The sequence below is a fragment of the Mustela erminea genome, chromosome 1 (assembly GCF_009829155.1).
Source record: "Mustela erminea isolate mMusErm1 chromosome 1, mMusErm1.Pri, whole genome shotgun sequence".
NCBI lineage: Eukaryota > Metazoa > Chordata > Mammalia > Carnivora > Mustelidae > Mustela > Mustela erminea.
In genome coordinates, this window is record NC_045614.1 from 75,556,790 (window position 1) to 76,685,946 (window position 1,129,157).

At 38.3% G+C, this 1,129,157-nt stretch overlaps 4 protein-coding genes, 3 long non-coding RNA genes and 1 other non-coding gene across 16 annotated transcripts; 2 read left to right on the top strand and 6 right to left on the bottom strand.

Moving 5' to 3' along the window:
- Nucleotides 1-12,614: 12,614 nt before the first annotated feature.
- LOC116599791 (circumsporozoite protein-like) lies at nucleotides 12,615-543,462 on the bottom strand. The gene is made up of 5 exons (XM_032359768.1): nucleotides 543,105-543,462; nucleotides 541,957-542,201; nucleotides 291,495-291,563; nucleotides 22,316-22,489; nucleotides 12,615-12,703 (listed from the first exon to the last, which is right to left on the bottom strand). Exons 1-5 carry the CDS (start codon nucleotides 543,265-543,267, stop codon nucleotides 12,665-12,667), a joined length of 690 nt encoding a protein of 229 aa, XP_032215659.1. The 5' UTR covers nucleotides 543,268-543,462; the 3' UTR covers nucleotides 12,615-12,664.
- Nucleotides 543,463-589,110: 45,648 nt separating this feature from the next.
- ZCWPW2 (zinc finger CW-type and PWWP domain containing 2) lies at nucleotides 589,111-717,470 on the bottom strand. 5 transcript variants are annotated; one of them, XM_032322856.1, is made up of 12 exons: nucleotides 714,692-717,470; nucleotides 714,373-714,487; nucleotides 702,636-702,740; nucleotides 696,935-697,034; nucleotides 677,400-677,753; nucleotides 665,344-665,503; nucleotides 636,597-636,711; nucleotides 623,785-623,831; nucleotides 601,858-601,913; nucleotides 600,608-600,675; nucleotides 594,068-594,174; nucleotides 589,111-590,774 (listed from the first exon to the last, which is right to left on the bottom strand). In XM_032322856.1, exons 4-12 carry the CDS (start codon nucleotides 696,994-696,996, stop codon nucleotides 590,613-590,615), a joined length of 1,131 nt encoding a protein of 376 aa, XP_032178747.1. In that variant the 5' UTR covers nucleotides 696,997-697,034; nucleotides 702,636-702,740; nucleotides 714,373-714,487; nucleotides 714,692-717,470; the 3' UTR covers nucleotides 589,111-590,612. The 5 variants fall into 5 exon arrangements, with proteins under 5 accessions (XP_032178747.1, XP_032178980.1, XP_032178833.1 ...); XM_032323089.1 differs by lacking the exons at nucleotides 696,935-697,034; nucleotides 714,692-717,470 and having other exon boundaries at nucleotides 714,373-714,460; XM_032322942.1 differs by lacking the exons at nucleotides 696,935-697,034; nucleotides 702,636-702,740; nucleotides 714,692-717,470 and adding an exon at nucleotides 696,037-696,225 and having other exon boundaries at nucleotides 714,373-714,429.
- Nucleotides 717,471-722,042: 4,572 nt separating this feature from the next.
- AZI2 (5-azacytidine induced 2) lies at nucleotides 722,043-757,835 on the top strand. Of its 2 annotated transcripts, XM_032322649.1 has the most exons (9): nucleotides 722,043-722,170; nucleotides 735,041-735,261; nucleotides 736,902-737,027; nucleotides 737,692-737,791; nucleotides 738,920-739,068; nucleotides 747,808-747,866; nucleotides 748,694-748,762; nucleotides 753,427-753,545; nucleotides 755,759-757,835. In XM_032322649.1, the coding sequence occupies exons 1-9, from the start codon at nucleotides 722,068-722,070 to the stop codon at nucleotides 756,169-756,171; spliced, it is 1,359 nt and encodes a 452-aa protein (XP_032178540.1). In that variant the 5' UTR covers nucleotides 722,043-722,067; the 3' UTR covers nucleotides 756,172-757,835. The 2 variants fall into 2 exon arrangements, with proteins under 2 accessions (XP_032178540.1, XP_032178626.1); XM_032322735.1 differs by lacking the exon at nucleotides 748,694-748,762.
- On the bottom strand, nucleotides 756,475-853,343 carry CMC1 (C-X9-C motif containing 1). Of its 2 annotated transcripts, XR_004281043.1 has the most exons (6): nucleotides 853,123-853,343; nucleotides 826,395-826,484; nucleotides 763,992-764,082; nucleotides 760,287-760,407; nucleotides 758,526-758,633; nucleotides 756,475-757,536 (listed from the first exon to the last, which is right to left on the bottom strand). XR_004281043.1 is itself a non-coding variant. In XM_032323262.1 (5 exons), the coding sequence occupies exons 1-4, from the start codon at nucleotides 853,139-853,141 to the stop codon at nucleotides 760,287-760,289; spliced, it is 321 nt and encodes a 106-aa protein (XP_032179153.1). In that variant the 5' UTR covers nucleotides 853,142-853,343; the 3' UTR covers nucleotides 756,475-757,536. The 2 variants fall into 2 exon arrangements, 1 of the variants encoding a protein (XP_032179153.1); XM_032323262.1 differs by lacking the exon at nucleotides 758,526-758,633.
- Nucleotides 810,933-839,061, top strand: LOC116578816. Its single transcript, XR_004281064.1, has 2 exons — nucleotides 810,933-810,988; nucleotides 838,990-839,061. It is a non-coding gene; the product is annotated as an uncharacterized LOC116578816 (long non-coding RNA).
- Nucleotides 850,179-850,290, bottom strand: LOC116581489. The gene has a single exon (XR_004282071.1). It is a non-coding gene; the product is annotated as a U6 spliceosomal RNA (small nuclear RNA).
- A 2,995-nt stretch (nucleotides 853,344-856,338) lies between the features above and the next one.
- Nucleotides 856,339-895,569, bottom strand: LOC116578846. 3 transcript variants are annotated; one of them, XR_004281088.1, is made up of 6 exons: nucleotides 895,523-895,569; nucleotides 894,466-894,643; nucleotides 865,965-866,097; nucleotides 864,571-864,685; nucleotides 859,044-859,139; nucleotides 856,339-856,442 (listed from the first exon to the last, which is right to left on the bottom strand). It is a non-coding gene; the product is annotated as an uncharacterized LOC116578846 (long non-coding RNA). The 3 variants fall into 3 exon arrangements; XR_004281073.1 differs by lacking the exon at nucleotides 864,571-864,685; XR_004281078.1 differs by lacking the exon at nucleotides 864,571-864,685 and having other exon boundaries at nucleotides 856,339-856,445.
- A 30,512-nt stretch (nucleotides 895,570-926,081) lies between these two features.
- On the bottom strand, nucleotides 926,082-943,906 carry LOC116578933. Its single transcript, XR_004281099.1, has 3 exons — nucleotides 943,892-943,906; nucleotides 940,391-940,400; nucleotides 926,082-926,148 (listed from the first exon to the last, which is right to left on the bottom strand). It is a non-coding gene; the product is annotated as an uncharacterized LOC116578933 (long non-coding RNA).
- Between the last annotated feature and the right edge of the window lie 185,251 nt (nucleotides 943,907-1,129,157).

Here is a 1,129,157-nt window from a genome sequence, read left to right on the forward strand (position 1 = left end):
AGCTGAGGCTTTTGACCTTCATGATGTGATTATCTGTTAGACGGTGCTCTGATTTGGGGGGGGGGTATTTTCTTTTTTAAATGAATTTCTCCAACTTTTTAATTTAATAAGGTTTTGGGTAATTCATGAAGTTGAACCTCTATGACTAAAACAAAGGGCTGAACACACCTCTCCTCCATTTTCCTCATTGGAACGGACATCAGGAATTGATCTCAGCTCTTGCTATAATGAATCTAAATCTGAAATAGTAAGAATACATTGCCTGGAAGATGGAAACAGAGGGGATGAACAGGACTGGGAAGAATGGAAGAGTAATGATAGAGATGGAAGGAGGGATGAGAGTAGCTTCTTGAGGCAAGAATGCATGAATGAATGTATCTATGATTCTGTCTACACTGTAAAATGCCCCCTTGATTCTAGAAGAATTACAGGGAAAACTTGGAATAATGCAAAATGAGAGACAGCTTAGAAGCTAGGACGGTCCAGGTATGATGGAGAGCTCAGAACAGAAAGGGATTTTACAAAAAGAATGAAAGAAACTCAATAGCCAGTCAGGTATGACTGAATCATAAAAATTCAATTCTAATGGTATTAGCATTTTCCCAATGATATAGTAGTGAATATTCACTAAGTGATTTTATCTGCATTATCATACTTTGCAGACAAGGATACCAAGTCAAAATTTACAAATGATTTGCCCAGAGTCAGCAAGCAAATAAATGACAAGGCACAAATTTAAGTCTTCTGACACTATATTCTCTGCCCTTTGTATAGTGTCAACCTTACAAGAGACAATAAGAAAGGAGGATGATATAGAGGGGACAGTGGTTTATCAGTAGACAGTACCTGGTCTTAATGCCTTTAGTTTTCTTCTTAAAACGTGACTCAACTTCTTTCAGTCATGTGGAGTATACATATCTGTATCCTCTCCCATGAAAATAATTACAGTTTTCCCTATCCTTAAAGAAAAAATAAACTTTTTTCTTAATCTTTTGATTTTTCCATGCATTAGTAGAATAAGGAGGAATAAAAGACTTTCTATCCTGAGATGTATATGTCATATGACAATCTCAAAATTTTTACCAACTGAGTTTCCAAAGTAGAAATTTTCCACACACAGCAAGGGTTCCTTGTCTCTGGTAATCCCACATCATTTATGGAAAATAAATCAGTGCATGACTCTTCCCCAACGTACATGCCCCATGTGGAATTACTTTTATACTGCAGGGCTCAAGAGTGAGCTTATCTCTGTCCTGTTTAGACAGACAAAAGGTGCCATGAGTAAAAAAAGAAAATGAAAGGAAAAGGAAGGCACCGAAGGAAAACTGAATGATAGGGTTAGAATAGGATTCTATGCTATCTTTCATCCTTAATTGGTTGAGGATTTCCAGTGGTCTCGGTTTTCAGGGAAACATAGCCTGACAGTGATTTCACCTATTAATCTATGCTTCAGAATAAGTTCCAAATGACATAGCTTAACTTCAAGAAAGTTAGATGCTTAAATAAAAAAAGCAGAGATGGGAATGAAGTTAGGACCACTATGAACAAATACAAACTCTAAAAACAGCAGTCTCGATGGTAGGAGAAGAAAGGCATTGGTAACCAACAGGTGCCTCGGATAACCCCATGAGTTCAAATTTGGAATCAGGTTGCTGTACATTTCAGGAGAGTGGATTATTGGACAGCAGTATTTCTGTAGAAAATGATTTGCATTAATTTTCACAAGGTTCCTTATATCACAATAATTTCACAATTGACAATGATAACTATGACAAATTCATAACACAAGAGCAAAGCATGTTTATTGCAGAAAACGTAAAAAAAATGCAGAATACTTAAAGGTCTCTTTGTGAAATACACATTGGCTTTGGGACAGTCTCAATGGTTTTGAGTTGTCAGAAATTTTAAGATGGCAGACCGCATCCTTTACCACCATTTCATGCATGTAGTAGAAGATATGTTCTTGGTATCAACTAAGAACTTGGTTAAAAGCATGGATTTGGGAGTCAGAATTACATGTAAATCTGACTCTTCTTCAACAGCTATGTGATCCTGCAGGAGTTAGCTGAACTCCCTGAGACTTCATTTCTTTATTTCTTTTAGGGAGAACAACCATATCTATTTCCCCGATTTGTTAAAAGGTTAAATGAGATAATGTAACCAAAATGCTTAGCTCAAACTGCTGTATATTGAATCAGGGAAGACCTCCAGGCTCTACCTGAGGTGTTTCACTTTTCCCCTCTCCTTTTTTTTTTTTTTTTAGATTTTATTTATTTATTTAACAGAGAGATACAGAGCACAAGCAGGCAGAGCAGTAGGGAGAAGCAGGCTCTTCCCTGAGTGGGGACCCCGATGTGGGTCCCTGTTGATCCCAGGACCCTGGGACCATGACCTGAGCTGAACACAGATGCTTAACTGACTGAGCCACCCAAGCGACCCTGTTTCCCCTCTCTTTACACACCGCACTCCCAATCTCAGTCAATAAACTTCCACCAGACTCATCATTTTTTAAGATTTTATTTTTTATTTATTTATTTTTAAAATTAACATATAATATGTTATTTGCACCATGAGTACAGGTCTATGAATCATCAGGCTTACACATTTAAAAGCACTCAACATAGCACATACCCTCCCCAATGTCCATAATCCAGCCTCCCTATCCCTATGCCCCCAACCCCCAGCAGCCCTCAGTTTGTTTTGTGAGATTAAGAGTCTTTTATGGTTTGTCTCCCTCCCAATTCCATCTTGTTTCATTTTTTCCTTCCCTACCCCCTAAAACCCTCACCCTGCCTCTCAAATTCCTCATGTCAGAGAAATCATATGATAATTGTCTTTCTCTAATTGACTTATTTCACTCAGTGTAATACCCTTTAGTTCCATCCACATTGTTGCGAATGGCAAGATTTCATTTCTTTTGATGGCTGCATAGTATTCTGCTGTTTGAGAAACCTCCATACTGTTTTCCAGAGTGGCTGCACCAGCTTGCACTCCCACCAACAGTGTAGGAAGGATCCCCTTTTTCTGCAACCTCACCAGCATCTGTCATTTCCTGACTTGTTAATTTTAGCCATTATGACTGGTGTGAGGTTGTATCTTACTGTGGCTTTGATTTGCATTTTCCTGATGCCAAGTAACACTGAACACTTTTTCATGTGTCGGTTGGCCATCTGGATGTCTTTGAGGCAGAAATGTCTGTTCATGTCCTCTGCACATTTCTTGATTGGATGATTTGTTCTTAGGGTGTTGAGTTTGATAACTTCTTTCTAGATTTTGGATACTATCCCTTCATCTGATATGTCATTTGTGAATATCTTCTCCCATTCTGTCAGTTGTCTTTTAGTTTTGTTGACTGTCTCCTTTGCTGTCCAAAAGCTTTTCATCCTTATAAAGTCCCCATAGTTCATTTTTGCCCTTGCTTCCCTTGCCTTTGGCGATGTTCCTAGGAAGAAGTTGCTGCAGCTGAGGTTGAAGAGTTTGCTGCCTGTGTTCTCCTCAAGGATTTTGATGGATTCCTATCTCACTTGAGGTCTTTCATCCATTTTGAGTCTATTTTTGTGTGTGGTATAAGGAAATGGTCCAGTTTCATTTTTCTGCATGTGGATGTCCAGTTTTCCCAACACCATTTGTTGGAGAGGTTGTCTTCTTCTCATTGGACATTTTTTCCTGCTTTGTCGAATATTAGTTGAGCATAGAGTTAAGGGTCCATTTCTGGACTCTTTATTCTGTTCCACTGGTCTATGTGTCTGTTTTTATGCTAGTCCCATACTGTTTTGATGATGACAGCTTTGTAACAGAACTTGAAGTCTGGAATTGTGATGCCACAAATTTTGGTTTTCTTTTTCAGCATTTCTCTGGCTATTTAGGGTCTTTTCTGGTTCCAAATAAATTTTAGGATTATTTGTTCCATTTCTTTGAAAAAAATTGATGGTATTTTGATAAGGATTGCATTAAATGTGTAGATTGCTTTAGGTAGCATAAACATTTTCACAGTATTTGTTCTTCCAATCCATGAGCATGAAACATTTTTTTTCCCCATTTCTTTGTGTCTTCCTCAATTTCTTTCATGAGAACTTTATAGTTTTCTGAGTACAGATTCTTTGCTTCTTTGGTTATTCCTAGGCATAATATTTTATAATATTTTATTTTTATTTATTTATCAGAGAAAGAGAGAGAGAGAGCACAAGCAGGGGGAGCAGCAGGCAGAGGGAGAAGCAGAATCCCCTCTGAGCAGGGAGCCTGACTCCAGACTCAATCCCAGGACCCCAGGATCATGACCTAAGCTGAAGGCAGATGCTTAACTGACTGAGCCCTTCAGGCTTGGCTAACTCTTTCACTTCTTTCAGGTCTCAGATGGAATTTTGTCTCAAAAGAGATTCTTTCTCCCATCCTGTTCCTTAGAGGAGCTCCCTTCCCTCTGATGTTCATCCCGAATCACAACTACCTTTGTTGTTTTCCCTACTGGACCCACCACTGTCTAATTTTTATGTATCTATCCATTTTCATGCCTACTGCCTATCATTCTATAGCAGAATTGATGCCGCATGTAAGTGGCGACCTCACTGTCTTGCCTAATATTGTAGTACACTTGGCAAAGACTGGCTTCATGCTCACCAAACATTCTGTCTCTTTTCCAAGAAACATGGCCATGTTTCCCAGCATTCCTTGCAATGAGCATGACCACATGGCTGAGTCCCAGAGAATGGAATGTGTGGGCAGTGATGTGTGCCCCTTCAAGGCTGGATCTGCAAAGACTTGCCAATTGCAATTCTCTAGTCTCTCTCCTATCTTTGCAGATTGGATGAAGAGGGTCCTCGAGATGACTCCACAATTCCAAGGGATCACAAAGTTGGGAGGTGTAATGAAACTAGCATGCTAATCAACATGGAAAATCTTCACATGATTAAGGAATGTTTCTATGTTCTTTAGCCTCTGAAAGTTGGGTATTTGTTAAGGTAACCAGACATATGAATACCTAAGCAAACATACTCCAGGACCTGAAAAACTGCCTGACACATAGTAGATGTTAGGAGCAGAATGTCTGTGTCCCCTCAAAAATTCTTATGTTAAATCCCTAGCCTCCAAAGTGATGATATTTGGAGATGGGGATTTAGGTAAATAATTAGGTAATAAAAACATGAGGGTAGGACCCTTATGATGGAATTCATGTCCTTATACAAAGAGGAAGAGAGGTGTCCACCTCCCTCCCCCACATCTTTCTTTCCCTTCCTGAGCAGGCACTGAGGAAAAGGCCATCTGAGCACACAGTAGTTGGCTGTCTGCAAGCCAGGAAGACGGCTGTCACTAGAACCCAATCAGGCTGCACACCGGTCTCAGACTTCCAGCCTCCTGAACTGTGAGAAATAAATTTCTGTTGTTAAAACCAGTCTGTGGTATTTTATTATAGCTGCCTAGGCTAAGACTGTAGGTACTCGATAAATATGTAATAGGAATTAGTTAAATAAGCAAAATAATTAAATTGGTGGCATTATGTCCCATCTTATATCAAGTCTTTTTCCCTAAACTATATTCGTTCAAAGTGGGTCAAAGAAGAAATCACTCTCTGTGGGAAGCAATTCTATCCAGATGATGCTCAGAGCTCTCTGAGGGGTACACATTGTTAGAGGTTGAGGAAACTACACCTCCTGGGCTTAGGGGTTTAGTGAATATTAACATAAAAAAGAAAATAAAGTGATTTTGGTGTACAGTGTTACTCATTCCCTGCACTGACATTTCCTGTTTGGGATCATAAAGGGAATATGAAGGACTCATAAAACCCTAAATGAATTGTGCCATAAATGTTAACCGCTATGATAGCATGCTGAATGCTACACCAATGCGGTGCTGCTTAAGGGGACCCCTCTGCTCTGATATCTGAGAGCGACAGCAAAGCCAATGTCAGGTCCCTGTGTGTGCCATTAAGTAGGAACCCTCCCGCACCCTGTACAAGGTTACGTTTTAATGCATGTCTGTCAGGAAGAAGCTCTGCCAACAAAAAGTTATATTTGTTTAAACAGGACAGCACTCCCCATGCTGAAGAGAAATCTTCACAAAATATTCCTATGCATCTTAATTATTAAATCCCAAAATTGACAACTATTAGTCTTTAATATATTACCTTTTCTTTTTTTTAAGATTATTTATTTATTTATTTGACAGAGAGAGAGAGAGGGAGGGAGTGCACAAGGAGGGGGAGCTGAAGGCAGAGGGAAAGGGAGAAGCAGACTCCCCGCTGAGCGGGGATCCTGATGTGGGGCTCAATCCCAGGACCTGGGATCATGACCTGAACTGAAGCAGACGCTTAACCAACTGAGCCACCCAGGAGACCCTACCTTTCTTTTTTCTTTTTTTTTAAAGATTTTATTTATTTATTTGAGAGAGAGAGAGAGCACTGAGGGAGAGGAAGAAGCAGACTCCCTGCTGAGCAGGAAGCCTGGTGTAAGGCTCCATCCCAGGACTCTGGGATCATGACCTGAGCCAAAAGCACATGCTTAACCCACTAAGCCAATTAGGCAATCCAATATATTATCTTTCAATTTAAGCCAGATGTCCAAACACGTGATCACATGAAGTTCATCCCATTTACCCTTAGGCCTTGATAACAACTTTTGGGAGATTTAAGGGACTCAACATCTCAATTTTAGAATAATGGGGTGCCTGGGTGGCTCAGCTGGTTAAATGACTGTCTCTGGCTCATGTCATGATTCTACAGTCCTGAGATGGAGCTCTGCATCCTGCTTTTCCCTCTCCCTCTGCTGCTCCTGTTTTCTCTCTATCAAATAAATAAAATCTTATGGGTGCCTGGGTGGCTCAGTCAGCTAAGCAGCTGCCTTCAGCTCAGGTCATGAGCCCGGGGTCCTGGGACTGAGCCCCCTGTCTGTCTCCCTGCTGATCAGGGAACCTGCTTCTCCCTCTCCCTCTGCTACTCCCCATACTTGTGCTTTCTCTCTCTGTGTCAAATAAATAAATAATCTTTTTAAAATAAATAAATAAACTTAAAAAAATTAGAAGTGTAAATTGTGAGCTTTCGGTCTATATTATCGTCAGGCAAACTAATAATCAAGGAGAACAGTTGGTTCCGTTAAAAAAAAGAGTGTTTTTTTATAACAGTGGTTTTGAACCCATTTGTTGAGTCAAGTACCATCTCTGTTTCTTTAGCCTTTTCTGCAGATGCCTTTAAGAACTTGTATTATTCGTAGTACCCTGTGAACTAAAAGAATACTAGCAATGGCGCTCAGCGGAGCATTTGGCTCTGCGGACTGAGCACAGGCGTCCAGGCCACTCCGAGCGGGTGAACTGGCTGTGCAATCCCTGTGCAGAATCACTGCCAACCATCCTGGCATCTGAACACCTCAGATGCCATCGTTAAGCTTTAGAGTAGTTATCCTTTTTTACGTGCCACTGTAGAATCCGAAAAAGGCAAGTACCGAGATTTTAATTTTTAAGGAATATTTTATCATGAGAACGTATAAAGCCTGTGTGCCAATGCCTGTGCCCCCATCAGTCCGGGTCGGAAATAGAATCCTACGAGAAGTGTTGAGGCACCCATGAAAGATCCCAAGCATCCCCTCTTATTCTGAACTCGGTAACGTGCCTGGGTTTCACTTATGCTTTTGTTATTTTCTGTCACTAACATTTAAAAATATTTTTACTAAAAGCTTATGCCACAGAGTCGGGATTAGAATTCTGAATGTATGACACCTGTTAAAAGAGCTTTGCAGTCATAAACTAATCAGCATTTTCTGGTGTTCTATTTTGCTTCGTTTACATCTGTTGATTTGAAAATGTCTAACATGTAATGGATCAGAAAATAGAACACTGGGTAAAGTGTTTTGGAAGTCTCTTCTGACTATAAAACACCAAAACTAAAACGATTTCAAGCAACAAACCCAGACAAATCTGTTCATTTTTAGCATGGTTATGTTTTTGATTTTTAGGTTAAATAAAAATAGACACAAAAAAACCCCAATTTGCAGTGATTTGAATATAATTCTATTGCTTTATGATGAAATACAATGCAGTAAAATGGCAAACCTTTCTTTAGGTACACTACTTTATATTTTCATTCTACTTTTATTCAAGGAAGGAGCTAAATCCTTTAAAAAATATATATAAATGGTTGATAAATACTTGAAAAGACTGTTGGCTTCTGCAGTGATGAGAGAAACACAAATTAAAACAATAGCATACCATTTTCACCCAGGTTAATAAAAGTCTGATTGACTGATAGTATCCAAGACAGACTACACTATGGTAAAACATATCTTTATGAACATTGGCAGCCTTGTATGTATATATGTATATAACCTTGAAACTACTGTAAAAATTTCAAATGAAAATATCATTAGTCAAAGAAATTGTATTTCTCTGAACAGTACTAAAAAAAAATCTCACAATACATAAAGATACACACACACACACAGTATATATATTTACTCTATTGTGATAATAAAGAACAATTGGAGACCATCTCATGGTCCCTAATAAGAGAAGATTTACATTCTTCATTATAAAGCCACATTATTATATTTTATGCAACAATTAAAAGGAAGATGGATTTCTATCTTTCTAGCAAGGACAGGATGCTCAGGATACATTGCTAAGTGAGAAAAAGAAGAAGTTCCAGAATAGTGAGCATAACAGGTCTCCATGTCTGTTAAGAACTATTTTGGCCTAGATTGAATTCTTTCAAGGTAACATTGTATTTCTTCCAAAGAAATTCCTTGATTCACTTGTCTGGGGTGGAATCTGAAGTCCTAAAGGGACCTGAGTAAATGTAGCATTATTATTTCCCTGAGAACTTCTTGGTGGCTCCATAGGTCATGCAGAGAAGGAAGAGAAAAACAAGAAGATAGAGTAGGATATATGACAATACCCTGCACTGAATGTATAACCCCTCTTAATCATCCACCAAATTCCCGATACAAAAATCTTAAAAGGATTATTGAGAGCAAGTCTCTTAGAAAAAGGAAAAAAGAATGTCTTCTTTGTTCTGGGTGTCCAAGAGAGGCATAGAGAGAGGAGACACAGCCATCATCCTTCCGGTAACGTCACAGCCTTGTGGTAAAAAAAGAATTTCTCAACACACAAAAAACATTACCCATTAAGAAAACTGATAATTTTGCTACACTCCAATTAAGATATTGTTCATCCAGACCATTTCTCCAAAGAAGGCCTACAGATGGCCAGCAGAAACATGCAAAGATGCTCAACATGACTAGTCATCAGGGAAATGCAAATCAGAACCAAAAAGAGATAGACCTTGTACCTGTCAGAATGGTTAAAATAAAAAATACAAGAAATAACAAGTGTTGGGGAGGATATAGCCGAAAAGAAACCCTCGTGCACTGTTGATGAGAATACTAACTGGTATAGCCACTGTGGAAAACAGTATGGAGGTTCCTCAAAAAATTAAAAATAGAATTAACATATGATACAGTATTTCTACTACTGGGTATTTATTTAAAGATATGAAAACACAATTTGAAAAAATATATGTATCCCTATATTTATTGCAGCATTATTTACAATAGCCAAATTATGGAAACAACCAAAGTGTCCATCAATAAATGAATAAAGAAGATGTAGTGTGTACATGCATACACACACACAATGGAATCTTATTCAGCCATAGAAAAGAATGAAATCTTGCCATTTGCAGCAACATGGGTGGACCCAGAGGGTATTATGCTAAATAAAATAAGTCAGTCAGAGAAAGACAAATACTATATGATTTCACTCATTTGTGGAATTTAAGAAACAAAACAAATGAAGAAAAAAGAGACAACCCCCCCCCAAAAAAAAAAAACCAGACTATAGAGAACATGAAACAGAACTAATGGTTATCACAGGGAAGTTGGTAGGGGGGGTGTTAAATAAGTGAAGGGGATTAAGAGGACACATTTATTATACTGAGCACTGAATTATGTGTAGAATTATGTGTTGAATCACTATATTGTACACCTAAAACTAATATAACACTGTATATTATATTGGAAGTTAAAAAAAATATTTCTCATCAAAAGAAATCATAAAAAGTGAAATAAAATTGAGGGGGACCCAGGTAGCTCAGTAGGTTAATCGTTTGCCTTTGGCTCAGGTCATGATCTCAGAGTCCTGGGATCAAGCCCCAAGTTGGTCTCCTCGCTCAGCGGGGAGCCTGCTGCTCCCTCTGCTCCTCCTCCTGCTCATGTATGCTCTGTCTCTCAAATAAATAAAGAAAATCTTAAAAAGAAAAAATAAACTGAAAGAAAATACTTGCTATATACAGAGAAGTCAAAAATTATTCTCCAGCTGAATATAATATTTCTACAAATAAGAAGGAAAAAGACAAATATCTTAACAGAGACATGAAGATAATATATTGCAGGCATTTCACAGAAGATCAAATAAGAGAGACTTTTGCCTAACCGTAAATTGGGGTACAACCATGATCTGGCATTGCCTAAGCAGTTTGAATACACCACACCCTACTACCCAGCGATTCCACTCCTGGGCATAAGCAACATGTGCACCAGGTGTCAGGAACTCCGCAGCATTGCTCATTGTAATAAAAACAAGAAACGACCCATACAGTCACCGACATTAAATTGGATAAATCAACTGTGGTACGTTCAAACAATTATATAATACAACAGGAAAACTGGATGAACTCTAGCTAATCACATTATAATGGATACATCTCAAAAACATAATGTTGAACAAAAACGAAATACAGATTTGCAAAATACATATCGTATGTTTTTCATTTTGATGATGTTTAAGTACGGGCATATAGTAAAGCTATGAAGAAATGCAAGGAAATGCTTAAAATGAGAGCCTGGATTATGGTTCTCTGAGGGTGTTAGGAAGGAGATGCATTCAAAGGCCATGGGGGAGCCACAAACGTAACTGTAAAGTTCTGTTTCTGAAGCCACCTGTCGGATTTAAAGGTGCATATTTGTTATAATGTTGCTATTATTGCTCTATTATTTGTATTTAAATACACAGCTCAGTTTGAAGAGCTACTGAAGGGGGATGGGCATCGGCAACCAAAGAGCCTCTGGAAGGATAAACGACTCTCCTCTGAGGCAAGGAAAGGAGGACCCTGGAATTTCCACTTTAATGTTTATTTGAGAAGTTTCAGTGTTAATCCCAAAAGAAGGCACACTAATTTTCTAATTGAATAGGAAAGATCCAGCCTTAATGGGTCTTTGCACAGGAACAATTATAGAGACCAGGGGGAACACTGATGTCATTCAAGTTCACTGCCTACAGACCCTGCAAAACTTGACCTTAAGAGACAGCCATCAAAAGTTCCTTCATAAAATTGATTGATAAGGGGCACCTGGGTCGCTCAGTGGGTTAAGCCCCTGCCTTCGGCTCGGATCATGATCTCAGGGTCCTGGGATCGAGCCCCGCATAGGGCTCTCTGCTCAGTGGGAAGCCTGCTTCCCCTCTCTCTGCCTGCTGCTCTGCCTGCTTGTGATCTCTCTCTCTCTCTGTCAAATAAATAAATAAATAAATAAATAAATAAATAAATAAATTTATCTTAAAAAAAAAAAATTGATTGATAAAACCGTCCTTCCTTGGGCCCTGGGTGGCTCAGTCTGTTTGTTGGGTGTCTGTCTGCCTTTGGCTCAGGCCATGATCCCTGAGTCCTAGGATCAATCTCTTAGTTCAGGCTCCGTGCTCAGTGGGGAGTGTGCTTCTCCCTCTCCCTCTGCTGCCGCCCCCCTCCCCGCTGCTCATATGCCATCTCTGTCTATCTCAAATAAATAAATATCGTCTTTAAAAAAAAAACAAAAAAAAAAAACACCTGCCTTTCTAGGGCATCTGGGTGGCTCCATCAGTTAAGCCTCTGAGTCTTAGTTTTGCCTCAGGTCATGATTTCAGGGTCTTGAGATCAAAGCCCATGCCAGGCTCCCTGTTTAGTGGGAAGTTGGCTTGAGATTCTCTCCCTATCCTCCCCTGCCCTCACTCCCACCGTCTTTCTCTCTTCTCTCTCTCAAATAAATAATTTTTTTTTTTAAGTTTGCCTTCCCTCACAGAGTGAGGGGAGCTCTTTGGAAGCATTCTTGTTTCTCAGCTTAAAATTATTTATTTTTTCATTTCCAAAAGGATTCATTACAAGGAAGTATATTTTGCTTCTTTTTTTTTTTTCCCCCCCTCCCAGTGACTTAATAGGTTTATGTTTAGGAGACCTCACTCACATAGATGACAGATAACAGACAAATCTGTTAATTTATGTCAGCGTTAGCATTTGGAATAGCACAGTAAACCAAAACCTTTCCGTCTTGTATGCCTTTTATAACAACAATGCCACTTCCCCCCATCTTTAAATTCTCATGTATCAGATTCCTTATATAAAGGGAGTTTAATCTCACCCCAGTGGTCATAACCAAATTGTGGAAGACATCATGTGACCCACTAAAGTCTTTGAAAATAGTTAATTTCTTTAATATTTTATTAATGATTTTAAAATTTATTGATGATTTTAAAATTAAATGTTGTGGTGCATTTAGCCAATTTTAATGTTGTTTTTTAAAAAAATTATCAAGGGAGTTTTTAAAAATCAAACATACAAAACCAAGAGCTGTCAGATTTAGGACTGAGCAGCAGGAGATCCTGCCTGGAACTCCAAGGAGGTCTCAGAAAATCCAAGCTTCAGCGCAGAAGATGTGGACTAAGCTGGATGGATGGCTGAATTCATTTCCCAAAACATCTGTTTTGGATATTCAGAATTAAGCAGTGTCAAGCCATGCATTATTAAGACGAGACAAGGGACTATCAGAAAACAGGAAAGGGGGTTGCCTGGGTGGCTCAGTCGGTTAAGCATCTGTCTTTGGCTCAGGTCATGATCCCAGGGTCCTGGGATTGAGCCCCATGGGGGTGCTCTGGTTGGTGGGGAGCTTGCTGGGAGGGGAGACTGCTTCTCCTTCTCGTTCTGCCCCTCCCCCAGCTTGTGCATGCTCTCTTTCAAATAAATAAAATCTTTAAAAGGTAGGAGAGAAAAAAGAAGGAAAGAAGGGAGCGAGGGAGGAAGGAAGAAAACAGGAAAGGAAACCATTGTGGCTAGGAACCAAATAAAGGGCATGAAATGTGCCAGAGGAAACTCCAGCTCTTCAAACCATGTGAAAAAAATAAAGGTGAGAGGAGAGAAGCAGCACAGTATTCTCCTTTATACGTGGAAAACATTGTCTTTAAGGAGAAAACCACATGAAACAAACATGCAGTCTTAGACCTCACTAGAAATGACCAACTCTGGGCAAGCTTATAATGACTTCCAGTCTCGGTCTACTAGAGCAAGGATGTCAACAGCAGCGTATGGAGAAAAGCTGAAATTTCTAGCCAGACACAAATGTCTTCATGTACCTGAGGGGCTCTCAACTATTTGAAACTTGAGTCGCAAGGTCTTCAAAAAAAGGTGCCATCCAAATAGTGCAAATTGGAATTCTGTAAGCCTTCTCTCATGATCCAAATTAAAATTGATTTCTTTCCCAACATAGCTTCTATCTATTAAGTGATTTATAAAGGATAAACTTGTGTGAAACAGCTTTATGTGTATTATCTCATTAACTTTTCACAATGACCTCAGGAAGTAGCTTATCATTTTCCTACTTTATAGAGAGGAAAGATAGAAAGGACCTATCTTCTGGAGAATGCTGATCTGTAGCAGCATCAACCTTGGAAATATCTGTTATTCTAGTTACCACTGCTGAGTAAGAAACTACCCTGGGTTTAGTGACTTAACACCACAACCGTGTCCTATGCTCATGCTTCTGAGACTCAGGAGTTCAGAGAGAACACAGTGGGAACAGTTTGCTTTTCTTCTCCCATGTCCCAGGCATTAGCTGGGGAAACACAGATAGCTTGAAATAACTCAAGCAGCTGGAAAGTGGAGTCCTCTGGAGGCTTCTTCACCCACAAATCAGGCGTGTGGGCTGAGAAGACTTGAAAGCTGAGCCCAGAGCACCTGCACATAGCCTGTCCACTCCACTGGTTGGTTTTCCCCACCACATGGCAGCTGGGGCTCTCAAAAAAGCCAGCTAGAAGCTACATGACCTTTTCTGACCTTGATCTGGAAGTCATACAGCACCACTTCCACCACTTTGTGAAGTGAGTCACAAAGATTAGGCAGACGGAAGAGGAAGGTGGAAGAATGGCAACGTCAAACTGCAGAAACGATGGGTGGAAAGGGTGGTAGTACTGCAGCCATATTGGCAAATATAAATTTTGCACCTCTACCCTAGACTTTTTATTAAGATGGTTAATTTTCATCTATCTTTTGGAAGCCATTGTTAGTAGTTAGATACTTTGTTTTCTGCAGCAAAAGAAACCCAAGTGATAATGTTCTTTACCCGACTTCAACAATCGTAATGTTATCTGCTTTGTCTATTTAGTCTTAGAGGAGAGAGTGTATGTGTGTGGTGGGGTGAAGGGGGGTGACAGTCTTAGAATTGATATAATGTGAAAGAGACACAGATGTGCAGAGATAGAGGCATCTGGGTGGCTCAGTCTGTTAAGTGTCTGCCTTCAGCTCAGGTCATGATTCCATGGTCCTGTGACTGAGCCCCACATTGGGCTCCTTGCTCAGTGGGGAGCCTACTTCTTCCTCTCCCTCTGCCTGCCACTCTCCTTCCTTGTGTCTCTCTCTCTGACAAATAAATAAATAAAATCTTAAAAATAAATAAATAAATAAATAAATAAATAAATAAAGATGTGCTTAGATACATGATCTCTTGGCCTTTGGAGAATCTGGGCAAGAATTGGGGCAGCCAGATTTCTGAGCCATGAGCAGCTTCTTTCACGGTAAGTGGGCTCCATGGTATGAAAAAAAAAAAAGAAAAAGTTTAGGAAAAAAATTACGATCAAGTAGTGATCTTCAAATGCTGTTCACATGATCCTGGAACAATTTTGAAAGATTACGTACTCTCTTTCGCATTTCTAGGTTATCTAAAAATTTGGTTCTGCGTTTAAATAATTGTAGTGGTTGCAAGTTCCAGACCAGGATACAGTATTCTTCTGCCTTAGCACACAGATATATGTACAGCTGGGAAAGTCTGGAAGCCCCATGGTTTATGGTGCCTGATTAATCATTACATGGGGCATCTCCTTTGTTGGCACCCCCCTGGGAAGTTTCCACACCCTGAGGCAATAGACCAAAGTAAGATTTATGTGCAAGGAATATGCTTTCTTTTGTAGAGGGATGTGGTAGAGATACCATATATTCTCTAATGTTGAACATTTTTTGACAATAAAAAGGGACACTATTAACTATTCTAAGAAATAAGCATAAACCAGGAAAACCAGGATATAAAGTGATCCTAGCAATTAGAACCCTAGTAAGCTACCAAGGGAATCAGTTTACAATAGAGACTTCATGGAAGCTAAAGATCTGGTCATCATTTTACTGAAAACTGCCCATTTTCAGTATTCCTTCAAAAATTTTCCATAGCCCCCAAATTTGTATAGATCTATCATTAAGCTAGCATCCAGCCATACCAGTTGCCAAAGTACTGAAACATCACCGTACATGCTAGTAAATAGAGTAAAAATAATTGGAATAACCAATCAAAATCATCAATAATCTAAATTCTAGCATTTGTGTTTCATTTCAGAAACCACAAGCAGGCAAACTGTGATTCTAAGACCTCCTTGTGGAATGGGTATTGGACACAGAGCTTGGGAATCTGCTATGGAGAACTTGCCATTTATTTCCAAAGTTGACAGGTACCAGTGAAGCATAGATATCCTTATCTAGAAGAAATGAGACTTCCCACTTCTTCAAATGTCTCCTTCAGGCTTCCAAAAGAAATGCCTGTCCTTCTCTGTGGGGAGAAGTAGGGTCTGGGTTCAGGAAGCAGATAGCAAGGTGACTGGGCGTCATGGACACACAGTTGTCATGGGCATAGACAGCAAATGCCTTCATTGTGGGATAAAGTCCTCTCTGAGAGGTTTTTGAGACCTTTGTTTTGTTTGACAACTTAACTCCTAAAGGAAGGCAGCTGGCCCTGTGCTTTGTTTTTGTTTTTTGTTTTTTAAAGATTTTATTTATTTATTTGACAGACAGGGATCACGAGTAGGCAGAGAGGCAGGCAGAGAGGAGGAAGCAGGCTCCCTGCAGAGCAAAGAGCCCGATACTGGGCTTGATCCCAGGAACATGGGATCATGACCCGAGCTGAAGGCAGAGGCTTTAATCCACTGAGCCACCCAGGCGCCCCTAAGATTTTATTTATTTATTTATTTGAAAGAGACAGAGATCTCAAGTTCGTGGAGAGGCAGGCAGAGAGAGAGGGAGAGGAGGAGGAAGCAGGCTTCCCGCTGAGCAGAGAGCCGGATGCGGGGCTCGATCCCAGGACCCTGGGACCATGACCTGAGCCGAAGGCAGAGGCTTTAACCCACTGAGCCACCCAGGCGCCCGCCCTGTGCTTTGTAAACAAGTTTCCAGAGAGGGACTCTCCGGGAAACTTATACAAGGATAAACACAGAGAGTCCTCTAGCAAGACGGTCCTGCGTCTCTACCCTCTGTCTTGTGCCAAGCTCCACACTCTTCCTCCTTTGCCTGACTGCTCTCTTATTGAAAAAGAGACAGGGTCTAGAAGCTTCCACTACCTCCAGTCAGCACCAACCTCTCAGCACACTTCTATTTTTTTCATGCTCTTTATGTCTTCTTTTCTTCAGCCCCTTCTCCTTTGTCTCTATTAGGAACTGGGCTCTTCCTGGTCACAGACTCATGGTTGGCACAAGTGGTCTCCTGATTAGCCTCAGCGGGGCCACGGAAGCCTACTGTGCTTCCTCACTAGAGGAAAAGAAAACAATATGCAGGCTCCTGGCCTCAACAGTGAAGATCAGATCATCGCCATCTACTTTCCTCTTTTCCCACTTCCCTGCCTCCCTCTCTGCATCTCCCTGACATCACACAAATGATAACATCATTTCAGGTAAGATGAAAAAGGTACAAGTGAGGAGCAGGTGCAGGGAAAGTAGAGAGCAATTACAAAGGGCAACCGATGAATCCCCTTCTTTTATGACTAATGTGATCGCTTAATGGTTATCAATCCATAGGAAGTGGTGGGCATTGTGATGTAATTCCCCACATCAAGTCAGGGAGCAAACAGAATTATCATTTAATAATAATGCTGACAAAAGTATTGAATGAATGATCAAAACCAGCACACCAGTCAATATACTATCTGGAAATTATTAGAATGATTTTATGAATGAAATGGATTACAAATAATACCACTAGATAAGAAATTTACATGATATATCATTCACTTCCTGAGATAATAAAAAGAGTATGATCTATTCAATATTTGACTTATATTATCAGATATATGACTGTATTACTTGAATATTTGAACATTACATTTTACCATTTTATATCCAACATTTAAGAGACCATCCTAGATGCCTGGACACAGTTTCTTCATTTGCATGATTTCTTCACTTGCTAGTGCAGTGGATTAAACATTAGTAGAGTTTTAATAACCTTGTATTCACATTTTCTTTTAACATATGTATTGGGATGATTATCAAGGGGATAGTTATCACCTCATTTTAGAAGGAGAAAAACAGTGGGTCTCAGAAAAATGAAGCATGTTAGTGAATGTGAATTCTGAACTGTGATAGGGTACCCATTTCAGTCCTCTATCACTCAAAGAACACCTCTCACATTATGTTCCTCAGTGAGAAGGTCCATCCATTTCAGGAAGCTCTAAATAATTACCTAATGGCTCAGAAGGTAGCCATCAGTCACTGGATATTATGATTGTGCTGGGCTGAGTAATAAATAACCCACTCGGATGTCCACAGCCTAATCCAAGGAACCCGTAGGTGTTATATGGCAAAAGGAACTTCGCAGATGTCATCAAGTTAAGGATCTTCAGATGGGAAAATTATCCTGGATTTTGTGGGTGGGCTCTTAAATGTAACCACAAGTGTCCTTATAAGTATGAGAGGCAGAGGGAGAAGTGACTACAGAGAAGACCGTGTGAAGATAGAGCAGAAATAGAGTTGAAGATGCTTTGCTTCTGGCCTTGAAGATGAGAAAGGGCCCATGAACCAAAGTATGCAAGGAAGGTAGCTCCAGAAGCTAGAAAAGGCAAGAAACAGATTTTCCACTGGATGCTCCTTTGACACCTTGAGCTCAGTTCAGTGAAACCCATTTCAAACTTTCCAACCTCTAGAAATGTAAAAGAGTAAATGTGTATTGTTTTAAGCCCCTCAGTTTGTGGGCATTTGTTACAGCAGCCGTAGGAAACTAATACAGTGATGTACAACGGGACTCTGAGGATGTCCCTCCTCGGTCAGGGAGAAGCCAGACTGTATTCTGAAATTCAACAGGCTGCTAATTTCAAGTTAACTAACCAGGCACTCATGGGGTATCGGGATTCCTCAGTAGCAAGGGAATGGAACAGAAGGGGAGCTACCTGAATCACGTCTACTAACTATGCAAACATCACATTGGCTGACAGACGCCCTTGAACCCCAGGAAATCAGCTAGAGACCTGGAAATCTTCAATCAAACTAGTAACTCAGAGGAAAGGGCCAGAATTTCACCAGGCAGGCTGAGCATTTATAGCTTCATTAAAGGCTACTAAATTATATGACTCAAGAAAATCACTGGCAATTTATTCAGACAAGAAATGTTTCTGTGGTTTTTACCACAAAACCTCTTTGGACCTTACACTGCATTACTATGGAATCTACTCTCACTTTTTGGAGCCCAAAGTATCTGTCTAGTTCTTTGGCTTGCAATATGAACCTAAGTAAAAAGTATGAGGGATTCAACATTTCTGGATGTTGTCACTATAACCCAGTTCTCAGTGACCCTGTACAGAACCTCTGATTCATTTTCAGATGATACAGCTCCTTTTTCAAGATGGTAGAAGAGTTGGGGCACCTGGGTGGCTAAGTCATTTAAGTGTCTGCCTTCAGCTCGGGTCATGATCCCAGAGTCCTTGGTTCGAGCCCCATGTCAGGCTCTCTGCTCAGTGGGAGCCTGTTTCTCCCTTTCCCTCTGCCTGCTGGTCTGCGTGCTTGTGTCCCCCCCCCCCCCCCCCCCCCGTGTGCGTCAAATAAATAGATAAATTAAATCTTTAAAACAAACAAAAAAAAGATGATAGAAGAGTTAAATGGTTCCTGTTCTTAGAGTCAAGAGTTTAAAGCCATCTGATCAGGGATGGGAGGAATAATGGAAGAATGTCAAGTAGGCCTTAACATTGATCCTTAGAGTGTCTTTTAAATCAGAAGTACAACAGGCATGACAAATTTTTTTAAAGAATTTTCTAGTCTTTTGCTTCTACTTTCCACATCTGGCTCACTTTACTCATGGTGGTGTGACAAAAGAAAGTAGGTTTCTGGATTATATATATATTTTTTAAAGATTTTATGTATTTATTTGAGAAAGAGAGAGAGTGAGAGAGAAATAGAGAGAGCAGGAGCAGGGAGAGAGGCTGAGGGAGAAACAGACTCCCTGCTGAGAAGGGACCCAGATGCCTGGCTCTATCCCTGTACTCCAAGATCGTGACCCAAGCTGAAGGCAGATGCTTAACTGACTGAGCCACCCAGGTGTCCCTCTGTTTCTGGATTTTAAAGCACAAAAAGTAGCTAGACTTCCTGCAGTGATTCCAGTGGTTTCCAAAACAGGGCCACACCTATTCTTTATTCCTCCCCCTAAAACTAAAATGGAGTGTTTAACACATACAAGTTCTTCTCTGAAGAGTAACATGTACATTTAAATTATATGATAGCAAAGAGTTCTATCAGGGGTATAATCACTGTCCTCAGCATGTAAATAAAGACATGGGGACTCAATGGAAGGAACACTATAATACAGTGAATGAGAATACTGGTTAGAGGCTAAATAGCCAAGGTTTGACTCTCAGGTCTCACTACTAGCTGCATAACTCTGGGCAAGATTCTCAATTTTTCTGAGCTTCACTTCACTAAACTTTGAAATGGTGATAATAATAGTACCTACCACCTAGGGCTATTTTGAATATACATACCTATATAACACATATAAAGTTGGCCAGTGCAGAACTTAGAAAATATTCAGAGCTCAATAAATATCAGCTACCTTTACATGACCTTGAAGCCAATAAGAATATGATTTGGAGTATTTCATTAAATTATAATTTGTCATAATCTAGCTCGACAAATAATGACTGAAGGGAAAAGATAATGAGACATTTTAAATATGGAACTGGTTACTGAAGGAAGTTTTATTGCCAAACACATGAAACTTGCTTTTTATTATGAAAACAAGTTGCACATATTTTGAACATCAAATAGATCAAAGGATATACAAGAAAAAGTTAATCTTTCCCTTACTGCAGAACTTCAGTTGCATTCTATAGAAGTAATCACATAGATACATGCATGCGTGTGTGTGTGTGTGTGTGTGTGTGTGTGTGTGTGTGTGTGTGTATAAAATCTAATTTGACTCCCAGATTTCCTTCTTGTTCCTCTACCAGGATTTTTTTCACCCAGCAGCCCAAGTTAATTCTAAAACAATTAAATTGTGTCATATAATTTCTTGCTTAAAATACTCCAATGGCCCATTGTATTTAAATAAAACACAAACTTCTTACTCTGGATTACAAAGTGCTACATACTCTGGTCTCTGCTTTTCTCTCTAACCTGTCTCCCTCTGTTCTCTTCTAACTAAGCTCCAGGAACACTGGCTTTCCCTCTGTGTATATGATGAACATTCGGGCTCATTCCCACCTCAGGACCTTCACATTGTCCCTTCCCTGGAACGCTCTTCACCTTGAACTATCCATAGTTACGTCTCTTTTTATTCAGATCTCAGATAAAACCCATCTTCCCAGTTCAGGACACAGCTGACTCTACAACTCAAAAAGCCACTCGGTTATTCTTTATCATTTCAACCTATTCTGAGTCTTTGTGCAACATCTAATACCACTCTATATTTTTGTTTGCCTATTTTTACTTATTCATATGTTTAGTTAGGTAATTGCAAGCTTCTCTGTTTCCTAAAAAGGGACCTTTGTGACAGCAAGACTAGGGCCTGTGCACTCCTGGGCCTCTTTGCCTAGAAGGATGCTGAAAAATAATGCATGTCTAATAATGCTTCATACATTTTTGCTAAAAGTTAATGAGGGCTATTTAGGCTATTCCTTTTCCAACTAATTTCAAAAATGGGGCTACATTGCCCTAACGCATTCATCCCTGTACATGTCCAATCAAGTGCCAAAAGTTTAATTATTGAGGCAAAGGTATATACAATTTAAATTTTGATCATTGTTTCCAAATCACCTTTTAACAAAGTTATGCCAATTTACATTCTGAGTAGATTCCTTGAATCTTCTTTTAAGTGACTTCATGACATGATATTTGAAATACATTCTCTCAATTTAGAAGCTCAGGACACTTTATTATTTCATAACTTTGAAATGCAAACAGGATAGCCCAAGTGCAGACATCCACAGTAGACCTTCAGAATGGCTGGAGAACCCGCATTTATAGTTACTGACAATTAGGTGAGTTACTATGAGAAGCATGCATGACTCCCTTTCAAAGGTCTCTCATTACGCAAGTCTTACATCTGAATTTTTAGCAGTAAACAAAGGTTTACTAATTAACAACTTTCCCAAGCATACAAGTATAATTTATGATAACAAAAATCTTAGTTGATGAGGATTGGATGGAGACACAGAAAACCATAATGGCAGAAACAGGTACCTTATTTGAAAAGGTTCTCAAATTCCATAAATTTATTTCTCCCCACTAAAGGCTTCTTTATCATGCCCTTTGAGTCATCTATGGCAACAAGCTCAGATTCTGTGTAGTAGTAACTGGAAAATACCCTACTGATGAATGTATACCTGTATGTTCATATTTGTTTAAACTATATCACCAAGACCAATGACAGAAGTGGGGGCATATAGATGCCATTGACTCCTCCATGCCATTTTGTGAAAGACATCCTCTCCCAGTGCAAAATCAACCAACTAAAGTCATGAACAACAGCCAGAAGGGAGCCAGAAAACGAAGCCATAGATGTACAGACATCCAACCTCTACAGGAATGTCATTCCAGAACTTCCACCAACCCATTTCACTCAGAAATATCTTTAAATGTAACATGAATTTTCAGCAAAGATCATCCAAACATCTGTCATTTAAGCACATAAGATGTTCTCTACCACTCATCTCTTTTACTCAACAGCAGCATATTCTCCCCTTAGAAGAATTACAGCATTGGAAAAAATTGCCCAGTTAATTCAGAGATACCAACTCTGGGTTCAAGAGGTACCTGTATGAAGTATCCAATATGCTAAATACAGAAAAATGGGGGTACTTACAGCAGGGTGTCCAGTACAGTAGGCATAGCTGGCATGGGACTGATAGTGCAAGCTTGCTCTTGGAAAGGAGTATGTGTTCCAGGCTGGTTGGCTGCTGTTCCACTGAGAGCTGAAGCCAGGGCTCATGGTCACTCGGGACTTACTAGTTTGATAGGCTCTCACTGTGGAGCTAGACTATCAAGAAGAAAGAAATGCAATGTAAAGACAGCTCTGCATAAAACCCAAGTCCGCTATATATAGCAGTAGGCACTTTCTTGTAGGACTGTGCCACAGGTCTTGGCTGGTTAAGGCAAATGGCTGATTCCTTAAGGGGAGGCATTAAATACTGTACTGACTAGGAGAAAAGTATTTTCTCACTGTTAGAAAATTTTAACTGGATCACAAAACACAAAGGTTCATTGAAATGGATCTTACTGATTATTTTTTTTTTTTCCCAGTTGCAACATGCAACCCCATCCTCCGGAAATGAGGTATGTTTTAGTGGTGACAACAGTGGTGATACGGTTGATTTTGCCTACACGTTCTCTTATCACAGTGTTCACCCTAGAAATTCACCGTCGATCTCATCTGAATGCAATAAACGAAAATCTTACTTTATGAGGATGGGACTGAGGCACAGATTAGTCCCTAACTCTAAATGGTCTTCAAATTCCATGAATACTATTGCTTTCCTGTGGGAGGCATCACAGAAACCTGGTCATATGTCACCATTCTACTATCTAATGGCAGCATAATGATGAAGGATTTGAAACCGTCCTTTACCCTCAACCAGCCGTACCCATGTATTTAAAAATAGAGAAATAGGAAAATATCTATTAACTTGCCAAATGTTAAATACACATGGTTGTTCATAACTGTATATAGGGTAGAATGAACTGAAAACAAAACTCACTTGTATCTTCTTTGTTTTCAGACGGCCACGACATATAAGACATATAATAGTTTCTTTTCAGAGAATAACTTTCTATCATCAAATTGCAATAGCTACTTACCCAAGTAGTACAGCAACTTCCACAATAAATTCTATTTATAAATCCATGGGCATATGCCAACTCAATCACTAGGAAAATGCGCTAATCTCATTGTCATTATATTCAGGAAACCTAGTGGGAAGAAACTTCTACCTGAGATTGTGTTCCCCATTAGGCTAGATTTTGATATCATTAGATACTTAGAGGAATGACTTTTCTGAAGACAAGTTTGGGCATCTTGGAGTAACTGAAAGAAAACAAGGGTCTCAGCAACTGGAAGGTTCTAGGCAAGGCTATTTCTCTCACAATAGCCTCAAGATACTTGGAAAGGGAAGAGAAAAGATAAACCAGTGATTCACTGATAAGCAACTTAAACTACTTAAACCCCAAACTAGAGAACACAGCCTTGTTGACATAGACAAGTTTTTTTTTTTTTTTTTCCGACCCTCTGTCTCTACTCTCAACCTCACACTAACTAACCATGTGTACCCTCCTCTCCAAGTGTTCAATAATTCAATGGTATGTGCAGGTCCAGCAATGCAAAGGTAGACCCTGCTGCCTACCACCCTAGGACAAACCTGTGTTGGAGAAGCAATAGTAGACTTCTATAAAATTGGGATTTGGGTGGGGCACCTGGGTGGCTCAGTCAGTTGAGCATCTGCCTTCTGCTCAGGTCATGATCCCAGGGTCCTGGGATGGGCTTCCTGCTCCGTGGGTGTGTCAGATTCTCCCTCTCCCTCTGCCCTTTCCCTGCTCATGCTTGCTCTTTCTCTCTCTCAAATAAATAAATAAAAATCTAAAAAAAAAAAAAGGGGGGGGATTTTTGTACATGGTCCTAAGTATAGAAGCTCCATATTTATATATTATATGTGTGATATATACTATCACACGTTATATGTGTGATATATACTATCACTTCAAAGAGTAACAAGCTCACCCACAAAACTATCATTGGCCCTGAAAGTATCTTGGCTTTCGGCTCTGCATCTGCGGTCACTAACATTAATCACCCTCACTAGCTCAGTAGGTTCTCTGGCTTGCTCCTTCAAGACCAAACGTGGTTAGTTCCTTTATCAGTTTTCACATTTAGATCAGCTCCTGGACCTTAACATTCTTGGAAATTGTGTATGCACTCATCTCTTGGTTTAATTACGTTCCCACATTGCTTTAGGCTCTCCTCGATGATTTTATTCGTGGTGGTCTTCCTCTGCAAATTCTTTTTGGTCCCTCCTTTACAAACCTCACATTCGAGCTACACTTCATACTTGGTCCCAGTTCCCATTCCCTTGCCTTCCTACTCTCACACAGCCCTCCCAGTGTGGCTCAAACACTTCAGTCTGTGATTGCATTGTTTTGTATTGTTCCCACTATATGTAAATTTCAGCTCTCCAACCTAGCTGAGAGTCTAATGAGGTCAAGATCGGGTATTGCTGTATTGCCTTTTTCGCAGCTCAAGGAGTCTTTATCTCCCTTGCCCTTGGAAGGCTCTGAAAGTGTTTATCTCCTTATCACTGCAATCATCTTTCCCTCTGACTCCTTGACCCTTCTGACTCTACCTTCCTGTCTCACCTGCGTCCTTATCTTTCTATTTGCTTTCCCCAAATGAGGTCTTTTGCCAGGGCTTAATTTTCAGCTCTGTGCTATTCATTCTTTTAACTTTCCTCCTTTGTGATCTTATTCATGGTCAAAGCTTTAAGTATTAATTCTAAGAAGATGACTCTCTGATGTAATTTAATAGTATGTATTCTCTTCTAAATTCCAGTCCCAAATCTTAAAATATCTGCTGGATATGGATGTATAATTATCAATCACCACAAATGGAACAAAAGTTTAAGTTACTGTGTATAATATTAAATGAGTGTATTGTTTTACTGTAAAATTTCACCTCCCCACAATTTCTTTATTTCTTTGAAAGCAACTGCTTTGACCCTTTAGAATGCCTGTGACTCATTTATTTGTCCTCCAGTCCGTTATCTCGTGCCACCAAATTCTATTGACTCTCTTCAGTGGGTCTTGAACTGATGCTGTCCTTTCCATTCCCATTACGAGTACCCAGTTCTAGGATTTTATCAGTTTCTATCTAAGTCACTAAAACTACATCAACAACCTTCTACCTTAAGCCTCAATTCACTCTACACAATGACATCAGATTAGTTTTCCTAGAAACTTGCTTTTATGGTGTTACTCCCTAATGAAAAATGTCCAGTAGTTCTCCATTACCTCTGAGACAAAATCCAAAATTCCTAGTCTCCTTGAACATTCTTTCCAACCCTAACCAATAATGCAAGGCTTATTTTTTATTCCTTTCTATATAGTCTCAAGCTCCAGATAGATTGTTACTCTGAACAAGATTTATGTCTGTCACACCTATCTACTTCCTAGAATGTACTCCCCTGCTCTTAGTTCACTTGACCCTACCAGACTCTACCTTTTCTGGAAAACCTATTTCAACACTCAGCCACCAACCCAAAGGGACTTTTGCTTCTACTGACACTGACACTGACATTACAGTGACATTACAGATTTTCTTTCACATTCTTCTGGCTCTTTCATTTGTGTGGTACCCAGAAAATCAATACCATGACTTCATGGGTAGAACTCATCAAATCCCCTGATTAGTCTGTCACACAACAAGTCGCACGTCTCAACACACATCTTTGGGAACAGGTGTCTCAATTGTATTTCTTCAGAAGAACATGCAAGAACTTGAGTATAAGTAGTTCATTTTGAAGTGATTCTAGAGAAAATCAGTAGGAGATTAGGAAATGTGACAGAGAAAGGATGAGACAATTCATTTGCATCACTGAGTAATTTATCACTGTGGAGAACCAATTCCATTAGGAGGCTATGGGAGACAGTGTAGAACATGTTTCAGAGTTACCTTATCGGAAGTTCAAAGAAGCTGGGGTATTTAACCTGATTCCCATTCATCATTGGCTGAGGTCTACTACTGAGCGCATTATTCCCTGGCACAGGCATAGCTGGTCTGCCCCACCAAAAGAAAGTTCTGATGTAGAGAGTACCATGGGACTGTTAAAATGCTCTGAGAAAGTAAGTGCCGAGAAAGTATGGGCAGAGCATTGATAGCATCAATGTTAGGTGGATGATTCCCTGAACTTCTTCTTTTTTTAATCTTTAAAAATTTTATTTATTTATTTGAGAAAGAGAGAGAGAGAGAACACAAATGGGTGGAGGGGCAGAGGCACAGGGAGAAGGACTAGCAGCCACCCTGCTGAGCAGGGAGCCCGATGTGGGGCTCGATCCCAGGACCCCAGCATAATGACCTGAGCTTAATTGACGGAGCCACCCAAGCACCCCTTCCTGAAATTCTTTTTTTTTTTTTTTTGGATTGATTATTTATTTATTTATTTATTTGACAGAGAGATACACAGTGAGAGAGGGAACACAAGCAAGGAGAGTAGGAGTGGGAGAAGCAGGGTTCCTGCTGAGCAGGGAACCTGATGTGGGGCTCGATCCCTGGACCCTGGGATCATGACCTGAGCCAAAGGCAGACTCTTAAAGATTGAACCTCCCAGGCTCACCCTGAAATTCTTTATATCTGTCATAGAACCCCAGACACTTGAATTTTCCTTTTGCATGACTGAGAGAAAAGGGCTCAAAAATATTGGTCAAATTGGCTTGACTACACTACTGTTAAGGATTTGAAAGAACAATGCATGAAAGAAAATACTGAGATGGCCAGTAAGCATGGTGAAGAGGTGCTCAAAATCAGTGGTCATCAGGAAAATATAAAATAAAGCTATAAGAAGATACCGGTTTATATCCAGGCAAGTGCCTAAAACTAAAACCGTTGACAACACTAAATGTTGGTGAGGTTATGGAGGACCTGGAACCTCATACATTGTCAGGGTAAAACTATATGTCCTCTGCTTGGTGGTTTCTGATAAAATTAAGCTTATTTCTACTTATGACCTTGTAATTCTATCCCTATTTACCCAGAGGAAAATAGATTTACACAAAAATATTGTATAAGAATGTGCCTAGTAGCCTTATGCATAATAGTCCCAATCTGGAACTTATTCAAATGTCTATCAAGAGGAGAATGGTTTAAAAAAAAGAAAGTGCTTTCATATAATGGGATACTACTCAACAATAAATAGAAAAAAATTCTGATATACACAACTACATGGATAAGTCTGAAGATCATGCCAAATAAAAAAAGACCAGGAATCGAAGAATAGATATGTGCAACTTCATTTATATTAAGTTCAAAGGAAGGAAAACATAGAACAATAGAAATCAGAAAGTGGTTGTTGGGGGTTGGGGTGAAGAAGAATTGATTAGAAAGGGGAATGAGGTAATTTTCTGGGGTAATGGAAATGTTAGCCATCTTATTTTGGGTGGTCATTACGTGAATGCATTCATTACGTGAATGAATTTGCCAGAACTCATCAGACGTGAACACTTGAGATCTGTGCATTTTATGTCTTCCTTTCTTTCTTTCTTTCTTTCTTTCTTTCTTTCTTTCTTTCTTTCTTTCTTTCTTTCTTTCTAAGATCTTTATTTATTTGAGAGAGAGAGAGAGAGCGCACACAAGCAGGGGAAGTGGCAGGCAGAGGGGAAGGGAGAAGCAGGCTCTCTGCTGAGTAGGGACCCCCCCGCCCCGGCCCCCCGCCCAACCCGATGCAGGACTAAAACACAGGACAGGGAGATCGTGATCTGAGCGTAAGGCAGCCACTTAACCAACTGAGCCACCCAGGGGCCCATTTTATGTCTTTCTTATATTTCAATTGAAGTGAAATATAAGGCTCCAAAAGGCCTTAATTTGATTCTGAATTTTCCATGGATGTGGAGGATAGAAATGTCTCATAAAGCTGAAGCCCAATGATCTAAAAGTCCTAATTTTCTAGACCTCATAATTGGCTAGTCTGAGTTCTGCTATCTTTTCCCTTCTTGGTCTACCCTCTGAGAGCAATGCCAGAGAGAATCTAACAGCCAAAAGGCAGGCAGCCAGAGAGAAGAGCAAAGAGTCTGGATAAAGAGCATCTGAATAACCAGGAGCTGGCAGCATCATTTGGTGTCTGCCAACAGATCAGAGGTCAGGGCTGTTGGAGCAAGAAAAATGGAGCACAGCACAAAAGAAGGGCCCTCTTACATGCTTCCAGAAATTACAGAGCTCCAGGGAGCACTTGCTGTTGGCTCTACTCAGTCAGCACTAGCAAACAAAAGAAAGATAAAGGGAGGGGCAGAAGGAAGCTGCACAAGAAAAAAAATGCATTAGGGAAGAAAGCAATAACGCTAAGATTTCCAGAAACAACTGAGTGTGTGCTACAAAGGCATACTAAGAGGTAGCATTTACATGCAACTTATTACTTCTCAGACACTGTTCTAAACGTTTTATATCTACACTGCTGTAATGCATGTGTTGCTCACAACAATATTATAAGGTAGTTACTATTATTATCTGCATTTATAGGCAAGGAAACTGATGCAGAAGAAAAATGAGATAATTTAAAATTGTAAGGATATAGAACCACTAAGCAGTTGAGTGGATTCACACCCCGACTGGGTGCTCCATAATCCATCCTTCTCTTCCACTATCTCGGTTTGCATTCTCTCTGAAACAGATTCCAAGGCAAGGACTGGTTTGGTGTTTTGTTTTCTGTTTTGTATTTTGAGGGGGATGGGGGGTTAATTACAAAAATCAGGAGGAAAGGAACAGTGAGACTGGCTCAGAAAATGAGGATACACCATCACTGTATGTTATTGCGAGCTATGCTATAAAGCAACAATCAGAGAAGTCTCCTGAGACATTTGAGAAGTGCTCAAAATGCCACCCAGAATTGTCCACGGAGAGATGAGAGGTTAGAGCCCTGGTGGACTTGCTTCTGTCACCCAACGGGTAAGGGTTGCCCTCAAGGAAATGACCACTGCTAGCACTTCTAAGCTATGTTTAGACATGGGAGAAAAAACTCTCTTAGTATTAAAGGAGAGCCTGGGGAAGAGTTGAAAAACACACAGTTAAAGTCAGGTAGGACACCATTAGTGCTTGGTGGATAAGAGCCCTCCATTGCAGTTGGGTTAGAGTTCAGATCAAAGATGAGCCAGAGATGGGGTTGGGAGAATGTTATGTGGTTACCAGTGGTAGCTCCTGCAACCACCTCTCTGAGAGTTAAACATTATAGCTATGTTTATTATAGAGCATTTACAGCTATGTGTGTTTCAGACATTGTTTCTGAATCCTCAGAACATTTGACAACCTAGGTGTTATTGTCCACATTTCCTAGGTGTTATTGTCCACATTTTCCTGAAGATGGAGGGGCATACAATGTTTAGGCAACTAGCCTGAAGACACAGTTAGGAAAGATACAGAGCTAAGGACTGAAGAGTCAAAGGAGGCAGAAGTATGGCTGATTATGCAATTAACCACTTGTCATCTCCAAAAAATAAGGCTTAGGAATGAACCACATAGTGCACTCTAAAATGGAGATTAAGAGAGAAACCATTAAAGGTAGAAGTTGATATGAATATATAGAGAAAGTCAATGATCCCAAAGAGCACACAATGGTTGTGGGATGCAGGCATAAGCATCACTTACTATTACAAAATAATGTTACCTTTCCCTGCTGGTAATATCATTATTACATGTAATGCTCTAAAGTTAACTCAAGTTCAATGATCGGCAAGACACAATAACCAACTCGAACTGCCTACATATGCCTCCTTTAAAAGTTTCTTAGTCTCCATAAGTGAATGTCCTCCCCAGCAGGAAGAAATTACAAGGAAACTCTAGAAACACACTCAATAAATTTAAACTGAAATTTCTTTAAGTATATTCCAATGGTAACCTAAAAATGCTGCCAAAGTTGTCTTAAAAGGAATTTATATTCTTTATAATAAATACTTTTGAAATGCATACAATGTACTTGTATGTACTAATAGAGCAGAGCCCCATAATAATTATCGTAGTAGATGTGCTCCACTAGTCTACCAGCCCTGCCAGTCTTCCCACAGCTCCGGCTGACCACAGAGTATGCCTGTACAAACATGGTCATCCCAGGTTAACTGCACCCCCCAATCTCCTGCCCAACCTGAGTCTGGTTGAACCAGGTAGTCACCAGACCCACCCTGGGCCAATCGGATGACTTCTCCCGGAAATACGGAATTGTCATCTGACGACTCATAAGCCTCCACTGGGCACCTGAACTCAGAAGTGATGTAAAGGTAGAAATGGGGTTTGTTTGTATGGATATAGAAACAAACCAAGCCCTTCAGAGGGCTAGTGGGGCTGGCGGGGAGGAAGAGGGAAAAACAACCTATGGATAGTAATAGAGGCAAGAAGCAAGAGACACTCTTACTTAAAGGACAGGAATGGAACATTTCAGTTCTGGGTGACTTTTATAGTTTTTGGCTCTGGTCTCTTGAACATTGGCTGTACTCCTGATCTCAGTTCCATAAGATATTACTGTATCCAGATACTAAATCCTTCTTTCCTGCTTAGGAGATCTTGAGTAGAAATTGCAATTAAATGACCGCTGACTGTGCAAAGTGAAGGGAACAGATGTGCAGAAAGAAGCAGGGTTGAGACCACGTGACGCAGATAGAGAGAGAAACCGAGAGCTTTCTGGTTCACACGAGGCCTGTAATATGTTTCATGGGAATCCTGTGAACCATTCCGGTGACTCCCCATTTGCCTTCACTCATCTGAGTGCATTTCCCTTCCTAACAACCGAATGGTTGCTTGTGGGGCACTGGTATTCTTTTTCTTTGTCCGTGTACCTTCATTTTCACCTGTAAAATGTACTTACTGTTCTCTTTTGGCTTCTTTTTTTTTTTTTTTTTTTTTACATTTTATTTACTTATTTGACAGAGAGAGAAATTGCAAGTAGGCAGAGAGGCAGGCAGAGAGAAAGGGGGAAGCAGGCTTTCCACTGAACTGAGAGCCTGATACAAGTCTTGATCCCAGGACTTGAGCCGAAAGCAGAGACTTAACCCACCGAGCCACCCAGGCGCCCCCTCCTTTGGCTTTTTAAAATCAGCATTTCCCACTGACATTAGGGATTCGGTGACCCTTCATTGAAGATTTTAAAGTTGTTTCCATTCTAAAGCAAGCATCATATAAGTAAAGATAAAAGTCGTGAACCAAACATTACACCTAAAAAGACATTTTGGGTCAGCCAGTGAGCAGAAAACACGACCAAGTACCCATGAGCGATGGCAATCAGCAGATGGTTAGAAATTCAGAAATACGACATCTATCTAGCTTCGACTCCTCAAGAGCAGTATTGTAAATGGAACCACACCTATATTTTTTGTGTCATTCTTTTTTTCCCCAACTGTTCATTTTATTTTTAGTATCACATTGCCAACATTGTAATAAGGAAGAATTAGTAAATATTTATATACACATCTACATGCATGTATACCCACGCACACATACACATGTATATATACACACACATGCATCAGTTTCATAAGAACCCACAATGAACTTTTTTAGTAAGCAAATGTCAACATGAAGTTCACAGAGAGGCTAAATGACTTCCTGTGTGTGTTTATTTCCCTGTACTGCCCCTGAGGAAGTCTAAAAAGAACAGTTTCTACCCAAGGGCTCTCAGAGTTTCAATAGGTTTTTCAAAGTTCCCTCCCCGCCCCGTGCCCCAAGCAAAGGATTCCCGCTGTGAGGTTTCTAAAGATTTCACTTACAACCAGCCGAAAACAGGGCCTGAATGGACAGTAAAACCCACACCAAGCCTCTCTTTGCACCCCGTGTGGGACAAGTGGTTACTTTGTTCATTTACAAAGGCTGGGCAAGCGAGGGAGAGAGAGACAAACTGCCCCATGGTATAAGAAGCTCCTTTCAAATAAATCCTTTCAAATGGATCTAAATCATGACACTCAAAAGGAAGGAGGCTGCCCAAGGAAACGGGGAACGACTTCTAAGTTCATCTCACACCCCATGGCCCTCGGAGGAACAGAAAAAAAGTTTTCTCTTCTCTGACGTACTATCTTTTGTAACATTCCTCAAAGATGAGTCTCTTGCTTGGTCTCCACTGACCGGCTTCTCTGAGGAAAATGAGGCCTTCTTGTTACTGTTATTGTCGCTTCCCTGACAGGGGGACTGTCTTGATTTTTCTAACATCGCTTCTTTCATGACTTGTAAATATAAAGGGCCTGAGTGATTTGCTTTGCTTATCAGAGACTGTTTTTATAAAATGATCATAAAACATGGTGCTTTCTGGCACTTCATGCTATTGTTACTGTCTAGCTTCAAAACTTCAAAGGGTGGAACGTGATAGAACATTCTGTGTGCTCTGCAGACCCATTTGAGGGCTCTTGCCAGACCCCCTGGTGGGATCCTAGCCCCTGCTGAAGACTATCCCTAGACCAGCAGATCATACTACATGAGTCCCCCAGTCACTAGTATCTGATGGGACCAGGTAGTCCTGACCAGATGCTCTCTTAGACCCTGGGAATGGCCACATAGTAACTAGTAAACCCCTGTTAGGCTAGAGGAAGAAAAAGCTCTGACCACTACAAAGTACAAATTAAAAGAATGACCGAGAGTACTTGGGAGGTTGCAAAGAGGGTTTCTTGCATGAATGCAAATGGAGAGGAAATTTCACATTCTCGCAGATGCTCTCACATACTTCTCCAGGAAAGAAATCCAGTAGGTCAAAGTCAGGCACTGTTCTCTCCTAAGCTTTTCCACTTTGGTAAATTCCCATACCCTTAGAATACTGGTACGACTCTGCAGCTCTTGCTAAGAGGAGAGGTGACTAATATAATGATTGCACTTTTTTTTTCTTTCTTCCCCATATCACCTCAACTTTTATTCCCTGCCCCACTCCCTGCCCCTGCCCCACCTGATGGAATGGTCACAGGACCCTGACAGCAGCTCTAAGTGTTGGAGACAGGATTGGTTTCTAAGCCAGCAACTATTACTACGTTTGTTTGTTTGTTTTTAAAGATTTTACTCATTTATTTGAGAGAGAGAGAGAGTAAGAATGAAAGCATGAGAGGGGAGGGTTCAGAGAGAGAAGCAGACTCACCGCCGAGCAGGGAGCCTGATGTGGGATCTGATCACGCGGCTCCAGGGATCTGAGCTGTAGGCGGTCACTTAACCAATTGAGTCACCCAGGCGCCATGTTACTGTGTTTTTAAACACTTATGTCAGAATTTCTCATAGCCTGACCATGCAGGATGTGCCTTTTCCTCCACTCAGCTAACCTGGAGCCAGTGGTGAATGAAGCCATATTGGCTGGGGGGTGACAAATAGCCCTCTAATTCTGCACCTTTGCCCCCTTATCTCCCTGAATGGGAGTGGACAGCTGCTGAACAGCTGCCCGACTGGCTTTGCTGTCTGCAACCTTGACCCGTGGTGGTCGAACTTAATGTGCCTCCCAAAGATGGAAGAGTTGCGGTAAAAATGCACAGTAGAAGGAATAGCAGCTGACGGTAAAAGAATGAATAAACGGTTATGCAGAGGGGAAATCTACTATTCCATTAACCGTGAAAGAAGCTGAGTGCAAGAGATGATTATTGTCTGAACTCAGTTATAACAGATGCCTGAACGGGCCTGAACGGGCGAAGACAGGTGTTTGCTGAGACCACTCCCACTTTTTGGAACCTGACAAGATCAAATGGAAGCCTGCAACCCTGAGAGGCCTTGCCCAGGGAGACATTCTTCGTACAACATGAGGATGAACTGGACTAACGATGAATGGCTAAATGGGATTCTAATCCCATGCCAGTATCTTTTGAGTTGCATGTCATTTTGCTGTGAAGGGTCCATGGCCAGAGACTGGGGCTGGGAGATGAAAGAATAGAAAATCTGTACATTGGTTTCTATCTCTATCCCTGATTCCTGGCCCAGAGCTCATAAAGCCCTTGTGATTTCCTAAGTGATAAGAGTACTAGGAGCAACTTTTGTTCTAATATTTGGTTCCTGGGACAAAACTCCTCAATCCCTTGGGATTTCCTAGGTGATGGCTGGATCTTTTGTCCTAAGGAGGCAACACTTGGAGGGCCTCTGGAGGGGAGCTGATCACCAGAAAGACCAAGCCATGATTCGAAGTTTGGGACTTTCAGCCCCAACCCCATTCTCCAGAGAAGGGAATGGGTGCAGATGGAGTTCATGAGTGTTGTGCCAATGCGGTAAAGCCTCCATAAAATCCTGAAAGGGAGGTGTTCGGGTGATGGAGCTTCAGGCTGGTGACCACGTGGGGGTGCTGGCGGTCAGAGCGTGGGCTATGCATCTCTGCTATCTGCATGTTCATCTGTAATCCTTTATCATATCATTTTACATAAAAAATTGATAATGTAGTAAGTAAACTCTTTTCTTGAGTTCTGTGAGCTGCTTTAGCAAATTGATCAAACATGAGGAGAGGGGCGTGAGGACCTCTGATCAATAGCCAATTGGTCAGAAGCACAAGTGACAGCTCTAGACCTGCAACTGGCTTCTGAAGCTTGTGCATGCGCGTGTATATCTATGGTGCGGGGGGTTGGGGTGGGGACAGCAGTCTGGTGGGATCTGACGCTGTGTCCAGGGAGACAGTGTAAGAATTGACTTAAACTGTGGGACACCCGGGGCACCTGGGTGGCTCAGTGGGTTAAAGTCTCTGCCTTCAGCTCGGGTCATGATCTCAGGGTCCTGGTTTTGAGCCCCGCATCGGGCTCTCTGCTCAGCGGGGAGCCTGCTTCCTCCTCTCTCTCTCTCTCTCTGCCTGCCTCTCTGCATACTTGTGATCTCTGTCAAATAAATAAATAAAAAAAAAAAAAACCAAAAAAAAAAAAAAAAAACTGTGGGACACCCACCTCATGGCACCAAATCGCTTGCTTTGGGGAAAACTTCCACACATTTAGTGACCAGAATTATCAGAAGTAATGTGTTTTGTGTGAGTTGTAAAGGAAATGCGTGAGAGCATTTTACTGACCGTGCAGAGTGTTGGTAAACACGATCTCATACTTGGGCCTGAAGCATTGATTCATCTTTATTGTATACACCTAAGAAATACATCTCACACCCCAGCGTACATGCTCTTCTCGCTCCTTGGTCTTTTCATGTGTGTAAATTAGATCCCTTTGGACGCATTCACAAAAACATGTTCATCGGGATATAAAATATTATCCAGATTTCTTAATGGGTTCACATGAGCTGCTTTAAATACTGGTGTAGCTTCAGAGCACCGGAATTCGTGTTGATTGAGGGTGAAGCCTACTTCCACATTGCCATTTCTGTATCTTTAATGTGCCTCAGTTTATATATCTGTAAAATTCTGGTTTCTTTTCAGTATAGTGTTTTTGGAGTATAAATTCCCCATGCTAGCATCTCAGCACAGAGAATCTTCCCGGTACCTAAGGGCACTGTATTGTACCATTATGGTGATGAACACACTACTTTGAAAATGGCTACTTTGCCTCATAAGGCCACAAATTTGATTCCTATGCTGAGTGATAAAAAAAGACTTTGCTGTAATGATAATAGGATGTATTTTCCCAAGGACCAATATGTTTTTCCCACTCACTCTTCCTGTGCCTCAGTTTCCTTTTCTGTGATGCTGGACTGATAAGAGAATCTACCTCATAAGATTGGCATTGGGTTAAATAAATTAACAAAACATTTAATAGAATGTCTCGTATTCATTAGATGTTACTACTGATTATTATTGAATTAAAATGTGACTACTTAATTTTTTATTTTTAACACTGTACAAACACATAACTTTAGGGACTAGAGTTTGTGAAAGACTTCTTTCCTTCTCTCTCTCCCTTTTTCCTTCCCCTTTCTCTTCTTTCCTCCCTCCCGCCTTTCCTTTTAGTGTTCCTTTCTTACCTTCTAAATGGAAAAAAAAAAAAAAAAAAAAATCAACCTAGCAAAGGCTAATTTCTTTATATCTGAGTAATTGATTCTAATACTTATTTTTCTTTTCCACACTAAAAGTCACTTTACAGCTAATTCCTGGCTCAATGCACATTCAATGAGCCCAACTACACTATTGCTTCTGCCTGAGTGTGTTGGAAGTTAAAGTCACATAGAACATCCCTGGGGGACAGTCCCACAGCCCCAGAGTGACTGAAGACTAGAATGGGCTGATTCCCCAAAATGAAATTAGCCTATAAAAATGACAATAAGATAAATGGAAAACGATTCTTACAAGTCTTTTAATAGCTTAATGTCAAGAGGTAAGCTAGTTCATCTGTTTTAAGAGGAATTGCAATGCTAGACCATGAAGTGGTGCTGGGGCAGGAGTTAATAATCTTCTTATCTCTACCACGTCTAGCACCCTGCAGATGTTCCGCATGAATCATCCAGCCATTCACTCATTATACACTTATTTAATGAAGGCCTACAATGGACCAAGTATTGTGTAAAGGCTGGGACTACAACTATGAGAAAGAAATTAATAGAGATGAATAATTAGCAAGGGAGACAAACATTTGCATAAACACATAAATAGTGATATAATTGTTTTCATGGGGAAGTAAAATGTAGTAAAACGGGAATATACAGCAGGGGGCCCTACCATAATGTGGCAGCAGAGGAGGAAGTTGTAAGGGAGGCTGTGTATACTGCTGGGTATAAATTGGAAGAAGTAGTATTTAAAACAGTATCTGGAAGAGGGGTCCTGGGAGGCTCAGTCCATTGAGCGTCTGGCTCTTGGTTTGACTCAGGTCATGATCTCAGGGTCCTGGGATGGAGCCCCATGTGAGGGTGTGGGAGCTCTCTGCTCAGCAGGGAGTCCAAGGTTTCTCTCCCTCTGCCCCACCCCCCACTCATGCATACCCGCACTTGCACCCTCTCTCTCCCTCTCTCTATCTCAAATAAATAGATCTTTAAAGCAGTATCTGAAAGATAGAGGAGTATTCTAGATGAAGAGAAGATGAAGGTACTAAAAGCATGGTCCTGACTGTGTGAAGGTTCAGGGGCAAGAGAGAACAAGATTAACATGAGAAGATCAGTGGGTCCAGAGTTAAAAAGAAGAGCAGTGTGTCCTGAGGCTATTCTGGGGAAAGGGTCCAGAAACTGGAAAAGAAAAAAAAAAAAAGCCTGGAAAGATAGGGAGGGCAAAATCCAGAAGGATTTTAGGAGTCTAAGTTTTTACCCAAGAGCAAAGGGTAACTAAGATGGGTGAATGATTAGATTTTCATGTAAGAGCAAATTGTTTTCTGGAAGTCCCTGGAAAATGGATGGGGGATGGGATCGGACCAAAAGGTAGGGTTTGATTAGGAAGGTAAAGAAGAGAGGTGATAATAACCAGAAGCAAGGTCTAGATTTGAGATATATTTAGTAGAGACTGTCATTAGGACTTTTGGAAATGAGGAACGGGCGGAAAGGTGTGAAGAATCACAGGTGATTCCCAGGTGAATGATGACACAGTGGTCAGTTAATTTAGGGAGCAAACAAAGGTGTTCATCATCAGGAAGTAGGGTGGTGTCCCAGCTAATCCTCAAAGATAATAAACTCAATTTTCAACCTTTTGGTGTTGAGATGTCTGTGTATCTACAGTATAGAGAACTATGGGCCTAGAGTTCACCAGAAAGCACCAGGCTGGAGAATTGGAAGTCTATTAGTAACTACAACCCTGCAAATGAACTGAGTTTAGAAGGCAGAAAGCTTAAGGCTATCACCAAAGTTATTAGTATAAGCTTCAGGTGATGAGCTAATTCAATTAGGCCTAGTATCTAAAAAATTAATTCCCATCGGCCAAAGATGTAAGGAGTGGCTTATTAGTGGAAAGTTATATTACTGTTTCCATGCTGCAAAGTATGGCAAAGTACCAGGAGTAGTTTGCCCTTGGCATCAAGCTCATTCTAATAGTAGTACCACTTACTGAGTTTTCATTCTAAAGCAAACAATGCACTCCATAAAAATCATCACAGATTGAAAAAAACAAAACAAAAACTGGACTAAGTGTCAGAGAATTCAGGATAGAGTCACAAATGAATCTTAATTTTTTTGTTTGTTTCGGGTTATTTATTTATTATTTATTTATTTTTGAGAGAAAGAAGAAGAAAGCATGCACACACATGTGCCCACAGACACATGGCCCCAAATGGGGAGGGGAGTGGTGCAGAGGGAGAATCAGAGAGAGAACCTCAAACAGGCTCCACACCCAGCTGAGAGCCTAAGGCAGGGCTTAGTCTCACAATCTGAGATCATGACCTGAGCCAAAATCAAGAGTAGGGCTCTTAACTGACTGAACCACCCAGATGCCCCTGTTTTGTTATTTTAAATGGTAATCATTACTCAAGGACTGTCCTACCCATCATGTAACTTTGATTATAACACCTCTCCAATGCATCTTCTCCAAGAAATAATGCAAGAACTTAATGTCTCCTTAGTATTGTTACGGTTGATAGTGTAGGATGTTATGGTGTATTTGTTACAACTATTTCCTCAGCTAATTAAATAACAGGCATTTATTGTCAACACGTGCAAGACACTGTGCCAGGTCCTAGAGAAGGCACAAAGAAGTGACAGGTTGTCACCGTGAGCAAACTTTCCATCCATTTGAATATAGCAATAGATACTCAGTAAATGTTTATTGAAAGAACTGGCCCTACTCCCCGTTCTCTTGCTACAAAAATTATTTTCAAGTGTTCTACTGAAATCTGAGCTCGTGAACTCTTACCCCACTGTAGTCCTTTAGCGGATACTAACTGTTCCCTCATCTTTATTATCACATCATTTTGGAGCTTATATCATGTTTGTGTGTGTGTGCGACAGGTATATCTAAATTTAAAGCTGTTAGGGAGTGCCTGGGTGACTCAGTCTGCTCAAACAACTCTTGATTTCGGCTCAGATCAGGAACTCAGGGTCGTGAGATCAAGCTCCACATTGCACTCCGAGCTGGATATGGAACTTGCTTGAGATTCTTTCTCTGCCTATCCCTCTGTCCCTCTCTCTACTCTCTCTCTCACTCTCTCTCTCAAATAAAGAAAGAAAGAAATCTTTAAAAGTGTTAGAATATGTATTTAGGCATACATTTAGATACATACATGTACACACATGTGCACACACACATTCCACAGCCTTTTAGATCAGGGTTGGCAAACGTTTTCTGTAAAGGGCCAGATAGTAAATATTTTAGTCTTTATGGGCCATAAAATTTAGGTACTAATTATTTAACCTGGCATTGGAGGGTGAAAGCAGCCACAGATATTCTGTGAAATAATGGGTATGATTGGGACATCTGGGTGGCTCGGTCAGTTGAACATCTGCTGTAGGCTCAGGTTATGACCTCTGAGATTGAGTTGGGGGGCCACCTGCTCAGTGAGGAGTCTGCTTCTTCCTCTGCCTGCTGCTTCCCCCACTGGTGCGCACTCTCTCTGACAAATAAATAAATAAAACTTTAGAAAAAATAGGTATGACTGAGTGACAATAAAATTTCAATTGTAAAAATAAGCAGGGAGCTAGATCTGCCTTGATATAGTTTGCTGAACACTGTTCTAGACTCTTAACTATTTTTTTTTAATCTTTGTACTTTTTCCAGCAATTAGCATAATGCAGTGAGAATAAGCAACAAAAGGAGAGGCTTTGGCTCAATTTATACATGTCTTTATATGCTGATAGAAAACAACCAATTTTGTAATTCCAAGGGAGGAGGAAAAGCTCACCAAGATGGTGAATGTGTAAAACAGTGGTATTGATGAGATCTACAGGGAAGAAGAAAAATGGGTTTGGGTAGAAATATTAATATATCTATCGTATTTTGTTCCAAATACCTACAGAATATCCAGTTGTAAATACCCTACAGAAACAAAGATGACCAGGTCTAAGTATAAAGTTATAGAATTATAGGCTAGAGAAACATATTTTTGACCATGCACCAAGACAAAAGCAAAATAGATAAGTTTACCTTAAAAGATAGTGTTTCTGAGGACCCAGGTAAAAAAATAAATAAATAATAAATAAAAAGAATCAGAAGGCTAAGAACAAAGACCTGGGGTCATCTACAGGGAAAAGTCTATTTTCAAGTATGGGACTGCTGTGGATTGAATTTTTCCTCCCCAAAATTCAAAATTTTGAAGCCCCAGTCGCCAGTGTGATCATATTTGGACATGAGGTCTTTGGGAGGTAATGAGGTAGATGAGGTCATGAGGTGGGCCCTCATGATGGTCTTAGCGTCTTTATAAAAAGAGACACCAGGGAGCTTACTTCCTCTCTCTCTCTCTCTCTTTCTCTCTCTCTCTCCCCACCATGTAAGCACACAGCCAGGCAACCATCTGAAAGCCAGAAAGAGAGGCCCCCCAGGGAACTGAATTGGCCTGCACATTGACTTTGGACTTCCCACCCTCCAAGACTGTGGGAAATAAATCTCCTGTTGTTTTAAGATATCCAGTCTATGATATTTTGTTGGGGTAGCCTGAGCAGACTAATGCAGAAACAAAGGAGAAAGTTGGTTAGTTACTTCTAACTAGCAAATTCCCTTGTAAGGGAATATCACTAGTGGAGTATAATTATCATTTTACAAGTGTCGGCAACCATATCTCACTCTGTAGTCCTAAAAAAAATAAGACCTTTCTAAGTTTCTTTGTTTGTTTTTTTCCAGTGCTGCCAGTAATCCAGTTCACTCTAGAAATTACACTGGCAAATATGGGAAATGTGCTTTAAAGGGTTTAGGAGTAGACATGTAAATTCATATACCTGTGTGAGTATATAGTATACTATATATGTGGACATAGACATTTATATTTTTGTGATTATCAAATAGGTATAATTGACCTAGAGCTGTGCATAATGGCAGTTTCCTTCATCTCTCCTCTTCCTTAAGGTATAATCTACTGAGAGTGTGCTCAGTAGTCTATGTAGCTTCCACAGAATGAGGGAGAAATGAATAGGCTCTGAGAGGAGTATCAGGGAAGGAGTCAAATAAACTTGCAAAGAAGCACAGTTTACTTGATATGTGTGTGCATGTTTGTGTTACATACATATATATACCACATACATGCACATGCAGTGAATCATGGCCCATCTCTTGGTGCATATTATTAATACATCACCACGACAATGTGTGAAGTCATCACTGAGGACTCTGGGGCTGGGGCAAGTGAATGGTGAGACTAAGTTTCAAAAATAAATATCTCCAATCCCAAAACGCACATTCTTCATCGTCTTTGCAACATCGCCTTCTACTGAATGGATAAATCTCAGAAGCAGAACTAATCAGAAGGGTCCGCCCCCCAAACAAAATACTTGAAATAAATGAGAGTGAGAGATAAAAGAAAATTTATGGGGAAGGTCCCTGGAGAGTCGCGATTCCCTTTTGAGGATTACTGTGCTGGGCAACAAGCTGCTGTCTGTGATGCATCAGGGAGGACAGTGAGAATTGAGAAGCCATTGTTTTCCAAGAATTCTTTTGGCCTCTCCCTGATCCATTCTTCTTCCCAATCTCTGTAATTTCTACTGACATAATGAGGAAGGTATCTGGCCTGAAGGTCATTCACTCTGCAGGCACACTAATGGCCAAGGGAAGGCAAGTCAATGAAAGGCTGTTTCTAAAATATCTGCCTCGAGGTTGCAGAAATTAACACTATTAACAGGAGGGAAGATGGGAGCTTAAATGAGGAGCTTTAGGAGTAGTAAGCTGCTTCAGAAGTAAATTAGCTATTGTTTGGATGTTGGAATAAAACCAGTAGAAGAGTTTCAGTGATGCCTCTGTCACTGCTGTGGAGCAGATGGTGTCTCCGTCGGCTCAGAGGGGATTTAGCAGAAAAGCAGCTCTAAGAGAGAGAGGACTTGTCAGATCTTGGAGCAGCAACTGAGACATCCAGGTAAGTGTCTGAGAAACGCCTGGATATTCAGCACATTACTTTTAAAGTTGCTGCGGTGAGTAGGAAAGATGGATGGGGATAATCTGTATCTCCATAGTCAGAAACTGCCAATATTGCAAAATGGCTTGCAACATTAGTAACCCTTTACTCAGTAACCCTTTCTGGCAGAAGGCTTGATTTGCCGAGTTGATATTGAAGATTTTTCTTTTTTTCTTTGTCTTTGGGATGCCTAACTAGATACAGCAGATTGGGTTTGGCAGTCATAAAAGGAAACATATGTGGCCCCATTAAAGAAGCTAATCTCACATTTCCTGTCACATCGGAAGTCCCAACTTTGTAGGATCAAATCCATAAACTAATATATATATTCAGTAAACCATGGTTAAGATTAGGCAAGGCATGCATGTTTGTTTGCACAAGTTGCAACTGAAACAGTCTTTATTTTAAGCAGCATATTTTTAGTCTTAACTGAAAATATCGCTCTGTATTACAGTGTGTGTGTGTGTGTGTGTGTGTGTGTGTGTCCAGATACTTTTATTCCCTCCAGAAGCTGCACACAGAAAAATATATATTTTTTGTTAATACTTTAAAAACTTTGAACTTACATACTTTCTCATTCCCCACCCCCATCCAATCTCAACTCCCACCAACAACTGTGAGCTCAGTCATTCTAATCCATTAACCAGTACTCAGGTTTGGTGTTCATATTGTTTTCTAAATGCAACTTAACTTCATATGTGTTTTTCCAAAGTTAGAATTTTAAGTTGCGATGTTATACAGAGAAACAACACTTTGGAGTAATCATCAATGTTGTTATGATGGTTTTTAGGTCTTTTCTGAACCTGAACCTCCCCCACTGATCTCTCCCCTCCCTCTCCCCCTTAATCACCCTGTTCCTTACTGGCCTCCCTGTTGTCTCTTAACACACACTCAGCATACTCTTTCCCCAGAAATGGCTCTTGCTAGTCCTTCCTTCTGGAAAATACCTCCTCCCCACCAAATATCATAGCTGTGTTTACATGCCACTTGACAGAGTAGCTACCCCATCCATCCTAATAAAATGGCACATGTTCATCCCACTCCTTAACTATCTATCCCCTTATTCTGTGTGGTAAGCAGAATTCTAAGATGGTCTTCAAGACCTCCACCTCCTGGTTTACTCACCTTGCATAATCCTGTGAAAATGGATTTTACTTCTCTGATCAGGTTATGTTATATGGCACAGTTGATTTTACCAAAGGAAGATTATCTGGGCAGGTCTGACCTAGTCACATAAGCCTTTTAAATCTGAGTCTACAGGGCCCGGAAAGAGAAAGTCAGAGTTTCACAGCAACAGAGAAATTCTCCTGCTGATCTTGAAGAAGCAACTGTCATGTTGTGAACAGGACCACTTGGCAGGAAATGGTAGGTGGCTTCTAGGACCCGAGGACAGCTTGCTGTTAGACATTAGATTAAAACAAGGATCTTCGTCTTATAAATGGAAGGAGCTGAATTCATTCGATAATCCAAAAAGATCTCACAACTTAGATGTGGTGGCAGCCTGGGAAGACATGTTAATTTCCGTCACATGACTGCCTGAGTAGAGAAGCCAGGTATGCCATGTTAGACTCCTGACCAAAGGAAACTCTGAGATGAATCTGTCTTATTCCAGGCTGCTAGATTAGTGGTGATTTGCTACATAGAAATGGAGAACAAATACTACCTTTTAATTTTCTCCAAAGCATTGATCTCTAATGGACATGTTTTATACTTACTTTTTTCCTTATTTATTATCTGTCTCCCCTTACCAGAATATAAGCTCCATCAACCCATGGACTTCATTATTATCTCCTAAAACAGCATCTACAACATAACTGGCTCTTACTCAATATTTATTGACTGAATGAAATAAATGTGGTATTTGAAGGGGGTGGATGCTTACTTCAGAAAAAGGTAAAATAGAAACTAGTGTCTGATGACACTCAGAAAAGGTGGAAGGGTCCCTTCCCAAGAGACTGGCTATTGTCCCATTATACTCTTTAGCACCACCCTCCTCCTCATCCACTGTCCTCGGAAATAAGCTGAAGTGGACCCTTCTCAGCAGTGAGACTCGCCAGTATCTCCAAAGCAGGTGCTACGAAGCAAAGGCAACATTCCCTGAAGGACTCATAAGAAATCTCAGGAAAGCAAAGGAACCCCTAACTGAAATGCAACTCAAAACTATGGAAAGTCACTACTTCATATCCATTAGGATGATTACAATAAAAAAAACAAAAAACAGAAAATAACAAATGTTGATGAGGATATAAAAAAAATTGAAAGAAGAGAGCTATAGACCAATATCCTTGATGAACACGGATGCGAAAATCCTCACCAAAATACTAGCCAATAGGATTCAACAGTACATTAAAAGGATTATTCGCCATGACCAAGTGGGATTTATTCCAGGGCTGCAAGGTTGGTTCAACATCCGCAAATCAGTCAATGTGATACAACACATCAATAGAAGAAAGAACAAGAACCATATGATACTCTCAATAGATGCTGAAAAAGCATTTGACAAAGTACAGCATCCCTTCCTGATCAAAACTCTTCAAAGTGTAGGGATAGAGGGCACATACCTCAATATCATCAAAGCCATCTATGAAAAACCCAGCGCAAATATCATTCTCAATGGAGAAAAATGGAAAGCTTTTCCGCTAAGGTCAGGAACACGGCAGGGATGTCCATTATCACCACTGCTATTCAAAATAGTACTAGAAGTCCTAGCCTCAGCAATCAGACAACAAAAGGAAATTAAAGGCATCCAAATCGGCAAAGAAGAAGTCAAATTATCACTCTTCGCAGATGATATGATACTCTATGTGGAAAACCCAAAAGACTCCACTCCAAAACTGCTAGAACTTGTACAGGAATTCAGTAAAGTGTCAGGATATAAAATCAATGCACAGAAATCAGTTGCATTTCTCTACACCAACAACAAGACAGAAGAAAGAGAAATTAAGGAGTCCATCCCATTTACAATTGCACCCCAAACCATAAGATACGTAGGAATAAACCTAACCAAAGAGGCACAGAATCTATACTCAGAAAACTATAAAGTACTCATGAAAGAAATTGAGGAAGACACAAAGAAATGGAAAAATGTTCCATGCTCCTGGATTGGAAGAATAAATATTGTGAAAATGTCTATGCTACCTAAAGCAATCTACACATTTAATGCAATTCCTATCAAAGTACCATCCATCTTTTTCAAAGAAATGGAACAAATAATGCTAAAATTTATATGGAACCAGAAAAGACCTCGAATAGCCAAAGGGATATTGAAAAAGAAAGCCAAAGTTGGTGGCATCACAATTCCGGACTTCAAGCTCTATTACAAAGCTGTCATCATCAAGACAGCATGGTACTGGCACAAAAACAGACACATAGATCAATGGAACAGAATAGAGAGCCCAGAAATAGACCCTCAACTCTATGGTCAACTAATCTTCGACAAAGCAGGAAAGAATGTCCAATGGAAAAAAGACAGCCTCTTCAATAAATGGTGCTGGGAAAATTGGACAGCCACACGCGGAAAAATGAAATTGGACCATTTCCTTACACCACACACAAAAATAGACTCAAAATGGATGAAGGACCTCAATGTGCGAAAGGAATCCATCAAAATCCTTGAGGAGAACACAGGCAGCAACCTCTTCGACCTCAGCCGCAGCAACATCTTCCTAGGAACATCGCCAAAGGCAAGGGAAGCAAGGGTAAAAATGAACTATTGGGATTTCATCAAGATCAAAAGCTTTTGCACAGCAAAGGAAACAGTTAACAAAATCAAAAGACAACTGACAGAATGGGAGAAGATATTTGCAAACGACATATCAGATAAAGGACTAATGTCCAAAATCTATAAAGAACTTAGCAAACTCAACACCCAAAGAACAAATAATCCAATCAAGAAATGGGCAGAGGACATGAACAGACATTTCTGCAAAGAAGACATCCAGATGGCCAACAGACACATGAAAAAGTGCTCCATATCACTCGGCATCAGGGAAATACAAATCAAAACCACAATGAGATATCACCTCACACCAGTCAGAATGGCTAAAATCAACAAGTCAGGAAATGACAGATGCTGGCGAGGATGCGGAGAAAAGGGAACCCTCCTACACTATTGGTGGGAATGCACATTGGTGCAACCACTCTGGAAAACAGCATGGAGGTTCCTCAAAATGTTGAAAATAGAACTGCCCTATGACCCAGCAATTGCACTACTGGGTATTTACCCTCAAGATACAAACGTAGTGATCCAAAGGGGCACATGCACCCGAATGTTTATAGCAGCAATGTCCACAATAGCCAAACTATGGAAAGAACCTAGATGTCCATCAACAGATGAATGGATCAAGAAGATGTGGTATATATACACAATGGAATACTATGCAGCCATCAAAAGAAATGAAATCTTGCCATTTGCGACAACATGGATGGAACTAGAGCGTATCATGCTTAGCAAAATAAGTCAAGCAGAGAAAGACAACTATCATATGATCTCCCTGATATGAGGAAATGGTGATGCAACATGGGGGCTTAAGTGGGTAGGAGAAGAATCAATGAAACAAGATGGGATTGGGAGGGAGACAAACCATAAGTGACTCTTAAACTCACAAAACAAACTGAGGGTTGCTGGGGGGAGGGGGTTGGCTGAAGGGGAGTGGGATTATGGACATTGGGGAGGGTATGTGTTTTGGTGAGTGCTGTGAAGTGTGTAAACCTGGCGATTCACAGACCTGTACCTCTTGGGATAAAAATATATGTTTATAAAAAATAAAAAAATTTTAAAAAAAATTTGAAAGACTTGTGCACTATTGGTGAGAGCGTAAAATGGTATAATGCTGCCAAAAACAGTATGGTGGTTCCTCAAAAAATTAGAAGTAGATTCACTATATGATCCAGCAATTCCACATTCGAGGACACACTCAAAATAACTGAAAGCAGGGTCTCAAAGAAATACGTGCACATCCGTGTTCATAGGTGTATTATTTAGAATAGCTAAAAGTGGAAACAGTCTAAATGTCTACCAGCAGATGAGTGAATAAGCAAACCATGGTTTACACATACAACAGAAGATTATTCACCCTTAAAAATTAAGGGAAGTCTGACATATGCTACAACATGTATGTACCCTGATGACATTATGCTAAAATAAATAAGCTAATCACAATAACATAATACATTATGAATATACTTAATAGCACTGAACTTAAAGATGGTTAAAATGGTAAATGTTTATATATGTTTTGTCACAATTTAAAAAAAAAGAGGGGAATAAAGGTCCATAGAGGGGAATATTTTTAAAGCCAGCGGCTAGAATAATGTCTAAAGTTAAAAAACAACAAAAGAAAACAAAAACCAACAACAAAAAAATGAACCTATACCCTGGGAACCAGTGTAAATAGGGAATTCAAGGTTAAAACCAGTAAAAGAGGAAAAACAGATATTTCATATATACCAGGCAATAATCCACCCCAAGGATGAAACCTTAAAAACCTAAAGCATACAATATAACTAAAATGAATTTTTAAAAGCAACAAGAAGTAGGATGCATGGAAAAGTAGACAAATGTACAGCTAGCACAGAAAATTCAACTTGCTTCTCTCTCTGACAGATCAAATAGGTAAAAAAAAAATGTAATGCTATAGGAGATTTAAATATAATAAAAAACTAGACCAACAAACACATATATACACATTTATATAATACTTTGTACTCTAAAACTAGAATATACATTTTCTCATAAGTCATAAAACTAATTGACTACAATGGACTATGTCTTCACACACACACACATCCTATAAATCATTCCCAGAGACCACAATGGAAAGAAAGTGGAAATTACCACAAAAGATCTTACCACTCTCCTCCAAAAATCAAGGAAATTAAATTAAATTAAATAGAATGAAAGAATTAATTAAATAAAAACTATGAATCACACACCTGATAAAAAGTAGAATTTAATGAGAGTCAGTTTCTATAAAGCTCAGTAAAATAGAGAAGGAAAAACAAACTTTTGAAATTAAGGTCTTTCAAAAAAAGAAGGTGGAAAGAAATCAATTTGACCCCCCCCCAAAAAAAAAGGCACAAAGAAGCATACTTTAGGGGGGTATGGGGGCAAATAACTATAGGAAATAAAAGGAAGAATATTTTAAAAATAATTATATCCATAAGCATACATAATCTTACAAAAGACAAAAGAAGAAAGAAAACTACCCAGAGCATTACATAGGTTGCTTGGGTAGGCCGCTAAAATCTAACTCACTTACAACTATAAATTTCAAATTACTAAATTAAATATTAACAAATTAACCTCGCTGTATTCTTTCTGTTCTATCTTGAACACATCAAGACAAAATAGGGGTTTCAGAATAACTGAATCTACGTATCACAATCTATCTTCTGCTACTTACCAGCTGTGTGACCCTGGGCAAGTCAAATAACCAATGTGTGCCCCAGTTTCTCCACAAGTAAAATGGTTGTTTGCGAAGTGAATGAGATAATTTAAAGCACCTGGAACACTACTAACATAAAGAACTCAATGAATGTTAGTCTTTTTATTGCTGTTTGTTATTAGCATTTCATCCAGAACTGAATGAGAAAAACATGTGGCATTTTTACCAGCGAGAAACTCTCAGCAAATTACATGGGACAGTAATATCTACTAGAAAACTAAAAGAAATACCACATATTACAGCTAGATACTAGAAATAATCTCTTTTCTATCAGGAACTAGATAAGGATTCTGTTACTTGTTCATTACTGAATTGGATATGCTAAGCAACCCACTAAGACAAGGAAAAAACAGTCACAAATTGAAACAAAAAATAATTGTCTTTATGTCAAGATAACATGCCCAACTCCATAGGGGTTAACTTTAAATTTATAGATTTATGAAAATAAAAGATGTATGAAGAGATTTCAGCAAGGGAGATGGATTCAGAATCAAATTACATAAATTAATAGTTTTCATATACATTCACTGATTAGAAAACTTAGAATTAGAAAACAGAATCTATTCACAATTACCCCTTCCCCTCCCCTCAAAAAAAGAAAATCGCAAGGAATAAATTCATCAGGAAGTATGCAATGACTTTATAAGACAAAACTAAGATACTTTTTTTTTATGATTTTATTTATTTATTTGACAGAGATCACAAGTAGGCAGAGAGGCAGGCAGAGAGAGAGAGGGAAGCAGGTTCCCTGTTGAGCAGAGAGCCCGATGTGGGGCTCAATCCCAGAATCCTGAGACCATGACCCAAGCCTAAGGCAGAGGCTTAACCCACTGAGCCACCCAGGCACTCCAACACTAAGATACTTTTAATAGAGCTTAACAAACTGATTATAATAGTCATATGGAAGAGAAACAAACAAACAAACAAACAAAAAACAATGCAGGGAAACCTCTATCAAATATAACATTATAGTATAAAGAGTGACGAATTTTAAAAAACGATGTGATATAGGTACAAAAGTAGCTAAAATAGGGGTGTCTGAGTGGCTCAGTAAGTTGGGACCTCTGCCTTGGGCTCAGGTCATGATCTCAGGGTCCTGGGATCAAGCCCCACATCGGGCTCTCTGCTCAGTGGAGAGCCTACTTCCCCCCCCTCCCTCTGCCTGCCTCTCTGCCTCTGTCTGTCAAATAAATAAATAAGATCATTAAAAAAAAGTAGCTAAAATAGATTATAGGAACAGAGGAATTAGAAAAAGCCTATGTGTGCATGAGAACTGAGATTTTGACAAAAATGGTATTTCAAATCCTAATGAAAATAACTTAGTATTGAATAACGAGAATAAGACAATTTTTTGTGTGAAAAAATTAAAACAGGATTATACTTCACCATTGAAACACATACATACATGCCCAAACCTGACGTGTTAAAGAACTAAGCTTTGTGTGTAAACACAAAAACTTAACAATAAAAAAACATTGAAGAATTGACCTCTCTCTTTCCTAGGTAAGAGCAATCCTCGGATGTGGCCTGCTAGCGCTCAGCCTCCATGACTGTGAAAATTCTTTCTGCATTCTGGTCCAAGACAGTGACAAAGAAGCCTCCTGAATTTACCTCCTGCCATGGAAACGCCAAATCTGCAGCTACGCACAGAGCAATTCACTCTGATAGAAACTAGTGAGTGACTCCTACACGTTGGACAAGCAAGAAAATACCTACACTTAGCGTCTTAGCCCACCCTCAACTACTGGGAGCCACTAAGAACAAAGAAGGAGACTTGAACGATCCCTTAGTAAGTCTGGTTTGTATGTGAAACAGATACTGCCATATACTGCTAGAAGGAGTATAAAATGTTACATCCATTTCAGAGAGCAGTTGGGCAATTTAAATTAAAATTAAAATATTTCATATTTTATGGCATCAACTCCTTTTCACTGTATTTCCATGAGAGAAACAAACCCACACATGAACGGGAAGCATGTACAATAATTCTGACTGCAGGACCACTTTTAATGGCAAAGATTAGATATCATCTAAATGTTAATGAACACGGAAAATTAAATAATTACATTCTACAGCAGACTGTGTTAGCTGCCCATCCATCAGCCAACTCTTTCTTCTTCCTTATAACCAGACAGCTTTATTTGCAGTGATAAGTGAAGTCTGAATGATAGATCATTATGAATCTAAGCTGTTGTAACCATCCAGCTCCCCTTTGCTGGACACTCATGTTCTCACCCTCTTTTGCTGCTGGTACAGAAGTGACCCAGTGCTAGTAAAATGTAGTGGAATGTATGCTGAAGGTATGGGCTTCCTAATTAAAGGAAAGCTATCTTGCCTTAGCTCTCTGACTCTTACTCTTTTTTTTTTTTTTAAAGATTCAGGAATTTTCTGTAATTTCCAGAAAAATCTAGAACATACTATAAATTGTAGCCATTAGATAACCATAAGAACAGTGGCTTTCTATAAAAATTTCTAAAGAAGTTCAATACACCACACCCAGGAGCCCAGGAGATGTTTAGCAATGTCTTGCTATGTCTAAGACAAAGGTAATGAATATAATAATATTTGGCTAATGTAGAGTAAAAAACTTAGCTTATATATGGACTTCCACTGAATCACCAGTCCACCTTTTTTTTGTAAAGCTGAAAAATTTTACTGTCAAGTTTTTGAAGTAAGACTCTTTAAAAGAAATAGTAATTTTTAAGGCTAAGATGTACCAAAGACTCTGAATAGGGTTTACTTCTATTTAACATATTACATATCACTTCCTCAAAGTTCTAAGACTTCTAATGGAGCCAAAATAAAAGTAGTTTTCAGGGATGGGTACAATGCAGAAAATTTAGAAGGTAAAGCATATCTAAATTTATGAACAACATGATTGATGCTGGAACAGAATAGAGAGCCCAGAAGTGGAACCTCAACTCTATCGTCATGCAATCTTCAACAAAGCAGGAAAGAATGTCCAATGGAAAAAAGTCCCTTCAACAAATGGTGTTGGGAAAATTGGACAGCCACATGCAGAAGAATGAAACTGGACCATTTCCTTATATCACACACAAAAATAAACTCGAAATGGATAAAAGACCTCAATGTGAGAGAGGAATCCATCAAAATCCTTGAGGAGAACACAGGCAGCAATCTCTTTGACCTCAGCCACAGCAATTTCTTACTAGACATGTCTCCAAAGGCAAGGGAAATGAAGGCAAAAATGAACTATTGGGACTTCATCAAGATGAAAAGCTTTTGCACAGCAAGGGAAAGAGTCAACAAAACCAAAAGACAACTGACAGAATGGGAGAAGATATCTGCAAATGACATATCAAGTAAAGAGCTAGAATCCAAAATCTATAAAGAACTTATCAAACTCAACACCCAAAGAACAAAAACCCAACCAAGAAATGGGCAGAAGACATGAACAGACATTTCTGCAAGAAGACTCTTATTCTAATAAATGCAGTATGAACAGTTGCCTAAGCAGAAGTAGACAAAAAGCATGAGGAAAAGGACTACATGTAAGGATGGTTAAGAAAGATAAAAAGAACATGCGTGCCTGGAGAATATTGCTGAACTATCAATCCATTCCTAGAAATACCTACCTTCAGTTTTTCTTATAAGTGAAATAGCAGATCTCTACATTGTCAGAGCCACAGATTAGAGAAGTTCTGGTCACTCTCAGTCAGAGGTCTCCATTAAACATACTATGGAATACTATGCAGTACTTTTAAAAGGAATCATATAGGGCGCCTGGGTGGCTCAGTGGGTTAAGCCGCTGCCTTCGGCTCAGGTCATGATCTCGGGGTCCTGGGATCGAGTCCCGCATCGGGCTCTCTGCTCAGCAGGGAGCCTGCTTCCCTCTCTCTCTCTCTCTCTGCCTGCCTCTCCATCTACTTGTGATTTCTCTCTGTCAATAAATAAAATAAATAAATAAATAAAATAAAATAAAATAAAAGGAATCATATAAATCTGCATTTATTTATATATTGTTAAAAGCAAGCTATAAAATTATATGTGTATATATACACATATGCCTATTTATGTATATATTTTGAAAACACTTATGTGTGTGTATATCTATATAATGTGTATGAACATAAATGCTTAGAAAAAGTCTTGAAAGCTTACACACTAAAGTGATAACTGATACTGGTGGTGTCTGGGGAGATGGATCAAGGTGGAAATCAAGGTACATGTAAGATCTAGTGGTTGTAATTCTTACACAATTAAAAATAAGTAAATAAAAAGTTAAATGAAATAAAGTACTTGAAAATAAAAATAGTAAAGAGATGAAATATGCATTTTATTAATCTCAAACTCCCATCAAAGTGCAGCAAATGTTCGTTGACTTGAAATGTCATGGATGCAGAGTGTTTCTGATATCCATATTTAAAGTATATGGGGAGTGTTGGCTCTATATGGTATATTCATATGTCTTCAACTGTCCTATGAAAAATGGATTTATTTGTGGTAAGCAAACAAAGATACTGGGAAACCGTCAAGTTTCCTAACCATTTCCTAACCAAGCATGTCCTAACCATTTAGAGATATACATGAAACAGATGCTTCCACAACACAAAAGGATTTCTTTCTCTACAGATGTTGCCATGGAAGATCTTATGTGGTCCTCTTGTGTGGCGAGTACATTATGAAAGAGAAGTACAGCTTTGCTTTAATCTGTAAAAACTCTCCCACAAATGGCAACCCACAATATTTTCCAGGATCTGCCACCATAAGATAGCAGATGGTGATGGTACAAATTGCAGAAAATTGTTAAGACATCATATGTTGAATACATTACAACGTTTATTCAGAAGATTAATAATGGAGCGAGACAGACATTAGTAGATAGACAAGACGAAAATACATGCTCGAAACGAAACTGAAATGAGATAGAGAGCCAACCAGCACGACAGATCAACAAAACCAGGCATGGCTTTGTGAAAACATAGGAAACTTTGCTTTACAAAGAATGTAGGCTCTTTCTCAGACTTGGTACCTCAGCGTGGAAGGCTGGATATTTATGCAGCATTCATGGCACACCTGTTATGGGCCAGAGATTGTACTGGGCACTTGAAATTCAAAAAGGAAAAGGCACATTCTTCTCTCTTATGGAATTACCATCTAGTTGTTGCAACTAAATAACACAGGTGTGTGATGAATATTACCACATAAGCAAGGTCGAGGAAGTTGCCTAGATTGGCACTAATTAACTCAGTCAGGGAAAGGATGAAAGAAAATAAGAGGTGCTATAGGCTTGGGTGAATGTGTGGGGAACAATCAGGGGTGTGTAGAAAATTGAAAGAAACCAGGCTTTCCTGATGCATGAGCAAGAGGGAGTCATAGGGACCTATGACCTATAGTCATATATCGTCATATATTCATAGAGCTATATATGGTTGGAGCCAAGCTTGAAGGGTTGGTAATGCTAATGACAAGTGCCCACCCTGGGTCCTCAGACACTGGGAAGCAACTTGGGTGACACGGTGGGACTTGGATTTTGGAAATGATCTCTGGCCTGGGTGGAGTAGAAGGATGGAAGAGGGGTGAGCTGAAGTTGGGAGAGCGCAGCCAAGAAGCTTCTGCTGTAGTCAAAGCAAGCAACTTTAAGACCTGAGTTCACACACCTATTAGGTCTCAAAATCTGAAGGATATTTCGACCATGTGCATTTCAAAATAAGGAAAGGAGAGAAGAAGAGAGAGCAGGAAGGAGAAAAAAGGTTAAAAAAAAAAAAAAAAGATGAAAAGAGCCTGTCTGTGGCATAGCAATGTCAATGTCAACAAAGGGTTAAACTTAGGATAGCCAAAACCCCACTTTTTCTTAGTACACACAATCTTTTTTCCTGGTTTCCATATGTTCTTTGCATGGTTCTTTTCCTTAATGACTCGCCCAGAAATATCTCCTTTCTCCTTTGTTAGCAGCCTGATTTCTATATAAGTAACCCACTTCAGATTCTCTTTTTTCCATCAGTTCCTCCCACATTCACAGTGACCTTTCTATTCCAAAAACAAAACTGGTCATTCTAAGTATATGATGTATTTTATTTTTCTTACCTATTGATGTGTTCCTGTTGCCTTCCTAATTAATGGTATGCTTCCTAGAGGTCAGGGAGTTCTAATAATTTGTAAGCATTTCAGTACCTAGCAAAGCATTGAGCCCAAAGAAACATCAAATTTAAGAGCCATAAGGGACCTAAAATCACCTTAGAAAAATCTCTTGTGTCATAAATGAAAAAACACCTACTCAGAAAGATTGAGAGTTACTTACTTACTGTTAGATAAAAGAACTAGGATTAAAACCTTGGAGTTGATTTGATCAAGCATTTTTTGGAGTGTACTACCTACTAGGGCATTGTCCTATTCGACAGGAAATCATCTGGATTTTCAAGCCAGATTGCCCTTCTAATAAGCCATTCTTTTGATTGGAAAGGTAAGCAGGTGACATCTTCAGGAGAAGACTGCTAGTCCACGGAGCAAGCCTGACTCCCCCGGGTCGTGCTGAGATCCATAGAGAAGATTGGTAACGTAAGATGTAAGAGATACCATACCTGAAAACCCCATCTCTTTCCTACAGGCTGAGAGAAGACACGCACTAGATGTACCCAATGAAGGAACGGATTCTGAACATCCTATAAAAGTGGTCACGCCCCAGCTCATGGAAAGTTCCAAATTAAAGAAAACAAAGAGGGCACTGTGAATCCTAAAGCACTCAAAGGATATACTCTCTTTCTCTTGAAAGCAACAGTTAAACTAATTGCAAAGAACTTCGGGTCTTGCACTCAAATTAAATATTCATAGAACTCCATTTACGTGCTGCATTTAGAAGTTAAGAGACTTTAAAAACCCTTCTGCATTCCCAGTAGTCAGCTAATCCATTAGAAATGTGATACCCACTCTAACCCAGAGTAACAGAGTGCCAGCCCAGGCGGCCAGCTGAGCTTGGAAGCTTTCTCAAGAGCTGCAGGCAGGGGCTTGAGGATGCTAAGTCATTCTGGCAGGAAATCTCTGGCCCTTCTCACCAGTGAGGTTTATCACGGAGCAGTTAAGTAAAAGAGAAGGCTATGCTAAGGGGAATAATGCGAAGCGGGGGAGGGCAGTGTTTCATGGGGAAAAAGACATTATTTTCTTATTTGGTAATGACAACTGATTCATACGTGGCCTGGGGGAATAAAAAAGATCTCGTGCTTAAGGAATCTAAATATTTCTTTAAGCTGAAACTTGCTTATAAATGTGTTTACACAAAGATGGCCGGCTGCCTATAGACAGGTGGCTTCTTTCTCGTGTTATCCACTATGCATTTTGTTGCACTAGGCATCAGTGAAGTGCCGGACGGAGGGCCATGTTCAGCCTGCCATCTGTTTTTGTAAATAAAGGTTTATTGGAACACACCATGTCTGTCTGTTTTCAGATGATTGAGTGCACTGTGGAGTAGCCGCAGCAGAGATGGTACGGCCCACACAGCCAAAAAGATTTCCCGTTTGACCCTTTACAGAGGGAATTGCTGACCCCTGCTTTAGAAAGATATCAGTGTTATAAACAAAGTTAAATTTTTAACTTGAATTAAGCTATGCGTGGCTTCACTGTGCTTGAATATATTAATGAAACACACACACACACATATAGTATTAAGGAGGTGAAATGGAGAATTCAAAATGTAAAGAAAAGTCAGAACTCAGCGATGTGAAATTTTTTACAGTCTGCTTCCTCTGAAAAGGCAAAAATGGAGGAAAGTTTTTAAGCATTACAATGCAACCATCACTGAGTAATAGTGTTTTTGATCCTGTCTCCTTGAATTTCCTGCCATTCGTCAGCATTTTCTGAACCTCCTGGTAGAAATCACATTTTACTCTCATGATTCCTCCCACCCACGGGGGGTGGGGAAGAACAATTCTTGGTGACAAAAGAAATTGCTTGGGTGAAATCTGTTATAGACCAGATGGGCTGGAAAGCTTGATGGAAACAATCCTTCATAACCTCTCACTATCCTCTGAATGCTTTCTTATTTACTCAGAGTAAGCCTTCCATGGCACATAAGAAATGCATATGTTGCTTCATTTATTATTTACCTGACATGTTGTTAGCAACTAGAGTTGGAAACCAGCTCAGAATATGATTTCTTAAGAAAAGACCAGGCAAGAGGACCGCAGACTCAGGCCAGCATGGAGACTAGGTACCTAATTCTTACTGGAGTTTTTTCAACTCCTATCTTTTTGGAGATAAGATCAGGTAGAAATTTAAAGAAAGAAAGAAAGAAAGAAAGAAAGAAAGAAAGAAAGAAAGAAAGAAAGAAAGAAAGAAAGAAAGAAAGAAAGAAAGGAAGGAAGGAAGGAAGGAAGAAAGAAAGGAAGAAAGGAAGAAAGAAAGAAAGAAATAGAACACTGAGGCTCTCTCTATATACGGTTATTTTCTTGCATGCGAGAATGAAGATGAATGGGGAAGCCAACCATATTCTCTGCAGGCACAGGGGGAAAAAAAAAAAGTGTTCAAGAGAATAAAATGCTATTTGGTCTTTGCACTTCTAAAACTACCTTCTTGGGTAATCTGAGAAGAGCCACCCTGGTCACCTCTTGGGTACTGAGGGTGTGACTTTTTATAAACAGTAAACTTATTTAACATGACATTTGCTTTAATCATAAACAGATACCATGCATTCCACTGATCTTAGAATCACACATCACATTTCTAAGCCTGATGCAATTTGGCCTTTGATGAGTTCCTACTATACATGAGGACGTGATGGTCCCAAAAGTGAATAAGATAACCACCCTGTCCTTGATAAGTTAAGAGAAGAGCTTCCAATACGTAGAATATATATTCAACAGATCATTTCAATATATCAAACATAATTTTCTCAGATCATTTCAAAATCATATATTAAGAACTAAGGGATGGTTTATAGATTCTAATCCTGTCTTTAATAATTTCTTCCCTAATTAGGAAGCAGGTGCACAAACTATATGAATTAAAAGTATGCATCAAGGGGCACCTGGGTGGCTCAGTGGGTTAAAGCTTCTGCCTTCGGCTCAGGTCATGATCCCAGGGTCGTAGGATCGAGCCCCACACCGGGCTCTCTGCTCAGCGGGGAGCCTGCTTCCCTTCGTCTCTCTCTGCCTGCCTCTCTGCCTACTTGTTATTTCTGTCTGTCAAATAAAAAAAAATTTTTTTTAAAGTATGCATCAAAATAACACTTTTTTGTCATTCTTTGTTCTCTGCTTGAACCTTAGCAAGACCAAAAGCTCGAAATGCAAAGAGACATAAATATTCACTGGTGCCTCCCAAACTCAACTTTCAAGAAAAGATGACTCTTCATTGACTTTTTATACTGGAGAGATGAATGGATTAAATGCCCCTAAAGGACAGGGATTATGACTTGAGTATCCATATATTTCTCATAGCATCTTACACAACATCAAGTTGACCCAAAGAGATGCCCAAGGTCTCAGAACGAATGAATGACAAAACGTGGGTCTGCTTCTCAAGACCTGTTACTTTTCAGTGTATTGTCCTTAGGGCCAGTCCTGAGAATTCAGAAGAGGAAGCAAATTCCAAATGATGGTTGCCACGTGTCCACACGTCACATAGTTCATACCCGTAGACCAAGTAAGCTTGGTTTAGTCCAGCTTCCCTTGCAAGAGGAAGAAACTGTTTCCATGTTGCTGCTACCAAAGCGTGCAAAGAACCAAGAGCTACTCACCACCCATCAGTCCAATGTCTGGCTTCATCAAGGGCAGGGGACCCTAGTGTCTTGCAGCTTCTCTCGTTAAAGCTTCATGTTCTCTTTTCCTTTTTCATTATGTTTTAATAGATACCACTGTAAAAGGTTGTACTATAAGACATATTTGCAAATCCTTTCAATTCCTTAAAGGACACTTTTATTCTCTCCTACCCCTTCTTTCTCTTTGTCTTTATCTTGTGTGTGCACGAGCACGCGTTTGTGTGAAAAAACAATTAGGGCTTGCCCAATGTAGTTATTTTTGAATAGTTCCATTCTCTTGGCGTATTGACCTGAATACAAGAGATAAAGTTGAAAGGGGCAAATAATTTGGAGAGGAGAAGAGTAAAATGTCCAAATAGGAACAAAGGTAATTTCAATGGCATATACATTGTTATTAATATCAGAAGAATTTGATAAACTTTTAAAAATCTCACTGAAGGAGTGCCTTGCAAGGAATTTGGGCATATACACACAATCTCTCCAAATTCAGGGATTCACAACATTAACTTTATAACTTGTTCCTCCTAGTCCACATTTTTTTTTTTAAATTATCTGAATCCCTTTCAGTAAAAGTAAAGATGTGGGCCCAAGACTTTGGGGTGAAAAGTTCAGTGTTAAAAATATCTTATTTGTCACTGCTCTTTGTGTGCTTAGAGACCCATTTTCCTTAGTCTGACCAAGAATTAGCTTTATGAAAAAAAGTGAATTCTATTTACATTTCTTTTCACCCAAATAAATATTCACTTAGAAAAAATCACATATTTAAATAAAGAATTCAGACACTTCTCAAAAACACTTTCCACATTTCATCCCATTGGTCTCATCCCTCTAAAATTCTAGAAGACATTTTCCTATAATTGAATTACTATATTAGAAGTGATGGCACCTAAATTGTCCTTATTTCAAATTCTATCCCAGGACTAGCAGAAACAGCGACCTTATACACAAGTTGGGTTTTATAAGAATGAAAATGGTCTCTACCCAATATGATTTTATTTTTTAAAAGAATGTAGTAAAAACATGAGCAGGAAGCTCATAACTAAAAAGTCATCTTTGGAGTTTATTTCCAGATGAATCCATCAGGTGCTCTGAGAGGATTTAAGGCTCAGCTCATAAAGCCTATAAAAATAAAAATGCAGCCAGATAGCAACCTAAGAGAGGGGCCCACAGCAGAACTGCCAGCCAGCGGTTCTCAACTGGGGGTGGCTTTGTCTCCAAGAGGACATTTGGCACATTTGACAGTCACTCCTGGAAGGGGCAAATACTGCTGGCATCTAGTAGACTGAAACAAGGGATACTGCTCAACACCCTACTGGTCCAAGGACAGCCCTCCACAACAAAGGACTGTCCATCCGAAAATGTCAACAGTGCAGAGGTTGAGAAACCCGGTGTTAGTCCCGTGAGCCATAATCTTTTGAGAGTTGCCATACCCTATTATTCCAAAACACACTTCTTGCCGTGTGGCATGCATTCATCTTATAAATGGAAGCAAACAAAAATTAATTTTCTTTTTACTATTTCTGCAACACCCCTTAATATAACTGGAGTTCCCATTGGGTGTTGCGTAACTAAGACCGTGGATTAATGATCCTGACTCAGAGCTGACCCAGTTAAATGGAGACGTGTTGGCACTTCTCAAAAAATGTGAAGGGATAGTATTTTATTTCTTCTTACACTGCCAGTTCCTCAAAGCCTTAAAAAAAAAAAGCTCAAGTTTAGAATATACAAGATCATAATCACTTAAAATCAGAAAAAATATAGTTTTTCATCACTAAGGAGAGAAAGAGTATTTTATAAAGGTAAAAAAAAATTTTAACTTTGATCTTATCTTCTCAGGGAATTTTCCACATCTGAAAGTCTGGGGGTTAAATAACATATTAGGTCAATAAAGTGCTATTCTTTTTCACTTTATAAAGTGTAGCACAGCGGACAGCAAAGGGCCCCAAACATATTTCCAATGTCATCTATCTCTTACAAGACTGCTAGAGCCCTTAATATGTTAATAGGTCCTATGAATCTCCAGTGGTACACTATACCCCATAGGGTTTCCTAAACTACTTCCACTATAAAACCTTTTATTTAGTTGCATTTTATGTAATTAGAATTCCAAACAGCATATTTTAAAAGTGCTGGAATGGTAAACCTGGCCTATTCCCAATGAAATCTCCCTCTATATTGACTAAAAGCAGTGTTCTTAACCGGCTTACCCGTGAGAGCCGCCTTATCACTCATTTCACTGGACCAAGTCAAGCCCTTGGAAACGCAGTTCATTAGATTCTTCTAATGGATACGGTTTGGATTTTTTTTTTCCCCTCACTCTTTAAGAGCCAACAGGCCACATTCTAGAGAATACAAAACACCCTCGGCATCACTGAACTGGTGGATTTTCCTATTTTCTCTCTTGCTTAAAGAAATATTTCCAATGTATTGCTCAATATATACTCAAAGGAGTGAAGCCACAGAAAGCATGCACATGTTATCATGGTTTCAAAACAGTATTGTTCTTCCAAAGTCAAAAACACCAGGGAAGTTGACATAAATATCTATACACATAGAGAAGTACACATTCAGGGGCAATGATACAGATTTGTAGTGTTCAAAAAAGATTAATTCTAAGAAAGGGGATTTTTAAATTAACTAGGATGGTTTTTATATCCCATATTAGACTGAATAAATCATGAATATTTTTTCTAAATGGGCTGTCCTTCACTTACAGGACAGTAACACTTATCCACAAACAAGGATACACGCCACGAGGCACGTTTTTAGTCACAGGGAAAGATTTATTTTGATTCACCCATGTTCTCTTCCCTAGATCTTATTAAGAGTAAGTATTTGCAAGACCGCTGTTCACGCTTTGATATTGGGTTTATGGCTATTGAAGCAGTTGGTTCATGGTAAATTTCAACCAACAACCTCATTTTATTTAACATAAGATTCTTATTGGCTGAGTGAATCAGCCACATAAAAGAATATAACCTCATTATACTGGATACACACACACATACACATATACTTAGATATAAATTTATACATATACCCCTATTTTTTAATAGCATAGGTGTTCATATTCTAATATGGCCACAAAATTAAAACTTGCCTAGAAATCTGAGACAGTACCAAAGGAAAAAGAGGGATGCGATAGAATTATATTCAATATATTTTTTCTTTCTTGAAAATATAGAAGTACTGAGATGGGGGCAAATAGATGATCCCTTCTTTCAAAGAGCTCACTTGTATTTCTTTTTTCCTCTTTACCAATTATAAAACTGCATCTATTTAAGGCAGTTTCTTTCTTTCTTTCTTTCCCTCCACCTCCCTTCTTGTTCATTCATTCATTCATTCATTTACTCACTCATTCAACATTGCTTGAACTCCTTCCAGGTAGTGTAGTGATATTAAACTCAGACCAGAAAAAAAAATTAGAAAGTAGTGGAAATTAATCTGATTCAGAGAAGATTGCAACAGCAAATATAACTGAAAGGTACCAAAACAACTACTCTAGGACAAAAAGATATGCTGCAATTGAATAAATATTTTCTGTACTTCATTAAAATTCCTTTTCGAATAACTCAGGGGTCAGCGAACCACATACAGCTCACAGACCAAATCCAGCCTGGTGCCTGTTTTTGCACTGCTCACAAGCTAACAATGTGTTTTGTAAACATTTTTTTTTTTAAATGTTGGAGAAAAAATAAGAATGGTAATATTTTGTGACATGAAAATCATATGAATTCAAGTACCACTGTTGTTCATGCTAAAGTTTTATAGGAATGCTGCCATATCCTTTCACTTATATATTGTCTGTGGCTACTTTCATGCTATAACAGCAGAGTTGAGTAGTTTTAACAGAGATCTTATGACCCACAAAAACTAAAATTTTTACTACTGGGCCCTTTAAAGAAAAGATTTATAAAACCTTAGATATTACTGGCCTGAGAAAAGCAGTGTGTTTTGACAATGTAAATTCAAATTCTGTACCATTAAAAATGCAATAAGAGGGTATTCCATTTGACTACCAATATATAAAATAGATCGGAAAAAGAGACGCTATATATCCAAATCTAAAAGCAAATACATGTGAAGAAGGAATAAAAGCATCACAGTAGTTTATGACTTTGTAGTATGACTCCAGGGTATAAGAATAAAAATATATCCAAGAATCATTAGATAACTCATCTCAGCATTGACTCAGGTCAGCATTGCCTTGATCCTACTAAAATACTAATTGTGGTTTATGTGACCGAGTTTACAAAGAATTAAGAAAGAATTAAGAGAAATGAAGAAGGCTAGAAACTAAATGGAAAAAATATTGGGATAATTCAGTGAAAAGAGAAGAAAGCCAAGGGGCAATTTATTACTGAAGTTTCAACTATTGTTGAAGACATCGAGCTTATGCATTAAGGAGACTTTTATGACAAAGTATGTTGCTCATTGTGGACCTGAGTTATCTAGAGAGACAACTGATTCTTCAAGTCTGCAAGTCCTGGAAGAAACAAAAAAGACGTTCATCCATGCTACCCTTTAGGAAAAAATATTTGGGACACCTGGCTGGTTCAGTTGGAGGAGTGCAACTCTTGATCCCGGGGTCATGAGTTTGAGCTCCACGTTAAGTGTAGAGATTACTTAAATGAATAAATAAAAACTTGTAAAAAATCATGTAAGTAAATAAACTATATTAAGTGACCTCTTAGATGCTTGGACTTCTGAATATTCTAAGACTATTTCTGTAAATCTAAAAACATTAATAATTCTCATTATCAGTTGGGAGAAGGAAGGCAGAGCAATGAGCACCTACATGACGATTACTGTGTCTACCAGTTGTCCCTATAAAATGCGGGTGGAATGGGGTAAAAGCCTCCCTCAGTAACTTTGCTGCATGAGCTCTAAACAACTCAGATCAAGATTCTTTTTGCCAGAAGCAGAGCTTTCCAAGCAGTACTGATATTTTTGGCCTTGATTTATACCGATCAACAAGCATATGTCTGTAGGGATTAAATTAATTAGAGGAGATTTGCTGGATAATGTTCAAAGACAATAAAATTCCTCAAGGTTTACAGGCCATACAAGTTGGAGCACAAAATGGTACACCTTGGGGGAGGATTAAGAGAAACTAATTTTGTACCCAAAGGACCATCATTTTCTATCCCCATGCAAAAGGGAGACTTTGCTTCAACACGTTTCCAACTGGAGAACTAAGTTAATGCCTATAGAACTATATGTGTTGGAAAATAAATCCTGAAAGAAAAAACTGAGAAAAAATGGATTACATGAAGAAACATGAAGTGTAAAAGGCAAATAGCCTGTTTAAAAAACATTTTTTCAAATGTCCAAAGGAAAGAAAGAGGACACTAAGCTATTATTTCCCATGTTTTATGTTCTAAAAATAGGATAAGAGAATGGTTGCACTTAATTATACCATAGGATAAGTTTCCAGTTGAAGAAGGCTATTAAATCTTGAGTAAATGGGGGTGCCTGGGTGGCTCAGAGTGTTAAGCCTCTGCCTTCAGCGCAGGTCATGATCTCAGGGTCCTGGGATCGAGCCCTGCATCGGGCTCTCTGCTTAGTGAGAGCCTGCTTCCTCCTCTCTCTCTCTACCTGCCTCTCTGCCTACTTGTGATCTCTGTCTGTCAAATAAATAAATAAAATCTTTAAAAAAAAAAATCTTGAGTAAATTATTTCAAAACTTGTAGACTCTTGAAAATAAAATTATGTACAAGTAGATGGCTATATGGGAGTACAGCACTTGATACCAAGCAAGAGACAGGGACTACTTCAGATTTCTTCTAATCCCAGACAACTTGTTGAGAAGATGAAACTGATGGTTACCTGTGCTTTACTACTTATAGGTTACTTAAGTCCAACCCACATGAAGACATCTTCAAGCTCCTAGTCCTCTGCCATTAAAATCGATCAGGGAAGGGTCCCCAAATTTGCATTTCTATCAAGTCCCCAGGTGATGCTCCTGCTGCTGGTCCAGGGACTGCTCTATGAGAGTCACTGGTTTATAGCCATCTCTATTGTCCTTTCACACAAATAGAGGGAAGGCACCAAAGACCTAATTCACTAACATAACTCTTAGTCTGCTATCTCTGAATGTGAACATTTTTACATGATGCTTAATCAGCACCTTCTAGAAGACTTATATCTAATTAGCTACTGACTCTACAATAAAGTTTTGTTGTGGCCTTGTCTAAGTCAAAAGAGATACAAAGTACTTGGTTTCTCCAAATCCTGAGAAAAAAAATTACAGGGAGAGGAATATTTATTTGGCCAAAGGCTAAAAGCTAAGATTCTACCTAGGTCCCCTGACTCTTAGTGCCTCAAATGCAATGAAAAAAAAAACAAACAAATAAAGCTATTTCAGATTGCAGCTGTGTTTCAGAGCCTTCCACAGGCAATGCAAAGAAAGGCAGAGATATAATGACACAAACAATTTAGGAAGCTTGATTCTGAGATTATAATTTTGAGAATGTGAAAAGCAACAAGCTCATCAAGGCCCTGAACATACCAAAACATTATGCCAACATGTAGCTATTTCAAAGTACTATTTTCCCTAGGGTTCAGATACATCCAGTGAGAAATATCCCTAATTTTGTTTTATGTTAATAATTATTTTACACAGTTGTTAAGCCTATACAAAGTACCATCTCTAAGGGTGATTCCTTCATGCAGTCAATATCTGAAGACGAATTAAGAAGCATAGTCTTAAAGAAAAGATACATCGTAAAAGCATTGTTGGTTAATTGGGCATAGATGAGTTGAATCAGTTTAAATGTAGTAAGGGTTGCAGCCAAAAAAAACACATAATGAGTCATTTACTTAAGCTAAATAATTTTCAGTTAAATCATTTACCTCTTTATTTAACCTTGGTAACCTTAGGTTTGATGTAACAAACTTAGCACGTGAGAAACTGAGACACAACAATTTTATGCTCTTTGATGAAATCGACCTTTACTTTCATGAAATTTGGCTCCTTTATTTATGCCATTTGAGTAAGGGGTTAGAAAAGAACCAAAAAATGTGGAGGAGAAGAAAGGAAAAGAGAAAGGGAAATGAAGGGAGAAAGGAAGGGAGAAAAAGAATATTCATTTTTCTTTTTATTTTATTTTTTTAAGATTTATTTATTTGACAGAGAGAGACACACTGAGAGAGGGAACACAGGCAGGGGGAGGGGAGAGGAAGCAGACTCACCGCTGAACAGGGAGCCTGATGTGGGACTCGATCCCAGGATCCTGAGATCGTGACCTGACCCGAATGCCAACACTTAACAACCGAGCCATCCAGGTGTCCCCATTTTTCTCCTTAAATAGGAGGTGATTTTAAACTCCATGCTCTGAGATTGCTCTGTGAATGTTAGCATAAATAACTACATTAAATGAAAGGCTGAGAAATTCAGGAAAACCAGCCAAGACTGGGAAACATGCACAATATCCACAATACCCCACATGTACGAACAACTCATTCTCATTTAGTGAATTTTTGCCTGCTACAGGGGAATGGGAAATTTCTAAACTTAAATGAACTACGTTATCTTGATGTTTTCAAAGCATTTGACTTCAAGTTGTTAGACTTAGGAATATTAATACCTTACGACCAAAACGCTACCTAGCCCATTTTGTAAAACATATTTAATTTTTTATTTTATTTTATTCTATTTATTTTATTTTTTAAAGATTTTTATTTATTTATTTGACAGACAGAGATCACAAGTAGGCACAGAGGCAGGCAGAGAGAGAGGGGGAAGCAGGCTCCCCGCTGAGCAGAGAACCCGATGTAGGGCTCGATCCCAGGACCCTGGGATCATGACCTGAGCCGAAGGCAGAGACTTTAACCCACTGAGCTACCCAGGCGCCCCTGTAAAACATATTTAAATGGTTATACATTCCAAACGTTTCAAGAATTACCAAGAAAAAAAAAAAAAAGAATTAACAAGAACTATTAAAGGGCGTAACTCGGTCTGAGTTTCCCTAAATTCTGTAACCATTTCAGAAGTCTGGATACCCACAGAAGTGCAATAACTCTCCTAACTAGAGAGTAGACAGCTCACATAAAGTGAAAACAGACTGGCAGATAGTAACACATGTCCCGATTGTGAAATGCAGTTGAGTTTAGAGCTCCATCTGTTCCCAGACTTGAAAAGTCTGGGGTTTTCTCAAAACCACCACAAAAGATTTGTGTGTTGTACCAACAGAATGCAGACATTTTCTAAGCACTGGGCCAAATAATCATTTATAAATAAATCCCTATCTTTATAACCACAAAAATTGAAAACACTCAGTAAGAATGTGCCAACCTTGAACAAAATACCATTGGCCCCTCATATATCGTCACTATTTCTCTTTTTAGAGGCATCATTCATCTCATGAAAATAGAGTAACGAGCAAATAGCCACTTTTTCCCAATCTGCAAGGATATTTTCAGGACTTTGCCCTTGAAAAAGGTAGCTTCCTCACCGAAATCATTTCAATCGCTTTCAGGCAAGCATGGCAAACATCAGTGATCTAACATCAGGCAAGTTTTCCTTCTTGATAATAAATATGTTAGTTTGGAGCAGGCTCCCAAAGAATCCAGACAGCTCTGATCTGGCCCTGTTCCAGCAGTGAAGCGTCTGGTGTCGGAAGAAAACCATCAGATGTCTTTCAGATGTGTACTTCTATCTACCCCTACTGTCTGCAGCTTGAAACAGAAGTGGTGACCATTAAAGGCCCGTCTTTTGGGCACTGATGTCAAACATCTTTGCTAACCACAATGTACAGTCAGCTGAGAACATCATGTATTTATGGAAGAGGGATCTTTTGAAAATGTATGGCATCTGTCAGGTTAGATACTAGAAAACTGACAAGACTTACAGGCCACTCTGGGTCGGGATTCACAGCCAACATTGTAGAATTAGTGTACAGCTCCGTTTTCTTTTTGAAATTTACATACATTCCCCAGGATATGTGAAGATGTGATTCTGGTGCTGGACTAGCAAATTCTTTTGTATAAGCTGCACGTGTTCGGGGTCAGCCAAAGCCTCAGCATGGGGCATTTGGCTAGCTTCCTCGTATATGCAGTAAACTGACTTAAGGAAAAAACAATGGTGTTTCTACTAAAATACTCTAATTCACACTCTGGGAGTAACAGGAATTAATTTAATGCTTAAGAGGGAGTGTGCACATGATGTACTCTGAGCACAAAGAGAGAACGACATTTAGTAGGGGACCCTCGATGATTTTGCTGGTGTAGTCCTGAAGACAGACTCAAATATCACAAAGCGAATGAGGCTGAAAAGGAGACATGTCCCTTGGCAACTGGAATTAAAGAAATTGAGCAGAGTCAAAACCAGGGGAAAGGCAAGGCAAAAGCAAGGTTAGAAACACGGATAGGGCATAAGGTATGACTGAAACTCAGTTACCTCTGGATAACTAGAAATCAAATGCAGAAATATTCGTCATAAACTCAGGTGATGGCCTGTAGGAAGAATCTGGTGGCAGAGAGTAAACAAAAAGGGAATGGGAAGGGAGTGGCTCTGGACTGGCTCTAGACAGTGGCTCTGTCTAAAGAGACAGAGATTCTCATTCCGTTTGTCAAAACGTATCTGACATACACTCCAGCAGCTGAATTTACCCACCATTTTGTGTTCCATTATGGGCACTGGGGTAACTGAACGAGGGTAAGAAGGCTAATGTCCAGCAGCAGGCAGGGCTGAGGAGGGTTACCTGCCTTCAGAATCAAGCCATGGAACATTTCACAGTAAATTAGGTCATTTATTCATCAGCTGAGCATATCACTGTGGAAAACAGGACATTTATTTATTTTTTAATTTATTTAGTTATTTAAAAGACTTATTTGAGAGAGTCAGCGAGTGCTCACAGCCATGCGCCTGTGTGGGGGATGGGTAGAAGGGCAGAGGGAGGGGGAGAGAAAGGCCCAAGCAGACCCCCTGCTGAGCGTGGAGTCCAATGCAGGGCTCGATCTCAGGACCCTGAGGTCATGATCTGAAGGAAACCAAAAGTCAATCACTTAACCGACTGCATTCCAAGGCATCCCCAAAACAAGATATTTAAAACAAAACGCAAAGTTGCCTATATTTGATGTGAGGTATTGCATAGAAGTTTGTGGTGCCCTCCCCCACCATTTTAACTATTGTAAAATAATCCACTGTCTGTGCCTTGATATTTTTTCAAAGATTTTTAAAGATCTTATTTATTTGTCAGAGAGAGAGAGAGAGAGAACAAACACACAAGCAGGGGGAGAAGCGGGCAGATGGAGAAGCAGGCTCCCCGTTGAACAGCGAGCCCGATGCGGGGCTCACTCCCAGGACCCTGAGATCATGACCTGAGCTGAAGGAAGACATTTAACTGACTGAGCCACCCAGGCATCCCAATGCCTTGATATTTTTTGTCAAAATGTGAGCAACTCCAAGTGATACATTAGAATAGAAGTAAAAAAGAGACGGAGAGAGAGAAAGCCATGGAAATGTATTTGTTTTTGTTTTGTTTTTCAACAATCATGAGAAACCAAGGTTCAGATTTGCTTGTGTAGGCAAACAGACTGCCCATAGACCTAATATCACATATGGAAATCCCAAGTTCTGGCATGCGTGCATGATGGACCAGACTCTGGAAAAATCTCATGCCAGGGAAAACTGTGGATTGTCAGCCATTCGTGCCGAGTTTGGAATGTTACTGTCCCATTAAAGTTTCCAAGGCTTTTCCCCTAAGAAACTTTTACAGGCACCCTGGGCAAGCCTTGCTCCGAGCCCCAGGAGTCAGAAGACATTCAGAAAATGAAGGCTTCTAAGGAGGGAACCTAGAAGTAGGTACATGGAGAAAGAGGGTGGGAAAGGAGAGGGCCTCCAGAAAGCTCTTTGGAGGTAAGCTTGAGAAGTCTCCTTAAAAACAAGGAGGACAGAATGAGAGAAACAGAGAAGAGGAAGATGGAGACTTTAAACACACAGCTGTGACAGGAGAGCCAAAGAGGGAGATCATGAACTATGTATGGGCTGAAATGTCATGCAGTGGGGTCCTCAGCATGTGCGGACAATGGCACTTTTTGGAGGAAATTCCCCACACCTCTTACTCCAGGAAGGAAACCCCTTTAAAGCCTGGAGTTATAGTGGGAGGGACAGCGGAGGGGGGAGGTCTCTAGTAATTCATTCTTAGGGCCTCTGCTTCCCTCAGGTTTGGGGTTTCTTCCTAGAACCCAGTGCAGAGGAAATAAACGAAAACCTAGGAACCTTATTGTACCGGAGTTCAAGCAATCCACAAGTCACTCAAATGTCTGCCCCCGCCACAATGTTTAAAATGGGACATAAATGGAAAAACAAGAATACGAGGGAAGAAAGTTAAGACTTTCTTCACGAATGGCTGACAATCCTTCACGGCAGGAAGCCAAGACTTCCTCTGTGCTTCTCTATTTCTCTATTTCTTTATTTGGTTTTCACCTTTCTATATAACCTAAAGCCATGCCAAGAGAATGCGCTGATGATCCCACCACAGGGCGCACCTCTCCAAAGGTCCAGATTCTCTTGGGCTCTGCTCCAAGAATACAGAGGGACAAGGTCCCTCCATGCAGATGGGACTGAGGGAAAGAGGGAAGAGATGGTCTTACATGTTGCTCATCAGGAATTACCCCTACTGCCTCAGGCAAGGGCTCCCAAGCTGGATCTGATGCCGAAACAGGTTTCTGAAGATGTTTTCTGGTTGCTGTACCGTGGAGGAGGAGTGCTGCCCCTGTCCCCTCGTTCTGACTTCAAAGCCTGCCTATTTGTGACATTAGCAAGTGCTGAGATGAAAGCAGCGAGGAAATCAGTCTGCAGTGACTGGACTGGAGCTGGCAGTTATATGTGTCGCTTTTATCCTGAACGAGGAGACTACAGAGAAAGATACAAATGATTTATTGTACACTGAGCCAGACAATCCTGACTTTGAAAGAAAAAAAAGCCCAACAAGTGTACATTTTCCTCCTCTTAAAAGATTCTATTTTGATAAAATGGAGAGATTCCACCAGATTCCTCACATGTTTGATATATACATATATATGTATACAGTGCAATACAAGGACTTTTGGCTGAAGCTTACTGTTGCATAAAAGATACAAAATTATTTCTCAATGCCAAAGAAGTGCTGTGTTGACCTCCAGCCTGTTTCAGCTTTTTAGTTCCCAAACCCTGTTGGATAGCATGAAATTTAATTTTTTGCCCCATCATGGGAACTGGGAAGAATTAAGATCCTAACCATGACCTCACATTCCATGAAAAATAAACTACTGAACCATGTGCACATAATAGCCAGTTATATTTTAGTTGCAAATGACAGAAAACCCCGTCAAACTGAAACTGAAAAGAGAAATTATTGCCTCTTCTAAAAGTAGAGTCCAGGAGGAGTCCTAACTTCAAGGCATAGTTTGATCCAGGATATCTAGGAAGTGACACAAGCTGGTTTATCTCTCTCCATCTCTCAACTCAGTTCACGGAAGCCTATCTCCATATTGGCTTCTCCATCAAGCAGCCTCATAATGGCAAGATAGCTACCAGTAGCTTCGGGATTTTATCTGTATAAGTCTAAATCCAAGGGACAAAAAAAGTGAATTCTTAGCAAAAGTTCCATAAAATTTCAGGTTTCACTCTGATTGGACTGACCTGGGTCACATCACCCCTGATCTAATCACTGAGGTTAGGGCAATCCTGGGCTGTGAACCGGCAGGGCTGAATTACAAGTCTCCTTCTTCGAGGTCCGTGTAAACCTCAGAACCTGAAAACTGACGTTTTTTGTGTTAATTCTACCCCCAAAATAGTATACAGAATCTGGAGAGGCACAACAAAAGACACACACTAAGGCATAGTAGAATATTTTAGAGATGTGCTGCTAACATATAAGTGGTATTCCTCTCCTAGTACTCAAAGGCAAATAGTGGTAACAGATTCCAAAACATTTTTAAAAACTATGGAATAAAATTTAAAATTGATAAGATTAGATTTTTCTATGGATTTTTATTCAAGAAATATCTATTATTTTATCTTCCTAGCTGAATACCTTTATCCAATTTGTTAAATATTAGGAATGTTGTTCAACACCTGCAATGCTGGCTTGTCGTTATGCTGCCCTTCTCCCCACCAACTGGGTCAAATAAAACAGTGTATGACACACAGTCACTTTTTATTCTCCTTAACTCATTCCTTCCTTAGTAGTGACCAGTTACCAAATTCCTACCACATCCTCGATCTGTGCTGAGTACTTTCAACACAGAGTCTCCAACCCTTAAACTAACAGACTTTATTGCTTGTCCAAAGTAGTAACAGCTGATAAATGGTGGCACCACAATTTCAACCAAAATTGGTCAGAAGACCCCCTAGGCTTTTCTCCTGTAGGAAGCTGCCTTGCACTCACTTCAGTATGTTACTTCTGAAGGTCTGCTGTTCAGAGCCGCCTTCTCTAACGGTTCTGGTGCATCTACTCGGGTGAGTAGGAATGGGTAATTACACCCATCTACTAATTCTATTAAAGTCAACTTAGACTAGTTATCCATTGCTGACTGCACTGTGTGCCTTTTCAGCTTCATTCCCTTTTCATATTGCTCACTGGGAAGACTTTCCAAATTTTCCATCTATGAATAGTACATCCATCTCCATATCTAAAAATCCTACCCAGTCAAGTTTTACTTTATTATACTGCTATGGTCTTTAGGAAGACAATTTTGCACTATACACCAAGACTCTTGAACATGAACATATCCTTTGACCCATCAACCCCATTTCTAGGGATTAATCTTAAGAAAATAAAGAGGTATGCATGGAGTTAAAACAAACAAGCACACATACACATATTGTCACATTAATTTTAACAGTGGAAGAATTAGGAAAAATCTCAATTTTCAATGCCATAGAAGAATGCTTAATAACATATTAATGTACATGTCAATAACAGTCACCATGTACAGGTTATAAAACAGAATGCACAGACTGATCCAGTTTTAGAAGATAGCCTGATTGGCCCTTCCAGATTTGCTCATGATCCTCTCTACACTGCTGTCTGCCCCAAACAACAGGTCTGTAAGCACTACTCAGTAGACTCTTTTGATCTCTGCTTTCAGGTGGGTGCAGCCAATGGGAAGCCCAGCACAATATCTGAGAGAAGGTGGGGAGGAGAACTATTTATTCTCTTGACTCTCTCCCTGTGAAGTTACCTAAGCTGGCCAAGTTTCTTCAACGAAGGACAGTGCTTCTCTCAAGGTAGAAGGTTTTTCTCTACTAATCTCTCCTTCTAGGTTCCAGTAATCACAGCCTCCCCTTATCCCTTCATTAACAGGCCTGGGGTTAGTAAGAGCTCCTTTACTATTACTAGCCCCGGGTTACTGCACCACCCTGTGCTTACCCTATGTTTACCCACCCATATAATTTGATTATGCCATCTGTTTCCCATCAGGACCTTGACTAACACAACACAAATATAAACACACTCACTCATAAAAGGGGAAAGAAATCTTACAACAATATACCACCAAAAAAAGAACCAATAATAGATATCTCACTAGGTGGTAGTATTATGAGTAATTTGGATTTGTTTCTCCTTATGCTTTTCTGTACTTTCCAAATTTATATAATCAATATGTAATACTTTCAGAATTTGAAATAACCACAGGTATTATGTTCCTACAAATCTAACTTATGACAAGTGTCAGCTCTTCCATAAATTTTCCGCTGATCACATACCCTCTACACTTGCCACTCTCTAAACTGAATTTTTCTACCATTTATCTTCTATGCTACAACACTCATAACTTCCTAGTGGTTAGGCTCTTTTTAAATGTGTATGTATTTATTTATACCACCCTTACTCAATGAAGGATTTAAGAGAACACAATTTGTATATAGCACTTCTCTTTTCTGAGATTAAAATCTCAAAATCTTGGAGGGCAGGGGCCATGTTTTATGCTCTCTCTATTCCCTACTGTACCTATTATGCGGTAGACAATCAATAAACATGGATAGAATAAATGAAATCTATAGAAGAGATTTAAAATCTCGTTTCTGTCATTTCAACTTCCTTCCTATCAACTCTCCTCTATAAGCAATAAAAATGAATCATTTGAATTCAATTTCTCTACAGATCCATCTTCTAGTGAAAGCGCAAATCAGGAATGAAATAGCTAGAGGCAAGCAGTCTGAGGGACTAGGGAAAAACAGAGGGTTGGGAAAAGCCACTATGAGAGTACAATAATGAGTTCTTGGATAATCATGAGGTGGCTAGGTTTTACAACTAAGCTTTCTCACTAACAACAAATCTTGAGATTTTAGTTTCAGACCTCTGAAATGTATCGTCAGAGGAAGAAATCTGAATAGCAGTATTTAGATTAATTGGGTCATAATTATTCTTTGTGGAAAAGAAAGACCAGCCTTAGAGAAAATCAAATTGTGACCTGATTCCTCAAAGCACCATTTCTTACTTGCAATTTCTATTTTCCTCAAGCTCCTACTATAAATAGAGGCAGTGAGTCTAATTAGGCATTCAAATAGTCACCAAATGCAATCTTCTAAGTTCAATTTCAGCAACTGTTGAGTAATGTACTCCTGAGAGAGTAAAATAACATCCTCGGACCTACGGGGGTAGCTGGCCAAAGTCACAGGAAGTTACCACTATCTTTCTGGAGAAATATTTGCTTCATAGCTGTCTTTGTCTTCATATCTGAAAATCCTAACCCTGTTGGGTGTGTCACCACTTCCATGGTGGTTGGAAATAAGTGGGAAACAGATGTTGACACAAGATGCAACATGGCCAAAAACACAAACATGGTGTCTTAAGCCCCACAAGAAACCAGGAGAAGGAGCTCTGTGTCTCCCTTTTCAGGATTGTGAGCAGGACCTCCAGTAAAGCAGGTAAAGCATGGTGGAGACATAGTACGTCTGACTTATTTTATTGACTTTGACAGTAAAAAGGGTGTAGGGACAACTTGTCTGCAACATCCCCAAGAAGTTCTGGATCTTGCTGTCTCATAAAAATTTATTATATTATAATCTGGATTCACATACTCTTGGTCTCACCCTTTGCCTATAGAATGATTGCCTTTCAATGTTTCCCAGACCACATGTTGTTTAGCTGCCCAATATGCGCTTCCATGTGGTTCTTATTATTAACAAAACATTGTCAAAAGGGAGCCCCAGGACCAATGACAAGAACTGAACATATCCAGATGCCACCAGTATCTCCGATTCAGTATCTGGAGCTCCAGTGGTATTCCTACCTCACCTCAGTTATCTTGTCTGTTTTCACACAACATCTATTCTAAAATCAGTAATTTAAAGAACACATTTCATCCCTACCAACTGAATACACAATGTACATTTTCCTCTGCAAAACATTTACTAAATACATTCGCTGTATTCGGCTCTTAACTGACAGATTCTCTATTCTAATACAATAAATGTCCTTCCTAACTATTCTTATATATTATTAGAAATGGTTTGTCACTTTTCAGGGCTAGGGATACCCCAGTATATAATTCTCCACTGCCCCCCTCAGGCATGCAGAGCTCTCAAGTTTCTCATTATTAAAATTTGCACTCAGAATCTGATTGACTAATTCACAATGAAGTATAATAGTTTTTGCTTCTTTCCAGATTTTTCTAGATCTTTCTATTCTAAAATATACGATCTTTAAATTAAGAGGACATATCTCTCCAGGTAGATTTCAGATACTGATGGCAGGTGCTGAGTTGTTAAGGTGGAAGTGGGGGTGTTTTTAGAGGAATAACTTCATGGAGCTTTCCCAACCCTGGCCTGTAGGTTCGCAAAGGTCACATGTCAGGCTGCTCTGTCTAAGAGTAACAGTCTAAGAGTAGCAGTCATAGCACATCAATAACAATTTTTGCTATTTCTCATACCACTATTTATTAAGTGTCTTTTCTCTTCAGAGTTGGGATATGAATTTTAAAATTTTATTTCATTTTCACTGTGATCCGATGAAATTGCCCTGTTACTCTCACTTTATGGTGTAGAAACATAATTTGATCAAAACCATCCAGCTAAATAAATGGCAGAGCTGGGGTTTCAACTCACAGCTACAGGATTCTAAAACCCATGGTCTTAGCCATTATGGTCTGCTTTGTGATGACCCCAGATAAATTGAACTTTTAAGATATTTACTGGATGGACTCATTTTTGCTTCATAATTTTTTTTTCTTTAAAGATTTTATTTACTTATTTGACAGACAGAGATCACAAGTAGGCAGAGAAGCAGGCAGAGAGAAAGGAGGAAGGAGGCTCCCAGTTGAGCAGAGAGCCCTATGCGGGGCTCGATCCCAGGACCCTGGGATCATGACCTGAGCCGAAGGCAGAGGCCTTAACCCACTGAGCCACCCAAGCACCCTACTTCATAATTTCTTATTTGTTTTTCTCAGTACTCTCTCATCAATATCATGAGGGTAATGTGATCAATTGCATTTGAACCTCTCCAAGTTTTGGGGTAACTCATTGTTGATCTAGTCATTTTTACACTCCATGGAAAGCTTACTTGGGAGAGATTTTTCCTTTTTTTTTTCTTCTCTCCAGCCTTCCTAGCTAATGAAAAAGTTTAAGGGGAAACTCAAGCTTGCATTTATTCCAACCTTATTACTAATCAAAATGAAAGAAGGAAAATGAATCAATAAGATACAATTTGTCTGTCCTAAGTTGGTGATGCTATGGAGGATGAGTGCTTTTAAACAATACTGGGAGGATATAAATGGATAAAAGTTTTGTGCAGAACTGTTAAAGCATATGACCCTGGAATTACACTCCGTTGAACTTTTTTAAAGATTCATTTATTTGAGAGAGAGAGAAAAAGAGCACATACACAGGAGTTGGGGGAAAGGCAGAGGGAGAGAATCATCAAGCAGATTTCCCACTGAGTGCAGAGCCCAATGTGGGGCTCCTAGCACACCCATGAGATCATGACATAAGCTGAAACCAAGAATCCAATACTTAACTGCTTGAGCCATGCAGATGGCCCTGAACTTGTTTTAATTAAATAATCAGATGCACATCCAATAATTCATGAGGATATCTGCCTTTGTATGAGGAAAAACTGAGAAAATAACCTAAATATATAAAAATAGGGGACAGTTAAATAAAGATTGGTGTATTTATATGGAAGAGTAATATGCAGCAACTAGGATGTTTTCTAATAATTCTTAAGGAAATGAAATTTTGCTAAAAATAGAATACTAAGTGTGAAAAACAGACACAAAATGAATGCTCTAAATGCTTTTAAATTTCACAAAATAACAGATATTACATCAAAAGATTCACTGTTGTTAGAGCTAAGCAATAGGATTGTGGCTAATCTGTTGTTGCTTTGTTGTGCATTTTTAACTTCCCTTAAATTTTCCTACAAATAAATATTACTTAGAAGAAAAATAATTTCTATTTTTTTAAAAGATTTTATTTATTTATTTATTTGTCAGAGAGATAGACTGAACAAGCAGGAGGAGGGGCAGGAAGAGGGAGAAGCAGTCTCCCTGCTGAGCAAAGAGCTTGATGCTGGACTCCATCCCTGGACTCCGGGATCATGACCTGAACTGAAGGCAGAGACACCTAACTGACTGAGCCACCCAGGCATCCCAGAAAAATAATTTCTAAAATAGAACTCAAAATAGAACTTTTTGCTTATATAAAGTAGGAAATGATTGGGTTCTGTTTTTATTTTCAACCAATTTCTACATTTCATAATTTGAGATTGAGTCCTTTCAACAGATTACTTACATTTTAACAGATATTGTAATATCTCAGTTCTAACCCCCCACCAACTCACACCAAATTTATCTACTCATTTTTAGCTACTGATCCAAGGTATAGCAAAATTAGTGCAATAAATTTAAACCACTCACGGCCAATTTTATGATCCTGGAATACATAATGCGAATGAATGCAAGAGTCATTCTTCACTTTCTTGTTACAAATTCCCTCTAGTAAAATGCAATGTGATGATTAAATTCTGTGGAATGGTGACCAGGGTGTGGTTAGTATTCTTTAAAATTTTCTGGCAAAACTACCAGAAAGAAGAAACAATGGGAGGGGGGTGTTTTTAATTACATGACAAAGAATTATTTCATATGTGCTTTGCTGCATATAGTGATGATACAAAGATTTAATGTTCATAGGAAAGAGAAAGTGCTAAGTCTCAGGAATTCAGGTCTAATCAACCAGGAATAACCACGTGTGGTATATAGACCCTGTGAATCCAAGCACAGTCTCTGGAAAACAAATAGATCTCTACTTCCATATCTACAAATAATAAAAAGGGAACATTTATAAATCATGAATTGATGGCAGAGTATACACTCACAGAAGAGGATACACAGTCACTTGCTCACTGATTATTTGATTCTTGCATTCATTTATTCATTTGGAGATGTACTGAGGAGGTATTATGTGTAAAATCCAAATTAAGGTTCTAAATTGGTCTCTAATTTATAGTAACCAATGTATAGTAGCACCAGGCAGTACCCCTGGGGTGCTCATTGACAACGAAACTGTAGAACCACACTACATACCTCTGGAATCGGAGCTTCTGGGGGTAGGCCAAAAAAATAAAAACTGTTACCAAGCTCCTTGGGTTATTCTTATGACCATTTTATTCTTTTGTCTTATACAGACACAATTAATGCATGAATATTAAGCAGCAATAGGAAAATGTAGTTTACAATATATCAAAGGAGTAGACCCATGGTTGTTAGCAAAAGTGAAGCAGTTAAGGATATTAATACAGTGACTTTAGTGCTTTTGTCAATTTAACTTTATTATGATAGTGTACTTTTGGATAAACAACTACAAAATGTTACCTATGGTCCATCAGGAAAGTCATGAATCATTAATCTTTAGGTAAACTAACACTAGCTTTGCTAGATCGATGGCTGACTCAGAATACAACTAAAATAAAAATGTTTATGCATGTTAGTATGAAGGAAATGAGATATTGTGAAGCATAATTTCTGGAGCCATAATTTGTGAAGCCATGGAAAGGAGTATGACTTCTCCAGAAAAGGAAATAGGTAATGCTACATTTAAGTTCTGGGGAGATAACCTGCAGGTTCTGAAAAGCAAGTAATGAATATTTAGTTTGCAAAAGTAAGAGGAACTATTATTTATTGAGAATTTAACATGTGATAAGAGGTTTAGTAAGAACCTTATTAAATTATCCCAATTACCTAGTAAATCTGAAACATAGATAGTATCATTGCATTATTCCCACGTAAAAGATGAGTAAACAAAGGCAAATGGAGATTAAATATTATTTAAGGCCACAAATCAATAATCCACAGCTTGTATACAAGCTATCGTTTAAAAACTTTAAAAAAAAGTTGTAAGGAAGCAAAAACCAACAACAAATCTCATAGCTTAGTAAATTAAAGAACAACAATGAAAAGAATTCAAAAATCATAATGACAGATACAATCATCCAAGGATACCATTGATCAAGGATCACAGAACCAGAGTACTAATGGAGAAAGAAAATTTCATTTCGTCCAACTGTCTCTACTATAAATGAGGCATCTGAGGTTCCAGGAGCTAACATGACTGGTGACAGGTAAGTCTGAATTCAGATGCCTAAATAGTCATGAATAGAATGTTCTAGATGGACCTTTGTCTCATGGGCCCTAGAGTTCTTCCTTCAAGTCAATATGTTACTCACATGAGCCTTACAAAGTCAGCACGTTGAAAAGAAGATAAATTTTAATTTAATATGTAGTTTTCCCACTACAGGACCACAGTGGGAAATATTTGAAATGTGAAGTGTATTAAAGGACCCATTTATTTGGTTTGCCATTTCTGGAACTAACCCCAAGCTCATGTCTATTCGTCCCTTCTTCTCTACTCTAAGTTCCTACGTCAGGACATTATCATCACTTCCATCATTATTATCTTTATGTTTCCTGTTTGATGCTTCAACCTCACAAACTCTTTACCTGTTGTCCAACTCTCTGTCGTGTCCTCTGTTTGGAGTAATAGACTAGAGTTCCCAGCTCATTAATGCTACTTACAAACTGTAACTACTGAACTATTTGAGCATAAGTTTCCCCACTTTGAAAAATGAACATAATAATATGTAGCTCATGAAGTTGTTGTGGGAATTAAAACCTAGGTTAAAATGTCACTTTATTGACCAGTACAACAGGTGTTCAAAATATAAACGAGTCTTCCCTACTACCTCCGCCTGAATGTTTCATTTAAGTGAATCAATCTGCTACGATCCCATTCGGCTACCTTCTTCCCCTATCCCCCACTTGCCCTTTTTCTCACCTCAGAAAACCTCCTCTTCAGTTTTGACTTCCTAAATTTACCATTTGAGTGTTTTTCTGTAGTTCTCTTGGTCTTTAAAGAGGAAGAGGGACAGAGAGAGAAATAATGAAAGTGAGCAATTTAGCTGTCAATGAGTTTTTCTCATTTTTTCCCTTTTGTTTCAATCCTGTCTCCTTTCAATTGTTGCTTAAGATAAATCCTGTTTACTCTGTTCTCATAATGGCATGTCGCTATCTGAGGTATCCATTGAAAAGAGGGAATGCGTTTTCCTTGGCAGTAATCTACAGAAACATCTGTTAGAATAACTGACTCGAATCACGTTATTGACAGGAGATTGCCACCCAGAGATGACTGCAAAGAGTTATTTTTTCTAGAAGCCTCAACTTTGGTTGTTTTACAGCCGTGCTCCATGGAAGTGCTTAATTTTCCAAGCCCCTTCTTTCTTAAAATAAGCAGCTCCCCAAACCTTTGGAATATAACTCATTTTAAAATTCACACTGTTGAGCTATGGGGATGAAAGAAAGATCTTAGGGCTTGAAAAGAGAGAAAAACATGTGCAAAAGGCAGGGGGTAGGTCATGGAACCACGTATAAAAGAGACAAAATTATAGAAGTACAAGAGTGCAGAGTCAAGGGCTGAAGTTTTAAAAATAAATTTTACCCTCTATAAAATAACATCCTGCTCCAAGTGAAGAGAGCCGTGTCTCTGATATCATTGATATCATGGAGACATAATTTATATTCAGCTCTGGAACTCATAATTCTAGGTGGAATTTCAGCCATATTAATCTGCAGCCAGAAGCAATTGTAAAATGTGTAGTCGGCCTCAAGGATATGAATATCCAACAACAAAAACAAAAAAGTGCTTTTCATTTCATGATCTGGAATCCTAACTTCAGAGTGGACGGGGTCAGAGACAAAATATTAAACATTGAATTAGAGCCTTTTTAATGATATGTATATAAATATTCATTTAAATCAAATGAACCTTCTTGGCAGACCCCCTGAAAACCTGATTGTCCCTGGCTTGCAGCTGGCCGGGAGTCTGTGGGAGCAGGGTCATAGAGGCATGCCTTCCTTCCTGTCTGCCTGCTCTTGTCTGCAGCTGAGCAGGACAGGAGGGCTTTGAAGGGAGGGAGGTCTGTGATGGGAAGGGTGACTTGGCGGTTTCTCAAAGGTCAGGTGTACAAATGCAGCTTAAATCTTTTCTCTCCTCTGCTGTCATTTGCTTTAAAATTGCTCATAATTTCAGAGAAAGTCAATAATCTTTTTCCCTTCACTAATTTGTTAACTGAAGATACTTACTAGGCACCTACTGGAAAAATCAAACTAAAACAAGGCAGATTAGGTCCTTAACCTCGTATAGCTTATATTCCTTCCATTCATTATACTTTATTGAGCACTTATAATCAGCCATGAGCTAGACAAGGTGGTAGGTACTATGGATTTACGGATGGAACAAGAGATCTCTGTGGCCAAAAAGTGCATGGTTAGGTTCAGTCAGTAGCCTTGAATCCAAATAATAACTCAGTGGTGAGATAAATGCTAGGAGTTGTCAGTACAAAGTGCTTCCTAATTATCTAGATAATGAAAACAGTGCCCATAGCCCTCCCACATTTCTAATATCTTAAAGAAAAATTACATTTCTTAGGTCTCAGTCAGCTGCTGAATTTATGAACTAGGGAAAACAGACATTCTGGCAAACTAAAATCAGTCATTTAAAACAGAGAAAGCATTAGATGGCATTATAGCAGGGCCTGGTATCTACATTTTCTCTCTGTTGGGATGGAATACATTTTAAAATGCATGTAATAAATGATCATCCCAAGGCTTTCATCAAAAAGTATTATTTCCCATTGCTGGTTTAAATAACAAAAAGGTTTATGGGAATGAAATGTTAAGGTAATAAGACTTCAATATTAAATGTCACCTATTGATCTCCAATATATTGTTTTCCTCAGGACTCATGAATTTCCTGCAAATTGCTAAAGTAGATCACAAGAATATTAGGTCAAATATGGTCAGTGGTAGGTCTCTGAGTTTAGAAACACAAGTATTTAGCAAAAATGATAAAATTCTGATTAAAATGGAAGTTATATAAATGAAGATTTTTATATCAGTTATGTTGAGTTTTCTCCTTCAACTAAGTGTCAGTCCCCTCCCCAAAATAAACACTGGTATCGGGAATGTAAAAGAAAAATTTTTGCCTTACTGTTGCTTTATATGCAATATATGAACATACACATACATATTCAAGATATGCAAACTATGCAATCTACATAGTTGTCCTATGTTCTGTAATTTTTATACCTTAATAGGCAGTATGCACAGCCAGAATTGACCTTTATAGAGATGATCCCACAAAAAAACCCAAAGTTTTAATAATATGTGCTGTACTTTCTATGGAAAAGAAGTCAATTATAGTTTTCAATCAGTTCTAAGGTGTCATTAATTGTACCCTATTTTATATGTTATATGAAAGAATTAAAAAGCTGCCAATTAAAAATAGCACAGGTTTTATTATCATTTAGAATCTTTATTTCATACTAGTGGAAAGAGGTCTGTTAGATTTACTAAGAGATACAATTTTAACTCCATCACTCTTACGCACTCATAAAAAGGAAAATATAAGTGAAAAGTACTTGTGATAGTCTATCACATTCTGAGTCTGAATTTCCTGTATCACTTATCAGCTCAGAGATGTCACTACCCAGGTTTCTATACAGATTACATTCTAGAAACTGACAAGGGGGTTACTGATGTAGGTTTTCGTCAGAGGGTGTTTCCGCTAGGGTCTCTGAGCTTCCTGTCCAAGCTTCTGACAGCAAGTCCGCCAGTCCTGAGGTTGACTCTTTCTAAATCTTAGCAAGAGTTGTTATTACAAGGTTTGAAGGTAATAAGCAGAATCCTGATACCCAATTAGTCCTCCTCAGACAGTGTGTATGGAATCAAACACTAAGAGTTGAACTAGCACAGATATGTCATCATGGGTCCTAACCAATCCTGCTCATGAGCACGCAGGGACCATCATGCCAAGAGGGAGCCTGACCAAAAGAGATTGTGAGACATCATGGCTTGTAAAGGTCATCGCGATTTCAGAAAGGTTAGAATGTGAAGACTCCCCCCTTAGAATCGGCAAGATAAAGCAACCCCCAAATTAAGCTATTCAGAAAAGCACATTTCTCTGACATTCTTACGAATCATATATTAACACATAGCATATACTATATAATAATATGTATTATATATATATTAAATTACATAGCAATCATAACACAATAATGTAGCACCAGCCACACTTCATATAATGTTAGCAAAACAGTGGTTTCTAGGCTTTGTTATTATGGACAAAAAGACCAACAATGGTGTCCTCTCTAAGGGATCAAAACCGTAATTACTAATAATATAAAGAACATTTAGCTTGAACAAAATATAATTATGTATCATTAAAAATGCATAAAATAGAAGCTAGGAAAAAAGGAAAGACTCTCTCCCCCACCCTTGACCTAAAAAAATTGAAAAATGTGGAATTGGGAAGAGCCAATAAAAATGGAATAAGCAAGGGCTTTAAGGTAGGGAAGAGGTTTTGATGCGTTATTTTTTTTCCTTGCAAAATTCCTGTGAAAAAGATACTTTCTACAAAGAAATGCTAATTCCCAAGCTCCACACAGAATTTACAAAAGGAGGAATATTCATTTGGAACAACAGGGCAATTTAAAGAATACACAGATTGGTGGTATGTTGTCCAAAATGAGCTTACATTAGGAACTTGTTTAGATTTCAAGGCACAGACTAGATCTAGGCAAGAAGTATTCTAATAAGCTTATTTGCCCATTAGCAATACTATTCTGACATATGTACTAAATGGATCATAGAATATAGAAGTTTTCACCTGTTTAAAACCTCTAAACTATCTCAAGGGCAGCATCTCTACCACCTTTAAATTTCTACATCACTGATAATACATGCCACCTAATTAACACTTAATGATATAGTCCATCATATTAATTTTGCACGACCATAATGGGTATGTGCAAGAATAAATGAAGGATGAGGTCAGAAAGATGAATTTAAATTGGGAGCCCTGTTATCAGTTCTCCTTAATAAATGTTAGTGAATGCGCCTAATTAATAACCCAAATCCTCATTAGAAATTCATTCAAGTGTTTTCTGAACTGATAGGGATTTTGTAGAACTTCAATTTTGCTCCAGCAAACAATGCTGTACTATTTCGTAAGATTTTCAAATGTGTAGGTGCAAGGCATCTAACAAGCAAAAGGAGTTGAGGAATGTGATCTCATGTGGACACGCAGACATAATCCAATATATGCAAATATATTAAATTTTCTAAAGTCAATATTGGTAATACTATATATCATTTTTCTATGTAATATAGCACATATATAGTCATATCTTTTCATCTATGTACCCACAGCCATCTACTCATCTCCCTGTCGTTATCAAGCTATCTAATAAATCGTGAAGTGGTGTAAATGGTTCTACATGGTGTGACCTCATTCCTGCCTGCTACTTCAGGCATACGTATATGTATTAGTGCTTCTTGTACTCCAGCCATAAAACAGTCTATATTCTCACATTTAGGACTACCCACTTTCAGACCTTGAAGGCTTTATTTGTGTTACTCTGTCATTGAACGCCTCCTTGCCAGCTGCCAAGTGCCTTATCATGCTTCAAACGTCATTTATCTCATTACCAGTTGTAAAAGGAAGCCACTACAGTCAGTGTTTTATACTGGGCCATGGTAATGTGAGAGCTATAATGTGAGAAAAAGTTTTCAGTGGTATTTGTTCCAGGCATTAAAGTGGTCTGGGGCACTTGGGTGGCTCAGCGGGTTAAGCCTCTGCCTTCAGCTCAAGTCATGATCTCAGGATCCTGGGATGGAGTCTCACATGAGGCTCTCTCCTCAGCGGGGAGCCTGCTTCCCTTTCTCTCTCTGCCTGCCTCTCTGCTTACTTATGATCTCTGTCTGTCAAATAAGTAAATAAAATCTTTAAAGTCTCACTGCGTTTGAAAACAAAACTGACCTTAAAACAATAAAATTCTGAATGTATGTTCTGAAGATTGGGGCTACGGATTTTTTTTTTTAAATATTTTATTTATTTATTTGACAGAGAGAGAGATCACAAGTAGGCAGAATGGCAAGCAGAAGAGAGGAGGAAGCAGACTCTCTGCTAAGCAGAGAGCCTGATGCGGGGCTCGATCCCAGGACCCTGAGATCATGACCTGAGCTGAAGGCAGAGGCTTAACCCACTGAGCCACCCAGGCACTCCAGGGGCTATGGATTTATCATTCTGATATGCATATTTCATTTTAGCATGGGATCCTCATGACAACACATTAAGCAAAAGTCCTTAAATAGCTTCCCATACTTATCTTCCAGGCCAATAATTCATAGTGAAAAATATATCATGAAAAATAAAGAAGGTGTTAAAGAAAAATTTTAGTCTCCTCAAGATCATTATTGATGCAATTACTGCCTTAAATAAAATCACTAAAATATTTAATTGAGAAAACTAATTACCTTCAAGACTGCTAAAGTAGTTATCACAAACTACTATGACAGAAATAAACTTTCTTCTGAAATGTGTTATTTAGTAATTTATTTTTAACAAATCCTGCATGTGTCTACAGAAGAAAGCTCCTGCTCTGAATTAAAGTTAATTTAAACTTATTCAAAGAACAAATCTGGGATATAACATTTAATAGATTTAGCCTCAATAGAACATAAATTCTAGCAGCTAAAATGATGGAAGTCACAAAATGTACTGATGATTCAAACAATGCCAAATCAAGGTGAAGAACAGACTACATTATGTATGGATATATATTTAAAATAAATAACGATGCCAATAGGTATCACAAAATAATTGCTATTATATTTAGAAAACTAAATTCATTCATATAAAGAATGTATTGACAATTAGGCTATCTTCTATCAAGATTCCTGAAATTTTTATTAAAAATTTAATACATGAACATTTACTTCCTAAAAATGTAAATATTTCAGAAGGCTATATATTAACAGGCAAAATTCCTTTTTCAATTCCCAGTACCACCAATGACCTCATGGTCCTCTCTTCAAGTAGTTGCTTGTAATCATTTGAATGCATCCTTGCAGAATTATTTAAGGTTTCTACATTATGTATATATCTGTGTCTGTATGTATTATCTCACTCATATTATTGTGCTTTTGTCTCAAATGCAAAATAATTTTACATTTCAGCAAACATAGATAGTAATATATTCTCTTTGAAAAGCTGTTGAGTATCTTATGTACCAGAATGGATGTCTTAGAATTTGCCTATTTATTTGTCTCATTGTCTGTTGGCTGAAATTTAGATTATTCCCTAACTTCAATTGTTATAACCCACTCTATTTTATTGTTGTGCATCCCATCTCCCAACATTGGGGCACAAAGCATACCCCAGTGAAAACAATTAAATACATTTGATAAAACATTATTAATACGTCCTTGAATGCACTGATGATCTGCCAGTATAGTAAGTAATACCACACTGAAGCCAGAAGGGAAGTTTACTCTGGTGCCAAGGACTTGATATGTGTGTGTCCCCTCCAGAATTCATATACTGAAACTCAATCCTCAGTGAGATGGTACTTGGAGATAGAGTCTTTTGAAAGAAATTAGGTCATGAGACTGAAGCCCTCATGAATGGGATTAGTGTTCTTCTAAGAAGTAACCCCAAAGAGAGCAGCCATGTGCGGGTTACAGCAAGAAGTTGTCCATCTGCAAGCCAGGAAGAGGGCTCTCGCCTGGAACTGAACTCGTCAGATCTTGATCCTGGTCTTCCATGCCTATAGAACTGTGAGAAATGAATTTCTGTTCTTTTGGCCATCTCGTTTAGTATACTTTCTTGTAACAACTGGAACTAAGACAGTTGATTTGTACCTTATGAGAATTTTTTCAAACTATGAATTTGGGCAACCACAGAAGAAAAATTCAGGGCCTTGTCCCAGTGAGACATCTAATAGGAGATACTTTATAAACTTTGGAACCTAAGCCGGGTAGGTACCCTAGTTCTTAATGGCTAACTGGTCAGAAACTGTCAGTGCTTCCAGGAAAATGACAGAAACAAATAAAATGCCTTTCTGGAATTTTTTTTTTATCCTAAATTTTTTTTTTAATTCCATAATTAAAATTAAAGAGAAATGAGCATCTTTGACTTCCAGTTTCTAGTTCCACATTTAAATCACCCCACTATCCTAAGAAGTAAACAAAAGACTGAAAAAGCAACTTTTCTTGCAAAAACTATAGCAACAATAAATAATTAGGAAACAATATTATATATAAATAAATGTGTATGTGTATATATATACATACATACACAAATATTATATATATACAGAGAGAGAAACTGGTAATGCAGTTGGACGGCTGCCTTCCTGCAAATGACAGAAGAAATGGCTTGCACATTAGTAATGGTAGCCTTAGTAGAAGCTCTAGCCGAATCTACAGATTCCAGGGACCACCATTGTCCTTTTTCTGTTCCACAGGCAAGGGTATTCAGCAGTTTCTTAGTAATTAAACTCCAAGATACTTCCCCTTCCTGTCTTTGCTCCTTAGAACTTCCCCCTCTTTGTAACCATTACATGTATTAAATTTCTTTAGTTTGAAAATACCCAAAAGTTTCAGGGGATACTAACAGTTTCCTTATACCTTGGAAAACCAAGATATTTACTGATTCAGTAAAGACATTTACTGATTCAGTAATCAATATTTACTGATTCAAGATATTTACTGATTCCTTGTATCTTGGAAAACCAAGATATTTACTGATTTACTGTTCCTCTAGTATACTTTAGCAAGTCTCTTTCATGGTTATCCTTGACCTGAAATAGTGTAAGAATAAGTTGTTTTACTGTTAAGCATATTTGTCACATATTCACCATTAATCTGATCTTCTTATATCAAAAAGATAGGTCTAAAGGGGGTGGGATTATGGACATTGGGGAGGGTATGTGCTTTGGTGAGTGCTGTGAAGTGTGTAAACCTGGTGATTCACAGACCTGTACCCCTGGGGATAGAGTATTATGCCTCCATCAGAAAGGATGAATACCCAACTTTTGTAGCAACATGGACGGGACTGGAAGAGATTATGCTGAGTGAAATAAGTCAAGCAGAGAGAGTCAATTATCATATGGTTTCACTTATTTGTGGAGCATAACAAATAGCATGGAGGACATGGGGACTTAGAGTGGAGAAGGGAGTTGGAGGAAATTGGAAGGGGAGGTGAACCATGAGAGACTATGGACTCTGAAAAACAATCTGAGGGTTTTGAAGGGACGGGGGGTGGGAGGTTGGGGTACCAGGTGGTGGGTATTATAGAGGGCACGGATTGCATGGAGCACGGGGTGTGGTGCAAAAATAATGAATACTGTTATGCTGGAAATAAAAAAAAAAATTAATAAAAAAAAAAAAAATAAATAAATAAATAAATAAAAAAAGATAGGTCTAGACAGAGAGATAACTTGAAGAACTGTGTTGAACTGTCTTGGAGAAACAGAGACCCACCAGATATATTCTAGATGTATTAAAGTCAAATATATTACAACGTGGACCTAAGTAATATATGTGTATGTTTAACTCTATATTTAAATGTATTTTTAGATATGTAGATTTTTCATATACATGCATTTATCCATGTCAGCTGTACATGAGTATATATTTAGCACCTATTCTTTAAATATCTTAAGTTATATTCAGGTAAATTTTCTTTCACATGAGCTCTCCTTAAAAAGATAACACTATTTGACTCTAAGGGAAATGCCTATATTATCTTTCCTTATTTCTTTCTTTCCTGAATAAGCCTAAAAGTTATGATTTTTTTTTTTAAGAAAATTGGCAGAGTAGATTATTTCGACATTTCTATGTTGAATCATTCAAATATATACATCAAGTCATTTTAGCTTCCTATTCAAACCCCCAATTTTTAATTCTCTATGAGAATAGTTTCAGCTCTGAGGCCAAATAAAGATGTAAAACAGTCCTTTGTCAAGAATAAAAAGATTACCTCATCAACTAGCTACGAAATAACAGAACTAATTTAACTCAGATAATGGGGACAGTTTTTGGAACAAGGTAGTAATGAACTTAAAAAACTGTAGAAAATATAACTTAAAAAAATTGTCACAGAAGTAAAGGTTGATGAAAAGAAATGCATCAATTTTTATTTTTTAATTGCTTTTTAATCTGCTGAAAGCTTCACCTCCCAAAGGGGCATAAGTGAGGGTCAGTGCCTTTCTCAATTTTTGCTATAATAGTAACATTTTCAACTACATCGAAACATTTGGAAAGAACCATGTATTTAAAGCACTTAAACAACAGATTCAACAGTGTAAAATTAAATTATAAGCAATGAATATGAATGTCCATTTCTATATGACTTAATTTTTTAAAGATTTTATTTATTTATTTATTTATTTATATAAATAAATAAATACACACAAGCTGGGGAGGAAGAAGGAGAAAATCTCAAGGAGATTCCACACAGAGCACAAAACCTGAAACTGGGCTAGATCTCAGGACTCTGAGATCATGACCTAAGCCAAAACTGAGAGTCTGATGCTTAACTGACCTAACCACCCAGATCCCCCCATGACTTCAGTTTTTTAGACCAGTATTAGTTCACAAAAAAATTTCAGGGAAGGTTAAGAGATCTCCCATGAACCCCCTGCCCCTACACATGCATAGCCTACCCCATTATCTACATCTCCCGCCAGTATAATATATTTGTTACAATTTATGAACCTACAGCAACACATCATAATCACCCAAAGTCCATAGTTTACATTAGGGTTTATTCTTGGTGTTGTACATTCTATGGGTTTGGACAACTGTATAATGGCATGTATCTGTCATTACAGTATCATAAAGAGTATTTTCCCTGCCTTAAAAATCCTCTGTGTTCTGCCTAGTAATTCCTCTCCTATCCCCAGTCTTGGCAAACACTGATCCTTTTAATGTCTCTACAGTCTTTCCTTTTCCAGAATGTCACGTATACAGAATCATACAATATGTAGTCTTCTCAGGCTAGCTTCTTTTATTTAGTAATATGCATTTCAATTTCTTCCATGTCTTTCCATGACTGATAGCTCATTTCTTTTTAGTGCTGAATAATATTCCACTGTCTGGATGTGTCACACCTTTTTTATCTACTCACCTACTGAGAACATCTTTGTTGCTTCCAAGTTTTGACAATTATAAATAAAGCTGTGATGAACATCCACGTGCAGGTTTTCACAGGGACATACATTTACAAATCGTTTAGGTAAGCATCAAGGAATGTTTTTGCTGAATTCATAGTTAAAATATGTTTTGTTTCATAAGAAACTCTCTTCCAAAGTAGTTGTACAATTTTGACCTCCTCCAGCAAAGGATCAGAATTCTTGTTGCTCTACATCAGTATTCTGGATTTTCCCATTCTAATAGGTATTCAGTGATATCTCATTGTTATTTTAATTTTCACTTATCTGATGACGTGTTTACATATGCTTATTTGCCATCTACAGATCTTCTTTGGTGAGGTGTCTGTTAAGGTCTTTGGCCTAACAGAATTGGTTGTTTTTCTTACTTAAGAGGTTTTTTGTATATTTTAGATAATAGTCCTTTTATCAGATGTGTTATTTGCAAACATTTTCTTTCAGTCTATAGCATGTCTTATTCTTTTGACATTATCTTTTGCAGAGCAGAAGCTTTTAGTTGTAATAAAATCCAGTTTAACAAGTTTTTATTTTATAGACAGTGCTTTTTGTATGTCAAAGGCCTTGCCACAACCAAGGTCATCCAGTTTTACTCATGTTATTTCTAGAAAGTTTATAGTCTTGAATTTTACATGTATGTCTATGATCTATTTTGGGCTAATTTTTTGAAGGGTATAGAGTTTGGGTCTAAGTTTTTTTTGTTGTTTTTTGGGTTTTTTTTTTTTGCATGTCAGTATCCAGATGTTCCGACACCAAATTGAAAACACTAACTTTGTCCCATTGCTTTGTCTTTCCTTCTTTGTTGAAGATCCACTTCACTATTTTTTTCCCTTCATTATTGTGCTGGCTATTCTGGGTTTTTTGCCTCGGCACGGAAACTTCAGAATCAGTTTGCTGATAGCCACAAGCTCAACTTGCTAGATTTTGATTGAGATTGTATGGACTACTTAGACAAGTTGGGAAGAACTGACATTGTGACAATATTGAGTCTTCCTACCCATAGAGTTGGAACATCTCTCCGTTTACTTAGTTCTTCAATTTCTTTGGTTAAACTTTTAAGAGTTTTCCTCATATAGGTCTTGTATATATTTTGTTAGGTTTATACCTAAGTATTTCATTTTGGGGGGGGAGGGTGGTGCTAGTGTAAGTAGTAATGTGTGTTTAATTTCACATCTCACTTATAATTGATGTTATAGAGGAAAGCATTTGACTTTTGTATATTAACCTTGTATCCTGTAACCTTGCTATCATTGCTTGTTACCTCGGGTTCTTGTTGTTGCTGGTTCTTTCAGATTGTATGGATGAACATGCCATCTATGAACACAGACTTTTTTTCTCTTCTCAATCTATATTCTTTTATTTTCCTTCCTTGCCTTGTTGAATTAGCTAGAATTTTCTTTTCTTTTTTTTTTTTAAAGATTTTATTTATTTATTTGACAGACAGATCACAAGTAGGCAGAGAGGCAGGCAGAGAGAGGAAGGGAAGCAGGCTCCCTGCTGAGCAGAGAGCCCAATGTGGGGCTGGATCCCAGGACCCTGAGATCATGACCTGAGCTGAAGGCAGAGGCTTTAACCCACTGAGCCACCCAGGCGCCCCTAGCTAGAATTTTCAATACGATATTGAAAAAGAGTGGTGAGAGAAGATACTTGCCTTGTATCTGATCTTAGGGGGAAAACCCACCATTCAGTATGATGTTAGATGTTAGCTTTTTTTGAAACATACTTTATCAAGTTCAAAGCTCCATTTTTAATATCCTTAAAAGTAAAATAATGGTCCACTTCATATGTAAGAGGTTTTTATTTTGTTTGGCTTTCAAAATTTTTCAAAAATTCAAGAGTCCAGATTTCACATCATTTAAATTTTTATTTGTTAATTTAATAACTTCTTGAGTTTCGAAGCCTACTAACCTTGCATATCTTAATTTTAGATTAGGATTAAGCCTTAAACAAGATTAAAATTAATACACTAACAGAAGTCATAATTTAATCTGGAAGGCAGTGGAACTATAATTAATATCTTTTATAGATCCTGTACTCCTAGAGAATCTTTATAACAAGCATAACTTCAGGTCACGAAAAAATAAGTCTTCCATTCACTCTTCAGTCAAGGACATTTACTACGATAGTTAAGATGGACCTGAATTATCTTAGGAATTAAGGTGGTGGTGGGGTGTAACGCTGAAAGGCTGGCTCTGAAGACAGTGGGCATGGTTTCAGACCTTTGCCCTACTAGTTCCTAGCTATGTGACCAGGAAAGTTGTTTAATTCTCTAATGCCTCATTTGTTATTAGTTAAGTGGAATAATATTAACTTCAAAAGGTATTTGTGAGGATTAAATGAGTTAATATGCATAGTACTCAAAACAGCCTCTGTAATATAGCATGTATTATAGAGTATTACTATTATTATTAAATGTTAAGAAATACAGAAAAGTACTTGCATAAATAACCCAGGTAAACTAGCAAATCACATAACTTTTCAGACTTTACAGCCTCATGTAAATGTTAATATGACCGATATAAAAATTAGATCATTTCAAGGAACCACAATGATTGGTCAAAAAAGCCACCTTTTGTGGCTGTGGGAGAGGAGAGAAGTTGTACATGAATTTAACCAGTTATGATATGAGCTCAGTTATTTCATCTGCCCTTGGTGGACACACAAAAAATGACAATTTTAAAGGTTAATTGATTTGCCTTAACCTGTTACCCACAGTAAATAAACAAACTAGACCAGGATCATTTCATTTATGTGGATAATCTACGATCTCCTTTCAGGCAAGTTAATGAACTATTTAGGAAAGAGAAAGAAAATCAGAGAAGCATTGACCCCTGTTCCCAAAGCAAAGTGTGCATTGAACATATTTTCCCTTGCTTAGTTCTACAGTGTATCTGCTTCTTTAGCTGGTCATTTCTTTTATGCGGTACAATAGGAGGTTAATGGATCAAATGAGCAGATGGTAATATTCTGGAAAATAATGATAATACTTACACCACTGCTAGGGTCCCAACCCTGCTGAGTAATATGGTAACTCAGCAGTGGGGAACTGTTCCTGGGGGTACACAGACAATCTGTAGTGTTGCTTCCATTAAGTGGCTGAATGATCAGCTGTTGAACTCTCTCTCTCTCTCTCACACACACACACACCCTCACACAAGAACACATTGCGTAAAATGCACTATTAAAAACAATTATTCTAAAGAATGCCAAGAGATAGTTAATTCTTCAAGTCAACAAATGTCTAGGAAGTGTCAACTTCATGCTGAGTAATATTGCGTGATACTTCTCAAAATATGTTATGCTTAAAATAAAAAGTTCATTAAATAATCTTGGGCATTGTGTAGACAATTAAAAAGATGGTTTAAAAGAACAAACCTACAAGACAAAGGAAGCGAAGAGGGACTATAGTAATGTGAGTCTGACAGTTTGAAATCAGAAAGACTAGAGAAAAAGCTTGTATATTCAGGCTTGGGAAAGCTGAGTTTGGAGGCAGCACCAAGAGAGCTCAGAAACAACTCATTCTTCACTGCAGAACTCACACAGATCAGGAGTTGGTAATATGGAAACTTCTAGGAAAGGGAGTGACCATGGAAAAAAGACTGAGGATTGCATGATTGCATTCCAACTTTACTCAAGAAGAATTTGATGTCCAGATTCTTTCTTACACTTTGCATAGCCAGGCAATTCCTCAGGCCCCACCTCTGCAAAAGACAGGAGGATTCATGTCTGAAAAGAATAAATATGTCTGTGAACAGTGAGGCAGAGCTAAGAGCAGAGATACTTTAGTAAAAACAGGGAATAAGTAAAAGCTTACGTATGAATGATTATAAAAGACTGGAAAATTCTTCTGTGGTGATTTTTGACCAACCTGACTAAAGGTAATGGTCTTGGGATTCCCTGATAAAGTAGCCCAATCAACTGCATAGAAGAATTTCCAACTACCTCTGGTACCATGCTCTTAAGTTTAAACAAACAGAAAAGGATAATCAGATAGCTTAGGGAAACAAAAAAATACCAATGTACAAAACAAAAATGAGAACAAAAAAAGAATTGGGGCAAAACAGAGATTCATAGAGAAGAACACTTCAAAAATGTTAATATCCTCAGAGAGAGAACAGAAAATCTTTCATTTATGAATCAATAACTGGATGATATAAAAAGAACAGAGACCTAAGAGTGACAATAATAATAAAGATGGTACAGGAGATATGTCCAGAATCCTAAATGACTCAAGTGGGTGCTTACTCATGTAAGCGCCATTATACAGTTAGATGTGGGCCACAGAAGAGATACCACCTGCAGTATTACTGGTGTTGGAGAATCTACAACATTGGGGCACATTGGAAAGCTCCTTGAGGGAGATGGAGTGTGGGATGAGCCATCAGGGGTATGTACCGCTGTGAGGGTAGAGATGAGCTCAGGACTTTCCTTTTGGAGAAAAATGGCAATCACAAAAGAAATAAATAAAAATGTGGGAGTACCATAAAAAGAAATAAAAAGCATAGAGGAGTCACAGATTTGGAGAAAAGAGGGATACAAGAGGAAAACTGGTATCAGTATTCAGTAAGTTTTATAAGGACTAAGAGAAGCCTGGGGCACTTCCAGATGGAGGCATCTGGCAGAGTCCGTGGCCTGGCAGTGGAATTCTAGAGAGAAGTCCAATCTGGTGGTTACCACTGGGTTGTTCACATGCAATATTATTCTACCTTTCTTCCTTCCCTTCTTTGTTTCCTTTTTCCAACAAATATTAGTGGATGCATAGATAAAATAAGACAAATCAAACCTCTGCACTTACAAAACTTTCATTCTTGTAGAATGATGCTAAGATCATGCATGAGATTAAAAGAGAGAGAGAGAGGCAGAGAGAATGAGAGAGAATGTTTCAAAGAAAGAGGAATGCAGTGTGGAAGACAATGATGATGATGATGTCAACATTTCTGTACTGCCAGATGGTTTTAAGCCTTCTCCTTACTACTCACATGTGTCTGCAAACCAGCAACATCTGTATCACCTGGGAGTTTGTCAGAAATACAAAATCTCTGGCCCCATCTGAAATGACTGAATCAAAATCTACATTGTATCAAGATTCCTATTAGATTGTATGCACGTTACTGTATTAGTATCCCGGCATTACACAGTTTTACTCAGGAAATCCAGTGAGGTAGATTTTATCACAAGCCCTATTCGAAAGATGAAAAAATGGAGGCATAGAAGGGTCAGGGAATACTTACTAGCTATGTGCCCAAGTTAGGATTTGAGGTCACACCATCTCGTTCAGACATCCTTACACAGAATGATATATGCAATACTATCTCTCGGTGGCCACTGAATTTGGGGGAAAACCTCATATTTAAAGGACAGCAGCAGAGGAAACATATTCTAAATGTTCTAGTAAGGACAGATGTAGGAAGAAAGCAAGAACAAGAAGGGTTTAAGAATCCAAGATGTATGTTTTTAAAGGAAAATATCCACAAGCCACATGGTCATCAAAAAAAGATAAAGTCCAGTTCAATGGAGTCACGGGCTAGGAAGTTAGTGATGTTCCACAGAGGGCAGCAGGTACAAGCTCCTTTGCAGAACAAGGGGCTGGAGAGGCTGTGGGAAGTGATGAGCGCAGACTGCTCATTCAAAAGCAGCTCCAAGGAGCGCCATCAGTCTCCACAGCAATAGAAGCAACTGACAGAGCAAGAGAATCAGTTCTGCTGAACAGGAAGGTTTTCCCTGCACTTGGAGGATTAACGCCCGACCCCGGAAGATTCACTGCTCTTTTGGTGACAACCTTAGAGCTGACTTTTCTCTCTCCGGTTTGCATATACAAATGTCAAGCTGAACATCTGAGTTAAAGGGATTTTTATTGGTGTTGAAGTATGGCATGGCTTAAATGAAAGAGGGAAATATAATCTGCTTCTGTCACAAATCCACCTTAGTCAAAGTGTGGGGAAAATAGGTTTTCAGCAACTTTCTGATCCATTTAAACTTCAAAACACTTTATATTATAGCTGCTCTCCACTTTTCTGTCCTTCTCCTGCCTCCACATTTTAATAGGTTTCCCATTGAAGGGAAAACTCTGGTGAAAATGACTGTGAGTAGTGTTTTGTTGCGGTGGCCCCTCAGATGCTAATTTTCTAGGTATGCATGCAACACTGTGGTGCTGGGCTCCTGATGCTTATTTGGGGGATTCTACCTTTCTTCTCCTTTACATGTAAACATGTTAGTATCTGAGGAAACTCCCTGTTATCCGGGCACTATACACTAAAAAGATCTTTTCAAGTGCTGCTTTCCTATTGCAAAGAGCAAAGTCACAAAAAAGCCAGCGAGAAATTATTCATTCACTGACTCCACAAGAAAACAGTTGGAAAAACAACAACAACAACAACAACAACAACAACTTTGTGTGCAGGATCGTATATCCTTTTTTCCATTTTTTTTTAAATTTTAGATTTTATTTATTTATTTCAGAGAGAGAGAGAAAAAAAAAGAGCACGAGCAGAGGGGGGAGGGGCAGAAGAAGAGGGAGAAGCAGGCTGCCTACTGAACCAAGAGCCTGATGAGGTGGGGCTCCATCCCACTACCCAAGGATCATGACCTGAGCTAAAGGCAGACACTTAACTGACTGAACCACCCAGGAGCCCCAGGATGATATATTCTTAAACCTACTTTTTTTTCTTTTTTTTTTTTCTTTTCTCTTCTTTTTTTTTTTAATTTTTTTAAATTTTTTTTTACTGTCAACATACTTTTAATATTTGCAGGTGATGAGAAACTGAGATTTTAAACAATTAACCACCTTAACAATATCAATCCAATATGAAAGACGGACACATCCTCAAACATTCCATTTCTTATCTAATACTGAAAGTATCAATACAGTCTCCCTCAGGACCTTTCATGTGGAAGAGGGGTGGGGAAGCTATGGTCTGTGGACCATCTGTTTTTGAAAATAAAGTTTTGTTGGCATACCACTGTGCCTATTTCTTTTGTCTATGATTGCAGTTACACTATAATGGTAGATCTGAGGAGCTGCAACATAGGCCAAAGGGCCAATAACACCTGAATATTCACTACTGGCCCCTTAGAGAAAAAGTCTACCAACCCCAGGTAAGCAATTTTGATGGACACATGGGGCAGAGGCCAGAGAAGGGGACTGGCTATGAGATGAGATTGTGTTTTTCCTTTTTTTAAAATATGGATTAAATTTTGTAAGAAAATAGTGTCTCAATCCCCACATTTATTTCCAGTTCCTTCCAAGGTCCTAGTGAAATGAGAGTACAGATATGTAAAACTAATCTATCCATAACAGCAGAGAAAAAGGAAGTATACAATCAGCAAGCCAGAAGTTTCAACTAATTCCTGGAGGATAGCAGTTAGATAGGTCATACTGATGCTTAAGTTAGAATGAAAAAAATAGTCAGAAGAGGCTGCAGCAGAGGTAAGTAAGCACAGTGCTTTCTGGTGGAGCCCCGCCCCCCCAACCCCGTGACCCAACAGATGGAGGGAGTACAAGCAAACTTGGAGCAAGAATCAGGGTAATTAGTTAAAGGACTTACTTTGCATAACTGGGCTAGTCAGCCGCTTCAATTTCCTCTTCTGTTCAGTTGGCTACAGCAGTGAGTCCCAACTTAAGCCTCAAGTAGGGCTTTCCAATGAGAAAGATTCATCTGTCAAGGGTCCATTAATGTGTATGCTAGGACTACAGAGAGGGATAAAACAAGTACAGTGCTGGGGCACCTGGATGGCTCAGTCAGTTAAGCATTTTAGACCTTCAGCTTTCGTCATGATCTCAGGGTCCTGGCAACTGAACCCCATGTCGGACTCCCTGCTTAGAGAGCAGTCTGCTTCTCCCTCTTCCTCTGCCCTTCCCACCATGAGTGTGCTCTCCTCTCTTTAAAATAAATATAAATATATAAACTCTTTAAAGAAAAATGTTCAACGCCACTGGACCAGTGGCATAAAAAATGAAAGGCAGCTCAACCAGGATTGAAATAAACTCAAGTATGTGTCTCCACGTAGGGGACATTGAACATTTACAGCTGCTCCAAATCTTTAGAGCACTTTCTCTACTTTTCATGGGGCCCAATATTGTGAATATTGCTTCCTGAGATACAACTTTGAAAGCCTGTATTTTCTAGTCTACATTGCAACTAGAATGTAGATACATGACTAGTTCTCCAGTTAGCTGTGTCCACACAAGACTCTGATTTGGGCATGACCTACACAAAGAAGCAGGTTGGGCACAGGGCATCTACTTGGACTCTAGGGTGCAAGTGGCAGCTGTTCCCCAATTAGACCAGTTCTTTAGTGAGGTTCTCACAATTGTTTTTAGTTAGTTTGTTTCTAGTAGTTTCTCCTAGAAGCTGATCAACTCACTCAACAATTGGTGAGTTATTTAATATCTCTTAATAAATTCCTTCTTGGTTAAACTAATTGAAGTGGATTCTGTGTTCTGCACCTACAAATTCTAGGAAGTAAAACCTCAAAATGAAATGTTCTTTAGCTTGGTGACAATGGTAGCCCTGGGCCTGCCTATACACTTCCTGTTCCCACATCCTAAAGCAAAATCTGTATGGAAACATGTCCTTATCCTTACACAGAATGACTCTTCTCTTTCAGAGTGTGAGTCTTTGGGGACAACAGCCCACAACTCCTAAAGAAATCCAGGCCACATATTACACAATCAATGCAGTTCTTCATTGGTAAAAACGAATAGTAGACCAAGGTTCATTTGTTATTTGAGGAAAATTCACAACTTCCAGAAAGATCAAAGTGGACAATAGAAACATGGACCCAGAAGGTACAGAAATAATATGCTAATGCTTTTAAAGAAATAATATTTATTCTTCTCTTAGATATTTGAAATAGTCATCTATAATAAAACAATTAACTATAAAAAAAGGTGTCAATTAGACAGCAAGAAAGAGATCTTGGAGAGGAATAAAATAGTTGCGAAATAAAATGTAGACTGAAGAGACTAAATAACAGAAGGGCAACAGATATAGGACATATTTATAATAAATAATATAAATTCAAGGAAAATCCCTAGAACATGTTCCAAAGGATAAATTAAACGGGAAGTATTGGAAGAATCTTAAGAGACATGGAGGGTAGATTCAGAATGTCCAAACCTAATCTAAAAATCATTCAAAGATAAAAGAAGAAGGACAATGAAGGGAGAAGATAATCATATAGAATAAAATTTATCTCAAGTCCTCAGAACTGATGAAAAAAGTTTCAGGCTTATATATTTTTATGATATTTCAGCACTCCACTGAAAGAATATATTAAATCTTCCCCCAAAGAAAAGCATGTCATCTGCAAAGGAGTAAGAACCAAAATGGCACCATCATTCTTTCTCATTATCAACATTTCGTGTTAGGAAACAAACAGAACAATAACAAGTGTCAATTAAGAGTGACATGAATGAATTCTGAAAATTTGTTTTCTACCTCCTCTTACTGAAAACAAAAACAAAGCAAAACAAAAAAAACAAACTTGAAAGCTATTCCAGCTAACTGAGAGAGGAATCCAAGAGAAAGAAATTATGGCATCTTAGAAACAATGGAATAATTTTAGAAATAAAATGAAAAATAAAAACAACTAATCTAAGAATGGCCGTCAGGTGGCATGTGGAGGCAAGTTTAAAGAATGTCTTCAAGAAGCATCTCCATTTCATGGATGTGATAATAAGATGAAGGTATGTGTTCTCCACCAACTATAATAACAAGATTATCAGAAACTTTAAAGGTAAGTCAGGTTTTAAATATGAAGAAACAGGGGCACCTGGGTGGCTCAGGGGGTTAGGTGTCTGCCTTCAACCCTGGTCATGATTCCAGGGTCCTGAGTGTTAGACTCCCTGCTCAGCAGGAAGTCTGCTTCTCCCTCTCCCTCTCCCCTTCCCCAGTGCTCATGTTCTCTCTCTCTCACACACACTCTCTCTTTCAAATACATAAATAAAATCTTTTAAAAATATATAAAGAAAACAAATATGGGGTATCATTTTGAGTAAAAAATAGAGTATAAAAATAAAGAATATACATTTAATAAATCCTCTTTGAGGTCAGACCTCTTTTTTTCCATTTAGATTTTAAAATAAATAATAGTAATACAATCAAAATGTTATAAGTTCTATTTATAAGATTTTCTTTCTTTTTTTTTTTTTTTTAAAGATTTTATTTATTTTTCAGAGACAGAGGGAGAGAGCGCGAGCGAGCACAGGCAGACAGAGAGGCAGGCAGAGGCAGAGGGAGAAGCAGGCTCCCTGCCGAGCAAGGAGCCCAATGTGGGACTCGATCCCAGGACCCTGGGATCATGACCTGAGCCGAAGGCAGCTGCTTAACCAACTGAGCCACCCAGGCATCCCAATTTATAAGATTTTCAAAGTTTGATATCAACTTATGGGTAAAGCATTGAACAATGAATTATAATCAAAGAACAAGATATGAAAGATGTAGTTTTGACATGTTAACATTGATAGAAAAAGGAGGAGAAGAGAAGAAAGGACAGGGAGACACAGAACTTCCTTATATTACTTAGGACAGTCCAAAGTTTAGGATAAAGAAATAAAAGGTTAAGTGTGTTAATTGAAAATGTTAAAAACAATATTATTAATCAAAACAGGAGGTAGAGGGAATAAATGAGGATATCAGAATTATAACTGCTAAATTCCTAATTTTTCTTATTAGGAAGTCAATAGAAACTTTAGTATATGTGCTGCCGAAGCGAGCACAGGAAGTCAATAGAAACTATATGTCTTCATCAACTCAAGATATTATGACAGAATATCACCTACTGGTGGTTAAACAACAGAAATTTCTCATAATTCTGGAGGCTGGGAAATTCAGGATCAAGGTGCCAGCAGATTCAGTCCTTGATCTTTATTCCTGGCTCACAGAAGGCAGCCTCTCACAGACAGAGAGGATGCTCTACTGTCTTTTTCCTCTTCTGACAAGGCACTAATCCCATCATGGCAACTCCACCCTCATGTCTTCATCTAAACTAAGTTACCTCACAAAGGTCCCACCTCTACCTTCAACATAGGAATTTTGGGAAGATATAAACATTTAGTCCATAACACTATATAAACATGATAAGTCAATGTATATCCATTATACTTCTTTAAAAAAAAACAAAAGGTCAAAAAACATAAATTAATGTATTTATTTTAAATTATTACATTAACCAAGAAGGTTCTAGAAGTATTCAAAGACAATTGTCTTGCAGCATTATTTATAATAGCCAAGATATGGAAGCAGGCCAAGTGTCCATCAACAGATGAATGGATGAATAGATAAAGAAGATGTGGTTTAGTCAGCCATAACAAAGAATGAAAGCTTGCCATTTACAACATAGCTGGACCCAGAGGGTATAATACTAGTGAAAAAAGTCAGAGTGGAATTTAAGAAACAAATAAACAAAGAAAAAATAAGAGGAACCAAAAAACAGGCTCTTAAATGCAGAGAACAAACTGATGGTTACAGGAGGGGTGTCAAGTAGAGCGTGTGTGAAATAGATAAAGAGGATTAAGAGTACACTTAACATTGAGAAATGTATACAATTATTGGATCATGATATTGTATACCTGTAACTAATATAACCCGTATGTTAATCATATTGAATAAAAAAATAAAATCAAGATAAATGTCTCTAAGGAGTGGCACTAGAAGTGGAAAACTCAAAAAAGGAAAACTCTTTGGCTTTTAATTTTTTTAACTTTCTGTGTTGTTGAATTATTTTTATACTATGGACATACCTTATCTTATAATTTAAATAAAGCACTTAGGTAAAATAAAGACCATATTTGCAAGGATAACCAGAACAAGATTTAGATATTCCAAATAGTAAAGATAAAAAATAACATGATGGGACGCATCGGTGGCTCAGTTGGTTAAGCGGCTGCCTTCGGCTCAGGTTATCATCCCAGCAACCTAGGATGGAGTCCCGCAGCGGGCTCCTTGCTCAACAGGGAGCCTGCTTTGCCCTCTGCCTCTGCCTGCCACTCTATCTGCCTGTGCTCACTCTCTCTCTCTCTCTGACTAATAAATAAATAAAATCTTAAAAAAATAAATAAATAACAAGATTAGGATATAGGTCAAAAAGATGTAAAAGTTTTAATTTTGTTATATTTGGGCAGCTAACAATACAGTTGACCCTTCATCAGTACAGGGGTTAAGAGTGCCAACCTCCCGCCAAGAGTGAAAGATTCACCTATAAATTTCAACTTCTTGAAAATTTAATTACTAATAGCCTATCGTTGACCAGAAGTCTTACCAATAACAGTCCATTCACACATATTTTATATGTTATATGCATTATATACTGTATTCTTACAATAAAGTAAGCTAGAGAAAAGAGAATGTGATGAATAAAATTATAAGAAAGAGAAAATGCATTTACAGTACTGTACTGTATTTATTTTTAAAAATTGCCTAAGTGGACCAGTGCAGTTCAACTCTGTGTTGCTCAAGGGTCAACTGTACTTATTAACACAGATGACAGAAAAAAATACCTCAAAAATAATGTTTTGTTATAAATTTATTTCTCAGAAAAAATCATTCTGAAAGCTACAAGCTCAGGCTGTACTAACATGAAAAAAATAATTACTGGGGTGTCTTGTTGGATAAAAATCATATCCCATTTCTTCATAATAAAAACTAAGCTTCTTTATAAGAGGTGGCAGCTTACTATTTCCATTGTATTTTCCTATTTATTTTCAAAATCATTTGATCTAGTATCTCCACCTCATTGATATCTCCAATCCACTGACACCACATCCTTCTTTCCAACTACAAGGTCATTCCTACCTTTACTTTCATCCTTACTTGGTTTCGAGTCCATACATGATTGTTGTCATTAACTTGTAATTGCTCCCAATCCCCCTGTGCTTTTCTACTATCTTCATGGTTTCTCCTTTATCCTTAAAGATTTGGGTCCTGGGTTCTCTCTTTTCTTTGTTCCTCCAATTCTGCCATCCATCTCGATGTCAGAGTCCATGGGAATGACCCATCTAATATAGCTCCTTGGATCCTTGACTTCCTTATCTCCAGTGACTTTTTTCTCCTATCACCTCAGATATCATATCCCCACAGTGAGACCCTGGACTGCCAACACTTGAAACTGCTCAGTATCTGAAGTTATTAGATCAATCATCCCACTCTCAAACAAGAAACTTAAAGAGGGAACTGCTGTAGCCTTTTTGCCCCTTTTCTCCTTCCTGCTGGCTGCAATGGAACACCACCTTGGACCAGGAAATGGAAGTCAAATGAAGGAGAATATGGCATTCCAAAGAGAAGGGGTCTGTAGAAACACTCCATCATTCTCAACTTAAGACCAAGAAATATGAGAGAGAGAGTTTTCGTAAACTTTTATCATTTTGAGTCTAGGTCCACTGAAATTAGATTCTAATGTGCTGATATCACTATATACTCTTGGTCATCAGTTCAAATGGTTACTTAACACTGCTTGGCAGCTTAACATCATTTTCGAAGAAGTTGTCTCTCTTTCACTTCACAGTCACTATTCACTGCCTTCAAATACCTGAACTTTCTTCTTCCCATCTCCACACTACTTTCTTGCTTCATACTTCTTCTTCTTCTTCTTTTTTAAAAGATTTTACTTATTTATTTGACACACAGAGAGAGAGAAAATACAAGTAGCGGAGTAGCAGACAGAGGGAGAAACAGGCTCCCTGTTCAGCAGGGAGCCCGATGTGGGGCTTGATCCCGGGATCATGGGATCATGACCTGAGCCTGAGTGGAAGGCAGTTGCTTAACAACTGGGTCATTCAAGCACCCCTTTATTCATACTTCTTAATGAGAAGTATGTATAATTATCATTATATACTTATCATTAGTATTGCTATCAAATCTAAAAAAATATTGCTATCAAATAGATTGACTAAATCCTTACTTATCTTTTCGTTTTTCCTTCTGATAACTTTGAAGGAAATGAGGCTCCTTCTAGCAAAGGTCAATCCCTCTATGGGTGCCCAGATTATACCTTTCTGCCACTTCAGTTTTCCCCTCCGAATTGCATTTTCAGTCTCTCCCTCCCCACTGCCCTCTCTCTTAGTTCTCTGAAATCAGTATTTTAACTTGCTCCAATTAGTGTCAAACTGAAAACCCAACTCCTCCCACACCACCTCCCCTTCTAGCTACTGTTCTCTCGCTCTTCCTCTATACAGGCTGCTCATCAGTATTATCTGTACACACTACCACTACTTTCTCACATTCCATTAATTAAACAACTTACTTCAAAGACAGTACTGTATCTTAAACCCAAGGACATTACTTTTGATAAGAAAACATGCACTTGAATTAAAAAAAAATTTAAAATAACCCTTCTGTTACTGCTGATATCAAAAAATGGAAGGTAACAAACAGCCTCCAATCAATGGAGTTTTGTTTTGTTTTTTTTTTTTATGGTTTTTTTGTTTTGTTTTGTTTTTGAATCTTAAACTCCGTTGACCTTATATAACCATACTTTCTCTTGACTACTTTGACAACAAAGTCTCCTGGCTCTTCTCCTATCTCTCTGACCAGTCATTTTCCATTTCCTTACTGACCCAGCTCCTTTATATTTGAAACCTCCAAACCCTTTGCCTTCTCACTAACTGTGCATTTTGATCCCCTTCCCTCACCCTCTCTTAGTCTCTGCAAGGGGAACCTTTATTCACCTTTCAGGTGTCATTTAAATAGTACGACCTTATAGGACTTGTATAAGCTCCCAATCAAAAATTGTGTGCCATGGGGTTATGGACATTGGGGAGGGTATGTGCTTTGGTGAGTGCTGTGAAGTGTGTAAACCTGGCGATTCACAGACCTGTACCCCTGGGGATAAAAATATATGTTTATAAAAAATAAAAAAATTAAAAAAAAAATTGTGTGCCACATTTTCTTTTTAAGTCTCTGTTTCAAAAAAAAAAAGTCTGTCTTTTATAATTCTATCCTCATTTTTGATATTATTTATGTCAAGACTCACAGTCTACCATAAACACAATAAGGGCAGGGATAATGTCAGTCTATTCATCACTCTATTTGAGCATCATAGTATATGGAAGAGATTCTATAATTATCTCTTGAAAGAATACATGAATAATTTAAGACTAGGAAATTTCTCAGGCACCTCTATTGTAACACAACTACAGAGAAAGGAGAGGGACATGCATTAAGTAGACTACTATTTGATTCATTTTCCATTGTTTTATGCATCAAAAATCAACAAATATTTTTGGGCAGGGGTGGTGGAAGAGTATGTTGGAATGCTCTATACTTTTTGCTCAATTTTATCTGAAAACCTAAAATTGCTCTAGAAATTAAATCTATTAATTTATTTTTAAGTATATTAATTAAAAAAATAAGAAGTCATCAAAACTTAATAGTTAACAGCATGGGCTATAAGTCAGACTGCCTAATTCAAATCCCAGCACTGCCATTTAGGACCTGTATGACTTCAGTCAAGTTCCTTAAACTCTCCCTCCAGAGAGTTCGCTTTGGAGTGCCTAGTTGGTTCATTGGGTTAAGAGTCTGACTCTTGGTTTTTGGCTCAGGTCATGATCTCAAGTGGTCATGAGATCAAGCCCCACATCAAGATCCATGTCAGCCTCCACATTGGGCATGGAGCCTGCTTGGGATTCTCTCTCTCCCTCTGTCCAACCCTTCCCCCCACCCCTGCTCTCTCTCCTCCTCCTCTCTTTCTCTCTCTCTCTCTCTTTTTGAAGAGAGAGAGAGAGAAAGAGAGGAGGAGGAGGAGGAGAGAGAGAGACAGAGAGAGAGAGAGTTTGTTTTATTTTGCTTTAACATTTTGGTCACTGGTATATCCACAGCACCTAGAACAATGCCTGACATACAATTTGAACTTAATAAATAATTACTGAATAAATGAACCAATGAATGCACTTTTTTAAAAGACCAACAAACAAGTCTCAAACTTTGCATACAACTTTGTAACCAAATTGAAAATTCTCTGTTTGTACAATCCACATAATTTCTTCATTTTCTACAAGGATGGCCAGAGACATCAGTACCAAATCCTTATATGCTAAGATTTTCTCCAATTCATGTTTCTCAGTGTTTCAAATCTTTTTCTCCCTAAAACCAACAATACAAGTTTACCCATCCACCTAGTTTTAATCAAGAAAGCACATCTCGTCAATAAAAATGGAAAGTTGTATTTCATGCCTTCATGGACAAAATAAGTGCTTCAGTCTACCTGTTGGCCATGACTGGTAAAACCACAACTTTGATAAATACCAGCTAAGTGTTAACCATTTAGACCAGTCTTCAACAGGTAGAAATACTTGGTACCACCTCAACTTCAAATGTCTCAGCAAACAACCTACTTACTGCTGTTATCTAGTAATATCATGTGTATGACTCCCAGGAGTATAAAGAAAAATAATTAATGTCTCTCTCTGGAACTTAGAAGGAATAGAATAGCTAAAATGCAGGGGATTGCCAAGACCAAAAGCATGTTCCACACAACTTGGCAAAGGAATCTAAATTGGCAAAGGAATCAAAACATTCTTACTATGCAGGTTGGGATCATGTTGAATTCATGTCAACAAATCATAGTTCTTTAAGGCCCAGCTCAGCAAATTTATGTTGTTTAAGAAAGAAAAGCAATCTGCTATGGATAGTACAGTTACATTAAATGCCTTAAACTTCGTGCAGCACATGGTGAACATTTGTTCTGGTATTTCAAAGTTGAACAAAGTTTTTTCAAGATTGTACTTCTAAAATAGACATAAATTAAACTTCCAGAAGAGGATACAATTCATTCTATTTTAAAAATTTAACTCTCCTTGTGGAAGGTAAAAACAGTCATTCAATAGAACCGTAGTTAGACCATTAACTGTTAGCCTTGTCATCAACCTCAGTGTCAACAAACATTTATTGAGTATACACTATGTGCTGGATGTTAGGCCAATCTATGAAGACAAATGTTACTATCGATAGATAACATATGGTTGAAAGAAATGTAGTTAGCGCTTGCTTATTTGTTCCTTCATTTAGTCAGTCACTCAGTCATTCAGTCTTCTATTCATTCACTCTATAGCCCCTCCTATTTGCCAAACACTCTGCCCAAAGACTGGCATATAGAAGTAAACAAAACAGATAATGGTCTCAGTCCACATGGAGCCAGATATTTCACTAGGCATTTTCCAAATGTTATCTCACTTAATTTAAACCTCAAAGTTATAACTACCAAGAAAGTATTTCCTCTGTGACAAAGACAATTTGGTGCTTATGAGAGATTCATACTTTCCTCTATTTTCTGTCCCCCTTGCAGGTGTGTTGGGTCATGTGAAAATTCTAGACAACTGATGGAGATGGAGATAAAAAGTAACAAATGTCACTTCCAGGCAAAGATCATGTAAGCTTATGGGCCTCCTCCATCTCCAATCATCTATCTACTTGAGCCAATGAAGGCCACATCCTCAAACGTTTCTGCCACAAAATGGAAGCTGCCTGGAGCACTGGTTACTAAATGGAAGAAAGTTTACTTGGGGAAATCACTGGATCTGCACAGTAATATACATGAGCAAGAAAAAAACATGTATTGGTTTAATCCACTGAGATTTGTGTTTATTTGTTACTACAGCAAAGCCTAACTCATACACTTTCACCCTTCATAATAATGATCCCTAAGATTCTGAAGTGCAAGTTAAGATGGAGGCTGTCTGTCTCATGAACCCTCAGGAATTTTATTGGTAATTGGTCATCTCAAATGTCAAAGAAGTCCAGAAATGTCAACTGGCCAATGTGTGAGCAGTGTTGAAAAAAAGTTTACCAGGGAAAATAGCTGCTTATCTGAGGAGTTTCTGAGCCTATCATGTCCCACAGTCCTGTTTCATAATTTAACATTCCAAAGTGTCCATAACCATAACTCTTATTTCTTTATGCCTAAATTTATATACCTCAAATTCCTAAATTTATATACCAACTGGGATAAAACAACCGTTCTTTACTCTTTTCCATCTCTAAACTACTTTTTACAGAAACTCAGAACAAACTCAAGACCTAGAGTCAAATTTGCCTACCAGAGATATTTGACTCTAATTAACTAGGAAGGCAAGATGAAATGAAAGCCAATGTGTACCTGTTTGATCATCCAAAGCCATATTGCCTTACAAATCAGAAAATCAGCCAATAGAAAATTAACGTACATTTTAGACCTACTTATAATGAGTATCAGATCTCCAAATGATTATCCATATTATAATTCAATATTCAAAATACATTTTTGATGTGGCAGCACTGCTTCAGATTTTAAAGATAAGGACATTGAGGCTCAGAGAGGTATTACCTAACTGGTGAATAGATACAAACCAGATTTACCTGCTTCCTCTCCTAGGGTTTGATGTAATACTAAGGAAGATAAAAGCAATGTGAGGAGAAAGGAAATATATCTGACTCTGTCACCTGGCTAATACAGCAGCCATTCCCAAACCTATTTCCCTGCATCCTAATGAGGCTTAAGAAGCTAAATATCCACTTCCCCAGATGCCCTAGCTGCTATCTCTAATCAGATGACACATTCCCGTCCAATGAAACACAGAATTCTGGTAAGGATGTTGGAGAAAGTTCTGCTTTCCCAATGAGTGAGAGCAGTTGGCGAATTCATTATCACTTCTTCCTGCCCTGAGCATGGGAGTGATGCCTCAAGATAGAGCAGCTTTCTTGCCATGACCAGTAAGCCAAGCCACTAAAGATAGAAAGCCCCTCAATGACATCATCAATCCCCTATACCAGCTCTGGACTAATTACCCTCAAACTTACAGCCATTTCAGATTTAATCAAGAAAGAGAAAGAAAGAAAGAAAGAAAGAAAGAGACAGACGGAGGGAAAGAACTCTTAGAAAATCCATGTACATTTACTAGGTCAGTAATCTACTGTTATGCCACAAATCATCCCAAAACTCGGTGGTTTCAAAAAGTTACCATTTATTAATGCATGACCAGCAATTTGGGCTTGGTTCAACTGATGGTTCTGTTAATCTTGTCTTGGTTCTTTCATCTGGCTGTCCTCAACTGGCAGCTCACCTGAGGCTGGATGGAATGAAATAATCTTATCTTGTCTGGAGGTTTGTGGTGGTAGCCGGGTCATGTGTCTCCAGCAACTTCATCCAGGCTTCTTCATGTGGTAGCAGTGTTAAGAAAGTTGGTCTCAGTGTACCAGCTCTGTTTGAGCCTGTGTCACATTTGCCAATGTCTAATTGGCCAAAGCAAGTCACATGGCTAAGCTTAGAGTCAGTGTGGGAGTGGACTACACAAACATATGCACACAGGAAGGAGTGATTCATTGGGAACCATTACTCTAATAATCTACCAATTCTATTTATGTTATTTGCATTCTTAGCATTAGCAGATTTTATAGCCTATGTGACAGATGAGTGTACCATCCTAAATAACCCAATCTTACGTAATCTGAACTACCATCAATGTTTCAGATTTCATCTTCTCATATATCTCTATGGAATGATCCTTATCCAACTACCCTAATGTTGGAAAATGTTGTGGCTAATATATGCAAAATTGAGAGCAAACTCTACTGGTTACTGGAGCTACTTATCACTAAGGACCTCTTGGCTCTGCAAGCAGTCTTTGCTCGTTTTTTTTTTTTTTTTTTCTTAGAAAACTTTTTTTCCTTCAGCTTTATTGAGGTATAATTGACAAAAAAATACACACTTAGGGTTAGGAAATTAATATTTTGATATGCATATGTATATATTATGAAATAATCACTACAATCAAACTAAGTAACATATCACCTGACATAGTTATTATTGTTTTGTATGTGGTATCAATACTTAAGATCTAGTCTTTAAGCCAATTTCAAGCACATTATATAGTATTGTTAATTACAGGCACATTGTTGTAGGTAAGAGCTCCAGAACTTATCCATCTTGGGTAATTAAAACTTTATACCCTTTAACCAACATCTCCCTGTTTTCCTCTTATCCTAGGTCCTGGCAACCAGCATCTCACTCCCTGCTTATATGAGTTTGACTATTTTAGATTCTGCATATAAGTGAGATCATGCAGTATTTGTCTTCCTGTATCGGCGAAATTCACTTAGCCATAACGTACTCCAGGTTCACGAGTGTTGCTGGAAATGACAGGATTTCTTTCTTTTTTGAGACTGAAAATACTCTGATGTTCATTATGGCATTATTCAAAATAACCAAGATATGGAAACAATCTAAATGTCTACTGATGGATGGCTGGATAAGAAAATGTGGTACACACACAAATATTATTCAGCCTTTAAAAAGAAGGAAATCCGGAAGCAGGGTTAAGTGGCCAGCAGATAGCTAGTGGCTCATTACAGATAGTGGCAATAGGATAACAATGTGACAATGGAAGATGAAACTTCCCAGAGATTGGGAGGTCAGATACAATTGGAAGTAAATGGGTCAGGAAATGTGAATAATTATTGAACAGCATGGTCTCTATCATACTGGTAATCAGCAGAAATTATCCCTGATACCTAAATAAAAACATAATATTAGAGTGTCATGAATTAATGTGGAACTTAAAGAGATGGGTGGGGCATCATATGTTACATTTAACTAATAGAAAGTCTGTATTTCGGGACAAAAAATTAAAAGTAGCAGCGACTTGTTCACTCAATCACCCATTCAATAAGTATAGGACTCAGAATTAGGTAAGAGAAAAGGCACAAATCCTCTAGCTCAGCTCACACTACAGTGCATCATTCAGAGCATGGAAGTCTTGAGGAAATTTATTGGTGTGAGATTTCTCTCTTTAATTTTTTTTTTCTTACGCACAGTCTATGCAGATGTAATTCCAATGTGAAAACAAGCCTTGGAATATAGTTACCACCAAAGTGTTCTGAAAGTCCACTTGACTTAGAATTTTTTTAAAATTATAAATATATATATAATTTTTAAAAATTATATATATACACATATATAATTTTTAAAATATATATATATTTAAATATGTGTGTGTGTGTGTGTGTGTGTGTGTGTGTGTATATATATTTCCCCCCCAAAATGTGCCACATTATGCCCTCTGGGGGTATTTTAGCAACCAGGATATTGTCAATGCCACTGCTACCAAAGTGTTCTGAAATTCCACTTGACTTAGAATTTTTTTAAAATCATATATATATATATAATTTTTTTTAAATTATATATATATATATATATTTCCCCCCAAAAATGTGCCACATGATGCTCTCTGGGGATATTTTAGCAACCAGGATATTGTCAATGCCACTGCTACCACTAACTTCACTTTCCAACCCAAACAAATTTATTTTAGAGGAGGAGTAAAAAAGAAGGCAATATAGATGAATGAGGAGAAAGTGTCTTTCTGCTAACCCTCTTCTCGTAGTTAGATTAAAAGCATTGAAAAAGCAGGGGAAGATCACATGCAAATCTTTCACTGTGTAAAAAAAACAGGATATCCCACATTTGTCTAACACAAATGTTAATTTTTAGGCCCTGTGGCACGGTCTGTGATTGGCTCCGTTTCCACAATCAGAGACATTGTAAGATGCTCCTAGGTCCTTTTGTTTCCACCAGCTTGCCTTCTTCCCAATCACTAACTTCCAATCTTCTAAATTTTCAGACATAACCAAGGAGTAAGAATGAAAAAATTTCCAAATGCCCTTTTCTTCTTTTCTCTCTGAAATCAATACCACTGTTGGCTCTGCGGATATTATGGGCTACGGAGAGACCTCACATTCGTTCTGAGAGTATTTAAGTTAGCTGGAAAGAAATATTTAAATGCATGGTAACTGCCAGGCTGACTTTCCACAGAACTTCATTTCATTGTCTGACAAGGGGATATTAATGGTTGCCTCACAACTTCCAAGCTAATACTTCTGATATTTAGGAATTCATATGGAATCACAATAAACTCAACCAAAAATGTTTAGAAAGCCAACCAATAGAAAGTGCTTTTCAAAAATGACTGTAATTTTCATCATAGTGTATGAAACTGTTCAGATGGAAAACCACTTCCCAATACAGATGTTGGAAAATATCATTTTTTCCCCAGAATGATCTATCCTCCTAGAATAGTTTACCAAAAAGCTATGGAAACTCAGGCATGTGCCTACTAAATATTGTGGAAACATCATCTTTTGTTTAATGTTACATGTAAACAGGATACAATTTGAACAATGAAAGAGGAACCAAAAGACTCAAAAACTCTCTGTCATAGGAATACCTATTTCATGGTTCTCAATTCTATTTACAAAGTATTTTAGGAGGGAAGTAGATGTTGCTGGAAGTGCTACATGCTTTCTAAAAAGGAGCATTAAATAATATCACAGAGCTGTTCACAAAGCAAGAAAATTATCTTCTCATGAGGAAAAAGAACCCAAATAATCTTTTCCATTTTTCATCTGATAGAGTGTAATTAAACTAACTCGAAATTCAGATCGAGGGTGTAGATGTTCCTGCTTGAAAAGTGAGTAGTTGGTAAATAAATCTAACGGGGACTACAGAAAAGCTTTGCCAGAAATAAGTTCAGTTTACCTAAGACAATGCAGACACACTTTTTTTTTTAAAATGTTCAGCAACTTACAATGACTTGAAGAGATGGAAAAGTTGTGTACTCTACTCTTCGGATGAAACACAAAAGCAAAGGAAGCAAAACCATCCACTTCCACTCAGCTACAGAGCATACAACGACTTCCCTCTCAACTCATCCATTTGTTTCTCGTAGAGTGATGAAAAGTACAAAGTTTTGCTTAGGTTTGGTGTGACAACCAAATCAATGTGAACCATTCCCTGTGTTTAAATCCCATTAAAAAAAAAAAGGTTATAGCTCCTGACCATAAACCTGTGCAGGGACTGGCAGGCTAATTTTTTCATGAAGACAGAAAATGTTCCTTTTCCTTTACAAAAAAGACAATTTTAAAGAGCATTTCATAGCTACAAATGATAAATGTGGATAATGGGGAAAATATTACACACTCGTGATTTTCACCATTACTTCAATGTCTTATAGATTATGAAAAGTACATACATGGTTATTTTTAAGCTTGCCTGTATATAATCCCTCAAATGCATATTAATAGCCACACACACATAGATACATAAAAACATAAAAGACTTTTCTGCCTATCACCCTGAGATAGCATGCTTTTTTGCCTAATTTCCCTTCTTAAGCATGCAAAACATGGCACTGGCACAGGAGACCATCAGGTTCATCTGCCAACTCTCATTATTCGTGTCAATCAAGAACAAGGAGTTGAGAAGGATATTGAAATCAACCTGGTCATGACCTCTTTGGCAAGGAGTTACCTACCCCACTTTAGATATCTTCTAAATGTTCTTTGTTTTAAGAGACACGGCAATACTGACCACAGAAGAAAAATCATCAAAAAACCCAAACTGGTTGGTGTTGGATCTGTGGGTGTATGAGGTATAAGACGGTAAGAAGCAAAGAGATGTGGAAAAGCAGGTACAACCTGTTAAGAAAATCCAATCTGTAGCTGCATCATTTGGTTAAATATTTGGTAGCTCAATTCATCACAATTAAACCCATTAGACAGGGCACAGATATTTAGTACTGGCAAACCCACTGGGATCACTGGAGGAAAGTGTTCGTTTACAGGGTCAATACTCACAAAACAGTTACACATTCCTTTCTACAGATAATGAATCCAGGAACCATCTCCAAGCCTGACAGGCATTTTAACATCCCAAAGAAGCAACTCTAACAAGAGGTCAGGCATGGTCAACAGAACCCTTTATATTCCCTACAAAGCCGACACTCCCGTTAAAGAACAGTGTAGCCTTTTCACAATCAAGGCACTGTGTTGCATAAAAAGGAGGGAAGGGACCCCTCCAACTGTCTCATTTCTTCCCCCTAATGCTCCATAGAGTCCTCCACATAGAAGGGTGACGATCTTTTATGACCTCCCCTGGAGGCCACCCATGTCCAGAAACTCTTAAAGAAGGTTAACTGCCTACACTGGATCCTGGGAGTGAAGGACAGCTAAGAGGGGAAGGTACAAAAAAAAAAAAAAAAAAAAAAAAAAAAATCTCAAATTTTGTAATGTGATGACCCTATATTTTAAAATCATCAGCTGTCAACAAGTTGCAAGTTTGATTGTTGATGTTCAGGAGAATTACAGACTCTTAATAATTTTATTTTGAACCATAAAGCCCTTGAATATTATCATGTCAAAAAACTAAGTGGTAACAGCAGGGAAGGAATTCCTTAGTTCTGCAGCTCTAATCCTCATAATAAAGATAAACCAGACAGAGTAAAGACAGTTTGGCATTCAAACTCCATTTACCATTCCTTACATTTTTTACAGGAGGTTTGCTATAGTGATGGCATGCCTTACTGCACTTAGCTTGAAAACCAATAAAATATCATATGTTTTGAGAGCAGAGTGGTTGTACAACCACCAACTTCAGCATTGGGCTCTGGGTAGGTATTAAATCAGTGGGAGTCACTATTACTTTACTAACTTTTATGCAAGGACAGCAGGTAAGCTAGGTGTCTACAGAGCTGCCTGAGACCTACCCCAGACTACCCTATCCCTGAGACTTATTTACTTCCTTAGCTAGGTTTTGTTGCCATACAAATTCATGCCAGATATGGGTTCAGTCCCATACTAACATTTTTAGATTTTTTTTTTTTTTAAAGATCCTATCATGCTTCTTCCTCCTTCTGCATTGAGAATAATTCCCTTCACCTGGGGAACTTTACTTGTCTACCATTCAGGACTCCACTGAGGTCCCACTTCTCTCCTTGCCACCCTCTTTTCATCACTCAGGGTTGGCATCACTTTTTTTTCTCGTGGCATCTTGGCCATATCTTTATCATAATACCCACCACAGCTGTACTGTGTTATCATCTTTGTCTTATGGTTTTCTCCCTATATGGAAGGCAGACACCTCCAATTTGTATCTATAGTGCCAGATGTGCCATGAGGGTTACATAAATATACACTGAGCGAATAGAATAAATTTCAGTGCCTTTTCAAACAAAATAATCATATGCCTATTCAAGTTGGAACTTTTCTGAACTTTTGCCTAACATCTTCATCAAGATAAGGAATAAAAGATGAAATCTACTGAGCGCTTAATTCCTGCCAAGCACCATGCTAAATCATTTATTTATAAGGATCTCATTAATTCCTCTAAAAAACCCTATATAGAAGGTTCCATTATGATGACTATTTTAAATAAGGAGAAATTGAGCCTTGGAAAGCACAGGTAACTTGTCTAAGAAGGCAAAATGAGTTCAGAGAATCAGGATTTACAGCGATGTGTTCTGACCCCATAGTTATCTATTTAGGCACTAACGCATAGGGTCTTCCATAAAATACCCCAGTTTGTAATTCAAATCCTACTGAAAGTCAACCACAGGACGCCTGTGGCTCAGTCTTTAAGCATCTGCCTTAGGCTCAGGTCATGACCCCAGGCTCCTAGGATCAAGGCCAACATCCCTCTCCCACTCCCCCTGCTTATAATCCTGCTCTTGCTTTCGCTCTCTCTGTCAAATAAATAAATAAAATCTCTAAAAAAATAAAAAAATAAATTCAACCATGTATTAAAATACATGCCTACACAGGCTCAAACACATGCATGCCAACAAAATGCTAGAAAATAAAAGAATACCTACTGATAGGACTGCAGATTCAACATAAAAGAGCCTCAGAAGCAATCCTGTCCAGGATTAGTCTCAGGACTCCTGAATTTTATAAGCCTTTCAAAATCTGCATGAAGGTGGCAGATGGTAACTGGGAAGGTTTCTGATGATGCTAACTTGCCTTGATTTGGTGGGGTGGAGGGTGGGGAACCCACACATAGACGATCTAAAAGAACGCCAGACGGACTCCAGTGTTTTGGGTGAAGGGGCCGATGGATGGCAGATGAAAATTAACTCCAGAAAGGGAGAAATTCTATGTGTCAGCAAAACATCGACTCAACTTTCAGGGGCAGCCTTCTGGACTTTGTTGTAGCCTAAGTTTAAAAGGTCCATCCTCAGCATTCCACCGGCACAAGAGCACAACACACCCTAAAACAAGGAAACAAATATCATGGAACAGGAACTTCTCCCTTGTAACTTGCATCTGTCAACAGCCGGCTCTAAACCGACCAAATGTTCTATGGAGAAAAGAGTTTGGAGATAGTTTGGAGTTACTTTGATGATGTTCTCCACCGTGAAAAACCAATTTTCAAAAAGCAAACAGGATGCTGCAGAATGTGAAAAGGGAGAGAACCTAACACCGTGCTGAAGAATTACATTTGAGTTCACTGTCCGCATCTTAGACCCAAAAGTGAAACAGTCCTAGACTGGAAGTTAATAATCTTTTTCTATATAAAGAGCACTATTGGCACCAGAATCCAAGGACCTTCAAAGAAGTACAGTGAGAGAGATGGTAATACATTTAAATTGCATGAGGTGACAAAAACAATATTTTTATTTTTGGTAATGGAAGACACTGAGAAGTCCTATTTTAATACTACCACAGGGCGGGGGAGGGGAAGAGGGTGAGTCCTCTCTTTGGTGCAATTTTCTTCTGTCTTCTTATGCAGTTTCACAAAGCGAGACCTAGGGTCAGAGGGAGGTAATGGCAAATAAACAAAATATATAAAAGGAAATTTTTCTTCTCCGTGGATATAATCGGCTTGTGGCATTCAATGTCGCTGAAGGTCAGAGTGGCAAATACTGTGGCTGGAGTTCAAAGAAGCTGCATATTTGAAAATCAACAGTAACAGTGGCAATGGGGTAGCTAAGTGAGCAGCGACCATACTCCAGGCCAAAATACGGGCAAATAACCTTAGAAGTATTGAAAGGTTTTATTTAGCCTTGATGGACTGTCCCTAAACTGGAAGTGTGACTGGACTGTTGGATGGTAGAGGCAAGGGACTGCTCCCCTGCCTTCGTTAGCAGCTTTGCAGGTACACTGTCACCTCCAGCTTCAGAAAAGTGACAGGGCACCAGGCATTTCCAACTTCCTACTAATTCAAAGTTGTTCTTCGTTTACTGTTGACAGACTTGTATGAATATGAAAAGTAGTCTTTCTTACTAGTAAAAATGTGATACTAGTTAAAACCATTTGAACCACAAATTGTTCAGGAGTAGCTTCGAATTCAAAGGGATGGGTGGTTTTTTTCCCCATTTTTTAATTTAAATTCAATTAATTAAGTTTCAGAGGTAGAGGTCAGTGATTCATCAGTCTTACATAATTCCCAGTGCTCATTACATCATGTGCCCTTCTTAATGTTAAAGGGATTTTTTTTTTAAAGGAAATATGTGGGGCTTCTTTTACTTTTCATTTTAGATCAATTTCTGACAAGATAGAGTTTATCCTTCCTTGTTTAGAAAGATACTTTTTGCATGTACATCCTATTTCTTAAAAAGAGTTTATTTATTTACTTGTCAGAGAGAGATATTGAGCACCAGAAGGGGGAACGGCAGGCAGAGGGAGAAGCAGGCTCCCTGCTGAGCAAAGAGCCCAATGCGGGACTCAATCCCGGGATCCTGGAATCAGGACTGGAGCCAAAGGCAGACATAACTGACTGAGCCACTCAGGCGTCCCAGTACCTTCCATTTTTAACAAAGAGGTCAATTTGCTATAGATTTGGGTTTTAATATTAAAAGAAAAGTACCCACAAGTGTGGTTGTGCAGGAAGAATGATCCCCACCCCCACTCCTCCCGCCCCCACCAAAGATGTCCATGTCCTAATTCTTAATTGACTGAGCCGCCCAGGCACCCCCCATGTCCTAATCCTTAAAATTTGTGAATATATTACCTCAAGTGGGAAAGGGGACATAGCATATACAATTAAGGATCTTGAGATAGGAAGATTATCCTAGATAATTTAGGAAAGCCTATGTGACCACAGGTGTCCTTAAAAGAGGAGGGCAGGAGTGTCAGTATCAGAGAAGGACATCTGATAGAAGAAGTGGAGATGAGAAGGAGGGGGTGGGGAAGTAGGCAGGGGAAATGAGGTCTGAAGAATCTATGCTGCTAAGTTTGCTGGCAGAGGAAGGGGTCACACATCAAGGAATGTAGGTGGCCTCTAGAAGCTGCAAGAGCCAAGGAAATGGAGTCTCCCCAAAGGTTCCCAAAAGCCAACATGTTAACTTTGCAACTTCAGTCCTCCAGAAATGTAAGATAATACACCTACGTTGTTTTAAACCACTAAATTTGTGGTGATTTTTTAGAGCAGAAAACAGAAACAAATATAGACTCTGGTACCGAAAGTGGGCTGCTACTCAAAAGAACTAAAAATGTGAAAGTGGCTTGGGAATTAGGAAGGGTCAGAGGCTAGAAAATGTTGATGACCATGACAGAAAGAGCCTCGATTGCCTTAAAAAGACTGTAGGTAAAAATGTGGGTTCTGATGACTCTGCTAAGGAGGACTCAGATGAAAGGGGAGAGTACAGTGGAGAGATCCTACGTTTTCTTCAAGAACATTTAAATCTTCATAAACAGACTGTTGATAGAATTGTGTACTTAAAGGCATGGTTAGTAAGGGCTCAGAAAGAAATGAGAAATATGTTATTAGAAACCAGAGGAAAGAGGCTTCACATTACATAGAGGCAGAAAGCTTATCTGGAATGTGTCCTGCAAATGCAAAGCAGAACTTGTAAGTGATTATTTCTCAGTGATAATTTAGCTGCAGAAATTTCCACACAAAGTGGTGAAGATATGGCCTGGTTTGTGTTGGCTGTTTCTAGTCAAATCTACAAGGAGAGAAAAAAAGTAAGGAAAGAATTATTAGCAAGGAAACAAAACCCTAGGACTCAGTGATTTTAGAAATCCAATTTGGATCTCAGAAATGTGTGATTTTAGGACTATAAGATAGTAAATTTGTGCTGTTTTAAGGCACCAAATTTGTGCTAATTTGTAACATCAGCAAATAGAAACTAACACAGTTGTAAAATGAGAAGTCCCAGATGAACACAGAATATGTTTATTCGGGGAGGAGAGTCTCTGAGATGTAGGATTCAGCTGAGGAATCTCCTTGAGACTGACACACACTATGGCCCCATTCCTTCACTTAGATATGGCAAGTTTCAATCCGTCTATAGTACACATACAACTACAGCATCAGCAAACCACCCCAAACTTGGAGACTTCAACACTACTGTGTACCATTTCTCATAAGTCTAAGGGTCATCTTGGCAGTTCTGATGGGCTCACTCCTGGGTCTGGTCAGCTAGAAGGTCCATTGGATGCTGGCTGGTCTAGAATGGCCTTGGCTCGGATGACTTGGCTTTTTTCTGCACAGTATCTGATCCCCCAGCAGGCTAGTCTGCTTTGTGCTTATAACAGTATCAAGGTTCCAGAGGGAAAAAACAGAAATATGCAAGGCCTCTTGAGGCCAAGGCCCTGAACTGAACACACTGTCATTCTGCTGACCAAGGCAAGCCCCCCATCCAGCCCAGAGTAAAGGGGCAGGGATATACTGCACCCCTTATAGGGAAGACAAAAAAGCTGGGTTTTGTTGTTGTTGTTGTTGTTTGTTTGTTTGTTTTTTAAGATTTTACTTACTTATTTGTCAGAGAGAGAGAGAGAGAGAGAACAAGCAGGGGGAGTGGCAAGCAGAGGGAGAAGCTGGCTGCCTGATGGGGGATTCAATCCCAGGACCCTAGGATCATGACCTGGGCCAAAGGCAGATGCTAAACGACTGGTGTCCCATTGGCAAAGCCCTCTTAAGAGAGTTTGTAGGAAGGAGGAAAAAAGGGAAATATTTTTGCATCAATACGCCACAATGTTCATGACAAAAACAATAACAATATACACCTGGAAAATACCCATTTTCAAAAGCATTCAACTGATAGCATGGTTCAGAGTCTCAAGAGGGAGGGAAGGGAAGTGGCAGAAAGGACAAGTGCAAGAGTGATTCAGTGGTATGATCACACTATTCTATTCACTGGTGTCAGGGGCAGAAAAGAAGACTATGAGCTTGACTGTTACCCCTACAGGGGGTATGAGTCATTGACACCTGCTTTACTAGTGCTAAGATGGCTTTTTCCTTGTCATAAATGCAAAATTGCTCTAATCATCAATGACATCTGCTGTTTGCAGAAATAAACTTCTGGTATATTAGTTATCATCATTAGGTTTAGTACAAGTCTTTTTAATAACCTTATTTTTAAAGAATTAACCAGAGAGGAGGTTGGTGGGGGGCTGGGTGAAATAGGTGATGGGGACTAAGGAGGGCACTTGTGGTGAGCACTGGGTAATGACTGGAATTACTGAACCACAATAATATACACCAAAGCTAGTATAAGACTATATGTTAACTAACTGAAATTAAAACAAAAACTAAAAAAAAAAAAAAAAAAAAAATTTTAAAGAACTAACCTACAAAATCCACTCTTAAACCGTAAAGCAGAGAGATATATGTGATTAACCTGAAAGTCAGCTGAAATTGAACAAGGACTTGAAATAAGGCCCATCATTTCACAGGCTTAAATTCCTAAGACCTATATGATGCAGTAATGTAGGAAAATAAAGACCCAAGTGGCAATGCAAAAATGCTGTGATGGAAATTTATGAAAGTCTGGAACCATTTCTTCCCAAAGGGGAAAAAAAAAAAACTTGATAACTCGTATCTTCCCACTCTCACCATGATTTCATAAAGAATAATTCAAGATGTACTGGCTAGGTCAACAGCAGTAGGTAATATTATAAAGATGCTTTAAGGATCTCACATAGTTTGATAGTTAAGTTCTACCTAAATTGATTTTAATTTTATTTAAACCTTTCTAGATGAAAAAAAAAAAAGATTTTTTCAAACTAATACAGCCTACTAGTAAATATTGCCATTGGCCTGCATTTAATAAGCAATATGCAGGACATTTTAATAAAAGTAACCAATTTAATCTTCATCAAAACCCCTGAGGTGGACATCATTGTTCCATTTCAAAGTGATTAAATGACTTATGTGTGACTATACCACAACCAAGTTGAGGGTTAGGATTCTATCCATAATCAAAATAATATTTTTGTTTCCTAATACTGCTTCCTATGCCTAAGTAGAAGTAGAAGGGACATGCTGAAAAGAACCCAGGGATGTTACAAGTGAAGGCATATGCTTAGTAATAATGCCAAGGCATTTTCCAGTGTCATAGCCTTTAATAGGGTTCACCAAGTCTCTCTGGATCCCTACTTCCTGGGCAAATATTGATTTGTACCCCTTTTCTCTTGTAGTTGGTTGGGGTCAAAGGATCCCATGGATCTGGCCACTAAGGAGAGAGAAATAACATGTGAGTTGCTTCTGAGGCACAGTGTTTAATTACCCAATGAAAAAGCAACCAAAAACTCCCTTTGTTTCTTTTTTTTTTTTTAATTTTTTTTTAATTTTTTATTTTTTATAAACATATATTTTTATCCCAAGGGGTACAGGTCTGTGAATCACCAGGTTTACACACTTCACAGCACTCACCAAAGCACGTACCCTCCCCAATGTCCATAATCCCACCCCCTTCTCCCAAACCCCTCCCCACAGCAACCCTCAGTTTGTTTTGTGAGATTAAGAGTCACTTATGGTTTGTCTCCCTCCCAATCCCATCTTGTTTCATTGATTCTTCTTCTACCCACTTAAGCCCCCATGTTGCATCACCACATCCTCATAACAGGGAGATCATATGATAGTTGTCTTTCTCTGCTTGACTTATTTCGTTAAGCATGATACGCTCTAGTTCCATCCATGTTGTCGCAAATGGCAAGATTTCATTTCTTTTGATGGCTGCATAGTATTCCATTGTGTATATATACCACATCTTCTTGATCCATTCATCTGTTGATGGACATCTAGGTTCTTTCCATAGTTTGGCTATTGTGGACATTGCTGCTATAAACATTCGGGTGCACGTGCCCCTTTGGATCACTACGTTTGTATCTTGAGGGTAAATACCCAGTAGTGCAATTGCTGGGTCATAAGGCAGTTCTATTTCAACATTTTGAGGAACCTCCATGCTGTTTTCCAGACTGGTTGCACCAGCATGCATTCCCACCAACAGTGTAGGAGGGTTCCCTTTTCTCCGAATCCTCGCCAGCATCTGTCATTTCCTGACTTGTTGAATTTAGCCATCCTGACTGGTGTGAGGTGATATCTCATTGTGGTTTTGATTTGTATTTCCCTGATGCCGAGTGATATGGAGCACTTTTTCATGTGTCTGTTGGCCATCTGGATGTCTTCTTTGCAGAAATGTCTGTTCATGTCCTCTGCCCATTTCTTGATTGGATTATTTGTTCTTTGGGTGTTGAGTTTGCTAAGTTCTTTATAGATTTTGGACACTAGTCTTTTATCTGATATGTCGTTTGCAAATATCTTCTCCCATTCTGTCAGTTGTCTTTTGATTTTGTTAACTGTTTCCTTTGCTGTGCAAAAGCTTTTGATCTTGATGAAATCCCAATAGTTCATTTTTACCCTTGCTTCCCTTGCCTTTGGCGATGTTCCTAGGAAGATGTTGCTGCGGATGAGGTTAAAGAGGTTGCTGCCTGTGTTCCCCTCAAGGATTTTGATGGATTCCTTTCGCACATTGAGGTCCTTCATCCATTTTGAGTCTATTTTTGTGTGTGGTGTAAGGAAATGGTCCAATTTCATTTTTCTGCGTGTGGCTGTCCAATTTTCCCAGCACCATTTATTGAAGAGGCTGTCTTTTTTCCATTAGACATTCTTTCCTGCTTTGTCGAAGATTAGTTGACCATAGAGTTGAGGGTCTATTTCTAGGCTCTCTATTCTGTTCCATTGATCTATGTGTCTGTTTTTGTGCCAGTACCATGCTGTCTTGATGATGACAGCTTTGTAATAGAGCATGAAGTCCGGAATTGTGATGCCACCAACTTTGGCTTTCTTTTTCAATATCCCTTTGGCTATTCGAGGTCTTTTCTGGTTCCATATAAATTTTAGAATTATTTGTTCCATTTCTTTGAAAAAGATGGATGGTACTTTGATAGGAATTGCATTAAATGTGTAGATTGCTTTAGGTAGCATAGACATTTTCACAATATTTATTCTTCCAATCCAGGAGCATGGAACATTTTTCCATTTCTTTGTGTCTTCCTCAATTTCTTTCATGAGTACTTTATAGTTTTCTGAGTATAGATTCTGTGTCTCTTGGTTAGGTTTATGCCTACGTATCTTATGGTTTGGGGTGCAATTGTAAATGGGATGGACTCCTTAATTTCTCTTTCTTCTGTCTTGTTGTTGGTGTAGAGAAATGCAACTGATTTCTGTGCATTGATTTTATATCCTGACACTTTACTGAATTCCTGTATAAGTTCTAGCAGTTTTGGAGTGGAGTCTTTTGTGTTTTCCACATATAGTATCATATCATCTGCAAAGAGTGATAATTTGACTTCTTCTTTGCCGATTTGGATGCCTTTAATTTCCTTTTGTTGTCTGATTGCTGAGGCTAGGATCTCTAGTACTATGTTGAATAGCAGTGGTGATAATGGACATCCCTGCCGTGTTCCTGACCTTAGCGGAAAAGCTTTCAGTTTTTCTCCATTGAGAATGATATTTGCGCTGGGTTTTTCATAGATGGCTTTGATGATATTGAGGTATGTGCCCTCTATCCCTACACTTTGAAGAGTTTTGATCAGGAAGAGATGCTGTACTTTGTCAAATGCTTTTTCAGCATCTATTGAGAGTATCATATGGTTCTTGTTCTTTCTTTTATTGATGTGTTGTATCACATTGACTGATTTGCGGATGTTGAACCAACCTTGCAGCGCTGGAATAAATCCCACTTGGTCGTGGTGAATAATCCTTTCAATGTACTGTTGAATCCTATTGGCTAGTATTTTGGTGAGAATTTTCGCATCTGTGTTCATCAAGGATATTGGTCTATAGCTCTCTTTTTTGATGGGATCCTTGTCTGGTTTTGGGATCAAGGTGATGCTGGCCTCATAAAATGAGTTTGGAAGTTTTCCTTCCATTTCTATTTTTTGGAACAGTTTCAGGAGAATAGGAATTAGTTCTTCTTTAAATGTTTGGATAGAATTCCCCCAGGAAGCCGTCTGGCCCTGGGCTTTTGTTTGTTTGGAGATTTTTAATGACTGTTTCTATCTCCTTACCCATAATCCCCTGGTTATGGGTCTGTTCAGGCTTTCTAGTTCTTCCTGGTTCAGTTGTGGTAGTTTATATGTTTCTAGGAATGCATCCATTTCTTCCAGATTGTCAAATTTGTTGGCGTAGAGTTGCTCATAGTATGTTCTTATAATAGTTTGTATTTCTTTGGTGTTAGTTGTGATCTCTCCTCTTTCATTCATGATTTTATTTATTTGGGTCCTTTCTCTTTTCTTTTTGATAAGTCGGGCCAAGGGTTTATCAATTTTATTGATTCTTTCAAAGAACCAGCTACTAGTTTCCTTGACTTGTTCTATTGTTATTTTTTTGGTTTCTATTTCATTGATTTCTGCTCTGATCTTTAGGATTTCTCTTCTCCTGCTGGGCTTAGGGTTTCTTTCTTGTTCTTTCTCCAGCTCCTTTAGGTGTAGGGTTAGGTTGTGTTCCCGAGACCTTTCTTGTTTCTTGAGAAAGGCTTGTACTGCTATATATTTTCCTCTCAGGACTGCCTTTGTTGTGTCCCACAGATTTTGAAACATTGTATTATCATTATCATTTGATTCCATGATTTTTTTCAATTCTTCTTTAATTTCCCGGTTGACCCATTCATTCTTTAGAAGGATGCTGTTTACTCTCCATGTATTTGGGTTCTTTCCAAACTTCCTTTTGTGGTTGAGTCCTAGCTTTAGAGCATTGTGGTCTGAAAATATGCAGGGAATGATCCCAATCTTTTGATACCGGTTGAGTCCTGATTTAAGACCGAGGATGTGATCTATTCTGGAGAATGTTTCATGTGCACTAGAGAAGAATGTGTATTCTGTTGCTTTGGGATGAAATGTTCTGAATATATCTGTGATGTCCATCTGGTCCAGTGTGTCATTTAAGGCCTTTATTTCCTTGCTGATCTTTTGCTTGGATGATCTGTCCATTTCAGTGAGGCGCGTGTTAAAGTCCCCTACTATTATTGTATTATTGTTGATGTGTTTCTTTGATTTTGTTATTAATTGGTTTATCTAGTTGGCTGCTCCCACGTTGGGGGCATAGATATTTAAAATTGTTAGATCTTCTTGTTGGACAGACCCTTTGAGTATGATATAGTGTCCTTCCTCATCTCTTATTATAGTCTTTGGCTTAAAATCTAATTGATCTGATATAAGGATTGCCACTCCTGCTTTCTTCTGATGTCCATTAGCATGGTAAATTTTTCCACCCCCTCACTTTAAATCTGCAGGTATCTTCAGGCTTAAAATGAGTTTCTTAGAGGCAACATATAGATGGGTTTTGCTTTTTTATCCATTCTGATACCCTGTGTCTTTTGACAGGGGCATTTAGCCCATTAACGTTCAGGGTAACTATTGAGAGATATGAATTTAGTGCCATTGTATTGCCTGTAAGGTGACTGTTACTGTATATGGTCTCTTTTCCTTTCTGATCTACCACTTGTAGGCTCTCTCTTTGCTAGAGGACCCCTTTCAATATTTCCTGTAGAGCTGGTTTGGTGTTTGCAAATTCTTTCAGTTTTTGTTTGTCCTGGAAGCTTTTAATCTCTCCTTCTATTTTCAATGATAGCCTAGCTGGATATAGTATTCATGGCTGCATGTTTTTCTCGTTTAGTGCTCTGAAAATATCATGCCAGCTCTTTCTGGCCTGCCAGGTCTCTGTGGATAAGTCAGCTGCCAATCTAATATTTTTACCATTGTATGTTACAGACTTCTTTTCCCAGGCTGCTTTCAGGATTTTCTCTTTGTCACTGAGACTTGTAAATTTTACTATTAGGTGACGGGGTGTGGGCCTATTCTTATTGATTTTGAGGGGTGTTCTCTGAACCTCCTGAATTTTGATGCTCGTTCCCTTTGCCATATTGGGGAAATTCTCCCCAATAATTCTCTCCAGTATACCTTCTGCTCCCCTCTCTCTTTCTTCTTCTTCTGGAATCCCAATTATTCTAATGTTGTTTTGTCTTATGGTGTCACTTATCTCTCGAATTCTCCCCTCGTGGTCCAGTAGCTGTTTGTCCCTCTTTTGCTCAGCTTCTTTATTCTCTGTCATTTGGTCTTCTATATCACTAATTCTTTCTTCTGCCTCATTTATCCTAGCAGTGAGAGCCTCCATTTTTTATTGCACCTCATTAATAGCTTTTTTGATTTCAACTTTGTTAGATTTTAGTTCTTTTATTTCTCCAGAAATGGCTTTTATATCTCCTGAGAGGGTTTCTCTAATATCTTCCATGCCTTTTTCGAGCCCGGCTAGAACCTTGAGAATTGTCATTCTGAACTCTAGATCTGACATATTACCAATGTCTGTATTGATTAGGTCCCTAGCCTTCGGTACTGCCTCTTGTTCTTTTTTTTGTGGTGAATTTTTCCGTCTTGTCATTTTGTCCCGATAAGGGTATATGAAGGAGCAAGTAAAATACTAAAAGGGTGGCAACAACCCCAGGAAAATATGGTTTAACCAAATCAGAAGAGATCCCAAATCGTGAAGGCGGAGAAAGGGGATAAAAAGAGGTTCAAAGAGGAAGAAAGAAAAAAAAAAAGAAAAAAAAAAACGAAAAGGGAAGAATTTTAAAAAAAGAAAAGGAATAAAGAAAAATATAAAAAAGAAAAAATATATATATTAGATAAACTAGTTAAAAAACGTCAAAAAAGAAAAAGGTAAAAGTTAAAAAAAAATTTTACCAGAAGGCGAGAAAAAAAAAAGAAAAAGAAAGAAATTAAATTAACTGCGAGACTAAAAAAAAAATCACAGGGAGAAAGCCATGAGTTCCGTGCTTTGCTTTCTCCTTCTCTGGAATTCTGCTGCTCTCCTTGGTATTGGAACCGCACTCCTTGGTAGGTGAACTTGGTCTTGGCTGGATTTCTTGTTGCTCTTCTGGGGGAGGGGCCTGGTGTAGTGATTCTCAAGAGTCTTTGCCCCAGGCGGAATTGCACCGCCCTTACCAGGGGCCGGGTTGAGTAATCCGCTCCGGTTTGCTTTCAGGAGCTTTTGTACCCTGAGCGCTTTCCGTAGAGTTCAGGAGGACCGGGAATACAAATGGCGGCCTCCTGGTCTCCAGCCCGGAGGAGCCGAGAGCCCGGGCCCCACTCCTCGGTGCGCCCTCAGAGAACAGTGCCCAGTTACTCCCATCTGCCTGACCTCCGGCCGTGCTCCGAGCTCACCGAGCCTGTGGCCGGTTCAAGGTAACCCCGAGCTGTGATCTCACTGTCGGCTCTGTCTCTGTAGCCGGTTTTCCTGTTCTAATACCCACAAGCTCTGCAACACTCAGACACCCCCAATCCTTCTGTGACCCTGCGGGACCTGAGGCCACGCTGACCCCGCGTGGGCTTTGCCCCGGTTTAGCTTTTGGAGCGATGTCCCTCAGTGGAACAGACTTTTAAAAATCCTGATTTTGTGCTCCGTTGCTCAGCCGCTTGCCGGGAGCCAGCCCCTCCCCCCGGGGTCTATCTTCCCATCGCTTTGGATTCACGTCTCCGCCAGTCCTACCTTTCAGAAAGTGTTTGTTTTTCTGTTTCCAGAATTGCTGTTCTTCTTCTCTTCAATCTGCCGATGGATTTGCAGGTGTTTACAATCTTTAGATATGCTATCCAGCTGATCTCCTGCTAGCTGATGTAGTCTCAGCCTGCTACTTCTCCGCCATCTTGACTCCTCCCCCCCACTTTGTTTCTTGATACTGACCATGAACATTAAATGTGGTGGACGCTCCATCAGCCTGGGTTCCTGTGTGACTACAATGAGAGGCCCCGGCATCCCATGAGAGACAGGTACTGAGATCCATAAATAAAACTTTGCCAAGTTAAGTGTCTGAAATCTGGAAGTTCCTGATAATAGCAACATAATATAATCTTAATTATACACATGATACTCACTTCTCTCAAAAAGAAGACCCTTTCTAGGTTGCACCAAAAGCATACACTATTCTGCCTGGGAAGAGTAACCAACTAACCTCAACATCATAACAAAATACAAGGGTAGCTTAACCAGACACACCCAGATATAAGCAGAACTAACCTATGCATGAATAAAATAAGAAGGCATTTCCGGGTTTAAGAAATAATGAATGTGACGTTATTTCTTACATTATCAGTGTTTGGTTGTTTTATTTATTTATTTGTTTATTTATTTATTTATTTTTCAATTTCCAATGTCACTGATCAATGTGTGACCTTGCCAAATGATTTCATGTGATCCCACTGACTACTTCATAGTTAGTAAGGACCCCCTATGACTCAAAATGCACATTCAACAACACCCAACTATTGGATGAAATGCAATTTCATCCAATTATTATTAAATTGCTAAGAAAGTTTCTAAGAGATTACTTTGATTATCTAAATTGTTGTGTGGGCTCCTGGGTGGCTCAATCGATTAAGCATCTGTCTTCAGCTCAGGTCTTGATCCTGGAGTCCTGGGATGGAGCCCCACGTTGGGCTCCCTGCTCAATGGGGAGTCTGCTCCTCCCTCCCCTGGCTTGTGCTCTCTCTCTCACTCACTCTCTCTCTCAAATAAGAAAAGAAAATCCTTAAAAAGAAATAAATAAGTTGTAGTAGACCAGTAATCAAATGTTTGCAGCCCTTTACCAGCTCACGTAACCACACCTTGAGAAGCACTGCTTAATGCAACAAAACTTCCTGGATTTGTCTTTAAAGTGAGCTTTGCATACGTGCAACTAGAAATGCAGAACTTTCCATAATCAGTTTAAAAACCCGACATAAGGGAAACTGCGACTAGTACTGGATAGAAACAAGATTGAGCACTCCTGAGAGCATTAGCAGAACTTTGGTGATGAAATGAGCAATCTGGATGCTGAAGATCATACATGTGTCCCTTAGGCATACTTACTAAGCATTTTGCTAATTCCTAATGGGAAAGAATTAATAGTTAATGTCAAAACATTCTGTATATTATTTATAGTTCATTGCATAGAAATCATCCTCAGAGACAAAATAAACTCTAAATCGTCTTCACTCCCTAGGGTAGGTCTGGTGTGCTCAGGTAATTTTTGTGGTCTTAAAAAAACAATCGCAGATACGGGAGTGCCAAAAAAATTATCCAGATAAATCCGAACAGTGGACCTAAGATTGACATTGTTATTAGAATTCTGGCTCCCACTCTGAACAGACAGAGCAAAAACAATTTAGATAGAAAAGTGCCTTAGCATAGTTTATTGCTATCTGAACATGCTACAAATGAGGCTTTTTATTTTAAGATCAGTCTGTGTATATACACCTACACACGCACACAGCACACAACATACACTCATTACATTTAAGTGTATATATGAAGTTTTCTCAACTTTGCATTATTGACATTTTGGGCCAGTAGTAATCCTTTGTTCTGAGAGCTTTCCATACATTGTAGAATACTTCTAAGTATTCCCAATTCTACCCACTAGATGCCAGTAGTATGGCCCCCATTTCAAATCAAAAAATTTCCAGGTATTGCCAAGTGTCTCAAGGGGGAAAAATTGTCCTTGGTTGAGAATTAATGATATACATTATGTATATAACTGTCTCAGTCTGTTTGGCCGGTTATAGTAAAATACCCTACCTGGAATAGTTTATAAGCAACAGAAATTTATTTCTCACAGTTCTAGAGGTCAGAGGTCAAAAACCAAGGTACCAAAAGGCTCATGTTCTGTAAGACACCTTCTTACTGTGTCCTTACATGGAGGAAGGGGCTAGGAAGCCTTCACGAGGGTCCCACCTTCCTGACTTAAGCACCCCCTGAAGGTCCCACCTACTAATACCATTACTTTGTGGGGGGTTAGGATTTCAATTTATGAATTTTGGGAGGACACAAACATTCAGTCCATGGCCATATCTTTTAACAAATAATTGTATTAATTTCTTGGAAAAACTTGCATAAATGCATTAAAATTTATTTAAAAGCAAACAAATCTATTATTTTCACAAAAGCAGATGGGACAAAGTTTTAAAGCATTGCTTAGCTGACATGTTATGCAAGTGATTTAAAGGTACATAAATCGTGTCCTGGTGGGGTTTTCAGCACGCTGTTTCAGGCAATGGTCTCTGTGAAGGAAAAGTTCCAAATAACACTCAAAAGTAAGTGCTCGGTATAAAACCTTTAAGTTATTCAAAGCAACGGGAAGGGAAAAATAATGTCAATGTGGAGACATGTGGGTTGTGCATCTACATTCCAATCACTATGTGGGAAGACATTCTTTACCTTTCCTCCTAGGACCGGAGGCGTTGGATCTTTAAATGGAGTCCGCTGCAGTAACCTGCATAACTCTCATGGAATGTGGAGTGTTCTGGGATTGTGTCTAGTCAGGTCTCTGGCAGGGCTGTGGCAGCTTTGTTTGTGGGCAGGCGGCCTCCTCACATTTCTGTTACTTATCCTTAAGAAAGTTGCCATGGAGACTGGCATGGAGATGGCAGTCAGCCAGCAGAGAGAGTTTTAAGTTGAAAAAGTGTGTGCGCACGCGCACACACTGCAGTCTCAAGCTTCTACTCATACATATTCCTAAAATAAACACATCTTTGTGTGTGCATAATCAACTTTTTAAAAACACATTTGATGTCATTGCCTATTTGGGTAAATGGCTGAAACATTGTTTCTTTTCTAACTTGCCCAAAGAAACACCGCCAGATAAAGAGCAGTTAATGAAGTAGGAAAATAGCACCTATTAAAAGTAATCCATCACAGCTCATGAACACCCAGCTAGGAGGCATCTGATTGCAAAATCTGTTTGCTTGGAAAAAAGAGTCATGGAGAGAAAAGTAAAATGATATAGTAAATGAAGAATTTATTCCTCATTTGCTGAAAACAAATGAGATTTAGTTAAATACTATGAAAAATGGTCCAACACTCTATTTTATTTGCACACACAATATATAAAAATAACATAAGGCTTTGCAGATTTGGTTTTTAATTTTAGAAGGGTGGCTAAATTGGGATTTTCTTTAGCAATCTGAATAGCCTCCGTTTTTATCCAATATTTGGCATTTGGAGCGCTTTTTATTACAACCTTCAACTCAAGGTATTTTGTCAAAAACAATGATAAAATCCTGAAGTGTATCTAAGTTGGTAACAGGGAGATGCGGGAAAAGTCATAAATCCTTCAGAATTCCCCAAAACAGCATCTGAAGCTTGTATTCTTTTAGTGCATAAATCACTTAATGTTTATTTGGAAAGTAAATCTCTGTATGCAGTGTGCACTTAATAAAATCAAAGTTTCAATATGCTTTTATCCCAGCATAGACAATATGCAGGAAAACTTCTCTATAATTTAGATTATTGGGGTGAGGACCATGCAAATAAGTCTTCAAATAGGAAGACAAAATGAGAGAAAAAGTTTTCATGATGAAACTTCCCTTTCTGCTTCTTATGAAAGTACTATCAACTGTCCAATGACTGTAGTTTCTTTTAGTTTTTTTAAGATTCTATTTATTTATTTGAGAGAGAGAGAGAGAGAGAGAGAGAGAGCATGAGCAGGGGTAAGAGACAGAGGCAAAGGAAGAAGCAGACTTCCTGCTGAGGAGGGACTCAATCCCAGGACCCTGGGATCATGACCCAAGCTAAAGGAAGATGCTTAACTGACTGAGCCACCCAGGCACCCAGACTGTCAACTTCATTAGCTTTATGGTGTCTTTTTTAAAAGATTTTATTTATTTATTTGACAGACAGAGATCACAAGTAGGCAGAGAGGCAGGCAGAGAGAGAGGAGGAAGCAGTCCCCCCGCGGAGCAGAGAGTCCGATATGGGGCTCAATCCCAGGACCTTGGGATCATGACCTGAGCTGAAGGCAGAGGTTTAACCCAATGAGTCACCCAGACACCCCAATTTATGGTGTTTTTTTTCCTCTCTCCCCGAAGAGCAAACTCCCTTGGCGATATTGCTACCTGGGCTTGTGTGTGTCCTTGTAAAGCTAACCCAAAGCAGTTCACAAAGCTTTCTTTTCAATGTTTGGTGAAAAGAGTACAGAGTCACTGCATGGGTATCCACCCCTGTATCTTATAGGCCTCCTGACAACCAACTCTGATTTTACATGGTCCTTCTGTTGCTATATAAACACAACCTGCTGAGATTGCAAAGAAATTACAGGGTTAGTAGAGTTGCTACACACCATGTCAATACTATTCAAATCAGCTTGCAGTTGATGTGTTAACATCACAGTCGTTCCTCTCCATTTGATTCCCTATTCTCCTTGCCTGATGAATGACACAACATAAAGTAGGAGTCTGACTAGACAGAAGTAATTTATCCAACCCGTCTCTCTCTACAACGCACAGAAAGAGATACCATGTATTTTCCCCCACATATGTGACTATAACTCTGTCTTTCAGAGGGAGAAGCAGACTCTGCTGAGCAGGGAGCCTGATGTGGGGCTGGATCCCAGGACTCCAGGATCATGACCTGAGCCGAAGGCAAATAGATGTTTAACTGACTGAGCCATCCAGAGGCCCCCATACGTGAAATCTTATCATGGTGTTAATGATGACCCAAAATACTGAAAAAAGAGCTATTAAAATCCATTTTTTAAAATGTTTCCGGTAAAGGGAGATGTTTTGCAATAGAGGGGAGTTGTGTTTTTATTCTAGGCCTTAGAATAAAAAGTCTTCATTCTGTGAGAAGACAATTCTGACTGTATTCTCCTATAGTATGTTGACATGTGTATCTGTCTCAGCTCAATTTTCAAAGGCATCTTGGTAAACCTGTTAAAGGCTGAATTAAAATACTCCTTCCTCACCCCCCAACTCTGCTAACGTTTTGCACTACTTTTTTTAGCAGGAATGAAGGTAAGAATGTTCAACGAGGGCTGACTTTTAACTTTTCATAGATGAAGTGAGCACAGAGATTGCAAGTCTCCAATGACACACGAGGCTTTGACGTTCCTTCAATTAAAAGACTTGCAAGTATAAAGCTTATGAAGTTAGTTAAAAGGTATGCTGGGAAAAATACAGAAAGGCAAAAAGAGTAATTTTCTTTCAGTGTTGCAATCGCATAGAGGATAATTTTCCTCCACTGAGATCAGGCAAAAAGCAAATGGATAGACACTTTATCATAAATCATCTAGTTTATACAAATAAAAGCAATTTCTTCCAGAAGGGCTATTAAGACGGGAGTCATTTCCAACATATATGATTCTGTTGATAACCTTGGAGATCACTGGGGTCAGGATTTTGATTTTGTGCTTCACTGTTCTACTCATCCTCCCTCCTGCTCCATTTTTAAACATTTCTCTGGATCCTTCAGACCTCTACTTCTATCACTTTCATCCCCATCTCTAGAACCTATACTGCAGTCTTTTCTTTCTAAGCCACATTCTATCATATTTCTCTTTGTATTGAAACACACCTGCCCTACATTTCAATCCCCCAGAGCTTCGTCCTGTGTTATCTAAGATGGTGTCTGATTGTGTGATAATCTAAACACATTCTAATGGCTGAGACTGAGTGGGTGACTTGCTGCCTGGGCCTCATCTACCTACCAGGCATAGCAGGCACTGCCAAGTGTCCATAATACTTTTTAGAGACCTACGAATATGCTTTTTTTTTTTTTTAATTAGAAGAAAAACATCAACCTTCAGGTCACAAAAAGATTGTATCATACAATATTTGCCTTTTCACCAACAACATCCTAAAATAGAATTTTTAACAAGGTTTCATGGCTGAAGGGGCCCATGAGAGTCATACTGTGGAACTATTGCTATCCAGTGATTTATGCTCTGGATTGATTAGCAGTCCTCCTTCAGTAGTTTCCCTATGTTCTGGCCCCCACTTCTAACTCTCTTTAAACAACTTTTATGAGATGTGACCTTCTTAGAAAAAACACTGTGAAGTGAAGATCTTATGAGATGATTTCTAATAACAATCTGAGGGGTGCCTGGGTGGTTCAGTCAGACTCTTGATTTCAGCTCAGGTCATGATCTCGGGGTCCTGGGATCCAGCTGTGTGAGGCTCTATGCTCAGCTGGGATTCTGCTTGAGGATTCTCTCTTTCCTTCTCCCTCTGCAACTCCCCCAGCTCGCACTCCCTCTCTCTCAAATAAATATATCATTAAAAATAAAATAAGAACCATCTGAGAATAACCAAACCAAAAACTCTAATCCTCACGTAATCTGAGGGATTACTGTCATGTCTACAAGACACCCCTTATTCACGATGACAATGATGCTAATAAGTCACATTTGCATTACTAGGCATCTTTGTAATCTTTTTGCACATACTATGAGAAAATACATCTTTTTTAAATGTCTCCCCCAGTAGTAGGTAATGCGGCTCCCTGCACCTTTATGACCAATTTCCTACAGTTACCCATATAAATTCTAGGATTATTATAGTATTTTTTATTATTATTTTTGGATGGTGAGTAAGCCTACATGAGGGTGATCTCATATTTAAATATTTTTGGAAACCATGTTATATAAGGATGTTAAGGAAATTTTGAAATTCAGTTCATCAATCTTTCCTTTATGTGACAAATGATATACAGTTCTGAAATACAAAGCAAAATAATAATAAAAAGGCAAAGGGAAATCAAGGACATGGGCAAGTAAGAATACTTAACTTTCATCAATAAGCATAACTTATGAGTCACTGCAATCACCAGAAACCCAACCTCCTACGTAAAAGAAGACAGTTATCAGCTCCTGATTTCTAAGGAAGGACTCAATAACCCCAGGAGGGAAGACATACAAATGGCTTTGCAGACCACTGTAATCAAGGACCATAATACCTCCATGATTTATTATCTTTGTTTATTTTCTCTGATTTTCTAAATGTAAGAGGAACTCAAATTCACAAAGAAAGAAATCACAGGGCTGAGAGTTTTAAGTAGTTTTTTAATCACTCTGCTACACAGAATGTTTGTTACAGTGGAAATGGCGAGTGAATTCAGGGAATCATGTAAAAAAAATTAGACATTTCGGAACATGCATATCCCATCAATATTCTGGGACCAAACAGAAGTATGTGATTGAAAACAGTCAACAGAGCATTGGGTGGCATGTAGTTTGAGACAAGTGTATATATTCCCTCTTTTTGCAGTGCAGCTTTTTATTTTTTTTCCATGTTGATGTGGTCAGTACTTCGTATTTGCCAACAGGGATTGGCCTGTGATCAGAAGATAGAGCCTTGGAAATGAGTTATACATTGGATTTGAAAACTACTGGAAATCCCATGTTTATATGAATAGGAAATTAAAGTACAAAGATGTAGAATGTTATATCCATGAAGTTATTATTTCAGTATACAAGTTTTCTAGAAATGGTCCTTCTCTGAGCTCCTAGATCTGGGTCTGTATTTGATGAGAATATAAAACCTTTAGTAAGGAACTGGTTATTCAATGCCCAAACAAATGTCTTCCACCCAGACTAAAATAGCATCTACTACTAACTTAATTCTCTTCATATTTTGTGGAGCAATAAAGATATGCCAACCATATGAACAGGTTTCAATTTAAAGAAATTTTTTAACTTGTGTTATTTTTAAAGGTAAGTGAGAAATCATTTCTTAAAGAACTAATTAAGATTTTTAATTTTTAAAAGTTAACTCTTGCATCCTGTTAACATAACCTAGTATAAACTTCTTATCAATCAGTCTCCAAGACACTGGCAAAGTCTTAAGGACCCATGTTGTATTGCACGAAGCACTGGGAGCAAAGAGAAAACCTCAGTTACTATACCAGATGGAACAAAACTCAGTCTCTCAGTTACTATGTATACACTTCTGAGGGTCCTCTTTTGCATGTTCATTTAGTTGGTTGGTTTGTTGACTGATTGGTTGGTTGGTTGATTGGATTTGTAGGGAAATTTAAAAAAAAATTAATGCCATAGAGCTCAGTGAATAGTATGGGAAAAAGTATTTCTTACTGGCTAGTAACAGAGGCTGAAAACACTAAACTGATAAAGACCATTCTAGTAAATGTTGAAGACAAAACCTGATTTTTAAGTTTGAAATCCCTAATGGCATATAAGTTTGTTTTTATATTTATCACATTAAAACCAATAGCTTCCAAATCTGATCTGTTATCATACTATAGAGGTATTTTTATACAGAAGGGTGCAAATTTCTTTTAAAAAAAAAAAATCAGTTTCCTCCCATGATAGCAAGGCTATAATTTAGATATATAAGTAATGGTTTTGATTGATGTTAAATTACTAAACATAAACCAGGATTAATTTTTTTTCTTAAATTGATGTATTTATGCAAGAAACCTGTCCTTTTACTCTTTCCTTTTGTGAAAGTAGGAGTGGTTAAAAGTTAATGGCAGCAAACAGCATGGAGGTTCCTCAAAAAATTGAAAATAGAGCTACCCTTTGACCCAGCAATTGCAGTACTGGGTATTTACCCTAAAGATACAAACGTAGTGATCCAAAGGGGCACGTGCACCGGAATGTTTATAGCAACAATGTCCACAATAGCCAAACTATGGAAAGAACCTAGATGTCCATCAACAGATGAATGGATAAAGAAGATGTGGTATATATATACAATGGAATACTATGCCACCATCAAAAGAAATGAAATCTTGCCATTTGCGACGACGTGGATGGAACTAGAGGGTATCACGCTTAGCGAAATAAGTCAATCGGAGAAAGACAACTATCATATGATCTCCCTGATATGAGGAAGTGGAGATGCAGTGTGGGGGGCTTGGGGGGTAGGAAAAGAATAAATGAAACAAGATGGGATGGGGAGGGAGACAAACCATAAGAGACTCTTAATCTCACAAAACAAACTGAGGGAGGCCAGAGGGAAGGGGGTCGGGAGAGGGTGGTTGGGTTATGGACATTGGGGAGGGTATTGCTATGGTGAGTGCTGTTAAGTGTGTAAACCTGGCGATTCACAGACCTGTACCCCTGGGGCTAAAAATACATTATATGTTAACAAAAAAAAAAATAATAATAATAATAAAGTTAATGGCTGCAAAGAAGTGAGGATTGTACCTAGTTTTTACTGAGTATTATTTTAAAAATTACTGTGGATCCTTCTCAAAACACACCCCACTATGAAATGAGACCTCTGATGCCAACTCTCCCTCACTTCGGTGTGGATGGGTGCACAATGAATTGTATATTCAGAGACAGTCTGATGGTGGAACAATCTTGAACAAATAATAAGGACCACAAATCAAAACAGGGGTAAGAGAAAAGAGAATGGTCCCTGGAGCACTTGGCTTGGGGTCAGACTTCATTACAGCACATGGTAAATTTGACTTCAACCTGCTCAAGAAATACTGTACATTCCACATCTTTACTTACAAAATAGAGAAGGAACAGCCATTATGAGATAGTGAAATGGGTTGGTGGTCAGAAAGTAATTGTCAAAGTGCCTAGGTGCCTCAGTCAGTTAAGCATCCAACCAATTCTTGATTTTGGGTCAGGTCATGATCTCAAGATTGTGAGATCAAGCCCATGTTGGTTCTGTACTCAGTGCAGAGTCCACTTGACATCCTCTCCCTTTCTCTCTCCCTCCTCCCTCTGTTCTTCCCCACGTTCACAGGCACGCTCTCTCTCTTAAATAAATAAATAGATAAATAAAAATTAAAAATTAAAAACATTGTCAAAGTGGCTCTGACACAGACTCTTCTAGGAGGGGACTACAAGGGCAAGAGCCCAAAGGAAGGAATAAATGTGAGGAGTTCCTTCACATACCTGAAGTACTTTGGTCCAAAAGGCTAATAGCCAAGCTTATATTCTGAAGGACAGTTCAGAGATCCTAGCCAAGTGAAAGGTGTGAGATCAAAAGACTATCAATTAAATGAACACTGGAAAAGGTGATTAGTCCATGGGTCATCAAGAGAAGAGAAATTAGAACCACAATGATATATCTAAACACATAAACCAGGTTGCTAAAATTAAAAAGACTAACAATACCAAGTGCTGTCAAGGATGCTGAAGAAATGGAATCCTCATATACTGCTGGTGTAAATGAATGTGAATATTGTTTGGCAAAACTCATCACATCAAAGGGTACACATCCATATAATCCAGCAACTCCAGTCCTAGATGTATAGCCAACAGACGTACATAGGTATGAATATCAGGTGACTTGTTCAGGAATGTTAAGAACAGCATTATTCCTAATAGCCTTAAACTGGAAAAAAACAAATGTCTGTCAAAAGTAAAAACATATACATTGTATACTGTGGAATATTATACAGTGATGAAAATGAATGGGCTAATGTTTAAGGGGAAAACCTACATGAACCGCACAAAAAAATTGGAGAACAAGTGCCAGACACAAAGAAATATATTCTCTACGATTCTGTTTAGGTAAATATCAAAAACAGATGAAATTAATCTACGTTGTTAGAAGTCAGGATAGTGATTATCTTTGGGGTTACTTTCAAGAAGAGGACATGAGGAAGAAATGGGGGGCTTCTGGTGCTAATAATGCTCTAGAGCTAGCTCTGGGGTGTGACTCAATATGGATATGTCCAGTTTGTGAAAATATATCAGGTAATACACTTATTTATCCACTTTTTTATGTATTATCTTCCACTAAATAAAAGTTTTAAAGCTATTCATAAGTGTCATAGGCAGAAGGAGGAACGTGGATATTGAAATATTTTATGGTGACTAACATAACACAATTAAAAAAATAGAAAAAAAAAAGAAATGAAAGATACTGGGAGGGCGATGCCTCTAAAGGAAGAGATCTGAGCAGGAAAGCAGAGGTGCTTTCTGGACCCATCCTACAAATCCTGTCCTAAGAGCCCACCTTCCGCTAGAGAATTAGCAGTCCTTGTTTTTAACTGGGATCTCTTTGTCATTTTCTCTGTGATCTTGGACGCATAATTTGAACTCTCTATACCTAATTTTCTCACCTACAACAGGGAAATATCTTGTAGTTTTGTTAGAAAGACTAAATAAAAGAAGAAAAATGTCCATAAGAGCAGCTAGAACAATCCTTGGTACACAGTTGATCATCAATAAATATAGGTTCTTCTGTGACTTCCTTCTCTTTTCCCGTTAGCTCTCATGAAAGGCTGCTTGAAAATAGAAAAATTAAAAATCTCATTTTCTCTATTTATTAACATCGTGGAAAATTCTTTTCATATCTATATCTGTGAACAAGGAGATCTTTTACTGCAATAAGGGAAGACACATGGCATAGGCCTGGCCTCCATTTCTTAAACTAACCAGATAATAGAGAAGGATGGCCAACATTCAAAACACAGTGTCCAAAGACCAATGCTGAAAATAAAGAGTTGCATCTCAGGGTTGGAAATGTAGGATTGGATTCAGAAAGAGAAAGGTTATGCAATGAAGAACAGGTAATAACTTAAATCTATTTTCCCGTAGTATCTATCTTCTCAGCCATCACCAGGGAGAAGATAGGTTGCACACATGGAAAAAAAGATCCACTGTTAATTTTGAAAAGAAAAAAAAAAAATGAAGGAAAGTCTATAATGCTAAACTTATTTTGAAAAGTATATAGTTAATCAACAATAAATTTATGGATTCACAGATGGATCTTATTTTGATATAATCTGATCTAGAAAATGGGGTAGTATCCTTGGCTCTATACACAACTAACTTACTTACTTACTTACTTTCTTTCTTTCTTTCCATACAGTGGATGCTTTTGTGTGAAAGAAAATGCTAAACTATAGCATTCTGACTCCTGCGAATGTGGCTCATTAGAAATGGAGGGGAAAGTCAATTCCTTTGAAAGAAAATGTGCTGACCATCTGTGTATCTGGGGAGCCAGTGGGCCGCCAAGTCTCCACTACCCAGAAGGACTATAAGGGAATACACAAAATTGCAACATGTTTGCATATAGCCTCATAATTCAGCATTCTGGGACACAGAACTTCTATGGAAGTACTTATTTTTATGGGGTAGGAAAGGACAATGGAAACGTTCTTAGCTTGGGTGATATTAGAAGGTGAGATAATCCTCTGACTCAGACAAGTCCCCTGCATGTGAGAAAGTGGTCCTAGAATCCATAAACCCACAAATGAAGGTCACAACAATGACAGCCACCATGATACAGTGGCACAGCTATAGGGAACAAGCACATAGATTTGATGAAAGCTGGACCCTAAGACCGCTTAGTACGTTACAGGTGATAGGGTACAATACTCGCCTTTGAGTTTTCAGTAAAAACTGGGACAGAGCTAGAATTCCAGCAAATGCATTGATTCCACTCAGCTAAAGAGTAACACTTTATCACCTTGTACCACTCCAGTTACACACAGTTCTGTATCCTTGTTTCTGGGCACCCCTCAATGTCCAAGTAAAAAATCAATAATTGCCATAGTTGATTTGACTCGTTTTCCTCAACACTCTCCTCCTTGAGCTGGTCTTTAAGTACAGAGAGACACAGCTGTGTGTTCCTAGCTCATGGGCCAAATAGAGTATACCGACTTCTTTCTCTTCATTCACTAACTCGGTGATTCAATTGGAAAAGTGTGACCAAACCTGTCGAGCCCAATCTGTGCTTTATAAACCAGGCTGTTTATTGCTAATGTTCTGTTGCTCCCTGGATATGTACAGATTTTTCCTCTTAATTTTTGTCCCATTACTTTAATAGAATTTGAAACTAGATTTAGTGGTTGTAACTGCCACGGCCACAGGTATGGCTTTTTATTGTTATTGACGTTTTTCTCCTTCTGATTCCTCTGTATGAATAAGGGGCAGGGGGAGAGTGTTATAACATCCTCTCGGATAGATTTTCATTTACAATTGAATGGTGACAACTATAAGGGCATTTATGTTTCAATTAGTAAAATAGAAACAAAACATGGATGGTGCATTAAAATTAGACACCCTGTTTCTTAATGAGCTATACCTTCTTCCTACCTCCATTCATCCTTCTCTCTCCCCCTCTCTCCCTCCCTCCCTTTCTTCCTCTCTGTTCCTGTCTCTAACATATGGGATAAGAATCTGCATCACTGTGATAAGATCCCAGAAGTCAGAGGTAGAAAAAAATACAATCCATGGAAGAAGTCCTCCCAAGTCTTTATTTATATTAGCAAACATTTACTTGCACAGTGGTCCTACAGTAGAATGGAGAAAATACAGAATTCGAAGCCAGAGAACTTGTGTAGTTACTCCAGGCCAAGTTTACTTAACCTCCCTTTATTTTTATGCCCTCTGAGGTTATTTTAAGTAAGAGGTCATGGACCAAAGTAGCCATGAAAGAGGGCTATGGAAGTCAGGTTCTCTGAGTTATAAGTCACTCATGACCTTGTACTTTCAGTTTGACCTTAGGAAGTTACTGGTATCAATTTCATCCTCTGGAAAACAGGGATGAAAACAGGACCTACTGTATAGGGTTATAGAAATTAAGTGAATCAGGTTACATAAAACACACAGTGCCACATGTAAAGAAAGAGACCAATGATATTATCAGTAGTAGAGTACCCATAAAAATAATTTAGAAAATGAAAAGTGTTTGCTATCAAAATTTCAATTCTTTTAAGGTTATTTCATGGGAAACATAGGAATCATCAAAGGCTGAATTTATAAAAAGATAAAGAACATACTATGCTCATGTACCTGCCCTAAAAAATAATGAGTAAGCTGATGACTAGATGGGATATTTTCATATAAAAGTAATGATCAAGATCCAAGTGCAGACTATGGGCAAAATCTTCCCTTCTGACAAGTCCATGTCACAGGACATGAGGTTAGGGTGAGGTAGGAATACACATAGCAAGTTCTGAGGCTTGTATATAGAATTAGACCATAGGGAACATTATTACAATAGGACAGTAGAAAGTGGGCTTCAGGGAGTTTGGAGAGAGCAGATTTTAAGTTCAGAGGCTCTTGTAGAGCAAAAATGTAATTAGGAAAAAGGATTAATTCAGTATGCTGTGTTAGAACTACTGAATGGGCAGGGGTATATCGAGAAGAGATAGGTCCCAGGCGCCACAGGAGTAAGGGAACATTTATGAAACAATCTCAGTGCTCCACTTTGCTTGGGTTCCATGGATTATCCCATACAAATATGATGTAAATCAATTGATGTGTATGTGTGCATGTGGGTAGGTGCACATGTATGTCTCCATGTATTCCTTGTTTTGTGCACCAAATCTCTCAAAAAATGTAAAACTAACAAGTAATAGGTTCATATTTGCTCACGTTAAAGATTGGATCTTTAACAACTGACTTAAATAAAAGTAAGTCAGGTAGTTCCATACCATATGAATTCTAGTGAGTGAAAATACAAGTAAAAAGTGAATTAAAGTACTCTTTTTTAGCTATTATGATCACACCATACATTCAATAAGAATAGCTAATATTTATCAATTGTTAAGAGGGTATTAAGCACTACAGCATGTACCTTTTATCTATTCACTTATTTATTTAATTTTTGAAAGAATCCTCTGAGGTATATACTATTTTACTCTATTAAGGAAACTTAGGCAACTAGTGAGTAACACAACACAGCTAAGTGGTAGAGTTGGAATGGGCAATGAGGTTCTGGAGCCAAAAGAATTCCTACCCTCCTTGCCAAAGTTGTATATAATAATTATCTGTGGATCCTGGGAACGGTTAAAAACAGAGACTCCTGAACCTCCTATCTAAAAATTTTAAGTTCAGGGTAAGTAAGGCCCAAGAATTTGCATTTCTAACAAGTTCCCAGGGATGCTGATGCTGTGGTCAATGGATTACACTTTGAGTAGCACTGTGTCAACTGTTGGATGAAAAAAAGTGAAATATCATAATAAGAAAAGGTGATCTCACTTCCAAAATGTTTAAAGTTTACTTCAAGGCAATATTCCAAAGCACTGATACAAAAATTACAGATTTAGTCCAAAAGTATAAGCTTGTTCATTGAGCATGATGATAGAACTGTTGAACTTATACCAGTATTTAGGATTCAAGCTGCTTTATTCTTTCTCTAAATTATCCTAGTATTTCTTCTGTATATTTTTTCTGTATTGAATAACAGCTTCTAGGCTTAGCATACTAATTGAAACATATCAATATTAAACAACAACAAAAAAAATTGACACAAATCATAGCCATCTTCAGTATGTTCTTTCAAAGAACCAGGAGAGTGACAGTCTAGTAGGACAAAGTCTTTTAGATAATACCACTCTACACCAAACAGGGAGATCTATGGGCCTACCACTACCCTCAGCAGCAAAGGCTGAGCAGGGGACCTACACTCTCTCTGGGCTATAATAAGGCACTTTGACCAGGGTAGTATCAGAGAAGACCGAGTGGGAAGCTGAGACTTTCACTCTAGCCAGGTGGCAATGAGATCACACCTATAGGATCAATGGTGATGATATGGATTATGGATTTTTAGCCTCCTCAGTGATAAAAAAGTGTTTCAACTCCTTGCTGGGCAGTGTTATTGGAGGCCAAGTGGAATCAGGACTTTCACCATCACCTGGGGGTAAAAGCAACTCTCCTCTTTCTGTGGTATCAATGGAAGCCACATGAAAAGCAGTAACAAACACTCTTATCCCTCACAGCCTGGGTGGTTATAGCAGAAGCCTCGTGAGGAGTTAGAGCTCCTATCTCAACCAGTAGTAATGAAGAGCCTCTCAATGCACTCAAAAATCACTACAGATAAATCAAAATTTTACTCCAAAAAATTTTCAAGTAGCCAACAGGAAGGTGGGGACAAGAAACCAAGAAATAAAAAAACAAAGAGAACAGAAGACAAAATTAATTAAGTAATTAATTGATTGATTAATAAAATGGCAGATTTAAACCCTAACATATGGGCACCTGGGTGGCTCAGTGGGCTAAAGCCTCTGCCTTCAGCTCAGGTCATGATCTCAGGGTCCTAGGATAGAGTTCTGCATTGGGCTCTCTGCTCAGCAGGGAGCCTGCTTCCTCCTCTCTCTCTGCATGCCTCTCTGCCTACTTGTGATCTCCGTCTGTCAAATAAATAAATAAAATATTTAAAAAAATAAAAATAAACCCTAACATATTTATAATTACATTTAATCTAAGTACTCTAGGTATACTAAATACAGAGATTGGCAAACTGTATTCAAAAACATGACCCAGCTATAGGCTGTCTATAAGAAATCCATTTCAAATAAAACAGTATAGAAGGCTGAAAGATGAAAAAAAGATATATTACGCAAAAAGGAATCAAAAGGAAGCAAAATGGGGGCGCCCGGGTGGCTCAGTGGGTTAAGGCCTCTGACTTCAGCTCAGGTCATGATCCCGGGGTACTGGGATCGAGCCCCACATCGGGCTCTCTGCTCTGCGGGAGCCTGCTTTCTCCTCTCTCTCTCTCTGCCTGCCTCTCTGACTCGTTTTGATCTCTCTCTCGGTCAGGTGAATAAATAAAATCTTTAAAAAAAATAAAATAAAAATAAAAAAGGAAGCAAAATGGCTATTTTAGTATCAGATGAATTCGACTTCAGAGCAAAGAAAATTACAAGATACACAGAATAACACTGAATAATTTATAAAAGGGTCAATCTACCAAGAAGACATAGCAACTCTAAATGTGTATTCACCAAACAATAGAAGTGCATGATATGTGAATCACAAAGTGATATAACTGAAAAGACAGATCTAGATACATGGAGTCTTCCACACTACTCTCTCAGAGGCTGATACAACTAGATGGAGAATCAGCAAGAATATAGAAAACCTCAAAAATAGCATTACTAAAAGGATCTGATCACATTTATGGAGAAGCTTTTTAAGTTTCTAGGCAACATATACTAAGACTATATCCAAAGACATAAAATAAACGTCATCAAATCTAAAAGAATTGAAATAATACACAGTGTATTCTCTGACCCCCAAATGAGTCAAACTAAAAATCAATAAAAGAAAAGTAAAAGGACAATCTCCAAATACTTAGAAGCTAAACAACATACTTTCTAAAGAACACATCTGTCAAGCCTCAAGGGAAATTTTAAAAAAATGAACTTAGTGAAAATATGACAACAATATTCATGGGATATAGCTGAAGTAGTGGTAAAAAATAAATTCATAGCACTAAAATCATACATGAGAAAAGAGGAAGTGATTCAATTTTTGAGGCCCTCATTTCAAGACTCTGGAAAAAAGCAGGCAAAATAAATTCAAAGCAAACAGAGGAAGGAAATCAAAGTTCAGAGCAGAAATCAATGAAATTAAAAACCAAAAAAATGACAAAGTTAATGAAACAAAAAGTTGGTTCTTTGAAATTATAACATAAAACTGACAAATCTCTAGCAAGACTGACAAGGAAAAAAAGAGAAAAGACACAAATTAATAACATCAGGAACGAAATAGAGGATATCACTACAGATCCTATAGATATCAAAGTATAAGAAGAGATTACTACAAACAACTCTACACACATACATTTTAGACCTTAAGTGACAGGAAATAAATCCTCAAAAAACACAAACTACCACAACTTACCAAATATGAGATAGACAATTCAGATAACCCTATACCTGTTAAGAAAACTAAATCAATAATCTAAAAACTCTTACTCACCAAAGTCTCCAGTTCCTGGTGGTTTCACTGGATAATTCTACAAAGCTTTTAAAGAAAAATGAACCAATAATTCTTCACAATCTCTTCCATAAAATAGAAGAGGAGGGAACAATTTCCAACTACTTTTATGAAGCTAGTAATACCCTGATACAAAAACTAGATAAAGATAGTATAAAATCAAAACAAAAAGAGCAAGGTTATAATAATATCCCTCACTAATATAGTAAAAAATCCTCAACAGAATGTTGGCAAACAGAATTCAGCATGTGCAAATAGAATTATAAAACATTACCAAATGGGGTTTATTCCAGGGCTTTACAGTTGGTTTGATACTTGAAAATAAATCAATATAATCCACCCTATTAATAGGCTAAATAAAATGATCAAATCAATCAATGCAGGAAAAGCTTTTGATAAAATTCACATACATTTATGATTAAAACTCTCAGAAAAAGAAGAATAGAAGGAAACTTCCTTAACTTAATAAAAAGCATCTACAAAAAACCTATAGCTAACATTATACTTAAATGGTGACAAATACAGTTCCCTACAAGATCAGAAATAAAGCAATCTCCTCTATAACATTTAGGAGGGAACTGCCACTGGTGATTTCCTATCAAAGAAGCATAATCCCAAAGCAGTAATTTGTTTCATTTGATCATTGATCCAGGCTCTTCCAGAAAACCCTTAGAACTACCGTGTTTTCATTACTTTATATTTTATGTCCAGATTTTTATTTACATTAAGGTTGGCTAATGGATGGGTAATTCTATACTGCAAAGTTCACATTCTGTCATTGACTAATGCATATATCATCAGTGAAAAAATGTAAGTTGAGCTTAACCACTTCCATCATTCTTATTCAATACAGTCCTAGAAGTTCTAGCCAGTACGAGAAGGCAGAAAAGGAAATACAAACCAAACAGATCAGAAATGAAAATGGGGCAACTGTGTGGTTCAGTCAGTTGAGCTTCCAACTCTTGATTTCAGCTCAGGTCATGATCTTAATGGATTTTGAGATCCAACCCTGCGTCAGAATCTGTGCTCAGTGGGAAGTCTGCTTGAAGATTCTTTCCCTCGGCTCCACCCCCACTTGCTTGCTCTCTCTCACTCTCTCTCTCTCACAAATAAATAAGTAGGTCTTTACAAAAAAGAAATGAAATAACAAAACTAGTCTTCATTTCCCTGTAACATGTTTACATAGAAATTCACAAGGAATCTACAAAAACTTCTAGAACTAACATGTTTATAATGAGTAAAATCTGAAGATATAAGAAAAACATACACAGATCAATTGTATTCCCATGTGCTAGCAATGAACACATAGACATTGGACTTAAAATATATTATCATTTACAATCACTCAAAAAATACTTAGGATTCTAACAAAATATGTACAAGGCTTGCATACTAAAAATTACAAAAGGCTGATGAAAGAAGTTTTAAAACTCTAAATAATTAAAGAGTCACACCATGTTAATGGACAGTAAGATTGAACACAGTAAATATATCAACTTTCCTCAAAGTGATACACAGACTTAGTGAAATGCTGAGTTTTAATAGTTAGAATTTTTCTAGCTATAAAATTTCAAGTACCATAAACCAGGTTTTTGTCTTCATGTCTATATATATCTGGAAATATACAACATATTCTTCTTTTGATTGAAATATTTATCCAACCTTTCCTCCATATAGTTATTCAAATTTAAAATGAAACAAAGCATATTAAAATCCTATTAATATACATGCCAGGGAATGTTCTAAGCAGAAAACACTCATGGGAAAATTGACGAATTCCCCACCATCAGAGCTTCCCTCTCCCTCTCTTATCTGCATATATGTGACTTTTAAGACTTGCTTTCTTTGGGCACAAGTAAACTCATTGAGATATTTCAGCTTTATTATCTAACCAATTTTGAAAGGCACTGGAGTTCAGTGGAGTTGAAGAAAGAGTAGGAGGGCAATATCTACAGTCCATTTATATATTACAAAAAGTAGATTATTAGAGACATTTTCAAGGGCACCACATCTCTGAATATTTAAATACTCCCACACCAGAAATTTGTGTTACTGTCACAGATGTCAACTAAAGAAGAATCTGAGATCTTTCTAACACTGGCATATTAGCTAATCAGTTGTATCTTGGTGGCTACCGCAATGGGAGTATCACAGGTTTGGCATCTAGAATACACTGTTCAACTCATACCCCTTATTCTGGTGATATATTAAATTTCTCTCTCTTTCCTATTGCTCATATTGACACTTTTTTCTAGAAGTCTGAAATGTCCTTCACAAATGGAAACACAATGTTGCCTCAAAACTAGCCTAAAACTGACCTTTCATCTATATCCAAAAATAGCGGGTTTTTTTCTTTCATTTGTAATGTTTTAATATATATCTCTAAAATGTAAATACCTTTTAATAAAAATAGAACCAGAATATAATTATTATGCCTCAAAAAAACCCAGAACAATAATTCCTTAATGTCAGCAGAGAGAAGTCAAATGCTTTGAATTATCTAACTTTCTTTCATGGTTGGCTTAGTATTCAAATAAGGTCCACATACTGCAGTTGTAAATTTGTGTTGTAAGTCTCTAATCCAGTGAGTATCAAAGTATGGTCCTCAGACTAGCAAGATCAATATCACCTGCGATCTTCTTAGAAATGCAGTTTCTCTGGCATTGCCAAATGTTTTAAGAGCTTTTATACAAATTATCTACATACCAGGCACTACTCTAAGCACTTTATAGTCATTATCTCATTTAAGCCTCATGGTAAGTCTACAAGATAATCTTATGATAAATCAAGTCTTGCTGTCATCTTGCAGTAAGGAAAGTGAGGCTGAGGGAGACAGAGGTTGAGGGACTTGCCCAGTGTCAAAGGGCTAGTGACTGGTAGACCTAGGACTCATGTCCCGCAGCTTGGCCTCATGGTCCATGCTCTGAAAGCCATTCTAAATTATGGTCTAGCAGTACATGAATCTCATTCTGGCTCCCTTTTAGATCTACCTCTAATGACTAATTTTCCTTCACTCAAATTTTATTTAGATTTCCATTTGATCTCAGGCCATGGATAACCATATTAGCAATCAGAAAACAGAAACGATATGGACTGTATCAGCCAATTTTTATTCCTCACTTGGTCAATAAAGAATATTTAGTCACTTTGTCATTAATCAGAAATATGGCAAATGAAGTCTTGGGACTGGAACTGGGTTTATTTGGATGAAACAGTTTAGAATATCAATTTGGCCACTATTTCTAAATGGGTAGCAGAACCTGGGGTCCTTAACATTATCCCTTGAAACTTGCTCTTAATGTTTCTTGTTTGAATTGTACAACTGAATGTGTATCAACATAAGGTCTCTATCCCCCTTTGCAGTTTTTTCATCCTCATTATGGTTCCCTTCATTTGTGCTGTCTTAAATGCTAATGGAATTTAGTTGGGCAATGATAATAAAAAGACAATAATTGCTGACATGTTCATGGCAAAGAAATCATAATTCTAAGTTTGTATCATCCTGACTTCATTACAGAACGCATCCCAGTGTTAAAAGCAATCTGTTTTGCTATCAGGAAAAAAATGAACGTTTGTTAATAATTTTCTTGAAAAAATATTTAAGAATATTCCAAGGCTGTCTCAATGTCATTTTCTCTTACTTCTTGAGTGGTAGGGAAGGATTAAATTCGAGGTCCTCCTTAACCAAAAGCCTATTTCATCAATGCGGTAGTCCATAAAAATTATGAATCATCGCAGTGCTTGTGGGTTGTGATTCTGGAGTTAGTTTTGCTTTCTTTTTAATTTTCCACATCGCTAATTTTTAAATAAGGAAGAAAGCAAGTGCAGATGAAGAAAGCTGGAGAAGTGCACCCACATCTACATTTACATCTGAGATAAAAATGATGGTATGAAAATCCATCAGTAATGACACAATCACTGTGATTGTCCGAGTAGGGCAGACAGAGGTGATGGGATAAACCTGGCATTTAGTTGGACTGGGGAGAAAGACAATGTTTTCGTGTGTTCAGTTGTTCTCTAGATCTTCAGATGTCAAGTGTATTAAGGAACCCATTTTGGAAATAATAATGATTCTTTACCTTAATAAACTTTTGAATTGATGTCGTCCAGTCCTGATGAATCAACAATGTCCAACTTGTCAATTAGGTTTAAAACATCGATAGAAACATTTAGCCTAGTTACATCTTATTTACCAATTTCAAAGGAAAAATGTCCATTTCAGAGAAGTGGTTATTCATCCACTGTTTATCCAAAAGTCATTCCATAAATATTGAGCACCCACTTTAAGTATCAGGTATTTGGTTTCGAAGGGGCACCAAGGGGCAGGGGACAGAGAAAAGGAAGGCATGGTTTAAAAAAAAAAAATGTTGAATTTTGAAAAATGTTCTTTAGGCATTTAAATTCTAGGCATGGAGAGTAAAATAACAAAATTAGGCCATGTATGATTAAGTTTCAGATGAATGGCACACAGTGAATCAGATCATAATTATCACAGAAGCAGAGATGAATTTAGCATAAAGGTAACATAGCTGCAACTGTAGGATCCCTCACTTGGAAGGATATTCACTCCTTTAACTTAACTTGTATATGTAATTTTAAAATATTTTTTTCTGAAAGTGGACCCCTCAAACGGTGTACTCTAATCTGCACAATCTAATCTGCCTCAGTATAGGGATTCAGAAAGGCATTGAAGATGCCTTCTTGGCATTTGTAAATTCTGTTTTGGTCATGACTAGTGGTTACTTGTTTTCTGCACAGTTGCTAGCCCTTAGGATCCTTAAAGAACTAATTTGAGGTTAAAAATGATCCATTGAGGGGAGGAGTCAAGATGGCGGAGAAGAAGCAGGCTGAGACTACATCAGCTAGCTGGAGATCAGCTAGATAGCTTATCTAAAGATTACAGACACCTACAAATCCATCGGCAGATCGAAGAGAAGAAAAACAGCAATTCTGGAAACAGAAAAACAACCACTTTCTGAAAGGTAGGACTGGCGGAGACGTGAATCCAAAGCGACGGGAAGATAGACCCCGGGGGGAAGGGCCGGCTCCCGGCAAGCGGCGGAGCAATGGAGCACAAAATCGGGACTTTTAAGTCTGTTCCACTGAGGGACATCGCTCCAGAGGCTAAACCGGGGTGAAGCCCACGCGGGGTCAGCGTGGCCTCAGGTCCCGCAGGGTCACAGAAGGACTGGGGGTGTCTGAGTGTCGCAGAGCTTGCGGGTATTGGAACGGGAAAACTGGCTACAGAGACAGAGCCGACAGTAAGCTCGCAGCTCGGGGTGACCTTGAAACAGCCACAGGCTCGGTGAGCTCGGAGCACGGCCGGAGGTCAGGAGACAGGAGTAACTGGGCGCTGTTCTCTGAGGGTGCACTGAGGAGTGGGGCCCAGGGCTCTCGGCTCTTCCAGGCTGGAGACCAGGAGGCCGCCATTTGTATTCCCCATCCTCCGGAACTCTACGGAAAGCGCTCAGGGAACAAAAGCCCCTGAAAGCAAACCCGGGCAGATTACTCAGCCCTGCCCCTGGTAAGGGCGGTGCAATTCTACCTGGGGCAAAGACACTTGAGAATCACTACACCAGGCCCCTCCCAGAGAAGATCAACAAGAAATCCAGCCAAGACCAAGTTCACCTACCAAGGAGTGCGGTTTCAATAACAAGGAGAGCAGCAGAATTCCAGGGGAGAAGAAAGCAAAGCACAGAACTCATGGCTTTCTCCCTGTGATTTTTTTTTTGAGTCTTGCAGTTAATTTAATTTTTTTCTTTTTCTTTTTTTTTTTTTTCTTTTGTCTCGTCTTCGGGTAAAATTTTTTTTTTTTTAATTTTTACCCTTTTCTTTTTTAACGTTTTTTAACTAGTTTATCTAATGTATATATTTTTTCTTTTTTATATTGTTCTTTATTCGTTTTCTTTTTTTTCTTAATTCTTTTCTTTTCCTTTTTTTTTTTCTTTATCTTCTTTTTTTTCTTTCTTCCTTTTTGGACCTCTTTTTATCCCCTTTCTGCCCCTTCACGATTTGGGATCTCTTCTGATTTGGTTAAACCGTATTTTCCTGGGGTTGTTGCCACCCTTTTAGTATTTTACTTGCTCCTTCATATACCCTTATCTGGACAAAATGACAAGACGGAAAAATTCACCACAAAAAAAAGAACAAGAGGCAGTACCGAAGGCTAGGGACCTAATCAATACAGACATTGGTAATATGTCAGATCTAGAGTTCAGAATGACAATTCTCAAGGTTCTAGCCGGGCTCGAAAAAGGCATGGAAGATATTAGAGAAACCCTCTCGGGAGATATAAAAGCCCTTTCTGGAGAAATAAAAGAACTAAAATCTAACCAAGTTGAAATCAAAAAAGCTATTAATGAGGTGCAATCAAAAATGGAGGCTCTCACTGCTAGGATAAATGAGGCAGAAGAAAGAATTAGTGATATAGAAGAAAAAATGACAGAGAATAAAGAAGCTGAGCAAAAGAGGGACAAACGGCTACTGGAACACGAGGGGAGAATTCGAGAGATAAGTGACACCATAAGACAAAACAACATTAGAATAATTGGGATTCCAGAAGAAGAAGAAAGAGAGAGAGGAACGGAAGGTATACTGGAGAGAATTATTGGGGAGAATTTCCCCAATATGGCAAAGGGAACGAGCATCAAAATTCAGGAGGTTCAGAGAATGCCCCTCAAAATCAATAAGAATAAGCCCACACCCCATCACCTCATAGTAAAATTTACAAGTCTCAGTGACAAAGAGAAAATCCTGAAAGCAGCCTGGGAAAAGAAGTCTGTAACATACAATGGTAAAAATATTAGATTGGCAGCTGACTTATCCACAGAGACCTGGCAGGCCAGAAAGAGCTGGCATGATATTTTCAGAGCACTAAACAAGAAAAACATGCAGCCAAGAATACTATATCCAGCTAGGCTATCATTGAAAATAGAAGGAGAGATTAAAAGCTTCCAGGACAAACAAAAACTGAAAGAATTTGCAAACACCAAACCAGCTCTACAGGAAATATTGAAAGGGGTCCTCTAAGCAAAGAGAGAGCCTACAAGTGGTAGATCAGAAAGGAACAGAGACCATATACAGTAACAGTCACCTTACAGGCAATACAATGGCACTAAATTCATATCTCTCAATAGTTACCCTGAACGTTAATGGGCTAAATGCCCCTGTCAAAAGACACAGGGTATCAGAATGGATAAAAAAGCAAAACCCATATATATGTTGCCTCCAAGAAACTCATTTTAAGCCCGAACACACCTCCAGATTTAAAGTGACGGGGTAGAAAAAAATTTACCATGCTAATGGACATCAGAAGAAAGCAGGAGTGGCAATCCTTATATCAGATCAATTAGATTTTAAGCCAAAGACTATAATAAGAGATGAGGAAGGACACTATATCATACTCAAAGGGTCTGTCCAACAAGAAGATCTAACAATTTTAAATATCTATGCCCCCAACATGGGAGCAGCCAACTAGATAAACCAATTAATAACAAAATCAAAGAAACACATCAACAATAATACAATAATAGTAGGGGACTTTAACACGCGCCTCACTGAAATGGACAGATCATCCAAGCAAAAGATCAGCAAGGAAATAAAAGCCTTAAATGACACACTGGACCAGATGGACATCACAGATATATTCAGAACATTTCATCCCAAAGCAACAGAATACACATTCTTCTCTAGTGCACATGGAACATTCTCCAGAATAGATCACATCCTTGGTCATAAAGCAGGACTCAACCGGTATCAAAAGATTGGGATCATTCCCTGCATATTTTCAGACCACAATGCTCTAAAGCTAGAACTCAACCACAAAAGGAAGTTTGGAAAGAACCCAAATACATGGAGACTAAACAGCATCCTTCTAAAGAATGAATGGGTCAACCGGGAAATTAAAGAAGAATTGAAAAAAATCATGGAATCAAATGATAATGAAAATACAATGTTTCAAAATCTGTGGGACACAACAAAGGCAGTCCTGAGAGGAAAATATATAGTGGTAAAAGCCTTCCTCAAGAAACAAGAAAGGTCTCAGGTACACAACCTAACCCTACACCTAAGGGAGCTGGAGAAAGAACAAGAAAGAAACCCTAATCCCAGCAGGAGAAGAGAAATCATAAAGATCAGAGCAGAAATCAATGAAATAGAAACCAAAAAAAAACAATAGAACAAGTCAACGAAACTAGGAGCTGGTGCTTTGAAAGAATCAATAAAAGTGATAAACCCTTGGCCCGACTTATCAAAAAGAAAAGAGAAAGGACCCAAATAAATAAAATCATGAATGAAAGAGGAGAGATCACAACTAACACCAAAGAAATACAAACTATTATAAGAACATACTATGAGCAACTCTACGCCAACAAATTTGACAATCTGGAAGAAATGGATGCATTCCTAGAAACATATAAACTACCACAACTGAACCAGGAAGAACTAGAAAGCCTGAACAGACCCATAACCAGGGGATTATGGGTAAGGAGATAGAAACAGTCATTAAAAATTTCCAAACAAACAAAAGCCCAGGGCCAGACGGCTTCCCGGGGGAATTCTACCAAACATTTAAAGAAGAACTAATTCCTATTCTCCTGAAACTGTTCCAAAAAATAGAAATGGAAGGAAAACTTCTAAACTCATTTTATGAGGCCAGCATCACCTTGATCCCAAAACCAGACAAGGATCCCATCAAAAAAGAGAGCTATAGACCAATATCCTTGATGAACACAGATGCGAAAATTCTCACCAAAATACTAGCCAATAGGATTCAACAGTACATTAAAAGGATTATTCACCACGACCAAGTGGGATTTATTCCAGCGCTGCAAGGTTGGTTCAACATCCGCAAATCAGACAATGTGATACAACACATCAATAAAAGAAAGAACAAGAACCATATGATACTCTCAATAGATGCTGAAAAAGCATTTGACAAAGTACAGCATCCCTTCCTGATCAAAACTCTTCAAAGTGTAGGGATAGAGGGCACATACCTCAATATCATCAAAGCCATCTATGAAAAACCCAGCGCAAATATCATTCTCAATGGAGAAAAACGGAAAGCTTTTCCGCTAAGGTCAGGAACACGGCAGGGATGTCCATTATCACCACTGCTATTCAACATAGTACTAGAGGTCCTAGCCTCAGCAATCAGACAACAAAAGGAAATTAAAGGCATCCAAATCGGCAAGAAGAAGTCAAATTATCACTCTTTGCAGATGTTATGATACTATATGTGGAAAACCCAAAAGACTCCACTCCAAAACTGCTAGAACTTGTACAGGAATTCAGTAAAGTGTCAGGATATAAAATCAATGCACAGAAATCAGTTGCATTTCTCTACACCAACAACAAGACAGAAGAAAGAGAAATTAAGGAGTCCATCCCATTTACAATTGCACCCCAAACCATAAGATACATAGGCATAAACCTAACCAAAGAGGCACAGAATCTATACTCAGAAAACTATAAAGTACTCATGAAAGAAATTGAGGAAGAAACAAAGAAATGGAAAAATGTTCCAAGCTCCTGGATTGGAAGAATAAATATTGTGAAAATGTCTATGCTACCTAAAGCAATCTACACATTTAATGCAATTCCTATCAAAGTACCATCCATCTTTTTCAAAGAAATGGAACAAATAATGCTAAAATTTATATGGAACCAGAAAAGACCTCGAATAGCCAAAGGGATATTGAAAAAGAAAGCCAAAGATGGTGGCATCACAATTCCGGCTTCAAGCTCTATTACAAAGCTGTCATCATCAAGACAGCATGGTACTGGCACAAAAACAGACACATAGATCAATGGAACAGAATAGAGAGCCCATAAATAGACCCTCAACTCTATGGTCAACTAATCTTCGACAAAGCAGGAAAGAATGTCCAATGGAAAAAAGACAGCCTCTTCAATAAATGGTGCTGGGAAAATTGGACAGCCACATGCAGAAAAATGAAATTGGACCATTTCGTTACACCACACACAAAAATAGACTCAAAATGGATGAAGGACCTCAATGTGCGAAAGGAATCCATCAAAATCCTTGAGGAGAACACAGGCAGCAACCTCTTCGACCTCAGCCACAGCAACATCTTCCTAGGAACAACGCCAAAGGCAAGGGAAGCAAGGGCAAAAATGAACTATTGGGATTTCATCAAGATCAGCACAGCAAAGGAAACAGTTAACAAAATCAAAAGACAACTGACAGAATGTGAGAAGATATTTGAAAACGACGTATCAGATAAAGGACTAGTGTCCAGAATCTATAAAGAACTTAGCAAACTCAACACCAAAGAACAAATAATCCAATCAAGAAATGGGCAGAGGACATGAACAGACATTTCTGCAAAGAAGACATCCAGATGGCCAACAGACACATGAAAAAGTGCTCCCTATCACTCGGCATCAGGGAAATACAAATCAAAACCACAATGAGATATCATCTCACACCAGTCAGAATGGCTAAAATCAACAAGTCAGGAAATTACAGATGCTGGTGAGGATGCGGAGAAAGGGGAACCCTCCTACACTGTTGGTGGGAATGCAAGCTGGTGCAGCCACTCTGGAAAACAGCATGGAGATTCCTCAAAATGTTGAAAATAGAACTGCCCTATGACCCAGCAATTGCACTACTGGGTATTTACCCTCAAGATACAAACGTAGTGATCCAAAGGGGCACGTGCACCCGAATGTTTATAGCAGCAATGTCCACAATAGCCAAACTATGGAAAGAACCTAGATGTCCATCAACAGATGAATGGATCAAGAAGATGTGGTATATATACACAATGGAATACTATGCAGCCATCAAAAGAAATGAAATCTTGCCATTTGCGACAACATGGATGGAACTAGAGTGTATCATGCTTAGCGAAATAAGTCAAGCAGAGAAAAACAACTATCATATGATCTCCCTGATATGAGGAAATGGTGATGCAACATGGGGGCTTAAGTGGGTAGAAGAAGAATCAATGAAACAAGATGGAATTGGGAGGGAGATAAACCATAAGTGACTCTTAATCTCACAAAACAAACTGAGGGTTGCTGGGGGGAGGGGTTTCGGAGAAGGGGGTGGGATTATGGACATTGGGGAGGGTATGTGCTTTGGTGAGTGCTGTGAAGTATGTAAACCTGGTGATTCACAGACCTGTACCCCTGGGGATAAAAATATATGTTTATAAAAAATAAAAAAAATTAAAAAAAAATAAAAATAAAAATGAAAAAAAACCAATTTGATTTGATTCACTAAAAAAAATAATTCCCTAATTTTTTGCAAGAGACACATGGGGTTGTTCTTCAAATCTGAACATGAAGAGAGATCTTGAGACACATCTCTTCACAAAAAATAAAAAGCATGTAGAAAAGAACAGGTATCGGTCACCAAATCCAAAGCCCAACTCTTCCTGGAACCAGAAAACGAATTCAATATAGAACCAAAATTCTTGCTTAGAGATAAGGTGTACCTTTACATGCCCTCAAATAAGTCAGATGCTGATCCCAAAATTATTTTAGCATACGGTTTTAAATAGATGTTCAGCTTCATTTTTTCTCCAGGTGTCAAAGAAATTTGACCAAAAGAATTCATTTAAAAATATTTCCCAGTGATCTGAAATGCAAACTTAATGTTAACTAAATTCCCAGAAACATTTGGATCTATTCCTAGAAATTCTATTCTATTCCATCCATAACACTGTATCATTTATCCATGCATGAGTATAAATTATTTTAAATATTATAGTTTTAAGGCATGTTTTAATATTTGTTAAGATTATTCACTCACTGCCCTTTATTCTTCACATCTTTTTCTTTAATTTTCTTTGCTCTTCTTGGATGCTCCTATTTTATTTGAAGTTCTGATATGTGATGTTTGTTTTGTTTTTATGGAACTAAATTCACAGATATGTTAGATATTTCTTTGTTCCTTAATCATGAATTCAAATCAGATATTTGCTTTCAAAGCCATTACCCATCTCTGACTTCTGTTTCAGGCTTTAAAAAAAAAAAAAATCATCTGTCTAAATTGCTTAGAAAATCTTTACGATGCATGTTGCTATAATGTAGGATTGGTTATAAATACCTGCCAGTCAAATCCATCTCCCATGATGAAGGCCGGCTCTCTCTTACTTAATGTGGAAAGCTTAAAATGAAGGTGTCATCCTTGTCCCCCCAAACCACTTTAATAATGGTCTCCTACTGTAACAGAACTCCACCAGCTTATTGAAGTCAGCTGTTTTCTTGAGAGTTCCATTACCTGTGGCTATTTTCATTCACACACATTATTAAACAACAACAAGCAAAAGCAAATTCTCTAAATTCAACCAAAGCCAATCCTTCAGGAAGTCAAAAAGAAGTACTGGGATTTAAAAATTAAACGAATTGTATCTCCTTATATTTTACAAGGGCTCTAAAAATTAATTTGCCACTGTTATATCTTATATTTGCTTAGAATGCATGATTAATATCAGTAAAATATTGTAATGTTTTTGCTTGATCTTACAAAACAACTATATTATCTTATTATGTTTACATCTATTCTTGACCCAAAAAAGATTTGATGCAAATGTATTTTTATTGAAAGTTAACTTAAAATAGAATATATTAATGAAATAAAGGAAAAGTTTTGCATTAGTATTTGCTAAGAAGTTTCCTTATCTTTTGTTCAATTCTGGGCAACATATGAAAATTAAATTTCCTGGTTCTCTTGAGCTGTAGCAGAATCAAAAAGCATTATATTCAACATAGGGTTAAAATATGCTATTTGTTTATCCTTCTCATTAATTTGTTAACTAACTCTCCCTCAAACATCAAAAAGATTCATCTGAAAACTGTGACTTGACATATAATAAACCCAATTAAAAAAAATTCACACACAGAGATACATATACACACACTTACACATTTGTGCAGCTCCTAATGGTGCCAATAAATCAACTCAAAACTATAAAAAAGTAATTAGGAATAAAGAAATGACCTGTCTTGATGTTGCTTTTTTTCTCAATATGATTCTAACTCAATTATACATGCATATCTAATTACTACATCTGATGACCTATGGTCATAGCTTGATTTCTGTATTACAAATGGCCTGACATTTAATTAGTTTATGTGATTAAATTATGTAAATATCTACATGGTGACCAAATGATTAAAACTTTTTTATATCTACAGTTTCTCAGCACTAGAGTTAATTATATCTGCCCACATATATAGTATATGAACAGACTCACACAGAAATCCTTCCAAGTGAAAAGAAAGCTACAGTTATTCAAATTAAGATTGAAAGATATATCATTGAGTACATCTTATAAAAGGTGCAGCGGGATGGTTTAGGACTTCAATCATTGCAAAAACTTCAACTCTAAATTATAACAAGGACAGATCTAGTAAACCAGTTTCTCTACTTCTCATTCATTCTCATTTCTTTCTCTTAGGAATTGATGGCCCCTGAGTTTATAAGAAATGATTAATTCCGGGGTGCCTGGGTGGCTCAGTGGGTTAAAGCCTCTGCCTTCGGCTCAGGTCATGATCCCAGGGTCCTGGGATCAAGCCCCACACCAGGATCTCTGCTCAGCGGGGTGCCTGCTGTCTCCTCTCTCTCTCTCTCTCTCTGCCTGCCTCTCTGCCTACTTATAATCTCTGTCAAATAAATAAATAAAATCTTTTAAAAAAAAAAGAAATGATTAATTCCTATAAATTTTAGATCAAGTTTCAATGGTTGCTGTCATGATTTCAAGCTTATTTCTTGAATTTGAATTTCTTATATCCCAAGTCAACCACCAATACTTCATAGCCTGTCCCCTGAATTGCAACAGTTCTACTCTCAAAACTCTGGTACAAGCATCAGTAAATTCAGGAGTTCTGAATCTCTGCAAAAAACGTGAATTTGTTGTGAACCTCAAGATGACCCAAAGAAAAGTAAGGAAAGGATCCCCACTCCCATTTACATAACCAAATTGAATGAAGCAGGGAACAAACGCTTTCTCTTAAAACTTGTCTACATTAACAGAGGACATTCTCTTGCCATCTTGGAGACACTTGCCTCATTCATTTTTACCCCATCCATATGAAGGCAGTGAATACAAAGGCTCCAAATTATTCAGGGATAATAATGAAAGACAAAGAAGTTACACTGAAATCTACCACTAATCCTGAAATCTCATTTACCCAATGCATTCAATGACTGTTCCACCAGAGATTCCCCCCCAACACACACCCCCCCCCCCGTAAGAGATAAGAACAAAGTTAACTGATATGTGACTCTCATACATACAAAACTACTTGGTCAGAAAAAGGAAAACTTCACAAATTTGACTTTTGTTCCAATAGTAGGTTATTTCCTAAACTGTAGCTATATGATTATTTATTAGGATTAAATTATTTATCTTAAAAACAGTAAGTGACTTGATAAAACCTCCATGTCCTCCAGAAGGTAAAAGCAGATATAAAGGTACAAGCAGACGGAATTTCTTTTCTCCAGATTTTATAGCAAAGGTGCTAGAATGCTTCAAATAGCCAGTATTGGAAACAACAGATGTAAGCAATCCAGAAGCTAATTAATTAATCTGTAATCAGAGAAAGTCATAACTTTAAAGGAGAGAATGATGATAAAAAGTGGGGTTTTAGTAAAAGCAGAGAGAGAAAATAAGACCAATAACTTTGAAGAGTAACAGAGAAAAAGAAGAGAGAAATAAGATATGATTCAGTTAAAGGTTTTAGAATCAGAAGGTAGAAATGATAAAAAATAATGAATTAAAAATGAAAGAAAATGGGCTTCCAGCTCAAGATGGAAGAATGAAGACCCGCTGTATCTCATTTCCTTCACGGAATACACTGAGATAAAAGTATAAATATATAAGAAAAAACAAACTTATAAAAAGAATGGGAGTAGGAATCACCGTTAGTCCAGAAATATTAACAAACTTCAGAAAATTATAAAATACATGATGCAGTCAATTGGCAACTAGCTGACAACCCTTCTCTGTAAAGATTAGGCCTGAAAGACCACACACTCTCTTGTCATAAATACTCAGTTCTGCTGTCGTAGCTCAAAACACCCTTCAACCATACCTAAAAGTATGAATGTAGTTGTATCCCAATGAAACTTCACCAAAATAGACAGCTAGCCTGTGGCTGTAATTTGCCAACCCCTACAACTAAAAACACTTCTGCAGTCATGGGATTGGCCACTCTGCTTATCAAATATCCATAGCTTCTGAGCTTAAAGATAAAAGAAAAACCAGAGTAAAATGTGAAAATAAAGAGAAGAAATTTTAAAAAGCCCTCACTGTGGAATAACAGTGCCAGTTACTCCTTCTTTAATCCTCAGTACACATAAAAGTAGGCGACTCGGCTCTAATGTTGAAGGGGAAGAAGGCAAAAGTTCTTCTGTAAATAAATTGCGTGATTTCAATCAGTGGGTGTTGATACCTTAAACAAAGGTCTCTTCTTCTGACATTTGGATCACACTTATCCTTAATTCCAGCCTGACCTCTTATGCACACTGTGCATCAATTCAGTCAGACTGCCTACACACGAATGGTGCCCATTGCGAAATTACTCAGTACTGAATAAAACTCCCAACAACTACACTGTGTTGAGTGTGAAAAAGTAAGCAGGAATCATCAGATGTGAGAAAATCTAACCGAGCAAATGACAAAGACCGAATTAACCCCAAAGTAAACAAATAATAAAAGAAATTAAAAGTAATCATAATAAAAATGACTCAGTATGCTCCTTGAAATTTGAGAAGACATTACACATTCAAGAAAATAGAAATCAAAAAGAAAACAAAAAATCAGGGATCATGAAAGAGTTCTCCAAGATTAAAAAGCAATTTTAAAACATTCGCTAGAATGGTCGAATGATAACATCAAATAGCTACATTAGAAAATTAATAGGAGTAATAAGGGGGGCATCTGGGTGGCTCGGTTGCTTAAGTGTCCAACCTTGATTTCAGCTCAGGTCATGATCTCAGGGTCTGATTGGAGGCCTACATTGGGCTCCAAGCTGGGTGTGGAACCTGCTTAAGATTCTCTCTCTACCTCTCCCTCTACCCTTCATACCCTGCTCACATGCACACACTTTCTCCCCTCTAAAAGGGGTGGGGAGGAGAAATAAGGGCTGACACATTGGTAAATGCTTGCATATGCCAGGCATTATTGTAAACAGGCTGCATGTATCAACTCACCTAACCCTCTATATTACTAAAAGGTAGATATTATTTTCAATTTACAGATTTAAAAAAAAAAACCTATAAATCTAAGATATAAAAAAGGGGTGTGTGTGTGTGTGTGTGTGTGTGTATACACATATATACATATGTATATATACCACATCTTTATCTATTAATGAGTCAATGGACATTTGGGCTACTTTCATAGTTTGGTTGTTGTTCATAGTGCTGCTATAAATATTGGGGTGCATGTACCCCTTCAAATCTGTATTTTTGTATCCTTTGGGTAAACACCTGGATCAATTTCTGGATCATAGGGTAATTTTATTTTTAACTTTTTGAGGCACCTCCATACTGTTTTCCAGAGTGGCTGCACCAGTTTACATTCCCACCAACAGTGCAAGACAGACTACTTTTTTAAAAAATTGATTTGTTTATTGATTTTTTTTTTTTGTACAGACTCTTAATGATAGAGAACAAACTGAGGGTTGATGGAGGAATGTGGGTGGAGGATGGGCTAGGTGGGTGATGGATATTAAAGAGGGCACCTCTTACGAGGAGCACTGACTATTGTATGTCAGTGATGTACCACCGAATTTTTTACTCCTGAAACCAACATTACACTGTATGTTAACTAACTAGAATTTAAATAAAATCTGAAAAAAGATATAAAAAGGTATTAAAGATATAAAAACAAAAAAAAAGGATAAAAAGATATAAAAAAAGGTATCTGATTCAAAGAGTGAGTCTGCTCCATGACCCCTGCATTACTACCATATTCGGGGTGAAACACATGAGATATGGACAAATAATCAGGAGCCTAATACTAAACCACCAGGAAATTATTCAAAGATAAAACAGAAAAACAAAACATGAACATCAAATTATCACAGAGAAAATTTCTTTGAAGTGTAGAAGGAAATGTATTTTCAGATTTAAATGATCTAAGAATTGCTAATAGGATGATAAAAAATGTTTTAGAATTGGAAAAATTCTCATTAACTTGAAACATCAAGGGTAACAAGGAAATCCTAAAAATGTCTATTAGAAAAGAAATTCCAAGTAAAAGGTCTAACCCAGTATGACAATCAAGGAAATTCTCAGGATAATAGCTATGCAAAAGGCTTAGAGAACATAGAGTCCTGAATGAAGACGGAGAACACAGTACTTTTATAGCAATTCTCTGGAGAGAAAAGGAAAATTCAGTCATGTAAACCAAAACTGAGGTTCCAGATTATCTTGAGGGTAAGCTAAAAGCACATCATTCTTTTTTTTTATCAACATCAACAAAAACCAAAGGCAATTAGAAATTCTGGGAAAAAAAGAACAGGAGGAAAAGAAAAAAATGTAAAAGCCATAATAAAAACATTATTTTTTAAAAATTTCCAAATGTGGATTCTCTTGTAATTTTCCACGTTATTGATTTCTAACAAAATGTCACTGTCACTAGAGAATATACTCGGAATGACTGTTGTAATTTGTTTTTGATAAGACTTGATTTTTGATCCATTTATGGTCACTTTTCATAAAAGTTCCATGTGTGCAGAGAATGATTACGCTGGATATAATATTGTTTTTATATTCATTAGGTCAAAATCGATCATTGTTACTTAAATATTGATTTCTGAAAGTAGTTAAAATCTTCCACTATGATTATAAATTTGTCTATATGTTTTTTGTCAAATATATTTAATATATTTTGGGGCCCTATAATATAACTTCACAGCATGAGCGTTACTCATTTCTTTGGGACTCCAAATGAAAGTATGACATATGGGATCATTCTTTTAATGCCCTTGTCCATATTTTCTGTCATTTGTCTTTTTATGCTTAAAAAAAGCTTAACTTCTTCTGATTCATTTTCATTCACTACATTTCTCTTCTACGTCCTATTTAATGTAAGGTACACACTGAGTTATTTCAGTTATTGTGCTGTTCAGACCTCAAATTTTCATTTGGTACCTATTCAAATCTTCTATTTTATTTTCTACAGTTCCAATTTCCTGTTTTATTTATAACTTTGGCTTTTGTTCTTTGAGCATAGTAAGCAGTCTGAGCCTGACAGTCTCAGATACCTAAAGTCTTTGTGAATCTTTCCCTTCTCTGCAGTTTCTGCTGGTTATTATTCATGGTGTCTCATTCCTTTGAGTGTCTTATTACCTTTGACTGTGTCTTGGACATTTTATTGTAAAAATTATTCATAGGAATAATTTGAGGAATGAGATGATGACAAATCCCTCCAAATGGGTTCTATTTTGTTTCACTTTGGCAAGGTGTTAAGAGCTCCACTAGTCGGGGATGGCTTTAATCAACAGAAATTCCCTGGATCACCTAGATAATGTAAACCCAGGCTGCAGGTCTACTTCCAAAATCTACCCAGATCCCAGGATACAGATTGTGGAGTCTCTGCTTGAAGTGGAAGTGGCTTTAAAGGTGTCTCTACCCTTGATGGGCCATTGGCATTTACTTTTGATCCCTCCTAGCCCCATGAGGTTGCCAAAGTGCTTTAGTTTGACAGGTCATTTTTGGATTTAAAACAAAACAAAAAACCTATAGGCTAAAGCAGCTTTATAGGCTAGGCTAATCCATCTGGGTTCTTGTCCTCTTCAAGATTTTGGTCTTGCATGTCCTTACTGTATTCTTAATACTTTAATGCTTTTAGGAATATTTAAATATATTTTATCTAATATTTTGGTTGTCCTGAGCAGGATGATTCATCCCAGTTGCTCTGAGAACCCTTCCCTAAAGCTTAAAATATTAGTATTTCATTGCTCATATTTCCTGTTAACCAGTAACTTCCCCCGCACACAGACAACTGCTTTAAAGTTCTATGCCCATGTCTCATAGGAAAAATGCACAGCACAATGCAGAGAATAAAAAAATCAAATTATTTTCTTCTGTTATTTTGATAGACTTGATCAGGATGAACATGCATCAGTTTCGGCAGATGACACATTTAAGATCAAAATTATTCACTCTCACAATCTGGGCAAAAGTCCCACAAGTGAGTTGAGGGACTCAATGTGAAAGCTACAAAGCGAGATACCAGTCAATGTGCCCTACAGAAGAGCCCGTTCCCTAAAACCTGCAAAACTTCCCCATTGACTTGGTCAAGTACTCCAATTCCAAGAACAAGAAGGTGGAATAAAGAGTCTAGGAAACTCATACAGGTTTATAACCAAGTAGAAAGCAAGAAAGCAGTAAGACTATAAAGCCCCACTCCTAAACACAAAGTTTCATCTTTTGTGACAAAACGGTAGAGTAAAAATGTCCAGGTAATGAGCCTGGGCAATAGCCTGAAACAGAGTCCCAAAGTTCCCATAAGACCAAGGTTTGCCCCTAGGCAGTTAAATGATACCCATACATCTTCATATTTTAAAGAGATAGTGAAGGATTTTTGGATAGGCCTAATCAATAGCCCATAACCTCAAGTGGACTGAAAAAAAAATTACTCTTCACAACCCAGAGAGGAGAGAAAGTTGCTGGCAGGGACTGGACTTGAACAAGTCTTGTTAGAATAAGAAGAGTATAGGGCTGTGAGCAGTCTGCTGGGATTGAGGACCAGGTACCAGATGGGATAGTGTTCATCTCCACCAGGACCAAAATGAACAGAGGTTAGCCGAATATAAGATTCACTCCTTCCTCAAACTCTCCAAAATATTAAGTGATCTCTTCAAATTGGGAAACATACTTGGTGATGTAAAATCATCACCTTTTAAAACTGTAGTGAATCGTTACACAAAAGAAATATACCCTTGGCTCATACCTTATCTTTGATCTCTCTCTCATTCTGCACTCCTGTGTTGTATGAGTTTCTAGAAGCTGCTGTAACAGAGTACCACACATTGAGTGGCTTCAACAACAGAGATTTACTCTCACCCAATTCTGCAGGCTAGAAGTTCCAGATCAAGGTGTTAGTAGGTGTTAGTGTTCCTTCTGAGGGTTGGGAGGGAGAATTGGCGCCATGTCTCTACGTAGCTTCTAGGTTGGTTGGCAATCACTGGCATTCCCTAACTTGTATATTTATTATCCCAGTCTGATCTCTGTCTTTATCTTCACACGGTGCTCACCCTGTGTGTCTTCAAACAGTCTTCCCCCTATGCAGGTCTATCTCTGTCCAAATTTCCCCTTTTTATAAGGGCACCAGTCAAACTGTATTACGTCCCACCTTAATGATCTCATTTTAAACTGATCACCTCTGCAAAGACCCTGTTTCCGAATAAGGCAACATTCTGAAATACTGGGGGGTTAGAATTTCAGCTCATGTTTTTAGGGGACACAATTTAATTCATTACATATACCATCACTCACTTTCACCCCATTTAATTCATTACATATACCATCACTCACTTTCACCCCAACCCTCACTAGCTCCATGTCTCTGGTCCTCACATCAGAAGTCCTCACAATAATGTCCTCACATTATTGATGTCCTCACATTATCACATTCTGTGATAATGAAAAAGCAGAAAATCCAGGTTTGAAGTTTTTATGTCTTTAAGGCCATACATGAAGAACCCACAGCACGTGGTTATCATCCTTCCAGGATACCCATTCTCTGACTCCTGATGAATATTTAAAAGTAAAAAACAGATAGATTTGGAGTCTGCATACTGTTAAGATCAGCCAATAGTCTATTTAATTTAAATAGAATTGACTGACTACTCCACTTCCCCCACCAAAAACACTTAATAAGCTATCAAAGACCAACAAATTTCTTTTGATCTCGATTCCCACTGCTCTTTGTTTGGGTGGGGAAAAAGAAAATAAAAATATAGAATGAACTAGACTGAGTGCTTGGCTGAACTATAGCAGAATGATGTTGGCTACTGAAAACTGTGGGGGAGAGGAACGGGGAAGAATTCAGGGAAGTTAGAGCAATAATTGCCAACAGGTTTCACTGGAATTAGAAAAGATGCTCATCTCTCAACTATTTCCTAAAAAATGTGGCTTAGCTAAATTATTTTCATCTACACTCCCCTAGGCCAACAGGTGAATGCCCAACATTTATATGAAGAGAAACTAAGTCTTTAAAATACTGCTTTACACCCGTAAGTTTCAACTATAAACAATGTAGTTGTGTCTGTGTTCCTGTCAAAGGAAAGGATCCTGACTTATTTCTATGTTTGGGATGCCCTTTCCAGTGGCTATCACATAATCTAGCACACATAGGGCTTTAATAAATCATTTAAATGTATATGAGCACATATACATTTTTCATCATTGAAAATTTTGCCCCTTAGGCAGTGCCACATTCTACCTCTTTTGCATTGAACTTCTTGATTAGGTCAACTTTTGAGACTATTTATTTCCTCTCCTTCCCAATTCAGCATTCATTATGTCTTTTAATGAATGTAAAAGATTTTTTATGAAGAAGAAAAATGGATAAAGCGCATTTTAGTATTAGAGAGCTGAAAATAAGAAACAAGTGAAGGAGGTGCTGTTTTTATTTTTATTTTTTTAAAGATTTATTTATTTGACAGACAGAGATCACAAGTAGGCAGAGAGGTAGGCAGAGAGAGGGGGAAGCAGGCTCCCTGCTGAGCAGAGAGCCCGATATGGGGCTCGATCCCAACCTGAGCCGAAAGCAGAGGCTTTAACCCACTGAGCCACCCAGGCGCCCTGAGGTGCTGTTTTTAATGTGGAATCAATTCGAAAACATATCTATCTGTACACCGTGGATAAAAAGTGCCTAGCATGAAGCACTTCAGGTCTTTTTAAAGAACGGGTCTAGATAAGGCATTTGCAATCTTGAAGAACTGCTCTTGTTTACAGGCACATAGGCAAATAGATCAGCTGATATCCTTTCTTACAAATGTCAATTCACCAGCAATGTATACTACTGAAACTATGTCTTTTTTTTCATAGCATCCCTGGTAAAATGCTTCCAGAGAAATAAACCTCAGCCAATCTCCCAGGCTCTGGGATATTTTAGTCCAGATGTTGGCAAACTACAGTTCACGGGCCAAATCCAGCAGTTGCTTGTTTCTGTCAATAGTTTGACTGGAGGGTACGTGGGTGGCTCTCTTGGTTAAGGGTCTGCCTTCAGCTCAGGTTATGATCCCACATCCAGGCTCCCCACTCAGTAGGGAACCTGCTTCTCCCGGTACCTGCTGCTCCCCCCTGCTCATGGTCAGTCTCTCTCTCTCTCCCCCTCCCTCAAAGAAATAATAATCTTTTAAAAAATAGTGTGACTGGAAAACAGCCACACCTTTCTCTTTTTGGATTTTTCTAGGCTGCTTTTTGTACAATGACCTTGTCATTGTGACAGAGACCCCACGGTAAAGGCTAAATAAAGTCTACACTACTGACCATTGGCAGAAAAAGCTCACCAACAGTGACTTCTGCTACAGACAACAGCAGATGCACAGAACTGATTCGTTTTTTCTCTTTGTAGACAAGTCCAATCACCAAATGATTTGCTCAAACACTTGTTTTTGCTTAACTATATATGGACATGAAAAAAAAAAAACCAATTTTGATGTAACTGTATGGTTAATGTGAAGTTACACCTTCACTGAATGAAGATTCTCTTAGCTGTCTTCTGAAACAAAGTAAGTTTCTACCAAGGTGAAAGTACAACTTTATCAGAAGTCTCCAAGTCCATTCAAAAGAATCCTTCTTAGAAACATCTTCGCTTTTGACAGTCGTGTCTATGCTCTCATTGCAAGTAAGTCTTATTACTTTCCCTACCTTAAGTGGAAAATCAGTTATGATCTTATGCCTATATTTTCCTCTTCCCTCTCTTCTTTTAGCTTACTCTTTATCACTTTCTACCTGTCAATACCAAACGTCCTCATTTTGCTTACAAAGTACTCCCACATATCCACTTCAGAATTAAAATTAATTTAGTCTCTCAGGCTCTTGTTAAGGAGTACGGCTTCTCCTGCCTGTCTTTCCCCCTCCATGTTGACAGGAAAAGATTTATTTTTACATTTTTTAAAAACTAGAAAGTTAAAAATCAATCCAGTAAACTGCCCTTAAATAATCCTTCATTTTAGGCTCCAGGCATAAGCTTGTGATGTGTTTGTCCATGGATGACTGCAAAATGGGTTGTCTTCTTTTTATAGAACTGGAAACAGTTGTTGTTAGTGGAGGACTTCAGACCACTTCCATATTGTATAGTTCCTTACCCTCCTGAACTTTGGTTTGGAAAATTCTATGTAAGCATACTAAGAAAGCAAAAGTCTCCAGAATTTCCTTTCTCTACTCTCACTCCAGCCAAGATAGACCCACCAAGGCCCATGTGTGAGGCTTGCCGAGGCAGAGAAACATGGAGGAAGATGCAGTGAATGGTGCAGGTGAAGCAGCTCAGCGTTGGGATATGCGTCTGGGGCAGTGGGACAAGGGTCTCCTCGAACTTAGGACAGAGAGTATAGAAATGGCCGCAGACTCCGACTGCAGTCTGTGGAGAGTGCAGTGTGACAGGAACCTCTGGGCTCACTGGAGTGGCAGAACTCAGGAAAGAGGTGACAGGGACTTCCAAGCTCCAAAGGACAAGACTTCTATGATAAATCTGGAAAACACCACTGACAAAAGACCTAGTCCCTTCCCAACTTTTGTAGCACTCAAGAGGCCAGAAGACTTATGAAATCATGTCTAGCCTGGGAGGGATCCCGCCAAATGGTTAAGACTGATTTTCCTATCAAACTGGCAGGGGGTACCTTGGAGAAAACGAAGTATGATTTAGGAAAGAAACAAAGGAGGGAAATGTTTGGAGCTAGAACCACTATTGTATACACTCTGAACCCCAAATGAGTTAAATTTCAAAGAAAAATTGTACGAATAATGTAGTCATCTAATCTCATTTGGTAACAAAAACTATACAATCTAATAGAGTTTTAGCTTAGCCATCCAGAGACTTAGATTCAAATACAGTCCTCAATAAAAGTAATTACTTTTTTCAGATTTGTGGTGCTTCTTGTACTTAATCTCTTTGTTTCTATTACACATTTACTTGCTTTTTATCCTGAATTGTACTATTTTGTGGATTGTTTTGTTCAATTTATAATTTGCCTCAAATCCTGCTTAAAAGCTGAATGCGCATGCTAAATGAGGGCTTGATGCAAGTTCCTTAGTGTCACATTTCTTTAGAAATAATTTTGTTCTAACTAATCTAATCCCATTATAATATAGAAAAAAATGTTATACCCTCAAGGTGCTTCATGTAGTTCTAGTTGAAATGCTTTTTCATTGCAATTGTTTCATGTAGTAGAAATAAAATAAAATTTGTTTTTAAAGTCACTTTTAAAAACCCAAATGGTTCAATTATGTACACCGTCTAACCAAGATTACAAGAGCACTATAATTTATCAAATTTATTCATTTGTGTCCCTTGAAAGCATTAATTTTGAAATTCTTCTGGAAAAATATGTAACATAGAGCATATAAGAGAGTTAACAAATAGAATTTTAGTATTTCTTTTTTCAGATTTTTTTTTATAAACATATAATATATTTTTATCCCCAGGGGTACAAGTCTGTGAATCGCCCGGTTTACATACTTCACAACACTCACCAAAGCACATACCCTCCCCAATGTCTATAATCCCACCCCCTTCTCCCAACCCCCCTCCCCCCAGCAACCCTCAGTTTGTTTTGTGATATTAAGAGTCACTCATGGTTTGTCTCCCTCCCAATCCCATCTTGTTTCATTGATTCTTCTCCTACCCCCTTAAGCCCCCATGTTGCATCACCACTTCCTCATATCAGGGCGATCATATGATAGTTGTCTTTCTCTGCTTGACTTATTTCGCTAAGCATGATATGCTCTAGTTCCATCCACGTTGTCGCAAATGGCAAGATTTCATTTCTTTTGATGGCTGCATAGTATTCCATTGTGTATATATACCACATCTTCTTGATCCATTCATCTGTTGATGGACATCTAGGTTCTTTCCATAGTTTGGCTATTGTGGACATTGCTGCTATAAACATTCGGGTGCACGTGCCCCTTCGGATCACTACGTTTGTATCTTTAGGGTAAATACCCAGTAGGGCTATTGCTGGGTCATAGGGTAGTTCTATTTTCAACATTTTGAGGAACCTCCACAGATTTATTTTTTGTAAAGGAAAAAAAATTACAAATACAACTAAGTCTTTACCATACCCATCTTTTTCTTTCCCTCTCCTTCCTTAAAGTAGGCATTATACCAAAACTGATACATATCTTACTAATATACACGTTATACGTTAACTACTTATGTCTCTACCCACAAAAATGTATAAAATTATCTGGACATAACATAAATGACATCTTAATGTATATGGTGTGCATTAAAACTTGTTTCCTAGGGGTGCCTGGGTGGCTCTGTGGGTTAAAGCCTCTGCCTTCTGCTCGGGTCATGATCCCAGGTCCTGGGATCAAGCCCCACATCTTCTCTCTCTGCCTGCCTCTCTGTCTACTTGTGATCTCTGTCTGTCAAATAAATAATTAAAATCTTTAAAAAAACCAAAGTTGTTTTCTAACAATTAAAACAATTTTAAAGACTATCAATGCATTATTTTAAGAATTAGATTCTGTATAAAGCATTTTCTCAAGAACTGAGTGCTGTATATATATATAATATTACATAATATATAATCTACAAATAATTATATATTTATATCTTATATATGAATATATTTATATATTATGAATATATAAATACAGAATATACAAAATATTTATTATATAATATATATGTTATATATTATATATGAATATATATATATATTTTTAGTTCAGTTTATACCTTGGGCGTAATTGTAAATTCACCTTACACTTATACAAATAATGCACAGAGATACCTATCCTATCACCATGAGGATCCCTTGTGTTGCTCTTTAATAACCACCTCTCTTCTCTCCACACTGATAGTCTAATTTCTAAACCCTGGAACTATTCATCTATACACCATCTCTATAGCTTTATCATTTCAAGAATGTCATATAAATGGAATCATGGAGTGCATAACCATTAGGATTGGAAGGACTTTTTGCATTCACCTTGCTTTCATATTGGTCTCCTGAACATTCATTCATTCATACATATGGTCATTGGATGTATCACTCTACAGTTTGCTACTGGTTTCTCTGGAATATACATACACACATGCATGCATGCATATATGCATGCATATAAAAATCACAATCTACTGTCAATATTTTTTAAAGGATTTATTTATTTATTTATTTATTTATTTATTTATTTATTTGAAAGAGAGTGTGCACGTGAGGGCGGCATAGGACAGAGGGAGAAGATCTTCAAGAAGACTTCCTGCTGAGGGCAGAGCCCAAGGCAGGCCTAGATCCCAGGATCTTGAAATCACAACCTGAGCCAAAATCAAGAGTTGGAGGTTTAACCAACTGAACCCCCCAGGCACCCCCGTTATTCTGGAAAGGTAGGTCTGCTAGTGAGAAATCCTTTTAATTTTCTTTTATCTTAGAATGTCTCTATCTCCCTTTCTTCCCAAAGGATAGTTTCACTGGCTATAGAATTTGCAGTTGACGGCTCACTACTTTCAGCACATGAAGATCGTTGTATTGTGTTCTTCCGATCTCTGGTTTCAAATGAAAACCCTGCTGTCATCCGAATTGGTGTTTCCCTGTAGGTGATAGTTGTTCCCCTCTCACTGCTCTCAAGATTTTTCATTGTATTTACAAGTTTCATAATCATGTGTTTTGGCATGAATTTCTCTGGAATATTTGCCTTACTGGGTTTGTGCAACTTCTTGAATCTTCTACATGCTTATGTGCAAATACGGAAAGTTTTTAACCCTCATTTTTTCAAACACTCTTTCAGCATCACCATCTTTCCCTTCTCCTTCTGGGACATCACCATGGAGGTTGAGTCTGTTTTTAATCACACCAGTTTCCTGAAACTCTGTTCATTTTTTTCCCCCGGCCCATTTCTCTCTGTTGTTCAGATTGAGTAAATTTTATCAACTTGTCTTCAAGGTCACTCACGCATTTCCTCTCTACTAATGAGCCCATATTTTGAGTTTTTAATCTCTGTTCTATTTTTTCAGCTCTTTAAATTCCATTTGGCTATTCTTTTTTTAAACCTCTATTTCTAGGTGGGGTTTTCCTTTCTTTCTTTCTTTTTTAAAAAATTATTAATACAGGTTTTTTTTTTAAAAGATTTTATTTATTTATTTAACAGACAGAGATCACAAGTAGACAGAGAGGCAGTCAGAGAGAGAGGGGGAAGCAGGCTCCCGCTGAGCAGAGAGCCCCATGCGGGGCTTGATCCCAGGTCCCTGAGATCATGACCTGAGCTGAAGGCGGAGGCTAAACCCACTAAGCCACCCAGGCACCCACAGGTGGGATTTTTCTATGTGTTTTTTTTTCTCCTGTTTTTCTATCATTTGTTTCAAGAAAATTTGTAATTCCTGATTGAATCATTTTTGTGATGACATCTCTCAAATCCTTAGATAAGTCCAACATCTAATTCATATTGGTATTGTATGAATTGATTGTCTTTTCTCATTCATTTTGATATCACTAGATGCCAAGTTATTTTCTATTACATCCTCATTATTTCAGCTTTAATGTAGACAAACTTTAAGTCTTATTTAAATCTTTTATTGTAGTAGGTAGTCACTCTGTTTAGGATTAGCATACAGGTCTAGGCCTATTTTTGTCGACTGTGAATCCAATGACAATATCATATTCTGAGACTTTGTGATTCTCTTTTAGTTAGACTGTACACTGCTGGGGCTCTCAGTGACCTCTGATGATGCAACCTGAGGGGATGAAAGGTGTTCCGCAGGCCAGAAATCCTATAGATGATAAAAGATAATACAGAACCCATCCCAGGCTGGGCATCTGTGGTGGGGTCCCTCTCGGTGTCAGCTGTCTACCCAATGTATCTAGGCACAGGTAGGAATTTTCCAGTCCTAGAAAGGACTGAGAATGATTCCCAAGGTAGATACTTGCTGTAACAGATGTGTTCCAGCAACGCAACTTGGCTGCCCAGTGTCTCTAGGTTGAGGAAGCCATTTTCCAGCTCATGGAGAAGAGGATTCTTGGGCTGGGCACTTGTGATGGCAGGATCCACTCTGCTGAAACCAGCCAGCTGTCCTTGTCCCTAGGTAGGGGAAGGAAGTCATATGCCCAGTAGGAAAACAAAGTACTTCCCCTTGACTGTTTATTGTCAGAGGGACTCCCAATAGACTCTGAGATTGCCTAAGTATTGTCATTTGATCTCCTTTTCAACCCAGAGTAGGAATGAGACAACTCGACCTCCTTCTGTTGCTAGGTTGGGGATGGCAAAACATAAACCTGGGTTGTGTTCTGTTGTTGAGTGAATGGCAATAAAATGTCCTGCTGCTGTATTCTTCTTCTAACCCTAACGTTCCTAATCAGTTTACCTTCTTTCTGCTTTTCAGACTTTCTTTTGGTTGCCTCTTGCATTATTTCCACAGCTGACAGTTATATTTCATGAGGACCAGGAGCCATAATATCCAGATGAGAAGTCAGGTTTGATTTTTACACTGTAAAAGCAAATCTCTGAATCACAGTCTAACAAGGGAAGAACTGAGAATTTTACTTTTTAAATGGCAAGCATTTCATAGTGATCTGTTAAAGGCTGAAATTTATAAACACTTCTTACTAAAACATTATTTCAAAATAGGTATTCTCATAATTTCCTAGATGAAATCAATAAAAAACGTCTTTAATATCTGGAAGTAGTTCTGTTAACAATGCCTTTTATGTAGTAACTGTAGGAGCCAACTGGGCTCATTGCAGCCTAATGCGCTAGAGCTTTTCATTGTGTGTACAATCATTTATCATAACAAATAATTAAAAGGAAAGTGTCCATTACATTTATAGAATATATTGCCAGTATGATGTCTACTTTGTAAAAAGATACTCAGTCTCAGGATTATAGAAGAGCATGGAAAAGCTTTATAAATTTTCTGTATATCTAAAACTATTTTAAATAAAAGATTTTTTTTTTTTTTAATGTGCCTTTGACTGTAAGAATAAACCTGAATGATTTGGGAGAGTAGCAGTTACCTGATCCTTTGGTCAGAGCCAACAGAGAGATTCAAGCTAATGTAAAACTGTTTTTCAATTAGAATGGAGAACTCAAGGTTGATGCTTTTGTTATTATTGTTAAGGAAACAAAGGTCATTTACTCTCCTTTATCTTCTTTTGAGGATATGGGTAATGTTAAAAATTTACTTTTTTTTTAAAGCACTAAGGTAGGAAAAATACCATGTGAGAAGTCTTGAATCTTAAAGAGTTAATTGTGACTTGAATAGTCTTGTAATAGAGATGACCCCAGCATATACTCCAAAATGTCACCAGGTAATAGAGGAAATGGAGATTTCTACCTTAATGGAAAGACTGATAAGAAAGGTTTTTTCTTTATGTAAGCTTAATGATAAAGGAATCCCATTACCACTGCTTTGCTTAAAGTGAAAACATGAAGTAAAATTTACTAAGAAAGCAAAGAAAAACTTATCTGAGTAGCCAAGTGACAGGTGTTAGGTTAAGACAAGCACAGAAAACTGCCTATAAGGACACAATATTTGCACTCATCCAAAACCAGGCTTCTCCATAGTGAGTCAATGAACTGTGTGGGAACCAGCCATCTACACAGATGAACAAATTCTTCTTGCTAGATTACTCGGTAGCCTAGGATGCAGGAAGAGCCACTTAGCACTTAAGACACAAACCACAATATAGACAGGTTCCCAAGAGTCAAAGCTCCAACTATACTTAGCTATAAATCTCTACCTATTATTGTGAATTATCTACTAACATTTAAGTTCCCTACGGAACATTCTTGAATGCCAAGGCAAAGTTTTCTTATTTTCATCTGTGTTTATATTAAGACAGTGATTTATCCCCTCCCCCCCATTAATGTAGCAATGGTGGTTCTTGAAACACAACGTTATTACAAAAGAAGTTTCTGAGCTGGAACCTACCATGAGAACTTTCAGAGTGATTTATGAGATAATGATACCCTAGCTCTGTGAATGACAATCTGGTTGCAAGCTGGACAATCTGTAGAGGTTTATCTGCAATCAACTGATTTCCCCTGTTTCTACAAACTTTACACACTTTCTTTTTTTTTTTTTTCTCCCTACCAGTCTGATCCTGACGTGTAAACATGAGATAATTAGGCATTTTTTTAAATATACAATTTACAATGGTGCCTGATATAGGGGGCTGGTCACTTACTAAATTAGAGAGATGAAGTTCATCTCTGGGAAGTTATCAGTGAAGTGATAAAGTTGAATGTAACAATAGGATTTGAGAATCCAGATTTCACTTGAAAGCTTTAAAAATTCATTTCACATTATAGGTAACCCAATGTATACATTTATTCTCTTCATTTTCCCTTTCTTCCTTCTTTCTTTTCTTCTTTCTTTCTTCTCTATTAGTTGTTTCTTCCCTCCCTTTTTCTATCTCCTTTCTTTTCTTTTTTCTATGTTGTCTTAAGGTACATTTTTGTGGCTTCTATATGTATGCTTTAGAGAGTACCTTTTGCTCAGAATCTTATGATTATACATGGAGGCTAAGAATTTATCCTACTAAGAATAATGTTTTAAAAATTACAACATGCTAAATGGTTTTAATATATTATGATGAAAAATGGTAAGATGGGAAGAAGGAAAACTTTAGCCATGAATGAACAAACAGATCACAGAGCTTGGAATAGAGACTCTTAATTTTCTATAACAGAAGGACACTTGACTTGGGAATCCACCAGAGCCAACCCATTTGCAATGTAAGGTCAAGTTACTTTATGAGGAAATTATTCTTGCATCCATAATCTAGGTTCACTTAACATATTCAGCCAGAAAATTAGAATGTGCCTACAGTTGGTCCTCTGTAATAGGATAGCTTTAATCTGTGCAGAACACTGTAAAATACACTCGTATGAAGGGAAAAAGTCCATTCCCTGCCTTCCTAGAGATAGGAAATAATAAATCTATGAGCATTTTCTAATGCCTGAAGGTGGTAAGTTACTTCCTTTAAATCAGACTTCCAAACACCAGTTGGGCTGTTATGAAAACAATGCTACATTTCAGCACTGAGAAACCATCTGCTGCTCCTCTGGGTAATATACTCTTTATCATCCAAGCTTGGAAATGAAGCTTTTTTTTCCTCATCTCAAGCCTTCTTCCAACCACACAGTTAATTCTGAGGCACTGGAATAGACACAATATCCAGCATTGTTAGCCCTGGATACGGTATTGTGTAGAACATGCTCACCATTTGCTTTTCAATATGTTTGTGATTATGAGGCTCAGGGCGATGAAGAACACTCAGCTTTTGTGACTTTTGTGGAAGTGTTGGATGTGCTTTTATGTGAGTACAATGTGATTGTCTTCTTGAAGAGTCAATGAATTTCCTAACGAAGAGAGCAAAGAAAAAGAAGAAAAAAAAAAAAAAACTGCCTGAAAGTCGTTCATTAGAAATGACTTCCAAAACAAAATGTCTGGTGGAGAGATACAACCACAATTCATTTGTTCAATGTTTGGCTCCTGTGTCAAAGGAAATGGAAAAAGTATATAAATCATCTACAAAGCCAGATCAGCCCTAGAAAATGAGCTAAGAGTTAGATGCCCAGAGCCTACTCCCATTCAATATGACAAACTCCAGAAATGTTCACAATTGCCACAGTTTGTTAATTGCTACACAAGAGTTATCACATTAATGCAACTCAGATGCCAAGAAGGGTTTAAATGAAGTTAAATGAGTAAAGCACGCAGAATGCTTTTCATTGTTCAGGCTTATGGGTAGTCAGTGAGTTGTATAATTGGGATCTCTAATGTTTCCAGCTCATTTAATCTTTTACTGTATTGTGTGAAGTCAACAAACATCTGCCAAAGGAAAAAAAAAAAAGTGCAAGCCCAAATTCAAAGACCCAAATGCAAGGATCAAATAATTTTTCCTCCCAGAGTTTACTTTCTTAGAAATAAGACTTCTAAAAAATATATTTGTTTTTGCTTACTACTTTTATCTGATGGCCACAATAGCTAGACCTTTGCTAGTCAAAAGATATCCCATAGACCAGCGTGATCAGTCAGAGCTTGTTAGAAGTGGAAAATATGAGGTCTGTCCCATATTTACAGAATCAGAATCTGCATTTAACAAGACCCCTAGGTGATCTGTATGCACAATAAAGTTTGAGAAGCACTGAGCTAAAGGACAATCCACATGAAATCTGTAAAGGAAGAACTATGCAAAACTCTTCCTTTTGAGTCGGGAGTGTGAGTTTTTTTCTCTTATAAACATTCATCCTGAGTTTATAAGCTCCTAGAAACTTTCTTGCTTTATCGTCTCTTAGGGTTGTTAATTAAATGTGAACAAACTGACTTCAGACATACTTGACATTAACAAACTTACAATACTGTAATAATAAAGAAGAAAACAGGTAATTCATGGACCAGAGCTCTTTTGCCACCTTTTGCTGTTAAATGACATCTTTTATTGATAGGGTGCCTAAAACTTTACCTAGTGGTGGGTGTGCTGGTATATGATTAATAACCAAATGATTGTCCAATAGAGGGGAAAGCTCAGATTTGAAGCATTTGGTGATTTCTGGTATGAATTGTCCAACTGTGGTCAATTTAAAGCCGCTAACACAAGGTCGCAGAACCCAGATTTGGGAAGAAATCGTACACAAGCGACTCTAAACTTGCGAGTATGAGGTAGTTCTGGTGTTCGGCTATACCTACACATAGAGTTGGCCACTTAGCTCTCCCTAGAACCTCAAGCCCTCAGAACCCCGTTGGAAAACTTCAGGAAGAAAACTGAAAGGAAATCAAGGCAACCAAGCTTCAAACAGCTTTTGTCTCATTCTTGCAATTCCTTTCCTTGGCTCCAACATCTGGTCTGCTTGCCCCACCTGGCTTGTCCTTGAATCTTCTACTTTGATTCCCATCCTGTTACCAGCAGCTTTCTGATGTGCTCAGTTCTCTGCCCACGGCTCTGAACTGTGCCAGTGTGACCTACTGCTCATGAACAGAATCTAAAGTGTTGTGGCTTGTAAATTTTTAACTAATGGTAAAGCGTACAAGTTCACCAATGATTTCTTTTTCTTTACGTATTAAAGCATTTCAGACTTCTATTCAAAATCCATTCTACAAATATTTAGTGAACCTTTTCTGTTTCTACCATTTGAAAAGGAGAAAGGAGACTGAGTAACCATGGGGATGCTGTAGGCTCTGGAGCATTTTACTCATTGAGAGAGGTGCAGGGAGGACGGCAGGACTCTGTCAGCATCATGGATGCCCTGCTCTCCATTCTCCCGTGTGAAAGGAAAAACCTCCCTATGCCAGTGTCTTCCCTGAGGCCCAGTTCTCTGTTACTGTCCCACATCCAGGGGACAAAATACCTAAAACAGACCCTCAATCTTAATTTCTTTAGGAATTCCTTCCTTACAGTGACAGAGCTGATCAAAGACAAATGGGCCCTAGGCTTTGTGATGAATTTTTAGGGTGGTCGGTTGAAGGCTGACATGGCCTGAAGGGGAAGACCTTCACAAAGGGTTTCAGATGAGCTGCTTGAGCCTTATGACCCCTCTTGCCTCCCACCAATACTTTCTAAAAGTGACAGATTGTCAGGGTGCCTGGGTGGCTCAGTCCGATAGCGTCTGCCTTTGGCTTGGGTTGTGATCCCAGGGTCCTGGTATCTAGCCTCACACCGGGCTCCCTGCTCAGCGCAAAGTCTGCTTCTCCGTCTCCCTCAGCCTGCCACTCGCCCTGCTTCTGCTCTCTCTCCCTCTTTCTCTGTCAAATAAATGAATAAATAAAATCTTTTAAAAAATAATATAAAAAAGAGTGACACATTCTCACATCAAGCAACCTATGGAATTCGTCTGTATGCACTGAAGACATAAGCAATGAACAGCTATTGGCTACATGAGAAAGATGAAATTAGATATAATACAGGGAGACCTACACACAGCTGATCACGTCCCCCTCAATTCTGGAGTTCTGCATCAACATGTGTAGCCCTCAATATTTTTTTTCTGAGTATCAGTCTACTTTATACAGCAACCACAACACATTTTTATGTTTTAAACACGTACTGACACTGTCTTCTGCTTAGAGTTTGTGTCAGTTTACAAAAAATAAGATGTTAATGTCAGATTCTTCAAGATAGAGCAATTGTGTTTATTTTGTAAAAATAAGAACACACAAATAGCAGAATTGTGTTTTAGCTGAATAAAATATACTTTTAACTCCCAAATGCCAACTAGATAATCTCATGTAGGAAAGTTATCTAAACACATATTAATATTCAAAAAGTAATTTGTGTGAGAGCATAAATTTCAAGACATCCCCACAGATTCAAAATTCCTGTAAAACTACAATTGTTCAATTGTACTTGTGATCTCACATGAAAAAAATAACTATCTTAATAACATCATCATGTACATAGAGGTAACTCAAAAATATCTGCTGAATAAACAGTGACCTTGCATTTATAATAAGAGTGCCATGGTTTTGCTGGTGATGACTAATGAAAGTTCAGCACAGGTTAATGACATGGCTCTGTATACTATTCTGTATGAGTAATTTTAATTTATCTTAGTGGAAATAGGGATGAAAAGTACCTACCAACACTTCTGCCTGGAATCTTACCTCTCAAAATCTTAAATGTTCTCTTATGTTGCTAGTATCTCTTCTTTGGACTTATTTACTACTGCATCTTCAATGATGTTATGATACAACCAAAATAATTCTTACGTGTGTAAGTATTTGGTTAATATATTTAGAAGAACACTTGGGCAAAGTCCAGATAAACACTTAAATTTCAATGCTTATAATTACCGTTAGAGCTGAGGAATATATTTTCATTCTAAAATACTGAGGTTTAATAACATAATTATTGGACAAAACCCAAAACAAACACCTAGAAAAATATACAACAGCGAATTATATTTTTATGTATGGCTAATTTATTTTGAAAGAACTTCTTAAAAACCTCATTAAGTTGTTTTAATTTGAATGCCTAAAATTAACCTTAGGAGAAAAGAATACATTTTATTTATAAATATGAAGAAGAATGAATATTGTAGCTGCTGGAGTAGAAGCAAGTTAGAAGTCTGCAGAAAGTATAAAAAACCATTAATTATGGTCTCAAAAGAATGTGACTTAATTTAATTTACCTAAATACTGTGTATTTTACACTTGTGCTTCAGGGAGACTTTTAACATTAAAAGAGTAATTTTATAAATCACAAAAGAAACTGGGCTGGTACTTATAAAAAGCATTAAGGTAGCATTATTTTTTAAAAATTTTTATTAACATTATTTAAAGAATTCATTACCACAATTTGTCTTAGCTGAATTTTGAAATCATTTGGTCGCCCCATAGCTTTGTAATCTTGGTCTTACATAGGCAAACTTGGAAGAGGAATGTGTTAGAGCCAAAGGGTGCTGATGAAGGAACCCAAGGCACTATCCATTATACATAACTATACAAGATACTAAAAGAAAACGAAAGGTGAATTTTTCAGATTATTTATCTAGAACCCTCTCTTCATGTTAAACCATCTACAAAGTAACTACTAATGGTATCACCATTAGACCCAGAGAAGGGGAAGCCTCTGCATCCTCTCCAACACTCGTGATTGCTCTGCCTTTTATCAACATCTAAGTTCTCCCAGGGCAGCAGGATCCCAGCCAGCCACAGAAACTCTCCAATACAGAGGAGGCTTCTGCACCAAACCCTAGCCGTTCTCTGTCCCTGTAGTGATATTTTCCCACTGGAAGCCAGTTAACCAGTGGCAGCTTCTCATAAACTCTGAAAAATGCTCTATTTGACCAGGCACAGTGGAAAGAGGTTGTGGGTTAAATACAACCCTGGGATAAAGCAATGAGACAGCACTATAGACACCAGAATTTGCCAACATCACAATAAAGGCCAGGTCTCTAGGGCCAAAAAGAGCATTTGGAGATGGGTTTATATTTTCTCCCTTCCCAGTTGAAGGAGAACAAATAGTAAACTTTGAACTTTGAAGCTATTCCATTTCTTACACTTTAAAACATTTGCTTCCTTTGTCTTAATTCCTACACATTTTTCTCCACATTTTATTATGCCAGTTTTCTTTCTGTAACTTTTGTCTAGATCTCTGGCCTCAGAAGAACCTTATATTTTAAAAAATCACTGAGGATCATGAAGAGCTACTACACATGTGTGTCCCATGTATCCGTACTTACCATATTCAAAATTAAAGCTGAGAATTTTTTAAAAACACAAGTATGCCCAAGCACACATGCTATTGGCTGCTAGAGTGATGCCATTACACATTACGTAGCCTCGGATGGCTCCACCGTATGCTTGCGAGAGAAAGAAAGTGAAAAACACAAAAATCATCTGGTGTTGCCACAAAGTGTTGACCTGTGGATCCCTGAAAAGGGACTTCCAGGAGTCCCTGGATAACAAATTAGAAGCTGCTGCCCAAAATAAATAGAAGGCAAAAATTAGAATTATTTTATCTTTCTCATATCAATTTCTACTCTTTCTCCAAATACTGAAAAAGAACAATGAAGTGGAACTTCACTGACTGATTTCATGATTATCATGTCATAGTACTCAAGACCATATAGTACTGTGTACTTATTAGAAGAGGACTAACCATACCAGCTATTGGTGAAGATGTGGGGAAACTGGAACATCTCACACTGTTGGTAAGAATGTAAAATGATACAACCAGACCAGGAAAACAGTTGGCAGTTTCTTAAAAAAATTTAAACACATACCTACCATATGATATGGTTATCCTCCTCCTAGGTCTCTAGGTCTTTTTCTTTCTTTCTTTCTTTCTTTCTTTTTTAAGATTTTATTTATTTATTTGAGAGAGAGAGAGCAAGAGAACACAAGCAGGGAGAGAGAGGCAGGGAGAAAGAGAAACAGGCTCCCCACTGAGCAGGGAGCTGGATCCCAGGATCCTGGGATCATGACGTGAGGCAAAGGCAGAGGCTTAACTGACTGAGCCACCCAGGCACCCCTCCTAATTCTTTATGTAAGAAAGATGAATGTGTATGTCCATACAAAATTCATACATGAAAATCATATCACCTTTATTTGTAACAGTCAAAACTGGAAACAACCAAATGTCCATTAACATACGCATTGATAAGTAAATTATGGTATATCCATACATTGAACATACTACTCTACAATAAAAATGAGTAAACTATTGATATATACAACTACATGGTTGAGTTTCAGAATAAACTTACTCAGTGAAAGAAGCCAGTCAAAAGTAGTACATTAAGAGAATGAGAAGCCAAATCAGAAAATATAAAATCTTTGCAAAATACAGTTCATATAAAAATCTGAAACCAAAATCTTAAAATTCAACAATAAGTAAAAAAATACAGCTCAGTTTTAAAAATGGGCAAAAGATATGAACAAACACTCACCAGAGAAGATATAGATGGAAAGTAAGCATATGAAAATATGCTCAATGTCATTCATATGTCATTAAGCAATCACAAATTAAAATGACAAGGAGCTATTACTCTACACTTATTAGAATGGCCAAAATCCAAAACACTAACACCACCAGATACTGGAGAGGATATAGAGCAACAGAGAGTATTATCCACCGCTGGTGGGAAAGCAAAATGGTATAGCTACTTTGGGAGACAGGTTGTCTGTTCCTTATAAAACTAAACGTATGATCTAGTAATCATGCTTCCTGCCATTTACTCAAAGAAGATGAAAACTTATGTCCACACAAACACCTGCACGTGAATGTTTATAGCAGCTTTATTCATGATCAATAAAACACAGAAGCAATCAAGATGATTGTAAGTAAGTAAATGAATAATAAAACTGGGTGGTACATCCATATACAGTGATTAAAAAAAAAAAAGAGCTAGCAAGCCATGAAAAAACACGGAGGAACCTTAAGTGCATACTGCTAAGTGAAAGAAGCCAATCTGAAAAGGCTACAGACTGTATAATAACAACTATATGACCTTCTGGGAAAGGCAAAACTGTGGAGATAGTAAAAGTAGCAGTGGTTATCAGGGAAAGGGAGGGAGGGTAGGAGGTGGAGCACTGGGGATTTTTAGGGCAGTAAAACTATTATTCTGTATGATAGTGTAATGGTGGATACATATCATTATATATTTGTCAAAACCTATATAATGTACAACACAAAGAGTAAACCCTAATGTAAACTATTGGCTTTCATTAATAATAATGCCTTAATATTGGCTATTATTTGTAACAAATGTGCCACATCAATGCAAGATGGCAAAAAAAGGGGAAATTAGGTGGGGCAGGGTGGGGGCTGAGTGGGTAAATGGAAACTCTTGTACATTTTTGCTCATTGTTTTCTTAAACCTAAAACCTCTTGGGGCACCTGGGTGGCTCAGTGGGTTAAAGCCTCTGCCTTTGGTTCAGGTCATGATCCCAGGGTCCTGGGATCAAGCCCCACGTTGGGCTCTCTGCTCAGCAGGGAGCCTGCTTCCTCCTCTCTGCCTGCCTCTCTGACTACTTATGATCTCTGTCTGTCAAATAAATAAATAAAATCTTAAAAAAAAAACCTAAAACCTCTCAAAAAATATTAATTTTTAGAAGGAAATATTATATTATTCCATTAATATAAAGTTCTAGAATATGAAAAATCATGTACATGGCACAAAGTGGAGCAGTGGTTGCCTGGAGATGAAGAGGAAGAAAGGTAGGTTCTACCAAAGAGTGCAAGGAGCTCTTTGAGGGCAATGGATAGGTTCATTATTTTGACTGTGATGATGATTTCTTGGGGAAGCAGATATGCCAAATGTCTCAGATTTTATACTTTGAATATGTATAGCCTACTTATGTTAATTTGTTGTTCTAACCATTTCCCAGATGCTGCTAATGCTGCTGGTCAGGACCACACTTTAACACCGCTGAGAGACAATGACACAGAGATTAAAGAGAGGGCAATTTTTCCCACCTTGGGCTATACTTTGGAATCACCTGAGGAGGTTAAAAAAAAGAGATTCTGAAGTCAGTTTGAGGTGAAACTTGCCTTGGGGATTTTTTTTTTAAAGCTTCATGAGTGATTCTCACTTAGTTAAGATGGAAAGCAATTAGGATAGAGATACCTTAACAAAAGAAAAAAAAAAAAGAGTTCACATCTGGCCTACTTGTAATAGCAACCTCCCAAGAATAACTAAAAACTAAGGGCTATTATGACTCAACCAACAGTGCATACTTGAAATTCCATTCGTTTTATTTGTATCACATACAGAATTTTTGGTATACCTACTAAAAAGTATAAGTTGTTAATTGAGTATTGGGAGAAAAAGATGGGATTTCTTTTGTTTGGGAAATAGCTACAGTTTAATATTTAACTCATCATTAAAGCATAATCTCAGAAAAAAAAATATTCTCATGTCTTCTCCTTTCTGTGAGTTGCTAAGTCATATGAGGACACCAAAAATAATACAAGATGACTGCTGATATGTTTAAGATTTAGTTATTTGAGTGATGGGCTGGGTAATTTTATAGTTCATTTGTACTGAATAAATTTCTTCCCTTCCCATAAAACTTCTTTAAAATTCAGTTCTATCACATCTCTTTCACAATGCATGTATTACTGGATTCTTCTAGTGTCCGCCTCCCATTGAAAGAAAAGAACCAGTGCAGGGAGACACACAGGGCTTAGGGAAAGGGCCTGTACCCCAAATCCTCGAAGAATTCATTTATTCTTCTATCTCCCATCCATAGGTACAAACCAAAGATGGGAATGAGGAAAACAAGCTGTGGTATTTTACTATTCAAGTCAGCCTCAAAACCTCTCTACCACATAACCAATTTTTACTTCTGTAAGGATTATTTCTCACTTGCTGTTCTGAAAGGTGGTTTGGCCACTTTTTTTTTTTTTAAATTGTGTTATGTCAGTCACCATACAGAACCTCATTAGTTTCAGATGTAGTGTTCCAAGATTGGTCACATCTTACAGAGAGAAACATCAGATCTTCAACCAATGGCCTTAATTAACCTGGCTGTAGGGACTTTCCTGGATAAATTTTTGGCTGGCTACTAATATTACTTTTGATATACTAAACAGAATTTTATCAGCTATCTGAATCCTAATCATTTGTGGTTTACACTAACCAAGGGCTATTGTTGCACCTAACTAAATTCCTCAATTAATGCAACCCAGGTCTTTTCAAGTCAAGCCAAAAGCAAAGGTAATTTTATAAAATAGTGTGTGTATAATTGATTAAACAAATACGTCACTAGTCCAACAAACAACAGGAAGCTTGGTACAAGAGTATTTCAAGGCATTTGCTATTTTAATGTGATTCTAAATTTAGATGCAGAAAAATTGAAATTATATGGAATTCACATTAGCATTTACATTCTGTGTCAAGGAGCTGTATTATTTTGTATAAACAAATTACTGGAGTCAATTTTCAATGAATACAGAAAGTTCCTTTCATGATCATTGAATTAATATCTTCATAAAAAATAATAAAATTTAATGATCTCAACAGCCAACTTCGGCAATCCTAGAACTACATGGTTAAGTTCCAAGAAGGCTCTAACTCATCCATTCTACTTTTTAAAGTTGTTCCAACTAAATGCCACAGTGATGAGGTAGACAGTGTAGGGAAGGGGCCTCCATGAACACAAGCCAAAATTATACCCAGAGCTGGTACTATGAGCATATTCTTGATCTCATCTTTTCAAGAGTATGGCAGTTTTTTCTATAAGAGAGCTTTGTTCCTATTTCTCCTCTAGTCACACATTTCTCCCTTTTAATCTGTATATCAGTCCCCACCAGGGCTGCAAAGCGATAGGTTTCAGATGAGCTATGTCATACAATTGGCTGTAGAGAGTCTAAGTGGTAAAGATAAGAAAAACAGCATAGTTAAGGGAATCCAGATTCTCGTCTATTCCTACCCTTTGGAACTGACTCCACCTCATCACCAAATAAAGATGACAATGTCAGCTTCAATTCACTTCCTCGATTCATTACTCTGACCTTCTGCGGGACAGACATTAAAGAGCAGGTATGGACTTCCATGTCTGACAAGAATAGAAAGTCACAGGATAAATTTGCTCCCACTCTAACCAAACAAGGAGCCAGATAAAATATAAAAACAATGATTTTTTCCCCAAAGCTTATAAAAGAAGTGAAGTCACAAATAATAATGATTTAAAAAAAAAAAAGAAAAAAGAAAACAAAACTCTACTGAACTAAGTTCAAGATGTGACAAGCCTTTCACAGAAGAGAAGGAAATCATGTTTGCTTTCTTCCATAGTTGAGTAGTAGAAGAAAGAAGAAGCCATCTTAAGTGTAGGTGAAAAGAAAGCTGCTGAACTTTCTGCAGATTTGACGGCTGTCTGTGGACTGGCATGACTCTTTAGGCTGGGAGCCTCAGATGAAAGGGGAGACTGGACAGCCCTGCCAATTCTTTTCCACAGGCCTTTCTAAGTTTTCATGACAGAGGCTGGGAGCAGGACAGGAGAACTGAGAGAACAACAGCAAAGTCTTAGGGTGGCCCAGGAGAAGGGAGGGAAATGTTTCAGGCAAACTGGGCCTCAGAACTGAGTGCCACAGCTGTCTACCACTAGCACCAAAACTAGAGAGCTGAGAGACCCCCCTTCCAGGCTCTCTCAAGCCACTAGGACTGCTTAAATCTGAAGGCATTTGCAGAAGGACTTAAAGGCACTCCATGCTGACACTAGACCCGCCATAAATAATAGGCAGTGGCTGTCTGCTGCTGGAAGACACTAAAAGAGACTCCCTTGAGGTAAAGATGCACTGGGGCCTGGTAAAATATGAAAAGTAGTGAAGAAAATGGAGAAAATCCCACAACTACACCCAATTTTAACTGTATATTACTAAGGATTTGGGGGGACACAATTGGTGAGAAAGACCCTCACAAACACACACACACACACACACACACACACACAAACTACACATACACATGACCTGCTAAATTCTGACAGAACAGAACTGAGACAAACCTGTGGTGAATAACAAAGCCCAGACACAGCTCAACTGATGATGAAATGTACTCACACCATGGCCTCACCTCCACATACCCATGTGTACACCACAGCTTGATAAACGACGAGGCATGGCACTCTTTCTGGGATTAAGCATTTTCCTCAGTTTCTACTTTTCTACACAATGTTCAGAATGCAGTAACAGTTATGAGAGTCATGAAAAGGCAAGAAACTGTAAACCATCAACAAAAGGAAAAAACATTTACTAGAACCAGACTGCAAATAGCTCATATGCTGGAATTATCAAATAAGAACTTTAAAAGAACTATGATACAAATGTTAAAGTATGTAAGGGGAAAGGTAGGACAACATGCATGCACAGATGGGAAAATTAAAAGATGAAAACTATAAAAATGACCCTAATACAAATGTTAGAAGTAAAAAATATAAAACTTGAAAAATTATTTCAATGGGATTAGCAGCAGACTGGACATAGCAGAGGGAAAAAAAATCTGCAAACTTGAAAACTCTTCAAGAGAAATGGCCAAATACAAAGAGAAAAAAAGAGTAAAAATAAAAACAGAGTATTGGAGACCTGTGACACAATATCAAACAATTTAACATATGTGTAAACTGGAGTCTTAGAAGGAGAAAAGGGAAGGAATGAAACAAAAAAGTATATATTTTAAAATATAATAATGAAGAATTTTCTAAAACTAATGCAAGATATCAAAACCCACAGATACAAGAAGCTCAGCAATACCAGGCAGAATAAATACAAAGTAAATCACACAGAGGGAAAGTATACTGAGATGAAAGTCAACATTATGGAAAATCTAGAAAGTGATCAGAGAAGCAAAGACATAAAACATATAGACAACAATGATAAAAGTAATGGCTGATTTCTCATCAGAAACTACTGAGGCAAGAAGATAATGAGAAGACATCTTTTAAATCCTGAAAGAAAAAAATGTTAACCCAGAACTCTTTATCCAGAGAAAATATTTCAGGGATGCCTGGGTTGCTCAGTTTGTTAGGCATCCAGCTCTTGATTTCAGCTCAGGTCATGATATCAAGGTTGTGAAATCAAGCCCCATCTGGGACTCTGCACTGGGCATGGAGCCTGCTTCAGATTCTCTCTCTCCCTCTCCCTCTACTCCCAACCCCCCGCCCCCACTCACATACACAATCTCTTTTTCAGTGAAAAAAAATTTTTCAAAAAATGAAGGAAACAGGCATGGAAACTGGTATAGCCACTATGGAAAGTGGTATGAAGATTCCTCAGAAAATTAAAAGTAGAAATACCATATAATTCAGTATTCCATTTCTGAGTACTTAGCGGATGAAAACAAAAATGCTAACTCAAAAAGATATGTGTACCCCCATGTTCATTATAGCATATTTACAGTAGCCAAGACAATGAACCTAATTGTCATCAATGGATGAATGGATAAAGAAATTAGATTATTATTTAGCTATAAAAAGAAGGAAATCCTGTCATGTGCAACAACGTGGATGGACCTCGAGGGCATATACTAACTGAAATATGTCATATAGAGAAAGACAAATACCATATGATCTCACTTATGTGTAGAATTTTTAAAAAGGCAACTCATAAATACAGAGAACAGTTTGGTAGTTGCTAGAGGCAGGGAGGTGTGTGTGAGGGGCAAAATGGATGAAGGTGGTCAAAAGGTACAAACTTTCAGTTATCAAATAAGCCCTGGGGATGCAATGTATGGTATGATAACTATAGTTAATAATATCGTGTTGTATATTTGAAAGTTGCTAAGAGAGTAGATCTTAAAAGTTCTTATCACAAGAAAAAAATTGTGTGGTGATGGATGCTAACTAAACTTATTGTAGCTATTGTTTTATAATACATAACATGTATCAAGTCCTTATATTGTATATCTGAAACTAATGTCAATGTTATCCCAATAAAAAAAAAATTACCAACAAAAGCAAACCATGTACTCAAGCACCATCTTTCCTACCAAGTTCTAACTTATATATTCTATTACAATTTTTCGCATGTCATCAATAATACCTTTAAAAAATGAAGGAGAAATATAGATTTAACAGGCAAAACCTGAAGGAATTCATCTCCATCAAACCTACACTATAAGATTAAATCTTAAAAAAAAAAAACTATGAGCTATATAAAGTAAAATTATTAAAATTATTGCTGGGTATATAGCATGTGTGACAATAAGAACACAAACTATAGGAGTGTGGTAATTGGAAAGATACTATCATAAGTTCTTATATTGTTTGTGGAGTCATACAATGCTTACTGAGTTAGACTGTGATAAGTTCAAGATACATATATTTGTATCTTTGTATGTTCAAGATACATATATAAGTTCAAGATATAATTTTTCATCTCTAGAGCAGGGATTGGCAAACTTTTCTTGCCAAGGGCCAAAGAGTAAATATTTTATTTAGTCTTTACAGATCATATGATCTCTGTTACCACTACTAAATTCTACTATTGCAAAAGCAGCCATATATAATAAGTAAATGAATGAACAGGACTATGATCCAATAAAACTTTATTTATAAAAATAATCCTGGATTTAACCTGTAAGATGTGGCTTGCTGACCCTTGTTCCCAGACATCCACCAAAAAAGATACATATAACTAAAAAATCAATAAAGAAATAAAAATGGAGTACAAAAAATTACTTGATTCATTCTTGAAGAATAGGGAAGTGGTAAAAAGCAAATGGGACAGGTGTAACTCAGATACCACGATGACAGACTTAAACCAAAACATATTAATGAATACATTGAATTAAAGTGGAATACACACCCCAATGAAACCAGAGACTGACATACTGGATTATAAAACAAGACCCATATATATCTGGTTTATTAGAACACCCTTTAAATATAAAGATACAGATAGGTTTCAAAATGAAATAAAAAGATATACTACACAAGAACATATGAATAATATTTTATATGAAGAACAGATAAAATAGACATCAAGAAGTAGACAATTATTAGTGTAGGAATTTCTTAAAAAGTTAAATCTACATCTTTTCTATATATGTATATAATACATACAATTTTTCAAAATATTCTCTTATAATTGTATTTCTGTGATGTTGGTTGTGATTTCTTCTCACTCATTTGTACTTGTATTTATTTGGCTCCTTCCTCTTTTCTTTTTATTAAGTCTGGCTAGAGGTTTATCAATTTTATTAATTTTTTCAAAGAATAAGCTCCTGATTTCGTTTATCTGTTCTAATGGGGTTTTTTTTCGTTTCTATGTTATTGCTTCTGCTCTAATCTTTATTATTTCCTTCCTTCTGCTGGCTTTAGGCTTCATTTGTTGTTCCTCTTCTAGCTCCTTTAGAAGTAAGGTTAGGTTGTTTATTTGAGACTTTTCTTGCTTCTTGAGGTAGGCTTGTATTGCTATATACTTCCCTCTTAGGACAGCTTTTGCTGGGTCCCAAAGGTTTTAGACCATTGTGTTTTCATTTTCATTTGTTTCCATGTATTTTTCTCTTCTTTGATTTCTTGCTTTACCCATTCATTGTTTAGTAACATGTTATTTACTATTCATGTTTTTATGGTCTTTCCAGATTTTTTTCTTGTAGTTGACTCCTATTTCATAATGTCATGCTCAGAAAAACTGCCTGCTATGATTTCAATCTTTTTTGTGTTTGTTGAGGCCTCTCTTGTGAGTTAATATGTGATTTATTCTGGAGGACGTTTCATGTGCCCTAGAAAAGAATGTGCATTCTGATGTTTTAGGATGGAATATTTTGAATATATATGTTAAGTCCATCTGGCCCAGGGTATCATTAAAGCCATTGTTTCTTGTTGATTTCCTACATGTAAGTAGGGTGTTAAAGTCCCTTACTATTATTCCATTATTATCAATTAGTTCATTTATGCTTATAATTAATTGTTTCATACATTTGGGTACACCCATGTTGGGTACATAAATATTTACAATGGCCATATCTCCTTTTATATCTTGTTGGATTGTCCCCTTTATGATTATATAATGCTCTTTTTGGTCTCTTTTTACAGTTTTGGTTCTAAAGTCTATTTTGTCCAATATAAATATTGTTACTCTGCCTTTCTTTTGACATCCATTGGTGTGATAAATATTTCTCCACTCCCTCACTTTCAATCTGCAGGTATCTTTAGGTCTAAAATGAGTCTCTTGTAGGTAACATATAGATAGTCTTGTTTTTCTAATCCATTCTGACACCCTATGTATTTTGATTGGAACATTTAGTCCATTCACATTCAAAGTAATTATTAATAGATATGTACTCACTGTCTTTTTATTATTTGTTTTGTCATTGTTTCTGGAGATTTCCTCAGTCCTTTCTTGTCCTTGGAATTTGTGGTCTCTCCTCCTTTGCACTCAAAGAGTCTCCTTTAATATTCCTTGCAAGGCTGGTTTAGTGGTCATGAACACCTTTAGGTTTTGTCTGGGGTACTCTATCTCTCCTTCTATTCTGAATAATAACCTTCTTGGATAGAGTATGCTCAGCTACAGATTTTTTTCCCAATCAGTACTTTGAATTCATCATGCCATACCGAGCCACCTTCTGGCTTGCCAAGTTTCTGTTGAGAAGTCTCCAGGTAGCCTTATGAGTTTTCCCTTGCAAATTAAGGACTTTTTGTTTTGCTGCTTTTAAAATTTGTTTTCTTTATCACTATATTTTGACAATTTAATTACAATATGTCTTGGTGTTAACCTGCTTTTGTTGATTTTGATGGGAGTCCTCTGTGCCTCCTGGATCTGGATGTCTGTTTCCTTCCCTAGATTAGGGAAGTTTTCTGATATTATTTCTTAAAATAAATTTTTTGTTCCCTTTTCTCTCTTCTTTTTCTTCTAGAACTCCTACCATATGAATGCCACCCACGGATCTTACTCTTAGGTAGAAAAATGAGAACCTCTGTCCACAAAAAACCTCATATACAAATCTTTATTAAAGATGTATTCATAAGAACCCAAATATGGAAAAGCTCAAGTACCCATGAACAAATGAATAGGCAATTAATGATATATTCATATTGTGGAATACTACTTAGTAATAATAAAGAACTAAAACTACTGGTATCCATGACAGCATGATCTTAACATTATTCTGAGTATAAAAACAAAATAATATATATTGTACAATTTATACAAAGTTCTAGAATAGACAAAACTAACTTATTATAATAGAAATAAGATCAATGCTGTATTGTACTTGACTCAAAAGGCACAAAGAAACATTCTGGGGTGATGTAAATGTTTTCTATCTTGACAGAGAATGGGTCACATGGGTGTATCCATTTGTCAAAATTAACCAGCCTCATACTTAATATCTGTGCATATCCTAAAAATAAATGATAACCCAATAAACTTGACATTTGATTAGAAAAAGCATTTATACATGACTTTGAAAATCAGTAGGCATTTATGTAAATCAACTATAGCTATATAAATATTCATTGGCTATTAAACTGTTTTCAGGTCCAAGCCAAGAAGAATATTTGTTAATTAGGTTTTCTGCTGATACGGTCCTTAGATATTCCATTTCCTGAAAACACTGGGATAGAATATATAGAAACATGCAGCATACAACAGATAGGCAACACAACATTCTCCTTCCCCCTTTCCTTAGCTGGAATCTAAAGGCAACATCTCTTATCCAAAATTTCGCATGAGTATAACGTGTACAGTTCCTTTCATATTTAAGTCACATACGACCATTAGCTCTTCTAATCCTCTTTCAGCAACCAATGTAACCACACCTCCAATGGATCTGACTTAGCACACATGTTGAAACTTGTGTGTCACCTACACAAAACCATGAAATGCAGTTCTCAAAAGCTCAAGGTGGGCTTTGGCAGAACAAGAGAGTTCTAGTCAAAGCCAGACTGGACTAGTCAACTTAGTGGAGCAATATCGAGAGAATCCTGTGATAAGTTAAAGATGATATCCTAACCTGGCCAGGCAGCATGTCAAAAGTACAGATGACGAGGGGTGATGAGAATAGCATTAAACAATAAAGTTGAGTTCAGTGACAAGGCATTAGACCAGTTCAGAGATTAGAGGTAATAGTTAGAGTGAATCAGGCTCAGGACTTTAAAACCTAATCCAGATTAATGGGCCTGGGTAGAAAGGGAAGGCTGTGCAGAAAGGGAAGCTTGTGCATAAGAGAAGGCATCAAAGAGTCAAGCCAAATGACACAACTTACCCTAGAACAGAGCTTTAGTTTCTAGTAATGCTTGCATTGGAAATTGGTTTCCATTATACATTAGAGTGTGTTCTTTTAATAGTTATTGTTGCGAGAAAGGGGAGTTTTCTATTTATATTTCAAAGCATATAATTTAGGGGTTTCAGTGAAGGAAAGAATAGAATGTGATGCTTGTGTTTGAAATTAAATTTTAATAAAACCGTCTCTCTGAGTTCTGCTTACAATCTAACTAGCAAATTCTGCTTTTGATGAAGTAGAGTAAAGAACAAAGCTCCCAATGAGAACTAGGAAAGGCAGATAACAAACCAAAACATCTGTTTGAAGGTAAAAGGGCCTGCCAAGAAAAGCCAGGACTGCAGAAGCCAAGATAATGGAAAGAAAGATCATTGAGTTGAGCCCAACTTTCTGCACACTGTTTTTCCCCCTGGGTCATTTGCCAATTCCTGGTACAGAATGAGAAGCTAATAAGGCTGGCAGATGTCAGCTACTAAATGGCAGAGAAGCCAGCAGAGCCTTTGACAATCTCATGGTGCTTGCCAAGACAAAAGTGACATTTGGAGCTGCCAAATTAGAAGAGGTTGAGAGGCCAGGCATCTAAGGTAAAGTGATCCCAACTCTCAACACAAGGTTTGCCCTGGAGGTATTTATGAATTCTTAAGTTGTGCTGAACAAAATACTAAGGAACCAAATAGAAAGGAAGAAAAGAACGAAAAATACAGAGGAGTGATTAATAATCAGACGCTAGAAGATAAAAATTGACTTTACAAATTACCAAGGGGGAGGGGAAAAAAAAAAAACCCAAACCCTAAATATCTCAGGTTCTCAGGTGGAATACCTAAAAGGGCTAAAAGACGGGAGGGTTTGAAGCGAAGGTTGACTGAGTCATATAAACTACCACCCAGCCTTGAGCCTGTTCCGCCCCTAGCGGAAGTGATTTCCCTCCACCCACTTCAAAGTGTCACCTGAAGAAAAGGATAATAAGTAACATGCTGAGTCTCCTTGCTATTTCAAACATGTGCTAAATAGTCAACAAGCCATTACCAACTATTAAAATAACAAGACCAGGAGAAAAGCAAAAAGACAACAGACACAGAAACAGATATGAACATCAGAAGACACAGATAGGATGCCAGAATAGCTAACTGTCAAGAAAATCAATGCTAAGTTCAAAAATTTCCCTGGAGACTGGACTCTGTGAAAAAGAAACCAAAAGAAATCTAAACACACATATGAAAATAGTGATGCACCTACAACTCAAGGAACACCAAGGACTGCCAACAACCACCAGAAGCTAGGAGGCATTTTTTATGACAAGCCTTCAAAATCAAAAATGTATTTTATGTGTAAAACATATCTCAATTCAAGTAAAAATTCATTTTTTTCCCAACTACACTAGACATACTTCAGTTACCCAATGACCACATATAGCTATGGACTACCATAGAATGTATCAGATAGGACAACTCCATATCACAAAAAATCAAAGTAAAGCAAAGGTACATGCAGAAACAGGCACAGCCTTCACAGACATATTCCTGAACAAAAAGAAATCAGAATCAAAAGAGGACATGCTGAGGATTCCTTTTATATATCTCAAGAAAAGGCAAAGCTGACTGACGGTCCTATAAGTCAAAATAGTGATTCTCTTATGTGGGAATGGTTTTGACAGGCGAGAACACAAGGGAACATTTCTGAAGTGATACTATATATCTTGATCTGGGAAGTGCTGTGTATATAAGCAAAAAATCAAAAAGTTGTCTATTTAAGAGGAGTGTGCCATCTGCAATTGGGCATAATACATATTATACCCTGTGGTATGCTGGCTAGCTGGACTTGAAGAGGAAGGGAGTGGAGAAGACAGAAGAATTTGTGGTTTGTAGAATCTGCTGTTTTTGTTGTGCACATATTTTGATTAAGTCCAATTTGAAGCCTCCAACATGACATCCCTGAATACAAACATGGGAGAGATACGAAATATTAGCTCCTACAAGTTGGTACAATCCAGTTCCCACACATCTACCTTAACACAAAAATACAATAAATAAATACATGAAGAACTTGGAATTTAAACAAAGCAGGCAGCAGAGAGCCCGCTCTTTTGATGACTATCCCTCTCCTGCAGAAATAATCATGAGGAAGAGGAGGGAATCTTCTTCACCAGACTTCCAAGGTGTTCCCAGAGAACACTGGTAAAGAGGTTACTGAGACAGGCACAGGTAGGCTCCCTCAGCCTCCACTCCTGGGCACCCCCCATAGGCCCTCCCGCTCAGCGGCACTCGCTCTCAGCACCCCCAAACAGAGCTGAAGGATGATGACGGAACGTACTCTGAATGGAACTTTCTCTTCTTACACACTGTATAGTGCCAAATATGCTGTCAAACTCTGGAAATAATGCACTTTAAAATAATGAAGTGTATTAGACAACAATAGCAAAGGCAATATTGAAGTGTCAAATAAAAAATGTACAACAGTAAAATAAGGTAGATGCTCCCTGGTGCCTGGCTTGTTCATGGGGGAATATATATTAAAGCACAAATAAACAGTATGTGCTTCACTGGGTCTCTAAATTCTTACATGTTTGCTGTGCAAGGAAATTCATGCTGAGAGTCACCGTTTGCATTTCCTAACCTTTGTTAGGACTCTATGGCCTCAGTGACACAGTGCTGCAACCATGTGAAATTAATTTCCTGGTTGCATTAGCTCAAAGAGATGCTGTCCTTTAAAGGTTATCAATTAATGAAAATTCTAATTCAATGTAAACATGGGGCCATAAAAGGCCTGGATACTGTACAAGGTGGCCTATTCTGGAGGGCAGTATGACATTTGCCCCAAGGCCTAGTACGACATACAAGAAAATGACAACAGTGGTAACAAGGCCTTTTACTATTATCTAATGCTATAAAGCAGTGCCACTCGAGGGGAAAAAATTTTTGATTCCAATAGTATAGTGGTTAAGAGGCAAGGCCCTGGCATGATCAACCTGAGGTTGCATGTGCCAGTGACTAAGCTGCATAAACTTGAGCAAGTTTCTAAACTTCATTGTGTCTCAGGTTCTTTATTTAAAATGGGGATTACAATAGTAATTATCTTACACACTTCTATATAATCTTAAAAGTAAATTATTATGTAAAATTATTTTGATAAATAGTTCTAAAACTCATTCTAGAATACTATAAATATATACATTTCTACTCCCTCAAGTAAGTTATCATAAGTACTCATCTAAATATTTACTTTTTTAATGGATTTTATTTATTTATTTGACAGACAGAGATCACAAGTAGGCAGGGAGGCAGGCAGAGAGAGGTGGGGAAGCAGGCTCCCTGCTGAGCAGAGAGCCCAATGCGATGCAGGACTCAATCCCAGGACCCTGGGATCATGACCTGAGCTAAAGGCAGAGGCTTTAACCCATTGAGCCACCCAGGCACCCCTAAATATTTACTTTTAATTGTAGCTTCTTATCCATCCTTATTACAAAAGAATTTCAGGTAGCTTTTGAAGCTATATACAAGATAAAAAAGATAAGTAAGTATAAAAATATGATCAAATGGAACACGAATAAGAAAAATAAGATGGGGACAGGTGGGATATTAACATATAAATACTGTGAGATTCCTTACAGCTGTACATTTTACTGTGTAAGAAGCCATATTCAAACTTTATAAATATCCAGACAAATACTTGATTAAGCAAACTGATGACATGAATGAATCATCTCCAATTCCTTTTGAAAGTTGGTGTAGTATGCATAATAAATGAGCGAGTTAATGACAGCAATGAAAAGTCATGTTGATAATCCATGACATGGACATGAATAATTAGATGATGACTGTATTAGTAAAATGGGAATGATTTTCACTCAGATGGACATAAAACTATAGTCAATGAGTCTTCAACCCAAGAAGGAGAATTACTATTCAAATAATTATTATAATCTCGATTCCTTTGCTTTTTCTTATCAGAAAATTTTAATCAATATCTATGTCCTCTTGTATCCCAAATATTCATTATACATTTTCTTACTATATATATACTTCTAAAATTAGTAGTTGAGCCCATTTGTGGGGTACAATTCCATTTCTAAAAAATTAAGTGGGCTTAGACAATGCTTGTATGAAGAAGAAGATGGTAACCTCTAGAACCAATCACTAACGATGGTGAAACAGACCAACAAAACCAGCAGTCTTTCAGTGTCTCTGGAAATGTCTCTCCAATACGGTAGCTACTAGTCATAAATGGCTAGTGAAATTTAAATGCAAACTAAAGCAAGTGAAATAAAATTGAAAAACCAGTTCCTCAACTGGAGTAGCTGTATTTCAAGAGCTCAGTAGCTGTACTTGCCTGGTACTATCACATTGGATAGTGCAGATATGGAACATTCCTATCACCACAGAAAGTTGCATTGTACAGTAGGACTTGTAGAATGTAAGTTTTCTTTTACCAATGAAAAGATAGCACATTTACAAGTATATATGTAAGCTGATGGACCAGAGATCAAAGTGTATCTTCCAATAAAATCACGAGCACAAACAATTTCTAGGTGAGTTCATGGCAGTTTACATAGCCTTCAATGAACTGAAATCCTGCAAACTGACAGTGCAACACAGTCATAAAATATTCTATTGTACACCTGTGAGTAAACAAACATGGAATACAATAGCAGTGCCTGAGAAATGGTGTTTCATTTCCTATGAATGCTGTCATTAAGGGATAACAAGTTTCATTAGATAAGCTGATGTCCATCTAAATAAGGACAATTGTCGGTGACAATTCAGAAAACATATTCTCACCTTCTCATCAATATTAGAGGTGGCTAATAAGTCATTCTATGTTACAATTTGTCTTTTGAATCACAACAGAGGGCCTCTTTTCCTTGATATGAAGATATCACTGCCACTAGACTTAGATATGTTCGCTTAGGTATTTGTAGTTTGTCTTCAGAAATTGAATTTTAAAAGAGGAAGAAGTGTGGGGGGATAAATAATCTTTCATAAATTAAATAAACAAGGGTAGAGAAGGGAAGGTTAAAGGGTTGCAGCTAACATTAGTTTGTGCTAAACAGTTTACACATACATATTTTCTCATTAAAAGTGCCTGTGAGAACAAGTGAGAAAATAAAAGAGATAAAGGACAAACTGAACTTCACACAGAAAATGACAGAAGAAATAAATTAAAGGATGAGATTAGAGAAAATAAAAAGGTGTGATAGACCAGACATAATAAAAAACTTTGCTACTTAAAGTGTGGTCTATGGTCTGGTAGCATTGACATCACCTGACAGCATGATGGGAAAGCAAATTCTCAGGCCCCACCTGAGACCTACTGGGTTATAACTTGCATTCCAGCAAGATCTCTAAATGATCCACATGCATGTTGATGTTTGACATGTGGACAATACATAGGAAACCTCTGAAACAAGCCAATTTTATTGCTTTGTAGGATGGTGTCAGACATTGTCAGCAGCCCATCCATCAACCACTCCCAAACTCTCTCTCTCTTGCCTGCTTTCTACTAATGAAACTAAAAAAGTCAGATTGCCTTCCTTCCTTTCTTGCAGCCAAAAGTACCAATGACCACCAGGGGGACAATGAGACACAATGAAATATTTACTGACTGGCATTTGGTAAAGTTTTTCCTACCTGATAAAAGCTGAGATAGTGAAGTGAGATTTTTTTGCAACTTGCTAACTTTCCTCAGTTAAGACTGCCACTGTGAAGATATGATGCTTAGAATTAGGATGCATATTTCAGGATTAATAAAAGACATCATCAACTTACTAAGAATAACTAAGTGGAGTTAGAAAGAGCTTGGGTCCTTGATGATATCACTGAGCCATTACACCAACCAAACTGGCCACCTTTGGACTTCTTGTGTTTTGAGAGATAATTCAATATCCTTTTCTCTAAGTCACTGTTCCATTACTTGCATCTATGGCCCCCTGTCCCAGCAGTGTTTGAGGAAGAAAGGAAAAGGGAAGGAACTAGTTATTCTTTACATAGAAAATTCATACATCAGGTATTCAAAACTCCAGAAGAACTCAAAAATTTTTAGTCATACTGTAGATCTGATTAAACCAGTGATTTCAAATTTCAAAAGGTTTTGTGTGTGTGTGTGTGTGCGCGCGCGCGCGTGTGCACGCGCGCACTTTTTCTCCCATAAGGAAGTAAACATGATAGTTGGTAAGTCTATAATTCACTTTCTGTTTCATAGACATAACTGAATGTGAATCACACTTAAATTTTAGTCTTATATTTTAAAAACTATTTAAGTCAATGATTAAAAATGACAAGATCTGCTACTTTTTTGTCAGGCATGCTACTTTCAAACTTATTTACCTCAGATTGTGTGTTGTTAAATATTCATTGTACCTCTCAAAACCTGCTAAAATACAGAATTTCTGTTCACAGGGAGTAGATATCAAAGAGATGCATGAAGTAAACAGGTTATATTTTCCCAAAACTTCATGATTAAAAGCTTTAAGCGAAGAGCATTTCCTACCATTCTCTTTCTCTTCCTCTGAATCAACAGTTTAATTTGCAAAAGGAATGGAAATTTCGGCATCTATTTCTGTTTGGAATTGAAATTTTCCATGACACTTCGGTCTTATCCTACCAGTATAAGACAGTGCTGCTGCTGCCACTGTTGCATCAAAGAGAAAGTGAAATCAAAGGCATGAATTACCAGAATTTGCAAGGATTAAGGTTTAAATCTTCTAGTTACTGAGTATAATGAAAGAATATATTGCAACACTTGTGAATGAAAATCTTTTGTGAATGTATCAATGCATTTCTTTCTTTACCATCCTTCTTTACCATCAAAATAGCAATATAGAAAATCTTTTGATCATGGTGAATGTTCACAGACATCACTAATCAATTTCATTCATGTTACAGAAAGGTTAAAATAAAAGGTTTGTACTTACTGTTTATGGATCCTAGGACATGCCTTGTAGAGACGTGTGAGTACTGTTCCTGGATATTGAGATTTTTTTTTAATTGTTTTTAGTTCAGACTATGTTTTTCTTTTGGACGAGGCTGGTTTGTCATTAGTCTCTTCTCTCCAAAGATTATAAGATAATAAGCAACAAATAGTTTAGATTTTCAGTTTTACTCCTTTGGAATAATATTTGTTACAATACACTCAATATAGGCACAGCAAAGTAGTTCTAAATTATACTGTGCATATAAGTCCCCTGGGGATCTTATTGAGGTGCAGATTCTAATTCCGTAGATCTGGGGTTGGGCCTGAGATTCTGTACTTCTCATTGGCTCCCAGGTGCTGCTGGTGCTGCTGGTCCACACAACATTCCGTGAGTAGCAGGGTCTAATATCTCAAAGTTCACAAAGTGCTTTAACTTACATAAACTCATATAATTCTCACCCATCCCCACCACATTGATGAATAAGAAAAAGTAAGTTTCCGGAAGCCTCACAGTCTTCCTCAAGACCAAAAGTAATAAAGTCGACACTTCAACCTTACAATCTGGCAAAATCTAATGTGTTTTCTACTTCAAAATAGGGCCTTTCCCTCTAACTCTTTCAGATGAGACATCTAGTCCTTTGGGACAAATAAGAACAAATTCTGCAGGCCATCAGTTCATTCAGACTAATTACATCAACCAGTTTCACAGAATAGTATAGAAAGATCAATCTAGCTTACTTACATATCAGAATACAGTGTAATTTGGACTTTAATTAGACATTACAATGTTATACAAAAAGAAATGTCTGTTTAAATATGTGCCATTAGCATGCCAGTTCTCTATAAAGCAGAAGTTAATTTATCTTCAGATGGGGGGAAGAAGGAGTGATAAGCAGATTGGTTCTATTTCAGAAGATGCTTCTTCTGGTCTAGGGAAAGATGTCATTAGGATTTCATTCTCTTCACTCTGTGGTCCTCCCTTCCTTTCTCCTCCTCTCCCCTCTCTTCCTTCCCCCACTGCCTACCATCTATAAAATCCTTTAGGATCTGATTTCATTTTTATGATTCAACTAACTGGAAAAGCTAAAATCCCTATGAGAGTCTGAGAGCAGCAGAAAATCTGATTATTTGGAGCGCTGTTGGCTAGCTCATGACATCCACATTTAAGGAAGCATCCTGCAACAATCATCCAGAATGAGCATATGGCAGACCTCTGTATGCAGCCATTATTATTCAGTCATTGTTCATTATGTTTGAATTAACAGTGACAGCACACATCATACTTATTAGATGATGTTTCTATTTAATTCCCTATTATCTATTAAAATCTCTCCGCTCTTGCAGAGAGAAAACACAAAAAAGTCATGCACAGAGACTCAAGGACCACCCGCGATTACTTTTCCTATCCTTTCCAAAATATAGTTCTAAGCAGTTTACTTTAAAAAGCAACACCACCAGATTAGTACAGTAACATCATATGTCTTGTTCTGACCAGAGTTTAATAGGAGGAAATGGACTGATACTTTTTTTTACTGCTTTGTGAGCCAAATTACATTCATTCTTGGAGAGCAGAGAGGTAGGAGTGGCCCTCAAGTGCAGAGTGGCCTGGTGGAAAGATGGCTTCAATATACTCTTGGATGATATTAATACATAAGCTAGACCAATACAATCATTTCCTGATTCTACAGAGCTACTATTTTGTTAATCACTCTAGCATCCAGGAGACTTGAAAGAAGGGTCAACATAGAACTGCTTAAAGACCATTGACCCTGTACCACATACTTCAAATATTGTTGAACTGATATGATATAGGAAGGTGGTGAAAATATAACCGCAAGATGACCATTGAAGAGTTATCTGAGACTCCGGTCTCAGTCCTGTGAGTTAATTCAAACCAGGAATATAAAGGGCTTTCTAATGGAGTTTACTGAGTTCTTAAACCTTAATGCTACCTACTAATCTCTCATCCCAAGTGACCACCATGTTGTTGGATACACCAAAAGTGGGCTCCAATGTCTTTTTTTTTCCTCCTTGAAAGTCTTAGTATTCTTCTAGAATCATAAGTCACCCGCTGATGCAGCCACAGCTATAACCACTGCTGGGTATTTCATTCCCGTTCAGAGACTTTCCCCCGCCTTCCCCACTTTGATTTGATTAGGGAAAAACCATGCTTGCAGATCTAATACTTGTGCTCACAAAGTTATAGAATGAGAATCAAGAACTATAATCTTCAAGGCTTTCCAAAGTTCTATTTGAAACTATCATAACAAAATAAGATTAAAATACTCATTTTTGTCATTTTTCTGATTTCTGGAGTTTATGAGAAAATGGCCTTCTCTTTATGAAGGTGAGCAAAATAATGCAATGAATCACAGTGGGGACTGGGGCAGAACATATAGATATACCCCTAACTTAACAGTGGCAAAATGAGCTCATTCCATTTAGATTTCATTAACTCTAAGTGAATCTTGTTTTCAGGACTGATTATTTGTTATGGAAAACAGAATTACAAAACTTTTCCTCAGCAGAAAAACTGAGGCAAAGATTTAATAGTAGCCTAAAGACTAAAGATTCATTTACTGAGTGCATTTTATTTAAATTAAAGTAGTATATAATCTAGTCAATGTTCAGGTTCACTTGTAAACAAATGACTACCCTCCTTCTAACAATAACAATGTAACAGTAACACCCTCCATGTGTTAAAATCTTGTATACTTTTCAAACACTTTCCATATGGATTAAGCCACTTTTGATCCAATAAGCACCCATAAAACTTACATTTTATTTAATGGCGAATTTGCCCCCACCCACAAAATATGGTGAAATCCTAACCCCCAGCACTTCAGAATGTGACCTTATTTGGAAATAGGGTCTTCACCAAGAAAACCAAGTTGAAATGAGGTCTTTAAGGTAGGTCCTAATCCAACATGACCGTATCCTTATTAAAAAAGGGAAACTTAGATACAGACAGGCACTGAGAAAAGACGATGTGAAGAACACAGTGAAAAGATGGCCCTCTACAAGCTAAGGAGTACCTGAGGCTATCAGAAAGTAGGTTTCTTCTACTCACTTGAGGTCAATCATTTTCACTTTTTTTTTTTTTCCTTTAATGATGCTTCTCTTGGAGTGTTTGACATGGAAGTTGATTGGCCTGCTTCCTAGATGGATGAGCTATGGTTGTAAGAATGCTGAATTTCTAAAATTACATAGTGAGTGTTCAGGTAATGTGACTGGATAACAGGGGAAAATAATTTCGGAAACAAGATCCTTCTAAGTGGGTATAAATGTGCTAGTTCATTCAGCATACAGTTATTGTATACTTGTTATATGTCTGGTATAGTACAAGCTGTGAGTATCTTACACAACACACACAATTAAACTAAGATATAATTATAACCAGATCTGGCAAAAGAATAACAACAGTGTCCTTACCATTCCTTCTGGGTAGAGCCAGGAAAAGGAAGACTCTTTTACCCTCATCCCTAAAGCTTGAGCTAAGATTTATACTGCAGGGGAAGAATTTGGCATAGTCTCCCTAAAAACATAGATGTTTCTGTTGGGTTTAACAAATAATAATATTAACTAAGCTAGCATTGTACAATTAATTGATAATTAAATTGAATGATATTATTAATGATTTTCATTAATTTTCATCCTAATTTTGTGTACCAGAATTACTACATTAAGAACTTGACAAGCACTTTCTCCTTTGATCTTTAAGACTAAAGTCTACTGGATAGATGCTACAATAATCCCATGTTACCGATGAGGAAACTAATGCACACAGAAGCAAGTTACTTATTTCAAGAGGTCCCAGAAATAATAACATGTAGAATCCAATTCCAAAACGAACAGACAACAAAACAAAGAAGACTCCCAGATCCACTAACTAGGTTAAACTTCTGGTAAATATCTGCCTTCTCATTTCATGGAATAATACCTGTGATTCATACTTATGCAAAATCTACACACCCCCTCTATTTTACAAACAAATTCTAAGTCCAAAAGAGTTACAGTGTTGCAAAAAATGGAAAAATGCAATAAAAACTCCAGATGAGAGGGTATGTAGATCCCTCAGAATGTGAATTTCTTTTGATAAGTCACTCCAAAAACGAATTAGTATTTCAATAAGAGGAAAAATATGTATATAAGATCACTGGTGTAAAGAAAATAACAGACGGCAAATGGAATCTTTAAAAATCCAATGCTGGTGAATAAGACACATGAGATTGGAAAACAATTTTTTATTTCAACCCTCAACAATTTTCCTCCTGAATAAAAATTCTCTTGTCAACTATAGGGTTTATATCAAATTTACCATTAAAATGTCAAAAAAAAAAAAAAAAAAGAGAGAGAGAGAGAACCATGGCATCATTGAATGACAAAAGTGGAAGTGCCCTTAGAGGCTATTTGAACCCTCATACAGAGGCTAAAACTTCAGCTCAGAGAATTTAAAGTTAGTAACAATAGTAGATGGAAATTCTGTAACAAAGATGCATTCGTGGTTAAGATGAGGATTTTTAACAGTGTTAGCCCAAATTATTATTTTTTTCCTTCATGTATCCTTCTCTATGTGAGAGGTCTGAGATGTTCATGAGTTCAAGTAATTCATAACTCTGTTAAGAACATTGAGTACTAATATATTTTTAAAGTTGAACCATCTGCCTCCCATCACCAAAAAGATTCTTCTTCATTTTGGCAATGAAGCCTTTCCAGGGACTTTCACATATGCACCACATGCCAATACAGTATTTTTCCCTCATAATCTTAAGAACTGAGGCAATGATAATAACTCCATGTCTTCTTCCAGAGCACACGGACATTCTACAGGCCACTATTACTTAGGCTGAGACCACCTCACTGACTTCTGGTCCATAATGGGTACCTTGAAGAAAGAAAGATTATTTTAAAGCATGATTCATGTTCCCCCAGTCTCTGTTCTCCTTCAGTGGTTATATTGGGAGTCCTTTGTTCCACATGACATAGCCTTTATACGCAAACATTTTAGGTCACTGAGCCACCACTTAAAAGAGCTACTGAGGAGAACAGTCATCTTTTACTATGTGGAGCCACAGATATTTTAGTGTTTGTCACCATAGCACAGCTTAACCTAACCTGACTAATGTGGAAAAAAACTTTCTGTGTATGACCATTCATAAAGCTATATGTTTTGTTTTATTTTGTTTTGTTTTGTTTTGTTTTTTTAGAACTCTGTGTGTCCTACAACATACTCACATGTAATATTCCATGTAATGAGGGTTTTAATGCCAAATAAAGCATCTCAACAAGGGGCTAAAATAACTGGCTTAATTTTCTCTTTCTCTGGCTGTCTCACTTCTTATTTATTGTTATTTTACTTCTTTTTATTCACTTCTTATTATTGTTTCTTATTACCCACCTACGCTAACAACCAATCTGTATCTCTCTAAGACATCAGCACCATGTTGACAGCTGCTACGTACCTGGCCATCCTTCTCCATCATTTCAATACTCTACCAATCACAGGGTCTGTGCTTTTGATGTCTGATTCCTTTTAGTCTAGTGCTCTCAAACGTACATTACTGACTTGATCCATCTGACATCTACAGAGTTAATAACTCTAACTTCCCAGGATGTGTTATAAACATAGACCGTAACTGGAATACATAACCCTGAATATATGATGAAGATATACAATCAAATATCCTTTAGTTGGCATATCTTTCTATATCTCCCTAGATATGGGTACCATAACAGCCAACAAATATACTTCACGTTTGTTGGTTAAATAGAACCATGGGAAAATAGAATTTTATTTTACCTTCACCCTTTCTCCTGATAGGTAGTTTTTTTTATGAATGTGATATTCATCACCATGGGAGATTCCATTAATTCCAAAACGTCAAAAGCAATAGATCACCTAAAACCTTTTCTTCTGTATAGAAAATATTAAGATCTCATGACACTTTAAGGAGAGAATTCCCTCAAACTGGAATTGAATATTAGATTAAGGACTCATTTCTCCCATTCCATTTATAATGTCTTTGCTGTGTGGTATGAAACAGAGTTCTTGATGGCGATGTGGAAGGTGAGGGGCTGATCTAGGAGCAGTTAATTGAGAGTAGATGGATTTTAGAAGAGCCTGCTATGCTGAAGCTGACAGGAATCACAAACTCAATAAAACCTCCTAACATTTGCAGACAAATATTTATATTTTCTATATTTTCTTATTCTAAAGTGATACCATCACTATGTGGGAAAAAGGGATGAGAACATTTATAGCAAGAAGGCAGCAAGAAACAGCCCAATGCTAGAGAGAAACATGTGAAAAGAACATCTGCTTTCCCATAAAAAATACAGAATAGAAATGATCTGTGATGATATGCAAAGCATTGACTGAAGGGATAGAAGCTTTCATGCAGAGAAAGGTGAGGGGAGAAGGCAAAGCTAAAAGAATTCGCACAAAAATAAAACAGTATACCCCAAAACTATGTGTGAAAAGGAGCATGGTCGCTAAAGGAAACTGCAGTGACTCATTACAGCAACAGCAAAGAGTGCAGCAGATGACCTCCTTCATTTACAACTTACTGGTTCTTAGTCAACAGTTTTAATCCATCATCTTAAGACAATAATCCCCTACACTGTCTCTTGAATCTTTCCTTCAAATTCTGATGAAGAGCTCTTCTTCTCAAAAAAAAAAAACAAAAACAAAAACAAAAACAAACAAACAAACAAACAAAAAAAACCTCTCTGGTGGATATTTATCATACCTTATAGATGCCAGAAGCTTTGAATACCCTTGCTGGTTTGGGAAATTCCTCACATTGTCAATCCTAGTCAAAAATCAGAGGTCACTTTTTGTATAAAAGTCTCAATTTCACAGCTTCCCTCAAAGATGAACTAAGAGCATACCCATCAAAGCCAAACACTGAATTAGAAGCTGGTAGCACAAAGAAGGAGGCTTTGACCCAAATTCCTTCTGGCTTAAGTTACTCCCAGTTTCTAAGGACAGCACTGAACAGAAGTTCTATGCCGGTGTCTCATGTCCAGTATTAAAGTGTCTACCATGGTGTCTCCCCTTCACAGTTCTGATTGGTGATTTGAGACACTGGTCATTTTTATGTGATCCTGGCACCTCCTTTTCTAGCTCCCTAGAAATTATGACCTAATTATTATACTATACTTACTTTTTGCCTAAAACACTGAGGATTGATATGTCCTGTTGAGAACCAAAACCCTGTGGGGGACACTGTCCGTGCTCTGCTCAGATTATCTTCACCCGTGCTGTGATTCCTTCTCGTTGCTTCTGAGTACTTTTATTTCTAAAGGCAACTCTTGCAACTTTCTTTGGAAAGACTGCTTCTGACTATAAAGTTGCTTTGTACATAGGTAAAAAGAGCTGGTAGTGCCTGGAAACTGATGTTCCCATAGGCAATATTTGGCAAATGACTGATAGGTGTAGGAATATGAAAACTACTATCTTAGTTTGCTAGGGTTGTCATAACAAAGTGTCACAGATTGAATGGCTTCAAAAGCAGGAATTTATTTTCTCAGAATTCTGGAGGCTAGGAATTTAAATTAAGGTGTCCATGGGTTGGTTCTTCTAAGCTGATGTCCGTGGCTTATCTCCTCCCTGTGTCTTCATTTCCCTGTGTGTGTTTCTATGTCCTAATCTCCTTTTATAAGTATATCAGTCATAATGGATCAGGACCTGCCCATATGACCTCATTTTTTTTTTTAAAGATTTTATTTATTTATTTGACAGACAGAGATCACAAGTAGGCAGAGAGGCAGGCAGAGAGAGAGAGAGAGAGAGAGAGAGAGGGAAGCAGGCTTCCTGCGGAGCAGGGAGCCCGATGCGGGGCTCGATCCCAGGACCCTGAGATCATGACCCGAGCCGAAGGCAGCAGCCCAAACCACTGAGCCACCCAGCCGCCCCCCATATGACCTCATTTTAACCTAATTACCTCTTCAAAGACACTATCTCCAAACACAGTCACTTTCTGAGATAAAGGTTAGGACTCATATATATAAATTTTCAGGGTGACACAATGTAGCCCATAACAATGACCTCACTTGTCCCAAGGAGATACAAACAATAAGACATGACTTACATTTCAGAGAACCTCTGCAGGATAGGGCTGAGGCTGGAACTTGGTCTAACATCACATTCTTTCTTGGGCTTCCTTCCCTTGCCTGGCCTGCTTCACTCACTTTTTAGTGGTTTCTCCTGGGATTTCCTTAATAAATTACTGGCATAGGAGTTCTCATCTCAGGTTCTGCTTCCTGGGAAAACTGATCTATTACATAATCCTGATTAATACCCATTTTTTGCTCAGACAATATCGCACCTGAAAAACTTTCAGGAGGATATGCAAGGCATCAGGAGGTGATGTCGATAGGAATGGAGAAGTAAAGACTTCCCCAAACACAATCTTCTATAAAAGCAATGAGAGCACTGGAAAAAAACTGTAAAAATATCACCTTTCTCATAACTCTGGAAATTAAACAAAAGCTTGCAACAGGGGTACCTGGGTGGCTCAGTCAGTTAAGCATCTGCCTTTGACTCAGGTCATGATCCCAGGGTCATGGGATTGAGCCCTGCATTGCTTCGCCCCCTCTCTCTCTCTCTGTCAAATAAATAAATGAAATCTTAAAAAAAAAAAAAAAAGAAAGAAAGAAAGAAGGAAGGAAAAAAGAAAGGAAAGAAAAAAGCTTGCAACAGACTAGTGAACATAGATTCAAGGAAAAAATGGCTGAATCTTAGTAGAAAGAGAGAAGTTGTAGCATTTTTAGGTGGTCTGTGCCTATCCCTCTCTTCCAACTCTACGATACCTTTAAACATCAATAGCCTTACAATCCCAGTGAAACTTGTATCTCAACAGCCTCTGGAAGTAACAGAACAGAGTTGGAAATACCCTAAAGCCCAGTCCCAGAAAACTGTCATTATTTGATGCATCTGTCCATTCCCTGGAAAGCCACTCTCATTTGACCTACCTCTGAGTTTACCCAGTGCAAACAACTTTTCAATACATCATAATAAAACTATCAAATCTGAAGACAAAAGAGAATCTTGAAAAGGCAAGAGATAACTCTTCACATACAAGAAATCCTTAATAAGACTAATAACTAATTTCTCATAAAAAATCTAGGAGGCCATAAGGCAGCAAGACGATTTATTCCAAGTGCTGAAAAACTGTCAACCAAGAATTGAGCGAGTAGTTCTATACACACAAGAATTCTATATTGAGGGACGCCTGGGTGGCTCGGTTGGTTGGGCAGCTGCCTTCGGCTCAGGTCATGATCCCGGAGTCCTGGGATCGAGTCCCACATCCAGCTCTTTGCACCGCGGGGAGCCTGCCTCTCCCTCTGACTCTGCCTGCCACTCTGCCTGTGCTCGCTCTCTCTCTGACAAATGGATAAATAAAATCTTTAAAAAAAAAAAAAAAGAATTCTACATTGAGAAAATTATCCTTCAAAAATGAAGGAGAAACTAAGACATTCCAAGGTAAGCACCAATAGAGAAAACTGATCATTAGTAGACCGGCAGAGAAATAAATACTAAAGGGAGTCCTCCTCACTGAAATGAAAGAACACAACATGGTAACTTATGTCCACATGAAGAAATAAAGAGTACCAGTAAAGGTAATTACTATATAAAGGATGCTACAAAGTTATTTATTTATAATATTTCCCCTTTATAATGAAAATAAAACTGCATAGAATAATTACAAATCTAAACAATGTAAAAAGATATAATTTGTATGGCATTAATGCACCAGGAATGATGAAGTGGGTTGAGCTACATAGGAGAAAAGATTTTTGTACAATTGAACTTGTTTGTATTAATCTGGCTAGATTGTTGTAAATTCATCTGTTAATTGTAATTTCTAGGGCAACCATTAAGAAAATAATAAATACATAAAATAAATGACAAGGAAATTAAAATGATACACTAGAAAAATCTAACACAATAAAATATTAAAATAGAAAATGCAGAATAACAAGATGTGAGACATATGTAAAACAAATAGCAAAATGGATAATATAAATCTTACCTCATTATTAATTCATCAAATGTAAATGAAATAAACATTCTACTTAAAAAGCACAGCTTGGTAGAATGGATTTTTTTTAAAAGGAAAAACACATCATCTGACAACATACAAATCAAAACCACAGTGACAGTGAGATAGCACTTCACACTCACTCACATGGTTATAATAAAAAAGACTAATAATAACAAGTATTGTCAGTGATATGGAGAAATTGGAATCTTTATACAACACTGGTGGTAATGTTAAAGTGGGATAGCTGTTTTGAAAAACAGATTAGCAGTTCCTCAAAAAGTTAAATGTAGAGTTACTATTTGACCCAGGATTCCATTCCTAGGTATGTACCCAAGAAAATTAAAACCATAAGTGCAATTAAAACTCAACAATAAGAAAACAAACAATCCAATTAAAAACTGGGCAAAAGATTTGAATAGACACATCACTAAAGAAAATTTACAAGTGGGAAACAACCATATAGAAAGAAGTTCAACATCATATAGCATTAGGGGATTGCAAACTACAATATTAATGAGATTCTATTCCACACCTCTTAGAACAGCTAAAATCGAAATATGGGCAGAAATGCTTCTGAGGATATAGCAACAGAAACTGCCATTCTTTGCTGACAGGCATAGGAAATGATAGAGCTACTTTGGAAAGGCATTCAGCAGTTTCTTACAAACCTAAATCTAGTCTTACTATATGATCTAGCAATCACACTCTTAGGTATTTATCCAAATGAGCTGAAGACCTAAGTCTACATAAAAACCCACACCTGAATGGTTATAGCAGTTTATTCCTAATTGCTAAAATTGGAAGTAACCAAGATGTTCTTCAATAAGTGAATTAACTGTGGTACAGCTATACAAAGAAATATTATTAGTGATAAAAGGAAATGAGCTATCAAGTCATGAAAAGACATGGAGGAAACTTAAATGTATATTGCTAAGTGAAAGAAGCCAGTCTGAAAATGCTACAGACTGTATGGTTCCAACTATATGATAGTCTAGAAAAGGGAAAACCATGAAGAGACGAGCCAGAGGTTTAGGGGACAAGAAGGAAAGAATGAGAAAGGAGAGGGGAAAGAGAAGGAGATAGGAAATGGAGCACAGCTATTATTTTGTACGTACTGTTAAAACGGATACATGACATGATGCATTTAACAAAACCTATAGATTGTACAACAAAAAGAATAAACCCTAACATAAATTAGGTTCTATAGTTTATAATAATAATCTATCGGGGCACCTGGATGGTGCAAGTTAGTTAAACGTCAAACTCTTGGTTTTGGTTCAGGTCATGATCTCAGGGGCGTGGGATCGAGTCCCGTGTAGGGCTTTGTGCTCAGTGAGGATTCCATTCATCTCTCTTCCTCCCCTTTACCTCTCCCCTTGCTTTCTCCCTCTCAGAATGAATAAAAATCTTTAAAAAATAATAATCTACCAAGGTTGGCTCATAAGTTGTAACCAATATACCATAACAATGTAAAATGGTAATAATAAGGAAAACTGTGAGGGGTGGTGAGAGGGAGGGGTTGGGGACAGGGAGTATGTAGGAACTCTCTACACTTTTAGCTCAACTTTTCTATAAACCTTAAACTGTTCTAAAAAATAAAGTCTATTAATTTTTTAAATGTTCGCACAAAAACTTGTATATGTTTCCACAGCAGCATTATTCGTAACAGCCACAAAGTGAAAACAACTCAAATGTCCATCAACTGATGAAGGAATAAAGAGTGGTATATCCCTATAATAGAATATTGTTCATAAGACAAAATGGAATAGTGATATATGTTACGACTTAATTGAACCTGGAAAACATCATGTTGAAAGAAGCCAGACACAAAAGGGCACATATTTTACAATCCCTTTATATGAAATTTCTAGAATAGGCAAATCCATAGAGATAAAAAGGATATTAGTGGATGCCAAGGATAGGGGGAGGGGTAATGAGAGTGACTGCCAATGCTGAGGCTTTCTTTGGTGATTATGAAAAGAAATTAGGTCATATTGATAGTTGTACAAGTATATGAATATACTGACATTCATTGAATTGTATACTTTAAAGGATCCATTTCAAAACATGTGAATAATATAGCAATTTAAAAATATGAAGCATGAAGTCACCTTGTCCTCAACAGGAAGAAAGTACATGTAGAAAACAGTATTGTTCAAAGGTCCTAAATACCACTGTGCTAAATCATACAATGATATAATCAAGTGTTTTCAACCTGACAAGTAAGATCATTGTGTTTTCTTATTATCAGTGATTACATTACGCAACTCCCCCCACCACACTTAAATCTAACCCATTCATTTCGGAGACTTAAAAAGAACTTGAAACAACTTCAACTAATCACAAGTGGGCCTACAACTCTATCTTCTTACATGAATGACATCCACGATATTCTAAGGTATTATTTGTTCTTCATTTTCTCTTCAAGTTAAGCTGTCTTTATTAAAGGGCTATTGTTTTGAACTTTGAGTGTTTTTTGGAGACACAGAATCGTACCTCCCCTCTGCCAAGATACACATATGCGCATGCCTCTAGCATCTTGTTATTTCTCAGTTCTATGGGCTAAAATGTAGGAAACTCAACAAATGTAGGCAAGGCCTGGTATTCATTGAACTTAACTCCATGTCAACAATTGTGCTCATTTATCCACATAGACTTCCCAAAAGTTTAAGAAACAAAATTCCCTCTTGCAAAATATGCCACATCAGAGCAAAGTGGGCCAGAGAGCCTTGAAATATCGGAATGGACTGTATTTGCATTTTTCTCACTTTATCACTATTTCAACCCTATGATGTAAATTTGACCAGTATTTTAATCTCCACTTAAAGAATAAAGACTAGGGGCTCCTGGGTGGATCAGTCAGTTAAGCATTCAATTCTTGATTTCAACTCAGGTCATGATATCAGGTTCCGGAGAGTGAGACCTACATTGAGCTCCATTCTGTGCATAAAGCCTGCTCAAGATTCTCTCTCTCTCCCTCTTTTTGCCCTCCCCAACCCTCACTAGCATGTGCTCCCACTCTCTCAAAAAAAAAAAAAAAAAAAAAAAAAAAGAGACTTAGAAACCAAGAAGGCACATTATTTGCAGAGGTTGCATTATTAATTTGTGGTAGCCAAGGAAGTATTAAACCATATCCTGATTCTCGCATATGTTTATTGAAAAGAGCATACCCTCTTCGCTTGCATTGTGCTAGCAGCCCATTGAAGAAGTAAGGAAAATTATTCTGACTTTGTAGTTAAAATGCCTGAGAGAATTTAAAAATAGGTGATTGGGTTTTGCTATTCTATAACTTAATTTGGAAAGAGGAATGAAAGTAGTTGTGCAGAGAATGGGATGCAAGCCTTTAATGGCATATTTGTTTAAAATATTGTAGAGGGAATTACCCATGAGTCGCTTACTGAAATCAAATAAATTTCTTTAAATCACTCTCTTTTTCTTTTCATTAACAAATTCTGTATTGGGAATGATTTTGTAATCTCCACAAAGTAATAAAATGCAGTCTATCAATCTGTCTATGTGAAGTCAGTAGCACCCTAAACTTAGTTCTCTTCCCTGCAGCATGCACACACATACATATGTGTGCACACACAAACTCACACTAAGTCCTTATTTTATGGCCTGAAGTATTTTCTCTTCCAGCATGTGCTTTGCAAAAGAAGAAGAAGAAGAAGAAGAAGAAGAGGCAATGCCTCAGTAGCATTAAGGAGGACTCTTGAGGCACTTTTGCAATAAATTCAATATCTACTCCTGTTAGAGAAAATTGCCATAAATTACCAGGTATCACATTTTGGCTAAGCCATCAGTCAACCACCTTTTGTGAAGGTGTATTTACTATCTAGTACATTTCTTGAAATTGCCTAGGTTGCTTATAAATGTCAAACAAGGTTCACATGCTTACCTGTGTTTCTTTTTAGCAACTGACAGCAAAATGCCCTCTCAGTGGGGTACGTGTAATTTAGCCAAGAAAGTAAAACTAAGAACCAAGATGTTTTTGACCCCACTGCAGTGGTACTGCTGAGCAAGGAAATCTCCACTTGCTGTCTCTTAGAAACAGCACCAAAAGAGACCATGGAACACATCTCTATGATGCAACCAGCTGTGCACGGAATCAACCCTTAATTAAACAGTACTTAAGAGTAATAAAACTAGGGTCACCCTGGCCATTTTAATTTCAGTGGAATCAAAAGGTAAACTCTGCCAATATTTAAGCCATTTTGTTTTGCTTTCATCAAATGTTCTCCTTCTCTAAGATTATACCACTAAGGCAGCCTAAGTTCCCATTCCTATGAGAAGGGATTAGGTATGAAAGTAATCAAGAATGTCTTTAAAGCACAGGAGAGTAACTATAAAATTTTTATATTGTTCCCCCTTCTTAAAAAAAGAATTGGATTTGGGCTTCTATTTCCTCATCTATAAAATACTAAGAAGAATGCCCAATTCATAAAGCTGTTGTAAGGACTGGATGAACAATGTACACAAAATGCCTAACAAAGTCTTCTAAGATGGCACCAAAAGCTTACATGGAAACACCACCTCAACTCATCTCTATAGACTTTAAAATGAGAACGATGAGTTTCTAAGAGGTCTTGCAGTTCCATCACTCAAGAATTCCATAAATCTGTAACAGAAAGGAAATACTGTTTGATTCCCCCATCTCTCATGCATGCTATGTTTTTCCTTTCCTTCTTGCTTGCGTTGACACTACCACACTACCCTACCTACCCCATCACCACCACTAAAAAAAGAGGAAGCAAAAGGAAAGTTTTGTGACAAGTGCCTTTACTTTTGGCAAAGTTTAACATGCACTTAGTCATCTACTGTGGGTTATTTTGGCTTGATACTCTATTTTTTCTGTCAGTCAATAAAAAAATGTACCACTCACCACACCACCAACTACAGCATATGTGAGTGGACTCTCACATGGAAACAGAGGACTCCATTTGTGGAATTTTAGAAAAAGCTATTAGCTATATAGGATTTCACTAATATTTTTGGCATTTCAACATAGAACTCCAAATCTTAGGCATATGGAATCTCTAAGAGTTCTATTAAATGTCAGTGAACTGAAATATTTTATTGTTAAAGGGCCATTTTTCTTAAATACACTGGAAAGGAAAATTAAAAAAAAAAAAAAAAAGAAGGAAATGATGGAAAATGCTGAGTCATTGTAGAAGACAGAAGGGAAAAGTAAAAATGCAGAGACCTTGATAGATATGCATATTTCCAATTCTGGCTAAATTTAGGGGGAAGAAATGAATTGTAAAACCAACATATGTGATCCAATTCCCAGAGAACTCCTTTTCACTACCAGCAAAGGAAAACCAGCATTCATGTAAGTATGTTCTCTCATGTATGTGAGCTAGGATCAAATCTTTGTGGGGGCTGAACCCCAACCTTTGAGAGAGTGGTGTCCCAGACCCAGGTTCTGAGTGCTATGTAACTTTGGAGAAATTCTTTAACCTCTCTGAATCAAAGCAACATACAGCAAAATACAGGATGCCTAGTTACATCTGAATTTTAGATAATAAATTTTGCATATGTAAAACTAAGTTTTGAGGTTGTTTTGTTTTGTTTTGTATTTTGATCATTAAAGTCATTTGGGAGAAGAATGGTGAGTGGAAAAAAAAGAAGTGGTTTAAGTCAAACTATCTGAGTTCCTTCCTTCCAATTCTCAAGTCTATCTTATATATTTACTTGGTACAAGGCACTAAGCAGCTGATGATGAATAAAAGCAGACATTAAGCTATGAAAAATAAATATACCAGTAAAATTAAAAGTGTAGTTCTCATGAGGGCAGTGGAAAGATGTTTGACCAGGAGAACCATGGCAGGTGCTAACTGAAGTTGTGCATGTGATACATTGAAGTACAGGTGGGAGAAGATGGAAGACAAGGTGCCCAGGCTTGGTCTTGAGGAATCCCAAACCCTTATTATCTAATCAAGGAGGACAAGCCTCCAAGGAAAATAAAGGCTGGAGAAGAAGGAGGGATCTAGGATATAAATATTGTTGAGAGCAGAATAGGGACATTATTCAAATAGACAGTCATGGTTAACACTGAGAAATGCTGTTGACAGGTCAACTAATACCAGCACTGAGAGGTGTCATTCCACTCCATGACAAAGATGCCACGGCACCTGAATGAGGATTGTAACAACAGGCTGGGGGGTGCGGGCAGGGACATATTTACCTCTATTAGCTTTGCAACTGTGAACTAATCTTGAGAACAATTTTAGCCTCGGTTTCTCTAGCTGTAAAATGGGAGCTAATCACATCTACTTCAGAGGGAATTCCAAAGTCTTTAACAGAGTATATGTCCACTAAATAGTTCCCTGCATGTTCAAGTTCCATCCAAGAAAACTGTGCTTTCACGGCACTAATTCAGATTTAACTTGCCCTCAAATTTTTCTTGGTGAGGTTAATCTGAATAACAACCACAAAATTTATTCTTATAGTCAATTACACTAGAACAGCTTTTAGGTAACAATCCACATAAAAATGTAGATATGCAAGCAAATAAAATCAAAATAAAATGCCATTGAGTAGGTAATTCAGAAGAATTACATAATAGACTTTATGAATCCGTCTTGGTGTTAACACCAGAGTTTTTATCTTTTTTTTTCCTTATCACAGTCTGAATCAAACTTGCAACATCCAAGATGATACCTCACCACTCCATACTTTTGCAAGAATTAAAGTGAACAAAAACCTCACTTAGATTCCTACCTATAGACATTCTCCAACAAATAAACACCATCTACCAAGCTACAAGGGGTTCCGCTTTTGCTCCTCTTTATCTGCAGAAACAGGAGTCAGCAATAGTTGTGACCCCAGGCCTGTTATGCCCCAAGCATAGAGTTACAGGCTTTACACACATTGTCTTATCTAAGCATCCAGCAATTCCACCAGGTAATTATGACTGGCCCCAACAGATAGAACTGAGGCTCCCTGAGGTTAAATAATGTACAAGGCTGGTACATGGTGGAACCAGGCTCTGAAATCAGATTTCTCTGATTCTAAAACCCTAACACTTTTCATTACATTATTTTTTTCCAAGCTCAATGGTGTAACAATATTTGGGAGGGGGAGGAAAGATGGAGGAGTCCAACAATAATATTCACAGTAAAGGAGATAACATCCTCCTATGTTATCTGTACATAGTGTTGTCAGATTTGGCAATAAAAATAGAGGACACCCAGTTAAATTTGAATTCGAGACAAATAACCTTTTTAAAATTATTCTTTGTAATAAGTTTTTGACAAAATAAGTACGTCCCAAGAATTATTTGGGAAACATCTACACTAAAATATTATTTGTTGTTTCTCTGAAATTCAAATGTAACTGGGCAACCTGTATTTTCTCTGGCAACCCTATCTGTAGAGATTTTTTAAATATTAATAAAATTATCTACAACTTGGTATGTTTTTATTATCACCACACACCAGCAATTCCAAACAATGTCAGTGACAGAATACTTCTCTAATGAATGGACTTCTCCCTACCATCCTCACCCTACACAGGGTGATTCATCACCACCTAAACTGTTCTATAGAATGTCAACACCCCATGAGATATTAAAAAGTCTGATGGATAGGGGCGCCTGGGTGGCTCAGTGGGTTAAACGTCTGCCTTTGGCTCAGGTCATGATCCGGGGGTCCTGGGATTGAGTCCTGCATCGGGCTCTTTGCTCTGCAGGGAGCCTGTTTCCCTTTCCCTCTCTGTCTGCCTCTCTGCCTACTTGTGATCTCTCTCTCTCTCTCTGTCAAATAAATAAACAAAATCTTAAAAAAAAAAAAAAAGTTCTGATGGATAATCTGCAAAGATGGCCACCATTCATTCCTTCCATCTTTCTAAGCTCATGTAGTTCCATCAGGAGATTAGGTCTAATTTCCCTCTCCTTGAATCTGGGTTGGTCTTCAGACTTGTTTGACCAAGAAATTGGCAGAAGTAGTATTCCGGAACTTCCAGGACTAAAATATTAGAAGCCTTGCAGCTTCCCCCTGGGTCTCTTGGAATGTTCACTCTTCAGATGCTCCCTTTGAGAATGCTTCCTCACAGAAATCCTACAAAAAAAACAAAGCCATGGAGAAAGGACAAGGTAAGTCCTCTCATTAACAGTCACAGCTGAGCTCTCGGATTAACTGCCAGTCATATAAATGCCCAGGCTAGTGAAATCTTCAGATAACTCCAGCCCCAGCCTCTGTTTGATGAAAACTGCACAAGAGACCCAAGCAAGAACCACCCAACTGAACCCTGTGAAGTCTGAACTGTGAAGAACAGTCATAGATCATTTCAAAGCAGGGGTTTCTGAGCTGTAAAGCAGTATACAATTAAATGAAGAGAATTCTTGTGGGATTAAAAAAAAATCCCCACATAAAAATTTGGAAAACACTGAAATCATATTTTTCTCTTGGAAATATGCAACTAATGAATCAGTGAACACTGCTTTAAAAACTAATGATGTACTATATGTTGGTTAACTAAATATAATTTAAAAATGACAACAACAACTACAAAGCATTCCATAGTGTGTAAGTCCATGGCAACAGTTCTGAGAATTTCTGTAGAAAATAACTGTTTAATTTTTGTTTAATCCAATATTTCCTAAATGTATCTGGTTACATATTCCATTTTCTGTAAAATTCTCATTAACATTTTGGGGAAAAAAGATGTTCTGGGAGCTCAGTTTAGGAAAATTTGTATTATTCCATGCTATTTTCCATCAAAGATAGTTATGTGAAGGAACTATTGTTTCAAAACTAATGAAATGATAAATCTTCCTAACAGCTTGGGCTCCAAAAGAGAGCTAAGATGTAGAAATAGTTTGATTATATAATGTATATGATAGTTCCATTTGCTGAACAGCCAATAAGGATATGCTTTCTAATCACAGAGCATATACATACAGGAAGAATGGGAGGGAATATCTGAAATTAAGATAGTCTACTCCAGGAAACCTAGGATGCAAAACAGCTGAAGCATAGGGTTGCCTTTATTTTTAGTAGGAAGGTCTCGATATAGAAATCTTCTATCTTAACAAAAGCTGGAGATTTCAACTCAAAGTTTTACTTTCCAGTTTGAATTGCTTGGCTTGGCCACAGCTGACAATCCAATTCAATTTCTAACTTTAAAGTGTGCCGCACAGATAGAGCTTTACTTGTAAAATAAATCACAGTTAAAGTACAGGGAATATTTGTCTCCACCCATTTGTTTGAAATAGATCTTGAGTAATAAAACCATAATTCTCCAGCATTTTTGACATATATACCAGTTGACATATTTTCCCTCTTTAGTTCATGATAGCAAGCTGAAAGGTATTTTTTTTAACTCCTCATTTATCTTCTTTTAATAAATCATAAAGATAACATATTCCTTTGCAGGTTTTCTCAAACATGAGTGTTTTTTAGAGTCAACTGCTTGAAGGAAAAGACATTTTTATTTATGGATTCAACCGACATGAAACAAAGTAAAAAGCTGTATAAATAAATTGCTACAAACATTGCCTTCATTTTAATGTAGTTATCAAAGTACAACAGGTATTTACAATGAAACACTACACAGAGAAAAAGTAAACAAACACACGAAAGGATCCAAGAGAGATGTCGGTAAGATGAATCTATGGCCTTGTTATTATATTGGGGAAGCTTATATCACTGAATGGAAAGGAAGTCAGCACAGGTCATCGGTGGAGAACGAGTTGCTCTTCACAAAATGCTTATCTGGTTTCACTCTCTCCAGTTCATTTTATAGATGAAGAGACTTGGGCTTGGATAAGAAGTCAGAAGTACCTTTGGGGGTGGGCGGTAGCACATTCACCAGAAGTAGCACCTTTTCAAAAAATGTTCACATGCCCCTTGTTAAGACAGTGAAAGAGAAAAAGGGGGGGAAAAAAAAAAGGACAAAAATGTTAGATGGACTTCCAGAGCCTGAGCCCAAAGACTCCAGAATGAGTTGATATCCCAGCCACACTATTCCTGCCAAAGGGGTCTTGGGAAAGGTACAAAGAAGCAGGAACAACAACACTCACCCCACAGGGGTCCTGAGTTTTACATGAGTAAGCATATGTAAAAAAGCTGATAGCAGTACCTAGAACAGGGTAGGCCATGATAAAGTTAATTCATTTATCAGGGCCCCAAGATTCCTCAGGGAGAGTGCTCTGCTGCTTGTGAGGCACTGTACTCCCCCAATCCTTGGACTGTTTTCTCTTGAATGAAGGAAAAACTTAGGAAAAAAAAAAAAAAGGTTAGATGAAACCAAATGAAATATACTACAGAATCATCAATAATCAAATTATAGGAAGCAGGGTGGTCAGAGGGTTTTTTGGTGAGTATGGTTTTGTTTTTAAATGTGTTTTCTCCCCTTTACTGACAGCAAAACAGGCCCCACCTCTAGAGAAACCTTTCTGTCCTGTTCTGAGGGTCCCATTCACACTGAAAGATGAATGGCATCCCTGAAAATGTACAGTGCACATATGTAGCTTGAAGGAGAGGCCCTGCCCAGCCCCCTTTCTGTCCTGGGCCTACTGCCAAGGTTGCTGAACCCAGCTATACTTAGATAACAAATCAATTCTTCAAGTTCATATATCTTTTCAATCCAACAGTGGCAACTTCAGAATGTAGATTCTAACCTCTATGATTTTTGAGTCCCATTATTGCTTTTAGTTACATGTGGCCAAGAGGGACATGGTAAACTGATCTAGGTTGTCATCAAGTGAGTAAGAATAAGGTACATATAGTATGTAAGAGTAGAAGACAAGTAATCAAAATAGTCCAAATGGCTTGTACAGTATATAAACTCTTAAAATCCTAAGCTACAAGGTCTTCCCAAATCTTTGTTAGAGACACCAAGAAGAAATCTAACAAGACCAAGACCTTCAAGCGATCCCTTAGACTAACTTGGAAATATAAGTATTAATATATTCGCATATACCAACAGTCATGTGGGTGTATATGCATGTAGCCATGGAGAAAAGAAAATACTCTGGTCACTAAAGTCAGGTCTATCCTTTGGTTTAAATTTTAGAGAACCATAATTAAGCCAGCTCTATGACAGTCATAACTTCACATCCTTGATCTGACTCCTCCTTGCCAGAAGTTTTGAATTTACCTTTTTTCATGTAATAACTGTACTTGAAAGTCTATTATAACAGTTCTATTTCCACGTTATTTTTCCAGTTCAATGCACATGACAATCCAGAGAAACTGGACCCAACTGTAAAGATAAGAAAACTAAAGCCAGTGGGATTGCTGTGACTTGCGAAGTGACACAGCTACTTAGAGGCAGGCAAGCCAGGGATCTGACATTTTTTTCCCACTATTAGTCAACTATTTTTTCTTTAACATTTCTTGTTTTATGTTTTTCTCATTTCCTTATACCATTTCTGTGTTGAATTTTATGCTGATAACATTGGGTTACTCTCAGAGCTACCTGAGATCTTCACAGGAATGTAAAAGGGAAAATCTGAGTTTCTGAGACATAAGTGAGACCAAGAAAAAAGAATCCACCTATATGGCAAGTGTGTGACAGCGGCACTGAAGTAGGAAAACAGGTGTAGACCTAAGCAATTCTGAAACTGACTGGAGGGTATAGGTTAAAGATACTGCATCTAGGCAGAGTACTGTGGTTGATAAAGCTTCTCCTCATGGGAGTAGGGGTTTTACAAATTCTGAAACCACTGTACACCTACCCTGGAGCTAAACATACAAACAAATGGATGGTGGAGTAAGAGCAGGCTTCCCATTATTAGAGGGGAAGGTTCCAGACAAGCAATGGGGAAGAGGCCAGAATAAATCCTATAATGCTGGATTAGAGGTGGAGACATTGGTAAAAACTCCTGTTTAGCTTAATGCAGATGGATAAATATAAAAATGCTAAAGTTAATTCATTATCTTAATGGGTGTGTATACGCAGGTTAGTAAACGTATATATATTTCCAAGTTCCGTTTGCTGAGTGGGCCTTAAAGCAGTGACATTCAATAGCAGGGAGCACATCTAGTGCCCAGATCTTAGTTTCTGACACTGTTCTCCAAAACAAGGAATGAGGACTCCTTGGAGAAATGGCTGGGTCTAGGGCTAGGGCAAGGAATATACTAGGTGAATCTGGAGGATCCTATAGAGTTAGTGATAAGGAAGTGCACCTAAAACAAAATAACGGGTGTATGTCACAGGGGCATGAGTTCCCATTGAAAGTTCTTTCAATGGCCAAGGCTGGAACAACTGGAGTAACAAAATAAAAAAAAACATAGTATTGGGGTATAGCCCAACATATAAATACCCACGAGTTCTTTTTTTTTTTTTTTTTTAATTTATTTGACAGAGAGAGAGAGATCACAAGTAGGCAGAGAGGTAGGCAGAGAGAGAGAGAGGAGGAAGCAGCCTCCCAGCCAAGCAGAGAGCCCGATGCGGGGCTCGATCCCAGGACCCTGAGATCATGACCTGAGCCGAAGGCAGAGGTTTAACCCACTGAGCCACCCAGGCGCCCCAATACCCATGAGTTCTAATGGATATAAATAAATGATTGAATAAATAAGGAAATGTAAGCAAATCTATGCAGAAGAAGCCCAAATAATTTATGCAGATACTTCCTTTCAAGGTGGTGGGGCTTAACTATTTTCTCCCCTTGGGCCCAAGTGTGGGCTGCACTTAGCAATTTCCTTCCAAAAAGTACAGTATGAAAAGGGAGGGAGGAATAACTTTATAATGAAGAAACTTATTTCAGCCAGGTAAACAAGCATAACATCATCACTAAAGCATATACTTTTGATATGCTGAGAATACTGTGTGGTCTTCTTCCCAAGAACCCATAATCTCAATCTAATCAGGAAAAAAAAAAAATCAGACAAAACCCCAAAGAAGAACATTCTACAAAAACCCTACTAATACTCCTCAAAACTGTCAAGGCCATCAAAAACAAGGGAAGTCCAGGAAACCACCACAGTTTAAAGCCTAAGGATATACAACAACAAACTATAATGTTGTATTCTGAATAGGATCCTGGGAAAAAACAAACAGGACATTAGGTAAAAACTGATATCTAAATGAAGTATTGACTCTAGTAATGGCCTGAATATATTGGTTTATTAACTGTGAAAATGTACCAAACTAATATATAAGATGTTAATATTAAAAATTATTTTAAAAACCACACACACAGAGCTTCCAAATGGATTTTCTTTTTTTAATCTTGGGTTCTCTGATGGTATTTGGTGAAGCATTAACTTTCCAAAGGCCAGTACAGCATTTACAACCAACTCTTAAAAACATGTACTAATGAAGGGAAGAAGTCATGACATGGATATTCTAAAACGTAAGATCTTTAAAATTGCCTCTATATTTGTTGAGGAAGATACTGAGTCATTCTTTCTCCTATCTTACCTGCTCTCCCTTCTTTATTACATTTTGCTTGACCTTATGCTAAAATGACTCAGCACACTGAATAGTCAGCAGTTGGTGGTGGGAAACAGGGTTACGACACCATGGAGTGCAGTGTCTAGTATTTAAATACTGACGGATGATAGGCCTGCAAAGTTAGCAAGCCACACAGATAAGGAGGAGTTAGTCATATGCTCAAAAGCTTCTGGTAATTCTAGATTCAAGAATCCAAGGTTAAAGTTGTCTTTCAAGTAGCACACATTAATTGCAGATTCAGGCACTAATTAGAGGCTTTTCTCAACTTGGTCAAAAATTCATAGGGCATGGGAAGCATTTTTTAATGCTTTACTTCAATTCCAAACAGCACAGTGAATGAATATAATAAAAGAACTTAACCCAGCGTGATGCAAAATGAAAGGGTCTCTCTGAATGCATGGCATGAGGAGTTGGGGGAGGATGGAGGGGCCACAGCAGTAGGTAGGGAGGAGACTAGAAAATTGTGCTTTATATTCCAATCACTTTGAGAATCGTGGCAGGTTCTGATCTCCTCACTCTCCGATTTTTCTTATTCCTAAAGAGAGCAAACAAAGCAAAAGAAAACAGCCTTAGGCCCCAAAATAGCAGGTCTCAAACACTGAGAACTATGATGCATATAACACTTTACAGCAACCCACTGTGCATGATTTCTGAGCATCAGCAGCAAGAAGAAAGGGGATACAGGCAAATGAATCACTCCAGGGTCACCAGTAGAAGTTCTTCACCAATCCCAGTTCAGCAAGGTTGTCTGCTCACCTTAAGAAGTTGCAAACTCTACATACTAATGCAAATCCAAACTAAGTGCTCCAGATTTCCATCCAAGAAGCCCTGAGCGAGCATAAAAGACTTTCCGTCCTGCTTTTCCTGGCTGACTATGATGCTCTAGTCTTAGACCCACATAGCCATCTCAATAGGAATGTTTCTCTAAGTGAAATGCAACCATAGAATCATGGGCTGGTTCCAAATTAATTACAATATCTGGCTAAGTCACCCAGATCCCAGGGCCACTTCCCCAGGAAATTCCTAGAAATTAGGATCTCTCCACTGGGGGATGGTCTGAAGCCAATGACAAACTGTTTCAGGAAGATAAAAGTTCGTCACCCAGTCTCAAGAGTAGAACAACTTTTGGTGTGGCTTCCCCTCCAAAGCTCCCCATGGGATCGGGCTGAGGTCAGACCTCAGCTAAAACCGTATCTTTGCCTATATCTTTGCCCTATCCATCCTTGTCCTATCCGAATTTTCTCATTTCTTTGCAGATTTCACCTGAGATGGTCCCTCAATAAACACCTGCACCAGAATCCCTCTCTCAGGCTCTGCCTCTAGAGAACCGAACCCAAGTTATCACCAATAAAAAGCTCAAATAATAATAATGGTGATACCATCACCAACCAGAAATACAACCACACAACAGCAGCTTACATTTGTTGAGGGCTTATTATTGCTGGGCACTGTTCTAAAGGGTTTTATAATAATCACCTCTCTTAAAGCTCACAAAAACCCATGAGGTAGGTGCTATTATCATCATCCCCATTTTCAGAAGAGAAAATAGAGGATCAGAGAGTTTAAAAAAAAAAAACAAAAAAAACAAAAAAACTTGCCTACGGTCACACACCTCATAAGAGGTAAAACAGGAATCCCAGGCAGTCTGGCTATAGAGTCTTGGCTCTTACCCTTGATTCCACTCCAGCTCAAGTCCTAATATATTTTGTAACCACACAATTCTTAAAATGAATCTACTTGTTGTAAAGTTTCTCATCTAAGGACCCCAAAATGTATCCGTAAGTAGCTAGTCTAGATTTGGCCATGGGATCCAAAGAAAGTGTGAAGAATTATGACCAAAAATACATTGCAGACCATCTGCTGATTTATAGGGTGCTGGGGCACCATGGACAGGAAGAGGCCCCCCACCTCCCCTTCAGCACAGTTTGGCCTGCGGGAAGTCACAAGCCATGGATGGACTTCAGAGTATGGTCTGTTTCATAAACTAACTTAAGGGAAATCAGGTGGATATTCCTGAGCTGCTGGGCACCCTGTTCTTTATTTGAGTTCATGACCCCTGTTATAAGAACCCAAACTTCACATTTAAAAAAGTTGAACAAGAAAGACTTAGAATATTCCCCCCCTCTCTCCCCTCTTCCCTATGAGTACAGCTGCACAGGGCACTTCAACGGGAGAGAATCTAGAGGGCTGTTTTTGCTTACAACAGCCAATTAGAAAGCAAAAGGCCAGCAAAGGCCTGCCAGAGATTCGCTGCGCCCTGGACAACTTCCCACATAAACAAAGTGGGGACTCCTTTAAAGAAAAGATGCCCTTGGCTTTTTTGAGGGTGAGAGTGATCTTCCTACAAAACCGCAACCTTTCCCTGGCCTTGAGTTCCCCTTATGCAAAACTCAAGTATATGTGGTTTTACTTCTGCATAACCTTTCTCAGCAAGCCCACAAAAATTTGGGTTCCAGTATAAGTGATTTGCCAATTACTCCAGTTGGGGATAATTAGAAAAAATAGAAACCCAGGTTTATAGAGGAAGGAGGAGGTAACTCAGAAGGCAGAATTGTGGTAGAACTTTTGGCAATAAAATTTGGAAGGAGAGAAGAGAAGAAGATGAGCTTAAATCAGGGCCAGCTTAAGACTTTTTAATACTTGGTGAAAAGATCATTGTAAGCTCCTCACTCTATATGTAATTCAAACCAAAAACTTTATACCTTAAATACTGGCTTTAACATATGCCATAATGAAACTAGTTTTGTTTCATTTCTTATTTTATTTTATTTTAAATTGTAAAAGTCTGAAGTCCATAGCAGCTGAACTCCCCCTAGCTTTTTGGAACCTTTGCTTGGTTCCAAAAGCAAAGGTTCTTTGCTTGCTTGCTGACTCTTGCACAAAGCAGCATGAGGTAAAGTGAAATCCATGTCTTAAAGCTAAATCTTTGTGCCTGTTGGGAAAAGAGAAACAATGGTATGTGCGATAGTTGCTGATGTCTCTGCTTGGCATAAATTAATATCAGACAAATCTGAGCTTTCACATTATTCTGCATTTTAGAGGCCAAGGAAGATGTTAGAGTTAGGACATAGAAGGATAGAGGTAACAAGTTTTGTGCTATGAAATTCTAACAACGTCTCAAAGGCATTGACTATCTAGGAGAAATCCTAGACACAAAAGGGAGAAAACATCTTGATGTGTATGTGTGCTCCCTGTTGACAACAAAATAAAGCAACCCTATACGCATAACCAGTAGTCACCCAGAACATTGTAGGTCCATCAGACTCATTATTAAAATACCTGCAAATAGGCCTGTCCTGATTGTGAACCAGGGGATGCCCTCAGCAAACTCTACTCCCCAAGCCTTCCTCAGGGACTCCAGGAACCACAGGCATTGCCACAAGCCAGTGACAAACACCTGGACCAGCTCAGATCAGTGTCCACTCTGAACAGTCGGTGTCCCCACTCATGGCACACCTACCTATAACCGAGACATTGAAACCATAAGCCGGGAAGAGCAAGACATTTCCTCAGCAAAAGCGATCTGAAGACTGGGAAAGAAGAGGATAATGGCTATTATAACTCATTTATAATAAATACAACATATTTTAAAGAAAATTCTGACTTCCTTTTAATGTAAAGTTTCTCAACTATACTTTTCTCACTATGAGGTTTTCAAGACTCTAATCTTCAGAGTTGGAAAGACAAGTCTCTACTTTTAAAACTTGCTATAGGTAAGTAAAGACACCTAAGGACTCATTAAACTTTATTTACGTAAACCACTCAAACATGCGGCAAGACGCCGTCCATAATTTCATTCAACACAGACCTAATGAGGCCCCTCTATGTTTCATGCGTCCTTCCTGGGGCTGAGGATCCACCTTCCAGAAAGACCCATGTATACTTCTCCAGAATTCGCTGTCCATGAATCCTATCACCTTGCTCCCTCTTTAGAACGATTTCCCACTTACAGACTCCCATGGGAGAGGGTTTTCTGGAGCACGGTTGTCCGAGAGCCTTCCTCCCGTTTTTTGTTTGTTTGTTTGTTTTTTGTTTGTTTGTTTGTTTTTTCCATAGTGAGCATATTTTTGCTTCTTAAGACTCACATACAGATGGTTCCTTAGGCACCAAGAAAATGGTGTATATTGTGTAAGTTTGATGACATGTGCACTAACATACAGGCAGCAGCAAAATAGCATCCAAATAGCTGCACTCATAGAAGTGTTTTTTTGTTTTGTTTTGTTTTTAATGTGTCTGGTTCCCTCCTTTTCCTTTTCTTTCTCTCTTCCTTCCTACTGTCTTTCCTTCTTTCCTCTCTCCTTCCTTTCTTCCTTCCTTCCTTTTTTCTTTCGTAAACTTCTACCTCTTACAGTAGTCTTCCTATTTTGAAAGAGATTGAGAGAAAAAGAAATGAGGAAGGGAGAGAGGGACCAACGGAGGAAGGAAGGATGGAAGAAGGCCTTAGCTTGAAATTCTAATTGTCACAGCCCAGGGAGGTATGATAATATTGGATAACCTCTCTGCTTCAAGCTAAGGAATTCAACTCCCTTTTCCATATATCTTCTTTTATGGAGGACCGTTCTTACAGACTTTCAGTATCTGCATTAAAACCCTCCTCATAGCCCACTGTCAGTACATCATCTCCTTAATAAATTGCCTTCTGCTTGGTAATACCTTGTTTAGTTTTTATTTTCCAAAACTACACTTTGGAGATGAGAGAGTGGAACTGTAAAAGATATTACAAAATTAAAATTTCTGCCTGTTGCAGTTTCTAGGAACTAAAGCTGATCCTCATCAAATTATGCTAATTTACTGTATAGTGTTTAATTAAATCTTACCCCAGGCAATCTACTTCCAGGGTTTATTTTCTACAGCTTAGAACTTGCAAACATGAAAATGCCTTTCAATTTAAATTAAAAAAAAAAAGAAAGAAAGAAAGAAACTATTCACTGAAGTTCATTGGGAAAAAAATTTTACTTTACATCCTGGGTTTACTTCAGCCTCACTCCCTTTCTCATTCTTACTCTTTGTCTCTTTCTCTTTTCAAGAAAACAAATGCTCCTTAGAAATTGCCTCCCTCTATCCTGAATAGTAGATAGGTACATATCTCTCTGAAATGCCAACTTCTTTTAACTGGCCCATTTCCCAGACAGATTGTGTTCCTCAGCAAAAGCAATCTGAAGAGTGGGAAAGAGTGGGCTAAATGTAAACATAAGTGACTGGGGATAAGATAGGATCTCTTTCTGCAGGAAGTGACAAGGACTGTGCTGCTGCCACTGAACATGTGGGTCTCAGTGCCACCTGCTCCTCAAGTCCACTTACATGGGAAAAAAAGCTGACTTCAATAGGCAGCCTCAGCTCTTACACACACATACACACACACACACACACACACACACACACACACGATGAAGTTACTCTCTCCTTTCATCCTGACCCCACCGAATGGCCCTGACTCCATCACCTGCCAGCTGCCCATAAAGAATCTTGTTCCCTGCATCTTTCCTTGTAGAAAACTACTGCATAGCCAAGATCTGCCCAAGGCTTACAGAACTTCTGCTAAACCATCATGCAAGGTTCCTGGCTCCTGTGAAAACAGAACCAGCCAACCAGAAAGCTAATAAGTTTTGCTTCAACAGGGCTTTTTTTTTGTGTGTGTGTGTCCTTTTGAGAAAATATTGCATCTGAAAGTTATGACATTGTCCCAAACCTTGATTTTAAGTAAACCAAATGCTTTCGAATCATGTTTCAGAGCAAGTACTATATTACCTTTATAATTTTCCATCATTTCCTTGATTTAAGTTGAAACAGTGAGCAATGGCCTCTGACACCTGAATGGCACACAATTCAAAATCGACATAGTGTCACTGTGGTGTTGAACTTTTCCCATCAAAGTCCTCTAAGCCAAGCCATTATTTTACCCTTTGTTGTGTGGGCTCCTGCCCTTTCCGATTTAAGTCACAGAGAAGAGGAACAATCTCTTATACATCAAATCTATTCAATTTCTCTGGAGCACTTGTGGTAGGCAGCTTCCAAGATGGCTTCTAATGATCTCAGTCTCCTGGCATTCCCATCCTGTGTACTTCCTCCTACATTGAACTAGGGTTGGTCTGTGAGGTCAATGAAATACTGTAGAAATGTATGCCATTTAAGTTATAAAAGATGACATCTTCCATCTTGGATACTCACTTTGATCATATGCTCCTGAAGAAGCCAGTGTCACTCCACGCAACACTCAGTCTATGGAAAAGCCCAGATGACAAGGAGTTCCAGCCAACAGCCAGCAAGGAACTGAGACCTGCCATTACTATCTAAGTGAATCTGGAAGCAAATCCTCCCCCAGTGAAGGCTTCAGATGAGACTTCAGCTCCTGCCACCACTTTGACTACAATTTAATGAAAGATTATGCCGGAACCACAAAGCTACCCAATTCTTAACTCATAGTCACTGGAATATAATAAATGTTCATTATTTTAAGCTGCTTGTCTAAGGGAAATCTGTTATACAATAATGTATAGCTAATACAGAAATGTGGACTATCCTATCCTTTCCTCTTCTGGTATTTCAATCAAAGTCTGAATAGGAAAAAAAAAATAATAACTTGGTTATTTGCAACAGAGGGACTCAATGCAGGGGGCTGGTTATACAGGTAATAGAAATGTTGTCAACTTAGAGAACAGTGAGAAAACCCAGAGACTAGCAGCATCAAGCTGCCATGCCCACCCTTAGACAAGAATAGCAAAAAGAGAAGGTGATATTACCGGAGACTGTGAGCCACATAACTCTCTACTACTCTACTCACTGTCTAACAGGACTTCTGAGATAGTGGAAATTATCTATATCTGCATTTTCCAATATGGTAGCCTTTAGCAACAGTGGCTACTTAGGACTTGGTGGCTAGTGCACCTAAAGTAATGAATTTTTGCTTTTAAGTTTAATTAATTTAAATTTATATAGCTATATGTTTATATGTTGCTATATAAGTTAGTGGCCACAATACTGCACATTGAAGCTCTAGAAGCTAGAACCACAGAAGGCCATTCCCTTGGAAGCAAGAGCAGTGGAAGACATGTAGCTGCTGTGTAAGGTATCATCAGAGCTAGAGAGGGACCAGGAGAGAGTGAGACCTTGACATCGCTCATCCCTCTCTAATTTCCTCCCAATACTCCCCACTGGTAATAGCTAGTAGAAAGAACATTCCAGGACCTTGCTTCCCTGTGGGATACAGAGAACAGCAGGGAGGAGGTATGAACCAAAAGGTTGCATATGCCCAAAAAAGGTGAGCCTAGTGGTGGGTATTATGGAGAGCACATGTTTCTTGGAACACTGGGTGTGGTGCATAAACAATGAATCTTGGAACACTGACAAAATTAAATTAAATTAAATTAAAAAGAGAGAGAGAGAGAGAGAAGGACTCAGAACCTTGATGATAGCTTTAGAATATCCAGAGGCTATAACTTTCTTTTGATAAAGAAAACACCGCCATCTTGTTTTGGGTTTTACAGTAGCCTTAGGTGCAGCTTGGGACCTAGCCAATCAAATCTTTTCTTCCAAACAAGTACAGCCTTCTCCCTAAAGGAATTTAAGCACGTAAATGTCTCTTCATCTTGTCCTATGTGTTGAATGGGTTATTGTGTTTTACATGGTAAGCTGTAAACTGCTATATTAGTGGCTTAAAAGAACATATGTGTTACCTCACAGTTTTCATAAAACAGGAATGCAGACAGAGCTTAGCGATTTCCTCTATTCAGGTTCTCACAGGCTGTAATCAAAGTGTTGTCTCTTCTATAGGCTTGACTAGGGAAAAATCCACTTTCAAGTTCACTCAGATCATTGGAAGAATTCATTTCTTTGTAGCTGTATGACTATGGCCTCTCTTCTGGAGGCTACCCACAGTTCCTATCACATGACCTTCCAATAGGGAGTTCACGAAATAGATATATGATTCTTCAAGACCAGAAGGAGATTTCCTTGCTCCAGTCTGTTAAGAGGGACTCTGCTATACTCCATTGGTAGAAACCAGTCACAGATTCTGCCTGCACTCAAGGGGAGGGGATTTTACAAGAATATTACTCACTGGAGGTTCAACTTGGGTTATGTCTTCCATACTGCTGGAGAACAAAGTCTATATCTTATTATCTTTTTAATATTTGATGTTTATATTCTTGACAAACTTCATAGTCCTTAGCACACTAGGGTTGCTTTATAGTTTCTCAAATTAGAAAATCATATTTCAAAAAAAATGCTCCAACATGCAGTAAGATGGGAAATGCATGAGCAGCAGGATAGGATGAGCGATGAAGCATCTGCTTGACTAGAAAACACAATGAGATGCAGAAGTCTAGACAGCACAGGCTTGGGCACCTAGACAAAAGCACAGACACAGTAGTTACTGCCTAATTCAGGAACATGGTATAAGATAGAATTCATGCGTATATGGTTGTATCACAGGTCAGGAGGCAGCTGGAGTTTATTTGGTTCATATGTCATTGCTTGAAAAAAATGAATCAGTGCTAACATTTTCTAATCAGAAGATTTCACACCAGAATTCAGATTCCTTCTTGTCTCGAATTGCCATGATCAGTGGGCTATGACTTGGGACTACCTTCTTTAAATGAGGTGTTTATTTTCCAGTCCAATCAATCCTTACTCAGCCCCTTCCATTCAGAATTCATGTGAGTTTGCAACCTGTGATCTAAGGTAATACAACAAGGGGTCCCAGAAGGTGAACCAGGCTCAACCTCCAGAAACAGAGGAAATGATTAAACTTTAGAAGTCCAGATAGATTGCTGAGATTTGGGGGTCCCTAGATGTGAAGAACATTGACCAGAGAGAGGCTCTACTAAGAACAAAGCCAGATTAAAGTTATAAGGAGATGTGTAGTACGGTGACTAACAAAACATCATTAAAAAAATAATAAAAGTTATAAGGCAACTCTACAGATCACAGCCTTTACAGAGGAACTCAGGATAGGGACAGGAAAGGCAGCCACTTCTGTGGAGGCTAACTAAAAAAAAGTACCTTTGTGCTACAGAATCCTATGATCAGAACAGGGACATTGAAACTCATAGGATTTGGGGATTCTGCCTTAGTGCCCTTATTCACAGAGCAGTATACCTGGAAAAGGGGCTTAATGCTCCTCTCCCTCCCCTTTCCCAGAGTAGAAGGGCAAAGAGCAGAGCTCCATCCTCCAGAGAGGACCAGCTCAGAAACTAGAGATGGAACTAAGTCAACCTCTAGAAATTCAAGTAAATTCCATGAAGAGATGAGGTATACAGCTGGGGCTGATAAAGAGATTCATTCCACTCAATTCTTCAAGTATAAGAATCCAAATTTGTTTCAAGAAACATTTATCCAGTTTTCTTCAGAATTAAGGTGTTAAAGAGTGTGTCTCCTTCTTCCCTTAAAAACAAAATGTCATCACCGAATCTCAGACATATTTAAAAATCATAAATTCAGAGCTTCGGGAACAATTGGCAGCGTTTCTATTCCAAAGGAGAAATCGCTGATTTTATGAATTTTCCCAAAGTGGTGGATAAAATAGATTACCCTTCTCTGAAATCTTTTTTTCTTCTTTTCTGCCTACCGCTTTTCCTATTTCCTGGTTGTCCCCTATGTAGATGTAGGGAAGGGTCAACTTCCTGCTAGTAAATTTCTCAATACTTAAACTTCCTGTCAGTAATTTCTAATGCTTGGTATAGTCTCTGATTCTCATGATGATTAGTTGAGTGTAATTACTATCCACTTTCACCATTGGATGCTCACAGAGAGATGTGGTTTGTTTTTGATTGGCAAGCTTCTCAACCATGCTTGGAGCCATTCCTATTCTTAGGTTATAAAGGGCCTGTGATGAAAAGGAGGGGTATCGGGATCAACCACAATGATGGTGGGGGTCTGCTGAATGATTGCACAAAGCAGCTGCAACCAGGTAGGTCTTGGTGGAGGAGCAGCCCTCCCATCTCAGTGCTGTCTATACCATGGTTAGTTTCATATGCCAAGAGTGTCATGTATTTAACATTAACCCCTGGTGCGTAGGCATGCCACAAGCTACAAAGAGCAAAGTAAAACTTCTCCTGAGAAAAATATAACCTGGTATTATGATGAAGGTGAGAGTTCTTGAGAGAAGGAGGAAAAGAAATTCAGTGGTAGGAGATTTCCCACTTCAGCAGATTGAACCACATCCTCAATGCGATTAGAAGGACTACAGAACCCCCCATTTGTTTCCCAGATCTCTGGCTGTCACTATTTTCTCCAGCCCTCCACCCAGTATCCGGAAGTCTCCACAGTTGTGTAAGTCTTCAGATTGGTTGTTTTTATTTCACTCTTCTTGAAAACCTTGAAGAAATCAGCTGAATATTCATTAATTTAAAAAAAATCCATCTAGCCAAATTTTTCAAGTCACGGCTCAAGGTTTATTTGCTCATGAACTCATCCAGGAAGTGCTCCCTGCACGTTCCGTGGCTGGATGGCGCTGCTCCCAGGAAGGCAGGGTCACCACTTTTGATTATCACACCCTAAGGGAGGGAGCATGGCAATTTCTGTCCTTGAGGGATGACTTTATTGCCTCTCCATGGAGCATATCTCTGGCTTTAAGAGGAAGCTCTTTGGTACTAGGAATTTGGTAAGAAAACCTCCTTCTTTTCAGAATCAGTGGCCCACCCTCCACACTTAGTACTCCCCTGAGTACCTGCTAAGTAATCAGAAATGCCCAGCTCTTTTATGGGTCTCTTTTCAGGGGACCTAGGTTCCAGTTCATAAACATAACTGAAATCTGGTTGCAAATATATTTACCCCAAGAGTCAGAAGCTGATGCAGCAAACACGGTAAAACTCTATTGTCAGCCAGGTTCCTCTATTCCATTAGGGGTGGGGCTGGCTGGGAAGGAACTACAGTGAACCAAGTAACTTTGCAATTTAAGTGAGAGAACTTATGAGGAGGAGGATAACGTTGGGGGGGTGGGGGGATGGGGTCCATGGCTCCCTTTTACAAGGTCAACAAAAGAAAGGAGATCCAGATTGCTACAAAGAGATACATAGTCTCCTCATACTCTGTGACCAACACAGTATTGTGTATCTCACTGCTCCTCTCCCTGCCTGTCTCTGGAACAAACATATAATCATAGGTTTGAATCATATAAACATAGTTTGTGGCACAGAAGAAGATCCAGATCACAGTTCTGGGGTTCCCAATCTCACTTTTCATCTGACACTTCTTTATTCCATTCGGAAAAATGAATCACGTGGAACAGGAATGACTTATTCTTCTTCCAATCCTAACCTTTGCTGATCTGCTTACTATCTGGTTATTCAAAACTATTAGGGGTGCCTGGGTGGCTCAGTCATTAAGCAACTGCCTTCGGCTCAGGTCATGATCCCAGGGTCCTGGAATCGAGACCCGCATTAGGCTCTCTGCTCAGCAGGAAGCTTGCTTCTCCTTCTCCCACTCCCACTGCTTGTGTTCCCTCTCTCGCTGTCTCTCTGTCAAATAAATAAATAAATTCTTTAAAAAAAAACTATTAAACAAGGAGAAAACATAAATATGATGTGGGATGGTGGTATGTGTGTGCTGTGTGTGTGTGTGTGTGTGTGTGTGTGTGTGTGTGAGAGACATCAAGTCTGAAGATGATAAACTGAGGCTAAGAGCATGTAGTTATTACTTTAGTAATTAAAAGTAAATGTATTAATTATAGACTTTACAAAGCCATTCTGGAACCAATTTTCTTGGTGTATCAATGACTAAAACCCATCCTCCAATAATAGATCAGTCTCATTTGAACTGGCCACCAATACCTCTCCTTACTCTTCTTTTTAAAGATTTATTTATTTATTTATTTGAGAGAGAGATAGGGAGAGGAAGCTGGGAAAAGGGCAAAAAGGAAAGAGAAAGAGTCCTTAAGAAGATTGCTTGCTGAACATGGAACCCAGTGTGGGGCTCCATCACAGGACCATCCCATGACCTGAGCTGAAATCAAGAGTCAGATGCTCAACGGTCTGAGCCACCAAGATGCCCCTACTTCTCCTTACTTTAATACTCAATAGATTTTTTTTAATCTATTAACAACATTCAACACTTCCCAATGAAGCCAGTAAATACATGAAAGCAAGAATCTCCTCTTGTATTTTATTTCCTGCCCTCCCACCATCTGGTTCATTGTTAATGTACATAATAAATATTTGATAAATACCAGGTAAATTTAACTCACACTAAGTCTCCTTTATAGGCTAAAGATTTAATTGCTGTAAATGTTTAAAAGGATAGAGACTACATACATACAGGAATAAAAACATCTCCCTAAAATTTACACCTTTTAGTGAGTATTCCCCACAGTCACCAGTTTGAATTATGCAGAGGCAGGAGAGGGCAGGGAAGGAAGTACCCTTTTAATAGACTGGCTAGGTGTCCTGTATCACCTTAAGGGCGGTCTTAAAATAGTGTATTACTGAGTTTTTTAGAGTTAAGAAGGAATTGATAACAGAGGAAATTTTGAGATCTGTGGATAAAATTATAAATATAAAATTTGTTACAGCATTATTCATAAGGCAAAATTGAGAAACAGGCTAAATGTCAAAAATAGAAATATTTAAATAAATTAAAATCTTCACCTCAGAAACTGTTGCACAGACATGTTTTTGAGATCTAATTCAACACAGGTCTCCTCTGCCCCTAATTCTTATTGAAAAGAATAGTTGAGGTTGAAAACAGGGGAAATGTTACGCTAGCTCTGGAAATCAGGTAAGGATGCTACTTATAAGCCAGACATTTTATTTATATTTCTAAAATATTTATTTATGTATTTGAGAGGGAGAGAGAGAGTGCACAAAGATCATGACCTGAGCCAAAACCAAGACTCTGCTTCTTATCCAAGTGAGCCACCCAGGTGCCCCATACAAGCTAGGCCTTTTAAGTAACTAAGTAAAAATTAGACTAAATAAAGAAATAGAAAAATAAAATCCCACTTGAGAAATTAATGAAAGAGACTCCCATCCAAGGTGAAGAAAAATGTTTAAAAATGGCAAATATTGAATAATCTATATAAGTATATGATTAGTTATAATCCAGACTGAAAATCACAGATAACTCTAAACAAAAGTGGACATTTGTCCTCTTCTATGTTCTCCTCAAGGAAGGTGATATAGAAAAATAGTTTTTCTCAAAGTACCACATTACAAGAGAGGCACAGATATTTTTTTCTTTTCATTCCTAAACTTTTTTTTTTTTTTAATAGTTTTTAGGGTTTTCTGGATGGTCAGACTTGCAGATACTTAGAGGAAGCAAGAGCTAAAGAAAATGTTCTCATAATCTTCTTTAACCTAAATATGAAAGGCCATTAAATTAAACATTCAAGGCCAAGTCCTTGAAAAAGAACAAATTCTTAGGTGCTGCGTATGGCCAGAATAGAAGAGAGAAGTGGCCCCTCCTAATCTCAGACTTCCAGTCACCGAGCCAAAAATTCTCATAGACCTGACTCCATCGTGAGGATGAGCTGGTGATGGACGCAGCACTAGTGACCCTTTTGGGCCATGAGTTCTGGCTTTCCAGAACTGCTTATTCCTGGAACAGCCACAGGATCAAGTCAGTCCTCAGAACATCACAGATGTTCCACCGTATGCCCAGGGCTCAAGCTCTACAGGGGACCCTCAAATCTTACTCATTAGCAAGTGCTCATCTCTCAGCAATTCATGTCTTCTGAGGTCCTCTGCCATCATATTGCATATGGATTTATGTCAGTTTAAAAGTTCTATTATCGGGGCACCTGAGTGGCTCAGTCCGTTAAGCACTTGCATTCAGCTCAGGTCATAATCCTGGGACTGAGCCCCAGCTCAGCAGGGAGTCTGCATCTCCTTCTCCCTCACCCTTCCCCACAGCTCATGCTCTCTCACTCAAATAAATAAAATCTCTTTTTAAAAAAGCCCTATTATTGGTATCACTACCATATCCTGTTTAACAAGACAAAGTGTATAACATTATTAATTAAAGTTTTCTTTTGTTAAAAGCTGTCACTTGTTCTTTCCTGTCATAAAAGTAATTAATAAAATTACTAGATTTTATTAGTATGATAACATTTATTATTAGTAATAAAAATATAGTTTGTTCAATGAAAATAGAGATAAAGGGAGGAATGAATATCATTTGTTTAAATATTGATATAATGCAAATGTAAAGATTATGCTATCGAAGATTGTGGGAAATTCTAACAATGCTCAATATACACTAAGTATAGAATGTTAAAAAGAAAACCACAGGCCCCAAATGGTAACAGTTTGGTTAGGGACCCAAGTCAGTAAACTGAGACTAAATACCTAAACTGACTGAAATCTCAACCTCTCCCAGAAAAGCAGTTTTAATAAGTCAGTCAGAAATTTTCTGATGGATTCCAATAAGTCTGCCATGGGGCCCTCTTCATTCCCCAGAGGAAGATGAGGTAATCTGCATTAGCCCCTTTGCTCTACTCTCCAAGGGAAAATTACCTTGTCTGGAATAATCCTTGCTTTTCTTTTGTTTATAACTTTCTTGCCCCGCCCTCCTTCCTACAAAACCCTCCATTTTGTACAGTTTCTTGGAGCTTCCGTTTGCTTACTACACAGGATGCCTCCCGTTTCATGAGTCATCTAATAAAGCAGATTAGATCTTTAAATTTATTTGACTGAATTTTGTTTTTTAACAAGAATACACTCAATTTTGTTTAAAAAAGAAAATGTTTGTATGAATTTCTATTTAAGTATGTATGTGTACCTGTGTTCATGTATATATACGTGTGTACACATATATATATATGTATACATACAGGTTGATAAAAGGTATCTCCAGTATTTGTCATCTCTAGATGCTAAAATTACCTATAATTCATTTTTTTTCATGTGTTCAAAATTTCCCATAATCAACACATCTTAAACTGATAAAAGTAATCATTTTAAATTTAAAAAGCTTAATATAAACAACAAATATGAACAAAATTATTTTCCTTATAGTAGATTAGAATTATAAATTCAAAAGAAGGTAAAACAGAACGTAAAGGCAAGCCAATGTTCAATACAATGTTCAATACAAAAAAAAAGACAAGCCAATGTTCAATACAAAACGAACAAATTTTTAGTACTTATTGTAATTAATTTCATTTACCTAGTGATGCTTTAACTACATACTTGTGCACTATTTTGAATTCAAGTCAATATTTTTAATAAATAATACTCGGTAAGGTTAAATCAGTCAATATCCTATTATGAACATTTTCTTGATTTTTTCATTTTTGTTTTTGTTTTGGTATGTACTGAAAAGAATCCTAAGCATAATGGTCAGAGACTGGAATTCAAGAATGTATCAGGCATCTTCCAACTGTGTAAATTTGGCTATCACTTAACATCTCTGAATCTCTCAATGTTGAGCAAGTAAAAAACTTTGTTGTTACACATTCACACTTCTTCACAGGATTACTGTGATGGACCGATATCATTTTGGAACTTTGTATAAAATTGTATAAAGAGAATTGTATTAGTTTGGTGATCTGGAATCTTTCGTTTTGGCACAGGCACCTGTAATTGCTAATGGCAAACCATAGTAAAAATATATTTTTTAAAAAGTTTTAAATTTAATAAAGGAATAGAAAACATTTCCTAGTATATCACCCAAAGATACCAAAGAAATGATGCATTATCTTTCATGAAGTGAAAGATAAATATAATTCAATTGCATTACTCATATACCACATGGAGAAATGAGGTCCCTGTATAAGTTTATAGCTCAGATCATGACCAACATACATTAGATCATGAAAAAATGCTTGCCTTCAAGTCATTAGTATTTTGAAAGTCAAAGAATTAATCATCATAAAATCTATCACTAAGATTCAGATTCAAATGTGGCTGCAGAAAGTCACACAGTATCTATCTAGCCAAGAAAATGTAGTTCAAATTATAATTGATGGTAGTTTATTTTTATGAGACTTTAAATTTTGTAAATAGTCTTTGATTGAAAATAAGATGATTGCAATGTAGTATAATAACAGAATACAGTCACTGATGATAGTACATGAAATTTGACAACAAATTGAAATACTTGGACAAAGAACAGAGAAACATTCAAATACCTTGGCAACAGATATAATTATGATGATAAAATTATGTATCAAACTAATTCTTAAAGGGCAAGTATGTATTTTTAAGTAGGAAGACTATGTAATATGCATATATATGTAAGTCTAAGAACATTAAAAAAATTCTAAGAGCCACATAAGGCACTGGAATTAAGCATAGATAGTTACCAGTTAATGAGGGCAAATATTTAATCATACATATGCATAAAGCATCAGAGCTTAGTCATGTAGCAATTTTACACAGTACAAAAATGATTAAAGATGAAAGCAGAAAAAAAATGTAGGTAACGGCAATTGTCCAATTACTGGAATTTCTGCTCTTAAGCTATTATTACACTTTTATTATATCCAGTTATCTGGGGTCCTATCATATTTTGATGACAGTTTGATGACTTCATTATTATACCTAATTCTTTCAATTAAAAAAATGGCTATCCCAGTAATTGAGAATTAAAGTATATTTAACACAAAAACATAATACACATTTTCTTATTTTGTTTCATTTCATTTCTTGGTGGCTCCCTCAGATTAACATTATTACCACTATACAAGGAATTTAGATGAGATTTGTTTCATTGAGTCTTGACTTTTGCTTGACATTTTGTATTAATTAGGACATACCTCCCCCAACTGTAACCAGGATTGATACCATAGTAAAAAAGTAATAGGATCTAATGGAAAAGAAAGCCAAAAGAGATCCAAAATATATAAGGATTTAAATGCAGAGAAATGGCATTTCAAACTCGTAGGGAAAAACAGAATTCATTGACACTATGCTTAATGCACAAGCTCTATCTTAGGTCTATGGTACCTTATTTAACAGAGTATCTGGCACATACTCAACAACCAGTAAAGCACATTACTGAGTAATTCAGTGAAGAAAAAAGTTCAAAAAAATATTTGTTAATTTTCAACCACATAGAAATTTAGGACTATAAAGAAAAAAATCAAAACAATGATTTTTTTTTTAAGTGGCAATTTTTATACCTCAGTAAGCTTTGTTTAAGCTTTATTAAGTAAAAATATTTTTATATTCTTTTATAAGCAAAAGAAAACAGAAAAACAAAAAACAAAAAAAGAAGAAACAAGATATCATGGAAAATTTGGGCTGATCCAAATACATAAAGATGAAAAAGTCTGTAAGAAAAAAAAATACAATTAAAAGAAAAATGATAAAATAGGGAAATATGGCATATGTTATGACAAGAGTTAGTTAGAATTTGATAAATCAGGAAAAAATTCTAATTAGCCAAGGATATCATTAGATAAGTTACAAAATACATATAAGTGGTCAATAATCCTAAAAAACAAGCTTACTAACCATGAAATAAATGCAAAAGAACAGCATAATGAAATGCCATTTTTTTAAAAGATTTTATTTATTTATTTGACAGAGAGGGATCACAAGTAGGCAGAAAGACAGGAAGAGAGAGAGAGAGAAGGAAGCAGGCTCTCTGCCGAGCAGAGAGACTGATGCGGGACTTGATCCCAGGACCTACTAGGATCCTGACCTGGGTCGAAGGCAGAAGCTTAACCCACTGAGCCACCAGGCACCTCTGAAATGACATTTTATTTTTTTAAGACTTTATTTATTTATTTGATGGAGAGAGAGAGAGAGCACAAGCAGGTAGAGCAGAGAGAGAGGGAGAGGATGACTCCCACACTGAGCAGGGAGTCCATCGTGGGGCTGGATCCCAGGATCCTGGGATCATGACCTGAGCTGAAAGCAGATGCTTAACTGACTGAGCCACCCAGGTGCCTTTGAAATGCCATTTTAAACTAAAGAATTGCCAAAAACTAAAATAAAAGGTAATAGTGAAGACGGAATCTTCCCAAAGGTGTTCAGAATGCATAGACCAAAAACTGCAAAAGCACACTATACTTTTACCTATTATTCAGTATATATTTCAAATCGCTTATCAAATGTACACATTAATACTGATACACAAAATAGTTCTCTATAATATTTACAATAGAAAAATCTGGGTGACTATAGCAGATATAACTAATTGCTCCCCACATTCTATTCTCCCCTTCTTCATTTTGTAATAACACCACCATTCTCCTCCCCAGGTTTTATCAGATGACATTTTTATAAGGAAGTAAGTTGCCCTTCACATAAAGGGCAAGGACATAGTGCTCATGAAATAATTCCAATCACAAAAAAAAGGGGGGCAAAACCCTTGAAGATGGAAGAGAAATAATACAGAAAAAAATCTGGATTTTAGGGGACCTTACAGAGCAAAGCCACTCATCACAGCCAGTCCACCTGCTTATCTTTGTGCTCTATCAAGAGAGAGAAAGAAACTTCTATTGTATTTGAATGATTAAAGTTCTCTTTGTTCCAGCTGCTTAGTCTCTACCTAATTAATACAATGTCCAAGAGAATAGGATTACCTAAATAACTTCATTCATTTCACAGAACACTAGCCAGCTACCAGCTACTGAAAATCATATTCCTAAAAATAAAAAATGTAAGAAATGGGAAATGCTCATGGTGTGGAGATTATTTACTAATCTGGGGAAAGCTGATTGGTAAATAACAGATATAATAAATATATTAATATCTCAAATTAAAGATAGAAAAAAATACAAGGTTAAAGTAGAGAAGAGAAAAATGTAATGATGGTTCTAGATCTTTGGGAATACAGATCATTTATTTTCCTAATTTACTATGATGGCTTTGTATTCTTTTGACAGAATATAATAAAACTGGGGGAAATCTTCAAAAAAATAATAAAATAAAATTTCTTAAAAAGAACTTAAAATGTTACAATTGAAGGAAGAGGTGCTTATACCTGGATATTTAAAGAGTGGATCCAAAAATATAAAACAGTTACATTGAAAGGTAAAGTGCTTTCCTCATAGTGGGAGCTTAATACATGTTTATTAAATTTGACCCAAGCAAATACATTTTCCATGAGACCCTTTGGTAGCATTTTAATGAAGTCTTATTTGAATAACAGGTTAAAGATTAGCTGCAGTTCTAAAAATTTGCCACTATTTACAACATATTCAGCAATAGTTCTAGGATTTTGCTATGGATGTATTAATTTTTTTCATATTAAATAATTCTATTAAGTACTTATTTATCCTTTTGTGTGGCTTAAAAACTGATGTGATACCCAACACCAAAAGTGCTGTGAATCACTCAGCTTGCTTGGGCAGAAGATTGAAACTTACTGAATGCAGCCCTTGAAATGGCATCATGGAAAAGTGAACAAGTGAACAAATATAAAACAGCAATTCACATAATTTTGTAGATGATACAGAATTACAAATTCAAAAATACAGAACAATCTGCTTTTTCATGCTGATTTTTTCACCACTATGCAACATTTTTCTATTGATTTATTTTATTTTATTTTTTAGTTATTTCAAATATAGGCAAAAGACAGGAAGTAGTAGACATTTTCAGAATTAATGTTTCCATGTAAACTTCCCAACCCAACTGAGCCTAAACACCTTAACGTAGATTTTAAATGTGTCAAACAATGACAGGTAAAATTCTCTGGGAATTCCATTAAACTCTTAAATGACCTGATTTTTCAGTGACTTTAAGATGATCAACAGAAACTAGAATGAATAAATTCTTACTGTCCCAAAGCCACTGATGAAGGTTTCATCAGCCTTTGTCCACATGACAGTCAGTTCAGTTCTTAATGAGTCAGTTTACACAAAGATGGATTCGTTGACTATCCCCAAGTACAAATAGCTACAATGAGATTATCTCTAAATTCACCAGTCACATTATGTGAATTTAACTGATAGGTCTCAAAACATAAAAACATGAAAGCAAATGCCCTGAGGTGGGAGTTTATCTCCTGGGAAAGATATGGTGCCCTTTGCGGATGATTCTAGCATTCTTCTATTCCTTGCATCTCATATTTTAGATAATAGTTTGAGGATTAATCTGGATTCCTAGAAATCCCACCTTATTAAGCATGTCCCCATTTGCCTGATCAATTCTTCAGGTTTCAGGACAAACTTCACTTGCTCAGGGAAGCCTCCTGACTCCCTGCCTCTCCCACTCCGCAGTCCGGGTCAGATGTTCTGCCAAATGCTCCCTCATCACTCTACACGATTTCATCCTGGGCTTGGCACTACCACTTACCCATAACCTCCACTTAATCCCATGGAGAATGGAATGATTTCAATCTTCTTCACTGTTTTATCCCCAGCAATTAGCACTATGCCTGGCAGAAAGTAGGCACTCGACTGTCAGATGAATGAATGAACGAATGAATGAACAAACGAACAACTAATGCCAAACAAATGCAAGGGTAATGCAGACCCACCATTTCTTTACTGTCTCTCCTGGGTCAGGCTTCAGTTTTGCATTTAGGAATTAGGAAGTGGTTATTTTCCTATCACCTTCTCACTGACCTTCAGGCCTCCCTCAATACCAGTTACTACATGTGAAGGCAGAAGCCAAACTCTTCTGTTCTTTCTGCATCATATATCCTTGTCTTGTTTATGACATGTTGAACAGTAAGAAGAAAGACACAGTGTACTTTTGCTAATTTTCCAAAAGTCCATCAACTACTCCTAACCCATAAGAAAGGGCTTCTTCTCTTGGCTGTGCACTGGAGCTCTATCAGTTAACATCTATGAGCACTGAATGTAGATGAAATATTTCCATAGAGCATGAATATAAGAATACGTAGTAACATAGCTTACATTATTTTCTAGATGTCAAAATCATCTCCACATAAAAACAAATTTCTACAGATTCAATCTGAAGTAAATTCAGGTAATAATAAAAAGTTAGGTGAACTTAGTTGCAGATTTGAACCGTGACTATTACTATCACTTTTCCCATCCACCAGCTGGGTTCCCTGAAGTCAGAAAATCTAGTAGAACAAGAAAGATGTACTGAGACCCAAGTGCCAACAGTTGCCTTTGGCTCAATCACAGGTTTGAGATCATAAATTTGTACTGCTCATCCAATTTCCCCATTACAAAATTTACAGACTATTTCTTCTTTATATTCCAAACACTTTGCCACCCAACTGTGGTCCCCATCTGGCTGTAGCTCTCTCTGTATCAGTCCTGATTTTCTGGTTGATGATTCTACTATGGAAATAGTTTTTGAACAAAATGTTACAGAAAACAATCTCAGCTGCTAAAGAAATAGATTCTAAAATATCCTGTTTAAAATTTGTCTACCTTAAAAATCCAGAAAAATGGAAGCTTAATTTCCAGTATCTAAGAATACTCAAGATAATATTTTTAAATAACAATCAAGAAGTGTTGAGTTCAAAATCTAGTGTAATTTTTTTTTTTTTTTTTTAAGAAGTGGGAGAGAGGCAGAAGAATGGCATTTAGGCTTGATGTTTAGTGTTAATGGTTTAGTATAGTCCTTGCTCGCTGCCCAGTCTTTATCATTCCACCAAGCTGGTGTCATTGAAGGGATATGAATATTTGCTAACACTGCCAAGCTAAGTATGCATATTTTAATAATGATTTTAGAATACACTTACAAGATGCTCCAAAGAAAAAGATCTTATTACATTTTACTTGAGACAATTGAAAACTTCAAATATATTGGAATCTTATGGTAGAAAAAGCTCTCAAAAATGAGGCCAAGTCTGCACATGAAATAAGAAGAGAAAAATTGAGGCAATTGCCCAGATCTTTAAGGATAAGAGAGATACCTTAGCCTTTATAAGTCTACCCACTAAAGCAAAGGCTTGCTTCTCTCTCTCTCTCTTTTTTTCCCTATTTTCTTTTTCTTTCTTCAGGTATGAAACATAGAGATAATTGTGGCAAGTTCCTATTTCAGCAAACCTGTGTTAAAATAAACATAAATACTTGACATTTCAAGTCCAATTTGTACTTGCATTTTGCAGCTCTTGTCGGGAGGGAGGAGGTAATGAGAGTAGGAGCTTCTGGTCTCCCTTATTGCCTAGGTATGGCAATACTAAGGAGCTCTGGGCTAAGAAGACAAAGGGAGACAGCTTATAGTGGCTGGGGATCTTCCTCCAAGCCTTGGGCAGTGGCTTTGGGAGATTTTGATGCTAATTTGAGCTTTCCCGTTACACGTGTATTCCGATGTGTTTCTTAGTTACTAAGCAAATGCTTTACTTATGCCTCCAAGTCTTCATCAGACTAATGGTACCTAGACTGCTGCCTGGTGGTGAAGAGTATATCACAAAATAACATAAGCAAAACACTTATACCCATAAACACTTGTACCCATGGACGGCATGGGCTTGATCAACAGGAACTTGGAGCTAGTCTGCAACGGGGTCCAGAAGTACTTCCAATACTATATATGTATGCATAAATAAGTGCTTTTTCATAGTCCTAAAGTACAGATACATCAGCTTTTGGGACTAGCTAACCCTGTATCATAGAAACAAGACTGAGAACCTTTGTCAGCCTAGCACTCTTATGTCAAGAGACCTCTGTCCCTTTCATTTATAGCACATTCAATGCAGCCACACCCAATGTAAAATGCAATTTTGTCTGCTGCAAATACTTGGAGGGATGTTTAATTTTTGTTGAATATAAATTTAAATTTCATTATGATTTGATTTCTCAGCAACCATCACCATCTTTTGTGATCTGAGTATAGTCTAATCTATGATTGTTTTCCAAATGTAATACATTATGACAAATTTAATAATTTCTGAACATTAATATAATAATTAACATTAATTTTGATCAAGACCATTCCTGAGTGAAAAAAAATTCAGTGATTAGTTGTTAAGAAATTTAAGTTTAAATTCCAGCTGTGTGATCTGAATAAAGCACTTGCTCTTTCTTTATACAATGGGCATGTCATCACCATCTCCACTTCCTTCGTCCATATATTGTGAGAGTCTTTCAAAAGAAAACAGGTGCAGGTACCCTGTGGCATGTAGAAACATTAGTACATGAATGAACAAATGGAACAAAAATGATAGTAGCAGCCTCAAAGTTAAATCTAGACTCCTCCAGTCTTTCTACATCCTTTGAAGTAAGTATTAACCCAGAGCATCCTGGGGAGAGCTGGAGGAGGTAGAAGACCCTACATCTACATCTATTAATAGCAAGAAGGAAAGCAGCAGATCTAGGACCTACTGGCTCTAAGTTCCACCTCAGAGGTATGACCCAGGGAGGTTCATGCCACACTCAATGACATTCCTTTCCTCCACAAAGGTAAAAGCCTCAGAAGATTGGGGGGGGGGGTATCTTTTGATTAGAACCCACCCTTCAGTAGCCTTGCATATGGCTCAAGAAAGGGCCCCACAAGTCGCTTACTCTGGCTCCCTGGAAACTTCTGCGGCTTTCATCAGAGTTATGAAAGTGAAACGAGGCCAGACATCGTTACAGGGCCAAAATGGTTCGGAAACAAAAATACGCCGTGCAGCAAACCCACCTAAGCCAAGGCAGCTGAATAAGCACCCAGCTCACAGCACAGGAAACCAGGCTGCCCTGTAAATAAAATTAACGTAATGAGACTCTGTCGCCATCCCATGTCTGAGCTGAAAAGTGATTTCTGCCAAGCCCTGTATCCAATCAGATAATCATGTCTCTGAATAAGCATAAGATTTTGAGCTAGAGACTTTTCAATGGAAATTTGGAGCACCCATGCACCAAAAATATTTTCTTTAGGATCGATCTCCCTGAAGAATTATAGCACTGAGAGCATTTTTCCCATTCTGTGATTCTAGTAGCTTGTTACTTGCCGCAAACTATTTTAACTGAAGAATGGCCTTAAGAGTGAACATGTACCTAAGGGAGGCAGGAAGGGAAGGAAGGAGACAGAGAGAGAGACAGAAAGACAGAGAGGGAAAAAAAGAGGTTTTCACTGTCCAAAGTACTTTTCTTTCAGCTCCCAAACTAATAAAGAATGAATGGTTTAGATACCCATCTCTATTCACTTTGCAATAGAGTATCCAATGAGAGTGGCTCTCAAAGGTTTTTTCCATGAGGGAAGCAAATTCACTCATAGAAACAAGAAGAGCAAAGAAAATTGTTACAGATCTGTCACAGCCTTATCTCAATAAGCCTGGCTGTGTGTTTAGATACTTGGTTGAATTAATACATCCCACTAAGTAACCTTGCTGCCTCCTGTAGCCTGCTCAGTGAACAAGAGAAGCAATCAACGGCAGGTGACAATACTGTGTGAGTTCCTTGTTGCTGAATCAATGACTAATCCTACCTGGCTGGAACGAATAGAATGGTAGGAAATCTGCTCTGACTACAGAATGCCTTCTACAATATTTGCATTGAAAAAACTTTTAATGATACGCTCAGCCAAAGTAGTCAACATTCCGTAGAAATATATCAGATTAGCTAGTTGACCCCCTACAGATTAATTCATCCCTGCTCCATATATATGCCTCTGAATGTGTTCTTCTATAACTTTGTGTTTCACTAGGCTGTGGCTCTTCTCTTCCTTTGGTTACTCTCTAAGGGAACAGGTCAGGACTCTAACCATTGTGAACTCCAAAGAGTGGTCCTGGTTGATAGTCTAAGGTAAGACCTAGAGACATTTTAGGGGTGCTGGAAGGGAACATGACAAATTGAGACTCACCTGAGTACATAATTTTTAAAATTTAGCTTTTGGAAGCAGTCCTGAAAGTTTAGAAAGTTAACGTGGAAACAAGCTGAATAGAAGAAATTAGCAAAAAAAAAAAAAAAAAAAGCCTGATTTTCTTTTTGTGTATAGCTGTTTTGTCTTGTTTTGGTTTTTTTAAAAGCAAGTTATAAAAGGGAATTCCTAAAGTAGCTGCTCCTAGGTGATTGGAGGAGAAGAGTGGAATGAACTGTGAATTCTTGAGTATTCAAAGTAAACCTCACTACTCTATAGTGATATGAGGTGCCATGGTAAACATCGTGCTTGAATCACCATGATAAGTAACTGAATCTCTCTACACCCCACTCCCCTCATCCATAACATGGGAACGCTATCTATCAGAATTTTCCTGAGGATTCAATGAGGTAAAGCACATTAATGACTGTAAGTATGTCTCACAAAGGGTTAATACTGAATAAACATGGACATAATTATAGTGTTCATGCAGACTGTAAACTTGACAAACAACATTACCCACGTGCCTCGGCTGTGAAAGTTTGTGTGAGCTCAGTCTGTGTGCCACCTAGAACCAGAATTTAATTCAAATACAAAATCCTTTCTAGTTATTTAAAAGCATGCTAAAATGTAATTACTTAAAAAGTTTTTATTCATTGCCAAAGCCGAGTCTGAGGGGACTTAAAAATTAAAATATTTGAAGGATGACTGAACGAAGCAACAATCGTAAGTAGAGACAGGCCCTGATGCATGTACAGTTGACCCCTGAACCATGTGGGGGGTTTGGGGCGCTGAACCTCATGGAGTTGAAATTATAATGTGTAACTTTCGACTCCTCCAAAACTTAATTATTAATAGCCAACTGTGGACCAGAAGCCTTAGTACTAACATACAGTTGATTAACACATTTTGCATGTTATATGTATTAAATACTATATTCTTACAATAAAGCTAGAGAAAAATATTAAGGAAGTTATAAGGAAGAGAAAATCCATATCCAGTGACATATTGTATTGATTTTAAAAAGTCACATATAAGTGGCCCTGTGCAGTTCAAATCCATGGTGTTCAAGGGTCAACTGTATACCTCCCAGATAATGTCCCTCTCAGCTAAGTCCTCTGTCAAAGCTGAATGCATTTCTTCTCCTCCCCATAGCTTCTGTTTACTGTCTTTGCCAAGGCATCTTACAATATAAGGGTGATTTTTCAAGATATTAAAATTTAGCTTTTGGAGTTAAAAGCAGAATCTACAAACTCAGACCACCTTAAGAGTTGAAGTCTTTAGACTACCATTCAATTCAACTTTCACTCCATGTAAACTTTGTTACCTGGAGAGTTGTCAGTTACACATCTGAGCACTAACCATTACAAGAGCTCATTGCCTCCTAAGGTTTTCCACTCCAACTTCACATGGTTCTTATAGTTTGAAAAGTTCTTCATGCTAAATTGCATTCTGTATCCTTGTAACTATTTCTACCACCTGCTAGAACAATGCAAAATTAATCTATTTTCTAAAACCCTTTAAATGAAGATTGTTTTCAGCGTGGCCCCAAAATCTTTCTCTCATAAGCCAAATACCTACAGTACCATCAGAGAGCTATTTTTTTTAATTTCATGGAAATTAAAAATTGTGTTTTAATTTCATGGAAATTCTCTGATCACTCTCCTCTTAGCTTATCAATGAAGCACCTAATAGATAACAACACTCTGATGTGAACTGAGAAGCACAATGTGGGACAAGTGCATCAGCTTCCTTGGAACTGACAATAACCTGCTATAAATACAATTCAAAAAGAAATTAGAGTGTTTAATAGCTGCACCATTTCGTTTCCTTGTAGGAGATTTGGTTTGTATAAAAACCTGCTCATGCTTATTTTAACAGCAGTCCGGATAGGTCTCCATCTCTGTTCTTTATTTTCTAACCTAAACAACTGAATTTGAATTTAGTCATGTTCAGTGAGGTTGGGTGGATTTTGGCTATTTGTTCCAACTGGCCTACATCATCCTGAATTCCAAATTTATTATGCGATCTTCAGGTTTCAGGTATTTGCACAGCTTTTCAGTCCACATCCAAGTTGCTGACCAGCTTTGTGAAAGGGACAGACACAGTGAGGCTGTGAGTTCCTAAGCCAGCCTCTCCGAGTAATATCTGATGATTGTGTTCTTTATTAAGAGCTTTCCAGTTTGCCAACAGGAGATCAGTAAAAACTGTCAAATGTCTTGCTCAAACTAATGAAGACCTGGATATTTTTAAAATGTCACTCAACTTAGACTCTTAATCTCACAAAACAAACTGAGAGTTGTTGTGGGGAGGGGGCTAAGGAGAGGGTGGTGGGGTTATGGACATTGGGGAAGGTATCTGCTATGGTGAGAGCTGTGAAGTGTGTAAACATGGCAATTCACAGACCTGTACCCCTGGGGCTAATAAAAAAATGTTAATTAAAAAAATATATATATCACTCCATGTAGAAGTCAAATAATTAATGTATTAAAAAACAAACCAAGGGTAACTTTTGTGCCTGCCCTTTTGAAACACGATTTGAAATCTAGCAAATGCATCCCCTTTTCTGTGAATTCACCCATCATTTGTTATTGATTTGCTGTTTTACCCAAAAATTGGTGTCAAATTTACGAGTCTGTCACATCCATAACCGAGTTCTCGTTCCTTTTTTTTTTTTTTTTTTTTGGTAAATTACATAGTATATTTTCCTCAAGGATCCTGCTTACTTCTTCTTATCTGCTCTTCAAGTTTATCCCTTTCTCCAGAGAGCAATTTATCTGGGCTTGATATTAGAAATCATTTGAAGTCTCTGGGTATCTTCTTAATGTCATCTTTCATTTTCTGGAATAAAACTATAGAATATATTATAAATATATACTATTTTTATATATCTACATTATTTATATTTATATTCTATATAATAATTCTAATATATTCTCATTACCATTTATTCTACTTCCCAGTTTGCCAAAAAAGTCAAATATAAAATTTCAAGAAGTTTCTAAAAAAAGGAACAAATGGGAAAACCTTGTATATTGATTCTTTTTAAAAAAGAAAATTTATTTTCTTTTTTATTCCCCAACAAAACAAATAAAAGGTTCTATCTTATTCATGCCATTTGTTAGCATTATTCTGTATTTCCCAAAATACCAATTCTGCCTCCTTTTGTTGTAAATATAGCTACATTATGATTTGGGTAGGGGGGAGGAGGAGGCCAGGGGAGAGTCTTTTTCCAAGACTGAAATACTTACAGAATTTTAAGTTCTTAACAAAATTCGTACATATGCCTCTTTCTATCTTTTAAAAACTTTTAGTATTTTTTCTTTTAGAAGTTATATTTTATATTTTTGCATTTATTTCTAATTTTAAAAATGAGCTATACTCTGTAGAAATTCTTAAAGGAAAATTATATAAGAAAGCAAAAATATATATTCCTATATGCACACACATCCATATGTATGTACACACACATATATAAATTTTTCAACTTTAGACTATATCATATGATTTTCTTATGTTAATAGAAATTATTTGATACATTCTACCACATGGACATTCTCCTAATGTTGAATATTTAACTTTTTGCCAAGTTCTACTCTTATAAATAATGCTGTAGTAAAAATATTTATATTAATCATTTTCCCTATTTCTAAATATACCCATGTTAAAATAGCATTGTCCTAACAAGAATAACACTGTTTAAATACTATATTGTAGGATTTAATTTTGATTTGTAGGAAGAACATTTTTTAATGTTTTCCCCAAAAAGGGCTTTTATATGTGGGTGGCAAATTTCTGAATTCTTACTCATAAAATAATATAGGGTTTACATTAATTTCATTATGAAAAATAAACTGTTTCACAAAATTTTTGGATTATAATTCTTTTACTTCAGTGTTGGTACATGTTGTGTCATTGGTTTCAGGAACATCCTATTAAAGTCTGAGGATACTTGATTTCTTTTCTTTCATAGATACATTGGGATATATGTATTTTTTTTTCTTCTATTTAAAATATTGCCAAGATACAGGGTGTTTAGTGGCACCTGCGTGGCTCAGCCGGTTGAGCATCTGACCCTTGGTTTCAGCTCAGGTCATAATCTCAGGGTTGAGGGATCCAACCCTGCCTAGGACTCCTGCTCAGCAGGGAATCTGCTTGAGATTCTTTCTCTCCCTCCCCCTGCTCATGCTTTTTCTCTAATAAATAAATAAAATATTTAAAATAAAGATACAATATGGGGCGCCTGGGTGGCTCAGTGGGTTAAAGCCGTTGCCTTTGGCCTGGGATCAAGCCCTGATCGGGCTCTTTGCTCGGTGGGGAGCCTGCTTCCCTTCCTTTCTCTCTGTCAGCTATTCTGCCTACTTGTGATCTCTGTCTGTCAAATAAATAAATAAAATCTTTAAGAAATAAATAAATAAAATAAAGATACAATATGTTTAGAACTCCCCCAAAACAGTCTTTTCCATGTACATTTCCAGGATCATTTTCTAATGCTTCCTGTATCTTGGGCTTTATCTTAGGCTGTTGTGGCCTTTGATTATTTCTCAAGAAAACTAATATTTATGCTTTCCATTTGAGACATTTTAAACTTTTTGTTTTATTCCTCTTTGCTCAAGCATTCTATAGTTTGTTATTTTCCTCCATATCCCTCATTTAAATACATCATTTTTTATATACAGATATATGTTGAGGGAAGGAAAGTCAAGTTGCCATCCCTTTCTGCTAACAGATAAGATTTTAATTAAAAACTGCAAAAATAGGGGCGCCTGGGTGGCTCAGAGGGTTAAGGCCTCTGCCTTCAGCTCAGGTCATGATCTCAGGGTCCTAAGATCGAGCCCCACATGGGGCTCTCTGCTCAGCAGGGAGCCTGCTTTCCCCCTCCTCTCTCTCTGCCTGCCTCTCTGCCTACTTGTGATCTCTATCTGTCAAATAAATAAATAAAATCTTTAAAAAAAAAAACTGCAAAAATATTTTTTAAATCTAAGTATATCAATGGCATCTCCATTAAACACATTAATACCTTTCCTCAGATTATTCACAATCACCTGGCCAGAAATGCAAGGAACTTCTCTACCCCTTGAGCCATGTATAATTTTATATTATCTGTCCCTGAAAGCACATTCTTCTGGATTCTCATTTCCAAGAGAGAAGATTCATGGTTATTCCATGTCATATCTAGCACCAATACCTAACATGGTACCAGGCTTACAATACATACTCAACATCTCTGTGACTGACATATTTACTCTGCATTAAAAAAAAATATATATATATATACTTGAATTCCACAATACTGTTAAGCCGTCTCTGTTCATGTCATTCATCTCTTCTGGGGTTCTGATTTCTGACTTAACTAGATGCCAGAAGAGCCATTGGTAAGAGCTAACTAAGCATTCTAAAAAGAACAGTCTTTGTCCTCAAGAAGATTACCAACTATTAGGTAAACAAACAAATAAATTAAAGACAGATAAAACCTGGGGCTGTGTAGATCATAAAAGGTGAACAGAAATCACCCCTCCTCACCCCCCTGCAAAAAAGAGCACCTACAGGAGCTCAGGAGAGGAAACTCTCCTTATAATCTTAAAGGGAGGCTCTAGGTTTAATACTCTTTTGAGCTACAAAAACATCCTGAACACTTCCTTTTCAGTCTTTATCACACACACTTGAAAAGCTCTTAATCCCCATTTGTTTGACCAAAATATTCATCTTATCTGTTCTCCTTATCTTGGTGAAGTTCAAAATATGTTTGTTTTCCTCAGTGCCAAAAAGAGTATTTTACCACCTAATAAGAGGTTGTTACATGCTCACAAAATACTGTATATATTAAGGCAAGAGAACCATCTCTCAAGTGATCTTTGTTTTGATCTGTAGAGGATTCATAGCTGAATTTAGGGAAACGTTCTTTCCCCAAGTAATTGCAATATCCATCTAATTCTAGCAGAAACAAACTCTTGTCATTCTGCTTATTCACACACCTACGTGAGCAAATGTAATTTCCTTGAGATAAAGTATGTTGGTTGAATTGGTAAGAAAGAAATAGGAAAGTAATTATTCAAAAATAAATAAATAAATAAATAAAGGAACAAAAGAACCCTAGGCTTGCTTATTAGTTGTTTGGTACAGAGCCATGTTTTCAGCTGGGGAGCTTGTTTAAGTGTGTATCTTATGCCTGGCTAGGAAAGAAATAAGGAAGAAACACACAGCTTATGGAGGTATAAATACATGGGATTTTCTTTTGGCTAATTACTATAACATGTAATGGTAGCTTTATACATATTCTTCCATAAATGCGATATGACAGTAAATCAACTTTTTTTTTTCTTTTTAAAGAGTTTATTTGACAGACGGAAATCACAAGTAGGCAGAGAAGCAGGCAAAGAGAGAGGAAGGGAAGCAGGCTCCTTGCTCAGCAGAGAGCCTGATGCAGGGCTTGATCCCAGCACCCTGGGATCATGACCTGAGCCGAAGGCAGAGGCTTTAACCCACTGAGCCACCCCAGTGCTCCACTGTTTTTTTTACCAGTAGGCACAAGATAGTCAGCAAGGATGAAAACATGACCTCCCATGATTTGCAACATGTATCTTTGGCTGGCCAGTTTCTGCCCCACATGCTACCTTTGAAGAATTTCTCACATTATCAGACCTAGAGGGAAAGAGAAATCATTTCAGTGACAGAAGATGCGGAAGACTCACTTTCCCAGCTCCCTTTGCAATTGTGGAGAAAGCACGAGACCTACGTTGTATTGGACATGCGCAGATCCAGGGCATTAAGTCTAGAGTGGATCACCAGCAGCATCCGGTGACAGTGGCGGTGACAATTCATGATGGTGCACTGACACTCAGTGGTGACAGCCTAAGTGTCTTCAGTGGCCTGATTCAGTGGCAAGGCTTGACTGGGTTATCTAGACTCCATTTACTTCTGCCTTTTTGCCAACCTGGTTTTCCATCCTTCTAGGCATACCAGTGAGCTGCCAACTAAAGCTTCTTTCTGCTTAAAATACCCACAAATAATTTTTATTCCTTGTCACCAAGAATCCCACTAATACAATGGTCTTACCAATGATACTCATGTTCGAGGTTCTATTACTGTGTCCAACCTACTGGATGGCAATTCACCTTTTTACATACCTGATTCTCTTGTGAAGTCCTTCAGGACAGGCATAACTTTGTAGGGGGTTTTATGTTTTTTCTACCACCCATAGCTTTAGTCTATTGCACGGTTCCTAATATATATTAGGTACTTCAAAATGTGTATGAAAGTGAATAGTGCCATTAAAATTCTTTTATTGTTTCCCAGACAGATGATCCACCACATCCTTTTAAATTAATATAACCACATACTCTCCCATGCCTATGCTTGGAAAGATTGTGTTATTTGCTTCTGAGTTTGCCTTCTTTACCAGGTTATTAGCTTTGGTACAAAGACCAAGTCTTAGTTAAATCTGGAATCAGTATCTGATGAATAAATTATTAGTGAACATGAACACAGCTAATAAATAGGGAGCCATGACTAGAAATTACGTCCACCAGCGAGCTCCTGTCCCGGCCACCTTCCACACTCTGAAGCAGCAACATGACCAACACAAGTATATCATCACTTTGGCCTATCAGCTCTTAGAAGAAATCCTCCTATAAAATCCTCCTATAAAACACTCACACCAGTTCCCTGAGGAAACCTAACAGGCCCGAGGGACTAAGGAAGGAGACTAAGGAAGCTTAGAGTGTCTGATTCTAGAAAAAAATGGTTCAAACTAAAAGGTCTATAACAAAACAATGATCATTAGCCATATAACAATGCCTAGTGTGTTATAATTTGTGTATGGATCATCTCTACTGCTCTTCTTAGCATACTTAGGAAAGACAAGTATTTTTACCATCCTAACATACATATCAGAATACCCACTGTGAATTATTCCCTCCAACACGTCCTCCTAGACTGTCATCTGTTCAAGCAGCCAAGACACTAATGTTGTAACACATGGATTATAAGGAAGATATTTACTTCAATATCCCTCTTGAGCTGACGGTCTCTGCTGGGCTGTCTTGAATGTTTATTCAACACATCCACAGTGTGGCATAGTGCAAGGAGGGCCAGGTTTGTGCCCAAAAGCCCTGACTGCCCCCCTCACTTCCTGTGTAACCCTGGGCAAGTCAACGAACTTCACTTTCCCTTGGTTTTCCCCTTCTACAAAGCTGAGTGTGCTACCTTGTGGGAATTTATTAGGCTCTGAGTAGAAAATTTTATTTTTCATATACGAAGCACTTAACAGGTGACCACAGAAGGGAATGGTTGTCATTATTGTGATTTTTGTCAGGTGTTGTGCTCAGTACTTTACCCAGATTGAGGCTCTGAGAAGCCAAAGCAAGAGAGAGCCTGGAAACTGCTGTGTTTGGGGAAATTAAAGTAGGTACAAATAAGGCCCTCTTCTTATCCCCATTTTACTGATGGGGAAATTGAGGCTCTGAGAAGTTAATAATTTGTTCAAATCTCCCAGTCTGGGATGTGAAGTGAAATTTCTCTGATGCTCAAGACCGCCCACTTAACTAGCACATGCCACTTCCTTTGCCATTATATGCCTCCTGCCTTCTCGACGTCCTTTCTCTTCCTGCAGATGGATGGATCCACTGCACCACAGATAATGAAGTTGCCTTCCAGCCTGGCACTTCATTACTCACGAAGCTGAATCACAGCCCTCAACCGCACCTCAGCTCCCCCATCGGCCCACACCACCCCTGCTCTCACACTGAGCACGAACACAGTCTCCTTTGGCCCTGTAAGGAGTACGACAGAACCTCCAGTGTATTTATCAGAAGAGCCTTAAGCTTTTAATAAATGGCCATTTCAGAAATACAATTTCAGAGATCTCTGGGAGGCTATAATTGGAGATGGTATTGTCACTAGTGGCGATGGAAAGCTGCTTGCATTTGTTTCTCTGTCCTCTTGCGTTCCCTTCAGGTACCACGTAAAAGCAGTAAAAAATAGCTTAGCCATGCTGAGAGCTCCTGAAGGGTAAGCCGTTTCTTTGTCTCTCCCTGCTACAAGGTTGAGGCCATCCTTAAAACGGAAATGCCTACTGTAATGACTCACTGGTGGCTTCCTAATGGCCTGTTTTATTGTTAAATGTCTCATTTTACCTGATAAATCATTGTATCATTGCATCAGTTGTGTGTCACTAGGCTAAAAACACACCTTCGTTGCTGATCTTTCCAGAAACAACAACCCCAACCCACACACAGTGCCTGTTCTTTATTCTGCCTTCTACAGATGCAGACCTGCCTCCTGCAGAACTACCTACAGACTCCAAGCTCCTTAGGGTGGGAACGTTTTTGTTATTTGTTCAACACGATTACATTCCATGAGAAAACTCTGTGTACCTTAAGAGTAGAACATAAATAAAGCTACCTGAGAGCCAAAGCAAGAGAGAGCCTGGAAACTGCTGTGTTTGGGGAAATTAAAGATATAACTGATGAATCTGAACATGATATTAATTTTAATATTAATATTAAAAATAAGGGTGTATTCTCAAACTGATAATTCACTCTAGGAGAGGTACTATTCTCTTCAATGCAAATGGTAGAAAGGTTTTTCACCAGTAAGCAAAATGATATGCAAAATAATAACTTATATGAAAAGAATATTTTCAAACTTAGAGTATCTTTGCCTTTGGACTAAAATCCTGTGGATCCAACAAGATGATCTTTATGGAAACTTCTGATGATTGAGGGGAAGTAATAAGCAAAATATTATCTATTAATTTTTAAAGCTATTTCAAATGGTGTGTCTTGATCCCCTATGACAATTCTTATACCAAAAATTATAAATAAAATTTCTTAGATTTGAAGGACCTTGTACTAGTCATGAGAAGAAAAGAAATTAGGTAGTATATACATATGATGAGCTATATTTGTCCAGTATTAAGATAAAATGGGTCACGCTACAGTAATGAACCAGTCCTATACCTCCCTGACTTAATACATATTGTTTCCTCATCAAAATTCTTGTGGCTCCATTGTTTCTTCAAAGTAGGACCCTTTTAAGTATTGACTCATGGTTCAGTTTACTTCCATCTCGTAACTATACCATCTAGAACACACAGCTTCCAGGGTGGCCAAGGCAGGTAAAGAGAAAGTTGGAGAATGACAAAGGATATTTTCACTGTTATTATGGGCTGAACTGTGTCTCCTCAAAATTCACATGTTGAAGCTCTAACCCTCAATGGGACTATATTTGGAGACCTTTTATTTGAACCTTTGTGGGGGCAAGTGATATTAAATGAGGTCCTAAGGATAGGATCCTACTCTGATAGAGACGATGTCCTTATAAGAAGAGACACCAGAGCTCATACTCTGTCTCTCTCCTTCCATGCACATACAGAGAAAAGGCCATGTGAGGACATAGCATGCAGGTAGCACTCCATAAACCAGGAAAAGAGCTCTCACCAGAAACCAAGTTTGCCAGTACCTTTCATCACAATGGTGAAAAAACACATCTATTATTGAAGTCAGCCCAGTCTGTGGTATTTTGTTATGACAGCCTACACTGACTGATACAACCGCCTTTGCTCAAATATGACATATGTCATCTCTGACCGCAGACCCCTGGTAAGAACTAGGCAAACAGCTCTGCCTGACTACATGGGGGCTACAAAGTTCTATTTCTCATACCCACAAGAGGAAAAGGAACCTCAGGACTAGTGAGCACTACTAATGCCCATACCTCCACACACCCTTCCCCCAAAGACATGAGAGCTAAACAAACTCTGACCTGGGGAGGAAGACATACAGGATTTCAGAAAAATAAGGACAGCAAGAATCAGTAACAAATTAATGTCATTTCCATCTCTCTTAGATTTAGCTGCAAAAGACAGAAGGTATATAAAATGAGTCCTCTTGAAATTATGGGTAATTCAGAGAGGAGATGGCCTGAATAGCTTCTATTTCAGAGATTTCTGAAAGCAGAAGATTCCCCAAAGCACCGTGGACGCCACTGGATGGCATATTGGGGAAGTGGGATGCAACTACCAACCCCAGCATTGGGTTCCCAATGGCTTACAGGGGTTTTGGTAAAAGACTGAAGCAGAAATTCAAAAAGTCCAGAGGCAGAGTTAGCTGGTAGCCCAGAATTTTCACTGGTAAAGAGAGGAACAGATCCTTAATGCTATGTTCTGCAAGACAGTGTTAATAGTAGGAGATGCTGACACAGAACTGGGATTTATGGCTTCAATAAGGACAAAGGGATTGCACAAGAGCAAAGGCCATGTGGCATTACTTAACCGACAGAGGCAAGATGGATGAAAATACTGTCAGGAAAAGCAAAGCCAAAGTGGCAACCAGGGTATCTTGACCCACAGAGATCTGTAACTATAGCTAATAGACCGTGGTATTCCTAGGAACAGGATAGATGTCTAATAGTCTGTGGCATGTCAGGATATCCTCTCCTAGGTAAAGAACAAGTTGTCATGCCTCATACCCCATAGCTCTAAAAGGGATGTACAGCATTTGGTGGGTCTATTTGAACTTTAGAGGCAGCTTATATCGTACTTGGGAATATTGCTCTGGGCCATCTATCAGGCGACTCAGAAGGGTACTAGTTTTAATGGCTTTCAGAGTAAGAGAAGATTCAGCAGCAGGTCCAGCACCCATTGCAAGTTGTCCTAGAACTCAGGCCGTATGACCCAACATATTTAATAGTGCTAGAGGTACACTTATTGAATAAAAATTCAGAATACTGTTCCTGACAAGCCTGAAGAGAAGAACCAAGTGCATATCCTCCAAGTTCTAGAATAAGGCCGGGCCTTTTGTAGGAGAATACTATTCACCATGTGAAAATCTGTTCTTGGAGTGCTAAGGAGCTCTAGTAGAATCTTAAGAGCCTGACCTGAGGACACCAAATAATTGTTATGTCTGGAATTGCCCATTGTGAGCCAATATTATCAGATCCATCAAATCATAATGTTGGATGGCTATAAGTAGCAACCCATCATATGATGGAAATAGCACATTCAGGTCTTGAAGGCATACATAACTTATATAAAGAGGTGACCCAGACTCCTAGAACTGTTAGGTCATACTGATCATCTCTCTCAACTCATATCTTATAGCTACAGGGGAACACAGATACTATGATCAACTACTAGAGAAGAAAAACACCTAGGGCTTAGTTCCCTGATGGATTGACTCTACATGTTGGTGCTGGCTGAGAATGATGCCACATAGAAGCTCTAGTCATAAGTGGCCTTGATTGAAAGTGGTAAAGTGAGAGGTGCCTGGGTGGCTCAGTCAGTAAACATCTGACTGTTGATTTTGGCTCAGGTCATGATTTCAGGGTTGTTGAGATCAAGTCCCATGTTCAGCTCCGTGCTCAGTGTGGAGTCTGCTTGAGAGTCTCTCTCTCTACCTCTGCTTCTGTCCCTCCCCTAGCTTGTGCTCATTTACTCTCACTCTCTCTCTCTCTCTCAAAATAAATAGATAAAATCTTAACATTAAAAAAAAAAGGAAAAAAAAACAAACAAACAAAAGGGTGAACTGAAAGCCTGCTAGTAGACAAAGGTGAGAATAGAACATGTGATCATTCACTTTGTATGAAGGAAGAAATGACCTGTGCTGGAATGTAGAATAACCTAAATTATGGGCATTGCTGAATGGCTTATCTTACGAGTAAGCTGCCTGAAAGGAATAAGGTCAGAGACAAAAAAAAAAAAAGAAGAAGAAATGTGTGAAGAAGAGACATATGGGTGAACCTACTAGAGAAGATACAAAACATGCTCTTATTTGTGTTTCATATTATAGCTCACTACAAAGTACCCACTGCCTCCAGAGGTGGAGAAAAGGCACTTACACAGTTACTATGGTGATAGGAATGAAGGTTATACATGAGCCAAACAGCATGGGATATCTCTTGCCAAGGTCACTGCCAAATCCCCAGCTTGCCAAGAGCAGAGTCTGATGCTGAACTCTAAATATGGCATTATCTTCTGAGAAGACCAGCCAACCACTCACTGGCAGATTAATTTATTATACAACTCCTACCTGGAGTATTGCTTGCTGGAAATGATACCTACTACAGATATGGGATTGTCTCCCTGGCCTACAGCTCTTCCATCAGCATCTCCCTGCAAAAATTTATAGAACACCTAATTTAGATAAATATACCCTACCGTTCATCAAAAAGGACCCTTTTTGTAGCTATGAAGGTACAACTATGGGTATTTGATCACTTGACTTAATAGTCCTACCATATATCACACTACTCAGAAGCAATCAGCCTAATAGCATTAAGAAATGGCTCATTGAAGTCTCAAATTAAGTTCCACCTCAGGCACAACATCCTTTGGGTTTGGGACACTGTGCCCTGGGACTTAGGACTGAAGCAATGGCTGATGCACACGTAGCTATGTCTCTAAAAGCCAGAAATAACTGGCTAGAAAAATAAAGAATAAGATAGACAATGTTTGTCACGTCCAATTCCCAGTTTGGGGAATTTGCTCTTCTTGTTCCTAAAACTTAAGGCTCCACTAGATTGGATTCCACTGAACCGGAACTTACAACTACCACCTTGCCATTTGGGGCTCCTCATGACAGGAGAACATCAAGCAAGGAAAGGGATTACTGTATTGGCAATTGTAATTGATCCTGTTACAATTGGGAGGTTTGGTTACTACTATACAATGACGGACTAGGAGTACACACAGTACCTATGGAATTCTCCAGGGCATCTCTTAGTACTTCTGGTAATAACCATAAATGGAGAATTGTAGAAAAACATGGTCAACAAAGGTAGGACAACTGAAGACTCACATCCTCAAAGATGAAGTTCCAAGTTAACTCTACCAGGCCAGAACCTTGTCTGCACTGAGTGCTGAGTAAAGGTGAGGGAAATATACAATGAGAGATGAAGAAAGGAGATGAGAGGCAAGCGAGTAGCTGAAGCTTACTCCACTAACCTTCATGTTCAAGTCTTTTGAAGATCTGGGAGTGAAGTGCCCCAGTTGATTCACCATATTGAATAGTTTTTGTACACTAATTCACATTTTCACTCATCATTTACTGCAACCATTGATCCCAGCACAAGTTTCTAACTAGAAGCCTCTACCTGAAGTTGTACATTATAGTGCTTCTCTTCAGCTGTATTGCTGCTTTTCTGACTCTGCGGGGTGGGGTATCTATATGAATTCACTTAGCACTCATATATGGAAATTCTGAGATGGGAAAGAAAGCTAACACTTCACAAGGAAACTACTGACTGATGGGGAATGGAAGCTGATGGATAAATGAATGCTCTTCTCTTCTGCCCCTTTGATAGAACAGAAATAGAATCTACCCCATCTTTCAGAGGGATAGGACAGAATCCAGCCACAGGGGCCATTATTACTATTCAACTCAAGAATGTATCCTTCTAGATTGTTTCACTGGTAAATTCTACTAAACATTTAAACAAGAAATAACACCAATTCTTCACAAATTCTTTTTTTCAAAACAAAAACAAAAACAGAAAAGGGAAGACTTTACTCAATCTAGTCTATGAGGCTAGGTATTATCCTGACATCTAAGCCAGATGAAAATATCACAAGAAAGGAAAATTTCATACTAATATCTGTTATAAATATAGATGCAAAAGTCTTGAACAAAATACTCTCAAAGGATTACAAACCATGACTGGGTAAAATTTATCTCTGGAATGTAAGGATGGTTTAACATCTGAAAATCAATCAATGTAATACACCTTGAAAAGAGGGGAAAAAAAAAGTGGCCAAAGAAACCACAATCATCCCAAAAGATTCAGGAAAAGAAATTTGATAAAAGTTAAGACCTTTTTATGATTAAAGGACTTAAAAAACCAGGAATAGAATTTTTCATCTCAATAAAGGTTATCTATAAAAACACCCATAGCTAACAAAACTTAATGGTGAAAATATCAGAACTTTGGCCCTAAGATCAGGAACAAGACAAAGATCTTCATTCTCCCTCTTGTATTCCAAATTATACTAGAGATTCTTGGCACAGTAATCTGGCAAGAAGATGAAATAAATGGCACCCAGGATGAAAAAATAAATGTATAATTCTCTCTTTTTTTCAGGTGGCATGGCCATATATATAGAATGTCCAAAGAAACCCAATTAAAAACTATTAGGATAAACAAGGTTCAGCAAGTTTTCACAGTACAAAAGAAGCTTTAAAAACACAGTTGTATTTCTTGTGCTAGCAATGAAAAATCTGAAGGTAAAAGAAAGAAAACAATTCCATTTGCAAAATCAAAAATACCTAGGAATGAAGTATTTAGACAAAAGTATAAAATTTACACTTTGAAAATGATAAAATATTGTTCAAAGAAATTAAAGAAAAAATTAAACAAATGGAAGGACATCCGTGTTCATGGAGCAGAGAACATTACATTGTTAACATGCCATTAGTCACCAAAGTGATCTATAGAATCAACACAGTCTCTAACCAAAACCCCAGTTGGCGTCTTTGTGGAAGAAACTGACAAGCTAAAATTCATACAGAAATTTGAGGGTCAGAATAGCCAAAATATCTTGAATATGAATAGCACTGGAAGTCTCCCATTGTCTTTGTCCATTCGGACTGCTATAACCAAATACCATAGACGACACACCTAAAAAAAACAAAAATTACTCACAGGTCTGAAGTCTGGCAAGTCCAGGATCCTGAGATGCCTGAAGACAGCTTGCTTCCTGGTTCATAGATGGCCTGCTTTTTGCTGTGTCCTCATATGATGGAAAGGGGGTGAGGGAGCTCTGTGGAATCTCTTTTACTGGACATGAATCAGATTTATGAGGGTCCCACCTTCCTGAACTTAGCAACTTCCAAAGACTTCACCTCTAAATACTATTACATTGAGCATCAGAATTTAACATGAATTTGGGGGAACAAAAATATCCACCTGCTTCCCAATATCAAAACTTACTACCAAGCTACAGTAATTAAGACAGTGTGGCACTGGCCTAAGGCTAGTACATGTAAACCAATGAAAAGAACTGAGACTCCAGAAGTATACCTTTACATATAGGTATACATGGTCATATACATGACATACAGGTATATGTATATGTATATGATTATATATGTATCATGTATATGATATCTATACATATACATGATACATATACATGGTTAACTGATTCTTAACAAAGGTGCTAGGATAATTCAAAAGGGGAAAGAACAGTTTGTAAACAAATGGTGCTAAAACAACAGGATATGCATATGCAGAAAAATCAAATGTGCTGCTTCCTCACATACCATGCACAAAAATGACCTCAAAATGGATCACAGACCTACCTAAATGTAAGAACTAAAGTTATAAAACTCTTAAAAGAAAATAAAGAAGTACATCTTCATGACTTTGGGGTAGACAAAGCCTTCATGTATTTAATACCAAAAGCAAAAGTGCCAGAAGAAAAAAAAGAAAAAAAAAGATAGACTGGCCTACATTGAAATTTAAACTTTTGTGTTTCAATAAATACCATTAAGAATGTTTTTTAAAAAGTACAGAATGAGAAAAAAAAATTGCAAATCATGTATTCGATGTAGTATGTGTATCTAATATATATATATATATATAGCACTCTTAAAATTCAATAATAAAAGGACAAATAACTAAAAAATGGGCAAAGGATCTGAATAGATCTGAATTGGTATTTCCAAAGAAATACCAATGACCGAGGAGCATGCAAAAGATATTCCACTTCATTAGCTATCAGGGAAAAACAAATCAAAACCACAATATGATACCACTTCATACCCTCTACAGTGGCTAAAATCAAAGAGACAGAAAATAACAAGTGTTGTTAATTAAGGATGTAGAGAAATTGCAGCCCTCAACATTGCTAGATGGAATAAAATGGTGCAATCACTTTGGAAAACAGACAAAACATTAAACATAGGGTTATATATAATCCAGCAATCCCATTCCTAGAAATTTACCCAAGAAAATTGAAAACATATGTCCACACAAAAACTTGTAGACTAATGTTCCTAGCATTTATAATAGCCAAAAAGACAAGATAACTCAAATGTCCACCAACTGATGAATGGATAAATAAAATGTGGTTTGTTCGTATAAGGGAATGTTATTGGGCCATCAAAACATATGAAGTAGTGATACACACTACAACACGGATGAACCTCAAAAACATGAAAAGGGAAAGAAGCCAGTCTCATGTGATTCTATTTATATAAAATGCCCAGAATAGGTAAATCCATAGAGACAGAAAGTAGATTGGTGGTTACCAGAATCTGGGAAAGAGCTGGGGGGAAATGGGAGGTGACTACTAAAGGGGATTTCTTTTTGGGTTAATGAGAATATTCTAACAATTGACTGTGATGCTGGATGTACAACTCTGAATATACTAGAAATGATTTAATTGTACATTTTAAATGGGGGAATTTTGTATTACATGATTTACATTTCAATAGGGTTTTTCTTTTTTTCTTTAAGGAAGAAGAAACTGAAAAAGAAAGAATGCACCCTTGCCTTGACTTTTCCTTTATCCCAATTTTCCTCTCCCATGTCCCTATTCCCTGGACCACCTTTGGTAATAAACTAGCCAACATAAACCCTGATTTAGGCTCTGCTTTCTGAGGAGAACACAGGATGGAAATACCTATTTGTGTGTGAGTGAGCGATTCTATTTCTCCTTGGAGAAACGGTCAAAAGGCAATATCACTACCAACATCATCACCTAGAGAAATTCACAAATTCTTTATCTCCTGTACTTATCTTGCATCTATGAGATAAAGAGGAAAACCCCACATACACTTTCTCAGAGATTTCCTTTCAAAGACTAAGAATTAGGGCAAGAAAATTACCAACTTAATAATTTAGGCTTTTTAAAAGTGTCAATATAGGAATGAATAAGAGTACTTTTCCTTCACTCACCACTAAAAGCCTTGAGTTCTGAACTTGGACACCCTATGTTAAAGACACATTCATGGTTTTGTTACAAAGAATTGCCAAGCATTCAAACAACTAGCTACAAAAGGCTTTCTTGTGGGAAGGATAGACAGATAGATGAGAGAACTTATTCTGGAAGTGGTGGAAGTGGTGTGATTCTGGATCCATGACAATCAGTTCCCTAAGGCAGAAATGCACCTCTCTAGTTTGGTTTAGATCAGGGTTCTGTAAACTTTTTCTCCCAAATCGTCTGTACTTAGGTTTTGTGGACTACAAGATCTCTGTCATAACTACTTACCTCTGCCCTTGCAGTTTGCTGTAGACAAGAAGAAACTGAATGAGTGTGGAGATGTTCCAATAAACCTTTATTTATGGAAACCGCATTTCTTCTAACTGAAATTCCAAATTCTTGTAATTTTCATTTTTCATGAAACATCACCCCTGCTTTGATGTTTTTCAGCCATTTAAAACTGCATAACCATACTGAGCTTATGAGCCATACAAAAGAAATAGTGTGTTAACTTCTAGAAGTAGATGAGTTTTACTGCCATTAGCAAAACCACAAACTAGGGCCTAAAGAAAGGGCCCCATACTCATGTTTGGCATAAAAAGAATAGAGCCACTCACTTCAAATGAACAATACAGCCAAAAACAAGTCACCTGACTTAGGAATTAGCATATACCAAAACCTAGGGTTCTATCTGCTGGTGGTGGAGGTGGTAGGGGGACCCACAGTGAATGAAAAAAAAAATTCCCCCAAATGGACATTTGATCCCTTTCTTCCATGAGAACAATAAGGCTTAAAATATTCATCTCCTTTTTTTTTTTTTTCATTTGATGTATACAGCATCCAGTGTTAAACAGAAATGTCATCTCTCTCTCTCTAAGATTTTATTTATTTAAGAGAGAGCAAGAGAATAAGCAGGGGGTTTGGGGCAGAGGAAGATGGTGCCTGACTTGGGACTTGATCCTAGGAACCTGAGATCATGACCTGAGCCAAAGACAGTTGCTTAACCTCTGAGCCACTCTGGTACCCAAAAATGTCATCTCTAATGCTGGGGTATGTCTTCGGAAAAAGGTTGACTTACCTGGTCCTGAAGGCTAGACCCTGAGGAATACTCACTATAAGGTCAGAAAGAAGACAAGAATCTCAATCCAGAGATAGAAACTCTCAGCTCAAAAAGGTATTTAATATCGATGTAAAATAACCTTTTTTCTTCCTCAGCTAAATCCTCTCATTGCCAGAGGAGAGCCAATGCACACCCTTTGAGATTTGAAGCATAGCCTGAAGCAGTCTACCATAAGGGCAGACTTTCTTTGAAATCTAGAGCTTTATTTTAGGATTGCACGTGCATTTGTATTCTACTCCATAACACAGCTGCGTGTTTGTTTTCATATAAAAATGGCATGTTAAACTACTTACCATCAAGGAAAACTGGCTCTCCTTGAGGATGCATCGTGTTTACCCTGTAGTTTTAAAGACCCCCAGGCCAACCACCTCACCCCCAAGGGTACAGGGAGTGCATTTGAAGAGTATAAGCCATGAAAGGACACAGACCTTCAAGATTTTGCTCAGGTACTGAATGCTCACTTTTTATTAACAGGGCATGACTGAAATAGGTTTAGAGTTAGAGGGCGTCCTCCATGTTACAGGGCATAAGCTCTCCAAGTGCAGCTCTAGAACCCTACATCACCTTCACCTGGGGCTTCTTAGAAATGCAAATTCTCAGGCTCACCACAGGCCTACTAAATCGGAAAGGCTGAGGGTAGGGCCCAGCAATCTGTATTGTAAAAGCCCTTCAGGAGTGCCTGGGCAGTCCAGGTGGTTAAGCTTCCAACTCTTGATTTCGGTGCTTGTCATAATCTCAGGGTCTTGGGATCCACCCCCATGTCAGGCTCCGTGCTCAGCTTGGAGTCTGCTTGAGATTCTCTCTTCTCCCTCTGCCCCTCTTGCTTGTCCTCGCTCGCTCTCTCTCTCAAATAAATACTAAATCTTTAAAAAAAGGAAATAGCCCTCCGGGTGACTGATGTTCCTTCAAGTTTGAGAGCTGCTTCTATAGTGGAAGGAGCTTGAAAGAGCCATAAAAACCTTGTTTAGGGGCGCCAGGGCGGCTCAGCGGTTAAGCATCCACCTTTGGCTCAGGTTGTGATTGCGGGGGTTCCTGGGATTGAGCCCCGCATCGGGCTCCCTGCTCAGCGGGAAGCCTGCTTCTCCTCCTGACTTGTGCTCTCTCGCTATCCCTATCTCTGCCTCTCAAAAATAAATAAATAAAATCCTAAAACAAAACATAACACAACTTTGTTTAAATTCATCCTGACGGTAGCGACCTCCCCAATCTCTCTTTGCCTCCTTGTCTCCATCTACAAAATCAGGTTACCACCTTCCTCTCAAGACTGTCTTGAGAATCAAATCAGATACGCTCAGACATCCAGAAAACAAGACAAAGCATCAGATGTCCCAGCATAATTATTCTTTTCCTCCATCCCCAAATTTAACCCCAATACTAAAATTAAGGTACGGTTGGCCCTTGAATAACACAAGTTTGAACAGTTTAAACTGCTCAGGTTCACTTATATTCAGATTTTTTATATAAATACAGTACTGTAAACATATTTTTCTTGTGATTTTCTTTATAACATTTTCTTTTCTCTTATTTTATTGTAAAAATACTGTATAGAACATATATATAGAACATGTGTCACATGACTATTTATGTATTGGTAAAGCTTCCCGTCAATGGTAGGCTACTAGTAGTTAAGTCTGCGTGGGAGTGGGGAGGAGGGTGTGGGAGTCAAAAGTTATACATGGATTTTGACTATGTGGGGACTCAGTGCCCGTAACTCCATATTGTCCAAGAGTCAACTATATGAGTATAACTGAAATAATGACCTACTTCCATGAGATGATGTGAGAGATGCAGCCGAAATATTTCCCACAAGACGCTCTCACCATGGTGTGTTCTCTCATCCACATTATTTGCAAATTCCTGACGCTTAGCATATGGAATTTTAAAATCAAGTAATTATCCGAGTTGAGAAATATTTAGGCTAAAAAGTACTGGTGACAAATCAATTTTCAAGCAGCATATTTTGTCTTTGATTTAAAGAGTTCTTTGGGGAACATTCATTTATAAATTATCCCAATTTAAAGTAGAAAAAAATTCTCTGAAATACCAGCTTCAAAGAATAGTAAATTGTAAAGGGCACCATTTCCTTCTACATCCCAAATTAGAGCAAAATCTTTAAGGCATCCTTCTGGTTTCTCACAAAATCAGAGACTACACGCACCCTTCTCTCCTCAGCTACTCAGTCAAAACATTCATATAACCCTTGAATACCTATCATGAGACACTCAGTTCAGATCTACAAAGAAAACAAATAGGCCAAAACAAAACAAAACATTCTTTAAAATAAGCAGAGGGGAGTTACACTGCTATTTTTTTTAGTTGAATAATCTCAGTTTATTTCACTAAACAAGGTATTTTTCATCTGTTAAGAACTCTGTCTTTTCTAAGTGGCTTCCACAAATATATACAGCAAAATACAATTAAAAATGAGTCCATGGAGACAAAATTAGAAGAGTGTCAAAATGTAACTAGCAGTAAATACTGAAAAGTGTGATGCCTCAGTTTTCTTCAAAAATAAGAACACTTCTGAACAGAATGCAGAAATCCACCCCACATACATATAAGCATACATACACACGTGTTCTTATATGCTTGGTGTCTCTCACAAACGCATATGTACAAGCTCCATTTTCTATGCAAAGTAATAGGAGAATAAACTTTAAGAACACAGCCCCCCCCCAAATATTTAATTTTCAATTATTTGGGAAAGAATTACATGCAAACTTATATATAAAAATGTGGCTCTGAGAATAACTGGAAAAAAAAAAAACAGATAATTTGGGGGTTATAATATGGAGGATAATTTGGCATAGGGGTATATTTTACCTTACTTAAAAGAAAAACCCATTTTCAAATATGCTTAGCACCACTACACCCTGAAGTAGAAATCAGTTATGAACCATTGGTAAACTAATTCCAGTCATTCTTCTTTATCCTTTAGAACAGGCTCCTAAAGGGGCTCCATTAGGCAAATTCTTGCTGACCTGCTCATTATTGTACACTCCCATACAGAACTTGGGCTCTGCATTATTTAAAGCATTATCTTAAGTCATCTTGTCACTAACTCACATAATTATCTCTGTCTTAGTCTATATGGGATAATGGTATTTCAGAGGCAAAGTAGATTTGTCTACCTATTTGACAGAGATTGGAAAAGAGCAAACTTTCTAAATCTGGAGTTTGGAATCCAACGGTGGTGAAATTCTTCTGGAATACCCTCCCACAGCACCCACACTATCAAAGGATAATGCAAAGGCCACCAGAACTTTAAAAGAAAACAGGAGGAAGAGAAGGTTTGTTGAGTTTATTAACTTGCCAGGCAAGAGAGAACACAGCAGAGAAACACTCACAGTATAGTTGTGAAGGACAGAGGCAAAGAAATCGGGGTTTTTTAATCACTAGAAAAATGGATGGGGTGTCTGGGTGGCTCAGTGGGTTAGGCCTCTGCCTTTGGCTCAGGTCATGATCTCAGGGTCCTGGAATCGAGCCCTGCATCGGGCCCTCTGCTTAGTGGGGGGGACTGCTTCCCCCTCTCCCTCTGCCTGCCTCTCTGCCTACTTGTGATCTGTCCCTGTCAAATAAATAAAAAAAATCTTAAAAAAAAAAAGAAAAGAAAAGAAAAATGGGAGTGGTTCAGATGGCTAAGCTAATTAAGGATGACCAACCACAACTCTACATAAGACAGAATGAGTCCATAAGTCTGAATATGGTTGGCTAAAATAAATCCTTTGTTCCTTCTAGAGAATATCTTTAGTTACATCCAATGAGGTGAGCTTTCTGGAGGGTTAGAGGTCCTTTTACATATTCATTTGTGATGAAACACAGCATTTGCACATATACATTTACACAACATTGATAGTGAAAGAATTTTTTGAAGTTTGGAATTTAAGAACTGGGCTCTGCAATCAGACTGCCTGGGTATGAACCTTAGCTCCACCACTTACTGGTTGTTTGATATTGATATTGGGAAGACTACAGAAACTTTCTTAGTTTCAGTGTCCTCATCTGTGACACGAGGATAATAAAAGGATCCCTTCCTATGGTAGTTGCAAGTATTACATCTATTAATACATTGGTCCATACTTATTAATTACTTAATAAATGTAAGACATTATTAGAAATATCTTCCCCGTGGAACCACAGAAGATTGCTGATGATAGACCTTGTCATTTTTCTCTCTCTCCCAAAGGAAATTAAAATTCTAGGTTGGAAAGTGATAAAACATTCATTCAACATCGATTCATTCATTCAGTGACTTGCATTCGTGGAGTGCCTACAAGGTACCAGGCCTGGCAGAACTCACAGTCTAATGGGAAACACAGACACACAGGTAATTAAGAGTCTGTGTTGAGAGGAAAATAAATAAGGTATAATGAGAAACAAAAATGGCATATTTCACACAGGAGTTGGGACTGGAGAGGTAGATAATTCTTTAAGAATCTGAGAGAAGGTGAGCTCAGCTATAACTAACTAGCTTTCTATGACTAACTTTTTACTCACGTAAAAAGTTCTAGAAATATTATACTCAAAGAGTTATAATTTCTTCCCATTTAGTAAATATTTTTGAGAAACTCCTTGCTAAGAATTGCAAATACATGCATTTTTTGCTTCAATATTAAATATACTCAGAAACTTTGCATCTTTTATGTGAAAAATAAGATTTTATGGGAAAAATAAAATTGGGGTAAGCCAGTCAAAACTTATGAAACTTTGGTCTAGAACCTTAATGCACACAATAATTATCTTAGTAAGAAATACCAGCACAACTAAATATCTACCATCACTTGAACCTACCATCTTTTGCAAGCCCTATACCTTGGGGTTTGCATTCCTCCTTACAGATCTAGGTTCTTGAGACATTTACTTTTAATAGTTTCATCGAAATTAAAACTATAATCTTGAGGAGATCAGAAAATCCCACCCTCAAATATTCTACTTCAGAATACTGATTCTTTTGATAGCAGATGCAGGAAGGGCTTTCTGACCTCCCCCTTTCTACCTAGAAGCAGGACCTATCATTTCCTGTGAGAAAAATGCCCTTCCTTCACAAAGAAGAGAACATTCTTTTGTTTTTTGGTTTTTGTTTTTTTTTTTAAGTTTTATTTATTTATTTGTGTGTGTGTGTGAGAGAGAAAGAACTCGGGGATAGGAGGCGAAGAGAGAGACGGGTCTCCAGCAGACTCTGTGCTAAGGCCCAACACAGGGCTCGATCTCTGGACCCTGAGCTCACAATCAGAGCCAAAAACCAAGAGTCCAACACCTAACCGACTGTACTATCCCGGCACTTAGAAAAGAGGAGTACATTTTATCACCAGAGACACAAAGCTGTTGCCAAAATGTATCAGTACAAACCAACCTAGGAAAATGACCTTCATCTTCCCTTAGTTTCCTCAACGTTTCCTAATAACTGCCCCTGCTGCAACACTCCCTTTCACTTTGTCACAATTTCTTGTTCTCTGTTAAAGCGGTAGATACTGCTCTCAGGTCTATCCGAATCTTAGGGTATTTGTTTCTTTTTTATGAAGGCTGTCATGCTCCATGAAATATTAACATCAAAATAAACCTTGCAATCCTGTTAAACTGTCTTTGGTCAGTTTACTTCTCAACTCCAACCACAGAACCATGAGGAAAGAGGAAAAATCTTAGTTCCCCTACAAATCCAATAATACCCTTCTACACCCAAGACCTTTTTTTTTAAACCCAGAGGGAAAATGTCTTTGCCACATCTGCCCTTGCTGTCTCTCCTAACAACCTGACATGGTGGAGAGTTAGCAGTTCTAGGAGCCACTAACTCATCTATTTCTTGCACTCAATGGAAGGCACTTTGACAAAAGTTTTCTTTTTCTTAGGATCCTGATGTATTGCTAAACGTTCTTCTTTAACTGTAAGAAAGCTTACATCTGATCATTTCAAAACATTAACATGCTGAGAAAACTCACACATAAAACACAGTTTCTGTTATGCTGCTATCATGCCTTTATTTGCCACTCATGTTAAGAAACACACTTTGCTTCAGAACAAACCCTATGACCAGACATAGTCCCGAATCTCAAATAATTCACAGTTGGGTAGGAAAAAATAGTCACACAAACTCAAATTGTACTATTTTGAAATAACTGCTTTACTAAAAAGGGAAAGAAGTGCTAGGAGAAATCAGGGTAGACATGGATTAAATTCCTGTAGCTAATTTTCAAAGGGTTCTCAAGGTTGTTTACAATGGGAGAAACATGCCAAGGATAAGGAAAAGTGTTTCTAAGGCAGAAGGGACCTCTGGGAGTGCATTTCAGGAAGGGACAATGGGAAATGCAGAGATGCAAAACCACTCCTCAGAGTGCAAGAAGAAAGCACCCCCGCCCTCCTCTCTCCCTTCTCAACAATTTTTTGCTATTTCATCCCTGACTCCTATGGTTCTAATCATCATCGAGAAAACACACTTTAGCCAGGCCTTATTTAATCAAACTCAGCTTCCCTGCATCCATTTGAGGATATTTTGTGAGGTTGTTGCTTTTGGAGAATAGAGATGTGCTGGGGTGGAGGAAGCTGTCTCCAAGGCTGGATTTGGCTACTCTCCTAGGTAATGAATGTGAGCAATTGATTTCCAAGAGTGGGTAGCAGGGCTCCACTTAAGAAGGAAATGTCTTTAGTTGGAAAAATAACACCACTGGTGTGAAAGGTGTGCAACCCTGTGGACCTGTGGGCTGGCAGAAACCAAGACTACAAAAGATGAGTGATAAAGTTCTCACCATGAGACAAGGAGAGGCTTTTGCTTGGCCCTCGAGAAGCCAGAAAGCAGCTGGGAAACAAGGAACAGTGCTACAGGACGATGGTGGTGGTGCAAAAGCATTCTTCATATACTATAGTTCATATACTCTAGTTATTTGCTCTACAATACTTTCCCCATGATCCTTAAAACATGCTACACAAGCTCGTAATGTGTAGTCCCTTTGGCAGGGGGCGGGGGGGCGGGGCGTTAAGGAAAAGTCGCATGTTTGTGTGAACCCCAAGATGGAGAATAAAAATTCCCATCTCCACCTAATAGGAACAGATATAACAGAGAACATTTAAGAAGAGCTTCAGAACCCTAAAACCCACAGCCTGGGTGTTGGAATCAATCTCATCTCGATTTTAAGGAACCAGGAGACCCTAGCATGGAATTAAGCCTACTTGGTTTGCCTTAATTTTTGATACCCTATACGTAGTCCTCCCTGACTGCAGTGTTATATCCTCTGCACACAAAAGATACTGACCATTGGAAGTGTTCCTTAGGTGACTATTTGCTAACAGGAGTAATTTTATTTTTAGCACATGCTACCAAAACAAGACCATTTGCCTTCTGGTAATAATAATAAAGGAAGTTATCAGTACATCCATTTTGCACCTCTGTTCCTCCTTAAGGGTAAGGTACTTGGAAGCTCAAGTTTCTGGCTTTTCGCCTTTGTGTATTAGCGCACTGCCTAGTTCGCAATAGCAATTTTCGCTCATGTGACGATGGAATCTGGCAAGTCCAAATTCTGCAGGGCAAGCCAACAGCCTGGAGGCCTAGGGAAGAGCAGATGCTGCAGTTTTAGTCTGAAGACAGTCACCTGGGAGAATTCCTCTTCAGGGGAGAGCAGTCTTCAGTAATTGACATTACTTAAAGTTTACTCGTGTAAATGCTAATCTCAGTAGAAAAGTATCTTCAGAGAAATAGTATAATGTTTCACCACTCATCTGGGCATTGTGGCCTTGCCAGGTTGACACATAAAATTAACCATCACACCAATGTACCCCAAAAGCTCCATTCATGGGCCCCATCACAATCACAACCCTCTGTCCCCACCCACACACCCAGCAAGTAACCATTCTTCTAATGATAATCACTTTTGTATTTTTAAAAATAAATTTATCATTCAAACATGTATCCCTAGACATGACAAATAGGCAAGAAATGTTTGAATTTAATATTCCTTGTAAGTCTCCTTCAATTCATAGAACCCACACATTGCCTCTCTTCACTTTACAATTAATTTACTGAAGAACTTTTTGGGTTATCTAATGTAAAATTTTAATTAAAGACAGACTGGGGGCACCTGGGTGGCTCAGTTGGTTGTGTCTGACTCTTGATTTTGGCTCAGGTCATGATCTCAGGGTCATGAGATCAAGCCCAGCATCGGGACTCTGTGCTCAGCATGGAGTCTGCTTGAGATTCTCACTCTCTCCCTCTGTCCTTTCCCTCACTGGTCGATACACTCTATCTCTCTAAAATAAATAAATGAAACTTAAAAAAAAAAAAGACTGGAACATTTTGACACCTGAAAATAACACTGTTCTTACTGTTAAGGGCAGTAAAAACACTAAAGGATCTCTCAGCAAGAGACAGAAGAGGGAGATAGGACAGAAAAGGTCAGGGGACAGCAATGGGAGCAAAGGAAACTATTTACTATTTGTACCACCATCAGCTTCACTTAACAAGCATGCACTACTTCATCAAGCTCCACATGCAAAACACTCTCACCCTCATTTCCTAGACAACAGAACCAAAATCAGCAGTCTCTCCAGTGTACCCACGAATGTACCCCCAGGTATAATAAGGCTAACTTCTCCACATCAGCCAGCCTGGTAAAATGGTTGCCAGATTCTGAATCCAAGCCACCTGTCGCCAAAGCTCAATGCTGCCACCACAACGTTTAACTGCCCTGACTGGCTTCTTCTGTGGCTGTAAAAAAAAAAAAAAAAAAGACACCTTGGCTCACTCCACTGGAAAACTGTGAGTACTTAAGCTAATTTATGACTTTGCTATGCCAGTGAGGAAAAGCATTATTTCCCTACCGTATTTCCAGAGAGACAGCTGTCCAGTGATCTTCATGTGACCTTCTTAGCAACTAGCTCACTAAGAGAGTTTGGATAAATGCTTCCTGGATGTACAGACAAATAAAGGAATGAGGGAAATGCCTGGGTGTAAAGAGAAAATTCGCATTTTAATGTTGGCTTTCTGCTAAGGACACAAGTGATAAAATAGACTTCTCCGCGTCCTCAGGTGTTGTGAAAATAATTCAAGTTTTGGATGTCCAAGAAGACTACATCAGGTGAATTATTTTAAGCCGTCACTTCTAAAACTCACCTCTGCGCTGACAAAAATAGGCCCTCGAAACAGCTGCAGCCATAAAATGCGCCCCGGGTACAGACTCGTGTGGCGCTGGCCAAACAGAGTAGGAAATGTCAAGAGCGGGGAGGAGACAGAGCAGGAAGCTTGCTTCAGCTCTCCTGATTTCAGCCGAGGGAGGAAAGGCGGCCATGGGCAGGACAGGCCTTGTGAGGCACAGATACACCTAATTTAGCTCATCCCTACAAATGTCACACAACTAAGTCACACACATTCCCACAGCTAAGCGTTAGCACTTTCCTGGAGAGCAATTTCATAACCAGGACCCCAGTGCTTCAAGAGCTGATGGAAGTGTGGCCAGGTCTGTCTGGAGAGATGGCCACCACCATGGAAACAGCCCCTGGGCTAACCACGAAGGTCATCACAAATTTGAGAAGATCCTTGGGGTGGGATGGCAGGGCACCCTGCTTTTACCTCCATTTTGATGACTTCCTTGCTCTGTCACCTGAAAACCGTCATCCATTTACTGGATATCCCAGTGTGCCCCGTCATCAAACAGGGATGGTAATGCCTTCCCTTTTTACTTCATGAGTAAGATAAAGTCACCTAACATGCAGAATAGTGTATAGGTCACAAGTCTGCAATCCTTAGCAGTGTTCCAAGATTCGAATAGCCAGGAGGAAAAGTTTTTTTTTAAGTTAGGTTTTGGTGGCAAAGCTTCATCTGACATAAACAGATTTGGTGGTGAAATCTGACCTGAACTAATTTGAAGCTTTGTATTTATTTAGTCCCATTGGGTAAATAGTCATAAGTTGCACTGCAGAAGTGTTAACGGAATTAAGGATGTGGCTCAAGACCCCTTCAGGACTATTCTAAAGTATATGGAATATATGCTGTTTTAACTTTCTAAAAATCCAAAACAATTTTAAAGTATATCTAGACATTGGGACTATGGGCTTGCATTAAAACAAAGACCATGATATATAAAATCTAACCAAATGCCCAGATTTCCTTTGACCATGATCCAAACTGCTTAGCCTTCAACTTAATTTTTTCTTGCATGGGTATAAACCTGCATCTTATTCTCAAACAGTTCACCAGCAAGGTCATTTTATCCATTAAGAACAACAGACACAGTATCCAGGGCTTATGATCTATCTCAGGTCCTGCAAAAATGAGAACTGAAAAACCAAGCTATTGGTCCCAAAATCTGAAAACAAAACTATAAAACAAAATCTACAAAATGTAGACCACAAAAATCTATAAAACTTAAAATGAGCTACTTCATCAGTGGCTAAATTTAGTATTCTAAAATATCATTGCTTTTGAAAACAATTTATAGATTCAATTTTTCTCATTTTGCAAGAATGCTCATGTATGCACAATAATTGTCAAGAAATGATAGCCTTTCATAAATTGTGTTTGTTCTTGTAGTCAAGTGATTGCAAAAGCAAAGTAATAAAAATCCTTCCAAATGTTTATAGAAAAATAGTATGTTTAGTATGAGATGCAAATGGCACTTAATATGTTTTATATATGTTAGAACATATAGTGCTTATAACGTTCAGCTTGGCCATGGAGAGAAGTATCAGCTCTGCCAGTACAACCTCTAAGAATGATATTAAGTATTGGGGTTGAGAGTTTTTCTCCAGGTATCCTGAGCATCACCTGTTTTTCCTATGTTTCCTTAACAGCTTAGAGTTTTCTGGTTCCTTTTTTCAGTTATAAAGATAAACATCACTGATCAAACATTCCTGGCCTGGAGACATGTTCTGAAAAGTAGCCAGACCTAATATGACCTTCATACTAGATGTCCACTTAATTTGACCTGTAGATCAAAAGAATTCATCTTCACTTGGATTAATAAATTGATTCCAATCCAACTTGGAATAGTGACCAAAAAAAAAAAAAAAATGCTGGTCTAAATCTCAGGCTGTCTACATAGAAGCATTAGTTCCATGGACATGAGCCATTGTTCAGATCACAATCCTTCAGCACAGAAATGCAATTCTATGGCAAGTTGTAGAAATGACTTACCTATCATTGGGGTATGCTTTACATAGAAAACTCAAATTCTAGGGATTCTGGTGCTTTATCATTTAATATTATTATATCACTTAATACTTAAAATACCTTATAAGTTAGTTACCATATTTTTCTCCATTTTACAGGTAAGGAAAATAGCACTGAGAGATTCAGTGGCATTTCCAAGATCAAGCTAGTGACATTGCTGAAATATGTATCATAGCTTTGTGTGTCTCCAGAGTCCAAGTTCTTACCATTATTATGGTGAGAATTGCCAAGCTCTCCCATCCAAAACAACAAGCCCAATCATTCTCATCCTTTTCTTTCCCCAGCATCGTGAAAGATTTCATACACATACACACACACACACACACACACACACACACACACACACACACACACACATCCTATAAAAGATGAAGCTATCTTTATCTTATAGAGCCGTATCCCACTATGGAACTAAAGACTTTTTAGACTAATCGTATCATTCTGCGGTCACAGCCTATATCTTATTTCCCAAATTCCAAAGAGGCGTACTCTAAGATTCTACGGGCATAAGAAAGATAAATAGTTCTATCAAGCTCCACTACAGTGCGGAGAGCCCGCAGCGCAGTGTAGCAACAAATCCAATGAAACCATTGTTGCTTCTCCAGGCGGCAATCAGCAACTAAGTCCATCTCCACTGAACCAAAAATTTCTAAGAACAACTACTTGGCTTTTATTCTCTTTATTTCTAGCTTCCCCCCTGCTTGGTGTTAGCAGAGAAGGTTTCTGTACCTCAGGCATTCATCTATAATTTGCCACTGGGCATTTATATCGATAAGAGGATTCATAGTGAAGTAAGACCACTGGTTTCCCTAACTTATTCTATTTTCCACAGCCCCAAAACATCAAGACGTCTCCCCATTTATACCACTAAGGACCTCCTTAAGTCTTAAGTCCACAGATTATCTTAGAGAGCGCCACTGCCCACTGTTACAGTCATGCTTCCCTTAAGGTGGAAGTGAAGGAGTCACCTACTCTGGCTGACAGCTTATCATGGCTAACATCAGGGTGTTAGTATCAGACGAACCCAGCAACCTCTTCTTATTCAACTCATGACTTCTTGCCACAGCCAAACATTGATTCATTGACTATTTACTCTAAAGTGGCCTCTAATACCTACTCATGTTCCAGTAACAGCCAATTCACTGCTGATCCACTAACAGGTGCTTTAGAATCCTCATTTATGATTAAATAAACAAATATAATATAGAAAGGGTACAAAAGCCTCACTGTTTCCACACCTCATTTTTTATTCCAATGTTAATGATGCACTTTGATAATTTTATAGAAATCCCACTATTTAATATGACACAAAAGAATCACGAAGAAATCTGAGCTTACTCCTTAAAGTAGTTAAGTATTTGACTGCTAAGGTAACACATTTGCATCACTGACTTCTCTTCCTTCAACAACTATCTTCAAAGAACTCAAAGGAGTTTTAGTCCAAGTGGGTTTTTTGACTAGATAAATACATTTATAATGAAGTGAGTAGAGACGTATCTTAAGAGGTTATGTTCCACAGTCTATATGTAAGTCAACATATTGAATGTCTTCAAAACTAAGCTTGAAAGTTCCTTCGGAAGGCTTCACATTGGATATCAATACATGTTTCTTGGTACGTTCAACAACTTCTCTTTTCCTTCAAAGATGAAACAGATTTCTCTGTTAGTATGCAAAGATGGATGGTTTGCATTTATGAGTCATTCTATACATAAAGTATGCACTTTGAGCAGTAAAATCACATAATAGGGCAGCATGATGGTGACTTCATGAGGGCCCTCTGGTAATGGAGCCATTTTGGGTAACGGGAAATATAGCAACTCATCTCACCGGCGCTCATGCTTATTAAAGAGAAAGTCAGGTGGAATCACTGGAACTGTTTAAATTGCTTTCTCCCCCCTTCCTCTATTTCTCCCAGCTTTGTTTCTGATAGCATTCACCAGAATTGTTCACTTCAGTGTTGAAATAAAACTTGACATCATTTGAAGAAAATGGACATCGTACAACAATCTCAGTTTTATCTTCCTTCCTTCTTACTTTCATTTCCTTCCTTCCTCCCTTTCTTAATAGCAGAAAGCCCTAGAGATCCATCCATGTTATGGCAAATGGCAGGATTTTCTTCTTTTTATGGTTGAATAATGCGCCACTATATATACATAATACATTTTCTTTATCCATTCAGCCACTAGAGGACACTTGGGTGGTTTTCCATGTCTTGGCTATTGTAAATAACACTGCAATGAACAGGAGGGTGCAGATACCTTTCTGAGATAGTGATTTCATTTCTTTTGAGTAAATACCCAAAAGTGGAATTGCTAGCTTACATGGTATTTCTATTTTTAATTTTCTGAGGACCCTTCATATTATTTTCCATGCTGGCTATACCAATTTCCATTCCCACCAACAGTGCACAAGGGTCCCCTTTTCTCAGTTCCACCTCTAAGAGTAGATATAAATTTCAGTAATACTAAAGGTAATCAGAAAAACAGAATTCTATAAAATATAAAATAGGTACTGGAGAAAACACAACAGTTGTGACTGAGCATGATTTGTTAAAGTCTGTACGTTCCATACATGGAGGAAAACAGCTCAGGCTTAACCCACACTGCAACCAGTGAGATAGAGAAGTGAATTTAAGAGTGGACAGTAAAACTAAGCTAGATGCAATGTTAAGCCCAGGAGATCCACAAAGTTTCAACTCAGGCTTGTTTTGTTAAACACAATAATTAAGGAGGTGGCATGTGGGCAGAAAAAAGGTACAGTTTAACCAGCAATACATGTCAGAGAGAAGGTCCAGGTGACTGATGAGAACATGGAGAACAAAAAAAGTGCATCTTGTTTCCTGGACATGTGTGCGAAATGACTATATTTAATTCCTTGGAATCCTGGACCAGGGTGAGAGCTCTGCCAAGAGTTAGCTAGTCTAGGAAGACTTAGAGTCAGAAGAGCAGAAGGGTTATGATCATTCACTTAGAAACCAAGCCCATTTGTGTTGGAGTTCTAGCTCTGCCACCCATTAGTAATAGTAAGGACTCATTAGATGGTACAGTAGCAGAAAAGCCAGTGTTCCAATTATAGAAAAGGATCAGAGAATAAGTTAACTATGCAGACAACAGCAGAAGGTTTAGTGCAAGAATGCAAGGCTGTAATTGGTCAACATAGGGAACTGGGGGGGGGGGAGGAGTGAGAGCAGTAGACCAAAGGCTGGTTTCATAGGTGTGTTAATTTGCTGCACACAGTGTGTGTATTTTGCTTCTAAGCACAGGGTCCCACACTTGGTTTAATGCTTTGTTGTTGCAATCTTGAAATTCTCAATAATTTTTTACATTTTGCACCAGACCCCACAAATTATGCAGCTGGTCCTGGGTAGGCCATTATGGGTACCAAAGACACTTCAGACACTGAAGATATTGCAAGCAACCACAGAGGTTGAAATAAAGCTTCACTGATTATGACTGGCTTAAATTTGTCTGGGTCTTGCATGGATCTTACATGGCAAGACACAGAATCCAACTCTGGGGGATGGAACAAGGCAAAAGCAGGGCAACCTAGACAGGGGTGCTGGGGATGCTATAAATAATTACCCCAGGACAAGAGGCATAACCTGTGATTCTCCAGTCAAACAGGGAGAAATGGTCACTGCATAAATAAGCCATTCTAGCCAATATTCTGAAGTGATTCCTACAGAGCAAAATTGGCAATAAATATAGAAGATATGATCAAGACCACAAAGTGTGTGTGTTCATAGAAAATTCAAATCTATTTTTGGAAGTGGGAGAAAGGATAGTTATTATCTTATCTTTGAAAGGATGATCAAAACAGAATAAAATTTTATGTAGTCAAAACTTATGTTTGAAAAGCTGCCCATATGGTGATAATTGTTGCAGCTGGGTAAATGAGTATATGAGGTTCATTATACTATTCTCTCTACTTTTGTGCATATTTGGAAATTTCATAATAACCATTTTTAAAATTAAAAAAAAATTAGATGCTTTTGTTGATACCATATCAAATAAATATCTCTTAAATCCTCTAATACATTATTTTATTTTATTAAATTGCTATAAAATTACTTTGAAAAATAAATAGGAAAACAATGTGATTTGAGAATGATTTCAGCGTCAAGTGTTCTCAAATTACCCAAGTAAATAAACAGTGCTATTGCCAGAATTTCTATATTGAGGGACTTAGGGATATAAATCTAATTGGAGAAAAAAAATCAGAAATTCTGTCTTGAAGCTCTGTTTACATAGAAATCACATTATTTTTATTTAGATTTCAAAGTTGATTTTGAAAGGTCTGGGATGACTTTGATGGAGCTTAAGGGAAATTAAAGCTCTTGTATTAGTCACAAGAGGTTAGATGGTACTACAGATCCAAATTAACTCCAAATCCCAGAGGCTTAGGAACAGCTAAGGCTTGTTTCTGGCTTGTGGTACTGCCAGTCAAGGATTAACAAGGCACTCTGCTGCCCTCACTCACCCAAGGAACCCAGGCCAGTGGAGAATCTGCCATCCAGTAACTGTGCTAGCTGGTGGAACACATGGCTTCCTCTATTCCTGTGTCAGGCAATAGACTACAGAATCACACATTGTCTCAAAACATGAGAGTCACATCACTTCCACTACCATTTCATTGGCTGAAAACAGTAATATAAAAGCCACCTGACTGCAGAGGGGATCAGATGGAATATTTGGTTAGTATTTCTATTTCCACTATCTCCCAACCAGTCTTTTGGGCACAGCAAGAAAAGTACAGCTCAGGAAGCCTTGCACTTTAATCCTAGAATCTGAGCTACACACTGAATGAGAATTAAAATGTCATTGATAGGTCTAGAAATATTTGTTCAACAAATTCATAATGAAAAGAAGATTATAGGGTGAAATTTCTAACTTTTTCAAACACTAAATAGTATTCATTTTCATATAAGAGGCATGATTAATTCAAATGAATATTAATATTTCATTCAAACCAGAATAGCTGAACTTTCAACTACCAATACTTTCCTAGCCATTGCTATGGATAATAGTAATGTTTATTTTAAGATGAATGATTGTTTTAGTCATCTATTCCTATATGACAAAGTACCACCTTGGCTCAGTTGGGTGGTTTCACTTGGGGTCTTTTGTGCAATTACAGTCAAATGGTGACTAGGGTTAGAATCATCCGAAGGCATTTTTTCTCATTGGTCTGATACTTCTGCTGAGATGGCTGAAACAGCTGGGAGCTAGCTGGGCATCTCTCTTTCCACACAGAGTCTCCACAATCTTAGCTTGGGATTTTCTATAGCATGGAATTCTCAAGATAGTTGGGCTTCCACAAAGCACATAGCTTCTCCTATAATAAACATTGTAAGAGCACCAGACGAAAAGTGCAAGGCTTCTTAGCACTACACTTAGAAGTCCCATGGTGTTACCTCATTCCACTCCATTGACTCATAGGGCCAGCAACACTCCAAAGAAAGGAAAGAACCCAAAGGTGTTAGTTACTAGGCGGCATGGTTCATTGGGGCACCATCTTTGTAGACAAGCTAGCATTAATCAGATATTTCATTTAATCCAACCCTAATTTCCTTTATTCCAAATAATTCATTTTCAAATGCAAGTCCAAATCTGTAAGGGTTTATAGTATGTCAAGTTTGCTTTTTCTCAGGTTTTGCCTTATCCTTTAAAAAAACTGTAAATGGGACATGACAGTTTGCAAATGCATAAGAATTGGTATTGCAGATCTTCCCTGATCTCTAGATTTATAATGCTAGCATGTCAACTGGATGTCAGCTCTAGTTAAGAACATTGCCACTTCACTATTCTGGTGAAATTCTCAAATATAGGAGTGCAAGTATCAGGAGGAATGCAACAGTCAGGGAGAATAGTGTAGGTCTTCCATTTTATATGTACAATCACATAAGTTGTGTGTGCATAGACATATACACACATATACATATCTATGTATATATAATAGTTATATATGTATATATATACGTGTGTATATGCATGTGTGTGCATATACATATGTTTATATATAAAATATATCTGTCTAAAGTAGATGGCCTGGCATTAGCACCTAGGCCAAGATGTTCCCTACTTAACAGAAACAATTTACAGAACATAAACATCAGATTAGACAAAGTTACTCTGTGACCCTAAACTTTACGAAATAAGACAAAAACAAGACTGCTCCATAACTACATCCATGCAGAGAGCAAAACAAGACCACTGTCCAAACCACAAAAGTGGCCAAACAATCCCTTTACCCCAGTAACATAAGTGACTGTTGCTTCATTATCACTTATATCTTTAGCTTTGCTCCACTGATCCCACCTTCTGGGTAAAATTATTAAGATATCCAATCATAGAAATATCCCCCCTTCCTAACAGTATTCAATCCAGAACAAATCCTACTTATTTATCTCTTACCAAAATCATCTAACCTAAGCCTGAATCCCATAATAAATCCCACCCAACAGTACTCTCTTACTCAGATTTCCCTCATTTTGCATGCTATGCTCTCTGCTCAGAGCAGCAAGCAAAAATAAGCAAAAACTCTACATTTGCCTTAATACATGTGTTCTTGGTAGTCTTTAGCTGATGAGCATTATAATAATAATTTTATATAACATGTGAAATGTTTTCTAATGTTTAAACTGCAAATTTCAACAAATGCACACACAGATAAATGGGGTCAATTTTGTTCAGAATCCTGAAAGAGAATAAACTGGAAGTTTGTCTCATTTGTCTCTATGGGCTCCAGAGCATCAAACAACAATACACATGTTCCCAACATTGGGGTTCGTCACTGAAATCCCATGGCAACCACATCAATCTCAAATGCATAACATAGACAACATAAAGGCAACATCAGATTGACCAGTGATTCAGAGTGTGGGCTCTCCTGGCCACTGTCAGCCTATACTTCTCCTACCACAATGCTTGTTATCAGAACTAACACCAGAGAGAAGGTAAAATGCACTTACTTAAATCAACTCATGATTATCAGCTTTGATGTGAGACTCAGTTAAGGAAAAGGTAGAAAAAAATTATTTGGAGAAAAGAGAAAAAAATAGATATGGATTTGAGGTCCCCCCTTCCCCAGTCTATCCCTGCTGTTATGTCATACAACTCATTCCATTCATTCAACAAATACTTCATGAGCTCTACTACATGCTGAGTGCACAGATTTTTATATACAAGTATGAAAAATTATATAAGATGATCCAGGAAAGATACTCACTGTAACCTTTTATAGGTGGACTGCACCCAGATACGTTCTTTTACCACATGCACCCAGTGAAACAATCCATTGCTCTCTTCTTCTTTCATGTAACATCAACCCTTCAAGATAACCAAACGTGTGCTGTCAACCTCGCATTCGGCCAGGTCTACCTGTTGCTAGAAAATGACACTGGGATACCTGATTAAATTCTCTTGAGAAAATGGTCACTCCTTAACATACTAAATTATTTTCCTAAAATCCATAAGTTATCCTTTTAATGAGATGAATTTTAATGTTCTTACCTACAAGGACTACTCTAAACACAAAGCTTACAAAGTTACAAAGTTTAAAGGGCTAAAGAGATGTCAATCAATCGATTGGTCATTATTGACCAAAACTTTATAGTGAGCTTTTAAGACATGATGCTTGGATTGGTGCCAATTATCCAAAAGAAAAACTCTCCATTTCTAAGTCATAGGAAGATAGTTACTTCTTATTTATAAGGAATGTGCTGAAGAGGAGATAGAAAATATAATGGAAAATACAAAAGTTTTCTAAAGAGAAGTATACAGTATGCATAAAAACATCACAATTTTCGTTTCAGATTTGAAGATACCAGTAGCCAGTCACCATTCTTATTTGCCTGTGTCACTCAAAATTCAATTCATAATGACTTTTACTTCATAGATATCTGTAGGTTTGTAAGATTCCTTACAAACTGAAAGCATTAAAAAAGACACTTTTTTCTTTTTTTTTTTTTTTTAACAAAGAGGTTCTCAAATTATTCCAAATAAAACACCAAATTATTGCAGCTTAAATAAATGGCATGGGGGGTGGTGCTGGGTGGTACAGTCAGTAAGTGGCTGACTCCTGGGTTTGACTCAGATAGTGATTTCAGGGTTGTGAGATCCAGTCCTACTTTGGGCTCTCGTGCAGCTCAGAGTCTGCTTGAAACTCTCTCTCCCTCTCCCCCTACCCCTTCCCCCTGCATGTGTGCACTCACTGTCTCTCTCAAAATAAATAAATAAATCCTAGATAGATAGGTAGATAGATAAATAGATAAATTAAGAAATGTGTTTTTAAATAAAACTTACTAAACATATTAAGATCTATATTTTGAAGATTTTCTATTTGCAAATAGACTGATCTATATTTGAGTGGATACAAACACTTGTTTCAACAAAGAAAGTTAACTGGGCAAAATAATTTCAGATTAGAAATATTATCTAAAGGCCAAAATGTAGTGCTCCAGTCAGTGTAAAATAGAACTATTGGTAAAAATGGGTTTTCACTGGCCTTAAGTAGATCTTCAGGGAGTTAATATTGCCCACTGGTGAAATGACTGGGGTGTAGCCAGTCTGGAAAATAGTATGGAGGTTCCTCAAAATATAAAAATAGAACCATCCCACGATCCAGCAATTATACTACTAGGTATTTACCCAAAGGATACAAAAATACTAATTCAAAGGGATACATATATCCTAATGTTTATAACAGCATTATCTGTAAGAGCCAAATTATGGAAAAAGCACAAATGTCCATTGACTGATGAATGGATAAAGAAGATGTGGTATATATGTATATATATGTATATATATATACACATACCTACAATGGAATATTATTCAGCCACAAAAAAGAATAAAATCTTGCCCTTTGCAATGACATAGATGGAGCTAGAGAGTTCTATGCTAAGTGAAATAAATCAGAGAGAGACAAATGCCATACAAGTTTACTCATCTGTGCAATTTAAGAAACAAAACAAACAAGCATAGGGGAAAAAAGAGAGAAAGGCAAACCAAGAGACAGACTTGCAACTACAGAGAACTGATGGTTGCCAGAGGGGAGGTGGGTGGGGTTAATGGGTTAAATAAGCAATGGGGATTAAGGAGTGCATTTGTTGGGATGAGCCCTGAAAGTGCTGAATATTGAAGTCCTGAATCACTAAATTGTACGCCTAAAACAAATATTATACTATATGTGTACTGGAATTTAAATAAAAACTTTAAAAAATAAACCTAATTAAATGGACAGGAAAAAAAGAAACAGGAAGGTGCTGAAATCTAAGAACCAACCCTGTGGCGGTTAACTGGACCAACATAATTAAATGTTCGGGTTCTCAATTCCCTCCCCTATAAAATACTGTCTCTTTATCGTAGAGACATTGAGAGGATTAAATGAGATAACGCATGACAAGAAATTGGCGGACACCACAGAGTAAACATTCAGTAAATGTTAGGTATGATGATAATGATGAAGAAGGAATGGTGATGATATTAATTCTCAAATGAGCATGTATCTACCTGTACCAATTCACTCATTACTATGTCTATATTTGTATCCGTCTGAGCTTTACAAACAGTGTTATGAAGACAAATAGAAAAAGGTCCACTACTAAAATAAAACTAAAAAAAAAAAAAAAGAAAGAAAGAAAAAAGGTCCACTTTTCCTAATGCATAAATCCATGACAACTTCCTTTCTAAACTGTTCTGCTGATGACAAAAATCAGAGGAAGACACAAAGCTAGGATCCAGGATTGAGTTACAGTTGTCTTTTCAACCTCAGGCTGAGAACCTGTGTAGGTACTTTCAAAAACTGAAGGCAATAAGCCTATTATATTGCAAGCACAAAAGACAAAGGTTTTGTAATAAACACAAATTTAGAAGGGAAGGATTAGCTCATGAGTGACAAAGAGGAATAATTATTCTGTGTAGGATAGGGGTATAAAAGGATTACCAGCACCCACTAGGCCAGTTCCAGAGAATAAATCTCAGAGTTTTCAGCAGCTGCAAGTCTGGTGAACCTGTAAGTATTCACATAATATTTCTAAAGTTAAAGTTAAAACCCACTGTTCTACAACAAAAGAATAAACAGCATCATGCCATGGTAGGTGTATCAATCAGAAAACAGTCAGAAAAATTGCTGGAAAAACAGAGCCCATAACAGGCCGTCAAAGAGAAGGAATTTAATATAGGGAACTAGTCATAAGGCTATTGGAAAGCCAAAAAACCAGAGAGGGAAGAATGAGGACACTTCCCCCTTCCCTAAAGCTTGGGAGACCACAGAGAGGGTGCTCAGAAGCCAGAATCAAGGACTGTCTCACACTAGCTAGATCCACACAGAGGTACTGAACATGGAGATATACTGCCCAAAGCAAAAGAAGGGAAAGATATATCCTGGGTTTTCCCTTTCTATCTCTTCCCAACCAGCAACGGTACCTCCAGCTGGGAGAACCTATTTAGCAGTCAGTTAATAAGGGAGCCTGGGAACATAGATGGCAAGAGATGGGCATGGAGTAGATCTGAAAGCAGACAAACAATTGACCAGCACAACAGGTAAATGCCAAGGAAATCTACCAAATATAAAAAAATGTACCACTCCTCTCAGTTAGGGTTAAAGAGGATCCTCAATACAAAGCTGATGTCACCAATATTAGTTTTGATTGGACTACCATTTGGAAATGTCATCAAATTAAGCCTCCCAATCCAAATGGCACTGCAAAGATTGAAAGACCGCCAATATAATCACATTTTCAAGACAAAAATGAAACCCCTTTTGGTAGCTTTTTTGCTCCTGGATTTCACATACAGGTAAGAATTCAGAGGACACATTGGGAAATGTATACAGGATGGTTACCATTTTAATTTGGCTTGGATATCAAAAACTACACAAAACCATCTAATCATTACCAGATTTCAGTTAAAAGGGTCACTGGAATATTGGAAAGCTAAAAGGATACATTCTGAGAATTAAGGACTGTCCCAAATATCATCTTGTCTTTGCTTTTCTCTTTTCACTGCAAGATGTAAAAAGTTTGCAGGACCAGCCCAGAGTCAGATTCACATTAGACTATTTCCCTAGGAAGTCCTCAGAAAAATTGTATGGGCTTATAAAACTGAGTAAGTTCTAGGGGGAAAAAAATCACAGAATTGTAGACCAACTGAAATCGTGTCACCTTAGACAATATAATCTCTGTGTCTCACTTTCCTTAGATTGTGAAGATCAGATTAGAACATCTCCCCCATCTTCAGGGAGAGCGCAGGGATGTGACCAGTGACTTGCTCAACCCACACCAGACAACCAGACAAACTCTGGAAAGTGTGAGAAGTGTGAGAAGAGAAATCAAAAACACTGATTAAAACCCAGTGTGCATTTTCAGGAGATGCAGGAAGCCAAAGAAAACTGGATATTCAAAGCAATCTCCCAAGACTGGAGCCATTGCCCCTCTTTTCAGGTTGCCTTTTTTCTTAGCTCACACTCACAAAGCAATATATCCTTCCAGAGTTAAAAGAAACTAAGCAAAGCTGATGCCAGTGGAGGCAGAGCTATCACCTCAAGTTTTTTCTACCAACCAATCAATATAAAAAGAGGCACCATGGGGCACCCAGGGGATGCAGTCAGTTAAGCATCCAGATTCTTGGTTTTGGCTCAGGTTGTGCTCTCAGGGTCATGAGATCAAACCTCACACTGGGCTCGGCACTCAGCATGAAATCTTAAGTTTCTCTCTCCCACTGCCTCTACCCCTTTCCCCCTTTCCCTAATGTGCGCACTCACTCTGTTTCTCTCTCTCTCTCTCTCTCAAATAAATAAATAAATAAATAAGATAAAAGAGGCACGGTGTATAATGCATAATGGAAGAATGTATTTTTCCCATTAATTTCTTTAATATTTTTATTGGTAAGTGTCAATTTCTTACAAAGAAGTTGCGAAGACAAGATAAAAGAATATAACAAGAGTGCTCACATTATGCTGAGACTGGACTAAATTACCACCCATACTAAGTGTCTACAGAGAGTCAATAAAAGGTGGGAGAAAATGCAACTATAAACCATTTATAATATGCTTCTTCTACCGTCACTCCAGCCTGCCTAAGTGACCTTAAAAGTCTAAAAGAGAATTCGGACCAATAAAGCAAAAGACAAGACAGAGCTTATTTCCCGTTGGTCTCGAGGTAACAAATTCAAGTCCTACCCAGCTTTTAGAGTCTAAAGTTAGTGTTCTCACCATATGCTGCTTTAAATAGAAGCCCATGTAGTCACCTGTGTAAATGGCTTACCAACCCAAAAACCTTGCTTTTTTTACACACAGAAACATAACGGTGCTGTACTGGCTTAACTTGCTTGACCCGAACACAGATTTTAATCATCCTGAGTAACAAGGTGAAAAAGTAATTATTTGCAATATCAGTACATTTTCAGATATACCAGTATATATACTCCTAGAGATCCTTTGTGCCATACACACACACACACACACACACACACACACACAGGCATGCACATATGCACACACATGGAACATACACACTTTCCTAGAACAGAAAGGACAGAGAAAATCTTTGGTTGAAGAATAAGAGGCAAATCTATTCTCACGAATTGCCAGATTGACTTCATTAGCTAGGCACGGAGGAGGGCTTTGGATGTGGAACTGGGCATTTCCCTCTCACTGTTCCCCTCATGTAGCCCTGACTGGAGACTCGAGGTGGATAGAAGTCACCAAAGAGGAACTCCACAGCCCTTTGCCAAGGGGCCACCTTCAAGGTGAGAACAGGCAAGAGCCTGATATCCTCCACGTTTGCCCAGTGACGAGGTAACTGTACTTTGAAGGGCACTTCGGGGGAAAACAAGCATGACGAGATTCTTAAAAAGAGCATGTTACCTGATGTGGCTGTGAACTGGACCATCTGCTATAGGAAGGAGCCCCCGAAGACTTGCTGGCCGAGGGTCTCTGAAAAAGGGAAAGGGTGGGGGGAGATTTCATGTTGTCACACAAACTGAATCACTTTCTATTTCTCTAAACAAATTATTTATTCAGTGTCTACAGCTCTAAAAATTAATGCAGTCTTAGACTGTCTCAATTTACTCTCTGTTTCACTTCTTTTAAAACACATTCTCCTCAGTGAGTATAATAATACAAACACCAGAGCCAAAACATCTGGATCCAACTTGCAGTGTGTACTCATTGTTTGACCTGGTGCAAGTTATCCAAATTCTCTCTGTCTCTACTTTCTCTTCAGTGAGACTAGAATAATAATTTTTATGTCACGGGATTCTTGAGGGGATCAAATTTTGTATGGTAAGGTGCTGTACACATAGAAGCCTTAATTCAACAAGCAGAAAATAAGGCAAATTATTATAAGTTTCCACATGAAACCAAACTGGTATACAGATATCCACATTAATAAATAAGGTCATTTGAGTCTCTTAGTATAAAGAAACCGTTCATCTTGGCAAAGACCTGACCGTACCATTGTTACCAGTTCTCTGGGCTTGTAAAAATACCATAAATTCACTGTAGATTTTCTCATCCACAGCCATTCTTAACACCACTTGGCAGGGGGTGGGGTATGGGGGGTGAACTTCTAGCAGAGAGGCTCAAAAAAACAAAACAAAACAAAATAAAACAAAACTGCATACGCACATCCTCGGCATTTCCTCCCTCCACTCCAATGAGACAAAATGTAATTTTGGAGGGGCAGGAGGAAACCCTTTGCTTTTCTGATAAAAGGGAAAAGATAATGCTGTGACCTTCACCACTACTACTCCTTTCTCTCTAAATAAAGATACGATGCATGGAGCTGAAGCAACCATTCTGTGACCAAGAGGAAAAAGGGCCAAGAGAAGAACAGAGATGCTAACCCTAACTGGTCTTCTTATGCAGTTTAACCACAGCTTCAGGCTGCTACTCTTGCAGCCTGAACTTCCTTGGGTAACTGACTATACTCACATTTTCTACCCCTTGCAGAAAGTTATGGATACTTCATGGCAGAGTCATGAAGATATGGAAGTGATTGGTATGTTTGGAGAATGACTAGTAGACCACTACAGTACTGCCAACTCCTATACTCCCCATCACGGCATTCCATCTGCCTTTCAGGACCCCTGTGCAATTCTGTGCTGGCCTTTGCTGTTCCTGACGGCTTTCCTCAATCTCTGCCATGGAAGGCTGGCATGCTAGCTAATTGCTGTGTTCTGCCTGCTCAATTCAACTCTCCTCTCACATCTGCCCGTTTGAGGAGGTAGACATGGGATCAGCTCCCCTGCCCCACTGAGGCTGATGGGATTGGACGCTATAACACAGTATAAGAAGCGTTTCTGATTTCAACTTGGGTAAAGGGAGAACTATCAAGGAAGTAGCTGGAAAAATTAAACTAAAAACTTAATCATATTCCCTCAATGAGAAGCAGTAGCACTGAATTTCAAACACATCTGACTTTACCAGCGCATGACCATGTACCTTCTCTTAATGCCATTTTCTTAATTGTGAAATAAGGATAATTTAGATGGTCCCCATGCTCCCTCCTTATCCAACCCCAAATCTAGTCAATTAAATGATGCTATCTATGCTTTACTGATTATAGTGGCAACACTGAACTTCCATGGAAAGATGCGATTCCTCTCAATGTTATGTACCTAAAATACCAAAGAAACATCTGAAACCTCTGTTACCTAGAAAATGCTAGTTATCCAGAATTAGCCCATTGCCTGAATATTGTAGCAGATCCTGACTTCTCTGCATTTTTTGGAAGGGGCCATTGGCTGATTTTCTACCCCAATGATTTGGGCTTCAGTAGAATCTCGTCAAGTCTCCTTAAGTCATAACCTTTAGGAATTTACCATCAGATTAATTTTTGAGACATCATATGTTGAGAGCATAACTTATCATAGTTTCAAGCCACAATACAGGTTTCTAAAATTAAACCATAATTTTTATATTATGATCAGGAAAAAAAAGCTTTATGGTTTTTTTCAATTGAGATATAATTGACAAATAATATTATATAAGTCTAAGACATCAGAGTTGATTTGATACATCTACATTTTGCAATATGGTTATCACCCTACTGTATACAGTAAATTTTATATAAAACATGTATATTATATATACATGAGATATCCACTCATCTGTTGACAGACCCTTAAGTTATTTCCATATCTTGGTTATTATATATAATGCTGCCAGAAACACCAAGTGCAGATATCTCTTTGATATCTTGTTTTCTTTTCTTTTTTTTTTTATATCATACAGTAGTTCTATTTTTTCCATTTCTTGAGGAAGCTTCATACTGTTTTCCATAGTGACTGCACCAGTCCCACTAAGAGTGTGCACAAAGGTGCCCATTCCTCCGCATCCCCATGAACACTTGTTATCTCTTCTTGAAAGCTTTGATTTTTTTTAATCAAAATAAAATGATGGTAATCAAATTCAAGACATGAACACTAACATTCAAAAAAATATTTTAAAGAAAAGTGAGATGTGTGACCTACAGTGTCTGAACCAAATTATTACGGAACCTTGAAGCGGGAAGGACAGAAAATGGGTTTCTGTGGATTTGAATGCAATAAAAACCCAATGTGAAACACACAGTTCTCCCTTCTTGAAAGGTGTCTCGATACTTCCATGCCCACGCTTAACTTTCTCCTAAAGGTCACACTGCACTTCAGCACACAAGTATAATTAACTGCATAATGGTAATTGCAGTCTATTGTGATTCACACACTTCATGTCCTTTCTAGTGCTAAGGATAAATGTAAAAGGCCAGAGAAACAACAAAATAACTGGTCAATATTAATTACAATTTTAAAGACAAGGCCACGTCCCAAATTGTAGCATAGCTTCTGATGGATGTGACTATATTCAAAAATCAGTTTCATAGCACAAAACACAATATCTGATATCTTTTTGAATCTTTGATTCAAAGATATCTTTTTGAATAAACTAGCCATAAGGTGTGGTTTGGATTTCAGTCTGGACGAAAATAAACTCACAGATAAGTAATAGATCATACCCTCCATCTCCCCATCTTAGTGCCCTTAGCAACCAGTGGTTAATCAAAGGACAGTATCCAGATCAGAATAATGAGGCAAGCTGGTTTAAAATGCAAATTTATTGACCCCAGGAATTTACAAATCTCTGGAAGTGGGATCCAGCAATTTGCATTTTTAAGAGGCTCTTCAAGTGATTCGCATTTAATCTTGGAAGCAAAGAAACATCCCAGAATATTCCCAGCACACACTTCTACTGCTACATGCATGCACTGAGTAAGGATGATGATGAGTAGAGGTATGAAGACCCAAGGATATTATTGATAGTAGTTTCTCTAAACAGACAAAATGAACTCTCAAACTCCAGAGAAATATCTCTGGAAATTGTGGGAAGATGCTTGAGGAAAAAGAATCTGATTTTTAATCTACTGATATAGATTGAACGTTGAACCACCACAGTCCAATTAAATGGCTGGGTAAGGGTTGCAGTTTAGATATCCAACTCCTGTCCTTGGAAAACCTTCCCTGAATACCAAGAACTGGCTACTCTACTGATGTTTCCGGCACATCTGCACTTACTTCTTAGCAAAACTTCTGTTACACTCACTTGTAATTGCCTTCTAAATGCAGTTTCCTCTTGTAGAATGGACATTCCACAAGGTTATAAGGGAAGACAGGAGAGAGTTGGGGCTGGGTCTTATTTACTCAAATAACTAGGCATGCTTGTACCAGGGATATACTAAGTGCTCAGTAAACATCAATTTAATTAATAGGTTTAGCAGGCTTAATCCTATTCAAGTTTAGGGAGTATGACCAGGGGACTGTGACAATGGAACCAACACGCCTGAGGACAAATGCAGTAAAAACTGGTCAAATTCCAGAGCCTCAGTGGCTGCTATAATATCTTAGAAAGGGTAATACCACTGGCCCAGATTTCAGGATATTAGGGTAAGGAGTTCCCTAATGTGGCTTCATAGAAAATACCAACCGTTAAAGTCAACAGGGCAAGAAATCAGGGAAATGGCAGACATCACACAGAGGTAGAAAGCATTGGTGAACGGCTACATGTGATTCCATAGGAAATGTCTCCAGAAGGCTGTGAGGTAACTGCCAAAGTACTAGATGATCTACAAAAACAGAGAGAGGCCGGAATTCAAAGAAATATTGAGGCAAAAATACATACCCCAGTTTGCGTCTTCTCTCTCTCCCTCCCCCAGGCTGTGGGTCTCAAGCAGATCCAGGTTACTTATATCAGAGAAGGGAGCTCAGGAGGAGGAAGATGTAAAACAGTTTAGTGACAAAAGCACGCAGAGTGTGCTATAAACAAAGGCAGGGAAGTACTATGCAGAAACCTGGAAGACAGACCAAATTCAATGGCAGCTCCTAAGTGAGGAAGGCTGCCAATGCTGCAGGGAGCCCGCCAGCCAGCCAGCCGCCCTACTTCATCCACACTGTCCTTCGCTTGGCCAGCTTCTTCCAAGTCTAATTGCCCATCAGCGTAAGACAAGGAACTTTGGGAATGTGTACATTTTTCAGTAGCTAGAGTTCTTTCTGCATTTGGCCTGGAGCATATTTGAAGAACGAGAAATGAAGAACCAATAAATAAATAGTGTTAGAAGTTGCCAATTAGACATCTGCATTTAACATCGTGGCATAAAACGTCATTGACAAATACAGTCCAGGAACCAACATGGGTTATTCAGACAGACTGAACTCTGGATGACAGACATGACTTTTGGGATTTTAATTTCAGATGGAAAACCATGTTTCCAACCCCAGTGAGATGAATCATGCAAGAAACAAGACCAAACAGCAAATGACCTAGACAGCAGTAACACTTTTAATAAGTAAGGTAGGAAGAGATGACTCAAAAACCTTCCCAGGGCAAGAAACTTTGTAAAGAATAAATGGTAAAGGCTCTACCCACATGTACCTTCATAAGGAGCTATCAAAAAAAAAAAAAAGAAAAAGAAAAAAGAACCCACACACAACCAAACTCGACAACAAGAACAAAAAAAACAAGTGCACATACCAAGCCAGTTAAGAAAAGGAAACTGATTAAGAAAAAAAAAAAGGGTATAGGGTAAAGTTCTGCAATCTCTTTAACAATTTTGCTATTGAAAGCATGATTTCGGGGGCGCCTGTGTGGCTCAGTGGTTAAACATCTGCCTTCAGCTCAGGTCATAATCCCAGGATCCTGGGATGGAGTTCCACATCTGGCTCCCTGCTCAGCGGGGAGTCTGCTTTTCTCTCTCTCTCTCTCTACCTGCCTCCTGTTGATGCTCTCTCTCAAATAAGTAAATTAAAAAAAAAAAAAAAAAAAAAAAAAAAGCATGATTTCCTCTTTATTGTTGTAATACCCTGGAACACATATTCCAGCATGTACTGTTGCATGGACTCAGCATTTATGGGTGGAGCCTATGCTGTGAATGTGAGACACATGAGAAACGGCCTCTCCCCTCCCCATCCTCTGTAAACACCATGACAAATTAGTTACCTTCACTTTGATAAGAAATTATCAAGCTCAGGGCACCTGGGTGGCTCAGTGGGTTAAAGCCTCTGCCTTCAGCTCAGGTCATGATCTCAGGGTCCTGGGATCAAGTCCCGCATCGGGCTCTCTGCTCAGCAGGGAGCCTGCTTCCCTCTCTCTCTCTCTCTCTGCCTGCCTCTCTGCCTACTTGTGATCCTTCTCTGTCAAATAAATAAATTTAAAAAAAAAGAAAGAAATTATCGACCTCAGTTATGGAATCCCAGAACTCTGGACCAAACCATCATTGCCAAGAAGTCCTATCATGTTCCTAATGCTACAGAGAATCCTCACAGTTAGTAGCTAAAAGCTGATCTAAATCTTTCCAATTTCAATAAAACTCCAGACCATGAAAGTATATGACAAACAGCTCATATAATCTCCATCTCTTTCTAAGGCTCAGCATTTTCTCCTATTCTTTTCCCAATTAAATTAACCAATGCTGTTTAACCTTTCTCTGTGTGCCCTCGTCTCCAGTCCGTCTTCAGCCATTTCACTGCCCTTCTCTGGGTCACCTCCAAAATCTCCACGCTCCTTCTTCTCAAGTTGTGAAATCTGAAATTGAATGAGTTACTATTCCTTGTGTCCTCAGTCCATTATGAAAATGCAAAAGAAACCTAAGCTAGCCTCAATGCAAAAAAAAAAAAAAAAAAAAGGGAAGAAAATCCCAACACAATTCCAAGCACTAAACATTGACTTAGTAACTATAGTCAATAGCCTTTGCCTCTTGGTCTTATTTATTTTCCAGTGATGAAGGAGAAATAAAGGAATCTTGTTTAAGGAGACCTAACCAAGTCTTCGTGTTGTGCTTACAAAAAGCAGATGCAGAATAATAGAGACTCCATCTGTCTCCATAAGTTAAAGTAGCATATATATTTACTGAAACCAAAATGGCGCTCTCATTTTCTTTCCTAGGGTCTTTCTTTCCTAGTTCTCTGGCCCCTCCTTGCCAGAGGAAGCATTTTGTTGCACACCTAGGATGTGCAAAGTTACCAACAGGCATTGCGAAGATGGTGTTGCTTTCTTCTCTCCTTGTCCTCCCCTCACTGCCCCCAAGAACCACCTTCTAGCCCGCCCTTGTCACTCCTTATCCTTTACCCTTTGTAGGTTCTTCACAGCTCCTCTCACTATCTGAAATTCTCTTGTTCATGTACTTATTTTGTTTTTCAGTGTTCCTGTCCCTCCCTAGAATGTAAGTACCAGGAAAACAGCTTTCTTTTTTTAATGCTTCTCTTTCTTAACCATCACTGTACTATCACACACACACAGCAGTATCTTCATATATACCCGCTGAATGATTCAGTGAAGGAAGAAGTGCACTTGGTTCTTACTCTCAAAGACTTTACAGCCCAGCGAGGGAGATGAACACAAACGCAAGTTCATTGCAAGTGGTGCTGCTCTTTCCATCACATATGCAGGCTGGGCGGGCATGTGTTGCATGGGGAGCCATGTGGTATATTACAAGACTTTTCCACAAACAAAGTAAATTGCCATGCTGTAATAAAATTCATACATTAGGATCATTTTTTAAAAAGCGGAAGTAAACAATATTACGGAACGTACCTTTTTCTCGTTTACAAAAAGCTGCTCTGTAAGCTAACAATGGTCTTACGGGGGTAGAGCTGATTTTAGGGCCAATTCCCTGGCCTTAGGCTTTGAGTATCCTGGACCAGGGGCAGGAAGTCAGGGCATAAGGCATTCCTTCACCAACAGATGCTGCTTTAAATAACCAGAATGTGGTCTCCAGGCTCCAAGATGACCTCCAAAGACCCTGCTTCCTGATATCCATTCCACCTTCTAGTCCCCTCCACAATGTACAGGGTTGGTATGCTTGACCAGTAGAATATAATAGTAACAAGGATATGTCACTTTTTAGGTTAGCTTATTTTCTGGGGCATGGCTTATCACCTTTGGGTTCTGTAGATCTAAGCCGCATCACTAGAGTAACCATGTCATGAGCCACTTTATCAAGAGTCCCATGTGGGGAGAAATTGAAACCTTTCGCAAACAGCTACATGAGTGAACTTGGAAGTTGATCCTTCAGCCCCGGCCAGGTCTTCAGAGACTGCAACCCTGGCTAACAGCTTGAGTGCAAACTTTAAAAGAGACCCTGACCAAGAGCTCCTGTTCACTTATCCCCAACCCTCAGAAACTGCAAGCTGATCAAGTTTTGCTGTTAAGCTGTTAAATTTGGGGTCATTTGTGACAAAGAAATATATTAACTAATTCACATTATTAGCAGAAAAACTATTCAGCTATTAGTCTGTAGAAAGCATACAGTATTCTGTGAATCATACCTACCGGAGGGGAAGACATTACACTTCTGAATTACAAAAAAAAAGAAAGAAAGAAAGAAAGTTTCTAGATTTTTCCTCCTTTAGGTTTTTTTTTTTTTCTTTTTTAAATTAAGTCCCTGAATTTCCACATTGTTATTTAACATGTCTCGCAGTCACTTTCTTCAAGGAGCCAGAGAACTGTAAGTCCCTGAAGACGCAAGCACAAGGTAACCCCCAACTCCCTTCCTGCACAGGACTAAAAACAGTGAACAGGATGCTCAGTAAATAAATGATAAGCTTCCTGTTATCATGCAGCTTTCTCTGTAACTCAACTTGATCTTGTTGTATCTTACAACAAAGAATAGATTCACTTTCGCTACTGGGCTCAATCTGCCACTCCACATCTCAGAGAAACAGAAACCCTTCTCTAGTGCAGCTGCCTAACAGGGGAGGGGAGGGTATTCTGCTTTCAAGATACTAAGGGGAGGGGAGGGGCGACTCCCACAGACCCACAAGAAAACACTGAGTTGATTCGGTGTTCGCCCATCTGTTATATAGAGACTGGACCCACAGAACAACCTCCTGATAAATGGTTCTCTGGTCATTTTGGGGAAATGCTACATTTTCCAAATGATTCAACCCATGTATCAGCCATATTTTTCTATAGGGGACCACAGAGTAAATACTTTGGGGCTTTGTGGGCCATACTCTTTCACAACTACTCAACTCTGCCATGTGACCTGAAAGCAGCTATAGAGAATACAACACAATGAGTGGATGTGGCTGTACTCCACTAAAACTATATTTGCAAAGATGGGCTTGGTTCAGATTTGGCCCATGGGCTGGAGTTTCCATAGAGTTCTTGTTCCCCACTGGAATGTTTAAGTACCAGGAAAGCAGGAAGGTTAACACAGAGGACACTGTTCCAACCTCTCTCTTGGAGAATTACTGAACATGTTGGTACATAAAAGGCATTGAGAATTTCTGCTCCAAAGACCCATCCATGGATCAACTTGTCCCAACATTACTTGTCCAAAGAATGAATGAATTTATCTATCTATCTATCTATCCATCTATCTATTTATTGTTGGCTGGCTGGCTGTACCTCTCCCCTCCTTTTTTCTCTCACTCAACTTATTTTCTTACCAAATATTTATTAACATCTCAGGAACCCAGTCTTCCATAGTACCTCCCCAAGGAAATAACGAGTCACTGAAACTGCCATGTTCATCTGAGTGAACAACTGGATTCTAACTCTTTAGAAAACTGGTTTGGAACTCAGAGTGTCAGTGAACATCTTAAGCAATACCTTGACTTTCAAACGTAAGATAGTCCCAAAGATAGAAAATTGTAAAAGTATCTGGGGTTTCGTGTGTGTGTGTGTGTGTGTGTGTGTGTGTACAACTGATTGGCTAACAGCTTCCCACATTTTTCTGTGTCCTCTACCTCCCCTCATCCCTGTCCTAGAAGTGATTGTTCCTTTTGGAACCATAGTATGAAAACCATTAGGAAGTTATGGAGTAGGTCATTACCTCCAGAAAATGTCATGTCACTAACACATCCAAAACTTAGAACACAGAGTTAATTTCACTGGCCAAATGAGCAAATTAGTGATTTTCTGCCAAAGTGCCTTAGGAACTTATAAAACACACATAGTGGCATCAGGGATTGTCAGAGTTCTTTTAAGCAAAAGAAACCTTGAATTCCCTCATTAGTAGTCTCTGATTATTGATGGTTGTGGGCCAAACAGACCAAATCTGGAGTAATACAGGAGTGCACCTCACCAGGGTGTGAACAGCAGGAGACAGGGATCATTGGACAACATCTTGGAGCCTGCCTGCCACCAAGGTAGGTGGAACGAAATCAGACAAGCAGATTTTTTCCCCCTTCCTGGATCTGATACTAATTATAAGGCATTAACCAAGTCATTTCAGCTCATCTATAAATTGGGGAGGTTGAACAAAAGTCAAACTTGCTGTGAAAATGAGAGTCTATCAATATTCATACATTGCTTTAAATATTTTCAGTGCTTATTCATATTAGTGTTGCCACAATGTTAAGTGGGAAGGATCTGGTCACAAGCTGGCTAGGGTCCAGTTTCCCAGAATGGAGCTACCCCTAACCTGAACTCCAACCCAATCATTTTTCTCTCAAAGGCATTAGAATTCCCAGGACCGACTCCCTGAGCTGAGATACCACCAACGCACTCTAATCCACGAGGCTTTTCAAAGCTTGAACTTTTCAAAGCCTGAGGAGGGGGTGGTGGTTGCTGAATTTTAAGAATGGTTTATTAAACTGTCCATCAGATTAGAGGTTGCTCTTTCTATCTCCCAGACTTTTCCTTCATCATGGAGAGACATGGAACTCTCAGAAGTTTTCCTTATAGAAACATATCCCAGGACACTACACAGCCCTCCATTCTTATCCTGGTATTTCCTCCAACCTTTTCACCTCATCACCAAACAGTGGGAAGACCAAGGTCTCCTCTGCACACGTAATACCAGATGCTAACTCAGTGGCAATGATCCTTCCAACCATGGGCACTTGTGACAAGGCTCTGATCTAGCCATTTAGCTGTGGCTAGCAAGGGGAGCATGGTCACACTACCATAATGAATCAGATTTGTTCTCCATGCTAATTGCTGTGTACAAAACACTACTGGCATGCACACTTTCCAGGATGAGCATGCTTACAAGTGGAAGACGTTTGAAGTCTTTGCTCTGTGACTGAATGGACTAGGGCAGAGAGAATGCTTTTCTGACTCTTCCTGACAAGTCCTCATGTGGCTGATCCTTCTGGGGGCATAAATGACAAAGAGAAGTAGAAAAATAAATTTTTGGCTCTTCTCTGCCAGGAAACTAAAGATTTCATAATTCTCAAAGTAAGGAATGACTGTAGAGTTTAAAACTTTATGAAGAAATAGCCATATCCCATCAAAATGCTCATGAATAAACCGGGGGGGTGGGGGGTTGAAGTTAATTCCTCCAAATAAAGCTCTCTATTTGGAAGAATTTTGTTGCCATCTGTTTTTGAAACTTTTTTAAAAACAGGGAGGAGGAAGGTGAGGTGAAGAATTAAGCCAAATTTTCAGAGAACAAGATGATTCAGGGCCAACATGGATAAAAGAATTCACAAGCATTAAATCACAAAAAAATTAACTGCCCAATGTGATGTGTATTTAGGTGGAGCAAATTCCAAGAAATTGTGGAAAGGCTGCCCTCTTCAGACACACTATTTTTTCTTAAGTTGCTATAGGTTTTTCTATATAAGTTTCTCTATAGGGGAAAACAGAGTATGGGGTAAAATATCAAGTCTGAGCTTTACTCTAAATAAATAAATGTCAAACAAGGACATGAAAAAAAAATGTTATTGAGTACCTAGTGTGCTTGTCCGGACTTGTCTGGAATACATATCTTGAAAGTATTCCACATGGCCCTTGAAGCATGGAAGCAAGCTTCAGAATCCTAAGTGGTGATTAATTAATGGAGCTGTCTGTGGCTGAAATGTTTACCTCGGCTGTCACGTACCTAAGTGCATTCGGAATAACCACCTGAAGTCACAATAATTGGCTTTCATGTCATTAGAAATTTTAATAGCCGTGATGAACTCTACTCTTATTCCACAAAAAAATCCTTGTTTTTGGTTTTATTCCTGTAATTCTGAACAACCCAAAATGACAATTAAGAAGAGTCCTGTCATAATGGTAAGTATTGTGCATAGTTGGGACCTTGGGAAGGCACTAATTCTACTGTCAGCAGAGTTTCCTTAGAATACCCCACAGACACGTACTAGTGAGAAGCAAGGAGAAAATTTCATTTGAAACACAACTTGTTTCTCTACATTTCCTGATCTGGGTTTTTTCTCCCCCAACCATTTATTTTTTCAATGATCAAACGCAAAGTATAAGTAATATAATAAGATGGCTTCTAAGAACCACACTCAAAAGCCAATTTCAATTATTTACAGTCAGTTCCAGAACAAATTAGAGCATATATATATATATATATATTTATATATCCAAAAAATCATAAAATACTCCCATTGTATCATCTTCTGCAGGAAGGACAGGAAGAAATTTTAGTTTGCAGGGTGGACTTTTGCTTCATAACAACAACAAAAAGAGAGGGCACATAATATACTCAATTAAACAGAGGTCACTGGGGAAAGAATTTCCAAATATTGTTTTCGACAAACAGTTGTTGATGGAAATTGAATTGGAGTCCACAGGAAAATGGTGTGCAGAGCAATAATAACTACGGATTTACATAATATGTGACACATGTAATAGAAGTATGCATTTTTTGCACAGGGACGTAAACACAGAATGAACTTGTTCATAATGTGAGGTGATCAGGCTGAAAGGAAGTGCGTGCCAGCATGTTTCTCCTCTGCCTTCTAATATTCAGTTTCATGTATAATTGATAGGCTACCATTTTTATGATGGTTAAAATAAGAGTAAATAAATTATGAGGATTTCAAATATAAGCCATTTGCCAGGAAGGCTCAGTTTTTCTTTGAATGGACATCATATGATTTTAATTTTGAAGGCATTTCTAGCAGACCAGCAATGTCATTGGCTTCTTATGTTCCCACATTTTACTTAGCTTCCAATCTAAGATTGGTAGATGACTAGACCTCAAATACAACCCTTGTTTTATATTTTTGCAAAGGTGAAATTCATAACATTTGGGCTGAAGAGCCAGCATAATACCAAATGCTGAACTTCAGTTATACTTGTATGCAGGGATAAAATGAGGAAATGCCAAACAGAACACGCTTTCTACTCTTCTACTCTAGAACAAGACCTTGGGGTAAAGAGAAGTGAATTACATGCGCCATAACTTCCGAGTTTTCAAATATAGATCTATTGGTTTACATAATTAAAATTCTGTAAAATTACATTTTGAACATATATCCAACTACGGACACTATATATACACATATATAAGCTTGTAAACTTGCACAATGTATATAATAATATAAAAATGTATTATAAATAATATATTGTGTGTATATAATATACATTATATAAAATATATAATATATAATATATATTGTGTAAATATAAATATGTTTATACTCATATTTTTATATTTATATTATTTATGTTATAAATGTATGAAGATATTTACTAGCATGTACAATATGTAAGTATATAACATACTATGTATAATACGTAAATATTATATACAAGTATATAACATTATATATTACACATTAGATATGTCACATGCTATATGCACATATTTTATAATTACATATATTTCATATTATGTAATATGCTATATAATGACATTATATATACTATAGATAATGTTGCTGCTAAAATGTATATATAAAATCATAGGCACTGAACTTATATTGAAATCTGAGAGATTTCCAAGGGTACTCTTTACTGTATGCAACTTCTAACTTCCACAAGGACTTTGAAATGAGAACCCTTTCATGAGAGGAGACACCACTGTATCTATCCTCACCAGAGCACTCCACAAGCCTTCCAGCTTCCGCAGACATAAACGCATCTTTAATACTGAGCTCAGGAACTCCTTCATAAAACTTCAAATCAAAGCCAATTTGTTTTTTTGAATTGGTATTGTCTATGTTGGCCTTGGTCTACAGACAATTTGAAACAGAACCATATGGTATAATCAGGGATTTTATCACTGATTATGACACCTTTGTTGTAAGGTGCAGTGAAAGAAACACCAAGTTACCTGGGAGATGTGAAAAGGAGAGCTAGCAGCCAGTGTTGGGACCAGACTATTCCATGGACAGGTACCGTAACCACCGGACCTCCCAGCTTCTCCAGGTCTCTGTGCTTTGATTAACCAGTGTTATGGAGGCACTGGATTACCCTTAAGGCATCAGTACAATCATTGTAAAAGGCTCTCGAAACCCCTTCTTCCCTCAGATGCACATTAAATAAGCTAGCATTCACGCCGCTTTCTCCTCACAGACAAACCATTACCAGCCACTGTTACCATGGCACAGACACACGCCAGGGAAAAGCCCCACACACAGAAGGGTTGTTTTTGTGATTAACTGGTAGAATCAAAAGGAGAAAAAAATAATAGAGCCGGAACTCAAGCCATGCATAGCCATTTGTCCCACATGAACAAAATATTCATAAAAACAAACAGAGCATGGAGCCAATACGGCAAATTTCAGACGTGAGCATGATTTTATAAATAATGACTTATAAAACTGTGGGAGAAAAGCAAAAGACAGCCAGTGTGCATTCTCCAGGGTTTGCCATACATCACAGCTTCGTTAGCGACAAGACAGAGGCAGCTCGGTCTCGGGAAAACCCCACAGCTCTACCAGGAGCAGGGAGGCACGTGAGCTACAGGGGTGCATGTGAGGGTGCACTTCAGTTCCGGGGGCACAAACTCCTCTAATCACCGAGGCAAAACTACTCAAGTCTGGGTAGAGAGAAAAGTCCTACAGCTGTTCTGGGGAAGGGAACAGCCAGGAGATTTTCTGAAAGAGCTAGCACCTGTCCTTCAGCTTGCTGCTCCAGGATTTCTTACCATGGTGCCAAGTCCGAGGTCCGTGCAGAATGTTAAACTAAAAACACTGGAGCTAGAAATATCTGCAGTGGGGGGCCTGTTGATTTGTTTGCCTGGCTCCCATACACATTTTCTTTCATAAAACAGGGTACTCCTTTGAGAAACTCCTCTATCCCCACTAAGATTGGCAGTTCAGGTGCATTGTCCTCTGGGTCACCCACGCCTGCCAGGCAGTTTCTTTATCCGGAATCTGGATCTTGGGTGGAATGGCCCAAAGAGCACTTGGAGCTGGTTCATCTCAATGGAGATGCTCTGAAGAGACCACATGGTAGTTTCTAAAACCTTCCTAGATCCCCGGAACTTCCCTCAATGTTGCAAAATGAGCACTGAGGGCTCATTTTGTTTTTTCTTTGAAATGTAATTCTGTCCTACCACATATCTTTCCAATAAATTCCATTTTGCTTAAGTTAGCCAGGGTTAGTTTCTGTTGGATTGAAACCAAAGTACCATAAGAGACACAGACTCTTATCAATTACTGTGTTTCCAATGTCTTTTCCACTCTTCCCTGCACACTATTTACCAAGTTCTGCTCATCTTATACTATTATTTTCTCTCTGTATACACACATTATAATACATGTTATGTTATATTCTGCTGTATTACACTCTGTTATACTATTCCACGTCTTTTGCATCCATAAAACACCCTAATGATGGACCTATTATTATTGCAGATGCACCGGAGCTGAGGAGGTAATTGTAGTTCAAAGAAGTTAAACTAGTCATGCATCAGGATAACCGAAAGCCTTTGGTAAACAACAGATTCCTGGTCCCCAGTCCCGGAGGACTGAGTCAGTCGGTCTAAGAGAGGGCCCTGAGAAGTCACTTTTCTAACAAGTTCCCAGATGAGGATGCTGCTTGTCCAGGACCACATGATGAGTAGCACCAGATTAAGTCAAAGCTTCTTGAACTCTGATGTGCTTACAAATGCCCTGGGGAATACATTCTGCTTCAGCAAGTCTGAGGTGGGGCCCAAAACTGCATTTCTAACAACCCCCAGGAGAAGAAAATCCAGACCACAAAGAGTAGCAAGGATTACATGACTGGCTCAGATTGCACAATAAATAAGTGCCGGAGCCTCAACCTTGTCTCAGGTTTGACTTCTACTCGCTCTGCAGCCTCCCCTGAAAAAACCTGGTCTTTACAGATGGGAAACCCGAAACTCTGAAAGATCATACAATTTGACCAGATCTCTTAGCTCGTTAGTTACATATTTCATAGGACACGGCCCCCATCTTTGATCACCAGCCTAGGCTGCTTTTCTCTGCTATGCTCAAGAGTTTACAAAATATTGTAGATTCACTCCATTCCACATTAAACCCTGACAAAGACACCAAGATATGGGCAAGGCCAGAACTCATCCTTATTTCACGGATGGGGCACCCAGGTGGGGTGCAGATTGCAGAAACCACTTGTTAATGACCACAATGCTAGAAGGTGTCAAAGCTTGACCTGACCTAAAGCAATTCTAATGCCAAGTGCCTGCTCCCACCTCCTGCAACAGCCCCCCTCTCTAAGAAGGAAAGACACATCCTTACTGTGAAAGACGGAAGGAACCCAGACAGACAGGAAGTATGGGGACCCAAGACCGAATCCAGGTGTCAAAACTAGAGGTCCTCTAGTCCTGTCTGGCCTGCAGAAGCATTTTCTCTGGCCTCTACAATGTCTGGTTGTTTGGTGGTGGGGCAGTTGCCTGTGTTTAAATACTGAGAAATTTCACACTATAATCTAGAATGAAAGCTGTAAAGATCTGGCAACACAGAGTGCAGATCTCATACCCTACGAAAATCAGCTCCGGGTGTGAGGAGAGGAATGTGGGGGCCTGGTGGTCATTAAGGTGGTCACACCGTCAGTGACATGGATTTACATGATAGAAGACAGACCACTGGCCCCTTGTTCCTCAGTCTACCGCAGCCCTCATTCAGCATACAGCCAGGAGACCCTCTAAGTATTTGAGTTCCAATGGCTGTGGTCTACAAGACCACAGTACTATAATATCAACATTTCCCAGGGAAATGCATCTGTTAAAGTACTGGAGAAGAAAAATCCAGAATCCATGCCCCCCCCTTTATGGTTACACGAAGGTAAGTAGCTTCTCACTTTGGATGAAAACTGAGCTCATGGTTGCCTCCTTTTCTCTCATAAAGTACAAGCTGCTAATTCTATTTGAATTACCACAGCATCCCTACTCATCTCTAAGTTCTAGTACCTTGACTGGTGATTATTTGCTGGTTCTGGAAAACCCTGCCTTTTTAAAAAAAAAAAAAAAAAAAAAAAAAAGCATTTTCTCTACCCTCATGGATTAGCGGTCCCTGTTGCACACAGCCAAGTATGTTCCTGAACGAGGCCAAGGATCCAGCTGGCAAAATCCTGCTTTAGCATAATTTTAAATCGCCGAGTCAACATAATGCCACTCTTCTGTTTAAATTACTGAACAATTAGAACTATGTGGGGTGTAATTCCAGACCGAGTCCAGCCCTGCATGCGGCTCTTTTTTGTTGTCATTGTTAAATGACCATATTAAAGCATATCCAGAAGTTGACTGAGGGTAGAGTTTCAGGGCAACAAAATTTATGCAAGGAATTTAAACACTGACATCCTCTTCGTTTAAGACAAAAGATTTGCCACAGTAATATATATGTGTGTATAGTTTGGGGTTTTGTTTGTTTGTTTGTTTTCTGGTTTTTTTTTTTTTTTTTTTTGGAAAGTCAGCCCTAAGAGCAAACAGCCCTATCCCCTGGTGCTCTGCTGTCTCCTTGCAGCCTGAAGGTAGAAATAATGAGCCTGCAGAAGGGAGTGACAGATTTTATCTTGGAGACACTGACCTGAATGACTCCATTAGCATTGTTCCAAATGAAAAGTCGCCCTCCCTCTATGGGGATTGGAGGGGCTGCCGGGGAGCTAGGATGCACTGAGATGTTCAGCTTCCATTTAGAACCAGATCCTTCCCAAGAACCAAGGACACGTTGTGCCCCCACCCCCACATGCATTCCCCAGAAGCCAGGCCCTGTCTTTTTCTGTAGTACTTGCCTGCACCAGAATGAGAGCCTCTCAAATCAAGGAGTACTACCTACATCCTCCCTGCTCCCTTTCAGCCCACATCAAGGGGGTCCAGGTGGCTTAACCTGATGGGTGCCCTCCAGTCCAACCTCATGGTTTATCATTCGCCCATTTCTCTGCCAGGATTCTGTTTCTGTGGAAGATTAAAGTCATGCCCTCCCCCAGAGCTCTGACTTTCCATAGAAAACCATCCCTTCCTAGTTTTGAACCAGAAAGGGAAAGGGAGATGGAGTGGGGAAGGGGGTGATGGGTGGGAGGTCAACACACACACACACACACACACATACACACACACACACACACACACGCAGCACCACTGAAGTCTCCAGGCAAAAGCATCTCATCCCACAAAGTAAAGGCCCTCTGAATCTGAGAGGAGTTCATTAGACTTTCACCTTTTGTGTACCAGACGTTCTCTAATCCAGAGATAATGCTCATGGACAAGCTTGGGTCTGAGATAATTCCAAATTTTACCCCTTACTTGCTGTGGGATCTTGTACAAGTTTAAGTAACTTGTTTAAATGCCTCTGAGGGGCTCCGTTTCTTCATTGACAAAATGAAGATGTTAGTTCTCATTTTGCAGAATCGTCTTGTAAATTAAATGCAAAAAGCAACTGTGCTCCAAGAACAGTGCCCAGTGCATACAAGAAATTCAGTAAAGATGGCTTAATTATAATAGTAATAACATTTGAATAAACCCTCTAAACACAAAGTCAAGAATTCTCCATGCAGAGGTAGTCCCTACCATGGCAGTCCCCTACCATGGTAAGATTGTGGCTGAGGTCCCTCCCTGCCTTCTATCCGTATTTCCCAGTGAAAGCTTTCTCAAGCTATGTTCTTCCCCAAGGACTGTTATGGGAAGTCCCACACTGCTGGACGAGGCTTTGATCTTGACTTTAATGAGAGCTTTAGAATCCTGAGTGACAGCTCTGTGGCAGGCCTAGACAGGAGGGACATCTCAGATAGCTCCCCAAGATAGCCCTTCACTCTGGGGAGTCTCAGTAGGTTAGAACATGCTGGAAACCATGGAGAAAATATAGTATCTTTTCCAGGAGTATCACTCTTCCTGAATGGTAAGTCATTTAAAATGTCATTTTTAAAATTGCAACAAACAAGGATATAAATGGAGTAAAAGCAAGGAACAAGATTTCTTAACTTAAAACATAAAACTTCAAGGGAAATTCAGGCCTACAGGAGGCTATTTCAGGATCTTGGGGGCAAAGAGGTAGGCAGTTTCTCTCTGTTGCCTTTAGGGTTGCTGGGAAACACTCACCAGGTCCCCAGTCACCCTCAAGACAACAGGTAAAGTAGGTGTTATTACTGCCCTTTCATTGGCAAAGAATCAGGCACAATTCATCTGCAGTGACAGAAAACAGATCAGTGGTTTCCCAGAGCCAGGATCAGAGGAACTGACCACAAAGGGACATGATTTGAGGGGGACAAATATTCTACATCTTGCTAATATTTGTGGTTACATGGCTGAACACATTTGTTTAAAAAAAAACCAACTGAACTGAACTGAACTGTATACCCCAAATAGGTACAGTTTATGATATAGGAGTAGAGCAAAATAAAATTGATTTTTTGAAAAAAGGCTTCAGTTTTTAATTAAGCGTTTAAAGCATCTGTTTACTATGCATCCAATTATAGGTGGAAAAATTGAACCTTATTAAAAAACAGAAAAACTCGGTGGGGGATGGGATGGAAAGAGATCAAAGTGAAAGGTGTAGGGAGGGGCAGAGACTAGAGCTGAGCAATTAGACAAAATTAGCAATTTAGACACACAGAAAGCGTATAGGGGACCTTCCTGTGAAGGGAAGAAGAAAGCAGAAAGGCAAGAGGAGGCTGAAGAGGCAGAAAGAGGAGTGGGGTGCTGGCCTAGTAGCAGAATCCCTGGGGAAGGCCAGGGAGGTGTTGGGAGGGACTAACTGGGGGGCAGGGAACCTGGCATGCAGAAAAACTTCAGGACAGGAGAGGGGAGGTATACATGGTATACGTGGATACAGATGCGTTTATGGACATAGCCTCTGGTTTCCTGGACAATCAAGATGGGATCTCCTAAATTTCACCTACAGAGCAGCTTTTAGTTGCCTTCCCTAATGCTTCGGAGCTCTGGTAGGGATCTCCAAACCCCGAATATGCAAGCTGTCCCTCTCCCTTTGGCTCCATGGGCCATCCTCCCTACTTCTCTCTACAGAGCTCTTCTCCTGCCAAGTGTGTCTTTGCCGGGAGGTTCCATACTTAAAAAGCCGGACTTATTTTTAGCTCCTGACAGATCCTCCAGGTTTTTCAATCCAACAGACAAGAGGAATGACTCGGCTTCTTTGGGGCTGAGGGTGTGAGGAAGAGGTGGGAAAAAGAGAAGAAAACCAACCTGAAGTTTGTTGCAATGTCGCTTTTCATTTTTCAATGTTAATTTGGAAATTTGCTTCTACTTGCTGTGAACCTTTCCACAGAAATATATTGCACCGAACACTGAAGTGTTTTAAAAATACTGGCGCACTCTGGTAACCGTCTGTCACTCTTTGCGGCACATAGCAATTTAAAATTATTGGAGCTCTTAAATTAAGTGCTTAAATTTGAAGGTGATCACCACTTTGAGCATGTGGATTGCACAGCTATCTCGACTATAACAGTGCTTCAATTTTCTTTAAGCAGGTCATTTTGGGGAGCGATAAGGGAGTCTGATTGCCCAGCATGCATTGATTTAAAACTAGTGGAGTCGTCAATCCATTTCTACAAGCGCTTCTGTTTGGGTGCAATCTTGCTCCGACGGCTAAATTGGGCCAAATTGGTCTATTCTGCACATGCCCAAAACACTAATGTATCTTGGTAATCTGCCTTTTTAAGGGCAAAATTAACAATCATTTCTGGCTAAGCCAAAGACGGCACACCAGCAGGTATATTTGCCTTTTAAAAACACAAGGTCATCTAGGTGGGATTTTTCTGGGTGTCTAATGTTAAAGAGACATAAAGGGAATGTATGTATGGGTTTTTCAGAGACATATGGCCCAACATACTGTATTCAATTTCTCAAAAATAATAGGAGTTTTATCAGAATGTAATGCCTGTTGGAGAAATCATGTCCTTCCTAGAACCCACAAGTTAACATTTTTTTGCCTCTGAAATACTGAGAGATCCCTGGGTTTTGCAATCTGACTATACACAAGGAATAAAAAAGCTTTTCTCAAATTAAATATGCCCTACTCAAGTTATAAAAAAAAGAAAAAAAAATAAAGTCTTAAAAGGGAAAATAACCAATGGACAGAATGTCTCCCATGACAGATCTGAAGGTATCCCATTGTCAAGTAGTCCAACAACAACAACAACAATGTTTTCTTCTCAAAAATCAGTGAGAACTGCTGACTCAGGTACAACAAAAACAGCATTGACAGCTGATGTGCATTGAATATCATGTAATCCTCACAGAACACCAGAAGGCAATTATTGTGCCCTCCCTTATTTTCCCTATCACGTAGAACTTGTTTTTTTGTTTATAAGGAACAGATTTGCAGATTTCTTAAAAAAATATATTTTTAGGGGATGTCAGAGTAAGAAAGCACACACACGCTTACATTCTCAAAGGGTTTCTATATTGCAGCTCTAAAGAGGTATGGCATACATACCAGGAAATTTAGCCATTCTGAGTAAACAATGCAGATGATGTTTAGGAAATTTATATGTAGACAACCACCTCCACAATCCAATGTTAGAACATTCCTGTCACCTCCAAAAGTTCCCTCATGCATGGGGTCAAACCCCACTACCCACCCTTGTACTCTGCCTCCCTGACCCCCAACCAAGGCCCAAGCCACCTCTAATGTGGGGATTTCACATCTGTGGGATCACACACGTAGCACGCTTGTCTTCTTTCACATAGCACAATGTTTCTGAGGCCCACATGGTAGCATGTATCAGTTCTTTGTTTTTTATTGCTGAATAGTATTCTATCAAATGGTTACACCACAGGTGATGGACATTTGGGTTGTCTCCATGCTGGTGCTGTCAGGAACAACAGTGCTCTGACAAATTGTGCATGCGTCGTTGTGTAGACATAAATTGTCTGTGGTCTTTATGGGTAGAAACCCAGTAGAACTGGGGATAAGTTTATGTTTAGCTCTATAAGAAACTACCAGATGACTTTTCCAAAGGGCCATGTCATGTTACAGACTTGTCTTTCCACCAGCATTGAATAGATTCCCATTGCCCCAAGAGGAAAGGGAAATAGAACAGAATTAGTACTTAGCCCAATATTATACAATGAATAACTTCGAAGCTGGGGGTCTGAAGCTAAGATTCCCAATTCTATATCCAACCTCCTGAATTTTACAAAGTTGCATAGGTTATTGAGGTTAAACCAATTTCTCTGTTGGAGTGCCCTAATAATAAGGAACTTCAAAGAGAAGTCAAGAGCATCCAGTGCTTTCCCCATAGTTGGCGCACAGAACCCTTTCCTACTTAGTTCACATCTTCTGTTAAATTCTCAAAAAGCAGAGCCTCAGAAGGGGCCTGGATGCATGCAATTTGTTGAAGAAACACAGCAGAAAGAGGCAAGAAACACTGAAAAGAGAAAGGAGGCTAAGTAAAATGGGGCGTCAGATAGAATCCAACTTTTGCCTGACTGAGGATGAAGAGAAGCTCTGGGACATTAACTACAAAAGAGTTATCTTGTCAGCACTTTGCTCCCAAAGTCAACGAATCATTGGCTATGGGCTAGCCCTCCTTGGTGCAGAGGGAGGGAGGCTATGATCTTCTTTCCTTGGTGACTCCAAATGGTGGAGAATAATGCTCAAAGAAGGTGGCTGCTGGGAGCCGTTAGCAACCAACTCACTGAGTGCTATCTTGGAAATGGGCCTGGGAGGGGCGCCCATAGCATCCATTACAGTAAACTTCTTTCCCTCTCACACAGGTTAAGACATAAAACTCCTTCTCACCCCTGGGCCTTTGCACTTGCTGCTCTGGTCTGAAAACTTTACCTCAATACAACCATAAACATCCTGGCTTCTTTTTACCTCTCAGGTCTCAGCTCAAATGTCAATTAAAAAAAAAAAAAAGAAAGAAAGAAAGAAAGAAGAGAAAAGAAAAGAACTGAAGAGAAAAGGGTAGTGATCATAGTAGTGTTCACCAAAACTGGATATACATGTCCTACATGATTGAGGTGGCTCTGTGAGCTCAAACACCCCAGGCATGAGATGAGTCGGGGCAAAAAACAAAGCCTGTAGTATGGAAGGCACCTCCTTCCACTTTGAGACACTTCTTTCAGGATCACAGGCCTGCTGGTTACATGTTCATTCAGGACAGGATAGGTTTTGCTGTAGTAACAATAAGCCCCAAATCTCACTGGCTCAAAACCATTCCTTGCTCTTCCTACCCAGCCATGGTGGGTCACCAGAGGAGGAGGGGGATGGAGGCATTCTTCTGTCAAAGTCACCCCCTTCAGAGGCCCAGCTGGTAGATTAGCTTTCAGTATCAGTATTGCTCATCAGTAACTGCCAAACCAGAAGGACAGTGGTCCGGAGGCTCTAGCATTAGCAATTAAATGCTCCAGTCCAGAAGTAGCACCTGTCATTTCCATTCACAGCTCACCAGTGAGAATTGCTCATAGGGCCTGGACTTGCCAGGGGGTCTAAGAAGGGCAGCTGTCCCATGTGCTCAGCAAAGAGACCAATGGAAGAACTTCTGCCATTCCTTTTAGGCTTGACTTCATCTGATCCACAAATAGTGTGGCTCTGGTCACTGCTTCCAGTCAATGAAATCACTCCCTTTCTCATGGCCTCTTGTGTTGAACTGGTTTTAGAAAGAATAGAACTTCTAATGACATAATGACAGACAGCAATTAAAGAAGGGCATAGGAGTGGTTAATGAACTAGTAAGCATTTCCAAGAGAACTCTGAAGAACCATTAAATCCCAAGTCGCCAGCCAAGTAAGCCTGCTATATTTTTAACTGTACAGACCTTTTCTACTTTCGCTTTGAGGAATAGAGAGTTGGCTTGTATCTACTTCTAAGGTAAATGAAGGTCAAGAAGGCCATAAAACTTATTTTAAGACCAAGCCAGGACAGTGATCTGACAAGGTTATAGAACACAAGACCTTAATTAAACTTTCGTAAAGAGAAAGAATCTAACTAGTTGCTTATGTTATTCTCTGTGTGAAGAAAGTATTCAAAATTCTGTATCACAAGAAAATCTTTGCAATTAACTTAAAATAAGTAATCTTCTTCAAGGTACTTAGATTTATGATGCAAAGGTAGCTTTTAACTTAATTGTTATTTTTTTCCCCCAGGACCTTCCGCATGCACGACAGCCAATTAGGAGAGCCTTCTTTTGCTAGTCAGCATGTTTGTAGCTGCAGAAGTGTACTTTCGATCCTTGCTTCTGAGATTAGCTCAATTTAGGATCCTTCTTCACTTACCTATGAGTTGCCTAGAATGATAAGTTCTGAATATCAGAGCAGGGGTTGAGGTCGGGATGGGATGGAAGAGACCTTAGTCTGTGTCTATTGACATAGCATTAAAGTCATGCAAACATCAGTCATCAACATCTGCCATGCAAAATCATCCTCCAGGTTTAAATTAAAAGAGATCACAGAAACTGACAATTTGTTTCCATGACTATAGGAGGATTTTAAGAACAGTGATGATCCACTCAAAAGCCAAATCTCAAAGTGCCTAATTTTGCTTGTATTTGCTCTTGTAGAGGCTCTCCAGTAAAAGCAACTTGAGTATTTAAGGTCAGAACACTTCCCTTAGTACTTGGTATGCCCCGACCACTTCTCCTCAGTTTTTCAGCTACACATACCTACCCAATGGTAATATGCAAGAAATGTTATATACTTGGACTAAAGAATACCATGGTCTCTGTGCTTTTTTCCCACGCTGCGGAGTGCCATTTGTTCAATTCTCCCCGCAATGGACGGAGAAGGGAGAACATCTTTTATGATAACGCCATTTGAAGGATGCGTCTATCCCTTCCGTCCCTCTACTCCAGCCTCCTAGCTCCTCCTCAAATATGCCACCTCTGTCTAGACATCACATCAAGTATACAGGGAAGGTGCTTGAGTCCTGAAAAAATTGAGAATATCTGGAAACAGTGAGCCCACCAAGCTGAAGCAGAAAAGCAGCTGCCCACTCTGGCCAGGACACGTATGTGCTTATTTGTCGCAGGGGCAGTGGTGGGCTGCGGAAATGTAAAACCACCTGCTCTTGGGAGAGAGGGAGCCCTAACTGGTACTGTTTGCCACTGGAGCATCACCCATCTTATACGTTTCCTGAAAATTTAACAACAGGATCTCGGGAGCTGGTATAAGCTGGTTCAGGCATACCACGACACAGTGGCCCATACTCCACACCCAAACAAAGTTAAGTACAGGAATTAAACCCATGCCTGCTTCACATGCTACTTTCCCTGCCTGGGGCTCTCTAGGCATCCAAATTAGCCACCATTGGAGTAGATGACCCTACATCTTTCCAGCTCCAATAGGACATGATTCCACGTCTTACCAGGAGACTCCTCAGAAAACCCTTTCTACACGAATAACAGGACAGTCTGATATTGCCTCACTATTTTTAGATCTAGAAAGGGCTGCCAGAAGATTGAAAATCCAATCCAGAGTCAGATCTGATGCTACAATCTTCACCATCTCATCCTAGTATTATTGTAACAGCTTCTTGGATGGTCTCTCCCACTCCAGCCCTTTCCGTAGCTAGGCAGCCACAGGAATAATTGTCCTCCATCAGCTGTGAGAATGAAGCCCTCCATCACCATTTTTGTCATGACATTTCCCTACCAGGCAGGCTTCAGAAGCTTCCCGCGGCTTGTCATATCTAATCCAAACCCCTCAGCGTGGCATTCAAACCTGTCCGCCCATAAGCAAGACCAATAATCCCGGGCTTTTGTGGCCTCTCACAACACCAGAGAAGGTCTTTGAAATCCCTCTAGACCCTCCACATTGTGTCTCAATTTCCTCATTCACAGAAGACAGCAATAACTCTGATTCCCATCTTTCATCAGACTTGTTAGAATACAGAGTATCTAGTAAGTTAGCAAGCTGTCTGCATACTAAGTCTCAGGGACTTCCAATACTCTTTTAACACATTCATGTCCTCGATAAACCACAAACCCCTGTAAGGACAGATAACATGGGAAAAAACAAACATTTCATTTTAACACTTTCAGGGCCACCAGCGAAACAAATTTTCAGACACACTGGCATTTTCAGAAACCACTAAGCTTCTCTTTTCTCTACTTCTACTTGTAGTTCTTGGTATCTTTAAGCAGGGTTGGTTCTGAAAAGTAATTCCCCTTGCCTATGGAATGACAGTCAGAGAATGTCTTGCAAGTGGGGTCCTTTTAGATGTCCTGCTTGTCTTACACAAGGAACTGGAACAAATTCCTTTAATATGACAGGCTACTGGTTGAGAAACAGACTCTATTGAGGAAAGAGGACATTCACAAAGACAGGATATATAAGATAATGTTGAGATCCCAACCTATTGATCCTCTTAGGACACCTGAGTTCACCTACAGCTATGCTAGATGGTTTACAGCATGCTGAGAGCTTCTCAACTCAAGCACCTGCCATCTCTCTTCAACTCTGCCTAAGCGTTTTCTTCCAGCACCGCCTGAGCTCGCAACCAAGAAATGCCAGGAAATTAACATCCTCAGGGGCAGTCCTTACCAACTGTGGGTTGGGAGTGAATGGACAAGTGCCCAATTCTCCATTCTTTGGAAGGACACTACTGAAGGGCATTCTACATTGTTCCTCAGAATGTCCCAGAGTCATTGAGCCTCATTTTCTCACTGCTCCCTATCCCCACACACCAAACGAACCACAGGGTGAGAAATAAGATCACAGGCTGAGATTAGCCTATCGCCACCCGGGTTGATCCAAAAGGAGCAGAACTGGCTCAGAATCCTCTGGACAGTAATCTATTAATTAACATACATTTTATTAGCTTCCTTCTGTTTTCAACTGTGTTTCCTTGTTCTCCCGAATAAAATACCTGAACCCGCATCATGGGCTCTGCTTTTGGATGAAACAGAACTAAGGCATGGGGTCAGTGAGGGAAGAGAAGGCATATGTCCCCACCCTCCCACTCTCACTATGAGTAAGCGGGGTCCTGAACAGTCACCTGGCCACACAGTAATGATTCATTGTTCCACTGGGGAATTCCCACCCATGCTCCTCCTTAGAGATCCTTACAGATCAGCGGTTCTCAACTAGAGGCAATTTTTTGAGTCCCTAGGGACATTGGCTCCTTCTGGAAACGTTTTCGGATGTCACAACTGGGGATGAGAGTTCCCACGGGTATCCAATAGGTTAGCGTCATGGATGTGGCTAAACATCATACAATGCACAGGACAGCCCTCTATAACAAAGAATTATCTAGGCCAAATGTCAGTAATGTTGAGGCTGAGACATGCCGGCATAGAGCAATAGTGAGAACTCCGTCCATGGAGAATTACCACACCGCTTTGGCAGCAGTTAGTCTAGATCTGGGTGTCAGCTGTTTACAAGAGCCATCTCAGCAGATCTGCCCAGCACCGGGAGGCTTTGGGCCCATGGAAGATACAGTCTCCCTGGAAGGAGAGGAAGTCACAGTCCTGGGAGAAGCTGAGGTTGGGGTGGGCACCTCCTGCTAGGACCAGACAGACCCTTGTTCCAGCTGTTGGTCCAGGTAAACAGAGTGAGTCTCTGGAGTCCCTTTTCCATCTGGCACACAGAAAAGGTATTGAAACTTGCCCTCCTACTCTTCTCCTTCAGGAGAATATTGTTAAGATCATTCTTCAGGCCTGTAAACAAGTGTAAAAATGTGAAAGAAAGATGTAAGAAAATGTAAGAAAAAACCTTCCCTTTACAAGCTTTTTGATCCGTGAATAAATCGTAACCAGAGAGGAAATCACCCTCCCCTGTCGCTGATCCCTGTCCCCACACACCCAACAAACTACAGGGCGATAAATAAAACCAGATGCTGAGGTTAGCCTATCGCCTGCATTGATCCAAAATGAGCAGAACTGGCTCAGAATCCCATGGACACAAACACTTTCCTTAAAGATTGTCTCAGGGGCACCTGGGTGGCTCAGTCCTTAGGTGTCGGCCTTCAGCTCAGGTCATGATCCCAGGGTCCAGGGATCGAGCCCATGTCAGGCTCTGCTCTCAGAGGAGAGCCTGCTTCTCCCTCTCCCACTCTCTGTACTTGTGCTCCCTCTCTCACTGTCTCTTTCTCTCTGTCAAATAAATAAATAAAATCTTTAAAAAAAAAAAAAAAAGAAGATTCTAATTCTCAAAGATATCACTATGAGTTCCACTAGAAACAAAGAGTAGCAATGATGATGGGGTTAAAAAAGAAAAGAAAAGAAAAGAAAAATCACTAGGGCCCCAAGTAGGCAAAGATCAGACAGGACAATCATCTCAGGTGAGTCACCTGCCTGGAGGGAGTCGACATCAAGCAGCTGCTCAGCCCCTGCTCAGGGACACCTTCAGCCCCCACTGCACCTGGAAGGGCTCAGGAATTCTACGAAAAGATTCCAGGTAGGACTGTCCCTGCCAAGTAGGCATTTGTCTACCTGCATGGCCCCCCTTGGCTGCTCGAATTAATAAGCTCCACTCCCCAAAGGTGGCTTCCCGCCAGAGTAGGGAGTTGGCTACCCAATCCTAACTCAATCTCCGGCTCACATTAAAGCCCCATGTGCTCCTGGAGCAGCTTTGCAAATCACTAATGGTTTCTTTTTCGGGAAAATAGAGAAGCAGGGAAGTGTAGCAGCCAGCTGACTGACAGAAATCCACAAAGCTGGCAGCCAGCCCAGCCCAGAAAACAAAAGGGTCTTTGGTTCACCTGTCAGGACCGGGCTCCTTCCTCAGGTCTCTTCCCATGGAGCTTATCTGATTCCTTCAGCCAGGTGTGATGGAGCCGGGAGTGCTGACATCATCACCCGGGGTGAGCGGCTGGCTGGTTCGGAAGCCGCCAGGGAGGGCTGGCAGGAGACGCTGCTCTCAGCAGAGGCTGCAGCAGCCGGAGAGACTTGGAGTTCTCTCCTCCAAACTGGGGGCTCTGAGGAAGACGGAAGAGCTGGGGGCCGGGGTGACCCCCAGGAGTGTGAGGGAGCTCTCCATACTCACCTCTTAACCCTGGCTTCTTCCTTCCGTTGGGTGCTTCCCAGAATGAAAGGACCCTTTCAAGGCTATGGAGTAACATTAGCCGGACTTAACTGAATCAGGCAGAACCTTTAGTTATTATAATTTGGTTATTCTCTTCCACCCGTTTTGACCAGCAAATATGCTCTTAAGGTTTTCTTAGAGCAATGGTTCTCAATGGGCAGCCCCGGGGGACAGGCATCACCAGGGAATGTTTTTTAGAAATGTGAGTATTTCCCCCTTCGCCCCCATGCGGACTCCCAACTTAAGAGGTTAAGTCAGAAACTCAGGGGGCCAGGGTGGGGGTGGGGGGTTGGCAGGTTTTATAAGGTTTTATAAGCCCTTCAGGTGATTCTGATGCACTCTATGATGTGCAGTCCGCCGTGGGGAGGAGCGGAGTTTATTACCAGGCCCCGGCTTCCCAGGTGATTTCGACTCCCAGCGAGTTCGCACTTGGCAAAGGCACGCCTTCCATTTAGCCTTCCTCCCCAATGCCGTCCTAGCACTACCACCCCTCTCCCCCAAATATTATAGACTGACTTCAAGCTTTTCAAAATTTGCAATTTAAACTTCTCCTCTGAGTGTGAATGTTATATTAGCATAGATTTCTCATAGAATGCAAATGTCGCTACTCAGAAGCATTTCAAAGCCGAAAAGCCCTCGCACCTGTCATCCCCGTTAGTGAATTTATTTTACCCTAATACAAGCAATTCTAGATGAACCCCATCAGCATTTTTTAAACAAAATGGTTACTTGTTTGAAAATGATTGTATGGAGGGGTGGGGAGGTGGTGAAGGAAAGAAAATATATATATATATATACACACATACACACACACACACACACACACACACACCCCTACACCTAAAATGTGTATGTATAAGGGAACTATCATGGGCAAATATCTCACGTGAAGGTTGTTTAGGGGCTACTTTCTTTTAGAATAACATCACCTCTCAACTCTAAAATGCTTATAATACAGGTACCTGAGTAGCTCAGTGGGTTGGGCATCGGCCTTCGGCTCAGGTCATGACCTCAAGGTCCTGGGACTGAGCCCAGAGCGGAGCACCCCTGCGTGGCGGGGAGCCTGCTTCTCCCTCTGCTCCTCCTGCTGCTCCCGAGCGTGCACGCACATATGCACCCAAGCACTCGCTCTCTCTTTCTCTCTCTCAAATAAATACAATCTTTTAAAAAATAAAATAAAATGCTTATAATAGGGTCACAATACTCCACCCTGGCTTTCCCGGTGCTCTTACAATTATTCCTCAATGCAGCCCCTCCGACACTCTGTATTTAAGTCACCCAAAGGGCTCTGCCTTCTCCAAATAACCCACGGACATCCAGGCCTTTCTGCTTCACTCTTTTTGTGCCCTCACTGACCTTCCCTGTGACAATTCCCCCAACCCCCAAGTCAGAATAACTTCTTCCCCATCAAGCTCCAACTCCATGGGTGAAGATGAACTAAAATGTTAGTACTCACTGTGGGCAATAATATGATGAGGGGGGCACCTGGGTGGCTCAGTCATTAAGCATCTGCCTTTACCTTAGGTCATGATCTCAGGGTCCGGGGATGATGCCCCGCATCGGGCTCCCTGCTGGTTGAGAAGCCTGCTTCTCCCTCTCCCACTCCCCCTGCTTGTGTTCCCTCTCTCCCTGTGTGTGTGTCTCTCCCCTAAATAAATATATGAAATCTTTTTAAAATTTTTAAAAATACTATGATGAAAGAAGCACTTCTCTACACGTTTCAGGGATGTAGATGGGAGCAACTTTTCAGGAAAGCCACTGGGCAATATAAGCCATGGCCCAGGAATTCTTCTTGCAAGAATCTAACCCGAGGAAATTTTAGGAAAATCATGTTCAGTCTTTTAGGGAATCTGTCTAATCCACAGGCTGACCACCCTTTTGGTAACCAGCCCCCGGGTGTCCTGGTCATACAGTACAAAGGTGGAGGGCAGATTTGGGAGCTCAAAACCTGGATTTGAAGACTGACTCTGAGACAAGACACCTGCATGACACGAGATAATTAGGTAAATTTTCTGAGCTTCGGCGGCATCCCGAACGTAAAACAATCCTGTCAGGACTACCTCTCCCACGTAGGCTGTATGAGATACCCCATCGTAAGCACTTGGCACAGTGGCTGACATCCAGTTCACACTCAGGAATTGCAAACTAGTGTACGCAACTACTCTAGGAAATGCAAACTAGTGTAGGCGTTATGGCTCACTCTTCTAGAGCTGACTGGTGGTAACGTCGGCTGGAGCTATCGATTTTTCTCCTGGGAGTGTGTGTGGCATTGGGACTCAGAGCCAGCTCGTTTGTCTGTTTGTTGCTGGGAGCATAACATACGCCACATTCTTCCATGTGGATGGAGAACCTGTGAAGCCTCTTCAAAGAAAGGGAAGTTTGACAACACAACAGCAAAAGCAAGGAATAGAGCGCATCCTGAGGGCTTCCCAGCCTTCAGTTCTGCTCTCTACTGGCAGCCGGGCTTCATTCCTGTCCTTGATTTCAGGAAACATTCAGTTCTTTCTAATACATAGAAGAGCATCATGATGACCGCCTTTCTGCCCCTCAGGTGGAGTCTTTGCCTTCTTCTGCCCTGCTCTCTGTCTTGGGGATTCAGAATAGGCTTGGCATCACCCAGGACCCCTTCCCCCCTTTAACCACACACCCCATGACCTTGTGATGAGTTCTTTTTTAATTGAATTGTCAATCCTCTTAGGTTCTTCTATAACATAAAGCATATGCATGAGATTTTCTTTTATTCCCTGAGTTATAGTTTTCTTTTTTGACGAGGTTCTTTGTCTTTTCCGGTTATGCCTTTTTCTCCCCTCTGTGGAGCCTTTTACAGCTGCCATGTGGTTTTCTTTTTCATCTCATGGTTATCATGAGACACTTGTCCAGAATTTCTATTTGATCCGCTACAGTGTGAGTGAGTGAGTTCCCTTTAAGTTCCTTTCCACTGAGACCTATTTATAGCTCTCTAAACTACAAATAAAGCCTGGGCATTCCAGGTCCTAGCCAGTTGTTTTTGTTTTCCTTTCGTTGGACCTAGCAAGCTTGAGTGGAGGACCTGAAAGAGAAGGAAAGGGAGTGCAGCGCAGGCTGCCAGCAGCTGTTAGCAGAAGACCTGGGTTGTCTAATGTCTCCTGGTTTTGACAGACACCTGATCTAAACCAGGGTCCGTGCCACCTACATTAACAGGGTATCCCAGGGCCCTGGGAGCTGTGCTATGTTCTCAGGTTGTGCTCCCCCACTTTATGGGGATCCTGGGAGCCTCTTGTCCACAGGGAGGGTCATCTTCAGTTGCTCACTTCTCATTTAACGATCTCACTACCCCAGTCAAAAGAGGGGAAAGCTGGGGGTGGGCAGCCCTTCGTAACACTTCTCCCCAGTCTAGGAATGATTCATGGAAATTGAGATTATGTAGATTCTGTGACAGAAACTGATATTGTCACCAAAAACTTTCCGTTTCCTGGTGAACACATGAAAGACAATGTTTCCTGGACTCCCTGGCAATTAAAGACGTCTGGCCAGGTGAAGTCAACCACTTCCAAGCTTATTCCAGAAAAAATTGTCATTTCTGATTCTCTACTCTTATTCTTTTTAACAGGAAGGACTTTGAGGATCTAGAGGAGGAAGAATCCATAGATGGAAAGAATCTTGAAGCTACATCACAAGAACAACAATTTCGGTACATAAAGGGTGAGAAAGGAGGTTGCACATAGCATGTGAAACATTGAGGTTTTAGCATTGTATGTTTCAACTCTGAGCTAACCCTGAGGAATACATTCACCAAAATTGTTTCTTGAATTCCGTAGCTGTGGTTCCGTGACATGCTATGTACGCCATTATATTTTAGTTCTTTTCTTAGCTGCCACTGGAGAAATATAGGGCATTCAATTATTCCCTTTTTCTTATTTTGTTCTACTAGTGATCTACTTTTTGTTTACTCGCTAGCTTTTACTAGTTGTCATTCATTTCATTAGGGAGATTTTGTAAACCTATGCCATGCAGCCGTTGTTATCCGAAAGTGACACAGTATATATTTTTTCAATCTGTTATAACCATTTTTGCATTCTACTTGCAATATATGTAGGTAGTTACAAACCTGTTTCTTTTCCAGACTGTAAGTTTCTTAGACGCAAGAATGATGACCTAGTTTGCTGGTAACTCTCATGGGTACCACAGAAGCTGGTTCATCGTAGGCACCCAATATTTTCTGACTAATAGATATACTTGTCATCAGTAACACTGGGCAATCAGAATTTTGTCTGCAAGAATCTGAAGGTAAATATAAGTGGAGTAAACATTGATAATAAACACAAAATATAAACTGCAAAAATCTATCTATGGCCATATAGGACATTGTGTCAGAGAACCTCAAATAGTCAATTTACCTGCAACAAGAAAAAATAAGCACAGTCTACTGAAGTACTAAATACCTTGTCAATTACACAGAGATAATTGACACATCTACTTTGGGAATAGTAACAGAACCACAAGTAAAAATTTTGTAACTATTAATGTTGTATAAACACAGGCATGCCACTTTTGCTGCCTATTAACAGAGATCTATTATGATACAAATCTCTCAACACACCTCCAAGGATATAATTCAAACACTTGGGTGGCTTAGTTGGTTAAGCAGCCAACTCCTGATTTCAGCTCAGGTTGTAATCTCAGGGTCCTGGGATCGAGCCCCACGTCAAGCTCTGTGCTCCACACAGTTTGCTTGAGATTCTCTCTCTCCCTTTCCTTCCGTCCCTCCACTTGGTTGTGCACGCTCTGTCTTTCTCTGTCTCTCAAATAAATAAATACTTTTAAAAAGTAAAAAATAAATTTTTAAAAAAAGTGTGCCATCAACCTCATCACTTTTGTAGTACATTGGTGCAGTACTTTTTAGCACTTAACTCTGAAATCCTAAAAACAAAACAAAACAAAACAAAACAAAAAAACCTAGAGCAAAAATGAGATTTATAAATAAGACCAAATGGACAATTGCCAACTTCTGACTCTTCCTGGACTTCTTGAGATAGAGTCTGTCCAAGATCTCTATCCATGCACAGAAATTCAATGCTAAGACTAGTAGTCACTGGAATATAAAGTTTAGGTTGAAACTAAAGAAAGGTCTCCCTTCATTCCTTTTTCCTATCTATGTATCTTTCACTCCATGATAAAATGAAAAAAAGTCCTGTTTTACCAGCTGATGCTCCCAAATTTACCTCTTCTCTGAACTCCCGATCCAACTAAATATTCAATGTGTCTACATGGATGCCTCAGGGGCATCTGAAAGAGATGCCTGCACCGTCCCTGTCCTGCCTGAAACCTACCTGGGTAGTTGTCACCCTTCCACTGTATGTCCCCCATCCTTATCCACACCACACCATCTTTGATTACATTTTCTTCCTTACTCTATTTATCTCTTCAGAAAAGTCTGTTATCTCTCCAAGTCTACATCTCACCTTTCACAAAACTAATCTTGGACTTCATGGCCTCTCATGTGGACACCGCCAGAGTGTCCTACATGGTCTCCTTCTGCTCTTCGGTACTGCCAGTCTATGTACTAAATACAGCGAATGCTATATTTTTAAAATCCCAAATCAAATCATTAGCCTATCTTTAGGAAAGCCTAAAAGACAAGAAATAATGTCACCCCAATGCTCTCTATCCACATTCTATAAAATTTTCCTCCTTCAAGACTGCCTTCTAGGTATAACTGTCATCCTTTCAGGTTCCCACAATGCATCAAGCTCTTTTTCATTGCTATTAACTTTTGCATTTGTCATGCAACTTTTTGTTAAATATCTCCCCCCACCTTGGAATGGCTAGGTCCTTATTCGTCTCACCTCACTTTAAATGTCCCCTCCTCAGAGAAGCCTTCTGAAATTGCCCTTCTTCATCTTTTCCATCTGGGATATTGTTTCTTTACTCAGTATCTTGTATAACACTTGACACTTAGTTGATGCTTAATAAAGTATAATTAAATAAATGAGTGATTGTGAGAACTTGAGAGACCCACTGTGACTAGGATGACACTTTTATATTCTTGTTGCTTGTTAATTTTTAAGTCAACAGTTACCCACAACTTATGGCAAGACAGGTGAGTTTTTTATGAAGCAAAGAGAAGGGTTATTTTTGCTCCCCAAAAGGAGAAAAAAGCAGGACAAATTCTGGTAGAGAAAGTGCTGGTAAGGAAAAGATTTAACAAAGAGAGAACAGAAAGAGCTAACAGGAGGGTTGGTTTCTCTAATGTGGAGTGGATATGAACTCTTCCTTTGTCAATACTATAAAATCCACCTTGCTTACTAATGCACTTTGAGAATATCAAGGGATGTTAACTCTCGCATCTACATTAGCATGGATTAAACCAGTGCTTACATAACATAGAGCAATCCATGAACTGTGCTCACAAAACTAAGGAACTAGGAGATGAGGGAGCAGGTGACATCTTCATGACCATGTATGGTGAAAAAATCTTAGAACAAGATACAAAGTGCACAAAATAAAAAAAAAAAAACATACCTTTGAATACATTAAAATTAAAATTACTTTAAAAACTCACTATAAAAAAAGGAAAAGAGAAGCCACAGACAGGAAAATATATTTGCTATGCATATAACCAACAATACTTTAGTACCCAGAATATATAAAGAACTCCAACATTTCTCTTTGGAGAGCAATTCAGCAATAGTTGATAAAGTTGAAGATATTCATATCCAAAACTTAGCAATTCCATTGTAGTCTGATCCTCTAGAGAACCCTTACACATGGAAACATGGTTAAGAATGTTCATTGCAGCATTGCTTGTAATAGTGAAAATCTGGGGACAACCTAAGAAAAGGGATAAATAAATTATGACAAAATCATACAAAAGAAAACTATATAGTAGTTATCAATTTTTAAAGCCTGCAGAGCAAAACTATTTCCCAATTATGGTATCAAAGTACATATTGAAATATGGAAACATGCATGAGAATTAAAAAAAATACCATATTCATGATAATGGTTCTTTCTAGAAAAGAAGGCAAAGGAAAGGAATTGGCAAGACTTGGGAAAATATCATGATCTGATAGGAGTGGAAGGGTCATCCGTCAGGGTTCATTAGGTTTACCTCAAAATCACTTCCATGTGTAAAATCTCTAAAAATTACATTAAAATTTTTTAAAGACTTAGAAAATACATATGAAGAGGAAAAAAATGTGGAATAAAGTAAGGTGAAACCCTGGCTAAGGTTAGCACACAAAAAAACAGACACTGTACACCACCATTCACATGGCAAAAAGTAATTCTAACACTAGAACATTTATTTACATAATCATTTCAGTTGTATTTCCAAATGTAGGTAGTATAAATCCTTGCCTGCAGACCATGGTATAGCATGGATTCAGTAATTTCATACCCACAAACTGGGGGAGTTTCAGCAACTGTTGCAAGCCCCTCACCTCTACAAAGAAGAATCGAGATCAACTGCCAGTTCTATTCTATGCCACTCGGCTCTATGCAGCGCAGATCGCTAGGGGAGGGTAAGGATCTTGCCTGGTGGACATATTTCTGGGTTAGTCTGACAGACAGGGCATAAAGTGCATCTCTAAAAGCAAATGAAATTATATTGTCATAAATAGGTAACAGCTCTGGCCGGGGCACGACATGCACACTGCCCAATGAATCACTCCAGGCTGTTCTTGCCTAAAATAATCTGGGGCCTTATGTGTTGGAGGAAGCCATGAATCTTTCCACTCCCAGAGCAGCAAGAGTATGGATCTGCACTGCTGGCTGGGAGAAACCTTCCTGAGGTAGAGGGGAGAAGAAAAAAACAGAGCAAGAATTTGGACTCGAGAAAAAAAAAAAGGGGGGGTCATGTTTTTGTCTCATCTGGCTCATCTTTGGAGAAACTAAATTCACTCTGAATCAACAAGGGATTTAACCTTCTTGTAAGGAGGCTAAGATTTTATCATAATATAAAACCTGACACAATTACAATAGAATTTAAACCAGAGTTGCTTTTAGTCTTTGTTTTTCAGGTTAGCTCTAACAGACACTAGTGGCCAAAAGAAATGAGCAATGTAAAAATATATTCTTTCTTTAAACTAAGTCAGAATGCTTCACTTCCTCATATTTTCCCAGTGGCCAATGGGTGATGGGGTCTCCTCCTGGGGGATATCCCAATCCTCCAGGGGAAAGTTCAGATTCCGTGCCTTCCTACTCAACTTCCTGTGGCCCATTTGGTAAATGGGACCTATGTTTCCAAAGAAGCATTACCATTGTCCCAGCTTCTGGACTCTATAGACAGAAAACTTGCACGGTAGCAAGTACCATGTCATCCCTCCCTTCCACAAAGACTGGTGGGTTGTGATAACTCCATTTAGAAATAGGCCAAGTCCAGGCTATGATGTAGACTATATTTTATTTTAAACTACTTCCAACCTAGATCATGTAATGTCAATGAAAGTGATGCCTCTAGGCTCCAAAGCATAATTTCCCTATTTGACCATATTCTAGGGGTGGTTAGTGGACACTTATTCAGAAGACAATGTACCAGAGATGGTGTCCATAAGGCTTCAGCTAGCTCTATGTCTGATCAACAGAGAAATGTGTTAATTAGCATTATGAATGTTATAAATTGATTTTCAGGGACACCTGGGTGGCTCAGTTGGTTAAGCATCTGCCTTCAGCTCAGGTCACAATCCCAGGGTCATGGGATCAAGTCCTGCATCAGGCTCCTTGCTCAGCAGGGAGCCTGCTTCTCTCTCTGTCTGCCACTCCCCTGCTTGTGTTTTTTTTTTCTCTCTCTCTGACAAATAAATAAATAAAATCTTTTTTAAAAATAAAAAAAATAGATTTTCATTGGTGAAATCAGTTGCTTTATTAATAAGCATAATGGACACTAGACATGGGCTTTCATCAGTAAAAATGATGGTGTTACAGATACAAGGGCAGGATTGAATACAGTTGATACAGTCCTACTTTTACATGAAGAGAAAAATTTTAAAAATCTAGGATTCCCTCCACATTTAGTAATGGCTCCCTAAGTTTAATTTCTACTTCGTCCCGGGATACTAGTTTAGAAAGTGCTTGATCATTTGATTATAAAAAAGAAAAATAATTAGAAAATTCATGCCATAAAATATTATACTTTTGCCTTAAGTGAAATTTTCATACAAAGTGATTTAGGAGTAGACAAAGGACAGAGAATGAAGAGTTCATTGAGTTTATAGAACTTTGTGCTTGCTTACTTTAGACTTCAGATGTATGAAAGAATGCTGTTTGAGATTTATTTTCCTTATACTATACTGAGATACTAGAAGTGGGATAGCAAATACCATGTATCTCTAATACTAAAAGGAAACCAATAGTTGTGCATTGCCACTTAGGTTTAAGTCAGGTTTTAGCATAAGAACTAAAGCAGACTCAAATCATGACTTCATGAGGGAGCAAAATAGGAAAATGCCTGAGGATATAATTTGGCAATAAATGACAGATGGAAAAGAGAATTGGAGACATGGAGACTTACAGGGTCAGAGAGAAGAGACCAAAATACAAAATGGAAGAATTGAGTGTAACATTCAGGAAAGAGAATGAAACGAAAAACTGAAAACAAAGAGGTAATATTAAAATAAACTTTCAAAACATAGGAATAAGGTAAAATAATAACTGTACGCTCTTTGGAAGTCATAAGAATATTGTCTAATAGGTCTTCCCCAGGGTGACTTAATTTTCTAGGAGAAGGTATCTTTGTCTGACTATTTACCGTTGATTGGAACTCATAATCTTTGAAGTTGAATGTTAACTTTAATCTTTGATAAATATACAAATGATATTTGAACAGTAGAAATGGTAATGCTAAGAGTTACAATTTTTGTTATTTATATTTTTACCATTTTACCAGTTTTATTGCCCTGTAGGAAGTGAACAAATTTTATATTTAAATTTAGCAATCTTATTCCAGCAGTAATTCTTTCAGAGCCTCTATGTACTTAGCTTTTCAAATTCCTGCTGCTTCTTTTGTTAATGAGTTAAATAAGTCTTTGACATGATAGTCATGTTTTAATTTTTTTTTTAATTCTACTTTGAGAGAAAGTTGGAAGAATTGCCAAAATATTTATAAGTAACTTACAGTGCTCAAATACCTCAGAGACAGATTGTTGTCTGATTATTATTATTCTCCAAATACCTATGTGGAAAGATATTAAGCATTCTCTTTGGAAGAAAATGTATTCATTCCCATTTCACAGAGAAGAGAACTGAGTTTGAAGAGGGTAAGTAAATTTGCTCTTATGAAACAGACCATAGCTTGCACTCAAAAGGTTGCCTGAGTCTTTTCCTTCTGTTATATAACCTTTAGATTCCATGAATAGAATTGCAAAATGAAATTAAAGAGTTGTCACATAAATACCCCTCCTTCTCAAGCAACCTCTCTGTGTCACCATTCTATGTTGCCCCAGGCATTTTGCGGAAACAATTCGGTGCAAGTCTGGCCAATACTTCCACTGCCTGAGGCTGCTTTTCCTCTAGCTGTGAGGTGATTTGTATTCTTATCAAGAAAACAAGGATGTTTTACGGGTTCCTTCCTACAGTTCTTTCCTAATAGTAGGATGAAATAATCTTGGCCCTGGTTCTAACTAGAGCATTTAGAGAACAATGCAATTATTATTGCAATTTTTGAATTGTCAGAGAATGAAAAAATAAATAAATTCAAGAAGATCAAAATGTTCTAATACCAACATTCTCCCCCATTTTGAGATCAAAGTTTTAAAAACTGGTATCTCTCACCTCGTCTGTTTCCCCACCACCACCATCAACTTTCTTTAAAGCATGAAAGTTAGATTTTAATACACAGAGAGAGGACTGGATAGTAAGAAGTTCAACAAGAACTGATGTTGGGATGTTGAGAACTGTGAGATGTTGAGAACTGTGAAGATCAAAAGGATATGTTGATTCTCAAACCCTCCCAATTTGTTGTACATTATGGGTGCCCCACACTGTACTAGGTACATCTACCAGAAGAATTCTGGGTCTCCTTTAAAAAGACAGAGAGAAGTAATAGCCATGTAACAGGACAGAGGGCAGCCACACTTGTGGCGAACATGGCATAATGTATAAACTTGTCAAATCACTAAGGTGTATACTGGAAACTAATGTAACAATATGTATCAACTATACTCAAAAAAAACAAAACAAAAGAAAAAGATAAAGTGAACATAAAGCAGAGTTCAATCATTTAGTATTAAATGTTAAGAAACAGACCCTAAGAGTTACCAAAATTCAGAAAGACAGAGTAGGGAAAATAAGTGATCTGTGACACAGAAGTCCAAATGCAGAGATCAAAGTTCATCAAGGTCTCTAGCAATTTGTAAAGTTGGGGAGCAGGAAGGATTTTGAAGGGCAAGGTAGATCTGTCTACAGGGTTTATATTGCAGCCTAGTGATAATAAAGTACTTTTTAGTGAGTGGTTACTTTTTTGCCAAGTATAGTAAGTAGCAATTTACACATTATGTGTATTTAATTTCATTTGGACATCAGTCATGGGAGACAGATAAACATTACACCCATTTTGTAGATGAGAACACTGATATGATGCCCAAGATCTTAACTGAGAATTATTGAGCTCAAACTCTGTGTGTGTGGGGGGGGGGGCGCACACACATACATGCACGCACATGCACACACACATATCGAGGGCAATAGGGCCATGCCTGCGCCAGGGTGGAGATGGGATGGTCACTTGGTGAAACTGAAAGGTATCAGGAAACCTTCAGTGGAAAGCTGCAGAGTGTGAGTTTGAGAAAAACAGGCATTAGAGAATAGCTGTGGATTTTTTTTTTTCTTCAGTCTCTGGCATGATGAAATCACAGTGCAGGATAAAAAACCAAAGAGAGGGAAAGGGGAATCTGGACTGTAGATACATATTTCTTGCCATCTCCAAAAGAAGTGTCTTCTATTTTTAAAAATACACTTTTGCCCTCATTTGATTATATATACATCTTTATCATTTTTTGCTTTTTTTGAATTATAAATTTCGGTTAAATGTAAACCAATCATAAAGAAAAATTGGGGAGCTTGCTTGATAATTTTAAAAATATTTAAAATGTTTTACCTTATTTGCTGCTAATAATGCTGTGAGGTAGGGAACATAGGGTTTACTTAGTCATTGTACAGATGAGGGAAATGAGGCACAGAAAGTTTCAATGCCCCCCTTCTCTGTCCTCAGTTGTCATGAATGATACCATTACTTATCTATTAGAGTCAAATAAACTAGACATTTGAAGATCATCCTTGACCCCCCTCTCTTTTCCATATGGCCTAACTCCAATTGATTACTTTGCCCCAACAGTGCTACATCATTTTAATAATGCTCAAATGCCATACCTCCACTCTCTGCCTATATTGTCATAACCGAGGCAACCATCCCTCCATCATTTATACACAGATTGTTTTGGCAATGTAAAAGGGACCAACCTGCCTCTGGTCTCACTAATGCTCAATCTCTTTCTCAATGGCCACCATTTTGTGAAGTTATTCTGTAGATATCTCAGCCACCATGTCAATGATGTTCTTATTTTCACGAATAAATACAAACTCTGTTGGAGCATATAAGGTCCTTCACGATGCAGCCTTCACAAAACCCCAGTGTTACTTCTTGGCATTTACCCTCTGTTCTGATAAGTCATACCTCCACCTCAGGTGCCATATTGTCCAGTCACAGAATACTTCCTGATGGTTCCAGAAGCTTCACACTGGAATTCTCTGTGTGTGTTGTTCTCTGTGTCTAGAATACTCATCCTCATTTTTCTCACAGTTCATTTCTTGCTCAGTCCTTCAAAATTCATTAGCTATGCTTCCTTCCCCAGGAAGCCTTTCTAGCGCCCCCTAGACAAGCATAAGATGACTTTCTATATGCACTTGGCCATATCATAGAATTTATCACTCATAAACACACTCTATTTTCCTGTTCATCAGTCTTAGCACTAAGCTCTGTGTCATTAAATGTCATGAGATCGTTTCTGTCCTCTGCATGCATGCATACCACCCATTCCTTTAACAGTTCTCAAAATGCATTAAGAGACATATGCATCCCAATACATTAAGAAAACTTTACTGGGCAGAGAGTTTGACCGGTCTGTAGGGAACCCAAAAGACACAAAATATGTTCCCTGTCCTTGAGGGAGAGTTCTATGAACTGGAAACAGGAGAAAATTCAAGGAAAAATGACACATACCCAAGATAGTAGATTGAATGATGGTTCCGCAAAAGATATGCCTATTCAGAAACAATGAATGTAACCATATGCGGGGGAAAAAAAAAGTCTTTGAATATATAATTAAATTAAGCCTCTCGATATGAGATCATCCTGACCCCTGAGCGGGACCTAAATGTAATGACGAATGCCTTAATGAGAGGAGAAAATACTAACACAGGAGGAGAAACAGTGGAGAAGTTGATGTGAAGACAAAGGCAGAGGTTATCATCATGTGTCATAGCCAAGCAATGCAAAAGACTGTCTACAGCCTGCAGAAACCATGAGAGGCAGGGAACAGATTCTCCCAGAGCTTCCAGAAGAAACCAAACCCAATGACACTTTGATGTTGGACTTGAGGACTTTAAAACTGAGGGGGGATTTTGTGTGTGTGTTCAAAGCCATTCAGTTTATGGTAATTTGTTATAACAGCCCTAAGAAACTAAAATGCCAGATATGAACAATAATAAGAAAACAAGACCTCACTTACTTTCAACACACATTTGCAATAGGTTAACACATTTTCAACAATTTAAGATGTGACCCTCTTCTTTCTGCTTGCATGTTCTCTTCCAATCGTCAGACCCTGGCAGGGGAGCGTATGTAGAGATGCACTGAGGGCTCGGTAAATACTGAATGACAGATAACTATATTTTGTATGATAAGAGAGAGATGCTACCATAAGCAAAGCAAAAGTGAAAATAAGTACAGAAATGTGTGCCTTCTTTACTTCTAAAAAGGAAAAAAAAATCTGTCAGAAACAGGAAGGAACTGTCAAAAGTACACGGTATTGAGTACAGATACTGTGAAACAAGTCACAGTACAAGTTGTTTTGTGACAGTGTAAATGCATACATTTTACATCATCTTAGCAAGTAGGTATCTACTACCTCAACCAAATTACATGTGCTCCTCCCAACACTTTAATCATGCCATGCAGTAATCTCCAATTCAAGAGAGATAAGTTGATAACTGATATATTCAGAGCTATATAGGATTTCAACACTGGGGAAAATAGGTTCTTTGGAAAAAAAAAAAAAAAAGGTGGAGGCAAATTAAAGAGGGAAAAACATATGATAAACACTACTGCCTGGAAACGACAAGGACAGATGAAAAAAGGCAGCCAGACCTTTCTTCTTTTATGATTTGAAATTCAATAACCTGCATCTTTCCTCGGTGCCAAGTATTGTACTTCCTACTGAGGGACAAACTCCCTGAACTCACAGTACTTGGATTCTAGGGCAGCTCTTACAAAGCTACAATGCATTATGTAAATTGGTAATAAAAATAGCAATGACATCATCTGCTTCCACATAATGTTAATAGTTAATAATTATTGAGTGTTTATTATGTAATAGGCACTTTCTAGGCTCTTTCCAAATTTATTTATTCAATACAACAATCTATTATTATCTCTATTTTACAGAGCAGGAAACTGAGGCAAGGGAAATGAAGTAAATTGTCTGCTGGCTGAACCAATCAGGAAGTGGTAGAGACAGGAGTGAAACCCAGCAGCCTAGCTCCAGAGCTCGTGGTTTCAATTACTGCCTTATCTTGCATCTAGATGTAATAGCAGTGACTTGCAACAATAAAAAGGAAAAATCATCTTATGGAATGAATTAATCAGTCTTTACTCCACATCACAAAGCACAAATTAAATAACCATTTCAGTCTCACACATACCATATTAAAAAAATGTGGAAAATAATAACACGTACTTTGCAGGATCCATGTGAGTATTCAAGAATGGGACAGATGGGAATGTGCCAGGCACAGTACTCTGAACAAAAAAGGAATTTAATAAATATGGATTTTTTTAAAATTACACACAGATTATTCCCTATCTTTTAAGCATTAACTTATAATTGGGCTGAAAATGCAAAAGATCACATTGAAATCACCAAAGTATATAACAAATCCTTAAGCCGTTGCCTACAGCAGAAATATATGTTATAGCATCACTAAACTGCTTTATTTTTTCCCCAGCACAGAGGAAGACGACATTTGGTAGCCCAGTTTGTGTAAGAGAGGCCATGAAATCTCTTCTGACCAACGGAATCTGAAAGAATATGATGTATACCATGTCTAGATCTGGTCTCTAAAACCTACGCTTCTAGACCTCTAGATCTAATGTGTCAACCCTGACAGACCAATCCTTCAACCAAGAACAACTAGAAAAACTACATGGAATGGAAAACAAGGCAAAACAAAATATAAACTAAAAACATCACTTTGAGGCCATCAAGGATGTTAGAATATGTAGCAGGTATTAAGGGAGAAGAAACTTAAAAGAGACCATGATGCTACCAACCAGAAACAGATCACCGAGGTGAGCATGACTTTCTGTAATACTTTTATCAATCTAATCATTTATCAGAGAGTATGACAAAGTTGCCAGATTTGGAGAGCCAGAGCAGAAAGCAGCTACTGGGAAACTGAAAAGCTAAGCAGACTTTTTTTTTTTTTTTAATTATTTTCAGTTAGCCACTGTATATCATTAGTTTTTCATGTAGTTCAATGATTCATTAGTTACATATAACACCCAGTGCTCATCCCAACAAGTGCCCTCTTTAATACCCATCACCCAGCTACTCTACCCCCACAACCTCTTTTCTGTAATCCTCAGTTTGTTTCCTGAATTCCAGAGACTCCCACAGTTAGTCTCCCTCTCTGATTTCCTCCCCTTCAGTTTTCCCTCCCTCCCCCTGTGGTCCTCTGTGCTATCCCTTATTTTCCACATGTGAGTGAAACTCTATGATAATTGTCTTTCTCTGCTCTAAGCAGATCCTTTGGCATGACACATTGGGGAATAAAATCAGAAGTTTAGGGTCCACTTAAGTGCAGAGTCTCAGGAGAATCACACTCCAGAGTCAGAACAAAGTGGAAATGGACCAGATATTACAAGGACTGGAAACTCAGCCTCAGATCAGCTCCAATCATTTGGCCAGAAAATAAACAAACTCTTTTATGGTTAAATATAACAGCATCCATAGACTTTAATATTTGTTAACAAAATGTATGGCATTCAGGTCAGAATTACCAAGCATATAAAGACACACAAAAGAAAAAGAATTAACTGAAACAGACCTGGGTGATCTGTTTCATGGGTGATCCAGATATGTAAGCTACCAGACACAGACTATATATTCAAGAAAAATAAATCAAGATGAGAATTTCACCAGTGAACTTGAATCTGTGGAAAATTAAGGGAAAATTCTAGAATTAAAAATATATATATAATTACTGAAATTAATACAACTTAGAATTCTGTAACCAGTTAAGATACACATCATAATGAAGGTGAGAAAGGTTTAAGGAGCTTGGAAGTCACCACTCTGTCCCAACTCTCCTTGGATCCATAAGAGAGGGAAAGACAAAAGACTGCCCCCACGACTGCCCCCAGGACTGGAGAGATGGGTGAACACAGATCATCACAGCATCCCAGAGCAGAGACTACTGAAGAAATTGCCACAAGAACCTGTGTTGGTTGGTAAGAGAATTTGAACTGTAATTGATGAATTAATTGCAGAAGGCTCAGTGTGGACAACTCTCAGAGTAAAAAAACTCCAGAGGGACTCAGGCAGAGGGAAGATCCACAACATTGTAAGATTTACCTCTAGGAGCTCAACCAGATTCCCATAGTAAATATCTGGGGGGAAAAAAAAAAAATCAATCCCCTCAGGCTTCCTGCAGGGAAAGAGAATAAGAAACCATTTGGATATAAGCCAGAGCACTCAGTTCTTCTTAACAAGGCCTGTCCTCAGGGAGAACTAGTTAACTAGAACCTTACCTGCTTGGGTATTATCAGAGCTTAACTTGCCTGGGGGAAAGAAAATACCCAACTCTAGTCCATTGGTGTCATCCTGTCCCACCTAAATGGGGAGGAAAATACTGAGAAACCCTTTTGAAGTTCACTGTCGAGACACACAGGATCCCTAAGAGACAGACCTAATCACAGGACTATAGAAAGCTCCCATACACCACCACCACATCATTAAAGCCTATTCACTGGAGTTGCTTTTACCTAGTACCCATGTCTGATTATTTAGAAAAAACTAAAAGGCATGCCAAGAGGCAAAAATATAGTTTGAAGAGCCAAAGCAAGAATCAGAATGCTTGTTAAACCAGATATGCACCAGATATGGCAGGGACATTGGAATCATCAGACTGGGTATTTGAAACAACTATGATTAATATGCTAAGACTTTAATGGATAAAGTAGACAGCACGAAGAAAGAGATGGACAATGTAAGCTGAGAGATAAAAATACTAATAAAGAACCAAAAAGAAATGCTAGGGATAAAAAAAAAATTTTTTTAATTGTAAGAGAAGTGAAGAATTTCATAAGTTTATATAGACTGGACATGGCTGAGAAAAGAACCAGTGAGCTAGAGGATATAGCAATAGAAACCTCAAAAATTAAAAAGCAAAGAGAACAAAGACGAAAAATAAAGAACAGAATTCTGGGGACTGTGGACAACTACAAAAGGTATAACGTACACATAGTAAGAATACCAAAAGGAGAAGAAAGGAACAGAAGAAAATGTGAAATAATAATCACTGAGAATTTCCCCCAAATTAATGTCAGACACCTAACCACAGGTCTAGGAAGTTCAGAGAACACCAAGGAGAATAAATGTCAAAAAATCTACATCCAGGAATATCATCCTCAAACTATAGGAAATCAAAGACAAAAAAAAAAAAAAAAAATCCTGAAAGAAGCAAGAGAGAAAAACACATTTTCTATAGAGGAACAAAGATAAGAATTGCATCCTACTTCTCAGAAACCATGCAAGCAAGAAAAGAGTGGTGGGAAACATTTAGAGTATTGAGAGAAAAAGAGAGAGAAAAAAAGAAATAAAACATTTCATAATGGGCAAAACACAAAGAACCTATATTACATGATTTTTTACATTGTGTTTTACTTTGTGAAAATTCATGAACATCATACTGAACATAATGAAAGTTTTTTTCTAAAATGTCTACACAATGGTGAGAAGGAGGAGAGATGAGAAATAGTGAAGCTTTAATGACTATATTCACCCTCTCCTACTGTAAACCACCTGCCACAGGCTCAAGTTCTAGATGGGAAAACTAATTAACTTCAAATCATGTTCTCAACTTTGTTAATTACAAAAGATGACATTTTGACTACTGGACTTTCAATTACCTAAATATAACCAGAAAGTGCATGGGGTTCCTGAGCCTTCATCCAGGGTCAGTGCTTTAAGAACTAGGCAGTAGGGCGCCTGGGTGGCTCAGTGGGTTAAGCCGCTGCCTTCGGCTCAGGTCATGATCTCAGGGTCCTGGGATCGAGTCCCGCATCGGGCTCTCTGCTCAGCAGGGAGCCTGCTTCCCCCCTCTCTCTCTGGCTGCCTCTCCGTCTACTTGTGATTTCTCTCTGTCAAATTAATAAATAAAATCTTTAAAAAAAAAAAAAAAAAAAAAGAACTAGTTAGTATGACAGGGTGCCTGTGTGGCTCAGTCAGTTAAGCGTCTGCCTTTGGCGCAGGTCATGATCCCAGGGGTTCTGGGATTGAGACCCTCATCGGCATTCCTCCGTAGTAGGGAGTCTGCTTCTCCCTCTGTCCCTCCCCTCCCTTCATGCCCTCACTCTGGCTCTCTCTCTTCCTCTCAAATAAATAAAATCTTAAAAACAAAAACAAACAATCAAACAAACAAAAACTAGGCAATGTGGCACTTGGTGACCTTTCCGAGTCATTGACCAGGCAGGTCCCTGCAGCATGTGCTGGGAGTCCTACACCAAGATGTTTCAAAGCCTTTTTAAAAATGTTTGCATCCCCACAAAGCCCCATTCTACACACGTTTATCAGGAGATTTGGATAGGAATGGGCTTCATCATCTATAAAATCAAGGAAGGAAAGCTTTGAAAGGTTCAAATTCTGTACCTGTTCAAGGTCATCATTAACCCACTTTACCTGAGCACACATCAGATGGACCATCAGTCTGGCTGTCAATCTCAGCAAGCTCTATTAGCTGGGAACATGCAGCATCTCTGTAAACTTGTAAACATACTTTGTGGCCTGAATAAAGGTACCTGGGAGGTGCACCAAACAAACTTGGCAATAAAAAAGTGTTGTGCTTATAATTATTTTCTAATTTGCTTGCTCTTCTCTTGTTTTTGTGCTCAAGACAGAGGACGCAGTGGAGGACCTGAGTCACAGCTTGGAACATAGCTGCCCCATCAAGAAAACCCACTTGGGTTTTCTTTTTTGTGAGTGAGACATAAATTTTATTGACTAGTGTTACCGTATTTTAAGGCTGTTTGTCTTATGTCCTGCATTAACTAACGCACTGCTGTTGGAACTTTCAAGGTAAACAAAACCACCAATCTGTAAAATGCTTTGAGTAGTATGAACATTTTAACAATATCTGTTCTTCCAATCCATGAGCAGGGAATATCCTTCCATTTCTTTCTGCCATAGTCAATGTCTTTCATCACTGTCTTACAGTTTTCAGAGTATACGTCTTTCACTTCCTTGGTTCAGTTTATTCCTAGATATGTTATTATTGTTTGTGCAATTGTAAATGGGATTGTTTGCTTAATTTCACTTTCTGCTGCTTCATTATTAGTGTATAAAAATGCAACAGACTCTTTGTACATTGATTTTGTAACCTGCAACTTTACTGAATTCATTTACCAGTTCTAGTAGTTTTTAATAAGGTATTTAGGGTTTTCTATAGATAGTAAGATGTCATCCACAGAGAGTGATGATTTTACTTCACCCTTACCAATTTGGATGTATTTTATTCCTTTCACTTATCTGATTGCTATGGCTAGGACTTCTAGTACCATGTTGAATAAAAGTGTTAAAGTGGCTATTCTTGTCTTGTTCCTAATCTTAAAGGAAAAGCTTTGTTTTTCACCATTGAATATGATGTTAGCTATGAGTTTTTCAATATATGGCCTTTATTATGTTGAGGTATGTTCCCTCTAAATCTCTTTGGTGAGGGTTTTTATCATGAATGGAGGTTGTACTTTGTCAGTTTCTTTTTCTGCATTGATTGAAATGATTATATGGTTTTTATCCTTTCTCTTATTGATGTGATGTATCATGTTGATTGATTTAAAAATGTTGAACCTCCTTTACATCCCAGAATAAATCCCATTTGATTATAATAAATGATTTTTTTAACGTATTATTGGAGTTGGCTTGCTAATATTTTGTTGAAAATTTTTGTGTCTATGTTCATCAGAAGTATTGGCCTATAGTTTCCCTTTTTGGATGTGTCTTTATCTGGTTTTAGCATCAGGGTACTGCTGGCCTCGTAAAAGGAATTTGGGAGTTTTCCTCCCCCTTCTATTTTTTGGAATAGGTTGAGAAAAATATCTATTAAGTCTCTTTTAAATGTTTGGTAGAATTCATCTGTGAAGCCATTAATGGTCCTGGACTTTGGTTTCTGGAAGTTTTCTGAGTATTGATTTAATTTCATTGCTGGTAATCAGTCTGTTCAAATTTTCTATTTCTTCTTGGTTCAGTTTTGGGAGGTTATGTGTTTCTAGGAATTTTTCCATTTCTTCTAGTCCAATTTGCTGGCATATAATTTCTCATAATATTCTCTTAAAATCCTTTGTACTCCTGTAGCATCACTTGATATTTCTCTTGCATTTCTGATTTTGTTTACTTGACTCTCCTCTTTTTTTTTTTTTTTTTTTTGATGAGTTTGGCTAAAAGTTTATCAATTTTATTGTTTTTTTTTTTTTTTTTTTTCAAAGAACCAGCTCCTGGTTTCATTGATCAGTTCTATTGTGTTTTGTTTTGATTTGGTTTTGGCTTTTTTTTTCGTTTTTGTTTTTGTTTTAATTTCTATTTCATTTATATCTGCTTTTATCTTTATTATTTCCTGCCTTTTACTGGTTTGGAGTTTTGTTTGTTGTTCTGTTTCTAGTTCCCTGAAGTATAAGGTTAGGTTGTTTATTTATTTGAGATTTTTCCTGCTTCCTGAGGTAGGCCTGTATCACTATATCTTTGCCCTTAGAACAAATTTTGCTGCATCCCAAAGACTTGAAACCACTGTGTTTTCATTTTCATTTGCTTCCATATGTTTGGCTTTTTGTTTCGTTTTGTTTTGTTTTGTTTGTTTGCTTGTTTTTTACTTTCTTCTTTGATTTCCTGGTTGACCCATTCATTGTTTAGTAACATGTTATTTACCTGCCCTGTTTTTGTGCTCTTTCCAGATTTTCTCTTGTGCTTGATATAGACTTTCATAGCATTGTGGCCAGAGAAGATGCATGATATGACTTCAATTTTTAAAAAAATTGTTGAGACATGTTTTGTGTCCTAATACATGATCTATTCTAGAGAATGTTCTGTATGCACTCGGAAAGAATGTGTATTCTGCCGTTTTAGGATGGAATGTTTTGAATATACCTGTTAAATCCATCTGGCCCAGTGTGCCAAAGAAACTGTTGTCATTGATTTTCTGTTTGAATGATCTGTCCATCGATATAATTGGGGTATTAAAGGCCCCTATTACTATTGTATTACTATTGATTACTTTGTTCATGTTTGTTATTAACTGCTTTATGTATTTGGGTGCTCCCATAGTGGGTGCATACATATTTACAATTTTTATATCTTACTGTTAGATTGTTCCCTTGATGATTATATAGTTTCAGTCTCTGTCTCTTGTATTTTGTCTGATATAAGTATTGCTACCCTGGCTTTCTTTTCACCTCCATTTGCATTATAAAGTCTTTCCCAAACATTTGCTTTTGATCTGCATGTGTCTTTAAGTCTGAAATGAGTCTCTTGTAGGCAGCACATAGGTGGGTCTTGCTTTTTTATCCATTCCATTACCCTACGTCTTTTGACTGGATTCTTTAGTCCATTTACATTCAAAGTAATTATTGATAGGTATGATTTTATTGCCTTTATGTTACTTATTTTGTGGATATTTTTGTAGTTCTTTTCTCTTCCTATCTTCCCTTGCTCTCTTCTCTCACAATTATGTGACTTTCTTTACTGACATACTTAATTAGATTCTTTTCTCTTTATCCTTATGAAGGTACTACTGGATTTTGATTTGTGGTTACCATTGAGTTAGTATATAACATCTTCTGCATAGAGCAGTCCAAGTTGGTGGTCACTTACATTTGACCCTATTCTTTGCTCTTCACCCCATAATGTATATGGTGTCATATTTTACATCCTTTCTTTTTTCAGGGGTGGGGGATCCCTTTGCTGAGTTTTTACAGAAATACTTATTTTCACAGCTTTTGTGCTTCTCACTCTTCTCGCTCTTACTTATGGTCTTTCTTTTCCACTTAATGAGTCCCTTTTAACATTCCTTACAGGTCTGATTTAGTGGTCACGAATTCCTTTAACTTTTGTGATTCTGGGAAACTCTTTATCTCTGCTTCTATTCTGAATGACAGCCTTGCAGGCTAGAGTATTCTTGGCTGCAGATTTTTTCCTTTCAGCACTTTGAATATATCATGTTACTGCCTTCTGGTCTGCAAAGTTTCTGTTGAAAAATCAGCTGACATTATGGGGTTTCCCTTGTATACAATGGCTTTCTGTACTCTGTTTGCTTTCCAAATTCCTTCCTTATCACTAGTTCTTACCATTTTAATTAGTTTATGTCTCAGTGTGGACCTCCTTGGATTGATTTTGTTAGGGGATCTCTATACCTCCTAGATCTGGATTTCTGTTTCCTTCACCAGATTAGTGAAGTTTTCAGCTATTAGTTCTTCAAATAAATTTTGTACTCCCTTTTCCTTCTCTTCTCCTGGGATCTCTATAATGCTTGATGGTGTCATTGTGTTCCCTAAATCTATTCTCATTATGCATAATTTTTTATTTATTTCACCTGCCCAGCTTGATGATTATTTTCCATTACTCTGTCTTCCAGGTCAACTGGTCTGAATGCAGACAAGGTCAGATTTGTTCTTCTGTTTTCTTTAGCCTATTTATTCCATCTAGTGTATTTTTGAAAATTTCATTTATTGTCTTTTTCATCCCTGGTTATTTCTTTTTTATCTCTTTTGTGAAGGTCTCCCTAATGTCCTCCACTCTTTTCTTGAATCCGGTGAGTATCTTTATGACCACTATTTTATCTTTTTAAAGATGTTATCCATTTATTTGAGAGAGAGAAAACACATAAGCTGGGGACAGTGGCAGAGGGACAGGGAGAGGCAGGATTCCCACAGAGCAGGGAACCTGATGCAGGGCTAATCCCAGGACCCTGGAACAATGGCACAAGCTGAAGGCAGACACTTAACCAGTTGAGCCACCCAGGAGCCCCAGTGACCATTACTTTAAATTCTGTATCACGCATATATACTTATCTCCATCCTTTTAGCTCTCTTGTGATTTTTGTCCTATTCTTTCATTTGGAATATATTCCTCTGTCTCTTCATTTTGTGAAACTGTCTGTGTCACAGCTATGTCTCCTGCTCTTGAAAGTAGTAGCATTATGAAGAAAAGGTCCCCTAGTGCCCTGCAGTACAGTGTCACCTAGTCACCAGAACCTGGCATTTCAGGCACATCTCTTATGAGCGTTTTATGTACCTTGCTGTTTTTGGTGAGCCACTTTTTCCTTTAGTCCAGTTGTATGCCTGTTGTGAGCAATGTTTGCTCCCTGTGGTGTTAGTGGGCCAATCTGTGGCTGACTTGGGCTTGAGTTCAGTCAGACCTTGTATTTTCCAGAGATGTAGTAGCACCAAACTGCAGGGTGCTTTCCCTGAGAGGCTTTCATTGTTGGGTAGGGCCCGCATTCAGACCAGTTGTCCGCTTCCAGCCCACTAGGGCCACAGTGTGACTTGTATGTGCGGTTATCTCCCTCTCCTTCCAGGGCAGGAGTCACTGTGGAGTGGTGCTGGCCCCTGTTAGGACTGCTTGCACATTGGCAGTCTTGAGGTACCAGTCTGGATGGGTTTGGGCCAAAAGCATATTGGAGGGAGGGGATCTGCAATGTGCATGGGGGTGGGGAGCAGCAGTGTTAGCAAGTTAGGTAGTAAGTCTTGGAGCTGTGCTGTTTCCTGCAGATGGCCATGTGTACATGCTGCAAGGTGGAGAGGGATATAGAACTTGCCAGCTCCTTTGTTCCTAGAGGATTCTCCCAAGATCTCTATCCATCTGGGACACAATTCTGAGATAAGTATATTGTTCTCCCTCTTGTATACCCCAGGTGTTCTTCAAACTGCCACTTACATGCTTTATCTGTATGGGGCTGTTTGTTGTGCTGTCTCTTAAAGGGTAAGGACTCAATTTCCTCTTGCCCTTCTGTTTCTTCCAGAGCCAAGCCCACTGATTTTTAAAATTCTAGTTTTTAACCAGCCCCTCTAGTTCTCAAAGCCAAGTGTTATGGGGATTTATTTTCCCCACATGGGCTCCCTGGTGTGAGGATCTATTTCTCTCATCTTCCTGGGCATCCCTCCCTCCCACAGATAACCACATTCCATTTTGCTACCAACTGTGTCTCTGCCTTTCCTGCCCTTTTCAATGTGGCCTCTTCTCTATATCTAACTGTGGAGAGTATAGTGTCTTACTGTCTTTTTCTTAGTCTTAGTGTCGTTTTCTGGTTATTTACACTAATCTGGGTGTTTTCTAGTTGTATCTATGGGATGAGGTGAGCTTATGGTCCTCTTCTCCACCGTCTTCCCCTTAAGTCCTCTAGACCCACATTTAGAAAGCAGAAATCCATTCAAGAATCCACTCCATTCTAGGCTCAAATGCAAGACAGTCTTATACCAAAACTTGTGAATGGCATTAGACTGTATTTTTTTTTAAGTATTTTATATATTTGACAGAGAGAAAGCACAAGCAGGGGGAGCAGCAGACAGAGGGAAAGGGAGAAACAGGTTCCGAGCAGGGAGTCCCACTTGGGGACCCTGGGATCATGACCTAAGCCCAAGGCAGATAACTGACTGAGCCACCCAGGTGCCCCTTGACCAGAATTTTTTATACTGAGCTATCTAATTAATGGTTTCTCAAGAATTCTGTCACATGAAATCATTTTAACTCTCCATGCCTCTGTTTCCTCATCTGATATTCTCAAATAAAAATAGTAAAACTAGGACTGTTCTAAAGATCATACATATAAGGTGCTTGAAATAGTCCTGGACACATGGGACTTTAATACCAGTTAGGTATTGTTTTATTAATGTGGGTATGATTATTGAGTAAACAGATGATTCAAGCAAAATAAAAAGAGGGGGAAGATCTATAGTGAAATAAATGTGGCAAATCCTGGGGTCACAAAATTAAACAGGTTTCTTATATGAAGGACAGTGACACCCCCAGTAGGCATGTAGAGTATGCAGTGTTTCCAGCCCTTACGTGCTAATAAAATATTTTTTTTCAGAGCACATTAACATCATTAATTCATTTAACAGATGTTTATTGAGGGCTTATCATATATCAGGTACCGATACAATGATGATCTGTGCGGTTCCTCTTTTATGAAGCTAGTAGACAGAAGGGGAAAAATACAAGAACAAAAAAAAACAAGAACAAACAAACAAATAAAGTTACAAACCATGAAAGGTTTGTAACCTTTCACCTTTGTGAGGTGGAACTTCAATGTACCTTTGAATACTGGAAAGTGTAGAAGGAAAGAAGATATTCCAGGTAAGGCACAGGGCACAGGGGAAAGGAAAATAACTCATTAAAATTTTCCATGGGGATTAGAACTTATATCAAGTTAATGGACTAATGCCTGTTGTTCTCATAGCCTGGTGTATCAACTCAGCAGAAACTATACCTATTTAGGTCAATTATGTCATTTGCCCAATTCCTCTCTTGTTGCTATGATCATCAAAACAAAGAATGATACAAATAGAGAAGAAATTAGAAACTTTAGCATAAATGTTAATTACATAAATGAGGAAACTGAGGCCCAGAGAGGTTCAATGACTGGTGTCCCAGTTTGGTTGCATGGACCCACACTGTTCCCATAACATCATTCTTCAACCTCACTGAGCATCATTTCCTCAACTAGAAAAACAAACAAATTAGCAAATATTTCTCAAGCTTTATATAATGCTAGGTGCTAGGGAGCATTAAAGCAAATAAATAAATAAATAACAACATAACGCATGCCCTTTGGGTGCTTAGGGTCTGGCTGGGGGACAAGAAACACAGGTAAGTAACACAATCAAGTTTGAATAGGATCTCAGGACAGCAACCAAATGGAATGAACAGACAGCACTTAACAGTGTCCAGTGAATCTAAAAGCACTAATTATTTTAAGAGTCTAGAGAAGGGGTTGTGGTACCTGGGGAGGTCTTTTGTAAGAAATCCAATTTGAGTTAGGGGTGGAAAGTCTGGAAGGATTTGAAAGGGCAATGAAAGAGAACATTTGCAAGTAAAAATAATAAAGGAGGTATACAGGGAAGTTCAAGGTGTGTTGTATTTTGAGGAATAACCAAGTATGGGAACAGTAAAATAGAGAATGGCAAACTCCAGGCAAATAAAAATTATCAATTTAGTGGATCCTTTGGTAGGGAAAAAACTCAAGAAGAGTATTCAGATCTCTGTGGACCTTCATTCATTCATCTACTCATTTGATAGTTGGAGAGTCTGTTCTATGCCAGGCAGTGTACTAGGCTCTGGGGATCTACAAATCAACAAAACATAGTCGAAGAAAAGAAAACCCTTTGGGAGCTTATCTTCTAATTTGTTGTCTCTCACATTTGACTGCACATTACCATTTCCCAAGAAGCTTTTTAAAAGGACCCAGGGAAACTTAAATACACATTAAAATAAGTGAGAGAAGCCAGTAAGACTACATACTATAAAATTCTAACTATATGACATCCAGGAAAAGACAAACCTAGAGACAATAAAAAAGATCAGTGGTTGCCAGTGGTTCAGAGTGGGTTGAGGAGAAGGATGACCAGGTGGAGCACAAGGGGGATCTTAGGGGACAAATTATTCTGTATGACATTGTCACAGAAGATACATAACATCTGTCAAAACCCAAAAGAACCGTACAACACAGAGTGAACCCTAATATAAACTATGAACCTTAGTTAATAATACATCAATACCAGTTCACAATTATAACTAAGGTACCCCACTCTTCTAGGATGTTAATGATAAGTGACACTACATAAGAAGAGAAGGGATATATGTGAACTGTCTATACTTTCACAATTTTTCTGTTAACCTAAATTATTCTAAAAGGTAAACTATATTAATACTAATAGGTTTGGGGTTTTTTTGTTTTTTGTTTTTACTTATATATTTTACTGGGGGAAAAAAAAAAAGGACCTGCTCTTGGGTCACACCTGAGAATTCTGATTAAATAGAACAATGTGTCTCAGGTACTCTCTTAAGGTGCCCCCTATGCTTTTAAATCTACAATATCAGATGTTAGCAAAGACTTCAAACAACTGGAACTTTCATCCATCGTTGCAGAGAGTGCAAAATGATGCAACTACTTTGGAAAACAATTTGACTGATTCTAATAAAATTAAACATATACTTACCATACGCCCTAGTAATCCCACTCCTAGGTATTTATTTACCCAAGAGAAAATGAAACATATTTATGCGAAAACCTGTGCATATATATTTATAGCAGATTTATTCATAATTGTCAAAAACTAGAAACAGGGCGCCTGGGTGGCTCAGTGTGTTGGGGCCTCTGCCTTCGGCTCAGGTCATGATCCCAGGGTCCTGGGAGTGAGCCCCACATCGGGCTTTCTGCTCAGCAGGGAGCCTGCTTCCTCTTCTCTCTCTGCCTGCCTCTCTGCCTACTCATGATCTCTGTCTGTCAAATAAATAAATAAATAAAATCTTAAAAAAAAAAAACAAAACTAGAAACAATCTAGAAGTCCTTTAAATGTTGACTGGATAAACAAATTTAGATGCATACACATAGTAGAATTCTACTCACTAGTAAAAAGGCATGAACCACTGATGCACACAACACAGATGAATCTCAAATGCATTTTGTTGAGGGAAAGAAGCGCTGTTCTAGTGAAGTAAGAGAATCAACAAACAAATGAGCAAACCTGCGGTAAATCACATAGCAATACAAGCTATAAAAATATAGCAGAGAAGAAAGTTAGGGAGACAGAGGGACGGACTTGCAAATTCAGACAGAGTGGTCAGGAGAGACCTCCCTGAGAAGGTGACATCTGAGCAAAGACCCGAAGGATGTGAGGGAAAAAGACCTTGTAATATGGCAGGACAGTTCAGAGTTTACAACAATGGCATAAGAATGCCATCAGAGGGTTTTATGGAGAAAGTTCATGAATTTCTCTTAACTGACCATACTGGATGCTCATTGGAAAAAAGTTTCTTGCAGTTTAAGAGAAGCAGCAGACCCATGAGGAGACTATTTACAGCAGGGAAGGTGAAAGATGATGGCTGAGAGAGACATTCATACTGCACAACTTTCCCCCACAGAGACATACACAGAGTTTTGAAAAGGGACATTCTCTCCCTAAATGGAACAGAGACAGAGCATATCCAACAGGCATTATGCAGCTTGCACAAAGTGCTAACTACGCTGGTTATGTCCGCAGTAAAAGGAGGAAAATGCTCTCTTTAAAGTTACTCAGACAAATGTTTACTCTCTTCATTGAAGACTGGCAGTGGAAAATGAACAAAGCTCAGTCTGATTAGCAACAATTTGTCTTCTACAAGTGTGTGTGATGATAAGGGTACAGGACACAACTAATAGGGAGAGGGGACACAAGGAAGTCCTTTAAAGACCTCCTCTGTTCAGAACCCTTCTCTGTAAGCAGAGTCCTATCCAAACCAGCTGGTCAACACTCTGATACCTGGGATGCCAGCGAATGGGATTCTGGAACCAGTACTTTCAAGACAGAACTACAGAACCTGAAAAATCAGGCCACTGCCCAGGTTCCACAATGAACAAATGGCACAAAGAGCCAACATTCTTTGTTCCTATTTTAATTTGGGTTTTCCCAGAATCTAATCTTAAGCAGGGATTCAAGCAGAAGCATTTATTTGGGAGATGCAGGAAGCATTAGTAAGTGGGGAAATGACAAAGTGATGAGAAGGCAGTTCATCAAGCCAGCTTCCCTTGCAGATAAATAGAACTTAACCCTGAATGGAAACTCTGGGGAACTGTATAAAATAATACCTAGGAGTTACATCACCCAAGGAACTAGGGAGCTGGGGTATTTATATACCAACTGCTATCAGTCATTGTTTGAGGACTGCTGAAAAGCAGTCACTAAGCTATTTTCCAAGCATTGCTGGCCTCTTACAGTAGAGGCTTTGAAAAAAGGCTTCAGACAACAAAAAGCAAATACTAGCATCTGGAAGTCAAAAGGAACTCTCTGAACTCATAAGAGCCAAGGGCTAGACCAGAGCACCCACACATTCTGCTACACACCAGGATTCTTCTCCATGCCACAAGCAAGACATTTCTTTATGTCTGGCCAATAATTCCTCTGCACAGGAAATGATTTCAACAAATTGCAAAAAGGAGGAACTCTTCCCTCCATCCATTTCTCTCAAAGCACTCCTCATTGATTTATCCATTACATTATTGTTATAAATTAATAAAGTAAGGCACACATTAATTTACTTTATAGGTTTCTCAGCCACTGATTTCCTATTATCCCTTTCTATTACTCAACTCACTGACTCCTGCAGATAAATTGGCTGCAACGCAAATGCATCCCAGACTCTTGGATTTTATTAAGTATATAAAAGGTGTGTGATTTGTATTAACAACTCAACTCATCACCCCATATTCAAAACTTAGCCAATTAAGCTCAAGTACATATTAAAATAGGAAAGAGATTCCCAATTCCTAGTTAATATTCTTATTGCCTAATGAATTGCTCATTCTTTCTAATTCTAGTGCCATTTGCTTAATTTCCTTTTAATTTCTAAAATGTAAGAAAAACATGTCTAATTTTCTAGATGTGTGAAAATATATTGTCTTAATATTGCTTGTTAAAATTTCTTCAGAACATTGAAAAAAAGTGCCATAATGAGTGATAAGTAATAGATTCATCATCTGACACAGTGCCAGGTACATAGCAGGCACTCAGTAAATGCCTGCTGAAAGGATGAATGAGCCTACGGTTATATGACTAATGCCCATGAACAAATGAGGAGACTAGCTCAGTTATCACTATAGCAGCTTGTTTATTTATCTGGTAGCTATTGTCCTCATAGGTTTTTGGTGGGCCTGGTAAAGTGAAAAAACATGCTTTTATTGATACTATCTCTTAGGGCTAATTAGTAGTTTTTATTTGTATAGCCCTTTGGAGCATTAATAAATTTTGATAAGAACAGGAACCATTAATTCTCTCATTTATTCATTCAAAATATTTATTAAATGCTAACTATGAACCAGGACTCAGTAATAACTTCATAATGCAGATAAAGTTAAAATGATGCCCAGCCCACCAGAATATCATCTGTGGTGAACAGTTTTAATACAACTGTAGTTCAGCTTACAGAACAAGAAAACTGACCATGGAGGGAGTCAGGAAAGTTTTATCCAACATAGGATATCCGAAATGAGTCTTCTTCTGCCTGAGGTTGTTTCCAAATGGTGAAAAACATGTTCCAGTTTTAATTGTTTTAATGAACCTGTTGTAATGTCACTCTATTAATCAGTGTTCTCCAGGAAAATGGATATATATTTAATAAATTATATATATATATTATAAATTATATATCTTATATACATATTTTGTAAATTATATATTTATATATTTTTATAAATTATTTTATATTTATATACATGTTTTATAAATTATATATATTTACAAACATATATATATATATATATAGAGAGAGAGAGAGAGAGAGAGAGAAACAGAGACAGAGACAGAAAGAGTTGATGTTGCATCCTTAGGTCCAAAGTATAAGCCAACAGGCTGGTTATAGTCTTGAGGCAGAATTATTTCTCTTGTTCTGGAAACTTTAGTCTGCTCTCAAGGTCTCCAGTGGATTGGATGAACCCACCCACACTATGGATGATAATCTGCTTTACTCCAGGTCCACTGATTTAAATGTTAATCACACCTAAAATACAACTTCACAGCAACCCAGCTAGCTAGACCAATGTTTGACCAAACTGAGCGACATGGCCTAGTTGACAAATAAAATTAACCATCACAGTCATGGGAGTAGTGGCTCTCAAAGCACAGTCTCCAGTCAGAATCATCATTATCTGGGAACTTGTTAGAACTGCAAATTCTTGGGCCTTCTCCAGACCTCCTAAATCAGAAACAGTGGGCGTAGAGCCCAGCAGAGTTTTTTTTAACAAGGCTTTCAAGTGTTTCTGATGCATACCAGAGTCTGAGAACCGATGGGCTAGAATACTAGGTTCACTACTTAGGTCATAAAATGTTAACACAGAAGCAGGCTATTAATTGCCTTATTTTTGCCTTAGTCACTTGATAGATTCCACATTTAAATGGCATATCTGATAGGCCCAGCAACATCAAGTTGTATTCTAATTTTGGAGAAACAACCAAAGAGGGAACTATTGATTGTTTATAAATCTTTACTCAGAGATACTAAATAATGAATCCATTGAACTCCTCCTCCATCACTACCTCTAGCTCTTCAGCTCTAAGACTCTGCTAAGCTGGCTTCAATTTCCTTGACTAAGGTCAATAGGCCCCACATCAGAATTTGCCTCAAGACTCTTTAACAGTCCTTCTGTTGGTATTGATCACACAATGGGAACTGTTTCTAAATGGTTTCATAGCAGTTGAGAGACAGTATATTCAGATAACCAATGGGAGTGGTTACAGTTTCTTCTCAGTGATTCACTGAATTCTTTTCAGTGATTTAAGTACCCTATTCATTCACTGGCCCCCGGACTTTTCTATCAGTCATCTCTCACCACAATAATGCTGTATAACAATTGCACAACTTCTTGGCATGCTACAATATGTATTTACTGCTCATGTGTCTTTTGTAGGTGGCTCTGCTGACTTAGGTGGGACTCAGTCACATGTCAAAGGATTGCCTGGATGTTGGCTGATCTAGGTGCCTCAACTGGATGACTGGAGCAACTTGACTCTGCTCCATAGCACTCATCCTGTAGCATCCCTGCCTAGACACAGTCTTATGATAAGGGCAGAGTGCAAGAGAGCAAGTACAAATGCAAACTTGCTTAGTTAAGCCTCTGTTTGCATCATGTCTACCAAAATATCATTGGCCAAAGCAAGTCATAGGGTTGAACTAAGAGTGAGGGGTGGGGACACTGCAAAGTTACTGGGAGGTGAGCCTAATTCATCCAGAGAGAGGTAAACTAAAGCCATGTTTAGTATCTACCTCAGTCCCTAATTGGAAACTCTTCCCTATCTCCCCTCCACCCTCTTTACCTGGCTACCTCTCACCCTTCAGATATACCTTAGGTATCAATTCCTGATAAAACTCTATCAACTCAAGGCTAGACTCTGGGCTTTCCCATAGTTCCCTATAATTTCTATTACTGTAGCCCTTAATGATATGGACCTAAGTTAGTGAATCAAGGAAAGTTAACTGAGAGGGATGCTAATAATACATATTTGAAAAAGGTTGAGGTATATGATTTCTAAATGATTATAGAAGTACGGTGAATGTTTATTGGGGTTTTTTGAGATTTTTAACTTCTAGAGTAAGTGATATAAAATTCTGTTTATTATGAAGATGGATTTTCCTCACCAATATCCACACACATTACTCAGCTCTTCCATATGCCACCCCTTCCACCTGTAACCTTTCCCCTCTGTGACAAATTAAATCCTCATATTTCAAGTTCCACCAGGCTTACATAGTAGCTATCCCGATAGTCCCATAGCACTCCACTTACCTTTATTACCACATTAATGACTCTGTTTTACAATTGATGGTATGAAGACAGCAGATTATTTACACTTGCTAATGAAAAGTTCTGGTATACTGCCAGACTGTGCCCTTAACACTGCAGAAAAAGAATGGAAACTTACCCAGAGTGCCCATCGTGGACTGGTGCCCAGGCACCTGTGTGAGCATCAGGCAGCAGTCTCACTCTCTAATTTCCACCATTTGATTCCAATAAGCTTAACTAACTAGCCTTCTGCTTATGCTCTGATTTCCCGTTTCCTTTCAGTCGCTAGAGACTCACTGAAAACCCTTACATGGACCTGAATTCTTCACTCAGGTATTGTTATCTATGTCTGGGTACACTAGATCTTGTTTTCAGTGTCATTTCTTGACCTAAAATTCAAACACAGCAGTAACAATAAGCCCCTCCTAACCACCAACATACATCCAAAGGCTCTGCTATTTGTCCAGTAGGCCTCTTCAACCTCACCTCCAATGGCCATTTCTCTTTTGTAGATTTCCTGCCTCTACACACTCCCACTGAGATCTCTGCATCCTGCTCAAGTGGGCAGCAAGCTTTTAGAATTATTCTTATCTCTCAATTCTTCTCATCCTTTCTCTGTTTTTGCTCTCTCTTTTATAAAATATTTATTTTGCATAATGTTTAATTCTCCCAAATCTGTGTTTTCCACCTCCATTTTCTCTTAGGAAGTTCCAGCAACTGAAGAACCAGGTCCTACCTGCTTATCTGCCAGTCTGATATAGGAAACTAGATGATGGGGTCTTCTAATTTAAAAAAAATAAAAATTAAAAGAAAAAAAAAAAAAAACCAGACTCAGCAAGTACACATCATTAGCAGGAAGCATGATGGTCCCAGGAGTAGTGATTAGGCATTTAAAGAAATAATAAGGATAGAAAGCTTGAAAACCGTACAGCAAAAAAAAAACATTAAAAATAATCACCAACTGGCCGATTTTGTGAAGTTGATGACTTGCAAACAGTTTGATTTATAACATAAAAGGGATTTAAAAAAAAAATTAACAGACCAATATATTATGAAGTTCCCTAGTCATTCTTCCAAAGAGCAATGGAGGCTGGCTTAGCAAAGAGTTTCTACCATGGATACTGGGGATCTTTGGGGCTCTGTCATAACTTCACATGCTACTCCTAAGAGATGGCAACCACTTTCATGGATTGCATTTCCACTTTAAACCACTGACATCTGTAGCTTTAGCCCAAACTATTTTTCTGGGTCCTAGATCCACAGAAGCCATAGTCTACTGGCATTTCCACTTGGGTGTCTTGGAGGCACCTTGTACTGTTTGGATCTCATTTGTCCTGTGAAAACACTCTCCACCTTTCTTTACTCTGCTCTGGACTCTAGAAGACTATCTTTAGGAGCTACATCAACTAGACCCCTAACCTTTTGAATCTATATGAGTTTAATTAGTGATTGGCAGGTGCTCCAAGGATGGGGGCAGAGAAGCTGGGCTCTTTATTCCCCCAGTTTCTTCCCTGCCAGGCTATACTCTGACAAGTCCACAACACTACACATAAGGCCATACCTCTTGTTGGATGGCTCTTTCCTACTGGTAGATTAAGTTCTGAGACCCATCCTTCTCTTTGGTCTTTAGACCTACAGAGAGTGATAACTCTCCATTACTGCTGATGCGAGAGTGCTTCACTAGCTGCTATTGATTTCCCTTTACCCCACTCTTAACTTTGTGAAGGGACTCTTAAACTCTTTAGTTGTGCCTTCTGAGCTTGCATCTACAGTCAAATGTCCTAACCAGACATTCATCATTCCTCACCTTCCATCCCCAGCAGGCCCCTGCTAACATTTCTCCTATACTACCTGCCACCGTGAATGGCTCCACCATCTATCTATCTAGTAGGACTATCCAGAAGTCTGGATCACAGGGATGACTTCCCCATCTCACTCACTACTACCTATCAACCATCAAATCTAAGACTCTCTCACATCCTTCTACTTCTCTTCAATCCTTCAGGCCAACATTATTATCAAATTTACTATGACAGCCTCCCAAATGATCTCTGTACCTTTGATTGACCCATTCCAAATCCAATTCCTTTGATTGACTTGATGACTTAGTTCTATATCCTCTAAACAAGTCAGCCTCTTTGTTTATCCCAGTTTTTCACTGTGGCTTATCTCTTCATCCATATTGACCTATGGTGAACATTTGTCAATATGAATGTCATGTAGTATATTAGCTCTAATCCTCACAAGAATTAGGCTAAATGTTAATCTTCATTTGGCAGAAAAGGGAAATAAGCTCGATAATAAACAAATATTTCAGGGTCACATTGTAAGAAAGTGACATAGTCAGAATCTGATTCTGTGAGAGTCTAATGCCCATATTCTTTCCATCCCTGACTCTATGTGGTATATAATACATGAAGAGGTCAGTGCCCAGTGCTTATTTTTGTTCCTACAAAGACTCAGCGAGGCTGCTGGCAAAGGAGAAGCCCATGGCTTCCTTTCGGCATATAGCAAACCTTACACAACCAGCCAAATCAAAGATTAACAAAGGCAGCTCACAGTGTCAAGATGGGACTTCTTCAAATGACTTCAAATGGTCCCAAACTGTCTAGATGTACTGAGCAAATTTATCATGGTCAACCAAATATCCCCATCCTTGTTCCTCAGCTTTACCTTGACCTTTGCTTTCATTAAGGACTCTGAATTGCACAGGCAACCCTTTGAACATTCCTCCTACATTAACTAACCAAGTGGCCTTTTCCCAATATCACTTTATCCTTGAGGTTAGGTATTGTGCCCTGGTCACGACCTCCTTATTTTGGGACCTCAGTCCAACCCTACTTCCATCTGGCAGCATCCATTTTATTTCTATATCACTAAGTCCTCACGTTTGTCTGAGGTACTTCTACAATAACTACAGAAGTCCCCAGGTAAAAAAAGCCCTGGGAAGAGAGCAATGTGGTTAAGGGTAAGAAGGAAGGGGCTCTTCTTGAGGCTGATAATAAAGAGAAAGGGACAGGCAGCAGTATGTGCCTGAGCCTGGCTGTGGCTCAGGTGGCATCCTTCAGGACTTAGAAAAATCAAGCTCACCTCTGCTCCACCACGGTGAGGTCTATGTTTTGGATAAAGTTGATAGAAGTACCCTTCTCCCATAACCTTAAACTCTACTCTATCATAGTCCCCTCACCAAAAAGGGAAGGAAAGCATAAAAATGTCTATTTTGTGGTATTGACAGAAGGGGCAAAGGAGATTCTGGGAGGGGAACTTATGATATACCACCTGGCACAGGGCAAGACCTCAACATATACTAGCTATAATTTTTTTTAATTTTTTTAGATTTCATTTATTTGAGAGAGACCACAAGATGGGGAAGGGACATAGGGAGAGGGAGAAGTAGACTCCACTGAGCACATGGCCCTTCACAGGGCTCCATGTGAGGCTCCATTTGGGGTTCAATCCCAGGACCCTGAGATCATGATCTGATCCAAAGTCAGACATTTAATTGACAAAGACACCCAGGTGCCCCAGCTAGCTAGATCTTAAGTCCAAATGTATGTGGCTAAGGCAAGGCATCTCTTGAAATCCATTCTGTTCGGAATCTGTAAGAGGACCCAAACCCAGAATGGGCATAATCAAAATAATAAGAAAGAAAATCAAAACAGACAGAAAGAAAAGAAGTTTAAACCATGCTTTACAATGAAAAAATTTTAAGTTAGTTGGACCATTCTACGTAAATCACATACAAATAAACTTCATAATATAGACCAAGGTAGTCCCTAGTTTGAGGTCATAAAGGACTGGGATTTGACAACTTTTATGTGGCCTACAGTTTGAATTAAGTATATGAAAGGTGGCAATAGAACTTTGAAAATATTCACAAAGGAGAAACCAGTGAGGGCAGTGATGGAGGTAGTATCAGTGTTTGACTAGAGAAGGTACAGGTATGCTGGCTATGGGATGGAGGGCAACACGAAGACCCAGTTCACGAAAAAGAGAAGCTAGAAGGAAATGGAAGGGCATTTCTGCATCAAATATGCACACATTATTGAGCTGGGCAGTTTATAATTACTTTCTGGGAATCTCAGTGTGAGATAGCACTTTAAAGGTGATTTAGTCCCATTTGAGGGGTCAATTTGAGTACTTAAAAATATAAAACACATGGGCTCACAAAGATACATATTTTCTCTCAGTTAGACTATTCATCTGGACACCAAAATCCATAAAGTTGATAGAAACAATGGTGACTTTATTAGAACTTCCTGAGCTCTAACTATGTACCAGGCACCATTCAACATTTTCCATATACTTTTTCATGCAGTGCTTCCAACAAGACTAAGAGATAGATATACTGTAACTGTTACCATGGCAGTGGTGTGGAAACTGAGGCTTGCGTGGGCCCATGGGGTTAGGTCACACAAGGAGCTAGTGAGAGAGAGAGCCAGAGCCTGATGCTGCCTCTCTCACCTCAGTATCTATGGATGTTAATTATCAGAGCTGTTCGAATGTGCATTGGGGGAGCCCAGAAACATGGCCAACCAGACACAAAGAAAATACAAGAGATGAAATGAGGCACTGAAGGACGAAAATGAGTAAAGTCAGAAGTTTAAGGTTAAAAATGGAGAGAAGCCTTACTCGCCAGAGAAATACCCTGGCCATAGTTCTTGCAGCCAAGGTGGAATAGTCAGACACACAGCCTGGGTGAATTCCAACAGGAGGGGGAAAGGCCGCTGTGCCTCACTTGTAAAAGAAAGCCATGGGGAAGGCCTGGGATAAAGAGGAGACACAAAGCATGTCAACAGAGCAGGGAGGGCACAGTGGGGCAACAAACAAGAGAACAGAAACATCCTAATTGTTAACAGAGACAGGAAAACAGGCAGAAGTTAGCAGGGTAAAGGCTGCCTGGTGGCACTGTCCTCCAGGGAACAAGAAAAGAGACAGCAATTGAGGGCAACTTGGGGGCACATCCTTAGAGTTTATTAAAAGCACAACTGCATGGGGACCAAATGGGAATGTTTGCTACCAATTCTCCCCTTAATACTGTCTGGAAATGCTTTTCCTCCTGAAAGCTAAAGAGCTTCAAATTTGTTGGAGGCTGTGGAAGAGAATTTTGAAATCAAAAGCTCTCAGAGGTAGAGCTCTTCTAGGATATGTGTAGAAATCAAGGCTCTTTATTTTTTCTGCTAAGGCCCTGAAAAGAAAAGGTAGAGACCTTACAAGGAAAAGAGCCAAGAAAACTTCCAGGTGTCAGACAGGAGCTGGGTGGAGGCTGGACCTGCAGTTTCATAGCCTTAAGTAAGACTACTACCCAACAGTGTGAACCATGGACTTCCTTCCCATGCCAAGAACAAATCACTTCTAAGTGCAAATTGGTGCAGCTTTTTTGAAGATTTTATTTATTTATTTGACAGAGAGGGATCACAAGTAAGCAGAGAGGCAGGCAGAGAAAGGGGGAAGCAGGCTCTCCACCGAGCAGAGAGCCCGACACAGGGCTCAATCCCAGGATCCTGAGATCATGACCCGAGCTGAAAGCAGATGCTTAACCAACTGAGCCACCCAGGCACCCCAGTGCAACTTCTTTGAAGAGTAACTTGGGGACAGCCATCATAACATTAAGAATTAGTGATTCCAATTTTAGTAATTTTGTCTATAAGATATAGAGATATACAGTGATGTGTGCCTGAAGGTATATATTGCAGTTTTATTTATAATACTGAAAGTCTAGATGACCTAAATGATCATGCATGAGAGACTACTGAGTAAATAATGCTGCATCATACAGCAAATTGGTATTTGTCAATTTTTGGCAATATATAGAAAGATCTTCAAAATATATTCATTAATAAAAAACAACATCCAACTTCTATAACATAAAAAACTCATTCATATTAAATGAATTTATTTGAATATATTTTTGTGTGTGTAAAAACTTCTAGAAACATTGAAAGAGTTGCTTTCACAGTGAAAGATAAAGTTAGGGCATATCTGAGATGGAAGAAGTTTTAATTTCATTTCATTTTATATCCTTCTGTACTGTTTGCATTTTTAAACCATACACATGGATTTAAAAACAGAACAATATTTAAAAAGTTGAAAAGAAGTTTCTCTGTGAGGGATTATAGTTGAAAATGGAATCTCTTTAAAATTAAGATACAAATCCCTGAGCAGAAACTATAGTAAAATGGAGTCAATACTTTAATAAATTTTTTATCCTTTATGACCAACTAGAATTTATCCCAGAGATGTAATAGAGGTTTAATATTAGAGAATCTATTAACAAAATACATTACATCATTAGACCAAGGAAGAGGAATTACATAATCATTTCATTGGATGCCAAAGAACATTAGGTAAAAAATAAAAACTGATTAAAAAAAAACCCTCTATAAATAGTAGACTGTCATAATGGATAAGCAGTAAGTATCTGAAAACAATAGCCAATATCATAATTGGAGTTATGGAGACATTCCAATTATACAGGACATTTTATACTTTTGAACTTTTTTAAATGATGTTCACGTCTGAGTTTTACATTAAAATAATTATGTTTCAGGGGCGCCTGGGTGGCTCAGTGGGTTGGGCCGCTGCCTTCGGCTCGGGTCATGGGATCGAGTCCCGCATCAGGCTCTCTGCTCAGCGGGGAGCCTGTTTCCTCCTCTCTCTCTGCCTGCCTCTCTGCCTACTTGTGGTCTCTCTCTGTCAAATAAATAAATAAAATCTTTAAAAGAAAAAAAAACAATTATGTTTCAGAATCCATCTGGAGAATTCCTTTGAGAGGAGTGAGAAAGGTAAATACGTGACCATCAGAAGGCATCCTCAATACTGAAAAAGACCTACCTCCCTCAGCCCCAAATCAATATTCCAAAGCATTGTTTGGGAATTTAGACTGTACCACGGACATGTCTGAAACCCATGTTTAACTCTTCCCATGTGTGACCCTAAACTATCTTCATGATGTGCTTTCTTTCAAAATCATCTAACAAGAAATTACCTAGCACTTTGTCTGTGCTCAGGACTGCTAGGTTTGAGACACACAAAATAGAAAAACACATAGGAAAAGGAGCAGGGGACTAAGAGCTCCTAGGAGGTGTCCCCATGTGAGGGAAGACAACGGGTCATGACCAATGTCCATGTCAGGGGAATGCCGACGGCCAATGACTTTGAGTGGAAGAGAGAATGGCTGCAAGGAGGCCAGGCTGACCTTGAAGAAGTCTTTCATGATTCGGTAAGTGTGGTAAGCTTTGAATGAGGTAGTGAGGAGGTAGGAAGGATGGAGCTGCTCCTACAGAAGAGTGCTGCAGGTGGCAAGTAGCCCCCTGCAAAACCGGGGTGCCACTGAGACACCAAGAAGCAGAGAGATGGCTCAGTGGCAAGTGTGAAAATATAAGGGTCCTTGTTCACAACAAGAGAGGCTCAAGTGATTGAGAGAAGGTAAACAAATGATTGGGTCTCAGAGCTCATGTGGATTGGAGGGGTGACTTTTCATTCATTAACCAGGAATCTCCAAAGCAGGAAGCGTCACTGGAGGTGAAAATCTTAAAAATCCTAAGTTGGACACATTGGTGTCAGAACTGTCCTCGGTCACTAGCTCCTGTGTTAAAGGTTCAGCAATTAATCCAAGACCGGGATTGAGGTCTGGTGGCGCCCCATGTGACGTTCCCTACACCTTACTCCACCACGGCATGAATATGCCAGTGGCTCAATATACCACTGGGCATTCTGTGTGGGCAAAGCACTATGAAGACGATAAGGGGAAGAATTAAGGCAGAACTGCCCCCTCCACCCCCTCAAAATTACTCAGTACAATTAAGAAGACTTGTGACAGTGATTCTTTTTTAAAACACTTTTTTATTTAAAATCAATTAATTAGTGTTTAAGTATTATTGGTTTCAGAGGCACAGGCCTCTGATTTGTCAGTCTTCTATGACACCCAGTTCTCAGTACATCACGTGCCCTCCTGTGACAGTGGTTCTTAAGGTTAGCATTGCTGGGATCACCTGGAGAGCTTATTAAAACACACATTTCTGGGCCCCAGGCTCATAATGTTTGACCCAGTGGGTCCAGGGTGGGTTCTGAGAATTTGCATTTCAAACCAGTTCTCAGATGATGCTGGTGCTGCCAGTCCAAGGACCACACTTTGAGAACTACTGACCTATGAGAAATAGTTACCTACAGATACCACAGGAACTCAGAGTATGGGGACGCTCACTTATGGAGATGAAAAATCAACTATAAAAATAAATAAATAAAAATCATACTATAAATAAAATTCCAATAAGTACTCAAAGTTATGACTTTTAGGTCTCTGATGTTCTCCGAAAAATGCATGTGGTTAATGTACTTTTCATCAAAGAAGAGCCAGGCTCTAAGTAAATTCAAATAGCAGGGGAGGATATCCTGCCATGATTCAGGCCTACTCAATCAAGCATTAGAAACAAGAGCTTCAGGGTGTTCTTACAAGATCAAATCCTGCAGTACAAGACTCATGGCACAAGCTCATGGTCACTGCATGTACGGGCCAGTCTGGACCACAAGGAACATCTTTCCTCTTCAAGCTTTCCTGGGAAATATAATAACCACAAGAGCTACAGTTTTATAACACACAGCAGTTTACAAGTACTTTTGCCTACATTTACCCAAGGGACCAAATGAGGAACATATGAGTAAGCGTGCTGTAAACCGTAAGGTCTATTTAAATATTAGGTTATCATCATAATTTGATCCTTACAGATTCCCAACCATGAATATTGTTAATTTTTACCTACAAATAAAGTAAGGCAAAAGTGGCTTGACCATGGTCAGGAAAATTCCAAGGAGCAGAGATAAAATTAAAATGAATACAGGATTTTGCTTCCAGATTCTGTGGTGTATTAGGCAAAAGATATCCCAGAAATACCGACTTTTCCACCTGCTCCATCCATAGTCACCAAGGAAGGGACATCCCTGAGTAACCATGTTTTATACTATGCCATTCTCTGTTCTTTTTTCTCACTGGACCAGAGCTGAGGATCTGACCAGAAGATTAGCTGATCCGTAAGTTAGACTATGGTTCTCAAAGTTAAATGTTCATTAGACTCACCTGGAGTCTTGTTACAAACAGCTTGCTGCCCACGCCCCCCCCCCCCACTTCACTCCCACCCTCCCCTACCCCCGGGTTCCTGCCAGTGGGTCTGGGGTAGGGACTACAGATTTGCATTCCTACTGAGTTCTCAGATGATGCTGAAGCTGCTGCTCATGGGGCCTCACTTTGAGAACCTCTAATTATATAATAGTTGGCCAGTCAGATTCCCTTTCTTCAAAATTTGAACGAGCAAATTCTGAGAGCATGAAATCTTTAGTGGAAGAGGGAGATGAAAGGAAACACGGAAAGAGGATTAATGAGTAAGAGCTGCGAGAGATTACAGCAAACCCATCTTACAAAGAACAGAAACTAGAAGTGCAAGCAATGGGCAAAGAAATGTTTTTCAGAACAGAGAGAAAGAACAAGCAGTTGATGGCAGAACAGAGAGCAGCAACCACGCAAGGGGTGCCTGTGCTGATGGAGCATTATGGAATGAGAGAAGAGACCCAAAAAGCCTCCTGACAGGTTCCCTGGCTCTGTCAAGGAACTAGAACTCTATGCTTCCTCTTCTTTCTGAGCCCTGCTGATTTATCTTCTTCTGGATACCCTCTCAATTCTCCCTTCTGTATTAGACATGGAACCTCAAGAAAGTTTCCCTTTCAAAGAAAAGAACTGCATTGATCAAGAGAGGAGGCTGGAATAGTCTTCAATATGCCACCCTGTTTGTCTAACATCCAGGACAGTCCATAAATTTGGAAATTCTATCACCTCATTAGCAGTGTTCTGCAATGCACAGTGGCCATTGAGTCACGGGACCACCAGGTTCCATAGGACATGGCCATTCCCCATGCTCCAGTACCCATAAGGTCAGTCTGATCTATAACCTCCCATGTCTCCGAGTTTGTCACCCTGACCAGTATTTGACAATGTTTGTTCCCCCAGATATGTCTTCTCTTGGAAGAATTTCCAGCACAATCTTCCAGCCCATTAGAAAGGGGAAAACAAAACAAAACAAAACAAAAAAACAGAAACAACAACAACAACCAACAACTTAAAAAAATCAAAATCACACTCTGGTTACTAATACTTTAAATGACTAGTTGCATGATTTAAGGTAATTACTTTAAAAAAAAAATGATGCCTAGAAGGCTTATGTCTAAGGTAAAATATGTCTTTAAATCACAGTTTACTTTGTCAATGCCAGTCAATTGGTAGTCACTTCCTCGAGTGCTGTCTGGAGGATAATGAGCCTGTGTCCATCAAGGGTGCCATGATTGGTTAATAATGTCTGTCATGGCATGAAAAAGGAAGTGATATGTAAATGCTACATATTTGCCCTTCCTGATCCAAATGCTATCAGACATCCCTTCCATTTCTTAATTCTATGATTCTCTATTATCCTTAATGTGAATGCACCAAACATGTATTTACCTCTACAATGTTAGCTTTATATCTCTTGAAGGGCCATCCTTCTGGCTTTCTGTTGGGTCTTGGGCTCCACTTTTTCTCAGGTTGAACACTACAATACTCCAGCTCATAGCATTGTATGTGCACAGCAAATGCATCATAATACAGTGTCTGTTAAACACTTTCAGAAAGTAACATTAATAATTCACACCAAATCCCTGCTTCCTTAGAAAAAACTGCATGAGGCAAATGAATTCAAATCCCCAGTAGGGGGGAGCTGTAGCCCTGTGACCACAGTTCTTAGATCCAGATAAAATGGCTGCAAGGAGAGAACTTTGATGAAAACCACCTTGGTTTGCCTTATTTCTTTTCTTCCTAAGCCTCTTAAGAGTGGTGTCAAATTATTCCAATGCACCTGGCCTTGTTTCTGTAGAAACTATACAGCATAAAGTTGCATGGCGGAGAGAATCATTAGGTCAAAAACATTCTTCCAAAGAGCATTAGAAAGACAGAACTACTTATCTTGCACTGTAACTGTCAACAAACTGCCTCTGCCCTGGGTAAGTCACCACCCTGACCCTCAGTTTCCTTATCTGTTAAAAGGGTTTTAAAATAGATGACTTCTCTATGACCTTCTCTGCAAAAAAATTTCTACATGGGATTGGGAAATCAGATGTATCTAAAAAGGAACTCTCCTGTTACCACATTTATAATTAAAAATTCTGATTGTCCTCTATTGGTAAAAATAAAAATAAAAATCCAATTGCTTAAATATTAGCTACCTTCAACTCCTGGCTCTCTGAGGGAGAAAAGGGACAGACACCAGGGAAAATGTGGAACTATGTGGAGAAATTTGGGCTTGCCAAAACTAGGCTGGAGGACGAATGTTACTGGCATCTAGTGAATAAAGTCTAGGTCGCTGTTAAACATTCTGCAATGCACAAAACAGCCATCCCACAATAACAAAAAATATTATGTGCCCCCAAATGCTAGTAGGGTTGAGGTGGAAAAAAACTATACATCAATTCCATCTCACTGCAACAGAATTCACAAAGATTTTAAGGGTGGCAAATGAGATCTTCGATTTGATATCAAAACGTTTCAGTTGTTTTCATTGATGTAAATCAAGGTAACTGTGTGGTTTATGTCAACTGCACCAGGCCAAATTATCCACTGCAAAATAGCTAAAATATTCAGGATTTCTAAATATTACTAAGTGATGAAAAAAAAATCACACTAGGCAATTTCTGAGCTGATGAGTACTACTTGAGGCAAGTCATTTTTCTATAGTAACATGCTTTGCTTGTATGAATTTCAATCTCTCAATTTTATTTTTAACTTTTTTCAAGAAAAGCTGCAAGATCCTCTTTAATTATCATTAAATGCAATAAATGAAACAGTTTTCTATTTCTTAGCCTCATTCAGCTTAAGTACGAGAATGGAAAATCTTGCCAAAAGAATGTGCCTTCTATTTTGGAGGGGAACCAAAAGCACCTTCCTATATCCAGTGCTGAGACTGCCAAAATGGAAGCTAGGACAAAAACATCTTTTTGCAGTTCTGCTAAATTTTATTTTTGCATGTTAACTATCTTTAGAGGACTAGAAAGATTCCCACTGAAGACACCATACCTGCTTTCCTCTCTGACCAAAGAGGAAAGAAATAATGTGTTTTGTGCTAAACTCTTAAGATCAGGAGATGGTCATTATAGTAGCATAAGCTAGCCTGTCCTGACTAAAGCTCTCAGAAATAGGACCCATCTCTCTACAACAGGACAATAAATATGAGCCCCTCATTGCCTCAGGGGCATAAGAATATCCAACATCTTAAGTAAACTAACTCATAATTACAAACATATAAATCCCAGATACTGTTTTTATATATACCTTATGCCTCTTTGCTGCATTAAATAGGGTCTGAGACACTTCCAAACCAGTGTCTCCTTTGGTACAAACTTTAGTCCCAGTTTCTGAGCATCTTCCTTACAAGTTATAGAGACAAGCTGGTAATATGCACATTAAAAGTACCTTGCTCTGCTCAGTAATGAAAAATCTGTATTTGAGTGGCCCTTTTGCTACTTGAATTCATCCAAAAATACAAATTTTCCCTTTGTTTGACCAAGTATCCTTACTTAATAAGGGTCTGAGACCATTTCTACTTTATATTCTTGGGACACTTTAATGTGCAGGGATTTCTTAGGCATAGTTAGGAAATTTGATTAATGATTTGACCCAATCTGTGCTCATGTACTCATTTTACTCTTTCACGTATCTTCTTGATGTCAGGTTTTCTGCGGTTACAAGGCCCATCACAGAAACTTCGCAGGAGAGCCGAGTCATTTATTCAAACTTCTCCATCTGACATTTTAGTCCAGTCATAGTTATCCAAATAAAGCAAAACATTCCACACTAACCCCTCCCAACTGCCCAGCTGATCCGAGCTATTACCAAATGGTCTATATTCTTTTATCTATGGAAACCTAATTTATGAATTCTCAAACTTTTGACAACTCATTCTTCAAAAAAAGCATGTTCTCCTATTGCTCTTAAAATAGTCTGTGGGTTCTTTTTTTTTTTTTTCTTTAAAGATTTTATTTATTTATTTGACAGACAGAGATCACAGGTAGGCAGAGAGAGAGGGGAGGAAGCAGGCTCCCTGCTGAGCAGAGAGCCCGATTCGGGGCTCGATCCCAGGACCCTGAGATCATGACCTGAGCTGAAGGCAGAGGCTTTAACCCACTGAGCCACCCAGGCACCCCCCAGGTTCTTCCTTTTTTAAAACACTGTGAAAAGTTTCATATTGTACTGTGGAAAAAACTCACAAAATCTCACAAAAAAACTCACAAAATCCCACAAAAACTCACAAAAATTGCCCACTGTTTGAAGTCTTAAGCTAGAGGAATTAGAATGCAGTGGATAATTTTTGGCCTAAAGGCAGAAAATAGCTCCACACAAGGAAGACCCAAGACATCTAACTACAGCGAATAGCAAAAACGAATAAGGCGGAGATATCTAAAAACCTTCTCTGTCCTCAGATCATTCAGTTACAAAAAAGCAAGTATGACAGAATGTATAGTAATCATCTGTTTACCTGTGACAGAATATAGTAATTTATCTATTTACAAGTCTGTTTTTCCTGGACTTGAACGTGAGCTCTGAGGGCCAGGAATGTGTCCTATTTATCACCTCAAGGCCTAGAACAGTACATGGCACATGGAAGTTGTGTGATTGATTGAATAACTACATGAATGAACACCAGTTTTTCAACCTGATTTATCTGGCACATACATACTGTTTTGCTCTGCCTCTCAGATTGATTTTGCATTAAGGAACTATCACTAGGAATCTCCAACAACTTTAGAAAAATTTTCCCTTCTCCAGTGAGATCCCTATAACAACATCTGGTAGTCTTAAGAGGATGCTGACATATTGTATGCCCTGGTAAGACTAAACAAGAAATGGCAGGAATTAGGGTTGCAAATAAAGAAGGACTTAATTATCACCGTGACAAAATATCGAAACTGGGATTCCCAAGGACATTCTGGAGTCTCTGGAACCTTCTCTTCTGGGGAGACCAAATGAAAAGCCCCCACGAGCCCTTTATCTCATGAATTCTCACTCTGTGACAGTATTGAAGAGAGGGTAGTAGGAAGAGTTTAACCACCATTATTCTGCTATAAAACAGGAATAAAAATGCTGAACTACCCATAGGAAAATAAAAATAAAGGAGATTATAAAGCATTTCACAAATATAAAGGATTCTGGCCATGCTGAATAATAATTTTAATTTCTTCCAACAGAACCACTACGTTTGACAGGGTTATCTTGAAATAACAAGTGGGGTCTATTCTGCCTAAAAGAATAAACAATTGTTGTGAGTGCCCTGGAAACCCATATGAAGTCTGGATTTTATATACAAGGCTGTTTTCTCACTGGCTTTCTCCCTTCCTCCTACGATCTCTCCTTCCCTCTCTCCACCTCTTTCTCTCCCTCTCTCCATCCTTGTTTTGTAGTCTTAGTCCTATTAGCGGATGATGACAAAAAACTACCTGCAGTAAGGAAAAGAGCACACAATTTACTTAAGACATGGAAAAAGACCTTAGAAAGTTCTTTATCATTTCAAGTAGCAGAAAGCTTTTTAAAGAAGACTAAATCATTGAAAACCAAATCACTTCTAAATAGTTTAGCTCCAGGAATCCGGCAAGAGTGACTGCAAAAGGGCGACCAACTAATGGCCATGCTATAGCCTCTCCCACTGCAGTATGGCTTGGCAGCTCCTCCCACCAAGAGAAGGGCTCCATTTCTTCACCCCTTTCATCTGGTCTGGCTGTGTGATTGGCTGCGCCCAGTAGAATATGGCAGGAGAGACAATGAGTCAGTTCTAAGCCCACGTCTCAAGGCACTTTGCACATGTGCACACTTAATCTCCAAACCTCCAGCACTGCCACTCGACAAGCCTGGATTAGCTCACTGGACGGCGGAGAGAGCACAGGGAAGAGATCCACACTGTCCTGGCTAACGACAATATCAACCACCAGTCAACGGCCAACCAACAACTTAGATATGTCAGAGCTCAACTAGTATCAGCACGGCTGCCAACCTAACATAAAACTTATCCCAGACATATGACTTAGTTTAGCTGAAGCCAGAAAGCAGCAGAACCAAAGCCTTGTACACAATGAGAGGTGATTATTGTTTTAAGCCCCTAAGTTTTAGAGTAGCTTGTTATGCAGTAGTACCTACATGATACAGGCCTCATCTTTATCTTCTCACCACATGCTCAATTGACCTACCTGACACTTATTAACCTTAATGGGGCTGAGACATACCAAGACCCTGAACATATAAAGATTTTATACCTGATGCATCGTGACAGATGATTGACATTTGGAGTACCACATGTGGTGTCTAAAGGGCATCCCTATGTTCAGAATAATTTTTAGGCAGAAATTCAACAAAGATACAGAATATTTAAACAGCAAAATCCACCAAAAGAATCAATAGAAACAATACCCCATCCAACAACAGCAGAATATACATTTTTTTTGTCAATTGCACATAGAGCATTCACTAAGATAAACCATACTGGGGCCATAAACAACCTCAACGAACTTAAAAGAATTGAAATTACATGACAAAAAACATATTTCTACATAATCGATAGGTCAAAGAGAAAATATCTCAAGAAATTGAAGAATACATGAAACTAAATTAAAACAAAACACAACATATCTTATGGGGGAACAAATAACATAATACTGAGAGGACATTTATAGCACTGTTTACATTAGAAATGAAGAAAGTCTAAAAATCGAAGTTCCTACCTCAAAAATTAAAAAAAGATATGTAAAATAAGTCCATAGCAAGAAGAGGTAAGGAAATTATGAAAGAATAGAAATTGATAAAATAAAAAACAAAAACAAAGAAAATCAATGAATCAAAAGCTGGTTCTTCAGGAAACAAACAAACAAACGAATAAACCTTTCCTAGGATAACAAGTTTTTTTAAAAAGAGAGAGAAGGCACACATCACCAATTTCAAGAATGAATTAGACTGTTAACTACAGAGAACTGAGGGTTACCAGAGGGGAGGCACGGGGGAACGGGTTAAATAGGCGATGCCGATTAAGGAGTGCACTTACGATGAGCACCAGACAGTATGGAATGTTGGATCACAGTATCCTACACCTGAAACTGGTATTACACCATGTTAACTAACTGAAATTTAAATTTCAAAAAAGGATAAAGTAGGGAAGATAACTACAGATCCTGCAGCCATTAATAAGATAATATGGGAATGTTATGAACAACTTTATACTCATAGATTTAGCAATTAGAAAGAAAATGTATCAGTTGTTCTAAAACTGCAAACTAAAAAAATCCAACCAATAGTAAATAACAGCCTGAATAGGTCTATAACCATCAAAGAATTTGAATTTATGATTCAAAAGCTTCTAAATAAAAAATGTCCTGGGCCAGAGGGTTTCACTTAATTCCACCAAACATTTGAGGCGCCTAGCTGGCTCAGTCGGTGGAGCACAAAACTCTTGATCTTGGGGTTGTGAGTTCCAGCTCTGTGTTGGGAGTAGAGATTACTTAATTTTTTTTTAAATCTTCTGGGGCAACTGGGTGGCTCAGTCGGCTCAGTGTCTGCCTTTGACTCCGGTCATGATCCCAGTGTCCTGGGACTGAGTCCCATACTGGGCTCCCTGCTCAGCGGGGAGCCTGCTTCTCCCTCTCCTTCTGCCCCTCCCCCTGCTTGCCTGTGCATTCATGCATATTTTTGCTCTCATAGATAAAATCTTTAAACATAAAATAAAATAAAGAATTCTACAAACATTTGAATAGGAATCAACCCCAACCTTGCCATTATTGACATTTTAGACTTGCTCATTCTTTAGGGGGCTAGCTTGTTCTTGTAGGATATTTAGAAACCTTCCTGGTTTCTACCAAATACTACTAGCAAACTGTCTCCTCTTTTCCCCACAGTGACAACCAAAAAGTCCTCCAGACTCTACCAATATCCCACTGGAAACAAAATTTTTGGTGGTTGAGAATCTGCGCTCTGCAGTGTTACCATGTAGGAATATACATTTTTTTTTTAATGGGCACTGACTGCAGTGTTATAAAATGTCTGCATATAACCTATTCTATCCTAACCCAATGAATAAAATTTTAATTGCCTTGATTCTGTAGTTTTAAATGATACCCCAAAATTCCAATTTAAATATTAAGGTAAAAACCAAATGCTTATTCATTATACTAATTTGTTTCAAACCCAGTCTGGCACACACCTTTGGTAATAACACATACTTCAGAAGCATGCTGGGAGAATTAGTACTTAGAAAGTGCTTTAAAGATAAGACCATATTAAAATTATTAGTGCAGATTTTAAAACCTATTTTGTTCTAAAACTAGATTTTGCTAAGGGTTGTTCTAAATTTCTAAACATAAAACCTCTACTCATCTCTCCCTAACTACTTGTTAGTGGATTTTACAGATGCAGGACTGGCTATAGTGCTACGTTTATTGGTCCCTGACATTTAATACTCATAAAATGTTTGTTTACAGAAGGTGATCTGTTATATTACATTGCCATAACTGGCTCAGATTCTTCTCTGAGCCATTGCTGGACCTTAACTGAAGGGCAAAGGGAAAAGAGAAAACATCAGATATTGGGTGTGACCTGAGCCAAAGGGACTAAGAAGGTATGTGGCCAGAGAACCAAATTCGAGTGCCCTAAGAGACTTGAATCCAGAATCCATGCAGCCTGTATATTTGAGCTGGTGGCAGGGATAGAGTTCAAGTCAAGTTTGCGTGATTTAGAGAAGGTCTCTAGGCATGAACTGAGAATAGGAGCAGACCCAAAGTGCAGAAATTATAGCTAAGGATGGGTTTGGTGCGTACCTTTTCAAACACTTGGTCAGAAAAGCTATGGTTTCTTGATGTTCAGAGGCTGCATTGTGCATGCTAGAGATGCAGGTCAACCCTATGTGCTTATTAAGATATTCTTGTACTCTGCGGGTCAATGGGTACTCATTAGTGGTTTAAAACATGACTATGGAGAATGACTTACCCATGAAGATCCTGACACCAAGATCATGAAACCAAGACAGTGAACTACATATGAATACTCCAAACTACATATTTAAGCACTTTTCCTCCAAGGTGAGTACCTATGATTCATTCGGAGATAAAGACATGACATTTTAAGAGCTAAGGAGAAAGGGAAGGAGAATGTAGCTGTCAGACGCAGAATAACAAAACAGGCCCAAATGTTTCAAATCAGGAGACAAAGGTACTTGTTAGCAAGGGTAAGAAAGGAACAAGGGATGATGACGCAACCAGACATTAACAACATTAGGAAGCCATTATCCCCTGCTAGAGCCAAAGAGACAAGAAGAGAAAATAAGCATGACAGAAGTTTCATGAAAGCTGGAGCCATGACAGAGGGGCTCTCTGGTAGAGGCAGAGATCACACAGAGACCTACTGTCAGAGTGTGGGCTTCAAAGCAAAGAAGAGACGTGGAAGAAAAGAGCCTGCCTGCTGCTCTATATCTTTCTTGTGCCTCCCATTGGCCAAACCCTATTGGAAGCCACTGAACAAGGGGCCCTGAGTGTTGTGGTCCAGAGTCATCATCCTTTCATGTCACAATTCTGGGCACCTGTGTGCAGAGAGTGGATCTAGGTGTCAAGGCAAGTGGAGCATAATTAGTACAGGAAAAAACATGATTGAATATCTACTATAAAAAGCAGACACTTTAATTATCTAACTAAAGTCACATGTAACTAGAATTGGTAGGTGATTTAAGGATAATTTTCCCCAAATATTTTCTGTATCAACCTAAAATTTCCACCATTCCATAAGATTTGGATTTAAATGGGTACTCTGGTAGTCTGCTGTAATAATAACTTTTTGTATAAGTCAGAAGCACAGTTTGATCACTTTTGAGTTTTTGTTTTCATAGTTCTTATATGGATGTCACCTAATCATTATCATTTAATAGCAGCTGTTTGTGGATTAGGTCAAGAATATCCTGTGAGTTTGGCTGGGGGCAGAAATTATGGACAAGACTGTGCTGATGAACAATGGTGATGGTTGTCCTCAAATGCCTGATAGGTTGTCCAGTGAAAGAGATTTCACATTCCTTCCTTGTAGTTATGGGGCTTAGGACAAAGGCTGAAAATTCATGATGATAGGTCAAACCTAGGTATAGATGTGTGAATTGGCTCTCAGAGGGTTTTAAACACTTGAATTGGTTGCAAATTTAAAAGTCAGGAGTCTCTCCCCAAAAAGCCCACATTCTGATTTACTTGAAAAAAGTTAGAATACCTGGCCCACATTTCTATAAAGAAAAAAATATATGAGAGCTGAAAAGCCATACTCTTCAGTTTATCACAGTCCCTATCATTATGTTCACTACAATGGGGCTACATACCAGATGTTATTTATTATAATATTTGAAACGTTTTAATTTTTAAATCTGGATTACCTAGCTCATATGTACTATCTGCTAAGATTCTGTAGGCATCTGAATTTGAATTTCCTGAGTTAGAATTAGGATCCATGAGTAAAGTTATGGAGACACAGATTTCCACCTGACAATAAGTATGAACTCCCCAGAAATGGTACTGATTGCCATGGATGATAACAAGTTTACTAAAACTGAGGATTTCCAAGGGAAGCCGGATCACCATTTGCCAGCATGGATACACAGAGGGAATATTTTTTTAAGATGTATTTATTTAAGAGAAAGAGTGAGAGAGAGTGCACATGAACAGGTGAAGGGGTAGGGAGAAGAGAAAGAATCTCAGGTAGACTCCCCACTGAGTGGGGAGTGGGAAGCCCAACCCAGGGCTCTTTCTCACAACTCTGAGATCATAACCTGAGACAAAACCAAGAGCTGGATGCTCAACTGAGTGAGCCACCCAAGCACTCCAGGTTCTACAGAGGGAATCTAAGCATTGGATGATAATCCTTAAAGTCCCTTCCTTGAGATTTTACTGGAGTTCAGACTGTGATCTTTTAAAGTCATCAACAATTCCTCAGTCATTTCTGATTCTAGCACAGGAATTAGAATATGCTTGAAGCAACATAAATATATGTTGTGTCAGATAATATTATGATTCGTTAACTATTTCTTATTTTAAGGTCATTATGGCTAAAACAACTTTTTAATCTGGGAAAAAAGGACATATTAAGTTATTGTTGTCCATCAACAAATGATCTTATCTGATTACTTAGCACAGTCCAGCATTCATGAGACACAGAATAAGTTTAAAAGGAATGAAGAAGTAAGTTCTAAAGATATCAGAGAAGTTCTCAAATACTGTTTATATCCTTCAAAATTTTGAAGTGATTACTCCAGTGAATTATACACTGAAGTTAGTCACCTAGAGGAATTTAAAAAAAAAAAAAAAAAAAGTGTGGACTGTTTTGGGCTCTGTAAAAAAATAATTAAAAAAATAATAATTTTACCAATAGTGAAAAACTCTGGAGTTACTACGTCTGGGTCTCTGATTAAAGACAGTGGTTTGGGGCGCCTGGGTGGCTCAGTGGGTTAAGCCGCTGCCTTCGGCTCAGGTCATGATCTCAGGGTCCTGGGATCCAGCCTCGCATCGGGCCCTCTGCTCAGCAGGGAGCCTGCTTCCTCCTCTCTCTCTCTGCTTGCCTCTATGCCTACTTGTGATCTCTCTCTGTCAAATAAATAAATAAAATCTTTTAAAAAAATAAAATAAAATAAAGACAGTGGTTTACAAAATATTTGGCTTAATTTAGCAATTATATAGTTTGTACCTATTATATATATACCACTCCTAAAAAAAATAATTAATAAAAATGGAATGCCTCTATGAAGAGCTCAAGAACCTCTTTGGTTCATTCCTAAAAAAGAATGCTGACATAGAACATGGGCCAAGATCACTATTTGACCTTGTGGATAGAGCATGGAGCTTTGCTGTAATCATAGCTACTGCCGTGTTATAAACAAATATTTTAAAACTGTAGGATCCACATAGCCTAGACTGTTTGGATTCCCATACTTTTTAGAATTTCCCTTTTCTGAAAGTTTTCCCATGTCATTGGTGTAGTAAGATGATTCCTGGGTATCTTTAGGATATTTAACTTGAAGTTTATTCTTTCCTGCCTTTTCTTGCCATAGGATCAGAGATATCAAGGGCCAAGGTAAGGTTTTGGCCAATGGGGAGAAAGGCAAAGGGATGACTTGCTTTTGATCCACAAAAAAACAGAAATTTTTGAGGTCTAACTACAGGCTAGCCAGCTCACCCAACCAAGAGTTTACAAGTATTAAGATGTTAAGAGTTTAAAAAAAAAATATATATATATATATATATATGTGTGTGTGTATATATATATATACACATATATGTATATATATATACACACACATATATACATATATGTGTGTGTATATATATATATAAAACATATATATATGTTAAGAGTTTACAGTTAGGATGATAGACAATCTGCTTGCATTTTCTATTGTGCCACCATAACTCCATTCCCACAGAGCATTTATCCTGCTCCAAACCCCTTGAATGTTTTCCCTTATCATGCTTAGAATAAAATCAAAACTCTCCCCCAAAGTCTACATTTCCCACCTTCTATTTCAATCTCATTTCATACAATTTATATTAATAACTATTCTCTATCGTGCTGGTCTTTCTGCTGTCTTAAATATACCAACCTAATTTCTGCTTCATCACACTTCGCATGCTCTTCTTCAGTTTACAACACTTTCCCTCAGTTCTCTTCCAGACTGTTTTTTTCCTTATTCTTCTGGTCTCAGATTAAATGTTATCTACTCTGAGAAACCCTCCCTAACTACATATATTTCACATTCACACTCTCTTCAACACCACTTTGTTTTCTTTTATCAATACAAATAACAATCTATTTTAGTTTGTTTCTTGTATTTGTTCTTCTTCTAGAACATAAGCTCTATGAATTCCTGACCGTACTGTGGTCTCCAATGTCTGCACAAGTGCCTGGCCAAGAAAAGGTTCTCAACAGCATGGATTTGCCAGGAAAGTCCACATCAGTATTTCCCATGTATATGTCCAGGATCCAACAAATAATGTTCTACATCATCAAAACTACCAGGTATAAGTATAAGTGACAGGTGAAATCTCCATAGAGTAATAAAGGACTTAAAAGGAAAAAAAAAGTAATATTGGTTGGTGGTGAATCAAGCAACACTCTATAGGAAAGTACCATTTCTTATGCACCTTTAAAAAGAGTTTTGGATTTCAACAGGTCAAAAAAGAAGATAATATGAAGAAAGATTAGCATAATCAAAAAATTAAATTTAAAGTCATGTTTAAAGATTGATATCACACCAATGGAGAGGGTTCATAAGTGAATAGTAAGAGAGGAAAGTGTGAAAGTGAGTTGGGGCTGTGTGTTGGAAAATACGGAATGGCAGCATTCCGAGTTTGAACATATCTCATTACCTACTGGGAGTCATGAAAAATTCTAGATCAGGACATCCTTTGATCAGTGATGTGATTTGGGGGAGAATTTGTGTTGCAATGATATTTAAGAGGGATTGCAGTAAAAAGAGACTGAAAATGAGAACATTAGTGAAAAAGCTTTAACAATCATTTGAATGGCAGCACTGGGTGCCTAAGATACAGTTTTGTCAGAAGATGGAATAAAGATATTAACACCAAAGAGACATACTGGAGGCTGAATATTGTGGATATCTGGGATGATAAAGAGGGAGGTTTTAGTGAAGCAAATAATGTGGCTTATGTACAGAGAGAAAACAAGGATAATATGGGCTGAGTAGAGGAAGCACTGAGTCCTGCTATAGGCAGGTTTGAGCTGGTAGACAGACATCCAGATAAAGATGTCCTACAGTCAGTTTGGAAATAAAATTTTGATTTTTCTTTTTTTAGAGGGGGGTGGGTAGGTGGGACTATGACATCAACCCTTCTATAGATAATTTAAAGTGTGTGGGGGAGTTCACTGATAGAAAAATAGAGGTCAAGGAACAAAGAGAGAAGGCAGAACTTTGAACAACATCTACATTTGGGGGCAGACAGAGGAACAAGAAAACAAAGGAGTTTTGTCAGGTAGTTCCAAAATAGACTGAACACCTGCTCTGTGTGTCAGAAGTTCAAGTTCCTCACAATAGTATAAATAAATGCATCTATTTATCTTCTAGCATGATTCTTCCTGCAGGATTGCAAATGTCTTATTAATGTCACACACAACATCCATTTATTATGGCTGTTTATTATTCATCTTGAAGTGACAGCATACCTGGCACTTGCTTAAACACTTAGGAAGATAGACTTCCTGCTAGAACAGATGTCAGGTAAAGGGAGATAAGGTCTACACTTCAACCTCAAAATAAAATCAAGATTTACAATCTGGGTTTATAGATACAAAATCCCTTTGTGTGAATTCTTTCCCCACCAAAGAAATTTTTACAAGAAATTTCATTATTGTATATTTATGTGCAGGTTAATTTCCTATGAGAACTACAGAATTCTGTTGATTTTTTAATTGATGTTTTCATACCTCACTGTGCTTGTGGATATGAGATTTATAGCTGATAAGCAGTCAGAATTGCCCAAAGAAAATGGAGCCAAGGAGTAAAAGGCAGACCTGGTTGAATATGCAAGATCCACAGTGATAATTCCAATTTTTATAACCCCAAAACTTATCTTTCTAGAAGTCATTTACTTGCTACCTTTTCTTAACCTTCAGCTTGATTAACAGCCTCAAAGTTCAAGCTCCAAAGGCTAGCTCCACCTAGTCAATAAAACTTACTTTATGTACCTTAGAGTGTGGTCACTCACCCATCAGCATTAGCCCCATCTGGAACTTATGAGATATGCAGTTTCCAGTCCCACCCCAGACCTACTGATAAGAAACCTGAAAGTGGGGCTCAGTAGCCTGCATTTGAACACTCCCTCCTAGTGATGCTACTTTGAGACTCACTGCCTTAATCCAGTGATAACAATTCTAAGTGGTATTCATTCCATTACCTATAGGACAAAAGTCTCAATCCTAAACCTCATCAGAGAATTCCTTTTACAGATGAGAAAGCCAATATGTCTACTATATCCCAGGTCTATCTTCACTTGGATCCTGTCTTATGTTTGTCAATAAAAGAACTACAAAATCGTGAACAATTAAACATGCAAGGCTAATAAATGAGAAAAGCATGTGATTAGAGTTTGAGTTGATAATCCAAGAAAACATGGATGGTATAGGAAAATAAATTTTAAAAATTAATATTAGATAAAAATTTAGAATTAGTAATATTAGCATTTATATTAGAAAAAGATAAGGAAAACTTATAAACATATTTTTCCAGCACTTGCATTACAGTGGCCAAAATCAGTATTATTTTGTCTATTATCACATTCATGGGGATAAAACTAATACATGATCCTACTGCTATTCTCTACTAACAAGACTCAGGGCTTCTCAAGGACTAAAATATTAGCTAATAGTAGAGAAAAATCAATACAGGTATGGAACATCTTGTTGCCTTTAAGCAAGAGGCTTTCAAAAATATCTCAAGAGCAGCTGAAAAGACAAAAGAGACTATTTAAGGGGGTGTCCACATTCCAATAACTTGAACGAGAATAATTATAGTTCTTTGGAATAACTGGTTTCTATGGCTTGAGTTCATCGTAGTACTCAACAAGGAAAAGGACAAGGTATACAAAAAGGTCATTAAAAACAAAAAGGGCATATTCCAAAATATATATTCCTAGTAAGTAGGTTAGGGATTTGATAACTAGAGATGCTCTGTTTCTTTTATTTTATATATTTTTTCTCATTAAATAAAATAGAACAGGTACAGTGAATGCTAAGTCAAATAACTCAAGAAAAGTTAGAGAGTTTTCCTGGTTGATCAGAGAAATGATCTCCCCTAAGGCTACACATCACAGTCAGCTGTGTGTTGCAGGCAGATGCATGAGGTAGCTATCAAGAAGAGAATCTGCTGTCCAGACCCCTCCTTTCATCCCCTAGATGAATAAGTGGCTGCATACTTTGTTATCAAAATCCTGAGAAAACAAGGCGTGATGAAGTAAAGGCTCGCTGTCTAAGATTTGATGAAGATGGAAGTTCTCAGAGGGTGGTCCATGTTGCCATTACAAGACAAGTGCTTCCAAGGTCTCACTGACATAGCAATGGAACTTTGACTCTAAGAAAACACTCAGGCCAGAAAACACCAGCCCACAATGGAACTGATTTTGCAGAGATCCACTAAGATGCCATATGTCAACCAAAAATCAAGCGCCTAATAACCCAGAATGTGATAACCCAGCTAGTTTAAGCCCACATGCTTTTTCTTTCAAGTCTGGCAAGATTACTATAATTCTAGGAAAATATAAACACTGATAAGCATTAAAAAAAAAAAACAAGGAAGGGATAAAACAAGTTTATAAATAACAAAGACATAAATCAAATCCATAGCATAAATACTTCTTAATCATTTAAGTGAAGGTATAATGTATTTTGAATCTCATGATGATTACTCTGTGTGTGTGTGTGTGTGCACGCACGCTTGTGTGCATGTGTGCACGTGTGTGCTGTCTGCTTTTAAAAGTTTGTGAAGCTTTCAAATGGTAGAGGCTCTACTGAAATATTTAGGAGAATGTCTACTTAAGTTTCTAATCAGCATTTAAATATTTAAAATGATATGATTCATAAAGTATATTTTATTTGTGGCAAAGTAGCATTTGAATATTTAAAAAAATTTTAATAATTAATGAGATTTAAAATGTGGGTATTAAAAAGTTACCAGTAGCAATAAATGTTTTCCCTACATAAAAGAGCCTTGATCATTTTAGGAACAATATTATTGTCTGATTTTCTTTCTTAATAGTATTCTTGCCCTCATCTTGCATAAAATATAGCCCCACCCTCCAAGAGGTTAACAAAGATTGAGAAGAGATAAGGCAGACTCTGATACATACTGTGGTTCCATTTACATCTCTGATAAAATAAACATCAGAATCTTGACTGGGAACCCCAAAGAAATGTGTTTCTTCATGCATCTTCCTCCCAACAACAAAAATACATGAAGTAGATGTGTGATACCTCTAACAAAGATAGTTACATCTCTTACTTTACAAGGTTGACATTTCCAACGTTTATTTTTAAAAGCTACAGTGGGTCAGTCTGACATGCTTTTTAGAGCATCATAACTCGAACTTAGAGAATTGGCTCAAGCTGATAATGATAATGGCAAAGATGAAATCCCGTTTACAAAACTGCCAAGCCAGAAAAAGCAAACCTCTTGTATAACAGTCCTGATCAATGCATTAGCTACTCCACACAATATTCAATATTCCCACAAAAATGTCCCAGCACTACAAAGGCTTGTGGACAGAGAGTGTCTTGGAACCTGTGTAATGGGATTTGACAAGAGCCAGGCACTCTAGGCAGGCTCAATCAATGTTAATTGAAGCAGAAGTGATTCAAAGGCAAATGGGAGTCCTTGAGAGGTGAAAAGGGGGCTCTGGGATTGTGACTCCCTCCTTTTCCCATTACCCCCTTATATTTAATTACTTGTTCTAGCTGGTGATCTGTAATTTGATTTGCCATCAGGTGACTCTTGCCCAGTCTCATATGTTAGTTGAGTCTTTCGTTTAAAGGAAAAGTATCTCGTAACCTGTGGAGGTGCCCGTTTCACAGGAAGGAGGCTTCTCCGGCAAGTGGGTCTCAGATTTATCAAGTCTCCTTTCTAGTTCCTAACACAGCAGAAGTATCAGTAGAAGGACAAGGGGAGAAACGGTTTAGTCTCAGATGACACTGCTGTATTTTCTCTGGGACTTTTTTATTTTATTTTTATTTTTATTTATTTGACAGAGACACAGTAAGAGAGGGGACTCAAGCAGGGGGAGTCAGAGAGGGGGCAGCAGGCATCCTGCTGAGCAGGGAGCCCGATGCAGGGCTCAATCCCAGGACCCCAGGTTCATGACCCAAGCCGAAGGCAGATGCTTAATGACTGAGCCACCAAGGTGCCCTGATGTTATTATTTCTATAACTGACCAGCACCTAAATTTTGAATTCACTTGGGCTCCCCACAGAAGCAAACCCTAAAACAGAAATTTGTGAGCATTAACTCCTTACTGGGAAAGTGATTCCAGGAAACACTAGTTGAGAAGCAAGCGTACGACACAGGAGAGAAAGACAGACAAAAAAGTGGATTAACAAACTAGTTCCTACCACGGGCAAGAGGAGTGTCACCTCACTGGGGAGCTTAGAGTCAGGGCAGACCCCACCTCAGCTGGACCACCCAACGGTGGGGAGCTGGATCATTTATATACCAACTCTCTTCCGTGGGGTTGAGGGTTAGTCTCAGTGAGGGAAGAATGAACCCCCAAGCACTTACTGTCTGGGATCACACAGGCCCCACAGCCAGGGAAAGCCCTCAGAAACATGCACAAGGTACCAACGGCATCTGCTACAAATGTGTAAAATGCTTTAAACTCCGGCAGTCCTTTGGACCGGTACACAGTAACATCACGTTCTGTCCTTTGGACAGATACACAGTAACACCACCTTCTGGACAAGCTGTTGGAGCGAACTGGGAAAAAGTTGTTTCTGTCCTACATAAATGATGTCCTTTGATAGAGTTTTAGGAACTAAGGTTAGAGTCAGCATTGCTTTGTTCCAGAATCTAATATTTCACCTCTACAAAAGGTGCTCCCTCATTTACCCTTGAGAAAGTTCTTGGACTCAACATTGACATGCGTTAGGATCTCCTCTGGATAAGATGCACTGAAACCTCTGAACACTGAACAGAAATAGAATTCAGCATAAGGCAGGTTGAACCTGGACCCCATCCAGAAGAACACCTTTACTTTTCATATTGATTTACAATTAGTTGGTGTATGTTTGCCAAGAGCCTAGACAGTAACTATGGGAAGCAGGTAGGAAAGCTGGGGTTATAAGTAACTTAGGGTTACTTATAACCCCAAGTTATAAGTAAGGATGATGCAGTTCTGAAGGTAAGGTTCACAGTAAGAAGCCAAGACAGCAGACAGGGACTGGGACCAAGGTGAGGGAGCAGCTGATCAAAACGATAAAGAGCCCAAGTTTTGGAGTCAGGCTGACCTCGTGCATTAGAGCTATGACTCTCACCAACTGGGAAGCCTGGCCCACTTACAAAGCAATTTCATGCCTCAGTTTCTCATCCAGGTCATGGGAGTTGAGAGTACCTACCTCATATGGCTGTTGAGAGAATTAAAAGAGCCACAACTTGCAAAGTACTATGCCCAATACCCAGCATTAAAGTAAATATTTAGTAATTGTTACCTGCTTTTGCATTATTATTATGGTTTTATGACTTCAGAGTAGAAAGTAGAAAATGCTCTTTCAACTCAGTATGGTTTGAAGTCCAGGACTATCTGTAGGACTGTAATACACACCACGGCAACCAGAGAACAATGACTTTATTGCCACTATGTATGAAATGGATAATCTAAGCTCTTGACCTTGCTTCCCATGTTGGTCATCCAGAAATCTCAGGTGTGGTACTGAGACTGCAGGGGGCTTTCAAACAGTGCTTTCTCCTGACGTGACAGCCACAGTCTGATGAGGCCTGAGGTGGGTCGAATTCCTCCCCCACGGTGAAGGAGACCTCTCTGTCAGTATCCAGAGAGATGTGCCTGCCCTTGGATGATATGGGCCTGATGTTGCAAACAAGTAGGAGAGATGGTCTCTCCTACACCTATGTGCTTGGTAAATTTTACTTTCTGTAAAAGCAAAAGTATCATTTCTATGGAGGTAATGACTGCCGTATTTCACTGAGGAAGGAACCAAGGTATTTGGCTGCCGTCAAGGTGGTGAGCTACAGATTGGCTTCTCCTGACTTTTGTCCCATGAATCTTTACCTTTCTTTCTAATGGCTTTAAGCAAGGAGGCCTAAGATGCTACTCAAAGGCTACTGTGTTCTTAGTCAACTATGCAGTCAACCTTAAGGACTTAGAGTGTTCTTTCAATTCTTTGCTAACAAATAAAATAATCACCATTTATGGAGTGCCACCACATCCCAGTATGTTTATAACGTGTACCGGGTCATCCATCTGATGTCCTTCTACAGGTGCTTATGACTGTAACTACACAAAGGATCATTATTGCCATGTTGCATGTGAGGAAACTGAAGTTTCAAGAGTGTGCAGCTTGTTCTACAGTCTCAGAGAAATACACGGGGGTTCCAGAACGAGATGGCAGCACCCTGGCCTACCTGGGCTACACCATAACTACAGAGGTCTAGAGCTGACCATAGCATGAAGAAGGGAAGTTGACCACATGTACATGGACCCCACATGGAGACAGCAGATGGCTCTGGAGACACCCCTGAAAGAGCAGTAAATCTGTGTCCAGCTGCGATCTCTGACAGTTCAACCACTCAAAGGTCTACCCTGGACTTTCTGACAAAGCACTGAGAACACAGTGTTGCAGGAAATTGACAGAGACCTTGTTGTTGAGTCAACCAAAGGTGTTTTATTGCAAGGCAGGCACAGTTACAGAGCATTCAGTCAGAGACGCCACAATTTCCATACACCCAAACACAGAAGCAGGCCTTGTTCTTGGATTCCTCCAAAATGAGCAGATCCACAGACAGACCTGGGCAACCCTATTGATGAGGTCAGCTGATCCAATTCCTGCTTTGCCTTGGAAAGTGGCATTTCCAAACTTTCCACTTATTGTTTTGTATTGGTCAGCTTACATTCAGGGTGTTTGAAGCTGCTTTTGATATTTATAATTTCTCCACCATTCTAACTGCAGGATCAGACAGGAATTAAATTTCAGACTACAAGGTTTGTGTTTCTTTGTAGTGTAACATATATATCAAATATCGTGCAAGAGCCCCAGGTATAATATATGTTTGATTATATTTCAAATCCAAGCGATACCACATTGAGATCGCTTCAGTAGCTAAGCAAATGTGACTCAGGCCATTATCTGGATCCAAAACTTGAGGGGGAAAAAAAAAAAGAAAGAAAGAAAGAAAATGTATTTTTAATCTAAGGATCAGTGCTACACAAATCAAATCACGCAGCCCCATTTACCAGGTAACCTGGGATTGCAATTCAGAAAATCCTTAGAGACAGAATTTGTTCATAAACAAGGCCAATTTCACCAACAGAATTATACTTTCTAAAGCAATCCTTTTCTTACAATTCTCAGGGCCAAGAGAAGAAAAAAGAAAAGACAGAGAGGGGGCGGGGAAAAGGAAAGAAAGCCAACCATTCAAAAGCATCCAGAACTGTGTTATGCAGGTGATGGCAAAGCAAAAACAGTCCAATCAGGAACCACACGCAGCTCAGAGAGCTTCAGTCTGAAGGGGTGCTGGGCTTCAGTCCCACTCCAGGTGCTTCTTGGTTCCAGCTGCAGTGTTTCTGTCCTGGGGATCAGCAACATCTCCCTCACTCTCCTTCAGCAGTTCCCCCAGAGACCTGAGAAGGTGGTTTTTCCTCTGGCCAAAAGCGGAGCCTGTGGAAGGACACACGGGAAACAGCCCATCAGGCCTGGGCCCACCCATCTGACAGCTAAAGGTCGATGGAGTCAAGGGCAGAGGGAAGAGTGATGTTTCCTCACCTCCTCCAGGCTTCCTTCCTGCCGCCTCTCCAGAATGGTGGCTTTATGCTTTGGAGCACCCAGTGGCTTGGAATCTTTGAGATCTTGTAGTGAGCTCATTGGGATACCCATCACCTTTCAGTCCATGATATCTCTGTTGACAAGAACATAAAATAAATACCCCTGCATCACTGGTCTATGAATCTTGAGGAGAAGGAGACAAAACAGAGTAATACAGACATATGGAAAGAAGAGAAGGGAGGACGAGAGAGAATAAAACTCAGAAAGGATACTCTACCTGCCACCTTTCCCTGGAATTCCCCTAGGTGGTCGCATCCTGGACAGGAGGCTCCAGGTGAAGTCTAAGACCTCCCAGAGGTCTCAAAGTTCTGAAAGGTCAGGAAGCATCATTCCACTGCCACGCGGGCACCTGAACTCAAAACTCAGCTCCTTGAGAACCTCAGCCAGCCTTGCCCCAACTCTCCTGAGTGGATCCTGTCACTGAAATACTACATAACAGAGAGCAAAGTGCAGTTGATAATTAGCAGGAGGTCCTCCATCTTCCTTTGCCCCAGGGTAGTGGTTAGGGAAAAGGCAGGAGGGGTGGGGGTAGGAAGTGTATCAACAACCACCTGGGCTTCTCTTTAGTGATGTCAGTCTTCAACTTCAAACTCTCAACTCCCCAACCAGTGATAAATCTCTAGGAAGATTCTTCCAGGCCCATGGTCCATGCCCTTTGGTTCAATTAGCCTTGCTCATTTGACTCTAAAGCATCATCCAGATCCTGAAGAAAGTTTCTATGCCTGGGTCAGGAGAACTCCAGACCCAAAGCATGCCAGGCACCTGGTTCCACTTGTGAACCCACTTTCCCAAAACCCATGGGAAGTCCAGGTCTACCCTCTGTCCTTTGTAGAACCTATCTCCCTGGAACACCAAGTAGGCGGCATACCAGTGAAGAACACAGGATGAGAATTGTAGGAACTTGCAGTGCTACCAAGAAACGCAGAGAGAGGAGAACTTATCCAAACACACCCAGTTACCAGTGCTATACCAAAGGGTAGCAGCCGGTGGGAGTGGTCTGTCTTGGGCACACATTTATAAAGATGGCACACAGTCTATAGGAGATCAATCAAAATCAATAATAATATTAAAAGTTACTCTACTTTTTACTATGACCACGCACTGACAATTCTAAGAATGTCGGCGACAGAAGAGTCCTTCCCGTCCAGGCACATTCCCATCCTTGGCCAGTTCTGCAAACTATTCATGGTATCTTCCTTCTGCCGAATCTGTTCTTGTGCTCCTCCCTCTGCCTGGAAGTTTCTTCCCCCAATACCACCTGCCAACATGTTACCAACTTTCAAGCTCTTCTTCAAAGAAGACTCTCAGGACCTCTTGACAAGGAGGAATCCCTCTTCCTTTTAACTCCTACGACAATTTACCAATATTTTTTTATTTATTCCTTGTATTACACTTGAACATGCAACAAATATTATCTTCCCTATTAATATACATCAAGATGCTGTGAAAAATACCTGGGATTTGAAATTAAGTCTATGTTAGATTCCCAGTTCTTACCCTTAACTAGTAGTGTGATATCAGACTAATTTTAACAACCTCTGTAGCTTATTTCTGTATCTATAAGTTAAGGAAAATATCAGGGTTATTGTATGAAATTAGATAAACACACAAAATATCTAGCCTGAGATAATAAACCCTCAACAGCTATTGGTTTCTCTACTCTCTTCATAAGGGTAGGCTCATTCTTTCCTCCCCACTCTTGAAGGACTTACCCAGAAAAGTGGTAAAATGTGGAGGGTACTGAAAATGAGGATATGGAAGAACTACAACATAGGCCCATTTGAAGGATTCAGTAAGGAGTATGTACTAAGTTCATAGATCGAAACCTGGTACATGGTATGGATTATAGTAATGTATAACATATAGGATAATCTTGTGAGTTAATGTAGGATTCCCTGACTCCATGAAACATTCTAAGTATCAATTATCAAGATATTCCATTCCCTGCTTCAAAATTCTTCCTTTCTTCTTCAAATAAAAATATCAGAAGGTGAATGGCGACAGTGGAATTTTTAGAAAATCATGTCATGTTAGAGCTAAGAGACCTTTTCCCCCTTTAGGTAACATGTATTGAGAATCCATGATGTGCAAGGTACCATCCTAAGAACTTTACAAATAGTGTCTTATTTAATTATCTTCTGAACCCAAAGAGGAGCTGCCTTGACTATTTCTGCAACTGAGGCACAGAGAGGTTAAGGAACCTGCCCATGGATGCACAACCAGTAAGGTACAGAGCTGAGTTTGTTAAATAGGTTGAGAATCAGGCTCTCACTCACTACGGATGTACTCCAGAACTTTGTGTGAGGATGGAAATGTTCTGTGCTAAGATAGTAGTCATTAGCCATATGTAGCTCCTGAGCTCTTGAAATGAGTCTACTTGAGGAACTGACTTTTAAATTTTACTTAATTCTACTTAATTTAAGTAGCACACATGTCCAGTGGCTGCCATATTGGACACTGCAGGTTTACTGTTCCTTAAGACCCTGCAGAGTTCGCCTATTTTGATGTTAGAGATGACATGATTTGCCCTAGACATAAAGTCAGGGCAGAACATTCAGCAGGGGGAGCAGGGCTATGCTAATTATAGACCATAGGATTGGAGCAAGATCCACTTTAGTTGGAAATGCAGGTTCTTTCATTCACTGACTGTGATCACAGGACTTTAGACAACCTTCCTTTGTATCTGATCTCTTTATGGTTGAGGAGGCCTAATAATAGCTATTCTAGGGTCAATATGACCATCACGTAGAACAGCATATGGGAGAGTGCTCAGCACATACCTGGTATAATTTAAGGGGAAGCTGTGGAACACATACACATAACTTAGAAGAAGCCCTTCTTCCATGTCGGTGAGAGAGCAGAGGAAAGTAGTAATATCAGTGAGGCAGGGGAGAGGTTTTCCACCCACATTCCACTCAGGATGTACATGTATGTCACAGACCAAGTACAAGATGAGGGTTACAAATGCTTTCTCGTTTCAACAAGCTCTCAGAGTCTTAGTGTATGATTCTAATATTTCTATGTGAATTTCCCCTAACGCCCTTACTTTAGATCTTAATCACCACCCCACCCCACGCTAAATAAGGGTCCTTAATGTTATTCCTCCCTGCTATTATTATGATTATTTCTATAGACAAGTAGCAACACTCCTTATCCCAAGTAGCTCTTGGCTACAATCTTGTTCTTGCTACCTCACTCAAATGAGAATGAACTCTCTCCCTTTCACTCTTGTTCTTCCTCTTTCTTGTGTATACACACATTTATGTTCTCTCTCTGTATTGGTTTTTAACTTAACTATGTTTCACCTCCAAACCCCTCCTGCTTCATAGTTCTGGGGCTGGGACCCCTCAGAGCACATCTCTCCTACATCACAGGCCCCCTGTTGGGTCTGCCAGTAAGGGGAGGAGAGGGAATGGGGCTCCTTATGGGATTCCTAACCTGTCACATGACTCCAGTGAGCACTCTCTACCCTGGCAACAGCAGCCAGTTCCAGTAGGAGCAGCTGACTCCACTTTGCAGTATCTCTATACTCCCAGCTCCCTTCAGAAACACCAGCACAGCCAACTGTCCTGTGCCCCTCCTCAGAAGTCTGGGTTCCCCCTCTGCAAGGCCCATCACCCAAGTATTTAAGTTTTCATTATCCTAACTTCCTCCCTTTGTTCCCCCAGCCACAGGGGTACAGTGGCTTCCTGCAGCGTGTGACCTCTGTGAAGCTCAGTATCTCTTTGCATCTCTTGGATTATCCAACACCTGGTTAACAAGTGATGAGGTTCAAGTAATGCCATCCTGAAAGGCTCCACTTTGTCATACTGAAGTCTAAGAAAACAGCAGAAGCAGCAAGGTCACGGTGTCCTCTGCCTGCCTCTTACCCTTCTTCCAGGAAATAGCTCACGAAGCCCTCCTGTGAGAGATGCCTCTCTATACCCAGTGGAAAGGAGCACACTCACCTCTAAAGACAAGGGACACCTACATGAATCCTAACCAAGGGCCTTGAGAAGTCTCCCCCGCTTACTATGCTTACCTCCTAGTCCTTGACCTATCACATTCTCCCCCGACTGTGGGCTCTCCAGCCTGCCTCACTGAGAAACTCGCAGCTCTAACCACTGTGGTGGGTCTTTATTTCCCTGTGAAGGCTCCATGTCACGTAACACTGACATTACATAAATCTATTAGGCTTTTCTCCTGTTACTCCGCCCTTGCAAGTTTGCTTTTCAGACAGAGGCAGAGACCCTGAATGACTGGAGAAAGACTTTTTCCTCCCATACAAAAGCCTTCATGGTAATTCCTTCTGTTAAAATAACTTGCTTATGGGAGCCTGGATGGCTCAGTGGGTTAAGCCTCTGCCTTCGGCTCAGGTCATGATCTCAGGGTCCTGGGATCGAGTCCCGCATCGGGCTCTCTACTCAGCAGGGAGCCTGCTTCCTCCTCTCTCTCTCTCTGCCTGCCTCTCTGCCTCCTTGTGACCTCTCTCTCTGTCAAACAAATAAATGAAATCTTTTTTAAAAAATAAATAAATAACTTGCTTAGCTTCTGTCTCCTGACCAGATCCAACCTGATACTCTTCCTCTCCCTCTTTCATGGAAAAACTGTGTTACTGTGTACATAAGAATACATAAACATGTCTTATGGGGTTTTTCCCCCACATAAAAGCTATCAATAAATTATTAACATGTCCTGGCATTTCTATTCTAGATCCTATCTGCCTAGCATGTGAATACAGGATTAAAAAAAAAAAGGAAAGAGCACATCAAATCATATAATTTGATATATCAGAGAGTAATTAATCCCTGAGGTGCAATCTCTGGGAGCTCATTCCTGGGCACATCTGCCAGGGCAGCTAAAAACCAGGTAAAACACATGGACATCTCCATTAACAAAGATCAACACATGGGAGTCCTGGCAGCGCATGTGCTAAAGCCTAGGGCGCAGACCTTCTGTAGCAATACATCAACAACTAACTGTGTCAAGTGAACGAGAGCCTTCTGCAATCCTGCAGCCTTCGACAAGCTGAACTGCCCCCACTGCCAGGTCTCCAGAGAAGGTAAATACCCACAACACAATGCAATGCCATACAGTTCAGTATAAGAGGAGACTACAGCAAAACCACTTTAGAGGTACTGACCATGACCATCCCTATCCCCATCTCCCCAACCAGGCTGCCAGTCTTATCCTCTATAAATACAGCAGGAGACCTGGGATGAAATCAGCACTGCTTATTGGTCACTACCTGCCTCTTCAACCTAGGTAAGCTGAAGAAGCCCATGTTGACTCACAGCCCCTCCCATCATAGGTAGCTTTCATTCTTCTAAAATGATCACTGGAGATGAATCAGGTCTTTGTGACACAGATAAGTGACTATCTATCATCCACAGTGCAGCTAACCTACCTCATAGCCCCAACATGATCTGCAGCCAACAGGTGCCTACTAGAACACTAGGTGTCCAAACTCAGAGCAGCCATCACAACCTGGATCCTCAGACTCCAAACCACCTTCCATCTCCAGTATGCTGCAGCTGGTCCCTTCTTCCCCATGTCACTTGAACCACACTCCTTTGAGGAACTCACATAAGAAAGCCTATGGGTTTTGGCTTCAATGTCACCCACTGTTTATTCAGGCCTTCTTAGACAGTGGTTTCCTCAATGTTCAAAACTTTTCTCTCCTCTTCTTTTCAAGCCATTGTTCCCATTAATACCTGTAAATGGACCAGAGGCTGTCAATATCCCACTCTTATCCCTCAGGCCTTTCCTAGGCCAACCTCCAATTGCCATTAGCTGCATCTCTTTGCATGAGAGTTTTCTCCAAAAACTATCTGTCTGGGCCTGGCAGGCCAGGAATATGTCGGTAACCCATCCTGAGAGGAGTCCTCAAGCATCGGCTGATAGAGTCCAGGAGATAATGGTGAGGGGCATGTTCTTAGCTCTTCCCTATTATTTCCCCAAAGGTTTGAACATAGGTGTCCAATGTCACCTGCAGCTGACTCAGGAACATGCCCTTTATTAGCTGCCTTTCTCTTCTCTTCCTTTCCCTTTCCTCTTGGTGGTGCTTCTGAAACTTCTCCAATCAACTACTTGTTCTTAAATCTTTGTCTCAGGGTCATTCCTGGAGAACCAAACTTAGGCAGCAGAAAACTACCCTTTTTCTAATTCCAGTTACTTCAAGGCATTTCAGCAAATGCTTTAGCTTTATGTACATATTGATAGATCAACATAAATATGTGTTCCTAGGCTACTTTAATTGGATTTATAAATAATGAACTATACGTGTCCAGTTGGCATTTGAATTTTCACGTATTTTCGCCTTGTGCTGGCTCTGTCTCTCCGGTAAGTTGATAAGATGTTCAAAGGCCAGGAGTGCACCACCTCCTTCTTCTATAATTTTCCACAATGCCTGGCATGATGCTCTGCAGAGTGAATATTCAATCAGTGCTGACAGACAAGAAGCTGCAGAGGTCAGATCCGTTTGGCCCACAGGCTTGTCAAAGGTGAGAAAGCTCCTAAGAGAAGGAAATCGTGATGCTATTTTCAACTCTTTGAAGGATGAACCTGGAAACCCAGAATGGAAGCTGGCCCTGAGACAGAGCACCAAGTCAGGACACCAGAGTCATGTGGCACGTGCTCAGCCCTCCAGCCACGCAAGACAGGAGAGGCTGCATCACCGGATATGCTCTCGTGGCCTGTTTTTGAGTGAGAGTCCAGTCAGAGACAAAGTGAGCTAGATGAGCTACCCTGAGCACTGTCAGGTCCATCCCCAAGAGATCTCTCCTGAAAAGTCTGGGCCTTTGCCAAAAACCAGTAGTCTTCTGAATAAGCTCCTCAAAATGCATCACAGAGCTGGGTGCTATTAGGTAAGGCACAAAAATGGATAAAAAGGAAGTCCTACCTTGACCCGTCTTATACTCCAGAAATGAAGGCTTAGGGGACAATTAGCAGAGGCACACAGTAATAAAAACTATTACCCCTAACTACAAACATCCCTACCTTTGCTTCGGGCTGTTATCCCCCTCCTGGGCCAGGAGAACTCTATGCCCTTTCCACTTACATATTTTCTTTCCCAACTGGAATAAAGTCTGGTTTATCAGAATCCTGGACCTCCAATCTTTACTAACCGGCTCTCTTGAGATATAAAGATTCTAAAGGACCTTTTGGGATCAAAGAAAGGTGAAATGACACTCAGTGTTATTTCAGAACTGAGTATTCTGCTGCATTAATTTCTAAGCCTTTTACAACGGACAATCCAAATAAGGTATTGATTAAACAGATCACTCCATATCCCCAACTTGGTTGCTGAGAGACTTCAATCATTCCTGGTTGAGTCTAGTGCCTAACAGTGAATGGCCACTGGAAACCTCACGCACTCAGCACCTCAGAGGCTCAGCTCCTGGTCCACAGGACAGGCCTGCCCACAGAATGCAGCTGTCTACCAGTTAGGGGATTCTAAAAGAACATTTCTAAGCCTTTATCTGAGGAAATCGTACCAACATATGGCTTTACATAAATCCTGCTGATTGAGGAAACTTAATTCTACAGCAGCTTTCTAAAAATAATTCTAATCTGAATAGAAAGTCCAGCCCTTTACACAGCCGAGACTGGTTTGCTCGCCCCACTCCCCACACCAGCACATGGGAACTTGAAGAAGCCGCAATGACAAGTGGATAGAGCAACGGGCAATTCATCCAGAAATGAACCGCAAACAGAATAATAAATCGTTGTCACAATGGCTGAAAAGAAGTGAGAATCCAGAAGGGCATGGATAGGAAGCACAATGACAACTACAGACTTCTAAGCACCAAATACGAAGGCACACACAACGTACTTTCACGATCTCCCTCTAACTTCTGCCCCTGTCTACACAGAAATGAACTGTCAGCCAGATAAACTCACTCAGGAAACAAATATCATTTACATAATACATAGACACAACCGCCAGAGCTATCAAGTCTCAGAGTGAAGTTCTAGATGATCTGGTCCATTCAGATGAATTCTGCACATTATTTATGGGAAAAAACCAGCTACTCAATTTTCTCACAGCTGAGAAGTACAATGCCAATGGAATGAATGTTTAATTACAGTCACCTTCAAAGCTCCAGGCCTACTGAAAGAGAACCATGGCAGAAGGGAAAAAGGAAACACATTTCCATTAGGTTTATTGACTCCCTGGGTTCCTTGCATGCTCGAGTGCCATTACAGCATGAAAATGATACCACAGGTTGCCAACGATTTTTACCCACACAGAAGGAACGCTTCAGTGCTTCCTTAGAAGACATGGTAAAAATATTCCATACTATCCCAAATTGTGCTCAACTTTGCATTCATTCACTGGCTATTTAACCTGTAGCAAGTTATAATATTAAATATGGTCCCATGGTAGCCTTACTAATGCCTGGTGTGTCTGAATATTAAAGGGTGGCCTTTTTGAGGTCAATTCTAATCCCGCCTAGTCTCTGCTGTAATCTAAGGCAGTTTAACATCTTCCCCACCTTAGTTTTATAGAAATTCCTTTCCTTTATCCCAAAACTGCTTTTGTCCTTGGCAGCTTCTGGGTGTTATGAGTCAAGAATGGACAAGGGATTATTTTTCATGAAGTGTTTTTATGACTTTGATTGGTCAGTTGCTTCAAAGAAGCCTAGAAGCTCCTATCAAAACATCTTTATGCATGCCCTGGACCTCCAGTGTGAACTCCCTGAAGGCTGAAGCTGTTTTTTCGCACTTGTTCCTTTTGTAAGTCTCACAATGCCCAGTACAGAGCTGGAGATTAAACTAAAGTTCCTATCTTTTCTAATAAAAAGTTCTGGTGCTTACCATAACAGGAGATACCTTGTAGCTGCCCAACATGGATTAGGCATCCCCAGGTAGGTACCAGAAAAAGATGGTGCCATTGAGTCTCCTCCTGGAGTAGAGGGTTCCCAGTTTTTTTCTCTTTTTACTCCTCACTGACTTCTACCTGGAACTCACTGGTTGAAGGCAGAGACTTGGAACAAGATCTTAAATGCCAAAAAAAAATTACATGTACAGGTCACTGAGATCAGATGGTCACAATGGCAAAAGAGGCCCTAGAAAGTCCCTACAGCTGGCCCCAGGACAGTCTCCTACACTTAATCCCTTCCCTCTTGGTCCTTTGCAGATTGCTGCTCACAGGAAATGGGAACAGAATGGGTGCATCTGTCTTTCCCCAGGAACTCTAAAAATGGAGCTTGTTGACTTGCCTGAGACACATCCAGGAAATAAGAAGGAATTCTGATCATTACTCAGAGGTGTTGGGGATATATAATGGGTATTTTCCCCCAACCAATGTAACTTTAGACAACCCTGGGTTTCAACTGCCTCATCTATAAAATGAGAACACTAGATGTCTTGATTACATTGAACATCTCATATTCAGACATGTTCATTGCATTTGCTATAATCCATTGGAACTATCAATGAGAATGTCCCTTTTACTGTAGCACAAAGAAGGTTATTCAGGTCAGCTTCCAAAATGGGTTTAAGTGAGTTTTTGCACCCACGTCTACACCAGTAAATTTCCAATCTATCAATCGTTCCAAAGCTGTGACCCAGAGGAACCAAGTTCCCAGGCAGGAAATGAATATAAACAGAGTTCACATTTGTCTGTGTGTGGTCTACTCAGATGCAAACAGATTACTCAACCAGGGCAAACACAGGAGGTGCCAGCATCAAACCCAAATGGTGACAGAGCCAATTACGATTCAGCTTGCCTTCCTGATTCTGAAATGTCACTTATGCTGAAGAAATGCTCTGTCTGGAAAAGCCCTGCAAAGAGAAACCACGCCACTAGGACTTTCACTCCTATAGCTCTTGTGAGGTAGAAGCCAAGGAGTATCATCAGCTTCCTTATGCTATCCAACAAACCTTCAAATTCCTTAGTTTTGGAGGAGTAGAAATCTTTAATCTGGAAGCCACAAACTCCTATGGACGAAAAGGCTTCGGAAGAAACACAGACAGAGGAAGAGGAGTGGGGGGGTACTCTGTGTAACTTGAGAGCACACCATTCAGCTCCAGGGGTCATTCGCCATGGAAGGGTCAGGACCTGGGGAGGCCAGATCCTTCCACTTTTCAAAAGAACCCAGAAATCTATATTATTTATGGGAAGCTTTTTGACATTAAAATGTTGGCAACTATAAATTTTTTAATCACCATGCAAGGAAAGAAGACATATCAATGGGCCAGATTTGGTTTGTAAGTTGCCAAATTCCTAGGTTTCTCTGACATAAAATTATAGACACAAAATAAGTGGAATTCCAATGGTTTCAATGTAAACAGGGTACAGTGGAAGAATATCAGCCTTGATGTCAGAAAACCTATTCATTTCTCTTGGATCTCCCATGCATGGTCTTTTGAGGAGCGGCGGGGGGGGGGGGGGGGGGGGGGGGGGGGGGGGGGGGACGGGACAAATCACTTTGCTTCCTGAGTCTCCACTTCCTTCTACCTGAAATGGAGCTAGACTAATGTAAGGCTGTTGGGAGGATCACATTAGAACAGGCTAAACTACATGAAAAGCACTCAGTGCAATGCCTAGTATGTTAGACCTCGATATACTATGCCTTCAATTCCCTCAGCTGAAAATTCGGGATAATAATGACTTTACCTCAAAGGAGCTATCATTTGAATTAAGTGGGATAGTGCAAGCAGAGGGCTTATCTTGGTGTCTGACAGAATAAGGGCTCAGTAGTGTCTGTTGTTGTTGTTGTTATTTGTAACCATGAAACAAGTTTTAAACCCTAAGTTTTACCAACATGGACATGGTCACCCAGAGAGAAAGGCACTAGTCAAGTCTCTGCAAATATATAGCAAAGTCGGAAATAAGAAAAGGGTTTCCTGACTCCTGACCAGCAAACTTTTCCATGAAGCTCTGGTTTCTACTAAACTCTTGGCCTGTTGTGTGTTCTTTCTCTACAGTAATTTCATCTATATAGTTACTATAAAACAATAGGCTGGTGTTATTTTTGTTGTTGTTAATGACTGATGAAGTTGACATGACAATGTCTTAATTTATTGACATAGGGAGAAAGGGCAAGGAAAAAAAAAAAAAAAAAGACCAGACTTTATTATATAAAATCCAAAGGATCAACTGAGTTTCTTTAAAAGTAAAAAAATAAAAAATAAATAAAATAAAAACCGACTATATAAAGTGGCCTGCATTCTGATTAATTATATAAAATTAAAATTTTGTTCCCTTTTCCCAAGACAGTCCTGAAACTGACAGCCCTTTTGATCACAAACAGTAATATGTTTGATGTCTACAGGAAAAGAATGTTATTCTATTTATGTAGACAAACAAAATTATCCCAAGCCACTGTTTGGGTAAACATGGCTTAAGAATATCAACACTGTCAAGGTGTAAAACACTCAGGAATTCAGCATTATCTTCGATGAAAGCAAACTGAGTAAAATGTTTGGAATCCAAGGTAAGAGACAATATTGTAAGGAATCAACAAAACTGACAGTTCCCAAAACATGAAGTTCCTTTTAAATGTAGGCCTGAAAATAAAGCCCTACTTGTTAAAATTTATTCATTGCCTATTTTCTTTCCTTGATCCCACTCATTTCCTTCCGCTATTCTTCACGTCTTGTCTCCTATTAGGATCTAAGGCTCTAAAATCTCCCCTTCTCTCTCGAGTTCCCACCCAGCCTCCATGACCACCACGCTAGGAGGAGGCTGTTCAGAAAGTCTATGTTAAGCACGCACAGCATCGCCATTTAACCCCGCTCTTGGAAGACTCACAGGGAATCTCAGTCCTTCTCTCACAGAGTTCTTTCCTTCAGCTTCTTCTCTCCCGCTTCCCAAGTTTCTCATTTGTTTAAAGACAAATGAATACTAACTGGGGGTCAGGCACTGACCGGCCCATTCAGGCCCATTCATTCAAAAAATGGCAATGATGGGTAGCCATTCTTACCTCTGTCTAGGTAGGTCCTTAGCTTTGAAACTGCAGAAAGAACAACAATGATAAACTTTATACTCCTCAAGGCTTGCTTCCAATCATTTTTTCTATCTACTTATGCCTGATTCTACCATTTAGTCTCCCCTTAGTAATATGCTCTGACTCATCACAGTTGGTTTTACTAGTATTAAGTACCCCTTTATCTCCTTGATTACATTTTAAGTGTCTTGAAAGAAGAGACTGAGTGTTGTTGGCATTCGGAAACATTTCCTCTAGTGAACACCCAGTAGACTGTCCTGCACTTAGTAGGTGTCCTCATAAAAACTTGTGTAATTGAATTATGTCTCAAATTCATGTCAGGTCATCATTTGAAAACACTTCAGCCTTTTAAAATTCTTCTCAGTGCTCTCATAGGAGAAAGTAGAGATGAATTCATTACTATGCTTGGCAAAGTGAAAAGCCCAAATTGGATCTGCCTTGCCCTTCTAGTTTGTTACACAGCTGGAATGTGAAGCTGGTTAGAAATCACATCCATCTAGGCTGGCAGATCTATCAGGATCCTGTTGAAGATATTAACATATGAGCTGGTTAGAATGGGATTTATGCATTTCCATCATAGGTAATGGAGATGAAAAGGAACCTGTCAAATCATAGGGCCTATCTGTCTGCCCAAGGAGAGTGTTCAATTAAAACAATTATTTATATATATTCTGCAGAGCTTTAAAGACTTCATTCTTCATGTCCCCTTGGGAATCTGGCAAGGGACAAAGAGAATGTCCATTTTTGCAAGTGAAGCAGACAGTAACTCAATGAATAATCCCAGATGCCTTGGAGATTGAAGCTTTGTCCCCTGAGCTCAGACAATGGAAATGTTTAGGCCACAGATTTCAAGATAAAGATTCTTTGGCAGGTTTATATGTTCCTAATCAGAGTGTAGGAGCTAATTACAATGAAGTTTACTGTCATTTTATAGACATGGCTTTGTAGAATGAGGCTATTTATTTCTTCCTAAACACTGCATACAATTCAGATATTCAGCTGCCAGTTGAGCAGTAGTGGCTTAACAATGGTTTCACAGACTAAAACAGATATAAATAGCATCATCATTCCACTGGGAAAAGTCCCTCCCCCCAAATAAACCTGTTTATTAAAACAATTACCATTCTTCGTATTTAGTCAAACAATACACAGAGTAATACCAAAATTTAAACACTGAAATGTAATAAGGTACCACATTTACAAATCTTACACCGTTATCAGTCACTACGAAATCTACGCATGAGCATAACTACCAACCTCATTAAGTCTCATGCTATGCAAAGTTCCTTGCCCCTCTCTCTCTGTGAGTGTGTACATATTGGGTGGGTTCCTTGCTCAAAATCGTCTGTCCTCCAGCATTATGTCTAGACCCCATATGGCCTTCCTTCATATGTAAGTTTTCAATTTCTCTAGCATTGAAACTAATAGAAAAATGTATCTCTGCTGTCTTCTAAACACCGAATATTCCCTTTCCCTTCTGTTTTCCAGTTCCTTGTCTCTTCATGGCCCTTGCAAAAGGGATAATACAGGCAGCCTAGAGACATGAAAAAGTAGGTAAACACTCTTACCGTTACTTATTACTTTGTAAAATTTCTACTTCGTACAATGATAATAAGGAGTCACACTATACATTACTCTGAGATTTATTCCATAACCCTCCATACCAGCTGATTTGCTCCCTCACACACAACTCACAGATACTATTTTTAAAGGACTTGAAATTACCTAAATACCAACCTATTTCAGACATTCTCCTTTAAAAACATGTAAATAAAATATTTGCTTTACACACATACACCACACACAAATACACACAGCATTTAAGTGCCCAAAGGAACTGCAACATATTAGACATCTTGACATTTGTTTTTCCTAGGAGCTTATAATAAAATAGGCAACACTGACTCAGACAGACGTGTAGTGGGCATTCAGCAAACATGACCTACATCACTAAACTGTGAAGAGACAGTGAAATGTCTGTCCCATATACTACAGCCCAAGGGCTTTTGAGGTAAGGAACAAAGACAGGTATAAAACTGGGGAAAACAGTCCAACATCTAGTGACACTCACATCCAGTAGGCTAAGATGGCTGGGAAACCTTAAGTTCTTTGCTCAACAGTCCAAAGCAAACAGAACCAATCATGACATCACTGCTTGAGTAATTAAAAAGGAAGATGGCTCAAACAAGGTAAGAGATTGTTAAAAGGAGAAATATCAATAAAGCTCTCATAAAGTCCCAAATAAACATAACAGAAATAGATTTTAAATGATAACACTAACCAAGTGGCTTCAGAGAAAGCTTGTTGATGAGCTTATATTTTCAAAGGGTGAGTATGAAGACAGAAAAAATGTGCGCTATGAAAGATACACACTAAAGGGTCAAGCTAAAGCAGAGAAAGAAGCAAAGGTATATTTAGAAAAATATGAAGAAACATAAGCACCTTTTTCTTCTGTAAGTCTTTCTTTTAAACTGAAGGCAAAAAGGAAAATGGGTAGAGATAGTTGGACTAACAGCCATATAGTTAATGTTCATAGCGGAGAAGGAGTCTGATGACTCTTTTGCTGTTATTTTCTCTATCAGGATAGCTTTCAAACAAAAAAGGCTCAGGGTGGCAAAGAGAAAAATGTGTTTATTTACTAGCTGATTGATTACTTATTAATTCTCTAGTGCCAGGAACTGGGCTCCCCTTTGGCAACTCTGGAGAATAAGAAAAACATGGTCTCTGCTTCCATGAAACTTGTATTATGGTGACATTAAAACTGAAGGGAAACCTGACCATTCCCTTAATACAATCACACACAGATCCTAAAGGTTAGCAATGAAATTATCTCTCACTCCTTTGCCAACCTTGGAGTGCTGAAGATTCATTTTATTAAGAGAGATGTCAGATTTCTTTACAATGTCTAATAGATGAGAAAATAGTTATGGTGCACTTGACTGAGTTTGAGACTCCAGAACCCAATAAATCAGATCTGAAAATACTGAAAAAAAACTTTATGAGGTAACTGCAGAAGACTTAGTGAAGTGCACTCTTTTAAAAATTTTTTATAAAAAGACTGTCAAAAACTACATAAGTATTTTAATGCATTTTTTTAAACAAGTCTAGCAATACAGAGAGATAACAGAAAATAAAGTTAAGGGATCACAGTGATGCTATAATTTGGGTTCTGGTACATATCTTACAAGTGTGCCTCTACAATTATGTGCATCTTTTATATAAATACAGCATGGAAAGTGGCAGGTGTTACAAAGGAGAGATTTTCTTTCTCCTTTCCTTTCTTTCTTTCTTTCTCTCCTTTTGTCCTCTTTCTTTCCTGAGAACCAATGTTTAAACATTTACCAGTCCACTAGTGTCTTAATGTGATATGCTGTGGTTGCTATGGAACTATGTTACCCAATGGGTTTCTTGGGTGTGTATACTTTTCATTTTCATAAATGTTATCACGTTATGTTTCCTTAATGTATAAATTTATACTGTGACCATAAGCATATGAAAGTATACATATAACAACATCCCATCAGTTATGTGGTAAATGTTATACCTGCTTTTCATCGCAGCTAATCCTAAAGGTGGAAAATTTTTGTTCCAAATTTTTGTTTCTTCATACTTTTAATTTATGCTATCTAGATTGTAAATGAGGTGAGGGATATTATTATAAATTATTGGCAATTTGCATTCCTTCTTCTATAAATGGCCTGTTTATACACTTTGCCCATTCTTTTATTTGATTGTTTACTTTTTATGCCATTTTGTCTGACCACATTACTTAAACTTCTGTCATGTGTTATTAAGGTTTTCCCTAGTTTATTTTTAATATTTAGGCTTTGTATTTGGTATCTTTTGTCAAACACCATTTGTTGACAAACGTTTCTCCCTTTCCTTGGTAACTCTTGGTTTTCTGGTTTTACTCAAGCAGCTCTACCCTGCCCAAGTGCTACAGTCTGAATGCTTGTGTCCTCTCATCCAAACAGTATGGAGGTTCTTCAAAAGTTAAAAATAGAACTACCCTGTGACCCAGCAATTAAATTACTAGGTATTTATCCAAAGGATATAAACATAGTGATTCAAAGGGGCACAGGCACCCCAATGTTTACAGGAGCAATGTCCACAATAGCCAAACTATGGAAAGAGCCATCTAGTCTGTGGAATTTTGCTAGATCATTCTGAGCAGACTGAGATGCCAAGGTATGAAGGGAAGTCAAATGGGTTAAGTCGTTCACAGCATAGGCTCCACACTCAAACTGCTTCTGCCTGAATCCCAGCTCTGCCGTCCTGAGTGCCAGTCTGCTCTCTTCAAGTCTCTGCTTCCCCATTTATAAATTGGGCAAAAAAAACCCAAAAAACAAAGAAACAAACCACCTTGGTAGAGCTATTTTGATGAGTAAATATTTAACTACATATTGTGAAATTCATTGTTCATCACTGTTCCCCCATCTTGAAATGTCTATCTTGGTTCAATTTTCATTTGGTATATTAGTTCATCAAATACATTCACAGGTATAGTCCAAGAACAGATTACAGTCTGAGGCTGTGCAGGTCTGACTATTTCTGTCTTTTCTCTGATTGATGAGTAAAATCTCTGTGGAGATTCCTGACACCACTCCTCTCTCTCAATAGCCTCTCGACATCCCACTGACTTCTAGCTTCAATGGTTGTAGGCTAGTGCTGGTCTGATTCTTTACCTATTAAGAAATTTCTTCTCTCTGGGAACTTAGAAAAATGTCTCTGTCTCCTTGTCCTTCCAGAATTTCTAGGAGATTTAGATTACACATATATATCCATGTATTCTCCCGTATACACACAATCATACATCCTTATGTACTTTTAACTCCAGGGTACACACACCCACATGTGTTCATGGGTGTGTTTACATGTATGTATGCATTTACATGTGTCCAAGCATGTCTAGATAAATGTGTGTGTAATATACATGTATGTTTATGTATGTAGGTTTGTACATATGTATGTATATACACATACTCACGCAAATATATATATATACTCATACATACTTTACTCTCTCATGAAACTAGCCTGGACCTGGATTATATTTTTCAAAAAGAAATTTCAACTCTTTTTTTTTTTTTTTTTCAATCTTAAGAAACTTTTCTTCTCCTTCTTTTTAAATCACTATTGCTCTTCCATCTGTTCATTTTTTTCCCTCCTGTATTTTTTTTTTTTCCAAGTTAGTGTCTTGGAACTGCCTTCTATGTTTCTTACATTTTTTCCTCAATATCTCTATCCTTTGTATTTTTGCTCCATCCTGTGACTGTTCTTCTAGGAATCTAATTTGGTCTTCAGAAGAGACTATTCTCCTTTTAAATTATCTGCTGAATTTTTAAGTTTTCAAAGAATTTTTTTCTTAATTCTCAAATTTGGGGATTCTAATTGTATCTCTTTAAAAATCTTCTGACCCTTTTAGTAAAGTTTCTATCTGTCAATTCCATTATATCAATAACAAAACCTTTCAACTGGTTTACTTGGCTGTTCACACATAGCTTTATTCAGTTCTCTCTCTTTTCAGAGGACAGGTTGGACTGTAGTTCCTGCCACAAGAAGTTAAGAGTGACTTACTTTTGCCATTAAATTATGAGAAAAGTATTGTGTGTAACTTCAGAGCAGAAGGGCTAAGAGCCCGTGCATGCTTCCTAACATTCCTTTCTCTCTGTCCCAGCAACAAGCACCATCCTAGTTAGTGGCTTTTCTATCGTCTTCAGACTTGTAGTAAGAACAATGATGCCATAGAGAAGAGCCCTCCCAGCAATCCTCAGGGGAAATGTAGATGACTGAGAATCACATTTTAAGCCACTTAGTCCTGGGGACCATTTGTTATTGCAGCATAGTTTAGTACACCCTGCCTGATATAGTCCGCTTAGTCTTCCTCTCTGAGATAAAATTTTGCTTTTGTAATCACTGTTGAGTACTCCTTCAATAACCTGTAAAGATTAAGCAATTGGAGTTTCTTGTGTAGAGGGAAACCATAGATGAACAGAAAGGGATATCTTTTAGACTAACAGACCAGCTATGAATGGGCTAGTTCTCCTCAGATAAGCGAATGAGTCCTTTCTTCTCAAGTTTCTTCTAGTACAAGGGGCACTCTTCTTTTGCATGCCAACCCTGTGAGGCAGTCCACTTACCCATGTAGTAAGAGTATGTTGAAATGGAGTCAGCAGGCTTGGGGACCCTACAAAAAGCAAAAGCATAAAGTATGGAGATGTGGGCTCCTTGCAAAATCTTGGTAGTCACCAACTGACAATCCCAACATTTATAGTGAAGCAAACCACCTTCTCTGTCATTTATCCCTTGACTGCTGTGCAACGACTGTTCCAGGGAAGCTCTGTGCCTGCTCTCTCAGAAATCTCTGGGGAAGGTGGAATCACAGACCCAGCGTCGAGGGTCCTCTAGCCTTCTTACTTTGGTTGCTGTCATGTTCTGAAAAGAATTAAGAGGGATAGGTGGACAAAATAAGTGATTGGGCAACCATCTTCATAGATCTCGGCCTGCAAATTTAAAAAGAACAGGAGAGATGCCAGGTGCCCTGACAGAAATGAACGTCCTGATCTTTTAAAACAGTGGGAATGTGCAATGAAGAAAGAAAAACTCAGAAACTGGTGAGCTTGATACCAAGTCTTAATTAAATTCTAATGTGTATATTAACTAAATTGTGGCTTCTTCAAAAGAAGAAATGATTACCAAGAATTAGTATTTGTTTACCTAGATAGTATGGCCAAACCTCATTGATTCAGGAATGTACCATGGACATAAGAACAAGCTTACCAAAAGATTTTCCTGTTTCAAGATATCCTTTAAAAGAAGGGGAAGAAATGACTAGGATGAAGTGGATTAATCATTGGTTGAAAGAAAAAATTCCTAAGGAGTGTTGATTAATGACTTCAAGTCATTGTGGAAGAAAATCTGTTTAAGTTGCAGAAAGTTTTTATCCTTTTCAATGACATATATCAATGTCAGACCCAATAGCAGAAATTTGGCTTAACAGCAGCTAATATAAATAAGAACCAGGGACTTCCGTTAGCCACAAGGTCAAAATACTGCATAAATGACGCGCTTGCCAAAACAGCATAGGAAATCTTAGGCCCTATTATAAAGATGTACAGAGTTTAGGAGGTGGGCAAGGTGAGAAAGGGTCAGCATAATTGCCTTGGTATTAGCGAGCCTATACCACGCCTTTATACTAATAAGAAAATGGAGGCCCTTTCGGAAGAGACGGCCGGAAGACGAACAAGGACATGCGGCTCAGTGGGTGGAGTGAAGGCTAGAATTCAGCCGCCCAATACCACCTTTGCCAGGCATCACTGTACAGTACACAAATCTGCCTGACTATATGGCAGTCTTGCAATAAACTACCATACTCAGTTTTGGTCAGACCTCACCTGACAGATTTTGCTCTGAACTGAGTGTTCCTTTTTAAGAGAGACTTTCAAAGTGGGATACTTCAAAAGATGAACAGAATAGCAATTAGTTTGGAAAGTAACTCATATGAGAAAGGATTTAGAAACTGGTAAAGCTAACAACTGATAAGAGAAAACTCGGGAGACCATGATAGCAGACTTCAACTCTATGAAAGGAAAAGGATTCGATTTATTCTGGGTAGATCCAGAAGGTCAGATGAGGACTAGCGAGTAGACTCACAATGCCCTGTAGATAGTGAGTGTTCAAGAAATATGACAAATCAAGTCATAACAAGATGTATGTTTCACTTAAGTTAAAGGGATAATTTTCCATATATATGGCAATTCAAAAAATATATTTTTTTTAAAATAAGTTCCTTATAAGTGGAGCGTTCCACCGGTCAAGAATTTTATACTAGACCCTTCATTAAGCAGAAGATTGAACTAACAAAACTCTTCCTAAATTTTACACAATGCCACAAGACACAGTGTTTTTAACTATGCATATGTAAGGAGTTGTAAGAGATACAAATATAAATAACACGCATTTTTGCCTTTAAGCAGCTCACAGTCTAGTAATGAAGATGGATATGTACACAGCCATGACACTAAGCTATAAATAATTATTTCTTGAACACAACCAGTATACAAACCAAACCTGTACAACAGAAACTGTATCTCTTTTTTATTCTCATCTACAAGAAGTGGAGTCTGAACCACCCAATAATTCACCATACATGTTTATTCTCTTGCTTTACATATTTAACCCCCGCAGGAATACGAAGAATATATTTATTCACAACATCCACTGAAGTCTAGTTTACTCTTAGGTATCAGAAAAGAGACCTGAACATAAGTGCCATCTGCGCAACTCTCATTCATGTTTTCATCTTCTTTAAATAAGAATTACCATTTGTGCTTCCTAAGAAGCCTACATATCTGGTTTACCCAGGAGGGTCCTGGTCTGTTGTCCAAGCATAATTACTAATACCACACCCATCACTCCCAAAGGTGTTCCATTTGGACTGTAAATTATATGGTCACTCTCATGCTATCCTACCTTCTAAATGCCTTATATCTGCTTTGTGGAACATAAAGAAGCCTAAAAACCACTGGATGAGTAGTTTTACATCGAACACAACACTTTTTAGGTGACCACTAACACTACTTAAATCTGAAACACACTAAAATGATTACCTAAACAAAATGCAAAGATCTGGGGCGCCTGGGTGGCTCAGCGGGTTAAGCCGCTGCCTTCGGCTCAGGTCATGATCTCAGGGTCCTGGGATCGAGTCCCATATCGGGCTCTCTGCTCAGCAGGGAGCCTGCTTCCCTCTCTCTCTCTCTCTCTGCCTGCCTCTCTCTCTGTCAAATAAATAAATAAAATCTTTAAAAAAAAAAAAAAAAAAATGCAAAGATCTATGGAAATATGGTGACAGAAGAGAAGAACTCCAATAGAGAGACTCTTATGAGAAATAGGGAATTCCCTTAAAACCAAGAAATAGGCTCAAATGTCAGTAAGTGGAGGAGGCATTTCAACTAGAACATGGAAATACTTTTACGCTCATGTTTATTCATTCATTCATTTATTCACCCAACAAATAAGAATACAAGTAAAAATGGTTCAAGGAATAGTTTATTATGTAGGTAACAAAATTGGGAAATGGAAATATTGGGTAAGTCAGATATCCCTATATCAACATTCCTTTCTTGTTGATAGCAACAGAAATTGAAATGGAAGGAAAATAAGAGAAAATGGGTTTTCTAAGGTATTTTACATATTATTGTTAGCAAATGGGATTCAATATAACCATCTAAAATAGTAATGTTTTGTCCCTCAGTGATTTTCTTCATTCAAGTTGTTTTTTCTCTTTCTCCTGCCTGGGGATTTATGATTTAACAGGCTGTAATAGGCAAGATAAAGCCATTCATCATGCAGGCTTAATGTGGGAAAGTAAATTTAACTTGGTGAGCTTGATATATAAATATTGGCCTTTTTGGGAACACACAGAGCGTATTTACTTGAGTGTAAAATCCAGGCTATATACTATGTCCAACAAAATTCTCAGGCTCAGGGAAGGACCTTTCAGTTATGAAGTCCGTAGAGAAGACTACTCAGGTGGGAGAAGGAGGTTATATATCTCTCTTGACCCTACTCCTTTGACAGCACTTTAATAACAGTACATTTTATCTCAGTATTTACATTCATATTTATATTTAAAGGACAACGGTAATTAACATTTAGCCAGCTGGAAATTTGAGAGTGGGTTTACTCTTGGTAGATTTTTTCACAAAGATGGTTGGTATGTCTCTGACAAAGACAAGGCAAATGAAAATGGCATTTTACAAGTTTTAACGCCCTGTCTAGACACTGTTGATAAGCCACCAACTGCTGCATATGCCAGAAAGGCTTTGCATAACAAACGTGGAGAATACCTTCAGAAGGAGCTGACGGAGGCTGTATATCAACCAGTCAATACAGAGAAATACTGTCAGGCTGATCAATCAAATTACTTCACTTTTATTCATTTTTAGTCAATAAATATTTTAATATTTAAACTGAGAAATTTGAAAATGTAGCTACACATCCCCATTTAAAGCTTTAGTATCAAGAGCCAGGCTTAAAGTTTCACCGTGGATATGTCCCATTCGTATAACTAAAAATCTTTTGAGAGATTGGTCACCTTACTTCAAAATACTTAAAATAAAGCTGGAGGCTGTGGGTAAATACAGCACAACTCTCATTACAGGTCGTAGTTTACAGTACGCTGTCATCAATATCGGAAGGTTTTGCCAAAGCCAAAACAGAAGCCATCTCCATGACAGTCTCAGCTAGCATACCTTCAGCTACATACATACGATGTTCATAAGCAGAGTTATCAAGGAATGCTATTCATATCTCTGTTTTCTGAATATCATTATAATAGTCATACGATATCCAGTTAGTAGAAAGAATTCACTTTAGTTCAACATAATCTGAGTGCCTATGACATGATAACTGGGGACTGAAAGTTAAGTAAACCATGGCTCCTGCCTTCAACAAGATTATAATCTTTCGGTTTAAGGTTATCAGCCTAATATAAAGGCAAAAAGATGAACTCGGATTATTAATTTTCAATTTGTCCAAATGTTTCACTTACATAAAAATGCATGTTTATACTGGATGAGGAAGGGGTATACAAAATTGTGGTAGTGAACCTGGCCTTCTGAGACTCAGAACTGAGAATCTGGATTGTAGGCAGATTGGCACATAGAGAAATAACAAGACAAGAACATACTTCAGAGATACCAAGGACACATTTTTTAGTTCAGTTGATTATATAGTCAAGGTGGTCTCCAAGCTGCTCAGGAAAAGCTACAGAGAAAAAGGGTGGACTTCAGCGTGTACTGGATCCAAGTCAGAAGGCATCCTAGGAGGTTAGGATCAGTAGAAAAAAAATCACGAAAGAAATCTGTGCAATTTCTAGAGATTGAAGTGGGACAAAAAGAACAATGAGACAGATGCTATAACTCAATTAATAGAACAAAAGACTGAATGATGAAGGCAGAAATATTTATGGTGGCCTTATAGTCAACCAACTAACCAGAGAGTTGGAAAATGAGCCAAGGATCAGTGTTTTTGCAGCCTTTCAATGGAAATTCCCAATTCACAAATTCAGGCCATTCACAGTTACAGTCGTTGACCTCAATCTCTTTAAGTGATGATGCTGAACTGAGGATGGTTATTCAGTGACATGCACCCAAACACAAAATACTATACATACATACCAACCCATACATCCAAGGGGTAAGCCTCCGGTTACCTAAGGTATCAGATCATAAATTCTCCAATCTGTGTTGAAAAATAAAATCCGGGCGCCTGGGTGGCTCAGTGGGTTAAGCCACTGCCTTCAGCTCAGGTCATGATCTCAGGGTCCTGGGATCGAGTCCCGCATCGGGCTCTCTGCTCAGCGGGGAGCCTGCTTCCTCCTCTCTCTCTCTGCCTGCCTCTCTGCCTACTTGTAATCTCTCTCTGTCAAATAAATAAATAAATAAATCTTTAAAAAAAAAAAAAAAGAAAAAGAAAAAGAAAATCCTCACTTGTCTTGAAAAGAGAATTTCAGCATGCAATTAACTCACTATACACTGACTTATCACCCCAACAAATCAGTTCTTTGCATGAATTTTAAGTACATTAGAGCTCTCAAGGGGCAAAAGATAGCTTGTGTTACATAGGACACCATTAGTCATGTGTATCAAGCCCTAAAATGTCAAAAATGATTCTGACATTCTCTTAAACTGTTACAAGTCTGGAAAGTCACAGAATTGTAACTTTATTGATAACAGTAAAGCACTGTAGGGAGAAACAGAATACAGAGGTAAGCATGTAAATTGCAACTGTACCTGTCTCCTTCCTTTAGAGCCTGAAGGTATCACCCAGATGATAATTATGACAGCATACATACTAAGCTTTTGATATAAGGCTGACACATGACTCCAGGATAAGATTTGGGGGGCTCAGAATGCTTAGCTGAATGGGTTAGGAAAAAGATACGATTAGAGAAAATGCTTTGGCTTCAAAATATATTGATCTTTTAACTGTTCCTATACAGATAATGATACCCAACATAATGTGTTCCACTTACATTTAGAAGAGAAAATTTCCATTCTAGATTTCATAGCTAGAATCTCCTAATTGCATTTAAAAGCCTGAGAAAGTGTCCTCCAGCCCCAACTGTTCACTCTTTGAAAATATCCTTCTATAAATAAGGCTAATAGCTTCATTTTCTTTACAATAATGGGATTAACTATTTATAGACATAACGACAGGTCAAAAACCAATCTCCATTATCTGCCAGATGAAAACAATTCAATAACTGCTTTTGGCATTTTTTTTTAATGCAGTGGCTGTAACACAATGATATTTGAGATAATTACTGACCTTTGTCAGAATAAATACTACCAACACAAACCTACCCTGAAACTAACCAAAGAAAGAGATACAGCTATTGCAAATTCAAGGTGCTGGAGGGCTAGAGGAGTAAAAGCAGACTTTCTAGCAGGTCTTCCTGCTGGTGGCTGCCGCTTACCAGACACACCTGATAAAGTCAGTACACATGCCAGCTGTTTTTTTGTTTGTTCTCTAATATTTGTTAGTTCTTTGAAGAGGAAAGGGTCCCAGAGTATCTGTGTGTCCACCAGGTTAGCAAAAGAGTCAGCTATTTTGCTGAATCGCCATAAATGAAAAATAAACTGTTTCCTACAGTTAATAAGTTTTAAAAAATCACTGGCAAAGATAAAATAACAGGAACTGTAGTATTCTGGTTATTCTAAACTATATGTCTGAACATGTTTCTAAAGAGGAACTCTTCATTATTAATGAGTTGGAGTAAATGTAGCAGAACAATCCACCATCTAGAAATCTGGGACCCTTACTATAAGGTCAGCATTGTGAACTACAGAAAAGGGTTTCTGGTCAATACCTTGTTTTCGCTTGCCTCTCTATCTGGGTCTTTTCTATTCAGGAATAGTTGCTGACTCATCTTACAATTGGCTAACAGGAATTAATTGGTTCTTCTATTAACCTGCCCCTTTATCCTCTCCTCCTTTTATATCTTACATCCTTCACACCAGGAGAAAACCCTAAAAAACTAGTTTCCATTACTGATTTCTGATCATTTGAATAATAATCTACATTTAAATTTTAAAAAGAAAGTTTTGTCTCCACATCTTCTCCTTCTTCGCCACCCCTCCCCCAATAATTTGCCACTCTGAAGATACATTTCATTCTACCGATAAGCCTATAAAACACTGGTACATCTTTATGGGTGCCGATCTATTAAACCATCTTTACATTCCTGGAGATAAAAAATTAATCCCATCAAATAAAGTCCGATGCCAATACTAAGCTCATAACTGTACAAATCAAATTTCTTTATGTAACATGCAACTTACTGGGGACATCCCTTATATAGCAATTCCTTCCATTTTCTATTTTGTCCTGGACACCATTACAGGAATGAGTCCAACAAGTCAAAACGAGTTCAGGGAACCTTCTTCCAAAGAATGCATGCATGAGATTAATGAGATTTTGGAAATATAAGTGCTAATTGCAAATCATCAAATCACACTGCATGCAGATTACTAAGCAAGTACAATACGTTTTTCAGTTAATTACAAGCATAAAATAAAAGTGTTGTTTTGCTTTTCATCATCAATCTTTCCCTATTAAAAAGATGATAAAAGTCAGAAAGTCCTAATTTGTTAGATCAGGACATCATCTCTAGATCATTGGTTTTCAGCCACTTTTGAACCAAACCGACTCCCTGAGAAGGCCCCTCCCTGTACCCTTAAAAATCTACAATCTGATAAGCACTTAATACAGTTTCCCCACTTTGCTTACTAGAAAGGAACGCCATGCCTTCCTTGCCCAAGGACTACTACATGGTTAATTTAGAGGCAAAGCATGTGTGTTCCCTTTTCCCACTCCCTATTCCTCTGCATTTCCCCCTTTCCCTGCCCCTCACTTCCCCTTTCCTTTTACCCCCTCCTATACCTCTGCTTTGGTGATGGGTTCATTTGCCTACGGCCATGTTTCATGTCCTTTTGTTGTATTGGCATCATGTCCTTGATCCCTTCGATCTCCACCCTTTCTTCCCAGATAAAGAGCCCATCACTCAAGGTCATATCCTCATGTGTATAGGATTCCCAGCAGCCTTTATGCTCTTATTGCACTTATTAGATTGTAAGAACAATTATTTCTCACCTTCATGGTTTCTAATGAGAAAAGACTGTTTTCCTGGGGCAGTATCTCTGGAATGACTCCAGGACAAGAAAACTTGTTTTGACAGTGTTTTTTGCTTATATCCCTCTCCTCCTCCACCAGTTTTAAATATTTGTCTGGAAGCTATTAAAACACACACACACACACACACACACACACACACACACAAAGTGACAATACTTCAGTTGATGCTATTTACATTTCTAAGTACTCCTAATCTCAATATGTTTGGCTATTTTTAGAAACAAGGATTGTCCCATCTGCCGAAGCAGTCATCTCCTGGGCTCACTCATTATTAATGCAGAAATTGCCCAAGATTTCCTGCCTAAGATTTGATGAGATTGACCTGTGGGTTTGGTATACTGATCCCATAACATCAACCAGGTATGAGCCTTCATTACTCTACTGTGTGATGAAATCTTTTTACTTCTCTATTAGAATGATCATAATCACAATAGCAATCAGAGATCTTCTACCCACATGGTTTATTTAACTGCATGTCAATCAGAATTTGTATTGGGCTAGATGTTCTTCCTACTCTTTTTAGAACAGGTGAGTTTATTGTTGACATTATGGCACCTCCTGCTTTGGGCAATGAATGTGATACTACATAAGGGCTAGACCAATTAGTAGACAGCAGCTTTGCTGACAATCTTGTACTCAAGAAATTGGAAGTGAGGACCACACCAAGGTATGAAAAATATTAATGCAGTGAAGAAATAATATACTTCAGAATCTGTAGCTTTCAGAACAAAATGAAAACACAAACTCAATCTATGGTCAACTTCAACAAACACTTTAAAATATGGTAACTGCCAGGAAGGATAGCAACAGCTCCTATAAAAATTAGAAGCCTTGAGTCAAGAAGAGAATTGTCTGTATAGAGCACTGTCCAAAGATCTGTCTACTGTTAATTTTTTGATGCAACTATTCAAATGCTTCAGCATAAAAACAGCATCATACTCTATGGGTATTTTGTCTTTTTACCCTAATTAATAAGTTACAGTGAGGATCTACACACTGGATACGTAGAGCTATGATAATATATTTATCCTAGACAAACACAAAACTATAAATCCTCAGTCACCATTAACAAGAATTCACTATGAGTACATTTTGCAATTTTCTCTGTATCTTTCAACTACTGATTGAGCACCTACCATGTACCTGTCACTGAAAGTGCTGAGGACAGAACAGAGAACAGAACAGCAAAACTCTCCGCCATCATAAGTTTAAAAATAAGAATTGTTTTTTATTTGTAGAGTTGCAGTTATTCTTTTCCTCAATCTCCAGTTGAGTTCACAGGTGTTCAGAATGGTTTGATAGCTACCTAGATGAATTCCTGGGACCAGACAAAATTAAGGTCTCCTACTCCTCCTCCATCTTGGACTTTCCCCTCAAGAACTGATTTTTAAAGCTAGCACACTCAGTGCTCTAAAGTCATAGTTACAAGTAACTACCAGAAGTGGTTTTACATCCACTTAATGTGACAACTCACCTCAGTGAATGTTCTTCTGAAAGCCAACCAAACAGTAAAGCCCTTGGTCTATCTTCCTATTTTTCTCTATCGCCCCACCCGACTCTCAAAAACAAGGTTTAGGAGGACAAAGACTGGCTCTGCCTTCCTCACCTCACCTCAGCAGCATCTACTTGGGTTCCTGGCACACACCTGATGCTTAGTAAGTAATGTTGACTGATTGAAAGTGAGGAAAGAAATCTGATTAAACTAAATCGGACTAATATGTGAATTAATGTTAGCTCTTTAAGTCCCATACTTATTACACTTACCAAATCTGTTATACTTAAATAAAATCAACCTCTTAGGGAAAGAGAGACCCACGATTTGGTGAGCCAGATAGGTCACATTCATATTCCTAAGATCAGCTATACACCTGGTTTTAGTCTTTTCTGAATCCATAGAATTCTGAAAGGCCTCAAATTTTTTCACAGCAGCTTCCTTCCCAGGGCTCCAGCTGCAGATAAGACAAGTATGCATATTTAGATGATCAATTTGTGGGCAGGGATTGCCTAATCTACCCTCGTCCATTTAAGTGTAACAACAACATTGTGAAACTACTGTCTCATCCATCCATCAAACTTCTATTATCTGAAGTGTAATTGTTATTTCACTAAGGGATCACAAAGATGGTACCTGTTTTATATGTTGCTGCTTCAACAGTTTGAGATAGGCATCCAAATTGAGATTTTTGTTTCAGAGGAAAAGGGAAAAGATGGGGAAGCAACCATATTTACTGAAATGTCTCTCAGTCAGACACTTTGCTACATATTCTACTTACATCATAAAGTTCATAATCAAATCTATTTATTTGGGAATTCATTCAATCATTCATTCAATACATGTTTATGGAGTATCAGTGATATATTGTGTACTGGAGATAAAACAATGAACAAGATGATGTAGGGGGAAATGTACACAGTAGAATGATATCTATAAAGGCTGTAACATTAACCCCATTTTTCAGATAAGAAAACAAGTCGTAAAGAGCTTGAACACAAAAATGTGTCCAAGCCATACAAGTTTCAAGGCACTGTAAGTTTCAGAGCCAAAATCAAACTACCCAGGCCTTTCTGACTTGACTGTAAAACTCAACCTTTTTGCTACCAGGCTCCTTCCCCTTCATTTAGCCATTTTTATCTGAACTATGATCCTCGGACAGCAGCATCAGTGGCCCCTAGAAGCTTGTGAAAAACACAGACTCTCCAGCCTCTACCCCCATCAGACTTACTGAATCCTAATCTGCATATTTAACAATGCTCAAGGGGTTGTGTGTACATTAAAAGCTGCACAGGTCTCGGTCAAGAAGCTCTTAATGAGTTAAAAAGAGGAAGAAAAAGAATTAAAACGTTTTGCTACAATGATACCAAAAGGGCTGTAATTCCACCAGTGTGGTTGGCATCTTGAGATAAAAGATGTAGGCTGAGCCTGCAAATTTATAACCTTACTGTAAATAGCTCATGCACTTACACTCAAAGAGAAGCACAAGAGACACAAGGTTGCACGGAGACATCCAGAACATATACAACTCCTAGAAAGCATTGATTTTAATCCACTGGTTTGCTAAGTCTTGAGGATATGCCAGGCTTACACCACTCCTATCCTTGTTCAGTAAATCCGCTTAATGAGTACCTTCATATTCCCCCTAAATTGCCAAGCTAACCTATATTTTCAAGACACAAGTTAACTACTACTGCACATCAAATTTTTGAAAGCCTGCTACAACTGAAGAAAGGTCACTTGTTAAAAGCAAAGGCTCTTAAAAATGTCAGGCATTTGCAAAACCTCTGTAGGAATGTTTTCCTACTGCTTGACCAATATCCTCTCTCCACCTCACTCAGGAACTGACCCACGAGACACTGGTTCTGCTTCGTATATTACTCCTAAATTCTCCTAAGTTTTATGACAGATGCCTCCAGCTCTCTGAGTGACTGAGATCTGTACCCATATGTGATCTTTCCCCATCATTCTGTAATGTTTTAGTACCTTTCTGTGTTCACGTATAACTTTGTATCTACCTTTCTGTGTTCACGTATAACTTTGTATCTAAGAACGGCTAACCAACCAACCAACAAGAAAACCCTTTTGAATATTCTCTGAATTTTGGTCATAAGACAAAGCTGCCTCCAATTCAATGTCAGAAGTCATCAATAAATTCTAAATCATTAAAACCTAATAACCGCCATGGGCAGGTTACAATATTTTAAAGTATTATTCTCCCCATCGAATTCCTTCCTCAGAATCCCCAGGGCTCTCTTCCAAAATGTGAGTGGGTCACTCTGGGGGCAACAAAGATCACAAAAACACTTCACCATAACTTTAAAAGCCACTCTTCAAAATGTCCAAACCATCTGCACAAACAAGCAGGAAAGGAGGAAAGAGAGGAGCTGTGTAACCAGGAAGGTATGAGACCTGAAACCAATGTCCCCTCTAAAGCAAGTACCATCTATGGCCAGAAGCTGGGGTTGTGAAGGCTTGCCATCATCCAGACATATTTTCCCTGATGCCACTGAGGAAAATCAACTCACAGCGGGCAACAGAGTGCCTGCTAATGTCCACTCAAGGATGGCATTTGTCTATGTCCTATAACTCTCCTTCTCACCCCATGTACCCCACTCCACATAGGCAATCTCTTGGCTTACAATAAGGATGCTCATCAACCCCTGGAGGTAAGGAATTCTTGAACACCAAGAGGAGGAGGTGGGAGCAGGGGGAGAAAATCCCCACACCTGATCAGGTAGGACTAGCTAGAACCAGTTCAAAATCTCTTTTTCAACCAGGACAATGCTGGAATTTGTAACCAGTGTTATTTTCTCAGATTGGCTACTCTTAAAATGTAACTTTATTTCCTCCTAACCATCCTTAAAAGTTCCCTCTCCTCATCAATCCTTACAAGCTCTATGTTCGCTCCTCTGCCACTGATGATTCCTTCTATTTTTTTTTCAAGATTTTTATTTATTTGAAAGAGAAAGCATGCACACACACGTGGGGAAGGAGGAGCAGAGGCAGAAGGAGAAGCAGACTCCCCACGAAGCAGGGAGCCCAGTGTTGGGCTCAATCCCAAGACCCTGAGATCATGACCTGAGCTGAAGGCAGACACTTAGCTGAGTCACCCAGGTGCCCCTGACACTTCCTGCTAAAGCACTGGCTGCTTCTGCCTCCTCTCACCCCCTATACAATTCCCAAGGCCTGCATCCTGCCAGGGCCCCTCTCCTCACACCCTCCCTTCACCAACAGGGCACTATTTCTCCAAATCCTACAGTTCTTGGTCTTCCATACCAAAGTCTTCCGGTTTTTTGGTTTGGGGGGCTGTTTTGTTTTGTTTTGTTTTGTTTTTTAATGTGTGTGTTTCTACAGTGGTATTTGACTGATTTAAAGGTGAAATTTGAACAATTTAGTCTACAGATCAAAAGGCCTAAGTAAGTAGACAGATACGCAAAAAGAATCCTATGCTTATGAAGAAGCTTACATTTTGGGAACAGACCTCAATTGTACCAGCTACATGTAAAATTCAAACAGGCTGAGACTTCGATGGTCAGACAGATTGGAAAATTGGAGTAATTAACTGGGTAATGTAGTAAAAGAAATAAATTCCAACAACTGAAGTGGGGGAAAGCTTTTTTTTTTTTAAACTAAAGGCACTGAGGTTGCCAGTCTACATTGATCAAATTGACAAGAAAATTGCTCAATTCTCTATTTCCCATTTCCTGGTAAACACAGTGAAAGACATCCAGATGACTGAACAATTTCATAAAGTGACTAAAGTATATACATTATCCTCAGACCTTAATAGAATTTACATTTGTGCAAATGCCTTGCACGTAGTATCAGGGAGAGATGACTGTGTTTGCATAATGACCTCTGCCAAAGGTGCCCTGTAGACAGTTTTTCAAGAATGGAAAGAGAAACCGTACACCTCTCTCTCAGTAGCTGAAGCTGGCTTAGGCCCTCCTTGGGGATTTTCTGAGTGCAGTAGACAGAGCTAGTTCTTTTAAAAGCAGGCTCCTATCTCTTTAAGGCAATATTGCTAAATTTTCTCCATATCAAAACAGATATTTGGTGACCATCTAGACCAGAGATCAGCAAACTTTTCTGTAAAGAAGAAGACAGTAAATACGTTAAGATTCGTGGGCCATACAGCCTCTGTTGCATGAACTCAGTTCCAGCACTGCAGTATGAAAGTAGCCACAGACAATACATAATTGAAAGGGCATGCTATAGATATGAATTTATCTCCCCTAAATGCAAGTATAATTTGTATCTTAACGTGTGTACCAGAACAGAAGCATTTCTCCTTGCTCCAAAGCATCAGTATATATTATATATTATTACTATTTAATAATATCTTGTTAATAATAATATTAGTTATATATAATATATATATTGAGATTATTCTGCTAAAATGTGTGGATAGGTAAAAAGCTTCTTGAATTTTTAAGCCATGCTACATTTATTAACATTCAAATACAGATAGTATTTTCAAAAAGGAAAGTTTTCATTTTTGTCATTTCCTTTTCTTGGAGGCATTGGGTGGAAAACCACTGGTTCATCATGATCCATCTCTCCGCTCCTTAAGCATACAGGAGACTCTACATTCTAGTCTCCCATAGCCAGTTACCAAATAGAAGAAAGCTTCCCTGGGGTCTTCTGCACCCCCACACCAGGTCACTTCATAGGCATTTGATCTATACAATCACAAAGGAACCTATGCTCTGTGTTTGGTTCAGTGTTCTGCCATCACTATTTTGAAATGCTGAAGTTTTTGGAAAAGAGGTCCAATATTTCCAGTTTCCCCCAGGTTTCACAAGTTTATACCTAGTCCTGCCCACTGATTCAAAATCCCGGAGATTTTGAAACTGTTTGTTTCTGCATTGCGTAACTACCCTATCCAAACATAACATGACACCCTTCAAGCCCTAGTAAGTGAAACTCGACCCCACTGTTTCCCTAAATGCGCCTTCTCCCCTCTGAGACAGGTAAGTTCACTAGGCTGTCCCCACCTCCCCCCAGTACTATTACCTACTCCAGCATAACACTGACACAATTTATTGTTGTTATCTCCTAACTTGTCCGTCTTCCCATGGTGGGCACTCTGGATTTCCTCCATACACATTCCAACACCTCTAGAGTAACTTCCTACTAGCAGAAACTGGAAAGATAAAAACTACATTTCCCAGAGTTCTTTGCAGGTGAGATAACGGATGTGGCCTAGGTGTTGCCAATTAGATATACCCTTGGAAGATCTGGAATGAAAAGAAGGCAATGCAAGATCCCTGAAGGGTCCTGTAGTTACAGAAAAACTGAATATCTCAATGGTCCTGGTAGATTTTTGCATGTGCACTTGGGGGGATGGGATCTTCCTGCAAGCATGGAATTCTTCTAGGGCAGCAAGGGCAGAGGCTCTTACCCACTATTGTGAAGTAGAAGCAGGGGGGGGCTTCCCCTAGAGCAAGGCTGTGGGTGGGCACTTTTCCTGGCATCTCTCATTCTTGGCGATGTGACATCAAAAACGGATACCCAGGGCTTTCCAAAGACTTTTGTCAGCTACCTAATGCCCTCAAATAAATGTGGGGTTTTTTGGGGGGGGGTTGGTTCCCCCTTAGAGTGGACTCTGTTGCCCACAACGTGAACTTACACTTTTCCCCCAACTAGAGTAAGTCTTTGAGCACACAGACTGAATTTTATATATTTTCAAAAATCACCTCTTCACCTAGGACTAGCTTCATGTTTTGATACATATTAATGGTTCAGTAAACATTTTAGAGAAAAATGCAGACAGGCACACAGGAAGGAAGGAGGAAAGGAAAAGAATCCGTTTCCAAACATTCACAGAATTGGAATACAAACCTGTCAATAAATGGCCCTCATATTTTAAGCATATTATAAATGTAATACATTGCTCTGATACACAGGATTTCAAACAGTCTCGTAGTTACAGAAAAAGTGATTATCTCAAAGGTCCTGGTGGATAGATCCTTCCATGTCCTACGATGGTCTAAAGGTACACACGAGCATTTGCTGTATTTCTGTAAAGTATCTATTTTAACAAGCTCTTTGTTTTCAATTCATTTCCCAGATAATAAAATTCTTAAAAAATGAAAATTATACAAATATAAAAAACCTGTGCTTTTCCAGAATTTGAAAGCCCAGATTTCCATTAGGCACAGATGTATCACATTACCCACAGTGAGGTAAGCTACAGTCCCAGTCAGGGAAAGAAAATTTGTCAATGTGATTCCACTTGAAGCCTCTCCCTTCCCCTGGGGCTCCTAAGAAGTTTGCTCATAGGCCGAATGGCAGCTTCTTGGGTGGTAGCAACACCTTGAGCTGCCCCATATTCTTCAAAAATCTGCAGTCAACACATTCAGCAAATAAGAAAAAGAATTGGTGCTGCTCAGGCAAACACAATCTTTGCTTTTCTGTATGTTCTCTTCAGTGTGGAATGTACTACTACTTTATATAGTATCAACTTCTTATTTGTAATTATATATTCACTGGAAAGTAGGTCAAGACACACTGGAGCTTTCCCATTTCCCAAATACTATATTCCATGCATGAAAGTTGAGACTTATCAGGGTTGAAGTACAGGAAAGGGGGGAGGGGTGAAACAAGGAGAAGATATGAAGAAATGCAATATATTTCCCTCTAAGCCCCTTCATAAATCTTCATCTTCTTTCCAACAAGCTCTAGGAAAATCACAGTTTCACTCCAGGACAGGGATGCTCATTACCCAAGTTCAAAACCTATGAAAAATTACAGTGGAAAAATCATTCACAATTGATTTATGGTTAAATTGAAAGAAGTGGAAGTGTAGGACCAATCACCTGCTTTTTAAATATCTTTCAATCTCAACCCCACTCTAATGCTTGGCTCCAATCTGCTTCTATAATTAGAGTACCAAAACACGAGGCATTAATATCGCCAACACACCATTAATCATTCCAGCTACCTCATGATGGAAGCCGCAACCATGGATGAGAGGCAGGGTTGAACAAATAAAATAGTCATTGATCTCTATTTGAAGACTAGAGCAAGACCATTCTCTCCATGTGTGTTTGCTGGTGTCTGTCATGCTGGAATTGTTGTGTAGACTATGAATAACAAGACCATTTCACTTTAACAGCCTGAAACAGAGACAGAAACTCTGCATGTTAACCAGGTAATAAGCAAACTAAGATTTCAGGTACCTACACTTGGTTAATACGTAGTCCCTAATAAGCAATTGAAGAGCAAACATCATTTCCTCCTATGACCTCAATATCAGAAGAAAAATTGATGTGTGTTTACTAAAGGAGTCCAAAAGTGTCTACTGGATTCTCTTGAATCCTTCATGAATAGACATGGTTTGCTTTGGTTTGGTTTGGTTTGGTTTTTGAGAGCAGTAAAACCTCAATAATATGAATTGTTCTGTGGGTAGACCTTCTAAGCCATAGGGGGAAAGTAGTTATTAGATATGTTTTCCTTAAATAAGCGAAGTTACCCTTTTATGGTTTGTTACGAATACCTTAAGACTAGGAGACAAGAGATGTGAAATCAACTCTAGCTCACGTGCTTCAGAGGGAAAGATGAAACCACAGGCATCTTAATATCCCTCATTTATCCACTACAGATTCCAGTGCTTGCCCATCCTGATAATTGTGAAGATGGAAGAATATAACACTTTTAAAGTAGCTTTGCAATGTTGAGATCACTATGCAAAGGTAAACTTCTAGTAAGACAAGAGAAATAAAGTTAGAGTCCTCTAAAAGACCTGCATTGATTAAGAGGTAAGGATGACTTCTTCTTAGCACATTACTAATTTATAAATGGATGCTCAGATACCACTTGAAAATTCTCTTAACACAGAACAACCAACTGTTCTAACTTGCCACAATTGACTAACTTATCATGTGCTCTCTCTATATATAATTGTTGCAATAATCCTCATGTTCAGCTCACATGTGAAGTAGGAGCACTTCAGTGTGCCTAAACAGCCCATGGTCACCTCAATGCCAAATCAGCATCTGCATTCTCCTATAGATAAATCCCACAGAGAAGTACAAGTAGTCCCTTAAAGGGCACCTGGGTGGTACAGTCGGCTAAGCATCAGACTCTTGGTTTCAGCTCAAGTCATGATCTCAGGGTCCTGAGACCGAACTCCAGATCAAGCTCCATGTGCTCTGCAGGGAGTCTACTTGGAATTCCCTCTCCTTCTGCCCACACCCTCCCCCCTGCTCATGCACATGAAATCTCTCTCTCTCACATAAATACTATAAAAAAATAAATAAATAAAGTACCTGTAGTCCCTTGAAATTACTCATCGTAAGACCCTTAGAATTCTCCTCTCCAGGCATGGGTAGTAGAGCATATTGTGTAATAGTCTCTTTCTGAATCTCTCACTATCCTCCTGGTGATGAGTAAGGACAGAACAGAGCTATTGGCATAGAAACAGAGTCTGCTTCTGGTTCTGATATTCTAGGTACCCACATGCTACTGACCCTGTGGCTAACCTGACAAAGATCTTCTAGAACTCCTTTAAATATTTTCTAAAACAGTGGTGTCCTATAAACTTGCTATGATGAAGTCCAATATGGGAGCCACAAACCACCTGAGGCAGCCTGAGCTCACAGGGTGGGGGCAAGGTCAGGCATTCACCTCAGGCTCCTCCCTCCATGGGAAGTGCACCTCTCTTGGTACTGCCCTGCCCTGCGCTGCCCAGGAAAGGTGGCAGAAGTAAGGTAAAGCTGCCCTTCCTACTCTCTCCATCGTTGTCTTGTCTTAGTTCCATGCTCCACCCAGCTACTATAATCTTTCACCTGGATTCCTTAGCCCTTGTGAAGGTTTTTTCATGTGCGGATAGTTGTTCAAATGGATGTCTCTGTGAGGGGAAAGCAGTGAAAACTCCCAATTCCACCATCTTTCAGACATCACTCTCCAAGATGTGAAACCTGGAAATGTGATTAGTATGTCTGAGGATCTCTTTTTAATTTAAACTTAAATAACCATATGTGATTAATGGCCATGATATTAGCCACTGCAGCCTTAGAGGGTTTTTCCCAATGCAATTCCAGTGTTTCCATTCTCCTTCTGTGACCTCGAAAGCTTCTCAATCTGTAGGAACCTCATCTGTAAACTCCTGGATTTAACTGCACCCACCATGGAAGGTTCTGGTGAGACTTTAAGATAATATACTAACTACTTGGAGTTGGCACTCAGGCTATTATCACCCACCATTCTCTACTTAACTCACTCCTGTATCACCATTGAGCATCATCTCCTCCAGGAATCTTTATCGGGTCTTAAAATTTGGCCTAAGGCCTCTTCCTAAGAGATCCTAAGGAACAGCCATCTCCTTCGCGTAACTGTCTATATTTTCTCACTAAGCCTTGGGCTGCTGATAATGATTTATCATCCTATCCTAATCATTCATGCCTAGAACACAGCAACCTGAAGTTACACTTGAAAGGCTCCTATAACAATGTCCAGTGTATCCCCACATTCTAAACATTCTGATTATTCCTTCTATGCTTGTGGATGCCTTGCCATATAATAGATGAAAAATGACTGTGTAGGACCCATTATCTATATTCTCGTCACAGAAACTAAATATGGTTATATGTGAGAGTCAAATAACTCACTAAAAAGGGATTCATGGTGAAAGTACCCCAAGAAGATCTGCCAGAACTCCTACCATGTCAAAGAGGAGCTCATAGTACTGTTCTGGGTTCTCCAGCTCAACCCTCTGAAAAGCACCAGGCCCAGTCGACAAGGCGATGGTCCTTCACTCCTCAGATCCAGAAGGCACCAGACCCTCAATCCAATCTACTTTGATACCCAGTGAACTACAGTGACTGCAAGCTGGCTGTCCTGTATATCATAAAATTAATGCTGACTGCACCTCCACAGAGAACATGGTGCTCTCCTGGTTCAGAGAGAAAACAAACCGTAAACCCAAACACAGAACCATGTGCAGGTTGTTAACCACAGAGTTTGGATCAGACATCTGCTCCTTTTTTACTCTTCAGAAATAAAACTGGACTTGGAAGAAAGTAATAAATTAACTAATAAATTAGCTGAAAGGATGGTCTTTCTGATGCCTTAGTATAAAACCCACCCCATAATAGAGGACTATTATTATAGTCAATCTATATAAGACTCAGTTTCCACATCTGTACAATGGCAGTTATAGTACCTATCATGCAAATTTGTGGTGAGCAGTAAAAATAATGCATTAAATGTCCGAAGGAGAGACTGAGGCTTTTATCATTCAGCCTTCCATGCCCACTTAATTCCTACATCACTTCTTCAAGCGATCTCAAAACTTGAAAAATGATCCTATGAGGATCCAAGACACCTGCATTTTCTCTATTTAAATATTGGTTTTGGGGCACCTGAGTGGCTCAGTCAGTTGAGTGTCCGACTCTTGGTTTCAGCTCAGGTCACGATCTCAGGGGCCTGGGACTGAGCCCCACATCTGGCTCTGGGCTCAGCAGAGAGTCTGTTTAGGATTCTTTCTCCCTCTCCTTCTGCTCCTCTCCCAGCTTGCATGTGCTCTCTCTCTCTCTCTCAAATAAATGAATACATATAAAATATGTAAAATATGTAATATATATTGAAATACTTATATCTTGCTCTCACTAGACCTTGGCTAGTTAGTATTATTCCAAGCATCAATATCCAGAGCACAAGAGGAACTCACCATGTATTTAAGGAATGAGTGAGTAAGTAAATGAAGGAATGAAAGCATGTGCCTCAGCCAACAATAGAACACACAGGAGAATTATATGGTCCACTGGTTAGAGTTCATATCCCTTTCCCCCTCAGAATCAGAATTACCTGGTGTGGTAGGCAAAACAATGGTTCCTCAGAGCTGTCCACGTCATAATCCTCAGAATGTATGAATATGTTAGGTTACACAGCAAAAAGGTCTTAAGGTTGCAGAAGGATATAAGGTTGCTATCAGCTGACCTTAAAACTGGGAGATTATCCTGGATTATCTGGATGGACCCAACATAATCACAAGAATCATTAAAAGGAGAAGATGATATTAGGTCAGAGGTAAACAGAATTGAAGAAGAAGGTCATGTGATGCTGTTGCTGGCTTTGAAAAGGAAGGAAGGAGGCCATGATCCAAAGAATGAGGGTGGCCTTTAGAGTCTAGAAGAAAGAAGAAACAAGGGAATACACTCTCTCCTAGAGCCTCCAGCAGAAGCATAGCCTTGCTGATATTCTGATTTGTAATTCCGTGAGACGCTGTGTCAAGCTTCTAACCCTCAACAGTTTAATAATATGTTTAAGCCACTAAATTTGTGGTAATTTGTTATAGCATCAAAAGAAAAAAATCCACTTGGGTAATTTAAAAAAAAATTAATGCCCAAATCCCACCCCAGAATTCAGATTCAGTTAATCTGGGATGTTGCCAAGGCACTAGAATTTTTTAAAGTGCTGCAGATAAGTCAAATATGAAGCAAAGCTTCACAATCATTTAATTAATTATCCACTAGTATTTAGATATTCTCTCTGTCTCTCAGACACAATACACACACACACACACACACACACACACACACACACATATACCGGCCCCTCCCCCAATCAGCCAAGTACCATGTTCAGCTTGAGATAAAGCATGGGTTGAGCAAATATAATATTCCTTGATTTTTTAAATAGAAATGTGATGTTCCTGAATAGTGTTTCACTTGGCCATGACAACAATCCTGGTAGGTCAATAGGAAAGATAGCACAATCTATTTCATTCAGGAAAGAAATACAAGGTTAGTTGCAAAGGTATTTAGTGTATTCTCCAAATCTGGGAGTTAAATCAGTAAGGAACCCACACAGAAACCACCTGATGGCCAGGATCTTAAAAATGGAAATGCCTAGGACACTTGAAATTGAGAATTTCCCCTATGGAACCTACCAGGGTACCACGCCCAGCAATAACCAAACTAGGAAACAAATGACATGAACAAAATTTATTAGAACTATTTTCACAGTCTTGACTTTGAGACCGTGTCTCTCTTGCCTTTGGTTCAATTCAGTAATGTATTTCTGAATCAGCTCATGAGTAGTCCCTGGAATTTAATCTTATCACCTAGATCAGGTGTTAGCAAACCACAGCCCACAGCTCCTGTTTTTGTAAATAAAGTTTTATTGGGACACCCCATGATTAACTGTTTGTATATTATCTAGGGCTGCTTCCTTGCTACAAAGGCAGAACTGACTAGTTGTGACAGAGACTATATGGTCCACAGTGGTGAAAATATTTTTACCATCTGGCTCTTTACAGAAAAACTTTGCCAACCATTGACCCACATCAAGTATGGGTCCCTGACTTTCCCATTGCTACCAATGTTATTCTTAAGTCTGTTAACTTCATAAGGACAATTTAAAGAGCTTGGTAGAGGTATCCAACAATAACAGTTTGTGGGTATAGATAGAAACACCTATAACTGATTTTTTAATAATAATTTTAATTTAACCAGTGATTTAGTTCAGAGAAACTCAATATACTTTGAACATTATCTCATTTTTTTCTGACACTTTTTATTAGAAAAAAAATTGGGATAACCAATACATTAAAGACATCACTTAAATCGTTTAAGATATCATCAGTTCCTTTGTGCTTTCTCCCACTGTCAGTGTTTTGAGGATTAATTGCTCATTTGTGCATAGTACTGTACAATGCAATTTAAAAAGACATGGTATTTGCCTTCTGGGAGCTTACACAATCTGAGACAGGCAAGGATGGCAGAGAAAGAGTGCTCCTTAGGGGGTGCACTACACAAATCCCATAAAACAAACAAATAATCATTAATGTAATATAATCACAAAAGGTGAGTCCAGATTTTAATGGGAAGGCAAATAAACAAGCGCTCATGAAAGTAACCAACTCTTCTAACAAACTCTTCTAATTATTTAATGGAAGCTTTCCTGGAGATGAAGTTGTAGATAAAGTGATTAAGGTGACCTGAGAAACAATTCTAGGCGTATGGCTTAATTATACTTAGAGGGGCTAATTAGATGTAAGCATTGGTAGAGCAATTTACCCAGGAAAACTAAGGAAAGTCAAAAGCATTCTAACATGATCCAACGTTTGAAAGGAAGACAAGGCAGTACACTTAGCATGGCAGAAATGGAGTATAAGCACTCCTTGTGTCCTCACCCACTCCCATGGCAGGCATCACTAACTGATCATAGCATTCTTCCCAGCTACGCACAGACACAGCCTTCTATGTCCTTTACATCACAGCACTCTGAGTGGCTGCAACACTGAAAAGTGATGAGAAGTGGCCCTTAAATTAAAAAGGAATGATACCACTTCTTTAAGATTGTATTCATTGGACAATGAGAGATGAATAACCAGTTGCCTTGATCTGCACCTCTTCCCCACAAAATTTGAAAAGGAGAAGTGAGAATCTATACGGTGTTCTTAGATATCACTTTTTTTTTTTTTAAACAGCAACATTGGAATTTGGGGTCTCTAGAGGAAAAAGCTAATCAGAGTGAAACCCAGTGCTGTGAAAAGAGAAAGGAAATCGATGCCCAAGAGTGAGGAGAGGCAATCCCAAATTACTGAGCACATAGTGGATATTGTGGGGTGTGGCCAGATCCTCTCGGGACAGAGGCACTCAGTTCCTCAGCTGTAAGAAGTGCTGCCTACTCTGTAACTCACAGCTGTATTCCTCTCCAGCAGCTGCCCTCCATCAAAGGCAACTGCATACTCAAGGTAATACCACTCTCCTAGGTAGTCCCCACCTAATGACTGTTTGAGGTAGTAACAGTGGCTGGGCCCCTTTTGATAATTCTCAAGGGCCATCCTAATTTCAGTCTCCCTTTGGGTTTGGTTGAGGCTTCAGCTGCAATTGCGTTGCAGTTCAACTTTTCCTTCTGCTGATCCTGCCACCTTCACTTCCTTACAGATGTGGCTCCAGAGACCACTGCCCCAAAACATCTTTGCATGTAACTCTCCACCTCACAGTCTGTTTCCAGGGAAACCATGGGAGACAGAGCACTTTCTAAATGGGGAAACACTCAGATACTTTTTTTTAAGGTCTCAAAACAATTCAATGAGATCGTTGTTACAATAACCATTTGAAAGATGGCTGAAGCTCTGAGGTTAAGTCACATGCTTGAAGTGCTAGAGCCAGGAGTTGAACACCCAGCCAGGTGCTACACTGTTCAGATCCAAGACTGATTGGTTGGCAGGGCCACAACACGAACTCTGAAGATGTGGGTGAGCTGATGAGACCAGAGGGGTAAAGACTGCAAATGTCAGAGAAGGCACTAGGCTGAAGTCAAGAAAGGACAAAAGTTTGAGCAAACAGTGGAAATGGGTAGAAACCTGAAGCAAGACTAATTTGGAGACAGGAAATGCTGGCCTATATCTCAGTTATGCTCTTTATCGATGTGTAATCCCAAGCATTTGTTTTACAAAAAATAATAATAATGACAATGATAATAGCTACTGTTGATGGGAAGCAGCTCTAGGCAGACACTGTGCAATGTTTTACATATACAACCCACATACATATAGTACATGTCACATACATGCTACCCATATATTTACATATATGATCCATTCTAAAATCCCCAGCATTGCTGTGGGCAAGTATCATGAGCACATGTTTGCAGATGAGTACCACAGACTCAGAAGATTGGAGTGACTTGTTCATGGTCACGCAGCTGAGTGCAAAATTCAGTATTCAAACCAGGGTCTGTCTAAGTTCATGATACTTCCCTTACGTTACAAAAAGTGAGTCCTAGTGGAATTTTATGAATCTGATATAATAAGAGTAGCTAACGTAGACTGAACATTTTCTATCAACCAGATATTTTCTATCTCTTAAATCTTTCTCATACCCCCATGGGATAGGTACTGTTACTATCTTCATTTTACAAAAGACAAAAGAGAGACGCAGAGAGGTAGAAAAAACCTGCCCAGTCACATAGCTAGTAAGGAGAGCACTTGACTCCAACTATCTTACTCCAGTGTCCTTGTGTGACACACCAGAAGCTGAAGTAACGGAGTGGGGGTTACAGACAGTTCCTTAAAATAAATAATGAGTCAAAAACTGCTCTTGAGTTTGTAACTTGAAATCTCAGAGATATACTGTGATACAATCCACTGTGATGAAGAAACTGGAATTGGGGGGAAATAATCACAGAGCAAAGAAGATGAAATAAGTACCTTCATCCAGTTAACCTTGAGTAGATTAAAAAAATATTCCATTAAAATTTTTTTTGAAAATTTTATTTTTTTAAAGTAATCTCTACACCTAGCATGGGGTACAAATTTTCAACTCTAAGATCAAGAATCACTCTACCAACTGACCCAGCCAAGAGCCCCTGGAATTTTATGTTATTTTAAAATATTTTAAAGGTCATATTTATTTATTTGACACAGAGAGAAAGAGAACCTGCATAGTGGGGTGGTGGGAGTCACGTGGGAGAGGAAGAAGCAGACTCTCTGCTGATCAGGGAGCCCCACTCAGGGCTCCATCCCAGGACCCCAGGATCACGACCTGAGCTGAAGCTGCATGCTGAAGCAACTAAGCCACCCAGACACCCCCTGGAATTTTATTTTTAAGTAGTGTTTTATAGCTTCAGAGCTTCTTCTATATCATTATACAAAGTACACAGTTTAAGCAGGACTGGGTCAAGATGACCACTCAGGGGTGGCCAGGGACTTGGGTATCACGTAAAAGTGAGCAGTAGCCAGACCCAGAGGAGAAGGTGACAAGTGGAGAGACCCTGGAACAGAGGAGCCCACATCAAGGGAATGAAATTGTTAAAAACAAAACAAAACAAAACAAAAAAACACTCTGGCTGGAGAGGGAGGAAGACACATAAAAGAGGACTGTGCCCTGGAACCCTGTACTCAGTGTGTCTGAAGGCAAAAACAGCCTGGAACTTCCACTGATTTAATGGGCTTTCCATATATATTAAGAGGTAGCTCTCATTTTTTCCTTCAAATGTCTCCTTCCAAAACAAATCTGTGGTTATTCCTGTCCCAAGCCTGACATCACCTCTGGCACCTTAGTCATTGAGCGGGGGGGGGGGGGGGGGGGGGGGGGGGGGGGGCTCCTTACCACCAGCCCCAGGGACTGTAACCAAGGCTTCCATATCACCGTGCTTCTTATGGGTCAACTCCTTCTGAACCCAGTCCCGAACTGCTGGTTGAACCTTGCCCTACATAGCTCTTTGAGTAGCTCTAGGATGTGTCTCCCGCACCACAGAGACTCTCCTTAGGTGCCCCTCTCTGTATGGCCTCTGCTGTCTTCCTGATACTTGAGCAGAAAGAAGGAGATGACATTCTCTTAGAGGCCCCTTCATCATTTACTTTCTCTCAACTTGGCGTTAGGTAAGTCCATTCCTTTTCTTCCTCAGATATTGGTGACTCCTGGATTTTTAAATACTGTCCCCTTCTCTTCTTGCCCTCCTCCTGAAACCCATCTGAGTGGGGATCTCCAAGCCCATGACTACCATCTGGAAAGAAGCGCCCTAAGACCTGCTGCTTCTTGCCCTTCCTCCATGCCAGCATGTGTCTCCCCACCATCACTTTGCATTATTGCTCCTCAGCATTGACCACCACCTCTAAACTCACAGACACTACCTCAATCCATCCAGTTTGCTTATAAAGGCAACAGACATCTCAGCTTTCCTCAGATCCTAAGGGAATGAATCCCTGTCTCTCTCATTTACCATGAAACCCTGATACAAAGCAGTCTGAAGACTCAGCTCTCTCCAGCTTTGTGAAGCCCCATGTCTCTTGGCTCCTATTCCACTGCCCTCCCTATCAAGGCCTTCTTCCACCTTTAGGGAAGGGTGATGGCAAATACTCTCATGTGCTTATTCATAACAATATGTTCTCCAAAGAGCAAATAGCTTGATCTGGCTCAGAAATACCATTCAGTAAGATCTCTCCACACATATATTCAAGGCATAAAGCTATATCAACTCATGTCGGCAAATAAGCATGAGTGCCTTATAAATAAAAGATATGGTGCCCCTGTGCTTTGTGAGTCAGAGATGATGGCCTAACCATTTCTCGGGTCTGGTTTTGAAAATGAGGTCACCAAGTGGATAGAGGCACCTCTGGGTCTAGCTGCCTGTGGCCTAAGTGCCAAGAGAAAATCCAGGCATCTACTGAAACTGAATGGGCACCAGATGCCTGCCTGTCTGATACTACCCTGTGGGCTCACTGGGTGGTCCTGGCTACCTCAGTCCAGTTCCCTCAAAGGATCTGGCTCAGATGAAGAATAGGTCATAATGGGAGACAAGTCCTAAGGTCTCTGGCTTGATAGGATTAGTGGGGATCAATCCAGAGTCACTTTCCAGAACCACAATGTTTCAGAGGAAATTGCCAAAGGATGAGTCTCCTCCTGGAGTGGAAAAGGGGATGGGAGACCATAAAATCCAGAAGGTGAGGGTTGGGGAAGCTTCAGTGGGAAAGTTATTCTATTTCCCAGAACACATGAAAAATATAGATGAGAGAAAGCGGCATAATGGATGAGCAACTCCCAACAACCTCGCATAGCTTGTGTTAGACAAGGAACTGGGACAAAAGCAGGATCTGGGAACCAAATCAAACAAGGCCAGCTCCTCCTGCATTTTAAATCAACCAAGCGTTTAAGTTAATATCATCTAGGACACTGGGGCATTGTTGAATTTAAATAAAAATCAATGTGTTTTGCAGAACATTTTCCGTAAAATTATGAATCTGGAAGAACAATCAGTCATGGGGAAGACAATTAAAGAGACTGAGAAGTTTGTTGGCTCTAATCTCAACCACTGTAGAAGAAAAAAAGAACACAGAAAATTCTTCTCATATTTTTAAAATTTAGGAGAGGCCAAAGGAACTAAACTTGCTTATCCTTTATAAAACAGTGCTCCAAGGTAGGGCATGATAGATAACGCCATATAAATATTGGAAAGTAAACAATGCTGAAAAAACAAAGAACTACTTCTACCAATATTGGCTCTGAGACAAGAAAACGGCTGAGGCAGACAAAAGATTCTCTGTGCAAAGCCACTTGTCTTCCTGCCCCTCACTAAAAAGCAAACAAGGCTTTAGAGTAACACAGACAGGTGTGCAACTTATCACCTGGCAAGTTAGGAAGCAGTATGTGGCCTCCAACCAGCTTTACCCCCCTGACAAAAGCTAATGCTTCACAGGTAAGCAACTGTATTAGCATGCCAGGCACCAAAGTGCGTATAAAAATGAAACAAAACAAAACTTCTGAACTACTTGGAAAATGGCTGCTGTACCTGAGTCCCTCATGGTGTTCCCCCGCCCTGACTGCCCTTGGACTTTCTTTTGGAACTTTCTGTACTGTCCTATGATTCAGCATCTAAAATGTTAACGGCTGCCGTATCAGATAGCTCCCGGGCCCCTGCTTCAGGTTAAGCCCTGAGACTGCTTGGTATCCATGCCTTAGCATTTACTGAATATTAAATATCATCTCTATCCTCTTTCCTTTTCTTGTGATGCACAGATTTGTGGATCATACGAAGTTATTTCTTCCCTAGGCAAAACCACCAGCTCACCGTTCCTCAGATCAATCCAGTGGAGATATGGTTTGCAAAGTATCATTCCAGATGGTTCCTCCCCTGCTCCAGCCCCCAAGAATGCAATAAGCGTCACCCTATGAGTACAGAAGCCCAGATTTGGCATCCTAACACCTGGGTTCAAATGAAGACCAGCTCTTCTACTAGTTTTGTGTCCGTGCTACAGCCATGTCTCTGAGCTTTGGGGGGGAAGAAGAGGTTGGTTTGGGGTTTTTTTACCTGCAGCACTGAATTACAGTCAAGAACTGTGCAGGGTTTGGACAGGATCAAAGATAATATGTAGAAAATGCCAAGCACAGTGCTGGGCACCTGGCAGGCATTCAATAAAATGTTCTAATATTATTACCACACTAAACAGGGTGTTATTATTACCACACTAAACATAGGAGATCTGGAGCTAATACTTACATCTATCTCTATACTCCAAATTATATTCCTTTCACTTCCCCAATTTCTTGTCTATTGACCCCTTATTTTTTTCCTAAACACTTATTTTATGTGACATCCATCAGCCCTCAGAGCTGGCGTGGACAGTTGCCTCTCTGTTGGGAAACCAGGCACATCCGGTAAGAGCTGATGCCTCCATGTCCTCTGCGTCCATGGTGTGAGAACTCCAGGACTTCAGGGGCCCCATACTGTGGGGCATCTATAACCACCTCCCCAAAGATGAAAGATGGACTGGAATAATACTTGAGGCTGGTACTCAGTTGACATTGGTCTCAGTGATCCTGCCGGTGAGACTCCTCTGAATCAAGATCTTTCTGAGAACTGGCAGCCAAACTCCAGCAGGATGCCCTTGCAGCACAAGGACTTGGTGCTTGTTGGGTCCTACCTGAGAGGCAAGCCTCCTGGCTACACATTCTTGGGCCCGCTGCAATGTTCGTTGCCTTCCAGGATGATGCTACAAAACTATATTATGAGACCAGGACATGATGAGCCACTAACAATACACTGTTGTCTGGACAAGCTCAGGGCCAGCCTAATTTACACTGAATTTTGATATACCATAAGCTGTTTGAGAGGCAGGCCTCAGGGGGATATTTTTTAAAACTGCAGGGATAGCACTTATATTGGGCATGTTTTGGGGGCTATGCACTGTGATAATTATTTTCCATATTTCATTTACCAACCACCTACAACATAGGCATTATCTCAATTATACCTATAGGGAAACTGAGGCCCAGAGAGGCTAAATCAATTTGCCCTGAATCACACAGCTGAGAATAAACACAACCCAGATGCAAACCATATCTGTTTTACCTCAAGAGTCCTTGTACTTTTCATTGTGTGATGTCTTCTATCCACTTTTAGCTCTGCCACTGAAGCAGAAATCATGGTCTCCACTTCACAAGAAGAAACCTGAGCAAGGTCCACATTTCTGAGAAGTCAAGACAGTAGAAAAGCCCAAACACACTGTCTCCCTCCAGCTGAATGCATGTAGGGGTAGAAATACTGAAAGTGGAAGGTTTCGCATTTATTCCATTTAAAAGAATGAAGCAGCCTTGGTGGGAGGGCAGGCATGAAGAGTGGGAGATGAGTGAACAGGGTTCAGAAAATGAGCAGGCCACCTGCAACGGGCTCATCATCTCCATCTTCTTCAGAAAAGTCTCCAGGGAAATATCAGTCTATGAGTTTTCCCCAAATCAAGTTTGCCCTCGGTCTTTGATTTTTTTTTTTTTAAATGGGCCACAAATCCCCAGCTCAACAGTATAGCTGCAGAAAGAAATTTGTCATCTGTTGGCCGTAGCGGATAGACTTCGGCTCTCTTCTCTTCTCCAGTCTTTGGGGACAGATCCAAGATCTTGCAATTTATTTTAATCATGCAAACTCCTTTCTTCCCTTCATTTCTGACATGATCAGTTCAAGGAGTTTGCAGCCATCAGCGCAAGAGGCAATGTGCCCCATCTGATAGAAAGAGTCAATATTTGTAAACAGTTAACATGCGACTCGAGCAGGCAGGAAGAAATTGAGGCTGAAAAGAGTAAATACTGCCTGCTGCAGATATCCTACAGAAAGCTCTCTGGGTCCTGAATCCGACACCTTTATTTCAAATAAGCAAGGCAACTGCCACTGTTTGAGAATATTAAAAGAGTAAATAATGACACCTTTACAAATTCAGCAGGCTCTCCCACCAAGGGGCTTGAACATAACTGCCATGAAGCCATCCCACACATAGTGAAAGAAAATAAAATCACTGCTCTCACCATCAAAATAAATCAGTGGGCAGTCTTACAAGGGTGGTTTCAGGGGAAGGAAGGCACTTTGCTTGTTAAGAAGCTAATGTCACATAAAATTTAAATTAAAAAAAAAAAAAAGGATAGAATTCCCTTCCAAAGCAAAGACTTCACAGATTAAGAGAAGATTCTGGAACAGTTTTGCCAATTAATACATCTAAGAAGGCCTTGGCGGCCATAGTTATGATGTGAGATGCATCTCCAAACTCCCCAAGCCAACATGGGACTCAGTCTGCCTGGGCCCAGGCCAGATGATGCTGGCATTCTAACCCTCATGCACCACCAAAAATGCACATCATAAAACTCAGAGCTTTGCCATTCCTTAAACATTCTAGTCATTCTGAGCTCCTCTTAAGAGTGGTAGCTTTAGGACACCTGGCTGGCTCGGTTGGTTGAGTGTTCGACTCTTGATCTTAGGGATGTAAATTCAAGGTCCACATTGGGTGGAGATTATTTAAGAATTTAAAAAAAAAAAAAAAAGTCACAATGGTTGCTTTAACTAAGTGGGACCCTTAGACCCAGAGTTCTAGAAAAACACTTGGTGTCTGGTACACCTTCGAGACGGTTGAGTTCACTTGCTTCTATTCTTAAGATAGGAAAAACAGAAAGGTACAAGTGGGAAAGAACTTGCCTAGGAGCTCTTAGGAAGTTTTAAAAGACAACTGTAGTAAAAATCAGAGAATCTAGAGTGAAACAGAGCATCCATATGAAAAATAATTGAGTTTTCCTCATCTTCTTAATAAAAGAAGTCTATATCTCCTTAGAAAGACTTTTAAAAGACCTTTATAAATACATAAAATCAACTTTTGCCTAATTAGGTACTTGATGGCTACAAAATTCACCCACCAATATCAACTTTCACCAATATTTATCTCAAAAAGCTTACTGTCTCTTTAAATTCCCATGTTTTCCCATATATCAATCCTCAGATAGTCTTGACATGTATAAGACATCTGTCCTTTGTTTTCTTTCCATAGAACTGCACAGTCAAGTGCCTTCCGGACTCCTCCATGTGGCTAATTACTTTCCAAACTAAACATGGCCAAAGGGCATTCTTGACTCCATCCCTCTCAGCCCATCCTTCAGCCTTCCTCACGGAAAGAAGAGGTATGACCACCATCAATCTACACAAAGAACAGCAATCAGCCCTGATTCAGATTCCTGCCTTCTGCTTACCCCTCACCCCCACCAGCACCTCCCACTTCTCCAGAATCTTGTCAACTCAATAAACAAATTTCAAAAAAAGAACCAAGATGCCTTTCAACAGACGAATGGATAAGGAAAATGTGGTCCATATACACTATGGAGTATTATGCCTCCATCAGAAAGGATGAATACCCAACTTTTGTAGCAGCATGGACGGGACTGGAAGAGATTATGCTGAGTGAAATAAGTCAAGCAGAGAGAGTCAATTATCATATAGTTTCACTTATTTGTGGAGCATAACAAATAGCATGGAGGACACAGGGAGTTAGAGAGGAGAAGGGAGTTGGGGTAAATTGGGGAGGTGAATCATGAGAGACTATGGACTCTGAAAAACAATCTGAGGGGTTTGAAGTGGCGAGGAGGTGGGAGGTTGGGGTACCAGGTGGTGGGTATTATAGAGGGCACGGATTGCATGGAGTGTGGTGTGGTGAAAAAATAATGAATACAGTTATGCTGAAAATAAATAAATTTAATTAAAAAAAAAACTTAAAATAGCACCTGGTCTATGCCTGGACTGCTGAAATTTACAAAAAATAAAATAAAATAAAATAAAATCAATCTCAAACAGAAGCACTTCTTTCTTTTTCTAGTGCCAGCATCTTAGTTCAGAACAACATGGTCTCTCAATTAAACGGGCATATTATCTCTTCATTTATCTATTTCTAATCTTGCCCCTTCCCAACACCTTCAGTATTTAGTAATGACAATCTACATATTTATGTATACAGTATATTGTATACATATATATTATAACATTTGATCATATCACTCTCCTTCTTACACTTTCACTGGATTCTCCTTCTCTTATAAAAAGGTTCCATATCCTTACTGCCGACTTGAAGACCTCCTGTGGACTTGCCCTTCCAAAGTCTTTAGTATCACTTCACATTATGTACTGCTTCCCCTCCTACTCCCTGATTGGGCTAGCCTGGCCTTCTTGCTGTAGCTTGAATCATACTTCATGGCCTCACACTTGCTTTTTCCTCCACATGGAATACTTATCCCCTGGCTGTTGATAATCCCGCTTTCATCCCTGAGGTCTCACCTCAGTCTTTCCCTACTAGTTATGTCTTCTCCCACCTCTGCAGCTTTCTATCACATGACCTTGTGCCTTCATCCTTAGAACTCCCAGTGCTCTGGAACTGCCTTGTTCAAATGTATTTACTTGCCCCCTCTTCCTTACCAACCATGGAATATAATCTGCTGAGGGTCACGGCCCTGTCAATCCCATCTACCTTTGTATCTTCTTTGTCCAGAACAGTAGCTGGCACAAAATCAGCGCTCAATAAATATTCATGACCATCATTCTCTCGGGTTCTTATGATTATCTAATGTATTGTTTCCTGTTTTGTGGAGAATTATCACCCACTCTGGCAGAGCTCTCTCTCATTATACCTCAGCAACAACCCCACCCTACAGCTTTCTAATAAGATGCTTCTAATCATTTGTGATCCAGAAAAATAGATCAAAAACCCATTAGCACTGAATGCAGCATAAGAGCAAATACGCTCTGAATGAAGACCTAAGTAAGGAGTTTTCATTTAGTACCTTATAACTTCATGACACCTATTTTAGCTACTCAGGAGATTCTTTTTGCTTACATCACATTTATAGGTAGACTTAAAAAGTATGGCAATGACCTCTAGAAAAGAAGTCAGTCTAGTGGTAGTAGTGGTAATAATAAATTTAATAATAATTAATAATCAAAATAACATCTATTCACATTTACCAAGCACTTACTGATTGCCAGGTACTTTCATAATTGTTTTATACATTTTAACTAACTCAATCTTCATAAGAACCCAATGATGGAAGTACTGATATTATCATATTGAAAATACAGATGAGTAAACTGAGATACAGAGAGATTAAATACAGTAAATTTCCAGAGGGAATGTCAGTTAAATGGCAGAGAAAGAATGTGAACTCAAAACAACCTCAATTTAAAACATGCACTTACAACCACTACCTCCCAGTGAGCCATTACTGACTTAAAATTCCCCAGTTTAATATTTTAACTGTTAATATATGAATGGTTTAACCACGTATAAATTAAAAGTAATGATATTTTAAATTAATTTATAAACAAAAACATTTAAATCCATTAATCACATTCTTTGGCTTTTAGAAATGTTTAAAATAACAAAAAGATTGATAAAAGGATGTATAAAAAAAGTAAAAGTAATCAAAAGCAGGAGCAAGAAGAAACAAAAGAGCACCTTTGTATACACAAAGTTCATCATGAACCACTGTTTCAGAAGACTTACTTTTCTGTCACTTTTAGAAACAGAAAAGTTAATACTACTATGGTACTGTTTTTAAAAACATTTTGAATCTCTAATTTGCATATTCCAAAATTAAATTCTAGAATAGCTGATCTCGTTCCTTACTGTGTGTCCTTCACATTTATGAGTATGCACTCAAGGACTGCTGGTTGGATAAATCAAGAGGACGCCACCCAAGGTTGTCCTGACCTGAGAAAAGCATTTGGCAGTCCTTTACCATTCCTGGTGACACACTGGAGACATGCAGACTCAGGACAGTGGGAACCTATCCTTACCTGACTTTCCAGAAAGTAGAGCATGGGTCTAAAGGAAATAGGAGTGAGCACACTGGGGAGCACCATAGACGAGGGAGAACCAACACAGCACCCACCCAGCCCCACCACTTGTTTATCCGATGCTACTCAGACCATGCCCAGGGGCGGGTTGGGGGGGCGGGGGAGAGGAGAAGAGGAAAGAATGTATCTTCAGGCTTCATTCTCCCTTCCCTCAAAACTTTGTTCCACACAGCAGAAAAACCTCCTGTTTCCAAGCTGACCCTGCATGGGCAAGATTGTGGTCCTCAGGGCATCTCATGCCTCAGTGTCAACAGGAATGTCTCAGGACAATCATAAGGGGAGCCACAGTCAGGTGGCTCCTGCATGGAGCCAGTATGAGTCCACATTCAGCAGGTCAGAAGAGCAGTTGGAAGAAGTACTGAGGTCGACAGGATCTGGAGTGGTTCACAAGGGCCCTGAGAGCTGGAAGGGGGTGTTTGTAACTAATTGAATCATGGGGCCCCAAGAGAGCGAGGAGCAGACTGGCTATAGTCTGCAGGGGAACATGCACTAGAAGGCTTGCAAGGGGGTCCTGTTCAGCACCTTCATTACCTACTCAGATGAAAATCACAGAAAGCAAACTCAATGACCATTCAGATGTCACAAGATTGGGAAAGAGAACTAGCAGATTGAGTGTGTGAATTAAAATTCTGAAGATTTTGACAGGCTGGAATGACAAGTGACAGCTACTAAGATGAAATTTTAAAAGGAAAAAATATTGCTTAGGTGGGTTCCCTAGCTAGAAGATGAATCACCACCAGGAATGAACATCCACAGGGGGAAAAAAATCATGAAAAGAGAATGTTTCCCTCTAATTCTTCTACCTGAGGGGCTGGACAGGGGACACCAGTGAGAATACTGTGGCATGCTAAGAACCCATGTCTCCCCTCCAGTAGATGGAATTCCCTGGGCTCCTTATGCCATCGAGTAGGCAAATGATAATTGCCTAATGAATTAAAAAAGGTAGACGAATACTATAATGAATTCCTATATGCCTATCAGAGAGATTTGAATTGTTAACATTTTGCCATGTTTTGTATATGTGTTTTTGTGTGTGTTTGTCCCAAGAATTTGAAAGCAGCTCAATAAAATTTCAACATACATTGCATAACCACAGTATCATTATCACGGTAATAAGATTTTATCAATTAACCTAATACTCTAATAATATTCAAAATCTAGTTCTTATTCAAAGTTTCCCATTTGGCCCATAATATCTCTTATAGCTTTCCTTTTTTCACACTGAACCCAAAGTTTCCACATTCTCTTTGGTTGTTTTATCTCTAGTAATCTAAAGGAAACTCTGTATTTTTTTTATTTAGAATCTGTCTGAATGTTTCCTTTCAGTGTCATTTAAATGATTCCTATATTCTCAGTATTTCCTATAAACTAGAAATTATGTCTAAGTCCTGATTAAATTCACCTTACCATTTCTGACAAGAATGCCTCATAGACGATGATTTCTCAAAATATTGCCTCGTGTTAGGAGGCATGTCATATCTGCCTGTCTCACTATTAGTGATAAGTTTGATGGCATGGATAAAGCAGTCACTACACGATCTCTCCCTTCTAAATGCTATGTTTTTCCTTTTACCATTAGCAAATGATCGGCAGTATCATCACGCTTCCAGTCAGTCAGCATGAGTATACTTTTCCCCAAGAATACTTTATAGAAAGGTTTTAATAACCATTGACAATCCTTGTCTGGATCAATTATTTCATAGGGACTATAAAAATGGAGATTTTCTAATTCTATCATTACTTCTTCACTTATCAGCTGCCGTTCCCCATTAAAGAGCTTTCCTTCATCAAGAGCAGATGATTACAGCTCTTCCTAAAAATTGACATTAGGTGTTTATATCTTCCTCATATTTGAGAATTCTAACCAAATAATCTATGGACTAAAACAGGGTTAGCAGGCTTTTTTTTTTTTTTTTTTTTTTTGCAAAGAGCCCACTAGCAAATATTTTAGGCTTTCCAAGCCATTCAGTCTTCAGTCGCAACTGTGCAACTCTCCCACTGTAGCATGAAAGTAGCTATCAACAACACATAAATAAATGGATGGGGTTGTGATCTGATAAAACTTTATTTACAAAAATAAATGGAGGGCCACGTTTGATACACAGGCCATCATTTGCTCACATTGATCTATAACAGTATCCTTTACTTTTGATATATTTTATTTGCCCTACTGTGCAGCTTTCAAAGTATTTCACATACATCAGTCAGTCTGTTCACAGCAGCCATGTCACACAGATGGGGTATATGACTGCTATTAGATAGAAGAGATGAGTCTCAGAAAGGGTAAATGGGGCCCAGAACCTAGGTTTTTCAACAACTTGCCTGATGCTTATATTCCCATTGTCTCCCTTTATGTAGCTGGATATAGACCCCAAACCTACCATCACGAGCAACAAATGTAATGCCCCAAAGATTTCTGAAAAATTAAAGGTCAAACACTCTAATCGCTAAATTATGCTTTCCGCAGAGACTTAGCTATTGATTTGCCAGAATGAAAAATAAACCATCACAGCATAAACATACTCTGAAGACTACAGTTATGTTTTCATTTTCATGAAAAGAAAACAAAATTTAAAATGTTTTGAAATGCATAACCCAGGTGGAAATTAATGTCTGGGCTTAGTTTGTTAATAGAATATAAAAATAAATAGAGGGGCAAACCCTTCCACATTGCCATTAACTTTGCCACTAAATCTATCAAAATGTCAAAAGCCACAGTTTTCCTCCCTAACTCATTAACAGGTGGTAAAATATACATAAGCACGTCCAGCACGGTAAAGTGCTACCTCATTACCCGTCAGTATTATTGCTGCCACCGCTGTTGTTAAAGACAGAAGCGATCCTTAAATGGTTAGACAAAATGCATATTTTGCCTAACCGACTAGGCTCGCATCCAGTGCTGGGGAGAAAAAGCTATACTTAAATATAGGGTAATAAGTACCAAATCTGGTTTGTTATTGAGTCTCACCAAAAAACAGAACATGTAAGAGACCAGAGTCCCTCTCACCCCACCTTTTTTTAAAGGCAGAATTTGCCTTGAATTCCGCGGGGAAAGACCAGGTTATTCAAAGTTGGAAAAACCTTCACCATCATCTTATATCCCACCTCCGTAAACTACTGTCAAAGTTTCGGAGGTATCGCAGTCCTTCTGCTGTGAACGACAAACGGGGTAGGGAAGAGCAAGGAAGCTAACTTTTAATGAGACAACTTGCATGACCAGACCATTTATATTGGGCCCACCCCTCATATTGCAGCGGCAAGAATACCAATGAAAGCCCACATCCCAAACTTAATATTTTAAGTTATGTATAAAGCTAATGAATCACAAGGATGTCTGTGTGGCTCAGTGGGTTCAGTGTCTGACTTTTTTATCTCAGTGTCATAAGCTCCAGCCCTGTGTTGGGCTCCATGCTTTGTATGGAGCCTACTTTAAAAAAAAAAAAAAAAAAAAAGGAAAGAAAAAAATGTTTTTAAAAAGCTAATGAATCATTAAATAAAATACATTCTTCTCTCCTACCTTAAGAAATACTTCATAACTATAAAATTTTAAATGTGTGTGAAGTTATGGTTTTTATACAAGTGAAAGTCAGCAAAACATTGGAGACAACTGAACTTAATTGTTATTGCACACATCTGGGCGTTCCACTGATGGACCTGTGATTGGAGGATGAGTAGTTGGTTAATAATGCAAAATATGCTTCATTCACCATGTGTAACTATTGCAAAGAGATCCCTAATTCACAAGTACCTCCAGAACCATGAAGAGAAGCAAGAAAATGAATGTTCAGTACTATTGAAAAATAATACTTGCTAATCTAATAAACTACTGCACTTATGCTGAGAGAAAGGCTTTACATTTAATTAGTCTTTTGTCTTACCTAAGTGCTTTTACTACTCAGATGCTCCCCACACTCCAAAGCAGTGCCTTTTTTCTGAGAGTACCACCCACAAATCCTCCTGGCATGCAGAGGCAGTCATCCTTTGTTTGAGAACAATGGAAGAGATATGGGAAAGCCTGTTCCTGGGGCCTGAACAGTATTAGTAGTCATGAGAGTTAAAGTTTACCTGGCAACACTGAGTAAGTACCCTGAGTACCAGATCCCGAGTAACAGAGGCACCATATCTCCTTTACCAAATATATACATTGTATGTGTGTTAAAACTGAGTCCTTCTAAAGTGTGTAGCTCAGGACAGAGGCTCCCCTTGCCAGTTTTAGAGGTAAGTACAGCTTGACATTTATTTTCTTCCTTGGCAGAGTCATAAACCATTAGTTCTCCAGTGACTATCCCTAAGTCACCATGCTCCAGATGTGAGGGCCTTCAAGACACTCGGTTTGCCATACCACAGTAGATCCAAGGTTTCGAAATAACTATTCAGTACTGACAATCACCACTATTCATGGTCACTTCAAAGACAATTCCAATTTTCCTACTGACAGTAAGATGCGGGCATGGCAGGGGAAATAAACATTGGCAGTCTGGAAGAGAAAAGAGGGGAGAAAAACTGGGAATATGTTTCTTCCAAGGTTACTTTTTCTCCAACTCAGACTTTTCCACAGCAAAATCACACCAATGCCTTCTAACTCCCTGGCAGTTTGGAACCGTCTTTCAACATTTACCCAGTAAGTGTGTGCCAGGCACTGTCCTGGGCTCTGGGGAGAAGACTAGTCCCCCCCATTAAAGGTCCCAGTATTCCATAACCATAGGTTTTCTATCGCCATTTCCTGGCTCATTACAAGGAAAATATGCATTACTTCTTTCCAACACTGTTTCTTTCACTCTTTCTCTTTTTTAGTCAAAGGCAATAACTATAGCATAAAAGAATGAAGCTATTTTCTTTTTAATTGAGAGAAGATGCACCTAGTGTCACACATTCTAAGGTCAAGGAATTAACCACCTTCCCACCGGGCTTCTTGAAAGGTAACAAGTCTCAGCAGAACCAACATTAACCTTTGTCCCCTCTAGCCCGTGCCTCCGTATGCCTACCTTGCTGACCTAAATGGAGAACAAATCAGAAAGAAAGGAGGCTGAGGCACTGAAGGATTTCTCAGAGAAGCTTCCTCCTCACTCAACAATAAGAAAGGAAGGAGGCTTCAAGCAGGGCAGGAATGGCATTGTGTGTCCCCAGTATACACATGCTTAGTCACTGAAATTGGTACTAAGTCCCTGTACAACTGGAGGCAGGCAAAGAGCACTGGGTAGAGATGGTATAAGGGAAAACTTGGGAATTTTCCTGTTCACAAGATACATGTAGTTTAGATCTGAACATCTTGGCCACAATGATGGTAACATCACCAATGCCAGGTAACACTGCATTGCAATCTGGGCAGGCATAGGCACTGGGTAAGGCAATGTGATGTGATGTTTCCAACTAGGAATCAGCTAGAAGATATGGTTGAGTCATGTATAAGGAGCCACACAGGAAGAAGGACTTTGTTGGGAGGGCCTAATGGAGTCACCAGCCATCTGCAAGGAGCCCATAAAATAAGTCATGAACCAGGTCAGCAGGTATGTTCAACCAAGAAAAGCCATGCAACCCCACCATGGGAGGGCGTGCAAGGCAACATTTTCATCTCATCTCCTTCCTCATTGACCCAACATCAAAGTAGTCTTACAAAAAGGTAGAGAAAAGTGTGTAAAAGAACGGATCATGACCCAGAACCCTTCACTTTCAGGGAGTCAGAGCCACAACTTTGGATGGGTAAGATGATGAAATAGGTACTAAATGGGATCAAAGTTTAAAGTTGGTAACACTGAAACTTTAAAAACCTAAAGTAGGGTTATTTTTATATGAAATAAGAAACTGGGTTTTGATAGTTGAGCAAATTGGTAGCAGTTATTGCACAAAAGCAAACCATTTCATGTATGATGCCATGGCATTCTGACAGCAGGAAACCAAGAAATTGTTAAACATATTCATCAAGCCACGATTGATGACAAGCAATAAAACTACATCACTGTACTACAGAGAAATCTGGTGTGCACCTAGGACAGGTGTGCACCCCTGTAAAGCAAGCCTTGGGAAACTCAGCTCTATATTCTACCTCCCAGCTGCTTAGAATTGTAACAAAGAGTGATGCTGTTTGTCTTGATCAGCAAAGGCATTTAAATTTTGCAGAAGGTCCAGCTTAAATGTTTGCAAAATGTCTGCATTTACAGCTGGGAATCTCTTTCCCCAAAACTGCAGAGAACGGAAAATTGCACTTTGCATTTTTCTCTTTGTGCCTTCTTCTTCTTGCTTCTCAACTTCATGGTCACCCATTAAAAATGATCGCCTTTGGAAAGAAGATCAGAAATTGCTTCAGAAAGGGTCTGTTCTTCCAAATGACATTGTTAAGATGGGCGTGTGTTTTTTTTTTTTTTTTTTTTATAAATCTCTTTCTCTTCTGATCTCTTCACTTTGCGGCTAAAGTCTTTCAACCGTCTTGGGATGAAAGAAGTACTGTAGAATAGTGATTTTTTTTTCCTTCCCCCTGTAAATTCATGACAAATGGTGAACAAAAGCTTATCTGGAAGTTTAGACGTCCAATTAAAATTTTACTCTCAAGTGAAAATTCTTCTGGAAAAAAAAAAAAGAAAGACTCCAACTTTTGTGTACTCTGCATATATCTTCATCTCACTGGAGACATGTCCCAGGGCCAGTTTCAAGAAACTAATCTGAAAATTAACTTGGGAGAGGGTGACTGGAGAGAGAGTGAGAAAGGGGCAGGGAGAAAAAAAGGTGAGAAGCATCAGTCAACATATTTTATTCCTTTGGGTCAAAGGGGAAGAAAGAAACGGTACCTACTGGAAGGATAATGGGATTGGTGACTTTGGTGGTAATTTAGATCCAGGCTGCAATATGATTTAAAATAAATGTATATTTGGTCATTCAGAGGACCAATATATATTTCTCGGCTATATTTGATCTTTATTCAGTTCCTGAAAACCCTTCAGAGCCATAAAAGTGAGATGGGTGTTTTGTTATTAATGAAGGTGACTTTCAGTCCCCATCCAAGGACAGGGCTCGGTTGCAAGGAGGACCAAACATGTGATGACAGGTTGGAATGCTCAGTCCTACCTCCTTACCCCCAGAGGGGAGAGGGGATGGAGGTTGGATCACCCAATGGCCGATGACTTCATCAATAATGAAGTCAGATTCATGATCAGACTGGAGCCTCCATAAAAACCCAAAAGACTGGGTTTAGAGAGAGTCTGGATTGGTGAACATGTGGAGGTTCAGAGAAAGTGTTGTACCTGGAGAGGGCATGGAAGCTCTGTACTCCATCCAGAGCTCTCCATATCTTACCCAGTGCATCTCTTCATCTGGCTGTTGATTCATATCCTTTAGCATATCTTTGAATAGAGTGGTAAACATAAGTGTTTCCTTGAGTTCTCTGAGCTGCTCTAGCAAATTAAAAGAACCTAAGGAGGATGCCACTGGAACCTATAATCTGTTGCTGGTGGGGTGGAAGCGCAGTTACAGCCCAGGGCTTGCAACTGGCATCTGAAATGGGGAAAGGGGACAGTTTTGTAGGACTGACAGTTTTGTAGGACTGCTATCTCCAGCTAGTTAGGGTCAGAGTTGAGCTGAATTCTCAGACACACTGCTGGTGTCTGAGAACTGCTTGATCTTGTTGAGGGTAGGGGGGATAGGGACCACCCCGATGTTGGAATTGGGTTCAGGAATCCTAAGAGAGCCGGTGTCAAGGCCCTGGGTGGGGTGGGTCTGGCTGGGGTGAGATAAGACGCGGAGAGCTAGGCAGGGAAGGGGACGTTATTTTAGACAGAGTGTGCAAGTAGTAGACAAGAGTGGACACGGGCAACAGAGGACAAGGGAGGAGGCCTGGACAGGGATGAGCACTGTTTAGGTGAGAGACACATGGCTTGAAAGGATGAAAAGTCAGAAGAAATTCTGGAACATGAATTGAAACAGCCTTGCATAGGTCCATTTCATAACAGGTTTAAAATTTAAATTGGTCCTTTGCTCACTTTTTTGTTTGTTTCTTGCCTCGGATTCTCCCTTTGCATCTATTAACATTCCTCGTTACAACAGTGCCTGATAAGCTTTATCTACTCCCTCTTTAGGTACCTTCTCCAACCACCACTTGAAACTATTACTAGAAAGATAAAAGGCCATTTGGTATAAGAACACTGTGGATGGGGTTCCTGGGTGGCACAGTCCGTTAAGATCAGACCCTTGGTTTTAGCTCTGGTAGTCATCTCAGGATTGTGAAAGTGAGCCCCACAATTTAGATACTATTATATGTAAAGCTCTACAATGTCAAATTCCTAACATCCTAATATGCAGTCAGCCTTGGAAGTCCCAGAGCATTGCCGCTGTCCAGCCTCCCCGCCCATGCCTGTCTTCACCAGCTGCACTCTAGTTACCCTCTGGGGAACTCTGCATAGCTTTGGTTCACGACTGGGTGCTGGTAGCGAACTTGTCTACCATTCATCTCAGAGCTTTGTCTTCATTATTCTCATCAGAAAACAAACCTATCCTTCACCTGGAGGGAGACTCAGTCTCTGATCTTCCAGATGATACAAGATGGGCCCAAATGCAAGAGACTCACATAGAATTATCTTCCAATAATAAGCTCCTACACCACAAGGAATGATGGGGGGAGGGGTCGTTCTCCACAAGGAGGAAACATGCTTTTTCAAAAAACAAAAAAAAAACAGAACAAAAAATCCTGAACAGACAACCTGTATCATTCTAACTCCAGGTGCATGAAATCTCTCTCTGGCTCCCCAACTCAGTTTTACCTGTTAAGAGTACCTGACACTGTTTTCTTTGCACCTGGGTGCATTGTGTCACTGCCAAATTCAGACAGTTATTTCCATATGAAAACACGTATCTCTGAAGCCCAGTTCTTTGAACACACCTCAAAATACATATATTTTCCTAGAGGTAAATATATCTATATATCACTACGGAACCACCTCTCTGCATGGACCATGAATGGTGAAGACGATGAACTCCTGCCTCAAATGCCCCAGCTACATTTGGCCTGACCCCGTAGGTATCTGAATTTGACAGTTTTGCCCCTGTGGTCACTTGCGTCTTTGAAAATCCTCAAGTCCACACAACTGAAGAGGTGAACTGAGTCTCAATGTGTAGGTAGGGAGGCTGGGCTGTCCTAGAGTAAATGAGTAAATAGCAGCCTCAGGTTCAGAATTTGCTTTGTCATGTAACTGCTATGATCCGACCTACCCATGAACTCCACAGAATGCTCTAAGCTCCATGGAAGGAATCTAGGAAGAGAAGTTTAGCCAGAAAAGATAGATGAAAGGAGGGCATGGAGTCTAAGAAGGGAAAATGTCCCCAGAGAAATAGCTCATGCTAAGGGACAAGTGACAACCCCCAAAAGGAAGGCATTTGAAATCCCACAAAACTATCTCTGAGAGAATCCTGTTATTTTCAGCCAAAAACATGTTTTCTCAAAACTTTGACTTGATCGTGGATAAAGAGCATTATGATATAAAGATAGACCAGTTCTTTGAGTCACAGACATGGTTCTGTTAAATTCAGGATCAGATTGCCTGAAGAAAGGAGTTTCAAGGGATACACATGTTTTGAAGCAAAGTAGGTGGGGTGCTGACTGCAGCAGGCAATTCTGAGTCTTTAAGCAAAAATTTCAAAAATAAACCTTGGATATGTTCATTGACAGATAAACCAGTGTACACGGCTGTAGCCAAATGTTACATGGCAGGAATTCTTTTTCCTGTTCCCCTAAGTTTTTCCTACAACGCCCAAGCATTCCAGAACCTCACCCATCCATCCATCTGTTCAGGCACCGAACAAATGTTTATCAAGTGACTATCATGTGCCAGGCACTGCTATATATTGGAAATTCGGCAGCCGCCAAAACATAGCATGGCCCCTTCCCTCACGGAGGTTTCCAACCCCAGCAGAAATTCAGCATTCATAAAGCAAAATCAGAAATGAATATCATAAAATATTATGCTAAAGACTGTAAAAGATTTTTTTAAAAAGACAAAACAAAACGAAAAGAAAAGAAAAGAAAGCAGCCCTGCAACACAATAAGCAGGAACGTGACCTTTGTGCCCGTGGTCAGATCTGGCTTCTCTGAAGAAGCAGCTGCTCTGCTGAGGACAGGAGGTACAGGAACCAACAGTTTAAAGTGGGCAAAGGAGAAGGCTTCCTACAGAGAGCCGAGACCACATGAGGGAACTGGAGGCCAGGAAGAGCAGGGAGTGTGGCTGGGTCCTGCACCAACAGAGGCAGGCAGTTGAGACCGGAAAAAGATCAGGAATATGCAGATGGGGCAGGGCAAGGCTGGAAAGCCAAGTTGGTCAGCCCTTGTGGTCTCATGAGCCAGGATCCATGGGGCCTCCTGGGTTGAGCAAGGACATGAGGAGGTACTGAGGCAGGACAAAGCCATCTGACTGTGTTTCTAGTAGCTTATTCTAGCTTCTGCGTGGATAGAGTCCAGGGGCCAAGAAAGAAGACAAGGAGACTGTTGAGAACGCAGATTCTCAAGGTGAGGCCTGAGGACCAGCAGTAACAGCACCACCTGTGAACTAAGAAAAAGCAGATTCTTGGGACCCTCTCCCCTGACTTCCTAAGTCAGGAACTGGGGGCAGTGGTGGGGGCAGTAATTGTGTATTAACAAGTCCTCCAAGTGATGCCGATGCCTCTCAAAGTCTGCAAATCACTAGTTGAAGAGGTTACTGTGCAGAGCTGGCAGGAGACTCTGGCGCTTGTCACAGGAGGGTGACAGTAGAGATGAAAGTCATTCATCTATGAACAATTCAGAAGTATTAATAGGTGCTCCTTACAAATTTGGCAAAAGTGAGCAAATGTACTGCTGCCTGGAGCCATCGAAAGAATAACAATTGAGTAAGTCCACAGATCTTGCAGCACCAAAGACAACTGCTCTCCTCTAGGAACACTGTTTGCTTACTTGAGGCTTTCTTTTTTTTTTTTTTTTTTTATTTGACAGAGCAAAATCACAAGTAGGCAGACAGGCAAGCAGAGAGAGAGAGAGAGGGAAGCAGGCTTCCTGCCAAGCAGAGAGCCCAATGCAGGACTCAATCCCAGGACCCTGAGATCATGACGTGAGCAGAAGGCAGAGGCTTAACCCACTGAGCCACCCAGGCACCCTTACTTGAGGCTTTCATACCCCTTAGGGATGTCAATACTTGGGGTTTCTTACAGAGTTGCTGCATCTAAGAGCTAACTAACGTCTGAAACACTCTGATTCAGTTCCACTCACCCAGTCTTGGCTTGTTCATCAGAAGACCTGCTACGTACAAAGTGAGACTACGAGCACCGGAGGCCTGCGAGAGATTTTTTAGTTTTGGTAGATCACTCCCATCTGGCAAGTCTAGAATACAATAATAGGGCAGTGTAGGAATTCTAGAAGGTAGCAGTTGTTGCACAAAGCTGACGTAAGAAGTAGAGTGGGGAAAGAAAGGAAGAAATCACTGCTTAGTCCTTAAGGTGACCAGGACATTCTGCTAGTATAATTCTCTTTCTCATTTCCTTTACACCCATCCTTCCTTCAACACACACTCACACTGACAGACACAGGCATCTTTCTATCCATTGGCTGGATGATAAGAAAGGGGGAATAACATGTTGAATAGCACTCTTCGGCAGCTGGAATGAGAAACACATCAATTAACTTCTAGTCAAGGAAAGAAAACAATTCCATGGACATGGTTTTTTTCTGTCATCTCTAGTTTGAGAAGAACTGAACTGCTCAAGAGAAAGAGCAACCTTCTCAGAGTAGGTCTCCAAATACATCCAACCAGAATATTGGATTTTTGGAGAGGACCTTAGTGACCTCCTTTGACAGGGAGGTCACACTAGTTATAACAGACTTGACCCTAGACCCTACCACCTCTCCAACTCCTCTTCTCTCTCCTACACTCCTTCCAAAGCCTCATCACCCTGGGAAGGTGTTCATTCGTATAAAAAATGTTTAAGTAAACTTCATTTAATGACTATGAGATAGCACATTACTGAGGATTCCAGCTTAATCAAGAAGCAGTCTGTTCAAGGAACTCCAGGCCCCGAACATTCCAGCTAAGATTTCACTCTGTGTCCTTAGCTACTATTCCACTCTCAGCATCAGACACATTTGCATGCCGTGAAGATAATCATTAAAGGGATTAGAGACACTTCCAAGTGCAGAAGAGTGACAGAGTAACCAAGAGAGGCCTCCTCCTTGGCAACATCAATTAGGCAATCCAAATTGCCAGAGTGAAGCAACATCTTACTTCAAATAGAAGGAAGTTGGGGGGAAAAAAAAATAGGTAACGAACATCAAGAGAGAAGCAGTGGCTCCAATAATATCTTCAGACAAAAACAAACCCCAAGCATTACAAATATATCACTCAATCTCTTTATGATTATTATTATTATTATTATTATTATTATTACTACCATTTTCTCAAAATAAAGAACAGCTGGCTGATGTGGGAATTTCGATGGGAACAAACTTCTATGCTTCAGTTCCCCGATATTTATTTGTTCTGGTCATTTTCTCTCATTTGTTCTTAACAGATCAATATCTGCCCTCAGTTACTCCCCCACGAGCCTGCAATCTGAAAGCGAGTGAGTTTCTGCAGAAAAATTGGGACTCGTTGGGGGGTTGGGGTCAGGGCACCCACAGCAGATTTGAGTTTGGGGAAACCTTTCTGTTGAGTATCGATGTCAGCACATCAGCTGAATTTAGATCAAATATTTACTCAGGGGAAAATATAATTACTTTTTAATTAAGGGAGCTTAGACCTGAATAAAATAACAGAAAGAAAAACATTTATCCGTGCTGTTCAGTCCTAAAATAATCTCTAACAGAAAAGTCCCTTCCGTGAAGTCTGGGAGCTCACAACCACTCAGCCATGTCATTCCAGGCATTTTTGGTAACCCAGATGGAATATGCTGTTGGCTAAGAGGGGGTTTGGGGAATTGGCCCGCCAGGGAATCTCTTTAATAGACATGCTTACAGAGCCTGCCTGGCCCAGAGAGTCAGAGAGAAACCCAGTGAGAGAGAAATTAGAGAACTAAAGACACAGAGTTAGGGGAAAAAGAGAGAGAGAAAGAGAAACAGAAACAAAGATACACTGAAAAGAAAAGATATCCAGAGAGCAGAAAACATGCGCGCGCGCACACACACACACAGAGCAATGGCCACTTCAGTGCCCGTGGCTTACATACCTCCACCTTCAGCTGCCATATTCCTGCTTCCTGTCCTTGGAATTCCTGAAATCGACTCATATCCTTAAAGCCAGGCCTCTCACAACCAGTGCACACTGAGGAGAGTAATTGTGCACTCTGATTACTTCGGGGACACTGGCTTCGATTTTTTTCAGTCAACAGGACTATACTAATCTATATTATAAATGATCGTAATTCAGTTCTCCAATGTTAAACTCAGGAAGTAAGCAAATATGGTCAGATGACTCCCCTCCCAAAACCCACTGATGCTCCTCCATTGCTCTGAGGATCCAGGTGAGTTTCTCCAACCTGTTTTCCCAAGTCCCCCAGGCTCTGACCTCTGCTGACATTACCCCCTAACCTCACCTCACCCCCATGCCCACGGACATCTCCCAGTTTCTCAAACCACCACAGGCCTTCTCTTCCCAAGCCTCTCCCTAAAACCTCTGCCACCTCCACAGACTTTTTCACAGGCCAGTCCCCTTCTCAGCATTTACAGATCAGCATTCTCCAGGGAACTCCCCTCCTCAAGGCTGGCTGAGCTGCCCTTCATCTGCCTCCCACAGGACAGCCCAGCTGCCCCAGTCATAGCACACCAGGGGGCCATAGAGCAACCACCTCCTAACTAGCCCCTCTCCCCTTCCACAAGGACCGGGCTGTCTCTTTTCTGTTCACCACTAAATGTCCCACCACAGCACTGAGGACAGTGTTTAAAGAGGATGAATTTAGGTCTCTATAGGCTATACCATTCTCTTCGTTTTCTTTCATAACAAAGAGAAACTTTCACTAAGAGGTATCAAAGAGCTGCATGCTGGCCATGTCCCTTATGAAGTCCCACACCAAGCCACATCCAGATGTCACGAGCACTGCTTCAGCTCACTGCCAAGTGCAGATTGTAAGGGTCGGAACAGCTCTGGGCCAATGTGGTTTGCCTGGCAATAGGGGTGGATGCTGAGGGACACTGCCCTCAATTTTCAGCCAACCCACTGCACAGATAAGCAGACTATTTTTTATTTATTTATTTATTTTTTAGATAAGCAGACTATTTGTCTGAGGCTGAGTTCCCTGGGAAACCAACTCTGAGACTCTGAGATTTGCGTGCAAGAGGTTTATTGGGCATGCCCTTGGGATCAACTCTGGAGGGAAGGGAAGGAAGCAGATTCAGGCAGAGGGAGGAGCTGACCTGAGATACACTCTCAACGGAGGTCTCTTGACCCCACAGGGGACTTGGAAAGCTTGGCAGGTTCTTTATAGTTTATGCTGCACAGAGGCAGGGGGCCCAATATTTGTGCTCTAGAGGCAAAGTCACTGGATGCCAGTTACCCCTTCTCTCCTGGGAGCCATCATGGCCTTGAGCAAAGCCAAAAGCCACTCTTAGCAGCCAGCACACAGGGAAAGACCATGAGATCTGGGAACTGTCAGGGGCCGTACTGGCTGCAGCTGGCAAACAGAGGGCCTGAATGGGACATGGGGCTGCACACCATCACACCCATCACTGCATTTTGGAGGAGCCGAGACAGACGCTGATTCTTTCATTGCCTGCCTTGCTCAGAACTCTTGGGCTCAGACTGCTCATCAATGACAACTTTGCTTCAACCACTTCACAATACAATGGGAGAGATTTCTCCCCGGCCTTCTTACAGGGAGAGATGGGAGCTAGCAAGCATTTTTCAAACACAAACACAGCTCCCTTAGGCAGACTTTGGGCAGTATAGTTCTGGGTGGGGAGGGGTTGTGAAAAGAGAAAACTCTTGGGGACCTTAATTAAGAATGATAAGGGTCTCACCGGAAGCCTTGGTGAGAGAAAGAAGTGAGGGAAATGGAACCTTCTACTGTCTTCTGTCTGTGTCCGAGCCAAGGAAGAAAGCTGAGAGACATTGAAGAGGGGCTGACAGATGTAGGTCCCAGGAAGGCAGGAACCAGTAATTCTGAGTCATAAAACCGGAAAAGCACTGAACATTTGGTAGGTGAAGCAGCCCAGGGAGGGAAAAAACACCCATGTGGTATCCATTATGTCAGCCAAAAATAAACAAGTAAGCAAACAAACAAAAAACCCATACAAGCTACTGCTACTGCTACTGGGAAGAAAGATCCTGGAATTACTTTTCTACCAACTAAAAATGTGTACTCTTTCACCAATATGGTCCTTATTCATGATGCAGTTTAAAGTTATTTTAGTGAACATAAAATTTTAAAGGCTTTCATTGACTCATTTGGGACTTCTATTGCCACCCCTTATTTCAAATTCAGGATCCTAGAGTGCATTTTCTATTATGAGGGATCATAATACCTTATTTTGTGGGTAGAAGTTATCATACATACACACATTTTCTAAAAGGACACCTAGGTATTTAATTGCAGCTTCCCAGTGATCCACAAACTCACAGAACGTGAAAATGAGTGGAAAGTACCAGAACAAGAAGGATGGCAGGCCAAGCCCCATCTTCACCAGGACTGAGATCTCACAAAATCCCCTTAATCACAGCTAGACACATCTTTCTCATCTCTTAAATAACAGAGGAATGAATATAAAACAGGCCCTGTCCATCTTGTAAGGATTTCTGATTCAGATGAGATTTTGTAAGAGAGAGTAGCTTGTAAACTTTAAGAAGCCATACAAACATAAAGAATTATTATGACATGTGTAGAGAGTATAGGAGTCTATTATAGAAAAGAGCAAAGAAAGTACCTGGTACAATAGGTGAGAAAAATATTGCAGTTGTAAGTTCATTTACATTTGGCCATTTTCACCCCAGTAATAAAAGCTATCACAACATGAAACATAATAATAAATGAAATGCTTTCTATGCTCTAGATAGCATCATGAAATAGTTGTACATGGTTTGTTTTAAAAAAAAAAAAGAAGAAGAAGAAGAAGTCAATATTCACCAAGCTCACTTTTATGAGCTGGCACTGTTCAAGGACTTTTTACATATTAAATCATTTCATCCCCATTACAACCACCAGAGGAAAGCACTATTACTAATCCCACTTTACAGATGAGAAGCTGAGGCTCAGAGAAGTTAAGTAACTTACCCAAGGTCATAGATACAGGAAACAGCAATCCAAGAGTTATACCCAAGCAGTTTGGCTCTGACCCCAACATAGTGATATACAGGAGTAGCAGAGAGTATCAACAATGAAAAGTTCTAACAGTGGGGAGAGGATGGAGGAGAAGGTCAGGGCAGGAAAATGTTTTTTAAATTTACTGTGCTTAATGTTATGATCCACCCTCTTCCAAATGTATAAAACTAAGGTGATTGAACTGAAAGTCCTAGCCCACAAACAAACGGTCCAATAACCAGGAATCTCTTTGTTATAAAGGGATAGATTTGTGCTTGATGGTTCTGTGGCCTGATCTCAAACTGACCTACCCCATTCCCAGTCCTTAACTACCAACAATTCAATTTGAGCCAGGGTAAGTGGACAATTTGGTCATGCCTACAGTCTGCCACCAGAACTTCTCTGGCAACCACCCTAGAAAAGAGAAATGACCCTGTACCTTGGCTTTTGTCCTATCCTTCAGAAGAGAGATGCACAAATGAGCCACACTGTTTGGCCAGGATCTGTGTAATAATGAGCCCTCTTCTCCCAGAGGTCAGAGCACAACACCAGGCCATTTAGGGCACACAGGGCAAGTTAAATGTTTTTTGAGCTTATGTCACTTCAGGAAGGAATGGCCATTTTCAACTTTTTGGTGTCTGCCAAGAGAAACTGATTCTCTTCTTAAACATGAGCACCTTCTCTGTTCCAGGGACTATGCTAGACGCCAGGACACACAATAAATATGACTCAGTCTCTACCATGAGGAGTCAAAATATAGCAGGGCATGGCACATACATATATTGCTACCTGTGGCAAGTGCTATTTATTTATGAGAGCAGGACTCGTATTTAAGAGATAAGAAAGAGGGCAATGGGAACACAGAGGAAGGACTGAATGGATGGGGCATGCACCCATTGCATCCATGCAGGAATTACTTTTGAGTCAGATGATTGGGACTTATGGTCCAACCATAAATGAAGTGGGGTGGGAGAGAAAGAGGAATGGCCCCAAGATTCCTAACTTTTAGATCAGCTCAGACCAACATAAACAAAGACCAGTTCTAAGAGGCTATATCTGAGTTCATTTGTTCAAAGCGCTGACAAGTTTTAAACTACTATTAGCGCCATCTGTTGGCCATAGTAGAAATTGTCATACATTGGGTTGGTACTCCGCTTTAGCTAAATGAATTTGGGAAGTTTTCAAGATCGTCTGTATATAATAGCATTCTTAACCTACTAGAGATGAAAAGGAGAGTCCTTAAAAGTATATGTGGCCTGAGTTCAGACTGATTTGAAGGTAAATCAATAGTACCACCTTGGTCAAGTCATTTACCTTGTCTAAGACTCAGATTTAGTCAAATGTAAAATGAGAATAAAATATTGTTTGTAACTGTGCCATAGAGATATTTTAAGGATTAGAATTTTGTCGTATAAACAAAAACTCTCACACATTGGCAGTGGGAATATAATTTGAGCACCATTTTGGAAATCTGAATATCAGTATCTATCAGTGTTCAATATATGTATACCCTATGATTCAGGAGTTTCTCTCTTATGGATATACCCAACAGAAATAAACTCTGCATATAAACTCTGAATGATACATAGGAGAATTTTGTATTGTTCCTATGTGTAATAATAAAAAACCGAATACAAATTTCCAACCACAGAAATAATGGGTACATAAACTGTGATATGTTCATAAAATGGAAAATCATACAGTAAAAAGCATAAGCAATCAGCAACTACCCACAAAAAGGTGGACAAATCTCACAAACATAATATTGAGGAAAGAAGCCAGACACCAAATAGTACATATTGTATGACTCCATTTAAATAACCTTCAGAAACAGGTCAAACTAATAAATGTTGTTAAAAGTTAAAATAAAGATTACCAGTAGGTGGTGGGTTAGTAACTGGAAGGAGAATTAAGGAAACTCTAAAAATGTGAATGTTCTTTCTTGATTTGGGTGCTGCTTACCTGAATATATTTACTGTATAAGAATTTATAAGGCTGTAGATTAAAAAGAAGAAGAAGAAGTAGTAGAAGAAGAACATCATAGGTAGATTTAAAAAAAAAAATACAGTAGGTAGATTTTTTTAAAAAAGAATTTATAAGGCCGTAGATTAAAAAAGAACACAGTAGGTAGGTTTAAAAAAAAAAAAAACACAGTATGTAGTTTTAAAGAAAAAAGAATTTATAAAGCCATACATCCATACATTATCATTTCGCCATTTTTCTACATATATGCCATTATGTCTTTAAAAATTTACTGAAAATATATTTTTAAGTGCTAACATGCTGCCTATAAAACTCACACTACCCAATTTCAAGGCTAACGATAAAGCTACAGTAATCAAGACAGTATGGCATTAGCAAAAGTATAGACACACAGATGGACCAAAACAGAGTACTAGAAATAGACCCACCCAAATATGGTCAACTGATCTTTGACAAAGGAACAAAGGCAATTCCATGGAGAAGGGCAGTCTTTTCAACAAATGGTACTGATCCAAATAGATGTTCATATGAAAAACTACCAAAAGGCCTAGACACACACCTTGCACCTTTCAGAAAATTAAGTCAAAATGGATCACAGACCTAAATGTAAAATGCAAAAGTATAAAACTTCCGGAAGAAAACACAAAAGCATAACTTATGAAAGAAAAACTTGCTAACTTGTACTTGATTAAAAGTAAAATTTTCTCTGCAGAAAACACTAAGAAAAAGACAAGCCACAGGGTGGGAGATTATGTTTGTAAAACACTCATCAGATAAAGGTCTTGTATCCAAAATACAGAAATCTCTTCCACTTTCTGCATGGTCCTCTGGTCAACCACAGTCCACGTGGATGATCCTCCTTCTGACACAGAGTCAGAAAGTCAACAGCAGCTTCACACACATCTCAATGTATGCATCACGCACCTCACCTCATCTCATCCAGCAGGCATTCTATCATCTCACAAGATCCCAGAGGAAGGGTTAAGTACAGTACAATAAGATATTTTAGGACAAAGAGAAAGACCACATTCATATAACTTTTATTACCATATACTTTCATAATTTTTTTATTAGTTATTGTTGTTAATCTCTTCTTGTGCCTAACTTATAAACTGAACTTTTACCATAAGTATGTATGTATAGGAAAATACAGAGTAATATAAGACTTGGTACTCTCCTCAGTTTCAGGCATCCACTGGGGGTCTTGGAACATAACCCCTGCCAACAAGGATGGACTGCTGTATACAAAGAACAATGAAGACATAAACAGCCCAATTTAAAAAATGAGCAGACTATCTCAGCAAACACCCTACCAAAGAAGACAGACAGATGGCAAATAAGCATATGAAAAGAAGCTCCACATCATCTGTCATTAGGGAATTGCAAATGAAAACAAGGTATCACTGCATGCATATTAGAGTACAATGCAGAACATGGGCAGCACTGAAGGCTGGTGAGGATGCTGGGACAGGAGCTCTCATCCACTGATGCTGGGAATCCAAAATTAGTGCAGCTACTGCGGAAGACCGTTTGTCAGTCTTACAAAGTTAAACATCACCTTAGCGTACTATTCACCAACTGTGCTCCTAAGGACTCACCTAATTTGTTTGAAAAATTATATCTATACAAAAAGCTGCACATAAATGCTTATAATGATTTAGAATTGCTAAAAACTAAAAGCTACCAAGATGTCCTTCAAGAGGGAATGAAGAAAGAAACTGTGGCACCTCCACAAAATAGCATATTGTTCAGCAATAAAAAGAAGTAAGCTATCAAGACATGAAAAGATACAAATGAATCTTAAAGACACACTGCTAACTGGTGGGGAGCTGGGGGAAGCCAGCCTGAAAAGACTACAGAGAGTATGATTCAAATTATATGACGTTCTTGAAAAGTCAAAAAGTATAGCAACAATAAAATGATCAATGGTTGCCAGGGGGATGGGAAGGGAGTGTTGAATAGATAAGGCACAGAGGAAATTTTATGGTGGTAAATCTATTCTGAACAATAAGGTAATAGGGGATCCATGTCATCATGCATTCATCAAAAGCCATACAACTTTACAGCACAAAATGTGACCTTAAACATAGAGATGATTGACAAGTCTTTTAGGCATTATGAGATCCCAAGAAGGAATGCTAAAAGTAACACTACAACCTTACTGTATTACAAATATGTGAAATATTCCTCACGCAGATAGGGAAAAACAGTGTTGACTTAAGTAACTTCTGGAATGAGTTGTCTGTAAGCCTAAAAGGCAGTGAAAACTGTACATGAGCACTGACCTCTAGTTGATAAAGATTTTTCCCAAGGGGGTATGGGTTAAAATTTCTGATAACATTATGAATGTCTACTGGCCTTGAACAATTAAAAAAATGAAGGGGAGATGGTGAAAGCCAGCTTTCTCACTACTGGAGTGGGAGGTTATCAACAAGCAAAGGCAGAAGGAAAAACTATCCATGTGGTAATGGAGTAGAGCTGGAGACATCAACATCAAACTCATGTTTAGCTTAATACATATACCAACAGTCACACATAGAAATAGGTATCTATATATATACCTGTTAGTATACACACATATATGTTCCTGCTCTGTCTGTTTAGCAGGCCTAAAAGAAATGATACTCCAATAAAAACAGCATATCTAGAACCCAGCTCTTGGTTTCTAATATCATTCTCCAATGAAAGGAGCCAGGGATCCTTAGAGAAATGGCCGACTCTAGAACCAGGATACGAAATATCTAAGATGAGCTTAGAGCATTTTGTGGTGCTTAAAAAATAAGGTGCTCCAAAAAGAAACACACACACACACACACACACACACACACACACACACACGAGTGTGTCGAAGGGAAACAAAGCCAACTGAAAGAGCTCCGAATAGCCAAAGCTAGAACAAGTGGAATAATAAAGTAGAACTGTATTATAACCAAAGTATAGAATAAGAATCCATGAGTCTATACTGACATAACTTGATAGAACTAAATGACTGAATAATAACTAAATGGGGGAGGATAGCTAAATCCCTTGTGTAAAAGAATTCCAAATGAATAACGTAGATACTCCGTCTTCAAGGAGGTACAGCTTAACTCCTCATTTGTGAAGTGTGAGCTACAGGTAGTGACTTCCTTCCAAAGAGCATAGCATGGAAAAGGGAAAGAGAGTAACTTTACAGTGCAGAAACCTCACCAACACAACTTCAGTCAAGTGATTAAAATTAACCATCAGCAATGATAAGTCGTGCTAGTATTATGCACTCTTGATCTGACATGATGAAAATGATCTTCATCCCCAAAACTGATAACCCCTATCTAATCATGAGGAAAACATACAAATCCCAACTGAGGGACACTGTACAAAATGCTTGACCAGTACTCCTCAAAATTATCAAGATTATCAAAAGCGAGGAAAGTCTGAGACACTGGCCAACCAAGGGGAGCCCCCAAGCAGACACGACTCATGAATGTAATGTGATGTCCTGGGTGGAGTCCTGGAACAGAAAAAGGTAAAAAATAAGGAAGTATGAACAAAGTATGGACTTTGACTACTTAACAGTGATCTTATTTTAAAGCTCTGAGCACAGAATGTGATTCATAACAAGCTCTTGATATTAGGAACTAATATCATGAGAGAAGAAGGAGGAGGAGGAGGAGGAGGGGGAGGGGGAGGGGGAGGAGGGGGAGGGGGAGGGGGAAGAGGGGGAGGAGGAGGGGGAGGGGGAGAAGAGGGAGGGGGAGGAGGAGGGGGAGGAGGAGGATTAATTAAAAGAGGGGTTTGGGAGGAGTGTTTGGGAAGTTGTAAATTGCACAGCTACATTCAGATGGGGCATTTATCAGCTCCACAGCCAGCCACTGAAGACATGGCAAACAAAGCACACAATTGCTAGAGAGAGCTTCAAGGTACAGAACCTGAAAAATATTATACACAAGGTACAGGGAACTAATCTGGGAAAGAGACTTATCAGGAAACGGGAAGAGAAGCAAAATCAGATTATGATTTAAAAGCAAAGGAGAAAGTCTCCCTTGAAGAAGGGTGTCAAAAGTTTTAATGCTACATGAGATTGGGACAGATGAAGACTATATATAGCCCCACAGCTTTGTCTGTGACCTCGGCTAGGACAGTTTTAGAAGAGTTGGATTTAGAACAGAACTCAAGGGAGTATAAAGAAAATGAGACGTAAACCACTGGGGCAGCAACGTGAAGGAGAGAAATGCAACACTGTACCAAGATGAAATAATTGATGGAAATGTCTTTATGACATGAAGACTTGAGTACTTGGTTAGTAATTTGAAGGAATAGTAATTTGAAGGAATAGTGTCAAGGAAGCAAAAGAAGTTACAGAAAAATGGGATAACTGATAAATAAGAAATGGGATGGGACATGAGAAGAAATGATCCAGTTCCCGAGGAACTCTAAGGATCTCTAAGTCTTAGAGAGGAGGGTGACTCCTCTTCCTCTAAGACAGACAAGAAAGAAGCAAGAATGAGTACTAATTATCATAGCCTATTGATGGTTTGGATGGTGATGACAATGTTGTTGATGATGATGATAGTAGTAAGAGCCCTAGCTAACATTTACTGAGTGATTCCCATGTGCTATACAGTGGATGATTCACTTACAGCATAACCCCAGGGGGCATGGACTACTGTTACTTTCGTGCTACAGATGAACATATTGTGTTCAGTTAGATTAAACAACTTGCCCAGACCAGTAAGGGGTAGAGCTTCACAGCTCCTCTTGACACTCCCCTTAAAATATTTCAGACCTCATCTCCTTCCCAGTAGCAGGTACTTTTCTAGCACACAAAGGTGCACACACCAAGTGTAGAAAATAGAGGGCACTCTTGTCTCCCCCCAGTATGCCTGGAGCCTTGCATAAGTCACGCATCATCCCTGAGTGTCAGTTTCTCATCTGTGGAATGAAAGATCAGGACTAGACAAATCATTTCAGATTCTCTCCGCCTCTAACGTTTGTTGATCACTTTTAAAGACCCAGAAAGGCTTCAGAAGAGCCTACTACTGAGCCGTGAAAGGCCTCATGATGTTTAAAGTAAAGAATGTGGCTCATTCAATCTGGGGGTCAATAAACTTTTTCCGTAAAGGGCCAGAAAATAAGTATTTCAGAACTTTCAGGCCAAAGAGTCACACTCAATCTGTGTGTCACACAGACACAGTGTGTCACATTCAATCTGCAATCCTGGTCACGAAAGCAGCAGCAGGCAATATATAAGTGAAGATTGTGGCTACGTTTCAACAAAACTTTATTTACAAAAATAGCCTCCAGACTGGATTTGGCCAATGGGCTACAGTTTGCTAGCTCCTGCAACTCTGGGGCTGTGGGCATTAATAATACACCTCTCTCCTGTAGCTGAGCAGAGGACTTCTGATAAGTCAGTTAAACTTACTTCAAATTAGTGAGCTAGAGTCCACAGAAAACAAGGGCATTTACCTTACCATGACATCAGGAGGCAACACTAGTAAAAATGGTAGTAAAATACTGAAAACAATATAAGGGTATCTGATATAATGGCTAGGCCAGCTGTCCTTTCTTTCTAGTGTCTATTAAATAAGAAAAAAAAAAATGGATTAAGTTGCACCAAGAGTTATTTAAGTTAAGAAAGAAAAGGCAAAGTTAATGATTAACAATGAAATGCCACACTGCACTCCAGAGTAAAGTGGAGAACTGGGCTTCCGGGCGTCTTGAAGAACTGAACAGAAAATGATGTTAGTAATCACCAGAAATAAATCCAAACAAGGAGTGATATTCTTATCACCTGAAATCCTCTTTCCTTGGCCTTTGAAACTCACAAGGCTCTTAATTCCGGTGTCTCAGTGCCTTGAGACACTTGGGGGACATCTCCCAAGTATTCATTCAGCCCCTTCTGGCATTCCCCACTTACATTTGAGACTATGTGGGAGGGGAGGCGGTCTGGGAATGCGGACCCCAGCCTCACCTCCGGGGGGAGCATGTTTCCTGGGCTAAGCCAAGCAAGTGGACTATCGGAATGAATTTCATGCCTAAGAATGAAGAAACAAGGGCATATTCACCTTGTCTGGATGGCCTTGTGTGGACAGGAGGCCTGGAATGGCTGCAGCTCTCTACTACCCTGAAGGAAGCCTGACTCTGAATGACACCAAACCACCACCAGGGAGGGCAGGCCATGAGAATCACAAGCAGTAAAGTCACAGTCCTAATACACCGTGGCCTTCTGGATCAAATATCCCTGGAAACCCATCCCACACCGTCAGCCTTTGAAAATTACATGACGGATAAGTCCCCTTTGTTGTCCAAGCAGTTTGAGTTGGGTTTTCCTGTTACTTTCAAAACAGTACATCCTAACTCATATATATTCTCTCCCTGATTTGTATCTACAGCATGCCTTGAGCAAGAAGTGGAGATGAATGTTTAAAATGGTCTTAATACTTTTATCTGCTTCTAAAGTATTCTCCCAAACTTTGTTGTTTTAAAAGCACAATAGCCAAACAGTCTCCTCCTCATCACTAGGGCTCCAGCCTGTCAGCCATTCATTTCTCCCATAGCTTCCGAAAGCAAAACACAGACTATCTCCAAGTCTTCTGCCTTTTTAATCTGATCAAATATAAATGATCTTATTCAAAATGCTGTCTTCATGAGAGAATTCCCACTTGCAAATCGGTTTTGTCTTCGGATTTCTAAACTTCCGCCTCAGATGGCCCCTGACTAAAAGCTACTGAAACGAAGCCATGAACACCACTATTTCAGCCCCCAGAGAACCCCATCCAAGGGTACCAGTAAAGAGATTTATTCAGGAATTATTTCTGATTTATTCAAGAATGAGGGGAAGGGGCCTGAAAATGTCAGGTTATGTTTCATTCAGTCTCTCCTTTCTATTTTTAGTTTCCTCCAGGAATTAAAGTACCATAGGAAATTTTTGGTTTTCAGCCAAAAATCAGATATTTTACATGAACATAAAAACAAGAGCAGGACAACCTATTGGCCGTCATAACATTTCTCCCTTGCTAGCCAGCAGCAAACAAAGATAATGTATTAACCAGCCTCCCCAATACATTCATCTTCTCAAGATATGCTGGATTCTTAGCCTGGAAAGGTGCACGATGGTGAACATCCATCTTTTAAATGTCATTGAAACAAGGCTACTACTTCAAACACAAAGTCGTCTTTTTTCCTTCACCATTACTAAGTAAAACTTTTCCAAATGGCATGCCCTCCTGAAAACTCAAATATAGATAGAACAGGCCCACTACAAAAATATGCATTTCTCTACGTGCCCAGAATATAAAGGGAATCAAGTAGGCCAAACGGAAAGCAAACAGAAAAACCAATGAAAAGCAGGCACAGTGACCTCAATGGCATTGTATAGATCTCGCTTCTTATTTAAGTTATGTGTCTATGAGCTTTCTTGGGGTTCTATGCCTATGAGAGAACATAAGACCCTGGAAGGGGGAGGCAAGCAGTCTCAAAGCATAAAAAGGTGCCTTGGGGACAATCCTAGTAGGTCCCTCAGACTCGGGCTGCTGCTTCTGCTTCCACCTGTCCTGGGCTATTCATCCCCTCCCCAGCTTACTAGCTCTTCCCTCATCTCTTCCAATGGGAAGCTCATCTACAAATGCCGTTATCCTCTGGTGCCCATGGGGCTTGAAATCCCATTAGCCTTACTCTTGTATTACTTTTTCCTGTCTGTGGGGACACAGGAGAGTAATGTTACACTAAGCGAGGAAGGCCGAAGGCCAGGGTGCCCTTTCTTATTAGATGTCTGCATGCTTGCTTTGAGAAGGAAGCAATAATATTTGCAGATACCCTTTGCAGAGGACTCCTGCCTGCTTTATCTTTATTTCTTCCTAACTAGATAAGAGAAGAACTTTCTCCTTCCTATCTCAAAGAAAATCATACAAGGACGTCATGGGGGGGAAGTCACAATTAGATTAGGTAGGGGTTAAAATTATACACCAAGAAAATTATAAAAGGCCCAGGCCACCCCTTTTCTCTCGCTGAATTAACTGACAAACTGTCCAGAGCCCTGGCTGTGACTTTTTTGTCCTCTTCTGCCCCGTCACCAAAGGGGCATATCAACTTCAGGTCTCTATACCCACAGGTTACTGAAAAGACCCACAATAAGGACGAAAGCTGGAAAAATTGGGAGGATTACTGAAATACCTTGTGAGCATTATCCTTGACAATGAATAAATGAAAATGGTACCATGTGGAACTCTTCACTATCCTGAAATTTCCATTCATCCTGCAATTAACAGAATCAAAGAACAGTCTAGTTCAGAAAATGGAGGGACCCTAAATTGGCTTTTAACTCCTCAGGCTAACACCTCTATGATTAGCCATGTCTCTAACTGCACTCCTGCTAATGACCATGCACTTTTCTGAGCTCTATACCAATCCCGACAGAGAACAAATTTCTGTTCATTTAGTAAAATTTGTCTATGCCTAATTTTTAGAGACTCATTGTAGGTGAAATTAACTATCAGTAGCAATTCTTTCCCACTACTGAACAACAACAAAAATATGCATTAAAACAACTAAAATTTTCAGAATGTCCTTGCAACCAACAGCTGGTGAAACAGGAATAAGGATAATGTTAAATTCTATTGCCTCACCTGGTGACTTAAAGTGTCAGCCTACCTTGAAACTCCACATAAATTAACAATGTAACACAGTTAAGCACCCTCAAGCCAACTGTGTTGCTGGTATTAGTGATATTCAAGACCAGGATCCCTTCTGTTGTGGTTGGATAGCTAATTTCTCAAGGCTTAGCAAACAAACACAGATGTCAAGGTCATAAATGGCAAGTGGGGTGATTTATAGGCAGGGTGTGGAGGACAGTCACACAGAATATTTTAAAAGTATATGAATAAGATTATTTTGGGGGAGTTGTTGTTGGGCAGCAGAGAAAAGTAAGAAAGGATTTTCCATTACTATGACCACAGAAAGCACGGGAAAGAAACCAAACATTCGAGATGGTGAATCACCTTCATCGACAATCTGTGACATATTTAACACAGTCCAGCTTCCTGTATAATAAGATTTGGCCTAAACTTCAAATATCAAGGATGTGACATGGGAAAAGAGCAAGTCTTTCTGTATCCCTACTACTCCCTCATTCCCCCCCAAAAATGGCCTTCTACCACCTTTGCTCAGAGACCTGGTGATTAAACAGTCAATGATCAAATCCAGTGACTTCAGCTCTTAATTTTTAGCTTACAGTCACACACACACACACACACACACACACACACACACACACACTGAAATTTAAGAGATTTCTGACACATGCAGACATGAACCTATTCAACGTCATATTCTGCATTCATAGTGCTTTGGTTCTTTTTTTCTTTGGCCCTTGTTATCAGTGGGCACCCAGCTTTGCCCAACACTTTCCAAATATTTTCCATATAAATGTTCCATCTACATATGTCATTTTAAATAGCTTTCCATTCTTAAGGACACAAGAGATATACATAACAACTACCCACATCCACACACATTTGTACACATAATATATTCCTTCTTCTCTTTGGAAAGAATGAAGCAACTTCAGAGACCTGAAAAGAATGGTAAAAGAAGAACCCTTCTTTTCCTGTCTACACCTCTTCATTAAACCTCACAAATAAGACAAGTGTCAAAGTTGGCTTCTTTACTTGTTCTCATGAAAGACAACATGGTGCAAGTGTAGCCTTTTCTCAATGTTAAAATCTCCAATATTATTACCTGGGCCCCATGACTAGAAATTCTAATGTGACTGGTTGAGTGGAAAGGGTCTTAAAGACAGACAGACTTGCATCTGAGTCCCTTCTCTATCACTATGAGTCATGTACTCTTGAGTAGTTACTTAAATTCTCTGCCTCAGTATTTTCATCTGTATGATGGGGATGGTATTACTGACAGGATCAGGGATTATACATGCAAAATCCCCAGCATACTTCCTTGGCAAACAGTAGTCTTTGAAAATACAGCAGCTTATTATTATTATGGCTCACTGTTGCTCAGCAAAACAGAATCCACAGTAAAAAAGAAGGCTGTGCAGTCTTCAAGGATTCTAGCATGCTTTAAATGTCATGCTGTTGGGGCGCCTGGGTGGCTTGTGGGTTAAAGCCTCTGCCTTCGGCTCGGGTCATGATCCCAGGGTTCTAGGATCGAGCCCCACATCGGGCTCTCTGCTTGGCGGGGAGCCTGCTTCCCCCTCTCTCTCTCTGCCTGTTTCAGGGAGCCTGCTTCCCCCCCTCTCTCTCTGCCTGCCTCTCCGCCTACTTGTGATCTTTGTCAAATAAATAAATAATCTAATAAAATAAAAATAAAATAAAAAAATAAAAAATGTCATGCTATTTAGAAACTATGCCCATGAAAATACTGTACAATATCTGAACTACTTTTGTGACCTCTTAAAGAGGTAACCTATCTTAGTGCTCAGCAATGATGTATTCTGGCTCTTTCATTTTATCACACATTTCTTTTTATTAAATGTCTTTATCTAATTTAACAACAAATATTTTAGCTGGCTGGTTTATGATATGACCAATGTTTTTCCTGCAAGAGAGTATAATAGAAAGCTCTTTAATGTTTCTCTAACAGTAGAGCGTTACTTGTGTGGAAATGAAGCCTGAAATTAGTGGTCTGCTATCTAATGGTGATGTTTCTTATTTTTATTTTTTTAAGTTACATATGAAATTATGCTGTAGACAAATCTAAGTCGATATAAGCTGGACACACTACCAAGACGCTATTAAGTTGTCATGGTCTGATAGTCCTCTCTAGCGTCTCATTTGTGTGGTGTCTTGCAACCTAATGCCACCAGTGTAAAACGTGTGATTGCAAAAATCAAATACAAATGGGAAGAAGCACATGTGAAAATGTGGGAAGAAATCTTTTCATTTCAGTACACTGACCTGAATTAGAAACTGAGGGGTTTTTTTTTTCTTCTTTAATGCAAGCCCCCATTTTTATAAACACATCTGTCCACATTCCTCTCGTAGAAGAATTCCAAAGAAGAAGATGCAAAAGGACGTACCCTGGACACGTTATGGGTCTTGTCTTCTATAGGATGGCATATTCTTCCCTTTCACAGAAAAAGTTCCAGCCCTGTTACTAAAAATGAAAGCGATAAATTCATGAGAATAGAAGGTCTTGCTCATACACGGAGTATGAGCACTCAGACTCATGGGAAAGGAGCAGAGAAGAGAGAGTGCAATTATTTTCATTCTAGTCTTCATGTTCCAGATATTGGAAAGAATAAAAGAGGTATTGGAAAAAGTGCCCGGAGGCACCACCCCAAATGTTTTAAATTACTATTCGGAACATTCATTAACCATCAAAAATATGCTATGCTGAACACAGTCTTTGGTAGATATCAATCAAAAGCACATTTTCTCACAAATGAACAGGGGAAAAAAGCCCCAACTCTGGCATCTTTGTTCCTCCTGATTCTTTTCTCTGGGAAAATATTGCTTTAAATTGCTGTTTGTTCTTATAATGGACTAGTGCCTTTGAGGTCTTTACCACTTAAAGTGCTCTTAATGTACAGTCAATATACATGTAAAGTTTGCCCTGATTATATGCAGCTCAAAGGATTTCAAAACATCTCCCTAGAAGCTTTTCCTTTCTCCTCAGAATTCCCATATGAGTTTCCCGGAGGCTGATTTTCAACAGAGCACAACAGAGTCTCCTCTCGGAAATGGATTTCCCACAGAAGTGGGCTACATCAAAGGAGAGCTCACTAATGTGAGAGCGATCTCTCTGATTTCATTGAACCGCCACGCAGAAGAACAAAAACAAGCTATTCACAGACATTGGAAATGTTATGGCAGCATTAAGCACCACGCTGACCCTTCCCTCCTCTGCTTCTGTGACCGTTTTTTCTCGTAGCTGCCTTCCTTCCATTTTGCTGTGCTCATGTCAGAAGGCCCTGGCCTCCTCACTCAGAACTGCTGCTAAATTCAGTGGGTTCATTTGCTGGGCACCTCTCTTGCCCCCTCTTCGGCATTTGATAGGATTAACTCTTAACAATATCTTCATTCCACTTCCATGGTGCACACACTGCTCAGACGCTGACCACAGGCAGCCGTCCGCAGGGGTCTGCATCAGCCCGGCCACCGTCCGGCATGCTCAGTCCCTCAGGGAGACTGCGCCCACTCCCGTGGCACTGATCACCATCTGTCTGCTGATGACCCCGAACCACATCCCCAGCTTTAATCTTCTCAGTCCCGGATATCTAACGCAGGAATGACTGTGATAGAAAAACACATCTTATTCAAGAGGGTACACAGCAGGCAGGGGACATCCCCTTTTACCTAAGACTGGAAAGTGTATTCCTAAGGGACTGGGTTATGACCAGAGATAAGCCAACTAATAGAAGAGATTAATTATTTAGTTTTATAAGTTTTCCTTCCCTAGTCCTCCTACCTGAATTAATAAATATGACTTCAAGTTCTGGTTTGTACTCCTATTGCTTATAGGTTTCCCATAATTTATACAGGCACACCCTAATACACACACACACACACACACATGCCATCCGTTGCATTTTGCCGCATTGGTCATTTGGTCTCACGTCTTGGAACATCAAGACAGACTCAACACGGCAGCTCCACTGACCCTAGTGGGAGATCAGGTTTAAAAATAAGGGAAAAGCAAGACGGATGGGAGACTAATTTAGATTCCAGATAAAAGAGCAGAAATCTGGAAATAGTCCTTGGATCCTGCTCCTACAGCTTTCTAAACATTTGGTGTTTTCAAAATAGCAGATATTGTCAATCAAATTCATGAAACCCAATACCTAGGGAGGCCCAGGAACTAACTGATCAACCCTGAGTGGGAGCTGTGGTAAGCGACAGACAGCAGACACACATCCTTGGCAGGGAGCTGTGACCTCTTCGTCTGGCACGGTGCCATGCTGAGACGTCCTTCACTATTCAATGGCATCTGTCCTGGCTTTTGTCCTATTGCAATTCACCTGTATTTGCTATATAACAGAATTCCTACAAGTTCACCTTGGATCCAATGTGTTATGGGATATTAGATCTGGGCAGGTCAAAAATGGATTCTAAAATTTTCTTCTTGCAGCTTCCACATAGCCTGTTTCTTCACCTACTTCAGGTCTTTGTTCAAATATCCCTTTCCAGGCAGCCCTTCCCCAACCTCAATGCGTAAACTTATTACCCCCTCACTCAGCAATTTCCCGCCCCTCCTTTGCTCTTGTCCACAGCACTCACCATCTGACATACTACAGTTTCTGTTTACATGTTGTCTGCTTCTCCTTTCCAGAATACAATCTTTCCAAGGGTAGAGATTGTCCATTTGTTTGACTACTGTCTTCAATACCTAGAATGGTGACCTACACATAGATGCTCTGCCGTGCCTGTATCAGATCAAAGAACTCATCTTTGATGATCAGATATCAAGAGTGACTGGACCCACCCACATCTTTTGGCTACTAATGGGACAGTGATAGGGCACAAGAAGTCAGAAATACACAAAATTTTTTTAAAAGTGGAACCACAAGAAAAGCAATGTAAGCTCTCCATACACCTCTCCTGATAGCAGCACCAACTGCTCCTCAAGGCATGTATATTGTTATGGGGACAAAAATCAAGAAAAAGACATGGGAGGGGCAATACCTACGCAATCCTGGGAATGGTCTGCTTCTTCAAGATGGATTCAAGAAACCATATTGCCTACTACCATGGGATGGCAGTCAGCTTGAAGTCAGGTCCCTGATGCTTAAGGTTTTGCAAACCAGACTGTCTCTCTGGAGAAATCTTAGGGAGGACCCAAGGCATACATTTGGGGATGGGGACAGAAGTGATACTGTGATCAGAGGGATGAGTGTCAGAATGGAAACAGAGGGTCTGGCTTCCAGTCTCAGCCACACTGTGGACCGCATTGCCTCATGTGCTCTGTGAGGACATACTGTGGTATATGGATTACTCACTCTATCTCTGAACTCATCATTTTATTTGACAAATTTTTAAGAATGCTTACCAGGCAGGCAGCATTGTGCCAGGTGCCATAGGGGAGAGAGCAGAGAATCAAGACCTTGCCCTCAAACGCTGAGTTACTGTGTGGCACTCTGAGATTGCTGGCCTTGCATGAGCCTCTGAGTTTTATGTGGGTCAGGGGACGTATGGTGCAATCCTGGACAGAAGAACTGTGCCTTTGATATCTGCCTTCATTGGTCCCTTTTAAATCTTGATCTATAGTTGTATGTCACAGGAATGCTACAGAGAGCTATTTCATCATTATTTTGTTATAAGAAAATCATACACTAGAATCAGCTCAGGTCTTGCTGGCTTTTTGTGACCCCATGCTTTCCAGAAAATTAATACAATTATTCTGTTAAGCACTCCCAAATGTGCCCAAACCATTATATTCACTGTGCCCAGAGGAAGTTAGCCCAAAAGATAATCGCAGTTTTACAGGAAGGTGGCATTAGCACCCATGGCTACTATCTCTGCCCAAAATAAGACTAACCACCATGTAAATCTGGTCAGATCTGAAGGAAGCAATTATTAGGACCCACACACAAACCAACACACAAACAGATGGGAGGGTGTTAACTACCAGCCATTATGAACAAAGAGCTGGGTGAGTGGAAAATGACTGGTAACAGGTTAAATATGAACTTACAGAGTAGGTGCAAAGGTGGAGGCCAGAGTCAGGAAAGAGATTTGCAAGGAGCAGCAACAGGTCAGCAGCATGCTGACATTCACATGGAAAGTACCGCTGAGAGGGAAGGAAATCATTGCAAGCCAATCTCCTCATAATGGCGTGTATAGTCTAGAGCACTCTGTTTTGAACATGTCCAGAGATGGGTAAAAAAAGGAAAAGCGACAGTCAGCTGTGATGCCTGGAGAAAAGGTTAAAGTAATATATATTCATTAAAGAATTGAGAAGATTGCATAGACACAATTATGTCTACAAAGAAATCCTGCAAAGCAAAAATGTTTGGAATATTAGTAACCTCAGTTAAGATCCATTCCGTCCACCCACCAGAGACAGGATTTTTCCTCCAAGGGAAAAATACACTAGTGCCATATTGTGACCGTGGCAAATCGGAGCACAATGACAGAGAAGGACTCCCCCCAGAATGCACACTCTGAGGAACAGAGAAGCTGAGGTTCCCTGGTGCAAGTACCTAACACCAAGTTATATAAAAGCTTAAGAAAAAAGGTATAGAAGACAGCTCACAATAACCTTCATCAGTCATCTTATTCTGCGGTGCAGAGGAGGTAGGAAACAAATGAGTCCAACAACTTCTTTAAACAGATGGTGAAATCACAGCCTTATATTTTTGAAGTACTAACCAGTTACCACCTGGCATGTCAACGCAGAATCAGTACAATTTTTAAATTTAATTCACAAAAAAAGGAAGGGGGGGAATGCCCATTTCCTAAAAGATACAAAAAGAAATCCAAGCAAGGAAAACTTATTTCAGATGTGCTTGTGTATTATAGTAATTAATAAAAACACATGGGACAGGTATGAAATGATCCCAGTATTAAAAACTGCTTTTTCAAAACCTCACCAAGCAGTATCATAGAATGAGGAACTTAAAAGACTTAACCTTTCTGCTTGACCCATGGCAGAATTAAATTATATCTTCCCCAACCTGATTTCTCCCATGAAATCTATTCTGTTTAGGATGAAGGTCAAGTACCAAGTGAGAATGATTTAGTGCTGCTCTTCAAATCCAATTCCATAATCATACTCTTGTCTCAAAATACCAGCTGGACATCAAAGATGAAAAGAAAAAAAAAGACACAAAAAAAATGCGGCCACACTCTCCAGAATATTATGAAGCTGGAATACAACCATTTCAAATTCTATCATCCTCAAGTACAAATAGAATTTTCATTCATCAAATACTAGGCAAACACAGAGCCCGTTGCAGGCTCCAGTGTTCTGCAGCATCTCACGTCTTCACAGAGCAGCACACTTCCCATTGCGAACTCCCCTTTCTCAAAAGAACTTGACTTCTTTTGAAAAACTGCAGTGCTTACGTTAAATTCTTTTCTTTCCTTTTCTGCCCGTGCATAATAGTCACTTGACTCCAGAGAAAGTAAAATTCAACAATCCATGGGTATTACTGAAAATACTTCAAAAACAGGCGGATCCAAAATAGCACAGTAGACAAGCATAGTAACTGTTTGGTCCATAATACAAACCCAACAGCAACTCGGAGCGGGAAAAGAGTCTTTATTGATTGTTACCTGTGTAGTGATGAACAATCAGAGGTTTTGAGGAGGAAGATGTCATTTAAGTAGATGTCCTAAAGAAAGCTTGAACTAGGCAAAAAGATTGTGCACTAAAGGCATTTCCTCCCCCAGTTCTTGCTTCCAAACTACTTCAGAGGCACGCCGTAGATTAAAATTACTCTTCACGGATAAATCGGGGCTTTTATTAAATACTCCAGTAAAAACAAATTAACGAACATAAATGGAGTACCTACTACGCATTCTGTTTTTTGCTACACTCTTTACAAAGTAATAGAGGAAGGGTTGTTCTGTTTAAGAAAGCTACAGTCTCATTATATGAGATCAGACACCTTGTATCAAAGGATACATAATAGGTCGAAACAGCAAAATATAAGTCGTCATCAGGTAGCATATTATATAAGAGTTGTTTGGTCAAGAAGTGGTATGAATTCAAAGGAACAGGGTGCCACCATGAACGTGGCAGCCTGAAGTGGGCCTTGAAATAAGGTTAAAAGTACTGGCAGCTATGGAGGAAAAGAACAAAAGAGTTGGGAACAAAGTACCATGAAGAGAGCTCAAAGGCTGAAAGGCCCAAATTCTGCTTGGGAGGCAACAACAGAGTACAAGTGACTGGGTATTGCTTTTTTTTTTTTTTTTTTTTTTTTTTTTTTTTGGTTAAGATTTCATTTATTTAACAGAGATCACAAGTAGGCAGAGAGAGAGAGAGAGAGAGGAGGAAGCTGGCTCTCTGTTGAACAGAGAGCCCAATGTGGGGCTCGATCCCAGAACCCTGGGATCATGACCTGAGCTGAAGGCAGAGGCTTTAACCCACTGAGCCACCCAGGTGCCCCTGGGTATTGTCTTTTGAAGGCAGTTCCAAACTGCTGAGGTCTAAGTTCAGGACTTTTTTTTTTTTTTTTTTTTAAAGATTTTATTTATTTATTTATTTGTTTGTTTGACACAGAGAGAGAGAGATCAGAAGTAGGTAGAGCAACACACAGAGAGAGGGGGAGGGGAAGCAGGCTCCCCGCTGAGCAGAGAGCCCAATGCAGGGCTCAATCCCAGAACCCTGAGATCATGAATGAGCCAAAGGCAGAGCTTAACCCACTGAGCCACCCAGGCACCCCAGGACTTTTTATATATTATATATATATAATATATATATAAAATATATTTTATATATTATGTAGTTTTTTATATATTATATATTATTATGTGAGACTGCCTAATATCCTTCCCCCCACTCCCATAGCAATAGACATGTTTGCCCATTCCTTCACCCTAAGTTGTTTTTCCTTTTTTCCCCCTATAATTTTCTATCTTAACCATTTTTAAGTGTACAGTTTAGCTGTATTAAATGTATTCATATTGTTGAACAAGCATTACCACCGTCTATCACCAGATCCCTTTCCTTCTTACAAAACTGAAACTCTGTACATTTTAAAACAGTAACTCCCCATGACCCCATTCCCCCAGCCACTGGTCACCACCATTCTATTTTCCTTTTTTAAAAAAAATCTCTTCTCTCCCATGCCCCAGCCTCTGGTAATTACCATTCTACTCTCTGTTACTATGAGTTCCGTTTTATGTCTGTTTTCTCTTTTTTTTCTTTTAAGATCCCTCATACAAGTGATATCAAATATTACTTTTCTTTCTGTGTCTGGTTCATTTCACTTGGCATAATGTCTTCCATGTTCATGCATGTTGTCGCAAATGGCAAGACTTCCTCCTTTTGTAAGGCTGAATATTATTCCATTATATGTATAATAATTATATATATTTATAATTATACATACCCATATAATATTCTATTACATATGTGTGGTATATGGTGTGTGTATATATATATATGTATATATGCATATAAATATATATAATTTCCTTGACCTATTCCTCCACAGATGGACACTTAGGTTGTTTCCATAGCTTGGCTATTGTAGAAAATGCTGCAATAGACATGAAAGCACAGATATTTCTTTGAGGTAGCGATTTTCTTTCCTTTGCATATATACCCAGAAGTGGGACTGCTGAGCCATTTGTTTGCTCTCTTTTTAATTTTTTGAGGAACCTCCTTACTATTTTCCATAACAACTGTATCAACTTATACTCCCACCAATACTGTACAAGAGTTTTCTTTTCTCCACACTCTCGTCAACACCTGTTATCTTTTGACTTTTTGATAATCACCACCCTAACAGGTATAAGGTGATATCTCACTGTGATTCTGATTTGTAGTTCCCTGATGATTACTGATGGTGCGCACCTTTTCATATACCTATTGGCCATTTGTATGTCTTCTGCAGAAAAATTCTATTTAGATTCTTTGCCCATTTTTCAGTTGGATTATTTGGTTTGCTATTTGGTTGTAAACTTCCTTACATATTTTGGATATTACATTTTATTGAATATATGGCTTGCAAATATTTTTCTCATTCCATAGGTTGCCTTTTCACTTCAACTGTCTCCTTTGCTGTACATAAACTTTTTAGTTTGATATAGTCACACTTATCTATTTTTGCTTCTGTTGCCTGTGCTTTGGGGTGTCAAATCCTAAGAAGCGTTGCCAAGTCCAATGTCAGGGAGATTTACCTCTATGTTTCCTTCCAGAAGATTTATAGTTTCAGATCTTACATTCAAGTTTCTAATCCACTTCGAGTTGATTTTTGTGTATAATGCAGGATAAAGGTCCAATTTCATTCTTTTGCATGTGGACATCCAGTTTTCCAACACATTTACTGAAGAGGCTATCCTTTTCCTATTGTGTATTCTTGCATCTTTGCTGAAAATTAGTTGGCCATATAAGCATGTGTTTATTTCTGGCCTCCTGATTCTGTTCCACTGATCTATGTACCTGTTTTGATGCCAGTATCATACTCTTTCAATTATCACAGCTTGTCAGTATAGTTTGAAATCAGGAAGTGCAATGCCTCCAGCTTTGTTGTTCTTGATCAAAAATGCTTTAGTTATTAGGGGTCCTTAGTGGTTCTCTATAAATTGTATTTTTTTTTCTATTTCTGTAAAAAGTGTCAACTGAAGTTCTGACAGAGTTGAACTGAATCTGTAGATCACTGTGGATAGTATGGACATTAAACAATATTAATTCTTCCAAACTATGAACATGGGATATCTGTTCATTAATTTGTGTCTTCAATTCCTTTCATCAGTATTTTATAGTCCAGTGTGTAGCACTTTTACCTCCTTTGTTATATTTATTCCTAAATATTTTATTCTTTTGATGTTATTATAAATAGAAATTTCTTAATTGCTTTTTCAGATAGCTTGTTGTTAGAGTATAGAAATGTAACTGATTTCTGTATGTTGATTTTGTAAACTGCAACTTTACCGAAGTCATTTATTGGTGTTTTGGGGGTATATTTTTTAAGATTTTATTTATTTGTCAGAGAGCAATCACAGGAGAGCAAGAGGGAGAAGCTCCCCACTGAGCAGGGAACCTGATGCAGGGCTCGATCCTAGGACCCTCAGATCACAACCTGAGCTGAAGGAAGATGCTTAACCAACTGAGCCACCCAGGCACTCCTATTTATTGGTTTTAATAGCTTTTTAAAGGAGTCTTTGAGGTTTTCTTTACATAAGATCATGTTATCTACAAACAGAGACAATTTTACTTCTTTCTTTTTTATTTGAATGCCTTTTATTTCTATTTCTTGCCTAACTGCTTTGGCTAAAACTTCCCATACTAGGTTGAACAGAAGTGATAAGTGCAGGCATGCTTGTCTTGTTCCTTATCTTTAAGCTTTTCACTATTAAGTGGGATGTTAGCTGTGGGTTTGTTATATATGGCCTTTATTATGTTGAGGTACATTCTTTCTGTGCCTAATTTGTTGAGAGTTTTTATCACAAGATGATGCCAAATTTTGTCAAATGCTTTTTCTGCACCTAAGGAGATGATTTTTTTATGTTTCATTTTGTGAATGTGGCACATTACATTTATTGACTTGTGTATGCTGAATCATCCTCGCATCCCAGGGATAAATCCACTTGATCATGGCATATGACCTTTTCAATGTGCTACTAAGCAGACAATGTTAACTGGCTAAAATAATAGCCATTCCTAACCCCTACTCAGTTGTTGCTTCTCACAATGAAGGCTAATAAGCTAGTTGCTCATTTTCCCATATCCCTTCACATGGGATATTCACATGGCTCCCTGCTGGCTGATAAGTCATAAAGGGAAGTCTGGCGTGGGGTTCTGAAAAACGTAGACAAAACATAATGAAAGAAGAATAAAGTTTGCTACCGTGAGAACTTTTCTAGTCTCACCTTGAATGGGCACAAGGTATGTGGACCTCTGGCAGCCATAAAAATGAAGAGCTGACAAGCAGGAATGTGAAAATCCTATAGAGAGAAGACAGAGAGGAAAAAAGAAAATGCTACAAGATTCTTAAGATGTCACTGAAATAAAGGTTCAACTCTAACCCCAGATTTTTTGTTATAATAGTAAATAAGTGTTAAGCCACCACTAGTTTATACTGCATTGTTACTTGCAGTCAAAAGCATTCCTATCTGATATACCTGCCTTCACCTTCCAAGACCCCAAGTCTTTAGGGCTGCCTCAGGAGAAGCCACATTCTCTATGACTTTACTCTCACCCTACAGTTAGGTGTTCTGAGTATAAGACCCCAACTCAGTCCCTTCCTGGGATTTTTTTTTTTTAAGATTTTATTTATTGATTGATTTGACAGAGAGAGAGATTACAAGTAGGCAGAGAGGCAGGCAGAGAGAGAGAGAGGAGGAAGCAGGCTCCCTGCTGAGCAGAGAGCCTGATGCGGGACTCGATCCAAGGACCCTGAGATCATGACCTGAGCCAAAGGCAGCGGCTTAACCCACTGAGCCACCCAGGCGCTCCCTTCCTGGGATTCTTTAAACCACATCTGAGAAGGAAAGTTTGCACTCTCACATGGTTGCAGTCATATAAAATGTTAAGCCTGGGTCATCGGCAGCAATAGTTTTTGCACTGAATAGAAAGCCCGTCCACAGTGAGAAAGGCAAGAGTCAACACACATAGCAAATCATGAATGGAACATGCAAGAAAACCTTAGTGGGATTCGATTCCCTAATGCAGGCTATTCCTGAGCCTAGCTTTCATGTGTACCCTTCCCACAGGTGAATCAATCTTTCTTTGAATCCCCCAAAATTCCGCTTTTTCCCCAAACTGGTTTTGAGTTTATTTTCCTTAATTTATAACTCAAAAAACAAAATCTATGTATACTATTTCACATACTACCCAAAATAACTTTCCTATTACTTTTCCATTGAAATGAGAAACACAGAGGAAATTTCCAGAGGGTCAAAGTATAAGAAAAAGGTAGAGGTCATCTCTTCTCTTAAATCAGGCTGGGAAATGCTACTATGATCCTTGATTCAAATAGCCCAGCTCTACCACTTAGCACTTTAATACCTTAGATAAGTTATTTAACCTCTCTGGGCCTAAGTCAACTTATATATAAAATAAGAATTGCAGCTAACTCACAGTGGTTCTAAGAATTAAATGAGTCAATACTTATAAAGAACTTAGAACGACATGAGGTAATATGGGTTCAATAAATGTGAGCTAATATTCTTGGACCTACATCAAAATCTTGAAAATAATGAGATACCTGATCCATGAAAAATAATAAGTGAACTTTCAGCTGTGGGGTCAACGTATTAATCTTTTAAGCATCTACTGTGTACATAGCACTTCACAGTGCTTAAAATATTGCCTAGCATTAACTCTTAAACCTATTAACTAGCTTTATAACTGTAATCACTAAAGACTAAAGATTAAGGAAAGTTAAATAATATGTCCACTATGGTATAGATAGAGCTTGAACCCAAGGTTGTATGAATTATAAGATTCAACTTTTTTCATGACATCATACAACCACAGGAATAAGAATGTGTTCAGTATTTTGGTTCTGTATAATGGAGTAGAATGATTATAATGGCTTCGTATGTGATACAGAGTTAGGGTCTAAAATCAGATTTTAAGGGGGCCTGACTGGCTCAGTCAGTTAAGCATCTGTCTTCAGCTCAGGTCATGATCCTGGAGTCCTGGGTCTGAGTCCCAGAGCAGGCTCCTTGCTCAGTGAGGAGCCTGTTTCTCCCCCTGCCTGCCATTCTTCCTGCTCCTGCACCCACACTCTCTCTGTCAAATAAATAAAAATCTTTATTAAGAAAAGCAGGTTTTTCATGTATTGTATGGTGACTAACATTACACAATAAAAATTAAAAAAAAAAAAGAAAATCAGATTTTAAGGCAAACCTTAAGTATAGAAGAAGCAACCCTTGAAATATCTCTTAATTCATCTTTAAATTTCCATACTTGTGTCCTTGAAAGCACACAAGCCAAGAACTGATTCTCTTAAATTTTCTTTGTATTTTTTTTTTTTAAACTTGGAGGGATGGAGTACATGGAACTCCATGGGGCAAAGGGAAATCTTTTGTAAGCTCTTTTTCTTTCAAATTGTTGAATTTGTGCAAGTAGAATATATGGTATGACTCCATGGTGGCTGCTATTCAGGGAAACACCGTCTTGAGGAACCCTGAATATGATCATTTCACTTCCCTTCCACCTCTAAGAAAGATGAAACAGCTGACTCAAGGTCATGAGCATAAAAAAAGTAAAGCACAAATATTCAAATATCTCTATTTCTACAAAAGAGGTCAATAATTACTTGCCTCCTTATCCTACAGACAGATACTACCTTAAAATATCTTTATATTCCTCAGTGGGTTAAGCCGCTGCCTTCGGCTCGGGTCATGATCTCGGGGTCCTGGGATCGAGTCCCGCATCGGGCTCTCTGCTCGGCGGGGAGCCTGCCTCCTCCTCTCTCTCTCTCTCTCTGCCTGCCTCTCTGCCTACTTGTGATTTCTCTCTGTCAAATAAATAAATAAAATCTTAAAAAAAAAAAAGATTTTAAAAAAAATATCTTTATATTCAAATAAATTTTGAGATTCCAGCTAAATGTGCATTGAACACATACGTTTCCCACCACTCTGAGCCCAAATCACATGAAACATGACAGTAGGAAAAAAAAATTTAATGCAAAAAGGAGAAAGAAGAAGAGAAAAAAAACAACAGATAAATCTTGAGAACTGGAGAGCAGATGAAATTAGCCCCAAAAGTGTCAGCAGTGGGAGAAATCCTATCTCTTAGAATTTGTACAGCCAGCCCCCAAAGGACTCAGGACTGAGAGGCAACGGATGTCCACAAAAGATGCAGGTAAAGCCAAGAATAGGGGAATGGCTTGAAGTAAAAAAACAACTATTCTCTCAATCCCCCAGACCACCTCCACCACTCCATGCTCCTCTACATTGTCACCCTGTCTCACCACATCACACCACACACACACACACACACACACACACACACACACACACACAGTCATCTTGAGCAGGAAAACAATGGCTCAGGGCCAATCCTCCCTCCAGGGTCCACATATGTTCCCAGGATACTCTTCTGCAGTCATTGCCCCACTCAGCTCTGAGTCTGTCTTTCCATATGACTGATTTCAGATTTCTCGCAGCAGTATTTCTAACCCAGAAACCTCTCCTTCAAGACCACGGCACAAGCAGCTAGCCCTCAGCCATTCAGTTCAGTCTTACAACTCAATTGCAAATTTCCCTTTTGTTACACGGAAACTCGTATGAAAAAGAATTGAATATCTTATCACATTTACATTTCAAATATAATGAAACCAAAGACTGTTTCCTAAAAACATCATAATACACCTAGGATAGGGAAGGTATCCCATTTAGTGGGGAGGTTAGAGAAAGAGAAATGTCCGTATTTTCTAAGGGAGAACGTCAATAGAGAACATCAAAAACTGTAAAACAAATCAAGAATGGGCTGCATAACCTTGCTTTTTAGAAAAACAGAGGTAAAACTCAGGAGAAATATCTTTAAAAGCTAGACTGGTTGACGTAGGATGGTGGGAACTGAGATTAGAGAAGAGCCAGAAAGATCTACTGTCATTGACCACGATTCTTGTAGAACTGCATAATTTTTAAAATTTCCTCCATTTAAGCTTGAAACAAGAAAAATCAAACAAAAATGAAATACACCTGCAGGAATCTGTTCCCCCTCTTAGCTGTCAGCTCCATATCTGGCTTTACTTCTGCAACCTCTCCTCTCCAGAAATGTGCAATGACCACGTGGCCAAGTCAACTCAGGGTTTCAAAATGATTAACTACAATGTACACTTTAAATAAGTCTAAGAAAATCCATATTTAAATACTATAAACTAGGAGATGACACATCGGTGTATAAAATCTCCCCCAAATGGATTCTTTCACACACAGATCCTCTAATGTATCTAAAATGATTCAACTGATTTTTAAATGTGATTTACTTATAGCTTAACAGCAATATATTCATTGAGCACAGAAAACCGGGACTGTACTCAATCTGCAATTTCCACACTATCACACAGAGGATAACACAATTTTATGAGATTACTACCTTAAGAAAACTTGAAACTGCCACTGGTTATATTTCAATCAAAATATCTACTTTTCAATTTTTTTAAATGAAGCTATCAATCCATTATTAAATCGCTTAAAGCTTATAAGTTAACATGAGTACTTCGTGAATGATTTTCTCATGTTTAGAGTAGCTCTGCAACACAGATTCACAAGTATTATTAGAAGTGTGATCAACCCCACTGAGAACTGCTGCAAATAAATGGCTTTGGTAAAGCTAACTGTTAAAACTTGGCATTCACTGTCAACATCGAGCTGTTTTCACTCCTATCTACAAAGACTCTTCTCAGATAATGCTTTGTTTGATAACTTCCACAGCCCTATATATTCTGGAATTGTTGAAAACACTCAAATTTGTTTTTCATTAAATCATTGTGACTTTGGCCTCCTGTATTTGACACATCATAAGGTTTCAAATTACATTGTTTTCTACTATGAAGGAACATATCTAGAAGTTCTTTACATGCACTCACAAGATTTCCTATATACATAATGTTCACAGATTTATGGAGATGTAGAAACTACTGAAAGCTTGGGGTGTATTTAGGTTCTAGACACCAAATTTCTACCACGAATTTGGTCTAAAATGCACCAGTCCACAGGCCTTACTATACGGAAAGCTCTGAAAATGGTGTCTTAAAAATATGATTCTTTCCATAATTTTAAAAAGGTGAATGTAATATTTAATCTAGTTTTCAGAAAATTACCTCCAGCTTCAGTGACTGAAATAATTGGAGTGGCTAAAATAAAATTTTTTCAGAAAATACTGGTATGAATCAGAATGATGCCACCTTCATTACTGACAATACATCAATTGCTCTGTTCAGGTATGCTACAGTTTTAAATTATCTGCACATTAGTTTATGCTCAAAATTAAAAACAGACATATTTTTAAGGCTTTCTGTTGTTGTTATCCAACACATGTTTAGGACTGTACATTAAATTTGTCTCTTTCTTTTACTTCTTAGAAAGCTTCAAGTGGGACACCTGGGTGGCTCAGTTGGTTAAGCGTCTGCCTTTGGCTCAGGTCATGATCCTGGGGTCCTGAGATTGAGCCCCCAACTGGGCCCCCTGCTCAGCAGGAGGGCTGCTTGTTCCTCTGCCTGCCGCTCCATGTGTTTGTGCACTCTCTCTCTTTCTCTGACAAATAAATAAATAAAATCTTTAAAAAAAAAAAAAAAAAGAAGGAAAGAAAGAAAAGAAACCTTCATGCAAGTGTACTGAAGTGTACCATGTTCCATAAGTGCAGGCTTTTAAAATCAATCTCCTATACTGTGATGAAAATGAGTACATCAGTAATGAATAATACATCATCAACACTGAAAACCAGTCAACGGTTCCAAATCTCCATGATAAACTAGAAGGCAGAGTTGCCATAAATGATTGCATTTGAGCTAAACAAAGATATTGAAATGTGACATTAACTCCTAACCTGAGGTCACAGTTATACTGTACTCAAGGAAATGCTGAAATATCTCACCAGCATCTTTCCAGTTTGAGGTCCCAGGGAGAGATCAGCATAGTAAAGTCTCAAGGGTAACAAAGTCTGCTTGGAATGAACTTATCCCTCTTATCCAAGGCACTGTAGACCACAGCACTCCTCAGAAAACATGGTCCACACACCATTACTGAAACTGTGGTCTAAGAGCTACAAAACATATCCTTGACTGTGTAAGGCTGATAGGCCTAACTCCTCCAGGCCACGAGCCCCAGGACATCTCTGGAGCCTCTTTTCTCACACAGGAGGCCCACGCCCCCTGAACTGGGAGCACCCACAAAAGTTCAAAAGGCTATAAAGGCAAGGACAACCCAATGTCAGGAAGGCAATGATGAAATCCTTCATTGCTGATAAATCCAATAACAGAAATCGCAGGATCATATGGACACAGACTCCTATCTGATCAAATCCAGGTTCTACTCCTCATTAGAACACTTTTTAAAAAATTGGAATAAGAGATAGTTCTGGAATACAAAGTTCCTGATGATAAAAGAGCAGAAAACTTGCCGTTGAAGAAAGATAAAAAATCAAGGGTGAGTGGTGAAAGGTTTAGCCAACTCAGAATGAGACAACGAAGTAAGTGGCAACATCGTTTTGGAGGTTGTCTGGCAACATGTATCCAAAGACTTAAAAACATTCCGCGTTTTTTTTTAGTTTCAAAAACCATAGCTTTATTATTTGTATCCATGCAGTCACTGATCATTTAGTCTCTTGTATTTTATTTTAATTTTCCTTGAGTATAGTTGACACACAATGTTACCTTAGTTTAAGGTGTACAACATAGGGGTTTGACAAGTTGTGCACCCCTACATTTATGGCAGCTCTATTCACAATAGCTAAGATACAGAAGCAGCCTAAGTGTCCCTCCATAGACAAATGGATCAGGAAGATGTGATACAGCAGAGGATGATATAGCCACAAAAAGGACGATATTGTGCAGTCTGAGGTAACATTCAAAACCTTTTAACCCATCGATTATATGCATAGGACTTTACCTTCTGAGATAAGCAACCAGATGTGAACAGATATGCTGGGACTTATCACTGAAAAGGTGAAACAAATATAAACACAGATCAAAAGCAATTGGTAGAGAAACAGATATGTACTTACACAGTTGTGTACTTACTCATCAAAAGCAATTGGTAAAGAAACAGATATGTACTTACACAGATAACTGGAAGTTAGTATGTATGCTAACTTCCAGTTATCTGCTGAAACACTGTTTCCATCATCTGTTAAAATACTGTGAAGTCATTAAAAATGCTACTCAAAGGCACCTGGGTGGCTCAGGTGGTTAAGCGTCTGCCTTTGGCTCAGGTCATGATCCCAGAGTCTTGGGATGGAGTCCCGCATCAGGCTCCCTGCTCAGCAGGGATTCTGCTTCTCTGCCCCTCCCTTGGCTCATGCGCCTTCTCTCTCTACCTCTTGCTCACTCTTTTTCTAAGTAAATAAGTAAAATCTAAAAAAAAAAAAAAAATTCTAATCAAACTACATAAAGATACAGATAAACGACAGATTTTTGAGTAAAATAGACTAAATAACAATACTATCTTTTTAAAATATATATTTATTTATTTATTTGACAGAGATCACAAGTAGGCAGAGAGGCAGGCAGAGAGAGAAGAGAAAGCAGACTCCCCACAAAGCAGAGAGCCTGATGCGGGGCTCAATTCTAGGACCCTAGGATCATAACCTGAGCCGAAGGCAGAGGCTTTAACCCACTGAGCCACCCAGGCGCCCCAACAATATTATCTTTGATTAAAAAAAAAAAAAACCCATGTCCATTTATGCTCAGATATATATATAGATATATATATAGATATATCTATCTCAGAGATAGATATATATATCTCAGATAGATAGATAGATACAAACACATATATAGAACAATGTGCCTAAAATTTTAACAGTAAATGGTAAAAAATTTATAAGTAGTTTCTGATGACTTATATGTTACTTCCAATCTTTATGTAAGTATCTTCCAAACTTTATCTAGAACAAATATGTATCCCTTATGAATTCCGAAGAAACAATAAACACCAAGTGTTTTTAAAATGTCACAGCAAAGGTCTGTGTCAAATTAGGGCTTTCTGTTCAGCAGGAGGGAGTCTGGAAAGTCCACAGTAAAGGCTTCCTCCTCTAAGGGATACCAGCAGAAGCAGAGCCAAGACAAGAAGTTACCGAAGACTCCACGCTTGCACGTTTTTGGTGCCCAAGGTAGGAATAATTGGGACATACAAATTCAAGATAATGGCTAGATAAATGTATTACCAGCAGGGACAGACCTAGTCCCATGCTGCTAAAAGAAGATGTGGTAGTTGCTCCAGTTTCAACAACTCCCAAAAAAAACCAGCATGAAGGATGGTCTGACAGGCAACCCTGTAGCTTCTCATACTGACAAGCTGCTCCTCCGCAGGTGCCAAACCCACTGAGCAGGGACAAGGGCTCTGAAGGACAAGGTCACCAGAGGTGCCTCGGAGGTACAGAGCAGGGACGGAGTCCTCGTGGATGCTTCATCTGGGTTCAAGCCTTAGGAGAATTTCAGATAGAAACAAAGGAGCAGGGAGCTCTGAAGAGAGCTGCGATGCGGTGTGTCCAGACGATTTCCCAGTCACAAGTCGGAAAGCGAGAGCAAGGAAGTCCATGCCGAAGTGCACAACCAGCACACTGTGGGTCTACTAGAAGAAGAAGGTGCTTCCAGAGAACAAATCTCTTAGCATATCGAGAACAAGAGACCTCCAGTCCTGGTGGAGATGTGTCAGAAAGCTGATGCTAGTGGACAAGACAGGGCAGTCTGAAAAGAAACCTCAGAAAGCGATTTAAACAAGCAGCAGAAATGGTCCTCAGTTGTCTCCTGTCCAGAAAATAGATTACATGTTCAGAATGACTCCTCAGAATTTTATGAAGATTTTAAATAGTAAGACAAATGTATTGACTCGGGGAAAACATGTATACATTCAATCTGCTTCGTCTACTTCATGACTTCTAAGAAGAAAGTTCTGAGAATAGAATTCAAACTCTTTAGATAGGAAGCAAAGGGGGCAAAGGGCTAAAACACTTTTGAACAAACAAGTTATATTTTTAAGTCATTTTTTACAAATGAAATGACCACTTTAGCACATCTGCATACAATTACCAGAAGCAAGTAATCTACCACTTGCCTAAAGCCAGCTAGACTTTTCCTACATATTCTTCTATCCATTAAACGTTAAGGTCCTCACACACACACACACACTGGAGAGTTTTCTATGTAATGATCTAGCACAGGGTTTTTCAACCTTACCTTATTGACACGCAGGCTGACTAAGTTTTCGCTGTGGGAGACCATCCTGCTCATTGTGTGATGTGTAGCTGTATGCCTGGTCCCCACCCATTATAGTCCATTAGCAATCGCCATGCTTGCAGCTGTGACAACCAAAAATGTCCCCATTCCCCTCACTGTAGAACCACATACCTACAGGTATTTTGATGACTTAATGGGATAGTCAGAGGTCTGGACACTGCAAATAGTCGGTGGGGACTTTATAAACCTCAGCGATTTGCTTGGAATTGAATTCAGAAAGAATAACAATGTGCTTTTTAGTTGTCTACTGTGATTTAACCTAATTTGAGTAAATTTAAAATCTACCAGAAGGTGTGTTGAAGGGTGAATCTTTTATCATAAAAATAAGACCTTCTCATAAATTTTACAGAAAGTTTCAGTCATTCCTTTGTGTGTCCATGGTTGGCAAGAAAAGTACATGCTAGAAGGCAGAAATATAAAATCCTATTGCTGACACAAACTGCTCCATAATTAGCAGGTTTAGATTATGTTATAATGAGCATATGTATATATTATCAATGGATTTACCATTACATGCATACAAAAATGCTCTTCTTGGGAAAAAAATTCATTAAATATGAATAAAGGGGATGCTGCCACAATTGCTTAAAGTAACTATGGAAATGTGTTTAAATCTTGATTCCACATTCTAATCTCTACCCAGATCTCTTTTGTTAAAAAAATCTACTTTCTCAGGGGCACCTGGGTGGCTCAGTGGGTTAAGCCTCTGCCTTCGGCTTAGGTCGTGGTCTCTGGGTCGTGGGATCAAGCCCCGCATTGGGCTCTCTGCTCAGCAGGGAGCGTGCTTCTCCCTCTCTCTCTTTGCCTGCCTCTCTGCCTACTTGTGATCTCTCTGTCTCTCTGTCAAATAAATAGATAAAGTCTTACAAAAAAAAAAAAAAACACAGAAAAACAAAAAACTCTCTTTTTCTCAGCTCTAACATGAAGTTACACACTTTAGACACCAAGAATCTTTTGAGATTTCTTCCTGTGAATGACCCTTGCATCATAAATGCACCAAGCATTAAGGATACATTCATGCAGCAAGGCTGGGTTAGAACAGATAGAAAAATTAGGAAATGTGAAGCTGTATTGTAAAAATTTTATTCCTTGAAAAAACAAATTCAGGGGCCCCTGGGTGGCTCAGTCAATTAAGCATCTGCCTTCAGCCCAGGTCATGATCCTGGAGTCCTGGGATCGAGCCCAGGCAAAGGGGCTAATACATTTTTGAAAAAATAAATTATATTTTTAAGTCATTTTCTAAAAATGAAATGACCATTTTTGTGCATTAGCATATAATTATCTGAAGCAAGTAATCTACCACTTGTATAAGCAAGCTAAGACTTTTCTACATACCCTTCCATCCATTAAACATTAAGGTCCAGATATATATGCATCTAATATCAGAGAGTTTTCTATATAATGATCCAAGACAAGGTTTTTGTCTACCCACAGTCTGACTGAGCCCAATGCAGGGCTTGATTCCATGACTCTGAGATCATGACCTATGCTGAAGGCAGACACTTAAGTGACTGAAGCCACCCAGGCACCCCTGAAATTTTTTTTAAGATTCTATTTGAGAGAGAGGGTGAGAGAGAGTACAAACAAGGGGAGGAGCAAAGGGAGAGGGAGAGGGACAAGCAGACTCCCCAATGAGGGTGGAGCCCAATTTGGGGCTCAATCCTAGGTCCCCAGGATGCTGAGATTATGACCTGAGCTGAAGTCAGATGCTTAACTGACTGAGTCAACCAGGGATTCCAAATCTTAACTTCTTGATGACTATGACTTTCTCACTCAACTCTGAAATTATCCTTATTCTAATTCCAACACCTAGATCAGTAGAGGGCCCACAAGCAAATGTTTAACAGTTGTGTGCTGATGAATGAATGAAGTGTTGCTGAAAGGGAATTAAGACCATTGCATAGTAAAGCAGGATGTCGGGAGGATTTGCGCAAAGAAGATGGCCCATAAAATTGGGAAGACTGAAATGTTTAGAAAGGAACAGGGAGAGCATGTGAATGGTAAGAAAGGAGAATTGCAGAAGAATGGGAAGAATTTGAAAGACTGGCCAGGGCCAACTCTACTAGACCTGCCTTCAACTCAGGTCATGATCCTAGGGTCCTGAGATCGAGGCCCATATCGGGCTCCCTGTTCAACAGGAAGTCTGCTTCTCCTCCCACTCCCCCTGCTTCTCTGTGTGTGTGTGTCTCGCTCTGTCAAATAAATAAATAAAATCTTTTAAAAAAATAAAAATATAGTGAAGCACAGGTGAGATTTCAACCTCTGCTTGTCCAGGATCAGGAGACTTGGGCAGTGCACGCTCTGCACAACCATCTCAAACAGCCCTGAGGTGGCTCCCTGAGAGGAAGCCGAGGATTTCATTTTTCAAGCAAGTGCCCAGGACCTGATACCACTGGCTTAAATGGCTGTCATAAGCAAATGCTTTCCTCACTGCTCTCGGAAGTACCTCTTATTTACCGTTACACTTCTAGACCTCAAGCTAACAGAACAGCACATCAAGGGATTTGAATCTCAGGCTCTGCTGCTTATGTGACCTTGGGTTAGTTAAATTTAACCTCTCTGTGCTTCAGTTTCTCCATCTGTAAAACGGGGATGATGACAGTTGCCTCACCACCGCCTTGAGAAACAGGTTGAATAATCATGTGTGAGACCCTCAGCACAGTGCCAGGCTCCAGGCAATACCTAATGAGGGCCCCAGATACCGTACACCTGGCTGCGTGATGCCTATGTTTCCAATGTGAAGCTTTGGAAAGCTAGTTATTCAAAATGAAAATAGCTTTTTATGCCACTTGTGAGTGGGGAATTATACATCCTCGTACTTTAAATTACCTGTTTTGTTGAGTACCGGAATTTGGTGCTACTTTTTTAGCTAACAAAATAACTAATATTAGAACACTTTTGAGAGGCAGAAACTAGGAGAAAGCATTTAGATTTTTTTCTCTGTTCATAATTGCACAGCCTCTTCTCTTCTCCTGGAAAGAACCCCAGAAGATGGTTAGCATTGTCTCCCCAACTCACAGATGGAGAAACTGAGGCTCAAGCACACAGAAGGACCAGGTAGAGACCACACAGAAAGAGTGGTAGAGCTCAAAGAGGCAGTTCAGGTACTGAAGGGTCTATCTAGAGCTTCTATAAGGAGCAATGACCAAGAAAAAGAATCCAATGTTATCAGCACAAAATTAGGTACAGCACTCGGGAAGGATCCTGTGCAAGCCAGAGGTCTGGAAGCTTTAAACTTTATGCACTGTAAGACAGTTGCTCCTCATGGCTGAGGTCAGAATGAAATGTGGGACCCTGTGCCAGGTGCTGTACTGGACTCCCACCCTCATCTAACTTCATGCTTTCCTCTCCCCAGCATCATGATAACAAACTGGGGTACAATGGTCAAGTTTCACGTGTCAGCTTGGCTAGGCTATAATACCGTTATTAAACAAACGCCAATCTAGGTATTGCTGTGAAGGTGTTAGGTAAATGTGATTAACTTTTCCAATCAACTGACTGTAGAGGAAATTAGCCTGGTAGGCCTCATCCAATCAACGGAAAACTTTAAGAGCATAAACAGATTTCTGAGAGATGAAATTCTGCCTCAAAGCCATAACACAGTGGATGGAGCCAGAGAGTACAATGCTAAGCAAAATAACTTAGTCAAAGAAAGACAAATACCATATGATTTCCCTCCTATGCAGAATTTAAGAAACAAAACAGATGAACAATGAGGGGGAAAAGAGAAAGGCAAACCATAAAGCCGACTCTTAATAGAGAACAAACAGGGCTGCTGGAAGGGAGCTGGCTGGGGTTGGGGGGCAGAATGAGCAATGGGAATTAAGAAGGCACTTGTGATGAGCACCAGGTGTTATATGTAAGTGATGAATCACTAAATCCTACATACGAAACTAATATTACACTGTATCTTAACTGACTGGGATTTAAATAAAAACTTGGAAGGGAGAAAAAAAAAAAAAACATAACAGAAAGCTTGCCCAAATTTCCAACCTGTTTGATTTTCCAAACTGCTGGTCTGCCCTACAGACTTCAGACTTGCCAGCCCCACAACTCTATAAGCCAATTCCTTAAAATAAACCATACATGCATGTGTGCATATATACATTTATACACATATATTTTTATACTTATAAATATATGTATTTATAAATGTATCAATCTAAAAATATCTCTGTACATATACATACATATCTATATATACCCTACTCTTCTAGTCTCTGGGCCTCCTCCTTCACAGGGCTTGGGTATGATCAGCTCTAAGCCTACTATGCAGTATGTGGCAACATCTGTCACAGCATGGGGCCAGTGCCAGGCTCTGGGAAGAGAGGCTGGCCCTCTGTTCCATGGGCAGGCATTCCTGTCCCCCTTCCCATCACACACAGCCTCATGTGGTAAGCCCCCCACTATTAATCCTTAGCTTCATGCTTGCCAACCTTCCAATGCCATGACTGTCTGCGCCCTGCTGCGGTAGAGGGCCGATGGGAACAACTCTAAAACAGGACAATCCAGGTCTCTGTTCTGCACCCACCGCGACTAATTCAGAAGTCACAAGTTCAGCAAAATGACTGAATTCCACTGTGGAAGCAATCTGTCCCATACTGTTTTACTTCATTTTTTAATGTTTCAATTTTTTATTTAAGTCCTGGCTAGTTAACATGCAGTGTCATGTTAGTTTCAGGAAATTTAGTAAATCATCTCTTACATACAACAGTGCTCATCACAAATATTCTCCCTAACCCCCATGCCCCATCTAGCCCATCCCCCACCTACCTCTCTTCATCAATCCTCAGTTTGTTCTCTATAGTTAAGTCTCCTATGGTTGGCCTTCCTCTCTTTCTTCCCTTTTCCCTATGCCCATCTGTTTTGTTTCTTAAATTCCACGATGTTTTTAAAGAACGTGAAGGGCGCTTGGGTGGCTCCATCAGTTAAGTGTCCTTGAGGATGGAGCCTGCTTAAGATTCTCCCTCTCCCCACCACTTCTGGCACTCTCTAAATGAACGAATGAAAGAAAGAAAGACAGAGAGAGAGAGGGGAAGGAAAACAGGAAGGGAGGGAGAGAGGGAAGGAGGGAGGAAGTAAGAAAAGAAGGAAGGAAGGATGGATGGATTTGAACCAACATTTAAAAATGCATGGGGTTTCACATCAAAATTTACCTTCTTCTTTAAAATCACGGAATGCCTGCACTTCTCCCAGGAGACAGGGTTGTCGACTGCTCCCTTTAGGAGTCAGGGCTCACCTGTCGTTCCTCATCTCTAATATGTCCCCTTTTTATCACACCAGCCTCCTTCTTCTATTAAAGTTATCCACTTAAATCCTATAATCCATTCTTTTGGAGGGAAACTAAAAAGTATATTTGAAATCCTACCACCATCCAAGAAAGAAGCACAGTTACTTGTATGAAGCCATTGGCCCATGGCTGGACCAGCACGCTAGGAGGGCTGGACCCAGTTTTCCCACCTTTGTGTACCCCTCACATCCCAGCAGGAGCTCCATGAGGGCTTGGCTGATCTGCAGCCTCCTGCTCTCCAGCCCATTCATTAGACATTAGCAGAGCCAAACAGGGGGCGCACAGGGAAAAGATGGAAACTATTCATTTCTTCTAATTGCTAATACTTCACACAACAGATTCAATGGGAGCATGAATGGAAAAATCTTGGCTGAGAGGACAATTAGGATTATACGGGGCCTGTGCTTTTAAACTCCTTCCACCTCACCTATGTACAGATGGTGCAAATAAATTGGTCATTAGTTGGAGACACTTTTAAAGTGAATACTCAGGCAGAGAGAAAAAAACTGTAATGAGTTATCTATATGATTATGAAACCATCTGAGAACAGCAGCAAACTGCTCTGAAGTGCAGAGTACCTCACGGAGCTGGGAGACAGAACAGGATCCCACTACGACGGACCTGCACTTCGGGCATCAGGCTTGATGAAGCAAGGTACCTGTTTACCCTTCCTGCTCCCTTTCTGCTTTTGGTGAGCATGGACCATGGTGCCACAATACTGACTTTACTGCCATGGCCATTACCAGGTTTCATGGTGCCTGTACAAACATTAGGTGAAGATGTCACTTCTGTGCAGAAGATTTAGTGCACATTGCCTGTCCATGGGGGAGAGAAGTCTCTCCCCACTGTGGACACCTGGCTTGGAGTGTGGACGGTACTGTCATGCCAAGGTGCAGAAAAGGCACCCCTGCCTTGGATTATATAGACCCCCTTGCAAAGGCACATGACCATGTGAGCAGAGCACAGGCTGAATTTAATGCTGACCTATCTTCCTGTCTGGATGCTTCTATGCAATGCCAAAACCCACATAACCTTATTCCTCAGTCCCACCAGAGGTATAAAATACTGTAGTTTCTTGTCTATGAATAAGACACAGAAAAAGGAAGGAAATAGAAAAGAAAGTTTTTTTGGGTAGGTAGGTGATAAATTTATTTTATGATAGACTCAAACGCTAAAATCAGTTGGTCATCTGTCTATTGAGCAATGATTGTGCAGCTAATACATGCTAGGTAATGGGGAGTCAATGGTATTCCTCAGACACAAGCCCTCCAGAGACCAAGGGACAGGATGTGTCAGTAAGTGCTTAGCCGGTATAATGATTTCAGAGGAACATTTGGAAGATTGGGATTCCTGGCCAGTGGGACAGCTGCTGATGTTTAGGCATTGATACTTGTGCTCTCTACACTTCAAACTTCTGAATTTCTGAAGGCTCTCCCTGCCTATGCCACTTAGAAGGTGCAATGCTGAAAAATGGGAATTAAAACCAATATATCCAGTTTTTGCAGTCACCTATTTCCTTAGAAAGCCCGGAGGAAGACAGCTAATTTTAAAAGGCAGGTACTGAAGTCCAGGATTACATGATGAAAAATGCTCCCTAGCATCAGTGCAACTGGCTCTGTTAGTAAACAGAAAAGATTCATTTCTTCTTCTTGCATCATAGCAATCCAGATTCGGGAGGTCTGGACCTGAAGCATGAATGCAAGGAGGAAAATATTTTAAAAGTATTTTTAAAGGTTCAATCCTGTATTTTTAGTTACTAAAAATGATCTCAGAAACCAGAAATTGTCCTCTTATTTACTGCTCTGAAAAATTCTCCAGATTCCATGAGAAGTGGTAACTACTTAACCATGTTAAGTTCCGTCCTCCTTTTCAAAGTTTAATCCTGTGAGGATTACGAGGCGATATTAATAATAATAGAAAATGGTTATTTAGGCATTTACTCTACGCCAGGCAGGCTTCTGTTCTGCTACAGCTTTTCTGTTCCGTTTCATCAGCTCTCTTAACCCTTCCAGTAACTCCTTTTTCCTGAGAAGGAAAATAAAGTAATTGGCCTAGAATCCCAGAGATAATTAGTGGCACAGCTGGGATTTGAACCAAGGCTGTCTGGCTCCAGAGTCAGGCTGCCAAGCACTACACTTTCCGGCTTCTAGAACAACCATCACCTTTCTATTTCACTTTCCACGCTGAATTATAAATATTGGCTTAGGTGCCCAACTCTCCCACGGGGTCATGTGCTGCTTAAAGACAAAGACTCTCCACCCACTAGGGGGTGCTGCTACACAGTAGGCACCAGTAAGTATGTGCTAAATAAATGAATGAATGTACGTCTGCTTAAAACTATGTGTAGAGCCTACTAAGAGAACGTACCACATAGACCACAGGAAACAGGCTAAACTAAGTAAAACATGCCAAGTTGGGAGAAAAGAAAATTCTACATGGTTAAAAGCAAGCAGTGGAAGGGTTTTGTCAAAGCAATCAAGGTGTTTGAGAAGGATCACTTCTGGGCTCACACTGTTCATCCAAGTAGCAGGAAGCTGGTAGCTGAGAAAGGGGCAACTTCTCTTGCACAGGCCTGACCAAAACTACATGGAAGAGGGGTAGGAAGGGAAGTGACAAAATATTCCCGCCACTGTCCACTGCAATCCCACTAGAAGGACATCTCCCTTTTCCAGAATGTTGGGAATGATTGCAAGGTGCCAGCAAGGATCTAATTTTACAATGGCCATAAGAGTGAGTGAATGAGTGTGAGTGTGTGTTTGTGTGAGTGTGTGTGTGCTTAGAGGTGGGGAAGTAGAGGCAGCAAGAATGAATACCAGCCTTTGTAAGGCATAGGCTGTAAATGACTGTGGCTGAAACACTGAAAATAGAATACAAAAGTTAACTACAGTACTCTGACCAAGAAACCCAAAGGAACAATTCAGAGATGTACAGAGAACACAATCAAACCAGTCAGTGCAATCAAAACACAACCACAAAAGGCCTGCGCTAATGCAAAATTTTTTCCTGTTCTGTTCTCACAGAAACCAGATATAAAAAACATCCCAAACTAGCTTTTATTCTTCACCATCTGAAGAGAGGGTTGCTTGTTGCTTATAAAGCTTTAGAAGGAATTATAAATGCAGAAAATGAGACATTATCACCCAAAGAAATAAATACAATGTCCTCTCCATGGTAAATTCTGAAGGACGTACCAAACCTTGAAGGAAACCTCATTCCAATCACCACTGCCCTGCCTCCATCCCTAGCATTCCTTAAAACAAGGCCCACGGTGACTTCTCCCAAGTTCCAGTGCGGGACACCAGAGCAGTAGCAGCGCCCGTGGCCTTCTGGTAGTGGACCTGCCCATAGCTGCAATCACTACCCCATTACTGGTGTCTGTCAAGCCACTCCCAACATCAAATAATTCCTTCTCCAAACAAGAGCTGGAGTGATTTTAAAAAAAAAAAAATTTATACGTCAGATTATGCCATCCTTGTTTAAATATTTCCATTGCATTTATAATAAAAAACCATTAGCACACCTACAAGACCACAGTTAACTGGCTCCTGCTTCTCTCATCTTAGATCACATACTGTCCTCTAGCCTACAGGTGCCCTTTCTGTAATTCAACACCCTGAAGAAGTTTATACCAGCTAGTTCATAAAATGGTGTTTCTCGACATCTTTTTCTCTCTTCTCCTTTAGTATTCAGACTTCACCTCCACAAGAGGCCTGACCATTCACTCTGTTTTCTATTTAATATTTTACTTTCACCATCTAAACTTATCTGGATCTCTGAATTCTTTATTATTGTTTTATCCATTAAGGTCCAAGCAAGACATAGATATTACAAGCAAACTGAGCTGTGGCAGCATCCCCTACTAAAGGGGCTAATTACAGAAGTGGAGGCAGTGTGTGGGGAAGTACAACCCAGTGCAGTCCCCAGGGCCTAGGAACCATGAAGGACATTATTACCCTTGGGCCTGGAGTGACAACGGAGGACGCAGACAGCAGCACAGAGAAGGAAAGCATTTTGTATTTTGAGAACCACCTGGTAGGAGCTGTGACCTTCAGAAGCTCATTCAGCCAACCCACAAAGACTCCAAAGAGAGAAAGCTAGAGAAGGGATGACCCGAAGTCCCTCCTCCTTGTCCTCTGATTTCCAGCAGCAGCTCCCCATTTGCCAAGTTCAACAATAAGAGGGCAAGGGGTCTATGGACGAAGACCAGGGATCAGCACTTTTCTTCTGTAAAGGATCAGACAGTAAGTGTTTCAGGTTTTTCAAGCCATAGGGTCCCTCTGGCAACTCCCTGGATCTGCTCCTGTAGGGTAGAAAGCACCCATCAGTGTGCAGACGTAAATGGGTATAGCTGTGTGTTAATGAGACTTTATGTACAGACAACTGAAATTTGACTTTCATAGAATTTTCACATGTCATAAAATTATCTTTGGAACTTTTTTTTCATCCATCAAAAACTACAAAAATCATTCCTGGCTTATAGGCCATACAAAAATCACTGCCGAGCCAGATTTGGCCTGTGGGCCATAGTTTGCCTGTCCCCGATATAAACCATTCAGACCAGTCTCCCAGGCAGAATATAGCGGAGAAGGGTAGATGTCGGAGCGGAAGCAGCAAATGGAAATATGCAGCACCTCTGTCTTGCCACAATTGAACAAAAGTACCAGGAGAGCAGTGACCTTACTGTATCCCCAACTCTGTATGGGGCCTAGATATAGTAAGTGCTCAATAAAAATCTGTTGAATGACTCATCACATGGGTCTTCTGTTGGGATTCTTCACATGGTCGAAATCATTATAACTATCAAGAGTCCTTAAAGTCACACTAAATCACATTCCCTAAAAACATTTCTGGGGCATTATCACCTGACATTCAGGCTTTTGTCAGACAAACAAAGAGTGGATCTGGAGTCCTCAAAAGATCTACAGACAGGAAGCAGATGCAGGCATTAGAGGAATGTGCATCCCCTCTTAATATATCACCCAGGTTTAGGGCCCCAAGGCTTCCATCCAAAGTCTGATTGCAGTAAGAAATGATACAAAGAAAGAAAAAGAATATTTTCCTTTGCCTTAAGCCAAAGGCAGCTCTGGGACTGAGCCTGAGGGAATCTGTATGCTTGACTATTGATTCGCCTTCTAATCAAAATGGATAAATGTGCCCACTCGGGCTGCAGCTAGACAAAGAATGATGGACGCAGGTGGGGAGTTCCTGGACAAGTTTAGGCCTTTTTGCTTTTAACATAAGAGCAGCCTTGGTCTGGGGTATGTGGGTGTTTCCAGGAGCTGGGGGAAAGCTTTTGTTATTTAATGCCACTCAGGGAAAACCCTAAATTCATATATCTATCTCCAGTTTCACAGCAAGTCACTATCCAGAGAAACAATAAACATATACTTCATGAATGAAAAGAAGAAGACATGTACCCTGACTTACACTACATTCAACACTAAGGAATTTTTCTGCTAATAACAATAATAGCTAATGTGCTAATTATAGAACTTATGTGTCATGTACTATTCTCAGAGCTGCCCATATATTAATTCATTTCATCCTTCTATCAGACTTACCAGGAAGGAACTATTATTATACCCATTTTATAAATTAATAAACTGAGGTGCAGAGGAGCAAGATATTTCCATGGTCATTCAGCTACTAAGCAGCAAGAAGCCATCTGATGACCCAGGAAGTCTTAGCAACTATGCTATTCTACCTATTTCTCCATTATATGATCAGTCCACCAAAAGATCTGCCCGGGAGATGTATCCAGTTTAAAATTGATTAGGAAATGACACCACCCGTGGATTCAAAGAGTTTATACTCAAGATTCAACACAAGATTCTCACAAAAGCTAGGCTAGGAGATTATAAATTACATCATCAAAGTATTGCCTTCATGGCTGAATGCAATTCAGCATGGGTTTATGCAGTGTCTACCGTGCGTTCTAAAGAGATGTGAGGTGCCTCTGGGAACACAAGCAAGATATAACAAGGGCCCATTATAAGAGTAACACAGGTGAAAAAGCAGGTCCATGCAAGCCCAAAAAAAGATCACCAAATGGCAAACTAAGTACTTGTTTGCATTTCTTTTGTGAAGAATTAACCCTCCTTTGCACCAGGTGAGCCCCCAAAATCTTCTCTATTAATAAAAAGTTTAAATACACTGTGCCCAGGTAGGATAATTAAAATTCTGTATGAACACCCATGAATATTCTTCACATGTGCATTTGAATTAAGCTCACTGATTTCTGGTGATGTTTGGTGTTAGCCTACAGGAAACTAAAGAAGTGAAAAACCACTGAAATCAATGTTTTGGAGCTCTGTATATCAAGAGTACAAAAATGAATCAACAAGTGCCCCTATTTTACAGTAATCAAATTAATTAATTCAACTTATTGCTATGAACTGCATCCTTGGTCCCCTGTAAAGAGTCAGAGAAGTGTTTCTGAGGAAATTGGCTGGAGAGGTGTGTTTTAAGTGAGAGCAGAGAAATGAAGTATTGTTGTCTGTCTCTGTCTCTGGAGACTGGCAGGTATGGATAATACACAGAACCCTAAGGGAAGTGTCCCCTTCGAATGAAGAGAGCAACAGATGTGCAGTATTCGGTTACTCCACAGCATGGGTCCCAAGAGTAATTCACATTTACACACACTGGCCATTTGAGTGCATCCATGCAGAGCCCCTCTGAACCAGGAAGCCTCTAAAAGCCTCTTCCAAACTGCCCTCACGTTCCTTCTTTTCCTTGTGATAACATTGGCCAGAATTATACCACCGTCCCATACAGATGGAAAATCTAGGTTATGAACTCTGAATTCACCAGCAATGCCTCTCTGCCTATGGCATTTTTCTTTATATCTACCTACCCACCTTTCCATGCACCCTTTCCCTTCTGTTTTAGGTAAAATTGGTACCACCTTACTTTCCCAGATCTCTAGAGAGCTCAGTATCCTGCAGAGATTTTCTGAATTCCTAGTGGGTTTTTACCTCAAGGTCACAATGGGTCCACCAGACGTCTTCCACATCCCAGATGAGACTTTAGCTCACGTTGCACAATTCTCGGCTCTGTGCCAGCCCAGCCGTGGATTTCAGACACTGTGATAACCCCAACCATTCATAAGGATGTGTGATAGACTTTACTTACGATTTTAAAACACAGCTATACACCTAAGTTTGAAGATTAGACTTTTTCACATTCAAATATCCCTCAGCCAGCCTAACACTGGGAATTTCCCCCTGCCTGCCTCTCCTCGTAAATTCCGTCCTTCTACCATGCTCTCTTGTCTCACTCACTTACTTCTGCCCATTTCTCTGTCCACTCTTCTCTCTTTCAACCACTTCTCTAACATTTTTGTTCACTGCATAGAAAAATATATTTATATATCTGTTTACTACTTTTCTTACAGACCTTGCCTGTGAGGCTTCACTTTTCCCTGAATAATTCCTGAATAAAAATGGTTTCCTCACTGAAAAGAACTTTGGTGCCAGCTATTAAAATAATGTTTGTCTTTAACCCCTACAATCTATTAATATTATATTCATATACACATATAAACAATAACAGTGTTAAAATACATAATCATTTCAACAGTAATGCAGATTTTCATTCAGTTTAACATACAAATAAATGTGGCCAGGTCATTTTCATTCTAGAAATGTATAATATTTCTTCTTAACGTGACAAAGCTCAGCGTGTTTACAGGACAGTGAATAGCTGAAGTTGCATATTTACAGAAATTTGTTCCTTACATCAAATCTGCAAAATGCACAACTATAACCATTTTGGAAAGAAGTCTGCTACTGCTGGGGTCAGATGTAAGTTCTAGAACAAGCTTTCTTCTTTGGGTGAACTGCCTCCATGGACTTCCCAAAATAGCAGTCCCTTTACCCCTCAAAGGTCCTCAATGACAGTGGCCCTTTGAGAGCCCTGAGTCTATGGCAGCTCCTCCCCATCAACCACCCAATCACATGAATGACTCCCATGGGACTCTGTTACATGTACTACATAGCTTTAAACACAGAGTTAACCATGACATAACCTAAGAGTGGAAGGTATCTTTCCAATCGAAGGATCCCATAGTCATCCCTTCTCCACCCAGAGATGGGACTCTTTGCTATGAGGCTTTATCCCATCTCTCAGTTGGGTTCCGATCCATGTGCCTGAATCTAGCAACAAGTATTTAAAGATCCTGAGTTCTGCACCAGGGTTACAGAAATTTTGACAATTCTGGCTCATGGGGAAAAAAAAGAAATGAATATTCATAAAGAGATGCAAAGATATACATCACCTACATAATTTTCATCACATATAGAGAAGACATATTAAATAATTTTAACTAGAATAAGATATACTCATTTTTACCCAAATAATAACACATTTTGTGGCATTAGTTTTGTTTTTGAGGGGACCTTTTTTACTGAGTATTTACAACAAATAAATAATCTTCCCTTAATAACACAGTGACCTTATTTTTAAAAGTGCATAGCACCTCATGACCCAAAAAAAAAAAAAAAACCACTAAGAATAAGCAGAATACAAAGTGCTTCATATATTCCCTTTGACAAAATAGAAGAGCAAGGAGAAAATTCAACATGCAAGCAATAACCTGGCAGGACAGCTGGGCACAAAAGCAAAGAGGAATGGAATATTGATAAAATAATTTTTACCCATCTCAAACATGGGCTCAACTCCAGGTTCATAACTGGAACATCAAATGGAATATGATCATGAACTCACGCCAGTATGCCTCTCTGAGATATAAAATGGACTTTACACTTCTAATTCCCAGGGAAAGCCAGCATTTGGCATGTATTAGATATTTTATCATAAAGACTCAAACTAAACATGACAACTGACTTCAAGTACACAATTTCCTAAGAATTCTGAGATTTGACATGGGGAATTTTGCATTTTAGTGTGGGAAACACAATTCACTAAAAGAGAAACTAATTTGTTAATCAACAGGCCTGAGTCTTGATTATCAATTAAACAGACTCTAAAAACATCTAAATAGATGCTAAACATATCTATGCAGATGGCCTCATTCAGTCCACAAATCTCAAGAGAGAAAACTCGAGCTCATTCATGGAAATTTTATCCCCTACAAAGTGAAGGAGACATGACATTGAATGCAATTGGTCTCTTAAAAAGAATAACACTGATATTTGCATGAAAAATAATTTAAGAAAACTGAGCTTAGATGATGGTAGACTGGAACAGGGGTACTGCAAAAGAACTTAAAAATGAAGCTCTACCCCTTTTATAGGCAAAAATCTACAGTATTCTTGACTTATGTAAGTACAAAATATTTAATATTATCTTTAAAAATGCACTCCTTCCCAAGCAAGATTCCTATTGACCTCAACGGAACTTCTAAAATTGAAATAACTTTAGGGATGTTTCCATGTATGATGTTAACATAGTAACTGAAAGGTCATCAAGTCTTTAAAAATTTTCCGATTGTATCACCAACATATGTTCATCACAATTTCTCTGTCAGGGGTCACTCTCATGGGGAATGCTAGGAAGGTTTCTTTTTAATCGTTCACAAGATTTCATATCTGTATTACACTAAAATCTTTCCTTTTAAGGCCATACCAAAACTTGTTCCAAAAAGATAAGAATAACACTTTGAAATATAAATACTTCTTGGCTAAATTAAAATAGGTCCTCTATAAATACATGAACAATTAAAATGTACTTCTAATAAGTGTCTCTTTCATGCACAGACATGGGCAATAAAGAATATTTTTCTCAGAGTTCTATATCTCTGAAGTTTGCCACGTGGGACAAGATGCAAATTTAGCTGGGCTGTTTACCAATTACTCCACAGTGTTTATAAATAGCTTCCATACCCAATCAACTGCTTTTCCCTACTTAACAGGTGTTAGAGTAGGAAGGAGTTGGGGAAAGACACAATGGGGCTGTCACATGATTATAAACTTTTGGTCTCTGGAAGTGGTGCTACCTTCCAAGGAACTACACAACTTTCTAAGCAGGGAGCATTAACTGGCTCTTTCCTGTTTTCCTAAATCATCGCTTTTGCTTTCTCTCTCTTTTGACCACGTGAGGTTGACTGACATAAGGTCAATGACAGAATTTTTCTAGAACTTTTTATTCTTTTGAAGCATAAAATGGTAAACTTTCCAAATCAATGGAGAGAGAATGAGTTTTTAAATGAATAGTCTGAAAATCTGCTAGTTTGGAAAAAGAAAATCAAATTAGAATCTTACCCTAATATAAAACACACCCAATAAATTCCAAGTGGATTGAAGAAATAGTATATAAATGATAGAGCACAGGTAAATATTTAACTTATCTGGAAGAAAGATTTTCTTTAAAAATGCAAATAAAGTTGTAGGAGAAAAAGCTTATTTTTTCAAAGAATGCAATAATAGTTTTTTAGTACTAAGTTGTAATTACAATTAAGATGTTTTTTCTAGGGGCACCTGGGTGGCTCCGTGGGTTAAGGCCCTGCCTTTGGCTGGGATCATGATCTCAGGGTCTTGGAATTGAGCCCCGTAATGGGAGCTCTACTCAGCGGGAAGCCTGCTTCTCCTCTCCCCTCCCCCCACCCGCCTCTCTGCCTACTTGTGATCTCTGTCTACCAAATAAATAAATAAAACCTTTTAAAAAATTAAAAATTAAAAAAAAATAATTCGTCTACCTGTACAAATTTTACTCTCACATATGAAAATTTAGAAACCACAAAAGAGTAAAAGCAAAAAAAGTTTAAATCATCTGCAATACCACTCAAGAGACAGCCACTTTCAATGTTATATTATGTCCTCCTATTTCATCTGTATTATATTTAAAAAGATGACATATATACAGTATGCCAATAGGAATGTACTTGGAGGTAGCTGGAGAAGGAGTACAACCCCAAAGTCCAGGTACAAAGTGTGGAACACAGACCTGAACCACTTATGATTTGGCATTCACAATGGCCATAGCAAATCATCCATGAATGAACATACAACCTCGCTAAAAACAGTAAGGTTGCTGGGACTTCCACAAGTCCTCTTAAAGACACCTGTGTTTTTTAGCCATCTGTGACTGGAAGGGAAGACACGGTATGAGCACAGAGCAAATGCACTGAAAACAGAACCAAGACATAAAGAGAAACTAAATTCTACTTTGAGCCCTGAAGTCCACTGAGCCTAAAGCCAGTGGTACCCCAGAATTTCAAGCTATTAAGTCCACACATTTCATTTCTCTTGAATTGGTTATCACTTAAAATAACTCCCATGGGGGCTCCTGGGTGGCTCAGTTGGTTAAGCATCTGATTCTTGATTTCAGCTCAGGTCATGGTCTGAAGGTCATGAGATTGAGACCCCACACAATAACAGACTCCCCACTTAGTGGGGAGTCTGCTTGAGATTCTCTCCCTCTGCCCCCACCCCCACTCATGCGTGCACTCTCACTCTTCAATAAATAAAATCTTTCTAAATAAATAAATAATAAAAAACTAAATGACCCCCATGATGGCAGGTTTCTAATAACCAACATCTTTTTCACCAACACCTTCCATTTTCCTCAGCTTAAAACTATCAAAGCCCCATTTCTGGAGATGTGGGTTCACATACTCATGTCTGAAAATTAGAACAAGAGTGATCTGAAGGAAAATCTCAAGGAGATAAATAGATGACAGCCTGCAAAAACAGAGCCAACCTCTATAAGTGACTGACAAATTTGGGGGGACATATGTAGGAATCTCGAGCGCAGTTTAAGGTTTGGCCTTTTTCCCTCAGAATGTATGAGAATTGGGACCTGACACCATGACAGAACCTATGTCTCCTACTCGTATCCTTTGCCTCATCTCCTCACTCTGAGAATATCTTATATCCACAGCTATGGCTGAAGGAGTTCAAAAATGCAAAAGAATCAAAGGAACCAACTGTAACAAAATTATGATATTTCACAATTTCTATTACCAGCTAGGTCTAATCACTGTCTCGAAAGATGAATAATTACGCACTACAGGTGCCGCATCAATCAATCAGGAACATGAATTTATTGACCTCCTATTATGTGCCTAGCATTACACAAAATGCTCTCTGAATCACAATGCGTATTGACACGATATTAAAATGTCAAAGTCATCTTTACAGCACCTCAAAAAGATGTGTGGGAAACACCACGCCAGCCAGCCTCTCCGCTGTATCCATCAACCACACAATCATGCTCAACACCGTCCATGGGCATTGACTTACAAAGGCACTGATCAGATTTCACTGCTGGAGGAAAAAGAAAATCACCTCGATGATGGTTTCATAATCATGTCACTGTGTGTGTGTGTGTGTGTGTGTGTGTGTGTGTGTTTGTGTGTGTGCAGGAATGTTAAAGAAAATAGGAAGAGGGATAAAACTACACTACTAATTGCCAAGAGAAGCTCAGTGTAAAAAGATCATTATAAATTGTGCTATGTTTTGATTTTACAGATGTAGACTTAAATTGCAATATCACTGGTTCTTTCTTGTCTCTCTTCTTGCTTTTTTTTGGCATATAAGAGATAAAGAACAGGAAAACTGTAATGGAAATAGCACCATTCCACAGAGAAATGTTCAACAGCTGCTGAGACTGTGGCCTGCCACAAGAAGGTCAAAGTTTTGGAAGATGAAAGTGCCTGCAGCATGGCAGCTGACTGTGCCACAGCCCTTCAGACCCTGTGAAAGGGGGCATGGTGAACTAGGGCATCGGTACTAGAAAAAGCCACAGGAAAATTCAGACTGGCGGAAGCCACAGTTAACAGCAGTTGCTCCTAAGTGGAAACTGCATCTATAGTGGATGTTCCTTGGTTGACTGCCTTGGCCAGTCTGCATCCAGATGGACTCTCCTGTCATGGTGGAATTATAAAGCCAGGCACCCCAACTAATCCCAGGGGCAGCCGCTGGATACTTTACAGTAACTCCCTCCCAATTAGGAGCAAAGTGGCACAAGATCATAAATGATAAAACATGCTCTAAATGCTGGATCCTAATGCCGGACGCCAAGAACTGCCTGTCCCCAATCTAGTACACCAGGCATCCTCCTTCAGTCTACCACCCATCCTCCCGTCTACTCAGTGTCCCTGTTCTAAACTCCCTTCTTGTGCCAAAACTTGGACAGAATTGGGATCTGCTGCTTACACAAGAGGCTTTTAACTAATGAGGTATCCAACAGCATCTCAGTGCTTGTATTTCTTTAACTCTTATTCTAAAATGCATTTCATTCTTTGGAAGATACTTGGTAGCCACTCCAAAGAGTTAAGCAACACAGATCAATAACACATACAAATTAAAATAAGGAGCATTTGAATTTTATGTCCATCATCTAGGCTTTGGTAGGGCAGGCTAATAGCATTTTTTGAATAAAAATATCCCCACAGGCATAATCTCCCCATATCACCCTGATCTGGAAGCTAAACTTTTATGGTCACAGAACTCCCTGTTCCACACACAAGACCCCAAGCCCAAACCTCCCACCAACCGAACTCATTTCCTTCCAAGAAAGAAAGAAGGGAGGGAGGGCGGAGGGAAAAGAATAAAAAGGGCAAAAAAGAAAAAAAAGAAATCACAGTATCTTTTAACACCATTTTGCAAAGAAAATATATGCATGTTTTAGGGTTTGTTTGTTTTTTTGGTTTTTTTTTTTTTGGTTTTTTTAGCAATCTTTCTACTTTCATGACACCAAAAAGTTCTACTCTTCATCCAATGCTTTTCACTGGTCTTACATAATTAATATCATCTTACTTTATTTTGGTAACTTCTCAATTCACTCTTTTTCTAAGAAAGATACTATTGTTTTCTCTGTATAGTGAGATCATGACCCTGAGAACTAAAAAATACTTTTTGTTAAAAATAAACCATAAATGGTACTAGTTACGCTTTGTCGATAAAAAAGTATAACCAATCAAAAAAAAAAAAAAAAAAGCTAAACATTTCCCTTAGTAATGACAATGGCTGTAATTTAGTGATTGTCTAATCTCTGCTGGGCACAAAGCTGGATGCTTTACCTGAGTTCTCATTAATTCTTCACAACAATCCTAGGTAGCAGTGCTCATTCTCCCATGTTATTGATAAGAAAACGAAGAGGGCATACCAAACCTAAGATCCTAAGGCCTGTCTTCTTCCCCAAATGCTATACTACTCACAACTGTCCCTGCTTCAAGAAAACTGGGCCATGCCACCCAAGTACCACTCTCTACCATATGGCAGGTTTCCCAGACTGCAATCGTAGTAAGCAATTAGTAATTAAAACTCTGCAAACCCTTTTAAGTGATGTCACCACTTCCCAGAGTTTCAAAAGAATCTTGAACAGTTTCCAAAAAGATATGACCAGTTATAGACTGATGACATTCAGTCTGATTCATACCCTATGACCAAAAAGAATGAAATAGATTATTTAAGAAAAAAAATTCCATAAATTAAATTTAATTAATTAAATCATGCTAGCAGGCACTGTAAGAAGACAAGAAACTAGGCTCAGCCTGTGTTTCTGTGCCTCTGGGAACTCTGTCTAACTCTACAGAGTATAAACATCATTGAAAGTCCTTGAACCAGTCATCCAGAAATGTCTTTAAGCTTCTGGGCCACATTACTCTTACCAGAGATGCTGAGATGTTGAAAAATTTTTTGGTTTGAGTCTTAATGCCTCTGGAGATCTTTGCCATCCTGTGGCTGAAATGCAAAGGACAGAAGGAATGGCAAAAAGACAGCAACTAAAGGAGCCAGAGAATTGGACAGCCCATTAATATAGATATTCAGACTCTATCACCAAGACGTGACTATATTCAGAATAGTGCTGATGTACCCTTTGTATGCAAAAACAAAGCTTTCATAATTACTCTGATAGCAGCCAGCGGGAACCATGTTTGGAATTTCTGATCTACCTGATTGTTTCTTATAAGGTTTTCTTAATTGAGATGGTTTGAGTGAATTCAGCTTATTCTTTCAGAATCAGTTGGGTATGGGAGGTGAAGACCTGGGCTCTAACAACTGTTCGAACCACCATCATGTAGCTACTGAGCATCTGAAATGTGTCTAAGTACTCACTGAAAAATATGAGAAGTATAATACACCCAATGGATTTGAAGGATTAGACAAATAAAAGAATGTAAAACATCTCAATAATTTTGATATTGATTATAGGTTGAAATAACTTTTTGAATCTATTAGGCTAAATATAAGGCATCCTTGGAAACATCTCTGCCTGTTTCTTTTTAAAATGTGGCTACTAATCAAAAGAAATGAAATCTTGCCATTTGCAACAATGTGGATGAAACTAGAGGGTATTATGCTGAGCAAAATAAGTCAATCAGAGAAAGACGATTATCATATGACCTCTCTGATATGAGGAATTTGAGAGGGCAGTTTGGAGGGTAGGGAAGGAAAAAAATGAAATAAGATGGGATCGGGAGGGAGACAAACCATAAGAAACTCTTAATCTCACAAAACAAACTGAGGGTTGCTAGGGGGTTGGGGATAAGGAGAGGGTGGTTGGGTGATGGACATTAGGGAGGGTATGTGATCTGGTGAGCACTATGAAGTGTGTAAGCCTGATGATTCACAGACCTGTACCCCTGGGGCAAATAATACATTATATGTTAATAATAAAATAAATAAATAATTTTTTTTTTTTTTAAATGTGGCTACTAGAAAGTTAAAATGGCACACTATTTCCACTGGACAGCACTGCTCTACCAGTCAAATTCAGAATCTGTCCCCCACTGGCCAGGCTGCCGCACGGACTCTGTGGGTTATGCAGGGCACAAGGGTACCTGGCAGTGGGTGCAAACAGGGATTGCCATTCATCCTGTGCTGGGACAGCCAACCCATCACCAGATGGAGAGTCTTAATCTAATGTGCACATGGGCTAAGCATAGTCCTCCTTAGCTGTCTGACTTGAGGGAGTAATATAACCTGTCTTTCCTACATCCTCATCTGTAAAATGGGGAGGCCCTGTGGACCTCATAGGATCCTTGCAAAGAGTCAGTGAGATAATTCACATCAAAGGTCTAGCTCAGGGGTCAGCATAGAGTAAGGACTCAATAAACCTTCATGATTATTAGGTCTTCTTTATAAATCATCCTAAATCTTGAGTCTTCTACAGACCACTGCAAGTCCTCAGAAACACTTTCGCTCAGATACCAGTGCCAGTTCAACTGGGTCGCCATTCTCTTGCTCAGACGTTGGTGATTCCAAAGGCAAGGCTAAGCAGCCGGGTGTTGCCTCTCAGCGGTTGGCTGATGAAATGGAATCAAGCCAAGAAGCTGCCAAGCATTGGCTTCACCCAGAGAAACTTTGCCACAACTACTGCGAAAGAAGTAAAACAAAGGTAAAGTTTTTTCAGATGAATAAAGCGAAAACCTTGGGAAAGAGAAGGAATGCCAAATAAATCCTCATCAGCTTGCAGCAACCACATGTTTTCCTCCCCAAATGAACGCCAGGTGTATAAGAAGGATAAAATTTCAATTAAGCTGCTACATAAAGATTCAATGACCTTTAAAACAACTAGTATGGTTGAAAGGGCTATTCATCATCATTAGGCTATGCATCAACCACAATCCAAAAGTATGAGGCCTCAGACTGGGCACATCATTTCAAAGGTGGTAATATTTCACTTCAAAGTGCAAAGCGACAAAGGTCCACCCGACAAAGCAGGAGTCTAAGTTCCCATCAGGGAGAGCTGTTACCTCGGCCTGTTTTCCCACTATGTGGAAATGAGTTCCCGGACACAGAGTTCATTAAGCTGTGAGCCCAATTACCATCACATGGCGTCAACCGTATTGCAATTACAGCCCTTCCAAGAGGCAGCCAGCCGCCGTTTTCAGTAGAGAAACACTGGTTTGGACAAGGTTTATAAATGATTTTCATTAACTATCATTTACCATTAGCACAAATAAAAGCACTAAATGCCCACTTTGCTGTAGAGAATGACCTTTGGCCCAGATTCTCTCTCTAACCGATGAGGGCTAAATGTATTGTGACAGCTCCTAATCACATTTAGTGCAGCCCGTGATTTGATGACGCTGGGTGTCCCATCAACTACAGACAGCCCTGGCAAGGCCATTATATTCCATTTCCTTTTAGAGATATGCATATTAGTATCCCAGGGAATCGAGAAATATAAGCCTTTTCCAATCATCCAGAGTATATTTCAATAGCTTAAAAAACTCATACAGTTACACCATTACCCACAAAGAATTGCTTGCAATGAGAACATATTTCTCGTCTTTATAATTCAGGTTTATATGCCTAAAATGCAGTAATCCGATCAGCCCTACTCTAGTACTATAGATAAAAACTCAGTCATCATAACTCACCAGTCAGAAACAATCCTCTCCAAAATCCACACATAATGTTTTGCAGCTCAGCTTCATCTCATAAAAAGTTAATACAGCCGTGTGATATTTAATGCTGAGGCATTGGTGCCTGATTTTGTACTAATCCAGGATAACACATTTCACAGAAACGTCAAGGGGAAACACTGGGAAGTCAAGACTCAGAACAGGAAAGTGATTTACTTTGAAACTCTAACTCCTTGATTTGAATGAAAACAACTAAATGGACGCCAAATGCTCAAAATACAATACTAAATTATGAGTCGGACTCCACATTACCGTAGGTAACAGCTTCCCTTATCCTGAAAGAGATGGGCTCATACATTTCCCCAGCAAATGTCTGACCCCAAATGGCGGGGGGTGAAGGGGGTGGGGGGGGGGAGGATGCTTTCTAGGTACACAATCTGAAGCCAAGAGGGAAAAGAGGCAGAAGATTTACAGAGGGATGCAAAGGTTGTTTTCTAATAAAAAGCTAAAACCAGAGGCGGCTGAATTAACCACCACATGCACAATAATGGTTATCAAGCAGGTGTCCGTTACTATCCATTGTCTTCCCAGCATGAAGGCCTTGTTGTTGTCTACTCTTTGTTCTCCAGCAGCAGGCTTGACTGTCAGGGGGAAAGCAGCAAGCTGATGCCCACCCTCTGGTTCCATAGGAAAGTGAAACATACTTGGGGAAAACTCAAGACAAGGCGATGCTTTTCATCTAGATTACAAATATTTAAGGAAAAGAAAAGAATCATCACCAGCAGAGGATACTTTAGTTTTGGGAAGTTAAATGGATAATTTATGTAGGCAGATCCCCTTTCTACAGATTTTTGGCAGAATGCTATGTGTTTTATCAACACCAAAAGAACCTAAATAATTTTTAACTTGGCTACCTAACATCCTTGGGGGGGGGGGGCTCATTATCATTGTTTTCTTTACCTGGAAGCTACCAGAACTTGGAAGTAGGGAAATTGTTTTCCTCTGTGAATTAAACTTTTAAAATCAGAAATACAAGGTCACTTTAAAGAGATAAGAGACATAGATGATTTCTATGTGAAAAAAAGAGCCTGTTGGACTATTATTAAAGCATGGATGGTAAAAACAATGGTTTCCCATGGTTCAAGCACTTTGCTGTACCATTTATTCATACATTTTTATGGATAGAGAACCTAAAACACGGTGAGACAAGCAATCTGCCCAAGGTCACACAAAGCAGTGCCCAGCCAGTACTTTTTAAGGAATCTGGTCCTGGTGACAGGATATCACTCTTTGGTGGACTTAATACAACCAAACACCTCAGCCTCATGCCATTGACTATTTAAAATATATAACTCACTCATCGTGGCTGGTTACAGCTTCACAACCAGCGGACTACAATGTGTTGTCTGTGCCTACAGCGAAGTAATGGGTTAGTTGGTGGCATGTGTCTCTGCCTCCGGCAAGTATGGTTTGCTGTATGTTCATCAGTCGGCTTTCTGACTTTATATGTTAGGATCAGGAGTTTGTGAGTTTACGAGTCCACATCCACGAGAAGAAACCACTCGCAGTGCACTGACACATGAGTGTCCTGAACCTCCTGGGATCAGTCCCAGAATTTGACATATTCACAATACTAATGCCATCCTGTGATGAGATCCCCAGCAGGTTTGGGGTGGAAAGTCTGGACATTGCCATTGGATGAGTTAGGTCCTTTTCCTTTTAATTAACTGCATATCATTACCCAACTTATGGTCTCTAATATTCCATGGTTTCCCAAAACATTTTAAAAAAGCAAAAAATTACAGAAAATAAAAGCCTAAGGTCATATACTCAACCTATAAAGAGCTCATTACACCTCCCTTTAATGCTACCTTACAAAGAGATTCCCCTGAATATAACAATTCAGGACATGCTTTATTTGTACTTCTTCATGTTATTCTGCACTTTGGATATGGATTATAGAATCTATAGTGCTTTTTTTTTTCCTTCAAAGTCACTAAAACTAAAAGCTCTGTTCTCTTCTTTAACATTATGCATTTAAGAACAAGCCACCACTGGAAATAAAATATTCTAAATGCTTCTTCAAATAGATGGTCCGTGTTTTAGCTAAACAGGGCAGTTCCGCTTAATCCAGTTTCATTTGAAGACAAAGTGCTTTTAAATTCGATCTTTAAAAATGGGTCACCTGCAACTGTGTCGATTTCCTAATTTATTCATTGCCTTAACCTTGACATGCCCAGGCACACCAGGCAACCTGTTCATAGACAATTCATGGTGGAGTTAAATTCGTAGTGGGGGGAGAGGGGGAGCATCCTGAACAGCCTTTAGAAAACAGAGTTGTGAGGCCAGACCCTGGGATGTCATTATAGCAAAGGGCTTAGGAGCAAGGACAGAGCCTCAAAACAGCTAGAGATCAGAATCCCAGCTTTGCTACAAAAAAACCATTGCCCTTGGCATGTGAATTAATTTCTCTAAATCTCAGTTTTCTCACCTATAGTTGGGAATAATTTCTTTAAAAAGCCAATATTTTAGCAATCACTATGTTTCAGACATTATTGTGATTAGTGATTTAAGCCCTGCCACTTTAGGATGAAGGTGGTAGCACTATTATTGCCATGTCACAGATGGGGAACTTGAGGTTCAGTGAAATTAAACCTGCCAAGGACACCCAGCTAGTAAATGGCAGAAGTGGCACTGGAAGCCGGGCTGGGTGATGCTGACTTGCCTCCTTAATCATTTTACTTAATACCTCCGAGGGTTGCTAACATAATTAAATGAGATGATGCATTAAAAGCACATTACCCAGTATACATTAAGCACTCAGAAATGACAGGTAAGTTTCATTTATTAAGTATTATTTTATTTGAGGCTGAGGCAAAAAGACACATAGGTCCTTGAAGTTGTTACTCCTTGTATTTGTAAAATTCCTCTTTATTGAGGGAAAATATTACTTATAGTACTATAACGGTAGCAGCAATGATGACATAATAGTAACAGACTAGTTCAAAGCATGGCTCTCAACCCAAAGGTCTGGGTTCAATGAATGCTGGTGTTCCCCCAAATTCGTATGTTGTCCTAACTCCAAATGCAAGGGCCTTTGGGTGGTAATTAGGTTTGGATGAGGTCCTGAGGGTAGGATCCTCATGATGGGATTAGTGCCTTTATAAGTAGAAAAGACAGAACTCTTTCTCTCTCTCTTTGTGCCCACACACCGAGGAAGGTGACAGGAAGACACAGCAAGAAGGCAGCTGTCTGCAAGTCAGGAAGTGGGCTCTCACCAGGAACCAAATCGGCCAGCACTTTGATGTTGGACTTCCCAGCCTCCATAACCATGCTGTTTAAACACCCAGTCTGATATTTGCCATGGCAGCCTGGACTGACAAAAACAACTGGTCTGGGGTTTTCTGGTGAGATCTCTGGCAAGTTACTTCACCTGTTGAAGCCTCATTTATACAAGGCCCCCTACTTCTTAAGACTAGACTAAGAATTACATGGGCTGATACATCAAAAGCACTCAGCACAGCATCCAGTACAAAGGAAGGACTCTCTAAATATCAGCTATGATTTTGGGGATCACCCCTTTCTCCACAGCCTCCAAGTCTTTCTGTGTAAATCAAATATGCCCATTGATATGTTTGGGAGGATATATAGTAACAAAGATTTTCCAAGAACTCTTAGGTGGTATTACTTCTAAATCTCCAGAATGTTCTCTCTCAGAAAAGCCCATTCACCACCATGATCCTAGCAGGACTAGCGCACACACCTAAGAGCTGTGTGAGGCTTTTCTCTGTCCCATCTTTTCTTCCTGTGGCCTTTCACTGAGCATTTTTTCCTGTTAATGAACTCTTTCCTAGAAGTAGGCCCTTGGATCATTCTTTGTTTTAATACATCAATTTCTAGAACATTCTCCATGCTCCTTCCTATATATGATTTAATTCATAATCCTGCCTTCCCGTGTGTGGGTTTCAAAAAATTGTCCCTGGGCGACACTCAGGGAAGAGGAGCAGGAGTGCCTACTCTCGGTAGCATGGCTCTGGGATCTTCTTGGGTTCCTCACTTGAAACTGACCCCATTCCTTCTCCTTTGTTGAATCCTGGCCTGAGATAAAGTCCATTTCACGTTCTAGAGATTTCATATCTTCTTTACTTTATAATATCTGAAGTCAGAGAAGCAAAATTTTTAGCCACTGAGAAGAAGAAAGGGGTGACATAGAGGAAATTATTAGCTATGGCGCAGGAAAAAAACAAAAACAAAAACCTAACATTTAGGCTGAATTTTTCATCTTTCAACCAGTTGAGCTGCTATGGTGCGCATCGAGCCTTAGAACAGTCTTTATTTCTCCCTAACTATCTTAGATTATTAAAAAGTCTTTACTATCCCATTTCCTTTTTGCCCTGTAGTCTTTGGACCTCATTAGAAATGTTTATTCTTGAGGATAAGCTTTTGCCATACAGTCAAAAAATATTGAACTTCACTCCTTTAATCGCCAATTAGCATTTTTTTTGTTTCTCTTTTCTGTTGTTTATGCACTTTGTGAGTTAGACTCTTATTTCTCTGGAAAGAGGCTAAGCCCTTTCACACAGATTTCACATGGGGAATATAAGCAGGACATTTCAGCTCTCTCCTCCCTTTCTCTTTTTAAATATTTAAGATAAAACACCAGTCCATTAAAAAGTCATCATTTTATCATATATAATCCTCCTTCCCAGAAAAGTGACTACATTCTGCATCTTCTAACCAAAACCACCTCAGACAACAAAACGACGTATTCAATCCTGGGTAATGATGGGGCCTCAGGGGGGAGAAAATGAGGACAGGCTAATGGTCTGAATGCTTTCCTCCAGAGCAAACACTGGTCCCAGCCCACTGGCTTACCACACCTAAACCTCTCCTCTGAGGAGGCTGTCTTAGGTCACACACAACAATGCTCCCAACTAATGCGTCCCCATCTTCCCTCTGCCCTGTCTCTAAGCTGGACTCCTAATCTAGTTGTTTCTCTATTCAGCACCACTCCATGAGATTTTACTTAGAGCAGTTACACTTATTTCATAATTATTTACAGCAAATCACTTTGTCCCTGATTGCAATGACTGCATTCTAAGGCATATGTGTTTTGTCTTTATATAAAAGTTAAGCCCATCTCTGTGTTTTCTCCATATGGGTTAATTCTGAAAATGGAAAACCAATAAAGAGTGCTTCTTGTGATTTTTTTCTTAATGTATAGATACTATTCACTTAAGAATCAAGAGGAGTGATACACAAAAAATACATAAATCACTTCTAGTTGCAGATGTTCTCAGGCACCCACTGCAAATGACATTTTATCTCCTTTCTAGCTTCCTTTAATTCTCTTAAGCCTTATTCCTTTTCATAACACCAAAATACTACTATAATCTACTCATGAACTTTCTAAATTTTTGCACTTCCATTTATCTTTATTTTGTCTTCAGGCTTAATTATTAATGTGGCTGAATATAGAATTGTAGCTTCACAACCTTTCCCCACCTTCCCTGCATTGTAAAGACACTGCTTCTCTATCTTGTACACCCAGGGTCACTGATCAAAGGTAGAATATCACTATAATTCTTATACCTTGGTAAACAATTCATTTCCTCTTCTCTTCGGAAGTTCTTAGGATCTTCACTTTATCCTCAGAGTACTAGAATACCTTAGGAGATGTTAGGTATTTTACCATGACTTTTGTCACAGAATCCTATCTCCAACTACTCAGCTCATAATGGGAAGCCTAAGGGGTAGTGTTAAAATCACATGTGGCCATATGGATGGTTTAAATAAGGTTATTAGATCTGGGTCTCTTTCTTTCCATCGTCAGACCTGGCTTCCTATGTGTTGGATTCTTTCTTAGGTTGATACTCTTTTTAAAAAGAGCCCCTGTCTGTTTCATGGTCACTGGGGGCTTAAGCATGGAGACCTCAGAAAAAGGATAAGAGCCATTTTATTCCAGCTTCTCTATAGATCCCCTAAGAAGCATTCTGGTATACAGTAGAGGACCTATGAAAAGGTAAAAAAACGGAACAAAAAGAAGTCTACTAAGTTAGCACTGGGTTTTTCTTTTCCTTCATTCTGCTTCATACTTACTGAAAACTTTCAATCTAAAGAGTTATATTTCTTCTACAAAAAAAAAAAAATCTTCTATTATACTTTAGCTACAACCTCTCTTCTTTCTTACTATCTCTTTAACTCCCATTAGAATGTTAGATGCCTAAACATCTGCTTCCCATCTTAACACTATTTCCTGATTTTCTGACTGTTACTTTACAGTGTGCAAGGTTTCCTTGATTCCATCCACAAGAATGCCAACAAGACCTTCAATCCCACTTGACTTATTATTTAGCCCATCCATTGATTTTTGTTTTAATGTCAGCAATCTAATTTTTTTATTTTCAGAAACTCCTTTCTGTTTTATGGATGAAAGCTCTTTATTTACTCAGAGAACATGAATTTGAATTTCTTGCCCATTACTTGAATCATTTCTTTTTAATTTAGATGCGTTGTTCTGCTAATCCTTGTTCTCTTGTGTTTTTGCTTTGGTTTTCATCAATAATCTGCTAAAACCTTGTTTGTCCATTCATATTTTTCAATATGTGGTTTAGAAGAGGTAAAATGGATTTACTTTAAAGCTGTATATATACATCTGCTTACATCAGCATCTGTCCCTTGAATGGAAAGGCTGAGTACAGTTTCTAGGTAGGTCAATGGAATATGGGAGTATGTCAAGAGGCATTCATCCTGGATTATGGTTGGACATAGGGTATGCGAACATTGTTGTAAAAATTGTGTCTGTCGGGGCAGCCACGGTTATTGTAGGGATAGAACAGTTTCCTAGATTTCCTTCCTGGACGTCTACTTGTACCTCTTGTTTTCCTTGGCATGTCTGTTGTAAAGATCTGGATTTCCTATACACATATCCCCACTTCATTCATAGACTTAAATTCTTTCTGGGATCTGTCTTAAGACCAACCACTTTCTTTAAGAAAGTCCTTTAGCCTTAGCTAAGGGGCAAAATCCCCTTCCTAGGGCTAGGAGGAATGATCTAAGTTCGAGGTTGTTAGAAATACCATTCTACATGATGAACAACTGCAGTGATTGCCCCACGGCCCACTCTAGCTATCTTTGCTGACCCCTGGCTTGAAGCTGCTCTGAGTTGTGTGTCCACTGGGTTGTTGCCATTTGTCCACCACATCTATTTTCCATCATCCACAAATTTTTCAAAAGCTCTGGCCACTAGCAGTATCTTCACTTATTCTCCTTACAGTTTCATTTTTTAATATTTTTTCTACAATTTTAATGGATAGAAGAAGAGTTAGATGCAGGTCATCAGTCTAGCATTTTGAACTAGAGCCCCCAAATACAAGTTAAGGCCTACTGGATTGACACAAAGTAAAATGATTGATCATGCTGGGTGATGGTAAATGTATAAGATATAGGCACTTTGATCTTAGAGGAAAGAAGGTTGGAACGTCTTTTTTTGGATGAAATTTGACGGTCACTACCAACATGGTAAATGTCCACAATCCATAACTTTCTAAACTCACATTTATAATATACCCTACAGAAGCATGACTACTTAAAGACTTATTGTATAATTATGTTTACCAAGGCACTCTACCTACAAGCTAATAAATAAGCAATAGCATAAATAGGGCAATGGTTGGGCGAATCAGTGTATATCCATGAAATGAGTAAAGAATGATGCAAATCTATTTGTGATGACTTGGAAAGATGCCCACAATATGTGATTGACAAAAGAAAGTTGCACAAAAGTGTTTTACATGATCTCAACTTAAAAAATAGTAAAATGAAAAGAGTATATTAATAATTTGCCTTGCTATTGTACTAACATAATATAAAATGCTTCTAACATATTTCTTTTCTGTTCCTACTTTTCTTAGATTTTTAAATCTCTGCCTAGCCAGACACAGTTAATGGCTACCGTCAATTAAAATCAAACAGCAATCATGCATGAAATACAAAAAAATCTCCAAGAAAAAAAAAGTGCTGATACAATATGCTGAGAAAAAGAGTGCTGTAAATCATAACAAAGATATTTTGATATTTTAGAACATTTTATTTATTGTAATGTTCATATTCATACTACCCCAATTTTAGGTATCAAAATTCTATAGCTAATGTCAGAATCCTTCATGCCACAATCTGAATTCATCTCCATTAAGGCAAAAATATTTCTCACCAAATAACTTCTATAGAAATATTTGCCAATTTCACCCAAAATCAATTTCTAGTTGTGTATTATGTATCCAATGGCAATGTGGAATGCTCTTTTTGCCTTCCTATTTCTTTTCAAGCTCTCTTTCTCTCTTCCTGAACATTTTAAAGTAAAGAATGGCATGACCAGAAGTGGAATGTATTACATGTAACAATAAAGTTTAGACTTGTTTATAATTTCAAAAGTAACATCTGAATAAACGTAAAACATCTAGAAGCACTAAAGTTTTACTATTGATTCTATCACAGGCATTCTTCATTTCTATTATAGTGGTTTTTTATTTATTGCATGTCTTTCTTCATTCTTTCTTAGACTTTCCATATCTCCATTTACATTACTCATCTATTCTTTTAAGTTTTCTACTTTTTCCACTGGAGCCCTCAGCAAATTAATCATAGTTAGAATCACATAGATTCTGAGTCTGATAATTCCAAAATTCCTGCCAGATCCAAGTGTAAAACTGACACTTGCTGTTTCTTTACACCGTGTTTTTTCCTTATAGTATGGCTTGTAATTTTTTACTGAAAGATGGACATGATGTACTGGGTAAAATGAAGCGTAGTAAATAGGCCTTTGGTGAGGTAGTGGTGGGGTGTACGAAGAGAGGAAACTTTCTGTAGTCCTGTGATTAGATTATAAACTTCCACTGGGCCTGTGTCCCTGAGCAATGACCTTAATACATGCTTCTCAGTCCCCACCTTGTTCTTCTCTGACTGCCCAGCAGTCCTTTTGGAGATAAAACAGACAAGTGCAGTAGCTCCTCTAAGACCAGAGTCCTTGGAGTTTTAACTCTCAGACTTTTCCACACTGAACCTTCAGGAATTCATCAATTACAGTTTAGGTTTCCTACTCTGGCACTGGTTCCTGCAGAGTTTTCTGCTCTGATAAGTAGTGTTCTCTGTATTCGCTGTTTTCTCCAATTTGGGGGACAGTGGTTTGCCCTGTGACCTTTGTTCCCTGATGAATCTAAGAAGAGCTATTGACTTCAAGTTTGTTTAGCTTTGTTCTTGTGCAGAAAGGACTTTAAGCTCCTTACATGACAGACCCAGAAAAGGGGAAATTTTATCTCCTGAATTCTAGATGCTTACTTGAATGTGTCTTTGATTTGAAGCATCTATTCCTATCATTCATCTTAAATTGACAAAATGAAGAGGAAAAGAAACTTGAACAAATATATCCAAGAAATTATCAGCAAGTCATGAGAAGTTAGTCTCTATCAGACCAACACCTCTACTAATACAGTCAAACTAAACTCTGATGAGATGCCTGGAAACTGGTGTTAGAGACTGGTGGTAACAGAGCCTTTACTCCAGCTGGTTGGAGTGGTGTGGAAAAGGGATCCTACTAATTATTTGCCTTTATTAAGAATAAGCTACTGGGGCGCCTGGGTGGCTCAGTTGATTGAAGCCTCTGCCTTTAGCTCAGGTCATGATTCCAGGGTCCTGGGATCGAGCCCCACATAGGGCTCTCTGCTCGGTGGGGAGCCTGCTTCCTCCTCTCTCTCTGACTGCCTCTCTGCCTACTTGTGATCTCTGTCTGTCAAATAAATAAATAAAATCTTAAAAAAAAAAAAAAAGAATAAGTTACTAATGAGATTAACAGCTAACTCCTTTAGATAGATAAGGAAGCTATTAAGAATTAGGGCAGCTTCCAAAATTATCCGAAATTAAACACACACATCGCATCACATCACAGAAGGGGCGGAACTAAAAGGCTAACAAATACTAGAGATTACCAAATTTACTCTTAAGAAAAGAAATGCAACCAATTCTCATTAGGGGGATGATTTCAAGTGATGGTAAGAATGATCTCATGTATGTTTTTCATAAATCTGTTGGTACTGCTGATATAAGATAAACAGGTATAACCATTCTGGAAAAGAATGTGCAGTATTTACACCATGTATATATGCTATACCCAGGCAATCTAATGCTAATGTACACCCACGAAGACGTTCTGACACAATGGAGCATCGCTTGTGATGGCTGGGACATGGAGGCACTCTGGTTGCCTACCACTGGGGAAATGAATCAATGTGATGAGCGTACACCTGGAATATTATGTAGCTATAAGAAGCAAGCCAGCTGTCCACAAAACATGGACAGACACCAAAGATCTAGTTTGGGGTAAAATAAGAAACCAAATGAGAATCATAGTACAAAATACAAAACAAGATGACGTATCGTATACATACCATGAAGAATGGACGCGAGAGAAAGAGGAGAGTTGCAAAGGGTTACGGGGTTTTAAGGATCAAAGGTGGACAATGAACAAAAAAACAAAAGCAAGGTCTTACCTGGGGGAGAACAACAAACACACGCAAGCCCTCTCTAGAAGATGTTACATTTTACCCAACTTTTCAGATTCCCCTAAACCTGCCAACTCAGCAGATCGGAAGCGTAGTCCAATTCTTTGCCTTTTGCCTCTTCGTTTTTCCCACATGCCCCACGTTTACCTGCTGGGTTTTCAACCAAGTACTCATTTGCTTCCTAGGACCTGGTTCACCACTGGCTGATTCAATTTTTTAAAAATCCAGAATTTTAGTAATCAGTAACACCCACTTCCTCATTTCACAAATTCGGACTTGTTTTATGATTTCAAAAGTGACACTTAAATATACTCAGAACATTTAGGGGCACTTAAGGAAATTGTACAATCCTTGACACTAAATGCTCACTTAGATGTGTCTGTAATTTGGGAGTATGTGTTCCTATTATTATGTGTATGAGAAAATGATGGGAGAAAGTCTTCCTTATGCAAATAAATCCAGTAATTTAGCAGCAGGCCACAAATGAGAAGCTAGGATCCCTGACTCTCAGACTGGCTCCTCTATGAATAGGGCAAAGCCAGGATGATGAAGAGTTATCTCAGAACCCAGAGCTAGATCCACAGTCAGAAAGAGACCACAGGTCTCCAAAATCCCAGGTCAATGAGATTTGTTTTATTTCCTCATTGTCCACATTTGCACTGATTTTCCCAAAAGTGGTCTTTTTTTCTGGTGAAACCAGCATCTTTATTTTAAGAAGGTACATAGCCCTCTGATGTACACTGCTAATTTTCAAAGGCGAGAGCATCAACAAACTCATTCAGTGATGAAAAAAGATGCAGCTGAGGGTACAAGAAATTAGGGACCTTTGGAAAGGCAGTTAGTAGTTCCATAAACTTTCATATTTTTCACATGAAATACAAAAAGAACTTAACCTTTTAAATATTTTCCCACAACTGAATAAAGGCCTTGATGTGGAAAATCCAACACAATATGGTCATATTTCCCTGAATCAAAACCCCTACCTTCTTCATTTATTAATCACATTTTACCCTCATGGTAGTACTAGAAGTTCTCACTAACAAAATACCTAAAGAAAAAAAAAAAAAAAAAAACTCACAAAGGCCCTCCAAAATGTAAAGTAGTCCCAGAAGAGTGAACTGAAGTGCTCATTTTGGTTTCCCTGAGGTCTAAATCTCCTCAGGCATCTCCTGTGATCTTTTATTTAGAGGGAAAAAATATTCTGCTGCCCGCCTATGCTTTCTCCTTCAGGCATTTAGCCCCAAAGAAAGAGGAAACACGAAGTTATTTTTAAAGAAAGCCCAAAATTTAAGAAATGAAGAAACAGATTAAAATGAAAGTGATTTTTGCAGGAGGTTGAAAGTGGAGTCATTTAGAGTAACCCTGGATATACAGATTACATGCGACTAACTGTAATCTTTCATAACGAATTGGAATTTGTATTGATAGAAAAAGCTTCCAGCTATAAGAAAACAAGAGTAGCAACGATAAACAACACTGATCTCTTTTCTCAAAGAAGCACTATTCATGGACAAAGGAATTGAAGTGGAAAAATAACTTCAGATTTCAATCTACTCTAGAGTGATTCCCACAAACATACACAGAGAACGGGCTTAAATGAGAGTCACCTGAACAAAGTATAATAAACCTCGCATAATGGCACATCTCCCAGGCTGAAGTGACTCCCTACACTTAGCAATAACCCAAAGAGGTCACCAAGACAAGCATCTAATCTAACACAAGTCCACTTAACCACTTCTGCCAAAAGAGATTCTAAAAATGCTCAAAGGTCTCCAGATAAGACTCCAAAGTCACACCCAGGAACACATTTCAAAGCTTAATGGCCTACACTAGCAGGAAATGATTTCAGGTAGGTAACTTAAATCACCCATCCTGGTGATTTAACCTGTTTCTTCTCTTTTTGATTTTAGATGGTAACTGCAGATCCTGCTTCAGTGACTAGCTCTTCCCTTACTGGAAATGCATTATCAAATTGCTCTCAAGACAAGCTGCTATTCTACTTAACCTTTGTTTCTGGGTCTCCCTTCACAACACTCCAAACTCACTGGTGGCTCCTTAGAATGATGAGAATGAGTCGTATGCAGAGAAGAACAAAGAGACACTTCCATTTTAATTGCAGGCAACTAGAAGAACCCCAATATGGGGCCTCTAAGAAATCCAGGAGTGTGGGAGGAAACTAAGAGCAATTCTCAAAAGGATATAAGAAGACCCAGCGATTCCTTTCTAAGCATTTTTCCTAAAGATATTTCCTAACATTTATCCACGAAAGGTAGCAACATTTATTTACAAGGATGTTCACTGAAGCGCTATTTATAATAGGGAAAAAACAGAAGCAACATAAAAGTCCAACATTAAGGGAATTGTTGTTTTAAATTATAAGAACACTGGGGGGAATATTATTCATCTGTGAAAAGTAATACTGTTACATGAGTACTAATACAGTATATATTTCTGTGATGCAGTATATTGTATTAAGACAGTAGGTTGGGGTACTGTATGTTCAGACTGTTATGATTTATGTTCAATTATATATAATCTGAAAATACTGGTCTAGAAAAATACACAATAGCAAGATCCTGGCAACAGTTATTGCTGGGTAATAAGATCATGAGTTTTGCTTTTCTTATTTTTACCTATGAGTATTTCCTGCTTTTTCTCAGAAATGAACATATATTGCTTCTGTAGCAGAAAAAATTCCAACAGTGACTTTATCTTTGGAACCTTCTCTTAAGGAATATGACTTGCTGCTTTGTACAAAACAAAGTAGAAAGCTGTAATAGAGCAGACCACAAAGAAATTAAGATTTAGACAAGGGTACATTCCAAAACGGGGGACATGTCAGAGACATGGCAAATGCAAAGACAAATGAGGATTGAGAGTCAATGGTTTCTCTTCCTTTCTGCATGACTTCTCTAAAGCATTTGACACTCATTCCTCTAGAATGCCACTCCCTCTTGGTTTCTTCCCATCCTCTGCCTGTCCCTTTCGTTTTGGCTTCCACCGTTCTACATGTTGCCCAAAGCTGGTCTCAGCTATTACTCTGTAACTATACCTTCCACCAACCTCTCTCCTGGTCCTTGGAATTAAATTTCCAATGTCCAGGAGTCCTACAGATCCATTTAAAACAAAGTCAAAGTCCAAACCGCTTTCTGCTCTGCACAAGGCCCTTCAAAATCTAGTTCCAACATATCTGTCCAGGCTTAACAGTAGTGCCCCCCGCATCACCAACAACTATATCATGCCCCCCCAACCACATACACACACAGATACCCCTGATCCACCATGTCTCTACCAAGCCCCAAGCATGAAATGCATGCAATGTCCACATGTCATTGCATCCCATTTCTATTGCCTGGAAACTCCCCTCTCTCTTCTCTGCTTATGGTCCATTCTCAAGCATCTTTCTCGAACACTCTTTTCTCTCTGATAATGAAGCCTCAGCCCCACTCTTATGTGGTCATATTTTCCACAATGCTTTCACAACATTACATGCAATCCTCCCTTATACTTTTTATCCCCCTTCCCAGGCTGCCTTATTCCCCAGATAAGGCTATGAACAGTGTCATTGCCCAACTCCTCCGTGGAAGCTGGGAAGGCTAAGTAGTCACTTTCCCAGTCTCTCTCTTTCCCAGTCCCAGCTGCAGCTAAGGATGGTTGCCTAACACAGTACGGCTCATGAGACATCCGCACAAAGCTGCCGGGGAATCTCTGCATAATTGTGTTTTCCTGATAGCAGAGAAAAAAAACCACACCACTAACACCTCCCTCTTCCTCTCACCTTGATATCTGGAGCTGCAGAAGCTATCTTGCCAACATGAGGGCAAAACCAAGAGAATCACAGATATTACAGCCCTGACGTCTGGGAGCTCTTACACAACACCAGCGGCCACTAATCTGCAGACTTATTAAGTGAGAAAAATAAACCCTGTTTTTTCTAGGTATTTTTCACACTGTCTACTGTCTGCTGCATTCCTAACCAGTATTTTTATCAACAAATTAATGTAGCAATAACTACTGGAGACCTACCAGTCTCCTGACATTATACTATTTTTATTTGTTTTGCTTTATTTAATCTTTAGGCATCATCCTTTCTATTTGCAGAATTGAAAGTTGATGTGCTGAGAAATTAAGTAATTTCTCAAACATCACACATAGCTATGAAATTTCTGAGCCAGAATTCCAGCCCATCAGAGCTGTCTGATTTAAAAGCTTGTTCTTTTCACCATTTTTGAAGACTGATTCAATGAACCTAGACCAAGAAAAGAGCTGTTGAAGACAACATGGGTTTGCAAGCCCAGCAAATGAGAAAATCCGTATCAGCTAAATCCATTTACCAGTTTACTGATGACTTAGTAGTGTGGGACAGAAAAAAAAAGCCTTGCTAAAGGTGGTAATAGATGAATTCTTTCTAAACTGCCTTCACAAGAATTATCAATCCTGCCACTATTTGTCACAAGAGATTGGATTCTCCTCTTTAAAGCCAAAACGGTTACTGTCCAGTGCTCCATTTTCTTCAAGGTGCTTGCAAATTCATTCACAAAGGAGACCCATGTTCAAAGGAAGAGTGAGGAAAAGGTTGTTTAAAGCATTTGTGAGCAAAGCCACCACATGAAAGAAAATGCCTCTGCTCAGAAGTGAGGAGGCCATATTTGGGATCAGGAATGATCCTTTAAAAGGAGTAGGAAAACACGGCCACAGTTTAAGGATCAAGAAATGCATGAGTTAATAAAAGAAAGAAGGAAACAAAAAGAAAGAAAAGAAAAGCATGAGTTAATTTATCCTAGAGATATGAAAACAAAAAGTCAAATACCCTCACTGTACTGCTCTTAGGCTCGTGTACACCATATTGTGCAAGAAAGACAAAAGCAAGATACCAGATAGGATATATTTAAATCTCAGTTCCACTACTAACTGTATCCTGGTGTCTGAAACACAATTAGCTTAATGGTCAAATGATGGTGATACACTTACCTTGTAAGGTTTTGTGGGGATTATTAAATGAGATAAAAGATAAGCAAAACACTTAGGTCAATGTCTGGCCCCAGTAAGTGTCAGATAAGTGGTGCTGCTGATGATAACAATAAAAATTAGAAAGCAATGACAACAACAATGGTTCAGAAACACCTCAACTGGGTGGTGATCATGTTAACACTGGGGACAAAACAGGTACTTTAGATACGCAGTTTGAGTATTAATTAGGCACAGTGACATGATTTTAAGTCCAAGAACACTTAGGCTAGACAAGGCTGATTGCTTCCTGTGGAAGGGTTGATATCTTGAAGACCTCACATTATTCTACAATAATCCTAAAAAAAGGATGCTGGCATTTATGTTTATCAGTCCAAAGGGGTTCACCCAACCCCCACCACTCATCATAGTATAAACAGCTTGCAATGTACTTGGCCACCAAATGTGAAATTATGTGATTCATGCTGAAATTTTTACAGTGGGTTTAGGTTCACATTATTTTCAATTGTGGACTCATAAAGTGAAGTACAATTAACTTTTGTCACAAAATTTCATACATGCATAATTTCAGATCTCATAAAATGTGACTGTTCCCAGATAGGCCAAATTCTGAAGTCTGGAATCTCAAGCAGACATAGTTGTCTAACAAAAGCCTTTCTACTCCCCAACCCCTACTCTTAGAGAAAACACCTGTATCTGAGAAGCAGATGCTCCACAAGGTCACATTTCTCAGCTACCTTGGACTAGCCATTCTCTCCTACAGAATCTACATGGTGCTGTCACCTCCACATTCTTACCCCTTCCCCAACTGGATACAGGTGATAATTTAACCTTCAGGGATGGCAGACCATCAGATGGAAGGAGTGTGGGTCCCTGACTCACTGCATGAAGAAAGCCACCACTCACAGAGAAACATATATCTTGGACTGGGACATGAGTGAGAAGTTAAGTTTTATCATGTTGGAGACATTATGCATCTAAAGGTCTTTTTTTTTTTTTTTTTTTTTTTTAAACAACAGTTTAGCCTCTCTTGACTAATACAGATTCCATAGAAGAAAGTTCTATGAAAGATTTGAGTCAATGAGACCAGCTGGGATCCTTAAGCAAGAAATGAAAAGAAAATCTAGATACATGTAATTGTGGTCCTTCAGGAGAATTCTTTAAAATTGAACAACCAGCCTCCACTACAACATCCAGCTAGTGTATCTGACAGGTATTGCTAATACAGGAAAAAAAAAAAATTCTGTATCCATCAGCTATATGCTAAGTTTCCCATCTGTTTATGTAAAAAGCCTAGGTTAGTTAGTTACGGTCTCCCTAGGTTTAGAGAGGACCTTTGCTAAAGCTTCTGTCTCCACACAAATAAAAACTAAGAACAGGTAGTAATTTGAAGAATCTTTCCAAATAGCTGGCTGCAGGAGCCCACCTCCAAGATTCTCTCCTCTTGGTTTGTTGTCTCCTGCCACACAGAAGGGGGCTGGTCTGTGTAAACAGCAGAGTACGGCAAGCATGACACAGTGTGACTTCCCAGGCTAAGTAGTAAAGACGCCATGGATTTCACCTTCTTCTGACCATTTGTTTTGGGAGAAACCTGCTACCATGTCGTAAGGATACTCAAGCAGCCTTAAGGAGAGATTCGCAGGGTCAGAGACTCAGGCCTCCTACCAACAACAAGCACTAACTTGCCAGCCACAGGACAATGCCACTTCAGAAGCCAGTCATCCAACCCCAGTCAGGCCTTCATACCACTGCCGTCCTAGCTGACGTGTGCGGGCAGCAGCTCCCGGAGAGACCCGGATCTGGAACCACCCAGGTAAGTTATTTGAATTCCTACAAAATGTTGAATGGCCTACAAAAATGCTTATGTGTGGAATACTAAATACTTACTGTTTTTAAGCTGCTAATGGGGGAGAGGGAGTAATTTGTTACAAAGCAGCAGATAACTACTTCACTAGCTTGCTTTAGCGAGAGAAGGAGAGAAAGAAAGGAGTGGGAAAAGAAGGGGTGGGGGGAAGGGGGAAGAAAGAGGAAGAGAGAGAAGAGAAACCTAGCTAGTTCTCTCCCTAAGGCTGAAAAGCTTTGCCTATCTTCAGTTGTTTTTAATGCTTCCTAGAAGCCAGGTAAGACTGTGCCAGAGGTCATATAAGTACTATATTGAATTTTCTTCAACCCAGTCAATATGACAAAATCACTTGTATATGTATAACAGACTCTTTCTAACACGGCAGCCAAGATTTTATTCATGAACTGGTTACTGGCTCATGTGAACAGCAAATTTAAAGGTTTCTTCCTGGGTGTGAGTGTGTATGTGCTGGTAAAACTGGGGGGGAAAAATGGCTAATTGAACATAGTGGCTACTTCATTCAGGGAATCAGACACTATTTCTTAAGAGCCTCACATTTCACATAAAATGAAGACTTCAGGGCAATTTTATGCTTGTGGGGCTACACGGGACACTGAGCCTCTCCCTTCCCATGATTGAGAACCCTCATACAAGACTATTTCAGTTTTATCTTTCTTGACTGAGGGCACTTTAAAGGTGAGAAAAAAATCTCTCATTGCCTCCACATTGCGACTAGCTGGCTTGTCGGAAGTGTCACAGTGTTTGATCACACTGGCATGATTACTGAGGAATAGAAAGCAAGGAACTTAGGGTGGCTCATTTCTCTCTTTACAGTTTGCAGGAACCATCACTCGCTCTTACATTCTATTAGCTGACACGTTGACAAGGCCTAATAACAGAACCCCACATCAGAAAACTATATCAGGAAGACCCAGAATAGAACTGAATAAGACAGGGCCATACCTTATAATATACTACTAAGGTCAGAGCCACACAATGTCTGATGACTGTTGAGCAAGAGCCACCGTTCTGACCAGCTGTCTGTGTCACAGGTCCAGTCTGTGGGGATTCTCCCTTGGAAATGGCTCATTTCTTTTTTTTTTTTTTTTCAACCTGATTTTTCAATAAATTGAAATCTAGCAAATATTAAAGAATGACATGGTATTTTTATAGTAAGCTAACGGACCCAATTATATAATTTCCATGGACACCGCATTACTTTTTAACAAAATCAATTTGTGTGTATAGAGTCCTCTTTGCCTTTGAGGCAGCTGAGGCTGTGTAGACCAACACTTAAGCACATCCTGCAATGATTTCCAACCAGGAGTCTTTAAAGAGAATGTTGGGGTTCCATTAATCATCCGCATCACTGCAAAAAAATGCAACAGCCCATGATTAAGACTGTCCAGGTTAAGTTAAACAGAGGTAAGTACTCTAGGCCTGGAGAACCAAAATAGGACCAATGCCTGCTTTTGTAAACAAAACTTCATAACAATGCAACCACATCCATTCATTTACAAACTGTGTGCAAGTGCTTCCAGGGGACAACACCAAAGGGGAGACAGAGGCTGTATGGCTCACAAGGCTGAAAGTATTTACTACCTGGCCTTTCACACTTCAAGTTCCCTAACCCCTGAAATAAGGTATCACACTTCTCACTTTGGGTTCAGGATGTTTAGACTGATGCCAGACCCTTTCCTGGCTATCTCATGTACACTGATAGTTAATTTCTTGGTTTAATAAAGTTAAAATAACAAATTAGGTAGATTAAATCTTTCAAGATTTACGGTGGAGTCTACAGAAATTTCCTTCTTAACCAAGTATTGCCTTTATTCATGCTTAACAAAACTTCTAAAAAATGAAATCTAGACTGCTCAAACACTTATTCAACAGCTTTTAAACTACTGGGTAAGTTTAAGTAGATGGTCTTTTTTTCCAACATGTTTTATTAGTTGGTCACCAATATTTTCTAGGGTGGAATATTCTTAGCATTCTGTTGTGTTTTTAAGAAGAAAACATGTAAACTACTTCGGATACAATGTTTTGCTTGATGTGAAAAGTTATAAGCATGGATTAATCCATATTGTACAAGATAAGAAAGTGCTTGTAGCAAAATTTAATAAGGGCCTAACAACTGCAGGATTTGAACTCACTGGTTTGGAAACACAAAGCATATACATTTTGGCAGTAAAAGGGAAAATCTTTGTTACAGTCTAAGGAAATTATTTTTCAGGAGGAGGATTCCCATCTTACACCTTCGAAGCAACAGAAAGAATCTCAAAGAGTATTAGTGTTGCTGTAAACAAAGACAATACTCTGAATTCTTGGTGTAGAGAACTTTCTCCTCAGACTCATCGCTTCTTATTAGATCTGGCAAAAGGATGAATTCACAACTTTGGGAGTCCTGACACTCTATGACAAGGAGAAGAAGCCCTGTCATAGAAAAGGTTTTCCTTTTTCCTTTTTTCAAGGATTTCCTTTTTTCTCTGCCTCTTATTTCTTCACTAGAGGGACACTCTGCTTTAACCTTTTTCTCAAAATAATATCCCCATAAAGTACACATAAAGTCAAGACCCAAAGGTCCAGAACATTCTCTAGATCAGGGTTTCTCAACCTTGGCACTACCGATCCTTTGGGCCTGATGCCTCATCACCGTAGGAGGCTGTCTCATGCACTGTGGGAGGTGTAGCAACATCCACGGCCTCTACCCTCAACACCAGGTGTACCCCACCCCTGACTGACAACCAAAAGTGTCTGCAGATACTACTGAATGTCCCCTGAGGTGTGGGGGGCAAAACTGTCCTCAGCTGAGAACCTCTGCTCTAGAGAAGAGTTAGAGCTTTAACTTGTCCAAAGGTGGTTATTTCATTCAACCTATACAAACCAATACTTCATACAACTGGGACCAAAATCTGTTCCCTTCCATGACAAAGTGGCTATGCTTGTTATCACAGTCATCACTGCCATGTGACATGGAAGCCTAAGACTTCCCTCAGAAAATCTCTGTGCTAGTTTCTCTGATTGTCATCTTCTGCTGTAGTTCCCAGATTTCCTTCCCACAATGTAATCAACATGTAGAAGGCATCCACAGTGAGACTCACTTTTCAACTCAGTGTTTTCAAAACCTTCCCTGATTCAACAGCGGTGACGGAAAGCCTCTCGAAACTGATCAGGGCAAAAAACTACAGGGCCCGCTTTTGCTGAAGAGAGTCCACTGTGATAGACGGTTGCCTTACACACTGCACGTTAACAGAATTTCCGACCACAGCGCCAACAGTCGAATGTGGTTGTTTTCCTTGAGATCCTTTTAAATCCCCAATTCAATTACCATGCTCATTTTTCTGATGAATCATCAGCAGAAAGCCAGACTATTTTTTAGAGAGTGATATGATCCTCAGCCGGAACATTACTTCTAGAGGACTCTGCTTTACCTACTTGGCACTCAACACACAGGCTAGTCCTGAAGAAGGTGAGTCCTTGGTGCTTAATACAGCATGAAATTAACCCTTTGCAGAACTTCTAAGTTCTTAAAGATGGCTGTTCTGCAATTGACAGCGAAAGAAAACGCGAAAACATAAAGCTAAATAATTGAGCCAAGTGCGTCGTGTTACTTTATTGTTTTATCTCTACATTTGATAGCCGCAAAGATGCAAATTTCAGCTCTAGGCCACAATTAAATTGAGACATCAAAATAAAGACTTCACATCTATTTTCAAACATCACAGCAGCAGTGAAATGTTAAATCTTCGGTATTGCTTTTCCCTCAAGGATTTCCTTTTTTCTCTGCCTCTTGTTCCTTCACTAGAGGGACATACACCAGCAAAGCAACATGTGACATGTTGACACTGACACAGATACCAAATCCCTACAGAATTCAGGGACTGTGCCGTGAAGGAGGAGGTCTCTTTGAATTCCAAAATGGCCTGAAAGTCCCATGCTTAGGCTGTCCCTCGGAGCTGAGTGCTTTTTGCGGGTAACATCGGCACATTTTCTGAGTGAGGCTGGGAAGACACGAGACCCACCTGTTGGCCTATTTTCCCTTAGTCTTGCTCCCTGAACATGCACCTTCCTGAGTTGCTTGAAGCCATTGACAGCACAGACGCCACCATTCTGCCCTTCACCCTCAAAATATCCCAGTGGTGAAAAGGGAGCACTCCCTGATGCACGAGACTCTAAAATGAGCTCCAGCTCCTTGTCTTTAGCTCAGACATAGAGAAATAAGGGAATGACTAATGGGCAATTATGGTTGCCTTGGCTACAACTCTAACTTTTGGCAGATGTATTAATTTTTCTGTACCTCTGTGTGTTTAATACTTGTTTAAATAGTACATAAAAATACTGAAAAGGTGTCAGGATTACTGGCCTCGCCATATGCCCTTTTTCTTTCTTGACGATTGTTTCCTGACCTGCATTCTCACTCCCCGGTCCAGATTATCTGTCACAGCTGGGATAGAGGAAACAGTGCTCACATCTCTCTCTCACCATTTTCCAAGCACTGCCGCATTCTGAAGATGATGCCTAGGGGCCTCCCAGCTAACTGGATGTGTAAATAAAAGAGTTTGAAATCACTTCAAGGTGTCATTCAAATTTTCATCCTAACAGAGAGGAAATTCACCACATTCACCCTGGGGCCATTTTCCCATCTCTTTTCCCGCTGACAGGCAAGTAATGTGCTAGACAAAGGCACAGCAAGTCCCATATTAACATCTTTTAGGACTAACTCCCCGGTACTCCTCTAATCTTAAAAAGATCACTCTTCTCACTCATGAATGAAAAAAAGAAATATAAAAATGGTCTAAAAAGGAAGTTTTCATTATCCCGCTTTTTTTTTCATGTCCTCTCTTTCTCTTAGTTATCTCTACCTGAAACCCCTAGTAATCATCTCGAACTTAAATTATATTGAGCTATACAGGAAGAAGAAAAATAGGACACCTTAAGGGTATAACTTGTAACTTAATACTCTTTATCCTTTACATAATTCAAAATTATTCCCTGCATTGTTGTTGCAAACATAGGGGTTTTGTGACGATATCAGACTTGGGCTCTCAGCAAGATCCCTCTGCCTGTGTATTCTGACAAGTATCATCACCGTAATCCCCACAGTGTGAAGACAATCATTAGTAAATGGCAAAGAAGAGGTGTCAATGGTGCTTCAGCCACAGGTTCAACTACCCACTAATAAAGGCTTTGACCTTGGATAATAGAAAAGCCATCTCTTGGAACCACTTTACCAGAGACTGTTTTCTGTAATGGCCAAGGACAAATACCAAGATTCAGTGGAACACCTAAGTAAAAATAGCAACACCACTAGAAAAAATTTCTGAATGAGATCTTGCTCTAGGCAGCCTCTATACACAACAACATAAGTAGTTCAAAGACAATTTGTAAGTAATTCACCGAGAACGTAAACCAAGCCCTAGGAAGTCATAAAATCTTCATCCTTGTCAAAGGACTGGTTTCAGAGCATCTCAGAGAGATTTCAGTCAAAAACGGCTGTGGCAGGCCTGGAGAGCTGAAGTCAGTGCATGACATGGCTACACAACAGAATTTTCTGCAATGATAGAAATGTTCTAGATAGGTACTGCCCAATGGGGGAGACTTTCAACTTTGAGCTTTAAAGCATTTTTAAGTGTGGCTAATACAAATGAAGAATTTAATTTTTAATTTTATTTCATTTAAATTCCATTTGTCTTTAAATTGCCACATGTGTCTACCGACTACCAGATTAGAGAATGCAAGTCTGGAAACTGGTGGTTGGGCAGGGAACGGGGAGAGGGGTGCTGCCAAGGACTGATTGCCTTGTCCAGGCAAGTGAGAAAGCACTGCCAGGAAAACCATAAGCCCAAGGCAAGGAGATCCCCACAGCTTCCAGGCCATCTCTAACTGAAGTTGAGAGCCTGTTTCCAGGGCTAAGGCTGAGCTCATTAGGAAAGAGGGCTGTGATGAACAAGAGACATCTGCCATGAACACAGGAAGGGGAGCTGGTGGCACATTTGTGGTGATTTCATAATGCCAATAGGGTGAGAACTTAAAGTCTAGCAGAAGTTGAGGGAAGCAGAGGAGGAAGCCAGGTTCTGAGGCCAGCAGATAAATGGCTACTCCAGAAAACAGACCGGTTCACAGTTATTTCTTTACTGCCCTAAATGGATGCTCTTGTATAAATATGGTCAAGCAGGGATGCTAAATATACACTTATAGCCAGACAGCCATGGGACCACTGATGTCATATTATATATTTAGCTGTTTATTTATCTATTGTATTTATTTAGGTATTTACTTGTTTGGTATCTGTCTCTCCCCCTAGAATGTGAGCTGCATAACAAGAGGGACCATTCTGGGCCAGAAAGTAGGTATTAAATAAAAGATGGTCAAAATGAGTATCCAACCATGTTCATCATAAATATATTTGCAGGTGTCCCCCATGCAATGTACTGTGCTGGCATGGAGGGGGGTTGGGGAGAATAGCTGTGAAAAAGACAAACCTGGTTCCTAGCCTCATGGCTTATATTAAATAGCCAATTAAGAATTAAGAATATATGACACCATACTGGCAATACCATATTGACTTATGCAGTAGGCAGGGAAATGTGCAAATAAGGAAAAGCTTCCTTGGGCATTAAACTGAATTTTTTAAGGCTGAGTTGGGATTAACTGGGTGACGGGGAAGTGAAGGGGGGGTGTGGGGAGAACATTCCAAGCAAAGTAAATGGGCTTGGGCAAAGGATACAGGTAGGACAGGATAAACTCCAAAAGCTTAAAAAATAAACAAATGGAAACAAAAACTACTGTCTTTATCAGTAGTTTTAACTTTATCGGTAGTTTTAACTGGATGTTATATGGAACTGATAAATACTGAAACCAATACTACTGTCTTCCAAAGGGCAAGCAAGGCAGAGGGGTAGGACAACAAGCTGTCTGAGTCGGTTCGTGTTGTTTCCAGAGTACCACAGCCCAAATTCAGCCCACTGGACCTCCCAGATACCTGAATCCACCCAATACCATCTGAGGACATCCTTCCCAGGAATGACCACAATCCTATGGACCCCAAGTTCCAACACTTTTAACTTTAATGAGATACTTTTCTATTCAATTTCTTAAGTAGGGTCATAGAAAACCACTGGGAGAAAAACTCATTTACCTGGCTAAAGGGAGACTTACACACACACACACACTGAGACATGTGTAAGAGTCTACAAAAGACTTTGTTCATATACTACTGAATTTGTTTCTAGTCTAGACAACTCTTAGAAAAGTAAAAATATTATCCCCATTTCAGTTGACAACCCAGAGGTTCAAAGAAAATGTAACTTGTTCAAGAGTTCAGCTAGAAGGGACAGAACCAGAATTCAAAGTCACAGCACCCCAATGTTCCTAGCAGCAGAATATAAGAAACAGAGCAGAGGATCATAGGTGATGGGAGGGAAGAGTGAAGGGGAAGAATTCAGAGAGGAAGACAAACCATGAGAGACAAGGAAACAAAGGGAGGGTTGCTAGAGGGTTGGTGGGGCAGAATGGGGTAATGGGTGATGGGCATTAAGGAAGGCACGTGATGTGATGAGCACTGGATGTTATATGGAACTGATAAATTACTGAACACTACATCTGATACTAATCATGTACTACTATATACTGGATAACTGAATTTTTTTTAAAAAGTCACAAGTCTCATTATCTTCCCTACAAGAGCAGTTTCTTTCCAACTGAGGGCCTCATGAAAAAGACTGAGTCTGATCCTTAGTGACACCAACCCCTCCAAGCATGGAATTTTTTGACTTTTTTTTTTTAAGTTTTTATTTAAATTTCGGTTAACATACAGTATGATATTAGTTTCAGGTGCACAACATAATGATCCAGCACTCCCATACAACACCTGGGGCTCATCACAAAAAGCGCACTCTTGAATTCCCATCCCCTATTTAACACATCCCCCCACCTACCCGTCCCCACCCCTCTGGTAACCATCAGTTTCTTCTCTATAGTCAAGAGTCTGTGTCTTGGTTTGCCTCTCTCTTTCTCCCTTTGCTCACTTGTTTTGTTTCTTAAATTCCACATATGAGTGAAATCAGACTGTATTTATCTTTCTCTGACTGACTTATTTCACTTAGCATAATACTCTCTAGCTCCAGGGCAGCTGTGACTCAGTCAGTTAAGCATCCAACTCTTGATTTACGCTCAGGGTCCTGGGATCAAGCTCCATACTCTGTAGGAAGTCTGCTTGAGGCTTCCCTCCCTCCCTCTACCCCTCTCCCCACTCTCGCAAGCAAGTGTGCGTGCGCTCTTGCTCTCTCAGATAAATAAATCTTTAAAAATGCTCTCTAGCCCCATCCAGGTTGTTGTGAATAGTAAGATTTCATTCTCTTCATGGCTGAGTAATGTTCCATTGTATATTTACCACATCTTCTTTGTCCGTTTGTCAATCAGTGGACTCCTGGGGCTCTTTCCGTAATTTGGCTGTTGTAGGTAATGCTACTATAAATATCAGGGTGCATGTATCCCTTTGAATTAGCATTTCTGTATTCCTCAGGTAAATAACTAGTAGTGAGATTGCTGGATAGTAAGAGAGTTCTGTTTTTAACTGTTTGAGGAAACTCCATACTGTTTTCCACAGTGGCTGTACCAGTTTGCGTTCCCACCAGCAATGCAAGAGGGTTCCCCTTTCTCCTCATCCTTGTCAACACTTGTCATTTCTTGTGTTTTTGACTTGAGCCATTCTGACAGGTGTGAGGTGATGTCTCATTGTAGTTCTGATTTGCATTTTCCTGATGATCAGTGATGTTGAGCATCTTTTCATGTGTCTGTTGGCCATGTGAATGTCTTCTTTGGGAAAATGTCTATTCATGTCTTCTCGTCATTTTTTAATTGGATTATTCATTTTGGGGATGTTGAGTTTTATAAGTTCTTTATATACTGTGGATACTAACCCTTTACTGGCTATGTCATTTGCAAATATCTTCTCCTATTTCACAGGTTACCCTTTAGGTTTGTTGATTGGTTCCTTTGCTGTGCAGAAGCTTTTTATTTCCATGTAGTCTCAGTAGTTTATTTTTTACTTTTGTTTCCCTTGCCTCAAGAGACCTATCTAGAAAGAAGTTTCACAGCAGATGTGAAAGAAGTTACTGCCCGTGTTCTCCTGTAGGATTTTTCAAACTTGTAATTTATTTTTATCTATTTATTTATTTATTTATTTTTAAGAAAGAAAGCATGAGCAGGGGTTGTAGGGAGGGAGGAGAGACAGAGGGAAAGGGAGAGAGAAAATCTTAAGCAGGCTCCCAGGCCCAGCACAGAGCCCAAGAAAGGGCTCAATCTCACAACCCTGAGATGGAGACCTGAGCTGAAATCAAGAGTCGGATGCTTAACCAACAGAGGCAACCAGGTGCCCCTCAACCACGCAATTTTTAAAAAATTATTTATTGAGTTGATTCTCATCCTATCAGTGAAGGCCCTCCCCTAAAGAGCCTTCTCCAGCCAGGGAGACCTCAGCAACTTTCTAAAACACACTTACTTTATGGTTGGAAGCTATAAGGAGCTGCTTTGGAAAGTTCTACAGCCACTTATTCAGAAAAGTAATGATACTTGTCCAATTCAAATTCAGAATCTTGTTTTGAACTATTTTTTAAGTCAATTTGGAGAACCTGGAATCAATCACAGGGCCTCATTAGTTCTGAGATACAATGAGTCATTTTCAGACTCATGGATCAAATGCCCTAAAGCACTTTCAACAGTGTCAGCTCTCATATCCTGAGAGTCTGCAATGATCCACGCACTTACATGTGTCCTCTAACCAGGGTGACCAACTATCCTGGTTTACCTGGGACCCAGGGTTTCCTGGGACAGAATGAGCTGGCTGCTCTACAGGCAATTCAATCCTCGTAATACTCAGGTGCAGTAAGGCGGACTTATCCATCACCATAACTGATAACAGAATTCAAACCAGTGCTCCCGGTGGTTTGCCTGAAGTCCTCAGAGCCTGCAGGATCAAACTGGGTTTGAACTGAGATCTGATTCCCAGGGGTTAGGCCTGCCCTAGCCCTCTAAGAAAACCAAAGCACCACAATTTAGCTGAGAGAGACGGACATCTTTGGGTACTAAACTGTAAATGAATACCTCAAACCTTCCACTTCTCTTGAGAATTCTCACCTTTCAACCTTATGAAGTGGAGAAGATCTTTTCAGGACTAAAATAAAACTGGGAGCACTATTTTGCCTTAAGCTCAGTGTCCTGATTTGCATATCAATGCCAGCAGTGTTATTTCACCTAAGGCCTGCTTTTAAAACACCTGGAGCAGAGAAAGCAGTCTGGGCTGGGAAACTAACCAGTAAATTGTGGAGACCAGGCCACACCAGGACTTCATCAGGTGCGGAGTCACACCTGATGAAGTGGAAAGAGTAGGAGTCTGATGGCCTTAAATTTAAATTCTTCCTCTGCCATATACCAGCTGTGAGACCTCAGGGCCAATAATAAGTTATTTGGCAGGCTTACCATTGAGCATAAAATGAGATCACCCAATGTGAATCTACCTTACTCCATGACTGGCACATGAAAAACACCCTGTAAATGTTAGTTCGCCAAGAAAAGAAATTCAAAATGACCCTTCTTTGTAATCGCCTCAAACTTCCACCAGGTTTCTGAAACCTAGACCTATGTGAAAATATTAGGTTGTATCAATAAGAAAACAAATAACTCAATTTGTTTAAAAAAAAAAAAAAAAACAGCCAAAGATTTGAACAGAATTTTCACCAGAGAAAAATACAGATGGCAAACAGGCACATAAAAGGATGTTCAACATCATTAGTTAATAGGGAAATACAAATCGAAGCCATTACAAGATATTACATACCTACTGGAATGAATAAAATTAAAATATTGACTATACCAAGTGTTGACAATGTTGTGGAGCAACTGGAATTCTCAGGCATTGATGGTGGGAAAGCAAGCTTGATCAGTATATTTGGAACAGCTATATGTGAAAACAGACTGGTAGTTTCTTATAAAATTAAATACAACCCAGCAGTCCCATTCCTAGGGATTTACCCAAAACAAATAAAAATGTCTCTCCACAAAAGAAAAAAAAAAGTTTCTTAATAAAAGCCAAAAATCTATAAACCACCCAAATGTCCATCAACAAATGAATGGATAAACAATATGTGGTATGAAATATTACTCAGTTAAAAAAAGAAAGAAAGAAAGACACCTACTGATAAAAACATCAAAATGAGTAAATACCAAATACATTTTGTCCAGGAAAATAAGTCAAATGCAGAAGACTAAATACTATTTGACTCCATTTATATGAAATTTTGGAAAAGGCTGGGGACAGAGTGAGGGAACTGTCTGCAGAGGGATGAGAAAGAAGTCTTTGGAGGTGAAGGAAACCTTCCACATCCTGTTTGGGGTGGCAGCTACATGGGTATTAGCAATTGTCAAAACTCACTGAACTGTACACTTGAAAAGGGTGAATTTTACTACATGTAAATTATGCCAGGAAACCTCACTTCAAAGAGAAAAATAGATGATAAAATAGAAAGGGTCTAACCTGGGGAGGAGGGCTTGCAATCCTGCAAAACGGGTGGCATGGGAAGTGTGGCAGGACAGACAGGGCAAACCCTGTCCCTGGTATTGTGAACGGAACTTGACCTTGGTTATTGGGAAAGCAAACCAAGAAAGGGGAGTCGTTTATTAGTTAATGCCTCTATATTGCCCAGTCTCTTTTCATTTAGCTACTTCTAATGCTTGTTAGGTCAACACTTCACTTTAAAAAAAAAAAAAAGAAAAGTGTTAAGTTTCCCCACTTACAAAGAACTTGGCTTGTGGTCTCATTTCTCCGATGGCCCTCCCAACATCCTACAGCATCACGATCTGTGTATCAGTGTGTCTCTGCCGTGAAACTGTGGCTTTCTCTTTTCAAGTTTGTGATCGCAGCATCTGGAGGTGTATAAGGAGTGTGGACTGACTCTTCAAGGCAGCATTCAATATAAACACTACTGATAAGGGCCCACTTTGTGCCAGGCATCGTGCCGAAAGAGTGTGTGCTCAGGAATGAACAGCTCACCCCCAGACTATACCATCTAAAAATGAGGAACCCACTGTCCAAGGTACCTTCTCCTGCAGGACTCCCTCTGTAGGATGTAAAGTCCAAATGTAAGCACAGAAATGTACTGACATGTAGATTCAAAAGTCAAAGAAAATGCTTTAGAGCTTTGAACAGGAAACCAACTTGCTTTAGTTCAGGGCAGACAAAAAAAAAAAAAAATGTAAATGTATTTCATTCCAATGGGCATTAGTTCCATGGAAGATCTATATTTTAAAACATCAGAGCCCAATCACATTCATCCTGAGATTATCTGTTCAGCAGATGTGAAACGTATCACTGATTTCATTTCATAAGTGGGAAAACTAGCCTGTACATAAGCCACAGAAGACTTAATTTTCCACTGTATTCTTTCTTTTCAAATGTTAGGAAATTAACACTAAAAAAATATTTCAGGTTCTTTAAGTGTATTTGTCTGTCTGTAGCTGTCTGGTTCTTGCCTTCGCTCTCTGCCTCTACATCTCTCTGTTGTTTTTGTTTTTTGTTTTTTCTTTTTCTTTTCTCTCCCTTCCCTTCTGCTTCCCTCTCTGTCTCCTGTCCTGCTCTCCTCCCATTTCCTCCTCTCCCTCTCTAGAAGAGTTATACCAGTTATTTTGCCCCCTGAAAAAACACTCCCCTTGATCTGGTAACAGCACCTTGATTTTCCTCCCCAGGGACTATACCCCTTCCAAAGAATACAATTTGTAAGACCCTTCAACCTAATGCTTGCTCTTCCTTGACCAAGAGGCAGATATCTGATCCAAGCAAGATCCATTAGATAACCTTGCCCTGGACTTTGGCTCTTGAGTAGTGACAGAAAGGCAAAAAGATGGCTGGAATTTATTCTTCTTGTGTCAGTGCCTTTGAGAGACCTTTCCTCGCTTTCTACAACTTAGATCTTCTGAGATCTCCTGGCTGCAGTTTCTCAAAACCAGTTTTATCATTTCTCCCTTGATTCTGCAATTACCTTACAACCTTACAATAAAATACCCTTTTGCTCAAATTAAAGTCAGTTTCTATCTCTTGCAAACAAAGAACCCTAAAGGATACAACTTTTTAGTTCAATCATTTCTTTTTAAGTCTTAAAATGTGCCACCCACTTCTCCCAAAAAGCCATAAATGTCATCTGTAAAAGCAGGCTATGCATTTTTTTTATTATTTTATTATTTGTTCTATTATTTTATTTTTGCATGTACCCCTGGGTCTTGGGCTAGGATGCAGGGGTCTTCTATCCTGGTCTTCCTTGGCTTTCCTGGTGAGAGAGGTCTGTTGTCAAGTCAAGATAAAGAGTAACTCTTTCCTAATCTCCTGCCCACCAGGAAAAGACGTCAAGGCCCACAGGGCAAAATCAGGTCAATGAGTACCAGCTTGGCTTGATTGTCTGTACCACTTGCAGCCCCACAACCCTCTGGGGAACTGGAAATTCTAGGTGAACTTGGAGCCCCAACTCCTTCTCCTTTTCAGAACCTTGGATCACAAAGGTAATAATAATGATTACAATTATTATTAACAATTACTGAGCAGTCAGTAATTGTTACCTATGAAGCACTGAATTACAAATCATATACAGTTTATCTCCGTTAAGCTATATAATAATAACTGTTATTCTATTTTACAGATAAAAATACTGAGACGTGGAAAGGTCAGGATCTTACTGAGATTAAGAGCCAGTGAAAGACAGAGCCAAGAGCAAATGCAGGTCTTTCTGATTTCACTCTTAATCAGAAAGCCAATACTCTTCATCACCATGACATCGTGCCAAATATGGGCAAGTTTCTGCTTCTGTGCTGGAAATCAGAGTTCACCTGGCTAATACAAATACAAACATGAAAGGGCTTCCATTATTTTTCATGCCAGCAACAAACACCCAAGGGGTTAGGCATCAAAGTGAACTGTCTTGATTTTATCAATTGCCTTTTCTCCTCTACTTGCCACTTGAGACTTTGCTGTCCTCTGTGTACTGACAAACCCTTTCTTACCTGGCACAGGAAGGTTTTTCAGGATAAAATAAAAAAGAAGACTATCACTCCCCATAAGTTAACAGCACTCAAGAGCTTTGCCAAAGTTGTAACTCCCATACGGCTCACTGTAGCAGGTTGCAGAGCTCTGGGGACCTCAACCTTTGTACTTTGCAAGCTGCTCCTACTCACCAGAAAAAAAGGGGGGAAGAGTTAACCCCAATCAAATTGGGCTCTTAAATACTCTCTCAAAGATCTCTCAGGTATAAACAAAGTCTTAAACCCTAGAAGGATAAAATGAAAATCATCAAGATGTTCACAAATTCATTCAACAAATGTTGACTGGACAAGTTGAGCTAATAGTACTGTGCCAGAGTTAATTTCTTCATTGGACTATACACAGCAGCATAATTAAGAAGGATATTAACATTAGAGGAAGCTGGGTAAAGGGTATATGGGAACTCTCTGTCTTTTGTTTGAAACTCTTCTATAAATCTGAAGTTATTTCAAAATTAAGGGCTTTAAAAAAATGTACCGACAGGCTGGGTAAGGGATTCCCTACAGCAACCTTCGTAAGACTGCCAATTTAGGACAGCATGACTGTTGAAATGAGAATAATCATGTCCATCAGAGAAATATCATTGTAGGAACAGCACAGAGTCTCTCTAATTCTAAACCACAAGAACATATTTTGCAAACCGAGGCTTTAAGGAAAACTGAGCAAAGAAGTGAGCTTGGTCATGATAACTCACATCCAGGCCATAAACATGTACTTCACAGTAAATGGTAGATGGTTGTGTGTGGTGTGTGTGTGTGTGTCTGTGTGTGTTGAGGGGGCAGAGAGAAAGAAAGGGGAAGAAAAGGGGAGAATACATGAATGAGATGAAGCTAAAGCAGAACAGAAAGAATCATTTACATCACTCATCTGGGATAAGGAGAAGTCGTCACACATTTGTATAAGTAACTAGATATCACAGATGGAGTGAGTTCCTAGATGAGTTCCTAGTCCTCAACACAAGGACTTTAACTTTTCCAAAGAAAGTTTCAGAAATACCTATCCAAGAGTTATTCAGCATAAGCAACACATTTCAGAAATGTCTTGAATAGCCCTAGGAAATGGAATATCTAAGGCCTAATGCAAGAAAGTTTTGAGGATGATCAAATGGGTGGAGGGTGGGGAGCTCTTTCAAGGACAGGAAGGTCTCTTACTTAAGGACATAACCGTGCATCTGCAAGACCAGACAGAAAGAGTTCTGTCCAGTTTAGAGAAACTCTTCTCTGATACAAGGAAGAAGTGCTTGAGATAATGGGTGAGGAAATACCTCATTAGGTCCCCAAAGAGGGGGACCAACTTGTCTTTGGATGTCATTGCAAGAAGAGGTAATTGGTTTTTGTAAAGGTTTAATATAAACCTGCCTCAAAGCAGAGAGGGGAGGCATAAATGGTTGATTTAGGTTCTACGCCAATTCACCAAATCAAAGTACACATAGCATGTATCTGCTTTAACAGACAGGAATCAGGCATTGTTATTCTAGGAACAGAAAGTGCCAGTCATATCATGAAACTCTGGTGTAAAAAATCCTTTGACTGATCCAGTTTTCTAACCTTTCCTCCCATTTCAGAGACTTTCTGAGGATGTACAACCGTGCACCTGCAATTCAGGAGACAAGCTGATCTGGCACTGAGCTCTGATTTCTTTTCCAGTAAGACAACTGGGGTAATTTCATGAGAAAATAAATCATGGCCCCCATAGCAGAATCTGAAAAAAAAAAAAAAATGCCATTACTCCCCAGACACTTTGTTTTGTGGGGAGGGGAGCTTTATTCACTGATATCCTATTTATAGTACCTTTGCTCTGAGGGAGATTTAAGATAAATAATAGAGCACTCAAAATTCATATTGCTTTAGTTTCATGAATGAAAAAAAAATTCAATTGCTCATTGCATTACATTTGTACATTATTGTATTTAAATCCTATCATGAAAATAGCCCCACTTCACCCCAAAGAACTTAGTAAAACCACACTCCACTTTATCCCACTTTGTCTTCCATTTATATTTTAGTACAACAATTTGGTCAGACACCCAAAGGCCTCCCACTAATGAAAGCAGGATTTGCTAAGAAAGATCAATTTATAACCTGCCTTTGTACCCATGAAAGACAAAAAGAGTTGTTAAAGTCTGAAACACAGCAACGGGCCTCAAACTCAGAAGAGCCATAGGGAGAGTACCAGAAGGAAACGAAGGGTTAACACAGCTGATTTCTGGCTTAAGAGAAGGATGCAACATGATTTTTTAAGGCAAGCACCTGGAGGGAAAAAAGTAATATTTTGTTTCCACCTCAAGAAATTGCAGACAAACGTAAAGCAAATCACATCAGCGGAATACTCAATTATCTGAACATGCTAATTAACGATATGTAATCAACCCGCTTTCAGGCCTTTCTTCACCTGCTGTAATTTCGTAGTGCATTGCCTTCCTTATTTCTCACAACCGGTAGAACATTAGACAGTCTGCATGGTGCATCAAAGGGAAACAAATAAGCACAGATTTTTGCTGATGGCAGGAATTTCTCATGCTCAGGGCATATGAACCAACAATATGGAAACGGCAGCACTGGCTGAATATTTTAATTATTCCCCACACCTATTCTGCAAAAGACACTTAAAGTTCGATTAGGTAATATGATACTCAGTAACCGTTATTTCATAAAACTGAGCACACACAGTCATTTAAAGTAGTAAATATGCAGTCATGACAGAATTAAATATTCATGAAATCAAGAGCAACCGGAAAGCTGAGGATATTAGAATATTAAAATTCATCATAGTTTTTACAGTGTAAATCTTGTATGCATCCGTCAGGCACCCCGGTTCCGTCTAGTGGATGTTCAAATTCCAGTTCCATGGTAGACTGCCATTTAAATTACAATATTGATTTGGGTAGATAAATAACAATGTCAATCCTTACCGCAGTTTCAAAATGCAAAACAATTTTGAACATTTGCAAATACCAACTTGTTAAGCGAGTTCGTCTCCAAATACAGAACAGCAACACTCAACGTGATCCCAACATGGGTCGGATATTTGTTTGATCCCCTAGGACCTTCCAGAAGGTCCAACAGAAACCAAGGCAATCTCCTAGAAGGAGGACTCATGACATGCAATTCTCCTCTAACCAGGCAAAGCGGCTATTTTTCCTGCACATTTCCTTAAGGGTTCAAAAGTGAGAAAGTATATTGACCGACCCTCCTTGGGTTCGGGTATCCTGATTTGTTGCACCAACTTTTTTCCCAACATGAGCAGTCAGTTCCAAAACGTATTGACAAACGCATGTGTACACTTTACACAGATACGACTAAATAACGCTAGCTTCCACAAAACGGAACTCCAAGCGTGAATGGGAGAAGACTATGCTCAGAGACCAAGCTGTAATAAATACACTCTGGTGATATTACCAAGGCAAGTATTTTCTATGCCATTCCCTTTACTTTGCAATTTTCTCAACAGAAGAAACATCAGCACCAGAGAATGATGGCATTTGAGCAATTTTATACTGGAATCCAATTACCTGAAGAACTCCCCTCTCCACGGTAAGAAGTAGCTATCCCCTGGTCTACAATGACACAGCAGGGCAGCAAAAGATTACCAGGGCTCCTCTGCTGCCAGGCACCTGGTCCCGGCCCTCGTAGCTAGGAGGGCGCCAGCTAAGGAGGAGGACCTGGAGTTGAGAGCTGGGTTCGGCAGCGCTCTCCATTCTGCAAATGAGCCAAACTTTGCTCCCATTGTTGCCATCTTAAGGTTGATGTCACCTCCCTCCAAGGAGTCTTGGAAGCCACTTGGCAGCTCCCGAAGGCACGCTTCCCCTTGACCTACATCATCTAAATAAGCCTTGGTTATACTGTGTGGGCAAGCAAAGGTCTCTCCACACGGCTCTCCGGAGGTGCCGTGCTCTACCCCGGGCATCACATCGCATGTACCAGACTTTTCTCGGCACACACCTCTGAATACGGAAACCAGGACAGACTCCCGCACACGCCTTCCAGTTCGGAAAGTCACTCTCTCCCAGCGACTCCCCTCAACCGCACGCCTTCCCCACATCTGCAACCCCCACCACCACACAAACGAGGGGAAGGGGTGGGGGAGCGGAGGGGTTAAAGTGACAGCCACTACTAGAGATCCTCGGTTTTGTTCGAAAGGTGTCACAGCTCCAGCACTGTGGACCTACCTTGCTCTCTCCTTTCTCCCTGCTGGGTCTCGCCTCGGGATCGTCGCTGTCCTCCGCGCCTGCACTCTCACCGCCGGGCACTTCATCCTGAGCCAGCGGCTGCTGCTGCGGCTGCGGCTGGGGCTGGGGCTGGGGCTGGGGCGGCTGTGGCGGCGCCTGGCAGGCTCCGCCAGCCCCCTGGGAGCGGGGGATGGGCTCCGGGCGCGGAGAAACTCCCTCAACATCCATCTCCATCTTCCCATTCACTGGAGGGCAAGACAAAAGCGGAGCGGGGACTTGGCAGCGGCGCCCGGCGGCTCCTCAGCTGCCCGTGGCACGCATGGCTCGCCGAGGAGGGGCCGCCTCCCGCGCGCCCTCCCTCCTGCCGCCCTTCGCCCGCGCTCCCCGCAGCTCCGCTCGCCCGCTCGGCTCGGGCGCTGGCGGCGTCTGGGCCGGGGCGCGCGGGGAGCGGGGGGCCGCGTGTCCTTGGAGCGGTGGCCTTCGGGCGCCCCCGGCAGCCCCGCTAAGCAGAGCGCATCCCGGCGGCGGCGGCGGCGGTGGCGGCGGCGACGCCTCCCAGCCGCGCGCCCAGCCCCGGGGCCGCCCGGGGACTTGCTCTCCAGCCGGGCCTCCAGATTCGCGGTGCTTTCCAGCCTCTCCTGGGGCCCCTCGGCGTCTCCCCTCCCCTCCAACCTTCGGAACAAAGTTACTGGAAGAACGGCCGGGCGATACGGACAAGGACTAGGGGCTGCCAGGTGCGAGCGAAGCCCTACCATCCCCGCCCGCTGACCAAGCGCCGACCCCTCACCTTTGCCCTCGCCCCGGCGCCGAGGAGCCGAGGAAAGGAGGGGTTTCCGACCTGCGCCAGGTGGTGGCGGGGAGGACCGGCGGGAGGGGGAGCATGCGGAAGGCTGGGGGCCGGTGCGCCCACCCCTGAGCCCCCGCGCCCCCCACCTCCGCGCGGGCCCGGCCCCCCGCCCCGCCCCGCCCCCCGCGCCGAGCGTGTCTCCGGGGTCAGCCCTCCGGAGCGTGCGTGAGTGGGTCCCCGGGCTCCCGCTCCTCGGTCTGCTCCGCCGCCGCCGGCTCGGCGCCACACAGCCCCGCGCTAGAGAACTGGAGTGAAGAAGCTGCGGAGCCGGCGGCCAGCTCCGGGCAGGAAATCGACCTACCCTCGCCTCCGGCCCGATCGCGGGCGGGAACCGGGAAGGGGTGGGGCCCCGCGTGGACCGCGAGGACGCGAGGCTCGCAGCGCGCGGGAGTTGGGCGTAAAGGTCGGCCAGAGAGGGTCGATGGGGGAGGTGGAGGGCGAAGCGAGAAGTCGCTGCCAGGCATTGACTGCAGCGTGCCCCGGGGTGGGCGCCAACTGGGCGCCGCCGCTCCCAAGTGGTGAGCTCTCCTTTGCTGGAAGGGCGTCCTCCGCAGGGCAGGTCTCCAGGAGGTTCCGGTGGTGACCCCAGGCGGGGCAACGAGCTGCGTCTGCAAATATAGGTAGATAAAGGTGACAAGGGTAGACTTGGAAATTCTTAAATCGGGGCTCACCGACAGTCAGGTGATCAGCATGACTTCTAAATTTATCACCACTTGGTCCTGGGGAGTAGCTTTCAACTTCGCGGGAACTGCTAACTGCAACTCTGTACGTCCAGGAGGGACCCTTCAGCAGCTATGGAGAGAAATAGCAGGTTATTAAGAACCTGTTTAATATTAAATAGAGCCCATTGTTCTGGGCTTTGAGTTCCATAATGCCCCCAAATGGATCAGCAGATAAATGAACTATTCATGCATTTCTTAGCAGAGGGTGGCCTTTTTTCCATAACATATAATGTATCACAGATAACGCTTACCTAATGAAACTAGAAAATTGCATTGTTCCTGACTGCTTTGCATTAACTTAAGACAACTTTTCCATATAAAGACACTGTCTCAGTAGATGCAATTACACAAGAACACATCATTAGGTCCTATCCTTCAATGCAATCTCTTAATCTCTGACTCTGCCTGTAAATGTGACAGAAATTAATTGCCACTTTAATTTAATCGGTGTAGACAGCCAATCTGGATATTGCAATGTGAACATGCTTTCGCAGAGAAAAAAGTTTGGGGACTGAATTACTCATATGCTTCTCTTCAGAATTTCTAAAAACCAGATTTCAAGCTCATTTTCTAAGTTGGGAACTTATTAAAAATAAAATGTGCTTGCATTAGTCTGCAATTCACTGTATGGCATATGACCCTTTATGTTGTAAGACATCAGCCAGAAACATACATTGTAATAAATCAATTCTTGTCGTATTTTTATAACAGTAAATTACATTATGTGTGTAAAGTGCTTAGCAGAGTGCGTTAGTGCATAGTGAGCACTCCACAATCATTGCCTGTTAAGCTGAAAATAATAAGATGATAGAAATGCACTGTGAGCACTCATCTGAGGACCTCGATTTCGGAAGAAATTGCCAGTTTAATATTTTTTATATAAATTATTCTAAAAGATATTTTGTATTTTCGAAGAATGAAACCCCTTCTGAAGACAAAAAAAAAAAAAAGTCAGTGTGGTGTTTTATGCAATAAAGTTTTGAATCTGTCAGATTTTCTTTCCCCAGCGTAGAAGTAAAAATTATATGTCAGGTCCAACATGAGCTCGAACAGCTGACTGTTAAGTTATTACTCTTACATGCTTGTCACTTCCAAATGTGTTTGTGAACTTCTTTCAAGTCTTAAATGAAGATTAAATCAAAATAAAGATACAATGCTTTAACTAAATTTGTTCTAAATTTAGCCACATGCTTGTAAAGAGTCCCCCTGTTAAATGCAAATATTTTTCTTTCTCTGCCCTTCTATTTTTTGGGGACACAGATTTTTTTTTTTTTTTTGCATCTGTCATAAGTAAATATGGGCTCAGAAAATATATTACATCTCAAAACTGTTGATTGCACCTAATTATGCATGTAAATTGCTACTTCAAGCATGCAGACAGCTTGCAACATTTTGAAAATTTTGCCCTAGTAGTCATCTGAGGTATTTGTGTTACTATTTTGCTTTTGCCTTAAATGACTTCATTTTCCGATTAGCCTACCGATAATGATGGATCTATGAATAATTTTGACCTTTTGATGTCTCTCTTTTAGATGATTCAAATTAGCAGATCAGCACTTTGAACAAAATCAACCTTCTTATTGTTTATACCAGACCATTTGATGTTTTGAGTCATAGAAAAGAGAGTTTTCAAAAAGGTGTCCTGAAAGAAACATCTAACCCCTTGCTACCGAAAATGTGGTCAATGGCGCTTTAGCATCCCAACACCTGTATTGTTAGAAACACAGTCCCAGGCCCCATTCCAGACTTACTGCATCACAGTCTGCATTTTAACATGATCCCCCAAGGGATTCCTACCACATGCAAGTTTGAGAAGCACTGTTCTAATACATCACATAGTTGGCCTTTCAACATCTTAATTATCTTTGGCACTATTCCCCTAAAATATACTGGGAGAGACTTACTAGGAAAACAATCACAGAAACTTTTTTTCCCCCTTGGTCAAGACATTATTGTCCCTCCTTGCCTTCTCTTGCAGGATCTTAGTGTTGCATAATGAGAAGTTATGTAAATTAAGAATGTAACTATGTTGTATATCTGGTAATGGATTAGAAGTATACAATTTTTTTCACATCAAAAGGCATTAACCTAAAAAGAGAAGAGCAATTTATCTTGAATAATAAATTTTATGCAAACATGTGGAACTAGTTCCTTTAGCTTTGGTTATTTTTGACCTTCTGCTTGAGGCTTGAAAGTCCACAGTTTCCTCTCTGCCTGGATTATTGATACATTCTGTTACCATGAAAGCAGAAACCACCAAGTTTGGGTCTGTGCAATGACTATCTAATAAAGCTTTAGTAATTTGGCATAAAGATGGACTAAACTATATGCCTCAGTATTTTTAGGAACTAACAGAACTTGTTACTTGAAAGAATTTCTCTAAAGTGCATATAGGTAGAGAATAAACTGTTACTTTGAAAGGCTGTCAAGTACAGTAGTTCTCACCTTTAATGTATATGGTATACCTGGGGAAAGCTGTTGAAAATGCAGGTCATGATTCAGCAGGACAGGATCTAGGCCAGAGAATATGCATTTCTTACAAACTTCTAGGTGAAGCCAGGGCTTCAGGTCCTCAGACCTAACAGAGCTGCTTTATCATCACTAATGATTCTTAAATTTTAATCACCAGGAGAGTGATCACTTGGAGATATTTTAAATCTATCATGCCCAGACTACCCGCTTCCAGACAAATCTGATCCGAATCTTTGGAGGTGAGAGCTAGGCATCAGTGGTTTTTAAACCTACCCAAGTAGTAATGATATTTAGACAAGATTGGAAATCACTGTAAATCTGTGATTCTCCAAGGATGGTCCCCATTACCAGCAGCAGCCGCACTTGAGGGCCAGATATAAATGATGGCTCTCAGGCTCCACCCCTAACTTACTCAGTATCCACAGTTGAAGACCTACCTACAGGTGATATGGTTGCACATTTAAAGTTCGAGAAGCATAACAGCAACCGGATCACAACTCTTTTATCTCTTGGCTTTTTATGGATCTACACCCTTCCTATACATTTGTAGAGAACCTCATGGATAAAGTTCTAACTGAGAAGAGGAATCCACGAGCATCCTAGTTGCCTTACTATCTCTGTGATTAGTGGCACTGTCTAGCAGAACATTTCTGAAATATTAGAAATGTTCTATATCTGCGCTCTTCAATAAGTAGCCACCAGCCACATGTGGCCAATGAGCATATGAATTATGGCGAATGTGAAAAAGTTTTAATTTTATTTCATTTTAATTGATTCAAATTTAAATAACCTCATGTGGTTATTGGCTCCCCTATTGAACAGAGCAGCTCTAGAGTAATCACCCTTCCTGTTGTTCAACCCTTATTCAAATTCCCAGGTTGAACACAGGCCCCTCCTGCTCAGTTTTTGTATGTATTAATCCCTAGTGAATGCATCAGGATGAAAAACATCTGCCTTGCCACCTCATTTACATAATAAGTAACATTATGCTTATTATTTTGAATGAGAGGAGTTTAACTTGAATTAAATGCCACCAAAAGTTGTCAAAACCTTTTTCATAGTATTCATAATTACGTAGCTTTAATTTTACAGCCTTTTCAGACGTCAGCACACATGGGGTGCATTTGGAACTGCCTTAAGAAAAGGAGACAAAAGAGTGCAAATAGATTCTGGGTAGAAGACACATGAAAATACCCCTCCCCCAATATCTTATTGGTGCAAAATGGAAAGTTGCAAAAATTAAGAGTGGATCTCTTTTGAAAATAAATACCAAAACTTGAAGAGTCCTCTCAAAATGGAAGATGAGATACAAAACAAAGGAGGGATCAAGGAGCTTAGGTGACAAAAGAGAGTAAATGAAATTCAAGTAGAAATGTACTCCACAATTATCCAGAATGTAAATACCTGATCTGTGGAATGGGAGAGGATAGGAGGGAAGGAGGGATGGGCAGAGTACGAAACAAAAATACTCCTTATCTGAAGACAGGCACCAGCATCTGAGTCTTCCCTTCTCCAGGATGAGAACAAGCAGCGGCCACTGTTAGTTACCTCAGCCCTGCCTGCTGGCTCTCAAGTACGCTCCAGACATCAACCCCATGAGGTAGGTGCCATCAGGAAAGAGATTATTCAAAGGACATGATTTTAACTGACACATCTCAGAATCAAATTTTTTTTAAAAATCCCTACTCGAGAGGGAAGAGGACAGCGTTCAAATAAAGTCCACCCTCTGCCTTGAAAAGGTCATGTGGCGTTTCCAAGCTGAATTAACCACGACCTATCTTATAAAAGGAGGCTAACACTAGGAAAATATTTCATCATCGTTATATTCATATTTCATCAGGGTCTCTGCCTTGCCCAGCTGCTGATTTGGTACTGTATGTTACAAGATTATGCCCACAAAGAAATGTGTAGCTAAGGGCAACAGCCTCACTTCTGAGGACGGTCACTTCATAGCAACTGAAACCAATAAATAGACTGCCGTTGTTGTCCTCAGAAAAGAAACTCCGAGGGACTTCAGACAATATGATTTCAGGAGGTTGGCCGCCAACTCAGAGGCCATTCAAAACTCGTTTTGACTCTCACGCAGGAGTCTTCAGATCCCCTCAACCAGACTCCTTTTCTGCAGAAAGTGAGGGCAAGTTTCTTTATAATCCACATCAATCTACCTCAGAAAGGAGGAGGCGGAGTAACCCTGAAAGCAAAAGAAAATATTTACTTCCTTCCCCCATGGACCACAAAGGCCAAACCCAGTTCTATGTGTATGCGACTAGGCTGATGGCCTACGTGCTGTTAAAATGCAGCTGATTAAAAATTAAACCACATGCTCTCATCATTGTTGTAAGGCAATGTTTGGAGGATTCCTCCACCCTTGTTCAGACATACGCATGTTTCTCGGCTAAAGTTATAGGTACAGTTTATAGACCTAAGGATTCCAAGGATTCTGAACTTTAATTTCGGGGCCACCTGAAAATATTCCCAAGCATTGCAGCTTTTAGAGCCATCACCTTGTGTTGTGGTGATATTGGAGCCTGTCTGTCTAGTGAGAGCCCTTGTTTGGCTTCTGGTATCTTATATAGAATGCCAGCTTTGCTGAGCTGGTCCTAGACTTGATTAGTGCCAAAATACCACCTTTGTTACCAATAAAGAGCAGCTTAGAGGAGCTAGCTTGCATCTGTAAGCAATTGCTCTTCCTATTTCTGAAAACCACCCCAGCCCCACCCCAGATGGGGGTGGAGACAGATCTACTCAGTGATGGTCTTCCTAGGGCTTTTGCAAGCTTTCCTTGTGTGTGCCTTTCAGGCAGCTAGCTCCCAGGAGGTACAAGGAAGAGGCCAGGAAGCTCAGTTCATTCTCCCCAAATTCACTGGGCAGGTAAGAGGTATCTTAAGGGGAGATGCTAGGAGGATCCTGAACTGCCTACATACAGAAAGAAACATCAGGAGTAGGGAAGAAGTGTTCAGCTCCAAAGAAATTCTGGTTCCTTGTCAACCCCAGGTCCCATGTCCCCTGTCCCTATCCTCCTCGCTCCCTGGGGCCTCCTGTCCTGGGTGGCAATTCTGGGAGCCCATGCTGGACAGCTCCATTTCCTGCCTCTTGGATTCACTCCTGTGGTCACGAGCCTACCACCAGCTCTACCAGTCACCCTCCCCTCAGTTGTGGGCACTAACTCATTGGGTCTTAGATGTGGTTGGTCAGAATTAATATTCCTCTTACAAAGCTGTCAAGAATTAAACTCCTGACCTGGCTCTCATTAGCATCATGCTAGAATCAACTGAGCAAACCAGACATTTTACAGAGGTGTAAAGCTTGCCGAGGTGCTGCTGTAGCAAGTGCCTTTTATCTTACAAGTGCCTAATAAATATTACATTTTCATAATTTGGCTTTTTACACCAGAAATTATCTTTCATTCCCTTGTGTAGTATATTTTAGAAGACCCACCTAATGTAGTGCCTTACACATGGTGGGACTAAATAAATGTTTGAGAATGAATATTAAAGACCTTTTATGTGACGGCTCAGAAATGATTTTGCATCTCGTCTTGGAAAATTTAGTCTTCAAATAAGTAAAACAAGAAAAGGCCATTTGGAAACTAGGTTTTCACCATGGACTTCCTATGGCCACATGTTTATATCAATGACACTGAATAATTGCAGGAAGGTAAAGAACCATAACTTGGCTCTGTCTGAACCTCCATTCCCTTTCTGAATTGAGGGACCTATCATTTGTTTCAGCTCAAAGATCTAACAATAGGGGCGCCCGGGTGGCTCAGTGGGTTAACACTCTGCCTTCGGCTCAGGTCATGATCCCAGGCTCCTGGGATCAGGCCCCGCATCGGGTTCTCTGCTCAGTAGGGAGCCTGCTTCCCCCTCTCTGTCTGCCTGCCTCTCTGCCTACTTGTGATCTCTCTCTCTGTCAATAGATAAATAAAATTTAAAAAAAAAAAAAAAGGATCTAAAAATAGTAGATATTTTTCCTGACCAAAGCAACCAATAATCAAGTGAGAGTGGGACACCCTCTACAATTCGTAACGATATGCTTTCATCTTCATCTACTGAATAGCAGATCCCTTATTTTTGGATATGGCCGTTGGTTCCTGGGTCATGATGTCCTTATCTGTACACAGGGATTTTCATTTTGGAAGCAGAGTATAAGCAACATATACAACTATAGTCATAATTAGACAAGACATTGTGGAAAACTAAGAATCTAAATGTAAATATGGACTAGGAAACAAGCCAGGAGACAGCCATGGATATAATAAATGAGGTCCTGGGGAAAACCCACAGAGTGTGATGATGAGTTGTACCATTCACCTGGATGTATTTTTAGAGCAAAGGACCACTCTTGTGGGGAGATTGAAATTTGAATGAGTGATATATACATTTTTAATAGAAAAGTACTCTCATGTTCTTTAAGAATATCAAGAAATTAACAAAGCAAATTAACATGCTTTGAAATTAAGGCATAAGTAAATAGCAACTGTTTGCTTCTTCTCACTACTTCCTCAGCAGGCAGGGCTCCAGGCTCTGCTCTTGTTCACAACATTGTGTTGTAAACTGGTCACCGTCCCGCAGCTGAAATCAGTACTCTTCCAGCTTTAGATCTTAGCTGGCCGCCTGTCTCATATCTCACTCCAACCTTCTCAACCTCTCCCTCCCCAGCCTCTGACTATTCCCTACTGTCTTTCTGACCCTCCCAGACTCATCTCCAAGTGACCTGCCCTAGTCCACATATATACTCTTTCTTCACAAAACTTCAACTCGCTCATCTTAGAGAAATAGTGCTCGCATCACCACCAGGGAGATGAAGCCAAGCATTAGACATTTATTGATGGCATCTCTTTAATTATTATAACAGCTCTCTGCAGCAGCCATTACTAATCCTGTTGGATGCACGAGGACACAGGGGTTCTGCCAGTCCAGGAAACAGACCTAAGGCCTGTCTCTGGTAGTAGCAGGATCAGATGTTTGAACCCAGGCCCCTCTGGCTTAAGTGGCATGCTCCTTCACCGCCTATGTATATCAATTATCTGTGGCTGTGTGATAGGCCACCCCAGAACTGAGTGCCTGAAACAATAATAATTATTTACGTTGGGCGCCCGTCTGCCTGGCAGATGGAGCTCAGTAGGCAGGCCACGCCTCTGCTCCATGCTGGAGCTCCGCTGAGGATGCCTCCCTCACAGGGCTGGCAAGCCACGCTGGCTCTTGTCTGGGAGCTCAGGGCCTCCCCTCCCCTCCACATGGGCCTCGCCTGATGCTATGTGGGCTTCTTCCAGCATGGAAGCTGGGTTCCCAAAGAGAACCTAATAAAGGGAGGCAGAAGTACAAGGCACTTTTATGACTTGGTCGCGTATGGTCATTTCTGTTATACGGCGGTTGAGGCAGACGCAAAGTCCCACCCACGTTCAAGGGGAGGCGACACAGACTCTGCCTCCTGATGGGGAAAGAGGAAGGTACCAGAAGAGCATGTACAACAGGAGGAAACGCTGTGGCGGCCATCTGTGGAGAAAGCAAGCTGCCACAGCTGGGTTCCTCCATTGTAAAGAGGACTTACAAATCTTGATCTCCAAGCCCTGAAGCCATTTCCCCAGTTCTGATTGTCTATTTGAGTTTTTTTCAAAAGCCGGATTCACTTTAAATCCAAGCATCATCCCTCTGGTCACCAGTGCTGACCAGCTCACCTGCGGCTCTTACTCCTCTTGTCCCCGCAGTCCCACACTCCGTTGCTCTAACCTGTCGGTCCTTCTACATCAGGACATTTAGTCATTCTTGCAAAAATATTTATTGAGCACCTGCTATATAATTGGCCCTACACTGGTTACTGTTAGTTATTAGGGATAAAGATACAGTAGTACCCACACATACATAAACATGCATAAAAAATTACAAACATACATTCAGTCTTTGCTCTCTAGTAGTTGATAGGTTTTTGCAGAAATAATAGACAAATCAATAAAAACTTACAACTGTTAGAAGCATTATATTCCAAGCGCACCGCAGGGTGTGGAGTTTGCAAGGAAAAGGAACTTTGTCCTAGATTTGGGTGAGTCAAGGAAGAAGGCAGTGAGTTTAAAGAATAGTAGGAGCCTGATTCCATCAGAGCCCACACACTGCAAACAGACATGTATAAATACATTATAAATACATTCTGTATCGTATATTTATATATTTGTATATATAATATATATTTATATATTATATATTTATATACATAAATATTCATAAAAATTCCATTCATGCTATAATTTTATATTTATAAATTTTACAATGTATTTTATATCTTTGCATAAATATTTTTTATATTTTATATTTTTACATAACTATAGTTTATATCGATTTGATTTATATATATTTATCTATTATTTATTTATATCTATTTAGTTTATTTATTTATGTATTTATTTATTTATGTCTATTTGGTTTATATATGTAAACTAAATAGAATACTACTTAGCTCAGGTTGACTATCAGCTGGTCTGCCAAGAGACAGTCTCTGAAGCATTGAATAATACCCACAACTGAACCTCTGTTCAAATATATTTCTCCATAGACTCTTTTTGAATATGTCTAACCCGTGGAAGGTAAATTAATTTAGTTGGGATTAACCAATATCACTGAGCACTGTAATGTTTGAAAGTCAATGTAGAGAGATCTTTTTCAAGTCTTTACAGGAATTTGAGAGCTTTTTAAATGACAAGGGAAGAAATCTCCCATGGCCCTGTTTTGCTAGCTTGCGGCTGGAAGATTTTCCTCATTGTATTTGTTGTGTCCCCTGCTTTGCTCTGTGTCACCGGGGCTGCGTTTCTGAGCTCCCTTGCTAACTTGTTTCTGGTTTGTTTAAGTCCATGGGAGGCAATGGCAGAAAGCACGAGGGTCCAAGGAGGAGAGAAGCTCGGGTGTTGCTTCTGTCTCTCTGCCTTGGTGGCATCCTAAGCAGCACACTCTGTGGCTCCTGTTCCCAAAAAATAACCCCAGATTCTAGGATTAGGTAACATATCTTCCTCTCCCGAAGGTTTCCAGCTCTAGAGATGAGACATCCTCTTGATCCCACGAAGCTCTGGTGCTCCCAGCATCCTCTGGCTGCCATGTGTGAACAATTCTATCACAGTGTCTTCCATTTGAAAGACTAGAGGGGCATCTGGGTCCCTGATTGGACCTTGGCTTATACACCCAGCTAGCTCATTTCTTTAAAGATTTTATTTATTTATTTGACAGAGAGAAATCACAAGTAGGGAGAGAGGCAAGCAGAGAGAGAGGGAAGCAGGTTCCCTGCTGAGCAGAGAGCCTGATGCGGGGCTCTATCCCAGGACCCTGAGATCATGACCTGAGCCGAAGGCAGAGGCTTAACCCACTGAGCCACCCAGGTGCCCCTAAAGTTATTTTTAATTATTATGCAATACACATAAAATTTGCCATCATAACCGTATTTAAGTGTGTAGCTCAGTGACACTGGTACATGTATGGTGCACACCATCACCACCGTCCATCTCCAGAACTCTGCTCATTTGCAAAACTGAAACTCTGTACCCATTAACAACCCCTCATTCTCCCCACCCCTAGCCCCTGGCAATCACCATTCTACTCTCTATGAATTTGATGGCGCTAGGTACCTCATGTTAAGTGGAATTATACAGTGCTTATCCTTTTGTGACTAGTTTATTTCACTTAACATAATGTCCTCAAGTTCATCAAGTTGCAAGATGTGCCAAATTCCCTTCCTTTTCAAGAATAAGTGAATAACCTGCCATTGTGTGTATATACCAAATTTTGTTTCTCCATTCAGCTGCTGATGGGCCCTTAGCTATTGGAAATAATGCTTCTAAGGACCTGAGTCCCTGACTTGAGTCCTGGAATTTCTGGATCATACAGTAATTCTATTTGTAATTGTTTGAAGAACTACCAGATTGTTTTCTCTGGTGGCTGCACCATGTACAGTCTCACCAACCACACACAAGAGTTCTAATTTCTCCATCTCCTTGCGCATACTTCCTATTTTCTGTCTTTGAGATAAGAGCCTCCCATGGTAGCGCCTGGGTGGCTCAGTGGGTTAAGCCGCTGCCTTCGGCTCAGGTCATGATCTCAGAGTCCTGGGATCGAGCCCCGCATCGGGCTCTCTGCTCAGCAGGGAGCCTGCTTCCTCCTCTCTCTGCCTGCCTCTCTGCCTGCTTGTGATCTCTCTCTGTCAAATAAATAAATAAATAAATCTTTAAAAAAAAAAAAAAAAAAAAAAGAGCCTCCCTAATGGGTATACAGTGGCATCTCATTGTGGTTCTTAGCACATTTTAATACCAGAACAGTTGGCTTTGGTGGCAAAGATCATTGACTTAATCTTGTCTTCTGATCATATGGCAAATAAGAACCAGGATTTCTGGCATTAAGCTTATTGCTGTTCTGTATTTCCATGACAAGTTTAAGTAAGAGCCTCACCAGTGCCCAAGAGTTGAGGTCCCACGAAGATTTCAGAGAAAGCTTTTCTTCAAATCCCACCTCAACACTCGATGACCTTGGACAATTCAGCACAGCTCTCTTCGATCTCAGGTCTTTTTTGTCATTACATTGCAAATAATAACCTCTGGCTTACACAGCTAGAAGAATTATATTTTCTCTACATATTTACTTATATTCCAGATTCTTAGTTTTAAATATTTGATGCTTCATATCTTGCTAGGTTGTTTATATAGTTAAAATCTCATATGCTTTTGTTGACACAGTATCAATAAAAAGAACTGAAAATGTGCACATGTTGCTTTCCCTGGTGTCTAAGCTTCGGAGAGGTGATTAATTAAAAGTACAAGTCCCTGATGTTTGATCTTATCATTTCAATCCAAACTCTGCCACCAGTAAATGTGTGACTTTGGAAATTATTAAATGTCCCTGAGCCTCAGTTTCCCTATCTGTAAAATAGGCCCAATAACCATTCCTATATCTTTGGGTTGTTGTGGAGATTAGATGATAAAATTATCTCAAGCTCTTACTTATCACATTTATAAATATGCATCAATGATTATTAGATTCTATTTTAATTAAAAATTTGAAATATTAATGGATCCACTCTTGAGAGATCCATTCACTGAAACTTTACATTTCATAGAGGAAATTCTGGTTGGGATATATTAGGACACACTGAAAAAGAATGCCACTGGCTCCATATGCAACCCTCACCTGCCTTTCCCCAACTCCTCAGTGCATAGGAACTTCTTATCAATTAGATAATCTACTGTGTAAGTAAGACAAGCTCCAGAGGCCTGGTCTTTCCTCAGTATATCTAAATGGTAGGACTCCACAGCACTGCACTTTTTGTGTAGTACAAGAAGTCAGAAATCAAGATTTTGATCAACTAAATGAGGTCAACCAGGGTCTTCTCATGAGGGCAGCACTTTTTGTTCAACCATAGTCCAAAGTTCCCAGGACTGTATAATGAGCCTGACTTATTTACTTCTTCTTAATTAAATGAGAAAATAAAGCACAATATCTACCTCATTCATTCATCCATTCATTTCACAAACCCTTCTTGAAGACCTGTGCCGGGCAGTTAGAAAAATATCAGACATGCAAGACACAGCTCTAGCCCTCCAGGGGATCAGCACAAGGTGCTCTGGGAATCTACTGGCATCTAACTTAGTCTGAGGGGTCTGGGAGGAGGTCATGGCTGGGCTGAATCTGGAAGGATGAGGACATGTTAACAAAAAAGAATAAAAAAGAATAAAAGAATAAAAAAGAAGAAGAAAAAAGAGGGTGCGTGCTGTTCCAGGAAGAGACAACAATGGGTACAGAAGCATGGAAAATGAGAATAATGTGACCTGTTGGGGAAACCTCAGGTGTGTAAAAGAAAAATGAGAGGCTGATGCAGAAGTTGGCTGGACACAGATCATGAAGGCATTTCTATGTCAGAAGTTCAGATGTGAGACCATACATACAACGGGGGAATGATTATGGTATTTTAAGTTGGAAATAAGAAAAGGGAAGGGATGTCTATGACTATTCTATGGAGAAGACTAAGCCTAGAAGTCAAGGAAACCAATTAGGGCACCACAGTAGTAAGAGAAGCAAGAAATAAGATTTCTAATGAGTCAGCTAGCTGCCACAGAAAGGAAGAGAAAGCCCTCCATTCTAAATTGGAATTAGAAAGATGATCAACGGGACTGAGTGAGTCATTACATGTACCTGATGCTTCTAAATTAAGAGTTTTAAGATTATTGAGCAAGCCATAAATATCCTCTGACCACATGTGAGTACGTCAAACAAGTTTTCAAAAAATGGCCAAAGTGAGAGCAAAATCTGTGTGTTACGTAGTTGTCAGATTTCAACCAAAACTGACCTATTTTAGCATCAACTATGCTTAAGCAAACCAATCCATTCCTTAAGACCCTTGCCATGATAAAAACCTTCCTCACAATGACTATAATTCTCCCCTTGGTCAAGTAAGACTCTTTCTCATGCTGTTTGAAGAGTGCTGAAGCATAGCTATTATACCAAAGGCATAGACTTGGCGTTTGACTGGATCTTATAAATGGAAATGACTTCTCCCTCAGAGATCAATACAAGGTGAACAACACTAAGTATAATTTGCTAATAATTACCCTTCTCAGGTTCTATAGCTAATCACTCACCACTTAGAAATAAGTGAATTTTGTTTTACAGTGGAAGGAATAACAACCCTGAACACCAATTCCAGAACTAGGATTATCTTAAACATTTTCTTTCCTCATAGTTTGCATATATATTTAGAACAAGCAAAAACAAAACAAAAAACAAAAACAAAAAACAAAAAACAGAGCAACCATTTTGGAGTATATAATTGAAAGATACTCACTATTACAAGATATAATTATCCTACATTTTATAGTAAATTCTTATGTCTAAGAAAGTCTTCGTAAGCTGGATAAATAACAAGCTCCTTTCATGGTCAAGTACTGGCCACATTTTGAGAGAGCTAGATCATGGGTATTAGAAGACTGGAGTCCAGAGTTTGAATTCAGTAAAAAAAAAAAAAGGGGGGGGTGTCAGGAGTGAAACATAGTCTCAATTCAAGGCTATAACCAGAAAAAAAGTAACAAGCTATTTCTTTTAGTAAAGATGGGACCACGGAAACCTGATCTCACTACTATTCTCCTGGATCTATTTCTCTCTGCTGTATAATCTTTGTCCTCTGGCTGGCTCCACATGTATTATGTCACATACCTTCCCATGAACTAATCACCATGGCCAAGATAATATGATAATCTAATGATGTAAGCGAATCATGTCCTGTCCCTGAATCTGTGCATGCGTGCGTGCGTGGGGTCGGGGGGAGGCCAATGTCACCAGACCACATGTCTGCCACAACAGGAAAGGAATGGGACAGATGCTAGAGAGGCATCAGTGCCCACTGAAATGTCTGCTAAATCAGTTACCAATAAGAGCAGGTGGATAGAGCCAGAGGAAAAGGAAGCAAAAGAATCTGAGAGCAAACCAGTCATGGCACCAGCATCAGACTCAATTCCCTAGGCACAAGAGAATCCCACACTGAAGCAAACCAGCCTTAAATGGTAGGTTGATTATATTCTTGCTAGTGCAGTCACTAAGAATAACTTCTTAGAGAGGATTAAAGCCAAGATGGACATTCACGGCAGTCACTTCCTGATTTTAATTATTAAGAAAAGAACAATGATGGTTATAATGCCAGATATCTCATGGCAGTAAATCACCACTCTAGAATAGAAAACAAGGCATTCATTCTTTCAAGCAACTAATGGACTATTTAGTAAATGTCTGCTCTTAAGGACAAAGTAGAACTCTGAAATGCTAAACATTTCATTAAATAAAACAACTTGTTTCCTAAGAAATGCACTATGTGCAGTGACAAGATGTTCTAGGACTGAGTGAGTCCTTTGATAGGAACAAGAAGTTTACATGCCAGTGTTGAATAGGGAAGGGGGAAAGGCTGCAGCTTCCAGGCAAGGGCGTTGTACAATCACCCAGATCTGAGTGCAAATACCACTTGTTTTATTTTATTTATATCAAGAAATTCTGCCTAAGAACAAATCAATTGCTAAATATCTTACACAGTACTTGCAAGTGGTAAGTACTCAGTAAATGTTCGTTGAAATAAAGTATTATTGAGTGTCTTGTAAGTACTGTGACAGACCCTGATGGTAGTTTAGAAGACCCTGTACATATCCCTGGGCACTCACTATTCCCAAGTAAATGGAGGGCTTCTTATCAGGAACATCTGAGGCTCTGCTTAAGAGAGGTTATTAGTCCTTACATGGGGTAGGCTGTGGGTACTGCCCTGGGAGCAGCTCTCAATGATGGATAGCAATGGGTGGTTAAATGTCCCAGCTTCTCAGCCTCTCAGGTCTGACAGCTCTGAGGCGTGTCCTATGCTGGTGTCACAGAGATCCTGAGTAGGAAAGAGCCTCAATTGCCTATAGCAATAAACTCCTCATTAATATACACTTCATTGGTTACCTTTTCTCCCTTTTCTTGCTTTCCCATTTCCTGCCAATGCTTCCTGGGATCACCTTCTAAATAAACCAGCTCTTTTCCTTGCAACCTTATTTCATGATCAGCTTCTGGAGGAACACAGCCTATGACAGTAGTCCTCCTACTAGCCATTCTCCTCTTTTTCCTGGTTATCAGAACCCTAATGTATTGAAGAGATACAATAAGCCCAGACCCAGGACATGGCTTATTATTGGGATACATGAAACATGGCAATCCCATTTTCTGTTTTCCTAGCCAATGTTGCAACGAAAGGAGGGTATCATGATCAATGTAACCAGTGAAATATAAGCATAAGTCTAGTGAAAGTTGTCTGGAGAAGATGTTGTCCTCCTGATAACAAGTTATAGATGCAACCCTTCCCTTCTTGCCTTAGATGCGATTATGGTACCATTTGGCATCTGCTACAGAAAAGAGGTCCATTGCACAGACTTTGTGGGCCCCCAGCATCACTGACCCTCTGAACCAATAAGAGCACTGGGCCATCTCTGAGACCTCTTGCTACAGGACAAGTTATAACCTTATATGTTTGAGTCGGTGTTATTCAATTTTCTGTTACATGCAACCAAAAGCAATCCTAACCAATACAAATACCGAGGACAACGTTAAGGGTTGAAAGAGATCAAGAAGGCACACAGCCCATGTCTGTTTCACTGAATATTAAAAACTAAGTTATAAGATAATTAGAACCATTTGTATTCACTCTAAGATAGTGGATATGATATGATATTTGGTTCAAGCCAAGATCAAGTACTGTGGAGTGTTTGAGGCTAGGGAATCCTTTAGGTCCCTTCCAGTTTCAAGTTTCTATCATTCTTTTCCTGTATGGAAGGAAAAGAGTAGTGGAGAGGTCCAGGGAAGAAGAGAAGAAAGAAATGGACCTTGAAAGGTGGAGATGAGTATGAATAAAGTGAAATAAAGAGCACTGCCATCAGAGCAAGGGTTAGAAAGACATGCTGTAGAAATAATGCTTACAACTTGAAAGGCTCACAATAGAAAGTCCTAAACTTGGACACCCCCAAAATGAATGGGGTGTGCAGCAGCTGCTGTTGGATTTTAGGTGTAGACACGGATGTAGCCTCATTAGCCATTTCAGAAGAGCATGTTTCCAAAGGAGTCTCTGCCTATGACTGGATCCAGATGTTCTTGCTTTTAAACCTTCTAAGGAATCTCAAAATCAGCTCAATGGATAATGACAAAAGTGTTAACTTGTGTTACACCACTCTCTGAAGATGAGACCAGGGTGTCATCAGGTGTGGCATTAAATGCCAGGTGAAAAGAAAGTGGAAGAGACTGCTGTGGTGGAATTCACTGACACTGAACCCTGGAGAGGAACCTGATGTCAATACTTGGCATTTATGACATACGTAATCCATTGGCTATTCCTTTGCAAAATCCTGTGAACTAGACTCTTTTTTTTTTTTTTTTTTTTTTTTTTTTTTTTAAATAAAGGAAGGGAATGAGGGCCAGACAATAAGTTCAAGGTAACTAAGAATCTTTTCAGCAGTAAGATAAACCATTGTTACCATGAGTCTGAAAGTTAGAGTTCTGTAGTGGAAAGAAATATACAGTCCCTGCTAATTCTAACAGGATCAGTTACTGTGTATTACAAAGAGAACTAAAATTAGTGCTATCTACGTTTTAAAAAGTGCTAACACATACGCTGCTACTGTATTCATGCTTCACAAAACCTCAGGAGGTAGACAAGCCAAAAATTAAATCCCTGGTCTGCAAAGGAGAAAACTGAGGCTCCAAAGGTCAAGCAATCAAGGTCACCTTGCCGGGAAGGAGCTGGAATTCAAGTCTTCAAGTGCAAACTCCCACTCTCTGTTCCTTACTCCACACTGCTGTGTAAGTTTCAGCTACATGAAACCAACTTGAGGGCCAACCCTGATTAACCTTAGAGGGCCCAAGATGCAGGCCAACACACAGATATGTAACTTGTTAGCACCTGTACCAATAAAGTAAGTAATTCACTTATTCACTGAACAATTATTTCTTAAATGCTGATCATGCACCAAGAGCCATACTATGTGCTGTGGATCCTTAGAGAAGAAAAGTTCCTTACAATTCCTTTCAAAGACACTGAATATTTTTTGAATACTTTCCTCACACCTGAGGCGGAATGCCTTTTCTGGAGACAGACATTCAGCTGGCTCTGGTACTAGGGGCAAGACCTGCCACGGTTTTCTGCCTTGGATCATCAAGAACAAGGTGAGCTAGAGAAGTGAACAGAAGATAGTGAGGAGAGAGGTCCAGGGACCTGGCGAGAAAGGTTATATGTCAGAAGTTCCACAATAGCACTGTCCAACAAACCTTTCTGGGACGATGGAAATGTCTTACCTCTGTGTTGGCAATTTGGTAGCCACTTCACGTGTGGCTTGTAGGACTGAGGAACTCAATTTTTTTGAGGAAGTGAATTTTTAACTTTGTTTAATTTTAATGAATTCCTAACCACATGTACCAAGTGGACAGACAGCACAGCTCTAGAAGCTAACCCGAGAGCTGAGTGAATGGAGCACATCTGGCATCACAGGGTGGGGAGAGCGACGTCTGCTTGCACAGAGTTGGAAGTGCATTCCCTTTCCAAAATTCCTCACCGAGAGAGAAGGGTCTTTCCTCGGAAAACTAGTTTGGTTAGCTAACTGGGGTTATAGCAAGACTGCGAGAACATGACCATTGGCACTAGTTTGAGGTTTCTTAATCTCAGCACTTTTGAGCAATTCTTTGTTAGGGGCGGGAGCTGTCCTGTGAATTACAGCATGGTCAGTGGCATCCCTGGACTTGACCCAGTCAGTGCCTGTATCATTCCCAGCTGTGGCGACCAAATATGTCTGCAGACATTGCCAAATGTCCCCTGGAGATCAAAATTGCTCCTGCTTGAGAACCACTACAGTAGGTCAAGAAACACAGCCAAGGCCAAGCAGGGCAAAATAAGAAAAAGTAGGGTTTGCTCTTGGGAAAGAGGAACAGAAGGCAAGTGAGGATGGGAAGCACAGGGAAAAGGAGAACAGCCTGAAAGAGGCAAGCATTTTGGGGTCCACCAGATAAAGAACGAGGGAGAACTCCCAGGGGCGGGAGAAAAAAAGTCAAGAATAAGAAATCTGGCTCTTCAACTTGGAGTTGTTTTCAATACTACGTTATAAAATCCTCCTTCACATCCTCCTACACCTGCCCAGTAAAATTTACTATGCTTTACAAATGTTTCTGTGGGTGGATTTTTGTAAGCTAAGATTCATGCTTGGATTAAATTACAAACCGAAAGCAGGTACCTGGACAGATAGGTGAAGATGATGCTCATGATGATAATACTAAAGCTTGGATTTACTGAGTCCTTTTGATAAACCAGACACCCATCCAAGCATACCTTAAAATATATAAGTAACTTTTGCTGACATGTGCATTATTTTTAGTTCTACCTTACCCGTGAGGATATTGAAGCCCAGAGAGGTAAATTGCCTGGATCAGGCAGGACACAATCAGGGAAGCAGAACCCCCTTGATTTTTGTGGAATAAAAAAATGTATTAAAAGCAATGAGACCTGGGGTGCCTGGGTGGCTCAGTGGGTTAAAGACTCTGCCTTTGGCTCAGGTCATGATCCCTGGGTCCAGGGATCGAGCCCCGCATTGGGCTCTCTGCTCAGCAGAGAGCCTGCTCTCCCAACCTCCGCCACCTGCCTCTCTGCCTACTTGTGATCTCTGTCTGTCAAATAAATAAATAAAATCCTATAAATAAAATAAAATAAAAGCAACGAGACCTGGGAAGACCCAGAAAAGTAGAAGTCTAGAAAAGGGACATCAAAGGACCAGAGGAATATCAGTAACAAGAACCATGGCACAGGAAGATGAGTGGAACTAGCAGGCACATCCCACAGTGTGGCTGGGATCACAATGGGCGGGGATGGTTAAGTATTTCGTAGTGGGCCCGGGCCCCCTGCCACTCAGTGGCCTATAGTCCATGAATATTATGTGGAGTAGGGAGAAGTGGGACATGCTGGAGTCCATGGGTCTATTTGTCACCACTGCTGTCGCCCTGATGACTTTTATCTCTGCATTATAAATAAAGTTAGAATCAAACAGCTAACAAATTAACTGAAAGACATATTCATACACTTATATAAATAGATGTTCATTCATTATTATTCATGAGCATAAAGCATGTTCCCTGTTGGGGTGCCTGAGTAGTGCAGTCAGTTAAGTGTCCAACTCTGGTTTTTTGCTCAGGTTGTGACCTTCTATTGGGATCATGTCAGTGTCTCTTGGGGTTATTTCTAAGTTGGCTTGGCACTCCATTTTTAGGGAATAAAAGATGATGAAATATTTCTGGCCAGCCTTTCACTCTTTCTATCACACTCTCCTCATGTCCTAAAATTCCACCTCATTTCCCCAAAAAAGAATTCACTATGATTTAGTCTGAGGCCCATCAGTGGTCCAGTTAGTGGTCATGATAGAGCAGTTAGATGTGGAACAGGCAAACATACTGGAAGGAAACTCCTAATTGTACAAATGGAAGTTTCAACAGGTTGCTCCTGCATTGGTCCATTGTAAACCCTGACGTGTGGAAGATGCCCAGGAATGGGGGAAAGAAGCATAGGAGATGTATGCAGCCAAGCAGAGAAGTTTATTAACAAGAGTCAGAGCCTTGGCCTCCCCTCCTTGGGGAGGGCATGACATATGCATGATCAGTGAGCAGGAGAAAGTCATGTGAAAGTGTTATGGGCTCTTTCCCTTGTAAAAGTGTGATTCCTGTACATTTTGTTGACCTGGAAATACGATTTCCTATATGTTTTAGCACTCCAGCAATGAGATCCTCAGCCGGTTTCAGAGTCTCAGCACCATGCCAGCTCAGCTTCTCACTGGGTGACTTGGAATAACACATTTGGTGCAATTGGCTAAATCATTTTCATCCTGCCACCAGCAGGTTCCAATCATGGCAACTTAATCAATCTCTGGCCATCTCCATTAATCCCCAGAATGACCCAGATAATCTGATTGGTTGCAGTGCCACCTAGTCACAATTTACATCAGACCATCTGGTGATTCCTTCTACTCCGAGGGTAGCCCACAAGGACCATCTGCTTCAATGCTCTGTATGTCCTGCTGAAGGAGGCGAAGGTTGAAGCCGACCACACACCAACAGGCAAGTCATTCCCTCCTGCCTTTGCATGAACCAAAGAAATCCTAAAATGCACTGTAATTTAGCTGCTCACATCCTGCAGAGCCTGCTTTGCATTCTCAGTGAACACATCGTAATATTCAGAATGCAAATTAAACTTTATGGGTGCCATAACCTTGGCCATTTATTGCAGCAGATTCCGTAATTGCCTGATGCTGCTAATACAGCCAAGACCACTTTGGCATTTTTTAAAAACTTTTGCAGATAGAGCTGCCATGTTGATTAAGCAATCTTGGTGTTTCTTTGCACTATTTCTTAGGCTAAGGTATTAACTAAGATCCTTTTGCCCACAAGTAACCAGAGTCGGTCTCAGCTAGAGATGGATGATAAAATTGAAAACAAAACTTATTAGTCTGCTCAAGTTCAAGTAGCAGTTATGAAATAAGTGGAGTTAATGTTGTAAAGGAAAACAGGTTACCACCAAAATACAAGGAGAGTTGAGGGGAAAAGTCACTTTAAGACCAAAGAAAACAGGTTACCACCAAAATACAAGGAGAGTTGAGGGGAAAAGTCACTTTAAGACCAAAGGGTGGCTATAAATTATACTAGATGGTAAAAGTTGATTCTTTGAATAATTTGTACCACAAGGCATCTATAGCTTGCACTAATTTGGAAGAAAACCACCCAGCATTAGGATTATCTCCAAAGAATAATTTTAAAAAGCTAAGCCTCTTATGACTTCCATGACACTTCTATGTCAATCAGAAAAACATTCCCATTCCTCTAGACAGGTAAAACCAGCCTTGACCAGGCATATTCCATTGTAATCTTCAGCCCTGGGGAAGCCATCACCAAATAAAATGTCCCAGGATGACCAGTTCTCCTAGTTTAAGGACATGGTGATACAAGGAGGTGCCTGATTTGAAAATGGAAATAGGCAACATTGCTGGAGTGTCCTGGGGGGTGGACTTCCCCAAGGTAGATAATCGGCAGGGACTTGGATGGAGTTAAAGGAGGGGTTTCAGAACTTGAATAAAAACCGAATTCCAAGCATGTGTTTTGGGATGTCCCTGGATTACAGGAGAATTATTCCTCTTCTCCTGGCTCAGTGGACTGCCTGTATAGAGTTTTGTTTGTTGTCTTTTGCCCTCTTCCACCCAAGGCCATGGACATGAGAACTGGATCTTAAACCAGGAGGCTGCAGCGATCATTCCTCCAACAGTGCTAATGGGCTTCCTGCTTGTTACTTCTGAGGTGGGGAAAAGAAGTGGACATACTGAATAGACATGGGAGCTAAACAATCAATACAACCGATCTTCTGCCAGATTGGCACAGTAGATTGCATTAAAGGGCTCAGCACTTTACCTCTCCTTGTGTCACATGAACTCGTCATTCCACTCACTAAAGAGGCACAATCTATCTCCCTACCTTCATATCTCGGCTCAGCCACATAACTTCTTTTCGACAAATTGAATGAGATGGAAATAACCGTGTGCAAATTCCAAGACTATTCTTCAAAGAAACTTCTGTGTTCTGCTCAGTGTCTTGTGCATATGCCACGAGAAGAACATATCTGAACTAGTTCTCTGCCCCGTGAACAGATACGGCACATGGAGTAGAGATGTCCCAATCAAAATCAGAGCTCCCAGCCAACATCACGATGCAGGACTGAACTCAAATGCAGGTCAGACAACTCATACATGTGTGCATTATACTAACAAATGATCATTGTTGTAAACCATTGAGTTCAGGGATAATTTGTTACATAACAATAGCTAATTAATACAACAGGAATTAAACAGATCCTAGAGTATTCAAGTTTATGGACTTTTTATAAATGCGTTCCATTAACCTGCTGCAACTCCTCATTTCTGCTTGTCTGTTTCCTATTCCAAATTCCTAAGAGGGACAAATAGCTGGAGAGGTTACAGTATAATCTCATAGAACATAATTTCTGTGTTAAGGAGCCAGAAAACCTTTCCAATGGTGTCTGCCACAGCTGAGCCATCTTCTCAGGTCAAGTACTATGAGTCCTCCTTAAACCTGAATCTCTTTTGCACTCCTGATTATTAAACATCTCATGCAGTTCCAAATAAAATGGCAGCAATCATGAAAAGTAAATGATATTGGGGTGCCTGGGTGGCTCCATGGGTTAAAGCCTCCGCCTTAGGCTCAGGTCATGATCTCAGGGTCCTGGGATCCAGTCCCGCATTGGGCTCTCTGCTCAGCGGGGAGTCTGCTTCCTTCTCTCTCTCTGCCTGCCTCTCTGCCTGCTTGTGATCTCTGTCAAATAAATAAACAAAATCTTTAAAAAAAATTTTTTTAAGTAAAAAAAAAGAAAAGTAGATGATATTAAGAACAAAACACTCTCTTTATCTCTGCTGACTGTCCATTTATTCCTGGAAATTCTCACAACCCAGTTTTCTCCCTCAGCACAGAACTGAGGTTCATCATCAATTTGCCGTGGCAAATGGTGTGTCACTGGGCACCCATGTCCTCTTATGAAAGTTTATTTCCTTGGACAAGTTGGGACCTGGTCCTTTGTACCCAGAAAGGCAGTTGTTCTGTGTCCTTTGGATGCTCCATGTGGCTTGTGAGCTGTCACAGGCTTCATTTGAAAGCCTTATCACAACCTTTAAAATCCAGATAAACTACTCTAATAAAGTCCTGGGGAAAAGTGATATCATTTTTGTTTACTCTTTTTAAGATTTTTATAACTAGGATGATTTTTCCTTCCACAGCAGGATCTGTTTGTGCTTACTTCTTTATTTTCTCTCTACATTGTATTATGAGGTCTTGAAATAATATCTGAAAAACAACTTTTCTAGAATGTGGGGTAAAACTCACCACTTTGTTTTTTTGGAGGTCACCTATTCTCTTTATAGAATACAGAATTAATTTGGCCTCTTGGCCACTTTAAAAAACAACATTTTCTTTTTTTTTTTTTTAAGAATAAATGAGTATTTCCGACTTCAGATTCCCTGCATTCACACTTTAACTTATTTTATTTCCAATAATACATTTGAGACCAGAAGAAATTTAGACTGCTAATTTTAAAAATTTAAGCTCTTAAAGTTAAAAAAAAAAAAGAACAAACAATTAAAAAGTGAAAAAAAAAGTGAAGTATTTTAAAAAGTACATGATAAATGGGGGTCTCTTCATACCATATTTTTATCCTAATACCAACTGGAAAGCAAATAAATACATAGACTCACCTCACTTAAGCTGTGCAGTCAGTAAGTCTTGGAAAGCTATGCCACTTTTCTTTTCTTTTTTTTTTTAATTTTTTATTTCTTTTCAGTGTAACAGTATTCATTGTTTTTGCACCACACCCAGTGCTCCATGCAATCCGTGCCCTCCTTAATACCCTCCACCTGGCTCCCCCAACCTCCCACCCCCCGTCCCTTCAAAGCCCTCAGATTGTTTTTCAGAGTCCTTGATCTCTCATGGCTCATCTCCCCTTCCAATTTCCCTCAACTCCCTTCTCCTCTCCATCTCCCTATGTCCTCCATGTTATTTATTATGCTCCTCAAATAAGTGAAACCATATGATCCTTGACTCCCTCTGGTTGACTTATTTCACTCAGCATAATCTCTTCCAGTCCCGTCCATGTTGCTACAAAAGTTGAGTATTCATCCTTTTTGATGGAGGCATAATACTCCATAGTGTATATGGACCACATCTTCCTTATCCATTCGTCAGTTGAAGGGCATCTTGGTTCTTTCTATAGTTTGGCGACTGTGGCCATTGCTGCTATAAACATTGGGGTACCGATGCTATGCCACTTTTCTTATAATGGCTTCTCCATAACCCACCTCCTGTTTTAGGGATATATGACAATTTTCACTTAAAATCATATGAATAGGGGCGCTGGGTGGCTCAGTGGGTTAAAACCTCTGCCTTAGGCTCAGGTCATGATCCCAGGGTCCCGGGATCTGGCCCCACATTGGGCTCTCTGCTCAGCAGGGAGCCTGCTTCTTCCTCTCTCTCTGCCTGCCTCTCTGCCTACTTGTGATCTCTGTCTGTCAAATAAATGAATAAAATCTTTTAAAAAAGAAAATATGAATAAATATTCTATAAGGAGTGATACTGCAACTTTACCATTTTAGACAAAGACATGTGAACCAAGTTTTAGTTTCTGCCCATAAAATATCATACAAAGCAAATCTGAATTGTGCAGTATGTGTAGATGAACCCAGTGTTTAGTTTCACTCATATGCCAAGGGACAATGAAGAGGTGACCTCGTCACAACTCTGTAATCTCGTGTGTGTGCGTGCAATTTCTCATGTTTGAAACAATCACATGTTCAGCCTTTATTTGGTTCCAAAGGTGTTTCCTATTCTATGACTTTATTATTTATTTCTTGTAAAGATTTTAAGTATCTCTACACCCAATGTGGGGCTCAAACTCACAACCCTGAGATCAAGAGTTACATACTCGCTTGACTGAGCCAGCCAGATGTCCCTCTAAGTTTATTTTTTTAAGTTTAGTTTGACTTCAAGATAACCATGAATTTTAAAAGACTGAACACATGGTGAAAGTCAAGGTATGGAGAGAATATATGTTCCAAAAATGACTTCCTCACAGGACTCCTCCACTAAGATGAGTGGGAAAAGGCACCCAGGTGCCATGTTAGCTCATAGGCCCGAGGGTCACTGGAAAAACCCATCCGCAGATGAGAAGTAAGCAGTGTGGGCACTTAATATTTCAGGCAACAATTAGCCACCAACACTGAAGAGCTCTGCCAAAGGCTGCAGCACACTAAACCCAAAACTGCTCTTGTGAAGTTCGAGAGGCAGGGCAGAGTGGTTCTGCATCCATCTCTAGTCTGGGATGTTAGTAGGGTCTGTGATCATATGGCTTCAAACAGTCACAGAAATGTAAAATGGGAAAATCATTTACACTAGATTACCCAGCAAGACAACATATGTAATCTTGAAGAACACAGTTCCAGGCCAGATTGAACTGGAACCCCTGCTCGTCTACAAGACGGCAAGTTATAGAACCTTCGGGTGTGGCAGTTTTCTCATCTCTAAGACACGGACAATAGCAGGGCCCAACTCCTTGAGTGGTTGTGAGGATCAAATGTCTTACTACAAGCTTATGCACATAGCACAGCATCTGGCAAACAATAAGCGTTGAACAAAGTTAGTTATCATCATTCATGCAAAGGAAAGTGGAGTGTCAAAGCAAATACACATTGAGTCTGATTTTTAACTCTAGATAATTAAGGCCTTCAAACTGCCCTTTATATCAATCACAGATTTTCTTTTGCTTGAAAAAAACCACTCATTTGACAAACCTACCTAGATGAAACTTTTCTTGATTCTCCGCCGTTAACTTCCTACGGTTGTTACTCTGAAATAAAATGGAATGTTTTAATGTGTCGGAGTAGTAGACGTTGTATGTGTGTCCCACATCACCTCGTCACCTGTCATCTCAGTCCATTCCCATGTGTACAGCAGACCAGAAGCATGGGAATTACCATCCTCTAGGAGCAGTAGAAGCCAGTGGGAACGGGTATATAAATTAGACCCCAGCTTCCTCCCTATCTCCCTGCCCAGGGATAGCTCGGAGGCATGTCCCTCTGCTGGATTCTAGGTTCCCCAGCAGGACCGAGCTCCAGTTGCCCACAAGGGTAACTTGTTGATAGGACGCCTTCAAGGAACCCATCCCTTCCCTGCGTCATTTCCCTACCTTCCTACTGTACTGTGCTGTCTGGTGCAAACCATTGGGTTTCTGTTCTAAGTAAACCAGTGAGCCCAAATCTTGCCTGATTCTGGGGGACACCCCAACTAAGACAGCCAGCAATAAAATACAAAAGCTTCAAAAATGTGTTCTTAAACATATGTCTTTAATTAAGAAAAGTATAAAAATGCACACCAAGCAAATTCAAGAAACTCCAACTTATTCTACTTTCTATAGAATTTGTTTTGAGCCTTAGATATTTAATGCTTTCAAGAGAACTTTTTTTTTCTTCCAAAAATCTTTGGCTCATGAATGCTATCACACAGTGAGCATTTCTATTCTTTATTTCAATCTCATCGGAGACTGGAAGAATAGCTTTGACCTTGTTTGGAGTCACTTGAACTCTGCCGGCTCCAAGCTAACTTTTTCTCCCACATCCAAGCTCCATTTACTGCCAGCAAAACATGACTTTCTAGTTCAAATAAAAATATCTTTGAAAAGCCTTATAAAAAGGTTCATAAGGTGTGTTGGTATTTGAAATGGCTCTGAGGTGTATAAACGCATCAGGAACACACAGATTAAGTTTCCTTTGAAATGTAGTTTCCAAAAGAAAGGAGTCCTTGGGGAAAATATTTGTGAGGATTTACTGCTTTGTTTTGTTTGTTTGTTTGTTGTTCTATTTTGTTTTACTTAAAACGATTAAAGAATTGTTGAAAATTTTCTCTACGATAAAATCACTCTTGAATTCTCTTGAAACTACTGTTTAGAGAAAATCATTTCTCTGGAGAATAAATATTTAAAGTTCTTGCTACTTAGCAAACCAAATTTCTGAGGTTCTGTCAATCCAAAAAATTTGTTTTAATGTTCTTAAATGAATTATGTTTAAGGATTGTGCATTTAATGTGAACAGATTTCAGCATGTTTACATTTATGCCAAATTTATAAGGTCATTGGCATTATAGTTCATAAAAATCATTTGTAAGAAAGATTAAAATTTCTTTACTCTTAAAATTCGTTTGCTTGCTTTCCACTAAAGTGAATGTTTTTGGTAAATCATTACCATATTCAAGTGTCTCTATGTTCGTATTAATTAAATATGCACCAAAGAAATATTTTTTAAAAATACTTTTGCCTATGCATGACTAGCCTAATAAAATAATTTTCTAGAGATTTAAAGAATTTGTTTTCATAACCTATGCGACACAGTAAACATGTTCAGAGCTCAGAAAAAAAACTCATTATAAATGATACTACACATACCTGGTCCTCAAGTATTTTAAATTAATTTTTTTGATAAAAATGTACAGTTGTAGGTTCTGGTAAGCTATTAATTAAGTGCATTTCCTTTTAGTTATTTTGAATACTTGTCTCACAGTTTGAATAGCCACTTATTTTTAAGAAGAAAGACGTGTAATTATTTTTTTTCAGTATTAATATTTTTTCTTTAAGTAACATGCTCTTTTTCCTTCCCACAAACAAATCCTAGTCTTTAAATAGTTATCCTTTTCCCTTTCCAGTTTTATCTCAGTGGCAATCGCTCTATTCTCTTCCTCCTTCACACCCACATACATGCACACAGACATACACGTGCGTGTGTATCGTGTGTGTGTGCACTACAGAATTTCTGCCTGCCTATCTGTTTCTCTTTTTCTGGTTTCCTCTCTGATTCTTTCTCTGTACCCTACTCCCCGCCTTCCCCTATGTCTCCCTTTCTATGAAATCTGCTGTTCAGAATGAAAGCACAAATAAAATAATGCATTAATTTGCCCAAACTGTAAAAGACAGTAAGCAAGCAAGTAAGCAAGCAAATCAGTTTTATACCGAGAGAACACTGCTGCCATAGGAAAACATGCAGGAGCTCTTGTTTATGTGGTAATTTAAAATGTCAAATGTAGGGTTAAGTTCTGCCTAATGCCTTTCAGAGGGGTGTTTACCTGTTAAAGTGAAGATAAACTTGTTTATCTGAGGTGAAACGCAAGATTAAAAAATTCAGACGTCTATTAAATACAAACACAATTTCATTTATTTATGATCACCAACATGCTGTAATCAAAGCAGAACTCATTAGTCAGTGATCACTCGATTCATTGTGACATGTGTTTCTTCCAGCGAGAGAGGGAAAAGAGGAAATTCGCAGCCTAGAATGACAGGAACATTTAGGAAACAGAATTTTATTTGTTCTTCTGTTGGGAGAGCTAATTACTCATCGATTTGAGACCTAATGTCTTGATAAACATATATTGATTGAGCCTGATTATTTCCTGCAATGTCAGACACATTCACACATATTTGTGTTACTACAAAAGCTGTGTAATTTATTGGTGGGCACTAATGGCTTTAATGAAGTCAGAAAGCTTCAAGTGGCAAAAGTAATGAAAGGAAGATTGCAATCAGTGAATTTTCTAATTCTTCATTCCAGCTACAAATATTAGCCTATTTTCACTCATTAGCCATGTCCATGTTTATATAATGATTCATTTACATAAATCGGTCTGTTTAAAGTACTCCAACATCCAGTGCCCAGTTAAAATTTAGAAAACAAGAGAAAGAAGTGTCCAAGCCACTGAGAGAGATTTAAAGGTGTAGTTGGACTGGTGAGAAACATAAGAGCCAACTAGTGAAATCTGCAAAAAATGGTGAACTCAGCCTTAGCCATATGTGTCTTACTGAATGTGCCACATTCTTTCAGTCTCATGGCCTTTTAACTTGCGATTTCCTCTGCCTGGGATGCTCCTTCCCAGACACATGCATAGTTCTTTTATTAAATGTCTTATCAGAGAAAGCTTTCCTGACATCCTGTATCAAATATATAAAATAACATCCCCATCTTTGATTTTTCTTCTTAGCTTCACATCTTCACTAACTTGGTCCCTACCTATTTTTTTTTAATTATTTCTATATGTCTTATCCACTAGCATTTACTTTGTTCGTTTTTGTTTACTGCTTTCCTTAGCTCCTAGTGTCTGGTGGATATTAAATATTTGTTGATTTGACCAGAAGGTAACTGTGAAGCATTAACATCATTTACTTTGACTAATATCTCAATACAATGCGAGTCACTGCAAGAAATGAAAGATTATGATTCTTCTTCTTAAGATGCTTATCATCTACTTGGTGAGAAGAGCCTGTCACACATTATACTAGCTATCTGTTGCTGTGGAACAAATTAACCCAATACATTAGTAACTTATAACAATGAACATTTATTATCACACACAGTTTCTGGCTCAGAAGGTCTCATGAGATTGCAGTGGAGATACAGGGCTATGGTCATCTGAAGGCGTGATGGGTGCTGGAGGATCACTTCCAGAAGAGCTGCCTTGTGTGCTGTCAAGTCAGTGCTGGTGTCAGCAGAAGGCTTTGGTTCCACCTGGACCTGTGCTTGAGTGTCCTCATGATATGCCACTGGATTCTTCCAGATGAGGGATCCAAAACGAGAGTAAAGTGGAAGCCACAGAATCTCTTATGATCCAGCCTCGGGGGGCAGAATATGTCATGTCTAAGGTACTTTCATGGTGATGGAGGTGAACTCTGTTCAGTGTGGAAGGGGGCGGAGCCAGGGTATGAATCCCAGGTGAAAATTATCTTGGAGACCAGCTCCCACACATAAAATAAACAGTGAAACATACATGCCCATGTGTAATTAAGGACTACATGATAAACACATTCAAGGTTCAATCGGTTTTGAGAATTCGGTTTGAGAATACATCATTAGAAAGACCAAGTCAGGGGCACCTGGGCAGCTCAGTCATTAAGTGTTTGCCTTTAGCTCGGGTCATGATCCTGGGGTCCTGGGATTTAGCCCCACGTCAGGCTTCCTGCTCAGTGGGAAGCCTGCTTTTCCCTCTCCCATTACCCCTACTTGTAGTCCCTCTCTTGATGTTTCTCTCTCTGTCAGATGAATAAATAAATATATCTTAAAAAAAAAAAAGAAAGAAAAGAAAAGAAAGGAGGCATCTGGTGGCAAATTTAACCCTCATTTGGGCAAGTGTGTTTAAACACTTATAAATGGTAATTATTAAGCACTGTGTTTTCTGTGCTAGGTGCAGGGATTACAAATAAAGCCCAGACTCCAGGAAGTAGGTATTCATAGTCCATTGTGTGGAAGGTAAAAATTTTGGAGCAATAATGGTTTTGAATGAAGTTAAATACTTTGTGCAGGAAGGCAAGAACTGTCATCCAAATCCAGTTTTTCTCTGGGCACTAAAAGCAAAAATTATAAATACACAAAATAATCACACATGTTGATGAACAATAAAAGTCTTCATGCTCTCATTATAAGCAATTTTGGTTTAATACAAGAAAGGTGGGTTTTAGGAATAGTTAGCTAAGTAATCTAATATCAAAAATTCACCCATCATGCTTATAATACACCAGGGTAAGCCACGAGACTACGTCAATACAAGAAATCAGGAGAAACTGATGTTATTCTGTCAAGCACCTCACTATCCCCACTCTTGCTCAAATTGGAATGTGACTTCCTAGATTTTTAAACGTACCAGTCCACTCCAACTTTTTCCAGCCCAATGACTTCTACATCGTATTTGCCATGCCAGCAAATGAACAAAAGGACATTTAATGTCTAAATCAAGTGACCATTGTTTCTTTTAACATTTTCTCCTGCCTATCACCTGATTTATTATTCTTATCTCAGTTACTTTTCCACCTGAGTGATCAGGATGTTCATGACAGAGTGGTTTATAACTGTATAATTGGAAATGCAGAAACAAATTAAACGTCCATCAAGGGAGTATTTCAATGTATGGGTAAAATACAATGAAATACTAAGCAAACATTAAAAAATCATGTTGTAGGACAACGTCTTATGACAATAAAACACATTCACAATATATAGTTAAGAGAAAAAAAGCAATGGAAATGCTTACGTAATTGTTGTTCCATATGTGCATTTAAGAGTACACATTTCTGGGGTGCCTGAGGGGCTCAGTTGGTTAAGTGACTGCCTTTGGCTCAGGTCATGATGCCGGGATGGAGTTCCACATTGGGATCCCTGATTACAGGGAGTCTGCTTCGTCCTCTGATCTCCCCCTTCTCATGCTCTCTCATTCTCCCACTCTCAAACAAATAAATAAAAATTAAATCTTAAAAAAAAAAAAGATTACACATTTCCTTGGAAATAAGGTTGTAGATATTTTAAAATGTCAAATATAGTGATTTATCTGTAATTGATAGCACTGTAAGGTGATTTGCATTTTTCTTACTAGAATTTTCTCTTCCTCCTACTCTTGTTCCTCTGGCAGGAGAACATGCCTGTGCTAGCATGTTGGAAGATGACAGGTGATGCATGAAGCGGAGCTGAGTTGCCCCATTTCCCCATCTGAGACTGTCCTAGATCATCTGACTGCTAGCTGGTCCCTGATCGATAAATAAGCCTAGCATGATCAACAGAAGAGCCACAACTAAGTAGACCTGCAGCTGACCACAGACACACAAGTGAGATCACCTGTATGTAACCAAATTGGCTGAACCTTGCAGGTTCACAAACTAAAAAATGTGTTTTGTTGTTTGCCCCTGGCATTTCATGGTTGCCTGCTACCCTGCATTATTGTAGCAATAGATAATGGATAGAGCTAGAGCTTGTCAGGGTCTGGGGAACTGGGGGTGGGGGGGAGCAAGGACCAACTGAGATTCAGTCCAAAGGTGTTGAGTATGGAGAGCGTCAGAAAACATTTTTGAATGGGTGAGACCGGCAGAAAGTCTAACATCAGTATCAAAATAAAACGGGTATTCTAACCTGCACAAGGCACTATGCCATGGTCTGGGTGGGTCACGAGTGGAAGGACACAGAGCCCCTACCTCCTGGAGCTCAAACCGCAATAAAGGGAATTTCTCTTGACACAAATAGATACCGTTTTCAGAGTTAGCAACAATCATATTAAAACGCTACAGCTCGGAAGAGCTTCAAATTGCTGAAGTTGGTTAAAAATGCATTAGTTCTTCTCCAACACGATTCTGAAAGCACAGTAAAATCAAAAAGTCTGCTCTAGCTGCCCGATGAACTTGAAGTAATGAGGTCTATAAGTTGACTTGAACAGAAGAAAATGATATTAAGCTTTCATGGAGGACAAATGAAAGTATCTACCTGTAACCTTTCTGACAGCCGGAGACCCTTTGCCATTTAAAACTCTGCTGCTGTGGTGCATTATTCCCAGGCAGCTGAGAGTTTAATAAGACTTCACCGAGACACCTCACCTTCCAGTCCCCGGCTGCCTGCTGGCAACCCTACGGCACTCGCTGTGGAAGCTGACAATCCGAGCTAACATCAGGGCATGGATTTCCTCAGACAAAGGGGCACCGGCTGGCATAGTAAAGCCTGCCCGCTGCCCCCTCCGTGCATGCAGATTGCACCACGGTCTGATTCCAAGCCAGTCGCGGTGCCTGGTACCCTTGGGTGTTGGATCTTGGAGAGGCCGGTGCTCCTTGCTCTACATTACCACAATCCCTGGCTCTCCAGCTGATGAAGGGCTGTCCCTTTAGTGTGATATGCAAGGCTTTCTTTGAGCAAAGCACAGCCTGCCTGGTCCAGCCTTCATTTCCAACGTTCTTCCCATCCCCTGCACTCTGCTTACTCAGATTAGGTATCTGCTGGTCCTGCTTTGCTCCCCTGTGTGCTTTGTCCAGCCTGGGACTCTCATGGTCTCCAGCCAGCCCACTCTTTTACCTTCAAATTCTGGCTTTGCTTCACAAGTTGTTCTTCCCAAATAGACTATAATAGTAGTAGTGATACTTAGCATGCATTGTGCCAGGGACTATGCGAGGGCCTTCCCCATTTGAACTCATTTTATTCTGTTCAACTGCTCTAGGAGATTGGTATTGTTATTAATGTTATTACCATCACCATCATCCCAATTTTCAGATAGAGAGAGTGAGGCACAGAGAGGCTAAAGCATCTTGCCTAAAGTCAGAATCAGTTCCCTGGGGTTAGAGATCATGTGTATCTTGTTCACTGTTGTATTACTCCTGCCTAACACGAAACCTGGCCCGTAGTATTGAAGGAAGGAAGGAAGGAATAAAATGCCCCCATGAAGCTGTTTCTGCAGTCAGAATTAATCTCACTCCCCTTTCCTTTCACATCTCTTCCCCAGTACTTAACACCTAACTTCATAACATTGCCTCCCCCCCACCCATTTCCAAATAATCTGTGCTTTTACACACTGCTGAACATCCAAACCCTAACCCTCATTTGTTTGGAAGAAGTTAGGCTTCCATAGATCAGGTGGTTTCCAGCAGCTCTGGGGCTGCCTGAGAGCAGCTGCTGCCAAGGGAGGAGACCAGGAGTCTGGGAGACGTGGAAGAAAGACTACAGGCAAGGGGTTGGAGGCTGTGTTGCCACCACTTACCCTGAAGCAGCACAGGGCTGCCCCCTCTGGAATGAAGGGGCTCCAAGAACTTGCTGGCTCATTTAGCATTACCATGAGAGATGAGTGTGCCTTGATGACCTGGCCCCCCTCCTGTCCTCCCACACTTTGGCTTCATCCAGAGTAGCTCGGGGAGTTACGGAGGTTATGGAGAAGTGGGGCGCAATGGATGGCAGCCAGACAACTAAAGAGGGAGTGAAGAGGGCAAATGGTGGTGACCATATGGAGGATCTGGGGTTTCACCCAGCTTTGTTGGCCAAAGTACTGAGTTCCCTTAGGTCAAGACTTTATGGGGTTTAAAGATCAGGTGTCATGGTCATCGGCCCTCTCTGCAATTGGAAAGGAACCCAAGGAGGGGCTTGAGCGGGGAGTGCTAGTTCTGGCTTAACTCCCTGTACAAATAGCTATTCTGTTAGTAGCCAAGGGCGAAAGCTGTTTGTAGACGTCAGACTCTGTAGGGTGGTTTCTCACTTCTGGCAGGGGGCTCCTGACAAGGAAGGAATTGTATTAAGGGATTTTGTAATTAGTGAATCCCAGCTAACTAGAAAGAGAGCTCCCTTCTGCTTTCAGACATTCAATCTTCAAATGCACTTTCTGTTTTGTGGACCACCTATATAATTTTATGTTCTTCCATCACTAGATTGTAAGCTCCAGAAGAGAGGGGCATAGCCATATTCATAGTTCTCTTCTGCCTACTCCATTCCTTCTGCAAATTGTAAGAGGACCGTTTTACAAAATTTTCAACTTATGCAATTTAATTGTATGTCATAGTAAGCGAGTGTCATTGCTAAAATAGACTAATTCTGGTCAAATATTTTGGTGAGCTTCCTGTCTTTCCAAAGATCTTTGGAGCCAGGGCCAAAATTCCAACTTGCTGGAAGAGGGCATGCTGAACACAACCTAGGTTCCCTATGAAAGACATCCAAACATTTACTGGAACACATCCAAAATGCCATAGAATCCTGCCACCACCTATCAATATTAAGACTCTCTTCCCCTTTTCTTTTTTAACTGAATGTCTATGAAGAAAGCAGGTGATTAAAGCCACAGGTAGAATTCAACAGTGAGACGTCCCTTAAAAGATAAACATTGCTGTTGATTAAATGTCCCTTAAAAGATAGATATTGCTGTTGATTTTCTCTGATTCCCATCAGAGAAAAGATCACATGCTGCTAGCAATGGTTTCCAAAGATTAATTTTAAAAAAGAGGAAAAAAGTAACTCTGGTATTGATGACTAGTAGAGTAATATGAAAGCAAGTGATCATTTCAAATGTATAGTTACATTTTATCCTGGTAATTATTAGTTGCAATGTACTTAAACATAGTTTCCTTCAGAAAGAATAAATAGAAGATAAAGTTGATTTACAAAGCCCTTTCACATAAAATACCTCATTTCGTCTTCACAACAATGCTTTTGTTTAGATAGTTCCTTCCCTACTTCATATATGAGGAAACTAGATGCTCAATCCACCACCCACCTAGTAACCAGATTATGAAACAGTATACACGGTAATCAAGGGCATGGGATCGGGAACAGACAGAAATGTACTCAAATTCTGACCTTTCCACTTATTGGAAAGACAAGTTAGTAAAATCTGACCCTAAACTAGATTTTGCAAGTTAAAATACTATGATACCATACCAAAGGGCTAAGGAAGACTTGAGGAACAGAAATAGGATGGAATTATTTTGCATACTCTCCTTTGCCAAAGCAGACATTCCACCATTATGGGCATATCTCCACCTTTTGTAATTATTATAGAGTCTAAAAATACTTAAAAGAAGAAGTGACCCTGAAACAAATAATACAGTATATGTTAATAACTTTTTTAAAAAAGGAGGAAATGATCCACATTTAGGATCCCTTAGTGATATGTTGGTGGTGTTGGTATTCCATTAATTTATAATATATATGTTGTATATCTATGTATATATATACACTATATGTAAGTATATATATATGCATATATTTATATATATTTAATGGGCTAAATATATAATATATAAATATATATTTATATATAAATATATAATATATATTTATAATATATAATATATATTAATATATAATATATATATAATGGGCTAAGCCTCCCCAGTTGAGAAGCCTATCTGGGCCAGATTCAGAAAAAGCTGGGAGTGTCACTGGGCACAAGGCCTTGCACTAGAATTCTGGGTCCATCCTAGGAGGCAGGAGTATTTTGATAGGAACTCCATCCTAACAAGAAAACATCCCATAGGCCAGATACAGCTGGAAAGCTGCCACCAGACCTGATCTTTGAAACTGCTGCTAGGACTAAGAAATCAGGTGTATTCCTTAACTAGTGTTACAATGATGCTGTGTAACAAAGCTCAGTGGCTAGAAACAAAATACTTTATTCTATCCTGTATCTACAGATCACCTGGGGTAGCTCAGCTTCATTCAGCATGTCTCTGGGTCTGAGTCTTCTCCCTGGCCTTTCATGCTTCCTGAACTAGAGGGTTTGCCAGGGCATGTTCATGTCAAGGCAATGGCAGAGGATACAAGAGGTAAAGAAGAAACCACCTAGGTCCTCTAGTATAAATTGGTACCATTAGTACCATCACTCCAGCTCTATTTCATTGATCAAAGCAAGATTCCAAGGCAAAGTCATAAGGCAGGAAGTACACTCTGCCTCCGAAAGAGCCATGATAATTATGCAGTGGAGGAAGACACAAAGAATTTGGATTAGCAACTCAGTTGACTACTGTCCACCTCCCTGGCTACATTATTCACATCTCTCCAATACAGAAAGAACCATCCCCATCAAGGGATACCCAGAAGTCTCACCCAGTCATGGTATCAGGTTCAACATTTAAAACTCCATGATCTATATCTGATCCAGATGTGAATTAGACCTATAAACTAAGAAGACAAATCACTGGCCTATGCCCTCTTCCACCTACACAATATGCAATGGTCCAATGGGGATAGGACACAGTGAACACCTCATTCACAGCAAAGAAACTTGTTCCTCTAGGCAAATAAGCCAAGTTTCCCAGCCAAGGTAGTAGGATAGCCCTTGGTTCTGTGGGAGGAGCAAGATGGTGGAGGAGTAGGAGAGTAAGAGACCTAATATCATCGGGTCCCAGGAGTTCAGATAGATATCAAACCATTCTGAACACCTACAAACTCAACAGGAGCTCAAAAATGAACAGAAATTAACCACTTTCTGGAAGCTAGAACATGTGGAGAAGTGAATCTATCTATGGGAAGATAGACCACAGGGGGTGGGGCTGGCTCCCGGCAAGTGGTAGAGCAGTGGAGCACAAAATTGGAACTTTTGGAATTCTGCTCCACTGAGGGACAACCCTCCAGAGGCTAAGCTGGGGGGGAGCCCTCACAGGGACAGTGTGGTCTCAGGACTCACGGGGTGCCTGAGTGTGTCAGAGCTCCCAGGTATCGAAGCGGGGAAGCCAGCTACAGAGACAGAGCCAAGGTGGGGGCTCTCAGCTCAGGGTTACCTTAAACTGATCCAAGGTACAGTCGTCCAGTGCTTTGCAGACAGGGACCCAACAAGCGGCAGATCCAGGGAGACTCACCTTTTTCTTCTGGGAGGAGCAATGCAGGAGTGTGCTGCAGGAATCAGCTGGGTTTAGAGACTCCAAACAGGGCTGTGCGCCAGAGACAGAAACACTCAATCACAGGCTGGGTGAGCACAGAATGCAGCCAGGGACCAGGGAGACAGGAGGGATTGACTGTTCTTCTCTTGAGGACTCACTGAGAAGTAGGGCCCTGATCGCTTGGCTCCTCCTGGCCAGAGATTGGGAGGCTGCCATTTTCATTCTCCTCCTCCAAAGCTGTACGGAAAGTGTTCAGGGAAAAAAGCTCTCAAGAGCGAACCCGAGTATATTACTTAGCCTGGCCCCTGGCAAAGGTGGTGTATTTCTGCCTCAGGCAAATACGAGAATCACTGCAACAGGCCCCCTCCCCCAGATGATCAGCAAGAACATCCAGCCAAGACCAACTTCACTGATCAATGAGAACTGGAAAACTTCAGAGCAATGGGAATATAGCACACAGAATTCATGGCTTTCCCCCGATGATTCTTTAGTCTTTGAAAGTCAAATTTTTTTAATTTAATTTTTTTCTTATTTGATTTTAAAAAAATTTTCCTCCCTCCTATTTTAACATGTTTTAACTATTTTATCAATACCTTTATAAAAATCTTAATTTTCATTGCTATATTCTATTATTTTATTTCTTCACTGTATTTAAAAATCAAATACATCAAAAAAATAAGAAAATCCCTTATTTTTTGTATACATACAGGTTTTTCTTTCTCTAAAATTTTGGGATACAGTTTCTTCTAACAGATAAAAATATACCCTAAATGTAATGCATGGCTTTGTCCTAGTCTCCAGTCTGATCACATTCTTTCCTCTTTTTTCAACCAACTTCTTATCAATTCCGTTTTTAGCATCTTTTGTAATTTTCATCTTTGCAGTCATATTCTGTCCCTTCATCATGTTTACCTTTATTTTGTATATATATAGAGAGATATATAGATATCCCCCTTTTTTCTCCCATTATTTTCAGGTCTTTTCTGCTTTGGTTAGTGTATATTTTTCTGGGGTCTTTGCTACCCTTTTAGTATTTTGTTCTTTCATTCATCTATTCTTATCTGGATAAAAGGACAAGTCAGAAAAACTCACCTCAAAAAAACAGAATAAGACATAGTACCATCAGCTAGGGACCTAATCAATACAGATATTAGTAAGATGTCAGACCTAGAGCTCAGAATAATGATTATCAAGGTGCTAATGGGCTCGAAAAAAGCATGGGAGATACTAGAGAATCCCTTTCTGGAGAAATAAAAGCCCTTGAAGAAATAAAAGAACTAAAATCTAATGAAGTTGAAATTTAAAAAGCTATTAATGAGGCGCAATAAAAAATAGAGGCTCTTACTGCTAGAATAAATGAGGCAGAAGAGAGAATTAGTGATATAGAAGACCAAATAATGGAGAATAAAGAATCTGAGAAAGAGAGAGATAAACAACTACTGGATCACAAGGGAAGAATTCAAGAGATAGGAGATTGAGCAGTAATCAAGAATCTCCCAACAAACAAGAGCCCTGGGCCAGATGACTTCCCAGGAGAATTCTACCAAACATTTAAAGAAGAATTAATACCTATTCTCCTGAGACTGTTCCAAAAAATTAGAAATGGGAGGAAAACTTCCAAACTCATTTTATGAGGCCAACATTACCTTGGTCCCAAAACCAGACAAAGACCCCATCAAAAATGAGAATTACAGACCAATATCCCTGATGAACATGGATGTGAAAATGCTCACCAAAATACTAGCCAATAGGATCCAACAGTACATTAAAAAGATTATTCACCACAACCAAGTGGGATTTACTCCTGGGCTGCAAGGTTGGTTCAACATCCTCAAATCAATCACTGTGATACAATACATTAATTAATAAAAGAAATAACAAGAACCATATGACACTCTAAATAGATGCTGAAAAAGCATTTGACAAAGTACAGCCAGCATCCTTTCTTGATCAAAACTCTTCACAGTGTAGGGATAGAGATACATATCTCAATGTCATCAAAGCCATCTATGAAAAACCCACAGCAAATATCATTCTCAATGGGGAAAAACTGAGAGCTTTCCCCTTAAGATCAGGAACATGGCAGGGCTGTCCACTATCACCTCTGCTATTGCACATAATACTAGAAGTCCTAGCCTCAGCAATCAGACAACAAAAAGAAAATAAAGGCATCCCAATCAGCAAAAGAGAAGTCAAACTCTCACTCTTTGCAGATGATATGATATTTCATGTGGAAAACCCAAAAGACTCCACTCTAAAACTTCTAGAACTCATCAGGAATTCAGTAAAATGTCAGAATATAAATTCAATGCACAGAAATCAGTTGCATTTCTCTACACCAACAACAAGACAGAAGAAAGAGAAATTAAGGAGTCAATCCCATTTACAATTGCCCCCCAAACCATAAGATACCTAGGAATAAACCTAAACAAAGAGGCAAAGAATCTGTATTCAGAAAACTATAGAGTATTCATGAAAGAAATGGGGAAGACACAAAGAAATGGGAAAATGTTCCATGCTCCTGGATCAGAAGAACAAATATTGTGAATATGTCTATGCTACCTAAAGCAATCTACACATTCAATGCAATCCCTATCAAAATGCCATCAAAATTTTTCAAAGAAATTGAACAAATAATCCTAAAATTTATACAGAACCTAGAAAATACCCTGAATAGCCAAAGGATTGTTGAAAAAGAAAAGCAAAGTTGGCGGCATCACAATTCCAGACTTCAAGCTCTATTACAAAGCTGTAATCATCAAGACAGTATGGTACTGGCACAAAAACACACACATAGATCAATGGAGAACAGAGCGCCCAAAAATGGACCCTCAACTTTATGGTCAACTAATCTTTGACAAAACAGGAAAGAACATCTAATGGAGAAAAGACAGTCTTTTCAACAAATGGTGTTGGGAATATTGGACAGCCACATGCAGAAGAATGAAACTGGACCATTTCCTTACATCAGGCACAAAAATAGACTCAAAATGAATGAAAGACCTAAATGTGAGACAGGAATGATCAAAATCTTTGAGGAGAACACCAGCAACAACCTCTCTGACCTCAGCTGCAGCAACTTCTTCCTATAAACATCAACAAAGGCAAGGGAAGCAAGGGCAAAAATGAACTATTGGGACTTCAAGATCAAATCTTTTACACAGCAAAGGAAACAGTCAACAAAACCAAAAGACAACCAACAGAATAGGAGAAGATATTTGCAAATGACATATCAGATAAAGGGCTAGTATCCAAAATCTATAAAGAACTTATCAAACTCTCTGATATGAGGAATTTGAGAGGTGGGGGGGGGGGTCCTGGGAGGAAGGGAATGAAAAAACAAAAGAAGATGGGACCAGGGAGGGAGACAAACCCTAAGAGACTCTTAATCTCAGGAAACAAACTGAGGGCTGCTGGGGGCTGAGGGTGGCTGGGGAGAGTATGTGCTATGGTGAATGCTGTGAATTATGTAAGACTGATGATTTACAGACCTGTACCTCTGAAGCAGATAATACATCATATGTTAATAAAAAGAAAAAAAAAAAAAGACTTTGGTTCTGTTTCCAGGGAAGGGTTGGCAAGTAAGGGGTTGGGGTTGAGTTGAGTGAGCCAAGAGGAAGAGCTCTGGTCCATTGTTCTCTATAGCCCCTATCGCTGTCCTCTGAGACATCCTTTTACATCATATTTTCTCATTTGCTTCTGAAGGGCACATTGAAACTTACACATTTTTTTTGATGGCTAAGAAGTTCTCCCAGCCTATTTCCTACCTGTAGAGAACTGGAGGCTCTGGGGCACCTGGGTGGTTCACTCAGTTAAACATTTGCCGCAGCTCAGGTCATGATCTCAGGATCTCAGGATCCCAGGATCCTTGGGATCCCAGACTCCTGGGAGTTTGCTTCTCCCTCTCCCTCTGCAGTGCCCTCCCTCCTCCATTTGTGCCCCATTTCCCAAGTAAATAAATAAAATCTTTAAAATAAAAAAATCTGGGGGCTCAGAGTTCTTTTTTTTCCTGTCAGTTTGTCTCTTTTAGCTCAGCAGCTAGTACTTAGGCAAAGTCATTTTTTTTTTTTTTAAGATTTATTTATTTGACAGAGAGAAATCACAAGTAGTCGGAGAGGCAGGCAGAGAGAAAGAGAGAGAGAGAGGGAAGCAGGCTCCCCGCTGAGCAGAGAGCCCGATGCGGGACTCGATCCCAACACCCTGAGATCATGACCTGAGCCGAAGGCAGCGGCTTAACCCACTGAGCCACCCAGGCGCCCGGCAAAGTCATTTTTTCCAAAAACTTAGTGGGTTTTCTATGTATTTGATTCCAGTCCATTCTACCTGGCAAAGCCACAATTTTTTTTTTTTAATGCTGAAAAGAAATAAAAAATAAAAACAAAATTAATCATGTGAATGTGAAAGGGATTTAACCAATGATAAAAACATTATGACAGATGTTTGAAATAGCTTGATATTGAATTACTCAAACATAAAATAAAACTTCCTAATTAAAAAAAAAAAAAAGGTTGTTCTCTCCCGATTTAATTACTAGCACTTTGGGCACATCAAGTGGCAGTAGTACTAGGCCCTTAAGCTTTATAGGAGGTTTGCAAGTCCTTTGGAAATGTTTGTACTGTTAGTAGCCACACCCCTGATTGAGCCTCTACCCTGAGGCCAAGTTTTCCTTAAGTGTACTAGGTTTGGTCTTTGACTCTTCTGCTATGATTTAACAACCAGACCTTCAACTTGATCTTTGTCCCAGGTCATACGTAAATTTGAGACTCTTTCTCTGGCTGGAGAGGCTGAAGATTAGAAACAGTTTTATTTTTTAAGTCAACAACTTCCGGACTGCTTGCAAACTGTGTTTTATTTGGTTCTGAGCATATCTCTTTCTTGTAGTATTTTCCTACAGGCATTTATTTAAAAGCAAACAACTCATACTTTCAAAATTTCTTTGGAAAACAAGTTTCTCCTCTCTTCCCTGCCTTTTCATTTGATTATGCTGTCCACTGCTCTGTGTGCTTATACCATGCAACAAATCAGTGGGTAGAAAAATCCTAATATTTAGATTTGTATACAGAGATTGTCCCACTTGGGCCTTAAGGTCAAATTTACCTCTACCGAACAACTCTTCTAGAATTATACTAAGTGATAGCAAGATCTGGCTTGGCCCTAAGGAAGAACTTAGAATTTTTTAATTGTACTATGTTTGTTTAGATCTCTTCTTGGAACCATAGAGAGAGAAGAAATAATAGAGCAAGATTTGGATATTTCTATTTTGGATTTTCAAAATCTTACCTTTATCTCTTGGAAGGGCCACAGGTGCAAATTTTACTGGTCTGGAAGTATCTGGAACAGAACTATACTATTTGGTAGTCCCAATAAATGGTGGAGTCATGGAATACCCGCTAGTTGCTAGAGCATTAGATAACAGAATGGGTTGGTTCCATCAAGCATAACACAGATCACTTCAGGTTCATAAATAAAAGGGTCCACCTTTTAAAATTTTCTTTTAAAGATTTTTTTTTTGAGAGATACTACAAACAGGGGGTGCAGCAGGCAGAGAGAGGGGGAGAAGCAGATTCCTTGCTGAGCAGGGATCCCTATGTAGGATTCAATCCCAGGATGCTGTCATGACCCAAGCCAAAAGTAGATGCCTAACAGACTGAGCCACCCAGACACCCCAAGATTCCTCCTTTTAGAGCTAATTATCAATTTTTTCCACAAAGGCTCTCGACTTTACATAGTTTATGATAGTGCTTAGGTCTATTAGTGGATGTATTAACTGTGGCCCATCACTCTCCACCCCAGTGAGTTCAGGGCTGTAGATACTACAGACTGGCAAGTATATGGGAGCACTCTCCTCTTTATCCCACTGGTGCCCACAAGAGATTAACCTATCAAAAGTGCACTGCCTACCTGCAGCAGAGATAAAGCTAAGATTCTTACCCCTGGGAATCCCTGCATAAATTCAGCTTTTAGCAAGGGGCAAATGGACCAGGACTTCCTGGAATATAGGGCAACAGAGCTAGCTTTGATGCTTAACCTCTCCACTGTCTGTAGATCTAACTGGAGACTCAGCTGTCAATGGACCCAGCACTTTTATAGGTTCACGGAGGCCAGACACTAGGTGGGTTTGGCCCAACTCATTCCAAAGAGGATCAGCCACTCCTCAAACTAAACAAAGAGGGGCTCTTATTCCAACTCGAATGTTTGGGCAGGAGGTTCTAACATATTGCTTTATACCTCTCATATCAAATTTGGTATGACCAGTGTACTTAGAATTTAATCTCCCTTGATGGGTAGATATAGTTTTCTTACAATGTCCTCCTCTGGGCTTAGCTATAAAAGTAAGGTATTGTCCACCTCTAGGCCTGCCCTAGGAGTCAGCATAATCACATATAATCCTTGGTCCCAGTGGCCCCAAAGCAGGTTTGTTACCTCAGGTTCTACTGAAAGAAGCATGTTAGTCCATTTCACCTTGGAAGAAAAAGACAGGGTCCCGCAGAAGAAAGGTTGAGACAATAATCATGGTGTAACTTGTATAGTTTTCTGCATGTTGATTTTTCTCTGTATTTTATATATATTAATAGATTTTCTTTCACAGCAACTTCTGTGGGGAAAAAAGCTTAGGCTCTGGAAAGTTGAATAACATATCTCAGGTCTCCCAATGAGTAGGTGGCAGCACTGGGACCAGGAGGCAGGCATTGTGTCTCCACAGTCCAACTGCTATGCCCTGGTGTATGTTATTTGGCTGGCCTGCCCCAGAACATGGGGTATTTACCAGTAGGAAGGGTTTGCCAGCCAGGCACGATTCTCAGCCTTGAGGATAGAGATGTTAGCTGAATGCTTCTTCATCCATTTTCCTAAACACATTCTACCTGGAAATTTGAAAGTCTATATTCTCACATGGACAGAGGTTCCCCTCTGTCCTCTTGGAAGAGGCCTTTCCCCCAAGAGCCTCTTCTTGGAAGGAGATTGAAGTTTCCTCTGCAGACCGAGCCAACCCAAATGTTTGTTCTCAGAACCATTTTGTGCAGCTCAAGTGTACAAAGACTTCAGTGGAAATTCCAGACTTCTACAAGTTAGAACATGGCAGAGATGAATTTAGTCTGGCAATTTCAGTATCTTACCTATAGAATCTGACTTTGATGAACACTGGCTCTTCCACCAAGAGGAATTAGCTGTAAGTGATCTAATTAGTCTACTACATGAGGGCTTATATCAAACATTTGAATTATGAGTAAAGTCCTTCAAATACAATTGTAGTCATTTTTAAAAAGGTTTTTTATTAACATACAATGTATTATTTGTTTCAGGGGTACAGGTCTGGGATTCATCAGTCTTACACAATTCACAGCACTCACCAAAGCATATACTCTCCCCAACGTCCACCACCCAGTCACCCCATCTCTCCCTTCCCCTACCCCTCCAGCAACCCTCAGTTTGTTTCCTGAGATTAAGAGTCTCTTATAGTTTGTCTCCCTCTCTTGTTTTGTCATTTCATTTTTCCCTTCCTTGCTCTATGATCCTCTGTCTTGTTTATCAAATTCCTCATATCAGTGTGATCATATGATAATTGTCTTTCTCTGACTGACTTATTTCACTTAGCATAATATCTTCTAGTTCCATCCATGTCGTTGTAAATGGCAAGATTTCATTTTTTTTAAAGATTTTATTTATTTATTTGACAGAGATCACAAGTAGGCAGAGAAGCAGGCAGAGAGAGAGGAGGAAGCAGACTCCCTGCTGAGCAGAGAGCCCAATGCAGGGCTCAATCCCAGGGTCCTGGGTCATGACCTGAGCTGAAGGCAGAGGCTTTAACCCACTGAGCCACCCAGGCACCCCAAGATTTCATTTTTTGATGGCTACAAAATATTCATATATATATATATATATATATATATATATATATCATATCTTCTTTATTCATTCTTCTGTCAGTGGACATCTAGGCTCTTTCCATAGTTTGGCTATTGTGGACATTGCTGCTATAAACATTTGGGTGCAGGTGCCCCTTGAGATCACTATGTTTGTATCTTTAGGGTAAATACCCAGTAATAAATACATATTTACCTGGTAAATATGATTGCTGGATAGTAGGGTAGCTCTCTTTTCAACTTTTTGAGGAACCACCATATGGTTTTCCAGAGTGGCTGCACCAGCTTGCATCCCACCAATAGTGTAGGAGGGTTCCCCTTTCTCTGCATCCTCACCAACATCTGTCATTTCCCGACTTGTTAATTTTAGCCACTTCAACCAGTGTGAGGTGGCATCTCATTGTGGTTTTGATTTGTATTTCCCTGATGCTGAGTGGATGTTGAGCATTTTCTCATGCATCTGTTGGCCATTTGGATGTCTTCTTTGCAGAAATGTCTGTTCATGTCTTTTGCCCATTTCTTGATTGGATTATTTGTTCTTTGGGTGTTGAGTTTGATAAGTTCTTTATAGATTTGACTCTAAGAAGTAACAGGAAATTGGGATCTATGACTTCTTGAGACATCTGTAGACTCTGAATATAAAATCATAATGCCAAGAGAAAGAAGAAATGTTTTTCTGAAATGCTATGGAGTAAATTCTGTTGGAGGAAAAAGAGGAAGGCTTAACTTCCACTGTTTCATATCACTGAGAAGTAAATATGACGTATTGAGAGATTATTCATTGACACTCTGGCTCCTGGAGTGGTTCTGAAAGGCAGACTCTGTCAAAGCATGAAAGTTCTGTTGCACTTACCAGTTTGGCCCAAACTGGGTATATGCCACCCATTTCTAATATGCGTGTATTCATTTTTTAAAGATTTTATTTATTTGAGAGAGAGAGAGAAAAAAACAGTGCACAAGGTGGGGAGGGACAAAGGGAAAGGGAGAAGCAGACTTCCTGCTGAGCGCAGAGCCCAATGTGGGGTTCAATTCCAGGACCCTGATATCAAGACCTGAGCAGAAGTCAGCTGCATAACTAATGAAGCCACCCGGGGCCCCTAACTTGTATGTATGCTGACCTTCAGTGAAAAGCACTGTAAATACCAAGAACTCAGGAGTTGTTCCTACCTCTCCCTACTGCTGTATCCCTATATCCAATTGCTAAATCCTAATAATCCATCAATGCTAATGTAGCTGGGAAGCCATTCCACTCTTTCCATTTGTGCCATACTCAGGCTCTCAAAGTCTTGCACCTGAATTCCCTAAGTAGCCTCCTAACAGGCCTCCTGTCTCTGGTGTTACTCCTGCTCACTCCAACCTCCGTCTGCTGCTGGTGTGATCCTCCTGAAATGTAAAAGGGATTCCACTGCCTGAAACTCTCCACTTGGCCCTGCAGTTACAAACTCTTCAGCCTATGTACACAGTGCAGCTCACCTGCTGTGGTGACCTTCACACCAGCACACGGTCACTCTAGCTAATTCAACAAGCAATAGGTCCGAGGGGCTGTACTGCTTTCTTCTCTCTTCAAGCCTTGGTTTTGTTTCCATGTGCTTGGAATGTCCTTTCTCTGACCCCATACTCCCAGGAGAGAGAAGGGCATGGAAAGAGTGCAAGTGTGGGCACTAGAGATGGATGCGCATTAGAACACGATGTAGAAGGACACTCACCAAAACTGTTCCTGGGAATCACTATAGGATGGGGTTGTAGGGGAAGTGTTAAGGGAGTGATGTTGCATGATACACATTTTGCCTGCCTACATTGCTTATGGATTTTTTTTAGTGAGACTATATTTAACTTATCTCTTTATGTTTTCCATTACATTTTCCCATCCTCACCTTCAGAGATACTGATTCAATAGGGGAAGCATCCAGGATTCTGATTGTCTACAGCCTCCCCACCTCCCCTGAGACTCTGTTAATCAGTTTTGGGAATCGGGGTTGAAATGATTATTTCCCATAAAAGGTAACTGACACCTCTGAGAAAAGCACCAACTCTATTATACAGTACTTTTTTTTTATTATTTCCTTTTATTTTGTAGTAGCTTAATTCCACTACCAATATACATTCTCACATCTCTACTACACCTGAATTATCTGTATGAATTATAATAGCCTCAATGGCCATCTAAATAGCCACATTTGAATAAAGGGCCTAAATAAATCATTGTAAAGCATGCGTTTGTGCAGTAAGTTTATAAACCATTTTAAAACTAAGGCACACAAGAAAAAAATCTATAAATACAAATATCAGGGCTTCTTAAATCCTAAATTTTTATTACTAATTTAAGTACCATTTGATTGATTCTCAAAACAATGGCTATTCTCAAAGTATAAAATAGAAAGTTATTATAAATATCAGCTTTGGTATAACATACACCTATTTCCCTATTTTCAAGCTTTTGACTTTTGGGAAAATATAAACATTTAAGTGTCTTTATAACTAGCCTTTGAAAATATTTATAACACCCTAAAATTCAGACATTAGAGCATCTATTTCTTTAAATTTGTTAGTTATATTTTCAATACATTCTCCAGCTTTTAATTTTATCCCATCAATTACAAGATAGTCCTCTTCATAGTGGTTTTCGAATGGACTGCCTGCTGGGACTTCAGAGCTGCATTTAGTTAACTGTAAAAATAACCATACAATTCATCAGAACTACATCAAATTTACTGGAAGATCAGGCTTAATTATTTGAACAAAGTGTAAAGTAGTCAGTAGCTCCACAACCAAAAGCAATGACACAAAGCATTGTTATGCTGGTGGTCAAATAATGATCCCCATGTGGAGCAGAATGTATAGTAAATGTGTTAATATAAGAAGAACTAACTATTCAGGCCCTATCTCTTTCTCCCAACTTTACACATTTTTAGTTTTCATTTTAAGCTTTGGGAAAACATTTCATTCTATGAATTTTGCTACATTTGTTTTCTGTATTTGTTTATTTTTAAGGTTATCATTATAGGGAATACAACTTAAAACTAAGTCACAATTTCTATGGCTATCTTCTCATAAGCCTCTGTATTACTTAAGAATAGCCATCGTTTGGTCTAGCTCAGTAGGAAGGGACACTAGTAAAAACAATGCAAATATCTATAAACACACACAAGATTTATAACTTCAAGTTTCATTAAAGATAGAGTGAACTTCCATGAAAGAAAAAGAATAATTTATACAAGTATTTTCACATATCAAAAAATGTACCTTTTAATACAAATAATTATTCACTAAACTCTGTCTTATTTATATATGGCTTATCTAATTCAGGTGGATTTTATAAAAATTTGATATTAATTCCCTCCCATTGCTTGCAAAGCTGTGGCATGACAACCAGTGTTACATAAAGAAGAGTGTAATTAGGAAGGAGACTCTACTAAGGAAAATAATCTCATAAAACATTTCAGTGACAAATAGAAAAGAATTTTGATTATCCACATGTGTATGCCTTTTTTTTTTTTTTTTTTTTAATGTTGCTACTCTCACCTATTGGTATAAGTGCTAGAGAGTAATCAACCTGAATCCTCATACGTGAAATGACGGATGAAAACACTATCAAATTTACAACTTTGGAAAGAGCTCAAACAATACTTGCTCAGAGAGTAAACATGTTCAGAACATTAAAATTATCAAGTGGCTTTATTGCGGAGGTTATAGCTTGTAAGAGGCCACTTTCTCCTGCAAACACAACACAGCTCCAGTTTTAAGTGGTGTTAACTTTGGAGGCCATGTTAATTTTCCCTACTAACTTAGAAAAAGCAAGCAAGAAAAAGAAAAGAAAAGAAAAAAAAAGAAACCCCTGAGGTGATCATTTCTTTTCTTTTAAACTGGAAATTGTTCCAGCTTTGATAGTTGGTTTCATTGCTATTCTCCTCATTTAAAAGTGAACAAGGTCCTAAATATACTGAACCTGGTGTGAATGCCAGGCTTACAAAGCTCGTTGAGGAGAAGGGCTTATGAACCAGTCTGCGGGGGGCACTCACCTGCCTGCCAGCAAGTTAAGATGGTTAATTTTTACAATTCCTCAATGGCTTTTGAAAGCATAAAATATTACAAGAATCTAAAACAAAAAGCAAGGTCCTGCCTGGTAATACATTGAAACTATGTATTTTACCTTAAGAAATAAAAATCAGAAGTCATTTTCTGTTCTATCACGTTACTGGTTATAATGGTAAAATAGAAGCCAATTCTGTGGCTGTAAAAGCTCCAGGACATCTCTATAAAAATCACCCTGGCTGGAGTTTTGAAAAGACAAACTGCAAAGACTGAAAACACATTGCACAAAACCATATGGTGCTCCAACAAAGCACACATTTGCTGGGAAAGAATAATTTGTATATTAATTACATGTATATAATATATATGCCACCAACCTACAGATCTTGTTTCATTTGTTAGGAAAAAATAATTTGTATATTAATTACATATATATAATATATATGTCACCAATCTATAGATCTGGTTTTATGGAAGGTAGGATCTATACAGAGAAAACGAGTTTTTTCAAAAAGGAACTCTAATTGGAAAAATGGCATTCACAACCATGCAATTCAAATACAGGTTGATATTGCTGGTGCTAATTAAACAGGCTATGGTTTTCAAGTTGGTAAGAGTTTTTAGCATTAATTTTATTTTCTTTTAGCATATTGATCTCTTTAACTGTAAATCCTGTATATTCCGATTTCTAAGTCAAGAAGGGAGGTGTTTACGAATCATCTTTTTTCTTGTTGGAGTCCTGAATGAAATCATGCAATTGGGCAGTCTGCCAAAGTGTGTCAACAACCTTGTCCATATACAAATTCACTTTTTTCAGCATCTGAGAAGAGACAGACTCCGGAATGGGTAGTTGCTCAAAGTAAGAATTTGGGAAAAGAGATGAAGTAAGGAAATCTCAGCCTTATTCTCTCCAGTGACTGCCACTGCCAATTCTCATCTGTAATAACACCTGACCTTAGAAGTCAGTTTCTATGCAAAGTACTTTTCCTGGTTTGTCTTATTTAAAAAAAATCTTCTGAGGCGTGTGATAAGGAACTGTGCCAAATTACACAAATTGTCAGTGGCCGGACTAGGACTGGGACACTGATATTCTATTCCAGAGTCAGCAGTCCTAACCACTGTGCTCTCTCGACTCCAGGCACAGTATATATCTACATGAATGAATGAGAGAATGAATGAAACCTTAAGGGTATAGGACCTCTTGCTATTTCGAGAACAGCTGTATTGCCTTGTGGAAGTGCCTGTCTTATGACTTATTTTTCTCACACCTACCACATTGCTGCACTGTATTAATCACCTGGGCTTATGCCCTTTTTTTATTTGCATGAACCTGGAGCTGATGTGCTGAGCAATTGGTCAACCAACTTAAAATTTATGTTGTCACATACAAATACTGAATAAAGTAAGCACACACTTACTTAGCCCAACATAGGTAGCCGAAAGAGAAAAAATGGAAAATTCTACCTCCGGTGTGTTAATAATGAAGTCTGTCCCTACAGAGGTTGTCCCTGTGCCTGAACCAGACAGGGCAGATGTCCTAGCAAGCTGCTCTCAGCCTGGCTGGTCTTTTCCTGACTGTGAAGATCAGCAGTAGTGGAGAGGTCTGTCTGCTGTGGTGCCCCATCAGATACTGTGAGCCCCTCCTCCATTCTTTCTTCATGTCAACCTCAAAGACCCGAAACACAAAGAGCTCCTCCGCTCACAGATTTTTTTTTTTTCAAAGACTGATAGATGTATTCTGACTTTTCAACAGGCTGCTAGTTTATTATTCACTTCAGGATAATCAAGGACTCAAATTTCAGAAGGGAATAGAAGTTCTCCATATAATTAAAACGTACATCCAGAAAAAATGCCTGCCACTGAAAGAATCTGAAGTTGCTGTTTAGGCCTGATCACGATGACCAGGCTACCTTCGCTCCTGCATTTACCTCCTCTCCACGCTCCTCTTCGGGCTCATCAGGTGCCCCTGTGGAGTCCAGCGCCTCCTGTAGCATTTGCTCTAGCTCCTTCAGTAAAACTTCGGTCTCAGAGACAACTAGAAAACATCGGTAAAAAAATGTTACATCTTAATTAATTCCATCAAATCCATAAGCTTAACTGCCCCAGAAGAGAAAACTGTCTAAATGTTACAAGATAAAAAATAAATATTTTGTATGATTTTCCCATGTGACCTCTGCCTGATGCAACTTAATTATGGATTTCCAGGTGAATATTTTACAATTATTCCTTTAAAAATGTAGGTGATATTCTTTTTTTTAAAAATTTTTTAAAAATGATTTTATTTGTTTATTAGAGAGAGAGAGAGAAAGAGGGCCTGAGAGGAGAGGGGTCAGCGGGAGAAGCAGACAGGGAGTCTGATGTGGGACTTGAACCCAGGACTCTAGGATCATGACCTGAGCCGAAGGCAGTCACTTAACCAACTGAGCCACCCAGGCGCCCCCAAAAAATGTAGGTGATATTCTTGCCATGATCACAAAAAGCTCACTAGAAGTGTTTTTTTTTTTTAAATCAGGGACAAACTAAATTGTTTTTTATTAACCAAGGGTCAGCAAACTCTTCCTGTGAAGGGACAGAGAGTAAATATTGCAGGCTTTGTGGTTTCTGTCACAACCACTCAATTCTGCTGCTACAGTCCAAACTCTACACATGTACCTAAACAAATGAGAGTGACTATGTTCCTATCAAACTTTATTTACAATAGCAAGTGGCTTGTGGGCCACAGTTTGTCATCCCTATAGTAAACTCTTACTGTTTAAAAGGGGAAACCATGTAATTAAGTAGCCAGGTTAAACACAGGCTACTCTATTTCTAATTCAAATACCAATGCATCTTAACTGCTTAGTCTGATATCTGCAGCTATATCTATATGTAGATATATATTTTAAATACCACACTAAAACAAAATTTGTGTGTATGTACACTGTGACATGAATTCACTGAACTTGCTGAGATAAAATAATAACCCATACAAGAAATAAACTATTATATAACTATAGACTCAGCTACTGATTAATAACATGCAGTTGAAATCCTGACTTAAATAGAATAGACATTTTTGTTTGATATAGTCTTGTTGAAGTAAAAATCAAGGAAACCACGTGTGGCCTGTTGTCCTGTACACCAGACAGATGGAGCATCTGAGAAGTCCTTCCAAAGGCAACATGATTCAAAGATAAAGGCCATGAATATACAACCCCATCATTTTCCACTCTGGTGACAAAAACCTGACATACCACCTCCTATTATCCACCATTCTTTGGCAGGTCACCAAAAATCACACTAGGTAGAGCAGCTCAAAGTTCATGGAACTTGAAAACAGACTGAAACAGGACATACGCTTTCAAGCTAAAATATTATCAATGAATATGGAAGCAAGGCATTCTCAGCACTAAGTTTTAATCTAATTATTGAACATATTTTAAAATTTTCTAACTAATCAGTTTAGGAAGAGTGCATATGATATATAAATCCCTGGCATCCTTGTAAACTAAGCATGTTGGAAGGTAAAAAACAGAGATTGTTAATGTGAAAAGTTTTATGTGTCCTTTCCTCTTATCTTTTACTCATAAGAAGGAAATTTTAAAATTTTGCTAGAACATTTTTAAATACTAGTGTTAAATAAAGTCATGAGAGGTTATGAAATAGAAAATTTTCCCTTTCTTGGTTGTCACTACAGTATAAAAGAATAATTTTTAGTTACCATTTTTCACATTACAATTTTACCTACAAAAATAGATTTTCTGTCAACACTTATCACTTGTCCCAAGTAGTTTTATGTTCATTCAATATTCAAATAATATCAATTATTTGCCTACTAAGTGCAAGGGACCCAAGAGAGTAGGCACAGACCAATGAACCTTCCTGGCCGTCATCTCTTTCCAGCCAATCTTAGGTTTTCTCCATGAAGACTTCTTTCAAAACAGTTTGAAAGTAGCTTTCTGATAAGCCATTTGCATACCACAGAACAAATTCCTATGTTTAAAAACACAACAAAAACTGTAACTGACCTTTTAGATGTGTCCACATATCTATGTGTTTCTGTATGATTGTTAAAGCATAAGAAAACAGAATTTAAACTATTATATTCTAAAACAATGGAATTCAAAATTTGGTAGGCATAAGAATCTCATGGAGAATTTACTAAAAAAACATGAAGGCAACCCATGTCTACTGAATCAGAATTTTCTAGAGGTATGTACATTTATATTGAAGCAATTTTGTTAATGGAGTTAACCTCTCTTTATGATAGATTTCCTACTTAGTAGTCTGTTACTCAACAGACAACTACTTGTGATTATCTTCACACCAATTCTCCAGTCCCACTCACAGAATTGTATTTTCCTACTTTACATTCTGAGTCTATGGAAATTGATACTGACATTTAATGCACTGTTGAGAAGATGGATTTTGAGCTATGCTGTAAAGGAAAAATGGTACGCAAACATCTTTATATTTCTAAGGCTAGGCTAAAATACAATCAATTTATGATAATGAATGTCATTGCTGAATGGCATTGTAGGCCCTCCATTTTCAAGTGATGTGGAAAAATATGTACACTGCCTTTTGATCAAAGGGTAGACAAAGTAATGGATGACTTCATAAATCAACCAGGGTTCATAACACCGACTTGATTGATATCAAATTCTGCTGCTAGAGCAATGGGAGGTTTGCTTTTCTAAATACGTATTCGTATATTGTAAACTGATAGAGTTCAAAAATAATTCTTAAGAAACAGCAGTTACAGTAATCTAAAAACTAGCTTATCAAAATTGGCCAATGATATCCTCCAAAGATAGGGACAGAATGAATGCCTTTGCTGATTGCATGACCAATCATCTTCTATCAATACTGATTATCTTGTAGTTTCTGGGACTTGTTTCAATTTGTTGTTTAGAGTAAAGTGGTAGTATTACAGTTATTCCATCACTCAAGAGAAAGTTTTTTTTTAAAAGTAAGAAAAAGGTGTCTCTTACACCAAAGTCCTTATCTGGCTTTTAAAAATGAATTTTTATAAAATAATCTGTGTATTTTTTCTATCCTGATGAGAAGTAACTTACTCTTGGTCTCAATAAATCAGTTGCTTTTTTAGAAGTCTTCAAATGTACATTTATGGAGTTTTCTCCAATCTTTACTCTTCTACTAAATGTTTAAGGAAACTGTTTATTTCCTTATGTTAAGGGGCTACTGGTAAGTCTACCTACCCCAAAGCTGGCATTGAAAAACACCATCTGCAGTAAACTTTCACAGTCATTTCAATATTGAAATTTTGAAGGCATTTTTTTTTTCCCCCAAAGATTTTATTTATTTATTTGACAGACAGAGATCACAGGCAGAGAAGCAGGCAAAAAGAGAGGAGAAAATAGGCTCCCCTTGGAGCAGAGAGCCCGGTGTGGGGCTCCATCCCAGGACCCTTGGATCATGACTTGAGCTGAAGGCAGAGGATTTAACCCAATGAGCCACCCAGGCGCCCCTTGAAAGCATTCTTATGGAAGACGGTGAAGAAGAAGAAAAAGTACTTGCGTTTTGTTTTATTATTAAGTAACCACAAACACTCCTCTTGCATGCTTACAATTTAAATGTAGTGATGAGTAAAATAGAAATTAGAATGTAATGAAGAAGATAGCACCATTCCCGGAGATACAAACAGAAACAGGAGGCAAGGAGTTTTCCAGGAAAGGGGCATGTGGGCCAACCCCACCTTTTAGTCTAGAGGTTAAAGGTAACTCCAAACCAAGAGTAGATGGGCAAAGTTTGTCCTGAGCAGCAAGAAATCATCTTTCTCCCTGTCACCTCTTCTACCTCCCAGCCCCAGTTCCTACTCCTAAGGTCATGCTCCCCCAGGATTTCCATCATGATCCAGACCTCTCCTGTATTAGCCATTCTTTTCCATGGCTATCTGTCTCAGGTGGCTGATGAATATATCCTTTGCTAATTTATTAATGAATGCCACAGATTATCAGTTAAACCTGGGTAATATGCCAATCTTTTACCTATCTAAACTTTCATAGATTGTCTACTACCCAATAAGAAGTGAGGTATTTCCCAACAAAAAACAATGATATAACAAAACAAATGATGAAAACCCAAAGACAAAAAGAAATCAAAATCAGTTCATTAAGGGGGTATGAACGGCTATAATGAAATCTTAAAATTGCTTAGGTTAGTTATCAGTACTGTACCAAAACCCAATATAGTTAGCTTTACGATTCCTGATATTCAAAGCAACCAAGGAAACAGCTGCACACTTTGATTAATTTTAAGAAGATATGTGACTTAGAAAAACCATATAACAACCTCTGAAGTGTCTTGGTTTCCCCATTGATAAAATGGGAGATAAAATAATATCTAGGGTTGCCTGGGTGGCTCAGTGGGTTAAAGCCTCTGCCTTCAGCTCAGGTCATGATCCCAGCGTCCTGGGATCTAGCCCCGCATCAGGCTCTCTGCTCAGCGGGGAGCCTGCTCCCCCCCCCCCCGCCCCCTGCCTGTCTCTCTGCCTACTTTTGATCTCTGTCAAATAAATAAATAAAATCTTAAAGAAAAAATATCTACCTTATTTACTTCTTATGATCTTACAAGGGCTAAATAAATATATATAAAGTGAAGACATACAGTAATTTTTATAGGTGTTGGCTATCATTATTACTATTGGTATTATTATTGCATCATTATAGATGAACTTTCTTGTTCCTAAACATTGGGGAAAAAATGAGGTAGAGGGACAATACAAACATAATTCATAATATTCCTTATAGTAATTTCCCCCCAAACATAGATATGCTCCACAAATAGCTATTTCTTAGATTATATCTGCATATCCATGGGCATACAGTTTAAATTATTTAATGATTCCTCAACTTTTTCTATTAATTTCAGAAATCTTCTCCTTGTTGGATAAGAGGGTTTTTACTGCACGTTTTTATCACAGATGAAGCAACTGACACTTGGGCAGGTAAAGTAGCTACACTTAATTAGCTCTCCTCCCGACCTCTAATTAAGGAAGAGAGAAAAGCAAAGGGTAGAGTTTATAAGCCCGAAAGGAACAGCAAATCTGGACAGTAGGCTGATGGGAGACTTTACTTGAGCACCTGGGAGTGTAAGGAAAATGGCTCCAATTTTCACTTGATCTAGGACTGATGCTACCTCAAGCCAAGAATGAAAGGAGTGATTTCAGAGACTTAAGATCAAGGGATACACTGAAATATGGGTAGGGGTAAAAAACTGAGGCGGAGATAATTTACTGAAAAATAACCACTCTTTCAAGAAGTAGTCAGCTCTTGCAAAGAACACAGCAGATTATATGTTTATGCTTTTTATTTGTTTGAAATGGGATAAAGGAGTAAAACACAGATCAGGTTAAAGATTTGAACAATTAACTATTGAGACTTGAGAGCTACACAGAATGTGAGACTCCTGAAAGGGTGTCAGTGGATAACTATGGAAATGTATTCACTCATTTATGCAGCAGAGTGATTTCCAATCAATGGATTCCTGGCTATGATGGCTTTCTTCCTCAGTAGCCCCTGTGAGTCAGAGGCAGAAAGGATCCCAGCACTGGAGCCCTCAGCTGCAGTACCAAGGTCTCCTAGTGAGAATTCAGTCCAGGGATAAACTGACTTTTTTGCCTTTCTACAGGAGTATCTGAAGTAATCATGTGAGGCAAAAGGACAATAGAGCCAAGAAAAGGAACCTAAGTTAGCAGGAAAGTAGCAGCAGAATAAATTTAAGAAGAGATAGAAAGAACAGAATTTTGTAGTGGTTTAGGAGAGGAACAAAAGATTAAAAAAAATTAACTATTTTGTCCTTCTTCTGACTACTTTCCTTTCTTTTAATAAGGCTAAAGATGAATGGCTTATTTAGTCAATTGAAACACAGTGCCATAGAACACTTGGGGTGGCTATAAAGGAAAGGAAATATGGTATGGATAACTTCTTGGGGGTTAATGGGCTGTGGAACCTCTTTGCATGATTGCCAAAGTTCCATCTTGCAAATAAGCATTTGCCTGCTTTTCAAGACTAATGAAAATGAAGGAAGAGTAAAGCGCTTTTGAAAACTAAAACTTTCTCCCTGCATTCCACATTCTCCCTACTGTGTTCTAATACCAACGGCAATTAATTCAGCTGGAAGCCCCACGCTGCTGCTTTTCTTCTTTCTCTCCCTCTGGCACCCCGAGGACCCCAATAATTTTTGAATGGAGGGGTCTGGATTTTAATGTATTGATGTGGGTATTTACTCCCACAGCCACTGGTGCTTTATTTTTTAAAAAATTAAATATGTGACAGAGCCAGAGAAAATTTAATTATGGGAACAGAAACCTAAAGACAACTGAAGAGATCTAGTATGTAAATCAATATCCAAAATGACCCACTAACAGTTCTCATCAATATACTTTTTTCTTCCAAAAATTACAACTACATTTAGTAAAATAAATAGAAGTAAAGGAACTAAGAGTAGGAGAGGCCTTCACATACCCATGTTTTCCTTTGATAAGGCATCATCTGAACAAACATTTTCAAAAGAGCATTTTAAAATAGCTTTCCTAGAAAAGGAATTTGACAGATTTAGTTTCAAAAGACCAATCATGTATACTTCAATGGCCATTTTTGCATATTCATTGATAATTATAAATTATGAATATATTTCTTTATCTGGAGGTACTTTTCCTTGGTTGGTTTATACAGTAAGACAGCATGATACAGTGAAAAAACCAAGAGGAAATAATATTGATCTAAGCTTTCATCTGGTGAAAAGCACTAATGATCTACCAAGTACCTTATATAGGCTTTTTCATGTAATCTTCTCCTAAAAAACCTACTAAGGAATTGCTACTCTCATTTTATAAAGAAACTGAAGCTCTGAGAAATTGAGAAATTTGACAATGTAGGAAATAGTTGAGCATGACACAGCTAAATTCTGTCAGACTGCAAAATCCATGCTTTTCCCATGACACTGCATTGCTGACTTAAAGTCAGAAAACATTTGTTCAAATGCATTTTCTCTAACCATAAGATCTTGAGAAAGCCACGTAGTTTTTCTAAGTCATAAGTTTTTCATCTTTTAAATAGAGATGATTATGATATACTTCGTATTTGATGGGGTTATTGTGAAGTATAACTAAGATAAGACTGGAAGGCCTTTTTAAAAATTTAATTATTCATCCTCTGAAGAAGGACAAAGAATAAGAGAAGGACTATCATATCGGAGTCAGACTTTGTCGTTGAGCAGGACTCCTTTTAATACAGCACTGATTACAATTCTTCAAAAAAATATGTAAATAAACTGTGTGGTTGGCTCAATGATAAACACTAAAACTTGTCATCAGTGGCTTATCAGTTCATTATAAAGGCCCGTTTCTGGTTTGCACTATATTTTTTTTTTTCTTGGTTTGCACTATTTTTAAACCAAACACCTGCTTCTCATCTGCTTGCTCACATGATTTTAATCTTCACTAGTTCTGCTTCAATATATTTGTATAAACATAAAACTTTCTCCATACTCTAAAACTACTACTTAACACCTTAATTCTTATTTCTTAATAATTTATTTTAATTACTAAGAAATAATTTATTTCTTAATTCTCATCATCTCTAATTCTTCTAGAAAATTTTGATGTTTTCCTAGAGAAAAAGAATCAAGAATCAGGGGGAAATATCATAATAATTAATCCAATGTATATATACATTTCAATTTTATCATAATACTTTTTGTAAAAAAAAAATACCTTTTCCTTCTAAATTTGGGCTTCTTCTTTTCTGTTGTGTTTTTGGAAACTTGCATCTACAAAATAACAAAAAGACAAGTTAGTTCAAATGGGACTAGATGAGCTCAGTAAGATAATGGGTTCTATAAGGTCCAAGTAATTTAGTACAGAAGAAAAACTCTGGCCCACTGCTTTCAAAATGTTGACTTGGAACCCCAAGTCAACCACTTCATAGTCACTACAATTACACTGATCTGCTCAACTTTCAGGAATAGCAGACTAATCCAACATGAGTCCCCCTCTCCCACGGCCACTCCCCCTTCTCACTTCACAAACATATAATAACACTAGGTAAAACAATCTTTAAGCTTTAAAACATACACGACCTTTTTTTTTTTTTTTTAAGATTTTATTTATTTATTTGACAGAGAGAGATCACAAGTAGACAGAGAGGCAGGCAGAGAGAGAGAGAGGGAAGCAGGCTCCCCGCTGAGCAGAGAGGCTGATGCCAGACTCCATCCCAGGACCCTGAGATCATTTCCCGAGCTGATGGCAGCAGCTCAACCCACTGAGCCACCCAGGCGCCCCATACATGACCTTTAAAGGAGGAAAAAGAACTATACATATGCCAGAAACATGAGGAGTGCAAATGTATACAGATACAAAGTGACATGGTAAAAGCCTACAAAAAATGTATACTAGGATAGCGCCAAAGGGGTTTGGGATTTTAATATCTAGGCAAAGACAAGATGTGGAGAAATTGGCACCTCCATACATTGTTGGTAGGAACGTGAAATGGAGCCACTTTGGAATACAGTTTGACAGTTCTTCAAGATGTTAAACAGAAAATTACCTTATGATTCAGCAATTTTACTCCTAGGTATATACCCAAGAGAAATAAAAACATTATATCCATATAATAAATTGCATATAAATGTTCATAGCAGCATTATTCATAATAGCTGCAAAGTAGAAACAACCCAATGTTCAACCTAAAGGATAGATAATTGTCTATCCATACAATAGAATATTATTTAACCTTTAAAAACAACAAAGTGATGTTAATACTAAAACGGAATCAATCTTGAAGCCATTATGGTAAGTGGAAAGTGAAAAAGTCAGACATAAAGACCACATGGTATGACACCACTTATCCAAAATGTCCATAAAAAGGCAAATCCATAGAGATAGAGTTATATTAGTAGTTGTTAGGGATTAGTGGAAGAGGGGAAATGGGCAGTGACTGCTAATGGGTATAAGGTTTCCTTTGGGATGATGAAGAAATGTTCTAAATTTACATAGTGGTATTGATTGCAAAACTGTGATTATACTAAAAACCGCTAAACTGCAAACTTGAAATGAGTGAATAAATTATATCTCAATGAAGGTATAATTTTTTAAAACTTTGGTGACATGGAAAAATGGAAAGTAAGGAGATAGAATAGAATGTACCAATGATTAACAAAAGGATGGGATGCCTGAGTGGCTCAGTTGGTTGGACGACTGCCTTCGGCTCAGGTCATGATCCCGGAGTCTCTGGATCGAGTCCCACATCAGGCTCCCAGCTCCATGGAGAGTCTGCTTCACTCTCTGACCTTCTCCTTGCTCATGCTCTATCTCACTGTCTCTCTCTCAAATAAATAAATAAAATCTTTAAAAAAAAAAAAAAAAAACAAAAACAAAAGGAACCCAATGTAGCAGTATTACCGTTAGAAAAAAGCATAATCAGAGATTAAAAAAAAAGGGTTATTATCTAATGCTAAAAGAAATGACCTACCCAGAAAATATAGCAGTCCTGACCTATATATACCTAGAATCTCAGCCTTAAAATATATAAAACAGAAAAGAATTACAAGTAGAAACTAATAACCTATAGTTAAAATGAGATATTTTAATTTACTTCTCATACAAAGGTGATAAAGTAAAAAAAAAATTAGCAAAGAAACAGGAGCGTTCAATACCACAAATAATAAATTTAGTCTAATAAACACATATCAACTCTAGCACTGAATATATAAGGAATACATAGCTTTCAAGCCTGAAACATTCACAAATTTGACCACCTACTAGGTCACAAAGGAAGCCTCAAAGTATTAAAGTAATCTATTTTACAGACCACAGTCACTGGCTAAAATGCAATACAATAAGAACTCAAAACTCAAAAGATGGCTGAATAAATTTGTAATCAATTCATAGATGTAGAATAATTATATTCTCCCATGAACCTACCCATGATAAGAGTTATGATCTATGTCATTTAGATCAGAATTATTGTCTCACACTTTAGTTACTGGTATATGTGACTTATCTTCTCACTGGGTAATACATTTGTCTCCATGCCAAACCTTGCATGCTATAGGTGCATGTGGAGTGTTGTGGAATAAATGAATGAATAAATGTCCAGAGAAAGACACAATAAAAAAAAAATATATCACTAGGAAAAAAAAATAGTGCCAGTGTTACTGTCCATTCAGTACCATCATGGTTGTTAAGCATTTAACAAATTCATACAATTTGCCCTCATCTCCTGAGACAGAACCTCAATGCAACTGTCACCTCAACGTTTGTTAGCTTCTTTTGTCTTTTTGCTTTAACCTGCTAAAGTGAGCAGTTTCTTAGCCAATTTTGTCTAAATCTTTCACAGTTACACTGATCTTAATTTTACTGATCCTGAATCAAGCATCCACAGTGCAAGGGTGGGAACAATTTTTTTACATATCAAATGTTCAGCAGCTAGCAGAGTGCCATTCACATTGTATGCTCAAAAGCATTAACTATAATGAGATGAAGGTTGAATTTAATAACTCTCAAAGCATTATTAAACAGCTTAAATAGCTTAATAACCATTCGAAAGAAGTTTGTATGAAACACTCAGGGAATTCATATTATGATGCTAAATCATAGGTTTTTTGTGTGTAGGGTTTTGTGTGTGTGTGTGTGTGTGTGTGTGTGTGTGTGATCTGCAACCACAAAGTAATATTCAAATATTTTTCCAGCCTTGTTTTATATATATATATACATATATATGTATATATATATAAATAAGGCAAAAAAGTATATGGAAATATTATTGTCTAACTCATTGTTCCACATCTCCAAAGACAATGTAGAGCTATTATTTCTATCTTGTTATTCACGATCAGCCTAAATTATGTGCATATTTGAGTATAAAGTGAAAGAGTTGCTACAAGGAGAAATAAGATTAAAGTAACAAGGTACAAACTACTTTATAGGTATTAATAGGAGGAAATACTGTTGAATACCTACCATAAATCAGGAAGATTTCTGTTAGAGATAATAAATTCCTTTCTACTTTCTTAAATATTCCACAGCAGCCAAAAATGAACTAGTCAGTATTGCCAAATGCCCTGTACTTTCCAGCTCCAAGCCTTGATAAAATATGCTATGATGGAGAAGAGCATGGAATTTGGAATGACGGGATCATGATCTGAATTTAATCCCTGCTACTTACTAGCTGTATCACTTCTGGTAAATCACTGACCACTGGAATATCTAGCAAGAGTCTGGTATAAAGCAGTATTTTCTGACTAAATGACCATTCTGGGTTTCAGGATCTTCTTTTATAAATACGGCTAAAAAAAAAAATAACTACCTCAAAGCACTTGGGGATAAGGTGAAATTAAATAACATCCCAAAAGGTATCTAACAGTGCCCAACAGTTAGTCAATGTTCAGTCATTGTTCAACCTGTTACACTAGTCCACTGGGCCAGTGTCAGAGTTCTATCCTTTTTCCTTAGAGTATATAACATAACTTGGCACTTTGGTATGGTTGGACTTACAGGAGTCCATTAGTTTCCCAAGACTGCCCTAACAAAGTAACATAAACTTATAAAGCATCAGAAACTTACTTATTTATAGTTCTGTAGGACAGAAGTCTGCTTCTTATGGACAGACTCTTAATGTTGCTTGTCATTGGATGAGGGCCCAACTAATCCAGGATGACCTCATACTAAATCCTTACCTTAATTACATCTGCACTACTGAATCCTTACCTTAATTACATCTGCAAAGATCCTTAATTCTAAATAAGGTCATATTCTGAAGTTCCTGGAGAATGTATTTTCTGGGGACTACTATTCAACCCACAAGTAGATACTATAATCTTTATCTATGTCATCCCTTCTACTTCTCTTCCTGTGTTGCAGCTGATTCTCCTATGTTGTTGAGCCTCATGCTATTCAGAGTAGTGCTGCTGTGTGCAGAATTAGCAACACCTGAGAGTTTGTTAGACATGCAAATTCTCATGCCCATCCTAGGCCTACTGAATCAGAAACTCAGGGAGTGGGGCTCGGAAATCCATATTTAAATAAGTTCTTCAGGTGACTTCTACCCCAACTAGACTTTTCTAGGCCTTAGTCTAGCCCACAACACATCGGTACAAATGCAATGCTATATACTGTCATTGATTTTACAGAAACCAAAGCAAATATTAATTCTTTTCTTGCTAGATGTAGAGGCATCTATAAGAGGCATATGTAGAGAAAAAAAATGCCATTTATTGAAAAAAATATACTTATTTAATGATAATTAGGACTGCTGACTGGAATGGCAAATAGTAGAATTGCCTTTAGTCGCCAAAGATATATAATCTATATGAATTATGTTTACATCAGATTTATATAATCTTCATAAATTGACTTGATGTTGCCCATTTCCTTAAGTCACTATTCATCTAAATGAAAATCATTTTATTTTTAAGAAGAAGAACTTTGCTGGCTGTGTTAAATCTGAGGGCATAAAGTTTTGATTTAGCATTTTATGCTCAAAGAAGACATAAATATGTTTTGTAACCTTCCATTGAGAGTAATTGTCAGTCAATGATCACTAAAAAGCTGCCTATTTTGACAGAATTTCCAAACGTGAATCTGTGCCTTGAATAATATATACAAACTCCTTGTCAAAAGTTATCATATAGAAGGAAAAGCCAATATTCTCATTTCTCTTTGGAAAATCTGTTGGGAAAACCTGCTTGGAACAAGGATGATAACTAGTTTTACGCAGCATTGTAAATGATGGTTATTACTTAATCTGAATATCCGGAGAGTACAAATAATAAAGTTAAGTCTTTGGGCCTACATATGATTGTTTTCACTCTACTTTGAAAAGGGGGAAAATTAAAATAATCATTTTCTAGCCCTATTTTAAACAAGATTTTAACAGAGAGAATACAAATCTAGTGCTTCTTACATATATGTCACTCAATTACCATATGCTCCAGTCCAGTCATTCTTAGTAGAGCTCAGTATTACTGCGAGATTTGGACAATATCAGAGATCAGTGCCTGGCAATATGACTTATAAATATCTTGCTGTCTCCTGCACTACCTTTAGCCATGTGTAAGTTCTCACTAAAGTACTGTGGATTTCTCTGCTTTGAGGGGCTTAGCAGAGAAAATAGTGGAGTCTGTATTCAAGCAGTGAGCTGAGACAGAGGAGAGTATTTTCCCTAAAAATAGAAGTTGACCACTAGACCACCTTAAGTAGAAGGCATGAAACACTTTCTATTAACACCTCCCAATCCTTGCTGAAGATACAAGTAACAGCACACTTCAAGAAATTCTATGATTAGCTACATCACTGATAATTTCTAAAGTCTTGGATTTTTTAAAATGGTCTTTGACTATCTACACCAGGGATAAAACATATAAAAACAGGAGTTTTTTTTTTTTTTTAAATAGGACAGGTTTCTCTCATATCTATAAAGAGATTAAGAATACTAAATGCTAATGGAAACAGGGTGTCCAGGGAGTATAAAACCTGTATGAAAAGCAGAATTTATGTCACAGTTGTTTATCTCATTGAATGGTACCAGCACATTTGATTATTTGACCTCTATTTGGAGACTCTAAGATCCAAGTCTTTTGCAAACAATTCATGTTAGCACATAGTTTTTCCTAAAGTCACTGGATATTTTAGCAAGAGGAGAACATAGGGTCTCTAAGGAAGACTTCCTGGAATAGATATACAGGTCTACCCCCGAGATATTATAGGTTCTGTTCCAGACCACTGCAACAGAGTGAATAATGCAATAAAGTCAGTCAAATTAATTTTTTGGTTTCCCAGTGCATATAAAAATTATGTTTAGACTATCCTGTAGTCTGTTAAATGTGCAAAGCATTATGTCTATAAAAACAATGTACAAAGCTTAATTAAAAAATATTTCATCGCTAAAAAATATGCTAACCATCATTTGAGTTTTCAACAAGTCCTAGTCTTTTTCCTGATGGAGAGCATTGCCTCGATGTTGATGGCGGCTGACCAATCAGGGTAATGATTGCTGAAGGCTGAGGTGGCTGTGGAAATTTCTTAAAATAAAGCAACAGTGAAGTTTGCTACATCAATTGACTCTTCCTTTCACAAACAATTTCTCTTAGTATGTGATGCTGTTTGAAGGCATTTTACCCATAATAGCACTTTGAAAATTGGAGTCAATCCTTTCAAATCTTGTCACTGTTTTATCAACGAACTTTGTTATATTCAAAATCCTTTGTTGCCATTTTGACAATCTTCACAGCATCTGTACCAGGAGTAGATTCCATCTTAAGAAACCACTTTCTTTGCTCGTCCATAAGAAGCAACTCCTCATCTGTTCAAGTTTTATCATAAGTTTGCTGCAATTCAGTTCCATCTTCTGGCTCTACTTCTAAGTCTAGTTTTCATGCTATTTCTACCATATCTGCAGTTACTTCCCCCACTGAAGTCCTAATATCTCAATGTTATCCATGAGGGTTGGAATCAGTTTCTTCAAAATTCCTGTTAAGTTGATTTTTTTTTCTTTTTTAAAGATTTTATTTATTTATTTGACAGAGATCACAAGCAGGCAGAGAAGCAGGCAGAGAGAGAGAGATGGAAGCAGGCTCCCCACTGAGCAGAGAGCCCAATGCGGGGCTCGATCCCAGGATCCTGAGATCATGATCTGAGCAGAAGGCAGAGGCTTTAACCCACTAAGTTGATATTTTTTTGCCCCTAAGTTGATATTTTGACCTCTTCCCATGACTTAATGACATCTAGATGGTGAATCTTTTCCAGAAGGTTTTTAATTTACTTTGCCCAGATCCATCAGAGGAATCACTCTCTATGGCAACCACAGCCTTTCGAAATGTATTTCTTAAATAATAAGACTTGAAATTTGAAATTACAGCCCTTGATCCATGGGCTGCAGAATGGACGCTGAATTAGCAGGTATGAAATCAGCATTACTTTCATTGTATATCTCCATTGTAGCTCACGGGCAACTATGTGCACTGTCAATGAGCAGTAATATTTTGAAAGGAATCTCTCTCTTCCCCTCCCCCCCCCCCCCCCCCCCCCCCCCCCCCGAGCAGTAGGTCTCAACGGTGAGCTTAAAATATTCAGTAAAATGTGCTATAAGTAGAGATACTGTCATCTGGGCTTTGTTGTTCCATATATAGAGCACAGGTAGAATAGATAATTTAGCATAATTCTTGAGGGCCCTAGGATTTTTGACTGGTTAGTGAGCACTGGTTTCAACTTAAAGTCACAAGGTACATTAGCTTCTAACAAGAGAGTCTGCCTACCCTGTGAAGCTTTAAAGCCAGGCATTGAATTCTCCTTTCTACTACAAAAGTCCTAGATGACATTTTTCCAAAATAAAACTATTTCATCTACAGTGAAAGAGAGTTGTTTGATGCAGCCACATTCATAAATTATGTTAGCTAGATCTTCCAGATAACTTGCCATGGCTTCTACATCAACACTTACTGCTTGACCTTAAACTTTTATAAAGACAGCTTCTTTCCTTCAACCCTACAAACCAATCTCTGCTATCTTCAAATTTTTCTTCTACAGCTCCCTCACCTCTCTCAGCCTTCACAGAATTGAAGACACATTTCTCCTCTATCCCTCAGGCTCCTCCCACTCCCACTGCCCATCTTATGAGAATGACGAGGAGATCAATCTGGCTAAAGTCAGATCCATGGGCTGAAAGTCAAAGCAAAGAAGGGGTTAAGCAAATACATAAATCCCAAAGTAACCCCCACCCTGACATTTAAAGAGCAGGGGTGCCTGGCTGGCTCTGTTAGAAGATCATATGACTCTTGATCTTGGGTTATGAGTTCAAGCACCACGTTGGGTGCAGACATTACTGCATTTAAAACTTTAAATAAATAAATAAATAAAATTAAAGGAGCAAATACAATCATCCACACCAGAAAACAGGTACTATGAGTCAAGGGATCTTTGCTTGCTCTCATAAATGGTACATAAAAAGCTTTGAATATCCAAGATTAATCCATTTTTTCTAATTTTGTATCTTACTGCTAATAGTTATCCTATAGAATTCCCATAGATTGTAATTCAAGATAAAAGAAGTAAACCATGCAACCTAATTAAGCATCTTTAGTTACTGAGTTATTAAAGAGTACCATGTTAAAAGTTACTCCCCCAAGAGCCTCCAGCTGGCTCAGTCAGTGGAGCATGCAACTCTTGATCTCCAGGTTTTGAGTTCAAGCCCCAAGCTGGGTGTAGAGATGACTTAAAAACAACAACAACAACAACAACAACAACAAAACACTTCCCTGGAAATCTGTTTCACAACACTGCCTTGTGGTGGTGCAGTTTCCCAGTTACCCTCCATGTTTTGAGTACAAGTTAATTGAAATTAGCATGAAAATAACTTTCTAGGGGTGCCTGGGTGGCTCAGTGGGTTAAGCTGCTGCCTTCAGCTCAGGTCATGATCTCAGGGTCCTGGGATCAAGTCCCGCATCGGGCTCTCTGCTCAGCAGGGAGCCTGCTTCCCTTTCTCTCTCTCTGCCTCCTCTCCGTCTACTTGTGATCTCTCTCTGTCAAATAAATAAATAAAATCTTTAAAAAAAAAAACTTTCTATGTTAAGATTTCCACTGATGATTTAAAGTGATAAATGGATAATTTCTATGTATAGTAATATATTTTTCTATGTATTTTAAAAATGCAAATGCACAACAAAATAGTGCAATTACATTTTAAAATTTAGATTTCGGGTGAAGAAAATATTATCTATTTTGATCAGGGATGGTAGTTACATGAGTGTATATACATTTAAGAAAAACTCACGAAATTCTACACCTAGTATCTTCCACAGTGTTTAAATTTTAACCTCAATTAAAAAGTTAAATTAAGAAAAAGTTAAGCCGAATGAAAGAAAACTATAGTAACTAACAGTATAGTAAATGGCAAAATGGTGATAAAATATCTGAATGATTCAAGTCTGGGGAACACTGGCCTATGGAAAGGTGAATGATGCCCACAGAGTAGAATCCAAAAGGAAACTAAATGAGTTTTGAATTCTGACTCTGACTCTTCCCAAGGGGTTCCTCTGCTTACTATTCTTTTCAGAGATTTCTCTCTGCCTGGGGCTAGAAGCCAGCAGTAGGGATCTATTATAATATTTATCTTTGGGGAAGGATACATATAAAGCTAGTGAATCAAGTGAGTTGCAGTACATGAATTCCATATTAATAGCAAACTTATTAATTAACACAAATATCTAGACATCTAGTCATAAAATGTAGGCAACTTATCCTGCGACAGGGCTAATGAAAATTTCCTACTTATTATGAAGAATTTTTACAATGATTTTGGAGAAAAATATTTTTTCATCAAAAAATATAATAGCCTAATTTCCTCATACATAAATGTATAAATCAAGACAGTGATCATTAATTTTGTCTTTCAAAGTATTACAAGTTAAACTCTTGGCACTAATAAAAGTGAAGTGTTAAGAAAAAAGATACTCATACGTACAGACATAATTTCTGTATATAAGCCAAAAAAATTAGAAAACATAATGACAAAGAGATCCTTTTCTAATTAGTAATACTATCTGAGATAGTCTTAATTAGAAATATGTAAAATTCTACATTAAAAAAACTAAAGGGAAACAGGGAGACAAGTTGTATTTCTACATGGGTGTATTTAATATTATAAATATTTAATTTTTCCCTAAATTAACGCATAGATTTCCTACAATACCAATCATTATCTCAACACAATTTTTCTTGAGTGCTTCAACTGTGTAATTCTAAAGTTCATTTGTATGTAGTTAAAACTATTTAAATTGTGTCTTTATTGGGGTTTCCATGGGAAAGGCAAGGTTGGGTAGGGTGAACAGTTCAGGACTGGCTAGTTTCAGTAATTCTGGAGGGCTCTGGCCTATAGGAATGGTCACCAGTTGCCTGGTATTCAATTATGGGATTATTGAGGGCAATGGAAATATTGGCTTGGTATTTCAGAGTTTCCTAAGAAGTTAGTTGAGGAGTAAGGGTTTAGAACTGGTTGATTTGCATATGAAAGATGTATCCTTTGTTACTGGTAAGGGGCAGTTCTTCCCCAGCCAGAAAGGTTTTTGAAAATGTCAAAACATGATAATATACAGAAAATATATACATACATTATACATACACACACACACACACACACACACACACACACACATATATGCAGACACAATACAATCTGAAAAAGTAAACAGATACGAACTATGAGAACAATTGTTAAAGATTATACTAATGAAGGATCACAAATATACATGTTAAAGAAAAGATAAACAATAACTAAAGCAATTTGAAATTTAAGACCCAATAGATGAATAGATAGAGAAGTAGGTGTTCTGACATATTAAATGTCATATGTCACATAGTGAAGATAGCAAATATTATAAGGAAGATAAAAAAGAGTAAAGGGAAACATTACTTTTTAGTCAATAAATGGTATTGGAATAACTGGCAGTGTAGGAAAGAAAAATATCTTTTTCCTCTACTCTTCTAATTTCTCCAGGGGGGCCCCTGTAACAAAAAAACAGATTAAGAAGAGAAAAAGCATATAGATTTAGGGGCGTATGGGTGACTCAGTCAGTTGATTGTCCAACTCTTGATTTCAGCTCAGGTCATGCTCTCTGGGTCCTGGAATCAAGCCCCAACTCGGCTCTACACTTAGTGGGGTGATTGCTTGAGGGTTCTCTCAAATAAGTAAATAAATTTTTAAAAAAGAACAAACAAAAACAAGCATACAGATTTATTTAATATAAGTTTTTTTTTAAAGATTTTATTTATTTATTTGACAGATAGAGATCACGAGTAGGCAGAGAGGCAGGCAGAGGGTGGGGTGGGGTGGGGAGAAGCAGGCTACTCGCCGAGCAGAGAGCCCAATGTGGGACTTGATCCCAGGGCCCCGGGATCACGACCTGAGCCAAAGGCAGTGGCCCAACCCACTGAGCCACCCAGGCGCCCCTATTTAATGTAAGTTTTAGGTGACATGGCAGCCTTCATTAAGGACATAAACATCCAAAGAAGCAGTTAATCCTGAGTTTTTAAGCTAGGTTTGAAGAGTAGAAGACCATGGGAAAATGTGACAGGATATGAAAGGGTAGGAGTTAAGTGTAGTAAACTGTGGAAATGGCAAGGCTTACTCCCTCAGATTCTTCTCAGGTTCCCTCTACCTTTAGAGATAAGAAACCTCCTTTCCTTCCATAGTAAGGATGATATCTTACATGAGGCTCTTATAACCTGTTCGAGAAAAAGAAAATTCTTCCTGCACCTGCCATTTCATAAAATCTTTCAGCTTGAAATATTCAATATACCAAGATGCCATCTTTGGGGTAGCATGTCCTGAACTCCATCTTAGCAAGTTGCATAAAATTTTTATACCCTATCCTCATATCTCATATAGAAATAAATCTATATTCCCATAATAGCTAACATTTGTGAAATGTTTCCTATGTTGTAAGCACTATGTTATGTGCTTTACACAACTTGTTAGAGCAATCTTTACACAAATTGTCAGAGTCAGAGTCTTTGCAATACTTCCATTCTTCCCACTTAATGGGAAATCGAGAGCTTCCAAAGTAGCTAATTTCAGATCATACTGCTAGTAGGTGACAGAGCCAGGATTGTTACCTCAACAGCTCAATAGTCTACCTCTAGATGTTCTTCTTCTTACTCACTCCACTGCATTATTATCTATGAAGAAGCCTATGCTAAGTAAGAAATAAAAAAATCTCAGAAATGCAGATGTGACCACACACAAATATTTAACCTCCCTATTTCCAGGAAAAAAATAATAGAAAAACAAGTAATATGCTGGGAAAAGCATATACTGAAATGATGGCAAAATTTTATATTTTCATTACTAGCATATAAAGTATTCATATAAATTTGCAAGATAATATTAAGAACTCAGACATAGGCAATTTATTACAAGTCACAGAAATGTAAATTAAAACAACAAAGTATGATGTACACTGGCAACAACATTTTTATGTGAGAACACCTGTCACTGACTGCGGCATTTGCATGCACTGCTGGTGAGAGTGAACAACCTGATGTATTCCTATCACTGTCCCAGGGATCCTCCTACTGGGAGCTGTCAGAAGGAAACCAAACATGTGGTGGGAAAGGAAGCAATATTCATGGAGATTTTCATCAAAGTGTGACCAATGGGAATTAAAGAAAGATTAAATGAATCACGACATATTTTGTTTAATGAAAGGGCAGTCTTTCAAAGCATGTCACAAAAGCTCTAAAATCCTAAAAGAAAAAAAAATTTTTTTTACTATATAAGTACAGCACAAAAGAATTATAAAAAGGGGAAACTGAGAAAATGTTTGCAGCATATTAAGTACTAACAATCGATAATTAAAGAGAACAGCTACAATTCAATTAAAAAAAAATGAGAGAGAGAGAAGCCAGTCTATGGAATAAACAGGCAAGGGTATAAACAGTCAGTTTTCAGAAAAAATACCATGCCCAATAAATGCATTAAAAAGTGTTCCAACAGGGCGCCTGGGTGGCTCAGTCAGTTAAATGTCTACCTTTGGCTCAGGTCATGAACGTGAGGTCTTGGGATGGAGCCATGCATCAGGCTCCCTGCTTCTCCCCCTCCTGCTGCTGCCCCCACGTGTGCATGCTTTCCCTCTTTCTCTCTCTCTCTCAAATAAATAAATAAACAAATAAAATTTTAAAAAAATGTGCTCAACCTCATTAAAGTAAAAAAAAATAGATAACAGCAAATGAAAACAATGTTGTTATTTTATACCTCCTTTTAAATATTGGCAAATATGTAAAGATATCTACAACTGGCAAGAGAGTAGGAAAAGCACTGGTAGGAGTACTCAGATATAACTGTTTTGAAGACAATTTGACAATGCTTGACTGGAATTTTTAACTTTTATTTTGAAGTAATTTTAGATTCACAGGAAGTTACATATATAGCTCAAAAGAGTTCCCACATGGTCTTCACCCAGCTTCCCCCAATGTTAACATTACACAAAATCATAGTGCAATGATCAAAACAAGAAATTAACATTGCTGCAAAACCATTAACTGAATAAAGACCTAATTCAAATTTCATGAGTTTTCCCACTGATGTCCTTTTTCTGTTTCAGGACCCAAAGTAGGATCTCACATTACATTTGGTTGTTACGCCTCCATAGTTTCCCTCAATATGTAACAGTTTTTCAGTCTTTCCTTATATATAAACAAATTTTAAATACTCACATCCTTTACCCCAGCCATTTCACTTACAGGAATTATTCTGTTGAATTTGTGCAAAAATGTACAAGGATGCTTATTTCCAGATTTTGAAATAGTAAAATGTTAGAGATGGGGCAACAAGAGGGGAGAAAATGACTTGAACTTTCCATTTTACACATTTTGTAACCTTTGGTATTTTCTCCCTCGGATGTATTACATAAATTTATAATGAAAATAAAACAATTTATAAAGAAAAAAGACTGGTAATGGCTAGAGTTGGCATGTTAAGGCAGTCTAGACATTCCTTACACTAGTAATGGGACTATAATTGGTACCATAATGCTGGGGGATTTTTTGGATGGGAGATGTTTAGTAATTTGGCAAAATTGAAAATGTGCCTACTCTTTGACTCAGCAAGTTCTCTTCTAGCAATTTTTAGTGTAGAAATATTTACAGAAATATTTAAAGAGATTTGTGTACAATGTTGCTGCATTTTATTTATAATTTTGCTAATCCAGAATCAATCAATCTAAATGTCCAGGAGAATGTTCAATAAATGAAGAAGCCTCTATAAAAAGATATGGTACGCAAATGGGATAGATCTGGTATATCCGGTAGATCTCTGACTTTCTCATTTTTCTCAGATGTCCACAATATATTATTGAATGAAAAAAATAAGGTTTAATTCATTACATTCATGTTAATAAAGCATATATATTTTATACATGTAAATATTATACAGTTTTTCACATTTATTTGTACATATATTACATATATTTATACATGCATAAAGTATATAAAACTATTAACAGTGGCTTTTCTTTCAGAAGTGAAATTATAGGTGGGAAAGAATTTTTATCTGCTTTTTTTTGTTTTCTCATAATGCTATTTCACTAATTTAAAAAAACCCAACTCTTAAAAGTAATAAGAACTATAAGGCAACATGAAAAAGATTTGTGATATAATACATAAATGAACATTAACAGCACATTGCTCAATGATTAAAACTATGCAAATAAACATGCATATAGAAACAACTGTAAACAAATGCAAAAATTAATTTAAAATTTTTAATCATACAGATGGGTTTTAGATGATTTTAAAAAGTTCTGTCCTCCAAATATAATGTTATTATATTACTCTGAAAAAATTAAATCATGATCAAAATGTGGGAGTTAGGGGCGCCTGGTTGGCTCAGTGGGTTAAAGCCTCTGCGTTTGGCTCAGGTCGTGATCCCAGGGTCTGGGATTGAGCCCTGCTTCAGGCTCTCTGCTCAGCAGGAAGCCTGCTTCCTCCTCTCTCTCTGCCTGCCTCTCTGCCTACCTGCGATCTCTGTCTGTCAAATAAATAAATAAATAACATCTTTTAGAAAAAAATGTGGGAGTTAATTTTAAAAAGAAACTTTGACATAATCTAACCTAATAGAACTATGATGCTATTGTAAATCTGAAAATCTTAAATATTCTTAAATCCTTCCTATTTCTTAGAAATTAGAGAAGTACTAGGCATTTATTAAACAAGCACCTACTAAAATACAGTAAACCCAAATCTATTATAATTGTTTTTTATGTTACCTTTATAATACTCACATAAGGTAATTATTATTCGGTTTCTAAAACAAAGATGGTCACACATCTAAGTAGCAGAACTAGCTACAGAAGTCAGATCTGGTTCATTCATAAGTTTCTATTCTGTCCACCATGACATGCTGTTTCCTGAATACTTGGTTTTATATTTAAACATCTTTCAGAATCTGTAACAGGTAACAGCCTTCACCCATTACCTGATACATTACTATTTTTATTCTTTCATTTCATTCTTTCTAGGGCCAACTGACCCGGATTATTTACTCTGGTCTGCACAAGTCCTTTGACATTCTGAAATTACTTACCGAGCTGTTATAAATATTTCATGGAATATTAGTGCCCCAATTATTATGACTCTCTTTCATAATAGTTGTTGAATCAAATGAAGTAACACTTGTATACACCTGGCCTTAGAAGGTACTTAATACATATTATTATTATGGCCTTTTGGTTTCACACCAACAGCTTCTTCTTGTCCACATATTGAGTTTTATATTAAACAGTTCTATCTTTAAAAAATACTATCTTCAGGGCACCTGGGTGGCTCAGTGGATTCAAGCCTCTGCCTTCAGCTCAGGTCATGATCTCAGGGTCCTGGGATTGAGCCCCGTATCGGGCTCTCTGCTTGGCAGGGAGCCTGCTTCCTCCTCTCTCTCCCCCTGCCTCTCCGCCTACTTGTGATCTCTGTCTGTCAAATAAATAAATAAAATCTTAAAGAAAATACCATCTTCAGGGGAGCCTGGGGGGCTCAGTCAGTTAAGCGTCTGACTCTTGGTTTCCGCTCAGGTCATAACCTCAGGGTCGTGAGACTGAGCCCACTTCAGATTATGAGCACAACATGGAGTCTGCTCAGGATTCTCTCTCCCTCTCTTTCTGTCCCTCTGCCTGCTTGCACACACACACACACTCTCTCTCAGATCTTTAAATAAGTAAATAAATAAAATCTTAAAAAATATAGTATCTTCAGGGGCGCCTGGGTGGCTCAGTGGGTTAGGCCGCTGCCTTCGGCTCAGGTCATGATCTCGGGGTCCTGGGATCGAGTCCCGCATCGGGTTCTCTGCTCGGCGGGGAGCCTGCTTCCCTTCCTCTCTCTCTGCCTGCCTCTCCATCTACTTGTGATTTCTCTCTGTCAAATAAATAAATAAAATCTTTAAAAAAATATATATATATAGTATCTTCAATAGCCATATATCCAAAATGTATAGAAAAATAAAAACTACTTATTAGGTGAAATTAACACTCAAGCTCTAGTAGGACTAGCTTGCTAATACTTGAATAAGAACTAAGGAAAACTAATTAATTTTAAATAAAACTACCTAAGGAGCACTGTGTGGCTATGATGATTTCCTTGATTTCTCTAACTATAAATTTTCTCCTTTATCAGGTGATGATGATATTGTCTTCTATGCCTTCTTCCCAAGGGTCTGAAGTGAAAGACAATATTTGGAGAAATGTTTTATAATCTGAAAGTACTATATTGATGAAGAATTGTGCCTTGTTTTAAGATTTTATTTATTTATTTATTTATTTATTTGAGAGAGAGAGAGAGCGAGCAGGAACTGGGAGGAGAGGGTTCAGAAGCAGGCTCTGTGACCTGAAATGAAGGCAGGCACTTAACCGATGGAGCCACCCATGTGCCATGTGCCTGGAAGAATTGTTTTAAAACTAGAATTGTGCCTGTTCATAAGATGAAGTTTCCAATTATTTAAGAGTCAAATATACAAAGTGATTTGGATACTTAAAAAGACACTAAAAAATGATTTGGTATTTCGAAGATAGTAAAGGGATTTAAAAACCTAAGAAATGTTAAAAGAAGCTGTGGTATTATGGACTATCAGAACTGGAATTCTACCCTGGCTCAGCCTCTCCTGTTAGTCACTTAATACCTCTGGGAGGAGTTTCTTTGTAAGAATAATTATGGTAATACCTATTTCCCACTAGTATTGTGAGGGTCAAATGAGGCAATCTACGAGCTTCTCAGCTCTATCAGACCTAACGAATCCCTTTTATAAGAAATATTTTGAAACACACCATTCTCTATTCTTAAATGAAAGTCACAGACCACTAACTAAAACCCCAGTATCTAAACTGGTCCAGTTAGAAGCTGCAGTCCCCTCCTTCCCTTTGGCAATGGGTGTAGACATATTACTAAGTTTTGCCAATGCGATGTCAGAGAAATGACATGCACAGCTTCAAGTTCATGTTTCTTGTTCAACTAATTGTACTCCTTACCTTTTTTCATGGGCCAGAATGTGGATGTGATAGTGCACTCAACTTTTGACCATATAGATTAGACCACACCCTGGGGATTTACATAAAAATAAAACAGAAAAAACTTGGGAGTCTAAATGATTTTGTGGGGCAAAGCCTCCTCCCACCCTGGATCATTGGCCCACCTTTGGTCAGGTATAGAATAAAGTGATAGATAAACTCCTATCTTATATGACTCCCTGTAATTTGGAGTCTCCTTGTTACAGTAATTGTAGCCTGTAACATAATTAATAGATCTGACTACATGAATAATTTCAAAATACTATAACTTTAACTATACTATAAAAGAGAAATAAAATATATTTATCATAAAATAAAAATGCATTTCTATATGTGTATTCTTGAGAACAACTAACTTGAAGACATAATCAGTGAGATAAATGCCAGTCATCCCTATCATGAATATATAAGTTTGGATAAAGTCAATCTGTACAGGATCTATAAAAAATGTACCAACAGGAAGTAGTGGTGGACATAAGAACAGAAACTACTTTCTTTGTTTTTACTTATAACTTTATGTAGACATACTTCATTCCTTCTTTTTTTAAAAAAGATTTCATTTATTTGAGAGAGAGCGAGCGAGACAGAGCATGAGTGGGGGAGGGGGCAGAGAGAGAGGGAAAAGCAGACTCCCTGTTTAAGCAAGGAGCCCAATGCAGTGATCCACCCCAGGACCCAGGGATCATGACCTGAGCTAAAGGCAGACGCTTAACTGACTGAGCCTCCCACGGACCCCACACTTCATTCATTCTTATATAATTCTTTTTAATTTAAATATCTGAGTTCTCTTCTAGACTGTAGGAGAGTATATGCATTTCTTTTTTTATAATTTATTTATATTTTAGGTATTTAACATACAGTGCGATATTGGTTTCAGAAGTAGAATTCAGTGATTCCTCACTTACATATAACCCCCAGTGCTCATCATAACAGGTGTTCTCCTAACACCCTTCACCCACCTCCCTCCATCAACCTTTATTTTGTTTTCTATCATTAAGAGTCTTCTATTGCTTGATTCCTTCTCTCCTTTTTTTCTTTTCCCCTTCCCATATGTTTCTCTGTTTTCTTAAATTCCACATATGAGTGAGATCATATAGTATTTGTCTCTGATTTACTTATCTCACTTAGCATAATATACGCTGGCTCCATCCATGTCATTGTAAATGGCAAGATTTCATTATTTTTGATGCCTGAGTAATATTCCTGTGTGTATGTATGTGTGTGTGTGTGTGTGTGTGTGTATGTGTGTGTGCATGCCACATCTTCTTTATTCATTCATCAGCTAATGGACATTTGGGCTCCTCCATAGTTCGGCTATTGTTGATAATGCTGCCATAAATATTAGGGTGCATGTATTTTTGTATCCTTTGGGTAAATACCTAGTAGTGCAATTGCAGGATGGTAGGGTAGTTCTATTTTTAACATTTTGAGGAACCTCCATACTGTTCTCCAAGTGGCTCTACCAACTTGTATTCCCAACAATAGAAGAAGTAACAGGTGTTGGCAAGGGTGTGAAACTACTTTTAAGCTAAGCAGTAACAGATAGGACATTTTATATCATGGAAGAAAAGAAACAAATCTTAAAGAGAGATAATATTCTAAAATAAATTATAGATTGCCCAAGCATAGAAAATGGGAAGTATTATATTCTCCCAAATGAGTTTGGGAAAATAATTCCCTAAATTATTTGACATGAGATGACCTAGTAACAAAATATCACAGAAATCCCACAACACCTCAGGGCCACATTCAGTCTCTAGTACTTGAAAATAACTTCGCCATAACTTTTAATATGTGAGGAAGAATGTCTCTTTTTTAAGATTTCATTTATTTATTTAGAGAGACAGAGAAAGAGAGTGAAAGCAAGAAGAGGGGCAGATGGAGAGAGAGAATCTCAAGCAGACTCTGTGTTGAGTGTGGAGGCTGATGGGGGGGGGGCGCTCTACCTCACCACCCTGAGATCATGACCTGAGCTGAAATCAAGAATTGGACACTCAATTGACTGAGCCACCCAGGTGCCCCAAGGAAGACTGTCTTGATAATAAATTAGAAAAAGAAGCAATTAATATCTATATTATACTTATGTAATGAAGAATTTTAAGGTAGACTTTGGGGACATATCAGAGTAAGATTGGAAAACAATAGAAAGTAATTTTCTAAGAGTAATTTCCATATGCAATACCTATAGCAAATTTCTTAGTATTAATTCTAAAGTGTTAACACATATATAAAGGGTAGCAATACTATGAAATATTTCTAAATGTTTATTTTTTGAAATTCAAAGAGAACAATACATTTCATTTATCTGTCAATTCAGTAATATTTGATTTTAAGACTGTTAAAAGGCATCTCAAATTTCCTGTTTCCGATTTTTAAATGTTTTCCATGGTACCTCAGGAACTGCACTTCTACTCTTTATGGTTAAATACGTAGCTAAATATGTTACAATACGTTGAGTAGAAGATAGGTAAATTCTTCAGTAATTTCAAGAACAATGTGTTTATTCCATTTTGGCTTCCTGCTCTATAATAAGCCTTCTAAACTCCTTGGCTTTTTGTCTAACATGTTATATTTCAGTATTACTTTGTATTAAATCACTATACAATTATGGTTGACCCTTGAACACCACAGGTTTGAACTTCACAGTTCTCCTTATGCATAGATTTTTTACAATACAGTATTGTATATGCATATTCTCTTCCTTATGATTTTAACATTTCCTTTCCTTTAGCTTACTTTATTGTAAGAATACAGTACATAATACATATAACATACAAAATATGTTAATTGATTATGTTTTTATTATGCTTTCAGTTGACAACATGTTATTAGTAGTTAAATTTAAGGGAGCCAAATGTTATACATGGGTTTTGGACTGCAGCGGTCAGTGCTCTAATCCTGTTTTGTTCAAGGGCCAAATGTATATTTGTAGTCTGTTGAGTCTAGCAGCACATTCAAAAGTCATGCCAAATGCTGAAGAGTTTTCGTTATTTAGTTTTGTTCCATGCATTGCAAGATAGCTAGTTTCCTTAGCTTTGCCCAACAAAAAGCCCTCTATTCCTCCAAACGACTGTAGCCCAAGACACTTGTACAAATTTCCAACACACTCCAAGACACATAGGGCAGTGTCTCTCAAATAATATTTAAAGGACCAGTTTTGCCCCGAGTATGCCCCAGATCTATACTTCTATACAATTAAAAATAAGTTACTAGGAAAAAAATGAAATAGAAAATAAATATAAGTTCTATTTTATCATTATATTCAACAGACAAAAGTGACTCTGTCAAATTGCTATACAACTTTCTAAATGGTTCCTGTCATATTTTGCTCTTGTCTCACTGCAGACCAATAACAAATAATAAATAGTTCACAGGCTACTTCACACTTTAAATGGCACTGTCCTAGAGACAGTAGTACCATGTTCATTGAGAATCACTGGCAAAAATAAAGCAATATATAGAAATGTTAGTCATTATTACCTGTATCATTTTTGATTCTAAATATCCTTTAGCAGTTACTAAAATAAACAATTCCACCCACATTAATAATCCTGCACTCTTTCACATGTTCCTGTCTAAATGGTCAGACATAGACAGAAGTACTATTTCCTTTCTTTGAAAAAGGCAACCTTGTCTTCTATGATACAGGTGCAACATTATTTAGCTGGTGAAAAATACAGATTACTTTTACAAGTCAAAAAGCAAAAGTGTAAAACAAAATCAGATTTTAAAAGGACTCATGATAAAAATAAATAATACAAAAATGAAAGGACTCATAATATATACATACTCAGAGCACAAAAATGATGCTTACCTCATTGCCTGTTCATCTATAGGTCTGTGACCAACATTTTTTCTCTTCTGTCAGGTTACACTCAACCTTCCCTAGGTCTGCCCTGCACCAGCCCCACCATTCAATTCAGGAAAAACTAGAGGGATAAGCTTTCCTTTTAATCACAATTCTTTTTCTTATGACATCAATATATTATTTGTAGTAGTGTCCTATTAAGAATACTGTCGCTTGAGGAGAATGTTCTTCCTATTCCAATCATAGTTTTGAAAATAAGTAGTTAAACATCTCCCTGCATACAATGTACAGAATGATGTGTTAAATTTTAAAAATTCTTTTAAAGTGCTATTGACTTTACAAATTTTATTTAAAAGATGTTAGGTTTAGATTGATATAAATGGCTGATAATATTCTCAACTTCAAGGTAAAGTTCATATTAAACTGTGGATTTTAATTATTTAAATTTTCCATGAGATCGCACACATTTCAATATGGTACACAAAAAATATTTTAGTATATGAGAGTATGTATGTGAAATACAATGTAAATAAAAGCAATTGCTAACTTGTTAACTTTAAGTTTTTCATCGTTCTAATTTCTGATAATTCTGTAACAGTGAAATAAGTAATCATAAATATTAAATTTCTAGTGTCAACCTAAAAAAGGAAACATATACTCAACCAATGTCTAGAAGAAAAAAACTCATTATATGTCATTTTGCTTTTAAATATTAATTCAATTTTCTTTTAAAAATAACTGTAATCAAATGGAATTTGAAGACTGCGTATTTTATATAATGAAACATGATCTTACCCTTTTCTTGGCTACCACAGCAACTTTGCCATCTGCTTTGGATTTATCTGTAAGATAATAAAGTATGGCTGTTTCAAAAAAATTGCCTACACTCCTGTTTGAGTAAGTGCAACATTATAAAATCAGAATTTTCTACCTTCTCATACTGTAATATGTGTTTTTAATAGTTCTTTTGATTAAAATGCTAACAAACTCAACTTTCCAGAGTTAAGTAGAACAAAATAATCCAAAAGTAATAGCATTAGGGATTCATATACTTATTTGACAAATCTCCTCCCTTAAGTCTAATTGGTTGGACATTCTCGAGTTAGCCATCTAGTGTATCCTATTTTAGGTTCTGGTCAGCTTATGTACTCTGAAGTATATAAGATCTGGAATGAAATCCCAGTGACCTCTACTTGAACATCTCCTTGATGCCAGACATGGGATAAAGACTTTACATAGACAGTATCTTATTTAAACTTCATTGATAATCTTGCAAAGCATGTAGTCCATCCCCATTTCACAGCAGAGAAAGTTGAGGCTAAGTACCATGCCTGAGGCCATGCAGTGGGGCCAGATCCATGTGTTGGCAAGTCTCTAATCTTTATGTCTGCTGCCTCCATGTGGGACCCATAAGCAACACAACAAAAAAGAGGACTAGAACCAAATAGAATATAGAAAATTATTTTAAGATATTATTTTGATGTATGCAAAATAGTATGTGAATTAATAAAAATTATTGGCAATAATAATTAATAATTGGATTTTTATAGGTTCAATGTAGAATTCCAACTAAATTAATTGTACATAAATATTTACTCATACATTTGTTTTATTAACCTTAATATTATGGTAATGAAAAACAATTAGAGCTATGGACATTAGTATTATGGTTTTAGAGTTACATTTAATGTTAAAGAAAAACACATAGAAATTAAATTTATTAATATAGGACTGTAATTCACAATGAACATGTAAAACTAATAAAAAGAATAAATATCCATGAATATAAGAGTAAATAAATGCTTCCTATCTAAAAGCAAATATTGCAGTAAGAAACAAACTACTGGCATAAAACAGAGAAATTCAGAGAAGCAGGTTGCTACATTTATACCTATAATTAGCTGGCCACATGTAAACTGCCCTCTTTCCTATGTTTGGCTGCATGCTTAGAATAATCCCTCCTGGAATACCCTTTTTCTCCCCACTTATGAATGCACAAGACCATCCACCATCATAGAGAATTCCTCCACCTAAGAGAAATAATCACCTCTGTTGCAAAACCACAGTCATCCCAGGACACAGGACTTTCTTCCCTGTATTATAGTTACTTCTGTACATGTCTAAGCACTCTGTAAGACTAGAATGTACCTTAAAGGCAAGGACCACATTTTATAGCCAGTAGGTGCTCAATAATTTTTTATAATTAACAAATGCACATGTATTTTATTCAAAATCTTATATGGATCTGAAATATGCATTTTCCCTGAACAAATGTATATTATTTACTAGAAAAAATACATATGTTTAGATGGTATGTTACTATACTAGACAGTGTAAGATATAAAACACTGTATATGTTCTCAGACCTTTAGTTTCTTTATTGATAAACCAGAAGTAATAATGTATTATCTTACAGGTATATTGTGAGATTCAAATAATAGAACTTATATAAATTCCTAAAACAATGGTAGATAATAGATTATCAACAATGTTCTCTTTTAGCTAATAAAGACATTCTGGGGTTCGCACACGTGTGTGTGTGTATGTGTGTAAGTGAGTGACAGAGAAAGAGGGATCTAACTTTTGGAATACTAAAAAAATAGTTTAGTGATGATACATTTTACCACTGTATCATCTTAAGTGATTCTATCATTCTCCCATTTAAATAATTTGTTTTAGGGGCACCTGGGTGGCTCAGTGGGTTGTCTCTGCCTTCGGCCCGGGTCATGATCTCAGGGTCCTGGGATTGGCCCCACATCAGGCTCTCTGCTCAGCAGGGAGTCTGCTTCCACTTCTCTCTCTCTGCCGGCCTCTCTGCCTACTTGTGATCTCTGTCTGTCAAATAAATAAATAAAATCTTTAAAAAAATAATAATTTGTTTTAGTCTTTTTAGCATAGTTGGAAATAAATTAAAGAGTAATGATAAAAGAGCAAAGATTATTGAAATTCCATAATTTGTTTCAAATTTATAAAAGGGCCCTGATGATAATTATAAGAGAATAAACTGTCATATCTAAAATTTTTTTCTCTTTTCTCTTTTGAAGATCCCTAATAACAAAAGTCATGATGAAATATCAACTTGTACATGTAGTTAAAACTGTACAAAAAGGAAACTCAAAAACTAAAATTGGGTCCAATGGACCCTGATCATATACTGAGAGTTAACAAAAAAAAAAAATTATCAATTTCCTATATCTTTCCTCAACATATACGTCACTCTTACGTAAAATTTCCAGCAGGGAGACAACTGCAAACAGAAACACCCAAACTGCTGTTCCAGGAACTTTTTGTTTTGTTTTGTTTTAAGATTTAAAAAATTTATTTGTCAGAGAGAGAGAGAGAGCACAAGTAGGGGAGCGGCAGGCAGAAAGAGAAGGAGAAAGAAGGCTTCCCACTGAGCAAGGAACCTATGAGGGACTCGATTCCAGGATGCTGGGATCATGACCTGAGCTGAAGGCAGACGCTTAACCGACTGAGTCACCCAGGCATCCCAAAGCCTTCTTTTTCTTTTTCCTTTTTTTTTTTTTTTAAGATTTTTTTTAGGAACTTTTTATGTTGAAAGGTTACACAATCATCTCCCAGTGCAACACAGAAGTGTTTTGGGAAGTATCAACAACCACTCTGATTTTCAAAGGGATTTGCCAAAGGGAGAAAGTCTGGTATAATGCTGAGAAACATTACAATCATTAGCATTTTTTCTATTAATAACAGTAAGTCCATGTTCAACTTCAGCAACATTAAACACTTTCTAAGAGCCAAATTTTCCCTAGTGAGAAAGGTTTAATTTCCTCCCTTCAGAAATCTCTGCATGTAGGGACCCTCACACAGAGTGAAAAGCAGTTAACAGGAAATGTAGATCTGGATAATTAAAAGGGCCTTTACTCCATTTTTGGGCTATAGCCACATCATAGTTTTAAAGTGCAAAAAAGGAGCTGCAGGTAAAAAATGAAAATGTTCCAAGTCAGCAGAGATGGTTATGCTTCATGACTCATAACAGATGTTAAAATTTTTTTTATTTACAAGCATATTAGAGAGGACTACAAATATGAACACAAATCAATGCTTTCTTTCTAAAATATAAATTTTTAAAGGCTGTCCATTCATTGCCTCAGAAAATCTGTCAGTCTATGTTTCTTTAAAGATGACAGCTGAAAGAAAGCATTTTCTTAAAAAGGTAGAGGACAGTCCAGTTGCCTATCTGGCATGTAAAGAGCTTGGAAGTCACACTCCATCCTCACAAGTAAAAAGCTGAACAAATTGAAAATCAATAACTCTTCTTAGATTCCCTTAGAGAAGTGAGGTCACAGAGCAAACCACTGCCCCCAAATTTGGAGACAGGTGAATACAAAGAACCACAACTTAATGGAGCAGAAACCTCCACAGGAACTAGTGCTGGGGTAGGAACACATGAACTGTAATTGATGAATTGCTGGAGCCTCAATGTGAACAAGCTGAGAGATAGAAATTCTAGGGGGACCCAGTCATGCAGGAGGGAAGCACACTTTTGTGAGTTTACCTACAGGAGTTCTATCAGGTTCTCAGAGTGAAGACTGGAGAAAAATACCTTTGTGCTTCCTCAGTGGGGGGAAAAAAAGGAACCTTTCTGAAATACGCTAGGGCATTCAGTTCTTAGCAGTTTGCCCTCAAGAGAAACTATTTTATCAAAGCCTAACCTATAGTGTTTTTTTTCAGAGCCTAACTAATTAGCGGGAAGGCAACAAATCTAGCCTGCTGTAGTCTTCCATGTGGGGGAAGGGAAATATCCAACTCCAGCTCCCCTTTAACTGTCATGTGCCACGTAAGGGGGTAAAAAAGGTGAGAAGCACTTGTGCAGTTCAAATTCCAGGACTGAGACCTAATCGTAGAACTACAGACTGCCTGCCTCAGCCCCACATGCCTCACCACTCCACTTGTAAAGGACTATGTACTGCAGTTTCTTTCACCTGGTACATCATATTTGCCTTTCTGCAAATAAATAAATAAAATTAAAAATATATATATATACACAAAACAAGGCATACTAAAAGGCAAAAAGCAATTTGAAGTGACAGAGCGAGCATCAAGCATCAAAAACAGACCCATATATGTCCTAGATGTTGTAACGATCAGATTGAGTGTATTGAACACAGTCGTTTTAAGTTCAAAGTCTCTAGTGTTAAAGTAGAAAACATTCAAGAACAAATGGGTACTATAAGCAGAGAGATGGAAATTCTTTTTTTTTAAAAGACTTTATTTATTTATTTGAGAGAGAGAGAGAGAGAGAAGAGAGAGAGAGAGAGAGAGAGCACGTGCATGAGCATCCCTGGGGGGCAGGGGTGGAGAGAGAGGGAGAAGCAGATTCCCTGCTGAATAGGAGACTGATGCAGGATTTGAACCTGAGCCAAGGGCAGAAGCATAACCTACTGTGCCACTCAGGCACCCCAGGGAGATAGAAATTCTAAGAAATAATAATTAAAGAAGAAATGCCAGAGATGAAAAATGCTATAACAAAAATGAAGAATACCTTTCATAGTTTTATTGGTTGGACATAGCTGAGGAAACAATCAGTGTCTTTGATGATATGTAAAATAGAAACTTCTAAAACTGGAAGCACAGAGAAAAAAAACTGGGAAAAAAAGAACAGGATATTCAAGATCTATGGGAAAACCCCAGAAGTATAATATATGTGTAATTGGAATATAAAAAGGAAAAGAAATAGGGGGTGCCTGGGTGGCTCAGTGGGTTAAAGCCTCTGCCTTTGGCTCAGGTCATGATCCCAGGGTCCTGGGAACGAGCCCCACATCAGGTGCTCCACTCAGCGGGGAGCCTGCTTCCTCCTCTCTCTCTGCCTGCCTCTCTGCCTACTTGTGATTTCTGTCTGTCAAATAAATAAAATCTTAAAAAAAAAAAAAAAAGGAAAAGAAATAGAAAGGAACAGGAGAAATACCTGAAGCAATAATGACAGAGAACTTCTCCCAAATGAATGTCAAACACCAAATGAAGATCCAGGAAGCTCAGAGAACAATAAGCAGAATAAAAGCTAAAGATAGAAAACCAAAGATAAAGAAAAATTCTTGAAAGAAGCCTGGTGGTAGGTATTGCCTTATCAATAAAGGAACAAAGACAAGAATTTCATTCAGGTCCTCTCAGAAACCATGCAAATAAGAGGAGGGTGGAGTTTTAGAGTGGAGTGGAGTGATTAGTGTTAAGAGGAAAAAACACCAAATTAGAACTCTGGTCACTGTGCAATTATCTTTCAAAGTAAAGCAAATACACTTGAGAGAATTTAAGAAATTGATTTGTTACCAGTAGACCTACCTTGCAAGAAATGTTAAAAGAGAAAAGGAAAATGATATAGAGCGGAAACTTGGGTTGACATAAAGGAAGAGTATCAGAGAATGACTAAGTGAAAGTAAAATATAAACTTTAAATTTTCTTATTCTTTAACTAACTGAAAACTATTCGTTCAAAATAATAATGGCAACAGTGTGTTGAATTTAGGAAAACCATTTTCCTAAAAATTTTTTCCCTAGAGAAGTTAAAAAGAAAGCATAATTGATATGATTAAAGAGGAAATAAAATCATATAAAATACTCAATTAAAACCAAAAAGGTGGAGGAAAAAAATCCATCAAAAGATGAGGCGCCTTGGTAACTCAGTAAGTTAAGTGTCTGTCTCTTGTTTTCGGCTCAGGTCATGATCTCTGGACTGTGATATCAGGCGACCTGCTTAAGATTCTCTCTTTCCCTCTCCTTCCTTCTCTAGACCCCTGTGTCTCTCTCTCCCTCTCTAAACAAACAAACACACAAACAAAAACAAAAACAAAAAAAAGCAAAAAAAGAGTAAAAGAAAAAGGAACAAAGAAAAAAGGAAAACAAATAGAAAACAGTAACACAAATGGTAGCTATTAATCCAACTCTATCAATAACCATTTTAAATTTCAATGGTCTAAATATAGTAGTTAAAAAACAAAGACTGTCAGAGTGGAGTAATTATACGCTATCTACAAAAAAACTCAATTTAAGTATAAAGACACACAGAGGTTAAAAGTAAAAAGATACAGGATATACCATGTTAACACTAATCAAAATAAAGCTATTTTAATAAAGTAACTATATTAATTTCAGGCAGAGCAGGCTTCATAGCAAGCAAAGTTATCAGGGATAAAGAGAATTACCTAATAAAGGCATCATTACTCCAGGAAGACATAATGATTATTAATATGAATGTGTCCAACAACACAGTGTCAAGGCATGTAACACAAAAATTGATAGAACTCAAGGAGAAATAGATGAACTCACTATTATAATTGGAGAATTCTGCAGAAATGAACAGGTCCAGCAAGCAGAAAATCAGTAATGACATTCAGTAGTTCCCCTTTATCTGTGGGGGATAGAATCCAAGATCCCCAGTGGATGCCTGAAACCATGGATAGTAATAAATCCCTATATGTACTCTTTTTCATATATATATATATATATGTATATATATATATACATATATAGTTATGATAAAGTTAATTTATAAATTAGGCAGAGTAAGAGATTAACAACAATAACTAATGAAAAGAACAATTATAACAATAAACTGTAACAAAAGTTATATGAATGGGTCCTTAACTCTCTCAAAATATCTTATTGTGCTATACTCATCCTTCTTATTAAGATGTGAGACAAAATGCCTACATGATGAGATGAAGTGAGGCAAATGACACAGGCATTGTGACATAGGGTTAGACTACTATTGACCTTCTGATGATACATCAAAGTAGGATCATCTGCTTCCAGACCATGGCTGACTATGCATAACTGAAACCATGGAAAGCAAAAGTGCAGATAAGAGGAAAACACCATCAATCAATGAATGGCAATCAACTGAATGTAGTCTACATCTATAGACTACTTAATCCAGCAACAGCAGAATATACATTCTTCTCATGCTCACTTGGAACATTCACCAAGACATACTATGTTCTGGGCCATAAAGTATACCATACCTCATTTTTAAAAATAGATAACATACAATAGTCTGCTCTCAGACCACAGTAGAATGAAACTAGAATAGAAAAATTGAAAGATAACTAGAAAATCCCAAATACTCGGAGATTAAACAATGCATTCCTAAATAACATAGAGATGAAAGAAGAATCTTGAGAGAAATTTAAAAATATTTTGAACTAAATGAAAATGAAAATAGAGTCTATAAAAATTTGTAAGATGCGGTGAAAGCAGTATTTAGAGGGAAATTTATAGCATTAAAATGCAAATATTATGAAAAAACAAAGACCTAAAATCAATAAGCTGAACTTCCACTTTAGGAAACTAGAAAAAGAAAAGCAAGTTAAATATGAAGTAAACAAAGGAAATAAAAACTAGAGCAGAAATCAATAAAAGAAAAAATAGGAAATTAAAGGAGGAAATAAAACCAAAAACTGTTTCTTTAAAAAGTTCAATAAAATCAAGACTCTAGCCGGTCTAACTAAGAAAAAAAGAGAGAAAACATAAATTACTAATACCAAAAATGAAACTGAGGGCATCATTACAGATCCCAAGATATTAAAAGGATAATAAAGAAATGCTGTAAATAAGTCTATGTCCACAAATCTGATAACCTAGATGAAATGGACCAATTCCTTATAAGACACAATCTCCCAAAAGTGACACAAGAATAAATAATCTGTATCTTTTTATAAAATTAAATTAATATAAAAACCTTCCAAAACAGAAAGCATCAAGCACAGATGGGTTCATTGGTGATTTCTACCAACCATTTAAGGAACAAATTATATCAATTCTCTATAAACTCTTCCAGAAGATAGAAGCAGAGGGAATACTTCCTAATTCACTCACGGAAGCCAGTATACCAAAACCAAATAAAGACATTACTAGAAAACTACAGATTGATTTCTCTCATGAACATAGATGCAAAAATCCTCAATAAAATATTACAAATCAGGGACGCCTGGGTGGCTCAGTTGGTTGGACGACTGCCTTCGGCTCAGGTCATGATCCCGGAGTCCCGGGATCGAGTCCCACATAGGGCTCCCAGCTCCACAGGGAGTCTGCTTCTTTCTCTGACCTTCTCCTCGCTCATGTTCTCTCTCACTGTCTCTCTCTCAAATAAATAAATAAAATCTTTAAAAAAAATTACAAATCAAATACAATGTATAAAAAGAATTAGACACCACAAACAAGTGAAGTTTATAGGTATACAAGGCTGATTCAATATTCAAAATCAATTAATGTAATCTGTGACATCAACAGGTTAAAAAAGTAAAGTCACATGATTAGATCAATAGATGCAGGTAAAGCACTTGACAAAATCCAACACCTATTCATGATAAAAACTCTCAGCAAGCTAGGAATAAAGGGGAATTTCCTCAATTTGATAAGGAGAATCTATAAAAATCCTACAGCTAGCATCATACTTAAATAACAGTGAGAAACTCAAAGCTTTTCCACTAAGATTAGGAACGTCAAAGATCTTCTCACCTCCCCACTCTTTTCAATATTGTGCTGAAACTCCTAGCTAATGCAATACGAGAAAAAAAAAAGGAAATAAAAGGTATAGACTGAGAAGAAATAAAACTGCCTTTCTTAGTAGATGACACGATCATCCATGCAGAAAATCCAAAAGAGAATTAAAAAAAAAATACTCCTGGAACAAATAAGTAATAATAGTAAGATTGCAGGGCACAAGGTTAACAAACAAAAGTCAATCACTTCCCTATTTACCAAACTGAGAGAAAGCAGGATTTGAAATTAAAGACACATTACCATTTACACTAGTGCCCACCCCCCCCAAAGTAGAATACGTAGGCAAAATTTAACAAAATATGGACAAGATTATACGAGGAAAACTACAACACTCTGATGAACAAAATCAAAGAACTACAAATTTGGGTATATTCTATATTTATGGATGGGAAGATTCAGTATTGTCAAGATGTCAGTTCTTTCCAACTTGATCTAAAGATTCAGTGTAATCTCAATGAAAATCCCAACAAGTTATTTTGTGGATATCAACAAACTCAATCTAAAGTGGGGGAGGGTATGTGCTATGGTGAGTGCTATGAATTGTATAAGACTGATGATTCATAGACCTGTACATTAGATGTTAATTAAAAGAATAAAAAATAAAAAAATAAAGTTCATATGAAGGGACAAAGATCTAGAATAGCCAACACAATATTGAAGGACAAAGTCAGAGGACTTGGCCCTACCTGACCTTAAGACTTACTCTAAAGCTACAACAATCATGGCAATGTAATAATATTGGGGAAAGAATTTTAAAAAACCCAGATCAATGGAACAGAATAGAGAGCTCAGAAACAGATTGAACAACTAGATATCTACATGTCAAAAAACTTAATCTAGATAAGACCTTACACCTTTCACAAAAATTAACTCAAATCACATATCTAAATGAAAAATGTAAAACTATAAAACTCCTAGCAGGCAACATAGGAGAAAATGTAGATGACCTGGGGTATGCAGATGACTTCAGATATAACATCAAAGGAAAGATCCCAGAAAGAAATAATTAATAAGCTGGATTCCATTAAAATTAAAATTTCCACTCTGCAAAGAACACTATCAAGTGAATGAGAAGATAATCCAGAGTGGAAAAAAGTATTTACAAAATATCTGACAAAGGACTGTTATCTGAAATATACAAATAACTTTTTTTTTTCTTCTCTCTCTTCATTTTTTTTTTTTTTCAGATTTAAGTTCTACTTAGCTAACACACAGTGCAATATTGATTTCAGGAGTAGAATCCAGTGATTCTTCACTTACATACAACACCCAGTGCTCATCAGAACAAGTGCCCTCCGTAATCCCATGCCCCACCCACCTCCCTCCATCAACCCTCAGTTTGTTCTCTATCATTAAGAGTCTCTTATGGTGACTGTGGACTCTGAGAAACAAACTGAGGATTTTAGAGGGGAGGTGGGTGAGGGGATGGGTTGGCCTGGCTATGAGTATTAAGGAGGGCATGTATTATATGGAGCACTGGGTGTTAATAAATAAACAATGAACCTTGGAACACTACATCAAAAGCTAATGACATACTATATGGTGACTAACATAACATTAAAAAAAAAAAAGAAATTACAATGTTCAAAAAAAAGAGTCTCTTATGATTTGTTTCCCTTCTTCTCTCTTTCTCCTCCCACCATATAGTCATCTGTTTTGTTTCTTAAATTCCACGTATGACTAAGATCACATGGTATTTGTCTTTCTCTGACTTATTTCGCTTAGCATAACACACTCTAGTTCCATCCACATCAAAGCAAGTGAGAAGATTTCATTCTTTTTGATGGCTGAGTAATATTCCATTGTAGATATAGATACCACATCTGCTTGTTCCATTTATTAGTCAATGGACATTTGGGCTCTTTTCAAAGTTTGGCTATTGTTGATAATGCTGCTGTAAGTATACAAAGAATTCTTAAAACTCAACAATAAAAAAATAAGCAACTGAATTAAAAAGCAGGCAATAAACAGATACCTCACCAAAGAAGACTTACAGATGGCAAATAAGCATATGAAAGGATGTTCATTATCATGCCATTAGAGAATGTCAAATGAAAACATCAATGAGGTACCACCACAGACCTAATGGAATGGCCAAAATCCAGAATAATGACAACACCAAATGTTGGCAACTACGTGGAATATGAACTATCATTCATTTCTGGTGGGAATGAAAAAAATGATGCAGCTACTTTGGAAGACAGTTTGGCAGTTTCTCATAAAACTAAACATACCATATGAAATGGGTCTATATTTTTTACATATAATTTACTGACCTTGAAGATTTCAACAATGAAAGAGCTACATCAAATATAGTGTGCCAATTTCTGTAGGGTAGGAAGAATTTAGGCCATGAAATTACTAGTCATTATTTCTGGGTTGAAAGAAGACATTTTGGATTAATGAAGTCCTCAAAGTAGCGGGGTAAAATAGGTTGTTTATCTCTAAGATCTTTGTAAGATATCTGAATAATGGCTAATTACCTCTCAAAATAACTTTGAAACAAAGTAAGAAGCTGAATATGTACTAGAGTTTACCCTGGAAACTAAGCAAGGACTACAGTGTCTATTTTGGAGATAGTAAAGAATAAGAAGTGAGTGAGCCTATTATGGCAAAGGCTGAATTCCTGGAAGTGTCTTCATGCCCTTCCATTTTGACTTCTCCAGGGATAAGAATCAAGTCTTTAGACACAGGACTGTCTATAATCAGACTGAATTACATCAAATTCTGCATGCAAAAATCATCAGATTTTCAACAATAAAATGTGTCTGCTGCAAAACCAAAGAGAAATAACCCCTCTCCATATTCTCGAGACAAGCAAGAATATCAAAGGACCCAGACATAAATATGCTAGCACATACAACAACAACAAAGACATAGTTCAATATTTATTGAGTGTGTCTACTACTAATGTGAAATGGTTACAATAAACTTTAAAAAATAACTGACTATATTACTTCAAGATATTCATATTAAAAACTAAAAAATTAGTATTTCAAAGTTTATTTTAGTTATACAAGAAAAATGTATACTCTGTATAAATAATAAAATTGTATGCGTGACAATACAGTGAGTTCAACCTTTACTGATAATAAACTAAGACATATTTTCAGCACAAGGAATAAAATCACATTTATGGTAATAAATGTCTCTTTTCTCAGTTTCAAAGTAAACCAGAGTAATGGGCTTGTCATTCTTTTCCACTATCTTCAAATCTACTTATTTCTTTTAAAATATGAACTTAGGTAGCTAAGTTAATATTCAAATTTTTCCCAAATAAAATGTTCTCACATCTAAGTTTTAAAAAATATATATTAAATTCCAAAAGAAAAAAATGTCATGCTTACTTTAAAATTCAGTCAGCGCTAAAATGACAGATCTTCCCATAATCTATTTTAGAACTTAAGATGATCATTTTAGAAATTAAGATGATAATTATTATTATCACTAAGAACATATTTAAGTTTATTCAAAATCATTTTTTCTGTGACAGTCATATTGAGTTAAAAGTATGTCCTATCTACTATAATTCCTATGATGAATCCATTTAAAAAGCTATGTACAAACCATAATATTTATGATTCAAGAGAACTTTCTCTGAAAATGACCTGAAATCTTATATTCTTTCACCTCATTAAAAAAGTTGAAGATTGTTTTTATCTCTGCCTTGAATTTCTTTAAAAACAAAAACATTTTTGAAAAACACTTTGTTCTGAAAGAATGCAGCATATGCAAGTGAAAGTTTCACCCCAGAAATATGTTTTAAGGCCACAGCTTCTAATTTTGAAATATATACTTTGAAATACACAAGAGAACTTATGTAAATAGTTGAAGGGTAAAGAAGATGATAGAAGTGCTAATGAAAACCCTTGCATTTAAGTAGAATGTATGTTTAGTCACTGAAAATAGTTTCAAAGGGCAAAATCCATACTATTAATCCACACAAAAATTTTTTTTCAGGGGACAAATATATATTATATCCCCATGAAGAAAAAGAGAGTTTTTTTTTTAAACGTGCAAATATATTTTGGAAAGCATGCATCTGAATAAATCCTCATGTTGGGGTGGTAAAGAATAAAAAAGCTCATATACCCTGTTTGGCTAGGTGGCACATTTCCAGTCTTTGCTCAGGGGAATATCCATAGAGGAGGCGGGCTTCTTGTAGTGCACTTTTATACCATTTCTTTTTTTTCTTACATTTTTCTGGCTAAAGAAACACAGAAAAATAGTGAGACTCATTTATAAACATATTATTTTGTTTTAATATCTACTTGATTTAGCTGTTGAGCGGGAATTAATCTGATTTAAGCATTATACCATATATTACTTACACTTTTCTATATGATTATTATTATTTTAGAGTATACCAAGGTTGGGGAAATCTTGTACATTACAAGTCAAAGGGTCAGATTCTTGATTCGCTAAGATAATATTTTAATATGATTCATCTCACACTTTAAAAAGTCACCAAAAGATCACCAATGTAACAAAGTAGTCAGTATTAAAACATCTTATTAGAATAATTTGATTCTCTTTTAAGAGCAATGATCCTGAAGTGGTATAAAATGAAAAGCCAGGCTTCTTATTGTCACAAAGTTAATTCTATTCACATCCAGCTTTTGTGTTATGACAGGCAGGTGAAATATTCATACAAGTTCCTTAAACTTTTGCCCCAATTTCTTCATTTGTAAAATGTGGATAACAGTATATTCATCATAAAATTTCATAAGTATTAAGTGAAATAATAGATGGCAGTTTTCTGGCCTATTAAGCACACAATAAATGTTATTCTACTTGAATTCAGTACTTTTTCTACATATTAAGTAATTTAAAAAATATTTTGAAAACAGAAACAAGAGTAAAAAAGTCTCTATGCTAAAAATGACTACAAAAATTATCTGGTCTAATAATTTTTCCAATGTTATTTTAGAATATGCCTAAGGAGATTTTTAAAAAAAAAAATTTTAAGTAATCTCTATGCCCAGCCTGGAGCTTGAATTTATAACCCCAAGATCAAGAGCTGCATGCTCTACTGACTGAGCCAACCAAGCACCCAGAATTTGCCTGAAAAATTTTTTATAATGCTTTTATAAATATTATAATTTATAAAATGCTATACCACCATTTTCTTTTTGGAAACTGTACCATCAAAAAGAATACAGGTTTTTATTGCATAATTCCATATTTACCACTTGCATATAATCATCAGATACGTAATTCACTTTATACAGAAATGTAAATCTATGTAACACTTTTTTTAGTTCATTCAGAGAATGAAACCATCTATATATTTAAAGCTCTTTTCAAATTCCACCTTATTCCTAGAATCCTCAAATTAATATAAGCCATCTGTTCCCATTACACTTAATATTTTCTTTTAATCATTTACTACATACTGACTTGTATTATAGATATTTGTATTCATAACTGCCCCCACCCATAAAATGAAAGGTCCTGAAGACAGAGGCAATAAACAGCATTTCATCTGTGTGTCCTCCACAGTACCCATTTGTCTAATCTCATTGTGTATAATGTAAGCAATCAGAAAGTGGTTGTTAAATTGCATGTTGTTCTGGACACTGATTTGATATAAAAGCCATCAAACAATATAATCAAACAAAAATCTATTATTTTAAATCTACTTTTATGCACAGAATATTTATATTTTATTCATTAATAGAAAAAGAGATGAAAATATAGGTAGATACAATTCAAAAAACATGAGAAACTATAAACTAAGAATATCTAAGCTAGTGTCTGCAAATCTAAGATCTTCCTACAACTCAAATGTTATAATGATGCTAAATAAAAAGTTAGTGAAAAATACCCTAGAAGCTGATATGGCACTAATGACTGACGTTAAGGAAATTTCTTGAGAAAAACCAATACTGTACACAGCTAAAGTAAACTTTGGTGAGTTTGGGGAACTAAATACATTCTTAAAAATCTGTGTTGGAGATTCGTTGAGATTTATCAGTAAATATGTGCCATCTAGTGGTAATACAACTAAACATCTTCAAAAAATTAAGACTATTTATAAAGAATTTTGAATTCCAGAATTAGGCTAAGCTATGCATTATATTTTACAACTAAAGAAATGATAGGTGCATATCCTAAAGTGTAGACTGTGCCTCCCTACCCATTCCTGGTAATGTTTCTACCACAGGTGCCCATTATTACCAATTTCTTTCATAGTCTTTCAGAGATACCGTATGCATCTACAAACATATCATTTATATAAATATAACTCATTTTACAGAGTGTTGTGAATAGTTATATATACTTTTGAGTTCTTCAATTTGTCTTGCAGATCGCTTCATTTATTGATTGATTCAACATATTCTAAATCCTTGGGACCTATCATTGAAGAAAATGGATAAAGCTGACATTCATTCTAGGCATTAAAACAGACAACCTATAATAAGCATAACAAATCAATAAAGCTTACAGTATGGTGAAAGAAGTTATAAATTCTATGTAATAAATAAAAGTTAAGGCAATAAAGTAGTCAGGGTAATTCTCATTGGAAAGGTAACACTGAGCAAAGATGGGAAAGAAGTCAGGGAGTTAGCCACATAAGTATTCCAAGAAAGAGTACTCCGAGCAGAGGGAAAAAATACTCTAAGGTGAGAGAATACAAGTGTATTCAAAAAGCTTTGAAGAGAGGGGAGGAGTCAAGATGGCAGAGAAGTAACAGGCTGAGACTATTTCAGCTAGCAGGAGATCAGCTAGATAGCTTATCTAAAGACTGCAAACACCTACAAATCCATGGGCAGATCGAAGAGAAGAAGAACAGCAATTCTGGAAACAGAAAAACAACCACTTTCTGAAAGGTAGGACTGGCTGAGACGTGAATCCAAAGCAATGGGAAGATAGACCCCAGGGGGAGGGGCTGGCTCCCGGCAAGCGGCGGAGCACGGAGCACAAAATCGGGACTTTTAAAAGTCTGTTCCACTGAGGGACATCGCTCCAGAGGCTAAACCGGGGCGAAGCCCACGTGGGGTCAGCGTGGCCTCAGGTCCCGCAGGGTCACAGAAGGATGGGGGTGTCTGAGTGTCACAGAGCTTGCGGCTATTGGAACGGGAAAACCGGCTACAGAGACAGAGCCGACAGTAAGCTCACAGCTCGGTGTTACCTTGAACTGGTCGCAGGCTCGGTGAGCTTGGAGCGCGGCCGGAGGTCAGGCAGACGGGAGTAACTGGGCGCTGTTCTCTGAGGGCGCACTGAGGAGTGGGGCCCCGGGCTCTCGGCTCCTCCGGAACTCTACGGAAAGCGCTCAGGGAACAAAAGCTCCTGAAAGCAAACCCGAGCGGATTACTCAGCCCAGCCCCTGGTAAGGGCGGTGCAATTCTACCTGGGGCAAAGACACTTGAGAATCACTACACCAGGCCCCTCCCACAGAAGATCAACAAGAAATCCAGCCAAGACCAAGTTCACCTACCAAGGAGTGCGGTTTCAATACCAAGGAGAGCAGCAGAATTCCAGAGGAGGAGAAAGCAAAGCACGGAACTCATGACTTTCTCCCTGTGATTGTTTTTTAGTCTTGCAGTTAATTTTTTTCTTTTTCCTTTTTTTTTTCTTTTTTCTCGCCTTTGGGTAAATTTTTTTTTAATTTAATGTTTTAATTTAACGTTTTTTAACTAGTTTATCTAATATATATTTTTTCTTTTTTATATTTTTCTTTATTCGTTTTCTTTTTTTTTTTTAATTCTTTTCTTTTCTTTTTTTTTTTCTCTCTTTTTTTTTCTTTCTTCCTTTTTGAACCTCTTTTTATCCCCTTTCTCCCCCGTCACGATTTGGGATCTCTTCTGATTTGGTTAAAGCATATTTTCCTGGGGTTGTTGCCACCATTTTAGTATTTTACTTGCTCCTTCATATACCCTTATCTGGACAAAATGACAAGAAGGAAAAATTCACCACAAAAAAAAGAACAAGAGGCAGTACCGAAGGCTAGGGACCTAATCAATTCAGACATAGGTAATATGTCAGATCTAGAGTTCAGAATGACAATTCTCAAGGTTCTAGACGGGCTCGAAAAAGGCATGGAAGATATTAGAGAAACCCTCTCGGGAGATATAAAAGCCCTTTCTGGAGAAATAAAAGAACTAAAATCTAACCAAGCTGAAATCAAAAAAGCTATTAATGAGGTGCAATCAAAAATGGAGACTCTCACTGCTAGGATAAATGAGGCAGAAGAAAGAATTAGTGATATAGAAGACCAAATGACAGAGAATAAAGAAGCTGAGCAAAAGAGGGACAAACAGCTACTGGACCACGAGGGAAGAATTCGAGAGATAAGTGACACCATAAGACGAAACAACATTAGAATAATTGGGATTCCAGAAGAAGAAGAAAGAGAGAGGGGAGCGGAAGGTATACTGGAGAGAATTATTGGGGAGAATTTCCCCAATATGGCAAAGGGAACGAGCATCAAAATTCAGGAGGTTCAGAGAACGCCCCTCAAAATCAATAAGAATAAGCCCACACCCCGTCACCTAATAGTAAAATTCACAAGTCTCAGTGACAAAGAGAAAATCCTGAAAGCAGCCCGGAAAAGAAGTCTGTAACATACAATGGTAAAAATATTAGATTGGCAGCTGACTTATCCACAGAGACCTGGCAGGCCAGAAAGAGCTGGCATGATATTTTCAGAGCACTAAACGAGAAAAACATGCAGCCAAGAATACTATATCCAGCTAGGCTATCATTGAAAATAGAAGGAGAGATTAAAAGCTTCCAGGACAAACAAAAACTGAAAGAATTTGCAAACACCAAACCAGATCTACAGGAAATATTGAAAGGGGTCCTCTAGCAAAGAGAGAGCCTACAAGTGGTAGATCAGAAAGGAACAGAGACCATATACAGTAACAGTCACCTTACAGGCAATACAATGGCACTAAATTCATATCTCTCAATAGTTACCCTGAATGTTAATGGGCTAAATGCCCCTGTCAAAAGACACAGGGTATCAGAATGGATAAAAAAACAAAACCCATCTATATGTTGCCTCCAAGAAACTCATTTTAAGCCCGAAGACACCTCCAGATTTAAAGTGAGGGGGTGGAAAAGAATTTACCATGCTAATGGACATCAGAAGAAAGCAGGAGTGGCAATCCTTCTATCAGATCAATTAGATTTTAAGCCAAAGACTATAATAAGAGATGAGGAAGGACACTATATCATACTCCCATCCAAGTACTAACCAGGCCCGACCCTGCGACACTATATCATACTCAAAGGGTCTGTCCAACAAGAAGATCTAACAATTTTAAATATCTATGCCCCCAACGTGGGAGCAGCCAACTAGATAAACCAATTAATAACAAAATCAAAGAAACACATCAACAATAATACAATAATAGTAGGGGACTTTAACACTCCCCTCACTGAAATGGACAGGTCATCCAAGCAAAAGATCTGCAAGGAAATAAAGGCCTTAAATGACACACTGGACCAGATGGACATCACAGATATATTCAGAACATTTCATCCCAAAGCAACAGAATACACATTCTTCTCTAGTGCACATGGAACATTCTCCAGAATAGATCACATCCTTGGTCCTAAATCAGGACTCAACCGGTATCAAAAGATTGGGATCATTCCCTGCATATTTTCAGACCACAATGCTCTAAAGCTAGAACTCAACCACAAAAGGAAGTTTGGAAAGAACCCAAATACATGGAGACTAAACAGCATCCTTCTAAAGAATGAATGGGTCAACCGGGAAATTAAAGAAGAATTGAAAAAAATCATGGAAACAAATGATAATGAAAATACAACGGTTCAAAATCTGTGGGACACAACAAAGGCAGTCCTGAGAGGAAAATATATAGCAGTACAAGCCTTTCTCAAGAAACAAGAAAGGTCTCAGGTACACAACCTAACCCTACACTTAAAGGAGCTGGAGAAAGAACAAGAAAGAAACCCTAAGCCCAGCAGGAGAAGAGAAATCATAAAGATCAGAGCAGAAATCAATGAAATAGAAACCAAAAAAACAATAGAACAAATCAACAAACTAGGAGCTGGTTCTTTGAAAGAATTAATAAAATTGATAAACCCCTGGCCAGACTTATCAAAAAGAAAAGAGAAAGGACCCAAATAAATAAAATCATGAATGAAAGAGGAGAGATCACAACTAACACCAAAGAAATACAAACTATTATAAGAACATACTATGAGCAACTCTACGCCAATAAATTTGACAATCTGGAAGAAATGGATGCATTCCTAGAAACATATAAACTACCACAACTGAACCAGGAAGAAATAGAAAGCCTGAACAGACCCATAACCAGTAAGGAGATTGAAACAGTCATTAAAAATCTCCAAACAAACAAAAGCCCAGGGCCAGACGGCTTCCCGGGGGAATTCTACCAAACATTTAAAGAAGAACTAATTCCTATTCTCCTGAAACTGTTCCAAAAAATAGAAATGGAAGGAAAACTTCCAAACTCATTTTATGAGGCCAGCATCACCTTGATCCCAAAACCAGACAAGGATCCCACCAAAAAAGAGAGCTATAGACCGATATCCTTGATGAACACAGATGCGAAAATACTCAACAAAATACTAGCCAATAGGATTCAACAGTACTTTAAAAAGATTATTCACCACGACCAAGTGGGATTTATTCCAGGGCTGCAAGGTTGGTTCAACATCCGCAAATCAGTCAATGTGATACAACACATCAATAAAAGAAAGAACAAGAACCATATGATACTCTCAATAGATGCTGAAAAAGCATTTGACAAAGTACAGCATCCCTTCCTGATCAAAACTCTTCAAAGTGTAGGGATAGAGGGCACATACCTCAATATCATCAAAGCCATCTATGAAAAACCCACCGCAAATATCATTCTCAATGGAGAAAAACTGAAAGCTTTTCCGCTAAGGTCAGGAACACGGCAGGGATGTCCATTATCACCACTGCTATTCAACATAGTACTAGAGGTCCTAGCCTCAGCAATCAGACAACAAAAGGAAATTAAAGGCATCCAGATCGGCAAAGAAGAAGTCAAATTATCACTCTTCGCAGATGATATGATACTATATGTGGAAAACCCAAAAGACTCCACTCCAAAACTGCTAGAACTTATACAGGAATTCAGTAAAGTGTCAGAATATAAAATCAATGCACAGAAATCAGTTGCATTTCTCTACACCAACAGCAAGACAGAAGAAAGAGAAATTAAGGAGTCAATCCCATTTACAATTGCACCCAAAACCATAAGATACCTAGGAATAAACCTAACCAAAGAGACACAGAATCTATACTCAGAAAACTATAAAGTACTCATGAAAGAAATTGAGGAAGACACAACGAAATGGAAAAATGTTCCATGCTCCTGGATTGGAAGAATAAATATTGTGAAAATGTCTATGCTACCTAAAGCAATCTACACATTTAATGCAATTCCTATCAAAGTACCATCCATCTTTTTCAAAGAAATGGAACAAATAATGCTAAAATTTATATGGAACCAGAAAAGACCTCGAATAGCCAAAGGGATATTGAAAAAGAAAGCCAACGTTGGTGGCATCACAATTCCGGACTTCAAGCTCTATTACAAAGCTGTCGTCATCAAGACAGCATGGTACTGGCACAAAAACAGACACATAGATCAATGGAACAGAATAGAGAGCCCAGAAATAGACCCTCAACTCTATGGTCAACTAATCTTCGACAAAGCAGGAAAGAATGTCCAATGGCAAAAAGACAGCCTCTTCAATAAATGGTGCTGGGAAAATGGACAGCCACATGCAGAAAAATGAAATTGGACCATTTCCTTACACCACACACAAAAATAGACTCAAAATGGATCAAGGACCTCAATGTGCGAAAGGAATCCATCAAAATCCTTGAGGAGAACACAGGCAGCAACCTCTTTGACCTCTGCCGCAGCAACATCTTCCTAGGAACATCGCCAAAGGCAAGGGAAGCAAGGGCAAAAATGAACTATTGGGATTTCATCAAGATCAAAAGCTTTTGCACAGCAAAGGAAACAGTTAACAAAATCAAAAGACAACTGACAGAATGGGAGAAGATATTTGCAAACGACATATCAGATAAAGGACTAGTGTCCAAAATCTATAAAGAACTTAGCAAACTCAACACCCAAAGAACAAATAATCCAATCAAGAAATGGGCAGAGGACATGAACAGACATTTCTGCAAAGAAGACATCCAGATGGCCAACAGACACATGAAAAAGTGCTCCATATCACTCGGCATCAGGGAAATACAAATCAAAACCACAATGAGATATCACCTCACACCAGTCAGAATGGCTAAAATGAACAAGTCAGGAAATGACAGATGCTGGCGAGGATGCGGAGAAAGGGGAACCCTCCTACACTGTTGGTGGGAATGTAAGCTGGTGCAGCCACTCTGGAAAACAGCATGGAGGTTCCTCAAAATGTTGAAAATAGAACTGCCCTATGACCCAGCAATTGCACTACTGCGTATTTACCCTAAAGATACAAACGTAGTGCTCCATGGGGCACGTGCACCCGAATGTTTATAGCAGCAATGTCCACAATAGCCAAACTATGGAAAGAACCTAGATGTCCATCAACAGATGAATGGATCAAGAAGATGTGGTATATATACACAATGGAATACTATGCAGCCATCAAAAGAAATGAAATCTTGCCATTTGCGACAACATGGATGGAACTAGAGCGTATCATGCTTAGCGAAATAAGTCAAGCGGAGAAAGACAACTATCATATGATCTCCCTGATATGAGGAAAAGTGGTGATGCAACATGGGGGCTTAAGTGGGTAGAAGAAGAATCAATGAAACAAGGTGAATTGGGAGGGAGACAAATCATAAGTGACTCTTAATCTCACAAAACAAACTGAGGGTTGCTGGGGGGAGGGAGTTTGGGAGAAGGGGGTGGGATTATGGACATTGGGGAGGGTATGTGCTTTGGTGAGTGCTGTGAAGTGTGTAAACCTGGTGATTCACAGACCTATACCTCTGGGGATAAAAATATATGTTTATAAAAAATAAAAAATTAAAAAAAAACTATAAAAAAATAAATAAAATAATGAAGAAAAAAAAAAAAAAAAAAGCTTTGAAGAAGCCAAGCTGGCTGACACTAAATGAAGAAGGAGAGTGTCAGGAAAAGAGGTCACAAAATTAACAGGGGTCAGATCATGGAGGTTCTTTCAGGCCAGTGTAGGGAACTTGTCTTTTATTCCAAAGAAAACGGGAGCCTCATTCCACAGTTCTGAGCTTGAATAACATTTGATTTGATTCAATTTTTTTTTTTTAAGCTTTAAAGTTTTGGCTTTGCTTCTTTTTTTTTTTTTTTTTTAAAGATTTTATTTATTTATTTGACAGACAGAGATCACAGGTAGGCAGAGAGGCCAGCAGAGAGAGAGGAAGGAAAGCAGGCTCCCTGCTGAGCAGAGAGCCTGATGCAGGGCTCCATCCCAGGACCCTGGGATCAGGACCTGAGTTGAAGGCAGAGGCTTAACCCACTGAGCCACCCAGGTGCCCCGATTCAATGTTTTAAAACAATCTCTGATTGTTTTGACCAGAATAGACAATACAGGGGCACGTAGATATAAGACGACCAGCTACTGCAATAATCCAGGCAAGAAACGAAGGTGGTGTAGACCAGGGTAGTGGCAGTCGCCATGGTGAAAAGTGGTAGGATTCTGGACATAATTTGAAGGTAGAGCAAAGGAATTTTTGTCTAGCTGGAAACTGGTTGTAAGGGAAAGAGAAAATGACTCCTAAGGCTTTTGGACTGAGCTAGTAGAAGGATGAAATTTGCTGTCTACTGAGAAGATGGCTGTCAAGAGTTCAGATATATTGAGTATGAGATATCTATTGCCACATCCAAGTGGAGATCCCAAGAGGAGGATGGTAAGGGAATTTAGCAAAGAGAACAGAACTGTAGATAACATTTAGGAATTGTTCACATGCACGTGGTATTTAAAGCCAAGGAACTGGAAGAGGTAACCAAAGGAATGAGGAAATAATATGTATGTATACCCACATATATGCTATGTATATATCATTATTTATTTGACAGATGCCCTAATAATGAACATTTTAGTTATTTCTAATACCATGCAATTTGAAACAATGCTGTAATAAAAAAATTTGTCCATAGGTCACTTTGCCCATGTGAAAGAGTACTGAAGAGTAACTTCCGATGTTGAATTACTAGGTTTGAAGTATGTCTATTTTAAATTTTAGAAGTTACTCTGAATTCACTCTTGAATGAGGTGCTCACAATTTTTAATACCATAAACAGTATGTATCCTCACATCCTGGAGAACACTTCTGTTACCAAACTTTTAGATCTCTGTCAATATTTTAAGGGAAATATGGTATTTCTTTTTTCATTATCATTTTCATTTCTTAAATTTTGTAACTATGAGAAATTTTAAATATTTTCGCAGCTTTGAGATATAATTGACATATAACTATAAATTTAACATATAACTGTAAATTTAAGAGCACAACATGATTGGATACATGTATATCTTGTAAAATCATTACCACAAATAGGGTTAGCTATTACCTTCATAAACTCACATAACTTTTGTGAGTGTGTATGTAGTAAGAATATTTAAGATCTACTTTTTTTGGTAAGTCTATAATATAGTATTATTAACTTTAGTCTCCATGTTGTACATTCGATCCTGGAACTTATCCATCAATTTTCCACATTTTTAAGAGTCACTTTCTTTTCTACAGAATGATTGTTCAAGTCTTGTGTTCCTATTATATTGGTCTTTATCTTAATGGTTTGTAAGAGATTTTTATAAATTAAAAAAGTAAACCTTTGTTACATGTATTGCAAATATCTTCTCCTGTTGATAATTTATCTTTTAGATATTTGCATTGTCATTTTTGTTCATTTAAATCTTTCATCCTTCCAGCAGTAATTTGAGTGTAAGGTATGAACTATACTTCTACTTTATTTTTTTCCCAAGTAGCTAGCCATTTGTACTCACAGAATTTATTAAATAATACAACTTTAATGATTTGAGTATAACCTTACCCACCAGCTATATTTCCAAGAACTCTGGAGTCTGTTTTTGAACCTTATATTGTTCTATTTGTCTGTTGAATCACTGTTAGTACCAAACTACTTTAATTACTTGAGTTTTATTTTAATTTTACATTTTATAGGCCTAACTCCCTCTCCTATATTTAATTTTCCTATACGTTTTAGTACTCATCTTAAGTTCTTTTTAAAAAATTGAGATTGCTTTAAAATTAATTTAGGGAAAATTGATATCTTTCCGTATTTAATTTTCTAAACCAAGATGAGGATTTTACCTTTCCATTTACTTAGGTTTTATTTTCTGTCTCTTAGTAGCAAAGTTTTATTTATACAGCTCTTACATATGCTTCTTAAGCTTATTCCAGTGTATCAGGTATGTTTTGTTGCTATTATAAGTGGGAACTTTTAATCCCTTTATATTTTCACACTGGTTACTCTGTACAGTAATTTTAAAACTGCCATATAATTGAATTTTCTTATTGCTTATAATGGTTTTTTATTTGAGTTCCATGGGTTTTCCAGGTAAACAATCATCTACTAAAAAAGGTAACTTTGCTCTTTTTCTTTCCTGTATGTGTACTTTTGCTTCTTTCTTTAGTTATCTGTATTGGCCAATTATACCAAGACAATTACATAATAATAGTAATCTTATATACTTTTGAAAACCCAAATTTCCTACCTGAACAAGCAATGTCTTCTCTAATTAAAATAAAACTTTCAATTGAATGAGTCTGCATATTTTTCAAGACATGCTGAAGTGATTCACAGTTACTTAAATGGAATCCTTCTGCAGAAGCTACCAAAAAAAAAAATGGTTATTTGTAATCATCTTCATAAACTAAGCTGTTTAAGACATTATCATAATCTTTCAACTGGAATATGCTAAGGAAAGGCTTCTGGATTGACAAGAAAGAAATAAAGACTCAGCATTTTATCAAATATAACATATTTATTCCATATACTAATTACTAGGGCAAAGTTTGTGAAGGATGAATGAACATCATGCTTGAATGAATTATAGTAATAACATTGTGATTAGGTCGAATTTTAAAACACTATAGTATTTAATGAGATAAATGTTCAACTTGAAGTTACATTTTGGACAAAATTCAGCAAAGGAAATAATGCTGTCTTGAATAAGTCCAAACTAAGGCAAAAACTATTGTTCCCCGTCCCCAACCTTTTCTTAAGAAATAAAAATTTGTTTCATTGATTCTTCTTCTACCCACTTAAGCCCCCATGTTGCAACAAACCATAAGTGACCCTTAATCTCACAAAACAAACTGAGGGTTGCTGGGGGGAGGGGGGTTGGGAGAAGGGGGTGGGATTATGGACATTGGGGAGGGTATGTGTTTTGGTGAGTGCTGTGAAGTGTGTAAGCCTGGTGATTCACAGACCTGTACCCCTGGGGATAAAAATATATGTTTATAAAAAATAAAAAATTAAAAAAATTTGCTTTTAATAAAATTACCTTTTAAAAGCATGAAAACTTTTACATTTACCATTTCATCCAAAAGTCAAGTAAGATAATTAACTTTAGATTTAACAAAGAATTGTTCAAAACCAAATGGGCACTGAAAATAGGATTCAAACTCCAGCAGAAAATAATTGCCATTCAAACTCACTCTATCGACTGGAATCTAGAGGTTTCTTAACCCTTGCCTGAAATCTACTGCAGCTCTTGTGACTTTTCTGATAACCAGTAATAGAATGTCCCAGAGTTACTTAGTCCCCTGAATTTCAAAAACTAAAATGTCTACTCGCACGTTAAGAGATAAAATTCTACACTCTAGTTTAAGTTAGAACTTCTGTCCTCCACTTGCTAGGAGCATACTTCAGGCAGAAGTAGTCTTCTTTTCCTCCATGTGCTTCTCTGTCTCTCCCCACATCTTCTGGGTTCTCTGGGATTGAAAAGATTGGTGTGGAGAATGGAAAAGAAATTGCAAAAAAAAAAAACCAACCCAAAAAACCACATTTTTGACTGCTACCACAACAATTTGGGGTTGGTGTTTCCTGGTTTTAAAGTGTTTTTTATTATGGGGTGCCTTGTGGGTTTTTGGAGAACATTTTCACCAACTAGGAACAACTCCCCTAATAGAGGAGGTCTTTTTTTAGCTGGTTGCTTTTAATCCCCCACCCTATTATCATTTTTCTGCATTGTTCTGCCTAAATTGCCAAGGAGCAGAGAGCCATCTTGGTGGTGGAACCCTTCTATCACCCCGATTCTTTTCCCCACATTGTCTATGTCGTCGATACCCCAAACCATGGGAATGCTGACCATTCTCAGTGTCTCTAGCTCTTTCCACTCTGCTGCCAGACCTGATACCAGATATTCTCACTCTGTAGATTCTTTAGAGGAAAGCTGGCTGCCAGTATGCTGTGTTGCTCAAGCTCCAGAGTACACACACTGAGCTCTCAAAAAATCCCTCACACAGGAAAATCAATATCTTTCCCTTTCCCAAGATGGAGCATGAGGAGGTGCAGGGAAAATGCCACAGAATATCATTATTTTCTCCAAAGAAATTTCTGTATGTTTGACCTTTTATATCCTTGCATAAATTGGATGAAGGGCTGCCGAGTCAGTTTTGGCCCCTCCTTTGCAACGTGTAAATAATTATTTGTCTTCACCTTTTACAGTCTTAAAGACGTGTCTTTCACTAAAACCTGGACATATCTAATAATGGTAGAACTTTCAAATTATCTCCCACCCCAAAACAAAACAAAACATGAAAAGTTTTCAAACATACTTAAGAAGAAAGTTTTAAAGGCAGCTCTTCAGCAAATTTTCAAGGTGCTACAAGCTTATAAAGTCAAGGATAAAGATCAATGACTTCGCAAGAAATCATAGAAAGAGCTGGACATCTTCAAATTCAAGTAAATTCTATGATCCCAAGAAGGAATAATACCATGTCCTTTGTTATGTTTATAATACTCTGGCAACTTGAGTTTTCTCAATCAGTTTATTAAATTTAGGGTAGAGTGGGAAATAAGTAATCATCATAGAAAAAGAAAAATAAGTAATCATCATAGAAAGAGAAGGAAGACAGTCTAAAAATTTGTGTGAATTTATGAATGTAAATAAGATGATTCTTGATAGATGTATTCTTGGTAGATGAATAAGCATGTAAATTATTTGGAGTAAAGATGAGGTTTGAGACTACTAACAGATGGTTAGAGAGGGAGGATAGTACCCTATGTTTGAGAAAATTCTTAGCTGTGTCCAAAATTAAAAAGTTTGTAAACTACTGTCCTATATGATCTTGTTTCAATTTGAGTATTACTGGCTGACTGAAAGGACTTAGTATCATTTTTACATTTTCCAGGATTTGAGGAAGAAACTGAATGTCCCATTTTATTGAATAATGTTTGTGCTATTACCACACACTAACATGGAGTGGTAAAGTCAAGAAAAATAATACATGTGTTTATCCACCCAGTAAGGCCAGAGGAACAAAATCTGCAATCCATCAGAAATTCACATCTTTTGTTGCTTTATATTTTAAGATTGCTTCTTCACCTCAGAGTTTCCAATAACCCGAAGTTGTAGCAGGATAATTTTTTTTTTTTAAGATTTTATTTATTTATTTGACAGAGAGAGAGAGGTCACAAGCAGGCACAGAGAGAGGCGGGGGTGGGGGTGGTGGCGGGGAGCAAGCTCCCTGCTGAGCAGAGAGCCTGATGCAGGGCTCAATCCCAGGACCCTGAGATTATGACCTGGGTCGAAGGTAGAGGTTTAACCCACTGAACTACCCAGGTGCCCCTAAATCTTATGCTTCAAATTGGAATGTGTAAGCAGTGTCCCATTACTGATTTCTGCTAAATAAAATACAATGTAACAGCCTGCATCCAAAAAGGATAGGAAAATTGATCTCAGTCATTTGGGGGCTCACCTCTCACTTTGCCTAGGTTCATATAAATTGTAATAAAATTAACAAGGCCCGTGAAGACAGATCATTACTCTACAACCCATAGTGGTTACATGAATAGCAACATCTTTGTTTCAGTCCCTTGAAGTCAGGCAGTCTAAAGCTTATGGGCCACACCTAGACAAAAGAAGTTTTTTGGAAGTTGGGAACCTTAATGGCATGAGTTCAACCTCTCTGGGTGAACCCTGGTGCTATTCTTTTGTGAGGAGCCACTTGTCAGGGCACTGACAGACTTTTGAACTCTTCAAGTCTAAAAGGATCTCTTCCCTGCTCAGCTGCTCAGCTGCTCCTGCCTGTCCCTCTCAGAGGCACTGACTTCTCTGTTCCCAGTCCACCCTTCCCACCCTTCGGGAACTCAGGTGGGGAAGACAGGCAAGCTCTGCTTTTGACCTTCACAAGAGAAAACTCCCCTGACACATGGGAACATAAGGGGCCTAACTACTTTTTGGAACAAACAAAAGGGGAAAACACCATCAAAGTAAATATCATCAACCAACCACTCGTGTTTGGTGGGCTGGGGACAAGCATTTCTTGGTTAAGGGACTTTGAATATTAGAATAGATAGGTAGGTGGCAGTCTTTCCTCCTCTCTCCTTGGCACCTTACTTCCTTACTCCACCTATGATTTTTCCTTAATTTTCCCCCATAGTACTCCTTGACAACTAACATACCTATATCTTTGTTATTATTTGTTTGTTTACTATGGGTCTTAACCTACTAATTTAAGTCTTATGAGGGCATTTGAATTTTGTTTGTTTTGTGCACATCTGAGCCTAGAAGAGTTGTAAATAATAGAAGCTCAGTAAATATTTATTACTATAAATAAACATCTTTTTGTTCAGGGTGGCACTGACAAAAACCAGTCAAAACTGGAGATGAAAATGAAAGCTACTGCATTTTTAATCCTGAATTATGTGATTAACCCTTGAAGAGTAAAAGAAAAATTTATAAGGATGAGGAGTATTGGGCATTATGATATGGTAATATTACTTCTAAGATAACATAGAACTTTTCAGTTCTTGTATAGAAATCAGATCTGTAAAATAATTCATGGGCCACTGATTTGTTCCATGATATTAGTAAGTATATTTTTTTCTTAGAAAAAAAAAAGTGCATCTAATTTCAAGTACTTTAAATACTATGTAAAAAAACAGTACCTAATTTTGAAACTAGAGTAGTTCAATCAAATGCTTTTTTATGTAACCTATTTGGGAGATGGTAGAGCCTCACTACAGTCCTGTAGGTACAATAGCAGTATCTATAATCCAAAATTATCATTTTGGTTACATCGGTATTAAAGTTAACTGCAAAAAAGTACTTAAAATTTAGAAAATTTATCTTTTAGAACACAATGTTGAACATATATTAAAGAGCTGAAAAACAAGAATCATAGGTACTTAGCCTGCTTTACTGAGCTTCATAAATTCATTGAAATGACTTCAAATATTGACCATTACTTTAAGTTATTTCTTACATAATATGCCATTAGAAACATGAGACTATAATTCATAGATTTTATAATCTAAAAATATATGAAAGAATTTTCCTTTTAAATGCATCTCTACTGAATGTTTGAGGTACTCTGCCTGGTGATTTACGTTAATTGTTGCTATTTATACATTCAGACTTGCCGTGTAGGTCGCTGACTCTAACCATGCATTGCCCTGATGCATCGTTCTATTTACTATCACACCAAAGCTATCGCTCTTCTCCTCTCTTGGGCAGATTGTTTTCACTTAAAGCAATTCGGTAGAAAGTTAATCACAGGAGATCTTGTCCTCCTTAAATTGGATTTCTGCAACAGCAACCAGTAATCTAGACAGTAAGAACATTCCCGTTCCTTTGATGCACGCTAGAAGATAGTCATATCACACCCGTTTGCATCATACACTTCTTGGTTTCCTTCCTCTTACCCTTCATCTTTAACATAGACTTATATAATCTTCATATAGTCAACTCCGGATTATTTAGATAGTTTATTTCAATTATTGAACACTTGAAGGAACTATTGCTTTCAAAATCTTACTAACCTATTGTTTACTCTACGTTTCCTTTGCACATAAATAGGAATTTTGCTTACTCTAACTCAGCAGGACTTTAAGATCAAAATAACTTATGTCCACTCTCCACACTACTGGAAAGTGTGAACTACCTAAATTAACAACAACAACAACAAAAAGTGTTCTAGTTTTGCTTAGTCTGATCCTTTACAAGATCTCAGAGATTATAGATTATGTCTGAGAGACAATACTAAGACACTGAGAATGCAATGAGCACCAGTGGAGAAATTAGGAAGAAAGAGTAAGAAAATCTGAGAGTCCAATTACAGTGTGATTCCATTACTTGGCTTGAAATATTGGGAATTACCAAAACAGGAACTGAGCATTCCTTGTGAAGGTGGGTGTAGAGGGCAGAGGAGAAAGCCAAGCAGTTTAAAGCAGTACCAGCAGAAAATCAGAAAAATCACAGGATACCAGATGATGCACTTTTTATTAACTTAGATTTTGATATATATTTACTAAGTAATCTGAAGATCTACAACTGCTACATGCTGTGGTGGTGGTGGTGGTGGTGGTTTTTTAAAAGAAGTTCCAGTCTGACACTTTAGTGTGGTCTATTGTTTTTACTGACATTCTTCTGAAAACAATTTTTATACAACCAATATATTGGTCACTTAGTGTGATGGACCTGAAACCAGATTTTGAGAGAAGGAGAGAAAAAGAAGAGGGCTCCAGCTGTGACAGCAGGGAAAAAATCAACCGCCACCAAAGAAAGAAACTTTTTAAAGGGACAGGGGAGTCTAACATAATTTTGCTAAAGATTTGTCTGGCTTCATTAGTACCACAAACTTAAATACACGTATATGTTTCACACACATACACACATAACACAACATAATAAAAATAATAAAAAAAATAAAAATTTTCATAAATATTTTCTTTAGCTAATTCCAGAAAACATAAAAAATAAGTATTTATAGTGAGATAATCTGCTACAGACTGGTGTTTGAGATTCACTGAGGAACTACATAGATTCACAGAACATTCCTGAGTATGTAGGTTCAGGAATATATGTATTTGTATACATATATATGCAAATATATATCAGAAATACATACATACAAATATATGTATATATTTTTTTCCTAGTTTTATTGAGAAATAATTAACACACATCACTGTGTAAGCTTAAGGGATACAGCATGATGGTTTGTTCTGCATATATTGTGAAATGATTACCACAAAAGTTTGGCTAATATCCATCTTCTCATATAAATACAATAAAAAGAAAGGAAAGAAGAAAAAACAAAAAAAATGGTTTTCCTTACGATGAGAACTCTTTGGATTTACTCCCTTAACAACTTTCTTATATATCACATAGGAGTGTTAGCTATAGTCATCATGTCATACCTTACCCCAGTACTTAATTTACCTTATAGTGGGAAGTGTGTACCTTTTGACCACCTTCCTCCAATTCCCCTCCTCCACCCTCTACCTCTGATAACCACAAACCTGACCTCTTTTTCAATGAGTTTGCTGTCATTGTTTCAATTCCACATATAAGTGAGGTCATATGGTATTCATCTTTTTCTGTCTCACTTATTTCACTTAGTATAATGCTTTCAGAGTTTATCCATGTCATCATAAATGGTAGGATTTCCTTACCTTTTTTATGAATAATAAGGAATAGAAATGTTTTTAAAGAGCTCTATGATAATGAGCAATTTTAGGAACTGGCAATAGAGCAAAACAAAACAAAACAAAACAAAACAAAACAAAAAACAAATCCTGGCATTGAGATACCAATGTTTGTATTAATAATAAACAATTACCACTAAGGTTACAAGAGAACAGATACTAGGTTTTAATAGTAGTCATGAAGAGGTCCTAAATCTCTGGCTAAGAATCAATACATGAAGAAGAAAACTTTCACATCTTTGTCCAACTTGGAAAATTCTGGTTTATGGCTAATTAATCAAGTTGGTTGAATTAACAGCAGGAGATCAATAAGAAGGATATTGTGATCTTCTAGTTTATAGATGATAGCTCATTATGAATTTGGTATGCTTATGAAGATTAGAAGCAGAAAGCCCAGCATAAATTTCAAGCAGGTTGACACATAATGTAAAAACCTGGTATTTGTAATCAGAAGACCTAGGCTTGAGTCCCAGTTCTGCTGTTGTGTGTGACCTTAGTCAAGTCACTTAACCTAAGCTTCAACTTTCTTAACAATGAATGAAGATCACATGAGAGAGTGCATGAAAAAGTACTTTGTAAAGTATAAAGCTTTTTTTCAAATGTTCATTATTAATGTCATAACTGATCAGGACATAAATATTTATCATTTGGTTTATGCAATCCAAGATAATGAGATAGGAACCATCCACAGAAGGGAGGAGCTGACTGGGTACATATTTTATTTTCACAGGAGTTCTGTGAAAGAGTCTACTATTAATTTTTTAATTTACTAATTATCCAATGCTTGTGCAGTGCCAGGTGTCAAGAATAGCTTTAAGCACCTCACAAACAACTTATTTTAACTTCCTAACAAGCTCATGAGGTAGTTACTGTTGCTATCTTCATTTTACAAATAAGGAAATAGAGGTATTGAGTTTAGAACTTGCCCAGACTCTTATAGTTAGCAAGTGACACAGTTGGAATTCATATACAGGCTATCAAGCTCCAGAATTCGTGGGCCCAAGCACTATAATATTTTATTTCACTAAAAGGCAATTCTGTAGGGGTGCCTGGGTGGCTGAGTCAGTTAGTGGTCTGCCCTTGGCTCAGGTCATGATCTCAGGGTCCTGGGATGGAGCCCTGTGGTGGGCCCCCTAATCAGTAGGGAGTCTGCTTCTCCTTCTCCCTCTGCCCCTCTCCCCTCTCATGCTCTCTCTCTCTGATAGAAAAATAAAATCTTTATTAAAAAAAAAAAGGCAACTCGGGATGCCTGGGTGGCTCAGTGGGTTAAGCCGCTGCCTTCAGCTCAGGTCATGATCTCAGGGTCCTGGGATCGAGTCCCACATCGGGCTCTCTGCTCAGCGGGGAGCCTGCTTCCCTCTCTCTCTCTGCCTGCCTCTCTGCCTACTTGTGATCTCTGTCTGTCAAACAAATAAATAAAATCTTTAAAAAAAAAAAAGGCAACTCTGTTGCCCAAATATCAAAGATGGTATTATGAAGGGTTTTGCAGCTCATATCATAAGAAATAGAAAGTATCAAAAATAACAGAGAACTTCCATCTGGTACTTTCTATATCAGGTCATATTTATACTTCTTTGGAAAATTTCTTCTAGGATTATTAATTAGTCATTGAAAACTTAAATCACCATTGAACATATGGTTAAATATTCAATTTTATGTTACAAGTTTTTTCATAATTTTTAAAAAGAATAAAAAACTTGAATTTATTGTGACAATTTAAAGAATTTTGCATATTCTGCTTTCAAGTTGTAGACTTTTTTTTTTTTAAGATTCATTTATTTGAGAGAGAGAGAGCAGGAGGGAAGGGAGAGAGAGAGAACCCCAAGCAGACTCCCTATTGCATGTGGAGCCCAATGTGGGCCTCCATCCCAAGACCCTGAGATCATCACCTTAGAGTGATGACTCACCTAAGAGTCAGACACTCAACCAACTGAGCCACCCAAGTGTTCCTCAAGTTGTAGACTTTTTATTTTGCAGAACTAAGTATATCATTAAGTCTGTAGGAAGAAAGCTATTGTGAACACTGCTACATAAAATGACAGGACTAGTAAAGAACTATTAGTAATAAAGTATTACTAATATATTGATGAAACAGAGAACATGAAGCAAAGTGAACACTTGAGTCCATGGGTAATTTTAAGGCCTGTGTTCACCTGAAGTGTGGCTATCTCCCACTGCTCTGGCCAGGCTGTCTGTTACAGCTAGGAATATTCAACAGAACTGGGAGGATAGGTTTAAATCAGCCATGAAAATAAGCATGTGCTTATTTGTTCTGAGCCTTAAAAATGTCAGGATTGGCCTAATGAATTTTAAGCAATAGTACATAGAGTTAGCAAGACCTGGACCTAAAGGAAAGCTCCTTGGCTGATATTTTCTACTCCACATCTACTTGTTTTTTTGTTTTTTTTTCATGGAATATGTGTTTATGGGAAAACAATTGCTGTATTTATTACAGACAATCGCTCAGATTCTGTTTCACAAAAGAATTGTGAGAGAAGGTGGGAATTCTAGAAGAGGATGGTTAAATATGTGATACAGAATCAGTACACATTCTGGGAACTAAACAAAATGGTGAGCAAGTGGTAATTCTGAAATTTATTTCCAAAGTTAGTTTAGTAAGTATTGTTTAGGGTTTAGGGAGAATGGGTTTTGACTGAGTCATGGACTAGTCCTGGCCTTAGGCTATAAGATATGATATAATCAATTAATATGTGAGGGAATTAGAAAGAAATGAAAAAGGAAAGATAGTAGATCAATTGTAGACTTTCAGCTATATGATTATGAGTTTTGGGTTTCACTCTTCACTAATGGAAGAATGTACCAAAAAGTTACTACATTATTTACTAATTTAAGAACCCTAACATAAAAGACTCATCTTAAAGCAGACTTACTCATAGAGGGATGATTCTGAAGGCAATTTAGTGAGCCTTGTATTTTGGCTTAAAAACAATGTTCTGACTCTGGTTCCTTTAAGAGAAACTAAACACTTCTAGAAAATTGAGGAAGCTATATGTTGGAATTTCTTAGAAAAGATTACTGCTGTTCCAGTGAAGAGTCAACATGAAAAACCTAGGTGATACTTAACACATTTTTCATGCATTTGATGATGGGAAAGGTAGCCACCTGTTCTATCCTTTATAAGCTGAGTATAAAGTTGGCCATATTATTTGGATTTGGACTTTTTAACTTCAGTAGAAGTTCACAGCTATCTAAATTCATAAGAGATGAAGTTGGGAGATGACAGAGGTGAATTCAAGAATTTATTTGGAGCAGCCAAGTCAGCATACATAAATGTGAGTGAATCAAAAAGCAGAACAGAGATAGGGAAAGAAACTGGTTTCATTCAGTTGCAAAGAACATGAAAGATAGTATTTCCTATTCTCCTTCCAAATTCCATCAAACAAATCCAAAGTACTTGGGGACTATTCACTCACCAAAGAGTCAGATTAAGAAGGCTCTAACTTATCTCCTCCTTTGAATAGTTCAGAGCACTTCTGTTTACATTAATCTAGAAAAGCACTGCAGCAATGGCCTCTTCAGTCATGTACTAAAGAATCAAAACATAAGATGATCCATTAGTTTTATTTCCTCCCATTGCTGCGACTATCATGTTGGTTGATAGAAAACACTGAATTTATATCATTTTTCACATATGATCTTAAGAGAAAAGATATTATTCATCTTATTGTTCTTGGTATCTTTTTGTAGATGTGGGTTTCTAAGGAAAGGAAATAAGTAATTTTAAAAGTATACTTCACCTGTACTTCCAATGAATAACATCACCTAATGTCTATTAAGAGCCTACTACAGTGACTATACTTATTGTGGTGAGCATTAAGTAATGTATAAAATTGTCAAATCACTATGCTGTCCATCTGAAACTAATAAAACATTGTATGTCAGCTATACTTCAAAAATAATAATTTAAAAAGAGCTTATTATATGACAAAGCAGTATACCAAACGCTTTGCATGTAGTATCTCAGTTAACCCTACAACATCTTTATGAGGCAGATGCTATTTCAACCTCCTTTTTAAAGTGAGGCATGTGGGATTCATGAAGACTGAGTGACTTGCCTGAGGTTAATTATCTGGTAAGCAGCACAGCCAACGTTCAAAACCAAAAGAGCATGGCTCTAGCGCCTGCCTTATTAACTGGTATGACAACTTAATTTTTTCCCCCTAATATCCACTGCTATGGAAGTTTTCTTGGTTTATTTATCACAAGTTAAGGTCACAGTTGCATAAATATGTTCTAATTACTTTAACTTTTCTCCAGGCCCCAAACTAAAGAATGCTTAGAAAACAAGGACACAAACAAAAAATCTTAATCCAATAGTACCAAATTTACAGCAAATTTTATATCAAATATGGCACTTGTATAATAAAAACTTACTGAGAGTTTGATAGCTATACAATTATTTGCCAGCAGGAAATAGCATAGATGGTCCCCAACTTATGATGGTCCGACTTACAATTTTTTGACTTTACAATGGTGCTAAAGTGATATACATTCAGTAGAAACCATACTTCAGATTTTGAATTGGAATCTCTTTCTGCCCTAGCAATATGTGGTCGATACTCTCTCAGGCAGTGGTAGTAAGCCATAGCTCCTGGTCAGCACACAATCATGAGGGTAAATAACCCATACACTGACAACCTTTTGTAGCCATACAATTATGCTTTTTTCACTTTTGGTACAGTATTTGATTACATGCAATATTCAATGCTTTATTATCAATTAGACTTTGTATTAGATGATTTAGCTCAATTTTAGGCTAATGTAGGTGCTCTGAGAACATTTAAGGTAGGCTACACTTAACTATGAGGTTGAGTAGATTATGTGTATTAAATGCATTTTTGACTCATGATGTGTTCAACTTACAATGAGTTTATCTGAACGTAACCACATTGTAAGATGAGGAAGATATATATAGCAAATGTAGTTTTCCACTGAGTTGGCTAAACAGATTTATATTCACTTTCACTCCATTACTCTAAGAACAAAACACTGCCTGATGATCTAGTTATAAACTAATTTGCTAATCCTTATTACACATTACATTCTTAGAATTTGGATCCTAAAGAGCAGAACACTTGCTCAAATAGATCTTAATTCAGATGCACTTGTTATGACTATTGCAAATGTAATTTGAAAATATCTAGAGTTCTGCTTCACACTAGTCCTCCAAAGGGGAACCTCAAGGGGCAAATAAAGAGAATATCTACCAGAGACTGCCATGATTCAACATGTATATTAGAATTATAAGGTGAAAATTTTCCTCATTTTGTAGGTACAAATCTGGGAAAACATTCAACAATAAATTAGGCGAATGCATATGAATAAATACACTAGCATGGTACAGAAAGAGAAATAATCTGGACTTTGGAGGCAGATATTGTAACTCTAATAATTATTGCATCACCTGGTAGCTGACTGACCTTGGGCTAGACAAGTGGCCTGAATCTCAGTTTCTTCTATATGTCAAATAGTGACAATGCCTATCTTCATGGGGCTGCTCTAAGACTTTGAAAATTATATGAAATGGATCTATCCAATTCATGGCCTAGGGGAGAGACTCACTATACTATATCATTGCTGTTTGTAGGCTCTTCTAGCTGTTGGACTCATCATACTGCATGCTGATGTGAGAGTCCTTTGTTGCAGGGTATTTACTAAACCAAATTTATACTCATTACATTGATCATCAGTTGGTAATTTCTACTCATATGTTTATCACAGCAAAGAAACAAACTTATTTAATACATTACTGTAGGATAGCAAGTTGTATTATCACATCTATTTACAGATTTGGAAGAGTTAAGAGTAATGTGATTTCAGTCATTTGGCCAAATTCTCAAGGGTACTAAAATTTCAGAACGGTTCTTCTAAAGATATAAGTTACAAAGAACTGTGACATCCTCCATTTCATCATTAGTGTATCTTTTGGAATAATCCCAGGTGCTTAACACAAGGTCTATATCTTCTTCACATTGTTTACTTATTACCTGGTGGGGAGAGGGAGGTAGTTTGCTAAGAGTGGTCAATTCAGGGATCCAGTATGAGAGAGCAGCAAATCAACACTTCAAACATTATCAGTCCCAGGGCCACAGGGAAAGACCGAAGTCTGGAGGATATTGCACTGCACACATTTGCACATACAAAGAGGTAATATTCATAAATTTCATACAACTCACTTGCCCCATCCCACCCCAATTATCAAATGTGCAATTCTACTTTGCAACAGGAAGGAAGAGACTTGGAAAGTTCTGGTGAACACTATCAATGACTCCTCCAATTAGGAAGCAGAACTGTAAGAGCTGCGGAGCCCAAGTTAGCAATATGGCACTGCTTCCCGGAAGATACAGGCAATTCCACAATACAATGGGTAAATTCTCAAATGATATCTGGAACCCAAACAGATGGCTGCATACCTATAGGTACATCCTACATACAGTAGTAAGCAGACTACTAAAATATATAGCCCAAAAAATCAGTTCACATCACGAACAAAATAACCCCCTACATTTTACCACAAGAGCATCACAGCATCAGAGGTGAACTACCTACCTACTTTTCTTGGCAACATGAAAAACTAGAAAAGTGTAGGCCAAGCAATTATTGGTTGGAATACATTTCTTATGTCCAAGAAAAATTATAATGACTCTATATAACCAATAAGATAGATGATCAACTTCAACATACTAGAAATACTAAGATCAAATTATATAGCAGCTTTATCAGCAATATCTATAGATTATGCATAATGCTGAATGACAGGAGTGACCTTAAAGCTGTGTTCAGTGAAATAGATCATTATTGGGTTTGACATGTGAACGTATGGCAGTAAGCACAATCTCCAGGCAAACCTAAGTGAAAGACTAATCAAAGAAGTAGAAGGCAACAGGAAACAACAAGCCATAAGCACAGTTATATTACTACACTAGTAGAGATAAAGCTGACAAAACTCTGATGCCTCAAGTTGGGAAAATTTAGGCAGTGGTTCTTACTCTCTGGACTGCACATTATATTCATTTGACAGACTTAAAATTACTGAGGCCTAGCCCTACTCCAAGAGATTCTGATTTAACTGATCTACTAGCCTGGAGCCCAGGCATTACCATGTTCTTGTTGGTGTTGTCATTTTGTTGTTATTTTGTAAAGCTTTCTAATGTATAGCCAGGCTCAAGAAATGCTAAACTAAGTCATGTAATCTATCAAACTAAAAAATAAACTTGCAAGTAATGGGTTCCTCAGACAGGTATCTGCTAAATATAAAAGAACAGCATTTGTGCTAGTGGGGAAAAATTATTTCCCATGCATTAACACTTAAAAAAATAGCCATTCAGCACATGTTCACATCTATTTTCTTTAAAGGGAGATTTCACCTGTCTTTATAGCTACTGATTTTATAGTAAATGAAAAAATAAAATGTATCCATAAACTAATATAAATCACAAGTACACAACTAAATACCACGTTCAACTTTTTTCTAAAGTATATCCCAGTGTATCTATGAGAAATTTTATTTATTATGTAAAACCTTATCATCTGTACCAATCAATAGACAGTGACAGCTCTGTTGTGCATTCAACAATGAAATTAGTAAGTCGGTGGGTCCCATAAATATATCAACAAGGGGAAAGTGACTATTCAAAAAAAAAAAAAAAAGCTTGGCAAACACAAATTAGAAGTTAAAATTTTCATAATCTAACACTAAAAAGATATTTCATTTTCTTATAAATGCATATAATGTCTTTCTAGGATAACATATTTCTCTCCCACCTTAACATATATACTGTAAAATATTTATAGTCCATATGCAGTGAAAACACTAAAATATTTAATCATCTGGTAAACTAAACTTACACAGATTAGGATAAAATGATATTGAAATAAGGTATGAAGTAAGATTTAGTTGATTAAAGCAGTGAAAGTTATAAATGCCTATCATTCTTTGCTGGTTTTAGAAAAAGAGATCAGACAACCTGTGCAATATGCATCCCACCTCCACTTCTAGAGGAATCTTTAAGAAAATCCACATTGTCTACTATGCATTAATTTTTGTGTGAGTGATCTTTTTTCATGGGGGAAAGGGATGTGAACTTAATATCCAGATCAATGTACTACAGTGTAGAGAAAGCATTTGAGGATATGAGAGCCCTGGTGCAGAGAGGACCACTAAAAGATTAAATTTTGGAGAAGTCTAAGCAAGAAAACGGTAGGCTGGGGTTACTAATATTTCCATCTCTCAGGTACAGTGAAATCTCAGCTGTCCCTGGACAATACGTATTTTGAAATTACTCTTTTTCTATCAGTTTCTCATGTGCAAAATTTTTGACCATTTTTCAACCTTGGCTGGCAGTATTTCTGAGTCAACTTTCTTCCTTTCTATTTCTTGACTAGACTGGTGTCAATGAGGTGTCAGTGTGAGTCTTCCCTTCTGGGTAAGCAGATCCTTAGATTGGCAGAAGTGGGGAATCAGAACACAGAGGGACAATCTGGCATGTGCTTGATGAATTTGTGGTAGAAGGGAATTCTTGAATGAATGAAGCCTTGAATGAAGAGACCCACAGATAAAGGCACCTAAATTATACCAGCTCCAAGGGAGCAAGTAAAGAAAAGAAGACACAGATAAAAAGAGTAAGGGACAAAGAAAGAGCCTAGGAAAGGTACCCTGCATGACTGTAGAGGAGATAGCCTGCCCCAGAGCTTGTAAGCACCCAGTGGATTATTCACCTAAGAGCACTTGGTTAGCTGGAGGAGTAAGGGGAGGAAGAGGGGAAACAAATACTTTATTTTTTTCTGTCCTCATCCTTGCATTAGGGGGCTGCTTAATTTAAGCAGCCTTGAATTGATGGTCTTTGTAAGAATTTCTAAGTTTACTTGAATGTTTTCAGAAGGTTAAAAACTTATGGCTTCAGATGTTTGAGTTTGGCTTTGTTTTGCATCAGATTTTGCCCTTGTCCTGACACAATTCAAATCCCAAGAGAGATATCAATTGAGACAATTTAAAAATTCACTTCTGGTTTTTACTTATATTTAAATATAATTTCTTAAGAATGTCTTGCTCTTCATCATATTGTCAGATCTCTAAGATTCTAAGGTCTGTTTCATGAGAAGCTAGCAGTTTTCCCTGTTCTTTAGGAAAGGGGAAAGGGCACAGAAAGGAGAACAATTCTTGTATTCTGTGGTTGCCAGCAGAAGCGCCTAGGAGCACATCCAAAATGTCAGAGCAGAGAAGGCGCCTCACATTAAGATGATTGGCTCACAACTACCATGAAATGAAAGTATGTATTTTATTCTGTACTTAAATATTTTCATTAGAATGGCCTTCCCTTTCAGTTGCTTTCAAGTTGGATGGGAAAAGATACTGCTTATGCCAAAGATATAGCAAAAGCCCATTTTGAAGGACCTCAAATTCACACAGATTTACTTATACTGTGGACTAAAGGACGTGCCTTAAATGTACATACACTTACATGTGTATTTGAACATAGATATTTCCACTATAAAATAGAAACCATCCAAACAGCCGAAGGAACCCACATTTGACATCTATTTTTAAATCAGACTTCTAATGAAAGTATGGTTTGCAGATGAAAAGTTTCAATATTAGAATACAGACACAGATAATTGAATTGATTTATAATGACTAAACTAAACCATGGAAATAAGCCCAGTTCGCCTATTCTCATTAACCTGAGAGTCCAGTCTATTCATTAGTTGTAGTGTGTGATTTAAAGTTGAAAAAGTAAAAAAGATACTAAAGGAGTTAGTATAATATAATATTCTCTTTGAAATTTGAAAATCTAGTTGCATTCCATAATTAATTTTCCCTGTGAGCTAGGCCTCCAACTTAAAGTCTTCTCAAGGGGATTTTTAAAAACTACCAAATGATAATATTAAAATTGTTTCAAAAGGCAATTATGTAAAGTCCTCAGTTGATTTATACTGCATTGCCATTCAGAAAAGAAAATTTAAAACTACCCTACTTCCCACATTTTCTTTGAAAAAACTTGTTTAAAAATACAAATATTCAATTTTAAACAAATAGTACACACTGTTTCATTTATATAAATATAAAAATAAATAATTAGGTATCTTTTAGGCTCTAAACAAAAATGGCCGTAACTAAAAACAAGTGCAAAAGAAAAAAGCTTTGATGTTACTGTACCTACCTTTAATGTGATACTATAATATCCAACAAATGTTGCATTTATCCATGATCTTGAATGGGGATCTCCCAGGAATTCTACATGATATTGTTCAACATTTCCATCCAGGTCATAGATCACGTATTTCCCTTTAAAAGAATCTCGGCAAAGTATCCCTGGCCAACTTCAAAAGAAAGTATTTTTAATTATTTAATTATTATGCATTAAGAAAGGCAGAAATCAGTGCATCTGTTATAATCATATACCAAACTTTCTCCTTTTAATTTTAATAACTCACAAAACTTAAACATATTGCCTTGTATCCTTTAAAAGTAGGATACTCATTTGATAAGTCATCAGTTGTGCCTTTGTAGATATAGAAAGCTTTGGTAAAGTCACATATTTAAGATAAACATAAAATACAAGGATAAAGAATTATAAGGCAAAAGAATGATTTCTAGGATCAGGAAGAGACATTTAGACACTGCTAACAGGAAAGGTTAAGATTCATGGCAAGTTTGAATCAACTCTAAGCAATAAGAATGCGTAATTACTAAAATGTTAACCCACTGGCAGAGCTTCTGATGGGGCAGGAGAGAGCTCTCATTTCCTGAGCCAGGGCTGCCCAAAGGGTACTGATAGCGCAGGCTGTGATAACATTGGAGATTCTAACTACTGTGGGGCAAGCAGAAATAGAGCCTGGCAGTTTTATTTTGCCCCCCGCCCCTCTGCTCCATTGGAAGGAGACCAAATTTATAAAAATTTTTAGTACTGGAAGTAAAATTTATCCTTTACTAAAAATAAACCTTAAGGGGTATATCCTTTTGTGCCATAAACCTCTAGAAATTCTACTAGAAATACATTTCATCTTTTTCTTTGAGAAAAATAAAATACATACACATTAACTAAGTTTTAACTATTTTACCAATCTTTCTGGCCTAGACCTACTGTTTGGAGTCTAAAGTAGGAAAGGAAGACAATAAATAAAGTCAGGAAGTGGTAACTAAGTGATGCCAAGTTCTACCTCAGTTTGCAGCCCCCCTGTGAAGAAGAGAGAATGAGGATCAAATCAGGAGATCCAGGCTCTGACTCTGCCTTCTAAGAGGCAAGAGGCCTCAAGCAGGTAATGAGGCCTTGCTGTGACACTGGTTCCTCAATGTGCTATTACAAAGTTCACACAAATATATGCTTTATACATTTCTGGCTTTTGACAAATTAAAATATTATAAAGTGCCATTGTTATGAACCAAACTGTGTCCCCCCTCATCAAGTTCATATGTTAAAGTCCTTTTAACTCCAGTACCTCAGAGTGTGACTGTATTTGGAGATAGTGTCTTTTGAAATGCCCAACTGAGTTAAAAGGTGGGCCCGAATCTAACATGACTGGTTTCCTTTTAAAAAGAGAAGATTAGGGATTGCACTGAATGTATAGATTGTTCTAGATAGACATTTTAACAATATTTGTTTTTCCAATCCATGAGCATGGAATGCTTTTCCTTTTCTTTGTATCTTCCTCAATTTCTTTCATGAATGTTCTATAGTTTTCTGAGCACCCTACCAAAATATCACCAACTTTTTTTCACGGAGCTAGAACAAATAATCCTAAAATTTGTACAAAACCAAGAAAAGACCCTGAATAGCCAAAGGAATGCTGAAAAGAAAGCCAAAGCTGGAGGCATGACAATTCCAGACTTCAAGCTCTATTACAAAGCTGTAATCATCAACACAGCATGGCACTGGTACAAAAACAGACACACAGATCAATGGAACAGAATAAAGAGCTCAGAAATGGACCCTCAACTCTAAAGTCACCTAATCTTCAACAAAGCAGGAAAGAATATCCAGTGGAAAAAAAGACAGTCTCCTCAACAAATGGTGTTGGGAAAACTGGACAGCCACATGCAGAAAAATTCATCAAAATCCTAGAAGAGAACACAGGCAGCAACCTCTGTGACTTTGGCCATAGCAACTTCTTGCTAGACACATCTCCAAAGGCAAGGGAAACAAAGGCAAAAATGAACTATTGAGACTTCATCAAGATCAAAAGCTTTTGCACAGCAAAGGAAACGGTCGACAAAAGCAAGACAACCAAAAGAATGGGAGAAGGTATTTGCAAATGTCTTATCAGATAAAAGGCTTGTGTCTAAAATCTACAAAGAACTTATCAAACTCAACATCCAAAGAACAAATCATCCAGTCAAGAAATGGGCAGAAGACATGAACAGACATTTCTGCGAAGAAGACATCCAGATGGCCAACAGAAACATGAAAAAGTGCTCAACATCACTCAACATCAGGGAAATACAAATCAAAACCACAATGAGAAACCACCTCCTACCAGTAAGAATGGCTAAAATTAACAACTCAGGAAACCAAAGATGTTGGCAAAGATGCAGAGAAAGGGGAACCCTCCTATATTGTTGGTGGGAATGCAAGCTAGTGCAGCCACTCTGGAAAACAGTATGGAGGTTCCTCAAAAAGTTGAAAAGTAGAGCTACCCTATGATCCAGCAATTGCACTACTGGGTATTTGCCCTAAAGATACAAATGTAGTGATCCAAAGGGGCACCTGCACCACAATGTTTACAGTGGTAATGTCCACAATAACCAAACCATGGAAAGAGCCTAGATATCTATAAAAAAAAAAAAAGCAGTATGTATATACAACGGAATGCTACTCAGCCATCAAAAAAACAAAACAAAACAAAACAAAACAAAAAAGGGGCGCCTGGGTGGCTCAGTGGGTGAAAGCCTCTGCCTTTGGTTCGGGTCATGATACTAAGGTCCTGGGATGATCGAGCCCTGCATCAGGCTTCTCTGCTCAGCAGGGAGCCTGCTTCCTCCTCTCTCTATCTCTGCCTGCCTCTCTGCCTACTTGTGATCTCTATATGTCAAATAAATAAATAAAATCTTAAAAAAAAACGAAATCTTGCCATTTGCAAGGATGTGGATGAAATTAGAAGGTATTATGCTAACTGAAATAATCAGACAGTTATTATATGATTTCACTCATAATGTGGAATATAAGAAATAAAACAGAGGAGCATAGGGAAAGAGAGGCAAAAATAAAACAAGATGAAATCAGAGAGAGAGACAAACCATAAAAGACTCTTTAGGAAACAAACTGAGGGTTGCTGGAGGAGAGGTGGGTGGAGAATGGGGTAACTGGGTGATGGACATTAAGGAAGGCATGTGATGTAGTAAACACTGGGTATTATATAATACTGATGAATCACTGGCCTCTACCTCTGAAACCAATAATACGTTATATGTTAATCAATTGAATTTGTTAAAAAAATAAAAACTCAATAAAAAGAGATTAGGACACAGACATGCATAGGGAGAAGACCATGTGAAGACACAAGGAGAGAGATGCATCTACAAGCCAAGGAGAAAGCCTAAGAAGAAATCAACCCTGCTGACAATTTAACCTGAGATTTCTAGGCTCAGGATTGCAAGAGATTAAATTTCTGTTATTTTTAAGCTACTCAGTCTGTGATACTTTGTTTTGGCAGCCCTAGCAAACTAATCATATGCAGGTATGCAATTATATATAGGTAAGATAATTGGTATAATTGAGAGGTAAGAAGAATGACACAAAAACATTTTTTGCCTCATTTAATTATTTAGAAACTAGATAAAATTAGATATTTAGATAATTTTAAAACCTAAAGGAAGCATACAGATCATGCTATAAGGAATATGAAATCACAAAAATGGAAGATCCATAAATTACTTGGGTTTGAGGACTATAGATGGTTGATCTAATAAATTATCAATTGATATGAAAGTTACATAGTTATAAATATAGAAATTTATCTACCATACCATTGTAAAAAAGTTTTTATAGATCACAAATAACACAATCTAAACTAACAAAAATATTTCATGCTTAGTATTATTAATGAAAAAAGTTTGATTCCAGGAAATTAACAAATCCCAACTATAGTTGCCAGGAGGTAGTGAGTTGGGTGCACCAGTCACCAGGGAAGGTGGAATGTGAGAATGGAGCAGATGTCTAGCTGTTCCCTGGATGCTGAGCAGAGTTCTTTGGCTCTTGGACCTCTCTGAGATAGGGAAAGGGAAGGTAGAAGGTCTGCCTGGCATCCCTAGATCATGGAAGAGGAAAGGCTAGAAGATTACAAATTGAGTCAGACTATGTGGAACCCAAAGCCGCCTAATACTTCGGAAAATTGATAATGGAAAGTCAAGTAGAGGTTCAGGACCTAAATGAAGACCGCTATCTAGATCTAGTAATCAGGTTCACATCACAGTATCATTGCTATTTGGCAACCCTTATTGGGCTTAAAAGTGCTTAAGAGAAGCTTGAATTAGAGTTTATCTTTTAAACCTACATTGGAAATCTACATTTCTGAAGGAACTCGCTCAAAAGATTTCAATAAGCAAACAAATGACTAAAAATGAATGATAGCTGTATTGGAGACTCCTAATTTATTAGAAATCAAGAAACAGTGGGTCCAAAAACACACAAAAACCCCCAAAACAAACAAAAAAAGAAACAGTGGGTCCTCCAATGGATTAGTAACTCTTTGAAAAGAAACCAAACTGTGATTGTTATATTATATTTGTTGACTACTCTTCTTAAAATGCAAGGGGCTCATGTTTAACAGTAGATGATTTGCATCTCACCAACATTTTAATATAAAATTATAAGTAGCACCAATTTCATTCAGTGTAAAACAATCACGGGATTTATAACACTTGAGAAGGGAAAGAAAAATATTTTGCCATTATTATGTTTGAGTTTTTCTGACACAGATTTTGAGAAAACTTCTTTTAAATAAAGTCTACTGGCCCCTAGAGTATTCCATTTATATTGTTACTCTATAAAATAAAATAAAAATTAAAAAACAAAATTAAAACTAGAAATGACTCCTAAAAACAATTACATGCCAATAAAAGAAAAAAGCTTCTGTTCATTATTTAAAACATGTCATATTAGACAAAATATTGCATGCTGATTTACAGATGAATTATGAAAAGTGTTGTCAAATGTCCTCATAATTGGGGTACATTAGTATTTCTTCCGGCAGTGTAAAGGAATTTTCTGACTCCTAGTCTGTGTGTTTCAGCTAAAACAGAATGTACCAAACTGCAGGAGAAGCTGAGAGGCAACAGATGCAGAAAACATGATACTTCTCTCCACATGCTTTATCCATCATTTTCTCTGACTCAGCGTGACTAAAGAAAGCTGATGTCCATTTTTTGCTTTCATTCTGAATTCTGAGTTCCAAAACTGTCAATGATGATAGTGCACTGTGTAATTCTACTTCCTGATTTTTCATGTTAATATTGATGAGAAACTCTGAAGTGTTCTCTTGTGGGCTTAAAGACGGAGAGGGAGAGTAAGAGTAGGCAACCCAATGGGAAGGTATTTGAATTACAAGGAAAGTTGTGTGATTGATTTTAGAACCTGTGGGTGGTGGGAGGTAAAATGTACATATACAACATGGACAAATAGATACCAAGTGTTGGAATCCACTTGGAAGAAAAGGAAAATTTGGGCACAACATGTAGCTTCGAGAGGAGTGCAAATATATCATAAAGAAACTGGTGTCATACACATTTCTCATCCAGTGGAAATGATCTTTATAAGATAGCTATTGCCCTCAGCAGAAGCTGACGCGTAAGCATGATTTCAGTTGCCATGTTTTTATACTCAATGAGAAATACGTGACTTATTTTCAAACTATGGTTCGGATGTTTAAAAGGAGAGATAGTTTTACTTGGGTCTCACTCGTTTGTGTGTGTGTTTTTTTTAAAGATTTTATTTATTTGAGAGAGAGAGACACAGCAAGAGAAGGAAGGCAAATAGAGGGAGTAGGAGGGGGAGAAGCAGGCTTCCTGCTGAGCAGCGAGCCTGATGCAGGGTTTGATCCAGGGCCCTGGGATCATGATGAGCTGAAGGCAGATGCTTAACAACTGAGCCACCCAGGAGCCCCCTGGACCTCACTCTTAATCTGTGGGAAACAAAATGGATGAGTTGGAATCATCACTAACCGAATGCTGTATCTGCCACAAAATCTCTCAGCTGTACCTAACTATAGGAGGATGATAGGAAGAGCAAATTCCCCATCCTCTCCCCACATTATAAGTATATTAATCCTTAGACAAAAGAATGCAAATAAGAAGTAGTCAAATAATATTTTATAAGACTGAAAGGATCTACAGAAATCTCAATTTATAAATTTCAATACTATATCTAAAATGTATTGCTGCATTGGCTTGTTAATTTAAAGGCATATCTTACCACTAAATTGTTTGTACTATAGTACATTAGAACGCAGATATATTTTCTATAAATTAACTTTCATATTTACCAAAAAGCTTTGTGAAATCTGTAAATATGCCCAAGGTAGGTACTTTCAATAGAAGCCTATTTTCTACTTGACAATGTGTCTGTCCCTACTAGGGGAGTTATGCACCATTATTTTTTACTTTTAACTTCTATGCTCTTTCCAGCTGAATACAATGATATCTGATTATTTTTTTTTAAATGAAGGCTGCTTAATATTTTGAGGATAGTTTTTCTCCTCCTAGTACATACAGGTATCCCCACCACCAGCACAACAGACATAGCATAATCCAAAGACAAGAGGCTGCATATGTCCTTTTTAAGTAAGTAAGTGTGTGTTATCTCACAATGTGGAGGTAAATGTAACTGTTGTAATTTGATTTTCCACGGATCTTGCCCAGAGACAAAGTGCTTTTTCTTGACAATTCTTTGTTTTTATTATATAAAGATTAAATATGCATTTCTAGATTCTGTATCAGTCTCCCTTTGCCTTTTTTAAGCTTTATTAGAGAAGGTCAACTGTTCTGGGAAAGAGTAACTCTGGGATGTTGTTAAGATTGTTTCTAAGCCTTCAAAGTTGGGTGTAAGGCCATGGGCTAATGAGAACTGACCCAGATAATGCTACCAGCTAAGTGTCTCTACAGCCAGCTAGCTGATCTTTCCACTTGAAATTTCAACATCTTTAATATTGCTTAATTAAGCGCTGATGTTTGACTATGTTTAGTGGGTTAATTCTAGTTTTATATTCTGCTATTGCAATTTATCCTGCTATCAGTTTTCTATGTATCTGTAGCACTGAATAAGAAATATAACTAGATTTTTTTATATTTTAAGGCTATATTTTAAGCCTGTGCTCAACTATACTTAGTTCATAAAGAAGAATACATATTACTACTTAGCCAAATCCATTCTATTCTTTCCAAATAGAAAGAAGTAGATACAGCTGCATTTTGCAGGTATTTGATGGTTCTAATCATAGATTCGAGATAATTTAAGGCCTGGAGTAAAACACGATTCATTTGTATTTCAAGTCCTAATCCTCAGTTACAAGCACAAAACTGCAAAAGAAATTCCTAATCAGATTTCTAACATAATATTTCAGATATAGTGACAAGAAACAAATACATTTCTTGAATTAGTTATTGAACCTTCAGAATTTCCAACAGAAAATACAAACTCTTTGCTTTCAAAAATATTAATTTTGGATCTGAAAAATGATATGGGACTACAAATACCTTCATAAGTAACCTCATAAGATAAACATTCATATTCATTTTTTTTTAAGATATTTGTTTTTACATAGCTATCTAGTTTCTCTTTGTGCCCATCCTAATTATTTTACAAAAGAAAATATTTTTAATATTTAAATAAATAATACATATATACTTATAACATTTCACAGCTAATCTCTAGAAAAGTCCTCAGTAGCAAAAGGTATATATCTCAGAGAGACTTCCACATTTGCAAAGGTATTAAATGTGTTAGTTCGCTAAGGCTGCCACAGAAAAATACCACAGAGTGAGTGCTTAAACAACAGAAATTTATTTTCTTATAGTTTTGGAGGCTTTGAGTCTAACATCAATAGGTCAGCAGGGATGGTTTCCCTTGAAGCCTCTCTTTGGCTCCCTTCTTGTTATGTCTTCAGATAGTTTTTCCTCTGTGCATGTGCATCCCTGATGCCTCTTTGTGGGTCCACATTTTCTCTTCTCATAAGAATGCCAGTCAGATTGGTGTAGGGCCCACCCTAACGGCCTATTTTTACTTAATTACCTCTTTAAAGGCCCTGATTCCACATACAGTCACTTCTGATGTTTCAACTTTGAAGTATGACTTTTGGGGAACACAATTCAGCCCACAATAGTAAGTGACAGAACAAGAACACAAATGTAGGTTTGATTTGAAGGTCTCTTGTCTGTATGGGTGTGCGTGCCTGTGTGTGTATGTGTGCCTGTGTGTGTGTGGTATGTTAAAGAAAGTCCATCACGGTCTCTCTATGACAGCAAACATTTTATATTCTTCATGGAGAACAGCTGACCGTGAATGGAAATGAGAAAATATGAGCCAGAGTATCTCAGCTTTGAGAATGTTAAGTAGGAGAATGTAATGCAAAATAGCAAGGGATTCTGGGAAGATAGTAACAATGGTGTTATGGTTTTAGAATCTCCTGAAATTTTCCTGTAAGTACAGGTAGAACAACTATAACAGCACAGTCAAGACCTGGCATACAACATCTATAACAAAAGTAAATGATAAACTACCCACAGAAACTACCAAAATTGGAGCAGGCAGGTACAAACTACTGACAGTTCTAAGACCCACATATCACTAGCATCTGTATGAGGGAAAGCAGGGTGGGAGGGAAAAGGCAACCAGAGGTCTGATGGGTTTGTGAAATAAGAACCTCAAAACCACAAGGAGTACTTATTGAAAAGTGCAGCAGGTCAACATGAGCACAGCAGCCAAAATTGTGAGGAGGATCACAACAAAACCTGGAGTTATTGGAGCACTCTGGACTCTGCAAACACTTAAAACTTATAGTGACAAGAACTTACACTGATGAGAAACTGCTGGGAGTATAAACCAAATTGAAGAAGAAAGGATCAATATGAATAAAGAAAAGTGAGGGTACAAATAAAAGTGGGGATATATGCCAAAAGCACCATCCATGAGAAAAAGTTGGATTTCATTAAAATTAAGAATGTCTGCTGTGTAAAATACACTAGTAAGAGAATGAGAAGATAAGTCACAGACTGGGAGAAAATATTTGCAACACAGATATCTGATAAAGGACCGGTATCCAAAATATTCAAAGATCTCTTAAGCTCTCTAAGAAAATGAACCACTCAACTAAAAGATAGGCAAAAGACCTGAGTAGACATATGGCAAATAAGAATATTAAAAGATGTTCCACATCATATGTCATCTGGGAAATGCAAATTAAAACAACCATGTATGTTCATGAAAATACAAAGAGGAAATACTAAGTGAAAGAAGCCAATCTGAAAAGTTTACATATTGTGATTACAATACAGCATTCTGGAAAAGGCAAAACTATGGACATATAAAAATCCCCAGTTGCCAGGGGGTGGTGGGAGGGATGAATAGGTGAAGCAGAGGAGATTTTTAGGCCAGTGAAACTATTCTGTATGATAGACATTATAATGGTGAATACATGTTATTATACATTTGTCAAAAACCTATAGAATGTACAGCACAAAGAGTGAATCCCAATGATTCACTATGGATTTTGGTTGAAAATGATGGGTAAATGCCGGTTCAGAGATTGTAACAAATGTGCCAAACTGATTTGGGATGTTGATGGTATATGAGTTTGTATGGGGCAGGGGTGGAATGTGGAAACCCTGCACTTTTCCATTCAGTTTTGCTGCAAACTTAAAACTGCTCTAGAAAAGAAACTTTGTTAAAATATGAAATTAATTTAATTTTAAAATTTTAAAAATAAAATTAGGGAAGAAAAAACTAGGAAATCTCAGACACCAAGTTCATATTTTTGATGCTCTGAGGAAATAATAGAATAAAGGGCCCTGGGTATACGATTTAGAAAAAAAAAAAAAAAAAACTAAAGCAAATCTATTCTGCAGATTCCATTTCTGGACAAGTTGAGGTAGACTCAATTCTCTATATTCTTCCCACTAAGTACACCAAAAATTCCTAAGTAATATATATTAAATAAACATAAGAAGATTCTAAAGGATGAAGAAAAGATAAACAGAGAAGGGCCTGAGGACCTGAAGAGTGACATGGCAGGGAGTTCCCTGAGTTTATTTTGCCTCCTATATCCTAGACTGGGTGCTAAAGAAGTCAGCAACCCAGAGATACCAATGGGTGCAAAGGAACAAAAGTTCATATGAAGCCTGGTCTTTTGAGTCAAAAACCCAGGATAGGGGCAACCTAGCAAGACAGAAAACTAAAGCAATAGCTACCTTTTCCCAGCCAAATACCCTGGAAATTTCTACAGATCCCCATCTCCGTCCTTAACAAAGGGCGAGTGTTGAGCCTGGATTTCAATGCACTGAGCAGTAATAAAGCTCCCACTGAATCCCCACTCAGATGGTGGTGGAAGAGGACTACTGGGAAGCTGGAATTTTTATCACCTTTCAGAATTAACATGGTTCTCCCCGCCAGGGTATCAGTGGAGGTGAGAATAAGGTTCCCCTACCTTTCCCAGCAAAGTTGGTGAGTGAGAAGCCTTAACTCTAATCCCTTCCCGGCAGTAATGAGGCACCCCACCCTTTCCAGAGAGTAAGTGGAGGCTGACTAGAAAACCTAGATTTCCACTCCCAACCTGGCAGTAACAAAGAGGTTCCCTCATATCTCTCCAGTGCAGTAGTAGGGGCAGCCTGCTAAAAAGATTTAAATAAGATCCAAAATGAAAAAAAAAAAAAGAAAAGAAAATATAACAAATAAATAGAAGGTATATAGAGAGAACCAAATGGAAATATTACACCTGAAAATACAAGAACTAAAACAAGAAGCTCAATGGATATTTACAACAGCAGAATGAATATGCAAGAGGCAAGAAATGATCCAATCTGAACAGAGAGAAAATAGACTGAAAAAAACCTCTTCTTAAGGAACAGAATTCATTTCATATAAAAGTACAAAAGAGACTCAGCGGGTGTCCTCCAAAGCAGCTTCTACCTGCAAGCAACCCCCACAGGGACTGGCGCCACTCCAAAATGACTTCTTCCTTGGGAGAGGGGAAGATAACCACACACACTAATTGCTCCCATAGTCCCAGGAGCCAAAATTTACAGCTGGCCACACAGAGAAAATGTCCTGTTGATCAGTTCAACTACAGCCTTCCCGGGGCAGACTGGGGACAGACATCTGGTCTGACTGCTGTTGCCACCCAACCAGAAGCCCATGGCAGCTCCAGACTGACCCCTCAATGGCACAAAGATGAAACTCTGTCAACCACTGTATCCACAACAAGCAAAGTGGGCCATTGCAGCCAACTGGACTAAAGGCAAACATAGCTCAGCCATAATAGTAGGGTGCAAGCAACCCATACAGGATACACCCCTGGATCTGAGAAAGAGGGAGCATTGCACTAAGAGCCACCACAGGACCTCTTTTTCATAAGGCCATGACTTTCAAGATCAAAAGACATAGCTGACTTTTCTAATATACAGAAACAAAGAGAGTTAGACAAAACGAAGAGGAAGAGGAATATGTCACAAAGGAAGGAACAAGACAAAACCACAGCAAAACAGCCAAATGAAACAGAGATAAGTAATACGCATGATAAAGAATTCAAAGTAATTGTCATAAATATACTCTTTGGGCAATAGATTTAAATTAGAGCTCAGTAACAATAAGATATTTAGAAATCCCCAAATATCAGGTAAAAATATACTTCTAACAGATCATCTGGAAAGAAGACATCACACAGATAATTAGTAAATGCTTGAAACTGAATGGTAATAAAACACAACATACCAAAATTTGTGGGATATAGCTAATGTTGTCTTTAAAGAGAAATTTTTAGCTGTAATTGTCTATATCAAGAGGAAGAAAGATTTAAATCAGTTACTTAAAGTTTCCAACCCAAGAAACTAGAAAAAAAAAAATTAGACCCCCAAATGTCAGGGAAATAATAATGAGACCAGGAAACAATAAATAAGAAATTAGACAAACAGTAGAAAAAAAAGTTGATTCTTTGAAAAGTTTTAAAAATTCATCAACTTAGCAAGACCATAACTTAACAGTTTATTTTGAAATAACAACAACAACAACTTTACCTTGGCCAATTCTGTAATTTTACCAAAACCAGGCTCCCAAGAGGGAGCTGTGAATAGACAATCTTAAATCCACTTTCATGAAGCTGAGACTCTTCAGGGAAGTCTTCTTCAGAAACAGAGCAGTTATTGTATCTTGAATCAGCGTTCATGAAGCAGTACCATGGTTTATTGTGGTCAACTCTGGCTGCATCCTTACTTGACAACAATCTCCATTTCAAACAGCTTTCACTCTCACATTGAACCCATACTTTGTTTACATACATACTGTTTTCTGCTGAGGGATCCATTGCAGTGTTACAATATTCTACTATTATCTTACTATCCAATTTTTCTTTTTCCATAAATGCATTTAATCTGGAAAACAAATAAGAAGAAAAGAATAAAGATTCAAGGATATAAGGAAAGTTCAAGCCAAAATCAGAGAAAGAGCTCTTTGATACCTTTTGCTTATATAATATTGCTTTTTATCCATTAATTCAAGCAGCTTGAAAAAAGCATTTCTCAGAATTTATTATGAAAATTTTAAACATATAAAATGTTAGAATTGTATGATTAAGCTTCCAACTTCTAGCTTCAATAATAACTGTGTGTATACTAAAAAATAATAAAACCAAAATAAAATAAAAGTAATTAGCAACTTATTTTGCAATAGAAACCTATTTTAAAGAATGACTTCAATATACCACATTTACAAGTTAGCAAAACACTACTATCCAGTGTAAGCACCATTTAAAGAAGCTCTCAATTCATGAGTTAATCATATATTTAGTAACTCACTCATCAAATTCCAGGGTCACCACAAATTGCTTTAGAAATTTGCCAATTTATGCCAATAGCCATAGCTCACAATTTTTTTACCTGTTAATACTACTCGTATGAATGTATCCACAGAAAATGAACTTCAAAAAACTATCCTACATATACAAAGACCCAACAATATTCACTGAGACACTATTTATCGTATCAAGAGTGGACAAATCTAAAAACACAAAGAACTGAATTCTACTAAAAGAGAAATAAAATTTTGCTAATAATATTCATGCAAAATTTCTCGTTAATTATATAACTGGTGAGGAAATTTATGAGAAGCATGACTGCAATTTAGATTGCATTTGAAATGACTAGTCCTTTCTTCAATTCGCTGGGCCACTGGACAGTAGCACAAGTTGTTGAGTTTGGACACTGGAGCCAAATTATTTGTGAACTCCTGGCTTTACTGTTCACCAGTTGTCCTTGGGCAAGACATTATTTTGCATTTCACTTCACCTTAGGTGTAAGTGTGTGTGTGTGTGTGTGTGTGTGTGTAGCAGTTTTGTTTATTTTCAATCCTTGTGCCATCTTCTATTATACTGCCTAAGAGAGGGATAATATGGAATAGAAGCCAATGATAGGAGACATCTTTTTCTAATTTCAAAGAGAATGATTCTACTATTGGACTATAAAGACAAATATGTCTATTTTTTGATAGAGACCATTAAAAAGTTGCCAGAAAAATTTTCCCATCAATTACCAGTTTACTATGAGGATTTTTTGTTTATCATGAACCACTGTTGAATTTTATCTACTGCTTTTCTGTATGTGTTGAAGTAAACACAAAGATTGTCTAAGTGTATTAATTGGGTATGTTATAACAATGAATGTATTAATGATAAATCATACTTGCATTCTAGGTAAACTTTACATGATTAAGTGTTATGAGAAATTTTAAACATATATTGCTATATTTAGCTTATTAATAGTTATTTAAGATTACATATATATTTATTTATAGATAAGATTGGTCTAGGGGGAGGAGCCAAGATGGCGGAGAAGTAGCAGGCTGAGACTACTTCAGCTAACCGGAGATCAGCTAGATAGCTTATCTAAAGATTGCAAACACCTGAAAATCCATCGGCAGATCGAAGAGAAGAAGAACAGCAATTCTGGAAACAGAAAAACAACCACTTTCTGAAAGGTAGGACCGGCGGAGAAGTGAATCCAAAGTGATGGGAGGATAGACCCCGGGAGGAGGGGCCGGCTCCCGGCAAGCGGCGGAGCAACGGCGCACAAAATCAGGACTTTTAAAAGTCTGTTCCGCTGAGGGACATCGCGCCAGAGGCTAAACCGGGAAGAAGCCCACGCGGGGTCAGCATGGCCTCAGGTCCCGCAGGGTCACAGAAGGATCGAGGTGTCTGAGTGTTGCAGAGCTTGCGGGTATGGGAACGGGAAAGCCGGCTACAGAGACAGAGCCGACAGTAAGCTCACAGCTCGGTGTTACCTTGAACCGGTCGCAGGCTCGGAGACCTCGGAGCGCGGCTGGAGGTCAGGCAGACGGGAGTAACTGGGCGCTGTTCTCTGAGGGCGCACTGAGGAGTGGGGCCCTGGGCTCTCGGCTCCTCCGGGCCGGAGACCAGGAGGCCACCATTTGTATTCCCTGTCCTCCGGAACTCTACGGAAAGCGCTCAGGGAACAAAAGCTCCTGAAAGCAAACCCCAGCGGATTACTCACCCCGGCCCCTGATAAGGGGCGGTACAATTCCACCTGGGGCAAAGACACTTGAGAATCACTACAACAGGCCCCTCCCCCAGAAGATCATCAAGAAATCCAGCAGAGACCAAGTTCACCTACCAAGGAGTGCGGTTTCAATACCAAGGAGAGCAGCAGAATTCCAGAGGAGGAGAAAGCAAAGCACGGAACTCATGGCTTTTTCCCTGTGATTTTTTTTAGTCTTGCAGTTAATTTTATTTTTTTCTTTTTCATTTTTAGTTTTTTTTTTCTCGCCTTCTGGTAAAATTTTTTTTTAACTTTTACCTTTTTCTTTTTTAACGTTTTTTAACCAGTTTATCTGATATATATATTTTTTCTTTTTTATATTTTTCTTATTTGTTTTTTTTTAATTCATTTCTTTTTTTTTTCTTTTTTCTTTTTTTTTTTCTTTCTTCCTCTTTGAACCTCTTTTTATCCACTTTCTCCCCCCTCACGATTTGGGATCTCTTCTGATTTGGTTAAACCATATTTTCCTGGGGTTGTTGCCACCCTTTTAGTATTTTACTTGCTCCTTCATATACTCTTATCTGGACAAAATGACAAGAAGGAAAAATTCAACACAAAAAAAAGAACAAGAGGCAGTACTGAAGGCTAGGGACCTAATCAATACAGACATTGGTAATATATCAGATCTAGAGTTCAGAATGACAATTCTCAAGGTTCTAGCCGGGCTCGAAAAAGGCATGGAAGATATTAGAGAAACCCTCTCGAGAGATATAAAAGCCCTTTCTGGAGAAATAAAAGAACTAAAATTTAACCAAGTTGAAATCAAAAAAGCTATTAATGAGGTGCAATCAAAAATGGAGGCTATCACTGCTAGGATAAGTGAGGCAGAAGAAAGAATTAGTGATATAGAAGACCAAATGACAGAGAATAAAGAAGCTGAGCAAAAGAGGGACAAACAGCTACTGGACCACGAGGGGAGAATTCGAGAGATAAGTGACACCATAAGACGAAACAACATTAGAATAATTGGGATTCCAGAAGAAGAAGAAAGAGAGAGGGGAGCAGAAGGTATACTGAAGAGAATTATTGGGGAGAATTTCCCCAATATGGCAAAGGGAACGAGCATCAAAATTCAGGAGGTTCAGAGAATGCCCCTCAAAATCAATAAGAATAAGCCCACACCCCGTCACCTAATAGTAAAATTTACAAGTCTCAGTGACAAAGAGAAAATCCTGAAAGCAGCCCGGGAAAAGAAGTCTGTAACATACAATGGTAAAAATATTAGATTGGCAGCTGACTTATCCACAGAGACCTGGCAGGCCAGAAAGAGCTGGCATGATATTTTCAGAGCACTAAACGAGAAAAACATGCAGCCAAGAATACTATATCCAGCCAGGCTATCATTGAAAATAGAAGGAGAGATTAAAAGCTTCCAGGACAAACAAAAACTGAAAGAATTTGCAAACACCAAACCAGCTCTACAGGAAATATTGAAAGGGGTCCTCTAGCAAAGAGCCTACAAGTGGTAGATCAGAAAGGAACAGAGACCATATACAGTAACAGTCACCTTACAGGCAATACAATGGCTCTAAATTCATATCTCTCAATAGTTACCCTGAATGTTAATGGGCTAAATGCCCCTGTCAAAAGACACAGGGTATCAGAATGGATAAAAAAACAAAACCCATCTATATGTTGCCTCCAAGAAACTCATTTTAAGCCCGAAGACACCTCCAGATTTAAAGTGAGGGGGTGGAAAAGAATTTACCATGCTAATGGACATCAGAAGAAAGCAGGAGTGGCAATCCTTATATCAGATCAATTAGATTTTAAACCAAAGACTATAATAAGAGATGAGGAAGGACACTATATCATACTCAAAGGGTCTGTCCAACAAGAAGATCTAACAATTTTAAATATCTATGCCCCCAACATGGGAGCAGCCAACTAGATAAACCAATTAATAACAAAATCAAAGAAACACATCAACAATAATACAATAATAGTAGGGGACTTTAACACTCCCCTCACTGAAATGGACAGATCATCCAAGCAAAAGATCAGCAAGGAAATAAAGGCCTTAAACGACACACTGGACCAGATGGACATCACAGATATATTCAGAACATTTCATCCCAAAGCAACAGAATACACATTCTTCTCTAGTGCACATGGAACATTCTCCAGAATAGATCACATCCTCGGTCCTAAAGCAGGACTCAACCGGTATCAAAAGATTGGGATCATTCCCTGCATATTTTCAGACCACAATGCTCTAAAGCTAGAACTCAACCACAAAAGGAAGTTTGAAAAGAACCCAAATACATGGAGACTAAACAGCATCCTTCTAAAGAATGAATGGGTCAACCGGGAAATTAAAGAAGAATTGAAAAAAATCAAGGAAACAAATGATAATGAAAATACAACGGTTCAAAATCTGTGGGACACAACAAAGGCAGTCCTGAGAGGAAAATATATAGCGGTTCAAGCCTTTCTCAAGAAACAAGAAAGGTCTCAGGTACACAACCTAACCCTACACCTAAAGGAGCTGGAGAAAGAACAAGAAAGAAACCCTAAGCCCAGCAGGAGAAGAGAAATCATAAAGATCAGAGCAGAAATCAATGAAATAGAAACCAAAGAAAAACAATAGAACAAATCAACGAACTAGGAGCTGGTTCTTTGAAAGAATTAATAAAATTGATAAACCCCTGGCCCAACTTATCCAAAAGAAAAGAGAAAGGACCCAAATAAATAAAATCATGAATGAAAGAGGAGAAATCACAACTAACACCAAAGAAATACAAACTATTATAAGAACATACTATGAGCAACTCTACGCCAATAAATTTGACAATCTGGAAGAAATAGATGCAGTCCTAGAAACATATAAACTACCACAACTGAACCAGGAAGAAATAGAAGGCCTGAACAGACCCATAACCAGTAAGGAGATTGAAACAGTCATTAAAAATCTCCAAACAAACAAAAGCCCAGGGCCAGACGGCTTCCCGGGGGAATTCTACCAAACATTTAAAGAAGAACTAATTCCTATTCTCCTGAAACTGTTCCAAAAAATAGAAATGGAAGGAAAACTTCCAAACTCATTTTATGAGGCCAGCATCACCTTGATCCCCAAACCAGACAAGGATCCCGTCAAAAAAGAGAGCTATAGACCAATATCCTTGATGAACACAGATGCGAAAATACTCAACAAAATACTAGCCAATAGGATTCAACAGTACATTAAAAGGATTATTCACCACGACCAAGTGGGATTTATTCCAGGGCTGCAAGGTTGGTTCAACATCCGCAAATCAGTCAATGTGATACAACACATCAATAAAAGAAAGAACAAGAACCATATGATACTCTCAATAGATGCTGAAAAGCATTTGACAAAGTACAGCATCCCTTCCTGATCAAAACTCTTCAAAGTGTAGGGATAGAGGGCACATACCTCAATATCATCAAAGCCATCTATGAAAAACCCAGTGCAAATATCATTCTCAATGGAGAAAAACTGAAAGCTTTTCTGCTAAGGTCAGGAACACGGCAGGGATGTCCATTATCACCACTGCTGTTCAACATAGTACTAGAGGTCCTAGCCTCAGCAATCAGACAACAAAAGGAAATTAAAGGCATCCAGATCGGCAAAGAAGAAGTCAAATTATCACTCTTCGCAGATGATATGATACTATATGTGGAAAACCCAAAAGACTCCACTCCAAAACTGCTAGAACTTATACAGGAATTCAGTAAAGTGTCAGGATATAAAATCAATGCACAGAAATCAGTTGCATTTCTCTACACCAACAGCAAGACAGAAGAAAGAGAAATTAAGGAGTCAATACCATTTACGATTGCACCCCCAACCATAAGATACCTAGGAATAAACCTAACCAAAGAGGCACAGAATCTATACTCAGAAAACTATAAAGTACTCATGAAAGAAATTGAGGAAGACACAAAGAAATGGAAAAATGTTCCATGCTCCTGGATTGGAAGAATAAATATTGTGAGAATGTCTATGCTACCTAAAGCAATCTACACATTTAATGCAATTCCTATCAAAGTACCATCCATCTTTTTCAAAGAAATGGAACAAATAATTCTAAAATTTATATGGAACCAGAAAAGACCTCGAATAGCCAAAGGGATATTGAAAAAGAAAGCCAACGTTGGTGGCATCACAATTCCGGACTTCAAGCTCTATTACAAAGCTGTCATCATCAAGACAGCATGGTACTGGCACAAAAACAGACACATAGATCAATGGAACAGAATAGAGAGCCCAGAAATAGACCCTCAATTCTATGGTCAACTAATCTTCGACAAAGCAGGAAAGAATGTCCAATGTCAAAAAGACAGCCTCTTCAATAAATGGTGCTGGGAAAATTGGACAGCCACATGCAGAAAAATGAAATTGGACCATTTCCTTACACCACACACAAAAATAGACTCAAAATGGATCAAGGACCTCAATGTGCGAAAGGAATCCATCAAAATCCTTGAGGAGAACACAGGCAGCAACCTCTTTGACCTCTGCCGCAGCAACATCTTCCTAGGAACAACGCCAAAGGCAAGGGAAGCAAGGGCAAAAATGAACTATTGGGATTTCATCAAGATCAAAAGCTTTTGCACAGCAAAGGAAACAGTTAACAAAATCAAAAGACAACTGACAGAATGGGAGAAGATATTTGCAAATGACATATCAGATAAAGGACTAGTGTCCAGAATCTATAAAGAACTTAGCAAACTCAACACCCAAAGAACAAATAATCCAATCAAGAAATGGGCAGAGGACATGAACAGACATTTCTGCAAAGAAGACACCCAGATGGCCAACAGACACATGAAAAAGTGCTCCATATCACTCGGCATCAGGGAAATACAAATCAAAACCACAATGAGATATCACCTCACACCAGTCAGAATGGCTAAAATAAACAAGTCAGGAAATGACAGATGCTGGCGAGGATGCGGATAAAGGGGAACTCTCCTACACTGTTGGTGGGAATGCAAGCTGGTGCAGCCATTCTGGAAAACAGCATGGAGGTTCCTCAAAATGTTGAAAATAGAACTGCCCTATGACCCAGCAATTGCACTACTGCGTATTTACCCTAAAGATACAAACGTAGTGCTCCATGGGGCACGTGCACCCGAATGTTTATAGCAGCAATGTCCACAATAGCCAAACTATGGAAAGAACCTAGATGTCCATCAACAGATGAATGGATCAAGAAGATGTGGTATATATACACAATGGAATACTATGCAGCCATCAAAAGAAATGAAATCTTGCCATTTGCGACAACATGGATGGAACTAGAGCGTATCAAGCTTAGCGAAATAAGTCATGCGGAGAAAGACAACTATCATATGATCTCCCTGATATGAGGAAGTGGTGATGCAACATGGGGGCTTAAGTGGGTAGGAGAAGAATAAATGAAACAAGATGGGATTGGGAGGGAGACAAACCATAAGTGACTCTTAATCTCACAAAACAAACTGAGGGTTGCTGGGGGGAGGGGGTTTGGGAGAAGGGGGTGGGATTATGGACATTGGGGAGGGTATGTGCTTTGGTGAGTGCTGTGAAGTGTGTAAACCTGGTGATTCACAGACCTGTACCCCTGGGGATAAAAACATATGTTTATAAAAAAAAAAAAAAAGATTGGTCTAATAATTTCAATTCTCTTCTTTTTTGCCTTTTTCTGGTTTTGATATCAAGATTAAAATAGCCTCATAAAATGAAGAACAGAATGTCTCCTTTTTTTTAAAGTTCGCCTAAGGGGGGAATTCCCAATTCTGTCTTATGTTTAAGAATACTATTGTATCTACTATGTTTTTTATTACGTTTCTCTCCTTCACTCTGAAATTTATTTATATCTTCTTTTTCTTCATTTACTTATTTTATTTATTTTCATTTTATTGTCAGTACTTTTTAAACACAAGCAGAATTTGAGTCTTCCCATTTATTTTTTAGAATTCTATTTAATTAATAGCTGCACTTTATTCTTTCCTTCCTCTTCTCTCTTAGGCATTCTCTGTTGATCTTATCTTTCTTGTCTTTGAGTTGGTGCTTGGTTAATTTATTTTCAGTCTTTTTAAAATTAATTTTAAGGGCATCTGGATGGCTCAGTGGGTTAAAGCCTCTGCCTTCAGCTCAGGTCATAATCCCAGGCTTAGGATCGAGCCCTGCATCAGGCTCTCCACTCAGCGGGGAGCCTGCTTCCTCCCCTCCCTCTGCCTGCCTCTCTGCCAACTTGTGATCTCTGTCAAATAAATAAATAAATCTTAAAAAAAATTAATTTTATTTTATTGTGGTAAAAACACTTAACATAAGGTCTATCCTCATAACAAGTTTTCAAGTGTATAATACAATATTGTTGACCATAGGTACAATATTGTAAAGCAGATCTGTATAACTTATTCATCTTGCTTAATTAGAACTTCATGCCTGCTGATTCATAACTTCCCATCTCCCCTTGAGTCCCACTCACTGATTCTAGGAATTTGAATATTAGATACTATATAGAAATAGATTCATCCAGTATTTGTCTTTCTGTAACTGGCTCATTTCACTTAGCATAATGGCCTCAACTTGATCCATATCCAATATTTTGCAGACCTTGGAAGGCTTAGTAATATTTCCTTGTAGGCTTTCTTCATCCATCCATCAACAGAAACTTAAGTTGTTTCCATATCTTGGTTATTGTGAATAGTGCTGTTATGAACATGGGAGGGCTAATTTGTCTTTGCAATCCTGACTTCAGTTCTCTTGGATCCATACCCAGAAGTGAGATTGCTGGACCCTGTGGTAGTTCTACTTTTACTTTTTGAGGAATCCCCCATACTGTTTTCCATAGTAGCTGTATCATTTTGCATTTCCACCAGCTGTGTACAAGATTCCAATTTCTCCATGTCCCTGCCAACATTTCTTATCCTTTTTTTGATAATAGCCATCTTAAACAGGGTTGAGGTGATATGTAATTATGGTTTTTATTTGCATTTGTGATGATTATTGATGTTGAGGATATTTTCATATATCTGATGGCCATATTTATGTCTTCTTTGGAAAAATGTCTACTCAGGCCCTTTGCTTAAATCCTGATTATTACTATTATTTCTGTTAGTTGTAAGATTTCTTTTCATATCTTGGCTTTAACCTCTTATAGAGTATATATTTTGCAAATGTTTCATCCCATTCTATAAGTTGCCTTTTAAATTTGTTGATAGTTTCCTTTTTTGTGCAGAAACATTTTAGTTTTATATAATCTTACCTATTTGGTTTTGGTGTCAGATCCAAAAAAATCACTGACAAGACTAATCTCAATGATCTTTTCTTCTGTGTTTTCTTTAAGTGTTTTACAGTTTCAGGTCCTTCATTTGAATCTTTCGTCCTTTTGAGTTGATTTTTATGTATGGTATGAGATAAGGATCCAGTTTTATTCTTTTCCATATGACAGTCCAATTTTCTAATACCATTTATTGAAGATGCTATCTTTTCCCTATTGTGTATTCTTGGTGACTTTGTCAAAAATTAGTTGACCATATATATGTGGGTTTATTTCTGGGTTCTTTATTCTTTTCCATTGATCTGTGTTTTTATGCCAATACCATACTATTTTGATTACTATAGATTTGAAATATAGTTTGAAATGAGGAGGTAAAATTCCTGCAACTTTGCACTTCTTGCTCAAAACTGCTTTAGCGATTTGGGGTCTTTTATGATTCCATATGAATTTTATGCCTACTTTTTTCTATTTCTGTAAAAAATGCCATTTGAATTTTGATAAAGATTGAATGTGTGGATCACTTTGTGTACCAGTGATATTTTAAGAATATTAATTCTTTCAATCCATGAACATGAGATATCTTGCCATTTATCTATGTCTTTTTCAGTTCCTTCCAGAAATGTTTTGTAATTTCCATTGTACAGAACTTTTACCTCCTTTATTTATTCTTATGCATTTTATTCCTTTTGATGTAATTAGAAATGGGATTGTAATTTCTTTTTCAGATATTTGTTGTTAGTGCATAAAAATGCAATCAGATTTTGATTTTGTAGCCTGCAACTTTACTAAGTTCATTGGAGTCTTTAGGATTTTCTATTAAGATAGTATGTTCTGCAAACAAAGACAATTTTACTTTTTCCTTTCTGATATGGATGCCTTTTCTTTTTCTTGCCTAATTGCGCTGGTTACCGTTCCCAGTACTAAGTTGAATAGACGTGATGAGAGCAGACACCTTTGACTTGTCCCTGATCATAGTATGTTAGTTGTAAACTTGTTATATAAGACCTTTTATTTTTTTGAGATACATTCTTTCTATACCTCATTTACTGAGAGTTATATCAAAGGTTGTCAAATTTTGTAAAATGCTTCCTCTGCATCTAGTGAGATGATAATGTGATTATTTTCTCATTATGGCATGTTTACTGATTTGAATATGTTGAAATACCTATGGATAAATCTAATTTGATCATGATATATAATCCTTTTAATATACTGTTGAATACTATTTAGTATTATTTTGTTGAGAACTTGAAAATATGTTCAGCAGGGATACTGACCTGTAATGTTTTTTCTTTTTTTGAAGAGATTTTATTTATTAATCTGATTCAGAGAGGAGAGCAAGAGCAAAAGCAGGGGGAGTGACAGGCAGATGGAAAGGGAGGGAGAGGGAGAAGGAGAAGCAGACATCCTGCTGAGCAGTGAGCCCAATGTGGGACTTGATTCCAGGACCTTGGATCATGAACTGAGCGGAAGGCAGATGCTTAACCAACTGAGCCACCCATATACCCTATAATTTTCTTTTCGTATAATGTTCTTACCAGGCTTTGGTATCAGAGTGACGCTGTCCTTGTAAAATGAGTCTTGAAGTGTTCCTTACTCTACAGTTGTTTTGGAAGAGTTTAAGGATTGCCACTAATTCTTTAAATGTTTGGAAGAATTCACCAGTGAAGCCATCTGTAATTAGCCTTTTCTTTGTTGAAATTTTTTTTTAAAAGATTTTATTTATTTATTTGACAGAGATCACAAGTAGATGGAGAGGCAGGCAGAGAGAGAGAGAGAGAGGGAAGCAGGCCCCCTGCTGAGCAGAGAGCCTGATGCGGGACTCGATCCCAGGACCCTGAGATCATGACCTGAGCCGAAGGCAGCGGCTTAACCCACTGAGCCACCCAGGCGCCCCTTTGTTGAAAGATTTTGAATACTGATTCAATTGCCTTGCATGTTATTGGTCTGTTCAAATATTCTATTTTTTCTGTAATCTGTCCTTTGTAGATTGTGTCTTTCTAGGAATTTATCTAGTCTAAGTTGTCTGATTTGTTGGCGTATAATTGTCCACATAGTTTCCCATGGTCATTTGTATTTTTTTGGCATTATTTGTAACATCTTTTTCATTTCTAATTTCGAGTTTTCTCTCTTTTACTCTGTTAGGCTAGCTAAAGTTTTGGCAATTTTATCTTTTAAAAAAACCAACTTGTATTTTAATTGATCTTTTCTATTATCTCTCTAGTCTCTATTCATTTATTTCTGCTCTGATATTTGTTATTTCCTCCTTCTACTGATTCAGGTTTAGTTGTTCTTCCTTTCCTAGTTCCATGTGGTGTAAAGCTAGGTTGTTTGAGATCTTTGTTTTTTTGATGTAGACATTTATCACTACAAACTTCCCTCTTGGAGTTTCTTTTATTGCATCCCATAATTTTAGTGTGTTGATTTGTCTCAGATACTTTTATATTTCTTCTTTAATGTCTTCTTTGACATTCAGAAGGATATTGTTTAATCTCCACATATTTGTGAATTTTCCAGTCTTTCTTGTTACTTTCATGTAATTGTGATCGGCAAAGATGCCTGATGTGATTTTAATCTTTTCATATTTGTTAAGACTTGTTTTGTGACCTAATATATTATTTATCTTAGAGAGCATGCTATGTGTATTCTGCCACTGTTGGAATGTTCTGCATATATGTTAGATATTTTTGGTCTGAAGTGTAGTTTAAGTCTAGTGTTTCCTTGATATTCTGTCTGGATGATCTATCTACTGTTCAAAGTGGGATACTGAAGTTCCCTATTATTATTTTACTATTATTTATCTCTTCCTTCTGATTTGCTAATGTTTGCTCTATATATTTAGATGCTCCAATATTGGGTGCTTTTTTTTTTTTTTTGAGAGAGAGAGCATGTGTGTTGGGGGAAGGGGGCAGAGGTGAGAAGTACCACAACTCAGAGTGCTTCACAGAGGTGCTCTTAAGCTATATAGTCAGCTTTACCATACTGCAATATTTTTGAGTTATAATTAACTAGTTCAACAGGTTTACAGATTATGTTATCTAGATTAAATTATTCCTCAGAAAACTTGTATTTCTACAAGGAAACAGCATATTGAAGAGAACACTAATAATGTAAATAATGTGTAAGAGATAGAAAGGAAGTGAAAAATGATTGCTATCTATCACTGAACTGCCTAGGATTTTGTCCATCTTGCAACTATTGTTCTGCTATAATGGAGAAAGTACTCTAAGTTTATGGTACTATTTCAATAGAAAGCTTAGGAAAATCCATTTTGATAGGCTATTATAAAATGTTAAGGGGATTAAAAGATTACTTTTAAATGGTAGATAAAGTTTTCAGATTTTCTTAGAAAGTTGGGTCTCACAGTGGATAATATTGAGAAGATAAATTAACACTAAGGAAATGTCATTATTACTTAAATGACAGTGATACTCATTTTCAATTGCATCTAACTTAAACCTCTGGTATTTTAGATTTGACACAGTTTATCCAGGCTAATAGAATTTATAATACAGATTACAAAACACTTATTCTTTTCAAACCAGATTCTCATGATCTCTATCACCTCCTCTCCAACACTTTGCTGGTTTTCAAAATTAGTAGCATGGGGGCACCTGGGTGGCTCCATGGGTTAAGCCTCTGTCTTCGGCTCAGGTCATGATCTCAGGGTCCTGGGATCGAGTCCTCCATCGGGCTCTCTGCTTGGCAGGAGGCTGCTTCCTCCTCCTCTCTCTCTGCCTGCCTCTCTGCCTACTTGTGATCTCTGTCAAATAAATAAATAAAATCTTTAAAAAAAATTAGTAGCACATACAGAAGATGCAAATGAAGCAGGAAAAGACAATGTGGTCTAGATCTAGTCTTTTTCTTTTTTAATGATTTTATTTATTTATTTGGGGGAGAGGGAATGTGCATACATGTGTGCGCGCGCACACACAGAGTTGCAGAGGAGGGGCAGAGGGAGAAGCAGGCTCCCCATTGAGCAAGACCCTGGGATCATGGTCCCCAGGATCATGACCTGAATCGGAGATAGATGCTTAACTGACTGACTCACTGAAACACCCCTGGAAACTTCTAGAGTCTTTAAATGGGTCCCCATAAAATTATGCCTAAGTAGTTCACACTACAGATTATAAAGATATTGCTAAATGCAAAGCTATGCAAAGCATTAATACTTGCTTTACATGATTTCTTTTTAATTTTTGATTCCATGACTTAGCTAACGTTGAACCATAGAAATCAGAAGAAAATTTTAAAAATAAATTGGAGGAGCACCTAGGTGGCTCAGTCATTAACCATCTGCCTTTTGTTCAGGTCATGACCCCAGGGTCCTGGGATCAAGTCCTGCATCGGGCTCCCTGCTCTGTGGGAAGCCTTCTTCTCCGTCTCTCACTCCCTGTGCTGTGTTCTCTCTCTCGCTGTGTCTCTCTCTGTCAAATAAATAAATAAAATCTTTAAAAAATAAATAAATAAATTTGAAAACAAAAATCATAGAACAGCTATCCAAAATAATACAGGCTTAAGTTCAGGCTGTTTATTATTTATTCTTTCATTCAAGGTAATAGTTATGAATGGTCACAGACACTCAATGATAGCTCTACTACTTTTTATTAAACAAATGACTTAACCACTCTAAAACTTTGGTCCCTTATCTGGGGATGTTAAGAGTACTATTAGCCTATTTTGAGCTCCTGGTACAGTGTATTACATACTTGATAATAAATATTTGTTAAATAAATGATTGACTTTGAACATTAATTCAAACATGTAGTGAGTTTCTACTAGATGTCAGTCACGGATATCAGGACTATGAACAAAAGATGAATAAGAAACAATCTCTCCTTTTGAGTTCAGACAGAGAAACAGATAAAATTAAGTTCCATAAAATACTGACGAATGTAACAAAGGATGATACAGATAGGGGTTAGGTCCCAAAGGCTATAGATGGCCTTGCCCCATGGCTTTGGGCAGCCCCTAACCCTGTGAATTTGCTTGAAGCAGCCCACACCTAGCTCTTAAAAATTAAAGTCACAATCTGTGGTTCTCCTAGACTGGAATTGCCCATGGGTGGCTCCTAGTCATGAGGGCAGCCTCCCACAGCTCCACTGAGGAGTGCTATAGTGGTTGCTCTTTCTCTGGGGTGACTCTACCTCTGCAGCGATTTTCTGCCTGGGTCACACACCAGGCAGAAATAGCCATGATCTCATGGCTTGTGCACTCTGTGTCCTGGCAGAGATGATGCATGAACAGTACCACTTAGATGCAGCAAAATCCGTTGCCTGTACCGTCTGGTGGGGTGACTACTGCAGCCTGTGCCATAAGAACTCACTGGAACCAAATCTGGGGCAATCAAGGAGCTTGCCCCAAATGCAGGGAGTGAAAGTCCTTGAAGTAAGGCTAAGCAGTAGGTATTTGGGCTGCTATAACAATGGTACCATAGACTAGGTGACTTAGAGGTAACACAAACTTGTTTCTCACAGTTCTGATAGCTGAGAAGTCCAAGATCAAGGCTCCAGCAGATTCACTGTCTAATGAAAGCCCTTTCCTTGTTCACAGATGGCTGCTTTTTTGCAGTTAGCTCTCATGGTAGAAGGTGCAAGGCATCTCTTGGGGTCTTTTTTAGAAGGGAATTAATTTCATTAATGAGCATTTCTATCCCCACAATTTATTTACCTCCCAAAGGCTCCATCTCCCAACACCATCACATTTTGGGGATACACATTCAGTATATAGCAACCGTCAAGTGTATGTTGGTTTTGGAAGTGGAAGGTTCCCAATGATAAGGAAGGGAGGATAGTGGCAGATGAATCTAAGATTTCTGGTTAGGGCAAATGAACAGTGGAGTTGATAATTGAATAGGTTTAATAATCAAATGCACAAATACAAGTTTGAGTTTTGGGGAATAGGAATAATACATTCTTTTTGATCTTAAGATGCCTATAGTTCTACTAGATAGGTAATTTGAAGTATGGGTCTGTTTCTCTAGAGAAAAGTTCTAGAGTCACACAACAGGAAGTCAGAGTATCAACTACTCGCCAGAAATCCTAGGCATCTACTTATTTTTAAATGCCTGACCATCTGGCTTTTACCAAACACTTCTTTTAAAGGAGACCAGAGACTTTCTAATCACATAGTTGAAAGGATTTTTCTCTAACTTTGATTTTTCACTAGTTCTTCTTTCTCCTCCTAGTTCCTAAATGTAGGCTTTTCTCAAAGTCTGTCTTTAAACTTCTCCTTCTATTCTCTTCCTTTTGGTGTTCACTCAAATAGCTTTGACACTCTCTCCTATGCAAATAGCTACCAATTCTCCATCTCAAGTCTTACCTTCATACCTATATTCCAACTAATTTTGACAGTGTCACCTGGATGCTCCTCAGGCACCCTGAATCTGGGCCAAATTGAGTTTTCATTTCCTTCAAAAGTCTCTCTTCACCATTATTGCTACTTAGGCTTGAATTTCACCCAGAGCCAACTTTGAAACTGCCTACTTTCTCATCCTCTCTCTTTGAATACTTGTCATTTTGTTATAACTTTAAAATTTTAAAGGGTCTCTGTGTATGATCCCACCTATAAACCCAGCTCAGTTCAGTAACTCACTCAGACTCCTCTAAGAAGCCTACGAACCAGCTGGTCTATTTCTCTCACCTCACATTTATTCTTTTAACTCACTAATGATAGGTTAATTTTAGAAACTCTTAATAACTGGTCCTCTTGCTAAAACACACACACACACACACACACACACACACACACACACACAGAGTTTTCCATTGCTAATATAAGATCTCCACTTTATATCTGAAATCTCCACAGTATAACTTTGTATTGTAGTGGTTAAGAGTATGGGTTTTATTACCTGTCAGACCTGGATTAAGATCTAAGAACATCAACTTAATAGTTGTAAAACCTTGGAAAATCATTTAATATCTTTTAAAAAGTGGGAATAATAATACTAGCACCTGCTGCATAGCAGGTTCTTAAAGTTGAATAAAATAAAGTATATAGGGTATGTAGCAAGAAGCAGAGCACACTGTAGGTGCTCATTAAATGTCTGCTAGCTAGTATTACTCTCTTCTATTACTCTTTCAAACTGCATCAACTTACATGATCAAATAACTATCATTTTCCAAAAAACCCAAATGTGTCTGTCTCTATACCTTTGCTCATGTTATCCTCCTTACTCCACCTTAACCTGTAAATTGCTGACTTTCAAGCTCTACTTCAAATGCCATCTTCTTCAAGAAGTCTTTCTGGATATCCCCAAACAGCTGCAATTTCTTCCTGCTACATTTTCCTTAACTTCTCATAGTTAGTATTCTGGTTCATATTATAGTGTTAATCCATACTTTCCATCATTAAACTGTGAGCTGAGGGCAGACACATTATTTTTGTGTCTCCAGCAGTGAAGGCGTTGATGATGGAAACATTGTTTTCTGATCCACAAATGCCTAAATAATTAAAATGCAGGAATTTTTCCTATCATTTCTCTAATTTTTCTCAGTGTCATCTATATTGCTGTGGAACATCTAGAACTAGCCAATGGATGGGAAAAAGATTAGTGAGCAATTTTTAATTTGTAACAATACATTAAACATACTACTGGCTAAACTAAATTTATTAAAGAGGCCACCAAGGTCTGCAGAATCCAACTAAATAGTTCTAAACAATTTTATGCAGTATAATTATAGGTATTTGTAGCATTAAAGTAAAATTTATAAGCTCAAAAAAATAAGAAAATAAAAAAAGTCCATGTGGATTTTACATAAATTCTCCACAGATTTATGTAATCCATGAACATTATTTTAGAATGTTGCTAGTAGAGTTTGAAAAAATTAAGAAACAAGATTTACTGTTCTTGAATTGAAATATTACATAGTTCCATTGTTTAACAGAACAAAGGCCTTTAAGATGGACTATAGCCAATATGAATCCTTGTGAAGCATCCATTTTTATTACAATGTATATGTATTTTGTGACTGATGAAGCCCAGATGGCAAAATTACAACATATCCAAGGAGTTTGGAACAATATGAGAATTTAATGAGACAGTGTGAAAAATACATACAGAATAGGAATGAAGATAAATGACTGCTTATAACAGAAATTGTTTTTATTGTTTGTATGTGAATGAGAAAAATAATGATTGTTCTTCCAAATGAAAAAAGTTGTCATTATTCTTTTGTTTCCCAAAACTGCTGTTACAGGAAGTGTTTCCATTTTTAACCATGGGCTACCCCAGATAATGCCACTCTTTTGGGTTGAAGAAAAGTAGTAGTATCGGTTTCAAGGTCTTTAGACTTCAGGCATTTTTGTACCATAATTTCAATTTTTAGCTTCCAAAGAGAATTTGAAGTAATAAGATAATTTTAATGTTATAGATGATAATTTCATAATATTCAAGAGGCAGTAGAAAAAGATCTGGATTTTGCATCAAAACTGTAGTTTCTAATCTTGGTTATGCAACTTTGTAACTCTGTAATCTCAAGAGGGGCTCAGTGTTCTTATATGTAATGTGGGAGAATAAGGCCAAATGATTTCTAAAAGTTGTCCTGCGTTAGTGTTTCTTGATTTATCCATTCTGGCTGTTCTTTCTCAAAAATATTCTGCTCCCTCTACCAGATTATCAGCTTCTGTGCTTCGTTCTTTCTAACCATGTATCAAGAGTCCCAAATTTCATCAGCCACCCTTTCATCACATCTGTGTTATTAAGTCTCGTCAGCTCTGAAGACCTGCTAAACCTTACTTGCTTTGGAGGTGCTGGTTTTCACGGTCTATTCTGTCTTCAGTTCATACATAATATCCCTTAACCTGGCAATCCGATTAGACTAAAAGCTACATTTATTGTCAATCATTAACACCGCACTCTTCATTACCTTTGATCCCCATCCAGGGTCTTCAGTCTGATGCATTGTATCATCTCTCATGAAAGATGCTTTTATCACTATCATCCAGACAATTAAGTGTAGCAGGCATGAATTCCCTTTGGCAAATGTTGATCCAGTTTGTCACTGTCCTTCCCACATAATCAGATTGATAAGATATTAGCTCTGAAGTCACAAAGTCTAAGAGGAGTACAGAGTCTACCAATTACTGGTTCTATAACTTTGGGAAATTCACCTCTCATAATTTTATCTCCAAAATTATTACATCATAGAGAGGTTGGAAAGATAATTAAAAAAAAAAGTTAAGTGAATGTAATAGATAACAGTAATAGATAAAAATGCTTTTGTACAAGGAACAGTCAAGTTTAGAATACTCTGAGAGTTGGAATTTATTTTTTATTTTTTATTCTTAGGAAGATTCCATGAAGAAAAAGAAAAACCAAAATACAGAGGAGGATAGTGAGATCTATATTAAACGACAACAACAACATCAAAGAAATAGGGGCTCTACTGGAATGAATCTGAAGAAGCTGGTTCAATTCAGCAAAGTTCAAAACCACAGAAATGTACAATTTTAAAATGGTAAGGAATTATTGAAAATTGCCATACTCTACCAACAAAAGTATAAACTGGTTGAAACTCTAGAGTGAAATTTTGCAATATGTAACAAGAGACTTTAAAATGGATCCATATAGTAATGGTATTGCATCAAAGTTAAGTTGCTGACTTTGATAACTACGTTATGATCATATAATAATAAAAATGATTGCTTGTTTTTGGAAATGCACACTTAAGTATTAAGCGACAGAGAAGGCTTACGTATTTTGTGACTGGTGATTTCCAGATGGTAAAATTACAACATATCCAAGGATTTCCAAGAGTAACTTACACTTTGAAAGACTGTATTCTCTGGTCTATGTGGTCAACCCCTCTGGCACCAGCAAGCTGCATCGGGAATGCAAGCTGCCATCCCCAGCTCTACCTGTGAGCTGGGAGATGGGGGACAGTGGGTGGGTAATGTTAGTTTTACTTCTCAACTTGGATGGGCCAGGGTACCCAGATGTTTGGTCAAATACTATTCTCACTCCATCCAGAAGTTTTATCCCACCACGGCTCCTTTCATATATGGAGAAAAGCTTAAGTCAACAGACAATTCATAACCTCAAATACATAGTTGAGGACTCAATCACAATAATCAAAGAGAAAAGCAAGTATGAAAGATAGAAAACAAGCCTAACAAAAGGAAGAACTCAGTACCTATACAATATAAGCTTAATAAAGTGAGAAGGACAGCATTTGAAAATATTTAATAACTTTAGAAAGATATGGATGAATATTCATTTAAAAAAAACAACAGAATACCATGGAAATTTAAAATCTGACCACTAAAATTTAAAAAAATCAATCAATACACTGTCAAGATGGTTAATATACTGCAAGACTGAACTAAGGGTTTTTCAGAGAATGAAACCCAAACTTTGAAAAAATGATGTATAAGAGAAATTTAATAAACTAGGAAAGAAGCAAGAAAAAAAATAATACAGAAAAAAACCAAAGAACTAATAGAGTTGGTCAATACAGACTTTCATTAAAAAAATTACCATAGGGGCACCTGGGTGGCTCAGATGGTTAAGCCTCTGCCTTCCGCTCAGGTCATGATCCTGGAATCAAGCCCTGCATAGGGCTCTCTGCTCAGCAGGGGGTCTGCTTCCCTTTCTCTCTCTCTGCCTGCCTCTCTGCCTACTTGTGATCTCTGTCAAAAAAAACCAAAAAAACAAAAAAAACCCATAGACTAGGTGACTTAAATTTTAAGAAACAGAAAGAAAGAGAGAGCAGTGGGGAGAGGCAGATGGAGAGAGAATCTAGGCATGGAGCCTGACACAGGGCTCCATCTCAAGACCCTGAGATTATGGCCTATGCTGAAGTCAAGAGTCAGATATTTAACCAACTGTGCCACACAGGCACCTTTTATGTAACAGTCATAAACAACAGAAAACAAATTTATTTCTCATCGTTTTGCAGGCTGTAAGTCTTTGGCTTGAAGATGGCTATCTTGTTCACCTTCTCCTGCAGCCTTTCCTCAGTACATGTGCAAAGAGAAGGAGAATGAGCTTTTTGGAGTTTCTTCTTACATGGATACTAATCTTAAAAGATCAGGCTCTTACTATTAGGACCTCACCTAATCATCATTACTTCCTAAGCAGCCCCATCCTCAAACACAGCCAAGTTGGGGCTTAGAGTTCCAACATATGAATTTGGGGGGTACACAAATTTAACTCAATAACAGTCAATAAAACAAAATCTGGTTCTTGAACAAGAGAAAATTCAGAAATAAATCATATTAGAAACATAACTAAAGAACCTTAAAAAAAATGTACAAGCTCCTAGAGTATACCTTGAATATTTTTAATTCAAAAGGAAATTTAAAAAGCCAGATAATGAGAGCATAGGAAAAGGAAAAACTATGCTACTTTCATTTAGGAAAGTAGTTTTAAAAATCCTGGCTAAGGGGTGCCTGGGTGGCTCAGTGGGTTTAGCATCTGCCTTCCGCTCAGGTCATGATCTCAGGGTCCTGGGATGGAGCCCAGGTCAGGCTCTCTGCTCAGCGGGGAGCCTCCCTCCCCCCGCCTCTCTGCCTGCCTCTCTGTGTACTTGTGATCTCTCTTTGTCAAATAAATAAATAAAATCTTTAAAAAGAAATCCTAGCTAAAGCAGATCAGATCTATAAAGTAAATCACATGTGTTAGAATATTAAGAAAAAAAATATCCTGGCCAAATAGGCAATGGGAAGTAAAAGTTATTTAGTTGTGAGAATGGTCCCTTGCAAGATGGCCTACCAAAAATGTGACATCTTACAAAGCTCCACAGAAACTAGCTATAGCTCAGATACTAAGGCAGTAAATACTGATCTGCTATAATGTTTGAACCCATTTGCCACCTCCAGTGGTACTCACGTTAGGGAAGGTGCTGGCATTAACACAATCAATCATGTATACTGATGTGGCCCACTGGCATGGCAATCCTGCTAACTTTCAGTTTTTGTTTTTGTTTTTTAAGGATTTATTTATTTATTAGAGAGAGTGTGTGCACACAAGAGGAGGAACAGAGGGGAGGGGGAGAAAGAATCTCAAGCAGACTTCCGGCTGAGTGCAGAGACCAACGTGGGGCTCGAACTCACCACCCTGAGATCACGACCTGAACTGAAATCAAGAGTTGGATGTTCAACCAACTGAGCCACCCAGGTGCCCCTAACTTGCAGCCATCTTCTATTTATAACCAGAAGTCTTAGATTTCAGCTACATTAGGATTTTTTATCAATCTTGAATGCCATGCTGTCAGGACAGTGCTGAAATCAAAGTTCTGCCACATCATACTACTACTGTATTCTGGTTCCTGATCATGCCAGGGGAGGAGCTGATGTTCTCTAATTACTCATTAAAAGCTCATATTCCAGTGGTCAAGTTCCCACTAGTAGAATCTGTCACATGGCCTAAAGAGATTGCTATGCTCTGCTTTAGAGTGGAATGAGGCAATGGTGACCCACCACTGAGGTTCTGACCCCTACTCCTCTTGCTTTCCCTAGTAAATACTGCTCCAGCAGGTCTGATATGTGTGTTGCTTGGAGACCTGCACTGTTAATGATGACATGTCACATTACAGATTACACAAGATAAACTATATAATCATCATCATATTTGCTGTCCCAAAGTATGTGAGAAATTCAACATTCATTAATAATTTTTCAAAAAAAAAATGAAGGTCCATCTCAATCTAGTACCATTTATAAAAATAAATTCCAGACTGACTAAACACTAATGTAAAAAATGATAAAATTACAAAATAGCATATATAATATTGAAGTCTAAATGTGTTTGTATATATGATACGGAAGTCATTAAAAGATTGATAAACTTGAACACATTGAGATTAAATCTTCTGTGGAATTAAAATTCAAAAAAATTAAACCATAAAATAAATTGAAAGGTAAGAAAGAGACAGAGATGAAATATTTCCAATATATAGACATATGGGCTAATATTTAGAAAGTACATTGTATGGAGTGAATGTCCTCAGGAGAAGAGCTTTAGAAAAGCAGAGAAGCTTCAAGATTGCTTTTCTGTTTATACTGTTTTCTAAATTTTTTAAAAGACTAAATTTTTTTAAAACAAATTTTCTTTTAAAGATTATTTATTTATTTGATAGACAGAGATCACAAGTAGGCAGAGAGGCAGGCAGAGAGAGCAAGGAGGAAGCAGGCTCCTTGCTGAGCAGAGAGCCCAATGCGGAGCTCAATCCCAGGATCCTGGGATCATGACCTGAGCCGAAGGGAGAGGCTTTAACCCACTGAGCCACCTAGGTGCCCCTGGAGACTAAATTTAATATGCTAGTATAAGCCTGATTATCACTACTCAACAATACAAAAAGTATAAAACAGACTCGTGATTTTGAATATATTAATACAAAGTGTAGGACAACTCCATGAACAAAGAGAGTTAGAAGGAGAAAAAGAAGACTGGTTGATCTAGTAACAAATACAGAAGTAGAGATAATCTATACTCTAGTAGGTCCTATATCACCAATATCAGCCAAAATGCACAAAATAAAATTCAAATATGACTCGGGAGAGACATGATAATGGCTACGACCTTATAATGTATCTCAAAGGCTACTGGAGAACTCATCCAACTCACTATGTAGTTTGTGGATAGGGTGGTATATGTGTAGGTTCTTCTGAAGGAAAGAAGTACAGAATTTTAATTTTAGATTAATAATTATAAAATTACAGGGTATCCATAAAAGTGGCTCACTGCTGCTATTATATGTACTCCCCAATTTTTAAAACTTCTTAAAGATAACACTTTTTTAAAAAGTCTCTTTTACTTTAAAATAGTATTTTTTAGGGGTACCTGGGTGGCTAAGTGGGTTAAGCCTTTGCCTTCAGCTCAGGTTGTGATCTCAGGGTACTGGGATGGAGCCCTGCATCGGGCTCTCTGCTCAGCAGGGAGCCTGCTTTCCCCTCTCTCTCTCTGCCTGTCTCTCTGCCTAATTGTGATCTCGATCTCTCAAATAAATAAATAAATAAATCTTTACAGAATCACATTTTTATAAGGTAGGCAAAATGTTATTCCCTCACTATACAAAGTGTTAACCTGTGGGGTTTCTCCCCTGAACTTTTAGGAAAGCAGCAATGAGAGAGCACTTTGGCTTAGACTTAAATAAGAAAGGCTTTTAATGGAGATTTTAGAATTGAAGAGCTTCAGATTCAGGATTCATGAATCATGTAATATCTCATTGTACAAAAATCCTGACTAAAATAAGCCACCCAAAAAACCAACCCACTCAGCATTAATATGTACTTATTTTCTTCCAGAATTTTTCTTTAATACAAAATAAAACAAAAAATTCTAATAGGTTAAAACAAGTCAAATGCCCACTCTACAAAGGTAAATACTTCACAAAGATCAACTGAATCTACAACTAAAACTTAATCGTGCAGGTTTTTAGTCAAATCACTGGTCACATAATACAAACAAAAGTCAACATGGTAAGCATTCTAAGAAATGAAACCCAAGCAGCATTAGCCTTTGTTTTTTTGCCATTTTGAAGAATTGTACATTTTCATTTTCAGAGTAACATATTAATACTATATATATATACTATATAACAATATATAGTAATGTTTTGATACTATTCATAGAGGATCTCTAAATTAGAAGATGCCAGTTTTCCCAAAGACAACTTTGGTTATGCTTTAGAAGTCTTAGATAAACGAAACACCTTATCAAATATTAACACAGAGGGAAGAGACACAAGATACAACATAGACAGTCAAGTTACTTCTTTGTATGTTTAGGAATTACTTTCTCTTTCAAGGTATTTACACTAGGAAAGCGTAGTGTGTCCTGATTAATATTTCAGTAGTAAAGATTTGAGTGATCTGAACCTTGGTAAAACCTTAATTCGAAACTCTTAACAAATACTTCCAGTGTCAAGACTACTTTTATTTATATTTATATATACTTTTAAAATATTTTTATATATTATATTACATATTATTATTACATATATTATATATACTTTATATATATTTAAATATACTTTTATTATTTTATATATATATTTCCAATGCCAAGATGTATTATTACAAAATTTATTGTTATGAGGGAAAACAAGTATAGCCAGTCATATTTGAAAAATGTCTCAACCACTGCTTCTCAATACAGAAGGACAGAATTACATATGGGCTATCATACAATTAATCATACCTCTCTTCCCTGAAATTCCCTTAATTTCATTCATTAGAAGGAGATATAAAGACTTTATAGTGGCATGTAGCTTTCCATTGAAACACTTGCTATCTCAAATATTATGCACGTTTTTCTTTCAGTAAGCTAGTACTGGCTTCAGAGTTTGTGAAAATGGAGGAAAAAAAGACCAATTCAAAACCATTCTAGAAAATGTCTTTAACTGTAAGTATCCAAGTCAAAAGCTGGAAACCCACTGTTAAGGGCTGAACTATATCCGCCCCCCCCCCAAATTTATATGTTAAAGTCCTAAATCACAGTGCCTCAGAATGTAACTGTACTTACAGATAGGGTCTTTTAAAAGGCCATTAATTTGAAATGAAGTCATCAGGGTAGGACCTAATCCAACATGACTGGTGCCCTTATCAAAAGAGGAATTTTGACAGACACCTACAGAGGGAAGACAATATGAAAACATAGAGAGAAGGTGACTATATACAAGCCAAAAAGAGAGGCCTGGAACAGGTCCTTACCTCAAGGATCTCCAAAGGAATCAACCCTCCTGACACCTTGATTTCAAACTTCTGGCCTCTAGAACTATGAGAAAACAAATTTCTGTTTTTTTAAGCCACTCACTCTGTTGTACTTTATTACGGCAGCCTTAGCAAACTAATACAGCCTTACTAAAAACTAGGGTTTTTGTTCCCCATCTACATAAACCTTAGTCACCACTCCTCAGTGGAAATAGAGGCTCTGATACCCTGCTTCTCCAGCTTCTCAGAAACTGCTTTCTTACAGCTGCAGCAAGAGTTCCATAGATGGGTGTCAAGGACTTCCTCAAAGTGCTTTTTATATTAAACACACAACCTAGTTTCTGCCTTTTCTAACACATGAGATTACAAAAAAATAGAGGTGTGTTGTTAGAACCAGAAGCCATCTTTGTATCAAAGCCATTATCTGACTGATGATGCAACAGGGAGACTCAGCTGGAGAAGTACTTGAGGTGGTGCAGTGGGTAAAGAAAATTTTAGTTTACATCATATTATGAAGGACTTCCTCTCTGTCACTATCTTAAGAAACTTCATAAAAACTTAATTTTCAATATTTATTTATATTTATTTTTAAGCAGGTCTCCATGCCAACACAGGGCTTGAACTCATGACCATGAGATCAAGACCTGAGCTGAGATCAAGAGTCAGACACTTAACCAACTGATTCCACCCAGGCTCCTATTCAATGCTCTCAAAAATAATATTTATATATTTTTTAGTGTGACACTGAGGTTGCCTTATTAGGACAGGAAGAAGAAAGTCTGAGATTTGAGATATATTTGAAGGACTACCAAATGGGAGTTTGGGGTAATGGTAAAATATTCAACTCTACCTCGTATTAAATCATTACTCTAAAACAAACCACAAATTAACCTTCACCATAACCTCTCAGGGGGTTGGGTACCAACCTTTCACAAGTTAGGAATTACTTTAAGGCAAAAAGAACGTGAATTCTAGTTGGGAATTCAGGGCTCAAGATTAGATATTTACAGATAGAAACCAGATTTAGGCACCATTTCATGATTTCACTAAATAGACACGTTCTCTCAATTAACAGAGAAGTTAACAGGCTAAAAGTTCATTCTAATCCAGCCTTCAGAGATACCTAATCATTAGAAACGGTGTCTTTCCTCATCCAAAACAAGAGGTCTGTGGTGGAAATAGTTAGACTGCTTCAGCGTTCATCTCTCTCTCTTTTTTTTTCCCCTAAGATTTTATCTATCTATTTGACAGAGATCACAAGTAGGCAGAGAGGCAGGCAGAGAGAGAGGAGGAAGCAGGCTCCCTGCTGAGCAGAGAGTCAATTCGGGGCTTGATCCCAGGACCCTGAGATCATGACCTGAGCCGAAGGCAGAGACTTAACCCACGGAGCCACCCAGGCGCCCCCATCTCTCTTTTTATTGGCTATGACTGAAATCATTGAAGGTTGGAATACTATGCTATTGTCATACAACAGACTACGGAACCACTGGTAGAGGGTGTTTACTACTATAAATTGGAAACATTAAGAAGGGACACTGCCATGAATGGGGGAAAAGGCTTTTGAATTATCACTGAAATAAACCAAATGCTCTAATAGTGTTAGGCTCCAGAGTTTGAAAATACTAGAGATTAAGTGAGGATCTATGAAGTCTTGAATTTGGAGCTACAAAGAACTACTTCTGTGGTAGTATTCAATCTCTCTCTTCTTGCTGGGTTCTTAGGTCAAGTTAACATCCACATGACAAAGCAAAGGGAAAATAATCTACCTGTATAATCAGACTTTGAGATTCTTTTTTTTCCTTTTTTTTTTTCTTTAAGAGAGGGAGTGCAGAGAGAGAGGGGTGGAGGGAAAGGGAAAGAGAGAATCTTTTTTACCCCCCCGAAGATTTATTTATTTTAGAGAGGGCAGGGTCCGGGAGGACCAGAGGGTGAGAGAGAATTTCAAGAAGACTCCCAGCTGAGCGCAGAGCCTGATGTGGAGCTCCATCTCAAAATCCTGAGATCATGACCAGAGCTAAAATCAAGAGTCGGATGCTTAACCCTACTGAGCCACCCAGGAGCCCCCAGACTGAGATTCTTGAAATGGGTCCTCCAGCAAGGTGTGGAAGAATAATTACAAATGATAAGATCAAATTAGTTTAGGAGATATTTATATAGATAAGAATTACTAAATAGATTTATACTTTATTACTAATAAGGAACAAATCTTAAAAGAAGGCAGTGATGAGTGTTGGGAAGAACGTGGGACACAGAGATGATTCAGTCTCCTAAAATATGATCCTCAACTAGCCAAATCCCTGGGCATAGGCCAGGTCCTCCACTCACAACAATGGACTCCAAGAAGAAGCTCATCACTGATGTCGTAACTTTCAGCAAAATTACCTTGCAGTCTGACAAGGTGGCCCAGAAAGGGAACTGCTGTGACCATATACATATTCTTCCAATAGCTCACAAATCTCAGTGTGGGGGGGACAGACATAGTTGTAACCCCAGGACTAGTCAAGACCTTGAAACATGGATAGGTTTTCACTTTTGCTTAAATATGGAAAGGTGGGACATCTATTTGAAACTATCCTCAAAAGGGAAAGGGCTGGCTGAACATTCCGTTTTCTTTGCTGGCAGAAGAAAGAGACCTTGGTTATGTATGAGTAGGATGGGGGCAGGAGATACAAGCACCTGATAAACATCAAAATTTTTCTCCTTGGTCTAAGATACATGTTTATAGAAAACTCAGGTTTAGATAGAGATCTTGACTCTGAAGCTCTTTTTATTTTACCAAAGCAAAATTGAACACTAAAATTAAGCTAAGTACCTATAAATTACTTACCTGTATTTGGTTTATATATGGAATTACTCGTATGATGGAAATGTAAACACCTTGTCCTCATCTAATGTCCAATTCATAGCTCTGCCATCTTCTGATACTCAACTCTGCTTCTCTATTTCTACTCACTTCACTTTAACCATTCTCTTCCATAAGTACTTTCTTCCAGTATTATCACCCCGCAAAAATATCAATTGCAAGCTTCTCTGATCCTCTTGTCCTCCCAAAAAGTCCATTAAAACCAATCATTTTTCAAGTAACATATCATACATTACACTTCAGTCCTGTCTTCATTTTTATCCTTTTCCAGCTTGGATTCTATGGCCCATCATTAAAATTATTCCCTTCAAAAATCTTTAGAAACCTCTTTGCCTTTGATCTTCTTTTGATGAACTCGGTCATCTTTTTTCCCCCTCACCTGTACCTGAACAACTGAATGTTGTCATATGATCTTAAATGTCATGTGGAATTAATTCAGTTGTTGTTTTCATCCAGGATCAATCACAAGGATGCATGCACACATAAACACATATGCATGTAGGCACAACCTAAAACCTATTTGTTCCATAATCTAACAATCTCACTTTCAGGTATATATCCAAAGAAAATAAAATTACCTCAAAGAAATATCTGTATTCCCATGTTCACTGTGACACTGTTTACTTTATTCAAACCTATACCTCATACACTGGACTATCATTCAGCATTAAAGAAGGAAATCTTGTCATTTCTGACAACATGGATGAACCTGGGTGAACCTGGAGAGCATCATGCTCAATGAAATAATTCAGGCACAGAAAAAAATATACTGGATGACTGTCACTGAATCTGAAAAAAAGTCAAAATCACAGAAGCAGAGGAAATGGTAGTTATCAGGGGTGGGGAGGAAATGGGGATGTTTGTGAAAGGGAACAAAGTTTCTGTTATACAGGATAAGTTAATTTCTAGAGACCTAATTCATTGCATGTTGACTATGGCTAATAATTTATATATTTGAGATTTGCTAAAAGAGTAAATCTTAAGTGTTCTTACTACACATGCACAAAAGGTGACTGTGAGATGATGGATATGTTAATTAGCTTGATTGCAGTAATCACTTCATATATATATATGTTGCATTATACACCTTAAATATATATAATTTTATAAAAATAAATTAGAGCCAATTAAATTATTTCATTAGGATTTGGTTTTTCTTAATCTCTCTACTCTGCCTCCTTTGGCATTAGGTTCAATCTTAGATTCTATGGAAAAGATGGTGGCAGCAAATTCAAGTCTAGTACAAAAGAGCAAGTGTCTCTGCAGGAATCTAGCAAAAATCTTATGGCACCACACTGGCTCTATCCCAGTATCAGTAACTATAGTGGGTGAATACCATAATTTTAAAGCATAGGTCACATACCCATCCTTAAAGCATGGGTAAAGACAGCTCCACCTAAAACCCATTAATGGAGGAGGTGAAGGGCTTTCCAGCAGCAAACTGGGTGGAAAACAAACTGCAATATTTGAAAATATATACAACAGAGGCAAAAATTGAAAAATATATAAAAAAAGAATCTTATGCTGGTAAGATTATAAATTGTTTTCTGCTCTATTTTCTAAAGTTTTTATGTTGGATAATTTAAAATTGTATTGTTTTATATAACTATACATCAGTCTTCATTATTTACAGACTCCGTTTTTGCAATTTTGCCTACTTTCTATAAAGTATTTGTTACCCCCAATATCAATATTTGCTGCACTTTCACAAGGCAATGTTGTGCCTTCTTGTTTCAGCTCTCATACTATAAAGAGGTATCCATTTTGTGATCTATTTAGTGCCACATTTTTTCAGTAACTGATTTTATTGTTAAAAATGATGTTCCCCTATCCTCCACCCTCCGCCCCTAGCGGGCTAGCAGTCTTAAGCTCAAGAAGGCAGAGATGTGCCTTAAGGAGAAAATCTGCTAGGTAAGCTTTGTTCAGGCAAGTGCTGTTGGTCATGAGCTCAGTGTTACTGAATCAATAGTATAGATCAAATAAATTATCTTTAAACAGAAACATACATAAAAAAAATAAGCTTTTGTATTGATTGATTAATGAAAATGTTGGGACCAAAGGTTTGTAGGAATCTAATTCTGCATTTCTTCTAGGAGCAAGGATTCAGAATTTGCTAATACAGTTTTCACAATAATGTAGGAGAACATAATGACCATGAATAATGAGAACAGACTGCAAGTATATATGTGTTTTAAATAAACATAATAAAATTAAATTTTCAATGAGTTTTATAAATGAATATAGGAAATAAATACAAAAGGCTAATATAAGTATAAAAGAACAAAATTAACAAAATAAAAGAGTAATTTCTTAAAAATATTTTAGCAACATAATCTATCCTTGAAATAAACATTCTAACCGGATGCCTGAGTGGCTCAGTTGGTTAAATGCCTGCCTTTGGTTCAGGTCATGGTCCCAGTCATGGGATTGAGTTCCACATCAGGCTCCCTGCTCAGTGGGAAGCCTGCATCTGCCTCTCTCATGCACCTTGCTTGTGTTCCCTCTTTCTGTCTCTCACTTTGTCAAATAAATAATAAATAAAATCTTTACTTAAAAAATTGATATTGATCTACATATATCAAAGTGGTAAGTAGCTACAGAAAATTCTGAATAGTAATTTATCAGATTTAATATTTTTTATGTACGTTGCTCATAATTACAGTCCATATATCAGATCTTCAATTAAAATCAATTATTGAAAATTCTGACAAAATATTTTAATATGAAAACAAGTTTCCAAATAAACCATCAAACTACAAATTTTCAATAAATTTCAACCTACAGTGTCTCTGCTAATAAAATAGCCTTAAACCCTTGTGTACCCAAAGTACTTGTTTATAATTTTGCCAATTATAACAACTTCTTGTTACAAAAGTTAAATCATAAAAATGTTTTATGGACTTGTAAATTTTAGCATTGTAAAGGTGTACCAGGCAATATATCAATAATGGTTACTCTTAGTGTCACCTTGGAAAATGAAGATCAATAGGGGTTAAGTAATCTTACTATGAATATAATTATAATGCACATAAGAAATATCAGGCAATGATCCTAGTTCAAGAAAATTCCTTTCACCTACAAAAATATATACTCTTTGGGGAAAAATGATATGTACCCCTCTGTAAATATATCAGTAAGAACAGTATCTCAAATTTGGCATTAATTTGTTCCTTGATTCACTCAGTCATTCATTCTTTTTTTTTTTTAAAGGCTTATTTATTTATTTGGAAGACAGAGTAAGAGTACGAGTTGGGGGTATGCTGAAAGAGAGGGAGAGAGAATCCCAAGCAGACACCCCACTGAGCATGGAGCATACAGGGCTCGAACTCATAATGCAGAGATCATGACCTGAGCCAAAACCAAGAGTCGGATGCTCAAATGACTGAGCCATCCAAGTGTCCTCATTCTATTTTTTTCACAGATACTTACTTCAAACCTCTCACATGTCACACAAAAGTTCCAGGTGCTAGGGAAATAGCAGTGAATAAAAACAGACATAACTTAACAGACATGAGTTAACATTCTAGTAAGAAGCGAAGTGGACAGTATATATAAGCAAACCAATAAATAAACAAGATAAAATTTCACATGTTGATGGATGCTTAAGGGAAAAAAAAAACAAAACAGGATGATATAAGAGAATGATACACACTTTCGGGGGAGATGAGGAGATGGTCAAGGAAGGTTTATATGAAAGATGACATTTGACCTGAAACCTGAAAACTGAAGACACAACCCATAAACATCCTTGAAAAGAAGAAAATCTGAGCCTATGTGAAGGACAAAAATGAGACCAGTATTACAGGTAGTTAAATACAGGCAGGATTTCTGGTACAGATCTAGTATCAATTAGAAAAAAGGCAGAAAACCTAATAGAAAAACAGCCAAGAGACCTAAATAGGTACTTCACAAAAGAGTTAATCCATATGACCAATAAATATGAAAGGTTCTCAACTTAAGAGTCATAAAGGAAACGCAAATTAAAAGTACAATGAGATACCACTGCAAACTTATCAGCAAAGTCAATATTAGAAGGATTGACAACGCCAAGTTTTAGTGATACAAATGAACTTGAACTTTCATATACAGCTGGATGGGTTGCCAATTGGTATGTCCACTGGCAATTTACTCTTCACTATCTACTAAATTTGACCATAAGTACTTCTGGGTATATATATGATACAAATATCTATATCTAATATCTGTATCTACCTGCCTCAATAGGTAATTTCAAGATATGTTCAAGATTTATAGTCAAAAACTATAAACTCAAGAATCTATAAGCTGCAGAACAGGAAAGTGAAATATGGTGTACTCACATTTTATAATAATATACAGCAAAAAAATGAACAAACTTCGGCTACACAAAACTTGAGTGAATCTCAGAAACATATGAAAAGAAGCCTGATTTAAAAAATACATATTATTTGATTCTATTTATTTTTATCTATTTTTTTATCTATTTTTTAAAAATTTTATTTATGTGTTTAACAGAGAGACACACAGTGAGGAGGGAACACAAGCAGGGGGAGTGGGAGAGAGAGAAAGACAGGCTTCTTGCTGAACAGGGAGTGCAATGAAGGGCTCGATCTCAGGACTCTGGGATCATGACCTGAGTGGAAGGCAGATGCTTAATGCCTGAGCCATCCAGGCACCCCTTGATTCCATTTAAATAGTTTTCAAAAAAGTGGAACAAATTCACAGTGTTAAAAGTTAAGATAGTAGTGAGTTTTGGATCAAAGAGGTCTAATGATTGAAAGTGGCCATGAGATAGCTTCTCTGGGGCAGGTAATGTTCTTCAAAGGTCCTAATAATTGTCACAGATAATGAGTGAGAAGAAGAGATTGATTAATACCTTGCATGTGGTTATACACGTACACTAACTTTGGGATAATTTGTGAGTTCATCTACAACTTTCACACTTTTTTTTTTGTATGAATGGTAAAATTCAACAAAGTATATATTTTCAAAATTTATTATAGTAAAAAATAGATTTTAGAAAAGAGATAATGTTTTGGTCTTGGGTAGAAATCAGGCACTAAGAAAAGGGAACTGATTCTGTGTGTTCTGGAGGTGAAATAGGTAGAACTCACAGTTGTATCTTGTGTAGGGAATAAGGGAAAGGTAGTGATCAACACTATTAAGCTTTCAGCCTAAGTAACTGGATCAAAGTTGGTGATTTTATGTTTCCAGAGAGACAGAGCAGTTGATTATATTAGATATTGCTTATCTGAGTAAGAGGAACAGAGAAATTGACACTGGATTTAAACATGGCAGTCATCAATGATCAATGAACAACAATAAGTTAGAGGTAGAGATGAAAACCTCATTGGAGCATGCTAAAGTGAAATTATGAAGGAAATGGAGAAAACAATTTTAGCTAACTCAAAGTTGGTTTCTGGGTTTGTTTGTTTTTTTTTTTTAATTCTGTGAATTAGGAGAACAGAAATGCAAGAAAAGAGCAAAGTGGAAAGTATTATGAGCAGAGTAAGTTACGACAAACATTCTACAAATGGTTGAAGAGAAGGAATCTGGTATAAAAACATAAGCTTCACTTACTTAATAGTCTTGGTAGAAGATCAGGCCTCATCAACCATAATTTGCCTTTCCCTGTCACCCCAGAACTAGAAGCCACTTTTTAAGAAACCTCTTGATATATTACTTGCACAACAAATAGTCCTGGATTCCTTAATGATGTTCAAGTGTTGTCTGGTGCTAATAACATTCAGCATGAACCAAAAAATGTTTTGGACACAGGGAGATATTTTCCTTCAGAACTTTTATTTTAAAGATCAATTTTAATTAAAAAATATTTATTGTACAAAATAAGATTTTAGGAAAAAACAAAAGAAAAACCATTCCCAATTGATATGCAGACAAGAACCCATAGTAACATTCTGAGGAGTTTTTTGTTCTTAACTTTAGGAATCTTATCATCATTCTATATTTCTGTTCTTCTGTATATGTGACAAAATTAACCCCTACGTGTTCAAACTACTATTTATCTTTTCAACTACTTGAGGCCAAGAGCGTTCCTAACAAATATAGGCTTGATCTCTGATTTCTTGCATCTGAGATGCAGATTCTTGTAGGAAATTATGTAGTCATGCCTATCGGTACCACAACATATTGAAAGATTCCAATCTCAGAGGATCTATTAGCACATCTTCAAGGCTATCCTTTTTATTCTTTCTCTTTCCTCTTGCATCTGGACAGTTATTGTTCTAAACCTTTATAAATAAATCCTATACCATCTTCCTCCTTCTCAAAAGATAAACTTGCCTCCTACTTTACAAGGAAATCACCATCACTTCTCATCATAATACCCAAAAATCTTATCTAAAACTGCTCTCTTGCATATTTGCTGCAGTTTTAAACCCTGACTCTATTTTTTTGTTGTTTTGGGTTCTAAAATAGTTCTTGAGGATTTGCTGTGAGCCAGACATAATGCTTAGGCAAAGACAAAATCCCTCTCCTCAAGAAATGTTAAGCATTAAGCATTAGGAGACAAATGGAGAATGCTATGGAAGCAGATGTGGCATGCTAAGCCTTTAGGTAGAAAGTATTAGAACAGGTTCAGGTGATGTCTAAACCAATCTAAAAAATGGTAAGTAGGGGTCAAATCTCCTATCATGGGCCCCTAGGACTCTCAACTCCTTTACACACCTCCTAACACACTGTATTACGATTTGTTTGATGAAGTCCTCTACAAGCTAATGAAAGTCCACTTTGGTCAAGGTTTATATTATTATACTGTTAACCACTGTATCCCAGCATCTAAAAAAGTTCCTATCAAAGAAAAGCACTAAACATTTAGAGTATTATAAAATAATGGAAATAATACGAACTTCAGAATTAAGACTGGCCCAGGCAGTGTTGATATTCAAAATATTTAACAACCAGAATGACTGTGTGTATCAACTAAATATCATCATCTGTAGCTCTGGATTTAAATTCTAGCTCCATTTCCTGATATTTTTAAATTAAGGCAAGTCAGTTAAATGATCTGAATATCATTTTATCATCTGAACATGTTGATCACAGTAATACCTAATTCATAGGATGGTTTCAGTGATAAAATGAAACAGCATATAAAACCCATTTCAGTATCTGACACACTAAAGATATATAATAAATGTCTGACTCCCTTTCTACATTGCTTTTAAGTAAGTTCTGTTTGTAGTTGGACAGAATAAAACATGCAGAAACCAAAGTGGAATGAATGTACTCCAATTATTTCATCTTTCCTTAAGGATTTTTCTCAGATGCTTATTAACAACTAATTTAGTTTACTTCTAAACTTTAAAGCAGTTTTATTCGTTTATCTTTTTGAGAGAGAGAATGCACAAAAGCACCCAATGAGTGGTGGTCACAGAGGGAAAGAATCTTAAGTAGGCTCCACCCACCAGCACAGAGCCTCATGTAGGGCTGGATCTCAGGACCCTGAGCCTAAATCAAGAGTCAGACACTTAACTGACTAAACCACCCAGGTGCCCCTGCTTCTAAACGTTAAAATGCATTTTATCCTTAATCTTCTCTGTGAAGTAAGTTTAACATTTGCTGTTCATTAATTTACCTAATTTGTGCCTACTTGTCAACCTTAGATTGTACTTAATGATTCAACAGAAATTTATTAAGGGCCTATTATCTATGCAAAACTGTAATTTAGCTTTATCATTCATGGACTAGTTTATGCAGACACTTCTGGATAGACTGTGGCTTAATAAACGCTCCAAGATGCTTAACAGATATTCTCTTTCCTTTTTGTTTTACTAATGAAGATAACTAATGAATTTCATCCCAAATCAGAAATTAAAGTTGAAGGCAAAGAGCGAGCTTCTGGCAGAATTAGAAACTGGTATCTTTTGCAGCAACTATATTCTTCAGCTTTAATTTTTTTTAAGGGAACAGTTAACAAATAATTAGAGATCTGATAAATTGTGCTAAATGCGAACTTCAAATCTTAGTAATTGATGTATATGCTTTAATATGCTATATTGGTTGTAAGTATCTCAGTTTATTCAGTATAGTGAGACTTGTCAGCATAAAATAACAGAACTAACAAGGATAATCACGATTAAGTTCTTCAGATCATCTACCAAGTATAATAGTGCTATAAATGGATTCGAATTATATCTGTAGGTTGAGCAAAGAGAGCATTGATTTCAGATGGGCTTTTTTATTTCTCCCTACGTGTGCCTATTCTCAACGGACTTTTCTCTAAGCTATTTGCACAGAAGTCATATAGTTGATTTGCTTAAACATAAAATTTTGTTCCACTAACCTGAAAGAATGATCTTCAATTAAGTTCACCACTTCCCTCAAATCGCAAGGCACAAGAATAGACTCTCAATCTAGTCTAATTAGAGAATTTCAACTTGTCATTCGAAAGGATTTATACACTGTCATTTGTGTTCCTCATTTTAGAAATAAGTGTCATAATTCTAATAAAGCGTGATGACTTTCTTACACTGGGTGCTAGTGAGTAACTACATAATTATTGTTTCAAGAATCACTAAACAAGTATTGAGAAAATCAATCAAGAGTTTTAAAATGAGAACGTGAAAACAGAAGTAATTTTAAAGTGCATAATGTAAAACTGAGAACATGCTTCTTCAACATATCACATCTAAATTTGCAAAGTAAACATGACACACTGAGAATAGGAATAAGTTGGGATTCTTACCCTGGAGAGAAACAATCTAAAGCTTTTTCCCAGTTTGTCCAATTTTCAGTTTCTTTAGAGTGGGTGGGTCCTTTGTTCTTCTGGCCTTAGAAGAAACTCTGGATTGCCTGTCTTTCTGCATGATGAAATGAAGAAGACAGGAGGCAGATTAGTTTCATAAAAGACTTCCAAAAATCTTCCTCCATCTTACATTTAGGGCCTTCATAGCCTTGCCATCACCTTTCTTCTAGGAAGATTGATTCCCAGCTCCACTGTGAAGCCTCTCTAATATATTCTGTGCTGAAACTTCCTGGACTCTATTTCTTTGAAATGTTCACACCTAGTTTCTCTCAGAATACTTGTTGTAATCTTTTATCCACTGATGACTCCCTCTTTCCTTTGCTGTTATGTGTATATTTTCTTTTTTATTTTTTAACTGTAATTGTAATGGAAGGAAAAAACAAATAAATCGGGCTGTAATCCGGAACAATTTGCTTTCTTACTAACACATGTGAACACATGTGAACATTTTCACATGTCATTTATGTTATATATTTAAGCATAGGTATGATTTAGTTTTGAAGCTGTTCTTTACTCCTCAGTCATGTTATTTTAGATATGTCTAATGAAATTTAAAGTAAAGATCACAGTATTTTTCCAAGATTGCAGTCACTAGCTGATTCTTTGTATTTTATTAGTGATTGATTTAGAGGCCTTCACTTACCTTTTTTCTTTTGTTGCCCGTGCTTTTGTTACCATGTCCAAAAACTCACTGCCAAATCCAATACCATGATGTTTTCCCATACTTTTCTTCTAAGAATGTTATAGTGTTAGCTCTTAAAATTTAAGGCTTTGATCAATTTTTACTTAATTTTTGTATATGGTAGGTAAGGGTCCAACTTCATTGTTTTGCATGTGGATACTCAGTTTTCCCAAAACCAACATCATTGGTTGAAAAAACTGCCCTTTTCTGTTGAATGGTCTTGGCATCTTTGCTGAAAATCATTTGACCACCTGTATGAAGGTTTTGAGGGGGCTTTCTATTCCACTGATTTATATGTATGTCTTTATGTCAATGACATACTGTCTTGATTGTGTTGTTTTGTAACACGTTTTAAATTTAGCAAATGTGAAACCTCGAGTTTGTTCCACTTTCTCAAGACTGTTTTGGATTCAGAGATTCCCTTGAGATTCCATATTAATGTTAACATAAATATCTTCCATTTGCTTTTTATTTCTGAGGATAGCCATCCTAGGGGGTGTGATGTTAATAATTCTAATTCCAATCATCTATTATGTTTTTTTTGTTCATTCTATCAGTTAGTGAAGGAGGGAACTTCAAATCTTCTAGTAGTGTGTGTTTATCTCTTAGTTCATATACTGTGAAGCTGTTTTATTAGATGAATTTTTTTAAATCTTCTGGTGGAATTAATACTTTTTTTCTGAAAATCTGCTATGTCTCACGGTAATATTTTATATCAGGCTATTTTCTACTTCAGCTTAGTTTATTTAAGATCGATATTTTTGCATCCTTTGCTATTTTCCACAGATCTTTTATTATCAGCACATTTTTTTTCTTAATCCAACATGACAGTCTTTGAGCAGTCTGTGTACATTTAACATTAATACTGGGATATTTGGTTTTCAATATATCCTCCAGTATTCAAAGCAATAAAATGAATGTCATTCAAATCTATTTTTCTGAAACTTTTTATTAAGATATCATTAGAAGTGACCACAATTATTAACATTATGTATTATCAATATTTAAAATTTCTATTATTTTTTCAGCAAAAAGGAGAAGTGAGACTGACATAATCTAGGTCATGTAGGGTAAAAACACACTCTAACTCTTAACTAAAGGAACATTTCATAGACACATCATATAAATATGCCTAATGCTACATTTTATAGTTGACAATTTCCTTATTGCTCTATATTTCTCTTCTGAAAAAAGTGAATAAACTTGTCTCACAGTTTCTGTAAAGATGAAAGATATTTATAATCTTTTAAAGATTTTTGTTGCTTTATTTTTAGAGAACAAGGATTATGGAATAGTATGCTGATTCATTTAATATCAAGATGAATAAAATTTTTCCTCAGGCCTCTTCCACTTTTCCTCAACCCAAGCCATTATTTCCCCCCAAAGATCTCCACATGCATATATTGTTTTCACATGCATATTTTTTTAAGTGAGTTTGCTTTATCTGGAAAACTGTAATTGTCCTCTGCCTAGCTGCACAGAAAAAAAAAATTTTTTTTTTTCATTCTCTTTAGATTCTTTGGCCCATGTTTCATAACTTTTACAACAAATATTGACCAAAACATTAAATATCCCCACTTAGTGAATGATATACTCTTAGTGAATTACATACTCAATGTCAAAAAATAACTATTTTTCATGAATATAAATGTTATTGATAATTTAAACTGTATTTCTGCGGTTAATAGATTGCCAAGTTAAAATACAAGATTTGGGGTAGATGTAGTTATTTCATTCCCTTGTCATCTAAACAGAACTAAAAATCAAAACTGAAAGATAATAAGGTAGTCTGGCTTCTAAAACTCTTAGTTTTGAGCAATCACTTCAGTCACTAAGCTCAAAATATCAATGATTTTTTCAATGTATAGTTAAGTATTTCCAAGTAGTTCTAGTTCTGTCTTATCTCTGATCTATAAACTTCTATATTATCTAACACAGTTATTTGAAACCTATTAGTTCATTTGAGATAATAAATATATCAAACTGTCCTGTCACAGAAACAAAAGAAACACTTCTTCAAATTGAAAATTTGAATTATTCTAGAAAAAGTACTGGTAGGACAGGATAAAGAACTTTTTAAACACTCCTACCAATAACATATACATAGCAATGCAATTCATTATGAAGATTTAGAAGAACAATTAAGAATTTTGATATTAGTTTAGGATGATCGAAAATTTTTTTATTCTGAGCACAAAGGGAACAAAACAGCTTTGATTTCTACTAGGGAACACTAGTAGAATGTCAAAATAATGATATAATATCAGTGATTGAAGACCCATCTTTTCAAACCATAAGAGCCTCTTAATGTCACAAAACAAACTGAGGGGGACTGGGGTAGGGAGAGGGTAGTGGGGCTATGGACATTGGGGAGGGTATGTGCTATGGTGAGTGCTATGAAGTGTGTAAACATGGCGATTCACAGACCTGTACCCCTGGGCCTAATAATATATTATATGTTTATAAAAAAAAATTTTAAAAATCTTTTTTTGTACTTTTAAGAATCAACTGACTATCCATATGTAGACAATTTAAAAATCAATAGTAGGTTTTAGGGTAATGAAAATACCCTATACAAAACCATAATGATGGATACATTTGTCCAAACCCTTAGAATGCACAATGCTGAGAGTGAACCTTATGCCAACTATGGACTGCCCCTGATTATGAGGTGTCAATGCAAGTTTATCAATTGTAACAATCAAACAGCTGGTGGGGGGATACTGACAATGGAAGTGACTGTGTATGTGTGGCGGTGGGGGTTTTATGGGAAATCTCTATACCTTTCCTTCAATTTTGCCATGAATCTTAAACGGCTCTAAAAAATTAAAGCCTTAATTTTAAAAAAGAAAAAAAATCTACGCTAAGAACTTATGTCTTTAACTTTGCAACTGTTATAAATTCAACAATTTTACTTTCATGTGCTGTGAGTTGTGCTTAGAAATTTTCCCTTGCTAAATATTCTATTTTTAAAAATCTAGCTTAATTTCTTTCTACAGTTCTTATAGAAGCTTAATGTCATCCTTTTGTTGTTTATTTGGTAGCTTTATAAAATATCTTTCCTCTAACAAACTGACTTTGTCTTCTTGGTTTTTACAGTGAACATGCAGAAATCTCTGAATTATTTCTTCTTTCCATTTTAAATAAGAAAAGAAATTTTCATAGGCACATATACAAATTGCTATAAAAGAAAATCAGTGGGAGGGAATTGCTTGTCATGTTGTTAAATTTCACATACGTCTTTGTCTATGTGACTGATTTCCCGTGATAGATTTTATTTCCTTATACATCAAAAAGTCATTTGCCTGTTTCATCTCAGGGCCTAAAACAATGTCTAATACATGGTAGGTGCTAAATTAATAAATTAATTTATTTACTAATTTGCTATTTAATTTAGCAATTTGCTAATTAATTAATGCTAATTAATAAATTTGCTAATTTGCTAATAAATTTGTTATTTAATTTGCTAATTAATAAATTAATGAATTATTATCCCAAACAGCAAGAGTACAACTTTCAAGCCTCAGAGGAGGGTTGTTCTTACTTCATTTAATAAGAATATACGATTCTCTCCACTGGATCTTTTTTTCTTTCTCTGTACAACATACCAAACCTATTCTGGGTTCTCTGTTGCTGTTCTGTTAGCTGTCTTCATATTTCTTCTTCCTACTTTAGGGCTTTTCAGGGCTATCAAATTTTTCTTCACCTTCATGTTTCCAAAAAAAAATCACTACACTTAGTTACTGTGCATACAATTATGACACTCAAGTTTTATTAAAAAAAAAAAGAAATCTCTGTCAGAAGCTAGTTCTGACTGAATACAAAGTATTTCAAGTCAAAGTTATTATGAAGCATAGACTGTACATCCAGAACAAGGTTAGTTCCTACAGACAGTAGCATCTCTCTCTTTTATAAATCAAATGTAAATGCCATACTAATTTATATCTATGATTATTCATCCTGTTGAAAAGCACATGAACAAGCTTTCCCTTCACAGTTGGGAACTTGACTATCATTCCTTTTCTCCTTGAATTCATATTTTTATCTCATATATGAATTTGTATTATATATATTCATATTTTTATCTCATATTTATTATTCTCCTACATACGTTTCTCCTAACATTTTAGTGTTTGAAAATATTTTAAGCTAACCATCCTATCAAATTTCCTTCTAACAACAAAAAGATTTTTAAATTCCTGAGAACATAAGTTCTAAAAATTTTCTTTAGTATTGTATTATCATTAAATTACTAGACTACTATTGATCAAGTAACAAACATATTATAAATTATGATCATTTGAAAATATCAAGTCAGCTTTTATTAGAAATGCATCTCATAAAGAAACAGGTAGGGCCTTCTCTAACACCCATTTATATCATATATCCAGGATGAATACTACTCATTGCTAGAAAAAAACAGGTAAAGTTTTTCTTTTACTTTGTATTCTTCCATTCCAAGAATTTGGGAGTAGAAGGATTTCTGGTTGTAACAATCTTTTTGAACTGCTAAACCATGTACCAAAAATCACATAGAGGTATGTATCAAAAATTATTTTTTAGTAGTCAGCTGACAACTCAATTAAGTTCTGCAATATTTCTGAAGGCCTTTGGCAATTGCCATTCTTACAAAGGAATCAATTACCCAGTCATTAGAATCACTCACTTTCTAAACAGATTTAGGTCAGATTAAAAGTACTGCTTTATATTAGAGTAGTAGAGGGACAATTACTAAAGAGGAAGGGAGAAGGTATCTGATTCAGCACACTCTGACGTAGATCAATTTTAGGGAAGAAAACATGCAAGGGGACAACCTGAGAATTAGTACCTTCAAACTATCCTTTATGTAGGGATATGTATGGAAATCCTCCATGTATCTTCTAAGGTTAAGGGTTAGGAATATGTGTTGCCCTGTTTGAAGCCTGTTGCTTCAGGATATACACAGATTTGGATATACACAGTTTATCAAGTCAAGACTTTTAAGTAGTTCACATCTTTTTGTCTATGTCCTTTTTTTTTCTTTCCCCCTTGGGGGTCTGTGTGTGTGTGTTTGTGATGAGGTGGGAGAAAATAATTTTAACAAAATAATTTTGTTAATAAACTTCCTCATAATGATAGTAAGGAGGTGTTTAGTTTTTCATCAGAAAACTAAAATAATGGGCTGTCATTTTCTAAGAGGGAAAAGATAAAAGTCGATTTCCCTTCGTTTTTGACAAGTCTCAAAGTATTCTAACTTGTCAAAGTTGAAAAATAGAAAGCATTTTCATATCTACAAATTAGAAACCAGAGTATCATTTTTATTTCTGATGATTTCGGGTACCTCCGCCGATTTGGTAAACATTCCTCAAAACTTTACCAGCCAAAACATCCTTACTGTAGTGGTCTGCTTTTTAAATTATCAAAGCGCATTACCAAGGCAATCAAAAAATAAACGATTCACGTCTAATATACTAAAAACAGTGCTCTCTTTCATGCCGCAGCCGGATAAATTAAAGCAAACTATTTAATTATTTAGATTTTTAAAAAAATATGATGTGACTTTTAAGTTGCGTGTGGTCTTTGTTCATAACCACCGTGAACTTTCACTTAAACCAAAAAGAGAAGATTAACAACAAAGCGTACTTAATTAATTAATTAATTAATCCTTGCGTCGAATCCATTGTTTGATCAGAGCTACCAGGTGGGCTGATGAATTAAAACGCGACGTAAAAACACCTTCCAAGAGAACACTTATTTAAACAATATTCAAGTCTTAGTTGACAAAATACTATGTAAGAGGGTGGCGAGGGGGGTCTTTTTTGCGCACTGGCAGTAAATGAGGATAAGTTGCCAACAATTACCGTTTTCTCATTTATTTTATTAAATCAGAAACAGCCCTAGAGCTTGAGGGGTTTCACGTGGCTGCGACCTCCAGAGACAGTGACGAGTTCAACTACTCGTGACTTCACAGCTCAGGCCTATCATCTAGAAATTACTAAAGACGGTAGAAAATCTAGGGCCGCCGGGTACCATCCGCAAATCCCAAAGCTTTGCCTAAACTCAGTTATGTAGGGTTTTTTGTTTGTTTTTTAAAGAGCACTGTGCCGAATAACTATGCTGCCCTGAGTAATTCGCCGAGCTTGTGTTTCAAATGCTGGCCTGAAGTTTACAGCAACACCCGGGAAACGGAGGTGGGAAGCCTTAACAGCTTCCTTCCGTCAGCCCCGAAGCCGTCGTTAGTTTCCCAGCTCCCGGCCACAGCGATATAAACACTGAGCGCATCCAACATACACCACAGACGCTCGGGGACCCCCAAGCGGACGCCGAGAGAAAGGAACGCGCTGGAAGTAGGCCAAAAAACAAGCCAGCAATCCAACCGCCTCAGAGGCCAGTTGAGCGCTTACCCACCTCCAGCTCCGCCTCCGTCTTCTCGCGTCGACGCGGCCCGCCCCGCCGCGGAGACTCACGGGACAAGTAGTACGCCGCGCCCACCTTCCCCTCCCCCCACCCCCTTCAAAGCCCCGGCTTCGAGAACGCCCTCTCAGCTCCCTGCAGACCGAGTTCCGGTTTGCTCTTGTGGCCTCGGAGCCCAGCCTGAGGACGGCGGAAGCCGCACTTCCGGCGGTTCATTATTCGTCCTCCCTTCCAGCCCCCCTCGACAGCGCTTCCCTCCCTCGGAACGCGACAGGGCCATCAGCCGGGGCGGACGCTAACGAGGCGGACGCTAACGAGGCGGACGCCGGCGGGCCTAGGTCTCGCGCGCGTGTTGCTGGGTAACGGGCCTTCTCCGGCAGCAGTTCGGCAATTCCTGCTTCGGCTGGCTCTTCTTCCAGAACCTCCGGAGCCCTAGACGACAGGCCGGGCTGCGCCGCTTGCGGCGCAGCCGAGGCTAAAGAAATGGGAATTCCGCGGCGTTCCCGGAGCGGCTGCCTTCTCTGGGGAAGCGGTGGTGCCTTCGAGGAAACCGGAAGCCCATGGTGACCCCTGGCGACCCGGTTTGTTTTCCGTCCGTTTCCAAACACTGGGGAATCGAAACTCGGCGGCCCAGGGGGCGGCCCTACGTAACCTGTCTTCGGGGTGAGTGACTCGCTTCAGCCGGGCTAGGGGCGCGGGCGGTGCCAGGACCAACCTCCGCTGCCATTGCTGGTTCGAAGAGACACGTCATTTTCTTCACAATCCCGTGCGCTCTCTGACTAGGGAGCCGCCCGCGCCGGGGCATCCCTTAGTCCTGTCACCTTTTCACGCTAGCTCTTCCAGGCCCTACTTGGTTTTTCACTTTGGCTCTATTGCTTATTTTCTTTCCGTACTCTGAATTACTAGGCCGCAATTACTTGTATTTCATTCATTGAGATTGCATTTATATCGAAAACGGAAGAGGGACGTGTGGCTAGGATGGCACTGCCTGAGGCAGTGGTCATCACCCCGCGCCCCCCCCCCCACCGCCCTGTCCGTTATCGAGGCTAACAGTAGATATTCGTCGTTCTTGCAGTGTCTAACCTGTACGTTTGGTATGATTTTTGATCATTTGTAGAGTGACTCCTACATACACGCACGGTAGGTTGACTCCGTACAAACAAGGAACTCACATAGTCGTGAGATAAAATATTCGCTGAAACTGTAATACAAGTTGGAATATGAACTGCTCCAGCATGTGTTGTTGGAGATCTGCTAAGGTGATCGAAGACAGTGACGTACTAGACTGAAATGACCTGTGCCTCTTAAACATAGCAGACATTTTTTTTTTCCTACTATAGAATTTTGAATTGGATTGCTTAAGATTTCAACGGCATAATTTAAATTCTGGTTCTTTAAACATGCCATATCTGATTTCCCAACCTGTTGTGATCACTCCCTACTTCATCTGTAAATTAGGAATGATAATCACTCACAGAGTCTTTGGAAAATTTTAATGCCATATTGTTTATAAAATGGGAAGAGGTATACAAATATAGGGGTTTAGTATTAGAGAATATAGTGTAATGGGAAATGCACTGGATTAAGTCAGAACATTAAGGCAGATCTGAGTGTTGAATTTTCCACTTACTCACTTGACACTGGGTAGGAGACTAAATCTCTTCGCCATTTTCCCAGTCTCTTGAAATGAGAGTAATGCCTAACTCCAAGGCACCAGTACATAGTTTCTAAGTTTCCCTAGCTGTAGTCAGCTGGCTGGTTTACATTCCTGGCTTCACTTTTCAATCTTTGCCTTTCTTTTAGTCCACCTGTGATAACAGGAAATTCTTTCCACATCAGAGGTCTTAGATTTAACCAATTGTTATGAGGAACAAATGAGATAGCTCCCCTAAAAGCTGCCTGAGAGACCATAAACACTCGGTAAATATTAATTACCAACACTGAGCATTTTTGTTTATTGAATGAAATGTGTTGACGTTTTTCATAATTCATGAACAGAACAAATGTGATTTTTTTTCCTTGTTTTTATATTCTGGATTAAGGTACAGTTGTCTTAATGGCTACCAGAGAGTAACCACTGCTAATACTAAATTACTAATATACTAATACACTAAAGAGGGAATGTAAGTGCTCAATTCCATTGAGATTTATTACTTTATGAAAAGACTGAAAAGACGTAGACTGTACTTCATACCTACCCTAACCCTGAAAAAAATCTTATGATTTTCCTAGCCATAACACATTTTTGGACTAATGCAGTTTAGTGACATATGGAAATTAGAGTGGAGTTTTTCCTACTGTATATCTGTTGCTGAGCACATTTTGGGCATTCACTGAATTATAGGGCATTGGAGTTCTGAGGTATATAGACGGAGTGACAGTATCATGAAAAAAGGCACTTGATCATCCCTTCTTTATAAACTAGTTAAGCCATTCCTGCCCCAATTGTTTAATTAAAAATAGGGAGTGAAGGGACACCTAAGTGGTTCATTTGGTTAAGTCTTGGACTTTTAATTTAGGCTCAGGTCATGATCTCAAGGTTGTGAGATTGAGCCTGGGGTAGGGCTCCATGTCAGTGGGAATCTGCTTGAGATTCTCTGTTTCTCCATCACTCTCTGCCTCTTCTCTGTTTGCATGTGTGCTCCACTGCTCTTTCTCTGTCTAAAAAGAAAGAAATCTTCAAAAAATATGGGGTGGGGGGTGTGCCAGGGTGGCTCAGTCAGTTGAGCATCTGACTCTTCATGATGTTAGGGCTGTGAGATGGAGCCCAGAGTTGGGCTCCATGCTCAGTGGGGAGTCAACTTGGGATTTTCTCCCTCTGCCCACCCCCCCCAAAAAGAAATAAAATCTTAGAAAAAACAAAAAGGAACGAGGATTTTAAGTGTTGGTCTCTTTGCCTCCAGAAGATTTAATCCTTGCTCCACTGTATTGTGAATAAACCTATGAAGTGGGTTAGGGATATTCTAGCTTTTCAGAGGTAGGAGGATGATGGCAATAGGAGATTCAGTTCAGAAGGAAATGTAGAACAGAGGAAAGAGCCCACTAGATAGGGCTTAATTCCAACCCTAGCTCTGTCATATACTGCCAGTGTGATTTTAAGCAAATTAACCACACCTCTTTGAGCTTAAGTTTCTTCATTTGGGGTGGTGGTGATAACTTTTTAGCCATGTTTGGTATGGATTTGAGGTCTAAGATTTGTACTATACCATTTATTCAGTTTTTGGCAAAAATGGAACTCCTTCTATCTGTTTAGGTTGCCATTCTATATTTGCATTAAATTTTCCTTTCACAATTTAGGAAGGTAGCATCTTAGTAATGAAGTTCAACCTTGTCATTTTTTATTGGTGGGAAAATTTAGATCCTGAGAGGTAAACCAATCAGTAATCAAGGTGGCAGATTGTAGACTAGAGTCTGGGTTTTTGAATCTCTGGTCGGGGTTGTTTCTACCACTGAGCTTTTCCTTTCTGGATTCTTATTAGAACAAATCTGAATCCATGTTCTGTTGTCTCTGAAAATGTTGTATTAAGAGCACAAATTCAGAAGGAAGCTTATCTGGGTTTACATCCCAGCTTTGCCACCGATTACTCATATAGCTGTAAATAAGATATTTAATTTTTTTCTAAGACTTTGTTTATAAATTAGGATTATAGTACCTACCTAAGAAATTGGAAAATGCATTTGGAAGCACTAGTGCCTGGTATATGGTAAGTGGTGAATGTGGTAAATATGATGATGATGAAATATGACAGAATAATCATATTTTTTCCCTAGAAAAGAAGATATTTCTGTGTTTTCTAATATGTCATAAGCCAGTATATATAACATGTCTTAACTCAGGGTACTCTTAATGTTGATTGTAGTAAAGATTGAAATTTAAGATTTTCTAAAATAATTCTTAAAGTGTTAAAATTTTTTTTCCTTTGTCTCTTCTGTAGCCTCACAAACAGCTCTTGCTCCTTTCTGTCCACCTTATCTGGCAAATTGTGCCCTTCTTTCTCCATTATCATTGCAATATTGTGATTTATAAGAAATATGTATTTGATCGTTTAGATGATCAAAATGTATTTCTCATATATATTTGGCTTTAGTCCACAGTTCTTGGCCCACAGCTCCCAAACTCTTGGAACTTTCCTGAGGATTAAGAGTTATAGGATCATCTTTTGTCATAATATTTGGTCTCTTAACATCTTTTACTGAGCAATGAAGGTGAAAGGCATGTCTTGTTTATTTCTAACAAGTTCCTTTCTACCAAGACTGGGTTTATGTTAATATGGTGACTTTTGGACAGCAACTAAGGGTGAGAGCTGATTGCCAAGAAAACCAATCCTTTCATTAGAGGGTTGAACCTTTCAGCCCCACCAAGGTGTGGGCGAGAGGGTGGCACTGAAATTTTAATCAGTTGTCAATGATTTAATCATTTTATGTAAGGAAGCCTTTGTAAAAACCAAAAGAGGGAGGGTTCCGAGAGCTTCCAGAACATTTCACATGCCATTATGCTGGCCTCAAATTCCAGAAGGACAGCAGTGGCTTCGTTCAGGACCTCACCCGATGTATATGTGTGTTCAGAAGCACAGGTAACAACCTAGGCTTACAGTTAGCATCCAAAGTAGAGGGCAGTCTTGTGGGAGCAAGCCCTTAAACTGTGGAATATGTTGGTAGATACTATCAGAATGGAGTTGAATTGTAGGCTACCCATCTGGTGTCCGGAACATTGCTTGATAGTGTGGAAACATCTCCTCCTCACATTGGAATTGGCTGACCAGAACACCTTTTAATCATTCTTGGGAATTTCATTGTTCTTGGCAATAAACGTCAACATCTTTCACCTTAACCCCACTCTGGTTTTTTTGTTTTTGTTTTTAAAGAGAGAGAGTGCACATGTAAGTGTAGGGGTGATTATGAGGAGGGGGAGGGGCAGGGGGAGAGAGAATCTTAAGCAGGCTCCACACCCAGCGTGGTGACTCACCAGGGCTTGAGCTCAACCCTGAGATCACGACCTGAGCCAAAATCAAGAGTTGGGCGCTCAACTGACTAAACCATCCAGGCACCCCTCACTTAACTGTTTTTAATTTTCTTTTAATTTATACATCTCTTATGTAAACCTTTAAGAAGAAACAGTTTAATTCCAAATATATAAAATAATTGCATGATTATATAAATATATTTCCTATAGGTAAATATATCTGATTCTCCTATACTATTGTGATGAGAGAGACAATGATTATGAATTTATTTTCTATACTATTAAAAACACAATCTCCATGCACAAGTTAGGTGATGTTTACCAATTGATAATACAGAACTAACCAGGACCATAAATGTTTAAGAATACTAGTTATAATTGGAATTCCGTAAATCTCATAGTAGCCACTTAACTCTGTAGAATAGTGGCTCTCAAATTAGAGAGGGACTTAAAATTACATGGGTTGATTATTGAAAGTTCAATTTGACCTTTTCACCCCAGGTATATTGACTTGTGAAGTTCTGCAGTGCTGTCTAGCACTCAGTATTTTTTTGTTTGTTTTCTATTAGAATTTTATTTATTGAAATACAGTTAACACAAGTGTTACATTAGTTTCAAGTGTACAACATAGGAATTTAACAACTGTATACATTATGCTATGCTTAGTACACATGTAGCTACCATTTTTCACCATACAATGCTATTACAGGATCATTGACTATATTCCTTATGCTTTACCTTTCATCCTGTGACTTATTCTGTAACTGGAAGCCTGTACCTCTTACTCCCCTTCATTTTGCCCATCCCTCATCCCTTCCACTATGGCAGCTATCAGTTCTTGGTTTAGGTCCATTTCTGCTTTTGTTTGGTCTTTTGTTTTTTGGATTCTACATTTAGGTGAAATATAGAATTTATCTTTGTCTGACTTACTTCACTTAGCATGATGCCCTTTAGGTCTGTGTTGTTGCAAATGGCAAGATCTCATTCTTTTCTATGACTAAGTAATACTCTATGGTGTGCTTACTATATTTTCATTATCTGTTTATATATCAGCGGACTCTTAGGTTGTTTCTGTATCTTGGCTGTTGTACATAATACTGTAGTAAACATGGTGCATATATCTTTTCAAATCAGTGTTTCCTTTTTTTTTTTTTGGAAGTACTGAATTTTACAGTTTTTCTATTTTTAATTTTTTGAGGAACCTGCATACCATTTTCATAGTGGCCACACCAGTTTGCATTCCCACCAGCAGTGCACTAGGGTCCCTTTTTCTTTACATCCTTGCCAACGCTTGTTATTTTTTGTCTTGATAGTAACTCTTCTGACAGTTGTAAGGTGATGATATATCATTGTGGTTTTGATTTGCATTTGCCTGATGATTAGTAATGTTGAGCATCTTTTAATGTGTCTGTTGGCCACCATTATGTCTTCTTTGGACAGATGTCTATTCAGGTCCTCTGCCCATTTTTTAAGCATATTGTTTGGATTTTGTTGGTGTTGAATTATATAAATTCTTTATATATTTTCAATATTCCTTATTGAATATGTCATTTGCAAATCTCTACTTCTGTTCAGTAGGTTGCCTTCCTTCTATTTTGTTGATGGCTTCCTTTGCCATGCAAGCTTTTTATTTTGGTGTAGCCCCAAAAGTTTATTTCTGCTTTTGTTTCCCTTTCCTGAGGAGACATATCTAGAAAAATGTTGCTAAGGCCAATGACAAAGAGATTACTGCCTATGTTGTCTTCTAGTCTCTAGTCTTTCAAGTCTTACATTTAGGTCTTTAATCCATTTTGAGATTACTTTTTGTGTATGGTGTAAGAAAGTGGTGCAGTTTCATTCTTTTGCATATACCTGTCCAGTTTTCCCAATACCATTTGTTGAAGAGATTGTCTTTTCCTCATTGCATATTCTTGCCTCCTTTGTCATAGATTAATTGACCGCATAGGCACGGGTTTATTTCACTGTGCTCTATTCAGTGCCTGTTTTGTGTCAGTGCCGTGCTGTTTTGATTACTGCAGCTTTGTGGTATGTCTTGAAATCTGGGTTGTGGTATCTCCAGCTTTGTTGTTCTTTCTCAAGATTGCTTTGGGTATTCAGAGTCTTTTGTGGTTCCACACAAATTTTAGTATAATTTGTTTAGTTCTGTGAAAAGTACTCTCGGTATTTTGATAGGATTGCATTAAATCTGTAGATGGCTTTGAGTAGCATGAACATTTCAACAGTTTGTTCTACCAGTCCATGAGTGTGGACTATCTTTCCATTTGTCTATGTCATCTTCAGTTTTTTCCATCAGTGTTTTATAGTTTTCAGAGTACAGGTATTTCACTTACTTGGTTAAGTTTATTCCTAGGTATTTTATTATTTTTGATGTAGTTCTAAATGGGATTGTTTCCCTAACTTCTTCCTGCTACTTCATTATTAGTGTATAGAAATGCAACAGATTTCTGTATAATTGAGTTTGAGTCCTGCAATCTTGCTGAATTCATTTCTCAGTTTTAGTAGATTTTGGTGGAGTCTTTTCAGGTTTTCTACATAGAGTATCCTGTCATCTGCACGTATGATAGTTTTGCTTCTTCCTTAGCAATTTGAATGCCTTTTTTTTTTCTTTCTTTCTTTTTGTCTGATTGCTGTGGCTGCCATTTCCAGTATTGTGTTGAATAAAAGTGGTGAGAGTGAACATCCTTTTCTTGTTCAGGACCTTAGGGGAAATGCTCTCCATTTTTTCCTCTTGAGTATGATGGTAGCTGTGAGTTTTTCCTGTGTGGTGTATATAATGTTGTGGCATGTACCTTCTTTACCTACTTTATTGAGGGTTTTTATCATGAATGGATATTGAATTTTTTGCCTATGCCACCTTTGAAAGGAGGCTTGAGCTGTAGTGAGCACTCACCAGGGGTATCCTAGTGTGGATTAGGGGCCTGAAACTCATTGAGGTGGTAAGCCAGCTAGGGCACCTGGACTCTGCTTCTGTTTACATTATCAAGTTGGAAGGGGAATGTCAACTGTAGCACTCATCAGTCTCCTGACCCAGAGGGAGTTCAGCAGCTTTGGCTGGTTCTTTTATTTTCTATAGCCCTTATAAAGGCATAGCTTGCTTCTCTCTCTCTCTGTCTCTCCCTCTTTGTCTCTCTCTGTGCCAGAGGGCAGAGGAATCTGCTCACAGTCTCCCATAATCTCACCCCACTGTGGTTTGCGGTGGCCAGGTTGGAGCTTCCCTTTGTACCATGTCTCCGTTTCTCTTGCCATTCTGTGTGTGTGGTTGTTGTCATTCAGTCAGGCCTCAGTTCTTCAGGAGTGGTTGTTGTATAAATAGATGCAGATTTGGTTTGTTCCTAGAGGACTTGAGGTCAGAATCTTCTGTGTCACCATCTTGGGCCAGAACCAGCCATCAGGATTTTGAAGAGTACTCCCAACTGATTCTGGGGCAGTGGTCCACATCTCACTCTGTCAAACACTCCTCTAGGTCATCTCCAGTTTCTTAGAATGTTCTTGAAAAAGACATTTTGTGTGTGTGGTATATTACTGTAGAATGTATTTATTACTGATTTTTATGATCAAGAGAGGTCTGCTTAATCTTTGGGTAATATTTTTGATACTTGTTGAGATTTAAAAGTTAATGCTCTCAATTCTTGCTAGGTGTACCTTTAAAATATTGTCTAGTCTTTTGATGATTCTAATTTTGATAATAATCTGCTTATGACACTTTAAAATTTCTTTTTTATTTCTATTTTATTTATTTGATAAAGAGAGCAAATGGGCATGAGCAGGGGGAAGGGGCAGAGGGAGAGGGAGTAGCATACTCCCTGCTGACCAGGGAGCCTGATGCAGGACTCATTTCCAGATTGTGAAATGGATTGTGACTTGAGCAGAAGGCAGACGCTTAACTGGCTGAGTCACCCAGGTGTCCCTGCTTATGACACTTTTTAAAGATTAAAGTTAAGCACATGCTTGTTATTTTAAGATAGTAGCGCATTGGACTTCTAAGTTACAGTAAATAACATTAGATCTGTTTTGGGTCTGTTTTGAAGAGACAGTGTAGATCAGTGTAGATCAGTGTAGGATAAGTTTTCCCAAATTTTAGATGTTAAAACTGGTCTTGTCTAGTTTATTAAGGATAGTATTAGCCAGTTCAGCTTTCATGATTTGTCCAGAAAATCAAATTTCTTGGGCCAGTAACTTTGGATACTCATGAAGAGACATTTCATCACAACAGAAGTATATAAAACTGAATCATACTTTACTGTGAGGGAGATACATAAGCAATAAAGGCCTAGCCTACTTTGTTAATTTTCTAGCAATTTTCCTTTCAGTATAATAATTTACATAATGGGATAGCTGCCTTGTATTTTTCAGAACCTTTCTAAGATAGCATTTTCTTTGGCCCTGCGGCTTTTAATCTCTTTAAGTCCAGCTGGTACAGAGTAATATAAGCATTAATATTTCTGATACTTTTGTGATTTCATATTTATTTTTGCAAAGATAATCAAAGTTTCCTTTTTCATTTTACAGCAAATTTAAAATACTGATTTTAAAACATTAAAACTGCATGCATATCTGTGATGCTAGTAGATTTTATCTTCGGTGTTTTTTTTTTTAAGATTTTATTTTTAAGTAATCTACACCCAACATGGTGCTTGAACCTACAACCCCAAGATCAAGAGTCATATGCTCTACCAAGTGAGCCAGCCAGGTACCTCTTGAGTGTGTTTTAATGTATGGGTATTTCTCATACAATTTGGCTATTTCTTATACAATTTTTAGGACAGTTTTTATGCTGCTTTCCAAGTCATGGTTAATAGTATAGTAACTAAATAAATAGAATTGTAGTATAAAACTTGGAAGAAGCTCTTATATCCAAATAAATTTTCTCATATTTGGAGAGAGGACACCATATGCTACTTTTTAGTGATTTAAAAATAAATCATTTTACTTTAGGCAATAGATTTAAATATATAAAATAAACTAGTTTCACTACTCATTTGTTCTAAAAAGACCAGTTATCATATTGTGTATGTGACATTGTTACATCAGTATACCTCCTTCCATCTAAGGTACTTAAAAACCTTCCAAGGGGTTCCTAGTTTTGTGGTCCTTTTTTTCCCCCCCTAAGATTTTATTTTAGAGAGAGCATGCATGCATGTGCGCACACATGAGTAGGGGAGGGGCAGAGAGAGAGGGAGAGAAGTAGAGGAGTCCACGTTGAGCTGGAGGGGTCGGGGATGGAATCTCAGGAATCAGATTAGGACCTGAGCTAAAATCAAGAGTCAGATGCTTAACAGAGCCACCCAGGCGCCCCCTAGTTTTGTAGTTCTTGATGAATATAACTATGTGAAAGATTCATTGGGGAGGGAAAAATATTAATAGTTCAGGCTCTGAAGTCCAGGTGCTTGTGCTATATACTAATCATCTGGTCTTGGCTAAGCTCTGTAACCTTCCCAGGCCCCAGTTTTTCTGTCTTTCCCAGTAAGATTTCCTACCTCAGGGTAGTCATGAGAATGAAAAGAGAGAATATTTACAAAATATTTAGCATAATACTAAGTAGTTCATTTGGTTGGATATAGTTTACAAATGTTGTATAAGTATTCTTCACATTCTTGAATTATGTTCGGGTCTGTTTTGAATTCCACAGAATAAGAACCAAATTCTGGGGTGCCTGGGTAGCTCAGTGGTTTAAGCCTCTGCCTTCAGCTCGGGTCATGATCTCAGGGTCTTGGGATCAAGCCCCACATCGGGCTCTCTGCTGGCGAGGAGCCTGCTTCCCCCTCTCTCTCTGCCTGCCTTCTGCCTACTTGTGATCTCTCTCTATCAAATAAATAAATAAATAAATAAAAATCTTAAGAAAAAAAAAAAGAACCAAATTCTGTAGTCTGTCTACATAAAAGACCACTTCAGTTTGTTTCTGTTAGGTATTTTTTAAATTTCACATCTTGCCATTTCCCTTTTCATACTTTCTTCTCATACTCTTTCAGGCCTTTGAACTTGTTTCCCTTGTCAGAAGTTATACATACAATGAAAATAACCATCCTTCTCACCTAAGAGTGTGGAACTAAGAGTCCTTTCATTATTTTATGATACCTTCTTTCAAAACTGCTCCTTATAACAAATAGCATGGAGGACCTGGGGAGATAGAGAGGAGAAGGGAGTTGGGGGGAATTGGAAGGGGCGGTGAACCATGAGAGACTATGGACTCTGAAAAACAATCTGAGGGTTTTGAAGGGGTGGGGGGTGGGAGGTGGGAGGTTGGGGTACCAGGTGGTGGGTATTATAGAGGGCACGGATTTCATGGAGCACTGGATGTGGTACAAAAACATCGAATACTGTTATGCTGAAAATAAATTAAAAAAAGAAGAAACTGCTCCTTCACCTGAACCCTCAATTCCTGTAGCACTTTCTCTTATTTCAAATATGTTATCTTGGGGCACCTGAGTGGCTCAGTGGGTTAAAGCCTCTGCCTTCAGCTCGGGTCATGATCCCAGCCCCGCATCGGGCTCTCTGCTCAGCGGGGAGCCTGTTTCCTCTTCTCTCTCTGCCTACTTGTGATCTCTGTCAAATAAATAAATAAAATCTTAAAAAAAAAAAAATATATATATATATATATATATATATATATATATAATCTTTATGGCATGATTATTTTACTGCACAGCTGTCTTCCACACTGGTTTTTTTTTTTTTTCCTTCCCGGGTAAGTGATTATTTCATAATAAAAATGAATAGCTGAGCTGGTTAGAACTTTGTATAAAGTAAAAGCATCCATGCTCTGATCCTTGAAGTGCACAATCAGTGGGACATCTCTTTTGACTTTGTAGAGTAGTTTATGCTTATTTCTTGTTTTTCAAGAGTCTTCAGAAAAAAAAAAAAAATCTCAGTTGAATAAATCCTGCCCATTCGGTTGGATATTAAGATATGAGAAATCATATGCCTACCTTTCCTGTAATCTTAGATATAAACCAGTTGCTAGATATACCAAACTGACATTAATTGAGAACAGTTGTAAGCCTTCCATTATAAAAAATCAGTAAAGCAAAAACACAGTGATAGAAAACCAGAACTAGAAAAAACCTACACTTTTCCTTAGTATTCATGTTGTCTGAAATAAAGCAAAATGAACTTTACAGGCATTGATTGATACAGGGAGGGAGGTCAGAAGTTTTGGAGAAAAGCAGGCACAGTAAAACATAGTTCTTGTGCCTTAATCACCTATGTTTACATCTTCTTATTTATTATTTTATTTGGGAGAATTACTTTAATTCCTTTCTACCTTAATTTCCTTACCTATAATATTCTTGGAACAGTGACATGCTAAGCAACCAAATGTCATTCCAAGCAAGGAATAGTAAATAAAAATGTTTTTCAGTAGTCATGAGTTACTAATACAAGATACATGAAATTCCATTGATAGTCTTATTTAGATTGCTCTGTTTGATGTTTTATTTCAAACTAAAAGGTAACTAAAAGGATTTTTTAGGATCTCTTATGACCTGCAGTCCCACTTACTCTGTTTTTCCCATAAGGTCTTAAAAGATTTCAGCTACAATTTCTCCTTCCACAGTGTTTTTCAGGAACATAACTTTGAGATGAGGAAGTAATGCTGAACCTAACAACAAAAGTAGATGTACAGAGCAAGTAAGTTCACTAACTACGGAAGTAACTGGCTTCTTGTCTTAGGTTTTTGAGTTAGAGTTTGATTTGAATCCTATACTATTACTCTTCATTTAATAACCAGTGTTTATTGGGCATCTTACACACAATGATAAGTTGGGGACACGATGAGCAAAACAGACATAACCTGTACCCTCCTGGAGCTAATTAACATCTACTAGCTTTAACCTGGGCAATTTACTTTACCTTTTTGATCCTATAAAATATAGATAATACTTACCTCATAAAATTGTTTGGATGAATTTGAATGAGATAATAAAAAAAATGTACTGCATGGTGCTGGGACATGGTGAATACTGAAATAATTCCTTTGTGTCTTCTATTGCAAATGGACAACAATCAATCAGTTACTGGTATGCAAAGAATACAGTGGAGGATGCATTAAAACTTCCGTAATACTCTTGTAATGAATTGTATTCAGAAGAGTTTTAAAAAATGTATAGTTTGGGAAGTTATAAAACTTGCTGCTTATATGTTAAAGTGGAAATACTGATAATGAAGCAATAGGTGGATAAAAAATATTTAAAAATTTTTATCCTGTATAAATGGTGTTTTGCAACTTTTTCTAAAACTTATTAATAATAGCTTAGATTGGTTTCAGATGCTATATGGATATCAGCTCATTTAATATCCTTAACTCTGTGAAGTAGTTGCTACTATTTCTTATACTTTATAAATAAGGAAACCAAGGCAGAGAAATTAAGCACAAATTCTCACACTAAGCAGTGCTTGGATGCAGTTCCTAGAATCTGGTTCTAGGGTCCATGCTCTTCACCACTATGTTATGCTGCCTCTAAAAGAAATAGGAGTTTTTAACATCGACAGTATTTTCATTATTCTGAATACCACCTCTCTTTTCTTGCTCATTTATTGAAAGAGACATTTTTCTTTTACATTCTTTGAAAAAGCTGTCATGGATGCACTGGTAGAAGATGATATCTGCATTCTGAATCATGAAAAAGCACACAGGAGAGACACAGTGACTCCAATCTCAATATATTCAGGAGATGAGTCTGTTGCTTCACATTTTGCCCTTGTCACTGCATATGAAGACATCAAAAAACGACTTAAGGATTCAGAGAAAGAGAACTCATTCTTAAAGAAAAGAATAAGATTTTTGGAAGAAAAGGTAATTACTATCTATTATATTTTATGACTTAAAGAATAATTCAAAATACTTGAAGTTTTAAATATTTTCCTATCCTCCCTTCACTGGTTGTACTGTTTCCAAGGTTAACTCATAGCTGGTTTCAAAACCCAGTACTTTTCATACTATGCTTCACATATCATGTACATGGGGAATATGTGTAGAGTTGGATTTGGAATATATTTTTGGAATATATTTTTCTTGGAATCTTTTTTTCAGATTGCCTTACCTTCATAAATTGTATGTATTTTATTCAGGATTTTAAAATCTGTGCAACAAATGATATGCCAGCACAGGAAATTAAATGTAACATTGTTCTAATGTTTAAAAACATCTTCACCAGCACTGATATCTTCTCTACCTCAACTTGTCTCTCTTGTTCTTGAACACACAGAATAATGCTTTTAACTGATAAAGGTCATCTGTTTACCTTTCTCATGCAGAAATCTGACACTCTTAAATCTTTTTTTTTAAAGATTTTATTTATTAATTTGACAGAGAGAAATCACAAGTAGATGGAGAGGCAGCCAGAGAGAGAGAGAGGGAAGCAGGCTCCCTGCTGAGCAGAGAGCCCGATGTGGGACTCGATCCCAGGACCCTGAGATCATGACCGAGCCGAAGGCAGCGGCTTAACCCACTGAGCCACCCAGGCGCCCCTGACACTCTTAAATCTTACAGAATATATAAGGTTGATAGCTGATTCCATTATAAATTATCATACCTACTTGGCTTTTTGTACTGGAAAATCTTTATCACTTATCCTTATATTTTTTGAGGTTTAAAGTTTTAACTTAGTTTTATGTTTCTTCTGATTAGATCATTGTATTTGTATTTTATAAACAGCAGCTTCCCCAATGGGGAAGGAAATGGATTCTTAGCTGCTAAGGAAATGAATTATCTTGTTATAAAAACTTTAGGAAGGGACTTGGTAGAGTTTGATTCATCTAGGAGAATTAAGAGAAAGGAGGTCAGTTGTAAAAATCATTATAATTTCTTTATATTCATATACATTGTCTTTAATGGTAATCAAATTTGTGATACAGTTGGGTAGAGTGAGAAAAGGTAACATTTTGGAGCTTGTAGTTATGCTTATTTTAAAATTAAGTAGAAAAATGTGATTTGGTATAGCTAACATTGGAAATATTTGTGTACTTTGTGACCAACAATCCTATAATTTCTATTCTGGAATAATGTAGTATTTAATTAACTACCACATTTATTCTTTAAAAAGGTCAAGCATACCTTAACTTGTCATTTTTTCTGATGGTGGAAATGAAATACTACTGCCTTGAAAAACATCTTAAGTATTATAAAAGAATAATGTACTGTTTTAGAATGATGAGTTAATATATGTTATAAAACAAAAAATACTGATTAATCAGTAAAAGCATAAAGTAGAAGACTTTAAAAATGTTTACCTGTACTTTTTTTGCTTTCTTAATCAGTAAGGCTTACTTGTTGAAAGTAAAATGTTTATTTTTAATTATAGTCCAGGCTTTATCCCTGCATTACAAAGAAAAGTAAGGTGTGGAGCCATCAGAAGACTGGCAGCTTTTTTTTTGTTTATGTTTGTTTCGTAGAATACGTCCTTTGAGCTTTCCCTTCTAATTTTATACCATTAGCTTATAGGAGCTCGATTAGATGAAGAAACAAATTCTGTGGGACGTGAACAAGTAAATAAGGCCTATCATGCATATCGAGAGGTTTGCATTGATAGAGATAATTTGAAAAGCAAATTGGATAAAATGGTAAGTTGGTTTGAAAACAGTTTCTATATATTGCAAATGAGTTTTCTTCCGGGAGTTTAAAATTAGAAATAAGAAAGATATTTAACATTTATTAAATAAAAAATTGAAAATATACATCCTGAAGGCAAAAATAGGAATTTTTTTTTAAGATTTTATTTATTTGACAGACAAAGATCACAACTAGGCAGAGAGAGAGAGGGTGAAGCAGGCTCCCTGCTGAGCAGGGAGCCTGATGCGGGGCTTGATCCCAGGATCCTGGGATCATGACCTGAGTTGAAGGTAGAGGCTTATTAACCCACTGAGCCACCCAGGTACCCCCAAAATAGGAATTTTTAATGGTGGCATTTATAGCTTATTTCTGTACAAAATAAATACATAGTATGTGATGATGTTTAGGAATTAAGTATATCTAACACCACTAACTTATTTTGGAAAATCATGACATGGTAGATTTTGTCAATGTGTTTTTAAGAAAAAAAGCTAGTGACTAGTATTTCCTAAGATTGAAAAAGAAAAAAGGAAATTAGTGAAAAACTGGGCTTATCATCCCACCTTGCTTTTATAAAGGCCTAAATCTGTTTTTTTTTTCATCTACCTGAAAATTAATGTATATCAACCTATAGATTTTATTGAATATAATTTGGCATTTTCCCTACTTAACTAGAATAAAGACAACTCTGAATCTTTGAAAATGCTGAATGAACAGCTACAATCTAAAGAAGTAGAACTGCTCCAGCTAAGGACAGAGGTGGAGACTCAGCAGGGTATGCCACTTATTTGTTACAATATTATAATGGAATCAGTATAATTTTCCATTTATGCGTTATATCCATTATCAGTTTTCTATATCTGTATGCTAAGGCCTTAACTTATTTTACAATTTTAGGCTTATATTAATTTCTCTGATCTGCTTTCACCAAAAATCAACTCCTTTAACTTTTCCTTAGATATAAGTTGCACTTTTCCTAGAGAAAATTTGATGGTTTTTGTTTAGGGCTAGTTTGTGATGAAGTAGATGAAGAAAGGAGTAGAACTCCATCCTTGTCTGAGATCTTGCCTGCTGGTATGTCCTGGATTTTCCTTTCTACTAAACTTTTGCCCCTATTAAGCACACTGTCATGGAGTAGTTACAATTACTTTTTTTTTTTTTTTAAATTTAAATTTCTGAAGTTGTTAAAATGTGTAGATGAGATGCTAGAGTAAATAAGTAGCTCTGGAGCATATGGCTATTGGCCTGTTCCCATGAACATTCTGATGAGACAGACTGAAGCGTAGGCCTCTGAGAGAGGCCTTTTGATAGGCATTTGAGATGAGCTCTCTTACAGTAGCTGGTTGGGGCTTTTTAGCCTCTCTATCTTTAGATAGAGAGACTAAAGAACTATGTCAAAGGTAAGTCAGTATCCAGTTGTACTGAGTTTCTATAGTAAATGTTTATGAATAAATTGTTTTGACGTCATTTTCTAGGCCTGATGGTCATACTTTATACTCTGAGGGGACTAGATGGAGTAATTAGAGTCATGAGCTTCAGTTTCCTCACTTCATTTAATTTTTACCACTGTCTTAACCTTGACTTAAATATTGTTGACTTGCCAACAGTTTTAGCATGTATTTAATTAGTGTTGTATATTTTAAGGTTTCAGACTGACAAACTTGTACTTTAACCTAAACAGAAAATCAGGGATAGTGGTGATTAATACATTCTGAAACAAGATTGGTAGGTTTCTTATTCTCATTAGCATAGGTCTTTGAAAGTAATATTACTGTTTTTAAAAACTATTAGTTGTGCCTGTTTTATATTAGTTTTTATATTATCTACGTTTTACTAGTATAACCTTTATCACAACAAATGTAGAAGGCAGAAATAACAATTTTATTGTCTATCCTCTTTTTAGTGATAAGGAATTTAAATCCACCTTCATCAAACTGGGAGGTGGAAAAGTTGAGCTGTGACCTGAAGATCCATGGTTTGGAACAAGAGCTGGAACTGATGAGGAAAGAATGTAATGACCTCAAAATACAGCTACAGAAAGCCAAACAAATGGTACTACAGAATTATTAAATTAAGAAATTCAGTATTCTGTGTATGCTGTCTATAGGATTTATAACTAAGGATTAAATCATAGAGTTAAATATATTATAACTACCTGGAGAGTTAAATTCTCTGAAAAATTTACCTTTATCTTCCCTTTTAATCATTTTGTCTAAAATTTGATATACTATATACTTTTAGCATAATCCCAGAATTATAAAATTTTATTGTTTTAAAGAGCTCATTTTAAAAAAGCTTTATTAGTTTATTAATTTATTGAAGCGTTTCTTTTAAACGCCTTTTTCTTCAGTTTCCTTAAGTCCTTTTTTTCTGTAAAGTTTAAAGAGAACTCGTTTTAAGTTTATCATTTTAATTTAATAATTTGGTTAATATAGACCCCACAAGAGACAACTTAGTTTTTAGAACTCTTGAAAAGAAAAAACTCTTAAGAGTCTACTAATTCACAAAAGTCTCAGTACTTTTGGGGCAACTTCAATTTTCAGCAAATAGCTGAGGAGATTTTAAGAATTGGGTGGAAAAGTAAAAACAAAAAAACCTGCTGAGCTGCTAAAGTATGGTTAGCCAGAAGTCCTCCATAAGTTGCCTCTCAGGTCCTCACCAAGTCTGTTTACTAATACTTTACACTGGGTTCCAACAAAGTTGAACACAAGTTTTTAGATGTCATGACAGATAGTGCTGAAGAGAAAAGAAATGGTAGAAAAAAAGAGGAGTGTAAGAGCAATGTACCAAATGCAGAGTTTTAAAAATAGTTGTTACAAGCAAAGTTCAGTAGTCTAGAGTCAGTCATTATATACACTGAAGTATTTTAAATAAGTTAACCAGTGAGAGAATTGTTTCTCAGCTTAACCATTTTTTGCCCATCACAGCATTCTAACCCCATTCTACCCCAGGTTCCTCTTGGTATGCCAATAACTGATGAAGACACTACTTCCCCTATATTGTTTGACTGCCTACCAGGACACTGCCCCTGAATCCCAATTGTCCTTAAATGGAACTGACAGTTCTTTATTTATGGTGACTTCTTTATTGAAGGTGACTACCCTTACGGATGAGCCACGCATTAAGAATAATGTAGCATTCTACCCTGGCCTCGGCCAAATGAATTCTTCTGAAATGGCCAATGAGAACTGATAAAGGGGAAACACTACAGCGATTACTGTCAGTTTCTATTAGGGCAAAATACTTTTTTTCCTGCTTAACATATGAGGTTAATTTCTGCCTCCCTTTGAACCTGTGATTACAGAAAATTTCTTCAAATGCTTCCAGCATCCTATCCCACAAGCTTAGATGCCTTAGCCCCTTAGAAGCTAGCTAGCTGGCTGGCTGGCTTTTATGCTTGCTTGCTTGTTTATATATGTGTTTCTTAATTTTAATTAAAAAAAATCCCAATCTAATTAACATCCAGTGTTATATTAGTTTCACATGTACAATATAGTTAACAATTCTAACTGCTCATCATAAGTGTACTCTTAATGTCCTTCACAAATTTTACCCATTCCCCCACCTCCCCTTTGATAGCCATCTATTTATTATTAATAGTTAAGAGTCTGTTTTTAGGTTTGTCTCTTTTTCTTTGTTCATTTGTTTTTTAAATTCTGCATATGAGTGGAAAGCATGATACTGGTCTTTCTCTGACTGGCTTACTTTGCTTATTTGCATTATACTCTCTAGATTCATCCACCTTGTTGCAAAAGGCAAGATTCCATTTTTTTAATTGCTGAGTATTAGTCCCGTGTCTGTATGTGTGTCTGTATGTATGTATACAGACTCATGGTTATTCTATTTTTAACTTTTTGAGGAACTTCCAAACTATTTTCAAAGTGGATTATACCAGTTTGCATTCTCACCAACATGCATGAGGGTTCCTTTTCTTCTCATCCTTGTCAACACTAGTCTCTTGTATTTTTTTTTTTAATTTTTTATAAACATATATTTTTATCCCCAGGGGTACAGGTCTGTGAATCGCCAGGTTTACACACTTCACTTACCAAAGCACATACCCTCCCCAATGTCCATAACCCCACCCCCCTTTTCCCAGCTCCCCTACCCCCAGCAACCTTCAGTTTGTTTTGTGAGATTAAAAGTCACTTGTGGTTTGTCTCCCTCCCAATCCCATCTTGTTTCATTTTTTGATGTTAGCCATTCTGACCGGTGTCAGATGTTATCTCACTGTATTTTTGATTTGCATTTCCCTGATGATGAGTGATGCTGAGCATCTTTTAATGTGTCTGTTGGCCATGTGTATGTCTTTTTTGGACAGATGTCTATTCGGGTCTTTTGCCCATTTCTTAAAAAATCATTTTTATTAACATATAATGTACTATTTGCCCCAGGGCTACAGGTCTGTGAATCATCAGGCTTACACATTTCACAACACTTACCATAGCACATACCCTGCCCAATGTCCATAACCCACCACCCTCTCCCTACCCCCTCAACCCCCAACAATCCGCAGTTTGTGAGACTGAGAGTCTCTTAGTGTTTGTCTTGCACCCGATCCCATCTTCTTTCATTATTTCCTTCCCTACTCCTCACAACACCCTGCTTTGCCTCTCAAATTCCTCATATCTCCTCTGCCCATTTTTAATTAGATTATTTTTTAGGTGTTGACTTGTGTTAAGTTCTTTATATGTTTAGAATTCTAACCCTTTACCAGATACGTCATTTGCCACTATCTTCTCCCATTCAGTAGGTGTCTTTGAGTTTTGTTGTTTCCTTTGCTGTGCAGAAGATTTTTATGTTGATGTAGTCCCAGCAGTTTGCTTTTGTTTCCCTTTCCTGAGGAGACATATCTAGAAAAATGTTGCTAAGGCCAATGACAAAGAGATTACTGCCTATGTTGTCTTCTAGTCTCTAGTCTTTCAAGTCTTACATTTAGGTCTTTAATCCATTTTGAGATTACTTTTTGTGTATGGTGTAAGAAAGTGGTGCAGTTTCATTCTTTTGCATATACCTGTCCAGTTTTCCCAATACCATTTGTTGAAGAGATTGTCTTTTCCTCATTGCATATTCTTGCCTCCTTTGTCATAGATTAATTGACCGCATAGGCACGGGTTTATTTCACTGTGCTCTATTCAGTGCCTGTTTTGTGTCAGTGCCGTGCTGTTTTGATTACTGCAGCTTTGTGGTATGTCTTGAAATCTGGGTTGTGGTATCTCCAGCTTTGTTGTTCTTTCTCAAGATTGCTTTGGGTATTCAGAGTCTTTTGTGGTTCCACACAAATTTTAGTATAATTTGTTTAGTTCTGTGAAAAGTACTCTCGGTATTTTGATAGGATTGCATTAAATCTGTAGATGGCTTTGAGTAGCATGAACATTTCAACAGTTTGTTCTACCAGTCCATGAGTGTGGACTATCTTTCCATTTGTCTATGTCAATCTTCAGTTTTTTCCATCAGTGTTTTATAGTTTTCAGAGTACAGGTATTTCACTTACTTGGTTAAGTTTATTCCTAGGTATTTTATTATTTTTGATGTAGTTCTAAATGGGATTGTTTCCCTAACTTCTTCCTGCTACTTCATTATTAGTGTATAGAAATGCAACAGATTTCTGTATAATTGAGTTTGAGTCCTGCAATCTTGCTGAATTCATTTCTCAGTTTTAGTAGATTTTGGTGGAGTCTTTTCAGGTTTTCTACATAGAGTATCCTGTCATCTGCACGTATGATAGTTTTGCTTCTTCCTTAGCAATTTGAATGCCTTTTTTTTTTCTTTCTTTCTTTTTGTCTGATTGCTGTGGCTGCCATTTCCAGTATTGTGTTGAATAAAAGTGGTGAGAGTGAACATCCTTTTCTTGTTCGGGACCTTAGGGGAAATGCTCTCCATTTTTTCCTCTTGAGTATGATGGTAGCTGTGAGTTTTTCGTGTATAATGTTGTGGCATGTACCTTCTTTACCTACTTTATTGGGGGTATTTATCATGAATGGGTATTGTCAAATACTTTTTCTGAATCTTTTGCATCTTTTCTCTTGTTCATATGATGTATCATGTTGATTGATTTGGGAATATGGAACCACTTTTGTATCCCAGCAATAAATTCTACTTGATCTTGGTGAATGATTTTTTTTTTTTTAATGTATTGTTGGATTTGGTTTGCTAGTATTTTATTGAGAATTTTTGCAGCCATGTTCTTCAGCAATATTAGCCTATAGTTCCCTTTTTATGTGGTATCTTTATGTGGTTTTGGTATCAGGCTAATGCTGGCCTTGTAGAATACATTTGGAAGCTTTCCTTTCTAAGTTTTGGAATAGTTTGAGAGGAATAGGTATTAATTCTTCTTTAAATGTTTGGTATAGTTTCCCTGTGAAGCCATCTGGTCCTGGACTTCTGTTCCATGGGAATTTTTTGATTATTTATTCAATTTCATTGCTGGTGATTAGTCTGTTCAAATTTTCTATTTCTTCCTCATTCAATTTTGGGAGATTATATGTTCGTAGGAATTTCTCCATTTTTTCTAGGTTTCCTAGTTTGTTGGCATATTATATTTCATAGTGTTCTCTTACAGTCCTGTGTATTTCTTATAAATATTTTCTCTTACTGCTTTTAAAATTTATCTTTATTACTACTTTTTGCCATTTTATGATTTGCTGTGGACATTTGATGGTATCACTGAGTTTCCTAAACCTCTTTTTTTTTCATTTTTCTGTTCAGTTTGATTTGTTTTCCATTACTCTGTCCTCCAGATCACTCATTGTTTTCTCTGCTTTCTCTAGTCTACTTTTTTATTTCTCTAGTACACTTTTTTATCTAGTGCATTTCTAATTTCAGTTACTGTTACTATTTTTTATCATTTCTATCACTTTTTTGAGGGTTTCACTGAGGTCCTCCCCTCTTCTCAACTTCAGTGAGTATCTTTATGACCATTATTTTAAATTCTACATTAGGCATATTACTTTGTTTTGTTTAGCTCTCTTTGCTGTGTTCTTATCCTTCTTCCTTTTGGGACATAATCCTCTCTTAATTTTGTCTCTCTGTATTAGGAAAGTCCGCTATGTCTCCACTCTTGAAATAGTGAAATGGAAGAGGTCCTGTACTCTGCAGTACAATGTCCCCTGTTCACTGGAACCTCATGTTTCAGGGGTGTCTTCTGTGTGTGTTGTGTTAACCCTACCATTCAGGTTGAGCTGCTTTTGCCTTCGGTCCATTTGTCTGCAGTGGCTTTCTTTGTTGTGAGTGGGTTCTGGTCCCTGTGTTGTTAGTGAGCTAGTTTGGGTTTGCCTAGGGTTTGGCTCAAGGCAGACCAGGCTTTCCCCAGACACAATAGTACTGAAATTCAGGGTACTTGCCTTGTGTTGTGCCTTCAGAAGCTTTTGTTGGTGAGCTGGCCCTATAGTCAGACTACATGTCTATTCTGCTCCCCACTGCAGTGGCCACAGCTGGACTGGTATGTGTGTGGTTGCTGTCCCCTCTCTCCAGTGGTGCTGGTCCTGTCAGGGCTGCCTATACACTGCCTACAGACCTCTTTGGATGGGCTCTGACCAAAGGCATATTGGAAGGGGCAGGTGCACAGGAGAATGTAGGGGCAGGGCATATGGTGTTAGCATGGTTTGATGAGGTCTACTGTGAGAGGGGAGCTGGAGCTGCTTTTGAAAACTGCTTTATTGCTGGTGGGGGTGAGTCTACAGAAGAGTTGGGGCCGGGGGAATTGCAGCCTGGTCTGCTGTGGGAGGGTACCTGCTGCTGCCCCAAACTGTGGAGGCTGGTTAGGTTAGAGAGGGCAGATCTGCAGAAGCATGTAAGGCATGCTATTAGTAACCTATGTGGAAAGTGTGCTGCACTGGTTCCCGCACTTGTCCATGTAAATAGGGTGGTGGCCCAGGGAGGGAAATGGCGCCCACCAGCCCTTTTGTTCTTGGGGAAGTCTCCTCAGGATCCCTGCTCCTCTAGTACGTGCTCTCTTCCATATACTGGAGGCATTTTTCCAAGTGCTGTTTCTTTGCTTTGTCTTCTTGGGGCTGATTATGCTGTGTTTTTAAGGGCCAGGATTCTGTTTCCTCTCATCCTCCCTTTTCTCCCAGAGCTGAGCCCACCAATTTGTGAAGTCCCAAGTGTTAAGCCTCACTGATCGTGGGAAGTGGGGTAACGAGGCCCCTCTGTATTTTCAAAGCCAAATATTATGGGGATTCATTTTCCCTGTGTGTGGTCCCCATACCTGGGGTTGTTGGTGTGAGGGTCTGCTTTTCTCCCTTCCTGGTGCCAATGGTGTCCCTCCCTCCTGCAGATAGTCCTGTGGGTAGATCTGTTTAGCTCCTGCTTGCAATTCCTGCCTCTTCAATATGGCCTCCTCTTTACTTTTTGCTGTGAATAGTTTGTTTTGCCAGTTCTCTGGGTTATTTACACTGATGTGGATGTTATCTGGTTGTATCTGTGGACCGAGGTGGGCATAGGATCCTCCTACTCTGCCATATTTTTCTTCTTTTTCTTTTTCAAAAAAAGACCTCTAAGGATTTTATTTATTTGAGAGAGAGTATGAGATGGGGAGAGCAGAGGGAGAAGCAGACTACCCGCTGAACAGGGAGCCCAGGGTGGGGCTCAGTCCCAGGACCCTGATCATGACCTGAGCTGAAGGCAAAGGCTTAACTGACTGAGCCACCCAGGCACCCCTAGATGCTATTTTTCTCTTTTTTAAGATGTAATTCCAACAAAAGATCTGTACCTTGAAGCTCTGAATTATAATTGTCAGTAAACAGATTTTCCTTGAAAGGATGATGATAGCTTTTTACATAATGGATATTTCATTACAGAGTAGGAAAAAGTACCATGGAATTGTAAAATATTTTGGCTTATAATTACGGCGTTGCTTATTAACTATGTAACATTAGGAATATCTTCTTAACCTGTTTTCTGTAAAGTAGACTTAAAAATCTGTTTTTTTTCCATAAAGGTTAGATAACATGTAACACTTTTAGCACAATGCTTAGTATATAGTGTATTCAGTAAATCAGTGTAGTTCAAAAAACTATGTACACTTAGTATATAGTGTATTCAGTAAATCAGTGTATTTCAAAAAAAAACTTATGGTAATCCAGAAACGCAGTCCTGTTAAGTGGGTGTGGGTGTTATAGTTCAGTTCTTATTAGTTACTCTTTTCCACTAGATGGTGCTAGGGGATAAATTTGCTTTTAGTATAATTTACCTATCATAAATCCATAAAAACAGACATTTGAAGGTAGAAGAAACTTTAGAAATTTTTCACTTACTGCTGAAATGGCATCTGGAAAGACTAAGAAACAGGAATTTAATACAAGAGGAATTGTTTTTAAAAAAATTTAAGACTTCTTACTTTCATAGGAATTTCTTCAGCAGGGAGAGGGGGGATTTAAAATTAAAAAATGCTCATAACTAAGATAAAAAAATTAACAAGGAAAAGGGAGAATGGAATGCTTAATATAAACTTACCAGAAGTTCCAAGTGATGGAAAATCTGGATGTTGTGAGGTGTATACTTTTAAATTTTGTTCAAAGGTATTGCTGATCAGAGTCCTCTTGATATGGAATCAGAAAGGAAGTCAAGGAGAAAAATTTATGTTCATCTTATTAATCTTATATCTACTATAGCCATATTTACAAATACTTTTGAGGTGGTATTTTCTGTGAAACATTTTATAACATCTTTTAAAGTGTGAAAATAGCATTACATGGACATAATGAGAAGTTTTTTGGTTTGTTTATGTTTTTTTTTTTACTCAGTAGATTACTGTTTTGTATTAATGAGATCAAGTTTCCAGTGTCTGTTCCACTATGGCCCTTTTTTCTTTTAATTTTAAATTTTTTATTTTATTTATTTTTAAACTTTATTTATTTTCAGCATAACAGTATTCATTGTTTTTGCACCATACCCAGTGCTCCATGCAATCCGTGCCCTCTCTAATACCCACCACCTGGTTCCCCTAACCTCCCACCCCTTGCCACTTCAAACCCCTCAGATTGTTTTTCAGAGTCCATAGTCTCTATGGCCCTTTTAAACTTTCCCCCAATATTCCAGTCATTTATATTCAGAAAAGTTGATCCTTTGGGGAAAAAAAAGACACTGGGGCCAAAGAAGTTTAGAAAGCACTGGATCTATAAAATGGAGTTGGTGTAAAGTCTAAGGTACCAGGACACCTGAGTGGCTCAGTTGGCTAAGCATCTGCCTTTGGCTCAGGTCACCATCCAAGTTGGGCTCCTTGCTCAGCAGGGAGTCTGTTTCTCCTCTGCCTGCTGCTCCCCCTGCTTATTCTCTCTCTCTGACAAATAAGTAAAAATCTTAAAAAAAAAAAAATAAAAATAAAAAAAGTCCGAGGTACCTAATAATAGCCCAGTTAGTGATTCACAGTGTGCTCTTATGTATACCAAAGTTCTGAGAATTCTTAGCTTGTAGGAACCTGTTTAACTTGAACAGTGTTTCCCAATATTTTATTTTTATTATTATTTTTTAAACATTTTATTTATTTATTTGACAAAGAGATCACAAGTAGGCAGAGAGGCAGGCAGGGACGGGACAGGGCGGGAAGCAGGCTCCCTGCTGAGCAGAGAGCCCCATGCGGGGCTTGATCCCAGGACCCTGAGATCATGACCTGAGCTGAAGGCCAGAGGCTTAACCCACTGAGCCACCCAGGTGCCCCATCCCAGTATTTTATAATGATGGCCCCTGTATATGTTCCATCACAAGGTACTAGTTGGGAAACCAATCTATACTTCTTAACAATTAGAACTTTTTAACTTTTTTTTTTTTTTTTTTTTAAACAAATGAAAGGATCCATCTCAGGAAGACAATCTGAAGAGCAGTGATCTCCAAAGACTGAGCATTTCAAGGTATGAATATTTTTCAACATTCAGAAATAACATACTCTCCTCTGTAGGCCACTTTTTATAGCTTACCTAGATTTCTGTTAGGATTTAACCTTAAAAGTGAATGGATACCATTTGGGTACTGCATGTAATCTCTGATCACAGTGGATTTATAAAACATTTAACTGCTCTTTAGCAGTTGGTTTGAACCAAAGTAGTAGAAAGGTACATACTGTGAAGCCTTAAACAAAATTTTTGAACATGCGATATTTTAGATAGGGCTTTAAGGAGCTAGCTGTATAGAAAGTATTCTGTATTAAATCCTGATTTTGCATGAAGAATTATACATTTCCATATACAGTAATACCACCCTGTCCTTAAGGCAAACTTGGACCACCTTAGTCTTTGGTATAACATGAATCACAAGAGAACTGTTCTCTTGGGATAAAAACAAAAGTAGCTGTAAGAATTCATGTTTTATTTTAACCTTTTTTCCCTTAAATATATATAATTTTTATTTAACATGTACTGTTTTTCACATTATCTTATTTTACATCCCTTCTATATATGGATACTTTAATCCAATCAAAAATAGTGAGTTGACTTCATTGTTGGATCATTTGGCTTCCAAGGTTTACAGATCTAAAGTAAATAATGTGAAATGGCTCCTACCTATTTCTATTGAAAACCCAATTGAGAGAAATGATCAACTAGGTCAAACAATTTGAGGATTGCAGCCAATCTTTTAGATCCAGGGGGTAGGCAAACTTTTTCTATAAAGGAAGATCATATTTAGGCCTTGTGGGTCATAACCTCTTTCTTGCAACTACTAAACTTTGCCATTTGAACAGTTCTTCCGTTGATGCCTTCAAGTTTCATCTAACTTTACAGCAAGGAAGTTATTCCAACAGTGGGTCTAGGTCAGTGTCCATGTAAATTATTTCTTAAAGTTGTCTTTATGATACATTAATTTATTTTAGAAAGAAAGGAGTTTTGTGTGAGCAGGGAGAGGCAGAGGGAGAGGGGAAGTAGACTCCCACAGAGCCTTGATTCCAGCACAGGGGTTCCATCTCACCACCATGAGATCATGACCTGAGCTGAAACCAAGAGTTGGATGCTTACCAGTTGAGCCACCCAGGTGCCCCTTATTTCTTCAAGTTTTCTTAATTTCTTCTGAGCCTCCCCCCTCATTTTGTTGTATTTATCAGCTTATAAGCCTCTTCAAACCATTTTTGGTAAGAAGCAGGGAACAAAGAAATATGTTAGAATCACAGTATGTCAAATGAAAGAGCTATGTATATTTTATATTAGAGGTCTGTGATACAGAATGAGACTTCTTCCATTCATGGGAAATTTTATATAATTTGGATCACATCACCTGAGAATAACTCAAAAAGCTGCCCCCCTCCCCCCCACAACCTCCCTGCAAATGTTTTTTAAGACATATAATGAACAAGACAGTAAGGAATCTCCACACCAGGATTTAAGGGGATAAATACACAAGGAGATGAGTCTAGTTTTTGAGGCTGCCAGGCTATATAATTGTGGCTTCAAAAGTACAGTTATGAATTCTCTAAAGCTTGGTAGTATCTCAGAGTATCAGCTGAGAGAAACAATTTTTAGAAAGATTTGCCCTAAGTTCTTCACTCCAAGAGCTATGTGTCTGCTAAAAGAATTGCATAATTAAAGCATGTCCTGATGGTTTGCTAGTGCTCAAAGTGTACTTACGGTTTTATACAAGTTGGTTTGCATTTATTTTATGTAAACAATGTGGATTGCAAAACTGATTAGGTTTCCCTTTTCTGGTTAGTAACTAGAAAACTAATAACCAAATTTGTAGCTTACCCCTTGGTAAACTTTGTTATCGTGCATTTTAATGTTAGTCTCATTCCTAGCTGCATTTTATCTTGTTTTTCCTTCACCTTACCGTTTATACCTAAGCCCAGTTTATAGTCCTGTGTTAATATTTTTAAGTTACTTCATCACTTTTAAGTGGAACAGTTCAAAGTTTACTACATTAGCAGAAAGGTTAATAGGAATGTTTCCACAAAACCTTTAAGTACGAGTTTATGTATTTTTAAGGATTATTTTTTATTTATTTGTAAAACACCCTTTTTGGGGAAACTTTTTTTTTTTTTTCATATGTCCTCCATATGATGCCAGGTGAATGAGGTACTGTATTGTTCCCTCATATAGAGTGAACCTTTAGTTAATGGAGGCCTTTTATCTGGTACTTACTGTGTAGAATATCATTTAACAGCAGCCCAACCAGGAATTTGGCCTGTGTCTTGCTCATGTTCTGTTTGGTTTTAGCTTTATAGGTTGTTGTGCTCAGTGCTTAAACATATGTAGGTATGGAGTAAACTTATATGGTAAATTTTTAAAAAATATATATCTTTAGGAAATAAGGATTAGGTTAGTGTTTTTCAAATGGTGCTGTGTTCCCTGAGTGGTCATGAAACTTGGTGTGTTGAGCGAAGTATTTTAAACAAATACTGAACAAAATAGAAGAACATATCAGTGTGTACTACACATGGTGAGGGGGGTTAAGTATGGTTTCTCATAACTTACTCTTTGGGTTACAGTGTAAAATGATTCGTTGCTGTGCCTCACATTAAAAAATTCCTAAAAGATACTTGATTTTGGGGAATCACAGTTGTCAAAATACACACTTCTAAATCTTTAGCTCTTGGGTAAGTTATCTCATACTTTTATTTTAGGATTTCTGGGGAATGTAATTGTAATAAATTTGCAGAAGCTAAAGAAAAACACAAATAGGTGAAGTAAAAAATTGGATTTTTCTTAGACAAGGAATACTAATTTCAGTATTGAAGAGTTGAATAGTTTCAATTAAGAAAACTGGGCTTTTACACAGTTTGACTTCATAAGCAGGACATGAAACCTGCTTATTCACATCTCAAGAAGGAGGTACTTTACATTTAAAATTTAGAGGATTGAAATTTGTGGTTAAAAAGGTTGTGTTGGCAGCCAGCATATTGGAGGTGCTTGGTAAATGTGTGATGAAGATGATGGTAATAATGATATGAAAAATGTTACCCCCAGCAGGGCAGCAGGCAGTCCTTAGACTGTATAATTAAAAGATGGCTTTGATCAGCAACATGTTAGAATATGGAGTAATCTCTTGAACCTGTTTCCTTACAGGGAAACTGGTTATACCCAGCTTGTCAAGTTGGTGCAAGAACATGGTTGAGCATTTACTACGTTAGGCATTTTTGTGGGGCTCTCATTTGGGGTGCTTTTTAGTGTTGCATATCAGTGCTCAAGTAGTTTTATAATTTCTTACACACACACATTTGCACCTGTGTCATTTAAAGCAAAACTTGGCTAAATTCACACTCCTGGTTGGTTGGGGAGGGGGACAGAGCCAGCCTATACAATCTCAAAAATACCTAGATAAGTGAAGGTTAGTTGGAACCCCGCTAAAGATTTGTGGGTAATTTGCCTTTTCCAATCTCACTTGATTTAAATACTCTGTTCAAATAAATTAATTTTGTGAAAGTACTCTGAAGACTGTAGCACTTTCTAGTGTAAAGAGACTGTTATTACTTTATTATCCACAAGGGGGAGAGCTTATACTTAGTAATTTGTTGGTTTGGTTTGGTTTGGTTTTTAGCTGTAGTTTTTAATTCAGGTGACATTAAGGGCAAAAGAAAAAGACTTAGATGTATGTTGAACTTGGTGACGTAGTTTTTGGTTTAACCTAATTTATAAGCAGTCTTCATTAAATTGAATTGGAAAATGTGTATCAGACACTGCTTTAACACTTCTGATTGTTTCTTTTACTTTACATGCTTAGCTATTTTGAATGATTAAATGTGTTTGATATTCTAGGACCCAAACATGGTCTTGGATATTTGCTTTTGTTTTCTCAAAGTTAGGTACTGATTTGTCATCTCATGCCAATAACTAAACAGTATTTTTAAACTATTATTCATATCATCACAGTCTGCATGAATTAGCAAGTTTAAGTGCTGTATATGTGTATGCAATGTGAGTAACTCTTTGGAAAGCGTATTGAATACCCACAGTTGCAACAAGGAACAAACCACTCTTCACACTTTAAGATGAGTTCCTATGTGAAACATTCATTGTAACGTACATCTCAGATGTTTACTGGTGAAATGGGGGTGGTTAACTAATTTTTGTTAAGTAATTATTTAACACTTATCAAAAACCTGCAAAAAGCCCTGTGATTTTTAATAGACTCCTGTTTGACAAATGACATTTTCAATAGACTAAAACGTGTAGATTTTCCCCAAAAGCAGTATTAAGTTTATTCTGCTTCTAGTGAAAGAATTGTAGTCTTAGTGTGATAGAAATACCTTGACAAAAAACATATATAACCTTACATTCAAAACAATTTTTTTTTTTTAAAGATTTTATTTATTTGACAGAGATCACAAGTAGTTAGAGAGACAGGCTGAGAGGGGGGAAGCAAGCTCATCACTGAGCAGAGCCCCCGATGTGGGGCTTGATCCCAGGACCCTGGGATCATGACCTGAGTCTAAGGCAGAGGCTTTAACACACTGAGCCACCGAGGCGCCCCAGAACAATGATTTTTGGGTAGCTCTGTTGCACTGTAAGTCAAACAGGATCTTAGATTTAGGTATCAAGAGTATTATACCTTGGTTTATTTAAAGGTTTTTGTTTATAGCTAGATAAAAGTTGATGTATTTTCTAACTTGTTCTACTTATTAAATTTACACCAGTATCTTTAAGAGGCAGTAATGGTCATTTGAATGCTATGAGATCAATTGTTTTTATACTTAACATTTTACATATCCTTGTATAGCAAAGTAGGAATATATATTGAAGATCTGTTTATTTAGTTGGCAATTAAAAACCAAAAAAAATCATGAATATCCATGTCTAATGGAAGAATGAGACTTTACAAATTAGGTGTAAAATAATTTATAACTTCTCAGATAATTGAGGCAAAATACTTTTAATTATGAAAATGAGAGGCATTTATGAAGTTTTAAATTTGTTTCATATAATCCTCTCTCTAGCTTCTTTTCCCTTACCAGGAAATCATCTGGCTCTTCTTGTCTTGTGCTGTCATGTCACATTGGTTTAGACCAACCATATGAGACAGCCCAGTCAAACATAAAAGAATGAAATGCATGAAGCCTAAATTTTAATGTGGATTTGGGTATACATTCAGCAGTTGATATATTTCAATTCACAATGTCAAAACCAAGTAAGAGTTAAATACAAATTAAAACTCTATACATGAATAAACGTCACTGTATTTTTTATCCGATTTGTAAATGAAGACCATACCCCTTGAAGTAGTGTCACAGCACAGCACATTATAGGCTATAATTAATAAGAAATTTGATTGTAATACTACTTTTTGTAATAATTTTCTGTTTAATATAGTTCAGTTCATGGCCAGAATTGTGAATAAGATCTTTTTACTTATTCTAATGCCCATATTTGTTACTTAATGAGGAAGTTTTGTTTATCTCAACTAATTGGAGCAGAAATGCAGATAATGCTCATTTCTTTCCATAAAGAAAGTTATATAACCAGTAACTTTTAAAAAAAAAATCTATTTCAGTGATAATATGCAAAATGCATACTGGGAACTGAAGAGAGAAATGTCTAATTTACATTTGGTGACTCAAGTACAAGCTGAACTACTAAGAAAACTGAAAACCCCAACTACAATCAAGAAAGGCAAGTTAATGTTTGCTGGAAACCCTATTAGAAGAGCAGCTGGCTATCGTTTCTTATCAAAATCTCATCAGATGATTTTGATAAGTCAAAGTATATATACAGTATGTTCACAGCCTACCTATTCTCTGCTTTGGCTTCATTCTCATACTGGTCAACTTCACACATAAAGGTGTTGCTGATGTGTTTTTTCTTCGTACTGTATTCTTTTCCCCTTGTGGCTTTTTTTCTCAGCCAAGTGTTGCTTATGTGTATAAGCCTGAGGTGTTAAGTTTGCTCTAGTTGACCTTTTACCACAACTCCTCCTTTATATTTAAAGAAAAAAAAGAAAAAAAAGACACCAAGACACCGAAAGCTTATTTTTTATTCCAGCGTTACAGAATATATCAAAGACCTAGCTCTTTAAATTGTTTTGAATTACTTTGATGCATTTATTGGGTTCATTTGGTAAACAATTTTTCTTTCCATAAAGGATAGATTGTTTAGAATGGAGTCCAGGTGTTATCCCCTTATCTCTTGCAATGAAATGAAAATTTTCATTGATTTGCTTTTCATATGTAACTGCTTGGCTGACTACACTTTCTGAGTTTGGGCTAATATAGTTACTGTTTTGCCAAAGCTATTTTTATACCTCAATCAGTGCATTTGCACTTTTTATTACATAATAGGTATATTTTTGAAAAGTTGTAAAATTTGAATGCCCTAAGTTTATTTTAAAGGAATGAGATGTGACTTTATATTCACTACCACCTAATTTTAAAATTATATGCACCTCGTATTGCTGCTAAAGAGGGCACAAGAGAATTTTGTTTTATAAATCTCCTCAGGAGTGTTTACTAGTAGCGAAAAAGGAAAACTAAAGTCAAAACTCCTTTCAGTTTCGTGAGAGTTATTTATGAATCAGGAAAACTAATACAGTGCTCTAGCAGGCTCCAACTTAATTTATGGTTCATTTTGCCCTTTGAGTTTTCCAGTGGCCAGGGTTACATTTGAGGCCAAGGTATGTTGATGGGGGAAGTTCCTCCTTTTAAAAGGAACACAGAATAATCTTGTAGGGAGTTTTCAGTGAGGCTCTTTTTTTATGTAATAATTTCCAAAGAATAATATAGGAGGAATGTTCTTTCCATATTTAATAATAACTCATTTGTATGTCCCTTCTGATGAAGGATGCCTTTTGGTATATTGAACCATAAATTTTCTAGCATACAACAACAGTGGCGGGCTCAAGGCCACCACTCCTAACTGCCGCACTCAGTGCTTCGGGGAGTAGAGACAGACTAAATCTACCTTTTTTCTAATCTACAGATCACTCTTGTCCAGAAGTTGAGCACCTTTAACTTCTACTTCTTCTATTCCTCTTCCCAAGAAGAAAAGGCAATGAGCTTATAATGTGGTTCAGTTTTTTATAAAATTATAGATTCAAGTCTTTGTTCTAATTCCTAGCATTCTGCCACAGTTGGTTAAATTAGAAGGGGCAGAGAAGCTCATAAACTCATACTACCATTATGTTGGCTATTACTAAATAACAGCTTTAAAGCAGTTTGTTTTCTAAGCCATTATGTGCATACGTAACATTTTTTTCCTTGACCTATTACTGTAACCACAGCAGAAATATATGTTTATTTAAGAAACAGATTATTATGTATTAAAACTTTTATCCATAAAAACCTTTGGATCAATTCACAATGTAATTATTTCTGAAAAAATTTACTTTTGAAGCACCTATGGAAAAAAGATTTGAATAAGCAAAGGATATTATATTTAATAAAACATTACTTTAGAACAGCTTAGTTTCCACTGACACGTAGTCTGCAAACATTTTCTAGCCACATTATGAGCCAAGAAGGGGATCCTTTCTGTATTTTAACTTTATTGGCTTCTAACTTCTTAAACTATGGAATTCTTCATCTTCATTAATTATTCTGTGATATAGGCAGGACAAGATAACTATGTCCATTTTGGAAATAAAAGAAGTAACACCTGGATGTAAATGACTTAACCTATCTAAAAGTCACAATGCCAGTAAATAGTGATCCAGAATTAGAACTCAGATCACTTTTCATCAGTCTTCAAGTCACAGTGCCCCAGTGGTCATGCAAACTTAGAAATGTTAATTTTATTTCCCGTTCTACATTTAACCAAATTAATGAAGTGTTATGTGTTTTATGATCACAAATGCCTTGACAACTGACATTTAGCCTGTGCTTTCTTTTTAGCCTGTGCCCCAGTAGGATGCATGGAAGACCTTGGGAAAGACAGCACAAAACTGCACTTGGCGAATTTTACTGCAACATACAAAAGACATTCCCCCCTCTCACCGAACGGCAAAAGTGTTTGCCATACCACATCTTCCCCTTTACCAGGAGATATAAAGGTTTTATCAGAGAAAGCAATTCTCCAATCATGGACAGATAATGAGCGATCCGTTCTTCATGATGGTCCTAACTTTCAGGAACACAGCTCTTATGGCAGAAATTCTCTGGAAGGTAATTCTTGGGTATTCCCAAGCCCTCCTAAATCAAGTGAGACAGCATTTGGGGAAACTAAAAATAAAACTTTGCCTTTACCCAACCTGCCACCACTGCATTACTTGGATCAACATAATCAAAACTGTCTTTTTAAGAATTAATTCTGAAGAGATTCATGATTTGGTCATGAGGTTATTGTATCTCCCTCAGTGGCACTCTCAAGAAATTATTTAACAAACTGAAAGCAGATTTTGATTAAACTTTGCAAAGTTCTTCGGTATATACGTTTGCACATACTGTTCCACATTATGTAGTTGATTTTCCAATGTGAAAGAGCACCGTCCAGCTTCACGTTCTGGCTAAGAATCAGACATACGCTACTTACTAATAAATAAGCTTAAGGCGTTTTAAAGAGACAATTTTACCTTTGATAGTAATTGTAAATAACAGCCTCACATAAAGAATGGAATTAAAATTTCTTGGACATGGTTTTATAAAGCATGTGAAATGCCTAAGTATCCATTCGTAAAAATAAGAAGCCATTAATATGAGACAAATTAGAAGTTGCTTTAAGTTGCAAAAAAGAGCAAATGGCAAAATGAGTAAGTTATGTTTCTGTTGACCTACTGAATAAAGACAAAAAGTGTTTATTAAATAATAGCATCTCTTACAGGTTATTCCATCTCCGTATGCTATTATGTTTTCAAAGTTTAAGACTTTTTTTAATCACAGTGTTAAGACTTGAAATAACCTGATCATCAAAGCCAACCTTGTCCTATACATTCCTCAAATCCTAACTGAAAAGTGAAAATGTGTGTGAACTATTATAATTCTATAGTATTCAATGAGAAGCAGAAAGAGCACCACAAAGGTTTTAGTCTAAATCTGTGCCATCAGTGGTCCATAATGAAAATCTAAGTATGTAACTGGATAAAGTCATTTTCATCAGGGTCTGTACCTGATGGTTATGTAGAGCAACTTATAAATTGTTAGTTTATTTGAAATGTAACATTGTACTCATTGAGATAGTGATTTTTCATTAACCAAATTAGGAATTGTAATTCTATAAACCAAATTCTGTGCTGTATTGATCTAGTACAATCATGAAATGTCCCCAGACTTTTTGATTCTAAGTGGTCTATCATTTATAAACAAGCATATAACAAGGATGGCTTCACACAAATCTATCTAAATTCTTACAGGACGGTGGTATTAACATATTAGTAATATAATATATTAGTTGGCTTATACATCTTTTTCCTGAGATAAAGTGTTTCATGTAGGAGGCCTTTATCCTTTTTGATAGACAGTTTCAAATATCTTGAACTCAAAAGAGTATCTCAGATCTCTTCTATATTAACTGAATAGCATACATACATAAACAGTGTTCACCGTTCACCAGATATTTCTGTCTTTCTATTATCTTACTCACTTATTCAGGCTTGTCTGTGATTAATGGAATTGGTGTCAGATGCTGGAATTTATTCTGACCAATGAACACAGCTGACTCCAGGGAGTACAATCTCCTGCCAAGTAATAGAACAAAACCCAATATGCATAAAACAAATACAAGACTCCAGGCTTTAGCTAAAGGAAGCAACTACCTGTGTAATAACAAAGCAGCAGAAACTATTTCTCATGTGGCTGCATAGACTATATATTCTATCTAATCTCTAATGTAGCTTACTGGTTTGTCTTTTTTTAAACCAAGGTTGGAAACTTTTCTTTGTAAAGGAGTAGTATGAGATAATGGCTTGATTAATGTTTTGAACAATGCCAAGAAATTGTTTAATTAAAATAAATTATTTTTGTTTGAAATTGAAGCGAATGTGAAATACTGTCCTTGCCTTTATATTCCAAGGTCAGGTACTATTTGTTAGTTGTTCATTTGATTCATGTAACAGGCATTTGTCTTGTTAAACCAGTTCTTCTAAGCGGAAAAAATGTTCTTTCATATGAACAAGAGGGTGGCTATCCAACAGGTATGCTAAAAATCAGTGGTTGTATGTTCTTTACAGTGTAAAGTGCTAAATAAATGATGTGTAGGACTCTGATAAAGATTAACCAAAAACTTTTAACCAGCCACAAATTTAAAAATGTATGCTTTATGATCATCTCCGTTGTACATAAGATTCAAAGAGAAATGGGAATGGCCCATCATTTGATAATCTATTTGAGATGGAAAAAAAAATTTAAAGATTTACCTGAGGGGAGTAGGGAGGAGAGAGAAAATCTCAAGCAAACTCCCCACTGAGCACCAAGCCCAACCAGGGGCTGGATCCCAGGACCCTGAGATCATGACCTGAGCTGAAATCCAAGAGGCAGATGCTTAACCAACTGAGCCAGTCAGGTGCCCCCGAGATGGAAAATTCTATGTTGATTTCTTTCATACTGCTTGAAATTTGCTCCAAAGGGCTTCCCTTGGAAATATCTTTAATCTTTAGCTTTTTATAACCCAGTTTACATTTATATAACAGAATGAAGAGAACACGGGTAACAACAAAAAGCCACTCACTCCTTCCTCTTGGTCTCCTATTAGTGAAAATAAAATCTGCATCATCTTTAAAAGGAAATGGAGATTCTGCCCAAATGGAACCTATTCCTAAGCAGAGCAGGGACACACCTACGGGAAACATTAGAAACCAAGTAAGTAGGGGAAAATTCAGACTTAAAGACCTGAGACCTAATCATGGAAAAACCATAATGATCTGATCCAGAGAGGCTACATGAACAAGGCGGATCTTTAGGGGCAGAAAATCTGTGCACTATTTCTTCACAGAAATAGCTTCAGCCAGAGGTATGAATAAGCAAGCAAGACAACAACTGAGGCAGCTGTTTTAGAGCAGACAGTGTGGTGGCCAAGCAGGATATCCTGAAAGCTGTGATAAATGGTTTAGTTTCTGGCAGAGGAATGAACATACATAATACTATTCCAGTACCTGTGGAGAAAGTGACATCTACAGAAAATAAATTTTCCACATAAATTTAGCTCCTCTGATTGTCATCCAAATTATAAATTAGCCACAGATTATATATTTCACTAGCTTTTTAAATTTACTGCCTTTTCTTCATTTGCACCATTAAAAGTAAGGTCCTGTGCGCTAAGAAATGTAATAGGTACTGAAAAGCCAACAGAAGAATATAGGCTGGATGATGCCTATGGTATGTGGTCTCTAGGTTTCTACATTTGCTGTGCTTTTGTCTGCTCTAGTAATCTTCCTTTTGATCTGTGGGCTGGGAAAATGTGGTTTCTTTGGTTTTCAAGTAAGAGTAAAATAGTTCTTTGAGTGGTTCACTTGAGTAAAGTATGGAACTTGAGCATCACACTAGTTCCTTAGCATCCTATCTGCTTTAAACTAAGTCCTTTAAAAAAAGAATAAGCTCAGATCTATTTTATGGGATAGGGGTCAAGATTTAATCTTGTCCTAGTATGTAGTAATTTCTATTTGTGATTTTAATGAGAAATACATAGAAACTGGTTGCCGTGGCTATAGTGGAGCGTTAACAGCTCATGGAAGAAAAGAAAAGCAAGTTTTGATATAAAAAACTGGGACCAAATTATTGTACTTGGACAATTTTTTACATTAGCTCCTGAAATCATTAAAATATTTTCAGTAACCAGATGAACAGGTCGAGGAACATAATTCATTTTAGGAAACTTTCCATCAAACATATAAGTAAAATTAATTCATCTATTTCTTTATATGTTTCCAAATAATCCTTTACTACTTCCAACAACCATTAAAGAGCATTTTCCACATCTGAGGCACTGTCCTAAACACTCTACTTACTTGCAATAATCCTCACAATAACTAAAAATTATTTCCATGGTTACATACCTAATAAGTAACAGAACCAAGAAGGATTCTGGTTCATCACTATTCTACTATACTGCCTTATTAATACCTCTGATGGCTGTCCATCCCTACTTTGGTTACTTCTGATCCCTATGATTACCCATTAGTCTATACACTGGACAAAAGGAATATAAGGTCTATATAGAACCCTAAATCTCAGTATCTCTGTTACAGAACTGTAGTTGTGGGAAATTTACCAAAAAATCCATGATGACCAGGCAGACCATATCCCATTTCACTATTTACTACTCCTACCATATTTGACCCACCTGACTTTAAAATTAAAAAAAAAAAACTTTATTTCAGATAAAATTAGTATTTCCATAATTTAGAATAAAGCAAACACTTCCTTAAGTCCATTATTTTAGGTGATAATGATTTCCGTGAGTATCAGAGCTTCTAAGTATCTGAACACTTGCCTACATGCTTGTGGGAAGCTTCTGTAGCCTTTTCTTGGTAGGAATTCCAGTTTTTCTGAATTCTTCCCTTTCCTTCAGGTATTCCATTTTGCATTCTTCATAAAAGGCTGGATCATTATAACTACAAGAAGGAAATGAAAATCTCGTTTAAAAAAGTGAAACTTCACGAATGTTTTAATTTTTTTTTAATTTTTATTTTTTTTTTAAGATTATTTATTTATTTGACAGAGAGAGATCACAAGTAGGCAGAGAGGCAGGCAGAGAGAGAGATGAGGAAGCAGGCTCCCTGCTGAGCAGAGAGCCCGATGCGGGACTCGATCCCAGGACCTGAGCCAAAGGCAGCGGCTTAACCCACTGAGCCACCCAGGCGCCCACACGAGTGTTTTTAATATAAGCTTGGTTTAATAATATTCAGACATTTCACCAGGTACAATCTTTAAAAGTAGATTTTAAGAAATGGTCATAAACTTACTGTAAACATTAGGCTATCAACCTGCCTTAAGAGGGCAAGGGGGATGTTTTTGAATGGCAGGATAGAGTGATGAGAAGCACAGCGCCTATCCTCAGGGAGCGCATGGCGTTCTGGAACAGGAAGGAAAGGCTGCACCACAAGGAAAGATGCAAAATGCTGGGCCAGAGGTATGGCCCAGTGCACCATGGGAACCTGGGAGAGAAGTGGGGAAAGGAGAGGTGGCAACAAGTGCAGGAGTTGCACTTTAACGGACAAGAGAAGTCCAGACTGAAGGCACACTGGAAAGGAACAAAGATGAGGAAAAACAATGAAGAACTGCAAATAACTACCATTACAGCAGATTATGCATATAAGACAAAGAGCCTGGAATAAAGCTAGACAGGGCAGGAGCCACATCATGAAGGCGACTGTATGCCATATCCAGAAGTCGAAATCTATCCTGAAGGCAATGGGACACTATTAACAGAAACTCAAAGATCAATTCTATGTCGTAGGTGAGTCAGGCCACATGCTACAGCCCAAAAGGGGGCAGCAGGGTTCAGTGCAGGATGCCCAGTAGTAAGTAAACTACCACAATGATCCAGAAAAGAATGATGAGGGCCTAAGCTAATGGAGGAGAAGTTGGGATGAAAAGGACAAAATCGATTTGGGGGAGATGTAGGTAATAAAACCAATAGGAAATAACCATTTAGAGTTAAGAGAGAGGAGTCTAAATTCTAGACACATGATGCAGGAGGAGGAAAAGGAGGGGAGTTCAGTTTGGGACCCGAAGAGAGCAGAAAAATGTCATGACCTATAGGAAGTAACTGAATCCACGGGTGTAAACTGAGCTGTCACAGACCTAAGCATGAGGAGAGAACCGGGAACCCATTTTAAGGAATCAGTTAAGGAAGAAAAGGCTGAGAAGAAATGAGATGTTGGAGGAATAGGAAAGAGTGTAAGGGATGCCAGATAGAAGGGAATTTTAAGGAATTTCTGGAGGTCAAGTAAAAGGAAGGAATGAAAAGCACTTCACTGCATTTGGCTACCAGGAACCTATCAGAAATTGAGGAGCCGCAGTTCCAGTGGAAGGGGGCAGAAGCGAGGCTGCTGTTTACTAAGGAATGAGTGAAAATGAGACAGAGATAAATGAGAATAAGCATTCATATTTCAAGATATCACTATGAAAAGATGAGAGGGCAGTGGTTAACTTCATTTCACAGTAAAGCAGAGCACTTTCTTATTCCAAAATGAAGATATAGACTGTTGAGACTTCAGGTCAAGCAGTAAAATCCTTAACTCCATCTACTTTCAGTTTCATTTACTGTTTCTCTCCTAAACAGAAGCAGCCTCCTCCAACCCTTCCCAGCCCCTTCCCCCAAAACAGACTAGAAGTTCTTTCTCCTTATTTCCAGGGGGTAAAAGATGGGAGGATATTTAAATGATTAACATTCAGATAACAAAAACAAGTACAATTTTTAAAAAGAGCTACCCTTTACTCACTACCTCCTATGTGCCAGGCACTGTTGTAATGAGTTTATGTATAGTCCCCCATGATCACTCCGTGAGGAATAATTTTCCCATCTTCTGTGAGGAACTTGCCTGAGGCTGCATGGCTAGCTAAGCTCTGGCTGGTCCAGAAGGTAAGCCCCGGCTGCCCTCTCCCCAGCTGGCACTCCTGCCCCTTTGCTCTAATAATGCCCATCTGAGAGGGATGGATAATATGGCAAACTAAGAACAAGTTATTATGATGACTAAAACTGAGGTGTGAAATCCCTTAATATACAACAGAATTTAAATTCAGTCACAAAGAAGTTTAACAGGTTCGTTTATTCATTACACATCTCTTGGGAACATGAGGAAATAGGAATGGAAGAAAAACAAGTCACAGAAGGAACTCTTACTCTCTGATGAAATGCTTAGTACAGGTCCTGGGCCATAAGTAAGGGTGTTTCCTCATCCATAAATGTAGAGATTAACTTCTCAAGTCTTCTAACTACAGAATTCTAAAATAAGTTTGTAAATTTAAATGTATATGTACATTAGTTGTTCTCAAAAACAAAAACAAATATTTGATTCAGATAATCACTTTTTATATAATTCCCTAAGGAAGCATCAAACCGTGCGGACCTATGTTTCAAGGGCTAGAGAAGTATAGAAGGAAATAAGGGTTAACCAAAAAGACCTCACAACTGTCAGTTAACAATACTAAAGTATTCTGCAATATCATCAATAATGTAGACAATAAAATGTGTGGGGAGATACAACAGAAAGCACCTGGGGTGACTGAGTGGCTCAGTCAGGTGAGTGTCCGACTCTTGGTTTTGGCTCAGGTCATGATCTCAGGGTTGTGAGATCAAGCCCTCATCAGGCTCTGAGCTCAGCATGGAGTCAGCTTGACATTCTTTCCCTCTCTCTCTGCCCGTACCCTGGTACTGCTCTCTCAAAAAAAAAATAAAGTCTTTGAAAAAAAGAAAGCACTTGCATTCCAAGAATTTTGCAAATTTTTACTTTAATATTCAACTACATGTCAGTGAACATGATATTTAAGAATTATTTTAGGGGCACCTGGGTGGCTCAGTGGGTTAAAGCCTCTGCCTTCGGCTCAGGTCATGATCCCAGGGTCCTGAGATCGAGCCCCGCATCGGGCTCTCTGCTCAGCAGGGAGCCTGCTTCCTCCTCTCTCTGCCTGCCTCTCTGCCTACTTGTGATCTCTGTCTGACAAATAAATAAATAAAATCTTAAAAAAAAAAAAAAGAATTATTTTAAAATTGATTAACTTCAAAAATCTAAATTTACCTTTGTATCCTTCATTTTATCTTCATTTGGATTTATTACAACTTTCCCAGGAGTTAAAAATTATATTAATCCCCAAATCACAAGGCTGGCAAATCATCTAATTCAGTACCTTTTCATTAGAAGAGACAAATATAAGCCCATCTATAATATATTCTACAGTTCAACCTCTTCATGAAAAGGAATTTGCTGTCATATGAAAAATCCTGCATTTTTATTTGCTTGACCTCATATTTTTAATCAGATATAATGTTGACCCATGTAACTTGATAATACCTTTCATAAATAAATAAATTGCTTAATATTTAACAAACTGAAGTCTCAGATTGAGCTAACAATATCAAAGATCTGATGGGGTGAAGTACAAAATCTATTACATGTAATGAGTTAAATAACAGTCTTACCTGCTACATGTATTAAAAGCATAGAGAAGCACCAACAACGTGGTGACTACTTACTGAGCAGTTAGGCATTCTTTCAATGCAGAATTTTCTTTCCGGCATTTTACTACCATAAGGATTCCAGAGTCTTTGCAACATTTGGTAAAATCTGAAAAAGTTTGGAAAGAAAAAAAAAACGACTTGCAGTTACATCAAAATTTTTAAAGATTCCTTAGAGAAAGAGAAAGAGAGAAAGAGCGTGGGCAAGGGGAGAGTGAGTCCCAAGTAGATTCCGTACTGAGTACAGAGCCCAACACAGGGCTCAATCCCATGACCCTACTGAGATCATGACCTGAACTGAAACCAAGAATCAGATGGACACTCAACCGGCTTAGTAGACACTCCTACTAATTTTTAACAGCTCTAAAATACTCACCACTTAACATCTATTACTTAGATTATGCTTGGCACATAGAACACACTCCAGAGAAGACATGCACACAAATAAAAGGCAGAACAGGATAAGCGCCATTAACTTTGCAGAAATAAGGGATGACTCTGAAAGGGCGGGGGGGGGGGGGGAGAGGACCTCTGAGGAGGCCTCCTAGACACAGAAGGGATGTGGAGAATAAGGACGATTCCTAACACAGAAGAGGGGTCTCTTTTACAAGAAATGAGTGCAAGGGTGAAAGGAGAGTTGTTTGCAGATATGGACCTCTGGCCTCTAGTCTCTGCAGGTCACCTGATGGCATCAAGGCACCCACTTTAAGCCAACCCTGCCAAAGGGCCTTCCTATCTGATAATAGGGTTCCCACTCCATTCCCAGGTCAACTCTTAGATGTCCCTGGAAACAGCTTTCTGTCAAATTTCCATTCTAGTAGTTTGTCTTTTAAATTGTACTAATCCCTTGGTATCCTGCCTTCTCAACACTCCCAACTCAGAGAAGCCTGGCGCCCTAATCCAGTCTGCTTTGGAAAGTCAGACTTGGTCCTCCGTTATTCTTCCCACAGGACAGTGTGCTTTGCTGCAGCTCCCGACTATTCTGGTCCTTCCTCTTGTCCACTGGCTACTCTAGTTTCAGCTCTGCCATCTCCAGTCTGCTCTAAGTAACGAACCATTTCCATGTCAGACTTCAATTCAGTATCACCCTCGCATAGAAGCTATAGGTAAAACACAGTGTCTTCTGAGTATCTTTTATAATTCCTTTAATGCAAAATTATCAGGATTTCCCTCTTTTCTTGAACTATTACCCTTCTAGTTACTAGAGGATATAATTTATAATTATCTTAAAGCAAGCAGGTAATTCAGGGGTCTCCCTGATGACACAGAATATGTTAACCAAAAGTTTAAACCTAAGCAAACTGGAAATGACTGGAATCTATTAAATGCATTAAAAAAAAACCTCAGGAGAGGGGCTGTGCTGGGACAAGAGCCCCACAGCACAGACATCTGTGTCTCCCTGAAATGTCACAGCATACTCTGACGGAGAAGCAGCAGAACAGGAACAAGGCCGAGAGATGCAGGCAATGACTTTAATTCAAACAGTTTAATGTGTGTGATCACATGAAAGCGGGGGACATGAAGTAACACTCCACGTCAAAGACATGTAGGATTCTCTTCCTTTAGCTGCTTGTTCTCCAGTCCTGGCAGTCCCACCACTGCTCTCCGACCCCTGAACTCACTCAGCTATCCTTTTCTACTTCAACTACAAATATTCTGTTCCATTCTGTGCACATGAGTTGAGCTCCTGAGCCAAATCAGACCAAGGAAATTTCCTTTGTGCCCTCTAAGGACTCCCTCCAACTCAAAAAGGCATAACAGACTTATATAATCAGCTCATTATCGGGGAGATCCTGAGGGGTGGCTACATGGCTATAGAAGTCCATTAACTTTCACTCTGGAATGTCACTAGTATTCCTACATGTGAATTTCTCTAGTTAAATGATATTAAAATCTGCTTTTCGACAAGCAACGGTTATGATGCTAAGTAAGATTCTAAGACCAAGGGACCTGGTTTGTGGGATGCCTGGATGGCTCAGTCGGTTGAGCGTCTGCCTTCAGATAAGGTCATAGTCTTGAGGTCCCGGGATGGAGCCCCATATGGGCTTCCTGCTCAGTGAGGGAGTCTACATCTTCTGTTCCTCTGCCCTCCCCCCACTTGTGTTCATGCTCTCTCTCTCTCAAATAAATAAATAAACAAATCTTAAAAAGACCTAGGAAATCCTCAAAGGGAGTATGTATATAAAGTTAACCTGGAAATGACTGAATCTGGCTAAGGGCTTCTGTAAGGGAACTGCCGTATTCCACAGTGGTGATGAGCCATGGGCTGATTGCTCTGCATCACATCTTACTAGACCTATAGCAGACCAGTCCATGCTCAGATAGTGCCTAGAAGAAAGATCATTAGCATCACAAATTTGCCTAATGAAAATATGCTAGGTGATCAAAACCCTCCTTTCCTGAAAAACACCACCACGATGGCTATTATCAAGTCCACTTTCCAAATTTAATAAACCCAATACTTTTACATTTGACAGATTCACAACAGAATGGTTACACATTTTTTTACTTTCAGATACGTTTTCCCTATTATGAATAAAAGTATTCTCAGTAGGGAACTGATGCAAGATAGCATCCCTGTATTCTGACCACAATAAAGGCACAGTCTGTATATTTTCATACTTGTCCAAATCTCTTGGAATAACCACGACTGGCCTAAAGCCTCAAGCTGTTTGTAAGGTTTTTGTCACTTGTTTAGCTACAAGATTTTAATGAGGATCTTGCTTTCATACCACATTAACAAACATTCATATAATAATGATGTCGCTAATACAGCCAACTAATTTCTAAAATGGTATTCATAGAAATTCTTTGTCTTTCAATGTTATTTTAAAGCTTATATGCCTATATATAACTTAAATTCATTACCATTGAAGATTATGAAAAGAAAATTTCATGCACTTAAGTATATCTTAAGGAAATACAAATGAATATCAATAAACAGTAAGAACAGAGAGCTTAAAAAGTTATTTCAAATTTAAAAAACATATTTAGAGGTAACACTCAAAACTTTTTTCTTTAAAATGTCAAGAACACGGTACCTGCTCTTTTCAAACTATTCCATAAAATAGAAGAGGAAAAGAAAACTTCTAAAGTCATTGTACAAGACCAGTATCACCCTGGTATAAAGCCAGTAAAGACACTACAAAAAAAAACTATAGGCCAATGTCTCCGATGGATGCCTAAATCCTCAACAAAATCTAAGAAAACTGATTTCAACAATACATTAAAAAATTACAATAGTGGGATTTATTCCAGGGATACAAGAGTGGTTCATTAGTCACAAATCAATCAATGTAATACATTACATTAACAAGACAAGGGGATTAAAAACCATTTGATCACCTCAACAGTCGCAGAAAAAGCATCTGACAAAATGCAAGAGCAAAGTAGGTTCCAAGGGAACATTCTTCAACATAATAAAGGTCATATATGAAAAACCCAAAGTTAATATCATACTCAATGGTAAAAAACTGAGAGCTTTTCCTAAAAATCAGGGATAAGACTAGGATGTCCACTCTCACTGCTTTTATTTAACACAGTACTGGAAGTCCTAGCTGTAGCTATTAGACAAGAAAAAGAAGTAAGAGGCATCCATACTGGTAAGGAAGAAATAAAACTGTCATTATTTGCAGATGGCATGGTATCACATGCAGAAGACCCTAAATACTCTACCTAAGAACTACTGGAAGTTATAAATGAATTCAGTAAACTTGCAAGATACAAAACAAATACACAGAAATTGGCTGTGTTTCTATCCACTGATAATGATGTAACAGAAAGAGAAATTAAAACAATTCCACTTAAAATTGCATCAAAAGGAATAACTTATGTAGGAATAAACTTAACCAAGGAGGTAAAAGACCTATACCCTGAAAGTTATAAAACGCTGATGAAAGAAAGTGAAGACAACACAAACAAATGGAAAGATATTCCAAGTTCATGGACTAGAAAAACAAATATTGTTAAAATGCCCACCCTTCACAAAGAGACCTATAGATTCAACACAATTCCTACCAAAATACCAACAGCAGTTTTTACAGAACTAAAGTAAATACTCCTAAAATACATTTGGAACCACAAAAGAACCTGAACAGCCAAAGCAATCTTGAGAAAGAAGAACAAAGCTAGATCACAATCCCAGATTTCAAGATATAGGATAAAGCTGTAATAATCAAAACAGTATGGTACTGGCACAAAAACAGACAAAAAGATCAATTAAACAGAACAGAAAACCAAGAAATAAACCCACACTTATATGGGCAGTTAAACTTTAACAAAAGCGTTAAGAATATGCAATAGGGAAGACAGTCTCTTCAACAAATGGTGCTGGGAAAACTAGACAGCTACATGCAAAAGAATGGAACTGGACACTGTCTTATACAATACAACAAAAATTAACTCAAAATCGATTAAAGACCTAAATGTGAGACCTGAACCATAAAACTACATAAAACTCCTGGAAGAAAACATTAAGCAGTAATCTCTTTGATGTCAGCCCTGGGAACACTTTTTTTTTTTTTTTTTTTTTTTTTAAAGATAAGTCTCCTGAGGCAAGGGAAACAAAAGCAAAAATAAGTTACTGGGACTATATCAAAATAAAAACCTTTTGCACAGCAAAGGAAACCATCAACAGAATGAAAAGGCAACCTACTGAATGGGAGAAGATATTTGCAAAAATTTGATATGAAAAGAAATTAAAAAGCTTGAGAGGGATACTCAGATTTGTTATCTACATTTGTTAGAACATATTTTAAATGGGAATTAAGATGCGATTCTGATGAAGCATTTAGTAGGTAACACTTGGGATACAGATGACTTCTACTTATGTAAAACCAAAGGGCAATGGCACATTAATATTGGGTAGGTTCTAAAACAGTTCTTGGAGATTTTCTGGGGAAGACTGCAAAGTAGGAAGACTCTAAGCTCACCTTGTCCCACAATAAAACTAGGTAACATTCACATCGATATAAATAACCCAGAAAATGATCTCAAGACTGGTAACAAACCCAGCTTTGAAAAGTAGAGAAGAGGCCACCTCAAAGAGGGTAAGATAGGTGAAACATAGTGGGGAGGGATGTCAGGTGTGCAGACAAGAAAGAGAAAATGACTCTCACACTGGAGAGCCCACATGGGAAAGACAAATTCCCATAACATTTGACTTTGAACACAAAAGGGATCAAATTTCATGAGTTCTTACAATCAGCAGAACTTTACACTGGCAACATTAAGCATCAGTTGGCTCAAGTTCTGGGAGAGCTGGGAGGGTAAGAGGAAACTGAGTCCCTATCCTTAAAGAGACAGCACAACCAACAGCCTTGGAAGATACAGCATGGAGGCAGTGTGTGAAAAATGTCTGGGGCATAAAGAAAGAAGAGTTAATTTAGTCATCTCAGGGCTTGTCCTGGAGGGACAAGGATCACTGGGGGACTCCTCCAGGGACAAAGAAGCTGGCAAGCACCATTTTGCTCCCCTGTGCCCTAGCATACACACACGGCTACCTGTGGGAACCACCAACACTTGCCACCTAACTTGCTAAGAGTTTGCCATCCCCGCACATGCAAATGCTGCTAACACTGCACCACCCATGACAGTGAGCTTCTACAGCGATGCCTGCTCCAATACACTCTTTGCTAGAGCCCTTCCAAAGCATAACCACAAGCCTGGTAGTGTACAAGCAGCCATGACAGGGACAGCACCACTCTAAAGTGACTCCTGTCCTGGAGAGAAGGGAAGATTACCACACACACTAGTCCCAAATGCAACTCCGGCAGTGGCATGGGGGCAGACAGAAGTCTGACTGCAGGTTGTACCCACCAACAAAGGCTTCTCAGGGGACAACACAGGGAAAAGTGTCCTGCAGTTTGGTGCTACTCCACCTCTAGACTGAAGCAACTCAAGCCTAAAGTGGCCCCTGACTGGTCCACCAACACCACAGGAAGCAAACACTGCCCACAACAGGCAGAGAGCCACTGGAAAGAGCTGGATGGTAGGAAGAAAAGCCAAACCACGATACCAGGATGAATGCAACACACACAGAAGACAGCCCTGAAGTGTCAAGTTCTGGTCAACACAGGACACTGATTGCAGGGTACTCCAGGACCTCTTCTTCATTAGGTCACTACTTTTAAGAGCTGGAAACGTAGCTAACTTTCCAGACACACAAAAATGGATATGGAGGGGCGTCTGGGTGGCTCAGCCATTAGGCATCTGCCTTTGGCTCAGGTCATGATCCCAGGGTCCTGGCATCGAGCCCCACAACAGACTCCCTACTCAAAGGGAAGCTGCTTCTCACTCTCCCACTCCCCCTGCTTGTGTTCACTCTCCCGCTGTCTCTATCAAATAAATAAAATCTTAAAAAAAAAAAAAAACAGATACGGAGTTAGACAAACTGAAAACAGAGGAAAATGTCTTGTATTTAAGAACAGAACAAAATCACAGCAAGATACCTAAGCAAAATGGAGAAAAGTAGTAGGCCTGATAGAGAACTTGAAGCAATAAATCAGGGGTGCCTGGGTGGCTCAGTAGTTAAGCGTCCGCCTTCAGCTCGGGTCATGATCCCAGGGTCCTGGGATCAAGCCCTGCAACAGGTTCCCTGCTCCACAAGAAGTCTGCTTCTCCCTCTCCCACTCCCCCCCAACTTGTGTTCCCTCTCTCACGGTATCTCTGTCAAATAAATAAATAAATAAATATCTTTTTAAAAGATTGAAAAAAATAATAAAGCAACAAATCATAGGGCACCTGGGTGGCTCAGTTGGTTAAATGTTTGCCTTTGGCTCAGGTCATGATCCCAGGGTCCTGGGATCAAGTCTCACACGGGCTCTCTGCTCAGCAGGACACCCACTTCTCCCTCTCCCTCTGCCTGTCACTCCCCCTGCTGCACTCTTTTTCTCTCTCTTTACTTGTCAAATAAATAAAAGCTTAAAAAAATAAAGTAATAAATCATAAAGATAAACTCACTGGACAGTGAGACCCTTAACAAAGAGACAGAAAACATAAAAAAGAAAACTTATAGATGAAGAATTCAATAAATTAAATTAAAAATACACCAAATGGAATAAATAGTGGAGTAGAAGCAAAAGAACAAATCAGTGACCTAGAAGACAGAGCAATGCAATGTAATCAAGCTGAGTAGGCGAGAGACAAAAAAACAAAAAACCAAAAAACCCAGAATAAAAATAGACTTAGGGAACTCAAACATAATAATATCCACCTTATAGAGCTACCAGAAGGGTAAGAGAAAGAGAAGGAGGCAAATAAATACTTGAAGAAATAATAGCTGAAAGCATCTCAAATCTGGGGAAATCAAGATCGAGGAGGCACAGAATGCTCCAAACAAAATCAACCCAAGGAAGTCCACACCGAGACACAGAATAATTAAAATGGCAAGAAGTAGTGATAAAAAGAATTTTAAAAGCACCAAGAGAAAACAAAATAGTTATACACAAGGGCAACCTCATAAGGCTATCAGCTGATTTTTCAGCAGGAACTTTACAGGCCAGAAAAAAGTGACATGATATATTCAAACTGCTGAAAAGAAAAAAAAAAATCTGCAGCCAAAATTATCTATCCAGCAAGGATATCATTCAGAATAGAAGGAGAGAGAAAGAGTTTCCCAGACAAAAGTTAAAGGAATTCATCACCATTAACCCATGAGAAATGTTAAAAGGGACTCTTTACATGGAAAGGAAAGACCATAAGCAGGAATAAGAAAAGCAGACAGCACAAAAGCAGTAAAAGTATGTTTATATGTCAAAATCACTCAAGGGACAAAATAAAAGGGTGTAAAGTGTGAAAACATACACCTAAACATGGAGGGGAAAGGCATAAAGAATGGATTCAAACTTAAGCAACCATCAACTTAATATAGACTACTATATGCAGAAGAGGTTATAAACAAATGAAAAATCTAAAAACCAGTAGTAGATAAGCAAAAAAATAAAGATAAAGGAGGCCGAGTATATCACTAAAGAAAGCCAAATAATCATGAGAGAAAAGAGCAAGGGAAGAAAGGAACAGAGAACTACAAAAGCAACCATAAAACAAAAATGGCAGTAAGTAATCTACCTATCAATAATTATCTTGAATGTAATGGGCTAAAGGCTCCATACAAAAACAGAGGGTGATGGAATGGATTAAAAAAAACAAAAAAAACAAAAAACAACCAAAAAACCCCAGGACCCATCAATAGGCTGCCTGCAAAAGACTCATTTCAGACTTAAAGAAACCTGCAGCTGAACACGAAGGGACAGAGAAACATTTATCTTGCAAATAGATGGGAAAAGAAGCCAGGGTAGCAATACTTCTATCAGACAAAACAGACACTGAAGAGGAGACAAGAGACACGAGACAAAAAAAGGACACTATATAATCATAAAGGGGACAATTCAACAAGATATGACAACTGTAAAGTAAGTATTCATGCACCCAACATCACAGCACAGAAATACATTAAAAAAGGCTAATAACAAACATAAGGCAAGTAATCAACAGTAAATTTATTAGCAAATGATTTTCATACCCAGCTTGTACCAATGGGCAGATCAACCAAACAGAAAATCATCAAGGAAACAGTGACTTTGGATGATACATTGGACCAAATGGATCTAACAGATATACTCAGAACATTCCAACCTAAAACATCAGAATACACATTTTTTTCAAGTACACATGGAACATGCTCCAGGAGAGATCAAATATTAGGCCACAAAACAAGTCTCAACAAATTCAAAAAGACTGAAATCATACCATGCATCTTTTCTGACCACAATGTTATAAAACCAGAAACAAACTTCCAAAAAAAAGTCTGGAAAGAGCACAAATACATGCAGCTTAAATAACATGTTACTAAACAATGAACAGGTCAACCAAGAAATCAAAGAAGAAATGAAAAAAATTCATGGAGACAAATGAAAATGACAACACAATTGTTCAAAATCTTTAGGATGCAGCAAAAGCAGTCCTAAGCGGGAAGTTTATATCAATACAGGCCTACCTCAAGAAGCAAGAAAAATCTCAAATAAACAACTTAACCCTACAACTCAAGGAACCAAACCAGTAGAAGGAAAGATATGATAAAGATTAAAGCACAAACAAATGAAATAGAAACTTAAAAAACAATAGAACAGATCAATGAACCCAGTCACTGGTTCTTTGAAAAGATTGACAAAATTGATAAACTTTCATTAAAAAGAGAGAGACAGAGAGAGAGAGAGAGAAGACTCAAACAAAATCAGAAATGGAAAGAAGAAAAATAACAAACAGGAATACAAATACTTATGAGAATATTATGAAAAATTATATGCCAACAAACTGGACAACCTAGAAGAAATAGAGAAATTCCTAGAAACATGTAAACTACCAAACCTGAACCAGGGAGAAATAGAAAATGTCAACAGACTGACTACCAGCAGTGAAACTGAAATAGTAATCAAAATCCCAATAAACAAAAATCCATGACTGTCTAGCTTGACAGGCGAATTCTACCAAACATTTAAAGAGTTAATACCTATTCCTCTCAAACTATTCAAAAACATACAAGAGGAAGGAAACCTTCCAAATTAATTCTATGAGGCCAGAATTACACTGATACCAAAACCAGATAAAGACATTACAAAAAGAAGGGAACTACAGGGCAATACTGCTGATGAACATAGATAGAAAAATGCTTAACAAAATACTAGCAAACCAAATCCAACAATACATTTAAAAAATCATTCACCACGATCAAGTGGGATTTATTCACAGGATGCACGGGTAGTTCTATATTCTCAAGTCAATGAATGTGATACATCATATCAACAGAAGAAAGGATTAAAACTATATGATTGCCTCAACAGATGCAAAAAGCACTTGATGAAGTACAATATCCATTCGTAATAAAAAACCTCAACAAAGTAGAGTTAGAGAGAACATACCTTAATATTATAAAGGCCATCTATGAAAAACCTACCGCTACTATCTTATTCAATAGTGAAAAATTGAGAGCTTTTTTCCTCACCACTTTTACTCAACATAGTATTGAAGTCCTACCCGCAGCAATCAGACAAGAAAAAGGAATGGAAGAATTGGTAAGGAAGAAGTAAAACTTTTACTCTTTGCAGATGACAGGATACTGTATGTAAAAAATCCTAAATACTCCACCAAAAACCTACTGGAACTGGTATCTGAATTCACACAGGTCACAGGACACAAAATCAATATACAGAAATCTGTTGCATTTCTATACACTAATAATGAAGCCGTAGAAAGAAAAATCAGGAAAACAATCTCATTCACAACTGCACCAAAAATAAGAAAATTTCCTTCCTTACACAAGGCAGTGAAAGACTTGTACTCTGAAAACTATAAACTACTGAGATGAAAGAAACTGAAGACAGAAACAAATGGAAAGACCTTCCATACTACAGACTGGATGAACTGAATGAACAAATATTGTTAAAATGTTCATACCACTTAATGTCAGCTACAGATTTAATGCAATCTCTATCAAAATACCAACAGCATTTTTTACAGAATTAGAGCCAAAAAATTCTAAAATTTGTACGGAACCATAAAAGACCTCGAACAGCCAAAGAAATTTTGAAAAAGAAAAAACCATAGGTATCACAATGCCAAAGTTTCAATTTATACTACAAAGCTGTAGTAATCAAAACAGTATGGTACTGGCACAAAAAACAAACATATAGACCAAAGGAATAAAACAGAAAGTCCAGAAATAAGCCTACACTTACATGGTCAACTAATGTTTGACAAAGCAGAAAAGAGTATACAATGGGAAAAAGAGAGTCTCTTTAACAAATGGTGTTGGGAAAACTGGACAGCAACATGCAAAAGAATGAAATCAAACTACCTTCTCACACCATACACATAAACTAAAAATAGATTAAAGACCTAGATGTGAGACCCGAAACCATAAAAATCCTAGAAGACAACACAGGCATTAATTTCTCTGACAGTGGTTTTAGCTATGTTTTTCTAGATATGTCTCCCTGAGGCAAGGGAAATAAAGCCAAAAATAAACTATTGAGACTACATCAAAATAAAAGTCTTCTGCATAGGAAAGGAAATAATCAACGTAACTAAAAAACTACTTACTGAATGGGAGAGGATATATGCAAATGATATATCCAATAAGGGTTTAGTATCCAAAATATATTCTGCAACTTAGCACCAACAGAACCCAAAGAATTCAATTAAAAGTGGACAAAGGACATGAACAGACATTTCTCCAAAGAAGACATACAGATGGCCAACAGATACATGAAAGGATGCTCAACATCACTCAATGCAAATCAAACCTATAATGACATATAATGACATATCATCTGACACCTGTCAGATGCTAAAATGAAAAACAAAAGAAACAAGTGTTGGTGAGGATGTGGACAAAAAGTAACCCTAGTGCATTGCTGGTGGGAATGCCAACTGCTGCAACTACCATGGAAAATAGTATCGAATTTCGTTAGAAAATTAAAACATAGAAAACCGGTATGATCCATTAACTGCACTACTGGGTGTTTACCCCCAAACTACACAAACACTAATTCAAAGGCATACATGCATCCCTATGTTTACAGTAGCATTATTTACAATAGCCAAATTATGGAACAGCCCATATGTCCATGGAGAGATGAATGGAAAAAGAAGATATCGGGTGTACATAGGTACGTGCACACATATACACACACACACACAGGAATATTATTCAGCCTTGAAAAAGAATGAAATCTGGCCATTTGCAACAACACAGATTATTATGCTAAGCAAAGTAAGTTAGAAAAAGAAAAATTCCATACGATTTCACTCATATGCAGAATTTAAGAAACAAAACAAATGAACAAAGGTAAAATGAGACAAACCAAAAAGCAGACTCTTAACTATAGAGAACAAACAGATGACTATCAGAGGGGAGGTGGGTAGAGGGATGGTTGAAATAGGGAAAGGCATTAGGAGTACACTTACCTTGACAAGCACTGAGTAATATACAGAATTGCTGCAATACTGTATTGTATACTTGAAATCAACATAATACTGTATGTTATCTATATTGGAATTGAAATTTTAAAAATTATAATTAAAAATAAAATATGCATAAAATTTTAAAAAACAAGTAAAATGGTTCCTTTACAAAAAGATTTTATTTATTTATTTTTAGAAATAAATTTTAGAAAGATTGTGTCAGCCAGAAGTGGGAGAGAGAAAATCTCAAGCAGACTCCACCCGACATAGGGCTCGATCCCAGCACCCTCTGAGATCATGACCTGAGCCGAAATCAAGAGTCTGATTTTAGGTGGCTGTTTTGTTGGCCTGTTTTTCTATTTTCCCATGGAAATTCGTAATTCCTTTAAAGGTATTTAAAGGTGTTAATAATAGCAATAAGAACAAAATAATAACGGCAACTAAAATACGGTGGGTGTTTATTATGTACCAGATACTATACTGAGTACGTTTATTCACTTGAATTTTGTAAAACCACTGTCAGATAAGCACTTTTATAATCTTCATTTACCAGATGTCACATTTAGGTTATGTCACATTTCTAAGACCACAGAGCCTGGCACAGACTAGCCTAGCAACCGGCCTTTCCTCATTCTGGAAAAATACTTGTAACTACTACTGAATTCCACTTGCTCCTTCCACAATAAGAACACACACAAAAGTCTCCACATCTAGCTGCAATTTCCATGGTCACAGAGGAAACTAAACCCAGGCCAGTTAGCTCACAGAAGGTCGCAACTGAGAAGTGGGGAGTGAGCGGGGGTAGCCCAGCACACCCCTATCATCACCACAGGAAAAAATAAGCTGTAGACTTGTTGCTCAATTTTATGCTACTTAGCAGCAATCATCTGAAATAAGTAACATCAGGTCCCTCACTGTTTGGTCCCATCCTGTTTTCTAGAATTCCTATAAAATATATTTAAATACTTAAATTAAGTATTTTACGCACTGGAAAGTGGCTTCTCCAAACGGTATATAATGAAACACTGAATTCTGTGTGTCAGATTTTAAGTGCTACCAGCACTTGAAAGGTACACATTAGCATAGCCTAGTGCTGCTGAGCAAAACACCCACCCAGCCCATCTTTTTTTAAAAAGACTGCCACTAAGAGATGTTTGAAGTCTCCCCAAATCACAGTATCCATTGTCATTAACAATAGCAGATGTGGAGGATGTAGAAGGTGATAAAGCAGGAGAAATATAAGTGAATGAGTCTGGTTCATGCTGTACATTTTTCTTACATGTTCCCTCTCTGTTCCCATTGCCTCCCAAGTTAAAAGAGCTGTCCATTAACAGGCACTGATCAAAGCAGCTAACAGAACAGCACAGCTCTGAACATGGAGCCTTCCAGGCTTCCTTGCCATCTCCTGGGGGGTACTCCGCCCTCCCCCACCCCTCACGAGAAGCACCATCACACAAAAGTAGAATCCATGCTTTTAATAATGTCAGTAATGCAAGCAATAAACTAACCCGCTGTACTTTTTCTCTCTTTCAAGAGGTTTTACAGTCCTTTGTGGGCATGAGTATGAGCCACCACTGACCATTTACCACAATTCCCAGAGGGTCCAGGGGAAGGACGAGCTGCCTTGTTCCAGACTTCTGGGACTGAAATGGTGAGAGTGGGAAGGACTTCACAGGTCACTTAATCTAAACTCTTACTCAGTTTGGAAGGTCCTTGTTAACCATCTCTCTGTTTAAACACTGTGACAAAAACTCTTTATCTCCCCCATGGTAGCCAGTTCCTATGTGTGTGTGTGTTGCATGTGTGCTGTGGGTTACGGGAGGATTTATGGCATAGAAAAAAAAAAAAGCACAGTACATCTAATGCTGCCTCCTCCTCAAATATTACAGGAAATAACATCCTTCTTGCTCCCTTTTCCTGGTTCAGAGGCAGTGTGAATGTGGCTCTCTCTTTCCTAATTGGATATGCTTTCTAGAGTACTAACAAAACCTGGGCACCCCCCTCATAATCTTCTCATTTGTCAAATTTATTTATGTATTTAACACCTTGTTTCGCTCCCAAAAGGATCTAAAAGAGGTTGGCATCTCCGTTACAAAACACTGACAGTAAGTTTTGCAAATTCAAACACAGCAGGCGATTAAAATATGAAAATGATTATGGCTAGGTATTTCTTAACAAAAATGAATATATAAATAAATACATAGATATCAAAAAATCCTTTGGAGGGAATCATTAAGAGAATGACACATCACTAGCCATTCCTCATTCTACTTTCCCTGAGCTGAAACAAAAAAGGTTTTATCTAAGTAAAAAATAGCCTTTGACACCATTGAAAAACACTGAATCAGCCTTCTTTTACTCTGTCACATCAACAACCAAAGGAGTAAAATACTATACCATGAAATACTATGCAGCCACAAAAAAGAAAAGAATAGGAAAAAAGTACATTAACAGGAAATGATCCCTAGGACCCCAACTGAAAATCAAGGCACAGAGCAGTACAGTGGAGCATGTTATCATTTCTGCTTAGAATACAAAATGGAAATATTACACCTCTATCAGAAAGATGAATACCCAACTTTTGTATCAACATGGATGGGACTAGAGAAGACTATGCTGAGTGAAGTAAGTCAAGCAGAGAGAGTCAATTATCATATGGTTTCACCTGTGAAGCATCAGGAATAACTAGGACATTAGGAGAAAGAAAGGAAAAGTGAATTGGGGAAATCGGAGGGGGAGAGGAAGCATGAGATATTGGACTCTCAGAAACAAACTGAGGGTTTTGGAGGGGAGAGGGTGGGGGATGTGTGAGCCTGATGGTGGGTATTAAGGAGGGGCACGTATTGCATGGAGCACTGGGTGTGGTGCATAAACAATGAATGCTGGAACACTGAAAAAAGAAAATTTAAAAAATAAAACATCAGGTTTGTGTATGCGTGCATATCTGTGCATCTATACAGACAGATGTCTATACAAACTCCAAAGGGCCAGAGAAGAACAAGGAAGAAAACTGGTAATTGTGGTTGCCTCAGAGGAGAAAAACTGGGGCTCTGGAGGGCCAAGAAATAAAGAGACATGTTTGTACCGTGTCTGGGTAGTAGACACATGTGTCAACCTTCCAAAATGTAATTTTAAAAAAAGCAAGCGAGCAAGCCATAGCTCTGCGTGGAGGGGAGAGTGGAGTCCGGTTCAGACTTTGATGAGCAGAGTGAAAAAATCCTCTGCAGTTTCCTTCTTAAGCAAGTGCTTTTCCCTGAATGCTGTGCACCAACGACTGGGTGGGGAACCCCTCTATATCTCACTAAGAACACCCCGTTCATCACACTCTAGGGCTATTTCTGCACATATGGCTTCTTTTCATTAAATGCTAATTGTTCTCAAATACAAATTTGGACATTCCTTTTCACAAAATACACAGCTACATAGATCCTACTATTCCCATTATACCAATGCCAAGCGAAAAGCACTATTCCAAGGTAAAATGACACTATCAAAAGTCACACTACTGGCTTTCTTGTAATTTAACACGGTCACACCAACTGCCAAAACGGAAGAAATCTGACAATAACATGTGCTACCTTATTCATAAATAGGTCCAAACTCTCAGTTTTAAAAAGAAAAAAAAAAAGAATAAAAGACATGCTATGCTAAATTTAATTAGACATTTACTAAGTGTAGTGTCCCTAGTTAACAAGGCAAATCGATCCTTTCAGTTCTGGCTGCAGTTTATTTAAAGACTTTACAATTTTACTACTTAAGAGCAAGTCCTATGGAGGTGTTATCTCACCATTTATATTTTCACAACACTTATGATATTGCTATCACACTCTTAAAATAAATGAAAAGCCCATGCCACATTTCAGACCAATGTAATGCTACAGACTCTATTTTTATTTCTAGAAATAAACATTAAAATAATTCGGTATTGCTCACTTTATTCTTGCAATGTTGAACATTAAAAAAAAAAAGTAAAACTAAGTTTTTTTTGTTTTTTTTTTTTTTTAAAGTCCCAGGTATACTTGAAAAGCAGAAGTTAATCAATTGGCTTTAAAATTAGGCACTAGAAAAACACAACATTATAAAATTCTCACAACAACAGCATTTTGTGACAAAATTATTATGCTTTTAATTTTCTATTAAATTGTGATTTATTAGCTTGCTACTTTAAAGATTAGTTTGTGTACAGAACGAATTTAGTGGTGCATTTAATGAGACAAGAAGGTAGAATGATGAACACGAAAAGATTATTTCACATTGTAGTGCATGAGCTATTTGATAATTCTAACATAGTACAAAAGAAAGCTTCTCTCTAGATTGATCACGGTTCAGTTAACATCACTGAATATCTAATACCTCCAACTCAATTAATTCTCACCTGATTAAGATCAGACTGATATTCAAACTAAATCATCTCTCCAGTCAAGTAGAAATCAATATTTCTGATTTTACTTTTAAATTACAATAGAAAATAAAATGCACGCATCTTCAATATGCCAAGAGTAGCTTTTTCTATTCTGGTCTACCACGGCATGGATAACACAGTTGATTAAAGAATTATTCTAATTTGAGCACCGATATGTAGCAGAATCTGATTAATTTGAACACAGAGATGGAATAAAGTAATTAAATATATCTTATACAGGGCAAATAGAAAATTGACATAAAGTAAACTTGACTTCTTTAAAACAAACCTCACTATTTATCAGCTCAAGTAGTTAGGAACACGATCTTATTAAAGATTGATTACTCTGACAGAAGAGTCTTATTTCAGGCACAAATATATACAAGATGGGCAGATACAGTTCTTTTTAGATCATACTCTTGCTACCACTGTGACCTCCAAAAAGCATGCACCTACCTAAAAACGACCAAGCAGGACTTTTCTAGAAAAAAGACATACCAACTCATTTTTGCTAAGCAGGATTAAAAAAAAAAAAAAAATCAGTGGATCCTAAAATAACAAAATACTTACATACTTGTAACTCTTACTACTTGAAGAGGACTCAAAATAGATTTTCCTACTCTTTATTCTTTAATGCCACTTCAAATTTAAGATGGAACAGAAGAGTAAAGCCAAATTATTTGTTGGATTAGCTGAATACGAAGTATTGCTTTGCTTGTTGGCAAACTCAAAATTTAGATGAAAAGGACAGAAAATTCTCAAATTTTAAACAATACACTGAAGAAAGTAAAATCACAGCTAAATGTACTATTAGAACTGAAAACAATAATACAATTTGAGGAGTACTTACTGTGTGCCAAACATCGTGCAATACATTCATTTACTATATATTATGTTATATATTATGTTATATATTATGTTATATATTATGTTATATATTATGTTATATATTATGTTATATATTATGTTATATATTATGTTATATATTATGTTATATATTATGTTATATATTATGTTATATATTATGTTATATAGTAAATGAATGTATTGCACGATGTTTGGCACACAGTAAGTACTCCTCAAATTGTATTATTGTTTTCAGTTCTAATAGTACATTTAGCTGTGATTTTACTTTCTTCAGTGTATTGTTTAAAATTTGAGAATTTTCTGTCCTTTTCAAAAATACTTCTATAATGTACTTTAAAAATAGGATATAATTTATATAAAATATATATTTCATATACATTATTCTCAAACCTCACAAAATAGGTTTATTACTGTGCACTAAATAACTCCTGGTGCTACCTACCTTAGATGTACCTTTTCTGGTGTCTTAAGACATATCAACCCATAGAAAAGAATATGAGGAACAAAAAATTATGCAAACTAGTCTGGAAATAAAGATTCCCCAAACCATACCCAATGAGAAACAGCCATAGGAATTAGTAGGGCATAAAAAACTAGTAGATAGTTAAGGGCATAAAAGTTTGGATTTTATGTTAAGATAGGGTACTCTCCAAAGACTTGTAGAATCTGATGCTGGGCTGCCTGGAAAACTTGCAGGCACACAGGCAACTTGGAATTTGGGCCACTTGTATGATATATAGAAAGGGACAGTTTTTGCGTTCATGAAAGACTGTTTTTATTGAATCACACAGACATTTCAGTTTGATTTTCTTAACTAATGATTGAAGCGCATTATTTCTGGAGAAATATTTTGTGTGTGTGTGTGTATATGTGTATTTCTCCAAATACATAAAGTAACAGTGCAAGCAGACTGTAATGAACCAGTGCACATGTCCCCCTGTTTAAAGGAACCACACATGTCAGCGGTTACTTCATTCCAGATACCCTCTTTGCCTTGCAGGAATGGAAACACATCATTACCGGATCTGAGGATTTACACTGTTTTTTAAGCTGGAGTTTTTGTTTTACGTAAAATATCACAATTTTAAATAGTTTAGCTAACTTTGTTTTCTAAGACACTGCACAGAGGAAAAACAAAATATGTCTACATCAAGGGCCTTGGTTGGAAAGCTGATGGTCTGTGCCATTGACCTCAAAGGCTTTCTTGAACACTTCACTTCCAGAGTAATTATGCACACGTGGTTATCCATTCAAAAACTACGATCACTCACTTGACAACTACTGAAGCAGAAGTCTCATAATTATTCTAAGTAATGTAGCTGTAGAAACAGAGTAAGGACAGACTCCCCAATCTTGCCATGATCCTGTGAGACCACCTCTGTCATGATGGATGTAAATGCATTTACTTCCTTTTAGGAATCAACAACAGGGAATCAACACGGGCCCTTAACTGAAAGTTTACACTTCCTTTGGGTTAAACATCTCTGTATGCTCCAAGAAGCACTGTCCTTAAAAAAAAAAAAAAAAAAGAAGCACTGTCCTTAAGAAGAATGTTTCATCTGAGTGGATGCTACTTTAAAAAATAAAGTATTACTAAATTACCAGGCACTTGGTAAACTAACAAATCGTCTGTCTGCTGCCCTCAGGAAGTGTCTAATGGAGCAGCAAAGCAATGACACCCTGAAAATGTTAAACAATACAAAATAAAACTGCAATTATGCAAAAATGACAAGTATCAGATAACAGTAAAAGATGGACTACCCAAAGAGGGCATGTGCAATGACTGACAATACCAGACCACACGTGAAAGGGCACAGCTCAGGCTGCTCGAAAGCAGCATGTTAAAGGGCTACTCCTCCCAAACCCCACCATTTGCAAACATGGATGGAAGAACTCCAAGAAATGTAAAACAGCAATCTTTATCTTCTCCTCCCTACTACTCTATTAAGCGATCTGTGAGTAGAAAGGATAAAATGAAGAATTCTTTAAAGTATACCCAATAATTTTACATTCTCAGAATCCAATGTAATAGCAGTTAATTATACTCACGCATAAAGCATTGTGGCAAAATCAAACAAAGTCAAAAACATAGGGGTTGGTCTTCACCTACTTATCAGACACCGCTAAATAAGAATTTTACTTTTGTTCTATATTTTATTAACTTTCATTAAGATAATAAAAATAAAATATAAAGTAAAAAAGTAAAAAAGGATTCAGAAACGTTCTGTTGTAAGTAGTAGAGAAAATAGCTATCACAAAGTCTTATGTTAGATTCCACAAAGAATATTTTTAATTTTAAAACAGAATGTCAACAGGGCTGATTGAAATAAAGAGAAATAAATTAATGCTAAATAATTACTAAGGAAGTTTTGTTTATGGAAATGAATAATTCAGTGTTTTACAAAGTAAATTCAAACAGCAGCTGCTTTGCTGACATTAAGCTTTCTCAAAATGTACAAACTTTAAAACTAGAGAATCATCAATTTTTTTTTTTTAAGTCAAACAGAAGTTATTTTCTAGGTCTTCTGGTTTTAGTATAAAATATTACATGGTTACAAAAATAATCAACTAACCACTTAAGGAGTCTCAGCATTACATTCTTCATGGGAGGTATCTGTCACATTCTCGTTAACTCAATGTATGCATAATTCCTGGCTTGTTAAGTCTTAGAACAGCTGGGGGAGAAAGGAATTCAGATTTCTAACAATCTGTTCCCAATCCACTTGGTCCTGGGTTTTATTCAGATCTCAAAATAAATCTATGGTTGCCTTTAACTCCACGGCAGTTCCAGCTCTGTATCCTAACTACCACTCCGTATATTGGATAGAACTCTTCCTCCTTCCAAGAGAAATAAACTCAAACTTAAACACACTTTAAAAATATTGCACGTGGGGCGCCTGGGTGGCTCAGTGGGTTAAGCCGCTGCCTTCGGCTCAGGTCATGATCTCAGGGTCCTGGGATCGAGTCCTGCATCGGGCTCTCTGCTCGGCAGGGGGCCTGCTTCCCTTCCTCTCTATCTGCCTGCCTCTGTCTACTTGTGTTCTCTGTCAAATAAATAAATAAATCTTTAAAAAAAAATACTGCATGTATTATGAATTAAGTTCCTTTTTACTAAAATTATTTTCCTTTTTACTAAAATTATGTATCTATAGCTTTTATCCAAAACTGTTTAATCCAAATAATTGATCCACACAATCAGTATGTCATAAAGGCAGCTAATAGATACAGAGACTTAAAAAATAATGTTTCAAGTACCTCCAAAGATCTATCTGAAATTTGAGCAAGACACTTGCCAACGGTCACAGAAGACAAAAAGAAAACCAGTCCTATTTACTTAAGATTATTTGAGGCTTGGGGCACCTTGGTAGCTCAGTGGGTTAAGCCTCTGCCTTCGGCTCAGGTCATGATCGCAGGATCCTGGGATCGAGCCCCATATCAGGCTCTTTGCTCGGCAGGCAACCTGCTTCCCTCTCTCTCTCTCTCTGCCTCTCTGCCTACTTGTGATCTCTCTCTGTCAAATAAATAAATAAAATCTTAAAAAAAAAAAAAAGATTTGAGGCTTGTCCATTGTGTAAGGCAAACTGTAGTCTGCAGTTTTAGTGCATGATGAAAATTTAGTAGATTACAGAGTATTTGTTTTTAAAAATGAAAGAAAATAGGGGCACCTGGCTGGTTTGGTGGGCTAAGCATCCAACACTTGATTTCGGCTCAGGTCATGATCTCAGTATCATAAGATGGAGTGCTGAATCAGGCTCCCACCCAGCAGGGAATCTCCTTGAGATTCTGTCTCCCTCTACCCTCCCACAATCTCTCTCAAATTAATAAATAAATCTTTTAAAAATGAAAGAAAATAGGAAATATCAACATACGCTATGCATTTCGTCTATATAAACCTATATATCTAGGGGCACCTGGGTGGCTCTTTTAGTCAAGCATCTGCCTTCAGCTCAGGTCATGATCCCAGGGTCCTGGGATAGAGCCCTGCATTGATGCTCCCTGCTCAGAGGGGAGTCTTCTTGAGATTCTCTCTCTCCCTCTGCCCCTCCCCCTGCTCATGCTCTCTCACTCTCTTTCTCAAATAAATCAATAAAATCTTCAAAAAAAAATTAAAAAATAAACCTATGTATCTATATAAATATATCTCTACATACCAAGTCCTATTCTAGACACTCGGGACAAATGAGTAAAACAAACTCAGGGTCTCTGCCCTTGTGAAACTTATCCAGCAAGAAGACAGATAAGAGAAATAATATTGTACAGTATGATCAAATATATAAGAGTTGGAGTGCCTAGATGGCATAGTTAGTTGAGCATCTGTCTCTTGGTTTCAGCTCAGGTCGTGGTCTCTAAGTTGTGAGATTGAGCCTTGCAGCAGGCTCTGAGCTCAGCGTGGAGTCTGCTCAAGTTCTTCTCTCCCTTTCCCTATACCCACCCCAACACCATGTATGTGCATGCTTACTCTCTCTTTCAAATAAATAAATCTTTAAAAAATTTGTATGGGGGGCATCTGGGTGGCTCAGTGGGTTAAAGCCTCTACCTTCAGCTCGGGTCATGGTCCCAGGGTCCTGGGATCAAATCCCCCATCAGGCTCCCTGCTCTGTGGGGAGCCTGTTTCCCCCCACCCTCTCTCTGCCTGCCTCTCTGCCTACTTGTGATCTTTGTCAAATAAATAAATAAAATCTTTAAAAAGTATATATATATGGTAAGAGTTATAGGGAAAAAGGAGAGAGTAGTAAGGTGCATCATGGGGGTATGGAGACAGTGGGTTGTATTTGATATCGGGCTGTCAAGGTAGGCCCCTCTGAGAATTCGAGGGGAAGACCTTAAAAGAAGTGGAGGAATGAATATATCATCATTTATATATCCAATGACAGTGTAATATAAATATTTTAGTTTCTAATCCTATACATAACAAAAAAATATTTATAAGGAAAACAGACCTGAAGAAAGAATAATTGTAGCTAAAACTAAATTTCAAGACTGGATTCTAAGTACACTACCATCCACCAAAGAGAAGGCAATGTCCCACAAGTTGCTCTTGTGGGACTCGGACAAGGGCCTTAATTTTAAAATGTCACTAAAATGAAAATAAAGACTAGAGACAAAAGAGACACATAAAGAGTGATTTAAAATCTTAAAGCAAAATGAGCTCAGATAAAAATGCATGTATTGAAAAAAAAAATATTCACTAAAGATATTTCTAGGGTAGCCAAGTGTGAAATAGCATTCTCTATTCTTTCTAGAGTCTACAAATTCTTTCGTTTTTCTAAAAAAAAAAAAAATCAATAAATGCCATAAACTAATAAGCATCTTTGCGACTTCTGCCTGGGTAACAAAAGAATGAAGAGAGGAGTTTCGTTAATGAACCCAAGCCTAATTTCTAATATAATAAGCTCCTTCAGTAGTAGGTAGCATGAGTATTGACTGATGTTTTGGAATGACAAATCTGGAAGTAACTACTATATAATGTATGCACTAAGGACCTATGTCCTCTATTTTTTTTTTTTCAGTCAGAAAACACAAATATATTTCCTTAAAGAGAAAGTGGGAAAAATAATGTTATATCCTATGTTAAAACTATGTTCTTGATTCATAAAAATGAAAGAGCATGAGCAAATTAAGGATTTCTGGTATTATTTTATGTTGACTTTCACTTACCTATTCAGTTTCCATTCATGCTTTAACTTGCAATTAAAGAGGTTTCTTTTCATTTATTAAATACAAGCAGTACTTAACTTCTGATACTTATCAATATCGATGTAGCTATACAAATACTTTTTCTTACTTATTTTATAAAATCCCATGAAAAATTTTCTCAAATCCAGCTGAAATGGTTAGTAAAATTTATTTCTCCTATATTATAGAAGAGAGAAATTTATTTCATACGACAAAAAGGAAATTTTATCACCAACTTTTGCTATTTAACTACATAATATGCAACTTCAAGCTATTCTGTAAGAAAATAAGGCAATTACAGAAATTTTTGCATATGAACAGGGAAAAGCTATTTCTGTTTTGTTACACACAACAAATGAGTCAGGGTCTCATAACTGCAATGCCAGTTCTGTAATTTTTTTGATGGAATTAATTTATGTTACTGCCCCAGAACTGCCACTGATTAAGGATGCTTAATGGGTATACAAGTTATGGTCGATGAGAACCAGTGAAAGCAGTTCTACCTCACTGGACATTAATTTTTAAAAAAATCACTAACTTCACATTTATTTCACCCAATTAAAATGAATTCTTCAAAAAAAATTAAAATTATCTCCTTCCCTTATCTGAAATTCACAGTTCAAAATTAATCATGTATCCAAATACATAAGGTCTTAGAAAGAAAATTAACACAGAGGAGACTCTGGGTGGCTCAGTCAGTTAAGCAGCCACCTCTGGCTCAGGTCACATCATGCATCAAACCCCACATCATGCTCCTTGCTCAGCAGGGAGCCTGCTTCTCCCCTGTCTACTACTCCACTCCCTCTGCTTTTGCTTGCTGTCTCCCTCTGTCAAATAAATAAATAAATAAAATCTTAAAAAAAAATTAACACAGGTTTTATAGAACTAAAGGGTTTTTCAGTTAAAGAAAGATACATGTTTTGCTTTAAAACTCTGTTGTAATACCTTAAATAGAAACCTAAGACACAAAGCAAATTTCTGTTAAGAGCTGGATGTCTTCTTAGTTATGTCTCAACTCACTGACCTCAAATTTAACATGTCCAGGTTCCCTGCTTCTTTAAAATCATTTGAAGTCAAACTTTTGGCATCATCACACTTCTCTTAGGGGTCATCTTTCCAGTCACTAAATGCTGCTAATGTTTCCTGTGATGCTTCTCATTCTCACTGGCATCTTCCCTGAAACAGGCCCTCTGCTTATAGCTTAATGAAAGGAAAAGCATCCCCTTTCTCTAACATCTCTTCCATCCAGCCATCCCCCATAAACAGAAAAATCACTGGTTTTCTCTCATGTCACCAGAGGCATGACGGAGAAAACAAAGCCTGACAAGATTACAAAGACGCAACTGTATTGGAAGTACTGCAGTTCCAACTTACCCTCCCCGAAAGTTCCTGTTTCTAGAAGAGACTTACACTAAAGGTGTGATTAGCATTATATGGATTTAAAGGAGGACTGACTTAAGATTCAAAATAATCTCAATTAATATGGTCAACCAGGGCAAAAAAAGAAAAAAGAAAAGAAAAAATTAAGGTGAAATTTCTCAGGAATAAATGCAAAGTCCTGCGTTTAGGTTTAAAGAAATCCTTTCATGTTTTAGAAGAGGATGACAAACAAACTCAATGTGATCCAACAAAATGAAACATGATAGAACACCTAAACCCACGTTAATACCAATATCCTAGTCACAGTGGCACAAGCTCACAGGTATTTGTGCTCTTCTCTGGGGACCACATATTTACTTAGATGGATTTTGACAAATAAGCATGTTCCTAAAGAAAGATGATCAGGAGACTGAAAGAAAGAAAAACCACAGTGTGTATATAGTTGACCCTTGAACATGGGTTTGAACTGTATGTGCCCACTTATATATGGATTTTTTTTCAATAAGTAGAGTACTATAAATGTATCTTCCCTTATGATTTTAATAACATTTTCTTTCCTCTAACTTAACTTTAAGAATATAGGATATAGTACATACACAAAATATGTGTTTACTGTTTTGTTATTGGTAAGGCTTCTGGTCAAGGGTAGGCTAACAGTAGCTAAGTTTTGGGGGAGTGAAAAGTTATACATGGGTTGTCAACCATAGTGGTAGGGGTGAGGATGTTGGCATACATAACCTCCACATTATTCAAGGGTCATCTGTATACACCATGTTATGTACTAACTACATCTTGGAAATCTACCCAGAGTATGTGTGGGAGAAATTTCCAAGCTACCCTGAAATGAGTTCAAGAAAGGAAATGAGACTATGATTAGTAAAGTAGGCCTAAATAAAATCTTGGAGGACCTTGAATATAAGACTTTAGACCGGATCCTAGAGGTAGTGGAGAATGACATGAACTTAACTGTATACTTAAGAAAGTTTTCCCTAGCAACTTTTAGAGTAAAGTTCGGGAAGATGAAGGAAAATAAATTTTCTAGATAGGGAAAGGTAGTCTATATGCTAATAAAACAATTCAGACAACAGATACTGAGGACAATTCTAGGGGGAAAAAAAAATCAAAGGATATTGCAAGCTCATAAACTCTTCCACAATAAAATAAACAAGAGGAGTTTCAAAAGAGGAAAAATTGCCCAACTTCCACAATGCAAGGAAAGAGGCATATGTAATCTCATACCTAAACTTCAAAAAAAGTAATAGGAAAGAAAGAAAAGACTGGCAAACTCAGCATGGTGAGGATCAGCATAGCATGGCCACTAGTTCCATTTCCACCCCTTAGAACACACTGGAGGATGAAACGAATTTTAAAAAGTGCTAAGAATCTCCACTAATAGCACTCCTTATTTTTGAGAGCAACAAACCAAGGGCATAAATAGGAATCCTAGAGAAGAGTAAAAAACAAAATGAGACCCCTTAGAATAAAAGCCTCTAACCACATTCAGAGGATCTCAGCAGAGGTTTAAAAAAAAAGCCCACAGTATGCCATTTTTCAGGGCTCCACGCTTAATAGCAAGGATAACCCAAAGGTAACCCCACAGGAAAAAAGGAAACATTCCTGAAGGCTATTTAACAAAAACACTGCATTGACCAGTACCTTTCTTTTCTCCCCTCCCTTCAGGCTTCAGGAAAGTACAGAGAAGAACACCTCAGCTCTCACACTATAGCCCACAAGGGAAGACAAAGATATCAGAGAAAGGTGGAGTGTTAAAGAGAATTCACCCACAATTTCAGAAAAACAGCAGGGCAACTCTGCAAATATACCCTAAGGAAAAAAGATTCATCTCAAATGTCACACTATATAAGAACTCAATAAAAATATAAATTCAAGAAAGCTAGGTTTCAAAGAATGGTTGAGAAAATAGGGTGAGATTTAAGAGGAGATAAAAATCTAAATATCTAAACAGATGTATAATGTGCCAATATACTAGAAATACATAAAAAATAGACTATACACAGCTAAAAATTTAAGTGAGAGACTTTGTAAGAATGACTTTAGATAATCATAGTAAATATGGAGGAAAAATGTTGAAACTTAATGCAAACACAAAGAAAACCAAAATGTGATAGGTAGTTTCTCAGATGGCCTCAAATTATCCCAGCCTCCTGGCATCCATGCCCTACAATAAACCACTTCCCTTGAGAACAGGCTAGACCTAGCAGTTTCCTTCTAATTAAAGAACAGGCAATGTGAGGAACAGGATGTCACTGCCATGGTTAGGTGACAAAAGAGCCTGACTTTTGTGTTGTTACCAGATGTTCTCTAGGCCTTCCCAGTTTGCATGCTCTAATGATAAAAATTGCCATGAGGGAGAGACTTGTGGCAAAGAACAGAGGGGCCACTGGCCTCGGGACGACAGTGAGCAAGGAACTGAGCCTGTCAGCACAATATCACACGGAGGAACTGAATGCCGCTAGCAACCACTGGATAAGCTTCCCCAGTCGAGGCTTCAGATGAGACCGCAGACCCTAAGACCACTCTGTGACTGCAGCCTTGTGAGAGACTGAAGCAGAGAACCAGCTAAGTCATGTTAGAGTCCTGGCCCACAGAAGCTGTGAAGTAATAAATAGGTGCTGTTTTTAGCCACTAAGTTTTGAGGTAACTTGTTACATAGCAAACTAAGTTTTGAGGTAACATAGCAAATGGCATCAAGTGGTAACCCTGTTTCAGTGTTCTAAGGATCACTGGTCTCTCCGATAAAGAGAATTCAAAAAAAGAAAAAATATTTTACATAATTTAAGTTTTCTGACATAAAGAATTGAATCTGCAAATCAAAAAGACACTGTATATTCCAAAAAGAACAGACAGAGAACAATAACCACCTAAGATACAGTCTATAGACCTAACCCAAGAATTTAAAAAAGAGTTTTTTCTTTTATCTAAGTAAAATGAAAACTCCTATGGCAGGATAGTTGTGAGGTCGGGCAGGGATGAAAATCAGGCTCAGAATTCCCAGAGCAACATTCAATGTCAAAAAATACTAACAGGGGCCGCCTGGGAGGCTCAGTGGGTTAAAGCCTCAGGTCATGATCCCAGCCTCCTGGGATCGAGCCCCACATCGGGCTCTCTGCTCTGCGGGGAGCCTGCTTCCTCTTCTCTCTCTGCCTGCCTCTCTGCCTAATTGTGATCTCTGTCTGTCCAATAAATAAAATCTTAAAAAAAAAAAATCTCAGAAAAAAAATTATTAAAAAAAAAATACTAACAGAATGTATACAAATTTCTGAGGGAAAGAAATATGAACTGACAATTTTATGTCATGCATGAGACAACAAGCAGTCCTTTCCAAACATGATAAATATCTAGGATTCTAAAATGCAAAGATTCTTAAATTATTTGACAATGAAATCTAGCCAATCAAACAATAAATCAAAACAAGTAATAAAAGGTGGAGAAGTGATGAGCACTGAATTTATAGTTACAGAAAAAAATGGAAGTATTATAAATGTCAACAATATAAAAATAGCTTAGAAAAAATGGAACCTAAAAGGTGGGATGTGGAGAAGTATAATTTCACCTTCAAAGCAGAGAATCAACTGATACTGCCCCAAACTAGATATGAACTTTAAAACACACAATAATTCAGCTTGTTAATGGCCTTTATCTGAGGCACATTCAGCAGTAATACATTTTTCACCTGGATTTCAGCAACTCGTTCAGTTTAGTTTTGCTAAATTCAACTTTAAAAAATAGTGATTTTTATATAACCCATTCCGTGTATGTTCATAGAGATACCTCTATTTATGAATGGGGAGATTAAGGGTAAGTTTTTGGAGGGGGTCATCCTTTTTTAATTTCTTATGTTATATAAATGGAGTATTTATAATTTGTAGTAAAAGATATTTTTCTAAAAAATTAACAATAACATATGGGGGAAGTAAGTAATGAAAGCCTCAACTGGCAAGGAGGTATTGAAAATAGAAATTTTCACATAGTATTTGAAAGATTCCTGAACTGGGACTAGTAATCCTCAAAGGCTCCATTTGATTCTAAGTTTCCAAGATCGCAGAATTTCCCCTCTACTAAAATCCAGGCAACATAAAAATCCCTGTTTTCTATTAAATCAAAGTCTAGATTTTGTTGCTTGGCTTTTAAGAAGCACCAAAATATGACTCCAAAGGCAACCAGTTTTACACAATTAGGCCAATCTGCTCACTGTCTCATAGATACCTTGTACTATATTCAGCTTTCATGTTTTAAATCCTATGTGGGATATCTTCTAAACAGACGGATATTGAAATGTTACCAATTTATAGGCTATTTTATCCCTAACAATTAATAAGATAAAGAGACTTAAGTTTTAAAAAGCTATCTAAATCTAATCTAGCTAAAACATCTATCTGCTGCATAAAATTCTTCCTAAACTCTTGAAAGTCAAAACATTTTTTCAGAATTTCTAGAGCATTCAGACTTTTTTATATCAAAACTCTAAATTAATGCTGTGTAAATCTGTTAGTCTTAACAAATTAAAAAACCTGAAAGAATAGAAAAAGTTTTAAATATTAGGTTAAATATATTTAGTTGGAAAAAAAACTTAAAAGAAAATATCTTGAAGTTTTTAATTAAAAATAAAATGAAAGGGTGATATAAATAATTCTGATTTGAAATATGTTCTTAAGCCTTTGATATGGTCTTCCCTGTCAAATAATTCATATTAGGTATTTTAAAAAGAGAATTTTATGCATTTATATAGCATGCTACAGTTTACAAAGTGTTTTAATGCTCATTTACCTCTAAAAATAATTTTACAATTATAATTATCCACTAAAGGACAATGACCACATTAAAAAACCAGAAACTAGAAAAATGAAAATTTTAATTGCTTCAGTAAGAAACAATTTATGAAACTTCATTGATTTATCACAGAAACGTTTTAATCAAAATACTCTTTACCACGACAAAACTACTTTTGCAAGTAAGCAACTAAAGCTTTATTTGTTCTTTCTCTGAACCATGATTAAAATATTTATATTCCTTGTTTCAATATTCCAACACATTCAGAATGGTAGCTGTAATTGTTTTTTTTCCTTCACTGTAATTTTAAAATCTGAAATTATCTTTAGCTGACTTCTTCTGTAAGACCTAAAACTTTATTAATAAACCCTAACATTTAATGTTATATTTACAGTAATGGGAAGGAGCATAAGTCATGTAAAGAGGAATATGGGTTAACTATAGTCTCCTAAGAACAGCATTTTCAGATATTTCTACCACAAGATGGAGATAAAGTAGACATATTTACATATGTCTAAAAGATATCATTTTTACTAAAACATTTGATGTCATGTAGTTCATAACTGGAAATATATGCTGATCTTTAAGATAAACAGAAAGGTAATACTAGTTCATATGACATCAATTTCAATTAAAGTTATTTCCAAAATATTCTTTTGATAAAAGAAAACAAAGACATACCATGTTCTCATGTTTCAATTCATTTTACACAGGAAACTACCAGTATATTAAGATTATTTTTAAACATTCACTGAAGATGATTCATTATGTCTATACCAGTGCTGTCCAAAGAACTTTCTACAATAACGGAAATGAACAACAGACTGCATTATCCAATGTGGTAGCCACAAGTCACATGTGGCTGTTCAGCATTTGAAATGTGCCTAGTGCTAAGAAAAATTAAGTAACTAATAGGACTAGTGACTACTAGCTACTACTAGCTATTAACAACTACTAAGCCTAGATCATAGCCAGCTTAATATTTTAATGTAGATCAACATCTAATAGAGTTTTCAGATATTAAACAGATAAAACCTGAAATATAGTTATGAATTAGTGATACAAAAATGTGTTCTGACAATTAATAATTGAGGTTTATCCATAACCATGAGGAAAAAACCAAAAACTCAAAATAACTGCAGGAATGAAAAAGTACTGTGTATTAAAACAGTTTTATACCATCCTTCAAAGAGAATAAAAGAGCATTATTAAAATATAATACATATATAATACACACAAATCTTTGAAAAATATAACAATGACCATATGAACTTTCATATTTGATATGAAATGTGGTTAAATATTCAAAATATTAAATATCAAATAATTGCACATAAAATAAACTCCATGTTTACCACTTATTCAAGTCCAAGTTTAGTTAACATTTAAAAACAAAACTGGTCCCTCTTACCAAACAGTAAGAGTCTAACTCTGCAATTACAAAGTAGAGCACTTTGCAACAGAGACAGATTCCAAAAAAAATCCATTGGACCTCAATGGATTCCAAGCTGCGTACCATATGACTAGAGAGCCAACAGCCAGGGTGTTTCTAACTAGAAGTACTCTCACCATCCAGCCAAAGACGCCAATCAAAAGTGCTGAAACCAAAAGGAAAAAATTTCATGATCACATCCTGAAAGCATAAGGATTCAAGACCAAACTGCTTTATTCATGTCTTTTTGGGGTTTGGGCAGATAAGGGAGGGAGCCAAACTGAAATGCTACGAAATCAACACTGAGGAGATAGGAGAGTAGAAAAGAATTTGTGGAATCATCAGCAAATAATTCTTGAAAATATGTTGATGGTTGGACTATTCTAGCACAAGTGCTCTGACTTTAAAATCAAGAATGTTTACTTATCTGTAGGTTACAAAATTAGGACGTTCTCATTTGTAATAGTCAAAACCGGCATGCCATTGACTAGTCACACTCCAAAAGAAAATGAAAAATAGAACTCTTCTCTTCAGCAGATCTACCCTTCCCCCAAAAGATCTCATTAAATGATTTCTTCATGTGCTGTGTTAAAACTGAACCCCTAGAGGGCAACTGAGCTTCAATTTTTACTTCAGAATATACTTCAGTTCCTAACCAGTTTATAGACACCATGACCTATTTCCTTATACCTTGGAACTTTTCCTTTAAAACAAAGGGAAATGGAAAGAAGAAAACTAAGATATTCCACCAACTAATGAAAAATACCATTATGGAATGTATTCTTTAACACTGATAATTCAAAGATGAAGAATATGGTATATTCTTATAGACATCCCGAATAACACAGATCATAACGAATATCTGAGTATTAGCACCCTCAGCAGGAACCATGTAGCAGATAGGAAAGATCTACTTAAAGAGTCTATTTAATATAAATGTTTTGCATAACTTTACATTTATTAAAGGGCATGTTAAAATTTATACAGAAAAAAGTGAAGAACCCAATCTTTATAACAATTAACCCTATATAAACTACCCAATATAACTCACTCTAGGAAAATCAGTATCTCTTCAAGGTAAAAAAATGTGACAAGATTTCCTAACTGTCCATCTCAGTTAATTCTATACCATGAGGTACAAGTGTTAATATTCAAATAAGCCCACTCGAAATACGGACATACCAAAAAAAAAAAAAAAAAAAAAAAAGGCATCACTATATCAAAGTGAAAGAATACTAGCTAGCAAGGCCACTAACTTATACAATGCAACAATGGTATATTTGGTTTAGCCTTTTCTTAGTGAAACTTGAGAAATGAGGCATCTACAACAAGCCAAACATGTATATACTAGCAGAGGAACATAACAGAATGAGTTGAGCATTTACCTGGATGGTATATGGGGTTACAACAGTAACTTGATTAATTGTGTTTTTTTAAAATCCCAAAAGATTTTTAAACAATAAACTCTTATATTTGTATGTTTACTCTACAATATGTAACTTGTTAACAAGAACAAAACTTTAAATCAATTCAGATTTTTTTTGTTTTTGTTTTTTTTCAAGATTTTATTTATTTGAGAGAGAACGAGTGAGAGAGGGAACACAAGCAGGGGGAGATGTTGAGGGAGAAGGAGAAGCAGACTCCCTGTGTCAGAGCTGGATGCCTGACACAGGACTCAATCCCAGGACCCCGGGATCATGACCTGAGCAGAAGGCAGATACTTAACTGACTGAGCCACCCAGGTGCCCCCAATCCACAGTTTTTGACTATGAGTGTAACCACACAAGGCCCTCCTTCCCACCTGGGTCTGTCAGCAGTGGCTCAGTGCCAAAGCAACCATCCTCCGGAAGGCAAAGAATACATACATACACATGCTGGTTAAGACCTTATGTCATAATTTTCTTCACTAACTTTGTTGTAAACTAGTCACACGTACAATTTCTTATAATTACATTACATCCTACAGACTCATGGATCTAAAATGATCACAAATGAAACTGCTCACGTAAATAAGAATCTGTGTATGACAAATGAAGCACAGACTAATGGAACACAGAGAAGAGAGAGGCTGCTGAGAAGCGTGAAGTTTGTGTGCCATGAGGTCAGTCATTTTCAGAATAGGAAAGAGGGACAGGGAGTAGTATAGAATAAAAAGGAGGCAAGGGTTCAGACCTTAAGACCATACTTGGGTTCATTACTTCCTAAGATTCTTTGGCCCACTAGAAAATATAAAAGTTGGCCTAGAAAATGTGGGGCTCATCCTTGAAGACGGAAGGAAAGGAAATAAAGTGTCAAAAATAGAAAACACACACAGAATCAAGAACAACAACAACTAAAAGCTTCTGGTTTATATGGACGAGTGCTCTAGATCAGGAAGTACGTAACTTGAAGATACACAAAATGAGCCGTAGGCAGGTAAAATCCATAATGGCCTGTTGCCATGTGCTGCTTTAAGGAGCAGCGCTGGGTCTTTGGCTAATCACTTATTCTCGACTGTGGCTGCACATTCAAATCACGATGCAAGCTTTGAAAAGAAAACAAAAACATCCAACCATATCTTTCTTTGTGGAGAGGAGCCTGTGCATTGGTATTTTTTAAAAGATTCCCAGCTAACTCTGATGTATAGGAAAGGCTGAGGACCACTGATCTAGTTTATGTGTGAGAGGATACAATCATAAAGGCAGAGCAGAGGTTCTACCCAAAGAATATGACAATTTGAATCTCATCATATGAATATATGACAAGGGAAGGAAGATGTGGAAGAAAAAGATAACACAGAAGAAACCACCCAAAGCCTTTATCATTGAAGCATTTAGTAAACAGGTCCACTCTGAAAAGCATGGGGGTACTAATGAAATTAGAATTCCTTAATAAACTCAACTACATGTACCTCAACCATAAGTACTTGTCTCGTGAGGACAAAGTAAGGAAAAAACAACATCTTTTTCACACTGGTACATGAAAACTATGGTTGGCCAAACCTTCAATAAGGTCGGAATTTTTAAATTTTTCTTAAGTTTTATGAGCTTGGCATATCTATGGGAGATATACCAGGCGAAGAATAGGATGCAACATATTTTCAGTTTTTACCTCTTACTGACATGATCTAGGATTCAGCTTCCTTAAAAGTCAGTTTCAAATTTCCAAACATAGTCTTGACTCTTCTAGGATGGTCTAGTTCACAATCTGTTTAGGTGAGTGGTGAGTAAAGTAAGCAGCAGCTATAACTGCATCAACCTGTACTGAGTTAGAACAGAATTGTTCCTACTGATCCAATAAAGGCATCTTCCACCACAATAAAGAGCTATTATCTGGAACAGTCAGAACGGAAATGAAATTACCTGAGCTCAAGGATTCAATAGGCTCAGAAAGACAATCAAAAGAATGAGACAATATGTTAATCCAGAAAGAGCTGGGTTTTAATCATGTATTTGATATTAACCCATGGTTTGAACTGAGGTCCATCAATTACCTAATCTCTTACATAAAAGACACTGGAAAAAGTGATATTTAAAGATTCTACCCATCACTTAAATTCTATGTAAGACTTGGCTCTTCGGCAGTGTCACTGACTAAGGAGGTGTAAATATGGGGCTGAACTACAGAACTATTTTAATAAACACATTGTAAAGTTTAGAAAATCAAGAGGAAGCTGAATTGTGTGTGATGACCTAGAAATCTTACATAAATATAATTTGTCCTAAGAAGTTAAATCCAGTAAGATTTTCTCAAACTGTGCTGAGAGATATTTGAAATAAGAAAAAGCCTCTAATAATATGGATTCAGAGTTAAATTTGTGCTGTATTTGTGAGTTTGGTCATCATTAAAACAGGTTTTAGGGTTATGATGCAGAATTAAAGGGATAAAAAAAAATCAATATTACATTGTTTACCCATGCACTTTAAAGGTAAGGACCTGGGTACTGTATCAGAATGCAGAGTAAGACTACTTGTGGGGGTTAGGGGAGGGTGGGAAGAAGCAGCCTGACAATGTGAACTTTCTAATTATGTAAGCAGAAATCAACTGCCATTAAATTAAGAGAATAAACTGCCATTTCGCTAGTTAGCTATTCTGAGATCAAAGAAATTTTTTCTTTAGCTTTGAGGACTCAGGTAAAATGTTATAAAAACCTGACAAATCAGTTTGTCTAAAAGAGGTAACACTACCTACCTAAAGACACCTGTAAAAACAAAAAGGCTGTGTCACAGTTAACTCTGGGGAAGTACTACATACAGTTAACGCTCATCCTCACACTGTAGCTGGACACTTTCCATCACTGCCAGGGGTTATGATACAGCAGTTTGAGACAGGGGTGCCCCCTTAGCTCTGGCAAACACACATCATTGCCTGTCATTTTAATGAACAATACCTTTTAGTTTTAGAAAGCAGAAAACCAGACTATGGAAAGGAAATTTGTTAATATATACAGTGTTCTGTTGCAGAACTAATATTTCAATTCTATTTATATCAGTTCTCTTTCTGGGAAGGGAGGAAGAGAGGGAAAAAAGAAAGGGAGGAAGAAAGGACAGACTTCAGATGCTTCTGATTTTATTGTTTTCTTTTTACATTTCTTTTCAGCGTAACAGAATTCATTGTTTATGCACCACATCCAGTGCTCCATGCAATACGTGCCCTCCATAATAATCACCACCAGGCTCCTCCAACCTCCCACCCCCCGCCTCTTCAAAACCTTCAAATTGTTTTTCAGAGTCCATAGTCTTTCATGGTTCATCTCCCCCTCCAATTTCCTTCAACTCCCTTCTCCTCTCTATCTCCCCATGTCCTCTGTGTTATTTCTTATGCTCCACAAATAAGTGAAACCATATGATAACTGACTCTCTCTGCTTGACTTATTTCACTCAGCATAATCTCTTCCAGTCCTGTCCATGTTGACACAAAAGTTGGGTATTCATCCTTTCTGATGGAGGCATAATACTCCATAGTGCACACGGACCACATCTTCCTTACCCATTCGTCCGTTGAAGGGCATCCTGGTTCTTCCCATAGTTTGGCAACTGTGGCCATTGCTGCTATGAACATTAGGGTACAGATGGCCCTTCTTTCCACGACATCTGTATCTTTGGGGTAAATACCCAGTAGTGCAATTGCAGGGTCATAGGGAAGCTCTATTTTTAATTTCTTAAGGAATCTCCACACTGTTCTCCAAAGTGGCTGCACCAACTTGCATTCCCATCAACAGTGTAAGAGGGTTCGTTCCCCTTTCTCCACATCCTCTCCAACACATGTTCTTTCCTGTCTTGCTAATTTTAGTCATTTCTAACTGGTGTAAGGTGGTACCTCAATGTGGTTTTAATTTGAATCTCCCTGATGGCTAGTGATGATGGACATTTTTTCATGTGTCTGATAGCCATTTTTATGTCTTCATTGGAGAGCTGTCTGTTCATGTCTTCTGCCCATTTTTTGACACGATTATCTGTTTTGTGTGTGTTGAGTTTGAGTAGTTCTTTATAGATCCTGGATATCAACCTTTTGTCTGTACTGTCATTTGCAAATATCTTCTCCCATTCCATGGATTGCCTCTTTGTTTTGTTGACTGTTTCCTTTGCTGTACAGAAGCTTTTGATCTTGATGAAGTCCCAAAAGTTCATTTTCGCTTTTGTTTCCTTTGCCTTTGGAGACGTATCTTGAAAGAAGTTGCTGTGGCTGATATTGAAGAGGTTACTGCCTATGTTCTCTTCTAGGATTCTAATGGATTCCTGTCACATTGAGGTCTTTTATCCATTTCGAGTTTATCTTTGTGTACCGTATAAGAGAATGGTCGAGTTTCATTCTTCTACATATAGCTGTCCAATTTTCCCAACACCATTTATTGAAGAGATTGTCTTTTTTCCACTGTATATTTTTTCCTGCTTTGTCAAAGATTATTTGACCATAGAGTTGAGGGTCCATATCTGGGCTCTCAACTCTGTTACACTGGTCTATGTGTCTGTTTTTATGCCAGGACCATGCTGTCTTGGTGATCACAGCTTTGTAGTAAAGCTTGAAATCAGGTAACATGATGCCCCCAGTTTTATTTTTGTTTTTCAACATTTCCTTAGCAATTTGGGGTCTCTTCTGATTTCATACAAATTTTAGGATTATTTGCTCCGACTCTGAAAAATATCTGTGGAATTTTTATCAGAATGGCATTAAAAGTATAGATTGCTGTAGGCAGTATAAACATTTTAACAATGTTTATTCTTCCGATCCAAGAGTATGGAATGGTCTTCCATCTTTTTGTGTCTTCTTCAATTTCTTTCATGAGTATTCTGTAGCTCCTCGAGTACAGATCCTTTACCTCTTTGGTTAGGTTTATTCCCAGGTATCTTATGGTTCTTGGTGCTATAGTAAGTGGAATCAGTTCTCTAATTTCCCTTTCTGTATTTTCATTGTTAGTGTATAAGAAAGCAACTGATTTCTGTACACTGACTTTGTATCCTGCCACATTACTGAATTGCTGTATGAGTCTAGTAGTTTGGGGGTGGAGTCTTTTGGGTTTTCCATATAAAGTATCATGTCATTTGAGAAGAGAGAGTTTGACTTCTTCATTGCCAATTTGGGTACCTTTTATTTCTCTTTGTTGTCTGATTGCTGTTGCTAGGACTTCTAATACTATGTTGAACAAGAGTGGTGAGAGTGGGCATCCTTGTCATGTTCCTGATCTCAACGGGAAGGCTGTGAGCTTTTTCCCATTGAGGATGATATTTGCTGTGGGTTCTTCATAGATAGATTTTATGAAGTTCAGGAATGTTCCTTCTATCCCTATACTTTGAAGCATTTTAATCAGGAATGGATGCTGGATTTTGTCAAATGCTTTTTCTGCATCAACTGAGAGGACCATGTGGTTGTTCTCTCTTCTCTTATTGATTTGTTCTATCATATTGATTGATTTATGAATGTTGAACCACCCTTGTAACCCAGGGATGAATCCCACCTGGTCATGGTGGATAATCTTTTTAATGTGCTGTTGGATCCTATCTGCTAGGATCTTGTTGAGAATCTTAGCATCCATATTCATCAGTGAGATGCTTCTGATTTCTAACTAGGAAACAAATCTAAACTTTTGTTGTAGGTTTTCTTTTTTTTTTTTTAAGATTTTATTTATTTATTTATTTGACAGAGAGAAATCACAAGCAGGCAGAGAGGCAGGCAGAGAGAGAGAGAGAGGAGGAAGCAGGCTCCCCGCTGAGCAGAGAGCCCGATGCGGGACTCGATCCCAGGACCCTGAGATCATGACCTGAGCCGAAGGCAGCGGCTTAACCCACTGAGCCACCCAGGCGCCCTGTTGTAGGTTTTCTAAGGCACTCCAAAATCAGGCCTGACTCCAAGTCTTGTCTTGTCAATATCCCCCAAATACAATGTCTCTTAAGGTCAATCTCTTTACTGCTGTAGAGACACACTGTGCCCATTCTTACCTCTGGGCCTTCAATCCTGAGTCTATGGTATAAAATGCTTTTCTAGCATCCCTGTACTTACCCAGTCATTAGCCACCCTTCAAGGTCCACTTCATATAGCCAATGTTCTTTCAGTCTCACCTGATTAAATCAGAATTTACTGGCTTTTCTTTTTTCTCAACTAACATGTAGCTATTCTATTATAAATTGCTTTATATGATGTAAGTCTAGTTTAGGCATGTCTGGTTTGTCTCTCATCAACCAGACAAGTTTCTTAAACCAAGTCTCCTATTCTGCCTCTATAAAACTTCTTATGGTGCTGAACATGTGCTAGGCAGTCAATAAACATGCAGTAAGACTGCTATTACAATGAACTCTGTAAATTAGGAGCAGTATTATTCTTTAAAAGGGTTTTTAAAAAGGTTTGAGGAAATGTCTGCCTATCTACTTAATGTTCTTGATTTATCTCCAATAAAAAGTAACTGACAAATATTAAGAAAAATCTAGAAAACTTAAAATTTTTTTTTAAAGATTTTTAAGTAATCTCTACACCCAGTATGGGGCTCAAACTTACAACCTTAAGATCAATCCACCAACTGAGCCAGCCAGGTGCCCCAAGAACAAATTTTTTAAATCACAGATATTTCTAACATTTCTTTAGAAGCATTTCTTTATAGCACTCTTTCTTCATAGTATTAGCCATAATTTTAATTTGAATACTTACTGAATAACTATCTCCCCTGGTTAAACTCAGTAAGAATAAGGAGTAAATCTGTTTCTGTCACAGTCATGTGCACAGTGTTGTGTGTGTGCAATACTTGGTCCCTGGTAAGTGCTCATAAAAATCTTATGGAATTAGAGGTGCCTGGGTGGCTCAGTGGGTTAAGCCTCTGCCTTTGGCTCAGGTCATGATCTCGGGGTACTGGGATGTAGCCCCGCATCGGGCTCTCTGCTCAGCAGGGAGCCTGCTTCCTCCTCTCTCTCTCTGCCTGCTTGTGATCTGTCAAATAAATAATCTTAAAAAAATCTTAAAAAAAAAAGAAGTATGGAATTAGTTCATTTTGGTAAGCCTTTCCTATAATTTTTAATTTAATTAAACCAATGGTGAGGAAATTTTTCAGTAAAAAGTCACATGGTAAATATTTTCAGCTTTGAGGGTTGTACAGTATCTGTTGCAAATAGTTAACTCTACTATTGCAGTGGGAAGGCAGCCTTGGGCAATACAGAAGCGATGGGCATAGCTGTGTTCCAATGAAATACAAAGACAGGCAGTGGGCAAGATTTCACCATGAGACTGTAGACTGCCAATCCCTGAATGAAAATGACATATTGTGACTAGTCTCTCATTTCAACAGTGGACTTATTATGATTACAAATGTGTATATATCATTTCCTATAACATAATTTATTTAATCAAACTCTGTTGACATCTAAGTTTTGGGCAATATTCCATATTATATATAATGCAGGGACAGATATACTAAGCTATATTTTATTGGATACCTCTGATCATTTCCTTAAGAGACACTCCTCCCACTCTAAGTGCTAGGTTAAGCAGTAGCTACACGTATGAATTTGGGTTTGGGGGGAAAAAAAATCTCAAATTGGGGGAGCTTGGGAAGATGGTGGAGCAGGAGGAATGTGAGCTCACCCCATCACACATTTACATCTAGATATCATCCACATTCAAGTCAATAAACTGGAAAGCAATTAGAAGACTAGCAGAACAAACTCCACAACTCAATATAGAGAAGAAGCTGCATCTGAAAGGTTAAGAAGGTAAGAAAGATGGAGGTGATTACCTGCAGGAGGGAGAAAGTTCCTCACACCTCACACCTGGGAGGTCGCATGAAAAAAACGAACTCCCATGATCTCTGGCTTTAAAATCCAAAAGGGCTGAATTCAAGGAGTTTGTAAAACAAGTGGGATTCGGAACCTGGAGCTTTAGAAGTCAGCTGACTCAGCACTGGGCAAACCTGGAGAATGAGGATGGCTAGGCCGCTACCCTTAAAAAGACAGCAGCATGAGGGGAAAGGCAAAATAAAAAAGGGCAGTTTACAAACAACAGGGCCACACAGGGGACAGATCTATTAATACTGATTTCAGAGAGTGTTGGGGACTTCTCCAAAAAGGAGGGAGCTGGCAGGCACCATTTCCTTCCCCCATCGGCCAGCACAAACATAGAGGGACCTACGGGAGGCCGGGCTACAGACACTTGCTAGCTAAATTGCTAGCAGTGTGCCACCCTCACAAATTCTCCTGAGGACTCGCCCAGTCAAAGCGGGCTAGCCTCAGCTTTGGGCTCAGCGCAAATTTTGTTAGCATATGCGCATCACACCCATCACCAGATGCACAGCTACTGCTCCCACAGCACCCATACACGCACCCCCTCACCAATGTCACATGCAGGGCCCAGCCACAGGCCAGCCATCACTGTCTTCCCCACCCAGCCACACAACCCCGACTGCCACAGCACTTTGGGAAATCTGACATGGGACTAGTGGACCTGTACAAATTCTTCTACCACCACCACCCAGCTGACAAGAACCCCAGCAGGCACACCCCTCAGAGCTGGCCTGACTGGGTCCCACTAACACCACAAAGAGTAAGCATAGCCCACAACAGGCAGAGAGTCAGTGCCAATAACTGCACTGAAAGGAAAAGTGACTCAGACAAAACAAAAGGATCTAAGCAACACACACAGGATGCTCTCCTGAAGTGCCAGGATCTGGGGAACAGGGGACACATACTGTAGAGACTCCAGAACCTCCTCTGCATAAAGTCACTGCATACAAAAGAGAAGACACAGTTGACTTTCTTCACACACAGAAACAGACCCAGAGAGGCAGACAAAATGAGGAGAGAGAGAAAGGAATTGAAAATGAAAGAACAGGACAAGGCCACGGCCACAGATCCAAACAAAACAGATGTAAGTAACATGCCTGATAAAGACTTTAAAGCGGTGATCATAAGGACACTCACAAGACTTAAGAATGGAAGACATGAGTGAGACCCTTTAAAGAGAGATAAGGAATACTATAGCAGAGATAAAGGGCTCATTAAACAAAATGAGAAAGATGCTTGGTGGACTGAACAGCAGCATGGAAGAAGCAGAGAAATGAACTGATCACTTAGAAGACAGAGTAATGGAAAGTAATCAAGCGGAACAAGAGAGAAAAAAGAATTACACAAAACGTGAATAGGCTTATTTTGGGAAATCAGTGACTCCATCCAACATAATAGCATTCATATTATATTAGTCCCAGAAGAAGAGAGAGAAAAGAGAACAGGACATTTGCTTGAAGAAGTAACAGGTGAAAACTTCCCTAATTGGGGCGGCGGGGGGTGGGGGGGTGGGAGACAGATATCCAGATCCAGGAGGCAGAGAGAACTCCCATCAAAATCAACACACACCAAGACATATTGTAACTAAATTTGCAAAATAGAGTGATAGAGAAAAAAATTTTTAAAGCATCAAGACAAAACAAAACAAAACAAAACAAAAAAACCCCCAGAAACTTAATAAGGAAAACCCAAAGGGCTGACAGGAGATTTTTTAACAGAAACTTTGAATATATCATGTCACTCTCTCTGGCTTCCAAAGTGCTCAAGGAGAAATTTCTGCAGCCAAGAATACTCTATGCAACAAGGCTATCACCCAGAATAGAGAGGAAAAGAGTTTCCCAGGTAAACAGAAACTAAAGAAGTTCATGACCATTAAACCAGTCCTACGACAAATATGAAAGGGTACTCTTTAAGTGGAAGGAAGAGATTAAAAAAAATGACAATACAGAGGCAGGAAACACAAAAAGAGTAAAAATGAGTATTTCTGTAAAAAAAAAAAAAGTCAAGCAACTCACACACAAAAAAGGGACATAAAATATAATAACATATACTAAAATGTGGGGAGGAGAGGGGAAAAGATTGGATTCAAATTTAACAACCATCAAGTTAGTATAGACTGCTATATGCAGAAGATGTTTTATATACAAACCTAACAGTAACCATATATCAAAAACCACTAAATAAAAATGCAAAGAAGAAAGAGAAATCCAAATATATCACTAAAGAAAATCAGCTAAATAGGAAAAAGAGAAAAACAATAAAGGATCAGAGAAAATTTTCAAAAACAACCACAAAACAGATAATAAAATGACAATAAACACGTATCTGTCAGTAATTTGAATGTAAATGGATTAAATGTTGTGATCAAAAGGCACGGGGTGGGGGGCGCCTGGGTGGCTCAGTGGGTTAAGCCACTGCCTTCGGCTCAGGTCATGATCTCAGGGTCCTGGGATCGAGTCCCGCATTGGGTACTCTGCTCAGCAGGGAGCCTGCTTCCCTCTCTCTCTCTCTCTGCCCGCCTCTCCGTCTACTTGTGATCTCTGTCAAATAAATAAATAAAATCTTAAAAAAAAAAAAAAAGCACCAGGGTGTCAGACTGGATAGAAAATAAGACCCATCTATATGCTGCCTACAAGAGACTCATTCAGACTCAAAAACACCTACAGTTGAAAGTGAGGGGATAAACAAACAGCTATCAAGCAGCAAATGGATGCCAAACAAAGCCAGAGTAGCAATACTTTTAACAGACAAAATAGACTTTAAAACAAGGACTGTAACAAGATACAAAGCAGGACACTTTACAATAATAAAGGGAATAATCCAACAAAAAGATACAATAACTGTAAATTGTGCATCAAACTTAGGACCACCCAAATGCATAAAATATTTAATAACTAACATAAATGAACTATTCAATAATAATACAATAGTAGTAGGGGACTTTAACATCTCACTTACATCAATGGACAGATCGTCCAAACAGAACAGCAACAAGGAAACAATGGCTTTGAATGACACATGAACAAATGGATCTAACAGATATATTCAGAACACTCCATCTTAAAACAGCAGAATATGTATTCTTTTCAAGTGCACACAGAATATTCCTCAGAACAGATCACATATTAGCACAAAACAAGCCTCAACAAATTAAAAAAGATCGAAGTCATACCATCCATCTTTTCTGAGCACAACACTATGAAACTAGAAGTCAACCACAAGAAAAAAATCTGGAAAGACCACAAACAAATGGAAGTTAAATAATACGCTACTAAATAATGAATGGGTCAACCAGGAAATAAGAAATTAAAAAGTACATGGACTCAAATGAAAATTAAAACATAACATCCAAAACCTTTGGGATGCTGCAAAAGTTGTTCTAAGAGGAAAATGTATAGCAACTCAGGCCTACCTCATGAAGAAAAATCTCAAACAACCTAACCTTACACCTAAAGCAGCTAGAAAAACAAAACCTAAAACCAGGAGAAGGAAGGAAATAATAAAGATTAGAGCAGAAATAAATGATACAGGGAAACAAAAAAAAAAAAAAAAAAGAAAGAAAGAAATAAAGAAAAGAAAAAAACAGAACTGATCAATGAAACCAGGAGCTGGTTCGTTGGGGGGGGGGAATCAATAAAATTGATAAACCTTCAGCCAAACTTATCAAGAAAAGAAGAGAAAAGGATTCAAGTAAATAAAATCACAAATGATACAGGATAAATAACAACACCACAGAAATACAAACAATCGTAAAAGAATAGTGTGAAAAACTAGATGCCAACAAACTGGACTACCTAGAAGAAATGAATAAATTCTTGAAAACATAGAAACTCAAACTGAAATAGGAAGAAGTAAAAAATTTGAACAGACTAACAATGAAAAAAAGAAACTGAACCAGTAATTCAAAAACTCCCAAAAGGGGCACCTAGGTGGCTCAGTCAGTTAAGCGTCTGCCTTTGGCTCAGGTCATGAACCCAGGGTCCCGGGATCGGGCCCTGCATCAGGTTCCCTGCTCAGTGGGAGTGTCTGCTTCTCTCTCTCCCTCTCTCCCAGCCTGTGCTTGCTCTCTCTCTAAGAAATAAAACCTTTAAAAAAAAAAAAAAAGCAACAGGAAAAAAAATCACCTCCCAAAACACCAGATGGCTTCTACCAAACATCTACCAAACATTTCCAGAAGAGTTAGCATCTATTCTTCTTAAAACATTCCAAAATATTGAAAAGAGAGGAATACTTCAAACTCCATTCTATGAGGCCAGCATTATCTGGATACCAATACCAAAGACACCACTAAAAGAGAGAACTATAAGCCAAAATCCCTGATGAACGCACATGCAAAACACCTCAATAAAATACTAGCAAACTGAATCCAATAACAGATTAAAAAAAAATTCACTCACCAGGATCAAGTGGGTTGCAAGGTGGTTCTATATTTACAAATCAATCAACAGGGTACATCACATAAGTAAGAGAAAGGATAAGAACTACATGATCACTTCAATAATAGAAAATTGCAGAAAAAGCTTCAGACAAAGTACAACATCCATTCAAGATAAAAATCCTTAAAAAAGTAGGTTTAGATTGAACATACTTCAACATAATAATGGCCATCTATGAAACCATCCTCAGTGGAGCTTTATCCCCTAAGGTCAAGAACAAGATAAAGAAGTCCATTCTCACCAGGGCTATTCAACACAGTACTGCAAGTCCAATCCACAACAATCAGACAACAAAAAGAAAAAAAAAAGGCATCCAAATAGGTAAGGAAGAGGTAAAACTTTTACTATTTGCACATGACATGATACTACAGAGAAAAACTTGGAAGACTACAGCAAAAAACTGCTAGAACTGATTGAAGTCACAGGATACAAAACCAATGTACAGAAATCTGTTGCATTTCTATCCACCAATAATGAAGCAGCAGAAAGAGCAATTAGGAAATCAATCCCATTTACAACTGCACCCAAAATACGAGACCAAGGAATAATCCTAACCAAAGAGGTGAAAGATCTGTACTCTGAAAACTATAAAACACTTAATGGTAGAAATTGAAGATGACACAAAATGGAAAGATATTCCACATTCATGGATTGGAAGCACAAACACTGGTAAGGTTCCACGCTCATGGACTGGAAGCACAAACACTGGAAGTACAAACACTGCCGAAAGCAATCTAGACATTTAATGTAATCCCTATCAAAATACTAACAGCATTTTTCACAGAACTAGAACAAAGAATTCTAAAATTTGTATGGAAACACAAAGACCCCAAATGGACAAAGCAATCTTGAAAAAAAAAAAGTAAAGCTGGAGGCAACACAATTCTGGACTTTATGTTACAAAGTAGTAGTATGGCACTGACACAAAAATAGACACACAAACCAAAGGAACAGAAGAACCCAGAAATAAACCTACAACTCTATAGTCAATTAATCTTTGACAAAGCAGAAAAGAATATATAATGGGAAAGACCTGCTCTTCAACAAATAGTGCTGGGAAAACTGGACAGCAACAGGCAAAAGAACAAAACTGGACCATTTTCTTACACCATACACAAAAATAAACTCAAAATAGATTTAAGATCTAAATGTGAGACAGGAAACCATAAATAAATCCCAGAAGAGAACACAGGCAATACTCTCTTTGACACTGGCCACAGCAACTGTTTTCTAGATATGTCTCCTGAAGCAAGGGAAACAAAAGCAAAAATGAATTATTGGGACTACATCAAAACAAAAGGCAACCTACAGAATAGGAGAAGATATTTGCAAATCACATATCCAATAAAGGATTAGTATCCAAAATATATAGAGAGAACTTATAAAACTCAACACTCAAAAAATAATCCAATTTAGAAATGGACCAAAGACATGTACAGACATTTCTCCAAAGATCCAGATGGCCAAGAGATAAATAAAAAGATACTGATCATCACTTACCATTAGGGAAATGTAAATCAAAACTACAATGAGACATCTCACACCTATCAGAACAGCTAAAATAAAAAACACAAGAAACAACGGGTGTTGCTGACGATGTGAGGAAAAAGGAACACTTGTGCACTGTTGGTGGGAATGCAAATTGGTGCAGCCACTGTGGAAAACAGTATGGAGGTTCCTCAAACAGTCCTCAAACAGATCCATAGTTAAAAATGGATCTATCTCATGATCCAGCAATTGCACTACTGGGTATTTACCCAAAGAATAAATATATATATATATATATATATATATATATATATATATATATATATTTTATTGCACCCTATGTTTACTGCAGCATTATTTACAACAGCCAAGCTATGGAAGCAGCTCCAGTGTCCATAGATTGACAAATGGATAAGGAAGACATGGCATATACATGCACTGGAATATTATTTAGTCATAAAAAAGAATGAAATCTCATCATTTGCAACAACACTGGTGGAGCTAGAGAATATTATGCTAAGGGAAATAAATCAGTAAGAAAAAGACACACCATATGATCTCACTCATTCATGGAATTTAAAAAACAAAACAAATGGGCAAAGGGGAAACAGACAAACCAAGAAGTAGACTCTTAAGAGAACAAACTGATGGCTACCAGAGGGGAGGTGAATGTGGGGATAGGTTAAATAGGTGATGGGGATTCAGAAGTGCACTTGTGATGAGCACAGGGTGATATATGGAAATATCAAATCCCTGCACTGTAGATCTCAAACTATTTTAACACTGTATGTTAACTAACTGGAATTAAAATAAAAAAAGAAAATACTCATAAATGCCTTTCATGACTTTGTGCTGATCTGCATTTCTAGCCAGCAGTGTAAAAACCTGCTTCTCTAAAACCTTGTCAATGTTATATACTATATATGCTTTCTTACCTACAAATACTTTAGCATGGACCGGACTAGAATTCTATACTTTGTCGGGGACCGCCTCCGGACGGGAAAGTCCCCACCATTACAAGATGGTGCTTGGCTCACTGCCAGCAAAATACGCTGCAAGTAAACAACGAACGTTCTGGTGAAGCCGGCCGAAAGGAGGACATTGTCACTAGCTGTTTCAAATTTAATCAGCATAGTAACAGGACTCTCATTGGCTCTCCCCACTGCTTGGCCCCTTATTGGTCACCCTGCCGCATATAAGCTAAGGAAGTTGATGAAATAAACGGATGAAGCATTAACACCATACCAGGCTGATTGTCGTTCTTGCAGGCCGAGGGCGACAAATGGAGCCGATACCTGGGATTTGTTAACGAGTAGTAAACCTTGCAAGGAGAAAAACCGCAGGTAAGCGGGAAAGGGACCACGATCAAAGTGGTGGGAATCTTGTACAAGACCACAACAAGAAGCAGGGCGGCCATAGAGCCGGGATTTTCTTATCGCTTGTGAAATTAACCTAAGCGGCCAGATGGGTTCTGAATTATCAAAATCTAGATTGGAGGGTTCTTTAAAGGACATTCTCAAAGCCAACGGTGCACCTCTGAAATCAAAAACCGTCAGAGCATTTCTAACTACAGTGGAAACCGTTGCACCTTGGTTTTTGGACGAGGGTTTGTTAAATATTCCGCAATGGGACCATTTAGGAGAGGATCTTAAGAAAAGAGATAAAAGCAAACCATTGCTGCCCGGAACATTAGCTATATGGACTCTGGTCAGAGGATGCCTTGGGGGACATAAGCCAAGATGTGAGTCAGCTATTCAGGAGGGAGCTGAGGCCCTTGAGAGATACACATAGCACCAGAAAAAGTCCAAAAAACATCTATCAAGGACGATATGGGCACTACACTTGATGATACTAAAGTTAAACCTTTAAAGGTAACCCTACGAACAGATAATTTAAAATGACTTCCAAAAGCTACTAGGAGACCTTAATTGGATTAGGCCTTATTTAAAGCTTACAAACGAAGAATTGCATCCTTTATTTGAAACGCTCAAAGGAAATGCTGATCTCAATTTCACCCTGTCATATGTCCAGACAAGCCCAAGCAGCTATAGAGTTAATTCAAAAAAAGACTGGAAGCTGCTCAGGTTGACAGAATTGATTATTCAAAAACGCTATATTATTGTATTCTCGCTGTGGAACGAGCCCCCACTGCGGTCTTCTGGCAGGAAGGACCCATATCATGGGTCAACCTAGCCTACTCCCCAGGAAAAATTCTGCCATGGTATCCAAACGCCATTGCAAAAATTATACTGAAGGGTGTAAAACTCAGTGTCACAGCATTTAGCAGACAACCTGACATCATCATCACTCCCTATACACAAAACCAATTAACCTGCTTAGCAGCATGTGATGATGATTGGGCTATAACCATGACCATTGTTACAGCAAGTTCAACAATCATTATCCTACAAGCCCATGGCTTCAATTTAGCTTAACCCATCCACTCATTTACCCTAGGGCAACTCGCCACAAACCACTCGATGGTGCTAAATTGGTTTTCACTGATGGATCCAAACATGGGGTGGGTGCTATAGTCACAAAGGAAAAAAAAAAAAAATTGGACCTTCCTGTTTCAGAGCACTTCCCCACAGGTCACAGAGCTACTTACCGTTACAAAAGCCTTTCAATTATTTCATCATGAACCCTTCAACCTCTTGTCAGATAGCAAATATGTTGTTCAAGCCGTTTCCATTCTTGAAAATGTAGGCCATATTAGTACCAAATCCTCTATTGCCAAAGCCTTAAAAAACCTCCAAACAATAAAATGGGACAGAAAAGCCCCCTTTTTTATAGGTCATATCAGAGCACATACAACTCTACCTGGTCCCCTAGCAGAAGGTAACTGCACTGCGGATCTACTAACAAAGGAACAGTTTATCTTTACAATAGAGGATACATTACAACAAGCAAAACACTTTCACAAACTGTTTCATGTAAATGCACTCACACTCAGATTAAAATTTAATATAACAAAAGTTCAAGCCCGAGACATAGTTGTATCCTGTAAAAACTGTGTGATGCTGCTTCCGTCACCTTCCCTAGGAGTAAATCCACGCGGTTTACTGCCCAACCATATATGGCAAATGGATGTAACTCACATCCCTGAATTCGGCAAACTCAAATATGTACATGTCTCAGTAGATACCTTCTCGGGAGTCATTTTTGCCTCTATCCATACAGGAGAAAAAACCAAAGACGTTATTTCCCACTGCCTTCAAGCCTTCGCCACTTGGGGTAAACCCCGACAAATAAAAACGGACAATGGTCCTGCATATACTTCACAATCATTCCGCAGTTTCCTTGACCAACTAGATATTACCTTAAATCATGGTATTCCCTACAACCCTCAAGGACAAGCTATAGTAGAACGCGCCCACTTGACCCTCAAACAAGCTCTTTTAAAACAAAAAGGGGGAATAGGGGACACGTTTTGGTCCCCTAAAGGCAAACTAAACACAATTCTAACACTTGATAAAAATGGACATGCAGCAGCTGAGAGACACTCAGCACGTACCAACTCCTCCCCTAAGCCTTTAATCCTTTGGACGGATATTCTTACAGGACAGTGGAAGGGTCCAGACCCTGTACTAATCTGGAGCAGAGGTTCTGTTTGTGTTTTTCCACATGACAAGGAAGTGCCTATTTGGATTCCTGAGCGGTTAACCCGACAAGCCCCAGACCCTGAAGACGGCGCTAAAGAAGATGCCACTGATACTACTGATATGGGGAGCATTAACACTCCACCTCCCGCCAATAGCGACCCATGAATTGTGAGCAATCCTTAAAGCCTGGCCCTACCCTTTGCCAGTTACTAACTCCTCATTAATATTCCCTCCATTTTTCACAACTAACCAAACATTAGGACTGCCTACTGTACACAATTCGCCCGACATCGCGTCTTTACAGAATCATACCTTCTATCTGCCAGGAACTTTACTATTACCTTAGACATGAACCAAACATCACCCCCATGTATCCAATTGAGTAATCAAACACTCGGACATTTTCAGCCATATAATCACACTGCCGTTAAAGGTAATGTTACCGTCTTACAGGGTCTTACCCCCAGCCCTTTGTGTTACCCCTGTAAAATTCTCTCAATTTAATAAGGCCAGGAATTCCTCCCAACAGCTCTCCCAGTATTTGCAGGGTGCTTGGTCTGACGATTTTCAAAATTTCACACGAATCCTTCTAGCTGAGATAACTAGAGTAAATAGTACGCGTGTGCAACCAGCTTCCCTCCCAGAGCTATTTCGAACATTCAGCAATATGTTCCAGTTCACCAAACAATGGGCTGGCACAATTGGTCTTCTTGTCCTCCTTCTTATTGGCATTCTGCTTCTATTCAGAAAAGTTCGCCAATGGAGAACACAGCAGCGAGAGCAGAGCCGAGCTATAGGCCTGCTCTTATGTCAATAGAGGCTGGGACATCTCCCCAGATATGGCTAAGCATGCTAGATTGGTAGTCAAAGACGGGTAAGATCAGTAGAGAAGCATACCAACCTAAGACAGGATAGAGATCATCGATATCTTGTGTCTGATGACAGGTAAGGATGTTTTCTGCTACTGACGACCTAAGACAGGCACAATCTCTGCCATAAAACAAAAAAGGGGGAGATGTCAGGGACCGCCTCCGGCCAGGAAAGTCCCCGCCATTACAAGATGGCGCTTGGCTCACTGCCAGCAAATACGCTGCAAGTAAACAACGAACGTTCTGGTGAAGCCCGCCTAAAGGAGGACATAGTCATTGGCTGTTTCAGATTTTTTTTTTTTTTGGCTCTTTCAAATTTAATCAGCATAGTAACAGGTCTCTCATTGGCTCTCCCCATTGCTTGGCCCCTTATTGGTCACCCTGCCGCATATAAGCTAAGGAAGTTGACGAAATAAACGGATGAAGCATTAACACCATACCAGGCTGATTGTCGTTCTTGCGAGCAGAGGGCGACAATACTTGTTTATTTTTTTTTTCTTATTAGGGAAGTTAACACACAAGGAAATAAATCTCAAGTACAGCACTCGATGAAAAAAAGTATACACACCTCTGCATCACAAACCAACAAATTAGAAAATATTGAAAAGGACTCTACTAAGTTCCTTTAAAGTTCCTTCCTGTATCACTCCCAGCCTAATGGTGTAACCCTCATTTGGATTAGCTTAGTCTATTCTAGAATATGTATTTTTTAAGTATGTTCTTTCATTTTTCTATTTCACTCAGAATAACAGTTTGGGGATTCACCTGTGCTGCAGTGTGTGTTTATACAGTAGTTATTCAATTTTATTGCTGAAGAGTATTCCATTGTATGAGTATACCACAATCAGGCTATCCCTTCTCCTTTTGAGAAATACCTGGGTTATTTTCCATTTTTGGCTCTTATAAAAAAATCTACTGTACATATTAGCATACAGAAATGAAACTTATGTTGAAATGATTCATTTCTCCTAAGTAGAGCTGCTGGGTCATTGTGGGCAGGTATGTGGTTATTAGTAAATATTTTCAGTGTTTTTAACTATAGCTATTATATATATATAACTATGCAATTCCAATTACATAAAGGTTGTCCTTAATATATTGTTCTAAAAATCAATGATATTCTATTCATCTTTTTAAATTACTTTTTTCCTCTATTGTTTAGAGTGGCTATTTCAATCGATCTCTCTTTAGATTCATGACTCCTGCCATTTCTATTCTAAAGTTCCTACATCAGATACAGTAATTTTTAGTTCTAGAATTTCAATTTGGGTCTATTATTTTGAATTCCTTGTTAAGATTTACAGTCTTTTTATTCATTGCAAGCATATTTTCCTTTACATGTTTAAGCAATTACAACAGCTGATTTCATATTCTTCTCTAATTCCAACCTCTTAGTTATCGTGAAATTAGCCTCTGTTGATTTCTTTTGAAAATGGATCAGGTTTTCCTGTTTCTGTGCACCTAGAAAAATTTGGCATTCTATCATGAGATCAATATCATGTAAAGTGTTTGGATTCTGTGTTTTTTTCCTAAAGAATTTTTTTTTCTTTTTCACTTAGTCAATTTTATTTGCTGACCTCAAACTGTGGGACCCTATCTCTCCTACATCGTATAGTGGGTAGCAGCTCAAAGTTTGGTGAATGAGTAGCTTAACTGAGTGGCTTGGAATTTGCTCCATATGTAGTTTAGGACTGAGTCAGAGACAGAGTTTAGACACAGTATGAGGCTCACTTTCTCTAGCTCCCAACTTGTTGCGATTAATGTTCTTACCCTCCTCTTACACCATCACACATAAATACAAAGTTTTCTAAATAGTTACACTAAACCCTATTTTAGGTCCTGCAGACCAGTAAGACTAAAGACTAAGAAAGTAAAGGGTTTTTTTGTTTGTTTGTTTGCTTTGGTCAGAGTTACAGCCATCTTACAAGATGGAGACTCAGCCAGTACTATTCCCTTCCTTCACTGTGACTACCCTCTGACTTCCAACTGCTTTTGTCTACACTCAAATGACTTTATGTTGTTATTTTTACATTTTGGTCATACTTTATAGTTATTTTCTGCAGAGAGACATGCAGAATCATAAGCGATCAGAGCTATCAGGCCATGCCAGAATTGGAACTTCTCCATCATAAATTTTTAAGACATATCAAGTTTGCTAGTTACACATAATACTGTAGGTATGGTTTGCAATTCACCCACTGAAAGCGAGGGCAAGTATTTTCCATATTTAATAATATGTATGTAATTTGTCAAAAAGGAACTTTGTGTCCTCTGCTCATTTTTTTTTTAAATATTTTATTTATTTGACAGAGAGAGATCACAAGTAGTCAGAGAGGCAGGCAGTGAGAGAGAAGGAAGCAGGCTCCCCGCTGAGCAGAGAGCCCGACGCGGGACTCGATCCCAGGACCCTGAGATCACGACCTGAGCCGAAGACAGTGGCTTAACCCACTGAGCCACCCAGGCGCCCCCCTCTGCTCATTTTTTAAATTTGATATTCACCAATTCCTAACTGGTAGGTCTTTATATATTAAGGATAGCAAACCTTTGTCACATATGTTACAAATAGATTTTCCTTATTTAGGATCTATTATGTTTGTACTATAAGACATACAAAAAGTTTGATTTTTTTTTTATATTTACAAATACATGTTCATTATGGGAAAATTTTTAAAAATCCATTCTATAAAAATAAAAATCACCTGTATCAACCAACCTTTCTTCCTCCAATACCCTTTTATGGCTGTTTCTTAAAAATCGGGTATACTTCCAGTCATTTGGAAGCCTGTTTAACATTACCTACTGAAATTGAAGTTATATACAGTATGACCCAGAAATCCCATTTCTATGCTATAAATTACAGCACATTCATATGATGGTGCTATATAGCAATGAAAATGAAAGAACTATAACTTCATACAAAAACATGGATAAATCTAACAAATATAATGATGAGTGAAAGAAGCCAGGCACAAAAGATCACACGCTGTATGGTTCCATTTAAATTAAAACACAGGCAAACTAATCTATGCAGTTCTCAGTCAAAATGGTCGTTATTTTGCAGAGCAGGAAAAGGACGGTGATTGGGAGGAGACTGGAAGAAGGACAACTTCTGGCAATTTCTATTTCTTGACTTCAACAATAATTACCCATATGTTTACTTTATCATAATCCACAAACTGTACATTTATGATTTGTGCATGTAGGAGACAAAGCTTAAAGTAATGTTTTCATTTTGAAGACTGAAAAAGCTATGCAAATTACAGAGCCTATGATCCACCTTCTCGTGTTTCAGATATTTACTAAATTTTGGATGTATTTACTTTTTTCAACATATATTTATAATTGTGCTAGAACTACACCATGTACAGGATTTTATATAACGCCCTTTCACTTAGTGATGTGAGCATATTAACATTTTTTAATGATCCTTCATAGACTCAACTATTAGTTACCACATATTTTACTGAGTGATTTCATAAGAAGATATAAGGTAATGAAAATAAAAATGTTTCAATTCTAGTAAAAAAATCAAAGAAGTAGATATTGTTAACTGTTAATTATAAAAATAAAGAAAACATTCAATTTCAAAGCATAAATCAAATTCTTATGCTGCATGGGTATGACTGCATTTTTAACAAGTAAATGGTTTATAGTTTGCATAGGTATAGAGCTATAGCTCTAAGAGTGCCATAGGAAATACCAGAAATGTTCCCCAAAAATGAAATAAAAACTCAGAATCACTTAAGCTACAGGAAGAAAATAACGTTTCCATTTTGGTGAAGTCTGTGATAAATAATACATAGCACACACAATCCAGCAACAGGAAAGTAGTAACTAAAAATAAACTAGCACATATGCAAAGCATATCATCACTTACCAAATCTACCACCCAAGACAGACATAGCTAAGTGATCTAATGACATGGTTCTTGATTGATCCCCTTATAGTATGGTAGGCAACCACTTCCAACTGCTGAAAGTCAGCATAAAGTTTATTTGCTATCTTTGACATAGTTAAATGGCATGTTAATGGAAGAGCACTAAACTGGGAATTAAGATACCTGGATTCTGACACCAACTGTGATTTTTTTTTTTATTAAGATTTTATTTATTTAACAGACAGAGATCACAAGTAGGCAGAGAGCGAAGAAGAAGCAGGCTCCCCAATGAGCAGAGAGCCCGACGTGGAGCTCGATCCTAGGACCTTGGGATCATGACCTGAGCCAAAGGCAGAGGCTTAACCCACTGAGCCACCCAGGTGCCCCCCAACTGTGATATATTAACGCATCACACAATACTGAATAATCTATTATGGTATGAGACCATATCCTCACATTCCTCTCTGTACTTGGCACCATTAGTTTCTCCCTTCGAGTACTGAGGTATAGTTTGTTAAATTAACAAATCAGTGTAGTTATGATTTGCTCTGGAAGGGAAATGGCCTATGTGGAATCTTAAAGAAAAACCAAGAAATAAAAATGTCAGTTTTTGATACCAAAACCACTGCATTTGCATAAACAGTCTACTCCTATGTTTCCCTTTAAAACTGATCACTTTTTACTATTGCTTAATACAGTATTATTAATATAGTGGCTTCAAATTTAGATGTCTACTAGGCACCTCAGAGTTAACATGTCCAAAACTAAATTCTTACTCCATCAATCACCAAAAACTAAACTAAACTAATATTTCTTCACAAAATTCTGCCTCATCTCTGGTAACTACAGTCCCATCCTTTTACTTGTTCAGGACAACTCATAGGAAGCTATCTCTTTCCTGTTGCCTCTACCTTCAATGTATGTCTTGGATGCGTTCATCCTCATCATCTCCAGTGCTATCACCCTTTTAATCCCCCATCACGTCCTTAAACTGCAGTACCATTCTAGCACTCCCCATGGCCCTCACTCAACTTTTTCTCCAGATCACTTATATTTACTTATAATAACCTACAATATTTACCTCCCTCCTTCATTGAAATGTAAGGTCTGTAATGATAAGAATTTCTGTTTCATTCACTGTCCATGTAACAATGGTTAGGGAATACTCAGTAAACATTTCTGACTATGTTGCATATAACCCTAAGGTTCCATTCAAGTGCATAAGGGAACCTGAAAGTTCTTTTTTGCTTGTAAAAATATATCTTCAGCGGCACCTGGGAGGCTCAGTCAGTTAAGCATCTGCCTTCAGCTCAGGTCGTGATCCCAGAGTCCTGGGATTGAGCCCTGCCATTGGGCTCCCTGCTCAGCAAGCCTGCTTCTCCCTCTTCTGCTCCCCATGCTTGTGCTCTCACTCTGTCAGGTAAATAAAATCTTTAAATCTAAAATAAAATAAAAAAATATATCTTTAGTGATATGGTAATTGGATAACACTAAAATATATGCAAATAGTACAACTGAATGCTAACAACTGAATGCTAGACAACCAATATGTTAAAATATGATGCCAGATAAACTTATTTCTGGGCCTTGGATCAAAATTTCTCTCATAGCTGTTTAACTGAACAATATTCCAAAAATCTGAGTAAATCATAAGAAATCATTACTACTTAGACTACTACATTATATGATTTAGGATTTACTCTTTATTTTGTATTCCTCAAAAAGAAAGCCAGAAAAATGAAAAGGAAGAGGAGATACATACTAGGCTACATCTGCAATCAATAATATCTGATTTATAATTTGCTTCATGAAAATAATGCAAGATTGTTTCTACATGTTGGCTCTGTAAATGTGATAAAATTAAACATACTACAATAAAATGCTGTCTTTATCTGTTTTATACATTATAGTTCCAACCAAATTCTAGCCCTCTGTAAAAAGGAACTGATTATTTTTTAAGTGGTTCTAAATCTAAATGCATTCCAGAGTTTTGTATTAACCAGATTTCCCCCTTTATAAATTACCCCCCTTTCCAATAGACAAGATTCCTCTAAGAATGTATTTCAGTCAAAATATAATTACTTGTGGGGTGCCTGGGTGGCTCAGTGGGTTAAGTCTCTGCTTCGGCTCAGGTCATGATCTCAGGGTCCTGGGACCAAGCCCTGCATGGTCGGGGGAGGGTCCTCTGCTCAGTAGGGAGCCGCTTCCCCCTCACCCTCTGCCTGCCTGACTACTTGTGATCTGTCAAATAAATAAATAAAATTTTTTAAAAAATAATTTTTATATATATATATAGATATATATATATATATATATATTTGTGAGTATTTGCACAAAGTTAACCAGCCATCTGCTTTATCTTGAAAGAATGTCAATTACAACTTAAGGATCATCGTTAAGTGAAATGTGATCTTGTACTTAGGTTTTATAAACAAGGGATGGTACTGTTTCAAGCCCATATTTAATTTTGGATTAATTTCTCATAAGATAAAAGAATTTAAGACTATTACAGCAAAATCATTGAAAGGTCAGGCCTAGGAAAGCTGGGATATAATAAAAACTTGTTAATGAAGTAAACAAAGAAGAAGAATAAAGAAGTTAGTTCATATGTTATTTATTCATCTTAACAATATTCCTAAGTTTCAAGTCACAAAAGTTTCAAGTAGACTTTTCACACTTGGACCTTCAAAAATAAGTTGCATAAATTACATTTGAGATACTAAATTCATCTGCCCTGACAAAACTCCCTGCTAATGTAGTCACTTAAAAAGAGTTAGCATTTACATATTTAACTTACTTCAAAAACTCAAAGAGACTACACCTCTCTCTGTGGGAAGAAAACTAGCCAATTCATTCAAGAGTACTTATGTACAGTCATAATTACAAAACTGCCCTGTTATGCAGAAACAAGGCAGTCATGATAAGCCATTAAGTCCTACAATACAGGTATGAATTAACAAACATAACGGAGAAGCACTGTGATCAATAAGTAATGACCACCATATACCTTGCTCAGTCATTTTAAAAATAATTCAGCTGCATTTGTCAGATATAGGTCTATTACTCATAAAGTCATGACATCAGGCCTGAGAGGCATACACAAGTACTTACTGGCAATTAATCTGTATTATGTCCATGTACAGAAAGGGGTGAACACGGCAGGCCTGATGCTGTTATCTTTAGAAAAGCCTGTTTGGAAGGTTGGCCTAGCTGGTGTCTGACAACTTGGATTTTGGGAGTGTTCCCACCGTTCCCTAATTGCTAAGAGTGGCTCACTGTCTCTAAACTGTTTGTGCAAACCATATGGTTTATGCTGAACACCTGCTTTCCTTCTGGGAGTCTGAAATTTTGGTAATGCTAACCAAAGGATGCCTGTGTGACCAACTCCTAATAAAAACTCTGAGGACTAAGCCTCTAATGAGTTTCCCCAGTACACAACACTTCACACATGGAGTCACAATTCAACACTGGAGGAATTAAGCACATCCTGAGTGACTACTGGGAGAGGGCTCTTGGAAGCGTGTGCCTGGTCTCCTCCATTTCATGTGCCTTTTCCCTTTGGCTGTAAGAAACCTTAGCCATGAGTGTAAATACACGATGAGTCCAGTGCAGGGCCAAAGAAGAAGAACTGCACTTCAATCTCTCTATTATTTCTTAATGTATGTAACATACTCTTAACAATATGCATCACACTTGGTGATTTTACATATTTGACCCTCCTGAGTGTTAGTTAACACTGATGAACTGTTCAATGGCAAAAATATATGTAGTGGTAACAGCACCACTCAAACAACAAAGGGAAAGTTTTTGGCAGGTTCAAGTAACATAGTTGGATAAAAGATGGATTTCTTTGACCATGCACAGTCTTCAGTCCTCCAGTTTGTTTTAATAAAGTTTTGATAGTTTTCCACCTGTAAACATCCTAAAGGATATCCAAAGCATTCTTAATTTGATTTTTTCCTGTCAGTTCATATTATCCTTGGAATTTGTAAAATGTAACATACTTCATTGCATGTGACTGACAGAAGATGACAGATATTCTGTTTGCTACAGCTCTGCAAGGTCTCAAAGAAATGAAGAATCTGTGCTTCCTTATGGTTTACAGAATTCCTTTAGAACTAACTGTTACCACCTATTGGGCAAAAGATCAAAACAGACTCAGAAGAAGACATTATACAAAAGAAACATTAAAATATGATTTAAAAAAAAAAAAAAAAGGAGTTAGTGGGCAGTAGATACATCTAGGTTAAAGAGAGCTCCAGGCCATCCCCGATGACAGAGTACTTCTTTGGTCTTGATGTGTCAATAGCAAGAAGAAAGAAAAGTTATTTTTAAAGTTAATTTCGTTATTCAATGTGGAAGCTTTATATCAAATGTCAACTATGCAATTCAGAAAAAGCAACAAAATATAATGAATTTTTACAAAGCATCAATTCAGTGATTCTTCCTCTCATGGACTACTTCCGGAAGAAAAACTGTAACACAAGAATGTACAGAATATGCACATATGTAAACTATGCAATGTATATATGACAAACTATACACACACACACATATATACACAGACAACATACAGTATAGGTGACACAATATTACTAACACAGAAAATATAAATTAAATTAGCAGAGTCAAACACATGGAAAAAGTCACAGAATGAAAAGTAACCTCCAGAGATCATCAAACCGTCTTCCTAAAACACCACAAGCTGGTAACTCCCAGATCCAAGAAAACCAATGATTCCACCATCACACTTGATGAAAGAGAATTTCTGTTTTGGCTTTTAGAAAATGGGAGACCTGGAGAGAGCCATGACATTCTAGAATTTTCCTTCAGTTTCGTTCCCAACATTGTCAGTGTTCATTGTGTTAATATCTAAAAATACACTGGTAATTTTAGGGGCTCTATTCATTGCCAGTATCACTGGCAAAAGAATACTGTAAAGTTCAGTTTTCTATCTCAACCAGTTGATCACTTGCTTTTCTGTTGATGTCTACTCTACCAACAGTTAATCTTATCTGAGTGTATATAATAACAAGATCAGCATTCTCAGTTCTGTATCTAATCTCTAAGTCAAGCCACCTTTACTCATCAAATCAAGGTTAAATTCCAAAAGAAAAGGTAATAGGTACTATTTTTCTATATAAAAAAACAAAATGCAAAAAAGCATATTTTATAAAGACAAAGATTATCAACTTGACACCAGTTTAATACAAGTACTGCTTACTTGTTACCCAGAAGCTGAGATTTTCTTGTTTCTGGTTATAGTTTTCTTTACTTGAAATGACAGTTATTGTGACTTTATAAACATACACTGTAGAATAAGAATCATGAATTGTAAATAAAAATTAAGTTTTAGAAGCATTAAGGCATGTAACAATGAAACATTCTAAATGTTATCAGCTACTTAAGACAAATTTTAATTGTGTTTAAACATAAGATGAAATGTGCAACTCAGACTAAATCAGTGTAGAGTAAAAACCAATAGTGTATATACAGATAATGAAGGTATCACAGAAACTGGTTAAAAATTATAATGGAGAGAGAACTAGTAAGAATATAGCAACCTGGCTGAAATTGATATTCATTAGGGTACTCTTCACATCAATAGGGAGCATTTGGACTCTGTGGTCTTTATCAGTGTCCCAGCTGGTAATGGTTGAAGGTTAATGCCTTACCCCATTCTGTTCAATTTTCTATCCTAATTAGCCCTCCAAATCTATAGCTGTGAGCACCAAGTGTCTGTGCTCAAAAGAAACTAATTAATGCTAGCAAATTAGATCAAGTCCAAAGATCCAACAGCCAAACTCTTAGTTAAATGCTCCTTGTTAATAGGAAGTGTAGCTGTCAATAACTGCTGTTGGTGACTATAATGAGGCATCCTTCTTTCACTGAAAGTGATTTCATTTCTCTTTGTCCCTGCAAAAGCTGTTCCATTCCCTTCACAAACCTAAGTTGCTGGCAGTCTGACCCAGTTCTTATGATCAGCTGGGATGAAATGACATGCAAAAAATCAAACAGAAAAGCTTTCCTACATAATCAGGTTTAAGGCATTTAGCAGAAAGTCAGATCACTTATTAAAATTCCTGTATCTTTATCGAAAAACTATACAGTGAGCACACACAATGATTTTATATAAAAATTCTATAATTATTTAATAAAGCAAAGGCTATAAATAGTAAATAAACTACAAGGTGAGTGTCCTGATTCTAAATTACATCTTATTGTTCAGTTCAAATATAGATCTGCTGCTGCTGAACACCAATGTATGTTCTTGACTAAACCACATGGTTAAGCAAGAATACTAAAGAGTATTGTTTTATAAAATAATTTTAGATTCTATAACAGTCTTAGACCATATGGCCTAAAAAAAAAAAAAAGTCAATATATGATTATCTATAAAAGATTCAAATATTCAAAAAATCAATTGTTACACCATGTTCTAACAGGGACAAATGCATTGAAAAAACCCAAGCAGATCTCAAATTTTAAGATGCTTTCAGTCTTCAGAAGATTTTAAGTATATTTTAAGAAAGATTTAACTAAGTCAACATCCTAAAAACAACTTAACTTTTGATAAAGCAAAAAATAAACATTTTTTCTGTACCACTCGTTATATGATAGTTGTGCAACACAAACTTATATTTTGTTATACTCTATTTCTTTTGTTTTTTAAAAAAACCAAAAACAGTTTCATTGTTTTATGAGTTAGCAAAGGCAGTTCTGAAACCCAAACCCAATTCTTCTGCATTTTCATCTGTATCATGTGAGTAAAAACTTAATCTGTAATTGAGTTAGCTAGCTTTTTTTCATTCTAGATATCAGAATAGTGTGTTAAAAACAGAATAAATACAACTCATATTTATAACTTTGAACCAATATATCAGTAGCAAGTAAATCTTCCTGGTAGTAAAAATTTAGCCCTATAATTCCATTACACATTGTTAATTTTTATCCTCCCTCACCTGGGTCAGGAGATTTTATATATATAAATATATATGTGTGTGTGTATACACACACACACACACATACACACATTTATTTACTTATTTTAAAGTTCTGAGGCAAGTGGAGAATTATCTCCAGACTATCCGCATGACACCTGCCAATTCTAGCTTTGCAGTGAACCCTGCCTGCAGATGGCAATGGGTTAGTTACTCCTGATACCTGGGGGTGTGAGTGCAAGGAAGGTGCTCTGATTAAACAACTAATTCACAGTGAAAGCAAAACTAGTATCATAGACTAAGTAATTACTGATAACATTATTTATGGATGGATTTAACTTAAATCTTATGAATGAATCTGAAACTGGAATAGGGCACAATAAGTCATCTAACAAACAGAAATGACCACCACACTATGTTCACTGTGAGAATTACTCTTCTTTTATCACTTCAATCCAAGGATTTCAGAGGTCATTCTCAAAGAACAGCATCAGAGGGACAGAAATGTTCCCGGCATCCAAACATTACTGACAGAGTCCCAAAACTACAGATGACACAGCCTGGCTCCCTATAGAGAAACTTGCTGATGGGAATCACAGGCCATCATCCTCCACAAAGAATCACTGAAGTCCCTCAAGGAAGAAGACTACAGGGAAAAGTGAAGAAGGGGAGCCAGAAAAATGGTGTACATCAGCAAAAATTTTACTACTACCTCTTTTAGATGGCCATTTCAGGGATAGATGTGTGTAAAAAGATGTTTGTTTCTACAGTAATACTGTCTGTCATCTGCTTTTCTAATGACCCCCCATCTATGGCCTCAGTTTTCACCTTCCACTGCTTTGTTTACATGTTTTCACTAAATTTTATATATTAATCAACAGCATGTCTTCTAGATGTACAGAATACAGGAGTATCCTGCATTAAGAAACATTTTCTAAACAAAACATACATATGTGGGTGCCTAATGCATTCATTTACATAAATATCCTAAAATATAGAAAAGTAAAAAATAAAAAGACTCAATGGAATCTCAGTAGTACTTACAGTAACAATTCAGTAATAGACAATGGCACCAAAGAAAATCATCTTAGAATATATAAGAATGTTGCTGAAGAAAAAACAGGTACATGTTACATTTGAGGTTTCTTCTTTCCCTATCGAAATCACCGGAATAACTTGTTTCTCTAAAATACTAATAACCAAGTTTCTCTATATATGTAACTGTACTCCTGGGAAAAAAATTTTTTTTACTAGTAATTTGGGAGAATATTTTTAAATTGTAAATGAATTGAACACCGTCTGGAAGTTCTGAAAGCTGAAATACTGGTATCTCTGTGAAAGGGTGAGAAGCAATTCATACATATTAATTCATTGACTACTTGACTCTGAGGCTAAGGATTAAATTCAGATCATATTATAAAAAAATGAATTTGATCTTTATATGAATATTTGAATCTTACCTTGAACTTGTTCAGAACATCTCTCTCGGGCTTTTTCTCTCATTATTTTAGGGATCAAAACATCCTTTTCAACATGTCTGAGATGCTGCCCTGGGGGAAAAAAAAAGATCATTCTTTAATATAGTGAAGTCTCAAGTAAATCACCAGTTTAGGGAATCACCAGTTTAGGGAAAAAATCACCAAGTTTAATATAGTGAAGTCTCAAGTAAATCACCAATTTAGGGAAAAAATATCTGCTTTACTCAAAATGAAAGCCTATGCAAATATATTAAAAGCTGACTCTCACAACTTCATTAAGATTGTGATTATTTTAGTTAGTAAAAATCATTCTAAGTATTTTTTTATATAAAACAATAAAATGTGGGACACAAGCAATACGTTTCTAAAAATTTCTACAAGCTACACTGCAACACTTTTATTTGATAACATTCTATGCAGCCTTGTCAAAAAGTCATAAACTAAAACATAATTTCCCTTCTTAACATAACCCAAAGAAAGAGGATTTTTAGGTTTTTTTTTTTTTTAAGATTTTATTCATTTATTTGACAGAGAGAGATCACAAGTAGGCAGAGAGGCAGGCAGAGAGAGAGAGGGAAGCAGGCTCCCTGCTGAGCAGAGAGCCCGATGCGGGCCTCGATCCCAGGACCCTGAGATCATGACCTGAGCCGAAGGCAGCGGCTTAACCCACTGAGCCACCCAGGCGCCCAAAGAAAGAGGATTTTTATCAATACTGAGATTCAAGGATAGATGAACAGATCCAAGATTATGAGACACACAAGTAGTTTAGTAAATAACATGTATTTATCCCCAAAGGATCAGGACATTTCCCAGTATCTAGTGACACATAGGAAGACCAGGACCCCTAAACTTTTCCTGGTACTACGCAATTCCCAACAACCTTTGGATATAGGCAGCCATGAACTGAGAGTATTTGCCAAGCGTGTAAAACGTCAGCTTAAAAAGCAAACAAAATCAACAACAAAATAGCCAAGAATCACCTAAATTTGGTGGGACAACATGGTGAAAGGGGGAAACCAACTGTAATTAATCAAGAAATATTTAAACCTTGGAGACTTAACAGAGTTAAAAAAAAAAAAAAGAATTTACAGTAAGTTTAAGAAATACACTAAAGTAAATATAAAGACATGAGTCCTCAGACAGAAATGGATTACGGATTACCTACGCACACTGTAAAGAAATATCTGAAGGTCAAAAATCCCAAAAGCTTCAAAAGGGAGAAAACGTTACCCCCACAGAGGAATGAGAATCAGATTTATATCGTTTCACTGGCAAGACTTTGATACATGAAGACAATGGAGAAATAACTTCAAAGCTCTGAGAATGAATTTCTTTATATCCAAGGATTCCAAAGCCAATTAAGAGTGTGAAGATATTTTCAGATGTGTAGGGACTGAAACCTCTATCCCAATCCTACTGACATGAAGCCACCCCTTTCTGTTGTGCAACAAGCCATCAACACACTTAGTGGCATAAAACAAACATTGTTATGCATAGAGTTCCAACAGGCCAGTACTTCAGAAAGTTAAGGAGAATTGACCCTTCTCAGCTTCATAGTTATCTGTTATCTGAGGCCTCTTCTAGAAGAGGCAAAGGACTGGCATTGACTTCAACAGCTACAAAAGCTGAGGCTGGAGGATCTACTTCCAAGATGACTTCTTTCTTCACTTACCCATTTAACCTCTGGTATGAAATGGCTGATGAACGGGCGTGGTGAGAACTGTAAACTAGAGCACCTATACATGACTTCTCCGTGTGGGCTGATTTTTCAGAGTGTAGCAGGTAGGTCTTGAGAGGGAGCAATCTAAGAAGGAATGTCCACTATAGCCCTGTATCTATTAAAGAAATTGAATCTGTAGGGCGCCTGGGTGGCTCAGTGGGTTAAGCCTCTGCCTTCGGCTCAGGTCATGATCTCAGGATCCTGGGATGGAGCCCCACATCGGGCTCTCTGCTCAGCAGGGGGCCTGCTTCCCTTCCTCTCTGACTGCCTCTCTGCCTACTTGTGATCTCTCTCTCTCTGTCAAATAAATAAATAAATAAATAAATCTTTAAAAAAAAAAAAAGAAATTGAATCTGTAGTTAAAAGCTTTCTCCCATAAAAAAATTCCAGACATAGGGAGCCTCACATGAATTTGATCAAACATTTAAAAAAGAAATACCAATTCCATACAAATGCTTATAGAAAATTAAAGACAGCCAGCATTCTCTGATAACCAAAACCAGGCAAAGACATTACAAGAAAACTACAATCCAATATCTCATCATCAACAGAGATGCAAATATCTGAATGAAAGATTAGCAAATTAAATCTAGTAATATAAAAAAGGATAATACTTCATGACTAAATGAGATCTATCCCAGGACTGCAAGATTTACTTAACATTCAAAAACTGGTAAATGTAATTCATTAGACTAAAAAGCTAAAAAAAGGAAAAACACATGGTTATCACAATAGACACAGAAAATACACCTGATAAAAATCCAAAATCTATTCCTAATAAAATCTTCCAGTAAAGTAGAAACAGAAGGAAACTTCCTCAACATGATAACTAACAGCTATAGAAAAAAACCCGGTATTATCAGTGAAACACCAAATGTTTTCCCCAACAATAGGGAACAAGGTAAACAAGTCTGCTTTTGCCACTTCTATTTAACATTTTCCTTGATGTTCTAGATAGTGTAATACAGTAAGAAAAATAAAAGGCTTCTGGGTTGAAAAGAAAGAAATAAAACCGCAGTTATTCAAAGGTAATATGGTCATCGATCTAGAAAATCCAACAGAAACTATAAAAAAGCTATTAGAACTAATCAGTGAGTTCAGCAAGATTTCCAAATGGAAGATTAATATACAAAAATCAAATGGAGAGGACATTACTAAAAAAAAAAAAAAAAAGAGCTTTTTAAAAATTGAACAAAGGGCTCAGGGACCTGCAGGGCCAAAAAAAGAAAAAAAGAAATCCATCACTTATTCTACCAGAGTCTCAGGAAAAAAAGGAAAATTGCAGAAACAAAAATATATTTGAAGACATAATGGCTGAAACCTTCCCAAGTGAGGCAAAAGACATAAACCTATTAATTTAAGGAAAACAGTTAAAACCCCAAAGAAACACACAGCTAGACACATCATAATCAAACTTCTGAAAATGAAAGGCAACGAGAAATCTTCACAGCATCAGAGAGAAATACAGGAGAACAAAAGACAAAGGATTTCTCATCAAAACCACAGACACCAGAAGGAATTGCCTGGTATTTTCAAGTATTACAGAAAAGAACTGTTAATAATTCTATATCCATCAAACAGTCTTTAGGATTGAGGATGAAATAAAGACTACTCAGATGAAGGGAAGCTAAGGTAATTTCTAGCCAGCAGACCTATTTTCAAGGAATGGATAAAGGAAGTTACTCAAACAGAAAGGATAGGATAACAAGAGGAAACTCAGAACAACAGGAATGAAGAAAAGGCAACAGAAAGGTAAATAAACTATTCTTGAGTTTTAAATGCTATTTTTGACAGAAGCAAAAAAATCCTAGCATTAACAATGTATATAGAGGTAATAGTAAGGATGACTATACCATAATGGGGAGATGATAAAGCAACTCTGGAGATAGCAAGATTCTATTTCACTTAAATGATAAAATGTTCACCCTGGAAGACTGTAATAACTATGTACATACAGTGTAATCTTCATAAGAACCATTAGAAAAATTTAGAACACTAGATAAATCAAATGGAGTATCAACAAATTGAAAGTATTTTCTCTGACCATAATGAAATCAACTAGATACCAAATACAGAATGTCACAGGAAAGTCTCCTAAAACTTGGAAACTATACAGCACTCTTCTAAATAATTCATAGATCAAAGAAATATGAGGAGAGGAGAAGAACACAATGACCTGAATGAAAATAAAAACAAAATTTACTAAAATCTCTAAGACAAAGCTAGAGCAGTGCTTGTAGGGAAATTTGTTGCAATAAATGTATACATTTAAGAAGAAAGTCTCAAACTACTAATCTATGCTTCCATCTGACAAAATTAGAAAAAGGACAAAAAGAACCTAAAACAAGCAAATAAAATAAAAACAAGAGCAGAAATCAGAAAAATTGACAACAGGGAAACAAATGAGATAATCATACTGTTTTTGTTGTTACTGTTTTAGAAAAATCAATAAAACCGCCCAGATGGTTTCATTGACAAAGTCTATGAAATACTTACTGAACAAATAGCACCAATTCTTTAGTCTCTTCCTAGCACTATTTTATGAGACCAGCCTTACTCTGATACCAAAAGCAAAGACAATATTAAAAAACAAAACAAACAAAAAAATCCCAATATTCCTCATGATTATAGACTCAAAAATTCTCAATAAAATATTAGCAAATCGAATCCAGCAATATAGAAAAAGAAAAATACACCACATCGAGTTGGGTTTATTCCAAGATACAAGGTTGGCTCATTATTTGAAAATTAATCAAGGTGGGGGCCCCTGAGTGGCTCAGTGAGTTAAAGCCTCTGCCTTCAGCTCAGGTCATGATCCCAGGGTCCTGGAATCGAGCCCCGCATCGGGCTCTCTGCTCAGCAAGGAGCCTGCTTCCTCTTCTCTCTCTGCCTGCCTCTCTGCCTATTTGTGATCTCTGTCAAATAATAAAATCTTTAAAAAAAATTTAATCAAGGTGACCTATCATATTAATGGTCTAAAAAAAGAAAACCACATGATCACATCAATTAAAGCAGAAAAAACATCTGATAATACCATTCATTAAAAACAAACAAAACTTTCAATAAACTAGGAACAGAAAGGAACTTCTTCAACCTACAGACTGTTTGCAAAAATCCTATAGCTAAAAAATCCTATACCGCACTTAATGGTAAAACACTGAATGTTTTCCTTGTAAGAACAGGAACATGGAGTAAAATTCCATAGGACTATACACATATATATGCCTGTATATAAAAACTGGTGAAAACTGAAGAGGCCTATAGTCTAGGCAATAGTATTATACCAACTTCAGTATCCTGCTTTTGATATTATGCTATAGTTATACAAGAAGCCACCACTGAGGGAAAGCAGCACAAAGGGCATGTAGGACTCTATACAATATTTTTCACAACTTCCTGTCTCTAAATTATTTCAAAATAAAAAGATCAAGGAAAAAAACTTGTATAAGAAATCATAGAAGAAAATCTTCATGACCCAGAGTTAAACAAAGAGTTCTTATATATAACACCAAACTCATGATCCATAAAAGAAAAAAAAAAAAAATCAATAAATTTAAACTTCATCCAAATTAAAAGCTTTCACAGAAACTGCTCTTAGGAAGATAAAGACAAGCCACATAGTGGAAAAGGCTATTCACAAATTTCATATCTGAAAAAGGATTTGCATCCAAAATACATACAGACTTCTTTAAACTCCAGCAGTAAGAAAACAATCCATTTAGAAATGGGCAAAAGACTTGAACAGACACTATACAAAAAGATATAAGGATAGCAATAAACACATGAAGAGATGCTTAGTATCATTAGTCATTAGGGAAATCCAAAATAAAATTACAAAAGTTATCACTAAAGACCTATTAAGATGGCTAAAAGAAAAAAAGTAGTAATACTAAGTGCTAACAAGAATACAGAGTAACTGGATCTCTCAGACATTCCTAGTAGTAACATTAAATGGTACAGGCACTCTGGAAGATAATCAAGCAGTTTCTTATTAAGTTAAACATAAGTTTAACTTATATTAAACTTAACTTATGTTAACTAAAACTTAACTAAACTTATGTTAAATGGCAGTTTCTTATTAAGTTAAACCTAAGTTTAACTTTTATGTTTAACTTAATGCCATGTGACCCAGCAAAACACTCATCAGGATTTATACCAAGAAATGAAAATATGTTCCCACAAAAACCTGTGGGCAGATGTTCACTGTGGCTTTACCCGTAACAGCCAAAACATGGAATTAACCCATAAGTACTTCAACAGATAAGTAACAGTTCAGCAAGACAACGGAATATTATTCAGCAATAAGACAGAATGGATTGCTGACATCCAACAATGGCAGGAACTTGAATGGATATCAAGCGCATTAAATTGAATGAAAAAAAGACCATCTCAAAGGGCTACATATTGTATGATTCCATTTATATAACATTCTTAAAGTGACAAAACTGGAGTAATGGAAAACAGATCACTGGTTCCCAGTAGTTCAGAGCTAAGGAAGCAGTAGGACGATTAAAAGCAAACAGAGGTTTCCTTTGTGCTGACTGAATAGTTCTGAATGCTGTGATCACGGCTACCTAACTATTCACCAGCCATAAAATATCATAAACACACACACACACACACACGCGCGTAAAATTTTATCAATTCATAGATGGCTTTGATGATATTGAGGTATGTGCCCACCGCAAATATCATTCTCAATGGAGAAAAACTGAAAGCTTTTCCGCTAAGGTCAGGAACACGGCAGGGATGTCCATTATCACCACTGCTATTCAACATAGTACTAGAGGTCCTAGCCTCAGCAATCAGACAACAAAAGGAAATTGAAGGCATCCAAATCGGCAAAGAAGAAGTCAAATTATCACTCTTCGCAGATGATATGATACTATATGTGGAAAACCCAAAAGACTCCACTCCAAAACTGCTAGAACTTATACAGGAATTCAGTAAAGTGTCAGGATATAAAATCAATGCACAGAAATCAGTTGCATTTCTCTACACCAACAGCAAGACAGAAGAAAGAGAAATTAAGGAGTCAATCCCATTTACAATTGCATCCAAAACCATAAGATATCTAGGAATAAACCTAACCAAAGAGACACAGAATCAATACTCAGAAAACTATAAAGTACTCATGAAAGAAATTGAGGAAGACACAAAGAAATGGAAAAATGTTCCATGCTCCTGGATTGGAAGAATAAATATTGTGAAAATGTCTATGCTACCTAAAGCAATCTACACATTTAATGCAATTCCTATCAAAGTACCATCCATCTTTTTCAAAGAAATGGAACAAATAATTCTAAAATTTATATGGAACCAGAAAAGACCTCGAATAGCCAAAGGGATATTGAAAAAGAAAGCCAACGTTGGTGGCATCACAATTCCGAACTTCAAGCTCTATTACAAAGCTGTCATCATCAAGACAGCATGGTACTGGCACAAAAACAGACACATAGATCAATGGAACAGAATAGAGAGCCCAGAAATAGACCCTCAACTCTACAGTCAACTAATCTTCGACAAAGCAGGAAAGAATGTCCAATGGAAAAAAGACAGCCTCTTCAATAAATGGTGCTGGGAAAATTGGACAGCCACATGCAGAAAAATGAAATTGGACCATTTCCTTACACCACACACAAAAATAGACTCAAAATGGATGAAGGACCTCAATGTGCGAAAGGAATCCATCAAAATCCTTGAGGAGAACACAGGCAGCAACCTCTTCGACCTCTGCCGCAGCAACATCTTCCTAGGAACAACGCCAAAGGCAAGGGAAGCAAGGGAAAAAATGAACTATTGGGATTTCATCAAGATCAAAAGCTTTTGCACAGCAAAGGAAACAGTTAACAAAATCAAAAGACAACTGACAGAATGGGAGAAGATATTTGCAAACGACATATCAGATAAAGGACTAGTGTCCAGAATCTATAAAGAACTTTTTTTTTTTTTAAATATATCTTTATTTCTCAAACTCAAAGCTTTATTTCATCAACTTCTAATACAGTTTGCATTGACAAGTGATTTCACCTTCATCACATAGGAAGGTCAGCAACATCACACCAAAGAGGAAGCCTCACATATTGTAGGCATCACTAAGAAATTTGTATCTCAAAGGCAAATCGAGAATAACAAAATGTTTCCAATTCAGTCTAATGAGTATCTTACTTTTCATCTTTATTAATTTGGAAATGACTGGATACATACTCTTAATTTTCCTAAAGCAGCTCTCTTTTTTTAATCCTTTGGGGGGGTGGAGACCAGATGACTTGAGTTTTAAAACGCCCACATATCCATATTATTTAACAACTTCCTCTTTAGTGGACCATCTTCTCCCCTTCCTATACAAACACACATGACAATTTTTACCAACTCTCACCAGCCTAGGCAAACCTCCAAGCATTTTCTTTAGCTTACACTTAAACTATTTTTGAAAAAGTGATAGGTAAACAAGATTGAAAACTCACCAAAACAAAACAAAAACAAAAACACAAAGAACAAATAATCCAATCAAGAAATGGGCAGAGGACATGAACAGACATTTCTGCAAAGACATCCAGATGGCCAACAGACACATGAAAAAGTGCTCCACATCACTCGGCATCAGGGAAATACAAATCAAAACCACAATGAGATATCACCTCACACCAGTCAGAATGGCTAAAATCAACAAGTCAGGAAATGACAGATGCTGGCGAGGATGCGGAGAAAGGGGAACCCTCCTACACTGTTGGTGGGAATGCAAGCTGGTGCAGCCACTCTGGAAAACAGCATGGAGGTTCCTCAAAATGTTGAAAATAGAACTGCTCTATGACCCAGCAATTGCACTATTGGGTATTTACCCTAAAGATACAAACATAGTGATCCAAAGGGGCACGTGCACCCGAATGTTTATAGCAGCAATGTCCACAATAGCCAAACTATGGAAAGAACCTAGATGTCCATCAACAGATGAATGGATCAAGAAGATGTGGTATATATACACAATGGAATACTATGCAGCCATCAAAAGAAATGAAATCTTGCCATTTGCGACAACATGGATGGAACTAGAGCGTATCATGCTTAGTGAAATAAGTCAAGCAGAGAAAGACAACTATCATATGATCTCCCTGATATGAGGAAGTGGTGATGCCACATGGGGGCTTAAGTGGGTAGGAGAAGAATCAATGAAACAAGATGGGATTGGGAGGGAGACAAACCATAAGTGACTCTTAATCTCACCAAACAAACTGAGGGTTGCTGGGGGGAGGGGGTTTGGGAGAAGGGGGTGGGATTATGGACATTGGGGAGGGTTTGTGCTTTGGTGAGTGCTGTGAAGTGTGTAAACCTGGTGATTCACAGACCTGTACCCCTGGGGATAAAAATATATGTTTATAAAAAATAAAAAATTAAAAAAAAAATTTTATCAATTCAACTAAGGTATGTACCTGAATTAGCATACCAATGCCAATTCCTGGTTTCCTTATGTATAATTTAGAGCATTGTGTTCCAATTCTTTTCCATTTTTACTCTAGTAGAGCCTTTTTAGTTTTTTTTTTCCGAATGCCCCCCATGAAATGTTAATACCACAGACACATTGTCTCTTTATTTATATGCTTCATGTATAACAGTACTTCATATATTGAAAGAGTAAGATTTTCTCCCTCCATTAACAATTTTTGCCCCTTTGAAGGCAATATCATACTCACTGAAGACCTATATGAAGATTATGAAAGACAGTATCATTAGGAAAAACTGGAGAAAGGGAACATGAAAACTGCCATGTTTTGCAGCTTTATGTGTTACACTATTTCAAAATAAAGTTATAATTTTAAAAAGCTTAAAAACATCTAAGAGTAAAGGACTTAGAATAACCACAACAGTAAAAAAGAACAAATCTGGATGACTTACATACCTGACTTCAGGTGATTCCAAGTCTCACTACAAAGCTACAGCAATCAAGGTTGTGTAGTACAGGTATAATTAGCATAAATAGATTGATGTAACAAAACAGAGTCCAGAAATGTTTCCACTTAGATACAGTCACTTTATTTCGACATATTCGCCAAGGTTACTGAATGAAGAAACAAAAGCATTTTTTTCTAATATTTTCGTTATTTGAGAGTGTGAGCAAAGAGGAAGGATAGAGAGATGAAGAAGCAGACTCCTCACTGAGCGGGGAGCCTGATGTGGGACTTGATCCCAGGAACCTGGGATCATGACCTGAGCTGAAAGCAGAGGTGTAACCGACTGAGCCACTGAGGCACCCAATAAAAGCATTTTCAATAAATGGTGGTAGACCTGGATAAAAATGGAGGTGGGGGGGAAATCAGCCTAAACCTTCTGATCTACTTCACAGTACCCACAAAAACTAATTTGCCACAGATTATAAACCTAAATATGAAAACTAAAACTATTAAACCAAAAAAACCCCTCAATTCCTCAGAGTGGAAAAAGATTTTTTTTTAAGAAGACACAAAGACACTAAACAGAAGAGAAAAAGATAAATTTAATTTCATCAAATATAAAACCTGTTCATCGAAAAACACCATGAAGAAAATTAAAAGGCAAGCCAGGAGAAAGCGTTCACGGTAGATAGACAGATAGCTACAGACACAGATAAATACAGAAATAGGTACAGTTCTATATCTATATATGTAGATACATAGACTTATTTGACAAAGGACTTGAATTTAGCATATATAAAGAACTCCTACGGATCAATAACAAAAATACAAACAACCAAATAAAAAACCCAATAAAAAAGGGACAAAAGGTGTGAATAGACTCTTCAAAAATATATACAAATTGTAAATATGTAAATGAACAGGTGTTCAAAATCATCAGTCATTAAGAAAATGCAAATGAACCCCATTATACTATTTCACACCCACAAGAATGACTAAAAATTAAAAATACTGACAACACCAAATGTCAGAACGTGGAGCAAGTGGAACTTTCATATACTGCTGGTAAGAGTGTGAAGAGATAAACTTCTTTGGAAAACTAATTGTTAAGTTATAGTTAAATATACACCCAACCTACTTTCCACTCCTAGGTATTCATTCACCTAACGTCAATAACAACACATTTCCAGAAAATGACTTGGTACAAGTCTGTTTATGGAAGCATTCACACTAGCCAAAAATTGGAAACAACCTAAATGCCCAACTGAATATTACTCAGCAATACAATAACTGCTGATACACTCAGCATGGGTGGAGCTTAAAAACTGTTGAGAATAAGAAGCCAGGCCCAAGAGTAAATACTACATGATTCAAGAACATAAAAAATTGTGGTGATAAAGAATAGAACACTGGTTATCTAAGAGAGTTGAGGAGGATACTCTCTGGGAGAGGTCTTGATTCGGTCAGTTGTAGACATGTATCACAACTTACAACCTGCAGATTTCACTGCATATTTTACCTCAATTTATAATATATTAGCTTTAAAACAGGATAAATAACTGCACTCATAGTGGATGACTTTAACATGTAACTTTAAATAATTAAGTAGATAAAAAGTTCTGTAATTTTCTCCTTAAAGATATTATTCTTTTACTAGATTTACTTCTACTAATAAGGGTTAAGTAACATGTAATTATTTGTTGCTAGTTTCACTTAAATCTTATTGTCCTTATAGCCAACACAATCTTACTTCTCATTAATTCTAGTAAATTGGCCATAGTCTTCTAATTTCTATGTGGACAATCACAGGGACAGCTCTGCTCTTTCTTCTTAAAAGCTTACTGGCTAGGTCCTTTAGAAAGTAAAGTAAGTATAAACTAACAGCACCTCGGTCTTGGATGCTCAAATTCCATTTAGAATTTTTATAGTGATCTTCCTGTTGAGATTGGCCTATGATTTTCCTCTGTGTTGCTTTGTATAACAGTTACATTATTTAAATGATAAACTGGGGACCTAACTCTCCCCTTGTATTCTCTGAACACTCTGTATAAAATAAAGATTAACAGTTCCTTTAAAGTTTGGTAGAAACTACCTGTGGCTATCAGTTTTAGGAATCAACTTGGCTAGGCTATCCTCTCCAGTTATTTAAACAAACACTAATCCGGGTTATGCTGGGAAGGTACTTGGCAGATGTGATTAAAGTCTATGATCACTTGACTTTAAGTAAACTTGATTTTCCTAGCTAATTTGGGTGGGTCTCAAAAGCCTGAAGAACAGCATTGGTGGTACTGTGGGGATCATAGCTGCCTTCAAAAGCCTGAAGAACAGAACTAAGATTTTCCTAAAGAATGCCTTCTGCAAACTGCAGCTCCAGCTCAGAACCAAGGGTTCTAATGCTGATAGCCATTCTTCCTCATAGCTTGGCCGGCCCTACATTTCAGACTTGCCCAACTAGCTACCACAGTCACACGACCCATGGTCTCTGCTGGAATTCTTGACCGGTACACCAGCTGTTAGGGCCTAGGTCTTGCAGTCTCTGTGTGTGAGACAGACACAGAGTTTTACCTACCAATTCTATTTTTTAAGGGCTTTTTATTTTTTAGTCAGTTACAGTTTTTAGCAAATTTATATTTCACAAGGAAACTATCCATTTCATCAAATTTTCCAAAGAATGATATGAAGATATTCACATGATTTTTTTTTCCTCTTTACCACACCTATAGTTGTATCTCAATTTTCACTGCCTATGCCAGGGTTCAACAAACTATTTCTAGTTAAGGACCAGACTTGTGAATAAAGTTTTGTAGGCTACAAACTATCTCTGTCATGTATATGCTTTTTTAAACCACCCTTTGAAAATGTAACTAACCATTCACAGCTTACAGACCTTACTCTAGACCTTTTGCCTGGACCCTGGTTTACTGAAACCTGGCCTAAACTATTTATTTATGCCCCTCTTTCTCCTTAGCTTTGCCAGAACTGCTGTCAGATGGGAAAAAGGACAGTGAGCTTATAGAAGGCACTGGAAATATGGATGGAGAAAAAAAGGCAGCTTTGAGGGAGGCCCTACAGGATCACAGGGCCTGCAGGGACTAAGGAAAAGAGGATTCAAAGAAGGCTGCCAGTTTTACTGGCTCCCAGGGAAATGCTGTGACCATTCAATGACACAGGGAACGCACGAGAAACACCAGGTGGGAGAGGACTTCAGCTGTGGACATGGTGAATTTCCGATGCCTTCCTATGGAGTGGAAGTGAGACTTCCTGTGGAGTGGAAAGCTGATGTGTACTTGAAGGGAAATAATGAAACAGGAGACTATCTCCACATACTTCTTTCCTCCTGGTCTGTAGCACACATTTTAGGAGGCATCAGTTATTAACACGATAATTAATGAGGAGTGGAGGAAACACTGTAATACACCAACCTAGTTTATAAAATCAATTTCAAAATGTTACCTCTTCTTTTCACTTATATAATTTTAAACTATACAACTTATTAATATTGTGTCCTGATGAGTATCTTTTGTTCTAGAAACTTTGCAGTGGTCTCAGATAACAAAAGCACTAATTTTTTAAATCAGTTCCTTAAACGGGAATAGTTGTGTTAATATTAAGCTATTTTTCCTTAAGAAATTATAACAGAAATTTACCTATTTATGAATTCTAGGTTATAATTCCTATTTAAACATATGTTTTAAATAGCCTGCAAAAATTCCTTCTGAACATTCTTCTAAAACCTCCTAGGGCAAAACAAACAAACAAAATCAATTACAGAATCACACGAATACTTAGATTTTCCGAACTCTTGGTGTTAATACAAAAATTAAAATATATAAATAAATTCTACTAAAGATGCTCTCATTTGATAGCATATCAACCACTGAATATGATTAATTATAATTTTATATGTATTACAAAGCTATCTTCAACATAGTTATAAAATTATCCTTTTTATTCACACAACTCAAATGATTCTCTCGAAGTCAATGTGATGCATATATGTTATACATTTGTATAAGAACCTGCAAAAAAAAAAAAATCAAATTTTGCGAGTTTGCTACCATATAGTCATATGAATTTATACTGATATAAAAAATCAGGATAACACCACCAAAGAAAATTTCCAAAGCTCTAACTTCTCAACATTCTATCATCACCTGAAAGTCAATTTTCACCTTTTTCACTGGCTGAATTTGTTAGCTCAGATTTTGCTTGGGGGCTCACAAGTTCTTGCAGTATGGCGGGAATAGATTAGATTGTAAGTCTACTGACAACAGCAGTTGCTATGAATCCACAAAGATAACAGTGAAGCAAATCAAAGTATTACAGAATCTTTCATTGGAAAGAAGTGACATTGGAAGGGCAAGGTATGCCTTTACAATAGTGAGAATGTTCTAATTTAACGAATTTGATTCTTGTTTAGAAAATGCCACTTTTTTTTTTAACTTCCTGGTTAAATTTATTCACTCCTGAAGACATTTCCATGCTACTCTTCACTCTGGAAGAAAAACAAGAAAAATGCTTGCAGTTAAGTTTGCAACGGTATCCTCATTAGCCACAGTTTCTATCTTTAGGGCTCTCTACTAGCTACCAAGAGCCTAGAAATGAAGAGCTCCAGGCAGATGGTATCAGGAAAAACATAGAAAGACCAGTTCTCAATTGCTACATTTCCAATAAGTGCTTCACACCAGGAATCTAGGCAGCTTCCAGTTTTCAACAGCACAAAAATAGGGATGATCTTGATCAGAATTCTCAGGTTCTTGCCAGCTTGCTCATACTTTCTTGCTATGATAAAATGAGGAAGGGGTGGATGGGTGATAGAGATACTTAAGCTGGGAAAATTACGACAGTGAAGATCAGTGTTCCTTTCACACTCTTTCTTTCCTTCAAGCCCTACTTGAACGAATAAAACCAGAAAAGAAAATCAGTAGTAGGAGATATTCCCCACCCTCCCCTGCCCCCAAATTCCAGCCTGCCGCTGGCTATAAGGCCTTCAAGATGAGGCAATGAGACCACAGTCTGTAACAGTCCACCCAGGTGAAGGTACTTTGATTCCATTTTGCGGATACAGAAGTGGAGACCCACAGGGTTAAATAAAATCAAGTCTCTGATAAAGCAGCAATGCCAAGATCATGTAACCCAGCTCTCGAATCTTCTTCCATGACACACCACACACACGCAGGTGGTGGCCTCTTTAAAGGGATTTCAGCAAATAAGGTTATATAAGCTTCAGAAGTTATACAAAGTGTGAAATAACCCTCAGATAGTCAAGATTGTTTCAGAAGCATCAGAAGCACAGGTAAAATTAAAAAACAAAACAAAACAAAAAACCCACCTCACCCTTCAGATTTTTTTCTTTAGCAGAGCGTTAAATGGAATTCTGATCTCTGATTTCTAGCATGTTGAAAATTATTTGAAAGAAGGGGAAAAAAAAACCTACCACAAGCCATTTGTCGTTGGCTGAAAAAATACCTTCAAACAAAGTAAACATCACATATTAGGTCAACTGGTAATAATCTAATTTTTTATAAGCTCAAACTTCAAAAAGAGAGGGAAAGCAAGTCAGTAAGATAGATGTCCCTACTTCTGCTTAGCTTCTGGGTCAGATACCCTATAGCCCACAACAGGAGTCTTCATTATGAACTATTTTGTCCTATCAGCTTTCACTGTTAATAACCACCCAGTTCACACTAGATGTGCCCATTTCCCAAAAGCACCTATTTCTTGGACCTCAGATTCTGTAGATTGTGAGGTGTGAAAACTTCCTCTTCCACCCACATTACTTTAACCAAGATGAGGCCAAAAAGGGACAACAAATCTAAAGGTATACCAAAGCAGGAAATAAACTTATACAAGAAGACATGCCAATTTTAGAAATGTGCTGCAATCTCCATCGTGGCCATAATTTCTTAAATGAAAAGGTTTCACATTTACTTTACTTGGTAAAACTTTGAGACTATCTTTTCCTACAAGCACAATTTCCCATTGATACATAAAAGGAAATCAGCAGTGTTATGAGAGGCATAAACAGGTATTTGAGAAAGAAATAAGGGACAGTATGCCTCCGTCTTCTCAGCAATACACACCTGATTTTTCTGATGGTACATCTGGAACATGGTAGACTATATTCAAATCTGAATGTTCCTCAGTGCCTTTGGCCACTCTACTCCATCAGTTCTCCTTCATCTTACAATATTTCATAACCTTTCTTCAGAAAACATGTGCCACTTTGTAATGGAGTGGGGGAATTATTTTTACATTGAGAGGTTATTCACTTATTTCAAAGAATCAAACTTTGCTCATACCACTCATGGCTTTCTTGGCATGGCCTTCAGAGTCTGTGTGTGTTAACCTGAAAACCAGTTCCATAATACAACTTTTCTTGGGGAGGAGCATTTCCCAGGATGATCACCTACCACCTTCACCAGACTGCCCCTAGCTAATGTTGGCTGAAATTCAAGTTCACTTTCTACACAAGAAACTTACCAAAAATGAGGATATTGAGATGAATGGACTATACAGGCTGAAGGCAAATCCTACAGGAGTCTCAAAAATATTCTGAAAAAACGTAATACTAGGAAAAGCATAAACGATTCCAAGATCTGCTCCTAGTTCTTCTGCAGCAACCCCACAAGGTTCTACCTTTAAAGATGCTGTTGCCATGTTCTCAGTGATTATTTCCAGCTCCAAAATTTACTCTGTCCACATTTTCAAGTGTCTATTGGCAATTTCCAAGTCCCAACGGTATCATGATTTCAACTTAAAAATTTCAACAACTTAAATCTGCATTCTGCCATCCTGGTGGTTATGTTATACTCCTTACGGCACCTGGGTGGCTCAGTGTTAACCCAGTGTTAACTCTGCCTTCGGCTCAGGTCATGATCTCAGGGTCCTGGGATGGAGCCCTGCATCGGTTTCTCTGCTTGGCGGGGAGCCTGCTTCTCCCTCTCTCTCTGCCTGCCTCTCTGCCTCCTTGTGATCTCTCTTTCCGTCAAATGAATAAATAAAATCTTTTTATAAAAAAAAAAAGAAAGAAAGAAAGAAAAGAAAACCAGCTTACATTTATATGGTACACAGAAGCAGCACAATAAATTATTTAAAAGAAGGAAGGAAGGAAGTGGTAGAAGGAATTGTTTTACAAACATCACACACAAGGTATTACAAAGCAGCAAGGGCTCAGAAAACCCAAAGCAATCTTACATTACCCAGCAAGTAACTGTAGAGTCAAACTCCAGCTCAATCTTCTGTCCTTATTTTCCATTTTCTACCTCTTATTTTCTTAACAAAGTCTACCACCTTAAAATCAAACACTTGTTCCATCCCAAAGTTCTCTCTGACCTCAGCACCTGAAAGTGCCTTCTCCTCCTTTAAGCCCAGGATTTGGGGCACAACAACGCTATGGCTCTAAACTGCACCTGGATTCATACATCATATCGTACACCACCTGTGCAATCTTCTTTTCCTGACAGAGCAGTGGTTGCCATGGACTGAATCTTTGTCCCCCTCCCCCACTCCACTTCATCCTGAAGCTCTAAACCTTAATATGACTTTTATCTGGAGAGGCAATTAAGTGTTAAAGGAGATCATATGCGTAGGGCCCTAATCTGACAGGTGGTCTTATAAAAAGATTCTAGCAACCAAATTGGCCAGCACCTCCAGCTTGGACTCTCCAGCCTCCAGAACTGTGGGAAAATAAGTATCTGTTGTTTAAGCCACTCAGTCTATGGTACGCTATTATGGTAGGCCAAATACACTAAGACAGATTTTGGTACCAGAAGTTCTCAATTCTGGCTGCATCTTCTAATAAGCACTTGAGAAGGCTTTGTAAAACTCTGATGCCTGGGCACCACCCAAACCAGTTAAATCAGAAATGCTGGGATAAACCCAAGCATTTGTATTTTTATTTTATTTAAAGATTTTATTTATTTGACAGAGAGAAAGATCACAAGTAGGCAGAGAGGCAGGCAAAGAGAGAGGGGGAAGCAGGCTCCCTGCTGAGCAGACAGCTTGATGCAGGGTTCGATCTCAGGACCCTGAGATCATGACCTGAGCCGAAGGCAGAGGCTTAACCCACTGAGCCACCCAGGTGCCCCAAGCATTTGTATTTTTAAAAGCTCCTCAAATAATTCTAATATGTGGCTAAATCAAGAAACACAGCATGAAATATAAGTTTAATGAGGTCTGAGACCATGTCTCAGTCATCTCTTAATTCCCTTTAACTGTTGGCACATGGCAAATATACATTCAAACTGTTTAATAAGTGACCCATGACTAAGAGTGTTTCAACATTTGATAATTATGGATATTCATTCTATTAACAGATATTAGGTACCTACTATGCATCAGTCACCACGCTAGAGTGTCTACACAATGCTAAGAATAGCAGGCTATTCGGCCTTTTGGCTAAGATCAAGTGAAGAATAGCAGGCTAGTTCCTTATTCCGCCACATAAACATTTGAAACTCAGTATTTTAATTCATTATACTTAACATTCCTTTGATCTGTAAAAAATAAAACAAAAACAAGAAACAAAAAACTCCCAGTAACAGTTCCTCAGCAAACACAATGCAGGATATTAAATTCCATGTTTTTAAAAAAAATTTTCCCCTCAATCTCTCAACTCAAAAATGTTACATATTTATAATCAGGGCTGGTGGAGGGGGAAAGCGAATTTGGGCATCAGTGTTCTTATTTGGGCAGTTTTGTTTGATCCACTTACATCAGGTAAAAGGTGGTATTTTTTGACATCTTTATAAACTTAGGGGCTTCTACACATATGCTATTAACACCCTTATACAAAAATAAGGAGAGTCCTCTAGTCAATGGAACATAAAACCTGACGTTTTTTTTCCTGTGGTGAACCATCTGTGCTGACTCAAGAAGCCTTTGAGACCAACTGCAAGTATTTAAAAATCATAGATGTTTAAGGCTTAAAGCAGCTTTCAGGGGCACCTGTTGAGCGGCTGCCTTCACCTCAGGTCAAGATCCCAGGCTCCAGGGACTGGGCCCCAAGTTGGGCTTCCTGCTCTGCCTGCTTCTCCCTGCTGCTCTATGGGCTTGTGCTCTATGTCAAATAAATAAGTGAAATCTTAAATTTAAAAAAAAAAAAAAAAAGCAGCATTCAGTTACCTGATAAACCTTACTCTCTGGTCCCTCATCCTCAAACCTGAGATTATGCCATTTAGAATTGGGCCTAAGGTTAATGGCAAAGTCTAAAACAAGAAGATATCATTACAAATTTCCCAATTCAATTGGGTGCTATTTCCATAAATCGACAGTGCTCCCCCCCAACCCCTGGTGGGCAATCTCTTACTGTCTAGATGTAATTAACTGGTTTATCTTCTCTAATCATCTAGTCTCTGAAAAACTTAAAAGAGGAGAAATCATGTAAAAATATTTACTGTTTACTACACAGTTACATACATATTCTCATTCTTCACATGATGCTTTTCTTCATTTCTCAAATCACTGGACACAGACATTCACATCTATAAGTTCCACTTTATTTCTCAAGGAAAAAATTCTAGGTCTAGAATGAAAAACTCTATACTCAGGTTATTTGACATTTTGGTAGTTTTTAAAAATCTCAAGTAATTTTAAAATTGTTTTTTGAAAGATTGCAGGGTGGTAACAATCAGGGAAAGCTTCCTATGCAAATAATTCTAAAGTGAAGTGTGAAAAATGAACAAGAATTAGACAGACTTGGGGATGGGGAAGAGAGGGAAAATTCTAAAAAGAAAGAACAGTATGTCAAATGGCCTAGAGGGAAAAAAACAAAGCACAGTTTGGCAGATGTTAGGTCTATCTGAAACTAATGTTATTACCACAACCCCATGATATCCACACCTGGAGCCAGTACAGACACCTGTGCGTACTTATATGTTTGTGCACATAGCCCTTCCTACCTGACCTACCACTATTCCAACTTCCATTAACTGAACAAAGGTTCCTAAGAGCTTCAGATACAAGATTTTTAGGAGAAAGCTGGAATCCTTCCTATAGTAGAATGCAGGAGCACTCATACCTGCAACCTTTTCAGGACTGCCCCGGGCATGGCAGCATATTCCAGCTCTCCTGCCTGCTGCCCCCCTCCCATCTCCTGCAGTGGGCAAGGACGGACAGAGGTCACAAAAGCCCAGAGCCCTTGCCTCCAAAGTGGGACAAGCCCTGCATGCTGCGGTACACCAGAGCTGATCAGGTAGAGACAGGCCTTCCCTGAAACCACATCCTTGCTCAGCTTCTTCCCCTTCCCTTTCCGGTTCCCCTCAGTCCCTCACAGGTTTTTTCCTAAGAGCATACCATTCATCAATCACTTGCATGTAAAACATCCAATGGTCCCCAGACCTTGGTCTCTAATGTCATTCCCAAAGAAAGGAACCAGGGTTCGTAAGAGATAGGACTAAATCTATGGATGGGCCAGAAATAGCTTGTGAGAAAAAAAGGAAATGCTCCAAAAAAGGATGGGAGCATATCACAAGGACCCGGAAGCTAGTTTGAAGGAATGCTCTCACTGGCTAAATGTGGGAAAATGTGAGCACCGAAATAATTACATACGGCAACAAGTTATAAGTGGAAAAAAAGGAATTCATGAGTGTGTATCTATGATAAGTCTATAAATAAATAAACAAGAAACAAAATGATCTCTGGCTTGTATCAAAACACCAATACCATCCAATAAATGTGGAGAGAATGCTGGAGACAGAAAATCGTCACTCTGCAACCACTGTAGGGAAGCCTGAATCAGGCAAAAATCATCAATGGATACCACATCAAAGGGCATTTTTTGATGAGGAATTGGTATTTGCCTAGTCATAAATGGTCTCCCCACAGATTACTGATAAATGGTGAGGGGAAAAAACAAATGGAACAAAGCCCTTGACTGGGTGATTAAAATTAATATCACCTATGAGAGACAAACATCAATGTGCCTCCAGATATGACACCATGAGAAAGACATCACCACTGAGGCAGTATTTTGCTGAGAACAAATAACCTGGATCCGATGAAAAGCCACATTAACAGAAAGTGAAGGAAAGTTCTATTTGCCTAAAAATTTGCAGCATCTTCCCATCATTCTTGGGATAAAATTAAAATTCCCTAAGCTGGCTGACAAAACATTTCATGATTTGTGATTCACAACTCCAATAACCAATATACTTCGAGTTTAGAAACATATAAAAATTACAAGTTCAACAGATTTTTAACCCTGAACTACCAATGTAATCTATGTCTAAGAGAACACTACAGAGCTACTGAAGCAATAATAAAAATTTTTCTGATCAGCTACATAACCTTTTATATATTAGTCACACAGTGCTCTGAAAAGATTCTTCTAATCTGTTTAGATGTCTAACTTAATTTCCAGTGAATTTGATTAAGTGCTGGTACCCCTAAAGCTAATCTACCTATATACCCACAAGAAACATTAACAGAACCCCTATAATTCAAATATTCCAAGAACTGCCATGACACCCCCCCCCAAGATACATCTTCAACATCTATGCATGGGATGTCATGAAATTCCTGACTCTACTTTCCATCCTCTGAGCTCTCGCTATCCCATATTCCTCCCCTAATTAGATTTCTGGACAACACCATAACAGCGACACACACACCTGGTGAAAGACACTTCTCTCTGCTGCTATTGCCCCACTATGCAAAAGTAGAGAACAAATCCACACTAATGGATGAGGGAAGGGGAACTAACTACCCTGCTAAAAGAGGAAATGGTACAAGGGGGTGGGGAAGAGAAAGGAATCTCTTCTGGTTATTAGAGAAAGTAATCAAAATTATCAGGCCCAGGTTTCTGTAGGTTGTCATCTGGGAATATAATGATGTTGGAAAATTCTCTGGAATCTGGAAATAGCAAAGGAATAATTAAGTGTTCTTTCAGTATAGCCCTGGGCTTGACTTTCCATTACCAGGCCCTTTTACAACTTGGTACAGGAGGAGGTTAATGTCTAGAACTTTGTAGAATAAAGACAGAAATAATTTCTGACCAGTGGAAAAGATAACCCCAAAGATTACAGTGTATGGTCCTGTTTTAAACCCACCATTTTTCTTTTATCTAAGCAAGCAATCTATGAAACAGTCTATGCATCTAGATTGTCAAACGCTTTTTGGACTGTTTTACTAATTCCCACACTAATGAATTGAAGAAAATCTTCAGCACACATTCATTTTGTATTTGCATGAGTAGTAATTTTATCTTTTTGAAAATTCTATTTTAACAAGCACCACTTTTTAAATTGTTCCTATAGGGGATCATGTGTTATGCATTCAAAATATACAATCATTTAAATTTTCAATCACTTAAGTCTGACTAGATTTTCAAAATATACTTGTAGAAGGGGTACTAAACTGGCAAATATGGAATAGACTATGCTTAAGTCTATTATGCAAGAATGAGCTATACTGTATATTTCCGAACCATTACTATGCCATCAAAGATCCCATTCATGGCTAAAAACGTAGGGATAATTTTCTCTGGAAATAGGGGGATTAGACTGATAAGAAAACAAAGCTAAAGAATAAGTCAATAAAAGTGGAAGAGTTCAGAACAGTGGTTCCTTTTCTACTCTGTTTGCATATTAGAACTGTCTGGACTATTTTAAAATGTCAGAGGCTTAGTAAATTAAATCTGAATATCCAGAAGCAAACCACATACGAGTATTTTTTACAAATATTAATCTCTTTCTGCAGCCACTTTTCTTGGGTGTTATGAACTCCCTCCAGCTTTTTCTCTCTGCATTCAAATAGTAATAGAAAATAATGAACATAATTACAGCTGATAAATGTACAAAGAGTGCCCTTATTACCCCTACATTAATGAAAAGGAGAATAGTGTCACTAAAACTACATAGAAGAGTAAGTATGTAATCTGCATTTCAATGCTGGGTTCAGAGCTTCTTGAGAAAAAATGGAGGTTACAAAGTTAGTTAAAAGCTGTGCCAAACGAAGATCAAACTTGTATAAAGATCTTTAAAAATCTAACATAAACCAATGAAGGTAACCTACTGAATGGGAGAAGAAATTTGCAAATAATATATCTGATAAAGGGTTAGTGTCCAAAGTATATAATGAACTCATACAATTCAACACCAAAAAACCAAATAATCCAATTAAAAAATGGGCAGAAGACATGAACAGACATTTTTTCAAAGAAGACATCAAATGGTCAACAGACATGTGAAAAGATGCTCAACATCACTGATCAGAGAAATGCAAATCAAAACTACAATGAGACATCACCTCATACCTGTCAAAATGGCTAACATCAAAAACACATGAAACAAGTGTTAGAGAGGATGTGGAGAAAAAGGAACCCTCCTGCACTGCTGGTAGGAATGCAAACTGGTAGAGCCCCTGTGGAAAACAGTACAGAGATTCCTCCAAAACTTAAAAATAGAACTACCCTCCAATCCACCAATCACACTGCTAGGTATTTACCCCCAAAATTCAAAAACACTAATTCAAAGGGATACATGCGCCCCTATATTTATACCAGCATTATTTACAATAGCCAAATTATGGAAGCAACCCTAGTGTCCACCAATAGATGAATGGATAAAGATGTGATATATACATACACAAAGGAATATTATTCAGCCATAAAAAAGAATGAAATCTTGCTATTTAGGATGACGTGGACGGAGCTAGAGCGTAATGGTAAGCAAAATAAGTCAGAGAAAGCCAAATACCGTATGATATCACTCATATGTAATTTAAGAAAAACAAACACCAAAAAAAAAAAAAAAAGAAAAGAAAAGAAAGAAACAGAGACATGAAGAAACAGACTCTTAACTATAGAGAACAGATTGTTTCCACAGGGGAGGTAGGTGGAAGAATGGATAAAATAGGTGATAAGAATTAAAGAGTACATTTACCCTGATGAGCACTGAGTAACACATACAATTGTGGAATCACTATAGTGTACACCTGTAACTAATAACACTGTCAACAACAGTGGAATTAAAATAAAAAACTTAATAAAAAATATTTTTAAAAATCTAACATAAACCATTGTGAAAACAGACCTTGCTATGTAAACCTCATCTGATACAACTACCAGCATGGGCACAAGCCTCTGTATAAAAAGCAAGAGAAATATCAAAATGTGAACCTATGCTTCAACTCAAGAACCAAACAAAAATGAAGCTAAAAAATACAAAACTGGCTTTAATATATTTTTGGGTGTCATCCTTGCACAGGGGCCAGGCTAATATTCTCTCTATCATTCCAATTTTAGTATATGTGCTGCCAAAGCGAGTACAGCTTTAATATATTTTTATTCTAGAATTTAAACCAAGAAGAAAAATTTAAAACTTCCAACTTGCTGAATCCACTTTCTTTCTTCCCATTCAATTTTGCTTCCATTCCTGCTTTTTTTTTTTTTAAAGATTTTTATTTATTTATTTGACAGAGAGAGATCACAAGTAGACAGAGAGGCAGGCAGAGAGAGGGGGAAGCAGGCTCCCTGCCTAGCAGAGAGCCCAACGCGGGGCTCGATCCCAGGTCCCTGAGACCACGACCCGAGCCGAAGGCAGAGGCCCAACCCACTGAGCCCTGCTTTTAATCAAGTTTCCAGTGATTACACTGTTAGATTTGGCCATCACCAGCCAGCCAGTCAGTAAAAAACCCATTAATTATCCTTAATGCCTCCCTTTCCCTCACCATCTTTATTCAATGCAGCAGCAGGTCTTCTCAATTGTTCCTCCAAAACATCAACCTAGTAAGCTTTATATCCTTTTCCAGCTTTTCTAATACCATTCCAGTCTAAGATACTAACCTATCTGGCCTGGACTACTGCCACCCACCTCTTAACTTGTTTCCCTGCTTGCATTCAGAACCCCTCCATAGTGCATGATACCACTACAGTCAGGGTACTAAAGACAACTTATAATATGCCATTGCCCTCTTTAGAAGCCCCCCAGTGCTTTCCTATCAGAGCCTTCAAGGCCTTGCAGCATCTAGCTCCTGCCTACTTTCCCAACATCTTCCCTTTTGGAGCTCCACCACTCTGGCCCTCGTTCATGGCAAATATTTAAGCATTTGCTACTTCTCACTGCCTGGCATACTTTTCCCCTACCTCTTCACATAACTACTTCATCTTGTCCTTCAGATTCCAATTCAAATACTTCCTCATAGATCTGTTCACATACCACTCTAAGGTAGTCTGCTCTTTGCCATCTAACACATGACACTGCTTATTTTCTTCATATTTATCATAATCTGGCAGAATGTATATGGGGGCATAGAGGTGGGGGGGGGGGGTCTTTCTTTTACCATTGTATGCCTGTGACATGTAACAGGCACGTATTTGTTTAATCAATAAATACTCCAACAGAGGCACGGTCTGTAACCATGCAAATGTATTACAGAATTCTATTCCAGACTGGACTCTACGAGCAATTAGCTGCATAGCCTTGGGCATACCACAAGATTTGAGTGGGTTAAGAGTAACTGGACAGTAAAAAAGTGGATGGGGCGCCTGGGTGGCTCAGTCGGTTGAGCGGCTGCCTTTGGCTCAGGTCATGATCCCAGGGTCCTAGATGGAGCCCCACGTCTGGCTCCCAGAACCTGCCTCTCCCTCTCCCTCTGCTGCTCCTCCTGGCTTGTGCTGTCAAATAAACAAAATCTTAAAAAAAAAAAAAAGTGGAGATGACATGGAGGATTTCTTTTTCCTTAATTTCCTCCTGGATCTAACTTCAAGAATATAGATGTTCGAAAGCATTTGACCTCTCTGCCTCCGTTTCCTCATTTGTAGGAGACTGCTCTGAATACCACTTTCAGCTAAGAAATACTAGAACTAAGGCACACCTGGGTGGCTCAGTCGCTTGAGCTTCGGATTCTTAATCTCAGTTCAGGTATCGATCTCAGAGTTGTGAGTTCAAGCCCTACAATGGGCTCTATGCTGGGGTTGCAGCTATTGTAACAGGCCTTAATCTACTTTTTAACCTAATTTTCCTTAGGCACCCCTTATTTCCACCCTGCAACCAAACATTACACTTTACTGCCTGTACACTTCCTCATTCTGCGGCCTCTTCTCCAACTCCAACCACTGGAAGTTTCCCTTAAAAGCCCAGATCAATTGTTAACTGCCTCATAAAGTCTAATTCAACCACCTGGCCCAGTATTGGTATGATCATTAGGTGTTCCAGAAATTCTTTTATGCTTCAGAGTAGTCCCTGATCCTCTCTCCACCTGTTTCTTAATCCATAAAAGGGAGATAATACTATCTACCATACTGCACACTATTGTTGGACAACTGTGAAAACTTAGCTTGATAATAAAGCGTTCAATAAGTAGTAGTATTTGTTGGCTACATACACTTTCCGCTCTCCTTGAGAGTCACCAAAATGACTTGCATTTCCGAATCTCCAGAAGTTTGAAGCTATTACTACTCCTTCCAATGCCTCAAGTTTTCATATTCATAAAATGAAGGGAGTGGACTAGACCAATTACCATTCCCTTCAAAATGAAGTTCCCTATATTTACGTGAATACCCTTTACGGATGCCTCAGGTGAGCTTCCCGCAACATAAATAGCTTAAAGCAAGGACACAGGCGCAGGTGAGCTGCTTTTAAGGACGGGAATGCGAGGAACCTGAAACCACTGCTGCAAATGGAAGTGGGGTGTTAACACTAAAGTTAAAATAATGTTTATCAAAACCCTGGAGATCCTTTCTCAAGAAACTGAATCTTGCCATAGTGATGGCTCTTTTGGATTTTCGCTTTTAGGTTAGATTACAGATTATTTGAAGGAATCAGTGCCCCAGAAGGGCGGAAAAGATGACGAAGAGACCAGTCGCGTTAAGAAGGAAATGTGTGTAAGCCACGAATGGACGAGAGTTTACACAGCGAACCCAACGCCTTTCACCTAACCCTAACCCCAAGAAGCGGGAAGAAGACCGAAGACTGCTGGGAAGAAGTTTGCGGCCGCCAGAAACCCTAAGGCGGCAGGCCGGCCGGGCGTGAGCTGACGTCTGCGGAAGCGGTGCAACCTCAGCGCTCGGCCCCTTTTCCAGGCCAGCCCCCAACCGCAGAGCCGCAGTTAGGGACCCCGGCCGTAACTCCTCAGCAACCCCCGCGTCCCGCCCCCGTACCTGCGGGGTCGAGCGCCATCTCGGCGGGCGGAGAGAAAGCAGCGCCTGGCCGCTCCCGGGCGGGGGCAGGGGAGGGGAGGAGCCTGGGCTGGGCGGCACGTGCGGCCGCCGGGAGCTTCCCGTGGGAGGAAGAGGAGGTGGCGGTGGAGGAGGAGCGCCGTGCCCTCTACAGAGCCCGGCAGGCCTCTTTCCTTCCTTCTTATTTCCCTAGTCACTACTTCCGCCTCCCATTGCGCCTGCGCCCTCCTGGCCCCGCCCCGAAGCCTGTAATTGATGTGGAACCGACATCTGCGAGGGAAGGGCCGGGCAGGGGGGCGTGGCTTCGCGTGCGTTAGAGGCGGAACTGCCTCCGACGCGGGCAGCCTGGCTTGGGAAGGAGCGTGAGCACCCGGTTGCAGACTGGGCTACGCGAAGACGAGAGCAGAAGCTGTGGGCCTTTGGGAGTGCGCCTCCCGTGGCGACTAGGGTCACTGCCAAGCACCTCCCTCCACGTCCGCCTTCGGAGAACGGAATGAATCATCCTGTTCCTTTATTTTTTTTCTCGTTAACGTTCATTCATTCATAAGTGTCTATTTTATGCCTGTCGGGTTCCAGCCACGGGTTCGGAATACGAGGGACAGATAACTGAATAAAAATAAGGTTCCTATTCTCGAGGAGTATCGTGTTGGCAGGGGAGTCAAATACCAGCAACACGCTGTTAAATGGGATGAACTCCACACGTGCGAGTTATAGACAGCTTGTTCTACTATAGAAGTGGTATAGTTTGTGCAGTATCATTATTTGTCCCACGCATCAGCAGCCTGCGGTTCCCCTGGAGGGGGAATAAAAAAAAAAAATGGGCGCTAGAAAATATCCCTAGGGCGTACAGCCTGATTTGGGTGATGTTAAAAATCCCGACTCTGTCAATTAAAGCTGTTTTTGAGAAAAATGAAGGAAGGCGATAGCTATGCTCCTGAAGAGCCCCAACTGCCCTCTTGTTAAAAAGAAACTTTCTGGTGGCAGTGGTGCTCATTTCCACTCACCAACCAGCCTTCTGAAATGCTTCCTTGTCATACCCACGTATAGCTAGTTTGAGCCTTTGAAGAGTGAGGTGCAGCCGGGACAGATGGGACAGATGTTAGAAAAACAAGGAGCAGCTGCTTCTTCCCTGGGAGGGATTTAGAGCTTTCAAAATGATCCCCTCCCCACCTACCTGCAGTCCCTCCTCCCCTGCTGCTGCTTCAGCCTGGTCAGTTGGCAGAAAAAGCAGCCGCAGTTGAGCAGGGCTGGGAAAGTGGGTCTCTGCTCAGCAAGTCTTCCGTTTAAGGGCCTATTTGGGCATAACGGCCCTTATTACAGCTGTAGGTTGAGATGCCAAGGTGAAGAATTAATGTTTCACTCAGCCAGGCAGGAAAGCAGGTCTGTTTTCTTGTGTGTTTTATACATGTGTTTTGAAACGTACCAGATTCATTCTGGTGCCCCTTTTCTTTTTCTGGAGGTAGAGGATTTCGTTTAGAAAATAAATCTTTTTGAGGAGATGAGGTGAAGTATAAAAACAACAGCCAGGCCTCAAACTGAGGTAATTAAACTAAATCTTCCTAGATGTAAAAGGCATCACAGAGAGCTTCAGTCAGTGACCCAAGTACCTCTACCTGAATCCTACATTACAACCTATTAGCATCACAAATTCCGACGTTTCTCTAGACTTTTGTTTCTAATTTGTAAAATTATTGTGAGGAGTAAATGTGATATCATTTAACTGTTTCAGTCATTGAAAAACCATTTCTATCACTTAAACCACTACTATTTATTTTTATTAAATCTAAATCAGCTCACTTAAAGGAAAACGCACAAGGGTATTAACCACTTTAGCCTTATCCTATGCAATAATACCTGTAAAATCATGGGTTTTCCATGTCCCATAAAATGGATTGCTGGACATATCACACTATGAGAAGCGCTAGCACCTCAGTACCTGGTACCTAACAGGGTACCCTTCTCCTGTCTTATTAAATCAGATCATTTGGGGGCAAAGTCTTTATAATGTACCTGGAAAAGATAAGTCGATTATTAAAAGTTAAACTATAGAAATGTAATTGGTAATTTAAAACAGAAGAAATTTCCTAAGATATCACATTATGAATGGACAATTCTTTGAGCAGTAACTGTAGTGGGAACATAAAAAGGAAGAGAGCACAATGTCCCGGAAATGAAGAAATATGTATTATCCAAGCATGACCTCTAGGGCTCAAACAATATCTGGTACCTAATGGCCCCACAGTAGCCCTTCACAAAGGACTGAATGTCAGGGTGGATGGTTAAAAAGGACTTCAAGGATGAGGTAGAAATTATGGCTGGCCATGAAAGATGGGTAGCATGTGTCAGCAGAGAAGAATGCATGTCACACTAGGAGAAAAGTAAACAAAAGGGTCTGGGAGGGGGCACCTGGGTGGCTCAGTCGGTTAAGCATCTACCTTGGGCTCAGGTCACAATCTCAGGGTCCTGGGATGGATCAAGCCCCGTGTTGGGCTCCCTGCTCAGCGGGGAGTCTGTTTCTCCCTTTACCTCTGCCTCCTCCTCCTGCACATGCTCTATCTCTGTCAAATACATAAATAAAATCATTAAAAAAAAAGTACCTAGGATTTGAGATGTTCTTGAAGGACAAATGAGGCATGGAAAGGACAGAAGGTAAGCAATAAAAACCTATGTGCAAAACCTAGGTAGGAAGCAGGGATGTGTGGCAGGCATGGTGGGGGGCAATGCCTGAAACCATTCATCTGAGGATTTGGGAAGCTAGGATAGTTATAAATGAGACTGAAAATGTTAGAAGAGGTCAGATTCCCAAAGCCTTAAATATTAGGCTGAGGAGTGTTTGAATCTGTTGCTATAAGCAGTCAGGGGCTGTTGAAGGTTAACAACTAGAAAAATGGCCTTGTGGTCAAAGTGATATCTTCTAAAGATTTTTTGTAGGCTAAATATAGGTGGCAAGGAGGGAGGCAGGGGCTAAGCGGAAGGGTAAGGGACTATTGCTGTTCAGGCAGGATCTGAAAAGAGCCTGAATGGGTGTATGTGGCAATATAAAAGAAAGGACCGTAGGAATGTTCCTGGAAAGGAAGAATCCATTCTTCGTCACTGACTTAGGAGACTAGATCAAGGAGTCAAGAAGGATCTCTATGTGATTCTGTTCCTTGGCAAATGTACACAGACAAATGAGAAAATCATGGCGACGTACCTATTCATGCTTCAAATGATCTGCCATTGATCGTCATTACTGGGGAGCAACACTGAGACAGGGGAACCAGCTAGGAGGAAATTGCAGTGACCCAAGGGAGGAAGGACAGCTACTGATGTGTGGCAGAACATGCAAAAGCAAAGAGAAATGAACTGCTTAGTATGTAGACTAGACATCAATGCACACACACATATATATATCTCTCTTAGTTGAATGTCTAAGGAATTTGCAAGTATGCATAAATACATTACTTGTTTATTGCATCAATTCTGACTAGATCTAGCATACTTTTTTGCTCTATGTTGATAATCAGTTAACTATTTCTAATGTTTGAGAAAGTCAGCCCCTGCTTGCTTCCAACTCTGCCCAACGTCAGAATTGAAGACTTTTCACCAATAGCTCTGCTCTGCCCCTGTCTTTGAGCCAGTGAGAATTACATTAGGAAGAATACTAGAAGCTCCATCCCTACCAGTACACGAAATTTGTAACTAGTTCTTGGCTAGAAGATCCCCATCCATTGGGCCCTATCCATTGGGTCTGCTTTCTGAGCTGTATGATTCAGCCCCCTGGTCCCCCAGGACCTCCCCCTTCTCCCATTTGAATGCACTTAGGTCCAGGTTGACACTTAAATTAGTTTGTTAGGCCTGCCATTACAAAGAACCACAGAATGGGTGGCTTAAACAACAGAAACCTATCTTTTTCACAACTGGGGGCTAAAGGTCCAAGATCAAGATATCTGTAGGTTTGGTTTATTCTGAGACCTCTCTTCCTGGCTTACAGATGACCATATTCTCCCTGTCTATTCACATACATAGTCTTCAGGATATGAGTATCTGTGTCCAAATTCCTTTTCTTTTTAAAATAAGGAAACCAGTCATATTGGATTACGGCCTGCCTGATTACCTCATTTTAACTTAATTATCTCTTTAAAAGACGCTATCTCCAAATACACTCACATTCTCAGGTACTGGGCTTGGGACTTCAGCAAAAGAATTTTGGGGGATGCAGTTCAGCCCATTATAACAGTCTAGTTCCTTACAAGGACCAGAACCCTTCCTGGAATCCCAAATCACTTGGCTAGAGCCCTGATAACTTGCCTAGCTTTGGCCTCCGCCCAGAGCAATATACTTTGTTCTTGTCTTTCTAGTAGTTGAGTAGGTTCTGCCTCGCAGTGGCTCAGTCCTCCTAGCCACTTCAGTCAGCTCCTGTCTGTCCCCCACTGCCCACACCCAAATGATCATAACATCCACCTGGCTCTTTAACGAATCTTTTTAGTCCATCTGCCAACTGCACTGTGCGACTCAGTCCAAGATCTACCTGCTTTTGCAGAGATGTTTACAATAGTCCTCTAACTTGCTCTCTGTTCCTGGGCTGTTTCTCCTACCACCCATTCTTTCTAACTCATTTCACCCACAACCGCAAATAAGATCATAAAATTTCTTACATAGAGTCCCTCAGTGGTTCTTCATATAAATAAAATCCAAACCTTTCCCTCGGACAAGGTTCACAAAGACCCTGATAGACAAATTCCAGCTCATTACATCATCCTTTCAAGAACAACCTGCTTGTCCTCTACGTTATCCACTGTATGAGACTACTTGCAATAGTTTAGAAAGTATCTGTGGGGACTTTTCTGTGCATTATCCCAGAAAAACAGGTAAGGTTCTGTGTTGAATACAGACACTTGAAACTGATTTCCAAAAGAGTGTGTAGTGGAAAAACAGAGGCTGTGGAACTAAACAGAGCTCAATTCTAATTCCTCTGGCCTTCTTTTACTTTTTAACTATTTTATTGATATATAACTTATACACAGAAAAGGGCACAAATCTTTGTGCAGCTGAATGAGTACTTATATATGTATATACTTTTGAACTACACCTCTGATGAGGCCTAGAGCATTTCTAGTCATCCAGAACTTTCCTTGATACCTCCTCCTGATGCACCAGCCTCCATAAAAACAATGACTCTTCTGACTTCTATGAGAATTTATTAGTTTTGCCCGGTCTCAAACTTATGTAAACATAACTGTATAGTATAGTCTATCATATCTGGCTTCTTTTGCTCAGCTCAAAAGCCATGAGACTCATTCATGTTGTAAATATCCACATATCTGCTCTCTACTTCTAATTTATTTGTTTCTCCCCCTGAGTCTCAGTATCCTCAATCACACCACGCCTACATAATTGATTGGAGCATTAAAGAAGACCTGTGACAAACAGTGATAGTGGTTTCTAGCACATGGTAGGCCATTGCTAAATTCAAGCTATTGTTATTGCAATGATTATTTTTTACTCTAGAAAACTGTCTTTTTGAAGTTTTGCACTATATTCAGGGTGGTTTTTTTTTTTTTTTTTCCAATGTAATACTTCAGAGCTACTCTGCTTTCAAGACTGAAATCTGGGTAACAATATGTTTAAATCAGTATTATGTGAACATCCTTCAAATGAACAAAGGAGATTTAACAGTGTGCCCTATCACTTATCAGGTGAGAAAAAAGGTGTGAAAAAAAAAAATCACCTCTCACCTCTGTGGAAGGCTTTTTATATTTTATGTTTTGTTTTTACTGTGAATTGTTTTCTGGGTGGCCTCCTTTAAGACAGACCACAATTTTTTTCTGGGGTCACAGAATTTTATTCCTAAAAAATACTTTAAAAAAAAGGGTAATAAAGATAATAAGACTATGACATGACTTATATTGGATTTCTCTCACCTTGGTCTTGTGCAGATATTATGATCCTTTGTAGAACTTCTCACAGGAGCTGGCAAACTTGACAAAAACAGAAGGGCTTTTCATTGTACAGTGAGTCTGAAAGAGCAGTGACATTCTGATTAGATGGCCAGCTGTCCTGAAAACATCTCAAGGATTTTTTGCTTATTTAGATGAAATAAAGTTAGTGAAAACTCTAACAACTCATTCCAGATGTTTCTGCACTATTAATCCGTCAGACGACAAACTTCCTGAATTCACTACCTACCCCTCCCCCAAGTCAGAGAGCGTACTATGTGCCATGCACTGTGCTGAGTCTTGGAATAAATAAAGATAACAGACTTTCCCTTAAGGAACTCACAGTACAGGGGGCATAAGACAAACACATGAACAAACAATCACAGTCCAACATGATAAAAGATGATGTGGGAGCCCAGAGAGGGAAATTAATTTGATTTCCAGAAGATATATTTGAAATAACTCTTTAAAAGTTATTATTCAACAAGAGAAAGACAATGGTTATAGTTAACAGCATTTTACTGTATAGAATAGGCATAGGGTAACCATCATGAACAACAAATACGGTTGAAATAGCTGGATTGGCCACTATCAGTTGGAGCCACTTAGACACCAAAGGAGATAAAAATCAAGAATTGAGAACTGCTATCAAGTTCTGATGCTTTCTCACTAGTGCTACGCTCAGACAAAACAACCCTATGTCATTGATTCTGGTATATTTATCAATAGGACATTAAGAAATCAGTCCAAACGAAGAGCTCCTAAACACTCAGGACCTGACCCTCAGTAAAGAAGAGTGCTTACAGAGATCTATTCCATTAACTAAATTCTGTGTCACGGGGGCGCCTGGGTGGCTCAGATGGTTAAGTCTCTGCTTTCAGCTCAGGTCATGATCCTGGGGTCCTGGGATGGAGTCCCACGTCTGGCTCCTACCTCAGCAGGGAGTCTGCATCTCCCTCTCCTTCTGCCCCCCCCCTTGCTTGTGCTCTCTTGCTCTCTCTCTCTCAGATAAATAGAATCTTTAAAAAAAAAAATTCTACATCATGGAGCCAGGGATCCCAAGGTATGGATGAAGAGTTTCCTAAAGGAAAGAGGTATTGTTGTTGCTAAGCCACTTGACTCTGCTGTTTTGAGGGGAGAGACTGTCTTAGGCACCACTATAGTACCTCTTAGACAACTTAGCATCTGGCAGGGTAAATGTTGGTTGCATAAGTTCCTATTAATGGAGAGTATAGTGGCACCATGTAAAACTAATATGGGTCACATGGTCCACGGATTATTTTTCTTTAGCATCACTTTCTTCTTCTTCCTGTCACTAACCCCTACCTTAATTCAGGTTGCCATTCCTGATCTTCGGCTAAAGATAGTTTTCAGGTTTTACATTCTTATGTTTCCTGGTCAAGGCATCCCCTCACTTAGAGCATGATATACTTATTTATGGTACTGTCTGCTTGATGTCTTGTTCTTTTGGACTCTGCTCCTCCCCTATTTTGTTACATGGTTTCTACCAGTGTTGTCATGTCCTTATAGGACCTCTTTCTTTAGCCATACTCATTTGTCCAAGAACAGTTACCTGACCTAAAGTAGACCAGTGATGTTTCTGTCTAGAAAATATTAGCCCTAGGTCTAAGTATATCATCAGTATTTGTCTCCTGAGGCTAAAATTGGAAAATGTAGAAGCCAGTAAGACACAAGTGCTGTGCCGTGTAGAGAAAGTTATCTTTAAGGAAGAGTAAAGATGATGCCTATTCAAAAAAGTACAGAGATTCAAGACTGAGAAAATCCATATAGAGTTTGAATCTCTGGTTGTAGCTGCTCTGAGAGTTATAACTATTCCTGCCTTTCTGGGGCTTGGCTCTTTGAGCCACCAAAGACTCATGACTCCAAATCTTCTACGTCCCAATTCTCGCGTGTGGCCACTAGTTCTTTGTAGGCTTCCGACACCTTCGTGTAGGTGCAAACTGTTAGTACTTTGTATCTCTCTGAGAACACTGCCTGGAACATCCATGGGATCCTCTGAGCAGTTACACAGTTACACACATACAGAAGTGCAGGGGAAGTTACTGCCTGCAGGGTTATCTTAGTCAACAGTGAATGGAATCCAATAGATTAAAGTGTCCTACCTTTTATTCCCTGGGAAGATAGTTCTGAAGCACATTTTATAAGACCCCTCCAACAGTCTCATGGTATCCAGTACTAGTCACCTTTAGTGGGACACTCACTAAAACATGATTGTATTATCTTTCCCTCCTTCCCTGCTTCACTTTTCCCTGTCTCCCCTTCCAGCTCTCTGGGATGATATTCAAAGATAATCTACTTGCACATAATCTAGGTTAAATGAGCACTTGCTCATTGTTTCTTTTCCTTTAAACTGATTCAAGTTGGTTCCTATTCCTTGTGACTCAAAGACATTGTCCAGATTAATTCAAAGCCCTGCAACGGTTCCCCCAGTCGCCCATAGAATACAAGCATACAAGCAAGAGAACTGGATGGGAACATATGGAAATCTGATCCAGAGTTTACATTCTTAACTTCTCTGGTGCTTCGTAGATGTTTATCCCCTCTCCCAGTTGAGAGTTAATCAAATTCTCCCTAACAATGCAACAGGTCATTGAGAATACAAAAAAATCCAGGCACGCACATGAAAAAACCCTACTATCTCCAGGATTGCTCCAGTTCACAGTTCACTATTTGTTCTTATCCTGTTGTGACTTGTGTCTAGATACCACACTTTATTTTACTGTTTATCTGTTGTTGAAGATTAAGGCTGTTTCTAATTTTTCTTTTAAAATTAACACTGAAGTGAATATTCAAAAAAAAAAAAAGCTTTCATCTCTAGCTCTGTTTATTTCTGAAAGATAATTCCTAGAAGTGGAATTATGGTGCTAATTACTGTGGATGAATTGGCCACAATAAATAGTCGCTTTAAATATATTTGCTTAAATTAGTACGGACAGGCATTTTGTTCCAACTTACTCATTTTTATTAGTAGTGATAAATATTTTGCTTCTTTAATAGGCATTGTCCTTTTATAAATTGTCTATCCATATTCTTTCCCATTTTAAATTAAACCATTATTATTTCTTATTGATTTATCTATTGCTTTTTTATATGAAGCCTATTTCTATCATTCGTGGCATTTATTTATTAGAGTTGTTTTCTTTTTACTTTTATGAATAATAATTTGACAGACTCATGTACATATGGAGTATTTTTTTTTTTTGGTTGTCTATTCCATTATTTAATTCTTAGAAATAACCCATCCTATTTTTTATGTTTCTTTTTTCCTGGGTTTTTAAAAAATAAACAGATTGCCAGGATGTCTGGGTGACTCAGTCAGTTAAGTGGCTGCCTTCAGCTCAGGTCATGATCCCAGAGTCCTGGGATCAAGCACTGCATCGTGTCAGGTTTGTTGGTTAGTGGGGAGCCTGCTTCTCCCTCCCTCTCTGCAACTCCTCCTGCTTTTGCTCTCTCTCTCTCTCTTGCTCATTCTCTCTCAAATAAATAAAGTAAGTAAGTAAATAAATAAATTGCTATTTTACAACTATTTTCTTTTCTTCCTCTTTATTTTCTTTTCTTATGGTAGAAAATGAGGATTTATCCTTTTCTCCAGAGAACTAACCAATTCTTCTAACACTGTTTTCCCTAAAGTATTTACTGAATAACCTACCTTTTCCTTTTCAGTTTTTTTCTGATCTTGAATCTATCTCTACGCTCTTTGTCTTCTCCATTTCCCCGCCTATTTCTATGACTATGTCATCGTCTTTTCATTTTTCAGCTAACTCTTAAGCTCTGGGTAAAGTGAAGATACAAATGATATATCCTCTCTTCTGATTTCAGACCACGTCTCAGCACATTTGAGCACTGAACTTACTTCAGGCTCAAGACACCGTCTGTGATTCGTGTGTGTCAGGACAATGAGCAGTGTCACTTGCCCCATCAACTCTGGCTCTATGCCTGCTGGCTCCTCGTTTGTGAACAGATGAGGGAGGGCCTGTGAGAGCCCATATTCCCCTCTCTAGCTTCAACTAAAGAATGTTTCTTGACTTCCCATCCTTGGTTGCAGTGCATGTTTATACTTATTCCATACTATTTATATTATTATACCATGGGTCCCTGGGAAGCAGAGTCTGAGGCAGAGATTAACACACAGAAAGTTTGCTAGGGAGTGCTCTGGTGGTTAAGATTTTTGGAAAAGAGGAAAAGGAAACAGGGAAGGAGGAGATAAACAGTGGTGTAGTCCTAATAAGAACTTAGCCAAGCTCTGAAGCTGGTTAACCCTTCTGAACTGTCCTGAATTGGAGCAAGGGGGATGGGCTTCATACTCCCTCCTGCATTGACCAATCATTGGTAGAAGGCTGTCCTAGGAAGGGGCATGGCCTTGGGTGAGGCATGTATTTTTAGTAGGTAGCACTAATCATGATTTTAATTACCAGAATTATAATTAAAAATTAATGTGAATTTCTGAGATGCATTCATTATTAACTGTCCCGCTCTATATCATAAGCTCCAGGAAGTAAAGGACCATGTCTGTTTTTTAATCTCTTTTGCAGCCTCAGAGCATAGCAATTTTTTGTTGAGTACCTAATGGGTACAAAGCACTCCATAAATAATTGCTGAATAAATACATGACTAAAAGAAACAATATTATCTTCTTAGTCTATATTTTAAAAGAAGAAAATGAGGTACAAAAGAGATCTAATAAATGGTAGAGCTGAGATATAAGTCCACTTCAGTTTGGTTCCAGAGGCCAGGCTCTTTCTACTATGACAGTGTCCTAGTCCGCTCAGGCTACCAAAACAAAATAAAACAGATTGGATAGCTTAGACAAAAGAAATTTATATTCTCACAGTTCTGGAGACTGGAAGTCCAAGATTAAGGGGCCATCAGAGTTGGTTATGGGTGAAACCTCTCATCCTGGCTTGTAGGGACATCATTTTGCTGTGCTCTCATGTGGCCTCTTCACTGGGCACATGCAGGGAGGGAGGGGGGAGAGCAAGAGAAAGGGAAAGAAGGAAAGAAGGATCTCTGGTGTCTTTTCCACTTCTTATACAGACACCAGTCCTATCAGATTAAAGGCCCAACTTTCTTTATGACTTCATTCAACCTTTACTACTTCCTTGTAGGCCCCATCTCCAAATATAGTCACATCAGGGATTAGAGCTTCAAAACATGAATTTGGGGGCAGGGAGACATGATTTGTTCCATAACAGAAAGATTTCCAGGGTTTATTATAAAAACAGAAAGATGTAGAGGAATCTAACTTTGATAGTATTGCGATGCTCTCCTTCTGCCTTCTGCACACCTATTATGAAAGTAATGATGCCAGTTGTGTCTAATTACATAAGAAATAAGAGAAAAACAGAAAAATGTTGGAATGAAAGGTGTGAGAAACTTTAGAAATAGACAGTAGTACTCCAACATTGGGGTTATTTGGCCCTCCTCTAATTAGTGACTCCAAATGGCTGCCAGACCATGAAGTATCTTCTTAACCACCAAATCAAATTCTGACCACATTTTCTCATTAAAGACATTCAGCTTTCAGCTTCTCTTTCTTGTATTCTGAAATAGCTATGGTCTTCAGCCATTAATCTACTCCATCCTCCATACTTGGACTAGTTTTCATCCTGAGAAGAAAATAAGACCTTGTCACTCCCTTGCTTAACTCTATATATTCATATATATTCATTTCTATATATTCTATATATTCATTTCTTTATATTCATTTCTCCCAGTGACAGTGGTTCTAAAACTTCATTGCCTATCAGAATCACCTAGAAGGCTCATTAAAACAGAGTGGTGTCTCTCCACGACTCATGCCCCCATTCCCAGAGTTTCTAATGCTGTAGAGCCCTGAGAATTTGCATTTCTAACTGTTCCTAAGTGACGCAAATGAAACTGATCCTGGGACTGGGACCTTTTGAGAAGCTCTGTCCTGCAGAGAAGACTGACCCACAGACTCTTGCCTCTATCTGGCCCCAGCTTGCTCACCCCTTTTCCTCTTACCCTTCTTACCCTCCTCCTTCTAACTCCCATTGATCTTACATGCTAGCCACATGTTTTCACCAGGTCCGGAATACTTCGGCATTGTCATACTTCGTGCCTTCATGGCTGGCAAAGTCTATTTCCTACCTAGCCCACATGCTCCTTCTATACACAGCTTCCCTTACTTTTTCGGAGTATTTTAATGATGATTCCACATACTGTGTTCATATATATCTATTTTATGTTACTGCTTTATTTTTATTATTTTTCAAGCCCTTCTCTTTCACGGTGGGTTTGACTATACAGGAGACATGTCTCATTTTTGTATTTCTGATGATTCACATAGTGTCTGCCAAGAATGGCTGCTTGGTATATGTTGAATTTGTATTTAAAGTTCATTCAGTTTGATTATCCATAAAAGGCTTAAACCATTCATGGGATGTAAGGTAGCTCTGACATCCTGTAAGTTTCCTTTCATCCTGTTAGGATCTGAGATCCTATAGAAGAGCATTTCATCTACTTTCAGCTACTGTGCATGGCTTCCCTTATTCATCAGATCTCACCTTCAATTTGTCTATGTAGCTGACCTCCAGTCCAGGCTTTGCTGGCCATGTTTTTGTCTGGCAAGCTCCAGCATTCTCTTTGGCTTACACCTTTACTTCTTGAGGTTCAGACTGGGTTCTCTAGCTCTCTTCTCACTAGCCTCCCTTGCCTCTACTACCTGCCAGAGTAGCACGCTTTGTTTGATCTGATTTGGCCCACTGGTTCTGGAACTTTGAAACCATCTACAGCCACTAGGCTAATGGTCCACACATCTGCAGTCACTATAACCTGAAGAAAGGCTGCTGGTTGAACCTTTCTCCTTACTCTCCCTTTTCCCCAGTTCCCACCTGTTAACACTTGATTCATTATTCAACCAACCTTCAATTCATTCTTCTATTTGTTGTTCCACTCAGAGCTTGTAGGTGACAAAGTGTATGGCATCACTTACTACATTTCTACTTCAAACTATGTATTATTACACACTGAAGTCATAAAGGGGGAAAACTCTGAGCTGGAAAAGAAAGAAAGAAAAAAAATTTCAGTCACAACTCAGCTGTGAAATATTGCTAATGACAGCCTCTTCAGTCTATCAGTAAGAGGGCAACATAAGCTGGATTTTCAGAAGATATGAATAATCCAACTCTTTATTAATTATACTGGAAGCATATAGTATTCCAATTATAAAAATTATCAGCCATGAAAAATTTCATACCCTGTTTACTTTCAGGGTGAAATACACCTTCTCAAACTTGTAGATTATTTTTGTTTTGTAGGTCAGGCTTAAGTATAAATGATAATTCATTTCTCAGATAAGCTAAAAGGCTAAAAATAAAAAAGAAGAAACTGTCAACTTCTGATAAACCAGATGCAAGAGGTGATAGCTAAGCCACCATGTCAAATTTCAAATTAATAATTTTAACTGTACTTGGGCCAAATAAACGGACTTTGTAAAAAGTTCCTTACTCTCAGAAATTATGTTATTTCTCGTTTATATAAGGAGTTTGATTTTTATCTCTACCAGATGAAATTCCCTGTAATTTGCCGTTTCAAATAATTACTCATAACAAACCAGAAGAATAGGTGCTATATGGCCTGATACATATATTCTCTAGCTGAAATGCTTTTCTAGTTTTGATTCTTTGATCCTTTCAACCAAGTGTAGGCTTGGTTTTCTCAGTTTTAAAAGGCATAGAGATCCTGCCTTCTATTACAAAAGGAATAAAATAATCTTGGGATACTACTCAATAAATGGGAGACAACAATTCTTAATAATGTCCAACTTGCAGTATTATTGTTAGTATTAAATAAGGGAATAATTATGGAAATGCTAGCCAATGCATGCACACAGTTGGTGGTCAATAAATGTTAGAAGTCCCCTAATAGTACCACAGTCTGTGAGTCCCAGAAATAGCTCAGGCATCCATGTGCTTTCTTACAGGAATTTGGTCGTGAATATTTATATTTTCTGGTCAAGTAGAGTGAATCGTTCCTTGCAGTGCTCTCGAGAAGAATGTTGGAACACATGAAGTACCCAATTGGACATATCTGGTGTTCTAGAAAGGCTATTGGAGGGGAGGTAGAGAAGCTCAGTGCCTTGGGAAATGTGCATTTTCCACTGTGCAAAACAGAATCACATTTGCCAAGAGGAGGTTTATTGTCAAGAGATGAGACAAGTAGGAAATCACTAAAATTGCTGTCTCTGTGAACGGATTTGGAAGATGAATGCATTGAGATTTCTTCTCAGCCCTCATTTTCTGCTTCTCTGAGGTATCCAACACTGTTGCCCATGTCCTCTACCCTAAGCTATTCTTTTTGAAAGTCTTTTCTCTGTACCAGATTGGAACTATATTCACATTCTTCTCTCATGAATTCTGCCCTTTTCTGCTATCTGATTAAACCGCTTCCATATTTAAATTTTTGACTTTCCATTATGTTCAATCTTGAGATCCATGGCCTTCTCTGTGGACTTTCTCATAGAGAATCCATCCATTTTGGGGGATGCAACTTTTGTAATTTATGTGGAGGGTTCCCAGATATCACTGGAGTTCTAATTTCTAAAGTTTCAGGTTTGCATCTCCTCTCCAGCTCCCTACCGAGTAATTGTTGATGTTGTATTGATATGCCGAACTCAGCAAGTTAGAAAAGACTCACTTTCTGTCATCCTTATTTCTTTTACTATTCTCAGAACTCAGTTCATGCTTATCATGTCAGTCATGTTAGAATTGGTTCAACATTTCACTCCCTAAACCTAAAATCATGTTGTGTAACGTTCTCTAATATCATAGATTGTTCTTTCCTCAGTCAACATCTTTGTGTACACCAATATCCTTTCCCACTTTGACTGTTTTTGTAGCCACAACCTGCCCTGCCAACTCCAACTACTTCAGACCTGTAGACTCTCTTTTCTCCAGTTCATTCTGTGCACCTCAGCTAGTTTATGCCTTTTAACAACCTTTGCTAACTCATCACAGCATTGCTTACTGAAAACCCTACAATGACCCCCGAGTTTCCACAGGTTTTCCAAACTCCTGGCCTTCCAGGACTACATCTGGCCTAACCTGACTCTATAATCCCACTCTTTCCCACTTATGACTATCCCTCTGGAGCCCCATTCATTCCATTTACAGAAGGTTTCTGATAAGCAGTGACTCTTTCAAGGAAGGGTAAAATAGAGCCCTAAAACCTTCCTGAGATACTTCATTTTCTGTCCAGAACACATCCTCATGGTTATAAACTCCTTTTTTTTTTTTTTAAGATTTTATTTATTTAACACAGAGAGACACAGTGATAGAGGGGACACAAGCAGGGTGAGTGGGAGAGGGAGAAGCAGGCTTCCGGCTGAGCAGAGTCCGATGCAGAGCTTAATCCTAGGACCCTGGGATCATGACCTGAGCCGAAGGCAGATGCTTAACACTTGAGCCATGCAGGCACCCCATAAACTCCTTCTTTAGAAACACACTTGATTCCACAAATATAAAATGGCACTAGGATGTCAGTAGGTGCTTCTAATAAGCACTTTTTGTCATGGCCCTATAATCTAAACACTGAGAACTGGCAAATTTCCCAAGTGTTCTCTGTATTCATACAAATATCATTTAAAAAGATCCTTCAATGTTTGCATTTTTCATCACATTAGAAATTAGAAATTTATTTTTTATTATTAAATGTTTTAAATAGAAAATATAATAGGTACTCCTATACCTATCATTAGATTTAATAGATGAGAAAGGTCAGAAAGGTCATATTTACTGCAAGCCACTTTAAAAAAAATGTTCTTTATAAGTTGCCTGGGTGGCTCAGGCAATTAAGCAGCTCAGGTCATTATCTCAGTGTTGTGAGATCAAACCCCACATTGGGCTCACACTGAGCAGGGAACCTGCTTAAGATTCTCTCTCTTCCCCTCTCTCTGCCCTTCTCCTTCCCCTTGAGCTCTAGCTCTCTCTCAATAAATAAATAAATGAAATAAAAGTAAAAATGTTCTTTAGTTCATCCTATTAATGGATGATTTGCCCACTGATAACTATTAATAATTAGATGTTATGATTTTAAATTCGTGACTAAGAAGCAAATAAAGTAGCATTGATTTCTTTGGCAGTGTATAAGAGAATATAAGGATATAACGAGTCCTATGACCCAAACTTCCTGTTCACCAGTAACTGAGAAGATACCAAAAACATTAGGAGTTGGGTAATATTTGTGTTAGATTTTGTCTATGACTTGATGTGAGTAGAAAAAGAGTCTGTCTAGGAAAGAACAAGTCAGTGCATGTTCTTTTATTAGACTCAGAACTGAGTTAGCCAGCGAATTTCCCATTATAGCTTAGCTGCCAGGAGACTTGCACTATTTAATTGCTAAACTTCATAAATTAACTCATCCCAGGTCCCTGTCATCTGTTATTCTCCTTCTTTTTAACAGGTTTTATACTTTTAATTCTTACTTGTCTAACATGTTTTAAAAGATGACTGTAATCACTTATTGAACATTTTTAAAAAACCCACAGAAACACACTTACAGGACACGATTCTCTCAAATCATTAGAGAATTCCAAGATACAGTATTCCATGGCAAATTCATCAAGTTTCTCAAGAAACTTGTTTTAAATGGGAATAATGAAACCTAATTTTTATGAAACCCACAGTAATCTAAAAGCTTCAATTTCATTTGTGTCTATCCTCTCTTCAATACCAAACTTCTTAACAAACCAATTAGGTGGTAAAGAACTGATATAGATTTATCAACTTTTTTCATCAGTTTGATAAGACAGTCAAGGACTCAAATTCAAATGATGGACATTGGGGAGGGTGCTATGGTGAGTGCTGTGAAGTGTGCAAACCTGGCGATTCACAGACCTGTATTCCCGGGGCTAACAATACATTATATGTTTATAAAAAAATAGAAAAATATTTTAAAAAAAGATACGGAAAAAGAAATAAGATACCTGATTAATTTATAGATGGATAACTCTATTGTCCATGAAGTATCTTATCATACAAGTGAGGCATCTCAGTCTCTGTTCATAGCCCACACCTAAGTTTGGCTACTGAATTCACTAAAGTAAAACAGTGGCAAGAAGCTACAGGACTTTGAAGTAGAGGGATAAGTAGATCTTAAACAACTTGCCCAATGGAAAATGAATTCATGCCCAAGTCCAGCCTAGAACCCAGATTTCTTGGCATATCTAGGAACACTATAACTGGTTTGTGTTAATGTTTCACGTGGAGACAGTTTTACTTGTTTTTGAGTAATAGCTTAAGCTGATAGTTGGCTGAAGTAACCACTTTGAAGGTCAAAATTTATTTGAATTTGTAAATTCTCTCATGTCTGTTGAAAAACTATGCCCACTATTGAATTATAGGCAAGGCATTTGATATAGGTGTTGGTCAAACAGTGGTAAATAAAACAGTACTTAATGGCCCTCAGGATCTTCGTATCTAGAAGCAAGTTTTTTAATTCTTTATTAATAAAGTTGAGAAGTGGGTGGGGCTTTACTGAGATTGGGCCGTATGTACATAGCAGAGATGCTGATTCCAGCCAATGATGGAGTGGAGCTGAAGGTGAGAGATCATAACATTTAAAATTTGAGATCAGTAGGAGTAAGTCAGGAAAGGGAAGAAAAAAATGTTCTAGGTTCAGGAAAGCATGTGCTAAACCCAACAGAAATCCTGATGGGTTTTAAAAACCTAAAGAAGTTTAGTCTGGCTGATGCTTCAGAGCAAGTCTAAGCTGTGAAGTTGTAGACACAGGCCCCTTCACCTACAGATGACATTAACAGGGTTGGCATTGGTCCTGAGAAGAAGGAGAGGCCACTTACGGGATAAAGAATGAAGTGGTCTGAAATTACATTTTAAAACAAAAGACTTCCAATATGGTAGGTTCATTCAGTGGGACTCCAGAGGTCACGGGCATAACCAATTTTAGATAATCAATGTTCAGGTCCTCCACTCCCTTTTGTACTCTTTCTTAAAGGGGACCCTCTCGAGAAAGCATACACTTGCAGTGAAGGCATCATGCAGGGTTCTTTTCCCTGGTATATCTCACGTCTGTCCTTCTTCCTCTTTACACAGAAGAGACCTATCTTTCACTCATTCTGAATCTTGCTCTGATGGGTTATTCAGGAGCTCCCAAAAATGGACAAATCTAAATACTGATTTTGGTGAAGTCTTCATTTCTCAAGACACAGTAAATCTGCTTATAGATTTGAGATTTCCTCTTGTTTAAAAATAGTTTCATTAAGCATAAAACAGGTATCAGAAACAGTCTTAGAATATTTTGAAGTCAGGTATACTGCACAGTGGAGATACAGGAGTAGTGGAAACTTTAACTTAATAATTTTGTCCATTTCATTCCTGAATTACTACCATAGAATACATTCTTCCTGAAAAGAAGTTGGAAAGAGCAAAGAAAGAGAATTTTGGTCAAAAACATAGACGAAGAGGCACTTTATTTCACCCAGGTGAATTCCTTGGAATTTTTAGAAAATCTAAACAATTTTTAGAATTATAAAAAGCATGTTAGAAAATAAGAACCTGCAACAAGGGGTGCCTTCTGAACATTTTCATCCTCCTCAGTAAGGAGAAAACACCAGTGAAAGAATTCTCATTTACCTCTTACACAGTTTTATATATTGCATATATTATATATACATCTACAGTATTATATATTATATATTGTATAAATATACAGTTTCAGCTGTATATTTGGCCTGATTTCAGAGAGAAAATTGTGGAAAATTATTTGTTTTCAACAGAATTTATAGCTTCAGTAAAAGGAACATATGACAAAGTTAACTTCATGTTTCATATTTTTATTCAGGTTATGGAGAAACAATTTCATTATCCTTTATAAGGGATTATTGAATATTGTGAACACGTCTGAAAGTTTTGCTTGGACCATGTTTTTCGTTCTGTGTGTCTCATCAATATCTTTAGTCATCTACTCATTACTCCCAGTATTTATTATGGGAATAACTGCAAAGAAATGTGTTGTAGATTCTGCTCTGTATAATGCAATGAACCAAAATCATTAATATATGGCAATATCTTTTCTTCTGTTTACTCTTAATTTTTACAAGGAACATTAATCTGACACTCTGAACTTAAAATCAGTATTAGCTTATTGTGATTAAGTCCAGTATCTCAAATGTGGATTTACTGCTCTAATTCTGTTTTTTTTCACCATGAAATATTACCACACTATCTAAATATAATAATTCTCAAGAGCCTATCTTTATGTCTACCTGTCATGATTTTTTAAAAGATTTATTTACTTGACAGGGAAAGAGAGAATGAGAGCTCCTGAGCAGGGGGTGCAGCAGGCAGAGGGAGAAGCCAAAGCCCTGTGAAGCGGGGAGCCCAATATGGGGCTCAATCCCAGGCCCCTGAGATCATGACCTGAGCCTAAGGTAGACCCTTTACTCACTGAGCCACCCAGGTGTCCCTACCTGTCATGATTTTTAAAGCATCAAGAAATGACCTAGGAAACTGAGCTTTGGCACAAATGTAAAGGTCTTTTTTTGAACAGAAGGCAGAAAATATCCCAACATGTGGAATTTAATAGATATGTGAAATTTATGAATTTAAGTGAATATAAAACCTAGATTTGAGTAATTTTAAATTCACAAATAAGGTGCCTCTGAGTAAAAGAGTAAAATTAATTGTCATCTGATAAGGTTTTCTAGTGTTTTTATTTTAATTCCAATATAGTTAACATACAGTATTATGTTGATTTCAAGTGTAACACTATAGTAATTCAACAAAACCATACCTCACTCTGTACTCAACACAAGTGCACTCCTTAATCTCCACTTCAATGGACACTTGGACTGCTTCTATAATTAGGCCGTTATAAATAATGCTGCAATAAACATAGTGCATGTCTGCTTTTGAATTAGTGTCTTTTAATTTTGGGGGGTAAATACCAAGTAGTGCAATTGCTAGATCATGAGGTAGTTTTATTTTTAACTTTTTGAGGAACCTCCATACTATTTTCCACAGTGGCTGGACCAGTCTGCATTCCCACCAACAGTGCATGAGTATTCCTTTTTCCATGTTCTCACCAATAGTTGTTGTTCTTGTGTTGTTGATTTTAGCTATTCTGACAGGTGTTATCTGATAGCTCATTGTAGTTTTGATTTGCATTTCCCTGATGATGAGTGACAATGAACATCTTTTCATGTGTTTCTTGGCCATCTGGATGTCTTCTTTGGAGAAACGTCTGTTCATGTCCGTTTTTCAACTGGATTATTTAATTTTGGGGTGTTGAGTTATACCAGTTCTTTATATATTTTGGATATTAACTCTTGATTGGATATGTCATTTGTAAATATCTTCTTCCATTCTGTAGGTTGTCTTTTCATTTTGTGGATTGTTTCCTTTGCTGTACAGAAAGTTTTTATTTTGATGTAGTCTCAATGGCTTATTTTGCTTTTGTTTCCCTTGCCTCAGAAAACGTATTTAGAAAAAAGCTGCTACAGCTGATGTGAAAGACATTACCATCTGGGTTCTCTCCTAGAATTTTTATGGTTTCAGGGCTCATATTTAAGTCTTTCATCCATTTTGAGTTTATTTTTGTGTGTGGTGTGAGAAAGTGGTCCAGTTGCTTTACTGAGCAATATGCTGACTGCAATATGCAGTTTTCCCAACACCATTTAAGAGAGTCTTTTTACCATTGCATATTCTTTCCTACTTTGTTGAAGATTGACTGTATAGTTGTGGGTTTATTTCTGAGTTTTCTTTTCTGTTTTATTGATCTATGTGTTTATTTTTGTGCCAGTACCACACTTTCTTTATTACTACAGCTTTGTAATATAACTTGAGGTGAATTTCGATGTCTTCAGCTTTGCTTTTCTTTTTCTAGGTTGCTTTGGCTACTCAAGGTCTTCTGTGGTTCTATACAAATTTTAGGATGGTTCATTTTAGTTGTGTGAAAATTTGTTGGTATTTTAATAAGGGTTGTATTAAATGTATAGATTGCTATAGGTAGTACAGATGTTATAACAAATTTGTTCTTTCATTCCATGAGCACAGAATGCCTTTCCATTTCTTTGTGTCATTTCAATTTCTTACATCAGGGTTTTATACTTTTCAGAACACAGATCTTTCACATCTTTGGTTAGGATTATTCCTAGGTATCTTATCTTTCTGTTTGGTGTGCAATTGTGAATAAGATTGTTTTCTTAATTTCTCTTTCTGCTGCTTCATTATTGGTGCATAGAAGAAGAACAGATTTCTGTAGATTAATTTAGTATCCTGTGACTTAACTGAATTTGTTTTATCAAATCTAGCAATTTTATGGTTTTTAGGGTTTTCTATATATAGTATCATTTCATCCACAAATACTGATTGACTTCTTACTGACTTGGGTGCCTTTTTTGCTTTTTGTTTTCTGATTGCTATGGCTAGTAATTCCAATACTATGTTGAATAAAAGTGGTGAGAATGGACATCCTTGTCTTATTCCTGACCTTAGTGGGAAAGCTCTCAGTTTTTCCCCATTGAGGATGATGTTAGCTGTGGGTTTTTTTTCACATTTGGCCTTATTATGTTGAGGTATGTTCTCTCTAAAACTGTTTTGTTGAGGGTTTTTACCATGAATAGATGTTGAACTTTGTAAATGCTTTTTCTGTGCCTGTTGAAATGATCATATGGTTTTTATCTTTTCTCTTATTGATGTGATGTATCACATTGATTTGTGAATGTTGAAGCACATAAATCCCTCTTGATCATGGGGGGTGATTTTTCTTAATGTGTTGAGTGTGGTTTGCTAGTATTTTATTGAGAATTTTTTTAAAATTTTATTTATTTATTTGACAGGGAGAGATCACAAGGAAGCAAAGAGGCAAGCAGAGACAGAGGGAGAAGTAGGCTCCCCACTGAGCAGAGAGCCCTATGCGGGGCTCGATCCCAGGACCCTGAGATCATGACCTGAGCCAAAGGCAGAGGCTTAACCCACTGAGCTACCGAGGTGCCCCTTATTGAGAATTTTTATGTCTATCTTTATCATATTTGGTCTGTAGTTCTCTTTTTTAGTGGTCCATTAGTCTGGTTTAGTATCAGGGTAATGCTGGCCTCATAGAATGAATTTGGAAGTTTTCCTTACATTAGCATGTTTTTGGAATAGTTTGAGAAGAATAGATATCAACTCTTCTTTGAATGTTTGGTAGAACTCCACTGTGAAACCATTTGGTCCTTGAGTTTTGTTTCTTGGGAACTTTTTGATGACTGAGTTAATTTCTTTGCTAGCTATCAGTCTGCTCAAATTTTCTATTTACTCCTGTTTCAGTTCTGGTGGTTTATATGTTTCTGAAATTTTCTCCATTTATTCTAGGTTATACTATTTATTAGCATATAGTTTTTCATAAAATTCTCTTATGATTCTATTTCTGTAGTACTGGTTGTTATTTCTCCTCTCTCACTTGTGATTTTATTTATTTGAATCCTTTGTTTTTCTGACTGTCTCTCTCTCTCTTTGATACGTCTGGCTAAGGTTCTAACAATTTTATTGATTTTTTTTTTCAAAGAACCAACTCCTGGTTTCATTGATTTGTGCTATTGTGTTAGTAGTTGTTTTTCTTGTTCCTAGTTTGTATATCATTTATTCCCGCTCTAATCTTTCTCTTTGCCTTCCTTCTTCTGGTTTAAGGTTTCATTTGTTGTTCCTTTTGTAGTTCCTTTAGGTGTATGGTTCATTTGTTTGAGATTTTTCTTGTTCCTGGAGGTAAGCCTGTATTGCTATAAATTTCCCTCTTAGAATTGCTTTTGCTTCATCCAGAGGTTTCAGATTTTTTTAAAAATTTGTTTCCATGTACTTTTTTAGTTCTTTTATTTCCTGGTTGATGCATTCATTGTTTAGTAGCATGTTATTTAACCTCCATGTATTTGTGGTCTTTCCAGATTTTTTTCTTGTGGTTGACTTCTAGTTTCATAGTGTTGTGCTCAGGAAAGATGCATGGTTTGATTTTGAGTTTATTGAGTTTGTGGAAGCTGGTTTGTGGGCTTATATGTGATCTAGTTTGGAGGATGTCCCACATGCACTTGAAAAGACAATATATTCTGCTGTTTTAAGATGGAATATTCTGAATATATCTGCTAAACCCATCTGGTCTGGTGTGTCATTCAGAGCTGTTGTTTCCTTGTTGCTGTTCTGTTTAAATGATCTGTCCATTGATGTAAGTAGAGGGTAAACATCCCCTCCTATTATAGTATTATTACTGATTACTTACTTTGTGTTGGGTATTAACTGTTTTATGTATTTGGGTGATCCTAAGTTGGGTGCATAAATATTTACAATGGTTATATTTTCTTATTGGATTGTCCCCTTTATGATTATATAGTGTCTTTCTTTGTCTTTTGCTACAGTGTGTGTTTTAAAGTCTACTTAGTCTGAAGTATTGCTATTCCAAGTTTCTTTTGGTATCCATTTGCATGATAGGTGTTTCTCCATCTTCTCACTTTGAATCTGCAGGTGTCTTTAGGTCTAAGATGGGTCCTTTGTGGGCAGCATACAGATGGGTCTTATTTCTTTATCCATTCTGTCACCCTATGTCTTTTGACTAGTCCATCTACATTCAAAGTAATTACTGATAGATATAAGCATACTGTCATTTTTATTACTTGTTTTGTGGTTATTTATGAATATTTTCTCTGATCCTTTCTTGTCTTTCTTTCATGTTTTGCTGATTTTGTTTAGTGATATATTTGGATTTCTCTCTCTTTTTTCTTTGCATATGCATGAGTGGTTTTTGATACACGGTTACCATTAGGTTTGTACATAACCTTTTCTGCATGCAGCAGTCATATTGAGTTGATGGTCATTAATTTGAACCCATTATTTTCTCCTACTCTCCCCATGTCTTAGGTATATGTTATTATGCTTATATTCTGTTTTTGAGAACTGCTTGACTGATATTTTACAGAAATGTTCATTGATACTGCTTTTGTGTTTCCTATTTCCAAACTGTTACTTTTGGTTTTCCTTCCCCCTCAAAGAGTCCCTTATAAAATTTCTTGCAAAGCTGGTTCAGTGGTCATGAAGTCCTTTATGGTTTGTTTGTCTGGGAAACTGTTGACCTCTCCTATTCTGAATGATAGCATTGCTGGATAGAGTATTCTTGCCCGCAGTCTTTTCCCATTCAGCGCTTTGAATATATCATGCCATTCTCTTCTGGTTTGCAAAGTACATGTTGAAAAATCTCTTGCTAGCCTTATGGGTTTTTCCATCTAAGTTAATGACTTCTTTTTGTCTTGCTGCTTATAAGAGGTTTTCTGTATCACCGTATTTTGCAAATTTAATTAGAATATGTCTTAGTGTCTGTCTGCTTTTGTTGATTCTGCTGGCAAGTCTCTGTGCCTCCTGGATCTGGATATATGTTTCCTTCACCAGATTCAGGAAGTTTTCAGCCATTATTTCTTCAAATAAATTTTCTGTCCCCCTTTTCTCTCTTCTTCTTCTTCTGGGACTCCTATGTTACAAATGTCATTACATGTGATGGAGTCACTGAGTTCTCCAAGATCTTTTCTTGTTTTGCATGATTCTTTTCTTTCTCTTTAGTTCAGCTTGATTACTTTTCATTATGCTGTCTTCCAGGTCACTAATTTGTTCCAGTGCTTCTTCCCTCCTGCTGCTCATTCCGTCAAACGTGTTTCTCATTTCATTTATTAAGCCCTTCATCTCTGCTATGTTATTCCTTGTCTCTGTGTTAAGGGTGTCACTCATGTCTTCCACTCTTTTCTCAAGTCCAGTGAGTGATGACCATTGCTTTAAAGTCTCTACCAGGCAAGTTACTTGTAACTCTTTCACTTGGTTGTAGCCTTGTCCTGCTCTTTCATTTGGGATAAATTTCTCTGTCTCCTCATTTTTGTCTGCCTCTGTGTCTGTTTCTCTGTGTTAAGAAAGTCAGGTATGTCTTCTGCTTTTGAAAGTAGTGATTTTATATGACACCTGGGCAGCTCAATTAAGTGTCTGCCATCACACAGGTCTCCATCTCAGACTTCTGGGATAGAGCCCCACTTCAGGCTCCCTGCTTGGTGGGGAGTCTACTTCTCTTTTTTCCTCTGCCCCTCCCCCTCCTTATGTTGTGCTCTCTCCCTATCTTAAATAAATGAACAAATCTTAAAAAAAAAAAAAAAAAGGAAAAAGGCATAGCTTTATGCAGAAGGGTGCCCTCCACTGCAGTGTCTTCTGTCTATCAGTGACTGGCACTTTGGAAGAGTATCTGACATGTATTGTTTATATCCTGTTGTTGTGTCTTTTCCTTTTAGGTCAGTCATCTGCACTGACTCTCTGCCTGCTGTGGGCTATGATTACTCTCTGTGCTATTAGTGGGACCCAGCCAGATCAGCCTTGTGGGGATGTGCCTGCCAGACCTTGGGAGCAGACCAGTGGTGTTAGCAAATTTGAGCTGGGTTAATAGTCCTTTTATGGATCCCCTGAAGTTCTGTGGGGCAGCCTGGGGTATGAGAGTGGTCACAGTGTGTGACAGTGGTTGGAAGTGGGTGGCTGGGTGTGGTTTTGTGGCTTGGTGGAGTACATGGAATCTGCTGTGTACCTGGCAGCTGGGTGGGTCCTGAGTGTGTGTGGTTTTAACAAAATGTGCCCTAAGCTCATGGCTGAGTCTAATGGGCTTGGAGTAGGTGAGTCCTCAGGAGAACTCCTAATAAAGTTTATTACAGTTTCTGGTACAATCTCAGGCATTGGCCAAGAAAATAACACTAGTAACTGGTAAAATGTCCTTTCACTAAGAGGTGTCCAAGTTTGTGCTTTGTATAAGATGAAGGAGGATCTAATCATGTTTTCAACTGATATATCAATGTTAAAAAAACACATGATATATAAAATATATATTATTGTATATATTTATACTTATAGTGTGTATATATATAACATTGCATAATATATTATATTATATTATATATCATATCATGTGTTTTTTGGCATATTGCTTGAGAAGAGTTTAATGAGATGAGTCCTCATTGGTGTAATAAAGTTCTTTTCTGGCCCACGAGTTATTTAGGGAATCAAAGCTTCTCAAAAATTATATCTATAAGGCCAAATATGGGCATAGAAGTTATTATGAATACTTTATCATTCCAGAGATATATAATATTTATCCACAGACACATAAACTGATAAAAAAAAAAAAGACTTATTTATTGGGGCACCTGGGTGACTCAGTGGGCTAAAGCCTTTGCCTTCAGCTCAGGTCATGATCCCAGGATCCTGGGATCGAGCCTTGCACCGAGCTTTCTGCTCAGCATGGAGCCTGCTTCCTCCTCTCTGCTTGTGTCTCTGCCTACTTGTGATCTCTGTCAAATAAAAAAATAAAATCTTAAAAAAAAAGACTTATTTATCTCATTAAAAAGTCATTTTCTTACAAAATTTTACTTTCATGTGTGAAAATTTTTTTCTAAATATGTAATATGTTTATGATGTTTTCATCAATTATATTATAAGATAACAGTAACTCAACCTATAAGAACCTAATAATATTTACAACCTTATGGTCACAGGAAATTTTTAAACATTTTGACTTATATATATGTTTTTCTGCAATGTGACAGGATAATCAACCAGGACTAAAAAATACTCTTTAGGATAAAAACTGTAAGGAAAAAAATGGAGTGGAAATACAAGTTCAAGGGAAAAGTATCAAACCCCTGACATTTCCAGTTGTTAGAGAGGAACTTCTTCATGTATTTATAAGAGAACAATGATAGACATCAAATCTTATCATTTAAATTCATTTGGATCTATTCAAAAGAGGACACAGCTGTTTTATTTTCTGTATCAGTGTTGCATCATACTGGATATTCCACCCTTTGTGATTATCTAATTTTACAGTAAAATAATTTTATGTGAACTTAAAAAATAGTAAGAAAGTATATATATTTTTCAAAAATTCTAAGGGTGGTTTGTAAGCAGAAAAGTGTAATGACCACTGCAGAAAATCTGTTTGAGTAGAGTATGAAAAGGAAACAGAAGGGGGCAAGACTGGAGACAAAAAGACTAGCTAGTAGGATGTTGCAATAAATGACTCAGGATAATGGTTGCTGCGACTATGATGGATAGGAGACAATGAATCTGAGATACACTGGGAGGTAGAATGAATAGGATATGTTGAGAGATTAGATGTTGAGGAACAAGAAGGGTAAAGGATGACACCCAGCTTTCTATTTGGGTAACTGATGTTACTGAGAGAGGAAAACATAGTGAAGTAATAAGTGTGAGGGACAGGTGTGTGATGCCCTGAGTGTGTGTGTGTGTGTGTTTGCATGCATGTGTGTAGTATTGTGTGTGTACTTACTTTCATATAAGTGCATGGAATGAAGGTGAGAAGAGATATTTGGGCTAGAGGCTTGAACTTGGTAGGCATAAGAATATATACATAATAACTGAGTCTACGGGAGTAAATGAGATCTCCCAAGAAGAGATGCAGGAGGAAAATTAGGAGCATGTGTTGGCATGAAAAACAAGAGAAGGCAATGTTTCAAAAGGAAGGATTATTTAGTGGTGTCAAATGTTGCTGCAAAGTCAAGTTAAAGAAAGATGGGGAAGACCTTTATCAGAAGAGTTTCAGTAAAGAAATGGAGACAGAAGCCAGCTTGAAGAGGGGGAATAGAAGTATGCATACACCTACACCCGCACCCACATTCAAGGTGCGGCAATAGGAACTACAAGGTTGAACGGCTGACAGTGGATTTATTTGGTGTTGATAAATCAACTATTGCTAATTAATAGATTTTTTTTTGTATGTAACAGAGAAATGTGTGGCTAATTTATGAACTGAAAAAAATCACGTATTTTCTCTTTAAATAATCAAGTTTTTCCATGAAAATGCAACTTTATAACAACAATTGTCTCCTCATTTACTATTTAGGCTTGCTTCAGGAGACAGGGATGTCCACTCAATATAAAACACTGGGCTAAATTGGGCTGGGATAATGAATCAGACGTGTAGCCAGATCTCAAGGTATTACAGAGGAGTTACCATGTCTTTAAAATATCATACTATGAGGCAGTAAGTGATATGTGTTGCAAATATACACTTTGGCTTTAAGAATATAAATATGGGTAAATATTTTTATCTAAAGGCTTTTAATATAGTGTGCACAGAATACTAATTTTAAAGCCCTAGTACTTAGATCTGTATTCCTTCAACAAGGAGTCTCTGCCTTTTCCTGATTATCATTTCTTAAAGAGAACACACAAGTAAACCTAAAAAATTAACAAAATAATGCACATGGGCCTACCTCTTAGTTTGGATTTCTATACATCAGACTATCAAAAGAGAACTAACTATATTCAATTCTTTATTCAGCTTAGTTTGCATTTTAAATGGAAATGACAATGTCCAGAGTAAAAAAATAACTTGACTCTTCACTCAAATGTGAGTCTCCTTTCTTCGCTCTTCCTTGCCTATGGTCTTGAAACATAACTCTCTTCTCCTTCTTAAACTCTCATATTAAAAATTGCTTAATTAGGGGAGAATATGAAATTTTATTCATTCTTTTTTGAGGACTCATGCAATTAAAAAGTTGAGAATCTACTTGGATGTTTGAGGAGCACAGATTACACTGAACAATCCACCCTTAAAAATTAAATAGAATGTTATAATCATAAATAGCTCTGCCTTGCAGTCATTTCTGTATTTCTAACATTCATATTGTCATTTGATTAGTTAATCATCCATTTTCAAAGGTGTGAATGTGTTTTCACACTTCTGCTAAGACAGTGTTAACTATGAAACTATAGATAGCAATAGAGATTAATTATCTATTGCACAAGTTCCCACACCTTGTGCTTACCAGATAGAGGAAGAGAGTGCATGTCTTAGCACAGGTGTGATTTCAAAAAATGAAAAAAAAAAAATACTTGGTCAAATGAGTTCAAGGAGTACTTTCAATTGGCATACCTTTAAAATGTTAACCACATTTACACTTTTAATTTTATTTCATAAAACAATTGATCTCCTATGTATCATAAGAATTGTTTCCTGAGTGGATTAGTGAATCTCTTTGGTTATAAATGAATGAGTGAAGTGGAGGCATTTTATAAATGAATCACTTTCTCATGAAATTTGAAAGGGAACAGAGCTCTATCAGATTTTAACAACAGCTGTAACTTCATTACGACAAAGTCAGACATTTTAGACTTGTCTTCTGAAAGGTTAATTAAATACATCGAGCCTTCTGAACACACTAGTAACTCAAAATAATAATAGTACTATTATTATAATTATAATAGCAATAAACTGTCCAGCTGGCTTTTAGTTTTGCTGTTCTCTGACCCTAATGAAGTTTGCTAATTTTGAATCTGGCTCACCATCTCTCTGGAGACTGATTTTTCTATCTTAGTGAGTTGTTAGCTTTGATGTATAGGGTATTGTGACTGAAAAGAGAGACTAAGGGATAGAAGTTTATCTGTAACTGCGTACTGTTTTGAAGTAAAGATATGTTCAAGTTTTGATCCATCATGAAAGGTAATAATTCCTCACTCCTAGATCAGTATTAGCTTTGATTTTACATTAACCTGGTGCAATTGATCTTTAATATCCTACAAGTCTTCTTTATGATGTAAACCAAGGACTGAAAATAAGCAAAAAATTATTTCTCTTGTTTAGAAAATGTTTCTACCATGTCATAAGCTTTCTGCTTTCTTCTTTTTTCAGAGAGTGGGTGAAGGCATTCTCGGTGTGGTTCTGTATGGACGCTAAGACAAGCTTGCAGACTCCTGAACAACAACCTTGTTCTCTAAGTGCCTCCTACTGTAAATACATAACCCCAAATTGCTTCTTCTTTCTTGGTCTTTCTTGGGTATGACACCAGAAAAGCAAATGTCGAGGGTTTTTGATAGCAAGAAAATGAGATAAAAACCAAATATCATTGGTTTGTTGGACAAAGTAGCACAATATTCTTATATTCCTAAGCAATCTTGTCAGTTCGTACTTAGTTACTCTTCTATAATGTAAATTCCAAAGTCCATGCTAATACACTCTCCATTTAATGAATTAGAATGACCATCATTTATCACCAAGGCCCCATTTAGATTGAGGACACTTCAGTTCTCAGGCTTATTTTTACTTTCCTGGAAGGCCTGAATTAACCAGAAACTTCCTGAGAAAGCTTGGGCCTAGCAGCTTCACTGATGAGTTTGCAATATTAGGCCAACCTTTGAAAGAAAAATAGTTGAAAGGAAGATGGTGAAAAGTGATCAGGACAGAGACTTTTTTTCTTATAAAAGACATTCCAGAAAAGTAAACTTTATCTTTATTGGATTGGGCATGCCTTCTGAGGAAAGAGTCTGCCATGTCCTCATTGGGTGTTATTTCGACCTTATTGCCCATCTGTGGACCTGGGAGAGAAAAAACACAAACACATGGAAAGAGAGGGGATCTTGGGACCTGGGAAATTAAGATGTATTTCCCAGGAAACTTCAGATCTTAAGGTTTAAGATTTTCAAAGTTTTGACCAGCTTCAAAAATAAGAGCACCACACACATTTTAAAATGTGCTCCTTGGAACCATACATTGGATGGCCTCATTGTCTATAGGTGCTCTAATTGGGGGCAAAACATACAATAATGTGAAATTCCTCTTAAATTTAGAGCTTGTTCTTAAACAGAATGATTCTCTGGGGCATGAAGCAAATGACCTCTTCTATTCTTTGTAGTAGTCTAAGCCAGAGAAGGCCCTGTGGATGACATAAATCTTCTCTTTATCCCTGTCTTTGCCGACATACTTCTGAATAATTCTGACACATACCAGAGCCTTCTAGAGGGTTGAACCATGTGCAGGCACTCCAGTTCAGCCCAGACTTTCAACCATCCACAACAAAGTACTTCAGATATGCGAGGAATCTCTCTTGGATTCTCCAAACAACCCTGTTGCCACAGCTGAAAACCTCTGAGTGGTCTCAGTCAGTGTCACATAGAGCAGAAAAGTCACTCTACTGAGCCTTATCCAAATTCCTGACCCACAAAATAATGAAGTTTAATTAAACTGCTATTGTTTGAAGCCATTACATTTTGGTGCAATTTCTTGTGCAGCAAATGGAAAAGAGGTGCTATACGACAAAAACCTTAAGATGTGATATGGGCTTTGGGACTCGGTGGATGCCGGTATGGCCTCAAAATTATTGTAAATGTAATCTCAAAGAACCTCATGAGGCCACTGCTGAGGGCTCCTATGACACTGCAGAAAAGGTTGTCTGAAGATGAGGAAGAAAGGATGCTTGCTATGCAGTGGCACAGTTTGCCATAAGTACTGCCTCTGGAGATTTGGAAATTCAAAAGGGTAAAACTTAAGGTACTCATGGGCTTGGCTGTGGAGATCTCCAGGAGGAGTGCAGAAAGTGCCAATTGGCTTCTTCTATTGATTATGATAACTTAAGAAAGAGAGGAAATGAAGAAGAAACTATTATGCTTTCTTGAGTCAAATTTAGAAGAATTATAATATATCCAGGATTTGCTGGGCTTGAAAATAAAACTGTTTTCTATACGCAGTGTCTCCCAGCAAAAGATTTTCAAAGTAATAAATAGCAAGATCAAATACAGAGTCATCAGTAGAGCATAGCCTCAGGGTAAATATCTCACATATGTAGCTGTAAGAACCTTTAGGAGGATTTCAGGAAGGTTTAGTGTAGGCTTTTATAGGTCCTCTCAGTTAAATGATAAAGCTTTCAAGAATTTTGAAGGTATTTTTCTATATCAGCCTTACACATGGCCCAGGTATAAAAGGACTTGTCTCAGAAAGAAATGGGAGTGTGACTTTGTTTACTGGAGTTTATTCTGAATTGATATAAAAAACCCACAAAGTTGTTAAAGGAATCAAAACAGCTTGGAATGAAAGAGACAGAGATAGTACAAAATTAATTTCTCTGAGTGAGAAGGAGGCTAAGAGAGCTATATTGGTGTAAACAAATTCTTTTTTTTTTTTTTTATGGATGAGAAATGATGATTTGAAGGGAGGGGTCAAGAGCCCAAACATCAAAGTCAAGAACCAATCATAATCCCTTTACAAGGGAGCAGAATTGGGCCCCAGTCAAGGGATTAAAGTGGTGCCATGAGCCTGAGTTGATTGCTACGGGTCTATAAACACTAGGTACTTTCTGTTCCTTCCCTTTTTTGGATGGATTTGTTTATTTTGGCCATCTAATCTCTGTTTCACCATTAGAGGTTGAGAAGCCTTTTTCTTTAATTCACAGATTCTATGATCAATGGGAACTGTACTTGACCACCAGCGGTGAACCATAACACTTTTAAAGAATTGAGCCATAACACTTTTTTGTTGTTGTTTCTTTCTTTTTTTTTTTTAAATTTTTTATTTTTTATAAACATATATTTTTATCCCCAGGGGTACAGGTCTGTGAATCGCCAGGTTTACACACTTCACAGCACTCACCAAAGCACATAACCTCCCCAATGTCCATAACCCCACCCCCCTTCTCCCAACCTCCCTCCCCCCAGCAACCCTCAGTTTGTTTTGTGAGATTAAGAGTCACTTATGGTTTGTCTCCCTCCCAATTCCATCTTGTTTCATTTATTCTTCTCCTACCCACTTAAGCCCCCATGTTGCATCACCACTTCGTCATATCAGGGAGATCATATGATAGTTGTCTTTCTCTGCTTGACTTATTTCGCTAAGCATGATACGCTCTAGTTCCATCCATGTTGTCGCAAATGGCAAGATTTCATTTCTTTTGATGGCTGCATAGTATTCCATTGTGTATGTATACCACATCTTCTTTATCCATTCATCTGTTGATGGACATTTAGGTTCTTTCCATAGTTTGGCTATTGTGGACATTGCTGCTATAAACAAAGGGGCACGTGCACCCGAATGTTTATAGCAGCAATGTCCACAATAACACTTTTAAAGAAGGATCGCAGTAGCTTCATTCATTGTGATCTCAAAATGGGAATAACGCATATATCGTTCAGCAATAAAAAGAGATCAGACACTAAAGACTACATATTGTATGTTTCCACTTATACTAAGTAGTTCAAGGACATGCAAATTAAGCTACAATGGTAAAGGTTACAGGAGTGGCTATCTACCTCCAGGGGAAGAAGAATTGACTGGGAACAGGCTTAAGAAAATCTTCTGAAGTGATGGAATATTTTTTATCTTGGTGTGGGAGATGGTACATGGACACATACATATGTAAAAATTAATTGTGCTATGCACTTAAGCTTTGTGCATTTTTATGGTGTCACTGATATCATAGTTAAAATCAGTCATTGTATTGGAAATTTCAGGTGTGGTTGTCCTCCATATTGTTTAGGTAGATACACACATGCACTGAGAATTCTCTTTTACTCTTCCTCGGGTCAGTCATTAGTGGGTCTAATAGTGATTTCACATATGTGTAATAGTGAATCACACATTAGTGATTCACACATGCGTTGAGAGAACTCTCTTTTACCCCTCCTTGGGTCAATCATTAGTGGGTCAAAGAGTGATTTCCTCCCTTCCTTTCCTCCATATATTAGCTAAGAGGAAACTTCATTTTTGTATCAGTGAATTCTCATAACAATCATATGATTTAATCAGTGCTTTGTATTCCTTGTTTTCTGTTAGACTATTCTTTCATTTCTCATCATTCTCTTTGGAGATTCTTACATTAATTTTGTTCTTGATATTTCACTTTTGACTTCTGATTTTGGAATCAAACACTTTTCATCATCGATTTTATTTTATAATCTGTTAATGCCGGCATTTTCCAAATCAAGTTTCAAATCATGGTATAACAATTCATAAACAATTAGAGCCATATTTATTTATGACACTGATTGGCATTATGCAAATTAACTCCATTTATAGAACAGTGGCTTTTATAACCAGAAAAGGTAATATTACTTTATATGTTAAATATATTTTGTTTTCAGATGGGTAATCTGAAGTTTTGTTTCTTCTCTCTCTTTTTCTCTTTTTTTTTTTTGTCCCTTGCTTGAGATAAATTCACTGCATATTGCATGTTCCAAATTTAAACCTGACACCTAGATAGAAAGCTGACAAACAGGAAACGACTAAAAGGAAGAGGTTCTTCCTACCACATTTGATACCATCAAAACAGACGTTTTTTGTAAAATCTTTTTCTTTTGTTTTTCTTTTGGGCATAAGGGAGTGGAACAGTAATGGTTGTCAGTTTATATATTTATCCCTTCGTGCCTATGTTAATAAAAAAGTGATTGAACAGTCAATACAGTGTCTTTTGGTACACGCCTTATAATTTGGTTTGGATCAGATTATTCAGCTTTTACACCTTTTGCTGGGAAAGTTACAAACCAATGAAATGTAATGTGTCCTTCTTAAGGCATTGTCCCCAACTCTTACAGAAGAATAATTGCATATGCTTATTTCTTATATTCATAATGAAGAAAGCCAGTCCGTGCACATGTAAACCATAGAGGCTATTGTCTGTTGACTGAACACATGAACTCCAAGTCAATCGCTTAGACATAAATGCTTCCATCTTTTTTTTTTTTTTTTTAAGATTTTATTTATTTACTTGACAGAGAGAAATCACAAGTAGACGGAGAGGCAGGCAGAGAGAGAGAGAGAGAGGGAAGTAGGCTCCCCGCCGAGCAGAGAGCCCGATGCGGGACTCGATCCCAGGAACCCGAGGTGTGCTCCACAAGTAAGCCGAGCCAAAGGCAGCGGCTTAACCCACTGAGCCACCCAGGCACCCGATGCTTCCATCTTTTTCGCAAAAGTGAGACCTGGAAATAATCTACAGTATAGGTGTGAAATTCTGGATGTTTTAAAACTAGCCATGTAGGCCATCCCTGAATTTACTATTTTAATTAAAAAAATAGTACATGCTCATTATAAAAATTAAAACAGTACTGAAGCATACTAAGATAAGTAAATCTCCCCCTGTCTGCTCTGCCTCTCACTTTAACTCCCTTCCCACACAAAGTCACCTTCATTAAAAGTTGGTAGGGATCTTTCCGTTTTGTGCATTTGCCACTTAAATGCAATATGTATCTAGAGAATAGTCATTCTCTCTCTTTTTATCTAAATGAAGTTATGCTACATGTAATGATCTAAAATTTATTTTGTCTACTAAATATACCTCATCTTGTTACTAATAGTAATCTACCCATTTCAAATTTTTGAAATAAAAATTTTTTAGCTAATTTTGCTAATTATTTTTACTTTTTTACATTATGAATAATATATTGTATTCATAGAGATTAAACGATTGCAGATGAGGCTAAAATCCCTTTAATCCTTGCTTTGATTTCTGCCCCTACTCTCAATACTTCTCTTATCACCACTGTTGATAGCTTAATAATGTCCTTCCAGACCTTATTCTTTACATTTATATATCGTTATTTAAAAAATCATTAATAATTTATAGTATTGTTTTCCTGTCTATTTGTTTAACTTAAAGAGGTTTTCTTTTTCTTTTTTTCTTTTTTTATTTAATTTCTTTTCAGTGTAACAGAATTCATTGTTTATGCAACACACCCAGTGTTCCATGCAATATGTGCCCTCCATAATATCGACCACCAGACTCCTTCAACCTCCCACCCCCCACCCCTTAAAAACCCTCAGATTGTTTTTCAGAGTCCATAGTCTCTCATGGTTCACCTCCCCTTCCAACTTCCCTCAACTCCCTTCTCCTATCTATCTCCCCATGTCCTCTGTGTTATTTCTTATGCTCCACAAGTAAGTGAAACCATATGATAATTGACTCTCTCTGCTTGACTTATCAGCATAATTATCAGCATAATCTCTTCCAGTCCTGTCCATGTTGATACAAAAGTTGGGTATTCATCCTTTCTGATGGAGGCATAACACTCCATAGTGTATATGGACCACACCTTCCTTATCCATTCATCCGTTGAAGGGCATCTTGGTTCTTCCCACAGTTTGGCGACTGTGGCCATTGCTGCTATGAACATTGGGGTACAGATGGCCCTTCTTTTCACTACATCTGTATCCTTGGGGTAAATACCCAGTAGTGCAATTGCAGGGTCATAGGGAAGCTCTATTTTTAATTTCTTAAGGAATCTCCACACTGTTCTCCAAAGTGGCTGCACCAACTTGCATTCCCATCAACAGTGTAAGAGGGTTCCCCTTTCTCCACATCCTCACCAACACACATTTCCTGTCTTGTTAATTTTAGCTATGTCTAACTGGTGTAAGGTGGTATCTCAATGTGGTTTTAATTTGAATCTCCCTGATGACTGGAGATGATGAACATTTTTTCATGTGTCTGATAACCATTTGTATGTCTTCATTGGAGAAGTGTCTGTTCATGTCTTCTGCCCATTTTTTGACATGATTATCTGTTTAATGTGTATTGAGTTTGAGAAGTTCTTTATAGATCCTGGATATCAGCCTTTGTCTGTTGAATGGATGCATTCCTGGAAAACTATAAACTGCCAAAATTGAACCAAGAAGGCATTCATCCCTGGGTTGCAAGGATGGCTCTACATTTGCAAATCAATCAATGTGACAGAAAAAATCAACAAGAGATGAGAGAAGAACCACATGGTCCTCTCAATTGATGCAGAAAAAACATTTGACAAAATCCAGCATCCGTTCCTGATTAAAATGCTTCAAAGTATAGGGATAAAGGGAACATTCCTGAACTTCATAAAATCTATCTATGAAAAACCCATAGCAAATATCATCCTCAATGGGAAAAAGCTCACAGCCTTCCCGTTGAGATCAGGAACATGACAAGGATGTCCACTCTCACCACTCTTGTTCAACATAGTATTAGAAGTCCTAGCAACAGCAATCAAAAAACAAAGAGAAATAAAAGGTATCCAAATTGGCAATGAAAAAGTCAAAATCTCTCTCTTTGCAGATGACATGATACTTTATATGGAAAACTCAAAAGACTCCACCCCAAACTACTAGAACTCATACAGCAATTCAGTAATGTGGCAGGATACAAAGTCAATGTACAATGATTTCTGTAAATCAGTTGTTTTCTTATACACTAACAATGAAAACACAGAAAGGGAAATTAGAGAATCGATTCCATTTACTATAGCACCAAGAACCCTAAGATACCTGGGAATAAACCTAACCAAAGAGGTAAAAGATCTGTACTTGAGGAACTACAGAACACTCATGAAAGAAATCGAAGAAGACACAAAAAGATGGAAGACCATTCCATGCTCTTGGATCAGAAGAATAAACATTGTTAAAATGTCTATACTGCCTACAGGAATCTATACTTTTAATGCCATTCTGATCAAAATTCCACAGGTATTTTTCAAAGAGTTGGAGCAAATAATCCTAAAATTTGTATGGAATCAGAAGAGACCCTGAATTGCTAAGGAAATGTTGAAAGAGAAAAACAAAACTGCAAGCATCATGTTGCCTGATTTCAAGCTTTACTACAAAGCTGTGATCACCAAGACAGCATGGTATGGCATAAAAACAGACACATAGACCAGTGGAACAGATTAGAGAGCCTATATATGGACCCTCAACTCTATGGTCAAATAATCTTCGACAAAGCAGGAAAAAATACATAGTGGAAAAAAGACAGTCTCTTCAATAAATGGTGCTGGGAAAATTGGACAGCTATATGTAGAAGGATGAAACTCGACCATTCTCTTACATGGTACAAAAAGATAAACTCGAAATGGATAAAAGACCTCAACTTGAGACAGGAATCCATCAGAATCATAGAGGAGAATATAGGCAGTAACCTCTTCAATATCAGCCACAGCAACTTCTTTCAAGATATGTCTCCAAAGGCTAAGGAAACAAAAGTGAAAATGAACTTTTGGGACTTCATCAAGATCAAAAGCTTCTGCACAGCAAAGGAAACAGTCCACAAAACAAAGAGGCAACCCACAGAATGGGAGAAGATGTTTGCAAATGACAGTACAAACAAACGACTGATACCCAGAATCTCTTTATAGAACCTCTTTATAGAACCTCTTTATAGGTTTTCATTGTATATAATATTCCACTATGTTCTTCTGCACTCAACAATTTGTCCTGGAGACCATTCCATGTTAGTACACATAAATCTATCCTATTCTTTTTTTTTTTTATTAACATATAATGTATTATTAGCCCCAGGGGTACAGGTCAGTGAATCACCAGGTTTACACAATTCAGAGCACTCACCATAGCACATACCCTCCCCAATGTCCATAATCCAACCACCCTCTCCCTACCCCCCTCTCCCCAGCAACCCTCACTTTGTTTATCCTATTCTTTTAACTAAGATTATAGTACATATACTATATACATATATATATATATGCAGATATATATATATATTACTATGTACATGTACTATAGTATATCTTGTTTAGCCCCTCCACTATTTAAGGTCATTTAGGTTGTTTCTGGATTTTTTCATGCTTATGCTTATACATAATGATACATAATCTTTGTAACTTTAAATATGGTTGCTTATGTAATTGTGCAGAACATGTCAATTTATGAGCATATTAAAGATGATACCTTCCTGCCAAAATTTGCAGGTCATGGTTAGTAACCTGAGCATTTTATTTAACTGATAATAAAAAATATGATAAAATGTGTGACTTTGTCAATAATTCTGACAACATCAAAGTGTTTCACTTTGTATAGAATAAGGGAGGTTAATGAGAAGTGAAATTACTAAGTCACAGTAGGTATGTAAATTTTTTGTTTCAATAAATACCACTGAATTGGCCTGCAAACTATACCAAATTCAATTCTACCAGAAATTCCCATTTCTTCACAATATTGCTAATAATACTGTCCAGTTTTTACTTTTTTTAAAGGAGGCTCCATGCCCAGCATGGAGCCCAATGTGGAGCTAAAACTCACCACCCTGAGGGCATGACCTGAGCTGAGATCAAGAGTTGGATGCTTAACTGTCTGAGCCAACCAAGCACCCCAACACTGTCCAGTTTTAAAATTTTTTTTATCAATCTGATCAGTGAAGAGTGCTATATAACTGATTACAATTTACGAGCCTTCAAACTATACCACTGGCTTTCCCAGGTGTCCAGCTTACAGATGGCAGATGGTGAAACTTCTTAGCCTTTATAATTGGATGAGCCAATATATTATAATAAATGTCTTCATATATATATATATATAAATGTTTATTTATATGCATAAATATGAGATCTACAAGATAAGATAGACATAATATTTATCTAATGGCTAGTATATTAGTCAAGGTTCTCCAGAGAAACAGAACCAATAGGCTATATGTATATACATACACACATATATATGTATGTGTGTATATATCTTATATGTGTATGTATATGTATATAAATATACATTTATATGTACTTATGTATATTATCTTATACATGTTATGTATGCATATATATATATATGTATGTATCTTATATATATAAAAATACATCCTAGTAGCCCTGTTTCTCTGGAGAACCTTGACTAATACACTAGCCATAACCTATACAGTTTTGTAGACAGACAACATTTTTAAATGTACTGATATAATTAACATATTTTTGTACAAACTATTTATATCAAGATTGTGCTAAGTGTTCCAAGGTTTATATAGAGGAGCAAGGTACAATGTAGTGGTAGTTGATCTGTTTACCATAATTGGGGGCAGTTGTGTATTTAGGGGAGAACAGGATTACAGAGGGTCCTCAAGAAGCTCTGATAGCATTTAAGATGTGTCTTGATTTTACAAATTAAAGTGACCACAAATTATTTGAACCTGTTTCTACTGAATCTGGACAGACCTATGACTGCTTTCACAAGTAGACTATGTCACAAGTGACACCATGGCAGTTTTGGATCTAGACTTTCAGAGAACTGGCATTTTAGCTTTGATTTCTGGGAACCCTGAGTCACCACGTGGCAGTCTGACTACCTTCCTGGAGTGAAAGAGAGGGGCCAAAGTGAGCCTAGTCCTCTATCTCTTCCTGTCAAGACACCAGTCTAGAAAATAAAGATGCCTTGGATTCTCCAGATGAGCTTAGCTGTCAGCTGGATACTATCTGGCAACCCCACTGGATCCCATGTGTCTGAATTCCTGACCCAGAAAATTGTGAAATATAGTAAAGTAGTTTACGTTTTAAGCCACTGAGTTTAGCAGTGATTTTTTTTTAAGCAGCAATAGATAACTGGAATGAAGACTGATTTAAGAGCATTATCTAAAAGGAAAGAAAATGCTGCAATTGTAGTAGATTAATCCTCAAGATGACAGAGCTTACAATACGAATCCCTTGCAGTGCAAATCTTTCACTTAACTTACAGTAACAGAGCACCATTCTTTCATACATATTTTTGTATTGTATGCACGTACTTCTTACAGAGATAACACAAACTAACAGAATAATTTAGGAATAAATTCTGACCCTGAAACAATTAAGTGCTTTTAGTTGGCTTCAATCTTTTTTTTTTTTTTTTAAGATTTTTATTTATTTATTTTGAGAGAGAGAGAGACAAAGTGAGAGAGAGAGCATGAGAGGGAAGGTCAGAGGGTGAAGCAGACTCCCCATGGAGCTGGGAGCCCAATGTGGGACTTGATCCCAGGACTCTGGGACCATGACCTGAGCCGAAGGCAGTTGCTTAACCAACTGAGCCACCCAGGTGCCCCTAGTTGGCTTCAATCTTAATGCAGTGTGTGATAATTATGACTTAACTCAGCTTGAGACTTGAATCCCGAATATCAAAACAAGATAAGAGGTCAACTCTTAATATAAAGATCTCAAGATCTTTACATTAAAACAAAACAAAACAAAACCTTGTGTCTGAGAGAGATTGAGGATTTTGGCTAAGGTCTCATGAATGAATAGGCCTTTGGTTTCCTAACCCTTTCCTAGAACCCTTTATTTCATTGCACTGCAAACCATGAACACATGTGTGCACGTATGCACAGACACCTAGGCACAAAAACACAATTTGGTTTTAAAATTTCAGAACTCAATTATTGTAATACTATGCAACAATCTGATTTTGAAGGCCAGTCATTTGACTACCTGTGTATACAGTGGTATGCTTGTAAATGTTTGACAATTGGTTCTTTGAAAAAAATGAAGGAAGTCCTGATTTGTAGCATTTGCTGACTTCTATAGTATAGCTAATCCCCACTATGGCCAAATTCAAGCTATATTAACATGAACTTGGGAGTTGGAAGAGATCTGCCAACTCAGCTTCCTGAGCCAGTACAAGCCATATCTAGCACATCAATGATTATACCACTTTAAGAAAAGCCAATGTAAAAAGAGACATATTTGAAGTGATTAGTCACAAAAGATTCTTTACAAAATGAGTCACCTCACTGCTTCCTTGAAGAGCTGGAACTTTTAAATGCATTAAAATATTACCTGCGAAGCAACATTTCAATTTATATTGCAATGAAACATTGCTAAAAACAACATGTATATATAGTCTCTGTGGACAATACAGCAATGCTCACCAAATGCTCTCCATGCTCCTTACATTTCTCAGACCTTGTAGTCAGCTTGGACCCAGGTGATAAGTTTAGGTCAATGACTTATGAGTGGAAGTGATATCAATGACTTCTGGACAAAGGTAGGTAAGGACTGTGCGTTCTTCATGCCTTGTCCTGACACGATAGCCTTGGAAGCCACAGGCTGAAATGGTGACATCACAAGAGGAAGGGAACCTGAATTCTTGAGTCAACAAATGGAAGGCGGCTCTGCTGACCCTCTTCAGACTTGGCAACAACAAGAAGTTATTTTATCTGTGTCTGAAATCACTGAGATCTGGGGGGTTGTGACTACATGACAGCAAGGATTATCTTGACTAATAGGTTTATAAGGGCAATTTCATATATTTGAACTGATGGAAACAAGGAAAAGCCATGTCTTAGAAAGAGAAGAATGAAGATAAGACAGAAAGTAGGAAAGAGTTTCCAACTTCTCATTAACCAGTGAAGTTGTTTCTGACTATAAACTTCTGATGCCTTTTAATATGGGAACAATGTGCATATACTATTAGGCTGCCTTTTATAGATATTTTCATTTGGAGGTCTAACCAGTTAAAATTATAACGACAATATTTGCATGTCATTTTTAGAGCTATAAATCATTTTTGTATCCTATATTAATTATTTCTTTCATTTCTTTTTTCATTAAACAATTATTTACTGAATACTGTGATATTACAGTGTGTGATGCTGGGAATATAATGGTGGAAAAAGCATAGACTCTACCCTCATGGAATTTCTAGTGCTGGGAGTTACACGGTTATTAATCAAATTATCTGAGAGTGTTAAGTGTCTCAAAGGAAAAGTATGGGATGCTGTGTAAATGTAATAGAGGCATTTTTTTTTTTTAAATGAGTTTGTGGTCAAAGTGGAAGGGAAGTGATACGCTCTTTCCTGAGGAAGTGATATTTGAATCAAAATCTGAAGGATCAATAGGAGTTAAAATGAAGAGGGAAGTTTCTTCTTACTGCTGTAACACTTTACCGCAAACCGTGGCTTAAATATACGTAATTTATTATCTTACAATTATGGAGATCAGAATGGGTCAGCAGGGATTCATTCTTTCTGGAGGCTCTAGGGCAGAATCTGTTTAAGGAACAGATCACTTTTTCTAGATTCTAGAAGACTGCCACATGCCTTGGCTCATAGCCCTTTTCCAGTAATGTCAGCACTCTGAGTTCTGTTTCTGTGGTCACATCTCCTTTCTTCTGATTCTAAACATCCTGCCTCATTCATATGTCCTTCTTTCTGATTCCAAACTTCTTCCCTCCCATGTGATTACATTGACCTACCTGGATAATCCAAGATAATCTTATTGTCTCAAGATCTTTAACTTAATCACATTTGCAAAGTGCCCTTTTCATATAAAATCAATACAGGTTTTGTGGATTAGGACATGGACATCTTTGAGGGCCATCATTTTGTCTACACAGTGTACAAGATAATGGAAACAGCATTTACTGACGTGCTGAACTAGAGGGACATATGTCATTGGAGAAGCAGAATGAAACTACTGTAACTGGACTGTCACTTTAAGGGGAGGACAAGAATGTTACATTGGTCTAGAGAGAGAGGCCAGGGAGAGGGGGGGTTCCCGCAAAAACCTGTTGTCATAGTCAGCCCAGGCTGTCCTATAGAAAATACCACTGACTAGGTACCTTAAATCACAAACATTTATTTCTCACCGTTCTGGAGGCTGGGGAATCCAAGATCAAGGTGCTGGCCAATCTGGTTCCTAGTGAGAATATCTTCCTGGCTTGCAGACAACCATCTTCCTGTTGTGTTCTCACATGGCTATCTGGTCTCTTCTCATAACTAACTGATCTCTTCTAACCCCATCATGACAGTTCCACCCTCATGATCTCACCTAATCCTAAATAACTCCCAGTACCATAACATTGGGGATTAGGGCTTCAACATTTGAATTTTGGAAAGACAAAACTCAGTGCATAGAACCTGTAGACTATTTCAAATTTTGGATCTATAATTACCCAAGGAGTACTTGGAAGCATCTTTATTTACCAAGGAAATACCTATTAAGAAAAGATCACCTAAAGGAGTTTTCACATTATTTCTAGATCTAAGGTGCGATGCAATTCAAAATGTGCCAATAAAAATTTGTAGCAATTCAATCTTGTAAAATGGAGACAATAATGGTACCTGCTACACATGCTGATGTGAAAAACTCATGTAAAGCACTTACAATAACGTCTGGAACATATAAACACTACATAGATATTAGCTACTATTACCTAACTGTGCAAAATGAAATCTTCTGGTACTAAGGGAAGGAATAATATTATAGTTGCCTAACTCTGTGGGATTTAAAATGAAAGATGAGGGAGATGGGGTGAGTGGGGGATGAGAAAGCAACACAACAATTCAGACTAAAAATGAAATGGCGGGTTAGAGAGTGTAAGAAGAGAAAAAGCAAATAAAGTGGCTATCTAATTGCATTCCCTGGTGAATCCAGTTCAAATGGACAAGACAGATTGAGTGCATAATAGAATAAATGAAGCACAGTTTGAGAATCTCTGGGAATTCTGAAATGTCTTAGGTTTCCCTTGATAGAATTGAAAATCATGGCGAGCAGAATGCTGGACCTGTGGTGTATTATCAAAGGAGACACTTATTCAAGCAAAACACTTAGTGCTTCCATGCTGATGTGACAAAGAATGACACTCAGGCAAAGATATAAGGCCATTTTAGTTAAGTCAGTTATATTCTGGGTTGAGTCTGCTAAGGCATATAGACATTGTTTGAAGTTAGTCTGGAATGACAACTTTTCTATGCAACCTGTAAGAAGTATTGCACTACTAACAAGTAGGTAGGGCTTAGTCAGAATTATGTGATTTACACTGTCTTGGATTGGGTTTCCCTAGAGCAGACACTGATACAAGGATTTGAGTGTAATAGCTTATTTGGGATGTGATCCCAGGAGGCAGTAGTACTGTAAGAGGGTGGACAAGTGAAACAGGGAAAAGAAAGCAGTAGTGGGTGAGCTAATGAGCAGATTAAAGCTGAGGACAACTGAGGTCCAATTCCCCTGGATACCCGGAGGAGATGCCATAGCAGCCTCCGTAAAGCTGCCCTCTTACCAAGGGTGAAGACTCTGGGGTATTAACGCTCCAACTTCTATCTGTCATTAGTTGAAGATTGGTTGGGAGAAGGAGGGTCAACATCTGTGGACCACATCTACTTTTCTACTTCCAGTCAGAGAAATAAATGGTGTGCTCTAGGTCGAAACTGTAGGCAAGCACAGGACAGAATGGGTTGAGAGGATATGAGTATCTGCCCTGCAGATCTCAGACTTAACATTCTTGACATCTGTGGAATATATTGAAATGTACATATAATGATTCAAATGTTGTGATCAATTCTCTCTTGATTACCCTATGATACCACTCAAACCTTTTCCCCTCTCCTTTCTGCATCATGAAAATTTCCCTATGAACTGGATTTACTTCTGCATTATTATATTAATATGCTCTGCCTTTTCCCTCACTATATCTGCTTCTCTTGCTAGCTGATTCCTGATCTCTCTCTCTTTCCCTTTACAGCAAGCTCATTGAGAATATTATTTTTTACTCAATGTTTATAATTATTTTTCTTCCATTATCTCTGGAATCAATTAGAAGTATATATTTTCCCTAGTCTCTACACAAATAGATAATGACAAAGTCATTAATAACTTGCATGACAATAAACTCAATGATCAATTCTCAGTCCTATTTTATTTGATTTCTCAACAGTATTTGACAGAGTTGTATACTCCCTCCTTTTATGATAACCCCCCCAATTGAACATCACATTCTCTTAGTTTTCTTCCCATCTAACTGATGTTGCTTATAGGTTTCTTTTGCTGAACATCTGCTAGTTCCTTCTCATCCTTTGACTTCCAAATATCGAAGCCCCCCACCCCAAACCCAGTCCATGGACCTCTTCTCTTTTCCATCTACACTTAGGTGATATCAACTGGTCTAATGACTTCAAATATCATCTGTATGCTCATGATTCCCAAATTTATAGCTTCAGCCCAGACTTCTTTTCATAATTCTATTCCATTCTAGTGGTTCTTACCTTAGGGCAATTTTGCCTCCCACTCCCACTCTGAGGGATATTTAGCAATGACTAAAAAGGTTTTAATTCTCACAACAGGGGGAGTGGATACTACTTGCATCTAGTGTATAGAGACCAGGGATGCTACTAAACATCTAACAGTACATAGGACAGCTCCCCACAGCAAAGAATTATTTAGTTCCAAATATCAATAGAGCTGAGGTGGAGAAACCCTGCTTTATTCTCATATAAACAACTGCACATTTAACATATCCATATGGGTGTCTACTGGACATCTCAAACTTAACATCTCTAGAAGTAAGTTCTGACCAATATTCCCCAAACCTGCCCTCTCTGCATCGTTTCTTAATTTAATTAATGGCACCTCTACCCTTATAGTTAGATAAGCCAACAGTGTTGGAATAATCCCTGACAACACCCCTTATCCCTGACAACCAGTCCATCAGCAAACTGCTCCTCAATCTTGAAATCTCCTCACCTTAACACTATTATCCAGGTTCAAACTAGTAACATTATTTTATCAAACTGCTGGAATTATTTTATCAAACTGCTGGAATTATTGTCTTCATTTCCAAAATGTTCTCCTGTTCCTGAATCTCCTATAGTCAGTCTACAACCAAGAAACCAATGATGCACTTAAAATACATGTCATGTCACACCTCTGCTCAAAACTGTCCAAAGACTTCCTGTATCACATAGAATAAAAGTCAGTGTCCTTTCAATGACCTCAATGTCTTACTTGATTCATCTCACTTTTACTCATTAGTCTTGCCTTTACTTAGCCACAACAGCCTTGCTCCTTTGCTCTTCTGTGAGCATAACAAATGTGCTCCCATCTCCAGGCTGCTACACTTGCTTTTTTTCCCCCAGATTATTCATGGCTCCTCTTTTACCTCCTTGCAGCTCTATACAGATGTCTCCATCTCAGGGAGGCCTTTGCCGACAACCAATTGACAATTGTACACCCTTTTTCATTCCAACACACCCTACCTTCCTTCGTTGTGCGTTTTTTTTTTTCCTTTACTGTATTGATCAGTTTCCAGCACGTTGATTATTTTACTTATTTTTCTAATTCACTGTCTGTCTCCTTCTTGTATAATGTCAGTTTCACGAGGTCAGGAAGTTTGTTTTATCCACTGATGTATCTATAGTGCCTAGAATACTGTCTAATATGAAGTAAATTTTCAATAAATATTTACTGAATAAGTGAATTAATGAACAAAGAAAATACAGCTTTCTTTGTTTCTATGACTGATGTAATTTTACTTTTTTGCCCCATTCTTAATCATGGTAGGGAAAATAAAGACTAATAAATATGCTAAGTTAGTCTTATTAGCAAAACATGGAATAAAAAGAAGTCTGATACACTGCTTCAAAGAGCATAGTTAGGCAAAAAACTTTGGGAAAGAACTAGGCATTATCTGATAAAAGGCAAAGATCAACATATTCTACGATACAGCAATTCCACTCCTAGGTATATATTCTAGAAGTTCTCAACTCTCAACTCTCAACCCTGTGTTAAGCAAATTTGTTCATAATGAACCCTGAAGATCATCTAAATATATAAGACAGGAGAGTAGACAACTAACTTCAGGTATAATAAACTGTGAGTGATTTACAGCTATATACAGCAATGTGAATGGATCTAAAAATGATATTGAGAAACAACAGCAAATTGTTGAGGAATTCTATTAAATATAAATACACGTATGTATGTATTATATACATATATATGAAGCTCAGAGACATGCTAACCTAAAAAATACAATGTTAAACATACACATATAGTTGGTAACTAATAACACAGTCAGGAGAGTGACAAACACAAAATACCAGATACTGGTTACCTAATTGAGGAGGCAAGAAAATAGGCCTTTAAAATTTTATTTATTTATTTATTTAAATTATTTTTATTAACATATAATGTATTATTTGCCCCAGGGGTACAGGTCTATGAATCATCAGGTTTACACATTTCACAGCACTCACCATATCACATACCCTCCCCAATGTCCATAACCCAACCACCTGAAAATAGGCTTTTAGATGCAAATTCAAGGAGTTAGTATCAAAGGTTCTGGTAATACTCAAGTGTTTTAAACTGGGTGGTAGGTATGCAGATGTTCATGGTACTGCAATTTTATACTATACACATATTGTATGAGTTACATGAAAATATTCTGCATGTATTGTTATTAATTGCTACAGAATTAAAAGTAAAAGAGTCTTGTGCATATGACTAGTAGTGGAACAAGGTCTTAACTAAAATGGTGGACTCCAATATTACTACATACTTCATGCTATAAATTATTATTGCTTTGGTAGCCATCATGTGATATGAAAATGAATACAGGAAAGGTGATTAAAGACTGGAAGGAAGTGGTAAAAAATTTTTTACAGTTTATGAATTGGTAGTTTATGCATCAGGTTTTTTGGGGGAAATAGCACTGTATTAGTTATCTATTATTGTGTAAGAAGTTACCAAAATTTTAGTAGCTTAGAACAATATACACTTACTATATTACAGTTTCTTTGGTTCAGGAAATCTGGGCATACCATCATCAGAGCCTCTGCTTAGGATCCGATGGAGCTACAATCAAGGTGCTGATGGGATTGTGATTTTTTTTTTTTTTAAAATTATAGATGGAGAGAGAGAGGAGAAGCAGAGGGATAAAGAGAATCTGAATAGGCTCTCTGTCTAGCACAGAGCCCGATGTGGGGCTCGATCTCAGAACCCTGAGTTCATGACCTGAGCTGAAAGAAAGAGTTGGACACTTCACTGACTCAGCCACCCAAATGCCCCTGGGTTGTAATTTTATTTGGGGAATCAACTGGGGGGAGGGAATTACTTTCAAGCACACTCAGATAGTTTGCAGAATTTATTTCCTTATAGCTATAGGGCTGAGGTCCAGCTTCTTGCTGGCTGTAGCTCCTTATTATGTGGATGCTTCTCCCACAAGGCTACTTACCTCATCAAGCCAACAAAGAGAGTATCTAGAATGTATCTGTTAAGCAGAGTCTACAAAACATAATGTAATCATGGGCATGACATCCCATCACTTTGGCTACATTCTATTAGTTAGAAACAAATTTCAGGTCAAGATCACTCTCAAGTGGAGGAGATTACACAAAGGCGTGGATATCAGGAGGTGGAGATCATGGAGGACCAGCTCAGAGTCTGTCCACCACAGGACATTAGTGAGAGTTTAATGAGGGGCCTATTTACAAAGAGTGGTCTGGGCAAAATTAAGAGAAACCAACGAGAGGTATTGAAGAACCCTAGGCCTAGCAATAGCAGTAGACTTTCTTACTCAAGGGGAGAGGAAGGGGCTGGAAAGCGCATCCTGTAAGTGTAGGAGGCTGGCTGCCAAATGGCAGGTGTAGCTCTAACAAGGGAACACTGCCACTGTCAACTTGCAGCCTAGAAAGGAGAACGTTGGAGTCATGGTTTGGCCAGCAGTTTTCAAAGTGTGGCATCGAGACTCCTTTGTGGCCCCAACAAATTTTATAACTATTTTAGTTTTTAATAATTATTTTAAAAAGTATTTTCATAATAATACTGAGGTATTTGCCTTGTTTACTCTAAATTCCTCATGTGTATACCATGGAATTTTTCAAGGATTACATGACATGATACTGCAATAGATTGAAGGCAGAAGCAGAAATCCAGCTGTTTCAAATTAAGCCAGATATTAAGGAGATCTGCAAAAATATAAAACAATGCCAGTTTTATCATTTACTATTATTTGTTTTGGGGACATATAGTTATTTTCATAAAAACATGTTATTTATATGAATGTACAATGGAACTATTATTTTTGAAATAAATTTATAAATTAATCTAAAATGTATTGTTTTAATATCTAATGTGGTAACTTCAATAGATATAATTTGTTTTAGCTTCTAACATCAACAGACAGATTTTTTCTCTGTATCAATGTATTGATATATATCAGTATCAATTTCTATTATATATCTATATCTATATTATATATCTATATCTAGATATAATTTTTTTCTGTTTTAATTTTTATATGATAAAATCAATAGGTACAATTTTTATCTTTTCAGAGTATAAATGAGTCCTGAGACCAAAATGTGTGAGACCTACTGACATAATCTCATCCTTGTTTCACTTGTTGCCTTCCTATTACTGGTTCTCATTGGCTGAACTGAGGGGGAGCCAGAGGAGAAGTCATCAGCTGATATCTGGGGAAGATGGTGGAAATAGAAGATCTTGAGCTCACCTAATTCCATGTTTACAACTAGATGTCTTTTACATCCAAGTCAGTAAACTGGAGAGGGATCCAAAGACAGGCAGAACAATTCCACAACCAAATATAGAGAAGATCTGCATCTGAAGGATTAGGAAGGTCAGAAAGGTGGAGGGAGGCTGCCCACTGGAGGGAGGGAGCTGCACGCATGGAGAGGGTAGAGAAATGGGTCCTTGTACCAGGAAGCCCACATGAGAAGACTAATCCCCTTAGTGTTGGGTTTTAAAACCCAGATGAGTTGAAATTTCATGAGTTTGTAAAACCCGTGGCACATGGAACTAGGACTTTGGAGTTAAACTGAGTCAACACTGGTGAGCCTGGAAGGCAAGTGATAGCTACTTTGTCCTTAAAGAGTGCAGCCTGTGGAGGAGCAACATAAAAATGGCAGTTTGCATAACATCAGGGGCAAACAGGAGACAAATCTGCTCATACAGATTTCAGGGATTATTAGGGAACTCCTTTGAAAACAAGGGAATAGGCAGGTGCCATTTGCCACCCCAACTCCCTAGCATAAACACAGAGATACCTGCAGGAAATGGGGCTGCACAGATACTTGCTAATAATATGGCAGTGGCCCATGCCTATAAGTTATCCTGACAACTCATCTACTCCAAGCCTGCTAGCCCCTGCCCCAGGCACAAGGCAAATTTTTAAAGCCTCAAGGGCACCCACTCAGAGTGTACTGTTTTCACCACATGCTATGTACATCCACTGCACCACACCAAGCTGTGTGACCATGGCCACCCTTTTGTGCAGATCCCAGCTTCCACAGCACTTCACATAGAATACAGGCCCAACACCAATTTGGTAACGTCTCTGCCCTGTTCCCACCTTCACCAGTGGGCATGCCCCCACCTTTCAGAGCTGCTCTGAGGGATCCCACTAACACCGCAAAGAGCAAACACAATTCATAACAGGCAGAAAGTAAGTGCAGATGACTGCACTGAAAGGAAAAGTGACTCAGACACAACAACAAGGCATAAGCAATTCTCCGAAAGTACCAGGCTCTGGTGAACAGAAGACAGTGCACTGGAGGGCACTCCAGGATCTCTTTTGCATAAACTCCTTACTTGCAAGAGCAGAAGACACAGCTGACTTTCTTGACACACAGAAACAGACACAGAGAGGCAGACAGAAATGAGAGGAGATGGAGAAATTTATCCCCAATAAAGAGCAGGAGAAGACTACAGCCAGAGATCTAAGTGAAACAAATACAAGGCACTTGCCTAATAGAGACTTTAAAGCAATGGTCATAAGGACACTCACTCACTGGACTTGAGAAAAGAGTGGAAGACATGAGTGACACCCTTAACACAGAGACAAGGAATAACATAGCAGAGATGAAGGGCTTAATAAATGAAATGAGAAACACGTTTGACAGAATGAGCAGCAGGAGGGAAGAAGAACTGGAACAAATTAGTGACCTGGAAGACAGCATAATGAAAAGTAATCAAGCTGAACAAAAGAGGAAGAAAAGAATCATGCAAAACAAGAATAGACTTGGAGAACTCAGTGACTCCATCACATGTAATGATATTTGTATCATAGGAGTCCCAGAAGAAGAAGAAGAGAGAAAAGGGGGACAGAAAATTTATTTGAAGAAATAATGGCTGAAAACTTCCTGAATCTGGTGAAGGAACCAGATATCCAGATCCAGGAGGCACAGAGACTTGCCAGCAGAATCAACAAAAGCAGACAGACACTAAGACATACTCTAATTAAATTTGCAAAATATGGTGATACAGAAAACCTCTTATAAGCAGCAAGACAAAAGAAGTCATTAACTTATATGGGAAAACCCATAAGGCTAGCAAGAGATTTTTCAACATGTACTTTGCAAACCAGAAGGGAATGGCATGATATATTCAAAGTGCTGAATGGGAAAAGACTGCGGGCAAGAATACTCTATCCAGCAATGCTATCATTCAGAATAGGACAGGTCAACAGTTTCCCAGACAAACCAACCATAAAGGACTTCATGACCATTGAACCAGCTTTGCAAGAAATTTTATAAGGGACTCTTTGAGGGGGAAGGAAAACCAAAAGTAACAGTTTGGAAATAGGAAACACAAAAGCAGTATCAATGAACATTTCTGTAAAATATCAGTCAAGCAGTTCTCAAAAACAGAATATAAGCATAATAACATATACCTAAGACATGGGGAGAGTAGGAGAAAATAATGGGTTCAAATTAATGACCATCAACTCAATATGACTGCTGCATGCAGAAAAGGTTATGTACAAACCTAATGGTAACCGTGTATCAAAAACCACTCATGCATATGCAAAGAAAAAAGAGAGAGAAATCCAAATATATCACTAAACAAAATCAGCAAAACATGAAAGAAAGACAAGAAAGGATCAGAGAAAATATTCATAAATAACCACAAAACAAGTAATAAAAATGACAGTACGCTTATATCTATCAGTAATTACTTTGAATGTAGATGGACTAGTCAAAAGACATAGGGTGACAGAATGGATAAAGAAATAAGACCCATCTGTATGCTGCCCACAAAGGACCCATCTTAGACCTAAAGACACCTGCAGATTCAAAGTGAGAAGATGGAGAAACACCTATCATGCAAATGGATACCAAAAGAAACTTGGAATAGCAATACTTCAGACTAAGTAGACTTTAAAACACACACTGTAGCAAAAGACAAAGAAAGACACTATATAATCATAAAGGGGACAATCCAATAAGAAAATATAACCATTGTAAATATTTATGCACCCAACTTAGGATCACCCAAATACATAAAACAGTTAATACCCAACACAAAGTAAGTAATCAGTAATAATACTATAATAGGAGGGGATGTTTACCCTCTACTTACATCAACGGACAGATCATTTAAACAGAACAGCAACAAGGAAACAACAGCTCTGAATGACACACCAGACCAGATGGGTTTAGCAGATATATTCAGAATATTCCATCTTAAAACAGCAGAATATATTGTCTTTTCAAGTGCATGTGGGACATCCTCCAGACTAGATCACATATTAGCCCACAAACCAGCTTCCACAAACTCAGTAAACTCAAAATCAAACCACGCATCTCTTATGAGCACAACACTATAAACTAGAATCAACCACAAGAAAAAAAAATCTGGAAAGAACACGAATATATAGTGGTTAAATAACATACTACTAAACAATGAATGGGCCAACCAGGAAACAATAGAAGAAATGAAAAAAGACATGGAGACAAATGAAAATGAAAACACAATGATCCAAAACCTTTGGGATACAGCAAAACTGGATCTAAGAGGAAAATTTATAGCAATACAGGTCTACCTCAAGAATCAGAAAAGTCTCAAACAACCAAACCATACACCTATGGGAGCTAGAAAAAGAACAACAAACAAAACCTAAAACCAGAAGAGGGAATGAAATAATAATGATAAAATAGAAATAAGTGATATGCAAAGTTAAAAAAGAATAGAACAGATCAGTGAAACTAAGATCTGACTCTTAAAAAAAAATCAATAAAACTGATAAACCTCTAGCCAGATTTAACATGAAAATAGGAGAGAAAGGACTCAAATAAATAAATTGCAAAGGAAAGAGAAGAAATAACAACAAATAACACAAAATACAATCATAAAAGTATATTATTAAAAACTTTATGCCAACAAATTGGGTAACCTAGAATAAATTTCTAGGAGAAATTTCTAGAAACAAATAAACTACCCAACCTGAAATAGAAGTAAATAGAAAATTTGAACAGACCAATAACAAACAAAGATTTGAGTCAGTAATCAAAAACTCCCAACAAGCAAAAGCCCAGGACCAGATGGTCTCACGGATGAATTCTACCAAACATTTAAAGAAGAGTTAATACCTATTCTACTTAAACTATTCTAAAAAAATAGAAAAGGAAAGAAAACTTCCAATTTCATTCTATGAGCCAGCATTACCCTGATACCAGAACCAGATATAGAAACCAATGCATAAGTAAATAAATAAATAAACAAACAATAAAGGCTGATATCCTTGATGAACATAGGTGTAAAATTTTCAATAAAATACTAGCAAACCACATTCAACAATACATTAAAAATCATTCACTATGAACAAGTGGGATTTATTTCTGCATTGCAAGGGTAGTTCAATATTCACAAATCAATGTGATACATCAATAAGAGAAAAGATAAGAACTGCATGATGATTTCAATAGAAAGCATTTGACAAAGTCCAATATCCATTCATGATAAAAAACACTCAACAAAATAGGTTTAGAGGGAACATACCTCAACATAATAAAGGCCATCTATGAAAAGCCCCATTTAACATCATCCTCAAGAGGAAAAAAAAAAAAAAAACCAAACCTGACAGCTTCCCCCCTACGTTCAGTAACAAGACAAGAATGTCTATTTTCATCACATTTTTTTTTTTTTTGAGAGACAGAGAGAGAATGTAAGAATGTGCATGTGTGAAAGCATGAATTGGGGAGGAGGGGCAGAGGGAAAGGGAAAGAGAGAATCCTGAGCAGGCTCCTCGCCCAGTGTGGAGCCTGGTGTGGAGCTTGATCTCACAACTCTGGGATCATGACCTGAGCTGAAATTAAAAGTTGGATACTTAACTGACTGAACCATCCAGATGCTCCTACTGTTACCACTTTAATTCAACATAGTACTGGAAGTCCTTGCTATAGTAATTAAATAAGAAAAGGTAATAAAAGGCATGCAAATTGTCAAGGAAAAAGTAAAACTTTCACTATTTGCAGATGACATGATACTATATACAGAAAAGTCAGAAGACTCCACCAAAACACTGCTAGAAATGAAAGAGAAATTAGGAAACAATCACATTTACAATTGCACACCAAATAATAGGATCCCTAGGAATATACCTAACCAAAGTGGTGAAAGAACAATATTCTGAAAACAATGAAACACTGATGAAGGAAATTGAATCAGAAACAAAGAAATGGAAAGACACTCCATACTCATGATTTGGAAGAACAAATATTGTTAAGATGTATATGATTCCCAAAGCAGTCTACACATTTAATGCAATCCCTTTCAAAATATCAAATGATTTTCACAGAACTAGAACAAAGAATTCTAAAATATGTATGGAATCACAATAGACCTGGAATAGCCAGAGCAATCTTGAAAAAGAAAGCCAGGCTGGAGAAAAGACAATTCCAGACTTCAAGTTACATCACAACAGTATGGTACTGGCACAAAAATAGACACATAGATCAATGGAAGAGAATAGAGAGTCCAGAAATAAACTCACAACTATGTGGTCAAATTAGTCTTCCACAAAGCAGAAAAGGATACCAATGGCAAAAAGATAGTCTCTTCAACAAATGGTGTTGGGAAAACTGGACAGCAACATGCAAAAGAATGAAATTAGATCACCTTCTTACACCATGCCTCAAAATAATTTCAAAATGGATTAAAGGCCCATAAATGTGAGACCTGACATCATAAAAATCCAAGAAGAGAGCACAAGCGGCAATTTCTTTTGACATCAAGCTTAGCAACTTCTTTCTAGATATGTATCCTGAGGCAAGGGAAACAAAGGCAAAAACAAACTACTGGGACTACATTAAAGTAAAAAGCTTCTGCACAGGGATGGAAACAACCAAGAAAACTTAAAGGCAACCTACTGAATGGGAGAAGATACGTGTAAACGACATATCTGATAAAGGGCTAGTATCCCAAATATTTAAAGAACTGATACAACTCAACATCCAAAATCAATCTAATTAAAAAATGGGCAGAAGACATTTCTCCAAAGAAGACATTCAGATGGCCAACAGACATATGAAAAATGCTCATCATCACTGATCATAAGGGAAATGCAAATCAAAACTACAATGGATATCACCTCACACCTGTCAGAATAGCACAAAAAATTACAGAAAAGCATAAAAACCAATAGGTATTGGTGAGGATGTGGAGAAAAAGGAACACTCATGCATTGTTGTTGGAAATGCAGATTGGTGTGGCCACTGTGGAAACATTATGGAGGTTCCTCAAAAAGTCAAAAATAGAACTGCCTTATAATCTAGCAATTATACTACTGGGTATTTATGCAAAGAATTCCAGAATACTAATACAAAGAGATACATGCATCCCTCTGTTTATAGCAGCATTACTTACAAAAGCCAAGATATGGAAACAGTCCAGGTGTCCATGGATTGATGAATGGATAAAGAAGAAGTGATCTATATACGTAGTGGAATGTTATTCAGTCATAAAAAAGAAAGAAATCTTGTAATTTGCAATGACATCAATGGAACTGGAGAGTATAATGTTAAAATAAGTCAGAGAAACACAAATACCATATGATTTCACTCATACGTGGAATTTAAGAAACAAAGCAGGAGAAGAAGAAAAATAAGTGAGAGATGGAGGGAGACAAACCAAGGAACAGACTTTTAATGTAGAGAACAAACTGATGATTACCAGAGGGGAGGGGGAAAGGGATGGGTGAAATAGGTGATGGGGATCAAAGAGTGCACTTGTGATGAGCCCCAAGTGTTGTACAGAAGTGTGGATTCACTATATTGTACACCTGAAACTAATATAACACTGTATGCTAACTAACTGAATTTAAAAAAAAAACTTAAAAAAAAGGAGCCATCAACCTGGTTTATGTATCCAAAAAAAAAAAAAAAGTAGCTTTCTAACATAGAGCAGGGCAGATCATGTTAAAGAATAGATGTTGAAAGGCAAACAGAGAATATCTAACAGATGATCATTTGTTGTTTTGGGTTTAATCCACTCTCTTCAAAATTCCTAAGGAAATATACTACTAAAGAATTATACCATTCATTTTCTCCTGTCTTTGGAATTACATAGTAAGAGTGATCAAATGACTTGTCAAACCTTGATTTTGGTAGTTCAGTCTTGTCATTAAAGTTTAATTAAAGATTAATAGATTAATGGTTTAACGAATTGTAGTTTGCATGGAGAAAGTTGGTAATTTTCAGAGTTCAGAAAAGCAAAAGGTAAATCTATCAGTTTTCATCCAGTAGTATGTAAGAGTAACCAAGTTTCCAGTCAGCAGCACCCCAGTGAATTGTCATGAATCAGAAACACTTGGCACACCTGACTCATCCTTCTCCATTTATTGGTGAGGCCCATAAGTGCCCCAGAAAAAGGTCTCTAGCTGGAACTCCACATCCTGAGACTCTTTCTGGACACCACCTCCTATCTACTTGAACTTTAACTGCCCTGTTGCTTCAGCCATGATTTTCCTTTGGACTCTCTGGATCTTGAATAACTCCATCCCTTTTCTCTCTACTTGCTTCATACAATAGGCTCTGGGTCAACTCTGCTATGTTCCAGTACGCATTCCTGAGTCTCAGAACTTAGGTCCTGGAAATGATGCCTTATTCCAAGCCCCACAGTCCATCTGTCTGGCATGAGTTCTTAGATGATAGGGAATAGAGTCTGATCACCACTTCATGGATAAAAGGTCACAAGACTCTTTGACTTTTCTTATTCTAAGTCCATGATCTCCCCAGAATCTCTAGTTTTATAAGTCCCTTGTGGTTGGGAAAGGTGACATGAGTATTTTGATCACCAGCAACTAACTGACCAACTGTACATATTTCCATCTCTTCAGATGTAGTTAATTTACTCAATTTCTAGGGTCTGATTAATTTGAAGAAAAATGTTAACGCTAAATTTCTGAATCTATACCACTTATCAGAATTTGTCCTTTAGATTCCAGTGCTCTTTAAGCATTAACCTGCCAACTGTCTGACCTCTCCCATTAAGATTTCCACATTCATGGGAGCTTATCTTAGTTTGTAACTTGCTGTCATCAAGTTTCCTTTTTTCTAACCTGTTGACATTGACGATGTGATGTTCTGTTCTTTGTAGCTTAGAAGACAGCGATGTTCAGGTAGCATAAATGATTGCTATCTCATAAACTGAAGAGAATGTACTATAGGTTGAAATGGCAGGATAAATCCAGATTCTGCCATTTGTGATGCAGTGTTGGAATTCTGCCTCCATAATTAGACACTGACTGAAAATTGGTAGGCAAAAAATATAAAGTGGAGATTGTGGAGGGATTGGCTTTCTGTGAGGAAGTGATGAAGTCTCAGGCAGTAGAAAATAGTGCTCTTAGGTTCTACTAGATGCACCTCTCAGATGCCAGTTGGGATCAAAGAATGGGGCTCAAAGTTTTCAATACAGTTCTATGTCAGTGAGAATTTGCTTACTTTGAGCATGGACTAAAGAATGCTTTCCTTGTTAGTTGAAAGCTTCTGTGTCTATTGGCGTCTCAGATTTTCCCATTGTCTTTATACTCTCTCCTGATCATTCTTTAAATCTTGTATCTTCAATTCTTTGAATTTTAGTATCTGAATCTGGCCTTGTTGTGACTGCTTGTGTCCAAAATTCTTGGTTCTCACATCTTACCAAAGCTCTTCTCTTTTTTGACTTCTTTCTTTTTGCCATCTGAGAGTGATTTATTACTTAGACTTTGATACTAATAATTCTAATAACAACTGGCTCTATTATAAGGCAACAGAGGAAATACAGTTTCCACAAACAGACTTACGTGACAAATCTAACTTCTAGCCCAGTCCTAGCATCTAATGTGTAATAGGGATTCCACAAATATTAACTGAATGAATAAATAAGTGAACCAAGTAGTCTTTATGCTTCCATAAAATGCACAAAGCCACACATTTTTAGCAATAATCATATATTTTTAAACATAACTGTCAGCCATATTACCTTGAAAAGAGAGCATAAATGTGTCTATGTGGATATTATTGGTATGTTTGAAAATAAAACAGTGCACATATAAAGCAGAACAACAATAGATAACACGGCCATCTGTAAGCTGGTGCACAAAAAAAGGTGTTCTCAGACTGAATGTACAAATGGTAAACATTCAGTAAAACATTTTAAGTAAATCTTAGGGACCCATAAATAATAAAGCATAATCTACACTTAAATTGTTTAAGTAATGTTGCATTTTACATTTAAAAGACGTTGGGGTCGATTTATAGCTTGACACTCAGGAAAAGGTATTTTGCCATATTCAAGAGTCACAGTCTTTATGTCATAAATTCCAAGAAGAGAAACAAGTAGAGCTCTAATTTTTGGTCCTATTTTTCTTTTGGTGGCAGAATAATTTCTCCCATAAAGATAAAAACGAATGAAGACTTTCCTTTTCCATGATTTCCTGAAATTTGGCTACAGCAAATGCATTATCTGAGTGACTATCATTATTTCTGTGTCCATGAAAATACCACAGCATTTTTTTTTTTCGTTAATGAGCATTAACTTGTCAATACAGATTTCCAGGTAGCTTTTTGGTTGATCTTATCTAATATTCTCCACTTAGGTCATTCCTTGTGCGAGGAAAAAAATCATTTGCCAACTACCGGTCTTCATTCATGCCATATTTATGATAAAAGTGATTTTTCTCTTTCAGTGGGTCATTACCAAATATTGCCCAGTTCACAGGACTTCCATGGAGGTCTATAAAGAATTTTCTTTCTTTGAGGATAGTTTAGTCACTGATACTGTCTTGAGTCCAAAGTCATTCTTGGCTCCTTTGAGGCTTGGAGTGAAAATAGCCACATAGAGCAGCAGAGGAGCAGAACCAACTATCTGTGCCTGCACATGTGCCCACCGTCCTTCCTCTTTCTCCAATGTGTACTCCTAGGCTCTAACTTTCCAGTGATTTCCTTGGACACAAGCTTCCCAAGGGCTATGGCCATATCAGTCCTGTTCACCACAAAATTCCCAGCTCCTAAAAGTGCCTGGAATAGAATATGCATTCATTGATGATCATGGAAGATAGGGGGGAAGGAAGGCAGGAAGGCAGGAAGGAGGAGGAAGGGAGGGAGGAGATGAGGGAGGGAGAAAGGAAGGAGACAATTTGGATGAGGTGCCGTACTTGTCTGGTTTGTGTATTCTTGCTCCGTTTGCCATTATTGCTTGGTGAACGTTGTTCCATACCCCTTTCCCCTGCCCCTTGGATGGATTTATTTATTTATTTATTTGACAGAGAGAAATCACAAGCAGGCAGAAGGGCAGGCAGAGAGAGAGAGGAAGGGAAGCAGGCTCCCTGCTGAGCAGAGAGCCCGGTGCGGGACTCGATCTCAGGACCCTGAGATCATGACCTGGGCTGAAGGCAGAGGCTTAACCCACTGAGCCACCCAGGCACCCTGCCCCTTGGATTCTTAATGCTGAAGTGTTTTTGAATCCTTTTGACTCCTGATTTCTGCTTCAGTGGCCATATGCTGTCTTTTGACAGTCTAAGGACTATGTTCTATTTTTCCTATAGTCAAGGAAATTTATTAATAAGATGCTTTCTGCCTGGTGTAACAAAAACCCTGACTTAACTGCTTTAAACAAAAGGAATTATTTCACATAACAAGAACTCCAAGGGCAGAATAGCTCCACATATAATACAACTGGGGCTCTGACTCTACTTCTTGGGAAATCTCATGGCTCTATCCTCTCTGTGTTGTTTCTGTCTTCCTACTATTTCCCCTCATTGTTGTAAGAGGACCTCACCAGTTCTAGCATCTCACCTAGACATGACAAAATTTAGGATCTGAAAATAAAGTGGCTTTTCCTCTGTCTTCAAAACCCCCCAACTGACTTTGTAGCATGTCTCAGTGGTCGCAACTGAACCAACTGCCCGTGCTAGAAGAATAGGAACACCATGCTTGATCTAAACTAGTCAGGACCCCTTTCTTGGGGTGATGTGAGTCAGCCTTCCTTGAAGCCCATAATGTTGGGGAGGAGGGTAGGAATTTCAGGAAAACTGAAGTCATGTTAACAAGAAAGAAGGCAATAGGTATTGGGAAGATATTGGTCTTAGTTTGGGTTATCCCAGAAGCAGGTCCTAAAACAATGTATAAGTAGATTGTTTAGGAGATGAAACCAGGAAACATAAGGGAAGTAGGAAAGCGAGAGAAGGAAGGAAGTGAGCTAATAAAAACTGTTTTATAAATCAAGTTACAAGAACAGGCAACTGAAAATACTCTAGCTGGGGAATCCCGGGAGGCAGTGTAGACATTTCTTAGAGTTATCCCAACCAAGTTATCCCAACCAAGTTATACCATTCGTCTACAAACTGCCATCTGCCATTGACTGAGGATTTCTCCCAGTGATATTAACCCCCCAGGACTCCCAGCCTGCTACACAGTTCTCTTCTGGCACAGAGTCATGGTGCTTTTGGTAAGACAAATCCTACAGGATATGGCTGGATATGACAGCCATATTTGATAAGACAAATCCTACAGGATATGACAGAATCCGCCAGAGCAAACAGCAGGCTTTGCTACTACCATGAACTATTTAAATTTATAATTTCATCTTCAGATTTTTAGAACAACAATGCCATCCCCAGACTACTTTAAAATAAATGTAATCTTCATCATACCATTTGCCTTTTAAACACAAACAGTTGTTCCAACCGAGCAGAAGAGATTTTAGAATAAATTCCAGGTTCTTGATTACCCTTGAGACTCAAATATCAACTTGGAAAGAATTGGCAGGGGTAGGTCTGTGGGGAAGTCTGCCTCAGACTGTCTTCTACTTTAACTTCTTTTTTATAATGTTGTATATTTTTTTAAAAACAAAGCATAATATTTTCAAAGGAAATATCTTTTTAAACAGGAAAGAATTATGTAGCTCTAAGGTACTTTAAAAAGTTACTTTTTTACTAACACCTTTTTTAAAGAACAGTTTAATGTGTGTGCAGAAACATTTAGGGGAAGATACAGAGATTTTCCATATGCACCAGACCCCAGATATGCATAGATATGCCAATGATCAGCATCCCCCCAAAGTGGTAAATTTATTTTAAGTGATGACCTACATTGACACATCATAAACACCCCAATTTCATAGTTTACATTACAGTTTACTCTTGGTATTATACATTCTATGGATTTGGACAAATGCATAAGACATGTATCCATTATTACAGTATCAGAGTATTTTCATTTACCCCCCAAATCCTCTATTCATTTCCTGTCCCCACGTCAGACTCCGGTAATCTTGGATTTTTTTTTACCTTGTCTTTTCCAGAATGTCATATAGTTGGAATCATACAACATATATATCTTTTTCATATTTTTTCACTTAGTAATATGCATTTATGGTTTTTTCCATGTCTTTTCATAGTTTGATAAGGTCATTTTTTAATACCTAAATAATATTCCATTATCTATTTTTTAAAGATTTTATTTATTTTTATTTGACAGAGAGAGATACAGTGAGAGAGGGAACACAAACAGGGAGAGTGGGAGAGGGAGAAGCAGGCCTCCCACCGAGCTGGGAGCCTGATGCAGGGCTCCATCCTAGGACCCTGAACTGGAGGCAGGCACTTAGCCACTGAGTCACCCAGGAGCCCCTCCATTATCTAGATGTACCGTAGTTCACTTACTGAAAGACATTTTGGATGCTTCTACCTTTGTGGTTATTAATTAAGCTGTTATAAATACCTATGTGCAGGTTTTGTGTGTATGTAAGTTTTCAGTTCTTTTGGGTAAATACCAAGGAACATGATTGCTTGATTGTGTGGTAAGAGTAGGCTTGATCTTGTAAGAAATTGCCAAACTGTCTTCCAAACTGGCTATACTATTTTGTATATCTACCAGCAATAAATGAGAGTTCTGGTTGCTTCATATGCTCACCAGCATTTGGTGTTCTAAGTGTTCTGGATTTTGCCCATTCTAATATGTATGTGCTGGTATCTCATTGTTTTAATTTGCATTTTCCTCATAACAAATAACATGGAATATCTTTTCATATGCTTTATTTCCCATCCATATATTTTCTTTGATGGGGTATATGTGAAGGTCTTTGTCCCATTTTTAAAAATGTTTGTTTTGTTTTCTTATTATTGCGTTTTAACAGTTCTTTGTATTTTGGATAATAGTCCTTTACTTTTGCAAATATTTTCTTCCAGTCTGTAGCTTGTCTTCTCATTCTCTTGCCAACGTCTTTGAAAGAGTAGAAGTTTTTAATTTTAATGAAGTCCAGCTTATCAATGATTTCTTTTATCCTGCCTTTGGTGTTATATCTACAAAGTCTTTGCCATACCCAAGGTCATCTAGATTTTGTCTTGTGTTATCTTTCAGGAGTTTTATAGTTTTGCATTTTACATTATTTATTTTGAATTAGTTATTGTAATGGGTATAAGGTGTCTATATTCTTTTTCTTCCTTTCCTTTCTCTTTCTCTCTTTCTTTTTCTCTCTCTTTCTCTCTTGCTTTCTGTTTACATATGGATGTCTAGTTGTTCCAAAACCATTTGTTGAAAAGATTTATCTTTTCTCCATGGTATTGTCTTTGTTCCTTTGTCAAAGATCAGTTAACTATATTTACCTGGGTCTTTTCTGGGCTCTGTGTTATGTTTCATTATTCTATTTATTTATTCTTTTATTAATACCACACTGTCTTGATTACTATAGATTTACAGTAGGTCTCAAAGTTGGGTAGGATTTGTCCTCCAACTTTGTTCTCCTTTAATATCATGTTGGCTATGAATAAACGGCTGGGATTTTGACTGGTATTGCACTGAATCTGTAGGTCAAGTTGGTAAGAGTGGATATCTTGACAATATTGAGTCACCTTATCCATGAACATGAAATATTTCTCCATTTGTTTGTTTTCTTTGATTCATTCATCAGAGTTTTATAGATTTCTTCATTTGGATGTTCTACATACTTTGTTAAAATTATACCTGAGTATTTCATTTTGGGGGTTCAAATGTAAATGGTATTGTGTTTTAAATTTCAAATTCCACTTGTTCATTATTGGAATATAGGAAAGTGTTTCACTTTTATATGTTAACTTTGTATCCTGTAATCTTGTTGTATTCACTTATTAATTCTAAGAGTTTGTCAATTCCTTTGGATTTTCTACATAGACAATTGTGTCATCTCCAAACAAGACACTTTTACTTCTTTCTTCCCAATCTGCATGCCTTTCATTTTCTTTTACTGTCTTACTGCATGGGCTAGAATTTCTAGTACAGTGTTGAAAAGGAGTGGTGGGAGGGGACGTCCTTGTTCTGCATGCAATCTTATTGGGAAAACATCATGTTTTTCCACCATTAAGTATGATGTTAACAATTGATTTTTTGTAGTTTTTTTTTTTTTTTTTTAGCAAATTGAGGAAGTTCCCCTTTCATCTTTTTTTAAACTAAAAAAGGTCAGATGAAATCTTTTTTGGATGGATTGTAAATGTAAAATAAAAAGGATTCATTTCTGTGTTGTTTTGTGTCTCCAAAATTTATACGTTGAAGGCTTAATTACCAGTACCTCACAATGTAACCTTATTTGGAAATGAAGTCATTGCTGATGTGATTTGTAAAGGTAAAGGTGAGGTCATACTGGAGTAGGGTGTGGGCTTCTACTCTAATATGACTGGTATCTTTATAAAAAGAATGTGATGTGAAGGGACAAATATACACACCATGAAAATGCCAAACAAATATAAAAAATATCAGGGAGATGCATCTATAAGCCAAGAAATGCCAGGAAACTGCCAGGAGCTAGGTGAGAGGCATGGAACAAATTCTCTCTCATAGACTTCAGAAGAAACCAACCCTGCCCATATCTTGATCTTGGACTTCTAGTCTCCAGAACTATGAGACAATAAATATCTGTTCTTTAAGCCATTCAGTTTGTGGTACTTTGCTATGTCAGCTCTAGAAAACCAACATAATTTTTGTGATATTTTTATAAAGACTTCCTTTTAGAGTTAGTATAATTACTGGTCAAGATTTCTGAGAAAGGTTATCCCTTTAGATGTGAATGAGTGTTTGTGGTTCTGGTCTCTTAGCACCAGTGGTAAATCGCAAAGATTTGGGTCACCTTATCCTAGTTGCAGGAGTGGAGGAGACGTGCGAATGTATATTTAGGAACGGTCAGACCTGTCCAGATTTATAAGGACAAAAATTACTATTGGAAAAACATTGCTGCTGTGATTGCTGGAGAATTTTCATAATTTTTTTCTTTCCTTATTATGGTACTGTATAGAACTTGCCTCTTATGTGTCTGATAGTCATTTACAACCTATCCATTTGCTTAGTGAAGTTAGTTAGACTAAAGGTAGTGTAGGAGTGTAAGAAGCAGAGGGAGAAAGATTTAAGTCACTTTCCCAACAAAGTTGGGATACTGAAAGTGGGGTTTAGATGGAATTATAGTTCTATAATTGCCAACCCAGTTTGTTTGAAAGATGCCCTTCAACAGTTTTGCCACAATTGTTTTGGAGCCCCCATCCAATAAATGTTTGCAAAATGTCATGTACATATGAATGTGTGCATCATTCAGGGCGGTGGGGGGAGAATGTGTTGTTCTCAATAGAGGTTTAAACTGTACTGGAAAAAATGATGCTGATAATAATTTGAAAATCACTGTCAGGTAGGATTGGAATTTTGAAATGACATTAAAGAAACTTTATTGTTTAATTTATTTTTATAATATTGAAATACTATGCATCAGTTAGTGCTTTATAGTTTAATTCTTTAAAGGCAGCCAGGTGGTCTTTATTACTTCTGTTTTGCTGATGTCAAGTGAAAGGCTGAGAAGCTAAATAATTTCCCTAAGGTCACAAAGCTCATAAAGACTGAGGACTCATATCAGACACTGTCTTGCTTCAAAGACGGTTTTTATCTTAAATTCCCTGCTTCTTTATTCAACGGTAGTCTTCTCTTTATTGATTCATTTATTTTTAATTTTTATTTATTTATTTATTTGAAAAAGAGAGAGAGCGCGAGCATACAAGCAGGTGGAGCAGCAGAAGGAGAAGGAGAAGCAGACTCCCCACTGAGCAGGGACTCAGTCCCAGGACCCTGGGATGATGACTTGAGTTGAAGGCAGACACTTAACCCACTGAGCCACCCAGGCACCCCAGGTAGTCTCTTTAAAAGCTGAGTTTCATTAAAGCCAGTTAATTGTAAGCATCAACTGTTGCATAGACAAATTCAAGATTTTTTCCAAATTCCAAGATTCTGGAGTACTGTGAGAAACCAGGTTTGTTTGTTTGTTTGTTTGTTTGGCTGTCGGGGCCTTATACAGAATGAGGGGAAATGTGAGACCTCCTGACTGGGCTCTCTGCCCTATTCTTCCCCCTTCCAGAAGTTGTTTAAATTGTAGCCAAGCAACTTTGCGAAAGCATGAATAAAATCATGTCATTCCCTTGCTTAAAATTTCCCGGTGGGATTTCATCTTAACCAGATCTAAGCGATTTGCCATATCCTACAAGCTTTAGAGGGGAAAGGGGACAATTATTAATTAATAATTAACTATTAATAATTAAATTCGGGGTGCGCCTGGGTGGCTCAGCAGGTTAAAGCCTCTGCCTTCGGCTCAGGTTATGATCCCAGGGTCCTGGGATCGAGCCCCACATCGGGCTCTCTACTCAGCAGGGAGCCTGCCTCCCCCTCTCTCTGCCTGCCTCTCTGCCTCCTTGTGATTTCTGTCAAATAAAGAAACAAAATCTTTTTAAAAAAATTAAATTTGGTTAAAGGTGGTAACTGGGGTTATCTTGGGCCAAACTGGGTATCTGGTCATTCTTCCTTCGAGGTTCTACTTGCTCTGTCCTCTGTTCATTTCTCTGACACAGTATACCTTAAATCTCCCTTCATTTCCTCTCTTTGGCCACGCTGGCCTAGTTTCTGGGCCTTGAACACACTTTTGTTTGTTTCTGCCCCTTGTTGTTTGCTGTCCTTCTGACTGAAATACTTTCCCCAGACCTTCACATGCCTCTTCCCCTTTAATTGTTCAAACCTCAGTTCAAATATTTCCTCCCTAAGAGTGGTCGTTCTCGCCCAACAGAGTTAAACTATCCCCTGCTCCTCACTCATTCTCTCCCATAGCACCCAATTTTATCTTTTCCTGGCATTTGGTGGATATTGATTTGTATTTATTTTTTTATCTGTTTAGTGTCTGAATCCCTCTACTATTAGATGAGCTCTTTGAGAGCAGGGACTTTATCTTGTTCACAGTGTGGCACATAGTAATTTCTGAAAATGTAGGTGTTGGTTACTATTGGCTACTATTAAAAATGGTGGTTACTGGAATAATTTTCTTGTTTGCAAGAATAGAGATACTTTTGTATAGAGCATAAACATCTGGCCCCTGCCCACCTCTCCATGCTCACTAGTCACCCCCAGCTCCTGCTAGCTGACCTTCTGTGCTCAAGTCCTACTTATGGGACTTCCCTCCTTCTGCATTATTCCTTCTCCTTGTCCTGGACCTGCACTTCCACTGGAATTTCTTCACTTCTCTAGAACAAGTCCCCAGTGGTATCCTCTGTCTCTAGTATTCCAATACTCATCACACTTTATAATTTTTATCTGGTTCATTGTTTTCTCTCCATTAGATTACCAGCTCCATCAGGAAAGGTGTCATGTCTCTCTTGTTGACTTCTGTATTCTGAAACCTAAGACACTACCCACCACATTGTTGTACTGCTTCATGAATGAATGAACCCACAAACGTGTAGATCTCTCAATATATTTGCTCCACTCTGGCACTCTCTTCGACTTTTATATCCTTGACTTTATCCTAAAAATATAACAGTTCCACACACCAGGCATCAGCACAGGATTTATCACCACCCCCTGATTCATTCTCAATTTCTAGATGTTAAGATATCCTGCTGTCCACAGCATCAGTGCTAAGCTAAAAATCTTCAGTCTCTTATTAGCTCTCAACATCTAATGAGTCACCACATGTGGTACTTGTTTAAAATTGTCTTGCTTTTTTCCAGTGCCTGGTGCCAGATATCTGCTCTCTTGTCCCTTTAACAGAAAGTCTCCTTATTGCCATCATTATGGTCAAAATTGGTGAATACACCTGCTGTCAGATTTTAGTGGATCTCATGGTGTGCAATCAGCTGTTGTTTGAGCTCTCTAATTTCAGCATTAGAATATTGGGAGATCAGATTCTGCCTGCCACAGAGAATTCTTATGGCACAGAGAGACTGATGTGTGGTGCTAGAAGCACGCTACATGCCCCAACTACCTCTGAATTAGTGCAATGCTGAAATCAAGATCATGGACATAAATATACACTTAACCTCAGCTAGCTGTACCCCCAAATGATCACGGGAAATGGGCTTTAAATAGTGAAGACTTTTAGTTATCACTCTTACATATTTGTATTAAGGATAGAGCTTGTAATTCTCTGAGGATGTTTATGTATACAGAGACCATCTACCATCATTCCCAGGGAGAAGCAGTATATTAGGAGCTCTGGAGCAGGACTTCCTGAGATCAAATCTCAGCCTCCACTTCTTATATGACCTAGGGTAAGTGTCAGTTGCTTTGATTACAAAATGCATATTACAGTAGTAAATAGTTTATAAGCTTATTGTGTAGGTGATATACTTAATATGGGGCTTGACACGCACCATGTGCTGTGTTATTATCACATTGTTATTACTATCCTATTCTGGTAACTACTCATTCAATAGAAACAAAGAAATTAAAAATCCATATGGTAGAATTTTTTTTTGGCAGAACATATTAAATTTTACTATCAAAATCTCAGTTGCATTTTTCCTAGGAAAAGTCATAAGGAAGAAATTATGAAAGAAATCTTTATGCTTCAAACTTTTTCAAAATGTTATTATAATAAGTTGTCCTGCCATAATTTATGTTCCTGTATTATTTTTCTTTCCTGTCACCCTTTCTTGTCACACAGCTTTAGCAGGACACAAGTAGGTATTGCCAATGCTTATATGTCTGCACAGTGAACTAAAGGAGATTTCTGGATACTTTTTCTTTTTAAAAGTCTATAGAAGTAACACAAAGTAGTTTAAAACATTTAAAGCATACAAAAGAGAAAGTAAAAATTACAGTCCAATGCCAACAACAACAATTTTTTTAAAAAACCCGAAACCTTTTCCATTCAAATCCAAATTCCCAGTAATCAAAATTAATATAATTAACTAAATGGCTGTGTTATTTCTATTTCATGCTCTGGAGACTGGTGCATTGGTAGTCCCTAAAGAACCACACTTTCTGGTATCCATGGCTTTGTGTAATTCCCTCCCACACTGATACTGAGCTTGGCCATGTGACTTGATTTAACCAAATGGAGAACAAAAGTTTGATGGGTACTTCCACATGGAGGTTTGTCCTCTTGGAATGCTGTCTCTTGAAAACCATCTGCCATGTAAGAAGTCCAACTACTATGGGACCACCATCCTTTGTGGAGAGCCATGTTAAGACAGAGTGGCCATGTGAGGCACACTGAGGCACCAAATGTGAGTGAAGCCTTTTAGAACTTCTAACCTAGACTGGTCACCAGCTGTCATAGCACATTTTTGGCTACCAGTCAATATCACAACTATATTCCCAGCCCACAGAATCATGAAAAATAATAAATTATGTTCTGTTAAACATATGTTCTGGAGTGGTTTGTTATACAGTATTAGATGACTTCAGTGAGTAGATATGCTATAATTTGTTTTTCTAGGTCTTTAAATAACTATATAGATTAGAACTGACTTTTGCTATTTTAAGAAAAGAAACAATCATTCTTTAATAGATGTGTATGTACACTCATGCTAGTATTTCTATAGGATAGACTTCCCTTGATGAGATTGCCAGGTCATAGAGTACAGGGATTTAAAATATTGATACTGTTGCATTGTCCTCTCATAAAAGCTGTATCAATTTACATTTTCACCAACATGAATCATATTGTCTATTTCTTTATATTATTGTTAATATTTTCTTATCAAGCTTCTAAACATTTGCAACTATATTTCACTGTTATTTTACTAAGCATTTTCTTATTACTGTCTAAATATGAGTTTAACATCTACTTTTATCTCTTCAGGCACAATTTTTAATTGGATTGCTTGCTTTGCTCAATTTTGATTTGTAAGAACCATTTAGGAATTAAAGATATTAGCCCTTCATATGGGCTAAGCATTCAAAATATTTTCTTCTAATCTGTTGATTCAAACTATGTATTTTGTTTATGGTATCTTGCAGTTTATAAAGGCAATGAAATTGTATGTTGTCAGGTCTCACAAGTTTTCCTTCATGTTTTCTACATTTCTTGGCAAGCTTTATAATTATCTTCCTTATAGTGAGATTATTATAAGTATTTACTATATTGTCTTCTATAACATAGAGAGCTAAAATAGATTTAAACTGATAGATTTATTTATCTGGAATTTGTTTTTGTGGGTGGTATGAAGTAATAATATAATATTTTTTACAAGTAGATAGCCAATTTTCTTAAAACTAGTTGTTGAATAGTTTTCCCTTTCCCTGCTGATTAAAAATGCCATTAGGTTGATGAGAAGATGCCAGTACAGGAGGACAGTAGGCTCACCTCTTCCCACAATACACATAGGTAACACCTGTATCAGAGTAAATAGCCCAGAAAACAACCAAAAGACTGGAAGAACAGACTCTCTGCAGCCAAATGTAGAGAAGAGGCCACATCAAAGAGAGAAGGAAGAGTGGAGATGTGGTCGGGAGCCAAACTGGCCATAAGACTATCCATGGGAAGGAAGGAAGTAGGGAGTTCAGAGGGGGAAGAGGAACAGACCCCATGCCAACTATCCCAGGAACAGGGAATCTGCACTGAGAAGATGAATTTCCATAGCTTTTGGTTTTGAAAACCAGAAGGGCTGAATTTCACGAGTTCTTACAATCAGTTGGGCTTAATACCTGGAACTTTAAAAATCAGCTGGCTTAGCTCTGGGAGAGCCAGACGGCAAAAGGAAACTGAGTCTCTGCCATTAAAGAGACAACATAACAAATAGCCCCACTGACATACAGCTTAAAAACAGTCGTTTGAAAGCTGGGGTACACAGGAGGGAGATTTGTTTACTAATCTCAGAGCAGGTACCAGAAGGGCAGAGATCTTTGGAAGACTACTCCAAAACAAAGGGTTGATGGGCACCATTTCCTTCCCATGTTCCCAAGTGTAGATATGCAGACATCTGCCAGAACCAGTAGAGCACCAACACTCCACCTACCTTGCTAATACTGTGCACTGCCTCAGGGCTTTTCTGTAGACTTAACCCTTCTGTCCTTGACTGGACAGGAATTTTCCTAGTCAGGTGCAGGCCTCCTCCCACAGTACACTGGCAAGGCGCTTACTGACACGATGTGTCTTACCTCCATGTTTTCTTGCAGACCATTCCCCTCCAACAAGCCCTTGCCAGGAACACATCCAAAGTAGTGCCACAAACATGCCAGTGTTCAAGCAACCCCAATAGGAAACATCACCACCTCTGAGTGTTTCCTGCCCTAGTGAGAATGGAAGTTAACCACATACCAGTTTGACTACAATCCCAGCAGTGGGCTTGGATCAAATATCTGGTGTATGGGCCCTGCCCACCAATGAAAGCTTTTCAAGGCACAACACAGGGAAAGCACCCTGTAATTTGGTTCTTCTGAATCTCTGGCAGGTACCTGGTCTGATTCAATTCAAGCTCGAGGTGGTCCCACACTGGCCCACTAACAACAGAGGGGCAAAACCCTGCCCATAATAGGCAGAGAGAGCTATTATGGATGACTGGACTGAAGGCAAATGTGATCAGCCACAACACTAGGGTGCTCAACACACATAGGAGACACCCCTGAAGTACCAGATTTTGGCAAACAGGGAACACTGAACTTCAGGGCACTATAGAACCTCTTCTTCATGAGGCTACTTGCTCAAGAATAGATGTAGCTGATTTTTCTAACATAGAAACAGATAGACAAAATGGAGATAGAGGAATATGTCTCAATGAAAGAATAGGACAATATCACAAAAAGAGAGCTAATGAGATAGAGATAAGTAATGTGCCTAATAGAAAATTTAAAGAAATGGTCATAAAGATACTCACTGGGCATGAGAAAAAAATGGAAGACCATAGTAAGACCCTCAATAAAGAGATAGAAAAACATAAAAAAGAATCAATCAGTTATGATGAACTCAATCATTGAAATTAAAAATACACTAGAAGGAATAATAATAGATTAGAGAAAGCAGAGGAACTGATCAGTAACCTGGATGACAGAGTAATGGAAAACAAACAAGCTGAAAAGGAGAGAGAGAAAAAAATAATTAAAAAAAATAGAATAAGGAAACTCAGTGACACCATCAAGCGTAATAACATTTTCATTATACGGATCCCAGAAGGAGAAGAGAGAGAGGGAAGGGTAGAAAATTCATTTGAGGAAACAATATCTGAAAGTGTCTCAAATCTGAAGAAGGAAATAGAAATCCAGATTCAGGATGCACTAAAAGCCCCCAGCAAAATCAATCCAAGGAGGTCCACACTGACACAGAGTAACTAAAATGGCAAAAAGTAGTAATAAAGAAAGAATTTTTAAAGCAGCAAGAGAAAAGAAAACAGTTACATAAAAGGGAAACCACATCAGGTTATCAACTGATTTTTTCAGCAGAAACTTTGCAGGCCTCAAGAAAGTGCCACGATATATTCAAAACACCTAAAGAAAAAAAGAAAAAAGAAAAAAGAAAACAAAACTCTGCAACCAAGTGTACTGAATGCTGAAAGATTATTTTTCAAAATGGAGACATAAAGAGTTTCCCAAACAAAAGTGAAAGGAATTCATGTCCCCTAAACCAGCCCTTTAAGGAATGTTAAAGGGCACTCTGAGTGGAAAGTAAGGACCATAAGCAGAAGTAAGAAAAGCAGGTGACACAAAAGCAGTAAAATTAAGCATACATATAAAAATCAGTCAGGATATTCACAAAATAAAAGGATGTCAAGATGACACCATGCACTTAAAACTTGGGGGTGGGGGGAAGGGAGAGGAGTAAAAATGTAGTGCTTTTAGAATAGGTTCAAATTTAAGAGACAGTCAACTTAATATAGACTGCTATATACATAAGATGTTATATATGAACTTAGTGGTAACCACAAATCAAAAACTGGTAACATATATGCAAAAAATAAAGAGAAAGGGATCAAGTATATTACTATAGAAAGGCAGAGAACTCTGAAAGAAGACTATAAGAGAAGAAAGGAACAGAGAAGAACTACAAAAACAACCATAAAACAAATAACAAAATGGCAATAAGTACAGAATTGTCAATAATTACTTTCAATATGAATGGACTAAATTGCTCAATCAAAACATAGGGTGATGGCATGGATTAAAACAAACAAACAAACAAACAAAAACAAAAGACCAAACTATATTCTGCCTATAAGAGACTCATTTTAGACTTAAAAACAGATGCGGATTGAAAATGAAGGGATGGAAAAAAAAAAAGAAAAGAAAATGAAGGGATGGGAAAGCATTTATCTTGCAAATGGAAGTGGAAAGAAAGCCAGGGTAGCAATACTTCTATGGGACAAAGTAGACTTTAAACAAAGACCATAACAAGCGATAAATAGAAGGACAATATATAATCATAAAGGGGACAATTGAACAAGACATAACAACTATATAAAGCAGTTAATAACAAGCATAAAGGAAGTAATTGATAAAAATATGATAATAGTAGGGGACTTAAACACTCCACTTTCATCAATGGACAGATCACTTAAACAGAACATGAACAAGGAAACAATGGCTTTGAATGATGCATTGGACTAGATGGAGTCAACAGATATATTCAGAACATTCTATCCTAAAACAGCAGAATATGCATTCTTCTTAAGTGCACATGGAACATTCTAAAATATATTACATATTAGACCATAAAATAAGTCTCAACAAATTAAAAAATTTGAAGTCATACCATGCATCTTTTCCAACAACAATGCTATAGAAAGCACAAGAAAATATCTGGGAAGAACACAAATTATATAGAGGTTAAATACCATGCTATGATATAATGAATGGGTCAATAATAAATCAAAGAGGAAATAAATCCATGGAGACAAATGGAAATGAAAAATAACTTCCAAAATCTTTGGAATGCAACAAAAGTTGTACCAGAAGGGAAGTTTATAGCAATACAGGCCTGCTAAAGAAGCAAGAAAAATCACAAAAAAACCAAACCCCAATCTTACATGTAAAGGAGTTAAAAAAGAACAAATAAAACCTAAAACCAGGAGAAGGAAGGAAACAATACAGATCAGAGCAGAAATAAATGAAATTGAAACTAAAAAACCCCAATAGAACAGATCAATGAAACCAGGAATCGGTTTCTTTCTTTCTTTCTTTTTTTTTTTTTAATTTCTAGTATAGTTAAAATACAGTATGGTATTAGTTTCAGGTGTACAATATAGTGATTCAACAATTCTATACATAACTCAGTGTTCATTGTGACAAGTATATTCAATCCCCTTCATCTGTTTCAACTATCCCCAACCCCACCATCCTTTTGGTAAACATCAGTTTGTTCTCTAAGAGCCTGTTTTTATTTTGTTTGTTTGTTATGTTTTGTTTCGTGTGTGTGTCTTTTTTCTTTGCTCATTTGTTTTGTATGTTAAATCCCACATATCAGTGAAATCATATATTTCTTTTTCTCTGACTGACTTATTTCCTCAGCATTATACTGCTGAGATCCATCCATCCATGTTGTTGAAAAGATCAACAAAATTGATTAACTTTTAGCCAGACTGATTAAAAAAAAAAAGACTCAAAAAGGACCAGATAAAAGTACTACTTAAAAGAGAGAACTACAGGCCATTATATCTGATGATTATAGATGCAAAAATGCTCAACAAAATATTAACAAGCCAAATGCAACAATATATTTTAAAAAATGACTCACCAGGATCAAGTGAGATTTATTCCTGGGATGCAAGAGTGGTTCAATAGTCACAAATCAATCAACGGGGTAAATTACTTCAACAAGAGAAAGATAAAAACCATATGATCATTTCAATAGATGCAGAACAAGCATTTAATAAAGTACAAGATCCATTATGATAAAAACTCTCAACAGTAGGTTTAGAAGGATTGTACTTCAGCATAATAAAAGCCATATATGAAAAATCCATGGCAAGCATCATACTCACTGGGGAAAAACTGAACTTGTCCCCTTAAACCAGGAACAAAACAAGGATGTCCACTCTCACCATTTTATTCAACATAGTACATAGTTCTAGCTGTAGCAATCAGAAAAGAAAAATAAATAAAAGACATCCAAATAAGTAAGGAAGAAGTAAAACTTTCACTATTTGCAGATGACATGTTACAATATATAGAAAACCCTAAATATTCCACCAACAAACTACTAGGAATGAATTTGGTAAGTTTGCAGGATATGAAATCAAAATACAGAAATCCATTGCATTTCTATACACTAATAATGAAATAGCAGAAAGACATTAAGAAAACAGTAATATTTATAATAATAAATACTAAAATAATAAAAAATAACAATAAATACCTAGGGATGAATGAATGAATAAATAATAAGATACTTAGGGATACTTAGTCAATTATGTGAATGACTTGTACTTTGAAAGCTACATTGAAAGGAAATTGAAGATGACACAAACTGAAAGATATTTCATGTTCATGGATTGTGAGAACAAATATTGTAAAAATGTCATTGCTACCCAAAGCAATTTATAGATTTAATGCAATTCCTATCATAATACCAACAGCATTTTTTTTAAATTTTATTTATTTATTTTACAAAGAGAGAGAGGTCACAAGTAGGCAGAGAGGCAGGCAGAGAGAGAGGGGGAAGCAGGCTCCCCGCTGAGCAGAGAGCCTGATGTGGGGCTCGGTCCCAGGACCCTGAGATCATGACCTGAGCTGAAGGCAGAGGCTTAACCCACTGAGCCACCAGGTGCCCCCACCAGCATTTTTTATAGAACTAGATAAAACAATACTAAAATTGGCATGGAACCACGAAAGATCATAAATAGCCAAAGCAGTCTTGAAAAAGAAAAACAAAACTAGAGGTATCACAATCCAGATTTCAAACAACAACAGCAACAACAATAAACAAACAATCCAGATTCCAAGTTATGCTATGAAGGTGTAGTAATCAAAACAGTATGGTACTGTCACAAAGACGCATGGAGGGGTGGCTGGGTGACCTAACTGGTTAAGTTTCTGACTCTTGATTTTGGCTCAGGTCATGATCTCAGAGTCGTAACGTTGAGCCCTGTGTCAAGGTCTACACTGAGGACAGAACCTACTTAAGATTCTCATTCTCTCTCTCCCTCTGCCCTCACTGACTCACACTCTGTTCTCTCTGTCTCTCTGTCTCTTTCTTTCAAAATAAAAAAAATAAATAAAATATTAAACACAAAATTGATATATGGATCAACATAACAGAATATGGAGCCCAGAAATGAACTCATGATTATATGGTCAGTTTAACTCTTTTTTTTTTTTTAATATTTTATTTATTCATTTATTTGTCAGAGAGAGAGAGAGAGAGAGCACAAGCAGGCAGAGTGGCAGGCAGAGGGAGAGAGAGAAGCAGGTTCCCCGCTGAGCAAGGAGCCCGATGCAGGACTTGACTCCAGGACCCTGGGATCATGACCCCAGCCGAAGGCAGACACTTAACCAACTGAGCCACCCAGATGTCCCCAATTTATTTTTGATAAAGGAAGCATGAATATGCAATAGGAAAAAGAGTCTCTTCAACAAATGGTGTTAGGAAAAGTGGACAGCAACATACAAAAGAATGAAATAGGACTCCTTTCTTTCACCATACACACAAGTAAACTCAAAATGGGTGAAAGACCTAAATGTGAGTCCTGAAACCATAAAAATCCTGGAAGAAAGCACAGGCAGCAATTTCTCTGACATTGGCCAGAGCAATATTTTTCTAGATATGTCTCCCGAGGCAAGAGAAACAAAAGTAAAATGAACTATTGGGTCTACATTAAAATGAAAAGCTACTGCACAGCAAAGGAAACAATCCACAAAACTAAAAGATAAACTGCTGAATGGGAGAAGATATTTGCGAATGACATATCTGATAAAGAATTAGTATCCAAAATATATGAAGTTACACAATTCAACACCAAAAACCCAAAATCCAGTTAGAAATGGGCAGTAGACATGAACAGATATTTCTTTAAAGAAGACATCCAGATGGCCAACAGGTGTATGAGAAGATGCTCTTCATCACTCATCATCAGGCAAATGCAAATCAAAAGCATAACGAGGTATCGCCTCACCCCTGTCAGAATGGCTAAACTCAAAAACATAAGAAACAACAATGTTGGTGAGGATGTGGAGAAAAAGAGACCCTTGTGCACTGTTGGTGGGGATGCAAATTGGTGCGGCCACTTTAAAATACAGTATGGAAGGGCCACCTGGGTTGCTCAGTGGGTTAAAGCCTCTGCCTTTGGCTCAGGTCATGATCCCAGGTCCTGGGATCAAGCCCCGCATCCGGCTCTCTGTTCAGCAGGGAGCCTGCTTCTCCCTCTCTCTCTGCCTGCCTCTCTGCCTACTTGGGATCTCTCTCTCTGTGTCAAATAAGTAAATAAAATCTAAAAAAAGAAAACCAGTATGGAAGTTCCTCAAAGAATTAAAAATAAAATTGCCATATGATCCAATAGTTCTACTACTGGGTATTTAAAAAAAAGAATATGAAAACACTAATTTGAAAAGATGTATGCATTCCTAAGTTTTTACAGCATTATTTACAATAGCCCACATATGAAAGCAACCCAAATCTCCAAGGATGGATGAACAGATAAAGAAGAAGAGGTATATATATATTAGCATATATAATACATTCCATATAACATATATCTATAACAGAATATTATTTAATCATCAAAAAGATTGAAATCTTGCCATGTGCAACAACATGGATGGATCTCGAGGGTGTAATGCTAAGTGAACTAAGTCAGTCAAAGACAACTACTATATCCACATGATTTCACTCATATGTGGAATTTAAGTTACAAAACAAATGAACAAAGGAAAAAAGAGACAAACCAAAAAATAGCTCTTAACTATAGAGAACAAACTGCTGTTAGCCATCAGTGATGAGAGGTGGGGAGTTTGGGAGAAATAGGTAAGGAGACTAAGAGGACACATCACAATGAATACTAGGACACGTACAGAATTGTTGAATCACTATATTGTACAAAACACTGTATGTTACTTAGACTGGCATTAAAATTTTAAAAGTGTGAAGAAAAATGTAAAAAAATAAAAATGACATTTCTTGAATGTAACCTGGGTTTGTTTCTGGACACTATTTTGCCCCCCCCGCTTTTTTTGCTATTTACAGTAGCAAGATTCTTAAATCATCCTGAGTTTTTCTTAATAGCATAGCGAAGTTAACAAACTATTCAGCCCACTCCAAAATTTGAAAGGAGGAATTCTATTTGTTAAAGAGTCAGTTTACTAACTTACTAACTTACTAGTGCACACTTAGAATTTTGTAAAAAGGACACTATATTTCATTTAGAACCACAAGATGCTATAAAACAGCAATTAATATCTAAAGTCAATAGTAAATAGAAAAATTAACCTGAGAAAGAATCTTTGTGATGCCACATAAGATTGTCTTAAATTTTATATGATGACAATCCCAATTCCTTGTCTGCCTTCTTTCCTATTCCTCCAGCGATTCAAAAGGTAGTAAGTACCGCATAGAACTGGAAGGAAAAAAAAATCTGTTGAGAAGATTAAAGCTGGTTGGGCAGGAAGGATGCCCAGAACTTGTTATCCAAATTCAAAATAACTGTCCAGAATAACTTTAAAATAATGGCATCAGAGAGACAGTGGAGGCCTCTTTTATATTTTTCAGGAGTAACAGAAGATTGTTGCTTTTCCCATTCACAGTTAACGGTGTTCAGCATTAAACAAATAAAATCCATTCGTCTCTCATGTAAAGGAAATGCTCAAACTCTTACCAGGTTTTAGGCAGCTCCATCCGTTGCACAGTCTGCTTGAATTTTTCAGTTCGGATGGTTTTATTAGGTTCATGTAACTATACTACTTGAGTTTTTTTTGACTCTCCTTGATAAAATGGTGTGCTAAAATCAAGTTTCCTAGCGTGACAGTAAAGTGTTAAACGAGTGTCTCTACGCAGATATTGATCTTAGGCAACCTGTAAAAATGGTGAGTGGTTTGAAGCCTGGATTTGCAGTGGCCTCCACTAATTCTACCCTTGAATTTGTGGGCATACTTTTAAGAGTTGTTGACCAAAAAATGCATCTTTAGTCTTAAAATAATTCAAAACTAAATGGACTTGAGTATTAACATTTTAAAAACTTGACATTAACTGTGACTCTCCTCTCTCTTTATAATTGATTTTGGCATTTTCTCTTTATTGTTTAAAAAAAATCTATTTTCTCCTTAGTACAAAAATGCAGTTTGAAAACTACAAACATGAGGGAAAAAAAAGAAAAACAACCAAATGATTCATAGTCTGCTATAAAAAGTGAAGTGCTGTTAAGTAATTTACTCTATGATCTTGGAGTCACATAATTAAAAAAAAAATGTGTACTCGCTAGGAATAAATTGTAACATGTTTCCATTTTTTCCCACCAGTCTTTCTTTGTGAAATGCTAACACAAAAAATACTATACCACATCTGCTGCCTCTGTTCCCCACCCTCAGAGATAGGCACGTTTGCATTTTTTCTGTGACTTAGGGCAGTTCAAATGGCATCTTCATTTCACTGATTATTCAAATAATTACATCTATATATATACCAAGCCTCCCCTTCGTCTTTTTAAAATGCCGTTTGTAAATTTATATTTTGTGTTTTACTTACCTACCTATCTTCCCTATTACATATAACCTTCTTGAGGAGAAGGAATTAGTCAAGATTCATTTCCTTGTAAAGGATAAAGTCACAGCTTAAGTAAAACAAGATAATTTCTTTTTAATAAGATAGATTCTCAGAACACTGAGAAATCTGACAGGCTTCAGGCATGGCTGGATCCAGAGGCTCAGTCCCTTTCTCTTATTCTCAGTACTGCTCATCTCAATTTGGCCTCATCCTTCTTACAGACATTTTTTTTCAAACACCATTTACTGAACAATTCATTTTGAAAGGTACTTCTTTCTTGATAAATATGGCAGAAAAGTCCCAAATAAGACTCTTATCTTAGATAATTATTCCATCCTGAACCCATGATGCTACCAGAAGAAAGGAACTTGTTGATTGGCAGGCCTGGGCCATGTGCACCATCTTGTGGCTGAGTACACACAACAGAAGAAATCAGAAAGGGATGCAAGGAATCCAAAGATAAATGCTAGTGATGGGATCCTTGATTTACTTTTGGTCACTCCATGCTCTTAGATGGTACCTGGGATGTATTTGGTAAGTATTCAATAAATATTTGTTGAATGAAATGACCATATCATTAATTACTTTCTACCCAATAGTGGGTGAAGAGGGGGCATTAATGTTGAGCTCTTTGAGACCTATTAACATGATTAAGAAGACTAGCTTTGCTGTTTAGAATTGTTCCCTAAAAGAGTTTCATTAAACTTATTTTACATTAAGGCAAAGAAAACGTAAGGGGAATACACACCTGTCTATAGAGAAAAGTAGAGAGAGAAAGAGGTACTTACCAGGGACTTTAAAAAAAAAAAATGGATAGCTTCTATTTGCCCCTCCTGATTTCCCATTCACCTGTTCTTTTTCTGGGGAGGCTGATCTGTAGGATGGCATCACCAGCTTCCCTTACCCTTTGGCTTCAGTGGGGCTTAGCTAACGGGAGGCATCTGCAGAAAATCAGAGGGCAGGAAGTGAGAAGGGTTGGGTGTTTGTTCCTCTAACTTCTGCATTGCCAGGTCATTGTGGGCTGGCTACAGGCCTCTTCAAAAAGCCGTAGTTCATTTCATATAGCTCTCTAGATGTTGATAATGATTTCTTCTTTTTGCTGCTTCAAGCTGAGGGGTGGTAATGGCTACCAACACCGCACCATGTTGATTTTTCTAAAACCCTTTCACACTTCCATAAAAATAGTCCACTTACTGAACTCTCCTTAAATTAGCCAGTTAGAGTATGCTCTATGTTTCCTGTTGGGTCATTAATATTTGCCTAACCAAAATGGAATACAAACAAACAAACAAACAACAAACAAAGTCTACAATCTGGTAACCTTCAAATTTTTACTTTATGGGGTAGAGTGGGGAAGAAGACAGATCAGTTCTTGACAACCCTCAGTCTTCATTTTTTGCAGCGCTTACCCCATTAAAAGTGTCCTTGATGGTCATTCTCATGGAATTTTATTGGTATGAATACCTCTTGTTTTTCTTTTTGAGGAGTAACACTATTCCAGGCCTAATAGCCAGCTGGTATTCATGAATTTTAATCTTCTGACAGCTAGAGTTTTACTTCTAGAGACAAGGCTGGCGTACATCCTTTGGCCCTCTACTCAGACACAGGTTTTTAACTAATGATTTAAAGAAAAGAGCAGGCAGAAAAAAATTATTTCATTAATCACCACTGCATTAAAACCAAAGGACCTAGCTGGACAATCCCACCTGTGTGTAACTCAAGTGACAAAGCCTGCTCAGAGTTTGAAAAAAGCATTGTTGCTCTCTTCCCAATTAAAGCAAAATTAATATTAAGATATTTCAAATGGATTTCTGCAAGCATTGTTATACGCTAAGGAGATTCATCATGTTCTTTGGTTTTAAAGTGAATTACTTTTGCAATGAAGGTAAAATGTATTATTCTCTTTTCACTGTGACATTTACTCCCAGCCTGTTTATACCAATGCAGCTGCTGTGTAAGTCAGTGCTTTCTCTTTTTCTTTCTTTTTTCTTTCTCTTTTCATTTTAAAGGCATATATGCGAATCATCTGACCCAGGTTGTACACGAGCTATACAGCATATGGTTGGGGTAAAGAACATCGTATCTTTTGTTCAACAGTTTTTGTATTTCTTTCCAGTCTTTTGCTTCCCTGGTCCTCAAATAAGGCTAATTACAAAGAAAAAAAAAAAGGTGGGACTGGTGGAGAGGGAGCCTTTAAAACCATTCCTTTTGCAGCATGGAACAAAAGAGAGTACCAAGGGCATGGCTAGGCCTCAACAAAAAAGAAAAGAGAAAAATCACCTAATGAGGATGTCGAGATAAGTGCTTGTGAAGAAAACTGGCAAAAAAAGAGCTTTTAGTCTAAAATCCATAAATAAGTGTGCATCAGATGGGTACTAGAACATTTTTAACAAGATAGGCCATGAAAACTATATCCTTCTATGCAAGAGCCTCAAAAATAATCTCCTTTCTTTATAAGATATTTTTCTTTCAAAAATTAATTTAAAAAGAAATACTTGAGAATTAAGATGTTTTATTCATGTCTCTGAATCCATTATAGAGCGGATACCATATAAAGAGTTGTTTTTGAGACATAATTACTGATGCTGCTGGCTTCTTAGGGGTCAAAGGGTTTGCATGAGTGTATGAAGAAGTTGTTCATGGAGAAGGGCCGAGTACAGGAGATTTTGACCTTGGAGCCTTCTGTTGCATTTTTATTTTTAAAATAGGAGAATAGCAGATCTAGTTGAAGTCTGTTAATTCTATGTAGCTCTTCTTCCTGTCTATCCTGATAACGCCAGAGCCTTACCCTTCGTGCTAAAGCAACAGAGATCAGGAGTTTAAGACTAAATTAATTACAAAAATACCAAAGAGCCACAGATTTTTAGAGTTGGAAGGACCTTAAATTACCTACCTTTATAAAATGTAAGGGTGGCAAAAAAGAAGTCCAAGGAGAAAGAACTCTTACGACCTTAAGAAGGATTTAATTTTGCTGTGTATTGACCTGAATGTATCTACCTGTAGTTTATGTAAAGAAGAATATAGGAGTGTATGTCATGGTAACCTTGAGACAGTGCTCTACTAGATGGAAGACTTAGTTGGTTGATCTAAAGATTTCCTTTCCCTTTTTTTTTTTTTTTCACTTTGCCACTTGGTAAGGTAAATACACACATTGTATGCATGCGAAAGTGTACTTCTTTTTTTTTTCTCACTAATCATCTCTCACTTTAATATGATGAAAAAATTTATAATCAATTTTGTTTTATCTTTTCTAGTTTTCATGATTTTAATACAGAAATATGTTTATCTTTTATTTTGTATCTTATTATAAATAAAGACTTTGTATTCTTCCATGGGGTTTATTAACTTCAAAGTCTTAAACTCTTTTCCCGCTGTTGAACATGAGAGACTGTCTTTATTTTCTCAATATTATAACCATTGTTCCTCTGTTACTCGGGACCCAACAATGGCTCCACACTGCACTCAGGAAAAGCCCAACATGAGTCCTGCTTATTCTCTCAATGTAAATGCTGATCTTCATTGCCCTCCTCTGCATTTTCTTTTTCTATAGCACCAATAACGTTCTCATATATTATAAAATATCCTTATTGCATTCACATTTATTATCTGATTATCCTGGTAGCCATACATAGATCTTCACCTTTTTCACTCCCTAGTGTTCTCAAAGCACCTACAATAGTCTCATACATGTGCCACAGTAGGCTTCCCATAAACATTTGCTATACTGCATTGGGTTCTAGACAAGAAAAGCTCTAAACCCTTTTCTTTGTTGTATTGTTTTTTCAGGGTAAATCCTTTGATACTCTGAAAAGCCTAGCATAAGAGGCAGTTTGGTCATAGAGTATGAAAATTTTCATGATTTTTTCATAAAAGTTTCCAGATTATCCTGTAAAATAATCAACTTTGTTTTTATTACAACCAGAAATATGTCAACGTACGTATTTTTCCATAGTCTAACTAGCTTTAGATTAAAATGTAAATGTTTTAACTAGTACACTGGGAGCAAAAACAGAGCTAATTCTTTGTTTTAATATGATTTTTTTCCAATAAACATTGTTTAGTATCTTTATATTTAATCAGTTGATATATAATTTCAATATATGTGCTGTTGTATATTATCTAAGTCTACTCACTCCTGGGGCTCATTATATTTTGGCATTTTGGTGAGATTCCTAGTTGTGCATACCAGTTCTATGTTATATTCACGAACCTATTTTGTTGGCCTAATATTTTCTTATGTCTTGATAGTAATGCAGATTTTCATTTATGGAAATATTGAAAATGTTGCATATTTTTACTGCTTACATTTCTCTACTATTTAAATTATGTGGAAATCAACAATTTCCTATAGCTAGGATGCATTCATATTTGAAACTTATTTTTAGATCTTTTTTTCATAAAAGGTGACCTGCAGACCAGCAGCAATCTATTGAATGGGAATTTACATTTTCATAAGATCCTTAGTTGAGCATGCACATTAAAGATTGAGAAGCATTGTTTTAGGTAGCCTCTCTTATCTCCTGAAATTCAGAGAGAAGTTTGCTGTATCAGAACCAGTGATGGGTCAGATATACAGCTATTACCTGCTTTAGGTTGTTCTTCCAGACAATGCAGCAATCTTTTCTAGATTGTTGGGTCCCAAGTAATTTTCTAGAATTATTTAGAGTAAGTTTCTAGAATAATCTAGAATTTTCTAGATTGGTCAATCAAGCACCCTGGTTTTGAGGTCAGACAGACTTGGGTTCAAATGATGCTCCATTATTTATTTACTGTATTGGCCAAATCACTTAACTGCTCTATGCTCACTTGTCTCACTTGTAAAATACAGAAAAAATAGTGCCCATCTGAGAAGTTAATCATGAGAATCAAATGAGAAGATATTTGCCAACTGATTATACACTCTCTGGTGTATGGTAAGCATCAATAAATGGTAGCCATCATTATAATTCTGATCTCATTGCAACCCTGAAAACATATACTGCCCTAAACAGTGGTTCCCAATCTTCTCAAACTCAATGTTGCAAAGATTTTGTGAGTCTCCTGATATTCAGAGATTTAGACAAACCTCTACCTAGAAATTTATTTAAAAAAAAAAGGGGAAATATTTTATAACAGAACAGCTATGGAAGTTCAGACATGATTATACAATGAAACATTAAAAAGTATTCATGTGTTCACTTAAAATTAGAATCCACACAAACGGGAGAGCTCAAACGCTATCTAAAACTGGCAGTTCAAATATTGGAACCAGGACTATAATTATGAACACAATTTTTTAAAATGGTTAGTATCTCTTTGTCAAATTGTGAACAAGAGAAAGGATAATCTTCCATGGATTTGTATGGTACATACATTTCTAGAAAAGTCAGTGAGCCTAAAAATGGTGCAAAATATAATTTATGTTAATATATAAAATAGAGTTATGTCCTGGGGTCAGATAATGAAGGTAGCTTATCTTCATGAAGATCTGGTGGGATGCTAACCCGTGCCCACTGCTGGACAATTCTTCATTACATGGGACTTTTCTGTATATCACTAAGTTCCAGTAATGCCTTCCAATAATTGAGACAACAAACATGCCCTCACAAATTTCTAAAAGACCTTCAAGGAACACTATTGCTCCTGCTGGGACACATTGCCTCATTAAATTCAGTGTTCTTTTCTAAATACGGTATCTTTTTGTCTCCCATCATTGAGGCTGACAACTAACATAACCTGTATACTATGATATAAGAGGGATCCAAGAAATAATTACCACTCTTGTAATTTTAGGTAAAAACAGAACTATGACATGATATAGTTATACCCAAACCTAGAAGTAAATGCCTTCAGACCAAGTGACCAACAATGGAGGGATTAAAACTTTCTCTCTCTCCTTGACTCTGGGGATACCTTCAGGTACAATTTAGGACATTTTAAGTGATACTGTGACACTACAAATTGTAATTGATGTTCAGGGAACAGACTTCAGCTTTTTATCGCCCCCGAGGTATGTGATCTTACATTGATACGAACTTTGCTGAATCTGATTCCTTAATTAGAACCCAGAGTTCCTGTGATAGTTGGAAACTTTTGGGTTTTCTCCCTGAAAAACTTACTGACCTACACAATTTAATGATGAAAAGTTCAAGACTGCAAAATGCATTTTTTATGGTTGCTGTTTACATATAATTGAACACCATGACAAATGTTCATCAAGCGAATTTCCAACACAGATTATTTGCTCATTATTTTATTTATTTATTTATTTATTTATTCATCCTTTAAGATTATAGTAGAAAATTCAAGAAGGAAAAGTTTGAGGAAACAACTGAATGATCTAATAAAAGTGGTAAAATAAAGTTACTCTAAAAAATCAACCAAATGAACAAAAATAATAGCTCTGTTATTTATTGTATTAACCTCTGTTTTGCACATATCTGTCCTTTTCTAATTTTGGTGTGAACACATTTATGAGTTATGTTCAGAGGGTTTACTGCATCTTGATAAAATTCCGCAGTGAGCCCTTTTGTGACAGAAATCGTGGGCTTACATGTCCTCTTGGACAACCTTGTTTTTTCAGAACTTAGATCTCACTCAAATATTAATGCGCTAACTGTTCATGGTAGCTCACCTTTACGAGGAAGCGTGGCAGAATGGTCAGCTTTCTGACTAAATTTTATGATTTAATAGCATAGAATTGTTGCAACAAAGGGATTTCTAGTCATAGACACTGTTCCTCAGCATTCCTGCATTGGGTGTGGTCACATGATTGAGAACTGGCCAATGAAATGTGGATGGAAGTGAGGTATACCCTAGCTTGCCCTGACCCATTAAGTCCTTGGAGCATTGTTCATGCTCTTAAGCCTCATCTGCTAATTTAGTACTTTTATGGGAGCCATGTATAAAAGACTGCAGACTCCACCACCCAGGTTCCTGAATCATTAGGTGGAACAGATTGTCCCCTTCCTCTTCCCACACATTGGAATTTACAGGAGCCAGAAATACAAATTCATAGTTTTAAAGCAATGGAATCTGGAGTTTTATTTGTTACAGGATCTAGAATTACCTTAAGAAGTTCACTACTGTACATACGAATCCTCGAAGAATTTCTGGCACATAGTAGGCCTTCAATGAACCAATGAAAACATGCTGCCTATAGAAGAGCAAAGAAAAATGCCATATAAGCAGAATTCCTTGGTCTTCTAGGGAAGACCTTGGTCAAACAGACCAAATCAGAAATTATCTTAAAGGAAGAATAAGAAAGAATGTGAAGCAGATAATGCCACCAGTTTGTGTAATCCCATGGAGTCAGTATTTTCTTATGTGACTTTAGAGATCAGGAGAGCATCTGATAGGAATTTTAAGTTATTGTGGAGCCATACAAATAATAGCTGTATCAGAGACACTAGTGCAGTTTCATAGAAAAGCTATCATGTAAATTAGTATGAAAATTAAAAAAAAAAAGTCATGTCATCTCTGTGAGATTACTCTGGGCAACCAACTGCCACATGTAAGAAACAGTGCAATACTTTTGCCCCTATGTCTAGTTGAGGAAAAACAACCCCGCATGACCATTTAAGTGTACTTATACACCATTATTTATGGAGCGCTTCCTCTGTCAATATCCATGATTACGACAAAATCCTTCATGAGAGATTATAGAGTTCCATTCAGCCTGATCAAAGGTGGGTTTATTTGATTATGCCAACAGTTGCATGTACATTTTCTTATTTAAGCTTTTACATATTATCATTCCCAGCTGACATGTGGGATAATGGAGACCCAAAGTTGTTGATGAATTAATTTGCCCATGGGCACACAGCTGTGTGCCCCTGCCATGCTTTTCGTTCTCTACCCATCACCTCCTAATATCCCCAGGTCTCATACTTCCACTGTGGCTTCCAGCATCACCCACCAGATCACCACACAACCTCTAGTTTAACATCACAACCAAACTCAGATAATTAATTCAGGCACAGCACACCTGGGTTTGGAATCATTTCCTTTGGATACTTGCTTTTTGAGGTCACTCAAACTGCAAAGAGCCCCTGTTGTGATTGCTATTTCCTAGTAATCAATCGTTTTCCTTTAGGCATGCCTCCGTACCTGGTGACACTACTACTTAGTTTTTTTTACCCTTATATCTGGAGGTTCACCACACATTGCCAAATGTTCATTCTGTAGCTCTAGCTGTGTTCCCTAGAGGTGTCTTCCCAGTGCGGCCCCAATCACAAATCCCTCGTGCTCTATCTTCTAAAAAACAATCTTTCCTACCAGGGGTCATCAATCTTTTTTTCTGTAAAGGGACAGATAGTAAATATTTTAGGTTGAGTTGTCCACACAGTGTGTCACAGTTCCTTGACTCTGTCCTTGTGGTGCAAAAGAGGCTACAAACAATTTAAGTGAGTGGGTGTGGCTGCATTCCAATAAAACTTGACGAAAATGGTCTGTGGGTTAGACTTGGCCCATGGGCTGCATGTTACCAGTCCTTATTTTATACATATATCATTTTCTATGATTAGATTTCATATTTCCCATGACATTTATTTGTTTTGCAATTTTCCTATTTTGGAGTCTTGATACGAATATCTAAAGAAAAGCAGATACATACTCTGTTGGGTTATTTTAGGATTGTTAGAGTTCATGCATACTCTGTTTGAAAAAAAAATATGCAAGGAAATTTTGGATTAAAGACATGTTTCCTAATAAAAAAGAAAGATGATTTCTGACAAGAGGTAGAGAATGCACTAATGTGAGAAAATACAAAATTAATATTCGTTAACTTATAATGGATAACTGATATTGCATAAAATGAAGGTATGAGAGATTTACTGCCTTTATTTATTCACTGAAAATGTTAGTTTTATCTCTTTGCTCTAGGCCCTGGGATTACAATGTGAAAAAAACAAATGTTGTCCCTGCTATACAGAATTTATGGCTTAACTCAGGAGATACATGTTTGACAAATAATTATCACAAAAGGTGAAGAATATATGGACCTGGTAAGTACAGGATGAAAACAGGAGCTTGGCTGGAAAGAAGGACCTGGAAGGGGTATAGGATTCGAGGAAAGTGATGTTAATGGAAGGAGACTGACAAATGGCTTTGGAATTTGAAGATGGAAGTTGAATGTGTATCCCCAAGACTTTGAAAGGCTAATGGCAGACTCTGAGATAGGACCATCAAAGGATTGGGAGGATTGTTTTGTTTTGTTTTGTTTTTCACAAATGTCTTTTTAATGACCTTTCAGATTAATGGGGGGGGGGTGTAAGCAAAGGATGGAAGCAACAGGTTTAAGTAGGTAGCAACTCTAAATGAGGAGTATGGTTGTGTTAAGGAAACAGTAAGTGACTCATTTGCCTGGGGCTTGGAATGAAGGAGAGAAAGAGGCTGCAGCTAGGGTGGGACCCAAAGGTTAGAGCCAGATGGTGGGAGGCTTTGAAGGCCAGGGTAAGGAACTGGGTTGACTCGAACAGACTGGGCATGACCTGAGTGGCAAGAGCAGGGTCTGTGCCAGGCAAGTTTCAGGAAAATGAGAGGAATTAGAGAAGAAAGTTCTGGAGGCAAGGAAAATAGGTAAGAAAGTCTATGGCTAGTGCGGGTCACACAGGACTGGGAGAGGAACAGGGTTATGTTGTCTTGGGAACTTGCTTCCCTCCTGCATAGACTCCTTTGAGTTAAATGCAGCGTCTGTTTGGCTGCCCGTGGCACAATGTTTTACTGGATGAAGAACAGCACTGTATTCACTGGCTGCTGACAATGTCTCTCCTTTGCTCTGCTATGTTTTAATTATGTTTGACATTCATCACACACTATTATCCAGTGGAAGCAAATTGAAGAAATGCAGCTTCATTTGAAGTCAAACCAAAGTGAGGACACATGTAATTATACAGTAATATATTATTACTTGGAAACTGTTAGATTTTTAGGTTTAATATACCTGTGGCTTCCCAACTACCACCCCACTCCCATATCTTGCCTTGATTGCATTGTAAAAAAGCCTCCGCCCACAGTTTAATTACCAACATCCAGAACAAAGAATCGCAAAACATTAGGAATCAGGAGAAAGCAGTACTTTTTGTTATGGAAAATTTCAAACACAGAGGTCAGTATAATAAACTCCATGAACCCAACATTTAGTTTCTTAATAATCATCACTTGGCCCAAATTGTTTCATTTTTAACCCCGCCTACTTTACCCACAACCTGGATTATTTTAAAACAAATCTCAAGCATCCTTTTATTTGGGCTACACATACTTCAAAATGTTTTTTAAAAGTTACCTTTTTTTTTCTTTTAAAGCAAAGACTACTACCATTATAATGCCTAAAATAAAAATAATGATAACTTTTCAATACCATTAAATATCTAGTCATGGTTTAAATTTCTCCAGTTGTCTTCAAATTTTTATTTGATAGTGGTTTTTCTCTGTTGTTGTCCAAATGATATAGGAAGAAGAGCTTCGTGTGGAGTAGGTTGATCTATCTCTTGTGTTTCATTTATTTATAGATTTTTTTACTGTTCCCCCCCCCCCCCCCGCTTGCTATTTATGTATTAAAGAAAACAGGTCATTTGTCATGTCAAATTTCCCACTTTATGGATTTACTGATTAGTCATGAATAACATGTTACTCTAGACCTGGCTTTTCAGTAAACTGATAATTAATTAGAACTAGAAGCTTGATCAGATTTGGTTTTATCTTCTTTTGCAAGAATATTTATGGGTGGTCTCCAGTTCAATTGTGTTAAATTAGGAGGCATTTAATGTTTGGTTTTCTCTCTTTTTGGTGATGTTGAAAGAGAGGAATGGATTCAAGTGATGTCAACCTGGTCAAATTATTATAAAGTTCTTTATTTTAATTATTTTTATTTTAAAGCAAAAGTTTATAAAAGAGAAATAGGAGACATGCTTGAGTTTTAAAAATATCTTGCCTTATAAGGAAACTTGTAGATTTAAAAGGTTGATGTGCTTCAATACATTGAAATAATATTTTTTGAAATCACAGATTATTTCATCTTTGTCCAAAAGAAAACCTTTCAAGTTGGCTTCTTCTTTCAACTTTTCTGCAGTATCCTGGATAGATTCCTTGCTTTCCGGCATGACAAGAGGCTGATTTCGTACTTTCTGGAATCAGCTACTTTTCTAATAACCCCTGTATCCTTTTAGTGAGAAATGGTGTTTAGGCCTTTTCAAAAGACAGAACTAAGAAATCTTTTTTTCGAGAAAAAAACAAATCATGAATTCATACTTCTATTTCCAACATAAATTTATAATTTTTATTTATTTGATTTTATACTTGTAACTCCTTTCTTGGGTGATGTAAATCTCAGTTTCTAATGAAAATATAGTTTTTCTTTGTTTGATCCTAATATACAATTTCAAAATAACCATACCACTAGTAATACTAATAATATGACTATTAAACATACCTTAAAAAAAATAAACATAGATTAATTTCCTTGCAGTTCTTTTTGCTTTTATGATATATCACACTAAGCTGTATAATTGAATTTATAATCTATAATTAATATATATAAAGTAAAGTTTTATATATATGTATATAATTAAAGTCATCAAAATAGTTTTTGGCTGGGTGGTTAAGTCTACAACTATATTTATTTCATTTGTTTTTATTTTTATTTTTATTTTTATTTTTTTAAAGATTTTTATTTATTTATTTGACAGAGAGAGATCACAAGTAGGCATAGAGGCAGGCAGAGAGAGAGAGAGGAGGAAGCAGGCTCCCTGCTGAGCAGAGAGCCCGATGCGGGACTCGATCCCAGGACCCTGAGATCATGACCTGAGCTGAAGGCAGCGGCTTAACCCACTGAGCCACCCAGGCGCCCTCATTTGTTTTTATTTTTTAGGGATTTTTTAAATCCCTCAAAGCTGCTGGTGAGAATCTTGATATGAGTTTCCCCCCTATGAACCAGGAATGCTGCAGCCGTCTGAGGGCAGGGAGAGATGGATGTCTCAGCAGACACTGGGAGAGTGAGCTAATTCACGTTTCCTCCACATACTTTGCTCTATGCAGGCCCTCAGTGGACTTGCGGCTGCCCACCCACGTTGGGGAGGGCCATCTGCTTTACTCAGTTCATGAATTCAAATGCTAATCTCTTCAGAGATTATCCTCACAGACACACTCAGAAATCAGGTTTTACCAGCTATCTGGGTCTCTCTAAGCCTACACATAAAATTAACTATCACATTTAGGTTAATTTGGTTTTTTATTATGTAAAACATTTACATGTGCCCAAAGACAAAAACTATAAAACTAATGGATTCAGAGAAGCATAGCTTCCATCTCTTTGATCTTTACCTTGTTCCCTCCTGATCATTACAGATAACCACTTATATTTATTTTTAGCTTATTCTTTCACTACAAATAAAACTTTTTAATTCCTTTTTTAATACACTTTTATATTCCTTTCTTTAAAAAGATGGACTTTTATACTCCTTTTTTTCTTAAAAAATATCACACATACTTTAATATTCCTTTTTTAAAAATGATAGATAGTACATATGCATACTATGCTGAAGAGGACAGTGTTTAGCAGGCTATAGAAGAAAGTTCTATATAGGGGCATCTGGGTGGTTCAGTTGTTAAAGTGTCTGCCTTTAGCTTAGGTCATGGTCCCAGGGTCCTGGGATTGAGTCCCGGGTCAGGCTCCTTGCTCAGTGGGAAGCCTGCTTCTCCCTTTCCCTCTCCCACTCCTCTTGCTTGTGTTCCCTCTCTTTCTGTCAAATAGATAAAATCTTTTAAAAAAGGAGACATTTCTAGAAAACTAAAATTACTACTCTTATAAAAGTAATTTGTTATATTTATCATTAAAATTCAGATTTATTAAGTATAAAATCATCACATTATTTAGATCTAGTAAAGAAAGTTACTTCAAAATGAACTTTGTCAGGCTAGACCTTTGTAATATATGAAGGAAAACACTTTGCTTACCTAATGATTATATATCCAACATTTACTATGTGCCAGGCACTGTTTTAAGCACTTTCTAAATATTAGCTTATTTGATCCTCATAACAACCCCATAAGGTAAGTACTATTATTAACCTTATTTTAGAAATAGAAACCAACCAGGCTGTCATCTCCTAAGGTCAATCATTTACCTTGTATTCTTCTGTTTGCTATAATAAGCAGCACTGTAATAAACAGTAGACATCTTTGAAGACAAATTTTAGTTTCATCAATTAGTGTTTTCCTACAATGATAGGAATTTATCTTGGTGAGATTTCTGAGCTGAAAGGTAAGCATATATATTTTATTAAATAGGCTTGAACTCATGACCCTGAGATCCAGACCTGAGCTGAGATCAAGAGCTGGACACTCAACTGACTTAACTGCCCAGGTACCCCAAAAGCTAAGCATATTTTAGAGTAAGTATTTTGGAATTTTTTATCTTGAGCTCAAAGAAGTGGGAAGGAATCCTTTTCAGTATGTGGATGGACAACATATCCCCATGGGTTTTTGTTCTTTTTAATTCAATGCCATGAGATATAACTGGCATATAATAAAATGTATCCAATTCAATTTGTGTGATTTGATGTCTTGACAAATGTATATACCCTTATTATCACCACCACAATCAAGAAATAGGCAGGCAGGCGCGTGGGTGGCTCATTGGGTTAAGCCTCTGCCTTTGATTCAGGTCATGATCCCAGGGTCCTGGGATTGAGCCCCACATCAGGCTGTCTGCTCAGCAGAAAGCCTGCTTCCCCCACCACATCTCTCTGCCTGCCTCTCTGCCTACTTGTGATCTTCATCTGTCAAATAAATAAAATCTTTAAAAAAAAAAAGAAAGAAAGAAAAGGGGGACACCTGGGTGGCTCAGTCAAGTGTCTGCCTTTGGCTCAGGTCATGATTCCAGAGTCTTGGGATAAAGTCCCATATCAGGCTCCCTGCTCAGTGGGAAGCCTGCTTTTTCCTCTCCCACTCTCCCTGCTTGTGTTCCTTCTCTTGCTGTGTTTCTCTCTGTCAAATAAATAAATAAAATCTTAAAAAAAAAAAAAGAAAAAGAAATAGAGAACATTTCCAGCACAACCAAAAGTTCCCTTGTGCCCATCTGTACTTCTCATAAATTTTGAGAACAGATTCCTTTTACTTGTGTTCTGTTTAGAGGAATAAATAAACTTTTTAGATATAGGCCATCTCATTCCCAAATGAACTATCTCTAGGCAGAAATAAATTTTTATACTTGTCTGTTTTCTTTTCTGCTAGAATCCATGTCAGAAAGCATTGACTTGAAGCTATCAATATTAAAAGCTGTTTTCACTATGTGAGCTGAAAGCTGACATCCATTGTGCTGTTGATACCAAGACAGCAACTCTCATGTCTCCTGGGTTACTCTCACCAGCACATCCTGCCTTTTTGGATATATATATTTGACTTTTATTTAGATAGAGGGAAACATTCAAATAGCTATAGCAGCCTGTTACCCTGAGGGAGTGTTATACATCTGTCCAAAAGATGGGAAAGTTCAGTTTTTGAATGATTAGGAGATTTCTCTTTTAATCAAGATTATGAAAGTGAGTTCTACAGACATGACCAACTATATTAGCATGTAATCATGGAATATTAAAATTTTGAATTTGGCATCTATATGCAAGGAAAAGAAAAATCAAAGAGCTTACTTGGCTTACACAGGTCATACCATTTAAGATACAATTGGGATTAAAAACTTAACTAGCGGGATAAAGTACTTCTCCCCAAATCCCAGCCTATTGTCCCAATTTCATGTTCTTTTCATCGTATCATGCTGCCATTTCATAGTGTTCTTCCTTAGGCATGACTGTTCCCAGACAAAAATTATAGAGACTGTATTCATACTACTATAAAAAAATTTTCATGGCCCACACTTTTGATATCACTCACATATTAGTTGCAAGTCAACATTATTATACTCAAGCTCATATTTAGTTGGTATAACATACACCTTCTCAAACAGCATGCTGTGCCAGACGGGGAGAAAACACAGGCACAACATCTCTGAAAAATCGAACTCTCATAGCCATTTACCATAAACCAGAGCCAATCACAAATTAGAAAAGGAGTAACTGTATGCTTTACAGAATGTTCCTTGCAATAGTGTGGGAAGTTCCACAAGATGGTTTGAACTATGTGACCTTGAAAACTAGTGACTTTTTTATTGTGAAAGTATTTTTTCTATTTGGAAAAAATAAGCAATAATAGCAATAAAACAATAAATGGATAAAATAAAATTATTCCCAATATCTAAAAATTAATTTACACTTAATTAATTAAAAATTAATTAAGTTAATATTTTGGTGTATAGTTTTCCAAACTTATAAAAGTATTTCATATTTCCAGGACCCTTGGGTGACTCAGTCATTTAAGCATCGAACTCTTGATTTCAGCTTGGGTCATGGACCCCGTTTTGGGCTCTGTTCTAGGCATGGAGCCTGCTTAAAATTTTCTTTCTCTCTCCCTCTGCTCCTCCCCTCTTCACGCTCTCTCTTTCTCTCTTAAAAAAAAAAACACAAAAAAAACAAAAACCCAAAACCAAAAAACACCTTTTTAAATTAAAAATTATGCTAATAAGTTTGGTTTAGTAACACAAGCAATATATGAGTAATATTTCCTTCCTATAGACATAGGAGGGTATATTGGTTAAAAATACAAGCCCTAGATTACTTGGTTAGCATCTGGGTTCTGCCAATTATTAGTCATGTGACCTCGAGTAAGTTCATCTGCCCATGCCTCAGTTCTCTCATCTATAAAATAGTTTAATTTTACTGCTTATTTCCTAGGGTTGTTGCCAGAATTAAATGAATAATGCAAAGTATTTAGAAAAGAATCTAACATACTGCTATTATTATGGTATCATCATTATTAGAAAGCAATTTAATCAACATAGGTTCATTGAATATCCCTCTTTTGCCCACTTTCTCCCCCATTCCAATTCCCTTTACAGAGAGAACCTAATCATAAACATAGCAAAGAACCCAACCATCCCAATGCTGTGTTCTCTAAGGATAGATTTATGATAATGTTCTGGCTTCTGCTAGATTTAAAAGGATTAAGAGGAAGAAATACTTCAGGAATCTCAAATGAAACTTTCTGAATGGAGTGAATTTCGCAGACGGGCAGAAATTTTTAGGAATGGGCCCAAATGCTTCCCCCCCGACCTTTTTTTTTGAAGATTCTATTTATTTAGTTAAGAGAGATAGTGAGCGGGAGAGAGAGTATGAGCAGGGGGAGGGTAGAGTGAGAGGGAGAAGTAGACTCCCTGCTGAGCAGGGAGCCCAACCTGGCTTAGGGTGGTGAAGGCAGACACTCAACCAATTGAGGCACCCAGGCGCCCCCAAGTTTCTTTTATAGGTATAGAAAAGGGAAAGCGAATGATCTTGGAACTGCTCTGGCCATTCTTGGCTGTTGCTGCCAAGGTTGGATACTACAGTTTTTTACACGTTTCTACTATGGTCTTTATTTATTATCTAGGTTCTATTTATTTATTTATTTAAGAGAGAGAGAGAGAGAGAGAGATAGAGAACAGGGGAGGTGCAGAAGGAGAGAGACAAGTGGATTCCACACTGAATGGGGAACCCGATTCTGGGCTCTAACCCATGACCCTGAGATCATGACCTGACCCTAAAATCCAAAAAATCCAGGCACCCCACTACCATGGTCTTTAAAAGTTTACACCTTTACCTGTGTAACTGAAAGCAGATAGAACCATTTACACCTGAGTTCCATCTCTTTTCCATTTCAGAAATTTTTATTCTCTGAAACAGAACCTGTCTCTGTTTCTTACTTCAAGTTAGTGTTGTCATTCTAACTGAAGACTATTTTGTGTAGGCTGGTGCTGACTTCCTGAGATAATCAACCATAGTGAGAGACTGGGTTCCTGTAACAACTAGACAGCCCTTACTGGGAATGGTAGAAGAGCATTTCCTGTAAGAAGGAGGTAGGAGTGGGTGGGGCATGCTGCTCTTGTAATGATGGCGAGAGCTAAGCAGTCCATAGCACCACCATGACCCTTTCTTAATTTCTTTCTGCTTTCTGCCTGTGCGTCACCTCACTTTCATTACTCAGCAACATGCTGTGGGTGTGACTTTTGCTCTTGTATTCCATTGGTGCCATCTGCTCCTGCCTTGTCTCCTTTGATGTCATTATACAGATGGCAAGGGCACAATGGGAAGTGGCACTTAGTTCAATATGGTAGCTCTGGATACATCAAGGCTGACCTTGCATCAAGGCTGCTGATAAGTAATCCTGCTCATGTGTAAGTCTAATAATGGAATCACTACTCCATTTTGGTTTAGCTTCTGAAATTCCATTATAAATTATTAGAACAATATCTATCCATTCTAAAATATGTATCTTTTACAGTATGGGAGATAATATATATGATTGTTTTTAAAGGTAATCTGGTAGATTTCTAAAGAATGATGAAAACTTGCTATTAACAACCTACCAAAGTCAGAAATATTGTTGATATCATAAACAATAGAAAATGTCTTACAAATGTGCTTGTTAATTTGACCATGTAGGTGTCAGAGCTAATCAGTCAACAGCTACAGCTAATGCAGGAAAGAAGAAAAATTAATATTCATTAGACTCTTGTTTACACTTCTGTTGTCAAGGTTAATCAGTTTGCTTTAAGCACAATGTTTCACTCTTATTAAAGTCATTAGTATCTTTCAGTACATAGAGAACACTTGGGTTTCACAAGTGTGTTTGATTTACACATCACATACACTGCACAGAGACCCAGGCTTAGGCCATGTTTTGCTGGGATTTATACATGAACCTTTATTTAGACCAATCAATTATTATTCTTCATAGGGGCATAATTAAATAATAGTTGAAGTTTTTAGGTATTTGGTAATATTTTCAACTGCAGAAACTAACAAAAATTTGCCTCTCATCTTTAACACAAACATTACATAGACTAATATCAAAATACTACTGGCACTGATGATGCAAAATGATGATTTCTGGTTTTTTTGTTTACTTTTGCAGCAAAACAATCATATATAACTAAAGCATGACTAGAAACTTTTATTGAACAGTGTATGTGCCTGGTATTCCATGGATATAATCTTGTCAGAGGGTCAGTTTTTCCTACCATAAATAAAAAAGTAAATTTTCAAGTCCCTCCAACTGTGGAGCTATCAATTTGATGGAAATCCCAGATTAACCTTATTCCACTTTACTCCTCAACAAACTGCAAGTCTGAGATGCTCAGGGGAAGCAAGCCTCTGGGATGGCTCTCTTACCACTGATCACCCTTTATATCTCATGGAGAATCTGATAGAAATAATATAAAGTGGTTTTCAACTTTTACATATGTTTCCTTGGAGTTTGGTTCCAGAGACAGGAACTATAGTGTGTTACTCAACAGACTGGATATGGACTCTAATGGCTTATGATTTTCTGAAACGTATTCACTACTCATGGATTTGAGAATTAGAACCTACAGAAATAATCTGTTCATTTGAGCTAAAAAATGGAGCTGTGCTGTTTTTCCTTTTTAAAATTTTATATCCTGATAATTAGAATGCTCTAGATATATGCCTCTTGGCTAGAACATATAGGACAAACAATATTTCTTGTAAATTATATGTTCTTATGATAGTGAATGTAGAAGAACCTCTGAGAACAAGATTCTTGAGTAATTGATGTAAAAGGACTTGATATTATTCTTTAATAAGTAATTTTCAGCAAATATTATCTAAAATTTAATTAATATAGCCAATAGCAGTAGGAGATTCGTTCATACTTTAGTGAAGAGGAGGACAATTTGTGATCTATCAATTCTGGTAGTTTTTCTCCTGAAATCTCTTAAAAATAAGTGGACAGTGCACTGGAGCACTCTTGACATTTTCTGTAGTTATGATAGATGACATGTATGACTTCCAGCACAAAATAATCTTCACAATACTGTAGAAGTGTACAGTATAGTACTTTGGGAATTACATTAATTATTTATGAGTGAGAAAAGACTAAATCTGTAGTTAGATTGGAAATAGACATCTATCTGGCCTGGAGCCTTGATTTAGCTTCTCAACTTATTTACTATCTACAACTACACTGTCCAGTAGAGTAGACACTAACCAGGTTTAGGTATTAAAGTTTTAAATTAATTAAAACTAAATAAAATTAAGAACTCATTTCCTTACCTACATTTCAGTATTTAATATCCACATGCAGCTAGCAGTTACCATATCAAACAATGCCAGAATAGAATATTCTCATCATCTTAAAGTTTTTTTGTGTTTTTTTTTTTGTTTTTTTTTTTTTAATTTCCAGCATAACAGTATTCATTATTTTTGCACCACACCCCGTGCTCCATGCAATCCGTGCCCTCTATAATACCCAACCACCCACCCCCCGTCCCTTCAAAACCCTCAGATTGTTTTTCAGAGTCCATAGTCTCTCATGGTTCACCTCCGCTTCCAATTTCCCCCAACTCCCTTCTCCACTCTAAGTCCCCATGTCCTCCATGCTATTTGTTATGCTCCACAAATAAGTGAAACCATAAGCAGAGAGAGTCAATTATCATCTTAAAGTTTTTATTGGGCAATGCTGATCTAAAATTTATGCGTCCTCATCAACCACAAAAATTATCTATTTTTCAACCACCTCCCAAGAAATGCTTATTTAAAGGCTGCTTAACAAAGAGATATTTTGAACTCTTGGCTTCAAAGGTCATGCTCAAACAGTAACAGGAACAAGAAACAAACAAAAAACAAATTCTATTGCTAATGAAACTAGGAGATATTTAATTCCAATGACATATGAATATAGAAAAATACGGAGAAATCATAAATGACATAGCAGGTTGGGAGGAAGGTCAAATGACTGTTTTTGTGTGGAGTGATAACTGGGAATAAGTAGATGAGCTTTGCAGAACCTGAGAGAGACTTGGAAACTTGAGGTAAATTCTCAAAACATAGGTAGGTAGGATACTTCTATCTTACAGGATCAGAGTGTTTCCTTTATTCTCTTTAAGTGGCAAGCTGAATGTTTATTTTCTAGATTAACCAAACTAGATATTCTGGATTGGGGACCTCAGACACAGAGGGCAGACAGTGGAAGAAGGTGGCATACTGAAAACTGTGTTGCCAAAAGAAAAGGAACATCCTGAATGGTAAGAACCCCTGGTTTCTTTCCCCCACTCATTTCCAGAACAGCAGCAGTTTCTTTATCCTTCCTTATCATCACCTCATCTCTAAAACAGGAGATTAGACTCTCCTTCCTTGGAGAAAACAAACAAATCCAGAGGAAAGACGTGCTAATCTGGATTTGGAGTATCCACAAGTAAAAAGCCAGGGGCTTTCTTCACTGCGTTGCGTTATAGCCACCAGCACACAAACTTATTCTTTCACAAACAGATGCCATGTGATTTCTTAGTGCCTCATTCTTAAACAGAAGAACAGCCAGTGATAACTGGGTATTTGAGGATACCCAGCATAAAAGAAAGAGAATGAAACAGGCAACAAAGGAAAAACAAAAAGAAAATTCAAGAAGAGAAAAATCTCAAAGTAAACATCAGAGAGATAAGAGAAATATTGCACAAATAAAACAAGAACAGCATACCATCAAAGGAAATGGAAAAGGAAATTGAACAAAAAGAAAACTGAGCAAAAATATATAGATATGTAATATCTATATATTATAATATCTATATATTACATATACTAACATATCTATATATTTTTTACATATATAGGTATGTAAGAGCCATATATTACGGATATAGGTAATATCTGATGAACAGGAATTCCACAGGGTAGGGAAAGAATAGAGAAAATGGTAAGAAAGAAATACAGGAATAGTTCCTCAAACTGAAAGGGAGGAATGCCAGCACAATGCATAAAAAGAACCTACATGATTGTGAAATGTCAAAACATTAGGGACAGAAAAAGATTTTGAAGATAGGTCACATTACAAAGAGCAAGGATTAGGAGGACATTGATCTTGTCAATGGTGACTCTAATTTCTAGAAAAAATCAAGAGGAAAAGACTGTGTACCTAATTTTAAAATATTGATGTAAATGTCAGAGGAGATGATAACAACAAGCTGAAAATGATTTAGGGCACAGGAGTGAGGAACTGGGGAGGAGGTATCAAGAGACTACTGTATTTTTGCTGGAAGCCTTTCAACATTCCTCAACATCGAAATTATTTGTCTGGACTATCTGATAAAAATAAATTAAAAACAAAACCCATTCTAAGAGGATGATCTTGAGTTATGTAATATTCAATTTTTATCAGATTCTTAGAAAGTAAGCAAGCAAACAAATAAATAATGGAAACTTTTAGACTCATATCTGGGAAATATCAGATTATAAAGTATACAGGGTTATGATATGAAATTAATGCAGAAAAGTAATGAATAAGTATTTGGGCTCTTTTATCATGTGAGGGTTAGAAGACATCATAAACACAGTTTTCACTGGTAGACCTGTGCCTTTTAAAAAGCAACCATAACCATGCTTTTAATCTTATCCTCAGAATTCACAATAAAACTTCTGAAATGATTCAACAAGCAGAGAAAATAACCCAAATGGCTGACAAAGAATACTTTTTAATGTTCAGTGTGTCAAAAATGTGTTAATACTAGTTAAGGCTAACATCTTGACCATGACATTTTAGTATGTCAATGATTATATAAAAATTCTAAGAGCACTCTTTTTCAGGATGATTCTTCTGGAAACAGAGACTTACTAAGAAAGATTACAAAAATCCAAATACATTATCATGGAAATCTTGAAACACCTGTGTTTCCTACCAGGTTTCCATTGGAGAATTGGTAATGCCTCAAGACTTGAATATTACAGAAGATGTCAAGTTATTAATGAGGGCAGATTTAAAAAGAAAGTCTAAGTGTGTAATATTTATTTATTTATTTATTTGACAGATAGAGGTCACAAGTAGCCAGAGAGGCAGGCAGAGAGAGAAGGGGAAGCAGGCTCCCTGCTGAGCAGAGAGCCCGATGTGGGGCTCGATTCCAGGATCCTGGGATCATGACACAAGCCAAAGGCAGAGGCTTTAACCCACTGAGCCACCCAGGCGCCCCTAAGTGTGTAATTTTAAGTATATTTACCTTCCTCCAAACCAAAGAAGTAAAATGGAAATCTTTTAATTACCTGCATAAGACTCTCTGGTGGCTTCCTTTTACCTAGCTTATAAAATTTGAATTTCTTAATCTTTTATTCAATAACCTACATCAGCTTTCTCTTTTCCCTTACTGCTCTTAATACTTTGTCAGCTCAAGCCAGATGAATCTACTTCCTTTTTCCAAGTTTGGTTTTCTTGTTTTGTTTTTGTTTTTGTTTTTTTAGTCCTACCTTTGTGTTTTCATCTGTATTTCTGTCTGCCTTGAATGCCTTCATTTTTCCCTTTACCAAACCTTATTTTTTTCTTTCTTAAAGTTTTGCTTTAAAGCCCAACTCCAAGAGGGACTTCATGATTGATACTAACTGCCTGTTTCGTTGTTACTCTGTTTGACTGGTTTTTAGTATTCTTGGCCCTTGTGAGAACCATTAGCAATTTTATTAATATTTTAGTTTCATCATGGACTTACAGCAAATTACTAACTAACTTGTCTTCCTTGACAGTGGGCATGTCTTCTGCTATCTATGGGGATTTCAAATCTATGGTATCCTATATAAAATTAATAAAACCCTCGTTTATCTCTTTATGGATATTATGCTCACTTTTAATTAGGGATCCATTGATCCCATATATTTACTTCATATGCTCAGTGTGTCTATCTTCTACTGTGTCCCTCAAGGGTCTAGATATTTTGGTGTGTGAGGGCTAGTTCCCTTGGGGGTTTTAGCAGCATGGACTAGCATCATGTGGGGGTATAGGCCAAGTTATGGTTGGTGCCCCTTCTGCCGAGATAAGGCAGGGAGAAATGGGTACCCTCCAGGCATCAGAGAATGACAACTGACCATGGATGGGTAGGTGGGGAAGTGGATACCCTAGCTCTGAATCTGTCCGCACTCCAACAATTTTCTAATGCCTTGATATGCCTAGACACCTGGGCTTCCCTTGTGAGTGTTGATCTCCAAATGCCCACCAGGCCTGCAAAGACTCTTTTAGGGCAGTATAGAGGAGAAACAAGAACAGAAGGTAAAATAGCTCGCCATGGCTGCATGGCTAGCTGCCCTCTACCCTGCTCCCTATCCTATGTCCTTTTAGTTCCTAGCTTTCCTCTAGCTATTTAGCTTCTCCAGGGGTTTCTGAGGACAAGGGATGAGACCTTAGTTACCCCTCTTTCAGCAAGTGTTGCATCTCTCCAGGGCTTCTTACTCTTTGGTCCCATTGACCCTTTGGAAGTCTAAACATGCCTATGGACCTTTCTCAGGTCTGTAATACTTCTAAATAGATAAAATAAAACACATAGCATTACAAAGGAAATATTAATATTAAAATACAGCTAACAAATCCAACTTACGATAGTTACATATGTGCTTAGTCACAAATAAATAACAAGCTCTAGTGTCTGAGTTACTGTAATTCTATTTCTATAATTATAAGAATTAAACTATAAAAAATTAAAAATTAAACTAAATTAAAAAAAAACAATTTCTAATGATGTTGAACTTCACAATTTTTAGACAGCTGAGACAACCACAATATGATATGGAATACATGATTTTGATCAATAAAAGTCACAGATATTGTGAATATGGAAATATGTACTTTTATTTTTATTTTAAGATTTTATTTATTTATTTGAGAGAGAGAGAGACAGAGTGAGAGAGCATGAGAGGGGAGGTTAGGGGGAGAAGCAGACTCCCCATGGAGCTGGGAACCCGATGTGGGACTCGATCCCAGGACTCCAGGATCATGACCTGAGCCGAAGGCAGTTGCTTAACCAACTAAGCCACCCAGGCACCCCAGCAATATGTACTTTTAAAAAATTAAGTCTAAGAATTAGCAATACCTGATGTGTTATAATTTTAAGCTCCTGTGTAGTGAAATACAACTCTTCCTTTCTCCTTTGTTCCCTGGTCCCTTAGCTGTCCTTCCTAGAAGCAGCCAGTTACTTGTTTGTATGTCTCCTTCTAGAGAAATTCTGTGCATATACAAGAGAGGGAGAAAAATTGTGTATTTCATTTAAATCACTTAATACATTTCAGCTCATATTTTTTAAGAACATGTAGCATTCTGCTGTGTGAATGTACCATGATTTATTTAACCAGTCCTTTTTTGACGGATATTTATGGTATTTCCAATTTTTAGTTCTTATAAATAATGCATATACAATTGTGGAAACATGTGGATTATATATGTCACACAGAACACTTAAAATGAAATTACTCAATGAAAGGGAATATAAATTTTTTTTTAAAGATTTTATTTATTTATTTGACAGATAGAGATCACAAGTAGGCAGAGAGGCAGGCAGAGAGAGAGAGAGGAGGAAGCAGGCTCCCCGCTGAGCAGAGAGCCCCATGTAGGGCTCGATCCCAGGACCCTGGGATCATGACCTGAGCCGAAGGCAGAGGCTTTAACCCACTGAGCCACCCAGGCACCCCGGGAATATAAATATTTTAACTGAGAAGAATTTGGCTGAATTATCCTCCAAATAAGTTGCATCGATTTCTTCTCCCATTGAGAATATGTGAGAATTGTGTTTGGAAAATGGACATATTGTCCCTGGAACTTGGCACTATTTAGGATACTGGGAACAAATTCACAGTACAGTTGACTTTTGAATAATGGGGGGCTAGGAGTGCTGGCCACAGTCTAAAATAGGGGTATAGCTTTTGACTCCCCAACAACTTAACTACTAAAAGCTTACTGTTGACCTGAAGCCTTACTGATAACATACACAGGTGATTAACACATCTTTTGTAAGGAAAATATTATTAAGAAAATCATGAGGAAGAGAAAATACATTTAAAATACTGTATATTTGTTGAAAAGAATCTAAATATAAGTGGACCCATGCTGTTCAGACCTGTGTTTCCAATGCTTCATTTAATAGATGTTTAATAGAATATGGTTGTTTTCCTGCATCACTGGAAATTGCTTTCACTTTTGTGGCAATGTCTGATTTTGGTTTTTATCCTTGGGGGTGGCATAGAATCCTTCATTAGAAACTTGAAAGCCTGGGTCAGCATGTTAGAAATTGTTCAAATAAATCAAGTTTTAATAGTTTATTATATGTATTGCCTGTCAGAGGGAAGTGGAGTGGCGGATATTGTGACAACCTCTTAACCCGTGTCACACTGGAAGTTTAACACCAACTTCAAAGCACGTACTAGTTGTCTTTTATTTTAGATGTTTCACTCATAAATTGTATTAAAGATAAACAGTGTCAGTAATACTCTAACAATTCTGTTTCCATAGTTGCCCGTGTTTTCGTTAGCATAAGGCTTTAGTTGTGTAGCTTCAATCTCTGGGTTGTTCTCCTACTAGGTAAATAGTAACACAGTTTTCCTTCTACTGGAAAGACAAACCAGGTTGTAGATGTCTCATGAAGAGGACTTGAAGAGGACTCCCAAATGCTACAGTGTTCGATTAAATTCAGAGAAATAAATTATTTCTAAGTATGTTCTCAGAGACACCCATAGTTTTCCTTATTTGACATCATCTTTACCAATTAAGAGAACATAATTCAAATAATACTAATAGTCTTTACAATTTCATGATTTCCTGGATCTTTTCCTGTTTTTAACTTCAACAAGTTCTTTTGGTAACTCTATGAACTATATACATGCTAATTTTAGTCTTATTTAGATTTTTCATCTGAAGGGTTTTCTAATCATTGTAGTAAGTGAGTCCAAAACTAGATAGGCTCCCCATAAGAGAAGAAGTAGGATGACTAAACAAAAGTGGTGAACATTGATTAAAATAATAATAATGAGTAAATGGATTCATATTCATAGGTTCTTCTGAAATCTGATATAAAGAATTGGCCCTTGGTTAATCTCAGGGCAATTCTCTTAAGATTAGAAAAGGAAGAGGAGTAAGTGTTGATAGGGAAAACAAAGAAAATCCAGACTTCAGAGACTAATTTTAATTCTTTTGAAAATAGTAGGAATCAAATGGAAAACATGTAAAAGAGAATTGAGTATTGGGGAAACATCAAAAAGGTCTTGTCAGAAACAGTCTTCCTATCTTCTCCTCCTGTGAAAGGAGATAAGACTGAGTGATCAAGGAAAATTGTAACTGCAATAGATCTTGATTTCATTCATTCATTCATTCATTCATTCATTCATTCAGTGTCACTGGCTCCAATATAGTTCTCAATTCTATCTCATGTGACATATTCATTGACCAGCCATGTGCTCTGGGTTGTTAAGCAGTTAGAGGGTCCAAAAAAACTGATTAGACTGAGTTTCATGGTAAATAGTGTCATCTGTGTACAGACTAGTATTAAACAGTACCAAGATAATTGATTAGAGAGAGCTAATGAACTGTAGAGACAGATGCAGCCTCCAACCAGGGATTTGTAAGATATCGGAACCTTAGGCCATTACTTTTGGGGTCTCCACTATGCAAAGAATATAGGGGAATAAAATTAAGAACTTAAAGTAACTAGAAGGAAGAATTTCTTAATGTTAATTCACATTCAACCAATACTTACTGAGTGCCTAATACGTGTCAAGCACTATACTAAAATGCCGAGGATACAGCATAAGAATAAAAAGTCTGCATTTGTGCAGCTTACATTTTATTGATACAATTAATGATAACCATGATGATTTTAAACACTTGAACATTACAGTAAGATTTAGGAATATTTACATCTGAATATCTTTAAGTATATGAGAGATTTTAATTTGCATGGGAAGATGAATGGATGATGAAATGTGATATATAAATATCAATTTTATATATGTACATAAAATATATATAAATATCCACCATATATCTACTGTATATAAAAATATATAAATATTATATATATACACATATGTAAAATATATTATTATCACTATAAGAAAGGAATGGTAATTATGTGAAGTCATGGAGGTGTTAACTAATCTTATTGTGACAATCATTTTGTAATATATACATGTATCAAATCAATACCTTAAACTTTTGCAACATCAAATGTCAATTATATATCAGTAAACCTGGGGAAAAAAGAATTATACATTATCCTCTATGCATGTATGAAGGCAAATATATAAAAGAGATGCTTCTTCAACAACTGTTCAATTTTCTAAAGTTATTTCCACTGTCTATATTTTATGGGTTAGAGGGAAATTAGGAAAATAATAAATTACCATGAACCAATAAGAGAATAACAAGCCTGGGAAAAAGTTCATGGAATTTAGTCTATGTTCATGTATGTGTACAGAATGAGACAGCTAGTGTTCTTTCACCCTTTACTTTAGTAAGATTTTGGAGTAACTGTACTTTGTACTTGGCTGTAAGATGTCATAGGAGAGACAATGAGAAAACAGGTTATGACAACATGAGGCTATTTAGCATAACAAAAGACATGACATGTGAAAATTAACTCAAGAAAGTAGAGATTACATTTTTGTTCTGGGGCTATGAGTTTGAGTCACAGTTCTGCTCTTTGTCCTCTGTGCAACCTTGGGATATTACTTTACTTTTTCTAAGTCAGTTCCTCTTCTGTGAAAGGAGAACAATCACACGGCCTGCTCTGTCAGGATGATGGCGGCATCAGGTAACTGAAAATTCAGCTAATCTTGGCCCAGTCAGGAAAGACAGCACTTGTTTACTTACCAAGAAATCTAGAGGTCCATGGTTCTACAGTTAGTTCAGAGGCTCCCTGGTGTGAAGGTTCTAAGTTCTCTATGATTTCCATGACTTTCCCTCCATTGTTGAAAATGGCAAACAGTGTTCCAGACACCTTACCCTCACAATTTCAAGTCCAAAATCTAGCAGCTGTGAGAGCCTCCAACATGCCCCTCTCCCTTTAAAAGGGAGCAAATGTTTTTTCCCAGAACCCCCTTTGCACATTTTCCTCTTCACCTACTTGGCCAAAACTGAATTCTAAAGCAATCCTTGGCTGCAAGAGAGTTGAAGAAAGAAAGCATTTTGTTTTCTATCCTTTAATCAGGAGAGCAGGCAAGAGAGATGGAGCTCATAGAGTTGGCCTCAACCACCTCAGAATATATCTATAAATATATAATGGGATGAAACATGGCACCATAATTTTCACAGGTACATATAGTAAATATTTAAAAAGATAATAATTATTTGTTACTATTATTTTCCCTGAAGAGAAACATTTTTAATGCAAGGCTTTATAATTTCCTTTAAATATTTGAGTCCTGTGATACATGTGAAGAGAACAGAATTGAAAACTTAATAACTTTCTATTAGGTCTGCTTCAAAATGTTACTGACACTGTATGGTAATAAGGGCACAAGCAATAAAATTTTCAGGGAGAATTGGTATGATCCCTGTGTTTTAGGTGGGAACTTGCATTAGATAAGTCTAGGATTCCTTCTCCTTGAAGGTTCTATGATTCTATCACACAGCAATCAGAAGCTCAAGATATAAGATCCTTCTCTTGGCTTAAAGTGAATTTAACTTCTGATTGGGCTAAATTGCAATGTTCTGGCTATATTCATTTAATTTCTAAGATGAGGATCTTAAAATTCTAGCCATTGCAACTCCATGGCTGCAATGGGGTACAATCCATTTACTGTTATCAAAGAAGAGACTAGTTGCTTGTACAGAAAGGTACAAAATAATAGTACAAAATTCATCCTATTTTAAAATTTTATTTTATTTTATTTTATTTATTTATTTTTTTAAGATTTTATTTATTTATTTGACAGAGAGAGATCACAAGTAGGCAGAGAGAGAGAGAGGAGGAAGCAGGCTCCCTGCTGAGCAGAGAGCCCGATGCAGGGCTCGATCCCAGGACCCTGAGATCATGACCTGAGCCGAAGGCAGCGGCTTAACCCACTGAGCCACCCAGGCGCCCCTATTTTTAAATTTTAAAGTTTCAAATATTGATATCTAGTCAAGTAAAAAATGAACACTGGGTCAGTAGCTTTCCCAAAACTTCTTTATTGGATTATGTATTCTTAAAATGTGTATTTCTCATTTTACAAACTCCTCTGCTGAGCGCACATACCATCTCTACCTTCGTTAGGATTTGGTTAAGAGTGCTCTGAATGTGTTAGAACAGTGTAAATGATATTTGCCATGTATGATTTGTTTCCTCTTCCCAAGCCTAGCAGGGAAGGGAGGTGTTATATCTCAAGAGACTCTTTTACCAGGTCCAAGTTTTAAATAAATGAAACTTGTACTGACTCCAACACACCATCTTGAGATAACCTCAGGCCCTGCAGCACACTGACAAGCAGAATGATCACAGCCAAGTCGCAAAACTGTCTTTTGAGAAGAATAGCTAGATGAAAAACATTAGTAGTGACTGAACCAAAGGGAAGGCTGACTTCTTCAAATTCTTCAAATCCATTCCACCATTCACTAAAACTGTTTTTGTTCAGGTCACCAATAACCTAGGTTTTCCAAAACACCATGGCTGTTTTTCCATCCTTATCTTATTTGTCTTTTCAACATCATTCAACAAGATAGAGAACTCCTTCCTGGATGGCTTTGATAATATCACATTCTCCTTGGGTTCATACTTCTTTTCCAGTTGCTCCTTCTCAGTATTTTTTTGCTAGCTCTTCCTGCTTTATTCCATCATCTGTTGTTGGATTATCAGTGATCTTGTGTTGGATTCCTCCTTTTCTGTCCACACTCTCTAAGGCTTGAAATTCCATCTTTAGCCAATGCTAATCTGTGTCTCCAGTCTAGAGTTTCTCTGAATCCTATTTCAGACTGCAAACTGTGCGTGCCCAGAATGAGTCATGATATTCCCTTTTCCCATTCTCTGCCATGCAACCTCATTCTTCTTCAGTCTCCCCATAGTAAACGGTACTATCATCCACTCAATTAATAATAACAGAAACCCTAGAGTCATCCTAGAGTTCTCCTTTAATAGTAACTTCACACCCAGTCCGTCAGCAATTCCTGTCAATTTACCCTTGAAAACACATCTCCAGTGCATCCAGTTATTCCATCTCCACAACTACCACCTGCTTCAAGGCACCATCATCTCTCATCTTGTATGCAGCAATAGCCTCCAGGTAGTTCTCCTGGTTTCCTTTATCAGCTCCCCTATAATTCTTTCTTTGCATAGCAGTCAAAATTGAATCCTACCACATCACTCCCTTACTCAAAACTCTTGAAGAGGGTCTGTTGCAAGTTAAAAAAAAAAAAAAAAAAAAGTCCAGATTCTTCACTATGGTCTTTGAGGTGCTTCATGTTTCAAACCCTAGCAAAGTTTTCAATGTCATAACAGTTCTTGCTCTTTCTTTCTAAGCCTTACTAACACTGGCCTGACAAACCAAACTCTTTCCTGCCTCAGGCCCTTTGCACTTGCTACTTCTCTTAGAATATACTTTGTCTGGCTCTTTTCATAGCTTGCTCCTCTTTATTTATTAAGTCTCAGCTTAAATGCCGCTTAATCAGGGATGTTATTCTTAATATCTTACCTAAGGACTATTGTATGTATGTATGTATGTATGTATGTATTTGCCTATTTAGACTGGTAGGAAAATAATTCTTTTCTCTCTGGGATTTTAGGCACTTATAAAATCTAATCTGGAAATGATACAAAAAACAGAAACAAAACTAGCATTTGGAAGCCAAAATAGATTATGATGAGAAGGGCTCCATTTGATCACTTTTCCTGGATCTTTTAACTTTTAACAAGAATTATAAATTCTAAAGCCATAAGGAGTCTTTCAGGTAGCTGAAATTAATTGATGAACTATGTTTAGGACAGCTGGGGGTAGTGAACCAGTCAGAACATGTTCATGTAAAGTTATTCAAGATAGAATTTTTTAAATGCTATTCATGAGAAGCTAAGCCTCGTTCAGGGCCAAATTTGGCCCTTGAGCCAGGAGTTTAAAATCCATATCTAGATGTTTCTTTTGTTGAATAAACCAGAACATTCCTTGATATATAAGCATCTATTTTTTATGTTTCTATATATGGATACTAAAACATAACAAAAATCACATAATCAATAGTTTAAAGCTATTCATTCTTTATTAGCTCTTTAGGTATTTTCTCCTTTTTTTGGAGTATTACCAATTTTAATTTTACATAGGCATATTCACCTAACCAAGTGTCTAGACTTAGGAAAACCTAGGTGTTCCAAAACACAACTCAACACCAAAAAAATGAAATAAACTAATTTAAAAATAGGCAGAAGACATGAACAGACATTTCTTCAAAGAAGATATATAAATGGCCAACAGACACACGAAAAGATGCTCAACATCACTCATCATCAGGGAAATGCAAATCAAAACTTACAATGAGATATCTCACACATATCAGAATACCTAAAATAAAAAACACAAGAAACAAGTATTGGGGAGGGTGTGGAGAAAAAGGAATCCTCTTGCACTGCTGGTGGGAGTGCAAACTATTGCAGCCACTGTGGAAAACAGTATGGAGATCTGACAAAGAATTAAAAAAAAAAAAAAAAAAAGAACTACCCTATGATCCAGTAATTGCACTACTGGGTATTTATTTTAAAAATATAAAATTCAAAGGGATACATGCACCCTGATTTTCATTGCAGCATTATTTACAATAGCCAAACTATGGAAGCAGCCTAAGTGTCCATCAATAGATGAATATTGTGTGTGTGTGTGTCTGTCTGTCTATCTGTCTATATATAGACGCACATACATACACACATATATACACTTTATACATGCATACCTATATATACACACACATATATATAATGGAATATTATATATAATATATTATATATAATATATAATATATATTTATATTAATATAAATATATAAATATAAATATAATATAATATATAATATATATATTATATATAATATTATATATATATAAAAAGAATGAAATTTTGCCACTTGCAACAACATGGATGAAGCTGGAGAGTTTAATGCCAAGTGAAATGAGACAAATGCCATAGGATTTCACTCATATGTGGAATTTAAGAAACAAAGAAACCAGCAAAAGAAAGAGAGAGAGACAAACCAAGTAACAGACTCTTAACTATAGAGAACACTGATGATTACCAGAGGGGAGGTGGGTTGGGGGGATAGGGGTAATAGGTAATGGGGATTTAAAGAGAATGCTTATCATAATGAAAAAAATAAAATAAAAATAGAATATTTTTAATATAGAATAGAAATAGAATAAAAAAAATAGAATATTTTTATTTAATAGGAACTTGGTTGTGAGTTTATGTGTCCATGTGTCCCAGTGCATTTCTTACTGCTAGTCCTAGTAAAAATGAGTTTGAAAAGCCCTCGGCAGACAACCCTCCGATATACCTCATCTCTGCCGTGATTCTGACAGAGTGGAATATGTCTGGGCTGCCATTTAAGGGCAGATTTGCAATCCAATCATCCTTAGGTTATGTGATAAGACAATTGATGCCTTCCTGGTTCCACGGTTCCTTCTGAGGGTATGCCCAGAAAGATCCAGCTCCTCCTCACAAAACGTCATGAGGGACATAAGACTGGCCGAATTGCCCATATGCTGAAACAAACCCTAGCTTGGAGCTACTGTGTTCTGTCCTTTAAGACTCCATGGGACTAACTCAAAAAGCTTAATTTTGAGTAGGAATACATCTTGGGCAACATGCCAGAATGTAACAGTTCTGAGGAAAAAAAATTCTCTGCTTTTTCCTTCTCCGTACTCTTAGAACAGTCACAGAATGCTTCGCTTCTGTGAATAGTTTTTCTGAACATAAATTAATTAATTAAAAAAAAAAAAAAACTTCGCTTCTGGCCAGCAAATGTACGGACTTTCTTCCTACACCAAGCAATTCTTAGATGACCCCCGGGTGTCTTACGACTTAACTCACATTAGCACACTAGCTGCCCAAATCCCACAGGGGAAGGGCTCAGTCCCTTAGGACTGCTCACAGTTTGGAGGCCAGTCTCAAGTCCAGCTTGTCACCTGTGCTTCTGATTGGTGGGCTATAAATTGCTGGTTTACATAGCCTTGTCCTCAGGTTCAATCATTTGCAAAAATGGCTCACAGAATTCATGAAAGCAGTTTACTATTACCAGTTTATTACGAAATGACACAATTAAGGAACAGTCAGATGGAAGATGGCACAGGGCCAGGTATGGGGGAAGCAGTCCAGACCTTCCGTGGCCTTCCTGGGCACCTCTCTCCCAGCACCTCCACATGCCTGACCGCCTAGAAACTCTCCAAATACTGTCTTTTGGTTTTTTATGGGGGCTTCATTACGAAGACATGACTGATTAAATTATTGGCCATTGCTGACCAGCTGAACCTCCACCTGTCTCCTCCTCCCTTCTTAGGACTGAGGGAGTGTGGAGGTAGGGCTGAAAGTTATAACCCTGTAATCAAAGGATGGTTCCCCTGGCAACCAACACACACTGCCCCTCCTCCCCCCCATTATCTCCCCCCCACCTCATTAACTTAAACTCAGGTGTGTTTGAACAGAGGAGGGTTCTTATTAAGAATAACAAAAGACCTCCATCTCACCTTTATCACTCTGGACCTATTTCAGAACTGTGGAACAAAATCTAAATATTATAACAAAAGATGTTCTTATTGCACTTAACCATTCAGGAAAATACATGGATTGTAGAAGCTAGATTCCAGGAATCTTGAGAAAGGCCAAAAGATCTATTTCTTATTATAGCACAGCATCAGAGGTGTTAAACATGTAAATCAGGGATCACCATCCAGACCACCCTCAGGTGTGAAGCAAGTAAGATAATGTGTGACTATTCCCAGGTGGATAAAAAAAAAGAGAGTCATGGGGACCCTATGAATGGGGAAGTGTGTAACTTTCTAAAGGGAGCAGCCAGTACTTGGCTGCAGTTAATTGTTGTCTGTAGGAATGTAAGGCCAGTATTTTCAGTCCTCCCCAATTGTCAAGGGACCCAGAAATCTGGTTTTTATGTAAAATGACATGTTTTTAAATACTGGCAACATTTTTTGAAAAATTGAATGGTGTATTACAGACCCCAAATTTCTTAGGCAAGATTTCTAATGACTCCCAGTTTGTTTCTTTTCATTTAGATCAGACTTTGAAATTTTATTTTTTTAGTCAAGAAATCTGTTCCTTTAAATGAAATTTATACAGAAGTCTGATAAATAAAACCACCACTAACAAAAATGGTTGGGGGTGGGTTGAGGTTGGAGCTTAAGCTCACTTACTTCGTGTTTCTAGCCCTGTTTCATGACTCATCAGTTCTAGAAACTAGAGCTATAGCACAGATCTGAATGCTATACCAAAGTCCTCTTGAGATGGAATTCTGTTTTTTTTATTCAAATTGACAATTTGCCTCCTGTTTTCTTCTTGAGGCCGTCCTTATAATGTAATAGAAAGACTGTATCATCAACCTAGGAAAGGATGTTTGTCTTTTAAAATTGTTATACATGTTGGGGCAGGAGGAAATATATAGATCATTTCAGTGATCTATATATTCAGACATTTCAGACACGATCCTATTGTAAGCCATTTTAAATTAGAATCAGCACTTTCAAAATCCATTCTGATATCGCCATGTAGATTCATAAAAATGTTTAGAATTTGAGATCTAAATCAAAATCATATAAGCTAGCCCCTAGAACAACCTGGAATTCCTTCTGGGTTTAAGCAGAATGTAGGAAGTCCAGAGAGAGTTGGATTCTATGGAATCCAATGCTACTATTAGATCACTTAGTACTAGAAAAATAGAACTTTTCATAACTGAGTTCCTATTAAAATGATTAAAACGGGCCTACATTTCAGCCTTTTCTATTCTGAGCTTCTTCAATCTTGGGTTTTCTGCAACCCTACTATCCAAATAACACAAGATTTTAAAATCTCCATAAAGGCATGTTTCGGGCATTTGATTCAAGATAGCTTAGTCAAAATCTGTAATGAAACTAGATATTTTACTTCTAAACAGATGTTATTTTAAACAGATTTCATTCATAACTTTTGTATAAAATTAGTTGGACAGTCTTTGGGAGAGGCAGACCAGGCTAGTGAATACTACTAGTGAAAAACATATCCTCAAATGTGGGTTATTTGCTTAATAAATTTCAAATGCTTCATGCAAACCTCAAATTTTTTGGCCTTCCCATCCACTCAACGGGGAGGCAGGGCTGGAAAGTGGCATAGAAACGTTATTTTCGTCTATCCTTCTCCTACATATTCCACAGTATTTATCACACAACTTTCATCTTCTTGCCTGAGCACAAACTCCCTCCAAAAGAACAGAAATGATTTATCAATATTTTCTCTTTTATTTCTTGCCTCCTGCCTACAATTCTCTTTTGGCTAACTTCTGTTGAACTCTTGACCTTGGGTAAAGATGCAGCTTTGCATGAATATTTGAAAGTGACTTTTGGTGATTTAGCTGCTAAATGTGTATGATAGAAATCCAGCTTACCTTGGAGGCTCGCAGGGTTTTTAACTCACCGTGCCAGAGAGGAAAGCAGTCTGGGGAAAAGCCAGCTTATATCTCCCAGCTGTGCCGGGGAAGTGTGAACAGCTCTGTCAGAAGCGTTGCCTTTTTCTCTTCTTTTCTAGACAGTACCTTATACGCAAACCATCACTTCTCATTTGCCGTGTGGATAACGGTGATGAAACTGCTGCTTTATTGCCCACGGAGAAGCCAACTGGGGAGTCTGGAGCTGATCCTGTAGTTCCCCTGGACAAGAGAAGTTTTAAGCTCAGGCCTGGTCCCGGAGTACACACAAAGAGAGCTGACAGAAAATATATATTCACAGTTTTGGCCTAAAGGTTGCTGGCTGACCAATAGGTAATACGAGGAGAAATGGTCTTTTCTGGAGTTGTAATTCTTTTCAGGTGAGAAAATTAAATGCCATCCTGGGAGCAATTCAGCCTTGCTCGGTAAATTTCCAAAGTGGGTTTGTTAGCAGATCGGGGCTTTGTATGTTCAAGGCTGTTAGGAGAAGTGACAGAAACATAGGGAACAAAACCTCAGAAATAAATATTAAATTTTAGCTATGGGCCAATCATTCTCCTCCTTAGTGCTTTATCAAAAAGCAGATACTGAATGACTGCATATGTTCAGAACTATTTGTGGCACACCCTTCATGTCCTCCCAGGAGCCATTCCCCCTACCCCTTCCTTTGACGGCAAACCCCTCCTGTCATGGGAAGCTGCAAGTTTGGGGAACTTGCTTTCCTAAGTTCTCTTGCAAGCAGAGATAGTCAGTGACATAATTCTGACCTGTGAGTTATAAGAAATCTTGTGACTTTCCAGAAAGATTTTTATCTATGATTAAAAAATGATGGCGGGAGGAGTCAAGATGGCGGAGAAGTAGCAGGCTGAGACTACTTCAGCTAGCCGGAGATCAGCTAGATAGCTTATCTAAAGATTGCAAACACCTGAAAATCCATCGGCAGATTGAAGAGAAGAAGAACAGCAATTCTGGAAATAGAAAAACAACCACTTTCTGAAAGGTAGGACCGGCGGAGAAGTGAATCCAAAACGACGGGAAGATAGACCCCGGGGGCGGGGGCAGGGGCCGGCTCCCGGCAAGTGGCGGAGCAACCGAAGCACAAAATCAGGACTTTTAAAAGTCTGTTCCGCTGAGGGACATCGCTCCAGAGGCTAAACCGGGGCGAAGCCCACGCGGGGTCAGCGTGGCCTCAGGTCCCGCAGGGTCACAGAAGGATCGGGGGTGTCTGAGTGTCGCAGAGCTTGCGGGTATTGGAACGGGAAAGCCGGCTACAGAGACAGAGCCGACAGTAAGCTCACAGCTCGGTGTTACCTTGAACCGGTCGCAGGCTCGGTGAGCTCGGAGCGCGGCCGGACGTCAGGCAGACGGGAGTAACTGGGCGCTGTTCTCTGAGGGCACACTGAGGAGTGGGGCCCTGGGCTCTCGGCTCCTCCGGGCCGGAGACCAGGAGGCCGCCATTTGTATTCCCCGTCCTCCGGAACTCTATGGAAAGCGCTCAGGGAACAAAAGCTCCTGAAAGCAAACCCTAGCGGATTACTCACCCCGGCCCCTGATAAGGGCGGTGCAATTCCGCCTGGGGCAAAGACACTTGAGAATCACTACAACAGGCCCCTCCCCCAGAAGATCAACAAGAAATCCAGCCAAGACCAAGTTCACCTACCAAGGAGTGCGGTTTCAATAACAAGGAGAGCAGCAGAATTCCAGAGGAGGAGAAAGCAAAGCACGGAACTCATGGCTTTTTCCCTGTGATTTTTTTTTAGTCTTGCAGTTAATTTAATTTTTTTCTTTTTCATTTTTGTTTTTTTTCTCGCCTTCTGGTAAATTTTTTTTTTTAACTTTTACCTTTTTCTTTTTTAACGTTTTTTAACCAGTTTATCTAATATATATATTTTTTCTTTTTTATATTTTTCTTATTTTTTTTAATTCTTTTCTTTTTTTTTTCTTTCTTCCTTTTGAACCTCTTTTTATCCCCTTTCTCCCCCCTCACGATTTGGGATCTCTTCTGATTTGGTTAAAGCATATTTTCCTGGGGTTGTTGCCACCTTTTTAGTATTTTACTTGCTCCTTCATATACTCTTATCTGCACAAAATGACAAGAAGGAAAAATTCAACACAAAAAAAAGAACAAGAGGCAGTACCGAAGGCTAGGGACCTAATCAATATAGACATTGGTAATATGTCAGATCTAGAGTTCAGAATGACAATTCTCAAGGTTCTAGCCCGGCTCGAAAAAGGCATGGAAGATATTAGAGAAACCCTCTTGAGAGATATAAAAGCCCTTTCTGGAGAAATAAAAGAACTAAAATCTAACCAAGTTGAAATCAAAAAAGCTATTAATGAGGTGCAATCAAAAATAGAGGCTCTCACTGCTAGGATAAGTGAGGCAGAAGAAAGAATTAGTGATATAGAAGACCAAATGACAGAGAAGAAAGAAGCTGAGCAAAAGAGGGACAAACAGCTACTGGACCACGAGGGGAGAATTCGAGAGATAAGTGACACCATAAGATGAAACAACATTAGAATAATTGGGATTCCAGAAGAAGAAGAAAGAGAGAGGGGAGCAGAAGGTATACTGGAGAGAATTATTGGGGAGAATTTCCCCAATATGGCAAAGGGAACGAGCATCAAAATTCAGGAGGTTCAGAGAACGCCCCTCAAAATCAATAATAATAGGCCCACACCCTGTCACCTAATAGTAAAATTTACAAGTCTCACTGACAAAGAGAAAATCCTGAAAGCAGCCCGGGAAAAGAAGTCTGTAACATACAATGGTAAAAATATTAGATTGGCAGCTGACTTATCCACAGAGACCTGGCAGGCCAGAAAGAGCTGGCATGATATTTTCAGAGCACTAAACGAGAAAAACATTCAGCCAAGAATACTATATCCAGCCAGGCTATCATTGAAAATAGAAGGAGAGATTAAAAGCTTCCAGGACAAACGAAAACTGAAAGAATTTGCAAACACCAAACCAGCTCTACAGGAAATATTGAAAGGGGTCCTCTAAGCAAAGAGAGAGCCTACAAGTGGTAGATCAGAAAGGAACAGAGACCATATACAGTAACAGTCACCTTACAGGCAATACAATGGCACTAAATTCATATCTCTCAATAGTTACCCTGAATGTTAATGGGCTAAATGCCCCTGTCAAAAGACACAGGGTATCAGAATGGATAAAAAAACAAAACCCATCTATATGTTGCTCCAAGAAACTCATTTTAAGCCCGAAGACACCTCCAGATTTAAAGTGAGGGGGTGGAAAAGAATTTACCATGCTAATGGACATCAGAAGAAAGCAGGAGTGGCAATCCTTATATCAGATCAATTAGATTTTAAGCCAAAGACTATAATAAGAGATGAGGAAGGACACTATATCATACTCAAAGGGTCTGTCCAACAAGAAGATCTAACAATTTTAAATATCTATGCCCCCAACGTGGGAGCAGCCAACTAGATAAACCAATTAATAACAAAATCAAAGAAACACATCAACAATAATACAATAATAGTAGGGGACTTTAACACTCCCCTCACTGAAATGGACAGGTCATCCAAGCAAAAGATCAGCAAGGAAATAATGGCCTTAAACGACACACTGGACCAGATGGACATCACAGATATATTCAGAACATTTCATCCCAAAGCAACAGAATACACATTCTTCTCTAGTGCACATGGAACATTCTCCAGAATAGATCACATCCTCGGTCCTAAATCAGGACTCAACCGGTATCAAAAGATTGGGATCATTCCCTGCATATTTTCAGACCACAATGCTCTAAAGCTAGAACTCAACCACAAAAGGAAGTTTGAAAAGAACCCAAATACATGGAGACTAAACAGCATCCATCTAAAGAATGAATGGGTCAACCGGGAAATTAAAGAAGAATTGAAAAAAATCATGGAAACAAATGATAATGAAAATACAACAGTTCAAAATCTGTGGGACACAACAAAGGCAGTCCTGAGAGGAAAATATATAGCGATTCACGCCTTTCTCAAGAAACAAGAAAGGTCTCAGGTACACAACCTAACCCTACACCTAAAGGAGCTGGAGAAAGAACAAGAAAGAAACCCTAAGCCCAGCAGGAGAAGAGAAATCATAAAGATCAGAGCAGAAATCAATGAATAGAAACCAAAAAAACAATAGAACAAATCAACGAAACTAGGAGCTGGTTCTTTGAAAGACTTAATAAAATTGATAAACCCCTGGCCCAACTTATCCAAAAGAAAAGAGAAAGGACCCAAATAAATAAAATCATGAATGAAAGAGGAGAGATCACAACTAACACCAAAGAAATACAAACTATTATAAGAACATACTATGAGCAACTCTACGCCAATAAATTTGACAATCTGGAAGAAATGGATGCATTCCTAGAAACATATAAACTACCACAACTGAACCAGGAAGAAATAGAAAGCCTGAACAGACCCATAACCAGTAAGGAGATTGAAACAGTCATTAAAAATCTCCAAACAAACAAAAGCCCAGGGCCAGACGGCTTCCCGGGGGAATTCTACCAAACATTTAAAGAAGAACTAATTCCTATTCTCCTGAAACTGTTCCAAAAAATAGAAATGGAAGGAAAACTTCCAAACTCATTTTATGAGGCCAGCAACACCTTGATCCCCAAACCAGACAAGGATCCCATCAAAAAAGAGAGCTATAGACCAATATCCTTGATGAACACAGATGCGAAAATACTCAACAAAATACTAGCCAATAGGATTCAACAGTACATTAAAAGGATTATTCACCACGACCAAGTGGGATTTATTCCAGGGCTGCAAGGTTGGTTCAACATCTGCAAATCAGTCAATGTGATACAACACATCAATAAAAGAAAGAACAAGAACCATATGATACTCTCAATAGATGCTGAAAAAGCATTTGACAAAGTCCAGCATCCCTTCCTGATCAAAACTCTTCAAAGTGTAGGGATAGAGGGCACATACCTCAATATCATCAAAGCCATCTATGAAAAACCCACCGCAAATATCATTCTCAATGGAGAAAAACTGAAAGCTTTTCCGCTAAGGTCAGGAACACGGCAGGGATGTCCATTATCACCACTGCTATTCAACATAATACTAGAGGTCCTAGCCTCAGCAATCAGACAACAAAAGGAAATTAAAGGCATCCAAATCGGCAAAGAAGAAGTCAAATTATCACTCTTCGCAGATGATATGATACTATATGTGGAAAACCCAAAAGACTCTACTCCAAAACTGCTAGAACTTATACAGGAATACAGTAAAGTGTCAGGATATAAAATCAATGCACAGAAATCAGTTGCATTTCTCTACACCAACAGCAAGACAGAAGAAAGAGAAATTAAGGAGTCAATCCCATTTACAATTGCACCCAAAACCATAAGATACCTAGGAATAAACCTACCCAAAGAGGCACAGAATCTATACTCAGAAAACTATAAAGTACTCATGAAAGAAATTGAGGAAGACACAAAGAAATGGAAAAATGTTCCATGCTCCTGGATTGGAAGAATAAATATTGTGAGAATGTCTATGCTACCTAAAGCAATCTACACATTTAATGCAATTCCTATCAAAGTACCATCCATCTTTTTCAAAGAAATGGAACAAATAATTCTAAAATTTATATGGAACCAGAAAAGACCTCGAATAGCCAAAGGGATATTGAAAAAGAAAGCCAACGTTGGTGGCATCACAATTCCGGACTTCAAGCTCTATTACAAAGCTGTCATCATCAAGACAGCATGGTACTGGCACAAAAACAGACACATAGATCAATGGAACAGAATAGAGAGCCCAGAAATAGACCCTCAACTCTACAGTCAACTAATCTTCGACAAAGCAGGAAAGAACGTCCAATGGAAAAAAGACAGCCTCTTCAATAAATGGTGCTGGGAAAATTGGACAGCCACATGCAGAAAAATGAAATTGGACCATTTCCTTACACCACACACAAAAATAGACTCAAAATGGATAAAGGACCTCAATGTGCGAAAGGAATCCATCAAAATCCTTGAGGAGAACACAGGCAGCAACCTCTTCGACCTCAGCCGCAGCAATATCTTCCTAGGAACAACGCCAAAGGCAAGGGAAGCAAGGGTAAAAATGAACTATTGTGATTTCGTCAAGATCAAAAGCTTTTGCACAGCAAAGGAAACAGTTAACAAAATCAAAAGACAACTGACAGAATGGGAGAAGATATTTGCAAACGACATATCAGATAAAGGACTAGCGTCCAGAATCTATAAAGAACTTAGCAAACTCAACACCCAAAGAACAAATAATCCAATCAAGAAATGGGCAGAGGACATGAACAGACATTTCTGCAAAGAAGACATCCAGATGGCCAACAGACACATGAAAAAGTGCTCCATATCACTCGGCATCAGGGAAATATAAATCAAAACCACAATGAGATATCACTTCACACCAGTCAGAATGGCTAAAATCAACAAGTCAGGAAATGACAGATGCTGGCGAGGATGCGGAGAAAGGGGAACTCTCCTACACTGTTGGTGGGAATGCAAGCTGGTGCAGCCACTCTGGAAAACAGCATGGAGGTTCCTCAAAATGTTGAAAATAGAACTGCCCTATGACCCAGCAAGTGCACTATTGGGTATTTACCCTAAAGATACAAACGTAGTGATCCAAAGGGGCACGTGCACCCAAATGTTTATAGCAGCAATGTCCACAATAGCCAAACTATGGAAAGAACCTAGATGTCCATCAACAGATGAATGGATCAAGAAGATGTGCTATATACACACAATGGAATACTATGCAGCCATCAAAGGAAATGAAATCTTGCCATTTACAACGATGTTGATGGAACTAGAGGGTATCATGCTTAGGGAAATAAGTCAATCGGAGAAAGACAACTATCATATGATCTCCCTGATATGAGGAAGTGGAGATGCAACATGGGGGGTTAAGGGGTTAGGAGAAGAATCAATGAAACAAGATGGGATTGGGAGGGAAACAAACCATAAGTGACTCTTAATCTCACAAAACAAACTGAGGGTTGCTGGGGGGAGGAGGGTTGGGAGAAGGGGGGTGGGGTTATGGACATTGGGGAGGGTATGTGCTTTGGTGAGTGCTGTGAAGTGTGTAAACCTGGCGATTCACAGACCTGTACCCCTGGGGATAAAAACATATGTTTATAAAAAATAAAAAATTAAAAAAAAATGATGAGGATGAAAAAGCCTTTTTCCCTTTTAATCTTCTGACATTAAAATGAGGCTTCATGAGAACAGGGACTTCGTCTGTTTTGTTTATGGTTATGTCCCCATGCTTACAACGATATGTGGTACTTAGTAGTCTCTCACCGTATTTACTTACTGACTGAATGAGGGAATACATGCAAATATTTGTGAGAGAATGTGATGTTTAGAACTGTAGCAGCCATTTTGTAACCTTGAAGCAAGAAACTTTAAGAAAATAGCCAATGCACTGAAGATGTCACCATGGAAGTTCCTTGATGGCATCATTGAGCTACCGAGATAGTCTTGTGGCAAATTACCTCTGTATTTCTCTTAATATACAACAAAATCTCCCATTTTTATTTATTTTTTTAATTTTCTTTTTTTTTTTAAGATTTTTATTTATTTATTTGACAGACCAAGATCACAAGTAGTCAGAGAGGCAGGCAGAGAGAGAGAGGAAGGGAAGCAGACTCCCTGCTGAGAAGGGGCTCCATCCCAGGACCCTGGTATCATGACCTGAGCCGAAGGCAGAGGCTTTAACCCACTGAGCCACCCAGACGCACCGCCCCCCTCTATTTTTAAAACTACTTTTCACTGGTTGGTTTACTCAATAAATATTTTCTGAGTGCCCAATCTGTGCTAGGCTTCATACTAAGTTCTGGGGAGACAGCAATAAATTAAAAAAAAGTCTTTATCTCTGCCTTAGTGGAAACAGACAGCCAATGAACCAATGCACAAGTGAATGTATTTTGTATGGTAAGTCGCACTGTGGAGAAAAATGAAGCTGAGTAAGGAGGCATGGGCTAGAGTGGGCAGAAGTGCTAGCAGGAGAGGGGTTGTTGTTCCTACTTCACATAGGGTGTTCCGGGAAGACCTTGCTGGAAAAGTGACATTTAAGCAGGAATGGCTAAATGAGGAAGGGATTTATGTCATCATCAGGGGTTGAAAGAGCATTCTGATCAGAGGAAAGAGAAATGCAAAGGCCTTGAGGTGAGATCATGCTTGTGTTTTAAGAACAGCAAGTAGGCCTGTGTGATTAGACTAGAATGAGTGAAGACATTAGTAGGAAGTGAGTTCAGAGAAGATGGGAAGCCATTGCAGTAGAAGGTGGTTTAAGCAGAAGAGTGGCTTAATTGGATTTATTTTAAAAACACCTATTGTTTGGGGTAGAGATGGAAACAAGGAACCATCTGGAATAACCCAGGCAGGAAATGATAACAGGTTAGACCAACATGAAACAGGTGTTTTAAGAAGAGTTCAGATCTGTATATATTTTGAGAGTAGAGCTATCTTGTCGGAGGTATTTTAGACAACAAAACAAAACAAAACAAAACAAAACAAAAAACCCCAAGGATTATGTACTTCTGCTTTACACATTTATTTTTCTAGTCATTTCCCAACTCTACTCATAAACTGTTTATCACCATGTTTTGAGATTTACTTGAGAAAGCTTTTTTAGAGCTTTGCCATTTTATAGTTAATATTAAGTAGTCCTGGAAGATGATGGCTAATTTCTGTCACAATCCACTTCTGATCCCAGCAATATTCTTGAGAAGAATGAAAAACTATTACCTCTTGCGCACAAGTTTAAAGTATTCATATATCTTGGATTACTTTCCCATATTGAATGCTAGAGTCCATTACTGACTTAATTCATTGGATCCCAACTCTTTAACTGAAATCACTCAAGATGGTCTTGGCCAACTTCCCTATTTTAAAGATAGAGAAACTGAGGCTCTGACAATTTCTGTGAGCCTCAGCTGCATCATTAGTAGAATGAGATGATAATCCTAAATGTTTTCCCAAGGGTTCCCTAGTTTTTTGACTTTTTTGATTTAAAAATTTAGGATTGTTATAGTGTCACACTTTTGTAAAAATACCAAATCAACTTCAGTTTGAGTTCCAGTTTTCTTGATTTCAGGAAATGCAGATGCTGATTTATTTCCTTCCCTGAGAGTATCTGAGAAATAAATGACTATATATTTGAAGGATCTACCCTGGTTGTCATTTGCCATTTCAACCAGCTGACTTGCTCTGGAGCACAGGCCAAAGCTCATTCTGTTGCTGTTCTCTTCTTGCAATTTTAGGCCAGCTTCTTGCAGGCATCTGTGCTGCCCTGGATCACTGTATTTTTCACAGACATCACCGTTACTTTTAATGAGCATTTTCTGAGGTCTTGAGGATAATGCACTGTGAGTCCAGTGAAGAACGGCTCTTTTGATTCTACCAGTCCTGGGAGTCCCCAGGTCCAAGCCTTCCCACTGTGGTTCTCTGTGGGGTTCCTCTTTTTTAGCATCTTCGCTTGGCTTGAACCTAGTAGTCATGGCCTTATGACCATATTAAAGGGACCAGTTTGGTTGTACCAACGTGAGGACCTGAAACAAATACATCATATCCAATATAGCAATTGTACTTGTTTCCTATGGCTGCTGGAACGAATTACTACAAACTTTATGATTGAAACAACAGAAATGTATTCCCTCACAGTCTGGAGGCCCTAAGTCCAAAATAGTTATCACTGGGTGGAAATTACCGTGTCAGCAGGGCTTTACTCCCCTGGAGGCTCTAGCAAAGATTGTTTCTTGCCTCTTCAGCTTCAGGTGGCTGCCTGCATTCCAGGACTTGTGGCTCTATCACTCTAATCTCTGCTTCCATGGTCACATTGAGTCCTCCCGTCCCGTCTATGTCATATCTCCTTCAGCTCCTACGATTTTGACACCAGTTCTAATGCGTGTGTTCTTTCCATGCCACCAAGCAGTTCTATGACCCCGGAGTGCCGAACGGTTCAACTCAATTCTGATACTACCTACCTGGAGAGAGCAGATCTCACAGGTTAAGGACTCAGTCCTATAAGACTGCCATCCCTGCCCCCTCCTCCCACTTAAGATGCTGATTGTAAATCCAGATTATCACCTGTGATTCTGACTGACCCCCTCCTTGGAAATTTGCTAGAGTGCCCACAGAACTCTGAGAAATATTTTACTTACCAGATCACCTGTTTATTAGAAAAGGATATAACACAGGAACAGCCAGATGGAAGAGACACATAGGACAAGATATGTAGGACAAGATATGTGGCTTCCATGTTCCTCTGGGGATCACACTCCCAGAGCCTGCAAATGTTCACCAACCTGGAAGCTCTTCAGAGAAAGTCTTTTTGGGGGGCCCCTGGGTGGCTCAGTCATTTAATCAACTGCCTTCAGCTCAGGTCATGATCCCGGAGTCCTGGGACGGAGTCCTTCATAGGGCTCCCAGCTCCACCGGGAGTCTGCTTCTCCCTCTCACCTTCTCCTCACTCATGCTCTCTCTCACTGTCTATCTCTCAAATAAATAAATAAAATCTTAAAAAACAAAAAACAAAGGCCAGATTGGTGTAACTCATGGGCTACTGAAGATTGAAGTCAATCTCCAGCTCCTCTGCTCTACCCAGAATTTGGGAACTTTCAACCCCTTCCCCCTAATCACATGGTTGGCTCCACTGGTAACCAGGCCCCCTTCCTCCTGTTACCTAGGGGCTTTCCAGAAATCACCTTGTTAACCTAACAAAAGACACTTTTATTGCTCTCCTTACAGGGAATTATAAGGGTTTTACCAGCTCTGTGTCAGTAATGAGATAAAGACCAAATACAGATTTCATATTTTAAATCACAATGTCACAGGGGCACCTGGGTGGCTCAGTGGGTTAAGCCTCTGTCTTCTGCCCAAGGTCCAGGGATCAAGCTCCGCATGGGGCTCTCTGCTCTGCGGGGAGCCTGCTGCCCCCTCCCTCCTGCCTGCCTCTCTGCCTACTTGTGATCTCTCTCTCTGTCAAATAAATAAATAAATAATCTTAAAAAAAAAAAAGGAAATACTATAAATCACAATGTCACAGTTTCTCTCTTCTATAAAGATACACGTTGTGTCATTTAGGGTGCACTTGGATAATACCAGGTAACCTCCCCCATCTCAAGATCCTTAGTTTAATCACATCTGCAAAGGCCCTTTTCTAATAAGGGAACACTTACAGGTTCCAGGGATTCAGAGCTGGTATCTTTGGGGGCCATAATGCAGCCTACCACAATAGTCTGTAGTGCTGTTCACCAAATAGTTCCCATTTGTAATCTTCTAGACATTGGCAGTATTGTACTGTCTGACTTCTTTGGTTGAATGGGGGATATGACCAACGAGTAAAAGTAACTTGTGTCACTTCTAAACTTAAGCAGTTAATTGCTAGTGTAAGAACGAGAGAGCTGCAATTCCCTATGCTGTGAGCACAGGAAATTTTGGAATGATGGCTATACCAACCAGCTGGTTTCTCTGTGGAGGGAGATGTGAAACAGAGACCTTGGCTGACCTGCAGTGACGTAAACAATGAGTAAAGAACACACCTATGCTGTTAAAGTCACTAAATTTAATTGTTTTAATTTCTATCGTTTTTCTGCAGCATAACTTCACCTATCTTGATTGATATACCCAGAATCTAGGTTCAACTAGAATCAACAACCAGAAGGCCAGAGAAAGAATATAGTTTTCCTTTCATCACAATCTAAAACTTTCCTCCCAGATGAATAAAAGTGAGAAATTCCATTGTCCATTTCTCCCAGGAAAAATCGTCCCTCCAAAACTCACATTAGAGCTCAATAACTGATCACCAGTACGTTCCCCAAAATATAGGTCCTTCCATCTTTTTATTAATAACAGCTTTATTGAGATATATTGAGATATAATTGGATATAATTCATATACCATAAAAGCCACTCATTTAACATATATAATTTACTGTTTTTTTTTTTAGTATATTCACAGAGTTTTGCAATGATTGCCACTTATTTTAGAACATATTTGCTAACCCCAAAAGAAATCCCATAGCTATTAGCTTGTTACTCCCCATTTATTTCCTTCTGCCTCAATGTTTGGCAGCAACTAATCTACTTTCTATCTCTATGGATTTGCCTATTATACACATTTCATATAACTGAGACTACTCGCTTTGTGACTGGGCTCTTTCATATGTCTTTAAGGATCATCTGTATTGTAGCGTGTATCTGCACTTCATTCCTCTTGTGGGTGAATAATACTCTATTGTATAGATATATGACATATAGTTTATCTATTCATTAATTAATGAACATTTGGGTTATTCCTACTCTCTGGTTATTATGAATAATGCTCTGTGAACATTTGTATCTGAGATTTTGTGTAGACATATGTTTTTAATTCTGGGTCATTCAATCTTAGAATAACATATGGACCACGAGCAGTCCAGCCTAGTTCCTTTTCAAAATCTTTTCAAAATCTTTCCTCTACTTTGAGATGGTGATGTTACATATCTGTAGTAGTTTTCTGTAATGGATGTAGCGAATTACTACATGGGACTCAAAGCAACACGAATTATTGTCTTAAAGTTCTGGAGTTTAGAAGTCTATAGTGGATCTCCTTGGGCTAAAGTCAAGGTGTTAGCAGGTACTAGAGGGTGATCAGTTTCATCTTCAAAGCCTGCAGTCTTTGTCTTATTGTATCTCTCATTGGGATTTTCTCTTCTGCCTCCTTCTTCCATGTTTAAAGGATGCTTGTGGTTACACCAGGCCCTCTTGGATAATGTAGGTCATCTCCTTATTTTAAGGTCAGCTGATTAACAACTGTAATTCCAACTGCAACGTTAATTCCTCCCAACCATGTAATATAGCATATTCACTGATTCTGAAACAATTCTCTGGCCCCTTTCAGGAGGCATTATTCTGCCTACCACAATATCTTTTTAGCTGTCTTGGAGTCTCTGCTCCAGGTCCTTTGGAAATAACTATTTGAATACACACACACACACACACACACACACACACACACACACACAGGAAAAGCAATATAGATACACAGCAGTCTAAATCAATACCTAAGGAAAAAACTTGCAAAATGTCTAACTACTTCAGAGGATAGTGTGGCAGTTTCTTGCAAAACTAAACATACTAGTACCAGATGCTCCAGTAATCATGGCTCCTTAGTATGTACCCAAATGAACTGAAAACTTGTAACAACACTCATAGTTTTTTCATAATTGCTAAAATGTGGAAGCAATGAGGTGTCCCTCAGCAGAGGTAAACAAACTATGGTACATCTAGACAGTGGAGTATTATTTAGTGATAAAAAGAAATGAGCTAACAAAAAATAAGAAGGATAAATTAATGAAAAAAATTAATGAGATATAGGGGCGCCTGGGTGGCTCAGTGGGTTAGGCCGCTGCCTTCGGCTCAGGTCATGATCTCAGGGTCCTGGGATCGAGTCCCACATTAGGCTCTCTGCTCGGCGGGGAGCCTGCTTCCCTCCCTCTCTCTCTCTCTCTCTGCCAGCCTCTCTACTACCTGTGATCTCTCTCTGTCAAATAAATAAATAAAATCTTTAAAAAAAATTAATGAGATAAAGAGGAAAGTTAAGTGAATATTGCAAGTGAAAGATGCCAATCTGGGGCATCTTGGTGGCTAAGTCAGTTAGGCATCTGACTCTGGATTTCAGCTCAGGTCATGGTCAGGGTGGTGAGATCATGTCCTGGAGTTGGGTTTTGCACTTAGTAAGGAGTCTGCTTGAAATTCTCTTTCTCCCTCTCCCTCTGCCCCACCACTCACTCTCTCTCAAATAAATAAATAAATCTTTTTTAAAAAAGAAGCCACTCTGAAAAGACTACATATTATTATATGATATTAGCCATAGGACAGTCTTTGAAAGGCAAAGTACAGAGATGGTAAGATTACTGGTTACCAAGGGTTTGGAGAGAGAGACTGAGATCATGATGAATGGGTGAAGCAGAGGGGATTTGGGGGACAGTGAAATTCTTCCTTATGACACTATAATGGTAGGAACATGTAATTATACATTTGTCAAAATCCATAGAATGTTCAACAGAAAGAGTGAACCTAAAGTAAACCAACCTTAGTTAATAGTATATGCATGTTGGCTCATCAATTGTAACAAATGTACCACAATAACACAAGATATTAATGAAAAGGTAAACTGGGGGGGGAGGGGATATATGGAAGCTGTATTTTATGTTTGTCTATAAATCTAAAACTGCTCTAAAAGTAAATTTTTATTAGTAATGATTAATAATATATTTATTAATATAAGAAATCTATTCATTGCTTAAAAATTCAAATCTATAGAGATGTACTCTGACCACTATAAGGGTAAGGTTTTGCATTATTTTTCTGAGAAGTGTAGCTCCTGGGATCTGTCCTTTTTGAATCTCTGGACTTCAGAAATCTTTCTCTCATGTGTAAAACTAAAAGCCCATGGAATGTTTTTCTCATATGAAAATAAGGTCAATTGGCTTCATAAATAAAATTTAGTCTCTACTTCATAAAAGGCAGACAATTAAATGACAGTTTTTACAGAATCAACTCATTAGAATTTCAAACATTCTTGGGGGCCAGTTCCCCCTGCCTCAACTCTGTTTTACCTATAATATGGGTAAAAAATCCAAAACAGGTTTCCATGCTTAGTAGCTATTTGTGTTAGCTGAAATTTGGAAGAATTTCATTCCAGTAACAGCCATTGTATATTTAATCTCAAAGTAAGCTATTTTTTGCACTTTTTAAGTCATCTTCAGACCCCTCAGGGATTTGTTCTTTTAGAAAAGAAAAGAAGTCTCCACCAGTGAACACCGAAATAGACATCTGAGCATTGCCATCATTTCCTGTTTTTCTGTGAGGATTTCTGGCAGGTCAAACTTGTTCATCATTAACACTTCTATTCAAAAATTATGAAAATTCACGTCAATCACCAAGAAAGTGAACTTATTTAAGTCTTGGGCAAGATTCTTGGATGGGAATGGGGATATGATCTTTGAGAAGGTTAAAAAAAAGAATTTACAATGAATAAAATTCAGAAACTGCTCAATTTGCTTATTTTTTAATATAAAACAGACTACAATTAGGAATTTCTAACAACTTTCTATTAAGAACTGTGAATTGTCTGTGATTTTATCCTCCTCATAAATTAATAAGCCTTTCACAATTTCATGCATGCTGAGGGAAAATATAAGACTTCTAGGTCAGAGACAAAGGATTTTATGATACATGGGCCAGCACGCAGAATTAAGTATATTTGTGTTATTTGCCCCATCCCCAGGACACTCAGGGGCAACATAGATAGGCCTTGGTAGATACACCAGGTTATATCACAGGAGAGCAGCCTTAAGCTTGGAAACCCATTTTTAAAATAATGACCAATAAGCATGAGTTCACTTTACCTCCTTTACCCTGGAGGAAGACACTAGGTTTCAAGGATGTAAGCAAACCTATTCTTTACTCTGGAGGGAGACATTATTTCATATTTTCAGTATATAAACATCTTTGAAAATATATCCTGGACAAAAAAAAGACATACAGTGACTGGCTCATAAGGTATGCAGAACTCTGTGACCCGTGGAGAACCATCTCCCAATCTTTCCTTGAAATATCTGACATATGCTGTACTCTTTATAATAAGATGATTCTACTGATATGACAGATTCGTACCCTTTTTTCATATGTGATTTAGGTTCCCCACCCTAACAGAGGCAGTGATTTCTTCAGAAACATCTAAATTCTTGCCTAGTGCCCCTCAAAATTAAAGTCTGGTTCAGTGGTGTGGTCAGTGATCAAAGATGAATCCAAGCTAATGGACACATACGGGTGTTGAACAAAGAACTTAGGCTTCAGTCACCTGAGCTTGAAACCATTTATTAGATTTAGCCAAACACTGGGAGCAATCCTGAATTTCTCCATTGCCTGCCCTGGTCTCCATACCCACTCAATCACTAATCCCACTGATAGGACTCCTGGACCAAACTGTCCTCTCCAGCTCTATGCTGTGGTTCATGTCCTCTTCTTACCTTGCTAAACCTATTGTTATATGTCTCATCTCTCTCCTTGTTGGCTTCTTTCTTTCCAGCCTTGTCCAACTTGACTCCACCATTCACACAGTGGACAGAACGAATGCAAATCTTAACATGCCATTTCTGTTCTGAAGATCTGCACTACCTCAGAGCTATGGATAAATATCCAATGTCCTTAGCATGGGACAGTTACCTTCCTGCAGTTTGGCTCCTGATTAAAACTTCAGACAAAACGCCAAATTTACCCCACCTTATGCTGCTAGAATTTTCATCTGCAAAAAGATATAATAATAGTATCTACATCATAGGTTGCTCTGAGAATTACATGTGTTAATATGTGTTCATTGATTACTCATAATAATTGCTCAAGAAGTGTCATAAGGAGAGTAATTCTCTAGCCGCATCCAACTGCTATCAGTTTCTCCAATAGACTAGATCAACCCCTATCAACTTCTTGGGCACTTTAAAAATACTTTATCATCTTGGATACTGCTTTTACTAATCACAGAGCCTATAATAAAATAATGCTTTTTTTTTTTTTAAATGCTTCCAGTCTACTCTCTCTACTGCCAAGTAAAATTCAGAAGACAGGGATTATATTTGACCCATGTATGGATTCCTAAGGCCATCCCGTTTTCTGGCACATAAAAATCCCTTAGTAAATATTTGTGGGGCAGTTGTGTGTTATTTCTGTTTTCATGGATACAGATGGAATATGCCCAGCAGATCTTTCCCTACTCTTTCAGGTCTAGGTTTTGTAGTTATAGGCACTACTTTCAGGCCTTCTGACTGTCTTTGTTCTACTTTTCCTCTTTAGAGCACTTGCTCATAAACCCAATAGTTTTTGATTGTCACATCTTAGAGTCTCCCCACCCTCCATCCCCTTGGCTCTGGCTAGAAGTATATTACATATGAATAATACAAGAGTTGCACTAATGCTCTTGTTGATAAATCTAGTAGGCAGGCTTGGGGGTACTGATTTTTTAGTTACTCCAGTTCTTCAATGTAGAAATATCTAACCTTATAAGACCCATTTACTGAGAATGTAAGTGAAAGGAAGGTACAATTTCTTTGCTGCTATATTTTGTCTCACTATCCCTTCTTGTTAGTTTTCATTGTTGTTAGTAGTTTTCCACATAGGTACTATAAGATAAAACAAGAAACATACTGAAGGAATGGGCTATGTACTTAATTACCTTGAAGAGTGCATGGTTCTGATCACTTTGTTAAGGTGGCGTTTACCAACTTTTGCCATTGCAAAGCTTTTTCTCCTTTTGTAATGAATAAATATTTATAGGGAAATAATTTGAGATTATGTAAATATTCTGTTCTTCATCAAACTTTTACTCATTAACTTAACATCCATTAATAGTTCTTGCCTAAATAATAATAATTACTATGATGGTCACAAAAGTGATGATTTTCAAACTCACATCATATGCCCCTAATGTGATACATTAAGAAGGACAAATCATCATATATGTAGTGTTCCTTCAAAAAATGCATTATTAGAATCTGTTAATGAAGAAACATCAAACAAGCCCAAACTGAGGATATTCCAGAAAAGAAATGGCATGTAATCCTAAAATGTTGGTGTCAGAGAAAAAAAGGAAAGACTGAGGAACTGTTATAGATCAAAAGAGCCCTAAAACACTGACAATTAAATACGATGTGATTTTGGATTGGTTCCTGAGCAGAAAAATTTACTATAAAGGACATTACTGGGATAACTGGTGAAATTGGGATATTAACTATGCATTAGGTGATAATATTGTAACAATGTTAAATTTCACAAATACAGTAACTGCACCGTAGTTATGTGAGGAAAAAATGCTGCTGAAGAAATACATAGTGAATGTTAAGGAGTAATAGGAATGATACAGGCAACTCACAGTGGCTCAGAAAAAATATGTATGCATATATAGTCAATTAAAGCAAGAATGAGGCAATTGTGGTAAAGTGTTAATAATGGTGGAATCTAGAAAAAGGGTCCATGGGAGCTCTTTGTACTATTCTTGCAATTTTTCTTTTAAGTTTGAAATTATGTTTTTAAAAACTTTATTTTTTGCATTAAAAAAAGAACACTTCTATACACTTTTATAAACTTACTGCTATGTTTGTAATATGATAAAGCTTTCGGGAACCTGGGTGGCTCAATTGGTTAAGCAACTGCCTTCAACTCAGGTCATGATCCTGGAGTCCCGGAATTGAGTCCCACGTTGGGCTCCCTGCTTCTCCCTCTGACCCTCCCCCCTCTCATGCTCTCTCATTCTCTCTCAAATAATAAAATATTTTTTAAAAAGATTTTATTTATTTATTTGACACAGAGAAGGAGATCACAAGCAGGCAGAGAGGCAGGAAGAGAGAAAGGGGGAAGCTGACTTCCCACTGAGCAGAGAGCCCTATGTGGGCTTGATCCCAGGACCCTGAGATCATGACCTGAACCAAAGGCAGAGGCTTAACTCCCTGAGCCACCCAGATGCCCCAATAAATAAAATCTTTAAAAAATATGATAAGGCTTTCTTAGATATTATATTAGAAGTATATTATCCTTTTGATTTTTACTTTTTAACTGTAAGAAACTTCTCCATATGTGTACTCTCCAATTGCAGGGAAACCCTTATTTATAAAAACAAAGCAGTTAAGGATGTATAATAAATAACAGACACTAGAAATAACCACACGATCAGGCCTTTGGAACCCAGAGCATCCACTGTGATGATTCATGATTTAAGAGCATCTCCAGAACCTCCAATATCTTTACTTCCTCTTAGCAGATTGTGGCCATTGATCTCTTGCCTGAAGATGATGCTATTGCTATTCTCAGACTTAGCTTTTTTTTCTTTCTTTTTGAAACCTCTGATTCTTTCTGTACCTCTGTTTCTCTTGTGTATCTTGCATTCAAAATATCTTAGAGGAAGATATGACTGGGTTACTTAGTCAACATCTATTACTGAGCACAGCAGTTGGGTGGGTTTCCTTCACCAATCCATCTGATAAGCAGTTGGACTACCTTAGGTCAAGCTCTGGATCCCAATTTGATATATAGCAGAGCCAACCAAACCAAAGATTCTTTGCAGACCTAGACAACAGAGATTGTATTCTATGTTATAACAATGTTCTTGGTCCAGTGGACATCGGTCAGTTTATCATGTCTGTAGAACACAAAATAAACACATGAAAAAAGAACCACCTGTAGTCAATTTCCTCAAAGGGAACATTCCCATTTTCATCACTCAGGCCTGTTAAGGGTAACAAGGATGGATTAGTGCCTATCTGAGTAAAATCTTTATGTCTGTATGGTCACAGAACATAGAAAAATCCAAATGTACTTTCTTTATGTAAGCCATAAGGCAGACATCGAGAAAACATGGACATTGGGGAGGGTATGTACTATGGAGAGTGCTGTGAATTGTGTAAGGCTGAGGAATCACAGACCTGTAGCCCTGAAACAAATGACACATTATATGTTAATAAAGAAAAATTAAAGATTCACTACCAAAAAAAAAAAAAAAAAAGAAAAGAAAAGAAAAAAGAAAGCATGGTCATTTGTGCCATGAATCACATGGAGTTTGAAGTCAAGGGGATTGGCTCCAATTCCTATCTTCATCACTTATTGGGGTACATGGTTTTGGAAAATTACCTCATCTGAATCTTGATTTCCTCAATGGTGAAACCAATATGATAAAATAGCTCAGTGAAACATTAAATTACCCTATGAGAAGATTGCTGTGGGGATTCAATAACATGACACATATAAAGCATTTAGTATAGTGTTTGGCACATAAAAAGAGATCAGTCAATGATAATGTTTATTATAAAATCTTCTTTAGGGTTATTGCACATCTGTAGCTAAGGATAGTACATAAAGTTATTTTCAGTAAATTAATTTATGTGTGTGAGGCACTGCCCTATATTTTCAGTTTTTTTGCTTTCTGACCCTTTAAAAAAATATTCTTTTTATATATGCTTCACCCAAAGATAACATCTTATATAACTGTAGTATACTGCTTAAACCAGAAAATTGATATCGGAACAAACTATTAACTCAGTTATAGATGTTATTTGGATTTGACTAGTTGGTTTTTTTTTTTTTTTCCATTTCTTCCAGTTCTTTTACTCAATCCATTTCTAGTTTACAGGTGACATATTCAAACAGAATTAACAGAATTTCATCGTATAGCACAGAATAGTTGTGAGCTCCCGCCACCCCCCACCCCTTGCAGTAACCATTATAGTTTTTAAAAAAGATGGACTGGGGCATCACTGGTTTTCTTGACATCCAAGAAGGAAGTATTCTTGGGGTGTCAGGGTAGCTCAGTCAGTTAAGCAGCTGCCTTCGGCTCCGGTCATGATCCCAGGGTCCTGGGATTGGGTTCTGCATTCTCCCTCTGCCAGCAGCTCCCCTTGCTTGTGCTCTCTCTCTGTCATTGTCAAATGAATAAATAAAATCTTTAAAAAAATCAAAAAAGAAGGATGTATTCTTGAGGGAAGTCCAATCCTTCTAAAGGTACATAGGGCGGAAGGAATTGTGCCTTGGGCTATAACGATGAAGAACATTTTGTCACTGCAGCTGGCTAATTCACATCAGGACTTGCATAGAATGATCCTTGAAGTCTGACAACTCTCACTCCAAAAGGAGAGGAGGCACAATAGTGTCCAGTGGGCAGGATACTGAGAGCCACAACACTGCCTCCCCAATCCCTGTGGACCAGGGAATAACCTCTACCCAGCCCTAACACTTTCTTCTGCCTCCACTACCAGGATTGCACTAAATGCAGAGTCAGTGAAGAAAAGCTTTTAATTTGGGGAACTGTCTAGGGAAAATAAAGAATGCAGTTTGTTTCCCATTCACAGGGGACTCATTTTTTAGGCTGGAGTGCCTGGCAATGCCTGGTGTCTTATTTTATCTAATTTTTTAAAAGATTTTCATTTTTTTACTTGACAGAGAGAGAGAGTAGGAGTGAGCACAAGCAGGGGGAGGGGCAAAAGGAGAGGGAGGAGGAGGAGGTGGAGGCTTCCCACTGAGCATGGCGCCGACTGTGGGGTCCTGATCCCTGGAGCTTGGATCATGATCTGAGCCAAAGGCAGACACTTAACCGACTGAGCTATCCAGGTACCCTTTGGTTTTATTTTTAAGAACCTTAATGTACCATACATTTAGTCAGTTTGTCAATCAACATTTTAGTTAAGTCCTGGTTAAACTCATAAAATATTGTGTTTGTGATCTCTAATAAAATTAAACTATTTTTTCTCCAAAAACCTTGCAAATTTCTTTACTGCCCATATACTTAACTTTGGACTCACGGTCTAGGTCTGTAATAGATTCTTGAAAATTTCTGCAGAATCGTTGTGGTTTTTTGTTTTGTTTTATGCTTTTTGAGACAATGACAGATTCACAGGAAGTTGCAAAAATAGCACAGAGGGCACTGGGTACTCCTTACTTAACTTCTCCCAATGGCAATATCTTACATAACAATATAATATCAAAACCAAGAAATGACACTGGTACCATACAATACAAAACTGAGAAGTGTTCACATTTAGCCAGTTTTTACGTGCATCCATTAATAAGTTTTTGTATATGTGTTTGTATTCATGTATGTGTGTGTTATATACAATTTTAACCCATATATTGATTCATGAAATCATGGCCACAATCAAGGCACAAAACTGTTCCATAAGCACAAAGGAACTCCCTTGTGCTACCCTTTACCCACCAGTCTCTATCCTTTGGCAAGATTATAAAGTCCTCCTTAGGCGTGCCTGAGTGACTCTGTCAGTGAAGCCTATGCCTTCGGCAGGGGTCATGATCCCACAGTCCTGGGATTGACCCCAGTTTGGGCTCCCTGCCCAGCAAGGGGACCTGCTTCTCTTTCTCTCTCTCTCTCTGTCTGCTGCTTCCCCTCGTGTTCACACTCTTTCTCTTTTCTCTCCCTTTGTTAAATAAATAAATAAACAAACGAACAATTCTAAAAAAAGAAAAGTCTCCCCCCAGAAAAATTAAAATTATACATATGGTTTGAAGTCTCCCACTTATATGAAGCAGATAGTTTCCATCTAGGATAATACTTAACTCAGAAATTTGATTTTGCAGGATGCCTGAGTGGCTCAGTCGGTTAAGTATCTGCCTTTGGCTCAGTGTCCAGGGATCAAGTCTTGCATCTGGCTCCTTGCTCAGCAGGGAGCCTGATTCTACCTCTGCCTGCTGCTACCTCTGCTTGTCCTTTCTTTTTCTCTCTCTGACAAATAAATAAATTAAATTTCTAAAAAAATTTGATTTCATATTGCTTTTAATTAATGATGCAAGAGGGGGAGAAATTCTTAAATAGTGCATACTAAGTAATTTCCTCTAAAGGAGGTAACTTTCCATGGAAAAATACATCAAGAAGTGCCCAGGGCAGAAAGTGAGCCTTCAGAGAGTGAGTGTGTTGAGGCCAGAGCTCCTGAAGAAAGAAAGAACTCTAGAATAGAGGGCGGTGTGCATTGTTTTGCATCTCAAAGGGAAAGGGAAGTGAGTGGTTATAGGACATTCTTGAGGGTGTGGGTCCTTTTAATTCCTTTTAAGGCAAGTTGTACAGTTGTAGTTTGAGCTTCTCTTTCATCTTAGCCCAAAACGCTTCAGAAAAGTCTTATTAAACTCATGTTCATTCATTTTTTCACATATTCATTTATTCATCCATTCATCAAATTGTAATTGAGCACCTTCTATGTTCATGGCATATTCAAGGCTTTGAAGTTATATCAGTGAACATGCCCAAGGCTGCAATCTCACCTGGCTTACACTCTAGTTGAAGAGAGAGAACAAACAGACTAATGATTTTGCAACATGTCAGCTATTATTGAATATTACGAAGAAGAATAAAGCAGGGTATTGGGCTAGTGAGGGAGGGGGGTGTGCATTACTCTAGATGGGGCCGTCAAAGGTGGCAACATTTTAGCGGTGACCCAAATGAAGTGGGGGGTGCAATCTCTACAGGTGTCTGGAAGACCAGTGTTCCAGGCAGAGGGAACAGCAAGAAATCTAAAAGTCAGCTTGGTGTGCTTAAGAAACGGAAAATAAGCCAGTGTGCCTTGAGGACAGTAAAAAACAGAGAGTTTCAGGAAATGATGCATATGATTGCTGTGGAAAGTAAGCAAGGACTGAGTTATTTTTTGAAATGAATGGAACAGAAGAAACTTCTAGAACCCAGAGGTCTGAAAATTTTACTGGTTCTGAGAATATAAGCCATTGTCTCCTTACCCGATCCCAGAAAATTTAGGTACTACTTTGGACTTCTGAAAAGAAAGGAGTTGGTAGAAAGTAGAAGACACCATCTCATTTTGATGGGGCAAGGAGTCACTGACTTATAGTTTCCTCTGATATAACTCTTTAGAAATTCTGGAACTTTCATCAGAATTTTCATTTTAGGTCCTCACAGCTTGAAGTCAAGCAGCTGTTGTGTCACTGTAGTGATCCATTCATTCTTTAATAAAACTCACTAAATTTTGATAATAAAATCACTAGAAGTAAAGTACATGAGCATGGCATCTTGGTCTGTCTCGTTCTATACTTTTTGATGTCTACACAAGTGCCTGGCATGTAATAGGAACTCAGTAAGTATTTGCTAAAGGAGTGAAAGAAACAATAAATCAAGCAGTCAGTTTTGGAATTCAAACAGTGCACATATGTATCCTTAAAGAAGTAAATTTGTTTGTTTAGAATGTTAATAACATGTTTAACTATGTGTTGGTGATTTTTCTCTAGTCAGAAGGTAAATAGGACACAGCCCATCTTAATGAAAATCTTAATTTTAATGAAAAGTTATAATTTGATGAAAAACATCTGTAATAGCCTTCAATATTTTCAAGTAATAAAACCTCAATTTAGATAGCCCGTGTTCCTATCCAGATTTTGTGACATATTTTATTACCGAGAAGTATCAGTTTTGAAAAGTGTCAATCGAAATTGAAAATATGCCAGGTTTATTAACACCAGCATTAACAGAGTTTTTAATTAAGTTGCTGATTCTGTCAATAATATAGTTTACTGTTGTTTCTCAAGAGTTGTATAAGCATTTCTTTTTCACATAACTTTTATTCTGTACAGGTGTGGAATGGAGCAAAGTTTCAACAAATGTGCAAGAAACTAAGCAAAATTTCATGATGTGTTGTTTTATTTCTATAAAAATAAATATATGTTTTATATTTTTTTTTACAAAAAGATTTTATTTATTTATTTGATAGACAGAGATCACAAGTAGGCAGAGAGGCAGGCAGAGAGAGAGGAAGAAGCAGGCTCCCTGCAGAGGTGAGAGCCAGATGCAGGGCTCGATCCCAGGACCCTGGGATCATGACCTGAGCCTAAGGCAGAGGCTTTACCCCTAATTTGGTCCGTAAAACATGGGTCTTCCTTATTAAACATATGCTTAATTTACTATTGCTTAAATGTACTATTGAATCAGTAAAATTTGCTTTTTTTTTTTTAAGATAGAGAGATGGATTCTCTGGAATCCTGGTTCCTGGATAGATGGTTGATAGCAGCTTCAAGATTTGTTTGTAATACAGATTTCAGGATGCTGGAAGTGAAAATTACATTGTTTATGCTTTTTTATACCTGTAAAGTCTTCTACCTCTATTCTCTCATGATGTTATAAATGTTCTCCATCTTTGTGCCAAGCATACGATACAAAAGAGGGCTTACATTCGTAAGAACTGGATAAGATATAATATTCCGGTCTTATTGCAGAATTCGGATGCCCCATTAAAAAGCAGAACCTTCATTTTCTACACCAGAAGGTATAGTACTTAAAAGATTCCTACAACTCACATGTTGGAATTATGTAGTCCAAATAACAATATTTCCCTAGGATGTGTTGCCATTCATATTCATTAATTTGTCTGTAAATATTCTGTTCTGTACCAAACCAAAACAGGTTGGGTGTTAGAAATGCTGTGTTCCATGCTGAATGATTTGATTCAAATCTTCAAGTCTAAAGTTAGATTTATTCTAGTTTGTGTAACTTCAGTAGTGGTTTTTATACATCCTCCATTGATTAACATTTCATATATCAACTTGGTCTTTTGTATCTAACCCTTATTGGGAAGTATGGATTCCTTTAAAGAGAAAACCACATGTGAATTTTAAAAGGAATACTTGTATTCCTCATGTAACAAGACACACCCCCTTTTTAGTTTTTAATCCAGTCTTAGCTTCTGCCAAGGAGTCAATGTAGCTTTGTGGTGGGTTGATGACAAAAACGTTTCCAAATTCTCTACACCTCCCTCTGAACTTGCTCTTCGCTCTGCTCTGTGTCTTTGCACCTTCTTTTATAAGGAGGTAGATTCTATTTCCCCGCCCCCTTAAGCTGGGATGATCTTGTTTGGGCCAATAGAACACAGAAAAAGTGACAATGTGCCAGGTCTTAGCCTGAGCCTTGCAGACTTCTGCTCTCTCTTGGACCCCTCATCCTGTGAGTAGCTCTCAACTACACTCTCAACTACACTCTCCTATTTGTTAACCAATGTGAAGTGCAACCATGAGCAACTATTTAACTGCTCTGGCTCTTGGTTGCCTCATTTTTAATAATGAAAGCATTGGTTTAGGGGGTCCATAATGGCCTGTCTACTTTGCACTATGATTTCTTCTTTGACTCATAACTTACTTAGAACTGCAGTGTTCATTTTGCAAACAGGTTAGATTTTTAGATTTAAAAAATGACTTCTCACTTTTTACTTCTCTAGATTTGTGCTTGGAGAACATGACCTGTATGGGACCTGTATGGGACCTGGTATCAGAAAATACTGAGTTTGTGATATTGAACATATTTTCATGTATCTGTTGGCCATCTGTATATCTTCTTTGGGAAAGTGTCTATTCAGATCCTCTACCCATTTATAAATTGGATTGTTTGGGAGTTTTTTTGCGATTGAGTTATATATGTTCCTTATATTTTTTTGGATATCAACTGCTTATCAAATACAGGGTTTGCAGATATTTTCTCCTACTTAGTTGGTTGCCTTCTCATTTTGTTGATGACTTCCTTTGCTGTGCGGAAGCTTTTTAGTTTGATGTAGTCCCATTTGCTTAATGTTGATTTTGTTGCCTTAGCTTTTGGTGTCAAATGCAAAAAATCATTGCCAAAACTGATGTCAAGAAGCTTACTTCCACTCCAATGAATACTGTTATGCTGGAAATAAAAATAAATAAATAAATAAATAAATAAATAAACATCTTTAAAAAAAAAAAAAAAAAAGAAGCTTACTTCCTATGTTTTCTTCTAGGAGTTTTATAGTTTCAGGTCTTATATTCAAGTCTTTAATTGATTTTGAGTTAATTTTTGTATATGGTGTAAGACAGTTGTCCAATTTTCCCAGCACCATTAATTGAAGAGACTGTCCCGTCCCTCACTGTATATTTTTGGCTCCCTCCATTGTAAAACAATTGACCATGTATTTGTGGGTTTATTTCTGGGCTCCCTGTTCTATTGTATTGATCTATGTATCTATATTTTTTTATTTTTTTTTTTAAATTTGACAGACAAGATTACAAGTAGGCAGAGAGGCAGGCAGAGAGAGAGGAGGAAGCAGGCTCCCTACTGAGCAGAGAGCCCGATGTGGGGCTCGATCCCAGGACGCTTGGATCATGACCTGAGCCGAAGGCAGAGGCTTTAACCCACTGAGCCACCCAGGTGCCTCTCTATGTATCTATTTTTAATGCCAATATCATACTGTTTTGATTACCAAAGCTTTAAGATATAGTTTGAAATCAGAAAGCAAGCTGCTTCCAATGTTGTTCTTTATCAAGATTGCTTTCACCATTTTGGGCTCTTTTATGATTCCATATGATTTTTAGGACTGTTTTATTTCTGTGGGGAAAAAGCCATTGGAATTTTGATAAGGATTGTATGTAGTCTGTACATTGTTAGTATTTTAACAATATTAATTCTTTCAATCCATGATCATGGAATATCTTTCCATTTGTCATCTTCAATTTCTTTCATCAGTGTCTCATAGATTTCATTGTACAGGTCTTTCACATCCTTGGTTAAATTTATTCTTGCATATTTTATTCTTTTTGATGCAATTGTAAATGGGGTTGTTTTCTTAATTTCTCTTTCTGACAATTTGTTATTAGTGTATAGAAATGTAACACATTGCTGTGTATTGATTTTGTATCCTGCAACTTTAGTTAAATTCATTTATTGGTTCTAACAGATTTTGGTTCTAACAATTTTCTGTCTGTGATGTGTACTTTTTGGGTTTAGGATTCTATATATGCTTTTTAGCACAATCAAGTGTTAGCTCTAATTGCAGCCATCATGGTGGAGGTGGCAGTATATTTGCTACAGCTGATTTACTAGGGTCTCAGAAACATGATATTTGGCTGTCTTGTCTATCCCAATAAAGAAAGGAGATCAGAAATAGTCCCAGCCATATAGAACAGTTGACATTATATAGTTACAATTTTTTCTCCAGCTGGCAGCTCGTTTAGGGCAAGCTTCAGCTGTAGAGAGTTGTCCTGAATGAGCTTATACCATTTTGGGGGCATTCTGCATTCTGTGACTGATAAAGGCAGAGCTATACATGTCCAGTCACTGCAGCCTGACACAAGATGACATTGACAGCCCAAGTGCCTTATCAGTCACGTATTGGTCATGACTACTAAATATCCTATCCCCCACACTCTGTCTTAGTATCTGCTGTTCCAGATAATCCAAACTGTGACACCCTACAAATACCATGCAATAAAACAAATTCAGATGTGATGCCATTGAAAAGTGGTTCCCAACCCCCCAGAATTTTAACATGTTAGCTGTTCAGGCTCATATCAATAACATCCCAGTAATGCAGCCTTATATTTTATGCCATTGAATGTTTTTGGACTGCATAATGTCATGATGGGGTGGGTTGTTTGCTTGTTTTTTTATGTTGTGCTCTATTTTATTTTACAGTATTAACCAGTATAATGTTCTTTTCAATGTTCACCAAAAATAAGTTTTCCTGTTCCCTCAACCTCTCCACCAAGAGCTGACCTGTTGCAGATAAATCAGCTGCCTTTAGGGAAGAAAGAATGTTGCTTCTCTGTTTCCTTTCTTCCCTTCTCAGCTAGCTAACTTCACACATCTTCCAGGACCAAAGCATGGAAAACACCATTTCTTTCAAAGCAAACATTTATGGCCCGTCATTTTTTGGAGCAAATACCTTTGTTCCAACCATTTGAGGGAGTCCAGTCACCTCCTAAATGTTCATTTAACATATCTGAGTACTCCAGTTGAATTTCTAATTTAACATCCTGTCTCATATGGCTATTTCAGCTCTTATGTTTAGTGTTCATCCAGTCTATCTTTTTACATTCTTTTATTTTCAATTTTTCTGTCTTTATCTCATAGGGATATCTCTTGTGACAGCATGTGACTGGATATTTTAAAATACAGTCTGTCAAGTTAGCTAGCAAAATTTTCCAGCTTTCCAGATGATTCTTATGGCTAGCATATGTGAGTAGGAGCAGGATGCAAGACTTTCCTGGAACAGTCATAGGGTGGGCAGAGGTTGCTAGGGGACAGCATCAGCCTTATCTTTCTTTTCTCTTCATGAATATTAACCAGCCCAAGTAATGAGCCCATATCCTTAGCCTTTTTGTCTTTTTTCAAAATCCAGGGAATGGTCTAGTTAGTTCACTTACATGGAGGCATATATGAGTGTTCACCTTCTCATGGGAAAACTCGATTCTAGTGAACAAGAAAGTTTATGTCTGTTTTAAGGCTAGGGAAAAAAAACCAAAACCTAAGTATTGACTACGGAAAGTTTTGTGGAGACCTGCCAGAGACCTCTGGAGAGATGTTAGTCCAAAAAACCTGCTCAGGCAAGAAAATCTAACCTTTGATATGTTTCCCCATTAGGGACTTCTACAAAGAATACACAGTTTTTTTTTTTTTTTTTTGCTTTGTTTTGTTTTGTTTTGTTTTAATGTACTGTGAGCACAAAGATGTAACATCAATAAAATGTTAAAGTGGATGGAACGAAGAATGAATGGAGAACACGATGGAATTGGAAGGCTTCATTTTCTATGTTGGAAAACAAGACAACTGTATTAATTAGACTGCTATTAGCTATGAGCAAAAGATTTCCAAACTAACAGTGGCTTAAGTACTATGACACTCAAAAAATGGGCAGAAGACATGAACAGACACTTCTCCAAAGAAGACATACAAATGGCTAGCAGACACATGAAAAAAATGTTCATCATCATTAGCCATTAGAGAAATTAAAGTCAAAACCAAATTGAGATACCACCTTACACCAGTTAGAATGGCAGAGATTAACAAGATTGGAAACAACAAATGTTGGAGAGGATGTGGAGAAAGGGGAGCCCTCTTACAGTGTTTGTGGAAAAGCAAGTTGGTGCAGCCACTTTGGAACACAGTGGAGATTCCTCAAAAAATTAAAAATAGAGCTACTCTATGACCCTGCAATTACACCACTGGGTATTTACCCCAAAGATATAGCTGTGGGCCATCCGTACCCTAAAGTTCATAACAGCAATAGCCACAGTTGCCAAGCTGTGGAAAGAGCCAAGATACCCTTCAGTGGATGAATGGATAAAGAAGATATGGTTCATATACACAAGGGACAATTAATCAGCCATCAGAAAGGATGAATACCCAACTTTCACATCAACATGGATGGGACTGGAGGAGATTATGCTGAGTGAAATAAGTCAAGCAGAGAAAGTCAATTATTATATGGTTTCACTTACTTGTGGAACATAAGGAATAACATGGAGGACATTCAGAGAAAGAAGAAGCAGAAGACGAACTGTGAGAGTCTGTGGACTCTGAGAAACAAACTGAGGTTTTAGAAGGGAGAAGGGGAGGCGGGATGGGTGAGCCTGGCGGTGGGTATTAAGGAGGGCATGTATCGCATGGAGCACTGGGTGTGGTACATAAACAATGAATTTTGGAACACTGAAAAAATAAAATTAAATTTAAAAAAAGTACTGTGGCATTTAGTTGTTCCACATAAGAAAGACTCTAGAAGTTTCAGTTTGAGGGCAGCAGTTCAAAAATATCTTTAGTTTCTCAACTTCTTTTCCATCTTTCTGTTTACCATCAGAACTTTTGGGGGCTGGGGGTGGCGTCTTGGTGTTTGCAGTCACATCATCCCAAGATAGCTGCTGTAGCTCCAATCATGGCTGCATTCAAAGTCAATTGAAATAGCAAGCTGGTCAGGGAGGCAAAAAAGAACTCCTTGCAGGCTTCATTCTCCTTTCATTAGTACAGAAACAAGACTACAGAATTCTGACATAAATCTTGGTATTACTCTGTAAGCTTCAAAGCAGGGATAGCATTTGGAGCCTTTGACCAAGATCACCTTCTCTGCTACATTACTTGGCTCCAGCTTCAGAATCTTTCTCAACACAGAGATTTAGGCAGCAATTACCAATAGATCAGAGTCAGCACTCAGGATAAAAGGACACCTGGCTTTTCGTACTCATGGTGATTTTATAGCTTTTGAGAAAAACAAAACAAAACAAAACACGTAGGACAGGTTGTGATAAACAATGCACTTTTTTCTTCACTCATTCATCTCAAAATTAGCCAATCCCTTACCAATGTCGGGTACTTTGTTCAGGCCTAAGTATCTTAAATAATGTAATCATACAGGAACAGAAATAAAACGCAAATTTTAGACTCAACACCGCCGCCACACTTAGTAAGTGTAAAGTAACTAAGTCTTAGACATGAAGTTCCATCAGTCTCTTGGTTCCGCCTGTGAGGAGATAGGCTCTCCCGTGTGCAGGCATTTTCCAGTGGAGCTCTTTTGCAAAGAGCCTGGAGAAGAAACACACACACACACACACACCACAAAACCCTGAAGCATTCAAGTATTACTTCTGCCCCTTTTAAAACAAAACAAAACCCAGCTCAGCACCATCTGCCGGAACCATCCTGTACAAGACAGGACTGTCTAAGAGCATCCGCCGCGTCCCACAACTACGAACCTAATGGCTCCCTGTTGAGCCTAACTGCGTCAGAAGATGAAACAGTTGGGCTCTGACTATTTCGCACCCGTGGTTTGGGGCAGCAGCAGACATGCGGGGATGGTGCACTTTGGAAAGGCCGGTCTGCTTGTTAACTTTACGGCATGCTACTGCCATCGCGATTTTTTTTTTTTTTTTTTGACAGTCCCAGGGAAAATGCAAGCAGAACTGACCTCTCATCAGCAGCTCTGTAACCGTGGGGCTTATGCAGGCAGATTGGCATCTGCAGGCACATCTTTAGCAAGTTGGCAGCCTCCATGCCCTTTGCAGGTTGCAATCAAACCTGCCTTCTACAGCAGCCTCTTTCTGGTTGATTAACTTTAATGTAATTTTAATTAAAAACCACAGTGTCAAAGGGTTTAGCTACTCGAGAAATGAGCACAGACTGCGGCCCAGTGGCAGCAGTCACTTGGAAAATGGAAATGTGTCTTGACAATGTTGTGCGGGGGCCAGATAAACAGGGTCGCCGCGGCGCTTCGCTCACACACAGGAAACAGGCACGGGAACATCGGAACCGAGAGGCCGGCTTGTACGGCGAGGGCTTCTAATGTATGAATTTCAGGTGCCGTCAACATTTTTTAGAGCTTGTTCCGTCCTGGCACAAAATACTCCCTACAATGGCTGGCTGTGACCATTCTGTTCTCCTCTTGGCACTCTGGGCTCTAAATCGACACACAAATCTGGGTTAAATATGAATCAAATTTCAGACAGGAAATGATAGCCAAGGCTTAGTACTCTTCAATTGGAGAGAACTCTCTTTTTCACTGTATATATTTTATAGGAGCCTGAGGATTTTTAATATTAGAAATAGACTCTTCTTTCAAGGAAATGCTTCCTCTGAGATATTATTCCTTGACTCCTTTACAAATAGTGCCAAGGAACTAAACTGAACATCATCTTAAAAAAAAAAAAAAATGCTACATTACTTGAATTGCAAGAAAGAGGAAATGATCTTGCAAATATATTTGGTCATGCTAGATTCAGGAAACAGATTTTATCCTCTTTATCTTCTTATGCATGAAAATACAAATATTTTGAACTTTCTAGCTGGCCTGAAGATATCTTTTTCGGTTCCTCTTTTCCTTTAATTTTCTGGTTGATGTAAAATAATGTTTGAAACGGAAGACAAATGTGGTTCTGTGTGGGAGAAGTGTTTTATTGATGCCAGTGGAGTGAACGTCGCTATTCCATGCTGAAATGCCCTTTATTCTTCCTCAATGTAGCTAATTTTTCAGGGCACAACTCTCAGGAGAACACCTAGTGACGTCAATTCTTCAGAGGAGAATTTCCTCCACCAGGTTTGTGGGATGCTGGGGCTGCTTTGCTGACAGATGGGGCCGGTACAGGTGGGCCCAGAGCCATTTGAACAGAAGGGGCCCCTGGACCCTGACAGAGAGGATAGACAGAACGGTGGGGGAGAGTTTAGGGCAGTGGACAGGGAGGGGAGAGAGGAGGCATAGAGGATTTCTACACCAAATCCAGCAGAGAGGAAGAAAAGCAAAAACAAGCAGATGGGTGGACAGGGAGAGGTGATTTGAATTGTATAACTTGCTTAAGAGACTAATAAAAAACAATCTCTGGGGATAGGACTTCACTGCAGGCAATCTTGGAAAATTAGAAATGTATCTAGGATTGCCAAAGCAGAGAAAAACACAAGGAAAATAGATATGAAATGAAGGAATAAAAATGAATTATGTGTAACCTTGCAGGATGAATCCTCTGTAGGCCCCAGCATGGACCCACGTAGAGCATTATCGGGCTATTTCTGACTGTGTCAAAAGCCACTTTTTATTCTCCTCTTGATTGCTTTTCTATCCAAAGACAAAATAGAATTGTTGTCTGTTGGCAGGTGACGTAACTGATCAAAATGGACTTAGAACAACTCAGTACATTTGTAAATATTCTATGTTGACAGTTTAAAAAGAAACACCTAGCAGAGTAGGATCTCAATAAGTTAAACCAGAATATTCCAAAGTGTCTTTCTTAGAATATTATTTTTTCCAGATACTTATATGTATGTTTTGCGAACGTGGTTCTCTGGTGAAATTACTGTGGGGAGGCCTGGATCACACATCACATGGATCTCTTTTTAATTGCAAGACTCCTCGGGGGCTTCGTATGCTGTCTTATGTATAAAGCATTTTTAAAATTTTGGTGGGGGGGGCCCTTTCTGAGAAGCATTTCTTGGGGCTAAAGTATGCACGTCCGAGAATAGGTCGACTCTTTTGAATGGGGCAGAGGTACATGGGACCTTATTCTTGCCAAGAGGGTTATCGGTGTGAACGCAGTTGCGAGGGAATGGGTCTGCATTTACATTGCATCCTGGGTTCAGCAATGGGCTCACACTGGCCATTCAGTCGAGGGGCTATCTCATAGCTAATGATATTAATCGGAACACCCAAAACACTCCATTTGCAGGTTACCACATCAGTGGTGTTGTTTTATCTATTTTGCCATAGATATTTTGAGTTAAAGGGTCTAGACATGGTCCAAGTGGTAATAAAAAGAATTCCTAAAAGTTATGACCTGAGCACTGACTGGGATGGATTTTGGCCACATGTGCAGCTGGACCAATATGTTCCCCTGAATGCCAGGCCTGCTCCTGATGTTTTGGTCTTCATCCAGAATTTACAGCGTCCTCATTTACAATGATCAACGAATAGACCTTAAACTCTATGGGAGCAAAGACAAGTACGTCTTTTCTCACTCTTGTGTCTCCAACACTTATGTAGTCTGAACTCAACAAATATTATTAGAACTAATGACTTATCCCTCTGGCTAATGTCTGATGATATTCTATATGGCGTGAGCACGCAGCAGGGCTTACATTGGATTCCTCAAGCCCCTTTTTGCGCTAAGTAAGCCATCGTAAAAACAGTTGTTTCCATTATTGAATATCCTACTTTGTGCCTGTCCCATCAGCTGAAAATATTCTGGAGGGAGATTGTATACGTTATTCATCTCTGAATCTTAGAAAACTTGGGGACCTCAATTGAAGCAAATGTTGTAGTCTGCGTTTCAAATGCTGTAGTCCATTTCCCATATATCTTATAAATTTTGTTCATAGCTTGAAGATACCGCCACAGAAACACGAGCTTCATCTCTATTCTTGAAAAAAATTTTAGCTCCATAAGAGTTCAGTTCTGTATTTTCAGGATAGGCTGATCCTCTCTGTTGAATTATAAGACTCATGAGGATAGAGTGATGTTTGTCTTTTCTATCCCCTTACTTTCTTTCCTAGAACAGAGTAGGTACTCAGTAATTCTTCAGTGAATGATTAGTGTTGTATTTTTCTCCTTTTAGGGGGAGATCTGATTTTGTGAAGTACTTGAGGTAGAATGTGGTAGTGACTACTAAGAGTAAAGTTTTGTTTTCCCAGATAAATTTGACTGCCAATATGATATGTGCAAATGTTGAACAAAATTCATCCTGGAACTTCCCTGATACCCAATGAGTCTGGAGAGCAGAAATGATGAGTTTAATTCTAATTGATATTTCTCATCAGCCAATAAAGCAGATGGACAGAAACCCGATTTGGGAAGAAAATGATTATTTCTTTCTGTAAAGTCTGGGGATTCATCATTCTGCAATCTGATTACATATCCCTTAACCTTCTGTGTTCTGAGGAGGTCTGGACAGGAAGGGCTAAGGGCTAAGACTCCTTTGAGCCAAGTAGTCTATGCTGGACACTTTGACTTCCTTGATTTAATTTAATCAGGACAACTTGTCGAAATAGGTATTACTCTTTCCATTGTAGAGATGGGGAAATAATGCTCAGAGAGGCAACTACCTAGCCTATGTGCTAAGTATAATTCAGTCAATAGTAAAATATGCTCAGCAATTCCCTCACTGGCTAATTTAGCTTTCTTTTCTCTCTACAATTCTGTATCTTTTATATACTTTTAGTATCGCACATATTACACTGTATTTTAATTATTTATGTACATGCTTATCTTCCCCAATCGACCATGTCTCTTTCTAGAGAATAAATAGAGTCACACTCAGCACTGTGTTCCATAACTTCTAGCAAGGTTCTTTTCTCATATGTTGAAACAGTGGTCTCAAGTCTTAGTGTGCATTAGGATCACCAGAAGGGCATATTAAAATTCAGATTTTAAGGAGATGTGGGTAGTGCAGTCTGTTAAGCATCTAACTTTCGTTTTTGACTGAGGTCATGATCTCAGGTCCTGGGATCAAGCTCTGTGACAGACTCTGCTCTCAGTGTGGAGTCTACTTGGATTCTCTCTTCCTCTGTCCCCCACCCCCAGTCCCCATCTTTCTCTTTCTAAAATAAATCTTTTTTTAAAAATTCAGGTTTTAATAATGAAGATTTCTGCTTCATTAGGTCTGGGATGAGGCCAACAAATTGAATTTCTAACAAGTTTTCAAGTCATGCATCTACTGCTGGCCTAGGAGAGGCATTTATCAGTAAATATTTATTCAATTAAGTTGATTTGAGTTTACTATACAGATTGGGAGAGTGTAAGCCTCAAACATTTAGCAGTTCCTTGAAGGTATTAACATTGTCCTTGGTTATAACATCCTATCAACTATAGCTGGTGAAAATGGCATTTATGAATTTAAAGATCTCCAGTTAAAAAATAAAATATCATGATAGGAAGGAATGTTACATTGCCTTTTACCTCTTCCCATTCTTAGGACTACCAAAGAGATTACATTGCAAATGGAAGTTTTTGTTTCACTAAGTAGGATATTGGATCTGTCATGGAAAGAGAAGCACAGAGAGAGTTGCATACACTTGTGTAAGAGAAGGATGATGGGAGAACCCAAAGATGATTGCATGGGATGGGATTTGGGGGCAATGGTGATAGGATGAGGCCTTGGAGATGAAAAGGAAATGAAAAAGCAAGGTGTAGTAAAAGACAGGAGCAAGAGAAAGAAGAGAAAGGGGAATTATGCAGGTGACTTTAGGAACAGAGAAATTATGAGAATAAGATAGGTATTTGAAGAGGTTTTTAAGAAAATTCTATTGTGTCATATGAAATTTGGCATCCTCTTTTTGCTGCCAAACTATAGATAAAAATTCCCATTGTGAGTTCTGCTTCTGGAAATGCATTATGAGGACCTCTATGGGCCCCACTCCTCAGAGAAACAAATGCAACTGGTGGAAATAATATATATATACATATATATGTATATGTATATACTATGGAAATTGAACTGAGGTCATACAGCAAGTGAAGAAACATTTAATCAAGAAAACCTACTAAAACCAAGTAAGAAAAGAGTCTATAGCCCCAGAGTAATGACTTACTCTTTTACTACTTCTCTTACTGCCCAGCTCAATTTTAGGGAAGCTCCACTTTGGACATGACAAAGATAACAGAATACCCTATCCCTCAGCTCTCTATTAAGGGATACAGTATCTCACCAGGAGGGGGAGGCCACTATCATTTCTCATCTCTTTCAACTCTAATTTTCAAAGGCTACATTCTCAATGAGGGTCACAAAGAGGTCAGTGTCTCTTTTCTTCAACCCAGCTCCTGTTTATGGGATGGAGATTCTACCCCAGGTGTGGCAGGCCAAGAATTTTGGGGTCCTAGTAATCCTTGCCCCAGCATAATAGTAGGATAGTGGTTCTAAGCCAGGAAGGCAAACCTAGAAAGATCAGAGACTGTGGCTCCCTCTTAGTGACCAGAGCAATGGCTTAGAAATTTTTTTTCCCAGGTGGAAAAGCATTCCTTAAGAATAGAGAGCTCTTAAAATTGCCAAAGGAACTGATTTTATTTGAGACAGAGTATGTGGGAAATTTATAGATAGAAATTGTCTCACTGGAGATTTTGGTGATGAATAATTAAGAGGAGGCAGATAATTCTATGAGAACAACAAACTAAATCATAGGCCAACCAATTTACTAAGGACCAGAGAAAGAGACAGCTAAGAGTGGCCTTGCTGGAGTCAGAATGAACCTCAAAATGTAACCTCAAAAACTATACCTGCTAAAATTTAATTTTCCAGATTATGGATCAACTTATTCTCTAAGGCACTGTAGAATATAATAGAGCATCCAGCCAGCAATTAACGTAGCCTAATAACTGGGTGTGATACCCAAAGCAGACAACTTAACAAAGAAATCAGGGAAAGAGACATTCAAAGTGAACCTCCTTCCCAAAACTATTTATCCCATGTTGACTGTGCACATGCTCAAGACTATAACCTCTGAGAAATGACAACAGAAACTACACATTGTAAGGGGCATAGACATCACTGAAATAATGTAGTCAAGTCAGTAAGACAGTCAACAAGCAAACAATAACAAAAACAAGACCTGGAGAGGGAAAAGGTAAATAAGTATCCAGATTTTCTATAATAAATTTCCAGTGTTCAACAAAAAAAATCACAAGACATGTAAAGAAAAACGAATGTGTGACCCATACACAAAAAAAGTTAGCAGGCAGAAAAAAAAAAAAAAAAGTTAGCAGACAACAAAAACTGACTATGAGAAAACCCAGATATCAGATTTAACACAGGCTTCAAAGAAACCATTATAGATATGGTCAAAGAACTAAAGGAAAGGATGCCTAAAGAAGGTGAAAGAAGATATGATAACAATGTCTAATCCAATACAGAATACCAATAAAGGTGTATAAATTATAAAAGAGATCCAAATGGAAATTCTGGAGTTGAAAAGCATTATCACCAAAAAGAAAAATTCACTAGAAGTGTTCAAAGTAATTTGGAACCTGTAGAAAAAAAGAATCAGTGGATTTGAAGATATATTGTTAGGAATAATGAAATCTGAAGAGCACAGAGAAAAAAAGAATGAAGAAAAATGAACACAGCCAGAGAAATGTGGGATACCATTACGAGCATCAATATATTATGATAAGAGTACCAGAAGAAACAAGAGAAGAGAAGAAGCAGAAAAAATTTTGAAAAAATAATTGCTGGAACTTTTGCTGAAAATGGGTAATATACAAATCCATGAACAATATAAGGTAAGATAAGCATGAAGAGATTTAATACAGACACATCATAGTAAAAATGCTGAAAGATGAAGACAAAGAGAAAATCTTGGAAGTAGCAAGAGAAAAATGACATGTACAACAGAATCTCAATAAGGTAAACAGCTGATTTCTCATTAAAAAACAAAACCAATGGGGTTCAAAATGCAGTAGTATGGTATATCCAAAGTTCTGGGGAAAAAATGTCAACCAGAAATCTTATATCCAGCAAAACTATTTTTGGAAAAATGAAGATAAAGTAAAGACATTACCAGATTAACAAAAAACTAATAGAATTTATTTGCTTGCTGATTTTCCTTACAAGAAATACTAAGGGAAGTTTTTCTACCTGAAAGTAAGTGATCCAGACAGTAATTTGCATGTAGGCAACAAACAAGTGACAGTAAACATAATTTTAAAAGACAATATAAATGCATATTTAAAGTACTTTATAAAACTATGTATATAATTGAACTATTAGACCTATAACATATAGAAATGTACTATATTTGACATTTTATAATTTTTTTTTGTAATGTTTGTAACTTAATGACATTTGTAATATTACAAAGGAGGTGGGTGGTAGCAAAGCTGCACTGGAAACATGAAACAACAACAACAACAACAAAAATGATGCAGGTGGTAAATTTAAATCCACAGGAACAAAGGAAAAGAACATGAAATATTTTAAAAGTTTAACAAACTTTATAAATATATACCAGTTCTGCTTTCTTTTCTTAGCTTCTTTAGTAGATATACAATTATATAAAGTAATGATTATAACAATGTATTTTTAAAACTTGCTTAAGAATAAATAGAAGATATGAAAATACATATAAAAGTAGAGAGATAGAAATAGTAATAAAAACACTAAGCAAAGAAAAGCTTAGTCCCCATTGGCTTCACTGGTGAAATCCATCAAATGTTGAAAGATAAATGAACAATCTTTCGAAAACTCTCAAAAGCGACACTAGAAGTAACACTTCACAATCAAGTCTATGATACCAGTATTACCCTGATACTAAAAACAGACAAAGACATCACAGAAACAGAAAGTTACAGATCAATATCACTTATGAATACAGATACAAAATTCCTCAACAGAATACTAGCAAACCTAACCCAGCAACATATCAAATGGACCATGCATTATGACTTAAATGGGGTATTTCCCAAGAATACAAGTTTAACACCCTGAAATCAATTCATGTAATACATCATGTTAATAGAGTACCAAAAATATGATCATCTTGATAAATGCAGAAAAAGCATTTGACAATATCCAACACAACTTCATAACAAAAATATTCAATAAACTAAAAATAGGAGGGAAATTTCTCAACCTGATAACAGCATCTACAGCAACTTACAACTATCATCATACTGAATAATGAAAGACTTTTGGAAGGAGGGACAAGATGGCAGAGGAGTAAGAGAATTAAATATCATAGCATCCCAGGAGTTCAGCTAGATAGTTATCAAACTATTCTGAACAACTACAAACTCAACAGGAGATTGAAGAGAAAAAGAGCAGCAATACTAGAAACAGAAAAGCGACCACTTTCTGGAAGGTAGAAGGTGGGGAGAAGTGAAACTGAGGAAACATTCGGGAAGATGGTCTGGGGGGAGAGGGGACAGTTCTTGGCAAGCGGTAGAGCAGTGGAGCACAAAATTGGAACTTTTAGAAGTCTGCTCCACTGAGGGACATTGCTCCACAGACTAAGCAGGGGGTGGAGCCCTTATAGGAACAGTGAGGTCTCAGGACCCTTGGGGCCACAGAAAGACTGGGGGTGTTTGAGTGCAGTAGAACTCCCACAGCAGCCAGCCACAGAGATGCAGCCAAGGAGAGGCTCTCAGCTTGGGGTTACCTTAAACCATGATGTGAAGCACAGTCACACCACTGTTTTTCGAGCAGAGACCCCCACAAGTGGCAGATCCGGGGAGACTCACCTTCCTCCTCAAGGAGGAGAAGCGTGGGAGTGCACAGCAGGAATCAGCTGTGTTTGGAGACTCCAAATGGGACCATGTGCCAGAGATAGAAATGCTTGGTCACAGGCCGGGTGAGCTTAGAGTGTGGCCAGAGATGAGGGAGACAGGAGGGATTGACTGCTTTTCTCTGAGGGCGCACTGAGGAGTGGGGCCCTGAGCTCCTGGCTGCTCCAGGCCAGAGATTGGGAGACCGCCATCTTCATTCTCCTCCTCCAAAGCTATATGGAACCTCCCATGAGTGAACCCAAGCAGATTACTTAGCCTGGCCCCTGGCAAGGGTGGTGCATTTCCTCCTCGGGCAAAGACATTTGATAATCACTGCAACAGGCCCCTCCCCCAGAGGATCAGCAAGGACATGCATCCAAGACCAAGTTTACAGATCAATGAGAACTCCAAAACACAGTGCTAGGGGGAATATAGAACGTAGAATTCATGGCTTTTCCCTTATGATTCTTTAGTCTTTCAAAATTAAATTTTTTTAAATTTTCATTTTCTATTTTTTTGAATTTTTCCTCTTTCCTATTTTAACTATTTTATCTTATCAATACCTTTTAAAAAATCTTTTTTTTTCCTTTTTTTTTTAATTACAAAATGTAATTGACATACAATGTTATATTAGTTGCAGGTGTACAATACGTTGATCTGACAATTCTAAGCATACTCAGTGCTCACCACGATAAATGTAGTCTTTATCCGGCACCATACAACATTATTACAATATTATCCATTGCTCTCCCTCCACTGTATGTTTCAACACTGGGACTTACTTATTTCATAACTGGAGGTTTCTACCTCTTAATCTCCTGCACCTATTTTGCCCTTCCCCAATCTTTTAAATTTACATTTTTATGGTCCTATTCTATCCCTTCATTGTATTTAATCTTTTTTTTTTTGTATACATATAAATTTTTCCTTCCTTAAAATTTTGGGATACAGTTTCTTCTAACAGACCAAAATTTACCCTAAATCTAGCATATGGTTTTGTTCTAGTCTCCAGCCTGATCACATTCTCTTCTTTTTTAAAAAGATTTTTTTTTCAACCAACTTCTTATCCTATCAATTCCTTTTTTAAAGTCTTTTTAAATTTTCATCTTTACAGTCATATTCTATCCCTTCATTGTCTTTACATATATATATATATATATTTTTTTTTTTTTTCTTCCTCTTCCTTTAAAATTTTGGGAGGCACTGTCTTCTAACAGACCAAAATACACCCCAAATCAAGTGTGTGGGTCTTTTCTATTCACCAGTTTAATCATATTTTTTTTTTCCCTTTCTTCTTCCACTGGTTTCAAGTCTCTTCTGTTTGGTTAGTGTATGTTTTTCTGGGGTTGTTGTTACCCTTTTAGCATTTTGTTCTGTCATTCATCTATTTTTTTCTGGACAAAATGACAAGGTGGAAAAACTCACCTTAAAAAAAAAAAGGAAAAAGAGACATTACTGACTGCTAGGGACCTAATCAATACATCACTAGTAAGATGTCAGAACTAGAGTTCAGAATGATAGTTATAAAAATGTTAACTGGACTTGAAAAAAGCATAGAAGATACTAGAGAATCCCTTTCTGGAGAAATAAAAGAACTAAAATCTAACCAAGTTGAAATTAAAAAAGCTATTAATGAGGTGCAATAAAAAATAGCTCTTACTGCTAGGATAAATGAGGCAGAAGAAAGAATTCGTGTTATAGAAGACCAAATGATGGGGAAAATAGAAGCTGAGCAAAAGAGAGATAAACAACTACTGAATCACAAGGTGAGAATTCGAGAGATAAGTGATACCATAAGACGAAACAGTATTAGAATAATTGGGATCCCAGAAGAATAAGAAAGAGAGAAGGGGCAGAAGGTATATTGGAACTAATTACAGGAGAACTTTCATAATTTGGGGAAGGAAACAAGCATCAAAATTCAGGAGGCACCGAGAATCCCCCTCAAAATCACTAAAAATAGGTCAACACCCCATCATCAAATAGTAAAACTTACAAGTCTCAGTGACAAGGCGAAAGTCCCAAAAGCAGCATGGAACAAGAGATATGTAAACTACAACAGTAGAAATATTAGACTGTCAGCAGACCTATCCACAGAGACCTGGCAGGCCAGGATGCATGACATATTCAGAGCACTAAACAAGAAAAATATGCAGCCAAGAATACTGTATCCAGTGAGGTTGTCATTGAAAGTGGAAGGAGAAATAAAAACTTCTAGGACAACAAAAACTGTAAGAATTTGTGAACACCAAACCAGCCTTACAGGAAATATTGAAAGGGGTCCTCTAAGCAAAGAGAGGGCCTTAAAGTAACATAGACCAGAAAAGAACAGTCACTGTCACCCTAAAGGCAATACAATGGCACTAAATTAATATCTTTCAATAGTTACCCTGAATGTAAATGGGCTAAATGCCCCCAATCAAAACACACAAAGTATCAGAACGGATTTAAAAAAAAAACCAAAAATCCAAAAAATCAAGACCCACTGATATGCTGTCTGCAAGAAACTAATTTTAGACTCAAAGACTCCTCCAGATTTAAAGTGAGGGGGTGGAAAACAACTTACCATGCTAATAGACATCAAAAGAAAGCAGGGGTGGCAATCCTTATATCAGATCAATTAGATTTTAAGCCAAAGACTATAATAAGAGATGAGGAAGGACATTCTACCATACTTCAAGGGTCTGTCCAACAAGAAGATCTAACAATTTTAAATATCTATGTCCCTAATATGGGAGCAGCCAATTATATAAACCAATTAATAACAAAATCAAAGAAACACATTGACAATAATACAATAATAGCAGGGGACTTTAACACCCACCTCACTGAAATGGACAGATCATCTAAGCAAAAGATCAATGAGGAAATAGAGGCTTTAAATGACACACTGGACCAGATGGACATCACAGATATATTCAGAACATTCCATCCCAAAACAACAGAATACACATTCTTCTCTAGTGCACATGGAACATTCTCCAGAATAGATCACATCCTGGGTCACAAATCAGGTCTCAACTAGTACCAAGAGATTGGGATCATTCCCTGCATATATTCAGACCACAATGAAGTTAGGACTCAATCACAAGAGGAAAGTTGGAAAGAACTCAAATACATGGAGACTAAAGAGCATCCTACTAAAGGATGAATGAGTCAACCAGGGAATTAAAGAAAAATTTTAAAAATTCATGGAAACAAATGAAAATGAAAACACAACTGTTCAAAATCTGTGGGACACAGCAAAGGTGGTCCCTACAGGAAAGTATATAGCTATACAAGCCTTTCTCAAGAAATGAGAAAGGTCTCAAATACACAGCCCAACCCTACACTAAAGGAGCTGGAGAAAGAACAACAAAAAAGCCTAAACCCAGCAGGAGAAGAGAAATCATAAAGATCAGAGCAGAAATCAGTGAAATAGAAACCAACAGTAGAACAGATCAATGAAACTAAAAGCTGGTTCATTGAAAGAATTAATAAGATTGATAAACCCCTATCCAGACTTATCAAAAAGAAAAAACAAAGGACCCAAATTAATAAAATCATGAATGAAAGAGGAGTGATCACAACCAACATGAAAGAAATACAAACAATTATAAGAACATATTATGAGCAATTCTATGCCAGCAAATTTGACAATCTGGAAGAAATGGATGCATTCCTAGAGACATATAAACTACCAAAACTGAGCCAGAAAGAAATAGAAAACCTGAACAGACCTATAACCAGTAAGTAAGGAGATTGAAACAATCATCAAAAATCTCCCAATAAACAAGAGCCAAGGGCCAGATGGTTTTCCAGGGGAATTCTACCAAACATTTAAAGAAGAATAAATTCCTATTCTCCTGAAACTGTTCCAAAAAACAGAAATAGAAGGAAAACTTCGAAAATAATCTTTAAAAATAAACAAAAACTGGAAATCCAAATAAGTCATGGATTTTTGTTAATAATGTATTAATACTGGTTCATCAATTGTTAACAACTGTACCATACTAATATAAACTATTAATAATAGGGGAAACTCTGTGTGAGGTCTATGAGAACTGTCATAATATTTGCAATATATACTATGTCTATACTATTTACAATTTTTCTGTAAATCTAAAACTTTTCCAAATATAATGCTTATTAATGAAAAAAAGCATCAAAAACCTAAATTTAAGAGCTAAAACTACAAAATTCTTAGAAGAAAATATAAACATAAATCTTCATAATTGGATTAGACAATTTTTTAAAAAGATAAGATACCAAAAGCACAAATAATAAAATTAAAAATAGATAAAGAGAACATTATCAAAATTTCCTCTTACTTCCCAGTTTCTTCCCTCTTACTTCCCATTCCTCTTCCCAGTTTCTCCCAGGGTTACTTCTGCAACAAATCACTTACTTATCAATCATTGTCTCAGGATCTGCTTCTGGAAAACAATCCAAGACAGACCCCAACACCTCCTGCTTCTGTCTCTCCCAACCCATCCAGCCCAATTCCCTTAGTCCAAAAGGATCTTAAATGCTTAAAGGATCACCTTGACCACCAATAGACTGATTCACTGTCTTTAATTTAAAATTTGTAATGATATGGACTACTCTAATTGTAGAAGTAATACATACTTACTGAGAAACAAATGAGACAAATGAAAGTCCTAACTACTGTGTGTTTTGACTCCATGGCTGACTTTCTGAATGCTTTTGACATTCACTCAGACACTTCTGCTCTCACAGGGTTGAAGGCAACCCCTATTCTACCTCCACCGGTATTCCTGGGTGTCTATTGGGTTCTCAGAGAGTAATACAATATGTATAAATTGTTGTATAATATGTAAAGGACTTTCTTGTATCTCCCCTTAAAGTGAGTTCCCTCTGACAACTGCACTTCTTCCAGAGGTTGGACTAAATTTTATTCTTTGATTCAATCCCTTGAAGTGCCATAATTCAAGGATCATAATTCTGGCATAGTGAGAAAGAGCCATCTGTCTCAAAATCTTTGTTATTTCTCCCAGGAGGCACAGCAGGGCTTTGGGTATCCTATCATGGAGGTTCACAGTTTTTAGATGGGCACAATTTCAAGACTGTGAGTGAGATCTAAATTCAGTTAAGTTTATGTTGATCTGCACTCAAATTGTTTTCTGTCTAGGTGAAAAAAAAAACAGCTATGTTTGGAAAACTACTTGAAGAGGAGGCATGTCTTATTAGGAATTACACTGTTAATCTCAAATATGGCTGAATGGCGATAGGCTTTGGAAAATTATAGGATCTACTGCTAGATTTTAAATTATAAAGTGTTGGAAATATTCATGGTTGTGTCTCCCTTCCTGGTACTGTGTTCAACGTACTCAGGACCCAGTAAGTATTAGATATTATTTTCAAATCTTCCCTCTCCTCTCCAAATTCCATTTGGTTTCAAGTCTTATTGATTCTAACTTGGAAATATCTTGAGTATATCATTTTGTCAATTAAAATATTTTAATCTAAGTCCTTGTCCTGGCAGTGTATTACTGGATAGCCATCCCAACCTGGTGGCGTAAGCAACAATCATTTTATTTTATCTCATTATTCTATGGATCAGGAATTCACGGAAGACTTAGCTGGATGGTTCTTCCACTCCACTCAGTTATTCAGTGGTACTCAGCTGACCTAGTCTGGAGGATACAAGATGGCCTCGCTCACATGCCATATAGATTTGTGGCCTCTCCAAGCAATGTAGTTGGACTTCTTCAATGAAGACTTGAGACCAAGGCAGAAGTTGCCAGTCCTCTTAATGACTAGGTTTGGACGAGGTGTCATGTCACTTTGGTCATAATCCATTAGTCAAAGGAGTCAGAGATTTTAGAGGGGAATGGATCCTCCTGCCTATCCAGCTATCTTTAACCTGCTAAGTCTTCTTCTCTTGCCTGACATCATACCATAGGCTCTTCTAATCACGATCAATCACACATCTAAGTAATGATCTTTCTATTAAAGAAAAATATAAAGCCTTAATTATTTTTTCTTCCACATGCAGCATTATTTATTGTTTGGCTGCTGCTGATGTAATTATACTCAGGCTTTGTATCATAACACAGAAAACTTTTTACAATCTGGTGCCTATTGGTATTTCAAATATCATTTTCCACTGCACTTGTCTGTAAGAACCTTTTATCATTCTCAAAGCATACCATGTCCTTTCAGGACTCCAGCCATGCAAACAGTTCTTTAATCTGCCTGGAGTGCTCTTCCCTTATCTCTTAACTTCTTGGCTTCCTTAGGCCAATGTGGTCTTCCCAGAACTCTGAATTTCTAGACAATGATGCTCATTTACTATAGCTTTTGTCACATTATATGGCCTTTTATCCATTTATATGTGTCTCTTTTTCTCTGTATCTCTCTCTGACTACACATAGTTTGAAGACAAAGAATATTTCTCATTCATCCTTCTATCCCTAGCATTTAAGCATAGTGCCCAGCATAGAAATCACAAATGGATCCACAAAATGAATAAATACAAGGAAAAAAACTGGAAGAGCTACGGTAGCAAAAAAGTCAACTGCTCCTAATAACCTGACATTTTCCATTCTTTTCCAGAAGGTGTCAAAGGTGAACAGAAGAGCAAGATGTGCTGAAGGACTACATATACTTCCAAAGTCACTAAGTACCTGTCCATAGACAGAGCATCCATATTTTCAGATTGAACATCACATAAGGTATTTTGATTCTTGCTTCCTCCATGTATTTCCATCTACTTATTTACTTTAGAATTTCAGCCTTCTAAAACTAATACCCTACACATTTTGTAAGTGTAGTGAAGGTAAAAGGATGAAGTTAACTTCACAAATGCTCCTGCTATTATCTATAGGAATCCAGTGGATATTGAATAAATGAGTTATGGACAGAAAACTATCATACCCCCTTTACCCTTGACACAAGAGACCTTTTTATATTTTAATTATTTATTTCATACATTAACAATTTAATTGCTAGCAAAATTAATAACTCCAGATTATGCTGACAAGCATTGCAATCTCCAAATAAGGGACACATCATTTGGGCAAGTCTACAATGATTTAGATCTCAATGGTGTGCTAGAGAAGAACATATAATTATAGCCTGAAATAGTTGTTGTTTTACTTCCCCAAGTATGACATGTGTTATGTACTTTCCTAAGTGAGTTTCCTACTTTTTATCAGTCATTTTTGTCACTACAGTGGAAGAAATAATTGGAAATGAAGAGTGGGCTATAATCAGATGAACACCTATTTCACTTTCTTCAGAATAATTCTGGTTATGTTTGCTAACTTTATGTAATTAATAATAGAACTTCCTCTCATTCTCTGAAGTGCTTTGGATTAAAAATTATATAGATGTCCCAATGATAATTAACTAGACAAATTATTCCTATTGCATAGTGCCAGCATGGGCAATTGTAATGGCTTTCAAACTTTTTGACCAAAACTCATAGGGAGAAATAAATTTTTCATCATCACATAGTACACTAATTAACACACACATAGACACACACACACACACACACACACGCACACACGCATACATGCATGCACACAGGCACACACCCCATAAAGCAAAAGCTTAAGGGAAATAATACTAGGATATTTCCAAATCTAATCTAGTCTCTTAATTTTAAAAACTCCAGTCATGGCACTTGAATTGATTCCCTATCCATGGCTTAAACAACACCAATATCTTAGATGGATCTTGAGGTTGTAGAACATTCCTTCTGATGGTTCTCCTTCACTTGATGGTATTATGCAAGGTGCCAAACTTCTCCAAACAACACTTTCATGGTCTGTAAAGTGAATGTAATAACTATCTCAAAGTAGTAGGAAGAGTTAACTGAGATGATGTGGTCAATGAGCCCGGAATCTAGTAGACAATAAATGTTAGTTTCTTTTTCTTTCTTAAGCTTCTGAACCAACAAGACCTAGCTAAAATTCACAGGTTTTTAGCAGTGAAAAAAACATTTCTCTTAGCCCTTTGACCTCTAAAGTTTGGTCAGAGTTTTTGTTTAACTGCTGGTAATAACACTGTTTCTTCTGTGTTCAATAAATAGTTACTTTTTGAGCTACTTCTGGTCAGTCCATTAGAATAGCACCAGCAGCTTCTCAAAAAAAGAAGACACAAAAGAAGAAAAAGAAATTGTGATGAATATTAAATAATACTTTTTATTGAGGGGTAGGGGACGGCAAAGACATTGATCATCATAATGAATGCAACATAAATGGCTTGCATTTCTGCTTGACAGAAATTGACAGTTTTCACACATAACTCCATTAGCAGAGGGATGTGTTGGAAAATTAACCTTGAGAATAAAACAAGGGACAGAAGCATAATTTTGCAAGGGGTGATGTATTTTTTTTTCTGTTTTAAATGTGAAAGAAGAATAAAAATGAGTATTGGGTCATATATCTGAGATGGACACCGTGAGCAATAACAGAAGACAGAGCCCAAGCAGGAGTACTCTGACGTCCCATAATCCAGAAGACCAAAGCAATGATAAAGGTAAGCAGTCTCCTTTCAGGCTGGCAAAATCCAGGCCTGCGCCCAGAGTTCTCTAGTTTTCATTGTGTTAAGGTGGGGCAACCTCTGATGCATAGCTCCTCTGCTCTGTTTGGCACCTGCTGAACCCCAGGACATCACAGTAGTGGTGGAGGCAATCCGGCTCTGATCATTTTATAGTTTGAGCCCCTGAAGTCAGAACCCCTCCATGGAATCATAGTAGGCATCCCAGCACTATGTAAAAAGTCAGTCATCTTGCTCCTTATCTTCACATTGAGTCTTTCAACTTTGTCTTGTTTAATATTGTTTCATTTCAGTGAATTTTTACTCTTCAAGTAGCACTCTTGTAGTAGTTTTGTAGACATGAGTCCCTTTTCTTTTTCTGGGTACTCTTGACTCTTCACACAGTGCTCCCTGTGCAGTGCGCTCAATAAATTGTGCTGATAAGTAAGTCACTCACTCAACAAGAATTTGTTCAGTATCTGGTGACCAAAACAAAGATTAAGTTACCAATGACTTTTAAATCACCAAATCCATTGACCATTCCTTATTGCTTATCCTCTTTTCGACACTATAGTGGCCTCCCTTGGCCTGTCTCCACTTCTCAGACTCACTGCCTGGCCCTCCCTGACAAGCTTTCCCTTTTTCCTTTACTATTATTCAGCAATTGTAAGGAGTTGAATCTGTCTCCATTAGTACATGGCTTGTTTGAATTAGAGCCAGGACTAGAACTCAGGTCTATATATAATCAACAATCAAGAAACAGCCATTTCTTGATGTTTCTATTCATGGAGAGGAAACCCAGATGGACCTACTCACAATAGATGCTTCCAAATCAAAGATTCCACTCCCCCAGGACATAGTTAGGACACTGTCTAGCTAGAAGATATTCAGAGAAAATTCACCCCTTTACCTGCCCCAGGGAAATAGGAGAATTCAATGCCTGAGCCATTTACCCAAGAGAGTAATCCATGCTGGAAATTTTGCTTAAAGTATTCTTTTAAAAGGCCCTTCTGTCTTTATTATGACTCTAAGGCTGCTGAGTCTGCCCAAGCATATGAAGTTGCAAAGAATATTTCTTTTTATTCAGACCTTGTATTCTCTATAAAATGAAAGGACTCTTGGCACATAGCTGGCAATTACTATCTAGGTTTTCTGCATAACGTAGGTTTTTTAACTAAGCTTTAACTCAATAGACATCAGGCTCCAGTGAAAATACATGTGGACTAACACGAGCAGAAATAAACACAATTCTAATCAATTTAGCTGTTGACAAAAGCATGTGGTTTCATTGCTTGGGGCCAAAGTTTTAAGAGAGGGTTCTGATTTCTCGCTGACACACCCTTCATTTATGTGTGCAAATAGGGTAATTAAGTGTCCAATTATCAGATTTGCATTGGCAAATGGGGGCTTTGTGTGGGTAAAATTCTCCATAGTTTGGGACCAGCTGAAACTTAGGTCTTTTATTTTTGAATCAATCCTCCAACAATAACGCAGGCATGATGAAGTTCTCATCTTGCCTCAATCTGAAGCCATGGCTGAAGACTTGCTTTTATTTTGGTGATTCAGTGAAGCGGAGAGCCAAAGTTAGGATACTGAGCTTTTTCTCCCATACTCTCTACTCTGAAAAATAATTAAGCATCTCAAGTGCTTTCAGATTGACTTTTTTTTTTTCCTTGCCAGCTCTATAGAATTGATTACTGAAGGTAAAATACCTGTAAAAATATTCTTTATGAAGATTTAGCCATATGTGAGTAGTAGGTTGAATGACCATTCATAAAGCAACTTTATTCTTTTTTCCCCTAGTTCTTGGGTGAAATCTAAGACAGGTCCCATATCTTTCTCAAAATATAGGTAGGAAGTTTTCTGGACACTTTCAGTCACAGAGCTGGTCTCCTTACAGTAATTAAGATGTTCTTTTTTTGTCCAGTTCTAGTCAAGATGGTAAAATACTCCATTCTGTGTCTCTCAGTGAATGCATTGAAAATTCTGAGGAATCTGGAAAGTTAATCGCAGCAGGCAGTTTGAGGGAGGGAAACCAGAACTCAGACTACCAAGTCAGGGGTGAGGCAAACTTTTCCCACACTGTTATCTTATGTTCTAGATCTGGAGACAGCTAGATACCTGGAACCATGCGCCAGGTACAGACAGCACTCCGAAGAAGCCCTTGAATTTTGGCTTGAAGAAAGACAATGGGGGCTCCTGGTGGTCAGAGAGAGCAGAAAATGCTGTTTTTATTCTTCCTTTACATTCCCTACTCCTCTAGCTCCCAGGCAATCCTGTCCTGTTGGTGGGAGCTCGTTAGACACCAAATGGGAGAGCCCTTGTCTCTGATCATAGAAACTATGATATTTCTCTTTTTTCTCCTCTATCTTCTTGCCATTTTGCCCCGAAGCAGAAAGACCTGGCTTCTTCTTCTTTTAGCCCTATTTTGCAAAGGGCTTGCATGAGTTGGATCACATTTTTTCTGGAATATTCCTCCTCTACGTAGACTACCAGATAAGCTTTTGACTGTGTATTTCAAATCTAGGATAAAGCTACGTCCTTAATAAAGCCTCCTTTTTCCAGAAATAGCTTTACCTACTTCTCTTATAAAAGACTTTGGTATGATATCTCATAATTATCTCTGGTTTGGAGGCTGCCATCTTCATCTGTGGATTCATTCCCACCCTCTAGGGCTTGGTTTACTGATTTCTATAAGGGTTTAAATAAATTATCACATTTGTTGTCTTCTAAATGAAATATCTCAAGAAATATTAAAAGATATGCACTAAGCTGAGAATTAAGCATTAGCAGCGCCTAAACAGAAATGAATTTATATGAATATTTTATTATAGATAGGGCTGCCATACAATGTATTGCCCACCTCATCTCTTGCTTGTTTCTTCATGATTTCTTCTCCACCCACAGCTTTAGACATGGACAGGTATGTACAAATCCCCCTGAAAATATACATTTTGACCTCATATTCTAAGCTGGACGATAGCAACTAAGAAAGAGAGGATGTGGAAACTACACTGCACATAAAAGCTGACTTTGTGCAGCTTCCACCTTTCTTTCCATCCTTCTTTGACTCTCACCTTCTTCCAAACACAGTTAAAACAAGAGGATGATTCCCTAGCATCTTTTTTTTTTTTAAAGATTTTATTTATTTATTTGACAGAGAGAAATCACAAGTAGATGGAGAGGCAGGCAGAGAGAGAGAGAGAGAGGGAAGCAGGCTCCCTGCTGAGCAGAGAGCCCGATGCGGGACTCGATCCCAGGACCCTGAGATCGTGACCTGAGCCGAAGGCAGCGGCTTAACCCACTGAGCCACCCAGGCGCCCGATTCCCTAGCATCTTGTTCTAACTGCAGGTTTTACTTAGATGGAACGTTGTGGTTAGACATTCTGACTTTAAGAATCTTTTTCATGGTTTAAGATCTAAGTTTTGTTAGTCACTATTCATGTAACTGCAGTTCTCTTATACTCAGTTTCTTCATCTATAAATTGAAAGCAATGGTGATGTACTCTCTGAGAGATGTTGTGAGTATTTGATGAAATAATTTGCATAGCAGTGCTTAGCAGAGTGCTTCAAGTAAGTGGTCAGTAGACATCAGCTCTCATTACAGTGACCATAGAATTCATTGTCCAATCTGGACACTTTTTTTTTTCAATTGGGACACTTTGGAGATTGAGAGTGGACTCTACTAATAATTTGTTGGGATAGAAGGGGGAAAATGAGATTTTCCCAGTCAAATCAGAATGCCACCTTCTGTTTTGTGAATGACTCTCTACAGTGGTACTCTGACGACCAATTTGCACAGAATGCCACAGAAAGGGAAACTGTTACACACTTTCCACAAACCCTAAATTCTAAGGGAGGTTTATATCGAAGAGACCTGCTTACAAATGATCTCTGAAAAAAGTCCAATTCTTGCCAAAATATGTAAAATATTTCCAGTTTGCCCAATACTGAATTAAGAGATTCTTCTTTCTAGTTTATCAGCAAGTTTGTTGTGTTAAACACCTATTGCCTTGGAGGAAGAATACTTCTAGGGTGGGAGCAAAGGGGAAGATGATGAAGAGCTTAATAAGTGAGTCTGAAACCAAATCTCCAAAGAAAACCACTGCCACCACCATCACCATGAAAAAGAAAACTTGACACTTGCTTGCTGAAACCCTGAGTCAAAGTAATTTCTTTTTTTTTTTTTTTAAATCCGGAATATTTTACCCAGAGCATACTTTGATAATTATTTCCAACTAAGCCTAAAAGTATGTCTTCTAAAATTATCAAGCAAATTTAAATCAGAGGACCATCTGCCTTAGACCAAGCTAATAATTAAATGTGTTTTATTTGCTAGAGAAATGGATTCTCATGTGGGCACACTTGGTCTTACCAGCGATGAAGCCTAATGAATTAGATGTTGTCAAGGGGCCCACAATAGCATCTCAGGCTTGGCTGAATTTCCTTTTGGGTTAACTGTTGTGACTTCCATTCTTCTGAGGGAAGGAATTGAAATTACTAGGAACCTGAAGCTCTTTACCTATCCAGTTAGGACTCAACAGTCTTAGCATTGAAATAATCTTCCATTACACTGCACAGACCAAATGGCTAAGGGTCCTTGCAGTGGAATGGATGTCATTTTGACTGCCTATGTTTCCATCAGCTCCCGGCTGGCTTTCCCATTTCCCTGCTTTCTCTGCAAACTAAGGTGGGTTTTGGCTCCAGTTCACCTACTCAAGCCATTACACGATTCTTCTTATAATGAAGAATAAAATCATTCTAGGTCCTATGGGCTTTGTAAGGTAATATTGTATAACCTGACTATTTGAGAAATATCATGGCCTAGTTAAATAACATATTCTGTTAACTTACAGTTTAACAGAGCATCTTGCCACTGCCTCTCCTTGCCAACATTGCACCTGAAAATTTTGGTTAGGAATTATAGTTCATTTTCCTATGTGAAAACAGTATAAGTACGAGGGTGTGGAGATGTTTATATCCTGCTTTCTCCCCAACTAACTCATGCTCACATTTTAAGTAAAGTTTATTCCATTTTACTTTTAAATAATGAAGTTCTTATAATCTTCTCTTTCTGGGGTTGGAAAACTACAGCCTGTAGGTCATATCTACTCATTTTTATAAATAACATTTTATTAGAACTCAAGTACAATCATTTGCTTACTTATTGTCTATGGCTGAGTAGTTTCTGCAAAGACTAAATGGCTTATAAAACAAAAAAATTTTACTATTTGGTCCTTTACAGAAAACATTTGCTGACACTCTGTCTAGCATAATCATTCTAAGTACTGATAGTCATTGCACAAATTTATAGAAACTAAAGTGTGATGTACTCTGTTGAATATATTCTGAATGTAGGATGTATCTTAGAGATAGTTATGTCTAAGAAAGTTTATTCTTGACATCAGCTTTTATTTTTCCTTGCTTTGAGTTCCCATTAATCAAGATTTCTTATGCACAACAAATTTCCAGTAAAGCATACTTCATGGTTATATAGATTCAAATGTTCCTCATGCAAAACCATATGTCCCAGTTGCATAAAAATTTGATATATCTATATCTATATCATCTATATCTACTTTCTTTATCCATTCATCAGTTAATGGACATTTGGGTGGTTTCCATAATTTGCCTATTGTAGATAATGCTGCTGTAAATGTTGGGGTGCATGTATCCCTTTGAATTAATATTTTTGTATTCCTTGGGTAAATATTTAATGGTGCAGTATTTAGATCATAGGCTAGTTCTGCCATTCTGGAAAACAGTATGGAGATTTCTCAAAAACCAAAAAAAAAAAAAAAAAAAAGAAAAGAAAAAAGAATGAAAATGTAGACCCTTAAGAGTAGGTGGGGCAGTGAGGGGGGAGGGGCAGATGATGCTGATACTGGTCCACAGAACACATTTTGAGTAACAAAAGTTGTGATCTGTAATGTGTGCATGTGCACGTGAGTATGTATGTACACACACATGTCCCTAATATGGCCATTATTCTTTCTAAAGACCAAACTTGTCTTCTCTTTGAGTATGCCTGGCGCACTCAGCTGGAAGAGATTTTCCCTCTTGTTTGTGAAGGATTTCTAATGAACTGCGTGCACGAGGACCCTCCCCTGCTGACTCATGCACACTGAACCCTGCTTAAGCTGTCAAGACAGTTCTCTGTGCTGTTAGCTCAGGTTTCTGCTCAGATGTGCTTGTGCTGTTAGCTCCGGAGGGGCTTCACTGATAATGGCATCTGAGGGCATTCAATTAGCACATTTCAGGTTTCTCTGGTCACGGACACCTCATCATTTCTTTACTTAGGGATCTTTTCCTTTTTCCAAATCATTAGGCATCTCTTCCATGTTACTTTTCACTTTCCAGCCTGCAGTGGGTAAGGATTCTATTTTAATACCATCTCACAACACATCTCTGTGTTAGGGTAATTTAGGGAGGAACCAGGTGCTACCTTATTTTTTAAAGCAAAGTTTCATTTTTCTGTATCCCACTAAGACATTGATCCTGCCTCCTGTCTTTACTCGAATCCGTTGAAACCTCAGCATTAATAAATAGGTGTGATGCAGGCTGTGTCTGGAGATGGAAACTGAGTCTGGGAAGACAGGGAGGAGAAAAGAACGGGGACAAAGACAGAAGGCTCCTCAGGTTCACACCTGCAAAGTAGAAAGTAAAAACCACTGCCTTGGGGGTGAGATCGTGAGTTCCTCCTTCCATCCAAATCCCAGTATCTAGGAAGGGAAAACTCAAGTAGGGCAAAGGTGAGATCTGCTGATTCTTTCTCTAATGTAAGTTGGGAGGGAGGAGTCTCTGGTTCAGGGCTTTTCAAACTTTAACATGCATGGGAATTCTCTGGAGATCTTACTAAAAATGCAGACTTTCATTAGTTAAGTCAGGGTGGGGTCAGAATTTATGCATCTCTAACAAGCTCCCTGGTGATGCTTATGTTGCTGATCAGGGAACCACACTGTGAGATGCAAGGTTCTACCCGCATATATCGAGGGCCATGGTTCTCAACCTTAGTTTCTCATTAGAAGCATCTAGAAAGCTTAAAAAAAAAAAATCCCAATGCTCAGGCCTCGCCAGAGACCTATTATTAAATCAGAAACTGTGAGATCCAGACCTCAATAATTTTGAAAGCTTCTCGAGTGATTCTAGAGTGCAGTTGCTGGGGATGTAGGGGTAGGGGAGGAAACGGAATCATTTCTCAAAGTGTGGTCCCAGGCCCAGGAGCATCAGCATCACCCAGGAAATTGTTAGAAATGCAAATTCTTAGACCCTCCGCTGGGCCCACTTTATTGGAAAGTAGAGCTGGGACCTAGCAATCTGTTCTGTTAAGTTTTTCAGATGATTCTAGCACACACTAAGATTTGAGAACCATTGAGAACCATTATATATTTAGCCTCTCAGACTAGTTTGATTGTGGGAACAAATACATTCTAAATGTTAACATGGCTTCAGGCAGTGTCTGTTGAGAACCCGCTTACCCACTATTGAGCGCTTACTATTTACTATATAAAATGCCAAGCAACTGACTCACTACATCTCACTTACTAGCTTAACATCCTGGACAGGTGAATATTAATGTCAACATAACACAAATGAAGAAACAGACGATTACTGAGGTTAGGCAATTTGCCAAAAGTCACAGAACAGGGTAATTAGTATTTTATACCAGCTCCTTCTGATTCCACGTGTTGTCTCCTAACCTAGGCTAGGCTTCAGGCCGAATGAACAGAAGTGTAATTCACTCATTTTGTAACCATTGGGAGCATGTAAGACATGTTAGGTATCAAGCTACAGCTATCTAGATGTTGTCCTTGTCTTCACGAGCTCATGAGCTACTGGGTTTCAGAGAAGAAAACTGGCCATTAACACACAGACAGATGCATTCCCTAATAGATTAAGTAGCTTGTGCTATGGGTAAAAGTACCTTCTTGGGAATTGGAAAGTGGGATGGTGGGGTGTTTCAGAAAGAATTTCAGAGAAAAAAAGAAAGTGTGGCACCCCTGCATGGTTGAGATAGTATTTCGATTTAGAACAAATCAAATTATTTTTAAATTCCTTTTGTAACTGCTTCAGTTTGATTAAAAGTATCTACTGGATTTTTATTCAAAAGCTAGTCCTGTTCTATCAAGTAATGAATTTCCTGTGATATTGATACCTGATCAAGTTATTCTCCATTTTCACGCACAGCTTTCACTGAACTAGAATGAATATTGTAATAGTTTTTTTTAAATTTATTTTTTATAAACATATATTTTTATCCCCAGGGGTACAGGTCTGTGAATCGCCAGGTTTATACACTTCACAGCACTCACCGTAGCACATACCTTCCCCAATGTCCATACCCCCACCCAGGCAACCCTCTGTTTTGTGAGATTAAGAGTCACTTATGGTTTGTTTCCCTCCCAATCCCATCTTGTTTCATTGATTCTTCTCCTACCTCCTTAACCCCCCATGTTGCATCTCCACTTCCTCATATCAGGGAGATTATATGATAGTTGTCTTTCTCCGATTGACTTATTTCCCTAAGCATGATACCCTCTAGTTCCATCAACGTCGTTGCAAATGGCAAGATTTCATTTCCTTTGATGGCTGCATAGTATTCCATTGTGTATATATACCACATCTTCTTGATCCATTCATCTGTTGAAGGACATCTAGGTTCTTTCCATAGTTTGGCTATTGTGGACATTGCTGCTATAAACATTCGGGTGCACGTGCCCCTTTGGATCACTACGTTTGTATCTTTAGGGTAAATACCCAGTAGTGTAATTGCTGGGTCATAGGGTAGTTCTATTTTCAACATTTTGAGGAACCTCCATGCTGTTTTCCAGAGTGGTTGCACCAGCTTGCATTCCCACCAACAGTGTAGGAGGGTTCCCCTTTCTCCGCATCCTCGCCAGCATCTGTCATTTTCTGACTTGTTAATTTTAGCCATTCTGACTGGTGTGAAGTGATATCTCATTGTGGTTTTGATTTGTATTTCCCTGATGCCGAGTGATATGGAGCACTTTTTCATGTGTGTGTTGGCCATGTGGATGTCCTCTTTGCAGAAATGTCTGTTCATGTCCTCTGCCCATTTCTTGATTGGATTATTTGTTTGGGTGTTGAGTTTGCTAAGTTCTTTATAGATTTTGGACACTAGCCCTTTATCTGATATGTCATTTGCAAATATCTTCTCCCATTCTGTCAGTTGTCTTTTGGTTTTGTTAACTGTTTCCTTTGCTGTGCAAAAGCTTTTGATCTTGATAAAATCCCAATAGTTCATTTTTGCCCTTTCTTCCCTTGCCTTTGGCGATGTTCCCATGAAGATGTTGCTGCGGCTGAGGTTGAAGAGGTTGCTGCCTGTGTTCTCCTCAAGGATTTTGATGGATTCCTTTCTTACACTGAGGTTCTTTATCCATTTTAAGTCTATTTTCGTGTGTGGTGTAAGGATGTAATAGTTTTTTTTTTAATTAAATTTTATTTTTTTCAGTGTTCCAAGATATAATAGCTTTTGTTTGGGTGTTTGTTTTTCAGAGTCAATGAAACAATTTTTAGGAAAATGACAGTTCTGCGAAATGCCAGGATTTAACTGTTAATGTCATTTGGAATTAAATAATCCACTGCTAGGATCCTTTGGTCTTGTTGAAGCAATGACAAATAAATGATGCTCCATGACTGGAACTGGTTGGGTGAAGAAATGCTTTTCTTTGGAATAAGAATAATGCAGAAAAATGTCTGAATTATTTAACATCATGGCAGGACGGGTGGGGGTAGAAATGTAATCACCATGTTTTCATTAGTGTTAGGAATTAAGGTAATCACTCCCTTAGGTTAAGAAAAGAAAACAACAGCAACAACAACAAAACTTAGGAGAAAAAACCCAAAACACCATCTTGTGCCACTCCAGCTCCTTCTCACTGAAGTGTGGTACATAGGTGAAGTTGGGGTTTTGACTGCTGCCCTGGCTCCCACCTCTTTCTTTTCCTTTTTCCCTCCTATCTTTTCCACCTTGGAGGTTTCTTTCCAAATACAGTATTACCCATTTGTGTGAGTTATCAATAACTGATCTTGAACATTTGTATTTGTGTTTTGTGAGTAGAACCTAAACTTTGGGACCACGCAGACCGGCATTCAGTTCACAGATTTCCACACCTACCATCAGAGGTTAGTCATTTAAAATCTCTATGCCAGGGCCTCCTTGTCTAGAAAATAAGGGCAGTAATGTCTTCCTGGCAGGGTTGAAAAGGTAGCAGAGGCAATAATTTGAAACTATTAAATCAAGGAATGATTATCACCTCTTTAAATCATGCTCTTTTGTAATCTTGGATTTTCAAGGATGTATTGGGAGGCATATCACCTCAGAAGAGAAAACGAGTAATGCCTATAAAATAAGTAAACAAGTGAAACAGGTAAATAATTTATTATCTTCTAATCTTAAAGCTGAATTCTTTTTTTTTTAAGATTTTATTTATTTATTTGACAGAGAGAGGTCACAAGTAGGCAGAGATGCAGGCAGAGAGAGAGAGAAGAAGCAGGCTCCCCGATGAGCAGAAAGCCCAATGCAGGGCTCCATCCCAGGACCTTAGATCATGACCTGAGCCGAAGAGTTGGAATCCTTTTCCTTTTAACCTTTTCTGATTGGCGACTTTCAGTTAGTAATATGCATTTACGTTTCCTCTATGTGTTTCATGGCTTGACAGCTCATTTCTTTTTATTGCTGAGTAATATTTTATTATCAGAGTGTACCACATTTTATGTATCCATTCATCTCTTGAAGGACATCATGGTTGCTTTCAGGTTTTGGCAATTATAAGCTACAAACATCAGTGTGCAGGTTTTTATATACCAACGGACATAAGTGTTCAAATCATTTAGGTAAATACCAAGGAGTGCTATTGCTGGATTGTATGGTAAGTGTGTGCTTGGTATAATGAGAAACTACCAGACTGTCTTCCAAGGTAGCTGTATCATTTTGTGTCCCCACCAGCAGTGGGAATGTATTATGCCACGTCCTTGTCAGCATTTGGTAGTGTCAGTGTTTTGGATTTTTGCCATTCTAATAAGTGTGTAACAGTATCTCATTGTTTTAATTTGCATTTCCCTCACAGCATATGATAATGAGCATCTTTTCCTGGGCTTATTTTCCGTCTGTATATCTTCATTCTATGAGTTTTAACACATGTACAAAACTAGTTCCATTATCCCAAATGAAGTGGTCCTCAGTCAGTGAGTGACAGGAATTGGTATATAAATGCTGCAGCTTCCTTTACCCTTGGTTGAACAAGTCTGAATGTGTTCTCTGACCAGTACCCAGAGTTTTCCCATGGGACTAAGGTCCAGTTGCCCACAGCGGTGACTGATGTAGAATGTTGTTTCTCACTGCCTTCCCTTCCCTCTCGCATTTCCCAGTCCTCTTTTGGTGTTCTCTGCCTCTCCCAAATGAACTAGGTCCATTTCAATCTTTGCCTCCTTTTGAGGAATCTAAATTAGGACAGTCAGAGTGTAAGAAGAACTCAGCATAGACAGTAAGGGAGTCTGTCTAGACAGGAAAAGAAAGGGGTAAGCCCCACTTCTGGGCCCAGGGTAGTGTTGAACAAAAGAAAGATGAGAAAGATAAAGAGAGGACATCAAGGCCAAGATTCCCATTTCCCTCACTCTTGGTCCTGCACATGAAGTAAGAGGACAATAGAAATGTTCTGATAGATATAGGAGACACCACGACACCAATTTCATGGTCTACTTCCCTAGACATAGCTAAGGTCCTAGGAAAATCCCCACAGTCATGTCTATACCATGTCCTCATAGAGTGGGAATACAAATACACCATTGGCTGATGGAAAAATTGGAGAGGTTAGCCTAAGAAAGTGGGCTTCTCTCCCTGGCCAGCACCCGATCTTCCTTCCAGTCCTGATGTGCAGACACAAAGTTTCAGAGACAGGCAGTGGATTGTAATATACCTTGAGATGCATGTGTGAGCACATTATGAACAATTGATAGGCCAGGACCAGTTTCTAGAAGTAAGCCAATAGGAAGTTCCACATGGTGGTGAAGATATGATTGTTCTTCCGTCCATGCAGCTGACCAACCAGCTATGCCAAGGTGGAGCGTTCCAGGGATCTGAGAGTTACCACGCAAATCCATGGTCCCCATTCTCTATTGGCACGTGGCATATGAGCTCCAGAAACCACCTTCAAAGGGCGCAAGGGGACAGAGAGGAGATCTAAAAGATAACATATATTGGACAGACACCACACACCAAAGAGGCTGCTGAAACCAGAAGAGAATAAAAAATACAATTAGCCCAGTCTGAACTTTAAAGTTGCTTCTCCCCTGGAGAACTACGAAGAAGATTCGACTGGCCATAAATAAAGAAGATGAGATTTCTTGGTACAGAAATGCCATGAAGCACCGCAAGAAACTGTACAACCCACTACATAAAGATCAGAGATGAGGGATAGGAGGCACCCAGCCAAGCACGTGGCCCATGGTAAGAGCTTAAGAACTGGTGGCTCCAACACTGACACCACGTCTGACGATCTGAGTGAATTTGCTGGAATAAGAACCGGTCGTAGCTGATCTAGGGGGAGCAGTGGGAATGACAAGTCTTGGTTCTATTGTTGTTCTTTCAAAAGACTCCAGTCCTAGAGCCGCTTCATGTCCAGGATTCTACATAATGGCCTTTTAGTCGGATGGAGCATTGGATTGGTTCTGGGGCACCCGTTGATTGAAAGTGTGAGGCAAGTCTGTTCCAAGTCTTAAGAGTTTGATTTGATTAACTAGTATTGATTAGTTTGTGTTAGAGCTCCTTTCTGTGAGGAGTTGGTGTTCAAATTCACTAAGCCAGCCCAAGGCTCAGTGAAGACTGATCTCAGAGACCATTTGTTTGCTCTTTCTCCCATTAGTTTTAAATTGAACACCACAAGAGCCATAAAACAACAAAGGCCGTAATGTGCAGCTGAGCGGTTTTGGTGCAGTTTCTTGCCTTCTTCCTGCCACTAAAGGCAGATTAAAAAGGCATCATTTTCTTTGACATCTGTAGTATGCAGTCACCTTGCCCATTAGATTCAAATAGGGCCAAAGAATAGCGAGGGAGGGATGGGCTTATGGGGAAATTTGCATATACATTTCCATTCGGGTTAAAGACATTTAAATCCACATTACCCTGGACCATGGCATAATGAATGCACCATTATGGACAAGCTTAGCGTGTGTTGCTACTGCATTTGGCAGGTTCAAGTCTTGCTCTGGGTGTAATATTTTGTGACTCATTTTTCCTCAAGCATAGAGTAATAGGCTTTAACTTTGCTAAGCTTTTCTGCCAGCCCTTCGCCCCCTGCTGTTCCATTATATTGAACTTGTAAGCAGGACCCTCTGTCCAGCTCACCCAGATTACCGCGGCAATACGGCCCCGCTGAGGGGCTGGTGTCAGGATAAGTGTTAGGGAGGGAGCTCCCCATCTTGGCATGCTGTTCTCATCTTATTAAATTCAGCTTTGTGGAAGCAGGGAGCCTGCCTCTCAGTCACACTGGCTCAAGCCTGATCCAACTGCTACTGTCAGACAATATGAAAATAGGAACCACCACAGCTAATGGCAGGTGCTGCCTCACAGCTGAAAAAGAGAGAGAGAGAGAGAGAGAGAGAAAAGAAAAAGAAGAAGTCCAAGGGGTTTGTATTATGATGATGATTTCATGAGCCTGTGTGAGTGTGTGTTATTTTACTCTTTCACAAACACTTCACCGGATCGAAGGCTGGATTCAGAAAGCCTCGTGCTTCTGAGAAATGAAATAAGTCTCCGTGCTTTCAGCAGTGGGTGCGTACGTGTGTTGGGGAGCTGTAGACGGAAGGCAGTTTTTATCAGCGTTCTTCACTCCAGGTTCCAAGGCAGCTCGTATTTAAATATTTAAATATTTTTTAAAAAGCATTTTTAAATCCCTGGGAGTCAGGAATGTCCATGTAATAATTTAAGATTGGTATGTTTGTGTAACAAGGCAGCAGAGGGTCTGGTTAGAGATATGAAACTAATGAACAAAACAGAAAATCCAGCCCTAGAAATAAGTCATCATGTGGGTTTGAGAGTCCCCATCCTCACCCCAAATTTCTGCCTTAATATGTGTTTTGGTTGTGTATTACAGCAACTCAAACCACTCCAAATGCTTCGTGGCTTAAAATGACAACCATTGTGTGGTTCTTTACGTTCTGTGGGTTGGCCTTCTGAAGAGTGGATATTTGAATGAATGAAGCCAGCTGAAGCCTCAGCAAGGACTGACCTCCAATATCACTTGCATGTTGTTTCCCCCACTCATTCCCATAGGCTCTGTTAGATGGTTCTTCTGCTGTTCTCACTAGGGTCTCCTTGGAACTGTAGTCCAGTGGACAGGGCTTGAATGTTTAGGATTTGTCACTCACGAATCTGTCATCTTGTCAAGGACAACTAAGCTGGGGTCTTGGCTGGTGGGGGCAGATGGGGTGTTGTTGGCTTTCTCTTTCTCCCCTTCAGTTGGTCTTTACATCTGATGTCTCCACATGGTCTCTCCAGCAAAGTAGCTGGACATCTTACTCTGTGGCTCAAGGCTGTTAGGCGTTCTTATAGGTTTAGGCCTTAGAACCATCCTGGTATCACTTGGCCTGCATTCTATCAGCTGAATGTCACAGGCTTAGCCCAGATTCGGTCTCCAAGTGGATTACACAAGGCTGGAAAACTGGGAGTTGTGGCTCATTTGGAGCTGTCTTTGGACGCCAGCTAACATGTCATGTTATGTACTTTGCTCTTCAGCCCCCAATAGTAATGCTTGATGTACCTTCTTGCATGGATAATTTAATCAGTTATTCTGTAGTTCTTTCCACTGAATGGAGGTTTTTAACCCTGTGGCTCAGGTATTCATGAAATGGCATTCCCATTGTGAGACTCCACTTAACCAAAGTGTGTGTGTGTGTGTGTGTGTGTGTGTGTGCGTGGTTGGATAGAGAATGAGAGTAGGGGAATGTGGAAGCCAAGTCTCTATGTACCTGAGCCAGGATAAAGCCATAAATATATCTCTCAACAGTATCCTTAAAAAGTAATATTGAATGTATTAGGCCTTATAATCTAGAAATCTGAAGAAAGGGATTCAGTGAACATGTAACCAAGTGTAACCCTTCAACATTCCTACCAATTCCACTGTTTACCCCTGCTTGACCCAGATAGCTGGATGGGTGGTGAGACCCTATGGGGAAAATTGATGTGGGGACTCTCTTCCTTGTTGTCTGGGTTATCTCCTTTGTGGATCCCCAGGCAAGAATTTTCCTTCTGGAGGTTGGCAAACTCCAGGAAGAAGGTCATCACTGGCCTTCCATGAGAGTGCTAGGTATTCCTAGTCCCCAAGAGGTCAAGAAGGAACTGAACAGAAGGACCGGGTATTGAAAAGGAAACAAGGAGAGTGGAAAGCAGGAATGTTCCTTCATCTAGGTATCTCAGCAGGGGCTAGCTGTTAAACTGAAGGCCATGAGGCAGGACCACTTCACTTTCCCTTGGTCAAACATACCCAAGCCCCAAGGAACCTACAAAGAAAAGTAACAAACCTCTATTTAAAAAAAATCAATAGAATTAATAAGAAGATTTGGTAGGGGCACTATATACATGAAAAATATTTTCAGTAAGCTGCAGATCTCATAGATTCTAGTGGCATTCGAGGGATAAGACAAGTCTAGGGTCCTCCTACTATATGGCCATCTTGGCTCCCTCTCTCATGCTCATAGATTCTAGGCTTGAATACCTGAAATTAAGAATGGAAAACATTTCACTCATAATAACTACAAAAATGAAAAAAAATTTAAGATAGCTTCTCATAAACATTATTTACATTTAAGACAATTCTAATTAAAAATCAAATTTCTTCCTTAAATTTAGATAAAATTATGTTAAAAGTATTGAGAAAGAAAAACTCCTCCAGAATAACCAAGATAACTATGCAAAGAGAAGCTATTGTCTTCTCAGATGTCAATACCTGCTATAATCTAGGCTGGTTAATATATCACTGTAGACTAACCATAATTCATTTAGCCATTCCCCTGGCAATGGCTAATCATAGCTAAAATCAGTAAACATCCTTGTACATGTGTCCCACATAGTGGTACATATATTCCTATAGGACAGACACCCAGGATCAGTGTTTGCTGGTTGCCATTCATCTGTGAACTTAGCTGGGATAAGTAAAGGCTTTATTCTTGCACCATTGGCTGATGCCAACATTGTACCTCTTCCACTTCTTGCACAGTTTTTCTTTCTTTCTTTCTTTCTTTCTTTCTTTCTTTCTTTCTTTCTTTCTTTCCTTTCTTTCTGAAGAGTATTCAATGAATTTTCATAAGATGAACATAAATAGGCATCCGCATTGGATAAAGGAACAATCCTTTAAAATTTAGAATGGCTCCATATTCAAGAAAGTTTTAAGAACAACAATTTGTGCGAAAATTGAGTCTAAACTCTTCTCGTGTTTGGAGATTTTTAGAAAGTTCTTCAAAACAGGAAAATTGTAAATAGCCTTTAAAACATAGACTATCAACACATTTGTTTAGCTCACTCCCCAAAGCTCTTGTATTCTTGTACATAATATTTTTAAATATTATTCTGAGATATTTCAATCTTATATAAAAGAATAATAAATAAAAGAACTATTACCCAGGTATTGACTACCCAGCTTTGTCAAATCTTAGCTGTTTGCCACATTTGCTTTAGAATTGTAAAGTTAAACATTTTAAATAAGTACCCCCTGGGTACTGCTTTCTACTCTCATTTCTCTCCCACCTTCCCTCTCTTATCCAAAGGGAATCATTACTCAGAAATCAGAGTTTATAATTTCCATGCAACTTATATGAATTTTTAGTATATTTGTATATAGTAAATAACATTTAGAATACTCCTTCATTTTTTTTACTTTATAAAAATAGTCTCATACTACATGTTTTTCTTCTACCTGTCTCTTTAGAAAGTACTATTTCTGAGGTTTATTAGGTTGATACCTGTAACTTTATCTAGTTGAGAAGCTATTTAGTATTGTGCATATGAAATGTATCCATCCTCTATTAAATACACATTTCTATTGTTTCCAACTTTTTCCTATTATAAGAAATAATGCAATACACCATTCTTAAACCTGTGGCTAGGTGGAAAAGTCTTCTAGTAGTAGTTTTCAAAGAGTGGCTCAGAGTGGCCTAGAGGTTTCTGAGACCTGTTTAGGAGAGCTCCTGGTCTAAAATTATTTTCATAAGAATGACGTTATTTGACTTTTGCATTCTCATTCTCTCTTAAACATACAGCAGAATGTTTCAGAGACTGCCTGGTATGTATTATCACAACAGATTGAATGTGGAAGCAGATAAGAGAATCCAGCTGTCTCCTATGAAGCCAGATATTAGAATAATTGGAAAAATACAAAATAGTGTCACTTTAACACTGATTTTTTTTAATTTTGAAGAATAGAGGATTTTTTTTGTAAAAATATGGTATTTAGGTTAAGTAATGAGTTGTTGCTTTTAAGTGAATGAATAAATATTTTAAAATTTCTTGGTTTTAATTTCTAATTTAGTAAATTTAACAGACAAAAATGAAAAGAATTTGGTTCTCAGTAACTATAAAGAATAATGAATTGTTGAACATTGTAACAAAAACTTATGGTGTACTATATGCTGGCTAACTGAACATAACAAAAACATAAAATTAAATTAATAAAAATAAAGTATGCTGACATTAAAAAAAATAAAAAAGAAGAAGAACTTAAAGGAGTTCCAACAGCAAAATGTTTTTGTGTGTGGGGAGGGGGTGGTGTACATATGTCTTCATTTCTCTTGGGTAAATACCTACAAGTGGAATTTTCGGGTCAGGGATAGGTGTATGTTAACCTTTAAATAAATTGTCCCATTGTTTTTCAAAGTGGTTATTCGGTTTTACACTCCCTGCAGCTATTTATGAGAGTTCCAGTTCATCCACATCCTTGTCAAGTTCGCTATTTAAATTTCTTTTTAATTTTAGTAATTCCAGTGGCTCTGAAATGATAACTTATGGTGGTTTTAATTTGAGGGATATAATTTTAGAGACCCTTTGTCTGGGTTAAATATGACATAGCTTTTTAACAATGGAAAGATCCCAGGGAAAGTGTTGCCGAAGGATCAACTCTGGTCTGTTCTCTTTGCTGAAAATGATTTATCAGGTTATTATCCTAAATGACAAATAATGACTCTATGGTCATAGTACCCTGAATGTACCCAATGTCATATAAATGACAAATAATGAGAATAAAGGCAACCAGGTGGTTGTCAAGGTGGGAGAAGTTGAGCATTGATGAAATATGCACCAGAGAATATAGTACCTTCTTATCATATCAACAGAGAGCATCACTTCGGCTAAGGCTAAGTTTTCGTGCGTGGATGTTCTAAATAGGAACGTTAGTCTGGTTGTATGGTAAAGAGGATGCCAGTGGGGCACAAAAGACTCAAGACTGGAACCTAGCAGCATAGTGCAAGTGCACTAGACAAAGGATCCAGGGGACTTGAGGTTGATTACTTATTTTAATAAGATTAAAATAATGGCTTAGAGTGCCATTGATCTCCTATTAACTTGACCCCAATCAAGTTAACATTTCCTATCCCTCTGTGCAATGGTCCCAGGAAGCTAGAAGATTGCAGACCCTTGGGCAGTGTGAAGTGTGGAAGAAAGAGTAGTCCCTGCAAGTTTAATGATGGCATTGAGTGCTTCAGGGCTGGCATGTGGGAGACAGCAAGTTTTCTGAAGGCTGGTGTGGCCAAGACTAGCTAACTCCTTCCTAAACCCGTTTGCTTTTCCTCCTGGCCAGAGTTAGACCACATTTCTCACATTTCTCATTACAATTACCTGTGGCCAAGTGACTAAGCTCTGACCAGTGGAATGGGAGCACACATTGTCATGCCACTTCCATGCTTGGTTCATGGAGAACTACTGATATAATTCTTGACCTTCTTCCCCTCATCAGCCAGTCTGTTGAAGCGAACACAGTGGGGGTGACACCCCATGATATGACAGAGGGACAAGAGGGAAGTTAGTCCAGGACCCAAGTTCTATACTCAAATTTACATGAGCAAGAAAGAAACTTTTATTAGTTAATTCAATGACACTTTGTCATTGTACATTCCAGCATCCTTTCTACCCTCACTAATACAGCAGGCACTACTTACACCTTTCTGCAGACCTGCCAGAGATTTAAACTGGTGCCTTTTGGATGATCAGTAAATACTTGTTGAATTGGTCATCGAGGAATAAACAAGTAATTGATTAGAAAAAACAGTATGCACTGAAGAGTGGACATATAAAGAAAACGTGCGTTGCTTTCTTTAATAGATTGGTCAGGCCTGGCCCATGGTAGAAGTAATTTTAATTTCCTTTCCCACTGGGTTTTAAAATTTTCTGCTCTCTCATGGGCCTATTAAGAGCTGAGAAAGCTGGAGAAGGTGACATCCAAAGGTTATTTATTAGCAGTCTGTTATTTCTCTCTTCAAGTCCAATTCCTCTCCTCTCCTTTAGAAGATTTTATTGCTATAAAGAGTGGCATCTGGTACAAAAAAAAAAAAAAAAAAAAAAAAAAAAAAAAAGTAAAGAAGAAATCAAACCCAAAACTAAGCAAAATAATAATTAGGTTAAAAATATTTCCTTGGGGTTTAGCTGAAACTGGGAAGGAATATCTCTAGCAGTCTAAACATCAAAGACAGAACGAATTTTGCAAAGTGCTGTACAGACTAACCCTACTTATTTACTCGTTCTCACCTCCTTAATAATCCACAAACTGAATACTTCTCACAGTAAACCCAGCAGTGTCACCTTACTTCTCCACCAAGATATATAGCCAAGAGCTGTAATGAGGTCTCCTGCAAGGGCAACCCCCATTATGTTTACCAAATATGTTATAGTATCTTTACTAAAAGAGTCTTGTCAACAGTGTGTGTCTCTCTGGGCACAGTTTGCAGGGTGAGTCAGTAAACTTACATCATTTTTTTTTTTTTCAGTTAATCCTCCCTCCCAAGAAATGTGCTATTCTGTACTGAGCTTCCTTGTCGTTGGTGTGAATTATCTGATTTTTACTGTTTCCAAAAGTATTTTGCATATTCACAAAATGTTATCATTCAAATGTACACTATTAACCCAGAGTGGGTTTTAAGCCAAAAGTAATTATTTCTGTTTCAGATAAATCAATTAGAATTGGAGTAGGGACTATATGGTGGTTTTGTCATATTACTTTTGGAGAAGCATAGGCAATATACATAATTATGGACTGAAAATTATGTTAGCTCCTTTACAAAGTTATACATTTTCTGACTCACCTGAGTAACAGTAAGTTAGTCCTAGTACACAGGGATAAAGGCACATCAAGCACTGAGAAAATTCAATATGAAAAGTCAAGCTTATGAAGGATTTTGATGATGGGGCAATTGTTTACATTACAAATTAGTTATTTGCTTCATAGGCCTTGCCAATTTGTTAGTTATTTGACCAAACTGGTTAAAAGGCAAGCTTAAAGCATGAGTCAGAAACCTTCTGTTAAAAAAAAGTAATAAATATTTTAGACTCTGTAGAACATAGGGTTTCTATGACAACTATTCAATTCTGTTTCTGTAGTGTATGTATGGAGCAAAATCAGCCATAGATAATAAATAAATGAACAAGTATGGTTGTGGACCCCAATAAAACTTCATTTGTGGATATTAATTTAAATTTCATATAGTTTTATTATGTCATAAAATAGTCTTCTTATGGTTTCTGTTGTTGTTGTTTTGTTTTTGTTTTAGCTTCTGGGCCATACAAAATCAGGGGATGGCTGGATTTGGCAAGTGGATTATAATTTGCCACCCCCTGATTGAAAGTATTGTGAGCAAGTCTCCATTGACAGAATGAAAGCAGGATGAGATGAAGGTAAGATGCTTGATATCACCGTGTGTAAGGAAAAATAGGAATCGACGTACACACTTAGTTTGGAATTCAACATTCAGGGGTGCCTGGATGGCTCAGTTGGTTAAGCATCTGCCTTCATCTCAGGTCATGATCCCAGGGTCCTGGCATTGAGCCCTGCTTCTGGTTCCTTGCTCAGCGGGGAACCGGCTTCTCCCTCTCCCTCTGTGACTTCCTCATTTGTGCTCTCTCACTTTCCCTGTCAAATAAATAAAACCTTTACTTAAAACAAAAAACAAAACCAGAATTGAGCATTAATTGCTGCAAGGGGCTTTGGTGGTATGGTACTGGGTGAGGAAAGAGGCAGAAAGCGGTGTTTCTGACCAGCTCCAGGGTGCATGGAGGCTGGGCTGACTTGGCCTGCAAGAGAACTCAGGTTAAAGCTCTTTCAATGCACCTCTGTCTTGTCTTTTTAAAATTTGCTCTGAGCTCCTGCTGAGGAGTGGATGGGATTTTGAATACTTTCAGCCTCATCATTTTCCAACTTCCCTGTCCATTTTGGCAATATAATTTTTAGTCACGGATGACTCAAAACATGAAGCTCGATTACCAGGTCTCACCTCCATGGATTCTGACTCTGGTGGGATGGGGGCCTATGAAATCTGCATTTTTAACAAATCATCCAGAATGTTTTGATGGGTCTTACAGCTGGTGGGCAAAATACTGATTACTGTCTTTTCTAATCCAAGTTTGGCTTTTGTCTTTTCTTAGACCATTTTTCATCTGCAGTTCCTTCTCATTTCCTAGTCTTAAACACTCAGCTGTGGCTTGGGTCTGGCCTCTCTTGGGGGGACAGCTTATGGAGCAGAGGCTCAATGTGTCCTTATCCTCCACTGCAGCCAAAGTAATCTTTTCAGAATTCCATAGTGGCCCATGTTGATACCTTGCTAAATCCTCCTTTGCTTTTCCTTTGCATTTGGAATCAAGGTAAACTCCTCAACAAGGCCTGCTTAGTTTGTTTCCTTAAGCCCTCTACATTTTCATCCTAACCTCCATCCCAGTTGTGCTGGCTCCTTTTTCCTCCCATATCCTCTTCATGCCTCTTCCTACTGCAGGGCCTTTGTACTTTGCCTGTTCCACTGTGCCTTCTCCTGCTCTTGGCTGATATCTACATGGGCTTTATTTCACTTTATTATTATTTTTGTTACATATTTATTAACTTTTTCTTTTAATTTCTTTTCAGTGTTCCAGAATTCATTGTTTATACACCACACCCAAGTGACATTTCCTCATGAAAGCTCTTTCTGACCTTGGCAACTATAAATGTGGCACTCGTCCTGGCGTCAGTTTTACACTTGGGTTTGGGGGGAGTTATTTTGTGATTATTTGACAAAGGTCTGTCTCTCCCACGAGACTGCAAGCTGCATGAGGACAAAGCTCAAGTTAATACTTGGCTCCCATGTGTATCTCCCAATGCGCAGCATTTTTCCTGGATCAACAGTCATTTGTTGAGTGAATGAACAAGTGGATGAATGAATGAATGAGAGAAAACTGTGGCTTATGTGTTATGCTCCAGGCACTCTGAAAATTCGAGTGTGTTCTGGTTCTGCAACTATGATAGACACTAACCTTTCCATATGAAACCAACAGTGAGACATCTGAGAGGACTTCATGCCATCCTGCTGCACCTTGAATATAAGGAGGCTGGTCCCCAAACCAGCATGGTGCCAGAGTTGATAAAAGCACAATTGCCAATGTCAGTGAAGGGGGCTGGGCAATGACCCCAACCATAGTAGGCAAATACAGAGGAGAGTACGAGTAAAGGAGGAAGAATTTCTTGAGAATGAGAATAATAATAAAATGAAGGTTACCAAATGCCAAAGAGAAGAAAGAGAATGAGGTAGCCCAAACTTTATGCATCAAATTTGTATCACAGGTGATATCAATTGGTACATACATTTTTGGTTAAAGTCAAGTGTAGAGCTCTGGCCACACTCTACCAAACTGTACTGGGGAAAATAAAATGATGACACGGCCTGTTATCTGCATGAATGTCTGATTCTAGATTTTCAACTTTTGACAAATACATATTTTTATAGTTTTGATATGCAAATTATTAGTATATGCTCTAAAAACATTGTTTAACTCATTTGTTTTAACTCATTTGTTAACTCATTGTCATTAAACTTATGTGACTGCTATAGAAATGTAATCCATTTCTTTTAACAAACCATATTCTTGAATGTCATCTAGTGAACCAAACAGAGTCAAAGTTATATTTGACACGATTTTTGTCTTTTATATTTTTAGTAATCAGTTCATTTTCTTAACATTTAGCACATAGTAGGCACTCAATAATGTTTATTGAATGCATATTTAAAAATTATGTTGTTTGCTTATGAACAGAAAATAATCCTTTAGCTGGAGATTAAACCTCCATTTAACAAACTCAGAGAAGCATGTGTGTGGGAACAAAACCTCTAAAGCCTCTTCTTTCATTCTCTTACCCCATATCATTTTTTTCCAAATTGTTCCCAAAGGGTGGTACCAATACTGTCTTGAATAATTTTTAGGGTTAACGATGCCACAGTCTCCCTAGTGTCAGTGAGCTTTCCCTACGTAGCAAACCACGGCAAACCTGGCACCTTGAAACCACAGTTTTGATTAGCTTATACTTCGGTGAGTTAGCCATCTGGCCGGGGCTCAGCTGGGTGATTCTTCTGGACTTACATACCTGCAGTACAAAGTACGAGTACTGGTGAGGTAAATGGTTGCCTCCTGAATTGGCTGGCTGTCCCCTGGGGCAGGAGAAGCACTCTCATCCTCCGACAGGCTAGCCTAGGCGAACTGGGCCTCTTTCCTAACCATTACTTCCACTACATTCTATTTGCCAAAGCAAGCCACAGGGCCACCCTAGAACCACTAGCTGGGATGGTAGGCTACCTCTTGATGGCAGGAGTTGTAAAGCCATCTCACAAGTCCACCGATACAAGGAAAGGTCCTGGGTCTGGTCATTTCTGTAATCTGCAACATTCCCCAAAAACACCTCTTTTCCATTATCAGGACTGTGTCTCTAAACTGGATCAAAATCATGTTTCAGCTCATTACCAGTTAGTGCTAGTCTTTATTCTATAAAGAACCATTGTCCCTATCTTCCATACAATAGTTTTCCCTCAAGTCAATAGCATTAATTTGCTTTTGAACTCTCTTTTATCATTAAAAGTATGTTTGATACTTTTTGGTTGGGAAATAGGTACTTGACAAAGAAAGATAGTTACATTTACTAGATACCTTCCAATCCTTGGGACGCTCACGACATCTGAGAATAAATCCTAGCTTTGTCACTTATTTATGCTAAATAATTATAGTGGTAAGTATAACAGCAATAACAAGAGCTAATGTTTAGATAGCACATAATAGTAGCAGACAATGTTCTTTTTTAAAAGATTTTATTTATTTGAGAGAGAGAGCATGAGCAGGATGAGGGGCAGAGGGAGAAGCCGACTCCCCACTGAGCAGGGATCCCAATGCTATGTGGGGCTCCACCCCAGGATCCTGGGATCATGACCTGAGCCAAAGGCAGACACTTAACTGGCTGAGCCACCCAGGCATTCCCATATCAGGAACTGTTCTAAGTGCTTTACATTTAATCCTGACAAAAAACAACCATTTGAGGCAGGTCCTATAATTATCATTCCCATTGTATAGATGAGGAAGCTGCAGCTCAGAAGTGTGAAGTCAAGTTTACACGGTCAGACAGAAGCAGAGTAGAAATTTGCCTGCAGGGAGCCTGGCGTCAGAGCCCATGTTCTGAACCACTACAAAGTACTGTCTCCTGTGTGACTCTGTATAAGTCACCCAACCTCTCTGAACCCACATTCCCACATCAGCAAAGTGGTAATAGTAATGCCTGCCCACAGATGTGTGGTGACACTCAAATGAGCCGGTGTACCTGAAATATCTTGGTGGAGCTGCAAATCACTGTAAAAATGTAAGACATTGTAATTTTTATTATTAACCTGACACAGTCAAGTGCTTCACTAAGATCTTGAGAAGTCCAAAGAATGCATGATTGTTATTATGGTTCCTACGTGCTATTTAAATAAAGAAACGGATGGTGTCTGTTTAAATGCAAATCAGTCTGCAGTGTTAACGAAGTCGACATCAGTGTGATTTTGGGTTAACTATTCTGGTGTGAGGTCTTATTTTTCCACCAAATGCCCTCCCCATCGTCTTTTTCCGAAGAGGAAGACAACTCCGCTTGTGAAACCTGAGGGAGGAATAGAAAACTCCCCTCCCCTTGAAGGCTGTGCACAACTTCCTTGTCTTGCTGGAAATTGTAGGGCCAAACTTAATGCACATTTCCCCCAACAAATATTTTCTAATTTCTATGTCTTCATCATCATGAACCCAATTTACAGCACCAGGCATGCAATGTGTTATTTTTGGAGCAGTGCTGTATACACTGGAAAAAATTTGCACATGAGGGCAAAATAGAACAGACAATTGCTTTTGGGGACTGCACAGATTAGTACATCATTGCATATTAACAAAGTGCTAATTGCTCCTTTTGACCACGGGCCCAGTTTACAAAGCTTTTGCACAAATGTGCTCTGTGCACTAAATTACAAAGCTAACACTGCATTATTTCTCAGTACAGCTTGCAAATTCTTGTAGGACAGTATGCATTAGCATTAATTAAACCAGAGAGAGAGAGAAAGAGGGAGAGAAAGATGAGAGAGAGAGAGAGAATGAGAGAGATATCGTGCACAAGCACTAGAGAGAGGGAGATACTCATAATTTGGAAAGAACAGACCGGATGCTAATTACTCAAGTTACAAATGTTGCACCTACTCTGGGATGATATTAGTAAAAGCAAACAGCGTCTATTCTCCAGGCTTGTGTCTGGGAAACACAGTTTCAGTTCTTCAGTAAAGATGAAAATTGGTGGTTAATAGCTAGTATAGTAGTAGTATAGTAGTAGAAGTAGTAATAGTAGGAATGATAGCTGACATTTATTACTTACATTTAGTAACTCGGCAGCACTATGCAGCAGGCCCTATTCAAATAGTTGTGCACACACCAACACATTTATTCCTTACCATGACTTTAAGAGGTATAGGAATAAAGAATGGTCAATCTTTTAATAAGATGAATACTGTTGAACCCCCACTCCAGCCCACCCCTGTGACTCAGCTTTAAGCAGTTGAGTCTGAAGAAAATGACAAGGGTGACTCAAGCTTTGACGTCTCTGTGAAAATAAGAGTCACCTCTTCCCATACCCAGCGATCTTTGTTTTCCTCCAAATGCTAAGGACCCACACTTTAAAAAATTACATTTTCCCAAAACAGGTACAGAATCTTTTGACTAACTCAAAATAAATACCTCTCTAAATCTGATCCATTTCTACTTTAAAAACAAACAAACAAACAAAAAAACCCTGAAATAAGTTTCAATTAGCAACTGAAAGAGGAGTACATTGTTGTATTTTTTTGTTTTTAGAAATCAAAAGTGAGGATATGATCAGGCTGACTTATAGTTATGAAGAAAACTTGTTTTCTTTTAAATCAGGCTTTAATTTATGAACAAGAAGACTGCCTATACCTTGAAAGAAAATGATGGGCATATCTGTTTCTATCTTATTATTAAATAGCTGGGATCTTTTGTGAAGTATGTGCTATGGCTATTCTCTGGGGGCACGGATTTAAAGATTATGGTTTGTTAAGGTAGAGCAGAAAGAAGCAAACTGTCTGTGGGGAGATCACATTATACGTCCCCGGGCTATGAATTAACGTGGGGGAAATGTGAGAGCGCACTCTTTTTGGTGTTACCATATGTGTGAAATAATCATAAAGTATAACTGTAATGAATCCAATTCTGAAAGTCCACTCTTCTGTGAAAAGAGGCATCTTTTTTTAGCACCTGGGGAAATGCAGATGATGGTAAATTCAGACAGGAGGGGCTGGACTCAGGCTGCCAATTATCCTTGTCCAGCAAATGAGCTCAGAGTCAGAGGTAGAATTTTGACCAGGGAATGAAGTACGATGGTGGGTTTGTCAAGCAGGAGGATGTAGATTCTCTTGTCATTGGGAGGGGAAACTAACTTATGAGGTTGACAGAAATATCCACTGTTTTATATGGAGCAATAAGTATTGCAAATGAGAAAATTAAAAGGGCTCCTTTGTCAGATAAGTTTGGGAAACCATGCATGCAGTATTTGTTCCTGGAAATTTGCAAGGCACACAAGAGGTTCTGAGGAGCCCTGCTTCTTATTTAAGTTTGCTTTAAAAGGATTTGCACAAACTCGTATTCTGTGGAACTCAGTTCAGGAAATGGTAGAGATTTTTGAAAAAAGTATTCGATTGTGGAAGGAAATGTGCTCACTTGACCGGTAGGTTGGGTTGCCCATACAAAAGGAGGAAAGAAGCATACTTCATTAAAAAGTACAGCCTTAATACTTGGCAGAATAATGTACTTCAAGCAAACTGAAAGAGACCGAGTTGAAAAACCAGGGGCAAGTTAAGAGTCCTATCCAGGAAGGAAGCCAACAGATTGCTTGACTTTAAGAAACTAAAATGTACTGCTTGACTTAAGAATGAAGTAATCTGTGTTAAATAAGGTCATTTTCTTCTGTGCCTTAGTCTGGTTATGTGTGAAGATACCTTCAGTTTCCTTGTAAATGTAAATTGTAAAATCCATATTCTGCCAAATTCTAAAAATTCTGTTTTTTTTTTTTTAAGATTTTATTTATTTATTTGACAGAGAGAGACATGAGAGAAGAGGGAACACAAGCAGGGGGAAGGGGCAGAGGGAGAAGCAGGCTTCCTGCTGACCAGGAAGCCCAACACAGGGCTCTATTGATCCCAGGACCCCGGGATCATGACCTGAGCCAAAGGCAAGATGCTTAACATCTGAGCCACCCAGGTGCTCCTAAAAATTCCATTCTTTCTCAGGTCTTGGATATAGAAGCTTATATTTTTGTACAGAAAATTACAAAATCTGACAGCTGGAAATCAAAAGTGCCCAGCTTGAATTCTTGATCAGCATGGCAAAGGAATCCAGGGTACCCTGAGTCCATTGCTTTACCATACACAGAGCCACAGCCAAAAGTCAGAAACTGGATTGATAGAACTGAAAACATGATTAGGGAGCAAGGAAGTTGAAATTGTCCTCTTCCCACCTGGGCTTCCCTTCATGATCTCTTTCTGCTTAAATTGCTGATGCCTTTACTGGCACTTTGGAAATTCTCAACTTACCATGGAGGGGAATAGGGGATTTCTGCCTCCCCACTCTTCCTTTTTCTTCTTGTCTTTGTTCAGTTTGTGGCCCTAGTGCCCTGCTGATGCTGAGTTGTCACTTCGGGCTTGTTAGTCAAATTATGGTGATTAATGCAAAGAGCCAACATGAACTTTGGGCTGCTCAGATGTTAGATAACCCAGGAGCTGGCAGGGAGCCATCTTTCTACATATCCTAAATGACTCAGACATCTTTCAACACCAAAGAAGGTCTTCCTCAAGCACAGAACTCTGTGATTCTTAAGTGACTCAGACACCTTTCAAAACCGAAAGACAGCCTTCCGGTATTTGATATAAATTTGATGGCCAAGTTCTTTTCAGAAGATAAAATTAATGAGTGTTTAAAAACAAATGGCTTCTGGTGAAAAAGGTTGTATTCTATGGATCTCTGTTACATACATGATGCAAATTCTTTGTAGAAGTTTTTCAGCACATTCCAAGCCTCCACCATCTTTTCTTCTAAATGTGGTCATTTTCTTTAACTGAGTTTGAGAAACAGTTAAGGACCCACCTCCATCTATGGTTTAGCTTTCACACATGGTAAATGGTGATGTGTCCATTGTTCTAATTTGAATCAAATGTTTTCAGCACTAATAAAAAAAATAAAGTAAATATAAGATACTTAGAACTTTGAAAGAAACTTTCTATAGAAATTTGAGAAGCTGTGGTTTATTACATAATATGGAAGTCTCAATTCTAAAATTCTTTGGAGACTATGTCACCAAACTTTCTTACCTAAGATGAAATTAGAATTCTTGCCACAAAGGATTTGCTGCCTAGATGGATATAAAGAAGCCAACTATGAGAACAGTGTTCCATTAACCTAAATTGTAGTTGTATTTCTGGAGGATACCCTATGAAGTCAACCACTTCCCTTACAGTACCATTTCATGATTCTATATGCTCAGAACAGCCACATAGGGAAAATTTTGATGCAGTTGGTTTTGTCTGTTTCTTTCCTGGGGTCCCATCATCCAAGACTAGTGTTACAGACCCTTCTCCCAACTGTAGAAAACCTCTAATGTTAATTGAATCAGATCTTGGGTCCCAAACTATTTCCGGCTCTTCTCCAAGGGTAGAGGGGCTGCTGCTTCTTCTTTCCCTTCTCTAACAGCAATGGGTTTTCACCTGCACATTGGGGTGACACGGTTTGTTGCTTCTCCTCTAGCAGCTTAAAATTTATATTCTGTAGGATAGCAGGGTGCAGATGGGGTAGTCATGGACAAACCCTGTGAGTGGAGGAAAATATCTTAAATGTCTGAGTATCCCATGTGCTATATGCTATCATGGTTGCCCTAGCATAAAATTTGACAATCTGTTAAAAATGTAAGCTGAGTTCTTTATTGATTTGTATGGTACTCAATATCTTCATTTCATCATCTGCCACAAATGAACCAAACTCTTAGCCCATATTTCCTTGGAGGAGCCTCTCCTTCCTTGGATCTCAGGCTCCTTGTTTGCCCTACAACCTCAGCAATCTGAGGAGTTCAAGAAAAGTGATGGTTTTGTAATTTATTCAGATTTTTCTTGCTGTTATGTTAGCAGGGATATTATCTCTAGTTTCCTACATCCTAGGCCATAGTGGAACTCTGAACCATGATTGTTTTTTAGGGTAGGAAACAAGTCAGGAAAAGGATGAGAAGTCTTCATTCACAAACTTGTTTCCAGCAGAACTTGCAAGCTGTACAATTTTGTGCCATGAATCTGAACTTGAATTGGACTATCAGAAAGGAAGGGTTATTCTCTTACTTCTAGATTAGTTTGAAAAAGTCTTGGGAAGCTAGATTGATTCCAATTTCAATCTGATTCCCAGCTATGTCCCCTCAGCTGACCCAACAGCAGGTGGTAGGTACACTAAGCTTGTTCTCTAGTTCCTGATTACTATAGTGAATTTTCAAACTATTTTACTCACAGTGGCCCAGCTTCTCCTGGTGCGTGTCTGTAAATGCAACCTAGGCCATCTGGTCTTTCCTCCTGGGTGGCCAAATGTTATCTTGCCTACTGCTTTCATTTGTTAACATTGTGTGCTCCTGAAATGATGCCTCTGCCTGAATGGAAGTGAAAGGATAATAGAGTATGAATGAGACAATCACAAAAACCAGTGCTGCTGTTTACCAAACAATGTCACAAACCAGGACTATGTGAAATATAGTCCTGTAAAATACAGCCCTGTCTCATCTGATGCTCATAACAAACATTTGGGTAAGTACTATTACTATCTCATTGCAAATATAAAAAACCAATAAATAAATTCATTAACTAGTGCTGGGAAAAATGCATGGCCATGTACACAAGAATGAAACTAGAATACCCTCATACTATACACAAAAATTAACTGAAAATGGATTAAAAACTTGACCTGAAACCGTAAAACTCATAGGCAACAACATACGCAGTAAACTCCTTGTCATTGGTCTTGGCGATGCATTTTTGGATCTGATTCTAAAAGCAAAGGCAACAAAAGAAAAAAATAAACAACTGGGACTACATCAAACTAAAAAGTTTCTGCACAGTAAAGGAAACCATCAACAAAAAGAAAAAGCAACCTACTGAGTGGGAGAAAATACTTGCAAATCCTGTATCTGAAATCCAAAATATATAAAGAATTCATACAATTCAATAGCAATTAAAACAATTAAAAAATGGGCAGAGGACATTTTTCCGAAGACATACAAAGAGTCAACAGGGACATGAAAGATGCTCAACATCATTACTAATCATAAAGGAGATGCAAATCAAAACCACAATGAGGTATCACCTCACCCCTGAATTGAATAACTATTATTAAAAGGACAAGAAACAACAAGTGTTGGTGAGGATGTGGCAAAAATGGAACACAGAAGTACTATTTGTGGGATGTAAATTGGTGCAGCCACCACAGGAAAACAGGTTTTGAAGTTCCTCAAAAAATGAAATATATAACTACCACATGTAGCAATTTCAATTCTGGATATTTATCCAAAGAAAACACTAATTCCAAAAGATATATCCACCCTTGTATTTACTGCAACATTGCTTACAATAGTCAAGACATAGGGGCAACCCAAGTATCTATCGGTGAAAAAATGAATAAAGAAGATGGGTATGTGTGTGTATATATACACACACACATATATGTATATATACGTGTATATACACACTTACGCAGTAGAATACCAATCAGTCATAAGAAAGAATGAAACCCATGTGACAACATGGATGGAACTTAAAAACATTATTTAAGTGAAATAAGTCAGACAGGAAAAAACTAAATACCATATGACCTCATTTCTATCTAAAACAAGAACAAAAGGAACAATGAGCACCCAGCTCATAGATAGAGAAGACATATTGGTGGTTGCCAGAGGCAAGTCATGGGTGTGTAACGTAACGTGTAACCGTAGTTGATAATACTGCATTGAAGGTTTGAAAGTTACTAAGAAAAGAAAAAAAGAAGTAACTTACAAAATGTTGCAGATCTAATGATAGGTAGATCCAGAATGCCAACCTAGTTAGTATCTTTACTCCTGGAGTATATTTATATCTGTTCAATACTGTTTTATTATTGTTTGATTTATAGAGTGAGGATTCTCAAAAAGAATGTCTTAGGTCAATGGAAATTTTCTGTGGAAGAGCTGACTTTTGAAGATGATACCAAAGGTCTTAGAGAAAGAGAAACTTTCCTTCCCTCTGAGAAAGCCTGTCATTCCTGGATTGTGGAAATCTTCTCTCTCTCTCCCCAGAGTCAGAAGCCTGCTCGGATGTCACCCTTAACAACAACAGTGGCTGTGACAGTAAAAGGCAGACAATGGAAGGTATAACCAAAATCCCGAGTCCCTGCCTCCCACTTCAGGGTTGACAAGCTATGCTGAGACCTGTGGCCTGGGCTTGGGACCCAGCTGCTAAAAGCACTTTCTTTGGTTTCTCCTAAGTGGGATCTCTAAGAAGCCCAGTGATTGTGAATGCTTTAGACAGGCACAGCTGTAGGGGAGCAGGGGAACATCTTGTTGCATTTCTATAAAGAAAACAAGCTGACCATATATTTGGATCTATCAAAGGTTGCTGAATGCACTTCCTTTAAAGTTTTTTTTGTTTTTTATTTTTTATTTTTGGAAATTTTGAGGCCGAATAAAAACATTCAGGGGGCAGTAACCAGATTTTGTTGAATTTTACACATTTGCATGTTTTCTGTGCTTCTTTTGGGCACATATCAATAAATGTTATTATAAAAATGATAATGCCATACATTGTATAGATTTTTTTATTCTGCAAAACCTTTTACATTTCATTCATAGCATTCCTTTCATGTTATGAAGTCATAAAGCAGATGGAAGAATGGAAGCACACTCTAGCAAGGAGAATTGTACTAGAGAAAAAATAATAAGGAAGAATCAGAGGTGGGTCTGGATTTCCACCCTTAATGGTGACATGACTTGTTGACACAACCTGTGGTCCAGTCCCCCCAGTCTTCATCTTGGAGGTTAGTTAGTAGGACTGTACCATTTTTGTGATTTCTCCCTATAGCTCTCCATAGCTTGGAGAATTCTGAGCGATCTACCTCCTCACCAACTCTGGCTATCAATTGTTAAATATTTTGTCTATCTCATTACAGGTGGCAAATAGTATCTCACGATCATTTAAATTCATCTTCTTTTTTTTTTAAGATTTTATTTATTTATTTGACAGAGAGAGAGAGATCACAAGTAGGCAGAGCGGCAGGCAGAGAGAGAGGGGAAGCAGGCTCCCTGCTGAGCAGAGAGCCTGATGCGGGGTTCCATCCCAGAACCCCGAGATCATGACCTGATTGGAAGGCAGAGGCTTAACCCACTGAGCCACCCAGGCACCCTTAAATTCATCTTTTTATTCTTACTAGAGTTTGGATATCTTTTCATATGTTTATAGACCATTTATATTTCTTCCTTTTGAATTCCCTCTTCATCTTGATATATGTTTGTAAAGCTCCATTATCTCTCAATCCTTTCAAATCAAACTTAAAAGTATTTTAAGTTTGATTTGAAAGTATTTTCCTTACCTGGATTTTTTTTTTCTTTTAAAACCCTGACCTGAAAATTTTTGTCTTTTGATGGGGGAATCCAAGTCTTTTACTTATGTTCTGACTACATGTATAGTTGATCTTACTCCTGTCATCTTATTTTCTTTTCTGTCTGCTGTGATCTTCTCATTCCTGTCACTGGATGGACTGAATTTCCTGTGTTCCTTTCCTGGTTTTGTGTTGTGCTTTGCTTTGCTTTAAACCAGTGGTTTTGGAAGCTCCACATCTTATTTCTAGTTATCTCATGTTTAGCCATATATTTTTAATACATTTATACGTAAATCAGTGTTTATAACCCATATCCTTCAAACAGGTGTTTGGCACATTTTTACTTCTCCCTTTCTAACTAGAATGTTTTAGCTCCAGATTTTAATTTTTTTATTTATGATTTTTGCCTCTAAAATCTTTAGTGATTCATGGTTATCTATTTAATTTTATTAAACTGCAGGCTGGAGTAATTAATATAGGCAGATGATATGGGTTTTTCTCAACATGATATGAAGTATTATGTCTGCAGGGGAACTCAGCTGTCACAGGGACAGCTTTGTCAGTGGACAAAGAATGGCAGAATTTAGCCTTCTCTAAGGATGGGCCAAGGGCATGGTACCGCCACTTATGGTTACCAAATTTATGAGGCAATGTGCTTTAATACCCTGTGCTTCAAAGAAGAGCTGCCTTTCTATTTTATATCCAAATTCAGAGTTGAAATCAGCTTTTCTTTCTTGCCCCCGTGTTCACTGTTCATCCTCAAGACAGAGTTCTCACTTTGTTTAGAGATCATTCTTCTAGATATAATGGGGGACAGAATCATGGCCAACTGCTGAATAAGGAGAAATGAGTGGGGATGGAGATCAACTGGCAAAGCTCTTCAGCTGTCCTTTGATTAATTATCTCACAGATCATCAATTGACCCAGCCCTGTTGCCTCTCCATTGTGAAGGATTTGAGCTGCCTTAATACTCACGGCACAATTTGGGACTGCCAGTCCATATTGTGATTTTTCTGCCAACAAATCATTTCTGTTTCTGTCTATCCCCCAACTTTCTGATCCATAAATGGCACCTTTCCTCATTTACCACCTTTAACCAGAATGACTGACATTTCACAGACAAAGAACCTAAGGCTTGGAGACAGCAACCTTGAGAAGTAGGAGGTACCCTTCAAGGGTACTATGAGGCTCACAGTATTCAGGGGAGTGGGGTAGGGAGAGGCAGAGGGAGAGGAAGAGAGAGAATCCTAAGCAGGCTCCACACCTAGCATGAACCCTGACGTGGGGTTTGATCTCATGATCCTGAGATCATGATCTGAGCTAAAATCAGCGGTCAGACACTTAACTGACTGAGCCACCCAGGCATCCCCTTTTTTAGAGAGAGAGAGGGGCTGTTCACTGTATTGATACGATAGGAAAGCAGCCAGCTTTACTTCTCCTTTCACTGTGCACATGAGTACCTTCATGCGTTTTAAGCATTAAATGATCTCTTCTCAGTTCCATGCTTTAACAAAATGCTATTTATCCAGCAATGTCAGATATGCCATGAGCCAAGAACACATTGGGGAAACATGGTAGCTGGAACATGTAGAAATGTATGAGGAACTCCGTCCCCCACCAACGCACACAATCTCCTATTACCCTTTTGTTAATTTATTTAGCCAAAATGTGTTGAATGCCCACCACTTACCATATACTCTATTAATCATGGGCTCACTGTAATAAATACAACAGGCAAGCTTTCTATCCTGGCAGATCCTATAGCCACCACTGTGGCGTCACACTGGCCATTAGCTTCTACTTTTGCTTCTTTTATCTCAGTTCTCCTCAGTAAGAGGACCTACTAATCCATGCAGTTAAGCAACTGCATTATATACAATTTGAACTATCTCTAGTACTGTGTTTTGAAAGCAAAGTAGGATTCTACCAACATTTAAGTTTGGCCAAAAGGGTCACACATTTTTTTTTTTTTAATGATATGGGAGGTAAGGGGAGTCTCTTTATAAAGACACTGGAATAAAGAATGCTAGTTCAGTGAGAGCTTCTGAATGACCTTTCTCATGTTGAATGGTGTATTGCCATCTTGAGCAAATGGGGTTGTATAAAATACATAGTCAACGTAAGAAATAAAATGAGATTCAGAGTGGGATCAAACTTTGAAACAGCATGTGGTTTGGGAGATATTCAGAATCTTGTTTTCCTTGTTCAAGAAAAATAAAAAGATGTCTAAGGTCTTCTAGCAGTAATGTTTACTGGGCTTACATTAATAAAAATATAATACTAAAAACTCTGTTTTCATCTTTTAAATTTCTACCCACATAGGATGTTCCTTGTGTTAGTGGAAGTTCTATGGAGAAAAAGGAGAGAAAAGGCATTGAATCTACAAAGTAATAGCCTTGCAAATCCACTGCTGTTGGGTGGTGTATCTTAAATTCCCTAATAAGGTTTCAAAATGAGCTACTTTCTGAAGAAGGACTCTTGTCTTAATAACCTTCCCATGTTGTCTGTGAAGTCCCAGTAACAATAGAGATCATGGTGGAAAGGAAAATCAAAACAGGAGAGTTAAAGTTCTTTTCTAAGATAGTGTAAGATGAAGAGATTCTTTGCAAGTTTGGGAGTTTTCTTAACCTTCTTTACTCCCCTGTTTCTCTTATCCCACCTGCCACTCCTGTCCCCTCTCGGAACAAAGCTGGAAAAAGCAAGTTTGGGGACCCAAAAGGGTTAGAGCATACTTTTTACTATAATTCACAACTTTCCCAGTAAATTCCTTAGAAACCTCAATAATTGGTAACTGATGTCTATTGAATTGGTCTCCTCAAATTGTCATTGAGACAGAATGAGAAATTGTTATACATCCCGCCAGCCGTCTGCTGTTGATGTTTGGTTTCAAAGGTCCCTTTAGACTATCCATGGAAGGTGTATCCATTAAGAGTTGTTCCAAGGCGCTTAGGATATTGCTCTTCTTTTTCTACTTCATTCTGCTCTTGGGTCACCTCTAGTACCCAAACCCTCTCATGTACACATTAGAAACACACACACACACACACACACACACACACACCCTTATATCAGTATTTACATGGATCCTATGGAATATGCCCAAGAGCATAAGCTCAAGTTGCCTGGTTTCTCCATTTAACAGCTGAGTGATCTTGGGCAACTCACTTAACCTCTCTGTGCCTCGTTTCCTCTACATTACAGTGTTCAAATGAAGATTAAATGACCTCACCCTTGTCCAGTCCTTAGCAGAGGTCCTGGCACAATGTAAGTGCTCTATAAATGTGAAGTATTATGCTCACAAGGAGCTTTCATTGTGCTTACATTCTTTTGGAGTTCTGGGGAATAGATACCTTTGGCACTGAGACTTTTAAGTAAGGTACTCTCAAAAGACTGCCCAGATTGAGCTAGGTTTCCATGTGTGGGAGGAGGGTAGGTAAAGTACTATGTGGCTTGCCCTTTGTTCTTACATGAGTTCAAGTCCTGAAAGAAGCTTGGGGATTGGATGGCAATAGTCTCTGTGTGCCCTTTCAAGAAGGTAAAGTTAAATGTCACTTGCCAGGTGCTGAAACCTAACTCTAAAAAGAGTGAGTTAAGGGAAATAGTTGTACTGAGCAGAGCTAGGCAAATTGTCTACTGTGTTTGAGACCATTCTGGCAGAGCTAGCTCCACAGTCCTCTCTTATGTACAAGTTCCCATTGTTTCTGCACAGGCTGCTCTCAGTAACACTTTGGGAAGGAGGGAAGGAGGGTAGGTGGGTGGGGACTTCTGATATGATACTGACAAGTATAAGCAATGGGAAACTTGACAGTTTCTATCCACATGAGCTCCCTCTGTTTATTTTTTTCTTTTTGTCTCACTTGTGATGGGCTTTCATTTCCTTGAAGTTCAGTTTTGAGTTTTGACCTTAAATAAACTCTGGTTGCAGGGTCAGTGTCATTGCCTTGTACAAGAGCTGTGGTTACATGCATGGCTGCAAGGGACCCCTGCCTGGGTGGGAAGGATCTGCCCTCCATTTCTGAAACTTGGCTTCCATCAGGTCAAACTGAATCCTACTACCTTTAAGCTCCCTCTTCTAGGTTAACAATTGTCCACAAAGATGGCAAGTAAGAGATTCTTAGTACCCTAGATCTTGCTTTTGTGGGCAATGTGTCACAAATTTTCTATGTGGCTGAGAAGGGGAGAGAGATACTCATGGAGTAAACCCATGTGTCTTGTACAGATAGAGAAGAGTAGGAACAAAAATATCTTGTTTCTTTTTCTATTTAATGTAACAAATGATAAAGCTAACATGCATAGGGTTTACCACACAAACTTCTTACAGCATAAACACACAAGTCCTAAAAATGGGCAAATTTTATCAGAAGTAAAACAAAACAAAGCAAAACAAAACAAAAAACAAAAACAGAAAGTAGGAAAAATGCTCTATCACATACAGAACCCAAAGCTTTGTATAAATGCCACGGAAGTTTAAAAAAAAAAACAAAACAACCAACCAACTGGCAATTGGAAGCTATTGTGAATTTATCGGGGTCCTCTACACTGTTTAAGGTGATGAAACCCAATCTTTCATGACTAGAAGCTTTTTTTCATTTTTGCAAGGCCTGGTGCCTGAAAGGGAATGGTGACAACGGTGTTAATAAATTCACCAGGGTAACATTAAGTGAAGTTATTGAATGGAGGTGTGAGAATGGTGATTTGTGTCTATACTGTGGGCTTCTGCCAGCCAGCATTCATTCATTCATTCATTCATTCATTCATTCATTCACTTACCCATTCATACTTCTTGCTAATAGTATCAGCTACAAGTTACAGCCATAGCTGTTGGCCAGAAAAGAAGTGGGAACTATAACAATGGCTCACATATCAACTGTAACTTCCTCTGGAAAAAGAAACTCACAAATCTAGAGATCTCTAGATTTTGTCTTCTGAGAAAAATGGAATCTAGGCAACATTTAGACTGTGCATTCAGGGTCCTCAGTTTATAGGCATGAAGCTCTGCTTATGAGACTTACAAACTCCTGCAAGCCATGAATGTTGGTCAAGACTGAGGCTGCTACTGAGAGAGGGGAAAGGCAATGAGAATCTGGAAGCTACCTTGGAAATGAACCACATATGTCTTTTAAAATCTACTGGAAAATCCAGGAGTCCCTGTCAAGGGGACCACTCCGAGACCTCCCTGGGGAGGCAGGCTTTCTCCATGGGCTCTGCATGGTGAAAGGATGTGAGTCCCATTTGGAGGAAATCTTACACCCAGAAACACCCTCTCTCATCAATCTTTGTCTTTGAAGTATGGATTCACCCACAACACGTGACTCAAAGACACATAAAAGACACGGCAACCCCCATGGCCATGGGTAAGGTCATTATCTTGTGAGAGAAGTTGGTTTGGAAATTAGTCACACCTCATGCACATAACCTTTGCCATTCCCTGCCCACCTTCATTACAGCTAATTTCAAAACAAATCCTTTTCTTTTTCAAGATGTTTAAGAAAAAAGCAACAAAAAATCCTCTGACCAATTTATATATGTGATTGATTATATCAGCTTTCACAAGAGTTCTGAAATGCACTTTAGGCTCTTAGCTGGAAATTTGTTTGATTAAGTGACCTGTTGGTATACCCTTGCTTACTCTTGGTTACATCTCTAATGCAAAGAAGAGAATTTAGTTTGTAATTAATTACACTTTGGCTTCCCGAAATAAGATGACTGTGGATGTGCCTATTTTTTCTAAAAGCATTAATGCTTGAACTGGAAAAATAACAAGCTAAAAAACTATTTTTTAAAATCTGTGATTATATTCCATGGAGTCCACCTGGATAACAGACAACAAATACAAAAACCCATCTATCTATTGGACTATATGTCCAACCGTACCCACACGAAGACGGTTGTTAACTATGTCTGTGGGACATTGTCATCAAAATTTAGTATCACTAGTTCAATGTGAAAAGAGCAGCAATAAACTAAGTCTAACATGTCCATGCACATCTTTTAAAATACATATTTGCTGTCTTTTGTAAAATTGTACTATTAAGCTACTCAGAATTATTGTAAAATTTCAGATGAGAAAAAATGCAGTTTTCTCTCCCTCTGGCTCTTAGTAGTACTCCTTCAGATACTTTTTCTTTTTTTTCCACAAAGGATTCCTTTTGGACTGGTATTTTTCACTATCTGTCAGCAAACAAGCAATTACAAATATCCACCAGGAATTATACGAACACAAAGGCTACTGATCCTTCTAAGCCATATTAGATCTTCTTAGCCCATCAGACGGGTGGTGCTCCATCTACAAAATATCTAAGTATCATGGCAGACAATCTTTCATTCTCTGTGTTTCCATCGCACCTACTATATACCTTAGAAGGTATATAGTAATTGTGCATATGTGATTTTCTGGTGCATAGACCATCACATAAATAGATTTTTATCTCATCTCACCTCACATCCTGGTCTCCTGGCTGACTCACAGATGTTTAAGTTGGCTTATAGATGTGTGTGTTTCCAACTTCATCAAAAGATCTTGCCATCCCAATTTCAGATTTTGAAAAATTTAATTTTCATTGGTATGATTATGGGGTATATTAGTCTGGCAGAGTTGCCATTAAAAAAAAAAGCCACAGACTGGGTGCCTTAAACAACAGAAATTTATTTTCACAGGTCTGGAGGCTGGTAGTCTGAGACTAAGGTGTCAACAGGTTTGGTTTCTCCAGAGATCTCTCTCTGAGATGGACACCTTCTCTTTATGTCCTCACATCCCCTTTCCTCTGTGGGCACACACTCCCAGGATCTCTTCTTCTTCATCTAAGGACTATTGGATTGGGGCTACCATTATAACATCATTTAACCTTAAACACCCCATCTCCAAATATAGTCATATTGGGGCTTAGGGCTTCAACATATGGATTTGGGGAGGTACGCATACAGAAAATAACATCTGGTATGGTAGGTTGGATTCTAAGATGTCCCCTAGATTTCCTCCCCCTGGTACATTTGCCCCAGGAATATGAAGATGGTGAACTTTATACCTGTGATTAGGCTAAGTGGTAGTGCAGATTTGACCTTTCGATATGAGACTGTCCTAACTTAATCTTAAAGCTCTTGAAAAAAAGCAAAGAGTTTTGATAAGTAGCAGAAGGGAAAAATCAAAGAGATTTTAATATGAAGGAAAGTTGATGCAAGGAGGTTCTCTGTGGCTGAGTTGAGGGAGTCACATGGCAAGGGCTACAGAGTGACAAGTAGAAGCTGAAAGGAAACCCTGACTGACAGTTGGCAAGATGACAGGGAGCTCAGCCCTAATCCTACAAGGAATTAACTCTACCAATAACCTGAGTGATCTTGGAATTGGATTCATCCCAGAATGTCCAGATGAAGACTCAGCTTGGCCAGCAACTTGGTTTCAGCTTTGCAATGCCCTGAGTGGAGAACCTAGCCATGTTCTGTGGGACTTTTGACCTTCAGATCTGTGAGATAATAAATGGGTATTATTTTAAGCTCCTAAGCTTATGGTAATTTGTTACACAGCAATAGAATACTGATACCGATAGGTCATCTGGATCAGCCACAGACCCATGGAAACAGATCCAACTGAAGCTAGTCTTCTGCTGCCACATCCACATCTTTCACACCAAGTTCCCTGGCATTTCTTACACCTTAATACAACCTGCACTTCCTCCTGGGGATCTTGTTAAAGAGAAGATTCTAATTCAGTAGTTCTATGGCGAGTCCTGAGATATAGCATTTCCAACAAATTCCCAGGGGAGACTCACACCACAGTCCGAGGGTCACACTTAGGGTGAAAATTATATACTAAGGAAATTGCTTTTATCCTCAGAGCTGTGGGAAAGGTGGGCCTGTCTTCTCTTTGTTTTTAAGTCATCGATTGGTCACATTTCTCAAAGGATTGGGTCCATAATGGACCATAATTAATGGTAATGATGTCAGAAATTTGAGGTGTGTAATAGTTACAGTTAGTATTCATTGAAAATTTGCTACCTGCCATACACTTGTATGTATTTACATGAATTACTTCATTTAAATCCTACAACCCCTAATCAGTAGATACTGCTGTCATCTCCTTGTTTGGAAATCAAACCTCAAGGAGAACAAACAATGTGGCCATGATCACATTGGTTATATATTGGAGTTTCATGGTTCAAATCTAGAACTTTCTAATACCCTTGATCACTTTTCTATTCAGCCCTTCTGTCTTGACAAAACTGAGAATATAACATAAAAGAAAATATACATGTGCTCCTCCCCTTGCTCGACTAGGGAAGAAACATATTTTTCTTTTGTTCCTCTCTCAAAGACTTGTTGTTGTTGTTTTTTTAAAAATTTTATATATTTATTTGACAGAGAGAAATCACAAGTAGGCAGAGAGGCAGGCAGAGAGAGAGAGAGGGAAGCAGGCTCTCTGCTGAGCAGAGAGCCCGATGCGGGACTCGATCCCAGGACCCTGAGATCATGACCTGAGCCGAAGGCAGCGGCTTAACCCACTGAGCCACCCAGGCGCCCCTGAAAGACTTGTTTGAGGGGGCCCCATGTCTAAAATTTTGAACCAGAATATGTTCAAGAAAAAAACTGTAGTTTACAAGTTTTCGAGAGGGTTTTTTTTTTTAATGTTTGTTTGTTTTGTTTGTTTTGATGCTGAAATCAGAGGCTTTTGGTTTAGTGAAAGCCTTTTTGAGGTTTTTAAAATGCAGAAATAGATCATAAATTTAGTTTGGGTGGAGGGAGCAAAGCGTAATAAGCGAAGAGGATTGCGGGCGAGGGGAGGTGCAGACTGGAAGCTGCAGGTTGAGGACAAGATGGGGATGAGTGACATGGCAGGTCAAGACCTCAGGAGAGGTCTTGACAAACCATGGCAAAGTCCTAGCAGGGAAATGTCTTCGAAGAACCATTTATTGAAAGGACAGTTGAATGTCAACATATTAATCTCTTCCCTTTACTGAGCTCTGCTGTTCTCTTCATCCTTGATGTTAAGGCTTTCAGTAAGAGGCCTTTGTGTAAGAGGGGACAAAGGGACGGTAAAGAGGAATGCAGTATTTCCCTCCCAGCACTCTGCGATACCAGTATGGCGGCAGCAATATCACACAGAGAAAGAGCGAAACCCAGAGCTGCAGTGAACCCGTAGAAGTGAGGGTCCAAGGTGCGCCCTGCCGAGGGACCGACTGAGTGAACAAATAGCCTGAGGCGACCGGGGAAGCCCGAGTCCCTGCCACAGGGTTTCTCAGCCCTGGCACTAATGACGTCCGGGGCCTGATCATTCTTGGGTATAGAGTGCCATATTGCGCATTTTCGGGTGCAGAGCAGCATCTCTGGCTACTACTTACTAAATGCCAATAGGACCCTTCTCTCTCCGGTTGTGACACCAAAAAAAAAAAAAAAAAAAAAAATTCTGGACATTTCCAGATATCCTCTATGGGCAAAATCTCCCTAAGATGAGTTATCCTACCCCAAACCCTCCAGGTATCCCAGAAGCGGCTCAGACACCCCCCAAAGCATGTAATGTTGACATCAGCCATAGGACTAAAGAAATCCAGGCTGCAGGTCTAGGTTACAGTCATGTAGGCAGAGACCGTAGAGTCTGACAGGGTTTGGGCTGCAGGGGACGGCAGGGGCAGCCGTGCTCGTGTTGTCTAGGGTATATGCTTAAAAGAAACATTGGATAAAAGGGGGGGGGGGCGGAATATGGGGAGAATGTTGGTCTCTCTAGCACTTTCTCTCCAGAAAATAAAAGTTCTGAGGGTCTATAACCATTAGCAGGCTACGCTGTTTGCCCGACTCAAATATAGTTTTCCTTTAAAAAAAAAAAAATCATAAATATTTAATTGAAATTGTCAAAATGAAGCCCTGAAATGAGATTTTTCAATTTTGGTTACTAACAGGCCAAGACTGTGATTTGGTTCCAGCCACTTGTGAGCCGTCTGCCTGCCACGGGCGCTGCCTTTACAGCACCCTTGATTAGATGTGACATTTTCTCACTCTGAGTATTTTGCCCATATTTGAAGAGACCCACACAGGGGACCTTATTAAAATCTGCAGAAGCCTGTGAATACGTGAGGATGCACTTATGTGAACGGAAGGGAGAGAATGGATTTTTTTTTTTTTTTTATCTTCTGGGAATCTGGTGGTTTTTATTTTGTAGGAGCTTACAAAAGGGAGAAGATGCCGATCTCATCTAAAGCGGACCACAGCGCCTCCTCTGGTCAGAAGTCTGAGAGAGGCCGGGGTAAAGCAGAGTTTTAGTTGTTTTTATGAACCACCAAAATAGAAATGGCTTCTTCTGTTAAACTCCAGTTTCCTTTGCTAATTATACTGAATCGATGTGGAGAACACAGAACCACAGATCTCAATGACCCCACTGGCTCACTCAAGTCTGTGTTTGGGCTCACAAAAGACGTGAATTCCGCTCTGCTCCCAGTCTGATTTGTCCCTGATTTGCTTTTCTAGTAATGGCCCCGGGCCCCAGTAGGACAGAGTGGAGGCAAGCCTCCAAAAGAAGGCTGACCCTGTTGAAAACCATGGAGGAGGCAAAATTTGTCCCCAATTTCCCTTTCCTGTCCCCTTTCTATCTTGATAGGGCCTTTCTTCCCACACTTTTATAGGCCTTTGATAGTCTAATGTTTTTCTAGATAGATCATTTTCAGTGAAGCAGCCTCATTCACAGGCTCTTATCCAAACCACTTGAGTCTGGTTCCAACACCACAAGCCCCAGGCTCCCCCCACACACACCCCACATAGGATTTGGTCAGGGGTGGGAGCTTAAATCAAGGCAGTCAACTATGACAGGGGAGAGAGGATCAGCTTGATCTGTCAGCCCAGATGATTCCTTAGGAATTCACATCAACAAATGATGACATGACATGGACATTAGCAGTGGTAGCTGGCACCAAGACTATGAGGGAGTGGGGTTGAGGAGAGGAAGTGGAAGAGATGGCATGAGAAGCCACAGAAAGCAGGAAGGCATTGATTCCTTAACAAATATTGATTGGGCATTTACGGTGTTCCACACAGTTCTAGGTCCTGGGGATATGGCAGCAAACAAAGTAGGGAGAGCCCCAGTTTCAGGGAGCCATTCAGACAATGAAGACATCAACAAATACAGAAGATATTAGATACTAATGAGTGCTATGAAGAAAACAAAATGGGGAGAGGTGACAGAGCGACCAGCAAGGGTGAAGCAGGGAGAGGAGGGGAGGTGGGCCACTTTGGGATGGTGTGGTTGGGAAGGTCTCTCTAAGGAGATGGGATCTGAGCTGAAATCTCAGAGACTCGCAGGGACTGGTCTTGGAAGACTCAGAAAGAATATTCCAGGCAGAAGGCCTAGCAAATGCAAAAGCCCTGAGGCAGGGATGAGTGACATGGTGTGACTACGCCATGGTTTATTTCCCTGCTGGTGGGGAGTTGGATTATTTCTTATCTTTTGCCATTAATTAGTGCTGCCCTGCATATTAATGTATATTCACTGTTTCGTATCTGTGAGGTGTATCAGTAGAATAAATTCCCAGAAGTGGGATTGCTGGGTCAAAGGGTAAATGCATTTGTAATTTTGATAAGGCATGCCAAATTGCCCTCTGCAGGGGTTGTACCATTTTGCACTCCCACCAGCAATGCATGAGCGTGCCCATTTCCCCACCATCTTGCCAAGAGAGTGTGCTGTTCAATTTTTGGGTTTTTGCCAATTTGATAGGTGAGAAATTTCAGTGCAATTTCGCGGTTTTGTCTCTTATTGGGAGTAAAATTGAGCCTCTTTTCACATTATACATATAAGAGCTGTTTGTGTTTTTTTTTTCCTATAAACAGTCTATTCATAAAACTTTTGACCATTTTCTTCTCAATTTCTAGGAGCTCTTTATATATTAAAGAGATGAGCTCTTTGTAGTATAAGACACAATGTTTCCAGTTTTTCATTCATGATTTGATTTGCTTATTTTTAAAATGTATTTGAATGTACCAATTTTTCTTTATGGCCCCTGGGTTTTGAGTTCTTATTAAAAGGCCTTCACCACTCCAGAGTTACAAAAGCACTCCCTTGTTATTTTCATCTTTTCAAAGGTCCCTAAGCAAATACTGTTAGCCTTATTCTATGACTGAGGAAATGGACACCCTACTCCTAATCTTTTTCAGAACCCGATTCAAGGAATAAGAAAAGGAATTCCTCTTCTCCGAGTAACTTTGTATACTTTTGCTGGGAGATTTGTGACTGTTTTTCTTTGCACTTGGCTCCGAATCTCAAATTCTCATGCAAAAACACCTGTGGCCACTGCTAGTGTTAAAGACAGTGGTCCTGTTGTTTCTCAGGCTTAAAATAAACACACCATTGCCCAGTTCCTCTAAACATTAATGTTTGCATTTAAACAAACTCAAAAAAAATCCCCAAAGCTTCTAAGCATCAATGCTGGAAGCCAACATGTTGAAACCGCCAGGACCCTGCGCACCACCTACGGACGTCAGCAAATGTCCCTTTTAATTGAACGCTCAAAAGGATATCTGCAGGCAAGCAGAGAGGCCCTGTGGTGGCCACATTGGACTGCATTAAGGGACACCTGGAATCCGTGGCAGCTCCTCGTCCCTGTCTCTCCCTTTCTCTCCGCCAGAGCCAGCAGGAAGGGAGAGTGCTGACGTGTCTATTGAGGGCTAGGAAAAATACTCTGTTTGAGAGCCAGTCCTCTGATGGAACATGACCCAGATGAAGCCGAGCGTCTGCAGTCTCCTCTCCCGCACTGAACCCTGGAACCCGGGGGGCGGGGGGCATTTTCCACAGAAGCAGGGTAATGAGACATTTGCCTCATAGGTTTAGCCAGGGAATGCTGTAGGCAAGGTCACATTCCAGACCCGGGCTTATCACAGTTTTGTCTCCAGGCTTAACTCTGATCAGCTGGGAAGCGCTAGTTGTGATGGATCCCAAGGCCACGTCTAGGCACAGTGCTATATAATACTGAGATACTGAGATTCATTAGTGATGTCTGTCACCAATCTAGTAGGGGGGAAGAGTCACGCCCATGTCAAGCATCTGCCAACCCTGATTTCAAGACTATGGTTCGTTTATAGAATCAAGACCCAATGAAAATGACTGAAATGAGCTTACCTGCTCCAAATGCCAAAGTTTTGGAATGCTTCGTTCTGGTGAAGTTGCCCAGGCTCATTTTCCAGAGGGTGATGTCAATTAATGAAATCAATGAAATCAATCAATGAAGTCAATCAATGAAAAGCAAAATTTTTGCTTGGCTTTCTATTCTCTGCAATTTGCTTACTCCTTTGTATCCAGCTGTAATATCCAGGGATTCAGGATCTAATATAGGGCTTTCCCGCAGTAAATGTGCAATGACCACTGTATTGAATCACATCACATGTAGCAGACCAGGTTTTAAAGAGCACTTTGCGCACATTCATATATTCACTCAACGAATCCTTATTTAGCATCTATCTATTGCGTGGTACAAGTTAAATGTTGGAATTAAAAGACTGAACGATTAGATATGGTCTCTAAAGTATAGATTTTCATGAAAGGTTTTAAATTTTGATGACCCACATTCAAGGCCTATACAGGGTATTTTATACCCACGTTTGTTCTTCTCCCTTAATAAGTAAAACTTAGTTTATTGATTCATCCAATCAATTTATTGAGCACTATTCATGTTCCAGGCACTGGTCTCGTGTTGGGGACATAGCAGAGAACCGAAGTTCTTGTCCTCAAGCAGTTGCAAAACAGTGAAAGAAGGCAGACAATATTACCCTATATTTAAAAAAGTGAGTGGCCTTGAGGCTTATGAAGAAAGAGGATGCCTACTGTCCCCTCTAAAGTTATTTATCTCAATGCTTCCACCTCAGTTCAAAATTCCTCAGGAGAGCTTGCTGCACTTATAGATCCCTCCTCCAACTTTTTCCTTGCCTTTTTTTCTCTACTCAGTCCTTATGGATTTAGCAAGCCTGCTAGCACCAGGCACCCTTCTTGTCAAACTCCCTGATTTTGCAGGGCTCACATTCTAGTGGGGGGACACACAAAAAGCAAGGAAATTAGTATCCTTCTAACGTCAGCTCTGGATCAGTGCTATGCGGAACAATGATGCAGGCTTCCGGGTAAGGAGAGCAGCAGGCCCAGAGGCACAGTTCTGGACAGGGGAGAGCCTGGAAGCCCCTGGAGTGAGATGACATTTGAACTAAGCTGTGAACAAAGGGAAGGCAGAACCATGTGGATGTCTAGGAGACAGCGATCCAGGCAGAAGGATTGCTAAGGCAAGGCCTGTGGCTGGAATGTACCTGGTGTGTTTCAAAGACAGCAAGGTGGACAGAGGGACCAGAGCGGGGCGAGTAGAGAGGAGACGTAAGAGGGGCATCAGAGAGGTGGATGAGGCCAGCTTATTCTGGGCTTCACAGGCCATGCTTAGGATTTGAGTGAGGTGGGAAACTGCTAGAAAACTTTGGTGGAACGGTAGACTCTGATATGCATTTTAAAAGGTGTCCTGTCTATTCATCACCGAGCATTTCCACTCGCTGTCTCCCACCCACCCCCACCCAGCTCTTACCTTCAGACCAGCAGCCCGCCCTGTGAGCTATATCTGGGGGCCAGTTCGAGTCCCAGTTCTGTGATAGCTCAATTAGCTCCCTCGGACAATGCCCGTAATTGCATGGTGGGAAGCGTCACTCTGCTGCATACGACACCTTAGAAGAGGGGATTTGGTTCAGCTTGAATTATGGGAAATAAAAATGGGTCTGGCCATCAGAAAACCTACACTCTAATCTCTGTCAATAACTAACCCCATGCCTCTGAGTTGTTTTCTCTGACCTGGCTCTCAGTCTCCTCATCTGTGAAATGTGGGAGGTTGAACCTGAAGACCTCTGAGGTACTTTCCAACTCAAAATCACTGTGGTCTCCTGACAGTTGGTGCCAGCTGTGTATCAGGACAGCTGCCTCTGGATAGTAGGGCTGTGGGGAGGACTTGGGGGCCAACTTAATTGTAACAAATAGCTTGCATTGATGAGAACTTACTATGTGTCAGATACGGTGCTAAATACACTATGTGTGATATTTCCTTTCCACACACAGATGGAAAAACACGGGCTTAAAGACATTAATTTACTCAAGCTCTCAGGTCTAGTAAAGGCTAATTCTAGCATCCCTTCGCTCAGCCCCTTTGCGATTCTGCTAGTCATAGATATATTTATAAGTGAATAAAAGCCAATCTTGCAGAGAAAAGCACTTGACAAGTCAGCATTGCCACTGTGGTTGACTCTGAAACCATAGTTGGATTTAACTAAAGAGATATCTTTGATCTCTGCCAAGATTATTCTCAACATATATTTTTTGTTCTTTTTTTTAAAAAGTCTGGTTACATTGTTGTATATTAGGCTGAGTGAAGTATCTATGTAACATAACACACAGAATTTATTGGTATAGGCTGAAACTGTAAAAAGATAAGCAAATGCCAGCATTTGAAATATGTTTAAAAACAGCAGTTCTAGCTGAACTGAAATGAAAAACAGAATAAAGCTGCAGTTTGGGGGATGCTTATCAAATAGAAAGAAGTTAATTATGATGTAATGATCCTTAAAACAAATCTACAGTATTTTCCAGGAGGTGTGGGAAGAAGCATGAAGGAGAAGTTCCCTTCCTTCCTTCTCTCTTCAGGTGTTCTTTTCTTTGGAAATTTCTATTAGAGTAATATTCATGAAAAATGCTTTTCAGCTGAAATAAATTAATTGCCCAAAGACTGAAGACAACTGTGAGGTCGATAAAATCAGCAAACTTAAAAATCCTGACCCACATCTCAATAATTGCATTTTTTGCAATATTTTCTCTTTCCTCAAATTTTCACCATTGTGGAAATGTAAAAGCCTATCGACACAGTTGTATAAGATCAATGGAAGACTCTTTTGAGCAAATCTCAGTTCATTTGGTCATGCAATGTGAAATAAGTACAGTTATTATTTCAGACTTAGAAATAATGGGGGAGGGGTGCCTGGGTGGCTCAGTGGGTTAAAGCCTCTGCCTTCGGCTCAGGTCATGATCCCAGGGTTCTGGGATCGAGCCCCAATCAATCTGCTCAGCAAAGAGCCTGCTTCCTCTCTCTCTCTCTCTCTCTCTGCCTGCCTCTCTGCCTACTTGTGAGCTCTGTCTGTCAAATAAATAAATAAACTCTTAAAAAAAAAAAAAACTAATGGGGCAATGAGTATAAACATCTTTTAGGGACATAAAAATCATGCCACAAAGTCCAGGACATACGCTCTCTAAAAAGATGAACTACAGTTTTTATTGTGGCTTCTAAATTTTGCTTTTATAGCACTGCTGGTATAGCCCCCATAAGGTGCAGTGAGTTTCAAACTATTCTGGAACAAGTCACTATTGCTATTTAGCTATCATTAGAAATGATGGGTGAAAGGACACAGGACTTAGATTAGTGAGAGAGAGAGAGCGAAATCTTATGGAAACAACCTAGACCTGTAGACAAATAAATCATCTGACTCTCAGACTCAGCCAGTTTGCCTGGTTTGCTTGCAAAGCCTCGACTTCATCAAAGCTAGGAGGTGTCTGCTGTACACATGGTTTGCCATGTCTTTAAAAATAAAAGTTTTTGAAACAAAATAGAGGAAAATATAACAAGAGCTTTAGGCAGACCATCCAGTTCTGTAAGTAAACATGATGCAATGGAACTGATCGTGTCAGGCTCTTGCTCGAAACTGTCACCAGGCTTCCCATTATACTTAACATAAAGTCCTGGGGCGTCAGGGCACCCAGCAGGGAGTCTACTTCTCCCTCTGCCTTTGCTGCTCTCCCTGCTTGTGCTTTCTCTCTGTCAAATAAATAAACTAAAATCTTAAAAAAATAAATAAAATAGGATAAAATTTTAAATTAATTTAAATTTAATTAAAATTAAGATTAAACTGAATTAAAAAGTCCAAACATGGCCTACAGAGTCCTGCATGACCTGGCCCCTGGCTCCATTTCTAACTTCATTTCCTACCATGATTCCCCAAACCAATCTACCTTCATGTTCTAGATTTTATCTTCCTTCATTTTCTTTTCTCTGGCTACACGTTATGGCAGTGGTTGCTTTTCTGTATTCCCACCAGATTATTAGCTTCTCGATGCAGAGATTTTTTTTTTCTCATCACTATATTCTGGTGTCAAGCTTGTGGTAGGTGTTCAAAAAATATTTTTGAATGAATGAACCATCAAACCAACAAAACACTAGACTACGTATTTGTTGACTTAAGAGTCAATTTCTTTAATAGGTTACCTCAGGAAGGTCGTTCAGCCTCTTTGTCCCTCATTTGAGGTGAATCCTTCCTCGTCTCAAAACTAAGGAGTTTAATGAAGAATATAAAGTCTTTGTATTCCCCAAAATATTTTTTTTCAAAAATAACGCAATTCAGTTTTCTAGATTTGTGACTGGCATTAACTAAGAATACTTTTTAAAGGCCTTGGTGCATGAGGACCTGCATGGATACATTTTCTCGATTTTTTTTTTTTTTAAAGATTTTTTTATTTATTTATTTGACAGAGAGATCACAAGTAGGCATAGAGGCAGGCAGAGAGAGAGAGAGGAGGAAGCAGGCTCCCTGCTGAGCAGAGAGCCCGATGCGGGGCTCGATCCCAGGACCCTGACTGAGATCATGACCTGAGCCGAAGGCAGCGGCTTAACCCACTGAGCCACCCAGGCGCCCCCATTTTCTCGATTTTTATTTTGAATTTGTTTTCAAATAATTGATAAGTGTATGTATATCCATCAGTCCATGTTTTTGTATTGCTGAAGTGTATTTCACTTTCTGCCACTGGATGTTGAGAAGATGGAAGCCCAACTTTACAATTTTTGCCATCTATATTTTATGGTTCTCATATAGTGAGAGGAACAAGGTGGAGAAATGTGGGCTTCAAAGCAAGACTCAAATGCAGTGAAATGATTAAAACTAGACTTTTAAACAGCCCCTATTAAAGTTGTTAGGAAAATCCACACCCCTTAAGTGTCTTATGATTTTCAGTTTGACTGGTTTTCTTTGTTTTCTACAATTAACTCAGCTTGGAGGTGTTGCTTTAAAGGATATGAAAATTCAATTGGCATATAAAACCTAGTAATCAAAAAACATTAATATTTGATGGACAGATGAAATGTAAATCAAGATTCTGTTTCCCTTTAAGCCAATAACTCTAGGGACTGTATCCTCAGGTAGCATCCAAAAACTGGAACATTTTGAGTTCACCAAATAGTTCCCTTCCTTTATGCCTGGTACACTGCTGCATTTATATATTTTTCTTAAGCTAGGTTTCAGAACCATCCTCCTATGATTTAAGCATAAATCAGAAATCAGAATAAACTAAAAATGAGAATGTACAAATCAAAAATGTATTTTATAAAGCAGTTTTTAGAAAGAATCAGTGGGAACCCTCTGGCCTCCAGCACTTCTGGGATCTACGGTGTCTCAGTAAAATCACAGAGACTGTGTAGATAAATGAACATGAAATGTATGCATTAGCTTTAGTGGTGAACATCTTGAAACTAATGTCACTTTGAAATAAACTAGGGGTTGGTAAATATCAGCCTACTCTTCAGGCTAAGATGTTCAGAGACGCAAGTGTTACTTTTTTTTTCAGATAAACCAGATTAAATAAGAAAACCAAATATATCACCAGCTCTTGATAAATACTTTTCCCTTCTTCCTTAAGCAGGTACAACGCATTGCATTAGTCAGTCTCCCAATGGCTCATCTAACAGACTTTCTGAATATTGTTACTTACTGCCGCCTCCCAAAGGACCACAATGACCCTGACGTTCTGTGATTAGGGACTATGTGTGCAGTAATGAAAAGAACAGAGTTTGAAGTCAGGCTAAGCCAAGTTTGTTGTTATTTGGTGTTTCAAGTCCCTATCTCTAAGTATGCTTACATATTATATATATATAATTATATATAATATTATAATATATATATAATATGTATCTCATATATATTTATATTAGTGGAGCATATTTTCCAGTTGCTTCTCAAAAAAAGACAAATAAGAGGTAAACTTTTGAGAACTTAAGTTTGAAATTGTATTTTACTTCATATTTAATTGATAGTTTGGCTAAATATTGTGTTCAGGGTTGGAAATCATTTTGCTTAAGAATTTTGAAGGCATTGCTCCGAGGTCTTCTAGCTTCTAGTGTTGCTCTTGAAGATTCCCAAACCCACTCTGACTTCTGATTTTGATACATACCACTTACTGTTTTCCCATTCTGAAAGCCTGCAGTTGTCCTGTGGGGTCTGTCTTTATCTCTCATACTGTGAAATGTTGTGGTGATATGCATGGTGTGTGACTTAATGTCTCTTTCAGTCTGGAAACTCATTTATTTCCTTCCTTCCTTCTTTCCTTCCTTCCTTCCTTCCTTCCTTCCTTCCTTCCTTCCTTCCTTCTTTCCTGGGAGTTTTTCCTTTCTTCTTGGGAATTTCATTTCTGGGAAACTATTCTGAATGATATTCTTTATAAGATCTTCCCCTCCAAGGTCTCTGGATGAGACGATCTTTAGGAACCTTTCACAGATGTTAGGATGGAAGAGGTTACAAGAGTGCATCAACACCAAGCCTCTGAGGCTGAAGACCCACCAGGAATTATTACCAAAGAGATGAGACCAACTGAGATCTAGAGCTTTTAAATGACTTGCCCATTGTCACCCTACTCTTTAGTCTTAAAAAGCGTAACTAATGCTCTGATCACTAGGCTTTGCTACTACATCAGTTTGCCTCTGAAGTAAAGAATCTTTTTATGCGTTAAGTTCTTTCTTGACATTAATTGCAAGGTGATGAAGATTTTGTGGCAAAAGATGATTACCTCCCAGTTCCACTGGTGGCTTACCATCCAGCTATTTGCATTACAATGCTCCCAGCCCAAGTGACCTCATATTTATGAAATGAGAATGCCACTTACTTATATCATGTTTATTGTTAGATTTAATTTAAGAACTTACCTTATGTACCTTTTGTATTTGTCATAATCCCCAGCACATACTATGTATGTAAGAAGTACTACTTAAGGGGCACCTGGGTGGCTCAGTCGTTAAGGGTCTGTCATTGGTTCAGGTCATGATCTTGAGGTCCTGGGATCAAGCCCCTCGTCGGGCTTCCTGTTCAGCAGGGAGTCTGCTTGTCCCTATCTCTCTATCCCTCTCTATGTGTGTGTGTACACCCTCTCTCTCTCTCAAATAAATAAATAAATAAAGAAGAAATACTAAGTTCTTGTTTAAGCTACTTTCTTCATGTTACCTTCTTAGGTATTTATTCAATGAACAATTGAGGGTTTACTTCCTACACTTAAGGTGATCTAATATATAACAAAATAGTCGTGTAGGGGAGAGAGGAACAAATGAATTTTATCTCAAGTGTTTTCTAGTGTGGCTTTCAAAAAAATGGATTTGAATTTCCTCATATATAAACTGTGAATTCCTTTTCTGTTTTTTTTCTATTAGGATCTTAGTAACTTCTAATGAAATATAGGAATTACATACATTGAAGAGATGGTTTTTTGTCTGAAATGTTTTTCATAAACATTTTGGGGGATTTTTGGATCTTGTTTACTCTTTAATTCACTTGACCCCCCCATAAAAGGTTTAATCCATTGCTATTCTCCACTCAGAAAACTTAACCTCATCTGAATATTTAAAAAGTGTTTACCTTACCCATAGATTTTAAACATATTTGTTTATTTTCTTTTTCTTCTTTAATTCGTGGTTATGGTGTGAACAAAAGGTCTTAGCAGGTATTTTTTTCCCTAGTAAAATCCTGTTTGGGATAATATTTTCCTTGCCAATTCATTTGCATATATATATGCAAATATGTAATTTATTCTAGGATTTGGTTGTAAAGATTTGTTGTGTTTTATCAACACAAGTGTTTTAGAATTGGTACCACATGGATTTAATTGTTGTAATTTTTTTAAAAAGTGGCAGGCTTTACTGCTGTCTGTGAATTTTTTGAAAACTTAACTTGTACATGTTTGTTATATCAGAAGAATTTGAGAACAGTGATTATCAATCCCAGAATCTCTCTTTTTAAAAAACTTTTTAGATAGGTATCTGGGTGGCTCGGTTCAGCTACTGCCTTTTGCTCAGGTCATGGTCCTGGAGTCCCAGGATCAAGTCCCACGTACTTAATATTAGCTTACAGGTGTGTGTGTGTGTGTGTGTGTGTGTGTGTGTGTGCGTGTGTGTTCGTTCTTTACTTGGGTTTGGCAACTGAGTTAACCTGATATTGTGTGTAAGTCAGGTAATAAAAACTCAATTTATACTACCTTAAGTGAAAGTGAAGTCTTCTTTACTTCTATAACTGGAAGAGATACTAGAATATCTCAGAGGATTAAAGAAAAAACTGGAGGAATCAGGCCTCAGGGATTGCTAATAGAAACTCTTGACCCCAAAACTTTTTACAGTCTCTCTCTATCCCACTCCGGTGTCACTTACATTTTGTATTCAGATACATAGGTTCTCTCCATGTACCAATACACTAAGCACAACAAATCTTTCCTATCCCTGGTTATTCACCCCAGTCATGTCCCTTCTCAAAGTGGCCAACATCCAAATGCTGATTAATGTGGGAGCAAAAAAGTTGGACTATTTCATGCAAAGTTAGGACTTTCCTAGCTTAAGAGCTCCCTGAGGCCCTGCTGAGGATGTGCTGGGGCCTGTATCACAGGCCAACTTCTTCCTCCACACACTTCTGCTCCTTCTCTCTCACTTCCACATGTTTGTCCCTAGGAAATAAAAATCCTGTATGCTAAACACAGTCTTTCAGTTTCCTGGGGAACACAATCTCAAATACTTTGGGATGAAATAGTTTGCTAGGGAGATAGATTAAGAACTAAAACCGTTCCAATCATTTCAATTTTATTTGCTACTCTTATATCAAGGATTTTTTTCTACTTATTCATAAATGAGATTTATCTATAGTATTGGTGGGAGTGGAAGTTGGGGTTGGTTCTCACCCAGTTTTACATTAGTGTTGGTATCTTTATGAGATAAAATGGAATGAGGTTGGTTTTTTCTTTTTTCTTTTTTTTTTTAAGATTTCTTTATTTATTTTGGGGCATCTGGGTGGCTCAGTGGGTTAAGCCTCTGCCTTCAGCTCAGGTCATGATCTCAGGGTCTTGCGATCAAGCCTCGCATTGGGCTTTCTGCTCAGCAGGGAGCCTGTTTCCCTCCCACCCCCCACCCCCCACCCCCCGCCTCTCTGCCCACATGTGATCTCTTTCTCTGTCAAATAAATAAATAAAAATTTTTTAAAAGATTTCTTTGTTTATTTTAGTGCGGGGGAAGGGCAGAGGGAGAGCATCTTCAAGCAGACTCCCCGCTGAGCACAGATCCCAGTGCGGGGCTCAGTCCCACGACCCATGAGATCATGACTTGAGCGGAAACCAAGAGTCCAGTGCTTAACTGAGCCACCCAGGAGCCCCTGGTTTTTTTCTTTTTTAACCATGCTGTTGTTATAGATAGAAATTTTCCACATATTAAACTTTAGGCAGAACGTTTTCCTATAAAACTAACTGGGCCCAGAGTCTTTTTTTTAAAAACTAGTTTTTGCTAAAGGAAGATTCTGTTTTTACTGCTCCAGTCCTTACATGCTATTTTGCTTTTGCTTCAGGAGGTAAAATGTATTTTAGGATTACGTTTCTCTGAGCAATTCCATCAAAGCTACAGTGGATAGAAATTCTCCCTTGACTATCGCTTACAGCCTTGTCTTTCCTCTGAAAACTGTTTCCGTCTCTCTCTCCTTGCATTTTGTATGTCCGTTTTCACTGAACATCGAGAAAGGGGTTATCAGGAACTGTTAATCCTACCAGACTGACACAGAACTCCTGATGCTTTTCTTCAGAAGGCGAAAAGCCCACACTAGCCTTTGCTACAATCTTTCCTGCACTTTTTACCCAGAGAGCCACTCTGGCATCCACACCCACACCCACTCACATGCGCACACACACACACACACACACACCAGAGTACTGAAGGTGTTCCCTTGATTGCATTAACTGTGGATAACAATGCATACCATTAGCACTTCTCTAGTGTTTGATAAATGTGATCAGTTTCAACTTGGGGCAACATGATACTGGGGAATTCTTAAGGCAGAATTTCCCTCTTGCATTCCACAGTTGTCTTAAAGACTGGTGAAATGACAAGGTGCTTCTCCAAGGAAACTCCCTGACAAATCTTGTTTTCTAAAGAAAAGTAGAGGTGAGGTAAGGGAAAGGAAGGAGAGGAGAAAACAAATTTAAATTTATAGTATTCTACTTTCATTCAGTCGGTCATGTTCATTTTTTGGCTATGAGATTCCCCACATATTTTATTTCTTACTACAACTGGTACAGACAATGCCATATAAATCAGGCAATATAATAGTAGACCAAAATAAGTCCCAACTTTACTAAAAAAATTATTTTTTATACCTGGTACAGAATGTATTTAAAATGTAGGATACTTGATTTTTTTATTTTTTAGAGGAGCCTTGAAAATTGTCAAAATTGCTAAACTGGAATAATAACTATTTAGGCAGAGTTGGAAGAAAAGGTAATGGCTTTCATTCAACTTAACTAAATCAGCATGTAGCCAGTGACTTTTCATATGAGCTGATAGAAGGTCCTCAGCATTATTTTGACCTTTAAATAATAATTATTGGTCCTGAGCAAATAAGAATGGATGCTCACCATGTCATTCCTTGTTTGGATTGTCCTAGACTAACTTTATAACAGATACAAGTTGATGAAAAAATATGTATCTGTAAGATTTGATTAAACATTATGATCCCTGAAAGCTTCAAAGGCATTATCTTTCCTCCAGATCTATCTGTGAGCAGCAATTCTCAAAAATTTATTTTAAAGATTTTATTTATTTATTTGACAGAGATCACAAGTAGGCAGAGAAAAAGGCAGAAAAAGAGAAGGAAACTGGCTCCCCGCTGAGCAGAGATCTGGATGTGGGGCTCAATCCCAGTACCCTGGGATCACGACCTGAACCAAAGCAGAGGCCTTAACCCACTGAGCCACTCAGGTGCCCTAGCACTTCTCAAATTTTAATGCACACGTAATTCGCCTGAGGATCTTGTTAAAATGCAGATTCTGACTCAGTAGGTCTGGGATGGGGCCCGAGATTAACAAAATCCCAGGTGATCCTGATCCATGAATCATACTAGATCAGGGTAACCTAGACCTTCTCATCTTAGGTCTGTCAGTTAAGGAGTTGCATGTGATCTTGGGTAAATTACTGATGATCTCAAGAACTTGGATTTCCTCTTTTTTCCATGGGTTATTTGCCTACTCACATTTCTGGGCCTTCCCCCCACCCCGCCAAAAAAAAAGAATGAAAGAAACCTAACATGGGGGAATTTTAAGGTATTAAAGGATGAATATCAGGTAGTTATCCTCATTTTAAAAAGATTTCTTTAGGGTCGACTGGCTGGCTCAGTCGGTTAAGCTCAGGTCATGATCTTGGAGTCCCAGGTTTACGCCCAGAGTCGGGCTCCCTGCTCAGTGGGGAGTCTGTTTCTCCCTCTGCCCCTCCCCCTGCTTCTACCCTCACACTCTCTCTCTGTCAAATGAATAAATAAAATCTTAAAAAAAAAAAAGATTTCTTTAAATAGCAGCTTAGAACTCACAGGGGAGTATTTAAGGGTATTTTTGGCAAATCATTCCATTTAAGTAAACAAATCTTTACTGATCCCCTTTCATTTGAAGGCTTTTTGCAAGATACCTCCAGGCAAGCCAAAGAAAAGGATAACCCTATTCTGGTCTTACTGAAGTTTGTAAACTGGAAGGTTATTAGTTGTACTGAGTAAACTTTATTATCCAATATCTCAGGAGGGATCTCACTGAATTTACCTTAAAACGGCTGACAGTCTAGAAGGCTATCTATGGCTTGAGGAGCTCCTTATTTTCTTTTGCCAGTTCAGAGACTAAAGAGAGGTTTCAGGTACAAGGCTGTGTGAATTGTGCTGGAAACTTTGGGGCTAAACGTGGAAATGCTTAGGAGTTTGTTTTTCTTAACAGCACTGTCTACTCACGGCAACAATTACAGACAGAAAAACCAGCGGTCTGAGGCTCATCTCTGAGAGCTAACCATCACACACAAGCCCTGGGGTCTTGCGTGCCTCCTTATGGAGGGTTTATAGGGGTGGAGGGGCTGTAGCTACAAGGAGGCTTGGGGAGGGGGGACAGCAGGGTCCCCCCCCCCACTGTGATTCAGCACTCCTAGGAAAAGTACCACTTATCATTAGCCCTCATCTGTTTTTACTTCTTAAAATTTTAGCAGAACTTGTAAAGACTTGTCGTTTGACCAGATGGTGTGGGGAAAGTCTTTCTCTCCTAAAAGGAGGATAGCATTTTACCCAGTACATTCAGAACCCATTCGGCCACAGGGGTTCCGTTTTGCTGTTTGCCATCATGGAGCATGGCTTTGTCTTTTCGCTAAGCATCAGGGGTGGCTAACAGATCAGATCGACAAAGATTCTGGTCTTTGTGCCCCACTCCTTAGGCCTTTTTGACACTGTATCTATCGATACCCTCCTCCCCAAATCCTCTTTCCATTTTCTGGTATAGCATACAAACCGGTGACGGGCAGTGTTCGGCTGAATGCACTCGTGGTCCTCCCCTCCCTTTTCCCAGCTCCCCGTGCCCCCACTTCCCCTGCTGGCACAGAGCAGTCTGAGCGCCAGGAGTCTGCTCCCCATGCCACACGCTTTCTGAATGGTTTTGTCAGCCCTGTTTTCCTAGGACACCCAGCTGCTCAGCACTCTCTCTTCTTACCTATGTCAGCCATGGCCAGTATTTTGTGTTAGCCTCTTATTTAAAAAATAAAAAACAAAAAACAAAAAAAACCACAAAAACAAAAACATAATGTGCCACGTTGGGTACTTGTGGACGTGGGCCTCGCCTCTGTGGCTCGTTAACATCATTTCTCAGTTCGGCTTCATCTACTAGTCTCTGCAGTGGTTTGACATCCGTCTCATTTCCGTCTTATGTCTGACCCAATAAAAGACATCTTTTCCCAGCTTATCTTTTTCCTTCTCTCAAGTGTGAATATAAGATTTATCAGTTATTAAGCTGTTTATTTTTTTTAAGGTATCTAGCTTTGTGTCACTGTTGATTTCACTATTTGCAAACTGGCTTTGTCATTTTATTGATAGCACTTGAGTGAAGAGCTCCCTGTTAATATATGCAAACTCACAGCTCCCAACGAGCTTTCCAGCCCTGTTAATGAGAGGATTAGCAAGAGCACTGCAATGTATTTAACCTGCGGCACTAGCTCTGTTTCAATAAGACTTCAACAGCCTATTAAATGGAGTGGGGGCTCAATTAACCCACACAAAGGCCACTCTACTGAACGTGGCAGGGAGGACCACATTTAGCATCTGCCTAAGCAGCTTGTTGGAAGCTGGAAATAAAGAGGGTGACATGTTCTTGCCTGGAGCTATGATATAACTGAAATGGTGATTCTAGTTCATCTGGACTGACTGAATAGGTGACAGCATTGAAACCTACTACTATCTCACCATATGACAGTTTTTCAAAAAATCAGAATATGCTCAACGGTCACTCCACTCCCCTCGTGCCTTTTTCCAAGGGAGAACCCCCATTGTTCCTGGGTCAGTAGGAGTCATGGATTATGGATTGAGGACGGAGGGTGTCAGGGTGTGACAGTTTGCTGGTTGGGGAGAAGGGATGATGGAGTATACAAAGATGTCCTAGGAAATGCGTTATGTTTAAACAGCGTTTCCTCCCATAATTAGAAGCTAGAATTGGGTCTTCGTCTCTCATAAGCATGCTTCACCCAACAGCCGGCCAAGAGCCAGCCATTTTCTTTTGGGAATCAGAGTACGAGGAACAGCAAATCATTGAACTGGATTCTTCTAATTCTAAGCCTTCGCTTGAATCTTGTTAGAATTATTGGCTTATGTGGCCTGTACAGTCAACTATCTGCCAGGAAATCCAAGGTATCATGATTGTTTCAATATTTCAAGTAAAAAATGAAAGTTGACTCATTAAATAGATTGCTGATTATTTACTCAAGATGACTGAAGTCCAACTATAGTGATAAACCCAAATCTCCTCTAATTTTCCACATGTGAATTCTCCTTGTAATACAATCAGAGACTTATTTGAAAGAAAAAAAGAAAAAAGAGAAGAAATATTGTTTGACATTTCCAATTCTCCAATGGACATTTCTTTTTCAAACGCCATTTTCTCTTGAAATTCAACCATACACAAGTATTATTATAGATTGGCTATGTCACTCTGTCTATATGTTTTGATTCCCCCGCATTGTGTAGCCAAGGTTACAAGTGTGAAATGTGTGTCAAATTTAAATATTAACGAATGCTGTGGTATCCTGCTTTACTCCCCCCACCCCCCATTGCTTGTGACCTTCTGACGTACTCTATTCTGTACTTATTTATCATGTTCATTGTTTGTTGTCCTTATCCCCCTGTCTGTAAACATAACAAAGGCCAGGATTATGTTTTGTTTACAGGTGTAGCTCAATCATCTAGCATATGGTAGATGTTCAATAAATATTTGTGGCATCAATGAATTTTAAAAAGAACCATAGGGACACCTGGGTGGCTCAGTCCTTAAGCATCTGCCTTTGGCTCAGGTCATGGTCCCACAGTCCTGGAATCGAGCCCCACACTGAGTTCCCAGTTCCTCAGGGAGCCTATTTCTCCCTCTCCTACTCCCCCAGCTTGTGTTCCATCTTCAGCTGTGTCTTTCTCTGTCAAATAAATAAATAAAATCTTTAAAAATCAAAATTAAAATTATTTTTAAGTATCAAAATATTATATAATATTATTATATATTATTAAAATATTTTATTAAAGATATTTTATTTTTCTTATATAAAGTATTTTATAAAATTTTATAAAAACGTTATTAAAATAATTTTTAAATTTATTAAAAAATAAAAAAGAAGCATAGGTTATGTTCTGGTTCTGGAATCATAGCCAGATGGTTCATTAGACAAGATTCCTATATGAGAAAATAGTCCCTTCCACTCTCACAACATTTAAAAAAAAAAAAAAAAGGTCTAAATTCTAGGTCGACAGGCTAGGTGAATTCACCAGAGTGGTTACACCAGAGTGGTGAGGGACTGGGTGGAACATGGTTTCCCAGACTGGATCGGATCTCATTGCCCCGTGGAGTCTGCTGCATGCTCGCTAGTATGAACCCTCTTAATCTTGTTCTAGGGAATGCTAAAGCACAGTTAATTCAGTGAAAATGAGAGACACAAATTACTGTGGCATTGCATCACAAATGCCCATGTCAGGGCTAATGGAAATGCCACACTCGTGTACTACGTTCATTGAAATTTTGTGCAAAGCCTTGAGATTGGATGGCTAAGAAAACAATGTATTAAGGTATCCTATCATGCTATGATTGTAAAATTTACTATTACACCATTTATTAGGTAAATTTATTCACTTATATTTCCAGGCTTAAGGTGGCCATGAAACTAGAGAGTATTTACACTCTCGATCCTGACCTCTTTGTATTAATGCTCAGCAGCTCTAACTTTCATTTATATATCTGAATAGTCACAGAACTGAGACAAATTCTTGGCTATCTTGTAGACAGGTTGCTATCTTTGCTTATTTCAGGAGGACAGTCTTAACCCCAGTCTTGAATACACTTTGGGCCTCTTAATGTGTGCTGGGTGAGTAAGAGCATTTTTGTAGGTGTATCCTATAGAGGGAAGAACCATCATCTGTTTGGGGGTGGGGAGAAAAAGAGCCTTATTCGATGTAGAGCCCAGAAGTACCGTTGCCTGGAGTGAGGCTCGCCAGGCTTGTCAAGGGTATATCCTAAGACAGGGTTTTCTCACTGTTAGTCTATGAGCACATACTCATGTAATGAAATCAGTTGTCCTAAGGGTTCTGAACTGTATTCTAGTTCATGCCTCCTCTGGTTGGTGAGGAAAGATCAGAAAGAATTATCTTAAAAAAATGTGAATTGTGTTCCATTCTTCCATTCTTACTCCAGACTTCTGGGCATTAAGACACCTGAATGCATGCCCTATTCTCAAAGCTTCCCCGAATCTCTTTGGTTGATGGAGAAACTTGTTTTGTGTGTGTGTGTGTGTGTGTGTGTGTGTGTGTGTGTGTATATATATAATGTTTTAAAAGTAGGCTCTATGCCCAATGTAGAGCCCCATGCAGGGCTTGAACTCACAACCATGAGATCAAACTACAAGCTGAGGGGCACCTGGGTGGCTTAGTTGGTTAAGGGTCCAACTCTTGGTTTCAGTTCAGTCTGTGATCTCGGGGTCCTGAGATCGAGCCACGTGTCCGGCTTTTGCTCAGTGGGGAATCTGCTTCAGTTTCTCCTCCATCTTCCTTTCCACTTCCAGTTCATGCTCTCTCTCTCTCTCTCAAATAAATAAACAAATAAGTTAAAAAAAAAAAAGATATGAGCTGAGATCAAGAATCAAACAATTAACTTACTGAGCCACCCAGTTACCCCACTTGTTTGATATTTTATGTTTAAGATTTTGATTATAAACAGGGACTTAGAGCCAAGGCAGTTAATGTCCTAATGGTACAGCTTTCCAGACCTAAGATTTTTCTTAATTAGTATCAAGATGTAACTGAAAAGATAACTTAGAGTTAATTATTTTTTTCCACTAAATCTGCCATAGAATGGGTTCTTATGGATTTGACTTTTGACTGAAATCTTAGAATATCTAAACTAGCCACCTCATTCTATTCCCAGTTGAGTCACAAGGAGCTATGAAGGCCTTCAACAAGATCAGGTACATTTCATCACTTTTTCATCAACAAATTTTCTGCTGTATATAAACAACCGCCCATGCTATAAAATAACCTATTGCTACTAATTATTTTGTGGAAATGGACCTCATGTATGGTCACTAATCTCTTTACTTAAAAAACAAGAGCAAAAACCAAGCTGAAATACCTTCAAATGACCCTTAGCTTTCTTTTCTTTTATTCAAATTGCAGGTTGTTTTATTTTTGCCTGATGCTCTATAACTTCATAGTGGTGGGAAAACTACTTATTAAGAAGAAATGAAGCAATTTGGAGTCTAGATGGTGCCAGAGTGAATAAATTAAACATATCCCCCCAGAAACAACATGTAAACAAAAAGGAATTCCTTACAAAAAACCACCTAGATCTTTGGCAAAGACTTTAAAATTCATTACTATTGGGTTTGGTTATTGGCTTTGTGGGTCCTAGTTTCAGCCTGACTGAATGATATAAGAATGTGGAGATATGCTGCTCAATGTAGATTGATTGCAATGGAGGAGGGGTGCTCTGTTAGATTTTATTAAGCCTAGAGTTGAAAATCTTGAGCATTGTTTCCTGTAATAGCCTCCATTGTTACTGATGTGTCAGGCACACTACAAGATGCAAAGATGCAAGATGAACAAAACCCAATAGCCTACATTGTGACTTTTAAAGATGTAAACAAGAGATAACCAACAAACCAATTTCAGTCAAATATGGCAATGCTAAGATAGAGGAGTAAGATCAACCAGAACCCCTCATGACAGACAACGTTTCTCAGTTGGATTCTGGGATTTGGGGCTCACTGCCTGTTCTTCATTATCTGTATCGTATTTGCCAAATTATGTGGTGATGTGGGCCATCAAATGAAAACTAGATTCAAAGTATGGTCTGATTGCCCTGTTAACTTGGTTGAGTCTTAGGTTATCTCATCTGTGAAATGGAGAAGAAAATACCTCATTGACTTAGTGTGAGGATTAAACAAGACTCAAGTCGAGTGCTTAGCCCAGTGCCTGGCATAGAGTAAGCCTTGAGTGAATAACAGCTCGTGCTGGTGCTGCTCTTGTTATTCATGTTGTCATTAGATTCTGAGAAACTCCAGTAAATATTTTTCTCTTACTATTGTGTTAGAATGTGGCAAAACTGTGACTCACTGTGGTTCACCTACTTACTGTTGTTAATTCCTCTCTTCTTCTTCTTTTCTCATGCCCTGAGTGCCTTTCCATTTCACCTATGGCTCATGGGCATTTCCCCTCACAGACTGTCTTCCTGCAGAAATCATCCTCCTTTCTGGAGAAAGAGTATGATTTATGGGAAGCCATGAAGGTTAGGAGTCTACAGGGTAAAGGCGATGAGAATGAAGTAGATGAGGGCTTTCGACGGACTCAGACGCTGAAGGGCTTCACTGATAAAATTTAAGGGAGCCGGGGCACCTGGGTGGCTCAGTGGGTTAAGCCTCTGTCTTTGGTCCAGGTCATGATCCCAGGGTCCTGGGATCGAACCCTGCGTCGGGCTCTCTGCTCAGCAGGGAGCCTACTTCCCTTCCTCTTTCTCTACCTGCCTCTCTGCCTACTTGTGATCTCTGTCTGTCAAATAAATAAATAAAATCTTTAAAAAAAAAAATTTAAGGGAGCCTAGACACTTATAGGGAATCACCTGAGTGGCTCTGAGGACAAAGTGAGAAAATTTTGCTATGCTTATTGGGATGATTAGGAAATATATTGACATCAATATTCTGGAAGTAGAAAGCCTCCTATGAAGAGAGGTGAGAGAAGCCATGATAGAAGAATGGAGCACAGAGAGAAAAGAAGGATTAAAACTTTGACAACCAGAGACATGCCTGCATGGCTCAGTCAGTCAAGGGTCCGACCCTTGATTTCAGCTTGGGTGGTGATCTCAGGGTCATGGGATCGAGCCCCACATTGGATTCTACACCGAATGCTATGCATGGAATATTCTTGAGATCCTTTTTCTCCTCTCCTTCTGCCCACTGGTGCCCTGCGTGCTCTCTTCCTAAACAAACAAACAAACAAACAAACACCAACAATCTTTAAATCCTCTGACAACCAGAGACCATTTCAGAGTCAGGCTGGTTTATTGGTATAGAAGAAGATGAGTTCAGAACCACAACTTTCATTGAGCAGAGTTAAAAATCTGGCTTTAGTTCTGCAGATATTAATTACTCATCTAAATAAACTAAGAAAGTCCTGTAGCGTTAAGGATTATGGAAGTTTAGAGAAATTAAGGCTATAATATACCCAACCCTATAGAAGGCTTTGATCATCTATTTCCCATATATGGTCAGAATATATCTTTATTATTTAATACATTTTTCTGTGATTCCTTTTTTAAGAAAAATATTTTTATTGAAGTATACCTACTGAAAAGTGCACATATTATAAATGCTCAGCCTGGGGAAACTTTCATAAAGTGAACACATTCATCGACCAGCATTCAGATCAACAAACAGAACATCACTAGAACTTTCCCAATGCCCCTTGTACTCTCATTTACTTATTAACACAACCTCCCCTCCTTGTCAGGTGATGGGGAACCATCCTGATAGAACAGTCTCTCTGTCATTATAATTTATGTAAATTAAATCATATCGTATGTACTTTTTAAACATCTAATTTCATTTGCTCTTCCTTTTCATGTACCTAAGACTTACAATATTAAACATTTTACATAATTTTTTAAACAAAACAGGCATGAAATCTCTATCCATCACACGCTCTGTGTGTGTACCTATAAGAGAAATCAATCAATCTTTTATCAATTGGCTAATTCACTTCTTCAGTTAGCATTTGTTCCATGGGGGATATAAAGAGAGGAGAGGTATACTTTCTGCTCTTAAAATCTTCACATCTCTAAAGAAGGTCAAACTACCCCATGGCTCAGCGAAGGCACGACTGTTAAGGGTAGAATGTGCAGGAACAAAACTGAAGCTCCCTGTGGCAGCTTTGGTAGGGAAGAGAAGTCAGTGGGGTACCCAGATCAGGGCATTAGCAGTCATTCTCCCCAGCTAGAGGCACTGGAGGGGTTCACTGTAAAGAACTGGGAAGTCCTAAATCATTAGTAAAAATGTTTCTTATTGTCATCACTTACCAACAATTCTAAGCTCCTCAGTGACATAATATCTCCCCTCCCCACAAAATTTTTGTACGTCTAGGTTCCAGACAATTACTAATGTGTGCAAACTTTGAATTAGCACGTTTGTATTACTTACCCTTTACTACACAGGTAGTCTACAGGGAAGTTAATTTGGAAGATAACTGGTTTCATGGTTGACCTGTAACAGCTACGGACTTATCCGCACGTGTTTGTTGCAAGAGAGAGTTCCCACTGGTTCTGAATCATTCAGATTCCCTTCAGGCATGCAGGCTCCATTTGGGGTCTTTACCTGCTATGGTGGGTTCTATATAAACAACAATCCAAATGAAGAATCAGAGCTGGAGTTACTCATTTTTTTGTCTTCCTTTGTGACCACGTGCAGTTCTTGTTTTGAGTGTTTAAAAGTTAAAACAGTGGGGGCACCTGGGTGGCTCAGTGGGTTAAAGCCTCTGCCTTCGGCTCAGGTCATGATCCCAGAGTCCTGGGATCGAGCCCCGCATCGGGCTCTCTGCTCAGCAGGGAGCCTGCTTCCTCCCCTCTTTCTCTGCCTGCCTCTCTGCCTACTTGTAATCTCTGTCTGTCAAATAAAATAAATAAAATCTTTAAAAAAAAAAAAAGTTAAAACAGTGAACCAGAACAGGGACCGCTAGGTACCCGTATTTTGTTTGGTAAGTACAAATTTTAGCTCACAGATGAAATACTTTAAATAATTCGAATAAGTTTAAAACTGATACATCTTTCTTTGTGTTTGTGAATTAAGAAGTGAATGATCAAGAAATTGCAATGCTAACTTAGTGGTATGATCTCCTAGTTTTGTAAATTGGACTTTTTGCATTTAATTGGAAAGTACTAATTCCCTCCTTTCTCATTTTTTTGAACGTTGACATTTTATTTTCTTATTATTTTTCACTAATATGATTCTTGGTCCAAAGTTCAGGAAAAGAAAAGCTTTCCTTGTTTGCATTTCTTTTCTGGGCATGATCCATTTGATTTCATGGTTATTGCTAAAAATAATGTTGTTGATTAGAGGAGGATGTGTTAAAAAACAATCCACTCAGGGCATCAGATAAACCAGGTGTCCCCTGAGAGAAGAAATGCGCAGGTATTTCAGGGACACCAGGTGCTAGTGGATATGAAGAAAAAGTTATTGACCTAAATTTGGGGGAGGACTGGTTCGACTTTTTCTCCAAATGAAAGTGAAAATGGGGGCTTGCCTGAAACTGGAAAGGCTTAGGGAGCATTCGATTTTGAAATCAAGATGAAAGCGTGGTGCTAACACAGCATTTTGATAGATTCAGTGCAGCCTGTTCAGTTCGGGAAGGAACTGACCATCTGCTGAGAGCTTTTTAAATGTGTTTAAGTCTGAGATGGCCTTTGTTGCTTTGGGTCTTTGTGTTGGGGTGTATTATTATTCCAAATTGTTGGAAGCCAGTCTTGCAGGAGGTAAGGTTTTGAATTCCTGATGGTGTGTGAATTTTTATCCGCAAGGTTTCTCTCTGGGATGAATTGATTTGCTGGCCAGAAATGAGACTGAATTCCTACATCAGGTTAAAGGCACAAGGGTGTTTGGTTTAGCAGCCTGCCCCAAGCGCCTCATCTGCATACTGATAAAGCTTTCTCCCCTCCCAGCCCAAACTTGGCAGTGGCCAGTTGCTAATGCAAGCTGCTTGGGGAACAAAGCAGAAATCAATCTAGCTTTCACCTGAATATAAGTAGGGCCAAAAGAAAAGGTCCCTCGTCCTTATTAAGGTCTACTCATTTTTTTTTTTTTTTTTTTTTTAAGCAGGTGACTATCTCTGGTCACATTTCACAGACTTCTATCACCTTGGCAACTGAAAGGAACTCCATTTTTCTTTACCTTCGTCTCTGCCTTAATCAGGCATCTCTTCTCTAGATTTTCTAAGACAATGTATTAGTTTGCTAAGGCTGCTATAACAAAATACCACAGACTGATGGCTTAAATAATAGAAATTTATGCTTTCTTAATTCTGGAGACTAGGAGTCCAAGATCAAGGTTTTGGTAGGGTTGATTTCTTCCAAGGGCCTCTCTCCTTGGCTTTCAGGTAACCATTTTCTCTGTGTCTTCGTATGGCCTTCTGTGTGTGTTCATATGGCACATGTGTGTGTCCTAATCTCCTCTTCTAACAAAGGTATCAGTCATAATGGGCCCATCCCCATGCCCTCGTTCAGCCTTAATTACCTGTAGAAAAGCCCATATCCAAATATAGTCACATTCGGAGGCACTGGACTTCAACAAATGAATTTCAGGACAGACATAATTTGGGGGAGGAAGGCACTAACAGTGAAGATCTTCCAAGGGTACTTGAACCAGAGAATGGCATTTTTGGTCCTAAATGATGGGTTAGACTTTTTTTTTTTTCCCTTGCTTTGGAAAAAATCCTAAAGTACTGCCTCAAGACAGGCTAGTTCTACACATGAGAAGTGAACTTTCAGTGGAAGAGATGGGCATTTTCTCCTGTTCCTGTACTCAACGGAGCCCACCAATCCAGGGCTTTGAAAGATATCTAAGTTAAAACCAGACCTCAAAATTAAGGAAGTCTAATATGCTGGGGAGAGAATCAGAGTAGTATTATTAAGATTATGATATGATTATTTTGGAAAATATGTCCAAGCTCTCTTAATGAAGCAAATGAGTATAGTAAACATTTAGCAAGCTAGTCCAGAATTCATAGGAGGATAGAATTTAGTTGACATTTTCTCTGTGATTGGGTCTAAGCACCTTATGTTAACCATTGTCTTGATGGATAAAGGTTATACAATCCCAAAACCAGACATAAGACCTAATAAGACTTGAAAGAGGAAATCCACTAGGACTATTTCTTTAAGATTCTAGAATGTTCTGTTTATAACTGGGAAAAGAGGGGAATTTGGTTTATTTCCAGGCTTGGATATTGCCAGGAGAGAGCTATTATTTGAACTTAGACTAAACAACAGATATTTTTGCCAGAACTTCCTAGATTAGAAAACAAGAAATAAAATTTACACGTGTTGAAGAAAAGTAATCTAGTCTGATCTGAGAAAGTAGTAAGGAAAAACTTGAATTTAAAACGATAGAGCCGATGTTATTGTATGGTCAGGAGAAAGAAATGGTCAGTGTGACACAGACAGTGTTTTCTGAATTTCTTTAAATACAGCCGACTTTAATACGCTTCCTCTGTTCCTACCACTTTTACTCTTTTCTTTCAATATGCATTGTTATCAAGGCTAAAGGGGAGTGCAAGGTGACAAGAGTTACAACGCACTGGACACAGACACATGGTTCACAATGAAAACCTGAATCTGGTCCTTGAATTTATTAATGAATGTATTCAGTTGCTAAAACGTTACTATGAGCAACTAGAAAAGTCCTTGCCTTCAAAAGCTGAACTTCTTAATGGATGTACTACGCTAAATAACATGGACAGGCAAATTACTGAGATACATAATGATTTTTCCAAAGATGAAGTTTGGGTTCAGCTTATAAAAGCTGAAAATATACTGGGACAGCTGGGTGGTGCAGTCAGTTAAGTGTCCAGTTCCTGGTTTCAGCTCAGGTCAGGATCTTAGGATGGGGAGATCAAGCCCCACATCGAGTTTTGTGCTGCCCCTCCCTCCCATGTTTTCTCTCTCTCTCTCAGTTTCTCCTTAGGCTTTGAAGGCTGGTTCTGCTCTACCCTACAGACCTGAGGGAGTCTCTAACAGGGGAAGATAAAGGCATTTACCCTACAATAGGATTAAAGGAATTTGTTGGGGGGGGGGGGTAGTTGAAAATCAAAGAAAATCTTTCACCTGGTACATTTGAAATTATTCAACTCCTCCTATGTTTCACTATCACAAACATCCAAACTTCAGAGCCCAAGCTACTTCTGAAATAGTATATGTCCCAGTGGTTATGGATCTGACCTTGTTCCCCTAAAAATAATATGCTTTCTGTCCTTCATCTTTTCTAGGTAATACTGTGTTTGGTTTAAACCAGATGTTAACACACTTACATCTTGGAGAGCCATCCATCCAATGATATAACTATCGTAAATCTGCCCATCCATTTGTCCATCCAATGTCTTGTCCATTGTCTTGCATAATATGAAGGCTTTGCAAATATTTGATGAATGAATAAAAAATCCACGAAAGCTTGGTTGTCTACTATGTGCCATTTATAATCTAGAGATCTAATAGCCCAGTTTCACCTGGAGACCATTTGGAGCCAGGTTTACTCAGGGCTTTTCAGGAGTTTGTACTGACTGCTCTATTGGTGATGGGAAAAGTATGAGTATCATTTTTGTAACAAATAGCTTTATTAACAAAAAAAAATTCTTGTAATTTGCAATTTGTAGATATACATAGGAAGATTTCTTAAACAAGATAAACCTCAGGTTAACTTAGAAAAAGCTTATAGGCAAAATAAAGTCTGATACTCCTGTGAGTTCTGAGAACATGGTAGCTAAGTGTCTGGACTAAGAGTTGCCACTTTCTCTGAGGGGACACACCGTGAATGGGAGTCACTTGAAAACCTCCTGGTACTTGTTGAAATTCTCCTTAATATCTCTTTAGGGGTCTGAAATCCACAATGTCATCTAGTCATCAAAGAATCTCAGTCTCCCAAAGGTAGCAGAACAGCCTTTTATGGAAGGAGAAGCTGAGAGTCAGGAAACTAAAAATGGCAGAGATAGGCTTCCACTAAGAAGGTAGAAGAAGAAAAATATATTTGTTTTAGTATGTCTGATGTCTGGCTCTTGGTCACAGGAGGAAGCTCAGCAGACACCAGATGTGTCCTTTCAACTGATAGTTCATGGTGTTATATGGTTTACCAGTCATTTTCTCATGGTGCTTTTCAAACTATGCCTCCAAACTACCTCTAACAGCGCAGGCAGTGAATGTGACTTCCTGGGGTCTACCAGCATTTTGAAACAGACCAAAGATTTGTTGTAAAGTTTCCTGATTTTTCAAAAGAATTCAACCTTATTTTACTTCCTATTCTAATGTAGCTCTGTATTTGCTTTAATGTGGAACACAATGCTTTAAGTCCATTAATATAGAGTAAAATGTATCTTCAAGATAATGACCTCCATACCACCTCCCCACCTCTACTCTCCCCCTTCAGGTGTGCACAAATACACCCACTCCCCACAATAACCCTGTAGAAATGAATATCTATGCTATCTTCTTTTACAGAGGAGGAAATCAAGGATCCAAGAGGCTAATCAAAGCTGCTAATTGACTATTTATTAGTACTCACCAAAGTGCCAGCCTTTGTCTCATGGTTTCATGTATATTTCATTCTCACAGCCACTTCATCAATACCACTTTATAGAAAAGGAAACCAAAAATTGTAACGGTTAAATAGCTTGTCTTTGGCCACAGGGTTATAAGGAACAAGACTGGATTTGAACCCAGTTTGTCTGACTCCAAGGAAACCACTCTCTGTTATACCATCACTATCACTCTTCAAATGTTTCAAATTAAATTTTGCACCTTGAGCAATCTAACTAAAGTAATATTGCCTGGAGGCTGGGGGGGGGATCTTTTTAAGGAAAGGGCCCTTTTTTTTTTAAGATTTTATTTATTTATTTGACAGAGAACAAAAGTAGGCAGAGAGGCAGACAGAGAGAGAGGAAGGGAAGCAGGCTTCTCGCTGAGCAGAGAGCCCGATGCAGAGCCCGATGTGGGGCCCAATCCCAGCACCCTGAGATCATGAACTAAGCTGAAGGCAGAGGCTTTAACCCACTGAGCCACCCAGGCGCCCCAGGAAAGGGCCCTTTTATCAATTAAGTCTTTGAAGGGGATCTGAGGGGAACCTGAAAAATTGAGTCATTTAGCTCCTTGAGCTTTGAAGAACCTAGTGGAAAGTGATGTAGAGACACAGGTTCCTTCCTCCCCGACTGCTGGAGTGATAAACAAGGGTCTTTCCATCAGTCAGTCTGCAGTGGTCCATACACACTCTGTACTTAGCCGGGTGTGCTTAAGAAATACAAATGCAATCATGGCCTTGCTGCTGAAGAACTTATAATGTTGCCACCTCCTTGGATGCAAGGTGAAATACATTATCAAGCAATGAGTGATTAAGTACTGGGGGCGGGGGCAGTGGGGCTGTCATTACTTCTGAAGCTTGGGGTTCGTGGGAATGCAGCATCATTGAAGAGTGCAAGAGTAGGATTTATTTGGGAGAGGAGGGCAAATCCTCCATTCCATTTTTACCCAAAGCATTATTGTTTTTCTTCTATAATGCTCTGCCAGCACATCAGTTCTCCAACACAGCTAGATAATTCCTTCCAGACTTTCTGATTCTTAGAAGTTGCTGAAGGAGATGAACGTGGCTAAACTGGCTGGTTTGCTTCCTGGAACTCTGTTCTCCTCCTCCGGCCAAGCTGTGTGCATATGACTCCTTGCCTCTTTTCCTACATGTGTGTGTGTACACCTATATACTCATTTAGCAACATTCATTCATTGGTGAAATACTTGCATAGTGCCTGCCAGGTGCTGGATACAATAGTGAACAATATAGAAATGACTTCTGCATCCATAGAGAGATAAGACATAAAGTAGAGAGGAGGGACTCAGAGAGCGAAGCTGAAAATAAATGCACCTGTTTTCTATATTCCATATTTCTTTTCTGCTTTTCACCTTTTAAAAGAACCGAGCTTCCACATAGTGAAAGCACAGTAGCAAAGAGGAGAATGAGGTCACAGATCTGTATCCTTAACACTTGCACCTTCCTGAAATAGTCTTTCCAGACTCTACACTGCACAACTTCATTTGAAATAATCTTACATTATACAGTGGTTCTTACTGAACCAAACGGTCTACTTTTGGCAAATCTTACTAACAGCTGAGAAGCAGTTGTTGGATTGCTTGTTAGCTCTAGCAATTAAATAACCATCACTAAAAAATAGTATATGGATGAGTTGGAAGCAGTAAGATGCTACATGTTGGGTATAAAGTTGCCTGGACTTGCTGTGTCTGGTGTTGATAAGGTAGCAGATGGTCTAATAGACTCCATCCTTGAGCAGCTAAATTGGTAGGGTCTTGGTTTAATAATCTTGTGTTCTAATGATTCAGGCGAGTGATGAAAAGCAGTGCAATTACTCACTTGTAATAATGCCCAGTTGGCCTGGATGGAAGGGGCACTCACTCATACATGGTGTGATGTAATTAACTCCTGTTCCCCAGAAACATGGCTTTTTGTAGACAGACTACCTTGAACAAACACATCTCACCTTTATGATAAAACTTAAAAGCATTTTCCAAGTGGAAAATGCCTCTTAATTATTTAGGTCACAGGAGAAGAGAACATTTCCAAAGTTTATGTTAGTGTAGTATTTCTATATTTCAGAAACACGTCCACAAATATGATTTCTTTGGATTCTAAAATATGTTGGTGAGGGTGGGAGGGGGGAGGACTTGTGTAAGCCATTTGTGCTGAGGAAATCATTCAGAGGCTTGTTTGAGCCACAGAGAAGATCTGGAGTGCCAGAGAATTCAGGTGCTCCAAACCTGAGGCCTGGATACTTTGCGCCCTGATATACTCTTCAGATTCCTTTTACCCAACAGCTTCTTCCTGTCCCTTTGCAAAACTTCTCATCAGTTCTTCAAAGACACTGTATAATTTATGGATGTAAGTTCTAGTTCCTCAAATTTTTCACTTCTTGAACTTCTGCTGGGGTAAGTTGAATGGAATGAACACCATCAAAATACAGGTAATAATTAACTACACTTTATTATTTTTTAATGTTTTCTTTATTTATTTGAGAGAGAGAGAGAGAGAGAGAGCACAAGGAGGGGAAGTGGCAGGGCAGAGAGAGGGGCAGGCTCCCCTCTGAACAGGGAGCCTGATGCAGGGCTCAATCCCAGGACCTGGGGACCTTGACCTGAGCTGAAGACAGATGCTTAACTGACTGAGTCGCCCAGACACCCCTTAACTACACTTTAATATTCCCCATGATACCATGTGATTTACACAGGCTAAAATACTAACAAACATTTGTGAAATGAAATTGCTTCCTTAAAATGTCGATTTATAAGATCAATATACAAAAACCAATTGTATTTTTATGTACTAACAACAAACCTGTGGGAAGCAAAACTAAAAACACAATACCATTTATAACCACTCCAAAGGAAATTAAATTAATGAAATTAGATATAAGCGTAACAAAACATGTTTAGGATCTGTATGCTGAAAATTATACAATTCTGATGAAAGAAATTTTTTAAGAACCTAAATAAATGGAAAACATATTCTGTTCATAGCTTTAAAAACTAACATAATAAATAAGTCAGTGCTTTAAAATAGCTTTAAAAACTAACATAATAAAGAAGTCAGTGCTCTCCAAACTGATATGTAGCTTTAACATAATTCCTATTAAAATCCCAACAAGATTTTTTGTATATATAAACAAGCTTATAAATTATAAAATTATAAAATTTATATGGAAAAAATATACCATATAATAGCTAAAATATCTTGTCATAGAGAAATAAATAGATGAAACAATCTATCCACTATTGACTTGTTATATAAGTATAGTAATTAAGATTGTACTGTAATATTCACAAAGGGAAATAGACATGAATCAATGGAACAGAGTAGAGAATGCAGAAATAGAATACAACCCACACAAATATACCAAACAGAGGTTTTTTTCCAAAGGTGTATGAACAACTTAATGGAGGAAGGTTAGCCTTCTCAGCAAGTGGTACTGAAACAATTGGACAGACATCCATAGATTAAAAACAAAACAGAAACCCGGATGTTTACCTAAACTTCACACCTTATAAAAAATTATCTCAAAATTCATCATGGACTTTAAAGTGAAAATGTAAAACATTTAGGAATAAACAAGAGAAAATTTCTAGGATCTAGGACCAAGCAGAGTTCTTTGACTTGATGGCAAAGACATGATCCCCAAAGGGAAAAGTTTATAAATTTTACCATACCAAAATTAAGAACTTTTTCCCATGTTAAGAAAATGAAAAGACAAACTACAATTGGGAAGAGTCTATCTGCAAATTGGGTATCTGACAAAGGCAGATATATATACTAGAATATATATGTTGCTTTCAAAACTCAACAGTAAAAAAGCAAACAATCCAATTAGAACATAGGGGAAAGACCTACGGGAAATGAAGAGACATTTCATCATGATGAAAGATTTCATCAAAGATATACTGATGGCAAAAAAAAAAAAAATATATATATATATATACACATACATATATATGTATGTATATATATATATACTGATGGCAAATAAGCACACGAAATGATGCTCAATATTATTAGCCATTAGGGAATGCAGATTAAAACCACAATGAGGTATCACTACACACTTATCAGAATGGTTAAAGTAAAAATATAAAAGATAGTGACAATGCTAAATGCTGGCAGGATGTGGTGAAACTGAATGACTCATACATTGCTGATGGGGATGTAAAATTGCTCAGGCATTCTGGAAAACAGTTTGGTGGTCTTTACGAAAAAAAAAAAAAAACATGCAACCACCATATTACCCAGCAATTTATCCAGAGAAACAAAGGGTTGTGTTCACATAAAAATCTGCACAAGAATATTTATAGTGGTTTTATTCGTCATATCTCCAACTTGGAAACAACTCAGATGTCTTTCAACTGGTGAATGGTCAAACAAACTGATATATCTATACCATGGAACATGACTCCGCATTAAATAAGAATGAACTATCAGTTCACCCAATAGCTTGGCTGGAAATCCAAAGAATTTTGCTGAGTAAATAAGCCAATTGCAAAAGGTTACCTTGTTCCCACATGTATAACATTTTGAAATAATGAAATTATAGAAATGAGGACCAGGAGTTAGGGAGGGAATAGGGGCAGGAGGAAAGTGGGTATGACTGTAAACAGATAACATGAGGCATCCTTGTGGTGATGGAACCGCTCTGTATCTTGACAGTATGAATGTCACTATCCTGGTTGTAATGTTGTACCATAGCTTTGCAAGTTGTTACCATTCATGGAAACTGGATAAAGGCTATGCGGGCTCTCTCTGCACAACTTCTTAAAATTGCATGTGAATCTGTAATCCTTAAAGCAGCGTATGAGTCTACAATTAAGTCCAAATAAAAATTCTTAAGTTAAAATAATTTTCCCTAACTCACCTATTATTGTAGGCACCATAATATTTTCTACTTGACATTTAAATCAAGTCAAGTAAAATCCTCAAGTCAGTCTTTGTATGGCAAGTATCATCCTTGATTATTGCTGGTTTTTACTATGTTGTTATCTAGTATTATCAGCAAATATTCACTGATTTCTTGCTTCAAAGCTCTGCTTGCTTCAAATAATGTCATTGGAAGGCTTTAGAAGAGCTGTTGGAACTGTCCCATCATTTGTCACTATCAGCCATTCTCCATTGTCTTACACAAGTGAACATCACATCATACCTGACTACATCCCAACTGCCAACTCTCCAGCTTCTTTTAGTTAGTGAACTACTTTGTTCTTTATTTTTAAGTATTTTCTTGCAGTGCTACCATGGAGGGCTAAGTAGAATTTACCGAATTCCTACTATGTATCTAGGTGCAGCCCACAAGGCTGTGGTGGCTCTCAGACTGGCAGCCAAAAGAATGTAGAGAAAATAGAACTGAGTAGGGTTAGCCTGATGAGATACTGTCTCCATCCATGAAAGTCAGGCTTGTGGTAGGACTTTTGGAGGAAAGGATCTAGTATAACTTGGTGATGCCTCAGCAGCTCGACTAAACCAAATTTTAGGAGATAGGCCCTAAGCAAGCTGTTTTATAGGCATATGCTCACAAACCCTTTGAGTAGGTGCTATTATCATTGTTATTTTACAGATAGGGAAACAGAGACTTACTGATAGAGTGTACAAGATCTACGAAGTCAGGAACCAGTATCCAGACTCTTATTTGCATGATTTGGAGACCTGTGTTCACTTCCTTGTATATGACAATGAGGGGCCACTATTAACAGAATTAGCATTTTCAGTGTCTTCTCAGTCACTGTCTCTTGAAGAGATGGAGACCATGATTGGTCCGACTTGTTTCTAATCCAGCTCAGTGCCTTTAGTTCTTAAAAGGAAGAGAGAAGGTCTTCTGGGTGGCTCAGTCAGGACTCTTGATTTTGGCTCAGGTCATGATCTCAGGGTCATGAGGTGCAGCCACAGGTCAGGCTCCACACTGGGTAAGGAGTCTGCTTAAGATTCTCTCTCTTGAGACATGTACGCCCCTCAATTGGTTAAGTGTCCACCTTCAGCTCAGGTCATGATCCCTGGGTCCTGGGATCGAGCCCCACATTGAGCCACTTACTCAGCGGAGAACCTGCTTCTCCCTCTGCCTGCTGCTCCCCCTGCTTGTGCTCTCTCTCTCTCTGACAAATAAATAAATAAAATCTTTAAAAAAAAAAAAAAAAGATTCTTTCCCTAGTCCTCTGCCCCTTCCCCATGCTCTCTCTCTCTAAAATAAATAAATAGGGGTGCCTGGGTGGCTCAGTGGGTTAAAGCCTCTGCCTTCAGCTCAGGTCATGATACAGGGGTCCTGGAATTGAACCCCACATCGAGCTCTCTGCTAAATGGAGAGCCTGCTTCGCGTTCTCTCTCTGCCTGACTCTCTGCCTACTTGTGATCTCTGTCAAATAAATAAATAAAAATCTTTAAAAAAAATCCTAAAAAAAAAAGTAAGAGAGAGTAAAATTCTATGAAAATATTCCCTTAAAGACCTGATCTTCCCTTTCTGCATGGGGTCTTTCTCTGCTCTACTCTATCAATGAGTTGTTTCACAATAGCTTTGCGATTGCCTGTTATGCGGTAGTACAGTAGCTATAGCCAACTGATACAGCAGATCACTGGCCATCTCCACCACAAGCAGGAGTCCAGTCGCTTTTTCCATCAGTGGAGAGAGGCCACACCTGCCTATCACCACTGAGTAGCTCAAATTAGGAGTCCAGGTTAGTGAGCTGAAAGTGTTGAGTTTGAACTCAGGACATGTTCTATCCCACAGAAATGTACTTAATCTGGAAGAGAGCTTCCTTTACTTTCAACATGGCCAGGGAGAGAGATAAATACTCACTGCTACAACAAATATTAGTTACATAACTTTATGTTCCAGGTAATGTTTGTAATTATTACATTCTATGTAGGTATAAACTCTATCTTAGGTGCTTTATATGTATTATCTCATTTAATCTTCAAAATTTTATTACCATATCCTGATTTGGAGTGTTGTTCAGGTTTGCCCCATACCACGCCCTTCCTTAGTTTCTATGTAAGACTCTTAACTATAGAGAACAAATTGATGGTTACCAGAGGGGAGCTGAGTAGAGGGTTTGGGTGAAAGAGGTGATGGGGATTAAGAGTATATTTATGATGAATACTGAGTTATGTATAGAATTGTTGAATCACTCTATTGTACACTGGAAACTAACATTGTATGTTAAATATACTGGAATTAAAATTAAAAACTTAATTAAAAGAAAGAAAGAAACAGAAGTTTTTAAAAAATGTTCTATGTGGGGCACCTGGGTGGCTCAGTGGGTTAAAGCCTCTGCCTTCGGCTCAGGTCACGATCCCAGGGTCCTGGGATCGAGCCCCACATCGGGCTCTCTGCTCAGTGGGGAGCCTGCTTCTCCCTCTCTCTCTGCCTGCCTCTCTGCCTCCTTGTGATCTCTGTCTGTCAAATAAATAAATAAAATCTTTTTTAAAAAATGTTTTATGTGAGCTGGAGTAGAGTAGGTTCTAGAGTCTTCAGGTATGCAGAGAACCAAAGGGAGACTTGGGTTTTTTTGTTTGTTTGTTTGTTTGGTTGGTTTTTTCAGCATTATTCTTACCCTTCCATACTTCTTACCTCTATCAAAGTTGTGTGGTTCGAGAAAAATATATATCATCTCAGTCCTGGGATCTAGTTCTGGTCTGAGTTCTCCTACTACTGAGAAGTTGTATTTGGGCTGAATTAATTCAGCTTTTGTGCCTCAATTTCCTCATTGGTAACATGAGGTCATAGACTAAACTTTGGGTTTTTTTTTTTAAGATTTTATTTATTTATTTGAGAGAGAGAGAGAGAGATCACAAGTAGGCAGAGAGAGAGGAGGAAGGAAGCTCCCTGCTGAGCAGAAAGTCCGATGCGGGGCTCAATCCCAGGACCCTGAGATCATGACCCAAGCTGAAGGCAGAGGCTTAACCCACTGAGCCACCCAGGCGCCCCTAAACTTTGGACTTTTTAAAGGACACTTTATACTTGAAAGCTGTGTACATCACCATCTGATCGTCTGCAGTAATTCACTCAGGAGATTTGAGAGCAGAGTTTGAAATTCAAAGCCAGTTGCTGAAGATCCAAGGAATCATGGGTACAGGTGTTGTGCTGTCTCTTCCTGGTTCCAGCTTTCCAACCAGGCCCATCAAAGCACAGATCACATCATGCAGGGCTAGACAGCCACAGCAGGTGTAGGCCTAATTTTTTCTACCAAGCACTGACATATCTAAGCAGATGTTAGGGTTGAGCGTTTTTTTTTTTTGTTGTTTGTTTGTTTTGTTTTGTTTTTTGTTTGTTCGTTTTTAGCCTCTTGGCTTCCACTTCTTGTGACGCATTTGTTTCTTTGGAGGCACACTGCATTATTTTTCAAACTGGGAAAAACCCTCCCGGCAACAACTATTTTTTTAAGTGTAAGAACATTTTCAACTCCAGCTTCCTTTAACCCAGCTGAAAAATATTTAAAGGAAAGGAACAACTGGTCTCAAATAAAAGAAAAAGCTACAGCTGAGAATCTCCTTTTAGCTGTACAGATGATTTCTTTCTATATCTACCCTACATAGCAAGACATCTGTAAGTCTATATTACTTCAGACAGACATCTGTAAGTCTGTAATACTTCAGGGCTGTTGGTGAGAAGTCAAAAAGCACTGGGTGGGGCTGGGGTTGGGGGATGTCTATATTTTTGATTGCTAAGGAAATTATGTAAACTTAGTTTTTAATTGCTTCTTGAAAATTCCACATCAGAGAATTTCGGTTTGCCATAGTGTGGCAGCTGGCATAGAGGGTCTAACATTGTTTACTTTCTATGCTTACTTTTCAAAGAATGGGCACAATTTTGTTGGTGATACTAAACTGAACTGGCATCCAGGCTAAAAGTTTCTTAAGCAGAGGGAATTTTGTTTTGTTTTTCACATGATCAGGGTTAGCAGGAGTGCTGAAAAGAGATAGGAAAGAAGTTGATCAAAATGCCATAATACTGGCAAAGGTAAGAATTCCTGAGGATCTATGCAGAAAATCTTTCTCCGAATGTGTACAGAAGATGTTTACAATCATCCTCAATAACTTGTCCTTCATACCCACCTGTCTCTAATAAGCATGCCCACTACACAGGGACTGCCATGTGGTAAAGCCTCATGGTAAGCATTTAACACGTTTGTTGAATGACGGTAAGAAATGAGTGGATGAATGAATAAACAAACGAATTAGAGATTGCACTTCCTACTCCCCACCTATTACTAAAATGAAAAGTTTATGATCAATATGTGGTTAATGGATTCTGTGGGAAAGACGTACATATGAAACCTTGCTCTATTATTTACTGTATTTTTAGAAACTTACTTCACTTCCCGAAGACACAGTTACTTTGTCTTAAAATGAGAAGAATAAGACCACAAACTTCGTAACAACGTTGTGAGCACTGACTTACATCTTCATATAACTTTCACAGTGCTTGGTACATAATAAGCAACTAACTAGATTAGGCATTATTATATCACCATTATGGAGAAAACAAATAGAATTTGTAGTTAACAAACTTCCTGCAAAGAAAACTCAGGCCAAATGACATCATTAGTGAATTCTATCAAATATTTAAAGGTGACATAACATCAATTCTACACAAATTCTTTCAGAAGTTAAGAGAGAAGAAAACATTTTCCAATTCATTCTATGAAGCCAGCATTACTCTGATAGTAAATCAAAGATGTTATCAGAAAACCATACACCAATATCCCATGTAAACAAAGAAGGAAACTAAAAAAAAAATTATAGCCAATTAAACTCAACAATATAGAAAAGGATAAGCCATTGTGGTCATTCCTAGGCCATGCTGACTTAACATTTAAAAAACCAGTAATACCAAGGTACCTGGGTGGCTCAGTGGGTTAAAGCCTCTGCCTTTGGCTCAGGTCATGATCTTAGGGTCCTGGATTGAGCCCTGCATCGGGCTCTCTCAGCCGGGGCCTGCTTCCTCCTTTCTCTGCCTGACTCTCTGCCTACTTGTGATCTCTGTCTCTCAAATAAATAAAATCTTTTAAAAAAAAATCAGTAATACCATGTTAACAGATTAAAAAAAAAAATCACATGATCATCTCAAAATAGGTACAGGAAAAGTTTTTGAGAAAATAACATCTAAAAATCAGTAACACCATAGTAACAGATAAAAAAAAAAATAAAAATCATATGATCATCCCAAAATAGGTACAGGAAAAGTTTTTGAGAAAATCTAACATGCATTTATGGTATAAACTCTCAACAAACTAGGAATAAAAGGAAGAAAATATAAAATAAACTAAAAGAAAATAGAAGGAAAGAATTTATATAAAGCTAAAATTAATAAAGAAATATGAAAATATAAAAAATATTTTTAAAAATTAAAAAATAGCATTGATAAATGAAACAAAGATGTTTCTTCAACTACCTGAATGTAATGGATAAATACTTGATATACTAAGTAAGACCACAAAAGAGAAAAACAAAAGACAATGTTATATCAGGAATAAAGTAGGAAAGAAATACAGCAGTTATGAATTTAGTTCCAAAATTTTAAGTAATTATTTTGTGTTCTTTTAACCAAAAATTTGAAAGTCAAGATGGTTGAATGATAATAGTCAAAATGTGGGAAATGCTCAGGAAAAGATAGTTAAGCCAAGTTGTCTAAAGTCCAAAGAGGAAATTGAAGTTTGTCAAAGATCTACCATTTGAAAGGGTGCCAGGCTCAGAGCACACCTAACCTTCCAGAAACAGGCAATTTCCATGTTATTCAGACTATAAAGCCAACAGAATGCTTACATCAAAGCTAAACATATTAACACTGAAAGAAATATGGTAGCAAGTTATATATATACATACATTTATATATAAATATGCAAAAATAAAACAAAACATCAGCAAATCAAATGCAGAAAATAGTTAAAAGAATAAGACACTATTTTAAGGATTATTCAACATTTAAAAACTCTATTATCACATTTTTAGTTCCTTAGTATAAAGTGATGCCAAAAAGGAAAATAAAAATATTAGAATATCTAACTCTAAAATTGTATTAAAAGACATGAAATAATGTTTGAAGAAATAGATATGTCATATGTCCAAATCAAAATACTTAATATATAAATTTAAGACAATTCTATACAAGTCCCAATTGTTTCATATATGTGTTCGGTTTTTAACTTGACAAATTGATTCTAGAATCTCTTAGGAGAATAAATGAGTGAGAATAGCCAGTATAGTTTAGAAAATGAATTATAATTATAATGAAAGATTAACACTATCAGATAAACCAATTACAGGAGCAGAATCTAAAGAAACTAAAAAACAAGTAGAAATTTAATATTTACTAAAAGTAGTAGATTAATCCTGGGGGAAAACGGATTGATGCAAATCATGTTATCTGTATTTAAGAAAGTAGTTAGATGCTTGTTTATATTGCACAAAATGATAACTTTCATCTGGATTACAAATCTAAATATAAAACAATTATTAGAAGTAAATATACAGGAAATATATTTTTAACCTTGGTGTTGGGAAAGTTTAAAATTCAAAATCTCTAAGCAAAAAACTTAATAAATATAATTGTATAAATATTAAAAACATTACTAAAGCAAAGAATACAGAAACAACAGTGAAAGTGGCAGACTAGGAAAAAAGGTTAGCAATATATGACACATAAAGTGTTAATTAAAAGCAAAATGCATTTATACAAATATAGTATATACAAATATGTATATATATAATACATATATCTATATGTTTTGCATATCTATATAAATATGGAAAAGCCATAATAGAAAATTGAGCCATAAATGTGAACAGGAAGTTTATACAAAAATAAACACAAGGGGCGCCTGGGTGACTCAGTGGGTTAAAGCTTCTGCCTTCAGCTCCAGTCAGGATCCCAGGGTCCTGCGATTAAGCCCCTTGGCGGACTCTCTGCTTAGCAGGGAGCCTGCTTCCCTTCCTCTCTGTCTGCCTCTCTGCCTACTTGTGATCTCTCTCTGTCAAATAAATAAATAAAATCTTAAAAAAAAAAAAACACAAATGACAATGGACATAGAAAAAGATGGTAAACCTTGCCTACAACTAAGGACATGCTTTTATTTTATTTTATTTTAATGAAACATTTTAAAACAGTAAGAAGGCATTTTGCTTCTCAATGGCAAAAATTAAAAAGATTACTAAGAGCAAAGTGGCAAAAGTTCTGGAAAAGAAGCATTTCCAGGTTGCTAAGGACTTATTAGGTGTAATGCTTTGAAGAAAAAGTTGGCAGCAACACAGCTGAATTTAAGATTCTATTGTGTCCCAAGTGTCAAAAGTCTATAAAGATCTCTATGTATAAACATGTTTGCTGCAGCAGACATTATAACAGAAACTATTAAAATACCCATCATTTAACAGAATGTCTAAATAAAGTATGATGATCACTCATATGATGGTACAACACCAATAGGAAATAATGAGGTAGATCCACATTTATGTATCTGGAAACAAAGCTGGATGTTATTAAGTTAATAAAAATAAGTTGTAGGACAATGTGTACCTCTCCACCACAAACCACTTAGTAACTACAACACTAAATTATTTGTCAAGACACACTCCCCATGAGCCACAGAAAACTTCTCCATATTCTTGACCTAGATCCATTTCTCTTTAACTCAGTTCTCAGCAGATGTCCACCTCTGATTGAACAGATAAATCTACCTCCTCCCAAAGAAGATCCTTTATCTTCCACCTTGAAAATATCTCCGATCCCTTCACATTCTCTCTGGCTTCTAAGGGGGAAATCTTCTTTATAAGTTCCTTCTGTATTCATCTCCTCCCTTCCCCACAGCATCAGTCTTTCCTGGACTAACTTCTTTGCCTTAACTTTCAAACATAAAGTTCTTCTCCTTTAAAGACACGGAATAAAACAAAAATTTATGGGCCCTATTGCCTACGAGCTATGGGGTTCCTGTCACCAAACTCTTCAAATTCTGCTCACCTCAGGCTGCCTCTTTCTCTACCATTGCTCCTTTACTCCCAGCAGCCTTTTCTCACCATGAAAGCTATACTCACAGATCTCTCGAGTTGAAGAATCACCCTATCCAGTCCTCTTTTCTCAGTTTCCTTTTGGTGTTTTTTTTTTTTTTTTCCTAATGTTTTGCTTTGTCTTGAACATAATTGTCTACCTTCTAATTCTTGAACCACTCTCTGTTGGCCCTATTAACTTTCTGGTTCCCAATCTGTTTGCTCATTGGTCCCAGTATATTGCTTTCACTAAATTTCCTTCTTCTAGCTACCATTGTAGTCTACAGCTGCCTAACCCATTATTAACATATCCTCTGTGTCTCCCTCACCTAATTCTCCAATCCTAACTTCTTTTCCAATCCCCACTTCAGCATCTCTAGTCGTCTACCAAGACAGCTCCACTTAGGTAGCAGTCTAACATGCTGAATTAAATATGTCTGAAGCCAGGTCCTTCACCTTTCCTGAGAATCTCAGCCTGATGATTGGCTCTCTTCTCTCTCAACAGTCTCTGTCTGTATAGCCCCGCTTTCTCCATGTTTCCCATGACCAGAATCTTTGCAGCTTTTCTCATTTCCATTGTTTTCTTTCCTTTTTTAATTGTCACTAGTCTAGCCCTATGAAATTCAATCCCAATATTTTTTTCAAATCATAACCTTTTAACAATCTCCTACATATAAGTGTTAGCTGAGACAGTTAGCTGAGACAAACTATCTCTGCAACATATTTTCTACATCCAAACCTTCAGAAAGCTGCTGCCCCCTTCCTCCTCAACCAACTTCTTACTCCTTCCATGAAGCCTTTCAATATTTTCTTCTTCTGCACATATAGCATTGGATGACATATATACTATTCCTGTGGCAGTCATATTATTACCTTGTCTGTTTATACTTTCTTGTTTTTATGCCTTCCCTTCTTAAATGAACATAAGCTTCTGAAGGAAAATAGCCATTACATCCACTAGGGATTCTCTTTGTTTGCTAGTAATGGAAACTTCCTGAAACAACAGTGCCTTAAATAAGATGGAATGTCTTTTCTCATAATATAGAGAAATAATACGACAAGCAGTCTAGGACTGGTGTTCATGAGAGAGACCCAGACTCTATCATTATGCTTTACTATCTTTAGCCTACATTTATCATCATTAGAGGGCCTTCATTAACACAATGTGACTGCTGGAGTTGCAGCCATCAAGTCTGCATTCAGGCAGGAATGAAGAGAAGATAGGGAAGAACAAAATATATATCTCTCAGACTAGTCATTCCCTTTCACTGGGCCCTCCCAAAGCCCCCTACCCACCGAATGACTTAGGCTTAAATCCAGTCAACTATTCCTACATTTAAGACAGTCTGTGAAAATGCGGTGTTTCAGATAGGTACATCACCATTTTGAATAAACTTTGTGTTTTGTTATAAAGGCCAACACTGTATCCAAAAATATGTACTGATCGTATTTTATGTGCCAGACACTGTTCTAGTTCCTAGAAATAGAACATTGCACAACATACATAAAGATCCTACCTTCCTGGACCTCATATTAATAGTCTATGGAGAAAGTAAATAAACAAATAAACCAGGAAACTTGGTCAAGAAAGTCTTCACTCGTAAGAGAGCATTTTAGTGGAGACATAAAAGAAGCATCAAAGCAGGATACGCAGATATCTGAGGGAAGAACAGTTAAGCTAGAGAAGAGGAAATGCAAAGACCCTGAGGCAGGGGGTGTTTGACAGGTTGGAGTAAAAAGAGGACTGGTCAGGTGGAATGGAGAAGAGGAGGAGCAGTAGGAGATGCAGTCAGAGTAGCAATGACAGGCCAGATGTAGGGACCCTAGAACAATGCTTTTTCCAGTGAGTCAGATGGAAAGCCACTGGTAAGATTTAAAGGAATCACTGGTTCTTCATAGAGAATAAACTGTAAGAGAATCCAGGAGAAACGAGAGGCCAGTAGGAAGCTGTTGCAATAATCTAGTTAAAAGATAATGACACCTCAGGGATCAAATTTTGTATCTATTTTGAAGATAAGGGTTGGCATAGTTTGCTAATGGTTGGTGTGTGACAAAAATGTTTAGGGAGGTATTAAATAGAAAACTAGAAAATTCTACCACTGCTATGTACGTATTTTTTCGTATTTCTCCATAGTGCCTATTACAGTGCTATGCACATCATAAATTTCAATAAATATTTAGCAAATGAATAGATTTTAATCTTTTCAGAGGACTACTTTCAGAATTTTTTTCCACAAGACACCCACCGTTAATGATTAAAAAAACATACAGAAAAACCTAAATCCTAAAAGCATACACTGAGGCTGTATTTGCCTTTTGCTTCCTATTAGTGATAATTGCTTCTAGAAGCTCAAGGAAGAGAAAATACTGGAAAAAATTTGGTTTGTGGCATTATTAATAGAACATTCAAGAAGAAATCAGATACCAAATCTCCCATCCAACCATGATGGAACTTATCTGCTGTGTAAATGCCTATTCAGACCAAGTCATTTTCACACTTGTGCGTGGGGGTCACATAAGGGCATATTTGGTGAGAAAAAACATTTGACGTGGTAGCTGTGTAGGAGATGGAAAAAGGAAGAGAGGAGAGATTTTTAGAAGATATCCCCAAACGAACAAACTGACTGAAGTATATGAAAGGAAAATGTTCCTGTCAACATGGAGTCTCACATGAAATGCTCAATGCCCTTTGTTGCTGCACAAAGATGTGAGTTGGTAATAACTCTTTCCAGTCATCTTGTCTCTTTTAATAACCCTGTAGCTTCATCTTTGAGTGTTTTGGCCTCATGGATTGGTGTGTCATAGAATAAAAAAGCAAGAAAGTAACTGAAAGATATTCTTGGGTATTTTCCCATTGTTACATGATTTTATATTAATGAAAGCACTTAGCTTACAAAAAGATGGCTCTAAAACCCAATCCTCCTAACCCCAAGGACCAGGCCTCTTATTCATCACTTTTCCCCAACCACTAATGCTTATTTCTCTACTACCACCACCCACCCACAGGGATAAAATTAATGATATCTCTACCATAAGACATATTCATCTCGCCCACCCAAATGGCAGCTTGGAACCCTTTCTTCATATGCCCCTGATTCTGAAACTTAAACAGAAATGAGATTCTCAGACAATTATTATTGGGCTAAATTCAATGCCCTCAGGCTCAGGGAGATTAATATGTCCAAGCACTCTGGGCTTCCAAAGGGATGGACAGCCAGAAGGGCTGCATTCAAGTAAATGGGCATCCTTTCCTTTCAAAGATTGAGTGAGAAGGAGAATTTATAAGAGAATAACCTGCTGTGAGCTACCATTTCCAATTCATCTTCTTCCTGCAGCTGTGGGGAGGGGAGAATTTCATTAACAAAATCCCAGCCAGATCAAACTCTTGTCATCAGTATTGATTCTCCTCTCACAGAGCCCACTGTGTCCCCAGCATCGTCCTTGGATCCAGTCAATACTCTCCTTCCAAGTCCAAGATGGTTTTCTGGCTTTTGTTTGGACATCTTCGTGTCTTCCCATTGATCTCTCTTTCTTACAGAAGAGAGAAAAGGAGGAAGGAGGGAAAAGGGGGAAAAAAAAACCTCACCGAGATAAGGAAAAGTTAAAGACAAAAGGGGTGCCTGAGTGACTTAGTTGGTTAAGCGTCTGACTCTTGGTTTTGGCTCAGGTAATGATCTCAGGACTGTGGGATGGAAGTTCAATGCAGAGTCTCCTTGAGATTCTCTCTCTCTCTCTTCCCCTCCCCCTGCTAGCATGCTCACTCTCTCCCTCTCAGATTAAAAAATAATTAAAATCTTTTTTAGAATAGTTAAAGACAAGAATGACAACAACAATGCCAATGAAAGACAAAGATCAGAGACTGGGGAGGGAGAGAGGGAAAGGACTTGTGATTTGATGATGTTATTGTTATTATAATGATTATTTTACAAACCCAGCTCCTTCTTAGAAGTTTGGAAAGAAGCTACCACCATTTTAATTCATAGAGACATAGATTAAGCTCTATCTGGGTCAGACCTCATGGATATCTTTAGTCATGATATCATTTGTACTAACTCTAGAACTGCTGGGCTTTATTTTGGACAGTGGGATCTGATGAGATCTAGATTTCTCTATGTTTAGAATGTCAGAAGGAAGGAAAGGGGACTGTGCTTCTAGTCAAAGGATTTTTCTTTGTAGCCAGCATGGCTGGCTAAGTAATTTGTTTTCAGGGATATGGAAAAGTGAGAATAAAGACTGGCTGGCAAGGGCATGAAGGAAGGCAGAGGGTGTGATGAGCATGGGGTGTTACACATAATTGGTATGTTATTGAACAGTACATCTGAAACTAACGATGCACTATCTATTGGCTAATTGAATTTAAATAAAAAATTAAAAAAAAAAAAAAAGACTGGCTGGTTAGCCTTTTTCCTTTGAGAAAAAGCTTGGTTTCCCAGCATACTCTTCATTCTGTGCCACCCATCTCTGGAGTTTTCTACCATTGAGAAAGGATGTTATCAGCTCAAGGTCCAATCTCCTTTACCCTGCCTACAGGGCCGGGGAAAAAACTAATATTTTGACTCTCAGTTGAACCCTCGCCTGGCTTTTGTTAAAAGCTAATTGGATCCTAGCCTGTATCTTGTGCCGCCACCCAGCTAAACACTAGTATTTTATTTAAAAAATAAAACTGAAAACCATCGAGGAAGGAGAGAAGGGTTGCAGTGGAAGCGTTGGTAGCATTAGGCTTAAAAGAATGTGATTAGGAACACAAACAGCTCATTCAAGAGCCTTACCCAGATAGTCATGGAAGTAATGAGTCTTCATATAATTGAGAACCTGTAATTATTTGAGAACATTGACCAAGGCTTCAGAACCTGATGGCAGATTTGCCAACAGTATTAACATAGATAGACCAGGCATCACTTTTCCCCAAGGTTTTTATGTTTGTTTTTTCTTTCTTTCTCTCTTTCCCTCCCTCCCTTCCTTCCTTCCTTCCTTCCTTCCTTCCTTCCTTCCTTCCTTCCTTCCTTCCTTACCTCCTTCCTTCCTTCCTGTCTTTTCCAGGTAAAGTAGAAAGTACAGGTGTTGCTCTGGGCACTGGACTGTACAGATTCTTAGGCCCCCAGTCCTATTCTCTACAGAGAATCAGCTGGAGGTCTGTAAATCAGAAAGAATTCTGCCCAAAGTGCATAGTTACTTTGCACTGAAGAATATATGCTAAAACTGTTTCCTTAGTTTCTTTGTTAAGCTAGTGAGTTATAAAGAACCACAGCTAAAGAAAAAACAAAAACAAAAACAAAAATTAACAAAAAAGCTTGTTTTTCTCTCAGGAATTCACAGGAGTGCTGTTTCTCAGCCTCTGGGGTGTGATCACGTCTGCATTTGTTAATGTTTTAGTAAATGGAAAAATGATACCCTTCTCATTCTGTCTGTGGTCTATGTGCAGAATGGGCTGTGCAGAAGAGTCAGATGAAAACTGATCCTGGGCCAGTGCAGGTGAGATGGCCAGACCTCCAGAGGCTTTGGAAGGACAGGTCCTCAGAGAGGCTATTTAATGCATGTATGCAGATTGGCTTACAGACAAGGAGCAGTCTAGGAAGGCTGTTTGTAGGGCAGTTTTGGGGCGGGGCGGGGGGGAATGGTCAATTGCATGAGCAGAGAAACGAGAAATGACATGCCACAGAAGGCTAGCAGATCACTAGCTAATAAGCTAATCTTGTTTCGCCTTAGTTGTCAAGTCTGGATCTCCAAAAAAAGCGGTGAATTTGGAGAAAGTTTCTGTATTAGAAATGTTAGTCATGGAGCCTACTCGATTTAAAAGCCCTTTATATGAAACAGCAGAGCACCAGCCTCTCTGAGGACACAGGAATCATACTGCCCTCCCAGTCATGAGGCAAGGGAGGAGTGCCTGCCCTAAGGGCAGCCATGTTGTGCCACCAGCAAGTCACCGCATGGTCAGGATGGCTCCATCAGAGTCCATCTCTCTGGAAACCGGAAGAAGGTGATAGTGGAAGAAGCCATGCTCTAGAACTCATTTCAAGTTTACAAATTTCAAGGAGTTCAACCTAATTCATTGTGAAAGGATTCCAGGGTGCTCGGCCACCGGGTGGAAACTGTCACCACTATGGTGACCTATCAAAGCCCCATGCCTTCATTTCTTCCCTATGCCTAGGGCCTAGACAACCTGTTTCTAACTTGTACCACTGTCACCTTCCTACATGTCACTTATTTATTGGTGGTGCACACACAATTGATGATTTAGGGAAACATACTAAGCCTGTAAGTGTGATTAACTAAGACAAGTAAATATAGAAAACGTTACCAACAACTGGGTAATGCATTCTATATTTGCCACCTTCAGTTAGAAATTACACACTTGGGCTCAAAAAGTCCATTGCAAGGTGTGAATCTGGTTCTCAATAAAGACAGAAGGATTTTCCTAATTCTATCAAGCAGACTGATATCATTGTCCCTTTCATGCAGTTTCAGCTTGGTAAAATATCCCCTTAAAATACAGATGAACAAAAACAAGAAGGACTGGTCTGTATCAGTTGGCTAGAACAGCTGTAACAAAATACCACAGCTGGGTAGTTTAAACTACAACAGAAATGTATTTTCACACAGCTGTGGAGGCTAGAAGTACGAGTTCGAGGTGTCAGCAGAGTTCATGTCTTCTGAGGCTTCTCTTCTTAAGCTTGTAGACGGCCGTCTTTTAAATTTTTTTCTTTTCGACTGGAAGAGATTATGCTGAGTGAAATAAGTCAAGCAGAGAGAGTCAATTATCATATGGTTTCACTTATTTGTGGAGCATAACAAATAGCATGGAGGACATGGGGAGTTAGAGTGGAGAAGGGAGTTGGGGGAAATTGGAAGGGGAGGTGAACCATGAGAGACTATGGACTCTGAAAAACAATCTGAGGGTTTTGAAGGGACGGGGGGTGGGAGGTTGGGGTACCAGGTGGTGGGTATTATAGAGGGCACGGATTGCATGGAGCACGGGGTGTGGTGCAAAAATAATGAATACTGTTATGCTGGAAATAAAAAAATAAATAAATAAATAAATAAATAAATAAATAAATAAAAAGAGAAAAAAAAAAAAAACACTTTTTAATTGTGGTGGGTACACTTAACCTGAGATCTACTCTCCTGAAAAAAATTTTTAAATACACAATACAGTATTGTTAATTATAGGTCTAATGTGATAGAACAGACCACTGGCATTTGTTTATCTTGCATAACTGAAACTATACACCCATCGTACAGTGACTCCCCCATTTTCCTTCCTCCCAGTCCTTGCCAACCACCTTTCTACTTTTTTATGAATTTGACTATTTTATGAATTTTGACTATGCAAAATCTTTACATTGAAATGTTTTATTTATTTATTTGAGAGAGAGAGAGAGAGCACAAGCAGGGTGGAGGGGGCAGAGGGAGAGCGAAGAAGCAGAATCCCCACGGAGCAGGGAGCCCAGTCATGCAGGGCTCGATGCCAGGACCCTGAGATCATGACCTGAGCTGAAGGCAACCGCTTAATCGACTGAGCCACCCAGGCGCCCTGTGAGTTTGACTATTTTAGATACTTCATGCAAGTGGAGTCATACAGTATTAGTCCTACCGTGACTGGCTTATTTTGTTCAGCATAAGATCCTCCAGATTCATCATGTTGTTGTATATGGCAAGATTTCCTTCTCTTTTAAGGCTGCATTGTATGCATATCATTTTTTCTTTATTCCGCATATGCTGGTAGATATTTAGGTTGTTTCCATATCTCGATGGTTGTGAATAATGCTTCAATGAACACAGCGTGAAAATATCTGTTTGAGATCCTGATTTTAATTCACTGGGATATATACCCAGAAGTGGTACTGTCAGATCATCTGATAATCCTATTTTTAATTTTTTGAGGAACTTCCATACTATATTCAGTAAGAACTGTACCATTTTACCTTCCTACCAACAGTGCACAAGGGTTTCAATTTTTCCATATCTTTGCCAACACTTATTTTTGTGTTTTGGAGAACAATTATTCCAACAGGTGTGAAGTGGTATTTCATTGGATTTTGCTTTGCATTTCACTAATGATTAGCAATGTCGAGGATCTTTTCATAACTTGCTGGCAATTTTTTAGCTTTTTTGGAGAGGTGTCTATTAAGCTTTCTGTCTATCTTTAAAACAGGTTACTTGGGTTTTTATGCTACTGAGTTGTAGGGGTTCCTTATATATTTTGGATATTAACCCTTTATCAGATGGTTTGCAAATATTTTCTCCCACTGTGTAGGTCTACAAATATTTTCTCTCATTTTCACTCAGTCGATTGTTTCTTTTGCCGTGTAAAAGCGTTTAATATGAAATAGTTCCACTTGTCTATTTTTGCTTTTGTTGCTTGTGCTTTTGGTGTCATATGCAAGAAATCATTGCCAAGATCAATATCATGAAGATTTTCCCCTATATTTTCTTCTAGAATTCTTATAGTTTCAAGGCTTATCTTTAAGTCCTTAATACACTTGGAGTTGATTTTTGTGTGTGTGGTATAAGATAAGGGTACAATTTCATTCTTTTGCATGTTGATTAGATAGCCTTCTCCCTATGTTCATATGGTCTTCCCTCTGAAGCTTTTGTTTTCCAAATTTCCTCTTTTTATAAGGACACTGGTCTTATTGGATTAGAGCTCACCCTAATGACCCATTTTAACCTAATCATGTGTTTAAAGATGCTACGTCCAAATACAGTCACATTCTGAGATATTAGGGGCTCAGACTAAAACATACGAATTTGGGGGGAATACATTTCAGCCCATAATGCAAATGAAATGCTGTTATTTCAAGAGTACGAAGGTGATGACTCCTTCCTTTTGTGGTTTTAATAAATATAAATTACTATTGGAGTATGTACAAAGGAGAAGTGACCTATTGCATGAGTTTAGGTAAGTTACCTTAATTCTCCATATTCCAGTTTTTCTGTGTATAAAACAGGAAACAAATGTTTTCCCCATCTTCTCCAAACTTTTCCAACAGATAAGAAATTTGTCTTTAAAAATGACTTTGTCATCTTCAAAATCTTGTGTGTCTTCTCTTCCCCGTGGTTTTCATTACAATGTAGCCAGTTTCAGGCTGCTGTCCCATGATTCAACGTTCACAGCAGCCCCAGGATGTCTGTGGCAGAGCAAAGTCTCCGTTGCCATTTTGCAGGTGAGGAAATCAGTAGACAAGGAGGTTAAGGAAGCTAATAACATTTCTAAAGTCATGTAATAAGTTGCACCTTTAAAAATGGAACCAAATTTTCCTGGCCCATCTCAACTATGTTCTTAATATATTGCAATTTTAAGTAGATGAAAAATAGAATAAGAGAATAGTATTCTGAGACTAGAGCGCTAGAAGCACAAAGAATCTTAGTGCTTTCCTCTGGAGCTGGCTTCCTTTTCCATAAGATTCACTAGAGTAGTGCATCTTAGCATGACGTCAATGAGGGCTGACATTTTTGGCATCGTCAGCATTATGTATCGCGAATACCTTTCCAGGCACAATGTTTATAAAATGATGGTGACTGCCTCTCACAAATGAGTCATGTTCTGTGGTTTAGATAAGTTCCCTCATGAGCTGATTATCATGATGGCTTTTTCCTGGACTTGTTTCAACGTTGAATTTCATCCAAAGACTGTGCTCACACATTTATTTTCTTGTAACATCCATTGGCAATTGCATTTCTATTAGATTGCTGGACTTTATACTTACTAATTTTCTCAAGCTCATCAATTAGTATTGATGTTTACCTCTTGCCTTGTATTGACGGCAAATTTTTTTTTGACAGACCGTCAACTATTTTTTTTTACGGTGGATTTGCCATAATGTAAGTGAAATCTTTATTTTGTTTCTCATTGTAAAATCTAATTTTGCCTTAACTGTTTCTGAATTCCATGAGTTTCTTGCCAAGATTATATAATAATTATATAAATTTTGGCCTAGTTTTTTTTTTTTAAGATTTTATTTATTTATTTGAGAGAGAGACAGGGAGAGAGAGCATGAATGAGGAGAAAGGCAGAGAGAGAAGCAGACTCCCCGTGGAGCTGGGAGCCTGATGTGGGACTCGATCCCGGGACTCCGGGATCATGACCTGAGCCGAAGGCAGTCGTCCAACCAACTGAGCCACCCAGGCATCCCTAGTTTTTAAACAGTTTTTAAAAACCCATTTCATTTTCAAATTCACCAGGAATTTTTGTGTTTGTGATGAAAAGAAGATATGTAACTTGATTTTCTTTTCTGACTATATAATCAGTTCCATCAGTAATTTTATTAAATCATTCATCTATCTTTTCTGTACCTTAATCATATACTCAATTCCCATTATATATGAACCAGGTTCTGGTTTCACTATTCTTCTCCATTATTTTTTTTTCCTATTCTTATATATTTTAAAATAAATAAATAAATAGATAAAATAAATAATAAATTTTGAAATAAAAATAAATTTTATTTCTGAAAATTTCTATTATATTTTGATACCTAATTATATAAATTTCTGAAATTGTCTTGGATTTTCTAGCGCATTGGTTTCTGGGAGAATTTTTCAGTTTTTCTATTTTAATTCAGTTCAGTTTTTATTTCTAAAAATGATTAAATCGCTGAACCAAAATATGAATGGTTAGTATATAATTCTGAATTAACTAAGAAAGTAGAAGTTACTAATTAAAAAACAAAAAATTAACGTTCATATGGCAAAGATATAATAAAGAGAGTTAAAAGACAGTTGATACTCTGTTGGAAAAATATTTGCAAATTAGTTGAGCAACTTTGTATGTCAGTCATAATGCACTGTACATTCAAAATGCAACTTTGTATGTCAGTCATAATGCACTGTACATTCAAAATGCACTGTACATTCCTCCCTGAATAATACAGGCAATAATAGAATTGACATTCTAGCAGATTAAGGCCAACAACAGACAATGAACACAAAAAATAATGATCTGTTAATTAGAAGGCATATAAGACTATAAGAGAAAAGATAAAAAATAGAGGAGTTGAGTAGGGAAGTCAGAGTGCTAGGTTAAGAGAATAGGTTGAAGTTTTGAATATGGTGATTGGGAAAAGCCTCACTGAGAGAGGGACATTTGGGCAAAATTTGAAGAAAGTGAAGAATTTAGCCATATGAATAATGAGAATTATAGATTGGGACCGGTGTTTAATTTATAAAATCATTTGGGGAGAGTTGATACATTATGGATTCTTCTCCAAGTAGGCCTTTCCATTTAGGTTTTTATTTAGTTACTTCAGAAAATATTGACGTCTTTATAGATCTTGGATACTTATGGGGTCTTCCACATTTTCAGATAAGTATATTTATAAATAATACATGATTTTTTACTCTTGCTATTTGTAGAAATGAATTTTTCTCATATTTTATAATTGTTTATTTCTGGTGCTGTTTCCGTGGAAGAGGAAAAAGACAAAGTAAAACATTGCATCATCTCAACTTATACATCTTATAGCCTCCATCTATCTGACTCAACTCTTTCATTAGTTGTGGTTTTTCAATTTGTAAACAAACTATAACAAATGTGTGCTTGTCTGTGGACAGCCATACTAACTGAAAGTATAAACGGTTCTATTGTTTTTCTTCTTGTCCCTTTTATTTACTTATCTCAAGTATCTACTAGAACTTCAAAAATAATATTGAATGCTGCATGTATTAACTGGTATCTGTACTTTCTTCCTGACATAAATGGAGATGTTTCAAACTATTTTACCACTAAGTGTAATATTTGTCCAAGGTTTTCAATAGATCACTTTGATCAATTTAATGAAATTTGAGTCAGAACCAGATGTTAAAATGATAAGCTTTTTAACAATCATCTATTACAATAATTATGCCATTTTGATCTTTTTGTAGTTTTCTTTCTTTCTTTCTTTCTTTCTTTCTTTCTTTCTTTCTTTCTTTCTTTCTTTCTTTCTTTCTTTCTTTCTTTCTTTCTTTCTTTCTTTCTTCTGAGAAAGAGACAGGTTGGTGCTGGGGGCTGGGTCGGGGGTGGAGGCAGAAAGAGAGGGGGAAAGAGAATCTTAAGCAGACTGTATGCCCAGTGCAGATCCTGATGCAGGACTCTATCTCACTATCCTGAGATCATGACTTGAGCCAAAATGAAGAGTCCGAAGCTTAACCGACTGAGACATCCAGCCACCCTGCCATTTTGCTATTTTAAATGAAATATAATAAGTTACATTAGTTAATTTTCTAATCTTGAACTATTATTAGATTCTTGGTTTTAAAATTTTTACTTAATTATAAGGATAATTTATTTTTAGTGTAATACTGAATTTGATTGGTTAATGCTTTATTTTGCATGTTCACATTATATTCCTGAGATTGGTCTATAATTTTCTTTTATGGATAATAATAGGAGTACTTTCTCTTGGGCCTTAAATGGACTGACCCTGAAAATTGTCTGAATTTTGCACATAACTTATTGTTACCTATTCAATTTCTTCAGTGGTTCCAGATCTACTCATGTGTCTACCCTTGATTTTGCTAAAAGATCATCTATTTCTTCTAGACTTTGATATATTTTGCTGCCAAGATGTGTAAGTCATCCTCTTACTCTTGTTTTAATTTCCCATTTTAGTGATTATGACCTTTTTCTTATCACTATTACTGCTTAGTGAGTTGTTTTCTCTTTTTCTTGAACAGGCTTTCCCCAAATTTTACTATTGCATTGGGCTTTCAGGAGAACAAGCTTTAGTTTTATTAAGTTTGATTTATTTTATTTTATCATTACTAATTTCCTCCACTTTCTTTAGTTTTACTGGTTTTCTTTTGAGTTTTCTAAGTTTAGTACTTATACATGTATTTTCCTTTTTAAAATTAGTGCATAATTATGGTGAATGTTGTGAAGTGTGTAAACCTGGCGATTCACAGACCGGTACCCCTGGGGAAAAATATATTATATGTTTATAAAAAATAAAAAAAAAAATAAACAAATAAATAAATAAATAAATAATAAAATTAGTGCACAATTTTTACAAAATAAATGTAAGTGGGGCCCCTGGGGGGCTCAGTTGTTTGAGTGTCTGACTTGCACTCAGGTTATGATCCCAGGGTTCTGGGATCCAGCCCCGTGTTGGACTTCATGCTCAGCAGGAAATCTGCTTGTCCCTCAGCGGCCCTCCCCATTTGTTCATTCTCTCTCACTCTCTCAAATAAATAAATAAATAAATAAATAAATAAATAAATAAAAGCACAAAGGTCATAAAATCAATTACTACTGAAGAGTTGATACCTGCCACCCACCACCCACCCCAGAAAAAGCAACTGTCTCCTGCTCTACTTCTTGATCTATTCCAGTTCTGTTTCTTAGAGGAAACCACAGACAAGTCTTACTATTGCATTTTGTCCTTCCTTACTATCCTATCACTAAAAAATATTTCTATTGTTATTTATTGATTTATCAGTTTTAGATATCATCTATAACCTCTTATTATCTATAAACTTCTGTTATGCTTTGCTTTGTTATAGAAACTCCATATAACCCAGCATCTTCATACATTATAATTTGGCCTAAATTATAGTCAGTTTTTATAATACTGTGTCTGTGCAAAAATACAGTTTGCTATCAGCCATGTAGTCTTTTCTTTCTGGTGCACTCTTTGTTTTTTCCGGGATTTAATATTTATCATGCCTTTTTCTTTTGTTTAGTAGTCTATGCATGTATGGCAATGATTTTCCAAAGGCTCTGAGAGAAGCCTATCCCTTTTTTTCCAAACACTAAAACACAGCAAATAATCTCTTCACTACATTTCTGTCCTGGCTACTTCCTCACCCCAGCTTCCCAGCCTCCAACTCCATCTGGACTGATTGGTCTCTAGGCCAGTTTCAGAGTGCTGCCAAGAGGATTCCTTTCATTCTTTTCTTATTTAAAACCCATATCCCCGGGATCTCATATTTTCACTTTTCATTTTATTCTCATTTTACTGAGGCATGTTCTCCAAGATTATCCATAAGAACGATGAATGGGAGATGCTTGTAAGTCTGATTTCCTCAATATTAGGTTCATGTTTAATTGATGGTTTGGCTAGGTATGAAACTCTAGTTTAAAAACCATTTTTCCTTAGTTCTGAAGACACTGTTCCACTATCTTCTAGCATCTAGTTTTCTGGTTAAGAAATCTAGTGATTCTCATTCCCATGTCCTTGTTTATGACCTATTTTTGCATTTTCCTTTCACCTACAGAATTTTGAGATTTTTATAATGATGGATGTTGATATGAGTCTTTTTTACTCAGTTTGATGGAAACTTCAATCTGAGATGTGCCCTTGGTTTTGAAAGTTTTCTTGTAATTATTCTTGATAATTTTCTCCCCTCCATATCCCCAGTTTTCTTTCAATAGCTGCTAACAGTGGAATGCCATATTCTTGGATTGATTTCCTAATGTTCTCATGTATTCTTTCTCATATTATATTTATTTGCTTATTTATTAGTTCTTTGAGTTATTTTAGCTTCTGTGAAGTTTCCTTAACTTTATTTTTGAATCCTTTTATGGAATGTTAAATTTCTAATGGAACATTCTCAATTACCAAGAGATCTTTTTTATCCACTGATTATGTCTTTTCATTATTTATCAATACATTGTTTTCCTTTATCTCTCAGGTTATAATCATTATTTTGAAACCTTCCATTACCTCTAAATTATTTTGGGATCTTTTTTCCCAAAAGGAAATTGGTGAATTTCCTTTCCATTTAGGTAGATTTCCCCAAATGTCTAAAGACTGTTGACTGTCCCCTCATATTTAGGCACTGCAATGCTGATTGGAACTTGTACATGGGCAAGTTAGTTGAATAGTGAAGGGGCTACAAAATGCCATGGTTGCTGAAAGACCCTTGAATGCTAGTTTTCCAATTCACTTACTCCACAGTGGAGACAGCCATCCTTCTAACTTCTGGCATTTTAATGAGCAGTGTGAGGAAATTTATCTTCTGTTCTCAACCCTGCTCTGCTCCCCCATTTCTTTGTTTCATACTGTTCCTGAAGTGCTCAAGATTTAGTCTTCCCGGTTTCAAGTCCTCTAGAATATGCACCTTTCATGCCACATGGGCAGTTGCAGAGACTTGGCCGGTTGCTTGGCTGCATAGTGAGGAAGGACCTAAGGGTCTGGCCTCTCTGTGAAGAGACCTTTGAGCTATTTTTCATGTCAGCCCTATAATCAGGTTGCATCTTGCACACTCCCTGGTACCATTTGGAATCAAGCTTGACAGAAGCACTGAGCTGAATTTCACACCACTTGTTGATGCCATTGTCTGTTCTCTTTATTTTGAGCCTTTCTATATCATTTCATTTCTGGAACATCTTTTGCGAAAAATGTATAGCTGATAGATTTTGTGACCACTCCATAAACGAAGAGGGACTGTGCTACAGTTAATTGGTCATAGAAGGATTTTAAGCGGGTGAAAAGGATTATTGTATTTGTGCATAAAAATTGTACCCTTTCTGGAAGTAGAGAAGAAAATAGAAGGGAACACAATCAAAGGCATGTAGAATTTGGACTCAAGTTTCCTGCTTAAGATTTTAGTGTTGTGGGTATTAAGGAGGGCACGTACTACAGGGAGCACTGGGTGTGGTGCGTAAACAATGAATTTTAGAACACTGAAAAAAAATTAAATTTAATTTAAAAAATTAAAAAATTAAAAAAAAATTTTAAAAGATTTTAGTGTTCTGATCCTATTTCAGTGCTTATCTAAATATGAAATGTTATTATATAGATATCTATAGCTTCTAGAAGAAAAATGGTGGAAGTGGGATTCATGAGATTTTAGTCTACCAGGTATGAGTAAATTGTTCCCTTTTCAAAGATGTTTTAAATGCTTCAAAGATTATTTTCAAGAAATAGTGACCACAGACTTCATAATGAAGTTTGACCACAAACTTCATAATCTAATTTGTTCATTCTTATATCCACAGTACTTTATGCATGGTGGATGTGTAATTTATATTTCCAGCATATAACTGAATTGAATTCAGAAGAAAGTGACCTCATTTTTCATAATTAATTTTATGTCATTCATTCTACATTTCTTAAGACTCTCATGGCAGATCCTTAAAGCCAAAAGGGACTCCCATAATCAATGCATAAATTAACTTTGTCTTCTTGGAACAGCCTTAAAGTACGTCAGCTGCTCTGAAAACTTGACTCAGGTAAAGGGTTAGATGAAAATTGAGTTTATGCATTCATTGGAAAGCCCCTAAGTCACGCTTCCTACCCCTACTTGAGAGAAGTTGCTAAAACAACCACAGTCACCTTGTCCCAAACACTCCCTGTACATATCTGGAAACCTCTTGGCCACGCTCCCTGTCTATATCCCTTGAAACTGCTTTCTAGTATCCCTAGCTCAGCAAGCATAGTCTTTCATGCGTTCGTTGAACAATTATTCATTTAATGCTTATCACATTCCAGACCCTGTTCTTGGTGCTGAAGATATAGCAATTAACAATGTCTTTTCCTGTGCCTGGGCCACTGGTGAGCTATGAAGCTGAGTTGGAAAAAGGTAGACAGCATATGATATATGGTACAACATAGATGTCTTAAAAACATTTTACTGAGTGAAAGAAGGCATTCAAAAAAAGGACATATAGTTTATGAATCCATTTATATGAGATGCTCAGAATGGACAAATATACAGATGCAGAAAGTAGATTACAGGTTTCTAATTAGAGGCTGGAGGTAGGAAGTAATGTTGTAGGGTTTTATATTAGTCACAGTTCTCCAATGAAACAGAACCAATTAGGATGGATATAAGAATTTATTATAAGAGATTTAGCATGAGGAATTGGATCACATAATTATGGATGTTGGAAAGTCCCAAGATTTTTAAGTTCAGTTTTTAGCTGGAGCCCCAGGAGGGCTGATGGTATAGTTCCAGTCTGAAGACTATCAGGATTAAGATCCAGGAAGACCTGATGTTCAATTTGGCTTCTTCAACTGATTAGATGGAGCTTACTCACATGAGAGAGAACAGTCTGCTTTACTCAGTCTACTAAAACTCACAGAAACCACCCTCACAGAAACCTCTAGAATAATTTTTGATCAACAATTTGACCCAAAATTAGCACAGTTGGGATGCGTGGCTGGCTCAGTTGGCAAAGCATATGACTCTTGATCTTGGGATCATGAGTTTGAGCCCCATGTTGGATGTAGAGATTATTTTCTAAAAAAAATTGTCCCACTCAAGTTGACACATAAAATTAACCACACAAGTTTCTTTTGGCATGATGAAAATGTTCTAAAATTAGATAGTTGTGGTGGTTACACAACTCTAAATATACTAGACCCACTATATATGTACTAAATACACTGTATACTATACTAAATATATATACTAATATTCAAAAAAACCCACCAAGCTGTGCACTTTAAAAGATTAAATTGAAAAACATGGGAATTAAATCTCATGAAAAATAAACTATAAAAATAAACAAACATAATACATACTCAAAAGTTAAAAATAAAAACAAATAGAAAAATAGGCAATATCCTAAGAGTAATATGGGTACTATGAGATGTTCATCTAGAATGTTTATCTAGTACATTTCTTCTCAAAGAGTGGTCCGTGGGTCAGCAGCTTGGGCATCACCTGGGAATGTGTTAGAAAGGCAGAAGCTCATGAAACAAGATGGGATTGGGAGGGAGACAAATTATAAGTGACTCTTAATCTCACAAAACAAACTAAGGGTTGCTGGGGGGAGGGGGGTTGGGAGAAGGGGGGTGGGGTTATGGACATTGGGGAGGGTATGTGCTTTGGTGAGTGCTGTGAAGTGTGTAAACCTGGCGATTCACAGACCTGTACCCCTGGGGATAAAAATATATGTTTATATAAAAAGTAAAAAATTAAAAAATTAATTAAAAAAAAAAAAGGCAGAAGCTCAGGTCCCACCTGCAGACTCAGAATCTGCATTTTAACAAGGTTTCTCAGTGATTCCTATACCCACAGAAATAAGAAGCTCTAATTTATTGGTCTCAAATTTTACTTACCATTTTATTTTGATCAATGACATAATTTCTTTGTTAACATCCCATATTAAAGCTTGACATACGAACAAATGAAAATCGAGCAGCTCTGGCTGAAGAGAGTCAGGGAATCCTCAGCCCACCTGCTTGTCCCCACCTGAGAGAACTCATAGATCCCTCTCCTCAGGATTCCAAATAAGTGGGTCAGATTTCTTTCTCCTGCTGTCTCTCTCTCTCAAGTAATGTTTAAAATAAAAAGCTTGTAGCCACTGTGACAAGACAATTGGTCCTCTCTTATAAAAGAAGAAGATGACAAAGATGAAGACGAGGAAGAAGATAAGGTGAAGAAGAAGAGGAGAAAGAAGAGGAAGAAGAAGGAGAAAAGAAAGAGAGAGGAAGGAAGGAAGGTAGGTAGGAAAGAAGAAAGAAAGGGAAAGAAGAGTTCCAACATAGGCATACTCCTTTGCTCCCTAGAGCCCATTTGCCTGCCCCAAATTTGCTGTCTTTTCCCATCGTGACCCAGGCTGTCCATGCTACACTTCATCTGACAGCGTGGAGTTGGCCTGTTCCAGTGCACAATGCAAGAAAGAGACATTTCCCAGCACCTGTGTGTCTGTAGGTGCCTCCAGCCAAACCCCACAGTTGAACCATTGGAAATGCGGCTGACCTTCCCTTCGGAGACGACACTCTTCACTCAGCATTCATTGGGCAATCAGATGGCATTCCAGTGACATTCTTCACAGCTGCTGGCAACAGCCTTTAATTCATCTGGTATTTAACCAGGGTGAAGAATCCTCTGGCTATAACATGTTTGTTGGTGTGAGCTGAGTCTGGCTCATCCTCCGCTCCCTCTAGTTCAGGGTTTCACACCAACTAGTAGTCTGCAGGCAATGCAGCAACTACACAGAATGCTCTCTCCTTCCATCTTCTATTTGTGCCATTGCATTTTTATTCTCCTTTTGTCAGCTATTGGTCAACAGGAATCACAGATTTGGAACACAAGATAAGTACAAGATTTGCTTTCACAGATACGTAAAATAAGATTTAGGAGATCACGCAACTTGGAAATAGAGTAAGGATGTCATCAGAACCCAGTCTTTCTGGTTCCAAATGCATTTCTCCTGGACAAACTTTGTCCTAGTATTAGTAAGAGTTCTCATCTTATAACAGGTCAAAGTGTTATCCAGGTGGTAACTAGGCTCAGGAATCACAGAAAATTCTCTAGCATCTTTAAAAAAAACATGGATTTTAAAAAATATTCCAGAAGATATTTTTATCCCTTTTCCAAATCTCCTTGGCATGAGATCTCATGGAAGAAAACGATGATAAATATCTTCAAGTACAGATTTTGGAATCAAAACAGGACCCTGCAGGAGAAATCATGAGTGTGTGTGTAAGAACCATAATAGTTCTTCAGTGTCCACATGTTTTTGGGTTTAGAATTTTGAGTCACTTAGTATTTGTCGCTGGAAGGAAAAATACTCATCTATGACCGGGGACAAAAATCTTTTGGTGGAATAAGTAAGAAACCTTCTATGACTTGACCAATTATGCTTTAAGTCTCAGATACTATAGTTAGATTTTCTACTTTTCCACCATGAAAGCTTTTGACTTTTTTTATGATATCATGATTTTATGATATGCTATCATAAAATATCAAGCTTTTGATATTTTATGACAGCAGTAAAAGGGTGCTCTGCCTGAAGAAGGGACCAAAGCATCACAAACACTCAGAAGGGACTTCTTCAACTACAAATGAATAAATGATTATTATGAGCTAATCCTCTATTCTAAATGACTTATCAAAGGATATATCAATCTTGGTGTAGACTCTTAGGAAAATCTGCACTGTCTCACAGTTACTTGATCAGTTTTTCTCTCCTTGCTCAACTGTACACTCTATGAAGATGAAAACTTAGTCTTATCCAAAGCCCCATTCCTCGAGTTCTGGGTACAAGATACCCCCAAAATTGTTGAATTAATGATCTTTAGTGTATTTTCTGATATTGCAAATATATTGGTTGAAATTATTGTTTTTATTTGTAAGTAGCCAAATTACATTAACTTAAAACCAGAGATATCTTCCCAAGCCTCAGGAACAAACTGAAGCCAGGAGACCCTTCTCTCTCCACCTTTTTACTACCTTGGTTTCTTCCAGGTCCTTCTTTTTCCTTGCTGACCTTTCTTTCCCACTACAAACCAGCTTTCTCTATGTCTGAGTCCACAGGCAAGTTATGCGTGTCTTCATTTCAGCTACCAGGAAAACACAGAGATTTCATTTCCAACATCAAATTTCTGAAGAAGGGATTTATAGGTCAACTAACCACTTGTGGCAAAACAGTGGGATTCATTGTGGGTGTGGCAGCTTTGCCACAGTATAGAGTGAGTCTGCCACAGGGCAGTTCCTGAAAAGAGATCCACTTCACATACTTTCTACTGATTTGCATTTCCTCTTGTGTGAACTTGTTCATTTCGTTCATTTTTTTCCCATTTTTCCATTTTTCAATTTTGGGATCTTTTCTTTTTCTTACCAGTATTTCATATGATAAACATCTTGGTCTTTCTATTTTGCTTTCTGAAAATGTTTTTCCAGTTGGTATCAGTCATAACTCAGTTCAGAAAACAGAAATTACTCTAGATATTTTAAACAGAAAGGGATTTAATGCAGAGAATTAGATGGCTTATAAAATCCATGCAAGTTCTGCAGGGACAGCCTCTAGGCTGAGCCATGTGAATGAAACCTGCAATGTCACAGAACTGGCTCTTCAAGGTTTCAGCCACATTTGTCACCACCAGGAAGAACACCCCACTGCAGCTGAACCCAAGGGTTGGGAGGCCACCACCATTGCAAAACAAATGTCTCCTGACAACCACCAAGGTGAGGATTAAACACTGGAATGCTGTTCCAGAAAGCTTCATATCTCCACAGCCAGACCTAAAAACAAAAGCAAAGAGCCAAATGTGGGCTCTGCCTCCATATCCTTATAGGAAGGCATTAATGAGGGAATCTAATTTGAATCTACATCCCAGCTGCAAAGGAACCTGGGAAATGTCATTTTTAAAAAGTATTTATTTATTTGAGAGAGAGAAAAAGTATGTGCATGCCATCTGGGGAAGGGGCAGAGGGAGAGGGAGAGAAGCAGACTCCCCATTAGCTTAAACACATGACCCTGAGATCATGACCTGAGTTGAAATCAAGAGTTGGAGGCTTAACTGACTGGGCCTCCCAGGCACTCCTGGGTAATATAATTTTTAACTTCCAACCTCTGAAGCATAGGAAGGCATATGAGGAGGAGGTGGACAAGATCCTAAATGCCACTTGACTATGTCTACTGCATACATATAAACATACAATACTTTCTGAGAGATTTAAATTTTGTGGAAATATATTGGTCAGTCTTTTTCTTTATAATGTATTCTATTGCTTCAAAACTTATAAGACTATCCTACTCCAGAGATATTTAGTAAGTATTAAATTATGATTTCTTATCTTCTTATTGATCCTGTCATTTGAAAATAAGAGGAATGTGGAAGCACAGAAATGAAAATAATTGCTGGGAAATAGAATTTTTGCTCAAAATTGCCCTCAACTGTATTTTTTTTTTCCAATTAAAAAAAACCAGTGATCAGAAAGCAACGATATACAGACTGGTTGACATTTTACTTTGAGTGGCACTTTGGCCATTGCCATCAACTAGGGGCAAATCATGACATAGAATAGACATCAATTAACTCTGATGGGCTATTTTAAAACACTAAGTGAGAAGTTATTTTCAACTTTGTGCTGTTCACACAAGTACAGTTTTAGTCTGTTCTCAAAAGATAGCTGATGATGTAGAACGCCACAGGATCAGGAAAAACAAGGCATGTCAGGTATCCTAATCTTTAAGTGATATTCTCGATTTCATAGGAAGCTTAGTTCAGAAATGACTCTTTTTTCCTCCCAAGATTTTACTACTTTGAGCCTTTCCAAAATTTTTAATTCTTAAGAAAAAAAAGTCAGATTCCATTAAACCTCTCAAAAAATGCTTATCTTGTTTGGTAGTGAGAAGAAAAGTCCCACTCCACAGAGATTTGTTTCTATCACACCATATTCACCATGCTTTTCCTCATCTTTGAGGCGAGCCAGGGGGACTGGATGCCAACCTATGGAAAATGGTTTTCCAGAGCAGCATCTGTCTCTCTACACAAGTCCTGAGGCTGTAGCTGGCACTGTGGTCCTTGGAGTCCCCCAACACTCCGACTGGATGATTTTTGTCATTGAGGGCTCACTCCAGCTGTTACATACTTGAGGAAACCAAACTTCTCCAATATCTCTTTTAGTAAAATTTCATTGAGCCAATCTCTCCACCTTTATTGTGGACAATTATGTAAACTTGTCCCTTTTATGTGATCAACTGAAGAAAGAAAGTCATTGATAGTATATTCTAAATCAGAATTTTTCCCAATCTTCACCATACATCTAAATAGACTTCAGAGATTTATTTAAAAAAAAATAATACAGGTATACCTAGAGATTCACATTCAAAGGTCTGGGACGGCACCACAGCATCAGCCTTCTTAACACCCCAGGTGATTCTATTCTGTAGCCAGGGTTGAGAACTATTGCAAAAGAATGATGGTTCAGGGGCACCTGGGTGGCTCAGTCGGTTAAGCCTTTGCCTTCGGTTCAGGTCATGATCTCAGGGTCCTGGGATCAAGCCCCGAGTCGGGCTCTCTGCTCAGTGGGAAACCTGCTTCCCTCTCTCTGCCTGCCTTTCTGCCTACTTGTGATCTCTCTTTCTGTGTGTCAAATAAATAAATAAAATCTTAAAAAAAAAATGATGCTCCAGCTCCAATGAGCACTTTGTCTTCATTTGCCTGAGATTTTACTGATTTTAATATTATAATTCTTGTGTCCCAGGAACCCCTCAATCCCAAGGTAAACCAAGATAGCTGGTCACTTTAGACCTGGAAATCTCTCCTCTAACTCCCAAGAAAGCCTGAGTCACATAAATGCATAGCCTCTGCATTTATGCAGTAGATACAACACTGGGTTTACAGACCAAAAGCCAAAGTTGTATGTAGCCCTTCTTCTGCCGTTCCCTAACTGTGACCTTTGTGGGAGTCCTTTAACTCTTCAGAGATAAGTTTCCTCCTTGCTGTCCTACTATGGGAATCCAAGAGTGCACACGACAGAAGGGGAAACTGAGGTTCAAGGAGAGTAAATGACAATGCTGGAGTCATTGAATTGAAATGTGCCCTGATTCTCAAGCCCGATTGTCTTCCACTGCACCTGTCCTGGAGGAACTCAAGGAGGCATCCTCCTGCTAGGAAGGCATCAGTACCCCAGGTTAAGAGCAAAGCAGTGAGCCACCCACCTTCCGCACGCTCTTTCCAGTGTGTGCCTTTTGTAGATACTTCTTTTTGATGTTTGTTTGGAGCTAGGGCCGTCTTTGGAAAATGTGTTTGGTGGAGATATCTTAATTTGTCTCAAGTTCTAGGCTCTGGTAGTGGCTTTAGATTATGCCTGTGTAGGCTTTTAAATGGGAGGCTCCAGGACCCTCCCCACTCCCTGTTCCCAATTCTGTAGTGTGGGGGAATATGCATGCACAAGTCTTGGGGCCACTCATTGAGAAATACTGTAGTAGAGGTTCATTGTTGATATTTTTCATCTTTATGTTTCTGAAACAAAGACAGGCATTATAAGCAATGTGTACATCTTATATGGTGCTATATGGTGCTGTTTTCCTTTTCCCCAAACTTCCCCTAAATTAATGATGTATCATACACTGAGAAGAGTTATTAATATCCAGCAAATCAAATACTCCTTTTCATTCAACCAGCAGCTTTCATTCAAAATGATGTATCATACACTGAGAAGAGTTATTAATATCCAGCAAATCAAAATACTTCTTTTCATTCAACCAGCAGCTTTCATTCAAAAGCTACCAGAAGTAGCTTTTGGAGGATGAAGAGCTGCCTTAAGCCATCATGCGACCCTCCCAGGGCAGAAGCCAACGTCAGCTTCCTAAAGGCAACAGAGAATGACTATACCCCTTCTTTAACCTGGCAACTTAATGTGCCTGGATCTCATATTTTCAGAGAAAATGGAGCTTCAAGTCAAACAATATTTTGGAAGTCATTAGTTGGCTTAACTGTTGAACTTATCCATCTCAAAATTTAGTCGGTTGTCCTTCAAAGTTATAATGAACTTAAAATTTACTGTGTTCACATCTGTAGTAATTATCCACTTTCCACCCTTTGCCATCCCAGCAACAAAAACTTGATATCAGCACCTATGTGAAATAGGAGAATTGGGGCCCAGTAAGTCTAAGAGCAAAATTGGGGCTCAGTAAGTCTAAGAAGCATTCCCAGAGGAGTCCAGCAGTTGTCTGTTTGACATTTGGAATTTTTTTTGATTTATTTTTTATTTTCAGCATAACAGTATTCATTATTTTTGCACCACACCCAGTGCTCCATGCAATCCGTGCCCTCTATAATACCCACCACCTGGTACCCCAACCTCCCACCCCCCACCCCTTCAAAACCCTCAGATTGTTTTTCAGAGTCCATAGTCTCTCATGGTTCACCGCCCCTTCCAATTTCCCCCAGCTCCCTTCTCCTCTCCATCTCCCAATGTCCTCCATGTTATTTGTTATGCTCCACAAATAAGTGAAACCATATGATAATTGACTCTCTCTGCTTGACTTATTTCACTCAGCATAATCTCTTCCAGTCCCGTCCATGTTGCTACAAAAGTTGGGTATCCGTCCTTTCTGATGGAGGTATAATACTCCATAGTGTATATGGACCACATCTTCCTTATCCATTCGTCCATTGAAGGGCATCTTGGTATTTTTTGCCTTATACTCTCCTGACCATCCACTCTCACAAAATATAACCTTTGAATAAACTTACTTTAAAAAAGAAATAAATAAGGACAACTGGCACCTTGTTTAAGTGATGTTCTCATCACAGTTGGACTGAGCAACTTGGTAGGACCAACTTGCCTATCTGGAGTTGAAGGAAGAGAAATGAACAGATTTTTAAAATAATTATTCATAAGATGTCAACTCTCATAACATTGTTTCTTGATTATCTGCCGACCTGAGGGGCTCTTGCTCTGCTCTTGGAATAATGTGTGACATGCTGACATCCGGCTGGTCAATGGTAATGAGATATTTAGTGAGTGAGAGAAAAGGGCCTGATAAGTAAGTCCATTTCGACTTCCCTTTGTCTGAGATCTGCTGGGATAATTCACACATTTCAAGTAGTGCATGGGGAAATGAACCAGAAGTGGAGAGTCTAAGATCCTAAATATTTATATTCTAGGTATAGGGGCAAAGGATAATTAATGTTCCAAGAAAAATGTAGGTTCTTTTGAGGGAATATTTAGGCTCAAGGAAGAAGTGAGGAATAAGAGAAAATGGCAACCAGGCAAATTTCTTATTCCCCCCTCTGCCAGTGCTTGAGCTGTGTGACTGTGGACAAGTCACCTAAACTCTCCAGGCCTGTTTTCCCATCTTAAAAATGACATAAAATGCCTTAGAGGACAATGGTGATGAATGGAACAATCTACATAAAGTATAATGTACATAAGAACATATTCAAAGTGATACTAAGTAATGAGATTTAAATACTATTTATATTAAATGTTATTTTTCCAACTCCTGGATTCCCAAATATGTTTTGTTAAATATCACATTTCATGTGGCATGTGTGTGGTTTTAAAGGTATATAAGAGCACAGTATGATTACATATTCTGATTTGGAGAAGAGTCTGTGATTCTCAAAAGGCAACTATGTCATTTTATATTTGACTTGAAATTGTCTTCTTGGCTAGTCTTAGAAGGGTTAAGGTCTTTGCCACTGGTAGCTAAGTGGCCCTGAGAAAGGCAACCCACATGAGACAGGGTGCTTATCATATCTGTAAAATGGGGTAATTCTCCCCTTCCCACCTTATAGGGTTGCTGAAAGGATCAAGAGAACATACATACAAAGGTGTGAAGCACTGTATTAATGAAAAAGATTATTATTCTGCAGAGTCCTGTGAACTCCTGACTTATGTTAACACTTGTGAGCTTAGGGAACCAGGTTTTATTGAATACACAAGTTCTGGAACCCCAGAGAGAGCTCCTAGAAATACTGGGGTAGAACCAAGGTTGCTAGACAGGGCTGAGCTTTCTTCTTCCATATTTTATGGGAGAATTACTCTGTCTTGGTCAGTATACTGGGCCAAACCTCAAGTAGATCCAGTTTTCCTCTTTCCCTATGCTCTAACACCAACACCACAGGTCATAGGATAAGCCCCACATCAGTAGACTTGGGAATTTTCACAACATAATGTCATCCTTACCTTATATCACAGGGTTCACTTTGGGCAAAAGTTCAGAACCTCTAAATTCAAGGACCACCAGAGAAGGTAACATTGAACTCACTACTCCCTCTGTCTCACCATTCAAAAAACAGTTCAGAAAATGAATTCTTGGGGCATTTGACTGTCTCAGTCGGTAGAGCATGCAACTCTTGATCTCAGGGTTATGAGTTTGAGCCTCACGTTGGAGGTACAGTTTACTTAAAAAAATTAATTAATAAATTATTAATTAAAAAGAAAAATGGATTCTTAAGGAAGATATCTAGAGGACCATGCCACCCATTTGGGCCATCTAAATCATGTCTCTTAATCTTTTAATATGTGAGGATTCCTTATTAGCCAAAAAAAATTTATCAAGGCTTTTTCTAAATGACAATTTTGTTTAGTGACCATTGACTGAGAAAATACTTAGTGATCACCAAAAATATTAACCACCACCATGAATCCAAAAGTATTATCATTAAAAATATCTATCTATACCTATTTAAAAAAAGAAGAAGAAGACAACCATACAGATAAGTGTAGATCTATTTATTTAGTCAGCAGGCAAGGCATGTAAAGAAACTCTCATGAGAGTTAATGGGGTCCCCATGGGGGCTGTGGATCCTGGCTGAGAATCCCCCGCTCCTAGTTTAAGGATGTCAACGTTCCATGATCTCCTTAGCTTTGTCCCACTAGAAATGCTTTCAGTCTGCTATAGTTGAATGTGTTACCCTTAGACTGAAGATTGACCCTTATGTTATCTAGCATCACTTATAAACAGACAACAAATTTCTTTTAGAATTTAATGTCAACAAATACTTATATTTCCTGAAGAACTAGTGTATGGGTTTTGTTGTTGTTATTTTGAGGGTTTTTGGTCAATATTGTTCAAGTTGTTGTGTCAGTGTGGTTAAGGGCATTATTTTGAAAGTTAAAAAAAAAAAAATGGAACTGGGTGTTGAGGGTAGGAGGATCCAAAGCTGCAGTGAGAAAAGATCTGTCTTTACCAAGTTGCACATGCAGAAAAGGGACATGAAAACAGGCATGTTCTCATTCTTATTGGCTCATGTTGGAATACCCATTATTTATTTAGTGATGCCCTTTCTGATATTCCTTCATGCTGAAACAGAAATAAAAATGCTTTTTCTCAAGATATGATTTTCCAGGATTTGGTGTGGTTTTGATTGTATAATGAGGGTTGTTGAAATAACTGGTAAATCTATAAAAGGAATCTGCCTGACTACCCAGATAGAGAGTTTTGGAATGGCAGTTCGGGAGTCTGATTCTTTTTTTTTTTTTTTTAATTGATGTGTAGTTGACATAAAACGTATTTGTTTCAAGTGCACAACATAATGATTTAATATTTGTATATATTGTGAAATGATCACCATGATAATTTCGGTAATCAGTGATTGCTGTGCAAGTTAACAAGACTTTGAAATTGACTCACAATAACCAAACTTAAGAAACTGATGTATAAATCAGAATATTAGCATGTGATTCCACAACAGGGGAGAAAACTGTCCAGTGGAGAATTTCAGTGTCTATTATCCAGCACACTGTCTTCCTAAAATTTGTATTTGGGGGTCAAATTATTTATCAAAGTTTGGCTAGTAAATACTGAGTTTGACAAATAGAATCTGGTAAGTTTTTGGTCAGTTTATTTCTCCTTTTACACATACTTTGCCTACAAGTCTTTAGGGACGCTGTTCAAGACAACTTCTGTATTTATTTTTGTCCTTAACTGGGTTTCTACCAAATGTCCATGTGACATGAAGTGCCCCTACTTCTTTGGCTGCACTCACCCAGAAGCAGACCTGGAGAAAAGGAATTAGTTCAAATCATTTATTTGGGGAGGAAATTCCAGGATCCACTAGTAAGAGCTGGGAAGTGAGACAGGAAAGGAAAGAAACCATTACAGAGTGTGTTAAGGAGTAGGCTATCATTTGGGGCACCTGGGTCTCAGTTCCACTGGGCACTTGTGGAAAATGATGTAAAATACTCCTTAGAGCGGCTACACTTGAGGACCAAGGGAGCTGGAGATTTTATCTTCCCATTCCATTCACCATTGCCTAAGGGATGTTCTCAAAGATGTCAACTTCCCAGAACACTTGGCCTGCCCCACCCATGAGCTGTG

Coding starts and splice junctions, on each gene's coding strand:
- LOC116599791 (XM_032359768.1), bottom strand. CDS start 543,267: ATGCCTGGCAGCGACTTCTCGCTTCGCCCTCCACCTCCCCCATCGACC. Junction 542,202..543,104: donor CGATCGGGCCGGAGGCGAGG/GTAGGTCGATTT, acceptor CTTGCCCTCCAG/TGAATGGGAAGATGGAGATG. Junction 12,704..22,315: donor ACTGTACTGGACACCCTGCT/GTAAGTACCCCC, acceptor TATCCAAAACAG/ATGTTTTGGGAAATGAATTC.
- ZCWPW2 (XM_032322856.1), bottom strand. CDS start 696,996: ATGCAGCTTGCTGGTGCCAGAGGGGTTGACCACATAGACCAGAGAATA. Junction 677,754..696,934: donor AGAATACAGTCTTTCAAAGT/GTAAGTTACTCT, acceptor TTTGTTTTCCAG/ATTAAATGCATTTATGGAAA. Junction 594,175..600,607: donor CTTATCAAAGGAAAACATGG/GTATGTGAAGGC, acceptor GATGTTTTCTAG/TTGTCTCTGAGACCGAAGTT.
- AZI2 (XM_032322649.1), top strand. CDS start 722,068: ATGGTGACCCCTGGCGACCCGGTTTGTTTTCCGTCCGTTTCCAAACAC. Junction 737,028..737,691: donor AAAGCAAATTGGATAAAATG/GTAAGTTGGTTT, acceptor CTACTTAACTAG/AATAAAGACAACTCTGAATC. Junction 747,867..748,693: donor CAAAGACTGAGCATTTCAAG/GTATGAATATTT, acceptor CCATTTGAACAG/TTCTTCCGTTGATGCCTTCA.
- CMC1 (XM_032323262.1), bottom strand. Junction 764,083..826,394: donor ATGTTCTGAACAAGTTCAAG/GTAAGATTCAAA, acceptor AAACTTTTTCAG/ATTTTACCAAATGTTGCAAA. Junction 760,408..763,991: donor AAAGAATGCCTAACTGCTCA/GTAAGTAGTCAC, acceptor TCCTTCTTGTAG/TTATAATGATCCAGCCTTTT.